This window comes from Bombus vosnesenskii, unplaced genomic scaffold (genome assembly GCF_011952255.1).
Source record: "Bombus vosnesenskii isolate JDL3184/JDL3185 unplaced genomic scaffold, Bvos_JDL3184-5_v1.1 scf7180000013339, whole genome shotgun sequence".
NCBI lineage: Eukaryota > Metazoa > Arthropoda > Insecta > Hymenoptera > Apidae > Bombus > Bombus vosnesenskii.
The window spans coordinates 1-1,153,433 of NW_022882976.1; the positions used below are offsets into that span (position 1 = coordinate 1).

Consider the following 1,153,433-nt stretch of genomic DNA (forward strand, 5'->3'; position numbering starts at 1 on the left):
ACTATTAATATATTGCTTTTTCGTATCTTGCATTGAAATACAATTGCAGGACGTTCACCCATATTGACGTGCAAAGACCTTATTATGCATGAACGGATCACAGGGACTGTAGAAGTTCTTTGCTAGTCGAGCTTGAAAGTTTTCTTATCGTCAGTTACTCGAGAAAAAAGTTTCACAAACGTCGATAAGGAAGCATTAATAAGTCGCGTTATCCAAAGAACATGTTATTTGGCTTTATACAGGCAAAAAATAGTTGAGATAGATTCTATGACTGTAGTTGATTCAAATTAAGCGACTAATTAGTCGATAGGATTTTTGGTAGCAGCGCTACGATTGGTAGTTTGTTTCGATCGTCTCGCGAATCGCGTAGCTTCCCGCGCGAATCAGTAGACCAATTAGGGAGTTTGTTTGACTCTTTTTGCAGCGGATTCGTGAGAATCAATTGATCAAGTGTCGAGCTGTTCGCGATAGACCGATAACGGTGCGAAATAAGAAATTACATAGTGAACGATCATGGTGTGACTCGGGTGACTAGATTGATCTTTCGGAAAGGTCGACGAGATTGACCGGTGGTTGTGTAGTGATTGGTTTTGGTTGTGGTGGTTGATACGCTCTTGGGAGTCGGAAGCCCGTTGGCACTTGGGCCTCGTTTACATCGGTTTACTCATGCTGGGAGTTTTGAAGCGGCGCTGGAAGCCATCAAAAAGGTGAGTGCTCTTTTACATTTTTCCTTCTTTTTCACTGCTACATCGTACATGTATCCTAAAAGTGTTACGACTTGTAATAATTCAGTTGTATTAAAATGAAGAGATTCACTTGAATGTTCTACAGCTTGTTTTACAAAAAAAAAAATACATTGAAACGGTGAAAGGGGGGTTTCAAAGGCTAAGAATGAAAAATTACAAAAATAATATTTGACAATTGTTCCATAGAATCTATACATTTTATCAACGTTATGTGTTTAGTAACTTATCCTTTTTGTAAGTGCTGAATAATTTGTTGCTTTTTCTCAAGAACTTGTCCGAAATGTCACTTTTGAAATAACATGTACAATGTGGTACTTGACTTCAAAACAAGAGATATTAACTAAAAAGAAACGTCTCAACGAGTAACAATTTTATTTAACGATTAATTTCCTAATTTATAAAAAATGTGCTAGGAGAAATATCGATAAATTGCTTTGTTTGGAAACGATACGAGAAATTGGCGTCGTTCGGTAATCGATAATCGCGAGGTATCGTTCGGTGCATTGAACTTGCCGCGTAAAGTTAGAGCAACGTAACGTGACACTTTAATTACGAAAGTGAGGTCGTTGTACGATAATTGCGCTTCAAATTTCATCCGAAAACTAGTCATACCTAACGTTACTCTTATCAATGATTAACAAATATATCCGTGGTATCGGCGTTTTCTTTTTGTTAGTTATCAGTATCGATTCTTATATTTCGTTTCAATCGATCTACATAACCTCTATATCAAAAGTGATGTAAATAATATTGCGAATATATTCAACTACGATATACCTATCTAATAGTTTATTTGAGTATACATAGCTATTTCAGTACACACGTACTCGAAAGATATCCAAAGTCGACTTTCGAACACAAAACCACGTACAGTGGCTCATAAAACTGTTCGAATATGTATCTATTTATAGAAACCTTTTATGAATGCACTGTGCGTGTTACATAAAACATATTGAAATTTCATTAATATGTAATAAGCTGTTATATTGATAATAAATAATCATCATATTTCTTAATAAATCTCGATATTGAGTGGGTACATTTGCAATGTTTATTACATTATATATGCTATGACACCTACTGAAATATATGTATGTTTGCAATAAATATCTTGTAACTTCTATATACACTTTCAGATTGGCTTGAAACTTTACCAACATAATCATGACAATCATCTCTCATTACAGTACTACGATGAAATGTTTTCTATACAATATACATAGAATAGGTTTTATATACCATAATATATAGGATGAGAATTATTTATGGTATGTAAGTGTCCAAATATATTAGTGAGCCACATTACACGTATATCTGTACACGTACATATATGTACCATAAAACACGGGTAAATTTGTGCCAATATTTACGGCACGAAGAAATTTGTTAGTGCGTTATTTATAACTGTGCTACCTATAACTAACCACAGTAGAACAATGGAACAATAGAATAATGCGGTCGGTAACGAGAGGCAGCGTTGTAAGAACCAGAATCCCTCTAACCATTCGGTTTACCGAAAAGGCAGAAAAATAATCGGGACATGGAGTCGAGATCAAAGACAAATTCCAACGTTTCGTTATTTGTCGTGGAATTTTTCTTACACTGTGGATCTCCTTGTGTGTATCCTGTTCGTGGAACGTCCTAAGGAGGTTGTCTTTGTGACTCGGTGTGCTCGTCAGTTTCGTTCGTAGAAGCAAATATACCTGTTTTTTTTTCGTATCATATTCGTCGGACGAACGCGCCACATGTATATAGGTTTTATAAGAGCGAAAAGCTTTGAAAAGAACAGACGCTTATCGGAGCAACGACTTCAACAAACGATTGGTATTAATTTCGAGTGAAAAATTCATTCGAATGGAATCGGAATGGCGAACTGACGTTATCCTCTCCTGTTATATTTTTCCGTTATGTAGAAAATTTTTTTTTTTTATTTTTCTCGCCTGTTTCGATACCGAAACAACGGGAGCCGTGTATGTAGCTTTTCCTCTGCGTTTTTTCTGGATTGAAAAAATTTTGGAATTTTTATGTTTCGTGCTTAGGCTAATTGGCATTGAATTTGAAATTGGAGAGAAAGTTTGTAAAACGAAGGCAATATAGATAATAATTAGGCGGATTTCTGTGCACACGCGAACGTTAGACTAATTGGAGAAAGCAATATAAAGTTTGTAGTAAAATAATCGATTCGTTGGTATTTATCGTGCCAAGTAATTAAACTTCTCACGTTTGGCTCGAAGTTCAGCAATATATTTATGATGCGACACGCGAACTTCTTGATGCATCTTCCTTCAGGCTATCTGAAAGTTTTGTAGGTCGATCCTTCTTTATTCCTGTAGTGGCTGGCTAAAATTAATTTATCAATATCTGTGTAAGTAGTGATAATGTATGCATCATCAAACAAGTGAACCACGTATATACCTAGAATATTCAAACTTAATTTATATTCCATATTTGAGTACAAATCATGTCCCATATCGTAAAATAAATATCTATCTCTGTTAAATTTCTGTTAAATCATGAGATTACACAATTTTAAAAATTACCTTTTGTAAAATTAATAATGGGTTTAATTCATCTCCCACGCCGGTTTGTACTCGCTTTATGTGTTCGTTTGTTCCATCGATTAAAATATACCTGGTGGGCACGTCGAGTTTCACGAGATCTTTCAACAAGCAGAGCACAAACGACGAACTACATCTATTATTATCGGAACTGAACTGTAATCCAGATAAACATCGGTGTGCATACTTGCACAATAAATTAAAATAATACAGGCAACAGGGTTGCGGGATCAATGTAACATAATTGCAACGGCGTAAATAATACCGCGATCCCTAGTGTACGGCGATTCACACGACGAAGGTTTAACTCCCTGCATAATTTTGCATGCCGATGTTTACCTGGACTAATTTAAACGAATTATCATAACACCTGCTGCGTTCTGGTCTCTCTGCATTAATTTTCATTAGACTACTTGTGGTCGATTAGGTTTGAAACGAAATGATTGTTATCAAACGATGATTCTTAAAAAATTATTTTTGCTTATTATAACGCAAGAACTGTAAAAAAAAGTAGGGAGAAAAGCAGGGCGTAAAAGCAGGGCGTTGTTTAAAAATACAAGCTAAATATGAAATGTGTATTTTTTAAGTTTTACCGTATGGATATTGTACTTAGGTAATTAGGTTATCTCAAGTGTTTCGTATAATTCAACTTTTTTATAATGACAGCTTTTAACCTTTGTTACGTAGAATCGAAGAAGATCATTGGAGCAGCGATCTTCCACTCGTTTTTCTATTATTACAAAATTCTTTTAAGTTGAGGAGAATAGTGTTTCTTAAAAGTCTTTCAAAAGGACTTTTGAAGTTCGTAATAGACGAACGAGATTGAAATCATCTCAGGATTAAAATTCAATACACTGTGCTTAACTATGCCACATTATTTAGGTTTTGTTTCTGGCTAATTCGTAGATTGCGTTTGTATTTTTCATCATCCTCTCAAATATTTCGAAAATATCGATTGTTTTTTGTGTATCTTAACAATTATCGCATGCCTTAAAAATTATTAGCGTAACGAGCACGATGAATTCTTCACGTATCTTCTCGAGGATTATTCAAACGGCTTTTCCACTTGTTTCCTCTTAGAAACGAATCGTCGACATACATAGGTGCACGTATTTATTTGCTCTCGAACGTGTTGCTCGGAACTCCGTTCTGTTAAAATAGATCTCAAGTGTTTTAAGTACGACCTGCGATAAAATGTTGCACCGACCTTACACGCTTCTAAATGTCGGCTATGATTCGTAATCTGATGATTCGTACGAGCAAAATCTACTATTTAAAATCATCATTTACGCGTAATCAGAGATTGCTTCGTGTATATCGAACATTTGATACATTTCACACCTTTTATGCCAATGTATATTCAGTTTATTTTGCACGAAATGTGTTGAGGAATATTTCTGTGTGAAGAATAGATATAGATATAAATATGTTGCAACTATCGAGTTATCAAAAATCAAGGTATCAAAATAACTTACGTAAGTATCGTCAAAAAAAGAGAGATGTAAAACATTCGTCAAATACTACATTATTTTATTTTATTAGTTTCGATAACAGAGGTCTCCTTATCTTTTCAATCTCGTCCTCGCACGTTACATTATCTGCTATATATGTATTTTCTTTTAGTTATTATTCAACGGTGAATATTTAAAGAAATTTATGTTCTTGTGAAAACAATTAAAGGGATGAAACTTAACTTTGTACTTTCAAATTTCTCATAAATACATAAGAATCTATAGCTTAATTATTATTTTCCTCCTTTCTCCTGTACGTTATTGTCATTCCGTTCTGCTACGTGAGACTATCGTCCTTATAAATTTCGATTTACCCTTGCTCATTCTCATCACGCATTTCCTCGACGAAATGAACTCATTAGCCGAATCATCTGTTATCTAGAATTTTCTATATTCTATAAACTTCTCTAATCACGATATTAAAAATTCGAGAAAACAAATTGATTTCAATTAGATCGGTTTCAGTCGTCAGAAACATAAATTCGATATAATTTATTTTTTACAGAAATGGAATGATAGTGGTAAAAAAATAAAGATAAAATAAATCAATTATTATACCCGAAAGATTTGCAATCTAAATGACGAGTTAACTCGTCTTGCTCGTTTAATAGATCCATATCGGATACCTATATCTCTTCTAATCCGCAACTTATCGAAAACGACCGATCTCTCGTCAGTCTTATCGGCTCGATTCATTCAATATAAATTTGTCGGGCGAGTAATTTCGTAACGGTACTTCTGATCAAGCTTCTATTCGGTCAAAATGTTAACTGGTGCGCGGAATTCCCGAGCGAAAAAATGCGCGCGATGCGGTCGAAATGCAAACGTAGCTGAAAACTAGTTCGTCAAGGAATTTACCCACAGGAAATGCGCCGAGTGTATCATGCGATACAGTTATAGGGAATTTAGGGGAGAAGAGAGGGAATGAACCGAAAAGGACAGTGGGTGGTACGGGAGAGGATTGTGGTTATTCTAAAAACAATGCAATTTCGCGCGCTTGGATTATCTCATGCAAAATACGTTCCTTTTGCTTGTTCGCGTGAACATAAATGGACAAGCTGGACTTTCCTTTTATAAATTTCCGCGTCGATCGTTCGAGCGTTTCCATTCGGAACGCTGCACCAGGATATTTAATTAATTCATCCTGCTTTTCCCCGATATTTTATAATTTATGGAGCTTTTTCTCGTATCGTGTGTGTAACAGAGTTTAATGGCTTTGGTCCACTGAATGGAAGTTGGAATTAATCGAGATCCCTTGAAGTTTTCGCAAGTAGCTTTGAATAATGTCACATTACATATGTATGTCGATAATCACATAGTCGTAATATAAATTTAGATATATACATATAAACGAAGAGAATACTGTTCGTTGAAGAAGATAAATATTCGCGTGATTTTTTGCTGATCAACGCGACAGACACACACGTGGTGAATTTATAGTTTGCAGGAAGACGCGTATCGTCATTGCTATTGTTCATATTTGCACTTTAATAAAGTTTGTAAAAAGGTTGATTAGAAGGTTGAAAGAGGAAATTATTCTCTGATAAAAAATATCTCTCTGTCTATCTTGTTTCGTTTAAAAACTATTTGCAAGTCAAGGGATAGCCTAATAAATAAAGATAAGAAAGTAATAAATAAAGACAGCAATAATTCCTATTTCAATCCGATAGAAGTATTCCAAATTAGGGACACAATTCTTATCTGTATAAAATTCATCTGAACGCGTCATGTCGTTGTTATGTGCATAACTGTGTAGAAACAGGAAATGCTAGGAATAAAAGAGACAGGATCATGCCCGACGTCAAATAAGCTGCAATTAGACGGTAGAGGTGGCCTTTTGGAAAGAGTATAATGGACGAACGCATCGTTACTCGATAAAAATCAGCTAGCTTTTTTCCCTGCTCTCTTGACGCCGGTGTATCCATCTCGCAAAAGTGCATGAAACGGGGAGCAACGTGAAACCGTTGAATAGGATTTGCTGGAGGCTGTAATCTCATTCACAATTATATCTGTCGCGCGAGAGAAGCGTGCAATTCGATCAAGCGAAATCCTCTCTCGTTTCCGGATATTCCGGCCTTCATGCGCAAGGAACGAAAGAAAGGGGGGATGAAAGGAGACGAGAGGAGCAGAGAAGTCTAAAGAGACCGCGCACGGCATGAAAAAGAGAATAAGCTGCCACGCTACGAAAAATAAGAAAGGATCGTAATCGGGTTCCGTTGCACTCAAATTTCGTCAGCTTCTTGCAAATAAAGTAAGATAGCTCGAGAATGGATGGATCATGGGCATCGGATGAAACGACGTGATATTTCAAAAAGAAATATCCAGGAGAAAGCCGTTAATTATTAGTTAAATCAATCTTTGGTACAATAATAGGGAAGAAATTATCTTGAATCTTAATTGGAAGAGACATAAAAAACGAACGAGCGTACTTTTAATCGATTGAAAGATGTATAGATATGTAAAAGGATCGCAGTAATTCATGCATTAGAAAAGCAGTGATTTTGGTTGGAATTTCATTGTATCGGCACATAACGATGGACAGATGAAATTCCAGCGATAAATCCAGCCTCTCGGGCTGCTTTTGCGGCGCCAATTAGAAGTGGAAACGAGCAAGAAATCGTACTGAACGGAGTAGAGCTGCTAAATTCCGACCGAGTTTCTGGCCTGTCGAAAGTTTTTACTCGTGGAAATACGATGCGCTCTTCCTCCGTACGGTTACTCGACGATTTCGTTGCGTTCCTCGTATTTTCGAGGAAAGCGTCGTGGCTTCAGATTTTTTGAAAGCAAACCGAAACCTCTAGATCGCCTCGATAACGATTCTCATCAAAGAGAACGCTTTACCGTTGGGTATTTGGGTCACACGAGACTCTGAGTCGTCGCGAAAACTCCTTTTTCTTCTCTTCTCACCTCTTTAGTATGTTCCAATAGTCGAGACATTGGTTTTTAAGCGACGATTTATTGGCGTCGAACTTTTAATCGTGACTTGCGCAACTTGTATGTATAAAGTATACACTTGCTTACGAAAATATTTGAATACTCCCCACAGAAATCTTTTATATATATACAGTGGCTACAAAAAGTATTGCCATACACCCTTATTAATTAATAAATCGTTTTTTTGTCAGATTCTACATTTCTTTTTCATAGCGCCAAATTTTCCTAACGATATGAGTGCGTTGCTAACTCATACGAAATTTAATATGCTTGGATCTAGTTGGTCAAGTAAATTCAGAAATCATCAAAATCGAGTAAATCTAGTTGATGAATGTAAATGCTATAATAATGTTATAAATTTTTGTAACCGTTATATCGTACGTGTTAGATAGAATATTTTGAAATTTCATTAGCACAGTAACGAGACGCGACTGTCGTGATTATGTTGGTCGAATTTGAAACCAATCTGAAAATTTATATAAACGTTACGAGCTATTTACTGCAAACATATATATGGTACAAATTTGGTATGTAGTAGATATTCTACGAGTATTCGAACACTTCTGTGAGCTGATGTGAGTTGAAAAGAAACAAAAGAACGTTCTGAAATAACATACTTTTAAATGTGTCTTTTATATGTGGTAGAAATGCGAAATATTCAAGTCGTAGTCGTAGAACTTTGTTGCCTATCCAGCGGAATTTGTTCGGTTAGCAACAACCAAACACAATTCTGCGAACTCGCGTCGAACAGAAATTATGCAGAGAGTCGATCTAACTTTAGAGTCGACCTTACCTATACTTGATCGATCCTTCTTTTCGAAGAAACTGGTTGCGTACCTACGCTTTAACCTACGACGTACGTCTTTGTCTAAAAATAAAGTAATTTAAAGATTCGTAAAAGGTGTAAAACCAGAGAACTGAGACACAAAGAGCTTAAAAGAGAAACGTGATAAATGCTAAAACTTTGTTGGAATAATTTCGAATGAAAATCTGAATCGGATAAGAACAAGTAAAATATAAAAATTACATTACGATACAAATGTCATGATTGAAGGAATAAAGAAAAAAAGATTTTATTTTGTAATACCCAAAGATGAGATTTTTCTCATCAGGTTCCAAATGAGATAATAATTCTTAAAAATGTAATAGTAATCTCTGCGGCTTAATTCGTTTTTTGTAAGTGTCCTAATACTTAAATGCGTAAAGCTTTTCGGTGACCGTGAAATTATGAGAAACGTTTGTCGCATTTGTCGATACTTTCTTTGAAACATCATCATTGATAGTAATCGGTCGTAAACCGGGGAACGAGATGCGATACCGACGTGTTTTACGTTCGCATCGCTTGAAAAGTTTGGATATTCTCGACTTTTCTGAGTACCACCCTCGGTTCTTCCTCCAGTTACCCGCTTTAGAATCATAGTCGAAGCTTGATCAGCGGCTAGACGTGTTTATACAGTGCTTGATATTCGGGCTAGTGATCGAACTCGTGTTTGGAGTTGGCTTTTACTTGCTTTCGAACGTGTTTTGTCAAACGAAGTTGTAAAACGCTTTAATCCTACAAACAACTTTTTAAAAGCAGGCAATGTTTATTTCATTATCGCTGGACTACGTTTCTACTTTGTATCTTTAATTGTAATTTTATATTTTTACAAATATATCTTCCTTGTTGGGAATTTGTTTCGCTTATCGATTAGTATGACTAGTATTCCATTTTTGTTATCCTATGTAATTTTGCATATTATGTGTATTCTATGTATCTTTGCACTTTGAAATATTACATTGACTTACTGTAAATAAAATTACAGAATAACATAGACATCTGCATCATTAAGAATTAACGAACGATTTATTTTCCTCGTTCAAAAGTTTAACTCACAAGAAATATTTCTCGTTTCCTTTTCTTCTTTTAATTTATTTCACAAATCTGAAGAGCGTCAGTGTGAATCGTGGTTTTACATTCTTCTTTCGCGGAGCTTTTCGAGTACACGCAAGCTTTGCGAACCTGAATCGCGGGGACCCTGGTTGGGTTGCGCGTGTGCATCGACTAAAAGGAGTAAAAATAGCAAAAGCTAAGCAGCGGTTGCAGTGATTTCGTGTTCCTCTGGCGGAACCCGAAATTCCGACGCAGCTAGGTGCTAGGCGCGCAATAAACTCACCAGAGTGCCGACGACTCGGCTTGGAGCTGCGAACATTCGACCACGTCACGAGAATAGCTTTTTCATGTGAAACTAGAATCGCATAACGTTTGCACGAAAAATACGGCTTATTGGAAAAATGATCGAAAGAGTTTTATTTTAAGAATTTTATACATCCATTGAAGCGTTAAATATATATGTTTCTTCCAGAATATCCATTACAGAAAGTACTTGCATTGTATTTGTATTGTATTTTTATTATATTGTGTTTGTTTATTGCGCCGAGCCTTATTCCTATTACAATCTTTTTGTGCATGTGCCCGCCCTTTACATTTCGTTTCTGTCTTAGCTTATTGCGTAAAGCTAAATCTTTATTGAAAAACGTTGATAGAAAACACTGTAAGTGCCAAGAAATAAATTTCCCAGGAGGGAAACTTATGCATTAACGTAGCATTAACGTATGCATAAACGAAGCGATGTTGTGACAGTATCGTTTAGCATTATTAATAACTATTTACAAAGGGAAATTGCACTTAAATTCTGTGCTACAGCGTTCTCATTGATATACAGAACATTTTCCAATAAAAAATAAAGATTCTCCAATTTTACTTACATTTTACTAAGTTCCTATATTTGTTTTTCGGTCGTCGTTGTTACTGTTATCTCTGACCATTTCTTATTTCTCAGTGTAATTGGTCTGATTTTTGTATATATTATACAGTTGTTTATATATTATACAGTTGTTTTCTGTTTTATATTTCTCCGGTGTCACACAGTTGATATATTAGATTCTCTTCTATTTTATATTTCATGCCTTGTCATGTTATAATTAAAGCGCTGTAATCGATTCTGACATCGTCAGTGTTAGTATCGACTCCAACGATCTTTTTTTAAAAGTAACTTATCATTCACAATCCTTTGCCACTTCTTCCATCACGATCTCCTCTATTTCTCTATAAAACAGAAACTGCCTCGTGGTTCATATAGAATCCATTAAGTCTGGATATAAATCGTGAAAAAGCGAAGGAAAACCATAAAAACTCATTGCAACTATATTTCTCTCGCAATTACCAGAACCTCGTCAAACGCAATGTTCTCAGCAGAAATATCGGTCACTGTGTCTCACGATCGGTGTACCAACTCGAAACTCGCACTTTAAGCCGATAATCCATTCAGAGTGCATCGATGCATCGTCATATAAATCGTGAAAAAGTAGAACATAACCGTAGAAACTCGTTACGAAAAACCTCGTCGAACACGATATTCTTTACAGCAGGAAGATCGATTAAAGTGTCTCGTGACTAGTCTACCAGCCTCAAAGTCACGTTTGAAACCCGTGACCCGTTTTCACGGTCGGTTTGATAAGGACGAAGAGTTTTGCGACCTCGAGCACATCGAAGCGTTAGCCATCGAGTCTCTACCATCCGTACGAGCGTTTGAAAGAGGGAGGCTGATGGAGTTTTGGCGTCTCAAAGTTCCATTATCGTTCTGGCATCCACGATGACGCAGCCATAACAAACAAATTCCGCCGGTAGAAGCGCTTTTTCATTTGGCAAGGAGCCGGTCTCTCGCTCTTCTCTGGCGGATAAATTTAATTGCTAGAGGCTCGTGGACACCATGGAAGAATGACCCTACGACCGGCTCACCTTGACGGTAATCATGCCTTGAATTATTCAAGTTCTTCCGTTGATAAGCGACCGTGGGTAATATATTGCTTCTAATTAGCGTTTGTCCATAGGAAAAAAAAGCCATGATGGAAAGAGAGAGAAAAAGAGAGAAATAAAGAGATTCGTATCGTTAGATTAATTACCTCGGTAGAAAGATCGTTAGGCTTCGGGACACGTTCAGTTTTTCTTTATCTATTCTGTCTGTTTCCCCTCTCTTTCTCTCCGTATTTAACATATGTGTAATATATGTATAATACACTACCGTTCAGAAGCATCCGAATGCTATGATCGATTTATAGTAACGGTATTCGAATTTCACTAAACTGTGCAACTTAACGATGAATGAATATGCAATTCGAGTAATACTTTTTATCTTCGTACAAAGATAGCGGATTAAATATCCATACGCTTGAAACAATAAATGTAAATTATTGTTAAAAGACTACCGTATATAGGTCGATGTAAGAAGTTTTTCTACCTTTGGAAGAACCTTCCTGATTTGATTGATGACTCAAGGATTGTAGAATCTGAAGATGAAGTGTTTTCGTTAAGAAAATAATTCAGCAAGGATTGAAAATTATAAATACCAGCTTTATCGTTGCATATTGGTTTTTAAAAAAGTAACGTAATCGCGTCAAAATATTCTATTATACTAGACGATCGTAAAGCAGGTATTTGTAAAGGCATTTGTAAAAGCATCTGCAACTTCATAAATAAAATATATTCTCTTGAACGATATTGTACGTTATACGTGTGTGATCAGCGATAGCAGTCGATCGATTTGGAGGAGGCTGCGATTGCTTCGATCGATATCCCGATCGTACGGATAGATTCGAATGGTATTGTACTGGAACAATAGAATTGAAATGATTTTCCTTTAAATTGCCTGCGATTTTATCCTATTTTATACTTGAAATAATGGTATAATGGTGTGTTTTCTGCAATTCGAGCAGGTTAATAACATTGGACTATAATGCACGGTGAAAATACGAACACGAAATAGCTTCGTCCACGAAATTCCAGCACCTGTGCCAAATAGTTGGAGGTCCCTCTGAATTCCGTTTATACAGAATTCTGACCTCTTGGATTTTGCAAGCGCTGAGAAAGCTATTTTCATAGCCGGTTGCTTGAAAGAAATAATCTTCTTTAGAAAGTTATTGAAGGGATAGGATAAGATTCATCGTCGGTAGAAATTTAATTTACCGGACTAGCGATGCAGTATAGTAAATGGTATGTTAAACATTGTAATGAGAAGGGATAGCGTCCTTTAGGTTAATCAATGTCCGCTGGTTTTACGTTAAACTGAGAACACGAGACACATCTGATATTTAAGTTTAAGAATATTTTCTTTACTTCAGTTATTTGTACCCAGAGAATTCTTTAATAATATCGATCAACAGTTTCAATATTCTTTCTCAAAGTTTTTTTGGAAGATATATCGCGGGAAGGGAAGGATATAAATATCCGCATTCAAAATTTAATTTATTTATATACGCTAGCTAACCGTCTCCTTTTCTTTATCTTCAATTCGTGAACAAAAAATCGAATAACACTTTTCAAGGAGCCAAGTCGCATTACGTAATATCAAATGCAAAAAGGCTTTTTTTTTTTTAATTCTTTAACAGTATACACTTAGAGAGACTTAGAAAGATGATCAAATGTAACGTTATAAATTTCACGCTTTAAATATTATCACACGCATTGTGAACAATTTCTGTGAACAATTGAAAATATGTATTTTTGTATGTCATAGAAACGCAGGAAATCTTGAGGGCCAGAGAATAATTATTTTTTAAATCGTCCATTTCTGCATTCCTCGTGATTTTATCACGCCATCAAAGAGCAAAGGATCTTTTGAAACTGATATACATTCGATTTCGTCCATTTATCAAAACGTATCATCCTGTAGCTATTATCGTTACAAACTCTCGAAACAGATGTCCGCTTATTACGATGCAACGTGTATATACATAACGTAGTGTCCACTCGACACACCTACTCGCCGAAAATTTACGCGTGGCGTTCGATTCGCAAGATGAGCCGCGCAGATTTCAAGGAATCGCGGATTTAGAGGCGCGCGTTAGAGTCGTGGTTGGCGCGTTCTTTAATGGCTTGCTTCCAACGCTCGTATATCCCGAGTCTATGCGTTTATAGCGGTTTAACGACGTCTGGTCGTTTGTTGAACGACGATGCACGGCTACCAGCGCCGCATAATGTTCACGGTGAATTCTTCGAGACACGTTGGATTCACGCTCTACGCGAGACTTCTAAATTCTGGTGTTGTTACTGCTGTATGAGGATTTCAATCGTTGTGACCATTGGCTTTTAAACAGTTTATTTGCATAAGTCTTTTTCTGTATCGTTTCTTATTTTTACGTTTAGTATCTGGATTAGCGAACTTAGTCTCATAAAGAACGAAAGCACGTTCGCCTTAACTGAAGAAATTGGACATTTCACACGTTACGACATAATACCATCTGTTCTTGCGGTATCATTGCGGTCTGAGAATGACCAGTTGTAGAATTTTATCAAATCATAAGATGCATTTCATTTTCCAGACGTATGAGAATGAAGTATCTTGGATTTTTAACGAATAAACGTAAAATTTAAATATCCGTATCGACGAATTTTCAGGCTGGCTTCGAACATTCGAATATAAACTACTATACAGAATTGTTCAAGCGACATCAAGAATCGGTAGGTATTTTTTGTATAATTTAAATTTAATTATGAGATTTATATGTATATTTAGTACCTACTCCAACTATAACGTACAAGCACGCGTGATTAGTTGATTCTACGCAAAATTCGTAATTAAGAATCTCGTAATTACACAGTTCTAAAATTACACTCCATCACATTGGCCAGATTATAAAATCAAATATCTATAATCATAATAGATATTGAGGCGTAGTTTTTATTCCGAATTGCATGCAGATCTAACCAAAATAGGGGAGCATCGGAGTTATATAGTCCTGATACTATTGTTTTATGCGGACTACGGACGCGGATGAACTTATCCTCTTGCTCTTTTCACCTTTTCTCGGCTGACTTGAATCCTAGGTATCCTCTCCCATCGCGGGTCGAATCTCAAAGGTCAGTGTATTCGGTTGCCAGTGTGTTCCGTGTTTAGTCGATAGAGGTAGCCTCGCGATCACGAACAGGGTCGCATGCAAAATTCTGCATAAGGGTTGCACGTTCTCACACAAAACTGCCGGATATCTTGAGTTTCTTCGAGCCTCGTCGTCTCGGGTTCTTCTCTTTTCCCCGTAGAAAAACGCGCTCTGGTTTCCAACTTCCGTTTCTACTCGATTACCTGCCAGAGTTTCGTGCGAGTTCTAGCCTTAGAACGATGGTTCAGCAACATTTCTAGGATGTGGAATGTTCGCGTTCCGATGCTAGAAATTCTACTTGCGCTTCCGCGGTTCGGTCTTGCATGTTTACTCCAGGGAGTTGTAGCGTTTTGTCTATCTAGTACGGTGTCCAAAGAATGTAAGCAAAAAGGTAATTCTTAGGTAACTTGAAAAAAAAAAGAAAAAAACAGCGAAAAATAAGTTCTTTGAAATCATTGGGGAATTGCATAGTGCAATTATCGTTTGCTTAGTTTGATGTAACGTTTTCTTTGATATCATCTGTTTCTCTAGTTGTATGCTCTTTGTTTGTACAAACGTTATACAATGGATACAAAGGTATTTGGACGTACTTTGTTTCACTATTTCCAATGAAGCTTTTTTTGATAATATTCTGTACATTTTATTTTCATAGTATTTATTTTTATAGTCACATAAGAATATTGGTAAATGGTACGAAATTTAATAACTCGAACCTAATTAAACTAGTATGCAAATGTTATAATAAATATAACAATACGCAAATATTTTTGTGTACAACTGATAGAATTATTATATTATATTACATTGCTGTGTCAAACCGTTTAAAGTAATGATACTCTAATTATCCCGAACGGTGTATATTCATTGATTAATACGAAATATGAAATTTAAAAAGTTGAACAAATATTTTATAATAATTCCTTTTGATTAATTTTGCACAAAACATGCACGCAGAAAATAACCCTCCTCTACACATTTCTTTGCGGTACAGTCACATCATTTCGTTGAAATCATTCACTGATATTTTTATGAATGAACCCAACACTGATTACGACATTCCCCGGATGAATGGTAGGAATTCAAGAATGAGCTGGCAGTATCCTTTCCTTTTTCGTTCGTTCGACTGAGAGAAAGAAAGAGAGAGAGAACGGGAGGGAGGGAGAGAGAGAGAGAGGGAGGGAGAGAGAGAGAGAGGGAGGAAGAGAGAGAGAGAGAGAGGGAGAGAGAGAGAGGGCCAGGAACGTTGTTGGCTTGCTTTTAAATACGTCACTGAAATATGACGTGAAAACAGCCAGATTCTGCTTTAATCGTATACAAGTGGGCACCGGTGACTTCCTTGTTCGTAGATTGATTATCATGGGACTATGGAACATCGTTTTCGTACAGGCAACCGCAGCATTGTTGGTGGGTGGTTACGTTGAACGACAATTCCAAACGATGTAACTCATGAATACGCCTTTAAAAGGTAACGGTACCTGTCCTGCGTACATCCGTTTTGTAGAATCGGATTCTCCCGCGTGTAGGAGACTACTTGCATTGTACGTAACTCTACCGACGAAGCAAGGGAATTTTCAGTGGTCTCAGTGGAGTTAGATATTTAAACTTTTATATTTCCAAGATTATTCCCTCTAAGTTTTACGGTATCGATTCAATATGGCATTCGTCCAATGCTTCAATTTGGTAATATTTGATGACTACAGGAGAAGCAATGAATAAGTAAGATTTTTTTATTTTTAGCGGAGGACAGATTAAAAAGTTGAGTCACGTTGTTATTCGTCGTACCAAAACAGTTTTTTTATTTGGTTTTGGTACTAAATGCGTATTATTGCACCTTCTTCATAAAATTCTTCATAGAATTCTTGAGAACATTAAAAGTATTGGAGATATGAAAATGTTGTTTGCCTTAAAATGATTGTAAATTTCACATCAAATTCTAGTATTACATTTTTATCGTTGTACTTCGTTGCTAAACTTCATAGAATTCTACTGCAACAATACGTAGGTAGAAAGGTCTTGGCAACGTTTCATCTCCACTTGTCTTTTTCTTTCCTTAATCATTTCTCGGCGACTTTCCTCTATTTCAGTTGGAAACTTTCAACGAAATGTTGCAAGTTTCGGCCTTCGTATACTCTACGCGTTTTTCACCATCTCCCAGGCTGCCACCTCTTTGGGTCGTTGGTTGCACCACTGTAACGCAGGCAATTGAATTATTGCCTTGGCACATCCTGGCGAATCCGACTCTACTCGAAAATCCTTCTTCGTTTCTTTCGCGTCGCGTCCAGGCGAGAACTTTTGTTTCTTAAATAATTGACATGGACGACGAACTCGAACGGGGAGATCGTTGCACATAATTTATCATTTCTGCATTTCTCCACGACTTTCGTGTTCGTTCATGCCTCTCGAGCTGTGCACCGTGCCCGGTCGCTTCGATACATTGAATTATTGCCGCAGTACAGGTGCACCTGCAACCTGTAAGCGCTCTCCGCATATGGCTCTTCCACTTTACATAGGTAGCTGCGTGTGCATTGCATAATTCCGGGTTATTGCGGCGCTTGAAAATAAGCTAGCTCTGTTTTGTTGCATGAGAAAACCGCCAGAGTATTCGAAAACTATTGTAATTATTGCTCGACTGGAATCTCGGTTACTACGCGGCTGCAAACGTTTCCATTTCTTGGTTGATTTATACAAGTTCGTGTTTCAAGCTAATTTCAAGTTAGAAGAAAAATTCAGTGGTAAGTGATTTACATAGTACTTATTACCATCGGAAATTGCTGTTTGCGCGTTTAACGTGTCTCGCTTGAAAGAAATTGCAAATACCGGCCAAAATTTTTTAATTATTTTACTAATTGTATCTTCAATGAACTTTTGTTAATTTTCTCATTAATTCGAGATTAGTACCACGGATAGGAATATTGATTTCCTTTATTTCGACAGATTTTTAATTACAAAGTATTCTAGGATAAAAGAATTTCGATCCAACTTGTCTTTCAATCCTTAGATCTCATGGAATCACTTGTAAATATATGTTATTAATGTATACGTGTAATGTATTTAAGGAGGAGGGGAGGGAGTAAGGTTAATTCGTACAAAATAAAACATGTTTTTGTGAATTATTTGTGACGATACAGTTAAAATCTCTTTATTAAAACCAATAGTACATTAAAGTATGACATTCGAAGAATATTGTATAAAATTTTCACGGAGAAATATTAAAAAATACGGCAATGGCAGCAATTATTCGGACGTGTCTCGGAATAAAAAGGTAGAATTGCGGTGCCTCAGATAACTTGGTGCTGGATCATCTGAAATAAAAAAATCAAAGTTCATTCGTTAGGTAACAGTTTTCCCCAGGTAACGCTGGGAGGGTTTTTCGAAATTTCAATTTTTCACTTTTTTGGAACACTTTAAAGGGAAAATTAGCCGCAAATTTTCGCAAAATCGGCTAATTTATCCCTTCAAAGTGTTCCAAAAAAGTGAAAAATTGAAATTTCGAAAACTCTCCCAGCGTTACCTGGGGAAAAGCTGTTACCTAACGAATGAACTTTGATTTTTTGATTTCAGATGATCCAGCACCAAGTTATGAGCAATTCTACTTTTCTCCGAGACACGTCCGAATAATTACTGCCATTGCCGTATTTTTTAATATTTCTCCGTGAAAATTTTATACAATATTCTTCGAATGTCATACTTTAATGTACTATTGGTTTTAATAAAGAGATTTTAACTGTGTCGTCACAAATAATTCACAAAAACATGCCTTATTTTTGCACGAATTAACCCCGCCCCCTTAATGTATATGCGTGTGCAACATCAATAAAATATAGATATTATATATATACTTATATACCTACAGGTATATCTACTATCTTAATAACGATCAAAATAGACAAAAGTGTTTCAAAATGAGTTCTAGAAATCGAGTTAGACCAAATCTCCGAGGTTACCTAATGCCTCCTAACAAAACGTTATTAACTTAGCTGGCAGTTGTTGTTTGTCTATGTTTCTGCCAAGTAATTATGACAAGTAAAAACACAAAGGGGCAAGGCTTTGGGTAAGGCGCTTCTTGTTGCCGGTTGAAAGGAAAAAATGTTCGTTTCTGTCGTTTCATGGTTAGAGAGAGGCTCCCTTCATCGAGCCGGTTCGTCCCTACGATACGCGGCCACGTAACCCCCGTCTAATGGATGCTCTTGTCACATAGTGGGTAGCAATTGTGAAGGTACCGACTGCATTTAGAAAGGTCGTTAAGGACTTATTATAGAAACGTGGCGTGCTACCCGTATCTCGAGGGTGAGAAGTAGCAGGCCTCTCCTCTTCACCCTCGAGCGCTTGAAGCGCCTTCGCCCGTTAAGCTTCATTCACACGTGAAACTAGCTGTCCTCTTTGTCGTCATAACGTCGTTCGGTCGAGACTTAATATCGTTCTTATAATTCTGCAATGAATTTAGAAAACGATATTACGTTTGCTTAAGTGTGCTTAACAATCTCTGTGGTTCTTAATTCAAAGGTTTCATGTACGTCGTAGAATCATTGGGAACTATAATCGTAGAGTATTACGTAGCAGCGTTAAGTCCGAAGTTTGATCGATAAGCTCGCGGAGAGTTGATCGTGTTCTTTCGTTCTTGAAAAATATGGTAACTGTAAATGATTTGTAATCTAAAAATTTTGTAGAATATTAGAAGAAACAAATTTAATAAAACGTATCCTTCCACTTGGTCCTCAAGCTGTGGTCATTTAAACGAACAGTAGCGTATATACGATAGGTATTCTTGACTAACTTAGGAAAAATGATCTCAAAATTAGTCGAAGATCAACGGATCAGTCATTTGAGACAAGCAAACAAGCCTATCTACTTTCACGAAAATTCCCATCTGAAACTCGCTGATCGTCTTGCACAAAGATAGACCTTGTTTCTAATTGTCAGGGAAAAAAAAGTTCAAGGATAAAATTTAATTCAGGTTATCAACGATCCAGTTCCCGTACAAAACGTTAGATGATGAAATGAAATACGACAGTAACTCGCAGAGAATATCTGGAAAGCAATAAAGAGAGGTTAAGAATAGTGAGAAACGTAGTTGTACCGTGACGATCTGTGGACAGACCTTTAAATATGCACGCGTACGTCGACAATATGCATCGCACGCGTTTGCTTCTGGAAGATGGTGCCACGATGCCGCGTATTTATAGGCGTCATGCTGTTTGCTTCTGTATTAGCCCAATTTGCTGCACAACCCCCCAGTGGCATCGTGGCCACCCTCCAATTAGTAGATTAGTCGGAGCAGAACGCCTCCGCCTTGTTGGCGCGATTCGCGAATTCCAGCCTCGCTATGGGAACGCTCGATTTAACGCCGGGCGAAACCGCGAATTCGCTTCGACGACCAGTCAGTATTTCTGGCAAAAAATCGGAATCCTTCTCCTGCGAGTGTTGGTTGATCTGTGTTCCAGCTAATTGCTCGGTATCTTAACGACGCTACTGAATCTCGTTTCCGTCGGACGTCTCTAATTTCTTTTCCCTCTTTCCTTTATTTAATCGAATCTCCACAGTGCACTTAATTCGTGGAAATTACGTTTATTATCCGAGGTATTGCCAAGAGAAAGGACAATGTTTATTTTATTCGACCTGTGAAAGTTAATCGGAGAAGTTACAAAATTCCTGCGAGAATTGTTTTCACAAGAACAGCAAACGAAGGTTACAGATGAAAAATTACAATATTTTGAAAGTCGAAATGTTTAAAACACATATACTGTTATTACACTACGAACAAACGTAAAATTTCATACTATATCGGTAAAAGGTTTTGGAACGTATTCTTCGCGCGCGATGGTTGTCTCACGATATTTTCGACAATGCAAGAAAGTACATATTATTACTTGGTTTCCGGGGAAGTATTTGTCACCGTGTTTCTCGCAAGAAGGCGTTACACGAGCAGCAAGCTTCTCGCTTTTTGAATTTGTCAACCGTGCGTCGTTATCCGAAATAAATTTCTACGTACAAAATTTTCTTGCGGCCGCGGGGCACGCCGTCAGCAAACTTCCCACCCTGTCCCGCGTCGTTTCTTTTTTACCGCCGTTATTTCGCCGGATTTCGCGGAACTCTTGCATGACACATTAACGTTGCAAGAAAAATCAAAACACGGTGCCGTTCTCTGGAAGCATTTGTCTCGACGTATAACACGCAACGCTTTTAACTTTACACGCGCCTTTTTCCTTTCCTTTCCTTTCCATTCCTTTCGTCCAGAGTGCATTTAGGAATCGCCTGAAACATTCTGTAAGAAAATGATCCTGGCGCGAACCATTTCAGAAGTTTCCTACAAATTCGAAGGTTGCGCAATATCAGTTTGATTTAATTAACATTAACCGATGTATAGATAATGTTATTAATATTTCTAAAATGTCTAAGAAAGTGACGAATATACACATTTACAATTCAAAAGTCAAATGGAAAGATTGTTTTGATATAAAGCTAGTCGACAACGTTATTGAAATGCAAGATTGCTTGTCCATAAGAGCCGGCAAATGTGACGAGGTGGTTTGTTATACGTGTTGGTTTATTAAAGAGACGAGTGATAAAATTATAATAGTCGATGTATATAAAAAATCAGTTGAAATACAAGTACAGAGATAGTGTATGCCGGTCGTAATCGTCGCTCCCTCAATGCTACTGTTCAACTCTACGCTCGCTATTCGACTGTATGACTTGCTATAATAACTCGCTATAATGATTGTCCTAGAGAGCACGTTCATTTACTTGTATCGACCGGTGGTATTATAAAAAGTTCGAATGTAACTCCGGTTGACGATTACAAATAACGGCGATAATATTTTGTCCGGAGTTCATTTACCTTTGAACCTAGCAAACCAAAACAACGTTGACACTCCAGGTTCCAGTTGACACACAACAATATGAGTCTCTCCCGATTCGAATCTTCCGTTTACTCATGTGCCACTACAGTGACTTCTCGGACATTTCAATTTTTAAACTTCAAAGTATTATTTAAACGATTTATATCATTGTCTTCTTGAAGACGGCTCATGCAGTGTACACTGGCAATCTGTTACGTCAACGATATTTGCGTTTCTCTTTACCAAAGGGCATCCCAAAACGGTTACATAAATATTACGGTAGAAACGGAGTTTGAGTCCCTCTTTTCGTGGCAATTGTACGAATGGTACATTTCGTGAAGCGTCGACCTTACGGGCGTAGTTTCTTCTGTTAGACCGAATTCATAGGGGGCTGGTTCAAGGGAAACACACAGGAGTGCAGGAGAGATACGCTTCGCTGCCTTTGCGCCTTCGCCTTTTCGCCCATTCCCTATTTTCGTGTTTCTCTGTTTTCGAGGCGGAACTAATAACTCCTAAATGACTCGTTACTCTTTCTGTACGAGTTACTCGTATGATATACTACATCCACTCACGAAAACTAAAGAAACCACGTTGGACGAAAAGTTTGATGTTGCTACGGTAAGAATTGATTTTCGATCTTTGAACAATAAATAGAGACTCCTTCAAGTACTTGTCTCTTTCTAGATGTCTTATAATTTATTTCAAGGGAAAAGAACATTTTTATCTCTTCAGTTACATTGATGATTTATTATTTGCATAGTTTTTCCGTGTTAGACATTTTCTGTTTTAGCCATATACGTATCTGAAAATAATTATCCGATAATTCAATCTTCAAATTTAAATCTGAATTTTGATACAAATAGAATCCACTTCTCCTCTATTTGATTCCTAATCCACGCTACAAGTGGATTTGATGTAGTTAAACTTATGAATAAACCGCAGAAAACTTACTCCATTAAGCACCGAGCAGTGATTTATTTTAACGAATGTAGAAAAAGATATCGAGTGAGCTCTCGGAATTTTTTTTCGTAATCACAATGTTAAAAAGACAATTGTGTAGATAAAAATATAAATCTGTGCATAGTTTACTCATAATTTATGATTCAAGATCTTAATTCCTTAACGAGACCTATTTTTAATTTTGACCTCCTGCCGATCTACGAACAGCAGCAGAACGAAATGTGCCCTTTGCACCAGCTGCAGCTTGAGCAGTGCACAGGAAACGTATCTCTACGGTTTGAACGATTCTATTTTTAAAGGGCCAGACAATAATGCCGTCTATGCGTTGAAGGATCCACGCTCGGATCTCCTCGGTTCTTCTCGCTTTTATCCAGCGTTTGTCTGCGCGCGTTACTCTTAATGAAAGCTCGTAAAAATTGCGCGAGCTATGCGCACGTCACATGGAAATTTAGTGTCGCGAGAAATTGCAGCGAAGCCAGGCAGAAGTAAGGAAGGCCTCCGTGGTTCCTCGGGCAGAGGTCGTAAAATTCAAATTTCTTTCCCTTTTTCGTCTCTTTTTCTCTTACCAGAGTTTTTGGCACCGACACGGGGTATAACGAACCCTTCGAATGACACGTCCGCGAAAAATATCGCCGATAAACTCTCGAACGCGATCCCACGTTCTTTACGAGGTCGCTTCGACGTGGATGAAAGTTCCGCTGGAGTTATTTTCAGGCTGATAACCGGACCCATGGATCTTCTACATTCCCCTAAGCATCTTCTACACGATACGTAACCTTGGAATACCTTGTTTGTCTTTATCATTTACGATTTTCGGCAAGTTTTTGGCATAGACAAACCATTAAGCTTGAATAAGCTTGAATTTGTCTGAGACAGTCGTTAGGTTAATGAATATGCGTTCTTCGTGTTCAACTCCTTATATTAATTTACTCTTGTATCGAAGACTCGTCTCTCGTTATATCGATACTTGTCTCGCCATACTTAAGTAAGATACTCGACGAAATATTAAATCGTTTTCTCCGTTATCATCGTGAAACATATACATGAGAAATCGAGTGGGTGGATCTCGAAGTGAAACTCTGTGTTTAACCAGGCGGAACACCCTTTGCCACTGCGAAGTTCCCAGCAGTTAAGACCTGTTCCGAATTTATAAGAACACGGTCGACGCAAGTTTCTCGACCGTGAATTCAGATAAGATCGGGTCAATTCGTTAATATCAGCGAGTGTTATTCGAACAACGACGAGAAGTCGAACGTTGTAACATAGATAGGGGAATGTTGATGCAAAGTTTCCGCATGTAAGAGTCGGTTGTTTCTGGAGATATCATCTTTTTCCCATCAGGGTCTGCGGCGGAAAGTTTAAAGTCCGTTCTGGCGGAAGCGGTTAGACACCGAAACCACTTCCGGGCAGAAGAGACAATCAGCTTTCAGGACGGTTCCCCTGTATTTTAAGAGCAGTCTACCGATGAAAACTGAACCGGGAAGCAAGGCGGAAAGGAAGTTGCACACAGTTGCCGCACTGATATTGATTTCTTTCCATTGAACGTGCACAATAGCTTATCTTTGCTGGGATTAAAGAAGTTGCGCTGCTTCGAGTCTAATGACTGTCCTCGATATGTTCGTTGTATCTTTTAATTTCCCTCTACATCTCTTTCCTTTCTCGTTTCTTCTTTTGCTCCTTTTCCTTTTTCGTCTTTTTGAAAGTTGTCATGGAACCGTGGAAAAGTTGTTCGAGAAGAGAAGGATTCACGATGGGTTGGCAGGGCGACGCGTTTAACCTTGAAACATCGCCTCTTAAAATCTCCAGTGGACCTTTTAGATCCACTCGACCGCGCGGGATCTTTTTAAAATTTGAATTCGAGCGACAACTCTTTACGATCTCGAGGCGCCGTCGATTCGCGTTCTTTTTTCGATATTCATGCGAGCAAATGCCCGCCACGGGATGCTCTCAGGATATTAAAAAGAAACGCTACAATCGCATCGGGCTTCCGCCACGCTCTGTCGTATTAATTTAACATGCCACGGACATATCTCCTTCTGGCCTCAGTCGCATTGCTTATCATAACCATTAACCTGTTTTCATGGCGTATAAATTACAGCTTAAAAGCTTTCGCAGCTTTCTGCGAAATTTCGTAATATATCTAGTCGTTTTCGTTTTAAACGATGTTCTGGGAAAATTAAATTAAACGATGATAGTTTGGTGTAAAAAAAGGACTCCGACGTCGCTGATGTTTATTGGTAAAAATAATCGGTAATGGTTATTCCCGACGAAAATCATTTAAACTAAAACACTAATTCCTATATTATGTAATAAGTTTTATAATTTAGGTCATAACTGTTATATGATCAGCAAAGATATCCTTAATCAATAATTACCACGATTATGGTTCGTGTCTACAAATTAGCGTAAACCTCAATTTCCCATAGCAGCCGTGTACTTATGAGATCGTAGATGGAGTATATCTTAGAGTCTGTTAGTTGGTGGTATATTGGCACGATCGTTTAGAAACACTTCGTTGAACCAGCACTTTCCTCGTTTGCTCTGTCAGATTTTTCTGTTATTAGCGAGATACTTTACGAACGTGTAGCCGATACTTATTAATTTTCACGCGGCTCGCGGATCGGGCCTCGCTCCAGTGCATCGCCATTAAGCGCAACATCCTAGGAGAAAGATTATAGGCGAACGTTTTATGAATAGCTCGATAAATCTTGCCCCTTGATACCGTTGCGACCGGTTATGCGTTGCTTTTAAATACTCGCTTAACGCTCGTGACGATTTATTACGAGATTATCATTCCGACCAATTCGCGTATTACACTATACTCTCGGAGAAGAATGACCATGCGATTTCAGTAATTGTTCACGTTGTCAGAATTTTTGCCGCGTTTGTCGTTCGACAACAGTCGATGTGCGAGTGCAAGAGATTTGGTCTCGTTTACCTGATTGCTTTCTTCGTTATACGAGATTATACTATAATGCCATTCGCGTGACTTATCTTTATGATTGATCGTGAAAGAAGGTGTGTCTATGAGGGAAGTTTGAATTCTCATCCAAAGCCATCATCTGTAGATGACATTTAGGATAAAAAGATCGTCAGGTAATTATAGACTTTAAACGAGGCACTTCAAATTTTTTCACGGACGGTTGACCATGTTTTAAGAAAACACAGCGTAATTTTGATGTAACTATCTCAATTACTAATTACGTTATTAAACTATCCGCGTGATGTCAAAGACATTTTCAATGAGCCTATGTTTAACATTTCAAGCGATGCATCCTTTTCCGTAAATGTCGGGAACACGTTTTTACAGAAATTTTCACGCGTTCTTAATAATAAAAAAACACGACTATTTAAAGAATGACCAAAAGCATCGTAGCAAAATTAATAATTATACAAAGGAAGGATTTCTCGATCGATTCTTCGTTATTACGCTTTTAAGCGATGATTTTAAACGGGAAGGAGCATTGGCAAAGATGGCATTAGGTCGTTATAAATTCAACGATAAAGTCATGGTTGAACGTTTAACTATCTTGTCAACGTCTGTCTCCATGGGAGTTGACGAGATCGCACTGAAACCATTATATGCCTCTCATTATACGCTCTTAGGTTCCATTGTACATCTCAGTTGCAATTCGGTGCAGTCCCTCGGGGCAGGTTTTGGAGGTCAGTCTATTCTTACCTCTATTCGCCTCTTCCGTCTACCGAAATACGATCCTCTAAGCATTGCCGCGAGCCCGAGGTGAATCGTTAGAGCATCATAATTTGCACAGTTGTCTTCTGTCGTCCGGAAGATAGAGATTTTCCGAGACTGAACAGACAAAATCATACTTATGACGTGCTAAAACCCATCGTTGAGTTTTATTAGCTAATTTGGCACGATAGGCACAGCTAAAGTAGCAGAGATTAGTCTCTCAAGTATAACAGTTTTGAATACATAGTGGCGCCATGTAGAGCAGAGTTTAAAGAGTTCGAATTCGAATCTGTTTTGGATTCGTTGTTGGAAATATTATATTAAGCCGCGTAAAGGTCATCCTCCTCAGAATGATAATTTTGTGCATTTCACCTCTTGTATCTCATATCGGATACAAATGTAATAATCTTAAGGATACATATTCAAATCTTATCGAATTACATGCCTTAGTTTTTTTTACAAAATTCTATTTCAAAATCGCGCAGTAACAAATAACTTGGTTTTAGTTTTACGTTTTCGCGATTCCTTACTCTCCGTGGAGTAAAATAGCGTTTCACCTACTTACGACCTTATAATCAGATCCTGTACTCGCACTCAGTAGGAATGAAAATGTATTTAATTCAGCGCAGCTTCTATATCAGAAATTATTTGCTTTTGAAAAGATCGATCGCCTTGTCACAAACCAGTCGAGCAAGTTTGAAAAATACAGAAATAATCCTTGTTACCGACAGAGAAGAATGATATCATCGTTGTCGAGTGCGCGGATCGATTCGAATTCGAGTCCCGTGTGGAAACGAAGCGTTAAGGAGGTTGTTGTGGTATAGCGTGGCTGTTTGCGGAGAACACGGGATCGTTTGTATGTAGCCCCATTTGCCATTCGGCGAATAAACGAAGGACAGGGCCAGCATGTTTGACACAGGAAGGTAGTTGCCTGTGCGCGACACTCCTGTATGCCGAATAAATAAGACTCCACCCCAAGGGCGCTGCTTTGTTGAATTTTCCGAGTGCCCCATTAGTTTACGACATTGGACAACGAAACGACTACAGAAGAAATGATTTTAAAAGAACCTCGAGAAAACCTTGAAGGAAATGTGAACGAGACAGGGTTCTTTTGGACGATCAGAAAGGAGAAAGCACCAAGTCATCCATTAAGTAGAAATCATGACAGAAGTAACGTGATTTCTTATCATAACGATAAGTGCATCAGGCGAAAAACCAGCAATTATTTGTCGGTAATTAATACATTAAGAACTACTGTTAATATGATGTCTTTCAGGATTAGGGCAGATAGGTTAATTATTATTAGTATCAATGATTCTGAAGAAATAATAATTCACGAAGCATATAATATTTGGAAGAACATTCTCCTAATTTTTATTTTTGACTTAATTTTTAGAAACTTGCGATTTTCTAGTTTCAAATTTTCATAAAATTACCGATTGCAAATGTGTCAATTAACGTCGATTAGTAGTGTATTTTCTCTCATTTCTATATTTATTTACTATGTTTCTTCAGATATTTTACTCCACATTTATAAATTTTTACAATTCCACGCTTAAATTCTTGACTTCTATTGCTTCGAAAATTCAACTCTCAGAGAAGCATCGTTTTTTGTAAAACGACAATATTTTGTTTTAATTGATTTACTTCTTTCAGTTTATTTCATCCCACTGCATTTGTTGATTATGGTTTTGTCGACCACATGTAATTCAATAACAATAGCGTCAAGTTTATGTCCGATGCAATAACTGTGTTATATTGTGACACACGAACGTAGAATGCGAGATGGAATAGCATCCGATCTTTTCCTGGAACAAACGACGACAGTTTCTTCTCAGGTAAACCACGAGAACTCGTATCTTTGAAGATTAGAAGCATGGAAAACATGCACGTTTGTATTCCGCCGAGCTGTGCGTGAATTTCTTCATTCAGGTACCAAGAACTTCGTAATTATGGGAAACAGGTAAACGTATTTTCTTTACGACGACATCCAAACAAATAACGCTATCTGACCGGTTTTTCTCGTTCTAATCTTGAATTCATTTTTATCATTGCTTGTTTTAATTACTTAATGATAGCGTTTTTCATCTTTCTTCGTTTAAATATATTCTCAACTTATACAACGTATACCTATGCAACATCGTTTATGGCTGATAACAATATAAAAAATATTTTGTCTGTAAAAAGGTACACAGTTTCCTCGAAACCTAATAGTTTCTTTTAAAGAAAATCCACGCTGTTAATGTTGGAAAGGTTTTTACTACATGTTCTCTCAGCGATCTCATCTTTTAGTAATCTCATCTCTTAGTATCAGGATTGATATATCTAATGCAACGTTCCTTCAATTTCCTGCTTATGTTCGGTTCATTTCCTTCAGGTATATAACGTTCTATGGAATCGTTTTCAACATGTATGGAATAAGACTACTCATACGTATGAAACATACCTACATACCATGTGTATGTATCTATCTGCATGTTACATATAACAGGTTATGTTTCATTTTCCGCATTTATGATATATATATATATATATATTCGGATTATACAAGCTGTTTTTAAACCTCAAAACGTATCAGACTAAAGAATACACTTCTATATTTGAAAAGAATTGCATTTAAAGCAAAAGTAATACTCGTACCTTGAAAGATAAGAAACCAGATATATTATCATCTTTTATTATTTTATTTGTGATCCATGCCTTTCGGTTTTGGATGGCTTTCGGTTACGTCTGCATTTACAATATTTTATCTTATATAATATTCTCACCATAAATTATACCTTCCTATCCTTATAGTCTTACTAAATTAGAATTAGAACCAATAGAAGTAAGCTTAACATAGACTTTATCGATTTTTCTGGAATTTAATACTGCGAACTGAAGCTATTACGAGCTTTCGGCTGAAGTTTCCACGCAAAAGATTTCGAATTTACATGGCCAAGTTTAAATTACACTTTGAAATTACCTCTTAACTTTTCTAAAGTGCATATTTGTGAAAGATTCTTACCTATCTTGTCTAGATTCCTTCTCTCGAGATACCTCTGGAATCTTCAGAGCTTTATAACCAGCTTTGAATCGGCTTAGTCAATCTTACGTACACTTGCAAGCCTTGTTTCTTGTCTACCTTTTTCTCGAAATACTTCATAAAATTATAAATATATTTTTAACCTATCCAATCTAGCTTCTTTCTTCCACGAAATACTCCTGAAATGTCAGATAGCTTTTTGTTCAGCTTCGAATTTATTTAGTCAAGCTTGATCTGTACCTCTTAGATTTCTCAAAATATAACACTCGATAAAAAAGATTCCAATCTGTCTTATCTAGATTTTCTCTTTTCGAGATGCTTCTAAAACATTCTAAACGTCATTTACCTGCGAATTTATTTAATCGAGTTTAAGCTGTATCTCTCCAATTTCTCAAAGTACTTGATCAAAAATTCGAACCTGTTCCTTCTACACATTTCATCAAAGTACTCTCGAAATATTGAAAATCTCATATCCAGGAAGATCTCAAGCTATTTACAGCATATTTGATCCAACGATATACTTGATCCTTAGACATTTCGTGCTCCATCGTAGTAAGAGAACAGAGTTTGCCACAGCGGGTTCTGGCATTTGCCTGTTACGGTGACGCAGTCGAGTTCCTGACCGAATCTGAATGTCGCCAGTTGGAGGTTTATTGATTGAGGAAGCTCGGCGTGCCCCACCCTGTCCTCTACTGGCGAATATAGTTCAGCAGCTCGCCCTCGGCATTACTGACCTACTACCACACGAGCAGCATTCGCAAGGTGAGGGTTGTCTTCAAAGAGGACATTCGAACTGAAGAGAGCCGTTTCAGAGGCGGCTCCCCCTCTCTATTCTAATACGTGTTCGATACAGTTCTGCTGCTTTGTGATTTTCAATGCGAGTAGTTTCGACCTTTCGGCAAGAATTTCCGAAGGAACATTCGCCGAGGAAAACAGCTCGGAAAGTTTCACGCGCAGCTTGTGAATGATTTTTCCAGGAGAAACGAACAGAGAGACACGTTGCCTGGAAGACTTTCGAGGTGTAAATGTAGGTGAAGGAATCGGTTTGAAAGATGGACTTTGGCAAGTGCGGCAGGTAATAGAACGAATACCAGAATGGAAGTTCTATTTCGTACGTCTCTGATGCTTCCTTTCGATCTTGATTTTATTTTGTATTTTCAAGTTTGTAAAATCATCGTTTCCATCTTGAGAAGAACGGTGACGTTTCTGCGAAAATAGAATTTGATGGATCGTATTATTCACTAAATTTCGTGCTGTTACCGATCACGTTAATTTTGTTGCATCTTTTGAATTATTTTCCACCTAGTCCTGTTTTTCTAGCGTTGAAAGATTTCTTCAGTTTAAGGAAAATATACGCAATAGAATCGTTATTTGTATATTTATATGATAACGAATTGAGTTATTTATCGTTTTATTAAGGTACACAAAATATATTAAAATAATGAATACAAAATCAGAATACAAAGAAAAGATACAACAAGAATTTGTATGATTTAAACAAATATATGTATTATACTTTGTGATATTAATGGGTTAAAGAAGAATAAGCTATGGATCACGCGTATTCAATGTTAAGAAGAGTTTCGATGAAAATAAAAAGATTTTCGAAAAAGATGTGGAAACATCATATTGGCACGTTTTGTATTGGCGTCACGATTTCTGGTTCGATATGGTTGAAGTAATTAAAGTAGCGATCATGCGTCCACGAATGTGAAATTGGCAAGTGACGAGCATGTTTTTTAGAATGTTTTCTCGGTGTTTTTCCGCAATGCATATAAAGCGACTACTTCACGTCGCATGCATTAAATCCTCTAAAGAGATCAACTGCTTTCAGGGTAAATCTTTGAAAAGAGGCGTCTCGAATTTGCTTTGTGCGTGAAATGATGAAAAGTCCGCTCCCGTTGCTTACCCTTCTTGACCTCGGCCCTTTGTATTTACAAGAGATTCTCCAGCGCAATTAAAATTCTTTGAATTCCTCTGACGTGTCACGGGACATGCATATTCATTGGAAATGTTTAACAAAGAATAGAATTTTCGTTTGATTTTGATAGAAATCTATTTAAATGGAAATTTAATTGTGGTATGAAATAACGATGTCTGATATCTGGGAATATTTTGGAAATTCAATAGTACGTTGAGATAAATAGAACTGATATCTGAATACATTGGAATTTCACATTGTATTGAATTTTATTAATTTAGCTATGTAGAATAAAATTGTAGAATACAATACACAATATCTTCATATCTTCTTTGTACGCTCTTCCGATATTGGATTTTCAATAAATTATAGCTCTGATTTAATAAATTATTATATTAGAATTTTATATAGATATTGAATTTTACTAAATTTATTATAATGTTTAGCAATGTAATCATAGAAAGTGACAGACCTAACTTTCGATAGAATGTAATTGTCATGTTACATTACAATCAATATGTTTCTTGAATTGTTTTATAAATATATTTAATGCATCGATGGATTATTGTAGGATGGATTATAATACCATTGTATTAAAGTTTCGTAATAATTGCTTGATTTTTATTACTGCACGTTTATGGAAACTTTCGTTGCGGTGACTAACTTACAATCGTTTGAACGTTACGGAGAACACAATCATTTTGAGTGAACGCTGTGATAAATGTGCGTTGCGTAAGCAATAGATGTTCCAGACATAATCTACGATCTTCTGCTTATCGTGCCTATTGCGCGTAGAATAATAATCATACCGTAAATTAGTGATAACGGAAATTACACGTAGAAAGTGTCGGACAGTGCGCGACACGATGATAAATCCGCTGTAATGTTGAGATATCAGCGAATTCAACGGTCGCTAATGATCAATTTCTCGACATAACATGTCGAATAGATAAAATTTCAGAGCCTCGAGTCTTCTTGGATTAAATTGTTAAACTTTTAAATTGCCCAGTATTCGAGTTTTTTAACTTTGCCATATTGTAATTTTTTAATCTTCAAATATTCGAGAGATTAAATATTGCAATTTTTTAATTCCCAAAGTTTCGCAACTTTCAAACTTTCCAACTTTCCGACGTTAGAGCTTTTTAACTTTCGAATTCCCAAACTTCTAAATATACTAAATATACTAAATTCCACAACCATGAGAAAAATACATAGCTCCATCCGTAGCATCCTAAACTTTGCTGCCGAAGTTTGTAAGCCGAAATAAACGCGTTTCAATTCATTCGGAATAATAGAATTAAAAATACGTCCTTAAACTCGAAGTACACGATCGTTTGACTCGGATTTCTTTCTTCTTTGGTCCAACTGGGATTAAAATGTGAATTATGCGCGGGTTGGTAGCTGGTGAAATTCGTGCAAAAAGGAGCATGGTCTTCCTGCGCGAGTACGAATCCGGTTTAATAGCCCAAGAGGGGGTGGTGGTCTCGAATTACTGTTTCGACGATATTTATGTCGGGGCAACGGGAATGCAAGAACAAAGGGCTCTCTGTGGTGGCTCGATCTTAATCGTTTAGGATCCTCCTGGCGGAATCGCAGCGCGCCATTAAATCGTCGCTTATTTTCTCCTCCGCTCTTTCGTTGTTCCTCTAATTACCTGCAACTGGTAATTTTTGCTCCTTAGAACTATGAATTCTCTTTGGATAGTCACGGGAACGTTTCTACGATATTTCATGTATCGACGTCAAACAGGCTTGGTAGCGGAAGATTTAGAGGAGAGTTTAAGACGATGAATTATGTTCCTTTGAAGTATATGCATGGGTAAGAAGACTTTACTTAAATCACGTTAACCTTCTCTAAGTTCTCGTGAACTATTGAATTCGAGTAACTTCGCTGTACCTGCATTGTCGCCTATGTAAGTATTCGCACTCTTTCAAAATATATGAACGTTATTTGGAATGAAGCTTTTTAATCTAATTCTATTAATATAATTAATCCAGTCTTAATCTAATTGGCATCTAGCTGCTATATTTCAAACGATCATATACAGTTAACTCAGCCGGTAAAACGTAAATTCCTGTTTTGTCAAGGTACAAAAATCGTATTAGAATAATAAACGCATTGCGAGATTCCACTATAAAAAGAGGAGAAACAGGACATACGTTATGGAACTGTTAGGATATATCTGAATTAAAATACGTATGTGTATAATCTATTGACCATGATGAATCAGTTGGTAAAATATCGATAACGAATCAAACCTTCTCAGTCTATCTCCACGTATTTCAAATACTGTCAGGAAAATCGAAACATTTTTATTCAGACTTTTATTCAGAAAATATGAACCAAGCAAGGGCGCTAAGCGCGAGAAAAGGAAAAAAAAACACGATCGTAATGAAAGTGGAGAACGATCCTCGACATCCTTACGCACCCCGATATCGAGGTTCCCATGGTGGTGAGTGTGATCAGAGTTCTATCTTTTCCTTTTTACATGACGACGGTTCTCCATTTGCTTTCAGAATCCGACGCGAAACGTCCGTGAACCGATAAGCCGGTCCTTTTGCGGCCGACACCTTGCAGGATCGTTACTCACTTATCGTTTTTCGAGAGCGCTAAAAATTGCAGTCGCACGAGATACGCTCGAAGGTGAACAGGTGTTGACTAAAAATACCCAGACACGTACACGGAAACACACACCGTGGACTCTGGATTCGCTGTAATCCGCGAGATTAGTCGAGGAAGAATCGGCGAAAGAATTTTGGGAATTTAGAGTGGATCCCGGGCTCGTGATAAAATCGAGGTCAAAGTTCAAACGCTAAACTCGTCAGGAACTCGAACTACAAAATAAAGGTTAGCACAAGCTCGAAGGTGAGGTTGTTGAATTTGCAAGATTAAATTGTTGGAAGGAGGTTTCTTTAATGCGATCAAACCTGTTCGTTTCGTTTTACAAGTCGCTCAGAGCATCGAATTTATGTTTCTGCGCTTCGAAATTTATGTCTAAGCGTTTTCTTAGGGCAGCGAAGAAGTTTTGCTCGATTAACGGAAGCACGATAACATCGCTGGCGAACTTCACACGTGCAAGCAATTAAAGCGTTGGCAATTCTCGACTCGTAGATCGTGATCTGCTACGATCGAAAGTAGAAGGAATCGTTATCCAATTAACGAAGCGTGTGGCGTAAGGCTAGTTATCTTTATGCGTTACGTGTGTCGTTGAAAAATCTAACTCACGAATCTTACGATTAATCGAGAACATGGGAATAGTTAGTAGATGACATTAAGTACATCGAGTTTCGATGCTCTTGTTATTGAAACTAACCTGAAACGCAAGACGTTGTATCAGTGATAAAATCAATTGGACAAAACCGGTGTTATAATACATAATTAGCCTACGAATAGTCAAACTTCAGATTTGTATAAATTAGTTTATTTTACTAGACGAAATGAACGAAGTATAACAAACTTTTATTATACTCTTTTTTAATACTCTTATTTATTTTTATTATATATTTATTTTTATATATTTATAGATATTTTTATTATACTCTTAACACAATGTTATTGATATTTGCTAAACACAGTTTGTTGAAAATTTTGGATCTTAGTCGCCGAAATAAATGTATAGGAACACTCACATTACACGTAGAAATGATATTAAAATAGTTTCAGATTTATTTAATATGTGATTTACAAGATATTCATAGATACCCACTGCACGCGTCTCAGCACTCTTTTTGTTACCATCTTCTTACCACCATGCGTACGGAACAGTTGCATTCTTTTGTTTTACGAGACGCTGCGCACGCACCTACTCCCACACACGCTCATACTCATAATGTGTGTCACTACTACGCGGCTAATCCAGTGTAGCACACAAAATTACACATATCTCAATAGAATTCAAGAGAGTAAGAACGACACGTATCTGATCTCAAAATTTAAGAAAAAGGTAGTTTTAATGTGAAGCTGGTTGGAAATATATTGAATTTTAATATTGTTCGTTTGAAATATATTTTATATATTTGCAATAATTTAAAAGTGCTCAAATACGCATATGCACAATAATGTATGCTACATTCAACAGCAAATAAACACAGCTTCTGTCCAAGTTCACATCGTGTATATTACATTATATGTACGTGGTTTTGATTCAGTGAACAATGCGGTGACCCGATTGGGCGACCGTTAATTGATGCCTCTTAATTAATTAATATGCAGGATGGTCCGGCGTGTAGCATTTGCTCCGAGGAACGCGTACACATAATTTCTCCTTCTGTCTGTAGAGCCGTGTTACGTTTATGGTTATATCGTGGTACACAGGTGTATCGATGCTTCTACGCGTAAAACGATTACGTTCCAGTCGTACGACTCTGAATCTTTTTTAATTTAACCGAGAATGGATGGAGCATTCGCTGAAGAGATTTCAGCGCACGGTTTTGCATCGTTGGAAAAATTGTACGCAAATTGCACTGAAATATTCTTCGTTATTCGCTTTTACGTACGTTCAATCTTACGTTATTTTATTTATGAAATTGAGGTAGGTTTTGTAATAATCCTTATCCTGGACGTCTTTTGTACAGATCTTTACCGTTTTCTTATTAGTGTGTTTTATTCTGTTTGCGGAATGTAATAAGTCTGTTAGTAACAATAATTTGTTGTTTATACATTGTACTGTTATAGACGCCTATGCTATATCGTGGTTTATTGTACATTTATGTTAATGTTATTGTAAATTTGTAAAATGTTCTTGTAAAAAGAAGGTAATTTTCAAAATCGAGTGATATATGTAATTGTTCTATAGTTCTTCAATTTCATGCTATTTAAGGAATTTGAAGTATTTATAATATTATAATAAACTATTGCTTGATCCTCGATTGATTAATGTCCAACTATTTCGCCATTGGTACGTTGGTCACATTATCGTAAAGGGAAGAATCATTTTTAAAAGCATAGAAATCAAATCGTATTTTCTCATTGTCTATGCACTTTCACGAGATGGTTTGCAACCATCGGCTCGAACCTTTAGGCGACTATTTGCGAACGTTCCAGCGGATAACCCTATCGATCGCTGCAGGTTTCGCCTGGACCTATTAATACTCATTCATGTCGTGCGAAACGTTTAGTCCGACGGTAATCGGCAACACATGTTGTTAATTGCACGCGCAGCCTTTATATAATCTGCTACTGGATCGATCGTGTCAGCCTGAGATCGAAGAGGATGCGAATTTAAACGCGAGAATTAAAACGTAAACATCGAAACGGTACAGAGTATTTGTCTACAAGCGTATTTTTCACGGGATCCTTCGTTTTTCCAGCAAAATCGATGAGCTTCGAATTTGTTTAAGCCACACCAGCGTACCGTTGAAATTTAATTAAACGCGCGTACCTTGAAGCTTTTATTTGCGCGCCGCGCTTTGCCATATTTTCCTTGGCCACGTTGCACAGGTAATTACGTTGCCCGCGCGAAATATACATATATCGTTGGCTGAAATCACAGCCGGCGAAACGCCAAATTTTCCGCGCTCTTTCGCGTTGAATCGGTCGTTCAATGCGCGAATCCTCTCGACGCTTCTCACAACGAGACTGTTTCACGAGAAGGGAGAGAATCGCTCGTGGCAATTATGAAAATTTCAACGTGTTCGAGCAGCGAAGAATCGCCGGATTTCACGGGAGAACCTGCGGTAGAAAGGATATCAGCTATTCAATTCTACCCTTCGTTGACGTAGAGCATTTTTTAGCAAGTGGACGATCGAATCCTCCTGGAGGGCAGCGCGGCCGAAACACGCTGTGATATCGAGTTAGAATTTTAAATCGACCGCGTTTTTCGTTACAACGAAACCTGGATATCGTAGAATTGCTTATTAGGAAAAAATCTGTCGAATATCAAATTGTTATCGAGTATCGAATTGACGATCTAGCGAATTATAAAAGAACCATCTATAAAACGAACATTAACTTAATTAACAGTACAAGATTTTTGATCTAGCGAAGTATAGAAGATGTACGACGAAGACCATATATATGAAACAAAATTTAAGCCGCTCTAACTTGAATTATTCCTCTTAAATGAAAAAAACGTAGTTTTTTCAGAAGTTATTCGAATCTCTGATTCAGAATGAAATCTCACGGCCGTAAAGAGTTAAACTTAGATCTTATGTAGCAATTCCTATCATCTCGATGGCTAATGCATATTTCAAAATCATAAATTTAGGCATGAAATTCCTCTATCAGTGATACCTACGTCAGCACTCAGGCTATCGAGGTGAATAATGTCGCAATTAACGACAGCCATTTGAATATCTGCAACGCAATAACGCGTCAATTTATCCACGGAAATTTAGAGGGAAACAAACGAGTTCCCATAAAAGTATCCAACGCTATGCGCGAAATATTATCAAGTTCCATCCGCGCTCGTCATAAATTCGGTTTACGGCCAGACCGCCTGCAAACTTTTCCATTGCTGCATTCAGGGTGTTATGTCGTCATCGTCGATCTTAAACGAACGAAAGTAACTCGATGGAATTTCGGTGACGTTCGCTCGAATTTCTTTCGAAGATTTACGTGTCCCTGTCGATGATAGAACATTGGGGACAATACGTGTTCTCGATCCTTGCAGCGAGACGTCCGATTTTTCAAGCTTCGCGTATCTTAGAGAGAAACGAGAAGCGTGTGCTACATTCGTCTTTCGATTTTCGAGGGTAGGATTTCTACTTGAGGACGGTCAAATAATATCCTTGGGATAAAAGGATTCGCTGAAGAAGATTTTTCGCTCTCATTGCGGAGAAATGTTCTTCCTCCTGGATGAAAAATCTGTTTGCCTAAGTTCTTTTTGTGCTTTCGATCGAACATACACATCCGTTTGTAGGTATTAGGGAGCTTAGAAAAAAAAAGCAAGGTAAACCTTGATAAATGATCAGGAGATTATTAAACATCACTTGGAACATTAAACTGTAAAGAACTCATATGTCCAATATCGTAATTAGAATCTGACCGAGCGTATTTCGCTTTATCATGTTCTGTATGTCGTTGTTTTTGATAGCACCCTGTCAATAATTTAAACTGAAACGTTTCATTCATTTTTTATCTTTTCGATGTGTTTCAAATCGAACAATTATATAGCGGATAATTTATTATCTATATGCAATTCTTGCAATTCATTTTCACAATTTTCTGCTTGGCATTTTGAATCGTTATTTTGTACAAATACAAAATTCTAATCCTTAAGACTAAGAGCTAACAATTCTAGATCGTCTATTACGTTATGTACAAGTTTAGCAGGTAAACACGACTTGCTTCCATTTTGTGTTGCACAAAGTGTCGTATGGATATATTTATGAACATTTGGTATTCTTTAGATAGAACGATAATTCATGACGTTCTTAGATCCAATTAGAAATCGCGCGACAGCCGCAGTGCTACGAGATCGATGAGCAAATTAGCGGGATGCGAAAATCGAATTTGGGAATCTTGCCAATCTCGCATTTAGAATTCAAGAGCATGGCCATTCAGGTTCGCTGTGTCGATTCATAAGTATTGTAGCGGTACGAGCGTTACGTAATCGATCCACAATGCTGGTGGATATAACTAGATGTTATTTAACGATCACTATGGTTGTTATCAGATGTCGTTACCAACCTCTTGCACAATAATTCCTGGACTAATAATATCGGTAAAATGGAAAGTTACAAGTTGCTGGTTATACATTTCTTTTTTACAATGTTGCAACTTTACGTCACATGGAATAATCAAATTATTGGTCATTTGTCAGATTTATGTATAAACTTGAATGACTTTTATTACCAAAATCCAAAACTGTAACTGTAATAAAGGAGACTTTACACTTATTGGTAACTTGTGAGTTGTAGAGAATTTTTAGTAATAATATTCGTCCAATTGTGCGTGCAAGAGTGTGCTGATTTTGCAGAACTCAATGATAAAAAAATAAAGAGAAAGATAGAAAAGAATGAACGAGCAAAAGCAAGCGAAATTCGAGGATATTTGTGGAATTTATTCCATTTGCAGCGCTGATCGTCGAAAATACGTTGCATAGAAATGAAATGCCACGCTTTGTTTCGATATAACGCGCGATGAAAGAGATTGATTGGGATTTTTTTGGCAGTTTTTTCGGGTTTTGTGAGATTGAACTCGCGTCGAATCAAAAGAATGCTAATTTCCTTTTCTTTTTTTCATCTTCCATCCAACGTCGATCGTTCGTCCGGTTGATCGGAATTTTTTATGACCCTCGAACAATTTTTCTCGTAGAAGGAGGTTAACTTTTTAAACGGAGCAAAATATGTTAAAATCAATAAGTTGGAAGGGATTGTGATCGTTTAAGGATCGATACGTTGCTGTCGGGGATGAACGTGGACTTAAAAGTAAATTGCTCGGGTAGACCGATCGAACGCGGGAATCTTGCCAACCGCAGATTTAGAGGCGAGGCAAAGCGCAGCGAAATAATCGCTTAGATTCGGTGCCTACGATAGGAACTCTGTGGCAGAGCTCGTTCCTGCTTTCACAACTTGATATAATTGCAAGGAGCCTGAGTTAGGTGAAATCTCGCGATGATTAAGACCGATAGCTGGTGCAAGAATAATTGATCTCTCATGCCGGCGTTTCGTAACTTGGCACTTTGCATTGCTTTTAATTCACAAGCGCCGTCGCGAGCAGAAGAGACGCAAGGTTTCGTTGAACGCATAAATCACGATTACGGAACACTTCGAAGCTTTCAAAGGAAACGAAGACAAATAAAGATCACAAGGTAAGAGAACGACGAGCAGTTTTAAAATTCAATTGTTATCAATCCCATGCGCGAATAAAATAAAACAATAAATTGTAAAGGAGCTCGATGTCGATACTCGTACGTTGATGCAAACGAGAAATCGTTACTTCGTCTCGTAACGATGATCCGCACGTGACCCCCTCCCTCCCAAATACGTTGGCTTGTGTAGCGAAAATAAATTTCACAGCCGATCTATACTAACTGAAAGCAACTGCATTGCAGTTAGACGTAACGAGATTGAAGAGCAAATTGCCAGAGTGTATTGATCGGAATCTGCAATTTCGTCGATTGCACTCACCACGTAAGGTCGAAGAGCCGCGTCGTCCTGCGAGTTTTGCATTCGTTGAAAACAAAACGAATTGTTGTGCGTGGTACGTGAACGTATATCGAATAGATTTATCGGTACATCGAGCTAAGCAACGACAACCGTGTAGCTCAACTGATGGATGAGATCGCTACGTTTGTTCGTGGAATCATACGGGAGTGTCGGAATTCTCTGCATAATGTATGAACGAAAGAAGCATCTTTCTTGGATCCGGCCTGCGATCATTTCGTCTAACTTTCGTCTAACGGACGATCAAGTTGTTTGGAGGGCGTTTGCCCCTAATTATGATAATTGGAAGGTCCTAGGAATGGCTCGTATATCAAATATATTTGGAATAATTTGACGCGGTAGGAAGTTTGCTGTTGGTGAATCAACGCGTTGATTGAAAGTCAAAAACACAAATTGAAAGTCAAAAGATTGTAATTCACAGGGACGATTATACAGATATTTACACTTATGGATGGTTGTTACATGTTAAATAAAAATCGATATTTGTAAAATTTGTAGAATGTTTATCCATTTGTATGGAACCTGAAGGTGTAAAAATGAGTCTAATATACAAAGATATCTTGTAATTTTCAAATACTAACGTAGTCACAATAGCCGTGTCTCGTTGCAACGCTAATGAAATTTCATGTTTCGTACAAAACGCATACAAAATGTTTGTTAAAGCGTTCGAATATTCGCGAGTTACTGTATAAATTAGTAAACATAGACGTTACGATTTAGTCTTAATGGGTTCATGTTTCAGCAAGTTCATCGGTGTTCTCGAAGCGAGCTCGAACGAATAGGAAAAGTTTCTTTTGGAATCAGCGAAGATGTTCTGTGTCGCCTCGCACACAACCGGAATCTCCGATCTTGTGAAAGCCAATCGAGCCAAGATATTTCCCTCGGTTCCGAAACCAGCCAAGTAGTATTGGCTCAATTTTCTATTATATCCGAGCACGATTACGGAAACTTCCAAGAATTCGACTATTTCGAATATAGAATTCCTGTTTGCTAGAGGCGAAGAAGAAAACAGAGCCTCTAAAAGGCTTGGAAAAGTTGGAAATGCGAAATACGACCGCCACAAGGGTCGCTCGGTTGCACTCTTGACCTCGCCACGCAAACGATTGTACGTAATACGTACAAGAATTTAGGTCACGGTACTCACGACTATTTTCACGAATTTCATTCTTCGAGTCTGACAAGTCTTAAACGGTGACTTTAAATAACCGTTGATGGCCTTCACGGACGATCTGTTAATAGTTTCACGAAGCTTAGGAAGTTACATCTGTCATCTGTCCTTTAACCGCCACAACCCGACAAGACACTAAGTTTTACTTCCGTAGATTTCAAGCAAAGGATATTTATCAGAAGCGAAAAAAGTATATTTTACCTTGCCTTGCGATAGATCGAGATATACTACACCACAACGGTATTTACTGATTTTTTACTGACGATATTATCTGTCATTTACAATATTGGAAATTTTTGTAGAAATACGGGAAGATCATGCGGAAGTCAGACCTCAAAATTCGACAGTATTTTCACCGATATCGTTCGATCGTTCGCAATTAACGAACACACAATTTTTACAGTTCTTCTTTTTTTTTATCGAAAAATGACGTTAGAGAGAAGCGACTTAATTGCATTTTAGCGAGAGGCCAGGCCCAGTTTTCGTGGAACGAATAACGAACGACGAGTCGTTAAATGACGTCGTGACGGACCGTTGGAATGGAAAGGCCGAAAGGGACGAGAAAAATGGAGAAACAAAAGCGGATGTGGGCCTCGTTTCGCGGTGATCGTTTTACGAAAAATGAGGGCTGGCCTGCGCTTCTGGTGAAAAATGAATATCCGCCGGGAGAAGCGAGCCTCTATCGCCAAGAAATCGGAAGCGATGGATCAACGACAAACCAGCAGCGGAGGTCGGTCCTCTTTCCAACTAAGCCGGGACAGCCTGCCAATTTATGGCCGATTGATTAAGGCTGCGATAAACTGGTAATCCGGAGGTAGCGAACAGCCAACTTCTTGCTCTTGGATGTCGCGTTGTGATCGCGGAGGGTCTCTGTTACTTTTTACATTGACTTTTTTCCCCCAATCGCTGCCATTCATCGTTTCGTTGTTGAGCCATGCCATGGTTCCGTCGTCTCGTTGGCAACCACCAGGATTCTGATTCAGTTCCAGATACATACGATTCATTGATCCCCGTCATTCTTCGAAATCTTTCAAAAGTCGCGAAAAACATTTGGGTATGCACATGTTTATTTGTGTAGGAACGATGGGTCTTGGATTTATTATCGTTGCTTAGTCATCGAGTGATGGTATCGAGCGAACATTAATAAGTGTTTCTTTTTCTTGTTTCACTGTACGTTGAATCCTGCTCCTTTATCGAGATCTCGAAAGTATTATTCCATTGTGTATCGGTGTTCGCGTAAGGTTCGTATGAAATTCAATGACTCGTGGTTTTTATTACTGAGAGAAAGAGCATGCAGATCAATGTTCGATCTTGATAATTTCAGAGTATGGCTGATGCCTTTCAAGAGGATGAAAAAATAAACTAATTATAGGAGAGAAAAAAAAAGTGAAAAATTGCGTTATATATTTGTATGACGAATGCATTGAAATTTTAATATGATCTTGTTTACGCGAGTATACGTGGTTCAAAGTCTCGAATAAATTGGATTCATCGAAGAGACGTAAAAATGCGAGTATTAATTATTTTGCAATTCTAGCTTTAAGACAGCTTTCCCACGTTTGCATCTAAGTAATTGTATAAAGTTATGGATTTGATGAAATAAAACAGGTTAGTTACCACAGCGAGATAATTTATTTTCCAACTCATTACCTCCATAATAAGGTTTCTAATAGCTAAACGTGTGAAGAAACTGATACTGTAAAAACGCAATATTCGCAGAATTAAATAGAATAAAGCTAAATTTAGAATTCTAGAAGTGGAATAAAGGGGTTATAGAAATTATCACAGAAACTATAAAAGAATCGAAGTATCGTGAGAATGAGATACCTGAAACAGACCCAGAAAACCTAGGATCTCCATCATCACGAACCCAAAATAGCGAGATCCATCTCATATTAATCGAATCATAAATATCGTGGACTGTCGACCTTGACGTAGATCGAATCGAGTTCTACGACTCGAAAGTTACAAAGTTTGCGATCTTTCAACAGTAGAATGTTTTAAGTCAGATCTTTCTCTCGGCTCCAGACCATCTCATAGTCGTGGATTTTGATCAACTCGATGGTAACCCGTGGTAAATCTCACGATATCAAGATCATGTTGTTCCTGCTGCCTCGAATCGGTATTATTATGTTGATTCTTGAGACTGTGGTTTGCACGAACTCCTACGATTCCAGACTACTATTACGTGGTATCCAGATGTTTGGAATCGTTTGGTTTATAATTAGTTCCTAGCGATCGAGTTAATCGGATTCCTGCTGTTCGAATTCTATTTAAATTGAAACCTCGAATCTTGAATAGTCTGTCACCCATTATGCGACAATGAAGCGTATACCGCAACCTTTAAATATCTTCATTAAATATACCGTTCTCTTTTCATTAAATTAATTTTATCTTATCGCTTATTGTTAATTGCAAATCCCCGACGGTTCTTTAACAATGATCGTTTCTTTTATAAGACGCTCTCGACTCGTTGTTACCGTAGGTGTTCCACATGTTGCTGTCTCAATATTGAAATGTCGGTCGGTATTATTCCATGCAATTGACCTATGAACTCGATCCGAACAATAGGACAATAAGCGTCAAGGTCTTTACTGATTCGTACGTCTTCATCGAACACGTACTTACGTGCTTCTTATAGCCGTCGGATATTTTGTACTGTCGCGAATTAACGTACGTGTCTTGCCGTTGCAAGTCTGGACAACAATGTCCCTCGGTTTCCTGGTTGTGGCGCGGCGGCAGATGTTAACTGCGACTACCGACTGCGCGCAACTTGTGTCAAAGGTGACGTTGAAAGCCCAGGGATAAGGGAATGACGCGATGTAACGCAACTGTTACGTCCTACGGAAGAACGTGCATAACTAAACGACGCTCTGTTGCTACGTTCTCAACTCGGACGAACGAACGACGCGTGCTGAAGCAGCGACCGAAAGCAGAATTTTTTAAATTCCGAAGGAACGCGCGTTATTTCTGAGCAAAGCGAAGCTTCGAAAAAAGAAATTATCCTTTCACGTACAAAAAGGAATTCAGGATCAGGTAAAATTTACTTTACGGTATAGCGTCAACGATATGTCAAAACATATCGGAAAATATATGAATAATAAACTAAAAGACGACAATACCTAGGGAAAATGAAATTAGATATGAAAAGGATTAAAGTAGATAAACCAAAGTTTTACATGGATAACATGGAGAGACGCGTCGTGTTGGAGTACGATGAGCTATGGTATCGTCATATTAAGCATTCCATGGCGAGTTGGCCGATGAAGGGAAGGCAAAGGAGGTAGAGTTTCGATAAGAAGGAAGCGAGATGAATTTCGAACGTGGAACGCACTGCGCAGACTGGTCGGCGTCCTCGTCTCGTTCGCGAGTTGCATTTCAATCGAAGCTTATATTAACCATCCCAGTTGCATTCTTTGACCTTCGCCAGTGCGGTGGTCGGGAGGTACATGCGCAGTGCTGTAGACACCAAGGGCTGCACACGGGGCGTTGCTTTCTACTCGATTAAAGGTAGGTTGTCGGAGTTACGTAAGATTCATCGATGAATCGCAACAACGCTTTTACGCTCGTAATCCCCATGGAAATCTACTTCGCGATTCAAGAGATAAAACAGCTTCTAATTATGGGAATCACATGAATTTGTTTCTTTTAAATTGAATTTTAATGTGTAAGCAATTTGTATTTAAAAGTCAGTACGTATCGATTTATACTAATCGCAATGTGGAGTCGTAGTAAACGAAATGTCATCCTTGGATTTTCTTCCTTGCGATCTTTAATTTTACTAAGTGATACTTTAGGTAATCAAATAGTTGTATAATAGAGTCATCGATAAGTACAATGGCTCGTGAAATATTTGAAGACTTATAGGAAACTTCTCACGAATATATTCTATGTGTTATACCAGACATTTTAAAATTTCATTAGTATCGTAATGAGAAACGACTGTCAAAATATTGGCAAAGCTGATTCAAATCTAAAAGCGATATATTTTTCTGAGTGCCAGAATTTTTTCATATTTTTGGAAAATCTACAACGGTAAAAAGTTCGACTTGACCGAATAAAAAATCGGTGAAATGTGAAAGACATTGTTTATGGAGGACTATTTTTCTTCGTTGAGGTTCGAAGGCTTTCGGTGCAAAATTCCTCCCTTACGTGAAAATTCACAAAGCCAAATACATGACAAGAAACAACGCAAAATAATAATTCTGGCTGCCAAAAACAACTTTCAAAGTCGTACGATTCAAGACTCGGTGGAGATGCATTACCATGGTGGTGTATTGCTCGGACTCCTTTAAAAAACCGTCGTATTCGTCTGAAAGGGTGTGCGACCCTTTGTTTGAGGTTCCACCGTCTTCAAACATTTTTGCGAGACAAAGGGTTGTCGCACCTTCGTCGGGGCGTACGCCAATGGTCGCGTCTCGAGGTACGGGAGGAAGTCGAATAAACGTGAATCGAAGTGACTCCCATTGAAAGGAACTCCGCAGACGTTCTGTACAAGAAACGGGCCGTGTTCTTTTACGTCATAGCAAAGTCAATGCACCGGTTTTTCGCCTCGTATACCAGCGGACAGTCGTTCGTCCGGCTGCCAGGGACAAGTTCTGAATTTCTGATCGTTGCCAGCCGATCTCGTCGGACCGGATACGCGTGTCGAAAGTCGCTGGAATGATTGTCGTTAGTAGTCACGTGCCGTGCAGCTTCCTTTTTGCCCGCGAAACTGGTTCGAAAATTATTCGGGTCGCTTCCGTTTGCTTGCTGCTTTAATTATCGAGGAGCTGGCACGGATCGTCGTATACATCGGTTGCGTCCCTTTCAACTAAACGATTGTCTTGAATCGAATCCTGAGACTACTACTGTCTAGTTAACTTCTCGTTAGATAAGTAGAGTCATAGTCTTTGTAGGTAGATGACTCGATTTTGTGGAATCCGGGCTTTTACATTTTCAGGGGAATATCAGCACGTGTGCGTGAGCCATTCCGAAGCTGCATTGCTGCAGCCAACTCCGTGATTGGAAAGCAGAGAAAAGCGATAATGCGATAAGCATCCCTTCTTTTTAACTTCATCTTGAAATTTATCCTTATTCGTGTAACTTTTACGACGAACCAATTTATGCAAGTAGATGATTTTTTTTTTTTTTTTTTTTTTTTTAGAATTGAACATTGGTCATTCATTCGAATAACGAAATTGAGAAATTAGCAAAAGGTTGATCAGTTCGGTTTCTGAAAGACCCGATTATCCTCAGTTCTCCGATAAAAAAGATTTAAAGGATATTATAGTTACACAGGTAAACGATATTTTTCTGAGAGAAATAATTATCTTTTCTGATATTAACAAATTCGTCGCAGAATCTTCTATCGGGCAATTTTATTATGATTTAACGTACATTTCCAAGTCAATTGTTTTCGATTTCCATAATATACATAACATGTCCAGTTTATCGTACAACAGCACGACACGTGTGTGATAACTTTAATTGTCGCGTTACGATAATTGTACGATATTTCGTCATGCGAATTGCCAATTCGATGGAGGGAATGTCCTACTTTTTCCGTGGTGTAGAGCCATCGAGAGAGCGCATTATGCAAACAGGCATCGATTCTTGCTTCCAGCATATCGATTAACGTGCAGCCAGAATAAATCGGACGGTCTCGTTTGCGCCCGGTCAACGTTTTTCTAATTAATTTCACAGTGCTACAATTAAACGGTGAACGCGCTAGTCACGAAGAAAACGTCGTGACGAACATGTTTCATGCGGACTTGGTTAGGCTCTTTGCTACGCGACCTTGCTTTTTTAATCCTACCATGACCGTGATCATGCATTTGTCGTCTTCGTCTGTTTAGTATTACGGTAGAACCTCGCTCAATTACAACAACATTGTTTTATGGACAATTTAAAGATAGTCTCTTGCAAAAAAGGATTAGGAAGTAAGAATAGGCATTGAATGAAATTGTATTGTTTTTATTCGAAAACTTTTAGTCGTGTTTCAATGGATATTTATAAAGTAGTTGGAAGTAAATGACCTCTAATATGAAAACAAAGTTATTTGACTGTCTGAATAGCGTGTGCCATGATTAGTTCGAATAATCAAGATTTTGCTATATTTCGATTGTCTGACCAATAATACGTATCTATTTAAAATAACGTGGCTCGTAATAAAGAAGAAAGGGGAGAAGGGATACGATAATATTGTAAATGGAAACGTTAGTTTTCCCTTGTAGTTCCATGTCTCTCGAAAAGCGCGCTTAAGACTAATACCGAAAAATCAAAATTAAGACCCATAAGATTTTGGTCAACACGGAATTCGATGACACAGGTATTAAATTCTTATGGCAGCTTTAACAATCACCTTACTCCCGTGTTAACTTTTTCTCGATAACGATAAGAACGATACGCCTTTATCTTAACGTGCATATCTGAGAAAAAAGCAGGCGAATGATAATAATAGTAATAAAATACGTATATATATAGACACGGATAGCATCATTAAATTTGATCCTGATTTAGCATCGAACAATATTGAATATTGAATCATGATATTTGAAGAATATCATTTATGTATCTTAAAAAATATGGTGCAGCGATGATCGAAAAGATGAAACGAGAGTCGTATCGCAAAACAGATCTGTGCTATCAACGTATATCTTTCTCGGACGCGAATCACTTCACGGTGAATTACACGAATCGAATTCGATCAACATTCTTGCGCTTCGCGCGAATTTATCTCTGTAAGTGGTTTTTGATCGCGGACAGACATCCGAAGTCACGATGATCGAAGGATGAAAGACGTGCGATTGATAACCGTCGGCGAGATAAGCCGAACGTCGGGAAATATCTGGGGCAGTTCTCTCTTCCGCTGAGTTAATGAATAATCAATAACTATGAGGAAGGTTCGCAAGGTGAAGCCCCTTTCTCCCGTTAGCTATGGCATTTGTTGCAACGCGAACGATTAATTGGGTCACCCGAGTCGATTGTACGGAGATAATTAACGGATGTTACGTAAAGTCCCGAAGAAAATGTCAATGATCGAACAATTTATGGGAGACAGAAACGTGTGTGACAGTGTGCAAATAATATACAGGGTGGAACGAAAACTGTAATGCAACCGAAGACAAAATGATTCTATATAAAAAGTTTGCTACGAAGATTTTTCGACCGAGGCATTGGTTTTGGGAAAAACCGATTTGCAAAGTTAAATTGGTTAGAACGAGTAGAATTGTGTGTTGTATATTTAACTGTCAGTGATGTATGCAGTAATTAGTGAAGTAATTCCGTCCACGCTATCTAATATGTTTAAGTACCGACAGTGGCATATTTAGAGTAATACATGTCTTCGCAAATTTTCGTTTTTTTATTCTTCATCTGATCAGCACTAACTCTAACAGAAACCACTAATGGAATAACATATCAAATTTTCAGAATCAATTTTCAAAATCAATTTCCAAAATCATCTTTCAGAATCGTTTTCGAAATGAGTTTCTACTAAACAAGCCCTCTGACGAGGTACTTCATATCAAACGTTTTACTTATTTCTTTTATGTGAAATCACTCACTTTTCGATTGTACCCCGATTTCCAAGCCACCCTGTATGCACGGTAAATACATAGTAAACAGTATATCCTATTCATAGCAACGAGACTTTGTCGTAATCAGTAAGCAGTATAGTCTTTTTAGTTTTGAGAATCTATCGATCGATCGGTAGGCACGTTAGTATCTGAAATGCAGCGAGATCTTTCGACACGATTATGTTGCGTCGCGCATTGCATCGCGTTTTCGCAAAATTAAAATAACGAGTCATGTCGTTATCCCAGGGAAAATCTTGGGTCTATCTTTTGTTGGATGACGATAAACGGGGTTTATAAAATGGGCCAATAAATCCATCGCGCGGGATCGAAACTCGTTCTCACTGCGGAATATGCATTTTGCAACGGAGTTGGGATACGATATTTATTATGTGCCAGAGTTATAACGGTTTGCTGTTACGCCTTTAACGCGCTTATCTGCAGATACGGGCGTTCTTAACCATTGCAAAATGTCTTTTGATACGCAAATACGCGTGTCGATGCAAATATTTGCAAACGTGAAACTTATTAGGCTTGAAACGTTATCGTTCTGTAATTGATCGTAAATCGTACGGGACGACAGTGGTTTCTTTTTCCACTCGTAAGAATATTCGAACGAATTTTGTCGAAAGAATCTATCCAGTTATCGACACGTCCAATTGGCATTCGTAAAATTAAAACCGACGAATTTTCAGCCAGTCATCCAATTAAATCGAACCAGTTCCGAGCGATTGGTCGTTTATTAAATATTAGATACGAGAGAACGAAAAGATCAGAGTTCGAATCTTGATACGGTCGATCGATTCTTTTTTCTTTCACAGTGATATGAGTCACGCGATCGGGTACCAGCCGTATCTATTCCTCGATCGAAGGGGGCAAAAAGTAACGGTGGAAAAAGGTTGAATGGTATAATAAAGCTTATCATCCTTGGATCACGGTTTTTCTGTGGTGACGCACCTGTTAAGTGCAACTGCTCCTGCCTATGTTCGAATGTAAAACGTACATTGAAATTTCAAATACAGCCGGTACAATACAACTTGACTTAAATGGTAAATGATACGAGAAACTTCAAATACCTCAACATATCATGAGAAATGAAAAAACGTTACGTGGAGCACTTTATTAATGCGGATCAATTTAAGGTGATCAGCATACATCATAAATTATCCATGAACAATTTAAAAGATCAATAGTCAATGAGATCGTTGGAATGCTTTTTAAGTTCCAAGGATTTCCTTGACTTATTTTTTAGGAAAACAACTTTTTGTCTTAGCTATGGTTCTGAAAGATCTATCTGCGGTGCTAAATCAATACGAGGATATACCTAACTACTGTTGGACACCTTTGTCTTATACGCGAAAGCCTAAAATCATAATAAAACATACAGGGTGTTTCATTTATCTTAATATGTGCTTATCTTAGTTACTTTCGGTGATGACACGCAGTGTTCAAATATTGTCATTGCCGATCATAAGTACCGCAACACCTGTTAACATTTAGTTCAAAATATCCACAAATTAGATGCTTTCCAGCGCTTCTATTTTCTACTCACTTTATTTAGAATTCTATTATTTCGTTCTGATTATGCGTCTATAACGTGCTTAAAATATCAAATAAAATACAATCTGATCAAATCTTTCAATAAAAGTAACAGCAAGCAAATGCCCTGATACTTATGACCGGCAGTATACATATTCCACGTTTCTACGTCGCACGATGAATCACCTCGCCATCAGAACATCGATTTCACCGCGAAAAGAAACGGGCGCCGGACACGAAGGATTAGGGACATCGTTTTTGAATACGTGGCTCGTGAAACTCGCTCTTGAAACGAAGACACTCTCCAGGCTTTCACGCGTCGTTCCTCCTTCGAACTCATTACAATGGACCTTCGGTGGCTGAAAAGGGGCTGGTTTCGTCCGGGTCTTTTGTCTCGCGATGGCTCTCGTCGCCCACGTGGCGTTCACCAGCGGGAAACGCGAAACGCGCACGTGCAACCAGTCCGGATACGCCAGCCTGTTCGTCACGCGCCGACAGACACACACGGCTTTCGTGTATCATGTAAATATGTATGGAGATGCGCGCGCGACAGCTCCAAGTGCGCTCGAACTTTCGTTGCACGGCCGTTTCATACACAAGACATACCGGTGCGATATTCCTCAGAGGAGTACCGTATCCAGTCAGAGTGATTCAGCGAGGAGGAACGACTTCGAGCACGTGCGAGAATTCAGACGGTCGCGCGTCGTAACATTGGATTTCTAGTTGTGTGCCGTGTAATTTAATAAGCCTGTCCGAGTGAATCTCGACCACGCTGCGTGGCTCTACCAAATCGAGCAACTTCTTTCTCTTTTCCTTTTACACTTTTAACCTAAGTAAGCTCTGATTGGAACTTGCGTCACGTTTGTAAAATGTTAGGTAATTATGTAGTTGTCAGTATGTTTGCGTGATTCTTTGATAAATTTTGATAAGCGATACTATTGTCTGAATGAAATCGAAGGATCGTATATGAAAACGATAAATTAGGAGAATTTGCAATTGAAGAAACGCGGTATTAAAGGAAACTTGATCTAATATTACGATTAGGTTATAGCATTTGAATACGATAGTAGAGTAGAACTTATCTCATCTCTCTTCGTTAATTGTGATCTTTCGTTTATATAATTAGATTGAGGTAGTGCCAGTCCATTTAATCAGACGTTAATAGAAATTTCATTTCGATAAATGAAGTTCGAATAAACGAGTTTCCATTTTGTCTCTACATCGCTTTAATTTAAGCATTGTAGCTCTGATGTCTTTATTCGAACGTGTAGTGTCTCTGCAGACCTATCATTTGGAGGCATTCATCATTCTAAACCATTCGAGATCGAATGGTAACGATAAGCATTTTAATGGTCGTTGATTCACCTGTTCCGCCCGAACTCGGATACACTCGCGCGAATCGCCCTTCGTTTACATACTAGCAACTCTAATTGCGGTTATTAAAACCATCGTGGCATTCACGAAATCTTTTCATGCACTATATACTTTAATCTGTGCACGCGTCGAAGCAGTCGCGACCAACTTTATTGCTCTCGTTCCGCGTTCTAATCTCGTTTCTACATAGAATGTCGTGCACGGTTATCGATCACGAGCCCACGATTCCAGTCAACGATTAGAGAAACCAACAATCGGATGTGAAACACTTCGATACACCCCGAGTCTGTGTATGTAACGAACAATTTTTTTTGGAGGTCTTGATCAGTTTTAGAAGTCTTGGGAGGCTTGAGAATACGACTAACTTGATAAATATCAAATATTTGACAAGCATTTTCAAGGTATTTAAGAAAGCACCTAAACATCGTCGTAAATATATTTATTTACGTTATTCATCCTTATAATTTGCATATATTATAAATGTTGATATTTCTGGAAACTTTCAAGAAATGCTCGAAACTGTAGATTACAGATTGAATACTAATCAGCACTCTTACGAGTTCTAAGATCGCGAGTTACAAGTTCTGGTTTGTACCTTCGTAATCTGAAAAAAGTTCGTTTTGAAAAAGAGTGGCTTCGATATTGAAATTCAAACACCCATCGCTGTCTACGACGTAGGTCCACCAAAGTGTTCGGAATCGCGTTTTATTGCGTCTGAACGCGTGTGCGGCATCCACGTTTCGTTGTAGATAACTATCTTGTTCCCATCAAGATCTTTGTCGAGGGCATATGTTCATGCAAATGGGTCTGCTTGAACGCATAAAGGGGCAGCAGGTGCGTTTGCTCGCGAAACTGGCGGCCAATCGGCCGGCCCGTTCGTGTTGGACGCGTGCACACGCTTGACGAGTATGCCCGCTTTGCTCTTGTTTGAAACAAGCGACGTGAGGATTGGCACCGTGAAATACGCCTCTCCGCACCTATGGCACCAAGTGCGACGTACAGGGACATTTACTCGCGAAAATAGTCCAGATTTGATGTATCTTCTTGGGACATAGCTGGATGAGCAACGTGAGTTTAACTTCTGTAAAGGTTGCCAGAGAGACGACACAGGGGCAAGAGATGTCTGCTTGTCACTCTTCTGATCTGTAAATGTAAAATGGTTATAAAAATTATTTGCACATATCCACTCTTTTTTTCGATCAAACACGTTTTATCAGATTCCAGAATTCACTTTCAAATTTTTGTGGCTATGTGCAAGTGGTGTATGCAAATAGTACTAAATGATACGAAGTTTAATATACTTGGGACTAATTAATTAGTATGTAAATGATATTTGTAGACGATGAGCGATAGATGATCACCGTAGATGACCGATTTTTGGGATGTGACTATTTTGAGCAGTAATGTAAATATATGTGCACGTATTTTACCCATTTTTGATACACAAAATGAAGTCAATTTTTATAAATATGGAAAAGATATGAGCGTGAATATTAAACCGCTATAAATAATTAATTGTAGCGTAATACACACAAAGGGAAATAAAAATGAGTCTACGTTATAAAGAACGTATTTGCGTATCTTTGGCATAGGATTGTTTACGCTATAAATCAATCAGATCTGCATTCCTCCTGTTAATTAAGTTCTCAGTCGAGAACAGTAGACATGGTCGAAATTTCTGCTCTTTTTAAAGCTTTATTTGGTGAAAGGTGCAAGATAAGGCGGCAGCTGAAATCACTTGGTCAATTTGTTGGACGCATTTTAAAAACGAATCAATCTTGAACAACATTGATGCAACTTTTTAATAAGATTGGCGACTGCAGTAACTTTTGACGAAGATTATAATTGGTTGTCTCCTTCATTGCAATTTTGTTGCACGTAGGATGGCAGGTGGGTCGTATCTTCGATATGTTTCGAATTGAATGATGAGGCTATTTATCAGAAAGATTTGTTATTTCTTTTCTTCTTAGCAATCTTTTTACAGACGACCATATGTATATAAATAGATACGTCGTTTAATTTTCTCTTAAAATTAGAATTGAATTACAGATTAGAAATAGGAAATACTGACACACTTTCGAGGCTTAAAATTAAATATTAATAAGCAATATTTGTGTTCCCATTCATTTACACTGAATGCTCTCTGTTACAATTATCTAGAGCAGCTCGTCATTCGATACATTGGCATTGAATACATTGGCATTGAATACTTGAAATGAGCTAGATTACAATCATCTCAGTAGAGAAGGTTAACTCGGTTAGCATTGAACGATTCAAGAATTTAATATTCTTCAAGGATTATCCCGGTTAAATGAACGTTCTATATTCCACAGTGTAATCCGAATAATTAATGAGTAATCCGAATAATGAATAACTAATTCTACATAATTAATTCATAAATAGTTCCGCGCGTTAGAATCTGTATTTGAGTAGCAGTAGAATGTAGCGCGCGCGACTCATGGTCGGGCATAAGTAGAATACGAATGTTTATCCAATGCGAAACTATAGATACAGAATATCCAATAAATATCCAATGTGAAACACGCCAGATTTAGACAATGAGATGTATCTTTATTTAAGCCTTTTAGTGACTGGTATTAGTATCCGGATATGAAACTTGAGCATTATTTATTCTATTGTTACCGGTTTAAAAAAGCATACAAAATATCACATACTATATTTCCTTTAATATACTAAGAACAATTTATTGTCAATACTATTATAAAAATATGTGCATCAAAATAATGTCCAACGTCGATAAACCGATAATATGTTCTTTCGAATATATAATATTCATTAATACGATTGCAAATGCAATTTGTTGGCTTGTAAAAATAAATTTATCCTACTTTCTTGTATATATTATATGTACTGTATAAACGAGTTTACGTCATAATCCGAAGGAAATTAAATTTCTATCGCTTCCTCCGTTCTCGACGTTTCCGAATATCTAACTCGTTGATATTATTAATGAAATATGAAAAAAGGAAACAGCGGCGCAGCAACATTCACAAGGAATGGCCGCAAGCTTTTTATTGGGATTGCAATGGTGCCGCTGTGAATGCGTTATCTCGACGTTAAAGGATCCCGCGGAGGAGGGAAAAAATTTGAAAGAAAAGGTTCTGGTCAGCAGAACTGATGCACTGGTGTAAGAAGTCTGACGTTAGCGTTTCGATGCTAACATAGAGCTACTGTCTGGACCGCATGCCAAGGAGAATGTGGCAATTCTCCAAGCTGCGTGGTACACAACTGTCATCCTCTTTTGCTTAGAAGTTGCTTAATAATTCAGAACACAAAGTTACCGAGGCCCTGAGTTCGGCCGAAGTAAATACATCTTGGCGGTGAAATCGTTTAAGCGACATGATGCATTACAGCTAATTCAGCCGTGCAATATAATCCGACAGTAAATACGGATCGTTGTGCGCCCCTTTCGTAATAATTATGATATATTATCGAAACGACGCGTATAAGCTACATGAACGTCTATTTTGCAAATCGTGCGCGAAACTCGTTTACGTGTGAGAAGCACGTTTACACTTCATATGTGCGATGATATAGCGAACAGCTTCGTGGAGAAATATAAATACACTTTATAGAATAATAGGATAAATATAGGAGAGGATGGGTGAAATCTATAGACATCTGTATTTATCTAGAATTTCATTATAAGTTGTTGAAATTTTATGACCACGTTTTATACGTTGTTCGAATTCTTGTGTGATTTTATACAATTTCTATGAAAAATGATATTTTGGGATTTTGTTGGCTTGATTAATCCGATAGTTGCAATGTTACTGTATAGAAGTATACAACGAAGTTGAATTTTATCCATCGTTTCTTAAATTAAGGATTTTATGACCGCGTCTCTTATATTCAATTATTCGTCATTTTGCGTTTAAAAGAGACATTTTCCAGTATATTTCCAAGTATATTAACACAGATCAGATCGATAAAAGCAAGAAAACGCTTGTGTTTAAACAGTTATTAATATTCTACGAAAATGTGTATCGCAGACTTATATTATAATTAAATGTAATTACACGTCATGATCGTAATGTAACATCTTGCTTGGTGATACATCGCGCAAAATTCGACGCGCTGCGTTCGGTAAAAGGCTTGCCAATAAAATTATCGAGGGTTTAATTGGTAATTCGCGTTAATTGAAAGCATTTTAAGTAAATTGCGCGCGTCATGTGTGGTCTCGTGGTCTGAGACCTTCGACGAGCTGCGTCCTTCACCTTTCCGAGTTTCTTTGCACCGATCTTGCACGTACACTCAAGGTCGATACGTTCTCTCGTCTGCAAGGCTCTTCCTTCGTAAATTTCTTGCCTGTCCCCGTCGCTAACGGGATAGTTTTCCATGTTGTTCGCGTGGCTAGTTATGCACGTGCAATAAACTTGCCGCGTTGAAACAAGGGGCTGCGTGAAAAACGTTTTCTACCTTCGCAACGTAATCTTTTAATAAATAGAGATTTTATTATCTATATAATATCTTGTATGTACAACTTTTTATTATTTGCTCACATATCCATATTCATTATTTAACTGTTTAAGTAATATTTCCGAGTATCTAATTGATATTTTTATTGTTTTCAGGTAAGAGCTGTTGAAATTTCTTATCTTACGATTGATATTCATTCAGGATCTTCGAGAATGTGTAAGTACTTAATAAATTATCCAAAGGATTACTTCTAAATCTGCAAGTGCAACACCGAATAGCTTTGATTTAGAAACTTTACTATTACGAGATTTAAGGTTGAGAGATTTACTTAAAAACGCCCTATTTTTCTGTATATTCTTAAAATCTCAATTTCAAAGGTCTACGTTCACGATAAAGAAGCTCGTGTGTACTCTGTATGCCAGAAAACTTGGATCTTAAAAGTTCAAAGACCAAGGCGCGTAACGATCAAAGAAAGTTCTTTCATCTAGAACGCTCCACCTCAAGAAAATTTACCTTTCGGGTACGAACGACAATGTTCGAACGACAATCCGCGAAGATCCAAGGTAAACCCTTGGAATAAATTATTTAATTTTACAGTACCTAGTCCCAATTTCTACATGGTATTTTGCACGATAGAGACTACCCGACATCTATCACGTGAAATATAAGACACAGATAGGAATTAACCCCTTGTCCTATAACCACGAGCGAGAATCGTGGTAAGGGATTTGTACCATAAGCGAAAACCACGAGTCAGACTCGTGGCGAGGAATTTATATCGTATTCACATCGAGTATCTTTCCTTGGAATGTAAGTGTTTTGTTTTAATCAGTGTTTTGTTTTTATCATTTGTTTCTGACGACATTGGATAATCTCTTTAGTTTAGCGTAAGACTTCGTTACGTTCACACCTTTCAAATATAGAAAAAACGAGTTGCGTTACATGTACCTAATTGTTTTGAAAGATACTATACAGTTTTTCTGTACTACTAATTTTCATTAAATTAACTAAGTATTAATTTACAAATTGTTAATGATTCATTATCCACTTTGAAATAATAAATTGTTTTTGTTAACTGATTAATTGATCATGATTACGCCCTAGACGTCTTAAAAACACTGTTTGTCCTCAAACGTTGTTTATTATTTCACAATTCCTTTTGTAGCCCCTAAATATACATGTCATAAGAATACGTCTTGCGCCAGTTCGGGCACACGGCTGAACAGATGAATGGCATGGCGTGTGACCGAACTTCTTGCTTACTGTGGCTCGCGCGATCGGCAGATAGCGTGTAGGCGAAGAGGTTAAGCTTTCTAAAACGGAAAACATTACGCGTAGTAACATCAGTCCGATACAGTACATAACAATCAAAGGTTACACTCTGTCAGAAAGAACGTTTTGCTGTATGAAGAAACGTTCGGTGTGAGATCTGCGTCACGCGTTAAATTGCGTCAGAAAAGGGAGACTCGATGCTCAGTGCGTCCTATCATCGTCGAATTTTTCGTACTGGCAATTAGCGGCGAGTGCCGTGAACAAGGAGGAAGAAGGATGCTGCGAAGGGCTGAAGGGAGGCGAGGCGAAACTTGGTATTGCGAAGGAAGAAACGAGACGTAGGAAGGAAAGGAGAGAAATGGTTCTCAAGTATTTATACATCTTTGCATTCCCGGCTGCCAGGACAGGAACTTTTCCTAGTAAACCCGGAATAGATAGCGCGCGGATGAGAAGTTGAAACTCGTCGTGTACCCCGGCTCTCGCGACACACTCTGCTCGCTTTGTTAAATCACGATTTGTTTGCGCTCTGCACCGCACGAAGCGTGCGAGCATCTGTCTTCTATAAGTTCTAGGAAGGATCGCAGCTTATGTTTGCAAATGGAAGTTAAATGGGAGGATATTAGGGTTGATAGAAAACGAGGTTACGGGGGATCTTTGTTGTAGGTAGCGCGTGCTTCGCTTGTCTGATGAATGAACAGATTTGTGCTTCGTCAGTGGGTTAGTCCGGATCGTTGATGGAATGCCGTGGGGGAGGATGATGAAGTGGTAATGAAAATTATGGCTCGAATCTTTGTTCGTTAAGTGGACTTTAAACCATGCTTTCATTTTCAAATATTAAAAAGTATCTAATGTTTCAACGAACAATTGTTTAATCTTGTTTTTGAAGAAACTTGTTAATGGTTGAATAGATTGACTCGATTAATACAGAAATAATATGAGTAATTGATCGATTAACGTAGAAATAGGACATAGTGGAACGTGACAAGCGTCCTACACAAATTATAGAACATTTTTTATGTTTAAGAGAAAGTAAGTTGCTTTGGTCGAAAGTTAACGGCTGCTTCTGGCTTCTGACGAATCGATAAAAAACTTTCCTTGATGGTCGAGTAAAACTCGTTCCGTCGCCTTATGCTTTTCCAACAGTTCACCCTTATAACAGAGTATTCGACTATTAATCGTAATTTGTTTTTGTTCGAAGAGAGCGTCGAGTGTGTAAGCAGTAAGCACCTGTGTGTTCGGAGTTCTCAGAAAGAAAATGATCGTGGAGTGTCGACAACCCCTTACTGGAACGGGAATAATGTTTGACCACGTAGTTCCTCGGCTTTTTAACGTCGATTTGTATCAACGAAGCGGCGTCTTCACAGGGCAGGATATTTCTGTTTGTTTTCTCAAATCTTCGCGTCTTTTATTGCTCCGAATTTTCTTTCAACGTTTTATGATTCTATTTTTAAACGTTCTTTTATTCTATAAATATCCTTTGTACGAATTTAGGTTTACAATTTGTCAGAGTTCTCGCGCTTTATTCTTCAGATTACCGTATCCGTTAACGGTAAACTCAGACGTCTTTATACATGGTGTATTCAGTACTCATTCGTTCTGGTGTTATCAGAACGTAATATTTCGGAGTAAGATTGATGACGATAGAGTATTGAAAAAATGAAATGAAAAAGAAGCACGACTACTGTGTGCGATAATAACGAATGATTTATTACTGTTCGCCCCGAAACTTCCACCCGGCTTGATTTTCGTAAGAGCAATAATTCTTCCGTTATTCGGAAAGCAACGGAGTTTGTAATGTCTTGACTCTAGCTACGTTGCAGTTATTTTTCAAACACCTGCTTCGTTATTAAGGAAAATCTACCGGAGAATGTTCGTCATTTTTCCAGCGAAACTTTTTAACAGTTTCTTCTTTAACCAACGATCCATGTTTGCGGTCTCTGTTTTAACCTACTTTCGTCTTCACTTTTTCTCGAATATCCCCGCACTGGAATTACAGATGGAAACGTTTAAAGCGAAACAAATTGTCTTATTTTATAGAATATCATAATTCACGATCATAAATCACGAATTACAGTACAGTAAAAATTCTTATAAATTTTTCCTTTGTGATATAAAATGAAAAATCTATCTGGTGGCTAACTTTTGCTTGGATCTGAGCATGATTTTCTATTATATGAATGAAAGATATTAATATTAATAGAGAAAAAGATATTAATAGAAAGAAGAGAAGCAACAGTTGATAGGGAGAATCAGCGCGTTTCTATTATATGTATTTACAAATTCAAATTAAATTTCAATATATTATTGGAAAGCACAGAATACAAAATTCGAGATTCCTTTAAATTCCACGTAAAACCATGCTTTTATATGGATTTTGCATTTTGTAAAACTTTGTTCGAGAAAAAGAACGCATCCTGAAATAGAACTTTACTTTCAACATGTTTACAGTAGATTATGAATAATGGTAGAAAAAGACGCTGCAGGAGATCAAAAGAAGCTTTCGTTTAGTAAGGGAAACTTTAGCTTTTCTGGAGGTTCTGCCAGAAGCAGCGATGCCTTTTGCTCCGGAAGTTTTCGAAGATGCAACGAGAAAGAAATTGCCGGACCCAGGCTGATATTTTTCAAATGCAGAATTTTAATGGATCCAGTGCGGCATGAAATTCCTACGGGTGAAAAGGGCGACTCGCGTACCTACTAGTTTGCATTCATTAAAATGCATGAAGGAGAAACATTGTGCGAGTCTGTATTTACAGAGCCATTAGTAATTATGTAAATACGCGTGGTTCGTTGTTTATTGAAAATTATCTCGCCTCGTTGGCTCAATTTATTCAACCCGTTTCTACCAGATACCAATTAATAATGCGATTACATATCAAACGAAAACTGTTTTCGAATTTCGTTTTTCAAGGGGGTTTGCCAGACCCAATGTATTCAGAAGCGGAATTGATGTTTATCGCGACTTTTGTTTATCTTCTCGCCAGTCGTGTAATGCTACTCGTTTCGATTAATATCAATTATTTTTCTGCAACTTTGTATCGGTTGTTTTCCTTTGAAATTTGGAAAATGTCCATTGAAAACTGTTCGAACAACGTGTATTCTAAGCATAAATAATTTTTGCAGTTTTTTATCACATTTTTGTTCCTATCATTTGCTATACTTACCCATCAAACTTTATGTCCAAATTTTACACAAATACAGTTTTTTAACAACGTATCGAATGTTAAAATTTATTGATATGAAATATGAAAAACAAAAAAAAAATGTTGCATTCTTCGCGAGCATCGTTAAGGCATAAAGTGTATAATAAATGACCGTGAAGTACAATGAAGGAACACAGTGCAACTATGCGTACAATGTGAATCGATCTTCTTTGAACAAAGTACGTGTATACAGAGACTTGTAAGTTGTTTAGGCGAAGTAATTTGTAGTCCATTCATTTCCCCTAAGCATTACGTAGCAGCAAAATAATATAATTTATGGACCAGGCCGCTTTCCAACGACAGTGTTCGCCATTACGTAAGAACAAGGGGTTGCTAATTGGCTTGCACCTGCACCCGTTCGCGGTTGGCAAGACGCGTTCCTGTAGCAACGTTTCGCTTCAACGAACCTTCTCGCGGACAGGTAGGGACGCTTTAACGATTCTGCCCTTAAACAGTTTAACAAGCTGGTTATATCTTGTGCCGAAGGACGAACGTGGCGTCATTGGCCGCGTGAACGAATCGCGTTTCAACTAGAGAAAACTCTGTTAAAACACGTGGCATCATTGGAAGCTTATAAGATGCTGTTGTTGGTAAATTTACGTTAGAGATTTTTTCAGTTTAATGAAAATTTACGCTCGTAGAAATTGCAAACAGAAAGAGCTTGCAGATGGGAACATCGACGCAGAAACTTTGCCATTGGATGCGATTAATTTACACGGAGAAGTTGTCAACCTTTATCACGTAAATCGTAATAAAAATGCTCGAAAATCCGACAAGTGGAAAATGTTCGTTCGAAAGTTAAAACGAAACTCCGATATTTTGTTCCAACGTTCGGACGATAATTAAGAAAATTGATCTTGCATCGCTCGAGTAATTTGCATCATCATTTTAAACGTGTATAGTATCGTGCGATTTGAAAGTTACATACTTGTACGTCTGTATCTTTTGGATTTTATGTAATCATCATGTTTCATTGTACCCACTGTGTTGGAATTTTTATTGGCAACTGTTAATTCTGAAGTCTCAAGAGTAAAAGAGAATAAGATAGAATAATTTTTTTTCCTCTAAATAAACAGGAATGATTAAGGAAAGAAGATTACATATGAATAAAGAAAAAACACACAATATTTCCCTTGCACCAAATTCGAACGAAACCAGTTTTCACCTTCGACTGCGTACATTTGAATCATACGGCAAATACCGAAGCAGGAGGCTTTACGCAGGCGTGCACAAATTATTCCGTAATTATTAGCGATTACAGAGGAACGTGTTGCGCGAGGAATGCCGACGACGAGCCGGGGATAATTTAGCCGGCATGAACGTTTCAGCCGTTTTAAATATAATTTAACGAGGCGAGCCTCTCTTTAGGGCTGCTGCACGCATATTTGCATAGGCATACGAGCGAGGACTGCACGCGCGCAGACTGCACCGATGCAACGTACACGAATCGTGTACACGGCCAATGTCATACTCGTGTAACTGCTGCGGATACCTTTTAACATGCCTTCCTCCCTTTCCTCTTTGCGTTTGTTCACCTTTTGCACAGCAGGTGCTTCCTACCTCTATATTTTAATGAAAGAATATCACTTCGGATTCGTTATTATTCATGCGATCCGAATATCAAATTAGCGTGGAAGATGCTTTTAGCAGCGAGCATTTCCTTCTTGCTTCTTTTTGAAGATTTGTACCATGTGAATGAAGCGGATTTTTGGGGATGGGCAAGAGCGAAAGATGAATATCTTTATGACGGGAATTAGAGGAAATCGTTATAGTAATTTTTAGCTTGTTTCTTTTTAAGCATTCGTGCTGCCCGAGACGAATTTTTGAAAATAGAGAAAGGAATGAACTACGAACGTTTGCGCGATGGAGTCTTTTCTGTAGTAGTTTTATAGTAATTTTTTATTTCATTATTTTTGTAACTTTTTAAATTAATTTTTAGCTCGTTTTTTTGTGCGAATGAATGAGCTTTGCGAAAATAACAAGAAGGCTAAAACACGAATGTTCGTGCGATGGGTACTTAGAATAGATTAGAATAGAAGAAATGCAAAATTTAGTCTGATACGAAGTTTTGATATTTGTACAATTGTATTAAGCTAAATTTTTCAATAAAATGTTTTCAACCTCGGTTTATTAGGATTTTCTATAATGTTTAGTTTCGCTACAAGCTCGAGCGGATTATGTAAATAGATTTTAGTAGCAGCTGTTAGTTATCATATCACTAGCGAGATATTGTCAATACCGATGTCGAAATGCTGGCATTCGTGAAACCTTGTTTGAACAACGTGTTCAAGTTTGCCTATTACGAAACTGCTAAACGCAGCCACGGAACAGGGCTACAGACACGCGACACAGTTTCTTCACCCAACTCCGTATATAGTAATCGAGGGGATAAGAACAAGCAGATTTGCCACTAATAAACAGACCTAACTTCCAGAAGCAAACAAAGTGGCCCTGTCTATTATCTCAAATTCACAATACACGCGTACACGTGTAGAAATATTAGTCTACTAAGTGTGGTACACTTTGACGAGTTCAATGAGTAACATATTATCATTCGAAATCAAGTAACATCTAAAGATATCAAAACTCTCGTACAGTTTCAATAGACGACATTTTCCCACTTAGAAACAGATAGCATCTAAAGAAATTAAAATTCTTGTACAAAAATCAATAGACGACATTTTGCTACTTGAAAACAAGCAACATCTGAAGAGATTAAACTTTAGAAAACGTTTTGTAGAGACATTGTTAACGTGTAACGTTTTATGAGTTATAACCATAGAGATATAGGAATGGAAAGAGAACGCTACATAGAGACAGCTTGTGTTCTTGTCTAACAACGCATATAATTATCGTACGATAAATAGCCTGCATGCCCGATTAGACAAGGACAGAAGGCTTTCTATGAAACGTTCTCTTTCTATTCCCACAACGCATCCATTTACACGGTAACATATGGTTCTATCTCTGTGTTTCTATGTTCGTAACACTGGCTGCTATGTAAGTGTTAACTGAATTATATACCAAGGGATTAGTTTATAATTTATAACATTCAAGCGCCAGCAGGATTATGTATGGACCAATTAGTTCGTAATTTATAACATTCAAGCGTCCCGATCAAGCCTGAGCAACGTAATAAATCTTTATCCTCAATCTTGGAAACATTCGACATCTAACTTTCTCTAGTTGCCTAAGCTTCCATCTGCTTCGATCAATCTAATCGATCGACAGGGACGTTCCTATCTCTGTTACGTCGCAAGCTTGCAAGCGGTGGATCAAACTGAGCTAGTAGTACGCTAAACTAATGGAATCGGACGAGTCGGATTATTTTACTCGTAACGGTAAATTTTCATCAAAAGAGAGGCGATCGAGCAAAACTTATCAAAGTCGTAAGATCACATATATGCGTCAGAGCGAAAGAAAAAAGAAAAAATAAAGAAAGAAGAAGATCCCAAAGAAGCTTCCCAACTTTTCCTTGCCTTGAAAACGACCATTTCAAGCCAATACGTTTCACGAATCCACTCGCACAACCATAAACACGCAACCGTAGGATTTCAAGATGCCTAACGACGAACGTTAATACCTCGATGCCATTCGCGATTCGTCCATCGGCGTATTTCGCTTTCTGCGAAATTACCAACTATTTGTATAGGTGGAAGAGCCTATAATTGTACTTTGGTGGGGTGCTTGGTGCGCGCGTGGTGGCAGCTGTTGGCCGTTTGCGTTCAATTCGTCCATCGCGTCATGGCAATTCCATATGTTCTCGAAGCCTCTGGCTTCCTTTATGCGCTATAGACCGTTGAAAATTCGCGTACGTTCGCACGCGACAACAAGCCACCGGCAATAAGATAATAACGCGAACTAGACCCCCGTTGGCGAGAGGGTAAAAAGGAAGCGAACGCCTCTTGAACGTTGTTCAACCTCTCGTTCCGACGACGACAGCTATACGATTTCTATATATAATTTCCCTTTTGCTCCGCGTTATATGGTCAGATTTTGCAAAAGAGTCGCCCCGTTAATTCGAAACACACGGAGGTGTGTTTAGACTCGAAACACGTCGCTACGCTACGAGAATAGACCTTCCTGATAGCAGCAGGATTAATGGATCTTCGTGCGTGCCAGGATTTTGAAGAATTATTTCTCGTGCTTTAGCAGACGTTTGCCTTGAAATTCTACCCGGTTAGGTTCAGTTGGTTAAGCTTTAATTGTTGTTTCGTGACATGTAGTGCCCTAGCTTTCGTAAATTCCGAAAGATATATCAAAGAATATGGTATAAATTGCAAGTTACATACACTCTCGTTTGTAAGTATTAGAATACCAGTTAAAAATGAAATTGACCTCAGAAATGGTCAAAAGTTATTAAAATTTTTAACAATTATTATCTGCTTTGAAACGTATACAATGATAGATAAAGAATTCAAATACATATATTCAACGTTACTATAATTATCACATCTCTGTGTCTAATAATATCTATTAAATTGCTTGTTCTTTGAAATAGGATTATTCCCCTAATTTCATTAAAACTTCCAAATTTCAATTGAGATTTTACATTCGTAATAAAGTAACACCTCGTGTATGTAACTTGCAGCCACATTTATAGCATTTCTCTCTTCTACCATCTTTTCTCTTTCCATTCATTTCATTATTTCTCACGCCTCTCGAGCTAGTAAAACTAACGGTATATCTGAAATATTATCATCACCTGTGTGCACTTTAAAACGTAATAACGTAGGGATCCTTTGTGGTGTGTCAGCTATTCACGCACGCATGAATTCTTCAAGATCTCCTGGGACATACGTAGCTATGTCAGTTTGAATGTTGTTTCAGGCTGAATGGTAAATTAGTTCGTTTGGTGGTGAAAAGCGTCGCGCTTCGTGAAAATCGACGCATTCAAAAGCCAGACAAATCCAAGGGTTTACGTTAAACGCGTCACGCGTGAGATTGTAAAACCGCAACTGCGCTTGTAATGCGTACGGTCGAAATTTAATGGCCCGGATCGACCATGAATGGAACGCGTTTGTGTATCCCCTAACTATGATTCGTATAACGTTAGAAATACGGTTTAATCGCTTGTTGGTCCGTGGATTTTATCGATTTTATGATCTGATTCAGATAGAGACGGTTTACTTGTTACTTTATTCTTTATCAGTTCTTCATAGTATTAAATTTTTCTAGTCGTATAAAAATACCACTAAATAGTACAAAAACCGTTTTTGGATCTGATTTAATCCAAATGTAAATTCTACAACAAATACGATGCTATGCGAACACTTTTTCTAGCTGCTCAAATTATTTGTCTAATGTATCGGTGCTATTTTGTTACAGTGATTGCAATAGAATGTGTCTGAGAGTTCCATATATAGAGTCACATATTTCATACGTAAAAATATTCTGTCATAAGAATTACACGTTTTGAGAAAGATAATCCACTACACGAAGGAGGAAGTCCAATATTTGACATTTTTTAAATACTCAACTCAATTATATATAATAAAATACTCAAATTATATATAATAGGAAACTCAATAAAAACAATCCAAAAAGGACGTTCCGCTAATTTCTATCCATTTCAATAAGAAAGTTACAATTTTTCTTCCTATTAAAAATCATATCCTTCTAAAAAATTTAAAAGCATCCAAATCTCTCCTCTCGGTACCGTCTAATTGTTGCTATATTAAACTGGATATTGGAACGGAAGTTTCACTTGATCGTCAGTGACAAACAAGTGAGGGTAGAAGTTTAACAAGTTCGATGAACGCACCAAGAATTTTACCTCGTTCGATGAAAATGTACGAGGAACCGATTAATCGAATCTGACGAGGTTTTGATAACACGGGGGTTATTAAAATTCCCCTTGAAAGGACGCAATATCGTGGCCCGCTGTACATCAATTTGAAAGAACTTCTCGCTAACACAGTTATCCACGGGCTCACCTTGTTATTTCTTCGTTATTGCCGCTGTATCGTCCGTGAAAGCGAATCTACGGAAGATTATCCGATTAAGCGACTGAGATACTGCTCTGTGTAAATCGAATCATCGAAATAACCAACGCGGAATTATTTTCCGCTTTTGTCGAGCATGGCCGATGAAGTACGCTTTTGTTCCCCTGAAAATTCAATTTCGTTTATCGAAATGACTAAAAGACACACCCGACGCGACGAAATTTCCTTTTCCATCGAGTGCTAGGTAATTCTATTTACGGATTGCACGATTTACTCGTCTGCAGTTAATCTATATTTTGCTATATGAAAGAGTGGAACGTTTGTCGTTCGCAAATGAAAATGAGAGGGGAAAACGCGATAAGTATACTTTTATCGAGTTTCTCACTCTCGTGTTGCTGTATATATTTGATATGACGTAATTCAAAATGGAAAATACCTGTCGGTTAAACGTTACGGAAAAATGGATATAGCAAATATTATACACCAGTAGATATATAAATTAGCAATACAGCAATCTGAAAACAAAGATGTCAATATATTTGTAAATTATTTTAAACTTCAGAAAGCATCGTTTTAAATAATATCTCACGTTCTTAGGAAAACACGTAAACTCGTCCAGAAATTACCGTTTCCAGCTTCGTATTCAATTTCAAAGCGTTTACTAGATGAAATACGGAACGGTATCTGGCAGTTTCTCTCAAACTCCGGAGTGCAAACTGGTAGGCAAAATGTAAATGAAAAGGACAAGCGATTCGTAGTCGACGTAGAATCCTGACGGTGATTAGTTGATTACAAAGTGTATTCACTCTGTGTTTCCATTTTCCAACGGTACATTCTCTAATTACGTGGCTTGTTTTTAGAACAAAGGAAACCTTGTATTCTTTGACCAAGTAAAAAACATCACGACACATTGGCATGACATCTCTGGTAAATTATGCGTGTCAAAGAAGCAGCGTATAGCGTAATTAACCGTGTTGACATCACTGATTGCTCTGAGTCGCCATTGTGAATTTGCCTGTTAAATCTTTGAACAAAATTTTTATTGCAGCTTTATGTTCAATATGGTTTCCATTGTATATTAGGTGTTTTTATCGTTTTTTAAATTCGTATTGTTATTATACATGTTATTCTATTGTTCATTGGGTTGATTGTTGGTTAAAGTAATTAGAATCTTGTCTCTTGATTACTATCTTATTTTTCTAACGATTCTTCAAATAACAATTGACACCAATTTTTGATCGGAGTTTAAAGAACAGACGAATATTATTTATCTTAATTGTTTAATAAAACAATGAATGAATGGTTTAAATATTCGAAGATTATTTCACGAATATTATTCAAAGTTGCTAAAATTTCGCAAAACTGATCGTTCCATCGCAACTATCACGTTCCATATGAAAGTATTATTATTATCCTAAACTTTCATGGAGACCCTAAGATTCTCTAATCCAACTTAACTAAAATTCAAAAGGAAGCTTCAAAATAAACGTCGTATATAGAAACAAATGTTCATTGAGAAGACAAGTTTGTGAAACAATGTATGATCGGATAGTCGAACGAAATTTCACGGAAGCACAGACGTGAAACGAATTTTCGGCCATAAACCCATCGACAAGTAACTTTAGTGGCGTGTAGACGACAGCCTCGAAAAATCGGTCCATTGTAGGCGCGGCTTAATGTCGTCCCGACGTTGGTCCATCGGTTCTATTCAGGTGAAACCTGTCGTCGTCGGTCTAGACTTGCTGGCTGGCCGAACAACCTTTTTCAAGCATGAAGCGCCTCAAATTCAGCGGACCGATCACTAGCTGTGTCTGGGCTTCTTGCTCTAGACCAGAGAACCGTGACTGTTAGACTATCGAACTGCCCGATTGATAACGAATATCGGGCTCGAAGATAGCCAATAGCTCCCCTTCCATCGATTGTACATCCTGTGTTTGTGCAAACACTGCGTACAGCCTGATTTTAGCAGTTTAGGTTAGGCTATATAGTTCCGTTTGTGTAGCTGCCGCTAAATTTAGAAAATTGTAATAGAAAATCTTGAATCGTTTAACAAGTTTTAATATCTCGTGGTACGATTTTTTAAAAACGTAGATTATTTTTTCTTGTTTTTTTTGTTGGTAAATATCCAATACCATAAATAGTCTATAACTTAATATTATTACAAATTGATAATATCACAAAATATTTGTAATGTAATGTTTATTTGGTTCAGTTTCAAACACAGATAGGAGAGGAATATGAATATCAAGAGCAGCGTATGAAATACGTGTTATAATTCGATAGTAAAATCATTCGAAAGTCAGTACTTGAAGATGTGTTCAGATGCGTTCAGTAAATACAAAAAAATCAGAAATAATTGAAGTAACTAAAAGAAAGCTAATTGAATTTATTCAGAAAATTAAATATCGTCTGTATTACATTGAGAGCGAGACCATTACAATTTTCCTCATGTTTCACATTTTTCCCATAACTTTCTACCGAACGATTTATTACCTTACGTTCACGCAACGTTTTCATCTTGTTTCTATTTTATAAAATACTCTACATCTAACCTAAAAGCTGCTGCAAACCAGCAAATATCCAGTATGTTCATACATATTAATATCAAAGGCTGGTTGTTTTATTAAGTACACGATACTGGATATTGTATTTTACACATCAAATCTGACGGTATATCAATTAGAAGAATCGAATGTTGACTATTACATAGAGAATGAGCTTTTAGAATTAAAGACTCGAAGATAAATGCTCGGTAATGATGAATTTGACGCGGTACTGCTTATCAATTAGTGGTTTCATGTAACGCAATGCATGAATTCATTACGAGTAATTGCAACAGAGATTAACTAATCGAATGCTTACGTGTCTTCCCTCTCTTTTACATCTTCACACGCTTCTTTCTTTATACTGCAACTTGTCTTAGACGCAACAGCAAAAGAAGAAAGCTCACGGATTTGCACGTTGTTTCTTGGACAAGTTTCAATGCAATTTACCGATCCTTGTCAGCATCGAAAGGATTATTAAGCAGGCAATTAAGCGGCGCGATGCATTATTCAAATTATTCGTCTTTGACGAATGACGCTGAATAATCGATCAAAATATTCCGCATGGTAAACGTCGTCTTTTAATTCGACTCGCCGTCGATACATTTTCTCGTAGCTGGAAAAAATTCCAATTCCAGTTTACAAGCACGTTGCTCGCGCTTGTCGTTCTGACAATATATGATAAAAAGCCATGAGACCGTAAATCGCGCTAATGATGTTTGCCAACAGTTGTATTTCACCATGTCCACCACTTTGGTCGAGTTCGTTCGCAAGTAATTGTCGTTAACATGCTGCAACACGTTTTGTATTTGTCATCTTTCTGTATTTTAGTTATTGCAATTTGAAATTTCACTTGGCCAGCATTTAAAAATATTATAGATGTAAATTTACAAACGTTTTCTATTGCCATTAATTTCAATTTGCACACCTTCGAATGCGATATGATTCCAGTTTCATAGCTTTTGGTTACTCTGATTTAATATAAACAACTAGAGTAGTATAAATAACCAATCGAATGCGTTGCTGCAGTAACCAAATTGACCAAAACCAACTCAAAGTCAATCGAAATCAAATCACCTTCTGAAACGTGCAATAAATTCATAGTGAACTGACATTCGTATTGATAAACTTTTTATTCCCATTTCTGTCCTACAAATGTTATTAAAATATAACATTTTTTGTCATCTGTAATCCTATTATTAAAAGCGCCTGGCTAAATTTTAAATACAGTTTCCACAAGCTACTTTGTCATGAATTTTTCAATCCTCATTTAATTGCAAATTTTGTCATGGAATATTTCCCTGACAATTTGCCAATTCGCGAAAGAATTCTTTCCTACTGTTTTCTCTAAGAATTGAATAGCTAAAAGATCGATTACGAGACGTAGATTAGAATAGATAGAGTGTAGATGGAGACGTAGCAGGTCGACCTCGAAAATTCTTCAATTTTCATTTAATTGTAAATTTTGTCAAAGCATGTTCCTCCGACTCTTTTATGATGCACGAAAGAATTGCTTCTCTGTGAGAATCGAGTTGCTAACGATCGGAGATCGAGACGCAGTGGGTCGACTCGATTTCGTGCAGTCTGTATCTCGAAGCCGTCCGAGAGTGAAGCACCGGTATGTCTCTCGACCAGACATACCGGTTGATCGAGCAACCTTTTTGAAGCATGAAGCGCAACAAGTTCAACGAAGCGGACGGTGCGTGTCGAGCGGTTCGAAACCCGGAGCTTGGAAAAGTGGACGTCGTACGAAATTATCATCGAACGCGGTGCCATTGTAACGCGTTTTTCATTCGGTTAAAAAAATCGGGGACGGTTGCTTTGAAACAATTCTCTCTTACGAAGGACGTCAGCGTCACGGTTTGTCGACGCTTTCCACGCGACCGTTCAAACAAACCTGCCGGAATCGCTTAGTTCGATCTGCGAAAATAATTCGTTCGAACAGCGTGAAATATAATAAGCGGCGAGCACACGAGAGAGAAAGAGAGGGCAGGAGAAAGAGAGTAATTATAACGTAGAATGTATTGGAGCGATATAGAGGAAAGATGAAATATGTAAAACGAAAGCGTTTGCTCGATGTGACAGCGTATATTTCGTTGAGTGAACTCGTGCGTGTGATAAAACGAGATCGTTACAATGTTTCTTACGTTTCAGTCGTCTTATGTCATTTAAGGTTTGATCGTTTCTGACTCGAGTCGATGACTAATGAGGGTTACTTGGAATTGTTAATCTGACGATAAAGAAAACGCTGGAGGGGAAGGAATGAAACGTCTTGAGAGATTATCAAGGTACAGTACAAGCTGATTGTTCTCGCGGTGCTGCTGTTCGTTTGACGGAGGATTCACCGTGTAACGTAACAAATTCGAGAAAATTAACCGAGCTAAGATGTTCGTGCCACGAACCAGTTTAGTACGCGTTAGAACGGATCTCTTGTCAGTTGGCACGAAGTAATTTTAAACGTCACTCAAAATATCGTCGGCAGGCCAGGCTACGACTGGTGTAACGAGTGTAGTAATCGGTGCATCACGATTTCTGTACTGGAAACGGAGATGGTCGTTGCCCGGGCGAAATATCCACTTGGCTGAGTTGTACCGAGCAAATCTCTACCGTTCTTTTATTAATGCAGTAGCGAATGATATTAAAGTTTCTATAATCTGAGTTTCAAATTCTAGTGTTTACTATTTCCAGCGGTGAAGAACCTTGGAAAAGACGCTCAAATGTCGTCAACGATAACTCCTACCAAGATATAAGGAATAAAAGGGATAAAATATTCAAATGCGTTGCAATAATTCACTGTTCAGTGAATGTTTACCGTTTATTACAATTTATTATTCTAGAACAAACATTCACTAACACAAACAATTCCCGAAAAAGGATTCGAATGTTACGATTCGTTGTTCCACGACAAACGTTCACCAATAGGCGAAAAATCTCGCAACTGCCTCAAACCTCCTCGACGAACAAATGATTATTCTACAACAAACATTCATCGACAAATTCTACAAAATTCTGCAAACCTCGTCGAAGCTCAGCAACAAATTCTTGAAAAAGAATTCAAATCAAATTACGATTCATTATTCCGTAACAAACGTTTACCAACAAATTTCGCTGAGAAACTCTAAACCGCTTGAAACCTCCTCAACGAAGCGCAAACCGAGGAGAAAAATATAAAGAGATAACCATAGAAATCTTGAAAAAGTATCGTCCGGTCTCGAGCGTCTCCCTGGAGCGACTACGTAAGCGTGGTTGTAAAAGGAAGGGAAAACTCGCGTTGTAAAATTGTTGCTATCTGTTTTATCTGGCGAACAATACGCTGGCACCGCATTCAAAAGACTGGCAGTGTATAATGGATGTCGCAACGCGGAGGGTTGTCAGCTCGAGGCCAAAAACGAAGCCATCGTTCGAGGCAGACGCGCCGGCTGGCCGAGCATCCTTCTTCAAGCGCGAAATGCAACGAGCTCAGCGAGGCGGACGCGCAGCGGATCCGCCTAGACGAGCAACAACGTCTAGGAGCTGGAAAAGCGATATCGTGGCGCGTTGTGCCATGCCACGGCGGTGCCAAGTGGAACAGAACGGAACGAGCGTAAGGTTGAAGGAACGAGGAGAGTGGAGCGGTTAGGAGCGGATGAGTCACTCTTACCGCGCCGTTCTCGCTGCCGATAGTCGGCCTGCCGTGTAACCGGCTGCACGGTGATAGGTCACCGCACCTTGCCTTTCGATCTTCTCAGCTTCCAGACGTTCCACGCTCGCCTCGCGTGTAGACAAGCTGATTTCGTGACGGAATGATTCAAGATTGTCATTGTTTTATTAGGTTGGTGAATATGAAATGACGTTTTCGTTCGAAATGAAACTTTAGCAGCACGTAATGCGTCGAAGCACGGAAATATTTGAACATCTACGAATGAGATCGAACTTCTGGGATTCAAAGTTTCACAACTTAGGATTGACGTAGGGTGGGTTCTCTTCTAACAGAGTTCAAAGTGTCGCTTTCTCGAGGAGATTGTATTCAAGTTTTGAAGTATCTTAATCTTCCGATTTAATCCTTCGAGTCTTAGAATTTTTTATGTTTCACTTTACAATTAGCGTTACGCGTTTAATATTATCATAGATGCAATATCTTTTTTATCTAAAATACACAGGATATTAAGATTCGTTAGAATCTGATTTCCACATCGACGAGGCAAAGGATTTCAATACTTGCGTCACATTTTCGATTCTCGTAATCAAAACGAGTTTCTTTTCCGCTTTAATCGCATTTACAGTTTCATCATAGATAATAATCTGAATATTATTCACAAGCCGGAGAATCCTTCGCTCAGTATTTACGATTTCACGATGATATAAACCCATCGTGTCGTAAATTTCTTTATTTTCAAAACTTGATCCGTACAATCTCGTCGTTAAAGGTTACACCTAAAATCTGTCTCGAGGAACTCCTTAATCTCATTATACGGTACCACGATGGCATTGCCACACGTTCAAGGCTTCTCTAGAGGTCTAAGAAGAATTCTGACAATTAGATAACGCAAGTTTGTACGTTTACACAGACGTTACATGTGAGCGGTTCACGATTCGTTCAAGTTCCGTTATTTGCACACGCGTCGGTCGTTGCAGGTTTCATCACGATCTCCCAGCTTGATCAGAAGTTGGACTGTCTGCAAGTTAAGTTGAACTCTCGGTATTTGCACCCCGCGACTACGAGGAATACGACAAAGTGTATCTCGTAAGTTGCTCGTCAGCGTTGGCAACTTCCACTGGGAAAGCTCGTAAAATGCAGCTTGCACTCTCGTAATTGCAGACACGACTCAAGCGAACGGCCCTTTGAGAGTAGAGATCCGTGGAGATGGAAACTCTTCAACGTAACTGTCTTGGGTGCCGTTTCAATCGTAATATCGTGGAATTGTAAAAATTGAAAGCCTCGGTGTTCATTGAATCGCCTCGGAGAAAAGCGACTAGCCTCGTGGTTAGAACGAACGACATTTGTCTCGAAATTGGTAAGCTTTCATCGTCGTCTTTCACTGCTTTTCATCCGTTTGGTAATCGACGTTCGTCGACACGTGGTCAGACACCATCGGGTTTTATTAGCGCGCCTACTTCTTCGACCTTTGCCACCTTGAGACGCTTTCGAGGCGTGTACCTCGGCCTCTGCACTTGATGTCGATGACCTCATCACCAAAGCCGCTATTTTCATCTTGACACTCGAGCTTACTTCAAGTGCGAAGTACCGAGGTCAATGTCTCGAGAGAAATCTCCCTTCTCGAAGAATACTCCGTCTTTGATACAACTATCTCTATCAATTCTTGCATCGCGTCACCCTTCTTCCTTATATTTTCGAACGAAACAGCTACATCTTCTCTATATCCATCGACCCACGATTCAAAGTTTACCTTCTATTTTCCTTGTCTCTGACGTGGATATCGCACTTAAGTTTCCGTTTCGCTTAACCTCTTCCATTGATAGGCAACGAAACGCGTGTCCGGAATAGGTTCGCGTGTCGTACGATGATAATATTCGAGCGTTTTCTGCAATGCAAATGTCAGCCACCTAGTTTCTCCCGGTTGACCCAGTCCGAATGCGCTATATTTGTCGCGGTGGCATTTTCATTTGCGCCGAAATGCGCCCGTTCGCGGTTCGAGGAAACGCGGTAGCCGGTCGCTAAACTTTCGTGATAGGTGAGAAGTTCATGCATCTATTAGCGAATCCTCGAGAAGCTGATTCCGTGCCACGAGTTGATATGTCAGAGGTCGGCGAAGAATTAACGGACGTGTTCCGGTTTCCAAGGGATTGTCCGGCTTTCCGTGTACTGCAGCACGGATTAACAAATATTCTGCGGTATGATTAATCGACGCGACGCAGGAGCATCGCGTGACACGCCACAGTTCCGTGCATTTTAATTGCCGTTCCATGTCACGCGTATCGTATGCTTCGGGCCAGATGGACTTCGCAACGTGTATCAAGACCGTTTTTAAAAAGGAGAAATCATTTTTTTGTTTTATACGTTCATTACCGCGGCTGTCGTGGTTGATCGTTTAAGCAAAATCTGTCTATGTTTTCTAAGTTACTCACATACGTGCATACGTACATAAGTAGGTAGTGGTAGGGTTATTTAATGTAGCTAAGTTTCAGTACCTTGAAATTCAGTCCGGAACTTAGAGAATAATCAAACTTGCGTATTATTAGACGCTGCTGGCTTTTGATATAATAACCAAAGTATGAGAAAGTAACGTGGACATTGGATACAGGAAGATAAAGTATTAAAAATGAGAAAATGATTTAGTGGTGGGGTTATATTTGAATCAGGCAGAAGGTTACTCGGATCTAGTAAGGATTTCAGACTTCAATTTTCTGCAAATCTCTTCAATTTAGTACCAGTATTTGATGTTATTTAATTTTTCAGCCCGCCAGTTTAATATCGAAAAGGACGGTGATTAAATTAAAAAAGAAGCGATGTTCGTACTGTAACTCACAGACTTCCCGTTAACAAAGTATCTATCCGAAACAAAGGCAATCTGTTTGGTGGGATTATTCTAAAAGCCAATCATGCTGGCCTGGGTTGCAAGAAAATCTCATTTTAGTCCGTAGAATTGTCGTCGGAAGAAAGGTATAACGGCCGCAAATATCAACGCGTTGATGACAGGAACTAAGAGGCAGAACAAAGAGAGATCGGTGAGAATACTGAAAGCTAGTTGCAAAAACTGTTCCCAGTGAATCATGGAATCGCAGGAAGTTCCAGGCGAATGAATGCAGCGCGATTAGAACGTTCAGTTACAGCCTGCGCATAAAAGCTCGCCAGGGGATGCTGCGCTTGCTGATAACTCGCTAATTAGCGAATAACTTTGCGAGCCGAATGTACACGAGCCGAGAATTAGCAGCAAGTAGCGGCGATGTTTATCGAAAAACAGTTGATCTTCGTGCCACGGTGGATTCTCTAGGAACGTGAAACTCGACTGCGTTCCTCTCGTTTTTTTTTTTTTTCATTTGGAAGCATTTCGATCGTTTCCGATTTCTGGTACGAACATTTCGAGCAAACTCCTCTTACGATTAATTCCACCGTAGTATTCTATCGTTTGGAATATGCTTTTTGATGTCATATAAAACAGGGTTATTCAATTTTCGTATTTACGCTCGCTTTTCATTCTTGATTACGCACGTAATGTTGTTAGATCATATTGTGCTTAATATGTTATTAAGGAATTAAACGACAAATATATTTGACATAAATAATTCTGTTCTTAATTTTAGTCTTTTCAAATCAAAAAGATCAGAAAAGGTGCGTTTCTATAATTGATAATCAACAAATAAAAAATCGTCTACAGCTTAACAAACTGAAAAGGAATTTGGGTTTCAAAGAGTTGGGAATCATACGCGAAGAAAATATATAGAATAGAAATGAAATACTAAAGTAATGAAATTCATAGGACGGAACGATATTTACCTCGTCGCAATGCAGTGAAGTGGTTTATTCCTACATAATAGAAAGATTATAAAAAACTTGGCAAATCGCCAGCTAAACGATGGAACAATAAACGTTATTAAGATGTGAAATATCAATCGAAAGTTAGATTTCGTAGATTAAATCCCGGCACCTTCGCCTCGCTGCGAACTCGAACGAAAGAGAAATCGAGGAGTAAATAAGCAAGCACACGGTGGTAATAACACGCGTCTCTTAATCCGGTTCGTAAATTATTGCTGGCTAGATCGTAGATATCACGATATCATCCCGTCGGTCATTCATTCGCGATGATTTGTCCGACAAGCGCGTAGCGCGAGCAAAAACGTGTACCATTCATTATACGAAGTTGTTTCTTGAACGCCGGCGTCTAACGACTGGCGTGTATCGGTTCATTAGCAGCTTAGAAAGAATATTAACCGATTAAGGCCCGGTAATCTGATTCGTTCCGCGACCAACTGGTGTTACTGATTGTACTACACACTCTAAAACGATCTTTCGAAACAATCGTTACACATATTGTTCTCGTTCCTTGAGAAAGTTTCTTTCTGTCTTTCGTGCAGAAAATAATGTTCCTAATATCTCCTTTAGATTAGTCAAGTCAGTCGAAGTTGAGCAACGTGAGGCAATTTTGTCCGGGCGTAAATCTGATATTTTAGTTGACTTGAAATTCGTTCTTAATTCTTTTAAGCTGAAGAAACTGAGTCCATGTTACAACCATTGCTTGATTTGGAAGGAAGAACAGTCGGTTTAAGTATATACACCATGTTAACCATTCATTTTCTATTATGTATCTACTTGAATTGTGGTTATTTGATTTCAACTCAAACAGCTTGACTCGTATGAACACTTGAAACTTGCTCTTAAGTTAAGACACTGAAATTCGCTCTTAATTCCTTTAAGCTGAAGAAACTGACTCGATGTTACAACCATTGCGTGATTTGGAAGGAAGAACAGTTGGTTTAAGTATATACACCATGTCAACCATTCATTTTGTATTATGTATCTATTTGAATTGTGATTACTTGATTTCAAGTCAAACAGCTTGACTCGTATGAATACAGACTGGAAGTTGAGTATAAACTTGAAGTCAAATCGCTCGTACGAATAAAAATACAAAGTCAAGTTGCCGATTCTAGCCTTATTTAAGCGACTTAATTTCGACCACCACGAATAATTTGAATGAGACTACACAGAATCGTGATACTTTGAAGTTTCGTTTCCTTTCGTTCGCCGTACGATGCTATTTATACAAGTTTCATCCATCCGTGTATTAAGTGATTTCTCTTCCCGTAAACCCCCATTGATTACGACATCGAGATATCCGACACGGGATCCTCCTAGCTGTACTCTCTCGTAAATTTCACGATCCGCCATTAATCTCTTTTCGCGTGGCTCGTTTTTCTCTCGATTCGAAATACCTTTCTTCCCTTGTAACCATTCATTGGCAATCTTGCACTCGCCTTTATTTATATCACTGCCGTTGTATCTGACAAGGAAACGTCTCCTTCATTTACGACTCGCAAACCTCTTAACCAAAACGAATCGAATTGTCTGAAGAACAAACAGGAAAGACGGTCGCCATAGACGCAGATAGTTAATTGCTTTTCCTTCGTACACGTTGTTACACGCTAATTTCATTTTAACACCAGGCTAAAGCTCAACAAACCTTTCTAGTGCCTGTTCCTCCTCGCTCGTTAGCTTCTCGTCCACGCTTTATATTATCGGTTTAATCGTTTTCCTCTCCACCCGTGTCCTCTGTTTTTCTCTATCCTTCCACGCCCTCTCGTTCCAAGCTACTTCATACGAGCTCTCCGCACAATCTCTATATTCGTTCGTTTATCGTGATTTAGAACAGGGCGTTAAGCTCTCCGCGATAATTTTCCAGTGACTGGTGTCGTTTTATCGTGACAATTTTTGTTATAGTATCTTCGAAAAGGTCAAAACATAGGAGTATGACGACGTTAGAATAAAAAATAAAAAATAAAAATGAAACTTTAATCGCGCGTATGTGTGTTGAAAATAATTTTAAAATAGAATACATTAGAATGCGAGATAATTCGACGACTACCATTCGAAAACTATCTCTGACGCGTATTTCCTATGCAATGTATCTTAATATCCATATATGGTTCTTTTTTAATTTCTCAATTGTTTCAATCGCTTCGAGCAATCTACTCAAATATTATCAAACGCGACATTCGGACGCATCCGCATAAAGACTTGGATATTCGAAGGTTGAATTTCCTAGAAAACATACGTCTTATTGAGATATGTATAATTTTGTGTGCTAGACTAGATTGACCGTGTAGTAGTGACACACGCATGTAGGGATGAGTGTGTGGAACTATGTATGTGTCTCGAAAAATAAATGAATGTAACTGTTCCGTTGGCAGTGTGGTATAGAAGATGGTGAGACACAGAAAGTGCTGAGACGTGTGCAAATGTATATTTCGATGAAGATCCTGAAAATCGTTTATTAAATAAATCTAAAACTATTTTAATATGAATTCTAAGTGCAACCTTTGTGTTCCTTTACTTTTATTTCGGCAATTAAGATCCACAGTTCTCAACACGTCGTTACGTTTTTAATTCGACATATTCATTCACAGTGACTTCCTATCAATGCGAGGTGCTTGTAACGTAATTTACAATACATTAAAGAAGCATACTTCTAAACGATCTTCAATTGTCTCATTCGCGCCGGTACTTACGCTATCGTATATAGGTATTTGGGCACCTGTACCTGATGCAATTCGATCAAAAGATTAATACCTCTGTTATATTTTCAGTTATAATCGAAGAATGTTTCCGATGAATTCCTATACTCCGTGCCATAATTGGGATCAAATGCTCTGCTAAGCTTAAATCGAAACGAGCAATATACTTATCTCATCGCTCAAATTCCATATTCATCTCTAACAAATAGCTAACATTTCAGAAAATTCATATAGTCTTTTCGGAATGTGGCTGGGAATGAATACTTTAATCTCTCTAACATTCCAACATTGAACAGACACACTTAGAGCCACGTATCTCAGGTGTCTGTAGGACCAATTTTCATTCATCTCAAATTGTTGCCATTTTATTTATGCCGATTAATATTAACTATTACTTTTATCAGTATTTACTAACATCAGATGTAAAGATGTTTGCAGTAATTTAGAAGCGTCCATATACTTATGTACGGTAATGTGCATGACTGAAATGTCAGCTTAAAGAGAATCAATTTCTACTACCACAGACCCTGACAAAAAGTTTCTCATCAGACGCGCTAATACAAAATTTACTAAAAACATTCATGTTTCGTAATAAATAGAAGTTTGTAATATATATTGCTTATTTATTCATAGAAGTATTTATATATAATATAAATTTGTTGACAATATATATATTAGCATAGTTCCGAAATATGAATGTTCCTAGTAAAATTCGTATTATTGTGTCTGATTGGAAGCTTTTTATCAGAAGTTTTGTATCGTTCGTAGCACCAAATAGAAAGATGTAAATCTGCAAATGAATTTCGCCTACGTCTTGACGCTTTATCTAGTAGCTATCCACGTTGAATTGCTATTTCATTAACCACTTCTTCTCCCTTCTTTCGCGTCCCCCTTCTACCTGTATCGTTTGTTTTACGACGTGATCCGTCGTTCTAGCTGCGTCCCCAGAGCTCGCTTCCGTGTACATAATGCAAGGCGAGCGCGCCGCGGCTAATGTAAATTAAGCCGTGCATGCATATTAAGTACGCGTTGTCCGCCGCGTAACGGATGCACCGTGATATAATCTCAGTGTAACACATTCGCGGAGAGCAGGCGAGCGCGCGTTAAATTATTCGCGGCTACATCCGCGGAACGGTACTTCGATAGGACGCACCATTGCGTCTTCGATCCCTTGGCTTAACGAGCCGAGCCGAGGCGTCGCGACGCCGCCCCATGCACGACACTGAGAAGATGGTCGGACCAACGATCACAGAACTCTCTTCCCTCGTCGAGTCTGCGAATGACCCTCTCCTGCTCTTCGTATTCCTGATTTATGGAATCTCGTTTGAAGGAGGCGTGTATCACGCGGTAGTTGAGGGTTCGTTCACGCGTGTTCAACGTTCGGGAACCGGCGATCTGGTTGTCGGCTGGATTGTTTGAATTCTGTGTTGGTGTTTCTCTGCTGGACAGTGAATGATGGAACTGTTTTCTAGTGTGGCGTTCAGTCTGCTAGCTGAATCGATGCCTCTCTTTAATCGGAAGTTTTAGAGTTGCGAATTGTACGTTCAACACGTTGATTGATAGCGAATGATTGATCGTGTCGTTTAAACTAAGTAAATGATCGTATCGAAAGAAATGTTCAACGCTTCCAGTGTTACGATGTTGTAAAGTAGTAAATACGCCCTGAGGCGATTAAACAACGATGGATTTATTAAATTGTTTGAATAGTCGTTTCGTTCAACGTAAGTCGTTCATAGATTGTGAAACCAACTTTGAGCAACGATAGTGCAACGCGGTTCGTCGCTTTCCAGTTTCTTCGAGTTTCATCCATCGGTGTACGTTCACGCACGGTGATGAGCTCGTAGAAAACGTTTCCTGTAAACAGTAATGAATCATCAGCGTGGAATTAAATTAAGTGTTAACCGTAGCGCAAGAAGCGTGACGCGTCGATCGGCAGTTCGTATTTCTCGATTAACTTCATTTCCAACGCGATACGGCCTTTGATTTTGCATTACGTAACCCCGCCTGAGGCCTGGCCAAAGATGTGTGCTAACGATTAGGGTTATACGGCGCGCTAGATCGCGATTAGAACGATTATGTAAGGGAATACAGCGATAATATTGAATAAGACTGGTCCGGGCTGGCATTTAAATTCGCCAGTGTTTGTCTCTGGTCTTGCGAGCCGGTTTTTCGAGTAACGCCACTGAACGTCGCCGAGCGACGATATGCAAAACTATTTAAATCAGATGCATTAGGATCCATTACGCGCGATATCTTTTCAAAAGGCAGAAAATTGAAGCGTATTCGAAGAAACAGACGTTCAATGTCTTTCGCAGATTGAAGGAACTGCACCGGCCTGCTCGATTGAATTAATTCACAAGTATTGATAAACATCATTGCATAATATCGACAAACAAATTTTACAAATGATAAGTTATTTGATTGTTCTATTCGACGTAAAATTGTAAAATCGTAAGAGGAAAGTCTGTAACTTGTAACTTATAACTTGTCAATGAAGTAGTAATTAGTTGGTAACTTATTATGTAAGAGAGCCGTAAGCGATAAAATCGAAATAATTCATGGGCGGTCTTGTTGCCGTTTGTGATTCATTTTATGGACTTTAGACCGGGACTTATCCAACGTTGTACCTGGATTAAAGTTATTGGAGCGGCAGAAACCGTTCCAGAATGATACTCGTAAAATGTGTCGTAGAATATTAAAGTCCTGTGTCTGTGTGTCTGGAACAGTTGGCAGTGGTTCTACAGGACGAGGCGCATTTAAACTGAAATTAAATCGCTAGCCTACTACTTGGCAACCTTCGCCGTCCGCTAATTTAGACCACCGGCAAAGTAATTCTCTCACACATTTTTCACGATTATCACTGCTGGAAACCGGGCTAGATCGTTTTTCATCAGAAGGATGCAATTAGCTCCGAACACCTTGAAAGTGGGACGCCTTTTCTTCTCGGATTCTACTCCGTGAACTGCTACCTTGTCTCGTATACGTTACACGCTCTGGTTTAACTATCGTGAACGAAACAAAACGTCAAGTGGATCTGCGGTTAGCTTTGTTCTCCTTGTATAATTAATGATTCTTAATTAAAGATTCTTCGCTGATGAGTGTGAAATGTTTACTACGAGTAATAGATTTTAATTCTCTTCCCGTCTCTTCCTTCTTTTTCTTCTTGCTTCTTCATACTTCTAACCTTTTCGTTTCTTCGCTCCCCTTTTCTTTTATCCAGTTTTCTTCGTTCTTTGTCTTTTTAATACTTCGTTCTCTTTTTAAAGAATCTTTGCCTACTTTTTAAAAAATAAGTGATAAATTGACCACGTTTTATGGAACCCAGAGATATAACCGTGAAGACAAGGAATGTTTTAACGCCTCCGATACTGTAATACTCTGACTATGAGAAATAGCTGGATAATTTTATAGTGGACTAAAGAACCTACGTTTAATTCCAAAATCAAATATAAAAATATAAGAATTTTGCCGATACGAGATTGCTAGATAACGCGGTGAACCTTAACGTTTCTTTCCCACAGAAAATAGATGTGATTCTTCGTGTTTTTTCCCTATGATCTCCACTTCTGTAATTTCTCCTGTCTAACTCGATGATCCACCGCATTCGTTTGGACGCAGCCAGGTTTAATTCTCCGTTCAATAGAATCACCGTACACCTCGAATTCGCAAATTGAACGTTTGTCGCGGTTTTACCTGGAGATCACGAGAACGGTAGTTCGGCCTTTGACATCGGAGAAGTTCATGTCGTTGTTTGGTTGCCCCGTGACACAGCCACGGACGATAGGATTGAGCGATTAGGTAGAATCCAACGGTTCACAGATTTCTATCGTATCTACACGCCGCGGCGATGCTCGATGTCGACCACCGATATCTCGACTCGTTCGAAGCAACCCTGTGGTTCCCGTTTCGACCCTCTATCTAATAGCTAGTGGAACGTGCGAGAGTAGTCTGGAAACACGCATAGTTTCGGCTTTACAGGACTTTACAGGGTACTCGTTTTGTATTCAACGCTCGTCGCTCGACAACGTGAGTTAGATTCGTTTGAAATAGTCCGCTGGACGCCTTCCGTATTATTTCTATCACGGCCGCTTTCATTCTCTTGGGAATCTGAGCAGGTAACACGAAGGTAGTGTGTTCGTGGATGAAGCGAAGCATCATGAATTTTGACTATTGAGTTGATAGATCGGAGATAAAAATAAATGGATAGGTAGTGGAAATAGGTATTGATCAAGTTTCGTTAAGTATATGGTAGTTTGTTCTCACAAAAGTGTCAATATTAATTCCAGTTATTTAGAGAATAATACGTATAGCATAAGATTATATAGTAGATGTTCGGAATTTTGAGCGGACAGGCCCATTCCCTTCTTTAGGAAATTCCGAATTACATGTCCTCCCCGAACTGTAAACCTAATGACTCCGAGGTCAGGTAAAAAACCCCGGGAAAGGATCAGCCGGAAAGGCACGATGGACAGACGAAACCCAACGGCTGGTAGGGAGAATCAGCAACGTAGGAGGATAGTTCGTCAACAAACATCGTACGGGTGAAATACTTCACTCCCAACAAGCTTACCACCGCCGTGTTCACAACATCACGCTTTAATTTAATGCAACAAGTGAAAATACAGTGCTGGATTGCTCTAACACTCGATCTATTAAACCCCCTCCACCTTGAGCGTTAATTTATTCGAGGTACGCGATATCGATCGATCAGTTTGACTTGATCGGTTACTCTTTAGTCGATAATTCGCATCATTAGATAAAACTTGAATATATAACAATGACGCCAGTTTCGTTAAACTTCACTGATATCACTGTTAAATAGATAGTGCATTTATATTGTACATGTGAGAGTGAGGGAGCGAAGAGCGAGCAGACACATGTATGCATCCCCTCCCTAGAATGTATGTGAGCGTCGCAAGACAGGTCTCCGTTGAGACAAAAAAGCGACTAGAGGAACAAAAGCAAGCGAGTGAGAGTGTCTTTTAGCCCTTCAGCGAGTGACCCACGTGTACAGTTAAATTTAGTTAATATGTAAATAAAGTTTAACTTTTTATTCTCTCCAAATTCTCTCCATACCTTAACAATCACTCATTTTTGTCCCTGATCAGTTGCGTAAAGTTATTCCCACGCTCTATCTTGATTTCAACTCTATTTCTAATCGATTTTACTTGTGTAAAATATTACTAAATTTCTTAGAACCACCCGTGCGTAGCTTATGAGACACAAAAATTCACGAAGTAAATATATTACAAGCAAAACTACTAAAGTGCTTAAAGCAACACGGTCTCCGCTACGAATTCAAAGCGAACTTCAAACGAAGTAGGCAAAACCCTTTTGTAACAACGTTGAACAGATCGATCGATCTGATCTTCTAAACGAAACGTTTGACTTCGTAGAGATAGTTCGAACGTTTTACGATATGTGTCACAGCAGGTTGTTGGACAACGAAACATATCAGATAAAGGAACGATTAAGGGTCCTGCTCCGAGATGTAAAATTTCCAGCAGAATAGAGGGATATATGAGTCGGAAGTTTTACGATTGTCGATATCGATCTACGTTCGTCCGACTGCCTTGATACTTGCACGCGCAACCCTGAAATTGAAAGCAAGTCCATGGGTATGCTCGTGACAAAGCTAGAGGAATGAAACGTCATGTATCTGTCTGCCCTCTGGGAGGGTTCTCACGGCGGAACGCTAGATGCTGGTGCAAGACATCAGATATCAGCTAGTCTTGTAACGATGATGCAACCCTATCTCCAGGATCACCAGACGAAATAATGCGTTTGATGGTAACGAGGTACGCGACGTGAAGAGAAATACTTCGAGAGGCCGTCGTCTCTTCTTTGTGATTTACTGGAATAATGTCTCGAGCTCCTAACAAAGAAGTTAATTTACGAAACTTTCTTTCTCGAGGATATGTCTCTTCGTAAATCGACTTGAGGTATCGAAAATATTTGAAAATATTTAAGCAGTCGATTAATTAATCATTATATTAGTACGATTTCACTATTCTTATGTTAATTATATTCTTGCGACCATTCCTGTGTAAGTCTTTAGATTTCTTTCAAATTTTATCGACGTAATCACGATTATCGTCTCGTTACGCTGCTAAGCATTTCTTGTGATATTTCTTTCTTTTCTCTGGTAATTTTATTAAATTTGGTACAATAGACAGAATGTGTCCATGAAAGTATTTTAAGACTTCAAATACTTTCCAGATAAGTTATCTAGATGATGAATTACAGTATCCGGATTGTAAAATTTTTGATTTTGGTACTTTAGGTCGCTAAAGTCGAAGATGAGGATCATTTTTCATGGAATTGTACGGTTTTAAAAATTCCATCTTATGAACATTTGCCACAGCCAATGCCGATACTCCAAATGCCAATTTGGCCATACTCATACATACTCAAATAAAATAATCCAAGCCTCATTCAACACCCACGATCCAAACATATGCAGAGTAAGCCACGCAACGGGTTAAGAATACCAAATTTTACGAAAGGTATCGTCAAAATCCACGAGAAAGTCACACACGTCAATGGGTTGACCGAAATTTATTACGCCTTGTTTCCGTGAAAATCACGTTTAGCTTCAGCGGCCTGAAAAAGTCACTCTAGCCGAATATTTTGCCGAATATTTTACTATACTAGAGCCTAAGTTACAGATAATTTACAATAAGATTTCTAAATACGCAGTTCATTCTAGACATCGCATAGTTAGGATTTTCCTCTGCGACTGTTATCGCGATTAATTCAAGTATTCTCAAGTTTCCAAAGAAGATTAAAATTGTACGTTTCACTTAGCTTCTGGCGGTTTCCGTAAGAGAAGAAAGATGATTCCTTGTTTATCGTGGCGTCAAGCCGGAGAAGCATATTTCATACTTGCTACCCTCGTCGATAAATAACGCGTAACGATTTGAAAAAGACCTCCTTTATAAATTTTGCCAGGCTCCTTTATAAATTGCCGATGTCGTTCGGGCATTTTCCATTCTTTCTGCCATGGGACACGTAAATATTTACAGGAATTGGCCCGCGATAAAGAAGGTTCTGGCACGAAGCAATGGACAAAGGTCAAGCAGCCACGAAGGAGTAACGATTCCAGCCGATCGTACATCAGAATACTTATACGCGGACCTTTTTGGACTCGACCCGAAAACAGAGAGGTCAGAGATGGACCACACGCGTGGCGCGTACTACCTGATCCGTGGCTGGGAATCCTTTCACAAGTCCCGATCTCTGTAATGCCTCATGCACCTCGTCGTATCGCCGATAACTCTTCCGTTCTTTCGTCCTTTTTCCTGTTTTCATCTTTCTGAAACTTTACTTTCTCGTTTGTTGGCGAACCGAGTAATCGAGTTGAAAGGAATGAAATAAACGACGGACACTTGGAATGGATAGTAGGAAACATATCGAAGCGACAATCGCGATAAACGCGACGTGTTTTCCGTGCGAGCGTCGATTCGTAAGCGTAGAAAATTCAGTTTCTACCACCTATGCTATTTTTCTCTTCCTAAACAGAAATCGTTCGAAACAATCGCGCGTACCTTGTTTTTCCACTATTTTTATTTCAAGAGTTTTGTTCCGCTCTGTCCTGTCAAAAACGGGAACGTAACCTATCGTAAAAAAATACTCGCTGGGTTTTGATTAAAAAACTTCAATATAGATGGAGGTAGGAGAAAAATTCCAGTAATATAGGAAATTTTGGGTAACAAAAGTCCACAGAAATTTTAGCTTAACGCTTCCGTGGACGTAACGCGATTTTTTAAAAATCAGTTCGTTCTTTTTCACGGGCCGCTATAAATTTTACATTCAAAGATATAAAATACACAACGTAATAGAAAAACAGCAAGCCTCCGCAAGAATTATTGAAATTTCCAGAAATGCTCTTTGGAAAACGCTTGGGCGGTAGGTTTGACTTAGGATTATTAGTTTTATCCCTTTTTAAATGCGGGACTAAATTTCACATTCAAGGATATATATATATATATATAAATACATAAAGTAATAGAAAAAAGGCCTTCGCAAGAATCATTGAAATCGCCAAAAATACGCTTGTAGCGGCATATGCGTCTTAGGACTTTTGCCTCAGAGGATTAACACTGTACGACGCACATATGTAATAAACAAACTCTGGATAAAGCAATTTCGCTGCTACGTGCAATCTACCACGGCGACAAGTTCAAACCCTTCGGTACCCCCCTCGACTAGTATAAATAGACGACCAAGTTCTCCACGAGTCATTAGTAATGCGAGCGAATATCAGTATGGAGTCAATAAGTAAGTCAGTCAGAGCGAACTAGTATTACGAATCAATCTTATGCAGAGTATCATCAAGCGAACGACGCTTGCGATTAATTTTGTATTCTACAGTTTAAAATACCTGTGAATATAGTTAATTAAATTAACTCGTCTCATTATTGATTTAACCAATAGCACGTTACACCGTCCACCACACTCTTATGAGAACACGTGGGCGGTAGATTTCCTTCTCGTTTCTCCTCTCTTCTCGATTTCGTTGGTCCCTTTGTTTTTGCCATTGATCCTTATTGCATTGCCCGGCGTGGTGTCGTTAAGACGTATCTCATTGTCATAGACGGCACATAAACCATCCACATGGTGGCCTGTTAATACGGCGACGTGTTTTATCGCCGGAGGAATTCGCGTATCGGAGATGCAATACGCCATTCCACCCGGCGTTTGATAAATGCGCGACGTGTTGGTACACGGTCGCGGCGATTTCGCCTAAGAAATTATTGGATTTTCGGTGTAACGCGTGACAATGCCATAATCCCTTGCGCGTTAAAGCTTGTCGATGGTAAGAACGATCGCGAACCCGCGTGTTCTACTACGTGCACTTTATGGATGAAAATAAACGAGCTTGGAATTATTTATCCCTCGTAAAGGGATGGTCATATTGCCTTTTGTTTATAGAAGCATGAAAACGAATGATGCGTTTGACTTATTATTCAGTCCTCTTAATCACGAAAAACGAGCAGTAGGAGGATGATAAACGAGTATGAGATAACATTATGGACGTCGGGGGTAAATGGAAGATTAGAGGGTGAAGAAGTTGATTTATGCAAGAGGCTATTAACCCCTGATCTTATGACTTTTCCGGTAACTACTTAAGATTTAAGTGGTCGTTAGGTATTCTCTATCGTAATATCGTTCGCATAATCTGTATTTGAAGATTTGCAGTTCGAAAGATTAAAGTCGTAGCTGAAGCTAAACTTCATTAGTGATATAGTTGGCAATTATTAAATCGTAATCGCAACACGTATCACGACTGTGACACGATATTATAAAGCAAGGGTGAGTTTCGATTACGAACATACAGCAAATTATCGCTAACGAGTCTCTGGAACTGCTTTCTTTACTTATGAATTATCTCTTTTCTCTGTTGCAGGTAAGGAACAATTCTGTGATGTTAAAATGCCATCTGCAAATATTTATCCTCGTGACGCTGAATCACCAGGGATACTTCAAACCTGTAAGCGATAGAATCGTTTTGAAAAGAATTTTCGTTTAACGTGTATCTAATTTTAAAACCGGGAAGCTAATTTCGCCGAAAAGATACTTCGAAGAAGCCATTCTGCTTCATCAATTTTTCTCGTTAAACGAATGTTTGCTCGGTTTTCATACGCGTTTCTTATGTTCTTATCGCGTATCTTCGTTGTCACGGAAGATAATTGGGTGGAACGCGAGAGTTTACATAGTATCGATGTTTATCTTTCGCATAATAGCGTAGGTTCCTATTGGAAAAAGCAGTATGGTGCACAGCATGTTAGAGCGTGGCTCCAAGTTACGCCACGGTCGAAACTATTTGGACAGTCTGTTTGGACAATCGATTTCGATTCGATCATTGATACCGGCCTGCCCTATTTAAGGCTGAACGAGGATCTGCAATATTCATGCACCCTACCGCGCTTAGGGTCACGATCTATTGGAAAGATTTACTACCGCACCAACCCTTAGTTCCTCGTTTCTATCAGGTTCTTGGCCCTTTGAAACTTTTAACTGATTCTGTATATTTACTTTAACTTGGACATACTAGAAGACTTGTAACATTTCAAGCAAGGACTTGGTAGAATCGATATCAAAAATTGATATAGGTCGGAATTGACGATTATCAGAATCGATGATGATTATATAATTGAATTGATCGATACATATATATAACAGCGACTGTTTCCTAAAAATTAAGAAACTTTCTAACGATACAAAACTAACGATGACCAACTAATTATCTAGCGATTGATTGGAGAATGATACGAAGAACGTAATGGTGATAAAATATAATCTACGAATTTGAGAGTTCAGCTACGTTTAAGGCTTCTGATATTTAACGAGTATTTCATTCCAGTTTAAGTAGATGCAATTTTATTTGTGCGAAGGTCTCAAGGGAACCTTTGAATCACAGAAGACCGAAATACAATGTTCGACGAAGCAAGAATCAAAATGAATCTCGTAGTCAGAGAGCCGGGTAGAACTTGCTTTCCTAAATTATTTGCACGCTCTGTGTGCCAGATGATGCGGCCCGTAAACTATTAGGAACGAACACTAGTGGCACTTTGAGATAGTCGGTCGATTACGAGCTCGTTTTATGCTCCCGTGGATAGGAATATAAACTGTGGCTTCTGCGGTTCCCTCCTATCGAGTTATTCAACGATATCACCACGTCTTGTTTGCATTTTGTTTCGTGCATTCTCTCTGTAAATCACGATTCGGTCGTTTTCACCAACTTCCTGCGTTCCGCGAAAATTGTACATTCTCTGATATTCGAGAGAAGTTTCTTCGTTCAACGAATTTACAGAGGCGAAACAGGCGGAGCAAGCAACATTCACGATCGAACTAAATTTCCAATTAGCAGCTAGTTTTGCCCGATTCATGGAAATTAAAGCAACTTATATATTCGTTGGCCACGAGCGTTTTAGTAACGCGCGTATCCCGTGTCGTTATTTGTCGAGAGTTGCGTTGAAAAAAGCCAGTGTCCGAATGAAACGTGCAACAGCCGAGTTTGTTTGGAAATTTGATGCAGAGGCGAATCGAAAAACGTTGGATGCAAGTTTTAAAGCTCGAACGCTGTAAATTATTTCGTGTTCTTCCGTGCGGCCGGGGAATCGAAACGCGTAACGACCACGTTGAATTATGATCGAATTTCCGTTGGAAAATACGGGCCAACGGAGAGACGAAGTACGAATCAGATATAGAAATATACTGGTTAGTCGGCTGATTCTAGACGAATAAGAAAATATGGATCTCGTTAGTTTTTGTCCCCGCGCGTACGTTCTATTTCCGATTTTAATGGTGTACGCTTTTTTATCATTACTTCATTTTCCAGGAAATATTAGTGGATCTCTCTCTCTCTCTCTCTCTCTCGTGATTCATCTCTTTGAAAGTAAAAAATCTTCGTTCGCGCTTTGTTACATGAGAAATTAATCGCAACGATCGTTTTGCGTTCGTTAAACAACATTCGTTAAAAGAATTGTCCTTTGGCAGAGCAAACGAAAGCGACGGTTTGACGATTTTATTCCGATCTGTTTTTTCTTTTGCTTTGTCCTTTCTGGATGGACGTTGATGTTTGTACACTTTTATCCTATAACAAGATCATTGTAATCGAATATTCGGTACGATGCCACGTTTCGTCGCTTGTTCAAACTTGCGCGAAAGTAAAACAACAACAAACGGAAAAGCCGAAAGCTTTTTCAGTTTAAAAGAAAGAAAAAATGTTGTTTAGTTTAAATTGAGAAACTGAGAACCGTAAGTAAAATATCAGAGAAGTTGGGCAATTTTTACTCATACAAATAGCGTTGCACAAATATTCCATCGTTTGTACCTATATGCAGGTTTATTGAACTAGTATCTCCAAGTTTGATACAGAAATAATACCTTGCAGATTGATGTATTTATTCCAAATAGAAAATCGAATCTGAAGGGAATTATTTTTCTTGTAAATTCCAACTTTCCTGTTCGAAGATTAACTATAAAAATGTTACTCGCTATTTTTATTAGGTTAATGCATGTATGACATATTGTTTGTCACAATAATACTTCAACCACATTATTCTTCTTCGAACTATAATTTCGATTAAACTTAAATACTATGCTTTGGATATTTTATATATTTTTATATATTTGCACATTACAGTCGAATCTCTATAACTCGAAAACCGTTACAAACCGCTATAATTTTGTTAATCCCCCGCCGGCCCGCCACGAAAATCTCTAGAAGCCGAAATAAATGTTACTTTAACTCGAATTATTTGCCACATGTCCAGCTGCAGTATTTTATCTCTGTGATTCGAGCTTAGAATAGCCAGACTTCTGTAAGTCTTATGTTTACCTCTGCAAGTGAAAGTTTTATCGTTGCTAGCTCTTCCAGCTCGATGTGTACCGCCTATAACTATGCTATGCGTCACAAGATGTGAGAAACCAATCAATCGATATTATTGTCTCCTTTCCTCCAACTGTTAGGATTCTCTCGAATAACATAAGACGACAAACGTAAAACGACGTAAGCCTTCCATATCCATGGAAGCTAATCGTTTTTCGTCAGGTTAATAAATAATGATTAAAAAAATAATTGCTGCTATCTCGCGCGTCTTTAAGTGTTGCATTTATGTGCGCCGCATAAAATTAGTTTTAAGAGAAAGGTTAGAATACTAACGCTTTCTGAGAAGATGAATATAACTGTGCCTTCGTACAAAGCTTCTTCTTCTTTATTAAACCTTCTTTATTTGGAAATTTTGATAAGTCGAATACAATTCGAAGATTTTAGCTCTTCCCTTGAGATTCGAGTTAGCTAAACTCGAATGAATATGCATCTTTTCAAGCAATTATAATACGCAGGATATAGTCATAAGCAATTGTAAGAAATAAACTGCAGATATTCATCCATTTACGGGAAACTTAAAAAATGCGCAAATTTGCGAAATAAATCCCTGTTTAGGCCTTTTTTTTTACTATCTGTCACAAGTTTGCACGCGTTTTTCGTCACTCTCCAAAACGAAAAACGTCTACACCATTCAACCGCTCGTGGAACCATAAACCGACGCAGCTCTGTAACAGTTTTTTGCTGTGTCAAACAAAGCTGTGACATTTTTGTCACTCGCGTTTCGTGTAATCGTTCGATGAAAGTGCAGTAGGGCCATTCTACTCGGTACCATTTCGCCAGCTGCATTCAGCGTATCCAGTGGCGCAGTTCGCGAGAATCGTCGGCAACGTGGAAGCGTGCTCGCAGATAAGCGCCATAAAACGTCTGTCAGCGCCGTTGGCACAGGCCACAGGTAGAATGGGAAGCTTGTCAGGCCGTGTAATGAATTTATTGTCGGCTGAAAGAAGGGTACTCGTGCCGCGAGCGACACGAGCTCGGATAAGATAACCGCGGAACGAGATTAGTTTGTTCGTACGGTTTTCTGTTTTGCAGAGGATCGCGACCGTTTCAAGGCGAAAATGGAAAATTGCGACCGATTAGTCGCAAAGAGACAGTCTGCGCGTGCTCGTTATACGCCTTGAACGAGAAAACTTGAATGGCGGTTGGTTTTCAATGGGGACGAAAGCAGGAGATAGGAAACTTGTTTAGCGGAATATGTTTTTATGCTGCTATGAAGGCTTTCGATGGAAAGTCGAGAGATCAGCATTCTGTTTTAAATTGCCAGAGCTTGTATTCATTGTCTCGGACGTGTATTGTTAGCGATTGTTATTTTGATCGCGGACTTTTTGGAAAGCTGACGAGTAGACTTTAGAAGCTGGTTGTTTTTGGAGCAGCGAAAGAGGATTATAATCGTTGGCCTGTTTCGCCAATGTATCGTATTATACAGTTGTAGTATAAATTCTATTTGTATATCATGATCATTTATTTTCATATTGAAAGAACAAGAAAAATGGTTAGAAGGAAAAAGATTGAGAAGTACTCTACGAGTATCTATCGAGCATTTATCGAGTATTTATCAGCGATCTTATTTTGCGACTTATACACTGTACGAACGTTCCAGCAAATATTGTTTATATAATAATTTATTTAATTATTTTAAATATATTCGACGGTTTCAACAACGAGCAATCTCGTTTAATAAATATCACGATCAAACACCCTCTACACAAGTCCTCTGCAATCGTATAGAAAGTATTACGAGTTGGTGAAAAACGTAACATCTAATTCTATTTCATAGCGTATCTTAGGAAATCGAGTATTGGACAGCGAACGGGTAGCTAGTAGTTGGAAATATGTGTAGATCTGACCGGTACGGTGGCTTGTTTGACTCGTAAAATGGCGAATGTTTACTATCGTTAATCCGCCTGTGCGGCTCAAAGAGGGTGTTTAGTATAGCTGGTTCTTACGAGCATGCCAAACTGGATTATCGGCGTTCGAGGATCGTCCGGTGAATCAAGTCTCCGTGGACATTAGCGAGCGACCAATATGCGGCTTTATAACGAATAAAAAACATCGTGTCTTGTGCTTTATTGTCGGTGCAGGAATTGTAATGCTACTTTTATGTCACTTCGCACCTTGTACCCATACACCTTCCTTCGATTCTGTGTTCCGAGTTTAATGTAATTGCACATTAAATCTGCCACTTCGATTGCACTGAATCTAACGAGAAAACTGGAAAGACTGGAACGAACCGAAAAGAATAAAAGAATTCTCGTGTGCCAACCTACTTCGATGATGATTACTGCTCCATGTAATTATTCTATTTTTAGAATCGAAACTAAAGTCTTCTTCGAGACTAAAACGTACCAAATCGAGCTCGATTTAAACATCCAACAGTTTGAAAAAAGTTTTCAACATTAATCATCTCGTTCTAAACGCACAGAGAAACCTCTTATGAAACCTGTCTTCTTCGACTTCTCGATCTTCAAGTGACTTTGAATACCTACGACACCACTTCGATGATTCTCCGCGACTTTCGACTAACTTTGAGTGCGAATAACACTACCTCAATGACTCTTTGTAGCGTTCAAATGACATTGGCCCCCACAACCTCGAAGATCTTTCCGCAACTTTCAAGAACGTAAGTACTGTAATATGTCAACTTTCAACTCTGGATGAGAATAGAGTTTCTATACAAGTTTTGATCATTTTTCGTTACGTTAGCAGCAGGTTTCGTCCTTTGGTAACTTAATCCTCGAGTTTGTTCCGCACTAGTTTGCCCTTAATGTTTAAGACGATAAGGCTATGTCTAGGTGACACTCGGAGATACTGGCATTACAACTACCGGTTTTCCTCTGGTAGTCTACCGTGGAAGGTTCAAGGCACTCGTCGGAGAACCTCTTCCACGAAACTCGTTATAAAATGTTCGCAGAAAATCGCTTGCCGTTAGTGGCAACGACTACTTTCCTAAGTTCAAGGAAACACGCTTGATGAGGATAGTAAAACTGCTTGCACTTGGCGTAATTAATTCGCGTTCCTTTATTCTTTTAGATTTGCAATGTAATTATTAGTACGATACGTACATTTTGTAGCGTGATGATGGAATAAATATTTTGATGAGTAAAGATTACAGTGACTTGCGAAGGAATAAAACTCGAGATTTTGTAGAAACATTTGAAACGTTTCGTTCTGAAACGAGTTCGTGGTACTTGAGTTTAGATCGAGGAATCCAAAAAGCTTTCAACTCCGTCGTGAATTCTGGAATTAGAATCTGTTCTCTCTTTAGTCGGCCGAAGAGAACTTATATCTGCTGTCTGCAACTTTTCGAGCTGTCCCTTCTTTCGGTAAACTGGTTTCAGGACTTTGTTTCCTAATGGGATTAGCGAGATTAGCATTTGATCTCAGCTCGTGAGTCCGGCCACGAAACACGTGAATCCATTTGTGTTCGTTAGTTCGATATCTCGTCAACACACGCATATTAAATTTACTTTATGCACGCATGTATATGTGTGTATTAACGTTCCTCAGCATACCAAAACAAAGGAAAATCTTGACAGAAAATATCGTAGAAATTCGTAGAAAGTAGGATTCTCGCATCTATTTCTATTTTTCATTAAACTGTACTATCCTGATACGATAAAATAACAAAGTAAACTACTCTTAAATATAGTTAACCCGCATTAAATCGTGTAATCCTACAATCCAATCATGTTGATATAATAAAATAAATTCAAATAAAATGTTTTTCTATTAGGAAAGTCGGCAAAATATATATATATATATATTTTAATCCTCGATTCATGGTCGGTAAAAGTCGATCATTGGACAGCGAGGAGTCGAGACGAAGGATTATTCATCGATGTATCCGATCGGGAAAGAGCGCGTGAAAGGGGATCCAATCACGGGGCAAGGAGAAACTCGATTTTTCGTTTGATCGGCGCCGGATGATGAAACGTGAGACGAAACGAGAGTAGGTACAGGAATCGAGATTGTTCGCGTGACGCGTTCCATGCAAATCTGAATAAATATGCTAGATAGGATCGGCCTTTTACCTCCGACTTCTGTCAAGTTTTTTCCTTTTTTATCCGCATAAAAATCTCGCCCCTTGTTATCCATTTCGAGTAATCGAATAGCGTGAAAGGACCAGCGAGGAAACAAGTGCCGATCGTTTACAGTTTTCCATGCGTGAAATTAATTCGATCGACGGTACGACTAGGAGCTAAACTTCTACCAGATTCCAATAGCCAGAATCCCGTAGGACATTTGAAAACTAGTGATTCAACAGAATTTAATGGTTGCTTCGATCGGTACGAAGATCGTCGAGAGAAACATTTACCGATCGTAAATTGGAAAGCTTCGAGTCTTGGAAATTGAAATTTCGTCTGGTTTTCGTTCGCTAATTGGCTAAAACGAAACCTCGTTCTGCTGACTTTTGGTTTCTGGTGCTGACGTTAACTTCTTACAAATTTGAATGCACGTTTAGGTCTTCCATAATTGCTTCTTTATTATCAAAGAACGTTACAAATATCGCGGAACATCACTTTTCTTCTACTTATCGGATTATCTTTTTTACTAAGAAAGTTATTCAGCCAATTTTAATTCTACAAAAGCGTAGTCGCTTCGATCTATATCAGAACACGCAAAGTCGATATCCGAGATATGAATCTAAGGAATTCGTGATCCTCGAGATTGAAGCATTCCATCTATGGACCGTGATCTCGTTTCGGCGAACGAAAACCGAGAGACGACGAATAAAAGAGATCGACACTAGCCATGATAGATGGGAATCTCGAGTGATTTTCGAGCTCTGATTTCATCGTCTTCTGTGTAAAGAGGTTCTCTCTCCCGTTAATAACGCCATAGCCTGACCGCTCGTCTTCTTCTATTCTATCTATTTATCTTCTTGTCGTCTGTCCAGCTTCCTTTGCCTTTGTGCCCTCTGCCTTGCGTTCTTCATTGTCCACGGTCGCACCCCTTTTACACGGCCTCTTGTTAATTCGAGCGTCCGTTTCTTCGTCTCAGCTTCCCTGAATTCCTCTTCTATATTGCCACATCCTCTTCTTCAATTTTATTTTGCTTTCCAGATCAAGTAGTTTACTATTTTCAGCTTGCAATATCGTGTTTTAGACTTGCAGTTTGAACTGTCGATCCTTTTATTCTTCTGCTGTATCTCGTAATTATGAAATCATCAAAAAATCTGCTATTTTTATACATCGGTTTGCTTACGGCCGACTTTAGATTCATCGATACGTGTACCTATTCTTAACAATATGTTTTCACTCTTTTCATCTTTTTCAATGCATTCAAATATTTTCTGAATATAACGTAAGTTTACATTCTGCAAAGAACCGCATCGCCATTTAATTCCTCCGTTATTTAACAAGTACCGTTCAAGAAAACAGAAAAACAGAAGAATCAGTTTAGTATCAGGCATCGATATCGAGAGAATTATTTCTCGATCAATAAATCTCCGAAGTGATTTTATATTTTATATGGTAGCGTGGCCGACTTGGTCGCTGTCAGATCTTATTATTAGTGTGTTTCAGTATCGTAAGAATCTCCAGATTGGGTTTAATTGAAACAGTAAATATAACGGGAAGAGAAAATCCAATGCTGCATGTGTGAATTAATTGAATTTTGTCATGTTGGAAGTTTCCTTAACACCACAGCCACTTCTGTTCTCGTTTAATTTGGCCTTTCCAATGTAATACTAAAGCTACCAACTTGTAATGTGTACATACAGATGCTTATAATTAAAATGACATAGTGAAGATAAACAGTTATATATATGTATATAACCATGTTTTTATCCGAATGAAAGCCAAGATTAATTTTGTCAGAAACATTCTGTACAATGTAAATAATTTTACGGGAGAAAACCTATCAATTAATTTCGATGGCTCTAATGTTGAGATATCTAGCGAAAATAGTAAAGCAGATCAACATGTTGAGACTCTTCATTTATTTCGTTTCACATAGGAAGAATTTAATTTTCATAGTTTTATAATGTCAGTTGTGCGAGTATTTTTATTCCAAGCTTGGTTACTTTTACGAACCAGAAAGGCGAAGTAAATCTCTAATTCTACCAAAGGCCGAAATACCAGTCGGCGTTATTAATCCGAGAATTTATAAAAGGCGACACTGATGTCGGATGGGATAGAATTTATAGTTCGCTCTTACTATAACATATGTCTTTTGATAAATTTTCATTCCGCTCTATCGCGAGCTTATTGAACGAACCTGACATTTTTCATCGTAATTTTTACTTCTGTCTCCGTTTGTTACTCAGGAAAAATGTGAGAAAATGAAAGCATCGAAAGATAAACGATTCAATGCCATCTTTTTTTTCTCTTTACAACAACTCATTCTCTCCTTTTTTTCTTTACAAAATAAGGACGAAGGAGTTATACTTCAGATGTATTATGGAATCACGTTTATTAATAACAGTATTTTCTTGGATAAATTGGACCAGCCACATTGTTCGATTCTATAGCGAAGTATAATAGTATAAAAAGAGTAAGATAAGTTGCAATACGGACCTCCACAATCTACATTGTACTTCCTTTTCCTCGCAATCTTATGTTTAGGTTATATTCTATAAGAAATAAGCCACGCTGAATAGACCTGAGAAAGCACCGCTCTTATTAAAATTCTGCTCTGAAGCGGATGTTTCATCCAATAATCGGATCATCTTGGTTCAAGATGCTTCTGAAATCTTAATGATTACTTATAAATATTTCTTCCTTGGAATTTTATATCGTGTGTTTCCTAGAAGAGCGATACGTATAAATATCGCCACTTTTGAAACACGTATCTGCAAAAATTAACGCTGAAAGTGAGCTAGCAGAAAATAAGATAGCAGTAAAAGGCTACATCATGCAGCAAATAAAGTAAATTAAATAGTGACGTACATAAAGTAAATTGTCACGATTAAATTTAATCGTAATGTATCAAAAAATTTCATGATTCTCCTTCAACTTTACATCGAAATCCCTAAAGCCAACGACTAACGCGCTAGCTCCATTCTATTTACAAAAATTACCTTCATTTTGGAAAACTGGGCTAGTTTCCTTGGGCGTTGTCGCCATTTCTTCAAGTTGAAGAATTCACTCGAAGTCCTCTCGGTTGGTTCGTGAATGCAAGAAGCTACATGAATAATAAATACGCACTTCTCTCAAAGGAATTGCTAATTTCTTCCTCTCTATGGTCACAGAATGCGTTTGCAACGAGAAAAATAAAATTCATGAAATAGATACCGATAATTACACACTGCTCTACGCACGCAGTAATACACACGCATTCATACATTGTATCATTCCTACGTATACGGTAGCGGACAAAAGAAAATTGAAATGTGAATAATACAAATACAAAAAGTATTGTAACTTTATAAAACAGAACTGTATTTGACAAAAGCAACGAATAAAAATGTTGAATAATGTTGAGGTTATTAGATGTATGAACAGAGAAACGCGTGGATAAATTGTAAAGTAGAAAATATATTTTAATACAGAAGTGTAAGTACAAGTAGGAATATAATTTGAGCTGATCCCGATCCGCACGCTAGCAGTGTTACCCTGTAACTGAAAGCCCTAAAGCCATCGTTGCCTGTCTACTGTCTATGGTCTGCCTTCGTCCCAGTCTATTGTCTATACGCTGTCGATGGCTTCAGTGCTTGAGAAAACTAAAGAGACCAGATGTAGAGTTTTCTTAGAAATGGTGACCACTTCAACAAATAAAAATTTGTCAGTGAAACTGAAAGATTATTTCAAAGAAAGGTACGTTAGGTTATTCAATCAAAATAGTAATCACCGTTGCTTTCTATAACCTTAAGTCATTCATCAGGCAAGTGACGAATTCCATCACGGTACAATGCTGCGTCCTTAGACAAGATCCAATCGTCCAGTTATTTATGTATCTCATTCCTTAATTGGAAGTGTATATCGGATAAGGCCTGTTACATCGATTGGAACAGGTGGTGATCCGATGGAGTAACGTCTGGTGAATAAGCTGGCTGTTGCAAGACGTCCCAACCAAGGCTCATTATGATGTCTTTTGTCGCAGAAGCAGTGTGTGACCTAGCGTTGCCACGCAACAATTTCAAAGGACGTTCACCTTTGTCCTGACTATTGGATCTTGTCTAAAGGCATTTTCCGCATTGGAATTCATCACTTGGCTAATAGATGGCTTAAAGTTGTAGAAACTAATGACAGACACTTTGATCGAACGACGTGCGATATTTCTTCTTTTTAAATAAACTTTTGGATTATCCACTAGTACACCTAATAATATTATGCTCTGTAATATAAAACATAACATAATATAAAATAAGTGACTGTTAGCAAACTAGTAAAAAATATCCGATATAAAAGTTACTAATATATACATATGCAAAGTCGTGTACGACGCGAATAAACGTCTTTAACAATTTTAAACCTTCTTTTGTCCGCTGCTTGTACGTCTGAGAGTCTACAAAAAATTCATTATAGGAAGTATTTTGAAAGCGATTGTCATGATACAAGTGTCACTTCTCGAAATTATTGTCGAACAGAATAAAGTCAATACGTATATATATATACGTATAAATTGTGTGTATTTCCGCATTATTCGCAAGCTTGCAACAGTGTTCTCATCCGCATAGTTGGCGAAATTACGGACATGACATGTACATGTAATGAGAGGCGTAATGAAGCCGGATCGAGAAAACGCGGCTGTTTTATCATACTCGTACAGAGGGCTTGATTGTATTATTCCGGCGATGCGGAAAGTTGTTCGTCGCGACTGTTCCGCGCAACGTAATTGCTAATCTCTCGATGCCGTTTGCGATTCCATTTTCATCCCTGTTGATTACCATTGGGAATTGTTCGCTACGATGTACCGTTTCCATCGCCTGCTGTTACGCACAGCTATTTCTGGTGATATCTAAATAAGAAACACCATGCTGTAATTGTTAGCTTCCCGTTTCTAAATTCAATACATATTAACGATTAACTCTCATGTGGATTATGGGGATCGCTATAGCCCTGTGGAACTTTAGATGAAATTAATATTTTAATATCTTGTCCTACACAGTTAAAGTTTAATATCTAACGATACAGAGTAAAAGCAAAATTTCCATTTACAAATTTTCTACGAAACGACATCAGTTGATTGCGTTATTAACGATTACATTATACGTTAGTTTCCATTTTTAAAACCCATCGTACTTAGATGAAACTTGTGTGAAGAACATTAAAAGCTAATGTATAGCGATTGTTTGTAATTGAGGACTATCGTATAGTGTGTATTTTATGTTATGTCTATTTTTGTATTGTAATAATCTTATCTATACATATCTACATATAAAAATATTGCCATGATATTTTAATATATTAGAATGTGCATATTCGTCGTTTTCAAGGAACTGATGCATACAAGATAAACCTGTATAATCGCGGCAATAAAAATTAAAAATTGGATTTGTTAATCCACCATTGAACCGTTTAATAATCCCGGTGTTTCTATGCGGGTTACTATTCATTCACGTGATTCTGTCATTGGCTGAGTTTATATCGTTCTCATCAGGCCTTTAGACTTTATCCACCAACGATATTAATGCAGCGAACAGCTTTCGACCGGTAGTTGCAACAGATACGCTTTGATTACGGTCCGTTACAATAATCATATCAATGGATGTTGGTGGAGAATGTTTGCTATTTGAAACGTGGTGCGCCGCTAAATAAGCCTCTGGTTTCCTGCCACCATATCTTCCGTAGATTTTGCTTTATCGTGGTGTACCTATGCTTCGTATTAGCCGGACGTTCTACGATTAGATTCTTTGTTGTTCCAACGAATGCTGTGGTTGAATTTAAAATGAAAAGTTCTAGATCAAAATTATTTTCCAGTAAGAATTCTTCGACATTATCCAAAGCTTCAAAATATGGATTTTTCCATAAATATTCGTACCTTAACCATTACGCTATTTCTCCACATCGCTGTTAAGAATATTTCCTCTAACAATATCTGTGGATAAAAACATTTATGAATAGGAATACTAGCAAATAACGATATAGGTAAATAACAATGCGAGTAGATAAATAAAATATAATAAATAAATAAAAGTAACAATGCAAATTACAGTATTAGTAAATAATAAAATAATACTGATGAGTAACAATACTCGCAATATTGGCGAATATTTAGCAACTTAGAGAAATTTAAGGGATGCTGATTCACTCAGTGAAGAATGAAGGGATTTGCGAGTCGATTTGCGAAAGCAAAGAAGGGTGAGTCGGACAAGGAAAATCAGGGGTGAGAGAATGGAGACACACGAGAAGTTGCTCCGGGTAATAACCGAGTTGTGCAGCTGAATTGCCTCGGATGCGATACTCGATGTCCAACCGGAGGCGGATCCGGTATCACGTCACGCTCGCGTACATCGTGGTTGCGCCAGACCTCAGAGGATCGCGTGTTTTCTCCGAGATCCCTGATGGATCGGAGTCTGGAAAAATGTGCTGTCGGCTCACGCTGTCGACTTGCTTCCATCGGAGTGGACTCTTTTTAAGGTGATCCCTTTTTTCAGCCATCCTTTTTTAAGTCTTCTGCTGCTCTTCGACGTCAGCTTTTTAATTTAAAAGCGTGTATACTGATACAACGAAGGATTCCACTCGAGTAAATTATTATGTCGGTGTCGAATAATTGATGAAAAAATCTGCCACGGAGAATCATGCGAGATTGGATGATTAAAAACTGATTTGTTTCTTTTTCCAGACCAAGTCGGAGGAAAAGACATAATTAGCCCTACGATATTATACTATGACGGGGAACTGTGTACCTCGATTTCATGAAAATACGCGAAGGAAGGTTCGAACGATCGAAAAACATGCACTTATTAATAGAAAAATTACTTGGAACAAGGTGACATCCTTTTTGCCACTGTAATGTCTTGGTTTTTCCATGTCAAACACGGTAAATAATAAAATAAAAAATACAGCGAAGGTAAATCCTTCGATTTCCACTAGAGGCGCACGAAGCTCGGAAATAATTCTGCGCATCGAAGGAAACACGCTAATAAAGATTCTTGCCGAACGTGAAGAATGCATCTTGAAGCAGACGCGGAAGCACAGTGGAACAACGAAACACTCAGTCACGTTACTTCCAAAATGAGAAGTGTGTAACTCTTTGATTTCAATTTTCACGCTGTTGTCTTGAATGAGCCATTAGCCGCTGGCACGTGTGCCCTCGTGAACAGACAGTGTGACGCTCCTGCGGTACGTTTCTGAAGCTGACGAAAATAGCCAAGAGGCCGAGGTTTGCGCATCTTCTCGCTCGATGAACGCTTTGCTCTGGCGCTCGTGCGTTAGGCAGGTGCAGTGAGCGTACGCCGGTCACGCGATTGGAATGCAGATTCGCGGAAGAGATGGCGTGGTTCAGGCTGTCGCCCACTTAGGGCCAATTAAAATTGCTCTTAATTACGCTTGTCCGCGGCGGATAGCTCTCTCCTTTAATCTCGAAATTTATGAACCGGCATGCGGACAGAATGGTGTTGTTGCACGTTGAAAGGAGTTTGATTAATCGTCTCCGGGAGGATCGCTCGTTTTTTGGCATCAACTGGAGAAAACGAGCGAGGGATTAAACGGCTGGAAACAGTCTGGGTTACCTGGCTGCATGATTTACGATCGTAGAAACCAAAGTTTTGCGGGATGTCTGATCTTTTGATGGTGAAGATTCCGTGAATGATTGTTGCTAACACTATAACTTTAGCTTACACGTCGTGAATCAACATGTTATGGGTTTTACGTATAGATTTTATGCGAGAGAATTTAGTAATTTCGAGTATTTGGTAAATAAAGTACTAGAAGTAATGAACGTTTAAAGAAATGCGTAAATGATAGTGCAGCATCATCGGTCCTTGTAATATTAAACTTCCTTTAGATCAATCAAATATGTTAAAAGATATAAAAATCCTCTCGACCAACGTGAATCTGTTATTTACTGTATTATTATTATAAACCTGCCATTTCTCACGTCATTTTTTACTATTCGAAGTCGTTCCACTAATTTGAACCGTTCGATTTGAATAATTCTAATTTAAATGAACTGGAGCTCGAATTCAAGGAATCTGTTTAACTTATGAACGAATTTTTATGGTTGAGAGATGTATGTTGGAGATTTAATGCGAAGGTAGTCAAGTAACAAAGATAGAAAGGCTAACTAATTGTAAGTCTGTCTTTTCCTTGTTTTCAAACAGCATTTTGGATTACACGATGAGGAATGATTTTTTGCGTTGTCGTTAAAGAGATTCATCTACGGGTTGTACGCGGGATTAGATTTCGCAATGCTTGTCGTAACCTTCTTCAAGCGGCGGCCTCTGATGTAATTAAACGCATCCACTGTAGACCAATTAAATTTCCTCGTAATTGCGTCCGGCTCCTTTGAGATTGCTCGCGTGTAGATGCAAACCCGGCAGGGGGCATAAAATGTCACGCGTCGTTGAAATGTTAAAGAGGTATTTTAGCTCGTTCGTTATGTCGACGTTAATCGGGTCGAGGAATTGTTGCAAAAATAAGATGGACTTTTCAAAGTAGCGTTTTTGGATTACGAAAATGTCACTTGTATCTTTCCAAAGGCAAAGATAACGAATTATTTATAAAATCTAATTATATACCGCTCGAAGGATATATTCTATCATTTTTTAAATCGATATTTTTATCACTCTCCATTTCATTTCGATCGATTTCATTAAAGGTGACATGGAGATTTAATCACCTGCCATGGCGATTCAAGTGTCTGCTTCTTTGTATCTGGCGTGGAAAGGTAGTCGAAATCGCTGTCGATGAAAATTCTACCGACTCATCTTTTGAAATGTAAAATATTCGAGGTACGGTTTGGACAAAGAATTACTCTCGATAACGATTGACTCGATCAATGAGAAGATCGATGATGGTTCGCGGGCGTTGAATGAATATAAAGGGACATTTCAGCTGTTCAACCTGCATGTCCACGTGTTCGGTTCAATCTTGACTTGGAGCGAGATACGAGGCGTATCGATGCGTCTTGACAGATCGATCGATGATTAACGATCCGTGTCGATTAAATTTTCTCAACAACGATGGTAGATAATAATAATAATAGCAGCGCTTGAGTAATTGTTATTAATAACTAGACTGAGGAATTTTTAAGTCATATTTTTATGAATACAATTAGAAAAATTGAACTTGGGACATTTGTTTCATCTGCTAAATATTATAACGGGTGTCGGATATTTTACGTATATTTTACCTATTATGTAAATTCTATGAATGTTTGTATTTTTAAATTTGCAAACTCTCATAATCTGAATACCTTGAAAATTCCATTATCTAGACGTTTTTGTCTCTCTAGCGGTTATCATAAGTACAATGAGGATATTTGTAGAAAATAGGCTAATTGTATAACATATAATTCGGTTATCATGGTGTAATAACTTAATACTAATAATAACAGTAACACAATTTCCCAGGCACGAACTTAGCTTTCACCAAGTTTGCTCCAATTTCCTGGTAGTTTGGAGAATTCAATTTTAATTTTTGCGCCATCGTCGACCAACTCTTTGAAATTGTTTTACAACGTATCTTATTACTTCTCGGGACGAGTACAATGGAAGATTGAATTTCCAGAGCTGGCACAGTTTTGATCGGCGACAGTTCCCATTAGTGGCCGTGTCGGACGAAACGAAAAGAACGGTCGCTTAATTGAGTTTATTGTTAGACGACGGGCTCTTCCTTGCAGTAATTCAATGGGTGTCGCTCGAAGATGACGAGTTTTCTAACGGTTCGCAGTAAAAATAACGGTGACACGAAAGCTACATGGTCGATAAGTGCACCATTATGAATTTCAATGAAATGTGAACCCGATAACGCAAGCAAATGACATTTTGCTAATCAGTCATACATAAAATAGTATTATCTGAAACTTGTTTCCTGTAAGTTTGTACTGGATTATTACGGCAACTAGAATGTCAACCTTTTTATATCATCCCCTGTGACACGTTGCATATTTAAATCCTCGATAATGGATGGTTCTACATTATGTACAAATTTATATCGATATATTAAGACGTTTCTGCTTGTGTTCTAACTAAATCTGAAAACGATCTGGAAGTCTGAAACCTGGAATATGTCTCAGAAGTTTGAAAGAAGAAACAGCTCTCCAGCTGTGATACAATTTCTCCTAATTAACATTAGAACTACCGATAGTTAACACGAAGCAATTTCTACCAAAACCAGTGAAAATGACTGGTCTTTAAAAAATACGTAATAATAAAATATTTTTATACTTTTTTATAACTATATAATACTATTTTATTACTTTTTTACAGTTATTTTGACTGGTATGATATTTCTAGTGTTAGCATCTAACGATCCAGCGATCGATCCGGAATTTTCCTGATAATTGATATCATCATATTGAATGATACGCAGTAAAAATTTAAAAAATGTGCGGGAAATTGTACAAAATGAGGAAACTGGTTAATTGGGGTTCGATAAACAGATTGCAGGATCCTTTTACACTTTGACAAGTATCAGTCATTTTGACTGGTATAAGTATACAATATAAGTAAGACTTGGTATAAGTAGCCTTGATACAAAATTATTTTGAGTTTGAATACATAAAAAACAAAATAAAATTCATTATATTATTCTTTTAGTTATTGTTGCGAATGTGATTACATTATTGCGGAAAAAAATATAACATAACATGAAGTAGGTATTTTAAAATAAAATTATAAAACCAGCCAATTTGACTGGTATAGTAGTTCTAGTGTTAATACTATGAGTATTTCGGTCGATGGAAAAGTATCTAAGAGACGCTAGTTGCTTCTCTATCATACACGATGGCCAAGGTTTATTAAATCTCGACGATCAGGTTGGCATCTTCTGGATCTTGGTCGGTGCCTATAATTTTCAGAAGAAGCGTTTATCCTCGCGTCACGAACGGCAATATTGTGTTCCCCCGGCTGTGGATGATCGTTCCAGTCAACGTGACTCGTAGGCGGTAGCTATTTTCTCAACGATAGAGATAGGTAGCGCGGATGATTAGTCTCGCTGCTCGTCCTATTTGCGCCACAGTAACGTACAATTGCATCGAAGAAACTTGGATTTATCTTGTAGAAGATTACCAAAGTTCATTATCTTTCGTTGGTCTAATTCTTTTCCAAGTTTCACTGCTAGATTTTCTATCCATCGTCATATGATGGTTCTCGTAGTAACGAACTTGCTATTTTTATGAATGTATCGTGTGTATTATACGAGATATTTTGAAATTTGATTAGCACTGTAATGAGATACGACTACCGTGATTATATTGCCAAAATCTTAAATCGATCGAAATGTTTCGTATAAGCGTCCAAGTGTGTGTTCCATAATTATTCAAATATTTTCCTGGACTACTATATTCTCTCTCTCTCTCTCTCTCTTTCTCTCTCTGTCTTTCTGTCTCTCTTTGAACGTGTTGTTTCGATGTCTCGAGAAACGCAGCAGACCTGCCTTTCATTGCTCCAGGGAAGGATGCAGATGGGATCAAGCCGCGTTTACATCGCACGTACATCATCGACAGCATAGAAAATTGATACCTCTGGCTAGCCAGCGTACAGGATTCGACTATGGAAATGTCGACGTAGACAAAGGTGTACTGCTTTGTACATGAAATACCTGGTTCAATTGAATCAAATAGAGTGTAAATTCTGTTAGAAAGCAGTCGTGTGGATTAATTTGATTGAATGTTACTTTTATCGGCTAGGATCCGTTTAATGACCCTTTGTGTTCTGCAGTACGTTGTTGTATTGAAATGGATGGAATATCTTCTTTATCTTGAGGTGAAAGATAGAGAACGTGAAAGAAGAAGAAAATCTCTTTCAATTAAGTAGAACCGGTTTATCTCAATAATACGCGATATAGATTTGCCCATCATATTATCATATTATCACAGAAAAATACCAATACCGACCAATTCTACTGCACCTATTCTTCTAATCGAAATTCTATTTGCATTATGTTTCGTTTATCGCCTTAATTAAGTCTTAAATATGCTTCAAAATTAGAGTCATTAGTATCAAGCCATAGAAATCATTACCATAAAGTCGTTAGAGTCAAGTTATGATATAATATACGACACGCGAAATATGCAGATGAGTGACAGATATCCATATCAATCGCAATAATTCCAAAGCAAACAATCAAGCTTGACAAGCGTAATCATAAAACAAAAGGTTAAAAAATCGATAAATTCATCCCGGGCCTTTCAAAAAGCGAGTCTGCAACCAGCTACAGGCTGTCGATTAGATTTTGATCAACTCGGCCTGTCAACGAGGAAACCTACGACAAAACGGCAACAAATACGCCAGATTTCCCAATTCCGCTCGATTGTTTGAAATTCACGAATCAATTACCAACTTGATCCCATCTCTAGCCTGCGTGCACGTACCTACATACGTACAGACATATACACGTGTGTCGTATTATTTATAGAGGCTCGAGCCACGGAGTCTGATAGGCAATCAAGGCAGGGCGCGTGTGCGGCATTCCGCGACTGAGTCACCAGTCGTACGTAAACCAGTCCTCGAAGCCGCGACGATACGTCGTAATAACGGCAAATCCCGATATCACTATTGTTTACGTCTACCTGAGGATCATCCCTGGATTCCTCGCCAAGACGATACCACGAGGATACACGAGCACAGATCAGATACGACGTGTATACGGACAAATACGAGAATTTATTGTGTGAACGATACTTAGAGTACGTACAGCTGAGTATAATAGAACCGAGAAGAAAATTAGGTAAATTCGGCTTCGATTGGTTTTTTAATAATAACACAATCCACAAAGACGAGCACGCGCATTGATCAAAACTGTCGCGTAATATAAATTGTTTGCTATCTTCCATATAGTTTTCTGCGATTTGCTTGAATTTTTGAAGAAACATTTGACAAATTATTATATGTAATAGCGTATCGCTAGCTGACGCGTCCTGGTGCCACTCTTTGAATCGATCGAAGACCATATGAGAAAAATAAGATAGGTGGAATTTCGTAGATACTCTGACTCGATAATCCTTTGAATTTGAAGGTATAAGCATTTTAAGAATAGATGGTAAATCCAAAATATCCTTTAAAAAACGACTAATGTTTGTTTGATTGTTATGCCAATTTAATTGAGTTAATAATAGTCTATGCGTAATTGATGTTATTAATATTTTTCAAATGTATATGTCTCAAAATCAAATACAGGGATAGTTTTGATGTAGCATTGTAAAATTGCCTATCTATAAAAGACAAGAAACGCGACTTACCATATCTTCACCTTTAGCCGTCACAATCTTTTTGTTTCCCACATCTCCACGGATTATCTTCTGAAATAAGTACAGCCCATCGACGGTTCTTAAAACCTAAACCTCGAAAGCCACATGAGAAAATCGCTACTATTACAACAACCTCACTTTCCAAACATCTTAACATCTTCTACCAACGTTTTCCGCCGGATAAAAGGTTCAAGTCCCTGAGGGAACAGGCGTAACACGTTGCATCATCAGGAAATCCAGGTCCATTAACCTTTAACGTCCTAATGCCACGTGAATGGAACGAAGAAAAGAAAAAACAGGTATACGTATATTTAGAAGCACAGAAGAGTATATGCTTGTAGAATGGACATAGAAAAAGACAGAAAGGGTGGGTCCGCGGAGTGAATGCAATTAGAAACGTTTACACCTTCTTCGTTCGCCTTTTCTAACATTCGCGTGCGTGCAGATAAGACGCATACGCGTTTAATGGTTCCCACCGGTTGTGTGTAAAACGTGTGGGACGTCGAAGAGTATTTTAATGACGCGGCCATTGCACGAACGTAATTTACGTCTTATTGTGCCAGTTCGTAGCCGTTCCCGTATATTTATCGCGTAATGGTCCAACGATCGGCCGATATTTTATTTCCGTGGAAATAGTCGAACAAACGCCTCGAACGATCCAGAGAGAAACGTTTCCACGAGGATCGTTTTGATCCTTCTTCCACCTATCGGAGCTTGTTCCGTCATTTTGCAATCTGTAATTTGCGAGCTCGTGTATATTCCAAGCGATTTTCACGCGTCAGGAATTTCCATCGCGTTTCAGTGTCGATTTCATCCTGCGGTTATTTTTCTTGTAGGATCTATTTGTGCGTTTTACATGTACATGTTCTTGCTTCGTCGAGGAATGTGTAATATATGTTATCGGACATCTCGTGGACACCGTTAGGCGCGCTAATTTTAGATGGAACGCGAGGTGTTTCGTTTTTCAGGAATTTAGTCGTGTACGGTTGAACTTCGTTCGCGTCACAGCTAGGTAAATTGCTTATTGGATCTGTATGTTTAGACTTGCGTATGATAAGATATCGATGAAAAACCTAAGGACTTTTTTTCGTTGTGCGTGGTTTAGATTTGCCTATCTTTCGACAGGAAAATTCCTGACACGTCATCGTCAAAGTAACAGTCATTTCTGATTTCCACAGACAGATCACTGTACAAGTTGTTACTTATACGCGTGCAGACCGATATAAAATGATATATCGATAAAAACCTGATGTTTTTTTTAAATTTGACCGTGTATAATTAAGATTGCAACAGAGGTAGATTGGTCATTTGATCTACACGTGCAAACTGTTGCATAATATCTATATTTATAAAAATCCTGCGGTCTTTTAACGCAACCAGTGATTAGGACAAATACTGAAATATTTTGAAAAAATCACGTTTCTTCGGTATCTTTTCAGGCAAACAGCATCGTATCTGAACGCACATCGATTATTCGATTATTCGCCTTTTCACCAAGATACTTTACACACGCAAATTGCTATCAACGTAATCTCCTGGCGACAATAAAATGCTTGTCACGAGGCCAGGTCGAAACAAACGGCCATGTAACTCGGTATTTCTTGCTTTCGATAAACGCCGGGTTCGCGAACACGATTTCAGTGCGCACCCACATTTCCTGGGCTGGGACGGAGATAGGCCTTTAACGTGGTCATGTCCGGTCTCTGCTGCAATAAGACATAACGACGGCACGACGTACGCAATAATAACGCGATATGCATGCGAACCCGGCTGTATCCGCCACACAAGCTGTGAATAATGCGGCGCGGTGCATGATCCTCACTGGATTCGAACCTCTCGAAGAACATCTGTGCATTACTGAGGAAACTGGACCTTGAAAAACGTCGAGGTCATGATAAAACGATATTTTCGCCGCTGAAGTACAAGTGACGTCAGAGCTAGAAGTTAAAATGTGCGTGAAGGTTCCGTCTTTTTTTAGAATTTGAAAAACGCCCACTTCTCCCTCTTGTCGGAGACAAAGCGTTATTAATATATGACTTATATTCAAAATATATATTGCCACACTCAATCTCTATTATTCCTCATCTCTCATTCAGATTCTATTACTCTGCAACTCTCTGCGTAAAAAGATTGAAGAACAACGCTGTTAAGAGTTGGCATTCGTACAATTCGTCCTGACGTTGTTATTCATCGAAGAAACTCGTAACACGTCACGACAAATAGGTCATTTCGTATATCAAACACAATGTTTTACCCTTTTTCGTAATTAATCGGCTATCGTGAAATCGACGATAAAATCAACCGACCAAACGAGCAAGATTAATTCATAATCAATATATGTAAACGCGAATGGCGCGTTTCAGCCCGCGCATTGTTATTTTCCATAATACTAGAAATTATCTTGGCTTTGTGCAATCACAATGGCCAGCTGTACCACGATAATTCAAATTGCACAATGGAATACAGGGTTCCCTTTCATCGGGCAAACTTTGACCGATCCGAATCTCGATTCCATTACACTCGGACAATCTCTGCTATTGGTAACTTTATTCGAGTTAGGCGTCGATTCGACGAAACAGTTCTAGGCAGTGGATATTGAAGCTCGATCGGTAAGGAAACGTGGATCACGATAGATCACTCGGTGGGATCCACGGTGCACGAGGTTCAGTATCGGTGAATCTGAAATTCTTTCTCTTTTTTTCTTCTCTTTTTGCTCGCCGTTTCGTTGTACACGTAAGCGCAGAATCCCGACGAATCGTGCGAGAGAAGCCTTTCAACTGGAACGTCTCCGCTTTTAGTTCCCGCGAAGAGAATTCTGCGAGATTCGAGCCTCGATTCACCGAGCGTTGCTTTAGCTTTTAATGCTCTCGATCGTCTCTCTTTCGTACGATTCAAATCTGTGATCGTAATTCGAAGACCGGCACGCTAGCTTTACCCTCTTTCTCCAGCCGCGAATACGAATTCGATCGAGAGCCGTGAATAACCCCATGATTTTCTCGCCGCTTTGCGTCGCTTGAGGCGCGAGAAAGGAGAGGCAGGATGGATATTTCCCTCGGTGAAGGCCTATCTCAGTTACACACCTTCTTGCATCGTGTTCTTCTTGTCGAATTTTTGTGGGATTTCCCTTAAGAAACGTAATACAGTTGGAGAAGATTATATTAAGTAGGTAATTTTACTATGAATATTTACTAGGAAATTGTAATTTCACAATGTTTCCAACATACTCGTAACCAGTTAGTCAAGAGGTTTCTTCTTATTGAGAATTGTGGATCTTAGTCGCAGAAATAAGTGAATGGGAACATTCACATTACACGTAGAAATGATATTAAAATAGTTTCAGATTTATTTAATATGTGATTTACAAAATATTCGTAGATACACATTGCACGCGTCTCAGCACTCTTTTTGTCTCACCACCTTCTTTTCCATTAGGCGCACGAAACAGTTGCATTCTTCTGTTTTATGAGACGCTGCGCACGCACGTACTTCCACACACACTCATACTCATACTCATATATGTGTGTCACCATTACGCGGCTTATCTAGTGTAGCACACAAAATTACACATATCTCAATACTTCTGATAATATTTCACTCTCAAAAATGTGAAACGACTATCCTGCGACGTACGAACGTACAACTGAAAAACTTAACACGTTGCCACTACGTCGGCCTTAAAAAATCTCCCTTCGAACATCTCTGAAAATTAACAAGCCTTTCTCGAAAATACATCTCCATTGAATTCCCCTTAGAAAAATCTCCTCTCTTCAAACATTTGCAGAAGTCAAAAACCTTCCACTGAAATATTTAAAATATACGAAAACACCCGAATCGCATTCTTCCGGATTAATTCCCAACCGATAATCCCGAAATTTCCCTCTGGAAAAGTAATCTAAAATCACAAAAAAGAAGAAACAGAGGGAAAGTGGCTGCGTGCGTGCCGACGGGGAGCGGAAACGCGGCAGGATGTTTACCACGACACGTTTCGAGTTCGATCTTAACGAGGAGGAACGGCGGGTGCAGGTTTTCGTCGTAAATCATTCGCGGCTTACGCTTATCTGCCTTGTTATATCTGCTTAGCAGAAATGCTTCGTGTTCGAACTGATCTTTACTCGAGAGCGACGAACCGGACTGTCATACTGGACGCGATAGAATTGAACCGGTGAACGAGCATCGAGGTAGCCGGTGCTTCGTGTCGTTTCCGTTTTCGCGATCGGAAACGAGACCGAACGTGTTAACACGTTTTACGACCGCGCGAAATGTTGCGCGCGCGACGCGATCTTTCATCTCGCGTGACTCATCCGCGGCTTCAAGGCTCGAGATTACTTTCTATTAGACTTCAAGGGGATTGTTTAAGTGTTTAGAGATGAAGATTGGCTGGGGATAGGTCGACGAGTGGATTGCTTTGAGAGTTAATGGTAGGATGTACTTTTAGAAATTTTGTTTCGATATATGCGGGTAGATCGTGGGAAACGATTTTTCGAAGTTGTTGAAAGAATGCTAGATCCAAGGATATTTATTATTTATTTATTTTATCGAATCCCATTAATGTATGAATAGCGTGTATATATTTTGAATGGATTTGTAGAAGCCAAAGAAATAGTGTAACACAGCGGAGATTGTAAAGGATGTAAGACGACAAACAAAGAGATGCTGGATTGAATCTTTAATTATAAGAGTCTGTAAGAGACAGAATGAATTGTAATGATACATCTCGTTAGAAAGAACAAGAAATAAAACGACAGAGACACCGAACACTAAAAAATTGACTGAAAGCTCGTAGGTTTTAGAGATACAGACTGTTGAGTTCATAAATAAGAGAAATATCCGCGCAGAGTATAACTCAGCATTCTTTCGATACACAATACCACACAACAATAAACTTAGACATCTAATCGTTCGCCGCAACAGCCTAGTGACTCATGACCGACAATAAACCATTCATTCTACTTAAAAATTTCCTTTCACAGAAACTACAGCCCCGTGCCACCGACGAATATCATTATACGCGCGTCAAATGCGAATATTATTACATTTGCCGGTGAAATTTACGCAATCTCGTTGAGGCGTAAAGGAATATCGGGTGAATCGTCGATTTCAAAGCGGCTGTTCGATTCATCGGACCAGAGCTTTGTGGCAACCAACGCATGTCCGCGTCTCGGTTTCCATGCAATACGATATTTTACGAAAAATTCAGAACGCATTGGTCGATCTCGAGGTGGATCGTTGAATCGATGATTCGGATTCGAGCGTATTCTTTTGGCCATTGAAAAACGAAAGTTAAATCATCGTTGTCAAGAGCGTCGAATGTCTTATCGGATAGCGATAACGCAACGAGCTAATTAAGAAGACTTTCCGATTCGAATAACGACAATTAAAATTCCTTAATTCTGCTGCGTGCTTTGGCTCATTTTCGAGAATCCTATTTTTCTGTCGTTAGATATTTTATTTAATTTGAAGAAAATGAATTAGAAGAATATATAGTATGATATATGATACAATATACATGAGGCAAGAATATACAAAATATCGTAAGTTACGTAATCGTTAAGTTACTCAGAAGATGAAACAATAGAAAGTAACGCTCGTGAAACTGAAAAATAACAATCGTGAAATATCTGCACGAGTCAGAATCGATCGAGCATTCGTCATTCGAGAGTTAAATTATTTTGTGCCGCCTGAAAATTCCCCTTAGCTCGATCGCTTTTGTATTTCTGTTTCGCGTTTGTGTTTCGTCTAGAAATGATCAGACTATTAGCGTGGCATTTGTGTCTGCGTGTGTATACAGTTAAAAGTTGGAATCATTGACATAGTTGGACTAATGTAGGAGTTGAATACGAACTTGTAGCGGTTTCTGCAGATTAGAGAGATATTAGCGAAATTGGTAGAAATTTGTCGAATGTTTCGCGTCCATGGTATGACGTTCTTTGGCGAATATCGAATATGAATTTAGCAAATTAAACGCGATGACGAATCATAAATTTCTTCGCTAGGACATTTTTCTCTTCTCTATATTACAAACATGCTTCTGAATTCGCCTTTTTCCATTTTCAAGAACCCATACACTGGCGCTCTTTAAGAAGCTTCCCCATGTAGAAACATATGTAAAGACATGTACAGAAAGGTCACTTGATCTCTCGAGTGTACATGAATTCCTAAAAGGTCCATTTCCTAAACGTTACGCTGCTAACTCTCTAGGAAACCCGTTCTTACAAACGGCTGCATAAAATACTACTGGTTCAGTATTATTGCTGTTGTATAATAACAGGCAACTCTTAGTTATCTCTTCGTTTAAACCATCCTGTCAATACTTTCGTTTATTAGAAGAAATCATCGATTTCTGATCGAAGTTTTCTTCTTTTTCAATGGGTTAAAAAATATTTATTTTTCTTATTTACGACACTATCGACATTTCACATGTACACAGGTTTAGGCAAGCGTTTGAACGTTTGTCAGAGAAAATTTTTACGTTCATATGCGTTCTATAAAATACAATAAACATTGAGTTACGAAGAAATTTAGCTCGTTTTCTGTACAATTAGCGCTCGATGGTAATTAACGAGACGAATTACGGTAATCCAAGCCGTTTCGGTAAGTCGTGCACTGGTTTCCGGTAACGTAGACAACAATCGAAAGGTGAAAATCACACGGAGTAAGGTCGTGTTTCGGTTGTCCAATTAACAGCGTGTGGTCGAGCATTGTCGTGAAATAAAATGGCGGTTTCGAATAGCGTTCCTCTATGTTTAACGAGAATAGTTGGTCTCCGTTCATTAATTAGTGTTTCACGATCACATGGGACGCCGCGCCGGTCGTTGTTCCGTTTTCAACGCTGAATTCGCATCGCGTATCGTCTTCGACACGAACGATCGCGTGACGGATTTCCAATTATTAATTAACCTCTCCTTGAGCGACTCCTTTTACTTATCGCTGACATCGTTTCACACAAGTTTCTTGTCTTGCATGTAGCTTTTGATAAACGCATTGCTAACGAGCTTACGTCCTTAATAATAATTTTCCATTTTTATACGTAGCTTACCTAGCAAGTTTTGTTTTATGCACCGTGACCCACGCACAGTTAATTCGTTGTATGCATTCTACAAAGCTGTTTGAAGTTTCATGAGTGCATATCATGATTATACCGATAGAATCTCAAGCTAATCTGGAAATTTATATAAAAGTTACGAAACATTTACTGTTAATATATACGTCTGTACTTGGTAAAGAAGTAGTGTATAGTATGAATAATCATTTGAAAAATATAACAAATGTTAAAAATGGTGCCATGGTAAACGTTGAAGCTTGTTGATACAATAAATAATTCATCATGATCATAATTAATAATCAATTATAATAAATTATCATGATTCTTTGAAACGCTTAACTGATTGTACGCTTGATTAACTTGGTTTAAGCTTGATCGATCGACGATATGTGAAATGACCTGTGTAGTTCGCCGAGTTTGTGAAAAAAGAGAAATTAAAATAAAATTTGTACAAATTTATTAGCGACAGAGGGGAACGATACTACGAACGATACTGTGAAAGATTCCTTCTTATAGCATTCGTAATTGCGTATGTTACCAATGTTTTTACTACAATAGATGAACTTTCATGGTGATTCAGCCGGATATTTTGAAATGAACACATCATACTATCGAATTCTACTTTTCCATCATAGTTTCATTCGACGCGATTACACATCTTTCTATTCTTCTGAAGTAACAACAAACCAAACACAATTCAACGAGCAGAGTCGATTAAATTCGATCGCCGTGCTGAGGAAAAAATCGAACCTACAAATACCATCGATTCTTTGCCTCTTCGCATTATCGACGTTCGTAAAGAGCACGATCCGAAAGAGAAACCAGCGAACACGGTTATTCGCTCCCCGTTCGGTTGGCCTTTTCAGCATGTTCAATAAATAGCAGAAAGCATGCGAGTAAATCTTTGTTTCTGGAGCCGCATCTTGAGCCGCGTTTGGCTCGTAGAATCCAGGTAGAACGTACTTAAGTACACACGTTTGATGCATATCGGGCCAGATGCAGCGGCAGATAGTTCGATGCAGCGCATAAATGCAACTCGCGCCGATAAAACAACGTTTCACGATCACGATCACGCCGAGGACAACGCCTATATTTTTCGTTTTTGCATCCATTTGGACCTAGTTTACAAGTCAAAATCGGGATTCTCTTTTGTGGATCGTGTATTGGATGTTGCATTATAACGTTTGCAGACACATAATCCGAATATCACACCTTCTTTGTAGAACGATATATCAACTAACAATATTAGTACATTGAAAAGTTATAAATTATAGGTAGTGTAGTTTATAATTTATAGATGATAGAAAGATTGTTTTATATACAAATATAGCTTTTTTTACAATTAAGGGTAATTTATAGCTTTCAAAATTTACTTGGAAAGTTTCGTTTGTATTATTATCAAACTCGCTAGTGTTTTGCTAGTGTTGAAATTTAGAATTTCTCTTTTGTAAAACGGAGGTAAGATATTAATTATCATGTTCTTCGTGTGTTCAAGAATTATTTTAAAATAATAGTAAAAGATAGAAGAACAGATCTGTCGTTACGATGCTATTGTGTAATAACGTTTTTAATTAAGCTGTTCACGACAGACGGGACTTAATTTGGAAGTAATTAAATTCTCTGCCTTTGAAATAGTAATTAAACGTAGTGTAAATTTTAATTCGTGTTCTCGGTGTTGTTTCGTCCTCACCATTGTTGCTCGTTGCAAGATTCAGGTTGATTAAAATACCGCGTATTTATCGTCAGCTTGTTACCGTAACCAACAATCGAGATTGCGTGGTGGTTAAGCATCCGCTTGGAAACAATGAGATTTTCACGAATTATGTGTCTTATTTGTATAACAAATTCTAATTCTTCTAAGATAAAAAGTTAAGAAATTAATGGAATAAAAATAAGGGAAAAAACACGATAATATAAGAACGAGAATACGAAGGAAATCATATTTGATCGACAAACCCAGATAGTCCAAAGAATAAGAGGATAACATAGAATATTAAAAGAGCCGTATTGAAATTCACAAAATATTCCAACTCTCCTATGGAGAGTAAAATATTAAACCAGGACAAGCAAAAATATAAGAAAAAAACATAAAACGCAACAAAGAACACTGAGGAAACCGTATTGCAGTCTATAAAATACTTCTATTCTCCCACGTAAAATAAAAAGATCAGAAAGCTGAAACAAAAAGCATAAAGCATATCAAAGTGGGGGACATTAAGGAACTCCTTTTTACAATTTAAAAAATAACATCTCCCAAATCTTGAATTCATTTTAACCACGACATGCTTCCAATATATCCAATACCACGGGCTTGAAAAATTCATATATACATAGGTACTCTATTCAGAAGGATTCTCTCACCGATTTTCTCCACCCTCGTATCTTCCATCGAGGCTTCTGCCCCAAAAAACTTCTCCCTCGTCGACCAGCAGATACCCTCGGTTACGACGTTGCGTTTATGGATGCACGCAAGGGAAATTGCTCGAGCCGTGGAAATCGATGTTCCGTTAGCGATCGATGTTTTGGGTGGTCGACGTTGGGGTAGCTACCCCGTGGCGTTTTTCGGGGTTTCTAGGCTGACGTGTTTCTATTTTGAAGCGAACCGAGCCAATTACGCTCTTGTCGGCAATCTGCAGTCGCATAACGAAATAACTGGTTCACTTCGATTGCCATGGCGCGATTAATCCTTCGTTCTACCCTCGTGCGTATTCGCCTCGAGGATGATCAAGTAGAAAGAACGGACACGTCCTTTTCATTCGATTGCTCGAGGCTATCTCGCTCGCGATGACTCAGATCTTCATCGTGGTGATTCGATTTTCGCCGACTATTATGATTGGTAAATCGGAGATAGCGAGAACGAGAAAATTACAGTCTTTGGCCATCGAATTAGAAACGCTCGAAGTTTTTCTCTTTTTACTGAGAGTTTGGAGGTGAGAGAATTTTAATAATAAAGTTTATTAACTACCAAAGTGATATACATTCTTTGCAAATTATCTGAATTCTATGCATTTTTGTACCTTTAAATTTCTAATGAAATTTGTAAATGCGTACAAATTCGCAGGTTGATGAGTAGTCGAAATGAAACGACGCGTGTATCAAAAAGATATAATGCAGCGAAAGATGAAACTTTTATCCACGTTCCTTCGAAATAGTTAACACAGTATAAAATTTGATGTAAATTGCAATCACTAATTTCAATATATTATTTTCTATATATCATGACAGGAAATTTGATTAAAAACTCAGGGTATCAGAGATCTAACAATACCTTCGCTCGTAAGTAACGGATCTCCATCAGCTTAGCTACAGATAATAAAGAATCATCCAAATATTGACTCGGCTCTTGTCCCGAGAATCAGTTTATTCTGCTTCGGCGACAGTCGCCAATGCGCTTTTTCCCCTCGTCTACATCACTTCGTGTCCTAGCATTCATCAACGGGAAAGCGTATTTGTCGAAAACAATCGAAACGTTTCATAAACCGTTATTCTACACTGTGAATGAAATTCACTGGCCCTATCATATCAGTGCATACGTATCAAACAGTGTTTTTAATCAGTCAACACGAGAATTCTCGTTTGTCAAAATGTCCACGGTTACGAATATATTTTTACGTGTGCACACAATATCCTTGATTTGAAGGATAAATTCTCTTTAGCTTTGAAAGACAAATTGAAAGATTCGAATGGTTTCCAAAAGTTCATTGCATTCAAATAATATCAACACTCTCAATTTTAATATTTTGCTCGTGTGACACTCATTCCGTCAAATGTCCGCTCAATCACACGCGCACTTGTCAAAATCTGTCACGAGCATGCAAGTACACTTAAGTACACTTGCTCCAAGTACACATATGTTTAACCCACTAAATGTTATATCAAATAAGTAGGTACTTTGCTCGGAATATATCTAACGTATATTTACATATTATATACTTTTGCATATTGTACGTATTAGAAAATAGATGTGTGTTTATCTGTATTGTACGAGCGAGGAAGACAAAAGGAAAACGCTATGAGACGAGCGCATCGCGTATATTGAATGAATGAATGTGTAATAAAACAAATTCATTCCTGTTTGACATGTATAAGAGAATAGAGCGGTGTACGTTAACACTTCAAATTATTCTGTTACATACTATAAATTGTATATTTAGTAAAACGTTATATATTATTACTTTAACAGTACGATTCTGCATCTTTAAAGTTTCCATAAATAAATAATTTCCATAAATAAAAACATAAACATTCGCCCTACATGTAATCGTAACTCGCCCACCCCGAACGCCTCGACTCGAACCAACCCGATCGAATTTCCATCAACGTTCGCGGCCGGTTACGCTTTTGGCCATTCTCGTTCGATATCAAACTCCCCCTTTCCCGGATGGACCGTTACTTTTTCTGGCTTACGACCGTGGACGAATTTATCGTCTTCCACGGTCATTTCTCCTCTTCTCCTCGCTTTCTTCCGATAAATGCAGCGTCGCGAGGCCAGAATACACCGTAATCGCCTTACGGTCGCCACAGGACATTTTCAGGAACATTCACGCCATCCCTTATCGTTGAATATTATCGGAATTTTGGTTGGATTCGAGACATATGTATATACGTATTATATAGGGTGTTCCTCGCGTGCGAAATCACGCGACCGCGCGGATAATCTCGTCAGCTATTTCAGCCAGCTATTTCAGTGTCAAGATTGACCTCCCATTGGTCCGTCCTTTTTTTCTTTCACAACGACCTTTCAGAGGAACGACGATGGTTTCCCCTCGTTTCTTACGGAAGAAGGGACTTTGGATTTGCAGAAGTTTTGATTTACTCGAGCGTAGACCACGGTGAAAGGATTTCTCGATGAAACTGTCAGAGTCGATCTTTACGGATATAAATTCTTACGCTCAAGATATTGCTAATCGGTAGAACTTGAATATTTATGAAAATTCATATTTTTACGAGCATAATTTTAAAAGCGGAATCTAGACAGTGTGTTTTACTTACTAAATGTCGTAATAAATATTAAAGTTTGCATATTTCGTATATTTCTGTGTAGTATGTGCATTGTGCGCATCGTTACGCCTTAAAACTTCCCAGAAATGCGTAACATTTCGCAGTAACTTCTTTCCAATTATCCAAGTCACGATCGACGAAGCATTGGAACAACTCGTTTCTCCTTTCCTCTCTGTTCAACGTAAACGACACCTCCGGAAAGAAACAATTTACCCCCTTATTAGCATATAAATTAATCGCTCTTGAAACTGGTCTCTGACGACGGAGTATCTCCTTGTTCTTCAATGTTCTTCAATAACGAAGAAAGATTCCGTTGATGTAAAAGGGCGAAAGTTGGGACAAGCAGAATTTGTATCATCGTATCGAGATTAGCGAAATTAGAAATGATCAAAATCAAATCTCCACCATTCGTTGTATATCAACCATTATACTGATCTCAACTATAACTTATGCACAGTTTGTTCGAGTTTCTTGTTCGTTTTGCTCGGATTAAAGAACCTTATCGAGTTGGCGACGCAGAGTGTTGTCCTTTGCATCCGAATGGAACGGATAAAGCTGAGAGCCGAGGATTAAATTATCCGTGGACACCTTGCTGAATCGAGGAGGCTCCTTCTTTCGGTCAATTATTCCAGATAAAACCCTAAGGGCACTCCCGAAACTTGTTTCGGCCTTCTTTCGCTCTCTGCCGGTTGAAAACATCGACGATATCACAGTTGCTCTTCTTTTCGTTCTTTCGCTACTCCGACGTCCTTCTTTAATAAGAAACAAGCGATGGTACATTACGCAAATCTTCTTCTCCTTTTTTTAGCTTCTTGTACCACGCGTAGAATCTTGTCGTTGGAAGTTTTGGCTTTCTTTTTGGCGATTCTGACGTTTATAAAATGAAAATCGTATGGTAATGAGTAGATATTGCGGATATTTATGCATTTATGGGAAATTTCAATGTGCAAAAATATACAGACTGCGTGTAATATGCAAAAATGTACAAAGTATTCAAAGTAAAGTAATAATTATAAATGTTAAAGGGCAAAAGTATCTCTACTTAAGTTCCACTTATCTAGCTGTATTTATATTTTATATTATGTGAAAATATAAATTTACATAAACGTCCGCGCATCCGCAGTCCAGCAATGAAGAAGACAAGGAGTGGTTTTCATTATTTTTAAAGATTCGTTTTGCGTGAGTTTCAGATTACTTCTTATTGATTTTTCAATATACAAGATTTTACTAGATAAACATAGAAAGAATTAATTGAGGTGTTTTGTACGAAGACTTGCAGCTTTAGAAAATTGAATTACACAGTTAATTCTGATAGGTGAACATTTTCACCTCGTTAACTATCCTTGATTTTCGACGATATTGATTTTTGTTGGAAGCTAACTTTAGACAGTTCACTTGTTAGCGTTCACGAATACGCTTTTAAAATATATTTTACTGTGCGAAAGAAACAAATTCGTACACGCCGGTCGTAAAAAGGGTGTTATCTAAAAATAAAAATCTACAAGGTCGACAGCCACAGAAGAAAAATGCAACGCTCAATGCCAGAGCGGAAGCGACCAATGGTCCGTGAAGCTTTATTACCTTTCGCAGAATTTAATTATGCAGGGGAAAACAATTCTACAAAATTCCACGAATTTTTCGCCGATCGCAACTCGAGAAAATTTAGTTCGCACGTTTCTTAATATATATATATATATATACACATATTTCTAAGTATTTAAAGGTCACTTGCTTGTTGCACAATATCTCGACAGGAGCAGATCGCACTCGCGTTTCTAGGCTATTGCATACTTATCGATTGCAGTTCGTTCCTCGAATCGAACGCATTGTGATTTTAAAAATTGTATGCGATTCGCGCGGTTGCGTGTTTTCCACGCACTGTATCCTGCATTTATAAAACATTGAGTAAAGCCATTACAAACATCGATTTTGTTTGCGATTGTTTGGTAAAAAATGTTTGAACGAAAGGTCAGCAGCAATTTCTTTCGGAAATCATTCCGCGGTTAAGCAAACGTTTGCCTCGCTTTCATCGCCAGTGTATTTTTATTTAAAGACAGACTTTTGAAAATAATGAAACATGCAGTCGAGGGACAGATCGAAGTATCGATAGATATGTTTGGCTTGGTAATGTCAAGTTGGTGCCTTATCTCTGTACATGTCGCAGATTTTTTAAGGTGATAAATTGACGGATTTTATATATAGAGAAACTCGTATCGACGACTGTAAAATATTAACCTATCGAGCGATATTTTCTATGGAAACACGTAGAAGACTGGTTGCGCACGTAACTCGTGCTATCGATTGTTGTAAATCTCGCGTTCGTTTTCCAGTTCTTGCTATAATCTAGCGATTTTTATTTGCCACGATTCTAGCAGCGTGTTATAAAAATCAATATTTCTCTCGCTCTGACTCTACGCCGCTAAGTTTGCGCCTCCTGATTTATTCATGAACTTTATCATGCTGTACTACAACTTATCTGTCTTATATCTATTACACCTCGGCGCTTACTTATCAGCCGATCTTTCATTTTCTTTTCTCATTTTCTATATTATTTGTTTATCACCTTATCATTTTACGGATCATGTTATCGTGAAACTATAGATCGTTTCACTGATTTATAAAACCGGGCACTACCGTTTATTCACAATAGAATATCGCGTAGTTGTCTGACAATTCACGCGGTGACCGCGATTGTGGCGACCTTAATGGCGCTGATGAAGTTAACTTCCCATAAACACGCGATCGACGACGCATCGAATTAAACTGCCGTTGGGGATGATGAAGCAGACGTGCACGAGAAACTAGGCGTTTCTAAATATAGAAAATGGAAAAAAAGAACGTCAAAGATAAAATGGCTATAGACTTAGGAAATAAGAAAGGAAAAGAAAATATAAAAGATCTAGATTTTTAGATATATAAAACAAAAGGAAAATTGAGAGAAAAGGTTTCCTATGTTGTCACTTATTTATTTATTTACAAGTAACATTCCTTTGATACCTGATGTGTCATACAAACAAAGTCCACTGTTTGTACGAAAAATACTTGCCAATAAAAGTTCAATTATATTAAGCAGCTACATAGAATGGAACTTTTGAAGGACAAAAATCTATGGAAAAAATGAATTTTCGTTGAAATTATTTACAGATAAAAATAATGTATTAGTCCAATTATAACCCAAGTATTTTTGTATAGAAGAGAATAGATTAAAAAGTCGGTAAAACAGTTATTCGCATGGATAAATTCGATTTGATCACGATGCGAACGTGTCACTTTATTATTTCAGAGAGGAAAAGGGATATTGTGCGTTGGGTAGCTCGAAGTCTCGAGTCAGCGTGAGATCGACTGCGAGACGATCGATGGTTCGCACTGGAAGATTGGTTGCTCATCGATGCCTTTTCCACTCCAAATACGATAACGAAAGTGGATGAAATGGTCAGCGAGCCGATATCACGCCGTGCATAATGCGCATGGAAATTGCTTTGCGCCATGAAAGCCCTGTCAAAATTGATCCTAACGACTCTTCGATGTTAATTGAAGAATTTATTACCATTTGATCGTTCATGGTTCCAGGATCGTAAATTCAATGGGCGTCGAAGCGGAAACGAAACTTTGATTCGTTGCGAGAGAACGGTTCGAATATTTCCATAATCGAAACGCGTCTTTTCAAACAAAAATGTTGCTAATTGTCACATGTCGAGTTACCTGCTATGCTCATAATTTACGCTGTCGGAGAACCGACATGCATAACGTACCGCGATATTTCCAGCCAATGTTTTCCTCTCTCTCTCTCTCTCTCTCTCTCTCTCTCTCTTTGACCAATATCCATTTCCATCATTTGCATAACGTTTTCACCAGAAACATCCAGTTTTAGTCGAAATACGAATATTCCTCTGATTACTTCCATTAACGTTCCACATTACACCATTGTTTTTAATAAAATATACCTAGAATTTCCCATATTTTTCTCTCTATGTCTCTCTGGATATTTCAGAAAAAGTTCTCTTCTTTCTCTTTAATTATTACCAATATCCATCATTTGCCTAACGTTTTTCCACCGAATAAGCAACTTAATTATTACAAATATTCCACCTACTAATTTTCCATTAGCTTTTCGCCAATATTTTGAATGAGATGTATCTAAAATTCTCGATTTCATAACATTTTTTCACCAAACATGCAGTTCTATTAATAAAAATATTTGTCCGATTACTCCCACCAACATTTCTATATCTCACGACATTGCTTCTATATAATAAAATACACGTTGAATTTTTAACGAATTTTATATAAAATTCCAAATGTAGCCCATATAATTTCCTGGCAAAAGTGGCTGCTCCTCGACGAATTCTATTCTCTGAAATTACTGTTAATCCTGGAATAGCACACCAAAGTTTTTCGTAAGCCCGACAGAATACTGATTCCGATTCCGTATCGCAAAATACTCGCAAATATAATGCTTCTGTAAGTTTTGTTGAACGTTTGAACTTTATAATTTATCGTTAGAGCAGGAATTTTTATACATTTCTAGGAAATTTCAAGATGAAAACTCATACAAAATGCATGTAAGGCGTAAACACCTGTAAAATGTCTATGTAAGAATCTTGAGTTTTTGGCCTAGCATATTTTACATACTTACGTTTCTTAATTTAGTATTTCAAATTGAGGAATACCTTTTACTTTATATCATTAGGGTATACAAACTTGGACATTACGAACTAAAAACAGTCAAGTTCAAGTTCCATGATGCAAGTATAATCTAAAGCCAAATTCCATGCTCTCGTAGCAGACCAATTCAACCCTAGAGACCACAAGATGTACCCCGAGAGTTTCCCGTATTACGTCTCCCAACTTTGACATCCTCGATATCCTCTACATCATCTCTGACGAACGATACTATTCCAAGTAATAGTTTCCAGATCTACAGGATCTCTGCTTTCGAATTTCATGGTTCCAAAATTTCAGTAGCCAGTATTCAGTATTCGGATGAATATAGGTACCTAAGTCTCAGTTATCGAGAATTCTTAGTCTTCTCTTTACTCATCATCAAGTTTGAATTTCTCAATATTTTAGGAACAGTCTATTAGATCATGGGATACTTTGTGTACAAATATGATGTCACAAGATTTTCTTCTATTTTCTAACGTAGTAAAGCGAAGATCGGACAATATATACCACTGCTGATGTACTATACGTACAGTGGCTACAAAAAGTATTTGCACATAGCGTTATTTTTCAATGAAACTTCCCTTCTTATCAACTTACGCATTTCAGTTTCATAGTATCAAATATCTATAGTCTTGTAAAAGGTCTACCAAATAATATGGAACTTAATACACTTGGATTTAATTAATTAGTACTTACGTAAATGTATTTTTCGCAAGAGATAACGACAAATAAACGAAAGAGCAATTCTTTGAATTCGTTAACTGATACGAAATGTTTTGCAACTCTTTAGCACGTTTTATGGTTTCGAACTTCATTTCTTACAACGGTATATGTTAATAAAATATCTTCTTACAATACCTGTCTTTATATTGCGAAATACGAAACTATTCTGAAAAATATTTCTTTATAATTTTCGGATTTTTAATTCACGCGCCACATTCAGGTCGATACGATTATCATCTAAAAGCCGTGAAGTCCTTAACACTAGAACTACCGATAATTAACACGAAGCTATTTCTACCAAGACCACTCAGAATGACTGGTCTTTAAAAAATACGTAATAATAAAATATTTTTATATTTATTGATTTATTATTTTCTTACAGAAGCAATTCCATGTTATGTAGTAGATTTTTGGTATTATTAATCCATCTGGGACCATGATCTCTAAACGAGATGACACATTTATAAAATTGTAGAACCAGTCATTTTGACTGCTGTGATATTTCTAGTGTTAGCATCTGGCGATCCAGCGATCACTTGATCCACCTGATAACTAATATCATCATATTGAATGATACATAGTAAAAATTTTAAAAACGTGCGGGAAGTTGCACAAAACGAGGAAACTGGTTAATTGGTGTTCGATAAACAGATTGCAGCACCCTTTTACACTTTTACAAGTACCAGTTGTTTTGACTGATATTGGTATAAGTAGCCTTGAAGAATCATCTTCAATTTAATAACGAAGATACTTCGAATCTACTACATATCGAACCCCAATACGTTATAAGAAATACGACAATGTACGAATACTTTTTGTAACCACTGTACGTTCGATCGAAACAAGCTGTCGCGCCTTCCTAAATGGCTCCAAACATTTCTATTCGCGGAACTGGATTAGCTCTTCGATATTGGCGATTTGCACGGGCGTATTTCAATCGGTTGGACCTGTGGCGTGTTTCATCGTATATTTCGCCGGTATTAATGTGGAACGGCAGGCGTGCCGCTTAAACCAACCGGGGCCCGCAATGCCGAACTGTCACCGACAATATCGTTGATTTAAACCCTGCCGTAACAGTTTCGCGATAATTTGTTTCGACTCGTGTACCGCTTTATCGCACCGCTCACAATTTATACAATTTCCCCTCGCGTCGTTTTACGTAAGCCTCATTAAACGCAGTTGCCACGATTTTTCACGACGTTCCACGGCCTACCACTCGGCCAAGGAACGTAGCACACGCGGTATTGTCTAATCTCCTCGCATTAGTCGTTATTCATTGCTCGCGTTACAATAACTGGCCGTCTTGTTCGCAGTGAGATATGATAAGATCGATAGAAAGTGCGGCTGCCGGTCGGCTACTACTCGGACCACATTGTTGCGGACTCGAGTCCTTGGCGTTGACACAGACTACGCGAGAAACGGAACGCGGTTTCGCGACGAAAAAATAACATGTTGTCTGTTGCACGGTGCATTATTACACAGGCTCACGAAAGTATACCAACGCTTGTAGACAGTTTGAACGCGAATATATGACGCGTATTATGCGAAATATTTTGGAATTTCATTTGACACTGTTATAGGTGGACTGCGGATTTTTAGGTGTTTATGGAAAATCCGAAAACGCGGAATTGCACAGAAAGCGCACGATATGGAAAATTATATAAAATATCCAAAAGTATTTGGATTTATATAAAATATCCAATAATATTCGCCAGGTAAACAATTCTCTATCGAGCTTCTATATTTTTAATTATATTTTAAAAGTTATAAATCTGCATAAAAATCCATAGTCTAGTTACGAGACTCGACTACGATAAACAGACTGCAGATATTTATAGAAATTCGTGTTTCTCGAATGTAGTTAAAAAAGTGAAAGTCAGATCAGAGAGTGCAGCAATCACACGCAAATTATTCAACTCCACGCGTATTATCAAATTCTCGTTGTACATTTCCCATTCTCGACAGCGGAACGTGCAATTCTCCGCTTCGATTGACCAATTTTGATCAAACTTCCGTCAACTACGAAGCACTAAAAGCCGAGAAGCGGCGAAATAAATGCCGTACGACGTCTGAAATGCTGAAAGCGGCGATTCGAAGAGAAAAATCTGCGCCGGAGTAAAACCTTAATATTTGTGATCGGCGATCCCAGTCCCGGCTACTTTTTATCGAAAGTTCATCTAGGTGGAACTTTAAAAAGATCGACGACTCTTTCCCGTTTTTCTTTTATTGCAGCGTTTGAAAGGCTCGCAATTACAGCGATTTGCGAGCAGTGGCACGTAAATCATTGAGTACCGGTTCCTGGCTAACGTCTAGCCCCTGAACGTAAAAGAAATACTAGAATGGTTAAAAGGCACGATATCGTTTACATTAGTCCTGGTATTAGTAAATTCTCGTTCTAGCTTGTTACGAACCACAGCCAATATTTGCCTTGTCGCGTATACGTATAGATTGCCAATAAACGTAGGTAAAAGAAGGAAAGCTAGTGGAAGACTAATAAAGAAGAAAAGAAAGCGAAGTTTGTGTCCAGGCAAAGGAACGAATCGTTTGATTTCGGACATTTGTGAATTCGATCGTTTGACAGACTTTGCCAAATTTCCAGTTAAAGTTCAATGAGACTGATCAAGGAGTTTTCTAAAAAAAGCTTATACAAGTCTCTATCGTAAAAATATATAATAGCTATAATTATATACCTACAAATGCCTCGAATACAATATCTATAGTTTCCGGGTGTATTTTTTGAACAAATAGTTGAACCATTATGAAATTTTTATTTATTTCCTAAATATAAAACGAGGATATAAATAAAATATAAAAAATTGATAACCAAAGTAATAAAAGTAAAGAAATAAATACGAGAAAGTGTAACGATTCAAGCGCAGTTATATATCAAAAGTGTACAACTAAAATTGCCGACGAAATTTAATTAACTTACCGTTTTGTCTTTCAGAAAGTTTCTCAATTGATTCCTATTAAAATTACCCACAGCTCTCTAGAATTAAAATTGCGCGAAGAGATCTATATTTTCCTACGTAATTTATTACGTATGTACGAATATTAATAAATCGTCCTTTTACGTAAATAATGATAATAACACAGCTTCATGTTATCATGGCATATTTACAATTAATTCTCATCGAATTCTCCGGGATATATTCAAATATACATCGAATTTCGATGTTTTACACGGAAATACAAATATCCATTTACAACGTCAAAACATGTCCGCCCCCCGAGTACAATACACTCATTTCATGAATTGGTATTTCGAAAGGGTTTACTGATGGATATTGAATATGAACACAGAGGAAGGGCATGAAAATTCTTCCGAATGGATATGCTAATTACAATTGAATCGTTTATTCAACCATCGATTAGCTTTCATTATCGATAATTGTTGTCGGAAATCACGTGTTATATTTTTCTCCGTGCCTGGAAATACATTTTCCAATATGAATATTGTTTTAACCGCCAGAGACTCGATTATTTTGACGAGCGCTAATGAAATTATTTCCATTTACTGATATTTTATAATATATTGTTATTTCATAAATTCTACCATTTTTTGATTATCATATCTGTCAAGAGACCGTGATCGTGTTAAATATATAATATGTAGTCTTTACTTTACTTTACATTTCTGCAATCCACCATTTCCACGCTAGACATTTAAATGTTATTAAAAATTGACAGTAAAATTCCCATCTGTCCTTTTAAAAATGATAAATCAGTTGGTAAATGATAAGTCAGTTAGTGTTCTCATTAACTCGTTCTAGACGTCTTAACATTTCTAAGTTAATCGGTTAAATATCCCTAAAAATTTGCATTAAGATCCCAAGTGTTTCTATAAAAATGGTAAATTGGTTGTTCAATTTTAATTTGGCGCGTATCTTTTGCGATTTATATAATTCTCGTGATCCACAATTTACAATAGTAATCAATATTTACTATTATATTGATAACAGAAATTTGCTTTCGATTATATTGCTGATCATAAAATATACGATTTGTAAATTATATTATTGTAGTATTGTTGGTATAATAACAGTTATTAATTAACGATAAATTTCAGCGTTAAAACTCCACGGAGAAATGATATTCGCACGATTCGACTCGCGATGGCAACGGTCCCGTTTATCGGACAGTAGTCGATAGATTTGTGGTCAGACATAAGTAAAAGGTCGGAGAGGAGCACGAAACGCTTCTAGGCGATCGCGTGCGCGGTATACTTTATTCGTGCAATCTTCATTCTCGGTCGTGTGTTATTTTCTTCGAGATAATGAAAGTGGGCGCGTTATATTTTTTCCCTTCCGGTTCTGGTACAAGAGAGGGAGAAAATACACGAGAAGTCTTTGGTTTCGTTGCAGCCGAGCTCTTCTGATATTAAAATCTCTTTGAATACCTGGGCGTTTTCATTCGAGGATCCAAGAAGACTTCTTTCTTCTGTTCCTTGTGCATATTCTAATATTGTTTTCGCGTGTAATAGAATTCTTGTGGAACTTCTGAAATTCCTGCGTATTTCTCGCGCGTTTCTTGTCTGTTTGCCGTTGGAAATGTTCGCGTTTTACGGAGATTTTTATTCGAAATATTTGTCTTAAACGGAGGAGAAACATAGATAAACAGAGAACCGTGAAATGTATAAATTTTAGGAATGTAAATAAAATTTGAGTGAAAATAAAGAATAAAAAGTTGTAGAATATAATTAATTCTAGACTTTTACGATAAATCGTTAATTATAATTCCAATATGTAAATGATAAATGCTTTGAGATCGATTTTAAAGTCAATTTTTCGTTTACTTAATTAGTCTATCGGAAGGTATAATTTCAACGTAAATTTCGAACATTTAGAAACACAATGAAACAGAATAGATGCTCGTTTATGAACGATAGAAGAACTTGGGGCAACGTTTTAACCAGAGGTTGTTAAATTCATGATACGATCGTGATTCTTTCGTGGAAGTTCCGAACGACCGCGGTGCGGTCACCGCTGTCAGGTCGTAAAGACGGTTTAGCGCGCGATGACCGATTTTGTGGTCGGCGTTTCGATTTGCTACGCGTTGTTAATGGACGTCGTTAAATCGAACGTAATACGGCTTCGCGATTAATTCCGGATACATTTACATTGTGGAGAGATGTATACGTACTTTACGCTGGTCTTAACTTTAACTTGAATATCGTCACATGTTGTGATATACTTCATAAACCACGAAGACAAGTACATATGAGAATGTATTCTCGTGCTATAGTTTTCATGTACATTTTGGAAACTTGGTATTTTCTCCGTTCCACATGCAGCTGAAAAGAAAGCATTCCTAGATACTTCAGAAGAATTTTGTTATTTATGGACAATTTTTGTTTCTTTTCGTTATTTGTTATTATTATCTTTTTTATGTTGTAATTGTTTTTTATTTTTTTGGTTTTATGTTTATTGGCCATCATTGGTATCGTTTACTGTTTACATACGTGTGATTATATGATATTACGTAATTTCTGTAATTTTGAAGAATTAACTTCAATAGACTTCCGTACCAAATAAATTACCGTAGCTTTTTAACATTTTTGTGATTTCGCATACTTGTTGAATAACAAGATTAACATGATTATTATATAGAAATTCTATTCTTAGAAATTTCTAAAGAATTATACTAAAAACGTATCGTTAATATCTAATTCAACAAACAAACGTGTTGGCTATTTAAACGGAACCTTTTTGTCCGAGTTTCATCATTTCAATTGTCCTTTTCCTTTGTCGAGCCGAGGGACAAGTTTTCGCGGATAAAACCTAGGAAACGTCGCTTATATTATCTGTGTTACGCAATCAAACCTCATTACATGCGGCACGCAATCCGTAAAGTCTTTTTTTTTTTTTGTTGAATTCAACTTTGTTGAAGTTGCTCAAGCCACGCAACGGTTCGCATGGTTCACGTTGAGAAAGAATGCAAATTTCGAGCGAAAAAAGATCTAGAAACTCGTTGGGACCTCTAATTAAGATAAATGGTTTTGTCGAATCTGTTTCACTTGTGCTGGTCGTGCACCCATGCGCTCGCTACTAATTTATAACACTTGACCGTTGGAATTTGTCTCCATCAGATAACATCCCAGTTTTAGCGGCTGTTTTTATCGAACGGGTAAAAGTATTTTCTGCGAAAGGTCATGGCACGCTTTCTCACGGTATAAGTCTGGTAAAACATAGCCAAACATGTACAAATAACTATCGTCTTTCTCATAAAATTGCATAAAGCAGTGTTTGCGTCTGTGTGCTTTTACTTTGTGCCGTATTTATTTGTTTGCAAGATTCTTTAGATTGTTGGATCGTTGACTTCGTGGCCTCTAATCTATTAACCGGATGCCTAAATTTTAATTAAATATTTCAACATCAAGTAAGGATAGAAAGAAATCAGTTTCATATAATACGATTCGTTCTTAACACAAAATGAAACGACACATCATCTTCAGGATAATTTCAAAAAGAATGGAGGATCTCTAAATAAAGAAATTTATTTTATTTAGAAATTAAAGTAAACTTATCACGCATTTCGAATGACAGGTTAATTGGTCGTCTCAAATTAACAAATAAAATCTTGTAGCGAATTACGTGTTTATTACGTTTTTGAAGCTAGCTGAAAGAGAATTTGCGTCTTTTAAATTTCTTCTTTGAGAATTGTTCAAAAGCTGTTAAGGTAATACTTTTTGCATGTGCGTCGAGCTTTTGGAACGAGGTTTAATTTAGTTCTTCTTTGAACTCTGAGTATAGTCGGTCGAGTGATCCAATTTCGCGGTTCGCTTACGAACATTTTTGGACTGCGTGGACGTTTAAAGTTCGTACTGGAAGATATTTTGTATAACATCGCTGGAGAAATACAACTTCCAGTACACTGAATACGATTGAAGTAGCTACAGATTTTTTCTTGAGCTTTCGGTCATCGGTATTTATCGATTCAAGGGTGAAAATAAAGCAGTTCTTTTGATGATAAGTCACTTTTTAATTAATGCCATCGAATATTAAAATTCAAGAGCCCTCGTAATTTCTATTTATTGTTGCTGACGAGATACTAGAAATCCGCTGCATTCGAGATAGCATTGTGTATCTATCGTGTAACAATTATTAAAGCAGAATTGATTTCTCGTTGCAATCGGCACACGTGAACGAATCCTTGATCATCTGGATCAAAGGTATTGTCTATAATTTCGCGATGCTTCGGCATGCCATTCATAATACCGCACATTCCCCATACCATGCGAACACCATACCGATATTCGTGTGCCTCTGACTGTTACGCGTAGCAAAATCTATCTCACGTCTGGTTTCAGTCCTCACGAAGATCATCCAGACTATGAGACGATTATTCAAAATTAACCGTTTGTTCCGCTGCGATTTCTAACCTTACACTGAACACGGTGGTCCGAAAAAATCTTCCGACACTCTACAAAATTATTATACTAAACTGAAGTGCTACGAAATCTCAGAGTAACGATTTTAGATACTTCCAGAAGATGAGCTTTACATCAAACATATTGACCTTTAAAGGAAATTCTGTCAGTAAAAAATCTTTCAAAGAAAGTTCTGTGTTAACGGTAAAATTTGTGTATAAATTTTCCAAGTAAAAATACCCGAATAATGTGAGTTCAAAGTCGTTCCGTGATGCTTTCTTCAGGAAAGATAGAATTGTAAAAAAAAAAAAAAAAGAAAAAGAAATGAATATCATCGAAATAAAATGAGAAACATCGATAAACAAAGTGCATCGTTAATTTTGCTCGATTTTGTGATTCGTCACGTATTTGACCACGTAAAGTCGATTTTTCGCGGTCGACGAACATCCCGCGTGAACTCGTGTGGATCGATTTATTCGTTGCATACCAGCGACGTGTTTATGGGAGGCAGCGTAACGTTAAACAGGTACAAGTGGTCACGGCCATATTAAGCTGGCGCGGTTGAATTCCGTTCGCGTCACCGATGAAGGATTATTCATGGTCTTCTAGCGAGCTTAATTCGGCTGCGTTAATCCTGCGAATCGCACGAGTGCACCACCATGCTTCGTTAATAACTCGTTTCGCGGCGAGGACGAGATTGCTTTCGTGATTTCGGGACGGAAGGAACAGATCGCGTCCGTCTCGCACTCGACTATCTTCACTGTGCTTTCCAGACTGCTCGTGAATCGTAATTGCTAATTAGACACGGCTCGCAGCCTCCTGTCCGCCCAGGAAGTCACCTTCGGCGAGTCTCGCCTCTGAAAACCTGAGGAACTTTGGTGAAATCGAGAGCAGACGATGGTTTGTTGCTTTTGGTTTCCGGCCTCTTTCGAGTTCTTTTTAAAGCTTTTTTGAAGCTTCTTTTTCTCTTTCGTAAAGACAGATTCGAATGGAAATATCTGATAAGAATATGACAATATAATGGATAATAAAAAATTCTTGGTTTATTTGGAGGGATAAACTTCAAGAGGTTGATTGAAGTTAAACTGTGAACATCTACGCGGTTGAAAATTCTCCGACAATCTTTGGAGAATATTTCAACTTATGGTCCTCTTGTACTTCTTCTCGATATTTTTAAGCATTTCAAGGTTTCTTCTCGATATTTTCTTGGAAAAAAATCGTTTTTAAGGGAACTATTTATATAATAAATGATAATAGATAACGGATAATAAATGATAAATGGTAGTAGATGATAAGAAGTTAATTGAAGTTGCATAGTGAGGCATCGATATGGTTGGGAATTCTCCGACAATTTTTATAGAAAATTTTGCCTCATGACCTTCTTTGAATGTCTTTTTCAATGTTTTTAAGTTTTTTAGCAATTCCCTTTGCGAAAAAAGATTTAGTTTTAGCGAAAGTACGATAACAGATAATAAATGACAAATAACAGTAGATAATAAAAATCTGTTGGTTCATTCGAAGTAACGAGAATTAGAAAGTTGGTCGAAGTAGAACAATGGACATCGACGTGGTTGAGCATTCCACGCGAATCTTTGTACAAGGTTTCGGCTCCTGGTCTGCTTTAGGTCTCTTTCCTGAAAAGAGGTTCCTTTGGAACAAAGCTGTACAACAGGAATAACCACGCTAGGTAGATTATTCGCACAATTAACTCCGGACTTGTTTCTCCTATAAACGAACTTCCTAACTACCAAATCCACTAACTGCTATCAATCCCTCTACACGATCCACGCAAACGGCAAAAGCTAAAATTCCAGCGATCCCGTCGTATCTCAAAAATTCCATTCTGCCTCATTAACTTGCAGTCGCATGCTGCTTGGCAGATCTCAGATCGGGGAACGCGCGCAGAATTCGCGGCACTCGCGGAACTCGAGAGCCATTGGGGTAATACGTCGCGTCGCGAAGACGCGGGACGAGCTTATAGCTCGTCCATAATATTACGTAGGAAACGGGCTTGTGGCCGGATGCACACGTATACGGGTCTCGCGGCGGGATCATTACGCGTCATTACGGAGTTACACGGTCGAATGGACGACGTTACAAATTACAGAGAGACCGGCAACCTGCTGCTCCGTGGAAGCAACTATCTCGCACGCGGCAGAACGCTCGAATCCCTCGGTGCATTGTTATCGGGATTATTTGCGTCCAGGCGGCGACAAATCGCTGGAACGTTTGCACGCGTTACGAAAAGCTTTCGTAAGCTGTGAGAGCGCGTTGTAATTCTCTTAATGCGTCGCGAGAAAAGCGAGAAACGCCGCAGCTGACTCGGTCTTTGGATCGTGTTTCGTCGACGATGAATAACGCACGGATATGCGGATATGCACAAAGAGTTCGGTGTATTATCCGGCTAGTTTAACGTTCGGGTACTTAACTGGATTTATGGTACGAGGACTAGCTCCGAACTCTAGAATTTTCCCAAGGCTCTTAAGCTTAAGGATGTTTTAATAGAAAATAATTTCAAAGGCATTTACGTATGCGAGATTGTAGCATCGGAATAAATATATTCAGTAGTATATCAAGCAAGTATATTAATCCATTAATAAGTACATTTTTTCCGATTCTGACTTTATAGCTGTAATAATCGTACAAGAGTGGAGAAATTCGTTTCTTTTTTTCTTTTTCCGAGTGAAATTCTCTGTGGAACGAAACTAATAATCGCACCGAAGATCTTGCGCTCACGTCAGTTTCAAATGGGAAATTACTCTCTTAGCATACTTCGTATTAATCACATTTTACGTGTAACATTGCTATCTATTTATCTATATTATGATAAATATACTATATCTGCACATGCAATGGATTCGTGATTGTATTGTGTGTACACGTAGAAGTTGATAAACATCTCTGCATAAATATGTAGTTATGGTAATTATCGCAATAATTATTTCCTGTTTAAGCTACGCAATGATTGATTTAACATCGAAGATAGACTCGTCACGCACGTAAGCAAAAGTCAATTTTTTCTCGCCGCGAAACCTAATCCACAATCGATTATATCTGACCACGGATACTAATACTCAAATAGTCAGGTAAACTCTGTTGGGATATTTGAGTTTGGGTAAACCGGGTATGTTCGTTGTTTCGAGGTGTGTTTTGGCCTGTGAGCGAATTTCGTGATTAGATTTTGGAATAGCGGGTGTTTGGGCAGCATTTGCCTTCGGACCTTTGAATCGAGAGAATTTGTTGACCTAGGCGGAATACGATTCAATATTTAGTCAGTGTTAATCAATAACGTTTAGATTTGTATTAAGTGTGCTTATGATTTTAAAACTTTGTTGCATTGTAATTAAAAAATTTTTTTATTTCACACGAAATTCATAATAATTAAAAACTTGATTCGCAATATTTTGATTTGTATTTGTGCATTTTGATGCACTGATTATCCTTGTATTGTCATCACGTTGATATCGTCTAATTTTTTAAATCTCGTATCTTCAAGTTCTACAAATACTTAATTTTCTAAATTAGCAACAGTGAAGAGAAGCAAAGAAATATCATGATCGCTACTTTTTTCACGCAACTTTGCCAGTTTCGAAATATCCACTTGAAACTGTCGACACTCGGACGAGAACCCGAAGGAAATAGTTCCGATCTCTTTAATTATCTCCATGGAATCATCGAGTTTCTCTTTATCCTTACACCCACTCGACCGCTTCAATCTCTCTTTTAATCTTTTAGCGTAAAAATGTCTGACAAAGAAACAGGAATTAAAGGATCGTGTTGAGACGGCGGAGAGGTTCTTGTAATTCACTTCTTGCTCCCTTTGACGGTGTTTATAAATGAAGGATTGTCGCGCCGGTAAGCGGAACACCAAGAGCGACAAGTAGAATGCACTCGATCGATACTATCAGCGAATGCTAATTTCATTGAAATTCGCGTTGTCTGTTACTTTGTACCTCGTTCAAGTGTGAATCTGTGTAAAATGTATCTTTCGCAAAGGCTTCTTTGTTCTACGAGCGTATTACGTTTCGCGAACGAAGCCTCTCGCGATATTTACGCCTCGAGACGCTTGAAAAGGAAAGGTCGCGAATGGTCTAATTTGCATGGAACTTTATAGGTTTGAAGAACCGCCACAAATATTAGACGCGCAACTTTTTTGACTGCCATAACCCAAATTCAAGGGATGAAGCCACCATCCAAATTCCAATCCCCTTAAGGGAAGAGAGATTACCTAAATCGAAGGGGATAGGAGAGAATTAGTGGAACAAAAATTGAATGGCCTCCAACAGGTTAGAAGAGAATGCTGCACTTAACAACGAATTTTCAAAAATATTTGAAAATATTGAGAAAATAATCGGCCAGTGTTTAATGGAAAAATATATAAACTGCGCATATAATGAAAAGAATTGGATTTTTATTGCAAAATAAACCATATACATACGTACATAGCTGTTACATAAGTTGACACAAAAATTCCATTTTTTTCTTTTTTTCTTTTGAAAGGTGGGCGTTGGATGGTGAATTGCAAATTTGACGAAGTTTAACGAACAGTACAAATTTGTACGTATTTATTTTTTCATCTTTTATCGTTGTGTCAACCTGGCACCATATGAAAAATTGTAATAATTATAATAAGTGGTAAAATGATAGAAGAGGGACGGATGAGTGTTAATATGGTGCGTATACATTTGCAGAAACGAATACAAATCATTCGCAGGATGTTCCAAACATTTTTATGAACCCACCGCAGACGAGAAAGAAAGCAACTCGTCGTGAAACAATTTAAAAGCAGGAACGGAGCAAAAATAACACCACACCGCCACAGCCGGCACATCATTTCCTTTAGATTTTGTTTGGCCACGCGTCTGAAACTTTTAGTCGGATGATATCTCCAACTCGTAAATTTTCGCGGCTCGAGCTGTATCGTTGCGCGAACTTGCCTAAAATCCCTCTGTTTGTACTACGAATTCCGCGAGCAGCCAACGTACAGATCAAATTTCGAAATGTCGAAACTAATTACTCGACAATGTTCGACGATATCGAACTAAAGACTTTGTCAGTACACGGAGGAATTACTGACCAAGCTTTGTACAGATTATCCTATTTGAAGCTTTAAATGCCATTATCTTCCCAACTATTCGCTCTTCTGAAAAACGTTCCAAGTAAATCTTATTTTGTTCCTGTTGAAGTAATTACTTCAAGAAAAAATCTTTACTTTTGTATATCCGTAGCATGGAGACCGCTGTTACGAAGAGAATAGAATTTAGTGAAACAAAAAATTCGAAATAAGAAGAGGTCCATATTATTTTGCCTTTGAATATAAATTATGTTTTGAGTTACAAGATCTAGAAACGAAAGAACTATAAGCAGATTTCTATTGTTTCTTGTAGTCTTCAGCTAGAGTTACAAGGTTAACTTTTTGGTAATGTCTTTTGCTATAAATATATGAACGTGTTCCCTATCGTAGCTTCTTCTTTTATATTGTAACACTGTTAGAGCGAGGATCTGGATCAGCATACACTATACTTATACTTATTTCAATATATTTTTCTATTAGAAATTCATCCACTCGTTCCTATACCAGTCAACTTCAACAGTTTCAAGGGGTATAAACGTGGAATTAGTGGCAAAGATAGATCCACTAAATATCGTGGCTTGTTAACGTAACAAATAATTAACTGACGTATGCGTGCGCTAAATATCTTGTTACCCCGTACACATATTTTTAGACTTTTTTCAAATTTTATCGATGATAGTAGGGAAACGTCCCAATTGAAATATAATTTCCAAATGTTTTGTATGACAGACATAACACATTGATATAATAAGTATTCAAAGATCTTCGTGAGCCACTATATATATATATATATATATATATACAATCGAACTAAACTTGTATGGAAGTGTCAATTCCCCGATGAAAAACCATTTCATAAAAAATGATACTGAAAAGCAATAATCACAACTACAGTTAAAAAAAGAGCGTTCACGGAATACTAAAAGTATAAACACGCAGAACAAATGTTGACGGAAGCGCTTAAAATTGCAGCTTATGTCACGAATCGTGAAAGAGAAATCGCGAGTCAAGAAAATCGTGTACTCTACCGACTCCCGTTGACGGTTTGTAGAAGTTAATTAAAGCGTTTCTTTATGAACGTGTCATCGTATCTTGGATTTCGAGTACCGTGAAAGTAGCACATGTACTGATGGCGATATTCCGTAAACAGAAGGTTCGACCAATTATCAAAATGCAGTGCTGCAGCGCAAATTGTTGCCTGAAAGCTCTGATAATCGTGTAGTTCGAAATATTTAGGATCTTCGATCGACTCAGTATAATCTCGTTTCACCGCTTAACTTCGCTCATTTGCACCGCCGCAACCGAATAAATCCAGCTGTTTATTACCTTCTGACAATGGTGATATTCACTTTTTCTTTCTCAAGTTTTTATCCGGAACACCTCGACGCGTTTCTTTGCCGCCGCTGGAGTAATTCAATCTGTCTTATTAACAACGACATCATTAAGGATAAATTACGAAGCAACGTTATTCTCTTAACAGCAACTTAATTAGCTGAAGCGGTTCGCCCTGTTCCAAAGATCCAACGTCCAATTTTTTGTCGAGCGTTAACTAGTTCTCGGTTGGAAAACTGAAAATACTCGCCACTGTCGTGGTCAATAATATCGAGACTTTATATAACAATTAAAAGTTGTAACCACACGCGTCTCTGGTTTAATGTGAAGGTGCGTTCAATTAAAATTCCAAGCGGAACTTTCTGTTAAGAAGGTAGGAAGCATACGAAATAAAGATCTTAACGAAACGATCGCGTGTTGAGCTTTGGCTCCTCGATGCAACCTATTAAAGCCAACGAAATATCACTTGACGAAGCATCTTCGACGTTTCCGTTGTTCCCGGCCGGTAAATCTGGCCCGGATAGCTCGCGGAAATGGAGATGTCTCGTGAAAGCGTGCCTCGATTTTCAGGAGAGACGTCGTCGTCGTTCGCTTTCACGATTTCTATCCCGGTATCATATCCTCGTGATGCGATTTATCCGCAATTCGATATTCGATTTTAGCACGTTGAATTTTCCACAAGATCGATTTGTTACTATGACAATTTCGCTGAGACACGAATTTCTTGAAAAGTACGGAAGTCCTCCATTTTCATCTACGGTTTTTGAATCTTATTTAGAATCTTTTTTCCTTTTTCTTCGACGTTCTAGCTCCGATCTTTGAAAAGCCGTTGCAACATGCCGCGAACGAAGTTTATCAGAATTCTCATGACAATACGCAATTGTATATACAAAATACCATAGTGCACACGTTGCATTTTTACCGCGGAATATTCTGCTCGCATCTTCAACTTTCGAGTCTTCTTCCTTCTTTCTTTAATCTTGTGACAGCGACCTCTGGAAAAGAGTTGCGATTTTTCGCGATTGAAATTTAGAATTGTCTTAGTAATATACGTTTGTAGATTTGAATTATTATCCTATATAGTGTCCCCGACGCGCTAAATTTTTCCGAGATACGAAAGTTTTCTGTTCCCATCTTCAACTTTCGAATCTTTCTTCCTCTTTCTTCAATCGCGTGATAGCAATCTTTGGAAAAGAGTTGCGATTTGTCGCGATTAAAGTTTATTTGGATGACTGTAGCAATTCTACGATCTGTCAAACTTTGCTGAGAAACGAAAGTTTTCCACTGTCATCTTCGATCTTTGGATTTTATGTCGAGTCTTCTTGCTTTTCTTCTCCGGTCTTCTGATTTCAATCCTTGAAAATTTGTGCTGATTTCGCAATAAAAAAACCTTAAAGTTTGAAGATGATAAAACATAAGAGTCATTGAGGATATTTTAGGTAAATTTCCCCCCATTCTGTGGTGCTACGCAAGCTTGTTACACGAAATGTAAGGCAAGTATGCAGTACACGTGGCACACTCCACTGGAGTAGTCCAGAAACCAAGAGTTAATCCCATAATCCCTGCTTTGAAATCTCCGTTTTGCCGGCTTTATCATACATCACTCACTATGCAGAGTCAGGAAACTTGAGTATCTGCAATTTAATTGGAATATCAAATTCTACTCTCGCGTAAATACAAGGGGACTTTCAAGAATAATTAAATACTTTATCGAATACCTGTAACATATTTAACAAAGCTGTAGAACGCCGAGTAGTAGAATTCAAAGGAATATTTGATATTTAAACGTTTCTCCTACGAATAATTATTCATTCGTGACCCAGAATTCAACTATTTCATGATCAAATAAATAAGACTCAAGAGTTACAAGATCATTCATGTTCATAGATGATTCTTTTTCTTTTTGTGTCCTATTTCTATGTTTATTGCATAAATGGGGAAACGGGACGAATTTATGTTATCAGCCATGTTTTATACTAAGACATCGCATAAATCAATATTAAAATGAAAAAATGTGACGAAGAAATTGAATGATAGAGAGATAGGGAAACTAATAGAGAAATGGAATAGAATTTGGAAAATGAGAGAAAATATATCGATCATAAGTACTTGTAATTACTTTATTTTATCTTCTTCAAAAACAAAAGATATTTTCATTACAAACAACGGGGTTACCTGACAATATTCCGAATCTTCAGAAATAACGAAAATCACACGCAATATACCTTTTTTTAGTTTTATAAAGTAGTTTTATCAATATATTTTATCTTTACTCACAAAATTGATTCCTCCACTAAAAGCAAAGAGAAAGACACAAAGTTCTTCTATCCAAAGTCTCTCTGTAAACAAATACTGGAAGACCAGCACGAACTAGCGTGCAATCGTCAGCGTGGACACGGTTGGTTTTTTAAGAGTCGTCTCAATCGGTGACGAACGAACCATGAACGAACCTCGATCCTTAGATGGATAAATATTCAAACATGGTCAGGGCACGCGTGGGTGAGCTCCCACGCGTGGCAGGCTCTCTCACGCATCTATAATGTTTTACCAGTGTATCCGTGTGTACGTTGTGTTTTATGCGACGGAGACATCGCGTCCGATAAATTTCGTCGGCTGGAACTTGGTTCGAGAGCGAAGGTGGAATCGGTGCGTTTGTTACGGATTGAGAAAACCTTGATAATCATAGGAGAAACGTACGGGCTCTCGTCCCACGCGAGTTTAACAAGTCGACGTTGACTTTTTCTCTTATGGATTCTTCTCTCTGTAGGTTTCGTTCGTTCCTATTGAATGATTTCATTTGAAGGGTTCGAAGGTTTTCGATGGTATTAGCCTTGATAGAGTAAAATCGAATAAGCAAGTATGTTACAAAATAGGTTTTTGATTTACGATGCTGATTCAGAGTCTGTCACAATTTTTGTTTTAAATAATAAGCATGTTTTAAATAGCAATAGCTAATTATCCCGTATTTTGTATAAAGAATCTTCAAAAAACTTCAAATGTAGCTCTCCTTTTAGCTTCACCAATTATTCAGGTAGGGTAGAGATATAAATTTATTTTAATTCCATTTGATAAAATGTTTGAATAAAAAATGAGATTTTATTTCGTGTCCGACCTGCGCTGATTAAATCTACTTGTTCATCAACCTCTATTATCCAAGCGGAAAATCATAGATAATGAAGAAAAATCGCGAAAATTTTAGTACAAGTGCAGTTACACGAATTCTTGTAAATAAAATTTTATCATAAATCGAACAACCATCTTTTAAACTATCAACCGAAAAATACGAGTTAATTTATCGCTTAGATCAGCGATCTCCTGGACCTAATAATTTCGTTCAGGAATTCAGGGTTTCACAACCATTTTACATTTCTTTTCACTTGGAAATAAATTATACGATATTAAAATTTCCAAGAACTAGAACTCACTTAATAGGAACTGATTTACCTTTATTAACTTTTTATTTCGTGAACATGGAAGCTCTTGATTGATGTTCATTTCGTAGTTAACATCAGAGAATGAAATTTCTATATCGCGATGTAAAAGTCCAGTAAAAGAAATATGAAAGACGAGAGACATTTCCATTCTCATTTCAGTTCAGAAAATTCCACTTCAGTCAAGTTGTTATTTCGTTTCTCGTTGCACGAATGGAACAAAGCTTCTATGCCCCAAGTAAGCTGTATTTTCACGGCGTAAATTCGCCGGAAATAGGGCGTCCTATAATTACCAGGGCGCTGTAAAAGGTGATGACCGGTGAATTCTTCCGTGTTCCCGAAAATCTATTTCAGATTCGCCGCCGGCTACCAGCGTGGAATGTAATTAGCGGCTGAATCATATTACCTCGCTGGGACCGTATAAACTCGAACGAATCCCGCGGGGGGTTGGTTGCGTTAGAAGCGTTGGCCAACGTGAGTCATTGCATCGTTGACAGTGCTCGCCGTGTATCCGGACTCTACTGCAAAATGGTCTTTCACAGCACAGCGCGCAAGAAACGTTTCTAATCTTCCGTTCCTCTTTATTAATAGACCTCGTCCAGGTTTATTAATAGCACCGTCTCCCTTGATTGATCTTTCGCGTTACCTTTAACGCGAGTTACGCGCATCTCGTTCCAGTATTAAACGCGTCGCGTAATAACGAATCTCGAGTCGCGATAGAACGGAGTAGAATTAATGGCTTGTACCGGCAACATTTTTCCTCGCTTGTTTCATTCATGGTCTCGCGTGGATTCGAGCTGTTTCACTTTCTGCGAATTCGAAGCGCAAAATATGTCTTGGACATTGTAAAGAGTTGAAATTTTAACGTTGCTTCGTTTCTTATTCACATTCCTGAATTCCATTCTGTTTAATTTTCAATCAGAAGTTTGTTAGGTTTTCGAGAGAATTCATTTGTTGACGGAGAATTGCGTCGATAATTGTATTTTTCATATTTTTATTGAATTTTTGAACCGTGATTTAATCATTTGTTATATCGTTCTTCGAAGTTCTGAAAAGTTATTATCTGCAGTTTCTTGCTTGAAGCTTTAAAACGACAGAAAGAACGTAGATATCTTTGGATGGTAAATTCTGAATCTAAAACGTTAAAATGATAAGCCGTGGTTAGCCGCAAAATTCTCTTCATTAGCAAACGAAGCTCTAATTACAGCGAGCTAAATAAACGTTTTAATGAACCAAGACAAATTTTAGATTAATTTCGTCAACTACGAAACACGATCCACCGTAACTCAAACAAAATTCCCCCCTTACTAGGTCGTTTCTATTAATTCGTAGTACCAGCGGCGTATACGTCTCGGTCTTTCGCGGTTGACATGATTAAATATCGCGGCATCGGGCCTCCGTGCGATGAAATGAAACCGCGCGCTGATTAATCGTGCGTCCAACCAAGCCGCATCAGCGAATTCCGCATAGACAAGAAACAAGTGTTTACAGCAACGTTACGATCGTCTCTGGTCTTTTTGTATAGCGAGCGATCAGCTTTGATCTTGCATTTGCGTAGGACAGATGGTTCGTTTTGAAACAAGACGTAGAATTCTTGTTAACTACTGGTTGTCTTCTGTCTTGCATGTTTATCGATACAGAGATAGAATGTCGAGGTCGGATTGTTATCCCATGTGTTTTTAAAATTTTCTTATTCATTGCAAATTTTTAAATATCTGTTCTATCATACCGACAACTAACGTATAATTTAACAACTGCCAGTGTATGTATAACGCATAATACTGCAGAACTCCATTTATTTGAATTTGTCAGGAGACAAGCACTTTATATGAGTTGGAGTTCATACAACAGAAATTCACCCATTTTCCTAACCACTTACGAGTACTGTTATTTTTCGTTCACATAATGGGACCTCGCCTAAATAAATAGATCCAATCCATAAATTTCAATTAACTAACAAATATTGCCTTCCAATAAATGTAGTTCGAACGAATGAAATTCCACTACTGTACCACCTTTTATAAATTTCTAAACATTTTTCGTTAAACTCTCGTGAAACTTCTCTTTGTTTGCCTCTACGTAACAACTACCATACCAGTTAGCTAAAAATTCAAAACTATCAAATACAAGAAACTCATTTTTGAAAAAATAAAACACCATGTCGTCTTCCATTCAGAAAATAATTTTCCAGTGACTCATCGAGGAAACATCCACCGGGATATCCTGCTTCCATTGCATCCCATCAACAAATTATAGATAACAATGAACGCAACAATACAGTCGGTTTATCGTCTCGCGTGCTGGTTACGAATTACGAAAGTCGGCAACAAAGCGGGTCCGGCGATTCCCATCTACGCGATTCTACACAGGGCTCACACGAAAACCGCTTTCATCGGTGCAACGACACCAAGCACGATGGCGCAACCGGCGCGTAAAGATCGACACGCGGAAAAATAGCCAGGAACTGGTTCTGTACGAGCGATCCATCGCTTTCCGCGTCGGTGTCACGGAATTACGCAAACGACGTCGCCGTGAATGATCTACGAGAAGTCGACCGCCGTATATCGTCCACGTTACGAGTGTCACGCCGCCGGTTCAAGTTTCGCAACCCACCCGCCACCGGGTTCATTCGTAAATGAATTTAACCTTTGCTGCCGAAGGCCTTCGTCTTCTAGCTGCTAGACCGAAACAGTGTTTTCCTATAGATACGAGGAATTTTGTGATTTTTCTTAAGAGTTTCACCGTGTGGTGATTTGTCTCAGTTTCGCGTGTAACCGAGTTTAACGTAAAATACTAACGATCATCTCTAACTTGTTAACCAGGTGCCCTGTTCCTGGTAAACTGAAAAATTAGAATTCGATAGAGATAAATTAATTTCAGCCACGTCGATTCTTGCAAATATAAATACAATATAATTTATTCTTAACAGACGCGAGTATGTGAAAAAATGGAGGATATCTGTATAAAGAAATTATTACGTGCAACAGATTAGTAGTCTGAATGACGAGTTAAACGTTTTCCATGGTTAATAGGTTGAAGAATAAAACTCGAAGCAAAATTACTTCAGACATGATAAAGAACATCTTGCTCGATTATACTAAATTATCCGGACCATTGATTCGTGTAAAGAAGAAAAATTTACAAAGCATAGCTGGAAACTCGCGTGCATACATCAGCGGATAATCATTACCAGGCCGCGACTCGCTAACTTACACTACAATGGCGGCTGATAGAGGTGAATGTCTGCTCTCTCTCTCTCTCTTTTCTTTTCTCTCTCTGTATAATATATTGCGTTTCATATTATGTAAATAATCTTTCACGGAAGATGAGATTAGGGAAGCTTCGCATACATCATAGTAACAATAATTAAGAAATAATCGAAAGCGCCTGCCTTGATGAACATTTTTCGCGATATATTCCATGGTAAATTGTCTGAAACGATGGACACAGATGACCGTCGTGATCGGGTCGAAAACAAGCTGCTTTTAATGCACCGAAAGAATCGTAAAGAAAAGACGATTTCAGTTTTTAAAAATTTCTTTGTGATTTAATACGTAAGAAATTTTGTCGAAACACTTTTGAAAAAGTTACGATTACTTTTCTACGTTGTTCCTGGCTCTGTAGCTTTTTTCGTGTTCTTCTGTGGTATCTATTATAAAAATATCCTGAAATGTAATCTATTCATAATATTCGGATTAGGTTCGTAGCGATGTTAAGAAACTGGTTAAGATGGTTGCACGTTACTAGAATGTTAATAGCATTGAAACGCTATTGCGACGAAAGTATTTTCTCAGTGGTGGAATGATTGCTTAACTCGTTCAAGCGTGGGTTTTTTGGGAGGAATTGATAGCATCAGGTAAAAGTGGTTGATTAGAGGATGATCGATGAGATTGAATTTCAATAGAATGTTGGATACAAGTAGGAGAGGAAGATTGAATGTGGTAATAGGGGAATTTATACATATAAATTCATATTATAGTCCATCCATATCGGATGTATAATTATATTTCTACTCACAAAGATCCAATTTATGTAATATTTAGTAAATTGAATTTTTATAAACCAATGTTATATTTTCATGAAAATGTAATATTAAGCGAAATCCTCTCTCACTATGAATTATTCTGAAAATATGCAACAAGTTTATAATTATATTCCTACTTACAAGAATCCAATTTATGTGATATTTAACAAATTGAATTTATATTTGAAATTTAACAAACCAACATTTCCACGAAGATATAACATTAAATTATTAAAAGAGTCAATACTCTCTTATCATGCAGGCCATGCACTGTCCTAAAAGTAAATGATACATTCACGAGGTCGTCGTACAGATTTCGATCGTGAAAACAAAAAGACAAGTTACCTGGACGTTGGGAAGTTTCTCGCGCGTCGTTTGTTATTTTTTAGACATTTCATTTCGAAGCGAACGATGGCGAGAAGCCGTGTTTCGGAATCGTGTTCGTGTACAAGAATCGAGACCGAATCGCCGGCGGATCGAGAGGGAATAAAATTGAAAGTCACGAAGGAAAAAGGAGCCGTGGCTGAGAAAGGAGGATTCGTGAGTGGCGTATCCGGCGGAAGTAGTTATCATTCGTGGCGAACCGAGTGTTTTTCCAAGAGCGTTCCGCTCTTCTTCACGATATTATACCGTTTCTTGTTTCGTTGCTCTTTCGTACCTTTCTTTTCTTCCGGATGACGCTTAATTTTCTCAAAATTTATTAGTCTAAATTCATTTTCTCCACCTTTTCCGAATGCTGCTGTCTTAAATAAATTTATGCTGGGATATTGCAATAAAAGGATTTTCTACGTATCTGTTAACGTTAAACTTGTTCTTCTCAGAGCTGTATGACCCAAAATAAAAGTTATAATTCAATAGATATTGCTAGAACGTATTCTGTTGAAGTATTCGATATAATTTTACTACGTTTATTACGTGTGGTTTACGCTCTCACGAACAAAGTGTTTCGAAATTTGAAAAGAAGGTACTTCATAGATACGAACGAAGAAGCAAAGGGAAATAGCATATAATAAAGATTTGACCTTTGCGCTGATTAATAGGTCTGAAATTTATGGTATGAAATTACGACGTGACGTAATTAGAAATTCAAAGCTCATAAATCTGAATGTCAGTAATCGATGTTTATTGCAGTAGTGTCTTGTAATTATAAAATTAAGTTGTTATAATTTTGTGTAATTAACTACAATTTAGAATTATAGACGTGAATGTTGGTATAAAAAAAATGTTACTTCACGTATTTGGAGGATGTGTCGGACATAGAGAAAGGTGCAGTAGAGAGATAGTTTCTTTCGCACGGGCCATCAACTTTTACGTCCAGATTTCTTTTCGTTCTGTAGCACCGCGGAATAGTCGAGAAGATTATAGGTTTGCAGAATTTTATGTGCGTTCATAAATATAACGCTTATTGCATACATAATAGGTAAAAACGTTTAGGAGAACATTGCGTACACGACAACCGTGTAGTTACAGCATCCCGGAAAAACAGGTGAATTTTTGGTCGACGAAAGAACAAATATCTAAACTTTCTCCTGAAGAAGAATTTCAGGTTCAATAAAAAAGAATAATATTTACTAATCTTTTGATAAATTTAACAACAAGATACAACTTATACGAGAACGCGGCTAAAGAATCAGAATCTAAATCCAGATTTTTATCCATTTTATTATTTCTATATTGCAACAAGTATCTTGCTATAAATATTTCATGATGTTATGTAGATTATATTTTACGTTCGTATAAATTTCTTGTAAAAACATGAACATCCGCCATTTAATTATTAGTTCCTAGATTTCATATTAAACTACAAAAGATCGATAATTTATAATCCTCCTTTCTGCCGAAAAAATTCTGATTACAGAAGATTAAATATTCCATCAAAATCCGCATCATGCCACGGATTCTCCGCTGCTTTTAAAAATTTCAAAAGCTTTGTCTATGCACCAATAACAAAAATTCCTGTTATTTATTACACAACAGACAACAGCCGAAAAAATATAGAACACTCGCCAACTTGATCAATAACTCCACAGCATCGAAAGTTTCCACTTGGAACACGTACAAAAGTACGAAGCACGGAAACAGAAATTGCACTGCCGCGTTCCGTGAGCCACTTGTTTCGTATTCGAGGCTCTTTCTTCCTCATCGACCGCGGGGAACTTTTGACCCAGAACGAGGAGTAGCCGCGGAACGTCTCGACATTGTCTCGAGTACGAGGAAGCGGTAAATATAACGTCGTTTCAGTGGCGCGTGGAACGGCTACGAGTACTGGCCAGAAATAGTGTGGCGCAGGTGCCGAACGCCGTGGGAAACGTTGCGTTTCCACAGAGGGATGTCTTTCTTGCAGTTTCACATTCTTTTCTCCTCCAGGCTCCCTCGGATCTGGTCTTTTTAAAGGCCTCGGTACTCAGAAAAAAATACATTTTATTTCACGTCTATAACCGTGAATAATTCACTCGTCCATGTTAAACAAAAATTAAAGAAACAACAACGTTCCTTTAAAGATACATACGGTCTTTTAAAAGATTCTCGATATAATTTGTTACAGAAGAAATTTTGTTGCCTATTTGCTTAATTTTAATTTGTAATTTTAATTTTAATTATAATTTTAATTTTTTATTTTATTTCTCATTATTTTTTTCATATATTATTTTCTTCGTTTCATTTTAACAGTATGAGAAGTTGGGTTAATAGTGACACGTCTTGAAAACTCGAATTCGGACAAATCTTACTGTCACTAAAGAATCCACGAAAAAGACAAAAATTTGCACTTACACTGTGCATCTAAATTCCTCGTGCAAGCGGTCAGGAAAATTTTATGGCTGAAAATAAGATAAAAGTCAAGAATAACAAAATTGCGTTAGAGGCTCCATTTTTGAGAAAGTCGAGTTTGTAAATTCACCAAGTGTGCACGTCCAATTCTACTGTAAAATTGTTGTACGTATTTCTGAAGGATCACCTAGAATGTAGAACTCGGGATTGTACGAACAACAAATGGATGGTTGAACAAATTTTTAAACGAAGTTATGAAAACTATGGTTGAAACTAGCGAAGCTACGAATTATTAGAAACTATTCCTGTGGGAACTGTCCTATGGGTTTCAAAGAACCACAGTGTTCTCTTCTCTACTACTTATTTAGTTTATTATTTATTATTCTATTATTTGTTATTCTATGATATAGAATCATCGCAAAATCCTTTGGAAAACTTCAAAATTTTCTAGTTACGAGATATTCGAATATATTTTTAGACTCCTAGCAATAAGTCAAGTATCATCTGAGCGCTGATACCTAAATGGTAAAGAAGCGAAAATCTGTCTTCCAAAAACAAGAATTGCCCAAAACGTGCTGTCCTTAATACGTACGATTGAGTGCACGACCTCCTTGGAATAGACCGAAGAATGGATCGACCATCGAACGTGGAAAAGAAATCTTCCTCGATTTGTCTTCTCGTGATCAAACTGAACTTTGCTCTTCGTTCGATCGTGGCTTCGTGATGACCAAACTCGTTTTAACGACGATAGCATGTGCGTGTCGAAATGGATTTATGAGATTTATGAAGTAGCACGTTGCGAAGATTGAGATTGCTGGATACTTTGATAAAGAGACTTTTGATGATGAATCGTTTCAATCGATTAAATTGTTTAAGGTAGAAGTGGTGGTTTCTGTGGCCGGAATGAAAGGCGGACAAGTAGGTTTTAGTGAAACTTAGTGAGAAGATAGGAAAGTGTTTAGATAGGTTGGAAATTTACTTGCCGGACACGTCAACGATTTACTATTTTACGAATGTAACACCTGTTCTCTCGCTCGAAACTAATTCTTCTCGCTTGGATCTGTGTATCTTGACTGATATCTCCACCATCTTCTAACGTTCAGAATGTTGTCAGCTTTCTAATCCGTGATTCTTGTTGGAAAACCTAACTGACAAAAGTTTCGTCGATGTCTATAGAAAGAGAACGAATCGTCCTTGCTATTCCTGCGGTGATTCACATTAAACGACTGAAATAAAAAGAAACTTGTACGAAGAAGCTCAGACTGGAAGGTATATGGAAAAATATACAAATGAAAATAAGGGTTCGAACGAAAAAATGTTATTCTTTATTTTTTACGTATTGTTTCATAATATTACCCTATACTTGATTATACAGCCTGTATAATTCAAAGGAAAAATCAAATCTTTATTCAGATATCTTATAAAAAGTCATGCGAAGACCTAAAAATGCACCGTTGTAAATCTACGTATAAATCTTTGACACAAGATCGCTCTCGTTTTGATTACTCTGATATTTCGAATATTATACTGCGCAGAATCGTTATTATATGGCCTCCAGTGGTAATTTAAGGGGAAATTAACCACCATGAATGAGTGACACTTGGATGCGTGAAAACAAAAAGTCTCAGAAACGTAGTTGGTCTGTTTACGCGCGATGGCGGTGGCTTTCTGCTCGCTTCCCTTTTTTCTCGGCTCGTGGCCGCTCACTTCCGCTCGCAAATCCTCGGACGGACGCATTTGGCGCTCTTGGCAGCAGCTCAGACGTTTGCGATGAAATATCTAGTACGGCTGACTTTGATCTTCCGTCGCGTGACCGAAACGACCTGGAAGTTCTGGATGCGGACGCGGGACTACACTCGCGACACTTCTCCGCCCAGACATTCCACCGGAACCAGGAAGTCTGTTGGAAACACTCATTTTCTTTTCGTATTTTAAATATTTTCTTATTACGTTTAAGTGTATTTTCATTTATCTTCGAAACATTTGTCTCTTTTAATTTTTATTTCTCTTTTAACTTTATTCTTAAGGTTTCACCAAACCTTAGAAGTTATTGGCAAACACATTGGTTTAATAAGAAAGATATATTGAATTAAATAATTGAACTTATTTTAAGAATCTAAAGACTTTTGAATTTAATTTTACATTTCTATTCTATTCTCCGAGATTGTCATTGACTTGTGGTATAAGTTTCTTTTGTGGCATCATTTTATGTCAAAAGTGTCGCATATTTATTGGACATTCTTCTTAGGCGAGAAAGGACGCGTGATATTTGTGTGGTCGGTCGATCATCGCCTTGGTTAGTGCTACTTCACATTTTAACGAGCTTTTCTTCTATAATAATCTCGAAGGGGAAAAATTTGGAAGAATTATCGATTATACTTAATGAATTCTTTATTTATTCGACGCAGTAAACGTGCCATATGGAAAGATTTATGGGGGAGAAAGCGCAGGGAAATTGTGAAATGTTTCGAACAGAAGTAATTTAGAGAAACTTGCGCGTAATTCGTTAGTGCAACCGAAGCAACTGTTCTTGCAAGTTAATTCATGGCTTTTTCCATACATTTTTTACTGTATCTAATTACAGAATTTTCTCGCTTCGCGGTATATTATTTAATTAAATTGAACCACACTAATTGAATTACATTAAAACAGAAGAAATTTAAGAATAAGTTTTGCACGCAATGTATATTGTAATATTATACTTAAGAATTCGTTGCATCAAAATTAAGGAGAATCCACGATGAATTCAGAGGAACTTCGGTGCAAGCGTTATTCGCTTAAATTCGATGTGATCTGTTTCCTTCAATTTGTCCAAATTAATCACGGACGCTTGACAAATCAGATACACGAACAAGCTATTCGGTGGTTGGCATTAAACAAATCGATGGCATGGTATTTGTTTCGAATGCGAGTGTCGCGAGCTCGCCACGCGTTTCGAGCTTGCATTCCGAGCACATACCGTGTCATGTATCGGTATTGTTTGTTGTCTGATCGACGTGCAGCTTGAAACAACTTGTACAGCATATTGTCTGAAATTAAGCGTGTTTAATTCGAATCCAACGTTGATTTCCTGCGATTCGAATTACGCATGTTGTTCCAAAAACTGGTCTCATTTTTAGAGAACCTAACTTCAACTTTAGTAAATTTGTACTCTATTGTATCCCTCTCTATCGTTAAAAGCTTCCCCAAAGCAACAATAGTTGTTAACATTTAACATGAATTTTAATTTTTGAGCAATTAAATTAGAAATTTTTAATTTAACGTTTAATTTTAAGATAAAATAAGAGTGAGGCTGAGACATAAGAATTCAAGCACCGTAACAGAATTAATTCTATATTTCTCAAGTCAAAAACGTCAAAGTTACTATTTCCCTCGAGACACTTTATTCCTTTCGCGAAGCAAACAGCAGTCTTCGAAACACTGGTACAAACCTCTAAACGTAAATTCGCCGAAACTATTCAGGCAAGTTGCTACGGAAGGACACTTCTGAAGCAGCCACAAATTGGCCGAACGTTCGTAAACACCTCGCATGTTTCACCGGTTTAAATTACCCTCGGAATGGCATCTCCATTTACCGGGAAAATTATAATAACAATCTCGTTCCGCAAATTACGCCGTCAACGTTCCACCCTCGAGCTGGCATTTTGATACAACGCGAGGGCAACGAGCATCGTCGTGCGTTCCACGTCGGGCATGCTAAGCCGAAGCAATTACCAAAATTGCTGACAGGCACGAGCAGAACATCGCGACCAGTCGACAGCTGCTCGCATACGGAATCGCGGTCGAAATCTCGCTTGACCCCCTTCTTTCTCCTTCCTCTTCTTCGTTTTCTACCTTTTCCTCATCTCGTCGTTCTCGTCGGATTCCCGCGCGTAGAAAGGCTGAATCACACCCTCCTGTGAAATTCTAAAAGTGCCGGTTTCCCGAAAGTCTATTACGAACCACTTAGAATCATGCAGCGTGGCATTCGACCCCTCAAGACGCTGGCCAGTGAACTCAAAGCGAACCACGAGCGTAGCCCCGCGTTCGTTAGCAACGCGAGTAAAACCGTTGTTCGACGCTTTTTTAGGTTTAGCGTTTCGTGCCTTTCGCTCTTGCTATCGACGCTGATTTACGACGTTCGAGACAACCCGGTGTTTTATACTCGCGCGGTCAGTTAAGTTACTTTAATAAGCCACTTCGCGCTGATGCAGTTTGAGGCGCTCTCGTTAAGGTTACTAGAGGTTGCAGGGTTTCTACGTCGAATAGGGACCCTTGTTCTTATCTGAAATTCATGGGTTCGATGAAAGTTCTCGGGACACGTCAGGATCGTTGCACAAATGACGAGGAAGTTTCGTAAAGGTGTACCTTGCTACGTGTGTAGGTGGTTGAAATTAAGGAGGGCGAATAAGTTATGAGAGAGGGGTTCCTCGAATCTTTTAAAATTTCATGTTTCTGCTAGAACTTCTGTATCAATTTCTTTGTACTTATTACACGAGATACGTAGCGTGTCTTTTCATTAGAATGCAGCGAAATTGATCGGAGCAATCTTTCGCGTATACGTTTCCTATGAAAAGAAGGATATACTTAAGAAGAAGCATTGAATAGCATTGAAGCATTATAAAGAAGAAGCATTGAAGTAGCTTCCTTTTTTCCGATATGTTAACCTATGCAATCGTTTTTCTTTCTATTTCATATTTTCTTTCATATTTCTTTTCATTTCTATGCGCCGTACCACAAGTACTTTCATTTCTACGCGTTACGTAATTAATTACGAAACAGTCTCAAGCTATTATTATTATATTATATTATTATAGTATATTAAATTGGTTTTTAGCTTTAAGTTAACTTTAAAAGTTGAGGAACCTATGCAGAAAATTGTACATCTCCAGAATCTTTAGAATCACAGAACTTTTTCGAGTCGCGTTGTCCCAATTACCATGTGGGATCTCGGCAAGACCAAGTAACTGCTTTGACACGAATCGGACGATAGGACTCGGTTTCACGACTGAATTAGCGCTCAGTCCTCCCTTAAAGGGCAAACGACGCCGTAAAACAACAGCCATGGCTACCGGATAGCAATAAACGTGTAATACTCGGCTGCCGGTGGTATTATCATTAACGTTGGAGACAGCTTCGAGCTTGCGGAGCTGTCTCGCTAACACAGCTAGGGGGACAGATAATATTAATCCGACTGGTAGCGACGTTTTATGCGAATCGGACTTGTGTTTCGTTTTAAACACGACATCGTATCCACTGTGCTCTGCTGGACCAGCTATAAAGCACTCTGGCTATTGGTATAGCCTGAACGAAAATGGCAGTGAAAGACTACGAGGAAATACGAGCGCTGTTAGAGTTTAATGGTTTGTTTAAAATAAGGTTGAATAGAAATCACGATAGTAATATAAGTACAGAGTGCTATCTTGGTACTGGAACTATGAATGAGGAAAGTATTCTGTTTCAAACAGATCAAACTAACAGAAGTCCACCACAGAAGTCCAGAAGAAGGTAGAGGTCCACTTTTCTCAACGAAATTTTCGTTAGAGTTCGATCAAATACACTCGTGTATCAGCTGTATTCGGGTTCCGTATTACGGCTCCGATTGTATGTATAAATTAATTATGTTTCGACGAAGGAAGCTTACGAAAAGAAACATTTCTAAATAATCTTTCTATAAATGATGTAGCGAGGTGGATTTCGAAATTTTAAAAGTGTCTTTTGGTGAATTGTAACCCACGCAAGACATTTGTGGTTTCGTTTGCTCCTTTTTTATGTCGAAGGTGTTACGTAGCAGTAATTCGTATAAATACTACACTGGTACAGTTTACGAGCGAAAAAACGAGGAGAGAGAACGAGGGTAAGAGTTAGGAGACTGTTCTACCGTCTAAACGAAAATTTTATTGTCGATGGTTGTATCTTTCATAATTTGTAAGCGCGTAGTACATTGAAATTAAATTTAAAGTAAATTCGATTACCATACATGTAAACTAATATCTGTTCTCCTTTATTGCAGGTAAGAAAAGTAAAGTGACAGTTACTGCTCTCACACGTATGCCTTTCTAGAGAATAATAGAGTCACAAGTAAGTACTGCCGTTGTAGGAACTTAATAACTATGGGCATAACCTTGTGTAATATGTCATGTGGATTGTCATATAATCATTCCCTGAGTATTAATTGAATGTTCATCGAAATCACGATCGTAATCCGACAAATTACAAATTTCTTACTATTCATTGCAAAGTACGAAAGATCTTAAGTAAACTCTTCTCACGAAATACAGCTATTAACTCGGATTCTACTTCCTTGAAGGAAAAGCTGGAGAATTCTTGGAGAATTGCTCCTTTAGGTCGTGAAAAAGGGTCGTGATAAAAAGAAGAAAAATGGGGAAAAAGGGGAAGCGACGTAGTACGTGACTCGGAACGAAGAAGAATCCGAGGAAGTGCCAGAACGAAAATTTCATTCCGGTCCCCGTGGAACCTAAATTGTGGGCCGCTGTTGCCTCGCTGTTCCCGTTGTAAAAAATGCAACGGGAACGTCTGGTCGGTCGAAAATCATGGCGAAACAGAAATGGCCACCAGGAAGGCAAGTTATTTCGCACCCAACGTTCTCTTGGTTGTAACTTAAACCACAGGCTGGCTGGTTGGCGCTCTTTGATGAGATCATGGAAAAATAAGAGGAACGCCGGGGGAAAAAATGTGTGCCAGATGACGGTACGTTGTTGCAGGCTAGATGAAAAAAATTGCTGATTGCCGAGCGTAGTTGCACGGTATAATAAGTTACAGGTTGGGCTCGGCAAGAGGTTTCTCCCTGTGAACTCTTTTTGGAGGTTCAGTGAACCTATATTTAAAAATAATCATCCGTGCCGATGAAGCTTACATTGTACTGTCCCAAATTTCTTATTACGATCGTTTCGCATAATTAAATTAATATCAGTGAAGTTTTACAAATCGCGAGTTACAAAACTGATTAATTCTCTTGAATAAAAGCAACGAAGGGAATAGGAAGAAGCCAATGTTACTTTTTTCTTCTTTTTACATACCCTCATTCAAAAATTAATAAATCATAAAAGAAGAATTTCTGGTTTATTAAATTTATATAAATTTGTAACTTATCAATTGATCAATATTATTAATATGTAAATTACGATGTAAGAGGTCTTAGTTAACGAAGCATTTGAATTATACAATAATCTCATACAGTAAATTCGAGGTTAGTCAAAAACGAAAAATAAATATTTCGAATTTTTTGCCACAGACTTTTGATATAAACAGACAAATTGATCAAGTAGGGTTTACTCAATTTCTAATTAAAAGGTGTAATTAAAAATCGAGGAAGATGGCAGACAGTCAGAGATTCGCATGACGTATCGGCCTTTTTCTCAACTGAAGGGCAATTTAATCTCTCGGAACACCCGTTTAATCATCGGCGTGTAACGTAAAAGAGCGAGCAATTTAATTAACAAAGGAAAGAGACGAAACGTTTTTTCCTACTCGTTTTGCATTGCATAATCCGCGACAGCAAAGCTGTGCGACCGGTAACGGTACACCCTCGGTGCATATTTCTCGAATGAAGTCGGTGTCAGATGCTGGTGCATTAGCAGCTTCGGGATCTCGTCTCCGCGTTGTAACACAATATCCTCCTCTAAAACAACCGCAACTCCCAACTTGCGTTGCTCCGTCGAGCTTCTGCCAGCGAGGAGAAGCGGCCTGGAATTATTATTGTTGACAGTGGGCTGACGAAACTTTAACTTCGTGAAATCGTCGCGTCGTAAATAATAAAGGTAGACCGAAATCTAGGTTACTCGTAGTCGACGTACGCTAAATCGTGTGTTAAATATACAGCGCCTTAAGATAGAATTTTCGTTTCTGGAAGGTGTCTGATTTTATGATATGATTAAGAATTATAGTAGAAGCTATCATATATCTAGATTTCGTATGACTGGATGTACTACTAGCTATTATTTCTCGTTTACACGTTATTAATAGAAGTTCATGAGCAAATAAATGATTCAGAGACAGAATTTCTCTATTTCGAACGTTCTTATTTCGTTTTTGATAAATAGCGGTCGTTTGTATACGTTCATACGAAAGAAGTTCGTCGACTCTCTTCATTAGCTATGATTTTTCGTTCGAATTAACTGCAAGTTATTTCGAATAAGTGGAATGCTACTATGTGTAACATTTAACATAAAACCACGAATTGTAGAAAATACACGAACACGTGAGGAAAATGTTCGATATTCTTACAAATCCTACGTATAAATCCTATTTATGTAGCAATAAACCTATCTCATGAAAGGGATGGTTTCCCAAGTTGAAAAATAATAAACCCCAAAGTAATAGACAGTAATCCAGAAAAGAGCAGGTCACTGGGGATATTAGTATCACTGAACTGAATACGAGGGAATCTCTAGGTCGTGAAATCCGAATTTTACTACCCTGTAACTACGGAAACAGCTACAGGCTACGGAGTCTGCCGTAAAATCTTGACCTTCGTGGTCACCAGATCGAAGGTCCATAGCCGTATCATTCTGAACTCGCTGAACCTCGAAAACCATTCCAAGGTTGTGCACTCTAATCTTAAACTACAATGATGTCGTAAAGCATGCTCGTATCACTCAAAATTCTCAGGGGAAAATAGCGGACGCAATAAGTTCCGGTTCATAGAGCATATCTAGTGTGTTCCAAACTCGAGAAGCTGTTTGGGAAATTTGCGGTGAAAACTTTGGTCTCGCGGAGATGCAGAGGGTGCCTTTTGATTTCTGACAAGTCCAGAGTGTGTCTTCTGGTTTTGCCATGGACCAGAGGCTAAGTTTCTCGGTCTTAACCTAGTTTGCGATAGACTCCCTATTCTTGGTGTGGTCCAACGCAAATCCTTAGACCTGTGAGTGATTCATAATGCTTTAGATTATGTTCTTCGACGTGAATTTTCATTAGGAGACGAAGTATCTGTTAATGTATTCTCTGGCAACTTCTAATTAATAATAATTATTCTGTGAATAATTTTTGCTCGGTAAAACACAGGTTGGATAACACGTGTATGGCCGATTAATTTGTATTGTCACTAATTTACAACTATAAGGAGCTTTTATAAGTAAAAAGCAATGGCCATGTTATGATGCTTTCACTGCTTCTGAACCACGGCCTCTATTTACAAATATTACGTAACAATTGTGGTCGATAAGTTCAGATTTCCATTTTCTGTGTTAATTTTGAAACGGATCGCTTGCCGGCCAACCGCGGTCAGATTTTTAACCGCAGTTATTTACTCATGCGGAACTGAACAACAGAATCAGGAGGTATATTGTCTTGCTTGCATAATTGCGTGCTCGATCGTTGCGTCACATTCCACAACGAAGAATTATGGAAACTATATAATTTATCTAGCGTGGAACGTCTCCCGTTTGTTTCGCATACCTGGTTACGTGTCAGATGTTGTTTCAGATGTTGGGATTTCTGTAACTCCGGCCACGAATTCTGTTTTCGTACGTGAAATTTCAGTGTGCAAACTGTACGCCGCGGAAAACTTGTGACACCCAGTTGAGACATTGCTTGTATAATAGAACGAATCATATCTACGAAATGTCGACACAGCGAAGTTTCTGTCTCTGTAATATGTTATCTCATATTACGCCACGTTGATCAAACCTAGTTCAATTCTATATCTAACCTAATCCCTTTATTTTTATTGGCTGTCTTATATTCCATGCAATAATTCGTTTTACAATTGTCCAATTAATAAGGTTTAGTAAGAGAATTATCATCTACAAATGTCTCGTATATCTTTTTATATGCTTTGTATTAAAATTAAATGCTGATTAAATTTAAAGTTTATGAAAGTGGCCATCATTCTCTGATAATGAAATCAAGGATTGTAATAACACGATAATTTCATGATACAATGAGGCAACTGGAACAAGAGTTAAAACTGTACATATGAAACCTCATTTACTCGATTCAGTTATATCTGAAGTTATTTCTTTATTATCTCCCTCTGTTTAGGTAGTAGGGCAATGTTATTCTTTTTATAAATCTTGAAGAATCGATAATTATATTTTCCTGTGGAGAAAACGTAGAAACGACATTGCTCAATAATATCATTATTTTTAAACAATCTCGAGAAAAATCTGCCAACTTTCAATTTCTTCGTCTACGATCTCGCCACGCGGAAACGTTGACACGATATTTTCCCTTTCCTCTGGCTTTTCAAACGTCGGTTTTGTCCTTTGGAAGATTCAGTGTTCGTTGAAAGGCGAAGAGTTGACAAACTTCGCGATCTACTTTCTTGCCGGTAGGCAGCTTATTAAATCGGGACTGGAAGCCACAGTGTGGAACCAGCGTTTCTTACAAAGACGATAGACGATAGAGGATTCCCGTTAATGCACGTTTTGTGCGAATTCAACATCGTCTAGATTTCCTCGGCGGAAACTCCTCGGCGACCATGGGGAAAGGCAAATGCTTTACGAAACAGCGAATGGATCGCGCGATAAAACTGGGAACGTTGAAACGCCCAACGGCTTCCAGTTTTGTCCACAAAGAGTGCCAATTGCTTCTTTCCTTCTTTTGCTTTTTTCCTGCTTTTGCTTCTTTCCTTCTTTTGCGTCTTTCTATTCTCCGTTTCGCGAGGACTCGCTTGTTTTCTTCATACGTATTTCTTTTTCTTGATTCTCTTTATTTTTCCAAGACAATAAGCTTCTTAGAGATTCGAGAGTTATTACTTCTCCTTTAAACAGATTCATTCAGATTAATGAAATGAACTCTGCTGTATTCCTTAGATAATTTTTCTAGTAGTTTATTAAATAGTTTATTAAATCGCTAAAAATGTCTTGTGCAAATCATGTACTATAATTCTTTTCAAAATATCAGAAAAGATATTAGTTACATATAAATTTGTAGCACGTTTGAAGAAAACGATTGAATTTCCATTGATTTGCAGTTTGTTTTTATCGGTGCAAATTATTGAAAAGTGGATTATTGAAAGTACACATCCATATGCAATGCAGAAGTCGACTATTAAGTGAGCTTTGAATTTCTTTAATTCGACTCTGCCAACCGATTATTCCAATGAAAATACCTTACGGCGATTAATAACTGACCAGAACGTTTAACAGCAAACATCGAACGATAGAGTTTACCGAAGCACGAGCTCATAACGTTCCGAAGTTCCTGTCGATTTTAATTAAAACGACTTCAACGGGATTCGTGTCTGATCGCAAACGGGGATATTAAAAGAGGTGGAAGGTACGTCTGATGAAAATGCTTCAGGCGTTCTGTCAGTCGTTTCTGCAAAAGGATGAACGAGTTCTCCCGCACTTTTATCAGGGGTTCTTTTTTCCTGTTAACTTCCATCCTGGATCAATTTTTCGCGATCACTCGTAAACCTCGAAACTTTCGATCGTGATTTTAAGGTACAGTCATTTTATCATAATTTTATTGGCAGGAAAAAAGGGGAAGCTAATTGAATTTTATTACCTTAACCTGAGAAATCATTAACGAAATTATTAAAACGTTCAAGAGTTATTTTCTTATTCAAAACGTTAGATTACAAAGAACTCATATTTAATATTATAACAATAATTTTATCAATGTGATGTAATAAAATTATCTTTCTCCCTTCGTTGTGTATATTTGTCATATGATACCTTTATCGAAAATTTGAAATATAAGTTTCATTACTTTTCTGTACTACCCGGTCTCGTGTTACAAATGATATTTCTCTTCAACAACGAATATGTTCGATTTTATTTCATCAGTGGTGTTACGATATGAGTATCGGAAGAGATTGGTGGACACATGCGTGAACGAAGTTATTGACTCGCTGAACCGTGATTCGCTATTTTATGTATTTTGTACGCGAATACCGCAGCATACCCCGTGCGAAACTAACATCTGCCCTCGAGAAATGTAACTACCTTCGAGCGATAGGTATTTTCGCGTTGCACGAGCATTGCCGATCGATGATTGAGAAATCTGTCGAATATTATAGAAATATCGGATTAATATTCTCTAGGTACTACAATAGCCGACAATGCCTCTTTGTACAATTTGTTAAAATATTAACTAATACATTGTTGACTAGAGACATATCTGACGCATCGATACGTCTTGTATTATCCGATTGGTTTGTGGTTGTGGTATATTGGTTTGTACAAAGAAATGCATTTGCATTAGAAAAAAAGTTATTGTTCAATGTCCGCATAATGCTGAATTTATAAAAAAATGTCTTCTTACCTTGATGTTCTTCTGCTATTATTATAACCTGAAACCTGATATTATTATTATAGGTTATATTATTATAACCTGAATAATCCTATACACATATTAACGTTTGCCAAAGCATAATAAATATTAGCTTAATTAATAAAGATAACAGTCAGATAATGATTTTTTCACTAAGTGCGATCATCACGAGTTAAATAGAAAAAACGATGAATAATCCTTCCTGTTTATAAAACGATAAATTCAGATATGTTTTCCGAGATAAAACGTGTTTATCATGTAATTTAGACGAATTTCCAGCAAGAATGGTACAGCATATTTTACAGAACGTGTCTGTTTCGCCATATCAACGCGATATAACCGTGTGCTTTACCGTGAAACGCGCGCGATAAATTCTCTCCGTAAATTGTTAAATTAATTAGAAGACTTTTCGTTGAAACGCATTATCATGGAAATTCACGTTCAGTCGACGTACTCGCCGGATCGATCCGTTTTTCGTTACTTCTAGCAGAGCAGCAGCGTGCACATCTCGTCCTGAAAATTAAAATCTCGATAGGCGTTCGATACTCTCGATAAGCAACGCAGAAATAATGAAGTCGCGCGCGAATCTATCAAGTGAATGAAAGTTCCAAAATACAAAGCCCTTTTTGCCAATTATACGGCCACTGAACGAAGCCGTGCCATTCTTTTCGTCCATGTCCTACGCGTTTTCTTTCTCGTTCCAATAGTCTCGCTTTTCCTGCTATTATTAACTTTTAATGAAAGCTATTGATTTTTCGTTTAACTCAAATGCATTATTCATTCATTTTCGTTACTGATTGGACCTGTATTTGGTTTGAATTAAATAAACAGAAATATGTGAAATAGTGGAGAACAGCGTTTCAGCCTTCAAAATGTTTGTCAACGAAATTGTTGCTAATTACTTTTTTATACAAACGTATGGAACAATATCTCTTACGGGTAATTTTAGATTCTTTATTTTGTTTTATGTTCCAAATAACACGCAGCAATTTCCAACTGTTCTGCGACTGAAAAGTAAATTAAATTATCTTGATATTCTTAATTTTCCATCCAAAATTATATATATATATATTTTTTTTTTAGAATAAAATCATGTTTTTCAAAAACTAAGGTTGACAGATCGATTCTGCTTCCAGATTCGTTTGAAAGGAGGAATTCTCTAGGCAGTGTATTAACGAAACAAACGACAGAAAATGTTTAGACAGATAATAGGTGTATCGTACAAAGAAACGAGTTCTTACGTACTCGTGAAATCAATCGAATAGGTCTAATTACAGACATCCTGTGCACGGTTCGCTTTTTAATTGATTAACGATGGATCTAACTGTGTACAAGCAATCGTAGACGTTTTCAGAGGAGCCGGTATTTTAATTGAGATAAATACGTGTTAACCGTGAGTCTGGATCGCCACTTCCAAAGACAGACGTAATTACAAACGACTGGTTCAGTTGGAACCCGTGATAATATACAGGCTTTATCACGAGGAGCGATCCGCAGATGATTATTATTAATTAGCCAGAACCTCGTAATTGCACGTTTCTACCGACTGGAAATCCACTTGGAGTATCCTCTTTCTCTTTCATTATGTTGAAATATATTTACTCTCGTCGGGGCATTAATCAGGGAAATAACTGCCCAAGCAGTTTGAAACTGAGAAAGGAATCTCGTAGTCGCGATTGTCTTCGTCCGGCAAATCTTGTTACAGTGAGTTGAGGGAAAAGGAAGAAGATCGGATATAGCAAATATAACCATCGAATCGCTTATAAGATAATATCCTTACGGTACAGTATTTACTGATTACTATTATCTTCTATAACAGAAATTGTGTAACAACTTGTATCCTTTTATTATTGCGTAAAGTATTGATCGAAAATAGCAACGAGGGTATAGGATTTTAAATCGACTTCTCACAATACAATTTTGGTGAAATGTCCATCGAACAGCGATAAAACGGTGGAGAATGTATCGCTTCCGCGTGAATAGATTTAACGCGGTTTGCAGTCTACAAAGTATAAAATACTCGACGGGTTTTCCGAGTGTAAGATGTTCTGCAAAAAACGTTCGTTCCAAGTTGAAATAGTGATTAATCACAGCTTTTAAGTTGGTGGAAGCTCTATGGCTCTCTTGCGACAGCGGCGAATAATTACCAGCGTTGAGTGTAGTTTTAAGTGGATTTAGGGATGAGATAGCGGAACTATGGCTTGGAGTATCGGTCAATCACGCCAAACTTCTTAGCCTGGGTCTAGGCTGCTTAAAACCACGCATTAATCACGGCATTAGAAAGTTCCTCTATTCAACTAAGTTCGTTTGTAACTATCTTTTTCACGCAAAATAGCCTATTACGATATCGAACTACACAATGAAGCGAACACGCGAAGCTACTTACGAATCAAAAGGAAATAGAGTGTTTATGCGTATAAATGAATCAATTGAAAAGTTCGGCTACGAAATAAGACGATATCGTTACATAATCCTAACGTTAAGGCCGAAGCGGCGAAACGATCACCGCGAATTTCTGCAACATACTTATCGGTACGATCACGCGATCGCCTTTGCATCCGGGATGTCTGTCGTAAAACGAAAAGCATCAATTCTACGATTGCGCGTAAAGTATCCGAGGCTGTCGCGTTTATTCGTCCAACTTATTAATTTATGTCACGCAGTCGGGCGCCAGAAGTTGAGTTACGGCACGTTCTCACGAAAGGCGAGTTCATGATATCGGGCCTTGTCATATACCGGGAACGAAGATATAAATATCGTAATGGGGAGAAACGCATATTGAATCGTGATTATGTAATCGTAATTCGTTCGAATCGAACGTCGTTTTTTCAGTATCGCTGATCGAGATAAGCGCAATGAAAATAGATCTATAGCGGGTAGGGTATGGTCCGTGAAAATGAATTTTATATTTTAACTTCGATACGGGAGCTGTTTTATGTATTCAAAATTATTTAAAAGCATACGATCCGTAAAAGTGTGGACGAGGTTCTCGGGTGTTACGCAAGTGCAACAAATTACGTGCGTGCGTTGTCATAAAAAGAAATTCACGAGACGATTCTGATGATGCTTCGTTGCGTCTGAATAACCACGACACTGTACGTAAGTACTTGCGTATGTATGGTAACGACGTCGACACGTAACGCCACACAGAAGGGTGAATATCCTGTAAAGCTTATTCTCAGAATAATCGTTTGACCCGTCTACCGGAGAGATACCCATTTTCCAATAATTTAAACCGCATACCGTGTAATTTACGATCGATCCCGGACACTTTATTTTCATAGCGTAATTATAGCAGTTCGAACGATGATTTAATAAGTCGAGAGCTCGAGGGAATTTTAAAAGCCGCAGAATTACGTAAATGCGTGTCTTAAATCATACATCGTCTATCCTGTGCTATTCATAATTATAAGGATCGATACCAGTAATAAAGAAGGTCTTTCTATAAATATTCCATAATGGTTAGAAACTTTGATTATGTACGTCTTGTAACTGTGATATCGATTATAGATCTTTCAAAATCCGCGTGCCTGCGCACGCTTTTACTGTCCTGGCGCGTAACTTGGAGGGTGCGCGCATGCGTCGATCTAATTCGCAATTAATACGTCGCCATAGTTTGTGGACAGTGAAAGAAAATTTCAACTCGTGAAAATAAGAACTTGTGAATAATACATCTCCTACATAACGTGTTAGTTAATTAACACATTAAAAGTACATTGTAAATTGATTGTTCGATCTTGTGAGCTTTGGTAACAACACAGTCATCGTGAAAGTACTTCAAAATTTTATACGGTGTTTGTGTAGGTAACATTGTAGGTTATATTGACATCTCATCTACACACAAATTGATTAATATGCCGCAAAGCTCATCAGGTATCGATCGTTCTAACCCGTAAAGTTCCGCAACTAAACAGCTGTTTTCGAACTGTACGTTAGATTGGCATTTCCCCTACACACAAATCAATTAATATGTATGCTGCAAAGCACACCATGCGACGATTTCTGTATCCCGTAAAGTTCTGCAGCGACACCAGCTGTTGTGAAATTGTAAGTTAGATTGGCATTTCTCCTATACATAAATCGATTAATATGTATATTGCAAAATACACCATATACCGATTGTTCTATCCCGTAAAGTTCTGCGAGAACATAGCTGTTGTGAAATTGTAGGTTAGATTAGCATTTCCCCCGTACATAAATCGAGTAATATTTTGCAAAGCATACCGCGTACCTACTGCACGATTCCGTGAAATTCAGTAACGAGACAGTTCTCGTCAAATTGCTTTAAAGCTTTGTACATTGTTTACAGATATTATAGTTTGTAATAATGTTTCTCTTATAGGGTTAGATACTATATTGTAAGTTAATCTGAAGTATGTGTGTGTGATGATAATATGGATACTTATATATACATATATATGCACTATTTGCTGGGCATCGACCTCCATAAAGGCAAACGTAAGATACAGCCTTCTTTATACGTTATTGGCTTCCGAATAGCAATCGAGCTAACGATAATTCTGTTTGCCTAGGGCTTCCAGCGTCCGCGGACCTGATTCGCCCCTGAGCTCGGATCTGGCGCTTGATAAGCCTCGTCCCATACCATCACCCAGGTAAGCTACTTTGCGATTGCAGCCTTTTTTCACCCTTTGAAAGCGAATGAAAAACCTCGACCTCGATTTCCCGCGTAATAAACATGGGTTAATTGGAAAACTTGGCCAAGCAGTGTCGAAGGACTCCGTTTCTCACGGTCGGGGCTGTTCATCTTTCTGAAGGGCTTCGACCTACATTAAGGAGAGGCTATGATGTATCTATATCAATCGGAACTGTGCTCTTAGTATATAATTCATGAAAGTAATTTGAAAGATTATGTTCGTAATCTATACATAATGTATTCCGTGTTCAGCCAGGTATGTTCATTTTCAAGAGAGCGCAATTCAGAAATAATACAAAAGTCATGTCCCAAGTGACTTCGATGCTATCGATAACATTTGTCGGATTAATTTACTACAATCATATTATCATTATGAATTATTATTCTCTGGAATACATAGGATGCAATTGAAAATTCGTATCGAACAACGGCGGAAGCTTCGTAATTGTATTAATTCAATTAGTTGAAAGGCAACTGGTTCTTTGCCGATTTAATATCATCGTATTTGCGTTCGAAGTGCTAATAAACCGTAGTTCCTGAAGCGTACTCAGGAAATTCTATTTTTAACCGTGCTGGTACATTTCATCCTCTACCCACCGAGATTCACCCCTCGACGAAGGCTTGACGTTCGATAAGCCTGGCAACAATAAACCATTCGCCGTGCACACTGAAACGCCTATTTTATTTCCTCGTCGACATGTGATATTTCGAGCCCTTGGCTCTGTCAACTACGGCGGAATCGAACCCCCGTGAACTCTTGTTCGCCACCTGATGAGAGAGAGAGAGAGAGAGAGAGAGAGATTCACCCTATCGCATTTCCCGGCTAAACCACTTATTATCAAGCATTCACGTAGCTTTCCTTTGTTTTCTCGCTCTTCTTCTCTTTTTCCTCGCTCATGTGTGTTTCGCTTTGCCCGTGAGCGCAGCGAGAGAGCAGTAAAAAAGAAAAAGAATATAGAAAGAAAGAAAAGGAAAATTCCATGGCGGGAATATGAAAACGACGAGACGCGAGAGACTCGAAAGCAGTCATAATTAGAGGGCAACTCGTTCCACCGTCTAATTAAAATATGTTGCTGGTTTTCAATAGCGTATGGATTATTCTGCGGAGAAAAAGAATAGTAAAACTTGTTTCGTAACTAGAGTCGCAATGTATTAGTTAAGTTTTAATATTGATTCTTATTTAAGGAAGTTTCTCTTTTTCATATAAAAGTTTGGAAATTTATTTGTGAAATTGAAGCGACGATAAGGAATTTTTTATTCAGATATGCATGTATAATTTAAAAATTTGTTTGTTATTAATGCATTTCATTTTTGTCGTGGGCAAAGTGAAACATACGTTAGAAAATCACTCTCTGCTGTAAATCTTATTCCAGACGATTAATGTTCGAAGTTTACCAAAATTGCTCAGTTTCGCTTGCAAATTTTGGTCGGCCAGTAGCCAGTTAACAATCCAATGGATCGTGTACGCCTGAGCATTACCCTCGAAATTCTCCTCGAAATATTTGCACGATCGTTTCGCGTGGTTGCATCGTTCGCATAACTTGCAGTGCTATTTGTGTTCATCAATTCAGCTGACCTAGTGCTAACAGGTCAGTTGTAAAATAGCTTCGTCGAATGTCAGTACGATATTGTAAATTGAAAAATTTCATTCTTCTTTGGAATATTAAAACGTCGTGCTGTTCTTTTTATCGAAAAATTTCTCAGCGCAAACATTTTTCATTGTATTCAAGCTATTATTAAATATTTCAGAAATTGGAACGTGACATAAATATTTGCTATTGGATGAACATTTCGATCAAATCTTGGCAGATATAAATGATTATTTGATTTCGAATAAACGAATATCATAAAAATACTCTTCATCTCGAGTAATAAAGGTAAAATTTATGGGATTTCTTCAACTTTTCGTGGCTCTATTACAATCTGAAATCGGCACTGCGCTTTATCGCGTTCAATTTCACGTCAGTTCAAATTCGATGGAAACTTTTACGATGATTCAGCGTAAATGATAAAAGGTCACTTTATACGCTTCTTAAAAACCAATATCCTTGGTGTATCTTTCTTTTTTTTTTTATTAAAACATAATAATGTGGTTTGTGTGCAGAGAGTGCTATTGGTTTTATGTTCTCTTGAAACATCCATGAATCCACGATAAACCGATTACTCATTCTCTCGTCCACGAAATTACGATTTCATGCTATGTCGGTGCACGGTTTTTCTGCTTTTTCAGATTTCCATAAATATTTCGTCTTCTCCTGTTATTGTGACTTTATTAATAAATCATTTCATAAATGCGCCTTTCAAATAACGTGAAATTCGATAATGGACTTTAATTTTCTTTGAAAGTATAGTATGTACATGTCGTGTACATGCTAGAGATATATCAATACATATTTTAATACGCTTAATAGCATAATGTCAAAGTCTCGGTCTGTCAGTTACTATTGTTGTCACAATAGCAAAACGTTTTTAATAGACGTAAGACGTAAGTTTCTATAGAGTGGCGTCCGATAAACGTGTGAAAATGGATGTGCTATTAGTCGATCTCTTTGTAATTGTATCAAAGTTGAGCCTTCGTAAGATTACTGTCGTTGATACGCAAATGCACTCCTCGCATAATCGGCGCCAAGCGTGAACGAATAATCAACCAAATGGCTTTGTCAGCGTTTAAGTTGCGTGGTTAAGTCGGTCAGTTTTCCGGTTGCTCAATAACCGCGCGTTGCATTGAAATGCATGTATAAAACTGGTGTAATGCATTACGTGATGTCAGAGTGTTCTACAATATATTACAATCGCATCCGTGAGAATTAGGCCGTCGTTCACTATTAAAAAGCTTTCCATAGGAAACGCTGGAAATAATTTAAAAATTAAATCGACAAGATTGGATTCGTTATTAAAAAAAATAAAAATAAAAATAGAAATAGAATGAACTTGATACTTAATAAAAAAGCAGCGGTGCATGTTTCATTTGACGACACATTGACACATAAGTGCTCACAACTTTAAACTTTTTCTCAGCTGCAATGCAATAGAGTGAAGTGCTAGTTACGTAACTCATGGAACAGGTCCAACTTGACCTCAATCTCTAAAATACACGAATTGGTACGCTTTACCTGATTAAAAAATGCGACTCTACTTAAGTTTGATGCCTTAACAAATTAACCTGTTACACAAGCTTAACCCGGAAAATTTAATATACGCATTCCCTGCTTCTTCTAGTCAAACTTTGAGTTTCCTTTTCTAGTGTGTTTTATGAGTATAAATTTATTAAAATGTTATAACAAAAATATGAAGTATAAAGAGGACGGTAACTTGAGATTTCTATGGTACAAGATGAGAATTGCTTAATAATCGCTTCTTCAAAATCTTCACCATTTGTTGTTAAAACAAGAATAACATGGTTATATAAGATGCATGAATTTATTGATTTTATTATTGTACAAATTTCATCCTGTCCCATTTCAATGGATAAATCGATTCTTTTTATTAGTTAACCACAAGTATAAATTCTTATTCAATATGGCTTACAAATAAGAATTTCAAAATTCCTTACAAATAAAAATCTAATGGATAAAATCAGTTGGTTTTCAAGAGTATTGTTTTCTTTATGTATCGCATTTTTATTATAATTTGTAAAAACTTCAAACGATTAATGTTCATACAACATCTTCTTATCTACAGGTACTTAAAGGACATGTTGAAATAACTTGGCCGTAAGAAATTTTTCGCTCTGTATAATAAATTCAATGCTGATTCACAATTCTTTGCGAAGCTGTGATTTCAATGAAATAAACAGGAAAATTAAATGAGTTCACTGACACGAGCGCAAATGCCAGTTACAAAAATGTTACGAAACCCGTTGCTAATGAAACTCATTCGCTCGCAAGAAAGACGTTATGCGTTAATTCAGTAAAGTATCGCGTGCATCGTCGCGCCGGCGCAACGTTAGACCCAAAGTTGCGAAACATTTTTACTCGGTCGAGCTCACGTTACAAAAGGCAGAAAAAGCGAGAATTGCGTATGCACTGTCCTTTTAGTCGTGATGTGCCGTGAGCGTCTGCCGTGAAAATTCAACTAGCGGTAATGTAATTTCCTCCCCGTAGTTTTTATCTCATCGACCAGAACGGCAGCGGTTTTAATCGTCGTCGCGACCGCATCAAGAAACCTTCCCCACGTAATCGGGGTTCTACGATCACTATATTGTCAACATCGTTTTTATTTTATATGAACTAATTCTGTTAATTAATTCTACCTACGTACACGGTCTCACGATAGTATTCTAAGTTTGTAGATACTATTTATTTATTTTTATATATTATGCGTATTCTACGGAACGTATTCCAAAATTTGATTAGCCTTGCTTTAAGATTGTCATGATTATATCGGTGAAGTTTAAAACCAATTTGGAGATACATTTAGAAATTACAAGATATTCAAATTCAAGTATAATATATCTTATAAAGATCATCAAAATGTTGAAATAGCTAACGATACACTATATTAATAAACCTTAATATTCAATGGGATCATATTTAACGCTTTACTATTACTTTGTTTTAAGATAACTATTCATACTGTATATTAGTTTTTTTATTAAATATACGTTTGCAATAAATATCTTGTAATTTCTGTATACATCTTTAGATTGATTTGAAAACCAGTGTAATAATGGCAGTCGTGTCGCAATACGATGCTAGTGAGCGACAAACAGGCACAATATATTCATAGAAGCTTTCTATAACAAGTGTTTAAATACTTTCGCGAGCTAGTGAATACGGTTTCCATATCACCAATGAATCGGATTGCTATTTTTCCCCATTACGCGTACGCAGTACGTAAAATCAATAATTGGATCGTTTTGCATTTCAAATTCCCGATTGATAATCGTATCGTCTACTATCTTCTATTTGGTTTCCAAAGCAAGTACTTCGCAAATTTTCATTTACCAATTTGAATTTCAACGAGCCTCGAGTCAGCTAGCGGTCAGATTTATTCCCTTAAATTGGCGATTCAATCCTGGTCGAATACTTTTAGAGCTGTTGGCGCATTTTCGCGGTTCGTTTACTCTCTACGAGGACAGAGACGAATGGAATATTAAATCATTGGAGATCATATGCGCGCAAAAGCGAACGTTCCGTTTTATCGGAAAACGGCAGGGAGAAGAATGCATCGCCGATGGACGATTAAACGCCAGTCGGTTTTTAATTTCGTTAGCCTGCAGTTTCATCGATAAATGTCCCGATTAAAAGCAGCTTTCACCTCGGCGCGATCAATTCGATTCGCCTCGAAATTCTCGCCGCGTACGAATTATCCGTATTCACGTGCAAATTTACAATATCTCTTGTTCGAATTGGTTGCTCATTCGCTCGTGATTCATTGTTCAGGCCACTCAGCTAACGATTTAAATTCCTCGTGAGGAGACTTTCACCGGAAACCTGCGGCTCCTTCTCTGGTATCAGCTCTCGTTCTAGAATTTAAGTTGAAAACTCCATCTGGATTTGCAACCCTCTAACAGTGGCGCGTCTTTACCGACTGTTGCAGACAAATTCACCCCCTGTACGGGGAGAAAGCCGGGCTCCTAGGCTACTGCGATCCGCTCGGTAACGCAGAGAATTTTCCACCAGCCCCGAACATCGTCGTCGAGGGTGGCAGAATCGAGTTTGTCCGCCCCTCGCAGGATGGCACCACGACACCCCGTAGGAACACCATGTCTCGTGGCTCGCAGACCTTCAACGACGAGTCCGAAAAGTCTGACCCTGCGAAGGTAAGTGGATCCTCATTCGTTTTCCATCGGTCGTTCAACTTGCACCCGCCCGTTTTTCACGCGACCGTTTGCTTAGACACTGTTTACACGACTCATTCGGACTGGGGAACTCGGCCAACCGAGTGAACCACGACGGTATTGGTTAGTACTTACGAAAACCACCACCGAATTTTTACTTCTTTCTAAAAGGGCAAACAAAAGGAAGATGACGGAATCTCGGTTAAATAAATAGAAGTTGGTTAGACTGTAGTGCACGTCCGCGTGTCTGTGAAACGGTTTCTTTGATTTGTCTTCGTATGTTACATGCTGCTCGAAATAAGCGAGGATCAGCTGTTTAAATGGCCTTTGTCGCTCGGTTAAGAGGCAAATATTTTAAGAGCTTCAAGAAGAGAAAAGAACTCGAGTTGTTTCGATGCATCGAAACAGTTTCTTTGCCCATACTACGTTAGTTTTAACTCTTTCCAGCTGAGCTTGTTATATTATTTATCGAAGGATAAGATAAGCCACGCACCTGGCACGCCACTGGTTATAATTGTTAAATTGAATAGAATAATGCAGCCTTTTGATGAATTTTTTGGCGAGATGCATATGAAGATTACGTTAGGATTTGACTTTTTTTTATTTTTATGTCGCCGCGTGATAATGTTCGTATTAACGTTAGCAATGCTAACAATTCGTTTAATGTTTAAAGTCCATTAGCCGCCAGCTCGTGAAAGGGTTGAATACTGTGTAATCTTTAATTGATGTCGCGACGGCGTTTCTTAATGCGGTCCAGTGCTGTTCGCAGCTTGACAAATCGCATTTCTTCGACCCACTCAACCATGAATTCAGTTAGCTGTGTTTTTGATGGGGTTGAAACGCGCGCTGATTTTTGTTGAACACCCTTAAACCCTTCATGTTGTATTCATTAGACGTAACCATAATGGAATAAGTCGTAACGTGTGAAAATACTGTAACCATCGTCTAACGACAGCTTACCAACGCGTCTGAAATCAACGTAGTTTGTTAGTTTCTAGTCGAAATATCGCATTAAATCCTTCTGTCCTTTCTTTCATTATTAATGTTCTTTTAATTTCCAACTGACAACGCACGATAATTATATTACGCTTTCTACGTCTTAAAAAAAAAGCGGTATATTCATTAAATTTAAAATTCCTTCTCCGCTCCTTGATTATATGCTTCTACGTTTTCTCTTCTTTTCTTTCGTTCCCACTGTAAGCATCATATAGCTGCGTATTTAGAATTATGAGCCATAATTTTCCTCTCGTCAGAAATGAGACATAATTTCTCTCTCACCAGAAGTTAGTCATAAAATTAGAAATGAGTAATGGGTATAACGTTTGCACTTATCTGTCATATTATGGGAATCTTATACTAAAAGAAACGACCAATATTTTATAAAATCGTAATTAACAGAAAAGCGATGCTATCTCATATTCCATTCGATAAGAAAGTATGAAAATTCACACGATAATAGTTCGGACGGATCGGACGCGTGATTTAACCCTCAAATTGCGCTGAGATTTCATTAATTGGCTATATAACTTTTCCAACTGACTTCATTCCAGCGCCACCATTTAGCTTCGTTCGAAAAACAGTCACGTTTAATCAAATGATCTTGGAAACGTTGTCGCGGCCGCCGCAATTCGACTGGAAATTTTCACCCTGTTCTTTCTCGCCGTTCGAACGTCACTCGAATCGGGGGAAAAGTGCGCGCAGATTCCTGCCGAACCCTTTAACCCTTCATGTTGTATTCATTAGACGTAATTGATTTTCTCGATAGGGCGTAGCGCAGGATTTCCATATTAAATTGGAGCGAGCAGCAGGCGACAGCGAACGTTCGCACCCGCTCGCGTCGATACGCGGCGATTATTCCGAAATTAACGACGTTTCGCGGCGTGTCGCGTTTTCGTCGCCGGCAATTCTAACGACTTATCGCTTTGCCCGTGCCCGTTTCTTCGTTTCTACGGTATTTAGGGTCGATTATGGCTAAAGCGAAGTCCCATTGTCGAATTCGTGTGAAAACTCTTTCTGGCGCTGTTAACTTTCTGCCATAGATGAAGCCTAGAAACCTATAATTGTGTACATAATTGTAAAAAAAGTAAAGTTGGAAATTCACACGATGTATATTTTCGCTGGAACATTTGGAACGTGTTAGGATTTAAAAAAAAATAATGATTTCATTAAGGAAATAAATATTTCGTTCGTAGCATTCTGTTATTATGTCGAAGCTATAGTTAATTATTTGAAGAGCACACGGAATAAACATGACAAATCCACTTTTGATATAGTTAGAGAACCAGATTCTTCAATTGGGTCAATTTTAACGAACTTAAGTCGACCTGGTCTCAAACGTATAATGTAAATTTATCGACATTTGTCTGATGTCATTCGTGTGACCTACTTAGAAGCCACATTAATCGACTGTATAAATTGAAAAATACAGAAAAACGATGATGTTGATATAAACATTGTTTTTTAAATTTACCTTAGAATTCACTATTATTTATGACATTTTCTCGTAATGAACGAGCCATCCATGTTTTTGATAATCGAATATTAATCTTATACTTATGCAACGAAGTTAAGAAATTCAGAAAAAGTTAATCATTTTGACTTCTGAGAAGCTCATATATTATGCTTTCAAATAAGCGACAGCCTTAATAGACCGTACATTCCACCTAATCGCCCAGAAACAATTTACAACGTTAGTTGCCTCTTTACGTTATTGATTCACGTTAGGTAATGCGGAAAAACAGCTTTAGATACGGTTGAAAGTATGATGAAATCCCTTTTACAGCATGTTCGTTCGACCTTTAGCAGGCCCAGGGACACGTTTTCTGACAAAGTACATATTAAACTTCTTCGAGGTGTCGTCACAGGGCATTTGCATGCGATTAATCAGTCGACTTTCTTCGCCACACTCGCTCAACTGGACGCTCTTTCTTCGAATTCTTTCTTTTATTATTAACACTACGATAGGGAAAATTAGGGGAACCTAGAATACTTTGGCACTGTCCTCTCTCTATATCAAACTAAGTGCAATTTCGTTTGATGCCATTGACGGGGTGCCTTTTAATTAAAGGGTGGTTGGACAAAAATTTAATTTCGGGATATTTAGAAGCTACCAGCTGCGATGTTATTAAGTTCCACGTACGACCATATTAAAAGAGCTATCCATGTTTTTCGTGGTTATTATGGTAGTTGTATCTACTTTAGTGACGTTCCTCAATTTCGATTATTTGATTCCAGTCTTTTTTTTTTTTTTTTTTTAAGCAAGAAAAGATTAATTAGCGTTATCAGCTTCTTTGATTGATCTCTTGTTTTCATGATACGATAATGCTCGTAAAAATGATCCTAACTTACTGAACTGTATAATTATTCAGATTATTAATTCATTCTTGATTCCGTTTCGTTGTAGCTTAATGTGGATACGAACATAATTAGGACGACTGGTCAAGTATTTGGTATAAATTCGTATTCATATAATCCGCCGAAATAATTCGTTTCTTTCACGCGAGCAATCAGTTCTTTGATCGACTTCAACGAAAACCTCTACAGAGCGGAATCCAACGGTCGCGTACAATGCTCTTTCAATTCGTCTACACGTAGGATCCCATGGAAATTCGTGATGGAAATGAGTGCATTACGACGGCGGCGAAAGACTTTTTACGCGGTTTCCACGTAGCCTAGCCGGCTGGAAATATTCGAAGGTTTTTTGCGGCCGAGCGAATTAATTTTAATTACGAACACTCCGCGGCTCGCGGTCAAATAAAAGGGTAATAAAATATAGGGATAAAATAGTGGCGCAACTGAAATTCATGCGTCCGTGGAATACTTTCGGTTTACTTTTATATTATTTCGTAATTACCGCCGCCTCCATTAACTCGAATTTCGACCAACTCTCGCCAACACTCGTGCAATTATACCGAATAATCCTTTGCACTCTGTGTGTCTATTTCATGTATTTCATGTATCTTTTTATTTAATCCGGTCACAGTGTGATACGTTATAAGATATTGCAAGATTTTTCAAATTTAATATCCTTCTCTTACTATATCGCACGATTCTAAACGAATTTACATCAAAATCCGTGGTTTAGTGATACAATAGAGTTTTCTGATTCGAATAACACTTTCCCCTTGTGTGATTAATCGTACATCATAAAATACACTTGAAAGTAGAAAGAAACGAATTTATACAAATTATAAAACGTACATTTTGAGAAGTAAAATAAATAACTAGTAATTACTCGTGTGCAAATTCAACTGGTACACCTAATGAAAATGTCAATTTAAGATTGCAAATAAGGGTTAAACAAGGTTGTGGAAGGAATGAATAATTTGGTGGAGCAAAGTGGAGGCCTTTGGACGCGATGCGTATTGACGTGTCTAGCGGTTTGGTGGCACGCGCGTGTGTGCCGCCGTTACGAATAATAATTAATCGCGGTAGGAGAGTTGATTAAGGTCCTATTCATCGAGTGGGGACGTTATAAATCACAGTGGACAGTACTTTGATTGTTCCTATGCGAGCTCTACACAGCACGCGTTGCGTAGTTGCGCAAGTGAAATTTCGTGACGTAGCTTTTGTCGAACAGCTGTTCGGCGACTTTTCGGCTCTATATAAACTGGAGAAAGCGTGCGAACATGAGCTCCAAGCTAACGACTTTTGTATTTTTAAAAGAAGATTAGGCACTATTTCGTTTTATTATATGTCAAATTTGTGACCTTTTTTAAATCGTAGCGTGATACCTCTTGACGAGAAGAATTAAAAAATAGTAATATTCTAAAGCGAAGAAATTAAAATAATTATACGTATATACATTTTTGGATGATTTTTACTTCGAGAACTATATTTTTAAGCGAGAAATTAAGGTTGAACAAAATGACGGATTCGTTGAGTAATTCTCTTTTTTACGATGAATAATCCCACCGAGTGATTTTGGTTGGAAAATACGAGTGATACATGTTAAAAGGGAAGGGACGAGTTATTATATTTATAGACGGTTTAATTTCCTAAATGCAAGTGTCCATTTCGCGAAACAGAGACCGATGTTTTTCGCGAAAATGTTTTCAGGAAATTAAATAAACTGAAACGCGAACATTGGAAGGAAACACACGAGCCGGTTCAATAACGATAAAATCTTTTCGGTGAATCGGTACAAATTGACGTTGGTATCTGACACTGGTATCTAGGTACCGTTTGGCCAATCGACCAGCTACGAAACACCCAGTCGAGCTTGCAGCCCCAGGAACAGGCTAAAAAAGATTTTAATAGCTCTTCTAATTTATGTTAATTTTCGGCCTGAAACTTTTTACCTCGTTCAATTCAATTAGTTCCGCTCTTTGATTACTGTAATTAACATATTCTACGAGCGTTCAGGTTTCCTCGGGGAGGATTCATGAAAATGTACCCATGGCATGGTGGATTTTCGACACAGCCCCAACGTTTCCATGTTTATTGAAATTTCTTCCTGTAAAATTTAAACCTGTAGTTTTTATGCCAACATTGTAGCCCCCATATGGATCTCTCAAAAGCCAAACTCCTTTTATCAATTTCTCAGTTTCATTACATAATCGTAAGATTAATGTTCATTTCTTAAAACAAATCACTTACCTCCATGAATTCATTTATCACTAGAAAATGACACAAGTAATAGTAAATTACAAGGTAAATATAGAATATAAAAAGCAGCGTTTGCGACATCATTACCATGCAGCTGACAAATATGCCTTCTAAACGACTTATATATGTACAAATCTATGAGCAAATATTATAAAAACCACAACCTCCGTGAAAGTATTTTGTTGAAGGAATTAAATAATTTTTCACTAAATGAATTTTCGAAAATTAATCTTCCAAAGTTATCTTGTCGAATTTTCAATTAGACTTTGCAACAAAATTGATTTCAAGAAACAGATGTTTCGTTAAACAGGTTTGTCTGTGTTTAAGACATCGTTCTATTTAAAGTTTTAGCTTGTACCACGAGAAATCTTCATAACGTAACTTAAATATCACAAATCCCTTAGTTACATAAATAGATTCATTAAAAAAAATCAAGTACAATTCTATGATATCCAAAATGTCTATATTCACAGTATCAAATCATGTAATTATAGAGCAGTGGTTTTTTTTCACAGTGGATAGTCCGTTTTATCCAGTTTACCGAAAACTTGATCGAAGTTACCATCGACCGGAAACGAAATTAGCAGGGTATGGTTGGCGGTGATTCGATGGGATCGACGGGTCACGTCGAAAGAATTCGAGATAAAGTTCGCGCAATCGAGTACGGAAGTTTTCCAGGCACTGAGAAGTGGTTCTTCTACTTCTGCAACGAAGAAACAGGCATAACTGATTGCCGATGCAACTTTTCTCGGTGGTTCTTTGTTTCGTGGTGTTAACAAGAAAAATGTGTAGAAGTAAAATGTTCGTAACATCGTTGAAGGCACAATAAAGGCGTAACGTGACTTACATGTTTCCTCGCGCGAAACTGCAGAGCTGTTCCGGCTGCAGCAACGAGGAAAATAACGAGTGATCAAAGCGAAACGATCCATAGAGCGTGTCAGCTATTAAACAGAAGCCTGGTTCCTTCCTTGAGAGAAATTTTGTTTATTTATGACGAACCATTGGCAGAAGTAACCGCTTCGTTTACGGGCGAAATAGAAGAGTTTCGTTTATACCTTGCGATATTTTGTAATAGTTTTAATCGATACATTTTCTAGAAAGTGTTTTATAGCATCACGGCGCAGGCAAATATTTTGTTGATTGGTGGAATAATTAAATAGGACGAGTAATTATTTTGAGTAATTCAAATATGACGTGATAAATACATCAGAATACGTTGATTGAATGAGTGTAATTAACCTGTTGACCGGGGAAGACGAGTTAATTTCTCGCTGAAAATTACCAATTTATTGGATACAATAATTTATTTATCGCCTATCTTCTTACGTGTCGTTTCATTTCTCTTAGAAATAACTTACGTTGTATTTATACTTCAAGGATTTATTACAAGATTACATCTTGAGGATCGAAGTTTCTATAATCGTGCGATTATAGACATTTTCAATTGAGGGATGTCTCGAATAACAAGTTGAAACTGACGTATCTTTTCTACAGGTAGTTTCAGAAAAGGTATTCGAAAATTAGGTTAGGACAAATTCTCACCCACAAAGAGGTCATAGTAACCAGGATCTGATAATATCCGGATATCCCGGGTAAAACTGTCCATATCTGGGTGACGTTGACCCTAGTTGTAGGTTATCTGTGGCGTCATTAATCGAAAGGATTTCCCTCGGACTTATCCATTGTTATCGCGAGACGTATAAAATTTTAAAAGGCTCAGAGTAGACGCGAACAGAGAGAGCAAGGAATAAGTACCAACATAAAGATATGGCACGTGACAAATTGCTGTTGTTGGGTGCTTCAGATTTCGTGAAAGATATTCGTTTCTTTACGACCTCTTCAAATTCGATCGTCTATTCTTTGTTAATATACCTACCTTACATTTCTACTTGATTATCGATACTACTTGATAAATTACAGCCTTGAAACTTCTGCAACTAATTATAATGAAACAAATCTAAGATGAATTATTTCTATGTGAAAAATATTGTGACCAGTATGGAAAATAATTATTAAAATTTCCTAGTAAAAGCACTGCAGAGTATACAAATTTTCCAACAAACATTTGCTATTAATATTTCTTGTTAATCTCGCGATCGTGAGTGATCGTTGTGCTAAAAATTATATGTCATAATAGCGTGAAATAATTTCCTCTGTTTCTCAAAGCCCTCACATTTGGCAAAGTTAAGTCGAACAGAATAGTTTAACGATAGAATAGAATTGGTGGAAACGAGGAGCAATTTGCCCTCGGAAATTTGGACGAATTCTCTTCCTGATGGACACTCTCATATTGTGTTCCGGATAGGAGAAAACGTAGCTTGAACGACGGGAGCAATAATCGCTGTCGATACGATTGCATCCCCGTGTCAAAGTTCTATGGCTAAGTGCTGCTGTCTGTTTCGATGTCGAAGATACTTGACATGGGGGATATTGTACAATAGCACGGAATTATCGTCGTTTCTGTTTAAATCGCACGTAATTTTCAGTATATCAGGGAGTGGTGTGTCCAGGTATTGGAATATAACAATGAAACATTCGTCTCTTTAATTAAACACGGTAAATCCTTTGTTCTGTTAACGTACTACAAAACAATTCAGTGTATTATACCTTTAACCAGTTAGTTGTTTTTGACGAGTATACTCATCATCGCTTACTTTTGGCGACATATTTTACACACACACTTCTCAAAATTTTCAAAGAGGTCGCAACAGCCAACTGGTCAACAGCTGGAAAAATCGTCTATCGAAATATGATTTTCATTTCTGGAAGATATACGTGGAACGGTTTGGAATTCTTTTACGTCATAAAAGTAGAATTTACATTTGTGTTTTAAAGTTCTGCTTCTTGCAACAATTTTATCAATATATACGTTATCTAATTATTAGACTGCGGCTGTTTATGCATTTATGGGGAATTTATACGCGCAAAAATACACAGGATGTATTTAATATGTAAAGTATACGTAACAGTAGTTAGAAGATGTGGCAAACATGAATTTAGATTCTATGTTGTCAGTTGTATATATATAAATATATCTTGTTTGTATAATAAAGTTTGTATAAAATTGAACAAATCTACTCATTATCAATTGCAAAAGAACTAAATTCGTTTGTCTCGATAAATCCAGTTTCATAAAGCTAGCGATCCTTTCCACTTTTTCAGTAATTTCTTTTGCGTCCCATTAAACATCAACGATAAAATCTAAGAGCCGCTGGCGATCGTTATTTTTAGAAGCAAAGCAACGATATACACATGCTCAACGAATCAGTTTCATCGAGTTATTTCATTCGCGATCGTATTTAGTGGTTCTCGCTGAAGAAATCGACGTACGTGCTTGTGACCTCAGGAACTCGTACACCGATCCTCAACATGAATGGCGGACGAATTTATGAATGAGGAGGTTGCACGAGCGGTACGTGTTCTTGCTAATTAGGAGCCCCTCAAGGTTCAGTACACGGTCAGCCGAGGAGAAAGTTTCAAAGCGGCGGCCTATTGTTATTGCAATTAGCGTGGCCTGCCACTCGTCCGCTGGTTTCCTTTGGTACCGTCTGCGATATTTTCCGCGACGATATTGTACCGCGAAGACGTCGCTTTTGTACCGTTAAGTAGGTACCACAAGGTTAATTAAAAACTTGAAGGAAAAACAATCGTGAATCGTTTCTTTAGTGATCTGAAGGATTACCGGGGAAAGAATTAGTTTTAAATGGCTAGGATGAAATAAAAAATTATTCATTATGGAATTAATTTTTCTATGAAGGATACTTCGGAGCAAAGTACAGTCGAGAATGTTATCAACATTTTAAAGTAGAGGAAACTATTCAACAAAGTAATATAATACGATATTGTATGCTAGTTTAAACTTTATCTGAGTTTTCGTCGTAAATAATTGATGTTAATAATCAAGAAGATTATGTGATATAATTCTCTCTCAGAACTCCCAGAGCTCCCAATCTCTCACTATGCTCGCCAAGCTCTCACCGTCAGAACAGCATTTAACTTTAATAATATCTAACGTCTTTAAAATCCTTTATTCGTCTTTTCTTCGTTCTTAACTTGAATCTCGTTAAGATCATATATACTTCATGGAAAGAATTCAACATAAGCTTTTGCGCTTCGTTACCCGTAAAATTCAAAAGCTAATCTCGAGAACTTACTATGATTATGGCGCAGTTCTAAGTTCACTCGGACTTCCTATCGTTCAATGACCTATGCTTATATCCGACTCGTCATTTCTTTCCAAAATTCTGAATTACCATCTTGAATGCCCTGACATCCTCAGTTTAGTTCAGTTTAATGGCCCGCTTAGGGCCCTCAGCAGGCACTCATTATTCCATGTATCTCCATGTCGAGCCAACGTTACTGTTAATGATTGTATTAACTCGTATGTGTAGTCAGGCCAGCTCGTATACTCATCGGCTTGACCTTTTTGGCTGTTCTCTTCGCTGTTTTATAAATCGTGTACAGTTTACGTCACGCGATATATCTTAGCGCTGTTTTCACGTCTTGTTATGCATATTATTTATTCATCTTTAACTGTATTGACTTTTTCAAACGGTGGTACCTGTTAAAATAAATAAATGATGGTCATCAATACTACGATATCAATGTGAAATATGAACTATATTAGTAAAAGCGTAAACAAGTTGCTATTCTCATAAAATATATGTACTATTGAGATATGTATAATTTTGTGTGCTAGACTAGATTAGCCGCGTAGTAGTGACACACGTATGTGAATATGAGTGTATGAAAGTATGTGTGTGTACAGCGTCTCGAAAAACAGATGAATGTAACTGGTCCGTTGGCAGTGTCATGTGGAAGATGGTGAGACAAAGAGAGTGTTGAGACGCGTGCAAATGTATTTCGACGAAGATCCTGGAAATCGTTTATTAAATAAATCTAAAACTATTTTAATATGAATTCCAAGTGTAACCTTAATGTTCCTTTACTTTTATTTCGGCAATTATGATCCACAATTCTCAACATGTACATAAAATATACGTGCATTATACGTATACTGAGAATGCAATAATATATCAGCGCTATGAGTAAAAAATACAAAATTTATGTAACATTCGTCATATGAGAAGAGGAATGGAGGAAGAAATCGTTAGACGTATTTTTGTTCAATTTGTACAGTTTGAAAACTTCCAAAGAAGTCAATCGAAGGGTTCGAATAAATGGCGAAACGTGTACGGGATGTATCTTCCCTCGGAGTGTCTGTTTAAAGCTATAGAGAGTGAAAAATTGGTGAAACGCGTCGGTATTTGCGGAATTCCTGGCGGGACGAAAATATTGCCTGAAATCTCACGGCTCAGGGCGTTGCAACTTTTGAACACTCGCTTTGACGTTCCATTGGTTTTCGATCTTATCGTCGTGGTAGAAAAATAGTTCTAGCAGATTAAATGGCGGATCATCGACTGGGCCGATAGTTTCGTCGTTAATTAAGGGTTTGTGATAAGTCGCGAATAAAACCATGGCGATTATACGAGCGTGCGTTGCGCGTTAATTAACGTGTACAATGCGGTTGCACGAGGTTCGCGAGAAAAAAGCTTGGCACGCGCACCTTTACCGGAGTTTAATTGATCGGAGGATCACGCGTATCGCTGCTGCTAATTAGAAATAATTACACCAGTGATACGCAGGTGCATCTCCACTGATAGGGGACTATTTTAGGGCCGGCAAGGATTTTTACATCACCATCAATTTTTTGTTCTAAACGGTTATCAACCAGGACACTGTATAATTCTTTCGTGGTTCAAAACCCTCGAAACTATCAGGTAGATAATGATTTGTACAAATAATATACAAAGATATTGTGACGACGTGAATTTATTTTTATTTAGCTATCATAATAGTAATCGAATGCAGCTTATTTAAACTTTATGCCTTCTGCAATTGATATGATTTCATATTTTTTCGGTTCAAAATTTCCTCGAATTTGAATTCCTGGCGAAACCGATACTCTTTTGGAGAAAGGGAATAAACGTCCGGGTTTCAGGAGTTTCGATATCTTGCAAAATTTCGGATTCGAGTTTTACGAACGTAAAAAACAGGTTTTGCTTCACTTATTAACCCTTCAACTCTCGTAATATCGATTTAAAAAAATTAAAGACGGTGAAGAGAAACGATACCTTGGGAAATTTTCCAAATTCAATAAAACTCGTAAATTTCAACAAAAAAGATTGGAAAATACGAACCAATTGCATAGAAAACGAAACGTAGAATCTGCGGTAAACTAACTGTAACTTGAAGATTAAAAATTTGGGTATAAATATCACAGAAATCATTGCTCTATCTGAAATTATTTCACGACGTTTACAAGGGAAAGATCTAAGAGAAACATTTTTGCTGGAATTGCGAGAGTAACCGTTTCATTACCGGTTGACACGTTAACTCAGCACTCACGAGCGCTACCTGAACTCTAGGAATGTTATCTTCAGCCGACGACACTTGCCCCGGTACTCCTGGTTATCTCTGTCCCATTATCGACCAGCCAGTGGCTATTTTGCAAACGAAAGACGTACCCGATAATCTCGCTTGCGATAATCAGTGTGCGTGTTGCGTCTAGCGAAGCTCGTTGCTCCATTTCAGATCGAAGCGAAGATTAAATTAAGCCGAGCCTACCACTTTCCCTTTTCCCTCGATCGTATCGACTGGATTTTAATTAGGTTTTAACGCTACGACTCAGTGATGGCGATTTCTTCGTTTCTTTATTAAGGAAACTTATATATTCACGATATAAATGTAGCGATAGAGGTAACACGGTTCGTGTTATTGTAGTTTTATATACCGAATTCTCTTCGTATAAAATTTTGTAAATTCTGAATTCGTAAAAATTTCTTTAGAACAGAGACATCTTTAGTCCTTTCTTTCATTTTTAAACACGAAAGCGTTTTCAAAAAGCTTCAATTTGGAATTGCGAACGTAAATATATCATATTTTGGAATAATCTCAGGTAAAGTGTTGTAGGATTTTTCTTCAGACAGTTACAGTAGTTTATGGATGGACAATTTTTCGGTGAAAAATGTAGAGATCCTTAGATTCTATGGACGAGTGTTATATATATGCTTTATTTGAATAAAAACTACCTTTCTGTAAGATGCACAACACGTTTGTGAGTGACTAGCACAAATTAGAAAATCATCGCTAAATAAATCAACAAGTAAAAGAGGAGGAATTGAAACGGAAAAGCTACTAGAATAGACAAAAAAGTGAAGAGGAATAAAATTTTCCCCAATATGCAAATATCGAAAAATTGAATGCAGAGAGGTATTAGGCGCCTAACGAAGCACGCGGAGAGCGATGATACGCAGAGCACGACCTCCTAAATTTAATTATGGCGCCTCTAGTAATTAGTGAGATATGTCCGTACGCGAAGGACACGCGAACATCGAGCCTCGTATCGTTTTCCACGTGAAATATGGCAGACACGGCCTTGATGGGAGCACTGTCATGGACTTCAAAGGATGCCGCGCCGACGACCAAATCGCTTGTTTGCCGAAAACGATAGGCACACAGCGATCCACATGTAGCTTCCACCCTGGCGAGGGTGGAATACCCGCCACGTTGCACGGCAAACGTAATTTCGCTAATAAATGGTTAAATCATGGTGTTAACCGTCGTGGCATGAATTTGAAACGAGTGACGAAACTTCCCGCCGGAACGCAAATGGATCCATTTCCGCCTTTTCTACGATGAAACTCCGTTTTAGATGCAATGAAATGGAGTTTGTGATTGGGGTCGATCGGTGGAAACAAAAGTTGCCGCAATAAGAATATCGAGATATGTACATTTCTCTGTTATGGATTGTTCTGAAGATTCGCAGTGAAAGTTAAGGGAGGTTTAACTATTGTTGAGAATCTTTTATGAGCTTCTAGCATATAAAGAAATGTTAGAAGAAATTCTGGTCCTAGTTTGATGCTAAAGGGAATTAGGAAAAAACGTTTAAAACTCGTTGAAGAAAAATAGGCTTTTCTTTTTAATGAGACAGGTTTGAATTTCATGCATGAAGAACAAGAAAGGAATTTTACGTCTTAGCTGATACGTTCAACTCTACCTGTGGCATTCATCTAATATAGAATAACCTTATTTTAAGTAGAAATTTTGTAAATCTGTAAAAATTATGCGTTATTATACGTTACCAAAAAAGACGAAAAACTTTCTAGAAGGTAAAACCCATTTTTTGACAATCTAATACATATATCAACGAGCTTACATGATCGCATAATTTGAAAGAAACTTATTCGGCTACTTAATAATCATACGCGTTTGTGAAGGCAAATAATAAATCATCAAGCACTTCCTCGCATTTACAATACGTCGTTGAGGCGATTTCAGCTACTTGGCAGCAGCTGTGCTTATGTTGATCGTGATGGAAAAGTTAGCACACAGTTGCACGGTGGACCCTTTGAAGTCCGTGGCGATAGTCATGAATCCACGTCGCGCAGGGACATATCGGCAAACGTACACGTGTACGAGGCCGATGCAATTCGATTGATTAGCCTAATTACTCGTCGTTCTATCGCTATTCCTGTCGCAAGCAGCGCCGCGGGGAACTCGGACGAATACATTGGCTCACCCTCCTGCAGAGTTTCACGTTCGAATTTGCATCGAATCGCATGAAATGGATGCTTGAACATCGACCGGTGTCCTGAAGCTGTCAGTGTTCATTTAAGACGATCGTTTCGGGATCCAGCTCTTTAATCGTCGAATCAAACTAGGACCTGTTATGAAAGAAATGGTCTTGAAGGAATACGTAACCTGAATTTAGAAATTCGTAGCTCGGAGAGACAGAATTTTCAAGGGAAACGGGTGTCGAAAGTTTTTCGAGAAAAAAAAACGAGCTTTTCGATTCGCTGGAAGTGTTCTTGGTTTCGAGACTAACTTTGGTAAAATAAGTTTAGCGGAATCCGAGAGTGTTTATGAAAGTTTAATAACTCGAGAGTGGGTGTTCCAGAGGTGCACTTTTATATTTTTCACATTCTATGAAATATTACGTTATCTCATAAATAATGCGGTTTTCTACCTATGTACGCGATGGACAATATGTAACTGACTAATTTCAAGGTTTCGCCATTCTGAAACGACGCATCATCTTTTGTTCCAATTTAGGAATTGTTTTATGGATCCACAGCAAAATAATCATGGAGCGTTATACATTCCAGGAGCGAGAAAAAATTGTTAGAGCATTTTGTCAAAGAAATTCACCGATGATGGCGACCTTACACGAATTAAGTCAAGCTATCGATATCGTCGTTTTGGCGATATCATCTGACTACATAGATCGTCTGATTTAACTGCACCGTACTTCTTCTTATGGGCTTTTCTTAATAGTAAAGCACATGTCGATAAACCAAACGCAATTAAGTAGTTGAAAGAATTTTCCACCTGAAAATGTAATGAATGTTTCGACAGTGACTAGAGGCGGACATCTTTCTGATATTCCATACACAATTTCCAAGTAGTAACAAATGACTTATATTAAAGCGACTGTTGTTTCTTGTTTTATTTGAAAGTTATTAACAATGAGAATCAGTCAGTTATATATTGGTCATTGTATATTAGGTGAAGATATACCAAGACAAAGAGGGGAGGAAGATGATAAGTCACATTTTCTATTTTTTAAAGGGAACAGTTTTAAAACTCAACATATTATCAAATAGGAAGTTGCATGTTAAGGAGATTCTAAAATTATCTTTTTATTTCATTTTAGAGTTGAACGCGTGTTTCTTTATCCTCTTCAACATTTTCAAAACATTACAAGTCATTATTTTTTTTAAACAGATCCCTGTCGTTTATATGATTCAGATACCAGGATACATAACTCAAAGTTATTTTAATTCGCTATATTCTAGAGTCGATTGTCGTGAACAAATTTATTCGTAACTCGTCCAGATTGCAAAACACGACCGATAATTCTACGAATTAATTCGCGATGTTACAGAATCTCGTCGGAGAGATTCGATTTGCTCAGAGGTTTTTAATCGCGACATCAGACCGGATTCGCTCGAATTAATCGAGAAAATTTATGGACACTGGTCGAGAACAGGTTACTTCAACTCGGAACAAGACTGTGCGCGGATAAATTTTCCTTTCGAGAGACATTCACGGCTGTTCCGTCGCAGTAACTTCATTATGAATTTTGATTCTCTACGGTTCAGTTGCTCCGACTAATAAATAATCCGCGTACGAAGTTAATCGATAAAATATCGATTCGTCGAAGCTTTATGATCTTTGTTCGACCAGCTTCTGTTTATTATACTTCTACGATTAATGATAATCCGTATGAATAATTTTCGAAAAGCGATCTATGAGGAAATTGTAAATCAAGTTTCAGTTCTTTAAAAAACAATTTTTCGTTTAAACTTTTCTAAGATAATTAAACTCGTACGGTGTTCAGTCTATCAGATAGACAGAAATGTTCAGAAATCTACAAAAGGTGCTACTAGAAATTATAGATAAACTGCTATTTGTTATAATAACTCACAATACGTCATTTCCAAGTTACAACAATAATAACAATTCTTAGAGTTTCATGGACCGCACTTACCAGTTTTGGATTAAATACTACGAATTAGAAGATCTCTCACTAGAAATGCTGAAGAACGAAATTCTGAATAGAAATGGGAATTTCTAATGAACATTTAAACCTCAAGAATATTTAATTCGAAGATTTGTAGGCATTGTAAAGTAAACATTTGAATTTTAAACCAAGTGACTAATTTCTGAAGGATTTAGGTTGCTATTTAGGATTTTCGATGAACATGACTAAAGGTATCCTATACATGTTTTGTATAATTCATCTGGATTCTCTAAAATATATGTTGCATTTATCATATCATTTTCTTCGTTATGTAGGAGTTAAATAAAATAACACTTTCTTCTATCTTCTCCGATTACCTAAACTCCCTTAAGTTAAAAAAGAAAATAGAGTAACACAACTTGAAAATATCTTTCAACGACCTCTGAACGACGATGTAAATTTTCTTATTTATGATTCATATATTTTTCCTGCAATATTTAATTCCTGATACGATACATTAGTACGTTGATCTTGTTCATTTTTTAAACGTGTTAGGAGCATACCTAAATCTTTAATGCGAAAGATCGTAGATATATTATCTTGGGAAGAAGGACTTCGAGTGCGTTCTGTGGCAGACAATTAGATTCGCAAATGCTTCCTGCTGCGACTCGATCCTGGCCCTCGGGTCTGGTACATATGCAGTCGATTGTATGAGAGCAATTGCCTCAGGTCGCACAGGTGGTTGGCTAATAATAGCTCGTGTGTGTACGGGTACGCGTGCGGGCACAATCTAGTGCAGTGGTGCACAAATTTTTTATCGGTTAAAGTGCATATTCCAGCCAGGGGCTCTTAACTTGCTCGTAGGAAAAATAGTCGAGCTATTAACCTCGGTACTAAACCATTTTCATTGATCTTATTATACCGCGGGAGGAAATTAAAATTATACGTATAAGTACATAATATCGCTAAAGAATTTAAAAAGCGAAAAGAATATACGTTGAAACGTGGCGATACTACAAATTCTAGCACTTTATGTCCATAAAAGTTAACTTTTTTTCAAGAAGTATGAAACTAATGATACAGTAATTTACGACCAACTGGATATTTCAGTAAATTCATATTTTTATCCTTATCGTTATTAATATCAATATCTTTATTTCTCAAGTATTTCGATTACATGTATATTTAATGGAACTTAGGTATACAATTATTATAACGACTACTATATTCTGACCATTTTACATATTTTTCCGTATTATGTGTATCCTGTGCATTTTTGTACTTTCAAATGTTCCATAATTGCATCAAAATCCGTAGTTCAGTGATAAAATAAAAACGATAAAAAAATTCCAGATTCTGAGATTTCCCAAGATAAACAGTACCATTCCGTTTTGTCGAATTTTCTGATATTAATCAAAATAATGAATAGGCTGTAAATGATTCTACGTCAAAGTTTAGCATTTAACAATTGATTGGCATTGAAGATTTATTTAGAATTCAGTGTTACCCGTTGGCAAGCTGAACGTAACGCAAAGTTGCGCGTCACTGATGCAACTTTAACCGTTGAAAGTGCGCTAGGCACCGGAGACGGCTTGTATGAGCAGCAGCACGCGGAAAATGATATCTATAGAACGATGAAATCCGCAACGTTAATAATTCCTGTCCGCTGGAAAAAGGTCGCACGTTGGAAAATGGAAGGTTACCTAAGCGACGAGAAAATTATCCCTTGATCCGATTACGGGTTAGGTAGACGCGATCGTTTAGAAAGAAATCCCGTGTTACACACCGTAGTAGGCGGTTAACAGAAGTTTGCTCCTCGTTCTTCGATGCTGATATTAGAAAATCTTGTTGTCTTATAATTGGGCGATTTCCACGGTCGTCGAGATTGGCGTAATCTCTCTCGGTGGTATTAAGATTATGTCGGCGTGAAACGACGAGCAATTTCCTTGGGCCATACTTTTCGCTGGAAGCGAGTAATTTGCGCTGGAAACGGCGACGCATAAATTATTCTCACGCGTCGTTTACGTTCGTCTACGTTAGTCATTTTTGCAGCTCCGGTAACAGCTGTCTCATTAATCGGATTTCAGAGTAGAGATTAATTCAGATATATTCAAATTTTCTTTTTTCTTTCCTCCTAATTTAGGAATTTGAATGGTATGAAATTTTGAACGTTCGTGAGTGGTTGGTATAGAGATTCTAGGGACAGACGATGACAAACATAATTTTTAATCTTGCTCTTTTCAGGTCTATAAACCTCGAAATGGGTATCAAGTTTTAATAGATATTATTAAAATATAGGTAATTTTTAAATATTAAATATTTGGTTACTTGCGTTCGATATAATTTTACTTTCTTTTCTGTATTTCATACTTTTTTCGAGCAAAATGTTGCAAAAACAGAAGACATCTAAGGAGATGAAAACACGAAGAAGTAAGAATAGTAGAGTTAAAATTGGTAAAGATAGATATTGACATTGCGACAGAAAGTTGCAAAAGATCTAAGTTCTAGAAGTTACGAAAGTATAGTTAGAACGCGTGAAGTCGTCACGATCGGAAACTTCTACTCCTGATTCTCAAGACTGATCTATTTCTAAATGCGAGTCCCGATTTCTCTACTGAAGGCGTTCGCAGAAGTCTATGTTCGTAAATAGGTTTGCCAGGAAATCTGCAGAGGACTTTTATCAATGACTAATCCTTTAAATATTTGATGTACCATTACTCAACACGTTCAATCTTGCAAAGTTACCTTTTCATCTCTCAACTCTAAATTACTATTCTAACTTCGAGTCAATGCAAGAAGAAATCGTATATGTAATTTCATATTTTCGAACTTTTTCCCAATCTTCTTTTCAAATCATACGCAATATTATTATTCACGAATAACTCGTGGTGGCAATAATAATTTGTTAAAGTTGCTTCGATATTCGTACGAAAACATATCTTTGGGCAGAAGATGGACGACGTGGGAATATATTCCAATCAGGACACATTTGAATATAGCAATAATAGTTCGGCAACTCTGGGACGGTTTTCGTGGAAGCACGCGCCAACAAACTCGGCCGCGTTGTTTCCATCGGTCACCCTTCCTCGTGCTTTGCTCCACGTGCAAAGAAGAGGGCGGATACCAACGATTCTCGTGCGCAATACTACTGATATCGATGCTCGAAAGAGGGTCTGAAACCTCAAAGGGTCGACTAATTACGACTGTTCCTACGGGGCCGCGTTGCTACTGACTCAAGCGAGTTTCCAAATGCGAGCTCGAAAATATCCCGGCCTGGTGAATGATGCCTGCTAATTACTAATGGGCACACCCGAACAATTTCATAAACAATCCAGAGCGAATTTGTTTCAACACGGTAGTTGAACTATTCGAAGCATGAATTTCGTAACTTGTTTCAGGAAAATTGTTACGATTAAACGAGGTGGAATTTATGTTTCTTTGTATCGAATGGTGGATTTTGTGTGTTACGTGGATTCTATCGTTGTTTCTAGAAGTATTCCATTACCTGTGCTGCTATGTCGGTTGGTATCACGCCGAGAAGTCTAAAGAAATTTTTGCTGTACATAGAGTAAGAAACTTAACGAGTAGTGCAACTGAAAGTGGGGAGTAATTCTACGTGCGAAAATGGTTAGAACGCATAGACTAACATTTCTGTTAGAAGTGTTTATTTCTGAGAAAATTTCATCTAAAGATTCTTTAGCTACGCGCCTATCATATTAAAGATCTAACATATAGCATAATAATAAAGACCTTTTAACTGTAGAAATTTCCAGTGGCTGATTAAAATCTCGTAATATTGGAAAAATTAAGTCTCATCTGTTTAATTAATTTTCTTTTTTGCGTACAACGGACAATCGTATCGGAAAATCCTTTTCTAAAAAACGTAACGCGAAACACGCATGTCGTTTTATTGCGAGTGGTTAATAATCGATATGGGTATATAAAAATACACGAAGTAGGGATCTGCGTAGAAAGGTTGCAGGGGTTAAGTAACGATTGATACGCATCATTATATTTTATAAAAACGACAAGTACCGTAACACGATTATTATTCGCTGGATGTAGTAAATCTTCAAGCCGATCGTACATAAGATACAGAGGTACACGTGTTATTTTCCTTTTTTACGGAAAAACAGAAGATCAAGAACGTTTTCGAAGGAGCAATAGCACGCCAGACTGTCGTGAAACCTGTTACATGCGGTATTTAACACCTATTTTCCCCGGAGTTCTCGACTTACCGGCGGCTGATCGTAATCGAGCGGCTTGTTTCGCGAAACACGACTCCTAACCCGATGGAACACGCGTTTATTTATTCTCGGGAAGCATTGTACGAGATTAGTCAGCGTTTACTCATTCTGTTTCTGTCGTTTTCGTTCTGTCTTGCTAGGGACTGGCGACCGGATCCCGTAATGCACCTAATTGATTTCGTAACAACACTTTCGCTGATTCCCGAGATCATTCTGCTGTTTATCTCGTTACATAGATTTCGGACTTTTACTAATAACTGTAATGGTTATTCGATCGGTATCTTTCGCTATCGGTTTCCATCGAAACTCGTTGCGTAAGTACAATGTAGAGATTGCATGTAGTGTCTACATGCAATCTCGTACAGCTCCTCGGTCAATTTAACACGATCTATGTCCGAAGAAAACTGAGCGTTTTGTACTTCCTGAACGTAGAAATTTCAACCCAGGCGAAAAGAATATATTGATGTATTGGATTATCGAATTAGGCAAACGTAATATTTGCGTCGAATTCTTCATGTTTTCATGTTCCCTGATATTTATCTTAATTAGGCGATGTGACAAAGCATACTCTCGCGAAGCATTACTTATTTTTAGTTGGAAACTAGATTCTTTGAATTTTCTCTAAACGTAAAAATATAAATAAATCTTGATATTTTCTTGCATTTATCTTAGTTGGCGAAGCATACCTCTGTTTCTTCGACGGACATTTCACTTTCATTGACCATCTTTCACTAATCAAGATCACTAATTCAAGATAGTCAAATATTCAATCGAAAAACGGAAGACCAGAGCAGAGAGCGTAAAAACAAAGGGGTAAATGACGAATGAGACTGACACGGAGGCTTTTGCCCGAATTCCGGGTAATTTCTCATTGTTACGTTCGTCCACGTTGACGTAGAAAGCTGCCTAACAGCGTTAGGCACGCAGCAGCCTGTGCCAATGGCATCTAGAGGCCGGACTACGGTTGCCAGGAACGTTAAACAGGCTGGGTGTCCCGTAATTATTGTTAATTAACATTTATAGAGACACGTACAGGCTCTTTAGACAATTTTGGCAGACGTGAGCGCAGGTCTGCATCATTCTGATCTGTCACAAAGATGTGGCCGCCAAAGAGAACGGAAGAGGCTCCATTATATTCTAATTAACGTTGAAGGGCTCTTCACGGGTCCGAGGGATTCCAGAGAAGACGTGAAAATTGCCTGTCATACGTGACATATGTTACTGGGAATTTCCCAGAGAATTTGAATGTATAATTATGTGAGATAATTAATCGTTTAAAGATACAATCATATGGTATTGTTTGACTAGAATGTATATATGTATGTGTGTCTTATTAGCAAATATTACTAATAATGAAATTAGTAAATACAATGGTGACGAAAAGTAAAATATTTGCACACCACAGTAGTTACGAAAGAATTTATATTCTATTTAATTAGGCCTACGTATATTAACTTTGCTATCATTTAATAGTACGTTTATATCATGACTAGTACGCTACATGCTATGAAATAGATGCTATGGAAACGAAATGTAGATTACGTTAAAAAAGAAACACTGCGTTGAAGATAAGGATATATGCAAATACTTTTTGTAGCCACTATACATTTTGCTGGAGTATACTGAACCAGTACATCGTTTATGTAAGGTTTTAGCGGAGGAATTAGAAATTAGATAAATTCTCCATACTTTAGAAAGTATGTTTAACATAAAATGTAAAATACAATATATAATATTAAATATAAAAACATGTTTAGATACTACTTCTGTCTAGTAAGTGTATTTATCTATACTATACAACTGAATGCAGTATACCGATGCTAGCAAAATTTTCAGTTTAATTGCTTGCGTATACATTTCCTATACAGCTATACATTTACTTATCAAATTAATTGGCCGTAATAAGTGTAGATATATATTTAATTAATTATGTCCACTGTAACAAGCAAGAAAAATTCTCTCAAACACTTTCTACCAAACAATTTCTTCCTCGGTTCTCCGACGAAATTCTCTCAATTCTGTGCAACATTAGTTTCCTTAGAACAACATCCGTTTCAGGCAATTCAATTACGTAGATTAAGCTCGACTATCGAATAACGGGAGCGACGCGTACCATCCCGTGGATCGTCTTTGAAGGTTTGCTTATTAACGCAAGTAACGGGATCCACTTCGCTTAACAAATTCTGGAAAACAACGCGATTCCTTTGATCTCGTGGCAGATCGTTTAGAATGCAGATAATCTCTCGATGAAAGTATATCAATAAGCTACCCGTGTAACAATAGCAAAGCGGGGCGGTTCGCGCCTCGTTCTGCCCTCGAAATCGGAGATCAAAGATCGGCTCACATCGGCCCTCGCTTCGCCAATGTTTTTCACAACCCCAGCCCTCTTTGCTCGCAACAAGCCGCGGCGTGCTTTCAACCGGGCCACCGAATTTCCATAAATCAACCCCCTCGAACCGCGATCTTTCCACCCTTCGTCCTCGACCACGTCCCTTCCTGAAATTCTCTGATCTCTGCTTCAACGACAACGGCTCGTTCATTTTCTACATCTTGTCAAAAAATTGTGAACACCGTTAGAAAATATAATATATTGATCGATGACTTCATTAGTAGATTTTATTATACACACATTTTTAAAGTGAAAAGTTAGCTCTTTTGCTTAGTACGTTCGATGCGGGAGCATTTGCGCAACGAATATCGAGGAAGATATCTTTTTCTCGTTTTTACTTGAAAAATGTCCAGGACACGGAACCAAATAAAAAAAAGATATTTAGAATAATAATGTCGATACGCGTATCGACGTGAATCGATCGTATACGTTAATGTTTGAAATGTCATATGTGTGTTCTAATTTTTTCCGGTCAAACGTAGTTAGTATATTCTATAGGTCAGGATAAAAAAAATCATGTAAACATATGTCATTGGAAGCATTGCTGAAGAGTTCTAACAAAAAAACAATACACCAAATAAACGGGAACGGTCGAGCATACTATGGTACAAAGTATGAATAGGTCAGACATATTTACATCTAGTAGTAGTCAGAAGGTATAATATGTATCATAATACATGCATCTATGGCACGAACTCCAAAACGAGTTACAAACGAGAACTTCAAAGAGTAATAAATTCTATCTTTTACCGCTGCCAATCTCGTATTGACAGGAATGCTGAAAATTTTGAAATGGAGTTGTAGTTGAAGCCATAGAAATATTATAATACTTTCTGACCCCTACTATATAACCTATGTAGTAGGTCTAACCTAGTAGGTCTATGTAGTATGTGTCTAACCTATTCATATTTTGTACCGTAGTAATGCGCGTTCGTTACCGTTCCTTTCTTATGTTTCTTCTTCTTCTTTTTTTTTTTTTGCTATAACATTTTTAAAAAGCTTCCAACGACATATGTTTATATATCATTTTCTTATCTTGGCCTATAGACTCATAGGCTATAGGATGAAGACTGGAACAACCTGTATAAATAACCTTTTTTTAATAAAGTTCTGCCTACGAACTGCGACGTACATAGTCAGACGCTAAGGAAGTTTCTATGAACGTCGTATGTATCTACCGAGTTGTTATAGTTACGTATTTGTATATTTGCGATGCCTAGGTATTGTTAATTTGAATTCTCACTTTCCATAATTCTATTATAATCCGAAATAATAAATAATTATAGAATTGATCAATTCTTTTTGTATAGAACACTTTTTTATGCTACGTGTGCTCTAAACTTTATGAAACTATTTCTTATTCCAAAATTACAAATTTTTCTAAATCTTCCAAGTATATGTATATATATAAGCATTACCAAATTCCATACATAAAATTACGTCTTTCGGTACTCGAGAGATCGATCGATGGAGCCGAAGCGCTTTCCTTCTAGCATCATTTCAGGGCAATTCTTCGTGATCGCTACGAGAACACGACCTAGCCCGTCCCTACCAGCGTCGACCTTAAAACGCAAGTGCGAAAATTTCCAGTTCATTGCCTTGACAAACGCGTAGCCAGTCAATGACTCGTTGCTTAAAGGCTCTCGAGCAGACAGGAAGCATCGATCCTGTCTGCCGGGTGTACCGTACACCAGGAATCCCTGTACCAACGCCTTCCACTCCCCCCCCCTCTCTCCCCCCGCCTCTCTCTCTCTCTCTCTCTCTTCTTTCTCTTTATCTCCCGTCCCCTCTCTTTCTCTGTTCGATATCTGGTCCCGCGCGTTTACGTTGGAAACCGGCTTTACGTCCCGACACCCTCTGCCAGAATTCATTAGCCCGCCCTTCCTTGATGCTGGCGAGCCGCCCTAAAAAAGACTCCAAAGAGATTTTAATTGGCGGAACTTCGACGTCCAGGCGGAACGTACAGGCGTCGCGGCGTCCGGACGTTCGGCATCATCGGTTTCGTAAAATGAATTCCTTCGGCTCCGATTAACGCTTTATGTTCGGCCATCAGCGGCACAACTTGGGGTCGTGGACCTTGGGTGTTAATTTCGCGACGGTAGAAACGATTTGTCACGCGTGTACGACTTTTACTCGGCTCCAATGTCCACGATGGAGAATTGGGATAAGCTTGGGTTAGTTCGAGGTATTGCTGTACGATTAATCAACACGTACCTTTGTCAATGTGTATAGGTATATTTTTGTAAGATTTCTGGTTTTCTATGTTGTAGCATTGAAGAACATGAGATTTTAACGCGTGCAGTACCGATGCTTTATTAACATAGAGCTTTCATTGTGATTGCTTTTATTGAAATTGTATTTTATAAATTAACGAAGGTATATCGTTATGAAGATACCGAAGAGAATGAAAATCGTAAGTGAATAACTAGAGACACTTTTATAGAAGAGCAGCTTCCAAATCCGACATGTTGTCAATCAATCCCGTATTATAAAAATTGCGTTCCCTTTTTTCGTTTCGAAAGATGCACTTAATATGTTTTTCTCCTGCGACCTTCGTATATTAAATATAGAATTATATAAAGATATGCGGATATAAGAAACCCTGATTATTACTTCTACGTTATTCATCTAACATTGACGAAAGCGTGTACTACTTGGTCCGGAAAATGTCTTTCATTCGCAAACATGTTTTTTACAACAATACACCACCATATAAACGTGAAATGAAATCTGTGAAATGTCGCGGTGTTTATCTCAGCAGAACAAAATGGATCGTACGTAATTCGACAAAATAATATAAAACGAAAGACGTTGTGCGTCTATTATATCCTCATAAAACGAAAGAAACTTTTCGGACAATCTAATATTTATATCTCGCGTGCACACATTACTTCACATAGATCGTCAATTGTCGTTAAAGCGTTGATGCGATTCGCGAAGTAATCTCGTGTAGTAATAAATAAACGCGAGAAAACGCTTTCTCCTTAAATTCTTAACTTTCGAGAAGCTATCAGTTCTCAGTGACTTCACTTTCCTCGTTCCATTGCGCAGCGAGGTTATTGTTTATCGTCTGCGCTACCTCCCTCACACCTACGTAACGGAATGACACGTCAATCGCGGGACGAATCGTGGAGGACGAGCGGCTATCTGAATCGCCATTGAGAGAGCACGGAAAACTGGCATCGACTCGCCGGCAGAGGTGGAAATTGCAGTCGCAGCATCGATGCATCGAGGCGCGAGGGTGTTTTATACGCCGTGCGACCGGCGCCGGTTGTCGGCGAGACGAGAACCGTTATCAGACGTTTCCACCCTCTTCCACCCTCTACATCCTCTGTTCCTCTATTTTCTCCGTTTCCCTCTCGCGTTTTCTGCGATCCACTTCGCTCTCGCACCTCATCCTTTACTCCTTCTTATCTGCTACTATCCGACACCACATCTTCGACTTCTTTTTCTTCCGTTTCTCTCGTCTCTCCCTCTTTCTCTTTGTTTCATTGTTTCTGCCTTCTTCCTTTCGTCTTCTCTAGTTCATTGAGCTTTATATTTTACCTTCTATGGAAGGAGATGGGGTTTGTTGGACCAGAAGAAATGACCGGACGGTTGTGAGATTGTTTTGGTATTGTCTGTATCTTTAAGCGCGAAGTGAGATATCAGTGGAAGAATATTTGGTAGTTTAGATCGGGAAGAATTTTTGTGAAATAGTTATCAGTGGCGAAAAATATGCCTTGAATGCAAATATGGGGCTTTTCTTGATGCAATATGATTTTTATACGACTCTTCGACTCCGTACGAGTCCCTTTAATTCAATAATAGATGTTGGCCATATACAAGTGCAATTCTTAGGGAACAATAGCACTATCAGTTCACGTTTAATTCATATACGCGTTTAATATCACCTAGCAATGACTCGTTAATTGATGCCTAAAACGTCTTACGATTTTGTAGCGGTCCATGGCTGTAGAGAAAATTCCAGGGTTGGTTGTGTTGGTCACATGGCCCGCGAAACGACGTCCGAGGATAGGACGTCGTAAAAGAATAAATCCTGGGACTTACTAAAAAACCCATGGGCCTTCGAAAAGAAAATTTATTGTTTTATCGCCTACAGGATTTTCCATCCCCACCTCGGAAGAAAACTCTCTCTTCTAGGAACCTCGGCACCCTATAAAAAGGGAAACGAGAAAAAGCTCGATGTTATTCCGTCATAGTCGATAGCTGATAGCAGTTCACGGTAGTTGCTGGTAGTTACATCATTAGTCTATCAGACAGATAGTTATAGTAAGTTTGTATCACTTCTGTATCGTCATCGTTCGAGCTCGACAAGTGCTCGTTACTATCTAAAACGACGCACTCTCGACATCGAAATAAACATTGTTAAAGCTCTACACTGAATAATTTGATATCATTCAACACGTCCTTACCATCTCAACTTCGTTGGAAAGAATGCACGTGATCCTTGTCTAACATTCATATTTCAATCACAATCTCCTGTAACCTAAAATCGCTTTCTTCTCACAACTCACAATCAGCAAGTGTACACTTTCCTAATTTGCAATGGCAGATTAAAATCAAATTTTCTCGTTTCTATCTTGCACCTCTAACGTCTCTTCTAATTCGGAAATAACATTTATCTACGTCCTCTAACTTGCACGTCTCTTTAAAAACGCACAATGCCGCATTATCTCATTCCGTGATACACGCTTTTTCCCATCGTACTCTCTGACCTTTCTCTTCCTTTTCGTTATTTACGTAATCTCGTCCTTCCTTCTTTCTCTCCCCTCTCACTCAGTGCACGCGTCTCCGTTCGTTATCTGCAACGTTTCTGCATTTTCGGCGTGAACACGCCGCGTCAGACTTCCCGAGGCTGCAAAAGCAACCCCCTGTCTTCTGTCAGAGACCAGTCACGCGCGTCCACCGAGATAAGGCTTGCCATCATCGGCGTCGACAAGGTCGAACAATACCACGAGCATCACCCTAATGCGAGTACCCGACGAAGAACGAAGATCCCTCCAAAGATAAGACCACCGCGTGATGTGTCACCCTAATAGTTCTTCGCCGCCTCTGTCTTCCTTAGGCTATCCTGTGACGCGGTGCTCCATAGCGAAGGACCTGTCTTTTTTCCTTTCTTTTCGTCTTTTTTCAAAGGACAAATTTCTTTGGTTCTGCTGAAAAATCTTATCAAGCCTTTGGTTTGAACCAGATTCGTGTCACGTAGGTTTGCTCACTGTTTGTTAATGGTTCTTCCAAGTTCTTCCCTTTCTTAGGGTACACTGGTATCGTGTTATCTTGATTTGTTTGAGAACTCTCTTATTCTAGGTTTGAAGAAAAGTAGTTCTTTGTATTTTTAAAGAATATTAGGAGAATTGATATGATACTTGTTTGCTGGAAGCTATCAGGTTATATTATAATGTAGGATCTTTACTATAATTAGTTTATGTATAATAAATGAATTAAACAAATGTTGGTTAAACAGGAGACGATGGTTGTTTAACGTGAACTAATCACAATAACGTATTATAATTAAGACAACTAGATAGTTAATTTGCAACTCTCGTCACCACGGATCCAACGCTCTCTCTCACGCGGGCCACACTCTCTCGACAACGCTAGCAACACTATCTCCCTGACTTTTCGATTCACACTCTCTGACTTCTTAACTCACACTCTCCGACTTCTCAACTAACACTGACTGTTAATTTGTCTTTCTCCCTTAGCATCCCTTTGTCTTTTGTCTTAACCCCACCACGCACGTGTTCCGCAACCGCTCGTGGCCAGGGTCTCGCAGGCCTTTTCCGCGAAACTATTCGATTGAAGGACCTACAATACATTGCTGGGCCTGTCGGCACTTCGGTTTTCTCACGATATTGTTTATAGTTAGCTCGATATCTCTTAGGCCTTTCGTCCACGATACTGCAATAATATACACTTGTAACTTTTTATAAGTTGTATAATACTTATAAAGTAGGAAGTATTTATGATAGAATTTAAAACAGATTGCTAGTATAGATCTTTCATCGTTCGTTTTTCTTCAAGTTTACTTTAATCGATATTCTGTACTGTGTTATTCCAAATTAAACAACGCAGAAAATTAAAGTGACGCGCAACTTAAATCGATACAGAAAAAATTTTCCATATGATTCTTCGAAGGGACACCAAAGTACCAACAAACATTATGGTCATTCATTAAAAGCGGAGCGTAATAGTCGGATCTATGGTCGAATAAGCAAGAAGCAAGAGAAAGGGAAGGGAAGAGAAAAAAAGATCATGGGCTACGAAGATCCTTGCCAAATTGAGATTATACTCGATAAAAAAGGAACACAGCAGGGCGCGGTGCGCAAGAGAAATCGTTCCTTTCGACGGTGTAATCCGTCGGATTCCATTAAGGGCGCCACTCATATTCGACGCCGGTCTCTTCTTTTTCCTGCGGGGTATCGAAAAATACTGTAATTTATCAAGCTGTGGTTACGGCACTGCCCTACAGTTCCCGAGCGGGGACTTTAACCCTGTCTGGGCTTTCTCCGTTCCCTCCCCTTTGCGTCGTTCGGTTCGTTCCTCTTTCTTCGTCCTTTCAGGATCCCTCCTGTAGTAGTTGTTAATGCATACGTCCACCGTAGTCGGCCTCGAAAGTCAACGCCCACCGCTAAGGCTGTGCTTAACAATTCTGAGAAGACCTGACTTAGTCCGCAGCTACGCGATGAAAAAGCGACTCGCGATTGCCGAGAAAAATGGGAACAATGCTCGGCCAAGAATTTATTTCGACGAGTACGAAAGTATTGCGGGACGTATACGTTGTGTCGAATCGTTTGTAATATCGCGAGAATCTGTGAAATATTTGAAACAGTTCATTTTTTGAATTGTGGTTTAGGCGGTATATTGTGAATATTTAAATATATATAAATAAATATATTACATACATAAATATAATACATAAAATAAATATATTTAAATACATATTCGATTTCATCTATTTTGAGATATTTTATATATTTTCGAAGATCACGTGCGTTTTATACATTTCTGTTTAGTTTGTCATAAAAGCGTAAGTATTGGCAGTCTGGTTATAAAAATACTACAACGTTGATTTGTTCATCTATGTTGTATCATAATATTTGATACAGCATTTAAAGAAAATGTTTCTTTTTCTGTTTCAGGTATGTCTTTTAATGCATTGCAATTACGTTCAGCAACAGTCTCTTCGATGAAACGTAAGTACATTGAAGTTAAGATCGTAAAGTAAGTGAAGAAACAAAATGTGCTCTCCTTGGTAATCTCTTTCCATTATAAAATTATCTGTGCTATACATGTTTAATAATTTTCTTAGTAAAGTACGTTTCTTAATATCGATATTCGTATCGTAAATTTCGTCTATATATATTAAGGTATTCGTATAAGCCCATGAGCCATCTGTATTAAACGAGTATGATATTAATTGAGAAGAAATGAAAGAGGGGCTTTTAATAAAATGAAAATTAGCGTAATACGATATTCGCGACGGTAGTGGAACGCTGACACAACAAATTTCCATACGCAATTATTACCACCGGCGTGACCATTAAAGAATTAATGGCCTGGAAGCATTCGCAACTCCGCAGCATGAAAACTAAATTAACCCTCGGCATTGGCCAATACTCCGCCTAAAAATTGTATTCTGTCTAATGGCTGTTTCGTGTAGAACGATTTTTATTCCGGCGCTGAATTGCGTAAAAAACCAATCGCGTCCCTATTTATACTTTACAATTTGACATATTCGTTTCACATTACGCGTAATCGAGACGTTTCAATCGTCAAATCTTGCACGCTACTTAAATCAATTTAACATGGAACTCAAACTGATCGTCTCGCAACTTTCTATCCAAATATATTCAAGAAATATTCAGAATTAAATTTTCCAACTGTTAAGTACAATGATTTTTTTAGCGATATAAGAAGAGCACGTATCGTACAGAAAAATATAAAACGGCGTATATAATTATATTTTTATCAGGAATGAAAGCCAACATTAATTTTCAACAAGCGTACGTAATTGTATCTTTTTCTCGATACCAGTAAAAATTAATCCTATCAAAAACATTTACACGCGTTTAATGATTGCAAATCGAAGGATTATATTTGGATATTATACTTGGATTGAACGATTCATAGCAGAATTACCATCAAAGAGAAACGCCAAATAAAAAGAAAAAATCAATTTCAATGCTCGCAACCTACTATCGAACAAATAGGCCGATTCAGTTTATTTTAATAATACTTGGATCATATCGTACTCATCTGAGATTGTCAATCCTGTCCTGGCTGTAAACTCCTTAGAGATTTAGTCTCCAGTTGCGAGTAATTCCTACGAAGCACGCGAGCAGTGCATTTACTATGTAAATGAGTAATTAGTAGAATTTCGACTAATCGAGAGGATCAGCTCTAATCGAAGAATAATCCGTGATTAATCGGTCGCTGTGTGGAGTAACGGTAAGGACCGGTATCGTTGTTGAAAACGAGCCGGCACACGCGTGTCTGTGTGCACGATGTGTCCATGTGTATGTGTGGAAGAGCTCACGAAACGATTCATTGCCAACGAGTACGCAGATATCTGATCGTTGGTAGCGAATTCATTAACGGAAAACGCGGCACTGGCGTCGCAAGGGAAGGAAGAAGGAGAGCAAGAAGTTGAATCGAAATTGATTACCCGCATAAAAGCGATTGTAATATCGCTAAATCATTTCGTGTATTTATAACCATTCGCGATCCATTTAGAGAAAAGGAAAAAGAGAGAAAGAGAGAGGGAGGGAGGGGGCGAAAGAAGAGCGTAGAGAAGGTTTCGCATGCATGGACATTTTCGAGTGTCAGCCTGAAATACGCCGCTCGTTATTTATTATCGTAATTAAACGATGCAATTACAGGCGTAAAATATGAATTTTATCGCTCTCAGCAGTTACAATCGACCGGGACTAGAACACATTTTAATTACATCGCGCGCGAGATTAATAAATAAATTCGCGCCGTGCGTTCTGCAAATAATAATAGAACGTTTGTCAACGGAATTTCGAAGCGTTGTCGATGGAATTTGGCGATCAGATTCTATCCTTGCCGGATTGGAAATTACGGCGTTGCAGTTATCTTAAGAATTTTCTATGAAAAACCACGGAAATTCCGAATAATTTCTTCTAGGAATAAAAATTCACGCGTTACATTGTTACAGTTTTATATTTTATTCGCCACCTTTTATCAACTTTATTCCATTATGTCAACGCATCAAACATCATCGCGTCAGCTATAAAGCAGAAATCGTGACGTCGTAATATTCATGTCGGGGTTTGATTAGCATAATTTCAGCGTATATTGATGCGAACGAAAGCGTACGTCGAGCGATTTTTCCGCGCAACTTGAGACGTATCGATAAGCAGACAGAGCGTGAGTTACCGAGCGTTACCAGAGAGAGAATTCATTAACAAGACACCGGGCAGGCTATTGATAGCTGCGACGATGACTCTGGTTGCACCGAAACACGCGGGGGTGGCAACAAAACCGAGAGCAGCGCTGGCCACGAGGGTTAGCGGACAATCGAAACCGAAATCGATAACTCATCGTATGCGTCTGCCGATCGTCCTGCCGCGCTCCCTCCGTCTCGTCTTTTCCGTTGCTGCCTCTACCCTTTCCGTTTTCGACCCCATGCGTGTCAATCACGCGACGATACTGAATGAGTAGAACGTCGTCGAATCGCGTTTAATGACGCACGCTTTATGCTTCTGTTTGGAGAAACCGTTCCTGTTACGGACGAGTTCGGCTGTTGAAAAGGAACGGTAGAGGGTGGTTTTTGAGTCTGCTGGTGCTTCGTCGAGTTCGTTAGGGTTGTCTTTTATTGGCAGTATAGAACATTATATCGATCGTTGGTTAGTAGTAAATTTTTGAAATTATGGTCCTGTTTTGAAAAGGAAGCGTAGAAAGATTTTGAGTCTTTTGGCGTTTTATCGTGTTTGTTAGAGGTGTTTTCTTTCTTTATGAGTATCAGGATTATTTTGATCGTTAATTAATGGTAGACTTTTAAAATTATAGTTCTATTCAGGTCCCTTTCATTGTTGATTCTATTTCATTTTGAATGAATTCACTCTATAATACCATACTAACAATAACGTATTATATTTTTACTTGTTTTCTTTAGTTATTTACATATAAGAGAAACCTGGACCTTTTTGACTAGCTGAATAATAGATTTAAACTTGTTTGAAGCAAACGTTTAACCATCTAAACTTTATTCTTCTTTAGCTTCATGGTTGGAATATTTACGTACGTTAGTCACACCTTCCATTAAGCAACGCTGAAAGCTGGCCAAAAAACCAATCTAAATCCCCGAACAATCAAAGCAAACAGAACAATAATAGAATAATTCGATTTGCTAACCACGCACGCTCACCCTCGCGCGAGAATTCACGAAGAATAAAGCGTCAGTCAGCTCGTTTATACAACTCTACGGTTCCACCCTTGAGTGGCTGGACTCACGCGACCGAAACAAGACGTCACACCCAGCGAGTTCTGTCTGTCAAGAAGATAGAACGACCGACGCCGGCGCCGACGCAGCTTGAAACGCGTTCAACGCGCCGTAAACGAGCGAATTCCGTGATCCTGCAACCGTTTCATAAACAACACGGGGTTCCTTTCACGTAAAAATTAGAGAACATCTTTGGTATTTTCGAAGAAGCAGCCAAAATGGTCGGACCGCTTCGATCGTTCCACGCGAGCTCGAAAAAAAATGCCACTAAGGCGATATTAAAACGACATTTCGAGGATATTTTCTGCGTTCCTCTTTCGTACTTTTATCTTCCCTTTTCTCTTCCGTTGTCTATTACAATCTTTTACGGACCTCTTTAACGTCGATTCCCCGCACGGCAATCGTTAAAGAATTTTACGATGCCGTAAAATGTCTCGGTACTCGTCCACTCACCTTTCCTCCATGGAATACGTTCATCTGTTCGATAAGATGCGTTAGATGCGCGACCCGTGTCGTTTATAATGCTCATCGGGGCAATTTTAGAAAAGAAGGAGAAAGAGACCCGTGCTGACTAGACGATTTTCATCACCTGTGTCCCTTGCAGAGCTTAGCGGACGAATTCGTGTGAGCAGCTAGAAATACGATTATACTTGAGTATTTGTAGTGGAAGATTTATACGGGAGGATTTCATTAATTTGTAGATTTAGTTGTTTTTATATAATTGTTGTTATATGTACATTCGGAGATTGTTTTATTAAATTAATTAAAATCGTAAACCCTTGAGAAAATGATTACATCCAACGTGTAATTCTTAACTTATCATATTTCTCCGGTAACTCTTTCAAATAGCTTTCACAAATTACTACATCTTTATTTTGCGCGAACACAATATTTTGATCGATTAATCGTAATTAAAAATAATTTGGACTAATTATCAGGTCTTATATATAAATTCAAAATATGTCCTAATATTTATGAATGAGCGTGTACATCCCCGAGTTGTGTCATTCTTCTACCAAACGACATGAAAATTTAGTTTACCTCTCAGTGTCGTTTCCCACGATCCAGCGAAACGCAACAAATAAACCGCTAAACTAGCGCATGTAGCTGTTATTAAATTATCTTACGGCACGTATCAGCGCATCAACCATTAAATCCCCCGAAAAACATCGCAGACACGAAGTTCCGAGGGTAAATCAACTCGTTGCCGAGATCGATTTCCCGCGATCCCATCCCATCAGTTTGATCCCGGTTTCCTCTCGTTCATTCGAACGACGAGGCCGATCCCAGTTGGTGGAGATTTCACTATTAATTCGGCCGTGTTCCAAACGCGTTCCCGTCGGTTCCGAAATTTTCACATGCCAGCACGTCGCGTCACGCCTCGTCACTGACGGCCTGCCCTCTTTTATTTTTACCGTCTGACGTTAATGAGAATTGGCAGGGTGATACGAGCGAGCGCGCGAGCGCACGAGAGCGTTAGGTAACTAACGAGACTGGTCACAATGCACAAAGGGTATTATTTCCAGGATAGGTTTGAACGGATCCGCCGAATCCCATTCAGGTTACCTCTTTTTCCTTCCCTTCGTCGCGTGACCGATCTCTCTTTTCCGTCTTTCTACGCTCTCTTCCTACATCCTCCCATATCTATTATTCTCTCTTTGTTTATGTCTCCATTTATCTACTTACCTATCTGTCCTGTTTGCTTACGGAATTCGATGTCTCTTCCCTTGCATCCTTCGTCTCTCTCCTTTTTTCCCTCTGGCACTTTCCTGGCTCTTTGATCTCTTTGCCAGTCGGAGCTATTCTAGGGGTGAAAGTGTCGATCTTCAGAGGAGTTTTAGGAGAGAAAAGAAGCTACGCCTAACGATGATAGATAAGTAGAATTTTGTATAAAATTAGGTATTTTTATGTTGATTATTTTTTGATATAATTTAACAATAATTTAACGAAACGTTAATATTCAAAGATCAGTCACTCTGACACTTCGAAACTATCACTTTTCGAATGCCCTTGTCGAAACCACTCGTTTTCCATTCCGCCCACCCTTTTTCCTGATCGTTCAATCTATAGTTTATCTACACCCTCCGCACAATACTTTAATTATCAGAAGCACTCCTATATGTCCGTTCGATCAAAGAGGAGGTGCACAGAAGTAGAGAAAAAAAAAGATTGAATTCGTCCAGCGTCTATCCACTCAGACGCGTACTCTTTTCATTTTCTCCCTTTTACCCCGAGCTTTTGCTGGTCCTGTGTATTCCTGTCTTTCCATCCCCGTTTGTCCGTTTCACCCTCTATCTCGTCGATAGACAAATAAATAGGCAGGTAGACGTTGCTCGATCGACACCTTTCTCCCTTTCACCCTCTTTCACCTCTGTTAAAACGTGAGCTATAGTTAGTTTGAGGCAGTGTCTATGATGCGAACGTGATTTCCCTGCTATTTTAGATTTTCCATACGCAATTTTACTATACTTCGTCTTCTAATTTGTTAGAATTAACGAAGTATTCGAAGTTTCTTTCTGCACTTCGATAGCAAATTTACTCGTCGTCGATTCGCGAATTCTCAAGGTCTGTGCGAGCGACTAGTCTGCTACCTTAGGTTCCTCCTGTCTCGCGTGATGTATATTCGTTCTAATACTCTAAAAGAGATAATTATTTAATAACTTGACTAATTCCTTTCGGTCAGCACGCCAGCTATCAGAAATAGGATTTTGATAGCCAAGCTCAGGAAAGTATTTAAACTCTCGTAAACGCTTTTTATAAAAGGTTCACCCTCATTTCCTCAAAATGTTTTATGTAACAAATATAATATAAACGCAAGAATTTTCCATAGCTAAGTGTTCAAACATTGCGTAACCGTAAATTTTTACCAATCGTGCGGTCCACTTCGCTATTATATTTTAAAATGCGCTGTTTGAGTGCAAGTGTGCGGATCCGCGGCACAGCAACACCGTCCCGCACTATCTTTTTTTCCCTCGTTTCTTCGTCATTTTGGCAAACGGAGGGACGCGCGCTATTTCATACGAGCAATTTAAACGGGTTATTCGCCGGACACGGACACCTGGTGTCGTGATGTCGTTACGCCAAAAGCCAGCTGCGTTCGCCGCACAGATTATGGCTGCGTTTTTCGCATCGAAATTCTTAATGATATTGCCGGGGAGCGATGATACAGTGCCGATCGTTAAACGCACACCGGCCACGCGAATCGAACATGGCCGACGCGATCTTTTATTTTCACCGTGCCGCTATACGACCGGATTTTATCTGTTATGCGGCTCTCTCAAAATATAGATGTGCTGGATCCGTATGATTTTCGGGGCTAAACCGTGGCAATTAACGTGAATCGACCTCAGAACGTTCGTTTGATTTTTGATCGATCGCGTGTTGGTCCTCTTTTCTTTTATTCGTAGCAGTTAGAAGAATGCGAAAATAGTTTGTTTTAACGCTACTGAAAGAGATACAGATTTTTTTGGATAACCGAAAAACAGTAGCGCTTGTCATAAAATTAATATCGACTTTTGTTGGGATGGAATTTTATGTTTATTATACTACTTTAATTATAATGATTTATACGTATAGAATATGTATAGAGTACGCTTAAATGCACATTAAAACTTTATTGTTCTGATGTTTAAAACAAAGGAGGTTATTCTTATTGTTAAGGTTTTTTAATTAAAAAATGGTATAGGTGTAATTTTGTCCACGAACGAAATTATTTTCAAGCTTTCATGACTACGTATGGGAAGATATTTTAATATTTGGAAACGTATAAACTTCTATATCGGGATTGAATTTCATTCACAGTTTTTAAAAAGGTTCACCACGTGTATCACTTTCCTTATGAGACCCATGATTCTTTGATGAGTCGTTACATTTTACGTTATAAAACAGAGAGATATAGAGATAATTCACATTGAATTACATCCCAGCTCTAATTCATAAATTACCTAAACAGTATCTTACTATCAGTCGCGCAATGCTGTCTGTGTGTGTCGCTGGCACCGATCCTTTTCCATTTCCGTTCTTCGTGATCGACAATTGCAGTCGCGTTTCTTGCAGCGAAAACACATCGACGTGCGCGTCTACCACTGTCACACCGACAATTACTATTCTATCGGAATAATTTATCGTCAGATTCTATTGTACAAAGTGAAAATAAGCTGACACGTCCGTAGCGAAGAAACTCGCCCGAAAAGGAGAGAAACTTTCCAACTGTGAAACACCTTTGTGCCGACCTCATCAAACGCCTTTTCTCGATTCTCGTTCGCGCGAAGCTTTTCTTTTCGAATAGATAAACAATCATCCTTCTGCCTTTCCCGTAGGGATTAAACAAGGCAGACTCTTTTCTCCGGCGAAACCGGCTTGTAATTACGTAAACTGCGTGGATAACAAGACCACGGCTCTAAAGAAAGTTACTTCTTTTTTCTTTCTGGCAAAGAGCGAAGGCTTCGTTAAAATACGACCACGGAAAATAGCTTGGAAAAGCATTCGGTATAGAAAAGCCGGGGATGATTCTTTCGCCGAACAGAAGCGTCCTTCACGTCCTGTCGCCCTTTTCTTCGAGTTCCGTGCGCGAACTCGGGTTCTTCCTTTTCCTTATTTTCGTTACTTCCGCTTCGTGTTATCATCAGTTACTTTAAGCTTCTTCGCTCGCGAATATACGCGAGTGCCAGCTCGTCGAACGTGAAAAGAGAAAGTTAGTCACTTTTATCTTTGAACAGTATAAAATTTTACGTAGCGTTGAAGCAACTTTTAAATAATTTTGCGAGCTTATAATTCTGAAGATGGTGAAAGGGTCGCGTGATTAAATAAAATTATTGAGTAGACTTATTATTAATCAACTATTCAGTATTACACGATAAGTTATATTTTTCATGTATTATGATGGAGTAATTTCAATATTTCATACCTTGATAATCAGTTCTATTTTTGTTAATTTTGAAATTAAATTTATATCTTTATTATTAACATTAACAAATAACATTAGTTATATTTTTGATTTTTAAAAACTCTATAAGTATGTCATCTATTTTTTAAATGGTTATATCTTCACGCAAATAAGTTTTTCTCTTCTTCATATTAAAATGTTCTTCGTTAGACACCATCAAACTCGTACAATCAGTTCAAGTGTATGTGTTATGTCACTTTTCATTTCTTCGAACGTGTCCCGAATTTTTTAAAAACTAAATCCCAAAACATTTATCACAGATTCTTGTCGCTGCATTACACAGACGCAGGTTCGTAATCGCATATTAAATTTTATAGTGTTGTTTCGTACCGCGCAGTAGGCGTGCGATCAATGTAAAACATACATTATCAATGCTACAAGAAAATTTGTTTTATAGTTTTAGAAAGGCTGCAGGCTCGAATAATTGTATTTAAGTTTTGTAGTTCTTCGAAATCGAAAGTTGTAACTGGTGTAACGTTCCTTCGAAGAAGTCGTTCCCACAATTACTACGGAAACGTAAAGACAAATCGAGCCGTGCGTCGTTAAAGTTGCATTACGCTGTTATTGCTATTACACGTAGAACCGGGAATTCGATTAAGTAGTCTTACGTTCAGTGACGTTCGAATTAATAACATTCTATTACGGCGAAATTGCCATTGATGGAAGAGCTATTAAGTGCAATTTATAAACTCGATCTCTTCTATTCCGTCACGTAGATCATGATACTCGTAATTCTAGGTGTTTCTCTCGCAGAACTCGATACGTTGCATGTTTTTGCTAAATATAGACTTCATTGTTGCTTAGATAAATAATAAAAGATAAGTAAAAAGAAAGGTAGAAAGTTTTCGTCGTATCGCACCTTTGCTCGCAACTTTGCTTGATTTTCCTTAATGATTGACTATGGAGTAATTCTATGATCTTTGCACAAGGGCAAATGAGTATGAACGAATACAAAAAAATTGCAAAATAACTTTGCGACACTAAATTAATTAGAATATCTTACAGCGATTTTGGTGAAAGTGTGTTAGAATTTTGTAATTCGAATTCATTCAAGTATAACCATAAATAACCAACTCCATAAAATACCCATCACTTCAACTTATTTACATAACACCCAAAACCTTCTCAGGCTATATTCTTAACATAGCAGCAAAGTGTCAAAATATTCTCTTAAAAATACACAATTCACCCTTGGAAATATGAAAATCCAGGTTAGCCCATAAAAGGCAGGAGGTTCTTAAGGCGATTGGAATAACGACGAACATGTCCTTGGACATGTGTGAAAAACAAACTCATCGAATTTTAAGGGCGAAGAGCATGGACGAGAGACCGTAATCCCTAAGACGCAAAATGGGTTTGGGAAGGGATTTCTCGGGGCGATGTTATGGGGTTGCAGAAGGGTGCAAAGGGCCAACCCTCGTTCTGTTCGTAGCAGGATGCGTAAATAATGACGGTCATACGAGCCAGCGGTATTCTTGCATCGGATCGTGATTTACTGGCAAGGGAAGATTTCGCGAGGCGAACGCACGGATGTTCCGCGATACGACCGAGATCCGACCAAGGTAAAGGAAAAATATGATATCCCGTGGATCGCATTAATAAATCGTTATAATAGCTTCTAAAAGGAAGCTCTATAGCTTTTAAAAGGAATAACGGCATATTATTTTCTTCGTGGTTCGTAATATATTTTTTACCTGAAGAGAAACGATCGATGTCGTGGAAATAAATGTAGGAAGATTTGTGATTTTTAATATTTTTGCAATATAGTTTGTGAATAGATCTACCGTCAGTGTCTTCCCAATCTTTCTTTTATTTATTGCTCGATGAGTTGATACAGACACCAGACTTTTTATTTATGTAATGGTGATCATTGGAGACTGACGATACCGGAATTAATTAAAATAAATAGGTGTGTGTAAAATTTACAGTAAGAATATGAAGTTATTTTACTCGTTTAGCGTTGAACACACGTTTCTTTAAATTTCTTCTTCCTGTCACAAATTCACGGAGATACCGTTAAAAACTCGTGTCTGATCATTGACGGCCGTGTCTACTTAAAAACGTTCTTCACAATGTTCATTGAGTAGCTCCAATCTTAAGACCTTCAAACTTAAGTTTCGACCTTTAATACCACTTCTACAAAGCGCCGAGTAGAAAGGGCCTGTAATATTTTCAGGTCCATTCGCGCAAAGTCCGATTCCACCATTAAAAATAATCTCCCACAGAGTGGTGGTTTTCTTCCGAGAATGTCCGCAATTAAAGCTGTTTTACGAGGAAAACTCGAGGTCGGGAAGAGGGATCAGCTTCGGAAGATGGCCACGCGGATGAGAGGATTTCGTTAAGTACTTCCCGCGAGATGGGACGTTCATCCTTTTTACTCCCAAAACCAGCAGCATGCGAACTCTATTCTTTCATTTAACCACGCCCCTCGTCACGAAAGTGATGTGCTCTCTTGTCCGCCTCTTTATTCCTTTGGTATCTTTAAGAGCATTCGCTAATCTGTTTGCGATGGCGATGGGGAAAAAGACCACAATTGAATCGAATAGTGTTAGAAGTTGCAACATCTTTGTTGGAATTCACGCGAAATATTTTGAAAGTTGATTATTTATTCTACTGTTCTTTTATCTTTTTCTTTATATCTCTTCAGATATCTTCTCTTCTTTGACTATGCTACTGTATTTATAAAAAGCGTGGAGCATCCAAAAGACTATAAAAAATGACTATATTATGTGGAATACTAAGAATCAAATGTTTAAAAACTATCTGTATTTTAATAAAGTCTATCGAAGACAACAGCAGAGTTAACTATTTTCTGCGATATTAGGAAAACGATTAATTCACGTATCTGTAGATCTTCTATAAATGTCACAATAGCTTTCAATGCGTTTGACGATTTTATAAAGAGAATTTTATGAAAAATTTTACCAAGAGGATTGTAAAATGTGACAAAGTGACGATTTTCAATTTAGTTTATTGCAATTACTTTTTAATATTTATATCGAGGAAAGTTACCAAAGAACAAATCGAATCATTATTCCGTCTGTCTGAATGAATTCCGCGAAATGAGAAATTTGCAAGTACAAGTCGGAGGGCTAATTTCGAGCGGAATGAAAATGTTATTTGTCCAGAGTTTAGGATTCAGAAACGTTGACTCATTTCTCTGACCTAATGGCGTAATAATTCTCATCAGACTGTCACCGCAGGCCAATTCCATTGCAGCGAAATACGGCAATTAATTGCTCACCACGATGCACATCCCGCCAATTAATTAGCCATTTAATTTAGATCCTATCGGCGGAAGAGGTCACCGCGTTGCCTCCTCCCTTCCATCTTCTTTATCTTCTTCTTTATCTTCTTCTTTATCTTTTCTTTAACCAGGCAAGAATTTCTCGATAGGAAATCGAAAAAGATTAAAGAGACATTTCCCCTTTTTACTCTCATAGCCAACTCGATCCCCCATTCTCTTGCTTTCCGCCTTGTTACGACTACTAAAAGTGTCAATAAAATTTTCTACAACTTACGACTAGGTACGGGAATCGGACGATAGAATTATAAACTGACGTATACGTTTTACAGTTTGTGTATGATTCAGAGTTCTAGAAGTTTCAATTTCCATCTTGTATATTTAGTATACCAAGATTTTAGACTTTTGTCTTTATTTGATCGGAGACAGAACTACTTTTAAGCATCGTTATTTTATTTTCGAACAACCACGATTTCACCAAACTACATCCTTCACCCGTTAATTAATTGCTTTGAATTCCATAGCCATAAAATTCATTGCCCGTCATTCCACAAGACAAAAACCTCTTCAAGTCAAAGATCTTATATTCGCGATTCATCCAAACTTTCCGTACCCTCGCTTTCCATTCCTTAACCACGATACTACCAAATTACGTTCCCATACTCCACAACATTGTCACCTGGCGTCTTTCTTTTCTACGCTTTCCGCCTTTCCGCTCCGTTCTTCGTAAGCGAGCCACTCGAGGATAAAATCTCGACGGTAAGAGGAGAAGAAGAAGAAGAAAAAAGAGGCGGAGGAATTTCCTCCTGTTCTTCGGTGTTCGTTGCCTTCTCTCGCTTCAGCCAGTCATCGGGCTGAACGTTAATTACCGGCTTCACCGTGTTGCACTCTCCGAAAGTCGGCTGTTTACGGCGCCTCCTTCGCGGCTACTCATTTTTAAGCGACAAGTTTAATTACGCCCGCAGGCCAGACTGTTCATTCCAGGCTGGTTCCGCCTCGTGCAGCCGTGGAAACGTCTCCGGGGTTTCTTTTCACGGTCCGTACACGAGAATCGTCACGCGATATCCTCGGTTCACGCGTGTCGAAACCATCCTTTATGATCCTTGGGACCGTTTTCCTCGCCGGCGCCAGGATACTTATTATCCATGGAGCGAGTCGTTAGTTGGAATAGCGGCGTAGCTTGCAGGGTGTCTCTACCGACGTGGTTTTTTCTCGAAAGGACACGGCTCGCTCGATTATCGCGAGTAAGTACGAAGGATGAAGGTAGACGTTTTATATGCTGCTCGAGATGTGGGTCTGATCGGACGGCATACGAGGTGAGATCGGTGATGGACGATAATTGCCGGCTTCATGCGGATGAGGTTTTAGGTGCAATGTTTTTAAACGTTCGTGTTTTATGCGAAGAATATGTTTTTCATGGTTGTAGTTGAAGTTCTCTTTTGGTTTTTGTTTAACGGTTTCTCATCAGTTTGCCTGCGGAGTGACTTGTACATAATTCTCTGATTATGTTTTTCTCGATTCTATTTATTTTCTTTGCAATTTAAATCGACCCTCTATTAACCAGAAAGCAATTTCACAAACGCAACTTCTCATAATAAGATTACTATTTATTACACGGTTTCTCGAATTGTGAACTATCATATTTGCTTTATACCAAGCGAAAAGATAGTATTATCTCCTTTTAATGTTCCCATTTGACACAATGACTCTTAACGATAACAAGCGACTCTGGTGAGCTTCGTCATGTCACATTCGTCATCTATGCCATGTGGCGTCAGTGAAATCGTTTATAAAGCCATCGAACAGCTTCCCTTTGTGATTCTCCCTTGGAACGGCCATCGTTCAACGATCATTAGGCCATAATGGATTTCTGTCTTTCGCGCATGGTCAACTTCGATACGCTATCTATCGATTTGCCCGCATACTTCGAAATCTCGACCGATCTTTCGTCGAATCCCAACTGCTGGGATTTAAGGCGGGTCATTAAGGTTCATCGTGCTAAATGCTGGTATCGTTCGATCACTTTCGATCGGTCCTTTGTTATTCCGAATAGAAGTTTCTTACTCTGGCTTCAAAGTTAATTTCAGTTCCAATTTGAAACAATAAATTCATTCTTGTGCAGAGAGGATTGTGTATATCAGGCACTTTAGGTACTTGTACACGTTAATTACGGAAATAAAGTTAGTTGATAGTTCGATGTTCTTTGTCCCTTCGACCATTTCCGTATTCGTCTATCAATTCTCAATTGTTAATTCTTGTATTAAGTTTGATAAAGGAACCGCCGTTAACACGTTGAATGCCATAGGGGTCACCGGTGACCGGCACTCAACTTGGCCGTGGCGTTGTGGGGGTCGCCGATGATCGGCGCTCCAAGATTAGTAAAAATACATAATTTGAACAAATGTCAATAGCTATACATTTTTTATTATTACGCTGCAACTTGTCACTATAATGGTGTGATGAAATTAATGCAGTATAAAACATATAAAAATAGTTTTATTTATACATGAAATATAGGTCTATTATGTGCGTCTCCACCAGTGGCTGTCGAACATGTGAAAACCCCGCTTTTTCCGTGTTTTACCTTAATGAACAATAACCCTAAGGAACAACTTTCAACTTGAAAAATGTTTGATGGCAATTAAGGGCTTCGACAGTAAAGTAAAAAATGCTAAATCTTGTGACGATTATTGCGGGTCCGAATAAGTATGACCGAAGGCTGGATTGCGGTTTATGGTAGGTTCCGAAACGTAACAACAGAGAACAATTATTCAGCAACGTGAAGGAAAGGAACAATATGAAATTATTGATAATCGCAAAAATAAGTGAATCGATCGAAATTGCACTACAGCTCCATAGGAGTCACCGGTGACTTCAGTGACATAAATTTATTAATGATGATTATACACCGTAACGTATCTCTTGTAGGTAATATTTCAACATTATATGTATTGCATAATAAAAAATTCATCGTGGCGCTACGGCCAAACCTTGTAAAACTGGCGTGGCATTCAACTTGTTAATATTCGCGATTTCTCGTTCCAATTTCAAGCTATAGTTTCTCTCGATACGTAAAAAATACTTTTGTCCATCGAAAGGAGAGCGGAATTGAGACATCAAAATTAATCACAAATAATCCAATATGAAATGCTTAATTTTATAAAATCTCTCAGTGATCTCTGTCTGGTAAAATATAAAATGCAAAGTAAATTTATATATACTACAGTCAAATGACGAAACTGGACCATGGATAAGCATTTACGATGTGAATAGAAGTAACTTCTGAAAGGATCCAACAATAGCCTCGCCAGGGAAAATGGAACGAGCGCTGGAAAGCAGGCTCGCCGTACTACAAAATTCGCATGGAAGCCGCGAGAGATTTCTTCCATGGCAGACACTTTCACGGCTCGTTGGCTGCAACATCGATTACGATGTTAGTCGGCAGTGGCCGCCGTTTGATCGATACAAGGCGCGGCTAATTTCGAAAAAAAAGAAAAAAATTAAAATCCATTAATGCCTAGGCCACTTGGGTGCTATACTTTCATCGATGTCGCACGTGACGAAACCATGTCCCACCATGACGTTAATCACGCCTCTCTTATCCGATAGCTAACCTCCTTTACTTGACAAGAAATATTCAAGCAAGTATTTATATCTCGTAGCAACCGTCTTCACGATCCATTTATCTATACTTCACTTGCGATGGTCAAATTCACGTTATTATAATAGAAGGTTTAATAGAGGAGACTCGGCTAAAGATATGAAAACTTTTATAGAATGTTCCATTCTTTATGACACAGGTCGGCGCTTGCACAAGTACTTCGTCTATACAAAATTGGCGTGAAGATTGAAAGGATCTATTCTATCTTATTACACATGTAACTTGGTTATATAATGTACATGCTCGTGTATGGACATAGATCGTTTACAGTTTAGTCTATTTGTAGTAAAATATATTATAAAAGATTACAATATATCTTACCCAATGCAAGTACGTTACTATGATCGGTGAAAGTTGGCGTATGCTATTTAGTGCTTCGAAGGATGACTCGTTAAAAGTTTCTGAAGGTGATTAAGATTCGATGGTAAAAGCTCGTATAAAATATAGAAGCAACCACAAGTCATATCTCAACCACTTTGGCGATAAAATAAATATCGGTAAGTAAACAAATATCTCGCCGTCGCCATCGAGAAACAAAAACGACGATCATCGAAAAAGCATCAAGGGTTCCGTGATTAATAACCCGGTGCTGGCCACTGCAGACAGACGATCGACGATCAAAGTGGATAACAGGGACGATCGACTAGCGTCAAGAAGAGACTTCGTTACGCGATTTCCCGCGCTGCTACTCTACGATGAATCTCTCGCGAGCGCAAGAAATCTCTGTTCGATAAAGCCGTAAATCGAGAAAGCGCTTCGAGGCAAGGACCGAGTCTAGCTACCAGAACGGGTTAATATCTGCGAGAGTAGCTGGTTGTTACTCGGAGCCGGTCCAGGTCGAGAACAAGCGGATTCCGCGACTCAGAAGGCCGCCTGTTAGTTAGATGAAAGGCAATTATCGTAAATAAGACGTGTGCCCATCGGGTATGTGGGTGTTCCGCTCGTGCCAGATCCTCTGGATCTTGTTCTGCTTCTCTCCAACGGAAGTAGCTGCAAGAAGAAATTATGTAACGATTGGCTATCGTATCTGGAACACATAATCTGTCAATGTAATATGCAATTTCATCGGTTGATGGGATTATTCGACAGGATAGAGGAAATGTTTTATTGTAGTGCAATATATTCTAGTTTTATAGTATTGTACTGATTGTAGTACACGGATCTGTTTGTGATTTGAAGTATGTTTGAACGAATTTGATATTAAAGGGAGATTGGTAAGGTAGGGTACTTATGTTGAGATTGAATTTGTTTGAGATTAAGTTCATCTTTTAAGTTTCAGTAAAGGTTTTTTTATATTTTGTTTGAAGGATACTTTGGAAGAGTGTATTTTGTTTGAAAAAGTTTGGCAAGAGAGGTCATATTGCAGTTAGGTTTACACAGTTCGTTTTTGTAACTAGGTTTTCTATTAACAAAAATACTTTTTTTTTAAATTTGTATTTCTTTTGACGGATATTTCCGTGTATTATTTCTACAGCTGGTTTTATCAATTCGTGTCTTTTAGCGGGACACTGTTATCGCAAGTGAGGCGTATATTCGGCGTTGTTCTCGTGATTCATTGTTTCTTCGTCCCTTCGAACGAAGGCGAAAAAGGAACAGAAAGGGGAGGTTGCACCGGAAGGCAACCCCATTTCGTTTATCTTGCCGTGGTAACAAATCTGCGTCCATCAGCAGCTTTCGAACGCATTGTTCTACATCTCTGAATTAACTGACCTTTTGTTTAAAAAATTTTCCATAAATATGCTGTTGCAAATTATAAATTTAATACTAAAGAATACACGCCCAATCGTATCAGGACATATAAAAACATTTCAAACAAACCCAGTTTCTTTTCTAATTTCATTTTTTAATTATAAATTCCCTTTTTCATCGTACTCAATCAATGAGATTGAGTTTTAAATCTAAGCTTAATATAATTTTTGGCGAATGCACTCCGATTTATTTATACAATTAACTATTATAAACAACAACAATTGTAAATATTCCTCTTCATACATCTTCAAAGATGAACGAATAAGTAATTACGTAATTGCGTAATTCATCTATAGCACGTTGATTTACATTTCTTAATTAACAAAAGCAGCGAAATTACATTCTTTAAGAAAACTTATCGTTCTGAGATCCCTCGCTGCACAGCGAGTCTCACTGCACCCCCAGTGTTATCAAGAAAAATTATAGTAGTCGCGATGATAGGAAGTGAACGTCGGCCACGCGAATAGTGCAAACTGATTCGCCTTTTCTCTTGGCGTAAGAGTCAACAGGCACGCAATCATACATCGTACGTAAGCACGTGAAGGGAAACTGTCGTGACAAGGCAGTCAGGGGTCAATCTTTTGTTTAGCCGCGACCTTTTGTTTCACTGTCTTGCAATTACTCACGTATCCGGCGCGGCCGTAAATTGGAAGGAAGCCTTTTCTACACTGCGCTTCCTCTGTCTTCGTTAGCCGTATTTTCACCGTATCCTCGCGAGAACATCCTCTTTTCATGATTGACACCTCGGATGCGGAACTCGTAATTGTTGAACGTGTAAAAAGACATCCCGCCTCGAGTCGAGGTCCGTTTGTAACCTTCGTTGAGTCAAGGATAATGATTTAGCGGAGTACTGCTAATTAACAATCGGTCGCTTAATAAAAGCTTCATTTTTGAAAATAATTGTCCTAGTATCGATTAGCTATTATATCATGAAAGAGAAGTTTTATCAGAAATCGTTCGAAGGTAGACAATAACCGATAGTAATAAACATTATTCTTAAAAGTATGCTTTGAAATTTATTGTTATATGTGTTGTTCTCTCGCAATGAATTGAAAATTATTAATTGCGTGGACGATGATTGCGAGAAATTTACAAAAACTGAAGTTGATCAGTTTGTTTCCCCAAAGACTCAAATAATAAGCTTCTGGTCATAATTTCGTTTCTATTTCTAGACCTAAGAAAGCTCGTAAAACGTTCCATCTTTGCACCAATTCAGATCTTTATGCTAAAAAATTCGCTTACTGAAGCAGAGTCTCATCATTACGAGCGGAAACACGATCAATAACTCTGACCATGAACATAATTTACATTTCTATCAAGCGTGCCTAAAACCAGTCACCTATCTCTTTCGACTCAACCCGCCGTGATCATCTTTCTTTTTATGGATTCGTAAGCACGAACGAAGTCGAACATTAAGAACTAGAAGTCTCCATCGTAAGCCCTTTCAGTTCGTTTGCAGCGTATTTAAGACCAGATTGAGCAATAATTCGACTCAGAGTAACGGCAGGGAGTTGCTCATGAAAATTTCAAGAAGAGAATTCGTTCTTCAACGTTCACACCCTCGAAAAACCGTTTGTATATGGTGAAAAGTTCCTCGAAAAGTCCCCTCTACGGCGTGCTCCGCGGAATGTCCACTCTTTCGGCGGGTTTCCAAGTGACCGTTGCCAAGGGAGGCAAGAGACTCCACTTCAGCGACCCTCCGCCGCTTTCTAACCCCTGCTCCGTCCAAGTAGAACGAGTCGTCGCGGCCTGGCCGTTTTCGAAAACGAGGAAAACGGTCGGACATGCTGGAAGAATGGAAGTTGATCGCTTCTCTTCGAAAGAAAAAAGTGATCTTGACGGAGGGACCGACTTGAAGAGCGTAATTTGTCGATGAGCGACTTCGACCATTTTCGTCCCTTCGCTAGCTTTTTTCCATGTTACGTTTTTGTCTACTTCTCCTTTGTGATTCCTGGCACGTTTGGATGTCTGTGTGTCCCATCGATCCTAGCATCTTCTTCTTTCTATTTTATGTACGATATGGGCTGAAAGTTTGAAATGATACGATTTTACCCATATCGTATCTCATGATTTTTTTATGAACTTATGTTTAAACACGTTGCATAAATAACTTTTCCTAGAGTTTATAAGAATTTCATATTTTAGTCGTAGATATTACTTCTTCGATGCTCAAAGGTCTTCAGATACGTTCTATCTTTAATAAAGCTTCCGTGTTTGATATAGATTATACGTCTCTTGAATCATATCCAGTTTACAGTATAAGTTTGGACAAATTAGCACTTCGTTCGTTAAGTAAACATAAAACCATATATAATATCAAGTTGTATCTAATAATCGATTGCAAGAGGTTTTAAAAAACGATGGTTCGACCTACGATTATTTATCTCAGTACTCATTGTACTGTTGAGCAAAATAAATTACAAGAAAGAGATAGTTAGTTTGTCGCTGGTAATTACATCTAATGAGAGTCAGCAGAGCTTTGGGGAAAGTTTGAAGCGTCGGCACGGGGACTTTCTATTTACCCGCGCGGTGTCCGGTAATTGAGAAAAAGAATTAAGGGAGGATAGGATCGGCAGGCGCAACGAACAGCTCATTTAGCTACTCGTTGGACGTAGCAATGCGACGGGGGAAAGAGCAGGAAAAAAGGCGGAGGAACTGATTTTATTCCCTTGCACCCGAAGCTTTAAAGAGTTTCGAAGGTGCTTCGAGAGGCCATTGAGAATCCTTAAGAAGCTTCCCTGTCTTGGTAACTAATTAAAATTCTTCCCTCTCGAATCTTTGAAACTCCTGAGCCGATCAATCTGTCGAGATCTAACATTTCCCTGTTACGAATCGAGAAAATGTACCGTTCCGTGAAAGAAAATCGGATAAAATAAAGGAAAAGAGAATGATAACTCACGCACGTTCACGCTCGAACAATTCCAGTTAAGTTTCGTTTGTCGACAGAATGGAAAACCGCGAGTTACGACCGCGGTTTCTCGACGATGAATGTTTTAACCCGCATTGACCTCCTTGACAGTGGTCGTGATTATCTCAATCAGTGAGGCTAATTCTTCGCTGCCATTCGTCGTTGACCTCATCCTTAGTCTGTCGCTTTATTCGCCTTCGGCCTCTTTGTCCTCGTTTATTAAATCTTATTCAAGATTATGACGTTCGCTTGAATGAAAACCGTCAAGTTGTAAACTTCTTGATTAGGTCGTTTCACAGAAGTGAAAGGTGTAAAGAATTATAAGGAATACTTATTATCGATATACTATACTGAATATTTAGTATACGAGTTTAAGAATTTCCTTCTTTACAGAAAGAAAAAATTATACTAACTAAACTAGTTTTCTGTTGGCTATATTTCTATCATTTAATTTATAATATAATTTATAGCGGCTATAAAAATATTTTTCCTTGCCCTTATTTTGTGTAATTAAGTGTTTCTTATCAAAGCGTACGTTTCATTTCCATAGTATCAAATTTACTGAATACTATAAAATTTAATACACCTGAACGTCAATTAATTAATACGTAAATATTATAATACACAAATATAATGATGTGCAAATGCTTTATTACCCACTGTGATAAATAATTTTCATACGAAATCCATTTGTATGTTGTAAAACCTTAACGTGTGCTGTATAAGAAAATTTGTTGTTAAAATTCCACTATCAAAGTTAAGTTTTGCGTTCCAAGCAATCGGAGATTAATTGACTCCGCGCACGAACGAACCTTTTTCGAAAGTAGCATTTGTCTCGCGTTCTTTACCCAAAAACAAATGGAAGATTAAACCAGTGAAAAGCACAGAAGCACCAAGCGTTTAATTAATTACGATTACATCGAGCAGCCAGTCTGAATCCTCAAAACTCGTTTTGACGAGAAACGTACTATTCCGCTTTGCAAATTACAAATGTAGCGACACTGTTGTGACGCGTAATGTGGCGCAAACAAGTTTCGAGAACAGGGATACAGGATGTCTTAATGCGTTTGGTGCCAGTGACCTATGATAGGGAGAAAACAAAGATAAAACTTCATTAAATGAAGAAGGATATCTTTCGATTGATTTTTAAAACATTTATAAAGATATTTACAAGATATACGAATATACAAAATATTTATAAGAAAAGACTACTTTTATTCATCTGTAACTAAATACTCTATCGTGAACTCTTGACTTTCTTCCAAAATTATTTTCATAATCTTAATTCTGTCAAGAAATCGAAGCACCAAAAATTCTATTTCTATTATCCAACAATCAAATATTTCTGCCTTCGATTCTTGTCTAAATTTTAATGCTTTTGATTTACCTATATCAGAATGCCAGAGGTATAGATCAATTTCTATTCTTCGCTTAAATATTCTTTTCATAAATCTTTTATGTGCCAAGAATATATACAATAGATCTACTTCTATTATTGTATGATCAATCTATCTGCAAATGTATGAATTTATCAAAATTTTCATGTTACTCGTAATTTTCTCACGTCTTGCCAATGTCAAGAATTTAGATCTACTGTATTCCTATTATTCCACAATCACATATTTTATCTTTGAGAATTGATTGTAAAATTCATCCAAAAAAAAACATATTTTATCTAACAATTCACTCTCTCTCCATACATATATAAGAAAATAAAAATATAGATATATATATATATAATCTCTTTTAATCTTTTTACATTTATTTTATATATATATAAACTTGTGTCATAGTCCTAATTTCCTCGTGCCGTGTACCGCGTCGAAAGAGAGCCACCAACTTAAAAAATCAATGATACTTTCCTCCTTAGAGGCGTTAAAACAGCACTTCCTCGAAGCTATACGTCTGTACAGTTGGAGTAGTCTGCGGTGAAGGCAGTTTGCGGTCGCGAGCGAATGTTAAATTGGCCGGGCACGTTCGCGAGAGCCCGAAACGAACCGGAATTCACAGGTGTCTCCGCGACGAGCGTAAGCAGACAGGATCCTCTGGCCTCGTCCTGCCTTTGCCTTTCTACCTGTTCCTTTCTCTATCCGTTTCGTTCGTTCCTCTTTCGTGGCTGCAATTAACCGGTTTGTTTTGCAAACCGAGAGCTGCCACTTGTCACGGTGCAGCGAAGAAAAAAGTTCACGAATGAATGCTGGCTCATTTGCATGCCATTGTTTCAATATTAGCTCGGCTCTACGACCCTGTTCGGCTGTCCTGGGAAATATACGGCTTTCAAGTATACGAAGAAAGCGAATTTACTGGACGAGAAGGACACGAGAGAAAGAAATTCATAGAAGTATCATGATCTTTGTTAAGATTCTGAAGAATTCCTCTTTTCGATTCTTTCATAAAATAAGGCTTATTTAGAGATCTCGAGGAAGTTTTCTGCATTGGAATTGGTCGCTGGCAGCGTTACAGAAGGATAAAACCGCTCGAGACTCAGCATGAAAGTTGAGTAGAATATACAATGGCTCATGAAAGTATTTCAATACTTGCAGACACCTTTTGTAAATGTACTATGTTTGTTATATGGAAGATTTCGAAATCTCATTAGGAGTCGACTGGGGTAATTGCATTGGAAAAGTTTGAAACAAATCTGAAAAAAATAATATATATAAGTTTCTGCAATATATTTGGTGCAAATACATGCGTATTTCGCAGAAATGTCAAAAGTATTTAAGTAGCTAATTGCCCCTTATATTAATAACTCACGGTATTCAGTGGAACCATCTTGAATACATATTATGTATTCAAAATAACTTGTAATTCTTCGTTAAATTAAATTCATATTTAATAAATTATTATTAAACATGAATTTAATAATTAATAATAAATTAATTTTATAAATACCTTATAACTTCTATACATGCTTCTATACGTATAGAAGTTACGTGCTCGTATATTTTAAGAAGACTGGTCTCAATTTGATCGATATAATTATGGTCGTGTCTCACTACGTTTCCAGTGGAATTTCAAAATGTTCCACGTAACACTTACGGTATGAACGTGCAATTTTTTTATTATAATTATTCAAATACTTTCATCAGCCAGTGTATGCAGTAACATAATATCATCGAATCGGTATTTCGAGATTTCCAACGTGGATCATAGGTGTTCTTTCACCAGATGCACTATACTTGCCAACCATTCTAAATTGGCTGATTATGCTTTGGGAGTCCGTTCGCTCGTCCTCTCCGTTGCTGGATAAGCTCGATGATTTCCGTCGAATTATGTAAACGAGCGGTCTGGAGCCGCTGCCCAACCCAGATCCGCCGTAATTGAGGCTGGGGATGTGTATTTGCGGAAAAACGAGTGCTTCCATGGAAAAATTCGAAGTACGTCGTGTATTTCACTGCTCTCGTTCGCCTCGGGATTATTTTAATCGGTAGAATGTACCGTGAAGGTTTCACTACCCTCGTCGTCTTTAGAATTTCCTTCTGGAATTAATTGGCGTCGAGGAAGATATTAATTTTGCGTCGTTTCCATTGTTTAAAGAACAAAGGCTTGGATTTACGACTCTTTATATCAGTTTGTATGCTAAATTCTTGGCAATCGTTGGTATTTCTTTGGAAGAGCATCAAAAATAGTTACTTTCGTAGGAGGTCTATTCAGCCAACTCATTATTTGATTTTATTATTTGTTGTAATTGGATTATGTGACATTTTATTCCATCACTTCAGCTTTGATCTTTTTTTTTTTTTACAGCAAATTCCAATATAGGTGTATTTTCATATTCTTCAAATATGTGCACAAAATTTCCCAAATATTGAAACAATTGAAATTTTAATAATAATATGAAATATTGTAAATCGAAACGAAGCTGTGATAATTTCTACCGCGTCACGAAAGAAACCTAGAATCAAACATGTTTAGGTATAAAGTTTTATGACTTAAATGCATCGTTTCTTCGATACTATTTATAAATATCTCCGCTATCCGATCCGCGATACCATCAAAAATCCATAAATATCAATCACGTGGCTAAGATATTAAACTGTATTAAAGTGTGACCGAGTTTAGCGGTAAAACGCATTTCGGTGTTCGTTGTTCGCGGATGATTCACAGGTAAAACCATCATTTTCGCCGTGGAGAATGTATGGCCCTTAACGATAATTACAACAGTCGAGTTACATCAACGCGCTGAGTATCGTGAAAAAGAAAAATAATAATTCGCCATGCGTTCAGCTTGGTACCGTTATCTCCAAAAAAAGAGATCGAAGACAGCGACCGAGATAACGAGCAGCGCAGACTGTGCCTTTTTTGATGATAAAACACGGGAGAACGTTTTGAGGAAATGAATTAACAGGTCTTCAAACGCGATAATTCGTCGGCCTAATAGAAACGCAATGAAACTTCGGTAACAATTTTTATTAGCATTCACGTTTCAAAATGCTTCTTTGTATATCAGTTCGTATAGTTTTTGGTATTTTCGCGCGTAATTTCCATCTAAATGTTTTCATTCTTAATTTTCAAATACTCAATTTTTCTAAAATATTTAATTCCAATATTCCTAAAACGCGATCCAGATATACTTTACTGCGATATACACATCCTCTGTCAAATAATTTAACGATGTATGAATTTTATCGCAAAGCTCTGTTGTAAATTTTGTTTGTCTATTTACGACCTCGCTGGTAATTTCCGCAAATTGCACGTAATTACGCGTATATTTTAATTCAACTACGCGTAACATATTTTGACAGTGGAGTCGTGAACTATAAAAAGACGGTGTAACGTTGCTAAAAAAATAAAACGTTATGGAAAATTTGACGAAGAAATTATTTTGAATTCTCCAGCGACTCCAAATTTTTCCACGTTACTCGATTTCCGCTACGTAGTTTCTTTGCAAAATTCCCGATCCTTCGGTAGCTCTATCCTTTTTTCGAGCAGGACATTCCTCCAGACTCGCACGAGGACACAGCTAACAAATAAAAGCGTTAATGAACGCGATACGTTCGGAAAGTGGAAGAGCCCGCCCGTAAATTAACGCTAATTCCCGTGAAAGTAGCGTCACCTATAATTTTCTCCGTGTTACTTCTTCGTTCTTATCGCTAAACAAGCGCGCGAAGCAAGCGAAGAACGTCGGCGCCAAGCTTTTTCAAGCCAGTGCACACATGCACGTCGTGGGCGTGTAAATTTCACAATTCGCGCATTTCCGAGGGCCTCGAGAAGCCAGCAGTCATTAATCTGGTTATGGATACCGCCAAAGCCAAGGTCTCTGCCACCAGACGGCTCGAGATTCAATCTCTCTTCTCAACTTCTTCCTTTCTCTGGCATCCTCGTGTTCAAGTACAACCATCAGGTTCCCTCTTTCTCCTGCTCTTGGTCTGTGCTAAGAAGAGTTAAAGGCAGGACGTGACACCTTTTACGCATGTCTCGTTTCTCTTTCTTTCTTTTTCTCCTTCTCCTTTAATTTTTTTCTCTTTGCTGTGCTACGAATTCTCGTACGAGTACCTCAGCATTCGAGACTTTTAAAATGGCAAAATGGACTGTAGGATTACTGAAATTGCGCTGCATCTCGAAAGTACTTGAACACCTACCATAGAAAACTTTTATGTTCACACTGTATATGTTATATAAAGCATTTCGAAACACTAGGACCGTAATGAGATACGATGGTCGTGATTTCGTTGGTTAAATTTGGAACCAATCTTAAAATACACGTGGAAATTGTAAGAGATATTTAAGGCATTTTGTGTGTTCATAGCAATTTATGTACGTACGAAAACTACATATAGAGTTACATATAATGAGTTACAATTTCCATTCTTTTCAGGCTAGCACTTTGCAAATTCAAATTGTCAATTAATCCTATGTTATCAAAATTGTGCTTTTATTAATTGTGCTTTGAAGCTAAACCTCAATATCTTCTACTGTCTTCGAAATTTAAAAGACATTGCTTATTGGAATATTAAACTATCGAAAGTCACTAAAACATCCAGACCGTCAAAATATTATTTACTTTTGCAATTATACCTTGGTTGGATCCAACATATCTTTTTTTCCATTTTTATCTATTTCATATTAAAATATTCATTTTTAGTCATAACGCGATGTAAATATGAAAAAATCAACGAAAACGTACTTATCATATTTATTCTTGTGCTATTTAATTGCTTCGATACGTTGGATTCGCCAAAATATACATCCACTGTAAAACCAGAGTCTTACAAGTAATTATTGCCAGTGTCCTGACAGTCTTTCTGTCGTTCGTTCAAGTTGATTGCGAGAATTCCTGAAGATTGCACGAGGTCAAGTCACCTCGGAGTAGTGCCAGCTGCCTTTTTACGATCCCAAACCTCCGACCACGATGTTTTGGCCTGTTCCCCGTTCCATGGTCCTCGTTCTACACGCGGTGAACATCGTAGAACGACCGTTCGGATATTTCTTTCCGCGGAATGCTCGGTAAATTGCTTATATTTAAACGGTTAAGCACCCTCGCCGGCGCGCAAACGCGACCATAAATAGCGGATTATTACGAACGAACGCCGCGAAGGGGCATTGCCGATGTAATTGTGCGATTACCGTTAACATTTGCATGTGTGTTAGTAGCTCATTGCCGATTAAACTTGGTAGGGCGGCTCACTGATCACTCGGTTACTGATTATCCAGATTTTTCTTTTCAATTAATCTACCTCCGTTTTCTTTCTTTGTTTCTTTTTTTTTTCTTTTTTTTTATGAGAACTTCTGCTCACCTGCATTGATAATTGAAATATCCTATCACTGACAACTTGCATTATTTATATCATTGAAACTTAGAGAAATCATGGAAAAATGAAAGAAAAAGTTGTTAAGTGCGAGATAGGAGAGAAGTGGTCGATAGGAGTTTCATTAATTAAAGTAGAAGAATCACAATCTTCTGTAATTAAAGTAACGCTGAGTATGTTTAGATTTTTTTACGGAAGTTTTTATACGAGTAGTAATCTTTGAATATGTTAGAAGGATAAAAGCTGAGGCAGAGACGCCAAAGATAGATAAATTTTTGCTCGACATCATTTACTGTTAAAACGACTGATTACCGAAGGGTTCGTCGACGACACAATTTCCAACGATAATATGCGTACAAATGCAAATAGGATTACGGAAGGCTAACTAGGGAAAGGCAAAGAGAAAGCTAAATCTCGTGGGCAGTGGAATCCAACGATCGAGCTGATTCACCTAACTCGCGTCTCCCACGAATATTCGGCAACATCTGGACGAACGAACCTGTTCCCCGTTAACGAGTCACGTTTCATTACGTAGCTCTTCGAAATTTGCCGATCGGAAATCGAATTGTCCCAAATGACCATCGTGACGCGCATTTTAATTCACTTGAGGTGTAAAAACGCGCCGACCTAAGGCGAAACTATTTGCTTAGATAAATCAAATATTTTCAGTGCAGTTGACTGTTATGAATTCTAAAGATTCATTTTTCGTATTAAGTGTTCTACATTTCATGGGGACCGCTTGCACACTCAAATTAATATTATTAATTTAATTTAAATTTAACATCATAATAATAATTTAATATAATATCAAACTAGAATATTAAGTAATAATAAATTAAGAAATTCAAACATACTCGTGTAAGTTGAAGCAAACCTCGAGGTTTCAAATGCTTATAAAAAGAAAAGGTTTTGATTAAAACAAGTATGGCCAATTTTCATAACTATAAATAAGCTGTATCTATTCTATGTAAAATTATAAAATTGTAAAAGCTATTTCAGCATCAAAAATCTACACCTTATCGCATATTGATTCACCAATATTATTAATTCATAACTCATGCAAGAGAATCTTGGTCAAGATATAACAATTTACTTTGAGAAATGAAACTGAATTCCGACAATACAAACGCGATCATGAATATATGTAAATTCGCAGATTGAAGCCATCTACAAATTTAGCAAGATACTGTTCGTTACAGACAACGACCACTTTGGCATCGCCTACAGGAGATGTTGGCATGACTAAGTAATTCAACGCGCATGAATACCCATACGGTATTCCGTATTCGGCAGACATCCACACCGTTAAATATTTAATAGTTCGTGCAAGGATTCGCCATCCTATATCTCTACGTTTCCCATCGTTTCTAACGCATTAACACTGCATCGATTACGTAATATTGGATCTTTTCGTGGCTACTGATACGAATAAAAAATTCATTGATGACTCTAAGGCATCAGTTTGCAGTCGTACTACTGACTGATACTGCACTCCTCGTCAAGAAGATAACCCAAATGTGTTATCTTTAATTTCTCAATGACGCGTGCAAAGTTTTTTGTCTGTAACGTATAATATCAAAACATTATGAGCTCAGGATATGCGGCTTGCTGGAAATAAGTCGCGCAATATCGTAGATGTTTGTATACAACAAAGAAAAACTGTTCCATACTAAGATCGAAATAATAATACACTCTGTTAATATGTTTAGATATTGCTCAGTAGTTCATGATCTATCAACGAGTAAAGATTACAGTATATATATTATATAAGTTTGTAAGTATGGGACGCGGAAAAAGATTAAACGAGTCTGAAAAAAAGGAAATTCTTGAACTAAAACAGTAACGGTTATCGGTAGCAAGAATATCGAAAGTAATAAGAAGAAGTCATAAGGTAATACACAATTTCTTAAAAAAATGTTGAAGATTATGGCAAGAAGAAAAGTACTGGTCGGCCGTCATCGTTATCCGATCGTGATAAGTGAGAAATTGTACGTGTAGCTTTCAATTCGCAGTTAACAACAAAGCAAATAATGGAGAAATGTAATGTTAGTGCCAGTGTTTCAAGTGTTCATCGAGTTCTACTATGCTGCAAAAATATCAAGAGGCTAAAATTGAAAAAGAAACCTTCGTTAACAACGAAACACAAAGTAGAACGTTTACGCTTTGCAAAAGAAAGAGTGCATTGGAAAAAGGAAAAGGGAAGGATACTATTTTCAGATGAAAAAAGATTCAACTTGGATGGTCCTGGTGGGTTCCAATATTATTTTCATGATACAAGAAAAGAGACAATGTCAGCAATTCGACGATAAATGAGAGGAGGCAGCGTGATGGTTTGGACCAGCATCTGTTATTTCTGCAAGACAAATATCAAGTTCATCGATGGGAGAATGAATAGTGTCCGATACATAAATTTAATCAAAGAAGAAATAAATAATCATGCAGAACGCATTTCTGGATCTGATTACATCTTTCAACAAGATAATAAACCTGTACACACATCAAGATTGGTTCAATCATATTTTAATGAAAATAATATATCTATTTTGCCGGGGCCTGCACGCTCCCCGGACCTTAATATTATTGAAAATTGCTGGACAGAACTCGTTCACGGCGTATACGCGAATGGAAAGCAATATCAACACGTACAAGAATTAAAAAATGCAATTGTACGCGAATGTGATACGTTAAAATTATATCCAGAAACTATATAAATCGATACCAAATCATATAATGGAAGTAATAGAAAATAAAGGGGGATGTACCCATTATTAAATAAGTATATATGTTTGATAAGTAATTATTGTTAGTCACAATTTATGTTGATTATTATTTTCTTATTGTACATGTGTTATCATTTCGTTCTTAAAATAAAACAATTTGTTTTTTGTTACACACTAAACCTCATAATATTTTAAATTATTTTCAACGAACCGCATATCCTGAGCTCATAACCTTTTGATATTATGCATTACAGACGAAAAGCTTTACACGCGTCATTGAGAAATTAAAAATAACACACCTGGATTATCTTTTAGACGAGGAGTGTATCTGTCTCAAGTATTAAGCATTAACGTCGATAACGACGTTAGACAAATCTGATCGTCGATAACAGTGGATTTTTTTCAATTTATTAACACGTTAAGAAAAATTTATTAACACGTTGACTGCCACGTGAACTTTATATATTTTTCTCTGGAGGGGCAATGAATTGGAGTATAGTACGCTATAATATTTCAGTTTTGCAAAATATTATGTTGTATTCTTGACAGTGTTATCTAAGTCGGCCACTGTGCTGAAGCTTCCTTAACTGATGAAATTTATCTTATTTTAATCATTTTAAAATATTTAGTAACGTGGCTCTCCGTTTGTCACCACTTTCTAATCGTATTATTGACATCTGTCTCAAGTATTATTTCAATTAGTTTATTCGAAAATTTGCATGTGAAATGTTTTCGGTGAAACTATCGTCACTTTATAGCGCAACAATCTCATCTCTTGCCACATTTCCTCTATCTCTTCAGTCTACACAAGCGTTTGCAAGGGGATTCACGTGTCTCAATTGCATATTTGTACGTTTCTGTCTGAGCATTGGTTCTTCTTACGCTGCTCGATGCATAGCTTTACTATATGCACAACCGTTCGATCCAACCACGTACGGTTCTAAGCTTCTTCCTCGATTTTCTTGACCTTTTGTTTCCGTGCGTGTTTCTAAAGAGGAGCACGAGATACGATTCTCTCCTCCTCATCCCTGTTAAACTGAGACTGTTTAACATCTCGCATATCCCGAGAAGGCTTCTAGACTTCCCTTATTTCCGACATGTTAACATCTACCTGTTAAACCATAAATTACCTTCGACCGTTCAACCTACTCCCACACAATTATCGTACTTACCTATTCATTTACATATCTCACTTTACCTTTCATCTCGCCTGTCTTCTTTTTCTACTATTCTCCGCCTCAACGTTAGCGAAACACAAATTTCTCAGTGACCGTGAGACTTTTTTCTTTATAATGTTCTACGTTTCGTTCTTATAATATCAAATTTTTGTAATCATATGAAAGTATTACTAAACGATATAAAATTTAATATACTTTCAGTTAACTCATCTGGCTGTAAATGCTATAATGGATGCAAATTATGTTCACAAATAATTTCTATAGCCATTGTATATTGGCAGAATCAATTAATCTATCCAAATTTTATATTCATATGCTATATGAATATTGTATATGAATATAAAATTCCGATCGATTAATCGATTCTTTGATAATTCAGATTAATTCTTCCTAGTTCCTATACTTATGTGTATCCTGTTCCAATACTTATGAACGAGAGTGTGCATTTATTTCCCTTTCGATGCAAGAAATTCCACGGCTTCTAACTGAAAATCATCTTCCGTCTCCGGCATTCACGCGCCTTGGAAGAGGCCATCAGCTCCTCGTTGCCGTGCGATTTTCATCTCTCTATCTTCACTGACCTCGAAGTGGCTACTCTTGTCTCCGTTCATCTTTTCTGTCCACACGCGAGTCGAGAATGGAACAGATGGAGGGAGAGGCTGAAAGACAAGGAAGGAGTATGTATATGAGAAAACGAGAGAGAAAGAGAGAGAGAGAGAGAGAAGGCCAGGGCACAACCGCAGACTGAAGGAATGCCTAATGAGCCAGACATCTCGCGTGGGAGCAATCATTTCCATGGGGACCGCTTGTAGATCGTCGCACGAAAACGAGCCACACGGTGAAATCGTAATTCAACGGGGCGGAACTCGGGGAGACGCGAAATTTGAATTTAAAGCGGGCCGAATGGCCGACGATCAGCAGGCCCGGCCGCCATCGCCGCCACCGAATTAACCTCCGTCCGGACTAAATCCTGCCTACGTGATTATATTTGCTCGTACGGCTGCTGGCCTGGACGATAAAGTCCGCGGAAACGAGGGATTTGCTTTTTAAGCTCGCGCCTCGGATTAACCGTTGCTCATTTCGGTTGCGGTTCGCTCGTTTCACGTCGTTAGTTTTCGTCGTTATCTTTTCGCTCGTAATGTCCTTTCGATGCTGTCGCGATTCCCGACGATGACGGTCGAAGCCACTTCGTGCTCGTTCCGGTTCCACGTTTTGTTATCAGCTGTGACTCGCAACGATTAGATCGTGTTTCCATGCTATACAATTTACGACTTATAGCGGATGCGGGGTGGCTATACCTTCCACTCTTTAAACGACCCTTTTTTTATCACAGAACTCGGATTTCGAATTGCGTTTGGAGATACTGCGGGATTTTTTTCTCCCTGCGTTCTTCTTTCTCTTTTTTTTTTTTTTCGGGTTTGCGGGTGAAGGAGTATATCTACGAAATGTAGATTTCCACGTTTATCGCTTTTAAATTAGTGAAACACGTTTCGATAATCGGGTACTTTATTCTAAATCGTGCTGTTTCCATTATACTTGAAAGATGAAAAACAGGATGAAGTAAATCTATATATCTATTTGCTACCAGCCACGTAAATTTGTTATATTCGTGGTACACTGTACTCTGAGTAGCATTTCTTTCGAATTCTCGCGTTAATTTGATAAGTAATGTCTCTATATCTGTAATAATTAGCGAATACACTTTCTACGTCGACTTAAATATAATCATTCCGTAAACCTCGATTTAAGAAGAATCGTTTAAATCTACGTGCAATCTGAACAAACTAAACAACGCTACATTCAATACGACCTGATCATTCCACGAAACAATCTCCACGGTAAATTCCACAGAATTTCAGTTAACCAATCGGCAACGAGAAGTCCTAAGCCGAAACAATCTTTGTTCCATTTCACGATCCACTTTTCTCTTTCTTCTGTTTAACTCGACAACGTTCTAAAAAATATAAGAGATCGAAGAAAGGTGGTTTCGCGACTCAGTTCGGTCGGAAGCTTTTTCCTCGTGGCTCGAGTCGCGGAAAGCCTGCAATCACAAGCAGTTGTGGTCCGATAGCAAAGCCAGAAAATAAGGCAACCGATCCTCTCGGTCCTGAGACGATACCAGTATCGACGTTCGACCAGGAGAACGACGTATCCCATCACGTCTCAAGCGAAGAGAAACGTTCTCGGCACGAGCGATTATCTTAATGTCTGCATCATGTTGGCAGAGGGACCCTGAAGGCGCTGACGAGAGCCAGGGGAAAACGCTGGACGAAAAAGTTTACTGGTGGCGATAAAATTTGTTCCTGTTCGGCTTTCAGCGACCGAAAACTCGAACGTTTCTCTTTCTTTCTTTCCTTTTTACTCTGTTGCTCCTCTTTCGGAGCAGGTTTCGTTCGTTCGTAGGTGGGGTAAAGTTGAAACGTTTATTGGGCTGGATTACCAAAAGTGCTCGTTCCTGGCAACAAGTATAATTTCTTTCAAGTACGGTATTTTAAATAATTGAGGGGTATTTACTTTGAAGCAAGAATGGAGTACGATGAGAAGATGTATAATACTCCATAGGTTAATCTGATCTCAGCTGATTCTTCCTTCGATTCGCTTCTTCATTGGATAGTAATCGCGATACATAGGAAGATAGGTAGAGATAATCGATACGAATTCAATTTATTCTCAGATATTGATACCGAAGATAGGTAAGATGACGAGAAAAATTGAAATCAATCGTAGCCTCGACCGCAGAGAACCTTCGGGATTATCTGGATTGCCTGCTACCGAAACGAGAAAAGTTAAGAGCCGGAAATCGATTTATTCGCGAATCGTTGAATCATCGTGATTTATCGTTCGAAAATTATTGTTTCAGTTTGTTCCAACTATGAATAATACTACAACGACATCTCGATAAACGAGTCAGGATACTTTCGATATTGTATCGTGTGCATGTTGTCGCTGTAAATTACTCCAAAATTCGGCCTTCATTGTTCTGTTAGAACGTGTATATATCATTTTAATATTAATTGTGAGAATATTCTCTTACGTGATTTCGATTGTTCCATTTTTAGAATTCAGTGAAATACGTCGTTGAAAGTCAGACACTCTGTACGTTACAACGCAATAAGTGAAACTACGTACATACTTTAACTACTCAGATAGCCCATTCAGAGCGTAATAACACATATACGTGTAATAGAACGATAACATACATTACCCTAATCAATTGTCGTTCACGTCCGACCCGTACAATGCAGTTCGTACGTTCGCAGTTAATGCACAGATATTTTTCAACAGATTCACGAGGCGAATGATTGAAAATATTTCATTCTATTGAGCGGCGCGATAGGGCAAAGATCAGGCTGTCGGTAATTCTTGGGGATAATGGCTTCATATCTCTTCGGCGTTGAACGCAGGTTTCATTATTGTCGGCTTTTCTTGCCGGCGTTTGTTTTTTTTTCATGTCGTCCCTCCGATACCCACGAGTGTAATTCATAGCGCCATATAAAACGTAACGCTCGAACGTGCAATTGCTCGGCAATTTGCATTTGTATGGTGATTCGTACATTTACCCGTGAGAACCTGATGAATCACGGAAAATAATGTCGCGCAATCATCGGAACATGAGTATAATGTCGGCTCGAATGCATTGGAGAAGCATGTAGCCGCGAATACTAGCATCGTCAGGTGACTGTAAAATTCGTGTTCGATCGGGTATAATAAACGTAAGATGAGGTTTCATCTTGAAAGATAGTTGATAATTGTCGGTCTTGAAATGTTAATAGAGATTTAATAGAGAAACGTTTCGATTCGAAATTTATTCGGTAGGCTGGTGTGTATATCTTCGTTTGTCGAAGTTCCTTCGGAAGTTCTAAATCTTCGGTATTCTTGCTCCTTTTTTACACTCGTAAAGCCAGGCGCCTAAATCCTAGAATTTTCCTTCTCGTCGCTTCGCAACGTCTCACTGAGGAAAGATCTTCCATGATCCTTCAAAAAGAGGGAAAGGAATGAGCAAATGATATAGAAGATTTTGTCTTTCCGATTTAACTAGAAAGAGATCCGAGATGTAAATAGATGCTGCCTCCATTTCGGAAATTAGTCAACAGAACTGCATCCATGTAAAAGAACAAGACGCCAGCAATCTAACTGAAACAAAACTAAATTCCAGTTAGAGTTAACGCGAAACCTCTACGACGCTTAGTAGAATAAGCTCGGCAAAGTAAACAGAAGTTTAATTAAAAAGAGGTCGAGAATATCTGTTGTATCTTCCCAAATGACTACATTTTCCATTGGAAAACTTCAGATAACATTCTCATAAAGGAACAAGACACGAGTAATCAAACTAAAAAAGAACTAAATTCAAGGTAGAAGGTTGTTGGTACAGAACCTGTGCGACGTTCAGGAGGATAAATTCGGTCGGAACCGAGCGTCGAACCGTGACGTGCTCCGGATCAGTACCCTCTGGGCAGACTCTCGCGAAATTCCCTGCTCTTCGAGATCCATAATGGACGTCGAAACAACGGACCGTCGTCGTAGCTGCTCCGCCGGCTCTCTCCCCGGCCCGATTGGCCGTAATTTACGCGTTGCGTGGAACAAATAGTCCTTGGAAGGATGAGGACCCGACGCAGACACATTCACGACCAGAGTAACGCTCACGGCCAGACATTATCGTTCGCCACTATCTTCTTCTTCTCTTCTTCCTTCTTTCTCGTGTTGTTCTTATTGCACAGTCTGTCTTGGCCTTTCTCTGCGAATCTTTGTCTTCGTCTTATGTTAGTTTCATTCGATGCGATCACGTTCCTATCTTCTCTTGTTCATTCATTCGGACGATTCCATCTTCTTTTATAGATACGGCCAGCGTTCGATTCGTGATAAAAGCGTTACGTGAATTTCACATGTTTCGCTTTAGCATTCTCGATAGATCGAAGTATACTACATCATAACGTTTAACTGATACTATACTGTATTCGCGCACTTTTTTCTAGCAACGCTATCTAAAGCATTCGCATTATTGGAAACTTCTTGGTCCATGAAATCTGTCTGATTTTCATCATTCTGAGTAATGTAGTAACCTGGTTGACTAATGATCATCGTTAGTGTATTAAATTAAAGTCGATATTTGATACGTTAATGGTACATAAAGTGGTAAATATTTTCACCGAGGAATTGAGTGTTGGAAAATAATTTGTCGATAAAGTAAAACACAATATGAAATAAGGAAATAAATAACGCGAACGAATGAATAAGAATAGAATCGCAAATTATAAACATGCTACGTCGTTAAATTGTTGAACGTGGAGAAACATTGCGTTGTTCGCTTAGTCGTCGATTCCAAAGAGTTAAATGGTGTTCTTTATTCGTTGTTGAGCATTTTTAACTTAATTAACATCTTGAAAAACGAAAATCTCCCCTGGTTTCTTCTTTACTCGTTGACTCCCTTGCATGTGCCGTTCGTTGCACCCTATACGTCGGCGTTTTGCTTCTTTTTAACGGATATTCTTTCTTGTGCGGTGAATGGAAGAAGCTCGTTGGGTATTTTTAAGTTCCGCCTGCTTTCAGCCGATCATCCCACGTTTCCCCGGGGAGCTCCTTCCAGTTTTATTATTGTCGAGCTGCAAAAACGTGTGTGACTAGGGAAGATATTATCCAGACACCTATGTTTGTTTGTTTCTTGGGGTAGAATCCCCCCAAATTCAGCCGGAAATCGCGGTAGAATCGGAAAGGGGTGATTCTACGTGAAAACTTTAGCGTGAGGTTCTTTCAAGCCCTTTGTTTAGAAAACAAAGCTCTGAATGAAAAAGTGCATAGCAAATTTTTTATTTACTTTTCCGCGTAGAATCATTCTCTGTTCTCTTGTACTGCAATTTCTTGCTCACTCTGTATTTGTCCGGCGATTATATCTAAAACAATGCTGTTTGTTCGTTGGGTTTAATTATTTTTTTATACAGAGAAGAGAAAAGAACAATTGGAACAGAGAATGTTTCGGAATGTTCAATTTTGCCACGTCCGTTTCCTTTATTCTGTTCTCAATTTCATCTTCCTGGTATATTCTTAGTTTCATCCGGTATACTCCTTTGAATCGTTTTCTTCGACCCGTCCACGTTTTTCGTCTTGCTACGTAGCAGCAGTTTCAAGAACGTGCTGTAATTTTCTGTTCGATCGACCCTGAAGGACAAAAAGCGACCAATCTAACCGTCCCTCGCGGATTAGGTGAACGATATAGCTAGCTACTTCTCTCTTAGAAACTGTGGTCAGGAAAATGGCACGAAAGAATTGCACATTTGTGTTTTGAGTACTGCGGTGTATCTATTAATTAATCTATTTTAATTTATAGTAAAATATTGAAAGGTCGTTTGTTAAAAATGCACTTTTGTTTCAAGGAAATTCACAAATTTGCTAATGTCTCTTGATATCATTTTCTGTTGCAGGTGAGTGAAACCACGTCCTGTTGCTACTGTGCCAAACGAACAACTGTAAGGTACATGTACATCGTCGCAAATATACATAACATAAACATAATATATATAACATAAAATATAAATAACATAAACTTCCGTATTAGTTTATTACTACATATTATTATTTAGTTTTCAATATTCGTGTCTATAAAGAATAATTCTTTCCTTTTTTATGATTCACCGCTTCTGATAGCAAGGTGCATCAGAGCGTTAGTTCGTGAGATTTCCTGATTCAGAACCGTGGCGAGACCCGATAACGTTCCATTGATCCAGCTGGTTTTTAACGGAAACGTCGACGAACTCCTAACTGTTTTGTGAATTACAAACACTTTCATGTCTATGCATTCTCTTCGGTGTAATTAAGAGTTCGTTGATCCAGCTACGAAATGATCTATTAACGCATAGTTGTTTCTCTTTAAATCTATACAAATCTCTAGACAAAATCTATTCGTAGATTAAAATCAGTCGACAACAAGCTACACCATATTTTTTCTATAAAAATTCTCGCTTGACGAATGTAATATTCATGGCAATTACTCAAATGCAATTTTATATTTATCATAACTATTATCCTTCCCATGGACAGAAATTTTACATCCTTTTTAACAAATGTATCTGATATTTATCGCAGTCGTTCAAATTCGATTGAATATTCATCATACCACAAATTTTATATAAACGTACAACAAAAGATTCGCATAGGAAAATCGAGTAAATTATAAAGCATTCTACCGTAATCACTCAAATTTAGCTCAATACTTATCAGTAGACTGCGGATATTTATGACAATTCATAATTTTATAAATATAATGTAATTATAAAATACTACCAAAACTTGTGTATTTTTACATACTATGCGCCTTATTATTGCGCTTTCAAATTTCCCATAAATACATAAAAACCTACAGTCTATTTATCAGAATATTTCTCATAACTCCGCTACTTCTTCTACGAACACACATTTTGCATAAAGCATATAACACAAGATGCAGCCAAGATACACCGAACAAATTGAATTGCGAATCAAACGATTCGTTCATTCATAGTTTTAACAATCAAGACTGCGAAACCTCAATTTAATATGAGTGTCGCTGAATTCTATCTTCAGCTGGCAGTCGTCTAACTGCGTAAACGATTATCGATCGCGTCGCATACCGATCTGATGCGTATCGGTTATAAAGCAGCCACGGTTAATCTGGTTGTCTCCGCTCTTCGGATCCTATTGTTCCAGCAATCGCTTGTTGCGGCTTGTGTACGCGACCGATAATCGAAATACAGCGTGTTTCTTTCCAACCCTTTGTCAGCAGCAATGACAGAAAAAGGGTGAACCGCGTTGAAAGTGGAACGAGTGCATGTGCGATAAGACAGGGACATTAAGCAAAGCCGTGCTAATACTTGATCAGAAATGTAGACCTTATCTGGCTCGTTCGCCTGCTTCGTTTTCTTCTATCGTGCTATTTGACGTACGATCACGATACAAGACGATCGTCTATCGGGTAACTTTCGTTTGCCGTGTCTCTGTCCATTACGGAGCCACTGATTGGGGGAATAGGAAAAATCAATTGATGCATGGCTTACGAGTCTCGTACAGCGTTTTTTTAACGAAGGCAATTACAAACGTACAGTTTCTTTGGGCAAACTATAAACATTTGAAGATATTCACGAGAGATCTTGTCATTTCTTATATATAGAAATTTGCATGTATCTTCTAAAGGGCAATTTTCGTTTAAACAAACCATATGGATCACAGAAAAAAATGTATTAAGTATAATTTTGTTGATTTACAGATTTTGACGTTATTTAGCGCTTAGGGAGAAGTGGTTTTATGCAAAATAGTTAAAAGGCGAATCTAGAAAGTTTTGTGAAAAAATAAGGATATATCTAATATATAATAAGCAATATGTTTGAGAAATCAATTTTTTTAATGTAAATATTTTTCATTCAGAAAGAAAAAGACAAGTTTGGTAATTCACGAGGTAGTGAGATTTAAAGTTGCTGTCATATGAAAAAGAAAAATCATTATTGTGTTTTTCTCCTGTGCTCTTCGTTACGTTTCTTCTGTGCATTTGTTACGTAAAATGCCAAAACTAATGAATTATACGGATTTAAGCATTGATAAGGTAAAATATTAATCTCTTATAAATAAGATTTTATGAGAATTAAATTATTACTGAGAAAGTTTGATGTTGAGTGTATTTAATGGAAAGTCGTTTTATGAAAAAGAAAAAGTTGCCATTAATTCTATATAAACGTTGATAAATAACTCTTCTCTTTCTGAGTCTAAGAAGAGAAATTCTTCAGAAAAAGAAAAATACTTTCTTCAGTCGATCATGGTTTCCTTTTTGTCATTATTGCTTTTGGTCAGCTGTAGATTATCTTCTATTTATTAACGTAGATTTAACACACTATGGAAAGTGGCGAGAAAGCTCACTGGCAGAATCGAATTTATTGCTCTTTCGTTTTTCTACGAATTCTATTAGCATTATAGTATTTTCGTTAGTTCAATAGTCGCCAAAACTCATTGTATACCCGTCGAACTTTCGATATCCTTCCATTTCACAACAAAGCATAAATTATTTTTTGTCAAATAATTGTCTATGAAATTCTCCGAATAATACACAATTCCATTTATGCGAATATTTAGCAAACAATAATTTCTATGAATTTCAATCAACGTTATATTCCGGAGGACGTGAACCAACAGCTGTGTTGAATAACAAATCTTTTGGAAAATGAATTTTTCATAGTAATACGGGGTTATTGTTTAATAATGGAATTCGTAGCAATTTATCGTTACGTAATTTACTTTCACATCCGCAGCATTTCTTTGTTTTTTGACATCGGTCAGTAATGAATAAAAATTTGCTTCTACATGGGGGTTTGATTAAACGAACAAGCCGAGTTCCATCTCTATTGCAACGGCAAATTTAATTTCGCTCTTCCTCCGTATTTGGTCTATTGCTGGTCGAGAACATATTATCGCACGGCGTCAGAGTGCAATTATATGTAATTGCGAACTGACTAATCTGATTAGTCAGATCATGATACCCGTTCCTGAGTGTCGGGCAATAGATCAGCATGATGTATTATTACCACGATACATTGCTGCTACTCTGCTGTTTACAAATATGACCCAAATCAAGGCATATCGATAGCTATCTCACTTTCGCCATGCAGTTACAAATGTCTTCAAACGTAGAACACTCTAGCCAGAATGAATCCTATCTTTTCTCTCGAAATTATTTTGTTCCTATGAATATGTGCTGAACGAGGAAGAGTATCAATTACTCTTTAGCATCTGAACTTCAATTCACAGAGTATCTGGCATATATTATATCGTTTAAATAAGGAAGTCGTGTTCTCCTTAGACATCTAAACTTCAATTTGCAGGGTGTTCCTCAAAGAGTGTATGCACTTTGTTGCACAGGAACTCGTGTTCAAATAAGTGAATTTAATCAGCAAGGTTCAAATAATCGGACTAACATTGGAGTAAATTTTGTTCGAATAAATGTACACGTAAACGTAAAATGTTGAAAATGTAACAACTCTATCTGTATTAGATATTCCTATCGACAATTTAAAAAAAAATTATTCGACCATATTCGAATTATAAATACCGTAAGAAAATTCGTCGTGATAACAAATCAGAATGGATTGATAGATAAACACAGGAAATACAAAATGCAAAAATAGTCTTATAAGAACTTTCTAGCCTCGCTAAAAGAATATGATTCTTTTAATCAGAACGATATCCAGCTCAGTGATACCACACTTCACAGGACACCTTATACACAATAACATCTATTTGTCCTTACACGACAGATAAACTTGCAATCCTGCTTCAGAATCTCAATTTATCGATTCTTTATCCTGAGAAGTAATCGCAGGATACTGTGATCGAGCAAAGAGTCTCTGTATCTTGGTGTTATGGTTGGCGTACAAAAGATCCAGTTCCATATATCTGCAAGAGTACCTAACTCCGAGGAAAGTCGTGTTAGCTGTCAATGCAATTACCAGTCGATTGTTCGCGATCGGGCAGAGCCCGACGGATTTATCGAGCGTGATAAATATCGAGACGCGTGCAGGATCAAGCGCGTTGTCCAGCTGCGAGCTCGTCCTGGAGGCCTCCTACGAGGACACGCGCATTGTACTCGCGGTTATCCAGCGCTCTCTCAATTAATCGACCGGCTGATTGCAACCGCGATACCATCTGCTTGTTGCCTCGCATTGTAGGACGTGGAAAGAGCGGTGAATACGACGTGATTAACGGGACGCCGCCTACGTCGCGACGCTCGCCCTCCAAAGGGTCGTTCCAACTAATCGAAAACTGCTTTCGCTAGAGCCTCCATTCGACGCACTCGAATCATGCCAATTTCCAACTGGGTATTTATTCTACGCTTAGGTAATTCAAACAAGTTCTTTGGGAAAACTATTTGGAAGCTTACAAAAATATTATTTAAAAAATACGTAATGTTAGGAGAAGAAATAGAGCGCAGAAAACAATTTTTGTAATTTTCTATTCTTAACTATTGAAATATCCGTTTGGCGATTTTGTTCTTCTAACCCAGGGCTGAATCATTTTCATTTGCGATACTTTTTAGATGCAGTGGCTATTATTTTCATAGTAGATGTTAAATTTTTGTAGACGCATGAAGGTATGTGTGAACGATACAAATGATACGAAATTTAATATATCTACATCTAATTAATTGGAATATAAATGTTATAATAATTACAATGGCGTATGAACACTTCTTGTAGCCACTGTCCATGTGTAATATTATAATAATCTTCAGCTAAACATAGTATCATAATCCAATAGTATCACAGTATCAAGTTCATCGTAATATATATTCAACTTTCTAAATCTAAAATTATATTCTAAACATACTGCACATCAGTTTCGTTTAATATTCGCTTGGTGTTCCCAGTTGTCTTTTATCTTTCATGGGTCATTAGATTCAATGTCACGACAGAATGATGACTTGTAGGGTAAGCTAACGTGTCCCGAATTTGCAAACTCGTGACAGCGAAGACGTATAATGGATCAATCAGAAATTTCCCTGAGATCGAAAGCAAGGGGGGTCAGATGTGCTCGCGAATTAATCGTGTTATCTGCTTATCCGCTTCTCGTACGGTTCAACGACAACGCTAACTAAGTTTACACCGTCGCACCGTGCAGATACCGACAAACTGCTTGCTAGAAGTCGAACGCATTTGCGACGTGCGGGACTAGTCCTATTATCGAGTCGCGCGTGTTTAATAGTACGACGCTGATAAGGTGATTTATGTCTAGCCGACTTCGTATGAATCTGTTTTCCCATAAGAAACGCGCGTGTCTTGGAACAAGTTGTATCTTGTATGTATAGAATTTATCGACAATAATTTAAAAGTGGAAAAGAAATACCGAGTTTAATATAGATCGGGTTTAATGCAATCTGAAATTAATTAAAGCTAATAATTTTTCTTTTCAATATATATAATATACAGTATATACTAAGTCAAGTGTCGCAGCTCGCAAACCATTTTCACTTCAATTTTTTCCTTTCCTTTTGGTTTATGCTAAATAGAACTGGGCTGATTATTTGGTGCGCAAATTTCTAAGGAGGTAAAGGGTATCTTTCTCCGTTTTTTTTTTTTTTTTTCGAATGTAGTGGACTTAATAACGTTCATTTAAAATATATTTTTTATTCTACATAGATAAAAAATTACGACCAAGTATAGTTTTCTCGAGACATATTTTCGGAAGATATCAAAATAAACGTATACCGGTTGAAGGGTATTTTTATTGGAAGTTTGAAATGATCTCCTTGATCTAAACGTTATTCTTTCTTACGGCATTGCATAAAATATAAAACGATAGCTATCGTCTCTACAATAAAAAGAGACAAAAATAAGAATACTTACCGCCTATATATTGGTTGCCTTGTTCATATTATGAAATGTTTAAAACATGATGTTCGTTTAATAAAAATTGTTGAGGTTATTCGGCGTGTAAACAGAGAAAACTCGTGGATAAATTGTAAGGTAGGAAATATATTTAAATAGAAGTGTAATTATAAGTAAGAATACAATTTGAGCTGGCCCAGATCCACACGCTAGCTGTGTTACCCAATAACTGAAAACCCCGAAGCCAACATCGCCTGTCTACTGTTTATGGTCTGTCTTCGTCGCAGTCTTTTGTCTACACACTGTCGATGGCTTCAGTGCTTGAGAAAACTAAAAAAAGACCAGTTGTAGAGTTTTCTTAGAAGTGGTGACCACTTCAACAAAAATGTTACAAGTATTTAAAACTTGAAGAATACCATTTCGTGAAAAACAAAGAATAATCTGAATCGATACTCTGTAATGCAACGGTTCCGAAGAAAACAGTCTATGACACTTTATTTGGTCAACCGAGTATAATATTAATTATATTTGATATGAATCGTTGTTTAATTTTATCGAGAACGAAAGTAAGCTCTTAATTTATTCTTCATGAAGACATTATCATGAATATATAGCTGCATATACAAGCGCATCATGGAATTACGCAGAAAGTTTTCACATTTCCTCGTCTGTAGGTTGTTTCGATGAAACTTCTCGCCAGGTCCATCGACTATCGCGATGGTTGCGTAAAAGAAACGTTTCTGGTAAATACAATTTTACTGGTTACTTTCTGTAAGCTTCCAGTATCTTTATAGTGAAGACTGTAATTGCAATCGTAAAAGAATTTTGCGAAACACCTCGAAAGTGTCCTGTCATTCGCTTTCTAATTCTTTCGCCTCCGTTAGGCTACCTGACTCGTTGCGCACGATCGTAAATAATAGGGAATATTTTTTGCAGTTTCATCGTTCGTTTTATTGTCTCGCGATTCTTTCGATTTCCCTGCAGCCTTCGCGCAATAAAAACGGGGAAACTTTCGCGGATTATAAATCGCCACGGTATTTCTTTCCTTTATCCGGTAGGAACATCTCCTCGCTATTCATTATGAACATTAATCGCTGTTATTTGTAATTCTTAGAAGGACTTTATACTCTTCTTTAAATTCTTTATTAATCAAAGAACGGTGCGCTTCGAGGTTTCAAAAATTTTACGAGATGCTTCATTAAAGGTTCTTTTCCCGTTTTTAAAACCCTCTTGAACCTTCAACGAATCTTCTTCGTGTTTATCAACCTCGTAATAGTTTCAATAAAATATACAACACGATCAAGTGTTTGAATTAATTAAATTTTATTTCCTTTAGAAGTATTTCTACAATCTTCTACTCGAAATTTAACGACGAAATTTCTACTCGAAATTTTCTAAATCGACGAAAGATTTAGCAATTTTAAACGGAGTTAATCTCGTGGATTTTAATTAATTAAAGTAAATCATACTTACTCTTGAACACTATATTGCATTATCTCAACTGTATTCTACCCTCTGTCACCAAACACGAACCAGAACAATCCAAACGTCTCAGTCCCCTCTGTAACCCTTTTCAAGTCGCTTCGTGGAAAGATCGATGGTCGAAGAGTCGCCTCTGTGGCACATGTTCCTCGAGGTTATCCGTGCACGAAAGAAAGAAATTATCTTCTCGAATGGAAATTCGTGCATTACGAGGCCAGGCACGATCCTTGCCAGTGATAGAACGCTGTGCGGTTCGCCGTTTGTCGCCAGGGTTACGGAAACAAAATAATTAGAGGGGAAAGGAGAGTGAAATAGAGACAGAGAAGGAGAGAGAGAGAGAGAGAGAAGTCTCCCCTGTAGCTGACAGGATACGAAACGACGAAAAGGAAAAGGGGACCGACGATTCCCCGTAGGAGTTATTGCGTAATCGGGTAAACTCTCGTTCAACCGGCGTAACTTCGTTTAAACGTTACGTACGTTTATCGCCAATTAAATTTCCAGTCCTTCGTCGATTTAAACTGGCCGTTGGTGCTGTCCGTACACCAATTTAACAATTACTCCGATATAATGAACTCGAGCTCCTCGATATAATATATTTTTACCTTCCTCTTTCCACATTTTTCGTTTACCTTGCGTTTGCTGATCGCTAAAGATTGCAACGAAAGTATAAAAAAGAATTTCGATTAAGGAAGAATATAAAAGTGGGATTGGAACTTGTGATATTGCCTGTAGTGGTTTTTAAAGACGTTGGTATGTCACGAAACTGATCGATATTATCTCCTCCCTTTTTTTATCGATTATTTTGTACTTGTTAATTGTCGATTGGGATACAAAAATGGAGCAAGAGAAAAAATATAAAAAATAAAATTGGAACTTATGATTGTCGTTGATCGTCGAACAAGATGTAAAAATAAAGGAAGAAATCTAGTTCAAGAGAAATGTACACAATAAAATTGTAATTTCTTGACTTTATTATGTCACGAAAGTGGAATTCTCCAGCGATGATAATCGTCGCGAAAGGTACATCCTGTTGCTCGATTTAAAACGACCGCACGGCTGTTGATCCTCGACGGACAAGCCTTTGATTTCTCCGCGTGAGCCACCTTTCCACGTACGATATCTCGTGTTTCGTCTGTCCATGCGTTCGATCGTATTCCTTGCTCCGTTTCACGCATCGTTCCTAAGTGATAAATCGTCTGTCTGGATCAGGGTTACCTTAAAAGGTCGATATCGATCGCGCGTGCTCGATAGAGTCGTTCGAAAGGAAAGAGAACGCGCGCGAACTCTTGTCCGGATGATTGATGAGATTTCCCGGTTATTTCTGCTGCTTTTTGTCTTACGCTGAATTATTATACCTCCCTTCGACGGTCATTAATATCTTCCAGCCTGAATGATAAAAATTCACTCTTCTGGTCGTTTGATTCGATACAGCACACTTTAGTTCTATTACCCTCATGGATCGTGGTGTAATTATTCCACAACGTTAAAACAACTTTTCTGCCTCTCAAAGGATCATTAACAGTGATTATGGATTCATGGAATTAATTATCTACGATTCATACAAACGTGAGAGATAAGAGGAGATTTGAATCGTTATCGCAGATTGTCAATTTAATGTGGATCAAACTTTTTTTAATGCGTCGCCTATGAAATTTAATTATGGAGTTACGTTACGAAGCGTGAACAACGCTGTAGAGATAAAAGCGTGTATTATTAAGAAAGTTGACGTATTTAAACTATATCTAGTTTACGCTCACGTAACTATAAGATTTTCGTACGTAGAATGATCCAAGGTGGCGATCTATCTATAAAATGTCACCTATGTATTTCTATCTAAAAATAGGTGCAGCTTTAAATAAAGTTGTAAACGTATACGGTAGGAAATATATATAATAAAAGTAATGCAAAACATTCTTTTCTATTTCAAGTCGTTTGGTCAGTTGAGCGTAACACTTTATATGATAGTATGACAGGCATAATATTCCACACAAAATCATAACGCACTTGATATTAATTCTACTTATTTCTGGCCGTGATAACGTGCGTCCACATTCTACTGCTACTCAAAACCAGATTGCTGTTTGCGTTTCCTAACTTCTAATAAATGTAATCTGGATGTTTTGCATATTTTTGTAGACTTTTGCACCTTTAAATTCCCCCAAAATGAATAAAAATCCGCAATCTATTTGTAATGTCAACACCAATACGATCGAGCAATCAGTGTAGAAATATCATCAAAAATAAATAAAGCGTCAGCTTCACGCTCGTTTAATGGAAAAGATAGAATGATAGCAATATGGGATGGAATAGGATATGACGAGTGAAAGAATAAATAAATCGGTGGATGAATTTTTCCCGCGACAGGAAATATTTGTTCGGCGGTCATGTCGAGCTCTGGCAGCACCGGGGGCACTTTATAATTGCAACTTGTTGCCCGGTTGCACGCTAGCAGCGTGTTCTATACCAGTTCGCGGTACATGTAATTTATGGTCGTCGGAGAGGCGGCCAGGGTGGGGGGAGCAATTGCAATTTTAACGACCGTGCACGACGGCATAAATATCGAAGGACGTGGAACAAATAATTGATCAAGAACGTAGTCACGTTTCCTGCGAAACGATGTATCTAGAAATGAAACGCGTAGGCAACTCGCCTATTCGTCATGCATTCTAAAAATGACAATTTTTCCTTCTTGCTTGCTTTTTTCTTGTACTTTTTCCTTTCGATAAGTTACGGGATAATTTGTTGTAGTCGAGTCAATTTAGTGTGCAAGATATTTAACCGGATGGAGTATCGTGGAAGAGAGTCTCGAGCAAAGTATGGTTCGAAATATAAATATGAAATTACAGTTTGGTAGAATAGCATTGAGTAGCGATGAATGATAGCAGTACGAAGCTAAGAAAATACAGAGCACAGGCGGAAAACGTGGGTCGTGTTTATTGGTCCAGTCAATGAATGCCAGCTGTATTTATCGATGATCTTTTATAGCAAAATACATACTTGCGTCGACCGTTTGCAACCTCGTGTTTTTATGGGAATATTTGCGAATTTTTTATTACGGATACCAGATCGAATAATAAAAGGTTATCGTGAATGAAATGTTGGTTTCTAAAAATACGATCTGCGTATTGAGTACAATATCGTTCATATTCTATAATGCAAGTTCCACTGCTAAACACATATTTCAGTTTTATTGACTGATAACTTTGTAATAAAACGTATATAGGAAACCTTTATAGAGAATATATTCTTTCTTTCTATTCTTGAAACGTCTCAGACAGTCCAACGTTCTTCTAATTAAGATCAAAGTCACCCACATATTATTACTTACTATTGAGAAAGCTAAAAATTAAAAGCCTGATCTGTAAATTCTCGCAAAAGACAAACCTTCTCCCGCGAAACGTAACAAAAATTAATTTGCAGGAAACTATTTCACGCGAGGCCAGCAGAATCGTTTAAAGTTTGAATCTTGAACCAGCAGTATCGTGAAATCGCAATGTTTAAATATAGTAACGAGACGAAACCGATATTACTCGACTGTGCAGGAGTTCCTTTTATAAGGGAGACGCGCGATTAAACGCAAGTCGTTAATGGAAGGGCGTAAAGTTCCTCGTAAACAATCCTTATTTGGGGGTAAAGTTACTTTTTACCGTCCTCGTGCTAATGCTATAAACAGTATAAACTCGTTACACGTAGAAACAAGTAACCAGTCCTATTAAAACAATTTTAATCAAGACGAAGTTTCGCGCGAGTCTCTCGTTGCCCCTTTGTTTCTCCAGGTGGACAAAAGATTTCGCGTCGACGCTTTCAATTATTTCGCGACATTTCGGATTCTCGTTTTATTCGCCACAATAAACTACGTTATGCGGGCTTGAAGTGTTCGATATGATGACTTAGTCTTCCCCGTTTCGCGAATGTTGCGGAGAAACTTCTGCGGTTATTTTGGTGTTCTATTCCGATTTTGAAAATGAACAGCTGGTTATTGATTTTGGGGGACTTAAGCAATAACGCACGTGCATGATGATTCCTTGATGATTATGAACTTTCATACAAGAGCTAATTTTAGAAACGAAAGTTAAGAAGATTGTTTTCTTTTTATTTTTAAAATAAGGTGAAATATGTATATATTTTAATATATTGAATTTTGGTATAAAAAATATGTATGAAGAATGATCTATTTTCATAGTAAAGTTTTACAAAGATAGAACAGATTCTACTAATACTTTGTATCATTTTATATATGTAGTGTCTTTATCAATAGACTGCGTATATAGATTATATTTATATACGGAAGAATATAAAATACCTGAAAGTGAGGCATTTGTTATAAAATGTGGATGGTGAAACGAATCTCTATTAATTTTTAATTGCATTCATAAAAACATGAATTTGCTCAAGCATTCGCAGTCTGAAATACGAGTTTCAATAAAAAGACAGTATCGACTTCTCTCAACTACTTAGTGCCTTTTAAAATTGAAAATTCCCCTTTCATTTTCTATAGAAGACTAAACTTCGAAGGTACAAGATGCTCCAGCAAAATAAATATATTTCTCTTTTCATCTGTGTGTTAACAAAGAGCATTCGAGTATCTTAAGTAATTATCAAAGGTAATTCAATGAGCGGTTAAGATCCTGGTGAAAAGGCTAGCAGCAGCAGCCATAAGTACTCGTCGAGTCTGTAGGGAGTGAAATTAAGGGGTTGGATCGAAGGTCGCGAAGAAAGGACAGTGGTATAAGGAGCCGGCGAGCGATAGAGAGAATGATAGGGTGATAGAGAGAGCTGATGAAGAGGACAAGGCTTTGAGGACAGACTGAGACTGCTACTAGGTCGAGGGTTGTCGTGAATGAAACCGTGAAGGAGTCAGCCTCTCGTCTTTCATGTCGTACCAAGCCCAAATTGTCTCGAGGGTTCTCTTTCTATTAATACTGTTTCCACGATGCGCTTAATTTTCCTCGGTGCTCTATGTTTCGGACATCCCTTCGCTCTACATCGTGCTAGTCCTCATGAATCGTGTGGAAGAGACTAGGTAAAGGAGGTTGATTGTTTGATGATCTGACTGTGGGTTACCCGAGAGTGAAATCTTCCTGTGCATAAAATTTCGATTAACGAAACATTAAGAATAATTACTATTTTGAAACAGTGTGAATACAAATTTCATATCAAAGTTTTTGTGATCTAGATTCTGGACTCTAAAGATTTAAAAGTTAAATGTTGTAGGACATTTTCATGGAAAATTGAAAAGAGAATAGTTCCAGTTTCTTCGGAAAATAATGCGTTACTCTGTCGATATGAAAGTTTAATTCTTCACGATTGTCCTCTAGGAAATTGTTACTTATGACAACAGCACTTAAACGTTTAATTTCTCACGATTTCTTACAGGAATTTGAGAATTGCGAAATAGAAACTATTTTTTAAATTATCAAAACCCCTTCGTTTCACTTTGCCGATTCGAAAGTGTCCTTCTTTCATAGAAAAAGGTGAATTGTAGAAATAATTTTCTACACCCCGTTAAAAGGACATAAATATCTTTGGTGTTTCATGCCCGTAATTGTAACACGATATTGCTTGCTAACACGCATCGCGGCACACGAATCGATGAAAGTGGCGCTCTCGGTGCGTCTTGAATGTAAGCCAAGCGAGTTCCGTGCGCGAGCCACGCATGAAAAGACTCCCGACATTACTGGAACAGTTTTAATCAAAGTAAACTTCCCTTCGGGTATTCTCGACGTTGCTATCGTCGTCGTCGACGAAGGTTCTTTGTCCCGTGCTACAAGACGAGAGAGGTTTCTCCTCGGTGGTTTCATTCATTCGAACCCTCGACCCAGTACCGCTCTTCATCTGTCCTTAGAACCTTGCTCTCTTCATCAGTATCCTTCTTCTATTCCCTCTTCCATCGATTCACCCCTCTTCATCCGCGCCTTTTCGTTTTCATTCCGGTTGAAAAGTGTTCGATGTTTTGCCCACGTACGTGCGTGTGTATTTTTGCCATTGGTGTTCTTTGATGCGGTAAATGTATATACGTCTTTATCTTACGTTGGATTAAGAAAATGAAGATAAGAATGGAAAGTGGATGGAATCTGGGTAGCTCTGGCAAACTAAAATATTGTGTATTGAGTTAAGAAACAAAATTTTCAGAAATTTGTTCATGTATGTCTATACTCTTGAAAGTATCTTTCGTTTAATTTCGTAAAAGGTGTAACTTCATCGTCGGCCTTCTTTCCATAAGATCAAAAAGTAGATTTTTTCGTAGCGACAAATATGAAACAACATTTTATGAGAAATAGTAATGAACTGACGTACACCATTATGATCCTCAGATCACCATGTGTTATAATAATTGTTTTTTATTTTTCAAGTCCAACGTGAACAAATTTATTTATACAAATAAATGTAACAACGATTAATCGCTCTATGTATAGATTTCGCTATTTCTTCTCTTTTCATGAAACTTTACAATCAAGATAATTTACAGGTTTTACCAGTATGTGCAACTTTAAACAGGCAGAGTTAAGCTAGACGATTCGACGCCGATCGAGTCGGTAAAGAAACCTAACACCAGCAAAATAGATATCTAGCAAATTGAATAAAACTCGAATAAAGTGTTGGAATAACGATTCAGATAAGATCTCGATACTGAAAGTTATAATCTAACCAAATTATCGATCCCCGAATCAGTAACACGACATGTATTCTGAGTCGTATTACTGGCCTAAAACACGGGTTCGAATGACGGTTCGATTAGGGTTCTTACAAGGACTATTTCACGCGTTAGTTCAATGTAATTCTATCTGTAATTATATGCATTATCTGTAATTCTATCGAAAGTCAAATTAGAGTCTGATAATAACTCGAGCCTGTTCCTCATCTGTAACAGCATTGAACAACACATCAGCTAGTTTATCGTTAGTTGAATGGATAATTTCACGATGGAACGAAGCGTCGACAATCGAAGGTCGGAGTTGCGAATTGAATTCTCAAATTATGTGCCGCGTAAATTGCCTGCGTATCTTTAATCCGTCGGTGCCGGAGAATCTCCACGGACGATGCAGTAATCGTAAAAGGTAATTCATGGACGTCCGTTCACGAGTATTCCATCTGGAAATCTGTTACGGCACATTTGTCACGAATGTTGCCTAACGTTGAGTCAATGTAATCCTCGACTGTAACAACTTGTTGGCAAAAAGACCATCTACGATTGAACATCGGAAGCAATTTGAAAAATTTTTAAATGCACCTATACGACCTGGCAACCTTAGGATTAAAACTTGGAAACACAATGAACACCTGCCAGATACAAATTTTAATTCTTACATATATTAATACTCGAAAGTTTTCTAAAATCTTATCGAAGTACAAAGATTCCTTTTCATGGAAATCCGAAATTTGCTAACATTTGTCATGCAATACCTAAAGCTGCTACGTCCACTACGCACTTCATATTCAAATATCCTTGTTATCTGCACTTCTTCGATACGTCGATCTATCTGCAAATATTCCAGCCATAAGTCTACGTTGCGGAAGCTCTAACACCGACGACAAGCAATATCCCATAGAACAAACACTAGAACCTACTACTCCTACGCGTTGTCCCGTTGCAAAACAATCTTCGAACTGTCGACTTTTGCGATTCTAACGGGCGAAGGTTAGAATAAAACCGTGCCACATGTACACGCTTGCAGACGAAAAGTGATCATCGAGATTACTCGTTATCGTAACAAGAAAAAGCACGGACGCCCACACGGTCGATCGCGTTACGAACCTTAATTGCAGCTGGGTAATTGCATGGAGGCCTTTCGAAAGCGAGACCGGCCTCCTCCTCCTCCTCCTCCTCCTCCTCTGATTCACGTTTCTCTATTTAAAGACCGCCGGTGAATTTTTCCTGATCGAAGACTAGCGGTGTCTGACCGTCGCGTCGAGGTTCGCTTCAGCCAGGAAGAAAACGCGGCGAGGAAAGACAGGCGAAGGCGGGAGAACACAGGCGCGAGCGTAGCGAACGTCACGCTTTGCTTGTTCGTCCCACGCGAGCCAATATCCAAAGCGGATACGCGATATTGCGATCAATGCCATTGGCCTATCTGGAATACGATCCGTGGCAACGAGACCGTGGCTCTCTACGTGTGAGAATCCCGCCGGTTCGACGCGCTTCGAGATCGATTACCAGAGATACGCGGTCGAGCAATGTCCCGTCACTTTTCATTCAAAAAGCAGACCGCAAGCGTACAATCGAACGCGCGATCGACTATACGCGATCCACGCGACTCCGATCCGAGACTTCTTCTTCGTGTTTGCGCTGTCTGTGTTCTGCTGAACTTTATTTAGTTATATTTGTTTATTCGGAGCTGAGATCTTCTTGGATATAAAAAGTAGGTTAGAAGTATGAGTACATATATATATATATATATATATATATGCACTCCATTTCCAATAACAATCTGAATTAACATTTCTGTGGCTCTTTGAGGTTCAGTGATGTTTTTCTTTGTATACCGCGCTTTGTTCTGATGTTTCGTGAACATTGCTGTTCACTTCTTCGGAGCATGTCTGAGAATGAAGGACATTTGATTCTAATCATCATTTCACATCTAATTTTCGTGGAGGTTGAAAAGTCTGAAGAAGTATCTGGATTGTATCAAATGTACGAGCTAATGACAAATTAATAATTAGAATCAGCGCTTATTACTTTCTTATAGGACCAGCAGAATATACATTTCAAGTATCTGTTAAAAAGCATGGTAATAATATATTTTGCTATTTATCCTATTCTTATTATTTTATAAGAACCCCTTTAATCCAACGTACAATGCAAAAATTAAATCGTCTAAAGAGCTTGTCTTAAGATGTGACGATTACGAGTATCAGTTTTATTATTATATATTGACTTTTAAAAATCAATTTGATCATCGTGATTGTAAAGAGTAGGATCATTTCCGCTTGATTTGTTCGTAATTTCGTAATTAATGTACATCTTGTCATGACACCGTTAATTTGTCGGAGGATAAACAGTTCGTATATTCATGTAACCTACTCATTAATTAATCTACTCATTCTGATGTACGAGAGTAATCTATCCATCAGATACGATTTTTCGTCTGCGTAATAGGAGTTCACGTTCAAATAAGTAGATTCAAGCAACAGAAATTCGCTTAATCAGACACCGATTAAAATTTCATCGAGGCAAGTGAAATTCATATAAACGTAGTGTTATCGCACTTCCATCTATCTTCGCCATATTTTCCCTCGAGTATCGCACAAATAAAGAAGAACAGTACCAACCAGAAGAACAGGAATTTAACGCCTAATCCGCACGAAAACAGCGCAAGTCGACTTATCTCTGCGCACACCGAACGTGTACTCGCATTAAAGAGGATTAAGGAGCCTCATCTCTGCCCAGCGCGATACCTGGAGCCTTTAGAACGGTAAATGTACTCAAGAAGGATAGTCACGAATCGAGCGTGCGGTCGATGATGTACAGATAAACGAGGGAAATTTTACTCGAGAGAACAGAAAGAAACTTTCTTCCTCTTTATCATCCTTTCCCTGTTTGTCGTTCTACTTGGCGTGTACCCGTTTCTGTCTCGGTGAAGGGACTCGCGATAATTATAAATCGTTTTGTGGCTGGTGCTAACGAGCTCCTCGAAGCCGCCTCCGCACGAGCTTTGAGCTTGGACATAGCAAGACCTCGGAACTTATGTTGTCTCTCGCCAGAAGGATATTATTGCTTTAGATACACCGTGGCTGATACTTGGTCGATCCGAGGCAAGTTTTTAAAAGTGTAGGTACAATCTATGCGAATTCACTCGTATGTAATTTATCGTGCTATTCGAAGTAATTAAAGGGTTGCTCGTGTAATCTTCCAGATTATAAATAGTCCCGAGTATAGTACCTGTGCTTATGTTTCTTTGGGTTTAACGTCTTGTTAATTGCAAATTTTTTGATCGGCATGTGTTTCTCAAGGTTGTAATTGACAAGGTTAAAGCGAGTTTGCGTAAGTGGTTTCGTATTTTCCTTCGTCGATTAGCTACGAAAAGTGTAGCTGTCGTTAAGAGAAAGAGCAATTATGCTCTACGACTGCATGCACTCGTGTAACTGCGAAATAATAACAGGGAATACATGGAGGAAATTAAACGTATTTATTTTTTGTCTCGTGCCCCGATTTTTTTCATCGGCTTAATAACTTTGCCTTCTCTTCTCGATTTAAAAATCAGTTTGTTAGCGTAAAAATAGTTCGCTTTTGAAACTTAACAATACTTATTTGTTTAATCCTTAAACTCCAGTATTACTCCTTAAAGTTCCAGTATTTATTCTCAATTCTAATGAGCAGGCTGCGGATATTTTATGAATAGAACTGGAGAAACGTAAATTCTAAGTGATATTTGTCTCGCTCGTGAAGTATTACAACAAGCGTTATACTTTGAGTATTTTATACTTTTGTGTTCAAATATCCTAACTTTTATTGCTGGAATATTTGATATCTTTTTATATTATTTCTAATCGTACACGTTTGTTTCACGCCACTAAACTTGCCATAAATGCGCAGATGAATCCATAATCTACCAATAAATCAACTTGCACGCATTCAAATGATCGATCGTTTCCTAATAAAGCAATGTAATGTATCGGATCCATAAGAGATAATATCAAATGTTTAATTCAACGTTTATTTCGAGATCAGGGAATCTTATTGATTAAGAAATACAGAAACGCCGGGACAAGAAGGAAAAGAAACGTAGCGCGGATCTCTGAAGTAGATTAATCCCAGCGTGGGTCAGACGGTCGGATATTGGGCTAAACGTCACGCGCACCCTCTGCACGTTGCACGAATGTGGTCAACTCACCCTCCACTCGGTGATCGCGCTCGATCCCGGATTGTTTTGATTGACAGGAACAAATAAGAGTGACGTGCATCCATGGGGACACTGTGTTATCGCGTCTGATCCTTCGGTATCGCCTCCCATGGGTGGATTAAGTGAAACCTTTTACACAAATATTCTGTGACGTGTATCTTTTACTGCGTCGAGAGTTCAACGTTTCAACGAGTGAAATATGGTTTATAATCTCTACACTATTTTCTTTCTCTCGTCTAAGGAGACGGTAGAATTTAACATTTTTTCATAACATTGAAATTCTAATTGTACTTTTTCTTATCAAAGAAATAAGGCGAATTGTATTGTATTGTATTGGGATTTTATTCACATTGGAATATGATAATTTGTAAATGTTGGAAAAATTTGGTACTTGATTGTACATATTGCTTTTATACAGAGAGTGTTAGCGTGGTTGAGGTTTGATTACAATCATCGTGAATGGAAGCGAAGGATGTTTGGGGTTCGATTGCGTTAAAATCGTAGCCAGTGTCAAGTGTGGCATCTGAATGTTCCCATCAGATACAGACAGTGGCTGGAAACCAGAAACCACAGTTTCTACTTACATTTTGCTGTGAACCGTCTGTTCTCGCGGTCAGGAAGCGGAAACGGTAATAGATGATCTTTTTGCTCCACCTTTCGCTGTTTCTTGTACAAACCGTCAACGGTGTCATTTGAATGTCTTTGATCACATCGAACAACTATCTGTTCCAAACAATCTATCTTTAAATATATAAGAGTTATTTTATTTATTCGAACATCCCTAGAGAATTTAAGAAATCATAAATGGAACAAAGTGGGTGAAAAGATTTCAAAGTACTTTAAAATCATTCTTATTTCCCCTACATTGAGAATGGTCGACACGGCTTTCATTTTCGAGCAGATGAATCGATAAGAACCGACTCACAGCCATCGATATCCCTCTATTCGGCGAACTGTGGCTTCTTCATAGCCCCTAGTCATCGTTACTACGATTATTTTCAAATTCGTGCCCATGAGAGGCGAACAAAAGGGAAACGAGAAGCAGGTAATTCCCTCTGGAATCGCTGAACGGCGCTGGCTTGTCCAGCCATCTGTTGCCTTTCAAGGATAAAACCAAAAGTGGAGCCAGGAAAGCCGACATCCTCTTCCGTGGTCTCTGTCATTTCTCTTTTCCCTTTGTTGCAAGCAATCTTCCCCGAACTTGCATAAAATGATTTGATAAATTCTACGTTTGTATGTTACATAAACTTGTCCAGTATAAAGACGTATTGAAGATTGAATTCTTAAATCAAACAGATTAATTGAAATTTCAATATGTACGAGAAAAAGCCGATCAATCTAATTCTTTCCGAAATCTAATCCTTTATGAACGGTATATGGTAGGATAAGTTATATATATTATAAAACGATTACCATTATGACACCATAATCTGCCATAAGCCACCCCCTATTCTACGAAGCGCCCTTTATCGTATAGTAACATTGCCTGCATATGTTCGACCCGAAATCTTAAGAATTTCAGAAAGTGGAGTTCTACAAAGTGCAAAATTGTGTCTAATATTACAAAATATATAAAATATTCAAAATATATATTTTTCCATAGTACTTGATAGATAAAACAATTTTCTACCGAGATTCAATTTTTTTAATTAATTTGTGCAAAATATAAATTCTCATAGGAATCCAAGCCTACTTATTACAGTGTCGATGATACTGGACAATTTTTCATATGACACATATAATGCGTACACAAAATTTCTCCGTAATATGTGTTCAAATACTTTCCCGAGCCACTGTACCTTTGGGTCGGGTTCGGTGTTTTATTGAGCGGTAAAATTTAACGGCGAACGCTGGCCCGTAACTTCCGGTGTTTCGTAGGTTGGCGGCTCTGGCGTTCACCCGCCACGAGTCACAATGAAAGCCACCCCGCGCGCGGAAGGATAACAATGGCAACGGGAGCAGCGCCGGTCCTGGAAATACCTTGATCCCACAAAAGGTAGCTAAACACGAGCCAGGACGAACACCCGAACCCTGGCCCTTCCAATTATACGTACTCTCGACTCGCAAGCGGATTGACGGTTGGTACGCAACGATAAATCGCGACGGTGATCCGACTTCTCCATTGAATCGCGACCGAACGAACGCCAGGGAATCCGATCGTACCGCCGAATATTTCGAGCCAGGGGCTTTCGTGGCTTTTCAACCGACCACGTAGCCGAGTTTGTTCGTGCGTTCATTGTGTTACCGAGCAGTCGACTTTCAATATTCGAAACTTGCATTTTGGAGATCCGCCTTGATCAAAGTTCTTCAATTGGAATCTTTGGCTCTTTGACATTTTTAATTGTGGAATTTGTTAACTTCTAGAGTTCCGCGAATAGTTGTATCCTTAGTTCTTGGCATCGTGGAACTTTACAAGTTTCGGATTTTTGAATTTTAGATTTATATAGAATACAGAATTGTTTAATATATAATGGTAGACTTAAACTTTCGAATTGTCGAATACTTACACCTTTGAAACTTTGCATCCTGGAAGCTTAGAATCTTTGAGTCTTCTGAAATTAAAGATTGTCCTTGATCCTTGGATCTTGGAGTTTTTGTTGAGAATTATGGATCTTAATCGCCGAAATAAATGTATAGGAACACTTACATTACACGTAGAAAAGATATTCAAATAGTTTCATATTTATTTAATATGTAATTTACAGGATTTTCGTCGATATATATTTGCACGCGTCTCAGCACTCTCTTTGTCTCGCCATCTTCTATACCACACTACTAACAGGACAGTTGCATTTATCTGTTTTTCGAGACACTGTGCACACACATACTTCCGTACACTCATACTCACATACGTGTGTCACTACTACGCGGCTAATCTAGTCTGGCACACAAAATTATACATATCTCAATAGTCTTTGAATATTTGAAACGTTGAATCTTTGCAAATTTTAATTCTTTGATCTTTGAATCTTTGTGTCTTTGGAATGTTCGAAATATAATATACAAAAATTTCCTTTGAAAAAACTGATTATACATTTTCCGTGGGATTTCAGAAACAAAAACGCGTTCGAGGGTTTTCATTTTCGTAGTTTCTATTAGAGCAACATCTGCTTCCTTGCTTGCCGCGCATTGATGAATTAGTTGGGTCAAACGACAGCCTCGCAGCTACGTTCACCCCCTCACAATTATCTTTTCTCCCTATGTATTTTTCCCTTTGTTGTTCATCTGTCAGTTCGCTTGAAGGATGCACAAAGGCTTTCTGGTACTCGCCGACGAATTCTGACGTTCCTCGCCCGCATGGCTTGTCATAATTTTCTAAAGTGCTGGTCACGCTTCTGATTACGATCGCGTAACGAGTGAAGGAATTTATATGATAAGCAAACATTTGCAAACAAACGAATGTCCGTAATTTCGTTAATGCTACAGAGTTTAATAAGCTTACTTTTTCCCCCGTATAGAGGGATTTTCGTAAGGCAAACAAAATGGAAGCTCTTACATAAATCAGATAAGACCCACATTTAAATAATATGCAGCTTAATTCTTATATCAATATCATCTAAAAATTTTAAATAATTTGCGATACTTTACATTTTAACCTTTCGAATATTTATTTCTCAATCTTACTCTAAATCTGTTGAAGCTGTAAGGATATTTTTTAATCTTAGAAAGCATGTAAAAGCGTTAAATATTTAATTCAATAACTCTAAACATATTTTAAATAAATCGATATCTAAAGTATATGTGTAAATCATTTCTGTATGAATTTCCAAGCAAAATTTTACACCAAAAAAGCTTCGAATAAAGAGCTGCACAAAACCAACGACCGGATCATCCATCAAACATTCTATCAGCCAATTATCGGAAATCACTGCTGTCATCCAAAGAAAATGAAAACCAAACTTCCACTCTCAAGAATCCTTCGAACTTTCATACGTGTGACTTTACACAGATCTGAACGATCTATAATAACTATTGTGCGTCGATCGCGCATCGTAGATCGAAGGGACAGAGCCAGGAAAACCGGTACCGCGAAGAAAAGTAATAAGGGTGGAATATCGATATTCATCGACTAGAAAGCAAGTGGAGGCGACGAAGCGCAACGATGCGCGCTAGATTGGCCGGCACTTTCCGAGATATGAAATTATTGTCCGGGCCAGCAGCCCCTGTCAAAGGATCGACTGACAAGCGATCTCGAACGAAGCACGACAGCTTGACTAATGCGGTTACTACGGCCCCTCGTGATATAACCAAATGAAATACTTCTACTCGCAAGAAGAAGCTGATGTCACGAAATCAAAGTTCTTTTCCCCTGTGCTTGAATCATCCCTTCTTCTTCTCTAAAGAAGAAATCATCTTTTCCACCGCATCAGCGAGAATTCCTCTGCTTCTTCTATGTCTTCTTTTTCGCTCGTCAATCGATATGCGAGAAGGCAACAGTGACGTCGATTTATTTGTTGTTGACGTTTCGTAGCATTTAATTGAATTGCGATTTGCTAGGTTCAGACTCGATAGATGATTAATGATGGCTTCGTCAGGATGTAAAGGGACGATCAAAGAAATTGTTGGTAGTTTAGAATCGAAGATAGAATTCTTATTGTGATTTTGTGTAATTGAATAGCTTAAGATTTGAACAGTCAAATGTCGATTCTTCGATTCTGAAGATTATTGAGATCAGTTGAGTTTGTTTAGGATTTTTTAGATATTAGATTTGTTTAGGAGGATTACTAACTGTGATGTAGTAATCTTAATATCATCCATTTCTGATAAACTCGCGTCTTTAATCCCTCGCCAGACAAAATACCATTTTCATGTGTTCGTAAGTTGACCACATCAAAGTGTACAGTGACTGATGATTAATAATCTATATTATTGGGATATTTTATCTTTAACATGATATCATTTTTTCTCTTTTAGATCACCTTCTTAAACATGGTCATATTTTTTATTTAGAAGCCTTTTTCGTGTTATTCTACTTTTATTACAAATAGCACTGAACCTGGTTAACTTAACTGCCAGTTTCTTCGGTGCTTTCAATAGCAGAAATGGAAATAGTACAACCGAGGTTCACAGTATTCTCGAAACGTGCAGCTCGTAAACTGCTTGTCGAGCGAGTAGCTGTACACCTGACAGTCGAATATTTTATTACTTACGGAAGTTCTAACTCGCCTCCTCCATCGCGGACCGTGACCCTTAAGGTGCGGTCAAACTCGCTCGACAGCCGCGCAATATGTAACATGAACTTCTGATGTGTTCTCCACGAGGAATTCAACGAACAGTTGCACGTGTTCATTCCATTCGTGCTTGGAATAATTCCGAATCGTTCGGTACTTGCATTTGACAATGTAATTTGTATATTTCGCGCGAAGAATGCAGCATCAACAAGAAGCATCGACACATATCGCCATTTTCCATTAAAGCTTTTTATCAGTTTCCATACACAGTGGCAGACAAAAAGAAGCTTAAAATTCATACTTATGTATAATAACTGCACTACATTAATGGTAACTTTGTTGTACTAAACATTTTTATGTTCATATCATATGTTGACAACAGTCATCTATAATATATCTATTCATAATTTAATTGTTCTTGTCAATTATAATCGTTTTGTACTGCTCAGCCTTTAAACTTTCTTTCGCCCTCCAATATGTATTTAACCTTCATAGTATCAGATTTTTGTAGTCGTATGAAAATACTACTAACGATTCGAAATATAATATTTGTATTTCGAAAATTTAAATATTTCCAACGCCCGAAATTTTAACAATTTGAAAGTTTCTATCCGTCCGCGGCTTACAAATTTTCTAGGATTTTCTGTCCCACTTTTCACGTATTCCCGTTTCTTCCTACCTAATTAATTAGTATGTAAATGCTATAATAAATACTGCTAACATTTGTGTAGCCACTCGGAATTAAAGAACTAGAAGGGTAGAAATAATCAGAGTACATCAATACGTTGAATAATTACAATTCTATTTCTTGGATACTTCAACGAAAGTATTCGTCGAGACTTTGTGTTACAAGCAGTAAGCAGATTTCGATGTTTGCTTTAATATAAAAGTAGAAACAGTCGATCAGGGAATCTTTCTTTGTCTGCGTAGAGGGAGGAAAGTGTGTACATCGTTCGTTTGCCAGGGCAGAATGGAAGCTGTATTCTTCTTCTGGTAAACCTCTTCGAACCTCCACCGTTCGAAACGTATTTCACCAGGAATATATTTTTCCTCCTTGATTTGCAAAAGATTGCGTTGGTATTTACATAAAGTAAAGAGCGGGAGACGGTGAGAATACGTTTCGATCTCTTTATCGGCGTATAATAGACCTTGGTATTCGCCGGTATTCGTGCAAGGGATTGTAAAATAGTCCTATTCTCCTTGTATGTAATAAGATTCGGTAAGGCTAAACGTTTCGGAGAGATTTCAGGGAGATTACATTTGAAATTAGTATAGTCAGTCCGTGAAAATTAGAAAATTTGGAAGAGCGAAGATTTGAACCAATTCAAAAAATCAAGCCGTCGTGAAATTAGAAATTCGAAAATTTGGAAAGTCGAAAATTCAAACATTTGGGGGATGGAAAATATGACCGTTAAAAAATTGAAGAGATCAGAAATTTGGATATTCATGGACTTTGTGAGATCGAAGCTTGGAACATTCAATCCAAATTTGCGGGGTCGGAAATTGCAAGATTTAAATATTTGAATATTTGAAAATTTGAGAATCGAATACTTGTACGTTTGAAATTTTCTACTTGCTTCTAGCTTACCTTTGCGCTACTTGCGACGTATAACAATTTTTTTTACCCACTTCCGACCCACTTTTCACATCATTCCGTTCTTTCTTCCACGATTCCCACGTTCTGAAATTTCCAAAGTCCCACGGTCTCAATTTCCAGTTTCTAAAAATAACAATACATATATCAACTGACGGATACCTAGCGTAACCAATCAAAGTTTCCCAACTACACGATGGACATCCCCTAGTCTCTGCACCCTACAATTTCACAGGCTGGGTCCGTATACAAGAATAGTCATTGCTACCGTGAAACGAAGCATGCGACAAGCATGCTTTCTTCATCAGCAGCGTTTAATTTGAATACACGTGCACGTTGTTACATGCAAACACGCGCAAGAGGAAGGAATCGTCGCGCGCGAGTAACCGTGGATCTCTTTCGCGTAACAAGACACTGCAAAGTAGGAGAGTACATATTGATCTTCCATTTCCTGCGGCTGAAACCAAGGGCTCTGCGCCTTGGTGAATCGCGATATTCGTCGTACCGTATCCTCCCACGTTGTTCGGCGAACGATGACGACGGCCAGGGTTCTTTCCAGGCTCGACGACTCTTAACGGAGTCCCACGAGGCACCGATTACACGAATCGGTGATTCATAATCGTCGTTCGGGCTTCCTTCCTGAATGCAATCACAGCCGCGGGGCCGCCATCCGTGAACAAAAAGAAAAGAAAGTCTCAAGGAGCTCGACTTCCATGGTCGATCCTTGGTTTCTCGCCATTCACCAAGACGCCTCAGGAAGCTTCCAGGTCTTTGGATATTTCACGAGAGGATTTATTTTCATTTGGTTTGCGGTTAGTTAGATTAGACTATATAATTTCATTTTTCACTTAATCGATAATATCTTTAAGGTGATATAAATTTAGGATTTCTTACTTGGGAAGTTTCATCGAGTTTGGCACATTTCGTCAGGACGATTGTAAAATATATGCGGATAAATAAAAAAAAGCTTTAGCAAAAATATGTAACGATCTATTTTCCTGAGGTAATTGTATTGATTGTAGCGTTGTTGTAATTTTGCTTTTGGCTTCGCCATACACCAAGACGTCTCAGGAAATTTTTAAATCTCTGGATTTAATTATTTGATGGGAGGGATCGATTTTTCGTGGTTCGTGGCTAGTTAGATCCGATTATAATAATTAAACTTCTCAGTTTAATTGGCAATTATTTTAGACTGATATAAATTTAACATCTCTTTCTTGGGAAGTTTGTCCGAGTTCAGGGACGAAAGTAACTGCAGATATATTTTTTAGAATTTATGTTTTCTGAGAAGTACCAGTTATTTTACAATTATTTTTTATTAAACGATCCGTGTTTCTTCAGAGATTCCTCTGCATTCGCGTAAGAAGAGTCCTGCAACAACCTATTATACCCAATGTCGCAGAAGCAACAAATCACAAGGACACTGCACACCAGAGAAACATGGAACGAGGATCAATTATGCTCCGCTCGTAAATCTCAAACTACCCCAAGAAGAATTTTATCATCGTAGGTAGTTTATAACCTTAAAGCTTCGGAGTGGCAGTCCACGTTCCATATACGTAGCGTTTCAAACGAAAGCCTTGAAACTTGCTTGTAACTTTATAAAGGCGAACGTTCTTTATCGGCGAAACTTTGAAAAGCGTTACATTCAGCCGTGGTTTCGTAGGGAAATACACAGGAAACGTCGACTTGCGACGATCTTTGAGAACGCGTTAAAATACAAATTGCATTCATTAAAGTTGAATGGACACGTAATGACGCTAAACGCTATTGATTTCGTATCCTATATAGCAGCTAGTTCGAGTTGGCATCAGCGAGACTGATCTCGGATACAGGTGTCTTATTGTCTGAATACCCCGAAGCTCTCATTGTTTGGATGTTCCAGATGTTAATTTTAGGTGGTACATCCGCATGAAATACCTTTTTGAGTCTCGTGAATACGAAAAGCAAACGAGAGCCGGTCGGATGAACATGAAAAATAGTTGACATACCCTGTCCACGATTTTTTTACGTATAGTCAAGATGAAAGTAGGTTGATCGAAATATCTGAGAGGGAATGGTACAATCTTTTTTTATCCGGATCCATTGTTTGATGAACTGGTTTCCTTTTCCTCGATCCATACACATTCCTGAGTGGAACGTGAACGTGCCAAGTGAATGTGCCAATATACAGCTCTATTCATAAATATTGGCACATTGTTGATCTCATACAAAATGCAATAATCGGGCTGGATCGTCAGGCAAACCAGGCAATCGATTAGACTTTTGCATTTATACAAGATAAGGACCCACGAAATGTACGATAAATAATTGTCAGGAACTGTTTACGTTATAAGATAGTTATAAAATATAAAATATAAGAGAGTTATAAAAAAAAGTAAAGAATAAACGATAGTCCCCACAGTTTCCCGATCGAAATCTTGTCGAAAAAATTTCAGCTGAATTGCGTAAGTATCGTCGATGAGAATTGAAATCTGAAAACTCTACCCAAAAGCAGAATCTGATCTATGAAAACCCGTGCGACATTTATGGAACCAAGTAACCACAGACACATTAGGAAAACTAACGAAACGAAGACACGCGATTTGTCCAAACTTAATCTGTAACTGCAGAACAGAAACTGCCGCAGGAGCCGAAGAAATGATCGGTAAACCGATACATCTACGACTGACAGAGGAACCCTCGTTAAACCGGCGATTCATCATTCGTTGAGGAGTCTTTAAGGACGATTAGGCAGTACGTCGACGAGCAAAAGGGTCAACGAGGCTGGCCTACGTCAAAACGGATGGGAACCTGTTTTCCTCCGTTACCGTCCGCATCTTCAACCCTCGTAACGAAACTTGGTTAACCCTTTCGGGTAACTGGAGCAAGTCTACTTCTGTGTTTTTTTCCTTTCGTTTCATCGAAGGGAGAGGACCACGTGCCTTCAAGGCTCATTTTCACCAGAACTTATCTCCGTTAAACGTATACGCGAACTAGGATCTTGCTGGTGCAGGGGACGAAGGATTTCGTAGATGTCATCGCCAGAGGCAATCTGGGCACCAAATTGAGCCGTACTTTCGTCGAGGCGACACGCGCCCTCTGATTAAATCGGGTGTATTATTGACGACGACCTGCCTTGTCTTCGACATCGTGAGACTTTACACAATGCGTTTTTACAGCTTAGAAGAGCTGTTGAGAACTCTGTTGCAAATTTCTCTCATTAAAAGACGACATTGCGCAAACGTATAACATTCCATCTGCAATATTTTTCAATCAATTTACGTTATATTCTCGTGTTAGAGTTTGATTTCTAACATTGTAGCTTGGGAAACAGGTTCCAGGGATTAACTCATCACCGTAACTCGACAATATCTACGCAACCTTATTATTATTCACTTCTCCACATATAATTTCTTTTATTCGATTCTATGGAATTCATACGACGAACTTGTTTTTACATCTTAATTTAGTTTGCCATTCACAATCTCTTAGACGAACATAGTCACTAATCTCAGGTCAGATCTAAAATTTCAACGAGTTACTTATAAAAAAATTAGTATGAAATTCTCTTGAGTTCATATCACATTTTATTCGTTTATATCCTTTAAAAAAAACAATATCTTCTTTCTGCTTTCAGGTACGTAGCTGCCACTGCAGCATCACAAATTCTTCCCTGACGTCTCGAGCGTGCATTAACGTGAGTAGATCAAAGCACGAAAGGTATTCGTATCCCCCAAAAGACAAAGAGTCGTCTTTTTTTCGATAATGAAACAGGGTTGAGAGGGATGAGTTGTGATTGTTTCGTACGCGAACGTAATCTCAAGGGAGTATTCCCCGCGGTGGATGAGATTTCAATTTTCGGCGGGAATTTCCACGAAATCTGCATAACTGGAGGATCCGCGAGACGCACGAGTGACAGAAAAGGGAGGAAAGTGTCGGAACCGAAGGAAGCACTAAATCTTTTAAGTCTCACCCATTTTTGCACCAGAACCGCGAACAAAAAGAGATCGAGTCGGGAAGAAATCCGTTGAAACTTTCCTCCTCTTCTCGAGATGCTTGAAACGTCGTCTTCTTCGCTGAAATTTTGAGACAAGAAGAGGAATTTGAGGAAGTTGGAGGTTTCGATTTGAAGGAATTCCAAGCGAAAAACGTCGTGAGGCTTTAAATAATGTATAGCTGCGGTGGATCTGGCTTTTATTTATTTAAAACACGATATTTTTAGATGAAATTTTAAGTAAAGAAATATAACCTAGTAAAGTTTTGGATGGAATTCGTAAACAAATGATAGATACGGAGAATTCGTGAAACGTATTTCTTATCCGTTCGAGGGTGAACTACCCTCTTCCCGTCGATTCGATGCCAATTCAAGAGTATTATTTCGAATACCAAACGTTCCTTCCAGAATTTCCATTTTTATCGACAATTTCGAAGCTCTTCAGAAAATTTGAAATTTACTTACTTTTACAGACAGCTTTTCACTTGAATTTTTAGATAAATTCCGACAAATTCTATTGAATGTTTATTCAAGAACTGGAAATTTCCCATATCGAACGAAACAAGAATATATACTTCCCATTAATATGTTAGCCACGAAGCTATGTTTCATCGAATATTTAATCCCGCTGTTCTCCTATGGTCTGCATAGTACGGGATAAGAATTCTCACCTCGATATATATTGTTAAAATATTGTTGGATCTTTATTAATATTGTATAAAATATTGTTGAAATCTTTGCATATTTCACACTGTTCGTGAATTCAAATTTCGAAAGAAGATATCGGAAAATGTAGGAATGTAAAACGGTACTAAGCAGAACAGCAGGATCAGTTACCTTTTTAAACAAAATTCCCAAAGACTCTATGGATCTGTCGGTTTGTTCCCCGTTCGATATTTTGAAATTGCGAAAGCAGCGAGAGAACGATGGCACCTGTACAGTTTACGGCTTTATGCCTTGACGACAGGCGGCCTCTTCATTTCTATTAGCCTCCCTTCGAGTCGCTTCACCCTTCTATCTCTCGCTAGGCCTTCCACCAAGAAGCCCGAGAGAACCCATGACACAAGCTCGAATCCCCTCGCTCTAAACCGCTCACTCCCTCCCATACTCTCCTCGTTCATCCTTCCCCTATTGTTCTTCATTCTCTGCCGCCCAGACTTCGATCTTAAAGGTGCACCCCTCGAGCCCTTTCGCCAACCAACGTCTAACTCGTCCGCCACCAGAGTCAATTATTTCGTGAGAAGATTTCAGGATCTGAGAAACGACAAATATTTTCTGTTCGATGCGAAAAGTGGAAGACAAGTTGGGGTAGTTTACCCTAGTTTCCTGGAAGTTTACGGCTTTTTATGGGGTGTCGAGTAATGGATATGTCCTTTGAGTCGGTTGGATGAGATTGTCGTTGGATAAAGTAAGTTTCTCGAGATTCTATTCGATTTTGCCGGTCAGGATAGGGTCGATAGATTGGTACGATTGTTTAGGGTATTTTATTGTTACGTTTCAGTATTACAGACTGCGGATGTTTATGGAAAAGTTTATGTTTTAGGGAAATTTAAGGGTGCAGAGATCCGTGGCATATATATCATATAAGAATATATGTAAAATATTCAAAGTAGAGTATTTATTATTTCATGAAATTTAATGGATGAAACAAATATGTATTTAGGCTCTGTTTCTTCAGCTACGTATATCCAGTTCAAAAAATAATTTGATTTCGATTGATTCTAAATTGGTTTTCGCTAGTTTGTTCGAATTACTGGAAAGTATGCAAAGAGTGTCTCCTTATTGCAACAACTCCTTCGATTTCTTTACACAAATAGCTGCAACACCATAAAAAGGAAATATAAATAGCAATCAAGTACAAACATCCTATTTACCATACAACGATGTCCAATTTCCAGCAACGTAAATTTGAAAAATCTCAATGTTAGCACACCCGCCGATGCATCAACGCGAAATATAAATAGCCAGTTCGCGTGATACGCGCGCGAACCAGCAAATAAGGCGATAACGTATCGCCATCAACACCACCAGCGCTATACAAAAGGAAGAAAGATGAGGAAGAAAAAAGAAAATCGAAATAAAAAGATAAATTATCTACAGTTATTCATACATTAAACTCGCGCGCGTTATATTTCACCGTTGTCAGTTTACCCGCGACACCTGCTACATCGAATCCCTCTTATTTCGACGGGTATCAACGGTGCAGAACAGTCGTGCAGGGAATCTCCGGGATCGGCGAGATCGATAGCGCCAATAAAGCGCCACTTTCGCTGCTATAAATCGAACCGGAGATCTTTTATTGCGCCGAATATATTTGCGTGGTAATCACTGATGGATAGGCGAACACATGAACGCGATGGATGGCCGCTAAATCGCGTCGCGTTGCTGCATTCGATTTATTACGATGAAAATACTGGCGACGATGCGATGGAAGGAAGAGAAGAGATTAGGGTCTTTTCAAATGCTTCTCGACGCCAATGACTTAAGAGGGTTGCGGACTCCCGTTGTCGTGAATAAGAAACGACGCGAGCTCTTAAGAAACGCGGAGAAGCGTAATTCATTTACGTTAGATTGATTAAAGCGTTCGTTAAGGTTGCGTCGAGGCAACAGCTTTTAAACGATTAATCGTTAATAGCACTGCCATGGCTGTTGTTGCACCCTTGACGAGATCGTTAGGTATTCATTAGAACTTTTTAAATATTTGTTTGTAGCAATACTTGATTTGATTTGTTAGCTCGAATCTTCTGAACGATTAATAATAGTAGAGTGATGGATTGCTCCTAGGCAAGATTTTTACAAGAAGCTCTTTATATATCTATACTAATAAAAATAAAAATAAAAGCAATAGTACTAATATCTGACTTTTGTCGATAGGTTTGTTTCTTTATCCTGCTGTGTTTTTCCAGATCCCGTTTTTCACCTAATCGTATTTTTCTTTCGTCAACAGGTTCCCTAAGTTTGAAGGAGAAGCGACGTGATCATTATTCTTCTTAAACTAAGCTTCTTAGTAAATATTTGAATGAAATTGTTGAGAATTGTGGATCTTAGTCGCCGAAATAAATGTATGGGAACATTCACATTACATATAAAAATGATATTAATATAGTTTATGCGTTTTAATATGCGATTTACAAGATAATCGTAGATAGGTAGATATAAGAGATTTGTAGCATTCTTTTTGTCTCACCATCTTTTTTACCACCATGCGTACGGAACAGTTACATTCTTCTGTTTTATGAGACGCTGCGCACGCACATACTCCTACACACACTCATACTCGTATATGTGTATCACTAGTTCGCGGCTAATCCAGTGTAGCACACAAAATTACATATATCTCAATAGAAATAGTAAAAGTCTTCTTGTTTGAAGACTGCAGCAGGGTTGATTGGTTTCCAACGTTTTTGGATGGGATGAGGTTTAAGTAGAATATGTTGCACGTATCGGTTTCCCATATGTACAAAACAATCTTCGACAAGCACTCGCTAAGGATATGGTCTCAATTTTCCGCGGCAAAAATAGGATAAGTAAATGTTGATTTAGTTAATGGCGCACCCGTTTCGACTGACTTTCTGTCCGCGTCGACTTAACTGTATAGGGTGTATATTTTAGGAACGGAGTTGAAAAAGGATATAATAAGAAAGATATTGATAAAGTATTCAGTCGTTCGATAAGTTCGTAACGAAATTTAAGAGAGATTATATTATAAAATTAAAGAAACCTGTAATAAAAATTGAAGATCTTTTTATTATTTATATACTTTTCATCTACCACTAAAAAAATATATATGCGACGAATTAATATGTGGAAACGAAAAAAGAATCACAAAACCAAATTTCCTGAGATTGTCCACTTTAAAACACGAGATTATTTATAGAACCGAATATCAGGCCTTTCATAAATTATTCAGCAACTCAATTTTCTCTCAGAAAAAACAAAAAAAACGTGAAATCCCTGTAAAGTCCTTTGTTCCTGGCGGAACAATGCAACTCGAGCGAAGTTTCTAGATAAAAATCCGATCCAAGTTTTCCAAGAGCGAACGATCCGCTCTCTGAAGTATCCGCTAATTAGCTACGGACGAAATAAAAGACATAATCACCTCGATAATAATTCGAAACTTGGACAAACTTGGTTGTTCGATGGTTTCTTCGTCTTGAAATATGACAGTGAGAAACCGAGAAGATTGGCAAATGGAATTCGATACGTTGTCGCTTAGAAGGGGCGTAAAATTAAAATATCTCCGCGGAGAAGAAGCGTATCGAGGGGTAGAAGATTTTTTGCTCCTCCACGCTTTCCATCGTTCTCTAATCTCTACATCTGCGCCTTCTTCCGTTTGTATCCTTTCTGCTCGAGAATTTCGTCCTTCCGCGAGATCGATTCCCCTAGGAACGCTTTGGAAACCCGGTCGTCGCAACTTCTTTGCAAAAAGAAAGTCCGTGAAGAAGGGACTCGATACTCGTATTCTATCCCGTAGGGTTTTGTGGCAAGAACGATGAAGAGTCTATTATATGCGTTCTTTCCCTAGGGCATCATAAACTTAGCAACGACTCCTTTTGTTGATTTTTAGGCTCGTGGGTGCTTTCATTTTATTTATTTATTTATTTTCCAGTAAAAGCCTTTTGACATCAAATGCAAATAAGATAAAATTGGATACAATAGGATTAATCGTGCATCGAATGCCTAAAACATGCCCCTGTGCCGTGAAAAATATCAATGTGTTGGTACTATGAAACGTAAATGAGCACAAGCGAATGATTAAAAGTGGATGTGGTACCAACAGAATAAGAGATGAGCTATTATGATTTGGTAATAACAAAGAGAATTCTAATGTAACGTTAACGTTTAAAATAACGTTGTATCGTTAAAGAGTCATTAGAATTTGTCAGTGACTATTTACAAAATTTCTCTAACATTTCTGGGATTACTGAATCAATTGTTTCGTGAATTTTTGGACACATGGTCGTGCATTTTCTACTTCCTTGCAAATGAATTCAGCGACGAACAGAGACGTTTTTATTCGAAGGAACAAAGCTGCTCTTCAGAAATTGTAGTAGTGTCATTACAAAATAGAGTTTTTACAAGAATACGAAATTGGACTTATTTTATGGAAGTTGATTTGCTCGCCAAGGTGAACAAAAGCGACCAACGTTTTGTTTCCCGGTGGTGTATTCGACGTTTCTATAGGGTTGCGTGGCGCAATAAAACGCAGATGCCAAATTCAAGAAAGCTACTTTCATCAATCGTTCTTTTTCCGTTGTCGTCTCTTTGTTCCCCGATTCTTTTCTTGTTATTTCGACTGTCTTCCCTGCTCAGACGAACGTGTTCCCCCTGCAAGTCTCATCATTCGACCGAATCAATTCTTGTCGAAATACCTTGTCATTTCGAAACTACTTTAGCATTTTTCTCTTTTTCATAAAAACATAAAATTGGAACACTTTCAACATTACTAGATTCCTACGTATAATTCGATATTAGGAATGTGTAATTTATTACGTATAAAGTTATGAGTATATTTTTTCGTGTCTAACATTTGATGATTAAATAATAATTGGCAGAAGGAACCGAATACATTCATCGATTTATACAAAACACAAAATTGCCAAGTACTTTGAATCTTCAATAGGAAAATAGAAAAGATGGCTTCTTCGCGATTCTTAGCTTCATAAATCGAAAATGATTAAAAAAAAAGATACTTGACTGCGTTTTATATAAAATTGATCGACGAGTTATTATATTCACAGAAAATTCTTTGTATGTTTTATATAATTCAATTCATCAAACAAACTTCTCTATTTCCTCAATTTCGAAGCTGAGTCAAAGAGCTTAACATTCAAGTTAAATTATGTCTCTAAAATTCCTAGATTTTCTCCGATGGAATGCCATATAAATCATATTCTTCAACGAATAAATTTTTTAAGCACTCCTTTCCGCAATAATTCTTCATTTCCGTTGTGTACTCGGCATTCCACCGTTAACCATACTTTACGTCATCGGACGCGTTCTTCCGTATGCTGCGGCTGGTTCTCCTCCATTCCTCTTTGCCTGACCTTCCTCTATTTTCTTTTTTCCCCGCTCTCGTTCCCGGCTTCTCCCATTTTCCATTTTTCTTCCCAATTTCGGCGGCGTTCTCCTCGAGGATTGAATCCCCTGTGGGACTCTTCGTAGGTTCCCCACAACTTCCTTATAAAGCGAAACATTGTCTGGAAAGGGTTGATATATTCTACGCGAAGCCAACGTTTATAGCCGACTCGACTATGGTCGTCTGCATCATACAGATTTCTCCGTTTCGCCAAACAAATACGTGCCAACTTCTTCGATGTTCACTGCCCCTGAATTGCTTTCGCTAGAAGAAATTGCTCGTACCGTTCGAGAGATTATGGTTTCACGCTGTGGTACCCAGCAGACGAACGTTGACGTTTTATTATAGTGTGACAGAAATATTAATGAAGGATTATGTGTACACATACCACGCTATATACTATCGGTCAAAAGTTTAGAACTCGTAATAAATCTCCTGCTAATAGTCTCATTAATTCAAAATTCTTTGCTGCAGTAGATTCTTTATTAAAATTTTTTTTTTTTTTTTTTTTTTTGAAAAAATAGATTTCTAAGCTAAAATTTTCCTTGAATCGTTGAATTTGATGGGATGCTAGTAGTGATTGCAAAGTTTCGACCGACAGTATATATCTAAATAGATAGCAAAGTTTGATTAATGTTACTCGACAATTAATAATCGTAGCAGATTGGTCGAAGTAGTTTTGTAAAATAAAACTTAAGCAGCTAGCGATACATGGACATGTTTCTTTCCTTTTAAATTAAAATAGCGCGAATGTTATAGAATTATAAAATAAATATGAAAAATTGATATTTGCATTATATATTCTTTAATTTTCGAGCTGAGTTATTCTATGTGCGAGGATGTTAAGGAAATTGAACGAATTTCGATATTTAAAATAATAATTAAAATAATTGTTCTAACTTATTGAAACTCGAATAGAAGATATACCTAAAGAGGACAGACAAAAAGAGACATAAGAGTAACAAAATGATCACATACATTTTATAGGATAGGAGCGTGTGATACATTTTAACGAAATAACGTGGAGTCAGTTTCATAAATAACCGAAATGAAATCCTGCCGGGATGTAGTAAGTGAAGATAACAACGTGTCGATATAGGTTAGAGCATGGAAAGAGACGTTATAAGGCTGGTGCCTATAAATTTCGTACTATTACTTCTGGCAAGTATACGGTGGGGTAATAAAATGCAATATAACACAGAGCCTGAACGTGTCTATGTAAGATTCCTCGCTACACGCCGCGAACGTAGAAGACCACCTATGGAGTGAGTTGGAATTCTTGCAAAGACAAAGAAAGTATGCGACGTTTCTGGAAAGTATCAGACGAAATATAAATGAATAAATTTTGAAAACAGTAGATTATAATATTCTTTATTTTATCTTTAATTTTATCATTAATAGCTTTCAAATAATAATTAAACGACATTAAAATCGTAAATTTTATTGCAGACCTCACAGACTGAAATAAATATAGTCTCAATTGCATCAAGAAGTTTAATTTTTCATATAGCACACGATGATTAAAATTCAAGTTATCAGGACTATAAATAATAGTGAAAGCAAAACGTAATTGGTGGTTGCTCGAATCTTAGCAAATTTGTTAAAACTCTTTTGTAAAATGAAAGAAGCATCGATTGTGCTTTAACGAAGAGAAACTACTAACTCCAGCGATAATTTAAACAATTTGTCCAATTGAAATTTGAATCTTTCCATCCTTGAATTATCCATCGTAAAAGTGTCGAAACTGATCGATACTCATCAACGTAAACATCTACTCGCTGTTACCCACTCTAAAATCTTACAGAGCAAAAAAGGAGCGCCAAGATACAGTAAATCACAAGCTGTTCTCTCAGAAACGTGTCACCATCGGTATCGAGAAGTCGTGACATTTATCTCGTCACAGAGAAGAGACGATGACGAACGGTCGCGCGTACTATTTCCTCGATCGACGTGTCTCTTGCTGTACGCGGATGATTTACATGGCAATAAACTAACGCCTTGGTGCACCACGAAAAACGCTTTTGATTTATCCGCGTACTTTCTCGAAGCACTGGACTTCTGCCAGACCGGAAGGTCCATCTCGCCGGAAATCACGGTCATAATTCAGCGACGACTACGGAGCCAAGGACCATGAAAACACCCTCCAGTCGAGAAGTGTCCCGCCGCTGGAATTTACATAAAGCGGACCGTGGTTTTGCAAAATCAATTTGAACTTTTGCGGTTCCACCTTAGCCTCGTCCACCTACCACTGCGTTTCCCTTGCCTCACCGCTGGCTGCTTCTCTCTAACTTTATTACGTCCCCAAGAACGTCTGTTTGCAGAGCGCGGTAATAGAGTCCCTCGGTGGTGAAAGGAAGCCGCCGTCGAATCGCGTGAAACGGATTTCTATTCCTCTTTTTATCGGTACTATTCTGCCGCCTTTTCTCTATTTCCGAAGTCGTGGAATTCCCAATGCATAATTGCTTTTTGCTAGCCGTATATTCACATTTCTAATATTTTATTTTCTGGTGAATATTTCGCTAACTTTTCTCAACCTCGTGAGGCTGACGGTACAATATATCACGAGATAACTTTTAGAATAATTATTGGATTGTTTTATAACGTGGATTGGATTGTTTCTTTCACCACTGAGACATACTGAGACATGGGATCTCGTTATAAATGCTACTACATATCCCGTTTTAAGAATTATGATTAACCTATTTTTTTCAAGCATGAGCGTGTTATAGTTCGCATTATTATATTACAGTTAAAAGAAGAATCCTTGTCGAAAAAGTTAAATTGTATATTAATTAAATTAGAAAGAAAATTGTTGTTTAATCTAGTGTTATACTGTTTTGGAGGGTCAATTTATCTCTTCTTATCTGATAAATCAAACTTAATAGGAATTTTCTACAAAAATGATAAAACTTTGGATCCTAAATATATGATCAAACAGATACACAGACAATTGCTATGAAGAAAAAAGGATTACTATGCGAACATACCGGAAATTATTGTTCGCAAAACGATCGAAGATGATGATCCACCGACAACGACTTGCCTCTCTTTGTGCGTGGCCGATGCTTTTAAGCAGATGGAGATTTATGCGCTGGTAGACGAATTCCAAGCGTTCACCGGGTAATGGAGAGCACTCGTGGAAAAATCATGCATGAACGATTCGTTCGTTGACCCCCTTTGCATCCCGCTGACTCTCGGCCCTGTAACGGCCCTCGAAGACGATTCTACCGGGACTTTTAACAGAAAAGCGAAGGAGCTCGTCGGGAATGGCACTTCAGGTTCCGTTGTCCCCTTTCAGCTTCGCATACCTCTCCTCTTCGTGTCTAAAATCGGCCGAACATCGTTTTATGACCGTTTTATGATCGTTTTACGACCAGCCGATTTTTGGTTTATTGAGAAGCTTTGCAGAAGCATAATGAAACGTTCAAAATTATGAAGTCTCCGAGATTAATCCTGTAATTTTATGATCTATAAATGTTCAGTTATTTATTTGTTCACGATCATTCTTTACCAATTAACATATTCACCGAAGCCTTTGAAGGTCTTCCGTTCTTTCTTCAAAAATGTTTCCGTTTTATGTAATAACGTTCGTTCCAGCACACTACCCGATATTTCGTTTATCTTCTTAAGCCATTTTATCGAAACGCACACACAAATTGCAGCAGTTGCATCTGCAACATTACCAAAACAATTAAATCGACGCAAAACTTTCATCAGTAGCAACGAATATATTAAATTCTCCGTTTCTGCAATCTCATCCGATTAAAAATTTAAGCTTAAAAAAAGTTAAAAATTGCGCTTTAATTCCGTCGCTCTCAGAAGGCGTGTACGATCTTCTGACAAACGCTAGACCGGAAACGGCGCTGCATTTGCATTAACGCATCAACAGTTTCAAAGTCTGCAGACGACGAGGACGACAACGATAATTCTAGCCGTATTTGCAGGCGTATTTACAAGGCGCAGGGTGGGCCGCGTTTTCTACCTCGACGGCCAATATACAAGAGTGCCTTGTACATATGTATTTCCTGCATAATTTTGCACCAGCCTGGCCGTGTTCTCACTATGCGAAACTCGCGGAAGCCCTCGAGATATCCGCGGAACTTAATACGCTGCACGAGCTTAACTCGTTGTCACTTTTCCGTTCTAGCATTCTCCGACGTGAATCTCGACCTTGTTGGCAATATCGAAAATTAATCAAGTTAAGGAGCTAGATGATCTTGAGAAATCTTTTACGAGACACGAAGAAGGAGTGAAGATTGGCTTTTGATGTTGGTCGTTCGGTATAGGATGAGAAAGGATTAAGATGTCTGGACGAGCAAATATTTATACGGAAATATTTAAAAGACTATAGAAAGAATTTTATTATAGATGAGATTTCAATTATTGTACGATATATCTGTTTAGTAATATCGTTCTATAACAATTCAGTTTAATATTATTGAAGCCATAGCAACGTTACTTGCATCCTTTAGGAACGATCATTTTTCTACTTTCCAGTCAATATCGAATAATAATATAGCACTTAACTGCGCTATTTACGTTTAATTTAATGAATATGTAAAATAAAAAATATGTACTAGACTGAAATTTCATATAACACAAGCGTTAATGTTATTCCATTTGATAATAACTTTTGGATTAACATAGCTATTAAATGATAAAATGATACTTCGAATGTCAAAAAATATCAGATTTAGGGTTTGGTATACTCATTCGTAAAATTTGATCAAACCAGCAAGTATTTCGATAATCCCCGAAATCAAAATAAATCTTAAATTATTAGATCGTTTTGAATCGTCGATTGAATTTTCCATTCTCCGTAAAACACACTACCCTCTCGCAATTCTGAAATTCACCATATCCTTAAACCTCCAGCTAAGAAAACCGGCTGATCAAAAAGACATTTCCTGTTTCCTTGCACAAGGTTAACGGCCCTCAATTTTCTTTCACCTTTGTACACGAACTGAACGAACGCAAAACGGTCGTTCTTGGTTATTTTGGCCGTGTATCAAGGAAAGAAAGCGTTCGAACAGTAGCGTAACGAGGTACATAGGCCTTTGAAGTACATTGTTTTCCACCTGATTTGTCTCATCCCCCCTGTTCCCTGGCTTTTTCACCACCTAATTATCGGCCCGAAAAGCTCAGCTGGACGTGAGAACATCTGAGAGCCTTCTTCCGCGTACATAACGTGGAGCAACACGCGTAGCAACGATGGGCCCCCCTTTTTGCCAGATTTTCGATAGCCCTAAAAGCGTGCTCTCGTTACGATGGGGGCAGCCCACGCTAATCAGGATCAAAGTTAGGAGCCGCGTTCGAAAACGGCAAAGAGGATTTCGATGCTGGACCTATCGAGCCGGTACGAATACGGGCTATTCGCGTTCGTGATCTTCGTTAAATTGGCTAATCAACTAATCCTGTCTTTGATTCGCTGGGTATCGGTTAGTTGGTAATGGCGAGGGTGAATCGAGAGACTCTAAGTTGTTTCTGGAGTTCATGGAATTTCATCGTGTAATACATTATGGTATTGAGTTAAATATTTGCAGGATTATTTATTTTGTTTAGTATTATCTTATTTAAAGTAGATTTAATGTGGAAGAAGAAAGTATATGTATATATTACGAAGGAATTGAAATACAAAGAGAATATTTTTGGAGAAGAAGAGATAGCAGAGGGAAATTTTTAGATTGGGTAGATATTGAAGAACAATGCACTAGATCTAATTTGGGAAAAGAAAGTATTCTTTTGGGGAAAGAAAGTAATTGGAAAAAGAATTGAAAGAAATGTAAGAGAAATTTGTTTTGAGAAGAAAGGCTAGGAAAAATAATTTCATAGGATACTGCGTTAAAGACCTGAGATATGACTAAGATATGAGTTATTAAAAAGTTCTTTATTTCTTTTTTTATTTTTAGTGAAGTATTTTATGGAAGAATTGCATATTCAAAGTATACGAAATGTCACCATCCTCCAACCATGAATCTCTCTATGTTCGCTTATCGAAAATATTAAAATTTGCAAAGTATGTTAAATGAAATTATTTAAATGTACTTTAATTTAGCAGAAATGAAGATTTCCATGTTTGCCAAATTCCATTTGGTCAAATATGTTAAATTTGAGCAGACGTTTAGTTACATTCTGATGCGATCCGAATGTTCTTCAAGCGGGCCGACCAGAGCAAGCACGTGTTGCATTTCGGTCGACGTGAATGCCAGGCGATACTCGCTCTTGCAAATAGTTTACATGCAAACGAGTTGGGCGTGTTCGTGCATGTGGAGCACGTGTATATTTTAGGTACGCGTTGACTAACTTGGTGCATTTCGAGTAAATTTGGAACAGACGTTCAGCATAGATCGAGTGAACGTCTGTTATTTTAATTATTACTCAACGCGAGCACCTACTCGATAATTTCTACCAATTCCCTTCATCTTCGTGTTTAATCAACTTGTTAGTCGAAAATCGAATTTACAAAGGAAAATTTGCGATTACTTGTCCGCTACAAACTAGCAAATTTTTGACGAATAAAACATTATTTTTATTCTTATTTTTCTATTTATTTATTTTTTTAACAAAGATATTTCATATGGTTTAGAAAGGAAAATAAGGAAGATAAGGAAGATAGTTATCAACGTGAGCGAAGCACTGATTAATATTAATGGGACGCGAGTCAACTTGCTCTTCCGGTTCGCTACAAATAATAGCCGTGATGTCGCATTGTTCTATAGAAAGCGACCGCTGGCATTGCACATCGATGGCTGTGAGGCAATTCGCCGCGACCATCATCCCATTTGCACAATATAACGATACCGTGATCGTAATAATCGAGTTCGATTCGCGTTACTGATAATTAATGTTAACATGCTGGATGATCGGCTGAATTGTAACGAGGTTACAGGAAGTTTGCTCGTTATAACGTACCTACCCTTCTCATCACAGAACTTTTCATCATTAAAACAATTTTTAAATATCAAAAGATTTGAATTGACAAATTGAAAGTTACGTTCTACTTTAAATTTTAATCTTCAAATTTCAGGATAATACAAATAAAAATAAAAGTTATTGCTACTTGTTCTATGTATGTAATTTACTGCTCAAAGATACTCAGATACTATTTGTCTTCGTGTAATTCAATTACAAACTGAGAGATGAATTGGCAAGTTAAATTAATTTTCGACTGGCGTCTGCAATTATCAAAATCATAGAACTATTTCGTTGTTTGACAAGCACTTAATCTCCAAATTCTTCAATTCTTCAATTACAAGCAGATTGTACAAAAGCTCCTCCAAACCGATAGAAAAATGTTCGATATTGATCCAAGCAGTGATATTAATATGGCAAATGTACCTATGTAGCAGTAAATATATTTCGTGGCTAAAGTTCGAATAAATAATTTTACCTCTAATTACACTCCGCTAGGACTCGCGTCCTATTACTATAAATCGATCATAGCGTCTGGATCACTTCCAGCCGGTATAATATCTACCTGATCAAAGATTTTCATTATTCAAGGCCATCCTCTTCTCCACAAGCCACACCAAAGATTCTAGCCACCACTCTCTACATTCCCATTCCTTGTTCCAACGAACCCCATCGACCTCGACAATCTCCAGCAGCTATCAAATAATTTCGACCAATTAACGACCGAGTAATTACAACAGCCTGTAAAATTGCGATACCGACACGCAATCAGAATTTTACGCGGATCGATCGTTGTCGAGGCAAGAACAGTGGGCCAAGAAAACGGGTAGTAATTATGGCGATTATGGTATCAAAGGAACATACGTATACGGAATACCGATCGCGATCGCAGATTCTACAGCCGGTGCGTTTTAACGTTCGTCGAGCGGCCGTTTTAACGTGCGCACGGCGATTTATTATCACCAGTTGACACGTTGCTATAATTTACCGCTACGGCAGCAGAATATTTCTTAGATCCCGGATACCAGAGGGAAACGCGAAACAAACTGGCGATGCCCGGTCGGCCAGGACTAAGCGTTCATCCTACTTGGCGAAACGATATTTATAACGACGATTCGTTACCGTTTGTCCCGGTGTGTTTTATTCGCCGCGATACTCTGCGTCGACCTGTAACTGTATTACGAGAAACGGCCGGGTTTCCATTCGAGAGAAAAGTAATCCACGTTGATGAAGCTTGGTAAAAGTTGTGCAAGTAACACGTGACCTCTTTCAGTCCGCTACGATGGCGATGATGGGAAAAAGTGGATTTGTGACTATTGAAAAGATGATACGTGGAAGGTATATAGCGTTTTCTCTTTTCTTCCTTTAGATTTAGTGGTTTATACTAGTTGGATTTTTACGTGCTTAAAATCAAATGTAAAAATGTAGGGAATTTACATATGAAATGGGCTGAAGTACTAAGAACTTCCATAATAAATATTTAATCCTTTTTAAATAAGCAAAATTCACTTTCGTTGTCCGACAAGTGTATAAGTGTATGATTCTCGAGCGTTTTTAAATATGAGAAGTTGTTACTTAAAGTTTTCAAAATAGAGTATTCTTTGATATGAACAAAATGTCGCGCTTATCCAAAAAACGTGTAAGTTTAAAGCTTCGATATTTAAATCTTTCGATGGAACATCTGGATATTACGTTCTTACTGAAAGATAAGAAGAAAGATGTAGAAATGGATATTCGATTGTCCATACTAGAATTCAAATATGAAGCAATTCTTTATTCGAGAGAACTTCAATCCCTGTAACTCTTCAAAAAATAATCCATTTCCACCCTACATCCGATAAATCTCCCTTAAACCGCTTTCGTCTGAGTTCTGAATTGATTTCGATAACCCAAAGTCACATTACTGAAACCAAATTAAAGCGCAATATTTTCTCCAATAAGTTACCCATACGGAATACTTTATCCAACGATAGGAAGCCTGCGTTAAACGCGGTTGACGAGATTTTTTCGATTTCTGACGCTCTGCGCGCGACTCAAAGGGAAAATAGCTCGAATGGGAATCGCCTTTTCCAGCTCTTGATCGTTCGATTTTCATTAGCCGCGCGCCGTAGGAGTGAGACGAGCTTTGCAGAGGGCGGCGGTGGCTTTCCTCTCCAGTTTGGGGTTCGCCTTTAAAGCCGCTCACCAGCATTTGCACGCGGAAATTAAAAACGCGTGTCGGCGACGTGAACGCCGCTTTGATTTTACGGTTTTGCATCTGACGATATTGACTAATAATTCATCGAGAACCGAACATGTTCAACGACGATACGTACGCCGTTTTCTATTGGGCGCTCAGAAAATAACGTCCAGTTTATTTAAACGTAAATCAGGCAGATGGCCGTTGCAACATGTCTCGGACGTATGATCAAATGATACTCGGGGAAACGATCGTACCGTTAGAAATTCCGTTTATGGTCGTTTCACTTGAGTTTTCATAGCTCTAATAATGATAGGTTATTGGTGTATTCATGCTTTTAAAGAAAAATAACAAATATAGAGGAAGTATAAATAGCAGTAATAGTAATATTTAGCAAAAAATTTAGTTCGACATTATGAATCGCTTAATAGCCACATTGATCGATTCTATAAATTAAAGAATATAAAAAAGTGATGATATGTAAGAAAACCTTTTGAAAAGTGTTCTTTAAATTCGCCTTATAATTTGCCATTATTTATGTTATCCTCCGATGAATGAATTTATGAAAGTCCTTGGTTTTTTGAGAATTGAATATTCGTTATGTACTTACATGATAGCAATAGAAAGTAGAATTGATCGAATTGGCTTCCGAAGGGCTCATATGTTAATCATTTAATTTACAATTTATTAATCTCATCCCTATTCTGACATAATGATGACGAACTAGGTCGTTTTATAAACGTTACTGATAAAATAAATACGCAAAATAACGTGACTTTTTAACACTTGTTCACTTTACCAGTAGAATAATGCTGACACGGTCAAGTTCCTCGACTAGTGAGTCAGACATGTGATAACTGAATCTGTTAGACCATCTGAACCCGGTTTCTAACCTAAACGAAAATCCTTAAAACACTTTGAATATGTACAATATATACCATTTCTTAATTTCACGCAATCGATCTCTGCAGTACTCTCATTGTGTAATATTATTTCTTCGATTAATTTTTCAATATTATCTGATAATTTTCGATATTAACTGATTACAAATTGTTTACACTTGATTACAAATCGTATTGATTACAACTGATTAAAAATCATACTATGGCCAAGGAATACTTTCAACCAAAATTAGCTTGATGGTCCAAGAACTTCAGCGTTTCTTCCTATACAAATCACCGTTAAAATTATGTCCATTTTAGTGTTCTAAATCACTCGAGAAACTATCAAATTGCTCGAACTATTTGATCAAACAAACTGAATCTTTCCCACGCCACAAATCTGCCGACTCGTATCTCGACATTTCATTTCACGAGTTCAATTAATCTTCCGAGAGTTTCCAGCAACGTGTATAAATGATTCGTAAATCCTCGATGTTCATTAAGATTTATGGGTAACGCGTTTTGAAGGAATACGCGAGCCGAGCGTTTGCACGCGTCGAGACGATGAAGAGAGAAGGGGATGATCGTGGAAGCGAGAGAGGTTGGTGTTAACCTGAGGCGTTCGAATTTAGAGGCACGAATGCTTCGCACGTATTTCGACACCAAAGAGCCGTTGTCGTCTTTAGGGTGAGTCGCTTTGCAGTAAGTGGCAGCCGCTCTGCAAAGGACACCCTTGCTTCAGGCTCTCGCGTATGCAAAGCGATCATATTTCGCGTCGAAAGTCTATTAAATCTCCGTACGAGAAGCCACAATCCGAACGATATTTTCACTTTACGAATTATCCCATTTAAGTCGTGAGTTTCGCCGGCTTCTTCGCGATTGTGAACGCATTCGTTCGATATCTCCCTTCGAGTTCGTTTGATTCGGTCTCTTACGGATGGAAAAAATTCTTCTATTTGGCAGATCCACTTTGATGTTAAAAACAGAAAAATTCTTTCAGTTATTGTTGTTCCTGTCTACTGGTAGTGGTATAAAGAATTTTTAACTTTCGATATTGATTCGAAAGACAAAAATCAGGTCAAGAAGTCTTCTTATAATAGTAAATTATGCAACAGAACTTTGATTGTGAAAACTTCAAGGGTATCCGACAAACTGAAGCCGATAAATTCTTCAAAATTTTGGGATTTTTCAACAAATTACACGAAAATTGAAATAGCATTGCATTCTCAGTGATGTTTCGGAACATAAAAATCGAATTCAGAGATTTTCATGTAATAGCACATAAGTTAAAAAGTTGTATCTTTGAAACCTTGAAAGGAAGCCTCTTCTCCGTTAAACTCAAACCAATGAATTCTTGAAAAAAAAAAACGCAAAGTTTTAAAGAGAGTCGTGCAATATTTAAAATAACGTGTATCTTCGTCGTCTGGTATATTAAAAATCGCGTAAATCAAGTCGCGGAACGTACGATAAACGTTAAATAAAATCTATGACAATTAACGGAACGAACACAGTAACATGAAACGTTTCGTAGAGAAAGAGAGAATGTTGGAGGGTCTGGACGCTTTGCTCGACGTGTCGCTGTTTAAAGACGAGTTTCACACCTTCGTTGACGTCGAAATTGAACGGGCGCGTCAGCATCAGACGGCGACAAAGGAGCGCCGCGATGTCGGCGCAAATTTCCCGACGCCAGCGTCGCTTTGGCCGAGAGCTGCGTGTTCGACTCCCACCCCTGGACGAACGCGAAACGATCGTAATTTCAACTAACAGCTGCTCGGCCCGACGCGTCTCAACGAGACACGAAACACCCTTAAATCAAGATCTTGCCTAAACACGACCGTTTGAATAGTTCGTTCTCGTTGCTCCGTCTCGAAATAGACGGCGCCTCTCTCGTATCCAGTTCGTTTCTGTTACGTGCTGTAAATGGTGAAAGAATCCTCGATTATGGTAAAGTACATAATCTGTTTGTGCGCGAAACAAATAGGGCTAATTAATCGGAAATAAAAGAGAAGTTCGTACGTTTGCGTGAAAAAGTACTGGAACTTCAATTTCTTGTTTAACCTTTTACATATCTATGTATCTACTTATCTATTTTGTTTTGGATTTTGTTTATTATCATACAAAAGGATAGTCTTGCTACTTTTCGAAGTACTTCTACTAATATTGAATACTTCTCGTGTACGTTCTCAGACGAAGTGATAAAAGTGATTAACGATGATAATCATGGAAATTTTAGAAACGTAATATACAGGGTGATTGGTAACTGGTGGTACAAGCGGAAAGGGGGTGATTATACGCGAAAAAAGAAGTCGAAAATGTAGAATAAAAATTTTTCGTTTGGGGCTTTGTTTTCGAGAAAATCGACTTTGAATTTTCGCTCGTTATAACGGACCTCACTGTAGATCATTGTCTCGATGGAAAAATTAAAAAAAGAAAAATAAAAAAAATTTGTTATTCTATATTTTCGACTTCTTTTTTCGCATAGAATCACCCCCTTTCCGCTTGTACCGCCAGTTACCAACCACCCTGTATAAGTATTGGAGTGTAACATAAATTCGTTCTGTTCTTATATTCATTATATGAACGAAGACAAATGATAATTACATGTAATAATTACACGCAAATAAAATAGAAACAACAAATTCTTCTAGAGGACGTGACACATAAAATTTGGCGAACTTGTCTCGATTCAGAAAACTACAAGTTACACGTGGAGTTCGAAATTACAGAAACTTTACACAGATCGAATCCCTAAGATGGTCAGAAAAATCTTCTATTTCCTAATAATCAACCAGAAAACCAATCACCATCGGAATTCTGCTTTCATTTAGCAATAAGAGGCAGCTGCATGCCAACTGACTCCATTCGATCGATGTCTTTCATAACGATCTCAACGAGTCGTTCGAGCGCGATTTAATCTTTTCTCAGTGAGTCGAATAAATTCATTCGGTCGAAATTAACATTCCCCGAGGAGAAGATCCATCGACGAGAAGATACGAGCGTAGTCACAGGCTTTTCTCTTCGGGGCACAAGAAAATCGGCTCGGGCTGTCGTCCCGTAAACGTTCACAGGATCGAGTTAACCGTCTGATTACTCGAGGGCGGCGTGCACGGGACCTTACCCTTGTTCCCGTTCACCTTTATCTATCCTCTTCCGACCTTGGAAAATGGACGTTTGCAATTTAACGGAATCTCTGCATATAGAGTGGCCTCATCGTCGCGGTTCTATACTCTAAATGACGTCCCGGAAGTCCCTGTACTAATTCTATGGGTCTTCCAATGGTGACGCCCTTTCGTCCATAGTGTAGGGTGAACGCGAGACAAGGGCCAGTTACACAGGGGTTGGCTTGTTATAATTGCGCCAGCTTTCTTCATGGTGCACCTGAAAGACCAAGGAAACAAGTATCTTTCTTCGTTGCAGAGATCCGATGGATTTAATTAATTATGAAGGAATGCGAAGAAAGACGAGGATCTTTCAAAGAAAGCATTCTACTTGAGCATCTGCGAAGGAATTCTTGAAATGTCGGTGGAATTAGAGATAGATGACGGAGTTTAACAGGTTCACTGATGTGAATGCAAGACGCACAAGTTACGTGATCGCAACGAAATTTGTATAATAATTATGGCAAGCATATCCGTAAAGTTTTACAATATGAACAGAGATCTCTGCTTCTCTTTTGGGATTCGTTTTATTTTTCAAGGTGCATCGAAAAGATTGAAGCTCCCTTGTTCTTTGTCTTTCAAGTGAAGTTATATTATGCAGATTGTTAAGAAATAACAATTGGGTAGCCTAAATTGAATGGAGAACAAGAAAACTTACTTCAGTTTCGAGATGGTTGATAGGATATTTAATTAAGAAAGATATTATTGTGTGAAAATTGGTGAGATTGAAACATTAATTTGGCAAGTTGTACTCGAAAATAGTATTTCGTGTAATGCGTTAATGGATAAGCGATAAAGAATCAAATATTTTAGGGGAAATTCGGGGAAAAGGGAACAAAGGGTGATATACAACTCGAAGCCAGACAAAAATTACAGCGAGGGTTGGCCAAGCCTTAAATCTTTTCTTGTTTGTTCTGGTCTTGCCGACTCATAATTATTCACAGCGTAGTACACGCCATAAATCCAAGGGAAACCAATACTTTCCCGATAATGTCAACCATGGTCATTCTAGGAACCCTTTAATACAGATTTACAAGTATACGCGAGCCAACAAGGAAACCTACCCCAGCCTGTTTATATAGGGTGTATTACGAATTAATCCGAAACAAATGAAACTCTCTCGCAAACGTACACACTTCTACGATTTAACTGCATTTTTCTCCAATTACATTTCTACTTTCGATTCATAGCGCGAAAAACTTTATATACGTTATCAAATTTTCAACAAATCTTCTTAAACAGTCATTAAAATGTTCAGTTTAAAGACTACAAGGATAATTCAAAGAATTAAAACGAACAAAAACGGGGCAGCTGTGTACAATAGTTACAAACTAAAATAATTTTCATAATCATTTATTAGCAACTACAATTTTCAAACCTCCGCCCTTCTTCTACTTTTACACGCTTCGTATCGCATAAAAACTCATACCCTTGCTAAGCACACAGAGTAACGAATGGAACATATAAAAAAGAATCGCTGAAGCTTCTTATTTGTCCTCGTGGAACGGTGGTCGTAGACACGCGGCACACCCGGTATAATTTCGTTGGTTCGCGACAAACAATAGCCAAGCGTGCTCGTGGAGCAGCAAAACGTGGACTCGAGCTGGGAGGGGTTGGAAAGGGTGAATTGCAGCTACGTGCACCGGCATACGAATCATCCCTTCGCGTGGACCGGCGCACGGGCGCGAAACGTCGTTGCCTGGCTCGAGGGCCCCTGAAACCGTCGGCGTCGCCTCGAATCTAATAGATCGTACCGATACTTATGGTCAAATCGCGACCAACAGCCCTTCGAGGCCCAATGTTCATTAGCATTCCGTTCGAGCACAACTGAATGAGCGCTTTTGATAATCGGAAATACCCGCTCGAAGACGTAAATTAGGCGAGGGCGGTGCCGTTATTATTGCACCGCGCACAGGGGTTACCGGGGCGAAAAGTGAAAAGGGTGGTTATGCGGAGACCTTGAGGACAGCTGGCTTTACGATTCGGACGTGACTTCTCAGGTGTTCTTTAGATGATGGAATTTTTCTGGGCGGTTGGAGCGCGCGGTGCACTTGAACCTGGCTGGTAGGGAACTTGGGCGGGAAGATTGGAAATTTTAATTGGGATCGAGGAAGTTTTGAGATTCTTCGAATTTAGTGAATTTTAGAGGTGGAAGGCGGGTCGAGCGTTCTTGACGAGGTTTGTGAAATTGTTTTTGCCGCGTTGATCAGATCGGTGTATCAATTTGTTAATAACTTGACAGAAGTATCTTGTCAGATGCAATAGCTTCTTTATTTGCGGCGTCTTACTTTTTTATGTGTCGTTTCGCATTTCTTAAAGACGAATTGGAATATACTTGTAATGTAAATACATTTAATCACTTTATTTCTTAACCATTCTATCGTGTGGTGTTAAGGCTTAGAACTGAATATCTTTTTTATTGTATTCTTTATGTTAATGAGACGTATGCGGATTGATTAATTACATTTATTTAATAAATGCGGTTAAATCACTTAAGAACTAGCGCGGCGATTTGTAAGAACTAAAATGTAATAGAAAATTATGTATATTAATTTTTACTTTTATTATATAATATCCTTGAAGTTTTTCGATCTATTTAAGGGATGATTAACAGGTTAAAACGGAAAATATTACATCAAAACCGTCGTTAAGAGCTTTCACCGATGATTAAAATATGCAAAATTTATGAAAATTTTCTTCGATAATTCTATCCATATTTAAGCTGAAAACTGTATGACGGAATGTATCAGAAAATATCACAAAATATCGATTTTAACTATCAAATCGCCTATTCACAACAATTCTATTTTATTATTCAATTGTCAAGTAATGTTGTATCTTCTATTACAATGTCGGGCTAGCAATTAAAAATCGTTTCTTAAACTGAACGACAGTCGAAGTTCTATTCGCTCGAAGTTCAAACTCTAAAATGTTATCTCATGGAACAAGTTGACCAACGATTGGGTTCTGAATCGCGCATAGATCGGAAGCTTACGGTCGAGCGTTTCTCAATTAACTTTCGCGGCCACAAACGCAACGGAACTGGAAACTTTCCCTGTAACTTTCAGCAGGATTTCCTTCTCCCGCGTAATTCCTGTTGCTCGAGTTTTAAGCTGCCTTAACAGGGGCTTAAAGTTCCTCGAGAGATCGCACTCTACGTGTACTTAGAGATTACAAACACGCAGATGCCGAATTCCGTTTTTCCAAACTGAGAAACACACAATTTTTTCTTCTCTTTCTTATGAATTCGTAACTCTGATATATAGGTCTATGAATAATTCTAAAATTATTAGAATTAATATTAACCTAATTTAATAATTTGCGACATCGATACCGATGATTCATGTTTGATGTTTCAAGTGCTTTGAAATTCGCATACTTTGATCGTCAGCAACTCTAGTGTTAAAGTGGAACGGTAAAATATCTGTAGAGGACTTGTGTAGGATGGTTGATCGTGAGATTTATTAGATGAGATTACTCGCTGTTGAAACCGTCAAGTATATTTAAAATATTAAATAAATAAATACAGTTACTGTTCGCAAAGACGCTCGTACTAACGGATTCGCCAAGACAGTCTATAAGTCGCAAAATAAGATCGCTAATAACTTGTTGATAACTGATCGATAACTCGGTAGATACTCGTAGATACTTGATAGATACTCGATAGATACTCGTAGATACTCGGTAAATACTCGGTAAATACTCCTAGATACTCCTAGATACTCCATAGATACTCGGTAGATACTCGTAGATACTCGTAGATACTCGGTAGATACTCGTAGATACTCGGTAGATACTCGTAGATACTCGTAGATACTCGGTAGATACTCGGTAGATACTCGGCAGATACTCGGTAGATATTCGTAGATAACTGACTGATTCGACTAACTGATAACTGCTAGATAACTGAACTCTTATGGTCACGTTCGTTTATTTATACTGGTCGGGGGAGAGCCGGAAAATTTGAATTCGAGTTTGCTTGACGGTTGCACGTAGCGGCGACATTGCTTTGCCCTACGTTGATTATCGAAATACTAAAATACTTAACAGCTGTGACATTAAAATATTCAAGCTTAGCTGTTTGAGTTAAAAAAAAACGTACTAAAGTACTGAAGCAATTGCATGCAAGAGTCTAAGAGCAGAATGAATTATTCTAAGCAGTCTGTTGGTACCTAACGATTGTCTTCCATTTCAGGAGAGCTTGGAAGAGCGGGTACAAGAACTGGAACAGGCGTTGCAAGCAGAACGTCTTGCTGCGCAACGAGACCGAGCGACGATTACGAAGCTGCAAAGACAGATCAACAAGGTGAGTCAAACAAAACTGACTCTGATTTCAAGTAATCATATCGTATAATCAATCAATGACTATCTACAAACATTATCGAATATCATATCTATCAAACATACGTAACTCACGAACAATTCTTACAATGCATAACTTATTCGTGATTCATTGTAATCACGATCAGATAAGATATAATATATTATCGGAAACATACAAATCAATAACTGAATTATCAATTGCCCATTACACAAATTAAATCAATTAATCGTTCGAAAGAAAGTGCTGATTAAAGGAAGCCAGTGAGACGTGAAAAATCAAGAGAAAGAGATTAGACTTCTTCGAACGAGTTGCAGTTGTCGTATCGCGAGTTCGGTTAAACTCAGTGAAACGTTCGCTTAATTATAATCACGTGTCTTTCCTTTCTCGCGATTTATTTCGAGTTGTGTAATTTAGATATTGCCTTGCAACGCCTGTAATCGCTTCCGTCTGGTTTATGCGACCTGCAGTTCTCGCGGAATCCGTTGAATTATCTCGCACCATTCCGCGGATTATCCAGAGACCAGTTATTTCGTGATACGCGAGAATTTAACTGCAATTGGAATGTATTAGGTAATTTACAGTGACCGTTGTGGCAGGGCTCCTGCCTAAGATCATTTTTCCAGATTAAAAACGCTGTGGGAATGTTATTTGATTTGTGTGAAAATAGCAGAATACGCGACAGTCGATTTATTAACGCACAGCAATTTATTAACGAACAGTTGAATTTTCAATTCATCAGCTCTTAAAAATAAATCTCTCTTTTCTAACGAATTAAGCTCTGATCATGTACAGTAACTACAAAAAGTATTTCTACGCGTCCTTATTTTCCAATGAAGCGTTTTCTATTGAGCCCTATGTTTCTTTTTCATAACATCACATTTTTCTAGTTATATAAAGATAATACTAAGCCATACGAAATTTAATATACTTGAGGCAATTAGCATGTAGATCCTCCAACAAATGCAATTGTGTGCAAATACTTTTTATAACCATCGCACTGAAATTAAAAAATTCGTAAAAGTGGCTCTATCTTTTTCCTGGCAGATTCAGATGAATGAAACCTTAGTGTGATTCTTTCTCTGTCTCTTTGTCCCTCTGTGACTCTTGAACTTTTAAGATTTTTATGTCGAACGAAGAGCTAATCATCTTCATCAATAATTCTCTACCACTTCCCTTTCGCGAAAGCAAAACATGAAAACATGAAAAACCACGCGAAAAATTCCCAAGAAACAGCCACTCTCCGGGATTCTCCTGAAATCCTTAGGATTTCACTAACAGCACGAAGGAAGCTGCGTCTTACGAAGACGCATAAATTCCCAGCAGATCCCGGATAATCCCGTATACTCCCTTTTAATCCGTTCGCGTTTCCGAGTTTCTCACATTCGAAACGGTGCGGTGGAAATTGCCCTGGCTGAAGGAAAATGATGCACGAGCGGGACCAGCGTTCGTGGTCTGTTTCTGACATCGTCAGCCCTTTCCCTTCGTTTCAACAGGCCTATAAACCATCGTGACAAAAACAAACGGGGGTAACGAGTGGAAAAATCGGGAAATACAACAGCGGAATGTAATCTCGCATGATTTATGTGCTTTCGGTTAAGTTTCCGTTAACGCCAATCTGGAGACTGACTCAGAGACGCGTTAAATTTATTTATTTCTCTTCGATACTCTGTGCGGAACAATTCCGTGCACGTGGAGAAATTGATACTGACGATCTCGATCAAACAGTAAACGCTGCGAAGTCGAGCGAAGTTGTGTCCTGAAAATTTATGACCGAATTTTTCATAGTGCTGAACAAAGTGTCCATTGTGAAATGTTTTAACTTATCGGTTCATAGGTGATTACTTGGATCATAGATGATCGTAATCGAATGTTTCACTGTGGTGAATGAACTGGAGTATTTTAAACCTTGATCGGTATCATTAAATCTGTGCACATATATATATATTATATTTTAGCAGATAAATACCATTAATCGTCTTTATCACACGATGTACGAAATATAAATTACAAGTTCTCTAAAATTAAATAATCCACGTCAAACTGTTATGCATCACCAAGATACCAGTTGATTAATCTTGGCAAGATTTTAATTGGCAAGAAAAGTAATTTTTAGAAATGCTGTTATGTTCTTCGAATATTTTTGAGGCAATTGAGGCTAAAATCCCATCATAAAAATAAATTCATCAAAAAGGGTTAAGAAAATAGAATTAAAAGAGTTTTTGGAATTTTTGAGTATAGTTCCTAAATAAAATTTAGATATATTTAAAAGAAGTAGGAGGAAGCGATACATATAACAAACGATAAAAAAATCGAAGTTTCTTTTTGAAAGGGAAGAAAGTTAAGGAAGAATCTATAGTACAAAGTCATTTTTCGGTTGATTTTTATTTTTTCGCGGGCTATCTCCGATTATCCTTTGTACCCATTCGTCCCCGACTCTTCTTTGTCTGGCTGTTCTTGTAAGTAAAAGGCAAAAAAGAGAAGTTTAAGGAGGTCTCCTGGTAACTGTTGGTAAGAGAGTTTCCCGCAACTTGCCGGAGAATTTCATCGGAGTTATTTGAATTTCCGCATAGCTCTCGAAGCTGGAATGCAAAAAATTCGCGGGATACTTTCAGACAATTTTCAGACCGTGTCTAAATCACGTCGAAACTTCGAGTTGTCTCTCCGACCAGTTTTCGCTATCGAACTTCTTTCCTGGTACCTAAAAGGCATATGAAAATTCTTTGTCTGTCTTTCAAAATATCTCATCTCTTTGACAAAATATACTAAATACTTCTCTTTCTTTTTCTTACAGGATCGTCTTAAACGCGTTAATACATTTTGCTGCTCTTTCCCCTATCTTCCTTTCATGTCAAATTTTGTTCTTTTCTCTTAAGACGTTACAAACATTCGGTATACGACTTCGCTGTAAACGAATTAATTCATTTTCCATCTTTTTACCACCATTACCATTTGAAGTCAGTTTAGGACGACGATATCGCTTTTTGCAAATTTTGTACATACTTTTTTTTCATTACACAATGCAAATATCCTGCATATATCTTTATTATATATAACCCTTTTATTTTTCCTTCTTCGACCACGTCGAATTCTATCATTCAGATCGGATGTTGTCTTACAATTTTCAAATGTTATTTCGCGCCACATGCCGCACTGTTCGATAAGTCAGAGAAAAGGGTTGCTGGAAAGCGACGGATGGGAGCCATGGTGCTTCCAACTTATTTCAACGCCACTCGAGTAACACGCGTGCCGTGTACGAAGTGGTTGTCGAGGAAATAGCCTATTATTTGTAACGAATACTGGCTTTGCGAGATAAAATTGCTTAGGGTGGAGATTGTAAAGGGTCAGATCCAATGGAAATGTTATTCGATTATAATTCTACGTTCTTGGGGTTGCTATTAAACGTGCACCACCTAATTCTATGCAAAATACGGGACGTTAATTTTTATTTAATTGCCATAGTAATAGCAATAAAGGCAGTAAACTACAATTGGCACTGGTTGTTGTATATCGGCGTCCCATTTAATATTAAATTCGAATAGAATTTATTTTACATGAACGCAGTCGTCAAATGAATACAAATTGCTGGTTTGATGCGAATGCAATAATATATAATCTATCATAATAATTCATAGTATTCATAGTATTTCAATTATATTGTGTTAGATGATTCATTTGTTTTCTGTAAATATGCCTGCTATAGAATAATACAACAAACACAAATTAACGTAAATAAATAACTTCTACAAATTTCTATCGATACGTAGAGTGATTCAAATTAGTCAAAAGAAGAGGATAATCAAAAGATAGAGATATAAGTATATTCACGCACGCTTGTTGAATTTTACGAAGAAGAGTAAGAAAGACAAAGCACATTCTTGGCGAAGCAACGTTCCGTGAAAGTGAATTGAAAGGGAGGACAGGTGAAAGCTCGAGACTCTTGAGAAAACACCCCGGTTGACATTTGCAACGTGCGTATTTTTAGAGAAATGCTAATGCAACGATATTGTCAATTATGTGAGTCGTTTGCCGTGGAAAATTTCGTTTTTGTTGTTAACTTTCTCTTTTAACGGAATTCAACGTGAACGCAGTGCACCTCCTATGATAGAATTACTTTTCGACCAATGTAGATTTCGTAAAATATGCAAGTTGAACGATCATCGAATTTTTTACTTAACGTCGCGTCATAAGGAAAAAATTATCGAATTCTCAAATTTTTTATTCGACGCTCTTGTTAGAAATTTTCATTCTATATTATTCATAAATGAATTACAGATATTTATGTATCGTATATCATGTATAGTAGTCTAAAGTAGATGTTTAACACACGATCAGTCAGAAAGTAGTCACTAAAAGTCATTCTTTCCGAAATTGTTCCACAGAAAACACCTCTAGCGTAAATATTTTAGGGGCTTTGCACTCGGTTCCAACTACTTGCGTGGACAATGTCTATTCGAGATCAGTGATAGGAAACAATATATCTCCCCAGAAACTTCCCTTCGGTAATACCTTCATGGGGTGCACGCTCTACCGTGATGAAATTGACACTTCGAAACATTTTCACGTTTTCATGTGGGGAAGAGTAATTTTTTGGCGGAGGGGGAATCTAGGGAGGATTCTAGTAACGCAAAGACCTTTTTAGAAAAAAGGTGCCAGCAATAAAAAACAACGCTATAAAAATAAATAAATAAAATGAAACTGCTACATTGGAAAAAGGTTCTAGCCGTATGAAAAAAACGCAAGGATTGCAAGCAACACAAGGTTATCAAAAAAGCAGTTACTGACAATAAAAAAAAAGTTAACATATAAGACAACAAAGCACAGATGCTAACGGGGGGAATTGCAGCACTAAAAAAAGATACCAAAAGAAGGAATTGTACCCATAAAAAACCAGGACCACCAGAAATAGAGGTTGATCTATCAAGTAAGAACACGAAGAAAAAGAAGTAAAAAAGTTTTTCAGACTTCGTTTCTCGCTCGATTTCGCCAATTTCCACCTATGTACCTACATCAAGGCAACAGGTTGAAGCTCCTAGAGTATCACGGTCCCACTTTTACTATTTCCCTACTACCAAGAAAACCCAACTTCTTGCTGAACATTCGAAAAAGAGGAAGCTATTTCTATGCGCACGACCACACAAATATTGTTCTATCCTTGCCAAACACAATAACCATCAACCCGAGTAAAACGGTTTAATGGTCGTTAACGCTGGCAACCAGCTCCAGAAATTCCTCTCTGGATAGATTTTTTCGATGTGTATACCTGCGTGCCCTTAGAACCCCTTGGCACGCAACGAATTCGACGAACCGTCGCCAGTGCGATCTGCCTTCGGTCCATTTGCAATCGGAAACGACCTTAACTTTCCTGCCGTTTGCGGCAATGCGTTCCATTAACCTAACGGAGAGGACCGTTGGGGACGCCGCACGAACGGAAGGGAAAGTATAAGGCCGAAGGGTGAGTTTAAGGAGAGCCAGAATCTCCTTCGTGCCAGACTGCCGCCTGATCCGGAGGCTTTCGTTCAACCAAGAATCTGCGTTCTCTTTTCAATGTTCGACTTTGCCATTGAACAATAGCCATCATTTTTTCTTCTTTTTCTTCTTCTTTTTTTTTCTTTTTGCTTCTTCCAGATGAGAAACTTCCGCCGAACAACTGCTAACGACGGATTAATATCTCTTTTAACGAAGTTGCAGAAGTTCTTTCAGCAACTTCATTATTCAGAATTACTCGTTTGCGAAAGAGAACTTGAACGTTGTAGATTTTTTATTTTTGACGATTAATAGAATTAGAAGATCTGTAGAAGTATCTATAATGAAACTTGTGGAAATATTGAAATGCAAATATTGTATATTAGTAAGCTTTGAAGGACACATAAAAAGTAAAGTCAGTCAACGTTACTCGGTTGAAATCAATTTTACTGAAAAGATATTCTAAAATAAGAATAATAAAAATAAAAATAATAAACGAAAAAAGAATAATAATAAACGTAGTAGAAGATCTTTTATGAAATATGTTACGATATACAAATAGACAAATTTTATATTAGCGAGCTTATATATAATCGAAGATATAAGAAAGAAATAAAGTAAGACACTGTAATTAATGTATTAATGTATTAATAGAGAATAAATTTTACCAAAATATATTTCACGGAAAAAGAATAGTGAAATACCTTTTCCAGAATGGCTTTAGTAGATCGAGTAATGTTGCCAGTAAGCTCCAACGAGCAAAAGTTAAGCCAATTGAGATAAAAGTTTGAGGGTAAAGTTATATTTGCACGAATCCCTATCTCCAACCATACGGATCGCTATCGTTGAAAAAAAAAGAAACACAATTCTCCATCGAGATCGTAGATATCTGTGAAAACTAGGTCAGTCGTTGGAAGGAATGTCTCTTATCCGAAAAGAACTGGCTCCTATTTCCGTGCTTTACAGCGACTTTATGGACAAGCTCGAAATTCGAGTAGATCCGAATGGCCGTTTTACGCACGAGGTGGACGATATCACGGAAAAATGAACTTACGAACGGTGAAATGGACCGGCGAAATGGAAAGGAAGGAACTGGAAGTATCGTATAGTATAGGGGACAGATAAGATACGTAACCATTTGCACCGAAACACGCCAGGGTTGTAAAAGTAACAGAAATCGTCGATCGCGTTTTCTAAAAATGTTTTCGATTCTTTTTCATTGTCAATACTTCATTGAACGAATAGAAACCATAAAAGAATTGAGTTCAAAATTGTCTTTGTAAAACGGTAAAAGGTATACAACAAAAAATGGCTAAAATAAATTCTAAAACGCTTTACAAAAATATAAATCCATGTTGACTGCTAAAATTTTGTAGCTACAATATATAGTTTTATTATATCACTAGGACGATAAATTATTGAATATAGAGGCAGATTTACTGCATAAGTATAATAGAAGATACAGTAGATCCATTTACTGAAATTAAATTTTGTATATCAGAAGTCCATAGCTTACAATTTTAAGTTGTTAATTCGCCGATGTTATTATTTGATAAATTATTCTACCATAGCCAAAATGTAGTATCGAAAAAGCGTAATATATCAACAACTATAAGATATTGAAGTATCTAACTATATAACTACGTGTCTTCTTTCCCTTCTGCACACGGCTCTTTCCAGAATGTCTCAAACAGTGTTAGACGAAGCAGTGTTGAACGTATCAGTGCTAAGTGCAACAGTGTAAATAGTATATACGTATCGAACACTTAAGTACGTAAAAACACTCGAGTATCCAAATTATTACAAATATCTAAGTACTTAAGCATTCCAGTTTCAAATATCTAAGGGTACACAAGTACCTAAATATTCATCTATCCCAATTAATACTCGAACATCTAACAACAGATACCTACCGAAACGTTAAATTACCAGAATATTGAACTACGAAAATACCAAAGATCTCAACTCCCTGTAGAATCCTAGTAATCCCCCAAGTGCTCGATCACTCGATTTTAAATACTCTTGCATAAACATCTAAATATTCCATTACGAAAATACCGCATTCTCTCCAAAAAAAAAACTCAAGCTCCACTCTGTATTCTTCAACCTTTTACTCTTCCTGGTACACCCAGCTCGATCCCCCGAGTAATGCCTACAGCACGTGGCAATCAGCTAAACAGGGTGAGAAAGTGCGCGATCTATTGGACGATCTTGTGGATCTTGGACGTATTCCATTAGCAGGGGATTTCTATTCGGACGAGAAGAATCGAACGGCGGAGACACGGTCCACGTGTACCAGGACTTTTCCCAGCCGCCTTATAACCTACAAGATCCGAAGCGTTTAGTAGACGCGATCCGGTCCAGGCCGGCGTAAATCACCCCGATAGGGAAGCGCGTCGCTACGATTCCGACCAGAAACGAGGAAAACCGGACGACAAAACGGCAGTTCACGCCGGGACCCAGCCATTCAATTAAGTTTATCTCTGGCCCTTTCAGACCGCGCGCCGCGTCCACATACATCAGCTTTCTGCTGGAATCTTGCAACCTGACCACGTACCCATGTGCCTGCTCTGGTTTTTCAAACCTACTCTGCACTGTTAAGGACGTGTACGCAGCTGCACGGAAGAACCTAATCTAAAAATCGTCCAGCGTACAGCCATCCTCGGAGAACCGCCATGTTCTTAAGGGATGCTGGAATCGTGCAATCGAAAGTATTTCTTTGAAACAGGCTCAATTAACAGACAATTGCTCGAAACAATTCAAAGGTCGCTACACTATATTACACATTATATATTATATACACTATATTTAGTTCTATTTAACTAATCGAAACGACGTTTAGGAGATTGATAGATGGAAATACGTATAAAAGTGTGATGCAGACTGGCTTTAAGGTATTCCTTTTAAACAATGTATAAGCACTAGAGTTGAATATAGAAATCATGATGATACGAAAGGATGATCCTCCAATTGCTTTGAATACGGTAAAACCGCGCTGATATAAATCTGTTGAAAGATAAATAATTTATATAACTGAAGTTCATATATAAAGTTTATTGATCTACCGCAGTGTATTAAACACGTATTTGAATTCGACAATAATTGACTAGTATTTGTTAATCATAGATCGCCACTTAGAAATATAATATCCTTAATAGTACAAATTCAAGGTAGTTATCCCATGCCATTTATCCATCGTATGGAAACAAATCATGTACGCACAAAAAATACAAATTTGATACAATGACCACCCTTTAGTCAACAAACTTACGTCGTATCATTTCGTTTCCCCGTATCTGAGACGAGAATCGTTGGCAAAGCGTCGTTCCCTACAGGCGTTCTAATCTTTATTGAACATAAAATCAACCATAGCGCCGTTCTCGTTCCAACGTGATCGATAACGTTCGTCCAAGCTTGCTCGAGATCGCCGTGGCTCGCAATTTGCTTCCAATAAAGGTTCCTCCCCGTAAAGGTTAAAGAACCTGTCGCTTCGACTGTCTTCGTCGTTGTTGCGTCTATGTGCTACAGCTTCTGGGCTTTTCGAAGTGGAAAGCCACCCGTCGCGACGGCGCCACACATCTACACGTACACGCACATCCATATGTCCATACACTACGGACCAAAAGTTTGGAATTACCTTTACAACTCTACCTATATTAAAACTCCTGCTAATCTTTATTACTAATTCAAATATTAATATCACAGATATCAATGGCAATCTTCTTTATTTCGATAAATTCGTGATTAGAATATTACAAAAAAAAAAGAAAAGAAATAGAAATTTTTATATTCTGCAAAATTGGGAAAAAGATGAGCGAATGGAATACGAGTTCGATTGATCATAATACTCATGATGGATTAGGCGCTGGTAGATTTTAGTTACTTATAAATTAATAATTTAAATTAAAAAATTTATAAGTTAATAATCTCCTATTGCGCAACTGTAAAAATTACTTAATTTTACGAATAAACAAAGGTAACATTAGTGATGTTTTATATAGTCAACTCTCAGTGGCTAACGATTCCTTTGACCATATTACAGCTACTAGGTCTATAGATAAAAAGAAAAAGCTGTTTGCTTTGTTTATTCCCACAATATACAAATATACAATATGACTACCTCGATCTCTGGCGTATTAAACTTACCTCGACTCTAGCGTATTATAAACCGAAATGGTTTATTAATTATGTCACTTGACATGTAAAACAAACAGGATATTCTTATCCCTCTTCTGTCTCGCTAGATTTCTTTTCAGCTCTGCATAGTTGTACGAAACTTTTGGTCAGTATTGTAAGAGGAACATGTATATATGTACTATCTCGTCGTTGATACAATAGCAACTTGGACCTTACTTCTGATCTATAGTTACGCGCTCTTCGCCTATTATCGTTTCACATTGTTCATTGTTACGTTTATGAACGCCAATCATACGCGGTGACGTAGTTTGGCCATCGTCCACTATATCGCTGTTTTTCTTCCGTTTTCAATCCGTTTCAAATTGTTTCTCGCTGTTTGCTATTCAAACTCGATGTATTAAAGTGTATTAAAAACAAATAGGAACATAGCAAGGCAATGGATGTTTGAGTGGCGACGATTTATCAAAATTCGCGGACTGATGGACAGTTAATATTTTCGTGATAGATTTTATCGTTCGTAGTATTTATTCGTGAAAATTCCAGTTCTTGTCGGTTTAACGTTGATGGTAAATTGTAGGAAAAGTTTTCTTTATACGAGGGAAATTTAAAAGTACAGCTACAATTGCAAATAAAGGTGACTTAAACCAAATAGGAAGTAAAAAGAAAGTAGAAGTAACGTTCTCAGCCTCTCCAGACGTCAAATTATTTTGCCACGCGCAAATAAATTCAAATATTAGATCGCTTTCTGTAAATCGCTACAAAATGAAGGTGATAAATGACCCAGAAACTTCAAGGGATCACGAAGATTAACAAGAAGATGATGAAATGTATATCGGTGTGACGGTAACACAAGCATTCTCTTGGAGCACGCACGTGCGTGATCAATGCGTACTCATCCGTCAAGTCCAGAACATTAAATTTCCCGATCGAAATAAATGAAGGTGTCTCATACATCATCGAAGAAATGAATTCATCTTCCGTTAATGAGTGATGCGGTCCCCATGGAGCTAAGGAGGATACGCAAGAGTCGGAACCGCTGACGGCGAAGGGAAGTCGTAACTTTAATGCGCAGGACGACAGGATAATCATTATTACACCGCGGCTCGTCTGCGGGGGCGTAAACCGGATGTTGCCCCGCGTGCTCTGCGGTTCCGCCCTGCGGACGAAGCTTCTAATCTTCCAACGAAACTCTGTTGCCTGATGTACATGTGAGTTTCATTGCTACTTATAATAAAGAAGACATTTTCCTAAAAACTATGTAGCTATAAAATATGAAGTTACTGCAAAATTATATTACTCGGAGGATAAGAAAGGAAAGGAAAGAACTTATTTGAGTTTGGTATTGGCTTGGCTAGATTAGATTTACTACATCTTTAGTAACTTCTTGTTTTAGTTTTATTTATAGTTCATCTCGAGTGGTATTTGATTTGAAATGCTCAGAAGATAGGTGGTATAAAGTGTGCAAAGTAGTATTGTAAGGATATAAAGTAGTGTAATGTAAAATATAAACATGGTTTATATTTTTCGTTTATGTTAGTATCGCAATTTTTTAATTTAGCCCTTCATTTCTTAATTTGGATCGTGCGTTTTGTTTCTTCATTGTAATTCCCGTGTGTAACTTGCACAGATCTAGCTCTAACCGATTCCAACATTGATCTTAACACACTGAATACTATCATGATCACCGATGACGATCGATGTTTAAATTAACTAAAATATTCAAATTGAAACGACTCATACACATCAAATTTCTAATACTTCTATCATTACAACGGCAATATATAAAATAATAAATTTGCTATAAAACAATCCCTTAAACAATTATATTCTCCTAACGAACGAGCGGATCGATCCATTAACAAGGTAGTACCTCACATTACATGGAAGCAGCCGTGGCTCACGCATGCCAACATTTTCACCAGTCTGAACCACTTGTTCGACGTAGCCAAATCGCGATCGCCTATCACCGTGTCGCGTCGTTGGTTGCTCGTGTTAACAATGGTATGCCATAATGGCGTCGTTTTCACGCGGCACGCGTATAACGAGTCACCGCGATGGCGTTGACGTATCGCGGATATTTGCATGCGGCCGCAATTTATCTCGCGCGTCTCCGCAAAGTGAATCTTAGAATTGCTGTTGGCCGTGGCTGGCAGAGGGGCTGACAGAGAGACGAGGGAACGAGAGGAGAACGCTCATCAGTCATTCATTCCCGCGGGAACCAGCCTACCTATAAACGAACGCCGCTTTTCAACTCCTGTATATACCGTTCTTCTCCTTTCGCTCGGATTCCTTAACGATTATCGATTAAACGTCGCGAGAACGATGACCAAGAACCGGGGAAAGTTTCGAAGTTTCCACGGTGGCAAAGATCTTCCCGTGATCTTTATCTCGAACGCCTTCCCCACGGGGTTAATCGTTGACAGTGATTTCGACGGGGACGATACGCTCCCTAGTAAAGTTTGAACCTCTGGTTGATACGTTTTAGGAGATGAATACCTCGTTTTGCGTAGCGCGAGTTTGGCGTGCGAGGTGGAATGAGTTTTAGGATGATTTAACATATTAATACGCATATTTAACGCATTGCGTACGACAAGTAAGATTCGAGTCGGTGCATACTTTCAGATTATGTGTGCTATTGACTCAAATGTTACATGTGGACGAGAAATCCCGCGATTCTGAGAAAGTATCTCTTAATTGTTAAAGTATGGAGAGGACTTTGGAGAGGTATTACAAATAATTTTATTCTAATATTCACATAACTTCGCTCACCACGTGGGCTACTCGCCGGAAGCCTAGGGCACGAGATTTTACACTGCATCCCCTTTTTTCTCAACTAGGTCATCATACAACGTTACATACATAGTATGGAGGGGATACATACTTGTGTATGTTTTCGCTCTACGTTCCCTCACTCTCGCGCGTACAATACAAATGTACTATATATTCAACATTAATAATTCATATCAAAAAGGAGAAGGGAATATTTTGATGACTTTTAAATATCGTTACGACGAACTTATCTCTCTTGTTCTTTGTTCGCTATATTTTACGTAATTGTATATACAGCTGGTCACATACCTATTCGTTCACTTATCATATCCTCGTTTCTTTCATGCTATCTCCTCTCAGGCGTGCACGATCTTCAATTGAAATACGATGCTACAATTGTTTATTTTTTATATCACATTAAATGCATGATTTATATCACGTACCCAATTACTACATCTTGGAAAATACCTCTAATCTTCTTAACCCTTTGCACTCGAGAGGCGAATCTCAATCACCACGACGTTCCGCGCTGCAACTCCAGTGGCGAGCGAGAGGCTACAGTCCCTGAACTTTCGACCGTTCGCGGGGAGATGCGATCTCGAATAAGCGCGCCAACGGGAGTCGTAAATTCCCGTTACGATTTGAATAATCGACGCCACGAATCGTTCGATCCCTTATTTCGGTTATGATAATAGGGGTGGTTGAATGAATATAACGCTGATATTAACAGGTTAACATATATTTTCAAAGATCCAACAACTTCAATGTGATACAAGGTTACGTATGTGGAATGACAAACTACAAATGAGTACCACCTGAGACTCGTTTCGTATTGGCGACTGTGATGATCTATTTTCTGTCGATTGACTGTCTTCGACTTGGTGATTCTGCTGACTTGACTTCTGACTCCTTCTGTTCCTTGAACTGTGTTTTAACTCGAACTGGTTTTAACTGACTATTCGTTCGTATGTTATTACGGGGGAAAGCTCGGTATGGGTGTTCCCTTTGAACGAAGAACGCGGATTCGTTATTCACACTTTTCGTCAGGAAAGTGAGGGCAACTATCCGCGATGCCCATTGGTTATGGCCCACGTTAATGAGTGAAGATATGAGGAGGAAACCTCCTACCAACGTGGCTCGTGGGTGATTTTGTTCATGGGAAAAACCAGCTTTTCCGTTAGACAAATATTCGTTTTTCCTGTTAGGTAACTACTCGCTTTCTTCGTGATTTTTAAGAGAGAATAATAAACCCAAGGACTATTTTAAGTACCAGCCATAAACAGAAAATACTTACAGGATTGAAGATTTCGTTAAGAAGATTCTGTTAATGGTTGTTCTTTAGGTATATTGAAGGCTTCTGATGACAATGAAAGACGGCGCACGGAATGTGCCACGCGACGTAAAAGTCCCTGTTTATGCTAGATTTCGATATCTCCAATTGTTGAGAGTGCAATATTGGTTCGTAAATTGGTTCCTTAGCTCTTTATATTGTTTGATATGGAGTGTGAAGTGTTCCACTTTAAAGATGGAGATGAAATATTTATGCTCAAATTCTTCCGAAACTATGGTTCGGACAATGTCTCCAACGTTAGTTCGGATTCGACGATCATGGCAAAAGTATTATAGTTTAGAAACCCTAAAAAATGGATTGCGAAAATGAAATTGGCTCAGATGAAGATGAACTTAATTTTGAACTGTTGAAAAATGAGATCAATTATATTCAAGAATGCATCTTTGTGAATGCTTTATAAATTATCATACAAAAAAATACAGAAATTAATATTGGAAAATCATATTTTCAGAGATGTAAATATAGATAAATTATTAGAATATAATGTTCCTGTAAGTTAATTTGTATATAAAATCATTTTACGCTAAATCATACGGAGTAGCTGCTACGCCCGACCGAAAAAGTCCTCGAGTACAAAGGGTTAATTTAAAAAACTTGGAAGTATCTGTTTGAGATATAGGAGATTAAAAAATAGTTCGTCGTTAGTTAGTTTCCCAAGCAGTCGATGAAAAATTGACGGACGAACGTAACGAAATTGAAGCGCACGATATAACTAGCCATTGGTCGAAGGAAGATTTAAAAGCTCTTGACGACACTAGGATCGCAATTTCTACGCGAGCAGTCGTTACGTCAGGTGCTGCGGGGATTCATCGTAGAGAAACTGCTCGGAGCAGACGCAATTTATCATTGTTGAACGGCCGTGTACCCCTTTCGCGTCCGCCAATTAAGACGATTCCGGAGTCAATTTTCGCGCGTAAAATATCAGGGTTGATTGATGGGGAGAAGCCGACAACGGGCTACGACGACATGGAATACGTTATTAAATATTATTTCGCGGGACAAAAAAGAGAAGAGAAGAAACAAAGAAGAAAGAAAAAAAGATATTCGTTGGAGCCGAACAGGATAGACGAGCTTTCGTTAACGTCATTAATCATCGTTCATCAAGAGGGATCGATCAATTTACCGTAAGTGGCATAAATCGTCGAAGAAAGTTAGTTGCAGCCGTTTATCGATTAATCACCATCCTCCGCGAGTTAAGTCCGGTCAATGTCTTCTTCTTTTGCAGTTACGTAATACTTGAATGTCCTTTTACTCGGACGCAACAGCTCGATTATTAATCGTCGCTGATTAACGATCGTCCGTGTTATTCCGCGACAAATGGAGAGAATTCGTCGCAACGGGACAGGCTGTCCGTTGAACGACCCGTTTCGCAGATTTTATCTCATTATTCTTGGTTACGTCGGCGCCATCGTCGAAAGTCTATTCGCTGTTTCTATTTAAAGCTCATCCGTCAAACGCTTACGGCTTCGCTCTTTTATTTCTTGAGTAACAAACGGAAGATCCTTGTAGAAGTTTTCTAACGTTTGAACTACCGATTATAAAATATAAAAGTTGTGACAGAGAAATCGAGATGAAAGATGAATGAGGAAGATGTATCGGGCAAGGAGAAAAATAAGCTTGGACAAACAAGTATGTTTGCGTAACAAATTATGAATCGGTAGTCTTAGCCAGACTTATCTTTGCTTCAAGAAACAAAAGAACTTTTAACGTTTTGAGAAAATCTTTAGACGAGATTGAAGATTACGCATTACAACAGCGATTTTCTCTTATTTTCCTCGAATGTAAAACACTTTTTTAGCAACACGGAAAACACAATTGAGTGGAAAATGGCCGAGACAACGCAGAATTAAAGAGACATAGATTTTTTCTACGTCGTTAGCTTGTGAACAAAATTGGAGAAGGGAAACGAAAACCGGGCAGCAAAGGGAAACGATTTGTATTTTCTCCTCGTGGTTGAGAATAAGAAACCACGACACACAGTCGATAATCGCGCTAATATTCTTGTTTGCCGTTTTGCAACTTCTTGGCTGGAACCGAGGGTCGAGCAACTGGGGACTTAAGTTTCCCGGAGCTGGATTAAAATTTCACGTCGAGCTGCTCTTCGAAAAACTTTCACCCTCGTCGCCGTTGGTACTTTCCCCTGTACAATTAGAGGAGGAAACTGAGTGCGAATCTTTGGTAGATTCGCCATTAAAAACATATAAAATTTCTTATCTGGAAACAAGCATTTTCATATTATTTAAAAGAAAATCAAGTAAAATGCATAAACTAAGACACAAAAGGAGATGAATCAATAAACAAAATTTTCTAGAAAGCACAGAACATATTTCACGATAACGTTCACCTATGTCATCTCGATTTCGTGTGGAAGATAAGAGGATCGATTTTAACAGCAGCAAACGGTAATCCAGTGAAAACGCAAACGCGGTTTGAATGCGCGACGATAAATCACCGATATCGAGAAACGTAGTCATCAGACAGTCGACCTGACTATCTCCCAGTTGCGTATCCAGCGGAAACGCGACAATAAACCTTGTGGATACGTCGTAAAAAGCAAGATTTACCGATCCACCCCCGTTCTTCCTCAATGATATGCGCGACCACGTGGACCGTGTGCCACCTACTCGAAAAACCATCTCGCCTTTGCCTCTTTATCGTGTACACGACATTAATTAACCAATTTCTGAAGCTTAATAACATCGGTCGTTGTACTCGCGAATATCTTTCTCTCGCGCTCTATTACTATTTCTCTCTCTTTTTTCATTTGCTCGTTCTATCATTTGCATTTCTTTTCATTTGCTCTCCCTTCGTTCGCGCATTCTTTACTGTTGTTACTTTTTGCATTAGTCGATAGATGGAAAGCGAAAACGAGAAGAGTTAAAATAAAAACAGCGTCAGTTTAAATATTTAAATCGACGCGTTATTGTTGCCACGAGTCGGCTTAATGAATAACGATTTCAGAATTGCGAGTGGGCGACTGCGGATTGAAGGCCGAGGGAATGGCGAAGGTTTTATTTGAATACTGGCGGTGAAAGCGTATGAAGTTCTGTGGGAAAATAAACAAATGTCTGGCTTAATTAGAACGAGCTTTGGCTTAAAACTCCGGAATGTTTCATGAGGTGATGTAGTAGACTCTGTTGCCGAGCTGGTAAGCTCGTGAAAGCACCGATTTGTCATTTGTTTGAACTGGGATTAGAACGCCGGTATTAATGTGCAAACTAACGACTTCGAAGATTAAATAAATCTATATTAAATATAGGATTATTCGTGTACGAGCTCCTGAGAAGCCGAATTAATCAACTTCACTTTTCAATTCTTCGAGCGGTTTCTGGCGATTTATTCGAATTATTCAATTGTTGCAGCAACTCTGCTACTAAATATCTTTTTAAAAATTCTACTGATTACTAGTAAATAATAAACACTAAACATTTGCACGTCATAAATTTTCGAAGAAATCAGAAAGCATAACGTAAAAATCTTTGAGTGATTCTCATTCTTGATCGGTTTAAATGAGAAGTCAGGGCAAAGACGCGATCGAAGGTAACAACACGCTCGCCCTTTCGGACAGCGGGTTTAAAATGAAGAAGTTCATCCTCGGGCGAGCTGGCTGCTGAGCCCTGTTAAAATCTTACCGAACTTATAATGAAGAGATTTTTCACCGAGTGCACCGGCCAACTCTCAACCCGTGGTTAATTAACGTTTTGTTTGCAGCGGGGAAAGTTATTGAGATGGTCTTCGACGTTCCAGAAAATTATTAATATCGTCGTCGATTAATTAAGTCTTTGCCGGTTAACTGGCGTGGCACGGACGGTAAAAGGAATTTTCATTGTGTTGCCATACGAAGCAGCTGGAAGATCGTGCAGCTTGTTCAGCCAAGGTGAAAGAAAAATTTGGCTCCTTAAGGCAATCGATATTGCCTTGAGAGATTATTAAACTTTTAATATCGAAATTCGATGAAATATTTAAAATTACGAGTCTTCTATCATCGATAAGAAAAAAACTCACGAGTTATTTTATCGTAGAACACTTCTTTAAAATTAACACGTTGATCGCCACGGTGGTCATCGGTGGCCCACGTTACTAAAATTTTTTTAAAATGATCAAAATACGACAAATTTCATAGACTGAAAAGTTTTCAACAATGCGTCTTCTAAAGCAAAATGTATATAAGATTCACGTGGCAGACTCGCTAAAAGCTTTGATGAAATGTTCGAGCAAATGCAAATATTGCAAGGTTGCCCTGATCTTCTTTAGTTTAATTTAATTAATTTATCCGTTATTATGTATTACGTACGTTAATTTTTGGAAAATTAATTTCCATGGGAAATTTCAAATGATGTAGAATCATTTCATGTAACGGAAGAAATTCCGCGGAATGATCACACTTCCACGAGTGGAAAGAAGAGGTCGACATGCAAATCGGTCCGAAATTCCATCTACGTGAAACTAGCGACCAATTTCCTCTCGATCGAATTTATTTCATGTTAGGTCGCACAAGCGTCGTTTGATGGCAGACGCGAAAGGTAAACGGAAACGAGAGAAAATAAGGGAGCCATAGAAACGGACTGCGATGGCCGACTTTGACCGATAGGGACGAAGTCCACGGAGACGAGAAACTGCAGACAGGAAATAACCGAGGCAACGAAGAGCATGCGATAGGAATGTAAGCAAGAAATTCTGATAGTGCTAGTGACAATTTCTGATCGAATAGATATACGTATATATTCTATATTTTTAACTCTTTGAATACTCACTAAAATTATTGAAATTTTTCTTTCGGAAGATGAAATTTGGGCAATGAAAATGGTAATAGCAATATTAACAATAATAGCAATAATGACGACATTATGATAGTAATAGCAATGACGAGCGTGCAAATGACAATAGGGACAGCAATAGCAATGAAAATGGAAATGGTACCAGAGTTACACATTTTTGAGAAATTAGGCAGTAATTACATCTCTGGACAATAGCGATGATGACGAAAATGACAGTCGGAATAACATTGACGGTAACAATGTGAACGACATTTGGAATAATAATAACAGCAACGTTACGAATGATAGTAATAATGGCAATATCTCCTGCGAAACGTAATAATAATTCTGAATGTGATAACAATCGTATAAAATTCGATCGTCGAGGGCAATTTCTCTCTCAACAATGGTAACGCGTTTCATTAGGTTTAGTATTAGTAGTAGTAGCATTCACGAGGCAAAATGCAGGAAACTTGACTGGACAAATAACGCGGAGACGAAAATAAATACGCCGCGTAACGGAGGGAAACGCGAGAAATGAAATTGTGGAACATTTGACAGCAAATGGAAGAAAAAGGAGCGGAACGGTAAATAGAAAGCAAATATAAAAGGAATTCCGTTGGTTCGACGCGACGGGTTGCTTTGTAGGAATACAGAAACGTGTGTGTATCTTTACTACGATACCGATACCGTTTTGAGCACGACAATAGAGGAGCTTTTGTCGAGAAATTTCGAGAAACGGAAATATTTCGAACACAAAGGCAGGAAGCTCTGTTTCTGATATCTTTTCTTGCACAATGCAGAATCAATGAGCGGAAAAGTCGTTCTTTCTCCTCTTTTTCCAGTACAGGAAAGTGGTAGTTCTAAATATGATCTATGTAAAACCGATTAAAGTGAAAGATGATTATTCGAGATTTTTGCAAAGTGATTTTCATCGTATCGTTCAATTATATACCTGCTATTAATTTTCTTTATCCCTATCAGATGTAGACAAAAATTGTAAATTTGTTAATGATGGTCTCCTAAGGTACACTTGGATCAAAATAATCAAAACGATGAAATCCTAATTAGAAACGAACATTACACTCTACAAATCATTCAAACACCCGCGTTCAAAAGTCGTATGATAGTTACTCAATTTGCCCCAAATTAGAAAAAGATTATGGATGATCTAAAGTACATAGATTACTAATATTTTAATAATTTTATTAAAAGATGTATACAATGCAAAATTCATAATCTTTAGCAAATACCAAAATTCTATTAAATATAAGAGCTAAATAAATAAAGCGGTAAATAATAAGGCTTCCTAACTACTTTCACTGATATTCCAAACTCCCCACAATATAATAGACACGAGAATTTATATCAAAACTAGATTCAAACGCTTGAACTAAAACAACAATGTCTAACAAAAAGCTCGCACAAAGGCTGACCGAATACTAAGAGAAAGGCGGTACACGTGGAAGTGGAGGAATGAGAAAAGGAAAGGGCATCCACTCGGTGGCAACAAAGTGGAGGGTGAGAGGGCTGCGAGTGATGATGACTAATGTCCGTGCGAGCAATTTACATCCCACTTTGCAAGAAGATATCCTCCGTTCCTGGCCTTTCCTTACGAACCCTCCTTTCTGTCTCTCCTCTATCCTTCTCCCCTTTGCCTTCACCCTCCTTTCGCGAGTTCTTGCCGAGTTTCCTGTCTGTCGAGGCCGCTCTCGAGCCTCCTGTACATCGTTACCCTCGTGTCTGCAACGCGAACAGCCATCAAGCCGACGTTTTGGCAAATTGCCCCTGTTTTTATCGTGCGCGAATATTTCTGCGGCCTCGAAGAGACGCGTCGCGTCGCGACGCTTCAGCCGGTCAAACGAAACGTTCGGAAGCCCAATTTCGAAAAGATACTACGAAGGATCCTGTAGGATTCCAGAACACGGTTTGATCTTCTCGAAAAGGTAGAAACGACTCGTTTCGTGTTTTTCTACGAGATTCTTCCTGATGGTGCAGGCGGAGATCTTGGCGATTGGCTGAACGAAAAAGTTTCGTTGGAAGGATGCTTCTATTCGGCGTGTCCGTGTTAATTAGAACGCCTTCATGTTAGAGGTGAAATTAACGTTTTGCTCGGTGGAGATCTCTGCTACCCTTGGGATATGTATGGGTTTCATTTGGTTTGTATGTGGATGCACGTGTGTGAGGTATGTGTGATAATTATTTGAAGAACAATTCGAGTAGTCCCCTGATAGTTGTCAAAACGAATATTCGCCATGTGAATCTGAAGATCAGGTGTTTTTAAGAAGCGATTAGTCGAATAGGTCGATGATTCTTTTGGAGTTATACGTTTGAATATTCTTGAAGAGGCAGAATATAATAGAATTTTTTATTTCATGAATATTCTACTCTGTTTCGTAGAAAACATAGAATCTTCTTCTATTTGGAAACCATCTAAGCCTTGCTTAGTTCAATCTTATATCTCGAAATCTTCGATTTCATATTATACGTAGATAAAAAATAAAACCTAGGCAGATAGGAAATAAATAATCCAATAGTCAGACGGAATATTCTACTTGCTCAATAGATAAACTCTATTATTAAGCTACTTATATTTCTTTGACTTATTTCTCTCGCTACCTAAAGAAGATAACTTATATACGTACATACGTTGGAGATTACAAAATTTATCTGACTGAAAATCTCCACATCAAGATAAGAAGTAAAAATAGAGATTTCCATAAACACGCACCAGAGATTCTGCAGAATCTTGAGTTTTAAGCTAACCTTGAACGTCAGCGAACAGGTCGATATATGTTAATCCCTGGATATTTATGTGAGAGACGGGCAAGCCTTATTGATGACCTTACCGCGGTGTTACACGTACATAGAGACGGTCTCTGGCTCGCTGGATGAAAAATGATAGGTCGAGAGAAAAAATGAAGCTGAAGTTACAGGCGGAGATATAGATTTTTTCCTGGCGCACGACGACACGCGCGCGGCTCGCGGATTTTCGCTTCTCTGAACGATTTTAAGCATCAATCCGACACGGTTGGTACACTCGTCGAGGGAAAAAGATTAATACGCTCGACGACGTCTGCAGTACGCTTCCTGCGTCGATGGGTTCGTCCTGACGAGACGATTCTGACAAATCATGCCTGTTCTGACCGAATTATGCGAGCTCTTCTGACGAAAGCAGATGGATAATAAATCGAATCGATGAGAAATAAATCTACTTTGCATGGGGAGAAATAGAGCAACACCAGCTCGAGAAGTCATGATTGATAAATCGTACAACCATAGAAAATATGAAAGAATGTATGAGAAGATAAAAGTCTTCGGAGATTCTTCTTGCCAGGAAACATTCAAAAATTTCTATAGAATAATTCTTCTTCCCATAGAAAGATAAAATTATCTTTCCCAAATTTTTTAGTATTGTATTTAGAATTGTTCTATCTACTTGATATTCCATTCGATTGTCCCATATTTTGTACAAAGACGTATATAGTATCTACGTAACACTTTTCTATATTAGTATCACTACGTTATAATTCTTAGAATTAATTCATTCGTTAAATATTTAAAAATCCAGGTGAATCACCGTTCGTGCAACGCAGTTTATGTCGTAAACTTTCACGCAATCACTCGTGGTGTTTGCGCTTATTTTTTCGGTTATTATATCCGAGCTCGCCCCTCGATTCTGTATTCACGCGGCTCGAAGATCGACGGGGGGTTCTCCGCCACAGAAGGAAGAAAGGGTGAACGAGCAGAGGAAGGGGAAAGTAACAAATTACCTTGCTAGTTGATAAAACCACTATAGAAAGCGAAACGAAGGAAACGACAGCTAGGAAAGCACGTGTAGAAAGAGGGACGTGGAACAGGGTAATTTAATACGGGAATGTGTCGCGAAATACAGCAAAATAGAATTTTCATTTTCGCTCCCCGCGATTATTCCGCTTTAATCGCGTTATCGTCAGTCACGATGTACATTTGCAATACAATAAGTATCCCGACAGGACGATTCAAAGGGCCAGACGTCGAATTGTTAAAATATGCATGGAATAATTATCCAAAATGTAAGCAGACCGCCTCACGGTATAATTACTTCTATCTCCAGGCAGGTAAATAATAATTAACAAGATACGCCGTAGATCAGTGAACTTGCAGGCTTCTCTGCATTGAAAACGCTTCACCTTGAGTAAAGTTTCGTCCTTGCGCGAGGACAAATTGGGAAGTTTCCGGAATGACAATAACAATAAGAAATAAAGCAACTTGTGACGGTGATTCCGGAAACTTCTTAATCTGTCTTCGTAGTTTCCTTGTGGTGTTCTGGTTACGAAATCTGCGAATGAGAGCAATTTCATTTAGGAACACATACTCGATCGAGCCTTTTACCCATTAAAAGTTTCAATCTGATACTTCGTAGAAAAGACTTCTTTGACTTTTCTGGTTTCTATAACTACGCAACTTTCCAATCTTTTTAACCACCCCATAATTGTAAAAATGATTTTAAAGGAAATACGACAATTAACTATTCAAAAAGTGATCAGCTTTATTTTCTATTAATTTCTTAATTTCATTAGTTAAGTACACGATTAAATATAAATAATAATTAAAATAAAAAAATAATTTCATTCTATTATGTCACTGTCTCAATTATCTTAATAGACAACAATTTAGAAAAAGATCATCTCTTTCCCATTTTTTATAAATATTTTATAAATCATTCTTCACGCTGCAAGCGCCACATCAATATTCTGTAGATAAATTACCACCTGAATCGCTCATTAGACACGTTCAAAATACCGCAAAATTCCAGCCGAATTTACGCACCGTCCACGCTTCGTTCTTCCGTCTTTCTCGAACGAAATTCTGCTTTTTCACAACGTTGTAATACGATTGTGGATAAAATAAATCGGTACAACTATTCCTCACGACATCTAGAACAAATACAGCGAGAGTTGTAGGACACGAAGTTCCCACGTTGAAATTCAAATTTCGTCGGTACGTGAGCCGCGCATAATTTCCATCGCCAGCGCGCGGATCTGTTTTGAAAGGATTACAGGGTTGCGCACGTGCAGGGTGAGATAGTTCTTTGTTGTCCAAGCGACCAGGGTGAATCTCCAATGAATCGATGTTAACGGTGCGCATGATACAAATTTACATAAATAATCATCGATGTTTGCGTCGCGTCTTTCATAACGTAGTTAGCATCCCTTTGATATAGAAATTTTTCCTAATTTTTACTCCTCCCACATTTTTTGTTTCATCCCCTTCTCTTTCTTTTTCCTTTTTCTTTTTTTTTTTTTTTTTTTTTTGCGAGTAATGCAACCGAATTAGCATGCACCACGAAAAGAGACACGCGGTAATTTCCTTTGCAAATTTTTCCCCTTCTTGTACCGTATGTGTACACGTATGTCGTGGAATTATGAATTACCGTGTCTGGCTTCTCGATACTTGCTCGTTTCCGCCAGCCGTATTTTATTCCATTATACCCGCTTCCAAGAGATGCTTTTTCGCGAGCTGCTTGAATTTCTGATTCGCGGTTATCGGTGTTTCCATACTTTCCTTTTTTTATTCGACCGTTATATTATTCAAGTTTCCAGGTTGTTCACTGTGGTTTCGAGATTTTGGTGGGTCTGCTGTTTTACGAATATTTGCTTGTTATTAATTAACGATCGTACAGTTTGTAACCGCATCTATCTGTTCAATCGGCGGTTCCCGAAAATGTCCAAATTTTATCTATTGAATCGATATTCAGCGATTCAGTCCGTTTCAATAGCCAATTGTATCGCTTGTACAATGGTGGGAATAAAAAATATTTGTACAGTTAGTTTATTATAGACATGAAACACGAACATACATGTAGTAACCGATAATGATGGTAAATTTAACTGTGTCCGCTCAACTCACACTCTGCTTCTCAACTGACTCTCTGGCCGTTGTAGCATTCTTTTGTCTTTTGCTAGGCCCACCGCATACGTGTTCCGCGGACACTCGTAGCCAGGGTCACGTAGGCCTTTTCGGCGAAGCTATTTATTTGAAGGACCGATAACACATCAATGGAGCCGACAGCGCCTCGGCTCTCGCGACATTGTCTATAGTTAACTCGATGTTTCTTAGGCCCTTTTCCCCGATACTACATACATGTGTGACTATACAATAAACATTAATCCACAAATGCCATACAACGTAAAAATAAATGTTTAGGAACGATCCGCAATACCAAATGTTATTAATAACTTGGTATTATCTGTACTCAATAAATTGCAGCCATTTATTCGTCAAACAAGGAAGCCAACGAAAAATTAATTACAACACGGACACTAATTATTAATATTGTATGAATACTTTTGTCTTCAGAACGTTATCATTAGACTGTCTCGTTATAAATTACCAAGTAAAACGTTTATATTTCTATAAATTTATTGTTATAATGTCTGTGTAATATGCGATTACACATCATTTAAATATATTTAACAGTATAGAAAACTCCTTGCTCCTTTTATTTCTAATATAATTAATAATTTAATAATTCCAACCGTACGAATACTTTTGTCTCTCACTGAATATAATTTACATTTGTCCGTGTATCTCATTGACCCTCTGCATCGTGGAGAGAATAAGAATAAATGCATCGTTGGAAAACGAAATTTATCGGGGCGGGAATGGTGTTTGAGCTGGATCGGCGATCCACGTAGCAACGTTGATCGAAACGACGATATATCAATACGCAGCCAGTCCTTGAGGCGACAGAAGTAAATTCAAAGGCGTCGTGGATGAAGGATGGCGAGGGATGGAGAAGAAAGGGTCTGAATGGCAGAGCGAGAAGGATAGAAGTCGAAAGGACGAAACAGAGAAGGGACACTACCCTCCGGATTTCATGGCGCCGCGACGTCGCAAACAGTCTAAAGGTACGATATCACCAGAACGACGTCGAACCGTGACTCGTTGCTATATCGATCATTAATACGATGAAAAACAATCGGGGCGAAGAAACGGAGAACCCTCGAGAAACGTCTGGTATCGTCGAAAAAGATTGTGTTTCTTATTGGCTGATTTTTTCTTATCAATCATTGGCACCGAGGTCACCTCGCAGTATCGATTAGTTTGTGGCTGTACGAGGTTGAGAGATGCAGGAATTGCTAGTTTCATATACATTTCATCTGCAATTTACGAATGATTTAATTTTACTGGAAATCCTATGATGTTCCTTAATTAATTATATTCATATTCTTATGTTAGGATATTGCATATTTTGAACTGGTAATATCGTAATTTTTGCTAATTATTTCGAAATGTGGCCTCCACAGCGATTTCAATGATCTTGAAGTACATGGTCAAGGTCATCGTACATATTAAGTCGTCCGAAAAGTTTTTTTCGTTTAATAAGGAAATAGTGGATGCACATTTTCCGTTTTATATTATTTTATCGAATTACGTATGATCCATTTTGTTCTATCAAAATAAAGATCACAACGTTTGACAGATTGGGCTTCATGTTTGTATAAAGATGCGTCGTTGTAAAGGACGTGTCAGAAAGATGTAAAAGAAAGACACTTTTCGGACAACTTAATAAAACAACTTTTTCCTATACACGTTACCGCAGCTCGGTTTTGGTTTCCAAGATATTTGCAAAAACTTTTGTTAAACCTACCTCGTGAATGTTCGTTACAGCGTGAATTCAGACGTAGGCGGTCACCTAGCGGCGACTACATTGCCATAATGTAGCCTAATCTACATAACAAAGCAGAAAAATTAATGGTTTATACGATGTGCTAAATTTATATCCGGCCGCTTCTCGGCGGCCGACAGCGCTAGCATAGAAATACATGTGCCACCAATTATAAATCTAAATTCAACAAAAGCTTTTTGCAGATATGTCAGAAACGAAAGCCGAGCGGTAACTGTATAAGAAAAAATTGTTCAGAATGATGACCTTGATATTTCGAGATCATTGAAATCGGTGAGGAGACCACGCTTTTAAATAATTATCATAGCTATTTGAAAAAGATTTATTTCTTCTATAGTAATGCATAATTACGTATTCAATATAAGCATAATTCAATATATATTACATACCCAATATAAATATTTGTACATATGCAATAGTACATATTTTTCAATAGTGACTTAAGATAAGTGAAATAAGATACATGAGGTCAGACGTAAGACAAACATTCAAACAAACTGAATAGAAATATACGTTTTCGCTTGAAAATCTCAGGACACGTATTGTTTTTAATAAGTGTATTTAATATAGATTTAGTATACTTGTTTATAGTATGAATTTTAATAGATTAATACTTTATACATTACACTTTCCTTATCGCATAAAACATCAAGTTAACTGATTTTCCTTCGTATCTATTAATTTTTAATTTTAATTATTTAAAACTTCAGTTACATAATCTAAATCCAGTAGCTATCCTAAGGCTTTTGAGCAGAAGTGTAACTCTAAAATGTGTGTTTTGCATGGACAAAATTGTTTGATTAATTCGAAATTTATGAAATTTTCTATTTCATAAATTCATTTTATAGATTCGAAGCCACTTAATCGGAGAGACACTTTTAGGAAGCGTAAACCAGTTTTTCTCATTTCTTGGAATCCTTTGATATCCATGGTGTTTGTCGACTGGCGAATCTGCTGCGGCAGACGCTCTTACGCAATGTCATAAACGTTAAGGTTTTTAATCGTTCGCGGGGATATTTGCCGACGCGCGGAAGAAGAGTATCTCCGTGTGGCCTTGCTTGATAATTTTAAAATGTACTCCGAGCGTGTTCAGCCCCCGCAGGTATCTCTCCGGTGACGAGGGTTGCCAAGGACAGTAAAAATGTCGTAAAACCGCTTCCAAGAATTACGCCGGGAGAAAAAAACCATGGAAATTCACGCGTATTTAAGTACAGGACGATCGTTATCGTTGCATAAACTTTACTTTCGTTCGTCGTGCGTTGCTGTGCTTTAGCTTCGCGCTTGGTCTCGTTCTCTGTGTAAAAATTCTACGTGTTCCGCGAGACTCTCAACTTGCACGATGAACGTCACTTGGATATGAAGATTGCTTTCATTCTGTGAAAAGTGAAATAGAATCTTTGAGACGCGAGTATGTGGTAAAGATTTGAAGGTGGTGGAGACTGGCTACTAAACGACTACAATGTCTCAAGTATAATTTCACGGTAGTAGCGAGACTTTAATTATGATATAAATATTTGAAGGAATATATTCAATATATCATACGATCGTATAATTGAGATATTTTTGTAAACAGATCGAAGAAATTTAATATTGCGCAAAGTTTAGAATAAATTGAAAACTTGAGGATCTTGAACGTAGATTCTGCAATTTCATAAAATTTAAAGAAATTTTAGTATTCATAACGTTATGATAAACCACTGTTTTTGGTCTTCAATGTGTTGTTTGATGTCATTCTCCTAATTTCATTATTTGTTCGTTATGACTTCCATTTAAACATGCTTGAAGAAGATTTAATATTATTACATTTAAAGTATTTCCGACGAATAGTTTTAAAATATAATATAATACGAGCATTGAAGTGTCGCAAAAAAAAATTCTTCCTTTTGCATCGATAATTCCAACATCGTGAACAACGACTACTTGAAACTCAAAATTTATATACGACCATATGTTTACTCAATTAGCACATACCTCAGACCAATCAAAACATACAGAATCAAGCTTATATCCTGTCCGGTCCTATGGTTTTCAGTCCAGGGAGTCAAATATTTCCCTATTTCCGGCTGTTGAATCAGAAACGAAGGAAATTCGGTCGGTATTCCTCGAACGAGGAAGAACGCATGGGTTCCCGTGCAGAACCGCAACCAGAAAGGGAGGAAAGCGGAACCCGCGGTTTTCCAACGAAGGGTCATCGCGTACTCGAAGGGTTGAACCGGATAGGCTCGCGTAGGGCGCGAAACCCCTTAATAGATTGCGACTCTGCTCCGAATGCAACGCGTGCACGCGTTCTCGACAATCGGGTAAACGTCGTCCTCGCGCTGTTGCACAACCGATCGCCATTAATTGCTATGTCGTTGTTTAAATATTGAAAGCCATCCATGAATAAACCACCCTTATTGAAGGGGTCATTCTTGCTATATATAGAGAAGTTCAGTTCATCCGATAAATTGAGGCATGATTGTTTTGTTTGCAATGAAATATAGGAATTGTGAGGTTTTTAAATCTTTAATAAACAATCTTTTTTTCTTGCGCTATTAAAAATCGTGAATCCAACGAATGAATAGTAAATAATATTTTCCTTGTATTGTATTGAAGGAAAATTCTGCATGCAGCAAATGTTCACTGTGGTCAAGACTGAACTAGAATGTATTTTTCAAATATTTTAGATTCAACGAACACAGTGCAAAGAAAATGACGTAAAGAAGTTGAAATTAATTTAATTAATCTGATATTTATTAACTGGTATGTAGTTTACGTTCGATTTTGCTTGTTAGAATGACGGAAATCCTATACTGAGCTTGTATAATGTAACTTTTTTGCAATCACGAAACGGGAAGCATCGAAGACGAAGAACTTCGTTAACTTTTTGCGAATAACAAACTGTCATCACCATCTTACGGAACATTTACTTTCGTTTCATTAATCCCAGTTTTTCCCAACGCTTCGACGATAAAGTGATGGGTAACTAGTTTTTGTCAGTCTGTAATTTGCACAAGCATTCTTCTTTTACCCTCTTTTTGTGAACACCGAGGTAAACGTACCTTGTCTAAAGGAGTATTTAATCATCCGCCTAACCCTCACGTGTTTACACTCGGACTGAGCCTGTTAGCATCTTCAGCAATGTAAATTCAGTAATGCAAATTTCGAAGCTACTTATCTTTTCAAAAATTGATTCGTTTGCATTTTCAACGGTACATTAATAAAACTTGTGATAAATCGAATAAAATATCTGAAACAAGGAACATCTAACGAGATACGAACTTGGAAAAGTAAGAATACCATTGTTAATCTTATTCATAATATTCCAAATCTACGTAAAAATAGTCTTCGATTGTTATATAATAATTATAACTCGATAATTTCACTGTCCATCGATTATCTATCAAGTGCACGGCTGAAATCGCTTAATCTTGCGCACATTGCATTCGCGTTCGGTTACACCGCGCGAACGCAATCTTACGCTTCGAATCACCGCGTGATTACGTCTCAATTAATCGCGACGTAGTCACGTTCAATGCAAATTGTCATCGAGGGGAATAGCTCGCGATGACTGCTATCAGCGTGTGTTGATCAAAGGATCGCGTCGACGGTTCAAGATGGGCCGAGTATCGGTGCGATACTCGTTTCAATGATTCCTCGAATCTACGCCGTGGATACGCTGATCGACCCGCGAAAATTCAGTAAATCATAGGAACCAATTAATTCGATGGTCAAAGGGGACTACGTAGAATTCGATCGATCCCTCCGAGGGCAATATTATCCTCTGATTTACGAGTAGGACACGATTATACCTGGCGCTACAGGGTGCAATTTTCACTACTTTTGTTCTTCAGAATATCCAGATAGCCCTTGGAATTACAGATTTTTATTAGACTATGTATGTTTATGCAAGTTCATATTTCTCCAAACGCAGACCATGGGTGAAATACACGATAAGCAATATAGAACTTAGCTTTTTCAATAATTTTGATTGCCATAACATTGGATATATCTTTGATTGTTTACAGAATTTAATAGATTAAAATGTTATTTCCTTTCCTACTATCCGAGTCACTAATTGAAAGCAAATGCCTCTTCAAATATAATTAACGCGAATACGTTTGAATTGTTCTTTTGTGTATTTCAAAATAATGTTACTTTTGCTTTATTTCAGATTTAAATACAACAGTGTTGAATGTTTCGTTTTAATATTATCGTCCTGTAAAAAAGCAGCTATGCGTTCGAAAGAATATTGCGTACTGTAAAAACAATATATAAAGATGAGAGAATATAATAAGATTATTTTCTGATCATTCTTTCGGAAGAGTAATACGCATGCCTGAGTTATTAATAATCTTTTATATATATATAGATTCTCATGTAACCATCAATCATAATAAAATCACGAGAAAGCTTCAAAAAGTTAGTTCCATCGCAAGAGGGTGAAATCTACCCTTCGAATAGAAGTCGTATCGATGGCACACGTTCCATGTGTCGATTTTTCCATAACAATGAACGCGTTCGAAGACGCGTCACGCCCCTTACGATAGTATCTGGAGGCAAAAGGCTGAAAATTCCCGCGGGATAGTAAATCGCATCCCACTAACCCATTCTAATCGGTCGAACAGCAGGCCTAAGTAATGACTAATGACCGGGCCACATTAGGGGATGAAACAGTGCGCGTTGTGGTTTACGGTGGCGCAGCTGATCGGTACATAACTTCGCACTTCGACCCGCGTCGTTTCTGTGCGTTGCATCAAATCCGGTATGATATGCTCGTTGCTTGGAACAATGAGCATCCGTTGTATAACTAAACGGCAATTTATGCTTGTACACGTTTGCATAGGAAAGTAAATTGAAAGTGATATTGAATCGTGGGGTAGTAGATCTTTTATTGTAAAACGTAGACTAAAACAATGAAACCTGGAAGTACATCGATATGTGTTTAGCTGTAATTTTTACCGTGTCTTTAAATAAGCAACGTGAATTTATAAATATATATAATTTGTCAATCACGCAAGTTCCATCTCTATACGAATAATTCATAAACACTTCTTAATGAATATTACATGACGGACATCGTTCAGTATTTTCCGGGATTGCGTACACCGTTCATGCATTCAGAATTACGAATGTGTAACGAGCAGATAATATTCCAATCGCTGGTAACGATAATCATTCGATCTAGTTAATGTGAAAATCCACAGTCTGTAGTCATTATTACTGTTTTTTCCATGCTATATTAACCAGATAACGCGGGACAGTAGCCATTATTATTGATTACACATTTAATACCTGTATTACGATGCCACTTGATATCACAGATGCAAATAATCTCTATAATTATGCAAATAATTTGAAGAGTATAAATTGATCAAACAGATCGCTAATCGACTAATAGAAGCATATTTACCTATAAACGTTTCAACTCCAGAATTCTTTCAATATCAGACCGTATGGAGAGCACACTGGAAATATTTCATCACCATATTTGCTGATTTCATACTGTCGATGTTAATTAGCGGCTAACATAGTTGAAGAAATAGTAATTTCTTAAATTCGAATATAAAAATTATCTCCTAATAACAGATGGTATATCTACGAAGTCTTGTAAACGATTAAGAATATATTTAATATTGCAACAATCGACATTAGATCCTTAGAATATTCGAAATGTGTTCAAAAAATGAATAGTTTTAGATAACTAGTAACAAAATGGTATCTGATCGATAGTGCGCTGAGTCCTAAAATTGTTTATCACATTCTGTTCCTGTGATCTTCATGTTCTAACGTAAATCCAAACTTGCCACGAAACAGACGTGTCCGCCAGCTTCTATACAACAAACTCTTCGGTCCGTGCACCGAAGATACGCTCGTTGACAATCCGCAAATTGATAAAACGTCGTGCCAACAATATGGAAATGTTGCCGGCCGATTATTTATGAACGAACAATCGAGACAGTCGATGAACTAGCGCGGTGAGGAAGTGGTATCGGTGACACGATAACGCGGACCACCCTTTTACACGTTGGCGTTTTTTAATGGAGTCGACCGAAAGAGGGATGGAAGTCAAAATGGAAATTTCGCGAGGTAGAAATTTGGTTCGTTTCGCGTTCGTTCCTCGGGTCAGAGAGAAAAAAAGCCCTGGTTCAAGTGTTTTCTAGTATTTCAATTCGCACGTATACTCTTCGACACACGGCGCGCTGGAAAACAAGCCAGACGACGATAAATCGTTGCGCCCAGCCAGACAACGAACGTAAATTGTTCGCCGACCCGCCGATACAAAAATCTGCGCCCAGATCGAACAGAACTTGCCGATAAATTCTATAGTCTCCGCTCCTTTCTTTCTTTGTTTCTATGTCCTGCCTTTCGCCCTTCTTTTGCACAGTAGAAAGCCGATCTTGCGCGTTCTTGCGTGTTATTAAAGGCATAGGGGATAGAAGAGCAAAAAGTATTAAAATAAAATTGCTGCCTAGTTACACGTACATAGTAAATCTTTGCTGAAACATTTTTGATAAAGTAGCTATGGTGTAGTTATGTTATGTAAAGTAAGATTCGAATATTTAAAGAGAGTAAAAGGAAAATATAGGTATACAAGAATATTCTTGTATCTGTGTATCTTGTACCGATACTCATATGAGTATCGGTAGAGTTGTGTATCAAAAGAGTTCAGATTACGCACTAGAATAACGAGAAATTAGAACAACATAATTGAGAAATTAAAATGGCAAAGAATGTAACCAAGAAGTCACAAGTCAGTTTTTATTAATTTTATACCATTTATCGTTTGAACGTTATTGATTTTCAGTAAAATTTATCTTCACAGATTTAGAAGGAGATTAAACAGAACAAAATTTATTTAGATTCGTTACATTTATTTACTTGTATATTATACGGTAAAAAGTTTGTTTATTCGTTAAATTATCATTTATCATTTCAACTTCCCAATCCTAGAAAGAATTTTTGAAGATCAATGACCTTCTTCTCTTGTATGACAAATTATATCCCAAAATCTATTTTAAAGTTGAAAAGGCTCTGATCTGGAATCGATAAAAGGGTTGAAATCGATCGGTGTTTCCGACTAGCGATAAATCGCCGTTAATGACACGGCTTGTAGCTGGAAATTTAAACTAAAATCCGGAGATCGTCGGTGGACCGTACGACCCCACGTTATTTCGGCTATCTCGAAGCCGCACCCCGGCATTCGCGGAACAACCATCGTCGCCCCCGCGCTCTATACGCCCGGAGGTTTTTATCGAGAAGGGTGCACTCCGGGGCCCCTTTAATTAATGGCGAGACGCACACACACCCACCAACCACGCTCAAGAGAAAACAGGGATGCGACTCGTATAGACTCGTTCCTCGCCGACGAATTATGTATTTGGAGAAGCATCACCGCTTCCTGGGGGTTACCACCAAGGATAAAAGGGGTGTCGTTACTGACCCACCGAGGGACGTGCCCTCGTTCGCCAAATTTGACAGAATTTCCGGTAACTTTGCATGCGACAGGTACTCTCATGGGAAGAAGAAATTTATGTAACGTTGGATCTTGTTGTCGAATTTAAAAAAGCATACGATTGTAGACTGGACATTTATGCAAATTTATATTTTTACGGATATAATTCAAAAGTGGAACATACGTGGAAAATTATCTAATAATATTTTTTTTTCAAATTTGCCATGAATGCACAAAAATTCATAGTCTATTTATATTAGTTTATACGATATTACTAAACGTTAGTTGAATAAGTTATAACTTCGGAATAATTGAAACTAATTATGAAAACAAATGAACAAAATTAGAAGAAGCGGGAAGTGAATAGAACAAACATGACAATGTCTCAGCTTCGATGTTTATGTACTGACGAAATAGAGAATTGTAATTTCCTCTTGCTCGTTAGGACAAGAATTTATTGTGCATTAAATTCATTAAATGAAAGAAAAAAGATATAGCTATCTTCCTCGGGGTGGATCTTTGCGATTCCCTGCAATATCATTGCACGCATGACCGAAGATGAATAACCACAGAGAAAATCTAAATGATTGTCATTACTGCCCTACCAATTATTCGACGAGCATCATCCAACCCCTGTTTATGGTGGGGACAAAGAGCAAAAACATCAACGTAGATAACCTAACCAATGACACGCCCTTATTTACGAAATATACGATTGTTCGCCAAAAATGTTTTCGTAGCAGGTGGCCATAAAGTGATATACGTTTTGTCCAAATATCAAAGGCAAGCACAGAGAAACTCTGGTTCGTTCGAAAGTTATTCAAGGTCATAACAAGGCCGTTTGAATAATATTTATAGCCATTTCATAGTTGAGATTATTGAAAATTACATCAATATTTGAAACATTTTAGAGCCATTCAAAGTCGTATACTTATCTTAAATAGGACCATTCAATCACACTATTTCAGTTCCACCTCATAGAATATCAAAAGACATATCTATTGTATTTATATCCATTCGTATGGACCTCGAATTTAAAATAAACGAAAAAACCATCGTCATAGTGTACGAATTAATGATATACCATCGTATGTACTCACAGAAGTCTGCATAATGCAACTTACGTATTTCAAAATTAAAAACATATATAACACTCCAGACCCGAACAAAAACCATGATTCAGCTACTAAATAATCGTCTATCAGATGCACTGCCAAATTGGAGAAAACAGCAGAATCGCGTGATTTACATCGACACGAACGACGACAGAACTGGAAAGTGCAACAACTTGCAACTTGCGATGTAAAAAACGAGCCAGTATCGCGCAACGGTGCTCGCTAAAAGTTATTTTATTGCATGCCGCTAATCGTCGTTCTCCTGTACGCTTACAAGTCGCCGAGAGTCGTTTCATACTTTCACGCGTAGTAAATACGATACAGTACAGCGGAAAGCTCTTCAGCGTTATCATCGCTCGACTCGTTTCTTGTTCATATTCACCGAGAGACTCGGTTCCGCTTTGCCGTGCAGTCTTCAGCGAGTCCTCGCCGAAATATCAAATCTCGAATTTTCCTCCTGTCGCCGTCAACGTTTTCCTTCCTGTCGTAAAAGTCTCGTCACGTTTCCTTCCCGACGTGTAATTCCTGTATTAAGAGCTGCTCTCTTCCTCTCCCCTGCCTCTTTCTCTCTCTTTCTACGATTTACAGAAACGCCACGTTCTTTTGATCCTCGTCTGCGACGCTTACGTTGTTTGCTACGCTTCCTATCTCGCTATACGGAATTCATTTTCGTAAAACATGTTGGCGAAATCTTATTTTGGAGCACTACGACTTTGTGACATATTTTTCTTATTGTAATAATATGGTACTTTTTGACGAGTAGAATGCAAAAATCACAGTTTCAAAGCGCGGAAGTTTTTATCATAAAAGTTGCGTACATAGTTGAAGTTTATGGCATGAAAGTTTCAGAAATGAAATGAGCCACGTAATCGGTTCGCGGTAAACATGAAAAGATGAGAAGGATGTAGGGCAATGTTTCCGAAGTCTCGAATAGCACATTTTTTTAAATTGATCGAGTCGTTTACAAACATTTACAATTGTACACTGTGTCAGCTTGATTGATCATAGTACGTGAGGAAACTTAATCCTTCATTTCATAGTGCATCGCTGATGAGAATATTCTTCTTCTGTTTCAGGTATGTATCTTCCAACCATTCGCTACTTCCTACAGGAACGTGAGTAGAATAAAGAAACTGGTTAACGAATACTACTTTCTATTCTAAAAATTTTAAGTCCCTTTTTATTTGACGAACTTCAATGAATATGTCAAATATATCCTATCGAGCAACCAACATTTAACCGATAAGTATTTAACGATTGAGCATCACAGGAAAAGACACGATAAGTTCACTCTTATTGATTTCTGTACACGAACGTTACTTCTCATTCAAAAAGGAATATTTCGCTAAAAGTGCAATACGTCAAGTTGAAAATTATATTTGGCCAAAGATACTTATAGAAGCCAAAGATACTTATTAGCGATAATAATTATGATTTTAATTCATATCGTACGCAACGTCTCAATTAATCATCATCGATCACCGCTGATCCTCGCTCTGTTTCCAGAGGACAGCAAATCCTCTGGCTGAAGTAGATCGTTATTAAACAGTGGTTACAGCAATATGGTTGATCGATTTTCAGCAGGAAACAAATAAAGCCGGGTGGGTTCCCCGGAGTAAAAAGGGAAATTATTCAAAGGGCTCCGCCCTCTTTGTTCCCCCCACGTGGACGTAATACAGGGCTACTTGTATACGTGGGGTTTGCGGCAAGCACTGGCATAAGCACAGTGCATATGGGTATCGGAAACGTGCGTAGATCACGCGGGATTATTCGGACACCCCCTCAACGTGGCCTAAGCTCCGCTGGATGCATGCTAATTGCCATGAAGACGTACACAGCAGCGCATTATGATGGGCATACGTCATTGTTCCTGCCGGTTTCTCTCGTACATTGTTATGCGTGGAAACGAGCCGTGTGTGACTTAACACGTTACCGGTTGCTCGTCGTGTTTCCTCGCTGTTTTCGCGACCCCCGTGTAACAACACGCATTTTGCGTGTCTTGAACTTTAGCTTTGTCACGTTGCATCACTTTTCTTCCGGGAATAAGATGTGCAGAAACGAATTTTAATAACTTCTGCACTAACAATTTTTTACCGCATTAATAACGCTCATCACTTCCCTGGTATATCGTATATTTATCCGTTTCTTTTGGTAAATATAAATACATTTTGGAAAATTATGGTGTCTTTTTGTGTTTTTTGTTTGGCTAATTTCCCGTTGTCCACCGTGTCTGAGTATAACGCTTTTGAGCGAGATAACATGATTTTTTTGAAATTTATACATTTGAATAGGTGTGAGGTAGGACTGAGGAGAATAACTTGTCTTTGATTTTCTAGACAGTTGGGATTTTAGGTTGGAAGAATTTTCGGATTTTAGAAGCTTTGAATTTGAAGTGAAACCAATTCTTAGGATATTGAACGTCGAATGTAGACGTTTCAGCGACTGACATATGTATGAAACGAGACTCATTTGGTGAATTTCGCCGTCGTGAACGTTCCGTCTTTCATATGTCGGTCGACCGTACTGGTAGAAAAAGGAAAGAACAAGGGAGGCACAGAATCCAGCTGTTCAAGCCGTCCTTCGAGGGTGGCATGCTTTCGAAGCAATGCAGTGAATGAAAAAAAAATGCACCGTGCAAAGGAATGAACGTGCCGGGATCGAAGATCACAAAAATATGAAAATTCCATACTTCTATCTTGTCAAGATAATATTTAGCGTAAATAATTCTTCATTTGAATTCTTCATTTTAAATTCTTGGATATCGATCTTTTATTTGTCAAGTTTTGGGAGAATTTTTTTTTACTAAATATCTTAAATTTGTCATAATCAACATAGTTTTCCTTATCTCAAATTCTTAAATATACGATTTAGTCTTTTTTCAACCAAATATCCACCGTTTCTCATATCACAATGTATGTATAATCAGCATAATTCACGATTTATTTTCTTTTAAATTCGTCACAGACGTCCAAGGAAACCTTCCTCTCCTTATTTTAAATCCTTAGAAACACAGTCCTGCCGTATTCTTCAATTCCTACGATCTGTCGTTCTCTTTGACTAAATATCTGAATCGCGTCCACCGTGACTTAAAACCACCCTTTTTCTCTGAAACACCCTAGCTCTCCCATAACTTCCAGAGATCAGAGAAGAACAAACCGAGTGAAATCCGACTCAACGCCGAATAAAATTCCACTACGACTACGATGTCTTATCTCGTCTAATTGTATAGCTCGAGAAGATCCAGGCAATCTCTCAAAACGGGAAATGCCAGGCAAATTCCGCTTTCTACCGAATCAGGCCCGCGTACCACGAAACGTTGAACAGTCGACAGATAAGAGGCACCGGAGCTACCGGCTTCTCTGTATCGATGATACGGAACGGACAGAGATGAGAACAGAGAAGAGGAGAGAAACAAGAAAGAGAGAGAGAGTGAGAGAGGGAGGAATGATGACGGGGGTATAGAAGCACCTTTCATCCTGGCCGGGGATCGCACGACAGTAGAACTTTCCAATAAACGTGGAGATCTCGGCTTTGTGACTGTTAGAAGACAGATAAGGTATGCCGAGGAAGGGTCCTTAGCAAGGACTTTCGTTGAGAGGCGGCGCATATTAAATTGTTTGCCTCACAATGTCGCCCTCCATGGATCCTCTTGCCTGCTCGCCATCGGGATATTGGCAACCTGTTAATATACTTTGCGGAATGGCGAAGCAACGGACGCATCGATCGAACAGGGCAGTTTCGCTTTCCTTCAGAAAGCAACGTGTATTTATCATCGTCTAGTGTTGTTTCTGTGGTCTAACGATACTCCTGATTGATCGTCAGTCCATCAGCAAATTAATAGAGTTATTGTCTCACGAGTTATTTCACATGTGAAATCTTGTGATATAAATATTTGATATTATTACAATAGTCGTTAATTATGTCGACACTGTAAGATGATATTTTTCCTTAGTTTATATTAGTTTATATCTTTCGATCTCTGGTTTAATATCAGAGAATTATAAACTTCATTTGTTTAGTTCGAAGTTTTCTTCTTTTAAAATGTGAATGACATTGCATCAAGAAATATCGTGTGTCCGTGTCAAAATGTATGTGTCTTAACGACGGTTAATTTCGACGAACGCGTCAAGAGCTTTTAAGCTTCTCATCGCGCCAAGTCTTTGACAGCTATTTCGCCAACTGCTGCTACTCGTTTCGCGTCAGGTTTGCAAACTTGGTGCATGTCGACGTAACGAACACCGCTATCCATGCCATTCAATTTAATTCTCAAAGTAGCAGCTCGCAGGGAATAATCCCACGAAACAGAATTCCTCGTTCGAAACAACGACCGCGTCGTTCGCCGTCAGCGATTTGTAAATGTCGTCAAACCTCAATATCTCTGACCCCAGCGGCTTATATTAAACGCGGCGGACAGCGAAAAATTCCCGTTATAAATATAAAACGCGGTAACGCCATTTTACCCTCCGACGAAAATTCTAGCAAATCACGGTGTTCAAATACTCCGCCGTTAAAATAAAATTCACGTCGTTCCGTAGTAAAACGCGCGATAATAAATCACGAGGATCGATTATTTCGTACGTGATTGATACGCGACTATTGTTCGTCGATGAATTTTCAAAATAATGGCGGTTTCTATGAGGGGCAGCTGATGTGAGCGCAATCCCCTAATCAGTTTTAAAATGTCATAAAGCGGATTAACCGCGAAGGATATCGGGGGTCAATCGATGTTATGAATTTATTAGAGGATAGGAAACGAGATTACGAGACCTTAATCTAAGCGATTCCATAGCGACCGCCTTCATACCCTGTTTACGTAATTACCAGTGTCTTACGAGGGAGTGGATTCTGATGAGCTTGAGCGATTTAGATCGCTGCTTGGCCGAGTTGCTTTTACTGACCCTAATCAACGCAAATCTTGCTTGTCTACCATCTACATGGTTTTTTATAATGTCATATGTATTATTATATTGTATCGAATTCTATATTCGAAATTCATTTAAACTACCCAAAACAATTAGAAAATTGCATATATTGTTTGTACATTTTTATCTAACGATTGTCTTAAGCTTAATCTTTTTTTGTTGTGTAACTAATAACACGTTAATCTATAAAACTTTCAATCTATCAGTCTATAAGACTGTCTCATTTCTGATCATTTGATTGATCCAGTAGAATAATTCACAATAGAGGTTGAGTAAATTATTGGACAAAAAAAATCAATACGGATTTCGTAATCGAATTTCGTTGTCTAGTTTGTTCATTAATTGTCTAAAAGGAAAGCTTTTACAACTTCATAAAAGAAAATCCAAGAATGAAATCAAAATCCCAAACCACAAACTTCCTCGATCACCAAATACCACCAAATGATAGAATCATTCATGATAGAGATTGAGTGTACTTATTGAAGAAAAATCGATACCGATCTTCTAATATAATCTCGCTGCCTTGTTTGTTCGTACAAACTAGAGATTTTCAATTAGTCTTTCGCTATTAGATTTTCTATTGCGAAATACCTAAAAACGACACGCTATAAATGTACTTCTACAACTCCTCAAAAAAAAAGACTCAAAAATGAAACCAAAATTTCGAACAAGAAACTTTCTTAACCATCAAAGACCGTGAAAAATTCTGATCCTTAAAAAAACCTAAAAAAACTACCATCCGCGTTACCATCCTCGGTCATCACCACCACCACTACCACCACCCCTTTTGCTTTAGAACCAAACTGCAAACGCAACAAAAAGGAAACGTGAAAGAACGAAGCAGAAGAAAACACCACGAAGAGGTATACGTAGAAAGTTTTACTAGCTTTGTCCAATGAGAATCTCGCTTCTTCGTCGTTTTTCGAACATGTAAGAACAGGAGGATCAGCAGCGCTGTTTCACGCGCTCCACCGTGCGTATGCACGCGCGAGCCACGCAAGCGCACCGTTGAAAATCCTCCCCAAGGGTTGGAGTGAGTCAGACACACGGCGAAGGGAGGCCGTTAATCGGCGATAGGCAGTCAGTCGGTCGGCAACCAGCGCGCCACACGGACGTCAGCTCGTGTTTTCGCCCCGTTCCACGCCGATCTTCGTCGTCGTCATCGACGCGCGTGACACCTTCGCTCGTATCAGCTACCTCTTCCACTATAAGAAAATATTCTTTGCTTGGATAGTTTTGAACAATTTCTTAAATGTCCTATCAATGACTCGTATACTTTTATTCTGCGATCTTCTAAATTGCAACTTCGAGAACTTGGTGCATGCTTAAATAAGGGATGAATAAATGTTGGAATATTCTATAGAGAACTTCGAATATTCTATATGTAGACTTTACTAAAAGTTTCCTGAACTCTCGATGCCTGAAATATCAAAGTTTTAACTGGCAGTGGAGGTTTAAGTAACAGTCGGCGAGGTAGTTAATCGAAAGAGAAGATCGATCGGAGTTTTGAAGGACAGAAGGGGTGGCTCGTTGTCTCGCTGTCGGCCGCAGCGACGTGCGAGTATCGATGTCCAGTGAACACGAGTTCGTATGACGAGTACCGTCTACCGGGACATGACAGTGAACGGACTGTGTAATGGGAGTTGACAGGCGGACACCTGGTACGTTCGAACGATGCACAGAGATGAACGAGAACGTGTTCAGCTGATGGCCGATCCGAAATTTTACCGATCCTAATCTAGAAAGATCGTTGCCTTACTCGCACTAGAACGTAACTCGCTTTCAACCGCGAAATCCTCTACCTCCAGATCGTGATATATCTTTTGTATGTATTTTTTACAAGTAAGCGAACCCACGAGATCACTCATCAAGCATCCAAAACACCATCGCGAGCAAGAGTCTTCCAGTAAGTTAATTCACCCTCCTATCCTTCCATAAATACCATCAACTTTATCAACGAGATTCTGTTTTAAATCAGAAATCGACATATCCGATGAATTTCTAAACAAGTCAAAATTAAGAAGAAATTTTCGCAATAACAAAGATCTCCACTTCAAGAGATTCTTCTTTTTGGAGAAAAAATTCCATTTGCAGAAAAGACCCGAATAAATTCATAGCAGAGAGAAGCGTTCGTGAGCCACGCGGCTCGAGCAACGACACGAGGTTCGTCGATCGAGCGGTCGCGTTGCAGCTGCAACGATTTCGAGACAGCTGCGACGCGCTTCTCCAGAGGGTGGCGGAGACCGTGGGGAATCACGAGGACGCCGATCATCTGCGAAGGTGACAGGAGAAAGACCAACGGGGAGGGTGGAGGAGACGAAACATACAACGAGGCTGGAAACGAAGGAGGTGGAGGGTGAAAGTGTCGACGACAGGAGTGGTGGTGGCAGTGGTGTTATCGGTGACGACAGTGGGACTATCAACGAACACGGCGACAGTCGTGGGCAGAAGAATAATAACGGTGGTAGTAACGGCGTTGGTAGCTGCGTTACTAGTGGTGTCAGTGGTGGTGGTGGTGGTGGTAGTGGCGGTGGTGGTGGTGGTGGTGGACTATCGTGTAGGGGTAGTACGTTACGACTTCTAAGGGGACTGGTGGAGGGCCCAATAGGCAGGGTGGCCGCACGAGTGCACCGTTGGGGAACAGCAGGAGGGGTCAATCCCTCTGCACCCTCAGGACGGGAATGTCCCGGCGGAGAGGGCACCCCCCGTCGGAACGTCCTCGACGCCACGAAGAATCGCCGGCTGATGGGCGCCAACCTCACTAAGCAGAGCAGGGTGAGTCGCTCGAGAGGGGTGGCCGTGCGAGCTTCTTTCGATTCTCGACCCGTTACCAACAACACGCGTGCTGCGTCCAGCCTTCACTTCTCCTTTTTTTCCTTCCTTTCTTTCTTCCTTTTTTTCGCTGGATAATGAAGCAGTATATGGGTTAGAACGTGAATGGGGAATATAAAGGTACATTTATAGATCGATTTTTTAAGAATTTGCGGGGTTGCATATGGTGCTTTGTGCGAATAGAGCGATTCGAGGTTAAGGACAGTGTATCGGGTTCAAGATCGGAGCGATGGATATATATTTGGAAAATTGCGATTTTTCTTTTGAGACATTGAAGTTGAGTAATTTTGGGTTCGTTAGAAAGTATGTCGTATTACGAGTAGCATAATTGCATCGTGATTTTATACCTTTTATTGTCTCTGGAGCATTCCTTGCGATTTTAAAAACGTTTAGTGTAGTTTTGTTTGGAAAATCATATACTTTCTGTTATTCGTACGAGAAATTGAAACTGATATCCACTTTGTGATGAATCTAGAAGCAAAGATAAATTACTTTAGTTACAACGATTAACCGTATATTCGGCGTAATTATTCTCCAGTAAAAAATTTCTTATTTCTTCTTGCCACTTAAACTCCCCGAATAGAGCGGTAGAAACATTGAAGAGGAAATTCACATCAACGGTTAAAGCGACCACCCATGTCCTGCAAAGCCATCTAACTTCTATTAAACTACTATCGCATAAAGCTTCCATATTCAAGTAAAGGACATTTCAAGGCGAACCAAAACACCATACAAACGGAAGGCATAATTCATTTTATTATCGTTACACGAGCAAAACGGATTATCTTTGAAAGTTCCAGCGATGAAACATTTTATTCGTTGCTGGAAACTAGCCGGACCATTCGTTCTGAACGCCAGGAAGAGTTTCGCGGCGAATCGTACCGTTGAACTTGTTTGGATATTCGTCTCGCGCTATAAACGACAATCGGGTAAAAAGTTTTGTCTGGCTAGCATGGGCATAACCGTTGTCCCGTAACAAAACCGTCCTGGCTAGTTTCGTAACTTCTATACTTTCGTAACTTTTTACGTCCCTCGATTCACGTCCTTTGAAAGAGTAGCTGCTGTGGCCGTAGAAAAAGTCGTACGATAATCGAACGGAGCCAGCAGTCTTTTTTTTCGACGACGTATAAAACTGGGAAATGTAGAAGGACGTTAAAGCGTGAATTTTCAAGCAAGAGAGAAATTTCACGATAGTGGTAGAAACCAAGTTTTTAGGTCAAATTGCTAAGTTAAAGGGGAAGCGTTTACGTTTCTTGCGTCTCTGGCGCTTCGTAGTTTCTTTATAGTTTAGAATATTTCTCCCCTGCGAGGGAGCAGCATTGAAGTCGCGCACACCGCGGTTGTAAAAACTCGAAGTGCGCTATATTTCTGCGGAGAAGAAACGTTCTTTTCTGAAGACTGAGATGAAGTTTGGATTAGTCTTTCTTATAACTATAAGGGCGAAGGGTTGTTTAACTTGAACTTCGAAGAAGAAGAAATGGTGAACCATTTACTTTCCCAAAAAAAATATTTCATTCTTACGATCGTTTCTTTATTTTCACCTTCGAATATCTGTAATTTTCTTCTTTTCTGCAAAATCGTAGAAGCGATGATTATCCTTTGAACTCGATGAAAAACCTGTGAAATTGTTTCAACCGTCGAAGATCCCGTTTTTTTGAAGGAAAAGAAGAAACACAGTCTGTTCTCGTCTTAGAAAATTGATATCACCGATTCTGTTAAAAGAATACCGTTGTTCGACAGTTTCTCGTTGAAATCGGAGCACACGGTAGCTTGGAGGATAAAAATGCGAGGCGGAAGAGGAGAAGGGACAAGAAGAAAAAGGTAACGAGGAAATTCATGGGCCATTTAAGCTCTGCCGCAGGTATCACGCGTAGATATCTGTGCCCATGAGAGACACCCATTCACCGGCCGCTTTCCGTGCCGATGAATGAAGCATTCATGCGCCTCGTGCGTTCGTAAAAGACAGAGTTTACTTTGACGATTTGAATCACGCCCGCTGAATCTCTTCCGATTCAGCTCACACAAACCCTCCACGATTTCTATTCATCCGCTCTTTTCTCTCTCTCTCTGTCTTATGATCAAGATCGTCCAAGTAACTGAAGATTGATTAACCCGAACATCGCTAATGTCAGTACCTACGGCGTTACGTCTTTTAAAATTACTATGATTATTCTGACGATTGCATATTGAGAGATATCGAAAATTTATGTGATTACAACCTTTGATCTGTCTTAGAAAAGATATTTGGTTTTCGTGAAAATTAACAAATTTGACAAAGAAAATTAGGCAACATTGAACGACAAAATTAATTTTCATAAAGTAAATTTCATCCTGCGAATTTTTATTTTTATTGGAAAACGGTTTGTATCTTAGCAAGGAATTATATAACATCGTAGGAATATTGATAAACATCGCGAAATATTCTTAGATTTTTCAAACACGTAGAACAGCGAGAAAATCAATTTTGCATACAAAAGATCCAATTTGACTACGAAATATAAAAAATATGTTTGTTTGAAAAGGTTAAGGATGCTGCTACAGGAAAGAAAACTATTATTTATACAAACTTTAGTACTGTGATGAATCCATGCTTTTTACATTTCACGATTATCAGCCCATAATATCTACTCTTGGCCTTACAAGTCAATTGGAATGTAGAAGAATAACTCAGAAACGTTCTATTTTGTCACAAAGTGTTTAACGTGCTTATAGACTGCCCTGAAATCATTAAGAATTTCAAAATCAATGTTGCTGCTAGAAGAAACTTGCGATATCATACCTTATCCTAAGATCTCCTTCATATGCAGTGTCAAATCGTTTGGGTATGTTTCTGGTTTCAATCGCATTGCGTTAAATACGAACATTGCACATCCATCTATTATTATATCTTCTCAAACTTAAAAAGCAACGAAGTACTTTTTGTACTGTGCCTCGTCTTAATTCATAATTCTATTATAACTTGTAATCTGTAATATAATATTGTATACTGTAATGTGTTTGCTCGCCATAAATAAACTGAAATTCAAATTGAGAAAGGAAATTTTAGAATCAAAATTCTACACGATATTATTCCTCCATGAATCACCGAATTTCTCCAACATGTTCAAAGAATTTCTTCCATAACCGTGATCCGCTATGCCCAGCATTCTTGCTGTAGCAAGCCGTACGATTCACAAATTCTCTCGAGTAGAATACCGGAAACGTAGCCGCGGTTCGCACGGTGCATACCGAGAGGAATAGCCCCGTATATCTGTTGGCTAATTCCAGGATTTTCAACGAGTGTACGAAACTAGCGTTATCATCGTTAGCACACGGATCAATGTAACGACGCGTATCAACGCGGTTCACAGCGATAAATCATGGTGAAAGCAACCCCTAAATAATACGATACCGGGAGGCTGATCGTGCAACCGCACGAAACTCGACGAATTCGTGGAAAAACGTCGTTGACTGGCGTTCATTTTGTAAATGAACGGGACCACGTCGTTTGTAACTCGTGCAACGTCGTGTCGAAGATCGTAAGTTACGGTTCCTTTATCGCGGTTCGACTAATTACCGATCGATCGCTAAAGAACGCGTTACACTGTCCGGTCGAAATGGAAAACCATGAAAATACGAGAGAAAGGATTTAATTATTCTTCACCAGAGGCAAGGTGAATTTGCATTTGGGTTCGTTACTCGAATTACACTGAGGCATGCTCCACGATTACCGATTCTTTTGATAACCGCCGCGAAATTGTTATACGGTCGGTAATGGTTATATGGAAGCTTTTGTACCAGGCTGGATTTTGGAAGCGAAATTGCATATGCGGATAATACGAAAAAGTATTAATGAAAGAGACGATGGAGTTTTAAAATTCGTAGGATTCGTTGATCTGTGTGACGCTTCTCGTAGATTATAATAAAATAGAAAAATTAATATTGAGTCACTTTTTATACGTTCATAATATTATGTGAAGTAAAATTATAGATCATGTAGCTCCGTAACGTCTAATAATAGTAATAGTAGACGTAATAATACGAATATGTTTCATCTATTTTACAAAAAGAATTAATTTTATGTGCTATATCGTGTTCACGATCTTGTGTCACAAAATTATTTTTTACTCTCTCTCACAAAAAATATAGTAAGACTATACCAAGCTGTAGAAAACATATAACTGTACCAGACAAAAGCTAACCCATAAAATCTGTACTATCTGTTCCTCGTTGACAATGGAGAACAAACAAGTAGAGTATGCAACGACAGTAAAAAAAATTGTTCACTTACGACAAAAGAAACAAAGGAAATTGCAGAATCATCGTTGTACAAATAATCGAAGCCAAAGAATTTTTCGTTGATAATAAAAACTAAAAAAGTAGAACATACAAAAAGCGAAAGAGAAAGGCGATTCGTAGCCATAACGAACATGAATATTAACGCGTCCAACGACCCAACTCGCTCTTATTCGCACATCGATTCGCTTTAGTAGCCTGTAGACTCATACACCCTGCAAAAACTGCTTCAAATCATAGCCAGCATTAATCGGCGCTGTTGCAATGCGAATTTTCGCGCGAATGCACAATTCGATGAATCGATCGCAAGTTTGTCGACAAACAACGACGTGAAATCCGTCCGTGAAATGGAAAAGTACACAAGGCTCGTATGCTGCACCGATAATGTCGAGGTCGAGAGGTGTTAATTATCTTGTTTGCACAGTTGTGCTCGTACCGCGATTGTTTGTCGTGGCTACCTTTGATACGTGTCCGGTGTTTGACACCAGCTTTTATAATTCACATCTGCGCCACGAATTTAGCTTCTTTTTCTGTTAAGTGAAACGCGATGCGTGGAATCTTTGTTTTCGAGAGTAATTCTTTTTGCAATTCGAGGATTGTATGGATGTGTACGATGTGTTTGATAATGTTTGAAGAGAAAACTTGATTTTTTTCATTTTTCATGATCTTATAGATACTTATGTAGTTTTGATATTTTGATTTGGACAAGTCATTGGTATTTGTATGAAATACATATGTTATTTTTCTATTCTCATTCCATAAGAATAACTAATAACTCTCGTAACTCTATTCTTAGTTTCTCTATAATTCATGTTTCTAAAATAACGACGATCCTATGTTTATACGACATCGTCATAAGAGGAAAGAAATTCGCGTTTTTATAATTTCTCTACTGGAAAACCTCGTAGAATGACATTTGTACCGTTCAGGCAATTATCAAACGAATACTAAAGACAAAAATACAAAATCCATTCGCTAAAAACTGGGTCTTCCAAATTACGTCGAACGACTCACCACAGGCAATCAGACGATGACCAACTTCGTAACACATCCTCTGTCATTTAAAAAGGGCAGATAATTGACTCGATACGCGTCGTAATAAAACAACTATGGCACAGTTACGTCCCCATAGGGCAACATTCTCCTAGAAGGCGCGAAGGAGCCTGCAAGATTTATCGCGATTGCTTTCCCAACGACGAGAGGTGAGGATCAGTGGCACGTGACCCAGCTATCAATCCCTTTGCGCCACGACCACTCACCTGCCTTTCCAGCTTTTACTTTCCCTCTGAAAACGACGATCCCCTCGCGTACAAGTAGCTAGAAATCCGATCGTGGCCGAGAATTTGCTCGCATTCTGAATTATTCAGCCCTCCACGCGTTTCTCCAATACGCGTACGCGCTATCATTGGCGAATCTCATTAATAATTTGTCACTCGATCAACGAGCCCTCGAAACATATCGGGAACCCTTTTAACTCGAGCCAACGTCGACGGTCCAACGTGGAGGTCCACTTGCAGCTTCCTCGCGGCTCGCACGTGCTTCGAATGAAACAAACGCGTGCACGCACTGAGTCACCGGGGACTTTGAACAGACGCGACGCCGCGTCCTGCCCGCCGAAAAACCAAGAATACTAATACAACGAGGTGAATGGAAGAGCTGCGTGGCTAGGTTGCGAAGAGTGTGTCGCTTTGCGTTAAGAAGGAAATGTTCCTGGGACGTATTAGTGATAGAAAGATGGGATTCTCGAGATTTTTGATAATTAAGTTCAATTAGGAATATCTACTTATATCACGAGACGAATGGGAGAGCTGAGTTACGAGGAGAGTTTGTCGCTTGTTGTTAGAGGAGAAATGTTCCTGGGGTGTATTGGTGATAGAAAAGTGGGTTTTGGAGATTTTCGATAACTGAATTTATTCGCATTTATATTAAAAATATTTAAATTATCAGGCGTATGGAAAAGCTGGGTTGCGAGGAGTGCGTCGCTTTGTATTAAAGGGAAAAGCTTCCTGGAACGTATTGGCGATAGAAAAATAGGACTTTGGAGATTTTTGGTAACGAAAATTATTCACAGTTAGATTAAGATTGCTAATATTATGAGGCACATGGAAGAGTCGCATGCTTTGAGTGAAAGACGAAAGATTATTGCAACTTATTGGAACTTGCGAAGTGAATTTATTCGTAATTAAATCGAGAACGTTAATACGATGAAGTGAATTGAAACGTTGTACTGTGTTTAAGAGATTAGCGAATAAATAAGAAATTTGGAATTTTAAGGCGAATGAATATAATTACCGAGAGTATTAAGTTAGGAACGGAACTCGATGTTAGCGGAAACATGACAGGCTCGGAGCTAGTTGCTAATGAATACGTGAAGGAATTAAGTTGGCTCGTTCATAGTGCAGAAATGGTTTGACTTTTTATGGATAAAATTAATTGCATCATTATATAAAGTGTTTCGACACATATATATTATGTTATGTCCATATTTCAAGGAAGAAATTTCGTAGAAGGTATTAAGAAGGAGTGTAGCCTAAGTACTACAAGCTTATATAGCATTATATCATGTTATGCGTATTATAAGGCTGGCAAAGAAGAAGGGATGAACATGAGAAATAACTCTTTTGTGATTGATGATGTAGTAATCGTATTTAAGGAACGGGTATATAAATGAACCTTTCCGTGATAAATGATCGAGTACAAATGTTCGAGGAATTAGATTATGAATCATATTTTCGTAAAAATTAACATCAAAGATTTCATATCTATTTTCCAAGTTGTGACTACAGCCTAGAAGAAGAAAAGAAAGAAAGAAAAAAAATTGTCGGTCGATGTAAATAAAACGTGTACAAGAAAGATTGTTAAGACGGTCGAAAGCTTGTTAATCTATCGATGAATCCTTTCGATACGCCATTGAGACAGCTCATCGCTGAATCTCGTTAGGAACGTAAATTTTTTACGTGACGCACGTGTCTCGAATGAAACTCACATGCGGTTATCGATCGACGTGCCCACCTTACTCGTTGTGTAAGCAATGCCGTTCCTTTTAGAATACGTTAAGCTCTCTCTCACAGGCACTGCTACTGTATTCCTTAATTTTTGCTCCCTGTGTTCCGCAATTTCAATGCCTCGCTTCGTCTCCACACGAACGTGATTTTATCGAGAAACCAAGAAACAAAGTCTCCGATATATCAGTTACAGTGAAATGTCGAACGCTGTTCAACCTGCAAAGAGTTAATTCTTCTGAAACCACATACCTGATCTTAATGAAATTGAATTCTGTAAAATTCAAACGATCCTTCTAAATAATCATCATTATACAATCGCTGAAAAGTGCACACAAGTATTGTTATTTTTCGATGGAAACACCTTCCAAACGATATTATTTAACGCTTAAGAGATCGCATAATACGCGTAATAGCTGAAATAGTCTAAGCAATCATCGATGTGTCACCAACACAAATATTACTTTTCTATTGAAATCTTCTAAAACAATATCGCTTGTGATACAATACACTATCATATATTATTTCACGATAGCATAATAAATCTTCCTCAAAATAATAGAAAGGTAAATGATCCTAAGCCTTTGAAAAATCTCTACATGAAACTCAATACGAAAGCTTTCCAGCTTTTATATTCGCATCCATTTAAATCCTCTTTAAATTATAGACAAGACAGAGTTACGAAGTCAAAAGTAACCCCGGTTGGCCTGTGCTTCCTTCAAAGCCTTGCAATGGCGGCGTTTCCGTCGACTGGCAGCCGAAAAAGGACAAGATCGCATTACGTCTCGACGAGTGGCCACCCCCCGAAAAAGAAGAATAGCACAACGAGGGAGAAGAACGTTCGTCGGGATTTAAGGCTCCATAAATCCGATCGAAGCATCCCTTAAGCCCCGTACGCGGTGGTCACTCGGCTTTTACCAGATTGTATTCCGCGATATCTCCCGTTTCGACCCTCGACTAAACGCCTTTCACCTGACTCCGCTTAATGGACCGCCACCTATTTCGATCGCGATGACTTTAAGCGCGGCCCGGTTTAATTCTCCGCTTGTGTTCGATCTAGAGAGCGTCGAATTTCCTGCAAGATTGAATTTTTTTCGTCTGGCAAACTACTAGTGAAATCGGAGGATCTGAAAGATCGAGACAAGGGAAGATAAGAATGCTGTAGTATTCGGTGTTCTTTGTAGGATTAAATGAATTCGGGGATGAAGAAGAGGTTTGACAGGGCTGTAAGATACAAAGCACGTTTGATTCGTTGTCGTAGTGTAGATTAGATTTTAAACGATCGACACAATTCATCGTGAATATGTACAGTGAATTAATCCTGCGTGTAATACGCGTTTATGTGTCAAACTGGATTTCCTTTCAACGAGCAAGAAGACTGTCGAATCCTCCCGTTTCAAATCGGAACATGGCAGATAGCGTAGAAGATATGCCAAATATCACGCATCTTATATTTTTCTCAAACTTAAGAAATATTTCAATGATAAAACAACGCGATCGTTATTTGTAACAGTTGGCAAGCAATTGACCGAATTGCTTTGATAACAAAAATTTGTAAAACGCTCAAACGAGGTACAAATCTTGACTGAGTTACGTGCAAACCTAATAACAGTTCCAATACTCGAAGATATTTAACCTTCCTGATATCGAGAGAATGCTTCGTAATAACATTTATCCTACCCGTCTCTTTTCTACAAAAATCTAAAAGAATCTAAACTCGAAGAATTTCATTTCGACAAATAGATCAAGCAACTTACTCTCTGCAGCCTTTCAAGGAACTCGGCCTGAGACACCGGTATGTCCTATCCGACGAGAAAAAAGCGATGTGGTCTTTTCCTGGAACGAACGTATCCACTAAAACCTGACAAACAAAATAACGGAATTCCGAGGAAATTTCTCGAACATCCAACGAAATTGAAACATCGAAGAGGCCGGGAGGACGGTTTAAAACTCGTTTGGTTGGAGTTGGGACCAATACGAGTGCGATTCGTCGCGCATTTTCCAAGTTCCACCGGTTCTGGCAATTTATTATCGACGTCGATAGTCGCGGCGGGCACATTGAGTTAAATCGCGTGAAATACTGCTTTCGGCACATTCGTCGAGCGCAATTATTGATAGGACAGCCAGCGGATTCGCAGCAGGAGCATAGACGAAGGCTGTAGCCGCGCTCAGAATCGAAAGGGTGCAATCAATGTACCGTGCAACGCTTCGATTTAAATTCATGAATAATTCCTCCCAGCGGCCAGGCCGAAGATCGACGAGCTCCCTTCCATTCTCTTCCGTCTTTCTTTTTTCTTTTGTCTTCCTACGCCGACCATCCTGGCTTTATCGGGTCGTTCTGCTCGATCGGGCCGAGCTTAATCAAGAAAATGTTCGATACCCCCGAAACTTTTGTGGTTGTCTTTTGGTTCTTGGTGAAAATAATGTGGTGGAGATTGTGTCGTGCAAATTCAAAGAAGCTTGCATATGGTTCGAGTTACGAATAACTTGAAATATGATCGGAACAATCATTGTATAAAAATCAGCATATTTGACCTATCTCTGTTTAACGTAAAAGTATTATAATAATGTTTCATTTTAATATAAAAAACAAAGGATACTTGTGAACATTTTTTCTATGAAAAATTCAAATCATCTTGCGTTCTCTAAATACTATTTTACATATTCGCGTGATTTAAGAATATAATAAGAATACATTCTATATATTTAAATTTTCCGCAAATGCATAAATGCATAAACGCATAAACATAATCTTCGTAGTAACAAGCGTTTGAAACTTTGTCCCATTTTCTTCTACACGGACATGCATCTATCCTTTTATATGCCATTCAAGTTACAAATACTGTCAATTAACGCAAATCTTAATTCCAAAATTTACAAAGAAAAGGAAACGAAGAAGATCGAGCCATTAATCCACGATGAATCAATTCAGGTTCGTTCCAGTCGATAATCCGAGCGAAATTAATTCCAACATAAAGTCCTCTAACACGAATGTCCATCTCTGATCGAATCAATCGCGCAACCGCGTAAACAATTCTCGTTCGATTTGCCTTCCTCCCTACTAGCCCGAGTTTTCACTCTCCAATAGCCGAGACTTCCCACTGAAAATAAAATCGAAATCGACAAATTCTGAACTAACGTGACGTCGCCGGAAGCCAAAGTCCCATTGTCGATATATACGAACATTTTCTAACGGAAAAGAGATCGTAAATAGGTCGTATTTGCCTGACAGACTACTGTCCGATATTTTACTTCCTCGGCAAACTTCTTTCTTCTTCTTTTTTTTACGATTCATTTCGCGTCCTGTGGAGTCGGCGATAAATTTGCTCGCTTATGCTCGTTCGAGTTGAAAAGCGTTCACGATGCATAAAACTCAGCAGAGTCTTGAAGGGGTGGAAGCAGCATTGAAAATTATCATGAACGAGGGGAGCGAATCGCGTTCGCCTGATGAACATCTGCAGAGATAGAGCCATGGATAAAAACGTGCACGTTTCAGTGCATCCATGATGAGATCAATGGTCTTGAAGTGAAATAAATTTGCACATGAATAAAGGTTCTTGATGATCGGTATGGAGGGCAGTGGGACGTTGCTGGACGACGCTGGAGAAGAACTGGCTCAATGGGGATTGAATGGATTCGCTCAAGAAGATGAAGGGAAATATGTACTTGTGTTTACTTTCATTAGATGCTAGATTTTTCTGCGTGAAAATTAAAAAGATGTCTCCAGAGCGGGAACAAGAATCGTTACGTTGACTGATAGAAAACACTAATTCGTTTGTTACAGAGAGAGGCTACGCAACGAGATGTGGAACGCGAACGACGACAACGAATGGAAGCCGAAGCTCGGGTACGCGAAGCTACGGCTGAAGCTGAAAGAGCACGCTCCAGGGTTCATCACCTTCAGAGAGAACTGGCCAGGTAAGAAAACATTCTATATTATATATGACAATTACAGAAGAATGATACGTTATGTACACTTTCGTTAATTTTCTGATTTCTATGTTATTTGATGATGAAAGATAAGATAATAATATAATGTACTTTGACATAATATGATTAAGGAGAAACACAACATATTTGATCTGAAAATATAAGTCATTTATTAATAGATGATAAATTGATGAAGCTTTATGAAAATATTAATGGCATACCTAATACATGTATAATATGTGACAGCCAATATTTTTTGACAAATAAATATTTTTCAAGAGAATTCAATAAACAAATTTAATAAAAAGATAGTTTTGGTAATGTATTATTGGTTAACAAAGTACTGGGTTTTAGCATTATTGTCATATAATAAACAGAAAATGTGACCCATCATATTTTTCCCATAAAATGTTCATACGAAAATTGAATCAGTTTGTTGTGGATATATTTTTTATTAATATCCTAAAAATTCAGTCGATAGATTACAAGATACCAGATTTAAAAACTATTTCGTTTATCAAAATCTAGTCGAAATAAAAAATTCCAATTTCATTGCAGTATCGATTAATTTTTTATTTTCCCCGTCTACAACGTTTGTACAACACGTTCAACCAATTTAATTAAAACACGTTCATGTTGTACATAGTAAAAAAACGCTTGAACCAGCCCTATGGAAAAATACATATGCATACGGAATATAAATTGGTCTACTCGAGTTCGAAGCGAATACGTGCTTTCAGTAATTTTCTATCTATTTCAAGTGTGCTCGTGCATCAACTACATTAATTGAAAAATCCCCCTGTTGCCAATTAAATCTAAATTCTGACCAAAATTAACTTTACAAATATTTTGACATATATATATACATAGATATATTTATACATAAAGTGCAGCATAACGAATGACGCAAACTTAATATGCCATTCCATAAACACTCACCCCAGAATTTTATACAGTGTGAAAGGTTAACCCCTCTGACCTATTTAAGACAAACAAATACGAATACGAAGAGCTTCATGTTCTTGAAGCTTAACTATTGCGAATTATGAGCATAACGAAAAATTACGTAATATGTAATAAGAATAAAAATATTTTGATTCGTTTAATTCTCTATTAAAGTCATTAAAAATGTAAAAAGCTTTACAGACATTAATTATATCGATGAATTAGTTACGATACAGGAGCGACGAGATACGACGAGCTGGCCGTTAATTGAATAGATTCATCAACATAGAGAATTTTTTAAAGCGCAGTATAAAATTACTACGAAGCGAGGAAAACAATAAAGTCATAATTCGTCGACAAATTCAATTCGGTATCTGCGGTGCTTTCGAAGAAGATAGCTTCTAATACTTTATCACCCTATATATTCTACCGTCAGAAGAGAACAAGGTCTCCCGTAACCCTGGGAGAGCACAACTCGGTGCAACTTCGTTTATGCAGGGATCCACGTTTCCCATCGATAGACAGGAAAAGAGAAACCAGGCCTGCAAATCGATGCGGTTGCCAAACATCCGGTAATAATTCGAGACGCTTGTTCGACATCGATTTCTCCTTCCTTTGCCTTCCTCTCTACGTAAATGTATCTATACACGCGTATATATGTGCATGTGTGCACGGGTTCGCGAAAATCGCTTATTTCATCGAGCCACAGACAGCGCTTTATTTCCCGTGCACAGCTCGCCGGAAAAGTATCGACTCGATATAACGTATAAATAATGCGACCGCGTTTCCCACGCAATAACTACCGGATTTCATGGTAAATCATCGATATTGGCGTCCTTCCAATAACATATCTCGAACCGGCCAAAACCTCCCTCGCGAACGTATTATCGCAGCGTTGTATCGAGATTACAAGTTTTCCCTTCTCGGCCAAACTACGGTGCGAATCGAACGCGGTGGGCTGCGGAAATTTTACCTTGGCTAACATTTACACATTTGTTTCACACGATTGTTTCACCGTGCTACGTAGATTAGCGTTGTGTCCGCGTTCATCGAACGTTTCGAGGGATTCAAGTGTTTGCACGATGCATCATCCGCTGCTCATGGAATGTTTCGATTTTTTAACCCCATCGTTAGAGGGTTGTTCGAGCATAGTTTCGATATACGAGTATTCGAAATAATAATAATAATTACTGGTATTTATCGTACGGATAACGTTCGTTAATAAAATTAAATACAACGAGGAATATATACGCGTCTGCTCATAAATATTAAGACTGTTCATAAATGGTAATAATAGATTTTTTATACGAGTAACATTCTGTGATGGAATTAAATACAAAGAAAAATGTATACATCCCCGTTCAGAAATATCAAGGCGCTTGTGAAAATCTAAGTAAATCTGAAAAATTATTAGGGAATTATCAAAACATTTGAGGATGATATTTCATTCGAAACGTTAGACTATAAAAAATCTATATATTCCATATTATAATAAAAATCTCATCAGTTTAATGTAATAAAATTAATTCTCTTCTTTTCTCTCTGTATATCTATCTTCACAATTTTGACCTTGGGAGTAGATCGTAATAATATGAAAAATTGTTGAATTCTTTCTATCGGAATAAGGTTTATGGATAACGTATGCCTACGAGATAAGAGGTCGGCGATAATTCTTTCATATCGGAACCTTTCTCGATGACAAATCTCGCCGTCGGAAATGCTATCAACCGGATATATTACACCGGATATCGGAAGCTGGTACTGTGACGTTAAATCATAGTGGTTGTTCGTTTTATTGAAGGATCACGTTCGCGAACGAAGTTGGAAACGTTGTCTTCGAAGATTGTATTGAATGTAAGACCTTTAACCTTTCGCTGCGTTTAAACCGTAGAAACGTTAATACTATTCTACATCATAGACAACGTACACATACGCCTTTAGCAATTGATATTATATAATAATATTATTTAATATTTCTATTAGTTACTATCTATAAATATATACATATTGAGATATGTATAATTTTGTGTGCTAGACTAGATTAGCCGCGTAGTAGTGACACACGTATGTGAATGTGAGTGTATGGAAGTATGTGTGTGCAGAGCGTCTCGAAAAGCAGATGAATGTAATTGTTCCCTTAGCAGGGTGATATAGAAGAGAGGCAAATAAAGGTGAGATAAAGAAAGTGCTGAGACACGTGCAAATGTGTATCGACGAAGATCCTGGGAATCGTTTATTAAATAAATCTAAAACTATTTTAATATGAATTCTAAGTGTAACCGTAGTGTTCCTTTACTTTTATTTCGGCGATTAAGATCCACAATTCTCAACAATACATATACATACCCAGTCAATTTAATCAGATTTTATCAAAAAATAGGTGTAACATCATAATTCCTATCAAATACTAAACTCTTACTAAAATTGAAAGTCGTCCTAAGACTTTTATACAGAAATGTATACGTTGTCCGTAGCGAAGGGGTTAAGGATATTCGATAATTGTAAAAGAAAATTACAATATCGTACAAACTTCATATAATCTCCAGTACAATGTGTTCGGGTCATTTTACCATTAATCAAACGATCTTATGTAACGATTTTCCTGTATCTTCCTATGTCTCTTATATTCGTGATCAGTGATAAGAGATAAATTAAATCAGTCCATTAACGAATCTTATCGATTCCTTATTTCATGCCTGACAACATGTAAGCCGATATAACGACTAGCCAATAAATTATATTCCCATCGCGACGAACATTATTACTGCGTAAGATTCGAGGGGTGGTCGATTTCTTCGTTTCCGCTACAATAGTTAATCGCAAATTCATTTGAAGATAAATGAGACAAAAAGAAGAAGAAGCTGACTTGGCGAGCTCGTTAATGACGCAGTCGACTGCAATGATTCGCAGGAATCGAATAATTGCTTAATTATCTGCAATTCATTAGTCATGTCCAATTACACGAAAGCAAGCGTTAAATAGGGTATTAAGTGCGGTGTAAAATACAACGTTAAAGGACCGCCGCGTATCCCGGTTCTCCCATAAATGATTAAAATTTAATTCCCGCGTTCGATTGTACTCCCGCGCAAATGCCGCGTAAACAGCCTATTGAATTCCAAAATTTTAATCGATGCGTCTGCTGGCCGTATACTTACGAATTAAATTAAAGAAATCTTCCAAGTCAGAAAATGACGTCGACACTGATCTTTTGTGAAATTTTTATTAGTCGGATTAAGTAATAAAAGCAAGTAATTACACTTTTTATTGGAAAATCCTTTGAAGATAACTTTTGTAGCTGATGTGAAATATTAGGTTATTGTATGAGCAATATGATTCTTTCAAAAGTTTATACTTTATATGGGGAATAAGATATAAAGTGAATTGATTACATTAATTCATATTAAGAATCTTACTAAAAAATTCGTACAATTTAATGCTCATAATGTGCATCAAATATTAGTAAAAGTTGAATTAAAAATGAAAGGTGTCCTAGTGCTTTTCAGCTGGAAATGGGCATCTATTTGTCGGTAATATAGCAACGATGCATCTCCCCAAAGTTTCGTTTTTATTTTAAACTCGTCACTTACCAAAACCAGATTAGCCATGAACTTAATATGAATTAAATTACATTAAAAAATCTTCTTAGAGGAAATTGAAATCTTAAAAAACATGAATGCTTCAGAAAAGATCGAAATTGATAAGAATTTTTTTTATTCGCCTCTGGAAAGGTCGACACAACACGACTGATATTAGATTACTAAAATCTACTGTCGCTATTATGAAAACTTGCATTTATTACATCTTCTATCAAGGAATGATAACGATTCCGTTTATACACCCTCAAACTCACACCACGAAAAGACATACTCTTTCTCCTTACCTTGAGCCATATCGCATTTATGTCAGAAATAACTACGGAAATATCAGACAACGATCCTTGGCCAGCATGCACATTGTCATTGGAGCAATAAAAAAACGGAGACTGGAACGCGTGTTTGGCGAGAAACGAGGCTAGCCAAGCAGACGGAAGAGCACGTTAAGGCGGAGCCATGGGATCTACCCCTCGACTCGAGTCACGTCGAACGCATCTCGGAAACGGGACAGGGTCGATTCTGCGAAGGGGTTGCTTATGGCAGAATGCCACGAGAAGCGAGACAACAAAGCATCGTGCGTGCTCGCAACAAAAGCGTCGATGCGCTTCTCACGCTATCCCGGTTGCACAAACGCAGATGCACCACGACTTCTCGATGCCCTTTGCACGTCATTTCAGCTGCGAGTGGATTATGGTTATGCTAATGCTAGAAAGATACGATAACTGTGCAGGGAACGCGTCATCGAGGAAAATTGCATCTATAAGCAAGAAAAAGCGTTGATATTAATTCAATTGCGCAAGATTCTCTCCAGCTGCTTTTGCTATTAATTCGAAATTAATATCGTAGACGTGGATAATAATCCCGTTTATCGCGATAGGTGTTTGAATAAAATTTCTAAGATAATAGTTTTCCCGTAAAATTCTTGGATTTAATGAAACGTGCAAGTAGTATTTTCCAAGCTTTAAACCAGTAGTGTATTTATACTTAACGCTAAAAGGTAAAACCTAGTGAAACTTGAATAGACGTATTCTCGTCGAAAAACAAAGAAGAGGAACTTCGAAGAAGAGAAACCAGAAAATTACAGTTATCATTCGCGATAACCATAGATATCGCGATTTCAATATCTGTATGTTCTAAAAATCTGACTTGTTTTAATTCTGATTCGCTGATCTTTGATCAAATAGATCGAAGGGGCTCTACAATCTTCTGCTCTTACGATCTGAGGAAATTTGTAACGATTCTCGTGACCATAGATACGAAGAAAGATTTCATACTTTAGGGGGAAATGTTGATTTCGCGAGCTGGCATACATAAAGACATTTTGAATATAGTGACATAAGTTGAGGAATGGATTCAGTCAGAAACGACCAGATGAAATTCCATCGATAAGAGCGTATTTCGCGTTTTCCCGTCTTTTGGCATGTAAGCACGTCTCCTTACGATTTCTGCGCGATGCTATTCCCAGCCGGCGAAACGAATTTTTATCGCCAACCCCATTTGGCACCGGTATCGTATTTCCCGTCGCCAATAGCCTCCGAAAATCGGGACGGTTACGCATTATATCGTGGAAGTTTGAATTTTATTAAGGAACTTCTTGGCCCCTTGCCGGACAATAACGTTATGTCGATTGGATCGCTGGTAAGCTCGTGCCATTTTTAATACTTCTTCACAATGTAATCCATTGGACCCTGAAAAATTTCACGATTCTTAAACTCTGTACTTTGAGAAAACATTACTGGAATAAGCTTCGCTCATAAATGTCCGTATATATTTTTACAAATAAAGCATAAAATTATATGTGCTTTTCAAGTGACCTTAGATGTCAATAATACGATTTCGATGACTTTTGGAGGTCTCTGAATGACCTTGAATAGTAATAGTAAGGCTTCAGTGCCTAGTGCTATAACTTAGCAATGACACGACCTCGATATAAATCTGTGTAATCATGTAACGATCCTGACTGCCAATGAAATGACTTTTGTAACACCTTATGACCCTGAAACGACTTTGATGATCAATGGTCGTCAATTGTAATGACTCTCCAAAATTTTGAAACGATTAAACATCAAATCGATATTTTCTTTATCCAATGAAATTCAGAAATCAAGCAAACGGGAATGTTTATAGATAAGTTAAAAATTCTCTATATTTGTTTCATTTTTTGATTTGTTGAGGTTTATCTTCATAGAAAGGAAAATTAAATACAGAGTGTAACGTAATGTCCATTCTCTTATCGAGACAACATCAGTAATACGAATGTATACAAAGCTCGTCTGCGCAAGAATATTCATGAAAATGGCTCGTCTCGCACGAATGGCACGTCGGCTGATCTAAGTGCGAAGCATATGCCTCGAGTATGACAGCGCTGCAAACAGCTACTAGAAACTTCACGGCGCAACGATATCTACGAATTCGGCGAAAGGTCATGGAATCAGCGAAACTCTTAACAAACATGAAAGCATTTAGCTTGAAAGCAGCGATACCCACTATAGACTAAGATGCGTAATAGAGACGCGTCTCGTTAAAATGCAGTTTTGAACTTGGAGAACAGTGTGAAGCGTACTTGAAATTGCATGGGAATCTCACAGACCTTCTCCGAGGATATATATTGCGTTCTCGTAGACTCGCCTAAAATCTGCGTACTTTGTTCGTGTTGCGTTTGATTTTGTTAATCGAATGCGGGAAAAGATTCGAATACGAGAGGAAGTTTGGGTCGTACAGAGGCTGCAAATAAAAGATGTAGACGCTGTTTACAGGATCGATTTTAGATACCAAGACAATGGAACAATAAATAGGAAACAATTTAATTAAATATTCCTGTATATGGTCTGTTTGTGTATGAATCTTTTTTTCAATCGGTGTAGATCTGGCCTTGACTTGGAAATTTCAAACTTTTTATTTCATCTTATAAAAAATGTCAAAGCAGAAGACGTTAGAGTAGATCAATCATTGAGAAAGCAAAGATGTGCGATACGAATAGCCTGCTGATATTCGAAATAGCGCAGAAAAGGTGTGTAAGAAACATACTCCGGAACCTAATCATTTTCTTGCAAAATGGAACAAAAGTTTCGTCTCAGCACATAAACCGGTTTACGTTTTCAACGGATGCAGATGTACAGAATTTGGATAATAGATATCCGAGTCTGATGAGTGTAGGTTCTTGAAAATGGATGATACGGCTCAGGAAGGTATACATATGTAAAATGTAAAGGTTTCAAAAAGTATTACGGCGACAGAGTGATTCGTAGCATTTCAAGGGTCTCGAGACCATTAGGTAGTTTGAAAGATTTCTAGATCCCTGAAATCCTGAGGCCTTAGAAGTCTCGTGGGTTTCAAGGTTTCCGGAGATATTAGAAATTTCTGAAAATCTTGAGAATTTGGCAGGGTTTCAGAATACGAGGTCCATGGAAACTCTGAAATATTCAACGTTCCTAAGATCCTGGTAAGTCTTAGGTCTTTATGAATGCCAGATGTCTAAACTCCCTTTAGATCTTGAGATCCCAAAATTATCGACAATACCAGACAAATAATCTTACCACATATAATATAACAAAAGAAAAAAGATAAAAAAGAAACACGATAATTTTCAAGCCCTATTTAACATAAAATCACATACAGACCCTCACAAAGTATTCGAATATTTGTAGGAAATTTTTTACTTGATCTATAAAGTGGAACTCGACTATCATTATTACATTAGTAAAATTTGAAACAAATCTGTAAATATACATCAAAGCTACAAAGATATTGATTTAAATAGTCGTTATTATTCAATGGGACTATACTTGACACTCGTTGTATGTTTAAAATGACTATTCACAATTATACTAATTTGTTATTAAATGTATGTTTGCAATAAATATCTTGTAACTTCTATATACATTTTCAAATTGGTTTCAAATTCAATCAATATAATCGTGACAATCATTTTAGTTAGTGAAATTTCAAATTATTTTGTATATCACGCACAATATATTTATATAGAAAAGTTTCCTACCGTAACTGCTCAGATACTTTCATGAGCCGCTGTAAAGTCATAGAAATTGCAAAGTGGAAGATCTATCGCGATCAATCGTGTCTGGTATCTGCTGAAAAGTCGATAACATCCCTACGACACGGCTATATCAGCCATGCTACCGACGGAAATGACAGTCTACAGACAGCAATAACGACGCCACCCTTTGGTCCCATCGCCCCTCCGCTGTTCCGAGTCTCAATTCATCCGAACATCCCGATAGGACGTCATGTTCGATAAATCTATGCTGTTTTATTACCTCTTTAAACTAAATTACAGTCTACCGTTTACTTTTCGCGGCGATGAACCACTCGATCTACGTGCCCTGTAATTTCATAGGCATTTTTTTCTGTTTAACGTATCTTAACGTTAAATTTATCTTGTAAAAAGCTTGGGCACCCTGTCCAGATTGACTAAATTATCTGTTGAACTGTTTCTTTAGTGGATTATCATACGATCGAAAGAATTATTCGATGCATTTACCTACGTTGCGTTTTTACGTCGCATTATCTGTAACTATTTGATATATTTCGACCCTGTTGTTCTCGTCAAGTCTATGTGACTTGAAATGAACATTATATTTCAGTAGATATTATCCAAATATAAGTAGTCTTTACATACGTGATCTTCATCCATGCAAATAATCGATATATTTAAATTGTGCTATTTGTGTAATCCTTACGATTCTATGCACTTTTTATGAATAAACTCCCAAATCCTCCAAGATGCTCAAAATTTTCTCTAAAATTTGGGAAGAAGATATCAAAGGGATACATCTTCCCTTGAGGAAAATTTGATTAATTACTTGACGTTAAATGTACCTCAATTGTCATTATGTATATCCATTATCATATTTTTCAAGAAGAATTTGCAAGGAATTTCATGTAATAAAAATGAACATTATGCTTCTCGAGAAATATTATTTAACGTAAATAATGCAGTAAAAAATATCTGTCAAACTATATTGAACGATTGTACAAATGGTATTGATTGATCGAAACCAGATCATTTCAAGGATAACGAAACGAGCAGATGAAGAAGAAGAAGAAGGAACCTCGACAAGATGTTCTTTACGCTAATGAAAAGTCGAAGCATGGTGATTTGAACACGAAGAGAATTCCAGCCGCAGAGATGGGCGAACGTGTCGCGTTAACCGATGTGATTATTCATTCAGGACAGAAAACCGTCAGCCGGTATATCCGGCCGGTTGTAATGCATCATGTCGCGTTATATCCTCGAGAACAAAAATGTCCGTCCAATGTACACGCATTCTGCTTGCGTGTTACGCGGTGCGTGAGTTGGCATGCCCCTCCTTCCTGGAACGGTTCCCGGCAGGAATTCACAGCGTCGGAGAATTGATCCCTTCGACCCTTTCTGGAAATCTTTCGTTTCATCGACACTGGTCGTGACAAGGGTTACGTATACGGCCGAAAATTTTTTAGCTTTCACGTAAAAAAAGAAATGGCGAAAGAATCGACTATTTACCTTTCTCTTAATTCTGCGATAATATATCTATATAATATAATTTTCTAACTATGAATATAGATAAAAGTATTATTAAGCCTTTAATAAGGGCTCACTGAATTTTAGAAAAATACGTGAGAACGAAACGCTTTACGTGATACGTATAACGTGTGTTTCGATCATTCGCGGAGAGACGCGATCGCGAGATATCACGTCAACGAGAGTTGTAAGTTCCCGTTACGATTAAACAATCGCCGCCACGAACTGATCGATTCCCTTATTTCGATTATGATAATAAGGGTAGTTCAATGAAATTTCACAGAATTAACACAACTAAATTAATGTTTATTGCAACAACTTATTAACTAGAAAGATATAAATGGAACAACAAAAAGAAATGTGACTACGTAATGCGCGATATAAGATATGTGTTGACTGTTTGGCTTCTCGAAACGTTCTGACGCCTTTCGATTTTTGCCGTTTTTTTCTGGAAGGCGACCCCCACTACGTTCGGATCACGCCACATTCTTTTACTGCGAGGTAAAATACGGGCCACGAGTCGACGTTTCTGGAAGACGCCTTGCTTAATGAACCATGCGCTTGCCACTAGAATGTTTGTTTGCCGGGCAGACGCGACGATCCGTCTGCGACATTATAGTGCCGCGATCGATAGTTAAGAATATGACTTATGGTAAGCCGCATGGCGTAACATTCTCCCCCCGTTGCGAGGGTACCGATCAAACTAGCGAGGTGTGGTTGAAGTTCCCATCTTATTTCGTCTCGGTGGCTAGTTGTTCGGGTTTCTCGAGATCGGGTTGAATTGGCAGTGGGACAAGCCTTTTGACGCCCCGATCCAAAATGCTCTTTGCCGTCTGAACTGTAGCTGTCCGGATGACACCATCGGCGCCTGGATGAATCTTGATAACTCGGCCCAGAGGCCAATGCATGGAGGGAACGTTGTCCTCTCTGAGGATGACGATTGTGCCTTTTTGTTAGCTCGTTCAAATACTCCTTATGCCAGCGGTTCCAAAAATGCTGTTTAAGCTGTTGGATATGCTGCCATCTGGAGAGTCGGTTCGATGGAATGTCTCTGAAATCTCGATCACGTAAGCACATTAGTGAATCGCCAATGAGAAAATGTCCGGGAGTGAGGACTAGAAGATCATTTGGATCAGTGGAGATAGGAGTTAGCGGGCGGGAATTGAGGACTGCTTCTATTTCTATGATAAGAGTGTTCAATTGTTCAGAGGTGAGTAACTCGTTGCCGGCTACACGCCTGAGGTGGCGTTTAAATGACTTCACCGCTGCTTCCCATAGCCCACCGAAATGCGGTGAATGAGGGGGAATGAAGCGCCATTCGATTTGTTTGTCGGCTAAAAATGCGGTTACTTTTTCTTTGTGATCGTCCGATTGTAATAAATCGTGAAGCTCTCGTAATTCGTTGCTTGCTCCTCTGAAGTTGGTGCCGTTATCAGAATGGATGGTGGAGCAATACCCTCGTCGAGCGATAAATCTGCGAAGAGCGGCGATGAAGGCTTCGCTAGTGAGATCGTCAACGAGCTCGATGTGTACCGCTTTAATTGCTAGGCATACGAAAATGGCTACGTATACTTTTATCTGACGACGGTTACGATCTCGTTTTTCCTTGATGTGGAACGGCCCGCAGTAATCGACGCCGACGTTTGTGAATGGGCGAGATTCCGTTACTCGCGCCTCCGGCAGATTACCCATCACGTATTCTACCGGCGGTGGTTGAGCGCGGCAGCAGCGGACGCAGCCTTTGATCGCCCGCCATACTTGACTTCGACCGTCGACGGGCCAGTATCTTTGTCTTACTGCGTATAACGTAGCCTGCGTTCCGGAATGCATGTGGATCTTGTGCTCGTGTTCTATGATGCGTGTTGTAACGGATGACTTAGGTAATACTATGGGATGTTTCTGGGCGAAGGTCATCGACGAATGACTGAGTCGACCCCCAACTCGCAATATTCCTTCCTTGTCTATGAACGGATTGAGTCGCGTGAGCTTACCCTTTATCGCCGCGTTCCGATCTTTTTGGAGTGTACGAATTTCCTCGGAGAAATGGATGTTTTGCAACAATTTTATCAGTTTATTGTGCGTTATGCGTAATTCAGTAACGATTAGGGGTGCCGCTCGGTTCCTTTTCTGTTTCCAACGGAGGCAACGAGCTATGATTCGTATCAACTTGGGCCAGGATGAATACCTTTGCAACAAACTGTAATCGGCGGGGTTTGCGGACAGACAAATCGCCCCCTTCTGCTCCGGTACTTCAATTTGCGGTGTTAGCGCCCATGTCGGCCAATAGCCTTCCGACTGGTAGAGCCATGCAGGACCGTGCTGCCAGATGGTTAGGCGCAGAAACTCTTCGGGTGTTTGGCCGCGTGATATTAAGTCCGCGGGATTGTCGTCGGTAGGAACGTGGCGCCAATCGCGGATGCTGGTTTTTGTTTGAATTTCGGAGACTCTGTTAGCGACGAATGTTTTAAGGGTGTGAGGTGATGTATTGAGCCAATGGAGGACGATAGTGGAATCGGTCCAATAGATAGTTCGAGTAATTTTGTGTGATAGGGCTTGTTGTACTGTCGACATCAGGGACGTAAGAAGGAGTGCTCCGCTCAGCTCGAGCCGAGGAATGGTCTGGCACTTGAGTGGGGCGACTTTCGATTTTGCGGTTAGAAGTTGGGTCCAAACACGGCCGTTGGTGTTAAGGGTTCGGAGATAAACACAGGCTCCGTAAGCCTTTTCGCTGGCATCGCAGAAACCATGCAGTTCAATTTCCATTGCGGACTCGATTATTGCCTTGCGTGGGAACCTGACGTTGTTTAATAAGGGTAATTGGGCATAGTACCTTTCCCACTCTGTATGTAACTCGATCGGAAGTGATTCATCCCAATCGATTTTCGACGACCATATTCGTTGAAGTAGCATCTTGGCCCGAACGATCACCGGTGCGAGCAGACCGAACGGATCGTAAATTTTTGCAATCTCCGAGCTGATGATTCGTTTCGTGACTCGGGAGGGCGTGGGTTTGACTTCGACCGAGTAAAGAATAGAGTCGTCGGATGAATTCCAAAACACCCCCAGCGTCTTCAAGGTTTGCGAGTCGCCCAAAAAATGTTGGTGATTTGTTTCTTCTAAGGAAAGTCCGTGTAATAAGTCATTATCGTTTGACGCCCATTTTCGTATGTTTAAGCCGGCCAGTTGAAGTAAATTGATGAGTTCTGTTCTGAGCGTAAGGGCTTCGTCCTTCGTTTCAGCTCCGGTGAGAGCGTCGTCTACGTAGAAATCCCGCTGCAGTATCTGTGCTGCACGTGGAAATCGATGTCCTTCGTCCTCTGCCAGTTGCTTGAGGCACCGAATAGCTAGATACGGGGCTGCGGATAAACCGAACGTTACAGTGTTAAGCTCATATGTTTCTGTTTCTCCACTCGCGCTGCGCCATAATATCCTTTGATATTTCCGATCCTCTGGTCGTACGAGGAATTGCCGATACATTTTCTCGATGTCGCCGGTGAGTACGTATTGATGAGCGCGGAATCTAATTAATATATAAAATAAATCTTCCTGTAACTTGGGTCCTGTGTGAAGTGTATCGTTTAAGGAGGTTCCGGTAGTGCTTGGTGCCGATCCGTCGAAAACTACACGGAGTTTGGTGGTTTGACTCGATGCTTTGGTCACGCCATGATGGGGTAAATAGTATCCGTTGTCGTCGGAGTGGTTGTCATTGACCTTCGTCATGTGTCCCAACGCCAGGTATTCCTGTATTACCGTTCGATATTCTGATTCGAAACGTTTGTCGTGCTGGAATCGGCGATTGAGTGAGGCGAGTCGTTTACTCGCCAGCGTTTTAGAGGATCCGAGTGACTGAAGCTGATCGTTGAAAGGTAGAGCGACGATGTATCGTCCATCGCTGGTGCGTCGGGTGTGGGCTTGGAAGTGTTCTTCGCATCGTCGATCTGCCTCTGAGATATGTTTAATTGAGAGTCCTTCATCGATTTCCCAAAACCGCGCGAGGTCTGCTTGTAAAGTCGTCGTGGATGTGTGAAATATGTTTGTAGCGGTTTGGGAAGTTGGACTCCCCCCGATTACCCATCCGAATCGCGTCTTTTGCAGACGCAGTCCAGGCTCGTCTGGCTGCGTGAGGTTGACTTGTCCCACACACATCGACGCGAGTGTTGAACCTGAGCTTAATAGTACATCTATCGGAGCTGGTAAATGAAATCGTGGATCGGCCAATTTGAGATTTTTTGGTATCTCAAGTGTCGAACGATCGATGGGTTCGCTGGGAATTAAGGTTGATATGATTGGAATGATAAGGAACGTTAATGTCCGCGTGTATGTACCGTCAGTGGAAGTGATCGTGGCCGTGATGTGTCGCTTAGAGGTCGTTGTCAAGGTATCTAGAGCTCCGATCGGGACCGAACATTTGTTTTGCCTTATCCTTAACGATTTTGCTAATTCCTCGGTAATGAAGTTCATACTGGATCCGGTGTCGAGCAACGCTCGACAACGGATTGGTTGCTGTTTATCATTCAAAATATTAATCTGCGCTGTGATGACTAGATCATTGGACAGTAATTCGGATGCTATTGGTTTGATATGTTCGGTCATCAACGGAGTCGTCGATCGTCGGCGTCATTGGTTGTGTGTTCGTTTGTCACTGGGTGGTGGACTTGGAGACGCGGCTGTTCGTGGTGTTTCCGATCTGTGGTCTGTTGTGTGCTTTTTGCGACGAGTGGGTGATACGTAGGGTGGCAAAGAAGGTGTTGTGGATCGGCTATTTGATGGGGAAGATTTCGGGCTGGACGTGCTGGAACGAGACCCTGAATGGCGTTTTGTTCTATGCAGCATTGTATGATGTGGTTCTCCGCATACGCGACATGATCCGGCGAAACAATGCTTCGTTGTGTGCCCTTTCCCGAGGCAGTTGAGGCACAGTGATGCTCTTTTGACCTCCCGAATGCGTTCGCGAAGGGATTTGGTTTTGAAAGTGTCACATCTCCAAATGGGGTGTGGTCCTTGACAGGTGGGGCATGTTGGAGTAACCTGTGTCGCCGTAAGTACATGCCCTCGTGATGCGCGTTGACGGACCGGAGTAGTTTGTTCCGGTGATTCTCTTGTTTGTCTGACCGTGGTGATCGGTCTGGAGCTTCGTGCTAATCTCTCTAGGAAGTTTAGTAAATGAATGTACGGAGGCACCTCGTTATTGGGCAGCATCATTTCCCATTGCTTTTGGATACTTAGTGGTATTTTCGAGAGGATGAGGCTGTTGAGCATAGCACTGGTATCGGGGTAGGATTCTCCTAATTTGTTCAATGCATATATGTGTTGTTTAAATGTGTGGACTAAGCGCCTTAATTCCGTTGGAGATTCTTTGGTTATCCTTGGATAATCAATTATTGCCATGCAGTGACTGAAAGCTGTGTATCGTGGACATTCGAAACTTTCCTTGAGAACGGCTATAGCCTGACTGTGGTTTACATTACTAAGGGGTAACGCGTTTAAACAATCGGCTGCTTCTCCTTGCAGGGCGGACTGCAGGTAATGGAATTCCTGTATGTCAGTGAGACTAGGATTTTTATCGATTGTGGAGGAAAAGGTATCATAAAACGTGTTCCATTTTTCTAAGCTTCCGTCAAAAGTAGGGAGCCGAAGATCTGGTAATTTAATGGATATCGGATTTAAACTTGCGGATGATGCACAGGTTGGAGGGTTCATGGATGTCGACGGCGAAGCTGTTTGCGCGTTCCTCAGAAGATTTTGTAGCCTTGTGTCTACCGCGACGTACTGATCCCTTATTTCGAAGCCGCGCGCTTGTTCCTCCTCGTCCAATACTTCTAATTCGAGTTGAATCGCTTCGAATTGACTCGCAACTTCGGTCAGTTGTTTCTCGTAATTCTTTAATAAGGAATTTTGCTGACTCTCGGATTGCTCGTACTCGTCCAGTCGGTTCGATAAATATGTGAATCGGCCGCTACAATAGCCTCGTCTCCGACGCAGGGAGATGAGTTGGTCTTCGCTCGTCATCGTTGCCGAGGATAGGAGATGGTCGAAATAAGGAACGAGCTTACCTTACTGTCGTGCGGCGTGAGATCGCGTGTATGTTTGGTGAGGAACGCCTTGTTCCTTCCCGACGGCCACTCGTTCGGTTGTATTGTTAAGTTGTGAAATTCGTTGCGTTGATGATTGTCCGGCTGCGACGGAAGGCTGCGTGATTGCGTTCCCTTGCCAATGGGATGTGTTTCTTCGAAGATGACGCGCCTGACGTCATTGGTTTCGCTGTAGTGGATGCTCCTGCTCCCGCTGCTGGTTTTGATAAAGTCACGTGGCACTGTGTGGTCACTGGTAAGTGCACTCTTCACTGGCACGTAATCCGGCTCGAAGGACCAAAATGTTTCGATCATTCGCGGAGAGACGCGATCGTGAGATATCACGTCAACGAGAGTTGTAAGTTCCCGTTACGATTAAACAATCGCCGCCACGAACTGATCGATTCCCTTATTTCGATTATGATAATAAGGGTAGTTCAATGAAATTTCACAGAATTAACACAACTAAATTAATGTTTATTGCAACAACTTATTAACTAGAAAGATATAAATGGAACAACAAAAAGAAATGTGACTACGTAATGCGCGATATAAGATATGTGTTGACTGTTTGGCTTCTCGAAACGTTCTGACGCCTTTCGATTTTTGCCGTTTTTTCCTGGAAGGCGACCCCCACTACGTTCGGATCACGCCACATTCTTTTACGCCAGATAAAATAACGGCCAAGAATCGACGTTTCTGGAGGTCGCCCTGCTTAATGAACCATGCGCTTGCCGCTACAATGTTTGTTTGCCGGGCAGCCGCGACGATCCGTCTGCGACATTATAGTGCCGCGACTGACAGTTAAGAATATGATCTATGGCAAGCCGCATGGCGTAACAACGTGTTTTTTCGAACGTAATATTACGGAGGTGGACTTCGAAGGGTTAAGGAATTGAAATGGTAAGCGGTGTACCAGATATTTGTATCGAATAGTATAAGAGTATAATAGTATAATATATGATAGAAGTAAATAATAGAAATTATTAATAATAAGCAATAACAATAATAATAATAACAATAAAAACTAATTTTGATACTTGCATTATTTATCACTTGAAAGTTATGCCACTGCAGCGTTTACCATTTTTATTTTAGAAGGGAAATATATAAAACAATAAAATATGTATCGAACACATTTCATACAATAGCAAATATATAAACAGCGATATAATTGAGGAAAAATACGCTCTTGATTAACGTTAATACTAATTTAAACATGACGTTATCAATTAAGTTCGCCATGAACCCTTTAGTTCCGCATAATTAATACTTTCACATTTCCAAAAAAAAATCCTATTACTTATTCAGTGCGGTCCGTCGCGTAAATCGATTGAAATTCTGATGGTATCGAATTATCCGCGTGCTTCGAATATCAGGAACTTATTCGACCGGTATTAATAATTAACAGTGGTCGGACGTATTAATTTGTATTTAACTTGTCAGCGCGTTTATTTGCCGCAATGGTCAGTTAATTCGCAAACGTATGCCCGGTTAATTTATTATTTAACTCATGATTAATTAATGAGCATAATTACCCGGCGGGGATCGCGTGGCGATAATCAAAACCGAGCAACAACAGACGACGAGGATCGTTTTATACTTTTGTTTTGTACCGCTGTAATCGGTTACGTGCCGCTTCGCTGTGTAACTCATTCGTACAAAAGCAAAAACTAAATTGAATCATCGTTCGAAGATAATATAAAATAGGAAAAGGAAATTTCTGTTTGCACGAATGTCGAAGGAAAAGGCATTTTATGGTTGATATATGAGCGACAGAAATTTGACACAATAATTTACCACGTATATACGTGTATATCTTTACTTTTGGCCTCACAGCCCTGAAAATGATATCGTTCACAATCTCTTTACAATGTCAATTAACATCAAATGACTATATGTATACATATGCTTATGATTTTCTTCGTCTTTCTTCCTTTTCTCCACTTCGCACAACTAATTTTGTTAGCTGTTCTCTTTCCCTACCATTGACTATGTCCTTCTCAAGTTCCCCCTTACCAGTTCTTTGCATTTCCTGAGCATATACTCCAGATGCTTCGTCCTTCATGGCAAATCTCGCACTTCCTTTCCTCTTCTTCTTTTCGTATTACCTATCCCATGTTTCTATATTATCACATTTAGCCTTTGTTATTAGCATCTGACTATTTTCATCCCCAGCTCTTTTGAAATACTCTGCCGGTACATTTATTCTTATCTATTTGTAGCTTACATTATACGTTGCACCTTTTATCTTGTCTCATATTGTACTTGTCTTTGAATTTCTCTGTCCCTTTCTTTTACCTTTTTCACCATTTCTTGCATTCCTAAGCTGTTCGATTCGTAATCGTCATCTCCCGATCTCTTTCCCTTTCCCTTTATCTTTCTTTCAACAGTTTTCTTCTTTTTTGTTTTTCCTCTGCTTTTTCGTGAAACTTTATTGCTCTTTGCTTTATCTTAATTTCTATCTTGTCTCCTTTTATCACTCCTAGCAGTATGTAAATTTACCAAGTATAACGATATTAACAAATTTACAATTTACAATTTATAGATTATTAGCTTCTCTTTTTTTTTAATTCTCCTCCGCCAGAATCATCCTTTTTTGATAATTTCTCATCAGATAGAATAACCAAACCACTTGCAAAATTTCATTTGTTTTATTACCGAAGTTATTATTAATTAATTTATTTATGCGATGGATCTGGTCTCGATACATCCTCTGTATGTTCCCTTTCTTCGTCACGTGATTTTACATAATTCAGCTTATAACAATTTCAGTTAATAGTACAGTTTCGTATACCTTGCTGTTACGATTATTATGTGAGAGAAGATAGTTCTATCGATATACATATTATTCATTGCAAAAATAAAACGCAAATTAATTTGCATAGCTAGTCAGCCAGTAAACAAGTGGTAAATTCAAATATCAACTCGGTTTTTTCCACCTTCCGCTTCTCTGATTTTTCCAGCATATCCTGATTCCTCTAGTAAAAACGCGAATTAGGGATAATAAATGGTACACGCGTACAGAGTAGTGACTCGGAAAGAGGAGAGAGCCGCTGCGACGCGTGAATCAACGATAATTAATTCCCGCAATTTCTCGCGTAAGTACGCGAACCGTGTGCACGGTCGCAATTTATGAACGGCCTGCACGAAACGTCATCACGCGCTGTGCCCCGCCAAAGGGGTGGAAGAGCCGTGTGCAATGTGCACGTTTCGATCTTCATTCTAACGCATTTACACGTTTTGCACCCTGTGGCCGAATATCTCGATTAATCACTGAAACCGAAACTTTTACTTTACAAACGAGAATATTCTTTCATTTGATGTTAAAATACAGTAGATATTAAAAGGACTAGATCTAGTATATTTGAGTCTTTTACATGTACTTTGGAAAATGAAATCAAAATGAAATCATCTAAGTACATATAATCGAATGCCGGTGGAGTAGAAATTTTTGTGTGTACTTCGCCAGAAATTCTACTCAGGAAATTTTTTAATTACCTTCGGAATCAACTGAAAACTACAATTGCTCGACTCTGAAACTAAACATGTTTTACTTTTTGCATACTTCAAAACTCTTGGTTGCCGCAGCATTGGTTATATTATTGACTTTTTATGGAACTTCAACTAATTTTGATTATGAAAAATCTTTATATATATGTCGGAGATGAAAGGAAAACCGGAGCCTTCCCTTTGCAATTTTGAGGAAGTCTTCTAATGCTTTAGTCTAGATTTTATCACAGCTGTAATTAAGCAATTGTCATTTGTAATTGTTTGATATTTGTGAAAGCGAAAGTGGGTTCGAGGTGACAACTGGTCGCCGAACGTAGCCACGGTCACGGGATAAACGTTTTGCCTGACGAAGGTGTAGATCGGTTGTATTGTTCTCCCTAGAAATCACACAGAATTGTACTTTGGGGATGTCGATTTAATGGGACACACGTTGTATTAGGAATCAAACTCCAGACAGAAACTGCCTAGCAACGGCGTTTGGATCTTTCTCGATGCTTCCAAAGAGTATACAACAAATTTTTGACAGAAACTGCCTAGCAACGACGATTGGAACCTTCTCGATGCCTCCAGCGAGCATATAACAAACAAATGCAGTCGTACAGCGAAACAGATTTTCATCAGATATTCATTCATGTGATCGCCTTGGAAAGTGATACATCAAGCAATTTACCGAGTGTCTCAGCAATCGTATTTTTGTGTTTAAAATTATTCTACGCATAGTAAAGAGTTATCCCGTTGACCGTGGATTCGTTTGAACCCCGGAATATTGCTAATAGCGTTAATTAAATTCATTATTCGTAAAACCTATCAATCGTTAATCTCATTATTCGTTAAATTTATTATTCGTAAGACATATTATTCGTTCCTCTTATTATTCGTTAAACTTATTATTCTTTAATCTAATCATTAATTAAACTTATCGTTTGTTAATCTTATCATTCATTAAACTCATTATTCATAATATTTTGTAAAATCTTGTATATTCGCGTAAATATAATCTCTGTTTCGTAAAACAATGGCTAATTCAAACGAAGAATCGTTACGCGCCTTAAATTCTAATGATAACCCGACATATATATTATCGATTAATTTCAGTTAATTAACTTCATGTATCCGGTGAAGCAGAATTACCCACACGTGTAACATCTATCTCTGTGTTTAATAAAATTCAAACTATATGTATTATATTTATCATATAGTTAATATTAACAACATTAATAATTCGTAAACTTCCGCTTAATTCCTTAAGCGTCAGCCGAAACAAATTCGCGAAATAACGCAGCCTGCAACAGCTGCGAATCTCCAACTTCAAATGCAACCGTCACGAGCGACTTTCCTTCTTGCTCGTTCGTTAAGTCGTTCTCTTTCTCTTTCGCTTTTATCCGCGCGACGCTTCCGCTCCTTTTTTCCTCGTGCTCGTTTTTCTTCTCGTCTACGCGGCTCTTCAGTCGCCTCCGCCTCTCTTTGTTCCATGCTGCTCTGTCTGTCCTTTGAATTGTTCGTCGCTTTAACTGTTCTTCCTCCACTTTTGTTTTGCTCGGTTCTCCACTCTTCTCGTTTTATTCCTTCATGGTTTTTAACTTCCTCGTTCTCTGCCCTTTGATTCCTATTTACGCTCTGTCCTTTTTTTTTTGCACTGAACTACTTCTTTTAACCACTTCATTATACCCCGAAGACTTTCTCCTCTTCTCATCCCATATTAATTCATCTTTGAGGATTTCCTTCCCTATTTCTCCCTTTTTTAAATATACCTATTTTTAATTTATTTACTCAACAAGATAGAGTCGTCTTTAATAACAGATCACTCACTGTATCTTATGTTTTACTTCACAGATATTATTTCCCCTCTTTCTGTTACAATTGTCATATAACACGATAATAAATTATAATGCATTATGTTACGCCCCGAGGCTCGCTATAGACCGTGTTCCTAACCGTCTCCCTTGGTGCTGCAGTGTCGCGGACAGATCGTCTTACATGACCGTCGAGATATACACAAAGTAGCGATAAACGCATAGTTGTCGTCAAGAAGAGTTCGCCTTCGGTCCGTTATTTTATTTACACAAAAAAGATGGCATACGTGATCATAGGTGCGAACGGTTGCGCCGTGCGTGGTGGGGGTCATCTCCCAGAGAAGATAAAGGACAAGATCGAAGGGCAGTCAGTAGCAAATGAGGATTCAAACCGAATGCATCGAGAAGTTCAGAAGAATAAAATCGAGGTAGCTTAGTCAAACGAATACATCGAGAAATACCATAAAATCGGGTCGAATTACACTAACAAACTAATTGTATCGTCGTTAAATCATTTGTGACGTGTTCATTATAATTTTAAATATTGTTAAATATGCAAGTTTATACTAATCCCGTTAATTCAGTGTCACAATCATTTGAACTACCTCTGTTATCCTAATCGAAACAGGGGAACGGCTGATTCGCGGCGTCGATTGTCAGAATCGTAGCGAGAATTTACGCCTCTCGCTGACGCGTTTTTCTCGCGATCACGTCTCTCCGCGAACGGTCGTAACACATTATGTCTTACTTTTTCATTTCTATTATTCTTTCATTCGATGATATGAGAAGCATTTACAAAAAATGATCCATCCATCCTCCTTTGTTTTTCATTCAATTTTTCTTCGAGATCCTCGTTATATATTCTGCCTTTCTTCACAACCTAGTTCGACTCTCTTTTTCTAGCCTTTCAGCCTTCTCTTCGAATTCTTTATTTCTGACTTTATTCGCTGGTTCAACGCAAAGATTTACAAAAACTGTTTTCACTTCTTCTTATCGTTTACTCGCTATTTTCCCAAGCTCTCCATTTGTCCTCCCTTCAACACAATCTAATTCTACACCTCTTCCTCATCTTTCATCTTCCTCTTCGATTCTCATTCCATGAATCTCCTTCTCCCTCGTTTCTTTCGCATATCACTCTTCGCGCTCCTCCGGCTCCTCCTCTCCTCATCCCCTTCTGTTCCCAAAGCAGCACCCTTTCAGTGCGCCTATTTAGCAGGCATTGTTCCTCAGCGCTGTTAATGGGCCCTCTCGGACGCAGAGAACGCTCACGGTTACGTGTCCAGCGGCAAAGGGTGGATGGAAAATTGAATTTCGTGTCTGCCCGCGCAAAAATAACGCGCGACTCCGCTCGTAAAACACCGCTCGGCCCGTACGAGGATGGAATTTTTAATTTTCACAGAGGAGAGCCTCTATCGCGAGACTGTTTGCCTGTCCGATCGTACGGGAAATACACGAGTGTCCTCGCTTCGAGCGCGAAATCGCGAAATTTCGAGCGGTTCCGCGTCTGCCAGCCAAGCGACTAGCCACGAACAAACGCGCTTAACAGGCTGTTAGGTAATTTCCGCTGGCCTGGCAGGGTGCAATGTTTGCTCGTGATTTCAAAGTGACGTCGAACGAGAGTTCGTTGCACGTCTCGTCTCTTTCGACCCAAGAGGACAATGAACGAGTTGCGTCACGATCGTCGATCGATCTTCCTTCGAGACGCTGGTAGTTTCTCGTGACTGGCGATTAAATTGGCGAATTTGGTGCCTTGAGGTATACGGAAAGCTTTTGGTTTTGTTTTTTGATTTGCATTTCTCGACAGTTACACCGACCGGCTCCATCTTCCGTCAAGATTTCAATTTCATCGCAAAAATACACGAATAATGTTCAGTTCTCAAGAAACTAATAACTTACTTCCATTAGTTTATTTCTTGCCAAAAATGAAGTAATTATGATACTAAAGTCTAAGAATTTAAAATGCCTGTCTTTAAATTTCTTCAAATTTCACACGACTGTATATACATTCGTAATCTACTAATAACGATAAATATAGTAAAAAATAATACGAATTAGTGGAGAATAAAATCTATATGGAACAAGCGTAAACGCGAAGGAAGCTTGCATCGCGACATAATTTCGTTTCTTTTTCTTCGATGGATAGATCCCGAAAATGTCTCATCGATTCCAAAGAGAACATACGACGCAATCCCCGAAGGAAGTTTTTCAACGGTAATTTAAATGCAATCAGAATTCAAAACATGTTTTATTTCGTGCATTTTATATACTACAGCGAGTGCATAGTAAAACGAAACTTTTGAGCTGGCTTATCCCTATGAAACGTGGCAATTTCGCCGTATTTGCGATGCAAACGATCGGGAATGGGATGGTTACATCGTAAAGCGCGGTCTATTGCAGCCGTAAAGCGTACTGGAACGCGTTCGCGCGATACCTGCTGAAAATCGAAAGTTCGTCGCGCAAATTACAGACCGGAATTCCCATCTACTCGGCAGAAGGCGGCCGAACGATTTCCGTCGCCAGCTCGGAGAGGCCGAATTAGCCAGCGAAATTTGCGCGTCGCCAGAGAACACGGAAATGATAGGTGAAAATTATTCAATTCCAAAGTCCACGTGGAAATGGCAATCTCGATGGTAACGATCGAAAATTGCCGCGAAATTATGGCCGGCCTGTGTGCGGCCGCGCCGCGCCCATTAACCTCGAATTAGCCGCCATTTCCTGCCGACATTTTTCATTTTTCCGGGTAATTACGAGCCTTCCTTGTAATTATACCGTAAAGTACGACGCATGCCGCACATTTCGGGTCTCTGCAAAATGTTACGATATTCACGCGTCGCCAAATTCCCTTCGAAAATTGCTCTGGCGCCGTAAATTCTTGTCGATGTCAGATATCAAGTGATTTCTAATCGTGTTTCTGTAAATCTTTCGCATCACCTAATTCATATTATTTATTGTTCTACGTTGGATACATAGAAAAGTTTGGACAGCCAAAATTTATTTATTATTGAATTCTTCTTCCCATTATACAGGGTTGTCCGCGTAAAGTGTTACGAAAATTCTGTAAATCCGTACCTGCAACAATGTTGTCCGATGTACAGAACGATATCATGAAAATAACAACCAAATGTTTAGAAACGAATGATCGTCATTTTGAACACCTAATGAAATGAATTTCATCTCACAATAGGTCTATTTCAATTACTCTTTGACGTCTTAGATAGCCTCTTCACAGAGTTTCCTTTCGTTAGACTTCTTTAATTAGGCAAATTAACGAAAAACGCTTCAGGCAAATGTTCTTTAGTTTTGTAAGAAATATCTTAACAAAGCGAAATTAATATGGCATTACATTTCAAAAGAATTGTTCTTCGAATAATTAGTCCTCTTGTATCATTAAAATGTAAAAAAAAAACCTAGTCCGCTATAGTTTCTAAGAAGATGGCTTGTAATACTTTACGCAGAATAGTCTGTATATTTCGATTTGTATTTTCACACGTTGTGCGTTGCGCCATCATTGGCCGTGCAAAGTATTTAACCCATAATTGGTAGGACTTATGAATCTTTAGGAATTTTTATTCTCGTGGTAATTTGGAATGTGTGAGTCATGAAGTACTATGTCGTTGACCAATCTAGAACTTAATGTCTACCAGTCTGTTATCATCTTTTGCAAACTCCTGAACAATTTGTCTATCTAATTATATACCAATATACCAATCTAAATACGAGCTATACCAATATACCAATATATAGCAATCTATATACTTGGTATACCAACATACCAATCTATAGTAATTACGAGCTAAATGTTCACACGCATACGTTTTCCCCTGTAAATCAAAAATTGCTTCTCTCTGACACCAAAGATATTCACACTTCCGACTATATCGTATCAAGAGGATCAGGCACCCAATTCGCCAAACATTTTCAATCATAGCTGTCGATCGCGAAGCAGATCAACCAGAATTGTTTTCAGCACGCGATCAACCGAGGCTGGAAATAAGCCTAACGATCGATGAAAGATTTAATCGTGGCCTCGGGAACGCCGCGTTCCATTCGCTATTGTTCCAGGACACGTTCGACGTTATTGCGTAGCACAGGATCAGGATGTTTCGCCGTATGACGGCGCCGTTCAATTTATTTCACCAAATACAGGTTTACGAGTGCCTGTTAAGCACGGTTACCGTCGCATTGTGTTAGTCAGATACACGGAGCACCGTTTATTACGCGTTTTATAGCCACCACCTCCCATCCACCGACTACTTTTGTCGTAAATGCATCCGCGACTGAGCACGATCGCGCCTCGAAACGATCATCGCCGGTTAGACGTACCTATAGAATAGCGATGGCAGAATGGTGAGTAAAGACGCGCGCGTCGAACGCTTTCGTTATTAACGCTTTACCGACCGATAGCCGATTAATCAGTTTTTTGTCGCCAACACTTACCGACCGATAGCCTATTAATCGGCTTTTTTATCGCCGACAATCTTTCTCATTATCTGAACAGTAATTTGTTATTTAGTGCTAAGATGCATTGCTCAGTTGCGTTGCTTTGTAAGCTCCCACAGTTTTATACCAATTTGAAAAACTTACCGTTCGCAATCAACGAAAAGAATGATATTAGAGAGTCTAAACCGAAACAGAGCCTGCACCAGGGAGAATCTGCGCCTGAGCTGCTGGTCGCACGTGCTGTTGAACCGCTAGCGGTCGGTAAAGTGTTAATAAATTAACTCTGCTCCCGTGACAAGAACCAGCGCGTGAAGGAATATCGTATCGCGGTTATCGGCCACTTCATACGGGAATATATTATTAGCATTCGCGATGCAATGTATTCGGGCTTCTGATCAGTTTCAGAATGAATTTCATCTGTTCAATATCGATATCGTGTTTGGAGATAGTATACATTATTGTTATTTGAATATTATAGTACTATTAATATATTTATAATTTTGATTTTAGTTTTCATAGATTTTGTATTAGAGTATTTCGAGGACCAATTTTTTATAGATCGATGGCTGATTAGGCATCTTTTTTTTATTTGGGAAACCTCAGTCAAAGTTTATACGATGTGAATATTGATAAGATCGAAGAGACAATATTTGTAAATAGAACTGATTGTAGATATGGATCATGCTATGGAATATCGATACGATCGTAAAAAAAAAGGAAATTATTATTCGAATATAATTTTTGTAACTGCGATATATGTACGTGTTTTTTCAACTCCCTTGAAAGCATTAATAAAGTATATAGACACGTGTGTATATAGGGTGAGCGTATTTCTATGTAAATTTGAACACAGCTATCAGTACACAGAAGAATGAATTCGTCGGGGGTATTGTTAATAGTAATTCTGGTGGAACACAGTCAATTTTCGTGGCTATCGGTTGTATTTGATCAAAGCTGTCATAAGCGGGGATAATCGAACATTCGGTAGATTGAAAATTGGGGTAGATTTCGCTTCTCATAATAGGATCGCAGGAATGGCACGCGATCCGATTCGACCCGATAAAAGTAGGTCTCTGTGGGAAAATAATCGCGAGACTTTCGCTCGATCGTTATCACCCTTCAACAAAGCTACGCCACTGCGAAGATAAACAATCAATTCCCATACACCATCATGGACATTTTGATGTTCGTATCTTGACACTGACAAGAGGAGATCGAAAGATAGATAAACTGTATTCCAAATTTTCGGTGGAAATTCTTTACAATAAACATTGGATTAATTCATCGAAAAAGATAGCGTAATATTTTCCTATCTAAAATATTCTTGTTATTGAAATGAAAAACAAAGACCAAAAACTAGATACATTAATCGTATTCCAAAGTTAGAATTCTTTAGAATAAGCGTCAAATTAATTTGATAAGAAACATATAACATAATTGTACCTGTCTAAAGTGTTCTTATTTAAATAAAAAACGTAGATGAAAACCAAATACATAAACTGTATTTAAAAAAAGAATTTTTTTTAGAATAAACGTCAAATTAGTTCGATAAAAAATATATATAACATTCTTTCTTATTTAAAATATTCGTGCTATTGAAATAAAAATCTTCCTCATATGATAAAAAACGAAAATCATGGAGAAATTACGATCGTAACATTTTCAGATGAATTTCATGCTCCGAACAGACGAAACGATTCTTTCTCAACCCCCGTGCAGACACTTACCCCGGAGCCGGTGCGTGTTAGACGAAAGCGCGGTCTCGTATAATAAACCAGCCATTATCGTGTCACTGTTCACCATCCAATCTTCTTTGTTATCAAACTTTACCGTCGCCTTCTGGGAAAAGGTTCACAATCACCCTCGGCCCAGAAACCGCGTTTGTCTTCGCTGCTAACGGCACGTCGCCTCCGTGCAATCCGTATAAATGCATTGCGAGATGCTTTACCCTATATTTCAGTTAGTTTCTGCGATTCATAAATAAATTATGCACTTGTAAGGCTCTGAGAAAACGAACGGCCTTCGCTGTTTTAGAGTATTCGCGGCTTCCTTGTCTTTCCCCCTAGAAACTGGTGCAATTATTATTTCCTTTCAAACATAATGCATCATATTGAAGCAATAGTACAGAAATTAAGGAACGAGATAAAGCTATGGAGTGCGAACTGCTTTCGATATTGCGAGAGACTTATTCGCTCGGAAATGTAACTTGTAAGAAAAGCCAAATAGAGAAAAACACAGATTGGATAGCGAACCTCCAGAATGATGTAATAGGGACATTTGGCAAAGACAGACTACTATACCCGTTTAATCCGACAAATGGGAACCTAGTTCCATATATGTGATCTTCCAGAGCAATTACATGAGATCTTTCATGGTCTAGAATAATATTGTTTGCTATTTATTACCTTGTAAGCTAATCTTTTTAATTACACATCCCAAAGAATTCAAATTATCGCGTGTAGATTTAAATTAAAATTTAAATGAGATTCTTCTATGGTTACAAATATTCTATGCATGAGCTTTCAAAGCAACGATACAAGCGCTTCCAAGTTTTCTCAATAGAAAAAGATTTTTAAGAGCAGCTCTTAAACTCTTCCATTTTCCTTACAAATTCCATTTACCTTTCTTCCCCCTTTTGAAAAACTTTGTAAATGCCCTGCAAAGCACGATCAGCTCCTTTTTCTCATAGCCAAAAGTATTTTCTTGCATTCCAAATTCGCAAAGTGTGCGGAAACGATTCGATTCTACCGACCTTACGCGTTTCTTCAAACAAAAAAGCTAAATCTCTTTCTCGCAAAGCAACATCAACCCCTTTTTCTGCGCTACTAAAAGCATTTTCTTGCATTCCAAGTTTGTAAAGCGTGTGACTAATTTGCAGAAACGGCTCGATTACACTCCCTTTCGCATTTCATCTGTCATCAATAGGCGATACGTGATTATACTTCGACGAACATTTCTACCCCTTCTAAAATGGGAAAATCCCCGTCGACGACGCGTCTCGAGCTGCTGAGAGTAATTATTGTTTACACGTTAGATCGCACGTGAGCGATAGTACGGAGCATGCACGTTCACGTACACGTGAGCTATGCAAACGCAGACGGCGGCTAAGACAAACAGGTATCCATGAATGTAGTATTGAATCGGGGTGTCAGAGCCACCTTTGTGTACTCGCGCCATTATTATCCGCGGAAACTATAACGCTTACAATAAGACTGCAACGATAGTGCTCGTTTCTCCCCTCCTTTTTCCTCGTTAATAAAGACCTTTCAACACGTTGCTGTTCCCAACCTTCTGCCGTGTTTTTATTGCATAGCATATCCTACGATACATGAGAAATGGGATTGCAGAATGTAAGGGATAAGAATTTTTTAAAAATGTTCAATTACGTAAAAGTCATTATTTCTCTTAAAAAATACATTTATTTTTCATTTTATACCTGGCACGTTTTGTGTCAGATTAAACTTAGGCGAATGAAAAATTTTGAAAATAAAAATTTTCTTAGAATATTCAGTTACGTGAAAGCAACGTATTTTTATTGTATGTCTATCACATCCTATGTCGTCCTAAAAGTAAGTTAATACAAAATTTGTAGACTGAGAATTTGCTTAGGATATTTAGTTGGGGAAAAGTAACTTCAAATTTTGTTAGCCATCATGAAACGCGATGTTATTAATATATTTCCAAAAGTAACACAGTAGCAGTCGATGCTTATATACAGTAATAACTGAAATATAATAGCGTCCAAAGCCTCGGAGCTTAGCACGAGCAACACTGCTTTAACCCATTGAGACTGATGTTGCGTTATAACGATTTTATCGTAGATGAGCGTTTAAAAGCAATACATCTGCACATGGTGCAGCTGTAGTACCGAAATATGGTATTCGGCGAGGATTATGTTGTAAGAGAGGGTGATCGTTGAACTAGTAACGGAATTTCTGTATATAATGAGCTCCCTTGGTTTATTTGGCAGGGTGTTCCCAGAGAACAATATCTTGTACAATACCCTAGGTATTGTTTTAGTCCGTTGTTGAGACTAAAGATTTAGTTTTGTTTTCAATTTTGGTCTCAACGAACTGCAATTTACAGTCTACTCTCATTTACATTGTGGTCTATCTTTACTATATTCTTCTATCATTAATATAGTCGTGAAAATTACGTAAGGTGTTTGCAAGTAGTTCGAGTAAGTAATATCGCAAACGCGAGTAGATAGAATACAAATTGAGGAATACGTTCGAGTATCCTTGATTAAAATTGAGTAGTTTACGAATTCAATAGTCGTTTGATCGTAGAAATGGTGCAATATCGAAGATTCTTATGCGCTACTTGAAATATTAAACATCGAATTCCAAATACATTATGTTCTGTTTTATCGGCCCTATGCTATCTCTCGTAAATATCTCAATATTTTTATTCGAACGATACTTTGAACACATAAACGATATGAGGATATAGAATCTTTTAAACAACAAAAGTGCTCCATAACGTTTGATAATTATATTCAATACTATTAATATCAGTACTGAATGTTCCATTGATGTTCGACCAAATGCACGCACTGATGTAAGCTGGATTGCATATCTACAGGCGACCCTAGCGCAACATTCAACTTCCTCGAACTTGAAAAATAAGTGCCATGCACATTCGACATTTATATACATGAACTTTCCTTATTATCTTAATGTCTAGAATTATCCATATAATTTATAAACATTCTTTGTAATATACACTGGAATAAAAATAAAAAGAAAGATCATGATTTATCTTTTCGTCTGCATTTTCGCAATGGAATTACATCCAGGCCAGAAACAAGCAAACGTCCAAGCAATTTTGAACAGTATGTATAGTATGTTTCCTATTTTACTGTGAGAAAAACCTACGTCTGGCTACGTACATGTCTACAAGACCGCTCTTCTAATAAATCTTATTTTGTCGTCAATATATCCCTGTAACCGGCTCCCTGCTCGTCCAGACGTAATACGAACGAAAGTAATCGCGCGATTTTCCAATTTATCGTCCGAGGATCGGCAATGGTTTGGCAATCGCGTCTTGTAACAATACGTCTTCCACGGATGCTTGTTCCGGGTTGAAAAATGCCCGTGACCCGGACCAATTCACGAAACGAGATTAATGGTTTCGCGAGGATGTTGCCTGTCGTTGAGAAAGAATCTCGTCGAACAAAACGGAACGAAACGGAATGAAATAAAACGAAGGGAACGGAAACGCACGAGCGCCTCTTGATCAATTCCTCGACAAAGCACGGATCGCTGGCAATTACCAGCGCTCGTGCACACGACTACAATAATGCCACAGGGGCAGATTACACTCTGCAGGCCAACCCTTTTTCCGGATTGCTGCATTTTATGCGCCTTTTTGCGCAAAGTGCAGCGACCGAACGCTGCTCGATCGTTCTGTACGCTCTTCTTTTTTTGCAGCGATAGATTTTAATGAAATACGAGTTTATGGCGGTTCTTTGCGAGAGTAACATGGAAATCGACGGATAGAAACGTGATTAATATGAAATGATCCAGACGAGACTGTTGTAAATGAAGATTACAGGCTGTAGAATTCGATATAAATCTTATTTTCTAGTTTTCGAATTCAGTACATTGTGAACTAATCTGCAGTTACTAAAATTATTCTTTCATTTTCACTCTGGAGCTGAACAGATGTTTTTCTGTCCCTTTTTAATTTAAAAAATATTGCTCGTAATACTAAAATATTGAGAAACATTAACACGTCGAAGATATTATGATATTGTTTGTCTTAACAGTGAATCTATCTGGTTTACTCATAAAGCGACGTTCAAATATTGAAATTAACAAAAACATATTATTATATTTTGTATTTATTTCTAATGTGTATTTTTATTTATTGCACAATATATAATTTTTCATATGATTTTTCGATATATTGTGCTTATAGTTCCAGTATTTCGTTTCGAATGTAATACGTCAGCGATGAAGTTCTTAGACAGTTAAGCATACCATTTAAAGTTCTTGTCTCTAAACTCTCCCATATTTGTCATCCTTGAAACTTTCACTCTCTACATTGACCGCCCTTAGAAACTTTCCACCCCATATACACTTCGAGAGCTCTGACTTTTACGCGTGTTATCCATCTCCACTTCGCAGAACCCTCGATATTATATTAAAAATTCATTTCAATTTTTTAACTGTCCGTAAAGTACCTTCGTTAATTAATACTGCTACTAAAATATGAAAATTGCTCCTGATGAAGTGGTATATCATTAACAATTTAACGAATAAAGGTAAGTACAATATAAATATATATAGAAAAAAACGGTACATAAAGATTAAATCTAGAAAATTCTTATAAAGAGTCATCAATTCGTGAATTTATCTTTGCCACTTTAACATAAACAAAGAAAACATAAATCGACTCGCATAAAAATATCGAAAGAATATTAGGTAAATACTAGATGCAACTGATACGTACAAATATGAATTGGCCACTTTTATCATTCTAGAGTTACAATTTTCCCAAAGAAATTTGTTACATGTCTACTCATGCAAAAATACTCAGAGAATATTATAATAAATAAATAATTATTAAATAATAATAAAATAATACTAACAGCAACTGCAACACATGCAATCATAACAGGAAGATTCAGAAATTGTTAACATAATTTTATGGTAATTTCGGAACTCCATCTTCCTGGCTGTTACATCGTCGCCGAGGCATCCGGAGTTTCTATCAGCAACCGGAACACATGGCACCGGCCAGCCGTTCCTCGTGATTTACTGCTATTGCCTTGCAAACTTGATTATAATGATGCAGGAACACCGTTTGCCGAATTATACGCGGAACCGCGTGTAGCCGGACTTTCATTAAACGATAATCATCTTCCGCTCACTTGTTGGAACGGCCGGAAACTGTTGGGGACAATGCATCTTCCACGTATTGTCTCCGGTATCGCACTTCGCCTCTTTATCGCAGCTCAAACAGTTTTCCCACGTGAAGAATGCAACCATAGTTGATAAAAAGTTGGCGACGTTTTGACGCCGGGAGAAAGCGTTAAATTTGCTTTGGGATTTAATTAAAAGGAAGAACAAGCATTCTTCGCGATGCTGCTGACGTACTTTAATTAGCAAGAAGAATATAAGAAAGCATAAGAATTATATTTATCCGCAGCCTTAAAGTGCAAAGAATTTGTAAGGAGAATTTCTAATCTTTGTATCTTTAAATCTTTGAATTTCTAAATTTTCAAATCTAAACGTAATTTAGTTTTAGATTAAAAAGTTTCTACTTGAGAATTGCATTCTAAATTTGAACTCCAATACCAGTTGAAAGCAGAGCCGTTTAATCTTCCGATAGTTAAGTTCTAGTTGAATTTCCTGCAGACCAAACAATCGAGGACGAACGAATCCACGAAATGTTGGAGGAAGAGCATAAAGGAACGATGTGCAAAGTGAAGGTAGCCCTAAAGGCTGCAATCTTGATTATTCATCGTATGACGGGCTCGCTGACAATCGCTCTTCTATTTGCACTTATAATTACTGTTTGCGGAGCATTGTTCTTAAGTCTGACGCCTGAAATGGCACCCTAGTTGATAAGTTACGGGGAATCACCGTGCAAAGTCTCCCCGTTTCACAACTGGAATCGACTTCCAAGTAAAACTCTAATGAAGAAGGTTACGGGGTTACTTGCAGATCTCGTGAATTATTACGTTATCCCCGGAAGAGGAATAAGGCTCCTACGTTCGTTAATATTCACGAGCTATACGTATAGAAAAACTGCTCTTCAGAATAGAAATTTAACTTAATAATACACAAATATTATTATTTATACAAAGATCCAAAGACAGAGAAATAAGACTCCTACGTTCGTTAATATTCACGAGCTATACGTATGGAAAAACTGCTCTTCAAAATAAAAATTTAACTTAATAATACACAGATATTATTATTATTATATATACAAAGATCCAAAGACTCAAAGATTCGAAAATGTTTATATAAATTTATACTTTTACAATATAGAAATTACAGAAATACAGAGGCGGAACGTAATTTGTAAATTATTATATATATAATTAATATTTTGTATATATTATATAATATATTACAACGAGGATTCTACTTTGAATATTTTACATGTTTTTCCATAGTATGTGCATTCTGTGCATTTTTGCATCATTAAATTTTCCATGACTGCAGAAATATCTAATTATAATAAATTATGTTACATTAGATCTAAAAGCTCTCTAATCCAGATATTTTAAAATAACAGAGGAGTTAGCTGGAAAGTTATGAAATTTTATGGAATAAAAATAAAATTTCACTTTTTAAAAGACTTACGCAATCACGGAATAGATATAAAAATTTAGTAGATAAAATGTTGTTTCAACAAACCACAACAATCTTTCGTTGATGCTGTAGCTCATCTCGTATCAGAAACGATTCTATGAAGCCTCAAGTAAACGAGATGGAAATGAGACGAGCGTAAAAACAGGGCAGCGTGAACGATAACGGGATGAGATAGCGAACGCATAAAGACGTTGTCACCTTCCAACGAACGCGTTAATAAAGGTAGACGGTTTAAGGCCGATCGGATACTTCAATCTTACTGAATGCCATTTTCATAATCGTTTCGGAAGCACGGTAAGAGTTAAAGTAAACTTGGAGCTTTAACGAACGGACTTCTAAGCCGATTAACATCCTCGAACTCCTCGAATATACACAATCCAGGAGTCTGAACAAGCAAGTTCGCTGGGACAATCAGCTTATTCGCGGAGTTTCTTTCCACGATCCAGTATGTACACAAACGAGCTATCTATGAAACGATGCTGAGGAAAAACGGACAATAAAAATGTCTTCCAGGCGTTCCAAAGCGAGAAACAATTGAAATCGATCAGCTGCTTATCGACTTTCTCAAAGGAGACTTAATTACGAACTTGGGCATTGATCGCGCTCTTTCATTGATTTTAAACCTCTGCATTATTATCTCTTCATCTTTTTCGTTCGCTGGAAAATTTGTACTCTAAAAGTTTTAGGCTTCGACTTTTACACTTTGGATCTACATTCTCATTACATCTAAATTCTCTAGGACGTGAAATTCCGAATAAAAGCATTTGAAATGTTCAATGTTTCGCGTATCTTTTCATCTTTCGTTGCATGTTTCCTGAAAATTCATGTTTATACGTTGGTAAATTTCGAAATTCAGAGGTTCAAACATTCGAAGGTTAAAAATACCTTCGTCGAACTCTTTGCAATCTCCCAATCATTAAAAGTATCAAATATTTGTCAAACGTGACCATCTAATTGAAACTTGACTTTGATCCCATCACTCTTGATTGCAGTTAGATAAGTTTCATCTGCTTTAAAATTTATTCGCGAAGAAACGCTACGAGCGGTATGCATTGTATATATTGTTCTACTATTTATCCAACTTCTTCATGGCACATAATATAAGTTCAGGAACTCGTTATCAAGACGAGAGAGTCGCAACAAAGTCGTACCCTTCTCTAGAGGTAATTTTTCTAATAAAAAAACGCGGCTCTGGAAAGGATAGTCGAGCGTGGCAGCGAGTAATTATCAATTAATCTTCATTAAAGCCTTCCGTGTTCCTGCAGATGGCTGCTACGATGGAAAACAATCGGACGCTTGCTCCAAGGAGCGTGCAGTTAGTTTGGAAAGTTAGTTTCGAAAGAGGCAGAAGGAGAGAGAGAAGAGCGGGGGAAAACGAAAAGGGTGTTGCCAGGCGTGTTGGAGACTCGCCCTCGACTCGTCTCCCTCGGAAAGCTTAAATCGGCTTCATATCTTAGCCCCTGCAACCCTCTTGTATCTCTAATCAGATCATTAAGCTCGCGGAGCGTGCGCATGAAGAAATTTGTCGCAAACCGAGTCCTCCGCGTGACTCGCGAAGAAAATGTATAATCGAATCAACATTGACGAGGGGTCGCGACTTTTTCCGTTTCGGTTTGCGCGTAAATCTGCACGCCTGTCGATAAACCTTCGGATACACTCGACGAGTTATTAAGTTAGAACTACGACTGGGGTTGCTTGTAAAGTGGGTGGCCAAACTTGGCGAAATTCTGCCCCTCTCTTTTTATGTATATTTCAGCTTCCCTTTGCCTTTCGTTTCTTCACCATGCTCCTGCTTTTCTTTTTTTTGCGTAATATATTTTCCGGACGTTTCCCGCCTCAAGTTCTTTTTTTCTTCTTTCGACGCGGAACACTACGTTTAATCAAAAGCCAAGCAATGAAATTAATTCACGAAAATGTTGAAACTCGTCGTAACGTTAGAGATACCTTTTTAATGCTTCGTCAAATATTATTTAAGCTAATTTACTTCTTCATACTATTCGCTTCTTTGATGCTTATTTAAGCTTCATACTTATTTAATCTGATACTTATTTAAATACTTTGTTGGATTACAGAAAATCGTAGAATCCAAGTGTCTCATAGAGACAATGACGAGTACTAAATGTATTCAAAGTTACTGCGGTTCTCGAATTTTGAGCATTCGTGACTAAAGACGTCTGAAGTGTCGTTACAGTAATAGAGAGAATGGTTTCTACGACAGATGGTTAAAGTTCCAAAACTCGTAACGGGGATGGAAAGCGGAGGTGGTAGCAAAGTATAGTGGCAACTGTCTTCCAAATGAGAGCCATTTTTTATCCACGACACAGCTGTGACAACATGTTCCACAACTGTATCCATTACCATCTCCCTTTATAATAATTTCTCACCTTCATAATCATAACGATTACATCGACGATGCAGCGATCGTTTAAATCCACAAACTGCTCCACCGTGAAACTCAGTGACAAAGGATACCTTTTTTTACAGGCTAATTGCATTGGAACATTTTTTCCTTTCTTTTCTTTTTTTCTTTATTTGAAATTTTATTTATCGTCAAACGTTTCGACCTCGGTGAGTTATATTGGACTCTGAAGTATTAATATTTCACGGTAGAATTATCACGCTGGAAGCAATTGAAACATGCGCAACAATGGCAAAGGGATTGAACAGGGCCACGATACGGGTTCAGTTAGAACCTTTTCGACGAGAATTAAAACTGGACAGCTCCTTCAAGCGAATTCGATTTGTTCCAGGATGGAGGAGACATCACGGGGGTTGCTGCAGCATAAGCACAGGGCCGAACAGCTGAAGCAAGAGAAAACTGCGCTCACACTTTCTTACGAGGTAAGATTTTACCAAAAAAATGTTTCCAAGTAGCTCAGAAGTTTAGTCGATTATCCATAATATTAATAAACCTCGATATTCAGCAGAACCACTTTTAACAGTCAGTTTAATACCTATTCAATGATTATTATGTCTCATTGCAAGTATTTGGTAAAACTTCAAAATGTTTTGCCAGTCACTTGTGAGCTTCGAACTTTTCGAAAATGTTAAATTATGTAACATTACGAGATGCCATTAAATTTTCTGATTTCAAAAGATCAAGATCGCTCGATAATTAGTCGTATCGCATGTTACATCGAAACATAAGTCCCTGAAGGAATTCAATTTCTGCAGAATTTCAATTGCGCGTACCGTCCTCCTTGAATTTATATTCGTTCGAGTGGTTCGTCGGATTTTAGCTTCCCGAATCTAGGGTGAAATGAAAAGCGGAGTGTCTCCCCCTTGATTCAACCATTGGTCCCGTTGTCGATAAGCACGAACAGATAACGAAGAGGCTGTCAAATTCTCTAGTCTATCGAACAGAGTTTCCATCGTTTATCGTGGCGGCTATTTCTTTTTTTCTCTTCTACGATTTATTTGTTTTTCTCTCTTTTTTTTTGTAAACAGAAGTCGAGACACGATGACACTCTGGTAAAAAGCTTCCAGCTGCCATGGTCCAATAACAACGCTCTCGTAATGCGAACCAACAAGCTGTTATTGTATTTCAGCTGAAGTTGTCATGTACGATTGTTCCTGCCGGCGACACAAAGCGGGGTGCTGGGTTTATCGTTGAATTCACGTAACGCAATTTATTTCGTCCTCTTATTCGGTACTTTCGGTCCATGAAGCGACACAATGGGCTAAAGAACGCGATATGCACGCGATGTATACTCCGCGTCGATTAAAAACACTCGATCGGTGCGATTAAGGATATTCTTTTCGATAGATCTGTTACCGATCGGCGTTTCAATTAATTTCTCTGTACATTTGAAGCAGACGCACACGCAAGTGGAAGGGAACGCGTTTATTCGAAACTCTTCCAACTTGACTAATCTATGTTCCCAATAAAGATTGACATCTATGAATTCGTCTGAGAAATTCGTCTGTCGTATTGTAGACAGGAGGGTATGGCATTTAAAAAAATCAAGTTGACCTTAAATTTTCCCCTTCGTTTATAGAAAAACTATGTATGTTACGTAATGTCTCCCACCGTACCGAAAACTTCTTTTCTAAAAACAATGTTTTCATTTCTTTACGATATATTTACTTTAAATTCGAAGAAACTTCTACATTTCTAGGTTCTACAGGTTTCATTTTCGAATCCATATGCCTTATGAACTATACTATAATATGACGTAGAATCACCCTCAAACTGCTTTTACGATCATTTACGACCTACAGCATATGTGAAATCTATGTTTAAAAATCTGTTTTTATCCGTTATACCTGTCCAATCACGTCGGAAATCAAAGACAGAGAAACATATTTGAATAGAATGTGGTTTCGTAGAAAGGCAATTTTGACAAAGACCGCCAGCAAATTCCCTAATTCTGCTCGATCCTAAGCGAGCCATCTGCGAACTGACAATACTTTCGCCACATATTTGCCAACGACCAATATTCCTGACTTAACGAAGTAACGTAACGCGGCCGTGTACAATGAAAGGGGAGGAAACGGTAAACGGTCGCGTTTGCTACGAACCCTTAGAATGGTACGCACTATCTCGTTCACGGCCGGTTTGCTTCTAAAAGACTCGTAGATTTAGGACGCGTGGGGTGTGCATCACTGCCCCACGAAATACCGTTTATTATCGATCGTCACTCGATCCCCTGGTTCAATGTCGTCCCGCCCCACCGATGCCACCCCCTAAAAGTCCCTTTGCCGACTATGAGGAAGTATATCCATAATGCCTGCAAGTGTTCTCTGTAGCTGTTCGATTTTACTTACGGAGCGCGCATCCCCCTTCTTTCTTCGCGATCTCAGGACGAAAAGTTGCTTGAAAATTCCGCTTAACATAATTTTTTCTGGTAAGAAAGGCGAATGGGTTTCGTCACATCGCTGACGAATTTTTTTTTAGTTCTATTAGTATTAATAAATTAACGTTGTTTTATTAGTAGATTAGAGGAGCTGATAATACGAGGAAAGAAATCTAATTCAATAGGATGTGCTAAAAATTGCAACTCGTAACCTTCGCTCCTATATTCTTTATAAATTCGAGTAAATTGTCTTTTGAATTCTTCGTACATTCGAATTTAACGTCTTGTTACAAGTGTGTTTTTCAAGATTAGAAATTGATTAGATTAGAAATGTCCCTGTACTCGATGCGTGCAATTCAGAGGCGAGCAGAAGCTGTCGAGTGCGACGATAGATTAGTCGAAAGTGGCGGGAAACGACGCGAAAAGATACGCTGCGGGAAGAACTCCATGAAGCGGATAGTTTATATTTCTATTTTTCGTTGCTCTTCTCCCGCGAGATGACAGAAAATCGTTGCTCTCCCTTCAGCTTTGAAAGAAGAAGGGAGTGTAGACATTAGCAAGGGCCGGTTGGCTGGCACGACTGTTATAAATCAGATACACGCACCCTCTATTAGCACCCCTGTCCCCGACAGGTCTCTACAGCCCTAATTTAACGTTAAACGCTTTTCTGCTAATAACGACCGCTTGTGTTATTAACTCTGACTACGGAACTGCGCCGAATCCTTGAGAAAAGTGCAGTTGGCCACCGAGGACACTTCTTCGAACTATCGCCATAGCCCTTCAAATTATTGCCGATTTCTCAGTAAGCAAAGGAGCGCTCCTTGATTTTCTTATCCATCGTTTTGAAACATCCGAGAAAAAGTTTTATCATCTTCTCGTGGCATTTGTATTATTTCTCAATTGATGCTATAACCTACGAGAGTTTGAATTAAATATTACGTATAATTTTGGAATATTTGTTATTCTCATTTGTATTCTGCGATTCGCGTGACGAAGATTATTATTTGTAATCCACTTAAAATTAAATAACTCAAATCTAATCCTAGTTCGAGTTATTGTAATCACCTCGTCGAGTTAGAACTGTGACGCGAGTTACATTGAACCGCTTTTTCGTTAATGAAGTTTTATTTTTTGTTTTTCATTTACCAACAGGCACGCGTGCATCAGTATCAGGCTCAGATTTCGAAGCTGCAGCTGGAGAACGAGTCGATGAGGGGTCAGCTGCGCGGTTTGGAGGCTGCATGTGCTGGTGAGGTACATGCTGCGTTGGTGGCACGTCTGGCGACCTTGGAAACGGAACACGCTGCCTTGGCACGAGACGCGGACGCTCAGCGTCGCCAGTACGAGCGGTGCCTGGACGACGTCGCCAACCAGGTGGTCCGCGCCCTTCTATCCCAAAAGGTTCATTGCTATGCTCTCGTTACCACGTCCTCGACTTGTCTTTCTTCTCTTCTCATTTCCTCTTTTAATTCTCATTTTTTATTCATCTTTTGTCGTGATGAAATACTCACGTCATTCGATCTTTATGTCTAATTATTTGATGATATCCGAAGATTTGTGATCTCGAAGTAAATTATGTTGCATTTGAGATATATTCATACTTCTGAGTCGATTTCGTTGACTAGTATAAGACGTTGGCCTTTAAGGGATAATATTTGTGTTTAATTTCTTCTCCTCTTTTACGTGTACTACCCGTTTAAAAGAAATCTACCAAGGATTAACCAGATTTCACCCTTAATGTCGATCCCGTCTAATCCATCTGCTGAGCTGCGAGATTGCAAAGCTGCAAATGTGTGTTCACGCATACTAAATTAGCTCGATTAAATAACACGAATATATTTATCAATATTTTCCAGGGGATAAACTTCTGCGTTCGAATAACTTGATGTTGCTCGAACCTTTTAGCACGTAGAAGGAAAAACAGCGAACAGAAGAATATTTTATTTTATTTAATGCTAGTTTTCGTGTAGCAAACGCTTGTTTATCCAATCACATTTTCAACATTTTACTTTGAAATCCTCATTGTTTGTCCGCTAACGCGCTTTCTATTGTCATTTTTAAGGTTATGTTTGAAAAAACGGCATACTTATTGTTTCTTTATGCTGTATAGGGTCTGAGGGAAGAAATCGGTGCATTGCAGAGGCGTATACGGGAGCTGGAGGCTCAAAATCGAGCACTTTCAGGATTATTGGCCCAGGCCGCAAATCCTGGAAGTCCGACAGAATTGATTCAAGGGATCCTCGAAGCTGGACCGGCGGCACTAGTCGCTGCTCTTGGTCTGGACCCAGCTTGGGTTCCCTTATCAAGGCCGCGCTCGCTCAATTTACAGATACCAGTCATGGCTGCTACGAAATGTCGAAGAAACAGACCTTTGGGTACGTTTATCAATACCAAATAGAAATATCTTTTATGAACGAGTAATCATTTTAAAAATATATATAGCTTGACTAGATAATTCCACGTGTGATTGTACGTTGTGCGTGTGAAATCTTTAATCCTTACGCGTTCGATTGTAGTTTCAAATTTTAGTAATTAATTAAACGGTAAATATATTTTACTTTCAATGAAACTGATTCTAATTTTAGTACATTGCATCTCACTTATAAAAAGTTCACAAATATATATAATAATTAAGAAGGAAAAATTTGTTTACACAGTCCAAGAAACATTTCGCTCGTAAAAGAATTAAGGATACGATATGACTTGAAAGAGCCAGAATTAAAATAAGCATTATGCTTATAAATCAAATGTACAGTTGAAGTATTCACAATAGTCGTACGACAATTACCCGTGTTACTCGTTATATCTGCAATACCATTATAGTATTAACAATTAACCCAAATGCTAAGATAATAAGATTAAAGTAATGCTCACCGCGATAATTCAGCACAAAAACCGTCAGAAGAGGAAGGTAGCGAGAGTCCAGAAAGTGGGAATAGAGACGAGGGTTATTCAACGATGTCCAGCGACGTACAGGGTGAGGGTGCTCGACAGGAACCATCCCGAGGGTTAGAAGATCTAAAGGAGGCGACAGACGAGACCGAGGCAGACGTTTCACCGGATGCACGGCTGGTCGCCCTCGACGCTGGCGACCCGGACGTGCTGTTTTTGCCGTTGAATCTCACCGTAGGAATAAATCCACGTCACAGTTATCCCCCAACCAAAGACTTGCTGCCGTATCAGCACGTGATGCGCAGCTTCTCTGACAGTCACCTATGCCTTAAGCTGACTACTACAACCAATTTCACACCGTACAAGCTACCAAGCCCCATGGGATCCTCTTCTCTTCTTCTAGTCGAAGAAGAAGGCTGGGATGCCGAGTATGTGCAACAATGGCTCAGGTTCGTTCATAACTTCCTAATTACTTCCCTGTCCTTTTCTTTCCGTAATCATTAATTATAAATTATCAAAAAAAAGTAATATGATTTTTTTGTTTACTTTTATTAATTTACTTTTATTGGAAATTGATCGCGACGATCAAATTGGTTTGAATTTAAATTCGATTTAAAATTGAATATATGTAAAACACAATGGTATGGGTTGAAAAACAAATTGAAAACAAATTGAAATTTTTGCAACCCAAAGGTTGGACGACAGCAGAAGTGCTCAACAACATCGAGATCACCTCGAGTTGGAATACGACAGAGCAGAACTGGAAGATTGGAGTTTCTCGTTGTCCACCGAGGACCTTGTTCAAAATGAATCTACGGTATGGAAGGAACCCTCCACCACTACCACCCCAGCTCTTCCAGCAATCAAGGAACATAATCCTTTGGAATTGGAAGAAGACGCGAATGAATGTTTGTGGAATGGTGCCAGTTACCTTGCTGATAGAACAGGAGGCGAACTGGTAAGAATAGAAAACAATATTGTTTCTTTATATCTTCTTCAAATTAAATATGGTTTTAACAATTAATAAATTTTTGATAGAACTCCATTTATACAAACTTTCCAATAGAAAGGTAATGTATGTAATTAGATTTCATACAATAAAAGTCTACTGATTCTCCGCTTTATGATCTTTCATTCAATGGTAAGAGTTTACATTCGGTGGATTTAAGTGAATTTAAGTGGATTAAATAAATGGATTTAACTAACAAGAGTTAATTTAACCGGGTATTGAATACAACTTGGTTCAAATAACTGGAGTTCATATAAACAGAGTTCTACTTAGTCTTAGATTGGGCTATTCGTTAAACAATGCAATTGTATACAATTTTTATTTGGGAATCTCTTGTTCGTTACCTAGGTTGCTCTTCTTATGGATGCCAGAGCGACTGGGTCGTGGCCATACGCTACGAGTCCTGGTGCCTCCTGGAGCAGCGAAGAAGGAGCATTTGAAAATTCCAGCAAACGATCCTCTGCGGCGTTATCCGGCTGCAGCGATGATCCAGACTCTCCATCCATTGGCACGGATTTTACCAGAGACTTTTATAGACTGGTAAAGTTCGAGAGTACGAAAAGCTTGGCAAGCACATCGTCGAGAAGCGGAAGACCTCCACCGGACAGGGAACAAGCATTGCAGAGCGTGTTGTCCTTTATCGCTGAACAACAAATGTATTTGGCTGAATTGCCAAATAATCTACTAGAACATAATAGTGCAACTCTTGCAACGGAAGGTATATTCTTTTCATGTCTATATGTCTTATCGTTATGTTTGCTGTATTTTATTATTTCAAAATTTATTCCTAAGTTCACGTGTCACAACACAAAATTAATGGTACAATTCTAAGCAACAAAAATGTTGGAAGAAAAGAATACTTAAGAAAACTAATAACGAAATATCTTGGAACACGGATTAAAATCGAACATTATGTAAAAAGTTCTAGAGGAAACTGAACACAAGGATGAGTCTGGAACCGAGGCGATGTGCGCCGAAATAGAAACATCTGTCGATCAAGATAGCAGCAACATCGAGAACATTGCTGAAACGAGCAGTAACGACGATTTGCTCGATCAGATACCCGTACCCTCTTTAGCGCCGGAGGAGAGAATAATCAGTGCGGTAGCTTGCAATGGTGGTGTTTCTTATACTACGGTCGCGCCGTCTGAATTAGGTGCCGTTCCCGAAGAAGACGAGGAAGCTGCTACTTCCTCTACACCAAGCACAGTTGTAAGTTCTATAGTAAAAATTTGGAACGAAAAATCATAATTTAAAATTTAAACATCTTTGTTTTAAATTTCATTTATGTGTTTTCTCCAAAGCTTTATGGTTAAATGTTTTATGTATAATATGGAAAATTTAGTTCAATCCTTATTGCTCGGACAGTATTTTGACATTACGTTTTCATTAGGTAAGCCCAGCAAGAGCACCGTTATTAGTTGAAGGCAGGGACAGATCGTTGAGCTTTCACGAACGTGCCACGTCGAAAGATGTGATAGATGAACTGAATCGAATGATCAGAAAAGGTGAAGAGAACACCGTTACCCAAGAAACCCAGGTGCCGCTTGAAAAATTGGATCTCGCTTGCTGCTGTCCGACTGGATGGGTTCACGTTGAACGAGATATTGACTTTACCGACCCAAAAGTGAGTACTAGTCGTAAAAAATTCAATAGTTATTTTAACCAGTTAACTGCGACTCGTCGTCTCTTATATTTATTGATGCACTCCATGACCTAAGCCCATGAGAGATTCCTAAAACTAAATTCCGCAGTTAACTGGTCAATTAGAAAATTGCGAATTTAAATTTATAAAATAATAATTACCTAATTATCATTTTTTTCACATAAAATTCATATTTCTCCAGGCAAGAGCCAATTTATTAGACGTGATGCTAGAAAGCAGTGAAAGTTCTTCGGCGACATCGAGCAGCGGATCAGCCGGAAGTGACTCGGGGGATGAACCACCTGATTACCGTCACTTGCATAGACTACACCGATACCGACGACAAAAGAAAGGTATTTATTAACAATTCCTTAGTAGTACATCTTCTTGTCCAATCTTGCACATCACTCTGAGATACTTTCTCCTATCTATAAAGTGTATCTTTCGCTGGACACGATATAATTCAACAGACACAAAGGTTATTAAAATATAAGATTTCAAAGCTTGCGAATCTCGACCATACTTTCAATTTCGACATCTTTCTGCCTCTCGTTCAATATATACATGTTTCTTCTTCCAAGAATGCATTGTGAAACAAAGAATCGCTTCCGCTTATCATATTCGAAATAACATTACTAACAACAGTATCAAAAATCACGCTACTATACTCCAATATGTGAAATATTTATTTGACGTAGAATGTGTTCATTTAAGAAATATTTGAATGTATTTAAAGTAAATGGAAAAGTTAAATAAAAATAATTACTCAGTGCCGTTTTAAACTTTCACAGTAATAAGTATGTATATTAGCGTGGATTGAACACCAACACGCATTAACACGTCACGCTGTTAAGTGGCTTTGGCCGATTAACACCCCGTCACTGTACAGTTACAAAAGAAAACGGAACATGAACACGAACGCTGGTAGCCCTCGCTGTACATAGCCTTTTCCACGTTTTCTGTTCAGATGGTAGCTCCTACGCGGTGTGCTTTGATTGTCACAAGAAAAGCTACGTAGTTCGGCTTAGTGACGATCAGTTTCTGTAACCGACATGCCAGTTGGGAGGAATCGTTTCACCGGGACCTATTTTGGCCTGATCCAACGTGAACTGTACGGCTACAACGGATTTTCTATTGGCTTACTAACCGATTATTAACCAGAAGACGTTAGAACGAATTCGTTACGAGTCACCTTTACGCAATTCCACCTTTGCTATTAAACGAATGAAAATCCGATATATACATATCTAATAAATTCCGATCTGACGTCGGTTAACACATTACGAACGATGCGTTTGACAATTTTTTATATTACATATATTTTTTGTTTTATTATTTTTAAACATTTAATAAAGGCAATGTCTATAGTTTTTCCTGAAAATTTGTCCGTAATGTGTTAATAATATTGTTATTTATTTATTTATTTTTTTTTACACGTACAAAATAACGTTCGTTATTATTTAGGATGATTTTGTAACTAGAATATACGTGAAATTTGTACGCAGATACGTAGTAAGTTTGGTTAGTTAATAAAATAGAACAGATATTTGAAAATTGTTTTCGTATTTAAAAATTACATGTTATGTAAATACTTCTCTATTGTTCTATTATTTATTATATATTGTCATTGTATCTAATCTAACTGCGTCTGGAATTGCGTCAAGGATTATATAAAACAGTTACTTTCTCTCTCATTCTGAAAAGTACTACTACTGGTTGATTTCCGTCATTGGCAGGTGTTCGACTTTTCCACTATTTCTATTTCGATCATTTTCCTATTATTCGTCATCTTATAAGAAAAAGCACGGAAGTAAGACACAAACCTTACATACCTAGTACATTAACCTTTAGCATAATAATTTTCGTATATAAATATCTCATTTTCATTTGTTTCAATCACGTCAAGTTATTCGTGGCAGACAAACAACATGTATTTGCAGGTAAATAACCGAAAAAGAATCAGTTTCTTTCTAAACATATCAACGTTACATAGCAATACTTCCAAAGTTACCTCTACGTAAATAAATTTTACAAAACATATCTGCAACTGTGCTGTTTGGCTGTCACGAAATCGTACATGGAAAATCGAGCACTTGCCAATATTTAAAACTCTCCATACGAAAGTACCCATTCATGAGAGAGATCAACAAACGATCACGTGGCAATGGAAGGCAGAGAAAAAATGGACAGATACGTTATGATAAAGGAGAGTGAGGGAGAGAAAGAGAGAGGAACGTGATACGTGTAAGAGTGCTAAGCCGAGCTACTCTGTGTCTGCTAGAGCCGGTATAGGAAGAAAGAGAAAAGAGATCAAGTGAGGTCTGAGGCATGTTGACCCGCTGCGCTTGGTTTCTCAGCATCGGCGGCCCAGGCACACCGTGTGCTGCGATTGCCGTCAACCTGGGGTTCATCGAGGCCGTCGATCATCGGACGAGGTGACGATTTCTTCGTGCGATACGGAGACAAGGAGCGCGAAGCTGTGGCCTCGTTTGACTTCCTCGACGAGATCGTGGCACCTTCCTCGACAGGCTCGAACGCTAGTCTCATCGATTTGGATGACACACCACCTACAGAGCTTCGTAGCGACATCATGAAGCTTTCTCCTCTTTAGAATCAGCTTCGACATAGAAGTCTATCGTAAAATTGCACGTTGACACGATGGGAGCACTCTTGTAAGGGTAGGAAAAATATCCTGTTTTAATTGTAGGTCGGCGCGCATACTTTGTTACACTATGGTGAACTTACGCTGCGCCGGTGTTAAGCTTCAATGCTGTATCAAAAGTACATAAGTACATGAAACTGAAATCTACGGAGACAAAATGTATTATAACATTTTGAAGGGTACATTGATTTTGTTTTATTACTCTTGTTAAGTCGCGCGTACACTTACATTACACGTACACTTACAGCGAGTAATTTGCATATAATTTCGATGGAAACGTACAAGTTGCTCTTCTTGTACGAATATATTCTACGGGTGTTTTGCTAAGGGTCAGTATAGTGTTATTGCGACGATATCTATTTATTTTTGTTAAATTACCCCAAAAATCTTCGACACAAATTTTCAACGATGTGTATTCTTTTTTCGTAGTATAACGTATAAAATATAGAGAAAATTCGATAGTATAAAAAGAATTTTTTCTTATACTCTCTTATTACTTTAAATCGTACCTCCTTTTTGAATAAACATGAATATTTCTGCACAAAATTAATTATTAAATAAATTAACGAAATAAAAGCCACTAAACGTAGGTACTGTTATATTGTTTGCCTATTTATCATAGAGATTCTCAAGATGTACATCTTTCTTTGGTGTCTAATGACTTGCTACTTGTTATCACATTCGTAAATATTCAAATCTGTAAATAGGATATTGATTTTCTTATAAATAAGAATAATTATTCATGATCTACTTGCATCTTGAATACCATGGTGTATTACGGCTTTTATAAATTTTTAGATATAAATATAAATTATTATTGAGATAATCACAATATAAAAAATATTGTTTGACTTTATGGTGAAAACTTAGGTATATAATTTCTAGAATTAATGCTCATTTTTTGTTTGAAAACTTCCTTTGAACAAAACGTTAGATGAATTTCCTTTTACCTTTTCTTTATATACATAAAAAGTCCTAGAACAATTTATCATACTTGAAGTATGCTCTTGCTCACAAGATGGAAGTAGACTCCTTAATTATTATATACACATAAACATTAAAGTATGGATAACATTATCTAAGAGGTGGTCTATACATATATACAAAAAAATACTATTAGTGTAATATGTACAGTATATGTGAACTATCATGAGAAAAATATCATAGACTGGAACTATGATTATAGGTTACTGTACACTTGAATACATATTTCAAATAGTACTTCCATTGATGATCTTGGCAGGATCATAAAATATCAGGTGATCTTAACAAAATCTACTTCTTACGCACATGAAATTTAATTTACACTTTTAATATACGTTTCATAAAGAATTTTAAAGGTTCAGAAGTCGATTACAACAAATCATGATTGGAACGTAACTTTAAAATATTTAGATAGAACAACTATTTCTACATTTTTCAAAGCAAAACATATAATTTAAAGAATGCGATGTCGCGTATTATCTTCCCAAAATTGAGCTTAGAAAAATTTAGATTAAGAATACTTGACGATTTTGTATGAATATGAATTTGTACTCTTCTTCGTCGATCATCAATAAACGTTGAGGACATACTATAATATCCTGTTGTTGGTATGAGACACGTGTTATATGTACGCTATGAGTGGATATAACCTTTTGTTCCGTCCTCAACGAAAATATATTGAATGTAATACTTATGATCTGTAAGATAAAATAGAAAAAGTTCAAATTCAAACGGATATATTTAAAATACGCTCGGCGAATGAGTCATACCTAGATGATAGAAATAACGTAAGTAAAAAAAACTCGCAACAGAAAAATAGTAACGCTATGATCAAAACGCCGTACCAAGTAGATAATTTCGTCATAACTTGTACAAGATGATTCACACTATTTCAAGAACATATAACGTTCGAGATAAATCGTTAACTTGCGTTTGGTCAAATTACTAGAAATAATATAGTTCATATAATGTTTAAGGTATCAAGTCGATAGAAATTGAAATATTTTACACGTAGGTATATATATATATATATATTATATATATGTATTAAACTCGGTGAACATTTTCAATATTGAAATGGAGACTGTACGAATATAGAATTGTATTTTCCATTAGTCCATTTTTTACACACAATTTCTTATTATCATATATACAATGTGTATGAGACTAGAATAATCAATTCATCCTTTATGCATATGTTAAAAAGAGATAAAAAATACTATACATACATATTATATTGAAATCCAGTATATTATTATTGTTTATATCTAATGATTACATAAAACTTTACCGCATCGCTGATTTTAATATTTAATAACTACAACGAAGAAGTTCCAAACGAAAACAACTTATATCCTGCAGTCTCAAAGTAATCGTTTAATGATAGTTATAAGGTACGTGTGAGATGCATTATATCGAAAATGCGATGATTAAAGCACCGATCCTCTATCCCAATTGACAGAAAGAAAATCCATCGATGGATATAAACTCGTGATTGGGACATTGTAAATAGTATGTATTATAGCACAACAGATGTAAGTTATCCTCTCTTGAACTTAATAAATAACGACAATATAACGAATGTAAAGGCGCATATTCGATGTTCAATCTAGAAAACCGTTCCTATAAAAATACTATTGATATACATATAAATATTATCAGTTCACTCGATCATATTGTCCATTAAGATAGACAAATATTTCAATAAATAATAAAAGTAATTTAATTATGCGAATGTTTCATTTGCATGTAAATAGCTGTAATAGTTAGATACTGATGCATAAATTAAAAGTATGATAGTCTCAAGTTTCGTAAATTATAAGATTAATTTCTTTTAGAGAAACAAAATAATATGTTAATAATCTTAAAAATTTGGATCAAATAAATTTTATTACAAGAAATAATATATATTTCGACATCCTCTGAAAAATATAGTGAATGTGTGCTGTATAAATAACAATATAAACAGTATTTTATAAAAGCATCTGAAAGCACTGTGTAATATATATGTATTTTTTAAAATATTATTATAAAAATATTTTCCTATGATAGTCGCAGAACTACATAATGCAATGTGACTTAACTTATTGTTTTAGTGTTTTACCAGAATATTCCGTAATGTTTAATTTTATATTATAAAAAATGATCTGATATTCTGGTGCATCAATAACAATTTTTGCTAATTGTGTGCAAAAGACATTATATTACATATATAGATATATTTATATATGTATATATATATGTGAATGTATACAAAAGTTATACAACAAGAAGTGGCATGAAATGTATCGAATCTCTAAAAACGTTTTGCACCAATTATTATTATTAATGACAGGTTATCATTATTACAATTATTTTATTTGTCGCACATAAAAAAATATATCCAATTTAACAGAAATGTACCAAAATTAAAAATATATTAACCCCTTAATGATTTACATTCGAGAATTTTGGGCCGAAAACGTAAACAAGCTATTATATATTATATTACATGTTATATTTGGGCCGAACATCGTATTGCGTGCTATGCTCGTAGTTGTAGGTTAAGGGATTAAATAACATGTTTATACATTTCACATATCACATATACAAAGTCAAAATTTAAACAAAAATTGTGCTTCAACTTAGAAAAACAGGCACTTTTCCCGTCTTCGTTTTCATTGATCCATTTAAAAAAATATCTAAATTTGTTTTCATAGAATAACTGCACTTCTTCTGTCACTTAAGATCAAATTATTAATGGTAGTGTTACCAATTATATTACTTTTCGTTTTTAATATATATTTCTTTGATTCCTGCGTTCAGCGTTCCTTATAGAATTTGCCAAGCAAAGTGCGAATATGATTCCGATCAACTGAAACATGATATACATAATTTATATACAGATCTTACATATTCCTACTATATTTTATAGTACACTTACATATACTTTATGTTGTATATATACATAAAACACAGAAGGAATTATAAAATATCGTGAAAATCGGCACAAATACGGCTCACTAGTTTTATTTACGACTAACGCGATATTTACTGAATACAGCGATAAAAAAAACTTACCTCAACACCGGCAATAGCAATAGCTAAGCTGCCAAGTACAGTTCCAGCGTTCGAGATCGCTTGCCTTAGTTCTGGCACACAGCCTACCTCATACACATCGTTTGAAGAGCAGGTTTGATTTTCTGCTAAACCACAGCAACTTGGCGGAATACGGAGATTGTGGAGAATGAAATCTTTCGAAGAATAGACACCACAGCAATGCAACTGTACAAAAGCAATCCGAATTTGATATATCATAACGTTTTTAGATAGGATGTTTTTCGGTAAGAAGAATGTTTTTCAAGAAACGAATACTTTCTTTCATTTAACAACCGTAAAGTTACTTACGCTACTCTGCACAATATCAATCACTCTTGTGCTTTCTTTGTCCGTGCCGTAATTTTTGAATATCTTCTCGTAATTCTCGGAGATATCAATCTTGTCATCGCTGTTTTTAACAACAACAAACACATAAACAGCAACTGCCACTTGCACGATTAAGATGAACAAAAGGAACGATGCGAACTAAAAGAAGGAAATAATTTGTATCTTATTAAGTAATATCTTTATAATAAAATGTTAGGTGGAATTTGAAGTGATAAATATGATCAATATATTTACGGTAATTGTCATGCAATGACTCTCCCGGATGGCGCCACAGCATCCGAAAAATGATATTATGAAGATTATGCTGCCGATAACGATCAACGTTATCGATGGGAATAAAAGATTGGTATCAATGTGATCGGTTATTTCTGACACTCGCAGATGTACAATAACGCCAAGAGTTAAAATAGCCAATCCACATATCTGCAACACGTAAAAATGTCAAGGATGAACAAAAATTCAATTTGAGTAAATATAATACAAAATATAATATATGTCTAATATAAGAAATATAAAATTTACAAAAAATATCAATTAGAGGATTATTTGATAATATTTAATATTATTTCATTTTAAATTAATTTTTGTGCCACTTTTAATCGATTGGATCGTCGAGTTTCTAAATATATATACCGATTGAAGGTTAAGATAGCAACTTATTACATCACATTGCACAATATTAACCGGTTGGCATTGAACATTCTGTAGACGGTACACTACAATTGCAACCGTCCGTAGGTGAATTTAGGTCATGTTCCAGGTGCGAGCCAGGTGGTAGTTGAACAGACTTTCAACAAAGTATACTGACAATAGACCTGGAGCAAATCAGGATCTTTTCAATAAAATACACGTTCAATGGTATAACTTGCACAAAAGAAATGAGCAACCAAAAAAGAAGATAATAAATATCGTTGGACAAGAAAAAAGAAATGTTAAAAATTCCTATAGTAATATCAACGGACTTTTTTATCAATAAAATTTTGAGTCATCATTGCCTTTCTGTAATGTAAATTATCTGCACTCCATATTACTTACAAATTTACCAAAATCCACGATGATTCAAAATAAACAGAATACAATACATGTAAAGAATACAATATTCTAAAAATTTCATTTTTATTTTTGTAATGTTTAACAACTAAGCACAGTATCTATATAAATGAATTTTCTTGTTAATATCAAGTGTCTCATTGATAAAACAAGAACAATGATAATGCTATCTGCTCGATACTTGAAACGTTTTTTAGACAAGAGACAAGAAATATTTACAACGTAACATACGCAAGTCTTTCTAACTAATACAATATAAGTAATAAAATTCTAAGTAATACGATCCTGCATATCATTGTTATGATTATATCGAAATATAAATTTTGATTGATATAAATATCTCTTTTTAATCGGATAACTAACTTCAAAATAGATACTCTTCCATGAAACCATGTTATCATAGGAAAGTTATCAAAAATTAACGTTTTAGGAATTGTAAAAATATAATGCGATTAATAAAACGGAGTTATTAATTTTTTCTATTTTACAGATAATATCAAATCTTTCGTAGAATTTTACTACCGATCAAAAATATAATAATAATAGCTACTGTAAAATGTAAACTGTAAGCGATCGTGGATAATAAGCAATCAATGATAAGATATTGCTATGGAATACAATCATTTGATTAAAGTAGGAAATAGACCGATAAACGTTTCAGTGAAATTGCGATTGCTCGAAGTTTTGTTTAGATTGGATGTGCACAAATATTGATCATGGCATCGAGATCAGATAAATAACTTCTTAAAATATTGAATTGAGAAAAAAGCATTCTCGAGGGCTACTTCGGCAACGTCTAATCACAAAATCGGTTAGGAATCACTTGAGATCACGCAAAATCGAGCAGAATTAAAAATTCACGATATTGAATTTGTCAAAATTAATAATAATTAATAATTTTCTAGGTTTTATTGATTCTAAACCATACATCATTGTGCTCACTATCAGAACAATTCATTTTCACAGATCAAATTAAAGAAAGAGATTCTAATGTAGCGTAACTTTCTTTTTTAGAACTAGGTGAGATTCTAGTTTTAGAAGTTAAATTATATTTCACGAGAATAAACAGATCAATGGTTGTACTTCGCTTGAGTAAAGCCAATTGCATATCAATACGTAAATACGCCGTTTGTATCCTTGATACTTTATATTGTAGTATATTTCCTTTGTGTCTCGCGTATGTTTGAAACTATTGTGATCGATACTGAGAGTTGGACATGTGCGAATGTCTGTCACGCAATTTTTAGTCCGCGATGTGAATTTATCATTTGAAATCTGCTTACAATTCCTCGGCTATAGCTTCCTCGAGTTGGAGGACTGTACACTTCGATTTACTTGGAGTAGTTATTTTCAAGTTATTATTATTATTCTTATTATACAAGCTTCTACAGTAGATTTTAAAGAATCGAGAACAATTTGAAGATCGATGCACAGACTCTTAAATGATGAATATCTGACACGGAGGAGCTCATGGGAATTCAAGACTGATTCTAAGTGGCGTGATGCATTTTGTCGAGAATAAATTCCAATAAAAAAAAAGTGTAACGGCGCGTTATTTAATCTATGCATTATTCAGAAATTATGATACTGTGCCTCTCTCTATCACTCTCGATGATGAAACATCAATATATTTACAAGCTATTTACGTATTTCTTTCGATTCAATTCCCAATTATTATCACCCTACCTTTGATCAGAAAAAAAGATACGTAAATTGTTGAATTCCAATTGAAGTGTTATTATTTAATTATATATCCATAAAATTAATCGTATTTTTGTTTAATATTTTTACTTAAATAAAAATTTTTATATGAGTCTATAATGACGAAGATGACATTCGAGAGAAAATTATCATGATAATTGTAACGTCTAAGATGTCTCTCACTATAAGGATTAAGAGTTAAGAACTTTTGAAGTCATATCAAGCTGGTTTAATCGGACACAATATTCCTAGACGTGATAACATGAATAGTCAGAGAATAGAGAACACGCGAGCTATATACTTGATCGCTCAAACTAGATGACATCATCCTATTCAACATATGCCTCGGTACTGACTTCCTCTGAAACAACATACGTCTCTGTCGATGGAAATAAGTTTCGAATTGACTTTGTCTGAACTGTACGTTCTTTTAACTTGCAGTTTGTTTCTCGTATTCATTTATATCTCCGCCTGAACAAAGATTCTTTCTGAATGAAGAGCCAAGGTCTGCCATCTGGAACTTTCTAAATGAAAATCGTGTAAAAGTAGTTTGTAGCTTGAAATATTTGAAAAATAATACTGGACAACTTTATAGATAATACCAAGTTTTCCAAGAAATCAACAGAAATATAATCGATATTCAATAACACAGAGTTTATCTTGAGATCGTAATCAATGATTTTAATAAAAAACTAAACTAAAAAAGCTAATTACAGTACCATGATAATAATCTTATTTTACGTTATTTACGTTAAAAGCAACGTTAACAATAAATCATAATATATTATCAAATAATTGAAAGAGACAGTTTAGAAATTCGGAAAGATTAATATTTTAAACAGAAAATATTATTCATATATGTTAATACATTTCACATTTCCAAATAGGAAAAAATATTCTAACGCCAGTAATAGTTCGTTTTGTGAGTACATAAATCAATTTAGCCGTAAAGCTTAATGCTTGCAGTTAAAACTACTATAGGCGTATTGATAGTTTCAGAGAACGATACTTATTGGCACGTTATTGCTGTTAATTGACGGTATAAAGCATCATCGTTCTATCATCTAGAGTTCTTTTAAACATGCAATGCAAAGTTAAAACGAAAAAGAAGAAAAAAATATATATTTTCAACTGTGTCACGTAATGGAAATGATTTCAATTTCAGAAAAATCAACTATCTTGCTAGTTTTCTAGAACGCTAATAAAACCTGTTTTCGGTTTGAAAAACAGCGAAGCCTTGAAAAGTGTTCCGTCGCGACACAAAAGAAACGTTGCCAAACGAGCAACGTCTTCTTTTCCTTTTCTCTGTTTGAAAAATCTCGCATACGTAGCTACGTTTGTAGTACCTGCGCGCAAAATACCCGAAATATACCGAAACGCAGATGAGTCAACATTTCCAGGACAAGGTTTTTGACGCATATATAATCAAGTTCGTGATAACAAAACTATAATGAAACGCGATACAGTCGTCGAAATTTATGAAAGACTGTGAAAAGCAAACGGAACCGGTTATTTCACCATTGATCCGATATTTATCTCTATTCTTAGAAAGAGTAAAATCGTGTACTTCCCTGTTGCGGCGATACTTATCTTTGTGAAATGCTACAAAAGTCGATCCACTGCATTCCACGAATGCGTTAAAAAATTACGAAAACTATGTTCATGTACGCTTTTATATGTTAGCTTGTTACCATGATTCCTTTTTACACAAGTCGATTCCTCAAATAAATCTTAATATAAACTTAATTGTTTGTATATGTCTATAGATTAATATAGATCATGATTTTAAGGTAGAAATTTTGCGTAAGATTAATCGCTAATATTAAATACACAATGTAAATACGATAGAGCAGGTTTATATGATAATGATATATTAAATAACTACATAAAATAAATAGTACAACCTTGCTTTATAGATGAACTAATTTATCGCGAATATTTTCTTTTTTATATTGCTACTTCGTATGAATTATTGATCGCGTAGAAAACTGGTCAAACATTTGGAGTACGTCATGCGTTAGTATGTGTAATGTATATCGTTTCACAGAATACAGAATGAGATTTAAGTTTATCTTCAATAGATTCGATAGCCGACCAATGTGTCAGGCAATCTTTTTTACTCGTGTCGGATTAATTGTCTGGTTAGGGAGAAAGAGTTATCAGCAATATACTAAATAGATGAATTGTATATATCGATTGTTTGACATACAAAGAATCCAGCTCAAGTTATTTCAGTCAAACAATCAGTCTGATTAATTCTTTTTATTCGTTTACGTAATGAATTAAAATTTAAAAATGCCAATACTTAAATATTATCTCATTCGTCAAGCTATTATATTACGGCAATCTCAGAATTTCATTTAGTTTTACGTGCCAATTTTATATAGGTTTCTGTGCCAAAATTTTATTTACAATATAGAAATCACACAGTGGACAATTTAATCTCCGTTTATTCAACGCTAGACGTGCTTGCAATATTGTACTTTTTCATAATGGACAAAGACAAAGAAGAAAATATACTACCGATCGCATGATCCCGTTTCGTACGTGATGTAACCAGTAACTACTGATCTCACAGTACCTCGTGGTACGCTCGAAAATTACTATGTTACGTAAAAAATCTAATACAAAAGACTGTGAGTAAAAAAAAAAGACTATGTGTAATTATATGCAAAATGGTTAGAAGAGAAGCAAGATTTGACTGAAATAATGAATACGGTTATGTGGTGGAAATATTTTTCTGATTGAACCATTCTCTTCCAAATATTTATATATTCGGCAATTATACAAGAAAATCAAGAAAATGCCTTCGATTCATCTAACTTATTCACTATACACAACTTCTTTACCAAAATATACAGACTATCAAAGAGCTTTACGGCATCTCACTAGGAAGCTATGATATGTATGTAAAAGCAAACAATTCAGAGAATTCAATATTTTTTAAAATTATTTTTCGACATTTATTGTTAAATAGACAAAGCGTAATTTTCAGCTATAATATTTTTATTTTCATATTTCAGTGCTAATGTTACTAGTATTATTGTCGACGTTAATTAACACGATTTCAGACTTCCTGGAAAATGGCGTCATATATATAAATTGTGAGATATCTCAGAACATGCCCATAATCACGAGCAAATACCGCATGACGTTGAATTTACATCGTGATAGCGATTAAATTTCACACCAGCGTATTCTAAAACTCTACCTATGTATGAGTTCTTAATGACATAACGCACAATACAAGAAACGATTCCTTTAATTAACGTGGAGATATCAACAACTATAATAAGACATACACCGAATATTTCACTTTGCAACGATTCCTATTATTCATAAAGTGTTCTTACATAAACACATCTCATTATATGTAATTTGCATTTTTAACTATGAATGTACAGTAGTATGAACTCTGAATTCATCCAATATTATGAAATATTAATGCAAAATATATGTAACATGTGTAAAATACATGCTCGAGTAACTTGAATAATATGATAGTGTTTAGAAACGGAATATAAAGGTGCGTTCTTAACGATCCATAAAATGTCAAGGATACTACAGTTCAACCGAACCTTGACTAAAACGTACAATTTAGAGCAGAATTACATCCAGTTTTTCTCTGACTGGAGGGGAGTTTCTCTGAAGAAATGACGCAATTCCATTGTAAAACATGCAAACCGTTGTGATCTAATATCCCAGTTTTATCGTGGCAGTTAAACATCAGAACGTGCTTTCTTATTTCTACAACCCTAAAATTCCAACCCCATTTCCTGTTTTTCTCTTGCTCTGTTTCACAAATAGAAAACCAGTTGGTGACTAAACCTAGTCTCGACAGATTCCCTAAGAAATATTTAAAACTCTTTTTAGTACCTTTTTCTCTTCCACTATAAACTATTCCTTTCCTAAATTTAAGAAAGAAGAAGAGCCATCTATAATCCGGCCATTTGGTAGGTAAAACAGTTTAAAGGTTTTTGAATCGTGATCTTGCAGAGCTTGTTGGCTTCGAAGTTTACTTACCAAAAATATAAAATTAAAAATAAAAAGCAAATATTTAATACAATCCGAGATGCAACTCATCTTGATCTTTTCACCACACGATTTTGATGACAAAAAATTAAACGACACAATCGAAACAGAAGAGAAACGCGCGTAACGTCACAAGGACGATCGAGGCGATACGCACACTGATCTAACGAGACGAACGTGGAACGAGCATTAAAAACACCTACGGTTAGCGTATCTACCGCAATACGTGAGAAAAAGTCTCTTCATTCTATCTCTGTTTCTCGTCCACCAATGCAACATACACTCATCATTCGGGATTCCCTGGCAACCAATGATTCGCGTTTACGTCATTTGTGAGAGAATGCAATTTCTTAACACTATATGCAACACTACTATTATTAAAAAAGACGAAGAGAGAAGAACGTGCTTGCGAGAGATCAGTAACGTAACCTTAAGACATAAAAACGTAAAATCTCGATAAGGAAAAAACGATAAGAGTTCAGCATGAGTTTACAATCATGCAGTTTATATATCGTCTCCACTGATAATTTGCCAAGAAACAATTATGTTTTAGATTACTAAAAATGTTATGAAATTTTACTTTTTGATCAGTATCGATTTAAAGACTACATTTTTATCTTGAGATTACATTATAGAAAAAAATTATTGAGGTTGAGATATAGATGTTCTACTTCAACTACTCTATCTAAGCAAACTTTATAAAATCGAGAGTACACCACAGTTCTAATACAACTTGAATCGTTACATCGATTATTTAATATGTCCGGTTCACATTATGATTAGGGTTAGGGGCGTGTAACGAATCTTCATTTGAATTAGACATTGTTGTTATGCAATAGAGAAGATATTTACTAATACAAATATGATTATTAGTACAAGTGTGGATATTGCAGAATTGACAACCGCGGTCAACGGGATAACAAATGTACTTTCTTACAAAGTCTAAGTTGGACTCGATCTACTTGTCTACGGCACAAGTATTATTAAACTAGCTCTTTGTTAAAACGTAAAGTATTCACCGAGCGTAAAAACGCTATGTAACTCGCTAATGAGACCTCACGAGAGAATGACTTTCCGTCACGATGATGCTGCAGAGGAAAACTATAATGGGGTGTGTCTAAGGACACGAGGTCATCGGATTCGTTAAGAAAAGTCTTCGTTCGGAAAGTGAGGGAAATTGATGTTGTTGTTAATTGGTCAATTTCCATGTTGGTGGTTAGAGAAGGATGCTAGCCACCCTTGAGGGAAAGTTGCTAGTGGGAAGCATCGTTCGTGAAAAAAATAGATTTCCCCTATCTTCCCGTAGTTGGGACAAAGACTGTTTGTCTGTTTGAAGGACTTCAGTTAACTAAATCTTAAAATTTGTAACGGGTCCTCAGGCTAGCTGAACATATACTGTGAAGATGCGTCGACATCTGATAATTATCTTACCCGAAGAATGCGTGTGGCGAGCCACGAGACAGAAACCATTGGAATGTTTACTATCGAGTGCCGCTACAACTATTTCTTTTTAAGGAGAGCTATACTATTACCCCATACCTTTGTTAGACAAAGCGTTCATCCCTTGACCGCGGCTACGTTAGGCGACTGGTTGTCGCCTCGAGCCTAAGCTCAATATCACAAATCTCGAACAAATACAATCGAATTGAATGACGACAATTGCTTAATTACAATATCCCCAGTTGTTGGTAATATTTTATCGAATTGCGCAATGTTATTTATACTTATACATATTTACATGTATGTAACGATATTATAATACGCATTTAAATTTATGCTACATTTTAATTCGATGTTATTGCTATTCGTAGTTTGAAAAGATTGAATTCAAAAGAATACGAAATATAGAATAAATTATCTAGATTTATATCTTATATCTTTAAATATATTTGAGTAAAGAAAAGAACTTATTTTGTATATTTTGCTAAACATCGCCTAGTGTTGACAGTTCCCGAAAGGCTTAGTATTTTTCAACCACAACGGATTTTTCTTATCGTATGACTCATGACTCATGACTCATGGCTTATCATTTACATCGTCCTATGCTTAAACAACCGTGTAAAACTTTCTCTGACTCAGTATTTGTGACCCACCCTTCACTGTTATCTTTGTTGCTATTTCAAGTACTGTATAATGATTAATATTAAGGAAATATCAAATTTCACAGTTGATTGGCGCGATAATGTCGACGAAGAAAGCGTTAAATTTATTGCGAGATTTCCATAACGTATTGTTATTGATACTCGAGTAATCATAATTAATAACATTATAACGGTAAAAGAAAAATCATTATTTTTTAGTTCTTGAATAAGAACACGTTAAACGAAAGTATTAAAATCAAAATTGTTGAATAAAACCAAATTCACGTATAAAAGTTACTCAAATTTTTCAATTACTAAGCTCCTTTTACGCGATTAATAAAAAATCATAGAAGGACAGTAACGTTAAAAGAGATCAATATTCAAAATAATCAGTATTCAAAAATAGCAATGGTGATCGGTTACAAATCAAATACGGCGTAAAATCTATTCATATCGCATAGTGAAACGGCAGGCTACAGTATACTCTTTAGTAAATTACCAACGTGCCTTCGAATAATGCTAGAAAAACAGTAACATCATTACACGTTTAAACATTTTATAAGCACGGCATTCGCTTTTATCATTATTGCAGACAAGCTTTTTTCATTTCATTTATCTTTTAATATATTTTAAATGATAAATCGTTAAACAAGAACACATTGGAAAATTATAAGATATAAATTGAATATTACGTCATGGACAAATAAAAAAGATCGTGGAAATATGTTAGATTAATACTAAACATACTAACCGCAAAGATGAAGTTAAATATGAAAAGCAGGTATTTTATCATTCCTATTCCACAGCCCATCTTCGTAGCTTTTTTCTTTCCAGCAACTTCTGTTTCGAGAAAATAAATCCGTTAAAATACCAGAAGTAATTCGGAAGACGCGCAGAAAGATGCTCAACAGGTTAGGTTAAAGGACGGCACGAACCAGAACAGCAACACTTACAACACTGACGTCTCGCGTTCAACTGACGCTACTGACGCTAAGCGAAACGAGTTTCAGTCATGAAGCGTAATAGCGCCGTACCTGTCTTATCTAGAAAGATTAAAAAAGCTCTTGTATGAATTTCCCGTTGATTTTGATAACGTAACATTAAAAATATGAGTCGTAGAATATAAAATTCACCGAAGGGTTTACTGAAATTTTTAACGATCAATTTTAAACTTCTTAAAAACAATTCAACATCCGACCTAAGAAACTTCTAATAGCAAAGATTTTCGTGCTCGGAACTTATCGAAACTTAAAAATTTGTTATTTCATTTTATATATACATCAAGATTGGGTTTGATTTACTTACAATTATTTACAAACGTTTATTTTGTTCATATTAAAAGTATACAAATTTTTAATCAAAGTGTAAATCACTGACATTCTTGGTATAAGGATAAATCTTATAATAAGAGATTGATTTTCTCGCATTAATATATTAATAATATTTAGTAATATTACTTGATTCTTTGTTAATAATGATTTGCTTACTTTTTTGTGTTTAATTGTAAAATGTCTTTCAGCTAAGGAACTTCGTATTTGGTACATTTTGTAAAATGGCACAATATTTTGGCATAATTGTTTCATAACACCATGCAATGTACATGATATTTTTGTTACTGATATTTATGTTAATATTTATGTTAATATAATATTATGTATTTAACATATTCAATATAAACGACACTTTTAAAGTAAAGGAACACGCTAAAAAAAGATACCAAAGTACAGCACACAATCTCTATAAAATACTACAATGATTAAAATGAAAGTGCTTATGTAATGGAATACAGGCATAAACAGTAAATATCAAAATACAAATATTCCTTCTGAAGAGAATAAAAATTCAAATTATCATGCATCAGGCACCGTTTTTGAATATTTTCATTGATGATTCAGAAGATTATCGCCTGTTCCGAAATCTTTGGACGCTCGCTCGAGTGACTGAGAGATGACCATCATGTTCTTTCTTCTTTCCATCCTTTCTCGGCATGCTTTTACGTAACATGACATGCACGTTATGAAGCAGACCTAAAAATAGCAATACAATCACATTTCCGATTCTATCTATAGTGGTTAACTGATTAACAGATCTCATTACCTGTAATAATACTGAGCACAGTGCAAGCAAAAAAATATGAAGAAGAATCGATTTAGTACGATTTAATACTACATGCTGGCAACCACGCGTATACATGGTAGTACACACGCCTTTATCATCATTAGGATTTGCAAGTGATGAAGTATCGCAACAAGACCAAGGAACTGCATTTTGACTACGATAATCGGCTGGTCCGTTTATTCCACAACAATGTAACTAAGGAAGGAATACGTAAGTATTTAACTCGAATATGATATGTGATATATGAATTATATATTAACTTGAAGTAATTAAATGTACCTTTGAATGCATACGATCCCAACGAGACTTATCGTCCGTTATAGCAAGCTCAAATACATGTTCGAGATGCGCTATTGGCAACAAATCCACTTGTTCATGTCTAACAAGGGCCCAAATTCCAGCGCTCGTGTTAACAATTGTAACAATTATAAGCAGTACAGAAAACTAAACGAAAAATTATATGTTTCTTTATCGAAGATGGATAAGGAAGGAAATTTTATCGAAGAACAGAAAGCGATATAATGATCAGAAATATATAAATGTATATACTTATACACATATATACTTCTAAGTAAAATCCGTTATTGTTAAAAAAAGGTATTTACAAGCGTTATTAATTGATAATTGAAATAAATAATAATTTAAGGTTCACTTACAATTATAACTTGGCCCCTATTTGTGAAATCTAGGAATTGCCAAACGCACCAAGCTATCATACACGTTATCAAACCCATCACGGCCAATATTATCGCTGAACCACATACATTGCTAGACGTGAGGGATGAATATTCATACAACTGGTATATGAAATAACCCGCGCAAACACTTTCTATGATACCACACACCTATGGACAGTAAACAGAAAATTTTTTATCATTTATGGTGTAATACAATGAATTCTACGGTGATAACATACTTTAACATCTGTGATAAGCGATGATTAATTATATCTAATCTTGATGTTGCTTGTAATCGTGAGATTAAAGGTTTCGAAAGAGATTGGATGATAAGACATTTTAAGTTTTTATGAAATAACATTTCTCGCAAATTACGAATTTTGATTTTGACATCGATATTAAAGATCGATTTCACTCCCTTTTCCGTGAACAAATCGGTCTTGACATACTTTAGCATTATCACTCTATCTACATTTCAATTTCAGTTGTTGACTATAGATCAATTGAACTATAGATCATTATGTTGTTTGTCTATAAGTCCAACACAATATTAAAACCAATGTTACAAATATTTTTAATTAAATTTGATAAAAAATTTTCTTTGAATATATATAATAATGTTCTATTGCACAAATTTGCATTCACATATACGGAAGTACCAGTACGAAGGATTTGAGCTATCGATAATGCGATAATTTTACTGTGCATACGTGATATTGATATGAAAGCCAAACAAAGTTTATCTACTAGATATCAAAAACTTATGCGAATCTATATAAAAAATTTAGTTACGTAAACTCCAATAATTTTAACAAAAGAAAGCATTCTTTTTTCTTATTTTATTCTTATCTATTAATCGATAGATAATAATAATCAATAAATAAAAATAATTAATTGAAAAAAAAATACATAATAATTCAGAAGTCGAAACAGTCTTTATGCTGAGTAATTCATTTCTCCAATTATTTTTAAGACATTTTAATTCTAAATGTACAATAAAATTCTTCAATTTTCAACTCTTTTTAATCCTTACAATAAAGAAGAATAAATTTCTGCTGCATATGTATTAAAATCGATACGTAGCAACAACATTCGACTACAATCGAATTTCGAAACATAAAGGTTAAAGTGTCCAAAAGAATGACGGGGGAATAGCAAGCATAGTAAGTTGGCGGATATCCAATTCCACGACAAATCTAAAACTAGTCACCAACTGCTAAATACTTAATAATAGAATGTTGAAAAACGAAACTGAGAAAAGGTAATATCATTTGATACTTATCTGAGAACTTAAATAAGACAAATTTTCTTTGAGATAACATTAAATCGTGGTCCATCAGGCGTAAAAATAAACCATTTAAAATAAGGGTAGCAAATTTGCACTTACACCAATGATAATAGCACCACCGATGAGAAAGTACTGTATACAAACAAGCGTCTGTGCCATCACAAATTTATTAATAGAAATCACTTAAACAACATGAACGGAAGGTGTAGTTAATACAAGCCAAGGAAAAGAAGAAAGCGTCACTATCAGGTATCGAAGAACTGTCACCACGGTGACCAGGCGCAAACCTCAGACCTGAACCGACATTCCTTATAGCACTGAGCTACAAACGTAACCAATTATGCTACTAGCCTTATCAATAAAATTCGAATGTTATTACTTCATATAAATAATGTACGTTTCATGTTGCAATATATCTTTTTCCTCCTTTATTCATACCAAAGGATATATCTACACTTTTGTTTTTCATCGATTAAAATCGAGGATCATGTGTTTTCCATAGACAAGAAATAGTGTAGATGCAATAGAGAATTCTGATGCTAAAATACCGACCTCGCCAAAAAATCGATGATTTTTGCGCCCTCTATAATTTAGAATGAATACATAAAAAATTACGTATATTGAACCAGAAATGAAATTCAAAATAAATCTGGCATTTTATGGAATTTCTCGTTAACATATTTTGAAATATCCACTTCCAAAAAAATACTTTTTGTGCAGAATCGGTAATGTTGGGGATGACATTGAAATGGTAAAGGAGTACTAGAGCTCCGTATTACGGTATTACATATATAATACAAAAATACATTGAGTCTTAACTTATTGAATATTTGTGTATGAAATTCCATAACATATCATGTCTATTCTATCACTTGTTAATAACGAAACTTCGGTTTTCTTAATTAATTTAAATCTTAAATGGCCGGTATTTCAGAATATGTGATACAAAATCCCCTAAGATGTCAGATCTATACTATATCTTGTTAGTGCATGTTGATGTGACTGTATGACTCATATAAGAATGAGTAACAAGATATCCGTTGTTTTGCTTACCTTAGATTACAGATGTGAGCTGTCAGAGATGATAAATAATTTAATATAAGGTTGTTATTTCGTAAATAATTAAATTTATCGATTATGGATCCGAAGAAGAATGAAACTTGTGATTTATCGGATGTTATTTTAAACGAAACTGATACTGGCATGCAAGTATGTGATATTATAGAAGTAAACATTTGTCAAAATTGTATTTTTATTAAAATATAAAACAATTTTAGGACCGTAAGTCATTAAAACGACCAAAGCGTATATTGCATTTTTCGGATGGTGATTTAGAAGAATATTCTGAAGACGAAACAGATGTACCGCATATAAATACCACAGTGAATCAAATAGATCCAGTTAAGTTTTATTCTAAACTGCTATTACATCGAATAATACGACGTAATTACGTATTACGCCGAATTCTATATATTTTATAAATAATTTATTTCAATGGATTTTATACTAAATTAAAAAATAAAATTACTAGAAATCTCTGACTTGGTTACCGTGGGCATGGTATCAAACCACTTCAATTGGTAATAAAGTACTGGAAGGATGTGATTGTGTAGGTGAATGGTTAGCGGGTTTTTTCGGAATTACATCACCCAAGTATCAGTTTGAAATCAATGAATTCTATAGAATTCAAGCTCTTGAAAATAAAATGCAACGTAAACAGGATTTGGAAATGGGTGGGTGGAACGATCACAGCAAAAATAATATTGTAAATAATGTGCAATAAATGTATCATTAAATTATGCATTTTATAATATTTATTCATTCAATTATTATATTCATAAAGTATTTTATGATTCAATATTGCAAGTGTTCAAAAATCTTTAAGTTGTTACAGTGTTAAATATTTTAACAATTATAATCATTTATTTCAATATTACACATAAAAAATGTCACTTTTAAAAATACCTATGGTATCTTAATCATTTTTTACATATGTATTTAATAGTATAACAACTTTTAGAAATACCAGAATATATTGTATTTGATTAACACAAATTAATATTACAAACATATAAGTATAAAAGTGTTGTTTTAAGAAGAACTTAACAATACTGTAAGCTTTTGAATTATTTCACATTGGATACTAATTAAAGTATTGTTTAATACAATAGTAATGTTACTGTAAATTGTTACATATTGATATAAAGGATTCATAGTGTACAAATATTACCTTGTTTTAGTAACACTTAGTATTAAAATACTTTCGTGCATAGGTTTGTAATACCAATCTCGCCACAAAAATCTTGTACAATTTATATGTAATGACTTGGAAGCATATACACAATTACTTAATACAATCATATTAAATAAAAATAATTCTATAATTTTAATTCTCACTTTTCATATTATAAATTGGCAAAAACAATACTTTGTTATATAAATATCTTATTAGACCTTGAGAATGTTCCCTTAGATACATGTATAATTATTTTCACATAAATATTAAATGTTACTATAATATGAATTGTTCTATTGAAAAGAACAATTAAAATTGTATTTGAAATAAGTGGAATGCTATCATGTTACACTATTCTATACTAGCAAATTTTGTTATAAAGGAACATTCATAAGCTCTCTATATAATTGCTTTCAGCACAGCATGTATATACCTGCAGTCTTGTATAGCAGGAACTGATATTCATTTTGTATACTTATACAAATAGTCTTTTATATTTTCAAAGCTCAAAAAATTATGTTTCTGGCACGAACCTATGTAAAGCACTAGTCAAGACTAGTAGAGAGCTTTGAAGGCCCTGAGGTAAATGTCTTTGTAACCATGAACCTTTATACTGTTCTATATGAGCCAACATTTTGTTTGCTACATCAGTCCTAAATGTAGGAGGCAGATTACATATACCTAAATTAATCACTGCAAGGCCCATATTACTATTTGGATTAACACCAACGCCAATCAATGTTCTGCCAATTTTACATGCTGTTAACATTAAATCAGCGGTCAACTGGAGCTCTTGTAGTTCCATTGATGCAAATTTCGATGATAGACTTCCTTCATATAATGAATGTGAAATACGTTTAACTTGTTTTGTTACTTTCTATTAAATAAAGCGAGAACATTATTCATTTGTCTTTAATATACTCCGGGTTGTATAGTTTTTCTTACCGCAAATAAATCAGCCGAAAGGTATTCTAAATTTACATTATCCGGATCTGTTAATAATCTGTACAAAGTTGATCCTCGATTGTCAGGGATTTGTTGTAGATCTTTTGTTCCTTGATTCTTACTTAAAGTAAGTACTAAAGTATCTAAACGTCCTAATTCTAATATTGCATTACCAATTTTATATTCAGAATCTTGAAAAACATGAATATCTAATAATTTCGTAATACATTTCTGCCTGTAAAATAATATACAATTTCTCTTTTTAACACTTCTACATGAATGTGTAACAATTATACATTATTTTTAATTTAATATATTTATTACCTTGATCCAAATACTTCAGGTATTTCATAGTTATCATTGATACCTATATCTACTTCACTAGCTGGGTTCCATGCCAATCCTGCTGCTATTAAGTATCCAATCCATGCAAAAGGATGAGGAGTAAGATGATGACTTCCAGACCAATGAGCTACAACTATACCCACTGAATCCTGTTCAAGAGAAGTTTTTATTGCGTTCTTTGTATTTGCATATGTTGATGCTGGACATCCTGCTAAACTATTATAACTTGCTGTTCCAGAACTAGGTAATACATTACCACCTGCTGTTCTAAATGCTTCTGTCCATTCGGAAAAATCATAATCAGCCTGTAATATAGTATCTTATAATAACGAATTCAATTCAATTTCGATATTATATTTATTGAATCACATAAAACTTTATTTACCTGAAATCCGTATTCAACAAGAATAATATTACTGGGTATGTTATGAAATTCTGCTTTAGAATGTAAGCCATTTGAACAAAGTAGTAAAGTTGTATTTGGACCTAAATCTAAGATATGCCAAAGTTCTTGGAGACAAGAGTATGATTTAAATACTTCTGACATATCTGTTTCTATAGTTTCATTAACTGACAAATTCAAATCAAGGTTCTCTGCTTGAACAAGCAAATTAGCCAATCTAGGCCCAACATGAACATAACTTAAACTTGGAAATACTGCCAATAATTCTTGGAATATAGGCCACATTTGTGACAAATGATGTTGTCCTACGTTAGAATCAACATCCAAAGTTGGAACTAAATCCAAATGTCGATCTCTGAAATAAGAATTATTTACAAAACATATTTAAGTTACATAAACATAAGAATATAAGAAAAATAATGTTACAGAATTGTACACATACCTGCAGTAACGATCTAGAGTAACCATTTCTGATTTTGAATAACATAATTGCCAATCACAATTTGGTGTAAGTCTTGAATATAAATGTAAGTAAGATATTTTAAATGACGACCATAAATCGATCATATGAAGTAAGTATTCTAATGTAGGTATTCGTCCTCTCGGTGAGATATCTAACAGTATACCACGATGAGTAAATCGCGGTTCATCTTTTATAAAAACTGGTTCGATTTCACATGCTTCTGATTTACTATGATTTTTACTTAATCGCAAAATCTGTACAAAAGTACAAACTGCATAATGTAAACCAGCTAAACTTCCAGCACCAACTTTAATAGTATTTTGTGAAATATGCAATTGATATCCTTCAGGTGTATTAAACAGACTTTTATTAACTATACATTCAATTCGATTATCAGTTAATAATTTGCCAGAGCTAGGATGTACTTCACCAATTTTAACGTCATAACCTAATTCTAGTAAATGAGTCCTGCTAATTTCCCAAACATCTAATATTCTGTGTATGGATTCACTACCCTATATAACAATACATTGTATAAAAAACTGAATAAAACAATATTACAGTTGTCTATCAACAATATACCTGTATTATAGATATAAAAAGTTCTTTCCCAGCAATAAAAGATGTAGAAGAATTTTTCAATTCAACAATGGTTTTTGGTTGTGGCCAAAGTAAACTATAAATTCCATCTTTTTCTGTACTTTTAGTGGGACTTTCTTTGCCTGATTCGCGTAATGGTAAGTCATAAACTGGATCTAATGACTTGGTAGATTCAATAGAAAGTTGACTCATGTTACTTGAAATGCTTTTTTGACAGAAATTTCCATCTGTAAATGTTGCAGTTGGGCTATGCATTGTTTCACTGTCGTTCGATATAAAGTTTGATAAAAATCTTTGAAGAAAACAGTGCAAAGATTGTTTTCCTCTAGTAAGATCATATGGAGTTTTCCCTGCAAAAGTTCTATAACACAATCCTTTAAAATATGTTTAAGCGTATGTTATAGAAATACAATATTGCCTATTTACCCTTTAGTTGCTCGTACAAGGGGATTTGCACCAGCTTGTAATAATTCTTGACAAATAGCAACATCACCACGATTTACTGCATCATGTAATGGTATAGCACCACAGCCATTAACAGCATTTACATCTGCCCCTCTATCTACAGAAAAATTGTACATGTTAAATTAAAAAATAAAAAACAAGTTTCACAAAATTAATACTTTTAAAGTTTTACCAATTAAATATGTGACAATATCTTTATTTCCATAACAAGCTGCCCAATGTAAAGGAGTATTTTTACTGCCATGGGAATCCCATGAATTTACATTTAATCCAGCATCTAATAATTGTACTACCCTATCCAACCTTTAAATAATTGTATCCTTATATGTAAAATTATTTTAATATATCATATACTTATATAATAAAAATATTGATCACATACTCAGATGCAGCAGTTGCTCTTAATAACTCTTCAATATAAGTACGACGTATTATGTCACTTGATGCAACATCTACAGCATTATGTCCATTAGTATTCTGGACAGCTGGATTAGCACCACAGCTTAACAATGTTCGTACTATATCTGGTTGGTTTGCCTGTATTTTAATATAAACAGATAAAAAAAGATTTTAGTCCTTATGAACCTACACAAATTATTTGTTTATGATGTATGATATGTATGATTACCTTTGAAGCATATGAAAGGAAAGTACCTTCTTCTAAAAGTGGTTGATTTAGAATTTTTTCCTTTGTTATACCTTCAGTTGCATTGCCATTCTCACCTATCATAAAAGTGACATAAAGATTTTGAAAGATTGTACTTTAAAGGATTCAATATACGAATTATAGTCCATTTTACACGATACATTTTTATTCACTCTGTTATTCTATTTTAAATAAAAATATTTTATTTACAACATTATGTGATAATTATATTTAAAATTTAAATATAATGTAAAATTTGTGACACGTACATGCATCTAAAAGGGATCTAATTATATCGGTACGTCCATGTTCAATAGCTGTACGAATATTTTCGCAAATGTCTTGCATTTCTGCTTATTCTTATGTCATATCAAAGTTGTATATTGCACAACATTATAAACAAATTACTTGAATGTCAGCTATGAAAACTTATTACAAACATTTCACGGAACTTTCTCATCATATTGCTAGTGCAGCGTTAGGTTGCATATCGCAAAGATATCGATATACCGAATGTATTCAACATCGAGTCATCGAAATCATTTATCGATTTAGAAAATTTAAAAATGTTATTCCTAAGATATATATTTTAATAATTAAAATTTCAAATAACGTCAATTATAGTTCATTCCGTATGTAAATATAATGAATTTATTTTTATCTAATAGTTGGTTCCTTTTTAATTTATAATAATTTGAATATGTAAAATGTCGTTTGCATTTACTTGTTTTATTCTTATTAAAAGTCCATTCATAATAATAAAATATTAAAACGAAGTTAGTAAAAGTGATTTCAATCTCAATCAGTTAAAAATATATGATAGAGCGGTTAAAAGATAATGTGAAGTCAAAAGCAATAAAATGATATGAGGGACACAATAAACGCTTCATGATGATTTTGTAAAATCGAAGAGTGTATCGATTTGAAAGTGTATCGTGTTCGTGTTGTGTTTTCTGTGTAGTGTTTCTGTGACAATAATGAGTTCAGAATTGATTCTAGGTGTACGTTTAGATCCTCAAACATTAACTACCATTAAATTAAATGATATTAATTTTAAGACAAAGGTTGAAAAATTGAAATATGAAACAGCTGGAAGGGTTAACCTATCAAAAGATTTATTTGGTGAGATGTTTTCTTTGTTTCTTGTTTCCATTTCTCTTGTGAATCACAGTGTTTTAAGTTTTTTAACATTGAAGCAATAATGCAGTAATGATGTATTATAAAAATAATGTATAATCATCTTTGTTAAAGTAATTTTTAAATTATAACCATAAACATATTTAAAACACAAATATTTTTCTTTTGTTTTTCCATAGAATTAATTTATTGTGGATGTGTCCTTGAGGATGACATGACTTTAGAATCGTACGGTTTGAAAAATGGTTCAATGGTACATGTTTTAAGAAGAAGGGAACCAGAACTGCCATCATTTCCTAAATGCATATCAGAAGACGGAATTTTACAACTAGTATCTGCATTTAAGTCTTTCAAAGAAAATCCTGGGCTTCGAAGCGCTTTAAATGTACATTAGTTAATATGCACTTACGTAAAAATACTTAAATTTTATTACAAAATGTATTTGTTAATTTTAGCGCATAGGTAAGAAACCAGAAGTTATGGACAATATCATTTCATCTTCTCCTGGGTTACACGAAGATACAGTAGCAATTGCAATTTTACAAGACCCTGATTTAATGTCTTATTTCACAGACGTTGATACTGTTAGAAGGTAAATTCTATTATGTATATTTTTCAAAACTATAATTCTAGAAAATTATTACGTGTTTTAATTATATGAGTAGATTTGCAGAAGCACATCCAGTCTTGGTGGAAGCTGCTCAAAATATAGCTGCAGCTGTTCATGCTGAAGCACATAACAACGTAACTGTTGGCTCCAATTCTTCACTATCTAATTCACAGCCTGCCGCTTATTCTTATAGTTTAGACAATTTAAGTGGTGATGAAGAAATGGCAGGAGATTCTTCTCAGTCTTCAGATTCTACACAAACACCAAATTTATCTTCTAATCCAACAAACTCTACCGTTACTGTTGCACAACTTGCAGCAGCAGTTTCTAGAGCAAGAGCTGGAAGTTTTCCCCTCTCCAATCCTGCTTCTTCCACTTCAGCTGGCAGCACGAATTCTGGAATAATAACTACGGAAATGTTTACACAAGCTATGCAGCAAGTTCATTCACCGTCCGTTTTACCACGCTCTTCGGATTTACGACGAATGTTAGCGCAAATGCATGAACTAGGATTGCAAAATGATACATTAAATCTTCGAGCATTACATCTCACAAATCATGATGTAATAGCAGCAATTGAACTTGTGTTCAGCGGATTTAGCAATAATTAAGTTTATAAAATTAGAATCACCAGTGCCCTCATTTGAACATTATATACAAAAATATAACGGTATATGTCTTATTTTTATGCATTAAACTGAATGATCTTTATGAAATTTAAAAAATGGAAATTTTCTTTAATTTCAAAAGAACTTCAATCATTGTAATTTCTCTGGTTTTAAAAACAATTGTTGAAAATCTATAAACAAAATTTTCGAGCTAGATATATAAGATAAAACTTTTATGTTAAAATAAGAAAAAAGAATTATAATCTGTTTATATACTTTTGATAATATTAATAATTATATTTTATACAATTTTGTTAATGTACATAAAACCGACAAATATAAAGTAATAAAATTGAATACTTAGTAATTAATATGTTTATTTCTTGTGAAATATCTTTTATCATTTAATATTTCCGGAAACTGATGGTTTTGCTCATACATGGTTTACATACATACATGGTTTATGTTAATTTTATGCATTTTATAATAGCATGTGCAAACCATGTGGTATAATAGCGGTATTTACATTGCAATATTAAATAAATACGTCATACCCTTTAACTGCATGGTGATAAAGTTTTATTGCACTAAAAATAATATTAAAAATTGATCTATTACTCGATTCTTATTTGTTATTATCCGATACAGTAAATACATTTATACGCACTTATATAGAATAAAATTGAAATAAATAAAATTTTAATTGAAAATATTACAGTCTAATAAAATATTCAAATTAATACAAAATTTAAAACTTACACCAGATAAAAGAACTACAAATTTCACGAACTCAAACCTTAAACCTGCAATTGCAATACTACTATATATTTTTTATTTGAAACAGACGAAAAGAAGAATAGATTATTCATAAAGGATGTTCTGACAGCGAGTAAGTAACGTCTCGGAGGGCTTTGTAAGAAAGTGCATGTACAAAATAACGCTTGTATCGCGATGGTTTTATGACATGTGTCAAAGGTGGTGCACGTGTATGTATACATATTGGTACGAATGCGACTGCGTGTAAACTAGTGTACGCGAGCGCACGAACGGTTTAGCTAGAGTGAAGGGGAATTGTGCGATGTTCCGTCAGTAGGAATCGGGATTTTGTGACGGCTGGACGCGTCGTGGAGTGGCGAGTCTGAGAAATCACACGAGTACGTATGACAGAAGCGGCACGTGCTTACGCAAACATATAAGTGTACACATCGGTCCAATTCTCGTACAGTGTAAGTTCATTGACAGAAAGGACAGTCGCGTCGTGGTGTAACTGGACATTAGTTAAGAAGTTGCCGGCTTCGTTTTATGTTACCTGACATGCGGTCGATTATATTCCAGAAAAACATCGAATGTTAGCATCGTTGTTTCATATTCAATGGACAGATGTGAGAACAAATCGAAAGCGTGAATATTCATGGCGTGAGGTTATGGGGGGATCGAATACCTGACGGATACTCTGTTCTACTTGACGGCCTTTTTACCTGACTGAGAAAGAAGGTGAAGAATGAAATGCTTGCTTCTATTTATTCCCTTATACCTGATCCCTTTGTGAATGATTCCTTTTCGAGCATCTGCACTGGCCTTTCCCTTCTGTATCTATACGAATAATGCTACAAAGTACTAGACTTCATTCGCACGTCTAGGGTGAGTCGGCTTCCTTCCTACAATGAACCCCGTAACGTTTCTTCAAACTGTTTATTTTTTTAAAATGTTTATTTTCTCAGATTTTCGTCATTTCTTTAATAGAAAATTTTACAATATCTCCAATATAAAATTTTATTATATCTATTAAAATACATATTTTTCTTGGGTCAATACTGGGGTTGATTAATTCCGTTAGCAAATTTTTTAAAAGTTTGTGTTCTTACAATTAAATTTTATATATCTACATATATCTTTTATATATCTACGTGGATTGTCTATATATATATATGTGTGTGTATGTGTAATTACATAAATTAATCTTTCTTAGTTGCTAATCGGGATTTTGAAATTTTCATGAACAGACTACGATCAATCGTGAAATAATTAAAGAATATCCGAAAACTTAAAAAAATGAAGAAAGAGAATCGATTCCTTTCTTTCTAAAAAGACCAATCGAGAGGCATGCTAGTGTTAATATGAATTAGTAAAACATGACATAATATATGTATACATATTTATAATAGAGAAGACAGAGAGTAGCTGCCCTTTTTTCTGATAAGCAGCGATATACCGACTTCTTATTATTTTTTGATATACAACGATAAACTTAAGAGAATATTAATCGTATTTAAAATAAAACATAGAGAAAATCATTTTACTCATACGTGAATCGACGACACAGTCGAAATATGAAAAAGTAGGTGGTCGTGAGAGTTACCAGGATATTTGCCACGGTCTCTTGCTTATCATGAACGTTTTTGTGAACATTATGTGAACCAGCGAAGTACGACTTCCGGTATTTCGCTCGAATTTCAAATTTTTCATTGAATAATCGAATTGAAATATATTAGATTCTTAATATTTATGTTAAGTCAATAGTCAAAATAGTGTAAACGAAATAAAAAAACTGTTCGATGATGAACGAAATGTAATCAAATGATATCGTATACTTGCATGAAAGAAGACCTTTTTCACTTGTTGATTAATCTGATATTTTCCTTGGCTTGTATAAAAATGTTGCAAGTTTACTTAAATTATGTTTTTAATTTATCATAATAATTTTCAAAGGGAAATAATAAACAATTTCTGAATGGGCCGTAATTCGAAACTATAGGTAATTATTATACTTAAATGAACAATAATTTCATATGTAAATTCAATGATATACGATCGTTTAACAGTTTCAGGTTAATATGTTACGCGATACTCCTGCGTTGCAGCTATTTTGAAATGATACGGACTGACGAGCTGTCGTTAAAAATGCAGTTTTGAACTTGCGTAAATTAGAATGATCTAGTTAGACGTTAATCAAGACCAATTTTTGCGGTAATTACTTGGTTTACTTTATGTACTTCGACTTACACCGAAATTTGTTCTTATAATAACAAGACAAAAGGTCTGTAAGAAAGTATGTAAACCGGAAGTCATCCAAAGCCGAAAGGCAGGGACTATGTTTAATAAATAATAACAAGACAAAAGGTCACATAAATTCTTTTTACAACTATTAATTCTCTTTACGATTCGATTCTATTCCGATTTTAAATCGAAGTTAAGTTAATTGTCAAGAGCGGAACATTAATTGACAACGAATAGAGTGCTTTTCCATTATTAGTATTACTTTTTCTAATTACCAATAGCATAGCTCATTTGCAATGGATAGGAACACTAATTTCCATTTTAATGAAATATTTATGGTAGTAAAATAACGAAGAAGCTGCTCATAAAGCGATTGAAATAGTTATACATTCGCTTATAAAACTTTTCCTCGAAGCGTTTAATTGTTCGTTTAAAGTACACCCAAACCATTAACCGTTAAGGATGCATTGCCAGCCTCCCATCTTTTTTAATCTTGTCATGAAATAAATTATAAAACGTTTATCAATTAATCGAGCACCGCCCAAGATCGTTTCACGGAACCAGCGTACCATACAGAAAGAATCTTTTCTCATTTTCCATTTTATTAATTTGAACTTCACAGATGTTGATAAATATTTTCCTTCTGTTCGTACATTAAAAAATAAAACAGTTAGTTTCTACTCCAATCAGAAAACTATCTTTTTACGGCGTTAGAAGAAACGATTAATTCAATAACTAGATCATTCATGCATTAACCCGTCGAGAGCTAGTAATTATGTACGGAGTGTTGTAAACAAGGGTAATTTCATAATTGACAAGCCTACGCGGCAGTTGTTAACTAATTGTAACTGGAGAACCAAGGGCATCGGGTATCGATCGTATTTAAGACAGACCGATTCAAAAAAATGTTGCGAATACGGATTTTCATCTAGCTTGTCCCGTATTAAAATCGAATACTCGTGAATAATTCCATATCTACAATGGCATTTGCAAATAATCTTTACGATCGTTGCTTTCGGTCAAGATCGTTGTAACTTCTCCCCCTTCGTTCTTTCAACGCCCTTTCCGGCTAATATTATTCAGAAATTGCAAATGCCAGTCGCATTTTTGTAAACAAGATCTCTCGGCGGTTACTTAAAGATCGATTAGAATTATCAAACCGCGAATGTTTATACATTTATAGAAAATTTGAAGATGCAAAAATTGTACACTTACAAAAAATTAAATTAGTTGACAAACCTATGAATCTGCCTAAACATCCGCAGTCTAGCTATTAGTCAGTTCCAACCTTTTTTTTTAATTATCAAACCACACGTATAATGCAAAATGAAAATAGATCTTCGTCTTTCCGATAAAGACAAAAGGAAGTTACGTTCCCCGTTATAAAACCTTCCAAGACTTGACTTACTCTTACAAAGACTCGAAGAATATTATCCGTAGTTAACGATTTACAAACTTGCATTCGTGAGCCAACTGTTAATAGAGAATTTTAATTCGAAGGTGAATCAGTAAAGGCGAAACGATCATACGTCCAGTTCACCAGCTTCCAGAAGACGTTGTCGAACCTGATTGTCGTCAGCTGCATCGTCAGCGGTGTAACGAACGAAAAGTAGAAGGATCACAGAGCCGAAAACAAGTAATCAAAGAGATATTGAAGGAGAAGATGGCTCACGAGAACGGCGTAAACGGCGATACCGATTCCGAAACGGTGGAATTGAATTCCCTGAGGAGAACCAGATTCCACGTAAATCGAGTAGACAGTCTGGAAGGTCGTGCCAGCCTTCTTGGCGAACAGGAAACGAGAAAGTCTCTTAGACACATGACGAGGGAGGCTCTCCCTAGACTGGATAATTATAGAAACATTATGAGTATTCAGGCTGCTCATAGACCGTCTTTGGACGAGCTTCACAATCCCACTCTGCTTAACAAGGTAAGGATGATGATACTTGACCATTAATAGGACCGCTATTACTTTGTTTTATAATGCGTCGGTAGTTGTGTTCATTATGATTACGACGATGTGTGATATTATGCACTTGGTATTCTCCTCGCTTGATTTCCAGCTCCAGACGTCTTTGAATCACCCAACACGTGCTTTTACGAGACAATTTTTCACTTCATTTTGATGTCATTTTGATAAACGAGCAAGTTTATTTTCGAGTCTCGTTATCGCGTTATTTATTGTTCTTTAAATCGTTGAATCGTATAATTGAATAGTAAACTCGTATAAAATTTGTTTATCGTTTAGAGAGAAGTTTCATAATTATTTCGTGGCTACTAGGGTGAGATCAATTTAATTTCAATTGAGGCGGTAGGTAGAATTTACGCTTTATGTATATGATTGATGTCGTTTTACATAACGTCGTTTGCATTATGTTTGCACGTCGCGAAATTGCAATTACAACAAACAATTAATCAACTTGCAGCTTATCGCTAACTCAGTCAGTGTGTCGGTACTTCGTTTACAGACTAAACATTAGACTTCAGCGACAAGGCAAATAGTTGTGAAAAAGCATAATCAATGAGACTCCACCCCGTGAAAAAATTATGTGGGTCACTTGAAAGTTGCCCTTTGCTATTTAAACGAGTGTCGAGCCTTAAGATCGAGTCAACGTTCGTTCGGAGAATTTTCGAACTATATGATATAGTATACATATACTACGAGAGTATTCGAACACTTATCGTAGAAAATTTTCATGAATATAATAACACTTTTTGAAGTTTCATTAGCATTGCAACGAAGTGATACGAATGTCACGATTATGCTGGAAGAATGTATACTAGTAAAGCTAATTTGGAAATGTATACACAAGTTGCGACGTATTTATCGCAAATATATGTTTGATAAAAAGATTGTTACGCGAAAGATGGTCTTATTAAGTGTCGAGGCTTATTGATATAATGGAGCATTGACTGTTTAAATAATTCTGTGATTTTAATATCTTGTAACTTTCATATACATTTACAGCATTCTTACAAACTATCTCGATCGTAACATAATCGTATGTAACATATACAAAATATTTTGTATAACAAATGTATGGTACAGTATATTTAGAATAAGTTTCTATACGTGTTGCCTTGTATAGTCGTCGCGTTTTCTCTATCTTCCTCGTTTGAAACAGCGGTACGTCGATGCATGTACGAACACATGTACGTCGGCTGACACGGTGTACATTGACATTCAAGCATTTCTTAACCGAGTTCGTCCCTTATCTACGACCCTCTCTCGTCAACTACTCCGGTCTAAAATTAACCAAGTATAGTAAACGTGGTCGTGCACGCATTCGCCAACGAACAATGCCTTACAGATTCGTTCATTCTTTCTTCATATATATGTTCATACGTCTGTTGCTTGTCGATGAGATAATAATTAAGCAGTTTTGTCAGATTGTAGGAAAAAGAAAAAGCATAGAGAAATAACTGGAAGAATTTTGCGAGACTACCACAACGGAAACGAAGGGAAATGAACAGTATTTTATCTTCGTTCGTACTCGCCACGCTGATTTATCAAAAGTCCATGTATATTGAATGTACGTCTGAATTTGTATTACTAGCTGCTGAATCGGTGTATTCTTTGTATCACATAGCGTTCCGTTTCCTGTTCGTGTTACTCGGAAATAGTAAGAGTCAATGAAAACGGCGCTATATTTAGGAGCTTGTTCGATTTGAATTTATTCTGTGTCGGAAAGCGATAACTTTTTTTTCGGTAATCGGTTTGTCGTTAGTTTCTTATGAATATTTTAGTATCTATACACAGTGTTTATCAAACTTAGCTAAATAAGCTTGTTATTTTATTCATTTTCTGAATGCCTTCTAATAAGTTACATAACTTACACGATTAAAGAAAACGATATTCATCTTGTTCTATTTACCGTGATTGACCTATTCCTTGTGATAACAAAGAGGCTTCGTTAAACGTTATTTTCTTAATCCTTCTTCCACTAAGAAACTGATTAGAACGTTTGTTTATTCACATCATAATGTTTCACTCTGTCAACTACAGTTGATGCAATAGTCCAACAATATTTTTACGTTCGATACATCTGTTAAAACAAAAATTTGTCATATCTAAATACCTTCTTCTGAAACACAATTTGTCGTTTGCTATTTATGCTTGGGTCAGTATCGAATTAGATGAATTTCAATGAACCTGATTTCATACTACACGTACCGAACAGCTAAGTAGGGAGTAAGATGTAAATATACCGTGTTTTAAGAAATAGTACTCCTAGAAAGGATAACTAAAACGACTAGTAGGGTTTCTTAATTGTATATCCCATTGTGTAAAAGTATTTAAAAATACAGGGATTAGAAGCGATTAACCCCTTTCTTGATTAACCCCAGCTGAAATCATATAACGACGGAACAGACGTTACATTTGTTCCCATCAAGTTTTCTCATTTCAAGTTGACAATAAATCCTCGCCATTAATCATAATAGAACAGTTTCGAGCCAGCAGAACTTTTTCACTAAGTCTCATGGTATGTTTAGCTAAATATAAGCTCCGCTAAACTGACTACTACGACGAAATATGATATGTCCGGCATAACCGTAGAATCGTAACGACTTAAATCCATCATCTAGATTGCCCCTGACACGGGGTTAACTATAATTCAACCTAAATAAATTTCGGATACAATCGAGTTCTCTCGATCGCCTCGATGCGTATAATCAGATCGATTGAGATGAGTCGGTACGGCCAAACTTATTCGATTAGCAACCACGTTCCTCAGGTAATTCGAGGAAGTTGGTTGAAAGAGAAAGGAGAGGACACGGAGCGTCTTGTACAGTACGTGACGAAACGAAAACTTTCCAAACGGATCAAAGGAGAAAAGGGAAGAGCTAGAGGGCTAGAGAACGACACAGAGTTAGAGAAAGCACACTGTGTGGCATACATTAGATGGATGGTCATTTTTTGACAATGTTAACAGGTGAAAACGCACGTGCGTAGTTTATCGATCGCGCATTTGGATGTAGAAATCATTTCCCGACGCGCTCTCCTTTCTTGTTAATTAAAATAATGAAAAGTGAGGAGAAAATATTCCATTTCCGTCTCTTTATTTAGTCTACGTTACTTGCAATATTTTAACAATTAGCTGCGTTACCCTTAGTAAATTTTCAACGTACGTTTATAATGCTTCCGCTTTTTGTTTTGCTTACAGAGCCATTCGCTGCTGCTGTTAAGTTTATTATCAATATCCATTTTTGAAAATTTGAAAGTAATCCACGAACCTAAACAAGCTTCACTTTGAAAGATTAAAAAGTCAACATTGATTAGCGATGCGTCTTTTATGAGGTTTTTAATTAAAAGATCAAGAAGGATCGGCAAATATTAGTAAACGCGTATGAGCAATTTTTATTTTTAGGGGCGTATCGATTCATGTGAAGTTAAACGAATTCTTGAATCGTAATCTTTCGAATCGACAGAACTAATTAGCAACGCGTCTTTCAGCAGGATGAAAGTCGACTATGTTTTTGTCGTTGTCTGCGATTCCTATGGAAAACGAGCACGATCGAGCGCTATTTTCGAGATCGTTGTCCATTTCGTTGGAATTAATTAGCAGAGACTTACTTCCGCGAGGATCGATTATATGGCCCTTGCCATGAAATCTTAGAAATCGCGTGCAGAAACGCAGCAACCTTCGCGGATCGTAGAATGTTAAAATAGGAACCCCCACGTTCGGCTGAACAATTAAAGCATCACTTGAAGTAATCGTAAATGCCACGAGACTGTCTCATCCACAACGCAATGCTCGACAAATCGTACCGTCTTTTTGAGAAATTAACATCTTTGTACAAGCACAATAGAATTTTGTCTTACCATGAGGCACCATTTACTTTGATCATTTTATCACGCGTTTGTATCGATGCGGTTATCTGTTTCTCTTCGTCTGCTTCGTCGTACCAAGACCATACAAAAGTCGTTGAACGAATTTGGTATCAATGCATGTACTCGTTCTTATTACTTCATCGTATCAGTCGACCGCAACGTGCAAAAGGTCAACGATAAACGATTCAATTTTATTTGACTAGATCGATTACAGAGTAATAAATATGTAGATTGAACGACTGACGACGGTGAAAAGGAACGAATAGAGAAGAAAATTGAAATATCACTTGTAAATCCAAATTGTGTGGCACACATGAATTAATAATAGCATCTGTAGGACCAGTAAAACGCGTGCTCCGAATACATTACGAGTCGAGAGATAAGCGTTCGTTATTATTTGACTATTATACCACGTATCGTACGGACGTGTCGGTTTGAAAGAGTGTGTATGTGGCCAGTAGGCGAGAAGCGTGTTCTTTTCCTCGTCGATTTTTTCTTTCGATGCAACGCGCTCGTAATTCACTTATGCGCGTCGTAAGTACTTACGTGCATGATCTGCAACGATGAACAGACGACTCATCTTTGGACAGGCTGCTTTTTCTCTCCAAGTATATCTTCATAATGTACTGGTTCCGAGAAGAGAAGGATCAGGTTGGTGCCTCTCGTTGTAACATTTCAAGGTACAATAATTGTAGTAAGAGGATCGCTCGAGAAATTTTCTCTCGTTAAGTTAAACAATTTGTGGCATTGAGAAACACGACACGTTTTTACGAGGCGATGAAATTGTTGAAAGTTAAGTTCAAGTTCTACACTTATATTTGGACTGCGTTATCGAGATTGAAATATCGAATGATTGAGAATCTGAAAATATTATTTGACAGTTCATAAGCTTCTTGTCAGGGTAGCTTCATTTATTTGATCGATTCGAGGAACATTCTCGTCACGTTACGAAGGGTAAGTCGACGCAAGATTGGCTCCGTGCAGATGCTTAAGAATAATTTTACAATTATACCGAACTTCAAGGCACGATATTCGAGGATATAACGGGAAATAATGGGATGAAATAATCGTCTCTCTAAGAGTTAGACGCTAGTTGAAGCGTCTTGCTAGTTGAAACGTAGAAAAATATCTTTGAACCGCGGATATTCGTGCTTGCTATTTATTCTTCGAATAAATTTTTGGCGTATTAACGATAGAAAAGAATCATCGTATTAGCTGGTGCAAATTGAAATAAGCTGCTATAAAAAGCATTTAGGTAATTCATAATACCTAAATGTTTCAGTTTCGTATCGAAAATCCTTGATTTCTCTATTCGTCGTAAATATCATGTTATTACAGAGGGTGTAATTCAATTAGTGTTTACATAGTAGCTTGTTTCTAAGGCTTCTACAATCGTTTGTTTGATCAGATCCATACGTATTTAGAGAGACGAAAGTTCCTTCAGCTTTGTTTGATTCTCATGTAAATACTCTGAAGAGTTCGCATCGACACTACTTCGTTCTATAAATTCCACTTTTCAGCTTTCATTGATTTAGATTTCCATTGTTTTAATTTCGATTATTGTGTTTATTCTGTTACGCCTGGGATTTACAGCGTAGATATTGTCAATATCATTATCAATGTTATTTTTCATCCATTACGAGTAAAATATATTTTTGCTTATTGATAATATTCTAAATTTCTAAAAAGTATTTCTAAAAAGTATCTGAACATTGGGCGACGCGTGTAATGTATGGCATGTGAGGCATTGTTACGTAAATCGTTAGTCTTCATTGGTTGACTGGCGACCCTTCCTCTAGACGAATCACCTTCAATGCCGATAACCACCTCTAAATCTCAATTTACGCGTAACACTCACATAGAGAGATCTACGAATCTCTCGATAAATTCTGCAGTTTCTTTCCATAAATACTTGTTTGTTCCAATGGACCTGGAAACTGAAACAATCTTATTCGTCATCCAAGAAAATCTACCAGTCATCGACCAGTATGTAGGACGATGATTTAACTTGAACTTGAATGAAGTAGATAATTGATTGTAATACATCGATGTTGTATTTCTATTCGGGCTTAAGCTAGATTGAACGATATCATTAAGTCGCTTTAAAATTATGCTTATTGCTTTAATGTCGTAGGACCCAGGCTCGCATATATTACAAATAGCACAGGTGAAATCATCGATTTCCGGTATAAAATTCGGATGGATTCAAGGAGTCTTATTGAGATGTCTTCTGAATATTTGGGGGGTGATGCTCTTTCTACGACTCTCTTGGGTCGTAGCACAAGCTGGCATAGGTAACTATGAAAAAAAAAAAAAAAGAAAATGTATCTTATAGATTTCATGCGATTTTCCTTCTGTTCCCTTTAGGGGAAGCTATTTTATTGATTTCAATAACGACAGCTGTAACCACAATAACATCTTTATCGATGTCGGCGATTAGCACAAATGGGCTCATTAAAGGAGGTAAATACCAACGAATACGTACCTGTTATATACTATCGATTCGAACAATGATTGGAAAAAATGTGTCTACGTCGGTCGACACGTTTTGCTTTCTTTATTGTCTCTGATGTCAGATGATAAGATTAATTACTTGCCGCAGGTGGCACGTATTACATGATTTCCAGATCACTGGGACCCGAATTCGGAGGTTCTATAGGACTTATATTTTCTTTGGCGAATGCTGTCGCTTGCTCCATGTACGTTGTTGGATTCTGTGAAAGTATGGTTGACTGTTTAAAAGCGAATGGGATTTGTATCGTTGATTGCGACAATACAGACATCAGAATTATAGGTCGGTATAAAAGGCCATGTACATGATTTTTTTGGACAGAATTTCTTATGGTTCCCTTCCGTACAGGTTGTATCACGATAGTTCTGTTGCTGTTGATCGTTATGTTCGGTTTGGAATGGGAGGCGAAGGCTCAGATTGGTTTGCTGATTATTTTGCTCTTAGCTATCGCAGATTTCATGATTGGCACCATCATTGGACCTAAAAACGATCAGGAACGGGCCAAAGGATTTATAGGATACAACGGTAATACATACGGTTACTGCTGATAATATCATTTGTTCAAGAGATAGTAACTAAATTATGAATTAAATAACGATGAATAATCAACATATGTTGCAGATAAAATATTTAAGGTTTTTACAATAGTTTAATTCATATCCTATTTTCTATATGTCCACAGCTGATCTATTTAAAGAGAACTTTTATTCGGACTACAGATACAGCGAAGGGATGGAACACAACTTTTTTTCAGTTTTGGCTATTTTCTTTCCTGCGGCTACGGGTATCCTGGCAGGTGCGAATATATCCGGTGATTTGAAGGTGATTTAGCCCTTTCGTCTATAGGGAATATCTTTTAACATTTTGATTGCTAAGAAGTTTCATTGATATTACATTATATTGTTATTTTATACATTACATGTTATAATTACATTATATTAAATCTTAGCATTTAACTCGTCGTGTATCTTAATGTTGCATACATCTGTAGTATTAGCAACAAATATATGTCTATTATAGTCCATACAGAGAATTTGTATTTTTGATAGGATCCACAAACAGCTATTCCTAAAGGAACACTGTTGGCTATTCTTTTAACAACTATATCTTACCTCTTTATGGCGCTTATGGTGGGCGGCACAGTTATGCGAGACGCGTCTGGTGATATTAATGACTTGTGGAACATTTTCAATAGTTCATATACTGCCTTATCGAGTTTGAATGCGACTAATGAAACAACTGAGTCCCCAATTGCTGCCTTAAATACTAGCGAAATAGTATGGAGCATGTATGGCACAAAATTTAATTGTACAGGACATTGTCTTTATGGTAGTCATAATAGTTTTCAGGTATTTCTTCTAACAGTTAGCAATCAAAGGAATGCGAATGAATATTTAATTTTCATATTGACTATTTCATACGATTGTTTTAGGCGATTGAATTGGTTTCTGTATTTGGACCATTTATTTATGCTGGATGCTTTGCAGCTACTTTATCAAGTGCCTTAGCATCACTAGTTTCTGCACCTAAAGTATTTCAGGCACTTTGTCTTGATAAATTGTATCCTGGAATAGAGTGGTTTAGTGGTGACAAAGACAAAGAGCCAATTCGTGGTTACTTTCTTACATTTATAATTGCTGTTGGTTTCATTTTAATCGGTTAGAGTTATACTATCTTGTTCTAGATAAATAATGACATTATTCACCGATGTTAATTGTTTCTAATAAAAAATTTCATTTATTGTAGGAGAATTGAATGCCATAGCTCCGTTGATCTCAAATTTCTTTTTGGCTGCCTATACTCTTGTTAACTTTAGCACGTTTCATGCTTCATTGGCTAAACCAATCGGTTGGAGACCAACGTTTAAGGTACAATTTGCATTAAATTATTTTTCTAACAAGAGATTATTAGTCGCAAAATAAATTTTATTCCAGTATTATAACATGTGGCTAAGTCTTGCTGGTGCTATTCTCTGTGTTTCTGTGATGTTCTTGATCTCATGGTGGACAGCGCTAATCACGTTATTCGTAGTTTTAGCACTTTATTTAGTAGTCTCGTACAGAAAACCAGGTAATATTTTACAAATTAAGTATTTTTTATGTTGTAATGACAACGTTAATAATCTAAAAATGATTTCGTAGATGTTAATTGGGGTTCTACGACACAAGCTCAGACGTATAATAACGCCTTAAACGCTGTTCAGCAGTTAGATAGAGTTGAAGAACACGTTAAAAACTACAGACCTCAACTGCTAGTACTCAGTGGTACTCCAAGTACAAGATCAGCGCTCATTGACTTTGCACATTATATTACTAAAAATAATAGCTTATTTATTTGTGGGCATATTATCGAGGTACAGTATTTTTCGGTAAGAAGTGATACACATCTTTTATGTAATGTTTAATACATTTAAATTTCCATACTTTAGTCACCAATTTCATATAAGACGCGCAATTCCATGACCGTGAACTGTACTTCGTGGTTTAGAGCGAATAAAATTAAGGCATTTTATTCCATGGTGGATGGTGCAAATTTTCAAGACGGCACTACTTCTCTTTTGCAAGCCGCTGGTTTGGGAAAGATGAGGCCCAATATTTTGTTAATGGGCTACAAACAAGACTGGGCGACTTGTCCTCGAGAAAATTTGAATATGTACTTTAATGTAATGCAGTAAGTATTTTCATATAATTAAATATAATAATTAAATGAAATCAAAATTTCACGAAAATTTTATATATATATATATAGCAAAGCTTTGGACATGCATATAGCAGTAGCACTTCTTCGAATAAGCGAGGGTTTAGATTGTAGCACGGTTGTAGGAGATGCTGAAGAAGAAAAGAAAAATGCGCAAACAATTCCAGGAAATCAAAGCTTTTCCCAACTTAGCCAAGGTTTGTGGAATATCTGAAAAGCTTGTTTTCATAAACACTGAATTTTTGTTATAATCCTTATCGTGCCTTTAAACTAATAGTTATTCTTACAGCTAGTAGTACGTCAGATATTTCTATTCCTGGGAGTCCAGCTCCAAGAAGGTCCAAACTAATTAACGAATATCCTAATCCAACTGCGCAAGGTCAACGCGAGAATCAACAGAATTTTCTACCGGTAGCAAAAGATATTAGTACCGTAACAAAATTTCAACGTAAGCAAAAGAAGGGTACGATAGATGTATGGTGGTTGTACGATGATGGTGGTTTAACCCTTCTGCTACCCTATATAATCAGTACAAGACGTAATTGGTCTAATAGTAAGTTAAGAGTTTTCGCTCTTGCAAATAAAAACTCAGAGCTCGAATATGAGCAAAGAAAGTAAGTATATAATATGTATTTCTACGAGCAAAAAAGAAAGTTAAAACAAATTTATTAATATTATTATTGCTTTATCATTAGTATGGCAAGTCTTTTATCGAAATTCAGGATAGATTACTCTGCCTTAAACGTGATACCAGATATTTCAAAACCAGCTCAGGATACTACCAAAAATTTCTTTAATACACTAATAGCAAATTTTCAAGAAACGGAAAATACAAAAACAGACGATGGTAGTATTATGTTAATTACACGCGTATTTTGATAAAATTCTAAAAAATTCCTAAAAATCGATTTATTTTCAGATATCATTAAAGAGTCTGAATTAACCGCTATGAATGAGAAAACAAATCGGCATTTACGTTTAAGAGAATTATTACTTGAAAATTCAATGGAAGCTAATTTAGTAGTTATGTAAGTACTTGTATAAACAAAATTACACTTTTACCGCCATGTTTTCGATTCACTGAAATTATTTTTGTATTATTTTATTCTCCTTTCAGGACATTGCCAATGCCTCGAAAGGGTGCTGTATCAGCACCTCTTTATATGGCTTGGCTTGAAACTTTAACACGCGACATGCCACCATTTTTGCTTGTTCGAGGCAATCATACATCCGTCTTAACTTTTTATTCTTAATAAGGGAAAACAAATAACAATACTTGTGCATTGTGACGTTAATAACTATCAAAGTTAATTGAAGTATTTTATCAATGACTTAAACATTATAGATGCACATACGAATTAATTGATTAAAATGAAAAGTGGAACTGCCGCGGAATATAGATAACAGTAAGAGGCCTTTATAATGAGAGCGACACATGTTTGAATGAGTTAGTATTCAGGTGTGTTTAGCAAGGATTAACCCCTGAATATATACAACGAATGCAGCAAGACTGTATTATTTGTTAAAAACACGTTCGCTACGATAACTGTTCCTGAATTTCGAAATGTTTTCCATCCACCAATTGTAAAAAGAAATAACTGCATCCTCATAAATATTTAAAATAAATGACGTTATCACATACTGTAAATTGTACAATCACCAATAACATGTTTTACATATTTAAGTACAATTATTCAAAATTTCGATAATATATAAAGATATTATAGTTAATTAATTTATTTAGAGAACTATTGACAATCGTTAAATAAAATATTTTGAATAATTATAGGCAAATATGAAATATGAAATATAGGCAAATATTAAGATAAAAATTTGAGAAAAAATACTATTCCTAGGTGTAGCACTATAATTGAAATTGGTATCTATTTATATCAAAGTATAAAACCATGTATAAAATTTTAAAATTAAATTACATTGCAGGTACTATACTGAGTCACTCATAATAAAGTATTGCAAATGTTTTGTGAGAACGTTTTTTAAATACGTAAATCTCTTATTTTATTAATGGATCTAGTAATAAATACATTTACATTCCTCCATTCACTTAGGTAGGGAATCAATTAATCAAAACTAGACTATAACGTCTAGCATATATTTTTTATTTTGTTTACAACTTCGTAGCCTTATACACTTTGGAAAATTTTTTGAGAAATATACAGAATGACACTAAACCTAATATTATAACGTGTAAAATATTCGTTGTGAAATTATTTTCAATTTACAAAATTTATATAATTGCAATAAAAAAGAATAAGAAAAGTTGCAAAAACGAAAGAAAAGTTTGGATTAATATGAAAACATTCATATTAAAGTATATAAAAATATAACAAACTGATTTTAATATTGTCATGATTTTAAGAAATATCAAGAAATTATATTATAGTACCACAAATCGTATTGATACTCTACAGTTGTAAATTTGCCAAAACGGTTTAAGCTTGCTGCAATATATATTGTGTATATATGAAATTTGTTCTTATACAGAAATTTTACTTCTCCTTTTGCTCAGTAGACTCTTAACCATGTAACTTTGCTATAATGTGAATCAGCATGTTAACTCTTAACTATCAGTGCTTTTATATATCATTAACTCTGTAGTATATAATTGAATTATAGAAGAACTCTATTTGAATAGGTGAACATTAAGTGAACACTTTTAATAGACTAGTAGCAAATGCATTCAAAGGTATTAGAATACTGATGATTGATGATTCTAATAACTGATTTTTAATAATATAACACAAAATATCAAAAGACGAAGACATAGATTGGTATTAGGTTTTTTATTTTTATTTTATGATTTTGTTCTTTTTGTGCTTAATTAAAAATTCATTTTGATTTACTTGTATAATCTATAGATCAATTTTTTTTTATATTTTTGGTCTTTATAAAAAAGAAATTTTGTGCAATATAATTAAATTACTATAATATTTTGATATTAAATTTATTGTATGTAAAAGTTCATCATATATTATTAAAATATAAAATATAATAACTAAAAAACAATCATAAAATAGGTTTGAAATCACGAAAATATAAAAAATATGTATTTATAAATGCTGTCATAATAAAATTGAAACGTATCAAAAAAAGATAAATATTATATAAATGGCAAGATAGAAATTATGACTTCATGTGATATAAAACTACAAATTAGGTAAATAAAGTCTCAATATATTATCTCTACTGTAAATACGTTAAAATCAAATATATTAATCTTCTTAATTATAAAATCTCTTTTATATTAAGATAATCTTTTTATAAAATAATTACAAAATAATCTTTCTGTTCATTAAAGTAGTTATTAGAGTTTTGGAGTGACGTACGTGCTACGTCAATATTATAGTTTTTTGCACAGCATTTCGGTAATATTTCCTATTAGAAATATTTAAATTCTTGATTTTATGGTTCACATCAATATATGATCCTAGCAATTTAACACGTTTGCTAGGTTGTCATAGATTTCTGGTCTTCATTCCATAGCTTAAATACTGCGAATATGTCTGGGTCTACGCACCAGTAAACAACAAGAAGTTAAACCGGAACTAACCTTCGCTAATTCAGACATACGTAAGGATCTGGTTGGAAACTCAATTTTTTCTGCAAAAACTTTACTTGATTGTGGAATCTCATCTTCTGATCTATGAATTAGAGTTCCATTAACATAAAGTACATTCGCTGCAGCATCTTCAGGCACAGTTAATGTTTGGTAACTATAAGTTGCTTCCCTCTCAATTCTCTGCATTATAAACAATATATTATGTAAAAGATGGGCAAATTGAAAAGATATAGACAAATGTAAAAAGTAATGATATTTGAATTACAAATAAATACCTTCAAGACTTCTTGAGATTCTTTTCCAGCACCTACACAAATAATATCAGGGCCAGCCATTGTAACTAAACCTTTAAGACGCTTGGATTCAGCAACCTATAAACAATAATTAAATAAAAATATAAGTATTTTCAATCTCAAACAATACATGAATTGTAATCATGAATGTAATAATGATAAAATTATTAACCTTTTTTTTATATTCATGATATTTATATTATTTCAGATATAACTTAGGTTAGAACAAAATAGATACATATTTAGATAATTTAAGCATCATTTTCATCAGCTAGCTTTTATAATAAACACAATGCATAAAATAGAAAATGAAAAATGAATACATATATGTAAGTCCTCTGTAGCATTGCATAAGAAAAATAACCAAGTAAAATTGATGGAATTACTATTTTTGATTTATGAGTTTAATACGCATAATAAGAGTAGCAAATAATGTATCTTCAATCAATTATTAAAATTTTATAATTATAGAAATTAAAATATACTTTTTAACAAAAATATTTTTGTATATTCTACATACATTTTTTTATATATACTTATAAAATTGATTGAAGTTGCACAATATGAAGTTCTGCAATATGATAAATTTATGCAAAAAAGATACAAACATTAATCACATGCAAGAGTGAAATATGATCTTGTGTATCAGTGTATGTATGTGTTTCATGTGCATAATTACACCAAGCCATAACTTACATACTATGTATATAAAACTCCATTTCTGAAAGCATTCTGTTTTAAATCTGTAATGGGTAATTGTAAAAAGTATATTCACAAACAAATTTGTTGGAACCGTGCAAAATTGTGTTTCTAAATCGTGAAATCTTTTTTCAATATAATATGCAAAAGAGAGTCAGTCTAATACACCCAAACCTGAATTGGGGCTGAGGTAAGACTCTCCACTATCACCTCTTCACCACCATCACCCACCTTAAATGAATACCAGAATGGTAAGTTGTTTGATCTTAACCTTTTGTTGTGATCAATCATATTTTATAACCTATATGTGTAAGTGTGTGTGGTCTCACGCGCATTTTGTTATGTATTATATAAGTAGTATGTTTTAAACGAGTTTTCTTAATATAAGTAGTAATATTTTTTAGTTTAATATTTACTAACAAAACTATTTGGTAATTCATATGCAACTAATAATATAGACTATAATTATTAATTTAATATATGGATATAAAATCCAAAGTACAATTACCCATATAATATATTATTACATGACTTCATTAAACTAACTTTCAAGATATAATAAAGACTACATGATATAGATACTAATAATACAAAAGTATATTTCTAAAACAATCACAATACACATATATGTTTTAATTTCTTTATAACACATGATACTCATTGATGACACAGATTATATAATGAAATAAAAATGTTGATAAATATCAAATAAAATCCAATTATGCAAACAACATCAATTCCTTCTTACTTCAAGAGATATTTAACAAAATAATTCATGCATTATTTTACACTTTTAGAGTAAATATAGATTTATATAAAATAGAGGACTGAAATGTTAGTGTAATATATATTAAAAAGCAGATGACTATATAAATTATATTAAATACTACTAACATAACTTTTAATAATTAACCAACCTTAATAGGTACACATGGATATTCTGGGAATGCTGCTGCAACTGCTCTTGCACCTGCTTCATTAGTATAATGAGACAATCCAACAAAAAATTCACGACCTATAATAATCAGTTACTTCTGTTTAATAATTTGGTTGTAAGTTCATTAACTTAATATTAAAAACAAAACTTACCAGTAAATAAAACATCTCCTCCATCTAGACGAGCATTTTTGTCAGCTATTTCTATAAGTGGAATTTCCAATTCCTTCTTTAAAACAGCTCTAATTGTCTCAATCTGGAATTAGATCATCATCATTTTAGTTATTCACATACTGGAAACATTACAGAATAATAATGTTAATACATGTAACACTGTAATGAAGTTATATTCTTTTTATGCGAATATGCACGAAATAATTGTTCAATTCATATTTTTAATTTAATGTTATAATGTGATATACAATATAGTATATTGATATATACTTAAAATGATATTTAATGATTTAGCTTTTCTCTTAAATAATACAATAGCATAATAGACTGAAATTTCATTATTTATATAAAATAACAATAATATAATTAGAAACTATTTATTAATTACTATACGATTTTATAAATATACCTCTTTTAGGCGCGATGGTTCATTGGGCCGTGCTATAAGTGCAATACCATTGCACACAACTGCGATATCTTCGACAAAAACACAGAGCGGTGAATTTTCATCCGGTGGCATTTCAACAACGTCGATGTCGAGTTCTCGTAGAAGCTGAGCAAGTGCCAAATGTTGAGTTCTAGCTTCGTCTAATGTGACCTCGCCTCTTGTACGAAGCGAAAGAGGAATTCTACATAGAACTGCATGAGTATAGCGATGGAGAGGCATGGTACTTCGATAGAAAGGCTTCCGTATCAAAGTTTATCTGAACTTTATTACTTCTCGTTTACGTAAATTATAATACAATGATCACAGAACTAGTTCTACGTTCCTACCAATTTCATTGGAACGCCGATTGCAACAAATGTAGACTTTGACGTTTATGTAAAAACAACAGCAAGACAGTATTCTAAACATTTACATTTGTAATGTCACCAGATCGTAGCGTAATTTTGAATTTTTTAAATGTTGGATTAAAACTTTCGTTTTTTATTACGGAAAATTAGTTAAAAATATTAAAATCTTACAATAATACAATAAATATTTATTAAATGATGATGTAATATAAATAGTATTTCAATTCATTTCAATTGTTATATTTTTATGTTGCATCCGGAAAATAATAGATTGGCAATGCTGAGTAGAAGTGAATTGAAACATGCAGAGGTACTGTGATTTGTCAAACATTTAAACGTAATTTGGAGGTGTGATAATATAAGGATGAAGTAAAAAAAATTTGATCTACGATGATATCACAAAATATGTGATAATTATGCGTTTTAAGTTTGTAAGAACGTTATTAGTGCTTGCACTACTAGCTAATATTATTGTGTGGCACAGAATATGGAGGTTATTTTCAACGCAAAACACTTTGCGATTGTTGACACCAACTACCGTCGTAACACCTGATCCTCCGCAAAAACTTCATCGGCGATTAGCTCGATTAGTAACTGTGGTTATACGACAATTTGAAACTTTTGAAAATGATGTAACTTCCACTGTAGAGTCTGTGTTAAGTCTTTTTCCTACTATACCAATTTTAATAGTAAGCAATGAATTACCATATCCTCCACTGGAATTGGACTTTGCAAATGAAAGCATGCAAAATGTTAAACTAATAAATTTGCAACCGGAATTTAATAAATCTTACGATGAAAGAAATCCACTATTTTATATACGTACAAAATACGTTTTATTTTTACCTGATGGTAGTAGGCTTTCTACCAAGCGAAGCATGGAAGTAAGAAATACGTTATATATAACATTATTACTTTATTGTAAGGCAATAATTTGCTTTTTTTTAATTGTCTTATATCAAATATTTTTCAGGAGACTGTATCACAATCTACAAAATTAGGTGCTATAGGTATACCAGTAGGAACCGTAACCTTAAATTGTGTCAATATAGATTTAAAAGTAAAAGAATGGAGTCTGAAGTTCTCGTACACAATGGGCACTGAATGTGATGGAATAAATGGAAAACATGCTACTATGCTTGAGACAAAATTATTACGAAAATTAACTGATCCTTTCTTACTACCTTTTACGGATGCATTATATATTCAAACAACTGCATTAGGTGTAAAGGTTTGTAATTTATATTTAATTTTTAACAAAGAAAAGGTTTTTATTTGTATATTTGAAGGTTTTACTTATTATTCCTTTGTTTAAGTTTATGATTCAAATACTATGATCCACGATGTTTAATGTATAAAAATATATTAATAATAAGCAAAATTTATTCAAGTAAATAATTTATTACATGTTGCCAGATTCATATGTTGTCAAATTATCATTTCAACGAAGGAAAATCATCATATAAAGGTACGCAATTCTTATGGAAGGTACAACAGTTACATCAAGATCGTGAACGAACTATGTTTGAAAAATTGGGAATTAAGAAGGTTACAAGAGCTTCCGATTCTATAGAATGGTATGGCTGTTCTAGAGAAAGTAGTAGATGTTTTGGACCAGTCATAAATGGTATTCCATCTTATCTTTATCAAAATCGGTTTACTCCACCTTGCTGCATCTCAGGATTGAGAAAAGTTGCTCATCATGTGTTTGATAAATTAGAAGAAGTTGGTATCAGATATTGGTTAGAAAGTGGATCTTTACTTGGTGCTATGAGAAATGGTGATATTTTACCATGGGATCATGAAGTACAAATAGGAGTAAATCGTGATGATCTTGAGAGATCATCATGGTTAATTCAAGCCATGGATAAACCTGTTGTTGACAATCATGGTTTTGTCTGGAAAAAGGCAATAGAAGGTGAATTTTTTAAAGTACAGTATTCAAAGGTAAACCATTTAACTGTAAACATACTTCCATTTTATGCAAAAAATGGGTCTATGCTTAGAGATGCATGGTTTTTAAACAATAAAGATTTTCCAGAGCAATTTCTTCATCCAATGTCAAGTATCGAATTTGCTGGCAGACAAGTGCCATGCCCAAATAATATTAGGGATTTTTTAGAATTAAAATATTTCAGGGGTGTGATAGAAAATCCAGAACTCCCTGGTAAAATTTCTTTTCAAGGGTTTCTTCATTAAAAGTTAATCTTGTAGTAAGTCATATATGAAATTGGGAAAGAAATTTTTCCAAAATACATAATTTAAATTATGTAATCTATAATTATCTCATCTACAAATATATTTAGGCTTTACAATCTTTTTCCATAATTTTAATCATCCGAATTAGTATATCCTCTGAAAAAATTGTATTGGGAATACATTATAGCATTTTCGAATGAGAAATATTATTTTCCGATATTGTATAAGGTTACGCGATTTTATGCTAGAATAAGAATTATTACTAATTTGGCTAGAAATTTAGTATGAGAACAAAGAGAAGGTTCTATAAAATGTCCTTAAAAATGTAGATGTTATATATTTTCTAACATTTATAATAAATATATAGGTACTTAAATTTTAATTGTATTTAAATAATTGCGTATTGGAGATAAAAAAATTTTCTTTTTTTTGTTTCATTAATAATAAATTATCATGACATCAAGTTCCTAAGAAAGATTCAGATTGTTTTGAATGTAATATAGTAATGAAACTTGTTGGTTAGATAATTATAAAATATGTTTTTTTTTGTAAAAGAAATATAGTTTATAAGTTGATATTATGATTTTAATTTCTTGCATATGCATTGTCAGTATTAATTATAGTATTAAATATTTCATTTCGATTTCGTTTTATACAACAAATAGATGTGCCAAAGATATAAAAATTATTCAGTTTAATGAATAATATACTTTTTATATTTTTAACTGTATTTATAATCAATATTTTTGTATGTTATTTAGTATTTTTATATATTATTTTAAAATTATTTCTATTTAATATTATATGTTCCTAAATTGTTTTATATAAATGTTAATATTTTTTCATATACATCATTTTTTTTTCGAAAAAATAATTTGTTCAATAACATTTAATTTGATATAACAACTTATATATAAATATTTCTTTGATATTAAAAAGGTAATTAAAGATAACAGACACTGTGATAGCCAGTGCTTAATACATTTGAAATATCAGAAAATAAGATTTGTGTAATAATAATGCTTGTATTAAGTTTATAGGAAATTGTGCATACTGTTGAATTAAAACTTACTGAATTAAAACACTTTTTAAAACCATTAATCAAATTTTTCTTTGTAAGGATATTACAAAGTAATTTCATTTGGACCACATTTTCTTATAATATTAGCTATTATTAAATACGTAACTCGATATTTACATTGATATTTTCTTAATTATTATCCTTTTTTAATACTTATTAAATTTCATATACAAATTTAGGTAACAACAAATATTATTATATGTATATAATTAATGTAAACTATTTCTGAAATCACTAACTTATTCTTTAAAAGTATTTAAAGACTTATTATGAAACTATGTGGTACTGTTATATATGGAATTGCAAAAACATTAATAATTCTGTTTACAAAGGAATGTATTAAAGTAGTTTCATAATCGTTAATAATTCGCTTCTAGTCTAGAAGACATGTTATAGTAATTATATAGATAAGTTTAAATTTGTAAATCATTCTAAATTTAGTGCCAATTTCTTCATATAAAGACATAGATATTAATATGTATTTTCTGTTATAGCAAATGTTAATAAAGTGTTGATGTTTACAAAAAATTAGAGAATATTATAATTTTTTATTATAGTATTATACAATAGTGATGATTATCATTATTATCTGCAATATATAATTTTTATATCTAAACAGATTTTATTTTAAAAATGCACATGCAAATATATTTGTGATTAAAAGTATGGCTTAGATTTCTACCCTTATATCTTTTGGTGGTGGTAAAATAGCTGGTTCACGTACAAAACTTAATAATCTTTCTAATTTCATAATTTCTAATTCTCTATCTGTCAAATGAAGTTGCCTCTTAGTTGGTTTTACTTTTAATCTAAGGTTTGGTGACAATTTCAATGTATTTATGGTACCTCTGTTGACGAGACATGAAAATGGAATTGTATTATAACATTATTCATTAAACATACAATTATATTATTGAATAAAACTATAAAATAATTACATACTTATCATCGCCCACTATAATGAATGGTAATTTATTGTTAAATGCAAGTCTAGTTAGTTTATATTTTTTTCTGCTAACAACTGGTTGACTACATATTGGTCGATATTTATTTACATTCAAATCAAATACTGTAACTTTCCCATCATTTGAAACACAAGCTAATACTGTTGAACTATATGGTGCCCATTGAACATCTCCAATGGGAACGCCAAGATCAAACATAAATAAGGGTTCCCTAAAACAGTGCATACTTAACAGATAAGAAAAAATTAAGAATTTAAGAAAACTATGAATGTAATTGAAACTTACATCCTATCATCTTCCCATATTTTTATTCTCCAATCACCAGAACAACTTGCAAATATACTGGAATTGAATTTATTAAATACTATCCGGTAGACTGGCATATTGTGTGCTTCATTATAAGTTCTCATATAAACACTACTATATGCTGTATTGCACTTATAAATTGTTCCTTCTTCTGTTCCTACCAAGAATACATTTTGATCTGCAGGGTGAAATGCTAGACATGTTCCACAACCTAGTAAATTTTATTAATATTTATTGGAGCTTGTTAATCTTAGAAATTATATTAATGGTATAAAATATTCTTACCCTTAAGTGTAATTATAGTACCATCTGGTCCAGGTATTGGTGGTCTGTCCAGAAAAAGGGTCATCACAGTTGTCAAACCAAGATTATTTTCACTTAATATCCAGTAGTTTACTTTTCCATCAATGCTAACACTGTAGAATGCTAAATTACCTTCTTCCGTGTCTGGTGCCCAATGTACCTTGAACATTATATATCATAAATATTGTATTAATGATAAATACATTTTGAAATAATTAACACAGTGATGTTGTTAGGCATTTTAGATATTTTTATTTGTAATCAACAAACCTCCCACACAATACCTCCATGTTTTTGAACAACATCATTGCTTCTATATTGAGGGACTGTAGGTGGCAACATAATATTATAAACAGCAACAGCACCATCCATAGTACCTTTATCATTAAAAAAGACAGTATTATAGTAATGATATTATAATGAAAATGTACTATATAATATTTGTTTTTATTACCAATAACTAAAAGATGTGGATGTTGTTCACTGAAGTCTAAACACATTACGGGAGATTCTGTTGGACAGATCCACTCTGGATATGATGGATTTTTTAAACTAAATAAGCATACTGTTCCATCTATTATCGAATTACTAAATGACACTGAAATATTTTGTATATAAGCATTTGTATATAACCGAATTTTTATATTTTTTACTAACTTGTCCCATATGAAACTGCAAATAAATCATAATATCTACTATTGAAGCATAAATCTGTAACATCATGTTTCTTGGTTTTTTCATAATGAAATTTCCATAAAGGTAGTAATGAACCTTCTCCAACTTTAAATTCATCACTTGGATCATCCCAATATCTGTAATCTAATAATATTTATATTAAATATTTCTCTAAATAAAGTATAAATTTTTTGGGGAGTCACTGAATTAAAATATTAACCTTGTGCTATTTCATCAAAAATATTTTGATTTACCATTCGTTCCAATGTTTTTGCAGCTTGTAACATTCTAGATGTTAATGCTGTGGATTCAGTTTGAGCTTTTTTCTTCATATCCTCCTTCTTCAGTTGTAGAAATGGAATTCTTCTTTCTCTTTCTCTTTCACGTTGTTGTTGAGCAAAATCTTCCTAAGATATATATTCATTCATCTTTCTAATTCATATAATTCTGAATGATTTAATTCAAAATAAAATACATACCTGATATTCATCAAAAATTGTCCATTGAAAAACATGGGTATTAAATGTCTCTGTTGGAGGTGGTATTGTTTGGGTACTCATTTCCTATAAATTAATATAAAAATAATTAAATAGATCTTAGTCTATAAAATCTAAACTGTTCTATACTTACTCGCATAGGATTGGTATAAGTTAAAGCAGCTCTTTCACAAAAGTTAAATTGATTTGGTATTTTTTTTGGTTTTACTCTTTCTTCTTCATGATCATCTTCATGGTCAGGTTCAGGTTCATGTTCTTCACGATTTTCAGTATTTTTTCAAAATTTTGAATTTTGAACACAGAAATTTTTTAATTATTTTTCACTTTTATCAAAAATAAATATTTGAAGAGATTTTTGTAACTTTCTCTATTATTATAATTAATCATCTTACCTTCTTGCTCTTCAACATCTACTCCTTCTTCTTCATCTTCTTCCTCTTCTTCTTCTCTTTCTTCCTCATCATCATGTAATATGGCTTCTTCAAAAGGAGTATCCACTACAATGATATATTTAAATGTTACCTAATAAAATATTAAATTAATTGTAAAATTCTTATATTTGTATTTATGGAATTTTACCAACAAGTCCTCCTGCCAATTGTATTCTAGCTTCTTCAGAATCTTTATGCAATAGTGATCCAGGAACACTTAGAACAGTTATTAAATGTGGTGGAGGAGGTAATAATATGAAACTTTTTAATTTCCATGACCACTCAACTAAAGAATCTGGAACTCTTGTGTTATGTATAGTCAGAACTCTTGCAATCTCTTCTTGTAATTCCTAAAGTTTTATTTTTTGAATTAGTTACAAACTTTCTTAGAAACTCGTAGTTGGAATGTATGATGTTTCAATAATGAAAAGGTGCACATACTGCATCTGTTAATACTAGTTGATCTTCTGGTTTTAAGAAAACTCTTCCTCGTAACCAATCCATATCACCACCACCTAGATCCACACGGCTCTTCAAGAAGCTTATATGCTAAACATAAATAAGAAAATAGTTATTAATTCTTTATTAAATGAGTCTGAAATTGTATTAAATTAAATAAAATGTGTGAAATACTAACTCTTGCTGGTTCTTTTGATACTTCTGCCACTTTAGAAAGTGTTCTCTTTACTAGTGATGGACGCATGATTCTTGGATTAGAACTTACTTAGTATCCAACTACATAGAGAAATATTGCAAATTAGTGTTTATGTTTATTATTATATAAAAGTTATTATTTTCTCTCTCTATGTATATTTTTATTCTTAATTTTTTAATTTCTCGTTTTCTTTCTAACAATAACGTAATTTTAATATTATATTATTGAATAATATTTATTCAAACTCTTACAATTTAAAATAATAATATTAAAATTTTTCAGTTTATGAAAAGATATGGAATTTCGTTTGTATATTTGTATTAACTAAATTGGCTTTTGTACTAGATGAATAGAAAACTGTTCTACTATAGTAAACATATATTAAAAAACTAAATAAAAACTAAACTGAAGTTCTTTATATCTCTTATTTTTCTCAATAAATACATAGAAATAAGTTTTGGTTTCCTAGGAAACTTGTTATACTATCATAACATTTAAATATTATCTGTTTTAAGTTAATAATTCTGTCATACAATATAATAATTTATTTAAGTTACGCCAGGATACAAATTTTAAAGCTCTACAAATTTAAATATTCGGTGGTTTATATATTAAAAATTTTAAATTATATTATAGTGCTGAATATATGCATAAATAAAGGAATATAATATACTGTGCTCAAATATATTTAATTGTAAATTTATATACATTTAGATAGAGGTAAAGTATACATTTAAACATATAAGATTATCTTTTAAATAAGGGCAATATTTTTAACATATTGTGTGTGGTTATATAGAGAAAGAAAATCAATAATGGAGCATACCATGATAATGTAAGCATGCTTCCTACTAGATAAGTCAGAATAGCTTGCAAATACTTGTGAGTAACAATTTTCAGATTATCTTTCATTAAGCATGGTTTTACATAGAATGTGCATTACATGTAAATTGTATTATATTTCAGAATAAATTATTATTTTTTAAGTACTTGTTCAAAGTACTTGTATATAAAAGATGACAGTACATAAATTAAAGGTGGAATGTGTGCATTGTTATTGAATATTTAAGTGACAAGAGGTATTATTTTATTAGTTATTTTAAAAAATGTTGTTATATTTATACATGTGATTATGTGTATGAAAATTTTGTGTAATTGGAAATTTAAAAATGTCTTACCTTGATTTCAGATGAATTGAGAGATTTAATCTTTAGTTTACAATACATTTTTATTTTGTGATGGAAGATAGTGGGATTGACAGTGATCCAAAAACCACTAGTCATACAGAAGATGAAAGACTTTTCTTGGTAAATATATGATCCATAATATTATCCATTTTATAAATTAAAATTAAAATAAGTAAATAGAGATAATAATGAAAGAGACACGTTGCTTTATTTCTTTTTATTTTAGGGAAGCGATAGCAGTTGTAGCAGCAATCAGACACAGACATCACAGCATAATTCTACTACTAAACAATTGCAAAGAAAGCTTGGTATTGAATTGTTAATTGTTGTTTTATAAATTACAAATATCACAATATTTACAATTTCCTTTATATGTTATCTGTTTTGGGCAGAAGCACGAATTGAACAAGCTAAACGTATTCAGCGTAATTCAGATTATGTGAAGTTGCCAAAATATGATAAGGGATGCGGGAGTGGTAGTAGTGCTGCTGGTCTGATTTCTATTCAAAGACTTCCTGTACCAAATAAGAATAAAGAACATCTTCCTCTTGTTGAATATTGGCATAGTGATAGTGAAAGGTAGTTAATAATATATATATTATATATGTAGTAATTCTTAGTATAGTAAATGTAGTATAGTTATGTATCTTTATATATTTTTTAGTGAAGGAGAAATGACTCTTTTTCCAACAACTAAATCGAAAGATTCCTCCAAGCATAAGCAAGATCTAACTGATACATTTAGCATTGAAGAAATGAGTGAAGAAAGTGAAGATTCTTTAAATTTAGGACCTGCACAACCATCTCCGGAGCTCAAATTTATGAAATCTTATAGATGTACTGGTGATTGCTTTCATTGTCAGTGCCACATATTATAATTCATTGTTATGTACATATATCTTGAATATGTTACAGATTATTTTTTATGCATTATTAAATATTAATTTAATCTCTCAAAGTTTTATGTAATTATGTAATATGAAAGATTTTATATATATATCGAAAGAAAACTAAATATATCAAATATTTATAAGTTAGATCTATTAAAATGTATAATTGTCTCAATATCTTCCATAAAATGATAAATATTAAGAATAATGTATGAAAGTTGTATTTTACATTTAATTATAATGATGTTTGATGATTAAATGATGTTCAAAAAATCAAATTAATTGCTCTAGTGATTGTATTATGCGAGCAAAATGATACGCGTCTTATTCGTGACTGAGGAAATTATTGCTAAGGAAATTATTCAAATAGTGTTTCTCAATTGTGCATCGGCAGACCTCGTAACGTCTATTTTGTACGAAGTTGCAGTAGGTAATATCCGCCGCTGTCACTTCAGGATATTACTTAAGCCTTAAGACATTGCTATAATGGTGCCGTGCGAAAATTTCAAATTGGTAAAATGATGATAGCGTGTCGTGGCGGGATTTTATGACTGTGTAAATAAAATTTTGCAGCTAATGAAATTAAAAGATCATATAAATATATGTTTATTTTTTCTAGTTCTTTATATTAATAATAAACTATCTTTGTACTTTTATTTAGTATTTTTTTCTGTGACATCATTGCAAAGAAACATAATACCGTATAAGATCACCCAAATAGACGTTTCTGTAATAAAGTCGTATGGAAATCTTGTCTTGTACCAGAGAAGAAATTTCTTCTCTGCTTGTACCAAATGTATACACAGATAACCTGAGGAAATGCGGTCCCCTTCGTAATGCGCGGTTTATTCTGTAATCTAGATCGTCCTCGGGGAAAAAGACTGCGTATTCCATTTCTTGTTTTCTGCAAGCAAACAGTTCCACTATATTTTATACCGTTATAGAGGTTTCCTTTCTGTATTCCCACTCGTTATATCTTACCTGTCCGATCTGGTGTACATTGTGCGTGCCTAGAAAAATTCTTTTAAAAAATTCCTCGAGCTATGTGTATGATACAGAAGTCTATTGCACATTGTTCACGAATTCTTTGTCAAAGATATTATTTCCTAGATATACGTATGTGCCTGTATTAACATTTTTTCCAAAAAAAAATTTACTAACATTTTACTTTGATAAACTTTTTATTAATATTAAACTAACTTTTTATTAATTTGAATACTTAATTAATTCAATATTTGTTCGTCCAATAATTGTATTCCCTGTTTTTCACGTTTGATGTGCCTTTAATCTTTACACATTACATACTTATATAAATGTAGTTTCAATATACATACAATGAGCTGAGATACGGAGGAAGCACAGGATTAGCATAAGAAAGGGTGATCCTTAAGTTTTAATAAACATGCGTCAATAGAAGAAGGCAGAAATTCCATTTGACAGTTACGTATCTCTTGTTTAAGCAAACATTTATTTTGTATTTTAAAGCTGTACGTTTAAAATAAATATAGCGTTGGAGTAAGCAAAATATGTGTCTCCTTCTTTTCCGAAGATATTTTAATGTCTGTAAAGAAAAAGACAACTGTTAAATCGGTAGAAGTATGTTAGACAAAATTTTGTACGAAAAGATAAAGTTGTATTAATACAAAACTTAGAGCCGCGATAGTTACGCGGGTTTGATGTTGTAAGTATTAACACTCATAGTAATGAGATGAGCATTGCGGTTATTCGTAGCAGCATCTTAGCACGATGCAAGTAAGTAAGTACGTACTTCCCATGAGTTCATTGCTCGCGAAACCCGGCAGCTATAAATGTGTTTGTGTAGAGTTAATTGTTTTTCTTGCCATGTTCTCCTCTCTCTAGTCCTTCACGAAGAGAATTCCTTTCAAATTGATTTAACATATCTATACAATCCTCAAATTTAGTTTCCGAATTACTACTCGACGCAATTGTTGCAAATAAATCATTAAAGTTCGAATTGTCGTTTAGACGTAGATAGGATTCTGTAACCCAGAACGAGTTCCATTGGGGCATTCCTTGTCCCAAGACGAATGTAGATAGATTTGTGGGATTTAGAATAAGTTAAGATCGTTCGGTGCAAAACTAGTGCTATTGAACTTTTTCGACGTAGTGATTGATATTAGCGGGATCGTTCGATTTGTCTAAGCGTAATATCTTCTTATTTTTTCGCTGATTCTTATAGTAAGCATAGTTTATTCCAGTGAGGATATAGAGTTGTTGCTCGATCCAAGACTGGTCCTGGCGATGTCTTTGGACTCTGGCTTGTTATTCTCGGTTTCTGCTTGTATTCTTTAGCCTTTCAGGTATATATGAATTATGGACATTTTTATGTAAATATATGATTGCACTTTACCATATTTAAACGTACTATATAGGTTTCGCGCGTATAATGTTGTTAGTTTTTATTTCCCATACAAACGTAGCAAACAAATCGATGTAGTTACGAAGGTTTTTTTTGGAAGCACATTCTACGTACGTTACGCCCTCCTTGTATAATAAGAATATCAGCAATTGGACCGCTAATTAATGGCTCATACGTATTAAATTTATTCTTCTCTCTGATATTCTGACCAGTTCAATTTTTAATGAAGCCCACCGCCGTGGATCTTACAGAGAGGAATTAACAACCTGTTGTGCAGGAGATGGTGTTTGGCTACATGATATTTTTGCATACAGAGTGAAACATTTATCTCCCGATACTAGCTATGTATTGTTACAATTTCAAAGAACTTCTTTTACTTGTTGAATACTTTGGCTTTTTTAAAAGTGATTCGCGGCAGACATCATATTTATTTAAATCATTTTTTGTTTCACATAAGTCATAAGCATTGCACATATTAATAAAAGGGAGGTAATCAATGATTTTATTAAAAAGTCACTCTGTATATGTTGCGTAGACTCGGCGTTTGTAATGCTCGTAGCCGCAAACTGATGTATGATTCGTGATACATTGCATATGAATATTTAAATACACCTGGTCTCTCGTATTGCTCTCGTATGTATAATATTATATGAGAGAGATGTATTCACGGGATGCGTCGTCAACACCATCGGTACAGTCATAAATTATGCGAGAGTTATGGCGTATTTTGTAACCAATTTGAAGTAATAAATATCATCTTCTTTGAGAACGTGACAACCTGTAATGTGAGCGCCGCTAATGTCTTTTCATTTATTCGTACGTAACATATGAAAATGAGAAAGAGATTGCAACCAAAGATAAACGCCGATATCAAGATTAATCTACAAATTAATTGAAAATTATTTAACTGGCATCATTTTAACATCTGCCAAAATCGGATTATCAACTTTATTTTTGTTCTGATTATATTTATTAATTTTTAGATATTTGTAAAGCTACAGAATGATAAGGAGTTTACTTAAATGAATAGTTGAGTCTATATGAATGAAAAGTGTTCATTATAGCGTTTAGATTTGGATTTTACAGTCTTATTTCTAACACGGCAGCTACATTCTTTTACGTAATAAATGAACTAATCTAATGCGGTGCATTGCAGTAAAGTAATCGACAGAGGTGCCGATTTCCCGGGCCACCAGAGACTAAACTTTACCTCCGTATCTAACACCAAACCAGTAGAACCGGATTTCGTGAGAATATGTCCCCCAAGGCTTGAAAAAGGGCGACTAAAATGAAGAAGCATAGAAGAACTTCGTTGGTACGTAGTGCAATGTTTAGACACTATATCGAAATTACGCATCAACTGTGACTTTCCTCTTGAACACCTTCTGAAAGTTATTCAATACCTTAAGTGTGATACATCTTGTACATAGAATAACATTAAATAATTATTCACCATAAATGACAGATGTTAATGCAATAGCCTGGCAGTTACGATCAGTTACGATCAGTTACAATCACACCGGAAGATATTTTAATGTTGTAGCGACTATTAGAAGGAGGCAAAAGTCTGTCGTCTTCAGAGGCTGAACAATAAAGTATTGTGAATTCTTCATACGTGAGAAAGATGGTTGAATAGTAGTGGCTCATTAAAAGGAAGATACGTTTTACGATCTTCTATACTTTACGCTATTCTAAAACCACAGAAAGCTTCATTACCTGTGAAATCAGCTCGATCTTCATTTCCTCATTTTGTTCTACATATTTTCTAAACTCTACGCTATTGAGTAAACAATCATTATGTCAAATCTCATTCCCATTATCCTACGATCATGCTAAAATTAGACAGCCCGTTTATCAAGGATAATATGCAGGTGGCAAGTCGTGTATTTTTTTCATCTTAATTCTTCCATTCGAATCTCATGGTATGCACATTACTCGATTCGGTTGCCTCTGTGCGCTCAGAGATTACGTATCGCGATCGAACTGCGATTGAAAGTGCATCGACCGTCCGTTTTCTTGTCAGGCTGAAAAACAACACGGATCGTTTGCCTTTTGTGGTGGACAGATAGAGCGAGATAAAGCGGAAAAAGGGAATGCGCGACAAAGACAAAGACGGTGTTCTGCTCTGACCATTACTCTCGGGTCTCGTGTCGATAATTTTTAAGGTCGACGCGGTTCGCGATCCCTGCGGAATACCGGCGAGAAGTTGCACCGGCATTCTGCAACGGCGTCGAGGCGCCGCGATGCGCAAACATCCGTTGTGCAAAGGACATTGGCCGATCGATTGGGACTACGCCAATGAATCTGTCCCGTAACGGGGCTCGAACTACGGTCCGCTGCTCGGCGTACTCGAAACCCATCGCTTCCTGTACCAACGGCTTTTTTTCTCGAACGACCGGGCTTAATTAAATACCGGTAGACCGAGCCATCCCTGTCCTCTTCGCGGAGAGGCCACGCTTACGTGACTGCGACGCGTGATTTTACCTTGCTAAGGCCGGGAATGGAGAGAGAGAGGAAAAGAGAGAGAGAGAGGGAGAGAGAGAGAGAGAGAGAGAGAAAGAGAGGGGCGGTGAGAAATCGCCGCCGATAGGGAAATGTAGGTAACGAACGAATCGCGACTGCTTTCGTGCAGGAAACTGTTTAGAAGTAGCCGGCGAACGGTTCGCCGGTGTTGGGTAACGTTTGCACACCATGTTTCAAGTTTGGCAATCATAAAAGGGAAGATACGCGTTTGGAGGTATTTGTGGAAGATTGAAAAAGCGATAAATGCAAAGATGATTTTAACCTCTAACTGGTAAGGCGAAGTTTATCGCGTCCAAGCAATTTTTACTTTGGTAATGATAGTAATTTGGAAAACAGCTACTGTGAGATGTCGTGCGTAACGGCAGCTACCTGCTAATCAGTATGATTCAATCAGTTTTTAAATACAGTAATAAATATGATATATATATAATATTATTGTACTTTTTTCATTAACTGTAAATTTCTAAGGACTTTTATAGAGTTCTGTACATATATTATCATTCAGTTTACGTGAGAAAATGACTACCATACCAGTTATTGGTTAAAGTTGAATCACGAGTGCATGTTGAATAAGAAACCAGCAAGGGAATAAAACACGTGTTGATTTTTCGATTACGTGTAGCTTATAAAATTCAGTTTTCCTCGAATCGATTACGTTTTGGTTGGCTGCGGCCGATTCGTAGAAGCGTTCATTACACCGCGTGCATTTTTATGGAGAACCTGCAACGCATCGAAATCGATTTATCGAACGAGTAATATTTTGACGATACCTCGTTAGGCCATGAGAAATCGAGGCGTCAATAATAAAGTAATGGATATAATTTCCGCTTTGCGTATATAGAAACTGTGTTGCATATAGTGATGGAAAAAAGGAGAAGAGTTAAGAACGACGCATAGCTACGCACCCGGTTGATACTTACGCATACATGCTCGTAGTATAAAAGGACCTGTCTCCATGAATGAAGTCAAGTGACCACGTGACACAGAAAGAACGACGTAAGGAACGTGCGCGTGAAAAGCGTGCCGGTGGTTTACGCGCGACGCCAAAAGTTCGGTGATAGGCGGACAGATGGCGCGGATGTCGCGTGGCGGCTGCTTGAAACACCTGACTGGTGCCTAGCAGTGCAGCATGGACTCGTGCGGCAAGCGCACACTTCTTTTAAAACAGGTAGCACGCGCGGTCTCAGATAATTCTTTTTATTTTCGCGTCCGAGCAGGCCGTATTCAATTAGGCATACGCGAGTGACAGTCGACGAGTGTGTAATGTCCGTCGACTGACAGCCCTTCGTGTGTCACGAATCGAGGGGGACGAGATCGGACGAAGAAGATTCGTAAAGTTTCACCGACCTCGAGTTTCTCATCCGTGAACGGTGCACTCGTTTCGCACGCGAATTCTGTCCTATGCGCAGTAATAATGACAGTTCGTTCGATCTGCGCACCTATCGATTACGCGCCCTCAAAGGGCCAACTTTGCACCACACAAGGTTAAAATGCGCGGGAAAAATGCGCAAATCGTAACGAATTGACGATTTCGTATATTCTATGTAATCGTGTCTCGTCCACGTATAGTCGCGTTCGTTTGGGTTTGAATAATATGCGAGGATTGACGCCCGGTACGCGATTCCGGCATTCGAACTTCCCGCTTCGAGCGCTCGATAATTTCGAGCTTTCCTCTTCGAAGCGCCGATTCTCGCGGCTCGTGAAAATGTGATCGAACGGCATACCCTGTGTCGCGCGACGGATTTTTCGTGCCCGGTAAGCGCAAATCTTTTTTCTATCAAAATGACGGTGAACCGATCGGTGATAACAATGGTGTTGATGCTGGTGACGAGCGTAATTGTTTTGGTTCATACGAAGGACGTGACGACACTGGAGTACGACGATCTCCTTCCGGTGAACGAGACCAACGCCCGGCACCGAGTCCATACAGGTCAGATCGAATGATTTTTGCTCGTTTTCCTCCATCTTTCTCGTTCGTTTAATTTGTCTAAACTTGTTGTATCAAAATTTGAATATTATCGAGGTTGTTTCCTATAGATTTTTTAATATTAACCTATATTTATGTGATTATGTGTATGTACATATATATATATATATATATATATATATATATATATATATATATGTAATGAATAACACTACCATACAGACAAAAATTCTACAGTATGTATTTTGAATACTATCGGTAGTGAGCGTTCAGATTCATATATGATTTTTCCCTTACTTAGCGTCGTCAATACGCGACTACATAGTATTATTATTTACATTTGTAAATTTTACTGGATTTACAAGATTTATGGGATAGCATTTTTTAAATAGCTTTCAACGTATTTTACATATCAGTACATAACCGAAAGACTATTTTTACGCGTGAAAAAGACTCCCTTTTTCCCGTTTTGTTCATCCCATTCAATATATTCGAGTTTTCTCGGCAATGATTATACACGTCACGATTTGCATTGAATGTCACCGCTCATTTAAATTATCGAAAGTATCGCTTATGTTTGTTGCACAATGTGTGTCACGATACCTTCTTAAGACGTATGACCTTACTGTGAAGAAAATATTAGCATTGTTAATTACGTGTACTATTTTGTAAACTATATATCTATTTTCAATTACCCATATTTTATGATCGTTATAGAAGATAATACAATACTTGAATTATTTTTTTGACGTTAATTTATTCTTTTGGAAGTCTTCACCGTGAAATGAAAAAATAAATAACATTTATAAATGTTTTCTGTTTGCGGTATGGCAATTGCGCTGTCTCGAAAAGAACAGTATGACGGTGAATGCTTGAACTTTGTTACCCGTCTTGGATTTGCTAGGGAAGAATGACCTTTGCTCTAACGCTTCTGTGAAAGTATTATACGTTCGCCGAGTAAGGCCTTGTGCCTTTCCGAAGTAATCTTCTAACGCACGCCTACTTTTCATGGGGAAATTTCATTTTTCCTTTGGTTTCTGTGTCGTCGAAATTTAAGTGAAATCGTATTTTCGTCAAATATTTCCACACGCCTCCGTGTTTGGTCTACGTTGTTATTTATAAATAGAACTATGAAATAATCATAAATTTGCCACGCGCGTTAAGAAACGCCTGGAAAGCCATTATTAGAAACTGTAATCTGTTATTCTTAGGCGTAATTCTTCGTATATATTAACTTCTAAATATATTTCATGATTCAGATACTTGTAATTAAATTTTCAATATTTCATTCTATTAAAATATTTGTTAATTTCAATAAATTTAAATAATTGCTAAATTTCTATTAAAAATTTTCATTGTTAATTAGAATTAATATAGTTCATCCCATTTTTATTCAATTAATCCTATATCATCGATACTCTGTGTAGTATAATAAAGTTTTCGCAAATTTTTAATTCAAAATAAGCTATCAAGATTAAATAATATAACATAATGCAATTGACGATATGAAAAACAAAAGGATTTCATGGTGGATATGTTGGAATGATTCTCGATTTATACGGATTCCTCGCTCATAATTCAATGCAAAAGAGGAAAGAGTTTGTAAGATGACTTGACTCTCCACTAGGATTAACGATCACGTATGTCGTTGAACTGCATTGTCCCCGTTGTTTCGATAATTCACGTCGAAGTAACTGGTACTGAGGTAACATCCGTAGCGAAGGTTCGAATTACGTAATTTCTAGCGAAATCTGTCGGTCGGTTGTTTCACTGCTCATTTTTAATTGTGTGCATTATACAGAGAGACAGCTTTGCGACACGATCATTTCGTTTTAATGACACTTCTCAATGAACTTGCTTCATTCGGATGAAACTTTTTCAAATATAGTTTGTTTAATTTTTTTCTTGCTGTTTAACTTTATTCGTTATCGAAACAATGTTTGAAAGGTAGGAGCAATGTAAATTTTAACATTTTGAGTATATCTTTATTTTCGTACAATATTATTCATATTGTATACTAATTTTTTACCAAGTGTCTTGTAACGTACTAATGTATTTTTGAACTAATTAAACATTTTGAGAACACACACATGTTCATGAGAAGGATCTGTAAATGCTCGGATGCTTTTGCCAGTCATTATATCCATAATCGCTAATTTAATTAAACTACTTTATGTTCAAACATTTCAAGGTCAGAATCTCTCATTCCAATTATTTACATTATTTAATTAAACGATAGCTGCCTGATCATTTCATTAAAGGATTAACGGTGACTAACTAACGCATTCACCTCGTCTAGAAAAATTTCCCACGCCGTAAAAGAATTCGTCGATAGCTATCGTTGGACTGTGTCCATCGCATTAGCTTTAATCGCGTTCGCTTAATTTGCATTCGTTTAGAAAGGCGGAAATGCGTTTCTGTGCGTGTCGAGGGAGGTGTCGTATGCCAACTCGATGAACTCTCAAACGAACGTCTAACTGTGCGTGCAAATTATTTGTGCGATTGCGCTTTCTATCAGCGTACGAACGTTAAATAGAATTTTACGTCGTGTCTTGTACGTGAACGTGCGCGTTCTTTAATCACTCCTAGCCAAACGATAATTAAGCCAAAATTCTCTGCTTGAGGATCTTCATACACGAAGGCTGCCGGTGTGAAACAATACAGGATATGATGTAACCTGGACGTGTTGAAACCGTGGTACAACGAAATTGATTCAGAGACATTCTAACCGAGTAGTCGCAAACAATCGGTTTTTCTCTAATCTAATAAGGCAAGGCTATGCATATATTCGTCTTTTATCGTTGTTCATTTCTATGTATGTATTATCATTGAAAAGGCGTGTTATTTTTATAAGAATTTCCTCTCCATTCCGTGATAACTATTTCGTATAAAAATTTTTTTAAAAGATTTCTTTTTGGTCCGAATAAACAAATTTGAAACACTAATTACTAATTACAAATGATCAAATCATTTGTAATTGTAATCACAATTTATGCTTCAAATAACTCACGTCGTTTAGCATAATCGTCTTTTTTCTAATTAACTGGTTATTAATGAAACATAGCTGCAATTTTCGCCGGACAAGCAAATCAAACATTACGAGTTATTTTAGTACGTGAGACACTGTCTGGCACATCTGATGCATATGCATGCACTAAACGTAAACGTGCTGGCAACGTAGAGATCTTTTTCAACCTTGGTGCGAATGGTATCCCGTGTACGTGTTGAGCCTGTTGTTAAGAGCTCGGTATCGTACGAATTCTACCAATGGTTGACCGTACGAGCCTGATGTGCTCCGAGCGTTCATTTAACAATACAGCAGTTACGATTCGTTAGCATTGTTTACGGTTTGGAACAAGTTCGTTAATAAATTACCTGACATTTTAAGCATGCGGGATGATGACAATCCACGATTACTGCCTTTTTCGTTCCACAGTTCGACAGTTGCTTGCTGTGTCATAATTAATTTTCTTTCTACGTAAGTGCGATACTTACGATTAGTGTTGTTGGATTTTTACCGAAATTCTTCATGTTATTATACGAAACGTTAATGTGAATCTACAGAAACGTTGTGTTAAAGCATTCGTAATTCTTTTAAATGATTCGCCAATTTAACAGTTTAATTGCGAAAGAAAATCTCAAGAATTTGTCTAATATTTTTTCGCTATTATTCTTTTGCAACCTAGAACCTACAATTTTATGAAGTATAAAGAAATTGAAGTAGTCACTATAATAAACTATTTTTTTCAAATCATGGAAATTCTTCTTGTGTCTCATTCGTCATCTCTTTATCGTCATTTGTTTAACGACCTTCTATAAAGTATTTATAGTGTCGTGATTTACAGTGTCGTGATACGTGCTTTCAAATAGTAGTTGCCTGATTTTTTTGATCAACATGTGTTTATGTACTATTCGGTATTATTTTAAAATTCTTGCTGTTCTTTAAAACGTGTTAGGTTAGCCATTCGAAAATCTTATCTGCAAGATGTAAGTGTTCGTAGAAGTACAGGAAATGAATTAAAGGTACGCGAAGGGAGCACCATGCACTACAGCGTATAGGAACTATACGTTTTGATAAGAGAATCTACGTATAAGATCGTGAGCGAACTTCTTATCTTCTTACGTGTAGATAGTTACACGCAAGAAAGCAAATAGGATAAAAGAGTGAATTTCGTGTTAGGCACTAGGAAGCCTCCAAGATTAATGTACACGCAATGTTAGATGATTGGAGGAGATTTAATTAAGATTAATTCCATCGCTTTAGATGATTCTCCTAATTCGCAAGTATACAGTGTTACGCTGTTACGGAACAAATGTAATTTACAGTTTTCGTGTCCCATCGAATCCAGGAAGTTCCGTAACTGGTATATTAAACATTAACGTATTGTAACTTAATACCGTTAAAGTAAAGTATTTTCAAAAAATAATTTAATCGATCCTTTAATATCATACAAATTTTGCAGAAATACACGAACAGATATAAAATAATAGAAACGATGAGCGTACAAATAACATTGTGACTCCATCTCAGGAAGAAATTTAGTTTCAATTGTGACCGCGAACGATCGCGTGCATCATCACGATCTGATTAGAAATATTCGATAATTATTTGCTTATTTATAATGGATCTATGTACGCGCAATTTTAATGATAATAATCGTCAGGGCCGCTACGTGTTCCTTAAAGTGTTGCGCATTGCCTTCTACGTGTTACGTGTATGGTCTTGTAATGCGATGCAAGGATTTCAAGGTTTCGCCTATATGGTTATGAACAGTTCTCCTATTCGTCTGTGTTGCGTACACCGATAGGATCCAAACGAGATTTAAACGAAGTTGCAATAAATCATGCATAACTTGCCATTGAAAGTTGGACAGCAAACCAGTTCTCCCGCAATACCTCTTTTTCCCCGCGATTTTATTGCTCCAATTATTTCGCCGTACATGTGAAATTGAAATTTCACCAATTATCCGAACAAAATAGAACGTACCGGTAGATACTAGTTTTATACACTGAATTCGTGACATTTTATTTACTTGAATGCACATTTGCAAACAATCTCAAAGCATGATCATGATGGTAAGTAGAATTACAAGGGGAACCTGCATTATTTGAATAACGCTATCCGATGTCATTGAAATCTCGAATAGATTTCAAATTCAGCGTCGTTCTGTTAATTATTTATGACAACACCATCGATTATACACTTCTATTCGCACGTTATTAAATTTACGTCGTGTAAACTTCGTTACTTTTCTTTTTACCTTGTTCGTGTATCACTTTATAACAAAACGAGCTGAGAATTCGAGTGTGCGAAAAGAACTTGGCACGTTTCGCGGTGTGTTTTAGTAACAAGCCGAGTCATCGAGTTTTCTTACGCATTACCATTTCCTGCACGGAGCCCTCCGTTTTTTCGGTTTGGTTTTACGAGCCGAGCAAAATACGATCGTTCGCTCGTTCGCGATTCGAAGGGTGTAATTTTGCCACCGATCGCGATTAGGGACATTAACTTCGCTTAACTTCTTTTTGCCGAGCAGATATGGCTTTGCATTCTTCTCGAAGGCGCATAAGTCCGCCCGTTACGTCTGGCACGGTCGTTTCGCTCCCGTTATTATACAGAACAATGAATAGTTAAGATCGCTTTATTGCCGAGCCACCAAAGCTGCTGGTCGTTTCAAAGCTATCATTACAGGAATCAATGACCTCTTCCTTCGCATCTTCTTCTCTTTCGAAGATAACGGAGTCGTCTGATTTTTGAGAACATTTCTTTGTTTCGATATGAAGAGCTAAGCAGTATTGTTTATCATTAAATTTTTTTAATTTTAAAGAAGGGATGAATAAATTATATAGTGGAGAAAGTAGGAATATCAGACACTAGGGTTTTTATTTATATATACGGTACTGATATCTGTAACAATGATTACAGATCAAGGATTATGAAGATTATAACATTTTTCTACGATAGCCATTGCAGTGTATCGTTCCTTGGTTAGAGCTGTTCGTTTAAATATTTATTTACACCTGCTCTAAAATTCCATAAACCAAAAAATGAAATAAGTATTTGACACTTTTGTCCTTGTCTCGATTACTATCGCGACATGCACTTGTACAGTGGGTTATAAACCCTGAAACAGGACTCCTACCAGCTCGTGACAAAGCAACTCGCACCTGCTGAAATTCACCACGCACAGTAGCATTGCTGGAGCGTGAGCGAACGCACGGAAATAACTACCCTGTTGTTTCAAGCGAGCTACGGGAAAAAAATATCCCAAGGCGTATAATTGGTAAATAAAGGGGCGGTGGGAAACGTGGCTCGGTGAAAACATTGACGAGAAAAAGGCGTTGGTTCCGCGTCTCTCGATATCGTCGAGCAATAAATCGGTGCCGCGGGACAGTAATTATCACACGCAGCGATGTTTTTCGCTTCATTGTATGCCGGTTCCGTGCACGCGGAATGCGGTTTTTCTCGCGTCGTTTTGACGTTCTGATACCTCCTGTTGCGGGCTGTTCAAGATTTTGCTAGCGCTGACAGTACAATGGTACTAACGCGAACATTGCCAACGTTTCGCCGTCATAGCTTCTCCAGCTGGAAAGACGCATGCATCGTTACGAGGGGACGATCGTTGGTTTGCGTGGATTCGTTAAATCAATTGAGGAAGGCATCTCCTTTTTTTTCTCTTGTGTTTGCTATTTCTGAAGGACCGCCGCGATCAGTGAGAAATAAATTTTAGTAGCAGAAACTATCGGAGTTGTTCGTGCAGCGGTCCCGTTTAAAATGGTACCCAAGAAGCAAAATGACGATTATCAAGTGGTACAACTAGGATGCGTGTTTGTATTGGTACAGGAGGTGAACGTGAATGCGCGTACAACGTGCTCGATATTTGCAGAGAAAAGGGTGTGGAACCTATACTCCGTATAATAGCGTATTATGTTAGTTGTTGGTCGAGATGATATCTGATATACGTAGCAAGAAATAAATATAAAAGTATGGAGCGTTCGTGTATGCGTGATTTTCTAATTATTTCGAACACTTCGGGCTATTGGAATTTTTGTGAGAAAATTTTATTACCTCGTATCGTGTATCGTTATTTGTTATATAGAGGATTGATCTTATCTGTCGCGAATGCTTCGAATCGTAGCAAACGAACCAGTATATCATGATTCACATTGATCGGTGGTCCGAGTTTCTGATTGCGGTCGTTGCGATAAATAAGTAACAACAGGATTAAAAGAGAGCAGATTTGCAGAAATGGTAGTGGCGGTAATTAAAATTAATAGTCAGGTAAAATGATGATTATTGACTGCCGCTGCAAGCTCCGGGTATACACAGGTGAATGTAAATGCAGGTTAGTTGGATACTCGCGATGAAATGGGTGTGTAGGGTAGACTTCTGCAATAGTATACTGTACAGTGTAGGTATAGCTGGTTCACAAGGCTGCGCTTCGTTATAAAGTAGGACTAGACCGCTATTTACTGTAGATAACAATATAAAAGAGAAACCTTTAGAACTCATCGAGAAAGTGAATAAAATATAGTATATTTCCTTAAGAAATGTTCAAAGTATCAAGTAAAGATCGGAATTTTATTATTTATCACGAGAATGCAATATCGAATTTGCCTAGTGGTTACAGGATATCACGGCGTTAGATGCAAAAGATAGCATTCCAAATCGGATTTCAAGTTGAAAGACTAGATTTTCTATATTTGGCAACGCGGCTTACAATCCAGTACGACGACCGCTGTTCACGCCTAGTTTTTGTGGTCAAGAATCGGTAAATATAAAAGTGAAGCGAGTAATAGAAACGATCTAATACTATCATTCGCAATGTACGATCGGATTTTCTGTAACGTAATCTCCATTGATTACACCTGTGTTCTATTTGCAAGACTCGACGTTTACAAGAAAAATTTATTGTGATTAGGTTATCATTCTGTGACTCGGGTGAGAAATTTCTTCATCGACGATCACGTTGTCGTAATTAAAGGTAAAGGTAATAAAGTTGATTATAATAACCGGTCACGACGTTAAAATTCGTGGCAACATCAAGGTGTTTTTACTTCTTAAACCGATGAGGGAGCGTTTCAGCCACTAAAACGCTGCAATTATCCGCGATTCGTATTTACTGAAACAGTATAGATGTGGGTACTACAGGCGAATCACCGACATGCTTTTTTCAGGAATGATCGCGCGGCGCGTTGATTAAAAATGAAACAAAAATTGTTAATACTACGAAAATGCGCATCTAAACGTTGATTCGAAATGTTCGCAGAGGAGAAGCAAGTTTAACATTTTCTCCTTTGCATCTTTCTGTTATCGAAGCGATTTTTCACTGAAAAAATTGAAATAATTACGATTTTTATCACGGTTTATATTGGGACGAATCTTCTCTATTTAACGTGCTATGAATCTTCGTAATTCATGTTTAGTTGAAAATTTTGTTCTAGAGAATATTGAATTTGCACGAAGAATAAAACGAATTCTAGTTCCAGTTTAATAACAAAGAGATCGCATTATCATAAAGAGTCAGTTTCCGAATACTATAACATCAAAATATTAAAAGAAATGACAACTTGTCATGTTTTCTTCCGGTGACCTTCATACGAAATGCCATCTGAAGCAACTTGAAGTTTAAATTCTAAAGTAGAATCTCGAGAAGTTACTAGTTAGATAAAAGATTGAATTTTTCCAAACGGAAACAGGCCCCATGGGACTGTGTCATGCCACGTTGTAAAGATTGAGCCCTCCTTAGGGGATCTGTGTTGGATGTCCTGATCAGAAGGAGCGAGGTGGGTTTGAATTCAACATTCGCTGTGTAACACAGCGTGCGTAGTCGAGTACACGACGCATATAAGCTGCACAGGTGAAGCGGGATCTCGGCGGTAAACGGATGCCACTCTCCTTCTCTCTTTTTCCTTGTGTCTCGTTCGCCATTTTATATGATACGAGTTACCGTCGTCGTGGTCCTCTTGCTGAATGCGCGCAGGTTTATACTGGTCACTCGCATCCTGTGTCATTATCCATCATTACGGAGTCGGACAACGGTGAGGAATCGCCTGTGTCGGAGTCCGGCGTGCCGTGTAAAATCTCTTCCTCCTCCGTTCGTCCTTTTTTTCGTCGGTCACTTTGATGATCGTTGCGTCCCCATGAATTCGCACGATGATGCTTCTGGCGTGACTCGGATGGCAGTTATTGAGCACGATGGTAGCACTGCGGAGAAAAAATTATGGCACTTATTTTGTAGAATGTCGAATACCCATGAAATTGAATTTTAGAAGAATTGGTCGATTATTTTGAAAGTAAATTCTTAGAACACTGCGATTGATATCGCTCGTGTGCTCGTTGAAGTCTCCCGCAGCGTATTTCTATGCCCTTACGACTTATATGGATTACTCTTTTTAATTCGACTTCTTAACTTGCTTTATAATATCAAGTTGCACTTGTCGCGTAGATTATGATTCTGATCTAACGAAGGCGAATGATATTTACGGTAAGGTTTAACGTTAGCTTAACCACTAAATACAAATTATGTATAGTTCTGCAATTTATTGCGCCTGATACGTTATAAGAGCACCAAATATAGCTAACGATAAAAACTATAAGGCAATCGATTAATGTCAAAATAAAGAAAAAGTCCTTCTTACGTATACGTATAATATAATTTTTGTACAGGTATAACTTAAATTTTCGTTCCTCCATAATTTTTTTTTAGATCTAATTATACAGTACGTCGTTTCTCTTTATCCCGAGCTTCTTCTTAATCGCGACAACCCCTCAAATTCGTGCGATAACACTCAGTCCGTAAATATTCTGGCGCATACACGCGTACGATCCTTCTTTCTCGTGATACGAAGCATTAAAGTCTCTTACATGGTATTTCCCCCTTGGTTAGCTTACCTCTTGTTATGTCCTGCTGTTGAAGGTGGTTGCTGGTATATGGGGGGTTCCGATGATTACACCAACCAGCTCGGTCAGTCGAGATAGCCAGGCCGAGGCTGCTTCACTCATGGATGCTTTATTTTCCGAATAAGCGTTCGGTCAGGTGATAGATTTTTCTCTGGTCTTTTTCTGATGAAGATCCGCAACGGATACTTCGATTTTGCTGCTCTGCGAGAATATACAACGAAGGGTTTAATAAAATCGCAAATTCCCATCGAAAAATAATGCGAATCATATACAGCAATTTTTGCAGTTGTTCGTAATTTAGATTTTATAGTTATTGGCTATAATATTCGTACTTTTCCTATCATGTTTCACTCAAAATTATGGTGGTATTTGGAATTAATTCCATACAACTTCGAATTTGATAGCTAAAGAGATATCTCTTTATTATTATGTTACACAAAGCCGGTTTAGATCGAAATGTCTTCTGATTTTGCATGTATTCCAGTCGTGCATTCTTTTATCCAATAAATCTGTTATTTAGTATATTTGAAACGATCTTCTTACTATAATAGTACATAGTATCGTGTATTTTTAAGAGTCAAAATTTACGAGCTCTTTTACGATCAAATCCAAACTTGTGTAACCTGTATATTTTTGAAACGTTGAAAGTAAAGTAGGAAACAGTAACGGGCGCAAGGTTCAACTGAAAATTTTTCTGGTAGAATTAATTGTAATATATTGCGGTATAAAGTACATCTATAATAGAACGCCTGCAGCGATGGCTTTCAGGCATTCGATGATTTATTTAAACGTTCACGGGGCCTCCGTTCTTCTTGGAAAATTTATTGAACAAGATTTAAAGAGCAATGGGAATCTAGGAGTTTCACTTCGTAAACATATTTCATCCTTCGCAAGTTTGCTGCTACATGGGATATTCTTCGAGCGGCCGTTTCATATACACAATTTATTTCCAACGTACAATTAAATATGCTAAGTAGAAAAAAGCATCGAAGCCGAAATAAACTTCGTACGCGCATTGTGAACCTAACAGGTGTTTTTACTGTTTGATGTAATAATCAGCCTGTTAACGCGCGAGCATTGCGTTGATCTTAATATTATGTCTCATATAAACTGAAAAATTGAGAAACATCGTTGTAACAAGAGCAGCGTAAAAAGGAGATGCTTCTCTAAGATAGCGACTCTTTGTCTTCGAGTACAATACAATTATTTAAACAAGTGTTTCTTCGATATACTATTTCACTGTTTTCAAGATATCTTTCATAAACGTGAAAATTGACAAGTCGTAAAAACCGAATGTGCCAGCAGCTCCTAACGCGTTACGAAAGAATGGTAAATGTGCGTATCCTGGTGCGCTTACTTTTCTCAGAAGAGTAATTACCAGCCGGTTCTAGCTCTTCTTGAAATTCTGAAAAAAGTAACTAGCATTTCGATATTTCGTAGTCAACCGTGATCTACGTCCTTTCATCGGAGCGTGGTGCTTGAACATAACACGCAGCGTATTTTGCTCCGTTTTAATCAGAATATCGGCAATTTCCCAGAGCGGATAGTCGTACGACAACCGCGGTACACATAGCTATAATCGCGGCTACTCTAAACAGGTTTCCAAGGGACGCCGGATGAAAAATCGCCGCGACACCGGCGTGTTTCTGAGAATCTACCGTGCGATCGAACTCGAACTTGAAATCGAGACTGGCTTGGCGCGCTCGTAATCCAGCGATCGCGATTTTTCACCGTGGTTTTTCTTCCGTTTCACGGTGAGCCAGGATAACAGTTGCGCTGGCCGGTCGTTTCCCTGGCGACGTGGGATTTTCTTTTCCTCGGTCGATCGACGTCGCGCGTATACTTACGATCCACCGTGGAAGAATCTTGGTTGATCGTAAGCAACAAGTACTTACGCGAGCGTCGAGTCGATGGCGCAGGACGCGACTATATTATAGTAGGTTGGGACCATCCATCAACCGGATCGGGGTAGACGAGTAAAAAGCTCAAACTTGTCTAAACCGATTGCTCTGTGCAGCTCTCACGGTCGAGCGCGACCGCTCATTTCAGATAATCCGCGATTGCTTTCGTCTTTGTGGGCATTTTTATCGCGTCAACTTCATACGCGGTCTCGGTTGCCGAGATGCGTGTTCGGGAATGTAGATAGGATCGCGTGTGTGCGTGAGCTTACGCGCAGACGATACCCGCCGTGGACCTGTTCATCCTCGGGCTTTATAGATGATAATGTCTTCGTGGAATGTAGGCTCCTTTTACGCGGCGCGACGCCACGCGGTATTTGGATTGATGCTGGCGTTTGATGCGAAAATAAGAGGCCGTGTAATTGCAGGGTGGCACCGTGGAATTCTATAAACGTAAACGGTGGAATTTCGAGTTGGTCATTAAGGGTGCGTTTTTGATAACCATTAATACGGTATTTGCTATTTGAAAAGGAAAAAGAGCGAGGATAATCTTATATAGAGCCCAATTAAGGTTTATAGAAAACAGTTTATACGAGAAGATAGCAACTATCTGAAGTTTTCCATCGTCTCGTGGCGATGGTAAGTGGTGTTTTTACAATTTGCGACGGTTTAACGACCACGAGATAGAGAAGAGCAATTATAGGATATCCCTTCGCTGTAACGTCCATCAGAGAGCCGTGTGTTTATAAGCGCACGAGTCCACACCAACGCATTTTCCTAATGCTCGTAAACCGCAATTTTGCGTTGGGGATGCGTTGCGCGTTGCCGCCCTCTAATGAAGACGTCGGTAAATGACTTTTCTTCCATGACAAGAATTCGTGCACGCGATGTTATTATTAACGATCTAACTGTTAGTTCAACTTCTTTAAATAGACTCGTTAGTTTAACTTCTTTAAATAAACTCGTTATTCAACTTCTTTAAATAGACTCATTACTTCAATTTCTTTAAATATACCCATTCTTCAACGTTCAACATTTGTACTTTAAACTGTATGTTTCTCTATGTTAAATGAAGAGCACGCGAAGGAAATATGACAACACTATTTTTCACGTTAAACGGTTAATTTCAGCATTCTATTGCGCGAAACGTGAATGTTGTTCTGGTACGCGTAATAGACGGCCGAAAGTTTTCCTCTGTGAACAGCATTGCGGTCGTTGCACGTGCTATTTACGAGGATCGTGGAAGCGAGGTAAAATGCCGCTCAATGAGCATTTACGCAAGTCAAAAACGCTGTCATAGCGGCTTATTATTATTTCATGAGGTAAAAAGGCGTTGCCGAGCCTCTGGTAGACCGACCCTGTTCATTACGCTTCGCGTGTTTCACATGGAAACATTTTTCTGCAATTTTTCTTGCGTCGTTCCTTTTGATTGCTCGATCACTATACTTCCGAGAAACTGCCGTTTAAAAACACTTTTCGTAGGCATTTTTACTACTCGAACGTCCATCGGCATGGTTGACCATCGCGTCGCTGTTGCGGCTAATTGTATGTGTAATTGTGTCATCGCGTACCCAGCACCGTCATTAAATATTTCGTTTCGACATTCGTGCATGCCTCCTCGTCACGCTTTTGGAAAATGAGGTTATGGCAATTCTGTCTTCAAAGCAGTTTATTTGTTGCTTATCGTTGTTTGTATTGATAGTTAGTAAAGAACTAATTGACAAATTTATTGATAATTGACGGATGTATGAGAGTTAATGGTAATTTGAGCGTATCAAATTTGTCGATCTCGTTCGTTAAGAATAAATTACAGAGCTACGTCGAAATCATATCATTTGAGAGTATTTGACTATTAATATAGATTTGATATCAGAGATTTAAATGCTTGATTTATTGCCTTGTATCACTATAATTTGTAGGTGATACTGATGATGATACATCGAGCATTAATCGAAGGCGAACGTGTCGCTTGCGTTGTAAATTAATTAGTTGAGCACCTTGTCACACTTTTGTTCTTGAATTCTGTACCTGAGCCCCATACTGCATCTATAATCCGAGCTTTAAAAATAGTAAATTTTTAATTATTTTTAAAAATTGATTAAGTTAATTATGATTAGTAACTATTGCTAACAATAATTACTGCTGCAAAGAGCGAAATGTTTCATCCGTAATATGTAGGTGAATAAAGCTCAAAGTATAAATAAATAAACCAAACATACGGCAAAGATAAATCGTGCTCAAGATTTCTGAGCGCCTATTATACGGTTTTTTTAGAACTGTTATATCGACGTCTTGTTAAATGGCGATGATGCAGCAACGTCCGATGATCGAGTAGAACTGGAACTAATTCTAGCAGTTTGCTTTTTCTTCAATCTTCTAACTAGTGCTCTATTAACCCAATATCGTTGGCCTCTTCATGTTCTCTCGATGCTTGACCTATTTTAGATAAATATCACAATTACCTTTATATTCTTTTAACATACGAGATACCTTTATTTCTACAATATTAATCAGGTTTGTTAAATACTATATTAAGTATCTTTCAAGCATATTTCTCAAAATATTTTTAAGCCACATTATAATATCGCATCTTTCAATTGTTAACAGTCGTATATTAATATTTATTTTGATTTAAGTCTCGGCTGGAAACCAAGGGGTTTGTTTCTCGAATATTAACCGCAAGGTGAGTCTCGTCTTTACGAACCACTTAATAATTTCTGCTTTACGAGGCCGACGTATTACAACCTCTACACTTCCAACGTGCTTTGCCCGGCTACTCGAGGAAACTAGCTTTTTACGTCGACCGCGGATCCCCTGTGTGTGCCGTACACGCGTCATCATAGGAGCTGTTATAACGCTAAAAGTAATTGCAACGTGTAAGTTGAACCAGCCTCTCGTTTGAGTTGGCCGTAGAACTTGAACTATCGCGGATTCATGAAAGTTTTATGCTTCTCGAATTCTGCCAACCTCCCGACAGATGATAGTTATTGACCGTGAGATGCTTTAAAATACTGACGATAGATACTCGCGTTCGCTATGCTAAATTCATGTCGTGTCTCAACTCTGATCGACTCAGGGTCATCTGACATTGAAATTCGTATCCATGGTGGTCACCGCTTTTAGAATGTTTCCTCTTTCTACCTAGCGCAAAGTCTTTATCTTTGAATACCACGTAGTACAAATTTCAATCGTCAACCAAGCAATTCACACTTTTGCCCACATTCCGCATTAAAGATTCAGCATTGCTTCTAGAATTTATTGTCTTAAGATCAAATAGCACAAATTTTGATTTCAATTTTTACCCAAGCAATTCAGATATTTCTTAGATCCTACACCGAAGTATCGCTTTCGTAACTTATCTTTAAACATTTAAAGTTCTCAGAAATATTTACCAATGTTGTATCAGAACTAGGTTTAATAACGAACTGCCTGTTACACACCGTTGTTGACTTACGAGCGTGAAACGCACGCGATAGTCGTGCTAGAGCGGATATAACTCCTTCCATCGGCGATAGGTAAGCTCGCGCGGAGACAAGTCGGCGTAATTTAATTTAACGAACCACGTAAATCCTGGCGATCGGTCATCGGATGCCGTAGACACCGCGCACGTCGCATTTCACGAAGATCCAGATAAGAGAGGAGGCCAGAGGCACGCACGACGGCACGCTTAACCACGGGTTTATATACCGCGAGGGTGCTGGTCGTCGGGACGCATCGATCGTCTTAATTAATTCGCGCCGGCAAAAGGAAAGCTCCCATCGTTTTATCAATGAACGCTCTCGTCGGATCTCCAGTCCAACACGAAACATTCGCTTGCCTTTCTGCCATGCTTGAGAACGACTTGCGTGCATCCTGCGATTGGGAAACGGCTCGTAAATAATCGTGTACTCTACGTTACACCCCTACGTTCATAAGAGTTAGGACACTTACCGATAGCGAGATTATTCTCAGAAATGATTAGAAATTTCTTTAAGAGTTAGTTTATCCGAGTTATCTTGCACTACTGAAAATAATTAGTGACATTTTGCAAGTTACAATACTTCTGTATAACATTAACAAGTTCCGTAATAAAACGAATAAAGCTTTTTGCTGATAAATTTTACAAATTATAAGTAGGAATTTTTATAAATCATAATTAACTAAGCTTTCAATGTGATTTAGCTGAGGAGGTTGTGAATATTAACACGTGTGATTCTTAATACATTTTGTTCGCCTCGAAATTTGTAACAAGATCGTGGTCGATTAATGATTTCCTTGATATAACTTAAACAAGTTGTCGCGTTCGATACGAGATTAAAATCTGTCCTATTACTTATAAACGGCAGTGTACATGTTAATAAAAACAGCGAAGCAAGTCTATAAAGAAGCAAGCAAAAAGGTAAATGAAGAGAAAGAAGATTTAGAAGAATAACAATTAAGGAAGAAGGAGAAAAATGAAGGGTAAGGATAAAGGAACAGTCAGCGAGAGCGAAAGGCGAAGAAGAAGACGTGGAAGAATGGATAGGAAAAGAGAGAAACAAGTGGACGAAGAGGGCTCGAAGAGAAGTCTTCGCGACGGTGCGTGGGTGGCTCGATGCATAATTACGTAAGGGTCTATTAAACGCAATCATTAGTAGAAATCTAATGGTGGCGATGGCTTCGTGCACGATGCCCACGTGGTCGCGTGATCATTTGTACCGTGCGTCGAGGAATCGAGGCCGATCTTTGATTTATTTCCTGGCAGCTGTCTCGGTCGTCTCGCAGCTCGGCTGCGCGAGTTTGTAATGCATCGATGGCTGACTGGTAATAGGTTTGGAGCGTAGCGATTATGTACCGGCACGCTTTAACGTCGAAGATCCGCCGCCATGGTCGCGATTGTTCATGGAATCTTCATTCGTTTCGGATGCGTAACACGTAATTCAACTTGCGTTCTCGACGCGTCCTGCTAGTGTATGCACGATTTGCTAGATTCGCGATGGTTTCGGATATTTCGTATGAATTCAAGGCCGATCGGGACGAGAAGTAACATGGGCCGGTTCAAGGATCGGTTTTCAAAAAAATTAGTTCCTCGACACGTGTTTGGAACCAACAGACTTTCATTCGTTGCATATTGAGTTAATCGTCTGGGGAATATTTTCAAACCGAGGAATCGGGTTTCTAACGATTTTATATGGAGATCATAGAAGAAAACTATAAGTATACTTTTGTTGATTTTCTAGTTTCAATGGCGTTTGGCGATTACGCGGAAGAATTATAATACCACATGATTGAAAACGAAAACAACCTGTTTAGCTTCTAAACCATAGCCTGGTATTAAAAACAATTTTGATACCTTGAGACTAATTCATGACGCAATTTTAAAACTGCTGTATTTGTAAAAAATAGAAAAAGTGAATTATCATGTTCTTGTCTTTTAGTATTCATATAAAATTCTATACAATTCCGTCGACCGTTGTAACGTTTACACGATTTGCATAAAATTCACAAGACCTCTCTATGAATGCCTATATATTATACTTTCGCAAGCGCATTTCAAATGATGTGCAATTGCTACCTGTACTCCAAGGTGGATATTTCCACAAAACGAGGTAACAATGTTGCGAAATTACTCGTCGCAACGTACCTAGATTGCAGGCCCTTTGTAATAAGTATAGTAAAACATGTAAAGTTTATCAAATCGGAGCGAAGCACGCCCATCCCGCCTGGTGGTCGTTACAATCGTCATTATTTCTCATTGTCAGTCAATTCGTTGTTCCGTACACACGCATTGTTCTTCGTTCTCGCTTGTCGTTTATTGTCACAACGATCGTCGATCTCTTAACTAGACGTTAATGGAAATTCCGTAAGCTGCCGGTAGATTATGCGGATAGTAACGTGGGACTTCCCCTGTTGTCCTCCTTGTTATGAAACTGACTGGCACGAAAACTACGAGACGAGATCCTAGATACGGAGGGACTAATCCTGAAATGCATCTTTAGCTAGAAAATTCATGCCGGCTGTTCTCTATTCCCTAAGGATTTTATTAATTCTCTTTTGATCGTAATTCAGCAGGTACACTTTCATTTTCCATTAAGCTGTCTTTTCGTTAGATTTTATATCCTATTAGTTACTGCGTTGCAATTGCTTTCAATTTCAATTTAACACAGTATAACATGGAAGTCGTATCTCTACGGATTCACCGTTCCGTAATTGAATATTTCATTATTGTCGATTGAAATACGAGGTTCGGTTTGTATCTCGAACGAGGCACACAATAATTCCTGCCACCATCTTTCTACTGCCTCCACAGGCTTTTCTTGGTATAACTTGTTCGTTTTTAAGGATGGACATTCAATTAACTGAAACGATTTTCCTTTCACGCGAGAGGACGGTTTCTAGTTCGCCTGTGACAGTGCGCGTCATAAAATCGAACGTCGTCATAAAGTTTAGGCGTCTAGCAGACTGTACAGTGGTGTCCGATCTCGATGTCGAGGAGTCGACACGCGCTGGTGGGCGTTCAATCGTTATTCACCACCTCGCCAGGAGTCTGGTCGCTCGGAGAACCGCCAGCAGTGGCTTTTCGAACTTTATATCGTGCCGTGCGCCGCCAATCAACAGCGTGATTTCATTCACGCTATCGATCATAAGGGAAGATTCGATAGGTATTCGGATTTAACTCATTCATAAATTAAGATTTAAAAAAAGCGAAATATCGTGATTCTGAAAACATCTTCTTCCTTATATTTTTCGATTTTGTTCGTATCCACTTCAATTTATTTTTATTCTATGCATTATGATTTTTTCAATAATGCTTCTCGTACGTCCAAGCAAGTTAGATGTAACTTTGTTCTTCTATGAGTATAATCACAAGAGAAATATTTTGCTTCGTTTTATCCGAAATATCACGCACCTGGCATTAATGAACAAATATTAAATTATTCTTCTTTCTTGCACCTTTGATCTCATTCATGGACCGGCTCGATTTATTTTCGTTATAAGCGTTATTTCATTAACAATGGTTCTCGTATGTATAAGCAGGTTGGTCGGTGTTCTTTATTCTTTTGTGAGCGTAATCATAAGAAGAAGATCTCCATCGATGGGCATGTGTCCGTAATTGGAATTCTCCTGATCCCAGTTCGGTAAGCGTCTCCGACTCAATCAAAAGTAATTGCGTTTGACGTCTTAAGAAAGGCGTCCGAATACCAAGATAAATAGCAGCCGAATCGTCACTGTCAGGGTTTGAGTGTTACTCTCTGTGCGTGCGCGTAATCGATTTGAAAAATGCCGGTACGATATCGTCTCGGCACGGAATCAATTCCGTTCGGCTATAAATGCTTGCCCGTATCCACAACGATTATTAGGGTGTCCTCGTAAAGTGGCCATCTCTCAAGATGATTTATCGGACCTCTCGAGAGGTTCACAATTTAACGCGTGATCCGATCTTGAAATGTCCCACACTGTCTACTAGTGTTTCTTGATCGAACGCTGGAAAACGAAACGAAATGAAACGAACGATCGAATGAGATGGGAAGTAGAACCGGGGAAAGAAAGGAATGGAAACGAAACGAATGGGAAGGAAGAGGAAGGACGAATCCTTTCCGTAGGCGTTTTGTTTGATTACATTCATTAAACGTACGACCGGTACGTTCGTTTTACCCGCGGTATCAGTTTCTTCTTTGCCGCGCTCGTTCTCGTTTGCTGCCGATATCGAGCTGCTGTGATCTGGAGCGTGTAGTTGGCTGCGCGGCCGAAAGGATCGAGATCGAACGACCGCGAAGAGAGATATAAGCAAGGGAACGGAGAAAGAGAACGCTCCCGGCTCCTCGCTCGTGGACGAAGAAACAAGAAGCAGAGGAAACAGGAGGGAGAAAAAAAATATCATACGGTCGGTCAGGAGGGAAAGGGAGAGGAGATCGGATCGCGAGAAGAGGACAGTAGAAAATGCTAGGAAAGGAGGATAACATCTCGTTAGACTAGTCTAGCAAGCTCTGGGGGTCTCGTTCCACTGCTTCTTGCCCTATACACGAGATTGATCATCTACGCATATGCCGCGCTTATCCGTGGCTCGTTCCTCCGTTGCTTCGGCTTCGATGAATAGCCTCGACTCTTTGTCGACACCGCGTTGAGGAAAATCGTTTGATGTTTGTTTTTCGCTAACGTGTTTGCTTAACGGTCCTACGACTCTGTTGCTTCTTTTCTTAATCGTTTCTTGCCTCTTCGTCTCCTCTCCTTTATTTTTCCTGCATCCTTCATGGGTTTCCATCGTAATAAATGATCGCGATAATTAAAATACGAATTGCATTTAATTCAGAGTCTACCTGGTAGCTTATAAAGGAACGTGTGTGCCCCGGAACTGCAGTCTTGCTTGATTTATAGCGCGGCCCCAGAGAACACGAAATGGCGATGTTAAGCGTAGATGCGATGTGGGGAGTCCCAAATTGCTGTTTCTTCTTGCGAGTGCAATCCTTCACCACCCTTGTAACCCACGCAGTCCTTTGTCCCGTTGGTAGGTACACTGGCACAAAAATGCCTCGTTAGGTTTCGCCGTGTAAATGAACGTCATTTGTGTATTAACATTTTGGTTCAACGGACGACGGTGGCGGTCATTAGTCACCAAATACGTTTTGTTGCCTTCCAATTTTATTCAATTGGTACTTTATCTCGTTATTCGTATATCAGTGATTTCTTTGTTAATCAAATAAATTCGACGTTTGCAGTGAAAGGAACCTATTTAAAGCGTAATTATGCAGCAACGACGGGAGAAACCTACTTTAGTGGACGATTAATGGCACCAATCATGGTTAATTTCTATTTAATTGCTTCTTACTAATTGATAACGATTCATTTAGTTTGTAACTACTTTAAAATAAGGTTAAAATATTCCGTGTTCTCGATATCGCTATAAATCGTCCGAGTAAATCCTCATTCTCAGCGAAAGGTCGAAAAATGCGCAAGAAACTAGGCGAAAGGAATTTCCATTTCTGTCGTCTCATTTCGATCAATTTTACGGTTTCACGGTCTGTTGATAGCATTTCACTGATCTCTTGACGACTTTATTATTAAGGGGGATTCTCGTAGAAATAGCCGTCGCAATGACGAGACTGTGTACACCAGCGGATAAAGCGTGATTTGCATCAGATGACGTGTAACGCATTGTCCACGCTTACCAAGCAGATAAGTAAGTACTTACCTCGCTTTTTATAATCACGAGCATTGGAATTCGCTTTACGGCAGTTTCTTTATTCACGCGTGAAACGACTTCCGCGTCAGTTTAAAAGGAATGTTGTTCATGCGTGATACCAGGTCTTTGCCAGATGAATGAAACGTCGATCGTTTTTTTGTCGAAATTTCTATCGTGTAATTTGATTGAATCTTTTCCTTTATATGAAACGTTTCATTTTTGTTACGCGATTGAAACGTCAAGCTCACTTTTTTTGCTGAAATTTCCATCATATAATTTCGAATTTTTTGTTGGCATACAGTGATTTTTCTTGTCTAACGTTTCATGCCTGTTTTTTTTAAGAACAGGTAATTGAGTCATAATGATCATGAACGCGAAACATTACTTAGCGGTGCGAGAATAATTGAAGAAATAGTATCACATTGCTTCATCGCTTGAAATAATGCGGCAGCCGTTAGATAATGGCACCTAATGTCACAAGCGTTTGATGTCGGTACGGTCTATTTGACAACCACCTACATTAGATACATAACAAAGGCGTAGAAAATAATGTTCTTCTGTTATCTTTACCATACATTTTGATTTTTTCTTTGAATAAACAGGTACCATTATCTTTGCATTCGAGTCAAGATATTCGAGTTATACTGTCATTTTGTGTTACTGGAAGTAGGTGTAACGTTATACCCTGAAGAGTACAGGTACATTTCTTGACTTCGATGCTACTACTGCGTTCACGTAGGCGGATGGTGATTGGATTGTTACCGCGCCAAATGTCTCTCATACTACATTGCTATGTAACCACTCTATTACAACGGCAGTGTCCATGACATAGTAGGATTTTAAATTAAAGGACCAAGAAGTAAAGGGACCGATTGATGCTGCGGCATACAAGGCTATATGGTACTTAACATTCTATCCTTTGCAATGGGAGCTGAGTCGAGGCTAAAATATGCAAACCCACAGCAAAGAAGGAACTCCAGTAAAAAATGACAGTGTATCACAAAGGGATTTAAAAGATAGTGCAAGAACATCGAGACCATGATTCCAGTAATAAAGCAAGTGGCAGGAACGCTAAAAAAGGGATTCCAGAAGCAAAAAAAGTAGAACAAGGATGTTAAGATGAGAATATTTTAAAGAATATATGTGACATGATCTTAGATTAATTAGTCTTATATTTGGTCCTTGTATCGATTGATCTCATACCATTTTGATTTTCCATACATATCTTGTTTTATATCGCACGAAGAAATCTCTCACGAAACTTTGGATTTTCTCATCATCATCTTGCACCACGTTGCAAATCGCATCTTGGGTCTTCTTACGAACGAGTGCCTCGTCCATCGATCGAAAACACGCGTCAAACACCGCCCACGGGATCAGTCAGAGTTAACTCAAAGCAATTCGTGTGGAGTACGCGAGCGCGAGAGGTTCAACGAGCGCACAATGTAGAAAGACCTCTATCATTGAATCCAATTTACCGAACACAACGGACCGATTACATCGCTACAAGAACAGGTCTCGCGTAGAGCCAGTCGGAGGCCCGACTCCTCTCATTAGGGTATCGGGTCACGGGTTATGTCTATCACATTGTTGTTCTGGCCTGGTGTGCGGTTATGGAGGATTATTCGGTTTGTAAGGTAATAACGCCGACAGCGTTGGTCAAGGGTTGCCGAGATAAGGCCGGGTAACCAAATAAATGAGGTAGGAGCTCAGCCTTCGAGGATGAACGTATCGGGAGCCTCTATCCGAGGGCAAAGTCTCACGGTAATCAATTAATCTTTCGACTCTCATCATTCAGCCTATCGACCCTTTGTGAACATCTGCGGATACTAATAGTCGAGTGGATATCGCATTGGTAGGATTTAGAGGCGTTTCTAACTTGTATCTATCTGAGAAATAGATTTGGAAATAATTTAACGCTTCTTTGATTAATGAGGATACTGAACGACTTACGTAGTCCTTATATAAGAACTCGTTAAATTTGAAATCATGTTCGATAAGAATATTACACGGCATATGCGAACTTTTCATTGAACTTTATGATTTGAGTTATACGCGTGTGTTTTACAAGATATTTCTCCGGTATAATAGTTATCGACTCTTTGAGAACTAGCCTCGAATGCTAGTAGTCGAACCGGTACGGCATTGGTAGGATTCAGAGGCGTTTCTAACTTGTATCTACCTGAGAAATAGGTTTGCAGGTAATTTAAAGTTTCCTTGATTAATGAGGATCTACCGTAATAATTAGGTATTACAGAATTTGATTAAACAGTTAGTCTTTGTAACGAATAACTCGTTAAATTAGAAGACAGATCATTTCGATAAGAACATTGTGCGATACGTGCCGGTTTTTCATACAAAGTTCATGCCTTGAATTACATGTGAGACATTTTACGAGACGCTCCTCCGCTATAATAATCATAAACAAACAAACTGAGCGCGTTTGACCTTTGAACATTACTGCAACTAAAGCAGCTACGCGGCGAGAGTGACACAAGAGGGAAATCAGGTTCTTCAAAGTGGCCGTAACCGCGGAGTAATTCTTGCGTATGAAAGAAGAGTCGCTAAGAGCGAGAAGAGATAAAGACCCAGAGAAGAGACGTTAAGTTCGTGACGATGCGTATATTCGGTGTCTCGCTCGGTCGAAATAAAACAACCGAGGGAAAGAGATCGTGATGTGGCCCACTTGCGGTGACATGACATAACCGGTACGTAGTTCCAAGGCGACTGGATGCATCCAGAATTTCAATAAGCTCCTTTACATTCCTTTAGTCGCCGGAAATGTAATAGCGTGCTTTTTCTTTAGTTACTTATTCATTCGATGAATTCTTCCTCTTTTAACGGATTTCTATTGAAAAATGGTACTAAAATAGCGTTTTAAAGAATTCGTTAGAAAGCGATTACGAAAATAACATTATCATGTAATCGCATCCTTCGTTTTTATCCTGCATTCTCAAGGTACGACAGAGAATATTTAAGATTTACGAGTCATCTTTGACTTCAAAAATCCTGTATGCATTATGCCGGGGTCACAAGATTCGTATCAGATAATCTAGCATTACGAAACGTAGGATGAATTCTAGTAGGATTAGCCGTATGACGTTGCATTTGGTTACAACTGTTTCACCATATTAAAACTAGTTACTATGATTTGAATATGGATCGAAGAACTTACTTTTGAAGCCACGAGACTTAGCATAGATTATCTTTTCGAATATTAGATACTACAAATTCGGGTTTGTGTAATATTCCTCATGGATCATATAATAATTGTGAATTGTAAGAACGTTGTGACTTCGAAGTCGTTGAATTTCCTACGATCTAGCTCTACACTCAGGAAATTAAATTAGAACTTAGTTTTAAATTTAGAGATGATATCCCCGAGCAAAATCTTAGAACAAAATGGCCTTCTAAGTTCTAAAGTAACTAGGAAATTCGAGGTTTAAGAGAGTTTCTGCGAAACGTTCGTTCGAAGAAAATAGTTTCCCTTAGTAACAGCACCAAACCATGAAATACCACGTAAATGTAAGAAAAAGCTGGCTTTCGAGCAGTAATCACACTGAAGGTTATATCCTTTTCCTCCGAAGAGGAATGAGAATACAAAAAAGGAGAACACGACGAGAGATAGTCAAGAAGTATGGAGAAAAAGTACGGATGGTTTCTTTAAGGATACCAATGTTTGCTAAATCTTCGACGTCGCCTCTAATAGATAATTCTGAAGTTTCACATAGTTTTCATTGTATTATTAATTTAATTTATATCACCACGAATCAGTAGATATTAATCCTCTACGATTATTTGTTTTACGTTGGTTTCTCGTCAAATCACACATCACCTCACTATATTTTTATATACTGCGAGTACGTCCATATTTTGGTTAATTGATATTATCGAGTAATTTAAATAAAGTAACAAATGCAAAGTATAAATTCAGGATATTTCTCAAACTTTTTCTTGCGAACCATTTTCGAAACCAAAAAGGCTACTGTCGTTAACGTTCGAATAAAAATAGACACCCAAGTACAGTAGTTGTACATTGGTATTACTTCACGATCGTACGGGGTTGCAATGGATACGATCGGCCCAAGGCTGACTAGGAACGAGGACTAAAAACAGGAATTTCCTTTTTCCCATTCGCGAGCGCGATTCCTACCGGAGCACGTATTATCGAGTCTCATCACAGAAGTCGAGTGAGCTCGAGTAGATGCGCGATCGGTGCTCGAAGAACAGGTTGCCATCCAGGTTTTTGCAGGTGGCTTATAGTGCAACCACTGTCTTCTTTCTCTCTCCATCGATCTTCTTTGTCTCTCTTCTCTGTTTCTTTCCTCTGGCATTTCTAGGTACCTCATATCTAACGATCTCGTCTGGAACCCTCGCTGGTCTTGAAACTCGTTACAAAATGTTCTGGTCGAGACCGCGAGTCAACGTTAGTTTTATCACGGTATCTTCGCAGCCATTTCGATTATGTTTCATTAGTATACTTACGAGATGAGCTTCTGATACGTAGGTGTAAAGATCAAGGTATGAGACACCTGTCCCACCGGTTGCACGATAGATTAAGGTCTTTCCAGGTGCAACATTTCCAAACGGTTAACGTCGAGTTATATATGTAAAACAAAATCGAAAGCATGCTAATCGGTTTACGCTTCCTTTTCTGTTTACCATTGTGCGGTATAGTTTCTTATGAGAAATGATTGATGCTTGAACTTTCACGATCAACGTGTTTATCGATAGTCAAGGCTCCCAAGTGTCAGGTTTGTGTATGTAAAAAATGATTCCAATGTATTACATTATTAACGTTAGTAATAGATAGTTGCGATTCTAATGTTAGAATTGTTTTTCACGTTCATATACTGAAATTATTGCAATCTTTACATTTATCGTAAGTAATGGTTTTATAAATAAATGTTCAATGTAGTTAAAATATGCCTCACATTTTTAATAATTTTTCGCAAAATTTTCTAGATCTAATTGACACATCTTGAACTTCTATCATGATACTATACGAATTAAAATATTAGTGAATTTTTTGACAAATTTCGAGTTACAGTTTTACGTTAAACGAAATAAACATTTTCTGTGCTTCATGACCAAAATTGTTTTGATTACGGAAGAAAATCTATCGTGCCAATAACATGTAATTTATGAAATTTCGCTAATAATATTAGTTTGATTGTGCAAGAGGACACTATATGTCAAGATAAACGTTCGCTTTGGATGCTTGTTCAGTTGTTTCGAAACAACGTTGTTACGGTCCCATTTCTGGCGTCGATAGGTTATGAATTCGTCTTTCATCGTGGATTCCTTATTTGGTTGGGCGGCTCGGCACGGTTAGGATCCGCGAGTTTAATAATACCACATCTAGCCAGATTTATGTTCGCCGATATGAAATCGAGATTATTCGAAGGTAACTTGTTTTTGACGTAGACATCTTCGTTCAGCGGGGAACTGTGCCATCTGATTCACGTGCCGTGCGTAAACTTTATTCCAGTCACGTTTGCTTATGCGCATATGCTACGCATAGTCCTTTATTTTCTCTGTATCATTTACGCACGTTCCTTGCGTTCAGATGCGGCTTCATTATAACTAATGACGCTGTAAATTCCACGATAACAATGCTAGATGCGCTTTAAACGCTAGGCGCGTTTGATTAACATTTCTGCTACCGTTGTGAAAGCTGGGTGGTCATCAGGATGGATGTGTGATTTTTACGCGGGAACCAGTTAGAAAATGGTGGGGGTAGAAAAAAAATGGATTGAAATTCCCACGTAACAATGGAAGGAATATGGTTGGGATTGTGGAATGTGTGATCGTACTTACATGTACGCTATCGTATAAACTCGCACAATGTAGTAAATAACAGGTCAGCATTTCAAGAGTACGCCTTTGCTTTCTACGAATACGAAGCTAGCTATTATTTTCGAACTGTATGCGATCGTGTTTCGCTTTTCCTTTGACGCTGTTTCGCCATCATCGAAGGGAAATACTTTCGTCTGAAGTCTGTTCTTTCTTCAATCGATCGTGTCCTAATTTTGAATTTTAAACGATCAACGAAAGAAATCACAAATCTACAAAGTTCTATGAAGAATATGACTTATCATCTGTTCCCGTTTTGTCTTTATAATTACAAGGAAGCAATATTTTTGAACAATTATAATTTGCTGTAAAAAGTAAAACGAAAACAAACTGAATTTAGTATTTTTATTAGCTCAATCGTTATATACTAAATAAAGGAGATACAGATAAGAATCGATACAATCGCAAATAAGCCAAGGAAGCGTTGGCTACTGGTTCTATGGCACATGCTTACAGTCGGTGAACTGTAGCGCAGTATCTGCATTCATGAACTTCTATTTTCAATAGCGTGCTCGAGTGCCAGTTGTCCGTTGCATCTTTTAAATCCTGATACCTATGAAGCCGCTTACGGTAAATTATAGAGCAACGCGAAATAACGTTAATCTACAGCGAGGTCCAATGAGAACAATGATTTATCGTAACGAGTTAAACGCAAATTATACGCTATAATTAAATCGATCAATTCCATCGGCAAATCGAAAGCTCAATTTCCTTCCGCCGATTATACTCTATCCTGCTACCTTATTATCATCTTTATGTTCCTTTATTTCTATATACACTCCAGATTGTTTATAAATTAACTATTATATATACAGTTACTCATAAAGGTATTTGAATATTTAGCATAGGAAACATACGTACATATTGCGTATGTCATACAAAACATTTTGAAATTTCATTATCACCGTAATAAAACACTACTACTACGATTACATTGATCAAATTTGGCTTCGAGGTAATTGTGGATATTATGTTGGATTATTTCTGGAGAGATGAAGAGGTGGATTTTTATACGATACGGAAATTTCGAAATATTTTATGCAACAAATGCAATATATACATACAAGTTTCCTATGATAAGTGTTTAAGCGCGAGTCTCGTTACAGTGTTAATGAAATTTTATAATGTTTGGAACTACGCGTATAATGTTTCTATAAATATTCGAAAACTTTCATGAATAGTTGTACACGCATCCATTTCGACTAACTTGAAATCAAGTGAAAAGAAATTCAACGGTGACCCTAAACGACATCATTCCGTTATACTTTTTACGTCGCGGAAATTGAGGATAAAAGGTGTCAGCCACGAGCAGTTTAGACTCTGCGATCGGCTTTGAACGAGTTCACCCCGAGGGAGCAGCAATTCCAGTAAATAAAATCGAATAGGATTCCTCGGTGGGCCAGCTTCGTTCCGCTTTCAGCCTACTATTATCTAACTTGATTTCTGTGTTTCGCGTTACCGCTCTCAACCTAGTAATATCTGGCCTCTTCGTGGCGAGAATTTTTTCTTGTTGGCGATAATCGCAGGGTGTCTGCACACGTGACGGCTTTTACAAGTCTTCGGGCTGCGCGGAACGTGCAGCAAAATTGAATTTCGACGATCTCTGCGTGTATCTTGCATTTTATGGGATAAGTCGGCGAGAGTATCCGTGCTCGTGTTGCGCTCGGGATAACAAGCTTGTACGTTTGCTCTCGATAGCTATTTTCCCTCGGAAGCATATATACGCGACTGTTTGTCCTCCTATTTTCACTTTCGCTTTTGATTTTCGATCGTAGGTGTAACTTTTATACAAAATAGCAATCTTCTTAGACTCTTATCAGATAGGAGGAAGGGTAAAGGAAAAGAGCTATTGAAAATTAAATTCTATATTGTAAAAGTAGAAGATGTTCCTTTTATTTGCCGCAATTAGACGTGCCTATTATACCAACAAGATCATGTGGAAATGAAAATTTGATGCGAATGTTTGTGACGAGTACTTGAGTTTTCAATGTTTAAGATTAAATACTTGAATAAAGAGACTAAGATTACTGGAGTTAAGTACTTGACAGAAGACCTGGCTGAACGGTCTATGGACATATGAATTGATTTGAAGAGTTCTGGATCTTAGATAGAAGATATTCTATAAAAATTCAGCTTTCCATCTTTCGAAAGACGACTCACCAAAATTCCTATAATCACATGTTCTAAAAATTCTCTACATCACGTAAACCTGTTTTACTATCTGACGAAGACGGTCGATTTCTCCTGAACGCAACTGATTGCATTCGGCGTCATGTCGGTGTCCGGCGGAATAAGAATTCGCGTGTGTATCGTTTTCACAGCGATCGTGTACTTCGGCATGCTGCAAGCGTAGAAACAGAATTCACGCGAGTTTCTCATGAGACGGTATCGTTTTGCTGGCTTCTGTTTACGGGCAACATAGCTGCAGCTATCCCGTCACGGGATCTCGTTGCTGGCGGCCACTCTCCGCGTGCTTCGTGCAAGAATCTAACCTTAATGAGTAAAATTGAGTCCCGAGGGGCCGGAATCAACGAAGACCGGCTTCTAACCACCGCGTGGCTTCCTTCTGGATGCGTTGTCCCGCAGGCGTAAAAAGCGTAGCGGACGAAAAAGACGAACAGAACATTGCTCCCCTATTGGGCTGACTCTGGTATACGTTGCTATAGCGAATCAGGATTCTCTGTGTACCACTGGTGGCGACCGATACGCGTTACGTTACGTTCTTGCGGTTCGTAGAATTACATCGCTGTCGGACGTGTTGGTCAGAGAAACAGGAATCTGCGCTTAGGTCTGGCTAGCGTGAGCTTACGCTCGATGCTCGTTGATTATCGAGCAGCGAGAAGTCTGTTGCCTGTTTTGCTCCTTTCTCCCTTTACCTAGCTGCTTGTCCGATGTTGAAATATGTCTTTGATAGGCGTGGCATTGAAACTATCGACTTAGATGGTTATAGCGTTGAACAGGATTGATTAAACTTGATTAGGTGTTGACGTTCCTCGATATACAGATACTTACGATTGACTTACGATGAATGATGACTTATGTTACGTGCTTTGATGTTGTGTGGACCTGGTTTTCAAATTTGTTGAATAATGGTCCGTTCAAACTAGTTAACTTGACAGTTTCTTTGTCGGGTCGACCTGTAAATCTGATATAATCTGCCCTTAACATAAATGAGACAACATGTAAGATATAGAGGATTCTTTAGTCTGTTAAGGATAAAGGGTTAAGGGTAAACGCGATTTTTTTTCACGCGATATTTCGTTCGTAATGTTTCTTAGTCATTTCACATCATTTAATTCTACTGAATTTACATTGTGATTATGAAAAGCAATTTCAAAAAGTTTCTCAACATCTTCTTCGTTATTATAGTATTTCTTTTTCCATCTAGATCCTGTAACTTTATGAACATTGGCTAAGTTGAAATACTTTACTTTATCCTAATAAACTATTCTTTTTGTTTTCAAGCTATAGAATTTCTTTTTATGTCTCTGATCTATATAGTGGGCTTCTGTTATGTATATTTCGCTATATCGTTCTCAATGGGTTAATAAAGGAATTACGTTAAAGAGATAGTCAATGCGAACGACAAATTAAATTCTTCCCTAGTCTTCTCTAGTTAACAGGCTGTGAATACGAGATGCAATAATTAGATTGGTTTCTCCTGACACATTAGCCAGTTTATTTTAATTATTTTCCGGGTTACAATGTCACTTAGCTTTCTCGCAGATCACGCAATCTTTATTGTATTTTATTCGTGCTTATTGTGTTCTAGGATTTCTCCGTTCAATTTTATTGTTCCCTCCAGTTATGAGGCGGGAAAGTCGGCTAATAATTGTAAAACGCTTTCCAGCTTCGATATTAATGTCAGTCAGGGATTAATCGTTGGAAGCGTAGGTGGTTTCCCGCGGAGAAATCGTCACGAACGGCCGATACTTCCTCTCCGGGAATCTCACGAACACATGTTTGAAGATGTTGGACAGCGATTCGATGCGTTTCTTTCCCGTGAATCGTGGTCGAATCGTGGTTCTTCCCTTCGGCTTGCATCTTCGCGCGAGAAAGTAAACGAGTCGACCAACTTTCTCACGGTACGCAACTCCTACGAATTTCTGACACATTCAGCACACTCGCGAGTGCATGAAACGATCGTTGATCGTGAATTTACCTTTCAACTTTGGGGTTTCTAATTTATACATAGATTAGTAGATTAGCGGATTATCATATAAAGGTTCGGTGGCGATTGTTCGCGGAGACAATACAGAGATACAAAATTGTAACTCACGGGTTTGGCAACATTTTCTTTAACTGTTAATTGAAATTAAAAGGAAACTGTTTACTTGTAGTTAGTTCTTCTTTTCAGTGTGTGAGTATGAAGATAAAAATGCAGATTTGAGAGAGATTAATTTCTTAGATTATTTATCTTATCTTGAAAATTTTTACTTTGCAATACCACACTTCAAACAAGATCAAATTAATTACCGATTCTTAATTACCGAGCTATTCACAGAGAGCTATCATCTCTTACAAATAGCTAAAAGAAAACAAATGGAGAATGCAGTATCCCCCTATAAAATTCCAGAGTTAATAAATCTTTATCGTCGATTTACTTAAATTTTTTCAAATTTCCTAATAAAAAAAAATAACTAAATAACATTAAAATAACAAAAAAATAACATTAACTAAAAAATAATGAAACTTTCCCAAAATTATTTCCAAGTTAAGAGACTCCGCATTTATTAAAATTACCATTTTACTGAACTCCAATCGTTCCATTAACAGAAACATTCAGGTCATTGGAGCGTCGCAACTGCCTCCCATGCGACTCGATTCGTGGTCGATTAAAATCACTGTGTTTCGATCCCGCGCGGTTCTGAATCGTCGTGATTGCATGTTGAGTCTATTCGAGAGGCACGAGAGAACGCGCGTTTCGTGGCGAATCACTTTTACAACGACTTGTTTGACTTTCGTGTCCCACGCAAAACTTGTATGCGCGTAAGCATGCAGGAACGACGACCACGGCGAAAGTAGGATGCACTTGGCGACTCAGTTTTCGCTTGGTGCATGTAACTCGCTAGGGGAACGAACACGGTGAAAATATACGCGCTTTAAATCTACAGCTCCTATATCGTTGGATGAAGAAAACGAATTTTATTGGCGGTCGAGACGTTTATTACGTGCGAATGGATCGTCGATTCGTTCACGACCAATTTGTCTAAGGCAATAACATGACATATAGCGAATTACTCGTTTGACTAATTTTCGACGTCTTTTACCTGTTCCTTTTGGTATGGTTTTAGCGTAATGATGTATAAATTATTGGTATCATTTGGCAGACTGAATTGAATTTAGCACTGATTTTCCATTTCTGGTATTGAAGGTCAGTAGTATAAGATAAAAGTTGTCAGACACAGTTTCCTGTCGCATGAAAAGAAAGTGATTAAAAGCTTAATCTTTTGCTGTAGCACATGTTGTTGGCTTTGTAAAATTGTCTCATATTCTTGTATTATAATCCTGTAATTTATTGTCTTTCGGAAAAAATGATAAAAAATTGAATAATTGTATACCTTGTAATTGTATAAAATCCAAGTATCAAGTCGATATTAACATATTATATTCATAGTTTCCTCTCTTACATTCATTCTAAATACTTTCGCTTAATAATTAAATCCATGCATACTTTACAATTTCATCATCGCTATTTTCAATCCCCCCGTTAAAACCTTTTTATACTTCATTCAAATCAAACTGTAATCGATTCAAAGGTTTGGGAATGAATTCTGACTCGAACAAATACTTCAAGCGAATTGTAGAACTGACCTTAGTATCCGTCGAAAGTAAAAGGAAATTGAATTTTCCATCGGCTGTGAAGCGAGTTCACGGTGTATGGAGGCGCAACTTTTAAAGTCTGGACAGACATGAGAACGACTATGCTAGTGAAAGTTCTCGGCTCCCTGCACTTTATTAACGCCCGTCGTTGCCTTCGGAAAAGCGCGTTCAAAGTCATTAATTAGAGGCTGCCTACGACCGATATTCTTCTCGACTTCTAATGCAAGATCCGCGTCGTTTGCATTCTTCTTGATTTTATCGAGTAATGTTTTGTCGCATCGCTCAAAAATAATTAATCGTTCGTACGTAGCATTGGTGTTAGAAAGTCTGGCAATTACAAACAAGTAATTAGCTTGCGAACGATCACTGGAGTTCTCTTTTTGCTAGGAGTTTTGTAAGTAAACAGCTATCGCGTGTTCGAGTGACTTTTTGACGAAGACTATGTTATATAAACGCAATGACAGTATAAAAATTTCAAACGGCGTTTGTACATATTTCAACCAGTCGGTGGTCTTAAGTTTGGTATTATCCTGCACCGATGGTGGACCTAAATCAATGGATCATTCTGATCAATTCGTTCATTTACATTTTGTTTCAGTTACGTTCTGTTTTTCATCCCCAAGAAACTACGAATTCCGATGCAAATATTTCGCAAACGATCTTTTACATTTCTTACTGTTAAAGTTGTCAAACCCAGTTGGAAACTTAAAATGAATGTTTCTTTAAAAACTGTTCAATTCTCGCTACTTTATCACATTCTAACAGCACATTCATATATGTATAATATCATGTAGAACCTCTGCACACTAATTTGACCAATAAACAAGGCTAACGAGTGAAATCGGCGTTAGCTTGCAGTCTAACAAATACCACGGAGGTTCTCCTGCTCGTCCATACTCTTGAATCAGTAAGAAGCCATGAAAGATACAATCATAAATAAAAGGTTCGACTTGTGCACAGTCGAATTAACCTACATTCTACTTATCTATCGGCCACGCGAAAGTCACGGACGTGTTCCAGATTCATCGCGCAACGCAGGCACGCAACGCCATGTGCACCCTCGTTCATAGGTACAAGAACACTTGCAGAAAAATAAAATAAACCCCACGAAGCATTAGAAAATTTTTAAACATCGTTTCGAACCTGACTCTGTATGATAGGGTTAGTCGTTGCTGTTCATATTAAACATTAAGTTTCTGCTATTTATATTAAATAGTTATTCCATTCTATTTTTTATATCGTTATTTACTCGTATGCTATTAATAATTCCAAGCGCCAGGTTTAAACTATGGGCTATTCGATTTAGTTAAAATTCTTTCAATTCTTCTTAAACCAGCAAATTGTATAGTCTTCTACATATAATTGTTTACTTCATTATTTTCCCTCGAAATTCTTAAAGATAGTTTCCACAACTTTCCCTCGTGTATTTTCGATGAAATTGATCAATTATATTCCAGAAATCTAGGTCAGTTATCCTGTTCGAAACCAGCGAGCGTCTTCACGCTTATCAACAAGGGTGTAGATATTTGGGGCGAAGGGTTGAGCAGGGTTTTCGTTTTCGACGGCCCGTCCAATATCGCGAGGTGGCTATTAATATTGTTTTAAGAGACGACGGTGGTCCGACACGTAACTGCGAACTGGTTTCGTTGTCGCCTCGGGCCGATAGGAGACCCTGACACTAACATTCCTCAAGGCTGCCTGTGGGATCGTTCGCGTTGCCCGGGGGCTCCATCGGACCATGACATTGACTTCGAGATGGAAGCCTCGTGAATATGGTAATACCGGGTCTCTCTGCTCTACGCGAAGCATTCGTTTCCCCGGCGATGGCAGAGCGGCGATGTAGAAGCAAACGGTAGAACCGTTCGCTCTCGTCCTTCTTCTTCTCAGTTTCGCCACGAGGAGAACCTTTATCCGTCTTCCCGTCGTGTTCCTCTATCGGCGTGCTTGGCGCATCTCCTCGGCCACCGGATGTTGTCCCCTTTTCTAACCGGCTGCACGTGACTTAGGCAGCATAAACTGTGTTTTTAAAGGGCGGCCAAGCTGTGAACAAGCGGAGGGAACAGGGATCGTGGCTGGCCTGCAGCTTCAATTCAGAGTATAGCCTTACGTATACGTGATGTTGTATCGTTTCGTGCTTGGAAAGCGTATGGAATTAAGTGACAGGCATTCTCTTATTCTAGCGTTTTTAGTTGTTACGTGTAGCTCTATACGTAGATGATGGGAGTAAAGAAAAAGAGTAATGGTGATTTTAAGCTCTAGACTTTTTTCTTTCTAGTGCATTTGGTTGTATTTAATTAAGTAACTTAGACAGATTTGTAATTAGAAAATTTTTCTTTGTTGCAGGTATGATGAATTTTATTATGTTAGAAGACAAAATCTATCGGGTGGATATGTAAGTGCTTTACAGTTAATTTCTCTAACTCTCCTTTCTTTGTTAATCATTTGAAGAATAAACGAGGTGTCTCGATACTATCTATAGTATAATTTACATTATTTTGTCGCTTCTGTTTTATTGCAAAACGAAATATGTGAAAGTTTTTAACATCGATCCTAATCAATATTATCCGTACAAGTCAGATATTTCTGATGTTAATCCTATATAATGTTAGTACTTATTATCGCTTACATGCGAATTCGCTTGAGAAATTACAGCGTTTCAATTGTTACACATATTCGATCGAGACGTCTCAGTTAGACGTTTGATACATTTCAGTAATCGATATTTCAATTTCCGCGAAAGTTTCGTGCTGGAACGGAAGTAGGAATAGAGGCGTACTTTCTTTTTATCGAGATGCCATTTAGGAAAAGTTGTCATTACGAAAATTGCGGCATTCGGTTCTTTGCGTCCTCAATTAGAGCAGAATTCGCTTTCACACGAGTCCATCGTCCTTCTCGTACGTAGGTGCAACGTGATTTGCCACTTTGTGGCCCCTGATCGCGAGCAACGTCAACCGGTGTCTGACGCGAAGACCCAACGTCACTTTCTTATCGTTACATTAAACATGACGTATGCATTATGGATGACAACGATCAAAACTCTTGTTTTGCGTCAAAGTGTCACGTAAGGGACGCGCAATACTCATGATCCCGAATAATTTGTACACCATCCTAACTATCGCGAGACTTCATGCAAATCATCTTGATGGTTATGCATAACGCGAAGCGTGTTCAAGTGTTTCGTCATTCGATGAAAATCGTCGAGGATTTACATATTTCAAACGTAAAAGCCTAAACTGTTTTTTATAAATAACAGAATCTATCGAGTTTAAATCTTTAATCTTTTAAAATCTTCAGAATATAATACACATACGTAATTGAATTTTTGTTCTACGATATTTATGACAAATAAAATAAACGAGCCTCTCAACGAGGCAATCCGATCAACTCCGTCCTCTGTCAAAAGTAAAATACGGAGAATAAGATGTTCTTTTATTTGAGTCTATATTCCTCGCCTGTATCTCTGAAAGCACGAATTTGTATAAAGATCCATAGCCTTCTAATGATCGTTGCCTCCAAACTCTAAATACTTCCATTACCTAGCTAATCACCTTTCCACACTGAACCACAGCGTCACGCTAGAGGAACTCAAAGCGGACCATTAAGTTTCAATTCGCGTGAAATTTACACCGCGTGGTACACGGGACATCTTAATCTCCTTCCATAAATCCAGTGAAAAGCGTAAACGTCAAGCCGGGCGCGATTCACGTTCGTCTCCCCTTGACTCTTAGCCTTATGCTCCTATCTTCGTCATTTCTCGCATACGGTGCACGCGACGAGATCGCGCTTGCCCGCGTACTACAGCGTGCATTACAAGCTCGGATTCCCGGCTGACCTATGACCCTCGAACGATGTCGGGCGATGTCGTACGCGCGGGGATAGCGTTACGCTCGCTATAATTCGAGTACGAGCGCGCGGCCACAGGCGCGCCGGAGACGCTCCGGCAAACGGACGAGTGAGGTTCTGCAGCGTCGAAAGCGAGCGACGTGCTACATGGGAGCTCGTTACCGCGAGAAAGAGTCAAGCCGCGTTTCTCTCCGTTCGAGAGGCGAGCCGCCGCGAGCCAAGCAGTAAGGAACTGCCACGCTCGCTGCCTACCTGATCCCACGACCAGATTTATTGGCGCGCGGAAAACTAATGGTAACACTCGAGGGATTCCTTCGGGATGGCACGTCGTGCGCGCAAGTTCTGTCTCTTAACCATCTTTCACTGAAAGTACGATGGAACTCCGTTTGTATGAGCTTTTCGGGGGACGAATAATTTACAAAATTGCAGTTCATATATATTGGGCAGCTAACAACTTTCCTCACTACCTGTTAATTTTTGTTCATATATGCAAAGCCTGTTTCTTGAGTATCTGCAGATATGGTAGAAGATATAGTAGAATTCCGTTTATATGTGTGAATTTTTCGGGGGCAAATAGTTTGTACAGGATGTTAACACACAGGAGTAAGATTTTTAGGGCTAATTATAGTCACGGAGAGGAGTAAAGAAAGTGCAATAAAAATCAACTTCCAGCATTCGACAACGTAAATGAATCTTCTCCTCAAATTATTGGTGAGAATTTGAAGATTTTGTATTAACACGTTTATTAATATGTATTTTGTATTTATAGATGTAAAAAGGCGAAGAATTCAGAACGAATGATTTCATAGCGGTTTATTAGACAGTTCGAATCTCCTCTGAGCTACACTGTTAAATAGTTAATCAATGTGTTTGATAGAAGCTGTAGGTGTTTAAGTTTATTCAGAAAAGGAGTTGATAGTAGACTTGGTTCCAAGTTTCCGAGCAGAACTGCAAGTTTCCAGGTTTGACAAAGGAGCACGATGTTGGCAAGATCGAGTGGTTGGAACGTATGTTTCCAGAGAAATAGTCGTATCGATGTTGATTAGATAGCAGGGAATTAAGAACAGATTTCTGCAAAGATTAGGAATTTTCTAGATGTATGAGATTTAGTTAAGCAAAGGTAGCAGTTTGCTGAGACTACAGATTTCTTAATATTTTTTGTGACATTTCTTTGTCTATCCCTGTTGTTGCTGAGGAATGACAAAATAGTCAGGTTAGCCATAAATTTCATAGCGTAACAGTTAGTAATCAGCTAGTATGCGAAAGAATTTTGCATAACAAACATATGCATAGCTTTGTTCGATCGAAAAGTATATACTAGACGTTGATCGCACGTTTGTGCATGAAAAAGGATAAAGATATATCTCATACAGAAGCAACTACGTTGTGTTTTTCGATTCGTTTCGATGTCAGAGGTGATCATTATCTGATTACATGCGTGGTAGGAAATGACTAATAATTTGAGGAAAGACTACGTTCAATCTTTGATTAATTTTGAAAAAACAAGCCAAATATATAATGATCAAACTTCGATCAAACCTTCTGTAAAACTCGCATCGATCAAACATTTTGCAATGAAAATTTAAAAATTAAAGCACTCGTAGCATAAAAATTAACACGAACGAGCAAAAGTATGTCAGTAAGTAGCTACAATCATATTACGTCGATCTTATCATTCACCTTGCCCTTAACATCAAGGACACTCACGAAGAATTTTATTTTATTCTGGAGAAAGGTTACGCGTACTCGAAAAACCTGTTTCGTCCGAAGTTTTGCTAGAACTGGTTGTGGATAATTAAGAATAATGAGCTTACGCAAGCTGGCATAAACTGTTAGGGAAGGCGTTCCGGGATAACGAAATGTTGTAGATAATTATACTCACCATACTCCGTGCATAGTATACCGTTCAATAGGCACTGCATAAACTTTATTCTATAAATTATCCTCAGTTAATATTCTAATAAATTCCTTCTCTTATCGATCTTGTTTTTCCTTTATATTTTTTATCGTGCGTAAGAGTTTTAAACTAATAACAACGATCTCAGTCAAAGCGTCAGCAAAATCGTAAATAAAACCGGAAATCGACCATACAATAAAGTTAATTCCTGCAGCCGGCTGAGTGAAATTTATCGATGCTTAGAAGGCATCGGTTTATCGTCGTAGGGTTACCAGCGTCTTCGATATTCCTCGTGCACGCTAAAGGGCCTGGAAAAGTAGACGCACTTTGAAGCGTTCTCCGGATAGAAAGAGAGAGAAAGGAAGAGAGTTTTGTTGCACGGTCGCTAGCTACGGATAATTAAGGATAATGGAGGTGCCCGAGGGAAGACGAGAATGGATGAGGTATTTCCAAGTGATGGAATATTATGAATAGTACGTTGCTCGATACTGCAGAGATATCGGTCTCTTAGCTGGAAAGGGAACTGGTTTTAATTTTTGCGATATTTCGTATTCATCACGCGCACACCATATGGAAATTTCTTTTGCCCCGAGTGCTTGAATAATGTACATTGTTATTACGTGTTAAAATAACGCATCCGACGATCTGCCGTTGAGAAACTATCCTTGATCCGAGTTTTCCTCGCGCGATAATCAATTCAAGCTCACGCTCGGAATTTTAAATACGCAGGCTCACAAAAGCATTTGAATATTTGTAGAAATCTTTTGTGGGCACATCTTATAAATTTTATATACGTTTCCAGATTGGTTTCAAATTTGATCGATATAATCGTAACAGTCGCATGTCATTATAGTGTTGATGAAATTGTAGAATTTATTATGTAACACACCCATGACATATAATAAACATAAAAGTTTTCCACGGTAAATGTTCAAATACTTTCGTGAGCCAGTGTATAATCCAACGAATATGCGTTCACGCACCAGCATGAAATTAACGTGGCGTGCATTATAATTCTACGAACACGATCAAAGCATTGGGTGTTATCGTTGCACCGAGTAACCAACGACTAATAGTACGCGGATAATATCGAACAAAAAAGAAAAGAGAAATTATTATGTACACGTTTGTTCTCGTTCCCACGTTCAAGCCGATCGTTTTCTCCAACCGAAAAAGCTTTTCCACTTTGAATAGAAATTAGCGAGTTTTTTTTCGTATTAGAAGGATTCTAACGAAGTCTCGGGTAAATCATTAACGGCAGTAATAATATTCCCCGTTAGACTGGTTACGTTGCAAATAATCTGCCGTGGAGAATGGCCGCAATTTATATCGTCAATGCGGCGTCAGGTAAATCTGCCCGTTATAAACAGATCCACTCGTTCGATCATTTTACGAGAGAACTGTCATCGATTACACGTAGGTATTCGCGAGATTGCGTTGTTGTCTCGTTACCGGTATTAAGACAGAGTCTGCAATAGATAATATACTTGTTTCCTTTCATGAATTTGTTCCACTTGCGAGTTCTCCTTTTATTTATGCGTTCTAGCAACGCAACCATCGAGTGTTCGATAGTTACCATATGAAATCCAACTATCAGTGATAATTTATACGGTTAACGAAATATTTATGATACTATGAAATCGCCGATTCTCTTGTTCGTTTTTCAGACTCAATGAAAAATCATTTGCAAGATATATGAGAAATAGGAGCGTAGAAAGCGTGTCGGCGCAGAAATCGTTACGAATCTTCTAAAATAACTTAGGCGCTGGTTGATTCGTAGCCGTAATAATTCAGATAATTATGCCTGGACGTTACCTCATTAAGAAAGCGTGTTCCACAAACGGTTAAGGCAGGGGTCGTGTAAAACGGCGCGAGTTATGCCTTTTTACCGTGGCTGGAGCCATTCATCACCGTGGCAGCCGGTGTTAAAAGGCAAAACTTCCGATGACCTCCCGCGTTGAAATCGGTCGTGGATGAGAACGGGAAGTGGCACCCATATCCGGCAAGAACTGCTTTCATCGTCGTCCACAATGCAGCCGAAAGCGTGGCTTGCCTGTAATCCATTGTGTTGCGTCCCCGTTTCGAGAAACGTGCTCTTTCTTGCAACCGCGATGTTACGAGTTGCCTCCTTCGATCGCGATAAACTGGAAGGCGAACAAAAATTTCGCTCGTCAACGCGAGGATCCTGTTGCTACTTTATTCCGTAGAGAACGAAACCGTGCTCCCTCTACCGTAACGTTCGCTCACACACGAGTAACGTTGGAATAATTATTCTTTTTCGTCTGCTTCGTACAAGGTCAACGTCGATTCACGTGTGGCCGCCTTTCTTTTTTCTTTCCTCTTCGCACGATTTGCTCGCACGCACGTGTTTCATATAGTAGTACCGTTTCATGCATTAACGGTCAACGTTGCGTTAGCGTTGTATTACGCATGCAAAACTTCCTTCGTAATGTAGATTATTGAACTATGTTTTTCAATATTATGGTTATGAGACGGAATAAGAAACGAGCACGAGTTCGATAGTTGTGTCGAATCTGGTCTATTTTACTAATTTCTTTTCTTTGGAAAATTTTCGAAGGTTTCTATTGGACATTTGACAAGAGATCAGTAATAACAAATAACAGAAACGAGTGGCGTTTAGAGATGACCACGAATGGCAATTTTAGTTTTGGTCAGAGAAAAATAGATTCTACATTTTTTTAGATTTGAAAACGATTTTGAGAAGATTTGTTGCGCGTAATTGCTCGACACTCGAGTATCATAAATTACAAGCATCCGCCCTGCGGCTGTCATAATGGTTTCAAAAGTTTTATTAACGACTTCAATTACGAGTGATCGTTGGTTCAGTCATTACGAAGGCATCGTATCCGCTCTGGAAATTAATTAAATCTTTTTGTACGTTTGCTCTTGCTTTTATCTTTATTATAACCTGCCACGAAGCTTTCGCAGACGTTTATTTCGTAGTCAGAGAACGATTTACTTACTTTAAATAGCTCGATCTCTTCTTCCCCAACGAAACGTATTATCTGGTACAGCGATCCATTTGAAAAAACGAAAGCAGTGTAACGTGCACGTGAGGTCCACTTCGAGTAAGGAACCTATCGATCCAGTGATCTAAATTAACTCTCGTGTGGCCGTGAATCACCTGCGTCAGGTAGCTTAACACGTACACCGGATGATTTTCTGTTGTTCTTCGGGCCACGGAATTTTTTATCTCCATGGAACATATAATTTCAGAGAAATGTTTAACACGTGCGTTGTTGTTGACCATCCTGTTCTCCGAGATTTTACGGAACCTACAGCGATTACGTTTTAATAAAACAACTTTAAGCGAAACTCGAGTTTAATGGTAAACATAAAGATTTTTTCGTTAGTTATTCCTTTGAACCTGAAAACTGATTTAAGCAGCTCCGTGATACACTAGAAAGATACGAAATACGAAAAATGTAATACGAACAACAAAAAATATGTTATACTAATCAAAATAGTTATCTGAGATTCTATAAAACTTACAACAATTATATTTCGACAAGAAATGTCAGAAAAAATGTGTATGGAAGAAAAATGGATATAGACATAAAGATTTCTATCGAGCATATCTCCGAACCTAAAAAATTATTTCAATAGTTTTCATAATACGTGAGAAATATACGAAATATAGAAATATATACAGGTACTAGTCGAGGATTAGATTTGCTTATCGAGAAATTTCATTTTATCGAGAACAGCAAGATACGAACATCGCCCACTCTCGAATTCTGTCAAGAGGCAGTTGCAATCTTTCCCACGGTTGCTAATGATTTATTTTCAAGGAGCACACAGGTTACACACGCGAGGTTCGCGGCATTATTCGTTGCGTATGCGAGTTTTAGATCGATCGAAAACAGGATCGGCTTAAGAATTCGTTTCGCGAGTGCTTTACGTTGCTCATGCAGCGAGAATTGATATTGTGGTTAATAAATACGGTAGCTCAAGAATTTCATTCAGCCACGTGCACCGAATTCTGATGAATGGAAAGGAGCGTGCTGGATGCAAGTTTCATAGAGAAGTACGAAATATATTTTTATAGTGGAATGATCTGTTGTCGATTAAATACTAATCCCCACTACGTTACAATCCCTGTAACTGTAGATTATAATTGAATAATAAAAATAATTTTTATCTCTTCAAAAACTAGCTTAACACGAAATTCTTGTTTCTACAATACTTGATCTCTTGATATTTTGACCTCTTGATTATGTTTCAATTGATATAATTGTACACTATATATATACATCTATGAAGAAATAATTTTTGATTACATTTTTCAATACAGTTCAATAATCCAAGACTTTCCAAAAACCAGTTTAACAGGAAATTCTTGATCCCATAACATTTGAACACGACTATACAAGGATGCTATCTCGTCTTAAGCTTATCATACTGAGCGTCGCCGTCTTATATTTGACCCATTGTTCGCCCACAAGGCCTTCAATGGTGCTGTTATTTATCCCGAAATTGTATCTTCCTTTGGACTAATAATATTTTGGCCAGCTTTAAGACACAGCTACCTATAACGTCAGGGTCAGCATAGCACTCTTTATGGACAGTTTAACTAATTTGATATTTATTAATGTCAATAATTTCTGCAAATGTCTTAACTTTTTTTGTTCACATACTAATTTCAGACCGAACAAGTATTCCACTATTTTTAGTATTCGACAACGGCTCCTTTTTGATTCTGTTCTTTTTCTCTACACTTCAGGCGGTTTTTACCCATTAATCTTGATGAATATATGAATAAATGAATAAATGAATACTTACTATCAATATTCTCCGCTTCTCTATTTTCTGATTTTTCCAAAGCATTGTACATTCTTCTACCTTTCTCCGCTGGTTCTCCAGACTCGATACGAGATTCTTTATATCCGTGAACTATTTATGTGTGGTCCGTTCGCAAGCTCGTTTCCTATTCCTCTTGTTTCCTCCAACAAACAAGCGACAATACAGTACAACCTTCTCCATCGGATCGTCCCTTGGCTCCGTGTTTCGTTCTCGTCGCAGAATGGAACAGGTCGACGGTCCTGCTGTCGATAAATCATTTCGTAGTCGTTATACTTTGTCGCAACCGGCGATCCTCATCCCTTTTCCCTCTGCGTCTTACTGCCTTGCAGCGTAGAAGAATGCAACTGGGGAATCGAGAATGTGCATCGTGGCTATGCGGAAGAGCAACAAGATGATATGTTATTTGATTTGTGGCGCGTTGTGCCGCGAATAAGCTCCAACCTCTTTGCGTAAGCTCGCGTTAAGCCGCGTATCCATTGGCTTTGCGATAGGTTCATGGACGTTTGCTAGCTACTTGTTGCATACGAACAAGGTAGATAACTTTTGCGAGTACTTGCAATTAGCGTCGAGACCTTAAACCTGAGATTACCATATTTTTGCTTTTGTGATTTAAGCTTCTTTTCATTATATGTACGTTAAGTAGATGAAATGTTTGTAGGATTGTTGAAATATATTAGGAGCAACGGCAAGTGTTTTTTAAATTATCTCAGATTCTTAGATATGGTTAGTAGTTTAGCTACATGTCTCTTTTGTAGTCTGAGAATTAATAAAAAATTATCATTTGTGCACGTTCACAGCTTCTTTTGAAGTTCGTTTAAAGTTGGTTCCACGTATTCGATATTCGGCAAATGGAATTAAACAAAGAGTTCTCTGTACTTCGCGCATTTACTCGCTATATAACGAATATTTGACGTCCAAATATTTTTCATTCATAGTCTAGAGAATCCTTAAATCTACCAAGTCTAAGTCTACTTAAATCTAGCTTTACTGCTACAAAATTCCAACGATATCTTATCTCCTCTTCGATGTGGACATTAACGAAAAATTTCCAAAAAGTATTCGTCAAAATTTCCAGCTGATATCTGTTAATACTAGAAAAATATACTATATACGTTGTGTATGCTATAATATAATATTCAGCGTAGTGAGGACGCGGCTTTAGACAGTACACGATACGCGGATGCAGTGTTTATTACTATCGCAAGGTTAGAAATCGGTGACGTTACCGCGGGCTGTTTAACGATCATTTCATAATCGACGTGATCGATGGTATAACGTGAGGTCCTGTCTATGGCGCGCATCCTGATCCGCTGCAGACTCGAAATCCTGGCTGAGCTCACGAAGGAAAAGGTAGGTTGCAAAAAGAGACACGTGGAGGAGGTCCATCTGCATTGCAAATTGGGTAGGCTTAACGCTTGTTCGCCGATTTCCCGGGAAAAACGTGACACGTTACGTGCCAGGCCTTCTAATTAATAGTGATCTCATCCCGTTTCCATGGTAACGTTTCAATCATTTAACGGTCGGCGTGTTTCGATCGGTGAGAGATTTACAAATCGTCGTGGTATTAATATGAATTTTCTTCGATGAAAAATCTATCGTTGGAGTAACGTTATGAGATTGAGAATTCGTGTGGGTGATGAGTGGTTGTGATTCGGTGGAATGTTGATGCTAGAACGCTGGTGGCGAGAGAGCAGCACTTCAGAAAATACACGTGGATGATTGATATGCAAGGTGCGACACGAAGATTTGATTGCACGTGGCAGGAATATGTGTTGCGCGTGTAAGATTTATAAGATTGCGGTATGATTGAGTATCGAGAGATTACTGAAAATAAGAGTCAGGGATCAGAGAAACGAAGTTTGAGTGTCGAATCGCGTTGAACGAAAATCATTGTAGAATTACTGTATTATTGTCGTATTGTTTCTATTTTACTGTTAGATACAGTTCTTATTATTTTATATTGTATCCATCCACGTGATTCGTGTTGGTAAAAACTAAATTTGTGAGATGACGCGTAAGATGACAATCGACACTTAATTGTGACAGCTTACAAAGCTTCACAACGAGACACGTGAATTTACTCGTATATATTCTTGAAAATCCTCTTATCTAATAAAGTAATAATTTTCCTCACCATCGAATAAAATGTACATTTGTCATATTAGCATAAAAAGATTGCGAAGTATTATACTATTTTTAAAACGTTTGTAATCATAGATATAGGCAATGATGCGGTAGCAATAAAATTCTAAACGATATATCCGTTTCAACGTAATCGTACCTGATGGCAATTATCATCGCGGTGAGGAGTTCGTGGCTGGTTGCAGAAAAGTCACCTTCGATTATATCATTAGCTTCCAAGGATTTACTCCATTCCCATAAAGCTATCTTCCGTTCACCGTATTCCGGCAACAATATCGTGCCGTGTCAGATCTGTTGAGATTCGATCGCACCTCTTCTTCCAATCATAAACCGACGAAGATTGCCATGGCGCAATAATCAGTCTGACATTCTGCGAAGCCTCGTAAGTTGTAATCCACCATTCAGAAACATTTTGACTTTTGTATCTGGATCGAGCATCTTAATTCTTGGAGATGCGCTCGATGAAAAGGCGAAGGAAGATATTTATAACGCCGATCACATTAACGTAAACCAGATCGTAACCTTTGCAGCACGATAAAACTTTGTATAGTAATAATTTGTATTAGTGCGATTATTGTGCAAACTTTGAAGCGAATAGGTGTTGACCAGTAAGCGAAATATACGATACTCTGTTTGATATCCAGCAGTGAATTAAAATTCTAATAATAAAATATAAAATTTGTTAGAATTATAATATACCAAATGGAATGTTGATAGATTCTGATAAAATGTAGGGTCTGTTTTCATTAATTTCTCTCTTAAAATTCTTCGACAAAAAGAAATTATTTCAAACACTGGTGGATTTTAATGCCTTAAATATAATTTACAGTTGTAGTAGAAACGAGAATTGCGTCTAGTTTAAATCGGAGTAGGTTTCTACGTGAATCTGCGTAGGTTCGTTATAATATATCGAGTTGTTGTAGCGTGTGACAACGTTAAGTACCAACCAGATGAATATGTATTTTCTGTTGCTGTTTAGTGAACACCGGGATCAGTGATGACTGATGTAATTTGTATTCGTAGTAGTAACAGCTCTACACCTTGGTTCAACGTTCACGACAGACGTTCGAATTTATCTCTTCCTTGATACGCGAAAAATGACTCCGTGCATTTATCACGTGCTTATTGCGTTTCCGTATTCTCAGAGAAAATTATCATACCCACCAAGTGTAGCGATGTAAATGCCGTAAGTGAATTTTTACACGGTCGTTCCAAGTATTTAAATAAATTTTGAATGAGCATACTCGCGTATATCAAATTCACTTTGTTAGTCGAATCGAATACAAACCGAGGACCATACAACAGGGCAGAATCATTTATCTCATCTTTGAAACCTCTTCTCTGTAAAGAATGGAAAATGTTATCATGATTTTTTCCAGCGGTCTTCAATGGCTAGATTTTTGAAGTTCTGTTCATTGAATTTTATCCGTAGAAGATTTTAAGGTGAACTCTAACTCTGTATAGATTCGTTAAGAACGCGAGCAGGAATCGTTTATTTATATCGATCGATGTACTCTGATCGATGAGCGTAATAAATCCCATTGAAATTTCATCGTGCGAGCTTTCGATGATCCCCAGGGTCGAAATCAGTCAAGGTTTGTTCAGACTATTCGATAGTTCTTTTGCGGCGTCTCGTTCCTTTCTTCCGTGGCAACGAGTTCATTTGTACGCCGCCGAACAATAGGTTCCAACGTTTTCGCAGGGCATTGATTAATGATTGACGATGCGTTTCTGCGTGGCAGGCATTGTTCTTTGTGCATGGAAAAAGGTCACGATATCGAAAGTGTTCCTTTGCAGTCGGCCGAAAGTCGATCTTCTCTTTGCGATGGCTAGCGCGTCCCTCTAATAAATTATTTACAATTATTCGCATCTATTCGTATTCAATTTTATTTATTAATTAAATTTCTATGTGAGATTTCTAAATAAATTTTATAAAAGATAGTTCTTCGTTTTTCGTGAAGGAATTGTTCGAGTTGTGTCACTTCTGAAGAACACGTACGATGTTCTGATAAATTTAATCTCGGAATATAATCTTCTCTTCGAAAAACACTTTGTGTAATGGGGGAATGCAGAATCGGTTCTCGAGTATTTTGTACGAATATTACAGGGAATGAAATTCCGATAATTTGCGCGATTATTCGCGTGATGACTCGAAGCACGTGATGTCAGACGTGCGTTCGGCAAATCGCCAAATTGGAATGGATCGTTCCACCTCAAGGCTGCAGGTAGAAGATCCATCGTAAACGAGCCGTTCAACTTCCACGAAACGGATTATTATGGAGATGCGAATCGAGAGACCACAATCGTGGGTGCTATTATACATATAGAATCTGCACTTACTTCCACACGAAGAAGTTGAAACATCTGTTCAAGTAAAAAATTCCTTCGTTCGTATAAAAATATATCATCGAGTTTCACCTTTACATATAGACGTATTATTTAAGATAAATTATACAAGATCATTTTGGGCAGCGATTTTGATTTAAAAAAAAGAGAGGCAAAAAACTATTACGTGTTAGAGGTAAAAACATTATTGTCCGTTCAAAGTAATAAATTGCGTCGTAAATGTAAGTCACAGTCGAGCTGCAGGCAAAATTTAACGCATAAATACAGACAAATAAATCCTGATATACCGAGTATTCACGTATAAATTCACGTCATATGCTTCGCGCGATTGTTAGACATTCAAATATTAAGAAAAAGAGGCGGGAAAGGAATGATGTATAATTATACACGTCTTGTAATTTAAAAACCATCAGTGGTTATTATTTTATTAATTAAATGCAGTATTCTTCAAAGCATGTTCTGTGCTTGATATGACTTTGGGTTATCTTCGTTTTCTTTAAACGTTTCCCTTGAGCAAAGAGAGTGATTCTTTTCAGAAGTCTATATCTTTGGGGCAGATAGTAAAAATTTGTGAAAACTTTTCAGAATATCTTTTTAATTAAAGAATGTTCGATTACTTGGATATTTAATGCAATGATGGCGGCACGATCTCGCGTTATCTTCAGGACAGCTTCCCCCTTTCGAGAACCTTCCACGTTCTTTCGACTACTTATTATCTGCTTTCCGTTTTCCTCGTTATCTCGTTTTATTTTCTCATGGCACCGTGCTCGTGGCGAGGATCTCCGGTCCTAATGAACGCAACGGACGATGTAGAAATCGTGGGACCGTGCTGGAGATCCGCGGATAGATTATTTTCATCCAAAAGTGGGATACAAAGCCGGGCTACTTTTGGATGCGGCCGAACGAAATAGAACGTAATTAGACGATCGTTTGTGCCAAGATTCACCGCTGGATAACAGACGAAATAAAATAATAGAATATTCATCGTAAAATTTAGAATCCTCTTATCGTGAATGTTTAAGAGTTTCGGAGGTTCCGAGCATTGTGTCAATGTTTTCCGACTTTTTCTATTAACGATATTTGGCAAAACTAATGTTATATAATTCTATGGAAAAATATTATACATAATGAATAATGTCATAATGAATACAAAATGAATTTTTTTTATAAGCGAATTTCATAATAGTTTAACATTGTCGAATAATGTTGTAATAAATTCATTTCATACTTTCTGTCATTCTGTTTCCGACGTTTCAAAAGCTGTTTTTCTTTCTAAGTGACTTCATACGTATTCAACATATTGCAGAATGTTCAGCAAACTTATTCGTCGTAAAAAATTATAAAATAAAAAGTAACACACGAAAAGAGTACCTAAAGATTCCATTCCATGGAGCAGTATATAAAAACATTTTCAAAAGAATGCACTTAGTACCTGTCGTTGAAAGACCAGTAACATAGCTGATCGAAAACTCTTGCATACGGTATATTCATCGAAACAAGTTTTCCACATTTGCTTAAAACAAGTTTTACACACTTTAAAGAGATAACTGAGTATATTAACTAGATACTTGTTTTTCACATTGTAAACGGATTTCCATATTCATTACATATTTTCCATACGTGTATATGTATTTACTGGTCGATTCAGATCCCAGGCATCTCGTATCTCCGCAGCAAGAAATTAAAATCACACCAGGTCCACAAGGATGGACAGCAACGGAAAACATAGCTGGAGGATACGACTGCATTCATCCGAGCAGGCTTATCTGCCTCATCAAACTGTCTGAAAGTCACGAATGAAGGGATCGTGTCTCCCGCTAAGACACGAGTCGTTGAACGAAGAGATTATCCCTCAAGGTCTACTAATTACGCTGACTCGGAACAATGGATAGCTTCGTACGAAACGGAGAAAAAGAAAAGGACAGGGACAAAGGCTTTATCGAAGGTTAGGTCCAACAATGAACTCGATCGTCCTAGGTGAGGTATGCACGAGATATCTTCTCCGCCTGCAGCGACTCCTCTTGTAATAGCTACACGTCTATCGATTCTCCTCGAGTACGCTGGTCACAATAAAACATCTTCGGTATTATTCAAGGAATGAGCTCGTAGTGATCGCTCTTCCATAGCTACGTGTGTTGATCTTGTTGTTGGAAATTGTCAATTGGAACGTACTTTTTTCACAGCCTCTTTGGAAATCGAGCATTTGATAGTTATTGGGGATGTTTCGGCTGAGAAATATTTAACGCGAGAGTGAGAATTTACGTGGATGGCGAGCGATCGAAAATTTCGTGGATTTTTATATCAGATATCTATTCGTTTTAGAATATTCATATAGAAATTTGGCATTGCAAGGTACTGCATTTGGCTGCTCGTCGCAAAATAGTTGTACGTTTGAAACTTATAAAATTGCAGTATTATTCAGAAATATGTAGGAATTTTATGTGAATCGTTGAAAAGTTGAGAAAGTAATTTGAGATCTAAATAAACAGAGGTTTGAGAGGATTGAAAGTTATTCGGAAAGACTATGCTTTTTACTATTTTATTTCATATTCCTAAGTAAGAATCTGTCTGTAACCCAACATTAATTTTGTTTTCTAAAAAACCGTTGGTTAGGGCAGTTGTTCTGGTCGTGCGTTAAAGATGTTTAGCAGTTTGTCAGTGAGCTGAAGCGAAACGAATTTGCGTGGACTCCGATCACGATGCAACGAATCGTACGAGCTGAACAAGCGGATTGAAAACAGTAGACGGGTAGCGAGATGCTTCTATAGGGTTTTAACGTCAGTGGAGCCGAAAATGAAATCGCTACCATGTCAGGTGAGGAGATTTTTTTGCTTTTGCGGTTCGCCGGAATACTTTGAACTACCTGTTTAGCTGTCTGATTTGCGATATAGCCGATTAGTTGTCGAAAAAAGAGCACAATGGGTTAGCGATATACGTAAATGGTGAGATTTTATGCCCGATTCGCGAGTAAACGTTGCGTCGAAAGCTCTATCTTAAGAACGTATCTAAGGATTCTCTTTGTGTGTTTTGTCTTTCAGCTCGTGACTCATCGAAAGTTAAATTCATTCTCGTCTCGTTCTGTCTGCCGTCAGGTACAATCCAAATTTCGCTTCGGGACTGATTCTGATTTGTGAGGCAAATCCTCGAGCGCGAAAGAAAATAAGAGCCACGATAGAATCGTTCCGACATTGATTACGTTCTCAGTCTGCACCGACCTGAAAAGGAAATGTTTGAAGAAAGCGTATCATCAAATTCAGTTCCCTTCGTTCCCTGCTCTGATTTCTACACGCCCATGGTGCATAATTTTAAGAAATTTTAAGGAGCTAAACTTCGTTTTAGAGCACAGCAAATTCGTGACTTCTTCTGTATAACACATCATAGTTTTTTGACGAGTAGATTCTAAAGATAAAAGTAGAATCTAGAAAAATACTAGCTTCATGGCGTGGAGGTCATCATTTAAAAATTTTAACACAACACAAAGTTAACACGTTTCACTAATCACTTTGTCAAGCCTATTATAATTCATGATATAATACATAACCGATTAATATTCGTAGTATTAAACTTTTGCATTTTTAGCCATACAACTTAATACATCTTAAATATCGTTGCAAACTCCTCGATTACTATTCTATATGTTTTTAAGAGAACATTCCTTAGCTCCACACCTTCTCACACTGGATACGAAAGGAATCTCGAAGAATATCACTGCCACAGGCTCCCTCTTAAATTCTTGCTTCTAATTATAAATAATTTCATATCTCAGATAGGGAATCATCTTCGAACTTGTAATCGTATTTCCAAACTGATTGACAAGCTTATAATTCCACCACTGTGTAAACAATCTAAACCTAGTCTGCTACAAAAGTGAAGAAGCAATTCGAAAGACCTGCAGATTCTATCGAACAGAGAAGGGTCGAGGCGCACAGACAAGAGACCAGAGAGAGACACTCGAGCAGGAAGAAGCTTGCATAAAGGGAGACGGTAGAAAGCAGAGGCGTTCTTACCGCGCAAAGCATGTGAGTGTCCTACGGTGGAACTAATGACGGTGCCATTAATATAACTTCGCCTTAGCTTAGATGCAACCGCGGTTTGTGTACATACGCATATTGTAGCAGCTAGGAGTGATGCATGGCACGCCGCGATTCACGGTCCTCTTAAACGTCACAATGCCACTCGCAGGATGGGAACATTAATCCTTTCGCCGAGTTTAGCGTTTCGTCCGCGTGTTTCTTGCAACCCTCTCCGAGTAGCTTAGACACTTGGCGCACTTAGTCTCTCGGACTAAGCTCGAAGCAAGCTGGAAGTAAGCAGTGACGTTGGCGGGGTTCTCTCGTCTAAGAGGATAAGGGGAGTTTCGTTACTTGTTAACGTTTAAAGGGCATCGCAAGGATCCGGAGGGGCACGATTATTCAGCTTGGGATCCTTATTATCCGCGTAATCCTCGTACGTCGCGCATGATATGCCCTGGTCAGACCTTTCTCTCGATTTATACGTTCCTTCTGGGCACCGATTATCTTGTTGAATTTTATCGCGTTTTAATCGTAGCTTGATAATCGGATCACGTCACTGTTGCATTGAACTGCATTTTCGGGCATATCGAATTTATTATCTTCTTTTCTTTACAAGAGTACAATAGATACATTTTCGTTAACTTTCTGATTTTTATATCACTTGGTGGCTGAAAAGAAATATTGTAATATGAAATTATGGAATTGAAGAAGGGAATAATCTGATAGATTCGAAGATATAGGCCCCTTTGGAAGTTTAATTTAATTAATATCAGTCTGTATAAGTAATGTTATTAATGTTTTTTCAACGTTTAAGAGGGTGACAAAAACGCATAGCTTCAAAATCAAATAGGAAGATAGTTTTAGCATGGAATTAGTTAACAACATATTGAACTTTAAAGTTGCTCTTCTATGAAAGACAGGAAATGTGACTCATATGCTTTCCACCTGCGGTCTTCGTATGAGATATCCCGTCTTTAAATGCGATATTCTATAGATTTCTACTTAACAAAAAAAGCAATATACAGCATCTAATTTCAGCTTACGTTAAATGGAGCGTAACAGCACGATCTCGTAGATAACGTTGGAGACGATTAGAAAGGAAAGCAAGAGGATATAAACTAGTTCGTCGGAAATATAAGAGTTGAAAAATGAACAGTAAATTTTCATTAAAGTCGCGGTGAATGTTTTGCCGGTCGATGAGACTCCGAATGATCGCATCTTTCGAATCAGCTTGTTAATTTCGAACAATTAATGAGCTGATCATCCCTGTAACTAACTGGGGGAGTTCAATGAACTGATCGAACAAGAAGGATTGTTTTGCTCGAAGGGAGTTGCTTCATTAGCTTCGAGCAATTAATTTGGCTCGTTCGATGAGAAAAGAATGGAAAAGAAGAGTAGAATCCTTCCTCTTGCGTGTTTTTAGCTCTTGTTGCGATCTTCAGTAACGTTCTCTTCTCTCATCTCTGTTCGAAAGAACACTTCCTGCCTTTGGCTGGAAGCACATTGGTCATTAAGTTGATTTTCTCAACTTTGTTGTTGCTTCGCTTAACGACACTTCCGAGGAAGATTCCTGATCTTGCATTCTAGTGCTTTGCATAGCTATTAATATCACCATCATTGACATCTACGTTCCTCTTTTCTCTGAATAGTTGCTCTAAATAGTAACGAACTGATTAAGCTTCAAGTTGATAATTAAATCATACTTGCCTTGAAAACTAAATCAAATTGATAATTAAATTACGTTTGCTTTGAAAGTTGAATGGATAAATATGCTAATTTTCGTATGAAGTTAATATGATCTTATTGAATTAAGAACACAGCTATTTTCTGAAGTTCCATCTAAGTCTTCTCGTCTTTTATTCCGTTCTTTCTCTGTTACCCACCATCTGTTAAGAAATAACCTCGTAATTTTCTTTGCCCGTTAAGCTGATCTCCTCTTGAGTTGTATGATCAGTGTATTCACCTTTAAGAGTCGGTTGAACAAGCACGTATTAAGGTTCAATCTATGAGATGACAATCAGAATACCGCTATAGCCTTGGATTTTTCTTGTTCCAAAGGATATTGCCCGCGTAATTACAGTCGTTTTGGAAGTAATGAAAGAGAAATTTTTGTCGGCGTAGCGGGAGAAAGGAGAAGGATGGTCAACTTGGGAGAAGACTAGATGATGTTGCTCTCGATTCGAGATATTCCGCTACTTTCCTTTGGTCTTATTCCTTTTTACCGCAATTAAATCTTTATTTTATCCGAGGAGAAAAGACTGAATAGAGTGTCTTTCAATTATTTGCATCTCATGGCAGTGTCTTAAAAAACAACAATAATTAATTTCACGATAATTAGAATTCAGTGATGAGAAATTAAATGCTACTACGAATCATCTTTCTCTTTGTGTAAATTTACATATTTAGATTCAATGAAATTACTTTTGCTTGGAAAATCTTTGAACCTTCGACATGCGAAACAGTTTTTATGACGTAGTTTCTTCAATCTTAAACGTTTCACTTTCTACTTTATAGTTTATCTCCCTAATAATAGAACTTTAATGCCAGAAGAACTGAAATGCCATAAAAAGTGTTAACATAACAGAACAGGGAATTTTTACTGGCAGCGAACTTGTGTTTCTTGTGCGTATCACTAGCATAAAGTTCAATATCGTAGGTTGCCGTTCGAGCAAATTTATCGCTCCCATGTGCACCCCATATTTAAAATTCCTGCACGCGTTACGTCGCGGCCCAAGATAAAAATCCATATTTTCCGTCCGTGCCAGTGTTCTGAAAGGCTAGTTGCGGCAACTTTTATGGGATTTTATGGAGTGCACCTTTACGTAGTAACATTACACCGCGGTTAAGCGAGAGGAGCGAGCAAGGGAGAGGTAACATTTCACTCCGGTTCAACGAGTCCGACAGAAAAATTGTTGTGGTCTATGCACCGGTCGCTTGTGGACCATAATATTCTTACGATTCTTCTAGATGCAATCGTTTCTTGCATTCAGAAATTGGATCTGCCACTAATACGAATTCGGTCGCGCTCTTTTTCTATCTGATGTTTCAATGCCAATCGTGAAATTTTGTCTTGATGGTACATGATTGAAGAAACGTAACAAGATTGCCAATACGTATCGATTCAAATACGCGTCATGTTTTTAAAAATCGTCCATTTCTTTCGAATCCTTGTCGTATCCACCTATACGGTTCTAATGTCTTCGTGGCGAGCCTTCTATTGAAATGTCGAATGAAATAGAAAGTAATTACAGAAAATCAAATCAGATGGATATACAATCATTGACATTTGCTTCTTGTTCAATATATTTTCTTATGAACGAGCATTGGTGTTTGCTTTTCGTTTAATAATTTAATACAACTGCTGTAGCATGAAAAAATCAGATGTATTAAGATCCTATCACTTTCATTTTTATCTTGATTATCATTTGTATGATACATGTATACATGTATATTTTGTGGTTACGAAATATCGACATTAACACATGTAAATATGACTTTGAAACAACAGTAACGATTGCGTAAATAGCGTTTACATAATTAAATATTTGTTTCTTGCTTAAAAGTTTGCATGCTCGGTTGAGATATTATCTTCGACGTTCACTCGTTATTAATTTTTGTGAAAACGGATGTTTCCAATTTGTTCTCTGAATTATACGGAAGCAGGCATCGGCTGTCTTTATTGGCATTGAAATTCAAGGCGATAAAAGTGGTCCAATGAACGTGCGGTAATATCGTCGCGACAAATTGCGATGTAATTGCACGCTATACGCGTTCATTCGTTAAACAAGCATAGACACTGCGGCAAGATATCTCTCTCTCCTCCCCCGCTTCCTTTCCCCTTTCGACATTGTATTCCCTTTAAGGCTGCGAAGTCTATCCGGTCGCGTGACGATTGAATCTTACCCTTGTAGCAACTGTTAATTGAAAACCCGACACGGTACCGTTAATTGTGGTTAAACAGGTTAATCGTTATTCGCGAGAAACGAAACCGAGATGCGTAACGTAATGCTTTAGGTAAGAAATAGGGAAATGCTATGTGTTTTTCCCCGATCAACGTTCTTCGATCCGCGAATTGGAGAAATCGTTTCTCACACGAGAATCTTCGTTCGTCTAAATAGAAAGAATTCTTTGTACACTGAGAGTTCAGACTCTGCAATCCGATATTTAAGCTAGATGTGAATCTCTGAGAAACCTAAGCACTCGTAATCAACTCTACCATTTATTAATTTCTTAATCTCGTTACGTAAGTAGATAATCAATCTTCGGTACTTAAGAAACATAAATAATGATACGTTCTAAGTGTTTGTAACACCATCACTTATCTGTACTTCTCAATTTATGGACTTGATCGATGCGAGTTCTAAACAGTTTAAATATCTATCATTTTCTCGAAAGAGTAATTTCAAATTTCGATACTGTCCGACATTCTTTTCCAAATATGGCTGGTTTCTGAAAGCGGTTAACGATAATTAAAAATTTGGTCGACACGTAGGTCTTTCAATTTATTTCGCAAATAAAAGAAAAATTACATCGCTATGAAAAGTCTCAGGCATGTTTGAGCTGAACTGCTGAACCTTTGTTCTAGAGATAAGATAAAGTTTCATCCCTTATCCGATCTGTAACCTAAACTCTGCCAGGGTCATACGAGTACGTATACAACAGAGAATCTAGCAACAACGAAATCAAATAGATTTATCATCGAGGCCGTCATTTGAAAAAACGTTTTCTCCATGGAAGGATGGCTGTCGCAGGGAGTAAGGAACACCGTATTCACGGCAGGTTATGAGAGAAACGCTCTGGGCAATCTAATCCAGCGCATTCCAGCTGTCAGTGCATGCGAGAGCGGCTAGCAGCCACCTAGGCACACCCCGCTCGTAATATGCAGATGAGAGTATAAATATGAAACATGAGATCACTAAGCCACCTACGGACCCGCTGTTACACCGCCGCCAAGCGTTGCAGCTCCTCCGACACGCATGTATGCACCGATGCACCGCGAATATGCGCACCGATGTGCATGCGCGCATGCACCGGCGCTCCAATCCTGCTCATCTCTCAGGTCCTTAAGAAAAAGGCGGGCTTGAAAACGCGCAGAAATCGAGGATTTGAGGGACGTCACTGGACAGTGGATTTTTACGCATTTGTAGGAAATTTGAAAATATATAGTATACCCAAAATACTTTACGATACTTTCTGTAATACTTGGTAGATAAAACAACTTTCTATGGAATCTGTGCCTTTTTAATTATATTCTGGAAAGAAATATGAATTTGAACATAAAAATCTGCAATGTAGACATCAACGTTAAGAATGTTTTCGATCATGTGATTTAGGAAGACGATTTGTCTTCGTTTACCTCTTAAATGATCAGAATGTTTAACAGTGCATTTTTAGGAATTTGAATGATTTTCTGTAAAATATACGGATCGAAGCTTGTTTTCCTTTTTATATTATGTTTTTTTCATATACTTTTCATTTTGATTTCTTTGGTAGAAGTTTTTATAGGAGAGACAATCGTTTAATTTATGAGTTGGGAAGTTATGTTTTGGTAAATAAGAATTTGAAAGGACAAAATGCGATGTATTTATGATAACACAAAATGATATACAATATGAACATAAATATAACGTGACATGGAATAATTTAAAAATACAAGGATGACATCCGTTATATAATAACTGTAAGTAGACTCGGAACTTCAAGTAAAAAAAGTTGCACAATATAAATGTTATCCGCTTTCGGAATATTACGAATTACGGAATATTAGAATTCAGTTCGTCTCTGATTATATAAGTAATGTACTTACATTGCAGAATAGCGTACGTCTTTATTTCGACTGTCACGCTGTATCAACTAGAAAACAGAAATCTTTTTTTTCTGAATAATACCAGCGTCGTTTTCTCTCGGTACAAAGTACAGTTAAGTTCTTGCCGGTTCTTTCACGACGGTCCCTCATGTTCATAACTGAAATCAGTGAGCGTAAAGACGATGTTAACGAAAGTACTTTCTTCTGTGCCTTGCAATTTCAGGATCATAAACCAAGTTAAACTTTTAAGGTTCAGTTTCTCTTAGTTGTCCACGATAATTATATCGTTACCTAACGGTATAACTCATGCATCTAAATACCGTACACCCCATTATCATCGAAAAGAATAGAGAAAACGATGATTTTCTTGTCTTCAACGAACTTTTCGCTTTCGCTGTGAAACCGTTAAACGGTCATTAACATTAAACTAAATCTTTGGATATGAATTTCATAACCGTATATTTTACAAATCTAATTAAATTAGCGAAGATTTATAAATAATAATAATTACAATAATAGTAATTTACAATTCGAGTAAAGGAGAGTTTAGAATGGTAAGAAATTCTACTTTACTAACGAGATGTTCACCATTATCTTGAACTATAATCTAACTATAATCATTTCGGCGATTCGGAAACTTCTAATTGTCGCAGTTGTATAGTAAATGATTGAAAATCAGTATCGGTAACGACCGATTGTGATACATCCAATCTCGACTCCCTGCTTCGTCATCGGTTCGATGACATTATCGATTCGTAATTATACGGTTTAGAACTGTCATTGGTAAGGAATCACAGATCGACTCGAAGCTTTAATTCGTTATCGTTATGACAAATCGCGGAATAATCGTGTCGTTCGTATTTCAATAGCCACGTCATCAATGAACAATTCTTCGTCATAACATTTCTCAACGTCCTCATATAACACTTACATTTACATTTGAACAGAAAAAGTATAATATCATTATTCTTTTGCGCGAATATGACACGAACAGTAATGAATATCCATGTATCTTTTTGAACTGAAAAACTGAACACGATGAAGATCGAGTTGGTCGATCTACCATGAAAACATCGCTCTTGTATCCACATTGAAGAGTCCCGTTATTATGTCATAGTTGGCCAGATATTGTGTCATACAGACACGACACCATCAAATTACCATGAACGCTTATAAATTTAAAGATTGAATTCTCAGTGAAGATAAAACTCGGCAGTGTCCAGCGAGAAGATTGCGCTTATACCTACATTGTGATTTTCGTCTCGTTGCTTTGGACAGAAAGTTTATAATATTATCCTTTGACAAGAACATGACACCAACGGTGACATATTATCATAAACTTTCTTAACCTGAAAGAAGAATCCAGTGAAAATCAAGCTCGAAAATTTGTCATGACAAAATCGTGCCTTTGTTCGCGTTGAAGTTTCCAGCTGCGTCATTTTGGATAAAAATTGTAACGTTACTACTGTTTCATCCAAATATGACACCGACAGAGACAAATTACCATAGATTGTCGTAAATTTAAAGTTTTAATAATTCTCAGTGAAGATGAAACTCGACGGTGTGCAGTGAGAAAAGCAGCGCTTGTGCGAGCGTCGAAGTCACCAGCCGCGTTACCGTAAGGTGGTCACGGTTATGAAATCGTCTGTGATCGGAGCAGCATTAAACTTCGTCCACTGATCGCGCTTGTCTGGCGTGCACGCGTGCCGGTAATAAGAATTGCATCTAGCTGTTTGTAGAAACGGGCAATTGACTTTGAACGGTTCCATTACCATGCGACCGTGCTGTTAATACACCCACGTTTTCTGGATCGATATCTTATTGCGACGCACGAGACGTTGCTAAAGCTAATGCTGCAAAGCCAAAGCTGTAAAGCCAACGCGATGAATTGATTGATTTAAGATCGAATACGGTGCATGGAAACGGGCGTTAAACACGTATGGGCACTTTCTAATGATAGCGTAAATAATAGTTAATAACGTGTGTCGATAATTATATCGATATGGTGTTGATACAAATAACTATGATGTCTATTGTCTTATGATCAGAACAGTATCGTAAGTCTTAACGGTATCGTTAAGATTTGATCAAAGATTAAAGTCAGCTTAATTATTGAAAGCATTAATGCAATGCGGACCACATTTTTATACGTTGGACTTTGTTCACTTAGAAACGTAGCATTGGTACTCCTACATCGAAAAATTCAATTCTGGATTCATATTATTGAGCATGATTTTATTTAACGTGGCATGTTTCGCAGTGTAAAATACAGAACAACTCGTTAGATTCACAAATACAAGCTTTCTGAAGATAGCTGGTAAATGTATAAAATTTTAGAAACACAATCGAGCGAAGAATTATTTCTGGAATGATCAATAAGATATAAAAATGGATATATGTATATATAAAAGGAAAATTATGCTAGCATGGAATTGATTACTGAATTTTAAAATTGTTTATTATATTCTTTACCTGTGATCTTCGACTATTATCCCTTTATCAGTTTCCTATGACTCAGCAGTACCAAGCGAAGGTTAATCAAATTTCAAGAGTTACATAAATTGAATCCATGAACTTGGTCAAGACAAATTCCGCGACCAAAGATTCAACCAGTGCCAATTCTAAGTACGGAAATCCGCCCAGGATCAGTCGTGAGACCAGATACTCGAACAGGACCAACCCTAGGGTCGAGACACTCAATCCGGACCAAGAGGTCAGAGGTTGCCAGACACCATGACTGCACAATCGCCTCAGGTCCTAGATGGCTGGTCCAGAGTGGGTCTCTCGATTCGAAGGATAGGCTTTTGTCGGATCCCTCGACTCACAGTCGGAGTACGCCCCAGACTGATACCTCGGCCCTTAGGGCTAATTCTATCTAGGTCTGTGTGCTCTGCATCATTCTTGACCGAGTCATTCGAATCTGCGATCGTAACATTTGCGTTCATAACTTGATTATGCTTCGTCCCACGCCCCAAGAGTTGTTCGACTTGTACATCAGGATCTCCAAGTAATTTGTTATGTTCTTATTGTTAGCCCTGTGCTATTATATTTTCTTGAGCTAGCTGGAGATTATTAATATGACTGTATCCATTGTTACTTGGGCGGTGTTTCTCTGTTGCCTTGGCACTGTGTCATTAGTGTGTCCCGACTTTTGGTATAACTGTCTACATTATTATTTTGTTAATGTTTTATTGCTATATACGCTAGTGAATTACAATCTCTATCATTACTGGTCTGTGGATATATATTTATGCAAACTTATATTTTCAGTAAAATAATTATAAAAGTAGGACCTAAGTAGAGATTTGTTTCACCTATTAAGTATCACGTCGAATATTTTATTTTGGATATTTAATATGTTCATGTATATTCTATGCATTTTGGCGTCATTTAATTTTTTATGAATGAATAAATATTCACAGTTTAATAATTACTTAAAGAAAAAGTCATTAGCTACACTACGCTATTGGCGTTACCAACCAATTATTATGAACGAAAATATGTTTTTTCTTTAGTATGCATATGTGGTACGAGGACATTCTTTGTCATAGTCGCTTGTCATCGTGCCGCATTACTCGTCAACGTGTGTCAACTACTGAATACACCGTGTGTTTTCAGGTGAACACCTGAATTCGTGACTCATTTCACTTAACAAACGCGTAGATCGGTTGAAATGATGTGCGCCGATTCTTTCGTCGCGTGGTTAATTGTTCTCTCGTGTGTCGTATTCGTGTAATTACGCTCATTTTTTACACGTTGTCTAAAAATAGCCGATGTTTTGATTTTCTTAACCGTAATTACGCAATGACATGTTTAACGAGAACTATAAAGAAAGTAACTTCCGTAGCGAGCTGGTTGGCCTTTTTAGATGAAGATATTTCATCAAAATTTGATTCTCTCTCTCTCTCTCTCTCTCTTTTGTAATTTGTTTCATTACGTATAATGTACGACCTATTGTGAAATAATCTCTATACGGAGATCTCAATTACTTCAATAAAAAGACTTAAATTTCTTCTGCCTCTTTTCGTAATAAAACAAAAATAATTAGGAACGAAACGTTAGCATTTTCGAGTGCTCGATTCTCTTGGTATACGGAAAGTAACGTTGATATAAATCAAATCCGTAACCGGTAGATCTCCATGTAGAAATTTATTGGAAGTTAGGAAACCGTTTCGCGAGGTATCGCGACACGGGTTCGTTAGCGAAACGAGGGAGAAGGGACTGCACAGCGTTCGCTACTTTCATAAGCGGAAAGTGCATCTGCACGTGTATCTTCGTTTGCTCGTTTTTGCGCTTTCGGATCACGAAGTCTGTACGCTAATTGATCGAGTCCAAGCACGGTTCTACCGTTGTATACACGGATGCCCTTAGGCCCTGAACGAGGATAATGAAGATGCGCGAGCACGACGGTTCCTAGAACCTCCGTCCTTCCTTTTCTTCCTATCTGCTTGGCTCCTTGAGTTCCTTTCTTTTTCCATCTACCGTTTCTCTGCTCCCTTGTATCTCGTGCCTTTCTTAGAGCCGATACAGGGAGTTTCTACCACGTCCTACGCTGCGGGAGGACGCTCGAAATTGCATTTCGATTCCTCGAAGCCCTCTATAAATTCGGTTAATAGACTTGCATCATCTTCTCGCCCTCAGGTGAAATTATAACGGTGGGAATCGAATTCGAAACAGGAGCGACGAAGTATAGTCACTTCCATTTTACGCAGGAAATATCTTCTTCGGCTCGCTTCGCCAAATATATTGCTGAGGATTTCTTTTTTCAGTTTTTAGAATGTAAATTGGAATGTCTAAATTTGTTCCTTTTCTGACCCTTATAGGGTGCGCGGTCTTATATGGGTTGCTTCGATGATCTAATCTGTTTCTGCTAACAGATACCTTAGTTCGTTCTTGTTCCTTTGGCTTGATTGTTTATTCATTGTAGCGGTTTCTCTGATATTGTATTTTACGTATGTAGATACAGGACTGCATGTATTATTTAGAATTTTTTTGACAATAGAATCTATCATCAGATTTTTAATTAAGATTTTTTCAATTCTACTCTGGAAGGTTAAAGCATCTTTATAGTGTTATACGATCTAAATTCTGGTCTCTGAAAATCAATAGAAGAACTCAAACAGTCTCCTTACGAACTGATTATTTGCATCATGCTGATCTCGTTTTTTACATTTTTATCCGTCGAAGAATTTCCCCCTTTTTTTTTAGAAACGAACTTTATAAAGGTTGGTTACTTTATACTTTGATGAGTATCTCCTACCTTTTAATATCAGCGATGCCATTTTACAAGGATGGATATCAAGCCAAGTATAGAGTGCTTCTACGGTTGCGTTTAGTAGGCAGAATGAAGTGTCGAAAAAGGAACAAAAATTCGCAGAAACGAAACCAATGAAGACGTGTGGTAGATCAGCTTAGAGAAACACCCTTTGCATGTTTTTCCGCTGTCATTTATTTTATTTAGATTAGTTGGCCAGTGGAACCCGGCTGTCAAATAATTTCTGCTTCCCTTCGTCTTTATACCTTCTTTTCTAGTTCACTCTTCCTTCTCACGCCGTTAACAATTCGTTTTACGACTGTCGTTTCTAGACACTTCTTGCTTCTCGTCGTAAAAATTTGTTCTTTCGAAAAAATAATTCTACATCGTTATAAATAAAGTAAGAAACGTTTTACCAAGGAAAAACTTAGAAACGAGAAGTATACTGATCTTTTATCGTATCAATTCCAAGTATCTTTCGTCTGACCAAATAAACGAACGAGCGCATCTCTTGCCAGTGAAGTTATTTACGGTGTAGTTACTTTGTTACGTACGGAATTGAACAATCTCCAGCCAGTTTATCTAACCGATCGATCTGTCGAGATATATATTCTCTTTCAGATCCTCTCTCGCTGAAATTGTTAGCCTTTACGTAAGAAGAGGTTCGTAAGCGAGTTAATAATTACGACGCGTATGAAATATTTAATAAGCAAACGTGCACTTTCTCTTCGATGAGGATTCCCCTTTCGACTCGACTCATCCTTTCGAAGAAGAACCGCAACCAAGGGTAGAACGGTCGCCCATATTACGTTCAGACTTTCTAAAACTGTGACACAGTTTTCGATTTCATATCGTGAATACTCACGATTCTCGCGAATAAATTACGGATGTCTGTGTATTTGTGGGAAATGTAAATATGTAGAAATATACAAAATATCCAAAGTGATATTTAAAGGATAAAATACACCGTTGATCAAAAATTTGGAATCGTTCCTCTAGATGTGTCTATAGCGAATTTCCTGGTAATTTTACGATTAATTAGAAATGAATGCCGTTAATGTCAATAATAATTTTCCAAGCTCGACGAATCTTTTAGAAAGAAGTTCTCCGATCTATCAAAATTTTCAACTGTTCTCTTTCTAAATTCTTAGAGTTCAATGATAATTTTCCATATTTTGATAGATTTTTAAGAAAAGAATTTTCTAGATCGATAGAATTCTGAGCTGAGCTTTTCTCAAATTCTTCAATGCTGTAAAACACGTATTGATTTTAAACTTCTGGCACGGTGACTATCTAGCCTCTACTTCCTTAATCCACATCGTAAAAATATAAATTTACATAGATATTAGTATTCTACTCGTGATGAAAGTCGATCGGTTGGCAACTAAGCGAAAGGAGAATTATGCCACGATCTTTCACATAGCATTCACAAGAACTCCGAGAACTCAATTAATGGCACATTGGAGAATGTTCCGTGGAGAACCACGCAGGCGGACTCTCGACTTCACGACATCGGAGGTAATGATCCTGAAAGGTGACACAAGAGGTAACCTACGCATTCGAAAGTTCACGTTCTCCGTTTGTCGGAATCTAGATCTCCCTGTGTTCCCGCCGATCGTAGCGGAGAAAGTGCACAGATGGTTTGCGGGACACGATCGACACGATTCGAGAACTCCGCCGTTATCATTTTCCGCTCTCCAATACCGATATCGTATCTATATCGAGAACAAGTTAATACGTTAAGAATCCCCTGTTATCGAGTTACATTGGGATCTCCGATTTTTTGGTCGGTCAGGTAGTTGATCGTTTTTAGAAGACTGAGTCGAAGCTGTGATTCAATGATTTTCGAGTTTGTAACTAAAAAATAAAGAATTAAATTGATAACCAACACGAATTGCTTATTTTATATTTATCGAGTCTGTTTACTTAAAAGACTCTTTGTGACGGTTCTTGTCTTTAAAGTCTTGTTTTTTATACAGCGAGAGAGTCACATGAAACATAGAATTTAATTAAAATATCAGTTTGGATCAAAGACACAAAGAATGCAAGTGAATTTATCTTTGAACTGACTGGTTGAGAAAGTTGAATGTTAATAAGACAGTTTGTTTGATCTGAATCGATGTCAAATGTGTCATCTGACACATGCTCTTCCTTCAATTCGCAGAAAAGATATAATGCTGATTAGAATGTTTAATCAATTTTATATAATATTGAAAAGTATCCGTATAAATATACGAAATAAGGAAAGACGAAACAAATTTTTATTTCTCTCTCATTTCTTTAGTTACGTTCAGAAAAATCAAATTTACATAAAACTTCTTAATCTTATAATTATCTACCAGTTTACACGTCGAAAATTAAATTATCGTTAAACTCGAGTAGATGTTATTTAACTGTAACCAGCAACGGTACTAGTGTCGCGAAATAATTACAGCACCGTCTAACCGGCATTGGTACCATTATCAGTGACCCAATCTAATTTAATAGGTTCGCCACTAGTGGCTACAAGTGCGTTGTTTCTATTCTTGTCCGTATATGCTCAATCACGGCAGCATTTTCTGTACCACACAATGAGACTCGAATTTCACTGTGTACTCGTATGTGACTTTTGTCTTTGATCTTTCTGCGTTTAACAATTGTTCGAAATGAGTACCATTAACGGCTATTTGTAGCCGGTTGCAAGAGAGAAGTCTGGAACAAAGGCAACGTACCAGTTTACAATTCGAACGGGGGCGTTAAGGTTCGTTTACGAAACCTTCGTGTTAGCCTCAGACCGCTATTAGCAGGTGAACCAAACTCTTTGAAACGGTAATAATCGTACCTTGATGATTTATTGTGCTAATAGATCAGGCAAATCACTGTAGAATATATCTGGGTCAATGGTATCCGGTGTCGTGTTATTATATTATTATTGCTTCGACGCTAACACGCTTTGCAAATAAATACTTTTAAGACTATGTTACGTTTGCACATAAAAAAATACTACTCGCACGGTATTTACTACGTGTGCAATTTTATAATTCTTTCGCGAGTGTTGACTCGTTACAAGAACAGTGACATTGGTTCGAAAAGAATCTCGTCGCGTGACATTTCGCTACTTCCTGCAGAATTCGACGAAACTGGACTTGGAAGATCCTTAAAAGGACGAGACAAGTTTTGGAACCGGGTGACCCACATAAAATGAGCAAGTCGCCAACTACTTTTTATTCGTTTCGTGTTACGAATTCCTCGTTCCGTTTTAACCTTACAATATACGGTATACGTAGATATTAATGAATAAACTCGTATTATATATAGAACCAAAATTAAAATTATGCTTTGAGATTTCATCAAACACCTTAAAAACATAATTCAATATAAAGAGTTTTTACGAAAATTCTTAAAAAGAAATTCCAAGAATTTTCTCAATACCATTTTCCTCGTTATTACTGTCACCTTCTCTCACAATTTTATGAAATTTAAGAAAGTCGAACTATATATAACATTATGATAAACTACCGCTTGATGCTTAATGGGCTGAAGCAGCTTCACAACGTAAATAGTTTTTTTTACGAATTTCAGTATTTTGATGAAATCCAGCAGCGAAGTTCCACGATCGTAATAATCCACCAATAAATTACCCATAACATCCTTATTCCTTACGAGAATTATCTCAGAGAGTATCGAAGACACGCGAGTATCTTGGTGAACGTAACCACCGTATCGATTACAGTTCCTGTTCCTGCGTGGAGGAGCTCAGCTGTCGCTACGTAGAGAGAAAGAATTTGGATGTGTTCGCTTCCTGACCGGGCGAACACGGGTTTTACACGGTCGAACGTGGTCCACGGAAGGGCGGAACGAGTTTCTGGGACCGGGTTACCCAGATAGTATTCGAGCTGTGCGCCGTTGCAGCTGCCCACTTATTCCGCGTGCATACGGGCATCGTGGACGCCTACAAACACGCAAATGAAGATATTCACCGTGTTTACGGAGCCAGTCGCGAGGTCAACGCCTCGTAAGTGTGTCGCCGGCTGTACGGTGAGCCAACTGAAAAACCGACAGCTTGTCCTATCCCGACCTTGGCGTCTCCGCGATGAAGGTTCGACAACCGTGTCCCTGTCTGTCGATGTCTGTCAGCGTTACGTTAGTCTTCGCGTCTCAAGTATTCACACACAATGGCTACAGAAAATATTTACAAATATCTTTACTTTTTAACGAATCTGTTCTTCTTTTTTTTGTATCAGGCTCCGCGTTTTATTTTCACGGTATGAAATTTTTGTCGTCGTATGAAAGTACTACTAAATAATACGAAATTTAGTTCGATCATGGATTTAGTTAGCAACGTTTAGTAAAAAAGAGATTCGACAGGTCACAATTTTAGAAATTACAAAATAGTTGATTGTAATCGTAAATCATAAAATTGATTGTATTTGAAAGAAAGTTGTGAGATTAGAAGAGAAAGATTCATAATCTGTGATTTCTAACTTGTCAATTTAGAAATATTACTGGTTGGTAGGTTATTGTACAAGAGAGTCCTGGTCTAATATAATCGAAGATGGGGGAGATTATTAAAGATGAAACTGCAGAATTCAGAGTTATAATAGAAATATGTTGCAATATCAACTTTAATCGGCATAATGGGAATATAATTTGAAGGAAATTAGCTTTCTACACGCGATGCTCTGATTTCACCTCTCCCGTAAATCGACCGGCGCCAGAGTAAAAAGAACGAATATAACAGTTGCGATTTTAGTGCGATTAAAGTCTGCGAGTGCCATCATGAAACAAGGCCGATTAGACAGTACAAATAAATTACTTTCTTTCCTTAAATCCAGCGTGTAATTACGTCGATCGTTCTCTATTATTAGTGGTCTTGCTGAGAAATTTCCATGAGACAATTTGGATTTCATTAAGCGCGACGGATGATCGATTTTCGTGTATTTATCTTGAAGAATTTTTGTTATATTATAATATAATATAATAATATATAAATAATAATATATATAATATAATATAGCGCAATTCGAAAGCATATTTCGCTATTCTAATTTAACCTTGATCGATCGAACAGTATTTTCGGTATAGATCGGCGATATTCAATGTTGTCGGATAAGATCTTACGAAATTTATTCCTCCTTTGTGTCGAAGGCGTGGTTAGAACAATGAACAAAGAGCACCGGGATGTTGCGAATCGTCATAAAAGTTGCGGACTTCTGACAAGCGAACTCGATCGTAAAACATTTGCGTTCGTATGTTCGTTTATGTTTGGTAGGAAATAGCCTATTGAATCGTACACAATCCGCGGTTTACGCACTCTTTCTATGCAGATATCCACGCTTCTGTCCCTATTCTCTTTGGCTTTCAAATCTTTTCCATTGCTCGCGTTGCGTAAGCTAACGTTACGCTCGCGAAACGTGCATTTTGTTCAAGTTTCCAAACGTTAAGGTAATCTTACGATTTATTAGATATTTTATAGTAGGATTTTTAACGATGCTGTTGATTGGAAAGTTCGATAGTCTGGATGATGGATCGCGGTGCAACCTTAATGAAACTTTAAGAACGTACAGGTCAGATGGTATCATATACTGTGAATTTCTGACGGGACCATTTGTCATTGTAGATAACATTACCTGATTTGTCCGACTGTTCCTAGGTTTTGGCAGTTGGGGTCATTTGAAGGTAGTTCGAGGGTCTGTGAGATGACCGATTGCACGAGTGATCTCACTCTCTCAGATTTTAATAGTCTTCTTTGAATGGGACGCTAAATAATTAAATATAAAGACTTGAAAGTCTGAGAATTCGAATGATTAAATACTAAGAAATTTAAATATTCCAAAATTTAGTTGCAACTGTATAATATTTCAAAGTGACCAAAGGATGTAGCGTTAATATTATAAATTTGTTGTCTATTTTGTCGCTAACACTGCTACCGAGCGCAGCATTTTTTTCCATCCAAAAAATGAGAGATTCGGGGCGTCCCATAGCTGGTCCGGTGCGAGTGAAACATTCGTTTTGAAAATATCGCCTCCCATGATTCTAACTCGTAAAGTAAGCAGCGTAGCGGGATTCGGTGGCCTTTGAGAAGCCGCTGAGAGGCGTAGTGCTTGTACAAGCTGTCTAGGAGACGATGTTAGAGAGGGACTCACAGGCATAAATCGCCTAGGAAAGATAAAACGTCGTAGATGGAAGGTGGAACGCACGCTCGCACGTGTGTACGTGAACGTGACCCTCGCTGGCCAGGTGATTTGTGAAACAAACTGCTACCAAGCGTGCCTCTCTCTTTACGTTTCGGACACCACTAACATTATCGGCAAGGGAGTATCCATGTTCATCACAATTCCCCTATCTAGTCGAAAAACTTCGAATATTTACTCTGTGTGCGTTACTATAAGCGATATATTTTATTATCTATTCTGGATATCGCACAGAACATAGCACGCAAATAAACTAACATTTTTACCATAAATTTATTACAACAGCTTCCTTGCACAATTAAACTAATATCGTTAGTAAATTTGACAAGTTCCTAGCTACAAGTGTTAATAAATTTTCTTGTATAGCAGTAATATAATAAAAGAAATTAAATTTTTAAGTAAATTTTACAAATGACAATTCGTCTAATGATCCTGTTCCAAGTCGTAAAATTATAAAATTGTAAAGAAGAAGTTTCTAAGCTGCAACTTGTAGCTTGTTAATTTAATAATATTATTACTCGGTAAATTATTGTGCAAGACAATCAAGGCTGCGATGTGTATCTATTATTCAATCTGTCTATCAATTGTCATTGGGCTTTCGCAACAGGATAACGATTAACCGCATTTATTCCAGTTGATCTTCGTACGTGACAATACTTGGTATTCTGAATAGGGAAAGGATTTCTCACAGTTAAGCTAATCGCTTCCTCGATACGGAAACCTTGGACTCGTAGAACGCGAATAACTTTCTTGCATATGATTTCAACGTAATTTTGACCTTCGGTTCTTTTTTCACAGAGAATCGTTATAGTTTTATCGCGCGGAGACGATAAAAGTCATCTATTTTAACAAGTTTATTACCATATTTTATAGATATACGGTCTATAATTATTTCCGTTTAGTGATACGCTTGAGGACGCTTAATATCGTATTATCCTTGTTGTAAATTGCTGACATTCAGAGTGTAAGCGACGGGTAATTTACCGAGCGTGCGCTTTCTCACTTTGCTCGAGTAACACTCGAATTAAGTAATGAAAATTGCATGTATTAATTACATTGCCACTTATCGTATTCTCGAACGATTACTAATTCGATTAAACATATTCGACGCATTCTGTGTCATTATCTCTGAATGCAACTAACAATTTACATAATTTATCCGCCGTTACCTTTTGCTATTACTATTCTTTATAGGTGTACATTAAAACACCATGTGATTCTTCAAATATGTAAATGTATAATCGTTTGATAATTCAAACATTTTTGAGATTATAAAGCGCAAAATGTTAGTTTACTGCATATAAATTGTCGTTTCTCTAAATAAGATTTTAATCATATATATGCTGCATGTATTTGCATAATTAACTCCTCATAACATATGTACATCGGATCAAAGTAATTTCTATGTTAATCAATGCCTTTTTCCCAACCGATAACGGAGTTTCATTATTCTAGATTTACAAGAATTATGAGCTCCAAGTAAATCTTCTTGACACGGTTATTAATCGACAATAAGACAGTATTAAAAAAGAAAAATTCCAAGGTAAAATTCAGAACAATTAATTCTTTCTTGTAACGGTAGCAATTTCGTGAAAGTTGAAACAAAAAGATTCTTCGACAAAATACCTATGTAATAATTGCATTGTGAAACATGTGAATTTCTTATTGGTTCGTGCCATCGAGAATTCCAATGCGACGTTTCCGAGAAACCTTTTATTTTCTGCGAGGCAGAGCAAATCGTAAATCTATGATGCGTTTGCGTAACTATTAAGTGCGTTATGGTTTTATTTATCCTTTTTACGAGGTATTAAGAGCTCGTTCGATTTGGTAACGGTACGAGCGCATTTTTTATTCCTTCCTCGACGATATCGTTGGTTAAGTAACGAAACTTGTATCTGTCATTCGTGTGTTGTCCAGAACATATGCAATATACATACTCGTGTATGTATATCTGAAGGAGTACTCAGTCGTGAGAAAGGAACAATCGAATCCATAAGGTCAGGTATGCGTGCGGGTATGATTGAATTGTTTATGAGCACGGAAGAATGAGTATGCGTGCACCGTGTATCGAGAGTTACAAGTTAACAGACGTTGAATATTCAAATTGGTAGTTCGTGCGGTAAAACATCGTTGTTATGTATCAAAAGTATACAGGTTTTACATATTTTATAGCCCGATAGTGGCTCGCGGGAGTATTTAAACACTCACCATGGAAAACTTCTACGTGTATATAGTATGTGTTATGCAAGACATTTTGAGGTTTCATTAGCGTTATAACGATATAGCATTGCAATACTAAATCGGTAAAATTTTAAACCAAACTGAAGATGTATGTAGAAGCAACAAGATAGCTACAAGATTGTATTGCAAACATATATGTCGGGTTTACATTAGAATTAGGGTTAAGGGCGTGAAACGAATCTTCGTTTGGGTTACACGTTGTCGTTATGCAATAGAGAAGACATTGACTAGTGCAAATACGATTGTTATAGAACCGGACAAGTAACCGTGGTAGTTAGGTACTCGAGAAACTAATGACAATGATCCTAGGTTCAATAACGAATCCGCGGTCGACGGGATGATAGATGAACGTACTCACAAAATCTAAGTCGGACGCGTAATATTCACCGGTCGTAAGGGGTTACTCTTTTCATCGATGAGATCGCGAGCGAGAATGTCTTTCCCGTCCCGATGATGCCACAGAGGAAAGCTATAATGGGGTGTGTCTAAGGATACGAGATCATCGAATTCGTCGAGAAAAGCCTTCGTTCAGAAAGTAAGGGAAATTGGCGTTGCTGCTAATTGGTCAATCTCCATATCGGTGGTTAGAAAAAGATGCTAGCCGCCCTCAAGGGAAAGTTGCTAGTGGGAGACGCCGCTCGTTGAAAAATAGGTCTCCCCTATTTTCCCGTAGTTGGGACAAAGACTGTTTGTCTGTTTGAAGGACTTTAGTTAACTAAACCTTAAGATTTATAACGGGCTCTCGGGCTAGCCGATTTTTTTTTTTCTTATTTATTTGTTGAAATTACAATCAATTCTCGCGTTGAGAATTTTCAGTAATTACAGTTAATACTTATTATAGATAGGTATAATTTAAAGTATTATAAGTAAGTGCATATGCTTAGTTTGGATAATTAAATGAATCTGACGTTTAGATCTAGCGGGTAGTGCCTCTTCAGCCTGCGAGTCTGGTCCGTCGTATCGAGTAGTCCAGTGATTAGGGGGGTTCGGTGTTTGTTGATTCTTTTGCTGTATCTGTTGCTATATTTTGCTATTTCCTCTTTGACGGTGGGTATCTTGAGGTCGCGGTGTATTGTTTCATTGGTTACATACCAAGGTGCGTCAATTAGGGATCTTAGCGTTTTCGATTGAAAGCGTTGGAGTATTTCAATGTTGGAGTTACTTGCTGTTCCCCAGAGTTGGATTCCGTAGGTCCAGACAGGTTTTATTACGGTCTTGTAGAGGGTAATTTTATTCTGTATATTTAGTTTGGAGCGTCGGCCCGTGAGCCAATAGAGTTTTTTAAGTTTGTCCTTTAGTTGCTTCCTTTTATCTGAGATGTGTGTCTTCCACGTTAGTCTCCTGTCCAGGGTCATGCCCAGGTATCGGACTGTGTCCCTGCTAGGAACTGTTGCATTGTTGATGGTGACCTGGGGGCAGGTTTGTTTTCGGAGCGTGAAGGTTACATGTGTGGGTTTCTTTTCGTTGACTTTGAAGCCCCATTTGTGAAACCACTTTTCCATGGAGTCGAGACTTCGCTGGAGAGTGGATGAGGCTATTACCGGGTCAGCGTGGGAAGCTAATATCGCTGTGTCGTCTGCAAATGTCGCTATTGTTATATCATTTGATATAGGTAGGTCGGCAGTGTAGATGGAGTACAGTAGGGGTCCGAGGACACTACCTTGGGGTATGCCGGCTTCTATTGGGAATATTGCGGAAGTGGCGTCTAGGCATTTAACCATGAATTGTCTATTGGTTAGGTAAGATTTTAGGATGGAGTAGTAGGGGTGGGGTAGGATCTTTTTAAGTTTGTATAGTAGCCCTTCATGCCATACTTTATCGAATGCCTGTTGGATGTCTAGGAAGACCGCTGAGCAATATTTTTTCTTTTCGAGTGTTTGGCTGATCGTATGAGTTAGGCGGTGGATTTGCTCTACTGTAGAATGATGTTTTCGGAAGCCGAATTGGTGATCTGGGAGTGTTTTCAAGTTCTCTAGGATTGGAAGGAGTCGGTTCGTGAGCATCTTCTCGAATAGTTTGGACAGGGTAGGTAAAAGACTGATTGGGCGATAGGAGCAGGTTTCGTATATCGGTTTACCGGGTTTAGGGATGAGGGTAATCAATGAGATTTTCCAGGCCTTAGGATAGTGTTCCAGGCGAAGGATAGCATTAAAATCGATGTGATGAGTGCTATCCCTTTTGTGGGAAGTAGCCGAACATGTACTGCGGAGACGCATCGACATCTGGCAATCATCTTACTCGAAGAATAGGATCTGCGTGTGGCGAGCTACGGGACAGAGACCGTTGGAATGTTTACTGTCGAGTGTTACAACTATTTCCTTTTCAACTATAGCTTTCTATAACTATAACTATAGCTTTCAACTAAGAGCTATAGAATTATTCCATGCCTTTGTTAGACAAGGCGTTCATCCCGTGACCGCGGCTATGTTCGGCGACTGGCTGTCGCCTCGTGCCCAAGCTCATTATCACAACTCTCGAACAATTACAATTGGATTGAATAACTACAATTGTTTAATTACAGCTATAGTAGACTCTAAGTTATAATGTTGCGGGATTAATCAAAATTCCAAAGACTCCGATGTTCTTTCATATCCGACATATATATATATATGTAGTATCGTGGAAATTAAGATATAAATTTTTCCCTGATTACTTACAATTTATTCATAATAAATTGAATATACATGTTTGTTTAACTGAAACTAAATGCGATACTCGTATCTATCTCAAATAACTTTACAGTTATTTGGCAACTCTCGTCACAACGAATCTCTCTCTCTCTCTCTCTCTCTATCTCTCTATCTCTCTATCTCTCTCTCTCTCTCTCTCTCTCTCTCTCTCTCTCACTAGCAACACTCACAACTCGATCAATTCTCTCAACTCTACTCTTCGATGTCTCGATCAACTCTGACTCTCGTAACACACACACTTTTCGACTCGCATACTCTGACCTCTCGGTCATCCCCCGTTGAAACACGAAACCGTCCTTCTGCTCTAACGTTGTTTATTGTTTCTCTCATATCTCTGTAAGAACTAGGTGACTTTAGTTACATAGGCGCTCTTAAATGTAAACGAACCACAGAAAGACGACGGTTTTTTCTAATTTCAACCGATCTCTAATTCAAATTACTTTACGATATTACATATGCTTAGTAAAAAATTAATATACTGTATGAATAGTTCTTTCAGATATATAATAGGCGCTAAAAATCAGCCCATTGAACTTTTTTATATCAATATTTTTCGAGAAATTTATTTTTATGTTTTAATTTCATAGCCTTCCTTTGAAATTTTTTCCCTTTTTTGCACCGTTCAAAATGATGGAAGGTTCTTTGTTTCATATTTCAATGGCACATAAATACATTATTCGAGTACATAAGCGCGCTCTTGAATACCCCATCAACAACACCTTGCTTCGCCATCGTTGTGTTCATCGTGCACGTCAATAATAAGTATAAATACTTTTATAACTGTAATATCTCTTGCTATACAAGAGATTTCGCTGTGTAAGATATGGGAATTGTGCTGCGGCGGTTATACACGCATGATCGACGAACCCATAAGCCATGAAGCTACGAAACGGAGAAGGCGTATTACAAATATTACAATACACACTCCCGGGGGCACGCTTGACGTCTCAACGAAATATACAGCGGGATAGTCGGCCTTTCTTATAATGTCAGTGTTATCAAATTAATATACGTGGTATGATAGGTAACAGAAACGGAAAGTATAATTTTTATGTTACTATACGAGAGATATTTTGGGTCATTATAAGTTATTCGTGATGTTAGATAATGTTCATGGAAAGAATATCTCTAATTAAGAGAATTAAGAGAATCTTAAATAAGATCTAGAAATTGTCCTTAAATCGGTTTCCTACCTAAGTGAACCTCTATGTTGAAGTCCATATCACTTTTTATATTTAGGTTTATAAATAAAAGTTACGATTTATTTGAAATCCAATATGCATTTGAATTGGCAAACTTTGTGCCCAATAGAAGTATAAAATTGGGATAAAGTGTTCAAATTACACTCTCCCCTCTTTTATATTCTACCTACATTTTAATTTTCCATTGTTAAAACTTACTCTTAAATAACTAAATTTTTCTTCTTATTACGCACTTAATTCGACAAAGTTGCTTCCAAAATCTTTTCCAATTTCCCCAATCAATTCCAAAACTATTTCTCACCATTATCTTCATTATGTAAATCCGATTAAAAGAGTTACTCTTTAATACTAATCAAGCCCGGTTACAAAATTTAATTAAAGATTGTACGTTCGTCGTTGTCTCTTTTGTTTATCCAACTTTAGGTAAATTCTTATATCAGTAAAAATTGAGAAATCGATCAATCAGATAATATAAGAATTTACATAAAGCTAGATGAAGAAAAGAAATAACAATGAATGTACAACTTTACATTAAATTTTGAAACCGATCATTTGATCGAACCTGGCAAGGTTAGTGTTAAATCCCCTTTATTCATTTTTACATTCATCAATTTCTTATTCCAAAAAGTTATGACTCTCATAACACGGTTAGTTTCCTCTGTGGACACCTGAATAAAGGTTCGTGTTAAGGTCTAATTTCCATATGATCGATGAACGAATTGTTTGGAGACACACGAGAGTGCGATGGGGGATCCCTGGGGCCGTCTTTGACGATCCGACGAAACACACAGCCGGACGACCGTCGCGTCGTTCCTCAAAGTGTCGTCACCATCAAATTAACATACGAAATCCAACCGGTCGTAGCCGCGTATATCTTGTTTAATGGCGGGCAGTCGCATTACTCGCCAACCGAAACGACCCCGGTACATCACACGCCCAGTTGTCTCACAGTACGCGGCGTTGTATACGTTGAAACTCGATACCTTGACTCGGTTCGAGACTACGATCGATCGGAGTTCCGCTCGGCTCGTACCGTAGAGAGAAGACGCAGAAAAATCGGATTAACAATCTCGAACATTGGTCGAGTATCGAGAAAACGACCCCTGAGAAGGTTGTTGGATTTTATTCCTATCTCTGGCGTTTTGCCCAGTCTCACGGTGATCAACTGCGTTTCGTATGCGTACGAGAGAACCGTTTTTTTCCTAGTACATATTAGATTACGCAACCGTAGAAATGTACGGGAGAAAGAGAGACTTGGCATCAAGGAGAATAGGATCTCGCGCGGGAAACGTTCCGCTGAGGGAAATTGTGTGTTAATTTTTGCTCGCATTCCTCGGATATCTGTCCCATATGGGAGAAATTACGAGTTGTGAATTTTAACGAAATAAAGAATATCAAATATCTGATAGCCTTTTGTAATTACTTTTCAGTTAAAAGTATCAGGGGTCGTATTATTTCATAAATAAGGAACAATCATGTTATGTAACTGTACATAGCAAATAATACTTAAGAATAGAGAGATGTAAATCGGCAGTGAGAGTTTCCAACTTAATGGGAAACTATTTTCTGTTTCAGGTAAGAACGAGCATCGTGTTTCGTTATAGATATACTTATGGCGTGGATTTCCCTCCGTGGTTCGACCAATAACAAAATCAAATAATCTGAAATGCTGCTAAGAACGCGTAACATACCAAGTAAGAAATCTCCGATAATATCAACCTGCCTTCCTCTACACCATTTTCAGCTTATTTAATTAGATATTTTATTTCGCTAAAAAAGGCAAAAGCAAGAAAAGCATAATCATTCTCGTAAAGCCAGCCGTAAACGCAGCGAGAGATCGTAAATGGCGGCAAGTCGGATCGAGCGACACGGTTTATTTTCGCGATGATGCGCAGGCGTCGCATCGATTATTCAGTACGGCCATTAATTGCGCTCGTCCGTAATCCTGTTAACTCGCGGCGACAAGCTGCAGGGTTCATCCGGTTGGTTTCTCCTTATTATCGCTCGCAGCGTGCTCCAATTTCGATAAATCCGAAGGTGGACGTCGTCCGTTGGTAATTGCCTGCCGAGTGAATTACGCGCTCGCGGGCCAAGAATGCAGTTAGGTACGTCGGCTTTGCGACACACGATTCTGCCACGACCTTGTTCGACACGGTTCCGACGTGGATTATGTATGATTTCAACACGTGAACAATTGTCACGCGTGTCGCCGTGAAATGTCCCGGGTCACCGTTACGACATTACAGAGGAAGCTCGTGGCCCTTGATTATGATCGGACAACGTTTATGGAGTTACTCGAACATACTTGGTACGTGCAATAAAAAAATACGTGTGCTGAGTATAACAAGCTTAGATTTTGAATGGGACAAACGTTCGGGTCAAGGATGTTGTAAAATTTAACATAAAAATTTGTTAATCGATAAGCCGTCTTCGCACGATAATTTCCTGACTGATAATATCAATATATCGACAAGTTACACGTTGTCGCTTATAGACTTCACTTTTCCAAGCTTGAAATTTTGCATTTGATACAATAATTGAATGATTGTAACTTATCAGAGCTCATTTTTGTTTATTAAGAAACTTAACATTGTTTTTTAATGGTATTTCTTGATACCGGTAAGTTGTAACATTTAACTTGTTAAATTTTACTAACAATATTAGTTCGATTGTGCAAGAGGGCCGCGGTAATAGTTTAGACTCTTACAATTAGAAAAGATTCTGAATCCGTAGTGTATGGTGATTGGCAAAATCTGATATCAACGATCGTTAACTCGCGTGATTCGATACCTGTGAACCTGTAGAGTCCGTAAATAACTCGAGATTCGTGGGATTCGAGGTAAATATCCTTGGTTTTACGAGGTTCCGTCGTAGACTCGTTAACTACAAGCACAATGCTTTACGGTTACAAAATCATGAGATCCTATGAATTTTCGTAACTGTTCGAAACCAACAGGCATCGTGAAAGAAATAGGGTGTCGTGTTTGGGCCATTAAATGTTCCACAAAGATGCTTCGAACGACGTATCGAGACATATCTGGAGCACAATGTAACAAGCTGGAACAATGGAAAGTGGAATTGCCATCGTTGACGCGCAGGATGGATCAGGGAAAGATGTTACGATTTGAGATCGTGTTACGGTTGGTCGATTTTCCTTCGGAAGTCTAGCGTAATCAGCTGGCGATAACTGTGTCGTCTTCCAAACTTGTCGTATGCCTACGCGCGTGGAATAGCTGTCGTTCCTCTCGAACGAGGCCAGGATTTACTCTCGATCGTAGAATTCTTTAACTCGCATCGCGAGCCGTATAAAGTCGGTCGCGAGGCCGCGGGGTGGCTCCGAGTGACGACATGCTGTTTGCAACTTTTTTTCTCCAACGTTCCGAAAATGGATCTCGTACACACCCATCGAGCTCTTCACGGAGGACAGCAATCGTTAGTCGATAATCCTTGAAGACTCGAGTAAGCGGTTTACGATGCGTTCTGAAGCGACGTGGAAAAACGCAGAGGAGATAAATCGATCCTCGTGATTAATAGCAGACGAAGAATACTTTTGTTGATTTTCTGAATTTTGATATCGCTTTTCATTTGTTGATTAAAACGAAGTATTTTAACGTGAAATAGTTGCAAAGGAATACTTGAAAATAGGCGATGAACCCACGGTGTTTACTCTTTTTTATTTTACTCTGCATTATTTACAATCTACTCTTTAGCATATAGAATAATAAGCAAATGTGTTGTGATGTGATTTGATGTGAGCAGAGACATCATCCAGCGACGATACCGATCTTTATACCGACCTCTAGGTCTTTGTACTTGATCTTCGATAATTTTGGCTTGCTTCTGCTCTCGCCTGTAGTAGATCAACTGCCTATTGTTTTTTTAGCATTCTTGTTACATTTCGTGCAGCTTGATACTTTGATGATAGTGCGTTGATAGTCTACCTATTTCTTCTGTAGCGAAAAGAATTTTGAGATCGTTATGGAGGATATAGTTTGAGGTGTACGAAGGGTGTTTTTTAAGAAACGATTAATACTAGTCTACGTAACTCTAATGTTATTAATATTTCATGGAAGAAAGTAACACAACACGTATTTAATCCGAAAATCAGATGTACAGATAGTTCTGACGTGAGATTCGCTGACAACATATTGGATTTTAAAATCGCACGTCTATAAACCTTCTTTACCTGCGGCTTGCAAAGTGAAATGATTTTCCTTAGATCTCCTTCTTTTTTTACACAACTCGGAGATCTTTTCGCGATAGATATTTTTCAAGCCATGCCTCAGTGAAGAATTCTTGGTTGGTCATTAATAACGTTAACTTTGTTTGTTTAGGGTGAGCATGAAACACAGTCAGGGATGATAAATGATGCAGCGACGCGTATCGTTATTGAATTTTAAAGTCCAATTAACTTTCAATTTATTCCAACGACGTTCGTTATCTGCAAATCATACTACGACAATTATTGGTCGTTTTTTAGGTTTTACTTTGGAACGATTTGATTTTTGTTGGCGCTGTTAGGCATTGCAGAAGAAACTGATGCTTCTTCGCGGCGTAAAAGGCCGCCTCGCAATATACCGCGTCGTATACATCGACGTTGCACGTGATAAGCAGAACCTTTATACATTTTAATGACGAAGTCATAAATTGCACCTTCGAGGCATACGTTCGGCTTTTTTCAAGCCTTATAGAGCCATCCACGAGGTCAGCTTTCTTAGTTGCTATAGATGTGTCTGTATAGGCTTGGTGAATGTATTAACACACGAATAACTCGGTAGTGAAACCGGGGCATGTTAAAAACAATGGTAAAAGTCATTATAGAATTTATGAAGGTAACTCCCTTAAATTGTCAGTGTTATAACAGCGCGTTTCATTCGCGTTGTTTATTCTTTCACACGATGAAAGAATTAGCCAGAAATGGAAATTAAATATTCATTCTACTCGAAGTGTTGTAACTCGTCAATATTTTTCATATTTTTTCAGTATCGGATGAGAAATTTCAAGATACAGAAATGCATAGAACGTACATAATGAGCAAAAATATATTAAATATTCAAACTATATAGTACTACCAATAATAGAACAATAGGCGAAAAAATACTAATTGTCTGGATGTTATCTTTTTAATTATTTTCGTAAAAATGTAAATTTGTCCGAAATATTTACAGCGTAGTTATTAGGATCAAAGGACGTTTTGTACATTATAAATACAACAAATCCTTTTTACATCGTGATTTTCTAAGTTCAAGAATCGTGTGAAAAATTCGAATATTTAATATCGTTGCGGTCACTGAATACGATACTGTATACGAACGGTTTTAACGCATGAATCTTAATACATAACGCATCAAATATATGTAACTTTCACTTGTCCTGGGTACATTGTTCTCATGTTCCACGCATCGCGCTGTCTTCTGAAAAAAATCACCATACACTCAGCTTTCCAGAGGTCTGTGAAAGAAACTGTTCGCGACAATGGCCACATTCGTATTCTTTGTAAGAGTATCGTGGCGTTGCACACGAATAGCAAGAACCAACACTCCGCCACGAATTTCCAAACGGGTACTAATCGAGCATTAGAAATCCCCGACGCGTAATTCAATCTGTCTGCAAGAAGCTTTACCCGTTAACTAGGTAATTCCTTAACAGGAAACTTTTATAATCACGAACGATTCGATCCAATCAGTTTCAACTTCATGATAGTCCATGAGAGCAAATCAATTTCGATTATGTTAATTCTGGTCACTATAAAATAATGTTTCTAACAAAGTGACTATTAATTAAAAAATAAAACGACACACAAAAATTAGGGGATTCGTAAATAAAGAAATTATCATATGCAAAAAATTGAGGATTATCTACTTGATCATCATTTAATTTGTTATTCTTATAATTTTTCTCACGTAAAATTAATATAGCGTCGAAGAAATAGTTCTTCTCCTTAGCAATTATTTTCTTTTCGTAATACTATGTTTCGCTTTGAGTACATTCTGTTTCAAGGATGAAAATCCATACATTATGAGATACTCTGTGAATCACAAGCATCATCCATGGCAGAAGAGAGAATTTCGTAATATCCAGTAAGCCGCGTTCGAGTGGAACTGCCCCAGATGTAACTTCGAAGCAGTAAATCGTCCATGAGAAATTTAGATGGTACATTCTAAGCAAGGTTCTCGTTCCGACCGGACATTGAGCGTTTTGTAACCGTGGAACGACAAACGTACACAAAACGCCTCGCAAACAGTTGGATTCCGTAAATCACCGACACCGAGAGGTTCTAGGGCATCGATGGGAGGTTCGTGTGTTACATCACAAACGTTTACGCTGTGCCGTTATCGCGGGGAGACTCGTGTCAGACGAGATGCGTGGGTGTTCAACGAGAGACAACGGTTCGTCGAAAATTTAATGGAGAAGTTGATGTACGCGCGAGAAAGACAACTTGTTTATTAAAGTCTACGAGAACTCGTATCTTCGATCGTGTTGCCAGTGGACGAAGATGAAATGTGGTTAATGTCGAGGATGGTCTCGTTTCAGCGAGTTAGACGATTGTTTTTTCACGAAGAAATCGGTATTATACATAGGGTGTATCGCGAATTAATCGTTAATTCTTTAAAGATTTTACGATATTAAAGAAGGGAAAAGTCTCGAGTGCTTCGACCTCTTATTTTTTCAAGTGTGTTTCGATGGCAAAAGATTACGAAAATAATAAGGATCGAAGTCATGCTGTATATACATTGTGAAATATTATTAGGATATTTATGGGTTGAACTAAAGATCATGGGAAACGAGTTTATTACTTATAACCGTTCTTCGTCTATCCGCAGAGAACAGTTTTGTTTGTAGTTTCGAGAAAAAAGAATTTTATTGTTTCAATAGTAATAAAAGTGAAATATAGGAAATAACCTAACGTGTTATTATTATCGTCATTAAACCACATCGTCTTAATGTTTGTTTGCTTTCAATCAATGCCATGGAACTTCAATTACACAGCCACCAATCTATCTACCTCCAACCTCAATCACCTCTAATCACAAATCAATTCAACGACAAACCTATCTGGCAAGGGTCCCACAATTCATCGAATCGATATCGACAGAACTTCACATTTGCCATTCGTCACGTAAACGTACGAACCAGCGACTGAATCAGTTGGCAATAGATTCGCGGCACACCCTGTACATTTATTGCCGATTGCGTTATGTAAGGGGATCCACATGCTCGACTGGCCGCACGATGCTTTGTGAGGAACGTTACTCACTGTTATTCTTATTAACTATTCCCCGGCGTTGTAACGATACAGCTACGAGGGTCGCGATACGATCTCTCGCGCGCGGAAGATCTTGACGCAACCATAATCGTATTGCGATCATTGATTACGCTCCGCGTTCTCGAGAAAATGTTCGCGTACTTCGTTTTGTGCGTTAGATACACAGTATCCTTAATTGTGTAACTTCAAAACTTCTTATTAGTTTTTTACGGTAAATGTTCAAATATTTTTGTCACCCACTGTACGTGTATCGTATATGCGAGTTTATAGGCGGTTGATAAGGACATCAACGTCGGATTAAGCAACAATAGCGCACGTTCTTAGGCAATGTCGTTCGTGTCGCGTTATGCTGCAAACGTGTTAATCCCCGAGGTCGGTGTACGACCATTTGCTAGGTGGTCAATCAGTCCGAGTGCCAAGAAACTGCATCGCGGATGGTTTACTGCTACGGAGCAGCGTAAATCTCGTTTAACAATATAGGGGAGAAATATAACGAGGCGAAGGCCGTAGGTTGCCGGGACTGATGATCTCGTTTTCTCGCTTCAAATGGTAATTCGAACACGCGATTTAGCTTTTCATCGTTCAGTCGACTGGAAGCAGTTGACTCTTAGAGAATTAATGGCTCCAATTACTCCCGTCTGAAATTTTTATTTTTCGCCCGTATATCGTTCCTCATTTACTTCTCACACGTTATATCGTTCGTACCTTGAATAATCATAATTGATGTATCAACGTTTTCTCGTGTCCTTATTTGCTCCATTTGAGTTTCAATGGCAATTTAGCTATTGATAAACGACAATTACAGAACGGGAGCTAATGAAGAACGATCCTCAAATTGAACGTGTAATTTGAAATAAAATTGTCGCCCGAGGGCACAGGTCGGCGGAGGAAGGCCAATGTTAATGGTCGAACGCGTATCGCGAAAACGAGAATAAATCGACGCGAGTTCACGGCACGCATCCACTTTGCACGTCGTGACGTGAAAGTTGATTCGCGGTACGTACGTGTCTTTATACGCGATTAAACTTTTTACGACGCGATTGTGTAGGTTATAGGTACGTGGCCGCTGGCCACGATCGTAACTCACGCGATTCGTAAACCTTGCTTCTCTGCACGAAATATACTCATCATCCATAACCCTTGCTCTGAAACGTTTCGTTAACGAGCTTCAAAATCGCATAGAATATTGATTCATAGATCGTTCGAAGTGAAAACTCAGAATCACACATAAATTTTCCAGTATTTACTATCGACATTTTAACTAGAACATTTTATACAGCATACTTCGGTATTTTCTGTTCTATTTTATATCGTGGCATCATGAAATATCGAAACGACTACTTATTTCTGCTATGAAAACCAAGAACTTTTGTAACATCGTTTAACACCATCGCCATAGCGCCATCGTATTACCGCGACTTATTGGCGTTTCTGCAAAATGATAGTACTAAGGTTGATGGCCAAACGACAGAAGGAGAGAAGAGGAAAAAAGAATGTAAAAGGGAACCATTCTTTTCGTGTACAAAGCTTAATTACGCAGGGCTATAATGAAGGGTCTTGTCCAGTGGATCGTGCGCTATCCTCGTGAGCGTTGTTAACGAAGGAAAAAAGTCTTGTTATCTTGATGGGAGGCCGATAAATGGATAGCTGCGTTAGTTTGCCCCGTGCTACAATAAGCTGACAAGCGGCACTCACTCCTCAAAGACGACCCGATCATTTTGTCTGTACTTTAATAAGAGACCTCCTCGACCTATTCGATGTCTCCCCTTCCTTCCCTTCGCGATATCGTGAAGGCACTCTCAATCACGATCGGCCAACCCTTATATCGCTAATCGACAATTAGAGGGCTCTATGATAGATCGTGAACTCGTGATCGCTCGACAGATCGATCTCTCGGAATGCACTATCGAGATAAGTTCAAGGCTCTACTTTTTATCTTTGAGAAACAATGGTTGCTTGCTGATTGTGATGCTATAGTAATAACACTAACACACAGTTTGTATCGACGTGATTGTATATCTGTGTTTCCGTACGAGGATTGAAGATGTGATTCTCAACATAGAGATAGAAAAGATGGATTCATTTAATCAGTACCTTAAATTACTAATTCTGGAACGATTGAATTTTGAATGAGAAAGAATGGAGGAAAGAATAATTACACCAATCGACAGAGGCAAACACAAAGATTTGCCTCCTTTGTTCTTTCGTGAAACTATAGCAAATATTTCAGTAAAGTTCGAAATTTTATTATAAAAACGAAAATCTTTCTTCAAATTTATCTAATTTATTTACCTAAACTTGAAAGATTATACAAGAACTAAATATCGAATAGCCGTTAATTTCGTTTGGATTGTAAAATCTCTGAATCACACATAGTTACTATTATTATGATAAGTATAAGTAATACATTTACGCGTCTCGTAGGTGCGTCATTAGCTTAGAATAGACTTAGGTCTTGATCACGAGGACAGATTGAAACAGTAGTCGATCGTTCCCAGGAAAAAGTAGCTTACATAGAAACGAAGCAGCAAGCGAGTCAAAGTCACGATGAGTGAATGAACTAGAGTAAATGACGCGATCCCACGAGGAGAAGCTGCCTTTAGCAGACATCGAAGTCATCGTGGTCGATCGAACGCAACCGATCGTTGACGCGAGGCCAATCGTGCTGCAATTCATTTTGCGTGCATAACGCGGGGAATTTAGCCGGGAAAATCGCTAGATTCGTGCCCGCCTACTGTCATTAGGTTAATCGAATCACCTAACAGAAACTGATCGCGTAGCCGTGAGCGTGTTTCTCACGAGTGGAATGTTATACTGGTCGGCTTGTAACACACGTGAACGTGCCGATCAAGAACGCTTACTCAGTTTACTGTAATATTAAAATCGTCAGAATGACGAAAATGACCAATTTATATTTTTTACAGTAATCAAATTTCCAGAATCATTTACCAGCAGAGATTTCGAACTGCTGCGAATTTAAAAATTGGAAACCAAGAATTTAAAAGGAACAACGTTATTTTAGAATGTTATTTCTTTAGAAAATTGTTTAGTGAACAATCTGCCGAAGTAAGGACAGTTACTTTTGATACCTATAAACTTGAATTAATAGTGATTTATGAACTAGATACTTATGAAAATTCATATTTTGTTGAAATGAATCCTGAATAAAAATTTATTTTACGTATTAAATGTTGTAATAAATACCTACATATTTTCAGAAGGTTTATATCTTTGAATTTTAATTTGAATATCAAGTTATTCCTCTCTTCAACCGTTCCACGTTTATCCACCAAATGGCATAATAGTCAGAGGATCAACAAAAACGAACTTATCATATTTTTCTCTTGCGATTTTCAACTGTTATATATCTTCCTCGTTTGTATTTCAATGGAAACGTCAAAACTCATAGCAAGAGATTTAACACGAGGTCATTCACCCTTTTCTTCGAGGTTCGTTAACTTTACTGACTCCGATCGGTAAAGGACGTAGCTCGATTTAATCGCGAGTCGATAAGACGAGCAGCGTTCTGGCTAGCGCAGCGCTTACGAGTCGGAGCGCGCGAACTCGAGCGCGACGAACGGAGAAAGGAGTACTGAAAGGTTTATGGCGACTTCTAAAGTTCAATAGCAACCGAAGCAGGCAAGGTTCGCCGCTATTTATTTTATAGGCGTGCTCCACTTGCTAGCGGAGCGAAAGAGGCAGCTTCCATTCACCGAAAGAGGGAAAGAGGACTCAGAAGGACAGAGAGGAACAACAGGTAGGTACAAAAAAAATCAAGGTTTACGATGCCGCAGTTCAGTTGTTTCTGCATGCCACCGCGGTGCCGCACTATACACACACCGAGTTGATACGATTTACGCGACAAGTTTGCACGGCTCACTTCGCGAGAGACGCGTCTCCGCTCCGGATTCCGCGAGAAGATATCGCGCGAACGTTTCTCCGGTCGTAGTCACTCGAAACAACGTGGCTATTGGTCTTTTTTTATCCCCTTTTTTATCCTTACCTCGATCAACTTTACGCATACGCAAACCGGTTTAAATTCACTTCGATCGAAGCTCCGATCATTTGCCAATGAAATCGCTTTAGGAAAACGAAGACGTTCGGAGGTATAAGGTGGTCTCCCAGAAGTTGTTGTTTCTCAATAACTGTGTTAGCCTCAATAGAGTTAAAGAACAGTAGTTCTCTGTGGGTAAGCTCGTGAAAATATTTGAATATTTACCATGGAGAACTCATTATATCACTTTGCGAGCCACTATATATAGTTTTGTTTTTCTTAATGGAGTTTACAAACACAGATTCGATTATTGTAATGTTTATAGTTCAGTGTCAGAGTACGTAGCAAGATCGTGGGAGAATGTCTATATTCGTAGTTAAGAAAAGACTCTTGAATAATCAATTAACTGCAAACAAACCTTAGCTCATCAGCCATTAGTCGTCTATTATCCGAGTGGTTCATCGCAAAAACATTATTTCTTGCGCGACCTTCTATACCAATAAGATAAGGTCCATCAGTATACACCCATCCATGCTGGTAAGTCCTATAGAATGCCCATTCATTACGGTAGCATTAATCAACGTCGCTTATAATCGCTTTCTACACTCGAAATTTATCTACGCCAGCACGCACCGGCAACCCTTCGAACGGAACGTTTTATCGTGGTCGCGTACTACTACCGTGTGTACAAGAGAGCTCCACCTAGCTCAGCTACCAGCTGAACAAGTTGCTCGTAAATTGGCAAGTGCGCGACTAGCTCGATTCACAATAAAACCACCAACGAAATTCGCATTACATTCGCACTTATCAAGCACCGCGACACGAGCCTCGGTTCGAGCACCACTTTGTTAACTCTAGAACTAAACGACGACTACGATATGAAATTTGTATCGGAGAGATCAAAATGAAAGATGTTTAAAAAAATGTGTAATATATGCAGCATATAGACCATTATTCGACAGTTTGGAGTCGTTAGACTGCGGATATTTTTGGATTTATGGGAAAGAAGCTGCAAAATGTACAAAGTGCATATGATGTAAAGAAATATATAAAATATCCGCTTAGATTTTCTTTCTTTACTCGTATTTATAAAAATTTGTTCGGTGAGAAGCCCACGATATTTTGTAAGAAAGGAATAATGTTAGTTTAGTTATTGTGTTCACTTAATTGTTAGTTTAATTTAATTAATATTAGTCTGCATAACTGATATTCAAGAACGTAGTTTTCGTTTCTTTAAATGTTCAAGGAGGCACTAAAAGCATAATATACGCATTTGTAATCGCAAGACTAAAATTAAATTACTGAAAAGTGAAGCTGCGATGAATTCCAGAATGCTGGAATTTAATAAAAAATCGTAAGTAGAGAAAATGAGTTCAACAACGATCGTTAGTCGTGAGATAGGAATTACAGTGGTCTCAGGACGAAGTTGAGTCTTCTGCTTAATTTGAAACTGTGTTGCGAAGATAGGCGAAGAAATGGGATAGGGGCGAATGAATAATGGAACGAATGAAAATAAATAACAAGCGTACGCTGTTCAATACTTAATTAAAACGCTTTTATCGCGTCGAGGAACCGGATTTATCCCTTAAGAAAAAACGTTGCAACGTTTTAATCCGCGTAGAGATCAGCCGTGAGATTACGCCGCGTAATCGGATGATTCAATAATAATTATTCGTCCGCGAGTTCCGCCGCCGACTGTTTTCGCATCGATGTTCGTTTAAGACGCATTGTAACCTTAGGTGAACGACTCACGTTCTGCAATAACAGAATTTTCTATCGAGAACACGCGGTAATCGTTCGATGGAATTTTATTATTTTATTCAATCGTATGAACTTTGAACTTGAATGGTTTTATACTTAGATGGAGTCAGAAACTTGTATTTTTTTCATTTTTCTAATTTTTCATACTTGCCTCAAATACCAGGCTACATCGTTATACGTAACGTTGGATATTTTACTTCGAAGTTTCACCAAATGAAGAAATCGCAATTTGTGATTTGGAAGAGATTCCATTTATCTTGCCGAATAAATAAATAGTTGTGGCCTTACATATCACTGAAGCGAAATCACGAATGCATCGAATGGTATTTATCATAAAGCATTTCATCTTTCCTATTTATGAATAAAGCTAACGTATCTTTCGCTTGGAATTTTCGAGATAAAGATTTGTTTCATAATATATATTTTAAATAAAAGATTCGAAAAATTGAATATTCTTTCGTCGTCGTGCGATTAAAATTCTATACAATCAACTATAGCCATCAAATTACCCTGTTGTTAACTATCGTTTATTCGATCGTTCAATCGATCAGTTCGATTGCTGGAAGTCGTGTGACTATTATCATACCATTCCGGTCACTTGCATTACACAGGTATATGATTAGAACAGGATTGTTGTACCTATGGTTTTAAACAGCTCCGCTGATAAGCCTTCCGGTATTTTAATTGTTAAATATTTAAATGTAAATGGAAAAGGACCAGCTAGATGAACAGACAACGAGCGTTGAGATAATTAAAATCGTACCTAATCACTATGAAAGCGTTGCATTGAATTTCATTGGATTCGAACAATCAAAATCCGATTTTCAGATTATCAGCGATGTACTAATCGATCGGAATTTAAGCAATCATAGGGATTGGACTTTGAAGCCAATGTATTGTTAATAAATATCGCTTAGAACGATAGGATGATCGTTATGTTGGTATTTGACTATAGACGCATGATTTATCTGATCGCTCTTAATACAATTCCTTTTCGAATAATACGCGAAGGAACTGGTTCATGGAATTTAGCAGCATAGCTTTGCTTCTCGGAGAGCTATAAATACGAGTTTAAAAGGGGGATAGAGGTGGTATTAATATGTATATGAATCATTGGTTCTTTTTCGATGAGCCCGCCTTCGAGCGAAAGACGCCGCGCTGTCTTGAAAAATTCCCATCGACACACATTTCGTCGTATCTGCATTATTTATGGCCTTGTATAAAAATGAATAAAGGATCTCGTTGCATTTTTTCGTAAAAATCATACTATAATTGTGGGGTGGCGTAGACGGAGCAGAAAAAAAGGGGAAGATAGAGCGTGAGACCTTCTGGGCACGCGTTGATAAGCCTGAAATATGAACGGAGTATCGCACGAAAAGCACAGATGAAATATGGCGAATAGTGATACTGGACACTATCGAAGGGATGGCTGGACTGTTGCGTTTTTAACATTATTCTATGGTCGTTCAGTTAATATGTTCTCAAAGGACAATGCACCCTCGAGGCACGAAACAACTTTGAGAAATGTATATCTTTCAATGGCGGCTTATAATTAGAGGACGGGGCGATGTGAGATAATGTTGATTGCCATCGTGATATATCGGACTCGCGCACGAAACGTTCGAGAAAACACTTCGGAATATATTGCCTAGTAAAAATGAGTTAGTAAGCGCGTGTCTCCGCGGGGAAATTATTGAACTGTGCAACCTTCAAGTACGCTGTGTGCCATTTTTTTGCTTCTCTGAATAAACTTTTCAAGTTAGTGAAATTACACTTTGCTACTTTGATCGCGATGATCCAAATAACGTCAATGAGTAAATTTCATTATCTTTCATTCTTTAAGATCGTAAACTCTTCTGTAGAATTCTCATGAGAATAATAAACTCATCCCCCTTATTCTTCCTACTTTCGTTCTACTAAATTCGTTTTTTCACCGTCCAAGTTGCTGGGCGTTTCATCAAAATGAATGGATTTATCCAATTAGCGAAACGTGTTGCGCCAGGCTGTGATTCACGAACTTGGGCAAAAGTGAAAATGCAGCGAAGACAGATGAGGGAAGGTTTCGTGCATTAGAGGCCACACGGTGCCCTTGAACCATCCACCTGTTCTCGTAGAACGTTACGCTCGGATTATCTGATCGTAATAACAGGACTGGCACGCCAATTGCCTGCGAGGTTTAATTGCAACGAACTGCAACATCACGTGCACGCGGGACGCATCGCGGTGTTCGCTTCGTGTTGCTTGAATTTAACGCTGCTTATTCAGACATGGATCCCTTTGAGGGTCGTATCGATGCTCACCGAGCGGATTATGTTTCACAGAAGAAACCTGTTACGAGAGTGATACGCGTTCTATCAAGACACGTAATTGCGGCCAAATGACGATCGTATCGCCTCTCGTAATTATGATCAAATTGTTACAATCTCTTCTGCGTCTACTCGTCGAGAAATTTATTACCTCCACTTGTATGCGCTATACATATTATATACAGCTAGTTGGACTTTTATACGTTTCATTCTTTCTATTTGTTCCTGACGAGGATTATTGAAATATTTTAATGCGAAAAAGATTATTCAGAAAGAAAACTAAAGGAAATTCAGATCGTTGAATCTGGATGTTCCGAAGTTTCTATAGATATTGTCATTGAGATATAATATAGTATAATTGAGTATAATTTTGTGTACTAGACTAGATTGGTCGCGTGGTAGTGACACACGTATGTGAATATTAGTATGTGGAAGTATGTGTGTGCACGGCGTCTCGAAAAACAGATGAATGCAACTGTTCCGTTGGCAGTGTGGTATGGAAGATGGTGAGACAAAGAGAATGTTGAGACGCGTGCAAATGTATATCGACGAAGATCCTGGAAATTGTTTATTAAATAAATCTAAAACTATTCCAATATGAATTCTAAGTGTAACCTTAGTGTTCCTTTACTTTTATTTGGGCAATTAAGATCCACAATTCTCAACAATTGTATCTTATAACTTTTAGTACGTATACTTCGTAGCTGTAATCCATAGCTTTGCCCCGCGAGATAATATCGAAAGTCGATCACGAGGGAACGTTTCATCGTGGCATCATGGGTAAAGCGCAAACTCCTCGACCGCAAATTCCATCGTAACCATCGCTAAGTGGACGATTTGGCTGATATCGAAGTATTAGCTGCGAACAGTCGGTTCGTCCTTGTTATTTTCTTATACGCGTGTCACGAATTTTTACGCGGTTCGACCACAGTGAAATGATAAAAATGTCAATGAAAAATTTGTTGTGAAATTCGTTCCAACTTGATTTTGACTAACCCTATCACTTTCTCTCGTGTGGTTGAAACAGATATTTAATTATGGAACTCGCAAATCACACCCTACGCAACTAGCTTGTATCTTTCGAAATATTGCATGTGAGTCATTTAATTCCAAATAAAGTTCATTTGAAACTCACTTAAACGATAGTTCGTTCGCATAGAAACTTACTGCTCTATGTACAAAATATTGTACAATTTGTATATATATAAATAATGTACAATTTATTCAGCTAACTTTTACAAGTCTTTGGAGTCTTGGAATCTTTTTATGCCTCTTAAATAAGTTTTATAAAGACCAAAATGAATAATAATGACATGATATTATATGTATCGAATTGGACAGATAGAATTGAACCTGCCTAAGATCCATTTGTTCAATTATTTCATTACCTCATAAAGGTTCATAAGAAAAATGCATTGAACTTTCCGAGTAATCTTCAATTGTTTTCGGTTATAATTTCTATTAATCATTCGAAAGAGCGCAATTAAAATTAACGAAAGTGCTCGCGAGGGCCTGCCAATGTCTCGAGTTTCTCTCTGCAAATATAAAAACGAAGCCCTGCAGCACCTCACGAGACCAACCCACAAATACAGGCCGCAAAAAGTGGCGTGTACAAGGGCCAGTGTGTTGAGAAAAAAAGTGATAAAGCATCGTTGGCACGATCGGGGGCCGGTTCCATCGCCGTACAATACTTTTTTCATAAAGCATGGCAGGCCTGGAATTTGGGGCGTGCTGCTACTCCAATGGTAATTGCTGGCCAGCAACGGATAATTAACACGGCATTAAGGGTTATCTCGGCAAATCTATCGGTAGAACCAAGCTCGAAACGCCTCTTTGCCGTTCAAACCTGATATTCACCTAGTCTGAATTACGAGTGGCTGTCACGTCAGCCTACCACTATGAAAAACAAAGCAAGTACTCTCGTTGAGCGTACTTTTTCTCTCTGTTTAATTGCCTCGACAAAATTAAACTAGCTCCATATTACTGGATAATTGGACCTGATGATTTTAGACTAGATGCAGCTGAGCGATTTTTCTCGTTTATTGTCACAAAGATTAGGTAGTGTTAGCGAATAAAACGCTAATCGTCAAACGAGATCTTAAAATACTATACTTGTTATAGTTAAGTACTGTACCATAGGTACTATTCATTTATGTGCAGCAGTTTACTGGATCTCAGGGATATTGAAATGCTAAAATATCGATAAATAATGACGAAAGATTCAAATGTTTAAATGTCAGTAACTAATAAACAAATTTTCAAACTAAGTTAAAACGTTAATACTTATTAAATACAGCTTTAAATTTTTCATTTTCCTCTTATTTTGACTTATAGAAACATCTATTAAATTTTCTATCACCAGTTATCAAATACTTCGTATCCATACTCGTGTATTTCTTCGTATAATCGAGTGTTTGCATCGAGTTGACTTTGTGCGATACAACATCGTCACCGGCGTAGAAATCTTTCGTTTGCTCGAAGCCAGATAATTGAAAAACCATTAGGATCCAGTATTCTTAAATGGTTACAACGAATATACTCGGCAGAGTATCCATGAGCGCCGATCAAAACGAAATTAAATAGCGCTTGTGTATATAGATGTCGTAACGATTCGCGCCTGTAAATTGCGCGTTCTCACGTCACGCTGTCCGTACCATAAATTACCGGGCCGCGGTCCTGGAGATGTTCGTTGGACTGTTGCTTGCTCGTTCAGTGATTTTTCATTCGCGGTTTCTATGCTCTGCCCTCGCCGGCAGATCATTATGATGCGCCGCGTGCGCCGTTCGTCTACCAATGATTCAGCGGAACTCTTTTCCTCGGGAAACTCTCGAGAACGATGAACTTTCCAGTGGTTGCGAGTCTATACGTTCCTCCATTACCATACGCTTATTGCTGTTTTTAGTTTCTTTTCAATCAATTCACACTATCGGATTCTATCGAATTTATATTGTGATTATAAAAAGAAATTCCAAGAATTTTGCACAATGCTTTTGAGTTTGAAACAGTTAAATTTGAAGTTTGAAAAGATTAAAATATTTATAGCATTATGACAAAGTATCTCTTTTTTCAAAGTGTATTTTGTATTCGGGTTTTGCAATGTATTTATTATTCTAGTACATTAAAGGAAAGAGGAATATCAGATTCTCGTGATGTAACTTATTAATTATTCGCGGGTCACTAAACTGGGTAATTACATTGTTAATCATTGCAACTGACTTTTCGATGGAAGATTGAGCGACGAGTCAGGAAAGAGAGTTCGCGTGTCATCGTATCATTTGGTGCTGAATTTGTCAGGCACGATCGATCTATGTACCTGTTGCGCGTTCTGTGTTATCACGAACCCTATCTGTTGCAATGTAACGAGAATTAATTTCGACGCTGCCGGCAGCAAGCTGAGGACTTCTCTTTATGCACACGGCATTGTACAAGGTGATTCGGTCGATAGTCAGACGAGTCCTGCGAACTCGAAAACTTGGACGCACAAAAGAATCCTTTCGCCCAGTCATCGGGGTAAAGAGAGCTAAAACCGAGACTCATCAGGTGGATTGCTTGAGAAACAGATACCTATTGGGATTTTTTGATTACATCTTCGAAAGCAATGTAAGGTGGAACTGATCTTGCGCGTCGGAAGTGAAGAAATTCTACATTGTCTACTGGAGCATCATTTGTCAAGTACGGGACAAGTATCATTACTCTAGCAAAAGGAACGTAAGAGGATGGTCACGATACTATCAGAATTATAGATTATCTAATGAATCTTTAAGCAACTAGGAACTAAATTATTACGGACCGTTTAGACGATCAATATTATTGTCAATATTCAGGGTTCTTAACATAGTATTGACAATTGGTCGTACAGAGTGTCTTTTACGTACGATAATGTTGAGAACCTTGGATATTGACAATAATAATGCTTGCAACAAGCATGCTTTGACAATGCTATTGCTTCAACAATAATGAAGCTTGCAAGATAATTTAAAAAAGATCAAAAGCAAAATTCAAGGACAAGAATATTAAGTTTCCGAGTCTTTCATTAATTTTTGCGAGAATCAATGAATATTTTTACATTAGTGATATCCTATTTGATGTCCATACCTCGTGATATCCTTGTAATTCATATCTCAGTTTGTATATCAATGTTTCGTAAATTCTGCATGCAGTCGCAGATAATTAATTGCACGAAAGCACTTCGTTGATTAAGGTGACGAGATGACATACGATCGAGATGGTAGAAACGAACTGAATGATGAACTTGAATGAATTGATTGATTTATTTGGATGAAAAGTTTAAAATTTTCAGCAAGTCCAATGTGGTTAGTGATTTTACTATTGTTCAGCGTTCAATTTTATTGTATAGCCTAAATTGCCTAATTAGGGATTGTATGCCTAATCACACGATATTTCAAGCGCTCTAATAAGGCACGAATGCTGCTTAAATAGAAGATTCTCTTCCGCGTCGATACCACACAATCGATCGTTTTTAAAATCAATATCGTAAATCGTGGCGAGCAACGTGTTGCCGAGCCATTTTTGGTGAACTCCTTGCCAGCAGCTCGTTCCTTCTGGCTTGACCTTTATGGGCATCGTTACGAATTACCATGAAATCGTCCTAGAACGAACGCGGAGACGCGCGCCTTGACGTGAATTACGCGGTCCGGCTGCGCTTCCTCTTCAACTTTCTCTGCTCCAGTCACCGGATGTTTGTAAAACGCTGTGAAAACGTCTGGCTCCGACGATTCTTCGCGGGTCAAGCGTGAAAAAGTACTTACAGGCCGGACATGGAAAGTAACGATACTTTGAGATCGTAAACTCTAAACGCACTCATTCCTCTCATTATGTGACAACAGTGAAAATTATATTAGAACATATCGTTCTGTGGGATACTCTTGTTCATTTGTGTTTTTGTTTTATTCATTATTCATTGAAAATATCTATTAGCTTGGTTTGACTTAAGTTTCGAATGAAATTAAAAACGAAGAAAAGAAACATTATAAATTAGATCGAAATAAAATGTAACATCACTTTAGTTTACTTCGAGTCGAGATGAAATAAAAATACTGACTTTGATCTGGGTTAAATTTCGAAATCATTTGCGAAATTTTTGTTCAGCGAACAAAGATATTTGCTTTTTTCTTTTAATATTCATAGAGAAGGGAGAGGAAAGTAGGACAAGATAAAGGAATCCATAATAACTAATCGTTGTGATATAAATTTCGCATCTGTTTCTAATATCCCGTATAAAAGTCGATTCATACAACATGTAAGATTATTTTTTTAAGCAATGTTAATCGTTTATTTCCACCAGGTAACATTTTGATAAGAATCGTAATAAATTCTCACATGATTCTTTCATCTGCGCATAAAACATCATTTCAGTACATAATAACGAATACTGTGTAATTATTTGTAATATCGAGATTTACTATCGTCTTTCGACTTGTATTTAATCTTTCCCAAGCACGATGATTTCACCGGGTACATCGTGCGCCGATCAAGCGAATCTGAAAGCACTTAAGAACAATCAGGTAGCAGAGGTGCGTACTACAAACCTGTGGATCTCTTCTCACGGTGGTTCGAACGTCGTTGAAATTACCGACGATTTCTCTCGTGATCCTCGTGTACTCCCACTCGCTAAACGAACGTCTTCAGATGCTGATTATAGGATTAAATGAGCGAAGAGACGGGAAACGATCCTATGCCTGCAGTGCATCGTGTAACGATGTTGCTTCTTTTCTTTCTATTGAGCCGATTATTTTTGAAAATTTATAATTTATAGAAAAGATTGAGAGAGAGACACGTGTAACATTGGAAAAAATTTTTTCTCAGGTTCATTTTTTGATCGATATTCTTTAAAATATTTACTCTTTATACACCAATCGATGCACTTTTTCAATTCCTATAATCCAAAAGCAAGGTAGGTATTTGTGTGTGAAAATACTTAATCAAATATCTAAGTATGCTGTTTCTCATGATTCATTCTCGTATAATAACTTATAACGTTAGAACAGCAAATATTACGTAAATCCAACTTCTCATTATTAGCATTAAGGAATCAATATACACAATTTTCTATTCGATGAACCTATAGATAAGGTTACTATAGGTAAGGTTGGACTATAGTCCAATGTCAATAGCAACGATTTAACGTCTTCCCAAGTATGAATCCAAGGTAAATTTTTTCAAAGGACAAATATACGATGCAGATATTTTTCCTAAAGCATCAGGCATAGAGCGATGATCCACAAAAGTCGTGAAATAGGAAGAAGCACGCCCCTGACGCGATCAGAATTGACCGAGTGAACGGTACGAGGGAATGGAACGAATCGTTTAAGTTTAAAGGTATGTAGGCACGTTCGACAAGAGAGACGAATCACTGGGGTCGAAAGGTCTCTGATAGATGTTCCCAGATAAGAGGGTTTTGCTATCTCGATTTCACTGATGGGGGCATAGCCACGATGCACACGCGCGCCACGCGGATTGAAATCTGGTATTGCGTTTCACCAGGAAGCCGAGGGAATCCCTTCGATCGCCAACGTGGAATGTGGATAATGTGTGGCAATCGAGCCGTAACTCTTGTAACTCTATTGTGAATCATTGCGTCCGATGGACACCGAGGGGAACGAATCGCGTTTCGTGCCGGGGTCGCTGAATGCAAATTGATCCTTTTTCCCATTGTGTAATCGGAGAATTGGATATTATGTGCGTTGTCAATTGTCCGGTGTACACGCAACAATTGGTGGCAGCATGTACAGTGAATGTTTATTGAATTATTTTGTTTGATGACGCAGGTATAGCGGGGGGAGTGGTATGAATGCGACGCGGATTACGAAATAGTTGTTATACAATACGGTTATTCCACGTTTATTATCATTTGTATCCTTCTACTTTGTGATTACCTTACGACGAATCAAATTGATATTTTTTAAAGATTAGATTTGTTTAGAAATTTAATAAGTCTTGTTTGTTTCGTCTGGAATTTGAGAAATAATACTTAGTAGTTAGTAGGATGGTGTATTAGTAAAATAGAATAATACAATAATAGGAAAGATGATAAAGTTAAGAAGTAAACGTATATACATGTAACTTATATGTATGTTAAATAATGTTATAAAAGATTAAACGAAAAAAAAGATTCGTTTCATAATCATAAATAGAACGTTACTATATACATCTCGAGTATCAAACGATATTCTAACGCGTGTTATTTAAACGTCATTCATCCCGATAATATCACCGCTACCAGGAACATTAAGGAAATCACGGATGAAGTGACACTACACGCAGCCCGAGCACGAAGAAGCAAGTGTCGGAAGCTGTTTCTGCGATAATATTATCCTGTTACACAATATCGTAACATAAAGGCGCTGCTATTGGCGTGGCTTACGTCTTACGTTACATCGGAACCAGTCGAGAAACATAGCGCACATTATTACGAGCACGGACGTAATGTATGCAGAGAGCTTCTGCTCACGAGCAATATACAGCTTCGACGTTTCCCCGAGAAAACCTCTTCACATCTCGTCTAACCTCTCGGTCTATTCCTGCCACGATATTTGCAAGCGAAATACCACGTTTGTCTATCTACACTTCCTCAAGACACGTTTCTACCGTTTTTAATATTGCATTGCATGAAACACGCGAACTATATGTGCAGAAAATTTCACTCATAAATCAATTGTCACGATATCTTTTTTTTTGATCCTGATAGGTTAAAGAAAGAACGTTTCCAAGTGGAAGTTAATCGATACTAAGTGAGAATCTATTGGTATGAAATCAATTTTTGAAATTGTTTCGTTTCTATAAAATGCTAAAATCGTCGGGGATTTTCTAAGTGGCAGTGTATATTTTTCTGTACAAATTTTTGGATTGTAAAAATTAGATAAGTCCAAATATTACTACAGTCGATTCGTGACACATTCCGCAAATAAAAATATTTATTTCGCGATTCCCGTTTGATTTATTTACGAGATATAATATTTCTTAAATTTCCTTGCTCTCCAAAATTGAAGATTACTGGAGTTACATAATGGTCACTAAACTGAGTACAAAAATTACACAATGTAATTTCGAGTCATTTAAATTCATCAGTAACACTACTTTCTTTCCTCCGTTGCAGCTATCAGAGTCTTACTTTCATTACTCCATAAAGTTAGTCGGAAACCGCGCTACGAGATCAGGCGAACGAGTCCGTATCCTCTCTTCATTCATTAAAAACAAACGGTATACTTAAGTAGGCCCATTCCGTACGAAACGTTCGCTATTTAACAGTACCTTGAGTCAAAACTGATCGCTTTGCGGCCGAATTAATTAGCTTGCATAACGCTTCCACACATAACCCAGCAATCTGCGCATCGTAAACCGCACAGCACCAAAGAACTGGCTTGCTCTGTGCCCCTTTTGGTGGCTACGATACGTGCATAAATAACCAGTAGTATCTTTGGAAAGCACGTTTCTGCGTCGGTTGAAACCGTTTTCCCATGAGTTTCACCGACCATAATAACGTTCCACTCGCGAAGAGAGTTCTATAGGTCAACGTTAACGGATTAACGCTTTGATTTAGGCTACTGGTACACGCCTACGACAATTAGTGTTTCTTCCTTTCCTCCTTTCTGCCGATTAGTGCTTCTTCGCGAGGCTTTCACACAGGAAGAGGGCATTTCCTTCGCGCGAATAATTACGGGCCTGTTGCTCGTAAAGCAAAAACCGAACATATTCTCTCGGTCGATTACGTCAATTGCATAAGACGCACGACGGGTTGGTTGGTTACCACTCCGTGGTTAGTCTTGACGCGGCTCCAAGAAGTTTAAGAGCCTGTCGGTGCTTCGGGATTCGTTGCAAGAGGTTGGTTAAGAGCCAAGAGATGCGCGAGTGGTTAATTGCACCGATTGCATAAAATATGTTGCTTCCTTGTACGTCAGCTTCCGCTTGGTGTTTTACTTTAGTCTCCTTCAACGATTGTACAGAGCGTAGAGATATTCGCTTGCGATTTGTCGTCTGATCGCTTAAACCAGAGGGATCAAGTTTACAAGATTTTTAGACAGTTAAATTCAGGTTGCTTATTGTTTTACAATTGCTCGCTGTTCGTTTTCATTGTTTAACCCAATACGTAATATTCGAGGCTAATACTCGTAGAGTGGAAAGTGTATATAAATATAAAAGCATGATCGATCTTTTTTAAAATATTTTTCGTAATAATCGCAGCGACGTATAAATTTCTGCTCTCTCGCTCCTTGGTTTCCACTTGGCGTCTTACTTTGGTTTCTCTGATTGATTATAGAGGGAATAGTGATATTCGCGTGGGATTTGTTGCTCGATCGTGAAAACGGTTCTGTACTGATCGATTTATCGACGAATTAATTATTAATGGGTCTGGAGGTAGATAATTGCGATATCCTGTTAGAATTGCTTTTTCACTTGTTATATTCCAAGAATAAAATCTTATCTGGTAGATCTGTTAAATACATATTCGTGGTTACAAATCTGTTTCTCCTAAGAATAATTGCAAGATAGATCTTAACCAAATGGAAGTACATGTAGATGTTTTTTCATTGTCTATCGCAAATGAATCTTTATCGTGTTTACTTTGAAATTGTTTGAAATTGTTTGTTATTTTAAAAGAGTTCGCTTGGAATTCGTTAAGAAGCAGAATGACTCGATGAGCCGAGGCATTCCTAACTATTTACCACAACAAGAGACGATTGCATTAAGAATCCAAGTTTCGTAGCTCCTGGCTGTAATTGGGGTACACAGTGCTCCGATCCGTTCGCCGACGTAATTTAAGGGCACCTACATTCCCGATGAAAATGATTCACAATTGGAACACTCCTCCCAGCTATGTATTTATGTAAACGCCTGATGTTTCGTCGGTAACACGACCGATCACACGAAATTATTTGAAAGACCGTAATCTCTGTAGACGCCAAATACCATCTTTTCTCACTTTAACTTCGCGCCCATTGGTTTATTTTCTATTCAATCGATGTTTTCTGTTCTCAAATGAAGATTCGTTTGATGAAAAATCATTCAAGAATCGTTGTTACCACGTGTAATTTCTCGCTTCAATCTTATTTTACAATTTGCTTTAAAAATTTGTAAGTCATTCCGTTTCTTGAAACGTCAGTTTGGATTAGCAAATTAGATGATAGAAACTCACAGATCATAACATACTCGAGTATGAACACCTGTTCCCGTTTTTAATTGAATAATGCATAATATTCATAAAAATAGGAATTGGAGAAAATATCAGAAAAACTCGTAATAACATCGGTCGGAACAAGAAACTGAATTTAAAATGGCATTTTCGGATGAGTAATGGGGAGAGATAAAAAAAAAAGAAAGTTGATCCCGTGAAATAATGCGCAAAGCTTGTCGAGACATCAACGAGAAACTTTTGCTCTTTTTCTCGTAGAGTAGCCATTCTGGTTTCGAGATTTTCTACGGTTATCGTTTTGCAAAATGCTCGTTTTTTTTACCAGCTCGACGTGCAAAGTGGTGTTCACTGTCACGATGCTTACGTAATTAGCGAATGATGAGCGATAACGAAAGCGAAACGTTGTTGCCTGTCTACTTACTCGTGACCTCGTTACCATCAGTTTCTTCGCCCAGTAGCACCAATGTCGGCTAATCGCTCGTTAGCGACGACTAAAGCCGATCTCGCTGTAACGAGGCGAGACCGATTCTCTTTGCCATGCTTCGAACCTTTGCGAAATACGAATCAAGATCCCTATCATTGAATCTGATCGAATCGGAGATTTATCTGGAGCAGTGTATCGGTATTTGTTTTCAATAGAATTTTTCTTCGTTTCATTATTCGTCTAGAAATTTATTATCGTACAATTAGATGTATTACAATTCTGACAAATTTTGTTCTGCTAATCTTTAATAATCAGAATTTGATTCGGAACATGTAAATGTCTTTTATATGTGTTATTCGAGGTATCAAATCTGGTCGAAGGAGATATCCTCACTCAGGTACAGGTAACTGCAGGAAATCGATTGAGACGGCCTTACATGTTCTCTCACTCATTATATTTTTACCGAAAGATCACTACCACTTATCGTTACCTGTATGAACTTCACCCTTCGTTATACTATTTTTATAAGTTACAAGCAAGAACCTTACACGTTTCATATACTATAGCAAAGAAATACAATTTTTTCTCACTTGCCATATTTTTATTAATATTCTTATCACTACCTTCATATCGAACTCAACCCTTGTACCTTTTTTAAAAGTTTCAAGCAAAGATCTTACATATTTCATATGTTTTAACAAAGGAACAAGACTTTGGTTTCAAGAGGGTGCTCGAAAGTCGATGGCGACAAACGACAGCCATTAGCGGCAACGGACTCGTGGATGGGTCCCATAAGTTCGATAACCTTCGGCAGCAGGCAGCAGGCACGAATGAATAGACCGTACGAGCTCAGGCAGTCATTAATTTCGTGAGAGCTGGCCATGTTTTAACATTATCGTAATCATCGCCAGGATGTTCCCGTTATTTCCTGCGCATCTGACCGTGGGAATAACAAGCGACTGGTTTCGGGCACCGGACCAATCGATGGTCGGTTACGTTTCGTCGTGTCTGCCAGGTTTTCAATCAAAACGTGATATAAATCAGATCATAAATCACTGGAATAATTGAAATTGCGGTAAACTCCTCGTTCTGTTCCTTTCAGTCGATCGTTATGCAATTTCATGACGTAAAACACGCCGATTAGGTTCAACGATCAACAATTGCGCGGATGAATCATAAACCTCGAATGCAACGACCGATCAGAATCACGAAAAACATTATACAGAGGATTCCAAACAATTTCAAACGATTAAATCGATCGGCAAGTTTCATGCAGGGTCGAATGTTCTTGCAAACAAGTGCACGTGTAAAATTTGACCCATCGTGTGAATAGTATTTTCTCAGAGTAATTAATTTTAGTCAGGCGCAGTTGATATTTAATTCCGCTAATTTGTGCGTGGATGATTTTATGAGTAAATTATGGATTACCTAATGTGATTTGCGTAAGTAGCTTTTCTCTTCCTTTGATTGATGCCTTTTAAATGTCTAGAATGATCGAAACGTATAATTCATACTACGGTATGGTGTTTTTTTTGTTCTTTATTAAATTCAAATAAACTAAAATGCCAGGAGCTGGAAGTTTTTTGTTTTTGTTGAAGGATAAGATAAATGGCTAGATTGGAATTTGAAGGTGTACTTAACGTATACACAGTACGTAAAAATATTAAAACACGTTAAAATCGAAACATTCGTTACGATATATAGTTGATATAAAATCTCAGAATTTTTATTCAAATTCCATCTCTTTATTTATCTTCTCTTTATAAATTTTAATAAGTTGCATCATAGTCATTTTCAATTTGCTCATCAATTACAAATGAGTTTAAATTTATTCAAATTACCGTAAAGTGCAATCAAGCGATTGGTATATTTACGAAGAAGAAAAATATTCACTCAATAAATATCTCCTAGCTAACAATGAGCCATCCTTCATCATTTCCAGGAAGCATCAGCTTCATCATAAACTTAATTTACTGTTCAATAATCCTCCTCCACATCGACAAGCGACATTCTTCCCTAACGGTATCCTATCTAACGTTTCTTTGCTTCGTAAACAATCAATTAAAAGAAAGCTTGTTAAAAAATCAAGCGTTATCTATAAACGGAATTCTTCAGAAATTCCCTTGGTTAGCAAGCAATCATCGATTCCCTCTATAGTACCTCGGGGTAATCAATGTTAGCTAGCGATCGAAGGAACGCTGTGTTCGCACTTCCGCCGTGGAAACTAGTGGATCTCACCCGAGCAAGTTCGACAACCTTGCGGTGTGGAATCGCGTACATGTTCGCGCGTGTACGCACGCTGATGCGTGTGCGATGTTCCGCGTTAAGATGATTATCGAACACGCGAAACGGGATTCGAATCGTCATAGTAGGATGGCCAGATATCACAGATCCTCACCGAGATAGAAACCTTTCGATGAAATAACAGCTTGTTTTCACGTATATTGTCGGCCATAAATACGTTGAACCCTCTTATAACATAGCAAACTGAAAACGCGGTTTCGGTATAACGCGACGCAAAAATTGCCGGTTCCATATAGCATAACTTCACAACCATCCACAGGTAGCAGGAATGTTTCCATCACATTGTTCTGGTTTCGTTTAACGCGATTTCTATATACCGTGGAACCAATTAATCGTTTTATAGATGGGTTGATTGTACTAAAAATCCAACAATTTTTACTTTTTCTAATAATATATATCAAGTGGCACGTGTAAATAACATAACAGACTCGTATTCAAATAAAATATGACGTGAACAAAATAACAGATTTATAGTAAAATAAGTAGAAAATAAATGTGGTGGAAAACATTCGATTTGTACTAAATATCAGTAGATGTCCTAATACTTATGGCCGACCGTATAGTATACCTTGCTTACCCCGTGGTTGCTTGTTTCTTATTATGTTCTCTCTCTCTTTCTCTCTTTCGTCTTTGTATAATTTGATTGATACCTTGTCGATGTTACCTCACCTGACTTCGTATTATATTATTCCTGCTGGTTATTCACCTTAATGGTATTTCTCTCTTCGTGTGTACGTGTTTTGTTTCTGGGATGTACATGTCCAATTTGAGGATACATTGTCTGATAGAGAATGGAGGAAGTGATTTCGCGAATGAGATTCTGCAGTTGCTCACGAAAGTATTATAAACAAATCGAAGAGGATATCGGCTTGAAACGAAACAGTGTTTTCGCTTTCTACGATTAACGATCTTCAAATTTGTTTTCGTATTTCCCGATGCTTAAGATGTTGCTGTAACTATTGAATAACGTTGAACAAGAGGAAGACGTTGAGCAACGCGTATTTAGAGGATTTTGATGGAGACACAGACGTATCGCCAGAATGTAACAGCCGTTTCGCAAGCGTTGGCTAATGTGCTGAAAGGAAAATCGTTTGGAACACATTTTCAGAGGATGCTGAAATTCCTAGGATACCGTGCCCTCGGATTTATCGCAAGTGTAAAGAATCATTTCCTAACAGGCCGGATTCTAAAATTCGTGTAACAACAGGTTCAACGAAATATCTGTCACATTTTATCGGTATTCACCGCGTCGTTTAATGTCTGGGAAAGTTCCTGGGCTCGTTGTTCGACCTATTACAATCGAGTCGACCTAGCACAATCATGAGAAACGAGATAAATCTATGTAATTTCAGTCACCTGTTAAAAATTATCTCGTGTCCCTCGTAAATTGAAACAATTCGCTATAGTTTCTTTCTCTAGCATATTTTATCGCCAAACTGCAGGTGATTAACAAATAACAGGATCAAGAATGTAACTAAGCTACAAACAAATTTATTCCAAATATTGTCACCTAGATTTATTACCTAATTCAATCATGTTCTAATAGATTATTACGTTAAAATACTTTACTACATGTATATAACCCTAAAGTCTCGAAACTTCACAATAAAATTCTTTGGATAAATTCGGATGTTATATATATATCATTTTTTGTGTGTATCACTTTCCCACCTTTAAATTAATCGTGTAATCATTTCGTCGTGTTCCATAATCTAACCCCTAATTGACCTTAAAAACGTATCCGCATTATTACATACATCACATTTCCCATCCCGTTACATAAACCATGCCCCCTGCAAATTATACTTTCACAAGAAAACATCTTTAACGAGCAATTTTTTGAAGATCGAATCACCTGCAGCTTCTCCAACCGGACATGTTTCCTACAGCCTCCTCTTACTCACTGATCTAACCATTCTTCTCCTCCAGTGGACGAGCGTCAAAATGGCTTGCTCGCGCTAACGACTAGGGTAAATTATCAGAGAAACCGTAAATGGATAAACATTCGCCGGACATCCGATCCGGCGGCGCGAATAAGCCCAGGATTTTTCACTTGGCCCGCGATTTATGATCTTACAAAAGGCCGGCGATATAGGTGCAACGTTGCACCGGCGATGCATTCGCGGTAACACCAGCTACGTATTCGAAGAGAGATGCAGTGAGCGAGGTTGGCTTGCCTCTAAAATATACACGCGAGAACCGTGACACCAGCTATGCCAATAATTTAACGCGGCCGTTTTTTCTTTCTATTTTGTTTTTCTTTCCGTTTGTTAGGCGAGACTGGCGCGGACTCGCGATCGTGCAAACCGGAGGTGTGCAAGACGTGTAAGTCTCTATGCGACCTCTACCGGTTTCTAGAAGATACGGCCGCGTTAATAAAGCAGGTGTACGACCGGTGAGTATGCACGAGACGCGTCAGTCGGCGTTAATGCGTCTTATGAGCGATTGCAGCCGGTGTACACACGCATCCTGCCGCGCAACGCGTTAATACGTGGTAATTCATTTTGCAAACGCGGATTCCGCTCCCTCGGAAATGGGTTTCGCGGCTGGAGTTCCCTGATTTTTCTCAACAGCGTAGGAACTTGGCGCGAGTCTCTCTAGGAGAGTTTACAATTTATTCGAAGGGAAATCTTTCTGGTGGTTAATTTGTATCGACAACGATCGGTGATTTCATAGATTTCCGTAGACTTTGAATAGTTTAGGTTACGATAGTGGATTTGACTATGTTATAGAACGTAGAACGGGTATACAGCGATTCACATCAGCGTCCGGATATTATTTAGCTTCTTGTTTCGTATTCGAAGAAAGTATGTGCATTGTGTAAATAAAATACATGCTTTTGCCAACAACGATATTTGTTTTAATATATTAAGCTGTTAAGCAACATATAGGCTTGTATATTTAAGAACATCTAGTTATGCGTTATAGGCAAATGTATATAACGATAATGTACCGCATCTCATTGTACCTGAATATTAATGCGGGTAGATAGATTGGACTCTATATTGAGTGTAGAATAAAATTCATAAAATGAATATAGAAAATAGGGCAAATCTAGATTGGACATAGAACACGGAAATAATGAAAAATAAAAGATCTGAATAGATAGAATATAACAAATTTTGAATATATTATTTCATCTATATATTTCCTTTATTTCTTACTAAATTCATTTCTTACTTGGATTAAGCTATGATATAATAATATACCCCAGACTTGTTTCAGTAGACTTGATTTTATTTAGTAGTCTGTGTGTAATCATCCTTGCAGATATGTATAATGTTATAATTCTGAATTCACAAGCTATGTGAAAATATGTATGGGCACTTTCGGGTGTCATTGGATATTCGTTATTTTATAAATTTCAGCATTATGGGATAAAGTTACGTTGCCTTGAATTTACATGTATCAGCCAAGAGGCTTCCATAGCCTTCTCGCCTTGATTTCCATTCCAACTTGTCCTACCTTGAAATTCATATTTGCTGAACAGATGACATTTCGATTTATCGAAGTTTACTATTTGATATTTTGGGAATTGTGTTTGCTAATTATATCATTCGGAAGTTTACTTTTTTACGTAATACGTCATTAGTTGGATTTAATCTCAAATCAGTAGAAGATTGCAAGGACAAGCTGTTAATTCAAGTAAGTAAATATTAACAGGAATCTTAGGCAAATTATGCAAATGGAATAAAGATTAGGCAAATTCTATAAATCATGGAAACTAAGAAGGTTAGGCAAAAAATTTCTTTATGCGATATCTACATACTGGACAATAATCTATATTTCACATTAATACATATCTAATCTTAAAATTTACCAAGATCATATCAAACCAACATGAATCACTGCTTTTGCCGAATGAAATCTATTCGTCAAGGCGCGAACGGCCGAATTCACGCAAAAGCTAATGAAATTTTTTGTAGTTTCGTGTAGACTGATCGACCGATTCCGGAACAGTCAAATGACCGTCATAAATTATCGTCGTTGGTCTCTGTCGAAGGTGTGCACCCGCCTACCATTGAATTGCGAGACAATCTCGCGGCGCAGAAACCGGCGAAAGAGTTTCTTCGATTTACTGTACACAGCTCCGTGATTCCCTTTCACCTAACGGTTCCCATGCATGCCGGTTAATGGCGGGAAGAAAGGTCTCGCCAAAGGAAAGCAAAATCGTCCATGGATCTCGTCCTGTTTATTTTTCGCTATCGAGTTCCTTTTACTTGCGATTCTCTCTTCATGTTGTTGGGTGAAAGCACCTAATTCATCGTCGATCTTCCTCTATCTCGTTTTATTTTCTGTAACATTTTGTAAATTTCTCTGTGAAGACTGAGTTGAATCTGCAATAAAGTTTAATTGCATCGAAAAGTTCGAAGACATTGCGCTCTGAGTCATCGAACAGCTGCTTAATCGAGGAATCTACATTTATCTTACAACTTTCTTGTTTCAGCCTGTTCCGTCTCATTTGTATGAGTTATTATCCGTACATTACATTAGAATTATAGACTTTGCATGAGAAATAAAACGGTACTTTTACCTATAAATTCTCAGCTAGTATGATTTAATGTGGCCGTAAAATCATGCTGCATTCTTTTATTGCAGAAATTTCTATTTCGTTTCTTTAGTTCCTCATTATTTTCCATCTTATTGCCAAGATGCTTTTTTTAACGTGTTTGCATTGTTTTCTTAATCGATGGAATTTCTCCTTTCATTTTCTAGTACTGTATTTTATTGCTTAAATTCTGCCTGAGTAGGCTTACTCAAATGTCGACATGTTTGAAAGCCTTAATTTCATCACGGTAAAATGATATTGTCGATTGGGGTTGCCCTCAGGGTGATCGATAATTTATCATATTACCGTCTCAGGATGAATATTGTGTTTATATAAGTATAGGGGTTCTCAGAAACATCCATAATAGGTGATTAAGTATTAAGTAAGAATAGTTTTGGGAAAAATGTCCATTAGTGGTTTCTAACTGACTATAGATAACTACAGGTGTGGGTATCAAAGTCCTTCGATTAAGATATGGCTCTATATGCACTGGTATTAGTTACCTAGTTAACTGACTATCACAGAGAAATTTAAGGTTCTTGGAGGAATTAGATTAAAGTTATTCTTGAAAAATGAAAAAAGTCATTTTTTCATAAATTTTAATAAAAGGTGCTTTCTATCTTTCTGATCTCGAGACACCTTTTCAAATGACAATGGTCATTGTTACAACTCTCAACTTCAGATCTTAATTCATTCCTGTAATATACACATACTACAAATTAAGAATGAATTAAACATAAATTAAGAATGAATTTAATTGAATATTATGTTAATAATTATAACGGCGGGGAAAATGTGACAAGATCAGTCAAGTATGAGAGATCATATATTCAAATATATTTCGTTCTTTGTCGTTATCCACGCAATTCCCGATTCCAATATTGCCATCGAGCGAGTACGTTGTTTTGTTCCGACCATCGCCAGCAATATCGAGAATATCAAATTATACAAATGCAGTCGTGGATGGTCACGCCGATTATCGCGAACAAAATTTATCTTTCGAGCGGTGTTCCCGCATCCACTGTATTTCCAGCATCCAACGATTACAAGACGAGGCAGGCTACCGACATACACACAGGCGTACGTGGCCGCTTCCTTTGATACGCTGCTGCAATCCTAATCCCCTGTGCTTACATATCGCCGATGTTGTCCGTGAAATTGCATAATATAATCCACCCACGGTAGCGGAAATTCTTCGTGGGAGTACGCGCGCGTACCACCCAGCCGACAGCTGGCAAAACGATGAATAATGTCTTGAAACAGAATACGAGGGATATTGGTTCTTGGGTAGGTTACCACAGACCACGTGTGCAATTATTTTTGACACAATGCTGCGGTAAAATCATGATCTCCTTAACTAAGCATTCTTGCTTCTTTAAATATTTCCGAATTACTTAATACTTGAGTTATTATCAAACTTTTTAATTAATTACGATCTGAGTAATAGTCATAATGTTATAATCTATTCGTCAATTTCTTTAAATTTTTTCAAACAAAATGTAGGATTTAGGAAAATGTATGATAGCGATCGAAAAAAATATTCAGTGAACACTTGGAATCCTTTTTTATAGCTGCAATGTTAAAAAGTAGGATACGAAAGATAATGTAAATTCGTTGAAAAATAATTACAAATGAATATTAATTTCGATTAAAACAAAAATTTCTGATATTTTCATACACTTTTCCTAGAAATAATAAATTTTCTTAGATTTCAATGTTTTAGAAATAACAGGAATTCTCCTTTTTCTGCAACTTATTTATCTTCGTCATTAAAATTCCTTGCCTAAAATGAATTGTACACCGCCCAAGAGTCTTGCTTCTTATAATCAGTTCTACGAAAAACATTCTTACTCAAACTCGTCGAGAATGAATTACTGTTAACCACGAGGACGTCTCCACCATTCCACTCACATCACTCCATCCCAGAAACAAATCCTTCAAACTCAAACCCGCCGATAGAATTTCCAATCATCTTCAAACGGTCAGAAATTATCTTCCTCTGACGTCAGGATTTCATCGACGAATCAGTCGAAACCCTTTTCCTGCCATTGAAACTCAAGATACTCGACAGCGCAATCGTGAACACAACCGGAGAAGCGTTGACAGTAGATTTTTACGTTTCGCAGTCGCTTCTGCGCGTAGAGTGGACGGACCACCGGTGAACATGGCTCGTTCGGAACATTCTTCAAGGAACGTTGCATCCTCGCGCGAATGACATACGATCGAGACGTTTAAGCGAGGCGTACAGGTGTCGAGGTCCTCGAGGCTATCTTTAATCGGCCATCGAAGAATTACGCGACGTACCAAGCGTACACACGGTGGTTCGTTCACGAAATCGGCGTCAAATACACTTTACGTAGCTTCTTAACGATGAACAGTGGTCCCGTGTAAACGATCGTAAATACCAAAATCGCGTGCGTTCGATCAATTAACGGCGCACGCGTAAGCGCAGTGACCGGTATTCGGTATTTTCGATGATGTGTAATGCCTACGGCCTGTAAATGCTCCTTAATGTTCGATTACCGCGCCATGGGGTAGAAACTGGTCGTTACGCGTTTATTCGTAGCTTCTTGCGCAAACGACGAATACACGGTATCTCGGTAGTCTTAACAGTCGGCTAAAAATAATGTTTAACAAGTAGGGATTTTTTGCAGGTTACATTAATTCGAACGTTTATCACCTTGTGCTTGATGATATACGCCAAAGTATAGCGTTTTCACGGCAGGCTCGTCACTCGTTGTATTTCTTCCTTTTCATTCCATTCTGTTTACTTGGACCTAGGAATATAAGCACCATGCTTGAACGTAGTTTATGGGTGACTGACGTAGCTTGTGGGGGAATGAAAACTAATTCTGCTTAAGTATTAGCTGCATTTGTACCTGTATCTTATATTGCTAATTATGACAGTCGTTTATCATGTATGTTCAGTGGTTAGAATTTAGAGAAATTTGGTATAAAATAATATATTGTTATCGTAGCTGCGCCAGGTTTGTCGTTCTTTTTATTCTTTCCTTTATTCGTGGATTACAGTACGTTCAGTTTTCCATTTCCTTTTTCTTGTCGGAAGATCCGTGTACAAGCCCGAACGATGCAGAAAGAAACTCGAGGAGATTCGACCGACCCTTGGTGCGTTTGAATGCGTTCACAGCATCTCGTGCAGCGATGTCATTCGAAAGGTGGTCGCTACCAGAAGGCGATCGTGACAGTCAATGTATACCTCGTTATTTACGCGACATAGTTTAAGACCACTTGTATCTTACAAATACTTACTTAAAATGTACAAATACGCTATAACGTACTAATACGCTTATAAGGTAGAAATATTTCTTGCCGGTTTGCTACAAATTCTAATAACAATGCAATGTAAAAATACGCAAATCGTGGTAAGGCGAATGAAATAAGAATTAGCGAGATTGAAAATAGAAAACAGCGAGATAGAAAATTGAGAGGATTTAAAACGGTTCATTTGCTTTATCCTCTCTTTATTGACAGATCTGTTCTGTAAGACAGTCGATAAGATAACTCCATACTTGTACATTTATTTAACGATACACAGAATTAAAACTGTGCAAATGAAGCTATTCTCGTGTTGTACAATTTTTCTTAACTTTAACAAGGATTAATTCTCAAGGAGTGGATTAACGTAATTATCGTTAAGACAGGAATCCACATCGTTACGTTTACATTCTTTGTTACAATACTTTTAAAAACCACATTTATGGAAGGTACGACCTATCCCAATCGATTTAAAAGAAGAATTTAAACGATCGTTTCGCTTCAAGTGCAAGAAACAATTAAAACCGCTATCAGCGATCATTACTTCCACTCAAGGTCCGGTCCACTATCGACAACCTAACTCACGAATCTCTCGTGGAGTTTCACGAAAGAACTCGATACGAACGTCCGGTTCGAAGCTGGTTCGCGATCCGAATAAATAACAGGGTCGTAAAGATGGAGCAGCCGTATTCGTCCGACAATGATTACGCCATAAAGACTCGTTTGCGGTGTTCGCGCACGACAGCTGTAGGCGTTACAATTATTTCAATAATCGATGCATAAAACTGGTCGTTGAAAGAGATAGAGAGAGACGAATAAGAGAAAAAATGAGAGGGAAATAGGCGACCAACAGACTAAAAAAGCAGAGTTGGATGCGCCGAATGGTCTGGTGGCCCGGTGAAATACACGTCGCTACAGAGCAACGTATATATACGTGTAGCACACGGGATACCAAGGTACCTACGAGCCTACCTGCAATCTATTTGCATGCAAGAAGTTCGCATGCTGCGCCGCCGCCGCCGCCGCCGCCGCGTTATTTTTACTATTATTATAAAGTGCATGTTCCTACCCTTGCGTGCAGGCCGCATGCCGCTGCACTGTCCCGGCGATGGTTTATAAGGACTATAAGTTTTATTGAAAAGCCCTTGAGCTTCTTTTCTTCTTATTTTTTCCTTATTCTGCCTTGGTTCCCTTTTGCCTGAGAAGCTCAGTACGATATCGATAAACCAGGTCTCCGCAGCGAGGGAGGAATATGGCAGAATATGACCACATGTAATTTTTACGCATACCTTTTAGTATATCTTTTAGCACATATGTATATAGTGAGGTAGGATTGTATAAATCATCTAAGTTTCAACATCGTAAAATTCAACCTTGATCTTTGCACAGAATAATCAAACTTGTACGTTATGAGTCGTCGTTAGTCTTTAATATAGTATCGAGGCAATGAGGAAAAATCTGTTTTTTTTTTATTTAACCTGTTTGTTTTCGAGCTAGAAAAGTTGATATAACGAAGATTTATTTGACATATAACCGTGAAAGACCATGGCCGCCAAGCGTGGTGTCAGCTTGCGATGTACGTTAGGCTGTATAATGGTACTATAAGTACTCGCCGGGTGAAAAATAAAATATCGTAAAAGAAGAAAAGTCAGTGTTTTAGTTGCTTTACCGCCGTCCTTTGTAGTCTCGTAAAACCTTTTGATTTTCGTTTTTGGTAGTCGGAGGTATAGCGTTTAGAGAGGTAATCGATTATGAATGGCGAACCGTAGCGCCGGCAACATGAAGTACTAGAGAAGTGTATGGCTCTCATCGAAGGATGTTCTATTGTAATTAAACGTTGGAGGGAGAGGATTATAAAGCGAAGAGTGGTAGGGATAGACGGCGGTAAAACAAAACTAATTTACGACTGAAGAATTTATTGGCAATAAACAATGGGCTACGAGCGAGGAATTTAGCGAGGCTTTAAACAGTCGCGAGCATAATTTCATTCTAAATCGTGCAACTAACAGCGTACGAACGCTCGTTTCAACATACCGAGATATTGTTTCTGATGTATTTATTATTCTTGTAGCTGATTCGTGGGATCATTAGAGCCGAGCCTGTTACCATTACCACTACCCATTACGAATGGCCTCCATTTAAATAATAAATGACTTCATACAATTGATTCATACATGTGCTCCTACGCCGTTCGTTAAAATTTAATGCGCCAGCCAATTTGTTTAACTAAAGTCCCGCGCCTGCCCGCAACTGAAGTCCCTTTCTTTCTCTCTTGACGAGTTCTCTCACTGCTATATCTCGAAGCCCCACGGGGATGACGATCCTCGGTTCTTTCTTTTTCTTCCCTCTCGCGCGAAATTGAACATTTCTGCCAAGTCAGAGAGCCCCTCATCGAGAAAGAGAGAGGGAGAGACCGCATCAGTATGTATACCAATTACCGGACGCAACGCAGCGTATTGTTGAGCGAAAGCAACGCAACGCCCACGCGTAGGAATCGTACCGAGCGCGCATCTTGTCAGGGTGATCGTGTAGAGAACCTCGTGCACATTGCAGGAAGTCACGTGCACTTGTGTGCATCCCTGTCAGGCGCGCGTCCCGAGCCTGTCGTACGCGCGCCTCTGAAACGAAAGCAACATCCATTTGCATGAAACTCATCGGTGCACACCGCAAGAAACTGAGGGATCGCTGCTCCACGGGCGTAAGTGGAAGGAGGAACGTAAAATGATCGATCGGTATAATAAACGGTTACTTTTGAACGAACGCCTTTAACCCTTGTCTATGGAGTGCCTTTGTCATTAGCACTGTCAGGATCACTGGAAAGGAAACTGTAATGCATTTTGTCTTTGTTCGTTTGCTCTTAGCTTATTGCGAAATAGACTATATTTTTATAAGAACGGGTAACCTACTTTGAATATTTTACATACTTTTGTATGTTACATGAATTGAGAATTTTTCACAAACGCACAGAAATTCATTAATTATATGTAATATAATGTACAATATTAATTATATGTATTATGTCTAATTATATATAAATATGTTAATTGAATGTAACAAGTTTTTGAGTCTCGTGAGTTTTGTGTGCCAAAATGAATAATGTAAAAGTTACATGTGTATTTTTATTAATTACGTATTGATGCGTACGAGTAACGCATAAATCTCAACAAATTGTCTCTAGTTAGGGTTAACTTTAAATACAATAAAGTAGGGTTACTTCAATTTTTTGTCACATACATGTTTTGTGACGTAATATGATGCTTTTCTGATAACAAGCAGCTATTGTAATTTTCTGATGTATTCTATTATAAAGTTCCTCTATATCTCTTCACGGTATGTAAGATGAATCGCAAATAGCAGAGATAGCCGAGGGCAGGTTAGTTCTGTTTAACGACCGATATCAGCTAGTGATAACGCAATATCCTCGTGTACACATGGGTTGAACGTCTCGCATGGGTAGGCCAAGTAACTGTAAACCGAGTTTGCGAGTATGCGAAGCTTAGAGACGCGAACTCATCTCTGAAACCTTGTTCTATCAGTTTTGCCTAGGTTTACGGTACTACGAACAACGCCTGGTTGATTGTTTAAGTAGGTCGTGGTGCCCAAGTCGATTCCTATCCTTTGTCTCTGTGAAAAAAGTCTGCGATATCGCATTTTTATGTCCCTTCCAATCTTTAGAGAAGATATTGGAATTCTAATGGGAATGATAAGTGTCATTCTAGAATTCATTCTTTTATAACAGTTTTTTAAATCGTTAACTGAGAAACATGAATTATTTCCATCTTTTATTTAAATACCGATTGTTGTTTTACGTATAGCTCCGTTCTTTTATTAAATAAATTACGTCACATTTTCGTTTACAGTTTTCTTTATCAGCCTATAATTCTGTACTTGTAGAAGTTTAAAGGTAAGCTAAATGTGTTTTAGTAACTTTCCACGGTCAATATTCGGAAGCTAGCTAATAAATCCGTATCAAGGTCATAAATCTTGAACGTAGTGTCTTGTTTAAGAAGAAAAGGCACGAACAAGCGTTTTTTAATCGATCGAATTAACGATACGTTTAGTGGAACAACCAATTTATTTCGATAAAAATAGAGCTCTGGAAGGTGGTCGTGTTTCACGATTCCGCGGAGGTTCGCTCGATACTTGCTCAATGATCGTTCGAACGAGAAGTGGGACAACGCGTTGCAGGATCGTCATTCCTAAGACGGTCTCGTGGCGTTGCTAAACATTGATATATGTGCGGCGAAAAAACTTGTGAATATGTGACGTAGGATGGTTATCTTGTTATTGTGGCGACGATGGCGAGTCATTGTTTCCTCGCGTATTAATGCAATTGACACAATGATGCCAGTTAACAGTCGTATTAATCCACATATTTATTATATCTATCGACTTTTTACATTGATTTTCAAAATTATTAGATATATAAATAAATTGGAGAATTCATGAAAACAAAATAAAATATAAAAGGTCGATCAATTTTCTGTTTTTAATTTTCTATATTCTCTCTTACAAACTGAACAGTCATCTAGCTGGATATCGAGCGTAATGAATTATGTTTTGTTTCCTGGCAGTAACCAGGCGGGAAGTGAGCAACAAATCATATCGACACACTCGACACAAGATTTCTGCATCCTCCCACGTCCTCAATCGATCCTCCCCTTACACATGCTTCTCCCGTAAAAAAGCAGTGTCGATGTCTTCATAAACATTTTCATCTGTTTATTAATATTGTCTTGTATTGGAATAATTAATTATCAACCTATCGACATAATATTTGATAGCAAACTAACGAGTAAATCAGAGCTACATACCATTATCCCTGTTGCTTCAATGTACTCCAGGATATCTGAAGGTTAGATTAACACTTACTCCTTCGTTTTGTTAGACAGAAACCGAAGACCTTCGAGTATCATCGTTCTATCTATCTTACCAATATACATCCTATTTCTTTCAAGAAAAGTTAAACGTATTGATTCACTCTATCATATTACAAAGCTTCAGATCAAAAGGATCTGGTGGATAAGTAACACATCAATTTTCCAATGCATCGACGTTTCGAATCAGCGAGTAACGCAACGTTATTCTACAATCTATAATAGAGCTAAGCTCTACACATTTACTCTTCATGTTCATCGCTTCTCGACGAAAAGAAGGAAAGCTACACTAAGGATATGCGTTACGAATGCCTTAGCAATTAAAATGCCAGCATCGTTTATATTTTACACGTCTGGAGGTCTGGTATCTCGATGAAGATTCGTTGCGCTGGCCGACGTTGCGTTGTGTATACGAGACGCTATTCGCGAGAGCCAGTCGGTAATTGTTTTCAGGGGAGCAAGAAAAAGAGATTGTGCATCCCCGATAGGTTCACCTTGAAAAGTTTCTCGCGCCGCGCCGTGATCGAAATCGTGGCTTAATGAAACGTGCACGATTTTTGCCAGGAATTATGCTGCCTAATGGACATCGTTCTTCGTCGCTACTCAAAGTTTAATAAACGCAATCGGCTTTCATATATCGTCCGCTAAGAAACAAGAGCTACTCGAGTACATCCTAGTCAGCCGGTTTTAGAGGACGACCGTGTAGGTTTCTTTTTTCTGCACAGCCGACTGCACCAAGATACGACGATTTTAATTGAAACGTAATACTATCGAAACGGACGAACGCATATTTTATATCCGGATTTCCACTGTGGTAATTAGAGGTTCTAACATGGCGGATGTTCCTTTAGTTTTATTGGTTTCATCGAGGATAAGAGGATTAATGGAAATGAAAGGATGTTGGAAAGATTACGTCGATTTTGTTGGTGTAGTAGTAGAGTACACTTGTCGGATTTCATTAGGGAACAAATAGTTGATATTAAAGCAGTATAGTGATTTTCTTTGTTATTGGTTTATTGGTTTTATTCGTGTTTGGAATGGGAATTAATGGAAACGAAACTACGTTAGGATGATTATGTCTGATTTCTTGGTTTAATAGAGTTTCATTCGTTGAACTTTCTCAGAGACATATGATTCATATTATAACAGTTTATATTAAAGGGATATACTGATTCTCCTTATTACGTAGGCTTTTTTTTAGAGAATTTTATGATTATAGCTTCGCGTTCAAATAAGTGGCTTCAACCGAAAGGAGTTTAGTTGATCAGGTATCAATCGAAAGTTTGTTCTAACAAACGGAGTGCAGTTCTCCAATTTAAATTTAACAAAGCTAGAAACCTTGACTACTGTGAATTTGTTACTTCCAGTTTGAAATTTCCAGTTTCAAGTGAAGTTGTAATATTATTTTCAATTTCGTACTTGCTGATATTTGTTCTATAAATCAAGTTGGCCAAATAACTTGAATTCGTACAACTGGAATTAATATGAACAGAGTTCTGAATTTTCAAACGTGTCGTTTCATACATAGGTAAAACGTGAGCGCGAAGAGTGTGTTCAAGTCACGAACGCGAAGAAAGTAACGAATGGTACTAATTTATTCGATATTAAGAACGTATGAAGATATATTTCGCGTCATTGTCGAGGCACGCAAACTCAATCGAGGATTACATTAGGGTACAGAAGAGGGATAAGGAGATAGAGGAGCAGAGAAAGAGACGGTGCCACGTTAGCTGTGGAAAATGAGTGGAGCCGCGCGGCTCAGAGTTGCTGGAATTTATTAGCGATCGTACATACAGATACACCAGCGCATCGCAATAACACTTCTTCTAACAGGTTTCCTTGGCTTCGATAAAATCGTCGGCGGTCGCGTTGCACCTTTTGCAACGCCCTGTACGCACCTGCGCGTCACGTTCTCTACGTCGGATTCTTCTTAATAACGCCATTAACAGCGACAGTATATCCAGTCGCGCTTTCCTCCTGGAAAATCCTAATGCGTCACACCACGAACGGCAGTACTACTGGTATCGAATTACTGGTTAGTTTGTTCATTGGAATTATCGATTCTTGAGTAGAATAAGACCCTGTTTGATATTCGAGAGCTTCTGCTTTGATATTACGTTTGTTATCGAGCATCTGAAACTTCAATGGCAGTAAATAAATGATTTTATTTACAATCTTTTAAGAAGGAGAAAATATAAAAACACGTAACACTTGGTTCTGTCATTGTAAACTAGTGTTAAAGAATAATTCAAATTTTACTTCTCGTCAATTGTTTCAGTTGAAATTATCGTTTTTGTTACTTCGAAGCAAGCAGACATTTAAAAGTAAATGTTCAAAAAAATGTTATTGCGAGAAATGAATGATATATTCAATGCTATATTCGATAATATATTCAAGGAAGTAAATACAAATGAATCTTCGATTTTTTACTTCTTCATACCAAATGAAAAATAGATTGGAACGTAAGATGAAAATAAAAGGATGCTCGCAGATTTCCATACAATTCTTCGATCTGGACTTGCGTAGCAAGTATCAAGAATGGAACGTTGGGTCATCCAGCTTTCCATCAAGCAATTCTCTAATTAATTATCGTTATTCCGTGCCACATGAATACTCTATTCTCTCCTTACCATACAGGTGGTTATGTGCGGCGTGGCGAAAGATATATCGACATCCTCCTGTATGGCAAAGCGCGCGGCGTGTTTAGCGAGAAAGCGCATGGGTGTAACGTTGCAACGGAGCCTATTTTTCTTCGTAACTGTCTAAATGTTAAACGCGAACGTGGCAACTCCAACCCGTTAATTATTTCGCGGCATTGTGTATTATGACAATATATTAGACGCATTATTTCAATGTTTCTTCGTTGTTTCGTGCCAGAGTTATGTTAACTGTTCTTAGGTACCTGTGTAATATTTCATCGTTGTGAGATGAGAATTTTGCCGATTTGTAAAATTCATTCTTACGCAAGTCTACGCAACAATTCTACGCTGTTATTATATCCGATATGTATGACATTAAATGATAGGTTGAAAAATTAAAAATTAGCAAAAATACGGACAAGCAATGTGTAAAGGTGATGGCTATATAAATAGCTTTGTATAATTTACCGCTGAGTATAAACGAATGTATTGTTATGACATATTCTATTAAATTCTAAAACTTTACACATTATATTGAATAACTAAGTTTGTTCGATTTCTACTAATATATACATTTCGAAGAATTTATAAAAGTTGCTTAAGGAATATAAAAATACCCGTTTGAATTTTTTTGATAAAGGATATATATTTTTAGAGAGATGGAAAAATTTTATATAAAAGTGACGAGGCTGCGCGTGCTCTTTTAAGAAGACACGAATGAATTTATTACAATTTTGCACCAACTATCAAAAATTCCTATCAAAGTTTCTAGTCGATTATAGATTTTTCATCTTAGAATTCCCTTGTTTCCTCTTTCATTATGATCCTTTCGCTTTCCGAGTTTCGACTTGATTCGACTCGATGAGTCGCTGAGCAGCGCTTTCTAGTAACATTAGCATTTGAATGTATCGCGTATTGCGAAATTGCGTCTATCTCGAGGTACCGGCTAGCTCGTTTACAAACACGCGTCTCGAATGTTAATTAACGCGGATTATGGGGCACGGCGAGAGATGATCGCTAAAGAGCGGCGCAAACTATCGACGAATTGATAGAACCGGCGAGATATCTAAGTCTGATCTCGGAAGTTGAATTTAAGACACGTTAGATGCGGTAATTGGTGCATGAAATAATGTTTGTAGCCTTATCGTATAACGGAAGAGGAAAAAATTAAAGGAAATTAAATAATAGATAATAAGGAAATGGTATTCCTCTATTTACGATATTTATACGATATAATAATTATTATTGGAGTTCTTTCATTTCCTGCTTGAATAAGGAAGAACGTGTTATTGTTAGATTGCAGGTGCTCGAATATATGTATATAAGAAATTTAAAGACGTAAAAAACGTAGAGTGAGAGAAAGTTACTTTAATAAAGAAAATTTCTGTCAAAGATATCAATTTGCGTAAACTTGTGTTCGAAGCTTAGTTATTCCACATTATCGTACGTATTGCCAACAAATATTTGATTTTTCGATATTTATCAAATTTTTCATCGCGAAAAATATAAAATATATCAATAAACCTGTAACATCTGACATTCCACGAATCCAACGTCTTACCGAATTACACACAATACCCACAAGGTATGTACCTAATCGTGGTGGGTTCATGTAGAAACTCTGGAGGCTGGCTATTGCGTATTCCATTGCAACGGAAGATACACAAGAGCCGGTAGAGGAAGAGAACGAATAAAAAAAAAGTAAATTTCATCCATTCTCGCGTGAAGTCCAGCCGCGGCGCATATTGCACTTCGATAGTGATTCTAAAACAGTCGGGGGAGAACTTCTATGGTGCAGTAAATTCCCAACCGTCTCGTGCAATCATTCTAACCTACCCTTTGCTTAGCCTTCGTTTCACCGGCGGACCTTTGACTCTGAAATGGACCCTTTCTTCCTTCGTGGTTCCGCTCGGGTAATTTGCGATCAGGGCACTGAGCATCCGATTCTTTTTCGCCAACGATCGACGCTTGTCCTTCGATCTCGAACGTGAGACGACGCGCACGATAGCCTTCCCTGTCCTTATTCTCGTGTAGCTTACCAACAGGATTCGAAGAAGAAAATAGTCACGAATATTTTTTATCCTTCGCTAGTTTGACTTTCGTGCGAGACGATCGTAGATCTTCGTTTTCTTCAATGGATCCCTTCGATTTGTTCTTCTGTTTTTCTTTCGAAGAAGCACGACGAGAGACGAGACGAGAATTTAGATATTGTCGTGATCGTTTGACGAGGCTTGATTTTTGAGGCTTGATTTTTCAGCAGAATTTTTGGGACACTGAACGAATTTATAAATATTTTACAATATAACGGAGAAGGGATTAGTCATTCAGATAGAGGTCGGATTGAATTCTCGATGATTTTACCTCTGGTAGTTATTCAATTATGGTATTTATAATTTTCCAGTAATTTCCTTAATCGTCCGCGTCCTTCGGCACGATAATTTTCTTTCTCCGATTATCGTCGTTCGTCGGTTTTTAAGGACTCCAGTGTCGTCGATTAAGCCGATAAAAACATCATCGACACCTGGGAATTTTATTCATCACTCGAGGTTGAGGCAAACGGATTCACAGCACGAGGATTATACCGTTTGGTTCGGTTATTATTATTGGAAAGCGGAAAGAATCGCAGCGTCTCTTGTTTTCCACGATTTCGCGAAATCGACACGCTGACACAAATTACTGCAATTTTCCACGCTACTTGGTGTGCATTGAATGTACCTAATATCAGTAGTTCTTTCTCCGAGAGGAACGATATTTTAATTGAAATTTAACAAGTCTCGATGAACCATGGCATTTCTTTCGCCGAAGTAAAAAATATCCAATTAAATAATTGATTAAATTGACGGTGCAGAAAATACCCAATTAGGCAATTTATGCAGTTGACGACGTAAAACATATTCAATTAGACGATAATTGATAAAATCAATCCTGTATAAAACTCCAATCAAAATTGACGATGTAAAAAATATTCAATCGATAAAATGAACGCTGTAGAAGATACAATACGACAATTGATAAGTACCCAAACAGAAAACCGAGAAGAAACATATGAAAAAAAAACAGGAAAACGATGAAACAACAATGACTAAAAATGTATAAAAATAATTCGACCCATATATACTCTCTCTGCAACGGATTCTGAAACGCACATGACGCAACGTAGGGAAGAAAAAAACGATCTCCCGTGTCATCGACCATGTTGATGACGATACCATTATCCGAGGATCGTGTTTAGCGCTCGAGGTTAGAATACTTCGAACGTAATTAAGAAACGTTCCGGCTGGAACGCGTGTAACCATATAGCTTGGCTTCATTGTCTCTAGCATGTGATGTTCGCGCGTGCACGTACATATTTTTTTTATCGCGAGGTCGATAATTATTATCGAATCAAAGGGGACGACGCCGCTCGATGAGCTCCTCGCTGGCTCTTTTATGCAGCGTGCACGCCTGCCGATGGCAAGAGGTCAGCTCGCGAGGCCTTCAGCCTATGGAGACGTAGCGCAAACCAACCAGAGAGATTCGCCAGATACATCCATCTCCGGACGCGGCCGATGCATCCTTGGAAATAATCAGTCGGCCTTCCGCTCGTGTCAACCGCATTTTTCGTCTTCGATTCCCCGTTGAATCGACTCGTCTCGTTCCACCGCGATCCTGCCTGCCGCAGATTCAAAGGGAGATGTCCTCGTGGAACGCACCATTTTGATCCTGTCGGCAATACATCAAGGTTTCCATCTGCTTGCTCGACGCTAGGGGAAGAATAGAGGACGAGTTGGTCGCAGGTGTGAATTGTGAATCGATGGAATGGGTGATATGGGATAGTCGTATGGAGTCGCAAAGGTATACCCAGGTGTTGTCGGAGCATATAGTGGTTTGCTAGAAAGTGTTTGAGCACTTATCACAGGAAACTTTTACGTGTATATTGTATGTGTTATATTTTGCCATCTCAGGTATGCGGTGAATGTTGAAGATGGACCCACTAAATATCGAATAATAAATAAATACTAAATATTTATTAAATAAAATGTTTCGTATTAGACGCATAATATATTCGTTAGGGGGCTTTACAACTGCTTGAATACTTTCGTCAGCAACTGTAGATATACATAGAGGAAACTTTCTTTGGATGTAAAGTTGCATTCGTAAAGGACGTAGTTTGGACGTATAAAATTATAAACCAGGTATCGCCGAGAAAAGCTTGCATGTTATTTATCGTTATTGATTACTCGATTAATAAATTATTCATTGAAATATAACGGTTTAATTTGTTGCGTCGTCAATGTGGCCCGAAGTAAGCAAGCAACTCTCAGAAACAATGGATGGAATTATCGTGCGTATGTTTCATGGTATTACCATATTGCGTTAACCGTGGTTTAAACCGCGACTTCGTTCGGTGAGATCGCTATTTGTATCGCGATGCGTCCTTGGCGAGAAATTCACTCTAAAAAGGCTGCGAACTGACTGCGTTGGAACACCGGAAGAAATGTTTTCTTGCCAAACATCGTCCCGAGACGCTCGCTGTATAAACTACGCTCAGTTTTTGCTCGTTTCTTGCACGCACAAAAATCTTATAATGTGCGCATCCGCCGTAAAATCTCATAACAGGAGGAACATCGAGCGTGTCTTGCCCCCAAAGAGAGGCGCTCGTTATTTCTTCCCCGGTGAAATATTATTTCCGGCCGGGGACCGGTTGTTTTCTTAGGCAACAAAGAGCTCCTTCCGCGATCTCCTCCGTTGTCGATTTTCCTTTCTTTTCACTATTTTCTCTAGCATGCGCGGAAATTTCTCCTGTGGTCAAGTTTTCATCCATTACAAATGAAAGACAATTTTCTCCACTTCCTGTATCACATTCCTTGTGTCAATGAATATATAATTTGAAACCGTATACAATCGGGTATCAAAGGTAGTAAAATATTCGAAGATTCACGAGGAAGGTCATAGTAAATTCCATTCATTTTCATCAACGTGAATGGACAGAACTTTCGACTCGATTAATAATCTCTCCCTCTTCCTTCACGGTTTTAGACTCGGTTTATAAACCCGACGCTTGACGTCCCTTGATACGCTTAACGAGCACTAAATCCCAAATTAAACGATCCAGAAACTCGTTCAACGGAACGCACCTCGTTCCGCTGTGTTCTAAAAAACCGTGTTTCCCCTTAATGAGTCTTGGCAATTAATACCGCGCGTATCGTTTAAAAGTGTCTCGATGAAATTGTCCGTTTCTTCCATAAACTATTAACAAACAAAAGGAAAAGAAATACTTTTCGTACTCGCTATACCTAATTATACAATGATGTTTATTCGTCATAGCGTTTTATTTTATTTATCACTATACCCTTGTATCGAATGATATTAAAAATTTCCTTAGATATTACTATCGGAATATAAAGCGAAAAAATTATCTGACTGGAAATATTTGCACGCTATTATCAATTCGTTCGTGATTGCAAAAGAGCATCAACCTTCTCGCAATTTACAACAAGAAATCAAGAGGAATGTGGAGCTATGCTGAGTATCGCCGTTAAACGTTAATCAAGTAGAATCGCGTCCCATTAACCGCGGCGAAAGGAGGACCATGACGAGCGAGCCTTTGACCTGCGAATCCATTGGAATAAGAAATCACGGTTCAACTTCGCCGCCGCTTTCCACCGTGGCTCCGAACGTTCTCTTCGCTGGCTGTTTATTCATTCGGCGCCGTTTCAGTGAATGCTGATAGAGTTTTGATTCGCGGCCGATTTGAATTGCCAAGCAGCCTCATAGTACACGACGACCGCACGCGAGCGTATTTCCTTCGTTCTGCTTGCGCCGCCTCGCCATGAAATTCAAATTCTCGTCGAACAGTCGAAGGTTATACCGAATCGACGATTAGGGAAATATCGTAACACTTTCTGTTTCTGAAATCGATGCGCCTTTCTTAAATCTAGCAGCTGATCGATTCTGCGATAAATTGTACTGGTGGTGTAGATAAAAGCATTCGTTAAATGCACATAATATCTCGAAATTTTTGCCATGCTAATGAAATCTCAAAACATTTCTAATGTGCTAATGAAATTTCAAAATATTTCATATAACACACACAATATGAATATTTTCTATAGTAATATTTTCGTGAGTAATATAACACTATAAGACTCCATAATAAATCCTATCATTTCCAAAAATCATCGCTAATATAAAAAAAATATGCTTTGATGAAACAGTAGCTTTACCTCATTTTTTACCGAATTGTCTTGTCTCAGTTCAGTCGAGAACAAATCCATAGTTACTGAAATTTTTTCGTCGAAGACAGGAGCTTATAAGCTTCTCGAATTCGTGTTTTTGAAATTGTCAGACTACCCAGAGAAATTGTAGAACTTCAATACATCGCCTCCATTAAACGAGCGAAAAACCGTAAGAAAGGAGTTTAAAAAAAAAGGACGAGTCGCTTCTGAAAAGTGGCGGAACGGCCGTAAAGCTGTAGAACAATTTGAGGCGGGTTGGTGCGTAGGCGCTGTTTGAATTTTTTTTGTCCCGTGCGAAGGAAGCTGGACGACTCGACGAAGAAGAGAGAAAGAAGGAAAGGAATGATTCACGATTATTACGACCGCTCCTCATTCTGACCACGAGGTCGTCCTTAGTCTTCGCCGCTTTAACCGGTAAGGTGGTCAGGGGTTTCCGTACGATATTAACGTGTTTTACGGTACTGGTGTCATAGGCCATATTTTTGTTTGGCGGCGTTCCTCGTTCGTGGCAGACGTACGGCGCCGCGTAAATTAATTTCCCAATTGATGGTCACGGAAGCTCTGTTACTTCGCTTGCAGTTCAGTTGACTTATGTGTTTTAACTATTGTCCAAATCTCTTTTGACATATCGTCTACCACATAAGTATTTATCCATCTACTTTTTCAACGTTTCATATCATTTAGAAATGCTTTTGTACCGCTAGAAAAGTTTGATATTATGAAGTGTAGAATTTTATAAAATGAAGCTTCATTTGAAACTCAGGGCGTATGCAAATACTTCTTGTAGCGATATATTTATACATCTTCTTTTTCTAAAAAAAAAAAAAAAACTCCCCGATAATGGTGTACACGTTCCTATGGATTTATTCTACAAGGAAGCGTTCTTGTAATCAGTTACAACGTTTAGAGTCAACCAGCGCGATTGTGTAATCAATTGTGAAAGGATGTTACACTTTTACGTCTTTCCGTAGTTCGTACAGGTGTGAAAGTATTGTGAAATAGGAAGCAGAATCTCTTCGTTCTTCGTTTCAAACGCGTAATTTTCAAAATTTATTACAGAGAAAGTGATCTAAATAGCAGACAACAAGCTTTCGCGAGTCTAATAACAGACATGCTATACTATAAATTACTACACTACAAATTTACAAGAAGATTCGATAGCGACTACTACCTCTCTCGTTTATCTCTTCGAATTTAATGGAACTATTACATCGATCTTTCGGATCAACGACTCAAAGATATCGTCGCGAGATAATCATAGAACAAATCAGACATCTTTCCTATCAATTATGTGGAACGTTTTCAGTCAGGTTCCTAATAGAATTGCCTGGTATCGGACCGAATACCCTGAAGAAATCGATAAAAGCAATCACGCGATTCCGTTCACGCTGATTCGCTCCTTCTCTCTCCGCTTCCGTATCGTTCCAGCAATTAGAAGCATCAAAAGAGCTGGAAGATAATGAGCTAACTCGAGACGGATCGCAGTTGCTGATTTTAGGTACGGTTCGAATACCTGGCGATCTACGATTCGTAGCTCTCTCGCAAGCCAGAGAGATTATCGAGCCGGATGGTATGCGCTTCGAAGAATGTGGAATCGATATTTTTTCGCTTCGACCGAACTCCGTGATTCCAGTCTCTCTCTAATTATACCATGGCCTCGGTACGCTCCCTTGCTAGCCTCAGATTATCTTACGAAACGAAAAAAAAAAAAAAAGAAAACAGTCTCCTTTTCATGGTCGAGACGTAACGAGTCGTTAATTGACGGACCTCGAGATGCATTCAGTCGCCGTTTGATTTTTGATCCACCATCGTAATGGCGATCGACTTCGAACGGATGTTTCTCGATAGCTTTACCCCAGGCAACTGCAACAGGAGTTGGAATGGAATCTTGGTATGGTTGTTTTTGTACGTAGATGGTAGAATCGATTAAATGATTAGCTTGCTGGAATTAAATATCGGTTCAGTGCTTTTCTCTTTATTATTTCATCCGTTATTTCTCTTTTCATTTCTACTGTCTTCTCCATTGTTCGAATTCTAATATAGATTTCATGGAAAAACCTGTCATTGTTCTGGCCATCTAAGACCTATTGTTTCTTAATCATATTACCAATTTAATCGATCGTTAGTCGTTAAGGTGCACGTCGCGAAAGCTGCGAAATCAATTCCTTAACGAGCAGAGAAAGTCCCTCGTGTTACCATCACCTTTTCATTAGCAGAGATCCGGCATCAATCATCTAGCCGTTTCGGCCACTCCTGAAACATCGTAGAATTTCAAATACTGCGCGAATCTGACGGGATCGACCGCCACGATCAATCACCGTCAGTCTGAACCGCACCTGGTCATCGAGTACCCACCTAAAGTATTTGAAACATTGGCATCAGAATCGTGGGAGAACAAGCTTTGCGAGGCTAGGTTGGCCAACAGGGGAAACCAATACAAAACCACTATTTAGCAATTGTTTAATGATAATAATGACAACTACCTTTGCGTACGTTTTCATGAGTAATATGGCCAGTAATAAGCCATTTGGACAAACGTTTTACACGGTATGTAACGAATGCTGAGTGGGTATATTTCATCTTCACTGTTTATAAATTCGATGTACCCGACAATCATCGATATTACTATTCTTAGTTTATATTAAAAGCAAGATCCATTCTCCATGGACATCAAAGTCAGAGAATAAAGGGATTTTGTTTTATTGTTAATTTAAGTACTACAATTGAACTCTTGAATACTATTTGTATTATTTTATGTTCATTATGGAGACATTTAATAAATGCGATATTGATTACACAATTTGTTTCATAAGTTCAAAAGTTATGGGGATATAGAACCTGAAGTACACAGTTTTGTACTTTTCCATACCAAGTGCATACTCGTTGTTCCATCTAACGACAGAGAAACGAAGGGACGACTACCAGCAGCGTCCTTTCCGCGGACAATCTGTTGATTTATAGTAACACGCGGCCTCGATTCGTATATATCCCCACGCGGAGAAATATACAGTCCGGCATTTATTTCTCCGTGGGTGATTTATGCTCGGCCGATCCTCTACTTGTGCCACGTCCGCGTCGCAACGAGGGCGTCACATTGCCGCTGCATCGAGGGATTCCGATCTATAACGTCGAACGCATACCGGACGGTGGTTCGGGTTCGATCGTGCTGACCGAGGCATTGCAAAAAGTCCTTTGCTTCGAAGAAACATGTCTCGCGAGGCCAGCTTCCAGAGAATCTTCTCGCGACTTCGAAGCTTCTTGGGGAGCTCAGTGCACATTCAAAAGGGGTAATCGATCTCCAAGACGATTTATGACGCGGAGGATAGCTTTTCTTTCTATCGAACGTGTACCACTAACAGAATTCATCTTTGTGCAGCTAATATCGCGGAGCAAGACTAACTGGTTTATCTTGTTTTGCAAGAATTCGATTGGTTCTGTAAACTATTCATACATTCCTATTATGCAGGGCTGGAGAGAAGACTAACCGATGGTACAGATGGTTTCGTCAAGCTTTGCGTTGCATCAAGCAACTCTTCACACGATCAACCTTTCGCGACGAATTTTTCTCTTAATCATACGATTCTTCTAGAAATCAATATGGTTAACTATGGTTCTTATCAGTTTCATGATTTAAGTATTCATAAGTTCTTTCGTCTTATAAAGATGGCACAAGTAAATGTATAATGGCAAATAAAAAAATATAATGGTAAAATAAATGATAAATTTTAAAAGATACAGAACTCGTAATATCATTGCTTTTGTCTATAATACCAGAATAATAATCGTGCCAGAAAAATTATATCAATGTTTCTAAAAATCACCTTGCTACATCTTGTGCCATTACTCTGTAAGAGTACACATAACCACTTCGGCCATTAATACGAAATATAGCCAAAAATTCGTATAAGATTGAGGTCTTCCCATCTCAGCATAGTACGCAATGTATTTCACAACTCCAGAAACCTCCGGCTACTCCAATCCTATCACGAAATCTGATTAAATTTTCATTAAATTTTCGCTTTATTATTCGATCAAAATACCTAGCAGAATGTCCAATTATATCTTTAAATTTTCGAGTCTCCAATTTTACGAAACAGCGTATACATCGAAACTTCCAGGCGCCATGTCGAGTGGCGGTTAATCCGGCGATGCTGAGTAACAAGGTCGGAGCAAATCGGAGCAAATGAGGTTGCGGGGCGGTTGAAAAGGGGACGGAAATCGTGGGCCACGGTATCCGTTCATCTCCTTAATCACGCGGTCGTGTTTGAGCATGGAGGGCCGTGGTGTTCACGGCGAAATAAATAAGCCGGCCACGACCACGCTCGCGGTACACAATGCGCCACCATTTGTCTTGCCAGGTTCGTTTATTTGGTGCTTATTAATTTCAACAACGAAGCAACCTGCGAAAGCCTCGATGATAAAGTGTCTCTCCAACCTGGCGTAGAGCATAAGCGTGAACCTCTCGCGGATTTAGGCAGTTCGTTGTGACAAAGAATTTTGTTAGGCGAATAAATGAGTTCGGTAGCTAGTCGTGTCCCTTTGTCGAGTCACCGCCAACTATTCGTGATTACTTTCTTTTAGAATCTCTGGAAACTGATGGACGATTTGTTTTGCGTCTCTACAACGCGGATTTGCTTTCTTTTTTCTCCTTTTGGATAATAGAATTAACAAAGGAGGATCTTAACAACAAATGGACTCGTATACGAACGTCAGGGGACTCGGAGATTAAGGTTCGATGATTTATCGGTGAGATTTTTGCGATGTATCTTGGAGGATTTATACGTAGTTTTCTGACGGTGCTTGTAGCAATTGATTTTCGGAAGAGATTTTTCGTACACGTTCGATTTACGTAAACGCTGAGCTTGATTAATATCCTCGGTCTCTGTGATGTATCCTTAATTGCAGATTAAACAGATTTCTCAATTCCTCCGTTGCAACTGCATTCTATTCAGTCATTCCCTTCGGACGTTAATCGTAAATGATGCGTTCGTTTGAACGTGCGAAACAAAGGTATAACCCACATCTTCGTTTGTACGATACGATGTACTTAAACGATCATTCATCAGAGTAAGAGTATCTATGTTGGTAAATAAAATTCTTTTTGCATATATTGCGCATCATTCCCTTCTGTCAAGTAAAATCCAAAATCTCTGAAACAAAAATTCTTGGTTGTCCAATATAAATCTTCTTACGTATTAATAACGATGCGTCTTTTCGAGTTAAAGAAAATCATATCCAATTCGTGTAAACACGAGATAGGGTAGAAATCTGCAAGAATCAAAGTCAGAGAATAAACTATGAGCGGAATTATATTTTATCAGTGGGAATTTATGTGGTCGTAGTCTCAATGCGGCGTTCGGCCTGATAAATGACTCCGATAGCTCGTTCGCGATTCAGCCACCGTCAGAATTGCGTTATTTATTCCTCTCGGAAGTGGCGTGTCGGGCCATTCTTTGGCGTGGATTCTTTCGAGATCGGATCGGAGTGGCGCGTATATACACGCGTGAGCGGTAATAACGCGCATCCGTATTCCATGGCAGTTTGATAACTTCCATGCGGTTGTACTACAGATTTGAGTTATTCAAGGGAATTTGTTCGCGTCACTGGCACTGCACGGCTCTTCAGGGCGCATAGTTAGTACGTTATTCCGTTGGATAATGCTTCCACCATTCGACTCCACGTGTCTGCGTATTTATTGATTTTTACAGAGAGCTTCGAAACATTACGAGCTACTTTCATACCTGTGTGATAGACGATAAGACAGAATCTTCGTGAGTATTTTGTTCTCGCTTGGTTTAAGATTGAAATTAGTAGTTCGACGATCGCGTGTGCGTTACGTTGCATTTGAAGTTACGTCGAGGTTTACGATACTTGGGTAATTAACGATGCTTGGGTTAACTCAGTTCCCTCGATATTCAGTAGGTCGTTTAATTACTGATAAATATTAATATGATAATTTTACATTAGGATTGGAATTAAAAATACTTGTTATTCACTTCTTTTTTCTTGATTTAGTACATAATTTCGTATCTCCTCCACCCCTTGTATTTATTTAATATTTACAATGATTTCGACACTGTGTGTCAAATTCATTGTAAAAACGATCTTCAATTTTTAATAGAATCGATTAACCGCTATAAGAGAACATTTCTATACTCGTCAGACTAATAAACGTAAAAATAATAATCACGAGTATACGTATGCTTCGTTATCAATTTTCATTCTCCTTTCTCTCTGGGTACACTTATGCATAATTCGAGAGAAAGAACTTTATTATTTCATCTTGCTGAATCAATAAGATTGAATACCATGTTTATGTATTACGTAGGATCCTGAATATCGACTTTTTATCTTGATTAAACGTTTCTTCGACTAACGTGTTGATTTTCTCCGCAATAATCGTCTCGTTGATTTACGATTACAACATAGCGAGGAAATATTAAAGTAAAATGTATTATTAACTCGCCCCTGTAACACTATATGTATCTACTCACAAAAATGATTACGACAAAATTACAAAGAAGAGAACAAAATTCCAATCGCTTCACGCGTTGCTGGTTTGAAGGATAACCACGCTGCAAAGGTTAAGAATTCTCACGACCGTCCAGTATACTTAACCAAAGTTCTCGGCAATTTTCATCCATACCTGTCCCGATGCCACGATCACTTGGCGTATTATCGTCGCGTACATTTCAATGATCAATAGCTCGAGGTCGTAGCGAGCACGTAACCACCATAGCAATCCCGTACACGCGTGAAACTGCATCGTATTTATTCGTTTAAGGATCTAAATATCGTTGCTGTATAATAATGCAATCATGTGAAAATTAAACCGAATGTAGCGAGAAAGTATGCACTATAAATCGAGGAAATAACGCGAGGGGGGAGGGGGGGACACGGTTTTCTCGGTATCCGAAATGGAAACGAGAGTTGGCGATTGTAAAATTCAAATCGATCGCCTCTTATTTCCATATTAATGTCACGCGCGATATTCCCATTCGTAACGCGTCTGTGTGGTCCAGTAACGCGAGAACAACAATTTCTCGAGATATTTCATAAACCGATAATTTGCATCGAGCATGTACACATATTAAAAATTAACCTTAAGGAACGGTAATATTTAAGCTCGAACGAAACAACAGGTTGTTGCACGATGCTTGTAGAAAGACTTATCGATTTACGCGCTTTCGAGCAAGCAGTCCGTCACTGTAATAATTCCTTTATAATTAATTTTTAGCGTAACCGTACACCATGCGAAGATTTAAGGTTATCGACGTGAGAGTTAAATCGTAACCTGGCTGCATATTTCGTGAGTGATCTTAAAAAAATAATTATTGTTTGTTTGTTTTAATGCGCTATCGGAAAAAAGTCGAATCTCTCTGCATTAAGTAAAGGAAGATAAAAATCATCTATTTGAAGGATATTTAAAATGTATAGGTTTGAATGAAAACCTTAAAAGAAGAACACTAAATAATATGTTTATTTACTCCAACGAACTTTCCCAACGAAAATTGCTACGTTATTGGTAAGGGGGTTAATCCAATCTCCAATGGTTACAAAATAAGTAGACTTTGCATTAAAGGATCACAAAAAGTGTGAAAGAATCGCCAAAGGAAGAAGCTGCTCACCTTAATTCTCGAAAGAAATTCCAAAATGTCTTGTCATATCTTAACTATAAATTAGCCACGGCTTGCCATTATAGTCTATTAGCGATATGGTCGTGAGAGTTGTTCGTGCATTACGATAATAGTTTCCAGCCGGATATTCCGTGTAGCGCAATTTCGCGACTCGTACTTCCTACGAACCATCAATGATCGAGAAATCGTTACGCACGATCGCGTGCAATCACGTTATCGGCCAGGGCCGTAAGACGATACATAGGAATCGCATATACGAGGCTTTGATAAAAAGGAAGAAGCGCGGTTAATGCGCGATTCATGCTGGCTTCGCTCGAATTATGGCTAGCGTTATGAGAAATGATGCACAACACGGTTATTGCCTCTCATTTAATTTACCATTCTTTGCAATAAAATTTAGCACTATAAATTTTATAAACTGTCTGCTATTAAGCACAAAGGTTCTTTAAATTATTCATATTAAAATATTCTCTGGAATAAAATTTTACATTATAAATCTTATTTTATAATTTGGCTGTCGTTAGGGATAACAAATTCGTAGAATATTCTTCAGATCTTTTTCAGATATAAATTCGGAACAAGATCACACAAATATTCTGGTTACTCGTGATGACGAATAACCAGCTCGTTATTGTGCATTTTCTTCACATTGAACAGATATATTACTTCGCAGTAAGTTTCTTCTACTTTAATGCGATCAATAGACGACGATGTACGAACTCAATAAAATTAAGGCAACGCGTTTAGAAACGGACAGTAATAGTAACATAGAAGCAAATAGTAATAAAAAGTAAGCTGGGTTGATAATAAGGAACAATAATGGTAGAAAATAAGCAGACGCTAGGGTGTAACAGATGTGGAAAAACACACGATATTGTGAAATCACTGGAACATGAGATTTTGCAACGAAATTGGCGGCGGGACGTCAAAAATCTATAAAATACAATGGTATGGGAAAGGTTTCTCGGTGATGAAAGAAGAGTAAAGAATTGAGTAACGCTCTTTTTACTTTCTGTGCATCGTAACAGGCGTTTGAGCACAGATAATTTCGAGGTGTAACTTCGTACGTGACGACGTAACGCGAATTTGCGCTTATCCCTTCAATGCTAATTACGCATCTCTGTTTGCATCCTTATTGAAGATCTATTCCATCGCTCTATGTATCTATAAATCGTTGAACGCGTTGAACGTTCTCAGTTTTGATACGCACAGATCGACTCTACACGACATTACGTAATTTACACATATGTATATACGAAGTTATACTTTCTGGCGAATCGAAGGATCTTATAAACAAACCCAATGTCATGTTTCGAGAGATGCACAAATATTTAAACGACTGATCTAACGGTACATCGATGGCATTACGGCGATTTCCTTCACGGGCCGTGAATTCACGATTGGGGAATTACTATCAAACTTTCAAGCGTGATACGTGAAAGAGTGCCAGCCACCTGCCTCCGGTACGTTGACTTTTCTTCCCAGCTTGCTAGCAGGTTCTCAACTTCCTTCGAACTATTCCTCTACATTGTAACTCAATATATGAATATTAACTATTATATAACTTACCGTATTAATGAAGGAGCTGTCTAATTTGCATTCTCTGAGAAATAATCACATTAAAATGTATAAACCAAAAATATATGTATCGCAAATAATATTTTGTTAGATTAGACACAGAATTAGTGTAATCACGACACCTGTTGTTGTCATCAACGAGTCATTGTGTATTGTATCGTATGATAAACGCCGCGCTTTGTTGTTACATCACTGTTGCCTGCCGAGCGGTTAAGACGTACAAGTAATGAACTTTGTGAAATATAAAATAACGATTAAAATCGCATACGAGGTATTCCTGTCAATTTACAACATAAGTTTTTAATTTGGAAAGATGATTTCAACTCTTTAACATATTCATAAATTGTCATATTAATATTGTGATTAATTTAAAAAATACAATTCGAACAACGTCGTTATTCACAGTAAAAGGAACCCGATTATTTTGCACGACAATTTATTAGATAATTTATGAAATAATTTACAAAATAATTTTAACGAATCGACCATTCGCAAATTACAGGTTATAGGCTCTTGTCTTATAATTTCACGCAAAATAGAGTAATTAATCGCGTTCTGTTAAAAATTCTTAACACAAAACCAATCGTTGTCGATATGCATCATTTCTCGTTTCAATTATACTCGAAACGTTTTCTTCAAGTATTACAGCCATCTTTTTTGTTGAAAGAAGATTCAATTTGAAAGATATAAATTCAAGGAGCGCGGCGGGGTTGAAGCCATTCATCCCGAATACTTCCGCAATGTGTGTACGTGTAAAAAGCGAGCATCGACAGAGGTAAACGAACCGGTCGTGGAATCCAGGCTATCGAAAATCGATGGCATCTCTGGCACCAGGAAGCGAGTGTGCGTCGTCTGCCGGCGCTAGGGACTCGGAGCCAAAAGAAAGAAACGAGAGTGTGGACTCGGTCGAATTTTACTGCGGTAGTCGTGTTCGACGAGGCGCAGTTTATCGCGGATAGCCGGATGACCCGAGAGTGTATAACGGTTCCTCGCAACATCCCGCCTGTTCCTGTCGGTTTTTTCGAACCTCCGTTCAGCAAAACTCGTCCCATTTAAGCCGATTATTCGTTACGGAGTATATATGTACCAGGTTGGTCCCGTGCAAAAACCACAGGGATATCGCGACGAATCGGCTCGCGAAGTTAATTGAAAACGTACGTCGATAATGGAGATGCGAGTCTTTAGTTTGCAGCGTGTGAATCTTAGATAACGTAATAGTTTGGTAAATTGGTTGGTTTAATTGGCTCGTAGGAGATTCCGAAATAAATTCTCGGGAGTTGATTGCTGGGAAATTGGTTATTTCATATTTTTAGATACAGAGACTCGCGAGATTTACAAAGACTGCAGATAGTTAATGTGGATTTAAACGTTTCAGACAATGCCACTTGCGATTCCAGATCGCTAAAAAGATGGCGAAATTTACATATTAGATTTAATTTTATTAATAGTTCGGTATAGATCCTTAGTAGAATCGCACGTGCAGATTGCGGACATTTATGTAAGCATATATTTTTATGAATGTAGCTATGAAAAATGGAATTTACTCAGAGATTTGTTTTATTCGCAAAATATATTATTACAGCAAGTATTATAGTTTGGATCTTTTATGTATGTATTCGGTGCATTTTCATATCATTTTCCCATAAATGCATAAACATTCGTAGTCTACGCGTATACATGAGTTCACAATGTGGATATAATTTAATATAAAATAAATTAATGTGAGAATATGATTTCTTATATTATCTTCTACTAATTAGAGGGGTAATTTGTTAAGGCGTAGAGATTTGATTTAGATGTTTTAGTGAGAAATAACGATGCAAGTGAAAGACTGTAGAAAGGCTATAAGAACGGTAGGTATAGTTGGGATCGGCAGTAGACTGCCAATTGAAAGTAAATTATGGAAATAGCATAACAGTTCACAGCATAATTATGAATGCTCGTTATCGTTGAAAGTCTGCCACTCACTGAACATTTCACTGATCATTCGGTTCAATAGATCGGATTTTTGGAATCGATGTTTATCGTTAAACGGACAGTAACGGAAGGAAGTAGTTGGTGCAATTTTGCATTCTTCCGTCCTTAAAGTTCTTTCTTTCACCTAGGAAGTGTATCTGTTGATACATATCTAATAGGTAAAAACAACGTAATTTTGATTGATTAGAATTTATTTTACGATTTAAATCATGCCTTTCATGAATAATAATATTCCAAGCTAATGAAACATGAAATTAGAAAATATATGTATAAAAGCAATATAAGAACAAGGATTTTTCGAAAGAGACTATTTTAAAAAGATTCTTCCTCTTCATATTTCCTTTTATCTATCAATAATAAATGTACACAACTCCATTTTTTAAATGAATCAATTACAGAAATGGAGAAAGGTAAAATATATATAAATGTAAATATATGTAAATTATATATTTTTAAATTTATCTGGTTGACTAGCACCTTTTACTCACTTTCTGTAATTGATTCATGTTAAAAAGTGGAGTTGTATACATTTATTATTGATACATAAAAGGAAATGTGAAGAGAAAGAATCTTTTTAAATAGTCTCTTTCGGAAGATCCTTGTTCTTATACTGCTTATATATATATAATAATTTTGTTAATAAGATGTATAGTGTATAAAGTGTATTCTGAATCCATATATCCTGAAAGAGCAGTAGTCTTTCAATAGAAAAAAGATATTATTCAACTATTTGAAGAAATAAAGATAATTAAAAGCAACATTTCCTTAGATGACTGCCTCATAAGTTTCACCGTTTTTATGTTTGATTCTCAAGTAATTGGTCTTGAACGCATTCGTAAGGAAGCAAGAGGCTCGTTAGAAAGGGAAACGTCTCAATAGATGTATTCTGATTCTCTGGTGCATAGAAGTGGCCGCGAAACAAATCGCATTGATTAGAATCGGTTCGTTATTTACCAGCATAAAGAGTTGCACGATTCTATTTTAGCTGTCTTTATTTAGCGTTGGAAAACGCGGCCATTGTATCCCCTTTTAAAGCTGTTTTGCGTTTGTGTTTTTAGAATATCCGATGAATACGGAAACGAGGAGATAAAGAGAAGGGCGATCGTGACAAAATTAAAGACAAGAAATTTACTTCATTTAATATTTTATTTCGTAATTCAATATTCAGATTTCAATGCAATTGGCCGACTGAGAATTATAGTAGAGTATGTCAGTTCATTGCTATTTGTCATAAAATAGTATCCTGTGTTTATTATTATAAGGAATTCAGTATATTTTTTATATCGGGAAAGCGTATTGTGGTAGAGAAGAAAGTTATAGTTTAATTAGCTATGAAACTGGAAAGGATTATACTCGTAAGAATTGACTAAATAAGTGTCTAAAATGAAATTTTCAAAATCTTGATTTACATTACCAGTCATTTCCAATCTACAAATTGTTCCATTGTGGCGGCACTTGACAGTAAACTTCCCAACAGTTTACGTCGCGCGACGCACGACACCTATACCTGCGGACAAGATGATTGCCAGATGTCGATACATTCTTTTTTTTTTTTTTATTTATTTGTTGAAATTACAATCAATTCTCGCGTTGAGAATTTTCAGTAATTTTTCTGGCGTGGCGCAGTGACATGGCTGTTTATTTACGATAAGTTAATACTTATTATAGATAGGTATAATTTATAAGTATTATAAGTAAGTGCATATGCTTAATTTGGATAATTAAATGAATCTAACGTTTAGGTCTAGCGGGTAGTGCCTCTTCAGCCTGCGAATCTGGTCCGTCGTATCGAGTAGTCCAGTGATTAGGGGGTTTCGGTGTTTGTTGATTCTTTTGCTGTATCTGTCGCTATATTTTGCTATTTCCTCTTTGACGGTGGGTATCTTGAGGTCGCGGTGTATTGTTTCATTGGTTACATACCAAGGTGCGTCAATTAGGGATCTTAGCGTTTTCGATTGAAAGCGTTGGAGTCGATACATTCGTACCGAATATTTCCAGCTAGCCTAAGGACCGCTATAAATCTTAGGATTTATTTTAGCTAAGGTCCTCCAAAGAGACAAACAGTCTTTGTTTATCAGTCTCGAAGTCTACCACGGGGACACACGAGAAATCTGCTATCTCTCACGTACGATGCTTCCCGTTAGCAACACCCTCTCAAGGGCAGCTAGCATCCTTTTCCAACGACCAACACGAATTAGCCAATAAACATTAACGTACATTTCCCTCACTTTCCGAACCAAAGCTTTTCTCAACGAATCCGATGCCTTCGCATCCTTAGACACATCCCAACGCAGTCTTCCTCCGCAGCAGCATCGCGACAAAAAAGTCAGTCTATTACAGCGAGTCAACACACAACGATCGTTACACTTACGCGGTTCGAGCCGAATAATTACCTGAGCTCTCGACATCTCGCACAATCATTGTCCGCTCTCGTAGCGCATCTCGAATCATAGCTATCCGAGCTCTAACCTATAACCGCGCATTCGCGAACCGAATATAATCGCGAGTCCTGCGTCAAGTGTACTCATTGACATTACAGTGAATAAACATTTATCGTTGAATAAATCTGAGTTTTCCTTCCGACCCTATCACGACACATCCCCTCACCGTGTTAACAAGAAGCAAGTCTTTGGATAATTTCAAATCGAAGTCAGAGTATAACAATTAAAATGAAAATTTCTTCAGAATACTAATATTTGTCTAATAAAATAGTTACAATATTTAATGTTATAATAAAACGATTGACGCGCCGTTACCATTATCCAAGAATTATTACATAAAAGTAATCTGTGTCACACTTGCGTAACAGAGCGCCACAATATTTTCCATTCAATATAATTCCTATATAATTCCTTTTTCTTCGCAATAAAAAGAAGGAATAAAAAAGAACGGAAACAATCTGTAACACGCGAAGCCAGAAGAGGACTCGTTTATGTCATACTTGTTTCCTTGGCGTAGTTTCCATGTCATCTAGTCGATGATCTTTGTCCTGACGGGACGACGACGGTTTTCCTTACCATCGGCGCGTGACTCTGTGAATCGTGTAACTGTTAACCTCGTGCCACTTTCATGACAGTCACTGATTATCATGATAATTAGTCCATAGAAAAATCAACGTGAACCTCTTCCTTGGCTCGTTGCGTTGTCTGTGCTCGTTCAGAGAAAAAAATGAACAAGAGCTCGACAGCTTCGTGATCGAGTCCCATCGATTTCGATTATTACCAGTCATCAGAAATCCGTGGGAGCGTAATTTTCTTGACTCTGTGCCTTCTAAGCACAGTGTGCCTACTTTTCGTTAATTCCGTAGATAATTAGATAGTAATTATCAGGATCCTAGAGATGATGCTAATTTATAGACCATGGAGAAGGTTTTTGGCAAATGACTTTGTGACATGAAGCTAGTCATTTCTTTTGGAATTTAAAAATTGCTACAGTAGTGGTAATAATTTTTGAACACGGGACAATTATAGTAGCCACCATGATGCAACAAGATTTTATAGCGATTGCAAAAAGTATTGGCACGTAACATTATTTTTCAACGAAGCGTTTTTTTGATCCAATATTTGTGACATTTTATTTTCATAGCAGTCATATAAAGTAGTGTTAAATGGTATGAAGTTTAATATACTTGGACGTAATTAAATTCTATGATAGACAGGATAATTTGTCAGTACTTTGTGCAGCCATTGCATATTATTATAGCATGGCGACTAAGAATAGAAGGATAGATTAAATTAAAGATTACGGTAATCGATTAAGGATGGAAGATTAGCATTCGGTTTAGTAGTTCGCTTCAACCTTTAATTTGATTTCTTAACAATGAAATATCTACTTTCCATCATTACATGATTTCATGGACTGCATAAAAGAACAGAAAAGATGAATAAGAAACACAGGATGCATTCGCTACTAGAACTCTATCGAGCTCTTTGTTCAAAGAACAATCAAGTACACAATATAAGTGTCTGTCAATCATTTCATTTACCACCTTTAACTAAAGCAAAAGTAGAAAAGAGAACTTAAACAATTAAGTGCATCCAATAATCAATACATGTGTGAGTTTACTACAATCTTCAACTCTCTAACAATAAACATGTTCCAATCTTCATCTCCCTAAAGAACAATTAAGCTCATTATTAAATGAAAGATGATACAAATAATAGAACCTTAATTCGATCGAACTTTAAGCGAAGTTAAATCGAATTACAGAAATCCGTATGCTTTCGAACATGAAAATATCTTGCTATATATAGGTACTATACGTAGCTACAAGGATTTGGAAATTTCTAAGAAAATCTTTCTTCTGATAAATACTTGTATACGTGTAACTCATTCTTAGGAAAAATCCACTTAGATCGCTTTTCCACTAAATTCCTCGCCTTGATCTTTTACATTTTAATATGAATCTTGATCGTTTATTATAGAATGTAATATCAAGAATTTCTTATTAATTCCTTTGCACAGAGAAAAATTCTAGAATTAGGATTTTCATTCAAAAATACAACAAAAAATAGATCGTCATCCAATTTATATTAACCGGAATGAAAAACTTGCTTCTTCATACGCCGACTTTATATCAAATTGTCCACTGATGATGAACTTTTAATAAACCATATTAACTTTAGTAGTAAACTTTAATAAACCATATTGCTGGGCTAAAGGCTACGTAGAAAAGAAAGGAAAAAAAGGCAACGAAGGGCTCGTTTATTCGAAAATTGTTTTGGGTAGCCCTGGTTGCCACGTGGGTCGACCCCTAACCTTAAATCTCGACGTATCGAAATATAATTGAGGGTCTGCCAAGGGATACATCCGCGATGCGGTCAGCCGTATGAGTTTTTGCGTCAAGGTGCATCGGTTGCCGCCCATTCTCCTTTATTGCTGGGCGTACCGCGACTGTATAAAACATGCAAATCTCTCGGATATTACCGATTCCCGTGTGACGACCACTTCGTGGAACTTCGCCCCGTTCCACGATCACGTTCCACGTTTCACGCGGATACGCAAACGAGATTGAGCGATAGCGACCCCTCAAAATATGTAATTTTCCCTGTACTTTCATTTTCCCTTTCATAGCATAGCTGCAAATTTGTAGTTACATTGTACTCTAGAATTTTTGTTCCTGGAATAAACTGAATTTATTGATTCGTAATCACCTGAGAGTTACGTGGTCCTATTTTTACACGTCAGCGTGACTCTTTCCGCTTCTTTATTTTCTTTCGAATTGTGCTTCTACGGAGAGTAGAATTCTATTTGTCTAAAATTCTATTCATCGAAATAGAATTTTCTAATGCGTAAGTAACGTATCAACAGTGATTAATTAAATTTTTATCAATTAAATCCATTTATCTGAACTCCATTTACTTATCTGTGCTCCTATCATTTGGATGAAAAATCCTAGTGGGAAGAATCAGCGAACTAGTATTGTGTCAATCTACGATATTTGTATAAATTATATATTCCTTGATAGGTTCAAATAAATAGCAAATATTTCGTTGCATTTACATTGATATTTTTACCTCTAAGATGAAAAAGTGTAAAAAGTTCTTTTTTCCTATACTTGAAGTTGGTTTGATTTTCCGTAGTGGTTGTTTTATTTTAATTTGTAAGAATGGAAGGTTCTGAGAGTGCCGCTGCGAAAAATATACAGTTACGTCGGAGACTGGATCGGTGAAGAAATTTCGTACGTGCGTAATTTAATCGCTGCTCAAAGAAGTATTTTAGCTCGGGGCTTGAGTAGCGATAAATAAGCATACAGAAGAACGGTAGTTCTTCTTTCCCGTTTCTTGTTAATTCACGCTATCGATTAGCGTAAGAAGTGTGACAAGGTTTCTGGTGGACTGAAACCTCGTTATCGAGGAGGTGCGTGACTATTTCTTTTGCATGTGGAAGGTACAAGCGAATCGGTTCGTTAACTGAACTTTCTATTAAAATTCGGATTATTAACAATTTCATATATCCACAGAACATTTAAATGTACGATGTATTAAATGTTTGAAATAATTTTGTGCGTAAACTAATAATACCCATTATGGCATGTAGGGTGAATGTCAAGTGCAGATGCCGATAATAAGACACCTATCATTACAAAACCTAAAAAAGGTAGCTTTTTTTAGTTTTCTACCTGTAATTAGATGGCATGCGCATGTTATACAGTATGCATACGTTATAAAGTGACTCAGGCTGAATATTATGATCCAACAGACACGCAATTAGCTCAAATTAACTGGTTTTGCCTGAGGCGTTCGCCAGTCTTTCCATATTTGCAATAATTGCGCTACCACCACCATCATTTATTTTGCAGTCTTCTTACTTTAATCGCGCAAAAGTGTTGTATCTTGCGATTTTAATTACTTCTGATATTTTTACATACATCGGGAATATAAGACAGAATCTTAAAAATTTGCAGATCTGATGTTTAAAACCGACCAAAGGCAGGTATATTTTCGCAAAAGTTTATCTGCCAAGTTAACAAGTACAAACGCGATCAATTATACCTACACGCCACTAAATTGAGGAAAACAAAAAAGGAATAAAGACACAAATAAAAACAAGAAGGAGAAATAACGTACGTATCAAGCAACATCCATAGATCTTTGAGTTTCGCACTCAGAGATCAGAATCTTTACAAACCTATATGAATCGCAACAATCGTATGAAGCAGTCGTGAAATATCGCATCAACTCGATAATTAATTAATGTAACCTCGATAATTATACAGAAAAATAGTAAATTTTGTATCATACATACGACCTAATCAACACCAGTGGAACGCAGTAGCGTTAGTAGCGCTCGTTTCACTGCAAGAATTCACTATAAGAATCCATTACAAGGATTCACGATACGCGATTAAAAAGATCGGATTTCTTGGATAGTAGAACGACTTAAAATACACGAAAAGCGAAATGAGGCCGAGCAACGATCGTACATGCCACGACTATACAATAGCATGACTCCGAATGCAGCAGCGCGACGTGAAATTCCGCTCGTTCCACGGCGGGCGAACTTCGCCGAGTTTCTGGGTTGCTTTATGTAACAGTCGCGTAATTGTTATCTCATGGCGTCGTGGGTCGAATTTTTCGTATCGGCTAGTCGTCTCTGGGTGGTCGCCAGGTCTCAAAGAACGCGTTTCACGTACGGCTGCTAATACCACGTGAGAACCGTAAAACGAATTTGAACGATCAAAACGACGTCTCCCGCCCGAAACTTTCGGCGTGTCTCCTTCGCGGTCAATTAACGCGCTGCCCGTACATTGCCATTGTTTGTTTAGTTATGACATTCCTTTCAGTCCAATGAAACCGTTCTAAACGATTTTGTCTATACTAATAGAGCATTTGGAAAAAAATTGCTTTATTTCTACAAAAGCTGTTAAAATAGAATTCGGAGTTGTTGATATAATCGTTGGTAGACGAATGGGAAACTTAAAAATGCCAAAATACATACAGTGCGTATAATAATATCAAAATATATGAAATATTCAGAGTAGAGTATTTATTATAATATTTAGTAAATGAGACAAATTTCTATCTATGTTCTATTTCTTTAACTATGTTTATGAGAATACAAAAGTGCGTTATAATTGGCAGTCTTATCATTGGTTTTAGATTGAAAAATTTCATTGTTTTTTATAATGGTTGGAGATGAATATATTTCCTATATAAGGTATCAAACTGGTCTTGTTTCAAAGTAAACAAGTTTCAAAGAAATGCTTCTAAGTACCATTCCCCTAAGCACCTGAAAATTATAAGCATCTTCGAACAATTACTCGTAAACCTTCGATTTTACACCGACGTAATAAACAAGCCTAATGAATGGAGACAGCCACGAAGAACAGTAAAGGATAATGCGCACCACACCTTTGGATTGATTCGCATAGGTGTGTACCAGTGTTCGATGAAATTAGATTTGATGGCGTACTAAATGAAAAATTGAACTTTTAAAACTATTTATAAACTGTTCATTATAGGCATCACTTATATCAATTACACGCGATTCATTCTAAAGAACATCACATAAAGATATTCATTATTGATATCCAGAAAATGTTCTTCTGACATGTATATGCACTATCAATGAATTAAATTTTAAACAAAGTCGCAATAAGACATAATTCGGTTAATGACAATTTAGATCTCAGTAGAAGCAGCGTAGCTGTAATACTCTGATTATCACGGCAAGAATATTAACAAATTCTTGAAATTGCTCTCGTTCGGGTCGATATTAATTAAACAAAAATGTTCGATCGCGAGTAGATCTCTCGAAAGCGAATCAGATTTACCTTGGCTCGTTCAGTATTATTCCCGTAAAAGGAAGGAGAGTAAAGTTGGATGTCGTAGTCCCGATTTTTCAGACGCGTTTATCGGCCGATTAGTTCGAGGTACACATGGATTCACTTTCGCGCCTTGTCGCCGAACATGTCCTTTCGCTTGCGGCGCGTCCGGCCAGAAAACGATTCAGTACCCACGATGTGGCCATTGTCATTAGCGTGAAAGTCGGTCTTTCCGTCTTGATCAGACACGTTAATGGTCTAAGCTTTTAACTCGCAGCTCCTTTTGAAGGAATGAATTCTTTTTGGTTAGCCGACGTTCTCTTGACAAAACTGAAAGTCGAGAACGTAACTCGAATAAAAGAATACCAATTAAACTTATTATGTGGACATTATGTAGTTCAAAACATACGTGTTTAAAATATGGCTGGTCTTATATCTGACAGTTTGATCATAAGAATCAGCGTGTAATAAGGATCGTTGAAAAGTAGAACATTTAAGTTTTGATAAAAGAACAAATCCTTTAAATAAGATTGTAAAAGCACGATTGTTGCGTGAATGTTACACAAGAATATAATAATTTGTATAGAAAAATCATTTCGTATTGCGTGCTCAATTCCGCACGCATATATAATATGTACATAAATCCATGTATTATGTGACCAACAATGTAATCATACAATTCCATCTTTCCATCAAAGCCAGAAATATTCAACAAATAAAATTCCTACACGATAAACACATCCCTGTAGAATTTATTAAAATTACCATGCTATTATTGCGATTATCGAAAATACCCTACTCGACCATGAGCACGATCCATCATACTTTAAACTGGCTTGCATCTCATGTAACTGGCCCGGAGGCCTCGTTCCTCAGCGACTCATCGTTACACGCTAATCATGCAAATTTCCCAAAGGACAGTCCCCTCGACTCACTCGTGATCTCGAACAAATTACTCGGCTCGTTTTCCACCGGTTGTCGTTCGAGGAATATTCAATGCAGCGATCGATGGCACGTAAATTCAAGCGGGTTCCCGCATATACGCGCTTGCAACAGGTTCATCGCGTCCTTACAAGTCCGACAAGTTCTGGCTCTCTACAGTCTACGTCGCAGAATTTTCTTTTCTCGCTCGGCACCGCTCGCCCTGTCTCCCTATGCTCGTTTCGAACGATCTCGAGAACTAGTTGTCATACCGGTGTCTCTCGACAGCTCCGTGATTTTTCAAACCGGTGCGCGTTCGCAGTGAATCTGCAAAGTCTAGGGGCACTTGCCTCGACGGGAACAAGTGCGAGACGCCAATAAGCCTGTTCGATCGGTTCTCCAGCAAAAACAGAGCGTTTAAATGCTTTAAATGTCATTCGAGTTCTGCGATAAGGGAACTAGAGACGAGTCGATTCGCGACTTATGCAGATCCGGTGCGTCGTTTTGTTGTTATCTGATCGGCGATATTAAAATTGCGACTGTTAAACTGAGGGAGAAAAGTTGACAGAATTTAAATTAGAAACGTAAGTTGGTGTTACATTATACGTGATTCATAATTTATGAAGTGGTCCATGGTTTTATGTTATTCGATCGGTAATATTAAAATTTATTGTTGGAAAAAGTTAATTGGATTTAATCTAGTAGCCTAACTTGTTTCCTTTATTTTCTTTCACAGGATTCTTCTATTATTAGTTTATAGAGTAACTGGTATTTGATTTAAGATATTAAACTGGAGGCTTAGTCTTGGATCATTGAGTTCTTAGATTCAAAGCTCGATCCGTGTCCTGGTTGCATTCCTTAAACCATGGTCTTGGCACGATTTTGATCTCTAGAGATTAAGATATCTCTAAAACATATTTAAAATTCCTCTGTCTGTGTTATTCATTTGGACTTGATATCTCATATTGTAAATATGTTATGACTAGACTGTAGACATTTATGTAAATTCTAATTTTTATGGGAGATAATAAGATCAAATATATTAAAACATCGACTGTATATTAAATACATTATGTGCATTCTACACATTTTTGTAAAATACTAGTAAATTTCTTATAGATGCATAAACATTCGCAGTCTAGTTATGACATACCAAGCGTCATGCTTGTAGCATACTGACACCGTTTTATGTTCTACGTTTTCCTTTACCGTGGTTGTTTTCACGTTTCCATATTTACACATCGTTCCGCAATTACGCTCGCAAGTCGCTTCGGTCTAATTCAAGCTTGCTCGCTCTTCTCTTCCAGGTATGTTGACCGGATGCTATTGTGGCGTGAGAATATCTGGCTTTATCGGAAGTACGGTATGATGCATTTACTGCCAACTGCTTGAAACCTTCTGCACGGAAACGGATGTTTCGTTGAGACTTATCGACTACTAACGCAAAATTGAAAATATTTGGTATGAAACGAACTTATTTATTCTCCTTGTTAAACACGATTTTGTTGAAAATAATTATCGTTGAATAATAAATGCAACAAATATTAAAATAATTCCATGGAAGTAGGCAAATAATAAAATTGAATTTTTCGTATAAAAGTGTACTAAATCAATCGTGATTTTATTTTTCCTGATTTCGTAAAGGTATCAGGACGTGAAAATTTTCGTGATTACGAAACCAAAACGTCCTCTCTCTTCTTTCAATATTTAATTTTCGTAACATCTCCGGATATCTAACGGTGATGAAATACCAATATGGGAAACGCGAGGAGAACCGTTTGCAAGGACAGGCTTAACCGTCTGTTTGGACTTGCATAATCTTTCGTTCGTTTCCAGTGAAAGAGGAAGGAAGAATCAATATTTAGATATCGTAGTGACGTTAGGTCCTGTAAACTGGTAAAACCAGGTTATTAGAACCAAAACCTTAATACATTTACAAACAAGAAGTATATCTCAAATATTCCTCTAAATTTTTTTTAAAGAGATCTATGTTTTCGAAAGAAATTTATGCGATTTAATGAGTGATTTTAAGGTACATTAATTGGCATTATGAAAATTGTAACATCAATCGCGTAATAAATTGGCAATTTCGACAGTCGACGCGTTTAGCTGGCCCGAGGAAGCAATGGTATCAAAAGGGACGCAACGTATCGCAACCGCGAATCCGGTAAATCCCGCAATTAGATAGGCATTGTTGCAAACTTTGCTTCTTGGCTTTACTTCAGCGAATTGCAGGTGAAAATACAGGTTGGCCTTGTGTCTGATTACCGTAACGAAGCGCTCAGCGACCGCATGTTACCGAATTATCTCGTTAGTTCATTAAACGAATCCGCATACTTGACTGATAATTAAGCGCTTCGTTGCAGGCAATGTCGTAGATTAATTTTTCGCAGTCATTATCTTTTATAATTAATTTCTGGATTAACAACCGTTCATTCTACATGAATAAAAGTCCTCGTGGATTTCCAAGCAATGAAATTCCACTAAAATATTTTATATCCACTTAAAAGGAAGGAAATTGATCGTTCAAATTATTGCACGTATAATTTGATTTGTAGGTCGAATATAGGGTTAGAGAATATATCGTTTACAAAGATCGATTAAATATTTCATAATTGAGTGAACGAGTAGTCTGTAAAATTTACGAAAATATAGCGTTTCCTTATTGTCTATAACAACGATCCAAAACGAAGAAATCTTTCCCGAAAAGGAAACCGTTTACGATCTTCAATTCACGGTACCGTAACGTCGCACTTTATGGACCATTTGCAGAAGCGTTTCGAATAACACAAGCCGAGAATTCCAAAGGAAATAACGCGTTTAGGTAACGACAATGTTTTCGAACGACGTTGAAATCTTAGGATATATAGGAAAAAATACGCTTTCACCTGTGTGTTTCGATACAGAGTAGAACATAGAAGAATCATTATTAAGATCGGCGATTTTCCAAACAAGCGAAATTGCTTTCACGGAAACAACGATCCTGGCGGTTACGGTAAGCGCAGACGACGGTAATTGATAGAAACGATACCGGATGGCGACTTGTTGTTAGTAATAAAACGCCGGTCTCGCGGTTGCAAGTTCGTTCGAAGCCGAGGACGTGACCTGACCATCGTGCCAGGAAGTTGTAACGGAGAACGACATGAAAAATAGATAACTACACCAACTTCTGTCGTGTTTTTTCGGAAAGTTGATCTGTGTACAACGCTAATTAAAAATTTGGTATCATCATCGTTCCATCGGATTTCAGAATTAAAAGGAAACGTAAAGGCAGCTCAGAATTTGTTAGGGACGTTCATCTGCATATACTGCTGGTTAAAGATTTTAAATCATTATACTGTTTCATAGAATTACAGAAGATGATTAGACCAGCTTTTCTTATGTTTTATTTTTAAAAAATTAGGCTATGTATATGTCATTGCCGGTTAAAAATTTCGAGATTTCGAATTCAAGAATCAAAGATAGAAAAAGTAAGCTTAAAATTTTGTTTCTTTAACAATTTTTTAGTCAAAGGAATTGCTATTGATATCTACAACATTAATTTTGCAGTAATAATCAGAGTACAAATAGAAAGGTGTATATGGTTAGGTATGTCAGAACTTGTCGTTTGAAGTACATCGAATTTCTCCTTACGTTATCGCGACACTCATTAGATTACAACGGGATACGCAATTTGCCTCGCCATTAAAGCTTCTTCATAGCTTTCACTGTCTGTTGAAGACCGGATTGCACGTTCATATACGTGCACCGATGACGCACAATGTTACAGATGCGTGCACCCGCATTTGGACACTTGGTTGACTTCTACTTTCGTGGGATATTTTACTGACGTACGCTTCGAAACGTTGATTGATTGGTTTGACTAATGAAGTATCGTTCGCTATGATGCGACGAGCTGAATTATTATAAAGATCGATCTCTGCTAAAAGAGAATATACCTTTCAAAAATTCTAATTCCTACATTTTTGTTTTTCTAAATATTTGAAATTAAGAACTTTTAGTTCTATAAATCACAGGCTTTCAAATACAGGCTTTCATCAACTCTCTATCAACATTAACACCTTTTTACGCCTTGGGCCTCAACTGACCAAGTCAGGTGTGCGATAATTTGCAGCCGGAAGTATCTATGTACCTAAGTCATACCTATTAAATAATCAATGCTTCAAAGACTAGAATCTCTCTAAGTGGTTCTTCCATCAAATCTTAAGCACCTGACTAATCCAAGAATCGTAAAGCCACCAAAAAAAAGTGAAATAACCGGAGTTAACATTACGGAAAGTAGAAAAGTTTTCCCGGTAATGAATCATAGAAATGCAATTATAATTAGTCGTAAAAAATCCTACACATAGAAGTGATTACTTGTAAGATAAGGATTGGAGTAAAAGTAAAATGCGGGAACGGTGTAATAAAGAAGAAACGAATTCCCGACGAGAAACACTTCTGTCGTAATTCGAATTACCTGATGGACGAGGATACGAATATAAAGTATACAGCAGTGCAGTGGCACGATAGTATTGCGGATACGTTGCACGTCCGGTTGCATTTTGTCGCATGTGCAACCAGTGTTGGTTTAACGAACCGATCGAAGGTCGACCATCGATTTTCACACGATCGGCTACACTACCACGCAACCATTTAACTCGTCGTTTATCTTCGTGCACGGCCACCGTATCAGCGCAACGTCAGTTTAGTCAGAAAAGACTAAAATGAAAAATAAATTGCGCTTGAGGTTTAAATTATGCTGTTCTTTGTGAAGATAAAGTTTTATCGGAAAAATTTGATTCGAGGCAATCAACCTAATCGGCATCCAAAGAAAGTCATACATTACACACGCGGACGATAATCGAAGCAGAAACTGTATTACGGTATCGATTAATTTTCCGTGCCAGACTAACGTTGAGAAAGTCGTTCGAACTTAATGAACTAGAAAGTATTTCGAGAAGGAGAACATCAGAGAACGTTCGTATCATTGTCCGAGGTAATCTAATCTCTCTAATAGAAATTGCTTTCTATCTTGCAATTAATACAACATTTTTAAGAAAGGCACAGAACTACAGATATTGATAAAAGTCTTCGTATATATGAGCTTCTTAGATGGCAAATTGAACGATTGCACTAAATTAATCAATTCTCAAGGAACAGGTACTTCCATCAGTTCATTTAGTATAAGAAGAAGACAACAATAATAACAAATTGCAAGATAAATTTGACTGTTTCGGTACTTCTAGCATTACTAGAAATAGCCTTCCTATAGAATACATGAACTTTCTTAGTAGTAGAAGAGAAAAGTAAAAATATGACAATCTTGAAATTAAAAATCTGTATCGATTCATCGGCGTTCGGAACATGAACATAACCCGAATACTGCGTACATTGTGGAACGAGTTCGCGTGGCCACTCAGCTCGTGAGTCGTGCATCGACAAATCGAGCCCGACTTTCGCACGACCCGCATATCCCGCCGATACGGTTTCCGCCGCACCATCGTCGGACTCATCGTGACTTACTATACCGCCATGCCCCGGTGAGAGCCGTGCACGATCACCTAGACACAAGCTAGGGACAAAATCCTCTCAGAAAAGTTGGTGATAAATGCAGATATGTGGCCGCGGTGGAAGAGGTAACACGCAAATGCAATATACCCTCATCCACCGTGACCAGCTACGGATTAGCAATGGTTGCCTTAGAAAACCTAAATACATTGCTTGTTCCATGGTTGCTCGCTTAGAACTTTCCTAGGAATTCGGATTTTAATGCAAACTATTTAAGTAAATATCGACATCGCACAGATTCAACCTAACGAGGAGAAACGAAGTCAAGGAGTTCATTCCTCAAATAGCAAAAATATTTTACAATCCTTAATCTTTAATTGTTAGAATTTTTTATCATTTAAAGTAGAGAAAAATTGTGAAAAATTTTCAGAGTAATGTATAGAGCGTAAAATGTGGAAATAAGTATAGAAAATACCGTAAGCTTTATTTTCTTATTTGAATTTATTATAATATGTCTATAAGGAACTTCATGCCTTGTTAGAATTTTGTGAAGGAATTTTGTGAGGAAGAGGAAAATTGTGAAAAATTTCAGAGTGGTGGACAAAGTATAAGATATGAAAATTAGTACAAAATATGAAGCAAATCTTACTTACGTTCTTCGACTTTGTTATACCTGACTCATAGTTTCTCCTTTTGAAAAAATCATGGTGACGGCAATTGTAAGAAAGATTCTCGGAATCGAATACGATTGAAGTTGATACTTGACATCATCTAAGGGACCAGACAGCAGACTTATAATTTTAGTGCGACTTCAAGGTTAAACGGAACACTTTTGTAGATTTTTTACTAACTATAACACAATGACTTCACACGCTAATTCTTCAATTACGTCTGACATCATTTGCCGACAGTTGCTCGAATCGATCATTCTCCATCGAATCTTTTGTTTTCTCGTTGGCGTCTTCGAAGTTTTTACGGGCGTTAATGACGCGTTCGAACGCGGAAGACCACGTAACGAAAGGTTTTCAGAAGGCAGCTACCACCAAAGCCAAGAGTATGTTCTTTGTGGGGAAGAATCAATTACGAAAGGAATTTCGTGCGCAGAAAACGGATACATTAAAGCGAGCGTACACCGGTTACGTAAGTTGATCGTTCGTCCATCGACGTTCCGGCCGCAAAAGCCATCACAGCACCTCCGTGCGAAGAGAAATCATACCGACGCGAATGTAGACACCGAGGGCAAGAACTCGTGCTTTCGCTTGATCTTACAACTAATTATTCGACGAACATGCCGATCAATCAAGGAACTTCCAATCTCGACGACAGATTCTTCCAAGCAGTTTCATTCGAATATTTAATCAACGTATTATACGAGTCTGTCTCATGTTCGAGAAACTAGTCAATAAGAGCTCATCGTCGGTTTTGCAACATTTTGGGTCGTTTTCAGTGCTGGCTGAAAAGTATTTATTCTCTTCGGAATTGTCGATCATAGTTGAGATCGGTTAACTATCATATTAGGAGAAGAAAGTACAATCTTATAGGTCAGATAACAATTACTTGAGTGGCGATCGTTGTTATAAAGTTGGTTTTATTGCTCTTTAAGGAAATATGTGAACAGTTGTGTGGCGACAAAAAGTATTTGTATATTTTTCTTATTTTCCAATGATGCATTTTTTATCAGGTTCTACATTTCATTATTTATAGTATTTTTTCCAGTATCTACCATTTTTTGTTCATTCTATAATATAATAACGGTTCATGCTCAAATAATTAAAATTTCGTTGCAATAAATTCAGTTGAGATAAATGAAATTCTATCGTTTTCACCATCTAAAGAATAGAACATTTTCAGCGCTTTAGCTCGCTGTATTAAAAAATTCCAGATACAATTTAATAAAATCCGTTCCACTCATTTTCACATATCCCACCAATTCCCAAGACCCGTTCTTCTGCTACTGGATGGTTTTTGTCACCCTCCTCTTTCTTCCTCCGGTTCGGCCGAAAACTACGAAGTAGGGGATGGATGAAAAGAAAACAGACAGACGTTTCGAAGAAACATCGGTCGATGCACGTATTATCCGTGGCTGCATAAAGGTAGCGTAGTCCTAGCTACCAGGCATGTATAAAGCATGAGCTCTCAGTCCCAGGACGCAATGAATAAATGTAAATTCAGCCCCATAATAATTGCTTTACGGGGGTACCCACCACTGTAATCACTTTAATAGCCGCTTCTGTCATGGCGGCTGGAGAAGTGCCTTCTAGACGCAGTGTGATGCGCCATCGCATTAATGGCGCCTTTTACGAGGCCCTTGTCTGTGGTGTTTCTGTGCTGTTTTACGCGTACGCGTTACCCGTATAAGTTACACCCATACAAATATAACAGACCACTTTCGAATGAAAAGAAAGAATATGAATGACGAAACAGCATAACGTTTGTTGTTTCGTATCGAATTTATCGTGCATAAAGGCGGACAGATATTAATGGTAAATTAATTGCTAAATAAATTCATTTTTATCCAATCACGTCGAATATCTTGCACTTTCTTTTCTCCTCGTCATGGCCTGGTTTGTACATTACTCGCGATGACAGATTGTCGGACATATTCATCGTGCCCTTCTACCGTTCGTGGCGTTTCAAGATTGTTGTTAGACTTTGGCGAGACACGTTCTTTTGCAGCATCATTATGAACTATACGATATACAGCTAATTAATAAAGTATTTGAAAATCGATAAAGATAATTTTGTACTAGAGAAATATTGAGATTGTAACAAAAAAATCTTCGATTTCATTAATAAATGTTCCTTGGAGAAATTTTTACAAATGTTTGAAAATACATATGTGCAACAAAGATTTCTTTAAATAATGAAGAGTGAAAAGAATTCGAAGAATTGAATGGTAGAGAAATTAGTACTGTGAGGAGATCGTGGTTGGCTTTTCACGAGAATGTAAGAATTCGCTTGTCACACAAAACGAAATAAATTATCCTTACCCTAAGAAGAAACGCACGCTCTTACGATTCCGGCAGACGCGGCGCCAATTAAAAGCAAACACTCGGCCCCCGCTTCTTGTTACCAACATCACGACCTCTCGTTATTGAGAATCGGGTTTGATAGTTAACCTGCTACGTGAGCTCAACTCGACCATGGTATTCGCGCGAAATCCTTATTTTTCTTGTATGACGCAATTCCTTACAGATCTACTCATTAATTAATTTAAAATGTTTCAATCAGCATCGTACTTCATTATTGACCTATTCCAGATAAAACTACAATCTATACGTGCAATAATTAACGTCTGATATTCTAAGGAAACTGTAGTCGATGTAAATTCTTATATCGTATAATTTTAATGAAAACGTCATAGAATATCGTTCATTAAAGAAATTTCAACATGTGTACACTGATGTCATAAATATTAAGACACGCATTGATATTTGATACGAACTGAATGCTTTTCATTGACTTTATTTTACTTTGTTCCTAGACATTTCATATTATTGGAGTTTTGTAATGTAAGATATTAAATAAAGTAAAATTTGTTAAAGATTTCCGGTGATCGTAACCAGTAAATGTCATGATATTTATGGCCAGTCGGTGTACGTATTTTTAGAAATCGAATGTTAATTTTATCCAAAAAACTAACAAGAACATACACGTACAATTTTCACAAAAATCTGTGTTTTCTCTTATTTCACTGTAATTATTACTATCCAGTACAACGATTAACGATCTTCACGAAATGGCCTTCGGCGATCTAACGAACACTAAAAGCTTCTTCTGAACTGGGAGCTGTCGCAATTACTTAGCAAAAATATGGCACGTTCGAAGAATTCATCGAATCTTCGCGAAGAAGAGCGGACGTTCCCAAAGGCTAGTCAGGACCCTCTGAACTGCGATGACGAGGGGAAGCCATTCGTTTCGGGCGTCACACTTACAATGAATCCTTAAATTATCCTCCGGCACAGAGGCAGAAGAAACGTCCGCGTCCTTGCGCCGTGGTAGCCGCCACGCGGATAGAAGTACGTTGCCTCCAATTAAAATAAATGCGTTCGCTGCTTTTCTTGTCACCGTTCCACAGTTGCTCCAGCGCGGCATCTCGTCAGCTCCCTCTTTCCTTCCACCTGCCCTCCTCTCACCATTTTCTTTCTCGCCGTGTACCTTTGCACCAACGATGATCGCCGATGTCATTGCACCGATCGAAAGTTACTAGACAAACTTACTATAGTAAAGTACTAATGTTATTTGAGTCAGTCAAGCTAAAACGTCTCCAAGTTTAATCTTGAATATTGCACAGTATAATTAAACTTGTTGCATATTATGAAACATCGTTTGTCTTGATTAAAAACAATTGATCTAAATCACCTATTGCACCTTGAAATTCTCTGATACTACTTTGATATTTTACCTTCAACGTAAGACGAGACATGAACGGCTATTTAACAATCAGAAACGAGAATATTAGTTCAATATTGTGAATGAAAATATTCTCTTATTCGCTGCAATACAAACTTTCGGCTTTTAATCCGGCGCTAAAATACTTCTCAAAGTTCTTTAAAAAGCATCGACTTATTTAAACAGCGCTTCAAACAAGCACGCTGATCATCATTTATATTCTGACACGGCAAAATCAACGCGGTCATGCTGCATGCTTTAACGTCCTTTTTACGCTGCTTCGTTCGCGCCGATAATTCCTTCATGCGATATACAGATACTATTATTCATTTGCAACGTCACGGGAATATTGAGGTTTCCAATAACCATGAAACAACCTCATACTCGGGAAATAAGAAACCTTCCAGAAATAGAAGAAGGACATTTTTTCATTCTGAGGATAGCTATGCTCTCGTCTGTCATGCAAAAAACGATTGCAATAATAAGAATATTCGACGATATTGTGTTGCAAGTGTTATTTGTTTAAGAAAAATGTTAGAGGCGAATTAGATAATTCGTTTTGTAATTCGTCAATTTACGAGACTCTCAATTATTCAGATCTTGAATTTTAAGATTGAAACCTAAATGACTAAAATAAGCTTACTGTACCTTACTCGATTGGCACACTGATGCCACGCATTCTTGAGCCAGTTAAACGTCATGACGCGCAAACGAACCACCGTGGATTCCGGCCGTGTCCTCGTCCCTCTTTTCCTATGCTCCAGCTCTCGCGGGGTGCACGCGGCATAGGCTGTCCGCGCAGACAACGACGACGAACACGAGGTGAACGACACCGTTGGCATTGACCACTTCTGTCGCTGGCGTACGGCCGCCGCAAACGACACACGCGGGTAGATCTCTGAAGCTTTTTGCCACGCCGGCCGACCTGTGGAAATTGCGCTCGTCCACGGAGACAGAGACGCCGATCTAAAATCCTTTCGTTCGTCGAGCGATTACCGAGCGCCGCGAAAAGAAACGAAAGAACTCGTTGCTTTTCAACGCATCGTGCCATTTCTTCGTGAGAAAAAAGATTTCGTTTGTGCGTTGAATAGAAGACGAGTGGATATCGTCGACGCGATTCACGTGTTAGTGAATTTTTATTTGTCGTTCGTCTGTATTGAGGAGAAGGTAGAGACGGTTTTCGGCGAGTTAATCCGACGGTCTGTCGGATTCGACAAAGCGCTTGAAGCTTATTTAAATGTCCCCGTGTGCGACGGGAGTCCTCCTTAAAGTCCTGCGAGGCGCATCACTAAGAGGACACTACGGAGACATAAGGGGACGTAAAGGGACGCATGCGGACGTAACGAGACGCGTAGAAGTAGAGTGATATGAATACAGATGCTGAGCGAAATTCATATGGAACGAAACGCGTAAACGATGTACCTATGATTTTATAGTATCGTTCGTAAATATTTGCTCGATCGAAAATACGCGTGCCATTAAGATACGTTAATGTAAAATGAATGTTTTATTAAAAAACGTTTGAGATTTATCATATGCCTGATTTTGATGAGATTTATCATGCATAGTAGATTCTGAAAGTATTTGAAAACTTGTCATAAAAAATTTCTATATATACGTATATACTTATATATATACATGTACATATTGTATAATATTTCGTAGCTTTTGTGTGCATTTTTAGATTTGTTTCGAACTTCAACAATACGATCCTGATAATCGTGTTTCATTAAAATATCACCAAACGAATAACGCTTATAATATATTCACAAAAGTGTTTTACAACGCATATTATTAGTGTTAATGATCAATTTCTTATACTGATTTGTGAAAATATATTATGTAAAATAAATTGCATACTTAATTTGCTTGTTTAATTAAATTCTTCAAAGTTATGTAAAAAAATATATTAATATCGATAGTCTATAAAGTTTCGTGAGTAATGTTAATTCATAAGTGTGCAATAGAGTTGTAAAAATAGTTTCAATGATTCGCGACGAATTATATTCAGTTATTACATTCTGTTCGACTCGATTTTCAAAAAGGCCTCCGTAAGAAAGGTTTCCTGCAATATCCTTCGCGATCGATAGCCCTCTCGCTTTCGGTAAAAGCGTCACGCTCCCAGCGGCAGAACTTATTTCTTCGTAGAAGCTCGGGACCGACGACGACTTCTGGATTTCGTGCGCGTGTAAAAGCATTCGATCGGCGACATGGAAAGCAACGGTAGCACGGTAAGAATATTGAACAGCGCGGTGAGAATATTGAACAGAGCCTGCACGGAATAATCTGTGAATCTCGCGGATTCTGGGTTCCTCGCGCTCGCGCCATCGTCTTTGACATAAGCGTTGTGTCTTTATCTCCGATTTGCTCGCATGAGATGCGAACGTGAAAGTGAATCGTCCTGTTGGTTTCAAGCGGGATGGTAGCGAATAGTTGGCACGTAGCGCTCGAAAGAAAATTGAATCAAGTGGCTGCGAAGTGTCATTTAAATATGCATGAAGCTGAGTGATGAGTTTTGCGTAGACTGACACGCTGGCTCCCACGAACGTAGCGAGCTATGTTTCGTCTTCTGACATTGTGGATTCCTGTGTTAGCTGGTTTTCGGAGAATTCTTAGTGATGCAGAATTTGCGATGTTTTTGACACGTATTTTTCTGTTTGGTAAAAGGTAATCGAAATAAAAGAAATAAGATAAATATCGAAAGATTAATTTGAAACAAACTGCTTCTTCATCAGAGATGTTGGTATAAATGATTTAAAAATTACTACGATTAGAAAATTTATTGTCTCTTCTTCTGACGCAGGAGACCATTTCATTGTCGCAAGTGATGATAGGTAGAATTTTTTAAAGGAGATGAAGGATGATCCAAGCAAGGTGATGTCGAGCCATTGTTGATCGTGGTTGATTGTTTACGCGTTCGATTATAACGCACACCATAAATCTTGAAACAAATGTACAATGCCGCGAACAAGCGGTAAATTCAATTATTGTAATCAATCAGATATGAAGCTCCGGATCATTATGGAAATGTATTACAAGGTGAGTTTCTTAACTCGCGTCCGTGGCACGACTACGAAGGGGACACGTACTTGCAAAGAATTTTTCAGGATTCTTTTCTAGAAAGGCTGGCAAATCGGATATAGCGTCGCTATTGTACTTGCGGCTAGCTGTTTAAACGTATGCGACGTACAATGTACTAAAACTGTCGTGACGTAGCCTCGAGGCACGAAGAAGGTACTGTGAAGTGATTCATTCGGCGATCGAGAAGGATTCGTGGAAAAGTGAGTGTACTTTCGTAAAACACGTAAGAAAGACAGAGTATTAATCTACACGAGGTTGCGAATAATAGTATGACTAATCGTTAGTTTCCTGTTTTCAATGTGAATAGGGGCCGTGTTCTTGATAAAGTGACAATTATCATTCTGTTGTTAGTTTATTCATTGCAAATGACCAACTTCAGGAAATTATCTTTTATGTACATCCTTCAGTCGTAATTGCCTTCGCGATGTAGCGAGATTGTAAATTAAGGCGTCAAGTAGCGAGATCGATTAATACTGGCAGTAGCGTGCAACGTTTTATCTTTTTTCAATGGAGACATCAGCGTGTTTTACCTTTTTCAATGGAAACGTCAGGCGAGAATTTTATCAGTCCAAGGGCTTTTTTCCCAAAGGGCAACAATTTTATGGGATATGCAACATCATGATGAAATTGGGATTCTTAAAGAGTCTCTACATTTGAAGGATCAGTTCTAAGAATCATAAAAATAAAAGTCGAAGAACGAAAAGAACGACAGTGAGAAAAAATGCAAGGAATGAGACGATAGGAAAAAGAGAAGAAATCTTTGAGACTTCCATTTCCATACGATTATATTTATTGTCAGATATTCGTTATTAAAGGTAAACTTTATCATTAAGGTTACTTCATCGTGGAATACTAGAAATCATCACCGCCTTTCCACTTTTCCCTTTCAACCACAGAAGCATCCAAAACCGTCGTCGAGCATTCTCATCAACATCAATCATTTTTCATAGCAATTCTCATCAATATACTCCGCCGGCCTCCTTTTGCTCGTCATTAGCACAAGATAAACTCAATTGCCGCAACCCATATACCCGGCCATCAACCACGTTTCTCCATCATCCATATTTGCCGCTTCGATCATCCAGAAACGTTTCTCTCCTCTTCCTTTCTCGATCAACCATGTCAAACGCATTGGTCCCACTTTATGCGTGTGACCCAGTGAATAGTTGAAACGTGCTCGGAGCATTTACGAACTTTGATCGTAAACGTGATTCATGAGTCGTAGTCGACCGTATCGCAACCTTGAGCAACCGACGAAGGCCAAGGTGAGAACGCGCCAGCCACTTACTGCTCTCGATGAAACCGAACGAACAGACTTACGCGGTTCAACGTTCGCCATAATTAGGGACCGGCTTGATTTTTCCGAAAGCGTCGCCACTCATCATTCGTCAACCGTTGCTACCTGCTGGGTAAACCGCGGGAAACGCGAACACCTTGACGAGTTTCAACCGTCTGCCATCTAATGCGTCGACCAATACAATGACGGTTTTCGGATTTCACGCTAAGGGAAAATTGCCTTAGCCCCCAGGAGGTGATGGAACAGCTTTCGTTACAAAATTGTGTTTCCATTCGTTCAAGTTTTATTGTTAAAATATGTGTTTATTACTGGAACTTTCGAGAATTTTTACTTATTTTTGAATAGGTTTATTAATGTCACGATTTTTATTTATTACTACCTGCACATTGGGGCACCTCAAAATTTTTCATAAAGAAAATTTCATAAGAAAATAGTATAGAAATTTCTAGTCTATTTATTATTTTCTATCGGATGATATTATTATCAATTTGAGCTTGTGTTTCAGTGATTGGCTTATCAAGATTGAACGAATGTAGCAATGCAGTTATTATAATTACATAATGACTAGGCTCTCTTTTGTAATGTATATTAATGCATAGTAGTATTAGGTTAATTACCAAGTGTTCTTAGATACAGTCGCTGTTTTCTATTTCTCGGAATATACTTTCACGTGTGCTCTCTTTGTACTTCCTGATTGTTCTTTATATGTATGTAGAGCTATTTTAACTGCATCGCCGTAGATTTTTATTGAATTTATGCGTGTTCTATTGCGTATACGTCTATTCAAATGGTGTAAGAAATTATCTCAAACGATTCTATTCTGGAGATGACAAAGAAAATGAAATGTTGACGTCAAGTGTACGATAATTAACGATTCCTCGATTTCCCCTATCGCGTGTAGGTCGTTGTTCAATGCTGACGTTGAAATCTACCGAATGCAACGCGGTGGCTACACTGTTTGACGGCCACTCGGCACTTTGGATAATCATCCGGACATGTGGGAAGATGGACGCGAACGATACAAGCGTTGCTTTTTCAAAGCACTCTCGACCCGAGAGACGTTCCTACCTTGTAGAAGGATTGACGGGTCCTTCTGCGATTTTTATTCACTTGTCGATTGTGTAATGCCTGACCATAATATTACATGCTACTGACAAAAAGTACAAGGAAACAGGTGTGTATAAGGAACAATGTTATTAACTTATTATCAAACAATGTCCATTTTTTAAATACGAAAAGTTTTGACAAACGATATTCTACAATCTGTCATAATTTAAATTAGAAGAAACGAGCCTCGTAGAGGCCATACTCATCAACTTGATTAACATTTACAATTGATATTCAATACTCAAGCAACAAGTGACTTACTTTTGTAAGTTTATTCGTCGTAGGAAGATCATCTAAATTATGGTAAATTCTAAGATAAATTTAAAAACGAGTGTGTGAAACATCATGACTTTTGAATACTTTTTAGTTTATAAAATTGATCAAAATATGGCTTGTACTTCATATAATAGAATTATCTCGTTATAATATAACAATCAATTCTACATAGTAAACTTCATCAAATAGAAGAATTTCAATTTTTCAAGTAATGGATTCTTGATGGACGGAGAGTAAAATGTCAATTATTAATATCTCCATTACACGATTGGCATAACAATCTTAAGATAGAAATTATACAAAAATCCTAAAACAGATAAACACGGTTTCTGTGAAGTACAAAAGCAAGTTTCTATAATTAAAGCAAAGACAAGAATTTGAAGATTATACCTATTTCCGAATGTCATTATTAATACAAATAAATACGACAAAATGTAGCCTTTCCCTTAGAATTATTGATACTTAATTTTGATACATGAGCTTACTCTCACCTAACCGTACAATTACAAAAATCCAAATTCTTGTCCAACAATTTATACCATTTTCCATTTAAGCTTCTCAATTAACCATTTTTTCATTGAACTAGAGCTTATCGCTCATCAATGGATCTATCTTATACAAGATATATCATTCTAAAGGTGCGCAACTTGATGGGCTCCGCTTGTACCGCATGACGTATTCGCATTAATGCATGCAGGTTGTACGAAGCTACAAAGCCGTGGCGAAGATCCGCTTGCAAGCCGATCCGCAAGGTGCGCGCTGTAATAAAGATCGCGCTTGGATTATCGCGACCGGCATCGTGTTCACCTCGGGATCGAAATTCTCGCGGCGTCTTTCGAGCGCACCGACGATCGAATTTTGCGCGTGGCTCGCGATGTCACGCGATACGCGCCACGAAACGCTTCGTGTATCGTTGCACAACGCGATTGTGCGCTACAATGCGCTAGCGTTTCACTTCGAGCTTCACTGTCTGTGCGTGATCAATGCGGGTCAGTGTTAAGAAAGTTCATTGTTAAAGGTATTATTCAGGGAATTAGGTTTTCTTCGTTTCGAGGTGAGTTGCAATCGGCTTTGATTTTGTTGAGTTAGGTTCAACTTTAAAAATAATAGCGATGGTCGAATCTATACACAACAGTATATGTTTGATTAAGCTCCAAAAAGTATTAGCATATAGATTCTCTTATTTTCCAATGAAGCACTTTTTTATCAGGTTCTACATTTCGTTTTCGTAGTACCAAATTTTTGTGTTCATATAAAAGTACTGGAAATACTTGGGAATTAATCACTAGGTAAATGTTATAATAAATTATTGTATCAATTTTTATTAAATTCGAGCAATTTAATCATGACTATCGTGTCTCGTTATAGTACAATAGAATTTTTAAATGTTTTATATAGCACATACAATATATGCATAAAAATTTTTTATGATAACTGTTCGAATACTTTTGCGAGCCACTTATACGTTTTTCTCAGACGTATAATTTCGAAAGAGATCGATTTCTTTTTTTTCTAATTTGATTCCTTTTGATAAAATTTTTCATAAAATTTCTCCTCACACTTAAAATTAGCCAAGAAAAGCTTTAACTACCTTATGATGCGTAAAATGAAACTCGCTAAACGAATCCTGTATATCGGAATGTTTGTTCATGTAAATCGAATAACCTCCATTAAATTCGCTTCAAGATGTCTTCAGTTACCTTGCATGTTCTATTTTCGGGATAAGTTTAATTTGACGGACGCACGAGAATGCGGTTGGCGTCAGCCGACAGCTCGCCTCGTTACGCGTTTGAAATACATGTGCGCGCGTCGCAGTAACGGGATCACTCGGTTTTATTATTTTGCCGGTTTACGGCAGGAAGTCATTACCGCATGCAGATTCGTGGTGCACCGAAGGCCGGAGGGCAATCTTCAGGGGTAGAAAAAGGTTGTACCTCGCGCCTGCACCGCGCTCGCGCTTCTTCACTCAAGAAGAAAATATGTTCCGATGCATGAATCCACGGTGAGTTAAATTGAAGATGCTAGTCAAGATAGTTATTCGATTTTTCGAGATTGCATCTGTCAGAGAAATTTAAGTCCTTCACATTTCTGGCATAGTATCATAATCGTTTTCTAGAGTCATAAGAGATTATTCTAAAACGATATTTTCTGAATTAGAAATGTGCTAAACCTTCGTGTGAAAACTTGGCTAGAAAGCGAAGCTTCGACGCAATTGCCTCATTTTTTCTTCCTCTAATTTTTCTCAAATTTTCTATCAACTATAGTAAGCTATAGTAACAACTACATGTTTAAATAAATAAAACAATGAAAGTTGTTACTATAGCTTTATTAGTTGGAATAAAAAACATAATAAGGAAAGATAGAGGTTTACAAAAAGACAAATGAGAAGACATCACTGATCAATTGCCAACGAGCAATTTTCTATTTTCATATGAAAACCACAGTCCATGTTACTCCACGACCTGTATCAACCTAATACATATAGAAGAGGAACGTTTATTTCAATTTCTGATATTATCTTCCTTTTAAATTCTTACTTGATATACGTAACAAGACACGTCTGAGCCTTTCGTTAATAAAATATCGTGGTGCCAGTAGAATGAATCCTCAAGGAATCCCTACAACCAACGATTCAAGCAATCTCAGAGGGAACACGCTGAATCCTCGACAAGGTGGCGAGTTTACAACAGATGGATATCCGCGTCCCACTGTACTCCCGTGAATCCGTTGTAAAGTATGCGCTGACACGAGTTCGACCGTTTACAGAATAGATGCACGCATGCACGTACGTGAAATACCAGGCCTGGCAATTACAGAATTTCTGTGGATTTTTCATTTCCGTCAGCATTGTTTTCCATCCGGGCCCAACTCCCGGAGAATGCCACCGGTTCGAGGAGAGAAACACGTGGCCGTGCTGTTGCTCGCAAACCCTTATAGGTCCGTAGTAAATAGCACCGTGGAGAGAAAGAGAAGGTGGAGAAGGAGGAAGAAAAAAATAGCTGACAATGGTTTGCACGGATACCAGGATGAACAGATGGCCACGCAGCCTTTAGGCAATTTACGATTCCTTCGAATCGTACTTCGTCTCTCCCTTTCGTACCCTAACGCTTATTCCCGTTCTCCTTGCCCCTTTCCAAAGCGGGCACCAGCCCCTGGCTTGTTCACGAATTCTTCCCCGTTTCGATCCTTCTCTTTTCCAGGCCTGGTTCGAGCTTTACACAAAACGCGGTCTCGTGGACCACGTAAATTTCCTGGCCCAGCTACCATAACGCCCATACTTAAAGTTTCCTTTGTTCTAGTAGTTTGGAACCATTGTCTTCTTACTCTGGACCCTCGTCGTTTACTTTGAGGATTCCTTAAAGTTCTTTGCAAGGGGAATTCTTGCTGCAAATTTATAAACTTCGTTAGACTCAGCTGTTATACCAATTGAAAAGTTCTAACCATATCACGGAATTTCAATTGGGAAATTCTAGTCAATGGCCCTAAGTTTGTGAAAGTAAGAAGTTTGTTACAAGATTCGTGTAATCATTCAAGGGTGAAATAGTAATTCTTATTGAAGAAAGTCAAGGCTGTCGTGAATCTTACTCCACCATGCTAGGTTTACAATCTCATTTATACGACTAAATCTTAATAGTAGTAAAACTTTGGAGAAATTATCCCCCTTGTAAAGTCTCTCAGCAACTTGTACAACTTCGTATCTCGACTTTTATTTCGATACAAAGATTCCAACTGCATTATAAAACTTAAATTAGGAAATTCTGATCAGTGGCTCTAAATTGATCACAGTAAGATTGTCCCAAAGTCCCCGTAACTGTTCGTGAATAAAATAGAAATCCATACTGAAGAAATTCAAGGGTGTTGCAAATCTTACTCCACGATACTAAGTTTACAATCTTATTTATGCGATCCAGTCTTAATTCTAGTAAAAATTTCGAAAAATTATAATCTCTCTACAACTTCCATTGTAATTCAAAAATTCCAACTACGTCATGAAATTTAAATTAGGAAATTCTAATCAGTGACTTTGAGCTCGTCAAAGCAACAAGTTTGTTCAAGGTTCCTGTAATTATTCGAGGGTGATGGAAGAACAAAGCGTCCCGGTAGGGTCGTTGCATCTTAGACGGTCCTTATAGGATACAAGCCGCGAGGCAGCATTGTCTAAGCGTTTTTCTAGCGGACCCAGGAGGAGGATGCTCGCGTGCGAGTTATATAACAAAATGGCTGCACTCTCTTCCAACGTAGCTGTCGGTGATAGTCCCTGTGTGCGCGTCGGCACGTAAGGAAGGAAGGAAGGGTTCTATGGAATTGTGCGTTAGGCTAGGTTAAGTAAGGCTCGGTTAGGTCTTTAACCGAGGCGAGGGAATGCCAGCGAAGCGTACAGTCGAGTTATCATCTCGCCCGTACGATCGGGATGAAACGAATGAATGAGTTCGCTCTCGCGTTACCGTAGATCCTTCCGTTCTGGATCGGTGGACTTTTATGCGTAGCCGTCCGTTCTTCGCTCGTGCATCGATCTCTGGTACATGGTCGATGATGCTTCATATTTAGTCGTAAGACTGTTTGTAACATAATTTTACATTTTACCAAATTTTTTCTAATAACATGATGTGATTTTAACCTTATTTTCCCCATTTACTTTCATTCTTACTATTTCTAGAAGGTTTTTGTTATTTATATTTGCCTGATAATCTTCCAATAAGAACATGATTAATACAAGTAGGTTTGGACTTGTTTGAAATGAATATTATGTCAATAAAATTATATTTCGTATTAAATTCTACTTTTATTTATCTACAGATTACAAGTTTTTCAGTATAGCATAAGATTATGTACAGATATAGTATAGCAGAGTTAATTTTGAAATTTACATCGTTTTCACATGTCTGAATTCATATTTTTTAATTTTTTCTTGTACCTTTTGCTTCGATATTGTAATAAATTGTCGATTAAATTGTAGACGTGTTTTATATTTCTTCGGTTTTTTTTACAAACGAATTGACTTATTTAATTCGACCAATAAAATAACACGTCATTCTACTTGACGAATATAATAGATCATTCGACCGAACCTCGATCATAATCGGTACAATCGTTGGATGGTATAGCGGACTCAATCTTTCGATCTTTAAAACGCACATTCTAGCGACGATCGATTCCATCCCATGTCCAGTGCACGCTATTTCTTTTCTCTGCAGGCGAAACGTCGCGGTCGTTTCGTTTTCTTTCCCATCGGCTCGTTCTCAAAGAGAGACGCCTAGGCGATCGAACGCGACGCATTTCGCTTACGGGGAACGTGAAACGGCTGGAATTCGTTTCATCCAACAGAGCCACAATGCGACCCTGATGAAACGATAGGATCGATTATTCCCGCGAGAATAATCGCGGCTATCGAAAGGACCACGCAATGCCCCGCGCAAGGCCGCAGCTAGGCGTGTCGACGAAAAGATTTCTCGTTTCGCATCGTCTCCTTTCGGTTGTTCCTCGAACACACGAATCACTCTTTCGATCTTCCACGCTGAGGAATAACAAACGAGAAATCACGAATTTAAAATGAATCGTAGGGACTTATTGACGATTTCTAATTAGTACTCTATATAAAATAATCATACTGCAGTGTATAAATATTAGATACATAAGTATTTCAAGTAATACGTAAATTGAGTAATTTAAATAAATACTGTAGAGATAATAATCAAGGCTTCAAAATTCTTAAATTTGCATACATTCTTAAATCGATATCTTCGTTAATTTAAGAGATATAATTAAACAATAAATTGTTTAAATGTTTTTTGAACGAAAAGCGCATCGTTAGTAACCTGTTGGTGATTCCGATAGAGTAACTGCGAATTAGACTTCTTAGGCAACGTTTATTTGGTTTAGCAAGGTGCAAATTCAATTTCCCTCTCAAAAGCATGAATGGAAAGGTTTACTGGTTACAGGTAGATTTCCAGTGAGCCAGTAATCCGATAGCAGGAAGAAATATTTGAAAAGAAGCGACGAATTCGATTTTTCTTTTACCCGAACAATAGGTGATTTAACGTTTGCGATGGGAACGTGTATAGTCGCGAGTTTTATCTCTCCATTTGCTGGCAGCGGTGAGTCCGACTGTCTAGTGACGGAGAGGGGTGAACAGTGTCTGGTTTCAATGCGTTTCTTGAATAAAATACACCATATCGCCAAGTTGCTAGTCGAGGAGAATATTTCGGTTCAAGAATACGGTAGAATTAAATATTATTTCTACTTATTATCCAAATTATTTATGGATGAAAATTTCTCGGTAGCTGTATTACAAATATAAAATTACTCAAATTACTCGAAAAAAAAAATTGGAAAGAAATTACGTCGCAAGAAATGATCCCGTAATCGAATTATCATCGGTTGTCGATATAAAATCCATTTAAAAGCAATAAAATCCGTATGTTATATCTTTCATTCGACTGCGATTATTCGAATAACTCAGGTTTCTTATTCGGAACAGCTCCTCGAATTTGAACTATCGTTCTTGAAACGAACACGAACGATCGTCGGCCACGGCCAAGCAACTCGTTCCGCCGTCATAATCGACTTTGTAATCCGCTTAAAGCCGCGCCACGCTGTAATTACATAATTCAATCAGCACGCGCATAAATCGCTCTTGGAACAATGTGCAACCGTGAGAGTGCGGCGATACTGGCCCCCTTCACGGGAAGATAATTTCAACACGTACCTAAGATGTGTCTAATTTCGCGGCGTTTCTCAATCGATCCCGAGAGCAAGTAGCATTTGCCATAGCCCCGAGAACTTCGCATGAATTATCCGATGTAACGTACGTGCGAGACCTCGCGCAAAGATTAGAGAAACGTTCAATGCGTATAATGGTTCACAGAGTGTAATGAGAGTGTAATCGTTGCAAAATTTCATTTACGATTGTTGTCAATCTTTCTGGAATACGCTTGTCTTCGATGTATCTCTGAACTTTGAGCTGTTGTTGCAGAAATCGTGAAGAATAATGATAAATGTGCAAGAATTTATTTCATTACAGAACTCATTCATATATCACTTACGTTCTATACAATTTTTTATTTCTTTTAACGTTTTACAATTTCCAGAATAAGTTGAGAGAAAATTTGTTACTAATTCCAACACAGAACTTTGCATTTGTGTTGTTGTTTGGAAATGTCCAGAATGAATAAAAGGTAAGTCGAGCAAGTATTCATTATTAATTACTCATAATTACTATTCTAAAGTACTGGATTGTTCGAAAAAATCGGAGGCAATTTATCTTATCAAGTACCATTGCTTTAGAAATAATTCTATTTTCTCTACTTCGCTAAATACATAGCAGAAGATAATGTATTAATTCTATTCCCTACTTCTACGACTCAACATATAAAATGAATTAAACATTTGTCGAAAGAATATTCCAATTTCAATGAAAATTCCCCAAAAAGCAAGAAACGAAGTTAGCTCGACGAGAACCTCAAATACACGGAGCACAGTGAACTTACACGATTACACGGAGCAGTCTTAAAGAACGTAAAATGTCTGACCAAAGAAATTACTGAACTGCGAGCAAAGTCGTGCTGACCGAGGTACACAAACCGCTGGCTCCCTTCCAAGGTATATAAAAAAATCTCCTTCCGCGAGGTGGCCGTGCGCATTTCAATTTTCCCGTCGAACGTGAAGAAAGACGAGACTGGGGAGGAGGGCTAAAGGATGTGTACACGGCTGGAGGAAATTCTAAGAGTCACGGGAACGAGTGGCGGCGTTGTAGGTACGTGGCGGCGGCGTTGGGTTCGAGCCTAGTTCTCTAATGTCCTTTTGCGTGGCAGTCACTCGCAGCACGTCCGTCTATGATTCCTCAGCAACATTCTTCGAGCTGCTCGGCAGCGTTATAACCGTAGCGAGCAAGGGCCGCGGCAGCCTTAAGACGGTACACAAGTTGAGCGCACGACCAACCGACCGTCCATTCTCGTGAAGTGGAACGAAGACGGCCGGTACGAAGCTCACGGCTCCAGTATTTCTTCGTCCGTTCCCCTTCCTAGTACCGGCCAAGTCCTTCTTCTTCCCGTCGTTTTTCCCCTCTTTCCAGTTTGTATCGTCCTATGTGATTCCACCAGGCGGAACTGCCGGTATATCAACCGCCTCGACGTTTTCCTATACATAGCGGGGCGCGCGCCTACTGCCGTGCTTTTGCTTCCCAGCTTTTTCGATAAAGCTCTCAACGTGCCTCGGGAATATTGCCTCTTGGATGGTTGATGGTTCCTCGAGAACTGTGTTACGAGCTTGTAGACTTTAAAAGAGCTGGGTTTCACGTGCGATGTTTCATTCGATACGGTTTACTTATGTTTGTTGGAATTTATTGGAATTGCTGATTTGGTTCGGATCTTTTTTTAGGAGATTCAGTGTTATTGGAATATCGTATGGGTCTCCTTGATTTTATACATATCAAAGTTACTAAGATTAACTTGTTTCATATAATATAGTAATAGCATGTGATTAAACTTGGATGTTATGTAAATTCATATTTACATGAACGCAATTGAAGCGATGAATCTTCTATGTATCATAAGGAGTATTTTACTTTGGATAGTTTGTACATATATACTACAGGGGAAAAATATAATAAGTCATGATGTTTTCTTTTTCTTTTTATAGGGCAACAGTTTCTAAATTCACCCTTTTATTATGTGTACTCTATACATTTTTGCACCTTTCGTATCAATGCATAACCATCTGCAATCTAATTATAATAGCATATTCCAATTAGAAACACCTTAGAGGAAGACATTTGACCACGACAAACGGAGAGAATTAACATTTCCATATACCAATTCTCTCTTCAAAGATCTTGATAAAAAGCAGAAATGTTTTCCACGCAGTCTCGCATCAAATGGAAACTACGAAGCGTGCAGAATGTTAGCGCAACAAAATTCGTCACGGTTGGAACAAGTGAAAGAGACCGATGGGAATAAAACGTGAACGGAAGGAAGGTAGAAAACCCTTGGGGGGAATGGTGCCTCTCCCTTTTGCGGGCTGCCTACGCCTCGAGACGATGTTGCATTGTGTACGTACAATATTAACCGCGATATGGTAGGACGACAAAAAGGACCACGAAAGTGCAACGGGCGCTGCAACGCCACGGGACGAATGAATGATTCAGAGCCGTGGCTGTCACGATGTCCCTGCTGCCACCAGCTAATGCAGAAACGCTCGTGCGCGCGCGCGCGCGCGCTCATGCTCGTGGTTCCCGTGTATATTGCTTGGAATAATGGTACAGCTCTCTACGCACGTGTGCCTACGTTCCGATTTGAATTCTGAAACTCACTTTTCGTCGTGAAGGCGGACAAGCCTACGGAGGGTTCGAGACTTCTCGAATGAAAAATATACTTATTGTCAGAGAAACGAGAATCGACCGATAGACATTCTGCAAAGTGGCAGTCTGACTGATATTTCATTGGTTAGATGAAAATATTAACTCATTACGAGACAATGCTGCGTTAACGAAACGTTTTATTTGCAATCTTTTTCATTTTATTTACATTATTTTATTCTTTCTTTTTAAATATTGTAACTATGGAAGGAAATTTCATGAACTCGATTGATATCTTTTTTTGTCGCTATCTCTTTCACCTAGATTCTACAATTTTACGAAGTTTACAGAAATTGGAGTATTTATAACATTATTACAAACTATTGCATGGTTTTTAACGGATTAAATTATTGGACGTCTTGTTTCTTATGTTTTTATATGGTTTCTATACGGTTTTGCGAATTTTTGTTGGTTTCACTTCTGAGAATTTCACAGGAAGAGGATTATTTTCTTATCTGTATGGCAAACGAACAACGCTTGTGAAGAGAGAACTTTGAAGAAAACTTTTTTTTTACTAGGCGTGGTTTCCTAAAGTTCATAAATATTCATATGCTTCACAGGTATTGCGTATATGCACGTATCTGCGGAAAGTGGAAAGTTCAATACGCGTGATAGGTCGCAAATTCGATACGCGATGCCTTTTCTTACTTCCATTGGCATTTTAGCAATTAATTTCGCCATGTCGAAGATCGACAATTGATCAGGTGTTGCTTATGAACCAAGTATATTGCATTCTCAAACAATTCAATTCTTAAATCTTTCACTCTTGAGAAGAGTAAATTTCCGCACGAGAGCTTCTTTTTATTTTTATTATTTCAAGTATTCTCCTCAGTTTCCACGAACTTTTGTCCTTCAGAAGCACCCTTCGTCTCTCGTTTCAGCCGATGCTCGCGCTTGGAAACGTGCGAGTTTCACAAAGTTGGCAAGGTCGGGGAACAAGGAGAAGCTAAAATTACCCTTCTCAAGCGGAATTCCTAGGCACTGTAGCTGCAGACACTCTGCACTTCTGCATACTAACTGTGCTGCTCGCGAGTTCACACAATTCTATCGATACGCGTCAATCGATGTAATGTATCGCTGGTTGCGTAATCAGTCACCCTGAAAGCACACTTGTTGCCTCGAGTCGAACGACAGACTGGTTGTCGACCTCGAGCTCCTTATTTTTGGGATTTCTCGTGACCGACAATTCGTGACAAGATAGCATACAGCGAACCGTTTCGAAGTGATAATAAACATTGTATGCAACGCAATAAGTCAGCTGTAGATAATCTAAAAGGGGTCTACATTCTACACTGCTGAACATTTGTTGGCAATTTTGATCAAAAGTTAGATAAGGTCCATTACAAAGTTATAGAGTTACAAATACTGAAAGTGTACCGGTTTCGAACAAATCATAAATACATTGTGAATATTTATACAAATTTATATTTTTATGAATGAAATGGAATTTGCGCAGAAATCTGTTTGACTTAAATATTATAATGAGTATTATATTTCGGATACTTTATATGAAAAATACAAGGGATAAGTCACATTTTCTATCTTTTTACGAGCGAGATTAAAATTCTTACGTTATCAAAATTGCCTTCTTATTTTATTTTATTTTATTTTATTTTACAAACGTTGCGCGTCATCGTAAGAAAATTTCGCACATTTTTTCATCTTTAAACTTCAATATAAATGCACAAACCGCAGTTTAATAATAAATGTTCTGTTTAAAATCAGATTTGTTTTTAAGTATAATTGTTAGACAGAGTTGTTCGTCAGGGTTCATTAAACGAACTCAATTTCTTAAAAAAGCACAATAGACAATTGTTCCCCACGAGACAGGCTAACGTTCGTTCGAAGGTAGTCTCCAGACACCGGAGACAATCATTTTCAAGACGCATCTTCCGCAGCCTACGCAATCTCACACTCGACTCATACTGTCTTCTATGCACACAGACATCTAACACTTTGAAACGTTTCCAGTCATAAAAAGTGTGCCAAAACCGAGATGATTCGTTGAATGTTTCGTCATTGACAATCCAATTTGCAGGTCAGATCTGTGAGACCTGACAAGGGTCTAGCTAAAAAGAATAGATTCTATTGTCTGTGAGATCACATTCTTTAGCAGGTGAGGCCATATGTTCAGCTAGGTTCTCTGGAAATCCAATTACCAACAGTTCTATTCTATTTCCTGGAAATCATCGTGAGGTTTCATTGATATTGAATTATGGAAGAACTTTAGGAATCAAAAGTTTTGAGGAAGATTCTAATGCTTGAGTGAGTGTTTAAAATTCACTGATAAAAATTAGAAATATAGCAATGTTTGTTTGCATTCTAATAAAATTATTTCAGCGAAAATCACAATGACACAAACTTATCACTTCTACCGAATCTATTCTAGAGCTATTCTTTTTCCTTGTAGAATGAACTCGGGAATAATTGTGGGAAAAAATCGCTACCATTACGCAAGAATTACAATGTAGATTCCCGATTACTATGGAGAGTATTGAAAAAAATGGTCAATATTTATCTGATGTGATTATAGACAACAAAGCAATGACGCGATGAAAAATGAAAGAGGTAAACTGTATCAAAATCACCGTATTTCCCTAATGAATTCGCGCAATCGACGATAGCCGTGGGGTTAAAGATCAATTCTGATTCGAAGAAAGTAAGACGCTCCAGAAAGCTTACGTCAGAATCTCAATTTATCAACGTCGTTCCATGAGATTCCTTGGTGGAAGTAAAAGGAAGACGGATAGCGAACGTGGGGATTCGCGCGTCTCGACCGGACGCAAACTTTTACGAAATCCTTATTCCGTGAGATACGATCCGCGCGGTTGTTCCTTCATCTTTTATTCAGTCGCTATCACCCCCGATTCTAAATCGCCGGCAGTCATGTGCGACAGCGCCCGGCTCCAGCCCTGCAGACGTTTCCTTAGATCACTCTTGAAGAAGAGCAGAGGACATAGAACCTTCTCACACACGAGAAGAGCCAACAGCGGACCACTCGTGGCCCAGGAGAATGTAAACGTGGGCGGTAGTTTACATAGAACTTTGAACCGTTTGTTCGTCGATGTCGGCTGTGGCAATGGCTCTCGCCGAGTAAGGGCAGTAATTCAAATCGACAGTAGCATCCATTTGGTTAAGGGGGCCTTACCGAGATACGAATCAGTGATTTATAACTGGCTGCCGGAATGCGTGCGGACGTGCCAATGTCTCTTCCAACATCATCGATATCCATTATTGAGCTTTTTCTTTCACCTACGGACCACTAGAATCACCACGAACTTTGTACCAAACAGATGAACCGCGTTCGTGTTACCACCTTCTGTGTTTATCGTTTTTCGCAATTGTTGACTGATAACTTGGTACGTTTGAGAGATAGTCAGTAATGTTTTGATTATATCAGGAAAAATATGTTTTAGTTGCTTTATCTTAACCTTTTTGAGTGTTTAGTTCGTTATATTGAGCGATGCTTGAAACCGAAGTAGTTCCCTTTATATTTGAGGAACTTAGATACTATGCATGTAGAATAATATATTTTAAAAATATATGACATAACGAATAAATATCTGTAATGTCTAAAAACGAATGTATTCTTAGTTCGTACTTCTAACGTAGTAATATTTCATAGAAATTTTGTCGTTAAATTAACATTTTATCATTAAATAGACAACAAATAATGCAATTAATTACTGTAGTAGTGGAATGGTATCAGATCAGCCCATGAATATTTATTTATGTCCACACAGTCATGGAATTCACGTTATCCAGCCTCTAGATCGTACAACATAGAATACAATAGGGGTTTAAATACAAGCCCCTGGGTCATCGCAGGCCATTCTAAGTCATGGTATTTGTGATAAATTAGAACGAGGTCGCAGAATCATGATCCCGATGACCTTGATGACACGAGATTTATTTGGGATCTTGTTGTTGTAGGACACAATGGGGAAGATTTCAGGACTATAGAATTTAACTTCAACACCTTCAAAATTACGAGAATACTTCAGAATCGTATCGTTTATACCAAACTAGTCAAACTTAGATCCGTTGACTTCTGTGCATATAGTATTATGGTAGCCTATGCCTGCTAACTTCGATTTGAGTCATACGACCTCGAGGTGATCGAATTCGGATTCTGCCACTTCGAGGTTATAGAGGTCCCACAATCATGGTTCGTCTTAGATCCCACAATCTCAGGGTAGTTAGATTCGATTTGTACTGTTCTGAGAACATGGAAGTCAAGTTCCGTGACCTCAGTGTGACCCAAATTGCATCCTGTGACTCCACCTTCAAGGTTTCACATTTGTGTATTATTTATGTGTTTTATATAAAGTATTTACATAATATATGTTGTCGCGTATTTATTTGTTATATTTGTCATACATACGACCAATTTTCTTATGATACAATTATTTGATTTTATTTGTGCGTGTAATGTGAATAAATGGAATTGTTTGATGCCATCGAAATCCAAATGTTGGCTGTTTTATACATCTTGGGGTGTACATACATAGATGCACCTACGTTGATACCTCTTAACCTTTGCGATTTTCTGCGTGACCCTAAAGGGCAACTATAGGCCCGCGCATTGTAACAATGCATCATCTTGTCGCGCTGGGAGGTTCACTGCTTCAAGGCTAGCCGAACCTGCGACTCCGGCTACGGAATACAATGGACAGTTCAGGCACCGTCGCCGGTTCAATGCTTACATTATGACTATCCCTGTGGCTTGGCACATGTAACGATACTTATCCCTGTATCCTTACAGGCTTTGTCTCACATTGGTGGGAGGACGCGATCGTAGGCTGCACATTCTGCAAAAATTAATCTCTATTAACTTCACCCAAAGTCTATTTCCTATTTCCTTGAATATATATTCTTTACAATTTTATACATATATATATTTGTAGTCTATAGTTTTAACAATACAACAGAATAATGCTTTTTAATTTGATTGTTATCTGCATTGTTCCCCTAAGACTTTGAAATCACGTGTTCCATAGAATATAAGAATTAAACAAAGATTCATTTAGAATTCTGCTATTTCCAAAAACTTCTCCCGCCAAAAATGATTCAAAGTAGTATCAATTTAAAATTAATAATAAAATTACGACTTTGATTCAGTATAGGAACAGTTGGAAAAGTGATTCAAACTCCTAACTAATAGATAAGATATTTAACTATAGTTAAGATGATAATAATAATAAATCTTAATTTATATAGTTAGATCTAGCAAAACGTTACTGCATGTAATGCTTGCCAAGATTGCTATTCGTTTAAGTTCTCGCAGGTAAACCATCGTATTGGTCTTTCTTGTTTAAATTATTCCGTCTTTCTCGGGATGCATCCACATGTTTATGTAACTTGTACTCAAGATACGTAGGCTCATTAGCCACGGTATTACGTGCCGGAAGAAGATCGCGTGTAAATGATCGGCGTGTGTACAGTCGACGATCCGCTCGATCATCGAGTAAATATTCTGTACTATCTATTCCGATCATACATGCTGTACATACAAGATCTCAGTTATTTAAACTTTTATAATCATATCTTTTCTCTTACTTCAGCTCTAACAGAGGCACGTTATTGGTCTAACTTTATCTCAAGTTCCTCTTTTTAAAGCAAAGCTTAAAATTTATAATTAGCCCTATTAAATTTAGAAAATCAACAAACTATACCGTATCACGTTGTTCCCATGTTATCTTTGGGAACGTTTAGAATCTCGAAGAAGGTTGTACATTTCGTTTTTAAATTCCCTTACACCAATGGCTAATTGTCAATTCGCTAATTAAAACTATCACCAGTGTGACTAATTACGCTACAACGGCTGGCTCGTGTGACTCGAATCGTAAGAGAGAAAAATCTGATCCACGGGACACGATTGTTGCATCTTCGTCTTTCTAATAACGACAATACCGAAATACGAGCAGGTTCGTTAGTATGTAACACATAGTAGCACGACATCTACCTTTCCAACCCGTAATCAAAGTTCAATGTTCGTGCAAAATGTGGCGACGGAATGGTCGAAGATAGACGAGCTCAGCTGATGATCACGGTGAATCGTACATCAAGGGACCTTGGTACGAGTAACACCCTGCAGCAGAGATTACGTTCACCTCTATGAGTGAACATGCAACATACTGCAAGACGGGAAGCACTCTTGATGATACATATGTATAGACCTCTTCCGACAAAATGTTAGTGGAAGGTTAATTTGTTTGGCTACAAGAGTGATGTTTAAATTCTCTCGACGTGAATTGATGAGACTGTAATTTTTTAAATTGTTTCGGTAATTAATGTTTTCCAGGGTGGCTCGAGAGTACATACGTTTTCGTTATCATCGAAGAGGTAGAAGGTCTCGTGTTTTGTTTGTTCTCTTTAAAGCATCGGATTAAATGCTTTCCCGAAAGGAAGATAAAAATAAAATTGCAGCATTAAGAGCCTCCGATGTATTAAGAGTGCCACTTAAGATACGCGCTTTTAGTTCTGTACTCTCCTTCGTTGGCCTTCGTTTCGCAAATATGTTTGTCTGCCTCGATGCAAAAATAGATATTACTTGCGATGACGGTAATTCCAAATGTGGCTTCGGTAAGTTGTATGCAACTTTTGATTTATTTTCCATTGGTTGGATGTCAAATATCGCGAGAACTCGCTAAATAATATCTTATATATGTCAGAGATGAAAGGATACCGGGGCCTTCTCTTTGGAATTCTTGGGAAAATCCCCAATATTTTAATCTTTATAATTTAACTCGATTATAATTGTCCGAGATTTGTGATAATGAGCTTGGGCTCGAGGTGACAACTAGTCGCTGAACATAGCCGCGGTCGCGGGTTGAACGTTTTTACCTAACAGAGATGTAGAGTAATTCTATAGATCTAGTTAAAAGGAATAGTTGTAGCGGCACGCGAGAGTAAACATTCCAACAGCTTCTGTTCCGTGGCTCGCCACACACAGACCCTATTCTTCGGGCAAGATGATTACCAGATGTCGATGTATCTCCACAGTACGTATTCAGCTAGTCTGAGGACCCGCTATAAATCTTAGGATTTAGTTAACTAAGATCCTTCAAACGGACAAACAGTCTTTATCCTAACAGTCCCTGAATCTACCACCTACTACGGGAAAATACGGGAAATCTGCTTTTCTCACAAACGACGCTTCCCGCTAGCAACTTTCTCTCAAGGGCGATTAGCATCCTTCTTCAGCCACCAACATAGAAATTGACCAATTAACAGGAACCCTCACTTTCCGAACGAAGGCTTTCCTCGACGAATCCGATGATCTCGTGTGCTTAGACACATCCCATCATAGTTTTCCTCTGCAGCATCATCGTGACGGAATGTCATTCTCTCGTGACGTCTCATTAGCGAGTTACATAGCGTCTTTACACTCGGTGGATATTCTACGTTTTAACAAAGAGTTAGTTCAGTAATACTTGTATCCCGTTTGTTGTATGTTTGTTATCCCGTTGACCGCGGATTCGTTGTTGGGCCTGGGATCATTGTCATTAGCATCTCGAGTATCTAATTACCACGGTTACTTGTCAAATTCTGTAATAATCATATTTGCACTAGTAAATATCTTCTCTATTGCATAACAACAATGTTTAATCCAAATGAAGATTCGCTTCACGCCCCTGATCCTAATCATAATGTGAACCCGACATATATATTTTATATATACCTTATATTTTACATCTATCTTATATCTATAGGATTTTGGTAACCAAAGGAAGGCTATATAGGGTTTTATCGACAAAAGAATCAGTATCTGTTGCACCGAATTCATCAATTTAAAAATATGTCAGTTTATGATTCTGCTACCTAAGAATTTAATTAAAAAAAATATATCCAAGGCTATTATTATTAATATCTGTATATTCAATAAATAAACAAATGACAAGTAGGTGTTCTAATATTAGCGGCTGGTACGTTATGCATATTAAAAAACAGACTATACATCATGTATGATTACAAGACATTGAACGTATTAGTATCATAAATTTATCTTAAATTCTGAAATATCTTCATAACCCGAATCGATCTTCTGAAACTCCATTGATTCAGCAATATCCTATTGTAATAATCTTGGAAGGAGCAGCATGTGCACGCGCGACGAGTATCGAGAGATCTAAACAGCTCCCCAGGCTCGACTTTATCACGCCACTGGTATTGCCGGGAAACTTACGAACTGATAAAGGGAATAAATTCAATGGAACGCCTGGATAGCGTAGTAGCAGCGATCAACCGAAAGCAAGTATGACTTTCCATCTTTGCTCGATGCTGAAATGCTCATTCAAGGCCACACTCTCAAGATCACGGTCACGTCGTTAGTGTTGGACAATCGCCATCTGTCATCGACCGTTTCTCTTATACGATGTCCAACGAGCGCAAAATAAAATAAACAGAAAACGAACAGTAATATCGTGTCGTGATTACCTGTACATGCATCACCTCGCTCATTTACATTTTCATTGGAGAAAAACTCGAGGAATCTCGAAAGATTCTTTTACATTTCATCCAGAGAACACCTGTCAACTTGATGCTTCGCGATCATAAATATAATGATTATTCATTTGCTTCCGTATTAGCTTCCAAGAAGGTTAGGAAGGTAATTTAATAAAAGGATATATCATTCCACAAAGATTTTCCTTTTCTTCGAATCGCGTTATTTCGTAAATGGGTATTCCCCTCTTATGAAGAATATTTTCTTTAGGATTCTCTTCAGCTACGAATAAAAGTTTGAAATCAATTTTTATGTTGTAACTGTACTGAATCTACCGATAATTTTGTTATTGGATCAAAATTAACGTTCGTTTAGTGTGTGACTAAATTCACATAAGAATGTTTTTGAGTCCCCTGTATGGAGTTTGGATTAATTCAGCTGGATGATTCGCTATCCTCGTTGTACGTGCTTATTTCGAACAGATTTTAATGGTCCTTCTAAAAATAACGTATATGATAAAATATATTTAGAAAAAGAACATATATCTAAACGATATTTAAACTGGATATTTTATTCTTTTCTGAATAGAAATTAAAGGTTTGAACGATGAACGTATTATACTAGAAATACGAGATACAAAGCAATCTTGTATTTCAAAATTCTCATTCGAAAACATAGAGAAAGAATCATATTTTTTTCTGCCGCAAGCATAAAGGTAACAGAAAGAGATCAAGAAAACATCTTGTGCCACGGACAAATTACGAACATATCTTCTGAGATCCAGAATATAAAAGAAGGTATAAATAAGGCTTAACTGTGCCGTCCAAAATATAAAGAAAGAATGAGAAAGAGGGAAGGGCATACAGAGCATCGTGGCGATAGAAAGAATTCTGTGTGAGCCAGTTCGTGACGTGGTGGCGATGCACGACTTTGATAATTCCTTCCTTTCTCCGTGTCCACGTGATATCCGGGCGAAAGATCGCACCGACAGAACGGAGGCTTTCAAGGGATCGCTTTACATTCGTGAGAAGTCAATGATCTTGATCGTGATCGTTGGTACGCCCGCTAACCTTCTGGAGGAAGAAGGATTTCGCTGCAAAACCGCGTTCATTGGTATTTCTATCGTTTGTTGCTGATTGTAAAATGCCACGAATACCTTAGAGGAAATCATTGGAAAATGTTCGATACTTAAGTAACGTAGTTTATGAATATTTCAGCTCCTCAGAGAAACTCCATATTTTTTCCTCGTGACTTGACATAAATATCGCAAGAACCTGCTTGAAGATGCTTCGAGCGGCTGATGAAGCTTTAAAGAGTATTCTACAATTTTTTATAAATTCTCCGAAGTTAAATTTTGAATAGAAGCAGAGGAATGATTCGTAGAATCCGGATGATCTTCGACCCACGAACGTCGTCGGAGATAACGAACGTGTCGGGCACGCATGATCGATCACGTGCTCACCGAGAAACGATTCGAATTCCGTTACCAGGAAACATTCGAGATCCGATGGTTTCTAGGAAGAAGATGAATTTCTGTTGCTGTCAAGGAGGCTGGATACGGAAACGAGGCGTCAATTACGCATGGTACGCAATATCTTAAATCATCGGCCCGTAAATTAATACCCCACTGTCGTACAATTTGTTATAATTTATATCGAATCATTGACGCCTGCGGGTTAGCGTGTCTAACGGGATTCATTTTTCATACACAATCATAATAAATGTCTAACAAGTATTTCACAGTAAAAAGTTGGTGATTATCACTTTCTTTGCTATTAAATTTAAATAAGAACACTCGAAAAAAAGGAAAATAGAAAAACGTTCTGTTCTATCAAAATATTTAAAAGTAGCCTGGAATAATAATTAATTATTACATATATCTGTAAGTCTATATTTTCAAAAGAATGTAGTCGATAGTAGTATTGTAATATAAAAATATTGATACGTTGGAATTTTAATATGGAAGAATTAAAATATTTGTTCGAGATTCGAGTAGCTGCAAGATGGGTTGGGTACGATCTCGAATTTTTAGGATCCTCTTCCATGGATCCTGTGGATCGCTTGCCACATCCAGGAAGCGTTCCGGCAGCCGACCACTGACTTTTCGCGAACGTCGATCTGACCGTCCGCGTTCCATTGTTCTCCCGATATTTGCATACGGTTTAATGGAACATCGGGACCCTATTGTGCGTCCCTGGAAATCTTATGTAACGACGCTCTAGGTGATAACATCTTCGACACGTAATCGCATGCGTAACTTTATCGATGCTACCGAAAGGTCCTTAAACGGACATTCGATGCAATGTTAGTTCCTTGTGAAACAGGCTTAAGATTCGACATCGATAAGCGTGACACGAGTTCTGTGGTTAACATCAAATTCTAAACAAAATTAACTGAATTATACCTGTATATTACGTATTGTAATTTTAATCCGGCTTTGCTTTATTTTACCGTATCTTTATTTTGAGATATTGCAAAAAAGATGTAAAAAGATCCGAAATATGTAGAATGATAACCATTATTGTTATATCATACTTGAAAAGATACGATTATTTGCACTTAAATTTCAATACGTAAACCAGAAATTTTTCAACTTTTTACGAAGTGTCACGGTCACTCCCACGTTTCCAAAGTGACTTACCAGCAATAAAGACGCACACATGTGATCAGTCCTGCGGCAGTAACTCGCGAATCGTTCGAACTATGATTACATACCGAAGATTGCATCGGTACGACTCCTCGTTGCATAATAGCTCTTGGGATCTTCCATTAAATCATACACAAGTCTCGAAGAGAAACCATGAGCGCATTTTCAGATTGCAGAACGTGGAAACTTTCGATAGATGGTTGCTATAAAACGTTTTATAAAAGGGTCATTAAGCTCGCTGATCGCTGTCGATTCGATTTCGTTCGTGAAAGTTTTCATTGATGGATCTACCGTGAAATCTTCACTGCTCAATAACTTCGACTTTTCCGATTCAAAAATGACTAAAAATTAAATGTCAATTTTAAGGAACACGCAAGAATAAAATTATCTTTTTCTTTTATTTTTAACAAAAATACCTTAAGAATAATTTATAATCCTCACTAGAAGAGTATTACAAAACAAAGAAACAGAACATTAAATATAGCGAAATACATTTTTTCTATTGTTTTTAGTGAAGATGCGCAAAGAATAATTTATAATTTTCACCGAAGAGCTATTAAAAGAAGAAGAGAAAGGAAAAAAAACAGAGCACAGCTATCGTCCATTTTTACACGGCAGAAAAGCGTTCTCCGTCTGACACACACGGGCGCACCTACTGCCACTGCGTCTGTACATGCATGGCTCGTTCCACTTGTGGTCGTCTTTCGTGAAGCGTGTATCCGCTTCCGGCGGGACGAGTCGCAGAGGACACTCCGGTCACTGAACACAAATAACTCATTGATAATTATGTAATGAATTCGTCGTTTCGTGATGATCGACGAATGCCTATTATTTTGGAATTCAATGACTAGCAATTAGCTCTTTCACGGCGATTCAGCTTGTATCAATTGTCGAACGGCATTCGACAATTTGTCAGTACTATTCAGAATAGAATACGTTCCTCCAGCCAAGGAAACAAAACAAAAATGTCAACTTTTGTGAACTTATCGAACAGAAAGCAATTTAACAAAAATTAAACTATTTTACTGAATAAAATTTGTTATTTATAGTATATCAAAGATACATTAACTCACGAAAGTATTCGGACTCCATTAGCACCGACCAGATTCAAACCAATCCAAAAAAATGGTATGTAGAATTTGTATGAAACTTATTGCAAACATGCACTGAAAAAATTATCTTGCAATTAGTAAATATCGTGACCTGATACTGTAATAAATAATTGGCTACTCAAGTAGTTTGATAATTTTCGTGAATATGTTTGAAATAAATATCTTGTAACATCTATATACATTTTCAAATCCCTTCTAAATTTTACCAATACCATCATGTTCGTCGTGCTTCACTACAGTGTTAATGAATTTTAAGAATGTGTAATATAACACTTATAAGATATTTATGAAAGGTTTCTTCAAGTGTTCGAATACTTTCATGTGCCACGATATTTCAAAACATTAAATTGTATCGAACTCACGATCCTTTCCATCAATTCTATTCGATTCCTATAAATCGTGCTTCACCGGTAGGTTAATGTGTTTTCATCATAGTCGAACGCGTTTCTCTGGCGTAGCAGATACGGACGCAGGTTGCAGAACACGGTAATAAACATTCGGGTACAGTTGAACGTGTTCGAAGAGCATGTAACCTGTTGCGTTGCCATTCCTCGAGTATTGTTCCGAAAAATGGCGTGCAACAAAGGGAGTGTGTCCAACAGGTGGTTAGACCTGTTCAACATGTGCGCATCATATGTGCGTTGAATGCATTCGTGCGTCACTTAAGGAACATGCGATCGTTCGCTTTTTTAAAACAGCCAGCTTCCAATTGAAATTCTTACTTGCTTCCTCGGTAGCGTTCATTAAGTGCAACTATTTTATGATTTTTTACGCCTACTTTGTACATGCATAATTTTCCATTCAATGCATAACGATCAGTTTTATTCTCGCGTGAATTTTTTATGCATGGATTTATAAATTATTTAAGAGTTGGAAACAATACTGCATCGTGAGAAATGTTTTCAATTATCTTAGGAGTAAGTGATGGATCAAAATTCTAGAAACCATTTTAAAGATTAATTCTTTTAAAGAATATAGTCGACTCAAATGTTCATAGTCTGTAAAATTTTTATAAATTTTGTAATTATTTGCTATACGTAACTCTGTTTGCAGACGATTGATTGCTTTAATTAGATGAATATTGCTAGTCTACAGGAATCGAGTTCGTTCTACCTCCTTTCGATCGGTAGCAACTTCTCTGAAAAATTTCCTAAGCGTCCATAACAATACGTATAAATCACTCATAGTTCTTAAAGTCCATGATTGGCATAATCGTTTGGTCGTAACACGGTACTATAAATGATTTGTAACTTGGTTGGAACACGATACGAATAAGAAAGAAATAAATTCGGAATATCATTAGGTAATTATTATCGATGCCGATAATCGAGTCGTAATAATGAGAAAAAACGGAAGGGTCAATGATCTCGATATTATCGATTTTGTTTGTGATAGACCCCGGTCGCCCCGAGGCTAACATGAACACCTGGTTCTATGAATATTCGAGACTGATCCAACAGATTTTAATGCGAATACGCGCTATGGTTATTACCACATCTATTATAAATTTAATGAATACTCTTCGAGACGTGTAGTATAATTGTAAACGAATAACTTCCGCAAACTTTTTCTCTACCCAATTAGTGTTTGTGTTAAATGAATTATCTGTTCATTAATTGATCTGTTCAGGTAATTGATATCTCAAAAAATAGAATAAAGTTCTCGGATGCCAGAAGACAAAAGAGAATTTATCAGAGCAACAGAGGTAAATGTATTGAAGCAAATGGAGTCGGAAGCATTGACGAATATTTTTTAACGAATTTCACGAATGTTGTAAGGAAAAGGAACGTTTGAAGAACCAGTCTGGTCTTGTGGGTCGTTAATCTACATCTTTCAAGAGTATTACATAAAACCATTAGGCGAGACCTTGATTACGTCAAGTCTGTAAAATGAGGTTTCCACGGATAATTACGCGATGACTAAGCGTATTTGATGGAAATTATTTATTAAGTTACGATGAAACAATTTTTAATTTTCCATTAAGATTTTCTAAAACCCTAATACAATTATTATAGTTATTGAGTTTTTTATCACATTTGATCAAAGATTTTTCTCACATTTAGATTAATAAAATTTTAATAATACTGTAACAACATTTTCGACAAGAAATGTGCAAAATTTTCAGCTCTTTATGAAGGACATATACGCAAAATAATTCGTTTACGCGGATTACTAATCTCCCCTTTGGTTGCTTTGAGAAGGAGCCATTCATGGCATCCACGTTGTCACAGGGTCACGGCTTCGGCATAAATACCGAGATAGTACTCATAGATACGGAGCAATCCTACGAGTTATCTTATGCACGATGCCTTGGACAACATTGAAGCGTGATTACGATCCTGGCCAGTTTAAGACAAAGCCAGCAAATTGCCAAGATGCTACCTCTGTCTCGTGCATGCATATAAAAATTGAATTCAACAACCGACCACTAACTTTACATCACGTAACGCGAATTAAGTTAATTGTTCTCGAACGAACCTAAATGCAAAATTTAATACTACCCTTCAAGCGGACAATTCATTTTTACACAGAAAAAACATTCAAACGAAATTACGCGGCAATTACGTTGCTGGAACATCAAACCATACGTATTACGATAATCACATTTGCGCGTAAGTGGCTCGAAACTTTATTAACCGGCTAAATTAAGTTAAACGACGCTGGGGGAGGCGAACGCGTTGGAACCATCGCAATAATTCTCTAGAATCGCCGTACCGCGCATGTACATCCGAATAAGGACGAAAAATATGATACTATATAGCACGTACATCGAAAGTCCGCGCAATCGGCGGACACGCTTGAACAATTACAGTAACTTATAGTAATCGGCGCGCTACCCGCGAGTCTCGAGGACAATGAAGGCCACGAGGTGACGAAGTGGCTGGATTAAAACAAGAGACGAGTTGGGGATACAAGAACGTTTCCAAGCATTTAGTCGCCGAGCGCAGTCCGTTTCGGCCTTTGAATTTACGATGGAGAGCCGCGGACGCGGGCAAAGTTATCGCGCTACGAGTAATGAACACTTGTTCGTTTTAAAGTAGCCGTCCGACAATTTGTACGTCAGTCGGAACGGCGCGACAAGACCGACTTCTATCTGGCGCGAATCTCGCGCACTTCTTGCGCTCCTCCTTTTGTGGCGCGTGCACAGTCCGAGTCGCGCGCTCGTAAAAGCGTACCATCCGTTGTTCCATCCGAAATTCCACGCGACAAACCCTACAAAGTTAGATCTTTGAAGCGATATTTTAACATTTTGAAATACCTTGAATACCTTCCTTTGATCAAAATTTACGTAGAATTAACGTTATTGAGCGTTTGGATAATTTAATGACTTTAATGAATGTTTCATTGAACTATCAGAGAAACACCATCGTGAAATACAACAATAAAAATATTGTAATTGTTCAAATATGACACCACTTTCACGAAAATATGGATAACAACGCACAAGTATTGGTAAAATATAAAATTCACAGTGAGAGTCAGACAGGAATCAAAAAGCCATTGTTTAGAACAGTTTATCAATTGTACGGAGCATAATCGTAGTTTAGCTGGAACTCAATTAGGTAGTGTATGCAATAGCTACATAAACTATACTGTACTTTGTTCTACATATTACGCTGTAAATACCATTACTTTTTAATAAAGCATTTTTTTTATCAAGCACATTTCATTTTTAATATTTATATATATTATATAATCATATTTAATCACATGAAAGTACTACAGAGTAATACGAAATTCGATATATTTCGATTTAACTAAACATAATGCTGGTATAAATGCTGTAATAAATATAATGATATGCAAATGCTTCTTCTAGTAACTGTACATTCTCGTAAATACACATTTCGACATATCACAAAGTATTCATTTATTCGATACCTCCACATCGAATAATAATTTATTCAAACACCTGCGATCCAACTAAAAGATGTTCGTACAACCTACCATCATCTTACATCACGTCAAATACTAACAACTTTTGTTCTAATTTTTGCAAAATCCTGTCACCAGATTCTATCATCCACTTGATGTTTAAAATTCGTAAATATGTATATAATTCCGTATGAGACGCGAGATACGATCCCATGAAAGGACAAGAGACTCGAGGGCCGTCGTGATCGATGAAGAAACAGTAATCGCTACATCGTCCGGCGACATGGCTGTTTTCCGCGCGGAACAATGGCTGTTCTAGCGGAGAGAGCCGTAGTGGAATCAAGGAAACAAGGACAGAAAGAACAGCACTGACCTTCCTTATACACGTGTTCACATAAAACATTACGATCTTTTATGCGGTCACGTTCGCGGCGATAACCCACGACTTCTCGTGCCTTCTTCTGTTGCGACGCCAGCTTCGCCACCGAGTTCTCCCCTTTCTTCTCCCTCCGCCATTATTATTATCCGCCAATTCTTTTTTTCGCCTGTGCCAGTCGGTTCCTCCGGTTTCACCGGCGGGACAGGGAGGACACCCATGGACCCCTCTAGAATTCCGTGCAACGTCGGATTCTTGCGCGCCAGTGCAGAAGGTCAGATGATGACTCGCGATTCCGGAAGGGATAATAGGTGGTCTGCATTATTCAGGACCTCAGGATGCAGGACCAAGACCATAGCTCGGTGTCGGACCTCACGTTTAACCGCTACGATTGCGCCGGACAAAAATGCCCGCTCGTCGATGTGGAAGCGATTCGATACTTCGAATTGAATAACAACGGTGTACGGGCTCGTTTCTGCCCCGATCTTCCTATGCACCAATCCCTGATAATTTGGTGAATCGCTTGAAATGTTTCGACGATCAGTGATTTTGTACTTGTGAGTTCTCTGGGATACGCTGAGCTCATATTCTTCAGTGTTTGGTTTTTGAACAGTTTTCAGAGATGACAGATATTTGCTGATATTTGATTAGCCGCTATGTTTTCTGAACGCTATACCAGTTACAAATTAAACTTAGACTTTTTGGATTCTGAAAAATGGGTACGTTTATTTAGAGGAAGGAGATAACGAGTAAAAGAAATTTAATATTTTATTCTCAAAATTATATTGCAATTTGTGATGCAATTTTGTAGATTACCACTTGATGATTCAGTACTTGGGGTCTAATTTCTATGGAATTCTACTCTGTATAATTTCTGAATAATTTCAGAATCACGTAGCGCAATACGCGAGTAAACTATTTCACTGGAAAACAAGTAAATAAAATGTCGATTAAGCTGCAATTGTAACGCCCTTAAAATTTTTTCCAGGTCATCCGGTTCTGAAAATTGCGACCGGTTTGCACGGTTCCATGCAACAAAGTGCATGTTCTCATAGCAATCATATCTGGTTTTGCTGAGTGAACGAGATCTGGTACTCACGTTTTTGTCATGAGCGCTGGTTATGCGTATCTCGACTTTGTTGTGTGGTTTGAGCACGCCAATAATCAAAATACTGAATCGTTCGAAAACAACATCAATCAGGATCCTAAGACGTGCTCGTAAAAATCAACATAATACCAAGTCTATAGTTGAACATAAACAACATCAACATACCGATATCATACTAACATACTGATAATACGACTGGAACTCGAAGATTCATAAATAAACACCATCTGTTCACCGTGAAAGCTTAAAATCCAAAAATAAGTAAATCGTATTTAAGCACTGAAGAAAAGAAGTTGGATATGTTTTACAATCCTCTGTCAAGTTTTATTTAAACGACATCGAATACTGGGAACAAAAATGACGGAATTGCGTGGCAGTCAATTCCTCCGATTCGCACAACCATTCATCTGACTGAAGTTGGAGAAGGGGTCATTTTTCGTGGTGAAACAAAACGAGAATTGCCCATTAACCGCACGATAGGGTGGAAGATGTCGATGTACCATCGCGTGTGAGAAAGCCACGAACGAAGATCCCCCAGGCGTTCCTTGCCTGTGTATAACGTAAATATAGTGCATCTAGTTAGTTTTCTTATCAACCACCAGAGAAACGATTCCTTAAATCACATTAATTTTGAATCAACTTTAATATACCCTCTACACTTTTGACATAGTTCATTGTAATAATGGTATTCTAACCAGATTAATATTAATCTTTTATTTTCGTATAAAAATTCTGTATTCCAATGTAACAAAGCAATATTTATACATAGGAATTTCTTGGTAAAAATGTACGCATGGTAGATTGCGTTTATCATGGATATATTGATGAAGTCATTAAATTAATTGTTTCTTTCTTGCTTTGTAATTCGTTTCGCGAAATACGGTGTTCTGCCGTGAAGTTTATGGCACTCCTTCCATGCAAGAATACGTATGAGCTGTCGGAAGTTGATGGGTCGTTAATTATACTTGACCTCGATAAAACTTTTTTTCGGAAGTTTTTGTCCAATCTTGATAAGTTACGATCTGAAAAGTGCCGCAGAAGGCTTTGTAGAGCTTTTAGACATCAACCATATTCTTGCCGTTGATAAAGCGAAACCTTCTATTTTGATTTCATTTCTTCAGTTATATTCGTAAAACGCTGGCTAATATTATCTGCATCTTACGATTCGAGTATTACGGAAATTTAATTATTACAGAAATTAAATGAATTTCTAAAACACAATAAGGACCAATTAATTTAACAGAAAGGAAGACAAAGTGTAATAAATGGAAAAACGGAGGAAATTAATGAATAATTTACGCTTCACGTGGAAACAGTAAGACAACTGTGTTAACCGTGCACGGAGGCATCCCTTTTCCCGTCACTGATGATTTACCACGGAAGCGGTTCTCGCGCGCTTAAAACTGCTTTCCACGTGTCGTAGACTTGTAAGTTATGCGCGTGCATATGGAGACGTAAGTGCCTGATGCGGTCATTCTCGCGCCGTGTAACATCGTCGCGGCCTACGGATAAAATTTTGTCCATCCGTACCTAGGATATAGGCGTCAAGAAAAAGTGTAAATTATCGCGAAACCTGTGGAACGTTGCCGGAAGAACTAGCGGATTCGCTGATTTATCGACCGCCTTTAATTACGAACGCGTTACTGATTTGTAACATCTTACGAATAAATTTCACGTTGAATATTCCCCAGACACGACTACACGCCGTCAATTATTTCGCTGCGGGAACTTCTCTTTGTTTGTAAATTTTCATATTTATTATTTATGTAATTGTTAAGAGATAGATATCGGCGTCGTAAAAAATGAATTCGATAAAAATCTACCTATCGTGTGCAAAATCGAACACTGATAAAAAGGATGGTTGGAAACTTCAATGTTTGCTTAGAATATTGATATTTAAAGTAAAAATGGTAGATTGCTTTGGATCATACGAAATAGGAACTATTTACTTTTTGATTATTCTCCGAGATATTAACGCTAGAACGAACCAAGGATTAATTGTATTTCATTTGTCTTGAAACATATCGTAAATAAGGATTACAGAAGCGAAACATGATAAGTCATTTTTTTAAACTAATTGCGAATCATATTAAGATATCCTCTTTCAGCCAACAAGTTATGTATACACAAACGTCTTTTTTTCAAATAAATGTACCGATAAGTTAGTGCAGATATAATTTCTTCTGCGTAGTATTTCTGATAATACTAAAACCAATCTGAACGGTGAAATAACTTGGATTAGCAGAGAATGTGATGGAAAAAATGGACACGAGTCGGTGGGATTGGTCGTCCGCGTGGCAGGTCGCTTCTTCAATATCTTTTATTTCTGTTTGCTTATAAGGAAACTGGTACCATGTAATTACCTTGGGATACCGCTACGGTGTTATCACACCCTTTCCACTTTTCTCTTTGTCGTACCGTGAGTCGAGATAGAGATCTCCTCTCGTCCGTACTTATAAAGTGGTTTGACCCGAGACCTTGACACTTGACTTCAACCGCATCCTTTCTTCATTGAGGGACACCGTTAGCTTCGTGGACCCTACAGAGGGTGACACCACTTTCCTTTCATTGGATGCAAAGCGTGTCACAGAAATATAATATACGAAATACACAAGTAATGACAATTTTTAGAGAAATCCAAATTTTATTGATTCCTTAACTACTGACAAACAATCTGATTGGGTTCTAGGCGATATGTTTCTTTACGCTTGCTTGGTAGCTTTTTAAATTCTGTTTATAAACATATAAAATATTTTCAAACAGCAATTTGTACTGTATTAAAATTTAAAGTTAGTGTTACATTAATTGTATAAATACATAGCAGCACTCAATTTTCATCAGAATCTAGTAAATTTCGTATGAGTATTAGTGTCTCAAAATTAGATGTTGGTAGTTAAGCATTGTACAAATAGGTTTAAATTTATGTATAAGTGAGATAAAAAAGTTAGTATTGAATTTAAGCTGTCTGTTGTTACATTTTATGAGTTTTATATTAATGATTTTTATAGGAATCGTTTCCTTCGTCATTATTAACTTAATACTTGAAATTAATGTAACTGTTATATGTTATCAGAAGAAACATATGTTAATATGTTTTAAATAATGGTAAACTCTTTAACTTTCTCCTGAGAGTCTTCCTTAATATCTGTTCGGAAGTTCAAGAACGATAAACGAGTACTATACTTCAATGCTACTAACGGTACTATCAGATCCTTTCTCCTTCTCCTGCCGATGTATCCACGATCACGATGAAAGTCTTCCTCTTGTCTACATGCACGAGGTAACTCGACCTGAGGCCTTGGTACTTGATCGACCAAATTCTTTTCTCACAGACTACCGATCTTATTCTACTACTCACGTTCTTTCTACAAGAAAAATTGCTCTTCACATCTAAGATAACATCCTTTAAATAAATCAGTCGTAATGAAACGATTACAACACGTTTTCAGACGGTTTGAGAATCAAACATGATTGAGTGTACAATATAATTAATTTCAGTCAATACATTAGCACTGCCTTTTTCTTCGATCTTGTTCCTTAAATCTTACGTTCATCTATAAAAGATTGCAATCAGTATCGATCGATTTCGCGTTTCCATAGAGGTATAGAGCAATGAACGAAGCATCTACGGTGTTCAGTGATCTCGATATGAATAATTGACCAGAATAAGGCGGTGCTACATAATCACGACGACATGCAATTCCGTCTCGTTCCGGCTCTATTCGTAGAGAGAAAGTCCGGTTAATGTAAACGGATCCGTAACAATACGTCGAGAAATAGTAAAACATACAGTTGTTACACGAGCTCGTACTCACGGCTACGAATTCCTTTCCTTCTTTTTTCCCGTTTTTGAAACACGCATAATATACGCCAAAAGAATTCACGAAATCGATAGATCAATGCAAAAGTATCTTTCCAATGTTTCGTAATTGATTGCGTTACGACACAAGTCTGAGATTAACTAGACATTATTTAACAAACAGCGATCTTGGAAAATTAAATATTGTATGACCAATTAGTTATTTAATCGTTCCCATTCGCGACATTAACAAACGAGTCTATCGTTTCCATCGTTTGTTCGACTCGCTCGTAATCGTTTCTTGTCATGATATACCTACCAAAAGTAGGTTCAACCTGTTTATCGAGCATTTAGATCATCTGTTCTGGCTAATTATTATCAATCGGTCGATTTACACCGCATTCCATTCAAATTGTACACCATCGGCCAACCGGGGATAAACAGAACGTGAATGGGACCGAATTCATGGAACATCGAAATAAGCGGAACGTTTCTTAAGATCACGGATAGCCGACTGGACTTGTTATCTTTTTTATTTTTCTCCTTTTTTCATTCTTCTCTCCACGCAGGGTTCCACGCACCCTGTACCGTTATTTCACGGTTCCGTACGCGGCAGTGAACGTTTGCTTCTTTACGTCACCTTCTTCGTGGCCCGTCACACCGCTGAAATTCCCCGAAGTCATGATCCGATTAAAATCGCGCGTCAAATTCAAGCCAATGATTTGGTGCGCAGTTAGATCGATCAAACTGATTTCTTACGTAATTGCTAGATCGTGCATGTTTATGCAAATTTACATTATTAGATGTGTAACTAAGGAAGTGAATTCTGAATGGAAATTAGTTTCGCTTACTATGTATTGTAACTACGGATTTTTTAGCGTTTTTAGATTAAGAAATGAATGGAATGAGCAGAATATAACATGCAAAAATAAAGTAGAGTATTTAGTAACGAAACAAATTTCTGCGTAGTTTTCATTTCTTTAGTTCGAAAAATTATGACTTTACATAAATATCTGTAATCTTGAAAAGTTAATTATAAGTTATTAGAAATTAATAAAAATGCTCAATTACGAACTATACAGAATTATTAAAGCGTTAATATAAGTCGCCGAATTCAAAAATTGATGAGTGTGCACGAATTCGTTTGATTTTAATATTCGACCGCCAAGTTCGTAATAATATTATAATTGTTTGATTAACGTTGCGGATGTCACAAGAAGAAAGGTGTATATTTAATCAAATTTCAATCCACGGAAGATAATCCTCCAGCCCAAAAGAAATTTGTTAAATAGAAATAATTTCTATTGTTCGGTAAAGAAGGAAAATGCGTCGTTTGTACTTGAAGTTAAGAATTGTTCGTTAAAGTTGACGACGAACTGTTTGTTTGCAGATTCCTCGATCGGCGATCATCGTCAGGGTCGCATGTCCCTTCCAGCCGAGCTACCGTCGTCGAAGGCGAAGAGGGAGCAGGCGCTTCGCAGCATCCTCGCGGCGAGAAGACGACAGATCTTTAGCCAACGGCCGATCGAATCTCGGAATCTGAACCGCACACCAAGACCATTCGACGCGTCCGCGAAAGATTCGCCGGATGTTCTCGAGGCTCAAGAGACGAGGCATGGAATGTACGTAACCGCACCAGCTACCATTAAACAGGACGAAGAAACAGCAAGTAGAATCATCGTGTCAGAACTGTCGAGCAAAGATGTGGACATCGAATTCGTATCGAAGGACGTAGAAGGCAAACAAACGATCGAGCAAAGTTCAACAAAACTGAGCAATGAGAATCTCACTGTCTCTGCTATCGAAGATAAACCAGTCTCTAGTAACCTTAAAAGCAACCATTCAATTAATCAAAGAAATTCCTCTTCGTCATCCTCGGCGACTGTCATCGTAAATACACAGAAAGCTTCCGATACGGAAGTTCGTAAAAAGAACATTGTCTCTATGCCAGAATCTCTGTACAATTACTTTAGACCGGTAGAAAGTAATATACCCGTAGAAGACATGTCACAGTTTCTATATTTTGGTCAGAAGATTCAACCAGATACGCAGAATACAACTGGGAACAATTCGGTTGAATCCACGCCAACCGTGGCAACCGTACCCAGTTCTCGAAGAAGGTATTCCATGAAGAGATTCAGTGCTACGACGCCTGTACCAGTGCCCAGGTTGGAAGAGATTATCAATGAAGAGATGAATATAGCCGTAGAAAGGCAGACGGTCGAGAAGAATAAGGTCTCGAAGATTAAGAACGTATTTAGAAGCGCGGAAAATGGCGTTTATTACAGGAAGGCCAGGCCAACGGAGGGGGCGATCGCCTCGAATATGATCGCAGTGAAGGAGGCAGGAAACGGCAGCGAGGCTAGAACAAACTCTGGAGATAAATTTCGCGACAATAACTCGTCCGCTCACGCTGACGCTGCGGACCAGCTGCGGCGCGAGAGAGGAAGTGCTGCAACCCACGTGGCCGTTGAAACGAGGAATGCGACCAACTCGACCCAGATACCGTACGCGCAGTCCGTTTCCGCGAACATGTACGACCAGACCGAAAGTGAAATCAGTTTTAAGCATCGTCCTGCGGATACGAACGAGTCCAAAACCGCTTCCACAACGTTGAACCGCGTGGAGCATACGAAGGCAATGAAGAGTTACACACGAAGAAGGAAGTACAATAATTTGTCCGTAAACGTCAGTACCGAAAACAAATCCGTATTTGAATATGAGAATCCTCCAGAGACTACAGATACAGAAATGTACGGAGAGCAGACGGAGAAAAAGATACGAAGGATCGATGTATACGACATAAACGATCACCCAGATATCTTCAAAACGGAAGAACCGCAAGCGGACCAAGTACACGTGACTAATTCCCGCGAGAGTAATAACATCGAGACTTCGACTTCCAGAGACAAGATTGGTCGATCGACCACCGAGCCATTTCGGATCGTTTGGGCGTCTCCTGAGACGTCCACCCTGCGGATCATCGTAACCGAGGGGAGTTTAGAAGAGAGTTTCGCGATCGGTGCAGATGCCGCGGAGAAGTATACCGTTAAACCGGTCGATTCTACGATGGAACGAGTTCGCAGCTTGGCTTCCGGCGATGTTCCCGCTGCGGACGCGGTTGCATCGAGCACGCCGATCGCGTCTACGAGTTGGTCCGCAAGCGACGTTCAGTTAGGCGCGTTTACGATCGAGCCGGTGTTAGTTCGATCCAAGTCTCGACATCGGGAACAGAAACAGCAGCAGCTGGAAGGAAGCAGCAAGGTAGAGCACGAGGGGAATCAGGATCCTCATCGACATCAGCGGCAGGAACAACAACAGCAGCAGCAGCACGTGTACGCTTACACGATAACGAACGTGACGCGGCTATTGCGCAACTACACCGGACCTGGGTTAAGCAGAGAGGAACAAGGAGGTCCAGAGCGGAGCACCGGTACGACCGAGATAACGACCGGATCAGCGCAGCGGCGTCAGCCACCGCCGCTGTCTCTTCTGCTTCCTCGTGCCGGTAGTGGTATAGAGGCAGGCCGAGCGCCGGCGGAACTCAGTGCCGGCACGACCGTCGAACCAGCCGCAGCCGGTGGAGCGTCCGCTGCTCACCTGGTGGGGGAACGACAGAGGAAAGTGGTTACAGTCGCGCCGCCGCAGTCGCAGCAACGTGCGGTCAACAGAACGTCGCTGGTGCAGCTGACCAGCGTAAACAAGACCTGGCCGAGGTCAACGAAGCCGACGGAACCGAGCCACCGAGGCGCCGTCCGCTGGAATCACACTAAAGTTAGAAATACGGATTTGGAGGGGTTTAACGACAGGAGGTTTCTCAGGAAGTCGGCCAGCGCAGTGCTCAATCAACGAATTGGAGCAAGTCCCGAAGAGGACGTCGTGCCCCCGGTAATAGGCAAGAGACGAAGGTTAACAAATGGGCAGACAGTATCCAATAGAAGAGTTAAAGGGACGAGCAAGATCGTAGAAGAGAATTTAAGTAAAGTGAATGGGTCCGGATCTTATTTGGTTAGCGATAAGAAAAATTTGGAGGAGAAGAATGTAGAGGATGTGGTGGAGGGTCGAGGATTTAGGTTAGCAAAAGTTGATGTGAATCGAACAAGTACCATTTTGGAAAATATGACGGCGGAAAGCGTAACAATGCAGCAGAGAGTTTCGCCTACTACGATCTCGTTTCCTCCCTCCGTGGAAGAAACGATCGATTGTACTACTCCTCAGACACCTGTGAATACCACAGAGGAAGATGGAAACAATGTGACAGAAGTGGTCACTTCACCAAGTGGAAATACGAACGTTGATACCAAAGACGAAAATACCGAGTTTGAGAGTGAAAACGAGAGTGTTCCCACTAGTAATGGTAACGCGTCCGATAGGAATGACGAGAGTAGTGCGGATAATGGTAATAATAACGGAAGTGGTTCGCCGACCGTGACAGTGACCGCGACGGCCGACGAAACGATCGTGCCCAAAGAAACGAGTACCACGCCGATGTCGGCGCCAGTTTTTCCGGTTACACCCAGAATAATCACGGAAGCGAGTCGAGCGTCAGTCGAGAAAGAAACTTTCGCCTTGAAGCCAACGGACTCCGCTATGACGGATATCAAAACGATCGAACTGGATAAACCTAAAACGTCTAACCTACATCCTTCGGAAATCCAAAAGATGTACAGGTCAAAAGACACCACCGTAACTACGACTACAGCTGGTGCACCGACTTCGTTCACTACAACGGAAGCTCCGACCACTACGATAACCACGGTTCAAATAGAAATTTCTACTATTCCCGAAAACCAAAGTACAATCTCTGATTCGAAAATATCGAATTCAGAAGTGAAACCTGCCCCGTTTTCAGATTCGACTTCGCAAGGAGTAAAGTCAGAAATATCCACAAATCCGTCGACAGAAACTGGAAAGCGAACGTCTGGTGAAAGGTCACCTGAAGTTAGAGGCCGAAACCTGTCTGATAAATCTCAGGACGCATCATCCGACAAAGATGACGTGCTACCTATAATGCATCTATACAACACTTCAGATATCTTCAACAACACTGGTCCCGTGAACTCGTTCTCCCGCAGTATGGAACGACGAGCGGAACTTCCGGTGAGCACGAAGCAACCGGAGATTTCGAGAACGACCGAGAAAGCCAACGACACGGTTACCCCGAAAAGTGCTACGAACGAAACGAATTCTATCCGCGTCCCAGAAAGCACAAGGAAGGATAAACAGGAAGAAAATCGTGATACGACCACGCAGGTTCCACCGACGGGTCCAGGTAGAGGATCCACGGGCGGAAGTAGTAACAATCGAACGAAACATAGGCCAATTTATCACCACACGATTCTGCCGGAATACAACACCTCTGTGTATTCCAACGAACTGAATAGGACGTTCTTTGAAAGTGGATTGATATCGGTTAGTCCAAGGGAATCGGTGAATATCAGTGAAGTGATATCGAAGAGACACGATGGAGATGCCATTGCATCGCAGGAGACTGTAGCCGTGGTGAGCTACATCCTGGCGACACTGGTCGTCTTTCCAATCGCTGTTGGCGTTGGCCTAATTCTAAGAAGACTGATACTTAGGAATCGTAAGGTGAGTGAGATTTTTTTTCGGTTAAAGTGGATATACAGTACCTCACGGAAGTAATATTTGAACACTTACTATAGAAAACTTTTATGTCCATATGTTGAAATTTCATTAGCAATGTAGTGAGATACGATTGTTACGACTATGATCTTCAGCTAATTATAGGCGTTAAAGCCTGGCTCCACTGAATATTGATGTTAATTAATATAATGCATCTTTAACTGTTTAAATATTTTTGTGATTTTTGCGGAATACATGCTTGTATTAAATATATTGTCATTACTATATACGTTTTTAGATTGTTTTCAAAATCTGCTCAGGCTCATAATGGTATTAATGACATTTTTAAATGTTTCATATATCATATCATATATATTCATAGAATATGTCTACAGATGTTAGAATACTTTAAGTCTTTACATACGGAGTTGTGAATATAGGGTGTCAGCATTAGAAAGTATTTGTAGAGGTACTATATAATATAGGTCGCCGGATGAAAGTGGTCTAGTGACGTTTGATGTTGGTCCAGTGGCCAGACTCCGTTTCACGTGAAAGTTCGCAGAGGTGTAGGAACAAGGTTGGTGTCAGTGACCTGATTATTTTTGGGCCGGTATCTCGAACTGTGTGCACTACTTTTGTCTACTGATCGAGTTGTTAAAGCATCAAAGAAAAGCTTGTAACTCTTTTTTTAGTTATCTTCTATTATTTTTTATATCATGAGTGCTATGAGTAGATGGATGTAATAGATTTTCTAGATTTTTATTAAAAAATGTTGCATACTTTATTCGTAGTAGTTGAACCTGTAGGATTACATTTCACGTATAACAAGTGATGATCGTATGGAAGAGAAAACCATGATAAGTACATTTTTATTGATTTTAATACTTCTTTATGGTTAAAGAGCAGAATTTTGATATAACATAATGAGAAATACAAATAATTTGCCAAATTCAGAGTTCTTAATATGTGAAAGTAGGTAATAAATTGGCAAAGTGTAACTAATCAAAGATAAAATTATTGAAACAAGGAATTTTTTAATATTTTCAATGTTGTATAATGAGATTTAGAAATTCTATTATAATGTTATCCATACGTTATGCATGGGTGTATCGTACAACAAAACTTCTATGTCTGGAAAAACATTCCTCTCCAAATTCTGTCTCAAACATTTCGTTTTAGCCAGAGCAGTTTTTACATCAAACGCCCTGAAATAAAAACATCTTGCTCGAGTCTCACCCCTAGAAAATTTTCTCTCCCAGGTTATCTACCCGGGTTTGTTCGACGGGACGGTTTGAAAGCGACGCTCCCAATCGTGTAGCCGAGGGGTGGCCGTTTGAAATGGTATCCTTCAGCCGCTAAACGTTTCATTTTTATTCGCCGTGATTCTCGTCCAGCGGTGTAATTTCCTCTTGAGCCTGCTGCTCACCAGCCGCATTATCCCGACAAAAAATTTTGATTTACGATTGTGTACCGTAAAGCGTATCTGGCCGATGATCGCTAAATCGAAACGCGAATTGTATACCAGTGCCACTTAAGTACCGTTACGCTGGCCCCGTGGATTATCGTCGACCGCGAGCATTTATCATCTGGCCATTAACAGACAAGACTTTCGTTATCTTCCGCAAAGTAGATCCACGTGCGTGTGTTTGCTTGTCACTTTTCAATAATTACCCTAAAAACCGAGCATTATGTGCGTCTTTGCTCTTCTAAATGTCCCAGAAATGCATAAAAATTTATAGTCTAATTACAGTTACAAGAAACACATAAATTTTCATTATGAATTTATTATTATTACTTATTACGAATTTGTAATTTCTTATTCTTATGCTAATACAGAAAGAATTACTTGTATCTCGAATTTCGTAAATTTTATGACTATAATCACTCATTCGTATGTTTATCGCTACAAGTAAAAGATACAGGAAGCTGGCTCTTATTAATTACTATTTTTTATTTACTAGAATTGCTATTGGATACACTGTGCGTCGCTAAGATCGAGCTGGCGCGTATCCCCGAGTTCGCGTTGAATGAACCATAATGAAAGATCGCCACTTCCTCCTCCTTTGTAACTGGAAATGCTTTCGCATAAGCGCGTACTAGGAAGCGAATGCCTTCAGCGATCGTTAACGATACGACTATTCGAGTTTCTGCAGATAATTTATAGATCGTGATGGATTTCGTTGGTAATGAATTTGTGACATAATTTTTTGAATGGTCTTAGACGAGGAAAATATTTGTATGACTGCCGATAAAAAACATGAGACGTGTGTTAGTCATTTCTATTTTGGAATGGTTTGGCGAAGGTTCGTCAGATTAGTTTGTATGACGAGTGTTAGTTGGATCCTTTTTTACTTGATCAGTTTGCCTTCTGAGGGTCTTACATAAGTCTTTCTTCATTGTTACTATTATTATTATTACAATAAAAAATATGAAGAGAACTCTGTAATCGTTTAAGAAAAACGCTCGATATTATTACTTTTTACGTAAATACTAATTTTTTGGTTGAAATAGACGGAGTAGAAAACCAAATCAGGCATCGTGACGCGATCGCTTTTTTGCAAATTTCTTCGCGCTTTGTCCCTGAACTCGCCGCGAATGGCCACAACAACTCGGTCGTCGACTAATTTTTCGCGAAGGATCGTCAGTGATTCACCGGATTTGTAATGAACGTCCGATCACGATGGTTAGGTTCATTGTATCGATTGAATAATCCGTTGCCTTTTTTCCCGTAAAAATACAGTGTGTCGTTTCGTGTGTTTCGATCTATCGGATAGTACAGTGTCTTGAAATAATGAGAAAGTAAATTATATAATGCGAAGATCGTTTGCGTCTTTGTCTTCGATAAGCGTTTAATTGCGCACTCTCTGATGAGCATAAAAGTTGAAAAAAATTAAATTGCAACCGTTGAAAAATCGCAGTAATTTAACATATTGTATAAAGAAAGGAAAAAAAGAAAATGAAATTCAACTTCGCTGAATTTTTCAGAATCAACTAATAAAAAATGTATAAATTTTTAAGTAGGGATAAGTATTGACGTAAATTAATCATTTTCCATGATAAAGAGCTACCCGTGTCCCGCTTTATCCACGTCGTGTTTTCGTCTTGAAAAATTACTGATTTATCGTGGTATGCAGGAAACAGCTTCTTCAAAGACGATATAAATGTAACAAAGATGATCTTCGAATGCAAAAGTGCGAACGGTCACGTATTTTCTCTCGTATTTGCGTCAAACACATATTTCTTCGTTGACATCCTAACGTTCGTTCGTATTTTGCATATTTTCAATTTCACTCTCATAATATTTTCATGTTTATCAACGTTATTCACGAAATTCATATTTCTTGAGCGGCTATAAATAAATTCTTTTTATAACGAAACGCCGTGCTACTTGTCGAACGTTCGTAATTAAATAAACAAAACGATCGATAAAACATGACTACTTGTTATTGCAGACTCGATTCCTTTACTCGAGTCACGATTACTTTATGAGCTGCGAAAATACTCGAAGGAAATCGAAGTTTCTCGTAAATTGCACGCTTGATCGTTCTTGTCGACTGCATGTACAACACGATGACGTTGATTTTTTCGTAGGTACTGGAGGAGTCGGACACATCGTCGGAAATAAGCTGCCGGAAAGACGCGCTGAATCTTGAAAATGGTGACTTCAAAACATCCATCGAGAAGGCGATCACGAAGCTTCCGAGGATACAACACTTGGTAGTCGCATATCTTATGTATCTTCTAAATCATATGAATAGAATATAAATTTTTTTTTAATAACATAATTATTTACGTGTTCAATTTTATCGTTTCTACGATAATCGGTTACATATTTAAAATCATAAGATAGAATGTAACTTTTATCAGAAAGTAATCATAACAGATAAGACTTTTTCTATTCGTGAATAATTTATACACGTTATTAGAGTTGTTAAAATCTTTATATAAATCATATGTATTTTTCACAAAAGGTAATCAAGGGTTAACTTAATTAAAGTAAGTGAATAAAAAATTACGAAAATAAATTACAATAATACTCGGCCATTTCGGCGTAGTTCCATGCTGTTGCGTCTATTGGATGGTTCATTTGAAAATAATCGCCGCGAAGAAACGATAATTCACGACGCAGAACGCCATTCTGCTCACCTTTTCGCCCGGAGTCGCGGTACATCAAAAGGAACTGGCCGGCCTCAGATTTATTCGTCAGGCATTTTTAAATAATTATCGTTCGCGATTCAATACAGTCTTCTTTTTCTGTTTAGTGTCACGAAGCGGAGAAACCACCGCCTCCGTCGTCGCAAGAATCCAGATGGGAGTTTCCTAGAGATAAGCTTAGGTTACAGACGGTCCTCGGCCAAGGAAACTTCGGCCAGGTAAAGCGTTAGTCTCTCCCTCGAACGGAACAGGAACAGCGAGTCCTCAGGCGAGAGACGGCGATAATAAATCGTCCGACGTTAACGTGAAACGCGCGCCGCCCGCGAAATTTCGGTTACAACTCTTAAAACGCTCTTGTGAAACATTCTTTTATTCATTTATTTACTGGCGAGAGTGACTCATTAATAAAAAGTAGAGGAAAGAAAATTATACATGTATGATGCATATTTAGTTTTTCTTTGTATTAAATTCTTTATTATCTTTTCCACTAAATTTCTTAATCTATTATTCATTATTTTTATTAAGTGTGTATTAAATTGTTCGATCGTATGACGATTTTACGGACGTTTATTGATTTCATGTGTTTCAATGGACGATAGATAGATCGTTGTTTATCATTTATGTAATGATCCGTGGAACTCGCGGTGATATAATGGACTTCAAATGTTCAATAAACAATTGTTGTTTGCATAGACATTCGAATTACTTTTGATTTAGTGATTCCTGGAATACTGGTTAGGTGGAACTATGCTTCTTATTAAGCAAATAATCAGTGAATACCTTGTCGATTGTCGGCAATATGTGAATTCTTTTATTATACAACTGTATTGTATAAGAATTCTTTATACATTACCGATTCTTTTCTTTGAAATACTTTGTGAGAATTACAATCTAAGATATATCTAACGAGAAAATTACTTTGCAACATTTAGTGTACTGATCTTTAATACTGTTTTAATTGCTACTAACGTATGTTTTTCAACCAAAAGACATTCGTTAGGTAATACTTATTTATTACATAATTTTCTGTCTAACGTGTAATATCGTATGCAATTCTGAACGCTAAAACCTAGTTTCACGCAGAAGATGGAGTTTATAATTAAAATCCTATTAGAAAGTCGAATTCACGTTGTATTTTTTGGTCGTTTAGGTCTGGAAGGCTGAAGCCGACGATTTGACTGGTCATCAAGGAACGACCCGGTTAGTAGCCGTCAAAACCGTCAAAGAAGGTGCTTCCGAACGAGAGAAGGAGGATCTGGTTCGAGAACTCGAAATCATGCAGCAACTTGGCAGCCATCCGAACGTCGTAACTCTTCTAGGTTGCTGTACAGAACAAGGTAGGCTCAATTAAATTAATTTCAACATAGTTCATACAGTTTTTAATTCGAAATCATGTCATTTAATATGTGCACAGACAACACCTCAATTATAATGTCAAAATACTTAATATCTGAGGAAGTATTTCTTAAAAATATTTTTATTTTTGTAATTAGTATAAGAGATAATATGAATAAAGGTAGTTCTTCATTTCTTGGATCAATATGTCATTCCTTACCTTAATGCTTTTATAAAGAAGACAAAGAAAAGTCCAAGTAAAGGTATTATTTAATGTGTAAGAAAAAATCTATTAAAGAATTCCTTATTTTTGTAATTTGTCTAAAATGGTAATATCTCGTTTCTTAAACCATCCTTATATTTGCACAAGGAATGCGATGGAGTGTTGGAAATGGAATACTCAGTACTTGTTAAATAAATATCGCAGGTGTTGTTTTCGCATTCGAGTCCGGCAGATATTACTTTGTTACCAAGTTCACGAGTCACTTATTCCTGACCTTGCCTGTGTAAACGTCAGCGACTAGCTTTACAAAAACTAGTGGAGTTTTAAGTGGCAGTTCGTTTACGGAGATTGCAAAATACGATGATTAAGTAATCAAGATTCTAATTGTAAGAAGAGGCTTCGTTTGTTTGAAAAGTTACATTCCAACCCATCCATGTTGTCAAACGATTGTTCTTCGGTCTTTTTCTGACGTCTATCGCATAAAATAACGTCTCCATTAATATTTCTATTGTGATGACGATACTGTAGACTCTATGCAATTTTTTATTTCTATGAATATATCCAAAAAAATGGAACTTAATTTTTATTTCACTTACTAAATATTATAACGAGTATTTTACTTCGATTATTTTATATACTTTTGTACATAAATCGCGTGCATTCACGCATGTGCCTTCGAATTTTCCATAAACGTATAAAAATCTAGTCGTGAGGATTTTTTCAATCCCAAAATGAAGAGTCAATCTCTTTCGTTTCGCTCTTCACGTTTTCCTCCCTGTTATTCAACGCCATCGCGTTTCCCGAGAATTAATGGCTTAAATAGTAATTCACACCTGCGTTGCGTAGACTACGAAACTACACACAATAACTGGTTTTGATCGTAGTCGCCTCTGAAATCGCGCTTATCTCGCCGACTAGCGCATCTTTAATTATTTACGATTCCCTGTTTTCGACGACCATCCACAGATCGTATCGCCGTGAAACACGGCGTAATGCATATTGAAGACGTCGTTAGGGGATCGCAAGAGAGATGCATTCCTCGTCATTGAGTCAGCAATGATAGGTCTTCTTTCTCCTTCGTCTCCGTTTCAACCGACCACCGTAATCATTTACACGCGTGCACTATTGTTTTGCAAATAAAAGGAAGATCGATCGCTGGTACCAGCGGAGGAGGACTCGCTGTTTACGTGCGATCATCCTGCAGGTAATTGAGTAATAGTTCTGGAGAACTGCCTCCGCAGAGTCACCACGAAGGAAGGATTAATGAGTTCCAATCGGTTGGATAATCGCGACAATGTTAGAATTCGATCTTTTTCTTTGACTAAGAGACACTGTGCGATAAAGAATACAATCCGTTATTGTATTTGAATTGTTAAGAAGATACATTGGTTAATATTATGTATTAAAAAGTGGAAAAAAGTTAGATTGTTGTTGATGTTTTTTAAGAATTTTCTTTATATCTACGATTGTTTGTGTCACCTTCTTACAGTGAATCAATTTATGGAAGTAAATAGTTTGGGTTTTGAGAAGGGCAAAACTAATTCTGAACTGGAATAATGAAATTAAGACATTTATGAAAAGCGAAGTTGATTGCTTTCGCTTCTGAATGGTTTGTTTGGAAATAACGTATTGTGTAAAGAAATTATATGGAATTCGCTAATTTGTGAATTTTACCAACTTCAGCGAATTGCGTGAAATACATTTTTGCTAAGTTCAGCACATACCGATCGTGATACGAGTATCGATTATGAAACATCGAGGAAAGGAAATTTTATTTTACAACGTTATCGTGCAAGTTCGTGGTGCATTAAAAGTCGAAGCGTGAAATGGTTAAAAGCTATTTGCTTGCGTATGGGTTGTAACTATTGTCTGATTAATTGAGGTATAATAAATTGCTATTACATCGACGTAGGATGGCTAAATAATCACAGTTCTTCACATTGGTCGCAATTATCTCGATGGGAGGATAAACCAGTGAATTGCCGTCGTGTTTTTCGTTTTTCCAGTTGTCGATTGTGCGCAGTTATACGCGTGAAACTGCGACGAAGAACGCAACGAAACACAATCGCATCGGACAATAAAAGAATGACCAGCTGTTTCAATACGATAAACCGAGTATTCTTCGAGTACCATTCCCTTGAAAAAAAGAAATTCAAAAATTCTTTCTACAGCATCGATGAGAATCTTTGAAAGAATCAATTCTTGAGAATAAACAGATCAACGATCAAGTGATGGCAAAAATTCTTCTTTTTATCAAAACTGCTTATCCGCATCATTGCATAAATATGTTTCACTGTCAATAAATCCAATGCCAGGGACATCAGAAGAATTTTTCAAAGTATCGAATCTTGAGAATAAATAGAAGAACAATAAACAAACAATTAGATATAGAACTAAAAGTTCGTTCCTCAGTTTAAGTTGCATATGCATCAACAACTGCATTAATGACAAATCCGATGGTTGAGACGTCAAAAACAGCAACGAGACAATCTCGAAGTTTTAGTCGTGGTAGATTTCAAAGAGGGAGGCCCATTATACGTCTTTCGTTGGAAGCTCGTCGGTATCGTCGCTCTCATCGTATAAATTTCCATACGCGTCCTCACGGCGACGATCCTCGTGGCACAATACGTCTATTAAGTCGGCGAAATGATGGTTCGTAGCGGGGTTCGGAAGAGGATACACCGGTATTGATACGATCGGTCCGCTTGGACGTCGATCTGGATTTGACGTCGTTACGGCCTTCCCTCGATATTTATGCGCGGAATAGTCTTTTTCGCGATTGTATGCTAATGCACACAGAGCTGGTCTAGTAATAGTATAAAATGTAATCCCTTCTGGGAAATAGCTTCTTGATACGTTTAGAAAAATTAGGTTTTACGTACGATAAGCTTTCGAAGAGAAATTATTGTAGGTTTCGTGATACTATATTAGGTTATATGAGATTTATGATAGTTTTGTCAGCTATATGTTGATAGTTGTATGGAAAATGTATTAGTACTATAAGTATCACGACACCTTCTGGTTTCATATAAAACGATCATTCATTTAAATTATGATTAGGAGATAATGGTGCAAAAACTCGTAAAAGCTACTTGCAAAAGTTAGAAGAGATTATTGCAAATATTATGTGTTGTATTATATGTAAGTTTGTGTATATTTACATTTTTTCATAGATGCATAAACTATCCACAGTCTATTGATGAATATTTGAAGAATTTTCTTTTAAGAAAAATATTCTTTTGAGATGGTCGTATAAAGAAAGAGTTGAAGTAAAAGGTTCTAATAATTGTGGGCGACTCTCAAAGGTCCATGGAGGACGTGGCGTGTTCGTTTTGGGATGCACCACCCCGAAAGTCCTTCGACTACGTTCGACGTGTGTAGAAGAAGAAACACGCCTGCGTGAACCTACTCGCAAGATTTACGGCATCTAAATTTCTGGCCCCCCGTATTTATCGTTTCGGTCATGGTGGGCGCGTTCGAATTCCTTCCGAGCGACGTTTTCGTCCTTTGACGGCCGGTTCTTGTCAAAAGGATCCCTTTCAACAAATTAAAAAGAGGGACTAAATAAAAGGACTGTGACTGTGTTCAAGGATGGAAAAATATTTATGAACTGCTGTGTCGAACTTTAGCAGAATATTTGGCATTATTTCCCATCAGCAATAAAAAGAAGAAGATAAATGTAATTCAAGCAAGTATTTCTAGGTAAAGGTGTGACAATAATTAGTCAGTTTGCTTAGGTATTTCCTTTGAAAAACAAATCTGTGGCACGTTGAAAAATTTCTGACATCCCTGGTGTTCAGAGTTCACGATCCTTAAAAGAGTTCTTTTGATGATACCGACGTTTTTCTTCTCTCCGCTTTATTCTTCTTCTTCTTCTTCTTTTCACGGTTTAATCGAGAGTCGGCGTTATTCACATGGAACATGGAGATTCTATAATACTTTATCGTGGATAAATTAGGAGCGCAAGTAAGGATCCACTTAGTGTCGTATTTTTCTGATCTCGCGACAGATCGATACTCTTCGACAAAGTATCGCGTGTGACATTAATTATGTCACCACCGCCAATTACTGGTGACAAATTTTTGCCTTTTGAGGGGTTGTAGCGGCGTCTCGTTCTTTCAGAATCCGATTAGCCCAGGTGCGAAACACGAATTTCGTTACCATTTATTGATGTCGGTAGTAATTTATTTCTAAATTAGCGGTGATCAGTTTCTGAAATACGAGATTGAGGATATTTATTAGGATGACCGTCTGAAAAAAGCTTCATCGAGGTTTTTACACTTTATTTCACCTGTAGCAGCTTTGGATAACAACTAGTTAAGCTGAATTAGTATATAACATGTTTAAATATCAAAGACACTACATTACTGAAATTTTGTCTCTTCCTTGGAAAAGTAGAAACATAAGGGAAAAATAATCACAAGATCGTGGAGGCCTCATTCAAGGCATTGTGTGAAAGACCAAAATGTACGACCTAGATTACTATAATTTTACAAATCATCAAATATGACTCCAAGATGATTTCAATCGAGTCCTTATGATCATTCTATCGTGATTGCGTAATTTTCTCATGTTCCACGCCAGATTTTATGACTTTTACACCGCAAGCTAAAAATTGGGACTGCTTAATCAAACAATGAAGTCGTATGAAATTTTGCAATTTGATAAAGATCTAAAGAATAAAAAACTACATCGATGTTTAATAAAGATCAGTTCCTATACTCTACATTATAATCCTTGAATAAGATTTGACTAAAGTTTGCCGATGCTGTCGACATGATAACAGCAGCAAGCACATTCATTGTTGAAGATTACAGCTGTTAGCCCCAGTAACAGCATCGTAACAACACAACCGGACCAAACTTAGAATTCACTGTATCTTGATTGCGTTATCCACTCGCCATGTTACATTTCTCGCCGTGCAAATATTATGACTGAGTGTACAGATCGTCTTGCGCGGAACAAATCTACTCGTAGAAAAGAACGCTCCTTAACAAACGAAAATTATTAAAGGCTGGTAATGCTATCCTAATATGAAAGTTATGAGCTCGTGCAGCCAGCAAAAGTGGGCCCATATGTTACAATCAGCCTGATACTACCTACGGGGGCCCGAAAGTGCTCCGGTTAAATTACTTTAAGGGCCTCACTGTGTAGTACAGCTCTTCGTATTCTCACCATATGGGGTCCCCTAATCCCATGCACGGCATCGTACGCGCTATTTCATTCACCGAGTTAATGCTGATCAAACTGCAATTTCGCGAAGCTTTAAGACCGTTTAATTGTGTAATCGTGTATGCTTGTTCGCAGAGCCTCATTATCTTATACTCGAGTACGTGATGTACGGGAAATTGTTGGCGTACCTGCGTGATCATCGCACCAGGCAGGATTTCTACAATTTCAGTGAGGACTCGGCCGCGCTCACCTCTAGGGATCTCACTGTTTTTGGATACTGCGTGGCAAGAGGCATGGAGTATCTTGCGTCAAAAAAGGTGAGAGTGTACTCTGATTTTACTATGTATATTTCTTTTGATTTTTTTTATTGTTTATTTTAATATAAATCATTTTGGTGTATGTGTTTCTTAACGCAATTGTGCATTAACGCGACATTTTATTCGCACTTTTCCTCGGTTAATTTATTGTAGATTATCATGACGATGTGTAAATGAATTGAGAATAGATTTTAACTCTTAAATGTACAATTCTTTCTAATAGGAGATTTTGAAAACGTGAATTTGTGCGATACGAAACTATAGAAACATAGTTTCAAAAATCCATCTCATCTTTTCTGTATTTTTTATTTCAAGAGAAATTAATTGTCAAGTGAATTAAACGATACTATATCTATTAATAATCTGAAATACTTTAGAGCTAAATCTTTTTATCATGTTGATTTTTAAGGACGTTAAATCGTAAGTATCGCGTCACGTACAGCTTTTAATATCTGTGAATTATTAAAAGTACCCTTTCGTGGTCGCGTTTAAATTATCACTCCCCCCTTATTTGTATTTCCATTACGCTCACGAGGCTTCTTGGTGTTGGCCGAAAATTTATTATGACCTTACATGCTCGCGTGTTAAAGGAGTCTTAGAGACGAAGCCAAAACGATACAGCGACCGTCTACTTACTGTAACATTATATCAAAGTATTACCCCCGATGTTGTTATATTCGTGCCATGCCGATCTTGTTCTTAATTCTTTTCAAATCTATGATCGATACTGCATTTCATCCCGCAACAACAAAGGAACGATTCAGACTTCGTAAATGTCATACAAATTTATTAATTCATAAGAATGTCAATGATTAAACTTTCAGTATTTTTGGTAACTTAATTGGAAATTAACTTAGATGAAATAGTTCTCTTTCGTAATCAATATAACATTTTTCTCTATACCTTTTTACGCAAAATATGCAAAGCTTCAGTCTCTCAAATCTACATCCCTATTTCATTTAATTTCTTATATTCTTATGTCTCTAAATTTTTCTCTATACAAAAATTCCTCTTTTACAAATTTACAATCCTGCTTGATGTAATTTCTTACATTTCCACGTTTCCAAATTGTATCTGTGCAAAAGTTTCTTTTCTTTTCATTTTCACCCCCCCCCCCCCCTCCTATTTGATTTAGTCTCTTATAATTCACATTTTCATACTTTTTTCTATGCGAAAATTCCTTTCTTCGCGTAGTGTATTTTTCACGTAGTATATTCTTTAATCTGACAAAGCTTTATAAACTCGCCATAAATCGAAGCTTCTCAATAACGAAGATAATGAAACGATAAAATATCGCCTTTAAAGTCTCCAATGTGTTTCAAAAACATCTACGTGTCAAAAGAGTACCCCACATTAAAAACCGAATACCTCGTCCTTCGAGGTTGCCTATACGTTACGACTGAAGGTCGCGAGTGAAAAAGCGACGACATGACAAACAGCTTGCCGGTGGTATTTGTACGTCAAATATTTTCTTAGCGTCGGAAAGACGCGGGACCAGAGATCATTTCACCAGTGAATCTGTGTCAGTGGGCAAAAATGGATGACATGGTCAAATGAGATAAATTCTGACACGATCATCCTACAACCCTAAGTTGGTGTGAACAGCAATAAACTTATATTAGCGGGAATACGCGAAGAAGTTTGTATCGATTAAAGCGAGTTCTTTCCTTGTAAGAAAGTTAGCATAAGACCTAATATCTTTTTATCTCGTGTCTGATGAAATTTATTCGAGGATGAACCAGTTTCCAACTTTTAAGTAGCTTAATTATTTAGATTTACAAAAAATTAATAATTTTAGAAAGGATGTTGAATATGGTGATTTAAAAACTGGATAATTAAAAAAAATTGTATTACTTTGTCGAGACAAATTGATCGAAGAAAATGTTCGATGTTAATAAAATCTCGTTGTTGAAATATTGCTGAAGAAAATCGGGATTCTATGAAGATCGAAATCTTAGAAATGTAGAGTACTGAAAATGATCTTATGGTTCCAAGTCATTTACGTAGATTAAAAAAATTAGTTAGGCATCCGCGGACACATTTTAAATCATGCTAAGATCCAAGTTGGGGCACTGACAGAGGTGTCGAATGTTTATTGTCGATTTATGAAATTTCAAGCCAAAAGACGTGTGACTCGAAGCTGATAATGCCGCCGTAACCGTAGAGTGACACGAGCGCGTTTAATATTACGGTTCTAACCTCCTTGCTGAAGGCACGTGATTCGCTTCGGAACCATAAAACAGACATTTTTATGCATCCAACGACGTTTAATGGACTCTTTTTTTGAGATAGTATCGTGACTCGAAGTTCAAGTCAACATTCTAAATTATTGTTCGTTTTCTTTATAGCCCTGCGTAAATATTCGAATAATATATCTTTTGGAGCTTCTTTTTGTACACAATATCCTAAATTTCACTTTTTTCATTTTATAACATGTTTAATAATTCGAAACGTAATAGTCAGTTTCAATGGCGCAAAAATGAAATTCATCTCTGTGGAAGCAACTATAGAAGGAATATTACCGATGGTAAACCTTCGATTAGAATAATTTCACGCTATTTCTTGCAAGGGCAAATATCGAATGAACCGTTCATAATTATTTTCTACGAATATCGAATGGTGTTCACGTAATCGTCTTCGGAGAATTGCCGCGTGAAAGCTAATTTTCTGAAGTTAGTGGACGATAATTACTCATCGGGAGGAAAACGGTAGTGTACATTCCGGCATGGAGAACATCAAGGTTCTTTTTCGCTCTACCAACCGCGAGAAACGTGCCTTAAACTTCAACTGTACGTTAACTATCTCCGCTAGCTATAACATCGTTTAAAAGGTGCAACTCGAATCTCGTCGTTATCTTCTCGAGTGTGAAAAATTCATTTAAAAACATATTACTCGTTATGGATGAAGTTTTTGCATCGTATGGAACATTCCTTAGCAACTGGTTTACTTAACTTTTTATACAAGCATACGAAGCAACCAACACGTATCTGCATCATTTCCATAATTCATCTGACTGGTTCGTGCTTCTGTCGTGTCATCTATTCCATAATCCTCCCTTTGCCGACGTATTAGAATAACAAATCATGTACTTCATAGTGTGAACATGAACGCTCATGAGTCACGAGGTATTTTAATCATTTTTTCGTATGTGTTGCAAAATGATTGGAGTTTTCAAATGAAGGTGATGTTGCGCCTTGTTCGGAAAATTAATTACTCTTGAAAACTTGATGAGTAAGTTGTTTTATAATAAGGTGAACCTTAGACGAATGTCAGGCAGAAACATTGCATGAAGGTAGATATCGCAACCTTTTTACGCTTTCAAATAATTCCATTAGACCTTTATAGAACTATTTTCCAAAAGAGAATAACTAGGTTTCTGAGAATCAGACTGTAAATGCATTAAGAGAATACTTTAATAATAAAAAATAAAAAACTAACAGTTCATTACGTAAATTTACTAAATAAATTGCTAGAATATTATATCAAAGACTAATTAATAGGAATTTTAATTAAAACAATCGATTCCTTTTCTTTCCTGAAAATCTTTCTATAGACAAAAATATACCATAAAATACTGGACGCTGAAAAAATATATACATATAGATTAAGCAATTGAGGAATGAATTATTAATACTCGGATAGATATAACTCAGATGAGTTATTAGATAAAAAAAGGTTCGATTGTAATAAGCAATTTCCGTCCTGCTAAAAGTTGAACCAACAAAACTTTCTGATCAACCTGACACTTTTACTGGAATAACGCAGCGACGCAGACTTTTTCTTTTATCGAATATCGATGACAATGCAGTAGCAAGGTAAAAAATGGTAAATAGCTAAATATCATCATCGACCGGTTATGATTCAGTTGATGGAGATGCACGCGGCGAGGCTGCTCGAGGCATCGAACAGCGGGAACGAAGTCTCGATTGGAATCAGTATGCTATGTTCGTCGTTGGAAGGACGGGCAAAGAGCAACCGAGTCAGGATGTCGATTTCAATCAAAGATTATATACGAGTTCGCAGAAATTCTTCTCAAGAATTGTTCCTCCAATAATTCTCCCGACATACATAGTACCCTTAATTGAAAGTGGAAGCCACGGCTGATGCACGAACGAGATGAAATGATTTAAAGCCTCGAAACAGCGAGGCTTATTGGTTTAAGATCGAGATCATTATGCTTACTTCGCACGAACCGTGGAGGTATTGTTTCGGTTGCAAATTAATACGGATATACATCCGGGGAAATATTTATTCTGAATTATTTATCGTCTTTCCTCTCAATATTGAAGGATGAAACTTAACGTCGTAACATCATAGAATCGAGAATACTTTACAGAATTATAATTTTTAGAAATTTTCTTCACTTGACATTTTTTAAATAACGCGAGTCTTCGACAAGTTCAAGATAAAAATGAAAAGAAAGACACAAACACAGATAAATTTAAAACAAACGGAGGATATTTATGACAGTTAAAACGATAGCTGGAAAAGCAAAATTTCCTCCTGTCAGTGTAATAAAGATAATAATATGTAAGCAATGAAACAATTTTAGATTATTTATCAATTATACGACACGCGTCCAAAATATTTATCACGAGAACGTGACTTAAACGTGATCGGAATACAAATCGCTTGGCTTCTTGATATTTCATCTTTTTTTTTCTTCTGATACGGTAACGCCGGCATACCATAGATACACTGGTATCTTATGTTACGCGCAAGTAGTCGCGAAAATATATTTTTCATCCGTACAAAACGTTGAGGAGCGGGCAGAAACACGAGCAGGTCGACACGACAAATGGACTCGCGTTCGAGTTTTGCACCGGTGGTCGCGCGGCGCGCTATAAATCTAGAAGATGAAGTCATTAAAGAAACGGCAAAGACGTATGTATATCCAGTTCGCCTTGACATTGAGCAGCGCAAGTTCATTAGCATCGGCCACGGTCGAACGGCGAGAGCCCGCTCACCCGATTTTCCGACAGCCTAATTCGTACTCTTCCGTGTTGTTTCAAAGTTTCTTGAATATTCTTTTGAAACAAAATTTTCTTGGAAAGTTACAATAATCTGCTGTTTATTCTGTGAAAGATTTCTATTAATTAATTGGTAATAAGATGATTCATAGCGTGTTTTTATTGTGTAACTTTGATTTTCAATATGGAGACTTTGGTGATTCATTGATGATGGTCCATTTTATCTTCTGAGGTCAGAGAAATGTATGTATGTACGCGGATCAACATTGTTGATCGGTTAATCGATCAAAAATAGCTTTTGAGAAAATTGCTACTACTATGTTAAATATATTTTCTCCCGACGATAGGTTCTTAACTGATAGGTTCTTAACGATAGGTTCTTAACTAAAAAAAACTCAACCATTTACACTTTTGACTAGGCTTTGCATCCAAACTCGTGTTATATAACGATTGTACCATTTCCTCGAATATTCCCCGGAGACTTGAACCTGTAATCATCTATGACGGAAGTCTGCAACACAGTTCAGTACTGTTCACTAGTTTAATCGAAGCTTTCATCGTTGCTCAAACATCATCACCGACTTTGATCGACGCGTCGAGGTCGTACGACAATTAAATTTCACGCGTATTTACCGGTACGCCAAGCAATTTCCATTGAAGCACACGGTTCACGAGGTCCGCGGTGGCTGGCCACATGAGAACGTAAAATAAATCAAGCTCAGGCTTCCGCGGCGAATAACAGTACGACGAACACGCGATAAATCAGACGTACAATAAATAATCAGCAATAACGTGTCTCTGCCGCCGTATTACGAAGCCGAACAACGTAGAATCCGCGGGTCATAAAATCTATTCGTCGAGTCCCGTCGTCGAAGAATACCTTTGGTGGTAGAAGAGGTCTTGAGACTTTTCTACGCGACAATCCAACCAGTTCGAGGATTCGACTTTGCTCGCTCTATCACTTGATACCTTGTATATGCGATGTGGTAACTATAGTGCGGTTGCGTAACAGGACGTCCACCTGCGGTCACTGTCTCATGGAGGAACGTTGATCGAGCCGTGTGCTTTTGTTCGATTTTGCAGATCATCCACCGTGATCTTGCCGCGAGGAACGTGCTAGTGGACCATAACAAGCTGTGCAAGATCGCCGACTTCGGTATGTCCAGATTTGCGAACGAAGATGGGGAAGTGATCGAGACGAGACACGGCAGAAACGCGTTGCCAATAAGGTGGATGGCGCCCGAGTCATTGATCTACTCGCTATTCACCACTAAGACGGACGTTTGGAGCTTCGGGATCTTGATGTGGGAGATCGTCACCCTGGGTATGTGTGAATCATTGATTTCTCGAATTTGGTATTTTATATTCCTATCACAGTTCCAAATTTCTTTAGTGTTAAGTCTGACTACTTTATAAATGAAATAATAGTAACTATATTGACGATAAAATAATAATACAACCTTCCTCCTTACTTCTATAATCTTAACTCTTGGTCGACTCTTGTCTTCTAATTCTTAACTAATTCGTTCGCTCATTCGCTTTTCTTTATTTCTCTGTCTCTTTTACTCTTGATACTTTCGTAGTCCTATTAATATTCTATCATTTCCTCATTTTTTATTTTATATTTAAGTAATTATTTAATTCCCTTATTTCTATTTGCCATTCCCATTTAAGTAATTGTCTTAATAATTTACAACTTATAAAACAGATATGTATTTTTTAATGCACTATTTTATCTTTGTGAATCATAATATAAGATGTTACTTAGAAGTATTGCAATTTTTTTTAATTAAATATTTAATGATATCTTATTGGAGATATTTTTCCTATTATATTATCAACGTTATCAATAACAAAAGAACTAATTTCCCTAACGCAGGTTCGACACCGTACCCGGACATGACGGCACGAGAAGTGATGCGAAACGTGCAGAACAGTTATCGGCTGGAGAGACCTTCGCATTGTCGAAGCGAGCTGTTCAGGGTGATATCCCGATGTTGGCAGGCTGATCCAGACCGCAGGCCGGAGTTCCAGACTCTAAGGAGGGATCTGGCGCAGTTACTCGAAGACAATATGAACGGACATTACGTAGATCTCGAGAGCTTCGCCTCAGAATGCACCGATTGAGCATCATCCAATAGAGATTCATTGGAAATCGTTTCTCTGTCGTTTGCTCGTTTTTGTCACATATAATCGAGCATTCTGGACCATCGGTTCATAAACACGATTGTTTCATGTCCAATAATCGATCCTCTGTCTTGAACAGGTGGACAATTTCAAGTTCGTGAAATTCTGATCGTAAGTTTGGTTGTTTCGATCCATTCGAAAGGTATCGACAACTGATCGATGCTTGTGGAACGCGTGAATGTGAATGGAATACGATGTTTCTCTTTGTATGAGGTAATCTGCGCGGTTTTGCGGAGGTGGTCGAGAGAGATCTTTTGCCTCAACATGGATCTGGTAATGCGTGAAATTTGTGAATTCGTAAAAATTCCAAATATCTGTTGCGAGATGTGAAAATCAGAATCCGTCCATATATGATTCTAATTTTTTATATCACTTCTATGTACTTAGGACAAACAAATCTGTGAAAAAAAGTAATTCTCGAAGCGTATACGGAATCTGTATATATTAAAGAACAACTTCGACAATATTACATCTTGTTCTTGAAACGTTTTGATACGGGTGCATACGGGTTTCAGAAAAAAAAGTGCTGATATGTTATGAGATTCGTGAAAGGTGAAGAATATTTTGCATCGAACGTAAAATTATGGAAAGACAATCGATAGCATATATGTGTGAGAGTGATTTTATCGTTAAAACGAAAACGAAATTGCGAATTATGAGGCGAGAAGGATGATTTAACAATGCAAATACGATGGTAAAGTAACGTGCAGTCTGTACAGTTAGGGATAACAGGCGTTCTTTACTGTTTCTTTCTTTCAACGCGGAGAAGATGTCTAAGATTCTCTTAAGTATTTCGTTTAGTATTACTACACTATGTCTAGCGTCATTTTCTTCAATTAATGCGCCAGTCGTTGAAAGTTCGTTCATATCGGTGTTTTTCGTTCAACATAATGCAACAAACATGATTTACTATATAGAATAAAATAATATTATAACAAGATTCAAACACACACAAAAAAGGAAAAAACGAAGAAGTAAGGTGATAGAGAAACTTCCATATTGTTTAACTTTGCTCGCATTCAACAAAAACTTTTTGAAATAAAAAAAACTCCGATATGTAAACGATCAATTACGCAACCCATCGCATAAATCTCATGACAACGCAAAACGATCGACGTACATCGTTTTCCAGTTGTCTAATGTATTTTTCTCACTTATAATCATTGTACATAAACTCGCATTATTATAAACGCGTCGTGTCAATCAAAAAAAAAAAAAAGTTGAAAAACAGAAGAACAATTTTTCTTGATCGTCTCATCGTAGTTATATCGAGAATTATTGTAATAATTATTATTATTATCCGTATCATTATTAACGAATCGTTATTAAACACGTACGTTTATAAGTTTCCAATCGTCGATTAATATTCTTAATCATTCTAGTCTTTCTTAATGCGTATGGGGTGGCGATTGGTCCTGAATTAAGCACAGAAATCGCGTGTAAATTTATTATTCTGGATTGTGATATCTTCGTACGTTTTTTTTCTTCTTTTTATACGATATATTACGAGAACTTCCCTTTAGAGCCGATTAAAGCCCCATCATTGTCGGTTGATTGTTTTATTAAGTTTTGTACGTTAAAATGGAACGTCGACTCATCTCTTCGAGAATCCCGACCTCGCTTCTATAATATCGAAGAGAAGCGATTCTGTCAATTTTTTCAGACTTTATCGTGGCGTTACTTTTTGCGTAGTTTTGCGATCCGATCACATATATACATACTCTTTTCCTATTTTTTTTGCCTGCCGTTCTTTGTTACCCCTGCCCCCAAAAAAATGCAAATTATTGTATGTAAACTCAACTATTGTAAGAAGATTTTTTTGTCAGTAAACGTTGTCGTAAATTCACGCAGTTCTTAATTTTTTTATAAACAATTTTCTTGGTCTTTGATTACCATAGATCAGTGAATTACTTAATCACTTTAAACATATGAGGTCGTCAATCGGATTTTGTCAAAACTGTGTAAATAGATTCATTTATAACGTACAACAACGAGAAAAAAGTAAAAGTTTAGGAGCGATGATACAAGATAAAAACAACGTGGAAGATATGATAAAAAGGATATATTAAAAAATAAATATGGACATGATTCATAATATTATAATTTACAATAAGATTCAAAGGCACAGACAAACGTTATAATCTATTCTGAAATGTTAATTAAAAAGTTTTTATGTCTATGTCCCTAGCGAGGCATCTAAATAATTATAATAGTTCCATTAATTTTATTCATTAATATACATGTACGATAGCGATTTTTCTTCGGTACCCTGAAATCGATATAAATTTCCTTAAAGGATCTATATGTATGTTAAGAATTCTTATTTCCTTTAAAAAGTTTTAGAAATATTTAGATAGGTATATGTAGCGATAAATTATGGATTTAACTCATAAAAACTATAAAATAATATGCCACGATTAAAATTAATAATTAAAAATGAAAAAGATTAAAGTTTGCAATTAAAATAACTAATTTGAATAAACAAGATGGAAGCCGAAACGTCACGCAAAGAGTCAAGAATTAAATACAGCATTTAATTAATATGCTTTCGTTTAATTAATACCCATCTGGGTAAAGAGAGGAAAATGTTTTAATATATAGAATGATTGCATTTTTCGCGTGAAGAATGCGTGAATAATTGACCGAGAATGCAGGCCTCAATTAAACTCTCGGTCTCCCGCCGGTTTAATTGCGAAATCGTAGCAACGAATTGTTACGATGATATCGTGCGTGAGTTTTCTTGTTTCTCGATTATTTTTTTACTGCTTGCATCTTAATTAACTTGCTTCCAACGCATCAAAGAGGGTGCATTCCTACGCACGATTACACGCGACACGGTTATCTTAAATTTTTATTGAAAACGGTTAAACAAAGAGAGAATAATATTTGAAAAATTTGAAAAGAATTTAATCGTGTATAGACAATTAAATAATATATCTATTAAATAATGAGTTTACAAATTATTACAGCAATCTGTTACCTGTGATAAAATCGTTTAACATGTATTCTGAAGTAGCGCATTAGAAATCGAATTTCAGAAACTTCCATTTCTTTATTAACAGTAGAGTGTGTAAATGGGAAATTATGTGTAAAAATTATTATCAGTATACTGTATTAGTAGCCAAGTTTAGGAATAATATAGGTAGTTAGAGTAAATTTAATCTTATACATATTGCATTTCTAGACTTGATATTTCCTGTTCAAATAAATGTACTCCCTGATAATTTATTTCTGTGTAACAAGAGATTCATCTTCATTACAGTATGATGTTGATGATCACAAAACTTTCACCTGTCTCTATTATCCTACGATTTTAAATCGTAATTATACCTGTTTGTGGTGACCAACTTTCTAAAAGGTATGTAATCCCAAAATCTTCTTCTGAATTTTTTCCTAAAACCTTAAAAAGAAACGCAAGTAATATTTTTCATCGAAATAAGTTCGTCGGGTGATGTATCAATTAAGTTTATGATATGAATTGCCAAATTCAAGGGCCGTAATAAAATAATTATTTAAAGGCAAAATTATTTAATTTATTACTTATTAATGCAATAAACAAATATTTAGGGATTAATGATTAATAATAACTGTGAAACCAAATACAATTTGCAATTAAATCCAAACTTCCGAGTGGTCAATGAAAGCTTCATCAAGCTGAATCGGTAAAATTGGATTCCGTTATCCCCGCCTGGGCTTCTCTCATAAAATTTTCAGAAGTTGTTTGCATAATTTTAAGACTTTATCACGCAATCCTTGTAACGGTAGTGTTCTTCGGTGGAAAGATTCCGCAAAAGGCGCGAACAGTTGGTGCGTTAATTGAATTCTCGCATCACGCGATGTTTTACGGCTGAGTGAATTATTCGAGTTATAGTGCAATAATTGAACTAAGGATTTTGTAATTTATCGCCGACTATCAGATAAGATGGCGAGCCATTTTAGTTTTTGTCCGGCATGAAATTAAGCTCACGCTCCACGAGTTTACACCCTATCGTCTCGTGACGTTTCGATTTGCGGTGACTTGATGGGCGTATAATATCCTCGTGCATCTGAAATTCCTATTGATACTTATTCTTGTGAAGAATTCATATACTAAAGAATTTCGTAGTGAAGAATTTCGTAGCGAATTATTTTACATACTTTTGTATATCGTGGATAGAAAGCGATAGAAATATTTAACATCGAATTGTCATTAATAGTTAAAATATAAAATAGCTAAAAGTACAAACAGAAGGACACGTTATATATACAATATAAATATTGAAACATTTAAGGTTCGTATCTTTCAACTCATTTAATCAATTATAGTATAAACGCATCGAACGAATATATTAGAAGGAACTGAAAGTGAATATGATAGGAGTCACTCGAATCAGATTGGCCCTAAAGGAAATATGCGGAACGCACGAAGAATCGTTGAACGTCTCCAATCATCCTCGAGAATTGTCAGTAGGAATTGCGTGGATGGCATATATGTATGAACGTCTCGTGCAGTAGTTTTCAGAGCTGTCGTGTGTTACAACATGTATTGGGGTAAGGATCGTTATCGTAAATTGGATCGCATTCCGGAAATCTTGAAATAGCCGTAAAACGTCGAAACCTGTTTATAGTGATGGGTAGTTCGATGATCGAATGAGATCGAATGAGATCTTACGTCGATGGAAAAATACTTGTAAATTTAGTTCATTCAGTGTATTTCGCTTTCGTTCATATACATTACAAAATGTAAAAGTTATTATGTAGAAACTATTATGAATATGTATGTATTTTTAATGTTATAGATTTTATACGTTGTAGAATGTGAAAAATATTGAACAAATAATATTATACTGTACATCATGTACATACATATATTAGGTCGTCCGAAAAGTTTCCTGCGTTCTATAAGGAAATAATGAGATGCATAATATTTTCCGTTTTATATTATTTTATCGAATTACGTATGATCCATTTTGTTCTATTAAACTAAAGATCACAACGCTCGAAAAATTAGGTTTCATATTTGTATAAAGATGCATTGTTGTAAAAGACGTGTCTGGAAAAGAAATTTCCGGACAACCTAATACATACAGTAGATACTCAATACATTCTGTAGATAAAGATAAAAAAAAGATGTTAAAAAACACACGTCATTGGAAGCATTGTTAAACAAAAAGATGCTATAACAAAAAAGAAACGTTATACGGAATGAGTGACAGTGGGCGTGCATTAGTACAAAGTATGAATAGATTAGAAATACTTAAGTAGCAACAGTCAGAATGTAACATAATTAGAGGTGTTCGCAAAGCCGAAAATATCAGAAATCCAATATTCGTATAATACGAGTCGTTTCGGATCCTGAAAGTATCTCGTAATTCGAGATTGTCATGATTCAAGAGTTATAAAATTATATAGCAAATTATAATACTTCATAATGAAATATTATATCTATCATGTACTTCGCCCCTTTTTTTTTTGCTCAGTATTCTAGCTTATATAATTTGAAAATTTTCAAGAATTCCAAAAGTCCTGAGAATTCCCACTTTCTCGAGAATCCCGAAATTCTCGGGAGTTCCGACTTTCTTAAGAGTTTCGGAATTTCCGGAAATACGAGACACCTTCGGGAAATCGACCAGACCCCGGGAAAAATTCTTGACCCGACTCAACCCGATATCTTCGGGTTAACGCGTAAATCCAATCGTAATACTTCTACGACTTCAGCTATAACACCATTTCAAAATGTTCGCTATTAATTTATTAATTATTAATACTCTTTGAAGTTTTCGTTTATTACTCGTCGATATAACTCTTTTACAATGCTTCCAATGACATAGGCTTGTATGACATTCTTTTCTTATCTTGACCTATGGAATCTACTGATAACGTTTGACTGAAAGAACTGGCTCACCCTGTATATTTCCTCACTATTGTAGATCTTGAAAATAGATCTCTTAAATTCATTTAAGCGACAGAGTGACCTTGTAACGAACCAAATGATTTAGAAATGACCTTCAGATGGCCTTAAATATCTCAAGCAACCTCGGAGTTACTGTTGAATAACCTTGGCATAGTCTTCATGTGATCTTGAGTAACCTTCAAATCTTTCTTTAAATCTTAATTAAAATTAAATTCTTTAAATGTTGGAGGATGATAATTTATGCTTGTTTATTGGTGTGACTTAACGAGTTAAGTACGATGCCTTGTAGTCTCATGAGGATCACTTGAGGAGATTTACGCAGGAAACATCCTTCACGTGACTAGGTCGCGGTTGCTATCTATGGAAAGACTTTCGCCTAGAGATCCAGCAACGGTATCGAGGTAACAACATAAGAATTTAATGAAGAAGAAAAACGACTTAACATATATCGAGAGTATCTCAAATCACATTCGATTATATTGGATATCTCACGAACACTATATTTTGAAATGATATGAAAGCAAAAATTATTAATATTGTCATTATTAATACATCAAGTCGTTCAAATAATTAATGTTTTATAAAATTCATTTTGATGAATTTCTAGCTTACAGTTAGAACTGACAGCTAGAACTAACTTTCTCATCTGCATTTATATGATAATATACAGAAATCATTTGAAAGTACGTCAAATATTTTGTCCAGCGATAAAATTCCTGCTGGATAGTTATTAATTTTATCGCGATAACTTATGGTCGTAAAACGAACAAATAATTGCTGGATAGTTAGAAGATCCTTTCCATTCCCTGGGACGAACGCGCGATTAAAAGTAAGATCGCGGCGACACGTTCCACTTTCATTCGTGGCCAGTTGAAAATTCTGTCTTGCGTTGATCAACACCATATTTTTTATAGTAATGTTAACGAGCCGCCGACCCAAATATTCTTCGAAATGAGCGCGTTTCACTTTACTGAAAACGTGCCGAAATAACGTCAGAACGTGTGTATCGCATCGAAAATATTGTTAGTATGTTATCCGTCGCTGTTGGATGGTTTTTGATATCGGCTAAATAAGTTTCTGACGAAATGTTTTTGCACTTACCATCCTTCGCGAGAACAAAGATCAGCAACGAATTGAGGATGAGGAGAACCTCGTAGAAACAAAAGGCACCGCCGCGCAGTAATGAGTTTCGATTGGTTCCAGACGCGAGACGTTTTTCAGGCTTTTTCAAGCAGATCCGTCTTCCAATTTTGTGAGCAGAACGAATTACATCGTTTGATCCTTTGAAATAAGAGAGATCGGCAGCCTTGAGGTCTTGACTTGACGATTCTTGTTTCGAAGGTCAATTCTTCTTCTTGACTTTTTTGCACAATTAATCACAATTAAAATCATGACAGTGAATCGACAAGTTGCAAATTATAAGTTATAGACTTCTTTCTTATAAATTTACAATTTTATATGTACAACTTCATTCGTTCTACCATCAAACGTATTGGCATTGTTCAAGAGAATTTATCGGAATTACTAACTTGTAATTTATGATTTGTAAAATTTCGAATTTCATATAAGAATTATTATAGAATTATTGTAGAATTATTGCATATTAATATACAATAGTATGTAATATGTAATAACATATATTACAGTAGAATTATTGCAATAAAGCGCAAATGAGCTCTAGATAATTTGATGCTTCTTGATATCACATACAGACGGTAAGGAAAGTTACAACGAATGGATAAATACTTGATCTTAAAAATTCTTTAATTCCTAGTGCAGATGAATGAAACATTTTTATATTCAAGCACGGTGTACAAATAATAAGATGACATACAGAGCATACTATATTTTTAGTAAAATGTAAAAATAAGAGTTAAATCAAATATAGCATATTACGACTTTTAAGCGTGGACAACATGTTATGAGTTTTAACTTCATATTAAAAACCAAAAAAGAGTGAGAATATAATGAAAAGAATAAATAGCTTGTACATTACAATAAAAATCACTATAACGGTAACGTTATACGGGTACCGGAAGTATAAAACGACTGAGAGGGAATATAATTGGTTCTCACGAAAGGAGCGAACAAGGGAAACGGGTAATTTCAGCCGTCGTGTAAATTATATTGCTATGTGGTGCTCAAATAGTCTTTCAAATGTCCAGTGAAAGTAACTTCCACTAATCTGTATCAATAACAAAAAGATACGCCTGTATAATTGTAACCAGTAAGGATGCATGCAAAAAAGGTATCGTAGTATCACCTTTTTAGTATCACAGGTAATAAAATTTCAACTTACTCTTTACAATTTCTCCGTAGCTTCTGAGTATCTTATTCCAGGTTTGGGCAAGTTTCATTTCAAACGAGGATACAAAGTAAAAAGTTGAAATAAAGAATCATTTTAACTAGAATATTACTTCTATATTAGAAATAACATAGGAAAATAATAAGTTTATTTATATCATTTTCTTTAATTAACCCTTGAATTAAACCCTTGAATTGAAATATCATTCTATATTAATCTTTTTTAATATTGTACTACAGTACCGTATTTGCAATCACTGAAAACAATGACTCTCCTGCTCTTCGTCTAGAATCGAATAATAATGAAACATTTAATCTTTCATTTAAAAAGCACGTGTTGCGCAGAACACTCACTTATGATAATCTTTAAAATTAATATCTGCAAATAAAATAAATAACTTATATGTCAATATTAATTTCTATTTTAAATATCACACTTTGCGTTCATCTAAGTCATAAACAGTATAGCCAAATTATTTTACTCTCGTCTACAATATATCTATCCACATAGAACGATATATCATTTATATAATGATTCTCCAAATATTCTATTTAGACAATATTCAAGTCAATTCGTCCAAACTAAATCCATTTAATTTCATCGATCCACGACAAACCGTTTGATACTTGTTGACAAATTTTACGAACACTCTAAATCTTCCGTGGAATCCGATCGAAAGCGTCGTTAACATCGCCGGGTTTCTAGTCGCAGGGTTTCGAGCGCATCGATGCGTAAATCAAGAACGAAGGGTTACAATATTCCTTTTACCACTTTAACTTGAACTCGTACGGTCGTACGCGTTCCGACACAACAAGACCTACTCTCTAGCTCAACATGCACTTGAATACATGTACGCGAATGGTTCACACGCTGGCAATAACCATTCTCTTTATCGAGTTAAGTGAGCCGCGGATCGTTTCGCGATCGATTCGTCGTCCGTTTATTTCGATTTCCACGACTGCTTTAAATACTCGCCGCGCAACGATACACAGGCTATCGTTAAGTTTAACAGAGGAAACACCTCACGGCCGCGTTCCAACGATCTTTATGCGGGTTGCACGCGCCGTTTCGGAATGCAGATTCGCCACGAAGGACAATGGAAACGGCGCCAAGTACCTACCAAGCCAAGTACATCGTGACAGTTTACGCGTGCCCCTGACAGTTTCACAGTTGGATATTTATCGAGTGGAGTTAGGAGGATGCTTAAAGAGGATCGTGGCTTTACAAAACGATCGAAATTTGTTGGTTTATTGATTGTCTTCGTGTTCTGGATTGCTTGAAAGGTATTTGAGAATGTTTTGAGAAAGATTTGTCAAGGTAAGGTTGATATGAAATGTTAGAGCATGGTTGACGAACGAACACTAGTTAACGAAAATATTTGAACAGCTAGAAAATTTTTAGGTATATATTGTACGTGTTCTGTAAAATATTTTGAAGTTTCATCGACACCGTAATCAGACACGAATGACCATAATTATGTTGGTAAAATTTGGAACCAATCTGGAAATATATATAGAAATTATAAAATATTCATTGCAACCATATATTTAGTACAATATCAGTATACAGCATAAACAGTTATCTTAAGCATATAATATTATTATTTTATTGTTTATTCAAGAATATAGGTCTATCTTAGGTCTATTTAATGAGGGTAAGAATAGTTTACACCTATAGTGAGCCTCTCTGCTTACTAATAAACACTGCAATAGAAACGTAATAGGTACTAAGAATCCCATAAACAGCGATAAGAGTATCCAGAGGACTCAATACCTTCTCTCGCTTCTCAAGATATCTAAAACCAGTTGCTTCATTGCAAGTTAATCACGTTCTATCTGCAATTTCGTTCTACCGAACGTTGCGTTAAACGTCGAGACGACTGCTCGTTTCTATACAGAATGTCGCCAATTACAGACTACGGCAAGGGTCGTGAATATCTCATAAACTTCCTTGAGTGCCTTATGTGAGAGTGACGAACGCTGGTCGTGGGTTTAACTCGAAGACTCGCGCCGTTTGATTCGGAAACGCTTGGTCGCTTTCACCCTTCGATTCGTCGCAACAACGCCATTAGAAACACGAGAAAAACGAACTTGAAATACTGCAGGATTTAATATCTCGAACCAGGAAATTTATATACGCGAAAATAAAGAACAGGATGTAGACGTACTAATTTTTAATCGCTGTGATTTATTTTAATGATCGGTTGTTTGGCCGTGATTTAATGAAAATTAATTTTTTGTTAATAAAATTATTTGATGTGTGTAGAAATGATTGCAATGTTTAGAATCTTTTATTTGAGTGTACGTTTTATGTAGATACGTTTTATAATAAGGTATTTATAGAAGTAAGAGTTTTATTATACCTTATTTTCTACATTCTTTGACGTTCTCCTAACGCTCTGACAATTCAAACAAGATTATAAATTAATTTGTATGAATTTCAACGTATCTATACACACGATATATTTTTTATTAATGTTAATAAATGAAAGATTAGAAAGTAACATAGTCTCATTTTCTATTCATTGATACTCGTATACACGTATATGAATGTTGATTCGTCCTGTACTTACGAAATTAGTGTATCGACATTGATTAAGGCATTACTCTTAACTTTCTAAAATAGTTTAGCTTTCCCAACGTGACATCGAACGATACATAGGTCGATATTTTATCCCAGTATTTCAAAATGCAGATTGTATCTTACCCTCTTTTCTCAACTTGGACCTTATCGAAGGATTCGAAGAGAAAACATCATCAACCATCTGTTGCCTGAATCATAGTTGTAGACGATGATATTTCGTTTTAATGAAAGCATCTTTCTTTCTTAATGTATAACGAGAGTCAGAAAAATATTCAGGAGAAGTAAATGAAGATTTATGTCCTTTCTATAAAACCACTTGTATTGCGCCTTTTATCATACAAATTTACTCGTGCATGAAGACAGACAAAGGTAAGATCGCGGTAGAGATGGAACTCCGATTTACATCGAAAGTTACATGCGTGCTAATGACAGCAATCACGGAGAAAACGTCGCGCGTCACTTCCAAAGACGAATCAGACGTCATTTTTCATTCGATCACGAGAATTTAATCATAGGTGCTTGAAAATATTTCACTTTATCGTCTAGAAAAAGTAACGAAAATTAGTGAGAATATATTTTCCTGCGTCGTTTTTCATTGGAAGCAACTGTTCATAAATATTTCATTTGCAAGGTGTTCAGTTTGTAAAAGTTTCATTGGAGCAAGGAAGCTCAACTCATATACTGAATTGTATTAATTCTACGACTGTACACTCGTTTCTTCACAAATCTTTTATTACTTCATCTAATAACGTTGATCTATTGAAATTTCCTAATTTTGAAAAGCCGCTACTACTTCGAACAACCGCTACTAACAAAGAGCAAGAGAAGAAGGAGGAAAAAAGGAAAGGAAAAGAAAAGAAAGAAAAAAAGTATGGAAGTGAGCGGGACAAAATACCTAATTCCACCAACATAATTAAAATAGAAGTTCCAAATTACATTACGACACAAGTTCCCGAAATAGGCAAAATCTCTAATTTCACCAACACAATTAACATACAAATTTCAAATTACTCACAGTGACGATAAAACAAATTTCCACAAAAGAAAAAAAAAAGAAGAAAAGAAAGAAAGACGCAACGAAAGAAAGTAAGGAAGCAAGAGAATGAAAAGTAACAATCGCGGTGAAAACGTCACGTGCTGTCGTATCAAGGGTGATGCGGGCGACCACCACTCTGTCGGTGCTCCCCATGAGTAAAGCTGTAGGCTGAGTCGAAGAAGAGCAAAGGAGGAGATCGACTGGCCGACTTCTTCCTCCTCTCGAATACGACACGCTTATCCGGCCGTCCGGTTTTCTCGGTCATGGCTCGACGAGGGGGAACACGCAGGACGAAGCACGCTCGTTCCTACATTATCCCCACGTGAGAACCGCCAGGCATCGGGCCACGATTCTTCTTCTCCTTTGGCATCTCTCCTTCCACCTGATGAAGACGAGGACCGTGCCCGTTCCGCGGCAGCTGTAACCAGAGGTCGGTGCGCTTCCACGAGCGCACAATTTTTCGTCCCCTGGTGGAACACGCAGCCTCCAGACGTCGTTGTTCCGTGGACGTCGATGAGAAGTGCGATTGAACTTCAAGCAACGTCGATTAATTGCTTCAGAGACTTTGTTAGGCTTGAGGAATTGTCGTCGAATCGGAGCACGTTGTTTTTGCTGAAGAACTGCTGGGTGAATGATTGAGAATCGATAGGGGAGGCTGATATCGATGTTCAGTGATTTGTTCCATTTTTCTAATTGATTACTATTAGATATTAGCCGTATTGGTACTTGAAAGATAGTTTATTTAAGCGTATTTAGTATTGAAAAACAGGATTAAAATAATTGGTGGTGATAGTGAATGTGGTACTGTACGTTGGGAAGAAGTGAGAAGACCTTGATGAGAGATCATATGAAGGAATGATGATGACGCGTGGACTATTTTTTATCACGGTGGTAAGAAATTGAAATTTTTGTTATATTATTAATTTTGGTAGTTTTAATGGTTCTAAACACGTGTCTTGTCTTAAATGTATGAGAACATGCCAGACAATTCTACTTTCGCCAATTTGTCGATAATTAACTAATGTCCCATGGCTTTTTAATCGCGAGTAACTTTCATGGACACGATTTCATAAATGATCCTAATATTTTAGTTATGAACATTATAAAAATGATCTAAGAAAGTTCAAATTAGTCCGAAGCATTCATGTGCAACCAAGTGTTGCCACTTGTTATTGACTTGTAATTAAGTTACTCGGAAATCAAACCGAACATATCTAATTTGTACAAATTTATTATTATACAAATTTTTCAAGTAGTTTCAAGTATTTCATCAGTTTGCTTTTTATGTGACTTGATTGTTTTTGATTTTTTCTTTTTCATTGAAGTCTTCAATTTTCAAGAAAAAGTATTAAAATTCGTACATATACAATATAGTTCACACATTAAATTTTTCAATAAAGATAAAAATGACACATACGAAGCTATATTGTAACATCTTCGTATCGATCGACAATTAATATGTACAGAGATAATTAATAATTACCAGAAGGCAATCTTCGAAGTAATTGTTCTTGATTAATACATATATATATCACGTTTATATACGTATATAAACCGTAAGGTATCCCGTTAATTAGTTCCTAACGATGAAACACGAAACATGAAACGTCACATCACTGATATGTAACATGTTCAACCAAACATTCCTAAGTTCGTCGATAGGAACTCGAAAGAAGTTTCCGTATTTTCGTGAAGAACGGATGACTAACACTCTGCGCCTGTGATTCTCTTCGCGTAAAGTGGAACAACCTTTGCATGGCCTTGATCCGGTAACCTGACGGAATCAGGAAAAGTAAATAGATTCCCTTAATTGCTATGAGTTCCCTCTCACGTGCTGGCGAGTGAAAGATTTATCGACGATTACAAATATAAGATCGTTGGCAGAACGTGCAACTACTCGCGTGTTTTTTTTTTATCAATAGAGGCAATTCCTTTTATCGTATTTAATCGATCAGTTTGCTTATTCCTTCGGTTTCTCCCTTGTTGGACCCTGAGAATTAGGTTGTTCGATAGATAGCTCAATGTGCGTGCTTCGTCATCAGTTCCTGTTCGTTTCTGATTGACGAAATCACCTATCATGCGATATAATTTACGTATATTGTAACTCACGTTAGTTACCTTTAACTGATCTTTGTAAAATTCTCGAATGAGATGGTTCTTTGAAAGTTTGATTTAACAGATTAACGTACGATCTATTGATCTTCAAAGTAAAGATAAGTTGTGTAGTGTTGTAAATGGTATAGATATTAGTATATTTAAAATATGTATTTAAAACTGTATTTTACAAATTATGTACATCATTGTTCAGTAAAAGACTGAGACAGTCAAGAGGAGTAAATTTTTTCTAGAACTCAATCTCAGAAAGAAAGTTATTAATTACCTGAGCATTTTATAATGACAAATTTTTGCTCATTTATGATTCAGCTAATGGTCTCTGGCTTTTAAGGATCAGTAATAAAACATTTGTTATATGTATTGCTTATTATTACAGGAAGGCTGTTTTCTAATTGCGACCTTCTTTTTATTAAATAGTATAACTTCATTATTAATATTTTATTATTCTATTAAGTAAAATATTGACACTATTCTTGAAAATGTTAGATTGTAATATATATATACAAATAAAGATAAAAATAGAATAATTTATGTTGTAATCAAATAATTCATTATCGAAGTTAATTTTTGCAGGCATCTTGAAATCAAAGATTTTCTTAAATATATCGTTATTTGAACAAACCAACGATGTGATTACGGCACTACCTGATTTGTGAAAGATCCTCCATCTTTAAAATTACAAGTAATTCCTTTGAACCGTAATTATAATTACGTATTAAATTTCACTGAACAGATCTTTTGATTTGATACGTCGGAATAAATCAATGATATCGATGTACCGGCTTATAATTTGCAACAAGCGTATATCTTCTTAGGACGATAAGTACGGTGAAAGTTCTCGATAATAATCTAAGGTGAAATGTTTTACCTTATGAAATGTTTCATGAAAGTTTTGTAACTCGAGGAATTTAACGACGTCGATATTCGTAACGAGAAAGAAAAAACATCGTGTACGAAGGAAATGTTATAAAAAGAAGCTGCTACATGTATTGGTAGAAAGCCTGTCGTATTGTTGTATTTTTTCCATTCACACGAGAGGTATTAACGTTTCAAGCATTTAAATGAGGCTCCTTCAAAATTTGTGACTCATTATAATATAATATGGTATTCGAAAGTTGTTGATTTCTCAGCTAATTACAGGCGAACGGAATTCACAAGCGCCGATTGTGGATTTTTATGAAAATTTACATTTTTAAAAAGAATAGATTTTATATCAAAGTAATTACACTCGACGTACATTAACGTCGACATTCGATGTTTTGAGAAAATGTAAATGAATTAATTACTCAACCTAATACGATATAATATTACAGAAATAATATTTTATAAAACAAAAAGACGAATCCATGTACAGATTTTATTTATATACAGTTACGTATATATAATATACATATACACACGATATTTAGTCCTCCATTCGGAAGACTACGAAGAAGTAAAAAGAAAGATCACCAGAAATCGATATTAATCGAGTAACAAAACACCAGGAAATGTTACACGTGTTTTAAACAAATAATCGTACAACAATGTTACAAAATATCCTGAAAAATCGTACGTTATTGGCTAAGAATTGATGAACACCCGCGATATAAAAAGAAAAAAGGATCACTCAGTGAAATCGTAGCTCTTCCTTCTGCTGAGCATCATGGTTACTAGGTCAGCGCTCATTGCAAACAGCAGAGGATATGTTGGAATTTCCACGTTTATGGTTATTTCACGTGGCATAATACTGTCGAGTCTCTACACGTGTTGTTACATCGACCATTTCCTGCAATGGTAACATTAACACAAACACTTCGTATTCGCATTTCTCTTATCTTTCTATGTTAGGAAATCTCGAACACATTGTGGTCCGTGTTAGAACTATAGAAACTCGAGAAACGTCCCTTAGGGATGGAACAATGGGAATAATAATTTATTGAAACGATAACAATGCGATAACAGTGTTGTAACTGATAAGGGTGGCGTTAGTGGAAACTGAGATACACAGTCCAAGGATATCGTTAAGAGGTGTGACAGAATGTCGCCTTTGGCTATGCTAAACTCGACGTCAGACAGATCACAAAGTAGCCAGTTACAGCTTTCCGTAGCTACGAGACCATCCATGATACGACAGTATCTAACTTAATTTGATAAGAAAGAAATCAACTGTACAGCTGTCGTTAATAATTACTTTGTGCTGTCAAATTGTAATTAGCAAAGTTTAATAACAATTAGCATAAAGTTAGTGGTTAAATAATGTAGAATAAACTGGAATGAGTTTAATAAATAATTTGTATGAACAAGGATGAAAATGCATATATACATATTTGAAATATAATAGAATTGAATCACACTTAATAATTTATTATATGTATTTTACATAAATTATTAAATATTTTGAAAAATTGTCTATGTAGCAAAATTTGCCATTAAAAATTCACGACTCTTGTCCAAACCATTTTTGTTTGTATTCAGAAACTGATTTTACCCCTTAGAAAAAAACAATATGTGTCAAATATCTTTCTAGGAATTATCTCATGTAAATTTCATTAAAATTGACGTGTTATACTTAAGTGATATATCCTGTTAGACGGCTCAAAGTAAGAGCGGGAGATTATTAAATTCTCAGAAATATACCGACTCCACTCAAACAATCGTAGATCCATCTCAGGCTAGATCTTATCGATTTTGTCCCCAATTTAGGATAACCCTAAGATAGAAACACTGATATCATTAAGAAATTCATATTTTAGAAAGTACCCTTCTGTTCAAGATCCTGCATCGGGGTGAAAGTTACACAACCATTCATTTAAATTGAAACAGAGAAACCAGGTAAACGTAATAAATGAATTCATTATCTTGACCACTACGCTCGTCATCGATCGCATGATTTACATTTTACTCGATGCAACTATGGCGCGTGAACGCTGTTCAATAGAAACTTTCGTTCAATCTCCCAATCGCAGAAAAATCCGTGCATGCAACTGCACACACCGGCAGTTGCGTTTGCTCGAAACTAATCATGGATGCGGAACAACGTGACTTTCACCCGCGAATTGCGAGCGTGTTGTATCTATGTGCATTTTTTATCATTTCCTAGACTGGCGTCGTCCGGAGAAAAAATCACATAATTTCACCGGACCGACACGTGGTCCGTGTCGTTAAATCCACTCGGTCGTGTTTTCACGACGATTTCACGACGCGTTACGCGCCGTCACTTTACAACGCCACTTCCGCTGCAACGTAAACGAAATTAACGTTTCTCTATGGCTCGCGCTTCCACCACGCGCCAAAGATTTCTTCCGTGATATCCAGACCCACAGAAACGAGAAGCTCGCCCGTACAACGTTTCCCTAGCGATCAATTCCCGCAATCATAATAGAAGAATTGTGCTATTGTATCCGCCGGGAAATCCTATCGTTGTTACGATTATGAAAGGGAAAGGATTTGTTTCGAATAAAAGATCGTCTAGGCGATAAACTGTACTGTCTCAGCGAGAAACAAAAAAAAAAAAGAAAAAACGGAAGACGGTATACGTGTTCCTGAAAGAAGCAATGTCTGCTTGCATAGTCTAAGAATTTATTGAATTATAATTGTTTAATTAAAGGAAGAGGAAGTTTCCATGAAAAATACAAATTTGAATAATATAGAATTTATTAGATCTATAGAAGAGGAATATTCTACAGAGAATATGAAATTTGCTGAATTAAATTTCTTTATAGTAAATTAAATGGAAATATGTATACGTGGTTTTAAAGGAGGAATGTCTGCTTTCTTTGTTTAAAAGAATTTATTGAATCATAATTATTTAGATAATGTAAAACGAAGCTTCTGTAGAAGGTGCACAATTCCTTGAAATAATTTATTGAAATAAAGGGAAGAATTTATGGACAATGTAGAAGTCGTTGAATTAAATCTATTTAAAGAGAATGGAAATCAATGAACGTGTTCCTGGACGATGATTTTCTGTTTTGTCTATTTAACAGAATCTGGCGAATCGTAATTATTTGGATAAAGGAAAAGGATTGTTCTTATATAAAATATAGAATTTATTAAATTAAGTTTAATATTTTGTGTGGAAACGAAGAAGGGGTAATTAATCAGATATTCGAAGATGACAATAGGTCATTGATAATTCGATAGCTAGCTCAAGATATCAAATTTTACATCGAATCAAGGAATTATTATTAACAGTACTTATTTGTCTACCTGGTGTATGAGTATCCGATATCCTCGTAAGGACTATTAATATGGACATTTCTACTAACTGTGGTTTAGTATTTCGATTAATATTCATATGTGTGACTATCTGTGGAGTAAATTGGTCGGTAAATGGCAATAATCAAACTAATTGAAACTGTACATTTATTGTACAGACATCTGCGTGACATTTTAAAATGTAACTTTAGAATACCATGAATTAAAAAAAAATATAACAGGAATTAATAGGTTTAAATCTTTCTTTAAAATATTTCCAATCTAAATATAGCTCCTCGTACGTTTAAACTTTCTTTCAAAGCACTTTCTTTTCTCAAACTTCTTCTTTTAAAACTTACAAAAATTTTTAGAACGTTATTTCTTCTCTTCTTGGAAACTTTCTGCATCTAATCATTTAAATATCGCACGAACGAAAGCGAATTCGAGGTCGAATTATAGAAAATACGTTTTACCTTACAAAGTGAAAATATGATTAATAGTTGAAGAAGATTCGTCGAGAATAAATGAAGAATAAGCGTGTCTGAGTTGATATCTCGCTGACCCAGAATTTTCGGCGGTAATAATAAGTTTACGCGAATACACAGGGTTCGTTTCACTCTCTAGGCAGTCGTGCTACTGTCCTCGATCGACGTCAGCGTTGAGAAGGATTTGAAAGACGACGTGGATCTCAACGATCATAAAGAAAACAACGAGACGACGGTCACGTCCATCAAGATCAACGACGTAGCATTCAAGAACAGGACAGATAAATTACGAGAGAGTGTGAGTGAAAGAAGTTTCTATTTACTTAAATAACGCTTACACGCCGTGTTAGTCGGGTTAACTGCTGTTAATTTAACGAGCTAAACATATCGTTAACGTATTAGCGTTGATGAGAACACGAAAACAGACCTGCATGAAACACACCTTGCAATACGTGCACATCCGTATGTGTTTCGGAAAAACTATACTTTGACAATTATAGTCATCTTTGAAATTTATTAAGACATACATTACATTCTGTAAATTGCTTCTGCCATGTAAAGTTATAAATGTATTATAGTTGCTTTTCGAAGCATTCTTCCTTTTCTTGGTTTGCTGATTTACAAAATTTTTAGAGAAACTGGAAAGCAATATTAGAATGTGTCAAGCATGAGCTATTCAGAAGCCACATTGATCAACATGGAAAAATTTCAAAATGGAAAGTAGTCCTGTATTTGGGTAGTTGATCAATTTGATTTGTGAAAGTTGCATATTTTTTGTAAAGGTCAACCACGATTATTTTCTCATTTATTATAATTCTCAACAGCAATTGGAAAAAGTTCGTGCACTATTGAGTAATGGAAGTCGACAAAATGCCAGCAGGGAACTCATGCTACCGAAAAGTGCGGACATCGCGAAGGTCATATCCGATGATCCCACTGGTGATGAGGAAGGATTGGAAGAATTGCCTGAGGTAAGCGATAAAAAGAACAAATTATGCTATTCTGTTGTCAATTATTTAGTATTTTGATGATATAAATATATTTTATATAAATTATTCGATTAACACCATTACGTCTGTTAAATCATTTTGTATTCAGACGTTTCTCTCTATTGTTGCAAAATTTCTTAGATTTATAGAAAATATTCAAGATTTGTTTCATTCTTAATATACATGATTTTTCGTTTTAAGTATATGTTAAATTTATTTCTTCAAACATTAAGTATCCTTTCGTTTGTAGAAAAAAGAACGAAATTGGGAAAAGAATAAGGTATATGAAAAAATAACCATCTAAGAAAAAACTAACGCGAGTGACTCAAAAAAGAATAGTATCACTTAATAGAATTATAAAGGATTGTTAGCTCATCCTCGATACCCTTTTTGTATTGTAAAGTTGACCCTGTTCCGATCGAGGATGACGTCGCGTCGCGATGATTGCAAAGCTTACTTCTATTGGCAATCACTTTTATGTATTTATTCATCCTAGCACGTTTCTATACCTAATATAGGAAAGTAAATTATACTGCATAACCCATAAATACCAAATAGCAGGCATCGATTTAACTTCAATCACTTTTATGGTTGTACAAGGTTCGACGAACGCTAAAGAAGCAACTTCTGAATCGCTTTGCATTTCCCAGTAAATACGATGTTCTGGGTCCAATATTATTGTATTCAAATGAAAGATTGATGGCTCTTTACCTCATTACAAGAAAAATTCCTAGAAAGTCATACTTGGAACTCCTTTCTATCGTAAATCATATCGAAATGTACAATTTTGTCATATGTGGCCGCTATTCCGTGCAATTATTGTATTTTCGGACTTCAACTTTCTGTTCGTAACATTACGCGCAAAGATCTGTGTAAAACAGGTTTGTTAATACAGGGATTTCTAAAATGATATCCTTTATCCTTTCCTTCTTTAAACATTGTCATTTATACAATATGCATAAATTTTTGAAAAAATCTTCTATAAATCTTCTATAAACCACAGGGTGGTTGGTAATTGGTGGTACAAGCGGAAAGGGGGTGTTTCTACGCGAAAAAAGAAGTCGAAAGTATAGAATAAAAATTTTTTTTTTAATTTCTTTTTTTAATTTTTTTTTTAATTTTTCCATCGAGACAACGATCTACAGTGAAATCCGTTGTAACGAGACGTGATAAAGTGCACGCGTACCGAGCGAAAATTCAAAGTCGATTTTCTCGAAAATAAAGCCTCAAACGAAAAATTTTTATTCTATATTTTCGACTTCTTTTTTCGCGTAGAATCACCCCCTTTCCGCTTGTACCATCAGTTACCAACCACCCTGTATAAATCTAAATTAAAAGGTTAAAACATAAAAACTTGAAACGTGATAATTTCCAAGAAAATGCTTTTCTTTTTGATGACAACATATATTTTTTCCGCGATTACTTTCACGAGTTTCTAATTAGTGTGTTTATTATATTACCAGTCGTAATTTTCAGAGGATCTCGGGCAAAACTATGTATGTAAATTTCTCAAAGGATGCCGCGAAACCTTCCTTACTGAATACTAATTAGCAACCAGGCTAAAATGGCTAACGGACGCTCGAGGAACATATATTGTTAATTATGTGTAATTAAGATTTCTCGACCGATAAATAGAATTTTCTAAAAGAATACATGTTCGTTTACTACTGACGAGATAAAGAAATAGCTTAAATAGCCTGTATCAGAGTTCACTGATTATGATAAGTTTTCTTTTTCTCTTTTTATTACAGCCACAAGAATTGAGAATTATAAGACCCAACCTGCGGAAACGACCTGGTTATCGACCTCCTCCAAGAAGACCAACTTCTCTAAATCGAAGAAATGTCTATGCAGGTTATTTTTCATACTTTTATTCTATATTTAGTCCTAACAAATTTCGGACAGGATATTGCATGAAACTTTTTGTTTAATACGTTCCATATTACGTAATAGACTGCGTATGTTTATGTAAATTTACTTTGTTTCAGTTACTAAATATTATAATTAGACAATGTTCGAGCATTTATTGAGAATTTGAAAATGCAGAAATGCACAGAATACGTATATAAAATATTTATAATACTTGTTACAATATTTAAGAAAGAAACAAGTCTCTGAGATTCTGTTTCTTCTCAGCTCGCAAAAATATAAATCTGTATTTCTTGTGTATTTACGGGAAATTTACGGGAAGATGTAAAAATAAGCATGATATACAAAAATATATAAAATAGCCACAATATAACTTCATGGTATGGTTTCATTTCTTTTCTATTCGTAAAAATATGAATTTACATAAACATTCTTAATCTAATTTTAATGAATGTTTTATCTTGTGTATTTTACCATAAATGCATAGAAATTTTCAGTCTATCAATCATATAACAAAATCGATCTATAATAATTACTTTCCAGATTTATCGAGAACACCACTAATAAGACCACCCAGACGGCCCACAGAAGTAAAACGAGATCCAACAGAAAAAGAATGTACTTTCTTCACGAAGACAGTTTGTCTCGAAATAGCTGATTACCCACAGTAAGTTTCATGTATTACTATTTTTCTTCTCTTTTTTCCTCTCTTCCCTCCAACAAGTTGCAACAATTACGCAACTAATTCAGTGTCTCGCATTTAAATTAAACTTTCTCTGATGAACAGGGATTAACGTTAATTAAAACGTCGTTTCACGATAGTAAAGACAATTCGCAGGCTCGTTTAACTAAAAGAAAGTGCGCTCGCTTTTCTACGATTCCACGTTCGAATTGTTCATTGCGCAATGCTTATTCGACCTCCGTTTTCTCATAATCATAACCATAAGTTGTTTTTTTAATTAGGAATTATGGGTATCTAGATAGGGAAGGAAGTCGTGGAAGCAATTGTCAAAGCTTTCGTTTCCTTTCTTCCATTTGTTCTCATGATTTCGTTGAATTGTGAGAAAGTTGTTACGAATTAAATTAGAAGAAGAATAATCCTCATTGAATTTATTATTATGTTTATTATTACGTGGATTTAAATAGAATGAAATTTTCTTAGCGAGGCGATTACGAGGAGTCTGAGAGGCAACAAGGAGATGGTCGCTGCATTGTTGACTGATTACAAGTCGCAAGATTTTGACGAATCTGCCGAAAGTCTTCCGATTGCATTGCCCCTGGAAAATAAATATGAAAATCGATACGAGAGTAATGAAATTAGGAGGTGAGACTCATAGACTTATAATAATTATTAATTCTTCAATTGGGAAAGACGAATTAATTTCTCATTTGAATATAACAATTCTTTCATTTATAGATCTCAACTTTTACTCGTTATTTTATATTCAACTTTATTTAAAATAAATTATATCAGATTTATACTGTATAACTAAAATTTATCTAACTAGAATTCGTCTGTGTTACCTCGTAATTCTATAATTATAGGAATTTCTGATTAAGAATTGAGTCGAATAAAAGGTTTAGTTCTATTGTGCTCCTGTTGAATGGCAACTGGGGCCAACAGCGATGCTTTGTAGCAACGCGTGGTATCATGATACAGGATTATATACATTTTACACTGAATCATAATATCTATCGAAGTTTTCTTTTTATAAATCACAATAATTTTTCCTGTAAGATTATTTTCTATTCTATTAAATTAATTCGTGTCAATTTCATATCAATTTATCTTAGAAGATCCGATGCAAGTTCATCATTTGAAAATGTCGAAGAAGGTTTCACGTGTCCATCCGTCATCAAATATGCACGACCACAACTAGCTAGAGCCGCTTCCGGTATTTGGAAATACATAATAAACACCGGCGAACACACGCAAACTCTACGAATGGAGAAATGCTCGTAAGTAAAAGACAATCGCAATTAAATCGCATCAAGCGTTACATAAAATCAGCAATCTACCAGAACGTTCCTTCTACTTTACGCTCAAGATTGTCTTTTAGCCACGGTTAAAGCTGAGATTTCCTGCTCGGTTTAAAAGGCAATTCCGTTTACCTCGGTCGTTCGTTCCAATGATTTATTTTTGTAGTTGAATGCAACTGATTCGGTTAACACTTTCCCAGTAAAATTTAGCGGAGGATCTTCTCTCGCGATAGAAATCGAAATTCGATACTTTGTTACAAATCAGTGAGCAAAATATCTTCTTTGTGGTATTGAAGCTGAATATTCCTTGAAAATAAGAGAATGATACTTTACCACGTTAACAAGGCAAATTGAAATATTGCAGAAGAAAATTTCCAGGAAAAAATTATTCGAAATTTTTTACCATTGTACACTCTGACGTTAAATTTCGCTTTCAGAAACCCCCAGTCGAGCTGCTCTTTCATATCAGAGAACTATCGATCTTCTTGCATGCAAGTGTACAATTACCATAGACTTTTAACCTGGGATAATAAATTGGGTCTTCACATGGATATTTTTAAAGTTCCATCTTGCTGTAGTTGCCATGTGCACGGTTACGCTGATATTTTTCCACCTCATCAAAAGGACCCATCACTCAGAATTAAAGAATCGTTTCCTGGATCTGACTTCGCCACCAGCGATCAAAAAGATGACTTTGAAGAGTCTCCGAAATTAAATTATTTAAACAAGTTCCCATTCGATTCATCTCTTGGTATGTAAATTGATCAAAGATATAACATTCTTTTTATTTATCGTGAAAGAATTTGAAAGATAAAACCAGGTGAAATTCTGGGACAAATTTCTAAAACCTTGCAGGTGCAAGCAATAAAAAACCTACAGTAGAAACTACCCCTAGTAGACCACCGTTTATTCTACCTGTAAGAACAAGACCAAAGAAACCTTCGTCTACAAGTTCAAGGCCATTCGATAAATTGCCTCAGCAACACGCACCGAATACTAGAGCACCAGGATATACTGGACCATTACTGAAAGGTTCTAGACCAAGTAGACCCAATAGACCACCATATAGAAGAGAATCCACGTCTCATGTTGAGGAACAAACCGAGACTGCGAACAGTACGATTTTAAATAGGTAACCATCAATGATCTTACGTATCATGACATAAAGTCAGGAATCTTACGTTTTAAACTAAAAAATCTGAAATTTGGAATTAAATTTGAATTATTTAAAGTTTAAATTTTTTAACCTGGAATTTTGAATTATTTAAAATGTAAAAATCCGAAATTTGCAATTTTTTACTACTTAGAAGTAATAACAATTTAAATTTTAAATATTGCATTAAATATGAAAAATCTAGAATTGAATTTAAATGAACTTTTTATTTAAATTTAAGGATGTAAAACCTATAGATGTTTGGACGTTGAATTAAATAAATTTGGAATTACACAGATACAGTCAACCATACGATTTGCAAATGGACGCAACGTCAAGGCTACAAAATGGTGGTTTCGACGACGAGTACCAAGAACCGCAGAGGCGAATCAATTATAATTACCACCCGATTATCGACTTTTTCAGACCAGAAGCAATGATGTTACAATCATCTGAAGATTCTTCGACATCGGACCAAAACGATTCCAATTCGTGGAAACCTTTGATTGCATCTTGAGCGTAATTTTGCTTCTTTTCGGAGTACCTGATCGTTTCTTTCTTTTGTAAGAAATTAAAATTGTCGGATGTTCATCGTGTTTTAACGTTAATCAACCTTGCAAAAACGAAAGTATTATATATATAATAAATATGTACGTCGGAAGTAGATACTACAATTCGACTTATTGTTAGTTTCATAGTTTATTTTCTGTACTCGCTCGTATTCGTTGGTGTCCTCCAATTTCGATTAATAAATCGTTTTTATGATACGTTACGTGAAACATGATTTATCATGACAAAAATATGACATTTAAGAAATAAAAATGTCGAATACAATTGCAATATGTGATTCATCCTTTGAGTTTATATTTTATGATCATATATAGAAAAATAAATTAAAGGGAGGGTACTGATGCAATACTTACGATTAGTATAACGGTAGTAAATGTTTAACGCCTATAGGAGTATTACAATCATACAGTTGGGCAGGTGCAATTGCAAATACGTTGCAATTAAGCAGCGTCGCGCGAATTTTTATATATTTATTATTCTGTACGTGTATTATTTATAAATCATCGTTAATATAATGTATATTATAAAATATCGCTAGTTGAATATATGTGTTTCGCGAATCATTAAATAAATAATGCAACAGCGACTCAATGATAGTTTCTTGTTCTTAATATTGCACATTCTCTACTAACAAAGATTGCACGCTGTTTCTAAACAGTTCCATTTCTTATTCCACATTTCTCAATTCTTCAATTGTCCTACTAAATAGCTACTTGTCAATCGAATCGTTACTACTTCATAATCGTGATCCATTAAACTGGCATATTCATCAACATATGATACAACAGTATGATACATAAGCATTTGAAATTAAAGAAAAAAATGAATATCGTATTTTTAAATTCATCAAATTTACGCCAAACTGTAGAAATATTTTTTAACACGTTATATAAATATAATAAAATATGTAAACAACATAATATAGACACAGTTTCTGTTATATTTGATAATATTTTATTAATGAACTCTTGAATAAAAATTCTGAGATTAAATTAAGTAATCTCTTGCAATAATATTTAACAATATTCAAGTTGAAATACATTAAAAATATGTAATATAATAATCGGAGATATGAATCCTCCATTTCTATTATATTTCATGGATCTTTCACGACATATAGAGAATACGAAACCATTCTATTGTCCAAACTTCCTGTCGACTTATCTATTACGATAGCATTAACGCGGCTTAAGCTGCGGCTGACTATCCACAGTCAAGAGCACCGAGCGTTTTGCTTAGCTCACTCGTGTGTAAATCGTTTGTTTCGCTTGCCAAGTTTCTGGCGAGGCAATTACACTGAGCCTTTCCGCGTCGAGCCGCGAAGCGTGTCGCCCGAGCCACAGTTTTCTTCGCATCGCTACCTCCGGATGAAACATTATCGAGAGCCGCTAATTCTAGAAACGCTGCCGAAGCTAGAATCAAAGATCCATTCCTTTCCCATGGCTCGCGGGTTCCACCGAATCATCTTCAATTTTTATTATTAAAGGAGCGAATCAAAATAAACAAATTGAAATTTCCATATTTCGTATAATTTTCATAGCAAAAATCTAATTGTATTTTTGTAACGTTACAGAATATCTTAAAACGTTACAAATTCTTTTTGTTTGCTAGAATGAGAACAAGATTCGAATATTAAAATTTGATGGTCGTAGCAAGATTACAAAACCCGTGTCAATCTTTGTCTTCTACGGAGGAAGCCAAACATATGTCAAGATATACATCGTATTGCTGTGAATCTAGCGTCTGACTGATAGAATGCATTCTTATCTAAAAAAATTGGAAAATTTAACATTGTTCTCTATATGAGCCCCTTAATTACTAATATAACTCTATAAATTTCAGAATTAAATCCTTGGGATTTGAATCTCAAAGAATGATCTGTAACCTCCAAAGATTAATAAATACATCAACGTTGACGTTCGATGGAGTTCAAGATTTCGCGTAATAATCGCTGGGAACAATTTATTCAACGGTTCTACGGATATCAATCACTGAATTAAAAGATTATTACATAGAGTACCAATTAAACAAGCAGCAAATGAGGCTGTCCCATTAAACGAATACTATTGCGTGATGGATAATTACGTTTTCTCATGTACCGCTTTAAGATTGCAGTTATTATATTGAAACTGAGGAGTAACGGGAAATATGTCTTTAGCACGACGATCTTCTAACACGAAGAAACGAAACATCTGAATGCAATTTATTATATATATAGTTATACAATGATTTGTAAAGAAATTTCAAACAAATAGAACTCTTAGAAAGAAATCTCTAATTTTATATATTTTATATATTGTATAACTATATATATTTGCATTATGCAATATTGCATGCATTATATATATAGTTATACAATTTCAAACAAGAAATTTCAAACAAATAGAATTCTCAGAAAGGAATTTCTAACTAATTTTCATAATTCTTCTCGTTCTTTGCAGTTTGATCTCAGCTTCGAAAGTCTCTGAAAAAGTGAAATAAAGCGTGTCGTGTGATCGAGGTAGAAGGAGCAAGAATTTAGAACAAATTAGCGAATCCGCAGAAAGTGGTTCAGTAAAAAGCGTTGATGCAATTAATGCGTCGTGCGCGAGCTAGGCTGCTCACGGATTTCTTTATTCCCTTTCCAATGAAACGATCCACCGAGGGGCTCAATCGAGAGTGACAGAACCGTTCTGTGTTCGGCACTGCACGGTCCCGTGAACAACGACACTTCAGATCCTACTGCTGCCTTTCCGATCCACTGGAAAATATAAATTAGGCCACGCGGACCGTGCCGCGTGCAGTTCGATGCAAGCTTTCAATCGAAAATGATTGGAAACCTATTGGTTTCGCGCCAATTCGAATCGTATCGATCATAATTTGTTCGTGCACCTTGCGGCCGAATAACTATAAAGTTTTTGGTGGCGCATTTTCGAAACGATCACAATTTATTCGCGCATCTTTGAATTAAATCGATTTCAATTTATTTGCGCGTTTACAAATCGAATTTAATGTAATTTGTTCGCGTATCTTTGAATCGTAACTTATTTGTGCAATCAATCGAATAATCCTCATTTGCTTACGTTGAAATTTTTTATGAAAATAGTGAGCCTTGCGTTGTTGCGTGCTTTGTAAAAATTCGTAAGAGCCATTCGTACACAAAATGCGCGTTTCGATTACTTCTTCCTTTAGAAACTTGTAAACCTACCCTGTTACAAGATAATTTGTTTTATTTATCGTGTCACGGGGATATTATTCAAATTTGTCGGACTGCAGTAAAGTGATACTGACTATAATAGTTATCTGACTGAAATAAAGTGATGTTAAACTTCTCAAGCAACAATTCCATGTTCCACTTGTTATGGTATTGTGCATAGACAAGGATTACGCAAATTGACTGACTTATCTTTGCTCAAGTGCAATGGCAAGCTCACAATAGCGCAATGAATCAAGTGTTGTTAATGCTGTTACTGGTGTCGGTTTTCGGGTCTCAAGGGAAATCAGTGTCGGATATTTCACATGGTTCAGGAAAATTTACCAAGGGATCTCCCACAAATGGCATCCATCCACAACCCAACATCTCTAAAGAAGAATTCTTCTTCGCAGAATCATCAACAACTGAGAAAATCTCAACCACTGTTTCTCAAGAAGAAAATCAGAGAGAATCAGATCAAGAATTGTCTGACACCAGTGTATACAACAGAGTCCAGAATCCAACGGACAATGAATCTTCTATAGATGATTCTTCTTCCGAAGAAGAAGAGCCTGATGGACCAGCTGATCACGCGATTCCTTATTCAGAGCACGAAGAATCGAGAAACGTTCCAACAAAACCGAAATACACTGCTCCAGGTGAATGGGCCAAGCCACCAAAGGACAAAAAAGTTCACTTAGAATTTGTACCAACGAAACTGTACGCTCAAGTGAGAAAAACTCATACATTGAGGAAGCTGCCTCGAAAGAAAGCTATAGAGAACGCGGAATCTGAAGAGGAAAAGGAAAACGCAGCAAGATTAAGGGCAGTGGTGAAGAATACTAAAGTGAACACGGTTTATACAGAAGAAGGCTACGAAGATTCTGCGTATGATCATGCTGGACATATCAGAGACGCTGATTTTCACGAAGGTTACGCCAGAAAGTTGCACGATCATTTAGATCTTAAGAAAAAATCTGAAGACGATGATTATGATGATGATCACGAGAAAGAAGAGAACGAGACAAAGGATAAAAACTATAAGAAGATTAAACCCGAGGAGTTCAAGGAGTTTGATGAAGATGATAGTGTTCCTCCTAAAACGAGTGCAACGAGCAAAATCAATGATAATGTTTTAGTAAATCCAAAATTAGTTGCTGAAAAGGGAATAGAGAAGCTGCAGGAGGATTTGGAAAGAGAAGCTGAAGAAATGGAGAAAGGGATTGAGATAAGTAAACTGGAGAAAGTTCAGACAACCACTGATATGGAAACCTCAGCTGGATCAAGGGAACGTGATAATTATGACAGAATGAAGGAAAGAAGAAAGAAAACGGATAAAAAACGAAGAAAATTGTCATCGTCTGAAAATGTTGAGAATTCTACTGCAGCGTCGATGGATGAGAATATAATTTCTACGGATCGTACAACGGATACTACGAGTGTCATAGAAGATTTGGAAAATTGGTTTCAGAATTCTTCAGGGTTACATAAATACAAAGTCGATAGTAAATCTTCGCCTAACGTCGATATAATTGATTTTACACGCACTGAGGAGAATCCAACGACTGTTAGCTACGGTCAACTCTTCTGGGATTATTTTAAAACAAGGCAGGATCAATTGACAACCACAGAATTTCCATTGATATCGGAATCAACGACTTTGAATCAGAATCTCGCACAACCTCCCTATATTAGAAATTTGAATAATTTTCTACCTTATTCTGTTTACGAAGAACCTACGACCATATTTCCAATCTTGGAACCTGAGATCTTAGGTGTTCAGGAAATAACATCTGGCCATAGTTCTGTGGATTCGGCATATTTAAAAAATAATGGGCAGAGTAGTGAATTGCTACCTGTGGATAGCGCAAGTATGGACGAACTGTGGCAATCGATTAATTCCGATGAACAATTAAAAATGGAACCACCTTCCTTTTTAGAATCTCATAGTGATAAGATACTTATGAATGATCAAGAAATCAGTAACGAAGAATCTAACCAAAACTTTGACAGTTCTCTTTTCAATCCAACGTTAAGTTCGGTGAGCAGTCGCAAACCACGTTACAAAATTACAATTAGAAACAAATCAAAAGAACCTCAAAAACCCTTGAATCTTAACATTCAATCTTCAAATCAGGAATCATCGACATCGAGTATCATAAACCAACAACTGACCGATATGACGACTACGAAGAAACCTGTCTCAATGAATGAAAATTACATGAAAGTTTTGATGCACGTGAAGAACGAAAAAAACCTGAAAAATGTTCAACATCAGCATCCAAACAGTCTGTATCGAAATCCTCAACATCCAAACAGTTTACAACCTAACAATCTTTTTCTGTCTAACACTGAAAATAATCTACAAGACTTAACTATACTGAGACCCCCACTTCCTCAAAAAACACCAGATTATTATTATTACAACGTTGTTCCGCGAAGTAAACCGGAGATCGACACCACGCTGTCTGACTGGAGCTCGATTCCGGTTTCTCAACAACGTCGTCAGGTATACAAAAATCCTAGAATGTATCGGATTTATTTCGATTTACCACAGATGCAACGACATCCTCTAAATCGCAAGAGAAACACGAAGCCAGCGTCTGATTTGATTCGAGGCGTTCCGCCGCCGCAGAAGGATTTAATCTGGCACAATGAACCGATAGATTACGTAAATCGTGGCGGAAACGGGTCGAAGCAGGGCAGAAACGTTCTGAGACCGTTTCGTCAGGCGTCGAATCTCGACGGGGTTCGTGGAATTCGTGCAAAAAGGCGTAAAAGAAGATTTGTCGGAGTTGATGACGAAAGCGATATCGTGAAAGGCTCGATAGTAAACAATGGCACGTCGAATCGAGGTGAAATAGAACGAGCAGCGAAAAATCCATCGATCGAGAGAAATTGCTCGCAGAAAGTGACACGCGACCTGGAAGTGGGGCTCGTTCTGGATACGTCGCAGGCAAAACAGTTTGAGGAGAAGAAATCGAGACATTGTGGGAAGGATTGGGGAGAAGAGTCGCGTGTCGTGGAAAGAGAAAGCATAGATGTGAATGGGTATAATGGGAGGAATGGGTGTATTAAAAGCAATTTGAGGGCGCCCAGGTATGACGATGGAAAGAAAGAGGAGCGAAATGTGATTTATTTGGTCAGGAAGGGGAGGGACGTTGAAAAAGAAGATTTTAAAGCGAGGAATGAATTAAAAGAACGCGAAGAATTATTGGATGAAACATCTAAAGTGTCCGGAAGAAAGAAACGAGAATTAAATCTGATTGATTTAGTAAGAAAGAGAAAGGACGTTAAAAAGGATGACTCTAACATGGCGAAAGAATTAAAGCAACGTATAGAATTATTAAATAAAACATTTCAGGTGACTGATGGGCAGAAAGAAGAAAAAGTGATCGATTCAGTGGAAGAAAAGAAAGATGTTCATGAAGAGGTTTCTAAAATAAAGGACGAGTTAAAAGTGCATGCAAAATTATTAGACGAGGCACCAACGATAACTGAGGATGTCATAAACCAGGAAATAAACAGTCGTTTTAACGAAGAAACGAATGAAAGTAAGGAAGATAACGATAAAGAAATTAACAAAGGGAAAGATGACGAAAACGAAGAACATATTGACGTTGATGTCGAAGTTCCAGAGTTCGATTACGTGGAAGAACTAACTGAGGAAGATCATGCTGATGAAAGTACTGCTACCACAGAAGCTACCATAAATATAGAAAAATATCCATTTTACAATAACGAAAAGATGCCAACTCCATCTGCTTTAAAATACGCGGTAGATCCTAAGAGATTACCTACGAAAACATACGGAGCCATGGACTTTTACAATTCGAGGGATGCTTATATGCAATGTGACGAGGTGGAGCCTAATTTAAAGGTATTACCAGAGAAAGAAGAACCAGTAGGAAATAAAGATCCGGAGGGGAATCTTCCTCGTCTTAAAGGATTAGGAGACAAGCTCGACTGTTTCAAGGCTAAATACTTTGACGAAGATCCATTCGATAATCCCTTATTTCTAGAGAAACAAGTGGAAGATCCAGTTCCTCCAGCTGAAATAAATGGCAAGCAGTTCGTTTCGAGAATCATGATGTTCCCTAAAGAAGAGGATGATCACGTGATACAGAAATCTTCTAGGAGGCCAGAGAATTATCGACAACTTCGAAAACACATTTCCAATCCCATCGTAGCTCAGAAAACAAGGCGAATTCGATATAAAATTTATCCAAGAACGACGCCAAGAACAAGAAGAAGACCTGAGAGTTATAGAGTTCAAAGTTCACGGACTAAGTATACGAAAAATTCTAAAAGGCCACAGAAAATTGAGAGACGTCCTGTCACATCTGCCAGTGAAATATCCTCGATAAAGCTTTCAGATAGTATACCATATCAGAGTCAGGTTTATGAGGACGTTATGGGTACCATAAAGAATTTAGCGAATTCTTATCAGGTTCGTGAGACGACAACGATTCCAGCTTCAGACGAAATTACTTTAATGGATGATACAGTGGATGATGTTAAAACGAATTCTAGTACAAATTCGACGAGTTACAGGAAAAGAGAGAAAGAGAAGAATAGTGTGTCGATAGATATCATGGATCGTCCGAGTGATATGAGAATTAATATTAAAGGACCGATACCTAAATATCAGAATAGGTACAGACAAAGTGTGTACAAGAGAATTAGAGTTCCACAGAAAAGTCGATTAAGGGTTCAGCCGGCACAGAAACCTATAATTGGGATTAGAACTGTGAAACGTCGTCGAAAAGTCCGCATTTATAAACGGGATCTGAAGGATGACTTGAACTCTAGTCGTGAAAGAAAATTATTAGTTGCTTCCATTGAATTGGGCTCACAGTCGGCGGAAAAGAAAGAAGACAAAATAGGAAATAGGTTCTTGAAGTGGAAGAAAAATGATTATCAACTAAGAAACTTGGAAAATTCGACGATTGAGGACGACAAAGATTCTTCTACTCAAGAAAATTCAATGACTTCCACCAAACTTCCAAAAACGATCGATACAAAGAGAAAATCGAAGATTCTGAATAGTGTAAAGATTAATTCTTCTAATAATAAAGACGATCACGAAGAGGAAGAATCTCAAAAAGTTGTGTACACGATTAAAGACAGGATAAGGTACTCGAAACCAAAAGGTGATCTTTGGAATGTTGGCAAATTTGTGAATAAAACTATGGTGGAAGAAGACAAGAGACGAAGCGAGCCAAGGTATAATTATATTAGAAGAAAGAACCCTTCAAACCAAACATTAACCACTACAGAGAGTTCTTTGTTGGACTTGACTAATAAAATTAATTGGACAGAAACTGTGACGACCACAGATAAAGTCAATGAACTCGACAGTCAAGAAATTGTGAAAGAAAACCGCAACGTAGAATATATGAGCAATAATACCAAAGACGATTACCAGAACAAATCTGAAAATTTTACTAATTTTAAATATGATCTAATTAACCAGTCAAATGAAGATGTAAATAAAACAGAAAGTGGTTATGCAGTTTACGAAAGTGTGAACGAAGGTGAAGTAACAACAACCACACAGAAGCCACAATTGTCGACTTCTACTGAATTCTTTAACTTGGAAAGCTTCCTGGATACCGATCCTCCAAAATATGGAGAATTATCAAACGAAGACTTTGAGAAATCATTTTCATTGAATACTACTAATAGTTCTGATGAGAATAACAAAACTTCAGACTCTACGAATTTCAATGAAACACAGAAGGGAAACGAACAAAGAAAGGAAAAGGATGAAGATACTTCGAAACCGTTTCATCAATCATATTTTTCCAATGAAGAATCTTCGGAGAAAGCACAGACAGAGACGAAAGTTCAGTCAAGCACAGAATCTTCTGAAGAAAGCAGCGTCGCATCGAAAGAAAGCGAATCAGAGGAAGATCGAACGTCTTTCTCATATACTTCTAGGCCATCTTCTCCAGCAGAGAACTATGAAGATGAAAAATATTCGCAGCTTGGTCCACGTATAAACAAACCAGCCTTCTACCATCCTCCATTTTTCAATTACAAAAGATTCCATCCAAAGGAAAACTCCGAAGAAACGCAAGAAAGCAACGAAGAGAAAGAAGAATATGTTTTTCCGTGGTATAAAGACAAAGAAGACCGACGGAAACGGAGACGCAGTCGATATCGCGATAAAATGAATTACGAATACGAATATCCATGGGAAAGAAGAGAACGTTTAGCACGAGAAGATAGAAAAAGAGAGGCAGAGAAGCGTAAAGGCTTGCTAAGAAAATTCAATGATGAGGAGGAAGAAGCAGAGGAAGCCTCTGCTACGAAATATCGAACGAATACTTATCCACGTGGAAGATACCGATTTTGGGGTCGAATAGATAGTGACACTTCAGAAGATAGAACTTCAGATAATATAGAAAGTAGCAGCGAGTATCGACCAATAATGAGGTATAGCAGCAGATATAATTCGAGAAATATTAAGCTACCTCTGGACAAACAATTGACGAATATCAAATCGAGAAATATAGAAGAAATTAGTAGATCGATCAAGAAGACTTTGGAAGACAATTCAGAGGAGATGGGAGCGTTGGAAGAAACGAAGAATGATTCGTCACAGGAAAAGAAACTCGAAGAAAAAGAATCTGTGACTTCTTATAAATCTAGAGGTATTTCCCGAGGAATGATTGTTCCTGAAGATGTGACATTAGTCTCAAGCAGGAAAACGAGAAATAGAGAAAAATCGATAGATAATAGTTCTATGGATACCTTGTTTGAAAGTAGAAACTCGAGCGAGTTGGTGAAGAATACTTTAGACAATTCCGAGCCTCGAATAACCGTGGTCGAGAGTCCTCGAGAAATTGAGAATTCCACGAAGCAGACAAGCAAGAAAAGACGAAGGCCATCGAAGAACGCTATTTCTACAATGGAAACTGTGACAAAATCTGCCACTGAAGCTAATCGAGCTCGTCGAAGACAGAAACCTTCTTCTACCACGGTTGCCACGGTCGAATCTACTTCTTTAGTTGCAACAACGACGTCAGCTTCTAAAATTGCTCGAAGGAGAAATCAGAAGAGTAAAGATTCGAAGAAGAATTACATTTCTAACGTCCTGAATAAATCTGTCAACGAAGCTAGCAACGAGACAGATACTTCGAGTAAAACTGGTACAGCGGAGCAGCATTCCAGAAGCAGAAAGAAGAATCAAACGAATGAATTAGTGAACGAATCGGCAAAAAACGACAGAAATCAAGAACTATCCGTAAAAGGTTCTATAAAACAGGAGCATCTAGAGAAGGTGAACGATGGTCGAGGAAAGAATCAAGGGAACGAAACTATCGAGGAAAGATTGGTTGACGTGAATCAGAATAAGGAAGCAGAGGAATCGAAGAGAATATTTCTTCCTGTCAAGAGTGATGAAAGGTTCGATTTCAAGGACGCTAGGACTTTGAGTGACTTTGATAAAACTCATAATGATTACGAGATTGGAAGCATATTGAAGACAGATGCGAATTTTATACCTCAGAACAGAGCACTTCAATTGACCGAACAAAGTTCCAGAGAAATTATTTCTACTGTTTCTTGGATATCGGAGAATTATGATTTTTAAGAATGCTTATTTTTTATTTGTATTTTATACCAGTACTTTAAGGTCTTTTTAGTAGAGTCCAGAGAAAAGAAGGAAAAATTGAAAATCGTGCTGTTGCTGAGCTAATTGGGGAAGACTTATGTAGACGAGTAGAAATTGTTTGGAAAGGATGTTAATGACACGTTAAGATGATGTTACTCTCATTAGAGATTACCATTAGAGTTTCCTTTCATTAACCTGACATATTGAGAGAGTTTTGTGTGATACGGTATTTTAGAAAGGCGAAACGAATTTGAGTTATTTTAGTGATTATGAGTCACTTATGAAACAATTTGTTTTAGACTAGTTTTTGAGGGCAAGTTGGTAAAAAGTATATCACGTTTACCTGTGCAATGTTTTCAGACTTAAATAACTTGTGGAAATAATTATAATGCTGGAAGGATGGAGATCGAACGGTCATATTCATTGGGTGTAAAGCAAGAGGCGAGTAAAAGAGATAGCGCAAAGAAAATGTGAAGAAAGATATCAGGATGGAACGTTTTAACAAATCTTTGCAAACTATTTTCTGTAATAAATCGAAATTATTCTAACTAACATTTAAACAAATTTGTTACAATTATAATGACATTAATTCTATAAATCTTTTACTAAACGAATAAAGTTACATCGCTAGTTCTTTACCTATTACATGTACATTGTACAAAAATCAGACTATTTGAATAAAAATGAACGTTGCACAAAAAACAAGAAAGTCCTTAAAGAATCCTTAAAAAAGTTTTTAAAAAAATTACTAAAATATTTTCACTTAATTAAAAAAATTCCATAAAAGATCTTAAGAAAATTCATAAAACATCCTTAAAGAAACCTTAAAAAATTCTTGAAAAATCTTCATAAACAATCTTTAACGAATTTCTAGCGTTTTACTAACATGTTAATTATTTCTTTCTACAATTGATTATAATCTAAATTGTTGCGCTCATTACGTAACATCAATCCTTGTTCTAAAGTGGATATCCTTGATCCAATTCAGTACAATAGAACGTCACAATTTCTCCATGGAATTTAGTAAGTAACTTCTGAATCATTCTTCCGTTTATCGTACTGCAGACGTGATGAATGATTCGTCGATAAAGAATGATGTACTTGCACTTAACGATTATTATGCAGTTTAGAATAATGATCCATGCTATTATATTAATTACTCGATGCTTAGAAAATAATCGTCTTATTAAATCAAATGCACCTATGAACTTCATGGTCTGAATATTGTTATGGCTAAGAAACTATGTAGGCAAAGTTATTAGTTACTAGTAATTAATGCGTGAAATAGAAGTATCTTATACAATAACTGATCGTATGAAGATTAATCAAAATATCCTTTAGTATTCAATTAACGAGATCTTTAGCTATATTTAGATATCAATTTCGATACTTATTTGTCGTGATACAATTTTCAATTTCTTCAGTCAGTAAAGTGGAAATATTTAGTACAATAACTGAGTGTATAAAGATTAATATAAATACATCTATTCTTTAGTATTTAATTAATCAAATTTGATAGTGAAATTATATTTGCTGGACGATTGTAATACCTATGAGGCAACAAAATTTTCAATTTTCAATTTGTTTAGTGAGCAACGTGCAATGAACAACTTTCAAATATTTCCTAATCGGAATCAGATTTTCCCTGATAAAAATACGAATTACAGAGTATTTACCTTATTCTGTTGGCACGACCGACGTGAGTGGTAGCTGGACGTTCACCAAGGTTAAGGTGGACGATATCCTCCATTTAGGTACGTACTGCATTCTAATAAAATCCTATATCGATGAATAACACTCGATACTGAAAGGGAATACAAGCCTTTGATTGGCCAACTGCGAGACCGAGCCCCGTATATAATTCGATCTTTAGTTTCGTGCTTTAGTTTCCTTCTTGTCTTGCAAAGTGACTACCAAAAGGTCAATATGATTCCTTTGAAGGTATGTCGTCGCACTTGTGCTCGTTTTACATAAGAATAAATAAGAAAGCACTTCGTAATCATCTAAAAATGGGATCTTAAATAACAGTATAGTTATTACATTTATTTCTAAATGACGACTTTTATACATATATGAGAATATATAAATATTAATTTCCTTAGTGAAGTGCGATAAAGTGTTATTATAATAGTGTTTTTGACAGAAGAGAGTTAAACGATATAAAAGATTTAAAATAATGAAAATTATCTAAACGCAATGATTGTTCGTTAAAATTTTCGTTTTTCTTCCAAATTTCAAATATTAAATGTTACAATTTAATTTCTAATAATCTTTAGATACGTTCGTGTATACTAATCATTTACAAAATATTGAATTAATAAAAGCAAAAGGAAGCGATAAAACATTTCGGTAAACATATGCTTTGATAATGTCAAATCGGTGTTCCTCACGTGATAATTAAATCGGGTTTTATAAGCGTTCGAACTAGAACGAAAAAGAGAAAATAGTCACAGCAACATGACTCGCGTGACTAACGTAAGAGAGGTGATTGTGTTCTCCAAGGTCCATATGTTTCACAGTAATGCTAATTCTAAAAACATGTTTAATGAACTTTGCAAATCGAACCGTTTTGAAGTGAATTTAAACGAAATAATTATTTAAACCAAATTTCGTGGCTGTGTAATTTATATCTTCTTTCCATTATTTGTTAGATTTTAATAGTTGAAATATAATCACTGCCTTACGCGAATTCTTTCGTTTACAGTGTACTCTAATAACGAAATTAGTGGAAACGAAATCCCGGCCTTGGATTGGCTAACAGTAACCTTACGCCGAGCCTATAATTCAATCTTCAAGTTTGTACTCGAGTTTCGTTCTTGTTTTACGATTCGACAAACAGAAAACACGACTACGTGTGCTGAAATAAAAGTAAACTTAAACGATGCATCTAAATGAAACTGTGTATTTTAGCTGCATATATATGTTCTTGCTTCTTTTCTTTCTTTCTTTTTTTTAACAAAAATAAAATCACAGGAGAAAGCGAAAACGTTTAACATCTAACAGTTAATATTTCAAACATGTTTGTTTAACGTTTTGCGAGATTTCTATATTCGAGTAACGATAAGACACTTTGCTTTTTACGGTATAATTAATTTATATTACCAGGTAAAAACTAACATGCAAATAATATCATACTTTCTATCGATGACTGTCGTTTACTGCCATTACCTAAGTTTGCTATCGCGAAATTAAATTCGAGGATAATAGGCTTACCTTGTTAATAATTTCTTAATTAAGAATCTGATATACCTGATTAAATTCTGTTATATCGACGAACTGAATATTGTTTTAATAATATGGGAAGATAATTTCTTTGTCTTCAGTATCTGATTGAAAGCACATATAAAAGAGCGATAAAGTACGTTCAGCTTCAAAAATTACATTGATTTAGCCAGCAGAAACAACTAGGATTTTCCCATTTCATTTTAGCGTCTGCTTATAAAATGGCAATAATTAATTGTTTACAGATCATTCTACTGTTAACTATGGTTGGTTTGCTGAACTTATCGACAGTTGCGCCGGACAGCGCAGGAATCGTAGAGATGGTGAACGGATTGGCGTATGGTAAGTCAGTCCACTTACTTTCCCTTTACGTTACATAATATCCAGAAACTTCCTTAACTTTCGTTTCTCTGCGAGTAATTTGTAATTTTGCTATTTCTATGTGTGCATTATTGTTATAACTAACTTCAAATTTGATAAAACTAATCAAACGTGTTTTCACATTCGATTGAATCACGACAGAGGACGACACTGCGTTTCGAGAACATTTCGCTCGAATTCCTTTCACTTTTATTATAAACAGTTTATCTTCTGAGAATCAGAGTAGAAGATCACAAATTCCATCATATTAAGCAAGGTTATAAAAACAGGATATAAAAATATTGGACCTGATTATACATTTTTATTGCGTGTGATTTAGAAATCGTCGAGATTTCAATGCGCCGAGTGGAGATTTCAACACTTGCGTAGGCGATATCGACTGCTTCATGTTATATCGCTCGGAACGTATAAGATTTAAGTCAATATAAAAATGAAACTAAATTAAATATAAAGTTAGTTAGTATAATTGCTACTTCAAGGATAAAAATATTGTTTAATTTATTAAAAAATTATACGATAAAGTATAATTAATATTATCATTTTAATTAAACTTTTTATCCAATTTTAATTCGATTCACTTATTAGAACTACGATGTTTACTTACGAATTGTTATTTTCCATTATTTACTAATTATTATTATTTTATTCTAGGAGGCATTCCCTATGGAAGCGTAACTGGAATGCTGGCAAAGTATCCAGGATTCATGAGACAACAATTTAATTCCATTCAGGCTCGGCAATTAAATGGATTCGGAAATGTACAACCGGTAGTTGTCAATCCAAATTTTAGGGCAACGAGACTGGTAGGCGTGCATCCGCAACCTGTACAAGTTTACAATGCTCGTGGTGTCGTTGCTCCTGGCGTTGTTGGCACGATCAGTCACATAGGATATTGAATTCCATTAGTTATAAAAAATTTCTAATAAAAAGTACAAAAGCTTTAAAACTTTCATTATACATTCCAAAAATTTCATTATATTTATTGTCACGTATGATCGTATGTATGTGTATTTAAAAATCATAGTTAAATGAAACTTTTTTAGGTAGTGTCATTAAAGATATGAGAAATCGTTTAGAATACTTTTATTCCTCTTTAGCAACTTGCTTCTTAAAAGTATATGTGAGGTAAGTATCCCTTCAATTATATGCTCTCAATCACTATGTAGCAAATGAAAAAGATTGATGGTGATATGACAAGTATATAATTCGGATGTGATCGACAACTTTCTATCTTGTGAATCAGTATTTCCGTAGCGTATACTGTAATTCTATTCCAAAATATTACTTTAAATTAGTTCCTTCCTGATTATACAATAAACTATATTATTACCCAATCTAAATAACAAATTACAACTCTAAGAATGAATCAAACGATCAATTGATATCATTTCTGTGTGTATCAATTATATAGATTCGATGATGATATTCCCGTATGAAATATACAAAACTGATCGACCATTTGTCGATTGCATTAGTTATCAGAAATTCGAGTAAAGAAATTACACGTAATTTCGTTTACGTATGAAATATTCCAAATTGGTTGGACTTATATCAATTGAATTAGGGCAGAAGCGTTTATGGAGAGAAAGTATAAATGACATCGGGTACGGTGTATGCCTGTTAGTCGTCACGAGCTGCACGCACGATGCATTACCCTCTACACGTGAGTACCTATATGAACGCTAATACGATCCTCGTTGACAGAGAGAAAAAAACCAACTGTTTCGTAACTGTGAAGATGATATTCGTCCTACATCGATGCACCATGCGGTAACGCGGCTACTTTCTTGAACCGTCAATCGAGAAAATACATTTTCGTTTCGTTTGCCTCTAACGATGTACACCGACCAATTGTTCCTTACATAATACCGCTACCTTTATCGTTTGTTAAACCTGTCAGATTGTCTTATCATATATATTTAATATAAAAAAATATCGTACCGGTACTTTGCATAAACGAACATCATAAATCATTAATAAGGATTAAAAATTAATCGCCGCACGATGTATCGTATATAAATTACAGAAGATGATAAAGTATAATAAATTTGAAACAAGTCAGTGAAACTTCTCGATTAAATTCCGTAAAAGAAGTTTGGATACGCAAACCTCACAGATCTCAGAGTATGTAATCGTAAAATGAAATTGTCGCCGTTGATTCTAATCGTCGCAACAAAATCGTAATCGTTGAGTAGCCATGAAAATTTATTGCTATTTGCAAACAGTGTAGTGCACAGATGCTGTATCAGATTTACACGTGTCAGATAAATTTTAATGAATCGTTCTGCAAACGTCGTGTGTTAGATTCGCACTAATATATTCGCAAGTGCACGTCCTTGCGAGAAAAAAGGCTTAGACGTTGCATAATCGTGCTAATTACGATCCAACCAGAACAATATGAGACAGTATGCATGTACATCATGTTCTGAGAACGCGTTCCACTTGGAGTCAATGCAATTAACTGTAAACGAATATCTATCTAAAGCAATAAATTCCATAAAATCTTCGTCACTGATAGAAAGAAGAAAAAAGAAAACATTGATTGTCAACAAGGTGTTTTATTGTGTTATGTTTCCCAGACGTTTAATTAAGAGAACAAATGTGTGTGTTAAATTAACGGACACAGATTCATATCGATTGTTGGAAAATCCTTTTATCGTTCGTGTCGAACGACAGTCGGATCGTTGATTGATCGGTTGCTATTGTTCAATGGAAACTTATATGTCAGCTTCGTTAGAAAATAGATGAAACGTGGGCGTTCTTCGGGTACAACTTTAGATCGCGATAGTGACCATTCATAAGGACTACGGCACGTATAAATCGTGAGTGACCATGTGTATTTTATTGCGATCGCGGTGTACGCCGCTTGTAGAAATTAACTTCGTGAATGAATAAACCATGAATGAAACGGGAATACAACTCCTTATTTGCTTTCTACGCGATTTACTTATTGTCGATTGATACGTGCCGTACAGATTTATGTACTTGGCTTCGTGTAACTTTCCGCTGTAAAGAGCATTCGATAATCAATTAATCGATCACTGATGATAATATATCTACATTTATCAGTTATCAATATAATATAATACTTACACATACATATTTGTTGCTATCCAGACAGTATCAAATCAGAATTTAGCTTCTGGTAGATACTATTTGTTACTGGAGATTGATTTGAAAGAGAAAATATTTCTGAAAAGAAAGAATTTTTAGTACTTAGAAAGTACCTACTGATTTCTATAAATGAGTATCTATGCATTAGTAAGCTGATGTGCAGTCGTATAAGTCCATAATTACGATCATATGAAAAGTCGCGAATAATAAGTAACAATTCACATAATTATTTCCTTATGCGGACTGCGACGAGTGATACAATAATTGCAATCTATTTTCTTTGGTTCCTTTCATGCGTGCCGCACCTTTCACAATGCAATTTTAATGTTATATAACCGTGGTCGATTATTTTCTCGATCGTGTTCGCTCAGTTTTATTCTTGGAATTCTAGATATTTCAGGAAGCAACAAGTTTGCTACGATCAATTCGTTCGCCATAGGTCACAATCTCGTGGATAACAGGTTCCATGAAAACTAAATGAGAAATATTGATGACTTTCCATTGCAAGAGTGCTATGTCTTGTAAACAAACACGAATACCTGTCATACTTTGATAGCTGCTCATAAATAGCGACACGGGTCAATGAAACAAAAAATGAAAAAGTTATGCTTACAAATATTTATCAAAATTAAATTTAAAACTAGTTTATAGCGAACATCGTAATGTATTAAAAAATCATAAGTTATTTCAAACTTAATACAACATTTCTACTCACACTCAAATCTGAGAAGGTTGAAAAATTTAATCCAAATCCGACATCGTAATCGTCTAAAACATTAAGTCAGACCTTAATTCAAAATTTTTATTCAAACTCAAATTTAAAATAATTAAAATCCTAAATCGAAAGCCAATATTACAATCCTGTAAAAAAACTAAATACAGAGAAAACTGAAACAGAAGTGCTTGAATCAAAACATTTCGAAACTCAGAGACGTTCTTCCGCCTCCGCGATTGCCTGCTCGCAAAATTTTCACAATCGGTCATACCACGTGCAAACCAAGTGTGTCATGTATGAAACAGTGCGTTGATCTTCGGGTTTGAGCATGTAGCTTCTCCCATTGCATAATGAAAAATAAAACATCGTATTACAGAAAATTGGTGGGCACGGTATCGCGAGCCTCTCATTACTCGCTCCGTATTACGTAGTTCAAAGGGAAGCTTATATTTTCCTCATTTAAAAAGAGAAGGAAAGCCTTCACTCTTCCCATTGACTATTTTTACTTTAATTTTCATTGCAGATAACGGCGGTGATCGTTAGTCTATGGATTCTTCGGGACAACGTGAACGCGGCAAAAAGCGGACTCAGTAAGTCGATTATTATTCCGTTCTGGGAAACGCTTTTAAACATCACTATGCACACCCTTGAACTGCTTTTAGAACAATGACAATTATTTTTAGAAAGGAAAATTCTACGAGACGAATGAGATCAGTTTTATTTTATTAAATGCGTTGATATTTAGAATCGTTTGATATTAAATCGCGCCGATATTTGAAATTGTTTGCTATAAAATGCACTTGACGTTTACGAATCTTTAAACTTGTTTAATTACTTAGTTGCTTGTTTAAATTACTCTGTTTACTGCTGAGGAAAACTGCAAAGCTGCTTTAATAAATCGCGTAATTCGTTCTATCCTGATTTATTATGGTCAATGGAGAAATTCAAAAAGACAAATTAAACATATTTTGATCTTTGTAAGTATATGTAAATATACGAAATTGGCCAATCTTGTATGAAGTAAACGATGGCAGAAGTATTCGAACAGAGAAAGTGTAATTGACATCCAATATGATGCATGCCAGTTGGTCTTCATGAACGATGCACGCACGTTGCATTATCCACGTGAGTTCACGAACACTAATAGGATCCCCGTTGACAGGTTAAAAAGAGCACTTTCGCAACTATGACGATAAATGACAATCTTCGTCCTACATTGATGCTTCTCATGGCAGACGAGTCACTTCTTTTATATCTTTGAATCGTGACAACTAATTTATGATTTCCAATTTAAATGTTAAATAATATACTACATGAAATGTTATCTTTAATTATGAAAATTTCTGGTTTCTGTTCGTTCAGAATTTCTGTGGCACTTCGAATACTTTTAGTTGATGACGATTGTAATAATTAATTTAATAATAATAATAATTCAAACAGAATAATTTAGACAGACTTTCTATTTGCAAATACGCTATTTGACGCAGAAGTAAATTTTTTAAATATAATTGTACAGTAACTCTTTCAAAAATAAGTATCTGTCTATTTAATTCCTATTTCAATTCAACTTGCATGCTTTTAATCCTCATGGACACAATTATGCTAAAAAATTCTTCACTAGTAAATTGTGTAGTACACGTGTAGAACACGGATTTTGCCGCGGGCAAATTTTTTCTTCCTTACTTTCGACTATTCATCACACTCACAATTTCCTTATTGCGCTTGGTTTAGACTTTGGGACTTTTTCTAGTTACACTAAACCATGTTTGCATTGAATGGTGTCTGTTTGCCTCTGGCTATACTTCCAGCTTCAGCCTTCCACATCTACTATCGTGGCGTTTATCCTTACATCCGTAAGCTGTGACATCAACATACTGTATTGACCCGAACATTTGCTTTCTTGTAATTTGTCTCGAGCGTGTTGTAACATGCTTGAATATCAAATTAACGAAACCACTAACAAAGATACTAGCTGTCTTTTCAAAGCCTAAGATCCACGCGATAAATATGTAAAAATGTAAATGGCAAAGGTTGAGATACATAATAATGTGAAATGATTGTATTTATACAGAAAATTTCGAATTAATAAAAAAAAAAAAGAAACTAGAAAAAAGCTAAAAGATCCCGTCAAACAACATAAAAAGATAAGTTAATTATTTAAATTCTGAAATTCTTTAAAACTATATCGAACCAATAACATCTAAATCGTTTTGTTGCGAAATAGGTACCGAGGTACTGACTTCTTTCGCCAGGAACATCGCGTCGGTCCTGTCAACGACCTTGCTAAACGATTACCAGGATCCACCATCGAACCAATCATCGAGTAACCTTCTGAAAAGAATCCAGGAAACACAATTCTCCTTAGACATTGGCCGTACTCAGCCAGAGAGTTCCGAAATCTCATCAAATACTTCTTTCAATCGTTATCCGCGATATACTCGTGAATCTTCTTCAAACGAAGGAAAACAAACGTTCCAGAACAGTTTCTTAACGAACACACCCCAATACTCGAAATATTACAATTCAGAAGCGTACAAACCATACGAATTCGCGTCGAATCGCGATGCGCGAATTTCTTACAACCAACTGAACGTAGAAACACCTGGGAACGTCAATAGTGGTACGAAAGATAATTCTATCGACGTAAATATTAAGGCAGCTCCTTTGCATTATTCCAATCAATACCAGCAATCTTCAGGATTCAGATACAAATCTGAACCTATACATCAATTATCTAACGCAAATCACTATGCTCAGTTTGACCCTCAGCCGAATTATCATCATCTATCGTCTCAGACACCTGTTAATTCTCAGGAATCTTCAACAACCGAAGGGCTTAACCCAAACGATGAAAACGAGAATACTCAGATCGCTCGAATAACTCGTAGGCCGTTTAACTTAAATTACCATAGTCCCTTTACTACTCCTTATTATCCATTTCATCAACATCCAGGATTCTATTCTCACCATAGGCCCATCGAAGGTGAAAACCAACCTGTGAATCCAAGTAGTGGGCAGGATGAAAGTAACCCGCCTAGATTGATCAATGATCAGAATCAAGGCCAGACCGCTATAGGGGGATACGATTACAGTCCTCGTTTTCATCATAAGCAACCTTATTACGATGGTTTTTATCATGGATTTCCTGGATTTTACCCTGGTCCTTTTAACGAGTCTTTTTATCGGGGAAACGTGGAACAAGGTGGTGGTAATGGAACATATAGTCCTTATGATCCTTATAATCCGTTTTATTTTCATGGTTCAAAGTTTGGTCCTTATGTTCCTTACAATCAACCCTATTATCCGAACTTTAATGGGCAAAGAAGACCCGTGGAACCACAAAATCCACCTGAGAATCAAGGACATCCTGAACAAATAACATCACCAGAAAATGTACAAGGTGATGTCAATTCTACCGGATATTATCCTCCGTATGGTGGATATCCTTATGGCTTTCCACCATATGGACCCTACTATGGTGGTTTTAATTTTCATTCCTATCCTTTGGCACCGTTTCATGGGTTACCTTATCGTTTTGGCTTCCACAATTATCTATTTCCAGGAATCAAACCTGTACCTTATTTGAATTTCTATCCAAGTAGTTATCCACTGGTTCATTCTTATCCTTTCGGTGGATATTATCCTTATTATAAACGACCTGCAGTAACTGAGAAACCTGAACAAACAGAGAAGGCTAATGAAAATCATAAAACCGGGTCAGCCCCCAATAGCGAAGCTGAAATGTTGTCTGAAAGCAAGTCGGAAGAGGTTCGATCTCTTACTTCAAATGGATATAAGAAGCGCGCTTCGTTTGGACTTGTGACCAAAGAAAGAAATAAGGTAGCGAGTGATCGATCGTTGAATCAGTTATCTTGATGTAATTTATAATTATCACTAAATTGTGGATTTTTATACAAAATATATTTTTTATGGGTATAGTTAAAGAAATAAAATTTAAATATAGATTTGTTTTAAGAATTATGACCAGTATTTTATTTTACATATTTTATATATATCTGTATATTATATACATTCTAAATTTCACCAAAAACTACAAAAAAATTCACAATATAATTATTGTAATATGTTAGTATTTATGTATTTAATGTAAGAAACATTTGTATGTATCATCATTAATTAAAGTATTGTGGACATTTTCTCTTTCCTTTGTAATTTCCTTATTATTTTCGCTACTACTGACTCTCTCCCAATTCTTTTAATAACATCGGTGACGCATACATTCTCTCAATTGTGTCAATCACATTGTTGACACGTATGATGCGCTTCCTCAATTGTTTCAATCTCACCGGTGCATTGTCGCAACTATTTTATTTTTGTGTTCATCATTGCAATCAAAATTCTCTATGAATTTCATAATGAGTTTGTTTGAGTCAATTTTATTATATCAATTTTATTATTTGGGTTAATTTCTGTGAGTCAATTTTATAATAAAAATATTTTATTACTTCTGCGAAGGAAAACGAGGAGGATAAACAGAATGAAATAGGCAGGATAAACAGGAAAAATGGAATTTCGGTGTGCAATAGCAAAATGATCCTTCTATGATTAAAGATATATGTCCTTTGTCCTAGATGATTGCAACAAATACTTACCTAGCGATTCATTAAAATAGTCACTTTACATTCATCGAATCATCGAATTCTATTGGAAACCGCAGCGGAAAATTTTCAATGTGATTATAATTACGACCTGTTCTCAGGTCGCCTCCGACGTTGGAAAAATTTAATTGAGGTCCAACAAGGTGTTCCGACGACTTAATTGACAATTTATCTGACGACTAATCCGACGACGCGTGCCGTAACTTGGCATTGCTCAACGAAACGTTCCCATACTTATGATATACAAAAAAGTTCCCATAGCTCTAGTTGGCCTTATCCTGCAATTACACGCCGTGCCCATCACGCATGCCAACTATTACGGTCTAATAATTTTCGTGACCTTCGTAAAGATCTCTTATATACGCAAATGTGACCTATCAATCGATCATTAAAGATGACACGATGCAATTAAGAACTCGACATTTATAATATGTATGGAAAATGTATAGATGCAAAAACGTAGAGAATGAAATATGATATAGAAAAATATATAAAATATCAAATTTATAATATTTAATGGGTGAAGTAAATCTTTATTTAGATTAAAAATTTCTATTAATTGTATCCATAAAAATTTGTGTAAGCACCCTTAATCCAGTGATCAAAGGTAAGAGATAAAATGACAATTATCCGTTCAGAAGAATCAATCGAATCCTGATTGTCCTCCAATGGATCATTTGGTTCCAGAACGGTAACAACGCAATAAAATTGATATATTGTTTTCCCCTCAAGGTGAACAAATCGTGATACGTAATACGCGGAAAATCCTTCATCGTTCACAATATTGCCGATCATAGATTCTGGGGAAGTATTTATCGTGAAAACAAGAAAAAAGGATCACGTAACTGATGGAATTAGATTCTGAATGTTTTTGACGCGATGATTAAGGCGAGGCTGATTATGTATCATGCAAATTAGCAACAATATCGCTGGCAATAGTTTAATATCACTCAATAACGAAACTGATTTTACATACATATATATGTATGTATGTTGGTCATTCGAGCAGGTTTCTACTTGATCAGTTGTGAAGATTACGAGTCACGACTGCAAATGCTCAACCAAACCAAACCTGTTGGTTACAATTTGTGCACAAAGTTATATAATTAAATGGATCGATAAATCAAGCAGCAAAACACTAACGGAATACGTGATATGTCTGATGCATATGCAATAATTGCACGCGATAAACGAAACATTCGACATAAAGAAATGCAGCAGGTATTTACGAATCGTGAAGTCACGCAATTCTTTTCCAGAGAAACGAAATGATTATTCATTGCATATATCAATTACGCGATTATGTTATAGAAGATGTGCTGCGCATTTCCTCGAGTCATCGATGAATTTCAATGCGGTGTAATATACTTTCGATTATATTATATACTTTACCGATTCGTCCAGTCCATCGAAAGGATTTGCTGAATAATTTAAAATAAAAAATGGAAGGAAAGAAAGGAACGAGAAAAATTCATATACATTCGTGCGAACACCAGAATATTTTTGATTCAACGAAGATCCAGTTGGGCAACGTTACGCTCAATGAGGCTTACAAGTATCGCGCATTAACTGCAATTAATGACAGACACATCCTCGGTTCCATGTGTGTCGCAACGATCATTTTTTTCTTTCTCGATTTCGTCCCGCGACCCATACCGTGTAATTTCACCATTTTGTAACGTGTTCCCCTCTTCCATGCTCCTGTTACACAACCCATAACTTTTCTTCTTTCTGTCTCGATCACGATACCCACGATTGCATCTTCTTTCGTCGCATCGTGCATTCGTGCACACACTGCCCTTACTCGAGTAATAATTAAATTATCCAACAGCGTAGAAATGACTAGTTGAAAATCTTGTTTTATTCAATAACTTCTACTATCTATTATTAGAAGATGATTAGGTAAATATTAATTATTAATTCGTACACTGACACAATTCTGACTATTTATCTTCTGAACCTTAGAATTACCAACTGATAATTTTTCATAGTAATTTTATGAATTTGCAGCTCTTATAGGGAACTAAATGATTTTTAAACTTTCTAAGATTTAAGATCTAAGATTTTTAAGACACAATATGGATAAAGCTATGCATAATAATTTCCTATGCATTGCGTATTTTCTCGCATATTTTTTACGTCGATTCCCTCAATTTTATACTTTAGAAGTTTTATTCCGAGTTTTAATTTCGGCGCTTTATCCTTAGTTTTATTCTCAGCTTCATTAGCATATCTTAGTCAGATAGATAGAATTCTAGCGTTAGCAAGTTATTTTAGGAACAGCGTTGATTACAAAGTGACACAGTAGACCGTGTAAATCATCACAAGAATGACAAGAAGAATAGAAATTCATACTATTAAAATTGAGATCGACACGAACACGATAATTTCAGCTGTCATATATCAATTCGAAATACATGATTCGCTTCTAATCACGTTATATTCTTGCTTTGCAAATGCATGAGATTTCCAAAAAGAAATCCAATTTTCCAAATCGAGTCGCCAGTTCAGGTCTCGAATAATAAGTAAACCCATTCTTGTCGCGCAGGACCAACTAATTTAGCGGGTCCACGGAATTTAGAATGCAAATATCACGACAACGTTCTTCTGGGTAACGTATTCTTCTTTCCAGGTACGTAAGAGGCATTGGGAAATTTAATGGAAGGTTTCTCAGACGAAAAGCGTAGATTCCTCGGCAAATTTGGATGTCAAGGCACTGTTCACAGGGCGTGCACACGGTTGACCACCCCGAAACACCGTTGTTGCATCGTCTCTCTTTCATAATGACGTGTTGCATTCGCATAATCCCAGAATAACAATACCAGTCTTTGCTATTAGTGTTAACAGAGGGAAGCCAATACGAAGGCTGGGAAAATTGCTGATGGGGGCCGTGGCGGAACTCGCCTTTGTTATAAAAGAAACGGAGACCAACGTTGAACGGACAGTGGTACACTACTGACAGATCGGAAAAATTAGTGCAATTCCTCGAGGAGATAACAGGTGTGTCAGCTGACAGAGAATGGCTTGCTTGAAACTTGTGAGTAAAGAAATCATTATGCCCAACAAAGAAATAAATTGATCAATTCCATTAAAGATAATTTAATTTTTGAAAAATCACACACTAATAGTGCATTCTAGTACTAAAATGATGAAATTTTGGAAAATGTTGATCAATTTGATTTATGTATAGCGTTATTCACGTGAATATATCATATAGGGGATAAAAAAATTAATTTTCACTCGTTATTAAATTGATAATTGACGCTTAAATATTTTATTTCTTATTTATTTTGAAAATAATATGCAATCACTGAATACTGCAAGTATAGATGGTTTTCTATATTCTATTTCGACGAGAGAAATTTTTATTCCAATTTTGTTTGGAGTATTTCTTTTTTCCCTTCATAATGCGACGAGACGTAAATGATTTATACATCTTCAGGTTATATGACTCGTTTTTCGTACTGAGAATTTTTTATAGTTTTTAAGAAGTTATATCTGGAGAACATCGTAAACTTAAAAGGAAGTATTACATGAGGAAAAAATACACAGGTAAACAAGTGTAAAGGAATATGTTAGTGTATAAACGAATTTTTTAGAAATATAGTTTCGTGGAATTGAACAATATATAAGATTTGTGACATTTATTATGCATGTATATAATGCATGTATATTTATGCACATTTTGAGGATGATGTTTCTTTCTAGTACACAGTCCTGCTGCTGGCTGTCATTATTGGCATCGTCGCTGCGAAACCAGGATACTTAGGTGGATACTACGGCGGATATTATCCTTACATTTATAGCTACAGATATCCATTCTACGGATATGGCCACGGATTCGGACATTATGGTAAGAGTACAGAATGCATGAGAAAATTTAGAACGCGAAAAAAGTGCTTTCAACGTCAATGAATTTTTTGTAAGCTTTAATTGACATTCCATTAAATGTTATATCATGTGAGATTTTATATTTCTAACTATATTATAAAATAAATTTTGTTAAATTTTTATTTGATTATTGCTTGAGATCCTTTCTAACAATTATTGTAAAATGGACAAAATATTCATCGACGTTGCACATTCACGAGCAGAATTATATATCATAAAATGAACAAAATATTCATCGACGTTGCCCTGTCATCCTAATCTGCTTTTCCCCTTAGGCTACCCCTATTATGGTTATGGTCACGGATTCGGTCACTATGGCTATCATTAATCGAAAAGACGACTGTTTGGATACCACGATACCCAAGGAAGAAATATTTTAAAACCGATCTATCCTCGTACATTCGCCAATTTTATAATCGAAATCTTCTTTTATACAACAAGCTTTACTGCAAACTGCATTTATTTTCTATTAAATAATATTCTCGAAGTTCTAGTTATTGCTAAAGCAATGACGAAGATGTTTGTCAAGTAAGTGACTTGAACTGTAGTTGATTAAATTTTATACTTTCATCGTCGTTAAAAATGTTGTGCAAATGAAACAAATAAAATGTAGATTTCAGTGAGATTGTCGTGTCTGGAATATCTTATCATAGAGCCTTACATAAACCTTTTCTGTTACACAGTTCTTTACGAATAATAATAATAAAATTGTAAACCTACTTGTTCGATTGTTTCGTGAAAGTATCATTTAATATAATTTTTTTACATATCAGTATCATTACGTTCACTTACGATCACTTCTGCAAGTGGACAAGAAAAAGGAAGACGAAACATTAATAATAATAAGAATACATATATATATTTGTAATAAATATTACAGTGCATTTCGTGAAACTCTAAAAATCAACTTTTAATCATAACATTCATTACTAAAATGAAAACGAATTCCTTGAAAAAAAAAGGTTACAGTTACAAAAGAAAAAGGAGGAAATATAAATAAATACATCATAGCGTCTGAATTGAGCAAATACTTAAACTTAAAATTCATTGCATGATAAAGGACATTAAGCGTAAAGTAGTGATTTCATAGAGTTTCATAATATTGAATCATGAACTGGCGACTGATCGTGAATCACGAAAATGCAGCAGAGAATGTGACAGACACAAAAAGTGAGAAATATGACACTTTTGTGTCTGTCACAAGCTACCTGATATCGGAGAATAATCCAATGTAATTTGAGATGGTCGAATATTTGAAAACATCGAAATAAAATTCCACGAAGTTTAGTCGGTATCTTGGAAATTAGATACTAATGCGATATTCATATGTATGAATTCCGACGTTCTGCTTGATATTACGAAACGTTATAATACTTGTTTGAAAAACTTCGAATTTGTTGCAATTAATTCACACAATGTAGAGAAGTTTCAGAACGATATTGTCGCAAAAGTTAGAATTTCGTAGGTGAACATACCCAACGTTAAAGTCATTAGGGTCTGACGTACTATTTTATTTGAAAGATCAGAGATAGACAAAGAAGAGTTAATTGTTACGGCTTAAAAGTACTTTTAGTCTCAAGATATATATGTATGGCCTTCTAACGTCAGGTGAATGGTCGGACCTACATAATTTTTTCGACCTTTTTAAAGCTATATTTTATATATCAAGTCTTCCAGGTATTTTGAATACGAATATTTGTGATTCAAGGAAAGTTTGCAGAAAAAGAAAGTGAAGGATACTAGATGAATACAGTTAAAAATCTTTAATGGAACAGTGATGAAAAATATTTATACTCGGAGTAAAAGATATAAGAATATTCGGTGTCTTTAGTTATAAATTTTATTCAAGGTTTTACTAATAAACGGAAATATTTTATTCATATAAGCAATTCCCGTTTGATACTATATAAATTAAGCAAAATGTTACCGAAGTAACTAACAGCGTAAAATGGAGTTTTCAGAAAAATCTGGAATAAATTCTAAATTTCATAAAATTGCACAAATATGTATATTTCTGAAATTTTGTCCAAGATCAAATAAAAATGAAACTAAAATAGCGGTACGATTAATAAATGAAGGAATCCGTGATGTCTGAAAAAGTGGCAAGCTTAGGTAAAGAATTGTGCACAAAATAACCCCAAGCTTTAGCACTTTCGCCAAGTGATCAGCACCTAATTCTCAACAACAGTCACTCCTGGGTTTACCGTAAAACGAGATAGAATCGATACGTTGTAGAATCGATGGTGTTTGTGGGAACCACTCGGCGGTCCAGCAAGGGTTAATAAAATACATAGTATAATGACTGACTACTAGTCAATGAACATATTTAGTATATTGAATTCATATCAATATGTTGGTATATCATTGGGCATATCATCTAATATGTTGATCGAGTATTTAAGCGCAATAATCGACAGGACTTGTAGTCTCTCGATTGAGCACTATTGACGATGCTGTATACTTATATCTTCTACATCAATTCATTTATTATGCAACTTTGTTTTCGCTTTAATATAGATTAAATTATAGTAAGACTACGGATATTCATGCAAGTTCATATATTTATGAATTAAATTAAATTAAACAATTAAATTAAACAAATCTACAATTAAAAGAGTAGGATTTTTAATAGAGATTCTTTTATCTATTGAATATTATAACAAGTAACTTTGAATATTTTATTTTTGCATATTACATTTTTAATTTCCCATAAATGGATAAAACTCAATCTAAATCTCAATCTATTTTATCATATATATTACTTTTTATTTAGCAAGGCAAGCAAAAAATGTATCAATCTAAAAACTACTGCTGTTCGATTTTTTTATGATTTGAACGTTGTCCAAGTTTCTAATTCGTTGGATTTCCTAATTTCCAAGATTCACAAATCGTTAGGGACGAATTGCATAATATGAATATTTTATTAGCTTATCGAACATCTTCAAAGTTGTCGAAATACCGTTGCCCATGTTTAATTAAACATTATTTCCTAGATGGTGTTTCTAGTCCTATCTAAAAATCTTTATATTACCGACTATACGTCAACGAATGTATAGAATTCTTCTAAAAGATGTTAAACATTATTTAGCTACTTTTATCAAAGAATCTCGCCTAGTAATAGCAAAAAGTATTGCAGCTAATAAATACGGGTTTAATTATAATGATGGAAGATTTGGAAATAATTCAGCATGGAAGAAGTTTACAAGCAGCATATTGCTGAAGCCCTGTTTCTATGCGTATTTCTGTTTAATTGGGCAACATCCGCGCGATTAAGAGGGAATGCATCTGCGGTGATCCGTATGTGCAGGTGCAGAGGTCATTCACGATGTTTCAGGTCGTCCACACTTTTACTTTGCTGCGAGCAAACCGCAATAAGTGTGACTTTAACATCAACATATAACATTCATTAGTAACAATTTACATTCTTATAGAACACGCTTAAAAATATATACATTTATCTTTATTATTCATATATATATATATAATTTATGTATGTATGTATTATGTATGTATTATATGTATAACATAACATATACATATATCTATATTATTTATCATTGATCTTAAAACAAAATAATTTTGACTCCCATATATTTGTTCATACTTAAGGTTAACAATCTTCCTTTTATCCTAAAATGATCTACTCTACAATGAAAAAAATTGACTGATCGTTAGTATATGAAAAACACATATATCAAGAAAAAACTGTGAATTTATGGCGTTTTGCATTTGTGAAATCGTAATGAGATGACGACTTCGAGGTTGTCGCCTCTGTATCCGGAACGCGGTATCTTAAAATAACGAAACGAAATCTGAGCTAAGAATCCAAGATTTTTAATGTATCCTAAATGCCAAAGTATCAAATTGTTAGCGTTCATTCAAATAAGACGAATACAAGATGATGGAGGAAGGAAAGAAATCTAATGATAAATTTACGATTATACATATCGAAGAAAGAAACAAGGATGAAAAATAAAAAGTGAAAAAAATGTTACATAATCTTTTTATTTCGTGTGGCTATATATACCTTATGAAATCGACTGTAAGTAATCACTTACGTCACTTACACGTCAGGTTTGCCTTGATATATTGGAGATTCACCAATGATATACTAAATTGTTATAATAAAAATTGTAGGGTTATCTTTTCGTATCGCATTGTATCTTTTGTAAATTTTTTAACACATTCCTTGCTACTGACGTATATGTTGTGTCGACTCAGTTATAATAAATACAATATAGCGTTGATATAGCTGTCGCGTTTTGGTCTCTAGGGATTTGGATGATTACAAGCGTTCTTCTGTGATTATTAATTATTAATTAATTTCCTTATCGATTCTACAAATAGTTATATAATTTTAATAATTGGCATGTTTACTAATTTAACTAATTTCTTTTTTATTCCTTATTATTTCTTTATTGAATTAGTAATTCTACGTTAACACTGTATCCTATAGTTTTAAATTGCATTGCGTCTTAAAAAGAAATTCTTTTAAGAAATATTTCCCCTTCGTGTAGTTCTCTATCATTGCTCATAACTCAGGTTATAGACACGCTATAAATCATGTTACACACGTAATACCAGGGAAAAAGTGCTTATAAACTGGATACCATATAACCTGTTAAGAAATAAAAATTTCATCTAAAATATTAAACAGAAACTTGGACCATAATGTATGTTTCTTAAAAATCGATGCGTAATCCGATCTAGCCTTGAATTTGAACGGTTAATTTACTTTAACGGGCCATGATTCAGTCCAGAAAATATAGGCATTGACTGTGACTATTTTATCCGACATAAGGAAACGATCCAAGATCGAATGAGCCTTGATTACGATCTTTTCTATGGTCAACGTAACTTCTTCATTCAGGTGAAAAGTAAATAATAGTAAGAGAAAGGATAGGTTTATATGAAGAAAGGAACTTCATTCATGCGTGGAAATCAGGATACGACCTCAGTATTAATGTCTGAAAGGATAATTATAATTTGCAGGGCCTCCTTTGTTACTATTGCTTCCTTATGCAAAGACAAACTATTTGTTGATTGATTATCCATGATTTCTTTAATGCACAGCAATTCTCATACCGATTTTCTCTCGAAGAATAATTCGAAAAGAATGATCACGGTAGGGTAATTTCGATAATAAGAGCACGAGGGTTCAAAGTCGATTTGTACTACTTAAAACGCGTCCCTCTGTGTTCTAATTCTTTATTGTTATAATCGTAGGAATTCAGCCGTTATTTGTGCAATAGGTTGGCGCAACTACGAAGAAATATGGTTAATAACAGTGAAAACGTTTATGGTGATTACTGTTGTTGTTAGTAATTTAATCTAAAGTTCAGTTTACGACTCCAACTTGAAGAGAGAAATCATGAAGTCGAAGTCAGAAAAGAATTTTTGCTGAAGATTTAAGAGCATGTTGCGGAAGATGTGCTATTATACAAAAAGATCCGACGAAAGCACGTTTACTTCAACAATTTTTATAATTCGTAACGTTATGTACGTGTATACATAGATAATATGAAAGAATTCATTATATCGTTCCAATTTCTGCTTTTGCTTTCAAGAAGAAGTTGAAGAATCAAGATTGATCAACGATTGCAGTAGGGTCAAATATCACGGTTTATCCAACCTTCGATTCGTTATCGAGTGTTAGATCGATCAGATCTATGATCGTTACATCTATTGAGCGAAGAGTGACTCGTATTTTCAGATTCTCTCAAGGTTTCATCAAAGGGAATCTTTCACGTACAACGTTTTATAATCGGTCATTATGTGTAAAGAACGTGATAGCGTCGAATGGACAGTTGCCTAATAGAAACTGGATAGTGAAACTGAAGTGGCGATTTCAATCAATAATTTCGCATTCTCGGCATCATTATATAAATATATATTAGTCGCTATGGATTTACATACACTTATCTACTCGCCAGTTCTTAATGCAATTTAAGGAAAAAGTAACCCAGTTTAACGAAATAAATAAACAATTTCAAGGAATTAATTCTTTTGCCTGTAAATAATTAACATTCGTTCTAAATGGTTTAAATAAGCCATGCATTTCATACAATTCGAATGAATGAGAACTCTCAGATGTAGTTACGACCAATTACCGGTTTTCGAGCGCTTATTGTATTATTTGTCGGACGAACATCTTGGTTACGGTAACATGGAATGGCGACATCGGTAATGCAGGTGCAAATATATACGAGCATACGGATCACCAGGGACGGTGAACTCACGTAGCGTTCACGATGATTATGGTCGATCGTCGAGCATCATTGTGTCCGAGGCTCTTCACCTGCTTGAGAATCTACATGAATCTCGATGACAGTGATACGAGTGAGACCTTGCGTAATATATATTTTCTTATAATCGTCTATTTTACACAGCAGTTTCGTGGAATTTTAACCAATACTTCGTAGAGGATATAATGGATTTAAATAACAAGTTGTCGAGTTGAGAAAGTAAATATAGTAACTTTCGTGTACTTTTGCCTTTTTGAGAATACGCCACATCTTTTACAATATTATTTTCTATTCCTGTTTAGTACTAAGATTAGATCAATTATTGACAAACCCGGATCTGATTCCAGGATTGCAGAAAGCGAACGAAGAAAAATGCTGTCTCGTCGATTTATTACAGCATAATTATGGCAGCACTTACGTACACCCTCTACACCAGAACAAGAGTCTTTCATTCTCCTGAAGAGATAACTTAATTACCCTCAATTATTCAGATAGTATGCGACGGTAGACATTCTGTAACCGTGGAAGTCGACGCTAAATAATTGGGCGAGAACGAGCGGGGGGATGAAGTTTCTTCACTGTTCGACCGCGCTGTCCGCGAACAACTTAATTACAAAGTGTTACGCAGTTTCTAGGTGGTGTATTATGTGATTACGATATATTACGTGTCTACTTTCTACGGTCGTTTTGACGAGATTTGTTTTTGCAACTTTTTTGAGAAAAATTCTAGAAAGACCTCAAAAGTATAAAAGAGTAAGTAACCATAAAATGTCAGTGGTCGGTGAAATCTTGACGAATATTTCGAGTGAAGATAGTAATAATATAATTAGATGTTTTGCATATTATACCGCATTTCAATTAAGAGAATTTAATCAAATATGAATACGTTCGATGCGAAACCCTTGATCAAGCAAAAATCTGATCCACAAGTATCTTATGCGTAAGTCTACTTAATAGAAGTACACCGTTCGCCCGTTAAACAATAAATTTCATTTTAATGGGTGGGTGTAGCAGTAACATAATCTTAGATGACGGTGACTCCCACCATTGCCAGTGTAACGAACGAACGTGAATGTCCTTCGATCGTGAGCCTGCGAGAGTAAAATTACCTCATCCCGTAATCAGAACAGAGTTTGTGACCGCATCGATCGATCTCCCTTTAATCATCCACGTGTGCGCTACAAAGGAAGCCACGATGTCGAATCTGCTAATCGCTGATTTACTTCTTCATCGAAATATGTAGCCGTTGCTGCAAAGCATGGTGAACATTCAAGACGAATGTCCTTCGGTATCGGCGCACGTTAGACATCCACGAGGATAGTCAAACGCGACGTCGGACCTTTTCAGACGACGTTGTACATCGTCCCGTCCTTCTTGCTAGCCAACGACTCTCACTTTCTCCTTCTCTGTCTCTCTTTCTCTCCTTTCTTCCCTCTACACATTTCAGTCGCTCTAGCTGCCGGCCGTTGGTCTTTCTTTCTCTTTCCACTCTATTCACCTCGTCTCACGAACAAAACGAAGAGTTACAGCATCCTCCCGTGGACGTCGGTTCGCAATAATCGCATGGACCGAACGTTTTACCCCCACCAGTCAATCGGGTGAATCCTATAAATGCTCTCCACGTTCCTCGAGACGAAGAAGTCACCTCTCTCGGGACCACCAAGCGCACCCGCGAGACATGTGTCCGTGTTGAGTGTCCCATTGCGCACGGTGACCAGTTTTTTGGTTCAGAAAGGCCAAAAAATATAAGATCGCGACCACGAAAGATGGTAAGTAAAGTGCGGCGACGGACCAAGTGACTCGAATGTGGGGGTTGATTACGGACGCGAGACGGGTTCAGGGTGAACGAGAGGGAACGAGACGTCATTACGATATGATGGACACGATAGACTGCGTAGGATTGTGTGGAACGATTGGAAAATTAATACATATTTGAAAAATATATATGGTATCTGTGGTGAAAGTGTTTTTTCCGATGATTTCACGCTAATTGTTGTTGGTGCGTTCTCGTTGAGAACAAAGGGTGAAATAGAAAATTATCGTGTGTTTGCTTCGATACTAGTTGTGTTCCGGAGAATAGTTTTGAAAAATTCACAGTATTAAGGTTACTCCGTTGTGATCGCATTTTTGTTGAATTCCTTATGGAGATATAGTTGTATTGAAATTCTAAGTATTCTTCGTATGTAACAACGAATTATCGTTGCTCCATAGAAAGTTCATCCCGCCTAAAGATTTCTCCTCAGTCCAAGTCGTTCTTGGAACTCAAAAAATCATTGCTCGTCTCGATGAGGCAATTCTTTCTTAGAGAAAATCGCTTTGAGCTTTTATTCAACGTGTAAAGGGCCCATTGTGCCCCAAACGTCCCGAAAAACATTTTCATTGTGGAATTTTCGAGTTGTGCCGCGACTTCACTTTCGTTTTTGCAAAACATCGTTTCCACTGGTGAGCTTACTGCTTGGTATTTACATGTACGGTCGCATCCACGGCCTCGCAAGAATTAATACCGAGATACAAGCATCAGCCAGCTGTTAGCGCGCGAAATATCAAAGGTTATCATTGTTCCTTAACTTGAAATCCATCTTTCTGGAGCCTCTGTTTCCCAACCGTCAATCTCAAACATTGAACATCATCGATAGCGTCGTAGCCCCGAGCATGGAGAAAAATCGTTTTCGAAAGAATGAGGTTACGACGTGTCACAAGAATCTTAAGTAAGATGAAGTTTCTTGAAGTAAATGGAATTTGTGATTGCGATACGTTTGAGAGTAAAATAATGTTATTGCGAATAAAATTTCTGTAAAATTTTAATTAGAAAAATGTAACTCTATTTTGTTATATTTTTATATTTTTCGTGACAATTTTTTTAAGTCTTTGAGTATTTGAAAATTAATTGTTATAATAAGAAAAATGTCCGACGAAAATTCAGGAGAAAAATATTTCTCCCACGCAAATTATACAGCTGTTCGAATTATAATTTTCTCCAAGCTACGATTATTCAAATCGATTGTATTAATACCCATATACGTATCTCCTATATACTATGCGTTTAGGTAAAGGCAGCTCTCCGGTCACGTAATATAGAAATTTTTAGCCGCGAAAGGTCAACAGTGTAATTCTGTCATAAAAAAAAAGATACCGTGCCATCAAAATATTCGTACGTCATTAGAAACTTCATCGCATCGATGACGTAATTTCTTTTATGGTTTCTTCTTCAATTCGATGTTAAATTATGGTCTGTCACTAGTGACCGTATGTATACGCGCCACTTTAAGATACAGATGTAACAGTTGCTCAAGAGTTTCAATAGATGAAAGATTCATCTTTTAATTATATCTTAACACGTTTAACGTATTTGAAGCTTTTTTACTTGATTAAAAAAAGCGAACAGTTGAATACATCGATCAAAGAGTTAGAAGCGTGAAATCGCCGTGAACATTAGACTATTACCCGCGTCATTGATTTAGAAATTAATTATCCCGAGGAATACCTGGTTGAATCACTCAATTGAAATTCGCTCATCGACTGAAAGACTGATTGCTATCTGTACAGGTTTCTAGCTCAGTGATGCATCGATATGACGCGTTGGTCAGTAAAATTCACTTGTCGGCGTCAGTCGGGGCAGAAAACCAACATGTATCAATCTCTCGCCTATTATGTAGCCGCAGATTTTCCTAATTAATGCCATCCTTGCGTAGAAACGTGATTTCCTTCGATATTTCTTTTCACGAATGCAACAAGGCCGTGGAACTCTAACCTATCGTCATTTATTAATCATTCGAACAACTTCATTAAGCTATACAGAATAATTCCGTGAAAAAATTTTTGAATACATAGTGAACGACGAAAAAGATAGTTTGACCAGGTTGCAACTCGTTTCATAACGTTATACAGTCATGATTGATTTCACAATTTTCCTTTTAAAAGTCTTCACGAACTTGAGAAGTATCAGCTGTATCAGAACTTTCAACCATAACTTAAATTGCCTTATGATTGATAATAAAAATATACTACCTTGCGAAAACGTGTTTGGTAAACAGTAGCATACAGTAACAAACGTAAAATTGGTCGTAACCTATCGCATAATATTCGTGGTATCGTTTAATAGGCTAATAAACTGAGGAAGTGCGTAACGCGTCGAAATGCGATAAGAAGTTCTAGATTTGTATTTTGTTACGTAGAATAAGAAGTTACTAATAAATGTTACATATTTTTGCATTTATAGGAAATTTAAACATGCACAGACTGCACACGATATGCAAAGATAGATGAGATATCTGAAAGGTAGTACTCGTTACGATCTTTAATGGGTGAAACGAATCTCTTCTTAGATTTCATTCCTGCAGCTGAATTCATAAAAATAGGAATTTGCATAAACATCCGCAGTTTACCGACTTAACATTCACTGAGTTGCCAATGTGTTTGTACTTCGGTCACAGTTTCGTGAGAGCTATGAACTTATTCGACAAATGATTTTTCCAAGATCTGCATCGTCAATATGACGCAAAAGCCACCATGATTGCCACAAGAATTACGAACAATTACGAAAATTGATTAATTCATCGTTTACCAATCGCTCGATTCGTTCTGTGACGTTAAAATGATGAATTGATTATGTGACTTGCCTTTGAGACGTGAGACGCGAACGTGATTTAGTCTATCAGAAGACTTCGATTCCTTCGAATTAGCATCTTTCATTATGCTACGGTTTGACAGAATTCCTTTTTCCATGCTACCACTCGACCATAATCACGATTTATCAAGAGATCTATCATCGACGACTAATCTGTCGAAGCTGACATTTATAACCAATGACGAACAATGCCTCGCTAGAAGCGATAATCAGGTGATCTTTCATAGAACTGACATTTGCTCCCAGGGAACAATTTTTTTGCACTCATTGTCCGTTTCAACTGTTTGTATTTCTTATCTGGTGACTCTTGCGTAGTGAATCGTGGTTACATTTTCCGCTCCCACGCCTACAGAGGTTTCCAGTCCCTGTTTCCGCAAGTTCTTGCCTGAATTTCAATTCCTTTGAATACTAATATCGCAAGTTTAGTACAACTTACAACCGATGGTACCCTGTAGAATGTGCAATCAAACTAACTAATCCAAGACAGTACCATTCAACAGATTACTATAGTTCACGAAAGTATTTGAGCAAACGTATTTTAGCGAACAAAACTTATACATATATAATATTTTAAAATTTTATTAACACTGTAACAAGAAACACTTCTTTTATATTAATCAAATATGAAAACAATCAGAAAACTACATCCTGTAATTACTCTGTCAGTACATTTCCAGATATGTTTCAACATATCAGGTAGTAACACCTGATTGCAGTGCTAATGAAATTTTAGAATATTTCATATAATTATCCGGATGAGCTATTATATATTTATCAATCGAAGTTTAAAGTTTACCACAGTGTTCATGATGGGAACAAGATCGACTGTTGGTCGACGTGACCACTGACCAATGTCAAAAAGCATAGCAAATAGAAGCAGAGAAACCACAAAGCGAAGATCAATGATAGTTGGTCTCAGATGGGGCGATTGACATCTACCGCAAACAACTTTCATATTCTCAAACGACTGCTATTGAACCACCGCCCCGCTCTTTTGTGCCCTGATGATGTTCTCGTGTTTGAAGTTTAGTGCCTTCATATATCCACCTGTCCGTACTCCCTCTGTATGCCGTAATACAGCCTTGATGAGAAGGATGAGCGTCTAGCGTCTAAATTCCACGCGTTCTTTTCTCCAAGCATCATCTGAGAGATTTCAATTAGAGACCTCATGTGGGTGGGTATTGGATTTTGCTCGGCAGGATCGATGGTTGCGTTGCACGCCAGATTTAGTGTGAACTATGAAGTCATTGGTATTGGGCATTATCATTATCCGAGACGTTGGACATTAATTCGACAAGAAATGTTATGGTAATTTAGCAAAATTTTATAGATATTATATGACAATGGCAGGCCATATTTTATAACACACCTTATAACGTAATCTCAACGCTGAGTAGATCGTGGAATTGAAACAGTAAGCGGTATAAGTGCTTACAAGTAGAGATATACAGTGAAAATAAAAATTCATTTCTGTTAATTTTGACACTTACGCCATTTATCGCTTGAACGTTATGGGCTTTCAATGTTTGCCAATTTCACAGATTCAGGAAAATAAATGGTAAAAATTTTGTCTGGCTTCCATTTTCTTCAATCACAATTTAGTTGGCAGATAATTTATATTTTATCTACAAAAGGAAAAAACATTTTTTATTTTTGGTACACTTACAACATTTACCGTCTGAAATATTTAAATAAAAAAATTAAAGAATTATGATTTTGTCACGATAATTAATCTTGTATTCGCTTTAATTAATAAAACTCGTCTCTTCTCCCGGTTATGTCATCTTATTGCAAGTTTATTGCAACTTTTATGATTGGAAAGTTCGAGCGATAAATTAACACGTGTTAAATTCGATAGGAAAGAGTACATTCATCGCCGGAGGAGCGTCAATTTTTGTTGTAACTGTCGCGACTAGTGGTTATTGCCACGTTAAAGAATGAATGTTAGCGCTGTGTTAATAATGTCAGATTATATATCCTTCGAGAATTGCTACATAACGAAATATCGCGTAACAACTCTTACAATTTTGCAACGGGAATGTAAAACATGCAACAAATGTATAAATCGAAGTAAACGTCACTTTAAATATACATACCTTTGTATCTAATTCTCCACATCACCACAATTAATTAGCTCTTCAAGTGTAATTTAATCGCAAGGAACTTTTTAACTAGCTTCGATTGACAGTTTCTTTAGCAACATTCTTTTTCAGCGACTTCATTTTCGATATCTTGAAAAAATATCAATTAAACGAGGACTTTTGTATCTCTAAGAGATTTTGTAATAATTTGGAAATAATTTTGTATCGACGGCATAACCAAAAGAGTATCGTCCATAAGATTCAGAGGATCGTGAATAATCATTTTTGCGTCGGCCGATCGAACATGAGATCGTCGCTATGGCATTTTGATTGCGTAACGATCGGCCATGGCTGGACCAAATTGACCAATAAATTTCACGATGATCCATGCTCTTTCACATAAGAACGATAAATAATTGTCGGCTCTTCCTTCTACTTTTTCTTTCTGTTTTTATTTTTTTTCTTTTCATCTGGCCCGATCGCAATTTCTGTTCCTTTTTTGTATATCGTCCGAGACGAGATCCAGCGGCCAAGTTATAACTTTGTTTACGTAATAGTTATAACACTTTTTCCTGCGATCTTCAACCTTTTCTCAAAAAGGATTCACAGGTAGCTTTCTGTTCGGCAATTCGTGACTCGTGGAGCATAACATACTCCGATTCCTTCGATTGCGTCAGTGAACGTTAGTTAGAACAACGATATCGTCTATGGTGAACGAGGCAACACTTATAGAGACGACACGCTATGCTTATTTATTAAATGTTTTGTGAATTTATCCATGAGTTAAATTTATAAACAAACGAAGATAATGTACATTAATAAGATTTATTAAGGACATCTAATATTTATTCTAAATGAAGACTAGGAAGGAAAGACAAGATAAACTAACTTCTTCCATTTTTTACACAGGTGCAGGTTTTAAATATTCACTATGTTTTTTTCATATAATCAATCCCATGTTACGAAAATTGTCCTTTTATTTATTATATATTTAAGAGTATATTTATCCATCTTTTTTATAACTTTAGATATATTATTCGTTATTAAGATATTGTTACAATATAAAAATGTCGTTTGTTAATAATCATACCTTTATTTACTACAAAACCAACTATATAACTGATATAACAATTTTTTAAGGCTTTTATATTAAAATATTTCCTTTTTTTAAGATACAGTAACACTAAAATAAGAAAAATTGACAAGAATGTACTTATCGTGTTTTCTCCTGTAATTATCAAATGAAACACTGCACCAAAAAGTTTTGTACACACTATATACTACATACAAAGGATGAAAAGTCATGAATTTCCAAAGAAAACATTCGGTTATAAAAACGTCCATTTGTATTGAAGAAACGTTACATTGTCTCAAGAGTTGAAAGGAAATGTTCTTACTCATTTTCCTCGACAGGATCGTATGATAAAAACGCTTGTCGCTGAATGTCATTTGCATCCTCGTATAAACGCTATCGCAGAGAGCAGTAGAACACCGGCGATTTTTTTCTCGTCCCAATAGAACAAAGCCGATCTTTGTTATGGTAATTAGTAAAAGTACGCGAACATTTCGTCGTGTCATCGTCCTCCAATTTTTTTCGCTGCATTCCTCCTTGATTTTGCGATGGTTGCATGCATTGTTACATGGGTGGGGAGATACGAGCGAACTGTGGCGTACCGTACTTTCTCCGGAGACGTACTTCTTTTCGCGCATCGTGACGCGTGACAGTGGCCTGCCCTGTTTAATTCATCGGCACGAGCCACGAGAGAAATTCGTCACGTAGTAGCCTAAAGTGGTAGTTTGTGCGATCACGAAGACAATGAGGGTGATTACGAATCTACTTTATTCTTTCGTTACTCCTTTGACTTTGGAAAGGCTGCTGGATTGTTCAAATTTTTCCGAGAACGTTGAAACCTATTAGACTAAGATTAAGGCATATGCCCCATTTTTGAAGTTATGCTTCATTTATATTAGCTATTTCGTGGAAGGATCAAGAAGGAATTTTTTAAATCTAAATAAGTATCAATAATAATAATAATAATAGAGAAATCTGAATAAGAAGAAAGTTTGTGTGGTAGATGTTGAATATGGGATTAATAGGTGAATATCTTTGAGAATAAAGTTATAAATGATAGAATGCACCTACGACTAAAAGTGGAGCATTCTTTAAATAAAAATATAATTTTATGAAATGTATGCGCGTATGGGATCGATGGAAGAGATTACAGATATCGCTCGGTCAGAAATGTCCTATTAATCTTTACCGTAAACCTGGCCGTAAATTAAAACTGTCTAAAGCAGTAATTGGCAACCTTCTGTTTTCATAATGTTGGCAATTTATGTATACTCATTTATTTGTCAAATAAGGCACTTAGGAAATGTGCATCGACATCTTCTAATTGTACAGTGACACGGACCGATAATAACAAGACTTGATGTAATTGCCATTAATTTTCTTCAACGTAAGACGATACTTCAACACTCATTAAAATAACCGCTTTGCTAACTTAAACCTCCTACTGTTTAATGTTTTTACTTTCAATAAAAAAAATTGTATAGCTTCTAAATGATTAAGTTGTTACATACCTAAACAATTCAGATATTACGAATCATTACTTCCATTATCTATTTCTTTAATTAATAATTAAAACGCGATAAGGTATCACGCGAAACTAAATCGAAAACCACCCACGAGCATCCGTCACGCATTAATTAAACTCAATTTATACCTGTTCCGCTTATAACTCCACTTAGTCTTCTTTTCTGCTCTCGTGAAAATGATTTCCCTTCTACCCGGTTGCCATTTTCGTTGTTCGCCGCGCGAGTTACGACAAACCTCGATGGATACGCCACGATGTTTCTTTCTTCGTTTAATAAGTACTCGCATTAGCAGTGCACGAAGCAGAATAATTAGAAAGCCATATTCTCGAAGACGCGTTGCTCAGACTTTATTAGTACAGGTAAAGATGCAACCCGCGCCTTCGCTATTATGCAAGATGTCATTTTTGCTCGTATCATAGTTGATCTAGCCGTTTGTCTATTGAACGGAACTCGTCTGTCCGATTCAAATCAACCGAAGATAAATCATCCGGTTATAATGCGATAAATGGGTGTTCGATCGTAAAAAATTCAAAGCGAAATTATGTTTCTGATATTTTATGTTGCCTCTTGAATGATATCATAGATATTATTACTCAACGTTTACCATTCATGAATAATTATGAATCTTCTTAAAAATGCAAATATGTATTAAATATCTAAAAGATTTGAAGGGTACCATTGAACTACAATCACCCGCGAAAGAACTTGAGCCCTTATGTAGTCGTGTTTCAATTCATATGCTATTGGAATTTCAAAAATATTTCAATGACATACATAGTGTATTCATACAAATTTTCTATAAAGTTTCTATAAAGTGTTCTATATATTTGTAAAAGTTTTAATGTAATATTTTCATGAGCCATCGTAGTTTCGAATCTTCTTTCGAGAATCTTTTGTCGGTGTGAACGGTGAACCAAGTAACCAAATGCAGCTGTAGGCAGTTTTAGCTATTACGACACAATTTTGCACCTGAAGCCGCGCGAACTGCTGACCCATAGGAAACTGTTGTCATATTGGTTTCTCATTAGAACCGAAGACGTTCTAGACGTACAGTTTGCAACTTTCCCTAGGTGCAAATAAAACGTTGATGGGGCTACTAAGATGTGGCTAATTGTTTGCACTATTCATCCTTGCACCTGAATATCTTTTAAAGCTTTGCTAGTATTAATCATAGAATTTCTCGCTAGCCCGACATAATTACTTCTACGCTATGGAGGTTGCATAATGTAAATTAATGGAACGTTATAAATCAGAAAGTTAGAACGGTACTATTTTAATAAATAATAATAATGAAACATCATTCATTATGTTCTTTAAGTTAAACCTCTTGACACAAGCGGCTCGATATACATTAAATATTTCACCAGATGCTACCTATATTATCTTCTTTTCTACAGAAACAATGTTGTATAAGAAATTTCTCAAGTCACGAATATCCCCAGAGGTTAAGGCGGCTTGATTTCGCAACCTCACCGACAAGGATTGATCGTACTAAAAGTACAGAAATTGTACTAAAAAGAAAATATAATTTTCGTTCCCAAAGTACTGCAGAGGAAAGTTTGTCTATGCAAAATGTCGCGAACAAAAATTATAACCGATTTTCTAATTACTTAAAAATAATCATGAATGGCAAACGTGTTTCTTTACATAAATTATAGTACTTCTAAGAATTACGAAGGATCTTTGTTGAAGTCAAGGACTAGTTCATTAGCAGTATCCGAGAAGAGTGAAACGAAAGCGTGAGACCTCAAAATTTCTCAAGAAACGGTAACCTTGCGATCTATATCGGTTGTTCCGCAAATCTAGCCGTGACACCACTTATACATCAGTAGCCTTTCACATACTGACGAAAGAGATTCTCTCCCCATAGCCCGCGCGATCCTCCTATATAAATTATACGCCTAAAGGTCACTGGACGTTTCTTCGAGCCAGAACCATCATTCGTAGCGGCGCTCACGATGTCGTAAACGGATAAGACGGTTTTAAATTTCTGGGCAACGAAGCTTCCATCAGCTTTCTCTGATTTATGACGCTTATTCAATCAACGAAAGATAATTACGTCGGATGGTAGCATTATTATGATTCGATCGAATTAATTCGAAACATTCAATAGTTTATTGCAAAGATACATACATACAAAATATGACAATAAACACTTTTCAACGATGTAAAATCACGCGGTCAAATGGACATACTCCTCGCGTAGGATATTGACTGTATTAAAAACAGCTAATAAATAACGTACGCTATTTTAAGTATGAAACTAATTAACGAGAGAAGGAAGATAAGAATCGCGACGTGAATTAGAATAGTGAAGTTAAATGCGCACATGTGAAGTTAATCATATGATGGTTGGTTAAACTCAGGAACAGAAAATATTAGGGTTAGAAAGCATCTTCAGCCTGGATAGGACATTGATCAAAAATTCCAAATGACAGGTTTTGAAGATTAAGTACATAATGATCAATGACATGCTGAATGCTGTATCTCGCACGAACGAACCTTTCACGATCACTAGTGTATCACACAAGATGTATCGTAGTCGAGACAGGTTATGTAAGTTCTTGGTTAAGGCGTGAGATAATCCCACGAAGACAATCTTCGATATATCATGGCCAATTGCGTGGCGATCCATGATCTAATACATATATTTCGAATTCATTCAGGTTAATAATTGAGATCATTATTGTACATTTATGTGTGAGATGTTTGATTTATATGAAAGATAATAATAACATGTATTTTCTGATTCAGCGAATCTTGTGGATTGCCACAATAGTGGCAGTGCTCTCCACATACCATGCGCAAGCATCGAGTGAGAAGAGCAAAAGGGCGATAGCAAGCAATGGAGGCTATATCTATGAGCCACCAAATGAAATATTCACGCTACCCCCGAGGTAAGAATTGATTGCAAAATTTTGTGTAAAACATTGTACGATCATTTACATAATTACTCGAACAAATGTACACACAAGTAGCTTTAACATTTTGGCTACAGTAGTCAGTTATACAAATTTTCAACAGACCAACGTCGAGACCACCGACAGCAGTGACTCATGGATATCCAACATCGCATGCATCATCAAGCACACTGCGTCCTGTAACAACGGCACCATATACCTATCCAACACCACAAAAATTCACAACGTCACGCACACCATCTTATCCTTATCCAACTCCATCACAGTAAGAATTGATCGAAAATTCATCTTAGAACATGATGCGATTATTCTAGATGTAGCTTTGATATAAATTTAAATCATAATGTATATACCACAATTATCTCACAGACCAACAAAAAGTCCACCATCAAAGACTACAGGATATTATTACGAAACACCTAGTAGGCCATATACGCCATCTCAGACAACATCATATGTTCCACCAAGGACTGATCGTCCTGCAACAACACCAGGACTTTCACCTCGGCCGACTTCACCACCGCAGTAAGCATTTGTAGAAACTTGAATTTAGAAAATTGTAAAGAACTTGATATTATTAGACTGATGAAACTATAATTTGTAGGACAACTTGTAATAAAATCATCATTTATGAATACACTTTCTTACAGAAGGCCAACGATAAGAACATCTCCAGGGTATAATTATCCAACACCTGAAAATCCATTTACGCTGCCGCCTCAACGACCGTCTCCACGCCCTCAACCACCCAGAACCCCAGCACCACCTCCACCTTTCCCACCACAAACACCAAGACCTCCATCTCCTCCGCAGCCACCACGACCTCCAACTCCACCACCATATGTACCTCCATCTCCTCCACAACCACCAAGACCTCCAACGCCACCACCATATGTACCTCCATCTCCTCCACAACCACCAAGACCTCCAACGCCACCACCATATGTACCTCCATCTCCTCCACAACCACCAAGACCTCCAACGCCACCACCATATGTACCACCATCTCCTCCGCAACCACCGCGACCACCGACGCCACCACCGTATGTGCCACCATCTCCACCACAAACACCAAGAACACCACCAACTGGTTACACTTATAAAACACCATCACACCCATTTACATATTCACCTCCTACACCATCACGGCCTTCAACACAACCACCAAGAACACCACCGCCTGGACCACCATCAACTGGTTACACTTATCAAACACCATCACACCCATTTACACATCCACCGCCAAGACCTTCAACACAACCACCAAGAACACCACCACCTAGACCACAGACACCTTATTTGCCTCCAACACCACAACCTCCAAAAACACCAGCACCACCACCACCTTTTCCTCCGCAACCACCACAAACGCCAAGACCTCCATTACCTCCGCAGCCTCCTCAACCTCCAAGGCCACCTTCTCCACCACGACCACCCGTGACACCACCACCTAAACCACCAACACCGTATTTACCTCCTTCGCCGCCACAACCACCAAAGACCCCACCACCTTTCCCAACGCAACCACCACAAACACCAAGACCACCTTCACCCCCACGGCCGCCTCAAACTCCAAGACCACCTACTACATCTGCACCGGGCTATCTGCCTCCCGTACCACCTACGCCTCCACCAAGACCACCGCTTCCGCCACAGCCACCAAGGCCTCCAACTCCACCACCATATGTACCGCCATCTCCTCCACAACCACCAAGGCCCCCAACTCCACCACCTAGGCCCCCAACTCCACAACCATATTTACCCCCATCTCCTCCACAGCCACCAAGACCTCCAACTCCACCACCATATGTACCTCCATCTCCTCCACAACCACCAAGACCACCAACTCCACCACCATATATACCTCCATCTCCTCCACAACCACCAAGACCACCAACTCCACCACCATATGTACCTCCATCTCCTCCACAACCACCAAGACCACCAACTCCACCACCATATGTACCTCCAACTCCGCCACCTAGGCCTCCAACCCCACAACCATATTTACCCCCATCTCCTCCACAGCCACCAAGACCTCCAACTCCACCACCATATGTACCTCCATCCCCTCCACAACCACCGCGACCACCGACGCCACCACCGTATGTGCCACCATCTCCACCACCCAAGCCTCCAACCCCACAACCATATTTACCCCCATCTCCACCACAGCCACCAAGACCTCCGACTCCACCACCATATGTACCTCCAACTCCGCCGCCTAGGCCTCCAACCCCACAACCATATTTACCCCCATCTCCTCCACAACCGCCTAAACCTCCAACTCCACCACCATATATACCTCCATCTCCTCCACAACCACCAAGGCCTCCAACTCCCCCACAGCCGCCAAGACCTCCAACTCCTCCACAACCACCAAAGCCTCCAACTCCACCGCCTTACCCTAAACCATCAACGCATGGCGGCTCGTACTTACCTCCAGACGATCAGACTACTTCAAGGACTACTCCAAGATATACCACTGCCCACACAACACCAAGTCCATTCCCACCAACACATAGAACTCCATTTACTACCTTGTCCACATCTAGTACACCTTATCATCCAACAGTACCAAGTACGCGACCTCCGCCATACCTCCCACCCTCTTCTCCCACAACGCCACGTGTTACGGTAACTCCGCCACCTCCACCAACTCCAATTTACACTCTCGTACCAACATCGACTATCTACACTGCCCCACCAACTGGTAGACCAGCTCCACCACCAACTTTACCACCAACCACGAAGAGGCCTATTGGTTATTTCTACGATGTACCAGAGAATCCACTGGAATTACCACCCTTCGTTCGATGAAGACGGGCAATGTTTTTGCCCTCTTTTTTGTAATTTTTAAATGTATAGTATACAAAGCTATTTATGGATCACCATAGGAAATGATAAGCAATCTGTAATCGAAAAATGGGTGAAAACGATATGACAGGTTTGCTGTATATATTATATCCAGTAGCTTGTACTATATACGTTTAACTAGAATGGTAATTATTGTAAGTGTAACGAATGCTTCGAACAAAGTCGTAAAGTAGTTTACAATGAAATGATTGGAATAATAATAATTGATTTAAAAAGCTGATGATGCTGTGTTACATTTGTGTAAGAAAAATACAGTGAATATAAGATAAAATGGATGCACATGACTTTGTACATCTGACACACGCATATTACAAAGGAAATAAAAAATTTATATAAAAAATAGCTGTCGTTTCGTGTTTCATTTCACAAAATTAAAATATATAGAAGATAGAAACCAGTCGTGACATATGATAAATACTTCTGTCATATTACTTGATCGTTTCGATGTAACATTTTCGGAAGATCGAAAGTGAGGTACACCTGATTTGCCAGAGGGTCTTGAGAATCACCTTTTCGCCTACAACATCCTCTTCTCTCATGAATATTAACTCATGATTATGAAATGCATTCGAGAATTCAGAATAACGCGACTGGCTTGAACAAACACTATAAATCGAAAATAGTTTGCTGTTGCAATCAATCGAGAGTTATTTTACATCACAACAAGGAACGGTAATTACAGTGACTTTCCTTCCGCGTGAACCATGACGGAATGACGATAATAGTTGATGTGCTTAACCAGCCAGCATGACACCGTGACATTGGCATTCTCTTGCAGTATCGTGCAATAATATTTGACTCGAATCTCCTTGCGTAGTAAGTAGTCCATAACCTATCTCCTACTACCATAACAAGCCTCCCCCACGAACGAAGAAATTTTCTACGTTCATGATAGAATTCAAACAGTGAAAACTCCGTTGCGAGAAATGAGTGCTCGTTAGTTGTATATGGAACTTCGAAAGAATACCGTCTCGTGTTCTTGCGACACAGGATTTGCAAAACTATTTGTTGTTAGAAATTTTTAAACAATACTTCGATTGTTTGATTGAAAATCGTGCCCATTTTAATTACCATTTCGTTGTATCATACCATTTTGTTGTATCGTTGATATTGGAATACTAATATTTTTTAAATCTTCTTGTTATGTTTTATTTATATTTTTATTATGTCCACTTTATATTGATAAAGATCGTAATCATGTGGTAAAAAAATCCCTGAGTGTGCGAAAGATCGATCGATCCATCTCAAAAATGTCATGCGAATAATCAAAAGATGCTGGAAACAGGAAGAAGAACTGTAATTAATACGTCTCAGCTTGGACTTTATTCCGATCACGGTGATCGATACTATAGAAGTCGATACAGTTCTATTACGAGGAAATTTGTAATTGGAGTTATGGTGGTAGTGGCAGTGGCATTAGTAAGTATCCAACCGTAGTACCAATAAAAATCTTTTCAGTACTTAGTTCTCTCGTCAACCCTCTTAACTATTTCACATGTGAAATTTTATTAACAGACTTAAACATGAATATATTTATTTTTTATAAATAAATAAATATCAATAAATAATATTTTTAATAAATAAATATACTCCCAATATAGTCCCACTTTTAGTATATTAGATTTCCTTTGCAAAAGCAATAGAAGAAATGTCTTATTTCTAAGATTATTATGTTGAAGATTATTAATAATTGAAGAGAAGAATTTTTTCCACAGTCCAAATAACATTCATTCCTGAAAGAATTAATGTCTCTAAATTTTTACCATCAATCATTTTTCTTTGTTTCCTCTTGTCAAAAAAATGTTGCATCCTCAATTGAACTAGTTATCGTATAAACTCAAACATTATAACACAATCTATTAGCATTACATATACTCGCTATGCAAACAGTAGCACACTGCTCACCTATATATCGTATTATTTGCTTTAAAGAGTATTGGTTTCTTTTACGCGATCCCCTTAGAAAAGCTATTCATCTCACAAGGAATCGTTTCGTGTACCTATTGCCACATCGAGTAAGTTCAATGACTCACCCCGCGTGATCGAGAAACATTACATATCGATCATTAACAGTGCATTACGTTCTACCGCGTTCAAACGCTACTGTCTGCATAGCTGTAACACTTACGATGATTTTTTAATGAGTACCAAACTATGCGCGAACAATATATCAATTAATAGTACTTAATGCATTCATACCAGGAATTGGATTCATTGCAACGTAAGAAATGTGATTTTCTAATTGTTTTAATAGAAAGTTGATTTTTATGTTTTTACTTAATTCGAAATTTGTTTTATAATTAGATTATGAATGTTTATACATCCATAAGTGCGCTTAAAAATGTAAAAATCTAAAAAATAATTATTAGAATATTTAGTGGGTAAAACGAATTCCTATTTAGTTTCATTTCTTTAGTTATGTTTATACAAGTTTGGAATTGCATAAACATCCGAGATCTCTTTATAACTGATTCAAAATGTGATTAATTGTAAAATTAAAGCAACCTGACAGAAAGTAAGCGTTTAACTTTGCAATAACAAACGTTTCGTTAAAAGTAAAGTTTTTGTCACTCGGCGCCTTAATGAGACGCCATTGTGGTGAACAATAAGCGCAATTACATTTCACGAGTTTTCTCCCATGATTAATGCAACAGGTACAGGTAGCAGAGTTAAAAATCACAATTTCACCGTGAATCTCGCCGCAACAGATTCGCATGCATGGCAAACCAAGCGTCTCAAAGAAGATTTCTGCGTGCTTCACATATAGGGCGTTAACTGTGTTTTGACACGAATTAACGTGCGCCGAGACTGGTTCTCGTTTAGGCTTCATGTATAAACGAAATCTAGTGAAGAAATGTCTTTTCTTGCGAACAGGATACCAGTTCGGTTTGAATTGAGAAGTGAACTTTCCAATACCTTTTGTGTTGGAAAAAATCTAAAATTAATTTCACGAAATAAAATCAAATATTATTTAGTATACTATGAAAATATGCTTTATATGTTTAGAACAAGTTGAGAAAGATGAATTAATTAAAATTTAGTACAAAGTAATCTTAACAATTTTATTCTTTCTCCTATTATAGGTCGGCATATTTTTATATGACTTCACATCCGCTTCATCAGTGAACAGCAAACTGAATCAGGAAACAAAGCATATGTACATCTTGCAAAATGCTCTTAAGAAACCTTCGAACTTTACGAAAAAATTGTTTAACTCGACTGTTCCGTCAGAAATGAATAGAACCAGTTCCATTTACATTCAAGATCGTTTAGACAATGATGGGAATCTGTTCCTTTACGATGAAACGACCGATCAGAAAGTAACTGACGCAGAATTTAAGTCTCAGAACCTGAATAACTTCAAGCTAAGGAAAAGAGTGCTGAAATCGGTGGAGAACAAGGTGGACGAGTCGGCAGAAGGGAAACAATTGTTCGACAATCATGCAATTGTTTATCGTGTGAGACAAAGGTAAAATATTGTCTACGTTACTCTTTATTGAAATAAGTGATTGTATTGTGGCCTTTTCTGTAACCTGACAACATAAATATGTAATGAAAATGTTCGATACGATTTCTCAAGTCATCAAAGACGTCATAAACGAACTAATATTCATAGAGTTTCGCTTCAATCGTCAGGACTGAAGTCGAGGATTTTAATACGGTGTTACATAACGCTTACAAAACCCGTAACTGGGTTTTAAATGTCCGTTAAGTATTTATAATCGTCACATTTTTCCTTCGTTTAAAAGTTAATGAGCACCCTCTGTGACGTACGCACACACACGATTCGTATTCGATGGAAATATACATAAACTGATTATCTCAGTTTCATTATATCGGTGTTCCCTGCCTGTGCCTCAAGCCGGCAATAAATCAACATTACAGCCTACAGTATGTAAATCCTCAAGAAACACTTTCTACTCTTCAGCAACACTTCTTCCCTCGAACATAGCTCTATTATCACTCACTTTGTTCTTACTTAATACGCATTACGTACACCAACGTAGGATCGCAAGTACTAATGAATCAAAATTTCAATCTCATTTATATATTACAAATCTTTTATTTCATTCGGCATAAATCTCTAGAATTGAAATTTGAGAACTAATTGGTGGAAAAAAGTGTCTGTGTGAAAAATATTTTTAAATACACTTAAACAGGCACAAGTACCCAGAGTTGGAAGAAGATGGAAGTTCAGAGGAGAATCGACCTCTTCCTTTTCATTGGGAATTGAAAACACCACAACCAACTGCCTTTAAACGTCCAAGATACCCTCAACTCACCCAGTACAGATATCCATACGCCTCTAGAAATATTCAGGATATCATCAAATATCTGACAAACGACGCTGACTTATCAAATAGAGGTATCAAGTTCACTGGCGTGTACGTGAATCCAAAGAAATACGATTTGTATCCTGGAGCAGGGGAGATGATGTCCAACAGCGATAGGTCGGAAGAAGATGAAACTCCACCTTATTCGCTAAACGAAGATCCGTTTTATCAGTACAAACCCAAACATCCGGCGGACGTGAATTTATTGGCCACGTCCAATGTCAGGTCTGTAGAAAAAGAATCTACGTATCATTGGTGGTTGGAAACTGGGCAAGCGGAAAGAACGCAGGTTTATTTGTCCTACATAAAGTTGATAGAACCACTCTAGTGGCAGAATTTTTAAAATAGGGCACGCATATTGGAAATTATTGATTATTTACACACTTACAGATTGACAGAGGAGCAAGTAGAGTATGTCGTTTGCCTTTGTACCGTTCAGCTATTTTTCCAACTGCATATAGTACATACTGAAAAATCTGTTCGTTGAACGTAAATTTAATAATAAAATTATTTAACTATCGTAGTTGGACATCGATTTAAATATATTACAATAATTTCTTTAGCACAAACTATTGCATGTAAATAAAAAATATTATAGTATATTAAAAAATATTATACTTCTGAAAATATTGCACTTAGAAAATATTGAAATGCAATAAACTCTCTGGAATAAAAATGTTCTTAAATATGGAAAAGTAAAATCAGTTCGATTTTTCAGATTTTCACCGACAGGTCTTCACAGATACAACTACGATGCTTACGGACGGCCATCTAATTATTATAAACCGACGTCGATTGAAACCATGTACGAAAATCCAGCTTCCTATTCGAGTAATTATGGAAAGAAGCGGAAACCGCAGCCGTTCAGTGTTATGTTGGACATTTATCCCATCACCGACATTGCAGAGCAAAATAAAAAGACAAACAGGCCGAAACAAGTGCCTATGGACGATTACGAACTGCGAAGACCGATTCAATATAGCAGAGGGCCGAGGTTTCATTCTCCACTCCCGCAATCATTGACGGGAATGTCTACTCACAATCAGGCAATGACTGACGAAGAAGAAAGACAGCAGATGATATTCCATTTAAATCTATATCCAAGGAAAAAAAGCAAGATGAGCAGGTGAAATTTTAAAATACATAAAACAAGTTGATAACCATGTTGCATTCTTTCAATGATATTAGATCCGGTTGTGTTTCTTATTCTTAACAAACTTCTTAAGTTTGAGGAAAACATGGAAGAATCGTTATTGCATGTTATTTACGTGATTTCCCGTTTTAAATATACACTAAAGTATTTTTTGAAAAATAAAAAGTCCTTTCCCTTGTTCAAATAAGAGTAAGATTTGGACATAGAAACTTGAGAACCGCACCAGAATTAGATACTGCAAATTCATTTTTTTTAAGACAGCTTATTCTAGTCAAAATAGAATATATATTGACGTGCCAGAAATACGATATTTTTCTTAAGAAGTCACATTAAAGTACAAAATAAATTATATTCAATTTTGTTCAGAATGAAACATAAATAACATTTCCACATTTCCGGCTCGGCGATTACGTAAAAATTTCTGTGTGCAAATTTTCCACCCACGGTGTCTACGTTCTTGTATCGAAGACGATCTTCCTTACTTTCGATTACATAAGACTCGAGGATCGCTTTCGCGAATCCACCTAGATTTATTCGCAATCGACGAAACGCGATTTCCCTGTAAACCATATCGTCCGATGGATCGTGGAATCGTTACAATGGCAATCGTGGCTTCGTTCTACGTTGGATTTATCTGCAGAATTGTCGGGAAGATCGGTAAATTCATGCGGAGAACTTTCACCGAACGTGCGACGTCGATAGGTGAAAAAATCTTGTCGAAACTGTTCGACGACTCGTTAGAGACGACCACGTGAAATGTCATTGACTAAATTCAACGTATAAACGATCAATTATTCCGGATGAAAATTATTCGTCGTAAATTCTCTTCAACGATCCTTGCAAGATCGCCTCCTGAAATATATGCATTAATGTATTTTATTAACTGCGAAAAACGAAGTGACATCAGTTAATATATTGTCAGACAACAAGGATAAGAGTTATTAATGCTATAATGTAAAAATAACAGTTAACTAAAATAAAGAAGCATTGTTTGAAAACATTTTTTGAAAAATTTAAATGAAAATTATTCTATTTCTAACTACTACACTATATATTTTTAAATATAATTATTATAATAGCATTGTAAAAACAATACTTAAGCTTTATCCTTTGGTTTTAGGTACGATATTATTCACAGATCGGAATCCATGGCACCAGAAGATCGACAACAATTCGTGGATAAAGTATGGTCACCTTTAGAAACGATAGCCAAACATTTAGCTGTAGAACAATCAAAGTTCATCGATCAGGATAATGAAAGATCTAATCTTGCTGCCACGCGATATCAAGAAACTTTTCTCGATAACAAAGACGAAGTAAAAAGATTACAAAAGACAAACGATTTTTCAAGATTAAGTGAGAACGAAAACCCGGACGAAACCATCACTGTCCCACCTAACCATAAATCAAGCATGGAGGAAGATTACGCTAGTACCGAAAAATACGAGTTCGAGGCTCAGAAAATTGTAGAAACTACCACGGAGAGTGAATCGAATGACTGTAATACGACTGTCATTTCGAAAGAAACCAAAATCAATAAAACTGAAACTATCGATAATTCAAAGGACATTGACACCGTTGAAGGATTTAAACAATTCAACGACAGTGTTTCTTAAAGAGACTGCAAGAAGAAACATACATTTCTGAGAAAGAAAAATAATAAATATTAAAAAGTATATGGTTGGTCAAGGTAGCTGCGTAATTGTAATAGAAAATTGTCTAAAATCACGCAACAAATACATTAGTGTTCTTTTTTTCTAAATATATTACGATTTCTAATTATATCCTCGAATGTAATTATAGATGTTGTCTGAACTAGACAATCATCAATCTCCTTGAGATTTCTTCGTATTTCCCACCAGATCAAATTATCTACCGAGCTCCACCTCGCCTTGACATTTTCGTCGAGGGCGTTCGAGAGTCTCTCAAGATCTTTGCTGTAGCAATCTTAAGATATTCGTTCAACGCGATTGCTTAATAGGCCAAGAGATCGTGGTCTACAAAATTGGTATTAGTCGCTGAGTACATCTTCTCTGGAGAATCTTTAGACGACTATAAGGTCTATTATCTATTGAAGTCGAAAATATTGAAATATTTTATCACAATTTAAAATTAGGAATCATACAAATTTTGTCCGAAAATTTCCAGTTATTTTCTTAAAAATTTCGAAGGAGACAATAAAAGAATTACTTATTTTGATATTACGATTATATAATATATGATTTACAATTACTTAAATACAAATCATAAATCGTTACTTCTCAATTTTTACTTACTTTCTTTTTAGTTTAGCTTCGAAGTTTTAGTTTCGAAGAAGATGACGAGGTAATGATTTATTTTAGGCGTCGAATGTAAATTAAATAGATTCGAAAGTTGATTCAGGATCTTACAAATGTTAATGTATCCAAATTGGTATATATAAAAAAGACAGCGATATTTTTCGTTTTTTTATAAACATAACTCAAATGTACAGTTTTTATTTCATCCTTAAATACTGCATATATTACAATAGCGGACGCGCATTTTCTATGACAATGTCGCGAACGTTTTATGAATCAGATCCGTGTACAGTCTAAGAAATATACAATTCACGCAAATTAGTTTCACTTAATACTAAATAATGTCGTACTTTACACGTGTCCCTGTATTTTGGCACGAATTTCTCGATCTTACATTATAGCACCATTCGTCAACTTCGTTGCACGATTCTCGTAATTTTCTCGATGACACCGCAAATGACTATAATACAATTTATTCGTATGCTTCGGGCGTTTCCAGCAAGAATAGCGCATTGTCAGTTCTTGAAATGTGATCCACGATTTTTCTCGTTCTCATTGAATGAATCAATTCACTGATTTTGATAACGTTGTGCGTTTGAACAATTCCCTGCTAAGCCACATACCTTGAATAAGTTTCGTTGCTTTAAAATAACATTCAAAACTAACGAATAGCTACGAGCAAGTATTATAGTTGTACTCTATCTTTGATTGACGTTCGTAACTATGGTTGTCAGATTCATCTTAGAGATTTTTTGATTGAGGAAATATCTAATTTTACGTGAATGCTTATGTTCAAGGTTTCCATTGTTAATATAGCATTCAAATTATTGTTTCCATCTAGTATGATAATCACTTCTCTGGTATTTCTTCCACCAATAATACTTTTAGTAAATAAAATCTCAATATGGCATGCTCGTTAAGTAGTATCGAAGTGATACAAATACTTATCCATCGAAATCTCGGTTCTGAGCTAAAAAGATCTTTCTCAAGGCGTTTTCTGTACAGAAGAATGAAAATCTTTATGCCGTTCAGTCATCGTCTACTCGTTTACGTCCTAGAACCGAGAGTACTCGGATGATAGAGAGTTGTATCCGCTCCCCATTCGTAAGGACCTTCGTGTGGTCCTAGAGAAACCATGGTACCAGGTCCCAGCGTTGTATGTGATGTGGCACTGACCATCCCTGGACCGGAGGAGACGTAACTTAATGGCGGCCGAGGCTGATCACGCAAACGGGCGTGTTTTACTTGTCGTTTGTACCTGGAAGGAACAATTAAACTAATTGTAATTTTCTTCACAAAACTCGACTACTTGTTGTTAAGAGAAGATTGTGGTTACGGATAATATATGTGTAATAAGATAACGAACTTCTAAGTTGGAATTTTAAATTAAATTCCTAAATTCTTAATTTTATTTACATTCTGAAAATCTGTAGAAGATATGGGGTGATTCCAAACTTTTCATCGATAGTGTATATAACAATAGCATTTAAAAATTTGGATCATTCGAAAATATAGCTAATTCCTCTTACAAGTCGTAAAAATCCAAGAAAATCATGGATACTCACTTGGCGTGCATGCAGCAAAGCGCACAACTAGAAATTACCGTAGCAATGCCAACAAGAACCGCGATGGCAAGCACCCACATCTGCGTCATCGAGGCGTCAGCTCTAGCTACCATGGCAGCGCAATGTTGCACCTTCTCCACATGATACGTCCTATAAACTTTCTTCAATTCCTCGTTTTTTGGATCAGTTAGAAGAGCTTTCATTTCGTCCAAATCATATGCTTCCTTTCCAACCATTTGAAAACAGGAACTGGTCGAAGAGAAATCCAAAGAGTTGTCTTCCTTCGAATAAAACTGCGTATCGTAAACATTGACAGTTATCGGTAAAGACAGAGCTTGTTGCACAGATTTCTCAAAATCCTCCAGAGTCTTTCTGACCTCTACAGGTGGCTTCGAAAACACAAACTTCAACATGTCTCTGTCACGCAGCAGAAATATCCTTAATGTGATATTCGTCTCTCTGCCTGGTGTAACCGAGTTATTGGCCGAGACAATGATTTCCATGTAACCATCTGCGTAACTGGTCATGGAACCAGTCGTTCTGAGTTCTCCAGTTTGAGGATTCAAAGACAAATGCGAGGGAATCTCTCGTTTAGACATAGAAGGATCAACGAGGGAAGTAAAAGAAGCTTTGCCCGTGCTGTAATTAATTGGAAGAGCGTCAGAGTCAGCATCGAAAGCTTCCAGAGTGATGAGACTCGTGTCTATTGGAACATTTAGACGGACACCCAATGTAACATTCTCCTTTTTAAACTTTGGCTTATTATCGTCGATATCCAAAATATTGACAAGAATTTGTCTTTCAGAAGGATCTTGTCGATTGTAAGGTTTTGGAACGATGTCACTCTTCTTTGTGGAAAAGGGGAAACATTTAATCGTTAGCAAATGACGATCAGCTGTCTCTCTATCGAGTCGACCGTTTGATTTGATCACTGCTGAATTGTTTTCGAGTCTTTCTACAATAAACAGCCTAGCTTCGTTTCCATAGATAATTGAATAGTCGATCATTCCATTTTCTCCGATATCTTCGTCAATCGCCTCGATCACGCCAACTTTTGTTCCAATTGGTTCTTCTTCGAATATTGTCAGTTCTATAGGTGAACTGTCTAAGTTTCTTTTAAAATGAGGCTTATGATCGTCGATATCATTCACTAGAACTTGAAGAACTCTGGTTGCCTGCTGAGGAGGACTTCCCAAGTCTTGAGCAACTAATATCAAGGTATAACTATCCTTTGTTTCTCGATCTAGTAATTTTCTGGTAGTAATTAGACCAGTTTCGCTGTTTATTTTGAAGGCACTCGCATCTTTGCCGAAGTTTCCATCTTCTAGAAATTTGAAAGTGATCTTTCCGTTTGGTAAATTCGGATCATCGGGATCTGAAGCTACGACTTGGAACACTGGATTGCCAATGGTTGAGTTTTCAGCTATGTGAGCTACTTCTTCGAGGGTGGGTCTGATGAAAAGAGGTACGCCATCATTGCTGACTACATCACCGATGTAAAGTGTCAGAATTACGTCGGAATAGAGTTCTGGCACGCCGCCATCTTGAGCTCTGATCCTCATTATGTATGGCTCTGTCCTTCCTTTGCCTGTCAATTCTCGAGCTGAATAAATTTCGCCGGTTGTGTGGTTTATTTTGAACAGTCCTAGAATTTTTATAATCCACAAGTCAATCTTAGAATTCCTTGGCGATTGATTGTATTTGAAAATTTAAAATATTTGACTCTTTTACAGTGACGATAAAGAAATAATTATTGTTCATTCTGAATTTTTCATTACAATCAAAGAGTTAAAGAAAAAACATTAATACTTCGAAAACGGAAAAAATGTTATACTTTTGCTTACCACTTGCTTCGCCCTCATCAATGATTTCATAATTGATTATTCCGCCATTGCCTTCGTCTGGATCTGTGGCAGTAATATTCACTACACTGACACCTGATGAAGCATTCTCAGGTATTACAGCTGTATAAGATTCTTGCTCAAAACTCGGAGCGTTATCATTGACATCTAAAACATCTACGGTCACCAAAGCTCTAGTGCTTCTCTGTTCTGCTCCACCTTGAGGCATGTCTGATGCTACGACGTAAAAACGGAGAACCGACTGTTTTTCTCTGTCAAGTGTTGTATTGGTAGCAATCTATACAAATAAGGTTAGAAATATTCAAATTAATGTAACATAGATATAATGAATGTAACTTAAATTCTAGTAAAATTTATAAAGATAAATTTATTCACCTGAATGTTACCAGTTATTGGTTCCACCTCAAACATATTAGCGTTTTCCCCAACCAAAGAGTATCTCACTTCACCGTATCCTCTCTTAACTTCCTGTTCCGTGCTGGAGCTATCCATGTCCGTAGCTCTGACGTTCAATACAATCTTTGGAGGTTTTACCGATTCTAATACAGAAATTTTGTAATCCTTTTGAGTAAAGATAGGACTGTTGTCATTCATGTCTTGCACTTCGACTATCAAGTTGGCTTCCGACATTTTTCTTGTTATCTCGTAATCTCTTGCTAACGCTCGTACTTTAAATCGAATGAACTGAAAATCACAAACCGTTTAAATCCCAAAACATAATTATGTATAGACACAGGAACTTAGTTTTAAAATTATAATTTGAATAATTTAATTACAAATAGAACAAGAATAAATACTAAATATGAGCTTAGAAATTAGAATTTATAGGATTAAAGTGAATATAAAAAATTAGCTTTAAAACTAAAATTTACCTTTTGATTCAGAGCTTCATAGTCCAGCCGCTTGCTCAAAACAACGTTTCCGCTTTGAACACCCACATTCACATACCCTTCATCATCATCTTCCCTCACCAATTCAAACCTTTGAACAGCATAACCAGTAGTTGGTTCTTTAGCTGATAGCATTAGCAAAGTAGTTCCAAGAGGTTGTTCCTCTGGCACGGAAATTTTGATTGTGGGGTTATTAGGCGACCATCCTGGATTCGTAAACGTTGGATTGTCGTCGCTGTAAGCTTGGATATAAATCGTCACCTCGACATTCGTAATCTGTTTCTCTTTATCAACGACGGCGTTCAAATCTTGCACCTGAACCGTCAAAATGACTACTGCAGCCACTTGATAATCTAACACACGATTTACTGTAATTAAACCAGTCATGGAATTTATTCGAAACGCTGTTTTGTAATCATAGGAAGTTGTGCTCTTCAGAGCCACGCCAGTTTTGTCGACAGCCCTGATGGGTTCTACTAAAGAATATTCCAAATAAGCATCTGAGTCTGGGTCTGTTGCTACTACTTTCAATACTGGTTCACCTGTTTAACGATTATTAATTATCAGCACTGAATTCTTTCTGTTGTAATTTATATTGCATGATCCTGCCGCTAGTTAACATAAGGACTGTGTCGATAATCATACCGGGAACCACATACTTTTCTTATATTTTTATATACAGTGATGTACAAGATAGTTCCGACCAGAAAGATTTTTCATTTTATATTTTAAAAGTGATACGTGAAAAATTTGTTGCTAATATTGAATATGACGACGTGACACGTAAAAGATCTCAGTAAAACAAATGGACGGTACCAAATAGTTTTATAGTTATATAATATTAGCGGAAACTTTTTCAAATATCATTTTTGAAAGAGTATAAAATGGACATTTTATCTAACTTGAAAGTTTCATGCACCACTATGTACAAAGTGAGAACGTGAGTATGCGATTCACTACTGTTAATGCTGCCTATGAATTAACTAACAAAAGAATCATGCTGTATGTTTTTTATTAATTTGGAACCTACCAATAGATGCTCTTTCCGATACGTAAACGAGATACGTCGACTCGTTGAACATCGGTGGTTTGTTGTTCACGTCTACCATATTCACTGTGACAGTTGTCGTAGCGGTTTCCCTAAGTGGTGTGCCAGAGTCTATGGCGTAAACTATTACTTCGTACTTTTCTCCTCCGGTTTCCAAATCCAAACGAGCATCCGGTGAGACCGTGATAACACCGGAACTAAACAATTCATAACAGATTTTAATATTTAATATTTACAATATATTATTCTGGATCTCTGGAAACATTTATTGGAAAAAGCATTTACGAAAATTGTTACGTATTTGTCTTAAATAAATTATAGAGATGTAAATTATAGTGTAAATTACCTAGAGTCTATGACAAAATTATCTTTAGCACCGGAAGCAATGTGATACTGCAACAAGTTGTCTCTTCCGTCAGGATCGTTTGCTACGACTCTAATGACTTCCGTTCCTGGCGAAGCGTTCTCCAACAATCTTGCTCGGTAAGTGCTAGGTCCTGGTACATTAGATTTGTAATTTCCTCGGAAGATGGGTTTTTGGTTTCCAGGTACTCCGACCCTAACTGATAATTTTGCTTCGGAATATAATGGCGGCGTTCCAGCATCCGTAGCACGAATTATTAATTCGTAAATTCCTCTTTCTGTGTCGTCTGAACGCACTGCTTTCGCCATTGTCACTTCTCCGGTCTCTGAATTTATCTGTAAAAATATTGTTATTAATTCTGTACACGAAATAACTTTTAATAATAACCTACAAATAGGACTTTATAGGATTACTATTTTTTATTCATTATACTCAGTGGTGGATTTAACACTTTGGCTGCCTGAAGCTAATAATCATTTTGAGCTAAAACGAATTGAAAAATGTTTAAGATGTTTCTTAAATCAATAGGAAATTAATATTTACGTTTAGAGATCTTTTGACTAATCTGTCAAAATATGATATTCACTTAGACGGTGCACATTAACTTCATGTGTAGCAATTAAAATACGCACGATGGCCAGTCCAAAATTGCTTTTAAAACTCCTCGAAATTGTAAGCGAGGAAGATTCTCTTTTTTTCGCGTATTTTAGAAAACGCAAGGATCCTCCAAAATGTTTTAGAATGGACTTATCGAATGCTCATTTTGGCCAAGTTAAAATTTTTATCCCACCCCTTGGATACTAACAAATGTATTTTATATGATTCTTATAATCGTTTATTAATCTTTTTTGCAACCACCTTTGGGGCCTCCATAGTTTTCCGGGGCCCGAATCTTATTGTGTCATTGGCGTCAAGGTAGATCTGCCTCTGATTATACCTATGCTTATTTCATTTATTTTTACTCTTTCATATTTATCTGACTGCAACACGTACCTTGAAAACACCGTTCGTCATACTGTTGTGCGAACTGATGGAGTACGTTACTTTCCCATTTCCCTGTGCTGGGCCATCGACGTCAGTGGCTCTAACAAACATCTGTGGATCGAAACTTGTTGCTCCTTCGCGGACAGTTCTGGTATATTCGTTTTGTTCAAATACTGGCTTATTGTCATTAACATCATCCAATTCTATCAAAATATTCACAGCAGATACTCTTCCACCTCCATCTTTAGCTTCCATCGTCAATGAATACGATTTCTGAGCTTCGTAGTCCAATGGTTTTGCTACCGATACTCCACCTGTTTTTAGATTAGTTTCGAATTTGTCAGCTCCGAAACCACGTAGAGTGTAAGTCAATTCACCAAAAGAACCACTGTCGTAGTCTCTTGCGAACACATCGCCGAATCGTGTGCCTATTTCCGCGTCTTCTGGCACAGATAGTTTGTACACCGATTGAGAAAATTCTGGACTGTGATCGTTGGCGTCCATTAACTCTACGTGAACTCTACTTGCGGCCACCTAAAATTTATTTATTAATATATTACTTTTCATACATCAATCGTTATACAAATATTTATTTGTATATGGTCAAAGATAACATGGACGTTCTACAGAAACAAATCTAGGAATTGTTAAGAATGTATCTATTACTGTGTTAAAAATATTTATATGTAAACTAGGAGTATTTATACAAAATATAGAATTTATACTTTTAAGCCTAGAAATTTATTTTATCTACTAAACATCATTCCAAGTATATTATATTGTATTTGTATGTTATATTCTTATAGATTCTTGCATATTGTGGTGTATTTTTTATAGTATATCTCCAAATTTTTCGTAAATGCATCAAAGTCCATGGTCTATTTACAAGTTATTGACGACAAATTCGTACCACTTCATTTGCAACCAGTGCAACAACTTCGAACTCTAGTTGCCTTTTAGCGAGGTCATCCACATCATAATCCAAGACATTAACATCTTTTGCTTTAACCACAACTGGCACACGACCTTGAGCTTCTTCGGGACTAACAATGAAAGCCTTGCTAATTCCAGGATAATCCGGCGCATCTCTAAGAGCCAATCTGTACTTCGCATTCTCTCCAACATCTCCATCACTCACTATCATATTTAATCCCGGTAAAGGTGTACCTTTACCTATGTCTTCTGAAATTTTTATATTAAAGTACTTCTCGTTAAACACAGGCATCAAATCGTCAACATCTGTAACGACTATCGTGACAATCGAGGTTGCAGTGTCTGCTGGGATCTCGTTATTGATTAATTCCGTAGCTTTCACTTGGAACGTATAAATCCCACCATTTTGTAGGATACTAGGATCCTCTCGATCGAGGGAAATGTTGGTGGTAACCAGTTTTCCTACTGTCACGTCACCCTCTCTCGATACGTCTAGATCAAAGTGGCCTGATTCCTCGTCTTCGAGAGTTAGTAGGAGAACTCTAGGTTCACCCGTGTCACCATCTCGCGCTCTGATTGTTAGGATCGTGTGACTAGCTGGCGTGTTCTCTGGAAGTGCGGCGCTGTACGGCGCGTTCAGGAACACGGGCGGCTGATCCTGAAAGCAATTTATGCAATTTGTTTATCATTTAGAATCCGTAGTAAATGTAAATCCCTGATTCAAAGGTTTGCTAGTGGATGATACTGGAGCAAGAGATGTATTCTGCTTATTTGACTTCAGCTTTTGATCAAAGCTGACACAGTACGTACTGCCAAAACTATGCCTATTGCTTTGAAACCTGTTGCAATGTTTGTCACCTCTTTCACGTAAAAAGTTTTAATTTCAAGCGCCAACCGATTATTTTTGGTAAAGAATTTTATATTCTAGATCTCGTATTTATTTAACAGTACTCTCATAGTAATACTCATATTTGTACAATATTTAAACCGAAAATACAGTTATTCAGCATTATAGCAATTGTAAAATAAAAATGTTACAAAAGTTGTACCAGTATATCCAAATTCGTTCATCACCATATTGAACTATCTGATTTGTAAATGTGACTATTTCAACCAACTGTTTTAACAAAAATACGTGTGCTTCGTTCTTAAAATTTACTGCTAGCCAAGTCTTCAACCACGAACGGTGTTTTAACAGTATTTTAACAAAATATCTATATCTATAATCTACTGATTTAGAGATAAATAAATATCTATAATCTACTGTCAAATATCACTAGTATCATCTCACTTGGTTTTTCATTTGTCTAGACTAATTCTCACGATTCCCAGGAATTAATTAAAAGAATTTGAGACCGTTATATAACGGAGGATTTCGAGAATGATTAAAGTTTGTGTTAGAACGAACGAACGAACGAAAACGTTTACCGTTCTGGTGAAAGTTATTTCGCGAACAACGCGTACACATAATCAGACGTTCCGCGAACAGAGTCACTAGGTAACAGACTGCGCTTTCCTGCTTAGATTATCGTAAACGATCTTACTAACCAATACGGAATGATCACACTGGATGTACAGTTACATCCGCGGTTAGGTCGAGACCCACTTACCTGAACATCGAGAACGTCCACGGCTACTGTTGCCCTGGCCTGTAACCTTTTCGATACATCGCTGGCACCGTCTACAGCCAAAAGGTTGATCAAATACGAGTTTCTCCTCTCGTAGTCCAGAGACTTCGACAGGGTGATCTGTACGTCGTATTTTCCCTCCGTCAACTGAAAATGTAGTTTTTGATTTATAGGCTTGATCGACTTTTCGTTAAACAATCGTAGAAGAGGAATTCGAGCGTAGGATGTAAATAATTGGCAATTTTTCTTAACTTAATGATATTTTCGTTGAAGAAATGGTAGAAGGGAAATTTAAGTATTGAAAGTAAGTACTTAAGAATTTAAGGATAGTATAGTTTACAGAAGTAATGAATAGTTGAGAATTTTGGCGTGTAGGATATAGGGAAATAAAAATATATATAATAGGATCTGGAGAAGATATAGTTAAGATCTTAGAAAGATCGTAGAATGTAAAGAAGTAATTAACTGAAAATTTGGAAATCATATAATATACAGAAGCAAATAGCTGAGAATGTAAGCAAAGCTGAATGTAGAACATAAGTAAAAATTCTGGATAGTAATTACGTTTAGTGAATCGCCACGAATTGTTTGTTACAATGAAATGTCAAGGTTTCTACCTTTTCTGTAGAAACGTTGAAGACCTCGCAGACATCATCGTCTCGTGACGTAGAGACACACTGCACGTGAATATCCGCGTTTACACCACCATCGCGATCTGTGATCGTGATCGTACCAGGTGGAACTAGAAGACCACCCACATGTGCGCTTTCTGGCACCCTGGCTGCATAAGGTCTGCCGTGGTATACCGGTGGATTATCATTCTCATCTAACACAGCTATCTCGCGTCGGAGGGATACTGTGTTGGGTTCTGATCCTGCGATCCCTTCGTCTAATAGAATATTGATTTTTTAATATTACTCATAGATATCTCTCATTGTCTAGTAAATAAGAAGTGTACGTTTGAAGTGAACACAAGGAAATAAGGAATATTGTTTGATGAATTGAGTTGCTTAAGGAAGAAGTGATACAAGTGAAAAAGGCCATGATCGTATTTTCATTGAAGAAAGTTATGAATGAAATTATCTCTATATATACTCATGGAGGCCCAGAAGTTTTCAAGATAATTCTTTATATTAATTATTATGTGTATCTCGTTGTTCAAAGACATTTGTATAATTTCTTTACCGAGCCCCTCAAATAAAGACTGAAATCAAAAGTTTAAAGGTATAGTCGCGTAATAAATATAGAAAACAAATTTCACCGAAATTTAATTGCACAATCGAGTCATCACTATTCCGCTAGCGTATCGGTCATCTAATGCTCTATATATACCGTCATCTATCCATTGATATTCTACAGTAACAGTGTAACGGAATATCTATAAAAACAATGTAGTTACCCGTTATACTGATGATCACTTCAATCAAATCCTGGGTCTCCCTGTCCAGCGCCTTTCTTAAAACAACGACACCGCTGTCCCGATTTACAGTGAAGTATTCACCACTGATCGAATAATGTAACTTGGATCCTTCCGGATCTTCTCCTTGAAGAGTGTATACAGGTGCACCTGGAGGTGTGCCTTCTGACACGGCCAGTCTGGCCATGTCTCCACCTTGCACGAAATGCGGCGCTCTGTTGATCACCTGACCCCATGACGAAGACCACGTGGAGAGTGTGAAGAGCAAAATTGTCCACATCGTCACCTGCGGGTTAACGAAATAAATATGTTAAATATTCTTTTACTTTTAATTTTTGAAGATTAATTTCGATACAGACAATTGATGCGAGATTTTTAGGACTTTTACGTTAAAAATATATTTTTAGTCTATTTGCGATTCAACCGACTTATATTACTAACGATGCAACACTCGAGAGCGTAGCTCATGTTCCTATTTAAATAGTATATATTTCTAATAGATTTTTAATTTAAATCCGTCAGATCACATAGTTTTAGCATGCAAAATGTTAACAATTTTCATCCCTCCATTTTCACCAAGCCTAAGATCCAATTGCAGCTCGTTGGGAACTTGTTCTTTTTATAATTAGGGGTTCTTTAATTATCGTGAGATGTTTGACATCGCAAGACCATTGTCTTTCATTCTTCGCTGTATAATTTGAGAATGTAAATTAACAATCATAATGCTATTTACTGATATGCACAAGGACCATCATTAGCATCAGTAGTTGACGTTGCATTCGTTGAATAACGGTTATTTAGTGGACGAGTAGAAAGTGGATTCAAAGATGAAAATGTTGGGTGTAAGAAGAACAATTCCGCGGCTTATGCTTAGAACTTTCATTAAACAAATTGAAACACGAAGTTTTATACATAAAAGCGCGTTCTCTCTTGCGTGAAAGGTGAACACTTCCTACACTGCGATTCGTCACGATTCCGTTCACTTCCGGTCATCGAAACAAGCGTATCTTAATAATTGTACCGCTTTAAATAATGCAAAAATAACATCTCCGCGTTCATGGTAATGTTTTCTCCTATAAAACTGACTACAAAAATTTAAGAAACAGACAGAAAAAGGACAATAAATTTTATGATCTATCAACAATTACGACAAACAATAAATTATATGACCAATAATCGCTGTGAAACTTCGGTTTCAAATTATCCGTTCACACACAAATTTTATACAAAAGTATTCAAACTAATTTAAAGTATATAAAAAAATGTGCTCTTGTTATAAAAGCTAATAGGTGAAACAAAGTCTTGTTACATTTCATTTCTCTAACTGCATTCACAAGTATCTAAATTTCTATAAACGTCCACACTCTAGTGATATTTATATATTTCCATGTATAGTGATACTTTATATCTCCACATACGTACAAGACCACTCACTTTCTATCCAAACAACGATTAATTACACAGCAAATAGACATCACTCAGATAATAGTTCGATCAACGTCTTCAACTAGAAAGGAAACTATCGAGAAGAAGCTAACCATAGGCGAGCTCGAGAGCCATCTGAAATAAGCGTACGTGCATTTGTTTCTTGGACGTTGTTGGGATCAATGTTCGCGGTCTCTGTTGGAAAAATGCGACGCATAGACGAGTGGGCAGGAGAGAGGAAATGGTTAAATACTGCGGAGGATGCAACGATCTATCGGAGCCACCGGTTACCACCCATATAAAACGCAGCAGCGACCGAGCCGCGTTCTTTCTGTGGCATTCCGAAAAAATGCTTTCAGGCGAACCACCAGCCGGCAGTGTAGCCACCGAGTACGGTGTCTGAATGACTTCTAGCGGGTGAGCACGGTCAGTGAAAAGCCGTTAGAAATCAGATTCCATTTCAGGAGTTCGCGGTATTCTTGTGCTGCGATCCGTAAATTAAATTGTCCTATTAGTCATCGAACATTTATCTACGCCTTGAGTACTGCTCTTCTGTTTTAATTAATTTAAGCTTGTAAAGTGTACGAATGAATTTGGTGTTGGTGGATAATCGTGTTGCTTTTATGGGTAGGGTTTAGCAAAAAAAGGTAATTGTTGCTCTTATCTTTAACGAGATACTAGAAAAAAGTAGAAAATTACTTTCAGATAATTGATAAACCTCAAATCTTAAGGATTAAGAAATACTTTGTAATTAAAACTTGTATGAGTGAAATATGCATATTATAGAAAAATATGTATGAGGCAAAATAAGGTTAATAAATACTGTAAGATAAGATTCCTAAAAAGATCTGCATACACGCGCATAGTTCCGGAATATACTGATAAAAGGTGTAAAAGATTTGAATCAAAGTTGGAATTCGCCGAACAAGAAAGTTTAGAATGCAAGTACTGACCGCGATCTTCGTTAATCAGAGTGTGTAGTAATCGATTAAGTATTTTTTCGTAAAAGCAGCATTCCAAACGACTTTTTCTGGTAGTGTAAACGGAAAATAATATTTCAACGTGATTTCAAGATCAGCATACGAAATTTCATGGGCCAATGAGTAGCGCGTATTAATGTTACGCAGGATTGTTAAGAACTCTGCGGTAACTTTCTAGTAGAGTCTCCAGACAGATTCCGAACAAATGTCTTGCACAACAGCATCGGCTTGGATAAATGCAGATTGCGTTCTATGCTATTCCGCCTCTGTCATAACTCTCACTCAAGACAGCAATTTGTGCGGAATCAAAACCACTCGACCAATAATATTTTTCTGTAGCGTTTAAATGGAACTGCAACGATATTCATTTAGACTCTGGTATTTAAAGGCCAAGTATGTGGAGCAAAATGATGGATTATGAAGTTAATAGGAAATCGTTCAGATGAATTGCGGAATTTAAAACACAATGGGTTATGTTAGAATAAATAATACACAGCATGATTTCTACCCATAAAATTAAGGTAGGTACTAGAATGAAAGCACATATGATTATTGCAATTTATCCTTTTTATGAATGACAGTTTGCTTGTTCTTTTTATTAAGATAGGTTTGAAATGTACCTATCATAAAAATATTGTATAAAAGTTACGCAAACTACTCTTGTAAATTATTTGCATTATATAAGAATTTCTCTAAACTGTGAATTTGAAATTTTCTCTAAATGCGTACATATATTTTACTGTATGATAGAATAGACAAATGTAATAGATAAATAATAAAATATTTTATAATGTATGATTAAAAAGCTCCGTTTATATGAATTTGTTAGGGGAAATATAGTTTGTATAGCTAACTGGAGTTCATTTTCATCACCACCTGTGGCTTTTTGTCTAATTTTTTGCTTAATTTTGAGAATTTTTAAACTGTTCATTTTGAAGGCTTCAATGAGAATCAGCTATTGCTGAAAGTAATACGTGGGAAGCAATCATTCTGCGAAGAGAAACAAGCGACGACTACGGGACAGTATACTAGCGATTTTCCGGTGACTTCGTACCACTAGTTGACTTCCGTGTTCTGAAGGTTGTTATCAAGTATTGTCTTCGGCAAACCTAATTATTAATCATGTGAAACTACTAGAAATTTTGTATGATACAGGAAAGGCACGAGACCTGCTACCTTGTTGAAACAATTCTCACAATTACTTCACACAGGAATCTTAATCATAGGATTAAATTTGAGTATCTTTAAATACCATCGAAAGAACACGTTGCTATGATCTTGACTCATAGTTAAACTCAAGAAATTTTACACAAAATGGATAATATTTAAAGTCCTTATGAAGTCATTTATATTCAAATATTCGTGCATCACTATATTACCCAACAATGGAGAAGGGCTGCAACTACTAAAGAAGCAATTTGTAGTACATTGACAAAGTTTTCACAGATTACTACGTTTATTATATGTTGTGATAGTATTAGTGATTTGCTTAGCAAATTAGGCATATTAGGCATATTAGGCGTACAAACTAATTTGAACTTTTGATTCTTAGATTTACCTATTTCTAACTTAAATTCAAATATTTTTTCTATCTTACAGGAGTTTTATGAAATAAAATCTACAATTAATATTAGCAATATTAATATTAGTTATAATAGTTTCACGCTTACTATAGTTAATGAAATAATAAGAACGGTTTTGATGATTAAAATATTACATAATGAATAGAATTTCCATTTTCTTTCTAAAGGCACCGAATTCATTTACATTTATAATACACATCTAATATTTTATTTTCTTTTTTCATAGTTGAGCAGTATAGAAGAGGAATTGACAACGAAACATACAAGAAAATTTACATTTCCACATAAACCGCTTAAATAGATTCAGCAATAACAAACGGACTCGAAGTATTCCAACGTTGGTACGATTTCTATTATAATGTGCGCAACGCGGGAAAGCATGGAACGTTAAAACTCATGACCAAGAGTATACTTCTACTGTTTAAAAACTCGTCCGAGATTCTGAACAGTGTAATTGCAATTATCAGCGACGGAACATAAAACGATATGACTAGATTATGCGATGGATTCAATTCTAGCCAGGAAGAAATTCACAGATCGCGCTTTCGTCATTCGCCATGAACGAACCATAAAACACACCATGAAATCTCGCAGAAATAATAGTAAACGGAATATTACACCGTAAGCGCAACGATCGCTGACCACAATGTATTTACTAAGCGCGATTCTCAAATATAAGATATACATATAAATATTCTGTAATGAGAAAAAAATCTTTTAAGATTATGGAAAAGGATGAAAATAAAGGAGATAATGAGAACACAAAATTATTCAAATAGAAACAACGCCATGCTCTATTTAATAATGCATGATCCCATTATTCATGATATTAAACGAATTCGAATTCATGACGTTGTCTTGTATTCCTTATGAATTATACTTGATGGTAACTACCGCAATGCATGCAATTTGCTGTTCAAAGTTTAAGTGCTGGTGCTTCGTTATATGGGTCATCGTGATTTAAAACATGATTAAAATAACAAGATAAAAGCATTCTATGCGCCTCAATTTTGAAATAAAAGTGGTCATTACCTTCAATCAATTTGAAACGATGAAATTGATCTGCTCGTTAGGTAGGGGAAGAAAAATATATTCTTGGCTTTTAACTAACAATATATATACACACGTATATTCTATCTTATCGAGATTTTATATCCAGTTAGTTGATGATACATTTGTTTAATGTATCACGATCTTATTTTATTACTGTGATAATTTGTTCATTTAGACGTTACTTTTAAAGAGAATTGATTGTAGCCATCAATGAAGATAATACTGTAAAATAATCAAGAGTTCAAAGCGATACTATAAAATTGAATAATCAACTACTCGAGAAAGTTATAACTGTTTCTTCGCTCCTTTATTGCAACACATGTATCAATTAAAAGAACATGAACTTCATTTCAAACAGAAATGAAAAACAAAGTCAGGAACAAAATGAATAATTACTTTATTAATATTTTATGATTTTCCATCAACTATAAACATATCGATTTCAAAACATAATCGTTAAAACGCTGAAATTGAGCTCAATTTCATGGACTGTTGTTCGATCAACAAGGAAACCGGTTTCATCATCGGCTAAACGTATTTCGCCATTTATTACGCGTTGCGACGCTCCGTGCAAGAATTAATTCCTGTGCTATCTGATAGAAAGCTTTTCTCTTTGCGTTTGCTTCCGCACGTTCGTTTCCCGTGAATGAAACATACTACGTAGAAATTATACGCCGCGGTGCATGGTGATGTGTCACAATAGAATTTGCTGAAGTAATACGCGGAAAAATATGTCACGGTACTAGCCATTTTTCCAACGCGATGCATATTCGAATGTACTCAAAACGCTACACCGCGCCGCGGAGAAACTCGAATACATTAGCCGCTCATTCGATAAATTATTTTCCATTTAGGTCGATCGTAAAAAAGATAATGTAATGTTCGTTTCGCGTTCGTTAATGTGGATCAAAACTTATACTACATAATTCGAAATGAATTTAAAGAGTTGATCATAAATTCATAATCATTTAAAAAATTACTTAACTCCTTAAATGCAGTGTGTTACTATTTTGTTTCAGTTACGCAATACTTTTTTTGTAGTGAATTGAGAAGAGCAAACGGAATTTACATTTAGAATTTTATGTGAAGTAGAACAATTTAGACAATGAAATGGATTCGTATATTTTGTAATATTCACATGTAAATCGTTGCTACTATTATACAAGAGAATTTATTAACACTGGTAATTTGTAACTTGTAACTTATGCAGTTTTACTAGTATAATAATTAAACAAATTAATTCGATTATACAACAGGTCTTACAGGATCTTAGTAATGTTCCAACACATTTCCTAGAAAAACCAGGATTATTCAGAATCTAGCAGATGGTAGTGAATATACTATTTTAATAAAATTACGTTCTTCAAGTTTTGCGGCCACTCAACTTTTACTTATTTTCGTGGTTGAGCTACACAATTTCCTAGATTACACATAAGCGTAATATTACAACATTACCTAAAGCACTTTACCCCAATCAATTCTAAATTCTCAAAATCTAAGATTCTGTACAAATATTTACCATATCCATTTTACAGCTTAAGCACCTACTATGTAAACACCCGAGACATTGTGTATACACGCAACAATCCCCAAATTACAAAAGTCCACAGTGGAGTTCACGCGTGGCAAACATCTATCACATTCTCGCCTTTGAGACCAATTTCCCAGAGAATTTCTGTGCAGATAAGTTACCTAGATTCGTTCATTGACCTAGATACGCTAAAAAAAAATGCGTACCAAGCACGAACGGCTCGTAATTGGTTTTCGATACCGGCAACAAGCATTTCGAAACGCGTTCCTTGTGAAATTTCGCGAACCGCCATCGCGGTGATACCGGTCAGGCCAGCAACATTGGCGTAGGATCTATTCTCTCTGTTTCTCGAAGTGAAGCGCCCGGTTTGATTCGTATCCGCGATACCGATTTTCTCTTCGGATTGCGCGAAAAGCAAACGAGTACGCGCGGTTAACTGTTCCGTGCTGATCGTACGAGTCTCGACGTCCTAGACTCGTTAATCGCCGAGAAAGGAGAAGAGGCAGAGCGAAGGCAGGCCATAGAAAAGCGAGAGGAAGACGGAGTAGCCGGCGAGAGGAAGAAAAAAAACCGTTATAGAGGCCCCCTCTACGATCCACACCATTACGTTACGCGCCTGGCATTCTGACACTGTGTGACCAGGTGATGCCCAGGATGAATGACTAAGAAAAGTACCATCTTGTCACGCGCTTCTTTCTGCCCTGTCTTTGCATTTTTGCTACACGAGACGCTGCTGTTCCAGACTATACTGTGTACCGGATAGACGTGTCATTAATACGGTTTCTTTAACGCTGGAACCGTTAAAGTGTTTAATAAATCAGTATATTATAAATTAATGCTGTATATGTATATAATTACTGTAATATAATGAAAATAAACAAGTACATAAAACTACATTTCTATCTCTACAGGAAATAAAATTAATTCTATTGAAACAACTATGATTTTAGTAGCAACAAAATTAAAAAACGTGGAACGCGTCGTTTTAAGGAATTAAATAATTCTAATGTGGTGAAAGTAATTATGGAATTTTTCCAGAATTCTTCCAGTTTTCCTACGGATTACTTCGGATGCTATTCCTCTAATCTTAGAGTTACTTTAATATATATTATTTCTATTGTGGACAATTTTTTTAAGAAATCTGCAAACAGAAAATTTCAAGGCCTAAAGGTAAGGCCAAGGAAATTTGTACATAGACCAACGCGTTAATGAATGATGGAATATTGAAATAAGTGTAGAAATTTAATAGCACAAGTATCTAAGTTTTATGTAATAATAAAAATACCACAATGTTTACGAAGAAAAGATCTGACGTACATCATATCTTCATTGGTCGATCAAGAAAGCTGTAAGTCGTAGAAAAAGTCTTCCAAGCAACCTTGAGGAACGCAGGATCGGTATTTATGAAAAAATCAACCGATTAATCTCTGAACGTGTTAATACATGTATATTCAAGCTTTTCCTGCTCCACGAACTTGACACCGGTTCCTTGAAACCATGACTTCGACTAGTGCACTCGCTGGTCAGACTGGTTTTCCTCGAACTGACGAAAACGATGACGGGAGTTCGGCATAGTTTGTCACTATTTTATTATTTCTCAGTCATGTAAAAGGAAAGTGTAAAAAATATCCTTTAACAAACGTATATTCCTGATAACAAGACTGGCTGGTTTTAACTTTTCATTTTTCCTGCCTTTCACAGACCACTGAAATATTTGATATAATTGTTTAAAGTTTCTAGCCAACGACTTTAACTATCTCTCGATATAAAGGTCAAGGAAATACCAGTAAAATCGAGCCTGATATAGAATTACCTTACACAGTTGGTCTCAACTTCATCAAGATTTATACGTATTCATAACTCCACTTTTACCGGTTCAATTCGTATTCTATCTAAATCAAACTCTACGTAACAACGCGTGTATCAAGTTTTCAAGATGCTACCTCGATAGTAGCACGTGACTAAAACAAAAACAGGAAATCGAGACGTGCTTGAACGTCAATGAATTTTTATGGAAGATACGTTGTATAGCTTTGATATTTCCTTTCACATATCCACCCGTTCGATTCACAATATTATTAAACCAAACGATCCTTAAATGACAAATTATTCCAATAAATATAGCGAACAATAATTAAAGTAACGTTTAATAATCCAATGAATGTTGTTTTGAACTTTTGTTCGGACTCGATCAATCACTTGAAAGTAAAGAAATACCATCTGCCAAGGACCTTACCTCATAAAGTCGGTCCAAGATCCTTCTTCCTCGCAGCACCGTATCAACTCATCATCACACCACGTGTATTTCCGTTTGGGAGATCACTCGTTTGAAAAATAACATTTAGAAAAAATCACGTACATACACCCTACCTCATGACGCATCGGTACACGAGTGTATCTAACACGACTTGTATCCTCTATCCTCTCGGTTTCATGAGTCGTTGTCGTTTCGAAAAAGAACCGATGTCTGTGCCAGCCAATGGACAGGTCTATACTGCATCCTAAGGAGGTATGCGGCCTCTGCTATGGGAGTGGAAGGAATGGAGAGAGAGAAACAGCTCGCCGCGAAGGAGAGACTACAGTCCGTGCCCGGTAACTGTGAGCGAAAGGGGGGCGAACCTTTTTGATTCTTTTCTACCTCGACGTGCCAGGTGAGTCTCTTTCGTGGTTCCATCGTGACTGGGAGTGTGACGCGAAAGGGATCCAAACAAAATTAGAGAGAACTTTCCTTGGTGACATTATCTGAAAAAATATTTTAGTTTCATCATTTTTGATTGGCTGGAAAACTCCTATTTTTATGATATATATATATATATATATATATATATATATATATATATATAACTATATATATGATATATAACTATATATATGATATATATATATATATGATATAATATTGTACACTTTATCCTTGATTCATAGTTTAATGATTTAATAGTTGAGAATCAAAGATATTATTTGGAACAAATGAAACCTATTTTAGTCATAAATTTTAGTTATGAGCAGTTGCGTTCTGGGGCTAAATATGTTTGCAGCAAAATTGAGATCACAAATTATCGTAGATTCATCAGAAGTTGAATGTTGTGAAACACTTTTTACTTTAGAACTTTTTGCTTCCTAAATTAATACTTTCACGTCGTCATGTATATCAGAAATTCTCTGCTACTAATGACAAACTAGAATTCTAGTAATAAATCGAAGAAATTTATCACATACCATTTCCTATTAAAGCTCCTACTTAATTTTTCTTGCTTTCACCGACGTCCAATAGCGCCAAAACAAGTCCATTAAAGCATCTCTTTGCACAGTTACATAATCCCTACTATTTTCATCTCCGTAAGAAACGCGACGGTATCCATTAATTCCCTTAATATCCCTTAATGTCCTTTTTTTCCCATATAAGACTAGAAAGTTCAAATTACGGAACGAAACGGCACCAGGAATTACCACGAAACATATACAATAATCATTCCGCAATCCTCCGTGTCTCGCAATGATACTTGTTCTTAACGCTATCGTTAGTCCACTTTCGTAACTCTGCCCACTTTTCTATATTCACACAACCAATCTAAACGCGACTCTCATAGAGAAAAAGATACGTGCACAGTAGATATCAGAAATTTATAAATTATCATTCATATTTGAACTGTAATGGTTTTATTTTTTATAAACTCTACCCACGTATTCTGTCAAGAATCTTAGGGCAGATATGACGTTAACTTTAATTGTACGGTCGCAGGTGACGTTGAAATCGTGTTCTATATATTTTGTTATTTCAGTGAGCTACGCTATCTGCACGTTGAAAGTTAATAAATAAAACTATTCCTTCCTCTCCATTCATTGCGATCTTTATTGTTTTGCACTAAAAGTCTCCCAATGATAAAGCTATACAAGATATACAGGGCAGGGAGAAGGAAGTGGAGAAAATTTGAAATTAATATACTATGAATTTTACTAGAAACTTTTGTGCTACAAATTGTTTTCAATATTAGTAACAATCTTCTATCTTATGGTATACACTGCATTTATATCATTGCTCTCATTAAATTATAAGTCCATTTTGTAAAATTACCATGTCTTCTTATAGTTCTTATTTTATAAACTTTCTTTCATCCGCCGCTATAAATTTTATTCGTGATTTTGTAGATAGAAATGTGAAGATCGGTCATGTTTGATAGATTAGAATTGATAAAAATTAATTAGTTCGCGACACCCGCGCGCTCGAACTGTACCCTGGAAACAACGAAGCATTCTACCGGAAGTGGAGGACGACACAGTTACGGAAGCCTGACTAGCCGCATGCTTCCACGTAGGAGGCTTCCACGCATCCTGAGGGACGCAGACGCGTGCACCAGCTCGATAATAACCGCGTAACCGGCAATTCCGTGCGAGCTGTTTATCGTTGTTTCGCGGGCAACGTCTCGCAGCGTATTCCTTCTTGATCGTTGATAAGGGTAAGACCGGTAAAACGAGGAAGACACACGTTCCTGGATGATTTCAGCCTCTGCTAGAGATAATGACCCTTGCTCAAACACTTCCTTCGCGAGACTGCGCAAGCCAGTCAGTGATAAGCAAAGTAGAAACGAAGTGTAATTGCCCTGAGATATCGCGAACGTAATTTTTTTTATGTGTTCTCGGAGGTGTATAAATACAGAGAATGTTGTACGAAGTGTTAGGTGGTCTCGTAATTATGTAGAAGTTTTAGAAGAATTAAGCTTTAACAAGGTTCTAGGCTTGTAGATTTTATGCACCAGAGAATGCATTTGGTTGTGGTAGCAGCATATCTCTGTTAATTATCATCGGTGGATTTAATTGAATGAAATAAATAATCCTATGTTTTGAAATTGTAACTCTCATACAATTATAGATTGAATTAGTTAAATACATCATATATGGTATATTATATGTGGTAAATTTATAGCCGGTCTGTGAATATTTATACAGATACGTTATAAATAAAGATACTTGATATTAATATACCTATAAATAGAAAATTTAAATAAAGATTTCTTTCATTATCTTAATATTACAATAAGTACTTTACTTTGGATATTTTGAATATATTTTTTAATATTCTGTGCTCCGGATATTATATCTTAGATATTTCTGCGTATTGAAATTTTCTGTTGAAGTCGACTGATAGAGGGACGAGTGGGTGAATTTGTAATGGAAAAATATATTAAAATAAGTATATGTGTAAGTATAAGTACAGGTATAATGTATGCTGATCCAGATCCTCACTCTTTCAGTGTTACAATACAATAAAAGGTAATAGGGAGTACGTTCATATATTTATAGCAAAGGATATTACCAAAAAGTTAATCTTGGTATATAGCTCTAGCTGAGGGCTACAAAACACAGAAATAGAAATCTATTTATCGCTCTTTTGTTTCTGGACCTTGTAACCTAAAACAACATTTATATTCAAGGGAACAATAACATGGTCCTCTCCTTGTTTCGAATATTTATTTCACTAAGTTCTATTCTCTTCGTAACAGCAGTCTCCAGGTCACGGATATACAAAAGAAAAGGTGTAGAGTGTTTCTTGAAGTAATTACTTCAACATTTTTCATAAATGCGTAAGAAATTTTCTATGACAAGTGTTCCAATACTTTCGTGAGGTTCTGTACTCAAGAATAGTTTTATCACACTCCATGCGTCATCGTTACGTATATGCTATTCAGGAAGAAGGAACAAACTCGATGCAGCTGGATGCAACGCGTATGTATATATTATGTAGACCGTGGATGGCGCACGATGGAAACTGCACACGTGCGCACGCGACAAGCGTGACCGCGCGCGGCGCCGAGTGGGTTCGTTCGCGCCCGCCTCATTCCGTCTCGCGGCTTTCTCATCGAGCCGGTTCAAAAGGTCCTGTCCAGGATACGGAGGTGAGAACGCAACAAGCATAGGCTATAGGGGAGCGACGCTCAAATGCGGCTGGGCCACCCTGCAGTCTCCTTTTTTCTTTCCGTTTCTTTGACCTACGTGACTGGTGGTGGCAATGGTGGGGACTCGAAAGGACGCGGAAAAAGAGGACTCACGGAGATCGCGCGAGAAAGTGAGAGGACCACCACAGTCCACCGGAGGAGGATGTTCCTAATAGGATGTGAACGAGATGACTCGTGAACTCTTCCTTTAACAAGATGACTGCTACGGTGGTCATCGATGGACCACGTAATTCAATTTTTTAGAATTATTAAGGTGAGATAAATTTCATGGATAAACAATTTTCGATAATGTGAATGACTTAAATAGCATTGTGAATATAATGTTATTAATATTTGATACAGTATTTAATATCTTGTAGAAATTAAATATTATTGTATGTTGTAGTATATCTCAATTCATTGCAGTTCCCAGGACAGAATATGTAAAACTCACGTAGCATTTCACGTGTTAAGTACTCATTTCTCTTATTATTATATGTAGGTTATATAGAGGACTTAAGAGTTGGACAGTGTAAGTCAGTCAGTTTCATGAAAAATGACTTATGCCGATAAATATCTCTTCGTTATGAAAATCTTCAGTTACCGGAACAGTTCAATAATTACATTAGAATGACTGAATTATTAATTGTATTATAATGATTAAACTATCCTGCCAACTGTACGTTTTGATAATGAGAAAGAATAAATGGAATATTGACTTACATTAATCGAGTTGTGGCAGTCATATTTCTGCCTTTCTTCTTTTTTTCTTTTTAGGTGAACAGAAAATAGAAAGATTCGCGATTGGAGCAAAAGTCGTGCAAACAGATTAACGAGAAGGAGGTCACGAATGGAAAAAAGAGAGGAGTAGATCGAAGTAGCTAAAGAAGGACGTTGCTGGAAAGACGAGAAGGGGACGTGTACAGTTACCAAAGGCCGAGGCGAACAGCTCCACCTCTGACGATAAAGTATCGACTTTGAAAAGTCGGACAAAGATTGTTTCTCTTTTCTGAAAAAATGATTTCCGGCGATGGATGAGGCACTTCGATGGGAACTGAGGATTCGTTGCAATAAGCTGATGATTTTTGGAAAACAAAGATATTACTTCATTTTAAGATGTTCGATTTTTATCATTAGCAATAAAAAAGTATGAAGTAATCTGTTGGCGAATAACAGGTGCTAGCGTTGAAGGTCGAGACATTCTCATACTTTTACTAGTTGCACCTTTAGCGCATATTTAAAAGTGGGAAGATACGCAATTTACTCCTTTCTTATATAAGGAAACGAATAAAGAATGTAAATAAGCTTAAAAAAAGAAGAAAAATAAAGAACAGAAGTGTATATTATTATTATTGTTATTATTATTGTATAATCATGTATACGATTGATACGGAGTGTGTAAATGTATATTAGTATAAACAGAAAATTTGAGAAGATAAAGAAAAAGATTATAAACAAACAAAGAATATAAACACGCAAGAAGAAGTGGTAAGTAAATAACAGACGTAAAGAAGCAAAACATAAATAAGCAATCAAGATGGACACAAATACCTCAAATCGCTTTTATTACACATCTGCGCTGAGAAAATCTAAAAGAAATATCAATACATACAGCGTTGGCAATAAACAGATGTTTTCTTTGAATCTAATTTCTCATTACAGCATCATTACTGTGTAATCAACGTAACTGTGTAATCATTGACATCGTGTGTAAGACAATGACAACCATGCAATCGTCTGCCCCTTCATAGACGGCCGTATTGTCGTAAGAGGAAGAAAGTCGTGGGATGAAACATAGCTTATACAAAGATCGACTGCGATCTTCTCTCTTTCTATCCGTCGGAGCTCGTTACAGGTCTGGGAAAACTCCCGTGAACTATATGAAACATGGGTGTTGCCAGTTAGTTAACCTACTTCTCACGACGCGCGCCTTTTCCAGGCGAAACCTTTTAAGGAGATCGATTTTATTATGGCGAAGCCTAACCTTGTACCATTGAAAATATTAATTCCATATATCTCAAATTTATATTACATTTAGAAGTTTATTAATTAATCATTTATGAAAATATTACTATTGAATATTGAAAGGATCGTCTTTAACAATCGTTATGTAATAGATTTGAGGAGGATTATTTTATTATGAATTTTATCAAATAATAAACACTCTTCTTTATCTTTCTTTCTCTCTGTTATGTTTGATAAAATTTTGCTCCTGTTAAAAGAAACTTCTATTTTACTTAATAAAATATGAGTTCTATGAAAGCATATTTTCTTCAACCGCTACTTGCATTTCACTACCAACTTTTTAAATAATCTAATATTGCATATCTATTTAAACATATCCATGAAAATATTCCAATTCATAAATTCTATCAATCATTGAAATTGGTAAAATGAAACGAGGAAGATGAATAATCCGTAAAAAGGCGTTTGCGCGATCGAGAAGAGAGACGTTATTTATTGCCATAACCGATAAATTATCCAATTAGAGCGAATCGCTTCGGCAGCTTTCCGCAAACCCTCTTTTAGCATTCGATACTACATATCCTCACGCCCCGTTTTCTTTTTATTTGATTTTCGATTCTACACGCACCCTGCAGCAAATCTTTCGTGTAATTCCCAATATTTCCGCGGCCTGATCGAACATGTGTCTGACACGGCATCGATTTCACGGCGTCCTTTTATCGACGAAACGGTACGAATTTTCTAAGTGTGAAAAAGGGTTGTTCGGAACCTTTTGCGGCAGAGGGTAGGTATTTTAAGGGTCGACGGTCGTTCGAAAAATAATGTTCAGTCGCAGACTTTGGATTTCAGGCAACTATCTATAAATTGATATATTTTTGTGTAAATATTTTACTAGAAACAATATTTTTTTAATTATTCTACTGTATTCCAATTTCCAGAACGTTCTGTATTAAGAAATTAAGATGTTAAGAATCAATACTTTAGAGAGAATGTTTAGAAAGAATGTTTTATCAAATTTCTTTGATCTAAAATTCAAAGTTTTAGTTGATTTATATTCGCATGGATTATTACATTTTCATGTACATATTTTATTGGAACTACTTTTACAATCATTTTATTATGTTCCAATTTCTACAAAATTTAAAGAATATTTTACGGAATTTCCTTGATCTGAAATTCGCAGTTTTATAAAATTCGTATTCACGTAGATTTATGTAAATGGCGAGAAGTTATAAAGAACGAACTTACCACTAAAACGGTAATTTCACGGTATGCCAATTTCTCTGCTCTTAGGAGTACCATAAATGTTTATCAAAAGTCGACTTTCGCATGTCTACTTTGCAAACCGATCTATCGTAAACCGCTTTCTAGGCAATAAAGATTTTACTTGAACCGTTGAACAAAAAGTTTTTAGAATATTTTATATTGCTAATGTAAATGGCAAAATTCATGATACCGTCAAACTTAGCATATTTAATTATCGAATATAAATGTTTCTACTTAATCGTAAAGTATTTTATATTATATAATTTTTAAGTTGAAATTACGGTAAACTTTTCAAAGAAGCAGATTCATTAGAAGAGACTCTGTTGCACTATCCAATGTTGCACTATCAATGGCGCTGATGAGCATCTTAAATGCAAATGAGGTGCATAAAAAGTGGTATTATACACGGCTTTCGTTTATAGTCAGTTCAATAGAGTCGATCGAATCGTATCAAAGCGTATCATGCAAATCACGTATCATCAATCGCATTGATGGTTTGCACTCGAAATCGATCGGCTCACTACAGCATATTTTATCTCTAGAGGGTAGAATCTTGAACTTAGTATAATCATGAATAAACGTATGTAAGCAATAAACCGACAGCTTCAGAAAATCCTATTCTAATTACTAGATATCAAATAGTAGTCTTATTTTAATATACTTAAGAACTTATAACGGAAAGAAATGTTAAGTGTTGATGAGAATAAACTTTTATGAAAAGACCAGATTTAGGATGAAAATTATAACAAAAAGACTCGAATGAATGACGATCGCGCTCGAACGCTCGATGACCAGATAATGCAATTATGTAAATCTTATGCTGCAACTGTTTCATAATTTTCGTTCATTAAACGAATCATTATCTGTCTTCCGTTTACGATAGGAGAGAAATTGGAGTTAAAAAACTAATAGCCGACTACCGGTGCAATTATCGTACTTGCGTGTTTTAAATTGCTATCGTGCATCAGTGAAGATCCGAAGAAGAGAAACTGTTATCGCTCGAAGAAAAAAGAAAGCTGGGAGCGCTGTTAAGTCAGTTATAGGTTCAAGCTTTTCTTTTGACACAAAAATAAGAAAAACAGGATAAGTAATCCTTGAGATGATAAAGAAAATTATAATGTAGGCCAACTGTTAATATAAATTAATAATTAATTCAAGTATGTCAAGAATTATAATAGAAATACTAAAATAATGTAAATTATAAATTGCAAGACATATATTACGTTGAATTATTACTAAAGATATGCCAACCTTGTAAATATCAGTCGGACACTAGCTTGAAAATCACAATTTGTTCGTGTTTATTGGATAAATTACTCACTTTGAATACGCGAATATATTATCGATAACAAATCGTTATGCAAACACACGTGATTCTGATATTTTTCGTTCCCTTACGAATCAATCTTGCATATTACTCGTACACCTTTTCATGCTAGACAGTAGACACGATGTTCCAATCATATGCGATTAATACTGAAAGATATTGTCGATTACATAACTTGTCAAATAATGTGACGGAGATTGATAAACTTTAATACTTGTAGAAAACATTGATTAATGCTTTTCCTATCGTGCTACCGATGATCCCTGTGCACACTGCAAACTGATATTTCGTGGGAGCTGGAAACTGTGAGTGTGTACTCTCGTGCAATTGCCGATATTTCCCGCGGACATTCGTGATGAAACAAGTAGCTGCGATACGTCAAACTTTTTTACGTTTGATGATATAATTGGAAATTTATGAAAAAAAAAGAAAAATAAAAAATACTATTATGCAGAATGTTTTAATAAAGATATATTTTTAAGAAAATACACCTATAGAAGCAAACTACATTAAAGTCTGTTAACTGCAACAATTTATTTCATTGAAAAAGCTATTGTAAACCGATTAATTGTAAAATTCACAGTCGATTGGAAGCTTGTTTATCAGAGGTGATCTACCTATTCGTTTCTATAGTGATGTTCGAGCATTATCAGCTGATTAGCAAATGTGACAGATGGCCATAGTTGGTTTTATTAGATTATCGTTCACTTATTTCCAACCGTACATCCTTGGACAGTATTCAACGAGGTTGCGAAGGTGAAAATTTCAGTGAAAGTCGACAGTGGTGAACGGAAGGATAATTGAGTTTCACTTTTTTGTATAATAAGCGAGGTAAGAGGTATTTGATTAATCTCGTATATTCACTGATCACATTACAGTACAGCAGACGCGCGCCTTTATTATTGATATCCCGCTATACAGCATAGAAAGCCCGGTTACAAAGCGAAGAAATAACGGCGCAATTTCTTATCTTATAATATAATTCCAAACATAGTTTTATCACATTCGAATTATTCAATACTAATTGAAATAATTTAGAGTTAGGAATGATAGTACATTAGTCAGATTATCACATATCAGAGACACAAAAATCAATAAAGTTTATTAGATTTTTAAAAAGAATCAATATGAATCATGTTAGTAATAAGGCAGTATTTTAATTACATGTAAGTCATTGTAGATAAGAAAAGAGAGTTAGCCAGTTAGTCAATAAAGTTTATATTAAAATTAAAATTATTGATAAAAGTCAATGTTAACAATTAATATGAAAATCACGAGAGACAAAGCGATACATAACAGTATATCAGAAGAAAGAATTAATATCTTTATACACAAAGGTGAAACACGTTTATCAAGTGACCACAATATCCTCACCATAGAAATTTCAATAACACGCCACGAAACTTGGTAATCGTCCTCGCATGAGTTCCACGAAGAAGTGTAATCGCCCTAAAAACCTCTAATCTCCTCAACTAGACGACTGCATTGCCGTGGCACGCGTCTAATACATACAAAGAGAGTGGTGGGGAGAACGTTAGGTGCCCCTACACGTCGTGATTATGGGGTGAACCCTTGGTACGGTGCCCCATAGACGGCGGACCGCCCTTATGGAGGGGGTAAAATACCCCCGGGACGGTATATATGCTCTAAGAGCCCCATGCCACTTTCACAGTACCAAATTGTACCCAGCCTAGAACAGTTCTCGTTTCTTATTTCCTTTTTCACGCTGCACACCAAACGTTCGGCTATGTCGTGACAAAAGCTTCTCCATATTATTAGCATATCGTGTTATAAAATTTTAATAGGAAGTTAGACTTTATGAAGTGATCGATTGAGGTGACAAATTCTACGAGGATCGTTTCATTGAGCTAACAAATTTATTAGGTAAGATAACTCTTCGTTAGTCAATTGTTGCGCCAGTGAACGGCGCAATTAGAACGTTTGATTGAGTATCTAAGCATTTTGGAATATTATGGATAAAAAATAAAGAAAAGAATACATTTAAGAGGTTAATCTAGAATTATAGAAGAAATGGAGTAATAAGATAAGAATAAATTCGCAAACTTAATGTGGAACTACAGAACAAATAGAATAACGAAAAATCACGGATTTAATATAGAACTACAGAAGAATTGGAATATCTTTAACGACTAGTAATGTCACACATTTGTCATGTCATTAATCAAAATTATTATTCAACAAAAATTACACAATATTGGAGTATCTTTTCAGAAAACCTTCCACAGCATGTCCTCGGAGTACTCATTCTGCAGCGAAGGCGGCTTCGACGAGCTCTCAAGTTCCTCGGATTCCGGTTTCGACGTCAGCTTCGAATCGCCAAAGCACGAGGTTCAATCAGACACCCTGTTTCCACCAGCCAAAGAAGGAAAACGAAAGAAAACCCGAAACACACGGTGCAAGAGTCCCACACAGGTAAGCGGATGTGTCTACCTTCGCTCAGCCCAACTTCCCTTATCTAAAAGAACGTTCACCCATCGCAAAGAGATCGAGCAAAGAGAATTCTTGAAAAAGCCGGAAGACAAAAAGAGGAGACTAAATGATCACAAGGAACCATTGATTCGCAGGTGCTCAGGCTGAAAAGGAACCGTCGAATAAAGGCGAATGATCGAGAGCGGCACAGGATGCACACATTGAACGACGCGTTGGAACGTCTCCGGATGGCGTTGCCGACCTTTCCGGAAGACACGAAGCTCACGAAAATCGAAACCCTCCGTTTCGCCCACAACTATATTTGGGCACTGTCACAGACATTGGGGAATTCCGAAGCAGGCGAGATCACAGTGAACGTGGGTAACGTGACGGTCAGTATCAGTGAGAATGGAAACATGATCACCTCCTCGACCGGAAGCTGTGCTGTAGCCGCGCAGAAGCGGCTTGGACCGTCGCATACTGTCTTTCCTTATCCTCAGGAAAGATTCGTGCCCGAATGGCAGGAGTACGATTGCTATAGCGATCAGAGTGTTAGTCCACCGATGCAGTATCAGCAGTGTTATGATCAGAGGATGTATCATGCGCAGCATCAACTTCCTGCGCCGCATCATATGGGACATAATAATATGTATCAGTGTCTTTAGGTAGCTTTTAGCTCGTGGATGTTTTCAAGCATTTTGGTGGGCGATGATGGAAATGATTATAAAAAAATGAACTTTCATAGTTTTTTCCATTATCGAAGAAGTTTATAAACGATTAGGCGATCGTTTAGAGTGGTTATGATAATGTATGAGAAAAGGTTGACAGAAGAAGTTAATGTGTCAAAGATGACGATTTAAAAGAAGTGTGTACCTATAGAATTTTACGGACGAATTGAAGGAATTTTCAGGGTCAGTATTTTTGAAGCTTCGAAATGAATTTAGTACTTGCGGAATACATATATCAGTAATCGCGAGTCGCATGAGTCATCGCCGCCATTGTACCTTTGTAATGAGCAACGATGCTTCAGAAATTGCATATGTTCAGTAGTGAATTCAGTGCTATACAGTGAAGTTAATAAATCTAGCAAATTGGCAATTGCAGAAATTCTAACTAACTACTGATTTGTTAAGTGACGTTTTTGTAAGCAAAAATTTTAAAGTTAAAGTACTGATATCTAATTGAACCTTAAGTTTCTACTTGATAATTAGTAATCGAAGACCAAAGAATTTTAATCCTCCATGCTTTAGTGAATTTTTTTATTTTATTTTCTACAAAGTTCCAATAACAAGTATAATAGGTAAAAGCATGCAGTACAATTTACAAGCAAGGCAAATATATTTTGCTAGTAATTATATCTTACAGAAACCTGCATATCATTGCACGGATGTCGAACAGACATCGTCCAAGATAAATTCGCGTTGAATAATCGACGTGATTGTAAAAAGAAGTAGGCCAGTGCGCAAGATGATCGTTATTTACTTTGTAAGAGAGCATTCTATTTAAAACGAATTATTAGCATTAAGGTCTAATGTTAGGCAAACTGATAATCTCGTCGTTTCTTCGAAAACATATTTATCATTATTTCTTGTCTTATAAAAAAAAATCAAGGTAGTATAATTAGAAACACGTACTAAATATCGCGTTCCTTTTCTTTTCTAGTCATCGATGCTCTTAGGTTTATCTCGAATGCTTGATCTCACTCTTTGTTTCTAGAATATTGTATTTAAACATACATTTCCGCCAGTGCTCTTATCGGATCGTGAAAATGCCGATTCAAGGAATATATGTATATTGTACAGAATTTATATCTTATCAATAAATCATATTTTACCTAGACATTTATCCTTTTACTATTTACTTCGTCGACTATCCCCAATATGATTTTAACTTTAACTAATTTAATTGCTTAAAATAATTAAAATTGAAATAATTAACTATATGTAACATTCCAATGAATTTTGTCCATAAGAAAACGTCAATCAAATATATAATACGACACTACATACAGTATCTTAGTGAAAATATCAGTCAAATAGATAACACAATATACGAATGATCGTAGATAAACCACGTTTCCGATCGTCGATAAAGAGATCGTTAAAAGGGAGGAAACAAATTCGCAAACAGAGCAGTTACGATTAAGCAGTTATCGTCTTACAAACGAGCATGCTTGAGCCACTTTGCAGGAATGAAGTCCTGTTCAAGAATGAATGAGCACGTGCCAGGGCACGTGTCCTTTGTAGGAATCACTGCAGGGCAGATGTATCACAAGTTGCGCCTGAAATTACGCCTACCCGTCTAATCCGATGGATTACATGACGAACGTGACTTGAAAACATTCGAAATCGGTCAGACGAAAGAAAAAATCAGCCCTAGTAGATAACCTGTTGTCTCAGCTTTTATCCATAATCTCCCTTTAAATCGCAATTCACGTATCGTATTCGTAGTGTCTGAAGACATTTAGAAATTAGGGATGGAAGGAAATTTCTATTACGACGTAAAATTTCATTGGACTCAGAAATCTCGCAATTTTCATGCATGAATAAATATTATCGAGAAAGTGGATTAATCTAATGGAGTGAAGAGTGGAAAAATGTTATTTTTCCATCCCGAATTCAACAGCTCAACGGTTATTTTGATAGCCTCATCCCCTTTGCACTCTAGTTGATCGAACGATCGAATTCGCCTATTTATTTTTCTAACACTTGGCTACTGTGTTCTGAAAATGGAACACCTACCTCTACTTGTTATGGAAATTGTCCTTTCTGAAAGCGATGCTTCTTGCTGATTGATCGATTTCTTCTCCAGTTCATTAATTTTACTATTGTATGATATCAGTATGGTATTGAATCACGAAATTCGTTTCTGTTTTTAAATTTAGCAGATTTAACACTGATCTCACTGATATCACTGATAAAGATCTAAATTTAGAAGATAATTGAACTGACTTAATATTTATCTATATATATTCAATTTATCAAAGAATATTTGTAATTTATAATATTCATAATTTTCTATCGATTATATCTTCAACATATAATTCTATAGAAGACGAAGTGATAGAGAAAGATATTTTTGATAGTCGATGCGGTTTCACAACATCCTTTGATCAATAATTTCGTATACAAGGCTTATTTGCAAACAGGCTGCAAGCTGTGACGAATCCGTTAGCACGCTCGATAGTTTCCCCAAATCTCACCAATAATGGTAATGCTTCAATGGAACCATTATGTCCACGACATATAACTGTGTGCACAGCGCAACAGACGGCTAGATTCCGTAAAGGTGTTGGATTTTGGGGGGATTCAATCAGTTTTTGCCGTGGCCTTTGCACCCTGTAACTGCCTCCAACTGTAGGGGTTGCAAGGATAGAAAATAAGAAATTGGAAACACGATTGATTTATCCTTCACAATTACTCCCATATAACTTGTAATTTCTAATTTTCATACGTAATTAATATTTTTGATATTTTATTAAATGTGAGAAAACATGCTTGTGATTTGTTCTTTTTTATTTATTAATATAATTTGCAAATATTTGTATACTTTCAAACACAGCTCAGCTGAAATATATCCAGAATTCTGTTTCTCAAAAGCCAAATTGATCAACTCTGCTTTTTGTTTGTTTCTTAATTTTATTACACAAATTTATAAATAATGTTCAGTTTTTCAAAAATAAACGACTTAGTTCCATAAGTTCATTTAATGTAAGAAGATGACAAAATTGAAAATTCTCAGGTAAATTTAAAAGATACATTTTGTAACATTATCATATTTTTTATACTTCTTGATTTATGAAGTTGATCAATTACCAAAGGTTCAATTATTAAATAACACAAGGAATGGATATATATTCAGAATTGTTTATAAAAACAGAGGACCGCTATACGTAACGAAGCTGGCAGTGTGAAACAACAAGCAAGAGATCTTCGAACGAAACTTTCACCGAACTGAGACAAGCCGCACGTCTGCAGAATCAAACCAAACAATGCCAACGACGAAGTAGCCTCTCAGTACAGTTTAAACAAAGATTCAACGAGGAATTTTTTACAGGCCATAAACGTCGCTGCTGCATTTCGAAGCGCAGTGATTTCGCTTTGATCGACCTTTCGTTGGGTCGTTTCCGACGAGTGCACATATCGATCGCGTTCAGGGCCCTCATTGTGCCGGGGCGCTGGTGTGTACGGTGACATACTGGTGGCTGACAGAGGTGCTCCCCCGTGGAGACCCCGAACAGTCTCGTACAGGGGTACCGTAGCACGAGTACGAAAAGAGGGGGAGACGGGTTTTCCTAATTCATGAAAATTCGTGAAATTACCTTGACCGATCGGTGAACGCTTAATCGAAGATTAATGGGCAGGATCCTTTACGACAACGAAAACTCCTTTCTGATGGAATAATTATCCGACTGCACTGCTTCTCGAAACATAGATATAAATAGGAATAGTCGAAAGTTCGCACGAAAACCTTTGAAAAATCGTAGGTCAGTTTAACTGTGTAATTTCGAAAGTCTGAAAGAGAGAGAGAGAGAGAAAGAGAGAGAGGGAGGGTGGTCTGAATGTTTCACTGAAGATTGATGATGACATGTTCTTATAACGCTTTACTTTTGTGATGGATTGAATATTTGAAGTGGTTAATAAATATGAAATCCTTTTTACTTGGTATTAATCACTACAGACATTTATGGAAATTTATATTTTTATAAAGGCAACTAAGAAAATAGAATGATAAAATACGATTTATTTTACTCTCCAGATTTTCAATATTATAACAAGTACTTTAGTTTGAATATTTCATGTGTTTCTGCACATTTTAGTTTCCCATAAATGCATAGACATCTGCAATTTGCTTAATACAAATTTTACTAATTATCCATTATTAATCAAATACTTAATTATACTATCTATGGTCTAAAAAAAAAAAAAAAAAAAAAATTACAAATTTTTATTTGATAATAATCTTAAGATGCATACTACGGTGCACTACTATTCCTACTACGTAGAATATTCCATAGAGAATTACATCTAAATGGAGAAACAAAGACAACGTCGATCAAGAAATAGAACCAATCCCGACCGTATTTATCCCAAAAGACTGTCGACAGATAGCGCAGGGTGTAAAAAGAAGATTCAGACAAGCATCTTTCGGCATCGTATTTCGGCATCTGTTTAGACGTGACGCGTAGGGTAGTGGGCTTTTCACAGCAAGTTGGCATTTGCAGGCCTTTGTGGTAAACCACGAACAATGCCAGTTAGACCACTACGTCATGGAACACACCCCGCGAACACCATCAACGTCTATTCCACTTTCTCTCTTTCTTTTTACATGTTATGTAGTACATGGTAGCTCGCTAAAATATGGAAAGCCTTATTTGATCTGGAGATCGACGCCCCTGGCAAGAATAAATTGAATTAATGAGGACGAGAGTTGACTGTTAAGCTTCCTACAGAGAGATGGTGTTTGTTGAACTGCATTGTTGTAAAGAAAAAGGGAATAATAGTACCGTATTGATAAAATGGGAGTGAAACTATTATTTCGTTTGTTTTTGTTGTTAAGTTTTAATAATTAAATTTGATAATTTATTAAGCGATAATATAAAGTACATTTCAGTAATTTATTGAATCTAGTAGATAAAAGTATTCTTAAATTATCCTTACTTTCTTCGAAACATTGCACGCAATAATTTTCACTATATAGCTTTTATAATTTGAAGGTTTGATATGTAATGTAGAGTCCTAGATATTTCTTGTTTTCATATACGCAGATATTTCTTGTTTTCATATGTGCGGATATTTAAAAACACGTTGAGGAAGATGTTTTGACAGGATATGCAAAAAATTATTGAGGTAAAGGTTCGATAACATTTCGAGTCGTTAATAAGAACTTGACAACAACTGCCGAGAATCTGCACGCCATGGTTTGACTCTAGCGATGGAAATATAGGGGACAGATGTCTACGGGGGGCAGGTGTACCCCAATGTACGCGTGCCAACCAACCCCCCACCGCGCTGCCATTCAAGACTATAATTTACTTGAAGAATGCCCGAGCCAGCCAGGCATTCATCCCGGAATGACGTGGATTACTGGTCCAGGGAGCAACGAGTCTTCCAAAGTCGATCGGGAATCATCGAATGCCGAGCGATTGACGATAACGTTAACGATCCCTTTCCTCACTGTTAAAGAAACCTTCTTTCGTGACACGTGGTAGCTACATAACCAATGAACACATAAGTTTTTAGTTGTTCAACTTTTTATATTGTCTTCGTACCTTTATAACAGATTTGTATCATAAAACTTTATATGAATTCTACGATAAAATTTTAATTGTCGTATCTATCTTATCGAAGCAACTTTGTATGTTTTTTAATAGAAAATTTACGCTTTTTCGTTTACGCTTATATAATAATAATTTTTATAATCTGTATAAATTCTTCGGTAAAACTTCAATTTTCATGTCTATCTTTTTAGTAGTAAGCTTGTAATTTTTTAACAGTAGAGTTACATTTATACGTTTGCAGTATTAGAATTCTGAAAATCATAATAGGATTTTCTCCGTATTTAATATACTCTCCACTGACATCATTCATTAATAACGTCAATCGGTCTGACGCTCGGACCAGCCTTTAATCACATGTAAAACCGGGATTAAAATCCGTGTCGAAGGATCGTTGAACAAATCATTGATTTAACGTCATTGTGAAGCATTCGTAGGAGCGCGCGTTTTATTGGGCTTGTAGGGAGAGCTTACGCAGGATTATACGCTCGCTGAAAACACATTTGATTTAACCATTTATCCATGTTCCATCCGTATTACTTCAGAGATTGCATACAATTGTTAATGAAAATAATGTATTAATTTATATTTAGTAAATAATATAATTTTAAAAATATTTTCTATAAATTATATATTCATATAGAAAGTTTAAATCGTCTAGAAAGAGCTTAAAATTAATTGAAAGAAACGAATCGAAACTATACAATAAAAGATTTTGATTTTCTAGTAATTCTAGAAGTTTGAGGCAATTAGTAAGAATCATTCGAACAACAGTAAAGGTAACGGTGATGGATATAGAGTTTCATATTGCACGCCTCAATTGGCTAGCTTCATAAATTTGTGGACTAAACGGTTTTCCCTAATTCTTCAAATCGTCCGCAAATAGTAACTCAATATCATGATCGGTGTGCCCTTCAGATTTTGAAATTACCGGCAAATAGTAACTTAATATGGTGAATAGAGGCTCCTCAAGGTGGTTCAATAGGTGAGGAGTAGCCTAATTTCACGGCAGCCTTACTTTCGTGAATGCTCAGGTGATCGATGTGGTCTTAGGTCAGCGGTCAGTTAACCAGCATTGAAGAGCTCTCGTAGACCCTCCGGAATCTTCTTTTAACTTCTATACATGATGAAATATCAATATCTTCTTTTTTATATTCTTTATTCTCTGTATATTATTAGTAATGCAATATTATAGGTTACATTCCAATAGAATTTTTTGTCCAAGTTTTGAATCTTCAATCTTATGAAAATTATGATTATTATCAACAGATAATCTCATTTTTATCAACGAGAAAATGTAAAACATACTATAAATGCATACGAATTATAAATTATTAATTTAGTAAATTCTTTGCAAACGTAAATTCTTATTTTCATAAAAATTATATTATTACTCTTAATAGATCGCATGTTCATTTTTATCAACAAAAATGTAAAACACCAGCCAGGTTCTACTTAAACATATGTAATGTTATTTCAACACTTTACACGGTGCCGGTCCCATAAACAGTCAAGTGGTGCCGTAGCTCGTGCCCCATAGATTCACCATCCTCCTCGCACCCCAAAAATCCCTCGACCTCCCCGATACCCCATTCGGTCTCTCTGTACCCCCGTTCAGTCACTGGCTGGCAGCTCATTAAACACCCACAGCACCCCTTATCCACCCCTCAGCCTGATTTAACTATTGTTTAGCTTGCATGTGTGCGTCATCACCCACAAGGGGAAAGAACTAGACGCGTGTACGACGCTCGACGAATGTACGGGGTGTAGATGGAATGTTCCACCATCTTGTCAGCGCAGTCTGTCGTATTGGTCATTTGATTGAGTTTGCAAAACTTGGATTTATTTTGAGATATATTTTTGTCTTCCTTATATATATATATATACATATATATCTAAATATATCTAAGAGCATATATATTTAAAAGATGAATTTATATATACTACTACTATATTTGCTAGTAATTTTTTCCATTTATGTATGACAAAAATTTTAGGATTTAATATTAGTTTGTAATATTGAAATATAGAAAATGGTTTTCAATGATGACGTTTAGCTCTTTCTTCTTGGAACAATGATAGAATTCGCACTCGTGACCGACTCCTGTTACACCCTACATCTTTTCGTCATATATGCACGACCACTGACGAAACGAGGTTCACCGACGTGTTCACCATCACCGAAGAGATCCAACGAGCCATCTGGCCGTATTACGGTGCTCGATGTACAAATCGCAGTGGTTCTTATTTTTATACAGTCTAACTGGCAGTTCATATCGTATCTTGCAAGTAGCGATGAGATTTCCACCCTTCCGATACTCGGATCAAAATCCGACGTTAAATCTTATTCTTATGGTTACACAAGTTTATAGATGGAGAATTGATTAAAACAGAAATTATACGAAGCACAATTTTGCAAAGTATATTCACTGCTTCTATCATAAATGGGGAAAACTTCTAATACAAAAAGGATCAGTTCATAGGAAGCTATTAAATAATTAATTTGTTGAGTAAAACGTGTGTCTTAATTTATATATTTTACCTTTAATGTTTACTTAGATCTGTAAGAATTAATGTATGTTAGATTAATAATACGCTCTGATGGTTATTTTCATATAAATTTGTCTGATAGGTTCAATTTCGTCACTGTCCAAAACAAGGGAAGGAAACGAAGTTCTGTTCGTATCGAAAGAATAGTCTACTAAAGAAATCATCCCTTCAGGGAACGATAACGAGCTTGATTGCCGTCGAATAATCAAGGGAATTTCTTGCATCAATTATCACTTCCTATCTGAACTATTCGATCCAAGCTCGTGAAACCTTATCTTTCTAAGAAAATGTTCACACCTTACTTTATTCTTCTCATGCAATCATAATCCGGAGCTGTCTAGAACATTTTAAAAACTTTAAATATTTATTCATTAAAAATTACTTAAGGTTCCTACAATTTTCACCACGAACCACGAAAAGCAACAAAATCGTCACGAAGAAATATTCGTTCGCCAATCTTCTCCATAATTAGCACCCTTCCGTGACTTCATTCCATTATCTGATCAATTCGAGCAACGGATATTGAGCACCACCGGAAACGCAGAAGTGACGTGTTCCGATTGCGAGTACACCGGCGTATGTTTTGATTGTGATCATGTGCCTTCGTCCCCACCGCGATTTCGCCCCTTTTTCCTCGACACCCTCCGTAGACTACGGCCCTGCGCTACATTACTATTTCATAATAATCGCAGCGTATACGACCCGATAATCTACACCCGGGATCGTCGAACAAGCCGCACTAGCTGCAGCTAAATTGCGACTTGACTTTGGTGTTAAAAATTTCTTTGCCACCAGTTGTACATTACATCTTTTACTCTGAAATTATAATATTATCATATAATATAATTATAATATTATAATATTTCTGAATAAAAGCAAATTAATTTCGTGTTTTCTTTTCTTCCACTGAAATATTTGTAAATTACACGAGTAAATATAATTCTGGTGATTAATAAGATAACTGTGATTAATTTTCTTTTAATGTGGTAACACGAGATAATAGTCGACTGCCAGACACATAATTTGAGGATAATTACCACACTTAATCATCCATTAACGAGCTGAGGCTTCAGTTTCAACGCTTAGCAATCTCTAAAAATGTACAAGTATGGCACCGCTATCCATTCTCATTAAGTATTATATTAACTATTATACATAGTCTTTTAAATCTGAAACATTTGTAAAAGATCAGAGTTTTTAAAGTCTACTTTATTTCATATAGATATATACAATTGAAGACTTCAGGAAAGAAGTATAACATGTATAACATTTTTTACAGCGGGACGGTTTTAAGATTCGGTAAGTTGTACAATTAGTCTCATGTTATCAGAATTGTTCTTTTATTTGATTTTTTGGACTATTTACCTCTTCATAAGCTTAAAAAATATTGTTTGTAAGAATATTAAAATATTATTTGTTTTAACATATCTATGGTTTCCACAAAATTTTGTCAACTACATCTTTCACTCTAACAGATTCTTTTCATATTTAACTCCTCTATATTCAGATATTCTCTTTTTGTCATGAAGTGACATTAAGAAAATCAATAAAAATGTATTCATCAGGATTTTTCTCTGTAATCTTCAATTATGATTTATTGTATAGAGTATAGAAAGTATGAATACCATGAAAAAGGATGAAAAGGTGTTCGATATTATCGAACCCTTTTCCCACTAACGAGAACGTAACGGGAGCCCTATAAATCCCAACCGCGATTTCCTGTTTCCTTTGGGTGCCCATTCAACGAAATTCCGTTATCCGGACGCGAGCGGCTCTCTCTACTCAAAATTCGTTGTAAAAAACTAACTCTATGAAATGGAATTAGGAAGTTCACTCTCGAGAATCTCACGCTCAGGATACATCTCTCGCACGATGGATCAAAGAATAGTTTGAAATCGAAAAGAATCAATATATGCGGTTTGGTTACTATGACGTCTTGCTTATGATTGAAAAATTGGGGGAAAATCGTAAAAATCGGCTGAAAGTAATATTCTTGAAGAGTCAAAAGCGCGAAAATCCGTCGTTCGCGGTTTGCCTGTGATGTTTGCCGCGAAGTGATGGATTTCAAAGACGCCGACTGGTTCCTCAAGGGTAGCATACCGCAAGAAACGACCGTGAAATGGGCACACGCTTCACCAGGATTTCAGTGTGGCCTCCAGTGCGGGGTGGTCCCGAAAAATTTTATGGAAAAATATGAAATGACCGAAAGTGGCGGTGTGTGAGAACGTAGAGGTTCGTGTGAAAATAGCGATGAGAATGCTAAGCAGTAGTTGTTGATATTAGAGATTTTAATAAATTTTGATACATTACAAAATTGATACATTTGTTAGTAACTTAAGATTTGAAATCGTGAATCATCTGTTGGAAAGCTATAAAATACCTTATATCTTATATTTCAGGAATTTTGGAAGCTTTACAATTACGTAGAAACCTGTACTCATAAAGAAGTATAAATAACTCATAAAAAGTCATACGTAGAGTAAATTAAAAACCTATATATATAAGACTACTAGAAAAGTTTTTAATACGCATGAAAAATTATCCGTAAAAAATACATAAAAATGCAAGTATAATCAGAAAAAATCCTCCAATAATTGAAGTAGATAAATTCCAAAAATTAATAGTAGTTTGATGTACCTCGGAATTCAAGTGAACTATCGACGCGGAAGTGGAACAAACGCAAAAAGAGATCTCGCACCTGGCAGCTTTTTTACCGCATCCGGAAACGATTGGAAGTTTAATAAGTCGTAGGATATTTTTAAAAGCTTGCTTCCGCAGGGTAAACATAAAAAACAACCCGGGAAATGATTTTCTGGTCGATAGTGTTACAACTGTAGCGATCGGACATGTATGTCTTCCAGCGGTAACGAGAACGAGGGATGAACAAGGGAAGTTAGAACAGCGTGGTTAGTCGCGACTAGTGTGGCGAATCAATTTTAATGCATCGAAAAACGTGACTTTGGGGTGCGTGTTACCTTTATGGACCACCGCTTGTCTAATTTCAAGGTATTTAACGATACTAACGAGGACAGCACCCCCGAATTTCTCTTCGTGAAATGTCACAAAATTTCTGGATTATGGGAACTATTCTTGTTCTCTAAATTGAGATCTCTGAATGCTGACTGATAAAGCCTCTTGATCCTTTTGAATTCCTAGAATTTGTAAAGATTCGTAATTTAAGAATATCGTTGAGATAAAAATGATTAAGAATTGCATAATAAAAGCTTCATGATATTTCATAAGAAATTATAGTAAATTTTGTCTTGCATAAATCGTTTCTAAAATTATTAAGAATTAGAGAATAAAAGCTTCATTCTATTTTACATTAAACTCTAACCATTTCGTTTTCCATGGCTTTCACATTTATTTAGATTTTATTCTTACCAATTATTAGGTCAAACTCACACTTCCTTCGAATTAAACAAACCACGAAGCATCCTAGGATATCATATCACGCCCAACCCCAGTTGTCAGTCCTTTCCAGCCAATCAACCTTATCCGCACTTTAACGTTTCGAGTTATCGCCACGTGCCGGTCACGCGACTCAAAACGCATCCCTCTTGCACGCCGACACGTGCGCATTTTGCTCGTCGTAGTCGTTGATTCGAGGACGGATTATTCACAGATAACACCTCGGTAAAAAAAAGCGGAAGAATAATAATGACAGAACGGTAATTCTGTCATTTGTGGTTAAAGTGTCGCGTGTCGTCTTAAGTGCTCCTTGAAAGGTTTTGAAAAAGCGTGCACATGGACGTGCATCTACTCACTTCTTGTTATGTCTGCAGAATAATATATTTTGATAAAAAAGAATATTAGTAAGCATATAGAGCTTGTGATAAAAGAAATAATGAAAATTCTAAGATTTATAGATGGGACATTTGAATAGACGCAAATATTGTAAACAAAAATATACTTTGAAAAGAAGTATTAAACATTATAATTCCTAAAACTTTATTTTAATTTGCATCTCGAATAATTTCATTGATACAAAGATAGAAGATTGTTTTGTTGAAACCAACAATCGATCTTCTTCCCTCGATTTGTAGGATATCGCGAATTAGCATGGTGTGTAATAACGGTCACGTGCACGTTCTGGTCGGCACGTGATCAGGAAGACCGAGATGCGACTAAATGCCACAGACACGTGCATTTATCACCGGGTAGCACGGCTGAGAAATTGATAGCGGGAAACTTCACACCGGGGTGCACGTGTTCACCTACCATCGTGTAAAAGTTATGCGTAATTGAGATATCATAGCTGGTTTCCCACTGACAAGGGAATCCCAGTTTATTCGAATCAAGTTTGAGGACCGATTATAAGCTTCTATCTTTACATTTAAATTCTATTCAATATTAGCGATACTATTAATATTATAATAATGTTTGTAAATTATTATTATTTTAACTATAACATACTATAGTTTACAAATTACTTAATTTCTCTTAATTAAAATTTTTCACAGATTTAAAATTCTGAAAATTCAACATACCTCTAGTGTTATTAATATTATAATAAGAGTAAGTGTATTATTATTATTTTATAACGTACAACAGTTTTGAAGATATTTAATGATAATTTTATACATAATTGAAATTATATGTTTCTCCGATATTGTAGACTTTAAAGGATGTAATCACCCTGTTTGTTAACCCAGACTGAACACTGACGAATCCATCGTGGCTATGGTTTTAAGCTATGACACGTGTCAATGGAACGATGTGGAAATATAAGCGTAATGGAGATATAAAGGGCGATTCCCGACCGGTGAGAAATTCTTCGCTAATTCGAATGCTTGCACCCTGCTCCAACACGTGCCTTCAACGCGTGCGAATCTTTCCGCAGCACGTGCTATGCTAGTAACATTAGATTCGTTTTGATGCATCGAATTTATTATGTACCGCGTGACTTGAATATTTAAGCATCTTAGTAGAATATCTTTAACTAAACCAAATTTGCTAGCATATAATATTTTGAAAGTTATCATATGCCGATTATAAAGATTTTCTGAAAATATAGAACATGGAGACTTTTTGAAAACATAGAACATGGGGATGCAATAGGAAAAGTACGTGACGAATGTTTTTGACGGTATGAATCTGTAGAATTTTACAAAAATCTGCGTGTTATATTTGCATGCGGCTAAAAGAAAATATTTTAATATAACATAGCCGCAAAGATATAATATTTTTAAATTGGATTAAATTTTAATGAGATTAATTGACGACGTATTTCGAATTAAAAATTGTTTTCCCTATAAAACACTAAATACGTGACTTGTATCCTTCCCCTGTGATCTTCGTATTTGACCTACTTCTGCTATTGTGTGCATATTGAGTACTGAAAACGAAGTACAACGATAATATCGAGAAGAAATAAAACGAACGCGCATAAGAAGCGCCTGAGGATGTTTAACCTGGCTTACATGTCGGTAAATGTTTGACCCACGTGAAGTGCTCGCGGCAGTTTACGGAGCGTTTCAATTAAGACACGCGCAACGGAGAAATAAAATTATTTGATGCCAACGAACCAGTGGACAGCCAGAAATCAAAGGGGTCGTGTACTTTATACGCTTGAACGTTTGTGCACACGATATAAGCCAGTAAACACACATACTCTATACATTAATGAAAACAATGAAAGTACGATAAAACAGAACTGAGTTTTTTTATTACAATTAATCCATTTATTAGCTAAATTGATCAACTTTATTAATATTAATCGTTTGATTTTTGAAGGATTAAACATAGATTCTTTGTGACAATAGAAATGATAAAATTATCACGGAACAAAATAAAGGAATTCGTGTGTTATAAAAATATATAAAAGTCGAACTTTAGTCAACTTCGTCGAGATGAATCGTTTGATTTCTGAGAAATTAAACACTAATCATGTAATATTAGGATCGGGAAATTTTCAAGGAATGAAACAGTTTGGCTTCTGAGTACCTCAATTGTCTGTTATCTCTTACAAGACATAAAGGTATTAAATCTAAGAGTAATTATCTCGGTGATAACAGCAATAAAATCGCGATAGAACGAAAAAGCTACTATTTATGGAGCTCAATTTGGGGTGATCGTGCACACCCGCGCTGAAATCCGCTCGAGATAACGAATCTCTTGCATGTTGCTACACACGAATTCATGCCCTTCGACCGACAATAAACTGCATTATCTTAGATCCAGGCCACTCGATGCACCCCAGCAACATCAAAGGGAAGAATTTGATCGAGGGAGACGATCGATAACACGATAGCCCTGAATGCTCCACTTCGTGTGTAATTCTACGTTCATCTAGAAACATTTTATTCTTCGTTCCTTTGATGCGACATCATATTTGCTATGTAGACACAATTTTTTTTTTCATGAACGTCGATTCGATTTGTACGTGACAAGCTTTATTTATAGAAATTTCATAACGAAAGAAATTCGTCATCGTTTCATCGGCGATCTGAATAGCTTACAGAAAAATAAATATCATTTATTTGCGAAGGATTCTTTCGAAATGTTATATATTGACAATTGATTAATAATGATTTTCTCCTTAAATTCCGTTTCTGTCAAGTTTTCTATTTCGATTTTATAGAACTCCGATACTAACAACTTTCATTATGATAGATTTAGCTTTCAGAAAGAGCCACATTTTTTATGAAATAACTCACTAGAAATATTCTCTTTTCTAAGTAATATTCTAACTAGAAATTAAAAATAGTATTTAATTACTATTAAAATACCCATCATGTTATTAGAAATTAAAATTAACCAGTTGTTTCCCTATAAAATTGCCTTAACAATGGCAAACTTTTGTAATCGCCAAGGTTTCAAGGTTTCAAAAGGATACATTGAGGTAGATCGAAAGAGAAACAAAAAGGCCACATTAAAAACTGTTCCGAATCTCGTCTGGATCGAATAATCAGATACCTTCCTGCCGGTATATACCAGGTGAGCTAGTTGAAGCGAATAACGCCTTTTGACGTTAACGCCAGACCTCTTGTGTGTGCGGCCACCATAAACACAGTCGGCGTACAACGGCAGATTTTAATCTCCCGTTCGAGTTCCTGGTTACCGAGAGCCATTACCATTATGTTTGCACTCTGACTATCACTCTATTGTCTCTCTTATCTAATGGAACATCGACAGAATTGCTGTCGTGACAACGGATTTGTTAACTTTGCATGACCACTGTTTCGATTCCTCGAGTTGTATTCGTCTATGTTGGTCAATTCTTTGGTATTTTTAGAATAGGATATTTATAAAAAAAGGAAGTTTAGTTAGTTTTTTTCAATTGAAGGGATTATGGGAAATAATCAGGATAAACTAACCAAGATAGGTATGTCATGTGTTCAGTTAATTTGTAAGATAAATGATCTTATTAAAAGATAAATAATGATTGTGGGATGCAAGAGATAAAAAAAGAAGAAGGATGAAAAATAGTATGGCTATGTTAGAAACGGTTCGTACACAGAAATTATCGCAGATGTCTACTAAGCGGGACTAGGCACTTAAAAACGAAGTGGACCGGTTTGGCCCGGCGGCTGGACAAAAGTAGTACAGTTGCCATTTGTGGTAAAATAATATCGAGGATAAAAAAAAGGCTGCACGCGCCATTGACCTTCTATGAACGTTACATCGGAACGATTGTACGGTTAAAAGTAGAGGGTGGCAAGCCTGTCGAGCCAGTGTACACAAATAAACAGACAGAGGGAAATTATTTTTAGGGGAACTCGTTAAAAGTACTGTCGCATCTTTCAGCTTCTCCAACACAGAATCAAACTATGTACGTATGAGACTCTTGGAAGACGAATTCATCAGCTCCACTTTTTATCAATTTCTTAGTGTCATTACGTAAATACACGATTAATATTCAATTCTCACGAAACAAATGACTTACTGCTATAAAATACATCGTAAAAATATGACATAAACAATCTAAGACAAATGTAAAAAAACGGTGTTCGTAACATCATCACTGTTTTGTACTTTCTAATTTATGGTATTGATCAATGTGGCTTCTGAACAGCTCATATTTCGATTGTTTATTGATTTTCATTTCTTGATTAAACGAGAAAGAAATAAAATTGAACACAATGCTGCTTTTAATAACTCGTAACAGATAGAGAAAGACTTAATCTTGATTAAAGTTTACTTAAGCTACAAGTATCCTGCAACATTCTTTCTAATCTTACGAAAGATTCAGTTGATTCCTTTTCTATTAATAAAAGAGATAACGTTCAGATTACTCGACTCGCATCGTATCGCTCGGTTTCTAAAGAGATAATGATCGTTCCTAGGAGGGAAACGTAGAATATAATACTGGAAGATTCCCTAGGGACAAGAGAGGATGGTTCCTCGCCAACTATTCGAACAAAAGAATCTCTCAGCAGGGTATTCCCTAGAAACTGGTATGTGATTCGCAGATCGATCAGCTACGCTCTTCCAATGTAACAGATCAATGAAAATAATTCTTATAACGAACTGCATCAAAGTTTTATGGAATCTCGATTGGCTGTCAAACTCTAATCAAATAAAGCATAGACTTTTCTTCCCCTCGTTCTATTTTCGAACCATGCTTTCTTAAATCCATAGAAATCTACTTACATACGTGATATCTATTTTCGACGAGTATTGTATTTTTGAAAATTAAAGAGGCTGCTGCAATAAGTAGGCACCCCTTCGTAATTACAGGAAACCAATTCAAAATTAAGTCGGCCTTCGAAACGTACTATAAATTCATAGTTAAATAATACTTTCGTAACGATAAACTTTTACACTTTTGAAAATTTTAGCTTTGTTTCTCTTCCAATAAATAGAATTTAAATATTCCAGCTATCGCCTTATTTCAACGAACTCTTCAATTCTGGGCATGTTTCAAGGCTTAGAAAATGAATCACACGAGTGACATCATGATGGACACCCAGTCGAATACGCACCGGTACCTGTATCCCCTGCGTTTTGTCACCCCAGAATCGTCTTTCCAGATGAACGCCTCGCAAAAATGAAAATCGTTCGCATGTGATGATGCGAGTATCAGTCTGCCCTCTTTCGAGATCATAAACTATCGAAACGAGAAATGCTAATGAGCTTCTAATGGTTTTAATTCCATCCAGCACCCCACATAGATTTTACAGCAAACTTAAAAAAGAAAAAGACGGTTAAACCTCGTGCAGGTTTTCTAGCTACACAAGTAACAAAAAGAAGATTTTCACGGGGAACGTTTTTAATGCTTTTTTTTTACCAAACTTCGTTCACGAAACACTTGCTCCAGGATTGTCTGGTTTTAGGAAAGTTAAAAAAAGCGTGTACTCTTTTACAATCGTTTTTTGACCAGCTGCAAGAAGAAATGAGTTTGTTTCTGGAAGACTGGTCTGATTTTTATTAATTACATAGCGTTTACTGTATGTTTTAAATTCGGATGCCATAAATTTTAAAGTTTGCGATCCATATTATAATTTACACAATGGAATCTTACTTTACTTAATACTTCTAATCTATGTGGCAGCATTTATTCTACAATATATAAATGTCTACTTATTGTGTCATATGTCGACAATAATTTATTACTAAAGTTTCGTAATAAAATAAATATTAATCTAAACAACGGATTCACATTTACTCCATAAATAAATCGGCCAACAAATGTGTTTAGTATTCCCATCAGGTTTCGTGAACATTGAAAACGCTTAAGAAGCGACCGCCATGGAAAACAAACTAGCCACCCATCGACGATCGGTGCTCCATTATCTTCGGGCTGTCACGGCTTTAGAGGATTACACGTCGATTACGAGGTTCAAGTTTAAACTGTCCGTCTCCCTCTTACCCCGACCCAGCAACCCTTTGCGGGTTACTCCATGGTTTTACAATCAGTCACCCGTGCTGTGACACGACCGACGCACAGTTCGTCGAAGGGGTTGCCACTTTTCGAAAAGCGGATTACGCTTCTCATTCTGTCTTCTTTTTCGATTCTTTCGCGCTCCGCTGTCCTACGATCGTTACTGATCGATAAGTTTTGATCTAGAATGGATCTTCGATTGCTAACTGTCATTCGTTCAAAACATTTCCTCAAAAGGAATCGAAAAGTTTGTAGTGTTAGCCGAAAATAAGAATTTAGAATCTAGAAACCCTTGCTTACCGAATATGAATATAATAATATAATATACATTGATATAAATACCTAAAATAACTAAAAATTTTCTATTATTGCATAAAGCGATTGAAAATTTTTTAATGTTACTCAGTATCATTGAGGAATTCCTCAAGTAAACGACATTAATTTTTAATTGTGTTAACTATTAAATTTTTAGCACAAAATTAAACAACGGATTGGAAAATATATTTCATAAAGTTTCCCGAGGTACTTTTTATTCCTGGAGGATGGCGAATATTTTCTCGATAGGGGCAAAGGGTGGTCCATAAAGAGCAAAATGGTTTTACGACTTTCTTTGGCTCTCCATTTTTTTCCTTATCCTGCGCGACAGTTTCGCACGTCACTGTTTACTACCGGTGCAACCCCTTTTGGCGTTCCTAGGCGTGGTAGTATTTTTAAAGGGTGTCAGGCAGTTTTTAGGAATCAAATGATCCCAAGAACTTCATGGGTTTGTTTGGACGCTATTGTTCATTTTAGTTTACTTTTCCACTTCTTTGGTTCCGTTAAGTTACGGTTTGTTGTAGAGACATAAGAAGTAAAAATTTATTTTTTATTTCCAGTTGCAATTTGTTTGTTTCTTTTCAATTTTAACATGTAGTGTACTAAAAGTATTACATGTATGGAAATAAAAAACTCTATAAATTTTATTTAGTTTCCTTAAACTTGTTTCGTTCATTCATACAATATCCTAAATTTTTTTAACGTATCCTTATGAATATCTAAGTCAGTATTATTGCAAAATTAAACCATTCACAGGGACAAGTATGAAACTTGTTACTATTAGAGGTGCAACTCAAGCTTCCTGAACAAGGCAAACGAAAAATCCAGCGTAGCATTAGAAAGTACTTGATGCGTACTGGGTACTTTGAAATTTCGAAGGCCCCTCCACTGTAGGCTGCTATAGGTGCCCCCAGATTTTTTTTCAGTATGAATGATGATGTATGGATGTTGGCTGGGCGCTAGGGGCTGGGTAAAGGGTTCCATTGTTAAACACCCCCCTCAAGAACGAACCCTCTCTCTCTCTTCGCGGGAGAGGCCATCGTGAAATATTGCCGGTGAGCAACAAACTGCATTCTGCAAGCTGTATACTGTTAATTTTATGCCGGATTTTTTTTGCCCACTTCATCCATCCCTCCTCCCCTTTTGCTATTTAGACTTGCTGCGCAAAGATCGTTACTAGTGGAATTCTTTATGGGGAAACGTTCACTCTTAGATCACCAATGTACATAGTTTGAAATTTCAATTTCAAAAAAATGTATAAGGTGTAGATTATATGTTTTCGAAATTTAGATGAAAGAAATTTTAAACATGGGACAATTTTCTTTAAAGTTTCTGTGATTACGATATTGATGGAAACAAGTGATTGAATTTATTGGAATAATCCTTTCTTGCGTAATATGTTTTTGTTGCATAAAGAAACTCTTGAACACAATGAATATGAGTTACATAATATCGGATGCGCGTTACATCCACGCTATTGTCCCTTCAAGCGTAAAGAGTTGTCCGCAATATCCTTTGATTCTTCTACTCTTCACATGAATATGCATCAATCTAATGCAGCGAGGATTACACTTTTCATCGAGATTTTGAGAATAACGTGGCTACTATAGTGAACCGTACAAACCTTTCATTCTCTTCAGTTTGTTACATAAATGACAACTACATTACTTTTGACAAGTATCAGTCAACAGTAATTAACAGCAACATTGTTCGATAAGAATGAAAACTCAAAGAAGGAACAATATTCCTTTCACCTCTAAAATCTTTCACAGCATATTGACTCCTTCATGAAAGAACGTGGTTCAATAAAAATCAAAAGTTACACCCTCGAATATTTAACTACTAAGGCTAAGCTGAACAACTCAAAAAAGAAACTTCATTCACACGCTTCTCAAATCTGTCACGACCAAAATTACAACCTATGAATTTCTTCAGGAAAGAACGACGCCGAATAAAAATCACAAATTGCACCATTAAATGTCCAACAACTAAAGGCAAACTGAAAGCTCTAAAAAGGAATTTCACCTTTTCACACTTGTTAATCTATCACGATCAGAATTTCAAAGCGTTAATTTCTTCGTAAATGAACGTCACGTCAAAATGAAAAGCGTCATTCTTAACTAAGTCGACAATCGAAAGCAAGCTGGAAAAATGAAGTCAAGGAGAAGAAGGAGGAGCGAACGAGGGCTAGAACTCGATATCAGAGTACGTTATCGGGGAGAACAATGCGGAACCGCAATTAATAGGGCCTGTAATCGGACGCCAGACACGCATCCCGGGCGATATATGCAAATTCGATCGGACACGGTTTTAGAAATTCGCCGCGGCCCTCCTCGTCCGCCAACAATGCGTGACTCCATCGACAATAGGAAATAATAAACCGTGATAAATAGCCGGGCAAATACGTACGACAATCGCGGATCTCCTTTCGCCTCTTCTCCTATTCGTTCGACTTCTTTCTCCATCCCTCATTTTGGCCGTTTCCAGGTGGACTGATTCATATTCCTGAACAAATAAGTTCGGCAAATATTACGCGGGGGTTGATGGGGTTCTTATGGGTTCCCGTGAGCAAATAGCGGCGTTAATTTCCTCGCTCACGTGTCCCGTCGCGTTCCATTTTCCAATGGAGAACCGAAGAAGAGGAAATGTTCTTTTTTATGGTAGTACATTTAATGAATATTGAATGTCCTATTATAGGTTTTATATCCGCGCAAGAGGTCGTTATACGTATATAAATAAATTGAAAATGAAGGGAAAAGGTTTTTTCAAATTGGTTATCTACTGAGGAAAATCGAGAATACAAATTCGTAAATTTCAAGGGAACGTTCAATATAGCTATCGACAATGTGTCGAAGTGTTCATTTCAAACTCAATTCTTTCCAAAAATCAAAATCTCAGGCGAAAAAGCTTTGCATTTCTTTTTTCACTTACACATATTTGAATGTAAAATATTTTTCTGCTTGAGTCGTACAGTACTTTATTCAGAAGTATAAATAAATGTTTGAAGTGAGCCATGACGATAACAAATTACGAAAACAATTACTTTGATAGGAAAGATAGAAAAAGTAAAAGAAAAGCGAAACTAGTGATTTCGTATGTGTGTAAAAGATCAAGACTCTTCAGATATTTTTAACTTTTTTAGATACAGCGTTTTAAATTCGTATCCAGTTGATATTGAATTTTTATTTGTGATGTATTAGAACGTGTTGTAAATGTATATAACTACATTTGGTGTTTTTGTCTCTAAGACGTATCGAGGAATACAAGAGGGGCCGAGATCCATTATGAAATGGTAGTTTTGGAGCCTTGAACCTTGAAGAGGCAGCACTAATCAAAAGTGGTCCACGGAGACAGATTGAGGGGCGTGCTGAAATAAATCAGTCCTTTGTTTTACGGCTTTAAAACGGCCGTTGGGGATTTTGAACGCGAAGTTACGTCCATTCATTAGAAACACCCCAGCTGCGAGACCAAAAAGACTTCGTTGCCTCATTCAAAAACTGCGTAATCGTTGTTCTCTAATACGAATTGTATACCGTTATACTATTCCTCTACGTACATGATTTGAAACTGCATCTATTTTTAGACTATAAAACCATTTCGAACACAAGAAGTATTTCTAAGATGCAACGACAATTTTTCATGCAAGTTAAATTCGATAGATTGATGAAATGAATGAATAAATGTGTTACTGATTCATCAATTTGATGAAAGGAAAGGGTTAAGCGATACGTTGTGGTAGAAACGATTCGGATTAATAGTAAGAGCGTAGCGAGATCCCATAGGACCTTCTTGATGAAAAGTAAGGATTTTGGATATAATAGTCTATCTTTGAGAATCTAATATTCTCGCACCCCTCTTGTATCTTATTCGATGACTAAGATAGGTTATTATTTATAAGCCACATATATCGTATCTTTCATCATATGTACTGAAACATATATACTGAAAGATAATGTTAGTTATCTTTGCAAACATTATTTATGATAGAATTGTTTCTTTATATCTAGCACAATAATAAAAGTAAATATTAAAAAATAGAAAATACACTATTGCTCTCGAACGTTAGTCACGCAATAAGAAAATACGTAAATTTGTCAGACCTTGTTATATAATTACATAGTGTACTGACAATGGCGGAGATAAGCGGATGTCGATAATTTATTTTTAAACGAGTATAACGACGCAACGTACAATTCAACCAGTTAACCAACGTTCCAATTGCTATGAAACATTCTCCTGGTTTTCACAAACTTTCTTTACGTTTCACAGAATTTTAGAAAATACCATAACTTTGCTCAATCGTATAAACCTGAGAAAACTCCATAAATTAATTCGGAGCACTCTAGTATCTTCCACATTAAACTTCCCAATATCTGAAACTTATGCCGATTACGGAACTCGTCCGTTATATAAAATTTTTAATTTTCTTCATCGCGTAAACATAGTGAAAAAATCGATAAATTTAGTCCAGTAAAATCGTCGAAGCGAACAATCGACACTTTACATAGGTATCCATCCACTTTACAAAATATACTGAAGCAAATTTCGTTTTCTTTCGGTTACACACGAAGCAGAAGCAGATGACGATGCATTTTTTAAATATCGACCGACAGTGTGCATCGATAAACCTGAGCACAATACACAAGAATGCCCGATAATATATATTATTATTGCGCGGGCGCGGGTCAATAATCGAGCACGTTGCCTGGCGACGGTGCTCCTGCTCTCTCTCAGCCTCCGGAATTTCTTCTTCAGTGACTAGTCCTGCAGCTGCGACGCGCAGAAGTCCAGCAACCTTCGATACATCGTCATCGGACCGGTTTCATCTACTCTAGCTTAAACACGCCGCTCCTCGGTAAGTTAAATCGAATACTTTCGCTTTACTCTTCGCATCGGTTCGCGATATATTTGCTTTCATTCGATCTCTTATCAGTTTCAGTCTCTTTTCTGTTCAGATTCAAAGTTTGAAGTTAAAGTTCAGCGAACTTCATTGCGTTTCGACTCGCCTCGATGGAATTTTGCGGATCAATTCTTTAATATTTTTTATCGATTGATTGGTACGTTCATGTTCTCGTATTGTAGGTGATAATGTCAAAAAGAGTGGTTGAAAAGAAGTAACTTTGTTGTTTAAAGAATATGTTTGTATTATGTAAAGCTCATGTAAAGCTTTTGTGATGTAAAGCTTAGTATTTTTACTTTCAGTTCAATAGTTATGTGGAGGAAAAGCAGACAATTAGCAACTTCACAACCCTGCGCAGAAACTGAAAGTGAATGTAAGAAAGATGGTAAACAGAAACTCTCAGCACGTACGATTGAAGATAAGTTCGAAAGACTATGTGGATTCAAATTGAACGATCTTTCGTCTTTTGAAAAATTCACAGCGCTTTTGTATCGACCAACTGATCCAGCTAGTTTAGGAGTTGTCAGAGCACTTTTTGGTTAGTTATTTTAAGATATAATATAATGGTTAAAAAAATAGATGGGCAATCTATTTGTTAACATAAAACATAAGAGGTAATACAAATTTATACTTAATTTTATGTTTACTTAAATAACATTGTCTAGGACTATGCATGGTATTGGACGTGGTAGAAGAACGTGGATTAGCAGATATAGACATAAAATGGGGAGATCCTATGGAGTGTCATTTCCCATTAATTCACGGAATGAAAGCTCCCTCACTGCCATGGATGATATTAATTTATGCGATAATGTGGATTGGTGCTTTTGGAATTATGCTGGGTTCGCGGTTCAAAGTAGCTTGTGCCTGTTTCGTGATTCCATATTGGTACATCTTCCTCTTGGATAAAAGCTACTGGAACAATCACACGTATCTTTATGGGATCGTTGCTATTCTCTTCTGGGGTACGGAGGCTAACAAGTACTTGTGAGTTTGAGAGAAAATCTGAATGAGAAAATTGACTGATATGAGTCAGAATCATTGCAGATATTAATTTAATACTAAAAAATATCAATTTGATGGCCTAAACAATAAATGAAAATTTTTCTTCTCGTTTTCTCTGCAATTTTTCCTGATTTTCTTTATAAAATATTTAATTTATAAATCTGTACAACTTGGGCAGTTCTATGTCTACTAATTATTTAATGGTAGAAATTGACGAAGTGTTCTCTTACAGTGCATTGGATGCTACTAAAATGAAAGTTACCGAGAAAACTGCACCATTATGGAACTATTTCATTCTAAAATTTCAATTTTTTGCACTATATTTTTTAGCTGGATTGAAAAAATCTGGCGCAGAATGGCTATCGGGTTACGCCATGACGAATTTATCGCAGCATTGGGTCTTCAGTCCGTTCAAGTAGGTATAATTAAGAACCGAACGTATCTAAGTTCGAAAATACATGAAAACTATACTCTTATCAGAGGTAGACAGCCGATAGAATTTTACCAGTCGATAAAATAGTATTGCACCATTTCAGATTATTTTTGACCACCAAGCAAACTGATTTTTTCATAGTTCACTGGTTTGGATTTATCTTTGACCTCACGGTTGGATTTTGGATGCTGTTCGATAAAACTCGAATTCCTGCAATGATCTTTTGTACAGCTTTCCACTTAATGAACTCTCGATTATTCAGCATCGGTGAGTAATTTCGTTTCGGTAATAATAATATCCCAAGGCAAACGAAATTCTATGTGCATTATTAATTTCAGTGTTTATTTTCAGGAATGTTTCCATTAGTGTGCCTTGCAACGATGCCTCTGTTTTGCAATCCAAATTGGCCTCGAAGGCTCGGAACTTTCATCAAACGTAATTATGCTCGTTCATTTTCTAAGAAAAGTCAACAGATAAGAAACTATAAGAAAATTGCGATGGAGCGAATAAAAGAATCGTACGATGAAATAAATGATGAAACTGGCAACGGATCATCGATCGATGATGGAAACCAAGAAGGTACAAACTCGATAAGCTCTACAATTACTCGTAAACATATCAAAGGAATCAGCAGCAAATCGACTAGAGTGACGAAGAAGCAAAAGTTCGTAGTTTCTCTATTACTATTCCATGTATTCTTGCAGTTTTTCTTACCATACTCTCATTTTATCACGAAGGTACACTAATAATATGTTCCTGATTACACGAACCGTTTACATCAATTTTTTGATATTCAATAATTCCTTTTTTCATTATTATTAGGGTTACAATAACTGGGTACCAGGAATGTATGGATATTCTTGGGACATGATGGTGCACGTTTGGGATACTGTACTAGTCGTAATTAAGATTCACGATAACGTCAGTAACGAGGATCGTTATTTGGATCCTAAAGCATGGGTGCAAACCAATCGATGGGAGAAACACGGCGATATGGTCATACAATACGCTTCCTGTTTAAGAGTAAGTGTTATCTTATCGATACACCTGTATCATCGAATTATGTAATGTTTGAGAATGTGAATTCTTAGTAAATAAGAAAAGAGAGATTCACATCTATAACGACGCATACGATCAGTAAGTTTCACATGCAATTTATGCTGTAGAGAGTAATATAATATTTATAGGATAATTTAATTAAACAAGAAGATCAGCTTTTCGAGAGTGACTTCCAACGCGACAGAAAACCGAAATGGTCGCGACTGTCATCGAATTTAAGCATCTACATCGACGTGTGGTGTTCGCTAAACGGAAGATTCCAACAGAGGATGTTTGATCCAAATGTTGATATGCTAACAGTAGATTGGCACCCGTTTCAGCCTGTTTCTTTCTTAATGCCCCTTCTTTCGCAATATAGTTCGTACAGGTATAAACATAATTTACTTATCTAATGATTTATGAATTAAACTACCCTAGTAAAGAGCGTTTTCAACGAACGAATATTTTCATATAAATAACAAAATTATGATATTTATTGCTTTATTTTCTATTCAGATACAAGTTGGAAGAAATTCAGCAACACGTTTACACTTGGTCCAACGATACCGATGTTCTTTTCGTCGCTGATTTCCCAGGCATGTATCTAGACAATTATATCTCTAAGAACTTCACCAACGTCACACTGACTGTCCTCGAAGGTGAAATAACATATAGCGATGAGGAACAGAGATATATCGTGGTCTCGAAAGGATCATCGATTCAAATACAAACAGGCCAATTTCATAAAGTAACGACAACGAGCGCTTATCCAGCTTGCTACATGTACACCTGTACTAATCGAAATAAAGAGGAACCAGAAACGGATGGGTACGTAATAATTTTGTGAATCTTTGTAAATACTTTGTAGACATAGTTGTTTAATTGCTGATTACACCCACGATAATAACTTATGTCGAATATCTGTGTCATCTTTGAATCTAGTCAATTGATGATGTTATAAGTTATAGTATATTTGAATGGAATATAGCAGGTATGAAGCATGTGCAAATTAACAGAATAAATTTAACTAAAATTTGTTTCTTTGCAGTATAATGGAGCTCGAAGAGCCAAGAGAAGCCTTCCCAATCGCGAGAGAAATTAGATACAAAGTCGATGCCTGGATAAGAGCATTGTATCATATAGCAAACTCATTTTTCCATTTAGTGTACAACGTTCCCATGGTGCGACGAATACAAGTCAATGAATAATATAAATATTTGCAATTCAAAGTCGTCTGAATACAGTACGAAATTAATCGAATGTTGATTTTCGTTTCTAAGCGGCTAATTTTTAGAAATAGACCAAGACTGATGAACAGTTTATTGTTTTACTTGACTTGAGATAAAATTGTGATATCGATTCTCAGTAGATAGCGTTATTTCAATTCAGGAGATAAAGTAGATATAAATGTCCAAAGAGAATTTATTATTGACTATCAGTTATTATAAAAATAAGTGGACAAGTGGAGACATGTATCAATGAAGTTTCGTTAAATGCAACTTGTTTACATCAGAATGTTATTATTATTTTCAATTATCTACTAAATAACCTATGTGTCCTGTACGGATATAAAATAAATAAAATTCAAGCATATAACAATTAAGCTTCATTGGCATTTACTCCCAGTCTACCCGTCCATTTATTTCTGTCTCTGCGACTGTATATAATATATAAATAATGGAAGAATCAAAAGTGCACGGGGGAAGATGATCGTGATTGAAACCGTATTTTCGTATTTTTTCGGATGAACTTTTTCGCTTTTGTTTGGAAGTTAACGGCGAATAATTGCCACCGTGGCGAGTCTTAGAGCTAAGAGCGTCTATTATTAGTTCCTAATAAAAAGATAATCGACGAAGTAGAAGACGTCGTAATTGTAACTATGTCAACTCGTCTATGCCCCTGTAAAAACAATTCATCGTGCTTCTAATAATACGCTCAAGTCGGATCTTTCCTGTCTCGGTCTATGCGGAAAACGCCACTGAAAAACCGCGACGCGAAATTAATCTCAAGGACGTTGAACTTCGCGAGCGCAAAAGTATGAAAGCGATTAAATATGTGCGATCAAACAGCTATGACTATGATGGAAATAAATGGTCGATAATCTGTTTCGATTATTCGTCGATTCGGTGATCGTTGTGAAAATCGACGAAATTCGAGAAAACACGATTTCGTTGATTTAAGATCTTAAATGAAAGAGAAATGTAATAATATTTATTAATAATATTTAATAATAAGAAAAATACTTGACGTGTAGTTGGATATTTAGGGGCTCACAAAACATTTAGAAACATTTTGAGAATATATTATGTGTGTTATACGAAACACTTAAAAATGTTGTTAGCACTGTAACGAGACTGTCATAATCGTATTGATAAAGTTTGAAACGAATGTGGAAACGAACGTAGATGGATGCTACAAGATGCTTAAAACAAGTATATGTCTATATATCATAATACTATTTAAACAGTCGATTATGAATTGTATTAGTAAGTCGTAAGATACTTAATGCACGTTCAAGCTGTATATTGTACGTACTGTATACTGATTTTTTACTTGACATATTTTGACAGTACATATCTCGTAATTTCTATATACATTTTCAAATGGATTCCAAGTTTGACCAATGTAATCACGATAATCGTGTCTAATTACAGTGTTAATGAAATTTCAAAATGTTTTATATAATACGTACAATATTGGTACAAAAGTTCCCTATGATAAGAGTTTAAATATTTTCGTCAGCCGCTCTAATTTATATATAATGATAAGCGAAGATTAAATTTTAAAAGAAAAACGGCTTCTAAAATCGGAACAATCGGCGAATGTTTCGTTTTTTCTTTTTTTTACATTCAAGAAGTCTACAGAACTATTTTCCTCTCAATCGGTGCCAAGAACTTCGGCAGCCAAAACGTTTTACAGCGAGTGCCAGTATTGCTCAACCGATTCTCAACAAGATAACAGATAGCAACGTGAATTAAAACAATTCGTTCGTGTGTTTTCGCTGCCACAAAATGTACGCAATCAAATCATCTCTTTTCTCTTCGCGACATAATGCTTGTAAACCGTATAAGCGCGTAAATTTGATATCTCGTAACATTCTAATAAGCTTTCTCGTCTGATAAGTTGTAAGTAAATGCATTCGATGGATCTGATAATTATTCCAGTGATGTACCAACCGTTTCGTATTGCCCCGTAGCCGACAAATAATGACATTATTGTCGTTGTACAATGTAGAATATGCTGTCACCTGTTTCTTTTACAAAAATATTTTCAACATTGTGTCACTTTATTACAACGTTTGTTGTAATAATAATTTTTTAATCGAAGAGCTCGATGGAAAAGTGTATTTTTGCATTCACAACTCTTTTAATACATTTGTCAATGTAGTTTATTTTGCAGTATAGATTTTCAGATAAATTTCTAATTTCTCAATTGTAAATCTTAATTGTATGAACACTCAAAAACCATTTACTTGCAGACACATATCGTTTAAAGACAAATATGCAGATAGAAGTAACATCGGTGGAGATCGGTAATTAAGTACTGATGTGTTCCCTTTCATATAAAAATTCTAGATAAGTGTTGAACGAGTTGCAAATAAATTTTAAGTTCTACTAAATCCAAAAATCTGTACAGTTAATATTCAACTTCGATAAAATAGAACTCTATAACAAAAAAAAAAAAAAAAACTAAAATTAAGAAATCTGTTATGAAGAAGTCTGAAAACGTTTTTGATAAAGGAACAGGAAATAATGCTAAATTATACAAAATTGTCGAAAGAATTATAAACTTATAGCATAACAATATACTATTTAGAATACGAAGACACTTACACATGTAAGTAAATCAGCTGAGATTATCATTATCACAAAATGGACATCGGTATCGACATACATAATGTCGCTATACCTATACCTGTTTAGAAACTTGCTTATCTCGATACGTGGCGGAGGAAACAGCTGTCAATTGTCAGTCGCTGGTATACGATCGTACGGAGACCTTCGATCCAAGAAACGTTGAAAAATTTGTCCGAAATTGTATTGGTAATTAACCAATTGCAAAATTGGTGAGCGTAAATCGACAAGCGGATAGTGTGATCCATTTAAACTTACGCGATCGAATTGTTGTTATTCGAAGTAATATAGTATGCTTATCAGAGTGAAAATACGATGAAAATAATTGCAATGTGACAGTGTCATAAAAAAAGTACTACATATTGACAAAAGTTTGTGAAAAATGAGAGAATAATGAGATACAATATAGAACTATGAGTGGCAGTTAGTTGATTTTATGATTAAAAAATGAGCGACTATTGATTGTATTTATGGTGTGATCGATGTTGCAGCGAATATAATCGTTAATAATTTCTTCTTCATATTTTCTTATAGATTTGATTAGAAAATTAAATGATGGTTTGTAACTTTTTTCAAAATCGTATTTTATAAATGTTGCGTACAAAAACACATTGATTATAATCATAACAAATTTGTTGATGCCTGTTTTCCAAAAGTATGAAATTATTTACCTTCGTATGATTTCTAGAGAAAACATGCCCGCCAATGGAGGTAATGATAGAGGAAGAATGAAAGACACGGATCCGCTGCTCGAAGCGCTTGATAAACTCGGATATGGGTCCAGCTTTTTATGGATAATATTCATTTTTACACTGACACCGACGATATTCAATGGGATGCACTCCATGTCTTATATCTTTATTGCCGAAGTAAACTTAACTTACACTTAGTAACTACAAAAACTATTCGCACATATCATTATTTTTCAACGAAAAGTCTTTTTATCAAGTTCTATATACGTCTCAAATTTTAGTAATCATATCAAAGTACCAAATACTAAAAGTGGTACGGTAACAATTAACAAGTAATCAAACTTAATCAATTAGTATTTAAATATTATAATAAATATGACATGCCAATACTTCTTGTAGCCACTGTACCATATTAATAAAAAAAATATTATATAGCGATCATAGTCCTGGAATAAAAAAGTGATAGGATTCTATATAAAAATATACATATATGATTAGATGAATAAGAATTATGTTTCACAGACTCCCACACATTGGTGTGCAATACCAAGTTTGACTGCCGCGAATTGGACGGACGAAGAAATAAGAAACATCTCATCGACCACTTCATGTACTATGTACGATTATAATTATGAAGACTTTGCGTATATTGGATTCGAGAAAGCGTTAGAATATAAAATGTCGAATCCTCTACCTAAGTCGATTTCCTGTGAAGTAAGGAGTTTCGCAAATGATATCGATGGAACTTCTCTCGTGCAAGATGTGAGTATCACATTTCACTAATTAGATATAGCCGTAAGTCGTAACACTATTATCCGAAGTTACTTAAAATCCAATTTCCTTAAAGTTCCCTTATCCTTGCCAGAAAGTCGTTTCCATCGTGTCCAATACTCACGGCGACATCTGTTAGTATCGATTCACTCCCGCTCAAAAATTCGGAGCACGTTAAAATTCTTAAAGGAATAACGATTTTCTTGAATGAATATATATTTCATTCATAACACACAATATCCTTCAATAGTATTGAAATTGTAATCAATTACATTTAAAAATAAAAGTTATGATTATAATATACTTACTTGCGAGAAAAATGGATGAGGAAGCTTGCTTCGCCGAAAAACAAATTTTCGAAGTCTTATTTCCAAATTTTTTGAATTTTTTGTCGTATCCTGGAATTTTTTATAGGCAAAATTGGAAAACTGGAGTTTTTGTAGGCAAAACTAAAAGAACTGGATTTTTTTATACGTTTTTTATACTTTTTTTTATAATTATTTTTCTCAGACAGTATTTCAAAAGATCTTATTTTATAAAAGAGTATGTTGCATTCCAGTAAGAACTTTTATGTAGATAGGATAACCAGTGACTTGATTATAATGGAAAATTATGAATAATCGACTTTATTATTAATTTTAGTGGGATTTGGTGTGCGACAAAACCGCGGCCCGTTCGAGCACGCACATGGCTTTGTCCCTTGGAAAATTATTGGGTAGCGCTTTGTTCGGAGTCATCGCAGATAAATATGGGCGAAAAATCTGTTACGTTATTGGAATAATAATGTTAATCACCTCTGGTCCAGCTGGTGCGATCGTGCCGTGGTATTGGGGTTTTATAATCTCGAGAGTAGTTAACGGTGCTAGTCATGCAGCCATACAGTATTCGTCTTTCACAACACGTGAGTAATCTATAAATTGATAATATTATAACTATGAAACACATAGTAATGTGATATCGATGTGATTTTAAATCAATTTGTATTTATAGAAATTTCTGTCCTTGGAAGCTGCAACAGCTATCAAAATTAATATTAAAATTAAATATTACTAATGAATTAAAGGTTGATATTTATTAGTTGATTTATTGGGTCGTTAATTATTATTATATATTAGCCTATTTGTTATACAGTCACAGAGGTAGCGAATGAAAAACACAGACAATGGATGGGAATTGCTTACAACGTTGGCTATGCCACAGGGATAGTAATTGTGCCAGGTGTAGCTTATTTGCTACACGAATGGAGATATATTCAATTAGCAATATCTTTACCGGCTTTGCTTTTGCTAATACATTTGTGGTAAGTTTGCTTTTGTGTAATGTGAAGTTTCTCAAAGAGACTGAGATCAAGCAGTTTGTTATCCGAAATTGCTTCACGACATAATCTTGTTTGAATTATAGGATTAAAAACTGAATTCAGAGAAATACTGTTTGTATCTTTAAAAGAATTTAGGGAACTTATTATGATAAATCATTTTAATGAGCAGATATGTAGAACAACTGTAGTTTGCAACTGTTGCAGGCTTATGCCAGAATCTCCACGATGGCTGATAGCTCACAATCGTCGACAGGAGGCGAAGAGTTTAATCGATAGAGCATCTAAAGGAAGTCCTGATGCAGAAATGAGCACGTCATTGACACCAACCATACGAATACAAGAGTTAAAACAAGAATCGAAGGATTCCAAAGAAGGATTGCATAAAAGTATCAAAGGATTTTGGGTGCTTCTTAGCAATAGTGAATTACGAAAGAGGATTCTTATCACGAATTTTACTTGGATGACAGCTTCTCTGACTTATTACGCGTTAGGTAATCGAATGATCGAAATTTATTCCTGTTTCCGCTTACTACTATAATATCTAAAAGAATTATACTTTTATAGTAGAACTCTGTTTATAGTAACTTATCGAAGGGGAGATAGTTTATATAATTGAATTTTATATGTATAATGAGAGTGTAGTGATTCTCTCCACTACTTAGAATTTCTTTGTATATATAATAGCAGTTCACATCAAAAAAATAGATTTAATCAACAAGAGTTCATTTAGTAAAAATTTTGTTCAAATAAATAGAATTCGTGTAAACTGTTCTAAAGCTTAAAGCTTAAAATATATTTTATCAATTCTTTCAGCGTTAAATGTGAACAATTTCTCAACAAATCGGTACATTTACGTGTTGGTAATGGGTCTAACCGAAATACCAGCTTATTTGATACCGACACCGATTCTAATGATTATGGGACGACGTCCAGGAAGCGCAAGTTTATATGTCATAGCTACGTTATGTCTACTCTGTATTCTCGCAATTCCAACGACTGAAAGCGATGTAATTATGACCGTATCCTTAATTGGTAGATTCAGCGCGTCAGCTGCTTATGGCATCGTTATTCTATATAGCTCGGAACTTTTCCCCACGGTAAGCATAAATAGTAAGCATAAATAAAAGCAATCTACAATAAAATGAGCAATTCTACAATTTTTTCAAAAACACTTTACAAATTTCCATTTTACGGGATCTAAATGATATTTTGTATTTTTAAGTATGTAGATAAAAGCTTGATTATTCTACAATTTCATTCACGCGAGTTCTATATTTTGGTCGCCAATAGTTCTAGCGTTAATAAATAAGCTGCATCAAATATACTTTTAACTATATCCAACTATTTCAATAAAAATTACTCGCTAAATATTATGATAGACATTTTCGTAATTTTTACTATTTAATCTACCTTTTGGATATTTCTAGACAAGTTCAATAAATATAAGTATTATGTGTGTTTTTGGAACACCTGAAATTTCATTAGCACTGTTACCAAGACTAGACTATCATGATTATCATATTGGTAAAGTTTGAAATGATGACATTAATGATAGCTCCAAATTATTTTGCTTCGAAACAGGTCTGCAGAAACTCCGCGGTTGGTACGAATTCTGCGATGTCGCATGTCGGAAGTGTAGCCGCGCCTTATGTCGCTGATTTATTAGGAGCTGTTGTATGGTGGGGACCAACGACTCTTTGCGGCGGCTTAGCTTTAATAGCAAGTATACTATGTTCGATTTTGCCGGAAACTCGGGGCAGGCCGTTAGCGAACACCGTCGACGAGGAAATTACGGAAGAACGAGAGAACGTGTCGTTTTATAACGCTTGCAAGTGTGTATGAAATACAACAGTAATGGGGTCAGGACCGGTATATTTTCTGCTACATTGGTATATTCTGATTCGTTCACAAGATCCCTTTTTTATCCACAGGACTCGCTCTTCAAATGAAGCAAGATCAATCTGTATTTCTAACAAAAGTGTAACTGTGTTTTAATAAAAGTATTGTATACCAGTATACCAAATTCCTACATTCAAGAGTTGATGTGACGATAGTCTCGTTTCTAAACAATGTGTCCTCACATATTGCAATAGCTAACGAAAATATTCGAACTCATGTAGATACATTTTATGAATATATTTGTGAGTTGTATGAAAAATTTTGAAATTTCGTTAGCTCTGTAATGAAACTCGAGCATCATGATGGTGCTAGTAAAGCTTGAAATAAATCTGAAAATGTACACACACGTTACTGCTGCATGATACCGAATATAAACGTATAGTTCGCACAGATTACAAAAATATTTAGACAGTCAAGTATTTATTGTACTAGTAAGAATCAATATTCAGTGGGACAAGATGAACATTCATTTTTATATGTATATGTATATGTTAGTAATAAATATCTTATAACTTCTATGTGCATTTTCAGATTGACTTCAAATTTTACGAATATAATTATGATATGTTTCATTATAGCGCTAATAAAACTGCAGAACATTTTATGTAAGGATCCAAATACTTTCGTAAGCCACTGTATTTCTGACTGCGTTTTAAACTGCCTTTATACAAGAATTTGATATTATCGATGGACATATTTTGTATTGTATATCTACGGATTAAAACGCGGAGAATTAGACGATGACTCAAGTATGCAATTGTCTGCTTACTATACTTTATTATCGAAAGAAAAATATATACAGATTTATATAATATTTCTTTCATATCCCTTTTTATGAAAATTCTACTTGATCTCTGGATAGTCAGAAACCATATTTAACTCGTTGATGTTTTTTATTCACCGTGAATAATTCCTTCGACGCTTATTACAGATTATATAACCACAATCAACTATTGCAATTATACGTGGCAAGTGTAAGCACATGCATTGTACAAAATCGTTGTAATTATCTCTTCTGATACAAATCTAACACGGTTGTCACGTACATATTGTCAAACACATAAGTATTTAAAGGCAAAATACTTAAAAGTGAACGTATAAAAGGTAACGCTAACAATCCTACAATTAGTTTAGTCGGTTCCTTACTTCGCGAGGAGATTCAACATAAGTTTTGAAACATGAAGAATTCAGCATTTCTTGCTTCGTTTATCCTCTATTGCGTAAGAATAAATATATCCTATTTTCAAACAGTATAAACAATACGATGTCTGTCGTTTCAAAATATTCAAAGTTATCTACTTCAGGGTCTTTTCAGTCAAAATGTAATTGTGTCACACGCGAAACGTCCACCTTTTCCTCCCGAAATAATACATGATTGTATGGATCGTGAAAACATAACAACTAGTGAGTTAATTATCATAAGTGAAACAATTATTACATTTATAATAAAATCATTAAAAAAATTACAGAAGAATTGATGATACTTGATAGTTCACCGGTTGAGACAATCAAATTAGTAGACAGCAATAGAGAAGACTTCAGAAATATCGGATGTTTCTTAGCTTGCGCCTTCCAACAACATGGCGACGTAAAAATAATTTTATATATAAATATAACCAAGAAATTAACACGTTTTCTGATTCATTTATACTTCAGATGTCAGGATCTACTATGAATGTACAAACAATGATAGATCGTATGCACGGAATGCATCACGGTCACATAGACGCCAATCCGTTTTTCGCTAATGCCTTGCAAACATGTGCAGATTCGCGTAAGTATATTTATTCTGTAATAATAATTCATATTTTATCATAGTGAAAATCTTAAAAATAATTTGTATCTCTTTGTTTTAGTTGGAGGAACAGACGACGAATGCGAAGCGGCTCTTACCTTCCACATGTGCTTGATGGAAGCTTTCCATAATAGATCCTAAATCAATTTATATTTTATCTATTTCGACGTATCTGCTGCGATAATGGCAACTTGTTAAAAATTATTTGATTAGTAAACTATCAAATTAGCGAGCAATTGAAAAGGATAGTTGATAATTTGTGCAACCTTCTTCCCTAAAAGTCCCAGTTCAAATATATCTAATAATGCGTGTGATAAAATTAATCAATTCGAAACGTAGATACGATTGCCATGCGTCCTAATACAATTGGATTATGTTTCTAGATTCGTCACATAGTCACGACTATCGTTTCGCAGTGCAGTATCGACATGTTCGCTAAAAAATTACAAATATCCTCCACCTTGGTTTCCAGATCTCAGGATTTACTGAGGTATTATACAACAAATCTTCATATTCATCATTCATTAATGAATAATAACAATTCATTCCTATTCGTGAATAATTTTTAACGCATAATTATTTAATTAATAATTATTTAACGCATTAACGAATACAGTTTAGGATGGCGAAAGCTTCTAGTGCCCGTTTCGTTGTTTGGAGTAATTGCACTTTTATTCTGCTTGTGCTACATATTTTGGGATACGATGGATTATAAGATAATGGAGAACAACGTTTTCATCCAAGATCTAAATAGCGCTATAAAGGAAAATTCAACATTGTCCCAACACAGTTTGAATGACACTATGCAACACAAAACTGGTAAGACCTATTGTCAAACTGGTCCATCATGTAATACAATAACCTGTTCGTCTATCCCGCAAGATTCTGGAACAGTGGTGTCAGAGTTCATCGAGAACAATTTCAAGGTATTTAATAAAAACAACAACGAAAGCAATATTTCTGTCTCGTTAGCCCAAATGACGTATCAACTAGTTTATCGTATATTATATATTTCGTGTAGGCTATCTGCAAGGATACAACATCCGTGAAATTGTCACTTATCAAATGCAAATTCCCCGAGAACATGCTTCGGAAGAATTGGCTGTGCACCAACTTGTCGATCGAAGAGTTGACGTTCGAGCATTGCTTCCTCAGCAAAATAGAGGATAACGCGTTTTCGTCGTCCATTTATGAACAGACGAAGAAGATCTCTATGATCAACAACGAACTCGTCTCTTTGCGCAAGGCGATGTTCCGTCACCTTAAAATGTTAGAGGTGTTGAGTATTAACGAAAATATCGTCAAGTCGGCTGAATTTAATTTGCTCGAAGAGGTGGCGGGTTCTTTGACCACGCTGGACCTGCGCCAAGCCATCGACGATCGAAAGGTGCTTCGAAACATAACGGGCGGAAACGCGTTGTCAAAGCTTGAATTATTGTCTTTATGGGGGAACTCCATATCCGTGATCGATGCTGAATTGTTCGTCGGTGTGCCAATGGTGAAATCGCTTTATCTGCACGCCTCGAACATTGAGACAGTGTCACAAGATACTTTGCAACCGATGGCTTCATCCATATTGCAAATAACGCTGTACAGCAACAATATTGTCTCGTTACCACAGGGACTGCTAGACCACGTGGTTGATTCGAATAAATGCTTTGGTATGTTTATGTACGACAATCCTTGGCACTGCGATTGTAGTTTAAAATGGTTACAGGATTTCATGCAAAATCAGTATATCTGTATGGACCAGTCGAATGTAGTAAATTCGGATAGAAAAATTCCAATTTGTAAGACGCCTCAGGAAAAAGCCGGGAAGCCATTTACGACAGTGGATTTCTGTTCTCAGTCAACCATCAATTCCACCATATCCACCACGACACTTAAATCTACTAAACACGATTGGATCCAAACTACTACTATTACTCCGACTAAAGGTATAAACAATCAAACCACCCAGACACCAGATACAACCAATAGGATGGTCCACGTAAATTGCAGTCTCACCTATACATATATACAAACTGCTAATACACGCAAACTTTTATCCACCGATGTTCTTCAGTTTCCTCCGCGATTTCCCCATTTCTATGTCTCGAAGGTCTCAGACCGCAGCATACTCGTGAATCTGCCCGACCTGAACAAAAAAATCACGCTGCTCTGGTTCGACAACAATAACGTCGACAGCTCGCTCGGCTGTGCAAAAAATGTGAAGTACTCTTATCTGCTGCAGAATATCGATTCGCAGGCAACGTATACTATCTGTTTGCTTGACGATAACGGAGACAACGTATCACCGTTGAACTGTTTGGCTGTAACTACTAGGCCCACTTACGAGTACAGGACCTGGTTGACGAACGCAGACAAGAGCTTGGTCTTCCCTCTATTGATATCGTCGTTAATTCTACTGTTCTTCGTCGGTGCTTTCCTCTCGTTCCTGCTGATAAGACGATACCCAACATTGCTTCGCGGTAACAAACGGATCATGTTGGTGAAACGCAGGAACGTGGACGCCATTGTGCTTCCAAAGGGCGTCGATATGGATGAGGAGAAACAAAGAAAATCAATTTCTGTTTCTTACGTTAGCAAGCTTTACGAGGATGGCTACGTTACGCCTTTGCCTCCGGAGAGAATGCTGCTTCCTCGAAGATCGAGAATATCTAGAACAAGCTCTCAAAGCGACAGAAATAGTTACGTGTCAGAGGTTGAGACAATAGAGTCGCAACTAGCTTTTTGGAAACTGAAGAGCGAGCTGGAGAAACAGAAATCAATTGCTCCTCCATTACCACCACATCCTTCCAACTTAATTCCTTCCGTCTCTTGGGGAATAGATACAAAGGACGACCGTGATTATGAAGTTTTTAACTTAAATTCCGTAATACCTGATGCCTACTAGATCATTAGCCATTTTACAACAATTGAGTGATGATTTCAAAGTCGTTTACTGACACATACTACATATTTTGCAATGTGAAGTTACACAGTTGAATCTCTTCTCATTGGATCGAATTCTGTAAAATTTGGCTGCCGGCCGAGAGGTACGCGTGTCAATGTCAATTTCAGTGATCATGTATAAACAAAAAGATTGAACCACTAAAAGATGTCGATAAATGAAAATATATATATGTAAATATATGTAAAATATATATATATATATATATATATATATATATATATATCATAAATAAAATTTTAGTTTAATTTACGAAACGTGTTTCGTTCTATTATCGTTCCTTGTATCATTGCAAAAATGTTTGTTCTAACGTCGATTATTATCATTGGCCAGTCTCTGTCGTTTATTTTTGATGATTAGGTCAGTAGTTCGGCGTAGCACGTCGAAGCTCTACCTGATTGGCTAAGGAGGTCAGTCAGCTTCGTGTCTGCTTCTTAGAAGCGGCTGCCAGCTCGAGCTTTTTTACTGCCACGAGTGGCTGGCAATCCACTGCAATTCTCTAAAAGGACGCAATGCCAATATCAAACCACTGTACTGTTGGAGCACGCTGCAATCAGTATAACTGTTTGCGTGTTCGCCCACCGAGTGCCGTGGAAATGACCGGCTATACGCAATGACACGTCACTAGCTTTCTACGTGCACTGCCAATGGCAGTTCCGGATTTGCGTGAGCTTGACATTGCCAAATGATGTAACACCATACCTAACACGTCCCATTTCTCCCTTTGTGATAAATCGACCATGATGATGAACCACGATTGAATACATTTTCTATTATCTTTACGCTAGTTTATCTCTACTCCGAGTGAATCTCATTCTTTCGACATTTTTTTTTTTTTTTTTTTTTTTGACATTAGAATTAATGTATGAAATACAAATATTTGATGAATTATTGTGATATTTATATTCAATTAATTTGATATATACTGATTCTATTATATATGTTAATAAATTTGTATATTTATTTTATTTTTATATCTTATATATCCTTGATAGAAAATTGTCATTACTGTACTGCGAATGTTTGCCTATTTTATACGATGCAGAAATGATTGGAATGTATGATATTCTACGAAAATATATGAAATACCTAAGGTAAAGTATTATATTCACTAGACATACATGATATTTAGGGGATGAAATGAGTTCCTATAATATTTATGTTCCATTTCTTTAAGTGTGTTCATAAAGATATGAATTAACATTAACAGCCATAATCTACTGATCATAATGTAGGAAGATTTTTTTTCTCCTTTTTGCAATTTTCCAATTCCACTTTTTCAATCTCTTAATTATAAAAAAAATTATTTGATTAGCTTCTACATTATATCCTGTAGCAGGAAAAGACAACGACAAAGATATTGGATAATATGAATCTTGATTTAAAATACAAAAATCATATAAATGTAAATTTCAATGATTCCACAAATCAAATGTGGAAAGATAAATTAGGAAGATTAATATTGGCAAAGTGTATGTGTTATTAATAACATGTAAACAAGATGAAACAATAAGGAAAGAACAATCGATTTAAACGCCGATGTAGTTTGTCATTCACTGGTTGCGCCACCAGACTATACGTTTCGCAAAGTGCAAACCATGAAAGGGTCCCGATTAAGAATCTTTTTATAGTGTCATTAGGTCGTCAAATGATTGGTGATTGTCTATCGACGCTAATAAGAATGTGAGATTGCGTCTGTGTAGCTCTACTAATTAGTTTACTAAGGCTCAGTGTGACATTTTCATCGGTACAGTAAGTTCTTCAGAAGCGATTGCTCAGACGGGAACTGTTAATCATTTGCTTCTGTTATAACTGTAATTAGTTCGGACGAACATAATCGTTAATATATCGAATCACCGACATAATGGTAATTATCAAAGGGATCGTTGAACGCGAGCTATTCAACTATTAAATTTAATAACAGATTAAAGAACGTTTCATTACGTGATATAGTGATATGTAATTATGAAGATCGATCATTTTTTTGATATAGTGCGACAAAGTTTGGGTGATCTCTTATTTAGTTGAAAATACTAATTTCCAGTATATATTATAATTAGTAAATAAGGTTTTAATAAATGTGAATCGATTTTTCACTTTTCTAGGATGACATTCAACTTAGCAAGGATCAAATTTCACGTGAGTGTCGATTTCATAGCATAGCATAGTCAATTTTTTTATTGCATCCAACTTTTTCAAATCTTACGATATAAAGTTACTTTCCTGTTTTCTAAAACTTTCAACCTCGCAGAACTGAAAATGGGATTCGATGCATTCGATCCTGACAAAAAGGGAATCATCAGCACCGACTCGGTCGGTACCATTCTTGGAATGATGGGTATGAGAATACCAACCGATCAATTGCATTTGACCATTTCTGAATATGACCCTTTTGGTAAATTAACAAACTACAATGTTTGGATTCTTCGAAATTAAACAATCAACGTAAAACATATTGATCGCCTTCGTTTCGTAGGATCTGGAGAAATTGGTTTCCAAGAATTTTGTAGCCTGGCCTCCCAATTCATGGAGGAGGACACTGATATGGAGGCAATGCAGCAGGAGTTACGCGAAGCTTTCCGCTTGTACGATCGAGAGGGAAACGGTTATATTACCACCGATGTGTTTAGGGACATTCTTCATGAACTAGACGACGCACTATCTCCCGAGGAGCTGGACATGATCATCGATGAGGTGGACGCTGATGGTTCAGGAACGGTCGACTTTGAGGGTACGTATAATGTACTAGAAATCCGTTTATTTAAACTCTTATCTGAAAATTTATACGAACTCAATGAGTTCAACGAGTTCAAAACGAATGGAGCTTCAAAGATATATACGACATTAAACCAGACAAACTTAAGATGTAAGACGATATTAGAAATACAATAAGCTAGTTTAAAGAAATCATTGTGTTCAACAAAATCTAACTCACACGAATCAAACATAATCGTTAAAGACCACGATGTCGATGCGAAGTAAAACATAAAAGAAGAAAAAGGGTTCAGATAAATGGAGTTTTACCATAAACGAAAATAATATAGCGCGATTGTAAAAGCAATAGAGAGCTAGTTTATAATATACATTTTGCCGAGGCGAAACACATACATAAATTGGAGACATTTCCCAATATTTAAATTTCTTCTACAAAACACGTATTGAGTACAAGACCTTCAACAAATGTTCCTGTTTAAACCTTTAATTTAACTCTGGTATCAGACAACTCCTAATTTAATCTCATTTTATTACGAATCTCTATTGTGGAGAATGTAAAATATGATAAATTATTACAGTCATCTATAACTCAACAATAATATACGAGGATTAAAATCGCGCTGTATCGCTCTCGCCTGGTATATTGTAAAGAAATTTTAGACCAATCCGGTACAGAGATCATGTTACACTAAGAATTTGTAAATCAGTGTCGAACAAAGTTCGTTTCACGTTGCAGAATTCATGGAGGTCATGACAGGCTAAATTATCAGCTTGGCACGAGGCGGTCGTCCCTCGTGTTTGTCACCACGAAAACGCATACAAACGAGGCTACCGTCTGTCCTACACACGTGGAATATGCGATTTATCGAGACACTGTTGGCAAAGTATGATGTAAAAAGTTCGTAGGTGATGTCTATTAGGGAGGAGTAAGGGTAGATGCAGTTGAGAAAGTATTTTTGACGTGTGGGTCGCTTTTGGATTCACAATCGGCTAAAATGTATTTCTATCTATGCTGGGATTAAACGGATGAGTTTTCGCGGGTCTCTCGCGAGGCATGGTATGTATCTGGAAACAGGTTTATATCGACCGATATAAATTGTCGTTTCTACATAATTATCACCGAGCAAACTAGTTTCTAGTTTTGCTCATTATATGCCGACTAAGGGAAGATGAGAGATCGCGTGAAGCTTAGTGAAATGGAATTAGGTATTACTTATATTTAGAGATGAGTTTCTAATCTTTATACTTTGCCTACGAAACCTACGATCGTCTGTAACAGTCATAATACTCATAAACAATTGAGTATAATTGTAAAACCGTACATTTAAGATTAACGAAATTTACATAAGATTGTATGTATAATAAAAGTACAAAAAAATAGCAAACACAATTCGTGTAATTTATTTCTTCCTCTGTTATAATGTATATAATTGAATTATAAATTACATAATGCCATTAACACTTGGATTGCACAATTCTCCAATAAAGAAGAAAACTATTAACGATAAATCTTAATCCAATTAAAGATCCATTTATTTATTTGGACGTATACATTTATTTGGATTTAAATGAATATCCTAGGTTGAATATTCAGTCCCTTTTACGAGTTCTTAATATCACACAATACCCAATAATATTACCATTATCGAATTAAGTACCGTTACCTCGAAATCATATTATAAGGAATGCTTAAATCCGCTCGTGTAATAACACGTGTGCCCTCGAGTAAATATAGTTTTAAAATTAGCCCGTGCTAAAGAGCGCGTTAGTCATGATCGTTGAAAGAGCAAGGAATTTTCGCTAGGAACTGAACAATGTGTTGTGAAAGATGAAAACCGGCGCTAATACCCTCGAAATATAATGGCTAGCTCTAGGTGCATATTATGAGTGTATAATTAGCTTCCTAAGAATACGACGGATACGTTTATTACGTCGAATTGTCTCCGAAGATTGTGCAGGATATCATCATGAGCCAACTTCGTCTATTGTCGTGCCGTTTTTTCTCGACACATTGATCATGAATCGCGAGTTATAGAGTCGCGGAAGCTGTAGCGATAAAGGCCAGTGGTTGAGAGATTCTTGCGAAACGAAGCTTTTACAGAATATAAAGGATTCTCCCTGCGGCGAGTTATTACGCTGGCGGTCGCGATAAATATGGCGAATACCGATCGATGATGTAATTTCACGTCGCGTGGATTGAATTATGAATAATTGAAACGTATCGAGGTTACTACAAAATTATGGTAAACAAGAGCATTGCGATGATTTGTTGGAAATTGATATCTGTAATTACGCGTATGAGAAATAAAAAATTCTATATACAGTCGCCTCGGAAAGTAAGTTAATGATCCCGTTAGAAGTTTAAATATAAGATAGTTAGTTTCCGAGATAGCTGTATGTGATACCAGGTTCACTCTTATTAAATTTCAGTGGAACTTTCATATTTATGTAGTCACGATTGTTGATAATTCTTTATAATGAACGTCAAATACGTAACGAGAGAAAACGAATCTTTTTCAATAAAATGTAGATGTAGATTGAAACCTCACAGGGGTTTAAATAATTGAATAAAAGAATAAATAAACTATCTGAAACATGATTTGGAATATCGTAGTTAAATTTAAAATACTTCAATTCGAGCAATATATAAAAAAGGCCATCTATATGTTACTCCCATTTGAAACAGTGTTAATCTGACAATGGCAATGAAACGATCCAAGATAGAATAGCAAATTGAGTACGTTGCCTCGAATTTCACACAATTGAAGCTCCGCTTCTGTGGAAATGCAGAGTGGGGAGTGTCCTCGATGAATTTGAAAACCGCTAGAGTTCCTACGTAGATATTACCCGGTCAATCACGTGCCAGATCATCCTAATGTCCACATAAAACAGAAGTCCACAGCCAGAATCTGGTGCATACCCGGATAAACCGTCGATGCTGTCGTGTGTTAACAGCAGAGTTTAAAGTCGTGTATCTGATTATCATATCAACATGGTACGTTGTCATGAATAAAGATTCAACGTTTGAACATTATCAATATTCTAAAATTTTTTCTCATAACATTTTTTGAGTATATTTCGAGTTACTTTCTTTATTGTTCTCTTTTAAGATATTATGACAAGTGAGAATAATGAAAACAATACGTGATTTCAGGATGATCTGACCAAGGATCAAATTGCTCGTAAGTATTTCACTTCCATTTATTCGAATGGAAGGTTAAAACAATCGATTATTAATAAATAAGTCCTATATTTTACAGTGCTGAAAAAGGCCTTCGATGCCTTCGACCACGACAAGAAGGGTAGCATTGGTACCGACATGGTGGGTACCATATTGACGATGTTGGGCTACGAGTTGAGCGAGAAGACGCTAAAGGAAATCATTACAGAAGTAGACGAAGATGGTAAAAATATCTATCGCTATCTAAACTTTATCATTCAATAACTACTAATCCTAAACAGAACTAATTAATACCAAAGACAACTAGCATGCAAAGATAATTGCAAGTTCCTAATATTACAATCCAACAACTTGGCACATTAAATCATTTTTGTGCATCATCACGGTAGTAAACGAAGATAATAAGAAAATTCATCGCTATCTAAATTTTATCATTCAACAATTTCTCAATTAGTAAACTTAAACAAAATCAAATGACATATACCATAGACATTTAACAAAATTTTTATATGATAGTCTAACAACATGTCACACCAAACTCCATCTATTACAGGATCCGGACAATTGGAATTCGAAGAGTTCTGCACCCTTGCTGCCAGATTCTTAGTGGAGGAAGATTCGGAGGCGATGCAACAGGAGTTACGCGAGGCATTTCGCTTATATGACAAAGAAGGCAATGGCTACATAACAACAGCAGTGTTTCGTGACATTCTTCACGAGCTGGACGACAAATTGACACCACAGGAGTTGGACATGATGATCGAGGAGATCGACGCCGATGGTTCAGGAACGCTTGACTTCGATGGTAGGCGTTATCATAGAATTTATTAGAATTAGAATTTTTATAGCGTGTCAATCAATCTAATTACCAACGCAAACCTAGCTGTACCACGTCAGGAACAGTTAACGCAGGAAATTGTGTTGCACATTGAAAATTATAGGGAACGCTTCGACGTCGTTTGCTAAGAATCCATCAGTCTGGTCAATTAATTAAAGCTTGTCGTCTACCAAGTTCAAGCGTTTTCACTTCAGGCGAAAAAACGAAACGCGTTTATACACCAAACTTCTCTATTTACCGAGCAATCAGTTCTCTCATATGTTACACAGTTTGAGCAGTTATATTCCTGCTAGGTTATGTCACAGATTTCCGTGCATTTCGACACGATTGCAAGCCGGCACGTGATCTCATAAACTCTAATTTCTCGTTTTAGAGTTTATGGAAGTTATGACCGGTGGTGACGAATAGATTATATGGTGGATAATTAGGATGGACAGCGTGTACGATTAAACGCGACAACGATTGGCACAAATGCTGTTTCCCATCTGGATACCAAGGGCAAAGGGAAGGACTGATCGACGTGTACAACGTGGTTTAAGATTAGGAACATTTCTGGTTACACTTTTCAATCAACCGCACTTCCAACGTCGATGTACGGTGAATAGCATTGCTAAAACCTCGTCGTAAGAAGAAGAGAATGAAAGAGAATGAAGTTAATAAAAATTCCAAAATAAAAAGAGACTTCCTAATTACAAGTGAAATACAGAATATACAGTTGTTAAACGTAATATTTTTTCGTAACCCTTAAATGATATGGCTAGCAACGAAAGCTAGTAAGTCCACCGTAGTTGCAGTTTTGTTGGTCGTATCGATTCAACGCCTGAATAATTGCAACCGGGTTTGTAGTCGGGGTATGTCGTTGGGAAGTTTTAACGGGGCTGCAGTGCGAGAAAGAGTACCAAGGAACCTGTAATTACCACTCGAGAAAAATTAAAAATTATGAAACAGCTTCATTAGCTTGCCGAATTCTTTTACTTACTGCTAATAAATACTTTATTCGAGAGAAATGATTTGTTGTCGAAGATTAAATCGTTAAAAATTTACATACTTGTATTAAAACAATGTATTAAAACAATAAAATTACCTTTTTGTACAAAGAATCGAGTCCTTATTACACATTCAATCCCACGTGGTTTTTGCGATTACATCCGGAATGATTTAAGTTTTTCATAAATATCGCAAAGCATTATTTACGCCCAGAAACGTGGTTGGTAATTATAAATTCGACGGTAAGCGACAATTAGTGAAGTAGAACCTGAATGTTAGCGGATATTAATGAACGTCAACATTCTTGGCAGCCATTCATTTAAATCGCGTCTGCAAGTGCAAATTGAATTTTCCACTCACTCTTACGAAAAGCGCAAGTGTATGCTAATCTGATAAATTCCCTCTCATGTTCGCGTCAGTCCATATTTTCTTATCCCAGTTTATTTATTTACCCGCCACCGTCTGGTTACGATAATATTAATCGTTGCATCCATTTTCAAGTACAGAAAACACGGAAGCCTGTGAGATTCTTTATTTGGCGATCTATATCGGTTATCGTATTACAGAAGTAATTCTAATAGCCGTTCTGAAGGGAGGTGACAATTTTAAAGAAGTATATTCAGTGTGAAATTGTGTCATCGAGAGAAGCGTAGACGTTTCCTAAATTATTCGAGATCCTCACCTCGCACAATTTGAAGTTGGAAAAATTTATCACGGATTTAATGTACTGTGTATCCGATACACTAGCCAAATTTCTAAATGTCACGAACCTGCTACATGAATTCGCACATGATTGAATTCGCGAAATCGCCTTCGAGCTCTGCAGGGAGTTCTATGAATGCTTTATCTATACAGTAAACCTCCTATGATAGAGAATTCAGAACGACGTAGTATAGTTTTCAATACACTCATCGTTTCGATCTTGGACACAAAGAACCTATTATTTTCCCATATGGTAAGACACTACAGCATCTCTTAAATTTTTGTGTCTGAACTTTACATTACACAGTTAAAATTTATCTCTATTGAAGTCTGGTTTATATCTTCAGACGATAAATATATTAGGTTGTCCCAAAAGTTTCTTTCCAGGAACAAAATGGATCATACATAATTCAATAAAATTATATAAAACAAAATATGTTATGCATCTACTATTTCCTCATAAAACGAAAGAAACTTTTGGAACAACTTAATACTTCGCCGACTATGAATATTTTTACTGTTTTTACATTCTAATTATTTTAATATAAATCTGCTATTTCATTTACATCATATGCATTTCAGAATAAACTAGGTTAAGTAAAATTTGTTAAAGTTTTACAATAAATATAACGAGTAGATGTCCTAATATTTATGACCGGTAGACTATGTAACACACAAAATATGTTCATGAAAGGTGTCTACAGGTGCCCAAATACTTTCGTCAGCCACTGTAGGTAACAGAGAGAGTTAATTATAATCTCTGTGTTTCGAAGAGAGAACATTGCTATAATAATATAATCACTATGTTGTCGTTGATTCTCGGTTGAAGTCAAATCTACTGGAGTTAGGCTCGATGTTTGAGACTTTATGGAATTTCCTGTCGGAGATTGAAAGGGGCAATCGCGAGCAGCTGTTAGTGAACGGGAATTGGACCGACAGAAGTCATACCAAATCGGGCACCTGAAATGTCTAGAGATGTCATTATCTCGGCAACTCCCACGTTGCGAGGTAATAAGTTTCGAGTGAAAATCGTTAGTCTACTCTCAATAATACTTCCCCCTATATTCAGTAAACATAAACCATGTTATGGTTCTGTCATGGGACGAAATTGCTATGACCGAACCATACAACGAATTTCGAAATCGTGCGTATCCTGAGATTGTAGTTCGTCATAAATCATGACACTTTACATTTATCATGAAACGTATCCGCTTTTCCAATAGCCCTTCGGGTTTGAAAATTAGCAAAGTATCGGCCCCCTCGCGTATGACATGAACATCAATGTGGAACGATTAAATTGAGTTCCAATTGAAATTAAAGGTTATAGGAGAAAAGCACGATAAGTGCACTTTCGGCGATATTTTCATTTTGATGTCATTTTATGATTTAACAAAAGGATTTGTACATGACATAATGGGGAATAAGAATGACGTGTTAAATATAGATTTAAAAATTGGAGATAGTTGATAGGACAACGAAGATTTATGGAAGTCAAAAATATAATTATTAAGATATGTAATATTTTGAACAATTTGAAGTGGGTGAGAAGACAAATATTTAGTTCAAAAACCAAAAAGAAAAAGACAATTTTGGTATCATAGGATTGATTAATGGACGTAGCGAATTTTAAAATTTCTGTGTAAAAAAATAGAACATGTGACGTATTATATTTCCCCGTAGTTTTCTTATTTATTATAGTCTTATTTATTTTACATATAAATAGCATTATTTTAAAAATAATTGCAGCGAGCCGATACGAATTCCCAATTTCTCGAGTAAGAACAGGGCAACCAACGAAAAAAGAAAAATATTCGTAATTAATAGACAGTAATACTACTTTTATTACATATACACACACGCGCGTGCACATATAATTTTTAACGATACAATAAATTATCGATGGAAAATCAGTGGCGTAAATTGAAGTATATCAAGATTAGATGAAATAGGAGCAGCTTCAGGTTTTCCGTTGGAAAATTGCCACTTGCCACGTTACGGCTGAAAGTGACATTAACTCTTTATTTTAGATCTGTGTCTGCTACTAAACCCGCCTTATTCGATAATTTCAATAACGGATACGCGATTCGTGATATTTTTAATGGAAGAAATGTACCTTTCACTGGCCAAGCTCGACCAGGTGTTGGTGGCACGCTTGTACTAGCTAAAATCTATATTCTGGAAGTATATTTCGTGAAGAACGAATGACACTAATTAGGGGAGCGTGGAATTCATTAATATCCCGTCTACGATCAAGATAAGTCCAGCTCGAATAGTATTAAAAATAGGTCTAGGAATGTGGAAAGCAACGAAGACTAACTTAAATAATTTAAAGAAAGGTGGTTCAACGACCTTGTGTCACTGGATAATTGCAATTATAGATTTGCCTGCGGAACGAATATCATTATCGTCAAATATATCACATTATAAAGACTAAAATTCAGCCATATTTCAATTATATATTACATATACGAGGTGAGAAAGTTATAACGTACTAAGCCATTTTTGTTGGTGTTTAATTTGGTCCAAAACGAACCAAATGGATTGCTGCAGGTAGCACCAAGACTTGGTCGTTATCGAGAGGTGGAATTGGAAGAAATATTGGAAAACTGAAGAGTTTGAAAAAGGAAAAATAATGCAATTATATTACTGTCATAAACTGGAGTAAAATTACGAGGCTCAATGATGAACGTTAATCTGTGTGTTAAATTAATGTACGGATTTTTAATGACGTTTTCAGTTTATTCTTGTAATTAAAATCACAAGATTACGAGACAAATTGGTCGAGACACCATTTACATCATGGTAAAAACTTGTCTAACAGCTACAACAATTCTTCGTTAGGAAGGGAGATTCTTTATGTTGATTTATATTAGATTATCCTAGTCAGCATCAAGAAGATGTAGTCACATTCTTATATGAAGACACAAATCAACATAAAAATTAGTTCTAAAAGGAAAAGCAAGTGTCTTGGTTACACGATCAAATTTAAATTCTTAAATTTTCCAATGTGCAAATATTCTTATTTTCCCCATGCTTATATTATATACAAATATCAACAAATCAAATAATGGTTTGCGCGATTAAATTTAACCGCAATAAAATATGATATGTATGCATGAAAGCGCACGAATGTGATGCGCTTGTCAAATTTTTATTACCTGCTGATCGAAGATTTTACTTTGTGAAAGTTTACGCGATTACCGCACATGGTACCCTGCTGCGACTTTTACTACTATAGTTTACCGATTGACCTGCTCAACAACTAGATTAATTCCTTCGGCATATCGGCGAACACAATAAACCGGAATTGTAACAAACCTCATGAAAAACTTTATGAGAGAATAGCATTGCATTTATGAGAAGAACGCTACGCGGTGAGGAATAATACTGGTAAAAAATTTTAATTAGCATCGCAAGAAATCTAGATATACCTCGGTCCTTATCGAGATCATGATTGATCTATCTGATAAACAAGATTCACAACCGGTTCCAGTTCGTCTGATATAAATAAATGTTCTTTCACTTGAGATCCTCCTTACGATAATTCATCTACCGATCAGGCAATCCACGGAGCAATAATTACATGTTTCGTATGAAATATCCAGGAGCGTAGGTTAATGAAATTCATAGCTTCCGTCCAAAGTGGGTAATATCAGTACTAAGATTTTCATTTGAAGTGAATTGATCCGCCAATTACACTTTATTTGTTAAACCAATTGTATTGGTATGAAAGCTTATCAAAAATAAATGATATTAACTGTAATAAAATGTGTTTGTGATACAAGATAAATAATGGGAGTATTGAGCAATAAAACAAGGTTGTAGCAGCGAAATTATACGTAATACGTTAAGTTATTCTTATTAACATTTATCTATTACTTCTGTCCTTAATAGATCATTAAATCATTTGAACAAATATAAATATTATGGGACATTCTGAAATTAAAGTAAATGAAACGTGAAGGAACTTTCGCTAGTGATTATGTATCAAATCAATCGTTTAGCTCCTTAAAGTTCAAATTGCTAGATTTACAGTTTCGTTTTGAAATAAAAATTAAGAATTACTTCCGTAAAACGCTTTCTATAAAGACCATAAATCGATTAATTGGTTCTGCATAGGTCTACAAAGTTATAAGAGGTCCTAGGTGTCATAAAACCTGTAGCGCAATGATTCGTGACTTATAGAACCTCAGACGCCATGATTCGTGACGTGACCCACAGGACCCGGACGCCGTAAACCTTGGATGGTATTTAGAACTTTCAGTGTAACGGCCTTAGAGGTCATAAAACACGATGACGAAAATCTACAATTTAGAGATCATGACGTCCAAGATTCTATAGGCATGTAATTATTGCGCTTCAAACCCTTATACAAATTATAACATTTGGAGATCTAAGAGTAAGTACATCAAAAGTGTACATATCGTTTGTAGAATCAGGGTATCTTACAATCTCATGATGATTCAGAATTTATTGTGTGATCCCAAATTATTCAAGATCTGATCTCAAATTTCTAGTTTAATTTAATTAAATTTTTAAATTTTTAATTTGTCAATTTCAATTTTATTGAATTGCTACCTCGCAATTTTCTAGTTGGTTTTTAAATGGTTCATTAGAAAATTAACAGCTTGAACATTTTTCTTTTTAAAATTATAATATCTTTTTTCCTTGAACTAAATCCATATCTTTTATTAGAGTTTATATGAGATTCCTATATACATAATTGTATTTGCCTGCAAGGTTGCTTTCCTACAATTATCTGAGCGTTTCTAAAATGCTTATTAATTTCGGTATATTTATGCTTGACTGTTGGCCGAAGCTCACTCTGTGAAAGAGAAAGTAGGTGAAGGCTAGAACGAATGATTTGCTACAATTATTCGTAATCTTCGAGGTGTTACACTATGCTAACGAAGCAAATCCTCCGATGAGAAAGTGTTACCGCCTAGTAGGCGTTTGATTAACCGTCTGGTTGGGAATACCAATATTGGCAGTGCCAATTAGGTACACCAATTTGGCAATTCTATTACCTGAACATCATTACGAATAACCGCAGGATATCAAGAAATTGTTTGAGGAAATTAGGTCCATATCTAGGTGCATGCAATGATAAAAAATTATCTTTTTCTCTCAAGTTACGTACATATGTATAATTGAAGATCATAGAAGAAAAAATTAAGCATGTTCTTCACGTTTTACACAGAAGGAATTTTAAAATTCAATATGTCATCAATCAATTTAACATTACTAATTTCTCTCTTTGATATATAGCTCTGTAATTAGTATATTTCATCTATATTCCTCTGTAATTATTATAATTTCTCTAGTTGATATATTTATTTATTAAACATAAGTATATCTTTGTCACTTTCTTGAACATTTAAAAAATATTGATTGTCATAATATTATGCCATTAGTTCGTTATGAAACTCTGTAGGAACTTATTTTTACGAGTCTTTTTCCCAACTATGTAAGTATATTGAAATACTCCTTTTTAGCTGTCGAATAGCACTGAAATTAGAAATTTAATTTTAAAATGTTTTTTGTTTCACGAACCATTTGAGTTGAATTTTAACATTTTTGGTACAGAATTCCGTATTCATATCAAGCATTCCGTGTTCCCACGTTTATCGTGGTTCAAAAAGCTTAATCAGAATGGCTCCAAGGTTAAACTTATTATAAACTTTCATATGAGTTACAAGCCAAAAGATGCTTGATCATCACGATCCATATTATCCAGTTTCATATCTACGTATCATATTTTAATTTCTTATCTTCCCGCTTTTTCACCATGGAATTATTATGAAAATATCTCTTAGCCAACATATACTTTAAAGAAAGAAGAAATAAGAAATAAACTACAAGACGTAGCACAGCGTGGTACACGATACCACGTGAATCAGTCAGATCAGTTATAGGAATGCGATCGACTTGAAAGGAAAACAGACGATTAAGTAACGGTCTCGTGACATCATATACAACAAATTTGCATAGAGTTGCATCTAGCGGCAGGTGGTTATAGAATTACACAATATATATCGGTAATAGAGGTATCGGCTATAAACTTGGCTGCATTCCAGCGTCGTGATGGCCTTGATCGCGTTTCGTTGCGGAGTTCAATTTGTTTTAAGCATAGAAGGATCTCGTTGCAACAATCGAGACTCCGGTAGACAGCGTAGCAATCTTCGATCAGGGATACGTTAATTACATCTTGTCGAGCTGGCGTTATTTTTCTTTCTCTTTGTAACTAGTGCCTCTCATAGTAGGATGGTATTATCTGATGCTGAACGTTGAATTAATAGCTGGTAAGCGGCTATCATTAGGAACTTTAGCATACGATGGATTATTATATTAAAAGGAGGGGAAGGCAGATAAGTTAGCCGTGTGCCGATCTATTCAACCGGAGGAAAAAACGTAAGGTCACTTATTTAATAGCTATAATTTTAGGATTATTAGACGCGTTTAAACGGCGTTGATACACGATCACGCAAGAAACGTTTCGTGGTTAGCTTAAATAATCGTCCATTCTATTTTAATAAAGTGACTTAATTCAGCGGCGGCGAACATTCGCTTATTTTTTACTCTCATTTTTATGCACCGTAACAATTTCCAAACAGGATCTTGGTCGAGTCGAACGAAATCTTTATATCGAAAATCGTTAAATAGTCTGTGTTAGCTACTTATCATAATTTCTTCGTTCGAACGCGATATTAATTAACTAGATCGTTATTGGTACACTGAGAGCGTGTCCTTCGGCTCTCGATCTATCGAGAATAATTCAGATCTCCTTTTCGGGTTTAAAGGTAAAGTGAAAGATTGAATTCAATTAGAACCGTTCCGGTCAGGTTTTCACGTCTCTTTGGCGGTACAATTAAATTGTTTAACGATATCAACGATCGACATGTTTAATTTCATCAACAGGCTGTGACAGAAACGCCCGAAGTTTATTTCGAGTTTCTTTGATTACAGTGATTTATTTGGACGTAGAATATTGGTCACAGTTACTTGAACGATATTTTACACCTTACTTCTCTTCTATAAAATCTAAAGAAAGGTTTCTTTGAAATTCTTTATTGGAACGATGAACACTTTTCCTTATCGTATTATTAGTTAGAAATTATACATCCATGTCTAATTTCGATTATTTAAGTAATGTACATCGACTTTTGAAGTCGTTAGAATAATTATAAGTAGTAGTACTATAGAAGTTTTCGATATACAAGGTGGTTGGTAACTGATGGTACAAGCGGAAAGGGGGCGATTCTACGCAGAAAAAGAAGTCGAATATCAGTTACCACCACTCTGTATATTTAAATGTAAAATACTTATACTTCTTTCACCAATCAAGTGACATAAAAGTCAGAAAATCAACAAAAATAGACCCATCATACTTCTCCTGTGTGATCTCCATATATCAATGAGGATGATGTTACCCGGTGTTTCGAATCTCAACACATTATACGTTAAACGATCGACATACAGTCGTTCGAAAAATGATCAATACATTCCATGAACTTCGCCTTGACCAGTGATCACTTTTTTCCTCGATCGAAACGTAAAACGGAACATTTAAATTAATCACATTCGCGATTGATTGCTATCAATTGAGAAGTACGACAATCCCACAGAAATTAACCGGAATCAAATTGGTTTCCTCAAACCTACACTCATACGATTATTTTTGTACAATTACGAAAAATAAAAGTTGGAACTTTTTACCTTTTAACTTTTAACACCTCCGACAGGATAAGATCTAAATGGCTCGTGATTACCGTGTCTTTTTATTTGTTCTTTACCTCCTCGTAAGATCGTTGCATGACGCGAGAATTAGCGTGCAACGACAAACATTCGCCGTTCACGAAAGTAAAAGTTATCGCCAGCAGGATCGTATTATACATAAACAAGCGAACCATAAATAATTCCATGCTCGCCTCTAATCGATCTGAAATCGTGGTTCGCGGTTCACCGAGACGGTTAAATCGATAACGTGACGACAAGCTGAAGTCGGGAACCAGGTTAAGCGCGCAACAAGTTATAACCACGAATAAAGGATATATCCGACGTTTTTCCACGTCGATCTTCAGGTTTAACAGCCATGAAATTTCAAAATAAAAATATTCTTTCTAACATAATCAAACTGTCATTCATTCCAACTGACTTTAATTCAATTCCAGTTCAATTATACCTACATTCACTGTACTTATACAGTGTACTACATGCACTGAATGATTTTCTCTCTATTTCTTAACGATCGGGGAATGAAAAAAGAGATAACAAAATTTACAGATAGCGAAAGCTATTTATACTTGTCTCTAGCTGGAACTCAAAGTTGTTTTTCTACGTAGTTCATTTGCTTTTTTAAGTAATAACTGATGTATTTTCTCTTAGTAAGGAGTCCCGTGGACTATGAGAATCGTTGATGGACTTGGCTGTAATTGATTAATCACGAAACTCGACGAAATTCTGTAATCGGTATCGATGGTTGTTGTAATTACACCAAGATCGCGGAACAATTCAACTCCCATTTTAATTATCGCCGTAGCGAAATTCTCCGGAGGAGTTCTCATACACTACCTGTCAAAAGTGTGATACAACTTTTGCAACTGTATTATCAATCTGCTCCTCCTTTCATCTGTAAACATTAATGACAATTTAATTTATTAATAACGATTCGTAGATCATTTTGGTCAATAACGAAAATATGTGTGCTCCATTTAAATTATTGTGACACCGAATATGATTTCATTACTATAAAAGAATCAAGTTTTCATTTCGTTTCTTAGCCAATTTTTCAGTACCAAACAGTACCCATATTAAATTTTCTATCAATTTTGTCATAATTTGAAATTAATGCTCTAAATATACCAACTTCCTTTATTTTCTATATTTATATATACATTTATATATACATCTCGACCTATTTCGATCAATTTTAAACGAAAGAATGTTTCAACGTAATAGAACTGTAAGCTAACTTTCCTAAATTCTTGGTCCTATGAAACATGTAATAACTACAAACTTCTGTTAACGTTCGTGTACACAGAAATATGCGGAATTACGTGATTCGTGGAAACATTTGTATGGAAAGTTGATTTCGAGAAACAGATGGGACCATTATCAAGCAGAGTCTCGTGCAGCGCTGGATTTAATTTCATCCGGTGGTTAACGGCGAATCCGGAGACGGTCGATCCGATTAAGACGATTGTGAATCACATTCGAGAGCACCCAGTCGACCGGTTAGACGCATCGACTCGATCCACCGAACTACATAGCATGTCCCGTTGCTCGACACATGGTGAAAGGGATTGCGCGGATCTCTTCGGCCTTTTAACGCCCTCGTCGCGTGTATTTCGTTCATGGTATGCGCGAATAATATTTCAAACGGCTGTTTGTCCTTCGTTTTCTAATAGACGCGTGTATACAAGACTCCTTGTTCCTCGTTATATTTGGTAATTTGAATTGTTGGGTGATCTCATGCCCCAACATAATTTAAAGAATTTTTTTTGCAAGGAAGTGAATGGTTAAAGATGTGAATATTTTTATGAAAGTGAAGGCTTTTGATTGTTATAACAACAAATTCTTGGATTTTAATTATAAACGCATTGGAATATTTTGATGAATTTGAGTGCAGTTTAAATAAGGACTTAGAAATAGAGATTTAAAAAAAGAAGTTGGATTCCGAATTTCTTAAATACGATATCATATAATTTTATTTAAGAACCTTCTATTTGTAAATTGTCTCGGTTTTCTTCAAAATAAATTAGATCGTTACATTTTCAATTGAAAGTCGATTTAATATGACCTTATACATCTTACGCAGAAAATATTCATTTTAGAACCTGGTTTTAGAAGTAGAAATATTAATTTTAATACATTTAGATTTAACATCTTTATCATTTAACATCTTAGATGTTAATTCTCTCAATGAAGAAGTCTTTAAAAGTACAGTACATTTATCATCATTATAAATTGAATGTTCAAATATCATGAAGTTATTACTATTGGTTTATACTCTTTGTATAACAATGTTGCATAAAGTCAAACAGGCGATCGAAACCTTTCGTCGAAAGGAAATTTCAAAACGACCAATCGGCTAGATCGAAGGCAATAGATATGAAAGGGTTGAGTGGCGTATTGGTAGCCAAGATTGTTGGCGATGGTGAGTGCCGTTTCTCGCGAAGGACACTCGCTATATCCGCGGTACACCCGATCGCGAGCCTACGTGCCCGTTATTCTACGGCAAACGTCACGTCTGACGAATCATCAGGCTCGAAAGTGCCTCGAGTTGCTGATCGCCTCTTGTGATTCTTTGACAGAATCCTACCAACAAAGCTACTCCACCTTGTTTGTACTTTCACGAATAGCTGAACGTCAGAGCTGACTATATGTATACAGCACATAAAATATGCGAATTTCCTTTCTAATTCGACACTTCGAGAAAGTGCGCGTAGGGCTACTCACGAAAAGATGAAAGATGATCGTGAATCATTTACCAAAGCGAAGGCTACCTACTGAATTAGATGAGGCAGAGATATCGTAGCCACGTGCTCGTGAATATTATCCAATTATGCTATATAGAAACTCTTTGCATCTAGGTCCTTTCATCACTAAGCGTTAGAAAACGCTCTGTTAGCTATCGAGATGATTTTATTAGGTACGCCCATTCAACGCACAGTTTTCTAAACGAATCGACTGGTTACGGCTCCCCCGTTGTACATTACAGATAAAAACCTAATCTGTATCAAGCGTATCGATCGAGTCGATTAATTAATAATTGGCTAGTTTTTTATTTAGCTTCTAAGCGTTCCTTAATTGTTTCCAACTTTCACCCTTCGTGCTGGTTTGACTGCTGAATTGTTTTAGCAGTCTCGAGAACGTAATATTATGAAACTGATCTTGTTACTTGGCAGCTGTCGTGACAGGAAACTGAAAATCAAAGCAGGAATGCTGTTTTTCATCCAAATAAGTCGCCTTGGAAGATATCGATCGACGAATAGTTCCGATTTCCTTAATAACTTTTTACCGTCGCCAACGTCGCAAGTGCTTTGCAAAAGAGAATTATCGAAATGACTCGAGCTACGCGGTTGACGGGGTAAAATAGCTGCAGCTGGCTAGTTACACAATCGAAACTAGATACGTTCCTTAAAACGTGTCCCTATAGTTGTCTTTAGGCGATCTCGCCGCGCCTCTATTAGTTTGCAGATTAGAGGCACGATACCATTCGACAGCACACCATTTGCCTAACGAATCGATTTACCTGACAAACTTTTTTCAACTTTCCCGTCTTTAAAGAAACCAGTATTTTACGAACGTTTCCCCGGTTTTTCACTGATGTCTACCACGAATCAATATCTTAGGAAATCGTTACGAACATGGCCATTACTATATTCGTGCAACATGACTATATTCGTAATTCCAAGTTCTGAAACTTCACCAAAGGCGTTGAAGTTGTTCCTGTTGCTCTCGATTCCTCACTTTGTTTGACTTCGATAAAACCGTCGGATTGGTTGATCGCGTAGAAATTCCAATCACGGTTGCGGTTTCTAATATCAATGTCTTTAACTTCTCCAATTGATTGCGGACATTCTTCTTGTTGGCTCGGTTTCCGTGATCCTTTATCACTGTGCTACGTTCCATTTGCATCTAATCTGTTTCGCAAGTATGTTTCTAAAATTATTTATAACGCTGTAGTAATATTTCTCTTTTTGAGAATCTAAGTGGTATATAACTAATACGAAATATACATTTCTTTATTTGTTCATGCCCGCGAAGTATTTAACATTCGTACAAAGAGATCTTGATATCTCGAACGTCCGCGTTTTAAATTCTACTTCGGAGAAATTTAAACACTTTCTTCTCCCAATTAACGTTGCACAATAGCATTTCTTCGATAACCTATCGAAATTTAGATACGCTTTCTGCTGTTATTTGGCAGGCGTACAAGACATGTATTGATTTATATACTATTGTTAAAGAAAAAATATATGCAATATCAGTAATCTTAATAGCGGTGATACGAACAATTGTGAAGCTGCTGCTTTCAGTTAACATTTCTTCCAGATAATCAATCGTATCCCGGCTAAAATAAACCCCGCAGTGGCTGTTATCGATTTACTTTCCGCTATTTCTTTTTCCGTTACCTTATAAATTATGAATAGGAAGTGAAACCTTGATAGCATTTTCCTTTTATCCGCGTTTCGTCTTTCTGCAAAGCGGCGCATGTAGTTAATTTCATGCAAAGTTCACGAATGATTCTAGGACATTCTTTTCCATCATCGATACCGACCTATCGTTGGCCAACTCTTGTTACGCCTCATCACTTTCAAGGTGACGTTCTCCTTGATTTTCTCCGATGCTTCTCAATTTTTAACGGTCTCAACGATATCGCGGGAATACATTTAACGAGTTTCTGGTCTAATATTCGATCCTTCGATCAGATTGCTCATCCATCATAGATTGATAATTCCCTATTGAAACTACATTAACAGAAAAGGAGTGATTCTGCGCGAAAAAAGAAGTCGAAAATATAGAATAAACATTTTTCGTTTGAGGCTTTGTTTTCGAAAAAATCAACTTTGAATTTTCGCTTGGTACGCGTGCAATACGTTATAACGGATCTCACTGTAGATGATTGTCTCGATGGAAAATTTAAAAACAAAAAAAATTTTTATTCTATATTTTCGACTTCTTTTTTTGCGTAGAACTTTCCGCTTGTACCATCAGTTACCAACCACCCTGTATAACCCAGCACTCATATTTTAATGATAAATTTAAACGTTCTTTCCACGCATGTACTTCGTGCTGTAAAGTTAAATAATACATTTCATTATCTGGATCGTTCGAGTGTAGGTTATTAAACCGAAAGAATGTCTGTTCGCTATTTTCTAGCGTCTTCCATCATTTTTTATTTGACGTCTCTGTGATGTATCGTCGATCTTATCTTCTAAATACTATTGAAAATGTCTTCTAGACGATTTGCTAGCCGGACTGTTACAGTCGACATCGATATCTTTATTAAGAAATTTTACGTTCTCGACTAGGATTTATTACTTGATTCTTATCACCAGTCACGCGAATACAACGTATTCGTGCCTGTATCGTCGAAAATGTTTACAACTTTCCAAATATCCCGTTTTAAATGACTCACTTGGGTTTGTGGTCACTTTCTTCGTTGAGCAACGTCGCGAAAGCTCCCGCCGCAAGACAGCTAACGAGCAAAGAAACATAGGAAAAAACCATTCGAACGTTTTTAGACATCGAAAGATTCGATCTAGAAGAAGCGTGTTTCTCTGTTGCGAGACAAATTTCATTATTTTCTCCAAGGTGAGCAGCCACCATGCAACTAGTTATGTGAATCGATACACATCTTCAAAAAACGTTTCCAACGTGCCGCTAGGAATAATATTTGTAACAAGAATGTCGAATGTCGCTTGATATAGAGATAATCGGTTATTAAACTCTGGATTAGGCTATTAAATTTAACTAGGTTAAAACTGGTTTTCACTTTTAGACGTTTCACGCGAGAAACGTTGATGGTGTATCGATAGAGAGATAGAATTTGTATCAAACAAATACTAATGAATTTTTCGTAGAGGAGAGATCGAATCAGCGAACCTTCAGGCTAGAATGGACCCAATATCTAAGAATATACTCGTGTAACATTGCACGCTAGTATCGCTTGTCTATACTTTACGAAGCGTTTCATGATTCGAATTAACCGCACGTTCATTGTATATTAATTCAACGATATGTAGCAAACATTACTGTCAATTAAACGGCGTATGAATCCCTGTAAAATATGCTTATTTTCACCGTCAGCATCATTAATGTTATCAGGTGTTGAATCGTTGACGTCTGCTTATGAAAGCTGCAGCTTCCGCCTCTAGGACTCACGCCACTTCTTCGATATTTCAAATTCGTGCTCGTTTGCTTGGTAAAAATTTGCTTCTTTCCTACGTCACGATTTATTGTTAATTTAACTAGTCTGTATACAGAGTATTTCAGTAATCCGATGACATGATCGGTAAGGGAACGATTTTACGTGAAAAATTAAATAAAAAATGTGGAATAAAACTTTTTCATACTTCGCTTCGTTTCCGATAAAATCGAATCAACAATCAGCAGGGGTTATGCTACGCATGAAAACAAATCAGAAATGTGGAATAAAATTTCGCTGTTTATAGACTCGTTTTCAAAAGAATAGAGCTGAAATGTATTTAATTAAGAGTTGGCCTGTTGCACGCGTACTTGATCAATTTTGCAACTTTATTTTTGCGGAAACCAAGCGTCCTAGGAAAAAACTTTATTCTACATTTTCGACTTGTTTTGGCATATAGAATAATGTCGATTATTTGGTCCTTCTAATCCGGAATTGACCAAGTTCAGATACACTTGACAAATTGACGAGCCCGATTTTCTCGGAAACAAAGCGTCGAATAAATAAATTTTACTTCCGACTAGTTTTTCTATGCAGAATTACCTCCTGGCCAATTGTACCATAATTACTGGGACACCCTGTATACAGATACAACTGAAATTATTATAAATTATAATGTACATAGAATACAATATTTTCACCTGAGATTAATTTTACGAGAAAGTGGATTTTGAAAATACCTCACGCACATAATACGTATTTTCATAGCTATAATACGATTTGTATATCTTCTTTACATACAATGTCAACATCCTCTTTGCAAATTATAGGATTCGGAGAAAATTTTTAACAATGACATTTTACTATATCAATTAAATATCTTCGTAAGTCCATGCCTGCGCAATAAATTTTTAAAATCGAATTTCTCAAAAACTATACCTCGAACAGGACAATTATATTATTAAACTTTTAACTATTTTTGCATGAAGAATCTTACCGCTTGTACAATACTTCCGATGGTACCCTATATGTACACTTATATAGTTACTCTATGAAAACAAATTGACAACGAATCCCAACAAGACAAATGAACGAGACTGTTAGGAGTCTATCGATGATAATTAGCCAACTAGAATCGCCATGGACCGGGAGTAAAGCAAAAGTGAAAGCGTGAGCGATTTTCTTTTTTGCTGATTGCACGCTCGAAATGTAATGGGAGCGAAATTCGAAATTCGTAAAGGGAAACTCGAAGTTGTGAGGTCGTGTATCGTTGTTGGCTCGAGATTCCACGTTGCGATTGGTCTATTCAGGAAGGGAACGATATAGCCGCGTGTTCGTATAACAAGTAGTAAGTAACAGTGAGTTAATTGATGTACGGGCTAAAGCGTCTGTAACTGATATGCACGCGACCGGCCGCTTAATGCACACATGGGAGCTGTTGCTTGCCTCGCGGATAGGCCGAGTAGGTTTCGAGACTGCGAAATTCCGCGACTTCTCCCGGCAAGAAACTAACTCTAATTAATTGTGCAATTACGATCGATGTTAATTAGAAAAAAATTTTATATAGAATGGCCTGCCTGTCGAGATTGAGATATGTTTTTCTTCCTTTGTACGCAGTCGAACGAATAGAATGGCTAATGGATTTCTTCCTGTTCTGACGTTTATTAAATGAATATGATAATTTCATACCTTTTGCGATTAGTTTGCTCGAAGAACATTAGTTGATTGTTTATTTCAGGCTATCCTTCAATTACTGCAATAATCACGATTTTACACATATCAGGTCTGAAATTTGGACCTCAAAGTGTATTTTATATTTTGTATAACGATACATAGACGTGGGGCCAAAATTAAATCATTTTGATTTTATATTGGATCTGTTCCCGTATCAGGCGTTGCGATTCCGATTTTTTCGTAGACATGTCCACTAAGCTGTTGCGACGCCTCTCGATTTCTATCTAGAAATAAACTAGGGAAGATCGAATGGTGAATTTCACCTATATTCAGACCACATAGATGTTATCGTCGAGATCACGGTTAATAAATTAGGCCAATACGAAAAGGAAACACGACACTCTCTCCTGCGTGCTTTCGGTCAGCGAAATTCTCCCGTTTCTTTCTCCTACGTTTCTAGTAGTGACGCACGTGTGTACAAATGTCCGCTGATAGTGTTAAAAACTACATTCAAGCGACTCATTTTCTTCCTTTTTACTCCTTACCTCTTCATTATTAATTATCGGTATCGATTATAATAGAGCAAAATAATGATTATGAAACAAAACAGGAAGGGTGGTCGAGAAAAAGGAGTAGCTGCAGGTGCTACAATTTATTTACAGCCGTTAACAGAAAACAATATTTCGAATAAATTGCGGAAATTTAACGCAATATTGTCTCAGAAAAGAATAAAGCTTCGTGTCGAATACACTAGTAAATACAGTTTATATATATCACTTGTACAATCTGACAGCATTCGACAGAAAATTCATGCATAGATCGTACGAGCATGTATCCTTAATATATATTTTAATTGCATCACTGGGGAAGGTGACGCGGACGAGTATGCTAGCGAAGCGATCGAGAAAATCAGCTCGGTTTCGAAAGATGGAATTACAAGAATTCCGTTGGACACGCGAGAATGAACAAACGAAGGAGCGTGTAAACGACGCCGACTATGGTCGACAATACTGCGTTTCTCAATACTGTTGACGGGAGAAGTATGAAAAGCTGCGAACGTAACTTTTTCAGGAATTAATGGCACCTGCCGACAACTCTTTATTACCGTTTCAACTGAGATAGATGAATTTAAACGCGGCACTCGTGCCTGATCATTACAAACACGTGACCCGCGGTTTCTCTCGATCAAACTTATCAAATTTAGCAACACGAATAGAACGTATAATACTCTTGGTGAAAAATGTGGTAAAGTTATAAAATTGACCAGTTGGCTCAAGTTCACATTTCTTTATAACGACAACGATTAGTTCCAGACGTATTCGGAATTCAAACACTTGTATAAAGTCTTTTATCAATGTATTATTGTATATCATAAGTAGACTGCAAACTTTTATGCAAATTCATGTTTTTACGAGAACAACTTGGGAAGTGAAACGGACATCTGTTGCACATCTAAAGTATCATAACCAGAAGTTTATTTTGAACATCTCGTATGCTTTAACATATTATGTATTCTTTGAGCACATTTATATATTTCAATTTTTCATAAATATGTAAAAATTTAAAAACGCAATCCTATCATAAGAAACATTACAAAAATTTGAAACGAATTTAGAAATGTACATGAAAATATGTACATATATATTTGTTATATATATATATATATATATATATATATATATATATATATATATATATATATATTTGGATATATTGAATAATACAGAAAATATCTCTCTTTTTATTTCTACAGCGAATCAAATGTACAAATATTTTTGTCTGCCACTATATACCCTTTCCATCAGGAGAAAATACACGTGGCTGGATTGTTTTACGAAGACTCGATACTCTAAGAGACGTCGTCGTATCTCGTAGCGTATTGCTCGATTACCGTTTTAATGGAATACGCGTTTATTACGCAAAACGCGCGACAGACTGACGTAATAAGATAGAACACAGTACGTATTCCAACACTATTCGTTACGAAGGAAAGATCAGGTAAGCTTGATGTTGCGTGCGTACGGTGTGTATGGTACAACGTTGGTTCTTGTATATATTACCATACGACGCGAAACCAAGTCGAGGAAATAAGCGCTCGAAACGACCCTGTTTCAAACGCTTGCATAAGCGAATGGGCAAATCAGATAGCACGTAACGGGAAAGCAAACCTATTTATTACTATGTTACGCCGGGCAATAATTGCTAGAATTTTGTTCTTCTTGTGGGAATCGATGTAGCGCGAGGATAAATCTCTTCTCGATTCTCAATAATGAAATTCCAGCTACTTACGTTTCGTACGGATTTATTTCGTAGACAGAGGCTGATCGCTGATCCTGACGCATAACAGACGAGTTACTTTTACATTCAGCAAATAAATACCTGCTAAATGTATCGATCTCTACTGTCGTGTAAACTACAGTCTGTAACACAGATTCGATATACAGGTAAGAAACTAATACGTATTTAATGACGGACGTAATTTCCTTTGAAAGCGATTTTAGCATGGTAAAGTCTCGGCTTTCTTCCGATAAACTTTTCTCAATATATACTACTTCTGAAGATGTACCTACTACAGTCTTTTCTTAAACACGTTCTCCTTGAAATTTAGCTGGGATAGGGTCATAGCTTTCAAGCAAACATATTGAAAATCGGCTAGTCTGATGTGCTATGTTATATTCAGTGACGTAAATCTTCAGTATATTCTTGGAGGACATTGAATTTTCTATTGAATTTTCTACTACTTCGCTTAGAGTATATTAGGTATCAATTTGCGTGAAAAGTTTTACAAGAAAAATCACTTTTCACAGTTCCGTGAGTGAAAGAATCAAATGTTGATTATAAAATGATATGTTTTTTGTAATAACTTTCGTCCTTACCCTCCGTATTTACTTTCGGCAGATTATAGAAGTTAGACCGATCTTTTGTGTTCCAAACAAGGTATTTCTTTATTCAGACTTTTATATCAGCGAAATAATAACTTAAAACAATGTTGTTATCGTTCATTGTACGATCACGCAAACAACAAGGGCTATGACACAAGTAATGAGGAACTTGCCATACACCTCTACTTGACTATACGTGTCACATTCGAATCTTGTATCCCGTCCAATTATCGTGGAACGCAGTCATTGTTATACACCATCAAAATTTAAAGAGATAATGATGGTCATAAATCGTTTCTGTTACATCTTGTTCATAGTTGAAGGCAGAAGGCATCGGGACGTGAAGAAAATTTTAGATTGAACAACCATGACAAATCAACGTTGACACATCTACTGCTTGATCAAATTCCGCTCTGTCTGGGTAATTAAAAAACGGTTACTATGTAAAAATCGAAGAAGTCTAGAGCACTTCTCAGGAATGAAACTCTGGAAGCCTTTACTTTAACATAACAGTTTCGTATAATTCTCTAAAAAGTTTCGTTAAGTTCTGACATCGTAAAAGGACTCCATTTAATTAAAGACTAACTTTGTTGTTGTTGTCGTTGTCGTTGTCGTTGTCGTTGTCGTTGTCGTTGTCGTTGTCGTTGTCGTTGTCGTTGTCGTTGTCGTTGTCGTTGTCGTTGTCGTTGTCGTTGTCGTTGTCGTTGTCGTTGTCGTTGTCGTTGTCGTTGTCGTTGTCGTTGTCGTTGTCGTTGTCGTTGTCGTTGTCGTTGTCGTTGTCGTTGTCGTTGTCGTTGTCGTTGTCGTTGTCGTTGTCGTTGTAAAACAAGTTATTTCCGGCGCATGTGGAACAATCATCTACGTCTGAATGTCTCGTATAGTTGAATGAACCGCGGTCTCTTCGCGACATTGCCCACAAAGACATATTGCGGTTTGGACAAGAAAACGTCATGATAACTTGGTGCACGCGTTCAAAAAACCAATCCACGGAGTTTTTTGGTTGAGCGAATTCTTCGAATGAAACGCAATGCGACTTCGAATTGTCAGTGTAGTGTTTTCACTATCCAAACATGTCGTTACTCTTATTGTTTTGTTAACCTTAATCGCCACTGTCAGTCGTACAGAGTCGAGTACAACCTACGTTCCACAAATCCACAAACTTTCTTCAAACGACAGGAGTTCCATTGGCACAGAGAAGTCACGTTTAATGTGTATATCTATGTATATCGTAGACGTTATATGAACATTTTGAAATTTTATCATTACTACAATGAGACATGGCTGCCGTTATATTGGTCAAATCTGAAATCAATCTGAAAACATATATAGAAGATGCAAGATATTTACTACAAACAAAAATTCCACTGAATACCGATGCATGTAAATATGCATATTAGATAATTCTTTTTTTAAGTACTCTTCTGATTTCTGCAAAATATACGATTTTATATAATACACACAATATATACAGACAAGTTTTCCACGGCAAATGTTCAAACACTTTCGTAAGTCATAAGTATACAATTCCTGCGTATTATTGCAATATACAGTACAATGTCTATTTGATTAAGGCACGCACGTTCACCACGCGTTTACTTGTTTCTACCAGGATATCCGTGTTCTGGCCAAACCATCACAACCTCAAGAATATTAGCGTGATTCAGAATTTGGGTATTTCATAAAAGAATAATTAGTTTAAAGCTGTTATGACGAAATAGTGTAATAAACAATGTAAATTGGCAACAGGTAAAGTCTCATAGCGCGGCAGGGTAATCAGTTTCGTGCACCAGCCAATTACACGAGGTCGTCTGGACGCGTAATTTACAATTCCAGACAGACATGGCCGGCTACCCTAGACGCACGCGAGTTTCCGTGCGCCGCGTTCCTTTTACATCCGATTTCGCTTTCGTGAAAGCGAACAAACGACTCTTATCAGATCGGTCCACTAGACGTCGACCCCGAGAAATTTTCTCTACTAATTTGCGAAAATTTCTTTGCGCGCCTGGCGGCCACGGTGCAGAACGCTGGAAAGGTAGTTGCCTCGCTTATCGAACGCCGAGGTCGTATGGAAACGCGAACCAAATACGTCTATCTTCCTTTTTGTTATACCGTTAAACCTAGAGCCAGATTATTATCCGAACATATCATTAAACGTTACACGTTCGCTAAATATGCAAGAAGTTTCTTGGCTCATGGCTGCACCGAGAGAAAGAGAGCGCGCTTATTACCTGTAGATGAGGAACTGATTGAAATATAATATTGTAGATAGGAATTGAAGATTACGAAGGTGAAATATGATCGGTACAAATTCGTTGATTTTGTAATTTTAATGTTATTTGGTGATTAAAAGAATATAGTTTAATGTGACGTAGTAAAAGAAACAGTATATCCAGCTTAAAGATATAAGCATACATGGCAAATCCAGGAAGTTTTGTGAGAAAATTAAAGTATGATATCTAAATTATGATGACGAATATTTTTGAACTCAATATTTTTGGGAGAGAGCTAAAACCAATATTGCATATTATTGCGTAAATATTACAAAGTCAAGTTTCTGTTATTTTTGAGTTTTATACCGTTCGCTGTGCTCATACTTACCCAATCGATTGGTAGATACAATCTAAAGTAGATTCAAAGCACGAAATGACACTTTTTGTTGCAATGGAATCCAGCTTCTGATTTATGAGGCGTTTGTTATTAGAGGCATTAGATGTAGTGGAAATATACTAGGGCCTTTTACAAATACATATTACCTTTAAATACATAGAACCCTTATAACATAACCGTGTCGTGAATTTAAGTATGAAGTAATGGCGCCGTCTGATGATATTCACGGCCGCGTATAGCATTTTACCGAGCTTGATAAAAAGTAAACCAAAGATAAAATCTTTTGCTTGTGTAAAGTGTATCTATTAAACTTCAGGTTTTAAGAAGATCAAGTAGTGCAGTATTATAAATGATCAGTGCACATGAAAAATGTTGCTCAAGATTAGAAATCGTGAACTACACAATATTAGGTCTTATACCTTCTTATGTACCTGATTAAATGTACACCTTGTGGTCATTCGTTTTAAAATCATTTCTAGTGATTATTTGGCTATGCAGGACGTTTCTTAATATTCTCTTCTAATTTTCAGCTACTTCCGTGAATATCTTGAATCAATGATGATAAATAATCTGTCATTTCGCCTACAGTAATATCTTTTTAAGCTACACTACTTTACCTTGATGAAATTGCAACTTTGAAACGTTTCCATATAAGGAGAAAAGCAATCCTGTCGTGGGATATATTCTAAGAGTTTTTTAGGCATTTTTATGTAAAACCCAATCTTCTTACAATCAGAGAATTTCAAAAATAAAAGAGACAGAAAAAGGAGAAATTTTTAACTAATAAAAACAAAGTCAAAGAAAATCAAAAAGAGAACTCGAACAATGAAAAAGAATACCAGAGAAGCTATCTTAATGATTTAAAAAATTATTAGGAGAAAATCAATAATGTTAATAAAAAGCAAGTTTAGAGACACAAAAGTAGCACAACAGTAGTAAAACGAAAGAATAGAAGAAGGAATTAATGATACAAGAAAATCCGAATACAAGAGATAGTATAGCGTTTCTCATATATGGAAATATAACAAAAAAGTTCGAAGATATTATTGAATTAAAAATCACCATCAAATTTCCATAATATCTTACAATTACATATAAAGGACATACGTATATGTACGTATCACAAATTTGAAAATGACGGCTTTCAGAGAAACGTAGTATCGGCCACTGAACTGGGCAAACATGATGTGAAAATGCAAGTACACACAATATATGTGAATTGTACACGACTGGCATGTACATACGAATCAATATCAGACACGTCCAAACAGTCGAATCAGATTTCCCTCACGAATCATGGAAATAGTTAGATTGTAAATTGTGGTAGTCGATATATGCCACGCCAGGTCGTTCGTTAGAAATTATACGTTAAATCGGTCGCAAATTTTGAATTAATGACTTTAACGTGTTCGATTTATTTTTATGGCGTATTAAAGTAGCCAACATTACGGTTCGGCGATCACCGACCACTTTCTCCGTCATATCGGGTATACATGTGTTTCTTGCCGGTAAGGAATTCTGTACTATTCTGTGATCATTAAGTTATTGAAAAGATCTTACGCAGTTGTAACGATTGCTTGTTACTGGACAACGTAATTGTTACTTTAAGAAATAAAGGTACGATTTTGTTGTGATATGTATATATTTTTATGTAAAATCCAAATTCTATCCAATTTATTAGAAATATTGATTTTTTTAGTAATTTTATAACGAGAAGGAACGTGCACAATAGATATTTTACAACCTGAGAGCTGAAACTTTCAAAGATTCTACTACATTCAATAAACATACGAGATTACATACTTGATAACAGTTAATGACTTTATTATGTAGCTCACATTTTGAAGATAATGCAATGAATAGTAAACAGTATTCTGGCTGTTAATTGAGATAATGTATTTAATGATGCGAGATAACGACTATCATAAAAGGCAATATAATCCAATAAAATAATCGTAATACCCCCAAGATGGGACTATGTTTGAATATAATACAAATCTAACTTGGAACATGATCGTATAGATTCCATATATCGACACGTTTGTGACTTCGCGTTCTGAATTTAGACTGCAGTGCGATAGAAGCAAGGTGGGACTGGTATGGTTTGATATCAACGAGTTCACAGATGTGAAAGTATAATTTTGAATATCAGGTCGAGCGTGATTGATCTCTTTGTATTCAGTTGCGCATTTTGAAATTTTAATTGTTGAACATTTTTTATCATTCGTAGCTAAAAGAAGCCAGAAAACAATGTGACCGTGATCAGGTAATTGCGAAATATTCGAAGGTAAAAGCGAATGAGCATTTCACGAAACCTATGTAGTCGGCGTTTATAGCCTTTGAAAAGGGAATAAAACCAAGAAATTTGCGTCTGCGTTCGCCTGTTAGGCAACGATGCCAGAAATAATAGTTTCATGGAACGCTACTTATTTAGCGCAGTGTCTTTTGCTTGAACTTACTTAGTAATTAAATGTTCTAATGTTCAAACGCTTGTGCAATATTATATGTCGCCGACTTTACGATTATGACTATATAATTAACAAATTGTATCCAACGTATAACCATAAAACATGGTGATAACACTGTAAGTTATTTCAAAAACACAATATGATATCTCAATCGTAACAAACTTTCCATATCAAGCAAGTAAAGGAGTTTGATCACTTAACATAAATATCGTATCGTATTTCAGCATTATAAAATAACTAAGAACACATCATTCCCAATTAAGGTTCTCGCGAATCACGCTGATTTATGGTTAAACATGTTGGCGTTATCGCAATCGTAAACGTTTGCGAATCGCGTTATTTAATCTACAGTACGGAGGAACGAATAATCCTTCCGTAAATCGTGTGTGGCCGCTCTAATTCTAGCGTGGGTTTCGCAACGCGCGAATTCTGTTACACTTATTGCCGATCATTAGCGATCTAGCGGTACGTTCGTCGCGATTCGCGAGTATTATCGACGCGGCATCATTAACTTTCACGAATTTCACGCGGGTCGTTCCGTCATTACGTTCAACGATTCGTCCGTGAAATGTTCCGCAATCTCATGTCCCGGACGTTAGCGATTTCATCGAAAATAAAGAAGCCGGATGTTCTTTTGCCCACCCTGGAAAACTCATGCACGACCTTATCGATAGTTTCTCCTGTTCGTTTGCGTCACAAGTGACTCGTCCCACGAGTTAATGTATAATTAAAACTCAACCACAGGATTCTCTCAATTCCGTCTTGATCGCGAGTTACACGAGGCAATTCAACATACATAATTGGAATCACATTAGTTGGTGAGAATATGTTTTATAGCATGATTCACAGCTTTATCTTGACAGGATACTATCTATCAGGACACTATCTCGATAATGCTTTATCTTCTATAAGTCCATGGGACACGATGCAACCAGAATATTATCACAAGAGAAATACACATTGAGTATATTTCTTTTAATTTTTTCATTTTAATATCGCTTTAGGTCTCAAAAGGAATATTTTAATATGAAACAGGAGAAAAACGAGATAAGTTACATTTTACATCGTTTTTACAGTTTGACAATTCACCAGATTGACAATCAATCTTACTATAATTACCTTTTTATTTGATTTTAGACTTAAACATTTATTTTCTCATCCTCTTTATTAAAAGCATGGATTGTCATAATATTAAAATATTGAAGAAAGTGTTTGATATAATATTCTGTTGTCTTCGTATGATATATGGTAGCTTGTAATGAACAGAAATTCATACAAATGATATAAGGAACAAATTTCGAATATTGAATTTCAGGTGTTATGTTTGAATCTTATTCTCTTTATAAACACACTTGTCCTAGTAACTTAAATACTTGCTTTAACCTAAATTCGCCTTTTCCATCAAATTACTGTCAACCATAACACCCAACTGTTGGTTTTATCCATAGATCTTATCTGGTCTCTCGTCATCAGGTGTCATTCACCGTGCAATTACCGACGTAGTTGGCAGTCGTTACGATCGGAACCTTTATGAATCGGCTAGTGTCGGCGCGGACCTGTCTCGATTAATTCGAATCACCTGCGGCGAGTTAACGATCAAGGTGTTAGGATGGGGTGTTGCAAGAATCTCATTAAAAGCGGGCATTCAGCTGCAGCGCGGCGTCCACTTCTATGATTCCAACGTCTACGTAACGCAAACCAGGCCGCCTGCCATTGATCGTTAGAAAATTTCATAATCCGTTCGTCGCCATTTAACGGAAACCTATTATTTTCTTCCTTCGTTCTAATTAGAACCCGTTGCGATCCTGTCTCTTCGGACTCCGTTTGTTACAAAGAAACAGAGAGAGTCAGCCTGTCCACGATTATTCACTTGCTTTTTGGCTAACTGTATAGCTACTATAATGAATGTTGGTTGAAAGTCTACCAGAAATTCTGTTCTTGATTCAAGAGCATGGTGACGTTAACGTCGCTTGAATAGAGATGGAACGAATTTGAAAGCACTGACATATTTTTTTATATAACGATTTTAGGATATATTTGCTGGAATTTAGCGTATTACGTTCGATTTATGATTATGCTTCCGTCATTCGAAGAATGGTAAAACAAATTTGAATGCATCGAAGTCTGTTCAAGATATTAAACTGTGTTTGTTGCCTGATTTCTCAAGCAAATGATGTGAAACGTATTTGAAAGCATTGGTCTTTGATCAAGTCATTACATGGTGCCTATACAAAAAGAAATTGGTCAGGCTGTATAAAGAACTTGAGGTTGTTAAGAAGTTTGAGAAATTTAAGATTTGCTAGAACCTATGTTGCATTTCTTGTGCGAGAATGTAAAGCATAATTAACAAAAACGTACCATGCTATACTTTCATAACCTTTAGCTGACATAGTTGTATCCAATTATCGTATTTGTTGTAACTATATAATCTATTTTATAATAAATTGAGTACACGTACTTTCTCTGCATCTTGTCCACTATAGGTCACAAAAGAAGTCAATGGAGAACGTTAGCAAGTAGTTGTCCCAATTATTATCTCATTACGTTTTGCAACTTGTTAGGAATTTATGAGAAAGAGAATTAGCGAACAAACTTAATCGTGAAACCAATTAAAGTAACTGGTAAATCTATGCCGCAAGACAGATATCCAATATTGACCGAAATGCTATTAAAATTGATTCGCTGTATTTCGAATTCTCTCCGGCCGCTGACGCCTTAATACGCAATGAAAGGAAAGAGAAGACAAAGTAATATATTTTTATTCTCTTGTAATTACTTTTTAATCGATCCGTATAATGAAATTATTTAACCATAAAACAGAGCTGGTAATTGTCCATACCTAATGAAATATGTATTATAGTCCTCCTTATTTGTCTAGATAACTTCGTTAAATCCTCTCACGATCGAGAGTTTCCGCTCATAATAAAATAATATTCAAACTTATTAATTTATACTGTTACAGAATTAAACCTGGACGTAAATACTTCATTAGAATTTTATGACTATAGTGAAAACTTTTATATTAAAAAGTTCCTTCATCTCTCGTAACTTTCATCTTCGTTCCCAATTTCCTGAACAGAGACACCAATTTACTATACTGTAATCGTCCACGTCAAATTTCGGTGGAGAGAATCACTTTTATCGAATTAATTGGAAAGCAATTTCTTCCGTTTCGAGAGTATCTGTCGCAAACGTCGCTAGAATACGTTTCTACCGTGGATGACTCAGGGGAAATATCGAGTCGAAGCGCGAAAGAAGAATCGCGGAGGCTGATCTCTCCGCTCGAGGACGATCCATGATCTTGCCCGATCGAGGACGAGCCTCAGTAAGGTGCAACGATCTTCGGTGACGTAATCGGCTCGGTTAGAACGATCCTCACACGGCTAACTGCTCTTTGAATGATGATGCAAGTTTTATTAACCTAGGCCATGAGAAAGACGAGCCATGAACTTGAGCGTCTCTCTAGTTCTCAAGGGAATCTTCTTTTTAACCTGCCGTCATTATCGACTTGTCGCTGCACACACGATGTGATCCAATTAATTCACTTCCATAGACGGATTCCATACCTGTTTCGCGTGACCTAGACTATTTTACTTTTAAACTGTCGACGCACGTGCTGCCTGTTAACGTCTAATTAGAAGATGCTCGATGTCCGTTTCGTTCTGGATCGTTAGAGAACGTGCCTGTTAAACGGTTTGATACACATATATGAAGAATATAGCGGTGACGCGGAAGTCGCGTGGTTAGAAAAGTTACTTTCAGCGAGTGGAGAACATGTAAGCGCGATGTGAGGTCCATAATAAATCAAACGCACGAATTTAGTTTTATGGATCAACCTTCAAAGTGAGTATCACGATTCTTCGCGGGGAATAAAAAACGTATTCAAGTACCGACGTTTGAAAGACATTCTTTTATGACGGTGATGAACAAGATCTCCTCCTTTTCAAAACAAAGCTTCAAGTTTCTTTATAATCCAAATGATAAATTAGCATTATGAATAACAAGAAACGCGCTCTATGTTGTTTAAACATTATGAATGAAATTGCCCAAGTGCTTGAAAATTTTTTTCTGACAGCGACTCGTTAATTGCCCTTTCGAAATTGAAATCTTCACTATTTCAACTATTCAATCCGCATATTCATCGTGTTATATTTCCATGTACCTACGGCGTTTTCAAGCTTACATTTCAAACTACAGGGTTGTAGCCCTCATGTACAAACAAGAAACAGATTTCATGATGAAAACACTGCAATGACGTTTTACCATAAATTCTTTATTACAAAGTTCTAACTAGATTACAAATCTTTCTAGCTTGGTTACAAATTTTCCACGTAGCTTAATATTAAACCACAACATATAAGAGTTGAAAAATGTAAAAAATTTCATAACTATGAAATGCAATGTTTACTTGAAATATTTTGTATATTTTTCTATATATTTGCATTCTACGAATCTTTACCCCTTTAAATTTACCATAAATGTGAAAACATTCTCAATTGAACTCCATGTCAATATTACATATAATTTGGCAAGGAAAATTGGAAGTACCCTATACACAAACACTATTTATAAAACGCATATTCGACGTGGAACATTTATCTTTTTGCGTTCTCCGGGTTCGCAAAGACTTAACCGGTAAGTCGGTCTCGCAAAGGATCAGGAAAAGGGCAGTTAGGAAACGACGGCACACACGATCGCGGATATTATCTAATCTTTAATGCCAATCGCAAAACGGGCAGTGAAAACGACTGGAGTGGTCAGTCGCGTGCGTGGTGAACCGAACCGCTCGAAACCTCCGTTGCGGCTCGATCGGAACGAAACGGAACCACTTTTACGCCGCATTCTTGGCATTGAAGTGTCTCCCGTACCACGCCTGGGGTGGGTGTGGCACCATTCGAACTCCACCACGTGACGTAGTCGAACACCACCGGTCTCACAAGTATTATACTTACGACACTCGTGCAAAACCGAACAATGCGTGGAGAAGGATAAAGCAAACACACTTGCAAATCGATTTCCAGGTCTGGGAGATGGCAGAATATTGAAAGTCGATTACGTACAACGCCTTACGTTATGTATCGAAGTATTAGAAGATGTGTCTGATTTCAGTAATAGTTGAAAGATCTATCAATGTATGGGTGGCTAATTAATGCAGAGTTTTTAGCCAGTTTCAATTCTTGGTAAGACATTAGGACTTCCCAGGAAATTTCGTAAGAGTTGTGGTTTTTCTGAAGAAATAGGTGTAATATAAGTGCAACGATGAAATCAATCGGGTGTAGGTATCGATTTTCCGCGAGAAAAATGCACTTTTCATGTCACCGTTTCCATAGTTGGATAATCGATTCCACGAGTTTCTTTTCGCGAAGGCAATGCAGGGTTTTATGAATACAAAATATTGCTCACTTTCGTCGTTATAACTAGCTACCTAAATCTATAGTCTGAACATATATAACTTGTTTCTGGACGTCCGCGCGTCCAAACGATCGTACGACTGGATCATTCTTTTTACCTGGAATATATTCTTATGAACATTTACGCAAACCTGACGCTGATTTATATTCATTTGGCCAGGAACGTAACTTGTTCTGAACGATATTTCTACGATTATTAGATACGTTTATCTAAGTTTGCCAGCTGGCACCTGCTACCATATAAAGTGACCAACCGCTCTAAAGATAGAAACGCTCACTTTTGCCAACTATCTATCGCCATATTCACGTTCATTTCCATAGTGAATGTAAGTACATAGAAACGTTCCTACACAAACATAAATGACAATATTTTCACGAAATCATTTCCCTTCTTCCGGAAGTGTGCGATAATTTATACGAAATGTCGCGCGTTCGCGTGCGCCGTGATAAAGGATCTGCTGCCAGAATTGCAAATGAAACGATTTATCGGCGTCCGGTTAGGCATAATTCTGCCAACAAGTTGGACACCTACTATATGGTGTTTTTCTACCTAGTTTTAACTAGAATTACAAAATCTCTTAGTACGCAATTTATTAGGAAATCGGTTAATGAACCGCTTAATTGACGAGCATTTCCGCCGCTCCTCAAATGTTAAAGAGTCGACGTATTGCCATGAACTTCGTGACTATCGAGATTTACACTTTAATCGAAGGATTTCATGGGTGCCGTTGCAAGGGAATTTGTTGAATTTGCTTTCTGACAACGTAATCTATGATATCAAAGGATTAAAGGTTCGGTACGTTATAAAGATGCTTATGTTACATCTTCGAAGAAAATATCAGCAGGTGAATAAACTAGAAAGTAATTCCCCTGATTGGTTAAAACTGATTTCTACGCTTATCGCTTTTTTGTCTGTGAAATATCTTTATTTGTATGTATTCGAAGTATTTCTAACGAAAAATTAAGAGTTTGAAAGGGAAAATGATACAAGTGAGAAAGGTTTTCATTTTTAAAAATTCTGAATGTGGGTAAGTTCCAGTAGAGTTCTGTTATTATTCTAAACATAAAAACGTATTACTCGACTATACATTTTTTTATATTTTATATATATTATATTATACATACGAAGAAGCTATATAAAACAGCCAAAATAAAGTACTATTTACAATATTTAATGGATAAAATAAATCTCTGTTTAAATTACACTTCTTTACTGACACCCCTAAATTTTTCTCAACTAAAAAAGCTCACGAAGCCCCTCCATTGCAACAACGTAAGTTTTATTTAAAAAGCGTATGCTCGTTCTATACGCAAATACGTGCCGTTAATGCGATATAAATTGCAGCGATGAGCGTGCTGCACCGAGCACTAATTAATGCACGTACATAAATTCTTTAGAATGATATTTATGCATATACTTTCCGTTCTTATTATGTAATTCAACACGAGAATTGTAAGCAAGTCGAGGTAGAACGTAAGCAGGCTTGACTGCTGAAGTCAGTTTTTAAGCGGTAGTAAAGACGAGAGGCCTGGCGCACAAACTGCACGCAGTGCTTGTTGTTATCGGTTAATAAATTTTCTTACGATAGCACGGCATGGAAAAAGGTCCGGTCACGTAAGCGTTCCGCGTGGACGGCTTCAATGTACGCTGTAAAGAGATAGGACATTCACTTGCGTTGTGAACAGGAAAGCACTGGTTTTTCGTGTACGTTAATTCGTGTTTAATTGAACATAAATACTTATAATCGATTGATCAATAAGCCACAATAGAAGTTTCCTTTTTTTTCTAATGATACTGATCGATATCTGATCCATGTCTTCTACTGTTTTACTTTTTTCTAAAGCGAAGGAAAACATGAAAAGTTCGATGGCATAATATGGTATCGATTTAGAATTTATCAGCGTTATTGTGATTACATATCTTTCACAAATGTTTGTCATTCTACCTTTCTACTGTTCTATTTCTTTTCCTCGAACATTAAATGATGATCGAAAAAATGTAATCACATAATACAGATAAATAGTACTTGTATGCATCATTGTAGGACTAACTACTGCTATCATGATTAAGAATCTTTAACAATTCATTAATATCGTATCTCTCTTAGTATTTCGTTTCCTTTTTTTCTAAAGGTTACACGTTGGTCAAAGAAAGATCCCAAAATCTTTATCGTAGAGTACCATTTTGTACGAAGTTTTCAACATTCGATCGTGTTGCGTAGCGATTGCAAAACAGACAAAAGAGAATACACCTGCGAACCACACATCCCTTATTAGAAAACATGTACTCTCATGAAAACGCTGGCTCTCACGATACACGGAGATATTAGGTTTGCGCATAAACGGAGGTCGATTAAAATTCACCGTGCATTATCCATAGCAAGCACGCCGACAACTCCCAGCTGATGCCGTGAAAACCGCATCCGGGCCAAATAGTCTTTGATCAGGCGCTCTGTTTCTGATCGCGGTCCCACGTCTTCCTATACATCACACACATCTACTGTACAGCTAGCAGTTCAAAGTAATGAGCCAGATATTCACTTTATGTATTTCGTCATGATGTTCCAGCTCATCAAACTCGATTTACGACGTGAAATTCGTGAATGAACAACGATGTTCCCCATCTTCGTTGGTGGCGACTAGACGGACGACTTAATTGAAGATTTCTTGGGATTATAAGAAACTTTCTGCTCTCGGATCACGGTTTCGTTGGCGAGTTTCGCTATTCGTGCAAGCTACTCAGAACATAGATAACTCGGTCGTAGTGTCTGGTTCGTCGGGTATTTCACGCTATAATCAGCCAGGCGGATTTTACGCTGCTCGCAATGCTTTTAATTAACCGAATTAGACGGTTACCTGATAGTAAAATCATTCCAACGAGCGTCAAGCTTACGACCCCGTGCACGAGCCGTCTGAATTATATATTTTTTTGTTTCCCTCTTTTTTTGCCCACATATGAGCAAGCGTACCTCGACTGACGTGGTTTTCGTACTTTCGCAGCCATGCACACGTTCGTCTCGAAAGTATGGGATCAAGTTACGTACGGCAGACGTTCAAATGGCCTTTTAATCGTGGAAAGAAGCAATACATTATGGCATAATGCGCAAGCCCCAGTTTACGTAATTTTTTTGTGTGGGAGCATGTACGTTTTATTTTGAAGGAAGACACGGATCGATCGTGAAAGTCAGATAAAAAAGAAAGATATGGAGAGAAAAAGAAGGAAAGAGGGAGATCAAGCATACAAAGCGTATTTGTTGAGAAAGATCTTTTTATTACCAATTGTCCCACACGAGGCGGAGATTTCTCAGGATTATCGATGTATTATTATATCATTGTATCGATGGCCGAGTCATTTTTACAATTATATATATATATATATATATATATATATATATATATATATATATATATATTGTAAAATTATATTATATATATATAATATTATATATATAATATTATAATTACATATATATATAATATTATAATTACATATATATATTTTTTATTTTATTTTTTTATATTATTATACTTGAACGTCTTATCTTTATTGAAATCTGAAGAAGTTTAATCCGAGGGGACGCGCGTGTATTTAATTATCATAAATTAATTTTTTCTTCCAGCGTAACGCGATTATTTCACAATGGTCGAGTATATCACATGTGTATCTGAACTATTTTAATCACCTAATAACGATTATTTATTAATTCATTTTGTCCAATTACTGAGAAAATTAGTTGATTACGGACCACAGTATAAGACATAATCTTACTTTATTTCACGTGGCTGTATTGTATTTCAGAATTTTATCAAAGTTATCTAATCAAGGAAACATCTGGTTCTACTGAATTATACGCGTTAATACCGACCGTATATCCGTTATGATCTGCACGGTTACCCCGCGCGCTTTAATCTTTTTTAATTAGCGCTTAGGCGTCTACTTAACTCGCTTTTCCATCGCGCTGCGAACAAATTGTAGTACATACCGATTTGCAGAATGTTCGTTATGGTCGGCGTGTGGTATAAGGTCTGTGTATGACACGATCATTCGCACGATGTCATCTAGAACAGCGAAACGTGCAATTTGCAACGCGAAGTAACTGCATATCTTACTCTGTGAGAACGTATCGTGATTTACAGAAAGCTATCAAACTATCATCACAATGTAATTCGGTGTACACGTAGAGATGCAGTGACTCACGAAAGTATTTAGACATTATTCATAGAAATCTTTTATGTTGTATTGTATGTGTCATATGTAAAATATTTTGGAACTTCATTAATGCTGAAATGAAACACGACTGTCATGGTTATATTGATCAAATTTGAAACCAGCCTGAAAATGTCTATGTACGTGTAGGAATTACAAGATATCTAATGCAGATTTACTGTAGATATTTAGTCGAAAGTTAGTATTATAGTATAAATAATTATCCGAAATAAGCTATAAATGTTAAGGATGATTTCATTGAATATTGAAGCTTATTGAATCCTTATCCATCGGCAGATACGCTACCAAATGCAAGTTAGAATTTTATTATCCCACATGATTAGAGCGATAAGAATTGATATAATTGAAAATTTGCTGTTGATATACTTTCGTGATCTTTGGCGAAATATATACTTGCACTAAATATAACTAATGAGATTTCAAATATAAAATAACCAATGAATTTTTATATACATAAAAGAGTTTTTAGAAGTATTGAAGTAGTTTTGTGAGTCATTGTATTTATAACAGACTAAAACAATCTCGAGAAATGGAATGATGCTATTGCGGATTTTCGTTTTCAACGCATTGGGAAACGGAGGAATTAATTGAAACCACGAAACGGTATTTAATCTATGTTTCGCATAGCGATGAAGAAATATTTGATGTAGATATTATCATGTCTGCCATCTTGCCTGTTATGATGTTCACTAGTATTCTAATCTAATATTTTGTTCATTTCCTTTTGCAACCCTGCTTTCTGCTTTCGACTTCCGCGAAAGACTTTCTATCAAATTATTGGCAATTTCTGGTCTACTATTACATACTATTCGCGATATTTCGATTGCATCGAGCTAAGAATATCGAATTTCAGCCTATAGGAATATTGTGAACATTATAATAATTCTTAGTTGATTTCGCTTCGTTACGATCCAGTGAGTAAAGGAAATGTGAATTTGGTGAAACAATGCACACGGCCCTGTCTTGTATATTTTCGTAAATGTCTATCAATTGTATAATAACACCTGCTTCAACATCCAATCAAGCTACTATCACGTCAGATCTATTCAAGGCGTGCATCGTATTAAGGATAACGTATTTTCCCTTCGAGAAGGAAATGTGAGAACTCCTGACAATAAAAATTGTCGATCCAATAATGTAAGGCTCTCAGCCTATATTGTTGAAATCCTGTAATATTAATGTTTTCTTATATCGAAGATGCGTTGTACCATAAATAAAGAATCGTTTTATCTCAATAATATGTAATTCGAATGCTTGTTCTACGAACTTCCATCATTCACCAGCATAATAGCCATTCACCACATCGTGCATCTAATCCGTTTCTTTTGCTCCTGGCCTTGGCAAATATCTCCTAGATTACTAATTTGGCTCAATTTTGCCCAAGATCGCTCAAGAGCAATCAAACACGTGAACCTATACGAAGAATCGTGAAACTGGGCGTTGTCCATGGCAAGGTCTCGGAACATGAACGTTACCTCCTTCAGTGAGAGGAAAAGTGGTAATGACATCATTACTATCATTTTGCTCATTGGATTGCACCGTATTTCGCGTCACTTGATTATTCTCCTTGATGGCTTGCCGATCTGCAAATCGTGGCTACTTAGAGAAATTCTAATTAACTTTTTTCACGTCGATGCTTTTCGATGTAATTATCTAGAAGTTATTAAGAAAATCGAGGTGCAAAGTGAGACTGGATTGGCTCATGAAATCGAAAATTCGATGGAGAATTATTAGGGAAGTCTTTATTTTGAAAGGAAAGTTTATTGTATAGAGCATTTCAATTTGTATAATTGAGATATTGTATATTGATTTGTATATTGATTTGTATATTGAGATGTTTTTGATATTAGAAAAAAATGTCTGATGAAGTAAGTTGTTTAAGTATAACTTGATATTGCATCTACACATTATTTTCTTGCTTCCTTAATAGAATAGCGCAGAAGAACGAAATATTATAACATAGTTTTCAATTAAGGTCACTTTTTTCAAAATTTATCTCCTACCTTTCTTGCAGTACAAACATAGAAAGAACATGATGAAACGAGTTTAATAATATTCCATATTGCATGATTTTCTTGAAAGCAACGCAATATGAGAAGGTCATTACTAACCTTCGAATCTGAGAAAAAAGGTAATATATCGTAGGAATAGCATTCATAATTGCCCCGTTCTTCCCAATCGAACAACTTAAACAATCTTTTTAGAAACGAACGGGAATATTCAATTAACAAGAACCGTTTATACGATTTAGACAATTTGTCAAATACTCAGGGCAACAATCCTTCAAACGGGGCAGTGTTGCGGCAGAAAAGCAAGAAACACTTGGTTGCCAATACGATATTGCGCCGGAACGGAGCTAATGACAAATCCTCGTAAGGTAGCAGCTGTTAAATCCCCGGTGTCGTGGAAATCTCGCACGATATAGTTCCCCTGTCACTGGTTTTATTGAAGTGACTGCCGTTCGGCCATTATGCACAACGCGTATGCAATTATCCTGATCATTATTATCACCGCGAAGCTATTTGAATGCGGTGAACGGTCGTGCGGAATCGGAGCATTGCGACGTGGAAACGATGGAAAATAATGGCTCTGAGACACGAGATAGAAGATTGGAACGCAAGGTGAGGAAACCTCGCCTTTCGGTCATTACATTTCTTTCCGTTTCATTTATTTAAGCTATTTTATATTCTACAGATACACTAAATTGTTTTTGTTGCTCTGACGATATTTTCGAGTGAACGAAGTTCGAGTTATAATTTAAGGGCAAACTAAACTTTGGTTTTCGATCAGTAGATTTCTTTCCATTTCGTCCGTTTAGGCTGCCTCTGTTTTATGGATACATGAAATTGTACAAATACGAACTTTGTTATCTTCGGCTGACTGTGGATTTATGTTTAATCTCGTTTGTCGATCGTCGGATCTCCATTTCATTCATTTAGGCTATACAGATTTTCTAGTTTATCGATACAGAAGATTATCTTTAAGTGAGTATACAGGTAATTCAGAGGTAATTAAGTTTTTATGTAATTTGTAATTTGTAATTAAGATTCGTAATCTCATTACCAGAGATGTTAACAAATCTTATTCCTATGACTGCTATGCTGAAAACCGCTATCATCGATGTAATAATTAATGTATAAAATTTGCAATATGCTACTGCTTGCCGTTCTAGTTTACATCATCCATAAATCTCTTCAGAGTTTGTAAGAGGAAATTGAATTGATATTAAAGTTCAACCGTTTTGAAGCGCTTTGGTATTTTGGATCTCACGTTGACAATTATTAATTTTTTCCGTGCTTTGATAAATAATCATTCCAACAGACTTCTAATAATATTATTAAACGCTTTACCAATATTTCTCAAACATTATTTTTCATAGATGCCTGCAATGTTCCACTCTATAAAGCACTATGATAATAGTTAGACCCACTCGTTTATTTTCCCAAGTGACAGGAATAGTAATCGATCTTAACGATAACGACAAGAAGTAATATATTAGCATCCTGTGGAACAGTTGCTTATTCTATGAGACGAATAAAAGAAACAAAAGAGTCATTACAAAACCTTCGATGTTCTTTTTGCATCGTTTATAGCTTACGAAAATTTTATAAGAATTACCAGGATTCTTACAAATAGATTTACTATTACTAAGAATCAAGGACATTAAGAATGATATGGAAGGTAGATTTCATACAATTTGTTTTTTTCATCCAACAATTATGACAAATGGGAATAGCTTCGATTCGACTAAAAACATTTAATATCAATCGTCACGCTTGAACGAGCTGTTAAAAGTCGCCGTTTTTTTTCAGCCAGTTTTCGAGCAGTGTGTAGTCGAAAAACTGGCACGAAAGGTCACTAGATTGTATCGAAAAATATCACGATTAGATTTTGTAATGTAATGCGAAGCGAAAGGTCTTCTCGACTTCAGCTGTCGTACATATGTCATACAGCATGGTCCATTTTCGATTTTTCATGCGTCTGTTACACGGCTCAATCGACGACAGAGGTCAAAAAAAGTTTTCGCGATACGTATCATGGTTAAGTAACAAAACAAAAATGGAGTTAAAAATTCACGAACATTTTACTTTTTATTATCTGCTTTGCAATATTTCTTTAGATTTTTGATAAAATTTTTCTTAACAAAGTTTTGTAAAATTTACTTTCAACTATTTACTTGTTCGCGAGAAAATTTACTAATACTAAGGATTTGTAACTTATGAATTATAAAACTTTACTAAATTAATTCAAGTATGCAGAAGGCAGAAGTAGATAACCTAATACTAGGTTAAATTTATTTAATTCTTGGCTTCTATAGGACGTATAGCATGTCTCGAGCTTGATAGGTACACTGTGATTGATAGGTAATAATCAAGCGTGTAATTTATGTACAATTAAAATACTTTAGCGATGAAACTTTTCAATTACGTCTAACTAGCTCCGAGAATGTAATTGGAGTTTACTCTCTGGTGGGAGTTTTACTCTCTTTATCATCGAAGTCATCGGAGAGGTTAACATCTTAATTACGCGGTTGCTGCGCGGATATATTTCGAGACTTGAGTTGAATTTATCAGTAATCGTATTAGAATTCATTCTTCTCTTACCGTTAAATTCCTTGTTCTTTTGCTTTTGTAAAACTGATCTACGTATCTCTGAACCTTAGTTTTTCTTATTCGGTTAGTATTGTAATTACGGTCATGTCAACAAAAACTTACCTAAACTATTCGTATAATTATGCTGGTTTCATAATACCTGAATGGTTAAAAAAGGCTGTTGAAGTACATTTTAAGATTGAATGTTACAATGTCGCTTGTATATCTCAGTGTACCTCATCGTAGATGTGACTGATTAAGGAGATTTTCGAATTAGACTTCATTTTTCCCTTACACATTTCCTACCTAGTTTAACTATATTTTCCTGTCTCTTTTAAGGTAAACCTTTCCGACAACGACCATTTTAAGGAGTGAATCCACACAAATTTCTTTTAAATATGAAAAGGTGTACTTCCTATCTTCTTAACTTTACGCTTTGAATAGTTTCGAAATAATTCTAGAAACTAAAGGATAATTCGTTTGTAATTCATTTTAAGGAGTGAGTCCATACAAATTCTTTTTTAATATAAAAGAGTGTATTTTCTACATTCTTAATTTTACTATTTGGATAGTTTCGAAACAATTCTAGAAATTATTAAATAATGACTCATTTATGACTCACTCAGTTGGCAAATATTTTGACGAATCGTTTCTTCGAGCTGCTTTTAGACTATGATCAAACATATTAAGTGGGCTTTTCAATTACTTTCCTATAGTTCACAGATCATATTTTGAAATCCTAGGTTTGATATATTCACGATAATTTGTCGTTGCATCTTTAACGACGAGCAGGCTTTAACGACCCATTAATTGATATTCGATGAAAGCCTCGTACTGGTTACAGCTTCTTTGTCGCTCAAATACGTTGAGTCACACTTTCCATTTGTACCATTATAATCACATCAAGCATGTAATTATCATTCCTTACGCCCAATTAGTACTGTCGTGTCGTGATGAATTGAACAATGATAGATAAGTTTCATAATCCCGAAGAAATACGATGACAGTGTTTAGAACTTATAAAACGTGAGTCCAATAGAACGTGCCCAAGCTTCAAAATGATTCTAGAGGTAGATAAAAGAAGAAACTTTGAGAGAGCCATTCTTTAATATCCTGAGGCGAAGCTCTCCGTGAGCAGCTTCAGAATTTACGAAGATACTCATGTCTCCTTTATTACTACAAAGAAACATCAAAAGTATTATATTGAACGAGAGAAATTTATATTAGTAAATACCTTCACACATTGTAGTTTTGTTACTCCTGTATTTAAAAGAACAACCTTACCTACTTTAATGAAACAAAATTAATAAAGAATCTGTTTAGAATAAAGTGCTTTACGGCCAAAAATGTGGAATCACCTACTATTTGGAATCTCAGTTTTTATATATACTAAAAGTTATTAAAAATTAATGCTGTAAATATTAATGGCAATTTTCTCTATTTTGATCATTTTTTATGAAAGAGCTTTCTAGGATAATGAAATTCTAAACTAACTTTCTCCTAAATTTCCGGGCTCTATGGATCACGTAATGATTACAAACTTTTCATAAGTAATATGTGAAGTAAAATTCTGAAAAATTTCTCATTTCTATTCTAACAATTAATGATCTCAAACCTTAGCCGGTAACGTGTGACGTAAGAATCTAATGCCATTTTCCCTAATATTTCATCTACTCCCCTCCTCCTCGTACAATAGTCAGTAAATTATGATAAACCGCCCTGACTAACACCAACGATTTCACAATTCAGAACAAATAATGTACTCTGATCTACTGATTAATGACCGAGTCGTATCTCGTGCGGATTTTTGTTTGACCCCCGAGTGCTCGCGTTATTTCAATGGCAAGAGAGGTGGTGCAAGAGACATTGTATAAAATTACAGCCATACGAAAACGGAATACACGATATCAAATCGCTTGTTCCTGGATACTGATTGTGATCCAAACCTTTCGATGTCAGTGGGATAGAAGAAATTCGACTGAGGGCCATTTTTATACGTTGCTTAGGCGGATAACGGCACAGGCTATCAGTTGATGGCAAACGAACGATCACAAAGGAGCGAAATCTCGATTTGAGGTTCCTTAACTGCCACCATCAGCGAGGTGTGACCTCGTTTGAGTATCTATCGTAATCGCAGGTGGACCAGTTAGATATGGATGTCCGGGTGTACGAATACTTCGAGAGTGACGTGTGTTTGAAATATAGGCTTCGAAAGTATCGCGTGTCATGTACCATTGCGTGTTCGTGCTATGATTTTAATGCTGAAACTATGTGTGTGGTCGAAGCGATCGATTCGTAATTTTTGATAAGTACTAATATTTTATAGCAGATTTATTGCGGTGCGTTTTTGGGGATTTTAATGATTTTGTGTAAAGTAAATGGACGAATGCTCTTCTTTAATATTATGTACTTTTTGATATACTTTTCACTTCAATTTCATTGATCAAATTTTATATTATGTATAGTTATTGATAATTTTATAGTATTAATCTTCTCAATCTTTCTCTTAATCATTCTTGTCAATAAAAGTTGTATAAAAGTCGAAAGATGTATATATGATAATTTTCAACTAATTTCCAGAGGCAACCATTAAAGTGGAAATTAAACAATGTATGCAGTAAGTTAGAAACAACTTTTACCTTTGATAATGACATTTGCGGTTTCGGACGAACTTCCGTCCGTATTATCATCGTTTCTCTGCAGTATGATACTTTCTACCTTCTCTCTTCTGAGACGTTGAGGAAAAACATTTCTTCGTAAGGATCTCACGGTGACAGTTTTAAAGGAGACGTTTGTTAAAAATGGGGACAGTTCGAGGTCTCTCTTTCTTAACCATATATCATTTAACGAATAAAAAGGTCGCTGTTATTGTTAGAAGTTGAAACGTATACAAGTTGTAACGAAGTGATGCGTGTGATAGGAGCCGTTCTAATGAATTCATTCTTAGACAATAATTAGCGGGATCTCCGCATTTTTATCTGTCTTTAACGGCGACAAGACTCTTTAATGTTCCTCGCAACAGCCGATGTCGTTCAATTAGAAACGAACGATCGTTCGTCTGTGACGTGAGGGAAAGTAACGCGGATTTCGAGGAATCTAGAGAAAAAGAGAAGGAGAAGAAGGTAGCAGGTGTCGTTTCCTGTGGCGAGCAACATCAAGTATATGGAAATCGAAACCGCTTCTGCACGGCTTCGTTCTACTATAGAATGGAAAGTCGAAAGTGATCGATTTCATTCTCTTACGGCTAGCTTTTTTTCTTCGATTGGACTGTTAATTCAAATTCGTTCCGTATTCAAATATAGAGAAAGGTATTGTACAATACAATTATACATAGTTTCAATTTAAATATCACGGAATAATAACTATAATTAACGAATTGGAATAATAAATGATTTAGATAAGTGGCAAAAGATAAAAACAGTTTTTAATGAAAAGGAATATACATTCCATACGAATAAAGTGAACAAAAATTATTTAATTATAAAGAACCTGAGAAGGATATTAAATAGTGAATTGTAAGTACATATAAATAAATAGATTTGTCTAATCCGTTTTTCTATTTATTCATCCCCTAATTGTAATGTTAGTAAAAATACTAAACGCAAATATTAAAAGTTCATAATGTTTAAGTGATAAAGGCAATACAATATTAGAAATCATTACTTACCATAAAATAGCATATAAAGCATTTAGTAAATCGATATAAATGGAGTATATGAATTATATTAGGGAATTTCAAAGTTTCATATCTTTCTCATATCCAAAGATGAAAAATCCTATTCAATCACGCTTCATGATAGTAAAAACCAGGATTAGAACCTTCCTGTGGTTATAGGAAACACCTGGAATTGTTTCATGGTTAAAAAATTTCGATCTGTAAAATTTCTCAGTTAAGAAATTCAGTGAAGCGTGACTCATGAGGTCGGAGGATCGCCTTTTCCTTGAGACTAATATCAAGAATCGAGATCCTGAAATTCCGAAACGATCCGTAGCAATTCCTTAAACCTATGATAATCCACAGTCGATTACATTACATGTAACCATGGACGCAGAATAGAGAAGTTGTTCGACTTTTACGTAATATATCGTAGACCTTCGCTTAAGGTCGTTGAGGTTAAGGTCATTCTACTTCACAGTGGAATGAATCACGTTCTGGGATCTCAGGCAACCAACATTCTGTAGACAGGGAACATTTTTTTATTTATTTTAACCTTCAATTGCTAGCAGTGAAATAGAAATATATTAACTTCCCGATGGAATTCTCAGATACCACAATGAAAATTTCAATCTCAACTGATAGTTTATAATCATACGGGGTAATTATAATTATAGGGAATTGGTTCAATTGGATCTTATCTTAAAGGTCACAATTTTAACGCTAACGATAATTAACAAAACTTTGTGTAACATATTATTTCGGAATGATAATTTATAATATTTGAGTCTTATGCATTAGATACTTTTTTAGTGTTTTTATTGAGTTAACTAAGTTCTAAGTATTTCAAGTTGCGTGCAGGTATTTCTTTCTTTCTTGCTTTATGTTCCTAAATTTGTACTCCTGGTATTGCACTGTTTAGTAATCATTATCTTCTGCAACGTTGATAGCGGGACGCATTTTACAATACCGGGACCATTATGAAAAGGGTGCGGTCACATTAAAACGAAATAGGAAATGTACCTTAGTATGGCCGAGTTCGATTGTACGTAGCAGAACAGTACGGTGTGCATAATAGAAATGTATATTAGTGAAAGTCTGAATAGAAGGAAAAATCTGCTGATTTATTTACATTTTATCGATTCTAGTGAAATACACGTGATTTTACGTAATGAAGAACACGATATGTTAATACGTTTATCTATATATGTCCGTAGAATCTGATGGTTGAAATAATGAATGTATGCGTAGTAAATACCATAAGATGGAACGACTCGTGTGCATATCGTAAATGACCATGTTGACGATATAGATTAACATAAAATTATGAAATCGAGTGTATCCATATTATTTCCATTAGAAGTAGAATGAATATCCATATAATTCATGTATACGATGAAACATTTATAAGTAATACTGCTTGCAGATTTCTAAAATAAAAATTTTGCTAATTTATAATCTAAACTAACTCCTAGTGTATTTTAAAATGCAAATTCAAACTTCAATGTTACATGCGTTCTACTTCGTAAGACTCATATATCCAGTTGATAATTTGCAGATTAAGATCAATTTTAAACGAAATATTCGACTTTAAATTGAATATCACAGTTACTGTATATACAATACAATCAGACATATCGATTACTAATTAAAGATATGTTAACACAGTTCATTAGTGCACGAATTGAAATCTTTATGTAGGATACCGATAGTCCAATTTTAAAAGTTGATTTTCACTCACGTTCCTCCATTGTAGCGAGTTCTTCTTCTAAGCATTGTTCAATAAATAAACTGTTTCCTGATACGCGGCATTGCATTTGTACGATAATTTTAACATTACAGCGTATGCAAAAGCCATATTTGTAACAGATATAAATGTCAAGTGTACGTTTGCCTTAAGTTAGATTGTAACGCGAAAATTTCCTTTCGAAGCATAAATCAGGGGAAGAAATTATACGATTACGTTCTGGAACTTGTATAAGGTGAATAGAATGAAAGTTTTACTCAGCTACTGATGAAGAATAATAATAAGTGCTACACAGTTTAGTTAACCACGAGTATTTATTTTTAGAATCATCTTACTGTCTTGACCAGTTTTGTTTTTCCTATTAAACGCCCCCTGTTCATAACAGTTTCGCCCACGTCAACCAAACCAAGATGTGCGACTTCCGTATATGACAACAGCGCTTTGTGAACAACGGCTCTCGAGGTTTTCTATTTTTCCTCCCGCAGCGTTGGAAGTCACAAAAAAGAAAGAGAGAGTACAGATATGCATATATAGAAGAGAAACAGAGTAGAAAATCTGAGAGAAATTTCTCGGAATGAATATTTGCAACAATTATAAAAATTCATGAATAAGCGAAAATAATATATATATTGCAACATTACTGGCTACTATTGCAACAATTGGAATTCTGAGAAATATAAAAAATATAGGATAATATTAAAGGGGAATTTAATTCTCTGAAAATTGTTCGAAATTAACATATGAAAAAATATGAAAATCGCGAGTAAACAGGAACGAAACTAAAATCTCGGTGCGCCTGGAGCGAACAAGTTCGTGATTACTCGAGAAAACAGGCCTATGCGACACAAACCAACCCCAAGCTTTAGTACCCTCATCGAGCAGCTTGCACTTATCTCTAGTTACAATCTCGACATAGCTTAAACCAGTGGATTACATAAGAAAGAAAGAACTCGTTAAAAAGTAACCACAGTTTTGCCCATCTATCATAATATTACAATATATCTTGATATTTAATTCTCTATATTTCATATAATTATACTTTATGGATATGAAATGATGCTCAACAATCATTTGTTAAATGTGATAAATCTGCACCTACCATCATATATTATCGTCCAACAATCATTTATCACGTGTGATAAATCTAAACATTACAAATTATTCTACTTCTTTGCACATGATTAAACTGGAACACTATTATTCATTCTTTGAACATAATATTAAATGCTTTTATCAATTTGAGCGGCTAGTCTGAATAAAATTCCTAAATTCCTAAATTGCTTCAAATTGTAAGAGAAATAAAATACTTCTGGCTTTTTTCGAAATGGAAATTTTAGTTCGCATCAAACAGTAGGTGTATTCTTTATTACATCCCTAGCACGAAAAAGGCAACACCTAAATGAAAATACTATTGACTACTACTGATCAAAGATACCGAAAAGTTTAATGGTTTATATATATACAAATAATAATGAATAGTATATATATAATAAAAATCGACCAAAATATTTGAAATGTTTGTAATTTTATTTGCCCATAATATATGAAATATATTTTGGAATAATGCAATATTCAACGTTCGATACAACATTCCATGAGGTACGCCAAATATTTCATAATTTATGGTAAAATATAAATTTCTTCGAAAATTTCAAGAATTACTTATCCTTATTTCTTGTGGTAAAACGTTCGCTTTAATTGAGAACGTTAATTATTAAACGTGATAAAACTGTCGACGTTAAACAAATTACCCGCATTCCTTGCATAATACTGACAGAATTGCTCGGTATTTGTATTTCACAGAACGTGTAGAAAATAAATTATCGAAGTCAATTTACATTTTAAATTTGAATTTTATACAGTCGATATTTTAAATATTTAATCATGGTGGGAAAAGCGATCTACGCTAAAGTCAATCAAACACACGTGAAATTGACAACGTTCTGTGAACTGGGCGTGGGACTAAAGAAAACCGACTATCAGAGAACACGGATCGTGACGTCGAGCTCGCGACTTTTTTTATTCGATGGCGCACAGCTTTCCCTTTCTTTCCCCTGAGAAATTTAGCAATAATTACGTCGCTTAGCCGTTACTCAGTCTCCGTTATGCTAGTTGGAATACTAAACGATCGAAAAAATTGCCGCGTTGCTACACAACAGTATTTTCGCTTAATTATTTCTAGAATATCCAACAACCAGTTACCAGAAATGGTACCGTATCTTATGCCTACATATTCACCCTGTCGAACGACGTAAGAAAAATTCAGATACTGTATCGAGCATGGAAACGAAGGGGATTAAACGGAAGTGAAGGTTTTCAGATTAAATTCGAATTTCTATAAATGGTACATTAATTATATATCAGCTACTTGCATATACACTTCGTTTAGGCGTACTTTATTAATACTTTACAGGACGTATATTGATCGTTTAACTTGTTACCTGAACTCCACACAGCGACTCCTGATTTTGCACAGGTCACTTTCTCGCCGATCTATATCAACTCTGTATATCAACTCTCTAAAAAAAAAAAAAAGAAAAACAGATGGACAGAAAAGGAGAAAAATCGACATTCTCAGCATGAATTATGACAAACAGCATATTGATCGTTGCGGCAAAGTGAACGTCAAGATCTCGCTGCGCAGAGCTTTCCTTTTCTAACCGCGAAGATCTCTTCTTGAACAAGTATAACGTTGTCATTGCATAGTCGGTCGTTCTTTAAGTTAAGGGTTGAAGTAGCATGCATACACTGACATTAGTAAAATGTAAACACGTATAAAGGATCGACGTATCCACTAGTTTTCACGAAGCCTTTCGAATGGTTTTTTCATAAGTTCGAGTGAACATTTTTCTATATCTATTTCTATATCTATTTCTATATCTTGCATTTAGAGACATGACAATTTGAAGATAAAAAAACTTTCCAAAGGATCTTGCTATTTTTTTTAAAAAATCAATAGCTGATTTGATTCTTACAGACGGCAATATTTTATTGGATATTTGTTAATCTCTTTAAAACCAATTTTATCACGTTACAAGTAGCTGTAGGTTATTGATACGGAATGATAATCATTATGTAACGACTAACTCGTCATGTTTGCTCAGGATTCTGTAATTATGTTCCTCCTGCCAAATCTAAGCATCCTGCCAAAAACAAGCATATGTCAAAATAAATATATAGCATGTGTCAAAAATAAATATATAGTTAGATTGAAATAACAGATTTATGATAAAATATTTCGAAAACAACAATAGCGAAATGCATACAGTTTGCACTTAATATCTGTAGGTTTTAATTTATGGCTAGGAGTGCACATATCGAATTCCGTTTTAGAATAGATAATGTCGGCGACGATGTTTCTACTATAGTATTCCGAGAACGCGTCACCGCATAAACATGTTAGACTCGACGTTGTCCGAGACAACGACTGCGAAAAATCAACTTTCATATGATAATAAGAGCTCTAATAAAGAACAGACACACGCCTTCAATTACGTGAAACTTTCACGCTAGGCTTCTGTACTCGAAGACGCGCCTTGCTCTTCTTTTTTCACGGTATACAGGGAGAGAAGTTCAAGTACGCGCGAAACGTATGTACGTACAAGAGGCTATGATGCCTCGAGAAATTTAGTAGAATTTGCATTTGTTTGTTGAATACTGAAATCGAACACCATATACTATTTGGCGAGAAATGCATTTCAGAAGTAAATCGTATAACCGTTCTTGCCGTTAAAGGAAGCTGTAAAGTGCGCCGAGAAAATCGCCGTGCTGCATTAGAACGAGTTTCGTTTCAAAATAAGGAAGTTAGGTGATTTCAGAAAGAAATTGCAGGCCGATAAACAAAGTTGCAAATAATCCCCCGTCGAGAATTTTTTTATTACGTGCGCGTTCGTTTGATCTGAGTTTAAAAACGTTTCCACGGAAACTGGCGAAGTTGCTCGAATGACGGATATGAAAGCGAGATAAAATTTTACGACAGGCGTACCATGCGTGTATTGTACTATTGGTATGGGTAAAATCTGTATTCATTTCACTCTGATTTTTAACATTAATAAGGAATGTTATAATAATCTGGTAGTCGAACGTTCGCCTTTTCTTCCCTTCTCTCTCTCTCTCTCTCTCTTCGTTATCCTTAATGCGTACCGTTGATATTCCATACATTCGATAATTGACCGGTTGAAATTCATTGATAGGGAATTATCAACTATTGCCTTTCCAGAAACCTGGAAGAATTATTCGGTTGTGCTATAAACTTAACGTGAACAACTGTCGTTTCAAACGAATTGCACAACTCATATAAGCACGTAGTACTTAGTAATTTTCGTATAATAACAGTTTAACGTGATAATTACCGTCCGAATACCATTTTCTAAGCGCGTGCTTCTTCTTAAGTGAAATTCAGGTAGAAAACGCAAGGGTGTAAACAAAAGCTGGATAGAAATTTTCCATGGTGACCGTTTTCATATTGTTCAGCAACGACGTAATTATGGATTTTCTAATAATTCGTTTCGCGAAAACGAGGTCACTTCATTTAATAATACTTAAGGTTTAAAAATCTTTAAATGGAACAGGACAACGTTATTTACGTGTATAGTAGAATTTAACTGCATTACGTCATGGAACACGATAAAAGTAGAGAATAACGGACATTTATCGTCGTATTGCAATTTAATTAGAGTCTGATACGCGAATTCATGCGACGGGCGGAATTTACGGTTCATCAGGGAAATGAAAACGAACGATACTTGACTTCCTCGTCGCCATCGGTATGCTTCCGTGGTTAATCATAATAACAAGTCGGTGTATCGGTGTTAGGTAGTAGGAAATCAATAAAAATTATTATGTTTCTATGAAAACAAATTGAATCTTTTCTAACATTCCTTTATAAGATTGTTCGACTTCACTTAAGAAGTATCACACAGTTTCCATTGTAAATCTTTTATAAAAAGTGTATTAAAGACTTGAAACTCGATATTTCCATTCGAAGCAAGAATTTACACTTACAATTTCTTAGAATTACACTACTATTTCATAACGATTAATAAAGTCATCAACGATTGTGCCATAGAAAATAGATTCACGGTCTGGTAAGTCACATAGTAGCAACGTTTATGAGAAAGAGAAAAAATTCCAGGACAGTTACCCATCCAATCTTTTTACGGCGTTCGTAACGTGTTCTTTAACAGCTTTTTTCATTCAGTTCGACTTCAAATTGCGAGACGTCACGTTAACCCACTAAAAACATGAGAGAATGAATGATTAACGGATATTGTTCAAACGTGAAATTAAATGCATCGATAAAGAAAATATAAAAATATTTGAAGGCGATGCAAATCTTATGCCATATTTAATCATGATGCGAATCTTTCATCAAGGATCTCAATTGTTAGTCACGATGCAGAACATTATATTTATAAATAGAAGTTTGAAAAATGTGTTGAAAAAAATGGTTTTATTATACTGTAACTCGCTGACTCGTTTAATCATTTCGATACGAATTTCTTAGAAGATGTTAATCATATCAATATCGTAAATTATGTTAATGCCCGAGAACCTCGTATATCATGAAAATATATTAACCGGCATGTTTCTTTCATGTAGAAATTGGAATATGCTCATTTTTCATTCGTGCCCCAGAAATTGCACATTGTAATGTTACCACTATTGCAAGACGCAAAATAGGAGCCTGTCGTTAAATATAATAATGTTAAATATTTGCAGTGCGTACGGCACGAACACGTTATTATCTTTTATATGCATCATTATTAGATGTCCATTTGGTGAACGCAATCTGAATTATCTTCTCGTGGATTATTACTTGTTATACATGTACCTACTACAAAATCAATGCTTTTACTCTGTTCGTATAAAAATAAATTAAACCATAGCATATCGAAACTGTGGCATAAAATAAATATCTCTAGTTTGCAAGAAAGGAGAAATCCGACGGATAATAGATATTTTATCAGAACATCAAATTACAGGATTCGATTATACATTACTTCGGTAAGAAGCATTTCTCCCAGTTATTAGCAAAAAAAATTAGGCCACAGGTGTGAACATCGATTAATTAAACGTCTGTAAAACGTACAATAAGGGCATAAATAGAATCCTTAAAGTAAAAATGATCTTTCATCGACTACGCAAAGAATTGCTTGAAAATGCAAACGAAGTTGAGCACAGGGAATAATGAGCGTAGAGTGAGGAAATTCATTTACAAATCGTCTCGACTCGTCGTTCTGTTGGAGAAAAGAAGAGAATAAAAATATCTATGGTGTTACAAGTCCATTACCCCGATAAAAATCAGCGTCTTCTGTCGTTTTACGTAATATTGTTTTACGTGTGAAACTAAACTAGAACTGTCCTAAATCTGTGAGAGTCGGTTGTTACGTTACTATTGCGGATGTTATTTCCCATTGGATAGGCGATTCTTATTTTTCACAGCTTCTTGGCTGCAAACAAAAAAAAGAAATACCGAGAAAGAACGCAGATTTTGTATAATTACACGCAAAATTTGAGCGTTTAGAATACCGGAACAACTATACGAAACGCAAGAAACGTTTTAAAACGGAATTCTGCTCAGTTCAACTAAGTGACATTTATTGCAAGTTATACGTTGAATAAATTTTAGTAGGAATGCAAATGTCTAATCGAATACCACTTCTAGATTTGCTTCCACTTGGAACGTTCAAGTTCAGGAGTACGTGACATATCGCAGATCTACCTGAAATCTCGAGTGAGATGACACGAATGCCTGAAGAGGTTTTATTGCATTGCCACAGTTAAAGAGCGCTTTCTTTTCGAACGTATCCGACAACTGACATTGAGGACAGTTGTTCGACAATATTGCGAACACCCCTTTCTTTTCGTATATCTTCTAGGAAACACCTTTCACCAAATAATGACTGTATTTTTTAAGAGTCTGCACATGAAATTCTGAACGATCCAAATACTCCTGAATATGTAAAATCCTTTAACGAATAATTAACTTTAACACTCAATGGCCTCGTATCTATATAATGTCCGTAATATTTTTGTCAGGAATATCAAATGAAACAATATAAAAATAAATGTGAAAGAAATATAAAAGAATTAATTATTTACTTTTATTAATAAATTTACGTCTGAAGAAATCAAGAACAAATCTGCACTGTAAATGTGACGAGAAATTTGAAAAACGTATATGAGTGTAGTTTACTACATTTGAGACATATTTTTTCGTGTACACGAAAGTAGGTGAAAGCGAGGACGTTTATTCTAACTTTTAATTAAAGCGAACTATTCATTGGTGCGATATTTAACAGTACATAAATAATTAACGAGCGAAAAACTTCATCATTTGTAAGTATACTTTTCTTTCCCATTCAGTGCTCTTTTCGATTTTTCTAATTGTAGCTCCGCATATAATGTCTGTATGAAAACAAAGGCCCACATCGAAAGAATTTTTGCAGAAATCTTTAACTGGCATTGAAATCAAAATTCAATGTTATTTTTATTATCATGAAATGTCTTCCGTATTTTCGAAATAAGATTTCATCAAGTAAAATTTACATTCTATCTCGAAATATTACATTCTACTATGGAAATATTGTGTGTATTTTTGAGATGTTTGAACTATAAATATGCACATAATGTATGTAAATATAGAAAGTATTTGAAATAAAGTATCTTGTGAGCGAAACAAACCTCTGGTTAGGATTCGATACTTTAATCGTATTAACAGAAATACAAATTTCCATTTCTAGAAACATCCGTAGCCTATAAATAAATAAATCATCCAAAGACCAGGGTAACTGCTGCCTTTATCGGAAATCAGGAATTTGTAATTACCGGAAGCCACTAACGTCGGAAGAAAGTCAAATAAACAACTATCTATGCTTGCTTTTAGCGATTCCATGGAAGGAACAAGCAACGCGTAGCTGCGTGTTACTTCGAGAATAATAATGAACTGCGTAATTGCACCAATTATCCAAGCAAGTTGAGCCAGTTTAACCATTGCAAGAAACCGATCGATTGATTTATTTATTCCGTATATAAATCGAATCGAATGTTAATCGGTCTTCGATTTGTAAAATGTTGTTCATTTAATCTATAGAATAATTTGTAGCTTATCGGCGTATGCTACATAGAATTCAGATTAACCGCGAGGAACTCAAGTAAACGAAAACCGAATTTGTTATTATTATAAATGAATTTCGTAGTAATAACTGTCATGTTTTGCAACAGTTATTCCTAGCTTTTCTAACATCAAAATACCCGTAATAATACGCGTTTTCCCTTAAAACAAAGGAACATCAATCATCGAGTCAAATTATGCTCGTTGAACATTGTTCATTGTTATTCTATAAGAATTTTCTAAACATCGTTTTATTGGTTCAAAATGTGAATACGCATAGATATTAATGCGTTACTAGTTATGAAGAAAGCGGTAATATTTCATCGTGTCAAAAGAAAAGATATTTGAGGAGAATAAATAACGCGGGAATAATACGAGAGGGAACAACGGAAAGTTCGATGTTTGCCTCGATCATATATAGTAGTAATATCAGTATATAGCAATATCGAATTAGAACGTAGTGTTCCATTCATTCCAATTATCTTTTTAATATATTCCATATTGTATAAATTTTGATTATCTAGATCTTTATAGTTGGGTTTACTTCTATTATCTTGGAAACCTGGCTTTATAATTACTTATTATTCTTTATTTACGATATGTTTTCCAAATTGTATATGTATACTGGAAAAATATTAATAAACAACAATTAGTTGGTCGTTTGAATACGTTTATTCCACTGGAAATTTCACGAATAGCGTTCTCGTTTAAGAAGTAGAAAATATGAGAAGAGAACTTCAAACATTTCCAATTCCTGAAAGATAAGAAAATGGTAGATGCGACACAGTGTATACTTTGACATTCTGCACAATCAATGACGAATTCATATTCAACTCAAATACAATAAAATACAATAAAAATTCCTTCATCGTTGGATGTTTTTGCTTGTCACTTATACACAAATGTACTCTGTACATTTTTACATATTTAAATTGCCCATAAATTCATAAACATCCACAGTCTACTTATAGCAAAATATCCACAATTGTAAACGTCAAACGAAATTTAGGAAAGAACAGAAAAAATAATTGCCGCATGTTTAATAATCACGTATAAAAAAAAGACTAACTTGTTTAAAATTCATCATAGCAACTAACCTAAAAGTAACATATCCAGCATATCCATCTAGAAACGCACGTATCGGAAATACATCCCACCAATCTTCCCAATTAAATCTCGCTTCCTTTGCTCGAGGAATTAACGCGCTGATCGGTATTCGTTGCAACGATGCAAAACAGCTATCTACATGATCGCTGCCTCTGTTTTATAGAACGGTTCGACGATCAGGTATATTGAGCGTAGAAGCTGCCTGGAGTCCGGGAACAAAGAACATCCGTGTTCGCGGGATTCGTTTTGCGGTCAGACGCGTGCAGCGTGTACTTGTCACGTTCGGTCTAATGAAAGCAAGATTTTTCGGTGAAAGTGTACTGTAATGATATATAACGCGGTCTACTTCTCTGAATATTTACCGAGTTATACAGGCAACGACACCACGTTGCCCTTTCTTTTTCGGCACGTTGTCCATCTTCCGCTTTTAGAAATTATCCAACAAGACCAGTTTTTGAATGATGCTCTTACCAGTTTCTTATATGGTTCGTCATAATTAGAATTCTTAATTCTGCTCCACATTGTATATCTTTGTTCTGAATTACAATTGAGCGGACTGTTGCAATAAGGGGCCCAGTTCCGCTTTTCAGTAACTTGAGTAAATCAACGAATATTAAGTCAAAATTACTCAAACTCGAATCACTCTTTCAAACGTGCTTTAGATTGAGTCGCTGAAAAACTACATTGATCGATTCCATAATTTGAAATATATTTTCATAGAAATTGATAGAAAAAAACTTTTACACTTTTGAATATGAGACCATCGAATATGAAACCTATATTTTTCTTTTTCATCTAATAAATATAATTTCAATATTGGAGCTCCCTCGTTTTTGCTGCAAATCTAACAATTTCAAGTATATATTTATTTTACATATCATTTACTTTTTATGTTATTAATTTGGATCGAGGAAATGAATAGAAAAGAAATTGTTTAGCAGATTTCTACGATAAGCGTTATTTAGCGATTTATAGACTTTCACGCTACGTTCCCGCCTCCGATTAGTAGATAAGAATTTCGCGGTGATCTCTGCGCGGTGTTCCGGTACGATTTGAATATTCTGCGTGCTTGGATTGAATTCTTTTAGTCGCAAAAGTAGAGTAAATAAACGTTTCTAAACAGGTATTTCATCTCTCCACTTCAGTTTGACATCGGCGGAATTATCTCGGGATTTATCACCTGATAATCTTCCTAGCTATCTATAATTACAGACGATGTAGAATATAGATCTACCACTTTGTTTCGAAATGCCGCATGTTTTAAAACCTGAAGTTTTATATACTTTCTACAATCTAACATGGTAAGTTTAGCAATTATATTCAATTCAAACAGATATCAATCTAAACAACAAAGATTATTTATCTTCTCTAGGAAACTTAGAAAGCGCAAATTCTTGTAGATAATAAAAAATATAGAAAGAAAATCATATTCATTCTGACCTCGATGGCAGAATAGTAAGTCTACCCTGTACCTCGTGTGTGCTATAACATAGGAACTAGAATGATTTACCAAATCCTTCTAGGATTTAGGATAGGATAGAACGAAACTTTCCAAGATTCTACAGTGCGTCAACCTTATATACCTAGGATACAATTTGGATTATCGATATTTCTCATATCTACAGCCTCGAATGCGGCTCACAACAGAGAAGATTACGTAGGCAGGATTTTTCCTTGCTCCGTCAGCGAAAGGTGAGAAGTGTAATAAACGTATTGTAATATATGTTGCAATCACGAAGACAAAAGCATTTACGCGATCGGTTACGGATGTGTACTCTAATTACATAATATCGTGGTATCCGTAGAGAGAGATTTTTATTCTATGCGATTCTGCAGAATACGCGCATTCGAGTAAGGACACTGTCACGCGGACTGACCAACAAGCGTTTCGTCACAGGCGACGTGCAAGGTGTGCGATAAATCGTTCCCGTTACGACAAGGACACACAATGGGCAACGTGTTACACGCGGTCGGCGTGCCACCAGTGGAGATAAATTAAAGATCGGAACAAAAGAGGCGAGCCAAGGTAGCTGGCTACTCGAAAGGAACCTGCTTACCGTGGGACGCCTTCGATCGAACGAACATTTACAATGGAACGCGGCATTCGCCGATTCTCGCCGGTCTTTCTGCTTTCTTTCATCGATTAATTACTAAAACCAGCCGACACGGAGCCAAATCATTGGTCAGAGTAAAAGAAATCGGCTCGTTGTTACCTTCCGCGAGGCGAAAGTTTCTCTTGATTGAATTCGCTAACGAATTCAATTTACGATAAATTTATAAGCATCGATATATTAAGCTGGAACATATTAAGTCAAGGGAGGCAGCGGCACACGTTTCATTATGGTAACATGACGATTACTGCGCGAATCGATCGATCGCCGTACCGCGGATGGTTAATTATGCAGCTTCAAAGCTTTGCCTGGTTACTAGGCGCCAGTCATGGCGAACGAGAAAGCTCGCATTCGTTTGAATGTTTTTCTATTAAAAATCGACATTACGTAACCCGGTCGCAAATTGCTTTCCATTATTCGTTGCCTCATCACGATTTTTCAATTCGCTTTAGGTCCCCGTACGCTTCTTTTTCGTAATTAATTTACAAGATTTTCAGAGTTTTCTCTGTTTTTTTCTTTTTTTTTAACGAGGAAAAACGAAATTTGGCAACGATACGTTTACAATTGCGTAAGAACGATGTCGAAACGGTGTATTAGAATCGAGTACCGTGACACTTTTACACGAAACTATTTGAGATTGTATGCTGTCTTTTTACTAAAGCAGAATGTTTCATTTATCATGCCTAATTTTTGATAATTTTTGTTTTAATTTTATTTATGTACTCTAAAACTTCCGTGTGAAAGTCGACCCAAATGTTCCTGCGCAAACTTAAAAAATTACGCAATTTATAATCAGTTCTTGCGTCGGTGGTCAATCTTTTGCACAAATTTGCAAAGTTATCAAAGTAATATATGGGATAGCAACTTTCCCAAGAACCGTAATTGCTTGCTTTTTTTATTACTCATTCTTTATCTACCTTACTGAATCATAATTTTGAAAATGTAACAACAATATCAATTTTCTGATCGAATTGTATTACTTATGCACAGCTGAAATAGTATTATTTATGAAATTTTGCAAGTCGCGAGTCTAAAGTGGTCAGCAGTGATAAAAATCCTTGTATAATATTAACAAATTTTATAATAACGCAAATAATATTTCACACGTAAATGTTACAACTCGCAAGTTATGTGATTATGCTAATTATCAAGAAAAAGAAGTGAAACTTTAAAGGAGAAGTTCTAATTTGTCAACCCTCTAATGTTATTAGTTGATAAATTATTGTATAGGACGTCTCTGATGTCCAAATACTTATATGTACACGGTAGTTTACTATAACATCAGAGCCCATCTATACATCAAAGATCGTCCCATCGATGGATGCTTCCTGCTTTCTCCCCTAAATCTGCTAAATCAAACGTTTCTCATCTTTCATGTTCACTTCTATACTACTTAAGTAGCACGTTCAAATCGTCGTTCAAATACGATCGTGTAGGCGCGAGTTTACGTCCCGTGAACAGTGAAAGTTTCCGATCGGTCGCGATCGGGGCGTACAGAATTATTAATACTATAAGTCGTACTCTAGTCGGAAAAAAGGGGCGAACCGACGTGTCCGGTCGGACACACGACTCGGGCAAGCGCTCAACACTCTCGTGTCTCTTTCTTTCTACGTCTCTTTCTCTTTTTGTCCTTGGAGTTGGGGAGAGATACTCGAAAATCGTGCGACTGCTCGTGCGAGACGAATTGCAAGTCGGTCTCGGAGAACGTGGAACACGCCGCTGTGCATGCACGCCGCGAGAATGTACGACCCGCTCCCGCTGTATCGGCCGTTGCATTTTCGCAGGTCATCTGCGATAATATAACGACGTGGTCGTGCGAGGAAAGGGAGCGTGGCTCTCCTTTCGATTTCATTGTCTTCGAGCGACTCGACCTCGGGTTGCTGATACCGTATAGGTCAATAGTGAATAGATGGAAAGTCGTTGGTTGCTATTCAATTAGCGTATTGTATTTCTGATCTCTTAGAAATTCGTTGAATGTTTAAAAAGGTTTTCGAACGGTTGCACTGAAATTTGTTGAATATTTGTTAAGCGTTTTGATCAAAAAATTAGATTTTGTATGGATACTTTAGATCGTTCGAAAACTTTTTACGGAACGCTTACAGAAGTTTGCGAAGGTTTGCATTGGAATTTACCGAATACTTGCGCAGCATTTGAAGCAATGCTAATATATAGTTACTATTACTAGTCGAATACAAATAAATTTCTTTTTTAGGATACCAACATTTCTCCGAACGCTTGCGAATGCTCGCTATCATTTGCAATTGTTTGCTCTCCGTGCGTGCTTCGCGCTTCCACCGAAACAAATTAGCAAGTTAGCAAGAGTTCACAAATATTTCACCACCGATAGATGTCTAACTGACACGAACACAGAAACGACACGTTCTACCATTTGTTTTCATTGAAGTTTCATGCGTGCAAATGAGCAATGCATTTTTTTCGATCTACCAATATTGCCTCAAACGCTCACAAATTGAAACTGCAAATATTTGCAATTGTTTGATATTCCTGTGTGCTTCGTGTTTCCTTCCATGTAAATTCACGTTGACAAACGATCGCAAGCATTTCACATGATTTGTGAATACCCAACATTAGATAACATATTATTGGCAGGTGCGTTTAGCAAGTTTCTTAGTCCTACTGTTCTCTTAGGGACAAAGAAACGCTTGATGACGCATAATGTTACATAGGTTGGCTTTTAATCTGTTTATCCATGCATTGAAACGATCGAATTGTCGGTAAAAAGTGGTTTGATCCGCTGTTAATCAACTAGAAAAGTTATGCAATATTATTGCGCTTGGCAGCGGGCCAATCTGATCGAAAGGGTTTCCGGGAAATTGAGCATGATTTGCGTATCTACGAGCTATGTTGACAAAAACTAATCGCATGTAAAAGACAAGTTACAATTGCTCCTGTCTTTCATAAAATATTGAAAGGAAAGCAAGCATAATTCCATTCGAATAAATTTAAAACTAGTTCTCATTTTTGTATAACTAAAATAAATACATGTTACTAGTATTTTGTGGCAATGACAAAAATATGTACTTGATCCAAAAATCAAATGCAAAGATAATTTTGATATGAAATTGGTTAACATATTGAATTATAAAATCGCCCTTCTATGATATAAAAGGCAAGAACTGTGACTTACCATGTTTTTTATCTGTGATCTATATCCAGTTGTCTATACATTTATCATGGCCAATTTACTTGATTTTATGTTATACATCACTAATGAAACAGCCTGTAGAGTCGCTCAACTATGCAGATTTTTCCTACACCTGCACATATGTAGAGCGGAACCACCCGGCTCGAGAAGATAAATGAAAAGGTCAGAGCGCAACGAAGGGTGAAAGTGAAGGTTCGCTTCACAATTAGTCGCTTACAAATTAGTTGTGGTCGTCGCTAAAAACCGATCGACTCTCTCACCCTCATCCAGTGTTACATCATCCTGGCAGCCACAATCACGTTAATGATTACAGAGTGGCTTGCAATGTCGGTTATAACCACGTTTCCTATTTATTGGATGCATTCGATACCGATGAAAATATATTGTACAAGCTCCCGCCCTAATAAATATCTTCCGTGCATTTCATCCTGTCATAGTTCGAATGCCTTGCGAATTTTGTTTCATCTATTCTTCCTTCGATGTGTCAATGATTTGAACTGCACGCGCATGAAACGCAGGAAATATTGCAAATAAAAGATGCGACTTGATCGATTTAAGAACATCCGACGAAATATTTCGACGAATATTCGACGTTTCGTGTGTGTACGCGAAACGCATTTAGATTCTGGATCTACTTCCAAACAAACGAGTTATCGCGATAGGTCAAGTGAAACGCGATGTTACGTAGATGAAGATGCGCGTAGAGATTAGATTTTTGAACAGAAACACCGATAAAAACGATGAAACATATGATACAGTTATTTTGCAATTCGTGAGAATGCTCTCGTGGTTTGTTGAATCAAGCATGCGTAATCTCCAATGCAGGTAGAATAAGATGCACATACATTTATATGTACATGCACAGAGATATGCTCGAATCGTTTAAAATAAGATTCTCTTTATTTAAACCCCAGATTACATATATCCTTTCCTACGATTACCGAGTTCTAAAAAGAGAAGTCCTCCTTTCTGGAACATTTTGCATAGTGTGGACGGTGTTTCAAAATATCATAAAATAAACTTATCTTGGAGTATAGTAATATTATTCATCCTGAACATATTCGAGTTAATAAATCTTCATCCGATTAAATGGCGCCCGTAATGTTGCCTAATTTTCAGCTATTTGTCAGCCGTTAAGTCAGAATGTCTTCAAAACGAATTAGAGACTCCACAAATCTTTCCTTTCTATCCTATAATATGTATATAAATAATAGACTTAACAACTAGTCTTACTGTGTCTTTCACTATTCTTAATTACTCGTACCACGCGTATGGTTATACAACAGTATTGCGAATCGACGTGTTTTTACAGAAACCGTCTAGGAATCGAGGATTTCGCCGGTTTCGCCGATTTCCCACAGATGCGATGCTATGCATAGAATCCTGGGAAGTCAAAGCGTTCGAGTAATGGCTTGTGTTACACGCTGTGTATACGGAGGTTACATTAATTGAGGGGTAACATAGGTTTTTAACGCTTTCGAGGGAACAAGGGAGACTAATTAAAAACTCATTGAAATGGCGACTCAAGAGGTATATTGTCTGGCCTAGCAACAATGTCGCAATTGACCTGGATCATGTTGATTATATTATTTTTACGGATTCCTCGAGAATATTAGACGTGTAGAATGAACTCGTTTTCTCCCTCATTCAATGTTCACGTGACTGGTCCGTTGAGACGTGTTGTCTGACTTATATGTAGATACAGTAGCTCACGAAAGTATTTGAACACTTACCATAGATAATTTTTATGTGTAATATTGTACTTATGTAAAATGTTTTGAAATTTCTAGTTCACATAACATTATTTTTTTTTTTATACTCATAGAATATAGTCGTATAGTTTGATCAGCGAAAATTACAACACTATACAAGCTTGTTTAAGCTCTTATATACAGTAGTTCGTTAATATTATGGAACATTTGGAGAAACCTTTCATAAATACATTATGTGTGTTATATCAAACATTAAAAATTTTATTAGCTATGTAATGAGACCTGACTTTCATAATTATAGTTCCAAGCTTTATTATATAGCTATAAAAGGAATACGAGGCATGAGGAAAATAATAACGGATTCGCGATTACTATGCTGTAACAAGTCATAGATTCTCAATCAATATAATCACTATTAATATTCCATTTCAAAACGTCTATTGTTCTTGTCGGTAGAAGATTGACAGCGGTAAAAGAGTGAATTTATTATCTCACGAAGTTTATTCCTGTTTCGTTTCAGCGAATCGATTAATTCTTCATTTCTATTCTTTTAAAATTAATCGCACATAAGAAGTTAATAATGTGAAATTAATCAAAGTTGGAATTCTAAATACCTATTGTTCTTTTTCTATATCTGTCCCAATTTTTTAACAGGCAGATGACGGATATTTATACAATTATAGTACAGAATAAATATAATATGCAAAAATATATAAAATATTCAAAGCTCTAATATTTTGTGGATAAATCTCTATCTAGATCCTAGTATTTGTTTAAGTATATTCTCAAAGATTGGAAACTGCATAGGGATTCGCAGCCACTGTTACAATTCTTGAATTTCTAATTTTCAAACTTGTTCTCATTGTAAAAAATATAAAGTATAAAATTTAAAGTGATCGTGAATATCTATAACATTTTTTTAATATTTCGTTTAAATTAAAAATAATTTTTAATATTAAAAACATATAATTGGAATCGTAATAAATAACGAGAATCGAGAAAGCGTAATAGGGATCCAACGATCTAAGTCTATATAACATTTTCTTCTCATTAATACTCCCAACGCATTCTACCAAATTGTAACTAGGAAAAACTGGAATATATATACCTGTACCTAATTATTATACAGTTTATTTTATTTTTAAGAATTAATTAACGTAAAAGGATCGCGATCCATGCGTCAAAGGTAAATTGACATCTACGGCGATCAATGCGATCCACAACTCAGCCATAATTCAACACGATCCAACCCAAAGGCATCAAAGGTTTAATTGCTCAATTAAAGGAACCGCGTGGACGATTCAACGGTGTATTTCAATATACGTCAATTGTAGCGTGGCCAGATTCGATCGATTACCTTTGAGAGTCGGATCGTAACCCAATCAACATTAGGCTGTACGGTGGAATGCGAGAAAATGACTGATTTAGCGCGAGCACGAAAGGAAACGAACGAAGTGCCCGCGCAAAAGTTTATTACGCTTACCATGTGCGTCCGAGGATGGCCGCCGGCCATTTCTTGATTGATATTCAAGTAAGCAGCTCCAACGAAACGAACGAGATCGACTGGAACGATGAAAATCGAGGCCGAAAACGTTCAATAAGTCCCAAGAATCCTAAGCGTATTTCGCCGCTAACCTGACATAAATCGTAATTAATGATCATACCGATATACCGTGTTTTTGCGAATTTTTCGCCTGACATCACTTAAGGTTGCTTAAAGTAACTTACATTACAACATTACGTTAATCATCGTCGAAACACGTAATCCATTTGTTACGCTTGATTTGTAGAAAGTTTGAAATCTAAAGGAATTTTTCTTGTTCTTCTTTTATTCCACTTGTTTGGCAAATCGCCAGAATTTCCTGCAGGAAATGTCTTCTTTAAGTAATTTCCACTCGATCGCTTTCAAGGAAGTCTAATATGGTTTGTTTACGCCGGTGTTGGGAAATACGGATTGAACGCTGGATTGAATAAAAGTATCAGATTCTATCGTCTATTAAAGAAATAGTCATCGTAAGATGATAAAAATTTCGTACTTGCATGCATGCGGTCAAATATTCGATGGTGTGGATAGGAAGTTGTAAAATTTTTATAGGGGATAACGTCTACTTTCTATGATTAACTCTGTAGAAAAGGGTTAATTACCTGTTGGGGTGTGCCGTTTTTTCCGAATACTGCAATAGATGTTCGTTTTTCGACGCTTGAGCATGGCGTTTGATTATACGTGTATAAGAACACGCGTGGGATGTATGTATTCGTGTTAGAACATAAATTATAACCGTCTCGATAATTAACTTGGGCCGTTGTATGATGTTTAATGAATATTGAGGTTTCCATTTAATAGTGTAGAAAAGAATGTGTTTTATTTTCATAAAAAGTCCTGTCGTAAAAATAGGTTTAACGATCGCCATTAAAGAGAGGCATGATGGTGTGCCGCATAATGGAGCAAACATGAATCGTAATATCTAAAGGGTACAGGAATAGAAGCAGAAACGATATTTTGAGATTTCATTAGCACTATAAGTCTGACGATCGTGATTATAGATAGCAAAACACAAAAATATTTAAACAGTCAATTATCCATTATGTTAATAAGCTTCGACATACAGTCACAGCATTTTTAATACTTACCACATGTCTAAGATGGTTGTTCATGCCGTATTTAATACCTTACTATATGTATGTTCACAGTAAATTTTCTCATTTTTATACACATTTTTAAATTAGTTTCAAATTACACCAATGTAATCATGATCATCGTGTCTCATTATAATGCTAATGAAATTTGGAAATGTACTATGCAAAACACACAATATAAACATAAAAATTTCCTATGGTAAGTATTCAAATACTTTCGTGAGCCTGTATATGTATTAATAATATCGTTCGAACTATCGTAATTGCATTAAGGGCAGTGAAAGCGCGTTTCTCTTCCGAATAAGACGTATTGTTAATTACGTAAAGGTCACTCAATAACAAAAGAGGCTGGTTTCCGACATAGTAATGCGAATTTTTACCTCACTGCTCACCGCATGCTCTCGTCACGGCTTAAACACCTCCGCTACGTATGCTCGGGATAGTCGCGGTTATATAAATATTCATGAAATTTATGGTACGCCATAAATTTACTAGAGAACTTATGATGTATCGTTACGCCTTACGCCGACTTTCTTCGTGTCGGAATGTTTAATGACAAATATTGATTCCTTCGCTGCCGTGGCTAGTTCATAAAACCACCGCGGAGAAACTTCGTAAAATACTGTATTCTCTGCAAAAAAGCATCTTTTCTTCTTTTTCAAATTGGACGCGATGAGGACGAAATAGTGATTCTGTTAAATAATCGTGCTACGCTATTCAGAAACATTAGAAACAAATATATATTGTTTTTCTTCTTTTTTTTTTTTTTTTGCAAAGAAAGCATCTGTTATAAGATAAAAGATTGACTGTACGTGATTACACGTCATATGAAAGCGCAAAAATTGTTTCAGGATGATTTTATAATTGGACCTAGGAGACACATTGGCGAATGTAAAGTCGCGTCTTAATGGTTAATTAATGGCACTTTAACAGTTATAAATGTGCGCGCATATATATACACGTACGTGCCCGGAAGTTGAAATTTATGAAAGTAAAATTTTATTCCCTAATCTAAAACCATAATAAGAACTCTAATCATTCATAAATCCGAGCTACACGACAAAAGAAAATTTAAAGAAGAACGAAAAACCTTTTGTACGAATGGAAACAATAAGAAACGTCTTTAAAATGTTTTTCTCTTTTCCTAAACTTATCTATCGAACTATCAATTTCATGTTCAGGAAAAATGGAGATAATAAGATGATAAAAAAAGACATCTGTCTCGATTCAAAATAGCATAAAAGAGAAATATTTTACCAGAAACACTTTCATGAATTTAGAAATTACAAGAACAAAAGATTTGGCATCGCTTATTTTGACTAGTTTAATACTTCTGACGTTACTTATTCTCTTCGTTCGTCTATTACGCTTGGTACCAGCGTATCATGAAAACAAGATATTTCAGATAAGCCATAAACATCTGTTGCATACCATTGAAGTTCCGTTACTGCTGATACGCGACGTCTGCTTGTTACCTTGTAAGGACGCGAAGGATTGCCACGTGCTTGTATCACGGCGCGGCGCATCGATTAGAATCACGGTGAAACCACGTCGAGATGTAATAATGATTCGCTATGTACGTGCATAAATACACCCTGCATACCGTGAGTGACGTTCCGAATGAGAATTTTCACATGACATGTTTAGGATCGAGTTCGTACGAAACAATCGTGGTAGTCTGATTATGATCTATGTTTAGTATGGAAATTAGGAGAAATATTGAGCAGCGCGTGTGTTGAAATGGGAAATGAAATTGGAAATTAAGATGAATGGGAGCGGAAATGGAGTCCGAATACGACCGTCGAAGACAGATAAATTTAATTGTTAATGTGTAATAATAGAAAGTAACGTTAATGGTGAAGCGCAGATAGATGTAGATTAACAATAGTTTACTTTCTGAAAGTGACAACGTGTATAAATCTGTTATCGATGCGGTGTGACACACCCTCATACCTCTTATGGCCTTGCTTTAGTATGTCTAATATTTTAATAACGAGAGAAAGTATTCTGCCACTTTTGTTTTCGTCAGTCCGTAATAAATATGTACGATCGACATTTTGAATAATCTTATTTAGAAAATAAAAAATCACTCGTTATGTTCAATCACTCGCGGAGAGACGCGATCGCAGAGATTCCCGTTACGATTGTTCAATCGACGCCGCGAGATGATCGATCCCCTATTTCGATTAGGATAATAGAGGTGGTTAATTGACTGATGTAACAAATCTCTGTTTGTGTTTTATTATGACACCTTGTATACAAAATGAGTTGAGTTAAAAGAAACAGTTGTGATGTTTGACTCGAACAGAATGTATAACGTAAAGTCAGATGATGAGAGGGCGAGAGCGTAAGAACGAATACGATGTTTGTCAAGCTGATACAGCGGAGGAAGACTTAGAATGGGTGGATCTAAGGACATGAGATGAGCTGATTCGTTAAGGGCGAGTTTTCGTTAGGAGAGTGAGGGAAGGAGACTTCCTTGTTAATTGGGTAGTTGCAATGTTGGTGGGTGAGGAAGGATGCAAGCCGCCCTCGAGATGAAGTTACTAGTGTGATGCCTAATACGCGAGAAAACCCAACTTTCCCGTGTCAATCCGTGGTGGGCAATAGACTTTAGCAAACAATTCCGTAAAAGAATATTTGTTCGGTCTGAAGGACCTCGATTAGGAAATTCCTGAGATTTATGGAGGCTATTGAGATTACGCTTACTTGAGACTATTGAGGGTACGCAGTAAGGATGTGAAGACATCTGGCTGCCATCCTGCCCGCGATGTGTGGCGGGGTCTAGGTAGAGTGTCGCTAGACGCAACACGTTATTACTATTTTCGTTTCTGTTGATTCCCTTAGGTTCATGTCAGTTCAATGTAGAATATCCGAATTTCTAATCTCTATTAAGCTTGTTGAACGTTTTAAATTCTAGCTAATTAAGTTAGCTATGTCTAACAACTACCACGAATATTAATTAATTCTAGAATAGTTACAGTTCATCGATCGCATGTATATCATATGTAGAAAATAGTTTTATAAATATTTTTAATAGATCTTCACCGATTTTAGGAAATAAGGGAACAGCAATAAGGCAGTGTATATAATTCAATTTCGACAGAGATAGATTTAAGTTAACCTGAGATATAGATTGTGAGTATGTGAATGCTTATTTAATATTATTTATGTTATTTGTGAACTGGTAGAAAAGCTCCTTTCTTTCCGATTTCGATGATTTTTGAATATGTGTAAAGCTCACATTTTGAACAACTTTTTCCTGTACGTACAAGCGACACGGCAGTTCGCTGTGGAGTGCCGAAGCATGCAGACGTGTCTCTAGTGCCCAGCGTAATCCGAAAACAACACGTGTCGCCCAACCGTCGAAAGTGAACACAGCCAAGTGTCCCCTACCCTTTAGGGAGAAGAAAATCCCACGCACCTAACCCCAACCCGAATACTAGCCTCATAGCCTCACGACTAGTTATTCATTCCGAATTAACTAGCTCGATGATGGCCTAGCAATCGCGACCAGGCTCTCCGGAGCAGACTCGCAACTACCCCGCGCTACCTCCCCCGTGGCAGAAGTGTAGCAGAACTCTCCGCACCAACGACGCTAATACTACCAAGAAACGGAAAATAGAAACAACAATACAAATAAACACTCACAACAGGTTCGCCGTATTGGAATCCTCAAACGACGCCATGGAAATCGTAGAACCGCCACCAAACCAACACTCACAGAGAATCCCCCTCCCCCACCAATATTTGTGGACGACGTCATCGACATACAGACAATGATCAAGTCCTTAGAGAGAGATATCTCCAAGGAGGATTATAACCTAAAGATAAATAACAATAAAGTAAAAATACTGCCGACGAACCCAGAAGCTTACAGAAAACTCACCAAGATACTTAGGACCCTGAATGCCAACTTCCACACCTACCAACTCAAACAGGAAATGCCTTTCCGGGTGGTCCTACGAAACATCCACCACTCAGCAGTCATAGACGAACTCAAACACGAACTCTTAAAACTCGGCCACGAAGTCATCAGCGTAAGTAATATAAGGCATAGCGTCTCGAAAGACCCGTTATCCTTATTCTTCCTAGACATAAAACAAAAGCCGAACAATAAGGAAATCTACAATATCAGTCGCCTAATGAACGCGATAGTAAAATTCGAACCACCGCTTGTGAAAAAAGAAATAGTGCAATGCAAAAGGTGTCAAAGGTACGGTCATACGCAGAAATACTGCAACCATACTTTCCGCTGCGTTAAATGTGCAGGCACTCACTCCACTGACCAGTGCGTCAAATCTCCGGAAACCCCAGCGAAATGCATCCACTGTCAAGGGACCATCCTACCAACTACAAAGGCTGCGCTCAGCCTATAAAACACTATACACAAACAGGTACCCTAAACTCAGAGCAAAAGAGGTATCCAACCAAACACCCAGCCCGCCGAAATTCACGACTACCCCAACCCCCTCAACCAACCAAACACCCAGTCCTACCAAATTCATCACCACCTCAACCTCCTATGCCCAAGCAGTATAAGGCATCCAAAATAACCCGAATAGCCAAAGGAATCTTCCCCAAAACAGTGTCCCGAACCCACCTAACACAGACAACTTCTCTAGGCTTGAAAAGCTAATAGAGAAACAATCAGAGCAAATAAATAACTTGCTATCGCTACTAACACTCATCGTGGATAAATTAATACGCCCCGACGCAAAATAAAACCAAGGCGCATAGCACTTTGGAACGCCAACGGTCTAGCGCAACACAAACGTGAACTAGAACTCTTCCTAAAACACCAGCAAATCGACGTAATGCTCGTATCGGAAACCCACTTCACCGACAAGAACTACCTGAAAATAAATGGTTACAAATTCTACCATACCCAACACCCCAGCGGAAAGGCCCACGGTTGCACTGGAATAATAATCAAAGCAAGTATTAAGCACTACGAACTTCCATCATTCCAGAAAGACTACCTCCAAGCAACAAACGTAGCAATAGAAGACTGTCATGGCACAATCACCACCTCAGCAGTATACTGCCCCCCCCCCCAGACACTCCATTGCCAAAGAAGACTTTGATAACTTCCTAGACACCCTGGGTAATAGATTCATAGCTGGAGGAGACTATAACGCCAAGCACATCCAATGGGGCAGCAGACTGGTCACAGCAAGAGGCAAGAACCTCTTAAACAGCATAATAAACAACAACCTCAACTACCTCACCACATACGAACCCACATACTGGCCCACTGACATCAACAAAATACCCGACCTTCTCGACTTCTTCGTAACTAAAAATATCTCATCAAGACACGTCCAGATCAACTCCTCGGCTGATCTCTCCTCTGATCATTCTCCCGTGATAGCAACAGTCAGTTCAACAATCATCAAGAATACACCTAATGGCTCCATTCACAACCAACACACCAACTGGCAGCTCTTTAGAGAAGTCTTTACACACTCAACTTCAGCCTTAACTCCACTAAAAACAAAGGAAGAAATCGAAGCAGCCACGGAATACTTAAACACGAGCATAATAAACGCAATCCGCCTCTCCACACCGACAAAGTCATCTATCAGCAAATAAGAATATCCCCAATACGTACTAAAAAAAAATAGCAGAAAAACGTAGACTAAGAAGAGTATGGCAGACCCATAGAACACCGGATGACAAACGCAAACTAAACAACGCAACTAGAAAGCTATCCAAAACCTTAAAAAATTATAAAAACGACTGTTTCCAAAAATACCTCGCCAGCTTATCCCCCACAGCCGACTCCAACTACTCACTATGGAAGGCCTCTAGGAAACTCACACGCCCCCCACAAATAATCCCACCCATCCGCCGTCCGCAAGGTGGATGGGCGCGAAGCCCTATAGAAAAAGCCGACCTGTTTGCTAAATACTTGTCAAAAGTATTCAAACCCCATTCCCCCAAAGTTGCCGCGGACGTTACTGAATACTTGCACACCCCCTTCCAAATGTCCCCTCCTATCGAACCCTTCACTTCTGCAGAGACTATAGAAGCAATCAGTCGCCTAAACCCCAAGAAAGCAGCAGGACACGACCTAATAGGCAATAAAGCAATCAAGGAACTTCCCATAAAAGGGATAGCACTCATCACATCAATTTTTAATGCTATCCTTCGCCTAGAACACTATCCTAAGGCCTGGAAAATCTCATTGATTACCCTCATCCCTAAACCCGGTAAACCGATATACGAAACCAGCTCCTATCGCCCAATCAGTCTTTTACCTACCCTGTCCAAACTATTCGAGAAGATGCTCACGAACCGACTCCTTCCACTCTTAGAGAACTTGAAAACACTCCCAGATCACCAATTCGGCTTCCGAAAACATCATTCAACAGTAGAGCAAATCCACCGCATAACTCATACGATAAGCCAAACACTCGAAAAGAAAAAATATTGCTCAGCGGTTTTCCTAGACATCCAACAGGCATTCGACAAAGTATGGCATGAAGGGCTACTATACAAGCTTAAAAAGATCCTACCTCACCCCTACTACTCCATCCTAAAATCCTACCTAACCAATAGACAATTCATGGTTAAATGCCTAGACGCCACTTCCGCAACATTCCCAATAGAATCCGGCATACCCCAAGGTAGTGTCCTCGGACCCCTACTGTACTCCATCTACACTGCCGACCTACCTATATCAAACGATATAACAATAGCGACATTTGCAGACGACACAGCGCTATTAGCTACCCACGCAGACCCGGTAATAGCCTCATCCACTCTCCAGCGAAGTCTCGACTCCATGGAAAAGTGGTTTCATAAATGGGGCTTCAAAATCAACAAAAAGAAATCCTCACATGTAACCTTCACGCTCCGAAAACAAACCTGCCCCCAGGTCACCATCAACAATGCAACAGTTCCTAGCAGGGACTCAGTCCGATACCTGGGCATGACCCTGGACAGGAGACTAACGTGGAAGAAACACATCTCAGATAAAACGAAGCAACTAAAGGACAAACTAAAAACTAAAAAAACTAAAAACTAAAAAAACTCTATTGGCTCACAGGCCGACGCTCCGAACTAAACATACAGAATAAAATTACCCTCTACAAGACCGTAATAAAACTTGTCTGGACCTACGGAATCCAACTATGGGGAACAGCAAGTAACTCCAACATCGAAATACTACAACGCTTCCAATCGAAAACGCTAAGATCCTTAATAGACGCACCTTGGTATGTTACCAACGAAACCATCCATCGCGACCTCAAGATACCCACAGTCAAAGAGGAAATAGCAAAATACAGCGACAGATATAGCAAAAGAGTCAACAAACACCGAAACCCCCTAATCACTGGACTACTTGACACGACGGACCAGATTCGCAGGCTGAAGAGGCACTACCCGCTAGACCTAAACGCTAGATTCATTTAGTTATCCAAATTAAGCATATGCACTTACTAATAATACTTATAAATTATACCTATCTATAATAAGTATTAACTTATTGTAAATAAACAGCCATGTCACTGCGCCACGCCAGAAAAATTACTGAAAATTCTCAACGCGAGAATTGATTGTAATTTCAACAAACAAATAAAAAAAAAAAAAAAAACAAGCGACACGGCGGTCGGTTCTGATTTTCGAGATATTCGCAAAAAACTCCCAGTACTACTACAGTACATTTTTGCCCATAGTTGTGCATCTATGGGTGCGTACGTGTCAGTATTGGTTGCCTATCTTTTGTAGTTTTGTTTGTAAACAAGGATCAGGCGAGCTTAAAGGCCCTGTGCACAACTGCGTATACGAGAAATGTCTGTTATAGCTTATAACACAATTAAGATTGAATATCATCAATGTATTAGGTTGAGGTTTGGGTTAGGTTTCCCAATCAATTTTTTCAATTCATTGGTAACGCTTGCGTGAAATAATAACAAATTAATTATAGAAATAGCAGACGAATGAATAATTCATATTATTTTACGAAACAGAATAATCGTGATGATGTTCGCTTTTAATTGAGTTATAACAGACATTTCTTGTAGTCTTACGTATGCAGTATAACATTGAAGATATTTACATTTAATTGAGTTGTAACAGACAGTTCTTGCAGCCTCACTTTTGCAGTTACGCAGGGGGCCCTTCAGCTCGCCCGAACCACATCTAGAAACAGAAAATAAACGGTCGGTGACGGCCAGCAACCAATACTGATACATACGCTGCCACAGACGGAAAACTATTGGTAGACATAAACTATAGCAGCGCCGGCAGGTTTTTGCGAATATCTCGTAAACTAAGTCTGACCACTGTATAGGAAAAAGTTAATCAAAACGTTAATTTCTATAATTGAATTCAAAACTATCGAAATCGGAAGGACGGAATGTTTCTACAAGTTCACCGCGTTACTAAATATACGATGGCCTTAAGTCCTTTTTTTCGAAACGATATTTCCCTTCAAACCTGAACACTCTGATCACTACAATTGATTAAAACTCGCTGAAATAGCGACCTATATTTGATTCAGCTTAAAATATTATCAGTTTTATGGCTTATTTTATACTGTTTGTTTACTAAATGCCTTATAACTCGCAACGTTTCGCAGCGATCTAATCTTCACGTCGAGGATTACACGTCATGTTCTGCTAACCGCTTTGTAAGATAAATTAATTAATCCCGAAAGGAATTCCAATGAATTTAAGAACGAACGATTTCACAAATTTCTTCTCTTTGATCGTACCTACTGGCCATACGCAACTTATATGCCCAATTAAACCAATGACGTGTATGCACGAATGTACACCGGCACAATTACAAATCAGCCGAACGAACGTGATTTTTCATCTGTCGTAAATTTAGCCCGCGGCGCCAGTTCGATTATTGTTCCGTGATCGAATTCGCGTACATATATTCGTAGATACCAATTAAAGGTTGGAACGATCACATGCCAGCGAGCACCTTCATCTTATCCGAAATTTCGCGCCTGGTATGATTAACGTGACGTTCGAACGCATCGAACACCATAAATTCCTCCCTCGGTACTTCGTTCGCACTATGGTTAGCCATACCAGTCCGAAGTACATGCTTATTATTTGTGTTATAAATTATGTTGTTACCGGTATACATGGCATAATCGGTAATAAGCATTGATTAATCAATAATGTGGTTGTGTTATGTTTCTATTTTGAGCTTAAACAAATTATTCTCGTCCTCACTGGGAGCAGGGTTTTAAGGCACTAACGGAGAATATTTTCTTTAATGTTCCGTAAATTTCAGATAAATATTACGATTGTCCACATTTCAAGTTTTGTAAAATTTATAGGTATTCATACCTTATAAAATATACGAAGTCTGTAATTTACATATTTTATGAATTATAAATCTCCTAAAATATGATATAAAATTCGTAATTTACGTGTATTGTAAAATAAGAGATTCACCAATGTCAAATTCACCAAAGTGAACACAAGTGTACTTGATGAAAATGATGGTTCAAAAATTAAAACTCTATACACGCTGGAGAAAATATTGGCGAAATTTCTACATAGCTCAGAACGTAATTCTATTTCGAAGAGCAAATAGAAAAACAGCAGCGATATTTTCATAGATCCGCTATTTTTTATATTATATATTACATAACAAATAACGACGGAAGATTACCAGCGAATTTATTTTCACATTGTTTACAGTTGTAGATATATGAATTTTGATAAAATTAAGAAGAATTATTCTGGCGTTGAAAACAATAGCTACCGTATGAATAATTGCGTGGTTCCTTAATGCAGACACGGAGCAAGCAAGGATTTAAGCAAATGGTAGTAGACCAGAACTCGTATGCTCCTAACAATATCAACTTTTTTATTTATATTCTTTTCTCGTTATTAATCTATTGTGTTATTGCGTACGTAACGCGCGTGAAACTAACGTTTATTCTGGTTTAATGTGCAAAACTGCTTGAGAACGAGATAGAGAAAAAAAAGTTGCTTCTTCTAAATCGTAGAATGTTTCGAGTAATTGAAGCAGGAGAATGTTGTGTATCGCGTGGTTTACCGACTTTATTAGGTCAATTGAACACGGTTCGCGGAACGACAACTTTTCTAACTTGTCAGCATTTCGTAATGCATTTCCCATTGACGATACATGTTATTTAGTTATTTGCAACTTGTTATTCATCGAATGTAGAAAGAATTTTTGCTGTGAAACTGTTTAAACCATGGCAAGCGTGTAACGAGTATAACATCGACGACCGTGCAATTAAAATATCTCAACGTCGACGGTATTTCGGCGTGCTTCGACGTCATCATTAAAACAATTTCCTCGGTTTTCTATCTGAGAACCAGATACACGGGGATGGTCGTTAATTAGACGCACATACAGTAAGTAATTGGAAAAATGAGATCGTGGAGGATAGAGAAACTAGTAACGGGTTACGAGATTAATGGATATAGGTACATGTATAAGAAAATTATCGAATCGTTCGAGGTAATAGTCGACTGAAATCTTTGGTACAAAACATAATAGGCAAACGAAGATAATTGTGAAATATTTTATGATTTAAGAATGGAGCAAGACGTTGTTGAAAAATAAGATTTATTATGCAACAATTTATCATTTAGAAAAGTAGAATTTAATGTGTTAAAAAAGAAAAAAGAATACTAATAAGTACCTCAGCGGTTCTCACTACTACAATTTTATCATTCAAAAGTATATTTCCACTGTTGATGTATGTCTCAACCCTGACTGACTACACTGAACTTGCGAAAGACGAAATAAAAATATAAAACAGTATAAGGTAATTAAGTATACAGTTTTACAGTTCTACATAGATTTTCGAATTGGTTTAACATTTTACCCATATGAAATTTTCTGATGTTTTCTATGGTAAGTCTTCAAATATAAGGCACATTTATCTTAGTATCGAAGTTCTTTAATTCTGACGGTACACATTTATGAAAAATTCGAGTAAATTCCCAAAGTATCACAATATACGAGCAAGAAAATCCACTAATTTTCTCCGCGTAAAAATTAAATACTCAAACACCTCAAGTACTCGGACTGACACCATAGTTTACAATAGTAAAAAGAAAAAGGCAAAGAATGTACGCACGAGGAGCCTAGAGAGCTGTGAATGAATTGTCGGAGGTAATGAAATACCAGGAAATTTCTTTTGTTTATACCGTTACTTTCCCTAGCTGGTAGCCAGAAACCTTTCGGAGGGAGTTGTTTCTGTAGGAAAAGCGTTGAAAGCCAGGGTGAAGGGAACCAGGGCGCGATTCATTTACGCGAGGCTCACCTTGCTGCTTCTTTTTACGGCGTGTGCCAGCCCCAATTAGAGGCGGTTCGTTGCCCAATTGCCTGACTTGTTCTCGAAAGTTTTCGCCGGAAAGCGTTGGTGAACATCTCGTAAATCATCACGTGCATGAAGCTATTAAAGGGGAGAAAATAGGTAATCGTTGTTAAGAAACTTTTATTTACGTGAAATGTATCTCCAGGGAATGACACAGATCGGCTTTGCTAATTTGTTTAACAAAAAAACTCGAAAGAAGAAACGCGCACTGACGCTGCGTTTCGGTAGTTTAATTTCAAGGTAGGTTTCCACCTGGTATTAGTTACACATACTCGCGAGCTTTATACGTATTGTAGTAAAATGTGATGCAATTGATTAACTTTCACGGAACGCGCTAATAGAAATTTATATTATAGAGGTATCGATCGCCAATTTAACGGCTTGGTATTTAGCTATTTTAGTGTTTGAAAGAAATGGCAATTAAACGACCATTAAATTCCTAAGCTTAACTATTTACGATTCCATAGAAATAGCAAAGGAAAATGTATTGGGAAAATGTAACATATATAGTAGTATGTGTCTATGTAAGATACGTGATAGTATGTATCGAATAATTGTTGCTATAAGACAAAGCTTAACTTATTATACGAAAGTTACAATAAAAAAGGAAAAAAGTGGTAAAAGGGTAGTCGTGCTCAACCTTCCGTCACTTTACGTATCGAGATCAGTACATTGGATATTATTGTTGCGAAAGATCGTTTGAAATGTCAACCGATAAACATAGTTAAAAACTAGCGACGAAAAAAGTAGCTTTGGGTATCCGTGCACGCATCCATGCGTGTTAAACTTCCAACGAACGATTTTTAATTAAACTGGGCTCCGATCGGTGTTAGACAAACAAGTTTGCCTTTACCTATTTACTGTCTTATATGCAGATTGCCTGAAAAACGAAAGTATTAAGTAACTTGTTTTCTTGTTAAATTCTTGTGACTCTTAGTTACTTCATTGCGACTTTCTGCAAATGATTTTCTTCAACGGTTGAAGAAAATCAGAAAAAGAACGATGCATTATTCAACGATACTTTTCTCTTATCCCATATTTTGCGTTCGATCCTTACACGAACGCTTTCATTGAACACAAAAAATAAAAAGAAAAACACGGAGAATTTCTCCATGTAGTTTTGTGTTTAATTTATAATGAATTCAATTTACATTTTTATGCATAGATATCAAACATTTATGCGATTTATACGAATATTTGATACATATTTATCAAATATTTATAATATATACGAGTATTTAATGATTACAATGTGAAATATGAGAAGAAAATTGAACAGATAATTGGTCTTTATTGATATTCGCGGTATAATAAAGTACATGGGAAAGAAACAATTAGATCTGTTTGATACTAAAAATCTTCGGATATTATAAATCATATTCTAAATTATTATAAAATTATATTAATTTATAATAATGTTATAAATTCACGTTATTGAAAGAGAGACTCCAATTACTTACCCTAATATTTACGAACAGCGATGCGCACTTGTCGTTGTCCCAAGCCGTTATCAAGACGTCTATCCGCTATACGCTTACGAATGAGCGTGCCGAACGGAAGCAACACGAACTTAACGAAAAGAAAAGTTCACGTTCGATAAAATGTATGTCATAGTCGGCGCATTCCGCGAGTTATGACTCTTTTTACAGATTTCACTTCGGACGGCTATCTGTTCCGTTGCCGATTCAAATGGATTTCTGACGTAACGACCCCGTTATGAAATATTTCGACTTATTATTCGATTACTGGCGACCTGTGCACTTCTGTCGGCGGAGAAAATCAAAAACCACGAGGAATTTTATACGCTGTCAACGTGCGTGATCTTTCCGCAAACGTGAGACGAATAATTCGTAAATTCAGCATCGTTGTCATCGTGAAATCATATCGTTTCTGATCGTACTTACATCGACCATACATGCTTGTCTATTACGACTGATTTCCCAAGGGATTGTGAACCGATAGAAAAGATGAAAGGAACGCAGGCTAAGAGAAGTGAAGTGAGTAGTTAGAGCCCCTCACGAAATTTTAATTCGCACGTTTTTAAATAAATCCTCTGCTACCAATTGCGAAAGAATCTTATTCGTGGCCCTTTCGTCGCTTCCTTATTTATCCTCACGCCTCAACAATTACGTTATTGCATCATTACACTATGGTCGAATGCTTGAAATTACTTTTTACAGGTATGTGTATACTGAGTAATTACATTTTCTGCAAATTTCGTTATTAATTCAAAATTAATTTTACATATGTTACTTGAATATCTTTTTAATTAAAGAATTTTCTAAGATAACAGTAAATATTCTAACCTGGCACATTTTTTATGTACAGGATTCCATGAAACACGTAGTGATCACACTCTTTTGATGGATACCGTATATCGCAGTGCTAACACTGCCCTTTGACTTATGCCCATTAATCGACATTATTAATCACCAATTACAAGATGCTTGGAGGCAATATTCGATTGAGCGTAACGATGAAACCTTTGCTGGAAAGCGTTTCTCGTTGCATTTACGGGCGATTTCATCGGACCGTTTTTATTAAACTCGGAATTAGATGTCGAAAGCCTCGTGGTGGCTCCATAACAACATGATTAATGGGATGTCCTTCCATATTCTATTAAAATTTCGAGTCAAGCGTAACGAGGTAGTTCAAAGTCATCGGAAGTCATCAACGTAATAACTCGCGATCTTGATGATGCGTCATCTCGTCCATAAATTCTAGTTATTTTCCGATTTTATCCTAATTAGGCAACGAATCACTATTAATTTTACGTAACAGATAAAATAATTTTCGTTCAATCGAAGGAAAAATTTATTCGGCCGCGTAATTTAATTACATTTAAAGTGATAATAAGATCGGCTGACGTGAATATTAGGTAGAATTAGTTCGTTAATTCGACGATTTTATGGAAGTAAAAATAATATGACTGTTGTAATAGCTGCGCGTGATGTTTCGAAGAAAAGTATGTACATATATATATATATATTGGATTACACTTGCGCTCGAGGGTTTAATTTGACATGAAAAATCACGTAACTGATACAAGAAGTACATTACTTATTGCATTTTATTCCACATTGGTTCTTTAAGACACAGGTGATCAGTTAACTTTGCACAATCCGTCTAATTACAATTACCATTTTACGCCGTTTAATCGTCTTAATTGTACCCAAGTTCCTGTTACCAATGATAATTCAACGAAGGCGTAATACCTATCATTTGCCATGTAGAGTATACGTGATTGATTTTATCCTCCGTTATTAACATAATGAACAGGCATAGAGAAATTGCTCGAGATTTCTGCGAATTTTTCTCTCGAACTTTCTTATATAGAAAGTAGATAACCTGTCGATAGAATTTTGACGTGTGTTGGATCTTAATCGTACAGTAATTTGCAATTTGTTTTAATTGACTATCATGTATGTTTATTTGTAAGATTTATTAATAAAATAATAAACAAGACTTGTCCTCGGTGTAATCACGTTTAATGACTTTCGAAAAGACTATTGTAGTAAGTTGGCCAATCCACTCACGAACATTGTTATGCAATTATGTCCGAGATCTAGTAACCTATCACCTTATCTATATTCGGCTATGAATGAATCGAGCCATGATGTCGGCTGAGTAGAATCTATATTATAGGACCCTAGGCGGATTAGATTGTTCGTGTATCGTTCCAATTGTGACTGTAAGATCACTTATTGTTATTTGAGGTCACATGGTTCACGGAGCGGTGAATCTATCATAGCGGAGACACGAGCATTTTCGGCCGTGTTAGACTGTCAACAAAATACTGCGTGATGATGCATGAACAACGATCGAATCGTTTTTATAAATCGAATCTCTGTATATTGATCGATGGTCGTGACTTTGTATTGTTTACTCTAAAAATTTCAAGTGATTTTAAAAATTATACTTTTATCGTTAACCTGTAAATGAGTAAAAATGGAATTTCTTATTGGTAAACTGCGGAGATTTATGCATTTATGGGTAGCTAATTTAAAAGTACAAAAACCTACAGAATGATACCTATTAGTTTCCACTTTTTTTAGTTCTTTTTATAAAAATAAGAGATTGCACTCAGATCTATGTATCTGAAAGCTTCTAATCAGACACAGAATTCGCACACAAAGATTTCTTATTACTATAAAATTGTATTAAAATATATTAAAGAGGCATGTTTCTAAGCAATTAATTTATTATTTATTATTATTAATTATTAAGATTATCTATAATTTCCTTAATTACTATTTATTAATTTATTATGATGTTAGGCCTGTTACAGATGAGATATTTGTTAATAGGGACCAAATGATATGCAATAATAATCTAAAAGTTGTAAAATAATTAGCACATTAATTATCACTCACTCTAAGCACGCATTGAACCAATGTACTACTAAAAATCGCTTAAGAAACTCTTATGAGAAAGAGGAAGTTGCATCAAGCCTTATAGGAAATCTTGTCTTTACACGTGTACTTCTACCTTCTTCGAGGAAAGATCCATCAACTATTTCTTCTCACGCTTGCACACAAGGAAATGTCTAGTTTCGGAAAAACGAATTTACATTATTTCTTCACGCAGCGTACAGAGAAGTATTTTTTACTACCTCGACAGTAAACCTGTACATTGGATGGTTAGAGAAAACTGCTATACGAAGAAAGCATTTTTCACGCGTGTACAACGCATCACTTCACGCACGGCAAAAAGCAACCAGTCACGTAAAAGCTGGAACGCGAAATTGAAAGCAGATCGACTCGTGATTCTTGATCAAGTAACCTCTTTCTATCTATTTTTAGCGTTAAGTACAATCTACTTAGCGTAATGCTGTTTAAAACAGTATAATTACAAGTGTTAAGTCGACAAAACGGTGAAACGTTGCTCAATGGACGTGCAATTCCTGGAGTGAATCACGTGGTTAAATCACACGTGCGTTTCCGACAACAGAATCTGACAGTGACCACCATCATCGATCTGCTTCGGTTCCCGTTCTTCTACATCGATGCACGCGCCTCATTAGATACAATACCGAAGCAATAAAACGTTAATTAGACTTATCCAACACTTGTTTACTCGGCTTTTCCTCGTCAGTGATCTGGTTGAACGAGGCCTTTACCCATTTTAGTGATGCTGCGTGCAAATGAACCACTGTTTCCTATAAATTAATCAGGAAAATAGCACACGCGATTGTGGTTGTTCTCGATTGGGAGTTCGAACAGGAAATGTATCAGAGTTCAAGGAAAAGGAAGGATTCGAAGAAATGTCGAGTGTGCAAATTGGTAATTAACTTAGACCTGTGCAAATTGGAGGAGAATTATACTCTGGAATCTAGAAAGTTTCCTGTCGGTTGTAATATTGCTTCTATAGTATGTTATTATTTCTCTATATGTTGTATTGTCTTTAGGGCAGGTTATTTTTTTATATATTCTGTTGTTTCCTAAAAATACACATATTATGGAACACGATTACATCCAATGAGCAGCAAGTAATGAAGGGGTTAAGTATATATGTCTTCGTTGAAAGTGGAGTTACATGAATTCAGTGACTTGAATTAAAAAAAGCTTGGGACCACTCCTCCAGTTTAAACCTGTTTGTTACTTACAAAATCGTTTCCAGTTTTCACGCTTCTCATTAATCAAGCCGCTTGAATTTAAGTAACTTGGCCAATCTGAATCAGATTTGATGTCACGAGTACGTCCAGAAACAAGGAAAAAGTCAGTACTTTCAAATAGATTCAAACTTACAGTGAGATAGATTCAAACTCCACCTTCAAAAATAAAAGCTATACTTTCAAGTGTAATCGTACCTTGACCAAACAGATTCCTTTTATGAGTAATTTAATCAGAAGATTAATCAATAGTATTTTTAGCATTGAAATCGAACGAAGTCAGACTATATATATGTATATATTATACATAATCTGTATATAACCTCCTGTGAGCACGTCGTTTGAAAGAATGATGTAAACTTGAATGAAAAAGAAAAGAATTCGTGTTCGGTCACACGATCGAAGGTGAAATGCAAGGAGAAAGAACTCATGTGCTCCAATGAAAAATGTTTATCAATTTGGAAATACCACCAAGCATAGCGGAAATGCGGTTGCAAGTTTTTCATTTCCTCGGAAGACATAGTTAGGTAGGAACATTCATCCGGTTGCGCTACATTTGATCGAGAATCTGGTCTCATTATTCTGCGCAATCGTTGGTTCGTTACGTCATTGTCCGTACACCTTCTAACCAGCCACGATCCTAGAATCAATAATATACACACAGTCACGATTTACATTCACGATATGGTATACCAGGAACAGACTTCTCCCATACGCGTGGCTTTCGAACGCTTTTACCTGGGCACCTATCTAATCCATAGCATTGAAAGAAGCCTAAATTCGCTCCGTATATTCCCACGTGTTATCTAATCCGATATGTACAAGATAGACAGGGAATAACGATATACATAAACATTTTTCGTGTGATCGAAACGAGCATGTTACAGTTTCGTTTCGACGTTTTCCAACATGTGATCGTAATAGGCCGATATTACGTTCGTACGAATAAATCAAACGCCAGGATCTTTGAAACAGTCGACTGGTGAATGCTGGTGATTAATCTTGTAACCGAGAATGCAAGTTTCTTGCGAATAATCGAATATTTCGCGAATGGAAATGGTCCTGGGTTGTCAACGATTGCCATAGTTCCTCGAATAAGGGGGATCGACGTATCGTAATTTTACAGATTATAGTTCCGCGAATATGATTAATAATCGGGCGTGAAAAGCGTATGCGTGAAAAGACACGGAGCTGCCCGTATCTTACAAAATGATCGCGCATTGAATAGCACGTTCCACGGTACATTTACTTTCAATCGAAAAGTCGCGCTAATCGGTCGACCGTTTGGTGTACGATATAAAGCCTAGCCGAAGGAAATCGCAGTAAGAAGTTCGTTAAATGTGGAGTAATGTCTATGATGAAACGAAACACGGTTATATGCATCGCGACGGAAAATGATACATTCTTTGGTGTATATATCTGTCAATCAACGGCTCAGTGAGAATTACGACATTAATGCTTGTCACTTGTTTCTACCACACCACGAAGATATGTACACTATTGTACACGCCTGAATAGAGAGTTATTTAACGTGGTTCGCCATTCTTCTATGGCACGAAACATTCCTCGAAGACGGACGTTCTACCATAAAACTTGAATCTAAGAAAGGATTTATGCTTGCTGGTAATTGTACTACATCGTTGTCTAGATCGTACTCCCGATTTGTTATTCGCTCAAGGTCGATGAACTACTCGAAGAAATCGTAAATTTTGTGTAAATCGTTCAATTCAAGTCATCTATTTATGACACGCATGATTCTTTTCTTGTTTTTTCTTCAATTCATTTTACTGACGTTACATTGTGACCGCTTTAAAAATTTGTTAGGCTACATTGAGTTTCCTCGTTGGTTCTTCTGTACTGAAGTCATAAATTTTACAGGACAGTGCCTTCCCTCTTCGAGATCGCAACGCTGATTTAACAATTAGCTGATATCGAACCGAGGGGAAAAAAATTATTTCATAATGTGCCAGACTTTCACGGTGATAAAAACTCGTCGCGATGATAAAGCTAGTGCTAGAGTATATGGCTAAATTTAAGAGAAAGTGTTAATTAATTTACGAGCTAGGGAATATGTATTCGAGGAAAAACTTATCTTATATAGTATCGATCAATGAAAAGAATCTTAAATTAAAGAAAAATCACATTTATTACCGCTATAAAACATTGGGATAACTTTTTTCCTCTAGTTTCAACTGCTTCGTCTATTTATATCAAGCAGACTTCACATCGGTAATCTTAGTCAGTTACAACGAATAAAAATGGTCAAATGTGAACCGGTCTTCCACCCACAAATCGTTCAAAGCAACCAAACCGGTACCCCATGAAAATCAATAAACTAACTAATAAGCTCTAAGAATTTTACTTGTCCAATTACAGGAACGTACTACGTAATTGAAACGATTGAATTGCAAAGGAGACATTATGGTTAAAAGGAAAAGGAGCAAGACAAAATGTGAAATGTGAAATTCATCTGAACTGTGAGTCAATCACGTGGATCGGTTCTCTTTACTCCAACTACGACAACGAAGAACCAAACGAATTGAATTATTTTCAACGTTATTCCATCGAGCGTGTCAAGTGCCAATTGGCATCGATTCGCAGAGTAACGTGATCGCGGGTTACCTTTCGATTTCCGTGGAAAATATCGACGATGGCTACGCGAGATCGTTGAAATGTCGCGAAGAATGTTTCGGAAGCAGGTTCTGGCAAGGTATTGAAATGCACCGCATGTCCGATCTAAATCACTTTTCACTGGCACGCTTCGCTCAGTCTATGCAAGCTGCTTTCCTCCGACGTTGCTTTCCTTTTCGGAGAGAAAAGCAACGGTCTGGATAGGCCACGACATGTTTATCATTTTCCTTCACTTCCGGCGTTCTTCTTTAATTATCCGTTCCTCGGTTTTGTTTCTGTTTGTTTCGCTTTATGGCTCCTTTCGCTGATCTCTTTTTCCTAGTCTAATGCTCGGAAACTTTAGTTAGCTACGATATCAGGTGGCGTGAAAGAAAAATTGAAAATTTTCTGATAAGATCTTTTACATTTTTTTGGTGAAAGTGTTTGAAAAGATATTTTTTTATGACAAATAAGATAAGCGTGGGAAAGATTAACCTTCAATGAATATATTTTATATATATTTTTGTTCGTGGTTTTCATCTTTAATAGCAAATTTCAAGAATATTCTTCGTATCCTTGGATTTAAATAACTTCTTGATATGTCATTTGTCAATTAAATCCTTCAGGAACTGTGGTGATCAACTTTATTGTTTGAAACGTAGAGGAACTCTTTTTTTTTTTAATTTACCTCAGATTTCAATATAAACAGGTTATTCGCTTTTGGAGAATTGAATATCAATCACTTATTTATGTAATGAAATTAAATAATTAATAAGATCGGGCGTTGATCAATTCGGTTTCTAAGAAGATCAATTATGAATGTGAATACACATGTAGATATGATACGCTTGTCAATCAGTTCCAACACAGGGAAAATCGAGGTATAGGAGTAACATCAGAACATAACCGTTTTTCAACGGTGGTTTCATTTACGTTGTAGGCCAGTAATTTCACGGAACACTAAGATCGGTAATCGATTCTCGATAAGACGGAACAGGTTTTCAGTGGATTAGATTTCGTCAGGAGGCACAAAATGTCACTTCCTCCATACATCATTCGATAATTACTACTGTTCCTTTTTCTCCTTCTCTCTGAAGGACCCAGGATGAACACGCTACTCCGTTGAAGTTCCTTGACGTAATGAATCCTTTTGATACGGCTCAAGTACCAATGACCAGCTTTTACGAGCTTTCGCTACGATCATTGCCCTGTGTTGGTGTCGCGTGTGCGATCTTTATGGCAATGAATGATTAAATAGTGTTCACCGTAAAACTAGTTGAGTTAACCCTATCATAGAGCCAAGGAAAAAAAAGCGACTAATGTATGAATAAATAATGACATCATTCGAATACTAGTATTACTTTTATGGGAAATTATTAATATGCAATATTATATAATGTTAGTATATTGTCATTCTCTTGGATCAATAACATCTTTTCTTAGGAATCGTCTTTTTTTTATATATCATTTTATTTCTGTCAATGATAAATGATTACATTTACGTTTGCAAAGATTAAAACTTAAGATATAACTGACATTGATTTATTTTTATTTACTCCTAGTTCACCTGTTGCGGTTAAAAAGTTCGTCTTTTTTCAGCAAATTAATTTTCTCTGTACCTTTTTGTTCCAAACAATCATAACAGTTATTCATAGATTTTTCACAATTGGCAGCAATAACGGATATTGAATGGTAAAAACGTGCTGGAGGTCAAAGGATTAGTGAAACCACCACTTTGGATAAGTGGATTGAGACAGAATCAAGAATTCAGCATTCCTAGCTCTGTTTCCTGAACGAGACGGTAAAGATATCATTCGTAGTTAAAAAATTAGTCGACGATCGTTAGGTATTCGATCTTACGTTCCTACAAATTAAAATTACTATCCATTAAAGCGGATCGAAACATATTTTCAAAAAAAGTGGAAAGGAGAAATCGAAGACCGGCGAACCAGCCGCGAAGTGAATATTTTTACCCGACCCAAGAGTACCGGTAAATATGCGTACCACTTGAATAAATCTCGACAGCCGTCGCGTTATTCGACCGCTTTCGAAACGCTGGGTTAGATACGCTGACTTAACGCGTTCGCTAATCCGAGGATTTTTCACCGACCAATAAATAGTACCTGTCCATCGATATTTATAGGTGTATCGAGTAGGATTGGGGACAAACCTATTCCACCTGGTCCCTGGGTCTTGGTAACCAAGTTGAAGTTTCCACAATCCTGGACTGTGGTCTCATAGAAACTACAACGATGCTTGTAGATGATAGTTGCCAAGTAGAATCTCCGATAGATCGTTCCATATTGCACCAAAGTGATCTTCTGGTTATATCCAAGCTGTAAACTGCTATCGCGAAAACACGCAAATTACGATAAGGAACGGCAGAGTCGGGGACGTGTAACATGTGTCCGTGCGAGGAAGCTTCTAAAAGAACGCAAAACCTAGCTGGAGCGTAGACAAGCTGGCCGGCCCCTCCACGTGCGCCTACCACTATCAGAATCAGCCAGACAGGCCGATAGACGGTAGAAATGGGGGACGTAGAAGGGCACCCAAGAAAGCCAACGTTAGTTTGTCGCGATCTTGGTTTCGAAGTAAGGAAACCCCACCTAAAACCCCTTCACCTTCATCAAGTGGAGCTGGGAGTCTAACCGGGGGGAGAACTTGGACGTCACTTTTCCAGGTCTCTAAGCTCATTATTAGCGGCGCCTTCCAAACATCCGTAGGTATTACCACCTACCCGGGTATTGCTACTACCTACCACCTACTAACCGACACTTTCTGCCACCTCTCCGACCGATCCCTCACGTCTCGATCTGAAAAGGAGGTGAATGCGCGCGAGAGTGTATCATTGGACAAGGAATTGGGGCAGGAGCCAATAGTAAGGAGCGCGAGGTGGAGCGATAGGTTTTAAATAGATGTACAAAGAGTACACACTGGATTGCCACTAGTCGGATAAGATACCGATACACGCGTGTCTCCGCGAGATTTCGGGACTAAATACGTGGCCGCGCCGGGTCCCTCGACGTCGTCGTCGCCGTGGTGGTAGTTTCGCTTCCTTGGGGATACCGGGCGAACGGTGTGAAACCCGACGAGAGAGAAGTGACAGTTGAGATAGAGCGGCAAGCACAAAGAACGTCTCAGTCGGCGCTGAGCCATTGCCTCAGCAAGTCTCACCAGAAGTCGGAGATCTAGTTCGAGAAAGTTTTGACCGATTACCAACCATGAGATTCTCCAGTGGCTACGCGATATTCGTCCTCGTGACGATTTTTGCGTACACGCGGATCTCGTTCGCCATACGTGTCACACAAACCTCCGGTAGGAAGAACGGTGAGTCATTTTCTTGCTCTTCTACTCTCCTCTTCGTTCTTTTTGCGTCTTCTCAGAGCTTGCCTCTCTATCATTATCTACCTGCACCGTTGCTTCTTCCTTCTTCTTCTTCCTTTTTCGTCTTTCTTCTTCTTTTCCTTCTCCCTTCATCTTTCCTCTTCTTGCTGTTCTCACCAGTACACGTTTACATTTCCTTCCTCGGTTGCCTGCACCGGTATCCTCGTCCTTCTCGATTCAAGGTCTTTGACCTTCCCTTGTTTCTTTCCTCACTCCGTTTTCTTCTTCTATAGTGATTCCTCTGCTAATATCCCCCTCCCCCGTTCGATCTTCGGCCTTCTTCCTGCTTTTTTTGCTTCTCCCGCTACACGCTGGGACCGTTTTCCTCTGCGCGTTCCCTGCGTTTCATTCAATCGAGTCCCGCCAGTACGTGAATTTTCGCGCGTCGATCTGACAGGCAGTCGCGAGTGAAGTGTACTCAAACTGTGCGACAAAATGTACATGGGAGAACAGTGCAGAATACTGTGATGTGTTACGAGATTGTACTTCGTTGAGGAAACGTGACATCGCTATGGTATACAACAACGAGATGCATCGAGACGATCATGTTTTCTTACGTGCCTTACAGGTCTTTTCAATTTTTATCCAACTAATATCCTCATAAATGTCACAGTAAATGTCAGACGAGATTCTTATCTGTCGTGATTCTCAATCGACTTAGCAAACCGTGTTAGTAACTGGTGCTTTTTTTCTCGAATCAACGGAACGTTGTTGTTCGATTCGTGTATAATTGAATCAGAGGTATGATTGTTAATAGATTGATTTAGTTCTGTACAACATGCTTCTTCATCAGCTGAAAATTGAATAGAGTAAAAGGCTAATTTGAATCCCATTACATCGTCCATTAGATTTCTCTAAATTTCCCATTTTCTAACATTTCCGAAAATAGTGAGTGGTATACACGCCTGTCACTAATGAACCCACATGTTTTAATGTTTTACATTAGCATATCAAATTTTCGATGTCTTGATACCTCGAGTGATAGTTCATGAGGAAAGCGACGAGCAAAAAGCGCGAGAAAGAAACCGATTACCAGTAGTCGATCGATTATAAAATAGAAAAAACCAAGAGAGAGACAGAGAAATAGTGTGCGTGTTATGTGAAATTGCACCGTTACATCGCAAGCAAACTGCAACTACCACACAGTGTCTTGCAAAGGGGTCGTTCAAGGAATTAAGTTATTATGTCCATCTTGTATCCGATTGATACTGGATAAATACTATTACGGTAATTCTTGTTTCTTTTTTTTCGCGGGGCTTGTTTTGTATCTTTGGCATTCATCAACATTTTCCGTAGTCTCTATCGTTATTCGTCGTCCGCCGACTGTGTAAACTTTCGATTACGAGTATAAATTCGATCTAGAGTATTCGACCGAGTTGAGTTCGTGCGCGCGCGAGCTCCAGTCAGCTGACGAACTTTTAATGAGGGGAACGGAGGCTCAAGACTAACCGACTCGCAAAACACGGCAAACGTTACACGATCGCCACCTATATGGAAGTAATTGCTATAATTATACCAAGCGCGACTAATCGCAATACATGTAGCAATTATTTCTCCAATTTCTGACGGTCATGCGATCTTCCGAACGACATCCAGCGCCAGTGATCTCCATTAGCATCATCTAATTGAAAGTCAAAGTTGATAACTGCTTTTGTTGGATTTAAACAAAATATAACTACGTGATTATGAAATCATGAAGTATAAATAGTGAAATATAATTAATCAGAGGTTAATTTGTACCTCGCTTTATGAAAAATTCATAGAACTCGACGATGCATCGATCATATCTCGTGCTCTGACAGAATGACAAGACGTTGAGAATTATTAACATAGTTAATGTTTTACTGTGTAAGCGTTTTTCTTAAATGGTGATTTTTATCGCTAGAATATCTTTGATTTTAATCGCAATAATGACGCCTGAACAATTGAATTGATGTTTCAATAAGGCGATTCTGTAATCAAATACACACGTGTATCGTTGAAATTTAAATGTCATTGTGCAACGCATGTAGATTGCAGGAAAATAGAGTTCGACGTAATTTGATTTTACGAATCTCTGCGAGATTTGTTTCATGAGTGGAGCGTGTTCGACATTTGCATACAACAACCAATTGTTTCGGGTGAATTAAACTTTCCAGCCTGAATTCATTAACCAGATTTTCTCCTGAAGTATGCGACCGCACCAAATTCAGAAATTATAGAACTATTACGAACAATACCACACGTACGATTGACCGTTCCTTATCCGACCTGTGAACATGAAGTCACGTTGTTCTCTAGCAATCTAGTGAGTGTAAGAATCTAACATTTTTTCATTTATCCAAAATTATCGATCAATTAACGCTAAAAATCTGTGTAGGTATTTACGTGATACGAATGATAATCGATGAAACGTAAGGAACTCGGTGTTCGTTATCGTGTTTCCTCCAGCAGATCTAATGGTCCTACAAACTTTTTCTCCCATTTTCTTTTTCTCTATCGTAACCCATTCAGTCGTTAGCATTGCTATTATAGTTTTATTAGGAAGCAGATGGCACAGCGCCAGTGCATATAACAGTTTATCGCGAACTGGTTGAACATGTTGTTCACCTACATATAGCGACGTTCACTGATTCTTCGTACACGCGTACGCGCTATCGTGATCGTGATCGTTTTCCGCTGAAATTCTCGAAACGGACGTAAAAATTACTCTGTCAGGTACTCAAACCTTGCTCGTCATTGTCTCTTATTCAGGTCCACGAGGAACCAGTGTTTCTGTTTCTATCCTTTACTTCCTCTTTACCTCTCCCTCTTATTCCATTCTCCACTTCCATCCAGTCAGTCTCGCGTCCTTAACGGTTCAAACGGGAAAACGCACGGCGTGTTCCGTGAATGAAACACGTCGGTGGTCTTGACATATCTTAGGAGAATCTGATCAATCCTCGTTCCTTGAGAACCGGTCTAATAAATGAATTATGTTTAAATAAGACGTTTAATTTAGAAAATTGAATAGAATGGTTGTATAGATATCTGTTTGGAAGGCTTGAACACAATTAAAAATTTGGAAAAATGGAAGTTAGGGTAATACAGGATCGTTTGAGTCTTCAGTATTTTTATACGATTTGGTAGATTAATTCTTCAATTCTTTTTGTTATAAATAGGTTGTAGATTTCTATGCATTTACGACGAATTTGAAGACGCAAAAATAACCAGAATGAACGGAATGTACAAAAGTATATACATTTTTATATTTTATATATTAGTTATAGAATTCATTAAGTGAAAGAAATCGTCGCTTTACTATCATTACTGTGCATAAATTTTTGCAGCCCAACTATTTAGATTAAATTAGGTCAATGATCAGTAGACTCCGGACGTTTATGTAAATTCATGTCTTTATGAACGTAAATGAAAGAAGATTCTAACTAGAAAGTTGTACACCTTATTAGGTGTTAGCCATTTTTACTTTACGTTCTTCGAAAACATTTACATATGCCATATCTACACTCTGTACATTACTGTTTATTTCAATTTTCTATAAATGTTAAAATAGCCGTATTTTACTAATCAATATAAATTCCGATCAGTCAGCTAATATTGAATCACTTAGTCTTCGGAAAGAGAGATGCTGTTCAAATCCGTTGAATCATGTCTTACAATCTTCCATTCCACATAAAATTCTCGAAAATTTGAAACGTCTGAGAAACGGTTAGTTAGGCAAATATGCAAATACAAAATTGAAGACTGAACGTGTCACGATATTTTGCTGGAAATAAAAAAAGAACATAAACAAAATGCCTCCCGGCGCAAAAAATCTGAAGTACAATCTGCATGTATGTGATATACACTTGTAACAATATCTATACTGTCCGACATATTGTTAACAGGATGTCATCAGATGTTATGAATATATCCAAATTGAAATCTCCTCCTCAATAAAAATTTCGATTTATTTTTATTAGTATACGCAAAAATTAAATTATCTTCAAAACCCACATAGAATAAATAGACATTTATTATAACTAGCAGATCTTTATACGTTTCTAGGAAGTTTAAAAATGTAAAATTGCACAGAATACATATAATATGAAAAAATATATGAAATATCCGTTTTCTATAATACTTGACAGATATTTTCATAAAAATGTATAATTTAATTATAACACTCAATATATATAAGCATAATATAATATTATAATATAATAATATAATTATAACATTAATATGTGTGTATGTGTATTTTTCGCAAAAAGTTTAATGCAATCAAAACGATCAAAGAAACTCGAAGAAAGCGCGCGTTTCTTTGTCGGAAACGAAAAACGGGCGGATGGACAACAAAGAAAATACGAAAAGAAACGGATGTGATAGAAACAGCAGTTGGTCGATCGACTTTTGGCGTGTCTCCGATCGTTTCCTGCTGCTCGATGGGTTCTTGTTATGTAGGTTGAATTGTTCGTGTTTGTGGCGAACAATTTGTTGCACTGGCGTGTATGTCTCGGATCGCAATCACCGGTGAAACCAGCAACATCGAGCGCCGCGGGTACGTCACGCGTGCGTTCCGTGCGATCTTCTGTTAAGAAAATTGATTCTAATGGATTCGAAATTGCACCTGTTCTATCTCGTGCGCGGCAAGTTTCAAACGAGAGATTGATTTTACAGTTCTTTACCGCTCGTGAACGTTTGATCTGATTGATAGGATAATTGACGATTGACAATCGTTTGTTTTTCTCATCACTTGTCAGATCATTACACAGCTATGGAATACTTAGTAATGTTTCGAATGACGAGTTCGATTGAATTAATATTGTATAGACGTTTTTCAACTCGGTTGGTATAACCCCTAAGTGCAGAAGACTGTATCTTTGTCGTTAACACGGCTAATTTTATATATTTTCCCCTTTGAGACTGTCAGCTTTTAATAGTAATAATACGATAGTGGAGACTACAGTACATTCAAATTTGGAAAGAAATGGATTAAATGCAATTTTCAAGTTACCATATTTTCATTTCACTTGTATTTCACTACTATGTATATTTCAGTAGAATAGGTCTCGTTCTATACTTATAATGTGCCTCGATAGTATAGGTTCCAATGATAGGACATATTGTTCAGTTGGAGTCTAGTTTCGAACTAGACACATAAATCTATCGACGAATATATGTTACAGTCTTATTTATACGGGGCTACGCCGAATAACATGTAAAAGCGAGTACGTGATTCCTTGTGGGAAAATAAGGAAAGTATATGTAATATAATTTTTTCATTCCCCGCTTAGTTTTCGAGGAAATCGAGGGAATCGAGTATTTATCAAGTACATGATCAATTCCGGACTGAACAGAAGTAAATAACTGAAAGGTAGTTGCTCTACGTACGAAAATAAGTCAAAATCGTAGAATCAAGTTTTTTCACAAGGTGGTTTGTTTCCGAGGAAAAAACGCAAGGTAAACATGTTTACTCCATTTTCCTGAAAACAAAGTCTTAAAGGGAAAAATTTTATTCTGCATTTCTTTCGCACTTAGGATGATTTTCTGTCGATTATTCAGTCCTGTCCAGTCTAGAATTGGACATGTTCAAGTATACCTTAACAAATGCTAACTCGATTTTCTCGAAAATTAACCCAGGAATGAAAAAATTGTATTCTTTATTTCATCCTTATTCTTTCACAAAGAATCACATCATGCCCGGTTTTATATGTTATTCGGCTGGACCCTGTATTTATTTGTTTAGGTTTATTATAGTTCAAAATACTCAAACTTTGAAATGTCTAAAATTCTCTAGATGTAGTAATGAAATAAAAATGTAGACTTCTCTTATCCTTAGAGACGAGTGGTCCATAATTATGGTCAGTAGAAAGCCCGAATTTGCTCGCTGAGTTCATTCGGTACTCGACCCTTTGGTCCTCTCGTTTGCTAAACGACTGATCCCATTAATCGACCTATGAAACTTGATGATTCCTTTCGTCTACAAAAATTAGCTTTACATAATCACTGACGCCCACGATTTAGGCCTCTCTATAGAGGTCCTCGATTGCGTACGCAAGTTAATGTTTGACGTAAGAGGAAAACCAATCGACGAGGTGCAGTCCTAAAAATTATGAAATTTGGAAGAGCCAGTAAACAAGTCGATCAAATCGGGACGATTCGAACCCCCATTTCTTTCTGACAGCACCGTAAGCAGCGAGCGAATTCGGTTCGCTAACATTGTTAACGTTGAAAATGTAGGGAACCTGTCATGTTTGAGGAACGGCCGTTACTAACGCAACGATACAATGGGTCATTTATCGCGGAGCAATTCGCCTCACGAACGCCGTACTTTGTTTTAACGATTCCCTTAGGGATCCATTCATTTCTCAATGCAGCCACGCGACGCGAGGAATTTCAATCGATTGAAACAATTACACTGAAATTATAATCGATCGAAACAAACCAAATTCGATTCAACCGACTTCGAACTAGAAGAATTTTTATGCAAGCCATCGTGGAACATTTTCCTTTCTGCTTTGTTTTTTTTTTCTTTTTCGCACCAACTCTCACTCGATTATTCGCGATCCCGTTCATTTCGAGCAATAACAGTAAATTTATTAGCCCTCGGGGCGAATCTCTTCCTGACTATTGCTCAACTTGAATCGCGCTTACACGTAGTCTTTCATAGTTTACAGCAAAATCACCGGAGGCAAGTCGGACGAGCCACTCATACAACGTTCACGAGGCCATAAAATCCTCGATCAAAATCACGGAGGCTTGCGCCTCTCTTTGATTCGTTCTATTAATTACACATCATTCGTACCAGTTCGTTTTTAGATTTCGTGATCGTGAAAGCGAACGAAGAAACGAAAAGGCTTTATCGACGAGGAATTGGTTTCATTGAGAGAAGAAAGGGATCGCCCCGGGAATATGAGTAACGGTTTTTGGGAGAAAGTTCCACCAACGATCACTCTTTTATGTTGATCTCAAATTTCTTACACAACGAAGCGTCACGGAGATCGAGGTTCCGCGCGAGTGGTTGATTTCACCCTATCTGCAAAATATACCGTGGTTAAGACTATCGATGACTTCCATACACCGCGTCTATAATCTCTGGTCAGTGATTCGATATGAACACCACACAAAGCTGTCAATATTTTTTTAAATAAAACTGAGACTCGTGCGATTTCTAAACGAAGTTCATTAATTTTGTACTTCAATGACATTTAAATCGAATGAATTACCTGGCCAGAGGAATACGATTTTTTTTTTAAATATGATGTAATTATAAATTAGATAAATTATCTAAATTAAACAATTCGTATATATATACAACCGTCTATGTATTTAATAATAATTCTAATCACCAAGAATAATTCATTTTTTATAACTATTATACGTGCATAGGACATATTATAGAGAAATGCGGTACCTATACGTTGTCCTAAACGTAATTTAGAATTCGTAAGTTTAATTGGTTGCGCTAATGAATACCAATCGTTCGCGCAAGCAACCATCGATCTTTTGCTCTGGACGAGAACTTTCGATTACAGTTAATTGCGACTTTTCTTGGTAATCCTACCAACTTTTTCAACATTTTTCAGTAATTTCACTGGTATTTCCTTAATTGTCGCAAGTTAATTGCTTTAGATGTAACGTATCTCGTAAATAAAGCTGTCATACGATGTAAAAATTGATTTCCAATTCATGAGAAATTCTTGTCTCTAAATTAGACTAGTGGGAATAAATTTGTGGTATTTTGCTTGATACACAGCGGGAACGATTGACAAATATCCGATGATTAACAGTGCGTAAAAATTATTTGCCAGGCACTTTCTTGTCGTTAGAAACCATCGGTGAAATCTTCGATCACGGTGACCCCACGCTCTTTTGCCTCTATCTGTACCGAGTTTCCATCGTATGACAAACAATTTACGATAAAAGGTGGTTTTACTTCTGACATTCTTCTTTTTAGTGGTTTATAATGGAATTTTTGCGTGTCACCCATTTCAGGGCATTATTTGCCAGCGATTGAAATAGGAGTGAAAAATGATAGGAACGCGTCTTTACCCTGTCTTAAGTATGGTTTAATTTCAGGAAAAGCAGTCCCTAAGAAAAGTGAGTAGTACACATAGCGAAACGATGTTTCTTATAAATGTGTCAGGAATTTCAAAGCTTTTTCAGGTTCAGATCAATTTATGAAAGGACACTAGAGAATTTTTTCCAATTTGCCAAATTCTTAAAATTTTCGTAGCAAATTCACAAATATTTGGGCATGTAACTAATTAGGATAGAAGTCCATTTATCGAAGCGAAATTTTAGTTAATGTCCGATTAACTGACTTTGTCGAATAAATTTACTGATCTCCTTTTACTTGATGCGAAAAATCACAAGTAATAAAATGAAATCCAATAGATTAATTCGTAATTGAATGTAGAATAATCAGATACTTTTGGAAATGAAGAATCAAGCTTCGACTGTAATTCCTTTTATCATACTATATTTATTGTTTCAATTTACACAATCAAGAAAAAAGAAAGAAAGCATTCAATGAAAAAATACAAATTTACATAATCATTATTCCAACATAAGGGTAACAATATAAATTTCTTGAATAATTATTTGAACAAGAAATCACGCAGATAACGGTAAGAATGGTTAATCTCGTATTACATAAACTCCACTTAAATGAACCGTTTGCCCTTCATGACGTTGAAATAAATGTAATTCTACCGTACAATCATCCCCTATAATAGGACCCCATATAACATCACGAATGTTTTCACGCCCATTATAACACACGTCTATATTTCAAGCCTGTAATTACCGGTTTCCACAAAACGCACGAGATCCAGATCAAGGTCCCAGATCAATCCAGTAATCGCGTCGATCATCGGTTCCCCTTAACACGGTCAAAGATATAAAAACCGCGAAACGGTTACGTTAATTGTGCTCATGCTACGTGTTACTCGTCTAGTTGTCCCATTCCTAACCGGTATCGAATTCCGTTTCAGTGAGGTGTAAAAGGTAGGAAAGACCTGAGAAAGAAAAGTACTTCCCGTCTGGATCGATGCAATAAATACAGGTAATAAAGGCACGTTGGATATGTCCACATATCCGGCCTAACGAGTGTTTTGCCACCGAACCTAAGGGCTGTTAGCGACGACTTTAACTAGAGCGTCAAAGTCTGCATTTAGGAATTCGCCAATCATCAATCATTCCCCATTCGTCACGGAGCCGCGTAACTTTCCTTCAAAGCTGTTTTCTGGCCTCTACCGTTTCGACATACATCCGTGAAAGTGTTTTCACGAAAAACATCAGACGTTCTTCACTTCAATTGGACCGTCGATTAAAATTGTCCGATTCGTCGAATCGAAGTTTAATAAAAAAAAAAATTTTTTCATTCGATCCGTATGAAAAAGCACGCGAGAAGGAAGGAAACTGATCGCGCGAAGCAAGATCGAAGTTTCACTACTTTTTTAGTTTTAAACTACTACCGATTATTTTGATTAACGTAAGAAACTGATAAGCTGTGATTGGCCTCAGGTAGAAAGAGGAAATAGAAGTTTCTTTGGAATAGTGAGGCAGGTTGAAGAAGTGCAGGTGACTATCCTTATATATAACAACACCGTGAGAAAACAACTTTGATTATTCTTCCTGTTCTAGCTGATATGCAAAACAGGTAGATCAAGAACATTAATGACGTCAAAATAGAACGCTGAAAGAAAATGAATGCAATTTGCATTGCAGGTTAGATACTATAGTGTCGGATTTGAATTATGATCGAGAACTGGACTGGTGGGATGTCTGTAAAACTCTCCGGTCTACAATTACACAGTTATCATTCTGATCAAAAATCTGTACAAGTTAATTGCAGTCTTTCCACTTTCCACTTTCCAGTTGATAACTTCTCTAATCTCTCTAATCTTTCGAATCTTCATTCTATTTTTATAAATATCAGTGATAGGGTTACCATATCCACGATCGCGTCTGTCTTCTTATGGGAAACTCCACTTATTTTACACAGATTTGGTTTTATCATTGGTCAATGGTTACGAATATGGTTGTCAGGTTACGATCGAATGTACGAAGCATCATGTACTGCTGCACGTCTCTGTTACCGATTTCTCTATAGGCTCTACAATATATAGACTCTACATTACGCTACCTGCTGTCAGAAGATCGCCTTGTACCCGAGTTCATTCGTGCCAAAAGCGAAAGGTTCGACCGTAATAGAAGCAAACGCCAAGTCTCATATAAGCTGGCAAAGGAATAACTCTCCATTGATTTCAACGTGGGAAAAGGTTACGACGTTTGATCGAACCGTCGCGTCGCCATGACTAATTTAGTGTCGTGTCGCAGCGTTCAAAGAGCGCTGCCTTGATTCGGTCCGTACTGTTTCTCTGACATCTCGTCTTTTCTACAGAACGTCATATTTAGCGCTACTTTATCGATAGCGTTCGTCTTTTATGGAATCAGCTAATGAGTCGTTGAAAGTGTTAAATGGCAATAATCTTCCCGATTGAAATGAGAATAGTTTCATCGTGGCGAAAATGGGAAGCAACTTGTGGAAGTTTGGTCTTGGTGAGTAGTTATAAATATTGATGAACGAATTGTTTAAAAAGGAGGATCGTAAATGTAAGTGACGCGGAGGATAAGAATTACGAGACTTTATTGTATTACAAAGTTCAGGCGAATTAGGTTTCTTCATGTTTCATTGATGAGAAATGCAGGTTATCCTACCTGCTTCATTACGTTCGTACATGAGCGCATATAGTTGCAGAAGATTCGGAACAATAACTGTATAAATAGATCCGTGTGAAAGTACATATCGTAAGAACATTAAAAGGCAGAACCTACGAAACTGACTATGAACGACGATCTTCTAAAAGGTGTGATTATGATACTCGTCTCAGCAAAATACCAAAAAGGAAAGATTTATCTCTGAGGTCACCTATATAAAAACACTAATTCACGATGAATTATAATTACATATTCGTATTTACAATTCATTATTCATATTTACCTGACAATCCTAAAAAAAGATGTTATAAAGTTGCAGTTCTCAGAAAAATACCAACGAAGAAAAAGTTAGAGTTACCGATGATTTCCTCTATACGTTGAGGCAACGATCTAAGAATCCGAATGTTCCGATCCCAGATTGTGAATCATGTTTCATTAGCCAGAGGCGTTAACAGCCACGTTCTACTCATCTACACATGTAACTTAAGATTTTCTAAAACGCGGCGATTCGTTTCCCGCTTGCTAATTAACAGTTAACCAGACCGACGGCAAAACTCTGGGAATACTATGATCCACGTTGCCACAAGAGTGGATACTTACCTCACTTCCTGCATTTAATGGGATACCAGTTGGCAGTTGCCCCACTCGAGCCATAATATAAAATAACCATGCGATTCATGCATGTTCATAGAGAGAAGGAGTTGTGGTACAGTGGGTCACGCGTCGCGACATGCCTTTATTTTTGCTAACCAAGCCAGCCTACATCCTAACATGGGCCTCGTTGCGTCACTTTACTACGGCTCCACGCGATCGCGATGAAATAGTAGAATCGTTTTATTGTGAACGGGCAGCCTACCACGAGGCAGATTTGATTTAATCGTCGTGACGTGATTCCCGTCTTTATCATTGCAGACTTCTTTCTGCGAAAGGATCAGTTGTTACGTCACGAGAATTATAAATTGAAATAATTATTGATATACTGAAGATCTTCACACAGCATTTACGGGAAATTTGACAATGCAAGAATTGCGCTAAATATGGAGAAATGTATATAACGTATCCAAAGTGTAGCATTCGTTATGATATAAGTTCCATCTTTTTTATAATACTTATAAAACTGTCAAGTTGCATTAACATCTGCAGTGTAATTATTTTTACTAAAAGCACCAAATCTAACAAAATACTGAATTTTTGCTTTTGGTATTGTAGAGTCTGCAGCAAGAAAGAAATAGCTGCTTCATTTCAATCGTTTTTATTGAGATAGAAAAAAGGTGTAAATTTCATATTAGAAAATGTAGAAGTTTAGTGCTATGAATATTACTACACTATAAGTCTTTAGCACGTCTGAGAAAGTGATTTGATTTCGATTGATTCTGAGTCGGTTTATTCAAATTAATGAAAATTCGACTTGCCTCCTTACTGCAGCAACTCTTTCAACCGCAAAAAATATTTGTACTATATTAGTAAAGTTAATGTTGATTTTTACATGAAACATGATTACGCATACTTTTACCACAAGTATTTCAAAATTCAATGTAAAAACATTTCCCAATTGAAATCAGCAATTTTTTTGTCATTCTTACACGCCATATTTAAACATAAGATATGATACACGTTAATACTTTTATTATTAAATCGGTTAGTTTGTTTTGCCTAGCACGCTAGAAATTCCACGCATCGGTAAACCGAGAAAGTAACATGACCCATGGATCGTTTAACAAAATTTATCAAGCCGTCTGCGGACGTGAGAAAGACGGTTTCTTCCGGAACGAAAAAGAAAAACGTGTAAGAATTAAAACACTCGAAGGGAAAAGTGTTTCCTTTGTTGGCCGAATCCGCTTGGCGAAAATATTACGCCATTTCGCGGCCGTTTCACGCGACAACATTAGATAACGCGCTCTGTTGACAAAAAGGCTGACAGTTTTGACTAATTACCGGCTAACAAAGGCAACCGAGCTGGACAAAAGTACGGGATGCGTAACATTTCGTGTTTCTCGGTTCCATGACGACTATCTTCTTGCCACGGTTGTGTGCGTTTTTTTCTACATAAAATGCATGCTTGCTGTAATATCGTGTAGTCAATCAGCCGTTTATTCGACACGCTTGGACGACATTCTAATAAGCAAAACCAAATGTGAAACATTCGCACCACTACATCTACGATGCGGTTAGAAAACCGTTCGTTCTGGAATCTGAAAAAAAAAAAACAAATGCTCACTCGCTCTACTTGTCAAATAACTTTAATCACGACGTTCAATACACGGCATCGTGTTGGTGAGATTAGAAAATTTTACTTACTAATTTTCTTCCACGCCTTCATTCATCGTATCTGAAATTGCTTACTGATATGTTATTCGCGTTGTCCAGATCTCGTTTCGATAAGAGTATAAGTTTAATACGTACAATAGAAATATATAGAATAATTAGTATAGAAATTATATATCCGTGGAGTCGAAAGCTACACCAACGGTGGCGGAAAATTTAAGGAAAAGAGATTCATGTGCGTTCTATTTGTCATCAAAAGCGGAGTATCTAGAACGTGCATGTTCCAATATATGTATACATAATTCTATCGTCTAAATCTCCCTGCTTATCTGAATTAATATTATTAGTGAAATCCTACAAGCTTTTCGAGTTACAAGTTATCAACTCCATATAACAAATGCCCTTGTGTAATAACAAGTATGATAATTAAACAAATGAAGTTTCAAGAGTCAATTTCTCCTCATACTGCATTTATTTAATTTTATTTACAAAAATATGGACTGATTATAAAGACAGATATATTGTAGTAATTGTTGAAATTGAAAACCATATTCAAGTAAATATTCCGACAATACAAATAACGATGAACTAAATAAACAATTGACTATTGATATCGGTCGATTAGCGGTGTAGGTTCGCAATTTCGTCACATCCTGTGCCATTTGCAATGACTACGGGGAACGGAAGAAAGAGATTGAAAGAAAGAAAGCAAAACGGAGAAAAAGGAGACGAAATCGAGTTAGGTGAGCCTATTGTCCGTGGTATAGCACCTACATCGTTCGAAGGAGTGGGAAGTTAGCTTTGTAGGCATAAGGAACGGCACACGAGAGTGTGTAAAACGCGGAGACAGCGTGACGAGGTCGGGAAAGTGGCGACCCGACGTCCTCGATCCTTGCTAAGGTTTATCCGGCATCCACCACACCCTTCTCACGCGTCGAATGGTATCTAGATTTCGATATGTCAAAGTGCATGCCTCATTGCGTTTCTCGCGCTTCTGTGCACACGTTTCTAACCATCAATAGCTTCCTGAATGCGCTTCCTCGACCGCGATGCTGTAACCGCCTGATCGGGATTTCTTATTTCGTTTGCGGGGAACTCGAAAGTTCAGCCTAGGCTATCGAGTAAAAGTGTTGTTGCGGTCAGTTGGAAGCTACGCTCCTATATCTTTGTATGGTTCTTTGGTTCTGATATTGGCATCGTTGTAAATATTGGTTGTTAGATCACGCTGTGAATTTTTAACGTTTTATTTATTCCTTTCTATGTTACATAAGACAGCATTCTACAATTATGTCGCTTTTCTTCATTAAAACCTTCTATCTAGTCCCTTTTCATTTGTTGAGATATCACACGTGTATCTCAGAAGTATCACGGCAGAAAATAATTTAATCTTGTGCTAAGAGAATATCAGAACCGTGAAAGGATTCCAAGGGTTGCAAGTGGAAAATTATAAAAGTAATATTTTATTAAGTAATATTCGAATATTCTCTAGAGGCCATTCATTTTATCAGCATTATGTGTTTGGTAAACAATTTTTGTCTAAGTCTCTAAATAGTCAAATGAACGTTCTGGCCAACCTAATAATTAAGGGGAGCAATATAGATGGTTAATAATTAATCGAAAATAATTTCCCCACGGGGTAAAAAGATATTCGATCTTAAAAGTGTTATAGATCATTAGTTAATTAGAATATCGATGCTGAAAGATTGAATTATATATTAGGTCGACTGAAAAGTTTCTTTCGTTTTATAAAGAAATAATGGGTGCACAACATTTTCCGTTTTATATTAATCTATCGAATTGCATATGATCCATTTTGTTTCATCAAAATAAAGATCACAACGTTTGACAGATTAGGTTTCATGTTTGTATAAAGATGCATCGTTGTAAAAGACGTGTCTGTAAAAGAAAGACACTTTTCGGACAACCTAATATAATTAGTATTTCTTAGTAGAAAATTGTTATGTATAAATAGTACATGTTATTGCGTTCGCCTATAGAGTTCGATCACATGTTCATTTATTTTAATTAATTTAGTAAGCTCTCGATGGAAAAATTTAAAGAAAATTAAAAAAAAAATTTTTATTGTATATTTTCAACTTCTTTTTTCGCGTAGAATCACCCCTTTTCCGCTTGTACCACCAGTTACCAACCACCCTGTATATATATATATATATATATATATATATATATATATATATATACACACCATGTATCAACTTAATCGTTTGTTTGATATATGCAAGATATTACAGTTTAATAACGTTAACATTGCGACTAAAATCAATTAAATTTTCTTTCACGGAGAAAGACGTGGATAATTCTTGAAAGAGGAAGACTAATTGAACGGGTACCCATTAGCTGTGTAGGTTTTCACAGAAAAGAGAGATTTATTGCTTTGTAGCATAGATAACGAGTCTATTCACTACCGAAAAACGTTAGCCTAATTATAACAATGTTACACACGCACCACTTCACAGAGGTACAACGCTTCCGATGTCACACAATTACATCTACTAGGTGTTTAACTTTCTCCAACGATCTAAGAAATTTGACCAATGAAATTAACGGGCGACAGAGAAGAAACTGAAGTAAGAACGAAATACGACACCAAGGAGACACTTAGTAGGTGCTTGTTCACTTTCTTATTTTTAATCTCTACCCACGTATTACTGAATTTCCACGCGCGTTTCGCTAAATATAATGCAAGAATCGGCTGCCAATCAACGTAATTGACACAACATTACAAATTGTTGACGTCAGAAATCGTGGATTTCTACCACATATACAACTACGTTTCGTTAAAACAAAGTTCACGATAGAATCGCGGAAGATATTAACATAACGTGTTAATTAATATACACCCTCAAAGTGAAAATAGATTTGTCACATGCGGCGCAATGCATAAGCGCAAAGAAACACGCGTGTTTCCCTCGAAGCATTGAGAGATCGCGAGAAGTTTGTGTTTGAATAGCTTCATCCTATTCCGCGTGTCCCAGTTTATTCAGATTAAAACGCACACGTGTTTATACGTGAGAACACACGACAATTTCTTTGCACTTTTGCGACGCGTTCAATCTTTCGCGCGATTTTATTCTTAATATTATAATCGTCAACGAGGATGTCTTACGATATACCAACGTCTTCGCTATGCATGGAGCTTCGTATATGTACGACGCGATTGCATCGGTGATATCAATGAAATCATAATTACAGCAATGATCGTATTAGCCAACAGCATGTTTATTACGCATCCAACGCTTTCCAAGGAAATAACTACGTCGTTTCGTTGAAATTTGCAATGTGCACTTACTTACATGTATTCCTATATTGTAAAGTGTTTCGAGATAAGTATTACAGTTGGACTAATAATAGAAGAACACAGAGGCATATATGATAAGTCACGTTTCCCTTTATTAAGCGTTTAAAATCTCGTTGTATGTGTATCTCAGTTGTATTTGTATGTTGTGCATTATGGTTATCTTATATGGATACAATCTTTAAATTGAATATATCGTCTAAAGATCTTATGTTATTGCCTTATCGTCTAAAGATCTTATGTTAAGGGATATGTGTTTTTATTACTCTCTTGAATATTTAAAAAATATGGATTGTCAGGACATTTGTTCTATCATTGGTTTGTCGGAAAAAGTCTTAAACTTATCACCTACATATTTTCAGAATACTCATCTCTGGATCAAACAGATTGCTCCCCTTCTTAATCTTGTGTTAAAATATTTTACTTTGATCAGAAAATAGCACTCAAATCAATGAAAATGGACTTACCATGTCTTTCTTCTGTTGCGTTGAATTACATAGTCATATAGAAACCCAAGCATTACCAGAAACTTTGTTCAAATATAAAATAAGTATTTCATACAAATATCAAATATAAAATATCTTTAAAGCAAATAAGGAAATGCATAAAAAAGTCTGATTTTAACAAAAATTCGCGAACTCTATTAACAAACCACCACTTCTTCTTCCAACAAATAACTTATGCCAGAATTTCTTCAATCCCTTTCTCGGATTACTCTGCGTGACAACAGTCACCGCTAGGAAATCACTGGCGTGTGAAACACGTTCGGTTTCACGACGACTTGTATTACACTAGCGGATCTTGTATCTGCGGTTGAACGGCAGACGACGTTGATTATTGTCTATATCCCTGACCCGATGTGATAGGTTGGAACGTAACATGTTCGCAACGTAATAAATCCATAACGTACGAGATGCATGAGACATAAGGCGAAAAACTTTCTCGATCGGAATTTCCAGCGGAAATTCAATTTTTCCCCTTTCGATGATTTGCATATTCAATAGTCAACAACATTCTCTTAATCACGGGAAGAATGAGAGTCAGCTCCTTTTGCCATCACGATGATTCAATTTAGCAGATGTGCGATTGTCATTTATAACGGGAAATAATATGTCTTGAAAAATTCGAAGAAATGCAATTATCGCAAATACAGTCGATATGAAAGATTACTATTGACAAAGATCGATGGTCAGCCCGTGTAGTACTGAGAATTACTCGATAATTCTTTTTTCTTCTTCTTTTTCCCTTTAGTAAACCACATAAATGGTAATCAGTTTCGAATTAGAGAGAAATTGATGAATGAATGGGTAATTTAATTGATTACATCCGTCGTTCGAGAAGTTTTAGAAGATATTCATAGTGGATTTAGTGTCATCCTGGATTTTAAACGAGACAACCTGTCAAAAATAATTAGATACCTATCTAAAATTTGGAAAGTTGAGTGTTCCGGAATTTCCGTAGATGGATTTGTATTCGAGATAAAATCAATCAGCGCCTGATTGGAAGAAATTTTGTAGAAGATAAAAGAAAGGAAAGGATGATAGAAATGTGAAAGATGTACTTCCTGTTCTATTGGTGAACTTGTCAGCGAAGTACCTCGAATAAGATAGCACCAAGATTTCGATGTTGAAATCGACGACAAGACGTAGGAATAAAATCTCTTAGAAAGTTTTGCAATGACAAGTACAAAAGACGCTGAAGTAGAAAACATCTAATTGAAATGCTTCCAGACCCATAACAATTTAATTTGATTAAGCTGTAAACGTGTCAGTTTCAACGAAAAAACAAGACCTCGAGTCAGAAAACGAATCCTGCGTTGCACAATTATTTTCCTGTATTTAATTTACGTCGAAAGTGTAAAATCGCAATCCACTGTATCCACCAGCAATTAAGATATAAAACTTGTACTAAAAAGTTAAAAATTGATGATATGTGAAAAGGTGCACAATGCAACGAAAAGAGAAACTCTATCCGTGCACATACTTTACAATGAATTAGTTAAATTCTCCCCCTCTCTTAAAAATCCTAAAATTTATTATTATAAATATGATCCATGAGAAATTATGAATTAATCATTCTAATCACTAATTCTAGTGTAAATTAACACCAAAGTAACTATATGCATACTGACTATTCATCTTTGACAGTAGATTGAGTATCGTTATGATCAGACACTTTTCGTTCGATGGTCGCGTGCAGCTCAATTGCTCGAAAGTGAGAAGTTCTGGACCAGTGAAAGTCGCGTTTCAGTGGGCGTGAAAATTGTCACTTAAACGAATAGTGTGTCGTGTCCTTTATTTATCGTCGTAAAATACCGCCTTGTAGCTCGTGCGGTTACTAATCATTGTTTTCAGTTATTGCTGTTGCTCTCGTTGTACCATAGCGAATACAGCGATACAACCGTGACTCGAAGCTGTTATCCACTGGCGATAGAGCGAAGAAATTTACCGTCGATTAAACGGCGAAATTGAACGAGATAGAAGGCGATATCCCTCGTGAAAAGAAAGCGGTATAACAATAAACCAAAGGTTACGCAAATCCACGGCTATGTGCTCTATTTACGGAATACAGTGTTCTAACAAAATTTTCTATCCATTCGATATAATTGGAGTCACGTGGCGAACGAAAGAGTATAGATTTATATACAGTAGAACTTTACTTATTAGAACGAACATTTATTTAATGTTATTTAATTGCACTTTTACCGATTCAATCTATTTATCTGAATGTAAATTTCTATTAAGCGAACGAAAAGTAACTGATAATTTGGAAACTTGGTGAATTTTCTATTATATAAACTATCTATCTTGCAGTAATACGAACCTTCCGAAACCAGACCTTTCAGACAGAATCGAAAAGAATTCAACATCACGAGCGTAAAATACTTGGATTAACTATTTTATCCTAACTTTCGTTCGAACTTCATTTACTCGGGCAACAGTGCAATGTTTTCGCGCGAAATATTCCGCGGCCTTGGCAACCTTTTTCCACCACCGCGTGGAACTCGATCGATAATATTTATGAGCTGGAATTATACGAAATTATGTTTGTTCGCGGTTTTATTCGCACGGGATCGACAGGAAATCGTGTGGTGGGGAATGCAATTAATTGGTGGATGTTTTTTCTTTAAGCCTACACAAAACGAAGGGACTTTCGGAATTTTTGACATTAGTATTGTGTTCTGCCAAGGCAACAAATAATGAATTTAATTATGGCCACTGTTTTAAAGTTACACAGAAATATGAATGTTGTTGTACTATTTGTGCTACTCAGAAACATAATTACTCTTAATTTGTTCTTAATTCGTTTTATTGATTAATTTCATAAGGGAAAGTATGTCGAATATTGCAATTTTTACAAAAATTGAAATTGATTCAATTATTCAAAGCAATCGCAGAATGATAATTGTTTTAATTAATTCTACCATAAGTTTCCCACATAATTTCAAGATGAATTCCTACGTCAGAAATATTTGATGAAGAAGCTAGAAGATGCAAGGTGAAACTTGTTCTATCTAGTGGAATTACACTCTAGTTCCTGGATGCGAACACCTTTTTTTCCATTGACGACGCGATCTCCTCTTCCGCACGTGAATATGTGAGGAGAAAGTCATCCTTCGGCATATCGAACCTAAATGCACGAAACATCGCGACAGATGATAATATTAGGTTCAGGGGATGATACTCGACACGAAATACGCTGTAAATCGACGTCGTACCGATTCCTCGCTTCCTGCTTAATTTATCGCATCCGCTCGTTTTTGTCGTCGTCGAGATTATGAATGCATGTTCAGTCACTTTGTATATAGATAAATTATTTCCTATAGCATCGGTTAATCTTGTTACGTGAATCGGTGACGTGAATATTGACGAGAGTATACAGTTGAATAATAGCGACGATTATGTGTGAAATACTGTTGGGAGTCTCCGTCCTTCTTACATAGAACTGTGATAAAATTTTGCTTTTGTTTGTAGAAAGTGTCTTTTTTATTTTAAATTCTGTTTTAAAACTCTATTTAATTTTTAACTATTCCATTATTTTTGTATAATTATTAGATATCGTTATTGATTGAAGAGCATTTATTAATTCGTGTTTAGGAATATGAAGTAATTGATAATATAAATTAAAATAAAATTATAGTAAGTATAAAAAATTTTCTCTTTCTAATATATTCTCTGTGATTTGAATTATACGAACAGTTTTATAGGTTCACTAAATATTCCTCCGTAAGTTTTCCACGAGTTCGAGCAGTCCGATGCTGCAGTCCGGTAACAGCGAGCTAGGTTAGCTCCTAGTCATGCCTTTTACTTTCAACTTGCTTCAAGTACACGAAACGTAATCAAATTCCAGTTACGTACGCTTCTAATTCGCAAACTTTCATGCCAGTCATGTGCTCGCTTGCTCACTGGACAAGATGCCCTATATATTCTATTGCCTTCTGTGTTTGCTCCATTTCTCTATATCAGATACACGTGTTCTATTCTATCATAGAACGTGTGTCCATAATTATCGATTTGCGTTTGCGTTTGTATATCATCATGGTCGACGAATTAAAATAACATTAATTCAAGAGAAAATTAAGAGAATTAGTACGCATGTCACGTATTCTTTGATGAGTCGCACGCTCTGCTGATGATCAAAGAACACAAAAATTTTGGCCAGTTATAATACGTGGTTAGCATTATAGAAATTTTTTGGTGCGTGTCTATCTTAAGCTGATGAAAGTTGTTGAATTTTCGTCTGATTTCGTTTTCAGTCACGTGTCTCTGATGTAAACTTCCACTTGCAACCGTGTAATCTGTGCTATATTTTACGCAGAACGGTCAGATAGTGGAACACCGAAAATGTGTCTCTGTTAAGGTCCAGTAATATTTAGTACCTCTGGAAATCTTTTCCCTTGGTATGCCGCTAAGAGCATTGCGACACGAGCGAAAGGTGAAAACAAAATGAAAGAAATATACTCAAAAATATAAGAGCCAGGGGCCATTATTAATCAAGAAACTTTTTAGAAAAAGGGCTCATAAGACAAAATGAAAAATCGAGCCTATTCTAGGTATTGGAAGTTTCAGTTTTTTAACATTAGCTATGTTTGGATTGGTGATTATTAGATTGTGGATCTTTATGCATTTGTGCGAACGTTGAAGATGCAACAGTACGTATGCACATAACATAGGAGAATATATGAAATATGAATTTGCAGGAATACCTTTTACAATGGCTACTAAAGAACTTCGTTCGTTTTGTTCATTTACAAAATAAATAAAAATTGGAGAAAGATACCCATGTCTCCTCTACATATACTTGCCATCGATCTGTAGTTCATGTTTTCAAAAACCTCTTCAATTCAAAGACTATTGATAATTTTCTTCTCCATAGTTGTAACGTTAGAAACGTTTATCTCTGCCAAGAATTGCATCGATCGTTCATTCATCATCCATTAGAGTTCAATTAAGAAAGCACGGGGACTACCACCTAGCGTTCCGGTGCAAGGTATGACCTAGAAACGACTGTTCGCAAGAAGTCAGGTAAATCGGCGCAAATTGATTCAAATGTCTGCAATTGAGCCGCATTACGTTTTCATCGGTGGGAACGCTCGGAGGGACGAGTTGTCTCTGTGTTTAATTCCCCTCGAGCAGACAGGAACGTAGCTGCAAAAGTAGTGGCAGAACAACTCTTGAGATTACAATGAGAATTTACTGACTTCATTAACGATAAAAGTACCGTTAAAGGTCAGTAAACGTTGAGGCGAGGAGGGCTAGGTCACTGCAGTCACATAAAGGTTAAAACTTGTATAACACGATATATATACAGATACACAAAGAGGACTAAGGGAAACGAACTCACGTTGTGTTTCGTGAACTGTCTCTAAAGAACGCACAAAAGGCCTTTCACGTGGCCTCGATCCTTGTATCTGCACGGAAGAACTTCGAGTGAAAACTCGTTCGTTTCGGTGATCAAAGCGTCCACGAACCTTCCTTCCGCTTTTGCGAACAATTAGCTCGTTCTATTCACCAGTAACATACTCGACACCGAGAAGGGGATCGAATTGTTTGCACTTCTCTGTCATTGTTCTTCGTCTGAAACGTGCGATAAAATCTCTTTGTAGTATTTGCAGGGTTTGCAGCAAAGTGTTAGCACTGAAACTATCAAGACATTCACAAAGATAAATTGGTAATTTTGCAATACAAATTATATATGCATATAGAATGGTTTTGATATTTGTATTTGTTTGAAGAATTTTACTACGGGTCTTCAACTTTTTATGAAAACATAGTCTTTTTTTAATTCAAATGTAAATTTATTAGTAGTTCATCCTTAAATGAAAGATTTTGTCACGTGTGTCACTTTTCTTCTAAGTTTCCCAATTAATTTGTTAATCGAGCTGTTCTTTAAGTAATACATCATTTATATAGCCACGGGATTAAAAGCTAATAAAGTTAATCTTTTATATTGAGTTTAAACCTTGTGAATCATATGATATAATTCACTTTTAACAAAAACGAAACGATACGTAAAAGCCAGGAAAATTAAAGAAATTAAAGAAATTATTATATTGAAGGAATTGGAATCCAAGTGATAGATAAACTTATATTCCCAGGTTAAAAGATTGATAAAAGACTTCCATTGGCCAAGTAAGAAGTAGGTTTAAATAAAAGAATCATTAAGAAAGAACGTTTGTTTTTATTGCGCGTACCATTCCCGATATAGTTTCCATAAAGGTCTGAAAATTAGTTAAGAGTACGTTGGGAAAACAGCGTGGTCACGAAGAAACAGAAAAAGTGGAACAAAACAACGATTCGTTTTCCCTCCTTGTTCCACCGATTAACGATTCATTAGTTAACTAATCATCGATGTTCCACTGGATTTTCAGTAATCGAATCCCACGTGTACCATCTAATTGAAATTATCGACGTGTAAATAATTCACGAGAGTCGCAATCCCCGTGGACGCTCCGTTAGCATCGATTAATTACACGAACTCCCTAGGAACCAACGAAAAATCCCTGGTCGTCGGCGCGACAGTTAATTATAGCGCGTTACCCCTGAATTTGGACCAACGAGCTGTTTTCAATTAACCGTGTGTGTCTCGATTGCAACGCGTAGCGTCCATTCCACGCATCAAAAGTTCGCCTGCTTTCATTTGGTCGAGCATAAATTACTTCTCGACGTGGGTTCATTAACCATACGAAACTCTAATTGCTTAATTAAGTTGATTACCAAACAATTCGCCGTACTTGGACGCATCTCTTTAAAAAGATAGCAACCTTTTTTCTTCTAGGTCTTTTATTTCTTTTTTATCTTCCTCGACGCCCACGCCAAGCTCGTTTATGTACCGCTGTTGAATTCGAATGACATTGAATCGTTGGCGTCGAAGCAAGTTCGAGGTTCTTGTACCGGTCTCGAAAAGAGATTCGAAGGCGAACAACGCCAGGGCAGAGAATCCATTAAAGCGGGTATTAAGCAAGAGGGACCCGGTCTTCGACCGAAGTCCGTCGTGCACTTGACATTGGTGAAACCAGTAGGCCATGATTCGTGCATACACAAAACTAGTTCGACCGCTTTTCTGCCGGTCGTTGACTGTCGAATGCCATCTTTTATCGGCAAATGAGCCTCGATGTCGTTGGCCAAGGTCAATGGTGAGGATCGAACCACTGTCGACTCGATTCATCGCTTACAGCCAGTTGCTATTTCGCGTGTAACATAATACACACGGATAAAACACGATACCTACCGACATCGGAACGCAATAGATATCTGTAACGCTATATCCTGTAAGATTGGGTGCTGTCAGTAGAAAATAGTTCAGAGTATAGTGAGAAACTAGACCGATTGTGCTAAAAACTCGGTGGTTAAGTAAAAGAAAGAAGATGCAAACTTGAAACTAATCTGATTGCGGTCGAGGATCGGGATCATTAGGTAGACCAAAAGAAGTGCAAATTGTAATATTGATACCCAATTTTTGGAGTATAATAAGAAACTAATCCGATCATGGTCAAGGTTTGGCATCGTTAAGTATACGAAAAAAAGTGACAATTTTTACGAATGTTTCAAGTTCGTGAGGATGTCCGTATCTTATTAATAGCGATGCTTGAGATTAATGACTGGCATGTGAGAGAAATGTGCTTCTGACAGTTGTATGATCGCAAATTCGATTAGTCATAAGATAATTTCCATCGCGCTTAGATTCCAATATGTTTCTCAACAGACTACCATAAGACTATTAAGTTTCATTAAGCAAATTTATAATACTCGAAAAGATCGAAGAGAAAATTAATGTCAGAATATAAAAAGCATCGTTATTGCCACTCATAAACGAAGACTAATTGGGTAATATGGGTTTGTTGTAAATCAATGTAACGATCGATCGAATTCATTACAGAGATCGAAAGCACAAATCTACTCGAAGTCGTCAGAGTTGGTATTTAGATTATATATCTAAAATAAGACTCTTAACGTTAAATGAAATATTTATTGCCAATCAAATAAGCAGAAAAGGTAACTTGCAATTTCTATATATTATTAACATAATCATGACAGTTGTATCTCATTATAGTGATAATGAAATTTCAAACTGTTTCATATAACATATATAATACAATTATATATATACATAAAAGTTTTCTATAATAAATGATACACTTGGATGCATCGAAAAAATGTGGTAAGCTACTGTAATAGTGAAAATATAGTAGATATACGTAGATCGCCGGATCGCTCTCCATTTCCGTGGCGACTGTCCCACGATCGCTACTTTGAAACTGTGTCACGCTTTCTGCATCACTACTCGGCCAATAAGCAGCCAATCAAACGCGAACGAAATCGATCTCAGACTGATTCGTTCCCGTGCAAGTCGATCGTGACAACAGTACCTGGCCTTCCGCTTTTATCAACGTCGATAGAACTTGATCGAAGCCTTCTGGCAAGGAATCGAAGGTGATTTGGTAGATGACAGTCGTAAAGGAATCGACGATCGCTGCGATTACGGGCTAGAAAAAAATCGAATGGACTGTTACGGTACTTACTTTCAGCAACTCTGTCGTTGAGCTAATCGAACGACGAGGTTACGTGCTCGTTATGAAAGCGTAATTGAATATTCCTTCCGGCTAACAGATTTGTAATACTATGTAGTAAAAGTATCAATCTTATTCATTTTGATGTTACATCCCGATCCATCCCGAGATTTAATCTTATCGCGTTTGTTTTACCGTGAAACCAGTAAAACGCGTGCGCCTCTTTTTGTTTTACTTAATTAAGTGAAATTCTTAGTATGTCGTTCGATGGTATTTCTCTCGTTAGGTTCTTCAAGGTAAGGTTATCAGAGTGAACGTGTTTTACGGTGGAAAGAAACTCAATTCAAGAATCAAGTGATTCCTGATCTCCCTTGGGTATGCAGCCAGTCGCTTTTTCATGGGGAGACGATGAAAAGATAGGAACGCGCCTCGTTAAGAAAACGATGTCAAGCTTGTACCTTTTACGTATTGCATTTCACCAGCAGCACGTGGATTCATATCGACTTCACGTTGTTGAACATTTTGCAATACCATCTTCAAATTGGAACTTCTCTTTCTTAAATTGTCCAATTATACTACAATAAAACTTCGTTTACAAGAACTTGTGGCATAAATAGTTCCCATAATTAGAATTCGTATAATGAGAATTCTCACATTCTCCCTACTATTTACGACTTTTCGTTCATAAGTAGCGCTTAGCGTTCAAAGCAAAAGTTCCTTTAATCGGATATTAAGTAAAATTTTGTCAAAAAAAAAAAGAAAAAAAAATGGAGTCCATATAAACGGAATTCTACAATATTTCTTAAGCCTACTTTTCAAATCAGGAAGATAAAAAGGAAGAAATTATATAAATAAAATCTGTATGGTTCATGGATGTAGAATAAGAATTCCCACGAAGGATCGATTCCTTTCGCCAAGTCGGTGGCCTGTCACTCTTCCATTTTTCTGTCGCGTTTCCCCACCCGCGAAATTGTGCAAGTAACACTCAATTTCCAATAGTAAACTGAAAGTCGATAAAAAGGAATAGTGTTCGTGATGTAATGTCTTTCTTCTGCCGTGCGGTTTCACCAGAACAAATGGTCGTAAGCGATGTTTGCTGTTTTTCAAACGGTTATCAAGGTTCGTGTTGTGAGAAATCGCGACCGAACGGAAACTGGATTTCCGATTCTAATTGACGAGAAAGCTTTATCCCCTTGTGCACTACTTTTTCCCGTGGGACAGCTGCCAACAATATATCAACCTAATTTCGCGAATTCACATCCTGCAAGCTCAAAAAAATAATTTGACATTAAATCAGCGAGATTTTTCATTTATTCCGATGCATAATTGCACCGATTCGTGTGCAATGCTCTTCTTGCTGGATTTCTTGTTATTTCTTTCTACTTGTCGAAAATAAACTAGTTACAGGAATTGAAGCTGCTTCAAAAGAAAATATAACTAACCCGCACTCGTGTACCACGTGTAATATTCGACGAGATCAGAATTTAGAACACTTATGATCTAAAGTGTGATGTAAGGCGATGTTTTATTCGATGTATTCGCGTTTAAATTGCGGAACGGTCGTTTGACGCATACTTCAAAAGTGATACGTTTAATTTAATCGTATTTTCTAACGAGTTCCAAGCGTATCGCAAGCGATTAGCGCCTATGAAAGCGTAGAAGTGCCACTTTGGTTTCGTAATACGTAAACTATGTAGGTTGTATGCACTTATGGAAATTTAAAAAATACAGAAACATAAATAGGGAAACTACAAAAAATAAAGTAATTAATTTATACTATTTTGGCCTTCTAATTAAGTCTTGGATTTCTTATTAAATTCGTTTAAATACAAATTTATTGAAACATCCGCAGTCTGATAATAACTCAATTATCAAAACGATCACTGCGCGATAACCACCGATAAATTAAAACTGTTTAAGCAACTAGTTTAAGCAACTAATGATTCGATTATACTTGAAGACTGTATTCTACCGTTTTGACAAGGAACTATTAACCAAATACCTCACAATGGCATAATTTTTCAAGTTGAACGACGTTTGTATTTGGATATTCGTCAGGATCAATTACACCATTTCTTCGTTCATTTCCTGACTGACGCGACTCTTTGTCCCGTCAAAACATTTGCACGAAGAGATCCGTACGTTCTATTAAATAATCCGCTGGCACAATGTAACCTTTGCCACGGAAATCACGAAATCTCATGAACCTCCCGCCTCATCTTTGCATAACATCGGCGAGATGAACGATGCCATGACATCAGAAGAATCATTCCGGCGTGGTGAACGACATGTCGAGGGGTTGTGTACATGTATTTCGTAGGCAGCAATCATGATTCATGTATTCCTGCAAGCGGTATCCTGGCGAAAATAAACCGCGAGTCATCAACCGGCTGTCTGTCTCGCTAAGAAACGAACGGATGGAAATAAAAGTGCGAACGAGAGGAACGAGCAGGCTCTCTAGACGAGATGCAAACCTAGACGCGAGTGCGTGCATCTTCTATCATACATTATTTTTTCCAACGTAATTGTCTTGTATCGACGCTGACAAAACGCTTCGAGTAGTCTTTCGTTTTACGTTGTTAGCGGACTGCGGATATTTATGAGAATTTGAATTTTTACGAATGTAACGAAATGAAAATAGAATCTAGACAAAAACTTGTTTCACTCACTAAATATCGTAATTATCGTTCTAAAATCCCTCGCAGCCATTCAGAGGCTCCTAAATATTCATGTTCGAAGTTTGCAACTTAATAGATTCTGATGTCTGAAGCTTCCTGGATGCAATGCTTTGGTCTTTGAAAAAATTCTGAAATTAATGCATTTTGAAATTCCACAGTCGTCGATCTTTCAATCGGCCTTCGTTAATCAAATATTATAGATATTTAGTGAAATAGTCGAGCGCAGTCGGGAATAAATTTCATTTACAATAACGTCTCTTTTTAACCAGCTCCTTTCATTACCCTTCCCTTTTCTTCAGAAATAAATATTTTACTTTAAACGTTCTATTGTATATTTCGTATTTTATATAATTTTCCACAAATGCATCAACATTCGTGCTGCATAATAACTATTATAGAATGTTGTTTCGATAATCTCTGGAAACTTTATTGCATTCGTTACGTAAAAAATTAGATCGGTATCTGAAGTAATTTTCGAATAACTCCACCAAGCAATCAAAACTAATTTCCACTAGGTATATCTGATAAAGTGAAATGCAGTTACCGATCACTATCATAGTCGATATTACGGATATGAAACTTACCTCGAAAATAATAGATTTATAAAGCCATATGTACTATGTAAAGTGTAATTAAGTCTGAATGGGGTTCTAATAAACGTTTTCACGGCAGAATAAGGTCCAAAAGCGTTTTACCGAGACACCTACTTGAATAATCGCCCAGAAAATTACAAAGATAAAACGACAAACTTTTGATTAGCCGAGAAATTGTTTATACCAATTCGCGTATCCGGGAGAAAAACGAAAGGAAACACATAAAATGTTCATCGTAAAAGTTGAATTATGTCTTCGTACATAACTCGCGGAGACAGTACGAACGACTATAAGGAAAAGTATTTGGAAAACATAACAGAGTTCAGATTTTATGACTCCGACATTTACAGCCTCATTAAAAGGGGCGCGTTCTGTGAAAGAGCCAATTTGGCATCACGTAAAAACCATCGACTTTCGCCGCGTAATTAATAATTAAATTATTAAACGTTTAGAACTAAAAGAAAGAAACAGATATCCTTCAACTCGAGAAGACTTATTTTCAATCTAGGAAATGTAGATACTATTTGATCGTTTTAAACAACCCTTTGTCTAAAGTGATTAAGGATAAACAAAAATATGCATCGCCTATTAACTATAGAAGTACTCAGACGAAAGGACAGAAGGTGCTTCAATAGGAAGGATCAATTTTCACTCACTAGAAAGATTGGAACCTTTCTGATCGTTTTAAGCAAATTCTTTGCGTGCAGTGATTAAGGATGTACAAAAATATACATCATTCATTATAAAAGTACTGAAATGAAAGGATAGGGTGTATCTCAATGTACAGGATCAATTTCCATCCACTAGAAAGTGTAGAACCGTTTTGATCGTTTTGAACCAATCTCCACGCGAAATGATTGAGAATGAGAAAATACGAACAAAAATATACGTCACCCATTACAGAAGTAATCGGACACGTGGGAGGAGCTATAATTTCACGGAACATTTCTCGACGAAAGTACATACACATTTTGTTTCGTCTCTGTGAGCTGCCGGTCTGAGTATAATATCTGTGGGGAATCAAGGAAAGCGAAGCATTGGACGTTAGTAGGGCGATTTTAATGATAGAATCGGCCGTGAAATTTCATGGCGAGCTCGTGCACGCGTACTTCCGGTGTCTCATCGCCTGAGATCGTAAGCCTTTCACTTGCGTCAGCCGCTCCACCGAGTCATTAATTTGACCAGGCTGCGATTGCCTCGTTTATACGGTGAATTTATCGCCGGTGTACACAACGAAATCGTTTAAACCCGTGTACGTTTGATCACAGAGGGGACGTCTCTCCGGGAAACGGCACGTCGTATAAACACGCGGAAACGGATCCCAGAAATGGCCAGTTATACGCCTCGTTAAAATATCTGCAATCTTATTTTGAAAATGTTTGAAATATATCTTGTTTGAAATATACAACTGTCAAGAGTTGTTTGCTTTGGAGCGATCTGCAGACGACGCCTTGACAAACAAAAGCATAAAAAACAGATGATAGATGACGAAGGCCATTCATCTCGCGTCAAACGTTAGGAAGCAAATGAACAAAACAACTTAATAACCTCGGACAAGAAACGGTGGCTTTTATTAAACCAACGCCATGCAATGGTGCCGCGCGAAACAACAATCACGTTGACGCATAAATCATGCAGATGATAGGTTTGATGAAAGCAAGAGAAAAGTGAGACATAAAAGACGGCCGCGTTCAATTGTACACGGCAATCTATGTAGACGTAATTCCGATGACTAGAAAGCTTTCGTTCGGAGTGAACTGTTATTACATTCATTAGCGCAATCGAAACGGTGTTTATGCGGCGCCGACGTTACGAACGAACGCGATGCAACACTCGCTGAACCTTCCCTTCACCTTCTGACGCTCTCCTGCCGTTTGCACAATACCTAGCTTTTGCACAACTCGAGGAACGCTTGTCGAGCGTGTTCCGTAAGATGAGACGAGGACAAGGACAAGGCCAAGTTCATTCGCGGATCATCACGCTTTCTATCTTAGCTTGTATTTCAAGCTATACACAGCATCCTTTAATCTCCTCTTTTTCACGCTAATGACATTCATGTGCACTGAAATATATATACGATATTCTTATTTCTTTATTTATTGTGCTGGTAAAATGTATCGTTAGTTGAGTTCTCGAAGGGCATTGCTTGGAAAAGAACAAGGAATGTTAATGAGATAAATGCAGTAGCTTTTTGCAGCGTGATAATTAGGATAGAGTTTTTAATCTGTTTCCATCTATAGATATCGAGGAAATAGTTGGACATGATTGTTTGATCTATTCGTGAACAAATGTAAAAACGTCGAAATGTAAACGGGTCAAGGTATATGGAACAATCGGGCGAGTAATCGATGGTTCAATAGTTGGAATAATTTCATTCCAATAATGGAACGGTGTATTATAATAATAGATGATCGTTATTATCTAATAGTCTCGAAGGATAGTGAGGTAATTTTTTACAATGTCAAGACACGAAAGTGTCTTTGTGTAATATAAACAGTCTGACATTTTGATTACTCGATCGTCGACAGTAAGAACGAGGACGCGAAACTACGATCAAGGCGCAACATTAAGTCTCGAATCAATAGCATTCCGTTACGATCTCACTTTGTTTGAACTTTACCTTTTGTTTGAACTTTAGAGCGATGAGCCTTTGTGACCATGTAGTCTCGTGACTACAAATATCATGCGAATATCGCCGAATAACGGTCCGCCTACGAAACGAATCTTATGCACAGTTAGTCACTTCTTCGTCGATTATTCTGCGGTTCAAAATAATCGTGTTAGAAAAAAGCATCTGAGAGCATTTCATTAACGTTTTATTTACAAAGAAATAAAAAATATTGGTAGATTACACAACAGGAACAATAATTCAATCATCTAACTGTGCGGGAAATAATTATCGCGATCATTAACGATACGTAATAAAACGAAACCGTAATATCCTCACGCAACACGCTAAATTCTGCTCTCACTTCCTTACGCGCTTGCAAATCTAGCCGCGAATACGATATATTATCGAACGACCGTTGCACGTTGCGATACTCACATTTATCACAATTATTTATAAACACCGTGAATAAACTGCGCTTGATAAAGGTAGTCAGATCTGTCTGTAAATTTTTTTATTTTAATTTTACTTTTCCATTTTTATTGTTTGCAATATTATATTTATAGTAGAACTCCATTTATATAAACTTGTCGGGAAGCAACTAGTTTATATAATTGTTCACATTCAGATAACTGGATTCGGCAGACAGCAGTTCATTTTATCAGGCATTAATTAAAGCTTTATTCAAATAAATGTAGTTCATATAAATGTATATAATGTATAATGTACAATAATATTATAATTACAAATAATGTAACGTTTAATATTAATAAAATAATATAACGACGTGAAACTATATAACATTCACTATAAATCTTGAAAGAACAATTTAATGTCTCGTTAGATCTACCCGAGCAGTATGGAACGAACGACCATCCGTCCGATAATTTAATTAAAGGTTAGACACCGAACAGTTCGTTTTGCGCGCATCAACGTTCCCCTGTTTATTCAAGTACGACGCCAAAGTTCAATCGCATACCAAAGGAAAGGACAAACTTTGACTCGTGACACGATCGACGTCGAAGGCTTGACATTTAAGCGTTGCCAACGGTCCCGTTTTATTTCCTTTGTCCCAGTTCGACGTCCTGTTGTTTCGAACTATCCTTTCGAGCGTGTGAAACGGATCGATCGCCTATAAGAATACTGAATCAGAACAAAGAGCACGCGCAAATTACAACAGTTTAAAAGCAACGTATACTACTCGAGAGTTTCGTATCATGAAATCTACGTGAGACGATGAAATTAACACGTTTTCAACTGGTAATTTTATGGTAATGGTAAACTAGAAATCTTACATTCGCAAGTTTCTACAATTAAAAGAACGTACTATTATTAATTCATATAAATGAAAGGAATTTTTCTTTCGTAAAATTTTTTTCCATTTCAATTCCTCTGAATATTTATCTCATTTTTCATCAATCCATTAATCAAACTATTAGTTTCAATGGAGTCGATCAATTGGCTTATTACATCGTACAGTAATCGTGAAACTCGTCGTTAATGTAATGAAACGTGGAAGACGGCATTGTATAACCGATGAATTACAGCATAAGTATGGCGTAACTGGAAAGATTTTTTAAATTAAGATATTAAGGCGACGTGGGAGGTTTTGACGTATACTAAAATAACTACTCCTTAAATAGAGGTTAATAAGACAGCACAGTGTGAAATATACTTCATTGTACACGTTATTAACCTGACATGTTCGATAAAAGAAATGAAAGTGAAAGATTTAAGAAAACACATTTCGAAGCACGGCTTTCTTGTTAATTTCTCGGCTGCTCTAATCGAAATTCGGCGTTCAAACCCCAGTTTAATTTATTTACTTCTTAACCCTTGTTAACCTTAATCGAATACCGCTTGTTCACACCAATCCTTCGAAAGATGTCTTAATTTTAAATCTCTTTAATTGCTTCCAATTCGTTGATTCGCGTCAGCTTGACAACCGACGTGTTCATTTATGTACGGAACGCCTCAATTCATGTCTTGTAGAGGCAAATTACGAATTTGAATATCTCTCATGATCTGTTCAGATTACCATTTTCTAAGCCTTGTTCAGACCAGTTAAATTACTTTATTAATGTAAATCTGTTATTTACTAAACTGAAATTATCCTTTCAAATTTTAATATCCTGGTTTTCATTAGCCAAATCACTTGACTTTTATAAACATAAATTTCAAATCGAGTTACTTCAAACTAATGTGAAGGAGTCTTAAAATAAATTATTAACAATTTCTCCATCAATCCAGTTTTCACACAAACGTATCCTTATTTTCTAAACAAGCCTTTTTGTACCAGGTTTTACATTTAATTTTCATAGTATCAAATTATTATCGCTACACGAAAGAACTATCAAACCATACGAAACTTCATTCACTTTGGCCTTATTAATTAATATATTAAATGCCATAATAAATACAATAGTGCGCCAATACCTTTTTAGCCACTACAAGTGACCTAAAACCCTTCCAAAACATCGTTTCTTTCGTCATTTCATTTGACTCAGTTCTATCTTTCTTTCACAATGGTCCATCTTCCCTTCCGTAACCGTACTCTTACCTTGACTAACAACAAAACTAGCATTTTCCCAGCGAAGGACTGAAGGAATCGCTGGACACATTACACATTCGTATTGTTCTTTCCTCCCATGACGTACAAACTGGACTGTCACGACCATTGCTTTATCGCCGTGTCATCATAAAAGGCATTCGCGTGACAGGGTTTCTAGTCAGCCGACGTAGGTGGACTCTCTAACCCCGGTCTGCGAGTTCGACCATAGACATGCGGCTGGTATATTATGTAAACCGCGTTTCCTTACGAGTTCCATCTTACATAAACCTATGAAAATTGCGTAATAGAATACAATCCACGAGACGTCAGATGATGACACATCGAACTGGAGATCCGTCATTACAGGTGGCGTGCGAAATACAGTGAAAGTCTGCCGTCAGGGCGGCATCGCAGCCACAATGTTGTTTTGACAAATTTGTTCGAGCGTTTCTAACGATAAGTGCAAGTCGTTTAAAGACCAATTGAAACACGGCGTAGCGCAGGTGACTTTGACGTTTTCTTAACGCATCCCGTACCTTCACGCAGGACCAGTTTTCACGTATTTCAAAATCCGAATCACAGAAATCATTAAATGCGTGAATTTATTCACGCTTTCTATTCTTACCACTTGTAAACGTCCTCGTATATTATTTGTCTTTACCGAGTTTACATCGCCTTTAGCACAGAACAGTAGCCACACAATGCTCGGGCGATAATCTCGTGGCATTAGATATAAAACGATATTTCGCAAAATTACAATATTTCGACGATTACCTGGAGATTCGTAGCTTGTAAGTTATCCGAGGATATCGTAATCTGACAAGTTATCGCAGATCCTGTTAATTTCGTGTTTCACGTTTTTCGTCCCATTATCTTGTTGCTAATGGCTTCCCAGCTGCGCAACAATGTGACAAATCGTATTCTTCCGGACGAATGATAAATCAGAGAACAAATGCAAAACTTTCTACATTGGACTGTGCTGAAATTGAGAGTTTTACCGACCCTCTAACAACAGTAAATTTTAATCTACATTCTTTTCTTACCTACTCAGTTAGGTAATCGAATGGTTTACGAAATTGCTACGGGAATTGTAGAAGAGCGAAAAACCAGCTTCACTTATGCTCTTATCTATTTTATAGACCTTTTTTTTCATTAACGAGAACTCATTGCGAGTCCAAGTATCGATTACTAAAATGCCGTTGCGACAGAATTCCTTTTCAAGCGAATCGTGCTTTGTTTTATCAACCATTCGTTTAGTACCAATCGGTAACAAGTAATTTGCTGGTAGCGCGAACGAAGCTCAAGAAAACCCCGTGGAATGCAATAATTATCGAACATTATATATGTATATATATTATAAATTTCAATTTTTTCATCGACAGAATCCATCAATTCAGATAGCTTAGAAGCATTAGAAAGAAGAAGAAATCGTGATCCTTCAGAGAAATTTCTCCAGCAATCGCATCGCTGCGAACTTTTACGCGGAAACGTTGCAAAACGGATTGATCGAACAGCGATTTGCATATACTTTCGAAGAAATGTCAGGCGTGAATGTATCTAGAAGCGGGAAATGATCAAAATAACACGAAGTTCGTAGTGTGGCTTAATGGATGATAATTTACGTTCAAATTTATGTTTGCCTTCTCGATTTGTGGAAGATGTTTCGTTCGGTAACAACAGTTTTCATAGTCACGCTTACTTAACGTATTGAGAAAAATAATCGAGATAGTGTAGTTCCGTACTTCTTCCCGCTGCATTATTTTCTGTCTTCTTCGTGGAATATTCAAAGAGCGTGGTTACCATCGTGTTCACCACGAAAGCTATGGTACAGTTTAGACAAATGGTAGCTTTCAAGCTTATACGCGAAGTTCAAAGCTTTGTAGATGTACCGCGGCTGTCTGGGAAAAAAATTCGCATACCAAGCGAGCGGCATAATTCATCCGCAAAGAATTTTTACGTCACGATGTCTGTTCGGTGTAGGGTCGTAAATAATGCACGCCTATGCCAGTTGCGGACGAGGCCGACCGCCTGGCGTGCGACCGGATAGAACGCTGAATTACAATACTATAAACCTTTAAGAATAGTTGCGTAGGATCGTTAAATATCCAAAAACAGTTCTTGTGTCAATTCGTTGTTCAGTCTTGTTCCCATAGAAAAGTACAGGTAAATAATAGTGTCAATCGTGCATGGAGAATTTGATTAATTAGTCTATTAGGTTATAACGTTTCTCGTACCAGTTCTAAGTTTTATACAATGAAGGTCATTATTAAGAAATAGGAAAACGCTTCTACTGAGAAATTTATTAATTACACTATTACGCCACACGGTTTTGATATTGCTTATGAGTCTTAAACAGCGGAAGACGTTTTGAAATAAAACGTAACATTTTTTCATAGAAAATTCATATGATCTTAATACAGATCGATTAAAACATCTGAGAACTAAGACATGTTTTGACGATTACTTATGGGATGATATAATTTTTTTAATGACAAATAGTAGGAAACTATTTATCTCTTAGAGAAACAGTATTTGATACAGTTCTAAGAATAAAGAATTTCTTCCTTGTCAGATAAAATAAGTACGTATGAATGTATATCGAACTTTCGAATTTTTCCAGTGTTCAATCGATGTATATTGTATGTATACTTAATCGACGCTGTTTTATCGATGAATATTTAACTTTCTCTACTTTCCATCAATATCATTCTTCACAATAAAGTATTGTACACTCGTTACATGAGTAACACCAGATTTTCCAGTTTCATTGGAAATCCCACGCGACATCGACGGTTTTACCGCGGCAATGAACAAATACGGTGAGGCAACTGTACCGCGTGATTTTTATTCATCGAACGTTACCCTAGATCAACATTCTACGAGAGCTTTGAAGCCGCGGCGAGTGCTACGCAATCCGAAATTCCTTCAGATCCTTTTTTAATGTTCTCGTGCTCACGATTTTTTTCACGTGGCAAAACCGGTTTGTAAAGCACTGTCTAGCTCGGCAATGATTTTTAACCGAAACTATGATATTCATAGAAGTTCCAAATTATCTCCGTTAGAATTCTGTTCATTTCGATTTTAGACAGCAACGGATTATACGCGAAAAAATTGCTCAAGATTGAGTTTCCTTTTGTAAAAGAACCAGGAAAAACAATGTTACAAACGTTAACAAAAATTTTGCAAAAGGAAACTGATTTTCCCATGAATATTTCATAGAAACCAACAAGTAATGCAATCGAAATAAAATCAGAATTGCTTGAGGTATTGAAACGAAATCCGAGATAATAACAGAAAAATAAATTACGAATACGGTGTTCTATAATTGGGTATCCAAGTGGCCGCGGGCCGTGGCATCTATGTTGTGAAAACCGCTCGCGAAAGTCACTCGAGCGTCGCGATAATTAAAGGGAAAATATAGCACGAGGCGTGCTGCTAATGTGACCATCAAATTAATCGTGGTTCGCTCGCGCGTTACTCTCATCCTGGGCCTCGTGGTTATAACTCGACCTGTAGCCGTTATAATTAATGTGTTAATCGTTCTTTGTACCTGCTAGTAATTATCCTATTGACTAATAATGCAATTTCGGGGACGGTGAATTTTTTTCTTTCTCAACGTTTGTCACGATCGAAGCAACGAGGACAGGCTTATTAGTTGCACAACAAAATCATCTATTCGCTATCTTCGTCGAGGGTCAAGATAAAGATAATTCAACGATAACGTCTACCTTGACTCGCGAGAGTTTGCGTCTGTACCCAAGAACAATTTCTCTCGTAAATCGCCTTCTCTCACATACTTTTGTAGCATTGAACCGACAAGCACGCCCGAGATAAATGATCGTTTTTAGGACTGTGAATGTGCATTAGGAGCCGGTAGCGCGTTTTAATCGGGGCAATTTTTCCTTATAAATCGAGGAGTAACTTTTACACGTACCACGTGAAACGATACAAGAGAACCTTTCGAATTTTTTGCAAGTCTCGTTGCTTTCTTCGTGCCACGCTTGTTTCATCTATCGTCAAAATGGTAGCGTTGAAACAATATTAGGCGCCGTATTGCACGTGTATAGTATGTCGCATCACCATCGTCGTAACTGTTATAGTTATGAAATGCTGTAGCGTTGAAACGTGTATTTACCTGTTATAAATAGCAATAGATTGTATCGTTTACCCGGTGTTAATTATCTACATCTGCTGTATTGTACCTTATACTCGTTCTGCTACAATATTTTTCACCTGCGCGTTATTATATCGCGGAAACCTCGAAGAAAAGCACCTTCCAGTTTACCTGTCGATCGTTTCCTTAGTCTTCTTGCTGGCAGCTTCTCTCTTCGTGTTGAGTTCTACGTTTATTCGAAACCTTTAAATCACCTTTGGTCATATCCTGTAAAACCAGTTTTCTTAATTTTAAATTAAATAGGACACTGTTGTTTTAATCGTACCATTTATGTAATTTATTAGATATAGCGAATTAAATGTTAATTTAAATTCAGATATTTTAACTTTCAAATTCAAATTCTAAAATTTACATTTTTTAATTTTAAACGACTAATTACAGATGTGATCGCCGATCAGACGCCAGCATCTTCTTTCTGGACTCCAACTATTAAGACAGGCAATATCTTTACCGATGATAGCGCCGACTTTTTCCCCTCGAGTCATGGCTTGGTGCAGACCCATCCGACCGGTAACGTATTTAGAAGTGGTTTCGGCGGAATCGACAATCTTGGTAGTCGGGGGGTGACTGTCAGGCCACCAAGGACGAGACCCCTTGACTATAGCGAACGCGCCACGGCTGAATTACGACGAAATCCGGCGCTTTCCTCGCCGGACGAGTGTGCCAGAGCTTGTCGCGAAAATGAACCTCCGAGGATATGCTACTATCACTTCACTCTTGAGTACTATACTGTACTTGGAGCGTGAGTATCATCTTTCAGAATCTTTAGCCAAGAACAAAATTCATGAATATAAAATTCTTTCTTAACATCTTAGCTGCGATAGGAAAACAGAGATGAGAATAATAAAGAAACAAATCTGCATTTAAATTCTCAAACTTTTTAATTCACTTTCAAATTTTTAGTCTATTAGACACTCAAACTTCAAATTGAGACATTTGAATTTCCAAACTCAAATTTATGCAATTTTAATATTTTTTCATAATTTATAGGGCATGCCAAATTTGCACTCCCAACGCAACTAACGTCGTTTGGAGCGACTGCCAGTGCGTTTTAGCAGATGGCGTGGAACGAGGTATTTTAACAGCGAATAGAATGGTTCCGGGACCAAGCATTCAAGTCTGTCAGGGTGACAAAGTCGTGATTGACGTGGAAAATCACATCGAAGGTATGGAAGTTACCATTCACTGGCACGGTGTATGGCAAAGAGGAAGCCAATATTACGATGGCGTACCGTTTGTAACGCAATGTCCTATTCAGGAGGGTAGCACATTCAGGTAACTATAAACCAATTTTGTTTCTTCATTTCGCTTTTCTTTCCAAACATTTCGCTTTTCTTTTCATACATTTATCACGTGCTTGTGTACACATAGGTACCAATGGTTAGCTGGGAACGAAGGTACGCATTTCTGGCATGCTCACACAGGATTACAGAAAATAGACGGTCTCTACGGAAGTATAGTAATACGTCAACCACCAAGCAAAGACCCTAACAGCAACCTTTACGACTACGATCTCACTACCCACGTTGTCCTCCTTAGCGACTGGTTCCACGAGAACGCGGCCGAGCGTTTCCCTGGTCGTCTTGCAGTTAACACCGGTCAAGCGCCTGAAAGCGTATTGATCAACGGGAAAGGGCAATTCAGGGTACAAATCGTCAAATTTATCCTCGTTATGTTATGTCTTGTTTTTCCATTTTTGAAAAATATCTACGATACCTATAAATTAAGTCGTAATCATATATGTCCTTACTTCGTTCACTTTTCCTTTCTCTCTGAGTCTGTTTCTAATTGTCTGGACATCCTAATAAAAATTTCTTCACCCAGAATTGGAACCTTATTCACGTATAAATTTTCCATCATTTTGGTGAATCTTATTTCATCAGTCTCAATTTCAGTGTCTCAACTATTCGCAAGAATTATTCATAACTACATAATCTTTTATACTGTGTTTCCTTCCCCTCATATTTTTTAATGATCACTTCCTTACCCAAAATAGGATCTTGACTAATATATAAATGTATAATTAGTCTAATGACTTCATATTTCAATGTTTATATCGTGTAGAAAAATTATTTACCACTGCACATACCCTTTTACTTACTCACTTTACTTTCTTTTACTTCTCTTTTAAATCTTAATAAATCTTGTCGCCCAAAATAGGAACTTCATTAGCATATAAATTTCCAATCACTCCAATGACGGAATACCATAGTCACCGCATCTAAAATCTCTCATTCCTCTACTAGATTTTAATAAATCTCGTCACTCAAAACACGACCTCCATCAGCATATAAATTTTCAATCATCCCCATGATCTCATATTTCAGTCTGTAAACTGACTGAAAAAATCCTGAAACTCTGATGATGCCCCATACAAACGACGTGAGACATTCTAGAACCCGTTTCTGTCCGCAGGATCCCAACACCGGTTTCATGACGAATACACCCTTGGAGGTGTTCACTATAACTCCCGGCCGTCGTTATCGTTTCCGACTGATCAATTCCTTTGGATCGGTCTGTCCATCTCAGATCACGTTCGAAGGTCACTCCCTTACCGTGATCGCGACCGACGGAGAAGCAGTCCAGCCAGCCACCGTGGACACGATCATCTCATTCTCCGGTAAAAATTCTCTAACCTCGATTACTCGATTTTTTATACCCTCCGAGATCAGAGGGAAAGCGCATTCGCTTTTATTTTCCTAGACTTTAATTGAGGTACGGTTGTGAAAGTGAAGTATCTACTTGCATGATTTACAGGCGAACGATACGACTTCGTAATAAATGCGGATCAACCGGTCGGCGCGTATTGGATTCAAGTTCGTTCGCTCGGCGAATGCGGTATTCCGCGTGCTCAACAGCTAGCCATATTACGATACGCTCGTGGTCCTTACCAACCGACTACTACGGCACCAACTTACGATTTTGGTCTCCCGCAAGGTGTTGTAAGTGTCACAAATGCCATTACTTTAAATAAAGAGCCATACTTTGAGTAGAAGTAGTTCCTTTAATTGCAAGAATTTAACTAAAGTAAATGTTAAGCAAACAAACCAAATTAGTGCAATAAAGTACTTCTTCTAGACAGGTAATGGGAACAGCCTTGTTTCTATGAGTGGAAAGGATCCAAAAAGATTCAATAAAATAAAATAATTTTTAGAATTTTGTCATTAATATCTATAGGCAATTGATGGAATGAAGAATATGTGTTAGGAAATTTAAAATAAAGCAAGAAACTAATCTGTCAATGATCTACATGTATCGTGTATACTTATCAGCTACGGTCAACTATAGATAACACAGAAATCGAAGAACTTTCTATCTTACCAATAGTAGATAAAGAGACTTGATATTTCCTGATTACCAAACCACTTATTTGCAGGTACTGAATCCTCTGGACGCGATTTGCAATCGTCAACGAGATGACGCGATTTGCGTGAGCCAGCTGAAGAATGCTCGTCAAATTGATCAAGGAATTCTTCAACAACGTCCAGATGTGAAAATATTCTTGCCATTCCGCTTCCTCTTCTACAGACCAGAAGAAGTCTTCCAGCCTCAAACGTATAATCGATTCTTGGGTAAGCGGCCTTACGGACGATTTCAAAATCGCACTAGGTTCCTTTCTTAAAGGATGGCTTCTTTTTCCTTTGATCTGTCGCAAGAATTCATTACCATCGAATCCATTAAGATCCATTAAGAATTCAAACCAAGCCGTTTATCATTCCGCGTTTGTACTTTTCACAGTCGCCCCGACCGGAGATCATGTAATCTCTCTTGTCGATGAAATCTCGTTCACATTTCCGCCGGCGCCTCCGCTTTCGCAAATCGATGATATCCCGCCCGAACAGTTTTGCAACGGTGACAACAGGCCTGCTGACTGCGGCGCTAACTGCATGTGCACCCATCAGGTTGATATTCCGCACAACGCGGTCGTCGAAGTGGTTCTCGTAGATGAAGGTACGATCTTTTTCTAAAGAAAGAACTTTGGAAACATATGAAGATCATAGAACAAAAACGTGATGAGTCATATTTTTCATTTTATCAAGGCAATATCCCTTTATTAAATTTTACCTACATATTTTCATCATTCTCTTATTTTTCATAAAATTTCATAAATTTATATATATTATTAATACTTCAATTTCATACTAAGATGCTTTCCTTTACCAATCAGGTAACGTGAAATTTAGAAAATCAAGAAAAGCGGACTAACCATGTTTCTCTTATGTAGTCTTCATATACAATACATACATATACACACTAGCATTGTCTTAACTCGCTGGGATTTTATTTCGTTAGCTAGTCCATCGGTTTGTGAAGTTAATTTCGTAGAGTAATAATAAGTAAGGTCAGACATTCGTAACTCTCTCGTGTTCGATGAAGACGGAATACACTTGGGATTTTCTAAAGATGTATAAAATCCTAGAAATATTAAGTTCTAGAAATAAAACCCGTGGCTTTTTGATGTTGTATTACTGTAAATCAAATTCCAAGTGCATATACCCATTACAAATCTGGATATATAGAAAGTAATTCTATGGTATGATTAATTTTTCTACAGTTCAGCAACCCAATCTGTCGCATCCTTTCCACCTACACGGTTACGCTTTCAATGTAATTGGTATCGGTCGCTCTCCGGACAAAAACGTGAAGAAGATCAATCTGAAACACGCGTTGGATCTCGATAAAAGGGGTCTTCTCAATCGACAGTTCAATTTGCCACCTGCCAAGGACACTATAGCTGTTCCAAACAACGGCTACGTCATTTTCCGCTTCCGCGCAGACAATCCTGGTGAGCGAAACTGCGCAACGCGATTACACGTTTATAATTCAAATCATTGCGATCATTCAACGTCATTTCTCCTTTTCAGGATACTGGCTGTTCCATTGTCACTTCTTATTCCACATCCTTATCGGAATGAATTTAATTCTACACGTTGGAACACATGCCGATCTTCCACCAGTGCCGCCGAATTTCCCAAGATGCGGAGATCACCTACCGCCCATAACACCGCCATCGTTATTAGACTCATTTCACTGATCCATCCTAAGGAAAGTGAGAAATTAGAGGCGGTCCAAAGCATACACGATATTTTTAGCGTATTCCTGTAAAGTAGTCAGTATGCTGTAGCGAATCTATTTCGTAAATTTTCCTCTCGTTGGATCGTTCGTCAGAGAACGCTCTACGCGAGAAACAAAAAAAAATGGAGGAACAGAGCGAGCGAAAGAGTGTATAAGAGAGAAAGAGAGAGAGAGAGGGAGGGAGAGAGAGAAAGAGTCAGAGTGAAAGAAGAGAGTAAAAGAGACTCATGGTCTTCGAAAATACGAGGTTCATGAATCAAATGATAGGAGAACAGGCGGAAAGAGAGTTCTTAATCAGGCACACCAACAGACATCCCTTTTGCTGCCGCAATGGCGATCGTTCCCAAAAGACGGTAACGAATCCACTCGCTGGCAACAGCCAATATTTATTATGTCCTAGATGCTTTACTTTGCCACTTTATGCGAATCAACGCCCCATTTCAATTACGTGACAAGAAAGAAACGTGTCAAGAAAGAACGACGCCGGTGATCTATACACCGGTACTCGAGAGTATCCTCAGCTGGTTGCCGAAAGGAAATCGTGAAAAGTTACTAACATTTGTAACTGTGTACATAATGTAGAAATAATTGTGTTACATTTTAACAAGACATTAACGTGGGAGTTGTTTGGGATAAAATGGCGCGCGGAGGAATCTTTGCGAAAACAATGCGCACGGCGTGGAAACCTTTCACCATGAGATGATCGATCAGCGATCATTAGAGTAACGCTGTTTAAGGATATTCGATCCGTTTCATTTGAATGAGCGTAGACCACTAGCTTGAGCGAAATGGCCCGATACACGAGCGACGAAACGCTTCGCTGGATCGAGTGCAGGTTCCTAAAGTGGCCTTTTTAGTTAGGAAGGAAAATTCGTGCCCATAACTGGCGCATGTGGCTTTCGTTCTTGTCCTTGTCAGCATTTCAAGTAGTGCAATTAGGGTATATACATACTGGAGGAAAGGTAACTTTAGCGTATCACCTAATATGTGGAGAATTAAAAGAAATGAGAAAAAGATACAAAAAATATTCGTAGATAATTAGTGTCAAAGAAGATGGTTGGAATGTCGAAGAAATTTCTCGACGTAGCCGCGGATGTATCGGTATTTCCGTTCACCTTTTACGAAATACACGCACCAGGCTGCGTCGTTACTTGCCTTCCTCTTTTTGTTCTAGAAATTAACGATTTACGATACTATTCATTATTTATTTTGCTCAGCATGAAATTTCGACTTAATCTCGGGCACGTTCGATTCCTCGCTGAGCTTAACACAGCGGGCGAACCATTTCATTGGTCATTTGCGAACATTGAATCCTTGAATCAATACTCGATCAACTATAATGTATATTCAGGCTATACTTGTTCTTATAGTACTTAACCATTTTTCGAATGACAGTCGATATTTTATCGTTAAATAAGCAAACATTAGCACGTAGACAGATTTGCTGTCGCTGATTTATACATACCTATATATTTCTACACTTATTCATGGTGCTTCCATTTTTCCTTCTACTATTTTTTTATTTTATTCTATCACGATATTAGAGAATTCATGTTAAAACAACTACTCGCAACTCACAATTACAACGCTTGATACCGTTGAGAGCGATCACGACTCAGTGCTAACTGCATCCTCGCGAGTCGCGCACGACAAACACACGTGCACCACGTCACGATACTCGCCGTTTTGTAGATAATATTCTTCTATTACACTTCGCTAAATACACTCGACAAAACCATTAAAACACGAAATACTCGATCGTGGCGATACTTAATCACTGACGGATTAACATGGTGTACGTCGTCTATACGGATATGTATTTTATGACGTCGCTTTTTAGCGATGATAGCACGTTTGTTTCGTAGAAGAGAGTGTCTCTGACGTTGCACGGCCCGCTATGGAACCCCTGTGATTTATTTCACGTAATTTATGGTGAAGAAGCTCAACCTTTCTAACAGGAAAGAAATAACAACCAGAGGTACTCTCTTTGGTATTGTTAAAGATAAAACACGTACGCTAATCTTCGTTTTCAGAATTTTTTCTGCGAGACCATTTATTTTTATTGGCCTGCCTTGAATTTCTCAGGGCAACGTTCTTTTACACGTGTTCGATAAGGGCAAGTTTTCGAGAACGAAGAACTGTCGTTAGTCAGACGTTCAATCACTATTTATTTATGAAAAATTTTGTTTCTCTACACGAGTTTCGTGTTGACAAAGGATATTGAAATATTGCATGTTATTTCTGTTATGAATTAATTTTCTTCCCCTTTTAACTTATTTATACACTTTTGATGGTGGATCTATAACGTACAAATATACTTTTATAAGATCAACTAGCAGAGATTGTCACTGAATGTACAGAGAAGTGTCACTAAAAACATACTGTGTGCTTAACCAAAATGTTCAATGACAAAATTACAAAAAGTCGAACATTTCTAATAATAATTTATGCAACGAAAATTTCTGACAGATTCAGCGGTTATTGTCCACATGAAGAGATGAGTTTTCGTGTTTTTTGTACAGGTAGTATTTAAGCGAGTAATTCGCGTATATGCCGTTATCAAGTGAAGATGTACATTTAATAATAAATTTTTTTTTAAAAGCTCGACTATCTTTTTACTTTGGTCGATGAAAATCTCATAATCCCATTGCATGGTCTATAAAAGATCATTTCATTCTTTTATCACTATGCTACGTGATAAGATGCTGACCTAACTTTCTTAAAAACCGAGGACAACGACCATGCATGAAACTATAATACTGTTATCGTTAACGTTAACAAGTTCCGCGTTAAATGAAGTTGCAAAAGTAGCGGTACTCAGATTCAGTCAATTAAGCCAGAGGAGAACAGCACGCTTAACCCGGATATGTGATCTCTTCCGAATAACTAACGGCGTCACATTCAATGAAAGGAACATTCAAGAGATCTCGTTTCGAAATGTATTAGTTCGTAACTTGGTTAAACGTGATATTTAAACATTTTCAATAACATTTTTCCTTATTGGTGTTTAATTTTATTTGATTAGACATTTATTAAAAAACTGCAGATTTTTATGCACTTATAGGAAATTTGGAGACGTAAAAGTACACAAAGATATATAAAATATTGAAAATAGAATGTTCATTGTAATATGTATTTAGTAGGTGAAACAAATATCTATTTATATTCCATTTCTTTGCGTTTATTTAAAGATAAATCTGCAGAAATTTGTCGGAATTTTATGCATTTATGAGAAATTTGAGGATATAAAAATACACAGAATGCAGACAATAAACAAAAATATATGAAATATCCAAAGTAGAATATTCATTATAACAATACTTAATAGGTAAAATTTAGTAGTGCTTGGGTTTACAAAAGCACGAATCTGCATAAATGTCCGTAACCTATTTATTGTTTATGTATTAGTTATCATTTATAAATCTGAAACTTTAGATATGTTAACTGCAGTTTACCATAATGCAGTATCGTATTCGTCCCCCATGAAGTAGGTATTTAGTATGACAAAGCGAATAATGTACGTGCGTATTTACGTGACTAGATGTATTCATGAACGACTGGTATGCAACACACCCCAACAACCGGAGTCGCATATTTTTACTGATAATACCATCTTACGAGAACACGTACAGATTTAATTACAGAATAACTGCATCTATAATATTTCAAAACGTTTGATTTTCTTTGTAAAGTAGGTAAGTCACGCGATCCACGTTTCACTCCAGCGTTCATTCACTTGTGCATCGTCTGCTTGATAGAAAGGAAATTTATCATACTTATGCATCCATTGAATTCGAAACGTTACTCTCTATGAAAACGAAATCTTGTTCGTGGAATAAATTTTAGCATCGTTCGAATATTGCAGATTTGAATGGGTCCAGGTAGAATAAACGTTTCCAGAAACTTTTTCTACATTTTTACTGTATTTAAAAAGGCATATACTTGTAACTCGTTGAACATGGAATGTTTCATTGAGCTGTAACAATAAAAATTCGTGTCAACGAAAAAACGAAGTGACTCTCTAAGTCTATTTCTTGTTCCATTGTCTAGAATTCGTAGATTTTCTTGCTTCTTTCTTTGTACAAAATGCAAAATTTATTTTGTTGTCCGCGACAGATTAATTTTCAAGTTACTACATTCTTTGTTCCAGCTACTTTCCAGAATTCGTAGATTTTTTTTTCTTTTCTTTATACAAAATACAAATTTTGTTCATGATGATAATACCTCTAGTTGAACGGTGCGAGAACCATACATGCGCACAAAAGAACGTTCCTACGCGTCGCTAGGACAAAGGATGATGTTTCTGATTAATGAATTTATGTACAAAAGCGTTCGTGTAATTCCATCTTAATTAAGTAGATATTACGCAACATAGTAAAAAAGAATGCTAAATACCTATATTTATGACTATCATATGATACATATACGATCTAGTTGAAGAACCTTCTCTCGTACAGAGATACTAAAAGTAAATGGAACGGATTGCCATATCTCGATATACCTACGAATGAAATGTGTTATTTCATTGTAGAATCCGCGTACAAATTAATATTTGATCTTTCTCAAGTTTCCTGCCTTTTTGAGAAAACGGGAGTACGAGTCAGACGATAGTTGAATATTAATACAAAAATACTCTTTGAAGGCAGGAATTGCGAACTAAGTGTATCATATATTAGTAGTAACTATTGAGGACGTATCAAGCTATACGTAAGTCAATCCTTAACGCGAAAAGAATTCCCAAACAGTGTAAGTGTTCATTACTGCTCTTTGTTAAGAATATAATCAAGCATATTATTGCAACGCGTCTGTATGCTTTTGTTTCGAGTCAAGGATCAACCATTGTCTATTATCTCGATATTCGTGTAGTTTGTCTTTGAACAGTGTGAGCAATGACTCTATCAAATCTAGATACCCGTTACGCGTGGTTGCGTTGTTATAGAAGAGCTTCAATTATGTTCGAAGTATTAATCAAAATGATAGTTTGTTCTATCCATCTTTTCTTTTTTCGTTATATATGTAAGTTTGATGAATATTATTTTCCAGAATAGTGCGAACCGATGTTCGACGGCGGCCCTCTGTGATGGTGATGATGCTTTTGACCTGGTCCGGAATATCTGCTTCCTGGCCTTGAATGGACTATGGCGTAGTGATCGCTGTTCGTCGATATCGACCTGGTTGAATTCATCGTCGATCCTCCGGAAGCATATCCTTGCTTCCCGTTTAAGGAGTACCTAAACACAGGCAATGATTCAGTCGAGTGTTCGATCGTTGCTAAAAATAATCTCGATGACAATGCGTTGATAGATCAAATACGTAGACGATTAGTCACTTTGAATATAATAATTAAAGGCCATAATATTTTTTAAATATGACGTACGAAGTAGCATCAAGTTTCACGAGCAATACTAAATTGACTAAAATATGTTTGAAAAGAAAGAAGTATTTTTTCTTCGCTATGTATTTCATATGCTCGTTTAGCTCACGCGAGCAATATTCATTATTTCCCTTCAACAAGCTAGCAATCGATCCAAAGAATTCACTACCGTGTTTCAATCAATTCGAAGCACGCAAATTCCTCGAATCCTCCTTTTCTAAACATCTCAATTACACTCCGCACTAAAAGAGAATCTCTTTCGCCTTCGGGCTAATTACAAGTTCCGTGGAATTTCAAGGAATCTTTCGTCTTCGTGTTCTTATGATCTGAAACGTCGTTCCAATGAGAAATAAAATCGAACCTCGAGCCGTATTGGGAGCCATGCCAGCTACGATACGGATCGTAGTCCTCGATAATCGATGGCTCTTTCTCGATAATGTCCGTCCTGGTGCAGCTGCAGGTCATCGCGGAGCAGAGGAATATATTGATTATCAGCATGATGAGGAACAGAATGCCAAGAGCTACTGCCAGCCACAGCAGCCATAACGGGTGAACGCTGCCATCCTCGTACAATGTCTGAACGGCTATGAAACAAGTACCGCGTTAACAACTATAAGAAACCTCTCCTGTGGAAAATTGAGAACAGAGAATCTCGTCGAAATGGAGAACCTGCTGCGTGGTGGCTAATTAATTCAACTCCGGAGGTAGGAGTTCAAGTAGGAGGTATGAGTATAATCACGCGGTGTTATCCACGGAGTAAGCAGGAAGCGATGGTATAGTATGAAAAGTATGGCGTGATATTTACATGGCGTTTGACCAGGGTCAAGAACGAACACGCTCGTGCCGGCTAGGAGCACTCCTTCCTCGCCGCTCACGCTTTGCCCATTAATTAAGGACGCTCCCTTTATATCTTCCTCGTTATCGCCTTCGCAAACGGGGATACCGCAGCTTCCTGGTGGAAAAGAAGATAAACCGTTTTACGTTTCACCTGTTATCTATTACGACGCATTATTTACCGTTCGACACTCGTTCGACCACCGCGAGGAAAGCGTTCTGAAATCTTTTCTTGCAAAGTAGGAAGCGTAATCGAACGAACCTAGACGCGATACGACTATGGTTGTCGGTGTCCGTTCGAATAACGCGTTTACTAAACGTCCAAAGAAAGTTTCGAGGGTATATGTTAATTGCCGAGCCGAGTTGAACGGCACGCTGTAACCCAGATCGAAGCAGGCCGTAATCGGAAATCATTCAGCGAATCAGTTTACCTCTGCACACGGCGATGTCACATTGAAAATGCACCTGCGGACTGTCAGGGAACCGGAACATCGAGAACAATGTCGCATCCGCCAGGCCAGTGTTTCGATCGTAGATGAATTTCGTCATGACCCGAGCCTTTACGGGACACCTTTGTCATGGAAAATGAACGTTACGCAACTGGTTATGATCGTGATCACAGCCGTGACAGCTTGAATCGCGTAAAATTCATATCGGGATTATGTAACTCTGTTGGAATTATCATTGATCCGTTCGACAAAAGTAATCGACAGTTTTACGTAACTATTATAGATTAGATTTCCACAAACTTTATAGGTACACGAACGATTTTGATAAATGAATTCGTCCTAAAGGACGAACAAATGAAGATAAACGGGGTGGATGTAAAACGTACCCTTTATCGTCGATCAGTTGTACGCTGCTGTTTCGTTTGTTGAACGCAAAACAGGACTTTACTTTGATTCCGTACATTCCTGCAAACGAGAAAGATCGATGAGAACGCGTGAACGCGACCGCGCGTTCACGCGCTACGCGTGCTCGTTAATTCCAATTAAACGTAGGGAGTGAAACAGAGTAAGAGTTGCTGTGTACGAACCATCTGGTCGCGAGATCTCCGCACGCAAAGTGTAGTTGTGACCATAAATAGCCTCTTGCACTTTGTGGCCTCCGTCCAAAAGGCGCAAAGATACTAGCGAGGTCTCGTTTCTGAGCAAAGAAATTAACGTGTCGTGTTAGGATATTAAAGTCTTTCTGTGTAGCAATCCACTCTCGTGGATTGCTGGCGATTCCACCCAGATACAGGATAATATTAATAAACTGTGATATGTACTTGGCGTTTTTGAATCCAGCTTTTCCGCACGTGATCACGTAAAATTTATCGTCTGCCAGCTCTAACGTCTTGTGTATCCTTACCGCGATAGGAATGGACCGTTCCTCGGTGTCCTGCAAGAATTACAACGGGATTAAGGGGAATTTGTTGCGAGCGCGTTTAATGAAGGACGACGTTTTCCACCAAACGAATAGAGTCTCTTGATGTTATCGGCCGAAGTAATAAGAGTTGAACGCAGTGTTCTATTCTGATATTTCTGTGATATCGTTTCGCAAGCATAGTTATACAGAATGTTTCGTAATATCTGAAGATCAAGAACGAATTTAAAATGCGACAGTAAATTGAGCATTTGCCTTATCTGACCTTACTTTTCGATTTTAAAGCATTTGTTTCAACAAGTACATCTTTTCACATTGAGAAGTGATATCAGTATGTGTTTGAGGTTTAATCATAGAAATGGAAAAGATCGCTTACGTTGTTTACCAAAACGCCACAATAATCCGGGGAGCCTTTAGGCGCGAGAAGATTAATGGCGAGAGTGGCGTGTGTAGAGCCGTTTCCGGGCGCCATACATTGCGGCGTCCGAAAATCTCTGGCATGAATAGCTCCCACGAAACTTTGATTCAGGTTCACTCGTATCGTCATGTGGCCGGCTTTACATGTTGCTGTAACCGTCGGTTGAAACTCCGTGTCCAATAATTGTCCGGTGACCTGCGATTAAACAAGAATTACATTGACTTTTGATAGCAACCAGCCTGATCGAGTGAGACTTTGATAACGAATTCAACTACTGTAGATGGTTACTAAAGTTGTTTGCTTGTTACGGTAGTTTTTTTGATGAACGCCAAGCGATATCTAGGTCAGCCAGGAGCCATACTAATCGACTCCATATATTGGAAGAAAAACGATGGTACCACAAATATTATTTTTTGAAATTTATGTTCAAATTGAGAATTGTTTTCTGCATATAGTAATCAATCTTTGGTTTTTTTAGAGTTGAATACTTATCATGTATGAATTTAATGAATTAAGAAAAAGAAACGTAATTGATTAGTTTAGTTTCTAAGAGATTCACTTGCAACTAAAATATAGCAGTACAAAGATATTCTCTACTCTGTTGCAAAGATAGGCAGTGAAAACGAAGATCAAAATATATATTCATCGGGATGGTCGATTTTCAATCTGAAGGAAGACACGCTGGTAAAGCTCGTTTCTCCACTTTCGTTTTCCAACATTTGCGTATAGTACAGATATATCGACAGCTGAAGATGGCAACAGTTGGATCATGAGAATCGCAGTTGTAAAAGATACAAAAAAATGAACCAAGACACAATTAATATTAACATACCAGGCTAATTAGTCTGCCAGCTTTAATTATACTCAGTTAATTGCCCCTTGCCCTTTAAAGATCGCATACCAGGCCTCAAGCGTCCACCGTTCGTCTCGTGGTTATAAATTATTTAATTAATTACAATCAGACAGGGGGAAGAATTCTCGTGACCATGGCGAATTATGTGCCGGATACCCCTATAGAAAACGATCGAAATTCACGAGTTTTTGCTCGGCCATGCATACCCATCGAAGCTCTTGAGTCATAACGAAAGATCGGTGATATTTTCTCGTGCCAATCGCTAACTTAATGCCTAAGTAAACTTGGACCGGTCTGGGCGGCAGCTGTCGACCCACGCTAACTTTCAATTTCATGTGGCCTCACCACGTTCTTGCCACGGTATATGGTAGACATGTATACATATAAGTACGTCCAGAAGTGCCAGACGGATATACGCCAACAATAAAATAGAACCGAGCTAGAGCCGAGCAAAAGAGATGCCACCGCGACAAGCATCGAGTCTCTTGGAAGCGAGACAAAGGTCTGGAACGTAGGCGGTTGCAAGGCCAACGGTCCTAAATGCTTCAGTGGCCTCTCTCCGCGGAGAAAGAGAGAAAGATCAGAGACGTGTTGGGTTACAGAAAAGGATTCCTCCTCTTCGCGAACGGCTAATCGATTATGAGAACACGACATGGTAACGTATACGCGCGTCCTTGCGTTTTACTGATTGCTCCTTTTTCGGTCTCTGTTCTGCATGCTTATGGTATCCCTATCTCGTTCGCCGTCTATATTCTATTATCCTTAGAATACCAAAACTCAGACCGCCTTTGTCTTCCTTTCGACACTGACGAATGACATCCTTCCGAATTTCTTTTTATGCCAACTTCTTTCGTTCGGAACGATTAGTTCCGTTGGTTAACGCGATCCTCGTGGATCGTTCGTCTTTTCGTAATATACCTTGGCTAAGTTAGCTGTGATCTTAGACTTGTTATTTCGTTATAGTCAGTTATACGTTTAGCCTACTTATCTATTTGCCAGTCGTATTGCAAACAACAACGAATTCATTTTCTCGAGACTTGCGATTGCAGGAGAAGGGAATGCGTTAATTATAGGCTGATTGCGAGTATACGCTTGAAACCCGAGGCTTTACGTAATCGATACGGTAGCTCCAATTAACGAATACTTCAAGAAGAGGCCGGCAGGAGAAGAAACGAGATCAGAGGTCCTCGAGGCTTCGAATGTGAGACGAGCTCCAATGAAGGACACGGCTCTACCATTGCATCGTTATAAGAAACGCAGAGGTCTTTTCTAATTTCTACGATCGTAAGGAGAATCACGATATGTGCGTAATTACTATGATTCACGATCATTGGGCGGGTCGTAAATGCACGCAACATTTGATAATACACGAAATCTTTTATACATCTCCTCTGGTGGATTCACGCGAAACTATGGTCGCGTGCTAGACGTTAATCGAAGTCGGCATTGTAGTGAGCATAGCTTTCTTCCTGCGTTGGAGACGTAAAAAACGTGTGCTCACGCCATGGAACACGCCCCCCTTCCCCATTTGATGTCTAAAGTGACGCAATCAATTGCTGAACACTGTGCCTTGTCCAGGTAGCGGAGAGACGAGAATAGTGGGCAGAAGAAAATGAGGGTGACATCACGGAACCGGCTGCTTATATAAACGAAAGTAAACGCGATCCGAGCTAGCGCGCTGGTTAGATAACATCTAAAACGTGTCGGGTTGTTGGCGAATTTTGCGTGGGACACGAAGAACACGGGCTGGAAGCGGCGTTCGAACGGATCAACGATCGATGTAACTCGCTAACGAGCGATTTTACTCGTCCACAGGGAAAGCAACAATTAGCCGGCGCGGACGCGCGACGGCCGGTCACGAAATAGAATAATTCATGTACAAGGAACCGTGGCGGGCAAGTGGCCACTTAGTAATTCGCTACGATAGAATGCACGCTATCGACAATCAAAACCCCGGTCGATAAATCAATGAATTTTTTCGGCTTCGTCTATATAGGCGAAACTGTGTAACAACATCTTCATAGAGGTGTGTGTGTGCACGAGAGCGCGCGCGCGGTGTGCTCGCGCGAGCGCGAATTTTACGCGTGGATAGCGGCAATGTATCAAGATTTAATCCGACCGCCTTGTGGCCGCAATGTTTCAACACATTCCGATAGTACACACCCATGGGGCAAGTATGCGAGCCGCAGGAACGAGGGCGGAATAGTATCGACTGTGAAGCGGCGACTATTTTTTCCGAATCGAATGAAATATATTGGCGGACTTATCGAAACGTCGGACATACGCGAACCTTCGCTTCGCCGTATCGCTTTTATTAAATACGTGAATAGGTATAGGGTTTCGAGTACACACCGCCGCTAAACCGTGAAACTTCTGCTTGTTCGAGATAAAGGGGTTTCGAAAGAAAGTTTTACTGTTCTCTTTGGATGGCCGTAGTTTATCAGGATTTCCGATTCTTTTTATCGTTTCTTCGGGAGGAGTAGGAGATACGTATTGCACATTTCGATCCAAGTTCGTAGAAGTAGCCGGAGGATAGGCCGAGGTGTTGTTTAAAACTATTCAAATTCTTCCTTTTTTGGTCACAGTGGATACTTACTTGTATCTATCGAAAAATAGACAGTTTATATGCAGTGACTCACGAAAATATTTGAATATGTATCATCAAACGAGGCAGAGAGAGCAAAAGCAGACTAATTATAAATCGTATTCTTTCTTAACATAATGTATCATTAATTTTGTCCTAAAAACTTTATTCCAATAAGCTATATGAATCATACAAACATGAAATAATTTGGTTTGTTCAAATCAAACCCTTCGTCAGGTAGCATAACGAAAACAGTTACTGCAGTGAATATTTTCTGCTCACATCCATTTTATACAATGAATTACTCAATCTGTTGAATATCGTGGTTCGCTTTTATTCTCAATGTCTCATTACGTATGTACAGGTAGGTCTTTATTGTGTTCAGTGTGTTCAAGTATATTTGTGAGTCACTGTATCTGGAATTCGCATAATAGGAATTCAGTGATTCTCTTTACTACCTACGATTTTTTATTTGTACTAAAAACATTAAATGTACAATTAATTGGATTCAATTGACAGTAATTCATTTAATCAAGCACCGATTAAAATTTCATTCCAGTAAATGGAGTCCTTCCGTTCTGAAAAGTATGATCGCTATAAAACTGTCGTTCGTTCGTAGAAATAAATACCGTACATAGAACAGAGATGATCTTTTTTGATTCACTGGCAAGTCTTCCAAGCGGAAAGTTATAACGAAGCTCTGGAAAAATACTAAACGTGCTCGGAACAGCACGTGGTACGGCCGAGTAATTGAAAAATACGAGGAAGTCACGTCTCCGTGGAACAATGCTGCTGTGTCACACTCGCAAACTGTAATATACTACAGGCGTTTACAATGCCACCGGTCTTCCTGAGGAAGCAAGTTTCAAGAAACAACTTGCAGTAATTGTTTACATGCCTCCCGACCTTCTTTCACGTTCGATGTACCATTGTTTTTTCGTGAAAACACTCTCTGTCTCTCAATATGTTCGCCAACGCACAGGAACCTGAACTTGAAAAGGAAATATATCAGTTTCTCACTCATTGCCTGCATTCTTTAAACGTTCGAAAGTATAGAGCGTTTCAAAGATGCACGATTGAGAACTTATACAAAAAAGAGGTACACATTAGCGTGCTAAAATATGCATATAATGCCTTAAAATATCAGTGTGTCGAAAGTAGAGTCGTGATTTTAATGAACTGGTTATTAATTAATTTTGTCTGTACCATCGACAGCATAACAAGAACAATAATGAGAAATGCATTGTGAAAGTTTATTTTTTATAGAGCGCTGAATTAATTAGTAGAGAATTCGAACACCTTTTTTGTAAATAAAGAGCGATCTCACAAGTTGATTTCACTTAGAAAGAAAATCCGTGGTATCTATGAAGTGTCTGTTAAGAATCTTTCCCTAACTGCTCGAGTTTATAGCTATGATTCCAAATGATTCTTTATTTACATGGTCGATTAAATCCGAAAAACACATACTTCCGATTAACATACAGTTGGGCCGTGTTCGAAGCATAAATTATATCATTACGAAGAAATACGTCCATGAAGGTAACGTGGCGATCATGCAACACCTTCGAACGATAAAATTACGTACAAAGCAGACTACCAGACATTAATATAACAATTACGACGTTATCAGATGTATCGTTCCTTTTTGTTCCTTTTCTTTACGATTATTACAGGCAGAGCTCTAAGGCGTTTGTCAATGTGAACTGCTTGCACGTACGCTGGATACATGCAACGTAGAAAGCGCATTCTTTGGCCAGAGGGCTCGAGCCAGCTCTCGAATTATCTTGCGAGGAAAAAGGAAGAAGGAGACAGCCGAAACGTATGTTATTGACCCTGCCTTCTTCAGGTTCTTTCGTCTAACCGTCTGTGTCGTCGATTTTCTCTCCTTTCTTTCTTTCTTTTCTTTTTCCCTTTCTTCCTGTTCTTTTCCTTTTTTCCTTTTTTTTCACGTCCACCGAAACCCAAGCCAGCGGTATTTTCGCCAGAAATGGCGCTCACCATTTCGTCGTACAATTTGCGATCCGATCGTTTGGCAAGTTTTATGCCTGGACGTTTAACGGCACATTGTTTAACACACACATTGTTTAATAATGACCGTTTACACGGAAGCATTCAGGGAAAACGGTTATGTCGAACGGTACGCAACCAAACAAATGACTTCCGAGAAGGAAGATCCTCGAAGAAATTTCTAAGAGGGGGACTCGGTGAAACTTCGATTTCCTTCTCATCGATAAAGAACCATTCGCCATCGGTAAATATTTATATATATATACATTGGTTTTATAGCCTCTTTGTCGTAAATCAACATAAGATGTAGTTTTGATTGATTGGTCTAAGAGAACAGACATATTTGTCGTTCTTTCAAAATACACAGTACATTGTTCAAAGTAAGTTCGATTTTTGAGAATTACGAAATTATTGGGTTCAAAACTTAGGTTTGGTTACCGTGATTGTGAAATTATCTAATGAAGCCTAAAATGTAGAAAACTATGTACAATCATCCATCTTATCGTAAATATTCGTACATATATTGTTGTTAAAATTATCTTGTAACTAACTTGAACTACTAGACAAGCCAACTACAAACTATAAGATTATTTAATATAAAAGTGGCATCGCTTTATCATATACTAATAGTATTTCAAATGTTGAACATTTGCCCATACTATTTTCCAAATTGTTCCCATTTTACAAAAAGAAACGTCATAACCCAACGCAATCTTCGCTGAAAACGATGAATTAAAACCCGCATCGCAAGGAACTCACCTCATAAAAAGGCCTCAATGGCCACGATTGGCTTAATTGTTTGTAATATTTAAGGACTGGGAGGAGCCTCGCGAAAGCTACAAGACACTTTGTAAGAGATGAAACTCGCTTTCGTCCGTTCAATATTTCGACTCGGAAATTATCAGATTAACCATCGTCGGAAGTAATTGTAAATTTAAGTTTCGCGGTATCTGATCGGGCGGGCGCGTCATCTCCTCCCACTTTTACGGGAGCGCGATCCTCTCGAAACCCGAAAGCGTGTAAGTGAAAGCAGAGTGTGCACCGGGCCCTGGCACGCTGTCTGTTAAATTTACGCATGGTAGAAACGGTTCGAAAGAAAAGCCGGGACACGTGAAAGTGTGCGATCCGCAGAAGATTCCGCTCTGTGTACGAGCGAGCGTTCGACTCGCGGGAGAGCTCCCGCATTCCGTTCTATTATGTTCCGCGTCGTTCACGAGACAATGCGCTCAAAGAGAGCCTCCGTGATTTTCTTCTAAAACATCAAGTGAAAGCATATTTGATGCACTCTACGCAATTAGTGGAACGATGAAAGGAACGTGGTGTACGCGCGTAATATATTGAGTTACCTTCGTTAGACCTTGTAAATTTGAACACGAGCACTGCCGATGGATATCGAGTTAATTCGATAGAGAAACATATATGTACTTTTATAGCCAGCATGATCGGTTGCATTGGTAGTTAGGAACGATACAATCGTTTCAATAAGCGTTCCTCTAATCAGTTTGCTTGTGGCAGAAAAACAGCCCATAAAGCTCGCTCTGTTGAAACCGAACGATGTCTATATGATCCTCGTATTATTACCACTTGCAATTTTAACGATGGAAAATATTGATTTCACCCCTTCGTTCTCGACAATACGTATAGGATATCGGTCACGTTTTTATGAAATTTGTATAGTATACCATGAAACGTTAGACGTTAAATTTGTATAGTGGCTAATGGTATTCCGTTATTGTACTCTTTTGTCGTGCGTCATTGTGTTTCAAGCGATCGATTCTGTCGTCTTATGTTACGTAAATCTTCGCGTCAAGGAATCCGCTTTCTTTCTGAAAAGTAACCGATTACGCCTTGTGCAAATAACGCGGAGATGAGATTCGCAACGAGTTTGTTTCTTATCGTATATATTACGGACTAATAGAAATGCACACGCACGGTCATGAATACATTCACACGTATGTCTGCGTATCGTAAGTTTAATAACCGCAAGAGATCGCGCGAACGCATTTATGTGTACATATGTGTGGTACTATACGTCGGTGTTGGCTAATGGTCAGTGTATGGGTGTATACTATACGCTTTCTGCATGCGTGTTATTGAATGGCGAAAGTGAATTGCGTGAAATTATTACGATTATACAAAACGCGCGTGGCGCGAAAGCAACGTTGCTTATTACCTTCACCACCTGCGTCGATAAATAGATAAACGATAAGTTTCAATAATGTTAAGGTGTTTGAACGGGTGGATGCCGATGCTGTTCCCTACAACATCTACGATGTTACCTATCTGGGTGAATTTTTACCATAATGATTTTTTATCGTAATACGAACAAAGGAACTATGGCGCCAGTTTAATATAATAGACACGTATATGCATACGCATATACTACGTGATCGTTTATACAGCAGATTTGTAGGAAGAAAGAATACTCAAATGTATATGGCAAAATAAGATGGTGAATTTAATCAAAATGAATTTTGAAATTGGAAGTGAATATAAGTTAATGATGAATTAATCATCAGAAGCAGTGTTTACTACCTAACACACCGTAGATTTAAATTACCCATTGAAAGATAGAAATAATATATTTTGCTATTTACTGTATGTCTGTATATATCTGTATATATCTGCATATATTTAATATTATATTTTATAATATCATCCCTTGCATTAACGTCAGAAGTCTTTTCATTTAACCAGGAAGTTTTTCTTAATGTAAATCAAAATTCACAAATTAAAATATCTAAGAACAATAAGCTCATGAGGTACCAAAATATTTCCAACAATTTTAAAAATTACAAACGTCAATTTAATTATTGCGTATAGTATATTTAAAAATCAGTTCGATAGTGCCATAGTATGCTATTATGCAAAGTTATTATAATATAAAGAAGCAAGTGTCCGAGTACTTTTGAACGATGAAGCATCACGCGAAATACAAATTCTGTATAATCATATGGAATTTAATCGATGAGGTCGATGTTAATATCGTAGTCCAGTTATCGCTGTTTTTAATTGAACTGTTAAAACCTGAATGAGGAACGTACGTACGGTGCAATTAATAAATCTTACAGCGGCGGCGGTCGATGTAATTTCTCGTAGAGTGAGCAGCTCTCCTTTAATAATCGCGGGCACACATGGAAGAAATTAAAATGAACGATACATGGCGAATAAAGCCCAGAGAACCTCGGTACCTTGACAGCCTTTTCTACGCGGTTTTAATTAATCTCTGACACGATTGCAAATTCGTAGACTTACGCTCGGACCCAGGTATGCTTATTAATAAATTGTTGTATCAACGGCGGATCGTTTATCGCGGCTGACTGTATGGTTGCTTAATCTTCAACGATAACTCATTAGACAGATTGAAAGAGAATCATCTTTTTGTGTCTGGGTAAAGAAAATCGGATACTTTCCGACGTCGCGCCGTTAAGCCTGCGTCGAATATAAAACCACTGAAATGAAAATAACGTATGTTTCCACAGCTTCTATCGGAATTCCAAGAAAGGGAGCCTCTCTCTCTTTCGTTGTGATTAATTCTACATCGAGTTTAAGCAGTTCGTGCAAGCATAATAAAAGCATAGCAATTAATACATATTTCATCTTCACGTGCAACTTCTGCTACTCTGTCGCTAGCCACTCATCAAGCCGATTAAATTATTAAAATATCATGATATCGTTGCAATTAGTTCCAGTTTTCTTATCAGAATCTAAAATGGCTAGAAATTGCTAGATTCTTATCTATCATCATTAATTTTATATTCATTTCAAATCAAATTATTCAAATACGCAATATAACATAGTCAGAATAAAAGAAATGATTTAAAAGGATGTTATTTATGATTGATCATAATTATAAAATATTTTTTCTACAACTTCGTTGGCGTGTTTGCAACTTGGAATCTGAACATGAATTGCGTGCTGCCTTGGACGTTCCTCTCAGAGCCGCATTCCGATTAATAAACGGGATCGAGCGTTTCTCGTCGTCTTGAGAGAGAAACATTACGAAGGAAAGGGTTCGTCGAAGAGCAAGACAGAGTCGCAGCCAGTGGCCAGACGGAAAAGTATGGCGAAAAGTGAAAGCGACGAAATTTAAAAGCAAAACGGCAAAACTACGCTCGATTTTATGACCGGTTGAGGTCACTGGTCCAGCTATCGTATCGTGGCGAAATCGATGCTCCCGTGGCTTCGAAAGCCTTGACTTCCAGACAGGAGCGCTGTACATAAATCTTTCGAAATTGTTCTTAAGAAGTTAAATGCACTATTTCATTAACCACTCGATTTCGAGTTGTTATATTTATTTTGTTGTTTATTTGTAAATTAACTAGTTTACTTCTAAACGACCGTCCTTTAGCTTTTAGGTATACTTCACAAGAACATGTTTTAAAAGCTTCGAATTTACGATATCTTTCGAAATGTATAGCAGTATACTGAATAATTTAAGTAACTATGGACACAAGACTGCAAATGTCTATGTAAATTCATACGTCCACCTACATTAAAGGAAGATTGAGATCTATTTTATCTACCACATGCTATAACAAGTATTTTATATGTTCTTCTATGAAGTGGTTACAAAAAATATTTGCACGTATCCTTATTATGCAGTGAAGCATATTTTTAGGAAATTCCACATTTCATTCTGAATTACTTCTTCCAATCACTGTATTTAATATGTCACTGTACATTCTTTCATAAACCTGTAATAAATACACATAAACATCCACATCTAATTATCAAAAATCTACTTTCATGAATTTTCATTTAAAATTGCCAAGTATAGAAAAGAATATGTTCCATCAATTTCATGGATATCTTTTTGACGTGTAGAATTTTCTACTACAACGTAATTAAATTACTATATTGCACATGAGGACAGTACCCAAACATTCGAAGGAACAAGCGTACAAAGCTGGATGAAAACGTTTCAATAATTTCGCACGACACGGATAATGTGTGTGTATGACAACGGGACGGAGTAATATCACTGCTCCGATACTATTTTCTTAACTGTGCTGTTTATCTTTCGCGAAACGGTATCATTACGTTTGCGAACGGCAACACATGGCGCGCGTTTATTGTTCCAGCAGAACAACGATTTCGTACGCGGCGGATACTGGCGTATTTTACGGTACCCAACGAACGATTCGATTGCAAAGGGTGACGCCACGTGAAAGGAAATACGAAATAAAGAAGGTATCGAAACTCGATGGGACACAGAATTTACGGGAGATCCGACGTAGCGATACGTTTCCGACGATTGTCCTTCGGAACGTCGACTCATAAGCCGATGAGCTAACCGATGGATAATGGCGTCGAACAGGAGAACGAGAACAGCAAGAATCCGATGAAGAAGGAAGTGCATAGCTGGAGGAACGGGACATTAAAACAGCGGCGTGATTTCATGCGGCAGTCTGGGCCGTTCTACCTCGTTTCCCAGAAAACGATGAAGAATTCAGAGCCCAGGTGAATTCGATTTCGAGTCGAACGGTAGAACCGAGGGAATTCGAGGGGTACGATTCGTGGTTTTACAGGTTGCTTCAAAGCTAACTTGGTTGTCACTGGAATGAAAATTGCAGTATCTATGATTAAACAAGGATGGATCATGGCAAATATGCGTATAAAAGTTGGCTGTTTATACTAATATAAATGACCTGTAAGAGAATACGCGTTTTAGTCAGTTATGATGCATTTGATTCTTCACACTTTCTTCGCATATCTAACAGATACGTTTATATTACTCGCAGAAACCAGTTGGTACGAGGAATCGTATAATCTTCGAATAAACATTTCTATGATATCTATTCGATAACTATAGATTGAGGATCATTACTACTCGTATCTTTCAAAAGTTTACAACTCCTTTTCTCAAATACTCTCTACGTTCGTCTTTCCTCTCAATCTGTATCCCTTTTTTCTGATTTTCAATCGTATAATCTTTCAAACAGACGTTTCCACGATATCTACCGCCTATGAATTAAGCATCATTATTCGTATTATATCCTCCAAAACTTTACAATTCCACCTCTGAAACGTTCTGTATGTTCGCCTTTCTTCTTCCTCCGTATCCCTTTTCTCCCCTTGGTACCACATTGGGTTCCGTGGACCGGAGCCCATAGGTAGTTTAAACACTTGACATGGTTCGATCCATGGAGCAGTCATATAGGTTTGCCCACGGCAGTCGGCAAATCAGCCACGTCAGTGGAGATCGTGATTTATATCCGTAGTTCTCCCGAGGGCGACGCCAGGACGAAATCGACGGAGAGGTACGTTCTTCACGCTTCGTGTGCAGTACCCCGGGTTCTCTTTGTGTTCGACGTGTACGTGCACAGACCGTCCGCTGGCAACACATCTCGCCGCGTACGAAATGGCATTGTCGTAAAGATGTAAGCGTCCGTGAATCCTATCTGGAAGTCGAGGAAGCACCGGTGAAACCACGAACCAAGAGAATCGAACTTTTGTGGCAGTGTTCCTCCGGTTGGGAACGAGCGAGTCTTCTCCACCGACGGTGGTAATATTAAATATGCGGTTTTTCATCCGAGGATTTAACGATCTAGCATTTTTATCGCTATATAAAATGACGAAGAAATAGCTACTGATCCTATTACAAGAGAGTCGGTATTAGAAAATGGTAAAAGTTGCTGGGTGCCGTTAAAATTGTTTGGTAATTGAGAAGTTGGAATGGTAAACGATTTATTAATTTATTCGAGCTTTTAAGAGTATCGCTATGATAAATCCTAATTACGCCGTGATTGAAAGAGATGGAAATGTAAAATACAAATAAATAAATTTACCCAATCCAATACACTTTATTTATACTTCCTTGAAATTTCTGAATGTGATAAACGCTGAAAGTTCATAGCTTGTAAGTAACGGATAATGTAACTTATCAAATTAAAAAAAATGCGTTTTCTTGTATCTGTTTGAAGCTTTTGCTTCTGGTATCTACTTCGTTTACCATTGCAGTTCCTCATATTTGGAATGATATCGTTATCTATTCAGTAGTCGAGGCATTAATTACACGACTATTTCCTCGTGTTTGTCCAACGATTTGCACGATGGTGATAGAAGGTGTGACTAGGTGGATCGCCTTTAATTACGACGCTTCCCGAGAAATATTTTAACGAGGTATTAACGCTTTGCTGGCCTTGCGGCGTAGGAGGAAGACGAATACTCGGTGCGGTGCTTATTTGTCAGCATCGCTGGCATTAAGAAAACGAGAATGAGGATGAAGAAAGAATTAATTGCGGCGTAGCCGAGAATATTCAGAGCTCGAAGCTCCTTTGTCTTGGGCTTTGCCACCCAAGAAGCATAACAAAAGATATGGTGCACATCTTGTTAAAAATCTGCAAATCTTTGTTTGAAATGGTGCAAGTGACAATATACTTAAGTTGAGAGAATTGTAGATAAGATTTAGTATGAACACAGTACTGTGGTACATAGTTATAAAAGTTTAGAAACCCATAGTCTCTAAATAAATATGGATGTCATGTATTATTTCATGCGCGTGTTTTTGGGAAAAAGCGCACTTGCATTTCGTCTGAACTGATCAAACTTGGAGAACAATAGTCTCGAGATTTATTTACTTCAGAAATAACGTCGCTCAGAAAATCACACACGTAATGTCTCTTAATTTCTAATAAGGATAAATCCGTAAGACACCCATTATCATTGAGCTTTGAATTTACATATATTGACAGGAAATTTCAATGTGCAAAAAAAGATATGTTCATGGCACTCCATGTTATCTTTTCACGATTATAATTTTGATCGCGATGATTCATCAATAAATGAATTTCGCGCATTATACGCATTAAATGATATATGAAGAATTATGAGCGACAGCATTGTTTAAACATATTCACTTTCATTGCCGTTTAGTAATATCTCGATAGGCGGGAAAATAATGAAGCCGGGAATAGCGGTGAAATCGCGTATTGTACGTAGTACGATGCATAGTATGCACGCCGTGGCTGGAACGCGTCATCATTAGCACCGTTTCCGTTCGCTCTGATACACAGCGCAGCTCGTAACGTTGAAACGATGCGTGATTCCCAGCGGCCAGATCATTCTAGAATTTACCAATGCAAATCGATGAAAAAACGACGCCTCGCAGCGTTAACGCTGTATCTTTCCATAGCCTCGAACATCTGCATTCCTATGTAAAAGAACTTCGTACCAGTCTGTTCGAAAGTGCAGTGATGCCAGAGAAAAAGAGCAGACTGGCATGATGGTTATAAACTGTTCGGCCATATTTGGTCCAGCTATCTGAGTGCCACAACATTTTTAAAGCGTAATAGCGTAATTAATCAAGATTGTACAAATTTCATTTCTTCAACTGGATTTAGGTAATCAGAGTGTGTTGCAGGTGATGCAAACTCATACATATTTGATTTGACTAATTCGAACATTAACTCTACTTCAGATGTGATCCTCATTAATTTGAACGAAATTTAGTAAAGTAATAATTCTGAATAATTTATAAGAATCTGTAACTACTTTGGACTTGTTTGTAGTCAATCAGTTATGAGAAAATGAAATGATTCAACAAAAATTCTATAACATGGCTCATATGTCTATACTAATAACATTTGACATAATTGTTCAAAAATTTGAAACCTTATTATCGTCATTCTCACTTCGGTCACACCTTTGTCAGTCATGTAGAATAACTTATTATCACATCATCATTCTTCAATAATTCAAATTCTTCCAAATTCCAAACATGCTTTTCTCGTAACTAGTTGAACATCTGACAATTAGAATTACAGTTACACTTATTCCAAACACATAGAACTTCTCCTTAGTTATTCTTGAACTAAATTCATATAAATCCGTGGAACCCGTATTCGAAATAGCCCTACCTCAAGAAGTCCAACTTAACGAAGAACCGTGTCATGTAATCAACCAGGAGAACCGAGAAATATCCTAGTTACAAAACCTCCAATCTCCATAGATATCTCACTGTTATCATAATAAAGAAAGTATTTTATATGCAACGTTGGAACATGTTTCTGTCGTCTAAAATCGGACAATACGCGTTATACTTCCGTGTCGCCGGTCGTGTGTACGTGTTTGATCTTCGATGTAGATATAACGTATGATATACCAGCTGCGAGTAGTTATAGCCAGCCGTGCGTTGGGTGGATCGTCGATATTCTCCCGGCGCTCGTAACCCTCTCGTACCTTTCTCGTACCTTTCGCAATCTCGAACGAAAGACATATTATCGCGGCCGAACGTAGGCCGCTCCTGTGGCGTAGGCAGAGACGCTATCTGGTCCGTGCTCGTTCTCCCAAAATGGACACGCCAATGAGAGGAAAAGTATGCAACAACAGAGGTTCTGTCCGTTTTTGTACAAGATTCTGTATATGGCAGTGCACTTACACTGCAGCAAAACGAAAAAAATCCTTCGACATTTGCTCGTTCTTTACCCATCCTCCTACCCGACCAGCGAATTCGTTCAAAGAGACCCAAGTAAGAGCACGAATTCGTTGAAAATCTTGTCGATTGATCGACCGTAAGTAATATGTACCATGTAAGAATTAATTGTGCGTTGCATCATGCCTTCGGTGAACCATGGAACATTTCCGAAGAAACCATTCCGATATTATTGCATCTAGTTAAGATTTGATATTCTAATTCGTCAAACTGCTCTTGTAACCAGCATGATCAAGCTAACCGATTAGAATATTATTTTCAATAACATGTCTACGTATTTACTGTTACATCTATACATTCACATACTATCATAGTTACGAATCCGTCGGTTTGATTTAACTTTTAAACTTCATTTCAAAAGGAGACGCAGTACGAAACCAATACGAAAATATAATCCTTAAGTCCAAGGTCTTAGACGAAGTCCAACGTGTCAAAAATGGATAGAATGTCATCGTTGGAGCATTGTAGTTGTGATCCGACTGTGATTTTTGATCACAGTTTGTGGACTTATAAACGGCTGAATTTACGAACCCGCACGGTTGTCTGCTCGACGAAAAATGTCCGACGTAAGAGGATTACAAAGGTGGAATAAACGCGAGGGATGCCGTCACGTTTTAAATTCTGTCGATTGCCACAGAAGGAACGATGCTGAGTGTACATGCGTGATCGTGGATTTCACAGAGCGCCCCGTGGAATTCTCGCGGAAAGTGAGAATTCCTCTGCTCGTTGAGAAATAAGATAGGTATATGAGAAGCATAAGATTTTCTGTGCGAGACTGTCGCTCTCGAGGACGCGCAATGGTATGTCGCGCACAGGGATGAGTGCAAGGATGAAGGAATGGATTTTTCTTTCGACGCGGCGATGTCTAGTTTGCGTTGCGTCATTTCAACGTGATCGAATATTTAACTAAGAGGATCGCGCTCTTTTTCTACCGTATGTAGTCATACCAGTAGTGACACACATCTGTTACTCTGAGCCATGAAAAGAGTTGGTACTATGTAACTCACTAAAAAAAGATTTGTTCACGAAAACTACATGTTAAACTTTAATGTGTATTTTATTGTACTATGCAGGAAAACAAATTTATTTATATTTTCATCTCATAAAAATTTCTGATATAATCCAGGTTTTGCAATTACTGCCAGTATGCAAGTGCTTTCATGTTCATTCCGCTGCAATGAAAATTAGCGTTAATTTTACTAAAAGCACCTGCACGATTTTAATAGAAACAAAAATCTGAAATTTTGCTGATTTGTGCAAAAATTTACAGTTAATAAAATTAAACAGCAAACTTAGTATTCACAGTGTTTTTACATCCGGAAATTCTCGTAATCGGATCATGATTCGACCATACAAAAATTATTCCATAGGGTTAATCGGATCATAATTCGACAATACAGGAATTATTCCATAAGGTATGTTACCATTAGCTAGAATTACATGATGCGCGTTGAAACATCTGTTGAATAAAATGTGGAATTATCAAGCAACGTTAGCGCGATTTTATGATTATCCTCGTTTATTGCGTTCTATTCTTCGAGACGGTAGCGTGCGACTCGCAATCGCGCGTACACGCGCAAGGAGCATAGCGAAACTGGCGCAAAATAATTGCTCAACGAACCCAAACTTGTCACCTCGGCGTGTCACAGATCGAGTCCGTACGTTCTATATCGCGGTGATATGGTAGGTTAACTCATAAATATTAATAAAGCGGCGTTGTGTAAATTGATCAGCGCGAGGCCGTACGCTTTAATAAGGCCACCTACTATTACGAATGATCGGTAATGCCCTCGATTGACAAGCATCGCAGAAATGCGAAGAGAAATGAGAAGAGCCTTAAAGTTCTTGGCAAGTTCGATACAAGCGTTTGCAATTAATTCGCCGATACTCAGCTCGACAGCCGGCGAACGCCATTAAAATTCCCTGCGAGCTTGCGCAACTTGCTTTCGAATCTCTTGTGTGGCGAAGCTTTCCAGAGTATATCGCCGATTTCGATAACATTCGCTGTGTATCCCCCCGATGCGGTTTCTCGCCGCTGACACGAACGTAATTGTGCGTACGTAAAAAGACGACGTTCGATTCACGGAGAGGGTCCCAAGAGTAAGGTCTATTTATACGCGCGGGATTCGAACCAAAGCCAAGTTGTATCTACGATTTACGTCGTAGATAACCCCGTATGAGGCAAGGCCAGTTTCCTGTTAAATAGATTTTTTAATTAAGTAAAAGTTCGGTCCGCGAGGAGTGGTATACGGCCGAGCGGCTGTGTGCATCATTGTTTCTCACTGCCCACTTAAACGGTACGTGTTTGCACGATACATACCGGGTGTTCGTTGCATCGGGCGTTATGTACGCGTTATGAACCAGTCCAGACAAATATCTAGTCACCCTGAGATTATGATATTTCTTGTAGAAGCAACTTACGCTTCTGCATCATCCATAATGGAAAGTTCGCTTATGAATAGCTTAAGATTTCCTTTATATCAAGGTACCTCTAAAAAGAATCATTTTCTTAGGAGAAGAGATGAATAATGCTAATGTTTTTCATATTCACCCAGTATTTACATTCCATTGGTATGAGCTTTAAACATGTTTCTATATCTCCTATTCAATTCACGCATAAATACACACAGTTCGTTTGTTCGCTCTTTTATCCAGCACACGTAATTGTGCAATTCACGCATTCGATGCCCGTCCCATCGATACACGCACACGCGTGGCCGCGTTCGTGGTAGCCCGCATTCTTGCTGGTCATAGACAGATCCAGAGGATCCGCGGCATTTCGACGCACGATATATTTCGACTGGAACGAGACACAGAGAACCGTGCCATCCAACGATGCAGCCCTCCCGCTGGACATGCATTCCTGTATCGCGTTCTCGCAGAAACCAACGAAGCTGGCCATGCTCCAGCCGGTCTATCTGAATTTTTCTCGGCGAGGGAGCGCAACGCTCTTACCGAAACAATGTGGAAAGGCTACGTTTGCGGCCGTTAGCGTACCTACTTGCCGATAGATTACTGTATCATATCGTATTGCGTGGTGAGCACGCGAATGCCTAAGCAATCTGCTTTTTTCATGAACGGTTTCGCGATACTACGTTCGAGTACCGTTCAATCCTTGTGGATCCTTGAAGTTTTTCCTAATTCTCCTAATGAGATGATAGACGAAGATTTTAGTAAATTATTGGAATCGTTAGATAACGACCGATTTATGACTGCAGCTTATTGTACATTTATCTAATTTGTTTAACGGTTAAACGTCAGTGACACCGATTTAGAAGCGACGGGAGTGTATTTGCGCGAGATGAATGAGTCAGCTGGAGACTCGGCACTCGATCGCGGCGATTTATCGTCGGCGAATGTGCGTTTATATGTATCTCGCGTTATCCCAGCAAGATAAAGAACAGTCATCTTCCATTTCAATTCCACTTCTATTTTCCCGCGATTCTGTTTGTCCAACGACGATTGCGTATCGCTGATCTTAACTCGTGCCGATACACAGATGAATAAACGACAGTGATACAGGTAACAGAGCAACTGCATCAAGCCTGCATTCCGGCGGGTATAATGTACTTCTCGATGGGGACATTGAGAAAAAGGTCCACAAAAGTCTAATTAATACTTAATTCATAAAAGTTGTTTAAAGTAATCGGATATTGAGGTTTTATCTATCCAAGAAACCAATCGTAATATGATTGGGGTAAAAAATCATTAAGATTCAAACGAAATTATCTCCAAACATCAGCATCTATGGAGAGATTCCTTCGGCTATCGATTAATAATGTATCGTAACATAAAAGTATTTTGCAAATAAAAATTATTTCAATAAAAACAGCTACGAATATTTCGTGAAGCACTTCATTTATTGACAATATAAAAGAAATCGTTGCAAAATGTGTTGTACGTAGAACTTCGTGACTGGACATTGCCAAACTTACCTGGCCGACGCGAAGCGCCACCAGAACCAAGAACAGTATCGACACAAGCGCACTGGTGAACGCGTGAAAATTGGTCCTTCTCACTGGCATTTTGGCAGAGTGCGTGCCACACTGAACGACCGACTGCGAAACGTGTCACGTTCTTGCCAAGGCTCTCTTAAGGCCAATCTCACGTCACATTTTCGTTATTTGCCGAGAACAATCTCATCGTATCGCGCGCGTTCAGCGAATGATGGGACGGTTTCGAGGCGACCACGCGGTTTTTGCTTTTCCGTAACGACGAACCGAGGAAACGTGGCGATCGTGAGCACGCCCGTATCGTGATCTCGTGGATGGTGTCTCGAAAACTCGATGGTTCGTTCAAGAGAACTGGAAGCGAATGTTATACTGGCGCAATAATGACTGTTCCTCCTGAACTGCCCCCAGGGACGCTCAGGTGTTCAGCGTTTTTGGTGGGGATAGATCGTGCCGCAGCGGCCATTCCCTTTTCATCCGATATTGTATGCGATCCACGCATTCATGTCTCCGAATCCGGCAATGAGCTTTGTATATTTCTCATGGTTGCTGCGCGAGGTCAGCACTGTGCACGCCGCACATGACTCGCGTAGAAAATCTCTTTATCGACGTGCCTGGGAAATTCGAGAACGTTCTCATATGGTTTCGAAACTCTTTTCTACTAGATGGTGACCTTAATTTGCAAAAGGTGACCTTTCATTTTTTTCACAGATTGGAAAATGTTTCTTTTTATGTTAATTATATTTGATTGTTAATGTCGATGTAAAAGAAAATAGAATTTGGAATTTTCCATTGAATATATTGAATATTTTTAAAGAGACGCTCGGTTTAAATTGTCAGATGTGAATATTGATTTCGGAAAACGATTCATCTGCTTTAACATTAAATTTCGGAAAGTCTAAGCCCCATGCCTGAAAAATGAAATATTTTGGTTTTTAAACATTTGAATTAGACGTTTATTATTTTGCCTGATTATATGTACGAAAATTTGAATGCAATAATTGGCAATAATCGAACAATTACGTCCAAGAAACGATTCCATAGATATTGATTGAACGAAGATTGTAGGAATCACAGAACTGTCGATAGTTGTGACGCTGGTAAGGGTATTGTCGTAGCACCTCTTAAGTTTATCACAATGCGGATGAAGGTGAATATCGAAGACAATACGATGCTTATGGAATCATTCATCGATGATGTGAAAACCATCTAAGATAATGATGCATCGTTACCTTTAGGCACAGATAATTTTTTTATTACGTTTTTCCAATCCATCCAACAATTGTACATAAATATATACAAAATGTAACGATATTATTAGATTGCGTATGTTTGTGCAATTTCATATTATTATAAACGTAAGTACAAGAATGGAAGTACTTACGTTTATAAATGAATACAGTTAATGACATGATGTACAGAATAAATTACTAAATATATGTAGACACTTGTAGCGATAAGTGGATGAAAAGTATTCATTTAAACGCGGTAATAAAAAGTTAAAGCTATCAGGATAAAAGTTTTACTGGGGCTATTTTTCTTATGTGTTAACGCGAAGCCACCTACTCAAGCCGAGTGGCTTAATTGGTCTCTCGGGAAACTTGAAGGCATGAAAAAGGAATAAAATTTTCATTCAAAGAGAAGCCAGTGCTAATTCATATTTTCTTACGTAACAAGACGAGACGTTATATCTAAAGCGTACTGAAAATGTAATCTTAATAAAAATCCAGACGTTTTTGTTTCCTTTGAAGGTTTTTACCTCGGAAAAATGTTTGTGACCCACTTCCCCACAGAAAAAACAGCTCTAATGTCGACTTCCCTACGCGAAGAGAAGAAAAAGGGGGAAAAAGAAAACGGGAGAGAAGAAAAGAACCGTCTTCCCGCGTTGAATACTACCTCTGTCTATAGTAACACGCAAAAGGGCAGACACTGTTGCGAATATATCAATTTTATTGCGTCCGCGTGAACGTAAACCAGAGCTGCCGCACTGAATGCTATAAACAATGAAATTTTATTCCAAAAGAAGAATCCGTTTCCGCACTTTACCTACACGAGTCCGCACGCCTAACTAACACAGCCCCAAACAATAGAAATTCTATCTCTCGAAAGATTTCAAAGTACGATCTCCATAGGCACAAAAGCTCCGTAAGTGCAACGCCGAGGAATCATGAATAACTGGGTCGCTGCATTAATTCTTTTATGCAGCTTGAGCTTGTGAAACGCAGAGCCGGTCGAGTGAACAGGAGCGATAGAACCGGGAAATCAACATCTCGCCGGCACGCTATCTATAATCATTAAGATATCAGGAAAGAGAACGTCGCAGATACAAAAATAAAGTACAGAAATAATATTGTCGGATTTGCTCCCGAGTTATATCTCATCCCCTGCTTTGATTTCATTTCACATGCAGACGCTTTAGAGGTTCGTCATAAGTTTTAAAAACAAGCTTCGATCGTGTAGAGTTGCGCAACCCGGGACACGAAATAGTATCGCAATGGTTCGATATAGACACAACCACGTTTTACCAATGCGTAACCTGACATTTCATCTTCAGACGACCAGCAGGTGGGGCGTGTTTGATGTGCATCGAACAACATCATCCTATACAAACACGAGAGAGAACCAAGCCTGGGCATATCGGGAAACCAGGGGCTCGTCCAGTTTCCCCCTAGTCGTTAGCTCGCGACACGCTGGAGGGGATGATAAGAAGAACGCAAGCGCGAACCTATCGACCAGCTAACCCTCCGGGTAACACCCTTGCGATCCTCAGCCGAAGCTCACTGCTTCTCCGGCGAACTAGTGGGTAGTACACGCACGCGACACAGGTGAGTACCAGCTTCTCAAATTTTGCCTTCTAAGTGTAATCTAACAGAGAATGTTTGGAATAAAATCGACGTCTAAAATAATTCTTCTAACCGAAAGATTGGCCGAAGAACAAGTGAATCAGTTTATAAATTTGTTTTCTATTGATAATGATATTTTCTTTGTTTGGTAGTTCAGTGTTTGGTATCGTAGTCGGATCGGTTTTTGGCTAGGTCGTACTTCTTTCGCGGGGTACTCGCAACGGTCATTGGGGGGTTGAAAGGAATAAGAAATTGATTTTTAGGTAGAGAATATTTTTAAGGTTTCTTTGTCATATTAGTAAGTAAATAAGGTTTCAAATAGATAGTTGATATCGCGTTTTTTCGCTGTTGAATAGAGTTTTTCGAAGTTGATAGAGTTATTTATATTTTAATCATATAATAATAAAGATTTATGTGAAATAGGTAGGCGTGGCAAGCAAGAAATATTTTAATTCGAAAATAATAGTGATTGATAATTGGTTTTGCGTTTTAACACTAAACCTACCAGTGCTGATTAAATTGATAGTTTTCAAACTTCTACACAAATTTAACCATATTTGAACGTTATCATATTGCTTCATAATTTCCGACTTTTCCTAAAACGTGCATACAATATATTTTTCGGTATTTACTTCTAGTTTGCTTTTTTCTTTTCTTAGAAAAAATTGTATTCTGTCCTGCCTATCGCGGGCGGTCAGTTTATCTGACCGATAAAATATTTTAATTACTCTCAAAATAAATACAATCAGTACAAAGGAAGAGCTATCTCAAAGTCAGATGACAAACAAAATCAGTAATAACAAATAATAATAACTGTTACGCCCGTAATCTTGTCATAAATCATAATTCATCCCTAGATCAAGATGGTCACCAGGTATCAAAACATATCAACTCAGGCCTATAATAATCCTAAGGAACCGCCATAAAATTTAGCATCTTTTACGGTCAATTGTTACAAACATTTTAAAAGTCGAAAAGTTTCTTAGGGTTGTTGCTCATTCTGATAAAACACGGGTAAAGCGGGGTTTTCCAATGTTCAACGGTCAATTCCACCCTCGAACAACCGTTGGTGGAGAACGGCCAGCACCCATCAATATTTTCGTATAAATATTGCCGTCACAGATTCTTACTTGCTATCGTCCTTCCGACCAGTATACGTCTTAGTTAGTTAGTGAATCAGTCGACATCTAAACTTGTTATCTCTAAATCTCAGACGGAAAGCATCTCAGGGCGTTTTGTGTAAAGTTGTTATAAAAGAAAAAGTAAAGCATATATAATAACAGACATAGAAGAAGACTGTTCAGTGTGCGATGAACAAGAAACTTCAGCAACTGAAAACAGGATGGAAACACATGAAAAACTATTTACGACCGATTCAGAGTTTAATATTATAAATAAGCGTTCACGTCCAGGGCAAAGAGGAAAGAAACTATTATTGACAGAAGAGAATGAGACTGATGTAGAAAACCAACGTATCACAACGGGCCTGATGGAACAGTTTGGAAAGAAATAGATGCAAGTCCCAAACCTGGCGGACATCAGTTGATAATATTTTTAGGGATATGCTAAACGGCATATAATGAAAGGACAAGTAAAGTATAAGAGATCATATAATAAAATGTACTTAAAATGTACTAAAATTTAGAGCACTGGGACAAAACTAGATGCATTTATTGCTCTGCTATATGCCCGCGGTGCATATCAGGCAAAGAATTTAGATGTCTCACATTTGTGGAATAAAATTTGGTGACCTGCATTTTTTCAAAAACAATGAGCAGGAATGACTTTACTGAAATTATGAGGTTTATACGATTTGATAAGAAGAGCGAAAGAAGCCAACATTTAGGAACCAATAAATTTGCAATGGTACCTACAGTATGGGACTCATTTATAGAGAATTCACAAAATTGTTATCAACCTGGTGCATACATTACTTTTGTATAAAGAATCGCGGGAAAAAACCATGCAATGTAACTATCAACAAGTTCAGATTCATTACTACAAAAAACTTGTCTAGTAAAAAGTTGTAAAGATTACAAAACTACGAAAATTTGTTCAAAATGCAGGAAATATGCATGCGGCAAATGTACATTTGATAATAAGATAATTTGTAAAAAATGCAGTGAAGTTGAATAAGATATATCTTTATATAAATACAAGTGTAACTTTATTTAAGTCTAGAATTGAAATTAAACAAAAGTAAATTTGGACGAAATTTTATGAAAGTTCACCATTTTATATACATTCAGTTATAAATTAACCATTATCTAATTTAAATCATAAAAACTATTACTTCTTTAATCACCGGTCATTTTGACCGGGCACGGTACAAATAGATATACACGAAGTGTCGATAGGTTTAGTGTTAAGTATGTTATTAGTCGAGACTCGTATTCATTTTAAATTTACGCGGGAGCCTATAAACGCAACGGTACTATGTTGATCGAAGAGTTTCTACGAGATAACAATTTATAGTGTGCATAAAGTGACGCGACCGTTCTCGTGGGTATGTTGCGCGTTATTTTCACGTGACGTTTCGATTCTGTGATCTCTACTTTTTTCCACCAATTAGATTCTTCCAATTCTTCGATACCAAAACACATTCTTTCGCGCGCCGCTCGTTACAAAGAAGTTTTTATTGAACTGTTTGATTTCCGATGTACGAAATCACCATTTAAATACGTATATTTAATAATGATAAACATAAACGGTTTTTGTAAAAAGAATTGAATAAAAAAGAATCTAGTTGAAGTTACGCGTTGTTTTACGTTTAAAAAACGTTAAGTGATTGCATTAAATACAATACTACGCCCCTTAGCACAAAGAATAAAGAGCATTAGTCACCAGAATAAACGTGGTGTAAATACAAATACAAATAATTACACAATTACTCAAAATTAAATATTCCATGGTAAGTATTTGTTCATTTTTTTTCAACTCTTACGACAGATGCACGTTTCTATATGCGCAGCTTTGAGCGGTCAATGCGCCTGCCCTTTCCTAACGCCTAGGGATTTCCATCATCGATTATTACTAGAGTCTAAGCTAAAGCCCCTAGAAATAATATGAACAGCGTAGATCCGTGAAAATACAAGTGCGTACAAATACAAATCCAACGTAGCTATTCCCATGTTTCGCATGTCGATTAATTAAGCAAATTATGTCTAATACATTGGAAAGAAAGTTTATCCTAACATTTAATTAAATATACGGTATATCCGAATACGTTCTGTACACAGTAAATGTTTGAACGATGGGGTGCGCCAAGAAATTTATTGATTTAAAACGTTTTATCACTTTATCTCTCGTGACAATCGGCTACGCAGTACTGTCAACAATTTGGAAAATTGTTACTCCACCTATCTATATTAAAATTAGGAATAGTTGTCAAGATCTGCTAATTGATCAGTATGACGTTTAGTACATTCTAAACATAAAAATAAATAAAGTGAATCTCCCAAGTTAGATAAGCTGTCACGAGTTAATAAGATCGAGGAAAAGAAGATATATCTAAAAACCCGTGGAAATTAGAAGGAAGACCGAATTTCGTGGGAGTTCATTTAAAATTCAATTACGTCTAGAATCTCTGACATTAATTGAATGCAGACAGTTCGCCAAGTTGTCGCATGCAACTGCGAACTTTGTTAGTTTAAAGTTTCGAGTTACTCTGATTAGAAAATGCTTTCACGGGGAAAGCGACTAGCTGGAAGTTTCGGCTTTAAAGAAATCACGAAGCTTCTCTCGACATTCAGTGAAAAGTTTCCACTTTTCAATTCTTTCTTTGCTGCTGCCACTTTACGGTCACGAAATAGCGTGTCGCGTTCAACGAGTAACACCAGCGAATAATTCCGAAGAATTTCAACGAGACGCCACTTTTATCGTAGAAACAAATTGATGGCCCACCATTTCCTGGTAGCCTTGGTAAAAATTGTACGAGGCAATACAACGTTATCAGGCGTTTCTATCGCGGTCCGATATCGAAGCTAAAATCATGCTTCCTATCGGAGAAAGCAAAACACGGTCCGCGTAAAAAAGTTCTTCAACATGTAAAGTCACGCTGCGTCGGTATCGATCAACGGAATATCAAGCTCCACTTTTACTGTGCTAAATTTCTGTGAGGGTCTCCATCTCGCACACTCTGAGTGTTCGCGTGGACGTTTTTATCACGGACCTCGCACGAGCACTCGTTGTTCCTTACTAAGAACATAGAGGTTTAATTATAGCGATACTTCAGTATAAAAAAGGAGAGTAAAAAAAGAATGTATCTCCTTTTTTTTTAAACCGGTTGCCAGATATTTCCATGGCTTTCAACAATCTATACCCGTAACTCGTTCTTTTAAATATGCCAGTCTCTTTCGAAGAAGATTTTAAAAACTTGAATGACACTCTTGTCCTGACATAATGTGTATACTATAGTAACACTATACCTCGGACATTTACGTAATCAACGCGTCATAATCCCCTACATGTATGAGAAGTGCTTAAGTAGTTGGAGGAATTTTATATTAATCCAACAGTATTCCATCAATGGACATTCATTCAATATTACAAACCAGAAATCATTCTAACCTTCTCTAATCATCGCGTATCATTCCATTTGCAGATTTCAACTTGGATTGTTTAGTTTCTCCTTCCTCACCTCTCTTATTTCATCCTTTCCTTTTGGATTACCTTACGTTGAAGTGTTATTCCACAACTTGGGAAAAAAAGGGCACAACAAAGAGACGAATCGGTAGTGAACGTCGTCGAGCGAGCCACAAAGCCCAAGACACAAAATCTCCGCCTCCGCCTCCCGTTCCTAAGCCGCTCGAAGAACACGAAGATCGTCGCATACGGTGACCATCCGACCACCAAAAGCCACCGGAATTCTGCGGTTTTGGTCAGGAGGACGAGGTCGGTGTTAAACCAGCAAGATTACCGGCCGCGGCGGTTGCGCCAAATACTGTGGTACAGCCCCTTCACCCGGCAACATTTCATTCTCCAGCTTTCGACAGTCCTTCACTTCCAATGTTAACTACCTGAAACGGAGGTGAGTGCCTGTCTCTTTCTGTGTCCAACAGCGCGATGCCTATTCTGTTGTCTCTTTGCATGCTCGATAACACTTGGCCGATGGAATTTCAACACTTCCCCTTCTGACCGTCTCGAGAGATTCGAGGAATTCGGAAGCTAGATGCTTCGGATATCTTCAGATTTCTATTTGTTCGTTCAATAGCTTCAAGCCTTGTTTGTTGAGTGATTAATACTAAAAGTACTAGTCATTAGCAAGCCGGTAAAAGTTAATTCCCCGCCTAACGACTGGAAATACTCGGAGGTTTTTATACTCGAAAGAATGACAAGTGCTGTTATATGAATTATTTAAAATAATTAACTCAAGATAATAAATTCGAAATTTTTTGGCTATTGCTTTTAATATATAAAAAAAGTATAATTGAAGGTCCCACGAGAAGGAATCTAGTATTAAATCATCGTCAAACATCGTTTAGATTGAAAGGTCACTGAGCTTCTTTTTAGAATATTATGATAGATTAACGTCCCTGCCAACAACGAAAATTGTAACTTTGTTTCTCGTAGTTGAGAACGTCCAGATACGTTCATAACAGTACATGCCAGTACATGGAAATGTATAAAGCAACTCGAAACAAAGAGTCCGGGTCGTTGTACGATAGATGCTTGCAGAAGAGTACATTTGTCGCAGCCTTTTCATTGAACCTGAAGACAGAGTCTTATAATAGAAGCCTAAAATAATGAACGACCATCTTGATAGAAAGCTTAGTTGAATGGTCTTCTATACGTATATATTCTGAATGGTGATATGTCGTATAATATCTCGGCGAATAAATTGCTCGTTCAATTAACCCTGGGCCGACTATCTGATTTATCCATTGAACTATAATTAACAGCCGGTATTCGAGTTCCACGAGACCCAAGCGATGGGCCGATAATTCCAACTACATCATAACGGCTATTATTTAATTATAGCACAATTAAGCGTAAATTAATACCGCAAAAAGAAGTGGAGTAAAATACCACGCAAGCATCTCGGTGTTTCTTCATGTTTTATAAATCTCGATGTATGTATGCATGCAAATTATCCAAGAAAGTGCTTTTGGCATCGTGCAAAATCAGCCTAAGGCTCGACGTTTTCCATCTTGGTATTAGACGAGTGATTTAAAAGCTCTAAGAACAACTTTTTGTGTTAATTACAGCCACCGCTTCGTATCATTTAAACCCGTAACGATATTACGCTAAATATTTCAAATTATTTCAAGCTTACCACGCATTCCATGTCTTCGTTACAATTTATTGTCCAACCAAGCAAAACGTCGCTATCGGGTATCTGTCATCCGATTGTCTCGTCGTCAAGGGGAAGTCGTCTCTACCTGTACCTTGCAATCGATCGTCGAGCCGTATTTCACGCAAGACACCGCAAGACGAGACATGTCCACTACTAAAAGACACCATCCGACTACCAGCTACGCGCATCAGAACCAAATATGTCATCACATCCCGTGTCACGCATGCAAACCAGCAATCAGCAATCGTTCATCATCGCCGGCGCGCCATCTATGCCATTTATACCCCGAGCACCTCTGGCTGTTCGATGTGTGCATTATAAACTAAGCCGTGTGATCTGCAAAAAAGCAACCAAGCAAAATAAAAAAATGCAAAAAGCGTGAAATCACTGGACGATCGGACCGATTGCCACTATCACGACCACGACCATAGTTTGTCTTCCAGGTTCTCGTCAGGGGATTTGAGCTCGGAGCTCGACGATGAACCAAGCACAGACTCCGGGCTGGCCTCCATGGCCAGGGATTCGTCCCAATCGTATCAAGCGGTACCGGATCGGCCATTGCAGTCTCAGCCGACTCCTGTTCCACCGGCTAACCAGCCACCGGTACCTGGAGCACCGCCGTCTGGACCACCTCAACCCGTTGGCGGCGATCTAAGTCTCAACCTGAGACCCGGATCGAGAACCACCAGCGCTCCTTCCTCGCCGGCCAAGACCCGGGAAAGTTTACTCCAGAGGGTTCAAAGTTTGACCGGAGCTGCTCGCGACCAGGTACACTTCATCTTCTTTTTAAATAATTAGAAAAACTTAGTACAGAAAAGTTAAGCTGGGGTACGAATTTTTAATCCTTATCACTAAGTTATGGATATTTATACATTTATTAAGGAAATTAAAAGCTACAAAAATACACAGAATCCACATGCATAATAGACGAAAATATATAGTACACGTTATATTTAGACGGAACAAATGTCCGGGGCAAGATTCTATTTCTTAATTATAAATATAAATTTGTATAAACATCCACAGTTTATTTATTACCCTACTGCTGACAATTAGGGTAGAACCCTGGCTTATATTTGATAGCATTGCAATTGATCGGAGTGATAAAGGTTAAATTATATAATAATGAACGAAAGAAAGATATACATGTATATTTGATCTGTTTTATATTAGACTCTTTTTATCATATTAGTAACAGCCATCCGTTCTGGCAGATATATTACGTCTATTCGTATCTCCTGTCAAATATAATGTCGTTTTCTAAAATTACAGTGTTTTTCGTACCATTTGCCTTTTAAGTCTCCTTTGGTTTATCACTGTACGAGAGAAATATATGACTAAGCATGATTACTTCCGTGAATGAGTTCCATCTTCAAGTCCAATTCCAAGGTGTACACACAGTGTGTAACATATAAATGGTTACTCATTCTCAAACAGTCAGATTACGTAGAAATGTAATCGTAGAAACGTGCGGTGCAAAACCTTCGATAGAACAACGTTAGCCAGATTTCAAGCTAAAATTGCGTTCTTGCATGTTCAACGCGTTATCTGGTCTTTCTAATGCTTTCGAAGAAATACGCAAGCATTTGCGTGCACGAAATCCCATTAATCTCTTCAGTATTCATTATCCCATTATACCATTTGGAGCGTTTGGATCTGTTAAGACGTAGCCCTATATGTAGAAGAAAAATTCTTTCTTTTTTTGCGTGTAAATTGTGGGAATGCAGTAGTGTAACTAATTGTCTAAATCTTCTTTACAAACAGGGTGCATCGATTCTAGGAGCGGCGGTGTCAGGTACAACTAGAGGGCCATCTTACAACAAAGATCGGTGTTTCACCCTGCTAGTCATCGATGACCAGAATACCGACTGGAGCAAATACTTCCGGGGTCGTAGGCTTCACGGTGATTACGAGATCCGTGTAGAACAGGCTGAATTTAGGGAATTGTCGTTAACTGCGAGCGAGACTGGTACTATTGTGTCCATGGCGGTTTATCGTAACGGAACCAAAGTCATCCGGTAATTATTATTAATTATAATTATATGTTATCTTTCAATTTACGTATCTCTCTCACTTAAATTTATCTATATATATGTCGGGTTCACATTATGATTAGGGTTAGGGGCGTGAAACGAATCTTCATTTAGATTACACATTGTTGTTATGCAATAGAGATGTTGACTAGTGCAAATATCATTAATGCAGAATTTGACAAGTAATCGTGGTAATTAGATACTCGAGATGCTAATGACAATGATCCTAGGTTCAATAACGAATCCGCGGTCAACGGGATAACAAAATGCGCTTTCTTCCAAAACCCAAGTTGCACTCAACTTGCTTGTCTACGGTACAAATATTACTGAACTAACTCTTTGTTAAAACGTGGAATATCCACCGAGCGTAAAGATGCTATGTAACTCGCTAATGAGACCTCACGAGAGAATGATTTTCCGTCACGATAATGCTGCAGAGGTAGACTATGATGGGGTGTATCTAAGGACACGAGATCATCGAATTTGTCGAGAAAGGTCTTCGTTCGGAAAGTGAGGGAAACGGACGTTCCTGTTAATTGGTTAGTTTCCATGTTGGTGATTAGAAAAGGATGCTAGCCGCCCTTGAGGGAAAATTACTAGCGGGAAGCATCGTTCGTGAGAAAAATAGATTTCCCCTATCTTCCCGTAGTTGGGACAAAGACTGTTTGTCTGTTTAAAGGACTTCAGTTAACTAAATCTTAAGATTTGTAACGGGTCCGTTACAAGAAACCGTTGGAATGTTTACTGTCGAGTGCCGCTACAACTATTTCTTTTAAGGAGAGCTATAGAATTATTCCAGAATTACTCTATGTTAGGTAAGAACAAGTCAAGCTCATTATCACAAATCTCGAACAATTATATTCGAGTTAAGTTATAGAGGTTAAAATATTGGGGGTTTTCCGAAGAATTCCAAAGGAAGGCCCCGGTGTCCTTTCATCTCCGACATATATATAATATATATTTTTTTTTTTTTGAGAAATTTAAAGGTGCAAAAATGCATAGAATGAATATGTAAAAAAATGAATATGTAAAAATGCATAAAATATCGGAAGTATAGAATTCACTATAATATTTAATAGAGGAAACCAATCATGAAAATATGAATATACATAAACATCCGCAGTCTATTTGTTATATGTATATTATATCATAATATTTATTTATTTATATGTATATGTACGTATTCTACTTATTTTAATCAATATGTATTGTTTATTTTCACTGCGAAAGTAAAACAGACAAATTCTGTCGACAGATCTTTCAAACCTGATTTCGTCCTGATACGACAGAACCTAAAGGACGCCGGAGAAGACAACAAGAACCTTCTTCTCGGTTTAATGTACGGCGGTGTCCCGAGCATTAACAATCTCACGGCAATTTACAACTTTCAGGTATGAACTTTGCGTGAGCTAACGACCACATTGAAGATACTTCGAATAAAGGAAACGATTAAGAACTTTAACAATTTCGCATGAAAATGGATTTCTTAATCGTGCTTCTTTTTTCAGGATAAACCATGGGTGTTCGCACACCTATTGGGACTTCAACGTCGTTTAGGAAAAGACAACTTCCCCTTGATCGAGCAAACTTACTATCCCAACCATCGTGAAATGGTAAGTTATAGAATATAATTAAAATAAGGTAACTACTTAGGTCTGTATATAGAACGAACGAATATGAGTTTCTCATTTATTTCCCATCGTTTAAGTATTATAATACTTTACAAAAGTTATCAAATGAAAGAACTAAGACTAAGAACATACATCGTCTCGTGTTACGTTCTCAAGCTAGGAAATGCCGGCTAACTTCCGTCACGTCGCGCGTTTTTTAGTGTTTTGTACTAAAGTCCTACCCATGTGCAGGGTTTTTGTTTCTCGTCACTCTTATCGAGAAACAATACGTGATTACGCTTAGATACATAGTTGATAGGTTAGAGTACCTAACTTGATTGTAACATTTCTAACACAACGCTTAGCATCTTTGTGCTACCCTCCGAATAATGAGACAACATGATCGTTAAAAGGAAACTTGAATTTTTTTTTCGTAAGAAATTATATTCCTTAAACATTGTTTTTTAATACTATAAAATATCTCTTTTTCTTTTATTTATTCATTTATTTTTTTTTAACTGACTCGATTGTAACTTAGTTTCAAATATTCAGAGACCTGTACAAGACTTTGCTAAAAATTAAATACGTGTTAACAGTTTCTTATATAGAAGAAATAAAAGAAGAAGAAACTACGTACAACGAAATGAAAATGAGAATAATTTAAAAATGTATAATATACATCAATAGCCTAATATATACAACTAAAAAGATGGCCAATCATCTATATCTGCTATTTCAGATTTCACGAAATTCAGTCGATTCATATTGCGAGTCAACGTTAGTCTACGATTCAATTAAACGAAATAAGGTTAACAGCGATGATTAACGGTAGAGGAGGAAAATTTCAATTTGAATCGATACGAACAAAGTTTTTTTATCGATTATTCTTCTCAACGCAGATTAATTAAACGTTGAATATATTTAACGACGTTTATTATTCGGTTTGTGAAAGAAGTCAACGATCCCAGAATAAATATTACCGACGACCGATTAAAGAAAAGATGAAAATAGAAAATCAATTATTACAAACGCGATGAAATAGACATCGAAACATCAAGGAAGTAATTTATCATGAAAATGCAAGCAGTTTCAAGAGTTCGACGGTTTATATTATACCCCTGAATAACAGCTTCCCCTCAGCTAGCTGTGTACGATTTTCCCCAATCGATTCCCTGCTTCGTGTATTTAATCAGCGTACAACTTTTGTACTCGTCGATATATCACTACCCGATTAATACTTCTAATGGAACGCAACAATAAATAGAGCATGACACGATACAGAAATGAAAAAGTTACATTGCGAATTAATGCTATCTCGACCATTTGACTTGGAAAATTTCTTGAATATTTAATTATTACAAATATTTCTTCTTTGAAGATACCACATTGGGTACACAGTTCGCTACAACACACGTTATAAGATAGCATTAATTTGTCAACATGTTTACATGGTACAGCGCCAGTTTGCTGCATATTGGAACGCTCATTGCACACGAAGTAACATTATTCTCGTGGGGATTCTGCGAAATTTCACAAATACGTTCGTAAATCGAGGCATGCTACGTGACTTGGCACGAGCAACGTCGATTTTTCGCCAGCGTGATCGATTTTCTCGTTCCACCGTAGAACTTTCGCATGCATCGAAATAGAAAGATTTAAGGTTCTCGCGCCCTCTGTTGCTCGCGTTTCTGTTGATACTCCTTGATGCAGTTCTTATAAGGAACCGACGGGACCCAAGAGCATCCAGCTGGTCCTGGCATGCAAACGCCATAATCCCTCTGGCACTCTTCCGGACCAGGTTTGCTCTCCCATAGACATTCTTTGCCATCCGTGCCCTCTAGAGCGGCACCCTTGGTCCACCAAGGTGTGTAATAGATCTGCAATTCATGAAACGAGCAGAGTATAATTGAAAGAAAACAGTGGAATCCTTGGTCAATAAGGATTCGATATTATGGCCGATTGGTTAAAATTGATCGTAGCTGAGATGAGAATTCGGTCACATGCAACTGTCTGTGTCGTCTTGCACTATTGAACTAATCATTATTTTACAAGTCACAAGTTATAAGAGATGGAAAAGGAACTCTATAAGTACAATTTGCAATGTGTTAATTTACTAACGTTAATAGTTGGTAAATTACTGTAAAAAATATCTCAAATGATTGATTTTACATCGTTAGTCGATTGATAGAATTTTAAATATTTTTCAGTATTAAAATTAGGATTTTTGCATATTTAGGAAAGTAATCGACAGAAAAATGTGTCATGAAAGCTTTATATTTGTACAAATAAAAATTTCCCACTTACGTTACACGGGCAACCGTAACGATACAAATGCCTGAAACCTTTTCGTTGTCTGCTCGTCACAGAACGCCAGGCCATCTTTATACCACACAACGATATGTTCGCCTTTTCACCATCATAAGTTTTGCCGCTAACAACGTAAGTTTCTCCAACTTCAAGGTCCACTCCACATAAAACTTCGGACGATGCGGTCCATAAAATATTTTTCTTCAGGACGGTGTACGATGTCTTGTTGTTTACCTGTAATTAAAAAACAATCAGGTGTAGATTACGATACAAAACTGATAAGTAAAAATAGTGCAACTGCCATACGAACCTTGAAGATTTTATTGATTTTCACGCTATAGGCGATTTCATGCTCGTTCATGTTCATCATCTTCTTCACTCTTACAAGAACGACTATCATAGAGGAGAGAAAAAGCATGTTTATAAAGTAACAGAAGAGATCGTATTTTTCTAGCAAATTTCATGCAAATTCTTACCGAAATCTGAATTGCAAAATAGTATTTGAGGGTGACTGCTCATGCAGCTACACGCCGCGACCCTCTGCAATGGAGCCAGCGACAGCGCTATGAACAGAATGTACATCCAAAACCTCAATTGCCACATCTGGAAACAGAAGAATCGATTCAATTACATGGTGAAAGTGAAAAGTAATTTCTGGATGTTTTATTGGTGGCAATAAAAAAAGATGCATTAAATCTTATCAAGTATCATTGGAATTAGATTAAATGTTTATCAAAGATAAGAGTGAAAGGTAGAAATGATACGATAAGAGGCAAGGTAATGAAACGATCTTGAATCGAAGACGTGTAACCATTGTAAGAAGATAATGAAACTTCTGAGAAATGCTTGTGCTCTCAGACAAGATCCATTTATCTCCGAAATCTGATTACATGTATCCGAACAATCCGAGACAGTTGTCACCTGTCGGATACGGCGTAACGTATAACTCTATTCGACGAACGAGAAACTGACTGACTAAGTCATGAGAATGCGTGTCTCGTTTTTGATGCAACAAACGAAGCATCGCGTCGAGGTGAATCATGACTGTTCCTAAACGACTAATCTGAATTTGCTATTGCTCCATCTAAATCTGGTATCTCGGCAGCCCACCTGCAAACCTCCTTAATGCAAATTTATTCAATCCTTGCAGAGCTGTAACGTGTGGTTAAATTGATGTGCGAATTCTGCGAAACTGACGATCAGCAATTGTTAACACGAGGTCTTCAATAAGCTGTCACTGACCTCAAACACGAAACTATCCGAGCAGAGAATAGTTGACAAAACTTGTTTAAATGGACTCCTGAGTCACGCATAGTGACTAAATCCTTTTAAATCAATGAAAATATTCGAAAATAGTGTTACGAGTAGAAACATCAATCATGGAGAACAATGTTATAAATTCATTCATAACACCGAGTATAATGGGGAAGAATCACCTTTGGACCGACAATAAACGTTACGGAAGCGCTGCAATTCGGCCTAGTTTATCGACATCAGCTGGGCCAGATCTAAACATAGACGTAAAATGGAAACCGAAGTCCAACACGGACCAGAAACGCTGTGAGCCGTTTCAAAGATCGTATTGACGATACGTTTCCTTGGACTGCGAGAATAGACCGGTGGACAGCTTAGGATCTAGGCATTCCTAACGGAACCGACTGGCTGCTGCAAAACTTTCTTCGGTAACTATACTGTGATTATGTGCATCGATAAATTCCAAATGAATTGTTGGTATTTACACACACACGTGCGAGCGCGCATGCGCACGCGCGCGCACACACACACTATACTACTTTTATAACTAAGTTTTAACTAGTTAACTAATACTTTATACTATAACGGAGAACTTAAAGAATATTAATGCTTTATGCCAGAAATCTTGAACTACTTTTTCAATTTCCAATAAAAGTTTCTAATCAGAAATAGATCCAACGAACGAATTAACAAAATATTTCTTATGTTAATATAACAAATCAAAGGAGAAAATGGGGTGAGACATATACGCCCTCTATATATGTGTTCTATGAGGACTGATAGGGTAAATCACGGTAAAAATGAGATATTTTTTAAATGTAGATATAACTATTAACAAAACATGGAATTGGAATACGAATACGCACATAAATAATCATAGCAATTCAGATACTGAAAATAGTTGTGCGTAGTAAACAAGACAAGACAGCAATGGTACACAAAGTAATTTTCCGATGCCATAAAGATTTCTTTCCGTAATGCTCATCCATTTGTTAGAGAACTCACATCTCTCACTAGTAACGCATACAAATTTTGATCAAGAAATTTTATTTACAAAACGAACGATAATGCACGAAAGCATGTAGCAGGCTCGGCCTATAAATAGTAAAATCGTGAAACATATTTGTTTCAGTAGGAGCAAAGAGGTTAAGACACGAACACGAAAACGATTTCGGTGAACTATATCGCCATCGAACTTCAACGGAATGTACCGAACGTGCACAGATCGTTAGCGTGCTCAGGCAGTCACGATATTCAACCCTGTATCGATACATCATGCTCGAAAATATACGTTTACGAAGCGTAACACACAGTGTTACTTCAAAGCGCAAAGTACATTTATAGTAAATGACAGACAAATTCGTAGGTGTTCTCGTTGGAATCATCGTTTAACACGCTTTCCAATAGCACTCATGCACTATCATTGAACATTTCGTGTGATAAGCTTTCGTTACGCAATGGTTTTAAAAAATTTATTGGTTAGTTGACAACGAGTTAGCCATTTCAGGCGGAATGAATGTTAATAGCAAAGGCAATTTGAGTGAATTGAACCACGTTACGCTAACGTCAGGACGCTCGTAGAGCCACTTGCTCAACTGTGTTCTCTCCGGCTTGCAAATTTGATTTTTATTTGCGTTTCCAGTCTTATTTCGTGGTTTTATCACTGCCGTCGAGGGAGTTGAGTATTATAGTGCCACTAACAAGAAACAATTTTATGTTTAAAGATCATAAAGCTCTGTCTGATTATTGTAATTACGTACGGAATATAGCGTGTCCCAGAGTTATGAGTTCGAACTCGAGTGGATAGCGAACAATTTGCAGTAGCCGTGACTGGAAACTTTCTACATAACGCGGATGAAAAATTCTATTTGATATACTGTGGTTAAGAATAAACATAAATTTAACTCGCTAGACTTCATTCTGGATGGCATTCTATAGGTGCCTGCAAACTCACTAATTCAAATGTCCTCAGAATTCATATTTTTATTTTACACATTTGTGCACACCATGTACATTTGTGCATCTCCAAATTTCCCATAAATGCAAACAAATTCGCAATCTGATAGTTACTTTCGAAAAATGTAATAGCCAATACTTTATTGTAACAAAATTTCCTGTCTAAGGACGAAATTTAAATTTAACGTTATTAATTAAACTTCCATCGATTGAATTCACTTATCTGAACATGAACGCATATTGATCAAAGAAAAAATCATAGATAGTCGGAATAATTATTTAATTCCAATTACCCGAATAGTCTGCCGTGCAACAAGTTCAAATAAATGGTGTTTCACCGTTGTTATAAATTCTGCCAACTATTGAAGTTTACATTTCCAATTGGCGGACATGCGTTCATGCAATTATCAGGAAAATGAATGTAACCGATCGAGCGCAAAGTGTATCGAAATAGTTAATTGCGTGCAAGAATTTCAACGGAGCCACAGTTCGTAGCACCCACACCCAAATGATGACACCGATACTCTCACGCAGCATTCATCCGATGCACTTCATGCATCATCACGCAAAACGAATTGATTGGCTGATGTCATATAGGCAGCTACGTACTTGCATTATTTTTATTTCCATCGGCAATAATAAACATACGCGAATGGATCGTTCGACCCACACCTCGTGACGCATCGACATGACGACCTATTGCGCACCCAAACATTATTCGTCAAACGCATCACGATTTACACCAAAAGTACGAGTATTTGAACACTTATCATAGAAATCTTTCATGTCCATATTGTATATGTTATATAAAACGTTTTGAAATTTCATTAGCACCGTAAGAAGACACGACTGTCATAATTATATTGGTCAATTTTGAAACTCTGAAAATATATATACTATATAGAAACTAGAAAGATATTTATTGCATAGGTATATGTATATATGTATTTAGTAAAAAATTAGTATACACCATGCATAGCTTTCTCAACTGTATAATAAGTGTCAAAGTTCATTATACTGAATATCGAGGTTTATTAATATAACGGGTAATTGACTTCAAATAATTTTATGTCCAAAATATGTCGTAGTTTCTATAGATATTTTCAGATTTACTTCAAACATTACAAATACGATTGCGATAGTCATATCTCATAATAGTGTTAATGAGATTTCAAAATGTTTTATATAACACGCAGAAGTTGTCTACAACTGCTTAAATATTTTCGTGAGCCTGTGTATTTCGTCTGAAATTTAGTTATTACGCGGCTTTGTTTATGCAGTTGATCATATAATTATTTCCCAATCGAATTGTGCTAGTTTGGTGTTAGGTTTGCAACCCGGTGTGAAGTGAGTATTACCCGATATGCTGAGGACGGATTCGATTTCGTCCTGCTCCAGTTCGAGCGAGTTTTGTTTCTACGCGCTAAGTTGTGGTCATGGTTGCATTCAGAAGTAAAATAACTGTTTGAAGATTTGTGGACTCGTTTCAAGTTACGAAAATTTCTTGGTTAACCTTTAGTTGAAGAGATAAAATTAAGAATCTTATTTCGTTTCGAACTTCCTGAAAATCATACTTTGGTTGTAAAGTATCGAAACTTACGGTAGATCCGTTGGGATTTTTTTTTTTCGTGGAGAATTAAGACGTTCGAGGCTCAATTCGCTAAAACCAACGGAGTGACATAAAAATGTTCGTTTTACGAAGATCGAATGCAACCAAAGGTGAACAGTATTACCATTTCGTGTTAGCAGAACGAGCGATCCGACTGGCGTACGATGTACGAAGTAATTTACGATCGATAATTCTGGCCTGAAGATTTGTGATTGCACGGATGTAAATAAGTGCGCAAGGCTACGCCAATTAACCTTAAACTCCGAATAAGTTTATACACGGCGTAGCGCTGTTGAACGTAAATGAGCGTCAGGCCACGCATACTCGCTACAACTCATACTTATGGTAATCTAAAACGAGCATACATATAAGTGCAATAATATAACTCCTCCGCATTTTTCTCGAGTCTAGTACAAGCGCAAGGCTAAACGTTGTGATAATTCACGCGCATCGTTGCTACGAACGACAGATTATCCAGAAAAATCTGTAATGGTCCGAAATTGGCAGGAATGCATGGTACAAATACCAATCAACTACACGGACAGAATTATTAAGACAAGTAATATTTTAATACCTTCGATATTTGAATATTGTCTCGCGCGATATCTAAACAGTTTAAAATTGTAAACAAAACAAAAACAATTGTTAAAAAAACAGATGTTTAGCTCCAAAATGAAATATACTTAGACAAGTTTAGTAACGTGGGCTGGTTTGACAACGGACTGAATATTTAAATTGTTTCCCTTATGAAGTAGGAAGGTTTTCGCCTGGTTTACGTTTACAAAACCACGATGAACTACAACATTCGACTCTCATGACCACTCTTACGGCTCTTCGATGATGAAACATCCGACGGATCAACTAAGTTACATAATAGTCCTATACGAGTTAATATCTATTGATTCAGCATTTCCTTATCGGGAGCATTAAAATCACACTCGTCCCGCCTGCACGTGACTTTACGTAACTTTACCGGTGCGTTCAAATACGTGCCAATTTATATCGGGTACATCAGCGAAAGGATTGCCTCGTGCCCGGTCCGGTCGTAACGTTTATCGCTTTCGTATATCTTCATTAAGACGGGAACATCGGAACGATGCTGTGCGTGATGATGTCGAACGACCATGTTTAGATGGTGCACGCTTTAAAAGGTCATCTCAACGCAGAATTCCACGAGTCACCGTGGCAAAACGACTTGAAAATGAACGCGATGCGTTGTGGTGATTCAAAGGGATCAAAGCGCGTCATAATAACGTGTCGAGTGCACTTCTCGTGATTGTAACGACGTTAACACGTTTACCAGATCTTTTCTTACCTACATACGTGTGTCTACTTTCTCCGATCTCGCGTTTTCATTTGCGGCGTATCGTTGCAACTTACAGGCTCCCTGCTACTCGAGTTGCTCGCGGAGATCGTTATTCCCCGTCGCGTCGAACCAATTAATTTGCGTTCCGTTTCCGTCCTATTCACGAGCGTGAACTTGAGCTGATTTTCTTACCAATAAATATCACGCGAACATGACTCTGCGAATAAAAAATTTGTTTCGCTTTTGAAATCAATGCAGTTTAAGCCGAACTGAATTATGAACAATTGAATGTTTAAAGTTCGAAGAATAGTTTGAGAAATATTGCGTTTGCAGAGAAATGATTTCGATGTTTGATCATAGTAAGAAAATCAGTTTCAAATGTTTCATGTTTATCATGGTTTACAATAAGAAATTGTGTTCTATATTTATAAAATATCATAAGGTATAAAAATGAGTATAGATCGAGCAGTTTCTATAGTTAGACGTAGAACACAACAAAGTCTCTTCTTGGTCAATTATATTATGTAAATTTAGAAAAGGTAACAACATTGTATTAGTCTTTCTCGTCCTCACTATACTCCAGACGGCACTGTCAGATTATCATCGTTTTAGGTCATTACAAAATTATTTCAATGAAATGACGATAGTACCTACTAAGAAACTTCCAAAATGATGACGCAATCGTATAAAAATTACACCAAACAGAACGGTCAAATAAATTAACATCATACTAAGTTGATTTACTGCTACATCCTCAAAATCGACATTACTTCTTCATCTACCTGACATTATACGATGAACCGGAAGTAATATTACACACGATAGTACAAAAGAGCATCTAGGAAAAATTTCTTTCAAAACAAGGAAGACAATCGCGGCAGTAATTGAATACTGACTTGCATCAGGCATTCTTGCAATTGTTTACAAGATACAGTGGGCGGATTTACGCGACCATTAGAACGCGTTCTCAGCAAGTTCTTGAAGTTTTATATTACGTTACAGCTGACAGCAGCGGCAGCGACAGCAGCTCGTATCAAATATACCGGGGCGTGCACCGGCTCACTAGTTCCAAGCGTGAAAATGTTCATCGTCTTACGAGTTTACAGGACTCCGATCTCACGAACAGGAGAAATATATCGTGTAAACTATTATCCAAGCAGCCAGATGATAATATTGTGCTTAACTCAACGAGTATATTTCCACCGAGTGGTTCAAATGTTGAAACTTTTATCAGAAACGGAAGAGGCGTGGAATATAAAACCCGTTCGATTAACATTTTGCCACGGTAACAAGATTGAAAATTAGCGATGACATAAAATCATAAATACGTCTATAAATCTTGAAGGTTTATCGAAGCGTATATTGAGATATTTGAGACGCTATTTGGCTTTTAACATAAATTATGCTTTATAAAACGCTTTCTCATTGACTTAAGATTAAGTGAGAAGGAATAATTGTTTACGGATCGAATGAACGATTGTTCTTTTGATTATCAAGACTCGCAATTAATTATTGCTCGCTTCAAGAATATACGGATTGCATATCGTTCGAACGAGTTCCAACGTTATGCTTAGATTTAACGAACTCCCGATTTCAAAGTAGCACATACATTAAGCCAAGAACAATTGTTCTCGTTATCGTTACCAGAAGTCGTTTCGCTGGATTAGAATTCTTGGAAATCTTTCTGAAAATACGCTCGGTCTATTTTTAAATTTCAAGGATAAGAAAAGGTTAGTTTCCACATTTCTGGGTAACTTCGCGGGTATTTGCAAATTCAATAAACAAAAAATTGAGATAGATACCATGTAAGAAATGCAGAGACTCGTTTCTTCTTTAATTAAACGTAAGCATACAGTGTTAAACATTTTTTGATGCTCCAAAAAATTGCAGAAATATATTCGAACATAAATTTTTGTGGTCGTCGATTTTCGAGATACGAGATTGCCTCGTTGATGTTGAATGGAATTTATAACGAACTTCACCTCATTAAAAGTTAATAACAACCCTTTAGTGGCGAAGAGACAGGCTCCTGTAGGGAATCAGCTAAATCGATGCGACGTAGAGAAGAAAGTTATAAAAATAAATTGGAGAGCATTTTTCAGTAAACGACGTATTGTACATTTTAATGGTAATCACGATGTACTTTACTGAAAAACCATCATTTTCATCAGTATCTACTTATGTATTCATTAATTCAGCGTTACGTTAACACGCGGGAAATATGATGCCCAAAATTTTCTCTCAATGAATTGACTGGCCTTTTCATCTCGGCATGGATAAATCGATTACTCGCTTTCGTCGCGTCATCGACCATGAATACCGGTTTAATCCCTACACACCAGACAAGTTATATATATAAATTTCATATGTAAAATTTCAATTTTTAATCACCCTCGAATTCTATTCTATTTCTGAATATATCGTTTTTTACAGAATGTATAAAATTTCATTAATTAAACATAAATAATCCTAAACATTTCGTGTTTGCTTGAAGTAGTATGTCACAGTTAGTAGTCACAGTAATGTCAGTAATAAGAGCAGCAAATCAGAGCGATGTAATTTCTGCGCACACTTAACAAGAGTTGGAAGACTCAACGTTTATGTAGATAGCAATTAGCATCTCTCACAATCGGGCAAGCTAAGTGCTGTACAGAGGCTTTCAAACACGTCGTTTGAAGTTCATCGCTGTGTTTGCTAACAGTGCATGTAATTAATGCGCAAGAAATGACGTCTCGCATTGACGTGCACTTGCGTAATTTCATGCGAACGATGTGAATTGAATTGCATGAAAAACATTGCCAAGAATTCTTAGCGGATTTGCAAAAATATTTTTGTTCAGAAATATCATGAAATATTTAAAGAAAAGTTGAACGATTCTTGAAACGTCCTTCCCCCAAAACGACGTTCCCTTGGTTCAAATATTCGTTATGTTTATCATAATTCCGGAATGTGACATCAGTTGAAAAGCCATGCAAATCTGGAAACATATTGCGTAAACGAAATAGATGTGTATGTACATATAAAGCATTGTATTCGCATGTTGCTTTAGCGACTTATCTTTTACTTTCTATTCTTATTTATCTAAGAAGATATATAAAAAGTGCATAATAAATAACAAAAAAGGGCTCATAACAAAAATGACCTTTGTGCAGGTTTGTTTTTCTTCAGAGAAACAAAAAAATACTCTGACATCTTTAATTTTTCTTCTATATGTTCAAACTGTTTGAAAAAAACATTTATCATATTACACAATTGTTATCAATGTATTTGTATTTATTGTAGATGGTTTAGTTCATTTTTTTTTTTTTTTTTTTTTTTGGTTGTAAGACAGAATATAATCTTCTGAATACTATATTACATGTATTATCATCTAAATGGGCGGAAAACTTAACAGGAGCTGTTTTGGCTAATTTGTCCCTCAGTTTCCACGTTTAATTACTAAATGAAAAATATTTTGTATAGCATCGATCGTATAGCAAACAATCGATCTATATTCTTAATTCCACGTTTAAAAGTGATCTAAGTATCGAATAATGCGAACACAGAGCAACATTTTGTTACAATCTAGATAAAAATACACTGAAGTAACGTCCAACGTCTGGCCATGCGTCGAGTAATAAGATAAATCTGCAGTTTTCCTCAGAAACAGTCGAATCATTTACGTTCTAAATCCGCGACTGCAAGTGCAGATGCGATGCAGACAAGTATTAATTATACGATTGATCAATCACCGGCAAATGAATGGTTGGATGACGACCGCCACGATGTCACGAAGCGCGCGTGATTTCGAATCATCGCCGCGCGAGAGATAAATCGACGATGGTACCGATCGCTGATTTACATTTTCCGAGCCATTTGCCGCAAACAGCGTTCGATTAATGAAAACAATTTAATAAATGGCCACTCGATCCTGAGACACGCGGTACTACCGCGAACACTGTGCTATAGCAAGTGTTGCAAATTGATAATTGCAGCGAGGCTAATAACAGAGCAGCATCACGCGTGCCGCGAAATGCGCACGAACACAATATGTCACGAGGATAATCAACGTATAAATACACATCGCTTATCGTCATTATCTGACATTCATCTAAAGAGCAACTAGTTTTCACCTGAGGCGGTTCATTTTCGATGAAAGTTCATGACTCAACCGGTGCACTGGCAGGAATTAAACATTTTAAAACAAGCTTATACTTCGAGCTAAGGCTCCGAAATATTGCAGTATTTCGATACCAGCCATTTGTAATTATTTTATGGATTTCTGTTTCCCTATCTTATTTGTGTACGTGTATAAGTACAAAAATGGATAAGTTCGAGAGAAGAAAACGATTAGTGATTCTAAGAATTTTCTCGTTCACCGTATCATGCGTGGATAACGTTGATTGAAAGTAAATATTGCTATCTTTTACGCTACTACACCGCATATGTAATATTCGTGATGTGTATTTAAGCGATAATCCGTAGAAATCGTTAAGAAGTAAAACGAAGAAAACGAAAAAGATATACATTAGCTTTCGTAAGATGGGAAAAATAAATCGACGTGAAAGTCGACAGTTATCGCTTGCGGATGTCTATCGCTTCTGTCATGTTAACCTTTGCTAGTTTACACGTGACCGTCTATTAAATTGAACTGGATGAACTCACTCTAGTTTCCACGGAATGTCGAAGCTTTACTTGTCCGCTTCTAATACAATCCTAACCTACCGACATTTCACTCGATTTAAAAATCTCACATCTCCAAATTCACTAGATCACCCAAAGGAAGAAAGACGAACAAAATATGAATTTTTAAAACAATTTGATTTCTAAAAAAAATTCACCGCAATTCAATTATCAATCATGAATAGACTGCGGATATTTATGTAGAAACAAATTTTCGTGATCACGACTGAATAAACGATATTTCTTTCGCTTAATAAATATTATAACGAATATTCTACTTCGGAAATTTTATATCGCATCTTTAAATTTTTCACAAACGTATAAAAATCTGCAGCCTAATCGTGGATATCGAATTTTCACAATTCACAATTCGTCCCCAGAATTTCGCGAACGTCGAATCGAGTAAAAAAGGAACGAACCTCTAGAATCGAACGTTTCCAAAAATAAAAATTCGCGTGACGATGGCGAAACGGAGCAGCAGCCAGGTAGAGGCTTCTAAGACGCCCGTCAAAGCAGGACTGCCCCAGTTCCATCGTATTACCGCTATTATATTCCGCGGCAGCATCCGTACATGCGTGTACGCATGAGCTCTGAGCTCGTGTACACTTGCCAGCTCACTCACTCGCATGTTCGTCAACGCGAATATACTGTCGCGGCGTGCAGAAGCTACGAAGCCGAGCCGAAAGAAGGAACGCGAGACTATCTGAACAGCGATTAATCATAAATTTGGACGTTACGTCATGTCGTGACCAACGATACGTAGTCGGAAGTGCAACCGACTAGCCGACGATTACGTCGATTCTTCTCAGTAAAAACGATGGATCGGTGTTGCCGTCGATCTTGCAGATTTTAATATAAACCCGTTTCACTTATTATTTCTGTTTGCTTGTTATTATTTATGACCATGTCACTGCCATCTACGAATTGGGACGTATTATTAGAATGAAACAACTGTGAAATTGATAGATCGTTAGATTTGAATTTCTTAAAAGCCACACTGATCATCTCTAGTCGTCACATTAGTGTAACAAGTTACGGAATGCTCGATATTTTTCGATACTCGGCGAGATGATTAGAATTGTCACTTGCCATATTCTATAGTGTAACTCTAGGCTATTCGATCGAATGCATTTGGAAGCTTCGCCACATGATCTTACGGTGATTCAAGCACCATGAAAAAAGCTACGAAACAACGATAGTAACACAAAATTACACTACTGCTGCGTTATCATCGAGCCTGGCCTGTCTTCTCGTTTTCTTTTTTTCCGTTTTTTTTTTATTTTTAATTATTTTTCTGTTGGAGCTTACCTTATATGATGTCGTTATCCAAGACATCTAAATTAGTTCCACGACCTTGAAAGTATTTCTAAGAATGGTAAATCTTAACCAACAACGGTATTACAGTGATGCAAGGATCCTAAGTAAGATTAGCCTAGCAGTAATATTATTACTTCCGCCAAAAAGGAAACAGAGATTGAATGACGAAAATTCGGCGCGAAAAAGCACTGTGCTTTTTTTTTAAACTAGACTCGAATTTACGAAGCGAAGCGAGTCTTCGTATGGAATAAAGAATCTATTAGCCTGCCAAATTACGCTGACATGTGGCTGCGACGAAATCAAACGCAGTGTGGACACATCAACACGTTTAAAACTAATGGGAAGTGCTGCTCACTACATCACACGGGCACTAGAACAAATTACACTGTCGTCGATCGAAGATTCTTATAAGATCAAGCAGCGTGAAATGCCTAACAATGTGATTTCTGTGTTCTGTTTGGTGTTCTGTTTGATTTGATCATCTATTCGATTTTAACGAATAATTAATTATTTTCAAATTATATCTGTAAATTTAAAAGTCTAAACGATTAAAACTAAATTAAACATTAACTCGTTTCAAGCAAATATTGTCAATGTCAACGAAATGATTGATATGCTTGTAAGAATTGACGTTAAATCGACAAATATTCGATTAACACATCTGTACAAAACACTGTAACGTTGCATAAAGAAGTTCTTTCAAATAGTTACAAATGCAGATGATCGTTTTGCGGATCCGATTCCACAAGTTCTATCCTTAAATGGATAATCGCTGTGATTTTTCCGAAGAAGCGTGCTTGCTAAGTGACTAGTCGTCGTAGGTATCAAAGTCAATGCCGTTAATTCGTCTAGGCAGCAACAACACTTGAACCCAACTGTCTCTTCTATCTCATCTTTTTCTATCCTACCTTGTGCTTAGACTTGCACCCCTGAGATATTCGTTATCTTTAACTGCGTCTACGTATCAGTACAGATTCCGTATCGCATCGAATGCATCCATCTTAACGAATCTATCAAGCTTTCGCGTTTCGCTTCTCCTCATGCGTCGTGGCGTCAGCTCTGAAAGCCAGTCTCAGCAGCAGCTTTCGTTCTTCGAGGATAATTTTTGTACTTTATCGGGCAACTACAACTTTTTCAGCAGCGAAGATTGTCCAGGATTTTTTGTTTGTTACATGTTTTATTTAGTTATCCCTTAAAGTACTATTTTTTCCAATGTTGGTAGGTCCGATAATCTATTTTTCGCGATATCTATTGCAAGTCTGATTTTACTTAGATCGTACGTACGAGCGAGTTTTTGAATTAAGTCACGAAATTAGACAGCCTTTTATAACATTAATTTCAGAAGCTTCAGCTCTATTCTCTCACTGTTCTTTCACTCTAAACACTCTTTAAGACTATTTTCTTTCTCTACGTGTCATTGCCTATCGTAATGATGAATAATTTTTAAATAACGAAGGAACTAAAGCGATACTGGTGGTCGACAATTTGCGCCTCGTTAAATCGGCCGCTATTGCGACCCGATAACAATCCGCCAGTCTTCATTTACCGATCGAAATAAAAACGTAATCGCGCCGATTCACCGTAATGCACGCACGAGCTGCATTAATTCGAAGATTCGTAAGCGTAGAATAATGCACGTCTCGTACGCTTTGGAAGTCTCTACGTATGATTCAGCATCGATCCTGGAGGATTACGTTAAGATGCAATTTCGTGGACGATTGTCGGGAAGAGAAACGAGAGGGCGGAACGATTGTCAAGTACATTTAGGACGGTCTACGACAGATGTACAAGACAGCCAGGCCTTGGGTGCGATCGTTATTGATAGTAAACGGAATTTTATCGCTTCCACAAAACACATGTTTGTAGAATAAAGAAGAAGCATGTTCATGGAAGTGTTCGCATTTGTGAAAATAATCGTTGGCAAAGAAAACGTCTGGCTATAAATTGCCAAGAGGAAGTCGTCGCAAGTTGCATACAACCGGTTGGGGAAGCAGAGAGGAAACAGAATCAACGATCAATTTGCGAGAAAAATCTGGCCTTAGCATTGCCACGAAATTGCGTGCGGGCATGTTTCGTGCACGGTTTAATAGCGATAACCGTGCTCTGCCGTGTATGTAAATTGCGGTTGGTGAACAATGAAGTGTAATTTCGTAGTCAGAGCGCAACTGGGAAATTTGACGTGATTCGATTCTAAAAACGCCAGGTCTCTTTCGAAACGGTCCGGTTGATAGGACGTAGCTGATAGAGAGCTTTTACCTTGTAAACAATGGTACAGATTAGGCTATTAGCGACACTTTCTATTTTGTGAAACTTTTACTATATCATTATGCAAATTCGATTGTTACGGATAAAACGTTGAAAATTATAGTAATAACGAATCACTCACGGTATAGAATGAAGAAAATGATTGACCTCGGGCGATAGCGCGTAGATGGGTACGCGATATATTTATCAGAGTGTTTGGATTTAGTAAATTACTGGACCAAAAATATAGGGCAGCTAACGACACAGAAATAAATGGGCAGCTATTTTCACGCGCATCGAAGAAATAAAAGTGTTTCAAAACAGCCCGTGGGTCACAAACCGCTGACACGGATTGTCTGTATCTATTTTTAACCAGACAGGGAAAAAATAGAGCCGCTGACTGACGAATAGCTCTATCTTTGGTGCGAATCTACCGCGAAGAATTACAACGATGTACTTATCTGCGTGCCAACGAGAAACATTCTAATCCTTTTATTTACCGAACGAACGACACATTGTTCTTCTTGTTGGAATTAAATACATACGTTTCTATATAGATTAGACGACTGTATCTTTATAGTTTTCAACTTTTAACTCCGATATTCCAAGGAATGATGCGTTGAATGTTAATTGCAATAGGATTATGCGATTCTGCGTAAAATTGTTTCTTATTAAACAATATCAATACCACAAAAGTGAATGTACATAGGCGTATCAAAGCAACCAATATATTTTAGACCTCGAGAATTGCCTACCCACTGACGACAACTCATGAAAATAACAGATGAAATCACAGCCGATTATTATCAAGCGTGCACTTTGAATTGCCAGCTCGAAGCGTGGGTAGAGGAGAAAAATGTAGACTTCCTTTGACGCGGGTACACCATTTGCATGGCATGATTTCACGGAACATCTGTCAAAAAGGGAGCCGCGGATCGCGTCTCCTCCTTCGCCCCGTGAAAGGAGCCGCGCGACTCCGATACTGGCTACAAAATATCGCGTGCTACATGTGAAGAATGTATTCGGGAGAGTTACATGTTTGCCTATAACGGGTAATTAATTCTCCGTACGGATTTACCAGGCATCGGGCTCGGTTAGAATTTCAGAAAATCGAATTTATCACTGAAAGTTCACGTGGCTCGCGTTATATACGAATAGTAAATCTGCGTGTGTCGTTGGAGCTGTCGTGAACTAACTCAAGAACGAATAGACTAGAGAGAAATAGAGAGAGATGGGGGGGAGGGATAAGGGATGTGAAAAATAAGTTGAATACACGAAGCAACGACGGGACGTCGCGTTTAACGAATGGCTCTAATTACTAAAACGCTTTCCCATCCTAGAAAACATCTCGTTCCCCGAAGCGTCGTTGCAAAAGCGTTCTATACACGCGGTTCGCCGCAATACTCCTCTTTCGCGTCGATGAATGAGATTGCTGGCCGCTGAGTCACTCTGCTCGTAGTAGCAGCGTTAGCTGGCCCGCGAAAGAACGCGGCAGACGTCAGAGAACAGAGAGAGAGAAAGAGAGAGAAAGGGAGAGCTGACTACCTCTAAGTATCACTCGTAATAGTCGTAATACGTGGCTGAAATTTTTAAAAAGGCCCGCTGATTGATCGTGCACGACGCACGAAGGCTTTCTGCGTATGTACACGAACTTGTCGATCGCTAACTTATGGCGATCGATGCCAAGGACTGACTCAACGGCAGCGATCCGCCTGCACTTCAAAGCAGCCCGCTTTCTGCTGAAAATTCATTCCTTCTGCCAACCGATTCCGTACTTTCCGCGAACCACGACCGCAAAACATCGCGCTCACCAGACACTGAGGTGGGAATGCAAAGTTGTACGAGGAATTGTTTCCATCGATACTACGAAGCCACTTGTAATTTGATTACTCAGTACTAAAGAATGTCGAACAAACAGTTTGTTTAAAGAATACCTTTCGCCAAAGAAACCGCGAAACGTGTACCTGATTTCATATTCATACGGAATTCGCTGTACGAGAATTTCACACGACTCTGGAATACCAAGATAGTAGAAACGCGACTGGGAAACATCGTGATACTATTATAGAAACGTAGAAACACAGTGATTCAAGCTGCTAGGATCTCAATCAATTTTTGTTGCGAAGGCTTAAGGAAATGAACGTTTCGTTGGTTGAAACTTACGAATATACCTTTAGAAACGAATACAGCACGTGCAAGGGTTGTCGTACTCTTTCATTACCGCAGCTTAATGCTTCAGCCGCGCGTAATGCGATCGGTTCTTCGTGCCAACGAATAATAGCGAGGGTTAATTAAAGCTCGCGCGCTCGATTATGTGTGCCACGTAATCTTATACGCGTTTACGAGTGAATCCTTCTGAGCGCGTGCAGAGACTCGCGAAGAAGATTAAGACGAAGAAGAGAAAAGGAAAAGGTAAAAAAAAGAATGCTAACCGCGGGCAGAAAGTGCATGACTAGACTGACCATATATTTGTGATGATGTAACGGGAGAAACCGCAAAGACCACACCCCGACGATACCGCAGCCACGTGCTGTTTCGTAAGCTACCGACTTTTAGGCAAGGCCATTGCGATGCTGCTTGCTCCCTATAACATGTTTTTGGCCATTCCATGGCGTACATCCTGGACATTACCTTGAGATGCGGCAAGTAAGATTCGTGGTCTGTGATTCATGTCGGTATTTTCGGAATTATGTATTAAATGTATTTTTATGGTTATGTAGTGTTAGATGTTTAATGTGGGGCAAACTGTACAATCACTTTTTTAAGATATCCATGACTTTCATCCTGGCTATTACCTTGACATGCGGTTAATAAGATGCAAGTGTTCTGCAAATTATGTATTAAATGAATTTTTCTGACGAATGCTTAATGTAGTTTAAATTATAGAAATTATTTGAGTCCGCGGAGTAACTACGTTACCATTAATCTGCATTCTCTGTATTAAGGACCGCTGGTCTGTCGAAGGTTCTTGAACCGCAAGCGAAGTAATCACTGCGTGAGAAATATAGCACCGTGCGATGTTTCCGGGTGGACAAGAAGAGTAAGTTTGTGGTCTCGGCAGTTTCACGAGTCCGTCGAACGTTGTTGCTCGTTAGTGCAAACAGCAAGACTGTGTCTCGCGTCTTGGAACAGTACAATTGGGAGCAACTACGTTCACACAGAGTGACAATTTTAATTGATCGAGAGAACACAATCGAAAACAGTGACAAACAATGCCGCATTCCATTAATTTGGCTGACCTTCGACTCAATAATGTCACGTTTTGATAAAGGAAAAGAAAAAAAGAAATATATATCAGGGAAGGACAGGTATCGCGAATTCCGCGGAAATTATTAATTTATTATTGGCACCAGAGACATGTATTGGATAATAGCCAAGGACGGAGGAACGTCGTTAATCACCAACATAGCTCGCGTGCATTCGCGTAGTCGAAAGTGCACAGGACCGGTTCGAATGAGGTCGTGAAATAATACCAGAACTACGAAAATAACGGATGTAAAACGTTGTTAATTCGCGCGACGTAAGAATATAAGTATAAATATTACCAAACGCGCGGTAACAGGCGCCGGATAAAGAACGCCTCTCGTGCACACTGTAATCAGGATCGCGGGACGGACATAAAGCAGCGCTATAGGCATAAATAACAAGAAAATTGCCAATAACTCCGAGACGTACGTTTGAGTCTGTGGTGCGTTTGATCTCGGAATAGTTCAGGATTTATCGACCAGATTCCCAGATTACGCTATCTCCAGTTGCCATGAAAGAATAGAAAAGAAGAAGAAAAAATCCGGAAGAAGAGGAAGAAGAAGAAGAGGAAGAAGAAGAAGAAGAAGAAGAATGGATCGCGAACTCCCGTGGCGTTATCGAAACGCAACACTGTACACAGGCACTGTGTCCCCCTATCCTCTGTACATCGTTGAACGGCGCGCGTGCGATCATGAAAACGGGCTGCTATAAATATTCGATTCGCTGCTCTAATCTGTTGGCGGACGAGGTATACCAGGTCTACCAAGTCTACAGAGAGCCGTCGCTTATTCTTCGAATGGAAATAAAACGCGTGTAGAGCATAGGTAGACACAGTGGACGGGTGACCATGCGAATACGCGGGCCTAATACACGTTTCTGAAGAAACGTACGTAGATAGCTAGGTATACATAAGCGGAGACCGGCTGGTTGGCGCCACTCGGTCCTCTCATAGCGTATCGGAGAAACGCGTAATAAACGTACACGCCGATATGACCCGTGCATTACGTTCTCTTATGAGAGTCGAATCGGGGGATTATATCTTCCTCTTCCAATCTTCCTTAATCGGCGTATCACAATACTACGTCGCAACGTGGGGAGGTCAGAAAGGATTTATAACACATCCCAGGCTAGTCATCCCTGTTTGTACTTCAGGGAAGTCGCTTTAGTCTAATGAACAACGACCACGATCATTCTCGATCGTTCCACGAAATTGTTCCTGGACACGAAGAAAGTGCATGTAGGAGATTTGCAATTAAAACTTTAATTGACGATATCGTAAGAAATATTGAGTATTTTGTCCTATGATGGAATATTTTTGAGAACAGAGTGACGAAATCTATCAGTGTGAAACGTTTCACCTCAATTCAAATCTCGAAGGTCTCATTGTAGGTTCAGAGTATTGTAGTTGTAATTTGAAAATAAACTGGTATCGCTATCAAGTTAAAGAGTCTTTTTCTTGTACAGAAAGTATTTAGATTTTGTAGATGGAAATAATAAATTGCACTTGATTAAACTAATAATTTTTTCGGTTAAATTATGTAGTTTCTTTAGTGTGAAATAACATAAAATTCTTCATATAATTGCGTGATACCTCCTTCTGAATGGAGAAATGCTTTCAGAATTCCCTTACAAGTTTTACGAGCAAATTGATAAAGAGGATAAGAGAGATAAGAATGAGAAACTTTGATTACGGTTACGTGAAGCATATCTTCAGACTCCATTCAAACAGAATACCGTATTCAATTGTCACTATAATAACTTTGTTTCCAATGATGTTTGTTTGGAAGCGTATATAAACGGTTCATGCGAAAGGTTCAATCATTAACTCGACGCCACAACGCGGCGCCGGCAGGTACATTCCTCTGTACGAGAGGTACGATATAGTCAACTCGAAGTTCATGTCCTCATATTTTCTGTTGTCCGCTTTATCGAAATCGATTCCTCGACAGCATACCGAATCCGATTACATGGATATCGGTTTCGCCAATTGAACATCGAACGAAGCTTCTCTTGAGCTTTACAATATGCGATCTTTCTTTGACTTTCCGATCAAGCGTGGAACATATAATCCACATTTAACAACCGGTTAAGTAAGATCGTCAAATTTTGATATTTAATAATGTCGTCGGACGTTTAGTACCTATCTAACGTTAATGTATTGTATTTAATGAGGTGTGCTCCACACGCTGAAAATGATAAATTGGACAAGCTAACGAGCAAATGGTTGTTCACCGCCCTATATCGAATCGATGAAAAGGTGGATTGGAAGTTTGTTCTCAAGAAATACCTACACAGCCATGAATATGAAATTCCTTTTAAACACATATTGGAAATACTAACATGTGTCAAATTGAAATTAATTCAATTTCTTCACCTTCACCTTGTTGGCAGTAATTGACAACAGATTATTAGAATTTCGTTAGCATAAATTGAGGAACTTTTGAAATTATTCTTCGCTACGTATTACCCTAATAATTTGTATTATTTTGTTTATCGCGAAATATTGAAACTATAATGTATTTTAGCAAATAAGTAATGTAGACTTCTTAATAGTAACTTTAAATACGTCTCAATTTACAGTTAATTAATTCTCGTTCGCTGGGTAAATAACTTCTTACATTTCTATTATCACAAAGGTATTCGTCGTTATCGATATCGGCAAAGCGAAGAGGAAAAGAAGGCGATCATAGACATTACTGGCCACGATAGGTCGAACCTCGACTAATTAGTATCATGAATTATTCATATCGTGAGCTGTCGTTTAAAGAACATAACGATGACAGAATATAACGAGATGCGAGGGTTTTATTTGCGTGTAGTAGCGAGAAATAGCAGGTATTAGGATCTTCTTTCGAAAAACGCTGGGTACACGAATACCAGGAACATAGTAGATGTTGCTGGATAGAATTAACATAATGAAACGATCGTAAAAGTCTACGTCTCTGTTATTTTCACGATTCGCGTGGATTCTCGCGTTTCAACCATGGCATTCGTGGCTGGAATGTCTGTCTTCGCATAAGGTTCATATGACACGGTCTTAGAGCTAGCATAAACGATCCTCTACCGTGCTCATGTTGTCTGGTTTAGACTTATCGTTTTATTTATACAACTAGCGCTGCAAAATTCGCAGTATTTAACAACAATGCCTTGAAACAACGCATAATTTCTACGTTTTTATCTAAACATCGGTAAATTCGCTGCCAGAAACGCGTAAAACATAGACTCGATTGTCTAGAACACATTAGTCTATTCGATTGAATACACTTTGATTAGAAAAGAGAGCCTCAGAGAACGCGGTTCTGCGTTTTCTCGGTGCACGATTAGCGAAGTTTATTTTGGCTCGCGAGCGAGTATGATGTCATCGTTTTGATTGCTACTACGATTAAGCGACAAATGTATAACTTAAGGCCAAATGGAGTCAAAGTGCAGCCACTTTTAGTAGCGAATGTTATTTTCGTATCTACTAATCTTCGAACGCTTTACTAGAAAGTTTTATTGACATAAAATCTATCTACGGATCATATGGAACAGTAAATTGTCTGAATGATAGATAAATAACAGAAAGTCGTAAATATGTCGATAATATATCGATTGATAAATAAGAAGCGAGTAGAGAGAAGTACGTTAGAGACACAAAGGTATATCATTAAAGACACGATCAGTACAGGAACACGAAACCGCTTTCAGGTACAACGTGAAAATCGTACATGCGGTGCACAGATACCTTTCTTCGTGACCCCGCGTAGATCCTTCCGCTTCGGCTTTCCTCGTAAAGTTTACTTGCACTCTACCTTTCTCTCCGTTATTCTCCTTGACCTCAAAGACGCGTAATCATTCTTCGAAACTGCGAATGGTTGTACCAGAGTCCGTCGACGGGTCGACGCAGCCGGTAGATCTTTCAGAAGCGACTGCCTCTCCGTGAGCCGGCGAGTTCCGCGTGATTCGATTCGCGAGCACCACGTTTTTCTCCTTCGTTTGCGGAAACTACGATAGAACTGGTAATCGAACGAACACGAATCGTCCTTAACGATGAGTGGAAGCTTTCCCGCAACCGTGTTATAAATAAACGATCTCGAGTTCGCCAACTATATCAGCCGATACACCATCGACCGTAAACGAGGACCGACTGGATTTTCACGTGTGTTTATCGATCGGCGCACACGTAACGTCCAACAAGAGCGGACCGTTCGCGCGCGAGCTTCGAAAAGCAATGCAAGCGCGAACGACACGGGAGCCTCTCGTTCCTTCCTACGTTCTTACGTCGATCTCGCTGCTGTTTCTGTCTCCCTTCCGATCCACTCCTCCTCTCTCTCTCTCTTTTTCTCCTACCCTGCTATCCTCCTCACTCCCGTTCAATCATACCTGTCCTCCGTCTCTGTCCCCATTTCTGACTTTTACCATTCTCTCTTGCTCTATACCGTGCTCTTCTGCTCTCTCTTCCTCTCGGAGAACTTTGCTCGTTCCAGCGTGCTACGCTCTTTTTCTCTCTTTCGAACTCGATCATCTTTTTTCATACCTCTCCCCCCCTCCCCCTCATTTCTTTCGTTTATCCCTCTTGTTTTCTCGTTACCTTCCTCGTCTACTTTCCTCGTGTCCTTGCTCGCTCTTCTGTTCTTCCTTCTTCATCTTCCGCAGCTTCTTACCTATATCTTCGTCATGCATTTTCATTATCGTTCTCCTCCTGTCCCGATCCTCAACTTCTCCTACCATTGGAGTTTTCCCCCTTCCAACGCTCTCATCCCCCACTTTGTCGGTATACCTTGCTCGCTTTGCGTCTCCTGCCGGCCACCCACAGTCCTCTTTCTCTTTCTCTCGTCTTCTTTCTCCGTTTAACCGATGCTTCGTCTTCCTCTCTTTCTCTCTCTCTTATTTCGAACTTCGTCGATCTACTTACATTTTTCTTGGCCAATCGCCCTCCTCTTCCCACAACACGACCTTAAGCTTCGCTACGTGCCTTCCTTGTTCGCCAAAACGCGCTCGCGGGGGTTCCACTCATCACCGTTTGATCCACGATTACTATCATTCAATACGTCCGCCGGCCTTTTTTATAGTTCCCTTCACGAAACACGAGCCGGGAAGGGCCAGAAACATATTTTGTCTTTGAAACGCCCGCAAACGTAGAACAGATCGGTTCTATTAGCATTCAAAGAGCCCTACCATAGCCTACTCGGTAAACAGAGACTGGTAATATATGTCCATAATGTTTATTCGCTTGATAAACGGTAATTCACATAAATTCGATAGCTTGTGGTTTCTTCTTTGAATCTGATGATGCTTTCTAGACGAGATTAGCTACACACATTTGTACACATTATATAAACTTCGTGGCTGGAATGTTGGATAGCGGGAGGAATGCAGATTTGATTGGTTTATACTAATAGGATCTTTTTTCGTTACATGATTTAAAAAAAACACGGCGTGCGTATTCTTTCTTTATTGAACAAAATGGTAGTTGATCAAAATTCATAGAACTTTATTTCTAATTTTTCAATAATCAGCATTTCTAAAGATACATTGAAATGTTTAAAATAAAATTATACACTAATTAAATTGTGAGATATTAGATAAGATATTTTAATGAAAGCGGAATTTGATTTTTTACGTTTCTAAATTTAAAATATGGGCAGAAGTCGATGATGGTGCAGAACGATTAGAAAATCGGACAAACGTTATCGAAAGTGGGTGTGACTCGTCAAATAACCTTGGATGGATTATCACCGAAAATTTCGCAACAGATATAAACGTTGGTTTCGCGGACATGAACGGCGCATTATTTTTAGTGCGTTCAAGTACGACGAACAAAATCGAAGGCGACACCCCTGTGTATGTCTGCCCTCGGAGTCCTCGACAGTCCCCTCGAGCACGATAAATGATTTATCTCCGTGTCCCTCGCCGTTGATCCCCGTCGTTGGTGTTCGTGCCACGGGGGAACGGACACGCGTCCAGCGGTGCTCAGAAAGTCACTTTTGCGACACCCACGTGCCGACATAAACACGTGGATACGATACGATTTGAGCACTGTCCATCGGAGAATCAGCGCAGCCAGCCTGTGGTGGCCGGACGTACGCCCATGAGACGATTCGTTCAACAACCACTTCCTTTTTCCACGTCGCTTTTAAACAGCTCCGTCATTTAGTTTCCTGAATTGCCATGCGCTTTGTGACTATTAAATGTTTCACAAACTAATTTCATAGGGAATTAACGATCGATTAACATTTGTACCATTTATTTCCACAAATACCCTCACATGCCCACGAAACAGAAAGTAGAGAAAATTGATAAAATTATATAAGATAAGCATCGATCAAATGCTTTGGTATTATTTCAAAATTATTTCAAAAAAGTTGTAACGTCGAGTTATTTAACTTTGGCCTGAGAACAGCTCATTTCTTAATTTTATTCTACGTCGCGAGTAAAAGCATAAGCTGAACAAGTTTTATATCGTGAAATTTGCAAGGAAGAATTCTGAGGAAGGTAGAAAATATTGAACGATCAACTGAAATTTTAAAGTCTGAAAGAGAGAACGCAGTAGATTTGAAAAGAAATAAACTTTGTGTCTATTAAACGTACGAAGAATTTCATGGGAAATGATATATATCGAAGAATCGATTGACATTCCTCAAGTTGTCCCAAGTTCTGAGAAAAACTGGACGAAGGAGATTAAGATTCAATTTAAGTGGAGTTATCCACTTAAGCTCGGCTGGCTTCGATTTGTTTCTTTTAACGAGGAATTCCTTGGTTATCTGCGCTAACGGGATAACCAGGAGAGGGAGTTCACATTTTATGTCGCCTTCACCCTTTTTTCCTAACTCGATTACCATGGAATCGGGTGAAGATCGTAAGCTTCGAGTGAATCTTAATTACTAGGAACGAAACCGGTACGTATGGTTTGCAAACTTCCGACGACCTTACGTTTCAAAGAAATTATTTCAACATCGAATGAAATACTCATCTCATATCACGCATATTTTTAGCATGCTCCGGTTCGCGTAAGAAAAATAAATCTCGAGAGGATATGTTTCACGATCCTGGAAGATCGTTCCAAACGAATCGACTGACGGATGCAACGAATACGCAGCATCATCGTTTAATAATCTCTTGCGACCCACGCGAATATCGTAGACTGTTTAATCAACCGGCTGTATATCGGCTGACTTTGATCTTCATCCATAGATGTCGGTTAATGTATTCGATTATTGAAGACTAGCCCGAGATATTGCTGTAGGCGTCCCTTCGGACTGGTTTCTGTCGATTAGAGCGGAATGCAGAATACGCGTGCATTGTTAATCGATTCTCCACGCAGAAGTCTCGATACCACGTTGAAAATGCATCCGAGAAGCATCGAATATATTCAGAATTACAGAACGTTTGCAGTTCAACGTTTGAAGAGTTGTAGTTATGCTACAAGTCGTTTGGTGATGCAGTCGAAGCCAATCGATTCGCGATCGAACACCATGTACCCATTAATTCTTTCTCTTCTTGAACGTTGATCGTCTTTGCAGGTGAGTGCATCTCGTTATCCGGTTGTGGTGAAACTCGGGCACGCCCACGGTGGAGTGGGAAAAGCCCGTGCCGAGACGAATCAAGAGTTTCTAGATCTCGCCTCTTTGGCTGCTTTGGCGAACACTTATTGCACGTCGGAACCGTACGTCGACACCAAATACGACGTTCACGTGCAGAAAATAGGCAATAACTACAAGGCGTTCATGTGAGTGCCGCGAAATGTCTGCCAGATCGATCCCGTGATCTGTCGTTGCAAATGTTACCGAGTAGCTTGTCAATGGGTACTACGGTTTCCCCGCTGTACAAAAATGGAAATTAGAACGCGTAGCTTAACTCTCGGCTGGTAAGGTGAAACGTAAGTTATGTAACGACCAGCGCCGGGATCGTTTCAAATCCATCTATTTTTTTCACATTTTACGTGACTGAATATGTAAGCATATTTATGGTAATACGCATTGTATGACTCACAGAACAATACAGGATCCTGCACATTGTCATTCGATTCTCGAAGCAGGATCAAGAAGTTGTCATGTTACACCTTTCTAAATATATCTTTTTGAACGATCGAAACTTTAATCCATCCGCCTTCTATCAGTCGAGGGTTAACCAACTAGACAATTGCGACAAGAATAGCAACGTATTTAATTAACAACCACGATCATCGACGTTCCTCTCAGGCGGAAGAGCATAAGCGGAAACTGGAAGTCTAACACCGGTTCGGCGATGTTGGAGCAATTAGCCGTGAGCGAAAGACATCGCACCTGGGTTGATCACGTGGCCCAATTATTCGGTGGATTGGATATCTGTGCGATCGAGCTGTTAGTCGGGAAGGATGGTCGAGAATACATAATCGAGGTGAATGATAGCGCGCTGTCGTTAATGGGAGACTCACAAGAGGAAGACCGTCGTCACATTGCAGACCTCGTCACCGCGAAAATGCAGGTAAAAAGTGATACGAAATTTAATATACTTAGACTAAATTAATTAGTATGTAAATGTTATAATCAGACTGCGGGTTTGTATATATTTATAGAACATTTTAAAGTGCAAAATTGCACAAAATGCACATAGTATGAAAAAAATATACAAAATATCTAAAATAGAGTACTTTCTGTAATAATTGGTAAAACAATTTTCTATAGAGATTCTATTTTCTTAATTGTATTTTCAAAAATATTAATTTACATAAAAATTCATGGTCTAATTATAATAAATACAATAATGTACCAATACCACTTTTAGTCACTATAAATTATAAAAATTAATAAGTCGACAAATTTTTATCACATGATGCATTACTTTCTCCAATATCTAGGCATGTTGTCGACCTCCAAGCGTGTTGACGAAAACGACATCCAGAGGATCGATGTCTGGCTCCAGTCAGGCAACGAGTCCTGTAGAAGATCGCACTGTGCCACCAACAGCTCCGCTAGGATCGCATGGAAGCATGGGGTCCATGGCTAGCATAGGAAGCTTAGGTTCCATGGGCTCCACGACAGCAATGGCGGGTGATGTAACTAGTTCTGACAGCCACCATCAATTGCAACGACGCGATTCTCAAGGTTCGTAAGAACTATGGATTCGGTTTACAATTATTGAAATATAATTAAATCAAGGATAACTAAAATATCGAAATATTTATTTATTTATCTGCAGCGTCGCAATCGAGTACAGTGAGCAGCGCTCCATCGGTTGGTCGACGCCAAGAAGATGTTCCAACATCGAGAGTACCTTTCCACAGACAAGGCAGCCAATCCCAGAGCGAAGACACCGAAGACACCATGAAGAACCTTCGGAAAACGTTTGCAGGAATCTTTGGAGACATGTAAATTTTTCGAACGAAAGTGTACTGGAGCAAAGGAGATCATTTTAGGATTATCATCAAATTTAAGTTAGTGAACAAAAAGTATTTAAAATGTAAATGAGTTAGTTAATATTTTTAACGAAAGATCGTATTTTTTTATATAGCTTCTTCATTATCAGTGATGTATAGGAATAATTTTGCAATTATAGGATTTTTGTTAAACAGTTGGAAGATGTATTTAAATTAATTTGTCGAATATGAAAATGTACTGGAAAGGAATATATAATATAGTCGATATATTTGTAGATCATCAAGCTCATCTAAATGACGCTCGCGTCCCACACTGGACGCCATATAACAATGTAAATTTTGCTAACGGTCCACGGCGATGTGTATAAACATAAACATAACTTAACTTTTCGTTTTTTATCAGTTCAATAATTCATCCGTTTCTTGCCATTCGATTGCGTTGAGCGAAAGAAAATATCGTTGGAAATTTATTCTTCTAGAATTTTTGCTAATCGCGTTGCTATTACTCTGTACTTGATTATTAATCGATATCGCGTATTCAACGCATCGGTTGCTATTCAAATATTAACTACGTATTTTCGATAAGGGGAGGGTAAGTAAAAATTAATGGGGGATTTAAAGAAAGAGTCGTGGTCGTTTATGTATATTAAAAAGTAAAAAAATAAAAAAATCGTAATGTAGATTCTATGTATTCGATGTATTCAGCATTTACATAGTGGCTAGGGAAAATTCTCTCAGGTTAAAATAGTAAAAGAATGAATACTTTTCCAAGTGTCCAGTTATGTTTCGTTACCATCGACGTATCCGTTCTGCATACTCGTCTCGTTTACGGGGAACGCCGCCACTTGGTTTTTCGATTCCAACAGGCAACAGTACCATAGGCCCCTGTCATCTCCTCATCCGACTTTACTTCAGGCGTCCACTTTTTAGGCTTAACTTTCGATTATAGCATTGTCTAAAGGCGAGGGAACGGGAATGATGCGGAATGAAAAGAACGAGAAAGCTGGAGAGAGGAAAAAATGGAAGATGAGTTATAAATTTAAATGGCTGATGGAAGTCCTGCAGTAAAATACATATTTGTAAAATTATTAAAAAGTATTTGTAAGCCGACGTCATTCAAAATGATTGAGGAAAACAAAAAAGAGGAGATTCGGGCATTATACTGAACATTTGGCTAGAGAAGACTTCGGATCGATCGCCCGGCACTCAATGCCGGACCAATGGAAGAACAAGATCGACCAGTCTGTATCTTAAGCGCACAAATAGTCATTAGGATTTCGAGACACGGGCAGTACTTTGACATCGTGCATGTGAACAACGCAAACGTTTGGTCTAATAAACGGGACTTATGGTGAGGGAGAAATGAAAAAAATTCTTCTGCAGAGTCGCCGGTTCTTGAACAATGATATGTTTCGGCCTGCAAAAAGTGTAATTCCTCGGCCGGCGACCTTTCGATTTGGATTATTCAAAATTCATTGTCTCGAATAGTATTGAGCATCTCGATGTTGAAAACTGTCCTGCATTCCGATAACGAACTGTTTCTTTTTCCTAAATTTTCACGCATTTGTAGGTCATTTGTAAAGGAAAAAAGGAACTTGCGCAAGGCGACTTGGCACGCTTGCTGAAAATTCATGAAAAAAGAGATGTTCGTTGCTCCGTAGGCTTTAAGAACAATTACCGATGAAATCAAAATGTAATAAACGGGTTCGTGAACTAGGAACGGGAAGCGAAAGGGAAGCGGCCGCTAGTTGCCGCGAGAATGATTAAAAAAAAAACATGGGCATTCAGTAAATCGCGATTCTTTGCGATCGTGCAAAAAATCCGAAGCACACCAAGCAACCTTTTGATGATCTGCAAATATAATCGTGTTTGCTTGCCTGAGTTAACTTGATTCTACTGAAGCTCCTTTGATTCAGTACCCGCTGGAGAAGGATCTGGATTTGCGAAGTAAAAACCAATCGACGAAAGCGAGAAGAGAGAACGAAATGTCTTTGTCCAAATTTTTCTTTTTTTTATTATTTAATTTGTACTTTACAATTTGTTCAGCTGGACATACGGTAAATTTTTCTAGCTTTATTGCTAAATAACATGTGGATGGCTATCCCCAGCGGGATACCATCTTCGAGTTTGTCTATTTTATTCCTTTAGTGAGGTCAGTGGAGTGTTTTCTCTTTAGTCTTCTTTTTATAAAAGTTTTGCTCGCTTCAGCAGTTAGCTGATTTGGATATGTTGCCGTTCTTTCCTTCTATTTTTTTGCGTACCTGCCGATTTCTTCTTTAACTGTTGGTATTTTTAAGTCTTTGCGTATATCCTCGTTTCTGACATACCATGGGGAGTTGACTATTGTTCTGAGTATCTTCGATTCTAGCGACTCTAGTTTATTTATGTGGCTCATTGCTGCTGTTCCCCATAGTGGTATTCCGTACGACCAAATTGGTTTCATTATCGTTTTGTAAATTTTTAGTTTATTTTCCATGCTGAGTTTAGAGTTTCGACTAGTTAGGCAGTATGTTGCTTCCATGTAAGTTGTGTGTCTAAGTGGAGTCCTAGGTATTTGACTTGCCTTGTTCGTGTTATGTACGTGCCATTCAATTGGATATTTGGTGGTTTCCGTTTTCCTAGCGTAAATGTAATATGGTTACCATTATTGGGGTTTGCTTTTATTTGTTTATCTTGTATCCATTTTTCTATTTTTGTGATATGCTCTTGTAGTAACGTGACTGCTGTTTCTGGATTAGTGTGCCTGACTAGTACAGCCGTGTCGTCTGCGAATATCAGTATTTTGCTGTTGATAGTTATTGGTACGTTGGCCGTGTATAGTGTGTATAATATTGGTTCTAAGACGCTTCCTTGCAGTACCCCTGTGTTGATGTCTTTAACTTCAGAATATGCGTCCTTTATTTTTACTACAATTGTCCAAATGATCTCAATTTACCTTAGCGTAAGAGCTAATAAAGGCATTACGACGAAAGGTAGACCTCGTGGTGTCAGCTTTGAAAAGAACTATAATAAGTTCGTCCGTTTAATATTCTGTTCTAATTTAATTTCACATTTCGATTATGTAACTTTTGTCAAAGAGGCACTTAGGAAAATTAATTTTACTTAAACCTACGTTAGTTGCAAGAATATCAGGAGATCCCGGGGCACCCCTGTTGAGCGTCAGGCTAGCCATCGTGGAGTTTTAGTCGGTAAGTCCGACACTGCCCCGCCGCTTCCCAGAAGAGGCGAGGTGTCCATGACGATTTCCTCACGTATAAGAAAGAAAAGTGTAGTTTGTTCCGTTTCATAGCGTTTCAAATGTAGTCCCAGGACATCCCTGACGTTTTTGTCGATAAATCTGACACTGCCCCACCGTTCCACGGAAGAGCGGCGGGGTATCTATGACTATTTCCTCGCGTATAAAAAAGAAAATGCTGCAAGAATATAAGGAGGTCCCAGTGCACCGCTGGTGAGCGTCAGGCAGGCCACCGGGAAGCTTTAGTCGGTAAGTCCGACACTACCCTGCCGCTTCCCAGAAGAGCGGCGAGGTGTCCATGACGATTTCCTCACATATAAAGAGAAAAGTGTAGTTTGTTCCGTTACATAACGTTTCGAAGATAGCCCCGGGACACCTCTAGCGTTTTTGTCGATAAATCTGACACTGCCCCAACGCTGCACGGAAGAGTGGCGGGGTGTCTATGACTATTCCCTCACGCATAAAAAAAGAAGTTGCAAGAATATAGTAGAGGAACGCATAGGATCGTAAAAGGAATGTATTGCCTCTTCTTGTTCTGATTTATTGTCTCCTATTATCAACACATTGCTTTATCGAATTTAGGAATATCAAGTAAATGAACGCAAAGACGTGAACTTGATCAATTCTCTATTGCACGACTAATTGATCGATATTCCTGTGTGTGTATATAGATGTAAATTAATGCATTAGTCATTTGTTAGAAGATACATGGTACACGAATTTAAACGATTACAAACGGTTACATAGTGTTACAAACGGTTACATAGCGTCACAAACGGTTACATAGTATTACAAACGGTTACATAGTGTCACAAACGGTTACGAATTAATTTCCAAGTAATAGACGTCCAATGGTTTGGTTTTTGAAGTGCCTTGAATACTTAAGTGCCCTTCTTGTCACGTTTCTTGCCCATTCGAAGTAGTCGAAGCGCGTGTCAACGTGCACTTTTTACTATGCACTTAACCATGAGAATCTCTCTGTTGTTTGTACTTTTTATACACTAAACGCGTGCATCGTTTTACCTTTTCGCATGATCATCTCTAACGAGCTGCTTATTGATTCATCAGGCACCTCGATACCGTGGATAAGTGCAGGTACACCGTCCAAAGTATGATCAACAGCGAACGAAGACGTTGGTATCACTCGAAACGTCAATCGATCGAACAAGCGAACCTATTATCGTTCGTCGATATTCGCGGTAGCTCGATACTACGACTTTATTCTTTTTCATTCCTCAGCGTTCGCGATTTAGTGCATTTAGATTTACGTTCTTTCACGCTTAATTCTTATTTAAAAATTATTCATCATTACGATAGGCAATGACACGTAGAGAAAGAAAATAGTCTTAAAGAGTGTTTAGAGTGAAAGAACAGTGAGAGAATAGAGCTGAAGCTTCTGAAATTAATGTTATAAAAGGCTGTCTAATTTCGTGACTTAATTCAAAAACTCGCTCGTACGTACGATCTAAGTAAAATCAGACTTGCAATAGATATCGCGAAAAATAGATTATCGGACCTACCAACATTGGAAAAAATAGTACTTTAAGGGATAACTAAATAAGAACATGTAACAAACAAAAAATCCTGGACAATCTTCGCTGCTGAAAAAGTTGTAGTTGCCCGATAAAGTACAAAAATTATCCTCGAAGAACGAAAGCTGCTGCTGAGACTGGCTTTCAGAGCTGACGCCACGACGCATGAGGAGAAGCGAAACGCGAAAGCTTGATAGATTCGTTAAGATGGATGCATTCGATGCGATACGGAATCTGTACTGATACGTAGACGCAGTTAAAGATAACGAATATCTCAGGGGTGCAAGTCTAAGCACAAGGTAGGATAGAAAAAGATGAGATAGAAGAGACAGTTGGGTTCAAGTGTTGTTGCTGCCTAGACGAATTAACGGCATTGACTTTGATACCTACGACGACTAGTCACTTAGCAAGCACGCTTCTTCGGAAAAATCACAGCGATTATCCATTTAAGGATAGAACTTGTGGAATCGGATCCGCAAAACGATCATCTGCATTTGTAACTATTTGAAAGAACTTCTTTATGCAACGTTACAGTGTTTTGTACAGATGTGTTAATCGAATATTTGTCGATTTAACGTCAATTCTTACAAGCATATCAATCATTTCGTTGACATTGACAATATTTGCTTGAAACGAGTTAATGTTTAATTTAGTTTTAATCGTTTAGACTTTTAAATTTACAGATATAATTTGAAAATAATTAATTATTCGTTAAAATCGAATAGATGATCAAATCAAACAGAACACCAAACAGAACACAGAAATCACATTGTTAGGCATTTCACGCTGCTTGATCTTATAAGAATCTTCGATCGACGACAGTGTAATTTGTTCTAGTGCCCGTGTGATGTAGTGAGCAGCACTTCCCATTAGTTTTAAACGTGTTGATGTGTCCACACTGCGTTTGATTTCGTCGCAGCCACATGTCAGCGTAATTTGGCAGGCTAATAGATTCTTTATTCCATACGAAGACTCGCTTCGCTTCGTAAATTCGAGTCTAGTTTAAAAAAAAAGCACAGTGCTTTTTCGCGCCGAATTTTCGTCATTCAATCTCTGTTTCCTTTTTGGCGGAAGTAATAATATTACTGCTAGGCTAATCTTACTTAGGATCCTTGCATCACTGTAATACCGTTGTTGGTTAAGATTTACCATTCTTAGAAATACTTTCAAGGTCGTGGAACTAATTTAGATGTCTTGGATAACGACATCATATAAGGTAAGCTCCAACAGAAAAATAATTAAAAATAAAAAAAAAACGGAAAAAAAGAAAACGAGAAGACAGGCCAGGCTCGATGATAACGCAGCAGTAGTGTAATTTTGTGTTACTATCGTTGTTTCGTAGCTTTTTTCATGGTGCTTGAATCACCGTAAGATCATGTGGCGAAGCTTCCAAATGCATTCGATCGAATAGCCTAGAGTTACACTATAGAATATGGCAAGTGACAATTCTAATCATCTCGCCGAGTATCGAAAAATATCGAGCATTCGACGCAAAAAATCGGGGCCAAATCCTGTCGTGCGCCAGTCGAATTAGCGATCTTAGCTCATGGCATTCGCTGTCAATTTAGTGCCTCGTTACTTTCCCTTCTTTTAGCAATTTTCTTTCTAGTAACTTCGAGTTCAAATCATGTCGCAATATTCGTGTCTATATAAGTTCACTTATGCCTATATTAATAAATTCCTTCGGTCGCGAATCGAACAGAAAGTTACGCCACGATCGAATCGTTCCTTTTCCTTACTCGACTTGAATGATGCGTTCGCGAACACCAATAATTTTCTTCCACTTTCTTTGTTCCTTATCGATACTTCTCGGCTCGTGAAACGAAACACCAAAACACTATACGAGACTAATTACAACGAATATATGGAAGGGGTGAATATTATCAAGCAACTTTCTCATAGGAGTAGAATCTGGCTGGCTAGACGATATTTCCGGATTTCGCCTCGATCAACGCGAACGCTCGTCCTTCTAATTATGATTAATCAATGTCTATGTGTAACGAAACTTAAGGTAATAATAATAGTGTTAACAATAACAATCGTTAAGGTGAGATTGTCATAGTAGGCTAGTTAAGAATACGGTAGGCTCTATATGTAACCGTATGTTACCTCCTTGATTTCAATGAGTGCTAGTCACATGTATTATTCCCGGGGCACTCCTATTAAGCATTAGGTAGGTCACGGTGTGGTTTTAGTCGGTAAGTCCGACACTACCCTGCTGCTTTCCAAAAAAGCGGCAAGGTGTCCATGACTATTTCCTCACGTATAAAAAAAAGAAAAAAACGTTGCAAGAATATAAGGAGATCCCGGGGCACCCCTGTTGAGCGTCAGGTGAGCCACCGTGGAGTTTTAATCGGTAAGTTCGACACTACTCCGCAGCTTCCCAGAAGAGCGGCGAGGTGTCCATGACTATTTCCTCACGTATAAAAAAAATGTCACATGTATTATAATTACTTAACACTCATATTCTCAACACATGAATATATAAACACGACATATTATATATACACATAACATTATAACATAAACAACATAACATTCTATGTCTATTATTCTAGGAATGTATTAAACGACGTTGTAAAGTGTAAGGGTGCTTCAGGTCTAATTAATTGTAAATCGATCGGAATGCTATTGTAACCCGAAAAGAAAAGCGAATACAGTTACGGAAGAAAAAAAGAAGAAAAAGAATAAAAATGGAACGTTCTCGTGCGACTAGCGTTACATTTCGTTCGGGAAATGGACCGGTGTCTCTTATCGTCGATTAATTTATACCGAATCTTCGACTAGAGTCACCGTAGCACAGGACGTACCTTTGTTATGCCGATATTCGATATCAATTGTATGACAATATAAGGTATCGCGAGTAGAGTAACGCGCCACGAGCGTTCACCCTTCTCGAACGAGACAAATGTGAGAGAGTAGCAAGTTAGTACCTATTAATCTCGATGTTCCCTTTCGTGGCGCGCGTATCCTAGATGCGTCGCGAAATCATTTGGAACATTCCTCTGAAACAGCGCGCGATCCAACTATCGAGATCTTTGCAATTCATTCGTTGATTATTTCATTAAAGAATCATCGCCTTACTGAACGATCGATCTCGATCGTTGGATCGCGCGTACTGTTCGCGGTCGCCTCGTCGTCGATCGCATTTGCTCGCTTATTTTTCTCCCGTGCTCATAGTCAAGGCCGCTTAATATTGATGACGGGTGTTTTAAGCGTGTGATTATAAGATATCAAGTGGACAACGAATCATCGCGGTCGAGTGGGCAGCGATCACGACGCGGCGTCTCGCCGAGATGATCGCTCGAATTGAACACGATTATTACGAGTTCTCCGATCGTACGACCATTTATTACCTTTATCTAACCGCCAAGTATAAGAGAAGAAGGAAAGAAGGAATGTTTAAAGATTAAAAATGCGAGTAAAATGCGAGTTCTATCTGTCATCGTTTTAGCTGTTAAGGATTCATCATCAAAGTAAATGGGGGTAGTTCTAATCCAAGTAAGCGTACCACGTAAGCGCAGCACATTGAAAAAATACGGGAAAAAATAACAAGTAGTACAATGTATAGGTTTGTGTATAGATACTCGAGGACATATGTAAAGAGGTATCGGTCTTGGGGCACACGTCGAGCGCTCGTTACCGATCCCTTCCCATTGGTTCAACGTTGAAAGGTATTTACGGACGAAAGCCTAACAAGATCGTTCCTCTAAGCTTCTTGAGATACCACGGAAACGTTTTCGACCGTTTTCTATTCACTATCCACGAGTAATCGAAGTGCAACGGCCCTTTTCACCGAGGGATCTCATGATAACCTGGGGTGGTCGATAGGTAACGAGCACGCCGTTTCATGGAACATCAAGAGAGTCTTCCTCGCGATGGCAAACGACACTCGACGCTCGGTGATCATTTTATGGCCTTAATCAAATTTTCATTAGGGGTCAAGTGTCTTCGTAATCGCGACATCGTGTTTGTCGCGATAAAACGAAAAAAATGTCTATGACGACGACACGAATGGCCAACGCATACCAAATGGAGTACGAAAAGTACTGGTGAATATTGTATTAAATTCAGTGTATTTTGCGAACTTCGTTTGCGATACCGATGGGCCGATGTTTTGTGCTAACTTCGTGTAAAATTTCGATCGACGCTTTAACGTGCCCCACGACTCTTATCGACGACTGATTCGATTGATCTGGAAAGATTTTATACCGATTCTGCGTCGTTCTTTTTTGCGCGTTTCTTCACACGAAACCGCTGAAAGAGTTTTGATACATGACGCAATTGTGGAAAATTTTTCAACGAATGAAGCACCGAATAGAGGAATTTTTCAAGAAGCAAAGTTACATATGACTGAATAAGAATGAATTAAGGGGCCACGTGAGGAAGAATAAACTGTTGCGTGTTTCTGATTATTGTGATCATTTCTGACTATACTGGTCTCATGTCATACTATCAAACATGAAATATCTTTATGGTGTCTCCGTAAGACGATCGACGTGGCCTGTTAACAAACGAATATGGACATACGTTACAGAGTTTCTTCAACTAAAATCGTGTATTCATCCATTGCATACCAACAGAAAATGAAAAATATTGCCATATTGGACTGTGAAACGTTGTCAAAAACATTTTCGAAGTCGTCATATGGTTGTTAAGACATTGTATTAAAAGTATTAAAAACTCTTATATATATGTTGAAGTTATAATTACTTCTATGATGGTCATACCAAGCAGCGTAATGGATGAATGACATGCGCTTAAAAATTATAAAATGTCGTAATTACTTCCGTGGTCGAGTAACACAGAGTAACTTTCAGGCCCTGATTATTAAATCCTAAATGAAGCTGTAACTAAAACAAACGTTAGTGAAAACAAGTACGTGAATAATAAAACCCAGTTGTCGCGATCGGATGAGAAGAAGAACGACTTTCGATTCTGTGCTAGATTTCGGGACACCGTGTAATTCTGCGTAGCTCGACTAGGTTCTCGTTGAAATACGATTACTGCGATACGTCAAGCTAAACTGTAACAATAAAAACAAAATAAAATATTATACTTCTGACTGCCGTCAATCTCACAACCTCATCACCAACTAATTTTGAAATATTTTTTAAATATAAAAATTATCAAAATGATTTCTAGATATAAAGACTTGAAATATCAAATTATACTTTCTTAAATATCAAATACGATTTAATTTTTAGCGCCTTTCAATGCACAAGCTTCACATTTTTTAAATTTATTGGATACATTATATAGTACACCATCGATATGAAACTACGATTTACTTTACAAAAGATACTGTGATTTAAACAAATTGAAAAAAATTATCGTTAAAGAGGATGTGCAAAAAAATTAAACTATGCTTTTATCCAGTTCCGTATTGAGCGAGCAATTACGGTACATGCCACCACGGGCCTGGTTGTCGCTGAAACAAGTATTTCGTGGATAATAAGAGGTGGGCACGGTGTGAATCGTCGGTGCGTACCATCCGTAATCCATCGACGTGCTCCTGTAACAAGGATGCGGAGGCGGACTCTCGTCCTGTCGGTATCCTTTGAACACTCCTGGAAAAACGACTTCTATCGGATAAACTTGTACTTTACCCCTAAATAGATGAATGCAGTGTAACGTCTCTGTTTCGTTGTATTAGTATATTTTCCAATACTTTACATAAATCATTGTTAACAAGCATATCCTATATAACTAAAAATTTGTCAAACGACGTTTCGGATACAGATTCGCGTTTCCATATCGAAGCAACGCTGTTCACTCTGTAAACCGTATTTTAATGAACTTGAGACTCGATCTCTGTGCACTCGTAGGGCAGCTGATACTCGACGTTGCTGCATTGAAATCGTCCTTGCACTTTGGAAACATTATCAATAGTCGTCCCGGCTATCTTGAAACCTGGGTCGGTGGTAACATTCTTCATCTTGACGAAAGCGGACATGTCCACAAAACGCAGTTCGTTGCTGTTCAAGAACAGAAGCAACAAATTATCCAATCCATCGAAAGCGTCCCCCTTCAGCATGATAATTTGATTCCCGTTGAGCCAAAGAGAATTTAAGTTTTTCAGATGTCGGAAAATTCCTCCAGACAAGTTTTTCAATCGATTCCGTCCCAAATCTAGTTCGTTGATTTCACCAAGACCACGAAAAACCTCGGGTTGCAGGGACGAAATTTTATTTCTCGACAGATAGAGGAGATCGATGTGAGGCAGTCCATTAAACGCTCCAATAGGTACCTCCGTGATACCGTTACAATCCAACGCCAAGGTTTCCAGGTGTCGCAGTCCTCTGAATATGTTTCTCTTCAAGGCAATATTGTTATTTGTGGCGTACAATTCACGAAGATCGGTGAGACCCTTCCACATTCCAGGTCGAAACGCAGTAATATTATTGTTATCCAGCAGCAACGTTTCTAGACTGTGCAATTTGGCAAAGGCACCGTCTTCTATCTCGGTTATACTGTTATTCTTCAGATCCAAATACGTCAGTTGGTCCAAACCAGAGAAATAGTGTCTAAAAATTGTAGACAAGTGGTTGTCACGAATGTACAAGGCGGACGAGTTGCTGACTTCGAGAAAAGCGTCCTTGGCTATGTCGATGATCCCAAGACCCTCCAGGTGTAATTCTATGTCCTCGATCGTCTGCACCGCGTTGACATCCTCGAACGCGACACTGTATAACACGCTGTTGGCCAGACAAACGTAAAGATGGTTATAAACTTGGCAGTCGATTTCCTCCGCGCGAACGTCTTGAGTGGTGACCGATAAGAGAAGATAAACGAGCAAGAGGAAGCACATGGTGTGCTCAGATGCTGGATACGCACTGAACGCGTGGAAGAGCAGAGTTTCGATGTGCAGCCAAGGGAACAAACCGATGGTTACCGTTCGACAGATACGATTGGACAAATATATCAGCCATACCGTGTACAGTATAACTCGACGATGAAGTTCAGTTCCGCAGAAATTGGATGTTTTATTCATTTTAAACACACGCCCCGCGGTTGCCCACTTTAACAGTGGCTCTGTGTCCGCGGATGATACGGTTACATAGCAACGTTTCATCTTGAAATTCAATTTTATTGAAATCAACGTTTGCACATCGATCCAAAGTAGCTGTTTCTTCGTAGCTGATATTCAAATTCATAATTTCCACGAAGTTAGAGAGATAAGGACCCTTCGCGGGAACCCTGCCAGCATTTTTATCGATGCAACGTTATGTGTTCGGTTTGCGTATATGAAAACTGTTCTTTGTCGCTGTTCTGGAAACATGGCTGGGATTTCAAAGGACACATTTATTCGCCGTCTCCCGCAATCTCGTGATCCGAGGTTTCGCGTCGGGCAAGTTATTTTTCTGTAGGATCGTTTCGCATTGTTCGAGACACCGAGAAAGACGACGCTATAGAATTTTGAATCTAGCGTTCACAGTGTTACGTCGATGTTTCACGAACCAGAGACGAACGTGTTCTTATTTTAAACAGATGATTTACAAATGAAAATGTTAAAGCGACGTTTTTAATATCCGAGAGCGTCAGATACACGCTTCACTCTTATGGCAAAAGAAACGTATCTGAGAAACATGGACGTTCACAAATGAACTTGAGCGTAGATATATGTATTTCGACACGCTTCAAATCATCTTTTTTCTTTTATCGCGAAACGAAGTTAATCTCTTAAACGGAAAATACATGAAGTGACGGAATCGCGTATATTTTAAGCAAGACGTATCTTGTGAAAGGTTCCTGTGACATGTGCAAAAATGTCTGTATTACCGATAAGCTTCGACGAACGTACCGATCGTCAACACTGACTTATTAATAGCAGAACGTTATCGTTTTAGTACGAAGAACTTCTTGTCGTGTAGTCTACCACGAAATGAGATGTTTTCACGACACGCGAAATCAATCTCCAAACCAATTCAACGAACTTCATAAAACGTTTGAGAGAAACATTTTCGTTCAAAAGAATAAAATAAGATTAAAAATATCGATTGATGTGTGGAGAACCGATCTGGCCGTACAATTAAGACTATGTCACTTGTTAAATATGAAAAACGTCACGTTAATAAATTATACAGACTTACGTGGGTACATAAATCGTGTTGGAAGATTACAGGTTCGATAAATGTCATCAGTGCGTGGACCGAAAGAAATTTCCTCTCCCTCCGCATCCTTCTTTTTTTCTTTGCATATGCACGGCGTTTTGATCATTTTCGGATTACGAGCGGCTCAATCGATTCGTAAACGTATCATAATGCTCCCGAACAGCAAAACATAATCTTCACAGAACACAGTGAAAATACGCTGCAATTTCTGCTGCGACATTGACCATAAATGTTTCGTTTCTATGGTGACTGTATCTTGTACGCGACATTGGTATCGATCAAACGGGCATCGATTTACGTTGCTCGGTCAACTTCTCGGTCATATTCGTTTCAAAATAAAAATTAAAAACCTTAGAATATAAGTGACAAATTCTGACAGTTCGAAATTAAAAGATTTAGATTTAGAAATTTAAATTTAAAATTTCGAAATAAAGAACAAGAATTCACAAAAGTTAGATTTAATGTTAAAAAGTTCAATCTTCATTTAAATTCAAATAAAAATTCAATATTGAAATTCAGAATCAAAAAATTTGAATGTGAAATTAAATTATTCGTCCGTCGCTGAAGATATATAATTCTGGTTTCTATGTCCGATAAACGTTATTTCCAATCAAATGGGCATTAAAGTGAAGGGTTCATTGAAACTTTTTGTTCATCGAGCACTGTCGTTTTAATTTCTTACTCCATAAGGAATATTTTATGCTTATCTGCACTCATGAGCACAGAAACGGGGTCCGCTTCTTCGATGAGCAGTTTTTTGTTAGGAAAAGGGTTATTGAACCGACCAGGTGAACGACTACTGCACACCCAGCAAGCATTTAAAATTCTAGCTGAGTATGCAGTACATTACATCGGCCGCGTTATCAGCAACAGCCGATAACAGTAGCGGTTTCGATGACCGCCTTGAAATCACACTTCCCCTCATGCCCCCTTATTGAGAATCTAAGCAAAACAAACAGAGCGTTATGTAATTAATTGTATAGTAAAAATCATTCCTTGTTAACAATCTTACGCAATCTATGAAGAAAGGAAGTATGACTGGAGAAAAAAGTAATACAAATTTTAATCTTTATTTTTCATTCAAATATTAACCATTTTATGAGAACAATATTTGTTTGGGAAGAAAAGGAAATATTGCCAGTATTTACTAGCGTAAATTTACTAGTGTGATTAACATACAAAGAGATCTTTGCGTTTTCGTTGGACTCATGGCAATTATAAATAACGACAGCTGTTTCGTTTGTTGTGTACACCACCTCTGTCAACTAGTTGGTCGACGACGTAAGTGGAGGTATGGACTTAATGAAACGATTATCATCGCCGCCACTTCCAGTTGCGGTCTGGCCACCAGAAGCGAATTACTGGCCTCGCGATAAGGGTTACGACGCGTAGAGAATGCAATAAAACAGTCTCGAAAAATATTCGTCGACGCCAAGACGCGGAAGCTGTTAAAAAGACAGAAAATGTTACGAATAAAAGCTGCTAGTAATAAGAGTAAATTACAGATTAAAATCACGACAAGCAAACATAATAGTAATCTTAAATGTATAAACATCGTCTTTAAAAGTTCTGAAGTGAATATGTGTACTGTAATGACAAGTGAAAAGTGAAATAAAATTTCTCTTAGAGATAGACACCCGATGACTCTAATTTAGTATTATAAATATCCTGCGCGACATTTGAAACTCTTTCTCGCGGAAGTATGAAACGTGTGACATTTAAATGTGCCATAAATTTTCTATATTGGTATTTTCATACGTGTGTGCATTAAGTCGCCGCCTTCGTTAAACGAATTCTAGACAAAGACCAAGACAACGCATAATATATTTAATTTATTATTTCGAACTGCGATCTGGTGGTATTCGTATGGAATTGTTTGTAAATATCATTCCGCAATTTACAGCACCTATTCCATCGACGGCGATAGTCGCTTCCATTTTATAAACACAAATGAAAACGTGTGCGTTTCGAACGTTTCTTCAGCCTTGATTTTTCCTAATCGCGGTGGAAGCAATTACGAGTGCGCGTGTATTAAAAATGATAAATGTTAGATAATTTCAATTGTAAGAAGGTCATTCATTATCTACATCCTCATGCCAATGTCAAAGAAGTATTGTCCTGCAATTTATTCGTTCATTTAACTACACTTGGTCAATTTTTATTATATCTTCATATGCGCCACTTTGTGTACATTCAATTGTGGTTGCTGGTAATTTATTTCAAGCATTCCCGGCAATTAGCAGGCACAAAGAATAGAAATTTATATTTAACTTGTCATTCATATCTCTTCGCATTTCACTTGATTCTCTTAACAGTAACAAGTTTAGCAGTAAAACAAATAAAGTTCTATAGGTCAACTTTACAAATTATAATTATATTCTATTGGATTTAAACCTTTATTGTTTTAAACCTTTATCGTTTATTTGCCATTTGTTACAAGTAACAATAAATAAATAATTTGTTTTAAATTGTTAATACCACTAGTTATTAAAGCATTGTGTGAAAGGTCCTGCTAACGAACTTTCGCATTGAAGTTGCCGAGCATTGTGTATTTACAACTTGAAACGAGAGTAATAACCAAGAGAATGAGAAACTAACATTCTGTCACGTTGACGCGCGCGAATTCCGTTTGAATGTGAAATGTTTTCCTGGCAAGTCAGACGTAAACGTATTCTCAATGCTCTCGCGGAACAATATTACTGACATTTCATAAATAATCAACTCTATTGTCAAAAGAGGTGAAACGATCGTAAGTACGATGTTTCTTAAACCTCGTACCACCCACAAGAAGTTCCAGTGAGCTCGAATGACTATACTAATAAGTATAATAGCTTAACAGTCACGTTGATGAACCATGAGCTGTAACGTGATGCCTCTGAAGAAGTACGCGGAAATTAGTTACCGCGTGAAATGTGTGGCCGTGGAAAATGAACGCGTGTTTGGTGACGTGTACGTCACACAACAAACACGAAATTTGCTGTATTGCGCAGATGGATATCAGTTTCCCTCGTTGTATAACAGAAGCAGACGCAATCTGATTCAGAAATCATGGGAAGGTCCGGATTTCATGGAATTGAATCGGAAAAAGCCGATCAGAAGGGCTAGTTGCATGCCGACCAAAGTGGAGAGAACAAATTTGAAGAGGTCGAAATCTTTGGGTGACACGTGGGACGTAATCGAAACTGATTGCAAAAATGCTAACAATTCGAAAGATGAAAATTACATTTGCAAGCCAAAGGTAGGCTTATAGAAAAATATTAATCCTTGCTCAGCGTAGGTTAGATTATAGATAGGTTGCTGTTACCAATATCGAGTATTTTATTCTATAGGGATAAAGCGAAGAGAACAAGAAAAAGCTTTGTATTCACGTTTTATATCGCGTAAAAAATAAAATTATTCTTGTTGTTTAACAGTATTTTCGTAGGACTACAAATATTTGACACTTTGAATATGAAATGTAAAACCTAATGAAAAATGTTTCGATGAAAAATAAAGGACGTGCTCTAATACTTTTTGTAGCCACTGTAGTTTGGTAAAATATAATAAAAATACCACGTAAATGTAACTGAGGAAGTAATAGACGTAAAATATGTTTCTAAAAAATTTGGTTCTAAAATCCCCATACAATGCAAATAAGCATATTATTTCTTCCATTCAGACATATCCATCACCGTTACCGAATCCACCCGGGAACAAAAAAGGAACTGTGTCTTCGTTAGTTGATCAATTGTTGCTAGATATTTATGGATTGCCAGACGATGACAGAAGACGATCAGAAAGTGACTCGACAACCTCATCCCTGAAGATACGTCCGCAACATCAGCACCTGCAGAAGGCGCGTTTACTCTGGAAAAGTAAGAGTAATTCAATAAGAGTTGGATATGTCGGAGGAAAGAATAGAGCGTTCGTGGGTGGTGGATAAACACGTTAGCTCGAGGACATTTATTGTAAAGCATATTTCTCCCAGAAGCACAGTAGCTACTCTTAAAAATAAAATTATGGAAGAGAAATGGTTGGATACGTTCCAGTGAAAAACATTTTATTAAAAGAAATACTAGCTTCTATTTTAAAATAAGAATACTTTTGCTGCATCGCGTGAAAAATCGCAATTCTCAACTAAATTTTTCGCGTTAATCACGAATGTCGCTAATGAAGAGCACAGTGCCACTTCGTTTATGATATTTAAACGTAATTCAACGCATGAAGTTTGAAATGTGACCGGATTAGGCAAAGATACTTTGGCAGGAGCTGACGAGACAAGAGGTCGTAGAGACGAGACAGACAAGCGACCTCGTTGACTTCGAGGCACGAAGGTTCTTTGACTTGGAGTACTACTTTTTCCTCCTTCTTTTTCCTTCTTTTTTTTTCGAAGGAGAAGCACTTCTTTTATCTCTATACACGATGCTGCTTCATTCTACCTCGTTGAACATACATAAGGAAATACAGAGGAGAGATTACACGTCTTGAGCTAAAACATCACGAAAAACGTAGAAATGATCAAATCGATATAAATCGATACATATATTTATTTCATAGAAACATTAGAAACGCATTAAAAGAAGCAATTATAAATAATTATAAATAAAGATAAAATATATATTTGACGGATCAATTTTATCTCCTGCTACGTGAAGAAATTAAATTACACGACATTTCATTAAATCTCTAAATTTGATCCGTGACACGTGACAGTTATTCGAGATTCTTTTTAAGCATCTTACGTATTATAGACGATGAGTCGTTCCCTCAATTTTTACCATCTAAATTTTAACGCGAAAGTTAACATAATTTAACTTAGTTATCGAAAACTTTGACGAATTTGCGAGACGAACATGTTTCTGGAATGGCGAAAAGAAACAGTCGGAGGGAGTGCACACTCATTTCATCGAAGTACGCGAGGAGCATAAGCGGAAGGGTTGGGAAACTTCAATCTTCGGACGCTGTGTACACAGGGTGAGCCCTTTCGGGCCGTTATCAAGATTGCAACGCGAATTCAAAGATTTCTCCAAGTGTCTCGCCTTTTATCCGCGTCAGAATATAAAACACGCGATCCCCAAATTCGAAATAACCCCGTGCAATTCGGAATATTGTACGTGCTCGTTACACTATAACTCTCACGAGATTAAAAGTTTTTTTCCTGCTCGTTATGTAACGCATGTTGAATTCATTTCAGGTGAGCACGAGCTTCAAGTTTTAGTGCTGAATTTACGCGACCATATTAATCACACTGGTGAAATACTCATTCGGCAGTTGCGTCGTAAAGATCATCTCGTCACCAAATGTGAGAAACTATGCGCCATAATTACGGCTCACCTTCTGGCAGTCAGCCCAAAATGCGGTGAGTACATTTTCAGAATTTTTACAATCTTGTTGTTGGTTTTTTCGAACTTCAAGCATGACATACACGTACGCTTGTATTTCGGTATTCCTTCATTTAGTTTTAAGTTAAGTGATCGTATCGTTTCATGATTTACTCGCATGATATTTATAACCACTAAAATTGGCTTAGGGGAAAGAAGTAGCGTTTAAACAAACAGCAACGTTCTTCCAATGTCGACGATAATGTCGCTGGACAAACAATAGAGCTTCATATAATAGGAAAACACAGCTGTTCGCATGGAGTTGCTTCAAGCTCCGTATTTCCCTTTCTGACAATAAAACCGTCGCCACACAAAAGCGATCTTCGTGTTTCGTCTCGACGCGAGAAACAACCGCGCGATTTATACCGCCTCTTCGTTAACCGCTGGCAACTTATTGTTTATCTTATCGTCGTTTTGCATTTATAAATATGGAAAACAGTTGGAACAGGAATTCGAACCGGTGTCCAGATCTGTGGCACAGATACGCAAATTATGTGCATTCTTAAGAAAGACACAAAGTTATATTTTACAAACTTACAAAATTATTCTCATTAAAAATTCTAACACAATATTTAATTTTTTTGATACGAACTCCTATGTCTAATATCTCTAAATTATAAAGGGGGCCTTGGGTTCGATCGTCATCTATTTCAATTAAATTTGTCGCGTCAATAGTTCTATATACAATGATTAAAACATAAAATTAATCAAGTTCGACATTTCATTTTCATAGTATGAAATTTGTGTAGTCAAAAGGCGTCGTTGGATAATACGAAATATAATATACTGGAAATTAATTAATTAATAAGTAAATTCTATAATAAATATAACGGTATGCAAATACATTTTCTAGTCACTACTTTACTAAACAACTTTGAAAGTTCGTGTTTTACGCTGCGTCTGCTGCGCATGCCCGAGAATTCAAAGTTATCGTCCAACTACATGGATTTTTGCTGGCAATTTCAATTTCTCTATTCCCCGATTTTTTATAGAAACCTTGATCTCCTCACCATACTTGCAAAAAATGTGGAAAAAATAATACTTAGTATGTGCTGTTATGGAATGAAATTACGTTATTAACACGACCATGTTACTCTGTAACTTCATGTCCATTTTGGAGCAGGAAGGTATTGCTCTAAAATTGTTCACGCTTCAGAAAACGTATTATCGATACTTTTAATGTGTTATTATCATGGCGTATCGCGAAAAATATTACGCTGATGGTCGACTCATCCGGAAAACAAAGAGGGCCTTCTTTTTCACGTGGCACGACGCGCGCTCGGTGATCAATAATTAGACTTTGCCGCACGTATCGTGCGCGACACGCATGCCCGGCGTGCGGTAAGTGCGGCTGAACCTCGCGGCATAGCGTCATTGATAAAGTTTTAATGATGTTGCGTCTGCGAACCGGAAATGCGGAACTTTCCTCGGTCTTCTCTTTAACTTTAGATCTGCATTTAGTGCGATGAACCCGATGCATCGCGCGAGCCGATGCACAACTAAACTGGCACGCTCCGACCACTAGGCAAACATTTCATATCTGTGTTTACCTCCAGTTTTGCATAGTTCGCTTATATCGTGTGATATTTTCACATAAGCAATTTTATGGTTGAGTTTTCACCACACGAACGAGTGGGGTCATACTGTTATACTTAAAGTCGAAGTGTACTTAAATATACATTATAATGACATTAAAATTTAAAGGTCGTTTACTTGGCTTCACTTAATTTTTATTTTTTAGTAGTTAAATACCTATTTTAATATATGTCAATTATTTTTCTCGAATGTCGATGACATTTCGCATTCTTTTTATCGGTATTGTCGTGCCTATTATTGGAATCCCTTTTTTAGTACTTCTGCACTCCCTTTTTTTTATTTCTCTTTTTTAGATACTCTTGCACTGCAATTTTTACTGTAGGAATTTTTCTTTTCGATATCTTACGACGGATCTCCTGTATATTGTATATGTAGGTTTTTTTCTTATTGCTAAAATTTCTGACTTCTTGAAAACAATTCTGTAGTAGGATCATTTTTCTATATGCTCCTGTAAACTTCTCTAAGTCCTCATTTCATTTCAAGGAAGCTCCTACAGTAATAGATCATTTTCCATGATCGATTTTAAATGGATCACTATTGTTAGAAATAGTTACTGGAAAAGGATTCTTCAGACGTAGTCAGATATTCTGAAAGGATGATTTTGAACAAAGTGATCACTGACTGCCCACAGAGTGCACAATGTCCCGGGCAGGTGCTCGATTAGTGGGTCGGTTCAACTTGACCTATAGAGGTCAGCTTCGATCTAGGTACACATAGAAATTGAAAAAGTAATGGATTCGAACAACTCTCGTGAAAAGTTCTGGGAGCCACACATCTTTCCATGAACCTTAGTGTGCGACATTTAATTTGGAAGAACATCGTCGACTAAGTGCTTCGTGGTACTTCCATACTTCGTAAAGATATATATAAATAGTAGGATCCTTATTGATTTCGGATCCTAACTTCACCTAATTTGCTTAAATGTAATTATCTATATTAAAAAGTTTAAAACTGCAACAATTCTTTAAAAAATATGCGAATGAAATGACTTTATATCTAATTGTTGATGTAATTGTTTCTCGTTTTCACTGTGTTTTAATCAATGAACACAAATAGTTAATTAATAAATGCATTTTTAAGGACATGCAATTATTTTCATTCTATATGCAATATCGATTTTTATATTTATATTATTCAATCTTATAATTTTTCTCCTTTAATTTTTGCATTTAACAGATTGTTATTTGAAATAGGAATATGATAGACATTTCAAATAATTTCATTTGGTGTTCAAAATAGGTTGTTTTAATATTATATGCAGTAAGTACGACGAGTACGGCGAGTAAATTATTTGGGATCTAGTCTAGGTAATCAAAAAATCATAAATATTTTCCTGGAATGAGTTTGCACTTAACAGTTTGTAATTCTACATTATCGACTTACGAAGAATTAATCTCCTTCCTGTCATTTATCAATTTATTAGTGTTACGACCGTTCGCGGAGAGACGCGGTCGCGAGGAAAACGCGTCAGCGAGAGGCGTAAATTCTCGCTACGATTCGGTGAATCGACGCCGCGAAGTAGTCGTTCCCCTGTTTCGGTTAAGATAACAGAGGTGGTTAAATGAATATTTTTTTTTTTTTTTATTTATTTGTTGAAATTACAATCAATTCTCGCGTTGAGAATTTTCAGTAATTTTTCTGGCGTGGCGCAGTGACATGGCTGTTTATTTACAATAAGTTAATACTATTATAGATAGGTATAATTTAAAGTATTATAAGTAAGTGCATATGCTTAGTTTGGATAATTAAATGAATCTGACGTTTAGATCTAGCGGGTAGTGCCTCTTCAGCCTGCGAGTCTGGTCCGTCGTATCGAGTAGTCCAGTGATTAGGGGGTTTCGGTGTTTGTTGATTCTTTTGCTGTATCTGTTGCTATATTTTGCTATTTCCTCTTTGACGGTGGGTATCTTGAGGTCGCGGTGTATTGTTTCATTGGTTACATACCAAGGTGCGTCAATTAGGGATCTTAGCGTTTTCGATTGAAAGCGTTGGAGTATTTCAAGTTAAATGAATATGACACAGTAGAGTAAGTTATATTTCACCGTTTATTCCAACAACTTATAACGAAGGCAGTTACGCTGGTGCGTATGTACGAGATGAGTGAGTGACTGATCTACGGGTGTGTATACCCGGTGGAAGGATGTTGACCGTTCGAAGGATGTGAAATCAGTACTGTCTTGGGAGACGATGCTGTGTCGGAGGAAAGCTAAGCATGGGTGTGTCTAGCGCACGGGACCATCGGATTTGTTGGTGCCGATGTTAGTTAAGAGAGTGAGGGAAATAGGCTTCGTTGTTAATTGGTTAAACGAAGGGTGTTAACCGCCCTCGAGAGAAAGTGGTTAGTGGAGGAAAGTTGCAGCGTACGTGAGAAAAACTAACTTTCCCTTGTCCTTGGTAGACAATAGTCTTTAGAAATTCTTCGGAAATAGACGTTTGTTTGGTTTGAAGGACCTTTACTAGGAAATCTATGAGATTTATGGAAGGTACTTGAGGCTATTGAGGGTACGCAGTGAGTATCCGAAGACATCTGGTTGCCATCTTGCCCGCGGTGTGTGGCCTGGGCTAGGTAGAGTGTTACGCGACGTAACAATTAGTTTTTATTACCGATTTCACCGTTCCCTTCACTACGATCCTGGTCATGGTATTCGTTTTACTCGGGACAAGATGACGCTTTCGTCGAACAATTTTTCATCCTTAACTCGAGAAACTTATCGACCTCGCACAATTTTTCAAACACAGCTTCTAAACTCTGTCCTTTGCCGGAGTGCTTCAATGGCTCAACCGAGCGTGCAAAATATTAAGTAACTGTTTCCAAGCCATTACCCCGATGTGCTTGCAAAAGCGGCAAAAACATGGTCTTGCGAAATGAGCGTATCTGCTGAATATATCCGCGCGGATTATGCGTTGATGATTGCATCGATTATCGTGATACCCCTGGCTCGCGTCACGCAGAAAATGCAATTTTTTTCACGTAAACTGTATACACCAGTTTAGTTTTTATATTTAATTCACAACAGCTCAACCTTTATCTTTTAACATGTTTTAAATATTAAATTCTAGCGTTAAATTATTCAAATATTTCGGATTATATTTTGATATAGATTACAATTCTATCATCTCAAATTTTAATCTACAATTTTATTTGGACGATTATATTCTATCACGAGTCATGTATTAAACTTTCCTTTTTGCAAATAAGAAAATAGAAAGCTCGTAAAAAATATTTCTTTCGGTTTCACTAAATAACTACACGCTAAAATTACTAACATTGGCTTGGAAGTATCATCCATTGGAACACGACCATGATGATCGACAGAAAGAATAACCCTGGAAGCTGAAAATAAGCGGTCAGACGAGACTCCAGCTGGATTAAAACGAATTGAATTGGGTCGAATTCGCGCGAAAAGGATCGCGTGTCTCAATCGAATATGGACTTGCAATGTAGCATTGTTGATACGGACAAAGGTAATTCTATCTACAAACGCTAAGCTCGTCTTTAATTCATGTTCGATCAGATTTTCCATGTACGAGATGGGAGTCCTGGAAACGCGATCGGAAGACGTCGATAACTTAAATTTTTCCATTTTCGTCGTTTCTTCCAGTTAGCTGTAAAAATGAATCGTATCGCTGATATCTTGACATTGTTGTTAATTATTTCCGACAGTTGTCAATGTCAACGATAATGCCTAATATTAATGATCATTTCTGATCGAAAGAAAACGAAACGATATACATAGTTCTTTCACATTTCTATTCTTTTATCAGAAGCAAATATTTACATGCGCATATTTCAGACTCTCAATATTTAACTACGGAATGAGTTATCATAAATTTGACTATAGAATGAATTTTGAAACTCCCAGAAACCTCGTTAAATTTGAATGATATGCAGGGTGGTTGTTAACTGGTGGTACAAGCAGAAAGGGAGTGATTCTACGCGAAAAAAGAAGTCGAAGATATAGAATAAAAATTTTTCGTTTGAGGGTTTGTTTTCGAGAAAATCGACTTTGAATTTTCGCTCGGTACGCGTGCGGTACGTTATAACGGATCTCACTGCAGATCGTTGTCTCGATGGAAAAATTAAAAAAAAGAAAGAAAAAAATTAAAAAATAAAATTTATATTCTATATTTTCGACTTCTTTTTTCGCGAAGAATCACCCCCTTTCTGCTTATATCGCCAGTTACCAACCACTCTGTATAATACTTATAGGGGGAGAAAAATAGAATGGTTCATGATAAAGTAGATTATCAAGTTCATGCACAATATATGTACGTAAATACTAGTTCGTTAACTGTGCGACAACGATTCGTATCAGTTAGAACACATCAGTTCACACGCTGGCAAGGTTATTAATAATGTAGAACGGAACACGAGCAATATAGCATTACAAAAATAACAGCTATTTTTCAGTTTTTATCTTGAGAGCTTTATTTTATACTCAAGAGGATCGTCGAGATAGACACTATATCCACGAATGTATCTGATGGCCTTAGTCTCTTCGTCGTGTTGCTACTAACTCTGACGACATTTCCGACTGACCCATAAAGGACCGAGTCGATAAGTTCATCGATCGAAGGAACATGGCTTTGTTGTGTACGCGGATTAAAATCGACTGCTGCACCGCGATATGACGTGGTGATAAAATCTCTTACTTCTACTATCACGTACGCTATGGAAATACTCATTTATGACGGAATATTGCAATAAAAATAACTGAAAACTTAAAAACTACCTTCAAACGAACACAATAACGAGAAGCAACGTACAAAGATAACAAAAGTCATTGAAAAAACTGCAATAATTTCTCACGACGACAAGGGTAACTCTATTTAAGGATACCCATTTCCCTAACAAAAGAACTCTCAAGCAAAGTACAAGAAGAAGAAAAAGAAAGATAATGGAAGAGCTCCTCCAATTATTCAATCGCAGCACTCGTCCAACAACGAAGAGAAAGTGTGCCCCGAAGTATTCGTGGAAACGAAAAATAGCAGCAGGACAGAACGGGAATAATCGCGGCAACGTCGTCGAATAACCGAATTCGAGCTACCCCTACGGAGCGGTCACGGCGTTCCCGTTGGCCGCGAAGACGTTGGCGCACGCGAGCACCCCCACAGATACAAATTCCTCACCAGTGGGGTGGTGCGGGGGCGCTAGCGCATGCGATCTAACGGGAGTGGCTTGATCGCTAAGGCTGCCACAGCGAACGGTTCGTGAAACGGCTTCAGTGTGCCTATTGCAGGGTTCCACGAGACAACTACCCCTCCCATACACGCCAGGCACCATAGTTATTTTCACGGCGGACGTACGCGCGCGCGCGCATCTCTGTGCTTCCGCCGGCGTAGTGGTCGTTAAGCTAACTCGACGTATTCGTCTACGACCACGTCGTTGTCGTCGTCCTGATTGTGTACTCTCGCTCAGTACAATTGTCCATAAAAAAGAAAGTTTGGTCTGAACCAAAAAGTGAAACATCACATCGTGTGTATTGTCGTTACAGTGCGTCGTGTAAATTCCAACGATTTCTCTCTTTCCCTCTCTCTCTCTCTCTCTCTTGCTGTCTCTCTCTCTCTCTCTCACGTACACAAGAGGGTGAACCAGTACGCGTCAGTGTCGGAGGGGTGCACTACGGGGATGTGCTTCTGGTGAGTGTTCGAGGAACGTGTGTGCTCAGTGACACGAGGCCAGATGCGTAATACGACGTGCGGTTTTCCCGAGGACAAGCCGTCCACTTCACGTTCACGACGTTGATTCGCGCACTGACAATGGTAAGACGTCCCTGGAGCAGTCTCGCGGGGATGTGTTTTGGTAGCTTCCTTGACCGCGTCGAAGCACGTTGATTTATCGAACGACAATGATCGTTCTCGTACCTGTGCAGCTTCGAGTACACGCGAACACAGGACGAAGGGAAAGAGGACGTTGAAAGTTTCGTTAAGTTCTTTTGCTTCTCTTTGCTTGGAACGTTCTATTCGGTAGAGGAGGGGGGACATCCTTTTCCTTGGCCAAGAAATAAGTAGGCCTTCAAAGAGCGGAGAAATCGATGTGTATTCAACGGCTGAATAGGATTAGATAAACCAAAACGTTCGATACACCAGTTCGACCGATGTTAATGCCTCGTTTCAAGCTGCGATTCGCGGTGAACGTGTACGTGCTCGCGTTGATGTTGGTTCGTGCTTGTGTTCGTGTACGTGTTCGTGGGGTGCGTAGCAACCATATGCAGCCTTTTAAACCATTCTCTAAGTTTTTTCGGACGAATCTAGAAGATATTTAACAACCTTTTTAAATGACCTTTTGTTATTTTTATCGTTAACTCTGTAATACTTTGAGCATTATTAAAAATGTCTTCACTTTATGAAGAAATTTATATTGAAAATAGTTACGTGGTAAACTTGTTCTTTTTATTGCCAACGCAGTCTAAGAACCGCTTTTATCTTCGACAGTGATATTCGAATCTGTTAACTTTTCATCGACGCCAAATGATTTATATTATACTAAAAATTTTCGTCCCATCGGAAGACCAGAGATTTCTAATGTATACGTTACGCTCCGTGCGTCACATGCTTTCAATTGAAACACTGATAACCAATCGATTTGTCCCAGTATCACCAACTTCTTCGTAGAATTGAGCGCGTGCATTACGTATCAGTGGTACGTCCGCATTAAACGCTTTGTAACAGGTGGTATACTTCATGTAGACGCGATTAACAAAAACCACGCTGGGAACGCGTTTTTGTTTGTCACCAGGATCCCGATTTAGAAAATTGCTCGTGCTTTCTAAAAATTAATGTTTTCAAGCTGAGCTTCCTGATTCCTTGATACGCTTTTAAGAAATTAATAATTCCTCCGTTGTTTTTAACAGTGGAGTAGCTATTTAAGTTCGTTTGTTCTCTACAATACCTAAGCTTTATGTATATCGACCATTTGAATAAGCAAAAGGCACATATGTTAATAATCGGCTCCTCTCGGTACATATATGGTTACCCATTATTTTATCAATACACATGCATATTCGTAACCGTAACTAAAGGAATTTCTTCGTTCGATTTTCATATATAGTACTCGAACGCTATCGTATACGATACGTGTGTGTTGGATAATAACGGCTAGTTGTTCTGCTCATAACTCACGGTGTATCAACTTTTCAAACTGGTCGACAACCATGACGTATCAGCGTCGACCGCAGCGTTATCGAGGAGAAACTTCCCTCGAGATCGAATGCGCGTAACGCCGACAAATGTTATTTTTAGAGAAGGTTTTGCGCGAGGTAAACGTTGCCATCGGGATTTCAGACACGTGATAAAAATGCATCTCGCACGACAGAAGGTTCGCAGAGCGCGACTAGCAAACATGATCCCGAGGAAATAAGCGGAAGGTCGACGGATCATGAATCACGAAAACGGCTGAAAGGCGGCTGCACTGCGTACAACAAGAGGCGGCTGAGGTGAAAGTGACGATGAAGAAGAAAGAGAGGCGTTCCTAATTGGAGAATGAGCGGATTTTTCAACTCCCTGAAAAACTTCGCGTCAGGAGCCGCGTACGCTGCCAGCTCTGCCTCGAAGTACGAAGAATTGGAAGGTGAACAAAACAATTTCAAAGTCCGGTGCATGCGACTGTCTCTGTGTGCTCCGTTTCTCAGCAAATGGGAATCAACGTTTGGTTTCGTTTCGTTCGACTGTGCATGCGAATTTCAATTAACTTTCGCTTCGCGGCTTTACGTTTCAAAGCTCTGTTTTCGTTTCGGCTGAATCGCTTTTGCTTTGAAAACGAGATCACCGAATGCGATGTGATTTCATTTTTCGACTTGATTCGAAAGCGCCGTAATTGCTGCTTGATTCGTTCGCCACTGATCGAAATAGGATTTTTAAATATAGATAGAGTCAGGCTCTTGGGCGATTCTTTACGATCGACTATGGTAATATTTATTGTGTAACTTAAACGTTTGCCGAGATTGATACGATGCTTGCATTGGCAACTTCTTGGAACGGAGGAATGTAACTTTGTCTCCGTCGTTCTAAGAGTCAACAACGATGCTTTTGAAGGAGTCTTTACTCTTGTATTAGTAACGGGAAATATTATTTCGTTGTGTAAATTCGAATACTTTTTAATTGTGTACACAACAGAAATCTTAAGTTGCGCTTCGCTGATTATGAATTTCCTTCTAAGGCACATAAATTCCAAGGATGCAAAGTATGTACTCCCACGAACTACTAGAAATTCATGAAACGTTTGACGATTGAATAAGTTAGAATCGAGTTTCTCGAAAAGTTGATCACACGCATTGGCGTCGTACTTTATTTCAAGTCGAACGAGTCTCTATTAATGGACTTTTCGTTCAAACAAAATCCTACAGTTCAAAAGGAAATTCGGTTACATGTACTGGGTGATTCGAGTTACGGAATTTGCGGAATTTATCCTTGGGCAACAAAGGGATAATAGAAATCAGTTCACATTTGTATCCGTAATACATTCTGATAGACGAGTTATAGATTTTATATTTATCGGAGCGCGATTGTAAAATTTATAATGGAACATATGGCCATTTCAACTTGTTGACGCGAAATACATTTATTTAGTTAATGATTTCGTATTTAACTAAATTAGATTTCAATGTAAACATGTTCCTCTCATTTTAATTCGTAATAGGTTGAGGTGATATTTCGTACCTATACTTAAAAAGAAAAGAAAAATGTTTGTGTGAAACTGTAAAAGTAAGGAAACATTCATTTAGGGAGTAATTAAATATATGTTAAATAAATATACTATTATATGTTCATTAATATATTTATTAAAAAATAAATTTTCAAGTTCAAATTTCAAAAATTCAAAATTTTGAGTTGAGGTTTTACAAAATCGAATGGATCAATCGTAAGAATATCAACGGAATTGTCCACGCAGAGTGTGTCATGTACCCGATTCGAAGATTCACGACGGCTAATTAAATAATAGCATTAACGACGATAAAGCCGTCTGGCCGATAAATGTATTAATATGCTTCGAGGTTTCATGATGATCGAAGCATTCAATTCCGATTTAACTGTCCATCTTTCGTCGTTTGTTCTGCGCATCGCCTTGTGTTAGATCTGACGTTTGATTGCAAAAGTTCGTAAACCAAGCTGAATGGGAGTTGACATTTCGATCGAATTACAGATATTAACGTTTCTGTTTGTTCAACGCAATTTATACTACTCGAGCAATTTAACGAGTGTCTGTGTCCTCTCTATCCTCGATCCTCTCGTTTTTCTTTTTGATCTTCAATGTTTAACAAGTTCCATATTCAGTTAGAGGATTGTTACTCGAATATCTTTGTATTTTTCTTTATATTTTTCGTTTCACTTTTTTTCAATTTCATTTTATTCATAGCAACGTCGAACTGCTGTTTGCACAAATTTCTTCATCAACCCCAGATATTTCTCGAGCATAAATTGAATTTACAGTCGAAGACACGAAGATGAGATTTAGCCTGACGCCGCAACCAGGAGAAAGTGGTTTTATACAATGGCTGGACGCGATGAAAATGGTTGCCAGGTTACCAGGAGGAATTCCGCCGGAATTTCGAAAGAAGGCGAGTATCAGACTAGATTCCAACATCTACCAGCTTATTGTCCTATAGAATGCATCCTCATTTCTCTCTATCCTCTTTTTTTCTAAATATTTCACAGTTGTGGCTGACACTGGCAGAACGTCATCTAGAGCAGCGCGGCGTAGATTGGAAGCAGGCTGAAAAGATCTGCTTCAACGAGTGGAGCAATCCTGACGATGAAGAGCTTGGTATACAAATCGTTAAAGTAAGGCTGCGGAACGTACATACTTTTTATAACAGTTGCTCATGTACATCGGTGTTCTTATGAACTTATTGCTCACCATCTCTGGCTGTCGTAATGACGAGAGCGACATGATTTTTCGAGAGCAATATCTAAATTTGAAATGCAAATATATATCCATGCCTTTTTATTTTTCTCCATGTATATATCGTTGTTTTTACATTTTTGATTGACTTACATTTTTTATTTGTTTTATCATTAACGAGTGCTATTAGGTACAAGCTTATTTAGATAGAGAGGAAGAAGTAATTTTCCGTTGCTTGTTAACTAATAGGACTTCAAACTGACTACTAATAAATACTTGTTCGTTTACTGAATTATTCATTCGCCGTATAAATAGCTATTAATATTTTTTTATCTCTGTCGTCAAACAACGTTTCAAACCACGCACTTTAAATATTTCCCAACTTCCAAATAGCTTTCACTCTCCGTTACTTTTCCTACGTTCCAACCAAATACTTTCCAAATAATCTTCCTTTACAGAACGAAAACAGTCGAAACCAGTTTTCCATTCACGTTTCACGTGTCCACGAAAATTTGACACCACTGCTACGATTCCTTCCTTATATTCGCCCTCATTCTTCGTATAATTAAGCGCAATTAAATTTCGATCATCAATCACTTCGACGCCGAGCAATTAAGTGTCGCCAATGAGCCTTCCAATTAACTCGCTTGCGACGAGAAAAACTGACCTTTAATGAATCTGGCCGAGTCACCAGCCAGCTCGTTTCATTTTCCTTCGGTTTCTATCGGAATCGTAATTCGTCCCGTTAGAGTTCCATAACTATAAAATCCTATATACACCGCCTGTTATAAATATTATCGCTATTGGAAAACTCTAATAAATTTTATTTTATTCAGTATTCCACATTATAAATATAATTATGAATGGTTCACGAAATAGTGACCAAATCAAACCTAACCCTGTTTGAACACTTGTACAAGCTATTTCTGAATATACTACGCAATATTGAAATTTGAAATTTCATTAGCACTGTAATACGACATTATTGTCGTGATTATATTGCTAAAATTTGCAACGAATCTGAACATGTATATAAATCAGAAATGTATAGAAACGTCGAAGATCATGAAAATATTTGAATAGTCAATTATTCACGATTATGTTATATTAGTAAGTCATAATTTTAGAATTTTATAATATTGAAGCTTAGGTGATATTGCACGAACATGTACACCATTATACACACTGTATTTGAACGAACTTTTTAGGACCTACACAGAACGGGCTGCAGTCTGTTTTGCGGTGCAGCTGGCAGAGACAATCAAGCGGTGCTTCGTCGAGTTCTGCTTGGTTTCGCCCGATGGAACAAGTCCGTCGGCTATTGCCAGGGCCTGAACGTGTTGGCCGCCCTCGTTTTGCAAGTAATGGATCGCGCCGAGTCCGCCGCGGTGAAGGTGATGATCTACTTGATAGAGGGTGTCCTGCCGGAGGGTTACTTCGCGGACAATCTCCGTGGCCTGTCGGTCGACATGGCGGTATTTCGAGATCTCCTCCGGGGCAGACTGCCCAAGCTCTCGAAACATCTGGAGGCTCTGCAGAACGATGCTAAGGACAAGGCGACAGGTAACCAAACTGGTTGTGCAATCGTAACTCTCTGTTCAATTCAGTTGTAGGGACTGCGAGATCGGTCCCAGGGGCGTTGTACTGGCTTATCTTATTTGCGAAAAAACAACAAAAATTTGTTCAGGCAGCAGTTACGAGCCACCTCTGACGAATGTGTTCACGATGCAATGGTTCCTTACTCTTTTCTGTCACTGTTTGCCACAAGAGGCTGTCCTGCGCGTATGGGACCTCATATTTCTCGAAGGAGATGAGATATTGCTTAGAACCGCACTGGCCATCTGGGAAGGACTTTCCGAGTAAGTAGAATCGGATTGAATATCTATAATTCTATAGCTTCGTTTGTTCAGTTACATATAGAGTGATATTGTTTGGTTTCAGTCGTATTATGACGGTGACATCGGCGGACGAGTTTTATAGTATAATGGGAGTGCTGACAAGGGAGATGCTCGAGTTCACGGATACCAATAACCTCATAAAGGTTTGCCAGAACCCTTTATAGAATTATTGAAAGAATTATTAGATCGAATACGTGACGAATGATATAATTGTGTCACTTTGATAGAATATCGTTAGTATGGGATCTTTGCATGGTGTAACGGGGCTAAGAGAGAAACATAGATACAATATCACACCTTGGGCAAGAAAATTGAGCGACGACGAGGACAGCGACACGGAGGAGGATGAAAGGCTGGCCGTGGCTGCTGCGATGTTCAGTATGGCACAGCGATTGAAGAAAGGTACGAAATAAAAATACGTTAACATTGTAATCATTGTACCGTTAGGATATTAGCTGTGGTTGTTTCACATCGTAAAAACATGTTCGCAGATCGTATACCTCAAACGATTGGAGCGCTGCAGGCAATGGCACCCAGCAGCGACCGAGAACGGCTCGCTTTGGACATTACCACTTTGAAACAGCAGTACGCCAAGCTACGCGAACGTCAACGACAAGCGCATATTATACTTTCTGGTAATTACAGATTCTAATCATAGAATTAAATGTATTTTGCTAAGGTTTAAGGCACGATAAATCATCTCGTTTCCTCCATCGCTTTTGAGATGCGTGCTTGACATAAATGTTTCGCATATATTAAGGCATTTGACAGTAGAATAAGACCAATGGAAGTATGTCTGTTGCAAATTGAACGGCTACAAGAATGCATACGTTACTTTTTTTTCCTGGCGCAGCTGCATGTGCAAGGCAGACCATGGTACCACCTCCTACTTCTCAGGCCATGAATCATCTTTTAGTGGGCAAAAGTGCGCTCGTGAGTGGGAAGAATCGACCCCTGAGCCTACCTTCTGGTGCTGCAACGACGAAGATAAGACCTACGACGCTAAATCAAAACCGAAGGGACAGACAAGGCGTCACGCTTCACTGGAAAGACACCAAAAAACCGAAGCAGAAACCCTCGAATTTACCAGGTACAAATAACACGAACAATACTTCCGTAAATGGTTCTTATAAGATTTGTTTACAGATAGCAGGTAAATTTCTGTTTCTTCTAATTCACCACTTGCTAACTTTTAAATATATTATTTGACGAAATAGTTTACTTATCGATTAAAAGTAATGAAGCACCGATAAATGGTAATACAGGAAACTACAAATTGTATTCATATGTATCATCAGTTGGTAAACGATTCTTACCAACAGTTAGTTTGTATCTGCTTTACCTACGATAGAAAGGGAAGTATCCTTGAAATTAAATAACATGCTTTGCATTTACATCGCTGATTTAGCATGTATGTGTTAATTTAATATTATAATGAAACAACAAGAGGCAGATAAATAAAAATTATTATGAAACTTTAACTAAAAATATCTCTTCCTTTATGATAATCAAATTGTAGTCAAGTGTATATAATGGGCCAATGTACCTTCATGTACCTTTCAGAAACGGTGGAATGCAGCGTTGTAGCAATGCAATCCACGGAAGCTGAGCTGGCTTCTCCAAAGCGGAGTAACGGTGACAGTGATAGCGACAGCACATCGACGGAATTGTGCGACGAACCGGACCGTCTCAGTGACGTTGACAGCGAAGACCTGACGTCAGCATCCGAATCCTGTGTCGTCGGTACGGATGAGGAGAAGAACTCTCGAATCACCGGATCACCGATTCGCGAGAAGCCACTCGATCGTTCGTTTCTCGAGGAGAAGATAGAACCAATCAACGCCGAAGATTCGAAGGACTCGAAAAGCTCCGAGGAAAACCTTGGTGACATATCTATCGCTAAGATCACCGACCAAATAAGACGATTATCAGCAGAGGATGACAATAATTCCATGGTTCCTCAAAAATTTAGCGTGCAGAGCAAAGAATCACCGGAAGAACAATCGACGAAAGAATTGAAAAAAGAGAAATCCATATCAGATCTATCTATAGATTACACTTCCGATAGTAATATCATTAAAAAATCGTCATTGGACTTGAACGAGTACGATTATCTAGGTTTCAGTGGCAGTAAGATCAGTTCGAAAGAAGATGAAGTATTAGTACACGAAAGGCATCGATCTAAACAGACAACAAACGAGATTGTAAATATACCTCGAGACGAAGTTGCGACAATCAAGAAAGACCAAACTGAAGACAAGATAACTACGACTATGAAACAGGATTCTTTAAACATATACTTGGATTATTCAGCATCCTTGGACAAGAAATATGATAGAATCAAAGATAAATCAAGCCTCGATGTAGAGATAGAAAATGAAATTAGATCCGACCGATATAAAACATCCTTCGATTTCTCTAGTAGAATATCTTTGGACTTGAAACCGTATGAAACTTCAAAAGTAGGAAGTTTAACCAGTGACACTGCAGACACAGTGAATACTGAAAGAACGCTTTATGGCAAGGCCTACGTTGGTCATCTTCCTATTTCACCTGTAACAGTCGATCAAAAATTAAGCAGAGTGACACCCAGTATACATACAACGCATAATACTACTGTATTAACTCCTGAAACGCCTGAAATTGTACATAAAACGTTAGAGAACACGTCATATAACGATAGAATACAGACGACTCAAACGAAAATTTATTCAGACCTAGTGAAGAGTCCTAAAACACCGGAAAGCAACAAATCATTCAGTTCAGGTGAAACCATGGGACCTGATTCGAAACCATCGAGTCTGACAGTTAGCCCAAGGACGCCGATTAGATCAGAATCTCGAGATTTCCCTATGGACAAATCGCTGTGTTCGTCAGTTAGCTCAGACTCGAAGACTTTGGTTCTTCATTCTGCAGATTCAGACAGTACGAGGGACAGCACGAAAACCGACGCGAAGAAAATGTATGAGATTTCCAATTCGGCGACACCTATCAGCATGGACTCATTGCAGAAATCAGAAGCCAGCCCAAAACTAGTCGTGAGCAGCTCCAGTGAATCGTGTAGCCCGAGTAAATTAAAGTCTTCCGAGAGGTCGTTCAGTTCGGACCTGCAATCGCCAATAAGTGCCAACTCCATAAAGTATACCTCGAATTTCAGTAGACGGGGCCAAGATGACGTATCAGGCTCGCCAATGGACTTGAGCAGCGCTACCTCGCCGTTTTATCCGATCTCGAATCCGAATCAAAAAACTCCGACGTCCCCGTACAGTGCTTCTAGAAGAAGATCCAGTTTGGACAGCAACGAAACGTCACCTGAGCAGAAATCGACCAGTTCGAGGGAGTCGAACAAGTTTCTAGGTTATCAGTCGAAATTTGACTCCTCCATAAAGACGTCTGATATGAAAGATGTAGACGGTATAGCACGAAAAGGTGACACATTCGTCAGACCAGAGTTCATCACGAGGAATGAAGATTCGAGTATTAATTTGACGGATAGAAGAATCAATGTTAGTGATGTTAAGTATTATCAAACAACGAGTACGGATTACTATCGCAAGGATAAGGATATTTTTGATGACGGAGGGGATGATCCGTCATCGGAGAAAGACGTGGTACCTTCTTTGCCTCAGGAGAAGCTAGATAAACATTATTTGAACTATCGATATAGAGATAGATCGAAGTTGTTGGAAAGAAGTTCAAGCAGTTTGGACAGTAGAAGGTACGCTGATATGAAGTCATCGGCTTCCACCGATGAATTTTCAACGTCGATCGCGCAGAAGAGATCCAGTGACATTTTAGAAGATATTAAACACTTGGAAGCGAAAGCAAACGATGGGTCGTCGGATAATGGGATGTTGACGAAGAAGAGCAGTTATATTTGGGAGGATATGAAGAATTTAGAAGCCAGGAGGCAAGATACCTTTAGTGATTCAGCGAGGAACTTTTCGAAACATCGTCTGGAGATACCGGATATAAATATAACCGGAGAAAGCAGAAAATCGTACGTAGTACATCCGAAGATCAATATCGATGAAAATAGCGACAGCATATTGAAGACCATGGCCTGTGGTAAGAGTAACGGCACAGATGATGGCAGGGAATCGAAGTTGGGCGTGTGGACGAAGGTGAAGCCTCGTAAAAAGAGTGACAATGGGCGGAGGAACAGCGACAGGGCGTTGAAGATCATTCAAGAAAACTCCGCTATACTTCAGAAGATTCTTGCGTGTCAGGCAAAAAAGCGTCTGCCAGACCTGGAGGAGATATCGAAAGAAATTACCATTAGCCCTATAAACGAGGAGATTTCGAAGATCTTTAGTCCGATATTAGAGAAAATGGGATTAAACGAACACGAGATTAACGAGGAATTGGCGAGAATCAATTTCAAGGATTTCGACAACATGACCGCTACCAGTGTGTCCGAGTTTGATGCAAAGATTAACGAGGAATTATCGAAGCTTTCTCTGATCGACGAGACGGAGCAAATGGACCATTTCGACGTGGACGAGGTGATATCCCACGAATACTTGAACACGAGAGAAGCTCTAATAGATCGTAAGATAAACGAGGAATTGTCGAAATTATTGGCAAACTACGACGATCATTCTCCAGCTAGTATGGTGAGTTTGGACAAAGGACCATCCAGCCAGAATATTAGCGAGATCGAAGGACTGGATCTGTCCAGTATTTCAACTAACGTATTTTCCTATAAATCATCTAATGACTCCATTGACACGAGAAGCGACTTAGGCTCGACGCAGGAACCGTCCATTCCCGTTGACAAATTCCCGAAATATACGGCATACGCCGTACCGAAGTATCACGTGGACGACTCATCACCTAAAAGCGACATAGACATCTACAGAGAATTGGAGAAACTCGATAAGATCTCTTCCGCACAGGTGTTACCAGATCCGACTTTGGAGCTTCCACAGAAAGAATTGTCCTCGATTCCGTACGTTCCAAATACGTCGCCCTTCAAGGATGTGTCACCATTGAGGTACACTTCCAAGCCGGCTCAATACGACACTTCACCCCTAAAGACTTCTTACGATCCCTACAAGACCTTCGACTTCAAGCCCAAGTTGTCACCTAAACACGTTTCCACTAATCCATTTGTGTCAGCTACGTATGAGAAACCTGTGGTGGATACCGCTTTCGAGTACATTAACCATAAACCAGAGATCTCGATCAATACGTATGATCTACATTTGAAGAGTCCAATGATGACGAAGGAATCGCTAGAGTTTCGTGTCAGATACGACGATGATCCAGTCAGAGAAGTTAACACCGATTACATGTCTCTCCAGCCAGAAAGTAGATCGATTACTACCCCGAGCAAGTCTCCTTATTTCAGCAATGGAAATACCGAACCGTTAACGCCTACGAAATATATTTCTAAGGAGGAAAGAATCTTGGATACTGGTGGTACCTCGTTTCTGAACTATCCCAGCGAATCTTCCGACCTTCTTCGTCGAAAATACGACGCTTTGTCTCCTAAGGAGTACACTCATACCAAGAGTACGACGGATTATGATAGACACTTAGGCACGTTACCTCCTATAGAACCTGGAACAGAGACAGGATCGTATTTACCGACGAGACACCGAGATTATCATTCTCTATCACCGAATCGTCAGTTTCCTGATCACTTTCCTTCTACTATCAATCATCACTACACCTCGAAACTTTCATCAGGTCTCTCTGACGAATCGAAACGACCGGTTTCTCATCCGGAATTCCCTGGCAAGATGAATGTTGGGAAATATGCAGAATTACCCGATAGAAGTTCCAGCAGTTACAAGAAATCATCTCTTAGCTTAGGTAACATAGGACACTCGAGTAAAGGAGCTGATAATAATTTCAACACTGTGACTAGTCCAAAAACGCAGTTCAGTCCCTTTCCCGTTAGAAACGCTCCTAGGAAGCCGAAAGAACTTACGCTGAAATTGGGCCTCTATTCGCCCAAAGGTTCTGATACAGGACAGTTAAAAAGGTCATAGTGTAGGACGATAAAAATTCTGCTTCTGGTTTATCGCGTTGATTTATCTATTCTAAATGGTTGTTTGTTGTTGATTCTGCGAAATGTATCAGATGAATTGTCTTTGTTAAAAGAATGTTCGCATTGACAGTGACTACGATATTACCAAAATGGGCCTAACTTATCGTTTGTGGTGCCTGATGTTGCCAACAGCTGAAACTAATCGTTACCAGCGTAACACGTTATGTAAGTTTATGTGCGGATATCGATCGTAGAAATTGCGAAGTCTGCCTTCATCTGACACGAACGTACTATGATCACGACAAACGATTGTTTGTTCTAAGTTGGCGTTTCTTGTCAAATATTGTGTCGGTTATTAATACATTCCCTGTGGATTCTATTTGTGCAGATGCTTGGGAAATTTAAAGATACAAAAATGCATAGAATACACAGTATCCGTTATAATATTTGACGGATGTAACAAATCTCTGCTTAAGTATGCGTTCCTCTAACCATATTCATAAGAATATGGATTTATATAAAATTATCTACGACGGTGTATAGAGGGACGTGTCAGAAGAAGAGGCACAACTTCGAGGATATCGCTCAACGAAATGAACGTTGAACACGAGTTTCACGATTTATCGCATACTTACTCTTTAATGTTAATCATTAACTCGTTTCCTCAAACGTTTATAGTCTACGAACGTTGAGTAATTAAAAATCATTTTTTTTCTACGAGCTCTGCTTCATACAGCTTAACACACAAAAATCTCTTCGATGTAAAAATACAAATAGAAGAAAAAATATAAGGTGAAGAGAAAAGAAGAGAAGCTTGTGAAAATAGCGTACAAATCCTTGGCGAAACGTACTCGTGCGATTTCTAATGCAATGCCTTCAATCTCCCTCCAATCACGCAGGAAAAACCTCGTTATCGCGTCTCGATTATTCACTAAATTTATGCTAAATAGTCTGTGGAAGCGCACGAAGCTTACTAGTGGAAGAAAGGGGAAAATAAAAGGAAAAAGGACGAGGGAAACGTTACAAAATGCCTTCCATTCCTTCGAACGCGATTCACTTTACTACGGTAATCTCGCATGCGATCGTAAATCATGACACTGATCGCGAGACCGTGGTAACGTGAAATTTCCTTTGAACAGATACGATATATAATACAACCACATAGATTGTATAAAATTATAGAAGTTGTTACGACGGAGCAGCGATATAGAGCTTAATTTATCCGTACGTTTCGCGCAAAACCTAGACGTGCAGTGGGCGTATCGTTTAAGTAAAGACCGAGTAAGTACCATTATTCGAGGCCAGAGACACAAAAGAGGCAGTAAGGCAGAAAAAACAAATTGTACATAACTACATAGACGTTAATTGTATATTATTAAACAAAAAGAGGTTGGGAAGGGAAAGAGAATGGGGTTGTGTGGAGCTTGAGAGTCGTTCTAAATCTTTTTATATAAAATAAAAGAAGTAGTATTTTTAGATGTTTCTAATATGAGATAAATCTTCGTATCGTCGCCGTCACTGAACGAGCTTAGCTGGCAATGAGCTACGCTTGTCGCGAGAACGATCGTTCTTTTTGCATATTCTTTGTTACCGGTACGACTGAAAAGGAGGCAATCCATTGTTTCAAATAAATTTAAATTTAAAATGGTCTACAAATTTAAAGAAAAATCTTTCAATTGAATATTATTCAGTTACTTTTATAATATATATTATATATATACATATATATCTTTTAAAATATAATATCTTTTATATAATTATATATCTCCTATAGAGGATCGTAACGCGAACCTCTATAACACCTTCAATCGATATTTTATAAATACAGGTTTCATTCTATTGTAATTTGAACTGTCGTTCATGTCGATAATCAGAAATTTCAAAATTGCCACGAAGGTAATCTGACAGACAAGAAATAAAAGATCTAATCTCAGAATTCTGGAACATGCGTTAACGAAGTAACACCGCGGAAAAAATATACATAGGCTGATAACATGCAATTTATTTTCATCGGCTTGCATAGCGATATAGATGACAGTCTGTCGACCATTACGTCCAATTTAATCATTGATGGCAGGTAGAATCGTCAATTCGCAATCTGACGCGTGCAGATTTTTATACTCAACAATCGAGCCGGAAGAAACATAAGCTCGACGGTTAACTAGAAGCAGAAGCGAAGATCGTTGATAAAATTTTCCGAAGTAGCTGGATGTGTTAATGTGCCTCTGCGATCAACCCGCGTCAAGTTTCGGCTAATTTACAACGACGTGTCGAGAACTTGGACAAACAAAAAAAGAAAAAAAGAGAAAATATCTGCGCGTCAAGAAAACCAGAAATTCTTTTCGACGTCGTGTGACATCGGTTATAGTTCTTTTTATCTACGTCGATTACTCTAAGAAAAAAAAGTCACGCTTGTAGATAAAATTCTACGCGTATTATAAACTAGCTTCTAGATACAATTCGCTAATTTTATCGCGAAGAAGAGATAATTCTCGAGATAATTCACAGTTACCACGATCTACGAGAAAACATGTGAATCATGGCACGCGAAGCTTATGCGATAACTTTGCACTCGATTAAACGATGCATAAGAAGAAACCTTTTCTCCTGCGTAAAGAAATCGTAATCGTAAGTACGAATTAGCGTTGTCTACGATGTTACAACGTAATATTTTTCATGGCCAACGTGAACGAAGACGAGGAATCGCCGTCGTCATGTTCTTCCGCTGACGAGCAAACAAATCCAGTGAAACAAATCCGATGATCCGTTTCAGAAGCCTGTGAGGAATAGAAAGTATTCGTAAAAGGTGCTTTAGCGAGACATTTTGATGCGTTAAGGAAACAAACAAGAATAAAAACTATCTAGGACGTAGGTAGCTGATAAGGAATCGATGATATAATATCGTTTATTCGTTGTTTCTTGCGAATGGTCGTTTTCGAAGGGCGGAATATCGCGTGGTTCACGTTGATTCCCAGTATTCGGTTCGTAATAAATTCGGTTTACTTTGTTTGTAACAACTTTCCGGATGTATCGTTGATCCGACAATATAACAGGCGTTCTCGATTCGTTTTCTAAGGTTACTTCTTAACGGCGCGAGCATTTTTTAACGTACATACACAAGTTAACACATGAAAATTATCGTAACAGACAGCGGTCAGAGCTTTTTCTACGCAGGTAATCGAAGGGGAAAAACGTAATCGGGAAGTGAAAAAATGAAGGGCGTGTTTTAAGCAGAATGTTGCCTTCGTGTGACGATCGTTGCGGAGAACGTGATTGTTACGAGAGGGCACACGAGTCCTATTAGAAAAAAAGTCATTTATAAAGAAATGTTATATTTACAAAAAAAAAAAGGGTATGTATGATGTTGTTACGTGACGTTTTGTGAGACGTTGTTGTAAATATCTATCGGTACGAGAATCATGCCAGATATAAGACTGTATATTTGAAGAGCATAGAGATGTAAGTCGTTATGAATAAAAAATAAACGGAACAAATACATTGAGGAATACACTTTGTCCTGATGTTTCTTCGATTTTACGTGGAACCGGGATGAATTCCTAGTATTGAATAACATTCACGATATCCTTTAATAAAAATACCATTCCTAGAATTTTCCTCCATCAGAAAGGGAAACAATATTCTATTTTAACATGGAGCGTTTCGCTTCGCTCGCAAAGGGATATTAAAAGAAGAAAGAGGAAGAAAAAGAGAGAAAGAGAGAAAATAGAAGAAACGAGCAAGGGAAGGAAAATAAAATCTATCGTAGGAAATAGGTTGAAACTTATCGACTAAAAAGCTCTTGCCATACCTTTTTCCGCGAACAGTACCACCCCGATATCTTGCGCCAGAGTGGACATTTCATTTCGTTAACACGATTACGCGTATTCGTGCGCAGAGTATCGTGAACTCATTTTAATTGGGATTACGTTTCAATTAAAACTCTGTTCCCCATTAGGTGGTAGCGTTGAGTTTTGGAGAATAATTGATACGAACAACACGTTATCCGATTGCGAGGCCGGATAAAATATGCATGTTTACCAATCAAAAGGTGTCCAGTGTTATATACCTGCTCGTTCTCTCCTCCCTGGATAAATATGCGACTACTATGGGTTCTTTGGCTGGTAACGTGCGACCGTGTGCACGTATCTACGTACGTATGCGCCGTACGAGATGTATATAACTGGCAAACACTGATACCTTTGAGTCGGCCCGAATGAAATTTTAATGACGCACAAAATCGGAAACCTATTCGCCTTTCGCCAGTTCCCTGTTGTTTCGCGCTGTGGTTTTACACCGGCAACGCCCCGGGCGACCACGTTTTCATTCATAAATTAAAACGTATTCGCAACAATTACATTTCGCCCCGCTCCCCGTGTGAATTAATCGAGCGAATTTTATCAGGCGCCCGCTGATTTTTATTTAACGTTTGTCCGATATTTGTTTCGGAATTCCTTTCATATTGAAATCCTCATCAGCCCGATTTTAAACGTTTTAACGTTTCCCTCAGGAATTTTTCTATTAACCACCAGGGTTTCGTCGCTCAAGGATCTGTTTTAATTTTCCCGAGTGCCTCAGCACATGGGCTTCTTTGAATTCGGATATGGAATTAAAATTAAAACTCGATATTACTCGATACGTTTCTGTCCATGTTATACAAATATATCGAATTGTAATAGCGTTAATACACTTCGCAGCGAGAATATTTTTTTTCTATATTTCACTCGATAATCGACGCTGATTTAAATGTTTTAAAAGTAGCAAGTGATATTAACGAATATTTTCGAATATTAACGAATTGAAACAAAACGATTCGCGTTATTACAAAAATTTGCGTACAAATAAAACTGCCGTCAGTGAGGCAACTAAAAGTGGGATCAATCGATTCATTTTATTTTTAGAAATTGTTTTAAACTCCTAGAAACTCAGAGATAATTTCGCTTCTGCATAAAACAAAGAAGCAATTTGCATTCTTCGGTTTTACGCGCCAACGTTACATCTTTCAATTCTTCGATTTTCCATTGGAAAACAGCGAAACCATGAAAGAAAGGATGAAAAATCGCCGAAAATACACACGTCGAGGGTTAAACGCGTCGAAATGAATCCGATTTCATGAAACATTTCTCTCTTACCTCTTCTTTTCACTATTTTGTCTTTTTTTTTTTATCGAAATCATGATCGTTGCGGTGGCTTTGAGAATTTCAAGTCAACGCCAACGCAATGCACCGCTCCAAAGAATACAAAAGTTTAATAAATCCATTCATCCCGTTTAATATGAAGAGAGAGAAAGAGGCATACGTACCGGTGAGCTCGCTTATTGCCGACACAACATATTCAGCAATTTGTTCGATGAAATATCTGTTCTCGCAATTTATCCGTTTGGCAAAATGACAATTCGACAGTTCGTTCGTCCCGTGGACGGAGAATGTCGATTCGCCGATTGAACAACCGTCCTATCCGTGCTTCGATCCTTTCATTCAATATTTTTTTTCACTCCCGTAATAAATTCGTTTACCTTCCACCCCCGCGTTTTTTTCACGGTCTCGTTTGATTAACTGCGAGCGGATCACGTAATTTCCGGAAAAAATTCAGGAACTACCAACCGGCTCATACATTTTTTTTAGCCCAATCCATCCGTAACAAAAATAAAAAGAGAAGATGAGTCCGAAAATGGACGAATATCGTTACTTTTTTCTATGTCGATTGTTCCAATATCCACTTTTGTATCTCGCATTTTTTGATTGAAATATACGGCTGGTTAAGAAACCAACGGAAATATCTGGAAGGCAGAAACAAAAGAACTAGGCAACGAGAAGTAACGATAAAATGCAGGCACTAAATGTTAAGGAAACCGAGAGAAGGAAAGCTACGGTGACTAATCACGGGCATTTTTTCTACCAGCTGTGTTTAAAACAGCTTGACAAAAATTTCTTCCGACGCAGAATGCTTCGCGGAATAGCAGCAAATGTCCTCTTGAAACTTGCAATTTTCAATACTGCGAGTCTTGCTTCAACTCTAGTCCGATGTTGCGAGAAATTTCGCTCCGATTATTCTGTAATTCCGATCGAGCATCCTCAGAAGCGCACAAAGCTACAAAAAAAGAAAAAGGAAAAAAAGAGAGAGAAAGAAAGAGAAAAACGAGAAACGGCATCCGTTCGATCGTATGAATTTCCATCTTGCATTTCAACTCGAACTTCTGGACTGGTTATGGAAGCACCAGGAAAGTAATGGAAAAGGGACAACAAAGAACTCGGAGAATAAGAAACGATGATAAAGAAGAGACAGTAAATGATAAGAAAAACTAAAGTCCTAGAACAGTACAAAGGGAAAGATGGAAGTAAGACAGCGCACAAAAACCGAAAAAATGGAGAACGAAAATGAGAAACACAAAGCAAAGGTGGTTGGCCACAGAAGCGAGTGCACAGAGTTGTGGTTACGCAGAGTAATATGCACCTATTCCGATATGGAAATGAGCATGACCGAAGGTGTGTAAACACGAAAGCGCACGAGCACACGGCAATCCGATCAGTAACATCCACTGCATCTGTAATGTCGCTCCAATAGCTCTGGTTCTCTTGCTTCTTGCCCTCATATCACGCCCACTGACGATACATCTTCGATAGCTCTGAATCTCGAGTTACACCCAAGAATCCCATCACGAAATCGGAATAATCGAAGAACGTGTGCTGTTTCTTGTCCCGCCGCTTCGTGATCTGAGAGTTAGATGGCGGTTGGTTCGAGGAGAAATATAACGTGTTACAAACTGTTTCCATAGTTTACACTCTACTCTGACGTATACGGATTTAATGATAGTAATTTGAAAATTGCCGCGCTGGATTCTTCGTAGAAATTGGCCGAGAATAAAAGATTTTTCGATTTTTTCCGTTATAACAACTTGAATGTTCGGCGAAATTGACCGACTGTTTGCCCCAACAGCGTTCATTCTTTCGACGACAAATCGAAGGAAATTACCGGATCGCTATAGCGGCACGGAATCGGCCAGTATGCATTGAAATTTCGACAATCCTGTAAAAATCGTTTTCAGAGAGGCGGCCAGAGAACTATGGAGGTCCGGAGAGCGCGATTGATCTGCATTGTAATGGGAAAATTTGAAAGTACCCGCGCACTTTGGAGCGCGCGCGAATTACCAAACCATTTTCGAGAAAATTCCCGAACAAAAAAAATGCGGTTGTATTCGAACATAGGGTACGTCGATCTGCATTTTAATACGAAAACACACGTCGATGGTAGAAGATAGAAACGTTGTAACGAGAAAGATAGAACGGTTTCACTTGCGCCGCGACGCACCGCGTAAAGTTGAGCGCAGTTTTAGAGAAATTCGCCCATCGAAATTCATACCTCGTCGCTCCGTTCTCCATGTAAATTTTATATTCTGAAATTAAGGATTTTTTTATTTTTCCAACGCAAGAATTTTCATTTTGCCACTGTGCTGCTGGCATTGAATTAAATAGAATGTATTATTAAATATGAAACCAGCATACTCGAATAATAACGGAATCGTTTTAAAAGCACTTTCGAAATAAATGATGGCTTTCCTTTCACTGTTTTATACGGTCGAGAAGGAAAAAAGAAAATAGAAGAATCTCGTGTTAACTCGTATATTTTCGCGTTGAAAAGGAAACGATGTACAATAGGTACGCGAAAGACAATGCAGCGAACGTTTATAATACGAGGGCGTTAAAGTTACAGGAATATCGATCAAAATCTGGAACGTGAAGTCCCATCCAGCCGGGATCTAGTCGTAATGAATTGATATTAAATTGATGGTAGCGAAGTATACGCGGCTGCGCGTGCACGTTACACAGGTCGCTCGTTGTCTAACTAGAATTATGCAATCAAATGACACAATGGTTCAACTATTATGTATCAGGCAAGCGACCAACTTGCCCGCAATGAATGCAACGGTGACAATACCAGACCTCGTCTCTTCTCCTGTCTGTTACAGCGTTGGCATGCTCGATATTGCCGAATTCTCGTGAATAATAATTGTCGTTGCGAAAGCAATCGCCGCAAACGTTGATCTTTAAAAATCATTTACCATTCGTGAATGTAAATTTTGGATTACAAATAGTACATTTTCAGACCATAAACAGATATTGGAAATAATCCAGAAAATTTTATGCAGATTGTCAGTTTCATTTCAAACGTGTTTGTCTTAACGCATAATGGTAGCCGTGGCCGATCGTCAGCGAGTATGTTCACTTAATACAAGCGACGCAGTTCGAGCGATGGAATAACGTGATTCCTTAACAAGTCTATTAAAATAACGGGAGACATTATTTTTCACTTCGTTATCGATTAAATTAACTAGTGGAAGTACTATGTTCGTTTTTTCCTCTGGCTGCGGCTTCTCTTCCGGTAAGAAAAGCCCAGGAGTGAAAAGGGACAGGTAGGAGGAGGATAGTAAAAGAAAAATAAAGGAAAAAAGTGGCGAAGAAGTACGAGGCACGTGTTCGTGAGTAAAATCATGACTGTAATTATATACTTACCTTCTGTCTCGTAGTTACGATTCATTAAAAAATCGCCGGAATTTTTATGAATGTTCTGAACGAGATCCTCCCCTCTGTCGGCCTCTGTTAGGGTGTAACAGGGCGTGCGAGGGCCAAGAGAAAGTGTAATGGGATGTTTAAATTTGCTGAAGGTAATAATCGGGAGCTGACGGTTTTCAATTGAGATAAGAGCGGTGCTGGGGTACGCGCTCGCCTTTTGGCAAGAAACATTAGCATTGAAACATCGACGCGGAGCCTCCACTGATGCGGAAATGAACTTGCAACGCGGGAGAAAGGATAAAAAGTTGCGGGACGATACGCCGTCTGCGCGGCTTTTTTTCATCCGACAGAGTGAAATCGCCAACGCATCGCCATTATTGAAAGATGTAGAATCGTGTAACACAAGGAGGAGATGCCGGACGCGCCGCTTGAAAACTTTTCATTCGTTTGAATTACCAACTCGATGAATACGTGAAAAAAATGAGAGAGAAATAGAGTGAAAGAAGAAAATAGAAAAGAAGAGAGAGAAAGGGAAGCATGTACATCGGCCCTTTGCGTTGCGTGATCTCGGAAATGGCAAATGAGAACGGGGAAAAGAGATTATCATCGCGAAACGCTATCGCGTGCCTCGCGTCCCGAAAGGTAACTCTTTGAATCTGAGCTTGATTAGCGAAAAAACGTATTATACAAAACCAGAAATGCATACGTATTATCACGATTATAGATGACATATCGCGACGGTTGTTAGGAAAAGCAACACGGTTTCCGAATCGTGATACTATATGAGAACTGTAAACGAGAGAACATAAAAATTCACTTGGGAAAATTGTAATTTCTTTCGCGATAACGTAAGCGCATTTAATAAGAAACGATCATTTGTCTTCGGTCAGACACTTGAATCTTGGAACAACATTTTTCATTCTGGAATCAAGACATTGAAAAGGTGAACGCTCTGTTTCTAATCGTGTCATTTTGTTCGTCGGTCACTACACTTTAGCGGCTCACGTTTGACTTGTGTTCTTAATTATTATTCGTATTATGCAAGATAATTGTCGCATCACCGACATAACTGTCTTATTATCCCTAACCGATTTCTTATTTGGAATCGTAGGAATGGTAATACGTTGTTGATCAGTGGCATCAAGGGTTAGCTGGAGGCGAACACCGAATATTTAATGTCGGTTTTTAGTGGTCGTTTCAGCGGCGTCTAATGGCGGTCGAGGAGAACTTCGCCATTATGTCTCCAAAATTCCTTCCTCCACCTGCCGACGATGATTACGCGTAGCCTGCTGCGTTCGTCAAGAACCATCAGACCAGCGTACACGCTTCGGTAATAATGCAAATTTCCGTTTCGCCTGTCCAGCATTAATAAGGATCGGCGTGGCTCGATTAATCTAAGAGGTAGCCAGAGATTTCGAGAAATTTCGGGCCAATCATTGCTTGTATAATACGCAGCCTGGACGACGGGCAAGGTAGCGGTGTTACACGACAAACGATCGTGGCCTCGGATGAATTTTAATCGTGGTACCCTGCTGGAAAGCGAATGTGAATAGAAACGGACCGGATTTCCAGTGTTAATGGCGAGATAAGTGCGCCATAAGATTTAATCCACCCCGCATGAAATTGGAGCTGACATCGTAAAGTATCGCTTGCAGCTTTCGACCTCACAAATTAATTTCTGAACTTACTCGTTCCTGGCTTATATTTCGGGTACCTAACGCCAAGTCGGGTCATACTGATTAGAAAGCCGTTAAAGTCTATCAAAATTATCATTTTACATTGGTACTCAATTATTTTGAAAATAGAATTAGTTTATTCCGCGAATAATGTCATCTTCTGTGTTATAAAAGTTCGCGTGTATTAGGCAAATCAAATCTTCTGTAGAGTTAATAAATACTTGTAATCTGAAGCATGAGATTACTTCTGCTTCAATCCTAAGAGGTACAATGGTATATATTTATTTTTCTCTCTTTCTTCTCTTCTTCCATATCTTTTCTTGTTCCTTCACTTTTTTCCCTGTTTTTTGTAGCTCAATTCCAAACGACGGACAAATTATATATTATAAAATATTTATAAAAAGGTTTCATCCGTATTTATTAAATCAACCATGATCTTTGCAGTTTTAATAATCAGATCGAAGATAACAGTCAAGAATGTCAAAACTACTTGCAGGGAAAAAATTCGAGATCGTCGAGCCAGGCATTCGATCGTTATCACGCAAATTTGTGACGTTTCCATGATCTCTGCGTGTACTTAATATTCGTCGGAAAAACGACGCGTTTTTTTACGGGAACTCCTTTCGGAGTATCCAGTCCGTTTCACCAGTGAACTCGGGTTCCAAAGTTCTTTCCAGCGAAATTGGCTTCGCTGACAAGTGGCCGGACTGAAAGTGCCTGGGAACTATCCGAAAATTATACCTTAACCGGTCAAAGCGAACTTCCACCGACGATTCTTTCCACGGAGTACGGCCTCCGAAACCACTCAAACCTTAAAGGCAACGGCAGCCACTAGGACAAAAGGATTGGTACGAAACAGTTTCCGTCTCGCGTGGTGAAAGAATGAACTCGCACACCCGTCAAACGAAAGTACGAAGAGTCACGCGTGCATCACGCGTCTCTTTGTCGTGATTGCAAAGTTTCTCGTGGAAAACTTGTTCCAGTCCTGTCTCTCCCTGCTGAACTATTTGCTTGAAACATTTCTGGAAAGCATACCGGAGAAATCCTTTTATTTCGGCGAGACTGTCGCGGGATTACCTTCCTTTTTCTTTAGTTCATTGGATCGGTACAGGACACGGAGGGAATGACAGAGAGACAGAGAGAGAGAGAGACAGAGAGAGAGAGAGAGACAGAGAGAGAGACAGAGAGAGAGAGACAGAGAGACAGAGAGAGAGATAGACCTTGTGCTTCCTTCGAAGCCGACGGATTCAGAGTAATGTAATATCCGTTTCCGGACTCATGAAAATTATCTGGTGAATGGAAAGAACGCGGGAGCACGGTTTCATTATAGTTCTAAGGATTTGTTCAGTCTGAAAATATGCGCCATAACGACGAGACAAATGACCCTTACGTTAGACGTGTTTATTTATATATATCAATTGTAGTTTTATATCTCTTAGTATACCTTTGAAACATTTAACTCGTCTAAATTAAACTAGAATGCGAACGTGGTATTGTCATTTTTGAAAATTTATATACGAAACGAAAATTAAGCAGATGCAACCACTCTGGGCAACATTTGTATGTGTTTGTCAGTGGTGCATTATGCGGTCTTTTATATTCACTGAAGTTTTTAACGATTAACATACCGAATATATCGTATAAAAGGAGACGAAACGGGGGAGGTGGTATAATAAGGAGGATTACTTCTTAGTTCAAAGCTGTCGAAACAATCGTATTCTGTATTATCTTTCACAAAGTTGGACTTACTAACTAATATGAAGCATATTAATGTGTAATAGTTACATATAAAATATTATAACTTTACAAATTATACAAGAATCAAGTAATTCGCGAATATATTACACATGGAGAACTTTTACGAATATATTGTGTCTGTTATATGAAACCTTTTGAAATTTCATTAGTACTACAACGTAATTCGACTATCATAATTATATTGGTAAAATTTGGAACCAATCTGGAAATGTATAATAGGAATTGCACGACATTTACCGTGCATATATGTTGTACATTTGCGCCTCTCTGAAGCTAAACTGATCAAACCCACAATTGATATTCAATTCTAAAAATAACAAATAACTTATTTTCATAAATTCGTTTGTGATAGAGAGATAATACAAACAATAGCAAATTGCAAGATAAATTTTAGAATCAATGCCCGTGATAATAATATGGCACTATTCTTTATTTTCCAATTTTGGAACTGGTCAACGTGACTTCTGAATGGCTCATACATCATTCCTATATGGAGTTACTACGGATATAGTAACCTTAGTTACACGTTGTCCATACTCTTTCAAGAACGTAACGAGAATCTGGCCGTGGAAAGACACGCGCAACACGAACGAGCCACGATTCGCGAGCACAATGACACGATTTTAACCTGCGTGTCACGATGCCCGAAAGAAGGAAAGCCGGCGAAGTTTTGGACAGGGTTTTCAATACTCGAGCCACGCCACGGTCGATGGAGTGAAATTCCATATCGAAAGTAACAAAAGAACGTCAACTCACCGGGCGAGATTCGTATTCACGAGCGTGTAAAGGAAGGTGGCCAAGAGGAGAAAGAAAACCACGCTCGTATGTGTTTCCTGCGGAAAGCGAGCAACCTGCGGATATATGTTCTCACGGAGGAAACTGGCAGCGCTTGGCTTCGGCGAATAAATTGCGTGTCGTTTTATTTACGTCTTCACGCAAACTGGATACAAAGGCGGACAAGAAGGAGCGCGCGTTGCAACTCTCGAATGCAGCGATGGTAAGGTAGCGGATGCAAACCGAAAGAAACGCTTCCACTTTCGCTCAAAGACACGCACGGACACTTTTACTTTTTTTTATTTTTCTGCGCGCCACCGTTCCTCCCGTTCCCGGCATTCATCTTCTGTTCAGCTCATTCAAACGACGCTGCCGCCACGGAAGCTCCTGGCAATTTACGTATTTAGATATCGTTGCGCGCAGATGCTCACGCTCCCGCGCCTTCTTTCCACCTTTTTACGACGCTTTGTAGGTATGCGTTTTAATGGATTCGCATGTTCCGTGAAGTTTCTTTTTTGATATAAAAACCAACATCTGGGCACGATCCATGCTTCACTGAACAATCATGATCAATCGATGATTTAGTTGGTTTTGTATATAGATTGAACAAAATGAGTACAGTGGTTACAATAACTATTTGTACTCTTACTTTCCAATGAAATCTTTTGTTTATTAGGTACTACACATTTCATTCTCACTTTATCTATTATATTTTTGTAGTGATATGAAAATGTGTAGGATACGAAATATAATATACTTAATCAATTTAATTAGACAATACACATTATAATGAATTCGTATGTTTCACGGAATTGTTTATCGGTCTAAGTACTAACATTATGACTTCTGTCTTAGTGAAAAATCGGAATTGTGTGTTCCCATCTATGAAATGTAATTGTTTAGTCGTTGATTTAATTGATCATGCGAATAGATGAAAGCAAAGAAGAATATAAATTACTAAGAAAGTATATTATTATATAACAAATATATATATATAAAGGTATTTTTTGACAGGATTTCAGAAATATATGGATCTCTAGTCCGTATACGAGAAAAGTATACATAGATAGGCTTCATTGACATTAACGCGTTCGCTGACACATAGCGCTGACGGAATAATGAATTTTCCTGACAACGCAGAAAACGTGTCGATAAATCCGACACTAACGACTTATCTGGCCGTGTCATGCACAGCGAACTGGTGATAGCCAAATGAGGTCAGAAATGGCGTTCCGTCAATCGCAGAATATGAAATTTATCGATGTTTCCTATCAGTCTTGCAGAAAATACGAAATCGTTTCGGTAAACATAAAGCGAGTCTGTACGAATTGTTTTTGTGACATTATCATGTAATGTATATACTATAAGCTATATGGCTGTCGTATTAACACGTGGCGAAATATTTGAATAAACTAGAATATCGCATGTAAATTTCATTTTTACGCTACTTTCCATATTGTATGCCAATCTGTTATGACACCATCTGCGTCTCTTTCATCGTAATAATTTATCGTGTTAACACCCCTCGAGTATTTCCCGCCCTTGATGGAAGTCGATGACATTTCAAAGGAACAACCATATAATCATCTTTATCACGCGAACTGGAAGAAAAGAAGATTGCGTGAATGCAAAGAAAACAGATGCATCCTGAAACGTTCTGATGTCTGATCAGATCTAACGTGGGCACGAGAAGCTTCTTTCACGGCTCGAAATGACTCCAATTTTGAATAAATATAAATTTGTGAATGAAAATACCGAGATTTAGTTTTGACGAATTCAATAACCTGCAAAACATTTGTTTCATTTTTGTGAAAATCAAATTATATAATTCGTAAACATAAATATGCGAACTATAAGATATTATACATTGAAAGCTATATTCTTAATAATATTATTATAATAGTTTATATTACGGAGAAAATTAGAGTAAACAAATTTTTATAGAACACTAGTTAGCACAAATGTAGAAGTGACAATACTTCTACGATTGTGATTACTATACAATTAGATTTTCGTGTATGCATGTGAAATTTGAAGATAGAAGCATACATAAAATTCATGTAATGAGAAAAAAAATACAAAATATCGATAGTGTGCGCGTTATAATATTTATCAAAAGAAAAAATCTCCCCTTAGACTTCTTCAGTTCTATTTCTTCAGTTGCATTTACAAAACTACGAATCTATTGGGTTGGCAACTAAGTGATTACGAATGTTGTCATTAAGTGGTATTGAAAAAATCCGCAGTCTCTTAGTTACCAACCCAATACATGGGATCCTCAGTCCAGTAACTACAAAATAGTAAAAAATCTCGCATTTTGTCTTCGCATTCTGCCACTGAATGCAGTCCGGGTATCATAATGATAGATCTTGAGATCGACTCGAGGCGCGAATTACATTGTTACCCTCTTCCCATTGGCGTTGCTGGGCTTCCGGAGCGGTGACATGCGGACCGAAGACATCGACCACGCGAGCGTTCGAGTGTTCTCCGCGTCTCGCTATATTTAAACTCGGCGAGAACTGGCCGCGGCTCTTTTTACGCGTCAACGAGGTTGACGTATCTTTAGGACATTCTAGCAGAGACACTAATTTAAAGGCGTGTCGGCATTTGGAATGCATTGGTTCGAGCGCGACGTCATCATTAGAGAGTAGCTCGAGTCGTTCGCAGAGTCGTCGTCCAGGAGAGTACAAGAGAAACAGAGAGATGGAAGAAGGGACACATGGATTCCAGCCAGAGCTCGACGCGATGTCCTTCGCGTCTTCGACTGACACCCTGCGAGATACGGTGCTTATGTTAATGCGAAGGGAAACGTGTACCACGAGGGACGGGCAGGGACTGACACACAATGCGGCTCGCGCGGCAATATCTGTGCAGCCGAGAGCCATTAATAACGAACGAGACGAACTCAATGAATCACGGCCTCCGTGTTCCATTATAATGCAAATATTCGGCGCTGTTTAATGACGGAGTAACGCTATCTTTGGCGCACGTCGCTGGAATGTTAAGTGTACACGCCCTTTACGGCTGATCTTGACTTGTGTTACCGAAATGGCCACCTTGAGTTCACCGAGAATGCACAGTTTCTCGAATTGTTGATTCTAGCGTTTATTCTTCGGGAATGTATACATTTTTGGTCAATATCAACGATCGTCGATTAACGTTTCAGTGGTTGGGAATGCATACATGTAGCTCACGAAGATATTCTGATGCTTTTAGGAATTAGTTCATATATTTTAGTAATATTCGTGTTTTGCTCACAGAAAATGACCATAGTGTCCACATACAGTGGCTATAAGAACAGTATCAAATTTTTGCAGTCATATGACAATGTTACTAAATGATACGAAATTTAATATATTTGGACCTAATTAATTAGTGTGTAAATGCTATGATGAGTGCAATGATTGCCCAATATTTTTCGTATTCATTCAATCATTGTACACAATTATGAACGATAGTGTGCAATCATGAGATTTTCTAAAAAAAAAACAAAGGATATTTTTTAATGTTCGGGAGGATAGAAAAGGTTTTTTTATGGTAAGTACCCAAATACTTTGATGAATCACATGTTTGAACACTGAGATAATAAGTGGCGTCTTCCTGTATTTTGGTACGATATGCTAAATTAGCTATAATTTATATGTATGTAATTTATGTTAGGTATATTAAATCAAAATTCTTGATATGTTAAATTGATAACGAGGTCGGAGTTATGTACCATGTAATGTGTACTGATAATTAAACATCGTTCGATTTCGAACTTGAATTGCAGGAAAATGTGAAAATAAAGTCTCCGTGCGTTCGACCTTTTGACCTATATTTGGAATACGCTATTAAATACATAAGAGCTCTTTTAACTGGAGTTTGCATCGTTGTTATATATAATGGTTCGTCATTAAAAATTTGACTAACAATTCAGGCGTTAAAAGTCCCATTTCGAATGTAACGTTGCAAGGTGCTCGAGGTAAAAGAGCGTTTTGTATTCTTCACCCGCTTGTTCTAAATGTGAACCATTCACGATTCGCTAACATTCAAATTACATTTTCCGAAAGTTGAATTCTCTTATGCAACTTGAGAAGAATAACACCCTCTCTATTTGCTCTATGAGTGGAAATTCCACTGAAGAGATCCGATCTAACAAAATTGTAACATTTTTTCTCCCATATGTAGTTGCTGTTCGTTCGAGAAGAAGGGGCGTTATTTCGTAAAGAAAATACCTTGGCATGTCCAGCGGGAGGATTTCAATTTTCTTGGGTAATCCTTTTGGGAGTATAATAATTTAAACGTTCCCTTTTGCATTTATTCGCGTGCATCCGGGGGAGGCCTGGCTATGTATTCTGTGTGCTTACCAATGCTCCTTGTTCAAAAGTTTCCAGCGCGTTTCAAAGGTGGATTAGGATCAGCATAAAATACGACAGAATGTCTCATATCGCGGATACCTCAGAGATCTGCTTCGTCTAGACGTTTACTTTGCACAGGTTACTACAAGATAAACCAAACTTTCCACGATGAGATAAGTTGGCGAAGAATTAATACAGCTATCTCTCCGATGCAAATCGCTGCCAGCGAAACCGTGAATATTCCGTCGTGCTGATAATTATCGAAATTTTGTTCTCTTACACGGAGCTAGGCGATTCCCCGTCTCGGTCAGTAGTTTAGAAGTTAAGTAACGCCGTGTTAACTCGCGCTCGCCGGAAACATTGCGTGCCACTGTTTCGTTCCAATTCTCCATCGCTTCGAATCCAGTTCAACATGAACTTCGAACTTATTAATTCGCACGAAGCAATTTGAAGGGGAATTTTCTTTCGACGCGCCGAATACAACCGACAAAATCCAATGAGCTAACTTTCGATTCTAATCGCCGGTACCTCGTAATCGGAATGAAATTGTTTGGCTAACGATCCAGAAACATATAACAGGAGTATACTTACTGAAACATTGACATTCTCAATAATATTCTGCATCTCGTATTATAACGGACGATTATCGTGTGCATACATACTGGAAACTTTGGGCTAATTAACATGCATCAAGATAAACTGAAACACTTCAATTTGCATTAACAATGTTTGAAGATCCGCCCTATGCATGCTTGAATTAACAAGAAATTACCGATTCGATGATAATTTCGCTAAAATTCGAGCACGAGTATGGAAACTTATGAAGATTTTCATAAATTATAAGTTAATTTTTGTGACAAATCCCCATATCATTGAAATTGTTAGTTACAATAGCTTTGCGTCTATTCAACTCAAACTAGCCGAATGTCAGGACGTTGAGGAACTCATGAATTTGCATGGACCAAACCAAATATAATCTTAGTGCACACAGATGGTTCTCTCTCGGGCAATAGGTGCTCTCCGCCCTGAGGATCCAGCTCATTCTCGCCGTTCATACGACGTCGTGGATAGGAAGTGCAGATTGCCCTGTTTAATTACTGGTGAGGGATAGACCAAGGACTTCGAGGGCAATCAGCTTGTTTGTATTTGCTTACAGATTTACGACGGTTCGGTTGGAAGTTAACTTCCGAATTTCACAAAGTCGCACGTCAGCATCATGGTACTGTCGTCGAGTTGCATCAAATACACTCTTCCACGTAGACAGTTTAATTAACCCAATTAAGGCTTTGATTCTTTAATGTAGCAAAATGTTACGCACCTGGCATAAACAGCATTCTGATTAAGAATCAGAGTGTATGAATGAATTGGAAATACATATGATTTATGGCTACAAATCGTCGGGTCATATCACAGCATAAAAAGTTAAAAATTACGATAGAAACTTAATCATCCCATATTAAATATTCGTATAATCTTCCTATGAAAGCAAAATATTCGATTTGATCTTGAATGTACAAAGGCAAAGAGTTTGAATGGTCTCTACTCAAAAATAGTTTTCTGTTTGACCTTCACCTTCAAAGGTCAAATATTTGATTGGTCTCTCTGCGAAAACGAAACTTCTGGTTTGATTTTGAGCTTCGAAAGTCAAATGTGCATACATTTAGCTTTCTCTGCAAGAGTTTAGCTTGATCGTGAATTTCAATGGTCAAATATTTATTCACCTCAAACACAAAAATAATATTGTTCGTTAGCGTTTTATAGTAATAACTGTGTTTCTTGGTGGTACCGTTCTTGATGGTCAGTTGATGTATTGTAATAGTTCTATAGTGTGGCTAATTGTTTGATAAGTAATGAATATGCAGTGATGTATACGAAGATGCTCAACCTAAAAATGGATCTGCGTAGTTATAGGGGATAATAGGCTTATTGTTAGTAAAATACTCAGTTACTCGTGAAGAGTAACGTTCCTTGAAGAAAGTTGTTATACACAATTATTTAGGTCGTATATACATATTACTGTAAGTGAAGGTGTACTAGTTTCTCTAATCTGATATAGTATACTGCTCCTGTTACAGTTGAACGAAGTTAATGTTGGGAGTAAGTGTAATTACTTAGTTGTTCGATGCAATTTTCGCAGACTTCATTGTTCTATAGTCTTCGATTTCGTCTTAACTTTTAATTATTCCCCATCATCATCAACAGCCACTAATTCTTTTTTTATCGTCACACTAGAAATTTATTTAATCCAAATAAAGGATCTAAAAATAAAAAAATGCTACTACAGATATTTGATTTCAAAATTAAATTTCTTCAATGTGCGTTCAAGGAGGGCGATTTCCGTGACTGGTATCTACATAATTCAGAAAACAAACGTTCAATAAGGTATAATGCAAATCAGGGCACGGGAAAGTAAGGCGATAAGGCACGTCAAATTAATCGACTTTTGTGTCGGATGGAGATCGATGAGCAGTTTTTCAACAGGAGATTCGCGTGGAATTGGTGGTTCCGATCTTTCATTCTGCGCGCTACATACGTGAGCCGGGTACGTAAATATAAATCGAGACGGGTCAGAAAACGAGGCAGAAATCTCTTTAGACTCCTCCTTTGCGTTCCAGGCACGCGATGACCTTCATCTTCATTAGTGCACTCCATTATGTGCACATAGCTTTTAATAAACTCGCGATACGAACAGCATGTTTCAATTCCGTCGACGCGACATTCATTTGATAATTTTCATGTTCCTTCTAGCTTACTTTGAAGGATTTAAATTAGCGTACATAGCATAGATTGGAACAATCACAGGACGTATCAATTATTTTTATTACCAAGAAATGTCTTTTCATGTTTTTTTTATTATTGCTTCAAATAGTCGCGATTTTTAGCAATTACTTTATGTTGGAGTCCATAGAGTTGGGCTTATCGAGGTCATTGGCAGTTTTCGACCTATGAACCCAATAGAAGCATGGGAAGGGGGAAGTAGAGAGAAAAACAAATAGTACATCAATCGAACTGCACGTATCGTACGGTCATATATTTCAATTATTTTTTTTATTCCTACACTTTGCATGTAAAGCTTTTTTAATTTTTAGTGCTTCAGTAATCCATCTTTTTGTACTATGTATTATATATTTTTTATTTCATATCACTTTTTCTGTAATAGACTCGTTTATATACAAGCAATTAAATCTAACAATTTATAGGTGTATATAAAATTCTCAATTTATATCTCATTCAACCTTAATCATTCAAAATTACATATATTCTAGGATAGATTATCAGCCGTGATAAGAGAAAAAGAAAATAAATCCAACACTTTATATATATATTTAGAATTTTGAAACAACCTATACAAGTCGTTGAGCTCCTGACATTCGAGATTATATTTAGGATAGAATATTCGAATAGGTAACATAAAATTCAATCGTGGAAACGGAAGAAGAAACCACGGACGCTTTCCTTTTACGTTTCGGGCACACGATAGCCTTCGGTTTTAATTGGTGTGTTTCACCATATCCGACGTTGGTTCACGAGCATCCCCGTGGTTGAACGTATTCGGCCCACGTCGTATCCCCGATACCCTAATGAAGCAAATTTGCATCCATACGCGACACGAGTGAGCAAGTACAGAGATACAATAAAACTGATTTCGCGTCTCCTGCCAAGGACCCGGTAAGATGGATGCGTCTGCACGGCAGGTCGCTGTTGCGGGGTTGGTAGTTGCATGATAATGATTCGAGCGCGGTCTGTTACTGTAAGGGACGATGTATCGGTCGCCGGTTTGTCCCATGGCATTCCTAGAGGATTCGACTCGATGTCTGGAATCCTGGAATCCTGGAATCTACGAATTGATCGGAACCTTCGCCATTTTTGCCTCTTTCCTCGTATGGATGACTAACGTTGCACACATGCTTTTCATATAGATTTCAGAAATATTTTTTTTTCTAAACGTACGTGCTAGGAATAGCAAAAATTCTGTTCTTTGGAAGTTTCAAATATTTGTTTTTTCGCATAAAACATTTTGGAACTTCCTATTTGTAAATTTCATACATAAACTTAAGGGCATGAAGATAAAACCCGAGCAGAGATTTGTTTCATTCCCTGCGGAACTTTATTTAATTGAACGAAATTTTAGTGTCTGATTAGATAGACTCCTTCCTATTACACTAATGGAAGATCATATACATGTACATAATTTAGGAATAGTAAGCAGTATGTGAACTCCATTTACGTACATGAATCGCTTGTATCCCAGTAGGTTCATATAATCGCCGTTCTACCATAAATTTTATAAGTACTTTCATAATTTGGATATTTGTATCCTCAAATTTTCCATAAAAACACGAACATGCGCGGTCTAGTTACGAAAGCTATTTGCATTAAAATTAATTTCTTTCATCAATTAGAAGTTTATTACATAAAATCGAGGATATCAGAAGTTATGCTAGCAACTAGACGGAGGCTGTGAATTCACCGGTTTTCGGAAGAGAACGCTTCCGTTGGTCGCGCGTCCGAACCTCGATGCGATGCGGAGTTAACTCTGTTATCCATAAACTTGCGACGGGAATCAGGAAAACTTTCCGATGTATAAAGCCTGGGTCTGCAGACACAAAGGTACATACTAATAATAGTTGCTGAAAGCGGGAGATTCACGGTCAGAGAGAGCCGGAGAATAGAACGTCAATACAGAGGCTCGTTACACCCTGATATGCCAATGCCAACAAAGCAGTTCTGGCTGTTGGTTGAATGCACCGGCATAACTAACATAAGCAGAGATTCTAACAGTCCAATCAGAACGGGCTAACAAAGATACTGTTCTGTCTATTGTGTAAAACGTGCCCTGTGCACGATAGCGCGCCGGTCTTTTCAAGATTGGTAATCGAAACGTAATTTCGACTACTTTCCTCGGGAATGAGCGTTGATAGTGAACTCTGCATAAATCATTCCACGTCTATTTGTATATGTGTCTGTATCTCTCTAAAGTACGCACAGACTAATTGTTACGTTGCTATTTTTTCGATTGAACGCTTGATTAACTCTTTAACAGTGTAACAAGGTAGCGATGAATCCGGAATAATTAGTCCTTTATTTTCAACTCTTTATGCGAAATAAATATTCATAACTGCGTGGTTTAAGATTTGCAGTATTATACAGTAACTGCAAGAAATATTTGCATATCGTTGTATCTATTACAGCATTTATTAATTATTAATTACTAATTACTAATTTCTAATTAAAAGGTATATTGAATTTCATATCATCATAGTAATGCTTCCATAATTTGACTACAAAAATTTGATACTATGAAAATTAAATATAAAACAAGGTAATATGTAGAAGAATGAAGCAAGGATACCTGTAAATACTTCTTGTCGTCACGGTATTTGAGAAAGTCCTCAAATGTTTCTCAGATTACGTCGTTAAAGCATCAATTCATGTAATAACCTTCTATATGTAAAATACACAGATAAATTTCGTGAATGAAACAAACGCACCAAACATTCCAAAATTCTTTCGTTTAATCTATTCCTTTGAGGAAATTAAGCAAAAACTCTTGCTAAAGATCCAACAGGAGATTGATTATTCATATTTTAAAACGTATCCGCTCTACTATATCCGCCGTAATCTTAATCATTGCCTAGAAATAACCGAATTTCAGTAGTGAGATTTCCTTTTTCGGGGCGGCGTTTGCTCTCATTCATTCTCTCACGAATCACTGAGCCGTACATCCTGAAGGAATTGCGGACAAGTGGTAGCCATCTCTGGATCCAACCAGTAAGGAAATGAACGTTATTCGAGGCGGTTTGGCTTTTGGACGCGACGTCGAACGATAGAATGGAGGAATCACCGATGAGAAAGAACGTTTCGAGAGGTGTAATTATACCGGTCGATGTTACGGTCGTGCTCTCTCGTCTATGGAGTATACGCGTAGAGAAGAGTCGAGCGAACACTGGTAATCCATGCAGAAACGAGGGGAAAACAATTAATCACGTATGCAAACGCTTTTTTAATCTGAACCCATTTTCCGCTTCTCGATTCTACTGGTCTATTTACGTTCTGCGTCGAACGTTTCAGGGAACGTGAAAACGTTGGAAAACGTCGGATCACACGTAAGTCATTTTCACCGGCGTCAAATATTGAGTAGCTTTTAACGGCGTGGCTATGTGCGTGTCGCGGGTTCAACAGGAGAAAAAAGCCAAAAAATAGAAGAGAAAAAGTAAAAAACATATTGGAGAAAAAACATGGCGAAAAAAACCGATTCTTCCACGAAGCAGAAAAATTTATGCGTTGCTACGGAATGCATAAACGATGAACCGGTCACATCACGTCCTGTGCTCGCCGCGAACGTCCCGTCCCAACGTATTTGTCTGGAGTTATTACAATCAGCTTCGTTCCTAGTTCTTTCTTCTGTCGTATAGAACAGGTAGAATATGAATAAAAAACGAGATTTCTTTCGGCGATATGTCTGTAACTAAACACATATGTGAAATACGTGATATGTGAGAGATCAAAGGGTTCGTTATTGATTGGTTATTTCCAAACAAGATAAAATTGGTTCGTCGTTATGTGTGAATTTATTGGAAAAACCAGAGAATAATATTATAATTATTTTTTCACAATGAAATTTTCATTGAAATTACGATAGGATTCGTCGTTATTCAACCTTGATTCATCATCCCGATAACGTAACAGACACAAGGAGGAACATTAAAGGTGAACAAGTAGTTAGAGGCATTAACGAAAACGCATGAATAAGGCGTATCTAAAAGGCGTATCTAATAAATCTCTCAGTGATTATTGATTCATTAATACCGATGATTTAGCGATTTCTTGATCCTCCAAGTTATCAGATAAATTAATTTTGGATCAAAGTTCTTTTATCCGAACTAACACGACAATTTCTCCGTTTCTCGCTGTTTCCTGTGCATCGAAATTAACACGGTCCTTATATCCTAACAAAAAGTTTCGTAAAGCGAAACGTAAACGTTACACGTACGAGCAATATGTCGTGCATCCATATATAAATTCCTAGACACCAAAGATAAACAAATGCGATTTAATCTTCGAATAAGAAAACGCTAATCTCGCAGGGACGTAGAGAACAAGGATCGTCTTTCACGGTGGCAACTTTGATTTCCCGTAACAAAGAGAACGATGTTGCAAAGACGATGAACGGGAAATTGCATTAATCCGTGAAGGAAACGTATTACAGTATCCTCTCCTTAAATGTGTTTTCGTCGGTGACGTGGCCTGGCTGTAACACAGAAGGACGGGGTAATTAAAATAAGAGCCCCTGAGTTTGCGTTGAATGCTATCTTAGCATCGCGGTTAACCTCTTGGGATCCAAAGGTATTTCTGGCGCTTACCTACACGCTCGCAATTGACAGGTACATCTTAGATATGTACTTACCAGGAATACCTTCTGTTGCTCACTGACACCACGTCGGAACAACTTGTGGCAGACTTTAGAGTTTAGAGTTTACTTAGGGGGCGGACTCTGCATCTCATGTTAGTATGATTAGTCGGCGGCCCGAATGTGCGGCTTGTTGCTTGTATCGAGATAACAACCGACGTGCATAGGCATTTGCCAGCGAGTAGCGACGATAATAACGCGTATTTCTCTCGCTGTAAACACCGAACCAATTAAGGACCTGTGATTACCGTATTACATCGGTAACGATGATGATCTGTAACTTCCGACTCGATGATCGAAGGCAGGCATCGTAGCCGATCGCGGTGGACAATCGATCAGTTATCATGATTATTTGGCCAAATTGCACGAAGGAGGCCTGATTAATTAACGGTGCAGAGAGTGATTGAGTTTATTCGTATCACGAATGTTTTTATTCATTAAACCGATGGTAACGCGTGTTGGAGTTTCATCAGAGGCCAGTCTCCATTCGATCGATAGTATCTACATCTACAGCAAATATTTTCTTCACGGTCGATTAATTAAGTTTTTACGGACAAAATTTTAATCATGACTATAGTTACTCATGGAAGCAGATTGATGCAACTAATGCAAAGAAAATATATTTTTCAATTTTAAATTGATTCAATTTTAAATTCTTGGTAAAGAGTATTATCTAATTCGACAATTGTGACAAGTTTGGTAGATATCATCGCTTTCGATTCTTCTAGCAAACCATGTGAATATAACATCGATCATTATTCGGAATAACAATTTCCATTTAAAAATAACGATCTCCGTTAGATTTTGATGATACGCGGAGGGCATGGAATTAAGCACAGATGTTACGTTTTCCACGATGGAACAGTTTAAAATCTGGATTTTTATTCATGTCTGTCCCGAAACGTAGCTCAGTTTTTAACTTATCATCCAAAGTAAACGTCTGGAAGCCTTTCCTTTGAAACATTCTTTCCCATTTCCTGCGTATTTGCGTTAAAAGCTTTTCTCAATTTTCACAAAAGTTTTTCTACTTTCCGAAGTTGGACTCTTCCATACCGATTCGACGGAGTACAAGTAATCGTTTCAGATGCAATTAATAACTCTCCCTTTCACAGCGAAAATATTGTTTTCCCTCCCACCCTTATCCTCTCGATCAAGAGTGTCCCGTTAATTTAACTTTTTTAAGCTTAATTTAGCCTCTTAACTTCGCTCCCTCCACCTCCTTTCTTGCTCCGATCCTTCGAGAAGAAGCACGCTTCTTCCTATCTAAGTCTCGAATGCACGATCATCCTCGCATTTATTTCCGCCGTATTTCCATATCGATCCCGCAGTTATGCGCTATCTTGAAACGCGACTCCCTGCGAGCAGTTTCAGGAAGCGAGCGTTTGATATTCATCGTGCAACTTTCTGACGTTTCGCGAGAACTAACTTCGAAAAATCTTAATTCATTCTAAGCCATCGAAAGTGAGAAAACTGTTCGTATCGCGGGCGAGGCTCTCTCTGTCTGGAATTTCGAATAACGCCCAGAGAGTGCAGAGATTCAGAGTTACGAAAGTTTCGGTTGTACAGTTACCACTGCCATGTGCATTAATCGCGAATCTGAACATTGCTGTCTAATTCAATGTAACAAAGTTCTGAGCCGGACTCGAGCTCGCTTGAGCGCTACCCTCGCAAACTGAAATAATCGTTACGTAAACAACGCTCAGGGATTCGGTTGCTCGTAAAAGGGAGGCCTTGAAAAGAAATAATCCAGCGGGATTACGCTAATTGCATTCACTTGAGAGGTTAAGACACGTGAGCCGAGTTAACGATGCTGAACATATCTTCTTTAAGCAAGAGAAATGAATATCGTATTCTATACGACATTTTGCTTTCACGGTAATTCTATTACGTTCCGCGTATTTTTCGTGCTTACACTTCGCCTTTTTTACTCGGTAATTCGGTAAAGCGAAAAGACCATACTGACACCTCTTCGTACATAATTAGAGATCATACTTGCGCCTGTATTATGAACATTTAACGTATGAATACATATCTGAAGCTTCCTTTATACACACTATTCATTGTGCGATTTTTATTATAATAGGTATTTATTATAATAGGTAGGATTTTGAAACGGCCAAGGAAAAAAGTTATGAGAAAAAAGTAGTGAAAACTGAATAAAAAATAATCGAATTATAATTAACAAAAGAGAACTGGTTTATAAACGGACAAGTGTTAATTCACTTACTCGAGCAAGCCATGGGTCATTAGAAAATCCGTATCATGAATTTGCGAGTAACTACGTACATATCTATGCCTCTTCCTCCGTACGCAATTTGAATGCAAACTCTTTCTCCAACAAGGGCCATTCACAACTAATCAACGACCCATTTCTCTAAGCCACTTGATAGGAAGCTGGCTGCCCAATAGAAGATCGAGCATGCGCTACGAATTCTCCGCAACGAGCAAATACATCTTGCTGAGGCCAAAGCGGAGTGACCATTTCCATGCGAGGCCAAGTATACACGGAAGCGTGCGTCTACGTGGAACAAATTCAACCCTCTCGGAAACAGACAGGAGTTCATTCGACCTAACGTGCGACGCCGAGACCTTCTGTCGGTGCAATATTCACTGTTACCGCGGATGAGATATGAATGGACATTAGGCGGCGCGGGTGCATTTCAAATCAAGCGATAAATTCACCGACCGCCTGACAACGGGAATGGTTAAAGGTTCAAAAACAGGGTTCGCGGTTGGGAACCGCAAGCGAGAACGGTTAATTAAACGAGGAAAGTGTACGCCATCCCCTAACAAGGTTTCTTTAAGTTTTCATCGTAAAATTGATAGAGGGAAGTCGTCGTTCGAGTAAGTTGGGAAAGAAGAGTCACGATCCTCTTTTCTTTATATTCGAGATTGCTGGGAACATAATAGAAGTCTGAGAGCCTTATTTAATAACTTTCATTAGAATTTATTGTGATTGGAAGATTATATCTGAAAGATTAAATTTTGAAATTCTCCATATACAAAGAATAGAGGGATATTAAAAAGGAAGATGAAGATATCATAATTAAAATACCGATGTGAGCAGTTTGATCGTTTCTTTTTCGTTGCGATTCGAAGTTGTTGACGTTACTTTTACCTTATAATGCACAAAATATTATCTCGGCAGAGGATAGTAAAGGTTGGAAAGTAATCAAGCGCTTCGTTCGATTCGATCCTGACGACACACAGGCAAAAGCAGTTCGAGGTAAAGGTAGCTCGTTCACCGAGTTGCTTCCATGTCGAAGTTTATAATTACAGCGAACGATGCTAGTCCTGAATGCGTAATTAAGGTACGTGGTTAAAGCAGGCTAGAAGAGTTTGTTACATGGTACTAACGTGTCCGTAACAGTTATCAAAGAGAACAAGCGGGAAACAGGGATGTAAAAGAGGGCAACAACACGGATGTTTAAATACGGATCGTTTAAATGGAGATCGCCAAACGGTGTGAAGGATCCATGAAAGCCTGTCACGGCTTCGTGAATACAGAAAAGAACGTTTAATGGAACACTCGTACCTTCTCGGCTTAAATAGTTTTATAATGACGACTCGCGTATGTACTAGCTGTCCAATCTTCATTATCGCCATCATCATCATTCTCTTCGTTATGCAATTACTTCACGTGAATTAACATTCTTTTTCTCCAATTATTTTTATTGCTTTCCTGCGCGCTAGTAATTTTAAAATTAATTGAGCAAGACACTGCGAGACACGTGAGATATCAATCTATCGACCGTATCGAACATCCACGCAGAATGCATGTAAATTTTGTAAAAGCATGCCGTGTCGCGCAAGATGCTGTTAAACCACTCTGCATCGAAATATCGGCATTAAAGCGGCCGCTTTCCGAATATTCTTTGTGACGTCCTATTCTTTTCAGCGATGTCACGAAATTACGGCCATCGGCTCTTGACCGATTTGCATAATATCTGCGCAGCAGACATGCCAAAAACCCACTAAATTAAATGTAACGTTTCAAAACGAGAATTTAATAAATTGATAATAAATCGCCACGCCACGACTCGCCGTTTGTACCTACCTAATTTAAAGTTGCGCGTTTTTAACGGGACCGGTTTAATCTCGCGAACGGAACAGCTAAAATTGCTTATAGAATTACAGGCGCGATTCAAACTTCAGCTCCGTTTCGTTATTCGGATTCGCTGCTTTTTTTTCTCCGCCCCTGTCCTCCGCTCAATTTTTTCCTCCTCTACCTCCACCACATCGTGCAGGGTACGTCTAGCGCAGTAATTAGTTCTTGAATTAACGCGTAAAATTAAATGGCTCCATTCTACGGAAGTTTAAATAGTCTACCGAAGTTATTTAAAATTCGTAAGTTAAAGTCGTACCATTCATGCTGGTCGACAAAACGGGAGTTATCTCACGTTTGCGCTCCCTCGCAATTGGAAACGCGGTCTGTCTATTATGATACCGGTAACTCCAGGATTACGTTGTTTCAATTCGAATGGAAAGAGCAGTCAATTTAAGAAGAAACGAGAGAAGAAGAAGGGAAAGACGAAAAGGAATAAAAAAGAAGGAAACGCTTCCCGTGTACTTACGTTTAATTAAAATAACGTGGCTCTGTAAGCTAGCGTTGTTTCAAACTGGACGTTCTATGAGGAAACCGAGTTTCTCCATTACGGCGGTGGTCCGAATGACGTGACTACGGGTGCCTCTCAGGCTTTGACGTTTTTAGAGAACGCTAGTTTCAGCTGCCACGACGAATCGCCTTCCTGATGTAGCGTTAATGCGTGCAACAAGCACGGAATCGGATTACTAAGGGAAAGCGCGAACTTCCTTTCTCGTGGAAAAATAGAAACTCCTGTCGATGGTCACGATCCGTCCGCAGGGTGTGCTTACCGTCTAAACTCTATCCTTTCGTTGCCCAAACACGTACGATTTAAATTTAGCCTTTGGATAAACTCGTGGAACGTTTTTCCGAGGTGGGTGCACGAATCTTCCTAAATGTTCCCTTTCTTGTAATAGGTATGAATATTTAAGTTCGCAAACGTTTAAGAAACACAGCTCCGGTATTTATGTATAAAGTAAATGTAAATAGAACAGTAGAAAAATGTCACAGAAATCTTGAAACAAGCTTGGAACATGCCAGTGTAATTTGCATAAGGTTAACGGTGTTTACACGACATCGCTGCATTGATACGATTGTCAAGCGTAAAAACGTCGCATTAATCATTTCAAAATATTTCCGAGAGACAACAGCTTCATTACACGATTACGTAATTTAAAGCTAATCCCGAATAAGCACGCTACCCATTTATCTCAAAATAAACGTAGCTTTCTTGGAAGTGAAAGAAAAACTTACTCGGTATTCCTAATGGCTGTGACAGATAGTTAGCCAGCCGAATGTAGAAATTTACTTTCTTTTGTTGATGTAGGCACTAAATTGGGGATGTTACACAGTGATTGAGACAGGCGGTATCCTTGAATCCGTTGATGTACGATGTATTTTTATATTTGACCCCACACATGTGCCACGGTTGCACGAACCATAAAATAACCATGAAACGAGAGTTCAGCGAGGTTACATACACTCGATGGCTTTAAAAAACTGTTTGCAGTTGTACAGATATGACCTAGACGTCATAACGCGGTGAATGGATCCGCGAAAATATTCGTCGATGTTTTTGTTTCTCTCGCAACTAACCGTGTAACAGACCGCGAATATAATCGCGTTTCATTCGCCGGCTACAAAACTGTACTTTTTCAATCCTCACTGGACCTAGTTTAACAACATTGTTTTCCCACAGTTTAACAACGTAGTAAATATACACGCTCGGTCAGTTAGAAAAAAGCTATGACGGAAAGTTTTCCCGAGAACGCGAAATAGTATTTTCAATAGGAGGTAGGCATATTTCCCAGGAAATTAATTTATGTGTTCAATACGGTGTATTGATTTATATTTTGGAGTAGTCCTCGCATTTACTCCGTAAACTTTGTTCGAGAATATATCCATCCAGCGTCAGACGTCGAAGGCCGATTATTATCGTTAAAGAAAAGCTCTGGTAGGTAATTGAACGCAAGACGAACAAATGATACACGAATGATATCAAGGGCATATCAAGAATCAAAACGAATAAATTTATTTTCCCATCCCCAGTTTCAGAGACGTTCCGCTACTCCGCCATGACGTAAAAATTCCACCATTGCGCGTACATTCAGAATTTAATCCCCCTCCGTAATTTAAACTTGAATACGATCTCGTACTTCATAGCAGACACCAATTAAAACCCGGTCTAGAAGCGAACTCCTCTGCTCAACCTGACTTCGCATTATCCCACCGCAGTTGAAATAATCCTAACAATAATAGCATGGTTACTAATGAAGAAGAAAAGAATCATGAAATTGTAAAACATTGTGCTGCATAGATATCTCCGCATTCTTGTTCATCAACAAGTTTTGTTAATAAAGAAACAGTTTATTTTCTATTCACAGATTAGAGTACTTTTATCTGTGTTATAATTATATTTGATTCAGACAGAAGTCAAACTCTGATTAACTTCAGCATAGTTAGTTGTTTGACTTTTTAACAAATTAAATTTGTAAAAAATAAGTTAATCAAGTTATTTCCCAAATGATCCATTTATTAAATAAAGTGAAGAGTAAATAAAGTGAGTCTTTTAATTTCTTAGACCCCATATGAGTCCGAATACTTCGAATTATAAGATCTCAAGTTCGCGAAATCTGCTTTGTATCACAATAGAATCATGTTACTTTGAGTTTCACGTTTACAGAATCGCAGAATTATGTAGTTCCAAATAATTCCAACTTGTAGACTCTCAAACATCGTGACCTCAGGGTTCTAGAACACCATTCTACAATTTTAGGGTCGAATGATCTCTCTAAGGAGCACTGAAATCACAGCGTCTCACGTATCAAGTTAAACTTCTATTATTGTGTTTCGTCTCTAATACGTACATGCTTTCACGAATGTTAAATGATACAATTTTGGAGATCCTTTCTATTTGATTGAAATCTTAAGTCGGCCATGTTACTTTCGTGTTTCTCCGGTTTCTCAACTCTCAAGTAATTACAGTGAGAGCAAACTCGGTGGATTAGTTAAACTACGTCAATAGTAGTTCATAATTATAATAAAAGAATTTTCGTGAGGGTTCGTGTAATATTACCATTGGCGCTCTCGATGCTTCAAGGAGATCGTAGAAAATTCTAGTAGGAAAATTGGCGAGCTAACTCGTTGAATTATCTTATTGTGAATTATCGATATTATAATTTCACTTAACCGAAATTATAAAAAATTTCATCACTAATAATAAATAGTCACTTGTATAGAAATTTACAGCTGCAATAGTATGAAACTGTATTCGATTTCCACCATTAACCCAGCAAGTTTCAACCGTTATACACTTTAAAATCGAGTATACCTGATACGTATTCCTGCTTCTGAATTACTAGAATTTCTCGAATACGATTCCTACCGGGATACCGCATATATAGTTTCTCGAATATAATATGAAAATTAGTTCGTCCGTGAGGAAGTACGAGCGTCCCAGCCAGCCAGCGAATTATGAGATTTCAACGACTTTCGAACGAGAATTCGAGAGTGGCACAGTCTCTAGGGAAACACAATGTGAGGAACCGCGACATTTCGATGGACCTGGCGCGCTTGTTCTACATCGCGTTATTATCGATTCGGAAGGATCGTTGTTCGTCGGAAACGTCTGAATGGAGGTTTCATCGCTGTGAAGTCGCCGACGAAAAAGGCTGAAAAAGGGAAGACGAGAGACGGTGGCAGAGTGGGGAAAGGTGGGTCGAAGAGAGTCGCGGAAGAAGTGAAAAGCGTGAAAGTGGGTCGCGAAACGAAGCGCGGAAAGAATTTTCTACGGAAACGTCGGGACCTTGCGCGTATTTCTTCCCGTGGCAGCCAGAGGGACAGGAGCTTCCGGTTGCCGTGTTTCCGCTGCCTCGTACCGGAGTACAAGTGCGAGGAAAAAAATATACAAGAAACGCCGCAGAGTACTGAAGAGGCAGAAACGTGCGAAAGAGAAGCTTCGAGCGACAAGGTAGCTAAGAGGACGTGCAAATACATGCGAGACCGAAAGGCCAACCAAGGTAAATGCAGCCGTTTGTACGTAGATGGGGGCTCTTAAATTCTTCGCGGTATGAATTTTTAATTTTCCTGTACTTTACGACTGCCCATTAAAACGCAAAAAGAGGAAGGGACGAGTGAGTGTGGATGGAGAGAGAGAGAGAGAGACAGACAGACAGACAGAGAGAGAGACAGAGAGAGAGAGAGAGACAGACAGACAGACAGACAGAGACAGAGAGGGAGAGAGAGAGAGAAAGAGAGAGAATGAGTGAAATAGGCGGGGAATGGGCGAGAAAGGAAAGTACTAGAAGCAATGCCCAGCACGGGCCTCGAAGGCGGAAGCGTAGAAAAACGTGGATGTATAGAGCCCGCGGGAATCTCTCGGGTGGAGGTTATATTTTTCTCGGGGAACGCCTCTGACTATGTACCACGATTGCCCTGAGATATGCGGTTACGCCAATTTATCGGCGTATAATAGCTCGCGGCCAGTCCGAGGACGCACTTAAGCATGAATGCGAAATCAATACGCAGAGTTTTGTTCCTAGGTTTGCGTACCTCTTGCTAGACCGTGTATAGAACTTTTATCATCGGATTTTATTCGTAGATAGTGAAATGAATATTTCAAAAAATATTTGTCCTACTTTTTCACAATCGTGTCATTTTTATTTTTAGTTTTTACCTTCGGTAATTCCATTCTGGTCACGCTAGTGAAAGTAACGCTTGATCGTTTTATACATCTAATTTTCTTAAACTTATTTTTCTACTATTATATACGATAACACGATAACGATAGAGAAAAAATGGAAAGGAAATATTTCGTAAATAATATAATCCTTAAATTATCACGGATCTATTTCCAACTATGTTTTACATTAATACCAACTCTATCGAGTTATTAGTTGAAATACTGCATCGAGAAATCTTTTCGAAGAGAACCTCGTCTATTATTGCTGTGAAAATCTCCTGATCCTTTATATGATGGTGTTCTAAATACCGAACGAAGCGGCAACGGTGAGTACGTTTTCATGTACTCTGTGCAGTGCAAATAAATCACTCGTTATCGAGCGTCCTAGGTGGTTAACCCGAAAAGTGTGCGTTCGTCGGGCTGCCAAGTTCCACCGGCTATTCTATTTGAGTGGAAAAAATGCGCACTTTTCAGGAGCACCGACAGTTACAAAAATCGAAATCGGAATTACGACGTTTCGTTATGTTTCGTCAATGCTTCTCTTCTTGTACGAATTTCAATTTCCCGTGAAAGCGTAATGATCTTGACGTACAGGGCGATAAGATGATTTCGAACATCCCACTGCAGGAAGCTAGGCCGCGTGCGGGTCGCGAGAGACCGCTTGGTATTAGGTGTAGAAACCGACTGAGTTACGAGGGGTTATAAATTCCGAATATTGGAGTTCTGCCTTGCGATCCCGTCCCTCTGGCTCCTGACTACCAGCCTCTATCGTACAATGGAAGGAATCTCCTATCCGCGCAACTTGTCTTGACCTACTATAATGTCTGTCCATACAAAAATAGAATGTCCATTGGAGCGGACCGCATGAACGCGGGCAATCCTTACGTCATTCGTGGTTGTACGCCAATTGCTGCATTTTCAATGGAACAGAGGAATTTGGGAAGGAAGAGTAATGAAACTTGAAACCGGATATATGGTTGATATTGGACGTGTAATGCGCTCCGAAATTTAATGCGATTAATAATCACTGATTTAATTAATTAGCATAAATTGCGTTTCATATTACGAAACTTTCTTTGGATTATTAATTCGACTGTTTAATTTTCGTTGGGACAGATTATACAGGCCCATGGAAATATTTGAACGCTTATCGTAGAAAATTTTTATGCTTATATTGTATGTCTGTCATATAAAACTTTGTGAAAATGGGGCATGTTTGTCATGATTATCTTGGTTATTCGAAACCAATTTCACGATCTTCATAGAAGTTGCAGAATATTTACTGCAAACCTATATTTAGCAAAAAATTAGTGCACAGTATCGGTAGTTATCTTAAGGATATGATTAGTAATAGTAAAAATAATCTCACTAAATATTGTGGGTTACTAACATAACCAATAATTAATTGTTCAAGTATTTGTTTATCTTTGCGAAGTGTGTAGCTCGCAATAAATATCATGTAATTGCTACATGTATACGTTTTCATATTGGTTTTAAATATCAATGTAATCATGATGGTTGTGTCTCATTGCACTAACAATTCGCGTAACGCACATGATATATTCATAAGAGATATGTACAGCAGTCTTTGTGAATCGCTTAAAATGGCACGTAGTACTTCGATTGACAATAGATTTTTAATGAGCGCGTAATATGACAAAGAGAATCGACTGATCATGGAAGCTAATAAAATTGAATTAGCAGATGATCGAAAATACGGTTGAGTGTACTTATTTGACGTCAGGCTCAGGTCGTCTTTAACGGAATAGATTTTTTTCTCAGGATGGCAAGACATGACGTCACGGCTGAAACGAAAGGAAGGCCGTGCTGAAAGGAAGTGAACTATCACGGAAAATTGTGCAGCAGACCGTTCGGCCGGAAAATCGACAGTTTCTTTTATTTGTCAGGTCGCGCTTTCCAGGATCAAAAGAATGAAACTTTAATTAGCAAAAGAGCAGGTACGTGCTGGCTCGGATAGCTTAACAAGGGCTAGTCCTTCTGTACCTTCTTACGCATTTTCACAAAGGAAAGCGCCGCTACTTGATCCGAAGGAACGAGGCACCCGTATCTCTGTTCAGCCAATTTGGAACGCAACGTTGGCTGACGAATAATAACGCGATTATGATTGACACGTTTTGGAATGACGCTGAATGTTATATTAACCACTTTCGTTATAAACTAATTACGAAATTATCTATTTTAACGCGTTGATCAATATTCTATATATTATTAATGTTGCATTAACTATACGGTAAGTATTTCATCATATCAAGCATGCGATATTTCTTCTAGTTTAACATGGATACATTTATAAAATCGAATTTGGAACTTAACCTAGTGCAATTAACATTGAAATGAAACGTATTTAAAAATAACATCTAAAACTATACGCTGTTTAAAATTTAAATCTTTTATAATGATTTATTAAATTAATAATGTTATACTTATTACATCGAGACCAAGAAATTCTTCCGTTTCCAATAGAAAACACAGAAGAATTGTTTGCACGAAAGTTCATCTTATACCATTTCCAGGCCAAAGTTACGCCGCGAGGAAACTTTCATCAGCGATAAAAGTTTGAGTCTGATAACATTACTCAATGAGACAGGATGTTCTTTCACTAAAATGCACGGAGGAGCACACACATATTTCAACGACTGATGCGAACGTCTAGAAGTAAGTTGGTCTCTATCTCCCATTGGTCGGTCGTTTTTCAAATTGAACGATTTCAAAAAACTTTTCCAATCGAATTCGATAGCGGAAATGTTTAACCATTTTATTATTGCGATGTACTTCAATCTTTTTGCAAAAGTTAATATTAAAATACATATATAGCCAAGTTCTTGATTTCGCCGCAAAAATCTCTCCTTTCATTTTTTAATCGCATCGCTACAAATTGCCATTCTTTACGTTGGCAAAGAAGGACTTCGTTGAGGTATCGTTAATGGATGTTTTAGATCAACTTTTAAAGGAGATCGGCGTACGAAGCACGACGGAAGCAAGTAAGAAAGGGGTTGGGTGATAGGCAAGAGCGAAGCGGGCCGTGCGCCCAGAGGGCGAGGCTACCACGAGGGGAAAGAGCGTGAGGGAGAGAAACGGGATGGGATGAGTAACGAGATCAGGTACTCGATAAGTTCTGACAAGCGCAATTGCACTTTCGAACGGAGCTCGTCTATGCTTAGACTGAGCAATTCCGTGAGCCGATTCTCCTTTTGTTCGTGTAGCTTGCGTAACGACCAAAGTTCTTCCGATCGTTTTATTCGGCGCGATCTTTCGGCGTTAGAGGCGCGATTCAGGTTTCTCCGATACCTTCCCTCTGTTATCAAGTATCAGAAGTAATAACGACTCATTAAACGTCGACAAACGAGCAAAGGAGCGACCAACAAAACCTTGTTAACAAAGTCTTCTGAACTGTTTCGCTAGCTGGAGAAAATCTGAAAAGAACGTTATTCCCATTTGCTGTAGATTAAATTATCTCACAATCTTTATTTTTGTTTACCACACACACATAACGTCACCAAATCACATAACGTCAATGTTGATAGGTGACTGTACGCATGTTATAATAGTTACATTAATTTAAATTATAAAAGTGGCGGAGATATGCATTATATAAAAAATTACAACTCTCATCTGTTGTGTATCGTGTAATTATGCTTTTCAGTACAATTAAATATAATTATATTTCTCGCTAATCATTTCCTTAATGGTTTGAACCTTACACGAAGATACAAAAAGAGGACAATATTCTATGCAGTTGCGCAGCCGTTGAATCATTGCATCCATTATCCACTTGCATCTTTTAAAGCGTATTTAAACGTTCGCCACTGAAAGTCCCTCGTCGTTTCAAACTCAAACTAATTTGATCTATCGTAGCGTAGAACGCAACTAGGAATTTACTCAAAATTACAGCCACATTAAAGGGTAAAACGACCATGCTAAAGGGGCCTTTCGCGTAGGGTCCAAGGTTTCTTTGAACGCGAAACTTACGCACGCTTCTGGTCCAGACGAAGTGGCGCATTGGAGATACAAATCACGTGAGCATGCTTTCCGACGCGGAACTAATAGAGGCGCAACAAGGTAGGCAAACAGCAACGAAGGCTCCCCTGATTGCAACGAATTAGAGTGTCCTATCCGACCAACCGAACTCTAGCAGTCGGTAGACAACAGTGCGGTTCGGATGAGCTGCCGCGAATCTACGAGTATTCGCAGGAGAACCAACCCTGTTTTCCCTTGGTCCGGGCAAGGATCAACGCGACGCAACGGTTACGTACAATGGTTAATTGGCTAGTTATCATAACACGTGGTTCCATTCAATTTCAGAATGGCATCGGGTTTTGGTTGATACTACCATGTTAAATGTCAGCTTACCTTGTCATTATCTAACATAAACGTCAACACATAGACCGTAGTAATTTTTGTAAATGTTCTATTCCTCAATCACTCGATCTTTGTTGAAGTTTTTCCATAATGCGATTCCTTTCCTTCTACAATCCCAATTTTTAATTATTCTTCCGTCATATTTCTTTACAACCTTCTGTATACATATAAAAACAAGGAAAGAACATGAGCAATTTTTAAATTGAATAATCAATTCCATATTACCAAAACTGTTTTTTTTTTTTGGTTATGGGATTAATATACGTTACTTTTTTTACCATATTGAATATTTTAAAAACTCCAGTACAAAATCATAATCACAATATGCGCAGGTGAATAAACGTCTAAACGTTGCTTCATAAAAATTAGAGCTGTTTTAATTCTAATACTTGGAATCCAATAATACAACAACAATAATAATAATAATAAAAACAATAGTTTCTATTTGACACAACATAAGTAAATCTTAAAAGAATTCCATACATATACAAAGATTAAAAGCGTGTGAAGGAAAGCAAGTGATAGTAGAAGAAAACAAAGAGAGAGGATGTCACGTTCGTGTAGAATTCCCGTCTGGCACGTCAGCTTGCGACGGATTTAATGTTAAATCGATTCGACGGTTAACTATAATAATTCGTCCCGAGGTGGAAAGTCCCGTGACGCTTCTAGGCCTTTGACACGGTATACCGTGTACTCTATGAAACTGACGGTGTGTTATCTATCTCAAGACGTAATCAACACCTCCGGATATCAAAGCTCGTAGCTCCCTCGAGAGAGAGTCTCGAGGCGCGTCTAGTAAGAACTAGTAAGTTTATTCGGTGGCGCAATACTGTTAACTTTGGAACACGATGCTTTTTCAATGAAGCTCGACCACGTGTTTCGCCTAAAAAAGGACACTGAAATTAGTATCTCCAGCTACACCGTATCATTCTCTGTGGTTCTTTGTAAGGAGCAATACAACTGTAACGAATAAAGGGCGTTGAATACGTTATACCCGTTGTGGAATAATATCTACTGTCCTCTTTAATTAAAATTTATTATCTACCATTTTGAAAGAAAACCCAAGTTCTGTCATTTTTCTTTTTGTGCCATCTTTTCTTTTCTTCACTCAATTTTCAAATATTCAACCATAATTTCGTAACAACTTGTATGATATACTTCTTCTTAAATGAAAAAAAATATGAAGAACTTTTCCAACTGTTTCAATACATCGAGAAAGTGTTTAAACATTTATGGAAACTTCTTAGGAACACATTATGTGTGTTATATAAAGCATTTTGAAATTTCATTAGAAAGTGTACAGAATATAGACAGAATATAGAATACACGGAACATTTATAGGAACTTTTTCTGAATATACTAAATGCTTTATATAAAGCAGTTTAAAATTTCATTAGAATATAGAATATAGAATATTCTATAATTTCCATATACATTAAATATCTTCGTGACACAATCGATAATACATATCTTAAGGAGGGCAGAGTAGTAGTCACGAATAAATTATTAAACAAGTAATAGGTAAAGATAGACTGCAAGTTAAATCTTAACACACATTTGTATGCATTCAAGTATGTGTATTAGAGGATTCAAATTCTATTCTGTCGAATCACTGCTATTTTCTTTTTGTTTTTCAACGAACAATTCCACAATGCTGGAGGCTCATTAGATCTCCTCCGGAAATGCTAATTAAATGATTGTCAATTAACTCAAGCACGTTAAGATTGACTGGAGATAGACCGATTGACGCTTTGCCGGAACAACTCCCGGACGTTTATTCTTCATTGCTTAGAATGCAATGACGGAAGTACTCGACTGACACGACGGACCGAATTTCGTCTGATTGCGTAAAATCCTTTATTATCTGCCCACCGCTTTTCTCGTTACTTTCCCATTTCCGTCGACGTCGTGTGACATATGATATTTCCACCATACGTCTGCACGCAGAAAGCAATAAACGTCTTCCAGCATTTTTGAAAAAATACTTGCGCTTTCATCTCGTCCAAGTTTATTCAACATTATTAGACTTGTAAATAGAGTTAAATCGTTTGAGGAAAAGTACAAATAATTGGTTTCATCGTTTTATTTCGCAAAATCAAACTGATCTTTATTATTTAGATATACGCGCAAATACACATATTTTATAACTTATTTTAAGATAAGCAAATCTCGGTGCTTTTTTGTGAATCCCCTGGTCGATTCACATCCCGAAATACAATTCATCGAACTTTGTTCCGCTATTCACCCTCGCCCTTTCAAACACTCTTAAAACCCTAAAGAATACTCGTTGATTGAGTATTCAGACTCTAGTTTGCAGTCAGCAACTCTCATCTTCCAAAACTCTCTGTCCTCGATCTTCGTAAATCGCGAATAAAAGCTCCCTTGACTATATTGGTTATCGTTAAACTTCCGAGAAGACGCGGAGCGAAAAAAGTCGCGTGTCAGATTCGTCCACGAAATACGTGATTTTGGTCGGCTTAAAACAGACGATTTCGACTTTCATGGAATTCGTTCCCTCACAATGTACGTGAGAAACACATAGCTCGTTTATTCAACGGGAAAAAGAGAGCAACGGCAGCAGTCCTCGAAGCAGGTGAAGCTCCAGGAGAATTTCTGAAACCAAGAAGTGTCACGATCGGTTATACCAAACGCGATCGTATAAAGCGATTGGTACCGGAAATATGTGCAATGACACGTACCTCAGGGGCGGAAGACCCCTGTCAAAATATTAAACCCTTCCCTTGGAGATCGAGTTTCGAATAGTTTCATGTCATAACAAATCCGATCCTCTTTGCGGGTATATCGCAATGGAAAGGTGGCACATCAACGGGGTCGAGTGTTGGAGGGTTCAACCGGCCAGTATCACCTTACAACAGCTTTCCACGCGTCCCTTTTTACGAAAGGGCCGTGCCATATTTCCATTTATTTTTGCTCCATCTTTGAAATCATACACCCTTTATTATGGAACTATGTGACTGATGGTCGCGCGCATGTTGTACGGATCTTCCTGGAAATTTTTCACTTTGTATTCTCCTTTCGTCATTGTGTCACACATAAAATGGAAACAGAGGAATTGAGTTCCCATATGCGACGATTGGAATAATTCGTATCCGAGTTTCATAATACAGTTTCATAGGAATATTATTTAATTGAAAATACAGAAAAGTCTAATATTATTCGAAGCAATTAATGAACGTCATTCATGCGCGCACTCTCGAAATAATGATCATCGATGCATCGACACTTATGGCAGCGTATATCTACACTCGAATAATACTTCTACCCGTAACGATATATCCCGAAGATAGGTTTTCGAATGCTCTTTGTCAAACATGTCCCAATATTTTGACTCTCGTCGTCTACCGTAGGCTGTGTACTACGAAATAATAGCATTTCTGATTTGCTTCGAGAATCGTAATTCGAAACCTGCTCGTTATTTCAGAAATATTGGACGAGTGTTCGCCAGTACGTTGTTTAAAAACGATGCGTTCGACCACTCATGAAAAGTACAACACTTTAGAATAGAAACTAGAGACTAACGACACGGCGTAACGATTAGAGACTCCAACTACATAGGTTTAACGAGCCACTCGAACTTACAATACGACTTCTCGTTACAATACGACTTTTCTTCTATTCCGAAATTTCGCGCGTATTTAAATTTACGGGTAGCTCAAAACTAGTTAAAACGATTATCTATACTTATCAAGCAAACTGTAACAGCGTATACAGACATATATACACACATACATGTAATAGGGTAGCGAGGGTAACTTGGCCAGTTGGAGAGCCGACTGCCGCTCGTAGATCGATAACACTTTTCGGCGGAAACTAAGCTTAAGCGACGTATCTAACGAGAGGAAATGAGGTACCACAGGATACGCGGATCGAAAAGAGGGGTTAGTTGTAGTAAAGAAGATCGCGGTTGCCCGACGAGCCCGTGTTCCATCCGGGGATTGCTTCCTCGTGGACGAAAGGGTTAGAATAGATCGCGCTTAGTCAAGGTGTTGGTTCACACATTTCGGCATAATCCGTGCACAATATATAACAACGTCGGCTTAGGATCTCCGGCCAGCTCGGTGCGGTTTCTCTGGTCTAGGTGGCTCTTAAGCTTCCGGCAGCTGGAAGGTTCATGGAGTTGGAAACGACCCCGTCTGTACGATTCCGTACCGTGGACACGATAAACGTTCGCCGTCCTGGTCATTCGTTAACCCTCCCCTGTATATATATGTGTCGTACAATTTGTCAGGAACGGTTAAAGCCCCTATTAACCTACCAACGATTATTGCCGTCTCTTTTCGCTTTGCCGACTATTTTCCCCGGGACCGGGGAATGTTTCGGTGCCAGCAGTGGATCGAGCTGTAAAATTAAGAGCTCTCGCTGCGAATCGACGCGGAGATTTAGAATTCGCTCGGTCGCTCGATGATTTTCCGTCCATATCTTCGTGTGGATCGGTTGGAGCTCTTGTAAAATTATGAAACATTTTCGTCTAAATATTTGTTTACTAAATAAACGAGGTGTTGGAAAAAGAAGTGAACTTTATAATATTGTTGATTCGTCCCAACAAGTTGTATTAACCATACAAAAGCAAGAGAATTCATTATTTTTGTTCAGCTGTTGCATCAAACATTGACAATGCTTACAATTTAACGAATCGCTCAGTTTATTAAATATTGGTCCACGTTTGTTCTCGAAATTTTTGATTGCGAAACTTTTAAAGTCGAAGATAGTTTCACGGTTGATACAGAGAACCGGGTCAAAGATTTTGAACGTTTAAGACCACTTGCTCAACTACGAATCACGTCGGAAACGATCCTCACTTTTACGATCTTGTCACGTGCATCAGCTTTCGTCACGTACACATCGCAAGTATGGGTGGAATAACATCATCTTAACCACACCATTTGTCTCCGTTCACTGGTTGTACATTTAATTTCTCACGCTTCATCCTGGAATTTGTTTCGTATTCTATCTATTTGAATAATTAAAATGTTCGGTCCTTCATTGGTTCGTTTGTCGGTTCTTGAAATTGCTCGTTAATCGTTGACTTTTATTTCCTATCAACGAAAGAAAATTGCCATAACGTTCTCTCCCGTGTGGCATCGTATCCTTCGTCACACAGCCTTAATGCGGGTTGAGCACCCGGCTCTCTGGGGTTGACAAGACCGAACAGAACGATGATTAAAGATCTTACCCGGGGCGCTTACGATTTTTTGCAACAATTATTTCCACAACATAAATTCCACATTACTAGCGTTCCAACATCACCATTAATATCCTATCTAGTGGAATGTTCACCCAGTTATAGGCGAACGATGAATATTCAAAGCCAACCCGGTGTCGAGCGTTAACATTTTCTCTTTCGATTAAACGCCAAGAATTTTCGTCGTGTACATTTTGTAGAAAGGTAAATCATTAACGATTCAACGCGATACAGTCTATCGGATAATTCGATCGACGGGAGATTCGCAAAACAGAGTTAATAATTCACATCGAGCAGCGATGGCACGCATTCTATTTCTGACGACACACGAACGATTTTCGAGGGATTCTGGTTAATTACGGTCAAATAAAATTTCACTGCAAAGAGGATATCGAACGGAAATTCCAAATAATTGCATGCTACGAAAAGCTTGCCTTTGGGCGATCGCTGGTAAGAACAGTCCTCGGACGTTTGCTAAGCTCCATGTCTTTTCTCCTTTCACCACCTTTCTGCCGTAACCCCCGGGATTCTGAATAATCCTGAAACCTGGCGAAAGGTTAGCGATGAAAACGGAATAGATAGGTAAAGATCGTTGTAAGAAGGAAAATAGAACGTATACGAGAGGGTTAAGGAAAGACGCGGAAAAAGAAGATGGTAGCAGATCGAATGGTGGAGGGTATAAAACCTCCTGCGAAAAAGAATCGAGGACGTAGATGCGTTTAGCCGGTCGAAGTCTTCCCTCGCTTCAATTGAGCTTCAATAATTTGTGGCCCTGCGCCAGTGGGCTGGGCGAACGATAAGATGGGATAGAATGGGATGAGATGGTGCACACGGAGAGCTTTGGTGTACGTGAAACGACAAGTAGAAGGAAGGAAAATCGGTGTAGAGAAAGACTCAGCCGCTGGTGCCGGAGGGTAGTCGGTGCAGGCAGGATATGCGAGGCAGTTGAAAAGTTTACACGCTCCGACGGTGATGTATGGAGATTGTGCGTGCGTGACTTGCTTAGTTCTGAGGTGGAAGCTCGCTCACACTCTATCCCCGTCCTTCTCTCCCCGTTGGCTTCCTCTCGTTCTCACCCCGGCTTCCTCGTCGACGTTCTGATAACTGCTGTTTTATCGGTCTGTTAGCAGGGATACTGGTATTTCGCTCGATCGGACGCGTGGATGACTAGGACGCACGATGGATGGTAATAACTGGTTCGAACTTCGTAACAGAAGTGGCCCGTTTTAACGTGATAAATACTCCCACGAAGTGTATAGCCCACTTGCAGAGTTTCTGCCAGCCGAAGATTAGGGAATATTGATTGTAATTAATTACCGGGCCAGTCGCTTCTCGCTGCATGCGAACAAATCGCGTTCGCCATCTGTGAAAACTTTTCGATTAAGCGAAATCTGGTCTACGATATTCTCGATCGATTTTATCCATCTCTTAATTGCCCTTAATTTACTGAAAAATCTTTTTATATTTTTACTACTCGCTTTATTCAATTATCCGTTTGTTCTTTCCATATGTGTGTAATTCCAAATAACGCTCGATACAGAGTTAACCCACCTAAATGAAGATACCGTCGACAAGCAGCCCGAAGGGGTTAATCTTGTGACCTCGAGCACCGTGGGTGCGCGATAATTAAAAGCATCCAATGGCCCGTATTAATCCTGTTAACCTTAAACCGTACTGTAAACGTTTACAATTTCACGGAGCAAACACTTGGGTAAACTACGACGAGCCGATTAACGGAACAATACGCCTGTATACATTTCATAACGGTTAAGAAGAATGGATTCAGAGGTACAGAACCTTAAATAATTATGGTGTTTGCTCGAGCAACCGGGACTTTGGGAGAAGCGATCCGGCCCAAGGCTTGTAACTCCTCGGACTAGGGTGAAGGGTTAATTGAAGGCCACAATTAATTTACGATGTTGAACGAACTCACACAACTTTGACAAACTGCCAACGGTGAAGGATGAAGCGAAGAAAACCGCTATAAATAAGGACGAGGAGTGGGAATTACGCGATAGATCTCCCGAGCTCAGTACAAGGAACAGTAAAGCTGGGATGGTGGCCAGAATGGCGGAAGGCCGGTGACCAAGAGACAAGGGGAAGTCTTAAGCCCTGAAACTAGCGAATATCCGCCGTGTCCTCGGACCAAATTAGTCGCGGCGGATTTACTCGTCGCCGGATCAGTTTTTTAATCTTCCCAGGAAGCCGCAAATAATTCCGCACCGTGCATAAATCCCCGGTACCAGATTCGTTATCCCCCGATGAAAGTTTTTGAAATTGCCACCATCCTCTCGCGGCCATTTGGACTTTCCCACGGTCGAATTCATTGTGGACACATATCCAAAGATGCTATCGAGTATAATAAGTTAATAATAAATTAATAATAAGTATTTTATAGTTATAGTATCTGAGAATAAACGGGTTCGAAGGAAAAATTCGTGCTTGAGTAGGATCGTTACGTGATTAGTCAGACGCAAGTAGAATTTCTGAACGCGTTGATAACGCGTTAAAAACACAAACCCCACGTGAATATCGAAAAGTTAACGATCTATTATAATCTTTAATATTCAGAGTGGATCGACCCCGAGTCATTTACCTTGTTACCGCGAAGATATAAATCATTCGGTCGGTTCGTAACGAACTCACATTTTCACGGCTCCTTTCGAGCCACTCGATCGAGCTCCGTTACAGTTTGGTAGGCGCGTAGCAATTTTTTTCCCTGTCATTTGCGAGGTGTTTGCGATAAGACGCGGGGCGTAAGACAATTTTCAGCAAACCTTGTGCTTCGCCCTCTCTCTTTTCTTCTCCTCAGTCCCTCTTTTCTCTCTGTGCTCTAGCAGCGTCCTCCCTTTTTCACCTCATTCCCTCGTTATAAAGTGCTGTTCGGTTGACAGCTCTTATCGGCACTTCGCACAGAATCGATACGAACGGCTAGGTACGCGATGTCCCTGCAGCCAGGCTCATTTTTGGTCAATGCACTTTTCGCTGGTCGCGCGTGATTCTCCCGCGATAGCGAAATCCTTCGCGTTGAAGTGCAATATATCGGCGCAGCTGCACGCCACGATTTCGTATATATCTCGAAATACGACTCGAAAGCTGCCTAAGATAAATTCACCGACTTCATTTGTCCACCGTTGGATTGCTTACATCCCGTCGACTCAACATTATTTTGTTTGTTAAGAACAAGCGCGTTAAAGTATGACGCATTTACTTACTAGCTGAAAATTCTCATATGTGATATTTCCACGTCCATCAAAATGTTTAAAAACAATTGGAGTGGCTCGCGCAATGTATGCCCATAATAGTAACGCTTCGCGATACTCTCGATAGAATTCAACGACTCTTCGATTAAATTCCGATAGATTTTTTAACATACCAGAAGGAAGAGTTAATAATGATAATTATGGTACTCGTATAATAACGTTATTTATAGTTCCATGGCAAATATGGAATTTACTTCGCGCCAGATACTTAAAGTTATATAGAACGTGGAATCAATCTGGTTAAGCATCGGGAAATACAGCAGCGTGTTAATTGGTCGAATATTGTGCGAAGATTGAGGCGCACTCATTTCGCGGTGTCTAGGACGTTAAATGTAATCCCAAGCTATTCAGAATATCACGAGACACCGAATATATCGCGATAATAAAATTTCTCGCGGTGCGATACTCCCAGCGGACGTGTATCAATATTTCGCGACACACTTCCCGGAGCTTGTTGTCACATCGTTATGCGATTCGAATGTGTTAAAGCGACGACGTAAACTCAAGTTAGGCGCGGAGAAATGACACGAGACTAAAGTACATTAATAGATTTTCCCGTCGTCGCTCGTGTCTCGGATAATTCGAGCTAGTATTTTGGAAAATTTATTTATCAGAAGTATGCCTCGATGAAATAACCGAAATAACTACTAGTATTTCTAAGATGCGACGTTCTGCTCCACTATGTCACAGTGAATAACCAATTTTTACTTGGTAAGTATCGCCCACTTTATATGCGAGCAAGGGTATTGCTTCGAAACTGAAATGATTCGATTGAAATATCGTCGATTTTAATGTGCGTTCAACCGTCGAATCATTCCTCTTTTTTGGAAGATCTTACTTATATCGAGAGAGATAATATATATTTGTGTACGTAGACAACCACGCGCGTTCTGCTACGTATCGGTGGTTTTACCGCGAAACATTTTACGCCGAAAGCCTATTTTTCTGGCAGTTGAAATACCTATAGTACGATATTTTTGCTGATACAGAAATTCAAGAAAATGCAAAGGTTTTATTTGATCCCATAATGCATCGTGTAATTTATTATTAGCGCACAAGTTAACACGTATTCGAAACGTAACTCTCGAACAATGAAATAAATCCAGTTTCACGCATTGTAAACACCTTCTTTCGGTGAGTATAACGTAATTGTTTTATTTCATTGGGAGTGCTTTCAAATAAAATCGTGGAACGAAAAGTAAAGTTAAATAACACTTTCACAAACAAAATACAGCGAATTAATAATAAAACTAATGCATAATCCATTGTTACATTTTACGAACATTATTGCTCATCTTACCAATAAAGAACATTTAATTGTAACAAATATATTCCCTTGAAATTATACATGAGATGTACATACGTATGTAGATATATACGTAATTAGCCTTATTCTGTTATTAAAACAATTTCACAATGGCATTGTATTGACAGTCACAATTTATAAAGAGCATATCTGATGAATTGCAAACTGCATGGTTCATTATGTCACTTTTGATTAATATCAGGCGGTACGTCGAGCCTGACGTGTTTAGTATGGAACTTGATCATTCATGTGCAGTTCAACCTGAGTGTCCCAATTTCCCCTGCACGATTATATCAATAGAACAGCCGCATTTCCATCACGATATCTAGTGTGGTTACTACGCCAGGACAATACTGAAATCTCATGTCATCTTACTAGGAAAATGAAGAAAGATTAATTAAATGATAGCTTAAAAGTCATAGCTCAGCTTTCCTAGATAAATCTACGTATACAAATAACAAATATTACGTGCACTATAACTCTAACAACTTTCGAGATTTTAGTCCTATAACGGGCATACAAACACACTAGAATAGTGAGAGCAATCTCTCACTGATACCATGTTTACAAAACCCACGCCATGGTTGCAAGTCAAAAACGCAAGTTGGAGCACACTAGTTCTGAGAAGATCTAGTCGGGACTAGCCAGAGATCTCAAAATGGAAAATGTAGTGGGATCCTACATTACTTCAGCATCTGAGAAATTCAAATACGAATACATTTTAAAGATGAAAAGTCTGGTCGTATCTGAGTTGGTTTGGCAAAATCGCGTCGTGGACCATACTAGTAAAATCGTGGAACTCAGCATGGAATAGACATTTCAAATGTTTCTCGACTTTGATTTGGTCCTGGATAGTCTCCCAGAAGTTTATCGCAGGAAGCGTCACGGTATTTGTAAAAAAGAATAATTGAGGTGAGTACTTGTGAGAATTATGTCTTTGATGTGCAATCCTCTGATGGCAAGTGTAGGAAATTTGACACAGATTTACAGTAAATCCCATAACTTCTACGATTTAGAATTTAAAGTTTGATATTGAAAAATATTATGATCTGGAATTCACTCTCAGAATTGTTACATACTCATGATAATTAAGAATTGGTGATTAAATAAATAGATATATACAGTATTTTACCTATAACAAATAGCTTCATAACCTGTTCTTATGTCATTTATCATTTTAATGATACGTTATCTAGTAATATAGAGCCAAAACAGCTCGCTACGATCTAGTATATCGTGCGTATGCATTTCGATGCAATCTGGGCACGGAACTCCCTTAAGAGCACATAAGCTGTAGCACGTAACGGAATGTTTCTTGTGGTTGTTGTCGAAACTCGGTTAACTTTCTAATTAGACTATTTTGTAGTTTACAACCGGCCATCAAAGCCGGACTATGTTCTCAGCCAATGAAGTATCTCTGTAAAATTTTCACAACGAATTAATATCTATAAATAAAGCTTCCCGTTGATACACATTACCCAGGTGCGCTACTGTCTATATTCTCCATCCTCAACATATACAAACGTCAGCCTCAGCCGTGTAACTTTTCTATTATTCTCTGCAGACGATTCTCCGGTTGCGCTCCAAGTTTTTAAGCAAGCTGCCTGGCAATAAAGTAGCAATAATATTACCACCTCCATTCTCTTATCCCCATCCCTCCCTTCGTGTTTGCCTCGTTCTACACTTCCTTCGGTACCCTGGGATTCTAATGAAAATTCCTCGACAAAACGAAACGAGGTGAAACTTTGATGCTGTATGCTGCTAGAGAATTCAGATTCAACAGCTTTTACGCGCTATTGCTTCCAGTTTATTACGATTATCCTATATTTACCCCTATAACACGAAATCCTATTCTACATGTATACTAATGTAACCAAAATATTAATTTAACTTGCCGCATTTACATTGCTACATTTACATTGCTACAGTTACATCTTCATACTAAAGATAAAAGCATATTTAGGACCATGAACGAGCCAGCAGATCACAGTTGCGGGGATCGAAATTCCGTGTCACGAATATCGCAAGGTTCAGTTATACGCAATCCGTACAATTTTCGAACACCCGAAATCTATGTATCACGGGAATTTACTATTAATAGAAGATGTGTTATACGCGGGCTCGAGAATGGCGTTTCTTCTCGGTAGCTTAGCGACCGAGGCAAATTAAATATTTCGCGCGGCATGGCGAGTTTCTAAACAAGTTGGCCGCAATAAACCGGTAGCAAAATTTCCGGCATCCCTCTCTGTCGGCTCTGTTTCCGACCGTCCCAAACCATGAGGCAACCGAGAACGCGAGCAAACACGATGCTCTGCATATAAAATGCGTTCGTAAAGAATCTCACGTTCCATGGCTCCGCGGCAAACACTTTGCACGTACGTAGTTGCGCAATACTTTCCGAACCGCGACCCTTCGATATACTTTATAGTGGCCGACTGTGCGAGGCGGTTATCAATTCGCAGGAAATATTGATATTTCTCTCTTGGTATTCCGCGATGCAAGAACGCCGCGAGAACGCTGCGAGAGGGGAATATTGGCACGTATCCGGGCGAGAGATCTAACGCCGGGAACAGGCTGCTTTGAGGAAGAGCCGCGCGAAAGAGAAACGTCATTGTGGCGTGTGCAGCAGTTCACTTTGTAGAAGGAAAAAGTAATTTGCGTACGTTGCACGTTTCCTTTTTTCTTTCTACGACAGAGATAACAGTTCCCATATTTCTTGGAGACAGGAACTTCGTGGACTTTGTCAGCCAAATCGTGTCTTTGTATCGATTTTTTCCCATGGATCCAGCAGATATTTATAGAGTAATTCATGAAAGTATTCGAACACTTGTAGGAATCATTTATGAATGTATTATGCGTATTGTATATTTTGAAAAATGATTCTGTGTAATGACAAAGTGTGCGTGTTCAATTTAAGTAAACAATTGAAATTTTTTTATTTTTTCCTGTATCTGAGTAACTTACTGCATCGGGAATTCTTATTGTTAAATGATCTTTTATTCAATTCTACTCTTTTAGAAAATATCTCAAACTTGGAGAAAATATGAACAACTTTTTATTGGTATGTATGGCTTTTCGTTTTAGTCCTACGTTAAATAGCTTTAAGTTAGATATTACTAGAACGATACAAGTACTCTCTGTTCTATTTTAAAACGAGAGCGTGATTGAAATACAAAAAATCATGGATCGCAGTAAAGCTAATTGTAAATTATTCAGTTATTGTTTCATTTCATCAAGACTATTATATATGTCGGAGATGAAAGGAAAACCGGAGCCTTCCCTTTGCAATTTTGAGGAAGCCTTCTAATGCTTTAGCCTAGATTTTATCATAACTGTAATTAAGCAATTGTCATTTGTAATTGTTTGACATTTGTGAAAGCGAAAGTGGTTTTGAGGTGACAACTGGTCGCCGAACGTAGCCACGGTCACGGGATAAACATTTCGCCTGACGAAGGTGCGGATCGGTTGTATTGTTCTCCATAGAAATCACATAGAATTGTACTTTAGAGATGTCGATATAATGGGACACACGTTGTATTAGGAGTCAATCTCCAGACAGAAACTGCCTAGTAACGGCGTTTGGATCTTTCTCGATGTTTCCAAAGAGTATACAACAAACTTTTGACAGAAATTGCCTAGCAACAACGATTGGAACCTTCTCAATGTCTCCAGCGAGCATATAACAAACAAATGCAGTCATATAGTGAAAAAGATTTTCATCAGATATTCATTCGTGTGATCGCCTTGGAAAGTGATACATCGAGCAATTAACCGAGTGTCTCAGCAATCGTATTTTTGTGTTTAAAATTATTCTACACATAGTAAAGAGTTATCCCGTTGACCGTGGATTCGTTTGAACCCCGGAAACATTGTTAATAGCGTTAATTAAATTCATTATTCGTAAAACCTATCAATCGTTAATCTCATTATTCGTTAAATTTATTATTCGTAAGACATATTATTCGTTCCTCTTATTGTTCGTTAAACTTATTATTCTTTGATCTAATTATTAGTTAAACTTATCGTTTGTTAATCTTATCATTTATTAAACTCATTATTCATAATATTTTGTAAAATCTTGTTTATTCGCGTAAATATATTCTCTGTTTCGTAAAACAATGGCTAATTCAAACGAAGAATCATTACGCGCCTTAAATCCTAATGATAACCCGACATATAAAAAAGAAACTACATTGTAAAGCATCGAGATAGTGTGTTTCGCAAGTAGCACATCGTTTCCTTTATACGTTAGTCGTAGCCCAAGATGTGGATAGTTTCTTACGTGTTCGGTTGACTTAACCGAAGACGCGCGTGAATTCTGCATGAAGATAGCTGTCTGTTCTTCACAATAGTGTCACGTCTGTTTGTCAGGTTTGCAAGGTAAATTTATGTCGCACATCTTTCGCGTGCCACCCTGTCAATAATCCTCGTATAAAAAAGAACATCCACAAAAACAAAGAAACGAAGCTCTACGCTTAATATCGCTCGTTGGTTCTCGTTCGTCAAGGAAAAATGCTCGAAACAGCACAAAATATATTCCGTCGGATATTATTGCAAAACATGCGGTACGAGATACGTATCGTCCGAAATTGTTTGGCACAAGTTCATCCCCGACAAAACGATCCTTAGAAATATGTCCATAAAGAATTCCCATCATATATAAACAGGTCACGGTTGACAATCGCGATATCGCTGGCGCCAATGCGTCGCTGCGTTTCACCACAGTGATAAACGCATGCACGTGGCCCGACGTTTTCTAAATTATGACGAATGTTCCGTTTGTCAGCTATCTACGAGTCTACGCTTCTCTACAAAATCTATCTATGACAACAGCAGCTAATATTTACTAACCCGAAGACACATTGCTACATCGCGTGTTAAAAATCTCCTTTTGTATTCCCCGAACGGCATCAACACGCGATCGATTGAATTATTCCGTATTTATTGGTCGAGATATTTTTTTCATCGAGCATTTATCACATTAATTAAACAGTATCGCACGGGTACACAATTTGGTGTACAATTCACAAACGTGTACATGCGTAGGAGTATCGGTTATACTCGTGATTTATTTGAGATTTAATATTTTCTCATGGGGTTTGATCAGGTTATTGTTTGTATGGTGGTCGAATTCACAACAGAGAGGGTAGGCTGATAGGACTGTAAAGTTGATGAAAGTACAGGATTTACTATTATAGTAACAGCACAACTTCGGTCGCGCTAGTCGCGCAACTAATCAATTCCACGAGTACCTGCTAGATTCGAAGTTGGATTTATTGACGGTGCTTGAATCCGTGGCTGGCGAACAATCGTATTATATAATTCCACCCACGTGATCACGAACGAGATCGATGCGGGGAACGTCCTTTCTAACGTTGTTAGTCGACGCAATACACAGCGCGCACTTTTCCCTGTTAACTCGCGGTGTTCCATTTTCTGGATGTCCTTTTCCACTCTTTTTGTTTCACCACGGTCGGGAAAGTCGTGTTTATTTTAATCGACGACCAAACGAGCGCAAATAAATTTCCATTCCGTTTTCGTCGGAATGAATCGCCACTGAGCAAACCAGCGCTTACAATTTCGTCGCTATCTAAATCGCATTTACGCAACTCGCGAATACACATACCGAACAAATCGACGAACGTGGACAAGATTCATGGTTGCAGAAATAAGTAATCGTTCCTCGAATAACATCATTGTGCCATTAAATTGAATTGCACCTTAAACCTAACGCAATTCTATACCGAATCGAAAATAAACACTCCTATATCTCTATATCTCGTTATCAGGAAAATATTGTTGACACAGGTCATCTATTAATTTAACTATTCGTGTCATTTATAAATTCTCTTTATTCGAATCTAACGCACGAAAATAATCGCTCTCCTACACGTAACATTCAACGAATAGTATACGATCGTTTGATTTTATGTTCAACTACTGATAATTTTGATGCGTTTACGCAAATACGTCCCTGCGTTATTTAAAGTTGATAAAAAGTACGATTGGTAAAGGCTTTTACGAATATGGAGCGAATCGATATAATCGGGCGGGCATATGCGACTCCTTTGCAGGTCATCGGGTCAACGATCCCCTCCACTTGATTCTTCGTTCGCGGATCGAGTCAATCGCGCGGGATATGATGTAAGTTTTACCTAAAAGCGAACTTTATTGGACGGAAGGATGTTGATCAGCAAACTTACAGATAGCTAGCTACCTTTTCGTTAAGAATGAATACCGAAAGGTAGATGAGGTTCGATTACGGTGAAAAGAGGGTAACGATGAAGAGGCAGGAAGCGATTTCCCTCGGGCCGATGTTCCATTTTATAATAGCTTCCAAGGATACCCGATATTTAATTTTTGAAACTCAGTCGTGAATAAAAATTTGTTGATGGAAGGACTCGAATATTCTCAGAGACCTTCAATTTTTGCAATTGAAATAGTTTTGCGGTAACTATTTCTGACTTAATTTTCTGATACCTGACAATATAATAATTGAATGGAAATATTGCACTTTTATTTTCAGTAAAAGTATTTATGAATTGAGAAATTTTCAAGAGAGTGACAGCAATATCTATTTGTACCAGAAATCAAATGAAAAGACAGTTTTGATGTGATAGCTAACTTGACAGCATATCGAATTTCGAAACTGTTGGTCTATGAAAGGCGGAAAATTCAATTTATCGTGTTCTGCACCCTTAGTATTTCTGCATAATGCAAGTATCTTCCTGAGATCAAGCATCACTCATGTAACATTTAAATACACGAATCCACATCTCGATCAATTACAATTTCTTCACCGCCACGTTACAAAAAATAATGACCTCTATATCCAGAGAATTTCTCTAAACACGGTTAGCTATTAACAGGCTGTTAGTCAGCCATTAAACCTGGAAGAACGGAAAGAAGAAGAACAACAATAGGAACCGAGAACAGAAATGAAGGCACCTGCGACCGCCGCGGCGCCGGTGCAATGACGATGTAACTGTTCCGGCAAAACCGTTTTCCCGAACGATCTTATTATTCGAGAAAATTGGCGACTCTTGCGCCGTTAATCCAACTGTGTAGAGGTGCACCGCGAAAACGACGTCGTTTCTCATCTGGCCGTGATGCGAGCTGTTCGTATAGCGGCCAGCTCGTTCCTAATGGCTCGGCCAATCAGGAAATATTCCAACGACGATGCGTTGTATATCATCCATAACCTTACACTTTGAATTTACGCGACTGTGTCGGTACATTCTAGGCGGCCGGACATTATGTATATTGCGAGCTTGTGGATACGCTTTAATACGCCTACCTTCTCTCGCGAGACGGTAAGACCGCGCATTCGCGGCTTCACCGCACTTATATCGTCGGTTCGTTATTCCTTGTAGGATCCTTATGAGTTCGATTGCGCTATCTAACTGGGAACGTTACGATGACCGTTTGTGTCGCACATTTCAGTATCTCGTAAAATTAACAACGACGGTTTCGCGCTCGGTTTCGAAAATAAACGGCGCGGTCTTTAAAGATACAGCGATAAATACGACGATGCGAAGTTTTATGTACTACAATACTATACGTCTATGTTCCAGGTATATTTGAAATATCGTGCATATTCGATCGTGGATAAGCGTCGTGGAGTGAAGTTAAATGGTAACAAATAGTAACGCAGGTAATGAATAATAAATATGGAAATATAGTACAATTACTCAAGTGAATTCGTGTGTCGAGCCACGTAAAAATTATGTTCCCGATGTGGAACCTACTATTTATCGATTCTTGCTGGCAGAGCAACTTTGTATTTTAAAAATACGTCTAACCGGTAACGAACAACCGTAGCTCGTACGTTCCCAAATAGGAATCCTCCAGCTATCCGAACGTTAAAGCGGGTAATCAATTAAAATGCTAGCCTCGTCCGTTATTTATTGCCTCACGCAACGATCTAGAATTATTTACCCTGTCTACCGCATTGCCTTTTTCGCTCGTTCCTCCCGCTCATGCCCATCGCGTAGATTTATTCCTCATCCGTCTCCAGATGCAGCGATATACATTCGCGCTTCATTTTTGTGACATGTTGGAACGCGGAGCCACGTTCGGAGTTCTCCGCGTCGAGGAAGAATGCGTATCACGTTTTTGATTTATCTCTGCATCTTACATAATTGCGCAACGAATCCTATAAATTTTCCTTCCTTTTTAGTTCGATGCACACACAGCGCGATCGCGTGAACGCGCCACGCCATTTTGCGCGAAACGCGCGAGCCAAAACACTTGGTCCAACGTGGGTAGACGGATGATCCGCTGAAGATTTAACTGTTATCGGAACGGCTGTAGCCTCTCGTTGCCCAACTGAAAGCAATCAGGGCATAAGGGGGCAAAAGTGATTCTCTTCGATAACCGCATTCCATCCAGACAAAAACATGCTTTCTCGTGGCCGCTATTTCACGTGAAACCTGTTTTTCTCATTACCACTCGTTGTTACGTCCTTAATGAAAGCCCTTTTTCCCGGCGCCACTCGTTGCTGCGTTCTTACTGTTGTTGATACCGCTTCGATTCACACACGCCTCGCCTGACGAGCGTTTTACGAGCCATTATCGGCCGATCCCGTCTCTCCATATCAATCGATCAACGGATTAACGTCAAGAAATTAACACTCTGATATTCGCCGGTAACGGATCCTCTTATGCTATTAAACTTATTTCTATACGACTGCGCATATTTCGCACGGAGGATATGTACTTTATTTAGTCGACATTTACGATCTTGTTACGTTGCCAAGAATGAAAACAGTTCTTCTTCGACGATTACTAGATAATCAATTATTGTCAGATAATTTCCAATATTCCCGTTTTGATAAGTGCGAGCCTTTTTATGGTTCATTGTACCCAAGTTATCTTCTGTAACTTCTAAAATTATCTCAGCTTCTTAACTATATGTAATCTCTGGTTACTCGAGTTACGCCGGCTATTTCTAGAAAAAGAAATTCATTATAGTTATGTCAGCGAGGCAGTATCCATTCTCTATATTAATTTATCAAAAGGAACGTAATAAGCACGCGCAAGGATATAAATTGCAGACGTAATCAGTTAAACAATACATTAATCTTATATACACATAATACTATCTTAGATCGCGTTTCTGAAAGATAAAAGTTCCTGGAATGAACGTGACCTTAATGATCATTTAAAATCATATATCAGACGACTTTAATATATTGTATAATTTAAAATCTGCCATATATAATTGTGAAGCGTTTATAATTCTCTTAGATATAATATTCGTATTAATAATTATTTATATATATGTATATAATTATATATTATATATAATTAAATATAGATTGACAGGGTAATGTATATGTGACTAATTTATTTGAACTAATTTGTAGTAAATCAAGATTTAACGTGTATTTGATTTTGTATTTCCGATTTCTACATGAGAATTTCCAACAGCGAAATCGAAATAATCGCACCCCATATCGAAGATCGAACTCGAATCAAACAGCGAGCCCTATGATCGCATGAAAATTCTCTTGCGAAAACGCGAGCAGAAAAATATAGGCTGAAGCATACCAAGCGTCGAGCTATTGGAATGTGATATATAAATGTAAATGAGTGGCGCTATCGTGGTATGTGCAATTAAGAGGTTATGAAATTCTTCGCTGTCGGAACATCCTTCTTTCGCCTCAGCCTTTTGTCTCTTTTCATCTTAACGGCATCTTGTTTCTCTCCGTCTGTCCTTCTTTTTCTTCCTGAAATGAAGTAAGAAAAAGTTTTTCGGTTTGATTTATCAGTTCAGTGAAGAAGTTCATGAATTATGCTCTTGTGATCGATTATTAAGACTACAAAACTCAGCCAGTTTCGTTTCTATTCTATTTCTAGAAAAATTCAGGAATCTCGAATATTTGTAAAGCAGGAAGATAGTATACTAATAGTTAGTTAATACATAGCGTCACCGGTCCTCATAGTGTTAATTCACTGATATATTAATTTTTTTACACTAAAAATTTCTGTACAATATATTCTATTTTTTAATTAAAATTATTATTTATTGTTATTAATAATTGATACAAACAAAATTTAAAGTGTTAAAATATTAGGTACCTAAATTAAGACCGCCCAGGAGACAACTGTGCATGCCAATAGATTAGTCAGTATTCTTATTTCATTGCACTATATTTGTATATACAGGGTGGTTGGTAACTGGTGGTACAAGCGGAAAGGGGGTGATTCTACGCGAAAAAAGAAGTCGAAAATATAAAATAAACATCTTTCGTTTGAGGCTTTGTTTTCGAGAAAATCGACTTTGAATTTTCGCTCGGTACGCGTGCACTTTATCACGTCTCGTTATAACGGATCTCACTGTAGATTTTTAAAAAAATTAAAGAAAAAAACAAATTAAAAAATAAAATTTTTATTCTATATTTTCGAATTCTTTTTTCGCGTAGAATCACCCTCTTTCCGCTTGTACCACCAGTTACCAACCACCCTGTATATTTTAGAAAAATTCAGCCTCTTATACTATCCGATACACGAACTTTTCAATTCAACTAGCACAGGAATCGAACGTAAAATCGAAATTATGCGATTGATTGATGCCGTTAACCGAGCGACGAGTGAACGAGGATTTTTCGTGCAGTAGGCAAATAATCGAAAATAAAAACATTTTTATTTATGCTTTCTACGGGAAACGCAGTACCGTGGACACGTTGCGGTAGAAATTCGGTCGTGGCAATTTCGGAAAATGGCCCGCGCGCGGTCGTGTTTCGTGAGCCACGATTGCACAGGGAAAGGTATCGTTGTTCATATTTTTTTGCAGATTGCGGTTGCTCGTTTGTCGAAGTTACGATTTGCGTCGTTTCCGTTCTCGCGATGCGTTCCACGTACCGCACTCCACGTTCGCTGTTTGCAATGACGACTGTTCGCTATTTTTATCCGCGAATATAATGGATTACTTTGCGCGTATATCGTACCGATTTCGATACACGGAAAGACATTTGTTTCATTTTGTTGGTAGTACTTTGATAAACACATCTTGCGAGAAGAATATTAAATGTTTATCGTTTGCTTGGATTTCAATCGAAAATGACGGATGTAGTTTGCGAATGGTATCATATACGAGCTTGGCAAACATGACCTGTGGAACACAGCCACTTCAGAAGTCCCATCTTTTCTTTTTTCTTTTTTTATCGAAAAAATAACGAAAGATAATTTGTGTTCGAAAGTTCATCAGATATATGATTCCTGCATATAAACTGAAAACTCTTCGTGAAACGAAATGCAGTCAGCGATCAGGAAACAATGACCGACATTCACGGATAATAAATACCCTTGGAAAAAGTGAAATTAAAAGTCCATGTTTGGTTTGATATCCTTTTAAATCCGTAAATTCCGTTATGCGAATCGTCCGTCGCGGTATTAGGTATCGTTGTGAAATTCATTTCGTTGAGTAAATTGGTTTGCTTTTATCTACTTTAAATATGAATGGTTACATAATCGAGATAATGAATGAAAACGTGGCTGGAATAAATTATGCGGTTATCGTACGAATAATACAAGAATAAGTATGACATTTTCAGAATCAAAATTCGGTGAAATTTACTAAAGCCTATCGTTGATTGTTATTTACAAATCAGAATATGATACAGAAAATATGGTTCTATGGTGGAAAATTCTTTAAATCTTTGCTAACAAGTTGCAACATATCAGGATTACTTAAGAATACAATAGGGAAATTGCGGCAGATCAGTTAACATCACTCTTGAAACTGATATACATCAGATATATATATATTATCGGTTACAGTGATATCATTTACACGGCCCAGAAATCGATATACAAGACGATCAATCCTGCCTCGTCGACAGTACATCAAGAATCATTCAAAGGATGCACGTGCACATCTAGCAGACTATTATATTGATATCCGGATTTCGATATTCCGCGAAGAGGAATTATGCTATATCGACATCATCAAATTATCTGACAGAATTTCATTAGATACGTCTTCTCAATTTCGAATTTTCAACACCCACGTTTCTTAAAATTCTATAAATACACATAATTATCTATACTGACCTATGAAAGGCAAATACGTAGAAAATTGACTACAGAAGGTGAGCATAACGTTTCCAAAGGTTTCTAGAATATTCATTGGATCTGTACAACAGAAATCCTGTTCAGCGTATCTGCAATTATAACACCAAGCGAATACCCGCCTCGAAAACCGAGAAACGTTCTCCCCAAATGAGATACACAGTTGCGAACCAAATATATTAAAGCGCCTTAGTTTGTCTAATTTTGAGTACGAATAAACATACTTCGAACGCTTATCACATGGTTATTATTCCATTGTTCTATCGTATAATAACGAATACTTTGGCGAGATCGATTGACTGTTACGCATCATCGATACGTTATTCCGATTATTTTATTAAATTGCGATCCCAGCGGGGAAATTAGCGATGCTTTTGCCAGGCTTCCGAAATACGCGCGTCATCAAAGTGCGCGAGCCCTGAGCCAGCAAATTATAAACCACGAAGCGAAAAAGTACGGCAGAGAAGTCTGCAATTAAAGGCATACTGCTGGTCCGCGGGATAGTGCGTCGCGCGCGCATACTAATTACGCTAATGAATATTTATTCAATTGCTGCGTGAAACCTCAACCAAACCGCAGGACAAAGAGACGCGGTCGCGAACCGCCCCACACGGATAATATGTTTGATGACCGTGCACGATCTCGACCCGGTTGTTCCTTTATGTCCTAACATTTATTACGTAAATCCATGCAGCGATTGTTCAGCCATTGAGAAATAGTCGAACGAAGCTTTGAAGATTTCGTTCGCCGCGACGTGACGCGCGTCTAATTGCGACATTCACTGACGTTGAAATCAAGTTAACCACAACCCTATTTTTGCACGAATGAAACATTCCGTGACGAGTCCATATAAAGATCAAGCGCGCTTCTCTCACTTCTCCCCAGTGATGCCTCAATCCAGGATCAACCCTCCAGGACGACTTCATGGCTTTGTTTTAATATTGGAGCAGAGGGCCGAAACGAACACAACCGACTTGTCTCAAAGGATTCTGCACATACATACGTGTATACCTGCGTTTGCTTAAACATGACCGTATTCACGTTAACGCGGACACTGGACTAATTTTCGTGGAAGCTCTTTAGAGGCCAGAGACCGCCGGAGAACAGCGTAATTTCATGCCGCGATTCGTGTGTTGCAATACACGAAATTTACGAGACAGCGGCGAGCGTCGCTGCGACGCGAGATTTTTTTTCACCTCTTAATCGTACGTTTTAAATTAATTTACGTTCTCCCTCGCAGGTGCTTTCTTGCGAGTAGATTTGCAACTGTAGCCAGGACACTGAGGAAAGAGACGAGAGCGGAGGGAACGTAGGAGTTACGCTTTTAAGACCGGTTGAAAGTAGCTCGGCAAGGAAACAACGTAACTTTATCGCGCGTGTTTCGTGCATCAAGGAAAAATATTTTCTTTTCCGTGGCCGTATGCGCGATTTAATTCTCTGCCGGTGAATTTTCGCGGAATTCAGTATAGTAGCGAACCAGCTTCTACGTGTTTCCCTGTAAATGCTTCGGGTTTTAGCGGTTTCGTTTTTTCTTTTTTGTGTAAGGTTTTACATGTTGAATATTTAGAAGCCTTCAACGACGGTGGCATGTTTCCCAGAAAATTGCGCGGAAATTCATTTTTCTTATAGAACACGGAAACACAGGTGAAATGATAAATGTTTCTCCCTTCGAGTTATCATTCTTCTCCGTATCAGAACGCCTCGTTACGTCGCAATTTTTGCACCAATGAACTTCAAGAATATCTCAACTCGACGAATCATTCGATTCGAAATTTTCATGCTAGTAGTTCAAATTTAACAATTTTTTTCTCGGTAAAGAACAATCGACAGAATTCTTTGTCAAACGCCGAGTGCCACTTAATTTTGAGCGTAAGGTTCGCTTCAATTTTTAATTTCCGCCGCGCGACGACAGCTTGGGTGTACGCAATCGATGTAACGCTCGCTCGTTTCAGATTTCACCGCTGCTGTAGCATCCCTCGTGCAAGATTCACGAGCATGGTCGTTCGAACACCGATCCCTCTCGTTCTTCCCAATTTCAGCTTCTCTCACGTACGGTGCGCACGCGTATGTTGTTTCCTGCACGATCTCTTGTAGCACAAATTCGTGTCTCGTATGAGCGAGCTTCAAATCTGATGCGTGTTACATCTGGTTCGTGTACTTGACAAGATTCCAACTTGGTCGTTTTTCCATTTCATCCTTTCTCGCTTCCTCTCTTTATTCTCCAGTTATCCGTAGCGTACGAGGAAGAATGTAAAAAAAAAAGATAAAGAAGAGGGTAGAAAGGAAAAGAAAAATCGACGACGATCAAGACTCAGGCATGGTTGACGCCATTTCTGAGTTCAGCGTTTTTCCGCACCAGTCTCGTCTGTCTAGGAAAACTCGCAACAAGAGTCCAGTACCGACAAAGTTTGCGGTCCAATTAAAAATATTCCGGGCTTTTTCGCTTCCACCGCTACGTCGTTAATGGGGTCGACACGCGGAAGCACGGTCGGGGTTCCTCGGTACATTCATTCGCAACTTGAACGTGGTAACCTGAATTAAAAATGATGGTAAAAGCAGGATGCTTTGGGTGACCGAGTAAACGAGAATTGAAAAGCCGAGACCGCTTTCGAAACTCTCCATCGTTTCTCGTTCGGACGTTTCCTCGTGCTTTATCTTCTGTCGCCGAGTTCGTATTATTCATGATGATTGATTTCCTAAAATCAAATTATTTTGTTGTTTGTTTGCGAGTGAATGTGATAATGGATGTTAACGTTGAAAACTGAGTTTCGTTTTCCAAACTTTAGTTACGATGGATGCGTGTTCTGACGAGTATTCGTCAGAGTGATTCGACATTGCATCAATATTGTCATATATAAGTATCGCAAATATTAAATGTTTGGCCAACAAATGTCAAGTCTTCGAGATCTATATTTCCACATGACACGTATTACATAAATCGCAATGTTTCACCATCTCAAATTACTTTCCATATTAAGTAGCTCCGTGCACAGATGCGATCATCGTCTTTCATTAAATATTATAAATCACTGTTTGCAGTGAACGCCGTGCAGCTTAGTAACTCGCAACGGCTGAATACTACCGTTTGATTTGAGTAACCGCATCAATTTATCTTCTTCCCTATAAGGCGTTCGCTACATTTGCACAGCGAAGCCCAGCTTACTCTAACACGAAACGAATAAAACAACGAAGTGGGAGAAGAAGAATGAAAAACCGTCGATGTATTTTAATGCCCTGCTCACCGTGTTGGCGATCAGATGCACTGAAATAAATTGATTTTTACTCAATACCGCGTACAGCTTAACGAAATCAAGGATCATCGCGTTTACGCAATTGTAATGAAACTTTTTTGTACATTATTCTCGATTAAAAACGCTGTATTTAACATGGTGTCTGATTTTTTATTTCATAAGAATGATGTAATCTAACGTTTCCCTTTAGGATTAAATTATGCCATTATAGTTTAATAACGAATCGATCACACCATTTGATCACGTTACGAATACACGAGCTATCGCTTCAATTTCTCGTTATGAGAGCTAATGAATGAAAGGATCATAATCAACGCGTGAATGAAACGATCGATGATTCCTTTTTCACATTGCCCGAGCCCGGTAATTACGCGGACAAGTACAATCAATTTGTCGTAATTGCGTTAGCCTCTTAACTGTGCTTCAATTAGTTAGATAAACCGGCAAATTTAATTGGTTTACTCTAAATAAGTAACTGAGTATTATACGCCTTGCTTCTAATTCGACCCGAACTAGTCACGCGCTTTCATTGTTGTTCCATTATTATGCAACGTTCTACTTTTGTTATCCAATGAAAATTTCAATCCCTATTATGTACGTCATAGATAATGACTACTCGTAACAATCGTCGATAATTCCGATTGGATCGTCTATTGTAATGCTTTCGACCAAATCGCTGTTGTCTATCTCTACCTACTTCACTTTCGCGGAATAAAATGGTTGACAGCTAAACTCGAATTAAATCTAAATAATTAATCGTGCGTAGTACGCGGATACATTAATCAGGCTACAGGCATTTTTTCAAATTAAAAATTACATAAAAATACGAAGAATGCTTAATTTTATAATATTAAAATATGTATGACAATTACTCTTCATCAGTAAGACACTTTACAATGTGCCTGCTTAAGAATATTTAGAAAGATCTCGTAGGTATCTATCGGATCAATCGCGATTTTCACAGGGCTAAACAATATCTTTCTATCTACTATAATCAATGGTTCGTTTGTAATTGTGCACGCAGTTGCACATGTAGTGGCAATTACTTCATCAGATAATGATTCAGTTATATTCGGATGTATTATGTTCAGATATAATAGTATACCAGATACAACGTACGGATGCATTTAATGCATCTACATAACGATTCAACTGATCATATTCATCGTATATTAAAAGCTAACTACGCCAAACTCCTTTAAACCAAAGAATTTGATTGCGCGATATCACAAATCCCAGAAAAATACCACGGAAAAGAGAGAAACGAGGTACAAAACAATAAGAAAAATCGATGAGCCGATTGAATCAAACATGCAACGTGGAAAATATATCGCGAAAATATCTCCATGACAGTCACGAGTCTCGAACTGGCGAGGAAGAAATCGAAGGAGGGCGCCAGTTCCCGCAAGAGTTCTGTTAAACACAGGTCCCCGTGAGTTTCGAAGAGGGATGCGGAGGTGGGTGGGCTTTTCCTTCGGTTGATCCAGAGACAAACGGAGACCGAATTATCCTCGGCTCGTTTGCCACGTCGTACGCAGCTTTGTCCCGAACACGAGGCCCCCTTGCGAATTCTGACGTAAAAATAACGACTGTAGCCCTCGCTCGTTGTTTCGCAAAGACGATCCTACCACAGTGTTACATATACCGCGCTTTACATCACACGTGTCGAGTTCGTGATTATGGTTGTGATCGTTGCTGCAAATCGTAACGGAATAACATCAGTCAGGGTGTAACTGCTGAATCAGAGTAGCGTGTACGAGCAGTATCAGACTTGAAGATTATCGTGACCTGAATCTCCGATTTTGCCGATACGCGAAGTCGTAGGAAATTTAGTGTCGCTTCGCTTTCGTTTATTTACCAGCCTCTAGATAAGGGTGAAAACGTTTAGGATGAGACGTGCTCGTGATAGAGTAACAAAGGGGGACGTGAAATTACACATCCCAGCGGTTCAAGGTCACGTTGTTTCACCTCTATTCCTACTAAGCTTTTCGATCGATGGGAATTTTTTACGTTTTTGTTTTCTTTTTTTATCTGATGTAATTATTATAGTCCGATTCTGCCCGAATCTGCTATTGCGTTTTATCGAATTCGAGCATCCCCTTTTTCGGCAAAATCAATTTCTCTGAGCGTAGTGGGAGAAACGTGAAAAATAGAGTTTACCCCGAACTGAAAAACAATCTCGTACGCGACGGTCCTTTCCACGCATCCGACGCAGAACGACGAAACTTACTTCTTCCTTTCCGTAAATTAGATTGTGTGTTAGGTTCGATGCGTCCAGCAGCCGGCTCGCCCCTAACGCGGTCCACAAGATAACAATGGGCTGGCGTTTTATCCGAACTCTGATACGACAGAATCGAACGGCCAACAGGATCAATGGAACTACATAAAGTAACTCATCGACCATAAATGGCTAATAGAAATAGGTTGGCGATCGGTGAACCGGGTGGATAGTGGGAGGGTCCCAGAAAAAGGTATAGAAATAGATATTGGCTGATCATTCGCCGTTTCGAAGGAAATTGTCCCATCAGGAGATTGAAAGGGGATCGAGAATAAAGCTCTTTCTATGTATTGGTCGGCAATGATCGTAGCAGGATGTGATAAAGGGTAATATTTCTCGGGCGTTACTAAGAAAACTTTCCTTTCTCTTCTCAGCATCCACTGATACGATCTAGCCGAAAACGACAGCTTTCCTTGACAGATTCGTCTTCGAGACAATTTTCATCGGACTGTCCCTTACCTTTTTTCCACCCTAACCAACCAGTCAGTCGGAATGTCATCCTTTCAGCGAGATTAATTTTATTCGTCATTCGTGGTCATGTATGTATGTATAAAGGGTGTGATTCATCGAGGAACTTCATCTGTATCCCGTAAGATTTTATTGTGACTTGTTGCACGTAAGGGCAAACGTTTACAGTAACTGGCTAAGTAAAAGTCTTCCGGTTCGTTTAGATAGCAGTCTTCTCCCGCTTATCTCTTTTCCTTCGTCGGTTAGAAAACAACGTTTTACGGCTTGGCCGGGCACAAAGTTTGTCATATACACCTTTCTTACGTCTCGTTTGCTCTATCGATCCCATGGAACACCCTTTTAGTTGTCTTTCACCCTCTCGCCTCGAACTAGGGAGTAATTAGACGCGAAATGAAGGCTCGGTAGGCCTTTAGCCGATTCGAGCATCGAAACGGGCTCGTGATATAATTACAGGGATATTACCCGAGAAACTTTCATGTCGGGAATTGAAAATAAATTAACGCAACATTAAGATCCTCTCCGTGGCTCCGCCATGTAATATCGGAATGAACGCTATTAGCAACGTAACATTGAAAAATGCGATCAGTCGACGCCGCGAATTTAACGATGGTTTGGAAATCCTTCCAGTAGCGATGCCTTCTGCCGGCGAGTATGCATTACGAGCTATAATTTCGTCGTTGATTAATTTCGCCGAGAAAACAAGCGTTTATTTCCCCATCAGAAAGCAACGTTCGTTAATAAACGATGACGATGGAAATGAGATCGGGTCGGACGGCGTGGAACCTGGTCGGTTGCGTGTATAACATTTTTCGAGCATGTCGTCCAGTGGAAATTTCGCCATGGAGCACACCGAGTGCAAATTGCTTTCGGGCCGTTTTGTCTGCCAGGAGGCCATTTGTCACAGCGGATTCTGGACGCGCGACGTATAAGCCGGCTACGCTAATAATGACGCTACGACGGCTAACTACAAGCTCATCGTGCGCGCATTCATGAAGCAATATACATGCATTTACACGGTCTCTCCTCTATCCCCTTCCTCCCTCTTTGTCCCTCTCTGTCATCGTTTTCCTACTCTCTATCCCTCTGTCTGGTACTCGGTCGTGGTATTCGTTGTCACTTGGACCGTACCCACACGTGCTCACGGTCTTTACCCGCTGTCTAAACTGAACAATGAACGTTGCCGTGTCAACGCCGAATTAATACATTCAAATTACCCATTGTTGCAGGTAAGACCAAAGTAATAGCATTGCAAATGACGCCTGTCATCGATGCAGCGTGTACACCCCGGTTTGCACGATTGATCGGCTATTCCTGCGGGGGCGAAACATCGTTTTTGCGTTTCGTTCCCGAGTGAACCAGTTGTCATGGTCCTCCGACCCGCCACGTCGTAATTTAAACCGATGCCCACGCGCCCTACCTACAACGATTATTTTCACAAATATGCATTTTTACTGTTCTTGTCGAACACGTGTTCGTCGAAAGAAAAGGGCGATTTAAAAGGAAATTTCGCTTTTAGCAACGACTTCATTTCCTGTGCTCGAAAGTTCGTAGCTTTTGTAGCAATCTCATCGCGAAGGGACAATTTAATTTCACAACGCTCAATACCAGTTATAAATATTATATACTCGCTGGCCCGTGATTTTCTTCTAGAATTTATGAAATCGTTCTTTGTAATTTGTCCTTTGAAAGAAATTTCCTGCCCTTTTGTTTTCAACGTAGGACAACTGTCTCCTTTCTTTTTTAGAACGAGAATTAATAAGGCTGCAAATTTCTTTGACCTATTTTGCTTTTAAATGCAACGCGCTCTGTGTTTCGAGCACAAATGTTATCCGCAACGTACTTTACATTTTTGTCATACCTTTAAAAGGTCGAATATTTGGTATTTTCGTCATTCAGAGAAATAATTAGATCCATACTGTTCATACTCTATTGTTCCATTTAAAAGAATTGCATTTACATAATAAAGGGATGCAAACTAATCTAATCTAATTAGTTAATCTAATCTAATTTCTCTATAATAAATTTCTTTGGCAACTTTCACGAAATCGCAGGGAATTGAATTTTCACAACGTGGTTATTCATTCACGGACGAATAACGAAGCAAAATAGTTACACTCTTGAATAAGACATCCTGTCGACTTAAAGTTAAGCGACATTTTCATAATTGAAAATCGAATTTGCAGTATTTATGATACAGCTCTGATTAACGAGAGAGGTACATCACGAATTTCGATTCTACGACGTTTAAATTATTCGAAACTATCCTAAAATATTTCCGGAATGTTCCTTTTAAATCCTCCGGTTAAATTGTTCGATTGTTTCGTACTGACCGTTCCTGCCTGTCTTAAATAACTGATGAATAAATTTACTCCATCAACAAAGAAGCCATTTCTACCAGACCGTTAATTAATTTTTCTTTTGCGTGAATACTTCTCGAAAGGATTCAGCCGTTTTCTTCTGTGCCACGATGCCGTGAAATCTTCCGTTTTCGTTTCCGTTTAACCAGAATTATTCTTAACAATGCGGCAACGGTTCGAGGAACAATAGAAATTCAAAGATGGAAACGAAGGAGGGCCGGCGCGCGGTAATAGTTAACAGACGCGACAATCTTCGCGGGAATTACTTGGCCAGAAAACGGGGAACGGTAAATTATTGCGACGCTGGGAGCGTGTTCCAGGACGCGTTCCATTCCGCCGTACGAAGACTCCGTGAAAGAAACAAGGAAGGCACGATGGCGACCGGAAGAAAGGCCGAAACAGGGAAATAAAGAAAAACACCACGAACGTGAAGCATCGTACACGCTGCTCACGCTGTTACCCAAGAAAAGAAGGAGATGCGCACCCGCCACAGAGGAAAAGTTGCGAATACGTCACTTGAATGCCACCTTAATGTTCACAAAATGCCGGAAATATAAGCAAACGTACGCCTTCTATGCTCTCCGGGGAAACTGTCGTTTACATAAATAGCTGGAACCATTGGATTTCACGTACCGTTCGTCGACGCGTGCACGCAGCAGTACTCCTACGTGTCTCGATGTTTGACTACGGAGTTGCCGTGAATTTGCCTACCAAATAGAATCCAAGCGTTCCCAGGAAGTCCACCTTTTTCCCTGGTGTACAAAAATCTTCGAGACACAACGAGGACGAACGAGTAATGGTTCGGATTTTGCTTTATTTTCGACCGCCGCGTTGTCCAAACTGTTTGATATTACGCCACTGTTTGGGATGGGGACGAAAGTTCGCAAGGCAAAATGTAGAGTAATTTGCTGCGTTTCCACGGGAACGAAGGAGTGTTCTGACATCTCGCTGGTGTGTCTGTAGTGCACCGTCAAAGTGCTTGTGTTTGATGTCTACATGTATGTATTTCAAGAGAAAGAGATAAGAGTCTGAAGAGCTTCAACACAGTAGGGGGAAAGAGAAGAAACATTGTATATGGTTCGACTTATCTATTGTCACAGAATGCTTTTATTACACATGCTATATGTACAATATAGATATAAAGTTGCTGTTATTAAACGTATAGTACAATATAGTTTTCTCCTCTTTTCATGTAGTATTAAACATGTAACCCATATGTCTTCTAAAACTTTTACGATGCTAGAATATCATACCTAAGATGCGTATACTATACGAAATACGCTCTATTTCCTATTTCATTCTAAGATCTGCCTAAAAATATGTGCCTACATGTATCATATCTGTCAGTCCTCTTAGGACGCGGGCATGTAGAAAAACGCCTAAAAGAAACTACACGTACAATCTTTTTCAAGGCAAGAGATATCAAAGTTTCACTCGGTCGTAAAACTATGCATTGGTAATTGTATATTATAACAATAAGTAACAACTACGCTGCCGGAAAATGCATACGCTTGCTGTTGTAGCGGTGGAAAAGTTTCCCCTCTTTGTCTGCCTTTCTTTTTCCTTTGTATATTTTGCTATACTTTATCTTCTTTTCTTCACTCGTTTCACAAAAACATTCGCATCATTAGTAACAAGGTAACGAGTTGAAAATTGTTCGAATATAAAGTTACTCGTTACCAGCTGCCAGCTACATTTCGATGGTCGTATCATGTTTCGTGGATTGTCTTTTGTGCTATAACAACTTTCCGTGTAAATTATGAAGCTTGCTAAACGTTAAAGCACTTGCGTGACGCCGTCAAGCTGAATATAATATTACGAAGCGCGGCTAAATCGTCGCCGACGCGTCGAAGACGGTGCAGAAGTTTGTGAGTTTTCGTGAGTTCCTCCTCTTGTCTTTATTTTTCTTCCGTATCGATTCACCAGGCGCACCAAGTGACATGAAATTTCTCGACACGGTGGCAGCCATCGTGATAAAACAAACGTAGAAAATTGCGTTACATCGCGTTTGGACACGGAAGGTGTCTCATTTCCTGGCGGAAGTCTTGAAACATTAACCGTTGCAAAATAGCTCCGTGATAATTATTTATTTAACTGCACCCGTTGTTAATCTGGTTGAAAGCGACGAAACAATCTTTACTGGCGGTGGCAACACAAAATATGTTACAGGAAATAGAATTGGCTAACTTAATTAGATCGCGTCGAGTCCGACGTAAGCTCGTTTGACGTTTCGTTTACGAAAATTAACAGCAATAGCAAGGAGACTAGAGGAAAAAGGTAACAGATGCTTTGAACTAGAAACGAAAGTAACAAGGTCATTCCAATAACGAGGGGTAAATAATTCACTTTGCAGAACAGAGTTTAACGTTCCGTTTCAAATGATGGCTGTACGAGCACTAGAAACGCGATGAATCGAAATCATTCGAAGCTATGGAGTATACTTTTTACGTGGATATACTTTTTTACGGGCCGATAAGTCCTTCCGGAGTGTTTTCTTTCGCGTCTCCCTTAATTTTTTGCCAATCGTCCTTTATCGACATCTCTCCCTGTTTGAATGACTGGATTAAAGAATATTCTCTTAGCAATAGGAAGTATGTATTGCTTTTTGTTTTCATTCTCAGCGTTAATAACCACAATCTTTATTACGATCTAAGATTAGCGAAACAACTAGTAATGTCTTCTTGATGACGGCACAATGACATCAACGTTTACGCCAATTTCGTTCTTGCGACTATGTAATCGACGTTATAGATATTTTATACGTAGAGACAACGTTGATACAACGCGGAAGAAGCAAGGAACAAGCGACGAACCAATCGAGCGAAGGGTAGGGAAAAAGGTCAACGACAAGCAGCGGTACCATGACCTTCTGCTCGCCACCTTTCTCGTGCCATAGCTTTCAGCCGCGCATGGTGACTCATCCTTTTTCGATCTTCGCACGGCACGTCTTTACTCGATGAGTTTTCATTTCTTTCGCCGTAGCCTTCATCATCATGAACGTTCGCAACACCGCTAGTTCCATCGACGAGCGATTCAAATGCGAGGCTGCCAGACCCAACTCGTTGCAGGTGATTCGTCGGAAGATTTAATTAAAAGACGCTACCCCAGTTTCCCTGTTTTAATCTGAAACCGTGGCTTTGCATTAACCACAGAATTCGAATTCCAGAGACCGTAATCGATGAATAAATGTAACTTTATGACGATACGTAGAGTTTCCCAGTTGAAACTCGTTTTTACTACGCTATTACGTGAATTTTCGTTAATGTAGGTTCGTTTTAAAGCGATGCTCTTCTTAAAGTTGGATTTATGATTTCTATTTTTCTTGTTAGTGAATATTTGTCACACGATAAACACAGAAGCCGCAGAAACAATAGATACGTCGCATAAATAGTGGAACCGATTGCGTGCGGAACTGCATTTAACATTTGATTTATTTACGGTCATACAATATTTAAACTCATAAATATAATGGATTAATATTACATAACCAGAAAGGGAGGACTACGTTTTCAGACTGCGCCTCGAATTGCCACTTTATTTATTAACGAATCTCATTAATAAATTCCAGCCAGTCCACGCGTACCGTGTTTGTTTCACCATGGTTACAATTTTTTCCTTGAGACTGGAGAATATTATAGAGTTACGCGATTAGCGTTATCAACAATGCGACGCATCAAGCGACCACAGCCACTGTAAACAAAAATTTTAATTAGCCCTGCGAAAGAGGGCGTAAGAAAATGAGATTTTGTTGTTCCATGTACGTTATCGCACTAATTAGAAAAACGTGGAAAGGACGGAGCTATAGTTGCAACTATTAATGGAGGATTTTCTCGCCTACGATACTCCTAGAGAGCACTAAACGAGAAGATCCCAGCCGAAGCATACCGTTCTTTTTCGTGTTTTATTATCTATTACGCGAAACTCCACACAGTTTAAATGTTTCCCTCTGTCTATGTATTATCCGTCGCAATAATCCCTTCTCCACATCCTTCGATTATCTAAATTCAAATGATTTAAAAACCAGTCGTTTTATTACGTGAACGATCGATGCATGCGATGGTCTAACTCTAACCGAACTGGATATCGTTCGCAAACGCGCAAAGCCTCGAAACTGCTACGACATCAGTCTCAAGGATTAGAAACATCCACGGTATCTAGCCATGGATGTAAAATGATGACGCGAGTCTGTCGTCCCGTCCTCGTTTCTATCCTCAAAGAGCTGTTTTCACGACCCAGTTCGATTTAACGAGCTCCTCCAAGTCGGAGGAAGTCAGTCGGGGATCGTGTTAGGTAGGTCCAGGATGAGTGTCGGAAAGCAGATTTCTTCTGACGATTTTTCCATTCGGTACAATTTCCTCGTTAAAGGAAGTGTGGCGACAAGGGCGGGACGCTTACGCGAGCTTAATTGTAACATGCCATGGAACGCGGGGAGAGAACGAGATTCTTCGTGCTCGTCCTGGTTTTCTCTCTTTCTCTCTCTCTCTCTCTCTCTCTCCCTCCCTCTCCCTGCTAGTTATATTAAGCAAGCTTCGAACAATCGGATTTCTTCGGTAGTATTACGAGCGAAACTTTTAATTAAATGTAATGGTGTGACGCAATTACTGTGCCCGTAGCTTGTCACGTTTAACGCTCGGTATAATCAAGCGTATGTATTTTCAGCGTGGAAACATGCGGGCATAAGCAACCTTCTCTCTTTCTCTCTCCTCGGCGTGTTCGCGTGCACCAGTAACGTGTACGGGAATGTAACTAAACAAACAGTACACTCCGGGATCACCATAAGTGTTTGCGCAAGTAGTTGCCTACTATTATAACACACAGTTGGTGCACAGTGTATCAAACCATGTCAAAATTAGGGACGCCCACGCACTCTGGTGTATCGGTATTGTTATTGCTGTTAATTAATAAACCCCTCCCAGCGATCTCACCCGAGTTCATTATCTCTTAATAAAACGTGCTAAGAATTTCCGCATCGCGGAAGTATTATTAACCCTCTGTCTTGAATACTACGTGTGTACGAAGATGTTCCAAGATGGTACAGTAGATTGTATAAATACTAAACGACCTATGGGTTTTGATATGTTCCAGAGTATTAAACGTATTGAAGCAAAACGTGTTAAGCTAATCTTATATTTAAAAGCGGATGTGTTTTATCTATAATTAATATCATGCACCTTATGTAATCGATTAATAAATTTTATATATTTGAAGTGAATTGCCATTTCGATAATTTGCTAGCCAAGTATATAACACAGTGGAGTATTTCACAATATGTATATTCTGTTGATATTCTACTATTTGAATGTAACTTTGTTTTTCATAAAATATTGTCACATCGGATGTTTCCCACCGTTTGCTAAAAGAGAAACTGATATTATTTGAAAGCTTCCACAAAGGGAAAAGTCATTAGGTCCGGAACTTGTCGATATAGAAAATAAACACGTACATTTTCCGAAATAATTCTGTCTCCAATAATATTCAGGCGGGAACATTTTTCAGCTTTCTAGTGAAACTTCTTGACAAAGATAAAGCGAGTTGCAAGCGCGCCGCGGATGGTTAAAAAATATTTGCAATGGTGTTATTGCGAGTGCACGAATTGCCAAGTTGCTCTCGTAGCGGGAAAAATGATCCATAAACATAGATCCGCTTAGCGGAGGTGGACTCGGTTCCGGTAAAGTTTACGTGAACTCGCATGCAACGGATAGGTTTCATCGAAACCACGATAATCCCTTTTCTCCCTCGCATTCTCTCACTGGCTGACGGTGTAATAGAAACATCGGTAGCTTCGATACATATGTATTCGTTAAATGTCCGATACCAGACCGATCGATGACACGAACAATGAGTAAAGTTGCCTCTACTCTGTATGGAACTAGGCATTATCTCGTTGTAACAACAGAGTCATTCAAAATGTTTCCTGATACTTGACAATAGGGATGATCGCTTAACTGTAATTGCTTCATTGTCGAACTGTTCGCGATCAACCGGCATGTGAATCATCGACGATCCTATTTTGAAACGGATTAAGCGTGGAAAGATTAAAACCGGCGCCGCGGTGTAATCATGCTTACGAAACGAAGGAGCATCGCGTTGTTCTGCAATTAAACGATATTACCAGATGCTAATTTATAGAAACATTCATAGATTTTTCGATATTATACAAAACATTCTGAAATTCCGTTAGAGCGGTGATGGGACACGATCATCATAATTACACATATTGGCTCTGAAACTAATCTGAAAATGTACATATATATATCTACTAAAAGATATTTATTTGAACAGTCACTTATTCATTATATCATTTAAGCTTTCTAATATTTAGAGACATCGTCCTTAACACTAATTATTATTTAAGATTATGCTTCATACTTTATACTAATTTGTAGTAAGTGTATGTTTTGCAAGAAACGTCTTGCAACTTCTATATACATTTTCAGCTTGATTTCGGGTTTTGCCAATATAATCAAGATAGCGATTTTAAATTCTGTTGAACAGCTCGTTTGATAAATCGATATCAAGTTAAAAATACCGCGGATGAAATAGCGACGAATTTTTTCTTATATTATTTCCAGTACAATAACTCCGAGGCTTGTGATTATATTTCTCAATGACCTACGCCAACTCATCAATTTCCTTACCTATAATTTATTAACACCCTATGTGTACGACGGGCTAAGAGGAAGGCATGGAAGGAAGTAATGAGTGGCAAGGCAAGATTTCCAGCTCATTGTATCGAAGATGTATGGTAATCGCGGCGGAAGGAATAATCATTAACGACTCTTTCGAAAGCAATCAATCTCCGTAACACGAAATCACTCGTGGCCCACGATGCATCTATTATATACGGCTGTTAAGCATGTATTTCCTGCTGCCACGTGGCCAGGCTCAATTTCACTGTTTTGCGTCCACCAGCACCTTTAATTATCGTTGCACGCGAAGGTTTAAGGAAAAGGTCGAGCGCTGGGAATTCGCGATAAACTGGACCGACTGTCATTCACCTGCCTGGCTAGCGCTCTTTCCGAGCTTCAAAGAAACTAGCCGAGTTAACGAGTTTACCGATACACCCTATGTAAGATAAATGTTTCAAACTTCCCCCTTCTTTAGTGATCGTCTTCGTCGTTATACTCTCCCTCTGAAAACATTTCATTCGATCGATCGCCGATGATAAAAAGTAATAGCTATCAACGAAGCTTTAACAGTTATAAATAATTAAATTGACAAAGCGTGTTTCCGCATGTGTGTACTTTTTTCGATCTTCACCGGCCCATAAAGTTAGCGTTTACATGAAGTTTATAGCCCTTTGTGTATATCTATTTTTTGTAAACGATACAATATCGCTGGGATAGTTAATTTATCGTTTATGATTTTATACAATAGTTTTAATCAGCGGTTATCTAAAACAGTTATCGGTTATTTCTCTTATGCAGGTAGCCGCAACGAGTCAATTCGTTGCACGCCGTTAGCACGATAACGTTATTAAAGGAACAATATATACGTAATGGTGAATCAATGGATATTATTAATTATAATTTCACGCGTACCGAAGTCCGGATAATTAATTAGGTCAATGTAATATACTGGTCAGCAAAGTATTAATTAGTTGCTGGCAACTTTAATACTTGCAATAGTTTCGCTAGGACTGCAATTTCTGTGGAGTAAGAGTACCAAAATTTTCCGTATAACTCCACGTCAACTAACTTCGTTGAGGTTCGTTGACCATTTCATTTTTCTTTCACTCTTTAAACTTCGTTGTTTCGCCCCGCTGGCATTTCGTTCGAACATGACTTAGCGATATATCGGCGATAGCGTTCCATTCAGACGATCCGATACCATCGAGCTATCCGAAACAATGCGTAAAAATTGAATGAGCGGTTAAAAAAAGAATAACGGCTCGTATGTAACTTTTCGACAAACAAGTGAGTTTTGATACAGTAGCCATCCATCAACCGTGTTACTGTATTCTTATTGGCCAAACATCAGATTTAAATAAAACAGTCACGATCGCTTTATGTGATTATATTGCAGACTGAAATTAAAAGCAAACGGAAAAAGAGAAAACAACATTTATAAATGTCCTATACCTTTATATTTTAATTCAATCTGCCAACGTTTGCTATATATTTTATCGAAGAATGAAACCGAAGTGCACGTATTTGTTCATTTTAATCAATACCGCTCGTGATTGAATCATTTCTGCATCCAGTTTTTTTATTATCCTCATCGTGATCAGTTTCGCGATAGGTTTGTGTAAATTATACAAGCATGAACGAAGACTACAAGAAAAGAACAGGATGAATCGTATTTTTCATTTTTTACAGGGAAATAGTTTCAAAATTAAATAATAGTTAGCAATACACTCATAATTAATCCCATGTTATCGAGATTGTTCTTTGTTTTTTACAGAGCTTCATCAAATTGTAAGCTACTTTCAAAAGGATTAATCTTCGGATTTAACAACTTGTTTTAACTTTCAACTATGTCATATTAAAGTAAAATATATGGTGAATTAAAGTAAAATATACAGTATATATTTAATTATGTCATATTAAAATACTATTCTTTGGTCATAAATTGCGTAAACATCAGAAAATCTACAAAAATATACTTCTCATATCTTTTTCTTGTAATCTTCAGACATTATTCTATAGAAAATGGAATCGTTAAAACATGTAATATCTTCGCGAGAATCAAATTTCAATATTCTCAAAGATTCCCGTTATGGATTCGTAAACGACGAGAACGCATTAACAAAGAGGTAACTCGTGTTTCGTTTTTGTTACCTTCGTACGACAGTTGTTATAAAGGTACCCTATAAAAGCATTCCAGCTATTTCCTGGATACGATACGGTTTCGTGCAAAAGTAGCGGAAATCAGCATACATATTTAAATTCGTCGGTTTACACGCGAAATAAAGTAATTTCAATTGTTGTGCCGCGGCGGACGACGTATGAATAAATTGTTTCGCTTCATAAATTCCCTAGAAAACGAAACATTAAACCGCTCGCGGAACATCGTGCCGTGCGCATTTTTGTAAAAACAAATAGCGACGACACGAGCGGATCAGAATCAAAATAATACTCGCACAAATGACGACACGTTAACTATCGCCATATTTTCAACGAACACGCGCCAATTATTAGAGACCCGTCCGCTCGAAATGCAAACACGTCGTGGCTACATGCGAACGCTACTTGCATTTTTTCCTGTCTCGTCACGATTATACCGGCTCTGGTTTGCGGTTTCATTCTCTATATCAGATTTCGAAAGAAAAGGTCTGCGAATGAAGTTTTTCATCCTGTGCATTTTCAAAAGAATTTGATTAAAAAGCGACATACAGGTTATATGTATTTTGTAAAGTGCGTTATCATCCAGCGGAGTGTGTGATTCTTTATAGCAAAATAACCACGTTTTTGGAATTGCGATTCGTTTCATAGGTAATGTAGTTTGAAAATATAACATAATATTGGAAATATAAGTATTTATACGTGAAACTCTGATATTGGTAAACAAATGCGATGGATAATAGTCAATACGAATAGATAGTGTATAATCAACGAATGGAATAATTAAACGAAAAAGAAATAGAGATTTCCAGTACATATATGCAGAACAAGGTTCATTAAGTCATTACTCTAGACTGAATTGGGTTCAATTGATCGGCATTTATTTAAAATTGATATCCTTCAAATGAGAAGAATAGAATTGTTTTAAAGAACCACACCTTTCTGCTACAATTTATAAGCCACTCTATACAGATTAAAATTGAATAGCCATCTATCCTTATAATAGCTTCGTTACAACACGACGCTTATTCAAGAAAAGAGGAAACAAGCTAAATCGACCGATTCTTTTCCTTCTTTTCTAACTGGCGTTTCAAAGGCGTGACGAGGTCGTAATTTTAATTCGTCCATTAATTCACGCCTCATTAAACATCGAACACTTTTGCAATACTTTCGTCAAGGGTACATCGAACGAAACGGCTCGATTCGAGGCAGGACGTCGATCTATCGTTAACGCGTAACAATAACTGAACCTGCTACACTGACGCTCAGCGATGGATGAAAAGAGACAGATAGCTGGGATCATGATTCACGCTTGAATTTACATTTTAATTACATTACGTTTGATGGCGGTATTAATTTTATCGGAACGATCGACCGCAGGAATTCCGATATCTTCGGCAGTACCGGTGCGCGGCGAGCCATCGCGCGTGCAACCCACCACGACAATGCGCCTGTGATCGTGCACCGTAATAGATCAAAGCGAATCTGGCACGAATTAATAGTCCGGCAGGATGATCCATCGAAGAATTATTGCTATGTGTGGGCAAAGGAGACGCGACCGTGTACATACAGACCTAGGGGATGGGATTTGGATGACGAACGTGACGCGTCGTCAAACGCGGACCCATGAAGAATAAAAATGTAATTCGGTACGTGACCGAACAAAAAAAATACTTCGTCGATGGATATATATACGGGGTGAAGTATAGGTGATGGAGGTAGGTAGTGCGTGTGTGACAGAAACACGTGGGTCAACGCGAGTCGAAAATTTCATCGGCACGAGTCATCGGGTAGTTGGTAATTAAATAGTGGCGCGAACGATTTCGGCGAAGCGGTAGAAGTTTGAAAAAAGTTTCTCGCGATATTATGTACAAGTATCAAAATCGGCGTTAGGAACAGAAAATGAAGTATTCATTCTACGTAAACGCTCTACTCCACAACCGTGATTTGGTTTTAATTACCGATTCGCTGACGACCGAGAATTATCGTTTGCCCGTACCGGGTTCGTGACTCTACACGTCCCGTTTATCATTGCCTCTGCTCTCTTGTTTTCTCACCCAAACCTGGGGGAGATGTTCGCCGCGGCGCTGCGTCGAAAATCGTCACAGCGAATAATCGACCGATATCGACGTTCCCGGGTAATTAGATCGCGCCACGATTTCGATGAACTCGACAGAGGAACACGAGGAATTGAATTACGTGTAATTAATTAATTTCAAAGAGTCGCACGGTACAGAACGAAGAGAAGATGACGATAAGAGGATGGGAGGGCGTAAGATTGTCTTATTAAATTTTTCAATTTACTCGGTGACGTCTACGAAAGAGTACGAAGAGACTCGAAAAAAGAAAGAGTGAGAGAACGAAGATCACAGGCTGTACAGAAGTTTCAGAAGAAAATGAATGCCTTTTGTAATACAAAAGGTAACGATCTTTGATTCTTGGTAAGACAGACAGAAACAATGGTTTATTAAATAAACAACGTAATTAGATACGAACCATCCCCAAGGTTTACGTAATAATATTGTCTAACATGTGGCCAACGGGCCACTATCGCGAGTGTTATGGAAATTTATTATAAAATAATCTCATTAAAGCCGCGAGCAATTTCGTACGGCCGTGGGTATTTTATAGCGATCCGACGAGTGATCGAAAGACCAGATGCGCATGAACGCTGATCTACCATATGTAGTCCGCGATTTACCACACATTATATGAATATACTAAGGGACGTTTAAAAGTCTATAAAAATGCGACAGCTGTAAATATTCGTGCAACCAAATATAAAACATATCGCAATTTTAGGCATGCGTGTTAGCCCGGTATTAAACCTTTTATGCAAATGAATTTGAATAAACATGACATATATTTTCCATGGAAGTTCAAATATCTCAACGTTTTTTAAAACAAATAAGAGGAAAAATATTTATGGAGGCATTCGCTGTATTCTGGAAAATGTTGATTCATCTATTAAACGAATAATTCGATTTTGTTTATTAACAAGTGAAAAGATACAAAATTTGCACGTATTTCTCATAAATTTTCTATTAAATTTTTATTGAAAAAGGATGTTAAAGCGTCCAAAAAACAACTTTGAGAAATGCATGTTAGCTTTTTTCTTGCTCTTCTTTCTTACTTTAAGATTTACATAAATCATAAAAAATTTATTATTAACCCTAGATATTCCGCTAAACGACACTTTCTCGATGTGATAGACGTTCGTAATAATTCATTATCTGTAAATCACATACAAGATTGGCGTGCGAAATTGGCACACAATAAGAGGTTATTGAAGAGTAGAATCCCATGGGATGTACGCTGTTAAATAGAATATTCAACGAGACAAGAAAATTGCGATATTAGCCGTATTGATGTTGGTAACGTTATGGCAATGCGTAAGAGAGTCCTCCGCAAGAATCTTCCATTTGCCTGACAACGCGTTTAACTACAATATGTAGGGTGTGAAACAACATCAAACAAGTGCTTTATGTTAAATAACACGATTTTGAAGCGACATTCACAAGAAATTCATTAGCTTTCACAAGCGATTATAGCGATTACAACATGTCTACATATTGTCCGATATCAGTTTCATATAACAAGTCTTCCTGTTTCAACAAGAGTATTAATTATCTGGATCTTCTTGCATAATTGAATTAATATTATTAGAGAAATTTGATCAGTTGTCAATCCTAATAAATTTTATTGCATAATAATAAAGTTCTCGAGTCACTTCTACAATTTTGCAACTTAGCTGATTCTTCTATTCGACGTAGAATTATAAAATTATGCAACAGAAGTTTATAACTATACGATTAGTCACTTGCCAACTTATTGTAATTACTCGTTAGTAAATTATTGTCCAACAGAGTCCTGGATAAATAAAATCTTAATTTACAATAACTTCTGGCGAACTATACGTTATACCCAGACGTTTCCTGAACGCGATAGCCGCAATGCTTTGCAGATTCTTCGTCCGGGAAATAAGACGTGATTCGAGGCTCGAAGGAAAAGATAAGTCGCAGGAAACAAGAATAACTCAAATGAATGATAGAGGTATGAGAAGGAGCGGTAAGGTAGCTGCTAATTAATGGGGGCATTCATCTGACGCCATTTTGCGACTCACGGACCGCCTTCCTTCCGGGTGCTCGCTGCGTTTCTGTGCCAAGCGTAAACCTTAACGTTGTCCGTGTCTAGCGAGGACCACCGGCTGCCTGCATCGCCAACCGGAACGATTTGTAATCTAGCAAACCGCACCCAAAGATTGAGAGAGCCCAACGGGTCCTATACACCATTGTATAAATTAGATTTGGTCGCATCCCTTGCCAACACTGGTCGCAAATTTCACCTGCGTACTTGTCAGTCTTAATAAGATTGCTCTCGAATTAAAACGAATCTCTGCATCGCTCCATATCGTTCGTTCAATGATTTTTCCAAATTTGGATTAAGTTTTCCAACTCTGCAATTTTGTACAATTTTTGCACTACTAGTGTTTCCTATTTAATAATTCTTTTTCAAATTGTTGTGATCCATTCTAGTGTCCTTATTGTCCTAATTGTTGTGATTTTCTAGTGTCCTTACGCTGCTTTTCTTGGAAAATGCTTTTTGGTACTAGAAGTCCTTCTTATTGCATCATAATATTTGTTGTTTAATGTCCTTTTACTTTAAACGATTGTAATATTTTGTTGCTAAAATCTCTTCTCCCTTTGGTCATTCAGAAATCACAGTAACAGCATGAAGTAGATATTTTAACGTTGACTCAGTTCCTAAGGAAAATTATGGTACCAATGGATATATTGATTCTGGCAAATATGTTTGTAAAATCTTACGACTTAAATTATAGATATAACACATCTATTTTTGAATTGTATCCATTTTTTAATTCAACATTACATTGTACCGTGTAAGCTACTATATTCAGATAGAACTGGAGAGTAAACATATCATCGAGATGTTTCTTTTCCATCTTCCAATGACAAGTACTGGACCAATAATGTGTTAATAACTATGTGTTATACTAAATAATGTGTTAAGAGTGGCGGTTTGGTATAATGAAAATCCTTGGTACGAACCTGGAACTTGTCATGCGTTTGATCTTTGACAGAGAGAAGGTGAGCGAGATATTAAATTTGCTGCGATTATTATGCAGCTGGGAAAGAAGTAACCTGCATTAATGAAGCAATTTCTCGATAATCTAACAACTTTACTTTATACCGTAGCGGAACCAGCTGGTAATTGATTTCGCTGGTAATTTTATATAAAATAACTAGAATGATCAATCGCAATTTATTTTCAATAAGAAAACTTGCCAAGGAAATGGTAGAAAAATGGTAAATATTACTTACGGAAATAATCGCAGATGGAGCGATATTTTACGGTTCGTTAGATATGAATTTCGCATCAGAAGGAAATTATTTAAGTCCCCGTTATTTAAATAGCGCCGTGGCCGTTTATAGTTTCATTTATAGAGGTGTATTATTCATCGAACGACGTGTTACGGATTCGTTTTCGGTATTGGATATTCAAATCGAGCGAACGAAATCGAACGATTTGAAATAGAGTAGCGCATTCGCTGACAAAACATTTGTTCCTGTCTTCTGTTAACATCAATACAGGCAATTTAATCACGCTGCAGTTACATCTCAGTGTTTTTCATAATTAAGTTTTCTGTATTAATTATTTCCGGATAATGAGTTCCGTAATTAATAAACGTACAGGTAAAATCATTCGTAACACTTGTTATTTCGAGCTTCAGAATGAAGTTGTAGTAACTTTTTTAATTTCAAATAACTCTTTAAAGTGATAAAAATTTATTATGCATAGAATGAAAGAACGATGTACAATTAAAATTCAGTATGTAGATCGAGGAAAATAAATATAGACATATTGACCGACAAAGTTGAATTTGTTAATCGAAATTACATTTAAAAAAGATTATATACGCTGTTAGCTGTATCTTATTAACTTTCCTACGTTAAACTAAGATAAACAAACAAGTATTCTACGATGTTAAATGTTGAATTAATTGTTAGTTCGTAATAATGCAAAAACGATAAGAACGTAATATTTGAAAGCCGAAAAAAAATTGGAATACTCATTTTAGCATTTATTACCATTCGCGTAATAACGATCCGTATAAATAAAAGTACATATTATTCACTTAAATATTTTACTTGTTTACCGAGTAAAATTCTTTTCCGCCGCTTTTTCTGACCCTTAATATACCTTCAATTATGAAAATTTAATTTCGCCAGATGAATCCACCGGATAATGACCCTTCATTAGCGAGATGAACTCAGCCAAAAGTTTATAACGAAGATTTATCGCAATTTCGTGATCGTCTCGTAATATGTGCTCATTTTCCTTCTACTTAATCTTCATAAAATTCCAACTACTAGCGAATCGATGTCGTATTCAATAAAGTTCCTCGAAAATCATCGCGTAATCGATTGAATTTAGAAAACCAGAAAAATAACCGAGGGAAATAATCGCGCGAACTAGCGAAGTTCTTTATAGTTGCTATAGCTGCGAAAGGAAACGATTAAAATCGTTTATTTTGCAATGAGACAAGCTTAAAAAGCGCTTCATCTGAACTGACATCGGTTTGTCAACGAATAAACACATTTACGTACACGCTGTTTGAGTTTGAACGTCGTTTTCACACTCGTATAATGACCTACGATTAAATTCACGAAACTTCCGTAGCGTTAAGCAAAATGGGAGGTCAACAGGGAACTAAACGCATAAAAAGTTGTTAATTTGCTCTTAGGCACCGGCTATTTTACTCGATTATGCCACTTGAGCTTCTATAAAGTTGTCCCCGCGGTATCGGGCCCACACCTCCTCGCTTGTCGATTACTTTGAACCAAGACACGCGCTTCCACCTCTCCCATGGCATAGCCACCAACTTTATATTGGCTTAATTGCATTTAGACGTGAAACTTTAGCTGCACCTTTTTTCTTCCAACTTTTCTTTTCGCATTGCCGTGGTGCAAACTGTTAACTATCGATACGTGGATTGATCGTTGCGTCAACGTTATTCCATCCATTTTATAGTTGGAGACAAAATCGTTTAAAAAAAAAACTTATGAAGTGTTATTATTATTCGTTAGTAAATAAGTTATTTTTATTTTTTAACTTAAATTAGTAAATAAGTGTTATTATAATTTATAATGGAGTTTATTAAGGTTCTAGATTGTTCATTATTTCTTAATTACTGATATCATAAAACATTCAGGGAATATGTTTCATGTTGAACGAGGAAGACAGTAAGATTGATCCTGAGAAATTAATGTTTGGTTATACGCCGCATTTGTTGTACTTTCTCGGGGAATTAATTAATCGTATCACATACTCATATCAAAACCCACAGACTTTACATGTAACTTTTGGGGCAACAATATGAGAAGTGCTTATTACCATGTGACAATATCTAGATATAGTGCAGCATATTGATAAACGAGCTACGTCGAAGAAAAAATATTGTAGTATCGGAGTATTTAGTTATACTTTCGTGTTTTATCTTAATTAGCTAAGAGATATTTTGTAATCATGATATATTCATTTATTATATTTTAAGGTCAAAATAAAATGATAAAATGATTTGAAATGAGTAATAAGTACTATCTCACAATTCTATGCATTTTATATAACAATTATTTTGAAATAGAAATATGAGAATTTAGCTATTTAAGAAAATGATGAAGTTAATATGATATTGACACATTCTGTGGATAGTGTTTATCATACAAATATGTTATAATGGATATATTAGACTATAGCGTAAATAATAAATGGGTATTATATGTAAAATGATTCTGTAAGAATTAAATTCAGGTTAAACCAACAGAATCACCTTTTAACATCAATTGATGCCAACGGCTAATATGTCGAAATGCCGATAGTTGGTTGCTTCGAAGCACCAAATTTTCAAATACAATATTGCTTTAATGCAGTAATTCGAAACATTTGCAATACTTACGATCAACATAAAGAAATTATTAGGATGTGTTTAAAATTGTCGTGCGTCTCTTTGAAAGGAATATTGTATAAAACAACTAAAACGTACGTCCCTTTGCGACAAATACATGAGCATAATTGTTTATTAAGTTTTATACTGCAATATAAATTACGATACAATGGATACGCACAATAACTGAAAATATGTAAACGCTAATAAAGGAAAATAAATCAATGTAATCGTAGGGAATGTTTCTTTATTAAAAAGATAGTAATAAACATACGCACGATTAAAATCTCTGTATCGCTTTGTTTCATCGCGATAATAATTCGAAAATAAACACGCAGATTTGTGGTAAAAGCAGACAACTCATTTTTTTCCCTACAAAATTTATATATAAGTGCGTTATACAGAATCGTTCCACCATTGTAAAACTTTCAAACGTAACGCGCTTTACATTATCAAAGAGAAATATAGAACGCGATTCCAGAAATTTATTCACGCGCGAGTCTAACGCCATTAATATAATACAGTAACGAAGAGAAAGAAAGGAGGTCGTGAAGTTTATTGGGATTTAAATAACAGAATAAAATGCACGGTGTGTAAATTTTGTTTCTAACGGCAAAAACCGGCTTTGTTTGACCGGCTTTTAACGCTCGCTTCTATTTATCGAGGATTTTTGTCAGTCATTGGCGATGAACGAACGACACGTTCCGTGTCACGATTGCAAAACCAAGAATTTATTTACCGTCATCTGTTTATTGTTTACACGTCAATTTATGAAACTCTAAATATTTTAAAGCGACCTATTTACCGTGTACTGTATCAAAATAATAATACTTATTGCAATACCATTATTTTACGTACTGTTGTTGCTCCATTTCATTTATTTATACATCGCTCACAAATTAATTAAAGCAGTAACGCAGTAAATTGTTATTACTTTATTCCTTCTTTTTTAAAAACCGAGAACGAGGGTTTAGTTACAAATTCATATTTGCAAAGAAATCTTCTCTATAATAAATCAACATGAATGACAAAAGATCAGGAGGAGAGTTTCTAATATTTCATCGGTGAAATACAGAGTAACGTGAATTTGCATCGTTACCGCTCTCATTCTTTTTTCATGTTTTTCCACGGAAACCGGTGTAATACAGAAATACACGTTCTACATTCTACGCATACATCACACGTTTTTCATGGATATTTTCATGCATGTATTTAATATTTTGCAAATAATTTAATAATCGGAAACGACTGACGAACTCTGATGGAATCGCCGGTTTAATGTTTGCTTCGGCCATATTTTCGAGATAAGAATATTACAGTTGGAAAAATACAGAACCTTACGAAATAAAAAGATTGATATAGAGTGTATTTATTTTATTTCGTCACGCCTTCAACCATATTTTTTTTATTATGTCGTGAATGCCGACGGATTCAAATGAAACAAAAATCTTCAATCAAGCCGAACTCGCCACGGTGTATCGTAATTCCTCGCTTTCCTCATAATAGAAAATATAACTTCGTCGTACAGAATATTAAATGTCCATGACGAAGATAGCGCAATGGAAAGTGGCGGGGCACGATGCAGATCGCAGTTGAAATTACTATTCCAATTGCATCTTTCCACTGGTAACGCCCCAGCTAGGAAGAACAGGAAGAAGGGTTAAGGCAGCTGGAAAGCTTAATTTGTTGGAGATAGTAAAATCCGTGGGTTTAATACATATTTATAAAGCGCATTAATGTAACCTAAAGAATATTCATGAAAATCTTTCCGAGCGCTCTCCCGGCGTCTCGCGTTTCCACATCCGCTTCCTATTTTCTAGAAAACAGAAGTAATACGCCAAGAACTAAAGCCAGATGTTAGAACGCGTACCGATGCAACTTATAATCTTCCTTATTCCGTGTTGTGATTTTCTTTAACGGTATGGTAGAATGCCGCGGCGATATCTCCACCTTTGTTCCACTGCAAGCTTCTAGATGACGAAAAGATAACGAACGAGATGAAATGTTGCATGGAAGAAAATCGAGCTGTATTTAAAGAGAGAATGCAGAATTCTAAGATGCTTAATGTTTGTTTATTTTGTGACATTTAGAGAATTCTACAGTTCATAATAGTATGCTAGTGATTAATACAATTAAGATTTAATAGCTTCTTCAAAAGATCGTCGTTATTTGCTATTTATAAAGTCGGATTTATTTTGCTTTCTGTCTCCTGCACAGATACTAAGGCATACGAAGGAAATTATAATTATTGTGTTAATGTTTATCGTTACATTAATCAGTTATAGTAATGATATATGTTGCACGTGACTTTTATGACGGGAGTATTGCAAAACTTCTCAGATAAATAAGAACATCTCGGTGAATCCTTGAAAGTGATCGAGCGATATTGCGAGGGAATTTTATAAAGAAATAAAAGAATTTCTTATCAGTCCTTTCACAAGTATTACATAATATCCTGGCATGATAATAAGAGGAATATGTATAAGAGGTTGGACAAATATTTCCTTCATATTCTTGTCTCTTGACATGTCTCTCTGCTTTATATGCATATGTAACCGCCACATTATATATACTACGTATGACAATAATAGCATTAAAAGTAACTTTAGTACCTCTTGACAGTTATGTAATACAATTTCAAGACAGTTAAATATATGTAATATTTTATATCTTACTTAGTTCAGTTATGTATTTAATATCGCTAAAATCAAAATCTTCTCTAAATACTGTCGTTATCTTTTCAGCTTCAAATTTATTTACCATTACAGACTCTCTGTGAGAAAAAAAAAGAATAAACTTTATTCCAATACGGTTAAAAGATAAAGGATAATGATGAGATTAGTAAATTCAATCAATAATATAATGTCATTATGATCTTACTGGGCACATAACTGCTATCTGAGGGAATCTGCATCGTCTACTATAGAAGGTACCACACTTGGATGGATCCTTCAAAAGACCAAAACCAACAACTGAAGTAAAAAGTTAGAATATCGCTTCACATAAAATTATAAGCAGAAATGGTAAATAAATGAAAGTATCCTCACCGCCTCAGCGAGTGTTATAAAACAACGTGATATCGAAATGACGGAGAAAAATAAAAGAAATATTTTAATCGTCTGATACATGTTCTCTTGTGTACAATTCTTGGTGTATTCAATATTGACGTGCCCATGCTTCTACTTTTTATATACAATCATCATTCAATGTCGCAGAACATATAGACAAATGGAAAAACCATTACACATGTTTTATGCGGCTATGTCAACATTAAAAACAATTTCTCGTGACTGGTGCGTCACGATTTATTGTTTTACAATTTATTATTCCACGAAGTAATAAACTTCGAATACAGCATTACGAAACATATTTATCATTTATCAAATGCTGATCAATAGCAACAGAAAGATGAAACAACAAATATTTCTGTTACTATCAGAGACAATGGAAGAGATTGACAACTTTCGACTATGCAATGCTGCATTTTAATATTGTTACTGTTAAAAACTTTTCTTTAATTCACTAGTCATATACAAAATATGAAGTAAAATAGTTATAATATTTGTTGCTTATCTAGACAGCTGTTTCTGCTTATCTTTACTTCAGCTATTATTTTAAAGTGACAAACAGACTTAATAACTGTTCCATGTTTCTCCATGTCGAATTTTTGCGTGCGATGTGAATACTGCGCTCATTATATACTTCAACACTATTATTTATAACAAGTTATTACAATAGATTAAATCTATCGTTATGAATTTGTCACGAATAGATAATATATCCACATAATTTATTTCTCTAGCAAGGCATATATAAAAATGCATCGATATAAAACACAAAGTAATTCTTCTAAAGAGTTAAACAAATAGAAAAGCTTGGAAAAACTCAGTATTCCGGAATAGTGTGACAATAACATTAGTCCGTGGACATCGTATTATTTAAATCTTTCTATTTATGAGAAGATGTATGAATACTTAAGTCCTTCAGACATCTTCAATGACAAAACGAGTTTTCCATGTTGTTCAGGTTGTAAATGTGTCAATTTCTAAGCTATTAAACATTGAGCACAATATTAAAAACAATAGGAAAGACAATGATGTA

General features: G+C 37.3%; 34 protein-coding genes and 6 long non-coding RNA genes across 73 annotated transcripts; 26 read left to right on the top strand and 14 right to left on the bottom strand.

The window, feature by feature from the left end:
* Nucleotides 1-265: 265 nt before the first annotated feature.
* On the top strand, nt 266-396,100 carry LOC117236055. 7 transcript variants are annotated; one of them, XR_004493774.1, is made up of 16 exons: nt 266-707; nt 167,291-167,371; nt 172,954-173,176; nt 292,394-292,504; nt 346,037-346,170; nt 383,136-383,226; nt 386,334-386,582; nt 387,292-387,556; nt 388,069-388,522; nt 388,767-389,031; nt 389,431-389,800; nt 390,005-390,294; nt 390,476-390,709; nt 390,930-391,080; nt 391,695-391,838; nt 393,009-393,227. XR_004493774.1 is itself a non-coding variant. In XM_033498666.1 (15 exons), the coding sequence occupies exons 1-15, from the start codon at nt 667-669 to the stop codon at nt 393,336-393,338; spliced, it is 3,186 nt and encodes a 1,061-aa protein (XP_033354557.1). In that variant the 5' UTR covers nt 266-666; the 3' UTR covers nt 393,339-396,100. The 7 variants fall into 7 exon arrangements, 6 of the variants coding, with proteins under 6 accessions (XP_033354557.1, XP_033354558.1, XP_033354556.1 ...); XM_033498666.1 differs by lacking the exon at nt 391,695-391,838 and having other exon boundaries at nt 386,334-386,555; nt 393,085-396,100; XM_033498667.1 differs by lacking the exon at nt 393,009-393,227 and having other exon boundaries at nt 391,695-392,248.
* Nucleotides 39,461-42,984, top strand: LOC117236056. The gene is made up of 2 exons (XR_004493775.1): nt 39,461-39,852; nt 40,096-42,984. It is a non-coding gene; the product is annotated as an uncharacterized LOC117236056 (long non-coding RNA).
* An 816-nt stretch (nt 396,101-396,916) lies between the features above and the next one.
* LOC117236013 (CD63 antigen-like) lies at nt 396,917-407,649 on the bottom strand. 2 transcript variants are annotated; one of them, XM_033498578.1, is made up of 5 exons: nt 407,415-407,649; nt 398,034-398,222; nt 397,761-397,937; nt 397,434-397,637; nt 396,917-397,227 (listed from the first exon to the last, which is right to left on the bottom strand). In XM_033498578.1, the coding sequence occupies exons 1-5, from the start codon at nt 407,472-407,474 to the stop codon at nt 397,147-397,149; spliced, it is 711 nt and encodes a 236-aa protein (XP_033354469.1). In that variant the 5' UTR covers nt 407,475-407,649; the 3' UTR covers nt 396,917-397,146. The 2 variants fall into 2 exon arrangements, with proteins under 2 accessions (XP_033354469.1, XP_033354471.1); XM_033498580.1 differs by lacking the exon at nt 407,415-407,649 and adding an exon at nt 404,574-404,791.
* On the bottom strand, nt 407,500-411,268 carry LOC117236012 (tetraspanin-3-like). Its single transcript, XM_033498577.1, has 6 exons — nt 410,846-411,268; nt 409,438-409,626; nt 409,061-409,225; nt 408,761-408,976; nt 408,529-408,690; nt 407,500-407,706 (listed from the first exon to the last, which is right to left on the bottom strand). The coding sequence occupies exons 1-5, from the start codon at nt 410,903-410,905 to the stop codon at nt 408,544-408,546; spliced, it is 777 nt and encodes a 258-aa protein (XP_033354468.1). The 5' UTR covers nt 410,906-411,268; the 3' UTR covers nt 407,500-407,706; nt 408,529-408,543.
* LOC117236015 lies at nt 410,369-411,159 on the top strand. Its single transcript, XR_004493766.1, has 2 exons — nt 410,369-410,719; nt 410,799-411,159. It is a non-coding gene; the product is annotated as an uncharacterized LOC117236015 (long non-coding RNA).
* Nucleotides 411,269-411,737: 469 nt separating the features above from the next.
* Nucleotides 411,738-412,553, top strand: LOC117236014 (protein FAM177A1). The gene is made up of 3 exons (XM_033498581.1): nt 411,738-411,955; nt 412,024-412,146; nt 412,278-412,553. The coding sequence occupies exons 1-3, from the start codon at nt 411,884-411,886 to the stop codon at nt 412,527-412,529; spliced, it is 447 nt and encodes a 148-aa protein (XP_033354472.1). The 5' UTR covers nt 411,738-411,883; the 3' UTR covers nt 412,530-412,553.
* Nucleotides 412,554-412,741: 188 nt separating this feature from the next.
* LOC117236010 lies at nt 412,742-417,197 on the bottom strand. Its single transcript, XM_033498575.1, has 11 exons — nt 417,119-417,197; nt 416,832-416,926; nt 416,586-416,740; nt 416,376-416,506; nt 416,165-416,300; nt 415,721-416,099; nt 415,118-415,653; nt 414,658-415,030; nt 414,252-414,577; nt 413,928-414,162; nt 412,742-413,859 (listed from the first exon to the last, which is right to left on the bottom strand). The coding sequence occupies exons 1-11, from the start codon at nt 417,195-417,197 to the stop codon at nt 413,497-413,499; spliced, it is 2,808 nt and encodes a 935-aa protein (XP_033354466.1). The 3' UTR covers nt 412,742-413,496.
* Nucleotides 417,198-417,579: 382 nt separating this feature from the next.
* Nucleotides 417,580-419,571, top strand: LOC117236011 (ubiquitin-like protein 7). The gene is made up of 4 exons (XM_033498576.1): nt 417,580-417,971; nt 418,166-418,371; nt 418,442-418,578; nt 418,652-419,571. Exons 1-4 carry the CDS (start codon nt 417,827-417,829, stop codon nt 419,205-419,207), a joined length of 1,044 nt encoding a protein of 347 aa, XP_033354467.1. The 5' UTR covers nt 417,580-417,826; the 3' UTR covers nt 419,208-419,571.
* A 4,293-nt stretch (nt 419,572-423,864) lies between these two features.
* LOC117236001 (bumetanide-sensitive sodium-(potassium)-chloride cotransporter) lies at nt 423,865-434,502 on the top strand. Its single transcript, XM_033498564.1, has 17 exons — nt 423,865-424,131; nt 430,169-430,328; nt 430,402-430,497; nt 430,637-430,828; nt 430,895-431,071; nt 431,229-431,368; nt 431,596-431,895; nt 431,979-432,204; nt 432,293-432,414; nt 432,481-432,616; nt 432,688-432,899; nt 432,975-433,216; nt 433,295-433,440; nt 433,533-433,857; nt 433,939-434,090; nt 434,163-434,271; nt 434,361-434,502. The coding sequence occupies exons 1-17, from the start codon at nt 423,865-423,867 to the stop codon at nt 434,494-434,496; spliced, it is 3,138 nt and encodes a 1,045-aa protein (XP_033354455.1). The 3' UTR covers nt 434,497-434,502.
* LOC117236007 lies at nt 430,132-430,637 on the bottom strand. Its single transcript, XR_004493765.1, has 2 exons — nt 430,520-430,637; nt 430,132-430,332 (listed from the first exon to the last, which is right to left on the bottom strand). It is a non-coding gene; the product is annotated as an uncharacterized LOC117236007 (long non-coding RNA).
* A 2,035-nt stretch (nt 434,503-436,537) lies between the features above and the next one.
* On the bottom strand, nt 436,538-439,702 carry LOC117236004 (N(G),N(G)-dimethylarginine dimethylaminohydrolase 1). 2 transcript variants are annotated; one of them, XM_033498569.1, is made up of 6 exons: nt 439,335-439,702; nt 438,905-439,007; nt 438,733-438,830; nt 437,990-438,046; nt 437,099-437,194; nt 436,538-437,003 (listed from the first exon to the last, which is right to left on the bottom strand). In XM_033498569.1, exons 1-6 carry the CDS (start codon nt 439,590-439,592, stop codon nt 436,749-436,751), a joined length of 867 nt encoding a protein of 288 aa, XP_033354460.1. In that variant the 5' UTR covers nt 439,593-439,702; the 3' UTR covers nt 436,538-436,748. The 2 variants fall into 2 exon arrangements, with proteins under 2 accessions (XP_033354460.1, XP_033354461.1); XM_033498570.1 differs by lacking the exon at nt 437,990-438,046.
* LOC117236006 lies at nt 437,714-439,447 on the top strand. Its single transcript, XR_004493764.1, has 3 exons — nt 437,714-438,066; nt 438,741-438,867; nt 439,344-439,447. It is a non-coding gene; the product is annotated as an uncharacterized LOC117236006 (long non-coding RNA).
* Nucleotides 439,703-439,984: 282 nt separating the features above from the next.
* On the top strand, nt 439,985-442,301 carry LOC117236003 (fukutin-related protein). Its single transcript, XM_033498568.1, has 3 exons — nt 439,985-440,604; nt 440,694-440,951; nt 441,137-442,301. Exons 1-3 carry the CDS (start codon nt 440,137-440,139, stop codon nt 441,917-441,919), a joined length of 1,509 nt encoding a protein of 502 aa, XP_033354459.1. The 5' UTR covers nt 439,985-440,136; the 3' UTR covers nt 441,920-442,301.
* Nucleotides 442,302-443,595: 1,294 nt separating this feature from the next.
* Nucleotides 443,596-447,624, bottom strand: LOC117236002 (dynein intermediate chain 2, ciliary). 2 transcript variants are annotated; one of them, XM_033498567.1, is made up of 15 exons: nt 447,541-447,624; nt 446,815-446,912; nt 446,619-446,726; nt 446,326-446,527; nt 446,139-446,243; nt 445,880-446,001; nt 445,729-445,812; nt 445,470-445,656; nt 445,232-445,393; nt 445,029-445,172; nt 444,845-444,951; nt 444,557-444,734; nt 444,251-444,482; nt 443,943-444,176; nt 443,596-443,848 (listed from the first exon to the last, which is right to left on the bottom strand). In XM_033498567.1, the coding sequence occupies exons 2-15, from the start codon at nt 446,878-446,880 to the stop codon at nt 443,671-443,673; spliced, it is 2,109 nt and encodes a 702-aa protein (XP_033354458.1). In that variant the 5' UTR covers nt 446,881-446,912; nt 447,541-447,624; the 3' UTR covers nt 443,596-443,670. The 2 variants fall into 2 exon arrangements, with proteins under 2 accessions (XP_033354458.1, XP_033354456.1); XM_033498565.1 differs by lacking the exon at nt 447,541-447,624 and adding an exon at nt 447,084-447,317 and having other exon boundaries at nt 443,671-443,848.
* On the top strand, nt 447,560-448,950 carry LOC117236005. 2 transcript variants are annotated; one of them, XM_033498572.1, is made up of 6 exons: nt 447,560-447,714; nt 447,799-447,911; nt 448,022-448,139; nt 448,246-448,327; nt 448,415-448,598; nt 448,684-448,950. In XM_033498572.1, exons 3-6 carry the CDS (start codon nt 448,071-448,073, stop codon nt 448,895-448,897), a joined length of 549 nt encoding a protein of 182 aa, XP_033354463.1. In that variant the 5' UTR covers nt 447,560-447,714; nt 447,799-447,911; nt 448,022-448,070; the 3' UTR covers nt 448,898-448,950. The 2 variants fall into 2 exon arrangements, with proteins under 2 accessions (XP_033354463.1, XP_033354462.1); XM_033498571.1 differs by having other exon boundaries at nt 447,567-447,714; nt 448,412-448,598; nt 448,684-448,946.
* Nucleotides 448,951-450,168: 1,218 nt separating this feature from the next.
* LOC117236025 lies at nt 450,169-451,692 on the bottom strand. Its single transcript, XR_004493767.1, has 2 exons — nt 450,678-451,692; nt 450,169-450,470 (listed from the first exon to the last, which is right to left on the bottom strand). It is a non-coding gene; the product is annotated as an uncharacterized LOC117236025 (long non-coding RNA).
* A 14-nt stretch (nt 451,693-451,706) lies between these two features.
* Nucleotides 451,707-454,852, bottom strand: LOC117236028. Of its 3 annotated transcripts, XR_004493769.1 has the most exons (6): nt 454,733-454,852; nt 454,344-454,532; nt 453,006-453,313; nt 452,743-452,872; nt 452,500-452,674; nt 451,707-452,067 (listed from the first exon to the last, which is right to left on the bottom strand). It is a non-coding gene; the product is annotated as an uncharacterized LOC117236028 (long non-coding RNA). The 3 variants fall into 3 exon arrangements; XR_004493770.1 differs by having other exon boundaries at nt 452,743-453,313; nt 454,429-454,532; XR_004493768.1 differs by having other exon boundaries at nt 452,743-453,313.
* A 187-nt stretch (nt 454,853-455,039) lies between these two features.
* LOC117236026 lies at nt 455,040-673,081 on the top strand. The gene is made up of 8 exons (XM_033498604.1): nt 455,040-455,742; nt 648,681-652,882; nt 656,468-656,593; nt 657,139-657,249; nt 658,182-658,368; nt 663,897-664,078; nt 670,132-670,372; nt 670,928-673,081. The coding sequence occupies exons 1-8, from the start codon at nt 455,595-455,597 to the stop codon at nt 671,173-671,175; spliced, it is 5,445 nt and encodes a 1,814-aa protein (XP_033354495.1). The 5' UTR covers nt 455,040-455,594; the 3' UTR covers nt 671,176-673,081.
* A 16,318-nt stretch (nt 673,082-689,399) lies between these two features.
* On the top strand, nt 689,400-697,005 carry LOC117236000 (neurotrophin 1). The gene is made up of 10 exons (XM_033498563.1): nt 689,400-689,477; nt 689,971-690,129; nt 690,656-690,802; nt 692,572-692,674; nt 693,233-693,356; nt 693,852-694,013; nt 694,484-694,648; nt 695,107-695,420; nt 695,525-695,801; nt 696,120-697,005. Exons 1-10 carry the CDS (start codon nt 689,400-689,402, stop codon nt 696,337-696,339), a joined length of 1,749 nt encoding a protein of 582 aa, XP_033354454.1. The 3' UTR covers nt 696,340-697,005.
* Nucleotides 697,006-699,814: 2,809 nt separating this feature from the next.
* LOC117236035 lies at nt 699,815-707,164 on the top strand. Its single transcript, XM_033498619.1, has one exon. It carries the CDS (start codon nt 699,815-699,817, stop codon nt 707,162-707,164), a length of 7,350 nt encoding a protein of 2,449 aa, XP_033354510.1.
* A 1,877-nt stretch (nt 707,165-709,041) lies between these two features.
* LOC117236039 lies at nt 709,042-711,740 on the top strand. Its single transcript, XM_033498623.1, has 3 exons — nt 709,042-709,126; nt 710,653-710,749; nt 711,440-711,740. The coding sequence occupies exons 1-3, from the start codon at nt 709,112-709,114 to the stop codon at nt 711,682-711,684; spliced, it is 357 nt and encodes a 118-aa protein (XP_033354514.1). The 5' UTR covers nt 709,042-709,111; the 3' UTR covers nt 711,685-711,740.
* A 3,227-nt stretch (nt 711,741-714,967) lies between these two features.
* Nucleotides 714,968-718,518, top strand: LOC117236036. Its single transcript, XM_033498620.1, has 3 exons — nt 714,968-715,009; nt 715,141-715,207; nt 716,842-718,518. The coding sequence occupies exons 1-3, from the start codon at nt 714,968-714,970 to the stop codon at nt 718,491-718,493; spliced, it is 1,761 nt and encodes a 586-aa protein (XP_033354511.1). The 3' UTR covers nt 718,494-718,518.
* Nucleotides 718,519-722,116: 3,598 nt separating this feature from the next.
* On the top strand, nt 722,117-723,457 carry LOC117236041 (shematrin-like protein 1). Its single transcript, XM_033498624.1, has 3 exons — nt 722,117-722,273; nt 722,945-723,089; nt 723,403-723,457. Exons 1-3 carry the CDS (start codon nt 722,256-722,258, stop codon nt 723,453-723,455), a joined length of 216 nt encoding a protein of 71 aa, XP_033354515.1. The 5' UTR covers nt 722,117-722,255; the 3' UTR covers nt 723,456-723,457.
* Nucleotides 723,458-730,951: 7,494 nt separating this feature from the next.
* Nucleotides 730,952-744,809, top strand: LOC117236043 (basic proline-rich protein). Of its 4 annotated transcripts, none has more exons than XM_033498630.1 (8): nt 730,952-731,141; nt 741,433-741,575; nt 741,703-741,864; nt 741,969-742,124; nt 742,250-742,379; nt 742,458-743,085; nt 743,119-743,335; nt 743,585-744,809. In XM_033498630.1, exons 1-8 carry the CDS (start codon nt 731,139-731,141, stop codon nt 744,417-744,419), a joined length of 2,274 nt encoding a protein of 757 aa, XP_033354521.1. In that variant the 5' UTR covers nt 730,952-731,138; the 3' UTR covers nt 744,420-744,809. The 4 variants fall into 4 exon arrangements, with proteins under 4 accessions (XP_033354521.1, XP_033354518.1, XP_033354517.1 ...); XM_033498627.1 differs by having other exon boundaries at nt 742,458-742,723; nt 742,856-743,085; nt 743,119-744,809; XM_033498626.1 differs by having other exon boundaries at nt 743,119-744,809.
* A 939-nt stretch (nt 744,810-745,748) lies between these two features.
* On the top strand, nt 745,749-751,579 carry LOC117236009. Its single transcript, XM_033498573.1, has 5 exons — nt 745,749-745,895; nt 747,560-747,945; nt 748,637-749,035; nt 749,529-749,936; nt 751,084-751,579. The coding sequence occupies exons 1-5, from the start codon at nt 745,749-745,751 to the stop codon at nt 751,577-751,579; spliced, it is 1,836 nt and encodes a 611-aa protein (XP_033354464.1).
* A 1,535-nt stretch (nt 751,580-753,114) lies between these two features.
* LOC117236022 (cadherin-related family member 2) lies at nt 753,115-772,028 on the bottom strand. Of its 5 annotated transcripts, none has more exons than XM_033498601.1 (14): nt 769,848-769,992; nt 769,523-769,649; nt 762,916-763,219; nt 762,134-762,405; nt 761,499-761,663; nt 759,866-760,546; nt 758,965-759,489; nt 757,954-758,306; nt 757,590-757,804; nt 756,542-757,101; nt 756,045-756,353; nt 755,652-755,946; nt 753,808-755,452; nt 753,115-753,500 (listed from the first exon to the last, which is right to left on the bottom strand). In XM_033498601.1, exons 3-14 carry the CDS (start codon nt 763,211-763,213, stop codon nt 753,290-753,292), a joined length of 5,529 nt encoding a protein of 1,842 aa, XP_033354492.1. In that variant the 5' UTR covers nt 763,214-763,219; nt 769,523-769,649; nt 769,848-769,992; the 3' UTR covers nt 753,115-753,289. The 5 variants fall into 5 exon arrangements, with proteins under 5 accessions (XP_033354492.1, XP_033354490.1, XP_033354488.1 ...); XM_033498599.1 differs by having other exon boundaries at nt 769,712-769,983; XM_033498597.1 differs by having other exon boundaries at nt 769,494-769,649; nt 769,712-769,983.
* A 10,207-nt stretch (nt 772,029-782,235) lies between these two features.
* Nucleotides 782,236-783,223, top strand: LOC117236042 (neurogenin-1). The gene is made up of 2 exons (XM_033498625.1): nt 782,236-782,429; nt 782,582-783,223. The coding sequence occupies exons 1-2, from the start codon at nt 782,244-782,246 to the stop codon at nt 783,089-783,091; spliced, it is 696 nt and encodes a 231-aa protein (XP_033354516.1). The 5' UTR covers nt 782,236-782,243; the 3' UTR covers nt 783,092-783,223.
* Nucleotides 783,224-805,873: 22,650 nt separating this feature from the next.
* LOC117236017 (vitamin K-dependent gamma-carboxylase) lies at nt 805,874-810,647 on the top strand. Of its 5 annotated transcripts, none has more exons than XM_033498585.1 (11): nt 805,874-806,249; nt 806,328-806,451; nt 806,597-806,832; nt 806,960-807,281; nt 807,532-807,714; nt 807,836-807,999; nt 808,084-808,469; nt 808,555-808,755; nt 808,920-809,158; nt 809,287-809,598; nt 809,819-809,978. In XM_033498585.1, the coding sequence occupies exons 3-11, from the start codon at nt 806,607-806,609 to the stop codon at nt 809,976-809,978; spliced, it is 2,193 nt and encodes a 730-aa protein (XP_033354476.1). In that variant the 5' UTR covers nt 805,874-806,249; nt 806,328-806,451; nt 806,597-806,606. The 5 variants fall into 5 exon arrangements, with proteins under 5 accessions (XP_033354476.1, XP_033354478.1, XP_033354479.1 ...); XM_033498587.1 differs by having other exon boundaries at nt 806,350-806,451; XM_033498588.1 differs by lacking the exon at nt 806,328-806,451 and having other exon boundaries at nt 806,582-806,832.
* A 1,877-nt stretch (nt 810,648-812,524) lies between these two features.
* Nucleotides 812,525-817,421, top strand: LOC117236018 (organic cation transporter protein-like). Of its 2 annotated transcripts, XM_033498591.1 has the most exons (9): nt 812,526-813,182; nt 813,313-813,493; nt 813,839-814,078; nt 814,730-814,988; nt 815,219-815,387; nt 815,610-815,896; nt 816,219-816,502; nt 816,987-817,237; nt 817,337-817,421. In XM_033498591.1, exons 2-9 carry the CDS (start codon nt 813,320-813,322, stop codon nt 817,398-817,400), a joined length of 1,728 nt encoding a protein of 575 aa, XP_033354482.1. In that variant the 5' UTR covers nt 812,526-813,182; nt 813,313-813,319; the 3' UTR covers nt 817,401-817,421. The 2 variants fall into 2 exon arrangements, with proteins under 2 accessions (XP_033354481.1, XP_033354482.1); XM_033498590.1 differs by having other exon boundaries at nt 812,525-813,493.
* An 890-nt stretch (nt 817,422-818,311) lies between these two features.
* On the top strand, nt 818,312-819,320 carry LOC117236021. Its single transcript, XM_033498595.1, has 5 exons — nt 818,312-818,524; nt 818,609-818,708; nt 818,774-818,892; nt 818,961-819,078; nt 819,161-819,320. Exons 1-5 carry the CDS (start codon nt 818,483-818,485, stop codon nt 819,238-819,240), a joined length of 459 nt encoding a protein of 152 aa, XP_033354486.1. The 5' UTR covers nt 818,312-818,482; the 3' UTR covers nt 819,241-819,320.
* Nucleotides 819,321-819,347: 27 nt separating this feature from the next.
* LOC117236016 (leucine-rich repeat-containing protein 15-like) lies at nt 819,348-822,203 on the top strand. Of its 2 annotated transcripts, XM_033498584.1 has the most exons (4): nt 819,348-819,589; nt 819,716-819,918; nt 819,982-820,025; nt 820,121-822,203. In XM_033498584.1, exons 1-4 carry the CDS (start codon nt 819,528-819,530, stop codon nt 821,993-821,995), a joined length of 2,184 nt encoding a protein of 727 aa, XP_033354475.1. In that variant the 5' UTR covers nt 819,348-819,527; the 3' UTR covers nt 821,996-822,203. The 2 variants fall into 2 exon arrangements, with proteins under 2 accessions (XP_033354475.1, XP_033354473.1); XM_033498582.1 differs by having other exon boundaries at nt 819,349-819,589; nt 819,716-820,025.
* A 1,470-nt stretch (nt 822,204-823,673) lies between these two features.
* On the top strand, nt 823,674-829,869 carry LOC117236019 (troponin C, isoallergen Bla g 6.0201-like). 3 transcript variants are annotated; one of them, XM_033498594.1, is made up of 5 exons: nt 823,674-823,919; nt 824,158-824,191; nt 824,304-824,447; nt 824,529-824,783; nt 825,504-826,157. In XM_033498594.1, exons 1-5 carry the CDS (start codon nt 823,917-823,919, stop codon nt 825,527-825,529), a joined length of 462 nt encoding a protein of 153 aa, XP_033354485.1. In that variant the 5' UTR covers nt 823,674-823,916; the 3' UTR covers nt 825,530-826,157. The 3 variants fall into 3 exon arrangements, with proteins under 3 accessions (XP_033354485.1, XP_033354483.1, XP_033354484.1); XM_033498592.1 differs by lacking the exons at nt 824,304-824,447; nt 824,529-824,783; nt 825,504-826,157 and adding exons at nt 828,028-828,171; nt 828,502-828,753; nt 829,160-829,869 and having other exon boundaries at nt 823,723-823,919; XM_033498593.1 differs by lacking the exons at nt 823,674-823,919; nt 824,158-824,191; nt 824,304-824,447; nt 824,529-824,783; nt 825,504-826,157 and adding exons at nt 827,607-827,762; nt 827,922-827,949; nt 828,028-828,171; nt 828,502-828,753; nt 829,160-829,869.
* Nucleotides 829,870-914,397: 84,528 nt separating this feature from the next.
* On the top strand, nt 914,398-960,687 carry LOC117236023 (laccase-1-like). Its single transcript, XM_033498602.1, has 10 exons — nt 914,398-915,341; nt 953,661-954,021; nt 954,270-954,554; nt 954,651-954,924; nt 955,695-955,899; nt 956,037-956,221; nt 956,656-956,851; nt 957,018-957,230; nt 957,835-958,065; nt 958,145-960,687. The coding sequence occupies exons 1-10, from the start codon at nt 915,236-915,238 to the stop codon at nt 958,312-958,314; spliced, it is 2,226 nt and encodes a 741-aa protein (XP_033354493.1). The 5' UTR covers nt 914,398-915,235; the 3' UTR covers nt 958,315-960,687.
* A 1,827-nt stretch (nt 960,688-962,514) lies between these two features.
* LOC117236024 lies at nt 962,515-985,600 on the bottom strand. Its single transcript, XM_033498603.1, has 9 exons — nt 985,165-985,600; nt 966,308-966,544; nt 965,834-965,946; nt 965,600-965,709; nt 965,399-965,477; nt 964,995-965,134; nt 964,535-964,681; nt 964,091-964,313; nt 962,515-963,586 (listed from the first exon to the last, which is right to left on the bottom strand). Exons 1-9 carry the CDS (start codon nt 985,252-985,254, stop codon nt 963,388-963,390), a joined length of 1,338 nt encoding a protein of 445 aa, XP_033354494.1. The 5' UTR covers nt 985,255-985,600; the 3' UTR covers nt 962,515-963,387.
* Nucleotides 985,601-987,857: 2,257 nt separating this feature from the next.
* LOC117236031 (synapsin) lies at nt 987,858-1,029,184 on the top strand. Of its 2 annotated transcripts, none has more exons than XM_033498612.1 (10): nt 987,858-988,004; nt 992,626-993,051; nt 994,749-995,085; nt 996,082-996,335; nt 997,606-997,741; nt 997,859-997,963; nt 1,025,364-1,025,569; nt 1,026,042-1,026,306; nt 1,026,680-1,026,926; nt 1,027,021-1,029,184. In XM_033498612.1, the coding sequence occupies exons 3-10, from the start codon at nt 994,828-994,830 to the stop codon at nt 1,027,191-1,027,193; spliced, it is 1,644 nt and encodes a 547-aa protein (XP_033354503.1). In that variant the 5' UTR covers nt 987,858-988,004; nt 992,626-993,051; nt 994,749-994,827; the 3' UTR covers nt 1,027,194-1,029,184. The 2 variants fall into 2 exon arrangements, with proteins under 2 accessions (XP_033354503.1, XP_033354504.1); XM_033498613.1 differs by having other exon boundaries at nt 994,761-995,085.
* LOC117236033 (metalloproteinase inhibitor 3) lies at nt 998,026-1,022,090 on the bottom strand. Of its 2 annotated transcripts, none has more exons than XM_033498617.1 (5): nt 1,021,586-1,022,090; nt 1,000,744-1,000,870; nt 1,000,578-1,000,660; nt 1,000,265-1,000,501; nt 998,026-999,837 (listed from the first exon to the last, which is right to left on the bottom strand). In XM_033498617.1, the coding sequence occupies exons 2-5, from the start codon at nt 1,000,868-1,000,870 to the stop codon at nt 999,616-999,618; spliced, it is 669 nt and encodes a 222-aa protein (XP_033354508.1). In that variant the 5' UTR covers nt 1,021,586-1,022,090; the 3' UTR covers nt 998,026-999,615. The 2 variants fall into 2 exon arrangements, with proteins under 2 accessions (XP_033354508.1, XP_033354506.1); XM_033498615.1 differs by lacking the exon at nt 1,021,586-1,022,090 and adding an exon at nt 1,011,474-1,011,628.
* A 7,546-nt stretch (nt 1,029,185-1,036,730) lies between the features above and the next one.
* Nucleotides 1,036,731-1,040,521, bottom strand: LOC117236034 (UPF0691 protein C9orf116 homolog). Its single transcript, XM_033498618.1, has 2 exons — nt 1,040,059-1,040,521; nt 1,036,731-1,037,535 (listed from the first exon to the last, which is right to left on the bottom strand). Exons 1-2 carry the CDS (start codon nt 1,040,183-1,040,185, stop codon nt 1,037,324-1,037,326), a joined length of 339 nt encoding a protein of 112 aa, XP_033354509.1. The 5' UTR covers nt 1,040,186-1,040,521; the 3' UTR covers nt 1,036,731-1,037,323.
* Nucleotides 1,037,601-1,039,425, bottom strand: LOC117236032 (insulin-like growth factor-binding protein complex acid labile subunit). The gene has a single exon (XM_033498614.1). It carries the CDS (start codon nt 1,039,038-1,039,040, stop codon nt 1,037,757-1,037,759), a length of 1,284 nt encoding a protein of 427 aa, XP_033354505.1. The 5' UTR covers nt 1,039,041-1,039,425; the 3' UTR covers nt 1,037,601-1,037,756.
* Nucleotides 1,040,522-1,042,514: 1,993 nt separating the features above from the next.
* Nucleotides 1,042,515-1,068,280, top strand: LOC117236030. Of its 5 annotated transcripts, none has more exons than XM_033498606.1 (12): nt 1,042,515-1,043,317; nt 1,043,738-1,043,933; nt 1,045,253-1,045,417; nt 1,056,465-1,056,592; nt 1,056,690-1,056,815; nt 1,058,085-1,058,439; nt 1,058,564-1,058,735; nt 1,058,818-1,058,917; nt 1,059,002-1,059,176; nt 1,059,266-1,059,409; nt 1,059,628-1,059,864; nt 1,060,338-1,068,280. In XM_033498606.1, the coding sequence occupies exons 1-12, from the start codon at nt 1,042,934-1,042,936 to the stop codon at nt 1,064,771-1,064,773; spliced, it is 6,618 nt and encodes a 2,205-aa protein (XP_033354497.1). In that variant the 5' UTR covers nt 1,042,515-1,042,933; the 3' UTR covers nt 1,064,774-1,068,280. The 5 variants fall into 5 exon arrangements, with proteins under 5 accessions (XP_033354497.1, XP_033354499.1, XP_033354501.1 ...); XM_033498608.1 differs by having other exon boundaries at nt 1,059,691-1,059,864; XM_033498610.1 differs by lacking the exons at nt 1,042,515-1,043,317; nt 1,043,738-1,043,933; nt 1,045,253-1,045,417 and adding exons at nt 1,052,582-1,052,798; nt 1,054,278-1,054,605.
* An 82,473-nt stretch (nt 1,068,281-1,150,753) lies between these two features.
* On the bottom strand, nt 1,150,754-1,152,505 carry LOC117236038. The gene is given in 3 exon segments (XM_033498622.1): nt 1,150,754-1,150,970; nt 1,152,213-1,152,292; nt 1,152,381-1,152,505. Coding segments are annotated over 3 exon segments (348 nt in total). The 5' UTR covers nt 1,152,461-1,152,505; the 3' UTR covers nt 1,150,754-1,150,782.
* Between the last annotated feature and the right edge of the window lie 928 nt (nt 1,152,506-1,153,433).

Excerpts from the sequence above, each read along its gene's own strand:
- LOC117236055 (XM_033498665.1), top strand. The coding sequence starts at position 667 with ATGCTGGGAGTTTTGAAGCGGCGCTGGAAGCCATCAAAAAG. Across the intron at positions 389,032-389,430 it reads ATAGAACAGGAGGCGAACTG|GTTGCTCTTCTTATGGATGC; the intron begins GTAAGAATAGAA and ends TTCGTTACCTAG. Across the intron at positions 390,710-390,929 it reads TTGACTTTACCGACCCAAAA|GCAAGAGCCAATTTATTAGA; the intron begins GTGAGTACTAGT and ends ATATTTCTCCAG.
- LOC117236013 (XM_033498578.1), bottom strand. The coding sequence starts at position 407,474 with ATGGGCTGTGGAATAGGAATGATAAAATACCTGCTTTTCATATTTAAC. Across the intron at positions 397,638-397,760 it reads TTGATATTGTGCAGAGTAGC|TTGCATTGCTGTGGTGTCTA; the intron begins GTAAGTAACTTT and ends GCTTTTGTACAG. Across the intron at positions 397,228-397,433 it reads TTGCTATTGCCGGTGTTGAG|TTGATCGGAATCATATTCGC; the intron begins GTAAGTTTTTTT and ends ATCATGTTTCAG.
- LOC117236012 (XM_033498577.1), bottom strand. The coding sequence starts at position 410,905 with ATGGCACAGACGCTTGTTTGTATACAGTACTTTCTCATCGGTGGTGCT. Across the intron at positions 409,226-409,437 it reads ATAGGGGCCAAGTTATAATT|TTTTCTGTACTGCTTATAAT; the intron begins GTAAGTGAACCT and ends TTTTTCGTTTAG. Across the intron at positions 408,691-408,760 it reads TGTGCTCAGTATTATTACAG|GTCTGCTTCATAACGTGCAT; the intron begins GTAATGAGATCT and ends TGCTATTTTTAG.
- LOC117236014 (XM_033498581.1), top strand. The coding sequence starts at position 411,884 with ATGGATCCGAAGAAGAATGAAACTTGTGATTTATCGGATGTTATTTTA. Across the intron at positions 411,956-412,023 it reads AAACTGATACTGGCATGCAA|GACCGTAAGTCATTAAAACG; the intron begins GTATGTGATATT and ends AAACAATTTTAG. Across the intron at positions 412,147-412,277 it reads CAGTGAATCAAATAGATCCA|AAATCTCTGACTTGGTTACC; the intron begins GTTAAGTTTTAT and ends TAAAATTACTAG.
- LOC117236010 (XM_033498575.1), bottom strand. The coding sequence starts at position 417,197 with ATGCAAGACATTTGCGAAAATATTCGTACAGCTATTGAACATGGACGT. Across the intron at positions 416,927-417,118 it reads TAGATCCCTTTTAGATGCAT|GTGAGAATGGCAATGCAACT; the intron begins GTACGTGTCACA and ends CTTTTATGATAG. Across the intron at positions 415,031-415,117 it reads ACTCTAGATCGTTACTGCAG|AGATCGACATTTGGATTTAG; the intron begins GTATGTGTACAA and ends TTCTTATTTCAG.
- LOC117236011 (XM_033498576.1), top strand. The coding sequence starts at position 417,827 with ATGAGTTCAGAATTGATTCTAGGTGTACGTTTAGATCCTCAAACATTA. Across the intron at positions 418,372-418,441 it reads GGCTTCGAAGCGCTTTAAAT|CGCATAGGTAAGAAACCAGA; the intron begins GTACATTAGTTA and ends TGTTAATTTTAG. Across the intron at positions 418,579-418,651 it reads GACGTTGATACTGTTAGAAG|ATTTGCAGAAGCACATCCAG; the intron begins GTAAATTCTATT and ends TTATATGAGTAG.
- LOC117236001 (XM_033498564.1), top strand. The coding sequence starts at position 423,865 with ATGGCTCACGAGAACGGCGTAAACGGCGATACCGATTCCGAAACGGTG. Across the intron at positions 430,829-430,894 it reads TACAGACATCAGAATTATAG|GTTGTATCACGATAGTTCTG; the intron begins GTCGGTATAAAA and ends CCTTCCGTACAG. Across the intron at positions 434,091-434,162 it reads AAATACAAAAACAGACGATG|ATATCATTAAAGAGTCTGAA; the intron begins GTAGTATTATGT and ends ATTTATTTTCAG.
- LOC117236004 (XM_033498569.1), bottom strand. The coding sequence starts at position 439,592 with ATGCCTCTCCATCGCTATACTCATGCAGTTCTATGTAGAATTCCTCTT. Across the intron at positions 439,008-439,334 it reads AACCATCGCGCCTAAAAGAG|ATTGAGACAATTAGAGCTGT; the intron begins GTATATTTATAA and ends ATCTAATTCCAG. Across the intron at positions 438,831-438,904 it reads AGGAGATGTTTTATTTACTG|GTCGTGAATTTTTTGTTGGA; the intron begins GTAAGTTTTGTT and ends TGATTATTATAG.
- LOC117236003 (XM_033498568.1), top strand. The coding sequence starts at position 440,137 with ATGCGTTTTAAGTTTGTAAGAACGTTATTAGTGCTTGCACTACTAGCT. Across the intron at positions 440,605-440,693 it reads CTACCAAGCGAAGCATGGAA|GAGACTGTATCACAATCTAC; the intron begins GTAAGAAATACG and ends AATATTTTTCAG. Across the intron at positions 440,952-441,136 it reads CAACTGCATTAGGTGTAAAG|ATTCATATGTTGTCAAATTA; the intron begins GTTTGTAATTTA and ends ACATGTTGCCAG.
- LOC117236002 (XM_033498567.1), bottom strand. The coding sequence starts at position 446,880 with ATGCGTCCATCACTAGTAAAGAGAACACTTTCTAAAGTGGCAGAAGTA. Across the intron at positions 444,735-444,844 it reads ATGGAGGTATTGTGTGGGAG|GTACATTGGGCACCAGACAC; the intron begins GTTTGTTGATTA and ends ATAATGTTCAAG. Across the intron at positions 444,483-444,556 it reads TACTATAATTACACTTAAGG|GTTGTGGAACATGTCTAGCA; the intron begins GTAAGAATATTT and ends AAAATTTACTAG.
- LOC117236005 (XM_033498571.1), top strand. The coding sequence starts at position 448,071 with ATGGAAGATAGTGGGATTGACAGTGATCCAAAAACCACTAGTCATACA. Across the intron at positions 448,140-448,245 it reads AAGATGAAAGACTTTTCTTG|GGAAGCGATAGCAGTTGTAG; the intron begins GTAAATATATGA and ends TTTTTATTTTAG. Across the intron at positions 448,328-448,411 it reads ACAATTGCAAAGAAAGCTTG|AAGCACGAATTGAACAAGCT; the intron begins GTATTGAATTGT and ends TGTTTTGGGCAG.
- LOC117236026 (XM_033498604.1), top strand. The coding sequence starts at position 455,595 with ATGACGGTGAACCGATCGGTGATAACAATGGTGTTGATGCTGGTGACG. Across the intron at positions 656,594-657,138 it reads TTCCGAGGATACAACACTTG|TGTCACGAAGCGGAGAAACC; the intron begins GTAGTCGCATAT and ends TTTTCTGTTTAG. Across the intron at positions 657,250-658,181 it reads GCCAAGGAAACTTCGGCCAG|GTCTGGAAGGCTGAAGCCGA; the intron begins GTAAAGCGTTAG and ends TTGGTCGTTTAG.
- LOC117236000 (XM_033498563.1), top strand. The coding sequence starts at position 689,400 with ATGGACATTTCTACTAACTGTGGTTTAGTATTTCGATTAATATTCATA. Across the intron at positions 694,014-694,483 it reads GAGAGTAATGAAATTAGGAG|AAGATCCGATGCAAGTTCAT; the intron begins GTGAGACTCATA and ends AATTTATCTTAG. Across the intron at positions 695,802-696,119 it reads AACAGTACGATTTTAAATAG|ATACAGTCAACCATACGATT; the intron begins GTAACCATCAAT and ends GGAATTACACAG.
- LOC117236035 (XM_033498619.1), top strand. The coding sequence starts at position 699,815 with ATGAATCAAGTGTTGTTAATGCTGTTACTGGTGTCGGTTTTCGGGTCT.
- LOC117236039 (XM_033498623.1), top strand. Across the intron at positions 710,750-711,439 it reads GGTGAACGGATTGGCGTATG|GAGGCATTCCCTATGGAAGC; the intron begins GTAAGTCAGTCC and ends ATTTTATTCTAG.
- LOC117236036 (XM_033498620.1), top strand. The coding sequence starts at position 714,968 with ATGAAAAATAAAACATCGTATTACAGAAAATTGGTGGGCACG. Across the intron at positions 715,010-715,140 it reads ACAGAAAATTGGTGGGCACG|ATAACGGCGGTGATCGTTAG; the intron begins GTATCGCGAGCC and ends TTTTCATTGCAG. Across the intron at positions 715,208-716,841 it reads CGCGGCAAAAAGCGGACTCA|GTACCGAGGTACTGACTTCT; the intron begins GTAAGTCGATTA and ends GTTGCGAAATAG.
- LOC117236041 (XM_033498624.1), top strand. Across the intron at positions 723,090-723,402 it reads CCACGGATTCGGACATTATG|GCTACCCCTATTATGGTTAT; the intron begins GTAAGAGTACAG and ends TTTTCCCCTTAG.
- LOC117236043 (XM_033498626.1), top strand. Across the intron at positions 741,576-741,702 it reads ATATTCACGCTACCCCCGAG|ACCAACGTCGAGACCACCGA; the intron begins GTAAGAATTGAT and ends AATTTTCAACAG. Across the intron at positions 742,125-742,249 it reads CGGCCGACTTCACCACCGCA|AAGGCCAACGATAAGAACAT; the intron begins GTAAGCATTTGT and ends ACTTTCTTACAG.
- LOC117236009 (XM_033498573.1), top strand. The coding sequence starts at position 745,749 with ATGCTGGAAACAGGAAGAAGAACTGTAATTAATACGTCTCAGCTTGGA. Across the intron at positions 745,896-747,559 it reads TGGTAGTGGCAGTGGCATTA|GTCGGCATATTTTTATATGA; the intron begins GTAAGTATCCAA and ends CTCCTATTATAG. Across the intron at positions 749,937-751,083 it reads AAAAAAAGCAAGATGAGCAG|GTACGATATTATTCACAGAT; the intron begins GTGAAATTTTAA and ends CTTTGGTTTTAG.
- LOC117236022 (XM_033498597.1), bottom strand. Across the intron at positions 760,547-761,498 it reads TGGACGTTCTCGATGTTCAG|GATCAGCCGCCCGTGTTCCT; the intron begins GTAAGTGGGTCT and ends AATTGCTTTCAG. Across the intron at positions 756,354-756,541 it reads ATGAAGCTCTGAATCAAAAG|TTCATTCGATTTAAAGTACG; the intron begins GTAAATTTTAGT and ends TGTGATTTTCAG.
- LOC117236042 (XM_033498625.1), top strand. The coding sequence starts at position 782,244 with ATGTCCTCGGAGTACTCATTCTGCAGCGAAGGCGGCTTCGACGAGCTC. Across the intron at positions 782,430-782,581 it reads GGTGCAAGAGTCCCACACAG|GTGCTCAGGCTGAAAAGGAA; the intron begins GTAAGCGGATGT and ends ATTGATTCGCAG.
- LOC117236017 (XM_033498585.1), top strand. The coding sequence starts at position 806,607 with ATGTGGAGGAAAAGCAGACAATTAGCAACTTCACAACCCTGCGCAGAA. Across the intron at positions 808,000-808,083 it reads CTCTCGATTATTCAGCATCG|GAATGTTTCCATTAGTGTGC; the intron begins GTGAGTAATTTC and ends GTTTATTTTCAG. Across the intron at positions 809,599-809,818 it reads GAGGAACCAGAAACGGATGG|TATAATGGAGCTCGAAGAGC; the intron begins GTACGTAATAAT and ends GTTTCTTTGCAG.
- LOC117236018 (XM_033498590.1), top strand. The coding sequence starts at position 813,263 with ATGCCTGTTTTCCAAAAGTATGAAATTATTTACCTTCGTATGATTTCT. Across the intron at positions 815,897-816,218 it reads TCTGACTTATTACGCGTTAG|CGTTAAATGTGAACAATTTC; the intron begins GTAATCGAATGA and ends CAATTCTTTCAG. Across the intron at positions 817,238-817,336 it reads TCGTTTTATAACGCTTGCAA|GACTCGCTCTTCAAATGAAG; the intron begins GTGTGTATGAAA and ends TTTTATCCACAG.
- LOC117236021 (XM_033498595.1), top strand. The coding sequence starts at position 818,483 with ATGAAGAATTCAGCATTTCTTGCTTCGTTTATCCTCTATTGC. Across the intron at positions 818,525-818,608 it reads CTTCGTTTATCCTCTATTGC|GGTCTTTTCAGTCAAAATGT; the intron begins GTAAGAATAAAT and ends TATCTACTTCAG. Across the intron at positions 818,893-818,960 it reads CCTTCCAACAACATGGCGAC|ATGTCAGGATCTACTATGAA; the intron begins GTAAAAATAATT and ends TTTATACTTCAG.
- LOC117236016 (XM_033498582.1), top strand. The coding sequence starts at position 819,528 with ATGTTCGCTAAAAAATTACAAATATCCTCCACCTTGGTTTCCAGATCT. Across the intron at positions 819,590-819,715 it reads AGATCTCAGGATTTACTGAG|TTTAGGATGGCGAAAGCTTC; the intron begins GTATTATACAAC and ends TAACGAATACAG. Across the intron at positions 820,026-820,120 it reads TCATCGAGAACAATTTCAAG|GCTATCTGCAAGGATACAAC; the intron begins GTATTTAATAAA and ends TATTTCGTGTAG.
- LOC117236019 (XM_033498592.1), top strand. Across the intron at positions 824,192-828,027 it reads TAGCAAGGATCAAATTTCAC|TGCTGAAAAAGGCCTTCGAT; the intron begins GTGAGTGTCGAT and ends TATATTTTACAG. Across the intron at positions 828,754-829,159 it reads AGGAACGCTTGACTTCGATG|AGTTTATGGAAGTTATGACC; the intron begins GTAGGCGTTATC and ends TTCTCGTTTTAG.
- LOC117236023 (XM_033498602.1), top strand. The coding sequence starts at position 915,236 with ATGAGATTCTCCAGTGGCTACGCGATATTCGTCCTCGTGACGATTTTT. Across the intron at positions 954,555-954,650 it reads CAGGAGGGTAGCACATTCAG|GTACCAATGGTTAGCTGGGA; the intron begins GTAACTATAAAC and ends GTGTACACATAG. Across the intron at positions 955,900-956,036 it reads CACGATCATCTCATTCTCCG|GCGAACGATACGACTTCGTA; the intron begins GTAAAAATTCTC and ends CATGATTTACAG.
- LOC117236024 (XM_033498603.1), bottom strand. The coding sequence starts at position 985,254 with ATGCCAGTGAGAAGGACCAATTTTCACGCGTTCACCAGTGCGCTTGTG. Across the intron at positions 966,545-985,164 it reads TGGCGCTTCGCGTCGGCCAG|GTCACCGGACAATTATTGGA; the intron begins GTAAGTTTGGCA and ends GTTTAATCGCAG. Across the intron at positions 965,478-965,599 it reads GGAGATCTCGCGACCAGATG|GAATGTACGGAATCAAAGTA; the intron begins GTTCGTACACAG and ends TCTCGTTTGCAG.
- LOC117236031 (XM_033498612.1), top strand. The coding sequence starts at position 994,828 with ATGGCCAGGGATTCGTCCCAATCGTATCAAGCGGTACCGGATCGGCCA. Across the intron at positions 997,742-997,858 it reads CGGCAATTTACAACTTTCAG|GATAAACCATGGGTGTTCGC; the intron begins GTATGAACTTTG and ends TTCTTTTTTCAG. Across the intron at positions 997,964-1,025,363 it reads ATCCCAACCATCGTGAAATG|GTGAGTGCATCTCGTTATCC; the intron begins GTAAGTTATAGA and ends TCGTCTTTGCAG.
- LOC117236033 (XM_033498615.1), bottom strand. The coding sequence starts at position 1,011,587 with ATGGAACTGGGGCAGTCCTGCTTTGACGGGCGTCTTAGAAGCCTCTAC. Across the intron at positions 1,000,871-1,011,473 it reads GGAAACGTTCGATTCTAGAG|ATGTGGCAATTGAGGTTTTG; the intron begins GTTCGTTCCTTT and ends TTCTGTTTCCAG. Across the intron at positions 999,838-1,000,264 it reads GTTACGGTTGCCCGTGTAAC|ATCTATTACACACCTTGGTG; the intron begins GTAAGTGGGAAA and ends CATGAATTGCAG.
- LOC117236032 (XM_033498614.1), bottom strand. The coding sequence starts at position 1,039,040 with ATGAAACGTTGCTATGTAACCGTATCATCCGCGGACACAGAGCCACTG.
- LOC117236034 (XM_033498618.1), bottom strand. The coding sequence starts at position 1,040,185 with ATGATCAAAACGCCGTGCATATGCAAAGAAAAAAAGAAGGATGCGGAG. Across the intron at positions 1,037,536-1,040,058 it reads AACACGATTTATGTACCCAC|GAGTGTTCAAAGGATACCGA; the intron begins GTAAGTCTGTAT and ends TCGTTTTTCCAG.
- LOC117236030 (XM_033498606.1), top strand. The coding sequence starts at position 1,042,934 with ATGAGCTGTAACGTGATGCCTCTGAAGAAGTACGCGGAAATTAGTTAC. Across the intron at positions 1,045,418-1,056,464 it reads GGCAGTCAGCCCAAAATGCG|TCGAAGACACGAAGATGAGA; the intron begins GTGAGTACATTT and ends TTGAATTTACAG. Across the intron at positions 1,059,177-1,059,265 it reads GGCACAGCGATTGAAGAAAG|ATCGTATACCTCAAACGATT; the intron begins GTACGAAATAAA and ends ACATGTTCGCAG.